The sequence below is a fragment of the Pagrus pagrus genome, assembly GCF_965226575.1.
Source record: "Pagrus pagrus genome assembly, chromosome: 11".
Classification (NCBI taxonomy): Eukaryota; Metazoa; Chordata; class Actinopteri; order Spariformes; family Sparidae; genus Pagrus; species Pagrus pagrus.
Window position 1 is genome coordinate 8,147,250 of NC_140195.1, and position 1,153,433 is coordinate 9,300,682.

Consider the following 1,153,433-nt stretch of genomic DNA (forward strand, 5'->3'; position numbering starts at 1 on the left):
GAAGACACCAAGTTTCACTAGGTCAGAGGTTATGTGACTTTATCATTAAAATGGTGTGGGTTTATTCAAAGTATTTTCCTGGGAAGTGGTACATCCTGTGATGAGTTATATATGTTAATGTAAGAATGTGCAGTGAAGATGTGTAATCATGTAAAATGGGAGATAATTGAGGTAATTAGCACTTGGTTGGTGGAGAGAGCCTCTGGCCCACATTTACACAATATCTTTTGGGTTTGGCAGGTTTTTGTACCTCAGTCTTCTTTGCAACCTTTTTTTTTGTTTCAGGAATAGTTTATTTTCCAGGTGCAACGTTAAGACACAGAACATACGATGTTGTTTGTCCATGTCTGTTAAAGAGGCAAAACTGACAAACTGATTAAAGATCCTCACCACACATGTATTCAAGACAATAAAATGGCACCTATTCCCTCTCCCTTCATTAAAAATACCCAATTTAAAATTTTTTACAAGTCTAACTGCTGGTCACAAGATGTCATCTACGTCACTCGTAGGTCCGTTCTCAGTGTATGTTCACTGGAGGCCTCAAGGTTAAACATACGTTACATCCACATCCAAACTGTTTGTGATGTCACAAATCACACTTGTTGGCCCGCCTCTTCGGCTGCGGTCCAACGACAGAGGACTCAAAGCGTTCCGTCGAAAGTGAACAAAAAAACTTGACTGACCAAAACAAAGGAGGCACAAACAACACAAGGTAACGGACACCATTCTGTATTTTATACTTGGAGACCTACCCAAACATTTCATTCGCCAGCTTTATTCAAATACTGTAATCTACAAACACACCATACCACCTTCCCATGGGTGCTGCCACTGTTGTGTGACATCAGACAACCGCTCCCTCGTGAAGTCGGGGTAGACGAGCGTGCCCCGAGATTACAAGTAGGAATTCTGACTGTCAGTAGCATTTAGTTGTACGTTGACTGGAAAGAAATTGGAAATTTTCGAGTTCAGAGTTTTCTGGATTTACACTTTACACAAGAAAATTTGCACAATAGTCACCTCTGATCGATGCACACCCCCCTCCTGAATACACAGACTGCATTAAAATGCTGTTATTAAGGCGGCATTTGAACTGAAGTGTTGAAAGGGGGACTTTTCTCAAAATGTTTTTCTCTGTCCAGTTCAGTGCTTGCTTTGGCAATTTATTTCATAAATCACTCAATGTTTCCCCATGAATTACTGGAATCCAGACCACTCTGTTTTTCCAATAACAACATTCTTTTGTCACAGACAGCAACATTTAAAAACAGCATGCTTACATTAACTTATTTATTTTCTGATGCATTTCTTTGTGCTCAATATGATCTGCTCATCATCAACGGACACTTTTCCCCCCAAAAATGCTGATTATTATCTTTATAATCACTGAGAGCCACATAAACACAGCACGTATTGAGTTAAAATTTGTTTCCTTTTCTCACTCAGAAGTATTCTGGCAGCTTAATAAAAAGTGGATGGAAAATTTTCCTGCTCACATGTAGCTCAGATCCCAACCTAGCAGACGGTACTCTCCTCTCTCACCAGCAACCAAGACACAATGATGCAACTGAGGACTCTAATTTTCACATATGTTATGCTCCCTTGGATCCTGTGTTCTGCAGCAAAAGATGAATACATGGAAGTGAGAAAACCTAAGGTAAAAATATCCTTTGGGATTTGTACACTGTATAAATGAGCGGGTGGAGGAAGTTTATAGTAGTCTTTAGCTGGGAGGAAAAGTATAGCTTTAATGAAGATTTCTATTTTTTTTTAAACAGCCAGGCGTTGTAAACCTTCCAGACTTTGAAGAACCAGCCACGGACGCAGCGAGAGATCCAAAAGCTGACGGTAAGGTTTGTTTTAACAGATAAATAGTTTTCAACAACTGTTTCAAAGCTGATTATGCAACACTTGCTGAGGCATTCTTCCACATTTTTCTGAATGTAGCTAAAGCCCATATTATGTAATAATGGGGCTGATCAAGTGTCCTCATCTTGACTGTGTGTAGTGTATTTCATGTGGCAGAGCCACACCGTTGAGACCAATTAGTCGATGTAACTTAAAGACAAATAAGAAGAAAAAAGTTTTTCTTCAAAGTCAAGTTTAATGAAACATTGTGATTTTTTTCAGAGCTGCCGACATGTCTGCTGTGTGTCTGCCTGAGTGGATCCGTCTACTGTGAGGAGGTGTCCCCTGAAATGTCAGCTGTCCCAGCGCTGCCAAAGGAGACAGCATACCTCTACGCACGTTTCAACAAAATCACGAGAATACGCAACAGCGACTTTGCGGACATGGGTACATAAAATCCATTGTAACCGTCAACTTATCCTCCTCTTCACTGAATGTCATCTTTTAATCCCTCTCTATCTCTTTTGTTTTGTTTTTATACCTAGCCCCATTAAGAAGAATTGACCTCAGTGGGAATCTCATCTCTGAGATAGAAGATGGAGCTTTTTCAAAACTTCCTGAACTCGAGGAGCTCATTCTTGCAGAAAACAAACTGGCTAGACTTCCCATACTGCCCACCAAACTAGTGTCATTTAATGCTAATTTCAACAAGCTAAAAACCCAGGGTGTAAAGGCAACTGCTTTTAAGGTAAGTCAGCAGGCGCGCCCATCAACCTCGACTTAAAATGTTGCAGACATTATGTACTTTGCATGCCAAAAATAGCGGTCTTTTGGTGTTGCAGAAACTTACGAGACTGGGATACCTTTACCTCGGAAACAATGAACTCACAGCAGTGCCCCAACTTCCAGAGTCTCTTCACGTTGTGCACCTGCATGTAAGTTCATCTGCAATTTACTGCGATCACAACAATTAGTCAGCGAAGCTCTGCAGGAGCAATTAAAATTCTGTCTGCTTAGCCAGCAGTATCTGCATGACAGGCCAATTTGGTGTCCTTGGATTTGATCTCCTTTGTCTGTTTTTGCAGAACAACAAGATCGCAACTATAACAGACGAGACATTCTGCAAAGGTAACACCAGTTACTACATCCGGACCAACTTGTACCAGGTGAGGCTGGACGGGAATCCCATCAAGCTTTCGAAGTACCCTAACGGCTTCATCTGTCTGGAGACTCTGCCTATCGGATGGTACAACTGAAGTAACCAAAGCATGCCTTTGTCAGAGGTAAACCTTGGAGCAGAAGTTATTTTGAAAACTGATAGAAAAACAAATAACATTTGCAAAATACAGTTCTTAAGTTAGATTTTATCTTCTCACATCTACCTACAGTTCAACACCTCTTTACAGATAATACATAATTACATTTCTTGTTTCTTATCAAATGCTTTCTGCCAATATTAACGCATCTGTGCAAAATCATCCATGAAATCTGTAAATAAAAAGACGCTTGGTATTTTTTTCCATTTTTTTACAATATTGCTGAGATTGTTTTGTCTTGGTGTAACATAACACACCAACTCAGACTCTTTGTTTAATCAATATCAGACTGTTGTTGAGATTATTTCATTGTTCACAGTGATATTATTACTGCTAATGCTTGTTCAACTGAAGATCATATTAACAATAAAAGCTGCATGTTGGAAGCGATTTCTCCATCAGCTCTTCACTCTTGACTCCTTAATAACATTTATAAATGTAATATGGTTGTTGTAACCAAATAACATGCTATGAAGTCCATTCCAAACAAGAATGAGTCCAAGAATGTGTCCTTGGACGACACTTGTGAAGTCCACATTATATCAGCCTGTCGTTCACTTGGCTGCAGGCTCGTTATGAGCTATCAGACCCTCTGTTATCTTCTGCTGGTACTCCCGTTCTGATTGTTTTCTCCGGTAGACGTCATCTGGAAGGACAAAAACAAAATTAGTAGACAAGACTGCATTGTGAATGGCTGATGCATGCCACCCACGTCTTATTAACCATGGAACAAAAAGGACAGGTGTAACCAATAACATTAATGACGGCTCTGTTCAATACAACAGTGTGAAAGTGAGCCAACGTGCACAATAGTTCTTTCTCCACAGCAGACAACTTGGCCTGTCTTTGCTGGAGAAGCACAGGTGTAATCAATAATATTAACGATGACTGCATTCCAGTTCGTGGAGACAGTTCCAGGATACTGGCTCAGTGGGACACACAGGCTGTGTTCGGACTGCCAACACAAGTCTTTTTCAAAAAAATTTTTGGTTTCTCCAAATTGTATCCAGATATATTTTAGGAAGTCTGGACAGCAACAAAACACACGAAATGCAATTTTTGCAAATCTGATCCAAACCACATTTTGGAGGTAGTTTGAAATGTGATTCAAATCACATTTCAACGACAACATCAAATCCAGAGTCTGTGGAGTCGCACTGAAATAAACTGTCTGCCCCACGACTTGACAGTGTGATTCTTGGTCATGCCTCCGTGTTGGAAATATAAATAAAATACCAAATTTTCTCCAGTGAAAAGATGTTTAGGTTATCCTGCAGACATTCGGCAAGTTTGGAAATAGTGTTCGTGACTACAAAAAATGTAAAACAAGGAAACAACTTACAAGCTGAGGAATAAAACTAGAGATGAGAGAGAACAGTTTTAGCCCTACATGACCTCAGAATACTCCGGGATCAAATATGCAGGGCAGTTTAATCCTTTTAGTTCTCCTAAAATGGTGCATTCGGGCACATCTGGAATGAAGGGATGTAGATTCAGTGGGAGTAGAAACATTTTTGGGTTGTTTTTTCTTCACAAATCTTTTGAATCATCAAGTGATACCTACTCTCTACAGGTGTAGCTACAAACATATCAGTGAATATAAGTACTAAGTTTGATCATTTATACTTTACTTGAGTTTTTTTCCTCTTTGTTCTACTGAGTGCTTCAGATACACTACATTTAAGCATAAAATATTTATCTAGATTAAGATTTATTTCTCAGCTGTAAATACAAGTTGCTTTGAAGACGCATACATACATTTTACATACACAGAATTTGATCAGCATATAAAATATGATGCAAAACTCCCACAAATGATTTGCTGGTTTTGAGACAATATCACCTGCCGTACGTAGTTTAGTAAAAGGTTGTTTTGTTATTCAATATAGCAAGTGTTTCCTCACTCGAATAGAGGGTCTAAGGACAGAGGATGTCGTTTACTGTGCACTGTTGTAAAGCCCTCTGAGGCTATGTGATTGGGATTTTGGGCTATATAAATACAATTGATTTGATTTGATTTATGCAGTATGGAAATCACAGATGGTGACACCAAAAGCATCATTACTTAAAGGATAAGTTCACCCACAAATGAATTCAGTATTTATCATCTCACCCTCATGACAATGTAAAGAAGTGTGAGGTTTCATAGTTCATAAAACATCTATGGAGCTAAGATTTTAGCTTTAAAACAGGTTTAAATAACCTCTTTTTGAATCATTTTGGGATCTTGGGGGCTTCCAAAGACTTGGATTACACCTGACGAGCTGTACGGTGCCATTTTAGGTTTATGTTGTATCTTTTTTTTAACCTTTTAAAACAAGTCCCCATCTACTTCGGTTATTAAGCAGAATGCTGCAACAGTGTTTTTGCTGTGAAACTCAAAAAATGTTTTGTGGACTACGAAAATTCACCCGACTTCCCAGCTGCATGTGCATGAGTAGATGACGACTGAAATTTTCATTTTCAGTCAAAATATATTGTGCCATTTATTTATGATATATTGTACTCCAGCAGTCTGACCCATCCAACTGTACTGAGGTCACATTTAAAAAAGCCTGTTCTTCCATCTTTCACTTTTTCCATATTTCCTAATGGCAGTGGAGCAGACAGAGGAGAGGAGGCTGCAGTGAAGGAAACTTTGAGGACATACTTGAAAGGTCAATGAGGGTGCTGTGTCCCTAATCTGTATACAGGCACATCATGTCCACATTAAATGAGTCAGCTTGCCGGACAGGAAATACGTCATACTGCCAATCAAGTCAGATTTTTACTTTATGCAACTCAGAGAAGTGTCTGCTTTTACTTTGAAAGTTTGGGGCTGTTGCTAGCAGCAAGTTTTTAACTGCTGTTAGCAAAACACTCAACAGATAACTTAGCCTACATGGCTAACGGGCTAGGCCCCTTCATGCTAACGTAAACTGACGACCAACATAGTTTACGGCTTTACCATTAAATAAAAAAAAGGATAGTTCGTCATTTGAAACTCACAAAACGTCTCTCTTCCTATCCTCACGTTGATCATAATCCACTCCATGACGCCCCCGATGCAAAAGAAGATAGGAAGGAACCTGTATGTCCCGAGACGACGTTTACCCGGGACAAAGTCGAGGAAATATCTGATGCTTTTACTCCTACGAAACATCACGGCGAACAGACACACAAAGGTCGTGTCCGGGGAAGTTGTTGAAGTAGGATGTTTCGAGGACCTTCTACATGTCCTTTACAAACGTTATGACAGCATGGATGTGAGGGGTGCGCTCGTTTCGTCACCTGGTGCCAAGCAAATGAGCGGAGATGTCTGGAATATACAGAAGAACCCTCGCAGCGTTACGTTAGAGGTTAAAACGAACGCACCCATTACGAGTCGTAACTTCCGGTTGTGTTATGAGTATATACGCGTGTTTGTCAGGCACATATCTGCTCTGAGGTGTGTTTACTAGGGTCAAAAAATCCTGCTGCTTTATAAATCCTTCTCCACAAACATGCAAAACAGAGGGTGTAGCATGTCTCTGAAGAATAGAGTGGCACTTCTCCTCGGTCATACTGGTGTAAATTATGTGCAGGTGTAGGCTAAACACCACCACCATGTTTCACTGTGGGTTTGAAGCACTGTGGTGACATCCTCTCTCATGGTCGTCTACTTAAACACTCCCTTCTGTAACTGCCATAAACCTTAGACTTGGATTAACAAGTAAATAGGACATTTCCCCCCCCGGTGATCCACTGTGAAATTCTGGCATTTCTGACCCCATCTTAAGTGCTTGACCATGTTTACCTCCTTGAGAAGTGGTTTGGAAACTGCTACTCTTCCTTTAAGACCACTGCAAGGCAGTCGTTTTGGACAGTCCTGTAATCATCTGTAATGAACTTGCCTTTCTATCTGTCAGGGAACTCAGCTTGACGTATTGATGTTCTGATGGTGTGGTCACTTTTGGTCAGCCGGATCGTGCTTTGGATGCAACTGATCTGGTTTCTGCAAAGTGTTTTCAAGTTAGACACACTGTGCCCTCAGCTGAGAAGAACAATTTAGCTTGTGTTATTAACATTTTATTAAATCTTTACAGCATCAGAAAAATATACATACTTAAATGTGGTTATTGGATAACTCCTGAACTTATATCCAGAAACGTGAATCGATTAATTTGGTACTGACAGAAGGGTCTGACAGTTGTAGCTTTTAAATAAATATTCCCACTATCAAAGATACAAATGCAGTATATAAACACTTAAATAATGTTAACTATATAAGACGCCATATGAAGTTCATTTTATAGACTATATGTAATGAGTTTTTTGTGTATTTGTCAACAGTTATAACTCCTCTTATGAAACATACATGTCTACATACAGAGTTTCTGAAGACTTGATAAAAGTGTAACAGAGCTGTAATCATGTGTAAGGAATAATGGTTAAACATATGAACATAGTGTTATAAAGCATTAAGTATTGATATTAAGTGGTAATTCACATGTACATATCATGTGCATAGTGTGTTATAATCTGTGGCAGAATGTACTCCTGCTCTGATATTATGAAGTACTTGTAGTTTACAACAGTATTTCCATTTTTTGCTCATCTCTAATGCAACATTGCTACATTTCTGAGAAATACTGTACTTTTTACTTCACTTTATTGAATTAACAGCTATGGTCACTAGTTGCCTCTTGGATTGACACATGATATTTAATTTTTTAAATTATGATGCTACAGTATATAACATGTTTCAAATGATGCTTGAATCTTATGCATCAGCAAGAATCCACTAATATAGATATAACACTGATTTGTTATTACATAAAGAGTAGTTTATATTCTGCTGCTGTGCTAATAGTTACTATTTTTAAATTTTCCATGCAGGACTTTCGCTTGTAATGGAGTATTTTTACACAGCAGAATTGTAACTTCAAAAAAACAAATAAAATAAAAAAATCTCAATATTGATTAATTGATTACATACTGATTATAGATGTTAGAATAAATTGGCACCCCTAAAAGCTGTGTTATTTTTGCTTTATAAAACATATTCGTAGAGATGTTGTATTGAAAAGGTTTTATTTTGGTAACCACAACCGGAAGCTCCAGACAAAGGTGAACTTCCGGTAGCAGGGGACACCGGGGAGGAGGAGGAGCCAAAACATCCCAGAAGAAGAAGGAGTCTCCGGAGGCGGTAGAAGCCGACTGATGTCTGCACCGTAACAAAGACAAAACACGAATATCTCCAGGCACCTGCTGGTTTGTGGTAAGTTATAAACATCTGTCTTTTCGTCCCAGCTTTTTTTTCTCGTCAGCGTTTATCTGTTAAACGCCACTTCTTTAGCCTGAAAGCAGAAGTGATGAAGTTTGCAGGCCACACAGTGAACGTACAGTGTTAATGTACCAGGCAGCTCTGCAGTATGACAGGATGACACAGGGAACAACTTCTTCTCTGTTCAAGAAGATGTCCTCTAGCCAGAAATGTTCAGCTTACACTTTACTGTTGTTTCACAGCTTTTACTTAAATAGTCAACTAGCTTGGTATTTGTGGTTTGTCTCCTGACCAAGCATCACTCTTTATGCCCCTGATAGCATGAGGACATGAGGAGGGGTGTATTTGGAAATCAGTGATGAGTTTAGGCGCTACAACCAACCAGAATAATAAAAGAAAACTAGTGCCAAACAACTCTGACAGTTTCTTACATTCAAATAACAATAAAAATACATTTTATGGTTCATACAGTTATTTGATTTGAGTTTCAAATTGATCAAATGACAGATCATTTGTTAATGAAAATAAGTTGCAGCACTAATACAAATAAGCAAGCAAGTCACATTAACAAAGCTGTCGCCAGCAAGTGTTCTGCTATTCAGCAGTGCCAGGGCATCATAATGGGTTTGAGGTTAAAGGTGCTATTTGTAGGAAAAGTTGATTTTTGAGTCTCATCCTCAGCTTGTCAAAAACTGACGCTTTAGGATGGCAGCCGACTTGACCTACATTCCCAAAGTGTCAATATTTGATGAGTTGGGAATGAGACTTGGGACTCGAAAATCAACTTTTCTTACAAATTGCACCTTTTAAAGGGTAACTCCACCAATTTTACACATTAAATGTTTGCAGGTCTTGGGGAGTACTACTGCATATGTGAAAAAAGTAGTGTAAAGCCTTTTGTGTGTCCAGTGATGTCACTCTGTGGCTATGTTGCATTGTGGGTAATTACCCTTTAACTTTTATTTTAAGTAGATCAACAAATTGAATTATTCTTTTACCTCCCGTGGTCAACGTCCTCCCAAGTTTTTCCATATTTTCTTTATTATCTAAAATGCATTACCGTATTTTCCCCTTTTATGGGATCTGAACATCAGTTGGTATTTGACTGCATTATACACTCCTTTCTGATCGCAGTCAGCTGTATCATCAGCTGAGGTGACATGATAGATATGTTGATGACGATGATGATGTGATACAGCCAAGTCCTGTCCTCAACAGAGATGCTGACCTCATCCTACCAGTAACCAAAGCTCGCCGTCCCCAGACTCAGCTGAGACAGGACAGCAGGACACAGATCAGACCGGTCATGGCTGCCAAACAGCAGAGACCTGCAGCTGTTACAGATGGCTTGGCGGAGTCCAAAAGGACGGACCTCAGGGCCAATGAGAAGAAGTGCTGTGAGTGCTTTGTGTTTCCTTCGTTTTGCCCTGAAGGTGAAATGTTGACTGATGCATTAACCTATAAAGAATAAATCATTGAGCTCCGTGCACTTTAGCTATGATATTATTTGCTATAATGCAGTAGCACTGTGCTCTAAATGGCTGTTGTAATCAGATTTTCTACTCTGCTGGCCATGTGTAAATAAAGGTGATATGGTTTCAGCAGGCACTGATTGTTAAATGCCGACTTTGACGCTCCTTCTGTCATCATTAGTATGTGTACAGTGTGATGGTGTATTTGTACAGGCAGGAATACACCACCAACATTTGAACGCTGTCATGAGAAAGGTCAACATTTAGCCAATAAAAATATCACCAAGCTCAGCTTAATTTGAACTTCACAGTCAGACAGAGGAAGGTTTAGATGGATTCCAAAAGATTCTATCAAAATATGTCTTGAATGCAAAACTGTTCCTCTCCGCTGACATCTGTTTGTACAATCTGGAGTCAAGTCCGGTCTCGCCAGCTCTTTGTTTTGACATATTTGTGTTCTCTGATCTTTGCATGGTCTTTCATGGACACTGAAAGGAGAGGGGAAAAATGCTGTTGTAATATTTTCCATGCATGTCCCAAATAAGGGTACAATGGATTAGTAAACTGGGTTACTAAGCAGCAGGACTTTGAGAAACATTCACCAGCAGGTGAGAGATGATGGCCGCATGACGTGAATGTTGAACTAAAAGTTAACCAGCAGGTAGACGGACCCTGCAGGGGTGACATTGGATTTTACAACCCTTCAGAGTAAAAGTGATGGGAATTGTTCAGCATGTTACAGTTTGTGAAGAGGATGTAGGTCATAAATTGTCCTTGTATGCTTCGTATCTAAAACATGTTTCTGTTTGTTTTGTGTGTATGCATGGTTTGTTGTGTGTGCAAACTGCAGCTTGGGCCTCCTACATGACCAATTCTCCAACTGTGATAGTAATGATTGGGCTGCCTGCCAGGGGGAAAACCTACATGTCCAAGAAGCTGACACGCTACCTCAACTGGATTGGAGTGCCAACAAAGGGTGAGTACAGAAGCGTAACATGTTTGAGTTTAGTCTACACCGACCACAACAGGAAATAAAACAAGGACTAAGGTTAAGACTGAGTTCAGGGAGTGCCTCTGTGAGCCCTGTGAAATATCAGAGTGATTGTAAAACGAAAGTATTTTTGCATAAGCAGTCAGCATAAGTGCTTCCTGTGTATGAAGACTGTAATGTGCTCAGAGATAATATTTAACAGGAAATCTGTGCTTAAGGCAATGATATGTTAATATAGTAATATTTATGTCAATGCCCCTGATTGAATGGCTCTGTTTGGAGTTTTACCTTTATGTTGTCATATAAATGGAAGGCAGAGGCAGCAGAACCAGTTTGGCAGGCTCAGCTGAGATGTAGGTCACTGCTCTGCAGAGCATATACCGTAATGCTTTTCACATCTTTTGCATGTTTTTCTCTTGACTCTCTCCCCTTGCAGTATTTAACCTTGGTGTTTATAGGAGAGAAGCAGTGAAGTCGTACAAGTCCTACGACTTCTTCAGACATGACAATAAAGAAGCAATGGAGATCAGAAAGTGAGTAAGAGAGTTTCCCACACTCGTCCCTTTCATACTCGCTAACCCTCCCGATTTTCCCGGGAGAATCCCGTTTTTCATTGTCCGCCCCTGGTTTCCTCACATGCTAAGAATTCTCTAGTAGTAGTCTGCGAGAGACGGAAAGAGAAATGGAGAAGAGATTAAATATTTTCAAATTTCATACCTCCTGGAGAGAAGAATTCCTGTTTGTTACATAACGTTTCAAAGGAAAGGGGCGGTGAAATCTGCCTCATTGATTTTACTGTCAATCACGGGGGTCGTACCTTGTCAATCCCCATCGAGAGGCTGGCAGGCATAGGGCAGTGCCGTGCACAGACTCTCTAAAGGACTGGGGCAGAAAAGTGCTGAATATTACTCGGTGCTGGAGTTTTATGCAAGTTTAAGCCAGAGGGTTAATTATTCTGTGTTGTTTCTGAGAATTAAAAGTAAAATTTAAATTATTTGCCATAAAAATGCTGTTGTATTTTACTTTTTATTTTGTTATTTTCCTTCTTTAAAAGTCACTAGAATGCAGGAAACATTCATCAAAGAGTCTCTGAATGTTTGAACCCCACTTTGGTTTTGAAATCCTCCCTATTTTTGAGGTCTGAAGGTTGGCGAGTATGGCCCCTTTGCATGTGTTGCTTTCTGTTGTGATTACTCAGCCCAGTAAAAACACCTGGTTGCTTTTCACTTGGCTAGCCATGCAAATGCCTCTTTTGACTGCACAGTGTTTGTTTAACAAATTGGCCTACAATGATAACAGAACAATATGTCTTAGAAAAGCATTTAATAACTAACTGCTTTGATTATCTGACTTGGTTTTCTGATTTTGTTTCCGTAGACAGTGTGCTCTGGTGGCACTGGAGGATGTCAAGGCCTATCTGGAAGAAGAGGGAGGCCAGATCGCTGTAAGCGCTCACAAAACTGTGTCTGTATTTGCTGTTAATACACGCAATTTGATTTGGTCTGAATATCCTTTGTTGTCTGCCAGGTTTTTGATGCCACCAACACCACCAGAGAGAGGAGGGAACTCATCCTTAACTTTGTTAAGAATAATGAGTACAAAGTGAGAGACACATCATTTTAGCTCTGATAATACATTTTCAAATTAATCGTGAATTTCTATTGATTAATTTGCTTTTTTTATTAGGTGTTTTTTGTAGAATCAATATGTGACGATCCAGATGTCATCGCGACAAATATCCTGGTAAATGATGCATTTATGCCTCATTACAAGCAGACTTTAGTCCTTGAGTTGTTAGACGTCATTGTGAATCATCTTATGTCTCTTTCACAAAGGATGTGAAGGTGTCCAGCCCAGATTACCCTGAGAGGAACAGAGAAAGTGTCATGGAGGATTTTCTGAAGAGAATAGAGTGCTATAAAGTGACATACCAACCTTTAGATCCGGATGAACACGACAAGTAAGAGTCCATTTTGTTAAGATGCTACTAACTTTGGGGTGCTGTTTATAAACAAAACAGAAGGTTATCATTTGCTAATCCTTTTTGACGCACTCAAAAAACAGTAGCAACAGAAAACAGTAAAAAGATATTTATCGATATTTGTAAATATATGCTCATTCTGAATTTGATACGAGCACCACGTTTGGGACACAGGTCCCAAGTTGGGACAGGGGCAACAAAAGACTGGGAAAATTGTGGTGTGATCGTTTAAAAGATATTACCTCACTGGATGGAGAAGACTTACAACACAAACAGAACTCGCAGTGTTGCAACTTTTTGGAAATCAGGGTTGTAGGTGCATTTTTTCCTTTTACTTTTTGCCTTTCATTTTGTGTAAAGGAGACTTATTATGCTTTTTCTTTTTCTTTCTTTCCTTCAGTGTGTAATAGGTTCTCGTGCATGTAAAAGAACTTGAAAGTTAAAAAGGTCAAAGTCCGCATCAACAGAAGCTCCTCCCTCCCACAGAAAACACTGCTCCTGAAACGCCTCGTTAGTAGTCCCACCTTTTAATACCGTGACTTTGTGACATCACACTTTGTCACCATGTCACACGTTTGCATAATTAAAGCCTAGTGGCTAGTTTGGCACATAAGAATAGATTGAGCACAGCCGACCAATCAGAGCAGACAGCGTATTCAGGAGTGGGGCCCTTAAAGAGACAGGAGCTAAAACAGACAGAGGGGTAGGACTGTTCCACAGCACTGGACAGTATGAGAAAACTGATGTGTTTTTTGAGCACTAAAGCAAGTAAACCTAATCTAGTAGTAACCCAAAATAAAATTATGAACCTGAAAATGAGCATAATATGTCTCCTTTAACACTTCTTAACCCTAACATAATCAAAGCAAAACTAACATGTCAGATGTTCCGGTGTTGCCCTTGTAATTTATGTGGCTGTTGTGTTGTGTGTCAGAAGATGTACTTGCCAAAGCTGTCCAGCAGGTGGAGACAAGAGATAATTTGTAATATAGATGTTTGTTATCTTTTAATGTGTTTTAGATTTGTGGAGCTGATTTGCAGAAATCCCAGAAGTATTTTGTCAGAAATTTATGTCATGTAGTTCCAGGAAAACAAACCAATTCAGAGGGGTTTTTTTAAGCTCCTGCCAACTGTCTTAACTGTAGGTGATTTGTTTGATTCCGGTTAGCTGATAATGTTTTTAGGAAACCACAATGAATGTGTAGTCAAATAAATAAAGTAATTACTTATCTAAGAATCGGCCTAGATACTCAGTTTTGGATATTTTTTTGTAGAGGAGGAAATGTTGTTCGTGTTCTGGATTTTTGTCTAGAGTTCTGATGTGTGTGTGTTGGAAGAAGTATCAGGATGTTTAGACTACACCAAAAGTACAAGATATCCCGCCTTTGCCCTCTTGTTTTTACAGATGGTTTCTCTTTCTGTTTTTCTCTTTTCGCCCTGACCCACAGGAACCTGTCCTTCATCCAAGTCATCAATGTTGGCCGCCGTTTCTTGGTCAACAGGGTGCAGGACTACATCCAAAGTAAAATCGTGTACTACCTCATGAACATCCACGTACACTCCCACTCCATCTACCTCTGCCGACACGGAGAGAGCGAACACAACGAGGAGGGACGCATCGGGGGAGACTCTGAACTGTCTGATAGAGGGAAAGAGGTGCTTTCACATTGCACTCTTACATTTCTGAGCTTTAGAAAGATGGCTGCAAAGGTCTTAAAGGAATAGTTCGACATACGTGTGGTTTAGCATAAAGAGAGGAAACAGGGTGAAAGAGCTAGTCTGACTCTTCTCATTTACATACTAAACAAAAGAGATAAATTGTGTTAATTAGCTAGCTGTTTCCCCCTGTTCACAGTCTTTGTGCTAAGCTAAACTAATTGTCTGCCTTCCGTAGCTTCATTCAACAGCATTAATACAGTTAAATGGTGTGAAAACCGTCCTGCTGCCACAAATTAACAGATAATAGGGCCATTTAGAGACAAATTACTTTAGTTTATCTGCTTTGCATCTTCTGTTGTCAGACCTAAAGTCTCTTTCATATGTTCTTTGTCAGTTTGCAGCTGCACTGAAGGGTTTCGTGGAAGAGCATCATCTGTCAGACCTAAAAGTTTGGACCAGTCAGCTGAGACGCACCATTCAGACGGCGGAGGAGCTGGGAGTTCCCTACGAGCAGTGGAAGATCCTCAATGAAATAGATGCTGTACGTCCTCTGATACATCACAGAAGACACAGACACAAACAGTTTAGGGTGTGTCGTAAGTGTTGAGTGGTTTATTACTTTGTTTTTCAGGGAGTGTGTGAAGAGATGACGTACAAGACGATTGAGGACACCTACCCAGAGGAGTTTGCCATGAGGGACCAGGACAAGTACCATTACCGCTACCCCGGAGGGGAGGTAAAAGCCCTCTCTTTTCTCCAAAGGGAGGTTTGACCTCTGATTGATTCAGTAAACAAAACAATTATCCTCAACAAAAACTGACTCGAACAAAACAAAACCAAGCTCATTTGATTTTATGAACATTTTGTCTCTCTCTCTCTGTAGTCCTACCAGGACCTGGTTCAGCGGCTGGAGCCAGTTATCATGGAGCTGGAGCGACAGGGCAACGTGCTGGTAATCTGTCATCAGGCCGTAATGCGCTGCTTGCTCGCCTATTTCCTGGACAAGAGTGCAGGTTAATTACACATACAGAAACAAAAAACATGCCTAGACAGTGGCTAGCTTTATAAAGACATATTTAGCAGCCGTGGCAGGGTTGGCTGGTAATGTTTTTACTTTGTGTGTTTGTGCATCTTCAGGGCACATGTGGCACTGGAGGCACCTTTAGTAGCAGGAACAACCACAGAAGCGGTTTTTAGTTCTTTGCCAGGTGTTTATATGTCTGTCTGTGGGCAGTGATAACATCGCAACCGTGAAACATGCAATCACAAAATGTTACGGGTGTGTAGTTGAGCTCAAAATTAAAGGCCGAGTTTGAAGATGGGTGTGGTCCAAGAGAAGGGGGCCAGAAAAAGGGGCATGCCCCACCCACTTAATGCCCCTGGCCCACATTCATGGTTCTGAAGACACTTATCGAAACGGGGACTTCCACAGAAGCAATTCTGAGTATTTTGCCAGGTGTTTCTATGTCTGTCTGTCTGTCTTAGACTTTGATACAGCTGACACCACAGTCTGGTACCAAAGCAGGATTCAGTTACCTAATGATCCCTCCTTTTTAGGTTCCTTGGATGCAGTCAGGAAACTTTAATGGTGTGTAGTTGAGATCAAAATGAAGACACAGTCCAGAGATGGGTGTGTGATGAGTGCTTGTGTAATAATTGTAGTTTTCACTACTGAGTAGTCATGGGTCGGAACGTGGACATGTTGAATGGTGTCACGGCTGGTGTGATCTCATTGCAAGATGATCTGTAGTTACAATCTACTGTTGAGTCATTGCTAGCCCTAACCTACACAGGAGGGAAATTCAATACCCTGAAGACCAATATATCAAATTAAAACCTTTAATGAGACAGAAAATCCTCTTCAGTCATGATATAAAGCTTTATAAACATAAAATGATCCACTCCAGTTAGCAGATGTAAAGTAAAAGACTTTGGAAAAGTGCAGTTTGAGTGGGTGAGAAACAATTTGCAAACAGCTCCTGTGCGAATATCAATATTTGTCTATCAATACATATATAATAGGGGTATATATTTTGTTTTTATACACAGGCGTCATCCGGCCTGTAAATCCATACATCCTTTATTCATGTAACTGGATTAGACGCAGGCTCAGGTGAGGAGCTTGTTAAGGGTCGTTGTGCGGCCCACCATGTGTTACTCCGCCCTAAGCTCCAGGTCACTGCAAAGACCTGCTCAAAATAGACCCTCTCAGAAATTAGACCTCTAACTGCAGTAGAGATTAACCTGTCTGTAGTTCCAATGAACTGGTTGAACATTATGTGACTGAGCAGAATCATGGCTCGATGTTTTGGCAAAATTTGATAGTGAGGAGACAATATTTTAGAAAAAGTTAATGCTGCCTCATTTATGTGTGTTTGATGCCACCACAAGGGGGCGCCAATGTCGGGAATTTTCTAAATCAACACAGTGGCTTTAATTGTCTGTGCTTCAATATTGAAAAAAATGTGACCTGCATTTGTCCCAACCAAAATGGATGACTATTAAGGACTACAAAGAGTATTGGTTAAGGAACAAAAAAGAGGAGGTATACCATTTAGTTAAGACTTTACTCTGATTTTTAGTTGCGTGGAAGATGATTCATTTTGAAACAGAACAATAGCCTAATTATGCACTGAATATCTAGAAATACTACATCATCTGGATCTGTAAAATAAAAGTAATTATATGTGTAAAAAACATTTTAGTTAACTGAAATAGAAATAAAAACTAGACAAAAACAACAACAACAAACTTATTGAACAGTATTGTTTACTTACAAATCCAACTAAAATAAAAATATGCCGGACATGTCTAACTAACTGAAACTAAACTGAATTGCAAACAAACATGAAAAACAAATTGAAAATAAAATCTAATGAAAAACTTCAAAAGTATAATATCTTTGTGATAGATACAGTACGATGAAGCCTTTTGTATGTAGCTTCATGAACTTCTTGAGTTTGAATTTCAAAGATAAAAAAAAAAATTAAACATACAGTGCCAACACTGCTGTTTACAGTTCACAGTGCTGTTTACCTGTGGGATGCCTCAAAAGAGCACCACAGTTAGGTTGCAGTAAATCCTGCAGATGGCAATGACAGAAATTTGGACTGGATCATAAACATAAACATAAACATTTTTGTTTTTCTTAGAGGTGAATTCTTGTTGAGACACAGTTGTGTTTTAGTCTCTGAAAAGTGAAGAAACAAGTGAATTCTTGCCTTTTTCGACCCTACTGTGCATCTGAAAATACAAGCAAATACGTAACATAAACATGTGGAATGGAGCATGGGGTTAAAATAAAAACAATCCTGACTGATAACTTGGTGGTTAGACTGGAAAATGCTGCTCGAAAACAAATCCATAATTGGACATGGGCAGAGGGAAGGTTACATCAGGCAGCAGAGGAAGTGGTCACAGTTAACCCACCAGTGTGGGTGCAGCTCTGACTGGTGTTTTATCCCAGTGCATCCCCCATAAGACATGTCTTAACACAACAATGATGTATTATACTTTTTTAAAGCACAGCATGTCCATAAATGCCAAACATGAGAGAAAAACACGACGGATTATAACCACAAAACACACAAAGTCCAATGATTTTTGTTTTTAATGTCACAGATGATCTGCCCTACCTGAAGTGTCCCCTGCATAATGTCCTAAAACTGACCCCTGTGGCTTATGGTAAGTCCCTTCACTGTTTGCAAGTCAAACAAACAAACTTTTTCCTTTGTTGGGTCCTGATGTATTTTTTTTCCTGTCTCCCTCTTTAAGGCTGTAAAGTGGACATGTTTGACTTGAAGGTGGAAGCTGTCAACACTCACAGGGACAGACCATTCGTAAGCTTCTGACCTTTTTATTATTTTGTGTCATGCACATGCTGTCAGATTTCTCTGTCCAGATTGTCCAGTGCAGCCTAAAGGCTCAGATTCTGGATGGACCGCTCTGACCTGGGCTATTTTTATACAGTCAAACAAAAATTATACACTGCTGTTTCAGCTTTCAGGAGCCAGATCTTCTCATCAAAGTCCTGGCACCAGATGCATAAAGCTCAATGTAGGTCCACAACAAAAACACTTCAGTTCAAAAATCAGACACGCAATACTGGGCCTTTTTCTTTCTGTCCTTATCAGACAGCTCCATATCTGCTCCCTCACTGGACAGTTTGCGTGTGCCATGTGCTGAAACCTAGACAGAGTGGGTGTCACCACATAACCACATTTTCTGAGGAACCTCTTGTTAAATGTGGCGAAAAATATCCCGTCTGCTGAGACCAACATGACAATGGCCTCTATATTTATGACTGTTTGTCTCACTACTTGTTTTCTTGCTTTGCCTTCTCACGTTCACTTACATGGGACGCAGTGATGTCAGACCTACAGAAGGAGAGGTTTATTAGTATAACATTAAAAAACCTCATGTTAATCAGTCCACCTTCACTCTTCTTCTTCGTCACCAACCAGAATAAAGTCAGACCAGATGCTGTGCTGCCGGCTTTCCTGCGTCGAAACAGCTTCACTCCGCTGTCCAGTGAAGACCAGATCAAACGACCTCGTCTTTACAGCATGGGCAACCCTCCACAGGCCCGCATGTCTCATCCCCCCACCTTACCCAGCATGCAGTTCTCCGAGGCGTCCGAGGGGGCAGAGCTGCAAAGCGAGGTCAGTGCTGTGACTATTGCTACATAAAACAGAGGTTCAGTGATCATAGCTATAAATCAGTTTATTATAATTTAGTAAACGAAATACTGTTGATTCATGTAAACAACGGTTACAGACAAATGGCTGTACAAGGTCAAGAATAAAACGGAATACATCAATAAATAATATTGAAAAATTATCTGATAGTGATTTTTAGAAATCCAGATGCAAAAGACTGACGATGGCATAGCTGTGCAGAAAACAAATGTTTGACTCAAAATCAAATCATGACCTGAAAGGTTGAATTGAATTGTAGATTTGGAGAATCGTGACCCCCGGCAGCAATGTAGTTTCATGTTTTCCATATTTGGTTTGTAGGTGTTTATAACAAACAAAAGTGCCCTTTACAGGCATCTTGAATGTAAAGTTTTTTCCAGTGTTTCTTTCCTGTGTTGTGTTGCCCACAAGGTGCCCTTTTATTAAACTCTCTGTACTCCAAAAACTGGAAAAAGGCACAAGTAGACTCTTTCAGTCTGCCTGGTGATCTCACCTTTTAATGTTAGCTCTGGTCTGGTCAGTGCCAGTCAAAACAAACGCCTCATTCCATTTTTGATTTGTTGTTTTCTTTAATGCCGTCTACTTTCACTCCCTTCCTCCTCGCTTCCTGCAGGACTCCGTGAACGGTTTCAGTGCAGCAGACACAGACGACTGTGTTCGGAGTTAAAGAGGTATTTTCAGCCTTTTCCTCGTATCTTTTACGTGGAACATCTGTTCTCTCCACCTCACACTTTTTTCTTTTTTTTTCATTTATCCCAGGCTTTTCTCCATGTGGATGTGTCACCAGTTAGGAAGACCAGCAGTAAAACCCCACCCAGCTTCAGTCATTACATTCCTAAACACTGTACCACACTATCTGTAACCTTATATGTGTCATCTCTTTGGTTTTTGTGTGCGTATTAGTGAAAGTGTGCACATACACACATGACGTCGATGCCTTTGCACAGTAGCCTTGAAATGTAGGCAGCGAGCCACGTCACACACTGTCAAGTCTGTAGTAAAGAGTCACTGAAAACCCATTAGCTCTTCTCACACTCCTCATACTGTAATCTCCAGTCATATGATGCTGTATTAGATATAGATTAGAACATGTTGATTGTTAATCGTATACCTCATTGGAAGCTCATGCCTTCGGTTTTAGTGTAAGATTGTGCCTCGATTAAAGAAAGCCTCAGTTTTTCCGCACATTCTCTCTTCAACATATCCATCCATCCTCGGGTGCTCTGGCAAGATGTAGTAATAATTTTATTTTGAAGGGTAATTTGAAGCCTTTTGAATCGTACCTTTGCTTGCACTTGGCAGACACGAGCTTTAAAAAGTAATGGAATGTTTTTTTCTAGCACGACAAAAAAAAAATGTGCAGCAACTACTGAGCTTTACCTCGGGTGACATGTATTTCCTTCTCCTTCTCTTTAATGATGCCTTCCTGTATGTGTTGCCTTAAACTAAATTAACACTGTTAATGTATGTAGCTGCCTACTGTGACAATGTTAAGCTGATCTTATTCGATCTCCACCAAAGTGACGCAAATATTTCAAACACTAAGTGTTGAAATGCTTTCTTGCATTTTAGTTTCTTCATAGGGACGTTTATGGAGGACTGAAGCTGCCAAAATCAAAAATAAATTAATCACTGACCCAATAGATTAATTGATATGCCATTAAATGCACCAAAAATAATGTGAATAAGTAAGACGTTAATTAATGTATAAAATGTATTTATCTTTGTATTGATTCTCCTGTTTACTTACTTTGCTATTTAATTTTCAATGTATTCATTCATTTTTAAATGTATTTTTGAATCATTTTATTAAATTATAATACATTTTCATTTTTATATATTTATTTATGACACACCTTTAGTGACAGTCCCCTCATTAGCATAATGAAGCTGAAATACATAAAGAAATGTAAAACGAAAAAAACCCTAAATAAATAAGTTCAGGGGAAATAAATAGGAGCAAAATGTAAAAGGGAAAATAAAATAATAAATAATAATAAATAAGTACATAAATATAAATACATTTCAAAATGAATTTTTAATAAATAGGAAGATTAAATTGTAAGGTAAATAAATAGAAGAAATAATACAGTGGTAAATAAATACAAAAGCTATAAATGTATGTCACATTTAATAAATTAATTATTTTTGGTGCTTTTTAATAGCATATTAGTTAATTTATGGAGTCATTTATTTATTTTTGATTTCAGCAGTTTCGCTCCTCCACAGTCATGTGTTTCTGATACATTAAAAGATCATTTGTGATAAATGCCCCCTTAATAGCAGCTTTGATTTTATTAGCAATAAATCAATCATTAGAAAAAGTGCCTTTATTTAAAGGACTGCAGGGCTGTGACGAAAATAATGAAGAGTATTTATCATATTTTAGTTTTTACATGGAGTGAAAATGTTTGAAGGATTGGCAAAATCTTTGAGTGTCTTTAAAAAAAAATCATACTGTTATTGCACACTCTGCCATACATGACTCATTTAATAAAGTTAATTTTGATGCAGTTTTTACATTGTTTTCTGTTTTCTTCCCCACAGTATTTAAGATGATGATGATTATTATTCTTATTATTATTATTAAAGACCTCAGAAAAGCGTTAAGTTTGGTGAAGAAGTGTGTGTGTGAGCTCACTGGGAGTCTCCTTCCTGTTTGCTAACTTCATGTCCCTAAAGAGCCGGAGGGAAGAACATCAAAGTTAGGAAGAACAGTGAAGTCTTCTGTGTATTTTAGACATCTTCCAAAGCCAAAGCTTGATGTGTGAAGTGGATGTTTGAGCTAAAATGTGTCTGACTGGTCTGACGTATGCAAGTTATCTGACACTGTGTGTATGACCTTGTAATATTTTGGGTTGTTTTCAAAGGGGCTGAGACGGAAAACATTTTGTGTGGTCGAATAAACGATGAAACTCGCGTCTGTTCTGCTCTGATGATAGAATGTTGTCAGGTTTTGATAATCTGATCCAACAATGACGTGCTGTGTTTGTTACAAATGTGATCACTGAGTCACTTCCTACTTCTATATACAGCATATACTTCTATAAATACACAGACACACAAAGCTCTGTGTTGGGAGATAATAATCTTTTTCTAATCACTGTCAGTTTAAATTTAAATATCATGCTTTAAATGATTCTTATTTACTTTTTATAAGCTGCAGAGTGAGTCATCGGGGAAATGGAGGAGAGCAGCAGATAATCAGTTGCATTTCAGAGAATTTAATCTGCCAGTTGCTTTGGCGCCTGAAATGATCCTTGAATGAGTCGATTCAGATAAAAAGCTCTGATGAATTTCTACGCTGATTACAGATATTAAACAAGAAATAGGCGACTGATTTTTAAAAGGGGGGGAATCAAACACTAATGAGTTAGTCATTCTTCGCTGTTCTCGAAAAAATACAGTTGTTGGATAAATAAATGGTTAATTTATGTGATTACATCCTCGAGTTGGGAGTGAGGATGTGTTGCACAATGACGCCTGTGGCTGACATTTTGTTCTGATGTTCCCAGACGGGGCTGCGATGACATTAATGTGAGGAGTCAAAACATCTCCACCATGTCTCCGAGCAGAGGCGGAGGGACATAATCTTCTTACCTGCTGACACACATGGAGAACCTAAATTACCAATGGACATGGAAATAACATTAAATTACTTTTGGACTGTACAGTTTTCACATAGTTGTAATTTATGTTCATACTGCACTCAATAAAGATGAAATTTGTACTTTTTACATAGGATGGTTGTAATAGTTAGCATATACGTTTTAGTTTAAAGGAAAAGGTCACCTAAAAATTAATGTGTGGGGTCGAGGTGAAGTCTGATCAAGTGAGTCTTGAGTTTTTTCCGGAAGATGGCGAGTGACTCTGCTGTCCTGACATTGGTCAGGAGTTCGTTCCAACACTGTGGCGCCAGAACAGAGAAGAGTCGCGACTTCACTGAGCCGGTTTTCTTTGCTCTTAGCGATGGCGGTACCAGCCGGCCGATGGCTGATGTAGTAGAACGAAAGCGCTCGCGCTGGGGCGTGTGGTCTGACCAGTGTTTGGAGGTAGATGGGTGCAGTTCTGTTGATGGTCTTGAAGGCCAGCACCATGGTCTTGAATCTGATGCGGGCCGCAACAGGAAGCCAGTGGAGGTCACGGAGGAGGGGGGTCACATGGGAGAATTTGGGTAGATTGAAAACAAGGCATGCTGCAGCGTTCTGGATACGTTGCAACGGTTTGGTCGCAGAGGCTGGGAGTCCAGCCAAGAGCGAGTTGCAGTAGTCCAGGCGGGAAATGACCAGCGATTGGACCAGGAGTTGCGTTGTGTCCTTTGTGAGGAAAGACCGGATCCTGTGGATGTTGTAGAGGGCAAATCTGCAGGATCGGGCCACCGCGGTGATGTTGGGGGTGCAGGATAGTCCATCGTCAAGGATTACGCCCAGGTTCCTTGCAGTCGATGAAGGCGATACCATGACGTCCTTGACAGTGACCGACAGGTCCATGTGAGGGCAGTCTTTCCCCGGGATGAAGAAGAGTTCAGTTTTACTGAGGTTGAGCTTGAGATGATGTGCAGTTGTCCAAGCGGAGATGTCTGCCCGAGATGCGCGTGGCAACATGGGTATTGGAGGATGGGGGAAAGGAGAGGAACAGTTGGGTGTCGTCAGCATAACAGTGGTAAGAATTAACATCTGAAGACTTCGTAGAGCACTGACATCTCTGGCCCCCAAACATGAAGCAATGTTTGCCTATGACCTCAAGACACCAAGAATGGAAAAATAAAATATACATTTAAGTACCAAAGAAAAAGCAGCTACTACTTCAAAATGGTTGCTTACGTGTAGTGAATCCATTGTTTACACAAGACTGTTACTAATACCACATATGCACGTTTAGCTGCTAATATGGAAGCTGGTGCAAAGTTGAAGGTTATTTTTATATTGTGGTTTTGTCTGAAGTAAAGGGTCTGGCTGCCACTTCCACACTGCTGCTGACGAGTACAATCGCTGTGGCGGCAGTGACTCAAAATCATGTTGGCAAAGTGACTCTACAGGAAATCCAAGCAGCCTGTTGTGTGGATTAAAATAACTAGGGCGAAAAGTGGCTGAAAGAGCCTCGAGAGCCTCGTGCAGTTCCAGTGGACTAAAGTTTAAAGTGCTCAAGCTGCACCAAATACGTCAAAAAGAGCCAAAAAGAAAACTTTTCTGTTTTGAATTTCTGTATTTATTGACGTTTGTATTAATTTCCTTTGTATTTACTGTCCCATTTAATTTACCAATTTATTTATTCATCATTTTTAAATGTATTTATTTATTTGTGTATTTATTTCTACTGCTTTTTATTTTCCCTTTGCATTTTCCCAAACTTATTTATGTGTTTTCATTTCACATTTCTCTATGAATTTTGGCGTCATTATGCTAATAAGGGGACTGTCCCTCATGAATACATAAAAAATTACTTGTATTTTAATTAAACACATTTTCTCATACCAGTATTTTGTGTCTTATTTGGATATATTTGAAAAGCAAGTATCTGTCATCTGTTATTGTTAAATACTTATTGGTGTATCAATGCCCGTCTCTGATTGCCGATTAAGACATTTTTAATCGGTTAAATTCTTACACATGAAAGAGTAAATCGACTTCCAGCCGCATCATCTGGGTGAGTTAGTAACATGTTTACATGGACTTGGATAAACATTTTCTAACATCATGTAAACATACTGATCATTCTGGGGACCTTTCCTCTGAGAACAGCTTGTTTATTCGGTTACGGAAAAAATAGATATGAGTTTGTATTATTACCTCATTAAAGGTGTTATTTGTAAGAAAAGTTAATTTTTGAGTTTCAGTCCCCCAGTCGATGGCAGCCGACCCGTCCTACAATCCAAAAGCAGAATGAGACTCAAAAATCAACTTTTTCTTACAAACAGCACCTTTAATATTGTAAATATTAAACTTCTAAGGTTGAATTTCTTCTGTGTACACTTCCAAAACTACATAGTGCCCCTTTAATTAATGTCTTAATTGCTTATATCATCTTTGGTGCTTTTAATTTGATTGCATATTCATTTTATGTACTGCGTCGTTCCATTGATTGGTTTTGGATTTTGTCAGTGTCAGTCCTCCATACATGATAGTGGATTATCTGTCCTGCTTGTGTTCAGGTCTGTGCTGCAGCTGGGCTGCACCACACCTCCTCTATAAATTGCTCCATCTGATCCGCCTGTTGCCACTTTGTAATCTGCCTGTGAGGATTTGTTTACGCACAGAGACGCACAGAGGACCAACATGAAGCACCTCGGGGGGAATATCCTGATTGTATCGTTTGCTTTACTCGCTTCAGGTAAATTCAAGAAAACAAAACCCACTTTTTGTCTTGTGTGTGTGTGTTTTGTTTTGATATTTTAACTGATGGTGGCTGATATTTTTCCAATAAAGCGGCTCAAGCGGCTCGAGCGCCCAAGACGTGTGGCGCACCAGTCGTGTTCCCGCACACCAAGCTGGCCAGTAAATACAGCAGCAGGCAGCAGTTCAACAGCGGGGAGAAGGTTTATTACGACTGTGACGACGACTTCACCCCAGTATCCAGAAGCATCCGAGTGGTGCAGTGTCTCAATGGAGGCTGGACCAAACTGAACCTAAAGTGCGAAAGTAAGTTCTTAACTCACATGTTGGTAAAGAGGAGGTTAAATGTTGTTTTTCTTGCAGATGACTGTTTTTTTTTTGTTTTGTTGCTTTTAGTAAGATACAAGCAATAACTGTGATTTAAAGCTGCATGAGGCCCCCCGGTGGTCATGTGAGGACACCTACATGTGATTTAAAATAATGCACCAACAAAACTTTTTATTAAAATAAAAATGTGAAAATATTTTAGAATTTTTTTTTTTTTTTTTAAAGAAGGAAAGACATGGATTTATTTATGGATCACTACATTAAAGGGGTAGGTTGGCGTTTTTCTCAAGCTTGGAACACTTTAATTGATTTTCAGTCATTAATAGTGCGAATAGACCGAAGTTTCAACATTACTGTGTCTTCATCCTGTCCTTTATTCCTATTAGAGCTGAGAGGCACCTAATTCTACTAATAACACTACTTTTTTTCTATTTTAGTTTATTTTTAGTTTGCACTCGTACTCATCTTACTTCTGTTGTTGTTCTATTAGGCACTGGTTTCTGCATTTTTACTCCTTAAGCATGTTATATTTAGTAGATTTTGTATATTTAACTAGTATTTAATATTCTATTGTCTTTATTCTCATAAAAAAAACTGCGGCCAGTGTGTGACCCCGACCGAGGAAACCCGCAGGCTGTAATTTCTTTAGAACAATCTCTGGAAGAACGAGTTCTTTCAGGATTAATAAAGTCTTATTGCATCTTATCTTAATACTGCGGCACACTCATGAGTCTTTTGTTACTGTTATTGTTCCTTCTGGTCATGAAGAGACTAAACTGTCTTAAAAAAAATCCCTCATACTGCCTTTATGTTCATAGTCCTCAACTAACTTTCTGGTGTTTTTGTTTGCTGGTGCTGATATTTTAGAGGAAATGGAGTAGTGTGTGTACGCGTATTCTGACAAAATCACAGTAAAACTACACAGGTGTGATAATTATAGGTTAACCAAAACTGCACAACAGCTATACCCCAATAGGGGGAGCTGTACCCTTTTTAATAATAATAATAATAATAATAATGTAACCATAAAATTATATAACATTAGATAAAAAGCCAGATTGAATAGGTCGATTTTTACTTCCAGCTCCTCTCGGGTCCTCCAGACGGCTGCTCCAGCACAATTTGTGTTTTAATGATTTCACAAACTGTGTCGTGTTAAAGTACCAGTCTGCTCCGTCACAGCCGGCTAATCCCTGACCCAATAACACCCAGTCTAATTCATCTTGCACGACTGCTGCAGGTACTTGAAAGTACCTCTGTACGACTCCTATCTGTCGGCTCCAGTATGAAACTAATGCATCAAATCATTTTGACGTGGAATGAGACAAATCTTCTGTGATTGTAACGGCCGCTCGGGGTCAGACACAAGTAGAGAAAAACAGGCTGACCAGATGTTTGCCATCACGGGGTCTTCAACCTGACTCTTCCAGCAGAAGAACATTGAATTACATTACAGAGCCTCACAGTTAAGCCCCAAACATTTTCCATTTTAGAAACTCCCCCCCACATCAGATCCTTCTGGCAAATCTCACTCAGGTCGGCGAACCGGCTTTGCTGCAGCTCACTGAATCTGAGCTGTTTGGCAACTTTGTAAAATAAAGAAGTCTCTGTTCTTTTTTCTTTTTCTTTTTTTCACCCTGCAAATCACATTTCACCCCTGATTAACTTTCTGATTGGCCTTTTACTCTCTACGTATCTAATTTCTAACAGAGAGATCATGTGGCAATGCCGGGGAGCTGGCTAACGGACAGTTCAACTACGAAGGGGACTCGCTCATCGGGGAGAAAGTTTATGCTGTATGCAATGACGGGTACGTGGAAGCCTGAAAGAAATCCTGTATTTAAGCCTCTGAATTTGTGTTTGACTACACAACATATCTCCATGTTGACAGGTACACAGTGAAAGGACTGAACTATATGGTCTGCAAGAGGGCTGGCTGGAGCGGTGACGTCCCGATTTGTGAAGGTGAGCAGCAGAGCATCAGAGCTTCCTTACTCATTATCTGAAACTCGCTCATGACGTTTGTGGTTGCTGCACCTTGAGAGTGGGCGGTGTAGAGTTAAGATTGTGTAACTGCCGTCTGAATGTGACGCACAATGACGTTATTGTTTTAATCCCTTGGATATGATCCTCCGTCATACTTTTAATGTTGTGAAAACAAAGATTTAGTCGTTCATAGGAAACGCTTTATATCAGAGTGCACATATTAACCATTAAAGGATAAGTTCACCCCAAATTTTTGTAATTTATCTGCTCATCCCCGTGCCGATGGAAAGTCGGGTGAAGTTTCATAGTCCACAAAACATAAATGGAGCTTTACAGCAAAAAAAACATTGTGGTATCTCCTGAACAACTGAAGAAGACGGAGAAACATAAAATAAACAAAACAAAAAAGACATAAAATGGCTCCATACAGCTTGTCCAGTGTAATCCAAGAAGCTGGAAGCCCAGAGATCCCAAACAGATTTGAAAAGATGTAATTTACACCATTTATTTCAAAAGCTGAAACCTTCACTGTAGCTGCTCAGCTTAAAGCATTAGCAAGACGTGGATTTTTCATGTGCTACCAGTAAACCCAGAGGAAAGAATGGGCTGTTTAACAGAATTTTAATCTCCTCCAGAGGGACGGCCCACCTGCTCCCCCCCTGCGGTGGCCAACTCTGTGAGCAGCCGTGGAGACGTTTCTGTCCACCAGGTGGGAGACGGCGTGACCGTCACCTGCAGTCAGGGTTTCCAGCTGGATGGAGCTCAGCAGATCACATGTGGTGCCGACGGCCAGTGGCAGCCTCAACCCCCTCGGTGCCTGCCTTCACCTGAAACAACTGCGTCCCTTGCTAGAACTGTGATACCTGCTAGAACTGTGATACCTGCTAGAACTCTGATACCGGCTAAACCCATGTTCCCTGCTAAACCTATTTTACCTGCTAGAGAGAGTGAGTTAGCAGGTGGATGTGGTGTGCCAGTTACCAGCAGCAACTCCCACGCCAGCCTGGCAGATAAATACATCCTGAAGACATCTTTCGAGTCCGGTGACCGAGTCCAGTACGTGTGTGAGGTGGGATACATTCAGGCAGGCGGCAGCAGGTATCGCACGTGTAGCAGAGGAGAGTGGACGCCGCTGCGGCTGAGATGTGAACGTAAGAACTTCTTATTTTAGCCTTTTTGTTTCAAGCTTTATAAACGTTTTTAACCTCAATCATTAAAATAGTTGAAAAAAAGTTTTTTGTCAATCAACTAATCATATCAGCTGTTGTTGTAAATGCTCGTTACTCTATTTTTAGAGTAACCAGTAACTAATATTGTCAAATGAATATTTCCATCTGAAATCTATTGTAGTAGACAGTGAAATAAACATTCAAGTCCCTCAAATTTGTACTAAACTGTACTGGATTTAAATATACTTACTTACATTCCACCACTGCAAGTCTCGTGGAAATTTTCATACTGTGGCGAAAGACACAGGAATCACTGGTTCCCTGGAAAACGAGGGGGAGGTCCTGCTGAGCAGTTTTATTATATTGTCTTTGATGCACCGCATGTAAAGAAATATATTTTACAAGGTCATAATGAGCTGTTAAACTCTTAAACCTTCCTCCTGTTTCATCCTCAAAAGGAAAGCCATGTGGCTCAGCAGGAGAGATCTTTAACGGCCGGTTTGAATACAGCGGAGTCGAGTTTGGAGACACTGCTAAGGCTGTCTGTGACGAGGGGTAAGGAAGTGCATACTTTGCTGTTTTTCCTGCATACTGTTTCTAAACTATGATTTTGAAAATGTGACTTGACAAACATCCTTTCATCAGGTATAATCTCGTGGGAAAGGCAACCAGAAACTGCATGACTAAAGGCTGGGACGGCCGCATTCCCGTCTGTGAAGGTGAAGTGAACTATCTTGGTATCATTCCTGAGGCCATCTTTAATTTCTTGTCCTCTTCAGCTGTGCCAACACTACTGTTATCTCTTCCAGCTGTGCAGTGTGGAGAGCCTCCACAAGTGATGAACGCAGATATGAGAGGCCCCTGGGAGCCGCCTTATTCATACAGGACTGTTGTCCGCTATCAGTGTCGTGTGGGAACCCTTAATGGATTAAGTGAGAGTTGGTGTACCGAGGATGGGACATGGAGTTCTCCTCCTACATGCGAAGGTCCTTGACGCTATTAGTGACACGGCACTAAAAAAATAAATAAACAACATTCCCTTTTGACTAGCTAGAATTAAAACCAATCCGTTTCCTTACAGAAATGACATGTCCACCTCCAAGAGTGCCTGGGGGCTTCTGGGCAGGAGCTCGGAATGAGCCATATCAGTTCAGGGACACCATATCGATCGAGTGTGACCGGCCATACAGAAGGGACGGCCCCAGAATGGTTTCCTGTGGGAGGGATGGCCAGTGGTACCCTGGCCTCCCCAGATGTGTGGCTTTAAGCCCACGCACATGTAAGTAATCAATAGTTGTACAACCCCTGTTCCAAAAAGGTGGTGCGCTGTGTGAAATATAAATTAAAAGCCCTTTGAGGATGCCCCATTCATAGACTATAGTCACATGGTGGCCATTTTCCTCTGATGTCACACTCGGGGTGGGAAGCTCAAATGTTGTACTGCCATGTTCCAGGTAGCAAGTTCTTTAAATGTTGGGAATCTGACAAATTGTTAGCGTTTTTACCTCTTGCTGATTGATTTAGCAACTGAAAATACAATGGATGGTGAAAGTGTGGAGGGACATCGGCCATATTTCGGGGAAAAATGACATATTTCACAATCCATTACCATTAAACCATTAACATAACAGTCTAATTAAATCCAGTGTGTTTCACTTCCTGGCTTCAATAGACGTGTCCAAGCTGTCGGCTGATATTTTAGAATTAAATTTACATCTTTTATCGTGTAACACTATCAAACCATAACGTTAGCTAGAAAATGGTTGAACGCAAACATTAGCGGTTGTCGCACAGAAGCTAATGGATATTGAACACGGCAGCATGACCCAGCATTTGAGCTTCCCACCCCGAGCGTGACGTCAAAGGAAAGTTGCTGGCGTGTGAATATGCTTTATACCCAATCATGATACTATCACCTGTTTCAAAATTGACCCGTTAACCCTTTGTTTTTTTTCTTTAAACTTTCCAATTTAATCAGACGTTTACAAAAAATATTTGTCAAAAGGATTAGTGAATTATAATTCTGTTATTTATAGTTGGAACACACAGCATCACAAAAACTTTAGAATCGGGGTTGTAAATTAACTTTCTCAATATACAGTTTTACAACATTTTAAAATAATTTACCACTTGTTATTTCAGCACATCGCATGAACAGGTGGCACTAACGGGCTCGCTGACATGTGAACCAACCATATTCAAGCCAACCTGGTTAAAAACCATTCACCAGCAGTCAGTGGAGGACGGATGGTCTCTAAAGCTAGCTACACAATGTCTTCCTGCTCAAAGAAATACTTCTTTTTTTTAAAGCCCCTTTAATACTGCACTAATAGTGATATATTTTCTTATTTGTTCAGAACATGTTTAAACTCATTATATAAAGACATTAAAATATGTTTGAAATGAAGCTGAAGTACAGTATGTTTATTTCGATAAGTGTTTTGGGCAGTAACAAGTACAAACTTGTCTCATTCACCTCCTGTACATAGTTTTTTTTTTTGTTGTTTTTGTCTTTTTATTTTACAGTTGATAATGTTATGTGTATCATCTCTATAGACTAAAACGGTGAGTGAGCATTTCATGAACAAACAAAGCTACAAGAAAGATAAGAACACCAATTCCATTCATTTAAAAAGACAAATACAAAATCCAGACATTTCTTTACATGAGCAATAACAATTCAAGTGCAAATATCATTATCAACTCTATGATACATCATAGCAAACTCTCGTTAAAAGGCAACAATTCCAAAAAAACAAAACAAAAACTTTAGCAGGTTGCAGGAAAGAAGCCGATTCTGGCCGGAGGGTGAATTTTAGGAGACTGAGCTCACATGGGCCGAATGAGAACGCTGGGATGCTTCCTGGCATCGAGTACACAGATACTGGAGACCAGACGTACACAATCTGTGACTGGACTCGGGGTCGGCCCAGCAACACTCAAGTTTGACAATTTGGTTGAAATCCCTTTTGTATCATTCTAAAGTTTGGGTACTTGAAAATACCATTTAGTACATGATATGAAGTGTACCATCTCGTTTTTATTTACACGAGCGGGGACAAAACAAAGTCCCTGGAAAAAATTCATTAGATATCCGAGAGCAGGCATAGACCCAATTGATGCTCTGTAGAGGGTTGAATATACACGTTAAGGGTTTGGGATTATAATTGTACACATCTGACTGCAGTGGTGATATTGACTTTAAAGGAATAATCCCTAAATTTGGAGAAATACTTCACTTTCCTGCAGAAAGTCACCACACGTTGTTCTTACATTTCAGTTTTTGTTCTGATTTAAACAAGCGTTTACCCAAAAATGAAAATTCAGTCATTATCTACTAATCCCAATACCGAAGTCGGGTGACGATTCGTAGTCCACAAAACACTTCTGGAGCTTTACAGCATTCTCCTGAACAACTGCAGTCGATGGAGACTTGTTTTAAGAAAACAGAAAATGGCTCCATACAGCTCTTCCAAGCATTTCCATCCAAGTCTCCAGAAGCCCGGTGATCCCAAATTGATTTGAAAAGACGTTATTGACACCCTTGACATGCTGTGAAGCTCGTGCAACTACTTCTTACGGGGGTTTGCGCTCACGCTTTTAGCTTAGCAGCTACAGCGAAGTTTCCAACTCTAGAAAGGGTAAATAACTTCTTTTTAAATCCCAAATTGATCGGGTTTCAGAGACTTGGAACTTGGACCTGAAGCTCCAGAAATGTTTTGTGGACTAGAAAACTCCACCAGACTCTACCATCAGCATGTGGGTTTATAGACAATGACGAAATGTCCATTTCTTGGTGAACTTATCCTTTCATCATTAAGCTTTTGAGGCGCGAGTAAGCAGATTTTGTTACCTTTGAACAGAGACTGGCTAGCTGTATCCCCCGTTTCCAGTCTTTGTGCTAAGCCAAGCTAATCTTACAGTCTCATGGCTGTAGCTTATTTATTTTAAAGACATGAGTGGGATCAGTCTTCTCATATAACTCCCTGCAAGAAAGCAAATACATTTCCGAAAATGACGAAGTATCCCCTTAAAAGGGAAATGTTTAATTATCACGTCACTTATTTTACCCTGTTTTGGTCACAAAGAATATTTTTTTCCACACCAAATACTCAGTTTTTACTCAGACGTAATATTAACTTTGAGTATCTCTCTGAATAAGAGAAACCTCTTCTGCCCATAGTGACTGATAAATATTTCATACGAGTCTCAACAAGACTGCAGCCTACAACACATTTCACAAGCTTCGTTGGGGGTCACAACCGGGTGTGACCAAAATTGTAGGTGTGTTTTCATTCATTGCACTTTGTACTACAAAAGTAGGATGATGTGTTCTCAATTTAGTGCACAAAAACAAAGTGAGCCACCCTTTTTTTCAGGGCGGTCTTTGGAAGAGCTGGGCCAGAACAGAATGTGGGCGTTTTTAAAATGGGCACTGGGCGTCTTTGGATTTGAGACGGGCGGGACATCGGGGGCAGAAAGGGCTTTAAATTTATTTTTTTTTAATATATGTTTGGGGAGGGCGGGGTGTCCTGCATAAGGAAAATTAGGATCAAAGAATTCAACCCTCGTCTAATTTATTTTCATTATTTACAAGATTGAAAATAAAAACACGATAAAACTGGTAGTCCACAGACAGGCAATGTGAGATTATCGACTTACTTGTGTGTAAGAACAAAGTATTTCAGACGTGGAGCTTCCTTTTTGTTTTAAACCTAGAGACTATTAGTGAGTACATCAGAAAGACAATATGAGATTGAAGAATTAAAGTGACCTTTTTAAAAGAAGCAGCAAACAATGTCCCTCAAAGACATTTCTCTCTATCTCTCTCTCTGAGACATGTTCCACTAGACATCACATTATCTCATTTCTGTGGCTCTCACAATTATTAGTTTGTTATTCATCTCCCAAATGTCCACTAAGTTCCTGGAATGATAAACCACCTTTTTTTTTTGTATTTGCTTAAAAAAAAAAAAAAAAAAGAGCAACAGAAATTATGTCAAGGATGGAAAACGTTGGTACAGTCTAGACAGACGGAACGAAACATAGATTAACTGTTTTAACAGCGAAACCCTTGGAAACTGCTCTAAGAGCTCAAATATGGTAAGGCTTTGAATGACGTGGTACGCAGCTGCGACTTGAATTTAACAACCGCTCCTCCTCGAGGACAGCACACAGACGCTGAAGATGGAACCAGGGGTTACACAACACTTACACAACACTTACAGTCATACAATGGTAGGAGTTGGTACACAGACAGCTCATTTAAGCAAATACAATAACAAGCTCTATCAAGCTCAAACCGCGCACACAAATCATTACTCCTATTGTCTGAAATGGGCTACTGTTTTTTTTTGTGGTTTCATTGCACGACACAATAGAAACCAAACCCACTCACACACTCTACATCCCCACTAAATGCTCGAGCTCGGGACTGCAGACCTGTGCTGAATGGAGACTGACAAAAAACCTAAAACACAAGTTTTTCAGTATTTCTCAGGTCTGCATAGTGTTTATTGTCAAAGCCTATGGAAAATAAGAAAAGTTAAACATACTAGTATGTTTTTTTTTTTTGTTTTTTTAAGTCCTGTGAGAGTTGCGGGTGTGATCTGTAAGGTGGAGGGGGATGTCGGGAGGGGGTCACGATCCAGTGCTTCAGCGGCTGCGTGACGTTTTACTTGTAAGGTCGCAGGAAAGCGGAGACTTTGCTGCTTATGAGACGTATGAAGGAGCGAGGAAGCATCTCGTTGGACTCCCGAGTGGTGTACTTAAAGTAGTTGTTTGGGTGAGCCAGCACATCGAAAAGAGTCTTAATCAGTTTTTTATCCTGTAGGGGAGAACACACAGGTGTAAGCTCTACACATCAACACACAGTTTCATCATTAACAATGGCTTGAAGCTCTTACACAATGCTGGAAAACAAATTACTCACAACATGAAGACAAACAATTCTTTTCATTATTAATGTACCGCCTGACTCATACTAATGTTTGTTAGTAACACTCTTTGTTTGGCCTAACGACACCTTTTAATGTGCAGCTTATTGTTAAATCGAATCACCTCTCCCAGGTGGAACCAACAGTAAATACAACCAGCAATAAACACAAGAAAAAGAAAAAGTGCAAACCTTGAGGATTTCTTGATGGTTTTCTGACGCGTACAGTCTTCCATCTCGCACGATGTCCTCTACGAGCTGTTCGTAGTCCTCTGGATTCAGAAAAATAACAAAAGAAACAATTACTTGACATCACTTCATGAAGTGCAGAAAACAGGCTTTTAGTATCCAAGAAAGCTTGTAAAATACTACGAATACAAACTAAGAAACTTTGACTTAGTTTATTATCGCCAACAGGGCAATAAACTACTACAACAGGGCGATTAGCAGCTCATTTTTCTGCCAGTAAAAGAAAAAAATAAGATGAAAACTAAACTTGATAAATAAAATATTCCCATGGTTAGTCATTTAAAAGTCAAAATTCTGAGATAAAAAAGTCGATTTTTTTAGATAAAGTCAAAATGAATATACAAAAGTCAAAATTCTGAGAAGTGAAAAAAAGTAAAAAGAAAATCTAATTTATGAGAAAAAAGTCATAATTATTATTGTAATAAAAAGTAATAATTTTACTTTTCAGCAACTTTTTTGCTGAAAAATGAGAAAGTAAAAATGATGTGAAAAAAAATGATGAGAGATAAAAAGGAAAAATTACAGAAAAAGCAAAAAGTTCTGAGAAAATTTTTTTTATTTATGAGAAAAAAGTAAAAATTATGAGAAAAAAGTAAAAATGAGAGAAAAAAATTAGAGAAAACGTCAAATTTATGAGAGAAAAAAGTAATAATTACGAGAATAAGTAAAACTCTAACCCATGGGATGAGATGAGAAAACATGTCAAATTTATGAGAAAAAAAATGTAATTTATGAGAGAAAAAAGTCAAAATTACAATAAAAAAAGTAAAAAAATTATGAGAGAAAAAAGAAAAAAAATTGGAGAGAAAAACAGTAAATTTTATGAGAAAAAAATGAATGTATGAGAGAAAAAAGTAAAAATTACGAAAAAAAGTAAAAAAAAATATGAGAGAAGTTACAAATTATGTGAGAAAAAAGAAAAAAATTCTGAGAGAAAAAAGGAAAAAATTATGAGAGAAAAAATTTAAAAATTATGAGAGAAAAAAGTTTCCGACCGTTAAAGCAAAAGATTCACTTTGACCTTAAAGGGCCAGTTCAAGAACATATTTCCTCACTGTACTCCAGTGGTATGTCTAGCAAAGTACAGAGCTTTGGTTTTATTTACCCTGGATTTGAGATATCCAACTCTGAGGTTTCTACATTCATTTCAATATGATAGTGGTTGATATAATTTTGACTGTAGTGCTCAATGCACTGAGAAGTTACATAAAAATATGTAAGTAGCAAAACATTTTTCCAAAAGCAGCCTCCCTGTCACTCTGCAGTCAGTAAACCACAGCACACACACTGAAAAACAATGTTTTGAGCTACACTGATAACTCAGCCAGATAAGTAACAAGTTACTGCAAGACAGAGATTTATTTGATTGCAATTACATAGTTTGTCCACTAGAGGGCACTACGAGTTTGTTACAACTGTAAAATGTCTAGCTGAGTATAGCCTGTATTTCTGACCCCAAACAAGCCTGAACTCTTCTGGTAGGTGTTTTATTAGTAATGACTACTGAGGAGTCGTGAGTTGGAATGTGAATCTGCTGATGGACGAAACAACTGGTGCGACACCATCCAAGATGATTTTCAGTTCTTTTCAACTTCATTTGTTAAATTGCTCCTTATTTTAATCTTAATTATTTGTATTTTACATGTATTTTGCACTTTATATCTGATGATTTTATGTCTTTAGACGCACTTTGTGACTGGCATTTGAAAAGTGCTACATGAATAAAGTTGTTGTTACCTCTGCCAAGGAGGTTATGTTTTCACCTGTGTCCATTTGTTGGTTGTTTGTTGGATTGTCAACAGGATTACACAAAAACTACTGAACGGACCGACACGAAACTTAGATGGAAGATGGGTCTTGGCCCAGAATAGACCCCCATTAGCTAATGGTTTGGATCCAAAAAAAAAGAAGACGGATCCAGGAATTTCTTCTCACTTTTTTTTATATTGAATTAATTTTGATGAAACCAATCATGTGTGTTTAGGTGTCTGGAATCTTCAAATGGATGCCGATCAAAATAAAAATGTGAATCTAGCTGATTTAAATATGTTTTCATAGAAGGTAGTCTTTTTTTCAGCTGGAACATGTTAATAATTAGGATATTGGATTAGGTTAGATTAAAAATAAAAGGGACTGTTGGACTGTTGGACTGTTGGACTACGTGCCATTCTAGTTCTTACATAATCAATACTATGAATATATGTTATGATATATATTCAATATATATAGATTTTTTTGTATTTAAATATTTGTGTTGTATCTCTAAAGCTGGACAATTAAAACCAACACCATCTGCATGGCTTGTTACCACTGGAGGTAAATGAAAAAAAAACCCCATATATATTTATATGAGTTGATAATAAACTAAGTCACAGAATTTTTCAGTTTGCAAACTATCATTTCCTGGACATGACAGTTCATAGTAACAGCTGGCAGGTGTGATAAATGAGCTACATACCATCATATGTAACATAGGGGATCTGAAAGCCCCGGGCGCTGTTGGCCTCATTGGACTTGAAGTTAATCCAGAGACGTCTGGAGCGAGCTGTGAAGGCGATGGGCCGCTCGTACGTCTGACATGTCTCGTAGGTGGTGATGGATGTGGCTGACCCTTGCAGAGGCACAGAAAGGACTTCGGTGACTAATCAGGTTTTCAGTACTGCTCCTTGTATGGTGCAATCACCTCACAGTATAAACACTAAATTCCACTGAACCAACAACCGGAAAAAGAAACACTCACAGTTCTTCCTCATGACCAGCACATCTCCACATTCGTCCTCTGAGGGCAGGAAAATCTCTGGCACCACGATTAGGATCTTGCGCTTGCTGGGTGGGTTGATGTTCCAAATACACTCCACATTGGCGGGGTAATTACCGGGATAGTTAGGTGACTCAATGTAACCCATGAATTCGCCCATCTCGCCACCGCATTGCCTGTCTAGACGCACACAAACAAAATTAATTAGTTTCCAGGTCATGGTTAAGACATTAAAAAACACAAAACAGTAATTTTCACACTCACTCTTGCACTGCGAGACACTCGTGGCACCATCGAAATCAGTGGTGGTGTTCCCAGGGCAGGAAATGCAGTAGTTCTGTCTAAACTCTGTCTGATACGTCCCCACTGGGCAGCGGATACACCGGTGAACTGTGGTGTTGTAGAAATGACCGGGAGAACACTGAACTGCAGGGGAGGAATGAAGACGCACATTAAGTGGGGAAGGTTTGCAGATTTTTCGAGTATATTTTCCTTCTTTGGCTGCATAACAAGAGCACAAACCCACCTTTGACTTCACAATCATGGAAGGAGCTGGCACCTTCCCGCTTGGTGCTCAGGCCTCCCCCACAGGGGAAGCACAGGGTCCGTCCCAGATCTGGTTGGTAGGCGCCCTGAGGGCACGGCTGACAAGGTTTGAACCCATCGCCGGAGAAGTACCCCGTTGGACACTGGCCTGGATTTTAATTGTAGACCATGGAGAGAGGTTTGATTAAGGACACTTCACAGGATCAGAGATACATGTTGAACATCGTCTCTGGGACTTCAAACTACCTGCACAGGAGGAGATGTTTCGCGCCCCGACAGGCCCGTGGCCGTCACTGCCGGGGCAGAGGTCACAGGCCAGCTGCCCCTCTTTCTCCTGGAAAGTGCCAGGCGGACACTGGATGCAGCGCTCCTGCTCACCGTGGTAGTAGGACCCCGGCAAGCATCTGACTGAGAGAATATCCACAACGGCTTCAGTCAGAGATGACACGCGTCACTTCAGCTAATCATACAATTGCTCCAAGCACAGGTCACACTCAGTGGCCACTTTATAAGGCACACTAGTACAACAAAATGTAGTCAGACCTGCATTTTTTATTGACTAATCCATTAGTTGTCAGCTTTGGTTATAACTCCAACTATTTTGATTATTAAATTGATCGGTTTGAGTAACATTCTCTGATTCCAGCTTCTTAAATATCAATGTTTTCTGGTTTCTTTACTCGTCTATGACCGTAAACTGAATATCTTTTTGATTTGTGGACATTGATATAAGTTGATATAAGTTTAATTTGTGAGTCTGCCATTATTCTTATAGTTCTCAAATCAAAATCATTTCGACATCGCAGTAAAATAGCTCCAGTCTGGCTCTCCGGTCTTACCACATCGCCCATTGTCCCTCTCCCAGCCCGGACCACAGTTCTCCTGAGTGGGAGCGACCTGGGGAAGTTTTTGAGCCACCTCGTACTCCAAACCAGCAACTCGGATCAGGAAGCGCTCCTGGTTGATTGACTTCTTCAGAGCCTTGATGTACGTCTTCACCTGCTTTTCCATGCGCTGTCTGAGGCAGCTGAGATTGCAACTCCCTGGTCATGAGGAAATTAAACAAACTGGGTTTCAGTCACGGTCACACAGCAGCGGTTGCACGTTAGGTTGCATCCTCGGACTGACAGTAATATCAATAATAATGAATATGATCACAAGGTCAGTACAGGCAGTGTCAAGATATCGTTGTATATGACTGACCTGTGGTGTCTCCAGGTTTGACCTCAGCTTCTAGCTCCAAAGTGATGCGTGTCACCTCTTTGTTCGCGGGGTTTCGGGCACGTCGCCCTTTAGCTTTCTTTGAGGAGTCACATTTGAGGTTGACGAATGTCACCAGGCAGTTGCTGCAGGGCTGCGCGCTTCCTGTGGACAACATGACATCACATTGTGTGAGGAAAAAATACTGTATAAGATAAATAGCAACCTATACTCTCATAATATGCTGTGTTTCTGTAGCTCTTTCATGTACTTGAATTGAATGTTAATTATGTATGCTAGATATAGTGCACACTAAATGCTATAAAATACTTACATACATACATCTTATTATAAGTAGACTAACTGGGAGGAGAGATGATGGGTGTTTTGCATTTGAATTTTGTTTTATTTCAAAATCCTTTATTAACTTGTGGATAAGCCTCAAGGTTTCCACTCCTTAGACGCCCTGATGAAGACATCATGAATGTCCTGAGGAAGACTCTCAGGAGAAAATAAATAAATATTGCAAAAGATATATCACTTAACCTCGATCACAGATTAATGATAATGTTGATTAATGCTTAAGAGTAAGTAACTTCTTTGAACTAATGATTGTTTTTATTATTGATTCATCTGCTGATTCATTTTGTCATTACTTGACTAATTGTTTTGTCTTTACAATGTCAGAACATCTGAAAAATGTTTTTTTGTTTTAATTAACAGTCTAAAACCCCAAAATATCAATCTAAATATTCATTCATTTGACCAGCTGGCACCAGAGAATATTTGGCATCTTTCTTTAAATATATTATCAAATAAGTAGCAGCAAAAATGTCTGTGAAATGACTTATCAATTAATCAACTTATTGGTTCAGTTCTAATATAAATTGTATATCCTGGATTTTTCATTTTTCAAGGATTTAACTGTGTGAAAATACATATTGACTAGAATCCAACATATTATTAGAAAGGATAACTTCAGAAAAAAACCTTTTTAATTTACACATTTATGACAGTCCAGAGAGCGAGCTAAGCAAACTGTACACGAAGTAACGTATTGTTTTGTAACTTATCGAGAGAGAGGGACTCTGACATACCATCCACCTAGATTCCAGTGGAGAAATTGCAGAAATTGAGGCTAATGTGGCTAACATTAGCAATGCTACAACTAAGACTCGCCTGGTCCTAGTGTCCGTCCTCTGTCCTCCGTCCTGCCGGTCAGCTTCGGGTGCAGGTGACATTTGGCGTTTTTGATCTTGAAAGACGCCGTCTGCTTCACTGGAGGGGCCAAAGTCTCTACAGACAAACACAGCACAGTGGGTAGGAGCACACTGCAACATCACACAACAAAACACAGGCTGTCTGTGAAGTTGTCATTGACAGACTGGAACTGTTGAAAAGTGTCTGATTAGAGGAATCTGGAGGGCAGCGAACCTATGCAGCTCTGGCTGCTGCTGGAGTTGAGCCTGGCAGAGGACTTCCCTCTGAGGATGGGGATCCCACAACTGACCGAGTAGCTGCTGTCAGACTCTGCCAAAGGTCACACACAGAGATAAAGTTTTAATGTTTTGAATTAAAAAAGACTTCTGTTTTTGTATCTCGACTGTGGGTCACATACCTGCCAGATAGTGAGCCTTGGAGGCACAGGTAAGAGAGCAGCTCTCTTTCTTGCCCGTCTTGCTGCAGGTCAGAGTGGCCTTTGGTGCTACAAGACCGGGAAGACATTTCACCAGCTCTGAGGGGGAAAATAACACATACTCAGAATCATACAGAGAGCTGAGGGGGTGAAGGCAGATAATCGAGCATGTGTGTGTTGGTGAAACGACCACAAGAGGGCAGTGCTGCTTCATACCAACACAATCTTTTCTGTTCCAGTGCAGCTTGTACCCTGCTGGACAGGTACACTCATAGCTCCCCAGACTGTTGATGCAGCCGTATTTACAGCCTCCACGGTTTATACTGCATTCATCAATATCTGTGAATAAATATGTTGACAAAGAGACAAATTAGTGGACGCGCAGATGAATCACTGAAAGAACTAACTGTCCTCAATCAGACTTAAAAAACATATGAGGGAAGAAAAGGATTTTTATTGATGAGAACTGTGTCAGAAACCATGAGAGAATTATTGTGGTAAATCTAATAAAAATAAAAACGCTGGAGTCAATTTTGTTGAAATGAAAGAGGATCTGGCGTATTAGTAAAAGTCACAGCTGCGACTGAGAGTTCCTGAGGGGTCAGCTCACTTTGTCCTGTCAGAGAGTCACAGTGGAGGAAGATTAATGTGTTGGCGTGTAAACAGAAGTGACTCCCCGTTTTGATGTCGCCACATTCAATTTCACGGGCAAAACTTCTTTTGCTCTTCAGCGTGGAAGACTCGTGGCAAGCAGTAAATTATAATCACTTTTCAAACGCACGCTGAGCTGAAACTGCTAAAAAGCATCCGGCATCCAGATGCGGGCTGGCTGCCATTGACGCCAGACAGAAAATTAGTTTAGTGAGTAGAGCTGCGGACAAGCAGCGGAGACACCGGGAGACAGTCGCGCAGATAATGGCAGTGATTGATGATCTGGCCTGCTGATATGAAATGCTCTTCCTTGTCTCATTCAATTATTCACCCTGAATAAAAACAGTCTGCGTGCCTCTGCACTCCCTGAAGAAGATGATGACTTCATCAACAGCCCTGTGCCGACGTCTAGCCAGAGCTGCTTGGAAATGTTGTGAGAGATGTGCTGCTTATCCTCTGCATCAAAGCACTCAATTTAAAGGACAAAGACCTCTAATGAATATCTGATGGCGGCGGAGCTCATCTGCCTCTTTTTGTTTTGACTTCTTTTTTCCTCCCATACTTGAAATGTAATCGAATAGATGAATCGTGACCTTTCTCCAGATCAGTCTTTCTCTTTTAGCGCGTTCTCGCAGAAGAGAAGCGGAGATGAGTCAAGAAAGAAAAAGACAGAACAAACAGGACACACTGACACTTAGACTCAACAATTGCTTTGTGTAATGCAGAGGAATTTAGGGATGTGTCAGGGCGATTATTGAAATGTTTTGTTAAATTTTAATCGCTTTTGTGTGCTTATTCATCGGCATCAGCGACTCCCAGTCCAAACAACATTGTAACACTTATTTAAAGAGGAATTTCCTGGACAGCTCAAAGTCCACCTTAGACTCGCTGTGGTTTTGTGGGATTAAACCTTCTTAGATCTATGTATACATGCATTTGGCTGGATCAGATGAGGTAAATTCAAAAACACAAAGTATTTAGTCACGACTGCTCTGAGTCTATTTTCTTACCAGATAAGCAAAAAATGAGCGGATTGTTTTGCTAGCTGAGGAGGGAGAATGGCTGCATATACTCTCACTTGGGAGGAATGTTGACAGGCCCCGGCACAATGCTTGACAGCAGGTCACTGACCTAATTGGGTTTGTTTAGGGTGAGTCTATTGTTAAACACTGAGCGCAGCTTTCTGGATTGTTTGGCAGCTATATTTCGCTTGATAAACCGCACAGGGAATAACATAACCTTGGTTATGGCCGGGAGTGAGCGAGTACAACAGGGAGCGCCGTAAATCTCTGGGGTTATCTAACAGTTCCGACAGCCCCGATGAAAAGCGAGGGGAAATCATTCATCACCGGCTCTCTCAACAATGGTATAGAGAGTCATTTACGCCTGACCATCTTCTCTCCTCTCAGCAGCTCAGTGTGGCCCGATCACAGTCCATCATGTGAGCAGAAGCCTTACAAATCCAATTCTGGTGCTTTTATTACCTGGACTGACAGCTAATGCAGCTGCCTGTGTGGGGAATGGATCCCATGAACCTCTCAGAACCATCTGAAATACAGTTTGTGTAACTCTAAACATACATACGAGAGGGATGAAATAAAACCAATGCCGTATAATATAATACCTCCACCGTCTCTCCGACTCAGTTTTAAGCATTTTATGAGCTTCAAAAAGGTGGAATTTATTGCTGGGCCTGTAATGGGTTGATCAGGATTTGGATTGGGTTTCATCTCATGTTGCATCCATAAAAACAAAAAATACACCAGTATAAGACAGGGTATGACAGCTACAGGGGACAAGAAATATATCTACGAACAAAGTAATAAAAACAGACAGTAAAAGAAAAAAGAGAGAGAGAAAAAAGAAACACTGAATAAACGGTTAGCAACCTTTCAGAAAAAGGCTTTACAACTGGAAAATAGTAATTCACCAATAAATAAGTCAATCACTTTTGTAATTGAAACTGCATAATACTCTACAGGCTACAGGAATTAAATGTGAGTTGGACGGGGGTCAGGGAAAACTGGAGGTCCGTGCGAGACCGATTTGACTCTGAGCGGCGCCCTCTAGTGGTTGTATTGCTGGATCGTTTGAAATGTACGCATCTATTTTTGTACGTGTTTTGTACATAAGTTGTTACTGTTGTTTTGTCCACCTCCAGTATGTTCTTGCATTAAAAGAAACAGCAGTGATGAAGTCAGGAACCACAAGAAGAAAGAAAGACAACATGCAACAGGTGGACATGTTGCAGGAATATAGTCTGCCTTACTTTTTAAGAGTGTACCTAACGCACTGTTGCGTTTCTGCAGACCCCGTGGTCACATTCACGTTATTAGTCTAAGCAACATTCCTCATTCTACATTCTGTTGCAACATTCCTGATCAGTAGACCTGTCAAACTACAGACACAAAAAACACAGAACAAATCACTGCGCAGCTATGTATTTCAAGTACATATGCTGTCTCTGTGTCTCTCCCAGAACTACTGTGAGGCCCTGGGGCGCTGGAGACAGCAGCAGATCCTAACTGGTGATACACACTCCATCAAAGGGACGCTGCAACACCCTGATGTGCTCTGGCGGGCCTCTTGGTGCCTGCCAGGCAGATCTGACGCGCCCCCACACACCTCCTCCTGACACCAAAGGCTGTTTCTGCTATCTGTTCCACACCAGCGTACAGTAGGTACCTGCTAATGCTTGATGAACATGGTCATACTTCACCTTGAAGGACCACAAGTGCTGTTTTTCATGTTTTAGTCCATTAACTACAGCACAAAAAGTCTGCCTTTTACATCACTGGCAAGTGGAGCGTATGTTCTCAGATTGATTTCCTGCCTTCCAGGCAGCAACCTGTTTCAGCTCATTTCAGTCCATTTGAAAATCAACTTGCAGGAACTTAAAAACAGCTTGAGATAGGTAATCCATAAAACTCATTTTACATTTAGTTATCGTAAGAATGCAGGTGCGTGCAGGGACTTTTTAACGTTTTTGTTTTTAAGGATGTTGTGAAATCCAGATTTGAGTCACCTGGTAAAAAAGATGACATATAACACAAAAATGCCACTGTAAAATACAAACAGTATCGTTGACACTCAAGTCTCAAATGTCGTAATAAGATTACTTTTATTTTTCAAAATAAGAGCCACTATATGTTGATACTTTGATAGATTATCTTTCAAGATATTCCAAGTCAACTGGTTCAGTTGATTTTAATGCAGTCTACAGCCAGAGAGACTGTTCTCAGGCACAGAGGGGGCTTTGAGCTGAATGCTAACACCATTCACAATGACAATCAGCTATCATGCTAATGTTTCACAGGTATTATCAACAGAATGTGAAGAGATAACAGTTTTGACATCATGAGGTCTATATATTGTATGCACATCCGACTCCTCAGCTCCTGTGCTAGCGGTGTTAACTACAAGCCCTCAGGAAGAGTGCCAGGCTTTGAAGCCAGTTTTATGTAGTGGCCAAACTGTGTAATTACAACACTTACAAACGACTTTTCCCCATAAGCTTATTTACACTTTCTTTTGCGAAATACGCTGTAAGCTGTAAAATGGTGGAAAAAGTGACTCGTTTCACAATCATAATTTGAGCATAACATTTGGAAAGTCTAGTAAAGCTCCATGATTAAATAATTTCATCCCTTTTCAACTTAAACCGGTACTTAGCCGGCTCAACTATCAGAAGTCTCTGGCTCACGCCCTATGGACCCCACAGCGTGAAGGATTTGGGTAATTTTATGCCCGAGAAGTTGAGTTTTTCGTCTTCATGTGCCACTGAGCACAGTTTTATGGGAATGAACAGAGCTCCGCCTCTGACGCTGTATCCAGATTTTCCTTGTTAGATCCATGGGTGCTCCGAACTCCCAGTCCAGACAGCTAGCTCCACTTCTATCTCAGCTGATTAGCTAGCAGCAGTTACAGTTAGCAGCAGCTAGCAGTTCCTCTGGTGATATGTTGCCCCCTAGTGTTGGTGGCCAATTCTTAGGTCTATATATTGCAGCTTTAACCATGTTTACCTTCTTAGTTTAGCATGTTAGCATTTGTTCATTAGAGCTAAACTCAAAGTTCAGAAGAGATTGACATCATAATAATTGTAAAACACAAACCAAAGTATTGGACGACCATGATGACTGTGCTACAATAAACATAAAGGGATCGCTGAAGTTTTTACAAGTCATTCTGAGGGGATCCTGATCATTAATGTTTCGAACAGTTGTTGCCACAGTTATCAGTCATGGTGGCGCTAGAGGAAAAATTAGGGCATCACCAAAGTCAGGATTCATCCTCTAGGGATGTGTAATTTCACCGCAAGTCATCAAATAGTTGTTGAGATATTTCAGTCTCAACTTTAGTGGTAGATCGACCATCTGACTGACATTAATAATCCTTGGAGCCACCACAATAACATGATTAAAAGAAAACATTAAAAGAAGGAAACCAAACCAGAAGACTAAAGCATACTTTGGAAATTGATCAGCAGTTGTCTGAAGTATATTTTGGCATTTATTATCTAAAACTATGCGGTATGGTCCTTTAATAAACACAGAGCTTTATGTAAGCTGTCAGTAGAAATTTAAATGAACATTAATAATATCTTTCAAGTGTAGTTATATTTTTCCAGCCAAACATGAGAGCAACGAATGGAGCGTAAGCAAAGAGGTGTCGGATGCGGAGGAAAGAGATGGACAGGAAATTCAAGAACAGACGTGCTGACTCACCTCCACAGTGTGCGAGGCCGTAGAGGACGTAGCCTTTATGACAGAGGCACTGGAAGCTGCCGGCAGAGTTGACACAAAAGTGGTCGCAGGCGCGGTCAAAAGAGCACTCGTCAATGTCTGTGTAGAGAGAAGGACAAGCTGTTAGAAAGTCTTCAAACTGTTCAGCCGATCACAAAAAGAAATCAACCGTTCAAACAGGAAACTTCCATCCGCCTGTCATGGCACATTTTCCTGTTTTCATCCTCGGTGCTGTATTGTATTCATTGTTTGTCATGAATTGCGGTGGGTCAAGACACATGTCACAACAACAACAAAAAAAGGGGGGGTCTTCTGAAAGGAAGACATTTGTGTTTCTTAGCTGGTATGTTGGACTGTTGACCTCCTGGTGTACGCAGTTTTTTTTATTTCGATGCACTGAAATGGAATTTTGAAATAACAAGCAGCCACAGCAGGAGGCGAAAGAAAGTCTGCTTTCGACCTGATAATAGGAGCTCAGATGCTGTTTTTTTCCTCTCCTTATAGAACCTGCCAATCACTTTCCTTTTCTCTTCTGAACTACACAATAAATGACCCGGTCGTTTTTTTTTTAAGAACACCATAATTGTCATCATGGCGTTGTATTCTCCTGTTCTGAAGTCGTGTACATGTGTTTAAAAACTCATAATGACTATTGCAGCATTTAGATAAATCTGTCAGATGCAGACAGGACGAAACCTGCTTTCAGTGTCTTTGCTCTATCTGACCCTGTCGGCCTTATCACACCTACAAATCCACATTGCAACGGCTCCTTCCTGCCTGTCAGTAGCCTTTGTCTTATCTCTCTGAGCTTTTCTGCTCTCTTACACGTGCATCCTGATAAGTGGTCTAAATGTCACAGGCTCGAACACAAGGATTGATACAAGAAGCTACAGGAGAGGGATGACATTTGGTTTTATTACGATCAAGGTTTCCTTTAATGTCAGCAATAATCTGTGTCAAGCCCAGGCAGCGCATGCTGGGCGAAAACGGGGATGTGCTGTAACACTGCTGGATTTTTTTAATTGGCTAATATAAGAAAGGTTCCCAGGATTTTCCCAGGAATATCATGCTTTCATCCACCGTATCTGAGCCTCTTCTGGGTTATGAGACAGCGCCAGCCACCTTCAAACAGATGACGCAGGTATTTCACAGCAATTACTGGAGTTCAGTTAAATAATGGGTTACCTTGAAGAAAACCAAGAAGAGAGATTGATAACTACCTGCACAAATCCTACATAGTTGTACAGCACATGCACAAAATATTCACATATTCACACTGAAGTTAATCCTTCATGCACAATACAGCTGAAAAAAAGGGATTGACGTTAATTTGGCAGGCACCTTGTGAGACCGTCAAGAAGGTGACAATGTGCTCAGATTGAAAGCTTATTGCAGCGATTGATCAGTTTACAAAAGAGCACGCGGGCTTTGGATGAGATCCACAGGCTGACGTTCAAAAGGTTTAAATTAAAGATCTACCTTTTTACGAAAAGAAAAATCGACCACACTTGAGGTTTGACTAAATAAAAGAATCCTTTAGAAGCTGATGGTTTGTGAGCACAAACAAAGATGGAAAACGTTTACAAGAACAAACTCATACAGTCCTCGCTGTCTGTCCCCCCTGTTGGCCCCAGGAGATTCATAACAGCAGTGGCAGATGAGAGCAGCATGGGCTTGTACACGCTGCATGAGGGATTGCAAAAGTGATTGTTTTTGGCATATTAAGCATAAACTTTGCTCAGCACACTTTGAAGCGAAGCTAAAACCCTCTGGGAATTAGGCATGGTGAGTTTACCCTCAAAAAATGTTGCAATAAGCGACGCCAGAAGTCGATCTGCAACTTATCATTATGTAGTTTTGTGTTGTGCCACGCTACAGAGTAGATGTGTGAAGACATCTGGGACTGCAGATACGACAACCCTTATTTACCAGGCAGATAAGGTGAAGTATGCAGTGGGTGGGCGAGAATGTATTACGATGCGATGTACGTGCAGGGGACCATGGAAAGATAAAGTAAGACCAGTGATATCGCTTACGCTGGAAATAACAAATCAAAGCTCCCATCAATTATTTCTACTCCTTTTTCCTCAATCTGCCCACTCACCGATCGGTCTGTCAATGTATCACTTTAACATCCACCCTTGCGCAACATAAAATTCAAGGGAGGCAAATGAGGTTGACAGAAACGAAGGAAAGGTCACTGTTGTTTATACAGAACAGATAGGAGCTCTATCGTAGATGTTCCCTCTGGAGAAAACATGACATCTGATGAACATCTCGCTGAGTGCCCTCATATGGATTAGGAGTGCGAAGGAGATGAGACGGAGACTGCGGAGGGTGTTGAGGGTGGAGGAATGCTGGCAGGGGATCAGCAGACATGCCCCATCTTGACTTATGGGCCATGGTCCACTGACAGCAGGGAAACACCATGACTGTTTAAACCAAGATAAACCCAGAGTTCAGTTTATACATCTCAACACCTCGGGGAGACAGCGAACGTCTCTTTAAGTGTTACCGAACACCACAACCCGACACCAAAGACTGTAGCGCTGTATTTACATGTTGTTTTACTAAAATAGCACCTCTGAGAGACAGTTAGTGTTTGGGGAAATTTAAACAGGCATATGAGGATCAGCTTATGAAAACACATGTGCAATGTCTTCTGTGGCTCTGAAGGAGTTCTCGTAGTGATGTCATGCTGATGTCATCAGGGTTATCTCAAGATGGGCTTGAAGATTTACCTTAAATCCTGTGCTTCAAACTGAAGGCATAGAGTTTAAAGGATGCTACCATTTACCAGGCATAAAACAAAAACACAAAAATCAAAAATAAGTTGATTTATATAATACCTTATTCGCCCCAAACAGCCAGATTACTTTACTGTACATTACACTCACTGAATTCAGCACTAACCGCGAATGTAGTAAAGTAAATTTCGCTGCTGCAGTCAGGCTGATAAACAGGAGTGAAGATAAATCAACTTTTTCATCCCAAGAATTAAAGCGTAATCTTTGAGCTCTCCTTCTGTCTGTAAACGGCTCCAGATCAGAGCAGAATCCAATACGACTCTGGGTCTTTACTCCTCCAGATGGTCTGGCTCTGCACCCGACTCTCCTCCAGAGCTTTTTTAACTGCCCCAACACTAGAGAAAAAGTCAGGATATCTCAGTCTCTGCTGCTTAATTTAGACCATTATCTGTCTCTTACGAATCCCCCGACTTTATGGGCACTTTACTAAAACCCTCAAGTGCCCCTTTAGTCACAAATTTGCATTTTAACAGCCAGAGTCGGAAGAAAAAGTCATTACGACAAAGTTTAGCCTTTATTGAGAGGCATTCTGCTTTCATTCTGCCTGCCTCTCATCCCACCGGTGAGAAAAATGAAAGGAATGAGCGCAGAGGATAAGGAGCAGACAGGTGACTCACAAGTGTGGAGTATGTGTGAGCCTGGCAACACCTCACTCAACAGGAGGTGAACTTTATCACAGCCCTTCTCTCCAGACAAAACACACAGCAGCAAACAAGGACAACGCTGTTCCAAAGTTGCCCCTGTGCACCCAAACAGAGTTGGTTGAGGCACGGTGCCACAGACAACAAGCTGTGATTTACATTCCTGCATGCACAGGCCATATTTTCTCAGTTATCTGTGTTATTTGGGCAAAATAAACTTTGCATTGTTTGGCTTCAAATAATAAGAAAAAGGCAAAATAGACTTGAAGCGACTAAAAAGTGGCTGCAAAGCAAATTGACACAGTGGTGTCATTCAGTACAGCTATTCTGAGCCCATTGCATGACACTGATGTGTACCAGGCTGGATATTGATTGACCACATCAATAAAGAAAAGAGAATTAAAAAATAGCATGTCATCTGTTTTTCCACTCGGAGAGAGGCTGAGCTCGCCTGCCTGTCTTCTTTCACCAGATGTTTCTGTAGTGGCTTGATTCATCCGAGAACCAGAGGTTTTACATTTGGAGCTCTAATTCCCCACACCTGTGTTCGGCCATGGCAAACTCTTTATTTGTTCTGCAGCTAGTCCTCCCAGCTCCTGCTGAGCGATGGCCACCACCAAATATAACAGACAAACAAGCCAGAGAGGCCTGGTTTGGCTTCTCTGCAGGCTGGAAGGAGCATAATTTTGTGCCACTAGGATGATATTTTTGGTTTAATATCCCTGCCTAACAAATGCAAAAATCACGGTCTATTAGAAGAAAAGTGCTGAGGACAAGTCTGGTATTTCTACACAGGAAAATTTGTTTAGAAAAGTGGTTAAAGGACACCTACCTTGGCAAGTTCTCTCATTGGTCAGCAGCTTGTACCCTTTCTTGCAGCTGCACTCAAAGCTGCCCACTGTGTTTCGACACACATGATCACAGCCGCCATTGTTAAGACGGCACTCGTCAATATCTGTGGACAGAGAATCATCAAGAAGAGTGGATACATCAAATAAACCATCATCGCAAAAGACAAGGAAAGGTGATTCATCTAGAGAGTGCTTTTTGGCCACTTGGGGGCAGTGGAAACAAGCTGTGAAGACAAAACTGAGAGTTTTCTTGTTAGCAAACAATAACTTATTTACACATTCAATCATGCAACATAATCATTTATTTGCAGTCGTGTTTATATTCACTCTCCTTTAGCTCTGTTTTTATACAGAAGCCCTGAAAGGCAAGTGGGCGAAAAAAATCCTTACAAAAATGTGTTTCCCACCTGCCAAAACACCTGTTTTCACAGATTAATAAAAGGAATTTTGAGAAACTTTAGGCTATCCTGGCAAAAACTTTTTTGTTCTGAAGTCATAAAGTAAGGAGAGAAAACAATTCAGATGGGATGTAGATAATGGATGACTCCCATCTGGAAGCAGCAGTGATGACAGCGGAAAGACTGAAATAAAACAGGTTTGGGGCGAGAAAACCAAAACAATGAAGACGCTGAAACACTTCGTAGAGCCGAGGTGAACGGCAGAGTTGGGTCATATTTCTCTGGAGGTTGATCACTATGTGTGATCCCTTTCAAACATACAAGTACTGTTCAGTTCAGTTCCTTGTTGTCCCAATGAGGAAAATCTGGCTTGCAGCAAAGCACCGATCAACAATGACATAACGAATATAAGAGTAGGAAAATGAAATCCATATTGATTAGAGCAGCTTTACAAAAGTAAATATCTCTTCAAATATATTTTATGACCTGCTGTATAATACATTTTGTCATTGTAATTTGTCCACATTGTCCGCTATTGCATGTCTGTCCGTCCTGAGGGAGGGACCCTTCCTACAGTACGTGGCTCTTCCTGAAGTTTCTTCCATTCTTCTCCCTATTTAAACGATTTTTTCAGGACGTTTTCCCTCACTCAAACTCTGTCTAAGAACCGAGGGTGTGGTACACTGTACAGATTGTAAAGCCCCCTGAGGCAATGTGATTTGTGATTTTGGGCTATACAAATAAAAGCGAGCTGGAGATAAAGGAACGAAGGCAGTTAAGCTAACAGTGCAGAACTATTCAAAATAGGACGGTTATGTGTTTGGCCATGACGGTCCTGTAGAAACTGGAAATGAGCTTTAGGGATTTCCTGACTGGCCCTCAGAAGGGCTAAAATCAGTTTGCGTGTGGCTGTAATGGGATGCAGCTCTCACACAGTACAGCCTCCTGGCAGTACAGCCTCTTAATCATCACTGTCCATCTCCTGCCGATTACTCTGCTCTTTAATTCCGCAGCCAATACCCAATCGATATATCATGTGCTCGTCCCTGCTTTTTGATGGTGCTCTGCCTTGGTAAGTTTGGCAGCGGCTCCGATTAGTTCTGAATCATCGTCACAAATGAGCCGTTTGTCTCTTGAGGGAGTCTTCATCATCTGGTTGAAATAAATGCATCAGAAACGGAATAAAATAATCCCCTCCTTGCTCCATCTTTGTCTCCGTTCTTCTGAAGTGCCTGGCCTGCAGCAAGCCCCTGTCTTCTTGTGCCAGAACTGCCTGGGTTTGTTTTCCTCTTGTTTCCGCTCAAAACCAAACTAATACAAGCCAATGTACTTTTATCAGACTTGTAAGTGTAACATTACGAGCTGTAGCAGGCTGACAGATTTCTATCCTCGCTTTTCTGGAAACACAGATTGTCCTCATTCTCTCCAAAGTCGTCTATTACGACCGTCAGCAGTGCCTTTGTTTTCTGCGTCTCCTAATTAAATAATCGTTTTACCCTAAAGTTTGGAATTGATGTTATAAGACATACAAAATAACTTGCTGCAGTATTCAGGTTTGCATGAATCGAGGATGCTTCTGCCAAAACTCAGAAAGGGGGATGATGGTAATGTAGTGGAAAAACTGTCAAAAACAAAAAAAAAAAACAACTGGTGGCACGACAAAATAGTGCTTAAAATATGCAGCTGAAAAGCAGAAAGTAGTGTAAGATTGGTGGCACCAGTGAGGATGGAGACATGTGGGTGTAAAACAATGGTAGTGTAGGCTACAAAGAGAAAAATCCAACTAGCAGGTAGGATATGGTTCTAACAGGGAGGGTGCGAACGGTGTAAATTGCTTGACAATAATTCCTGTGAGCTCCAGGTGGAGGGAGAAGCTCCGACGTGCCTGGCAGAACGACAGGCGAAGGATTAATATGGTGACAGCTGCGGTTTGAGTGGTGATGCTTTACCTTTGCAGGTCTTGCGGTCCGGCTGCAGAGTGAAGCCAACGGGACAGCTGCAGCGGACTCCTGTCACTGAATCATGACATGTGCTATCACAGCCACCATTGTTCACTGCACAGGTCTCTGCAGGGGAACAAGCGCACAGTGAGAACAATCCCCATGGAAAAATACACCGTAGATGCTGTCTTGACCTACTTATTTCTCCCCATCAAAACAGCATACATGCATACTGGTGTTGTAGTAAAAATGTAGAAGGCACACTATCATATTCAGCATTCGTTTTGAGTCAAGAAACATGAAGCCGAACGCCCTTTCAGGTCCTCAGAAGTACACAGTGATGGAGAGGAAACAAAAATAGAGAACAGTTATAAATGCAGCAGCTGGGTGAGATTAAAAGTGAGGGAATTGTGGAGACGCTTGTGAATAATGAAAGGAGACAGTCGTTAGGAAATGTTAAAATCAACACAGCCAAAAATAGGGTTTCACATGTTTTACCTACATGTGTGCGCAAAAGTTTGTACGTGTGTGCATGTTTGCTTCTCTTTGGTCAAGGTGAATTGTCCTTTGTACTGCAGGGCATGTGTCACCCCTCCATCACGAGGGCAGGGGTTTGACTTCCAGACAGATTCGAACAAAACCACCACTTTTTCCTGGTTGTGACAAAACCTTCCAGGCATTTTCGGGGATAAAAAAGCAATTTCAGCAACCTGGCCCCTGCGTTGGCCAGGCTGATTTGAAAAAAGGGAGGAAGTCAGTCAGGACAGGATAGCTGAGGTCTCTTCTCGAGACAGTGACAAATTTCACTGAGACTTTCATTTTAAGCAACAGGACAGGAGTAATGTGTTCTCACATAAGGGCCGTCTGCCTTAATAGTTCCTGGCAGTTTTATAGAAAACCTCACACACTTCAGAACAAAAACAAATAAAAAAAAACACTTTTGTGACCTGGAACAATCCCTTTAGCTTGCTTTAAGGCAACAGGTCATCCACACAGCTCATCACTTCTCTCTAATGGGCTGTAGGAAGCTGGCTAGGAGCTCTTCTAAAGGGGGAGCCAACACAGCTGGGCTGGTCGAAGACTTCACACTGGCAAGTCGATGGCAGCTCACACGTGGCACTAAAGAGGGAATGCAGCCGCACTGGTTTTTTTTTTATAGAGAACGAGGATCCCTTTGGGGAAACACCTAATCCTCTTCACTTAAATCTAAAACTGCACTGCCTGCAGCAGCTATAATGAAGCTCTCTGAAGCTCTTTCTCCAAATAAAAACTCAACTGTAGACTGGAATTATGTATCAAAGCAAAACAGGTGCTTACAGTGATGTAATTTTACGTTTTACAGCTGTTTCATTGACAACAGCTTAAAACAGTTCAGTGAATGTTGTTGCTGAAGGCAGAACATGATGCATTAATATTCTAGGACAAATTTCAGGTACAGTACATATTAAAACACAGGAGGGTGAATAAAACAGGGATTAAAAATAATAAGTCAGCACTGCAAACACAATTATAAAAGTGTGTTGTCTGAGGACACATGACAATTGTCAGTATTTCTAACCCGCTTTATGTCTTTTGTACCTGTTTTACTTTCTTTCCTAGTTGGTTTCAACTTGTGATCGCTGCTTCTCTTTGTTGACACAGTTTAAATGTGTTCGGTGTATGTTGACATGATTTATATAACTCATGCACTGCTCATGCAGTTTCATGAAGATTAACCTCAATTATAACTGTCACACATTTCCAACCTAAAATTATGCATTTAAGCAGTTTGTTTGTGTGTTTTATGTGACTTTTAAAAGAAGAAATATTCTTATATTACGATTGATTTATTGAATTTATAATCATTTTAACACATTTGCTGGATTCAGTTCACTTACTTGGTTTGGTCTGACCAGTAAACAAAGATTAAAAGAAGAAGACTTAATAATGAGTCTTCCTGTCTTTATGACTCTCTACTTTACATTTTGGTATTTACTTATTACCCCATAAATCCAAATTGAGTACACTGTGGCAGCTATCACCCTGTCCTAACTGCATGTGACACGAGTATCCTAACTGGCAGTGCTGTTCAGCGCAATGCGGCACGCCAATTTGAGCCCGATGCCCCGTTTCTATTTTCATTCCTGTCGTTCATGTGAGCAACAGTCCATGCAACTAGTTGGAGTGACGTGTTATCTATACAATAGACCACATTCACAAGGTGGCCATTTTCCTCTGACGCCAAGCTCTACTGTAAAATAACATATTTAATGACCCATTAGCTAATGTTAGCATTCAATCACTTCGAGCTAACAGTTTGTTTAATTACATCCCGAGTGCTTCACTTCTAGGTTTAAATAAATGTTTCTAAGATGTGTGTTGATATCTTAGAATGAATTTCCACCTTCCCTATTATGTCATCTAACACTATTAAACCGTACTAGTAGTAGCAGACTTATTTGAGCTTTTCTGACCTGAGCATGATTACAGAGGAAAATGGCCACCATGTGAATATGGTCTATACTGGGGGTCAGCAACCTGCGGCTCTGGAGCCGCATGCAGATCTTCTGCTCCTCTGCAGCAGCTCCCTGTGACTTTGACAAAAAAACTGACATGAAAATGAATTATGATGAATATTTTTAAACACACTGCTGTAGGCCCAGAGAAATTCTTACATTCGTCGATTGTGAAAATGCGTAGCCGACACACATATTAGTATCTCTTCTAGCAAGTTGTGATTTTGTCGGTGAACTGAACGACCCTGAACTGATATCGTTGTGCTTCATGCTCAGGGCTGAGGTTTGAATTCTCTAAGTGGCTTAGGAAAGAAAGAAAACAAGAGCATTTGCTCACATTGAAATGGACTTTTTAATTTTTATTGTTTTTAAAGCTAGGCTGCTGCTATATGTTTTATTTATACTTTTTTATTTCATTCATTTTCACAAACACAGGGAGGATTCAACTCGCCTGCACATACTTCTGTATTGCTACTATATTTCACAGTAGGCCTACACATGCCAGTGGATACTTTCTTCATCTCAGAAGTTTTCAGTTTTGTGTTTTTGTTGGTTATAAAAATAACATACTTTTGAACTTTTGCACCAAAACATGGTATTATTTTACTGGAAATGCTAAGCACATAATAAGGATAAATAGCCCACTGCAGAGTAGCCACATGGGAAAATATTAATGAATATAATTAGGGCCTATTCATAATCTTGATAGGCCAATTTAGACTTTTGTAGGCTGTGTTCTGCAGCTCCAGAGAGATTTTCTTTGTGAAGGCAGGGGGGCAAGAATGGCTACCATATACCACAAGTAAAATGTCTGGATGGAGATCGCCAGGTAGCTGAAAGTTTCAGGAAAGAAAAAACACCATCTCTACTTATTGTTGGCTCTATTGTATGTCATGTGCAGAGGAGAATCCTCCACCACTGTATACTTTATATGTTACTCACTTTAACATATTTCAGAGATGATATATTGCTCTTTCAGGTGTTTCCATTATCTTGTTTACGCTCCATGGTTGGCAGAACACAGCGACTCTGCCTTTGATCCTTCACAGGAGAATGATGGAGTATTGGGCAGAGAGGGGAGGGGGGGCTTCCAGTTAATACGCCGGTCCCAACCCAGGCTTGAGAGTGCAGCACTGTGGGTTCCCGTAATTGCAAAGTGTGAGCAGAGACAGTTGGCAGACGAGACGATAAGACAGTGTCAGGACATGCCTCCAAAACGCTTAGTCAGGCAGCCATCTCACCAAACTGTAATGATCATGTGTTAAGAGAGCAAAGAAATATTTCTGACATTATGGTTTTGTGAAGACAGGGCTGAGACACACGCTCTGGTATGTGTGTGGGTTTGTGTGTTTTGGATGCGCACCAGCCACTTCTACAGTGCACCGGGTTGGGACCGGCAATTACAGCGACAGTGGGCAGACTTTTGTAAATATTCTCCGACGTGATGTGTCGGGTGTTTGGTCAAATGCTGAGCCTCGACAGTATACGTTTCATACGGAGAGGTTCAGACTGTGTTCATAATCTTTTAACAGTAGCCACAGGATTTCTAGCTGCACCGCTCCTCCACTTAGATCACAACTGTTGACAAGCAACCTCATTGCCACTTGTCATCAGCCATTTATGACGACCACAAACGAAATATGTCAACGGGTGAGTGAGTGGACAGAATTTACAAGGAGAAGGCAGAGTTTCCCTGAGTGCTGATCACTGGGAATAGGTTTTAAAAAGGGAAAATACTGTGTTTTCTTGACCAAACAGCAAACATGCAGCTGGAGCAAAGTTACTCAGAAGGTTCAGTTGTTATCAGACAAAAACCAGACTAAAAGCTCTGAGGTGAATGCTCTCTCAATAACTTAAAGCACATGATGTGAAAACAAAAACATTTGGATCAGTTTGTTAATGTTCCCTCGAGGTGCAAACATCTGGCTAGTTTCAGTATGGTACAGTACTACGGGAAATCAGGGGGAAGAAACTGATAAAGGAGGATGCAAAATAATGTTTCTACTTCTGAGGGGAAAAAAACAGAAACTAGGACACAAAATCCTAAAATAGGTCAGACTTGTAGCATGTGGGAAACTCGGTGTGCATACAGTAGTAACAACTAGTATCTTAAAACGCTATTGTTCTGCCTCTTACCTTGAACATGCTACTCCTCTGAGAACAAGCCTCCTCCTCTACATGGTATAATTAAATCGTAAATCTCTTTGAAGTATCAATGTTTGATGCATCCTCGCAGATTTATGAGTTTATTTTTCCTGGCATCTTCACCATATCTATTAAAACACAACTCATTTTGAAAATTGAACTTAATAGCCTTGGTGATATCAAAACGCAAAAAGTTTCTCTACTTATTGGCCTCAAATGTGCTCCATCATTCATCTTACCGCAAATGTAGTGCAACAAATTACTTTTGCCCCCAAAATAGAAGAAGAAACTGGACTGAAATGACGCTAGCAATTGATTATTTTCACCATTTTAGGACACAAGATTACAAGTGCATGAAAAGGCAAGTTTAGAGGGATTCTGTTTTATCTCTTGTATGAAGCGGCGCTGAATCATGGACACATTATTGGCTCCCTCGGCAAAACTAATAGGCCGTGATGATGGAGTTTAGGAACACCGCGGCCGTGTGTTTGAAACAGTGCAAGCGTAATTTCACTTCTTTCAGTCGTATCAAAACACAAATAAAACCAAAGACTTTGGTCTCTTAAACTGATGGTGTTCTGGACTTCTGAAGACTATTGGCAGATCAATCAAACTGCAGTGGTGGAGAAAGTACTCAGATTCATTACTCATCAGTGTATAATAATAATCAAGTTGTTTTCATTTGTTGTCTCTCGAGGGTTTTATATCTACAGAGAGACGGGCTCCTCTTTTATTCTTCTTCCAAAACGGCCACCATAGGGTAGGGTGAGAAAAAGAGTATTTACTTGGCTGCAATCTGCAACCACACCACTAAACGCTACTTAACCTTACGCACTGCACCTTTAATAACTTTTCGTATGCTTATATTTATTATAGGTTTCAAGTCTTAATCTGAAAAGTTACTACAGTTGTCAGATAAATGAAGTGGAGTTAAACTTATACCATCTGCCTCTGATTGTAGAAGTTAAAGTAACCTGACGTAAAGCAGAAATACTTGAGCTCTTGAAAACTAGAGCTGCAATGATTAGTCGATTAATCGGTTAGTCCATCAGAAGAAAATTAGCGGCCAACTATTTTGATAATCGGTTAATCGTCTCAGTCATTTTTTAAGCATAAAAGCGTCTTAAATGTGAGCATTTGCTGCTTTTCTTTGTCACTTATGTTAGTAAAATGATTATTTATGGGTTTTTGACTGTTGGTTGGACAAAATAAGTAAATTGAAGACTTCGCTTTGATTTCTGGGAATTAGTAATATATATTTTTTACAATTATTTGACATTATATAGACCAAATGACTACAAGTAGGGAGATGACATAACAGTATTAAATACAGTAAAAAATCTCTACCTCTTTATATAATGTTCAGAGGCTCCCTGTTTGCAGCTGTGTTTTGAAAAGGTGTGGTTTGACACGGGCAGCGTTTGTTATTGAGAGGGCATTCACAGAAGGAAGAGGAAGGTGGAGTGAGGGGGTCAGAGGTCAAGGGTCAGAAGGATGATGCCCCTGTGGGGAGGGGATGGGCCTGATCAGTGTCTGCTAGGTTAGCTTCCTCTACTTCCCACACCCACAGACCCCCAGAGAGAGGAGTCAGAGGAGCACATATTTACCATTGGGGAACAGCTGTGGGGCCGGGGGCTGGACACTCCTCTCCCCTGCATGCACACGCACACCCACACACACGCAGACATTGTAAAAACACCACTTTAGTTCTCTGTACACGCAGCATCTGCATGTAAATCATGAGCATGTGACAAGAACTAATCACACCTTATTCTTAAATCTCCATGATACCTTGAGTGTATTATGGGCACAACTTCCAGGTGTCTTTCCCTTTTCAAGAGAACTTTTAGAAGTAAATGATGTGAGAACACAGTCTGTCACACCTTAAAACAGAATAATGTGATTATACCTCAGCTTTCAACTACCAAGAGATGGGAGGACAACCTGAATGAGGGGCCTTTCATCGCGGACCATTTTATTGATTCTGTTGCTACGATGGCGAATCGATGAGCAATCTGAAAAGCTCTGAGGCTCATCGGTACTCCCATAGCAGGTGGAAAACAGCAACGCCCGAAGCTTTTACCCCTCAATATTGAGCACACATGTATTTGCATACCCCGTCTTTAAAGTGGCAGAGGATTTTTACTTTTAAAGATGCAACAATTCCTCCAGTAAAGTACCTAGTAGCAGAATGCAACCTCAAGAGCAAGGGTTGCAAACTACCATAACATTTTCAAAGGAAGAAGCATAAATAGAAAGAAGTTAGTCTTTTCCTCTACATAATTTAGGACTTTTCTGCCATAAATTGATGCATCAACATTCACCAGAATATAAAACTACTGATTTCTACAGAGCTAGACAGTGGACTGTGAAAAAGTTTTCTAGCTTCAGGGCTTACTTCCTGGTTATGGGCAAGGAACCTAAAAAAGAAGGAGGGGTCATTACGTCACTGGATCTTGCTTTAGTGACAGACTGTGGTTTCAGCTGTTTTGGGCAATTGGGTGTCGGCTATTGGGCAAAACTGGACATAAGGCTGAGCGGCACCGTTGTTTCCAGGGCTATGATACATTCATGTTTGTTACAGCTATCTGAGGCCGCTTGTTCCAGTTGTCTTTCCATCCCTCAGCAGTAGAAGGTGTTATCACATTCACCTGTTTTTGGTGTGACAAGTTGTGTTCAAACATCATTTAGTTCCCCAAAAAAGCAACAACAAAAGAAAATGCATGTAGCAAAAGGCTAACCCACACACACATCAGTTTAGTGAAAGTAATAACAGGAGGTTGTGCCCATAACTCATGGAGCTAGGAACAACGTGGATGAGATTGGATCATCTCTCTTGAATTTAACAAATCATGACTGTCCATCGATGCCCTCAGGAGGGGATAATGACATGAGAGGATGAAATTATGTGGTTGCAAAAGAAAAGACAGCCTCTTACTGTAAACAACTGAGCAAACAGCAGTGACTCATTTTCCAAAATGCTAACAACAAACTGATGATGACAGGTCCTCTTCAACTAAAATGAAATGAGTGACATCTCAAGGCAAAAGTGTACCTCAAAACATGCAGTCATGCAAGTAAATATTCCACACAGTGCAGACAAAGTGCAGTTTTATTGTCTTGTGTATGAGATGAGGCTTTTGTTCGTTAGTATGAGCGCTGCGAGCCTTAACAGACAGAGCGAGCGGTGGTTAGTGCTGCAAGCTGGAAGACAGGGACAGCCAGACTCATGTCGGAGCTTTATGGTGTCTTTTATGGTCAGATCATTTCAGAATTAATGCTGTTAGGCTGTTAGGCCAAGTCTCTAAGCACTGTCAGTGGCCCGGCTGTATAATTTATGTGCTGCCACTAAAAACAGTTTGAGAAAACATGAATCTATTTTTGTTTTCAACTATAAATGACGTCAACATTGTGACTTTGAAATTATTTGCTTTAAATTCAACGAATGCTACGAGCCAAATTTATTAAACTACATGGCACACATATTGTATGCAGACCATGTACACTCACCCATGACACAGCTGGGATAATGGATTTGGCCTTAAAGCACATCGACAAAATGGAAAAAGGGTAAAAGGGTCTTTTTTAGAAGAGCAGGAAGGACTGCAGAGTTTACCCATGCATTACAAGAATATTATTTCAGGATAAAAATCACCTCCAATCTCTGAAAATAAAGCATGTAGTCTCTGAATCGGTCATTCTGTCATCCAGAGGAGATCTTCTGCGGTGCCAGATAAGTAAGCAGTTGCTCAACTCTGACAGTCACAGGTCACCAACACCACAAAGCATGCACAGTTTGCTGCCACAGCTCAACCAACATGTCCCAGTCCCAACATGCAGCATCCAGGAAATATGCTTCTCAGCAGTTAGAGGACAGACACATCTGAACACACCAGCATGAATGAATGCACAGACCACCCGAAATGAGAGCACAGAGTGTTTACGTTATGCGCATATGCATGAAGACTACATGTGTTTACATGCATGTGATGCATGCATGCAGGATATGTTTGTGTGGTTGTTTGTGTAGCTTTCTGTTTGTATTATATAATGCATCTCTTGCTCTCTTTCTGTGTGTGTGTGTGTGTGTGTGTGTGTGTGTGTGTGTGTGTCTGGCATAGTGCGGCCAACTCTTCAGATGATTGAACTCCTGAGCAAGTCTGCATCTGCCTGCTATTTGTTAATGTTTATGATTTGCTGTGCTAACAGTGTGAATGCTTCCACATGATGGCTGCTCCTTTCTGATATCTGAACTCACTTGATACAGAGATATTTAAGCACAAAAAACTGATCGTTTTAGGACTGTTCTAGTCAATAATTTTACTTTAAAGGGGAATTCTGGTATTTTTAAACCTGGGCCCAATTAAGTTTTAGAATCGGTCCAGTAGATCGCCTCAGCTGGCAGCCACGCACAGCTGCCATGGCCGCAACGTAATCCTTCTGGGAAACTCCACCAAAAGTTTTTGCTACTGACAGGCAGAGATTGTTATTCTTAGTGTCAAAATTAAGGTAACAGCTCCCACAGCGAGAGACCTTTTAGTTAAATAATAAGATCCTCTTTGTAAAAACACAAGAAACATAAGAAATACAAGCCTCATTCAAGAAGAGGTCTTGCTCCCAAATCTCATGAGATGTGAGTTGTTGCAGCAACAGCAAGACAACAGTGAAAAGAGCTAGAGCGAATAGTTTGGAGTTTTTTCTTAGAGGAACTACTAGAAATAATTTATGGCTGGCAATTTAAGTGATTTTAACAATTGAGATAAGGCAACAACTGCAACCGCTCACCTCGCACGACTTCAGAGCGAGAATTGTGTTTCTTCTGACAAAAAGGATCTCAATATTTAACAAAAAGGTCTCTCTCTGTGGGAATTGTTTGTCAGACACTACGAATAACAATCTCAGCCTGTTAGTGGCAGAAACAAGCACTTTTAGTGAACGTAAGTTTGTTAGTGCCCAAAAGGATTACGCTGCAGTCTATGCAGCCATGGCGCTGCCGCCAGCTGAGGAGATCCACTGGACAGCTTCTAAAACTTTTGGTAAGCATGAATCATTTACAGAACAAAACATGTAAATCTAGGGTCCAGGTTTGAAAATACCGGACTACCCCTTTAAAGTTAGAGTAGGCCACTGAACACTTTATAATAACCATCATTAATAAATAGTGCATTAAGAGGTAATAATACTTTAGTTAATAGTTCACTGTTAACAAACAAATGCCTCATAAACAATTGATTAACCAATCATAAAGGTTTATAAACATCAGTTACAACTTTAAAACGGCCACCCAAATAATGTTTATAGATGAACCACACAGTATTTATTAACCATTTATGTTAATGTTTAAGTATCATAAACATCAGAGGCAACTTCACTTAAAACAATTGTTTAATAAAATGTTTACAAAGCATTTCATTGTTTGTTAACAGTGAAATAATTATTAACTTTCATCAAAGGGTAACCACCAATTGTACACATTAAAGTGTAAACAGGTCTTGAGGAATACTTCTGTGTATGTGGAAAAAGTAGTTCAAAGTATTTCCTGGCTCCAGGTGAAACTGCAGTGGCAGTTGCATTGTGGGTAATGTAGGTGTCACGTTTTGAAAAGCATACGACTGGTCTAGCATTGCATTCCTATAACACTGTTGGACACGTTACAGTTTAAAAACAAGTGATCAAAATCTATACAGCAGAAACCAGAGATATCAACTTTTTTTATTCCATACATTCTTCTTCCTCTTTAAAACCTGGTGCCTACATTACCCACAATGCAGCTTAGCCACTGAGTGACATAAATTAATTTTGTCAGATTGCATGCAGCTTCCTCTGGAGCCACAAAAGGCTTTATACTACTTTCTTCACATAAGCTGTAGTTCTCCTCAAGACCTGTAAACACACTTTAATTACCCTTTAATGACAGCTACTTTAAAGTGTTACCCAAATATCTCTGCAAGTGTGTGTGTGTGTGCTTGTGCTTGTGTTTGAGAATGAGAGAGAGAAGAGTCCATGTGTGGCATCCATAAAAGCCCTGCAGACAGTAAAATGTATTTCCCGCCTATATTATGCGAGGCATCAACAGAGGTGAGATAGGAAGGATAAAGAACCGACACCTCCAAACAGAGCAGCATGTGGCGTATTATTACAGAATGCATGACCGAGCCCGGGTGAGGAGAGACACCACAAAATGAATGAAAATGTGGCAGAACGCATATGAACACACCCCACAAGATGGATTGAACAGTGAAGCTACAGCATACGGAAAGAGCCCAGCAGACTAACGACAAAGCCGCTGACGAGGCGAAGGCTGTTTTGTAACCAGGTGCCATGCACCTTTTGGATGAACTATGTAGAGATCCAATTAATCATAAATGTTTCCAAATCAATAGTCACACAGCAGGTGCATATTATCACTAAGCGTGGTTGCTATGGGTACCCTCTACATGCTAGACATCATTATTATACTATTTCCAAACGTGGCGCTGTGAAGTAATTATCACTACATGCGTGGCAGGCAGCGCTTAAAAATAAAACAACCACAGCATTCACTCATGTTTATCTTGCTTCCGTTATTTAATACTATTTTACCTTAATTCGGGATTAGAATATAGGTTTGTGCGTCCAAGAGAAACCATTTGTTTTAAGCCTTGAAAGAAAAATGACTTTCCTTTCTTCAAAGCAGAGGTAGCTGCTGCATCTTGTAACAAGTCATATTTATCAAAAAACAATATGTTTTTTTTCCCAGAGGGAGGAAGTATTTGTTGTATTTAACCCTCAGAACTCCAGGCAGTTTCTGGGTGTTTTATTTTTTGCTCACTGTGGTCTCATTTTCACAGCAATATATATGTCCTGCACCTCTATGGAAACAGCACAATCATGGCTTAGAAGTATAGGAGAATTAAAAAAATGTCTTGTGTGCAGTATATCACAGCTACTGTATAATGCCATGACTCTTAAAAAAGATAGACATTTGCAGGTGGCATTTCTTTGATAATTGTCCTACAATGATTCCTACTTTTACAGTTTCCGGTTATGATAAATAGTGTAATTTGGGCGATTGTATAAAGAGAATGTGCCTTTCAAACTTGTCCGCAGGTTTTGGGGTTCTGAGGGTTAAACCTGGCACAGCAACTTGACATATCAGTGCACACTCCTGCAGCTTTTAGCTTAAGTGTTACATAAAAAAACAGAAGTTTCATCACGCATTTCTTTTGAATATTTTCTTGTGGTGGAAACCGTACACAGTTACACTCCTGGTGCACAGTAGTGGTGCCTTACTGAAGGTCTTCCAGCGTTCTTGTCACTCACTCTCCCTTTAGTGGTTCATTTGGCAGATTGTTTGTTTTATTGAGGTTTTATTAACTAATAGAGCGTCTGGGAGATGGAGCGTCCCCGTGTCGACCGCAGAGCAGCCCTCCCTCCCGCCTCTGTAACCCCATACTCTGGGGGGGAAATCAAAGATTTTAACTGGCTGACTGCTTCCTAATCTGGCACACCAAATGTGCATTTGCCTTGCCTTGGGAACAAAACAAGCTAAGGCATATAATTTGGTTGCGGTCAACTCTGTGGCGTCCCCCTGGCCTAGCAGGGTACAGCAATAATGACAGGTTGGCTGACCAGACCTTGACATAGGTCTGGCTCTCATCAGGGCTGCGGTAATAAAGGGGATCCAGAAACACTGAGCTAATCAGCCGCTACTCAAACCGAGCTCTCAAACTTAACAGCCGCTGAAACCAAGCAACCACCTTCCCAGTTTGCTCTGCAGGAGTAGCTTTTAATTCTATTACTATGTTTGTCTTCCTGACAATGATAATACATCCTACTCAACTCACTAAAGCTCCTATTACTAACACCACAAAGTGCACATTAAATTGGTTCAAATGGGTTTGTTCTGTACACAGAAACCATTAATGACACTAAATTGGGGATAAAATATCTCAGATTTACACCTGAACACGTCTGTTGTTCATGTTCTATGGTGGTCGATTAAATCGCAATCCGCACACATTTATCGAGACCTGTGCCTCCACTCTACTACACCTGCAGGTCCCATCTGACAGGAAACTGCCCTTCAGAACGGTTCAATATGCATGAGTAGCTCAATGATTTTTACTCAACATAAGTCAACTGAGGCAAACACTGATAAATGCCAGTGGAAGGTTAGGTCAGGTGTGTGAGTTATTCCCCAATGGGAAGCAGCAGAGGAATTGACCCAAGGGCTAATAGAAGGTGTGCATTCTGACTGCAAGGCTGAGAGACAGGGGGAATAGGGAGAGCTGTTGCACAGTGTCCAGTGAGGAAGAGGAGGAGGAAGAGAGGTCAAAGCAGATGCAAAGACTAAGGAGGTTACTGGAGCAGCGGCAGCAGCAGAAGAAGCAGAAGGGGAAGCACAGTAGGTGGTCACCTTTTGTCCTTGTATGTCACAGATCAAGAGAGAGAGGGCTCAGGCTAACTGTAACAAGTATTGCATTTTATCACTATAAACCTCATTTCAAAAGTTAATTAAATTTGCTGTTGGAAATTGGATGCCGAGTTTATCATTTGTGCTTTTAAAATGTTCTCATTCAAAATCCATTATTTCCTGCCCTTGGTCGTTGTATCGGGGTGAGATGACTCACCTACACAAGTCTTTCCATCGCTGTGCAGGACGAACTTCATGTGGCACGAACACTTGGGGCCGTGGTCCGTCTCCTCGCAGATGTGCTGGCAACCCCCATTACCATAGTTACACGTCACTATCAAAGAGGACACAGTTAACATAAACTGCACAGGATGATATACATTGTTATTTCAAAGTATTTTGGCATGTTATGCCATGAAAGGTGACAGTAGAGAGGAGACAAGAAATGAGGATAGAGAGAGATGAGGGTATGACATGAATGGCCGCAGGATAACACGCACTCTTCCTCTGGGCCATATGCACTGTGATCTTTATATTGCAGGCTCAATTCAGACTGCATTCAGAGGACTTCAAGGACACACTCGGTAAGCACGGCTTCATATTGCAGAGTTCCTCCAAATAACTGGATTAACAAACTCACAACTCTCAAAATCTTAACACTGAGGAAAAGACGCCCACATTAATGTTCCAGCTTCTGAAATAAGAATATTTTCTGGCTCACCATTTTCTAAACTTTTATAGACCAAACAACTATTAACTGATCGAGAAAAAAATAATTGACAACTAGAATGGCAGTAAATGCATACCTCCAACAAGGCCCAGCATGTCTCCTTTAACTCACACATAACTGCTTAATCCTATTTTAAGCAGATCTCACTGTGTATAAGAATTAAACGTTTGCAAAACATTAACCTGCTTAGTGCAGTCTACTTTACTCTCACAGACTTGGATCTGCAACAAAATCCGTTATATTCATTTGGATATACTTTTAAAACTATGAAAGACACGTTAAAACCATTTTAACCACCATTCTGAATCTCTATTATCTCAGCTGCACGTTGGTGGTATTGTAGTTACTTGCAGCCCTACATTAGATCACTGCAAACCAGTGGGACCTCTACACATGGCCTAACATTTTTATTTGCCTTTTTAAAAGTTGTGAACAACTGAGCTCAAATCAAGGCCAAATATGTGTATCATAATGTGAAGAAGGGCATGCATTGATTTACATATGCACTGCTTCATTAATCAGTATCAGAGCCTTATTCATTACTTACTCTCCGGATGAAATATTTTCATCCTCACCACTAATGAATTGCATTGGAGTTACAGAGAAGCTGAAAGGTCACAATCTTCAAACTGGCCTTGAGCAAGAGGCTGAACTTCTTCACTCATTGTATGTCTCACTGGATAAGAGCATCAGCCTGAGAGCTACTAACACAGTCTCCATTCTAATGCATATAATTAACTTTAAGTGAACTCATTTTTTAACATTTAAGACATCTCTTACGTAATCAGTAAGCGACTCATGTCAGTTACACATGAATGATGAGAAGGTCTTGTATGGATACTGTATGTGTGTTCATGTGTGTGTCTTTGAGTGCAAATACATTTGTGTGCTCGCGAGCGAAGGGAGCATTAACCTTGGCACTTTAAACACACCTGTGATGACAGAGTGAAAAAGAGCACGAGCGAGCCGAGGCTTCCACCGCCATCCTGTCTGCACCCTACCATCCCAGCGCCTTTTGCCCTTTTCCTGGGCTGTCACAGAAAAACTATAGAATAACACTTCTCCAATCCTTATCCAAACACAGACAAATCCCCCATCAGCCCTGGCCCCAGCTCTGACAGGATGATCTCCGTTGCACAGCAACAGGAAGTGTGCGCTGTCCATCAGAGCAGTCCCCTTCGAGTAACCTCCACACTTGCCCTGGTTGTGTAAATGATCGCTCCTCATTTGATAAACATGTTTTTCTTTATGAGGACTACTCAGAAGATTAGTCACGGCTTGATAATGCAACGTTAATGCCAGTAGCCACTTCAAATCTGTTGGAAGGCATTTGTGGAATGAGTGCAATTATCCGTCATCGGCAGGTTTCCAACCCCGAACACCTTTCCACGAGGAGCCTCTAAATCCTCCTTATTGTGTGTTTTCATGTCTGTGTGCGAGTGTGTGTGTTTCACAGAGGGGAAACTGTGGCTGACATGACTTACATTTGCAGTCCTTCATGTTACGGGTGAGTTGGAATCCGGGTCGACACTCGCAGGAGATGCCACCCTTCTGCGTTTCCCTACAGATGTGTGCACAGCCGTGATTCTTGTCCATGCAGGTAGGTCCCTCCTTTGTGCCGTCTTGCGCTGTGAAGGAAACGGCGAGACCCGCAGTCAGTTTCTAAACATAGTTAGCCACAAGATATACAGTTAAAATAGTAAAAGAAAGCAGGGTTACATGGTTCAAAATGGAAATCCAAAATATTGATTGAGAAAACATATTTCATGAAGATACAAGCAATTACTGCTGCTACTACCACCATTGCATTTTTGGCCATTTAGTAGCGTCAATATGGGTTGGATTTTATTGGGTCAGTTGTTGTTATAGCAGCAGATGGAAGCTCCGCAATAAAACTGAAGTCATTATTTTGTGTTTTTATTTAGTTTATCTTTCAAGTTACTTGGTGTTTACTTTGCCTTTTGTACTCCACATGTATCCTACTCGGATTTCGCATCACACATGGATCAAATCAGTGTTTAAAACAGATTTCTAATGGAAAAATATTTAACATATTTCATATAAAATGAATGATTAACCGATCGACTATAAATTAATGAAAATGTTTACAATTTGCATCCGTAGTTCATAGGGAACCAGCGGTCAGAACAAGTTGGGGCCCAAACCCTGCAGAGCTTTGAAGGTAACCATTAATATATTAAAATCAAAACTGACAAGCAACCAGTGAGGAGAGGCAAGGTTTGGACTACTGTGGTCTGGTTTTTTAAACTTAAGTCCCAACAGTCACATTTTGAACAAGCTGGAGGAGAGAGATGACTCTCTGATTAAAACCAGAAGAAAGGGCATTGCAATAATCTAGAGAGTGTAATAAAAGCATGAATGGTATTTTCAAGGTCAGCTTGAGATAAAAAATGACTTAATTTTTGAGACAGTCCTTCGCTGAAGATAGCAGAGTTGAACAACTTTTTTAATTTCGTACTCCAAAGATAAGTTTGGCAGAAAGAAAACAGTTCCTACATGAAACTGCTCACAACAACCTCCGAGGATTATCTTGAGTAACTGGGTCATGACTTCTGGAAAGTGACATTGCTGTTTTTTAACGTATTTTTTGGCACTTTGAGGACCAGAAGCAGACTGCAATATAGTTTACCAGACGTCTCTCTGGCCGGTATCACCAAAACAATCAGGCAAGAGAAAAGAAAAAAATACTTTTTGTATTCTTGATTTTGAACTGTCCCTTTAAATCCAAACATCATCCAATAAACAAGGAGTCTGGTTTAAAATTTAATATCACAGAGCTGGTAAGAGGAGTGAAAATGTTCCAAATGCCTGACACGCATCCTGACCTTCAGCCACATATATGCCTACCGCTGGTGACTGACATGCCCAGTACCCCTTAACAAAGATCCAAGCACTTGTTGGAACATGCTCACTCTGCTTAGGCTATAAAAAAGGAGGCTGCCAACAGAAAGGATAAAACTCCCAGCAGGAGCTGATCCCGTAGACCTGTAATTTTAATTGAGGTAATCCCCCATAAAGAAAAGAAAGGAGGAACACTGAAAAAAAAAAAAAATCCTTCTTTAAATTCTGACTGCGGAGACTGAGATCAAAAGGGACTGCACAAAAATAAGGGTGTAAGTGCACAGTTTCATGAGTCATCAAAGTTGAAGCACTTCAGTGAGAACGTGAAGAACTTCTGAAAACGCAAAATGAAGGCAGTATCGGAAAAAAAAGGGGGCTTTCATAATTCAAAGCTTCACTAAACATGGATGCACACAAAGATGCATAATTTCTCTGTGATGTATAAATGCTTGATGAAGAGGTACAACAGACACTTCGCGACGCTTTTCCAAGACTCGAGACCTCGGTGTCATGAATTATTACACAAATGAACGCGTTGCTCCCTCCGCTTTGCACAAACTGCTGCCTCTGTGGGAAAAGACTGATATTTGACTTATTCGCTGTGAAACCCTGCCACCGCTACAGATGCAGTGACAAACCCCAGCTCTCTGGCTCATTAAAAACCAAACAGATCTCTCTCCTTTTCCTTCTCTTCTGGCGAACAGGGAGGCAGCGAGCAAGAAGACATCTCCATTAATGTCTCATTAAATCTGCCGTCGCACTGAAGGGTGTTTGGAGGTCTAACTTTCTTAATTAGTCAACTTTTTTTCGCTATAAATCTAAGCATTAGCATATGTGTGAAGAAGTGTCAGCACCTAGTATAGCTCGTATAACCTTGTGCACTCTTCCTCTGCTGTAATGTCCAAATGTAGCGCGTCAGTCTTGACAACCGCGTGCTGTCATACAGTTTCTCGCGTACGTCCCTGCCTCGAGGGCTACAAGGAAAAAACAATCTCAGCCTGACAGAAATGGACTATTTTTACATTATTCTATCCTTAATTACTTATTCATCTACTTTGACTCTCGCCACCAAAACCTCCTCTAACTATGCCCTCTCGTTTTCCACACGGTTTGCCAAGAACTCAACCTGCCCTTTTATGTATTTCCACTTGTGGCAGAAATCTATTTCGAGTCTTTCTTCACGTCAAGTAGCTGACGATGCAAGTGTGACAGACAATTCTGACCTCCTGGTTAAATACTTTCCATCACTTTAAGTCTGTCAACAAGTGTCACAAGGTCATACAATCCTCTCAGACTTTCCTGCCTGAGCTGTTGTCGTTCTTGCAGACAGGGTGAGCTATCAGACTCTAACTGCAGCGACAGCGCTCCCAAAGACTCTGAACAAACACGGGGCCGGCGCTCCAGCTCTGAAGGCAAAAAGAAAAAGGCACTGCAGGAGTGAAGTGACCATGAATGAGCATCAACAGAGCGGCTGCTGTAAAGTGCTGCAAATGTCACAGCGAGTCATGTGGATATTTAAGTAGGATGTGGAATTCAGTGGTCCCTTTCCTTGGCTTTGTGTCTATCGGAGGCCAGAGCCAGAAACAGACTTCTATGAACTTGACGGAGTATTGAATTTCCAACTAAGTAACCCCACCGGACTAAAGATTACTTACTAAGGTTGTATTATGCATCCCAAAACTCACTTCACTCCCCCTTTATTTTTATGCAGCCCCTCTATGCAAAGCTACAGACCCATCAATCAATAACATGTCGTGCTGGGGCCAGAACCTGGGCCTTCATCTCTCTGAGGACCAATAAAAGCCAAAGTGTTGACACAATGGTCCTTTTCTGCAGGCCGGGCCCAGCTATCATCCGCCATGTGCTGTTCCCCCTAACTGGCTGCCAAAGGCCTCCAGTTTTTATCATTACCAAATGATGGGAAGCAGAAAGAATAACATCCTCTTATACAGAGGTGGGAAGTAACAAAGTACAAATACTTTGTCACTGTACGTACGTACATACTTCAGATATCTGTACTACTATTTATCTTTCTGACAACTCTTTACTTTTACTCCCTCCATTGTAACAAATATCTGTACCTTCTACTCCTTACAAAACAGGCTTGTTACTTTAGTTTGAATGCATTTGAGGGGAATTATCAAGTATCTTTAGTTTAACAAGTTCAAATTTAGCAGTCTTTGCACAGAAATGGCCTGTAGAAATGTCCTTCAGGGGGATACTTTTTACTTTTATACTTTGAGTACATTTTAGAGCCCGCACTCTTACTTTTACTTGGGTAAAGAAGTTAAATAAGTACTTCTACCCAAGTAAAGAATGTATGTAGCTATGCCACCTCTGCTTTTATAAGGTGAATGGCACAGAAAGAGAGAAATAAACCTAAAAGAACGCTAGATCATACGTGCCTTGATCCACAAAAAAAAAATTCAACTCTATATGAAGAAACTTGTAAAGCTATGACAGACCACTTTATAGGCAGAGGACTGGGTAGGAGTCATCAAAACTACTGCACTCGTGGTAAAAAAAAAGAGAGAACACTGCAATTAACCAAGAAAACAAGTGGTAGTTTTCCTCTTTGCAAAATGAGCCACAACTTTGTCCTCCCAGCACAGGTCGTGACCTCTGTACACAACACTACGAGGTGATGCTGTTGCCAGAAGCCAATGAATCCCCTTTTTTGTCCTGGTCGGTGGTTCCCGACCTTTTTGCTGTTAAAGAATATTTTTATGTGACCTCCTCGCACATCACACATAACTAGATGTTGTAAGCAGTCCCACCAAAGATTGACTGCTGCTTCTCTGATTGTTTCATTGAATACCAAAAGAGTTCAAATTAGATAAGAGGATCGATACCACCAATAAGAAGCTACAGCCAGAAACTAGCTTGCTTAGGTTAAAGGTGCTCTGTGTTGTGCTGGAAACCGGTCATTCGTTTATGTTAGCTGACTCTGTTTCTATACTAACTGTAGCTACTGTTGCTCTCTGAGATGAAGCACGCGAGAACGAGCATAAAGTCACATTTTATTGGACTGTAGCGGAAAATCCGACCCGAGTCCTTCACAAAGAAATCCACAGTCCAGCAACTTAAACAAATCGTCCACAGTCTTGGATAGGCGAGAGAGACGGGGAAGGTCTCATTTTTCACGTCACATTACAGCCTTTAACATCCAGATTTTGTTTAATTCATACAAAACCTTGCAATGGACCACAACTGTCTGTTCTTCTAGGACATTTAAGTGTATGCCAAGAGTAGTGTGATGCATTCGAAGCCGGAATCAATGTTATTAAAATCATTATTATTAATCATTATGCCCCAAAAAACTTGGCTTCAAATCTCATGTTTTCTCTGTATCATTAAATATTCAAAACCTCCTGAGGTATTATTAATTTAATCTGCTTCATCAGCTGTTTGACCAACTGTCCTTAGACCCTGATTCAAATGTTGCTAAATCCTGATTAGGTGTGGTTGGATTTTAGCTTAATTCATTAATTACACGCGAGCACGTGATATCCCCATTTTCAGTTGATGAGATGAGGGCAGACACACTTGTAGACAAGACTTGTGACATGCTTGTGATCCACTTCTTGCTTATCTCGACAGCATGATCATTAGGCAAAAAGTGACCACAGCTAATCATCTTTCAGGAGAATCCATTTGTGTGTCCATCATGACTCAGTGGAACATATACTTAATATGTGAGATGAGCTTCAACGCCTGCAGCTTGGTGCATCAAGTGCAGGTCACATCATATCGCTGCTTTTCTGAAAACCAGCAGGAGAGGACAACAAACAAAAAAAAAAGCAAAGGTACATTAGGATTTACTGCTGATAGCAACTCCTGCGGGCATGTCAGTCTGAATGGATAGCCGTGTGGAGAGATTGATTGGAGCCCACACATCACTATCAAAGCCAGTGGCTTGTAATTTAAACCTGATAGCTTGTGAGTTACGAATGAGCAAGCTGTTTTTCAGAACTCTTGAAAAACCCTACCTGCTGAAAACATACTTTACAAGAAAAACATCTTCTTTATTCTGCTGGACTTCTCAACTAAAAACCCTGCTACCAAAACAACCAACAACAGTATATGTTCAACAGCAGGTTATGAGTTTAAACGTGACACGCGGGACTGCGCAAAAGAAGAGAAGTTCAGATGGTGGTCCAGCTAAGATGCCGACTCTTGTGATCGTTCGAACAAAAGATCCACGGAGGCCACAAGTTCTTCACCGAGATCTCTTAAACCTGAGAACCATGTAGTGGAGAGACTGAAACAATGGGGCTGAAGTAGTCGAAGGCATGCCAAGGGTTTATAGTCTGCTCTGAGTGCTTGGGGCAGTGAAAAGAGGGCTCATGGTCCGTGCTGAGCTGCTGTCATACGTCTCCGAGGGGAGAAGGTCCCCTCTTTGCTCGACGCTGGCTGGAGAACATTAAGCAGCTAGCCAGTGCTGGTTGGTTACAAACTGAAAAGAAGGGGCCTAAGCATGGAGCCACCACACTATTAAAGCAACATTCCTTCCTCTTAGATAATGGGCCCTTAAAAGTTTTAATAGGAGGATAAAAATGTCAGCGCATGAAAAGGAGAATGGGAAAAGGAGCTGAACCGGATTGGGTTGGGCTGAGCTGCGACACAGATGGTCAAACAGACCCAACGGGGAAGCCAGCCGGGTCAAGGAAGTAACTCTTCCCCGTCGACTCCGTTCATAGAGAGCAGGGAGAATCCGTCCAAGTGCTACTGTTTGGTGTGTTGTGCGAGCGCTGATTCTCTCCAGCTCCCCAAGGCCTTGTTGAGGCTGCTCATTTCACTCCCTGTTGCAGAGAGGAGCCACTGAAAGCATAAACAACCGGATGGAAAAGAGAGCGGAGAGCATTGAGGACGGATATATGTTGCTCCCAAAGTGCTTAATGTACAACTTTTATTAGTATACTGTGCTCCTGAGGTTGAAACAAAGCACATATAGTTTCCATATGCTCCAAGACAAGCCAAGCGTAGTTTTATCATCAGTCCAAACAGCTGTACGGTCGAGATATACTTCAAGTGAGTAGACAAGAATACATCTTGGCGTTGCGATAAGCCGATATTGATGTTAATGTGATATTAAAAAATGAAATATTGATATTGTGTCACTAATAGACATTTGATCATATCGCGTGACTGATCCAGCACTGATTTTAGGCCTTGTGGGTCTTTTGATTATCAGTTCATGTGGTTGTCTTTTCACTACTCATTCATTGCAATTGTTCTTTTTCTGCGCTTTCTTTTTTACAGTTATGATTATTAACTCTCTCCACCTCCCTACACTTGTATTTTGAGTGTATTTTATTTGCCAAAAAAGAGACAAAACACACAGTAAACAAAGTTAAAGATAAATCTGACTAATAGCAATTTACATTAAATCAAATTTTCAATAGATATCCTAGTTGCAAGTATAGAGCTAAAAAAATGACAGAAAATGTCGATCAGTGTCTCCCAAAGCTCTAAATGATTTCCCCATTTGTCTTGTTTCGTCCACAACTCAAAAACATCCAGTCAACTGTCATAGAGGAGTAAGAATTACATTAATGAAGCTGAAAAAATATCAAATCAAAAATTAGTTGGCAATCGATTTAAAAGCTGATAACTTATCAATTAATCGATTAAAGGTGCACGATGTAGTTTTGGAAAAGAAACTCAGAAAAGTAATATTTACAATATTGATAGGGTAATAATACAAACTCTGTATAACTCTGTGTAACTGGATTAATAAGCTGTTCACAGAGAAAAATAAGGTCCCCAGAACTCTGTTTGAAGCTGTTTGGCAAGGCCAGCCAAATATTAACAGTAAAACAGTATGAAAATGTGTTGTCAGTTGTATATTCAGTTTATTCAGTTATGAAAACAAAGATAATTTGGTTATTGTGTTTGTTTACATATGAAAATCAATCAATGAAGATTTGTCTCTTCTAATTAACACTTCCCAAAAAACAACATAGTGCATCTTCACTGTTGCAGCTCTACATTAAGATATGCTCATGAAAAGCCCTCAGATTCTCTTCAATTTCTACTGCCAAGCGTCAAGTGGCAGTAATATACAAATCTGTGTATTGTGGACACTGTGCGTGCGCGCAGGTATTTGCATTAATGTATGTGGAAGAGGCGTATTTGCATAATGTATGCATGTTGCGTGCGCATTTGTGTGCGTCTGCCCATCTGTGTCACACACAGTTGTGCAGCACCTGCTGGGGACGTGCCACTCTCGCCTTCACTCCTCCTCTCATTCTATCAAGGTCACCTCACTGTGCGATGTCCCAGAGGAGCCAGGCATCCTCCCGACAGTACAGACAACATGGCAGCAGCAGAGCACAGCAGAGCTTTCTTTAATAAAGAGATACAAAAGATATGAGATACAGTATGTTATTACAGAGCCGCATTCTTTCCAAAATCAAAGGGAGAGGCAGCTGAAGAAGGCATCTGTCTCCGCAGAGCTCAGTCTGGCCCTCTGGTAAAAGCCATGACAGCCAAGTGTTAGTGGAAAAACCCCACTGGCACTCAGGCAGTCCGCAGCAGCATGCTGGGCTGGGCAGCTTAGAGATGGCCTTCAACAAACCCACGAGCAAAAGGGATGCCCGTCTCAAATGAGGTACGGAGAATTCGGTGGCAAGGCAGCCAACATTTGCTGAAGCCTAAGCCACTGATGTATATTTGTTCAAGGGTGGAGGTGAGAGGGGGTGGGGGCACGGGGGTTTGGTAAAGTCTGGACAAAGAGAGAAGATGAGGGAAGATGTTGAAAAGGAGAGAAAACAGAAGAAGGCAGACAGAGAGGACAGAAGAAAGAGTGTCCCGCGTGTCTTCGTCTCTGCTGCTGGACTAACGGGACAGACATAATAGGTAGCAAAGGGAGCACGAGGCGTTCCCTTCGCTCCACTTCCTTAGAATAGGAAAAGAGCCTGGTTATACGGTTGGGCTGCAGAGCAATGGAGCAGTGACTTCTGCACTTGTAAAAACAGTTCTGTGGCCAATGCACAGACAGGCGGGCAAGCCTGCTGAGAAACAACAGGGGAACATGTAAGAAGCATGTCGGCTTCTGCGCAGTGGGACGCCCGAGACATGAACATACATAAAAACCAATAAAACGTACAAATAGTAATATATTTGACTTCTCTGTTTTAAACATTGCATCATTGGAATTGGTGGAAACTGGCCCTTTAGCAGCGCATGACTTCATGAAATTGAAATGCACAACAGTCTAAATGGATACTGCGCTGCAAGAAAGTAGGTTATTTCATCCATTTACGATAAGAAAAAACAACAATAAAACAGGGTTCAATAACCCTGCGCCTGATTTCATACAGAAAGAATGTCATGGCTGGAGAGCAAAACCAACTGAGAATATGATGCGTCCATTTTCTATGGATTTGATCACATTTATTTGAAAATTCCTCGCACTGCTGCAGTTCTGGCCAGCACATAAAACACATACCCTGAAGTCAACACGCCACGGTCTGCATCTAAATGTCATAACACAACATGTCTGAATATGCCTCCAGCAGGATTAAAATGAAAATGACTAAGTCGGGTGCTTGTGCGCACGTGTGTGTGCACGCGTGCGTTCGATTATGCCCATCACGTCCATTGTGTTCATGTTTGAGTCTGAGAGAGAGGAGGAGCGAGAGAGGCAGACGAGATATTGCCTGCGAGGGGTAACAACCCCTTTGGGAAGCTAATGAAAGCTGTAAACACAGGAAGAGGTTCTCATTGACAAAGTAAACATTTCCTGGAAAGACAAGGCCTACTGTAGAGAAAAGGAGCAATGCTGGTATTCACAGTCAGGTGACGAGGCTGATGCTGAAACTTTCAATGTTTGAAGTAATTATCGCTTTGGCCCACCTGAACACTTTGTTATTGATCAACACAATGCTTTTCTTTCAAATGTCTGACTCTTTATTGTTTAAAAATGTCCAGCGAAGTAATAAAAGATATCTTTCTCATGATAGACCTCCTTCGTGACTGGCCACTGCTTGCTGTTAATCTAAATTCATCTGTTTGTGTTTGTGCAGACTCGAGTGCAGAGGCCTATTTACAGATTTCTTCCAGCAGCGAAAGGTGACAGTACAGCTTCGAGGCTCATATAATCGAAGTTTTCTCTGCAATGAGCTTCAGACACTCTAATGTAATCATCAGATCGGTGTGAACTTTCAGACTGCTTGCGGCTGTAGCACATCTCTCTGCACAATGCCAGACACGCACACTCTGACATATTGATTGGCAGAGTGACAGGAAGTTTGATCCAGAGGACTCGACTTCTTGTTAAAAGTTGCAGCTCTCTTTTCACTTGAGCGAGTTGAACTTGTTCAGCCGTGCTGTCTCACAGCGAACTCTGCAGAGCTGATGATTCCACTTCATCATATGATCGTATTATGCAGGGGCGCCCAGACTTTTTTCCCTTGGAAGGCCAAAACTGAAACTTAATGGTGGGCCATGGTCCAAAAGCAAACACCAATTTTATTGTGTTATTAAGATGCAAAATGGTGCACGGATCCCAAGTTCCCTTAATTAACTGACTTCTGGGGCTTTTCCATACACATGTGCTAGCTTGGCTTGACTCAGTGAGACTCGGCATGTCAGCCCAGTGTGGCAGGGATGCAAATACTCCCTCTCCCCACAGTACTGTCGACAAATAGCCGCTAACAAAGCTCCACTAATTCGGTGACAAACATGTTTCATTTCCTAGAATTTTTTCATAATAGTCCGTTAGCTATTTAAAAGCTTTCATTATGAAGCACCAAAATAAAAAAATGTTGGATTTTCACCCGCAGCAGCTCCTGAAACAGTAAAATACTGTAGATATCTAAAAGTAGGGACAGGGACACTGGAGAGAAATTAAAATTCAAACCATAAAGATTCAGTAAGAAGTTACACAATTAATCAGAGCTAAACACATACACTTTTAAAAACGTCTTTCTCTTAGGTTTCCTACACGAAACATCGGGCAGGCCACACAACTTTGGCCCGTGGTACCCACTTCTGGCCCTGATATTATCTGTATTGCGGGCTGAAGACGATAAGACTGAATACAAGATTTATTATATGTGACTTGCATAACAGCCCATCAGTGCACACTTTAGGTAATCGCCTTACCGGATATTCAGAAATGTGCAGGACTAAAATTATGGATGTGTGGGTTGACTGAGCCTGAAATTCCAGCTTTGCAATGTGCTGGATCCTGTCTCACGCACATACAGTATAGTGCGTTCTCGCTATCCTCCTATATAAGAGAGACAATAAATCAAATGCAAAGCAGTGGAACCCTTCTTGACCTAAATGGCATTCCTATCAACCGCTAAGCACCTTGGCTGGCCTTTCAAAGGCTTAATTTCTTGACTGGGAGAAATGTTTGGGGAGAATAAATGAACTGTTACATTTTGTCCAGCTTGACGATGGAGCCTTCATTTGGCCGGAGTTATTCCTGTTCGGGTGGAAGGCAAGGGGGGACAGGGGCAGGTCTAATAAGAGACAGGCCAGCAGCAGCCTTGTCATTAGCTGAGAGGCTGGCAGACCCCTGCTGCCTAATTGGCCCAGGCTCACTGCTAACAAGGGCTTCCTACCAGCAGGGGAAACAGACTGTTAGCGCCGTGCACTGCAGTGACCAGCTCTCCACTGTCCCCAGAAAGACTCGCAGAAGTTGCCCAGGGAACACCTGACCCATTAACGCAAAAAAATGGAAAGCTGATGTCTTTTTAATGAGAACAATAAAGCTCATGAGCAAACTGCACCCCAGGCGTTGCTCTTTAAGAGGAGCCTCGGCAGAATGGATGGAGGGTTGCATTTAAACCGACTTGGCAGCGAGATTAGATCAGTTTTAATTTTTTTTTTTTTCCTGAGCAACTTGAGCATAATTTTTCAGCGAGCGAGGAAAGTGATATTTGCAACTATTCTGCAGGGTTATCGTCCAACAGCTCAGCGAGCCACTTCCTCACCGCTTCCATTTTCCTGCAGACACACACTGTTGTAATAAGAGCAGTAATAATAAGCAGATGAGCAGTTGTTCTGTCTTTCGAAAATAATGAAAAAATGACAGGGTGGCTATCTGATGAGTGAAGGAAGTTTGTAGATTTATGGCAGCTTTAATCTCTTGATCCAAATGGATCTCATCTGGAAGCAATAAAGACAAAATTAATATGAAAATGCAAGATTAACAGGAACTGAGGGCATTCGTCAAGAAAGACAGAGGAGAGAGGAAGTGAAAGAGAGACGGGGTGAGTTTTGGCAAGATTGGACCGGTGCTCACTGTCTTCTTCTGATATAGTCATAGCGCTTTGAAACACATGATCCAGCTTTTCACTCCACTCAAATAACACTGCGTTTATGAAATGTAAACATTGACAGTTCACTAGGCCAGACTGATCTCATAAACCAGACTTCCAAGATCCGCAGTTCACTGTCCAGGGGACTTAGGAACATCACAGTCTAATGACTCCCAGCATGAGCAGTTATCTTACAAAAGAGAGAGGCGTAACAACGAGGAGGGCAGAGATGAAGAGACACTCGGATCCCGATGTACATGCTGCCAAGGCTTTCTGAATGCTACAAACCCAAAGATCCAAAAGAGTCACATCGCAGTGCCGGCCTCAAACCGGCAGAGCTGAGAAAACTGTAGACAGCTGGATAATTACTCTATGAATAAATGTGTTTGGTGATAGTGATAACAGCTGCTCAGCTCTAATGTTGCCTTTCTGAGCTATGGATAAAAGTACCGAACCGAGAACAGAGGCACTGAAACAAACAAGCAGAGCGACAGCACAGAGAGCAAAATCAAGGACATTTATATTCTGGGGTCAAAAACCCAATGACCTCAATATCCAGAAGAAGAATGAGTCTGCATTTAAGGTCAAACAAATTAAGATTAATATTTGGTAAGAAATCAGTGGCCTTTGCTTTTACTGCAAAGCGGTAAACATCAAAAGAAAAAAAGGTTTTATCTATTGTCGTATGTAGCGTCAATGTCAGTCCCGTAATTTGACCACCACCTGGGAGCCAACACTTTGTCCTATCTGTGACTTGAACATTCCCTGTGTTAGTCTGAGACCACTGACTGTATATAAAGATGGACAACGTGTCTCTGCTTCCTCCCATTGTAAAGAAATGAAGCTAAAATATCCCGGATAGGAGTGCTGCCATCTTGCACTGGTGGAGCCTTCTGGATCCAGAGTCTATGCAATAGATACTGGGTAGTGGAGCCGCGGTATTGAGATCCCACCTGCTCAGTCGTCAATCATGACGTCACACCCACTTTTTATAGCATCAAATAACTTTTTTAGGTTGGCCCATGTCTCATCTGCTAGCGTACAGGGCGCGAGATTTAGGACCTATACTGCAGCCAGCCACCGGGAGGCGATCAAGATGTTTTGGCTTCACTTTTTGAGAGCTGTCATGCCATCTTTCTTTAAATACATACAATGTCTCAGACCATGTGTGTTACTCTGTAATCAAAAGTCTAAGAATAGAGTGACTTGTCTTTTTTAGAGCGTCTGGTAAAGCGTATCATTCGTTCATGAAGATCTAAGTTAGCGATTTATCAAGTGAATACTACTAATGCTTTTATTATTGCTTAGCCCACTTAGCTAACACTGCTAAAACCTTGAAAGTGTTGCAGGTGTGTCAGTTCTTACGATAATTCAGCTGAGCACCAGAAGTACCATCGTTTCCTCAGGAAACTCAATAATAACCACAAAGGGAGAAAGCTAACGCTAGCTAGTTTGTCCTCCTTTTATGTGTGACAAAGTTAGCGCCCAGGAGCTTTTAATGCTAACGTTGAAATAACATGAACGTCAAGTAATGTCTAGTGGGCTGCAGCGCTAACATTAGAGAGCTAGGCTTATACGTTCCAAGTGGCAGCTAGTTAGCCTAGCTTGCTTGTTTAATGCTATAAAAAAGACAGACATATTAAACAGTTACAAACTGTTAGCGAGATAGCTTAAGCTATATCAGCAGGTAAAAAAGAGGAAATAATAATAATCGTGTCTTGTGTCATCATTTAATTGACAATGTGTCTCCCAGCAAAGTCAGTTCTCTGCTGACAGTCACTTGTTGCCATGGGAAACACCCACCGAGGGGCCTCACACTAATGTTTCCATAAATACACCCAGATAAGGTTTTTATCCTCCTTTGAACAATGGAAACGTATGCTGTAGTTTAATCATTGTTTCAGTATTGTTTATGGGTATTTTATGTACTCGTTGACTATAAGATTAATCAGGAAAATAAACCCTAAGTGAAGCAAATTCTGTCTTAAAAATGTCCTTGGCACTGGGATCGGAAAGGCTGATAATACAAGTTAGAAACAGTCTAAATGAAACAAATCAAAACCAGCACATTCTGTAATTTAAGAGGTTTTGTGAAAAATGCTCCCTCCTACAGTCCTCCTACACCGATACATACAACAACCTTAACGACCTCTAGTATCGTATTATTACGACCAATTTAATAAACAAGAGTGGATCTGTTGCAAACTACAGACACCGAGCTGTCGTTTCATTGACTGCGACAAGGCAATATGCATTACAGAGACACTTTCTTGACAGCTTTAAACACAGCTATGACATTATAAATGTATGTGTGTGCACTGTGCTGCTGTTTTCTGATGAGTAAGCCTCAGAGCAGGTTGGCTTTGCACCTTCTCCTGTCACGTCTCCATCCCACAGGAATGCTCTATAAACAAGAGGTGTGTCTGCCCCGGGCTACACCTTTAATTGTTTTCTCTGCTCACAGACCCCCGCAGGCCACTCTCATACCACCAATACCTTAAAATGCTGCCAACCTCTAGATTGGTTCAATTTGAAAGGGTGGGAGCAAAACAAAAAGAGATTTATCCCCGTTCGTCTTTTTCCACCTCAGACTGGAGAGACCTTTGCTCACCTTTCATTAAGGGCCTGTTAGGGCCGATCCCATAAATCTGCACAGCTCGTCATAATATTCAAAACACCTCGGCCTGATAATTTGCATGTTATATAGAGATTCGTAATTGTAATGATAATTTATCATTATCCACAAATGTTTGAAATTGCCTTTGGCTCCAACATCGTATATCTTTTCTACCGTTAATTAACAGCTTCAAAGGGTAGCGTTACATACATGTTTACTTCAAGTTTTCCAGACAGAACATTGTTATGACGTCATGAGTTTTGTTTGTAGTAAGCACCTACATTACATCTGACAAATTGTAACAGATGTGTACAGATTCAGCAAAGTTATTACATTTGTTACGAAAGACTTTTTCTAAATGTCCTCGACTACTGCGGCTCTGTAGCATCTTCTCAACGGCAGTTATATAAATTCTTTAAAAAGGGGATGAACAGGATCAGACACAATATGTCTGACATTTCTTTTACCTGTGTTTTATGAATACATCCCAGTTGTTTCTGCTCTTTCCTCATAATTTTGCTGACTGCGTTTGTATCTCTGGAGATCCCGCGGGCATTTAAATAAACGGAGCTAGGGCATTTCTGCAGAAAAGCTGAGGCGTGCTTCAGGCATATCACATTGTAGGCACGCGATGATGTCGATACGTTATGTGCGGTGCAAAACATTGCGTGGCGGTAGGTAAGTTTCATTGCTAGTTTCCGACCTTTTCCTGCTATTTAAAGGAAGCGTTATCCAGATAGTAGGATGTGCCTACATTGGCATGTTCAAAATATGTGCACACTCTGCTTGAATGATCAGACAGGCACTTAGTCACTTAAATAATTTCCTTGTGAACAGCAATGTCACATTATTAACTCGACAGGATGGAGGAAACTCTCAAGAGGAAACAGAATTAAACTCCCCTGCTGACTGATCATAACACTGAGTCCATTCCAGGCTTCCCCGGTATTACCCGAAAAAAACTACTCTCCACCTTTTCGTTATATTTCATTAAAATCAATCTTTGTCCCCTTCTCTTTAGCGTAACTAGGTCTAAATCCCCATTAATAAAAGCTGCTCTCCTCCCCTTAAAATACTGTCACATTTCTGCAGAAGCCTGTTTTGTTATTATGATACACTCTGATGGTCTAATGGTCACATCAAAATGTCTAAAACTGATGAGACCTCGTACTTGAGTTGTATACTATCGCAAATATTTCCAACAATTTTAACACCCAGAGGAATGTTTAATTATATTCAAGGTAACGATGCATTTCATTTGGTCGCCCATCACTATAACTTCCCAGAAACTGCAGATGATATGTGACAGAGTGAGGAAGGAGGTCGGCGAATGTGACACAACCCGACGTGAATAAAACTAATAAATTGCCTCGTCTGTGAACATTTCTGCCTGAGTCACCTCAGACAGATAGATTTTCATCGGCAATGGTGCGTTTAAAATAATAAGCTTTCAACGCGTAATATCCAGCGTAAATCACAGAACAGCGCGTGTCCTATTTTTCATAAATCACCGATGTGTGTGTGTGCATGACTAACCTTTAGGCCGTTGGATACAGGTATGCTGGTTGTCGCTCAGGAGGAATCCTTCTCTGCAGCGGCACTCGTAGCTGCCCATCATGTTGACACAAATCTGTTGGCATCCGCCGTTGCCTTCGGAGCACTCATCCACATCTGCCCGGAGACAGACACACCAAACAAAATTAATAAGATCACTTCAAGACAGAACAAATGCTGCACAGATAATTGTTTGTCTGAAGGGTGTCTGAGATCAAATCATGACCTGTTTCATGGACAAGTAGCTGTAAATCATAATCAAACATAAACAGTAGGAACACACAAACATACTTTATCAATTACTGAGTATAATTACTTACAAAGTAACCAACAGCGCTTCTGAAAGAGTGGTAATGCTTTGGATTTTAAGGCAGTATTTTTATACACATCAGTTGTGGAGGAAGTATTCATATCCTATACTTATGTAGAAGTAGTGATTGAATATAACTAAGTAAATGTACTTATGTACTGGACTGAGTTTTGATGTACTTTTTACTTCCACTCAACTACAATTTAAGACTTTAACTCAAGTACTAGTCATGCAGGTGATGTTCACTTTTACCAAAGTCATATTTCAACACGATATCTTTACTTTTACTCAAATATGACTTTTGATGTTATGATATGTTAATTAATTATTAATACTGGTGCATTGATGTGTACGTTTTTTTGGAAAGTGCATCATATTTCATTAATTAATTATGTTTCGTATGTGAAATCTAAATCTGGAAAGTCGTGTAAATGTAGTGGAGTAAAATGTACTAGTGTAGTGGAATAGTAGATTGGAAGTATACAGTAGCATGGAATGGAAATACTCACAAGTATCTTGAATCTGTACTTACAATGAGTACTTTAGAAAATGCATGCTGCTCCATTCTACCACTGGATATGATAATGTAATTAATTTGATTTCAGCCAAAAGCTTTTTTTTAAATTGAACTGAAATCAGTCCACAAATAACAAAATTCGTCTTCCTTCCTTCTGGTACAAATGTAAAAAAAAGGAAATTTTAATATCTGAACTTGTTTAAGAAAATAATTTAGAAACTATTCTATCTACTACATCCATAATGGAGTTAGTAAAACAACCACAGAGGTTGTGTTTCCAGTGCAAATGTTATATAAAAGCAAAACAAAAGGCCCAAAAAAAGTGTTTGGATATTATGAAAAGCCAGAGGAGGTTTGTCTTAAGCTGTCTGAGGAGGCAGCGTCTGTCTTAATGGTTATCTGACATGGCAGCACACCAGAGTTGCACTGAAAACCTCCAACTGTGCAGCACTAAGCCATAAAAATGCGCATGCAGCACAATCTCCTGGCAAGTGGGAAACCTGATCCACCTGGGCCAGAGTACCTGCTGATGACGAGTGTCTGTCAGCCCCGTGACGGGAGGAATGCAGGGAGAGGGAGGAAGGAGGGTGAAGGGGGGAAAGTAGAGATGGAAAGAGGAGAGAGTGGGAGACATGAGGGGGGGCGGGAGGGTAACAAGCAACAATGTGAATCCACCTCAAGTGCATACAAAGGCCTGGCATTTACAAAGGTGTCGCCTGAGGCCCCGTCCCGCCATGAGGGAAAACTGACCACAGCTGAGAGTTGCTGACTTCATTTCCACTGATAATGAATTGTGCACTTCCAGCTGTTCTCTCCAAATGGCACAAAACTTTTTCCAACTCATTGTGCGCCTCGACAAAAGAAACAAATGAACAGCAGTGGAACATCTATAAATCTTCTGACATATTTGTTTAGTATCAACATGAAAGAGAGAGCACAATATAACTTTTTGGCTGCTTTTATTTGTGTGGCGTGCTGAGGCGCTTAGCGGCTCCGGTCTCCCCTGTGCGTGACTGCGCTGTAGCTCTGGAGGTGACACTCCATATTCCTTCTTCCCCCGGAGACCTGGGCTCTGTCCCTCCCTACCGACCACGCTGGAACCTTATCCATCCCTCTGCTCGATGCATCAATAATCCGCTGTATACACAAGGCTTTTTTTTAATAAACTGTCATGCGAAACTAATTTACTGTCTATTTGTCCAGTCTGAGAAGGCCTCTAGATTAAGTTTCCTTTCTGGGGAATTTTCAGGCCGGCAGAGTTAGAAATTAAACTTCACTCTGTCCTCTTCTTTTTCCACGGAGAAACGCAGAGACATCTGGATTCACCAAAGGCGTAAACACACACAAACTGTTCTCAGAAAAGTGGCACCTGGCTAGACAGAAACCCATAGAGCTGTGGGTGAGTGGCAGGTAGCACTCATGACCCTCGCCGGCTTGCCAAGTCTGCTGTCCTGTTCTCACATTCCTGCAGCAAAACTGTCTCTTTCCTCTAAAAACAATGTGTCGTGTCAGTTGAGGTCGACGAGGAAAGCATCGCGCTGCAGCCAAGTGAAGCCGTGCACTCAGAGAAAAAACAACGCTCGGGAAAGTTAACATTTAGACTTTAAGTAAAAGGAGGGCAGTATAGAAAAAATAGTTGGACCAGTTTTCATTCAACTGTGCGGCTGCCTTGGTGTTGACCTGACGGTCTCATCTCTCCATCATCAAAGTGGCAGCACCAGAGAGAAGCCCTTTGAGCTAACGAAAGCTGCCAACAGCCTACAGCTGCACCTTTGCAGATAAACTGTTAGCGGGCAGCAAAAACTCAAACTCTGCAACTCATATGGGAAAAGATCCCAACACACAAGCCTCTCTCTCTTTCTCTCTCTCTCTCTCTTGCACACACAACCCCAAAAATTCAAACATGTAAAGGCTACACAAATACAACAGTCCTCAACGTATGCACAAAATGCCCATGAGAAATGCAACCAGCCTCAGAGGGCCTGTGGGAATTCTCTTTCCATACCCTCAGCGCATCAATGAAGGTTTCATTTCCTGATTCCTTCATCCCTCCAAATGAGGCGTCGCCTGTCAGTAGATCTCTCCTGTTTAAATAGCTCCCATAATTGCCTGTGTTGTGTGTTGGGCAAGGCTGGCGTCCAAAGCAAATATTTCCAAGCGGAAAGGGGTTCTGGCATGGCCAGGAGAAGTGCTCATGTTATTTGGACTTAAAACATTTTTTAAAAATGCTCTTGAGAGGATGGAAAGAAAAAAACGTCTTAATCAAGTTAAAAGGGCCGCCTCGCTTCAGAACGAGACATGTCTCTTCTCTATCCCTGCTTCACTCGAAGAGACGAAGGGGAAAGGAAGGTTCAAACGGAGAGAGATTAAGAGATTGGTTGTGTTTGCGGAGGCCATGTCCGCTGGTTTCTCAGATAGCCTTGACTGTATATATAACATTTGGCCTTGCGCAGAGCTTTAGAGCCATGTAAACATGGTGGTTGCCTTACAGAAACTCCTGAACTCTTATTTTGGTGAAACGCTCAACTCTTTCACTCACCCCGCCTTTTTTTTTTTTTTTTTTTTTTTTTAAAAGGTTCAGCGACTTTGGGGGCATTTATTGCTGACCCAGAGTTTTTTGTAGAGGGGGACGGGGGTGAAAAACGACTGCTGTCTGTCATCAAAGCTGTCCATGCATCTATCCCACTGCTTGGCTACTGTCTGGATCAGACAGAAGTGTCTCTGTGGTCTAGACAGACCAGAGACAAGGAGGTGAGTGGACGGACACTGGCCTCTTTGGGCATTTCATTTACAGGAGTTAAAGAGGCACCCACTCTAATAAGGCAGCAAATCGGAGCCATGTGCAGCGACAGGCAGCAGAACAGCCGTTGCACTGCGTGGGCTGACCGTGCTGCTCTGGTAGATGAGCACGCACCACTGACGACGGAGTAGCACATACACAGCCAGCTCCAATTAAAACGAGATCCTTTCCTTTTTCAAACAGGATTACAGGATTTCCTCTTTTTCTTCTACAGTTCAGTGTCACGGCGCGTTTCTTCACCCACTTGAATGAGCAGTGACCAAGGCGCCAGGTTTGAACCCGGCCTGCGAGGACATCTGATTTTGCAGACGCCGAAACAAACAGTCAGCCCCAGTCTGACACACGTCAGCTGAGGTTGTATAAATTGATGTGTTGCAGGAAGTCCTTATCTTTCATCTGCAGAACAAACACTCTCTTAAATCATAGACGTGTGGGTGACTATTGCAAACTGGAAGTTGATGCATGAAGACGCTTACAGTATTTAGCTTTGAACAATTTATTGGTTCCAGCGCTTCCTCACTGCCCGACCCACTGGGTCAGCTAACTGATTCACATCTGCTGAGCAAACACGAATAAAATCTCTGTTTACTGTAGAGTTTGATTCTTAAATCAGCAGTGAGGGTTGATTTTTAAACTATCATATAAACAAAACTAATGCAGCTTTGATTGAACTCAGACTTTTTCAACTTCAGGCCTGTTTCCCAGGTAACTATTTTGGTAAATAAGCACAGATTTCGCGTCCGATCTCTCGCTGAGTTCTTTCGCAAATGAAAAACTATGAGCTAAGATCATGCTAAATGGTATTCCTCTGTTCCTCCAAAACAAGTCTGGAAGTATTTTAAAAACAAAACCCCAGGATAAGTGTTTGGGTGGACAGCCTCATGCCAAGGAGACGAGAGGCCCTGTGCTGACGTCTGACGGCTCCAAGTCTGCTACATGTTCACGTCCCTAAGCTCAATCTCAGGCTTGAGTTTCCCCCCAAAGCTGTGCCAGTGGGCTCAGCTGGAATTGTTCATTTCATGGTGGATGGGACTGAACAATCCTGAGAGAGGAGAGAGGGAGAGAGTGTGTTGATATAGTCTTCAGGAGGCAGCTAATGCACCAATCTCAAATCCATCCTTTAACTCATCACTCCGGCTCCTCTCCTCTGAACTGTGGAGAGACTCTCTTGTCCAAACTCGATCTATGCATGTCACAACAAAAGCAAAGTGATTGCGACCTGGGGAGACAGAGGGGTATTTGCATCAGCAGCAGGGAAGTGAGGAGGGTTAGTGCTAAGCTCCGGGAGTCTCTGTACTATGCCAAAGTCCTCTGGGTTTTGATGAGAGAGATAGTTAACCAGATCATCATTATCCTGACGCAATCCTACATAGTCAGGGAGGTGAAGGTGGTAGTTAAAAGCACCTCTTCAGGGCTAGAATCAAATGTTTTCGGTGAAAGTGAAGGGTGTGGATGTTATCATCACTGCCCTGGAAGAGCGGCCGATGCACTTAAAAGGAATGCATTTAAGAGCGCAGCAAAGGCTGTGGAGCAAATCAGCGTGACGCTCTTTGATGACTACTTTTTCCCATCAGGACCTGGTCAATAATACATCAGTCTGAAACCTCCTGTTTGATTAACCAACCTCGCAACATGATCCCAGAGGATTACAAGAGCAGGGGTACAGGTTCAGCCAGGCGACAACTCAGAGACCCTGTGGACGATGACAGATGAAGCTTCCTCTGCGAGACTTAGTGTTCAGAATCGCATTCTGGTATGATGTCAAATTGAGCATGTTGTCCGTTTCAACTGCATAGGTTTTCGATTTTGTGTATGTGAGAAATGTATACAACATTGGCAAGAATCTCTGAGTATGTGCTCTGAGCTTACTGAACATCTGCAGCCACCCCAAAGTATGTTGGGTCTCTTCAGACAAATGTGCTTTGAATGTACATTTCGGAGTTGAGTGGCTCTATAACCCACAGATACCAACAGGGCCCGTCTCCGGCGCGTTACTGCGACACAGACAATGCTTGTGTTACCAGCGGCTGCGCTTACTGCTCTGCTCCACACAGAATACTAACCAAGTCTATTTTGAGGGGAGTGGACCAAAGCCTAGCTAGCCAGTTGGCTGGACCCATCTTACATACAGTCACACAAACCACTGCAGCTATTGACTACAGGACATTTCTTTCTTCTGTGTCATATTTATTCTGTTTATTTATTTTATTAAAGTATTCAAATTCTCCTCCTCCTCATGGCTCTTTCCACTTCCAGTCACCTCGTCAGCTCTTCATTTATTTTTATGTTCTATCTTAATAGTTATTTTTCCTACAAACAATAGCCTTTTCCAGCTTTCTCTCCCCTTTCATCCTAATTTGACTTAAATAAAATGCTGGAAAAGGTTCCAGTATATTAAGTGGAGGAGGTAATGTTGATTTACATTTGTGATTAAACAATTTTCATTCAACATTAGCTGGTGAATAGATGGATTAAGGAGACGGATAATATTGTGATCAATACAGCTGTGTGATGCAGAGAAGACGTACTACTTGAGTATACTTCAGTGTCAACAGTCTGTTGTTTATTTAGTGTACATGTATGTAGAGGGCAGTACGTTGGTATGCCAACTCAAACACAGTCACTCTCAATGTGACTTGGGTGGAAAAAGACAATTTCACTTCACAACTACAACCACTAACAAATCACTAAACAGTCTTAACCGGTGTGACCTTTTCTTAGTTGCTACTGTTAAAGCTGTTCTTCAAAAGCCTGTTTCAAAGCTGTAATGACATTGCTTTTGTGTTTTAGATCGCGTGGCGTCTTTGGGGAAGGTTAAAGTAAAAGGGCATCCATTTCCCTATAGATTGCACAGGGAATTGAGGTCTGCTGAATCAATACAAACCAAATCAGGTTTGGTCAATAAAAATCAAAGGAACATGGCGTGTTAAGCTGTGTTCAGTTCCACGGCAAGAGGGAGCAACATGTACGACTAACAGAGCAGAGCATGATGAATATAAGCAAACAACGCAATGACAGAAGCTTGGTGGCGCTTTGTCGAACATCTGTAATATCTATTTCAAGCCTGCTTTTGTTTCTCCCAGTGAGTCATATTCAGGCTGCATGCGATTGTGGCGTTTAGACTTTATGAGAGCATAAGAAATATATTTATTTGTGTCTTTTAATTCCAGCTAGAAGTGAAATGCTGCGTTTTGTGGTTGCAAAGAAAGGAGGTATTTGTGCAGATGCTTATGATATTAAGCTAGCTGAGAGGGTTTAACAAACTAGCAGTGATAAGAGGGTATTCGGGTTTCTGTAGGACCTCAAACAAAACACATAGGTCATAAATGTGGGGACGGTGGTGCTACAGTGGGGAACTAATAGCCTTCCTGCATCTGGTTTTCATTCTAAAGAGGATGTGTGTTTTGGATTAAATTGACATTGATTCCTCTGTTTTTCCTAAGACTCTAAAAATCCTTTACAGCCTCTGCATGGAAGAGGTGCGGAGATTAAATACCATCCCTCCCTTACCTCTGCGCGATAATAGCCATGATGACAATTATTAAAGATGTAATCAAGTTCTTATTTGCTTCACTTCTTCTCCCCAGTGAGTTTTGAGAGGGTACAATAGCTCCCTGTGAGGTAAATTATACAGTGAGCGGCGTCTCACTCCGCACAGACAGGAGCAGTGTGCTGTGATATTGCATTGCTTCCACCTTGCTGAATCCCTGACATCTTTGTGGGGTGTAGGGCAGACCTCAGAAACCAGAGCGTCCCCAGCCAGGCGCACCAGGCTGCGTTCTGCTTCACGCTCCGCCGCCTTCTGCCACCGCCCAATGTCATTATGCTGCCAACACATCCAATTACAAGCAGCCGTGTGGCACGTGCAGCAGCGAGCAAACAAAGAAGACATCGACAGGGATGCGCGTGCGCTGGCCCACGTCTAGTCCCTGTGCTGACACTGTCACTCACACGCACATACACACACACGTTGGTGCCTACTGGCTAAAGAAGAGCAGAGAGCAGGAGGTTGTGGACACCACTGGGAGTTTGTGCTGCACTGTGACCACGAAAATCAGAGGAAATAAAACAAAATCACAGGAGCTTTGTGGAAAAACAACATGGGGTAAATCCAAAGAGAGGCACCTTGAAGATCTCAGACTCTAAACTCAGTGTGAACTTCTGAGGATCAGGTGAACGTCTCCTCCTCTGCAGCCTCGGGCACATCTGGTTTATAGGGGCTCTGAGGGGTCTGACCTCGTCTGGGAACCAGCTGCTTAGCTGCTCTCCACTGCAGGGCCAAAGGGACTAATCTTTTCTCAGGGGCCAAAAGGAGCTTAAACCTGGAAGAGGAAGCTGGGGCCTTAACATGAAACCTCGGCTATACCTCTTCCTCTCCTCTCTTGTGTTTGTGCTGAGGATTATTTCCTTAGCTGAGCAGAGTGGCGGCATTAGAATGGGTTAAATTCTCGAGAAAAAGAGGTCTTTAGAGTCCTTTGAGGTCTCGAGGCAAGAGTTGGATTTGTACTTGACAGCCATATATATGTAGTTACCATTCGCTGTGTCTTTATGCTTGTGTTTGCCATGCCGAGATTGCATATATTTACTCATTTAAAAATCTATTGGATGAATATCTTCGAGGGAACATAAGAGATTTCAAAAGTCCTTGCTTTCCTGAATACAGGCTATTTGGAGGAAAAAAATAAAACATGGCAGACGGAGTTAAAAACTTGAAAGCTTGTTTGATAGTGTGTGTTTCACTATGACAAATTTAATCAAAGGGATCGATGGATGCAACGCTGTTTGATGCAACGGCAGCAACCGCACAACCATGTATTGCAATTACACACCTGCACGCAAGGCAGGAGCTGATCCACGACACAGCAAATGATCCACGCACAGCTGAACGCTGTTGCTAAATGGCTTGGAAAATAGCCCTGCTTTACACTGTAGATACAAACGCATGAACGAGGAGGAGGCAGAGAGCGGAGGATAAAGAGACAAATGCAGTGAGACTCTGAGACATGAGGGTACGGTCGAGTCAGAACAGGTTTAATATCGATAAAAAGATGTGTTTTCAATTCCAGTGTGCTTTAATCCTACTTCAGCGAGTAGATGTGGGACTGATACGAGTGTGTTGCCTTGTATGCCCCTATGTAAATTCCATTTCACAAAAGAGTGATTGTTAAGTGCCGATAAGTTTTTCTGTCATCACTTCACGGGAATGTGAAATCCTCTGTAGCAAATCGTTGGTTACTTTTCAGAAAACTCACAGGAGCTAAAAGGGTGAGACGCGCCTTTTAATATCAAGTGAAATGCATCCCGCTGAGGTTGTAACAAAGAGGGAGATGATTTCAGAGGAGCAGCAGGGTCCTGACTTGGGGGTTTCAGAACAAAACAAAGGAGTGTAGGATGGGTGAAGGTGCTAGACAGAGAGAGAGAATGAGGGGGGGGTTTGGTGGATGATGTCTATGTTTAGCAGCTCCTTGCAGCATAAAGTGTTTTTTTTCCCCCCCTTCATTTCATAACCTTTTAAGCGTAATGCGTTCTCTGTGAGGTTAGTGTGAATGGCACACTGGTGAAATATTAAACCATGGGAAAGCACGGTCGGCTGACGGCTCACTCAGAGCTCCCAGCTCAGGGTCAAGATCTTCATAAATTCACCAATTTTTGTCAGTGAAGTCTGTGAAAACACATTTGGACTCTATCTGCTATGTGAAATCGGGAAATGGCTAATATCTGATGCAGCGGTCAATTCAGCCATGAAACATATATTACCATCCATGATGAGAGAAGAAGTTATGCATCCGCATGTGTCATGTCAGGATGAGTTTAATGTACACGTTCTCCTGACAAAAGCCCCTTATACAGCTATTATAACTACAGTTAAGTCAGCAGAATATACATCTTAAAACATCTGTTTAAAACACATACACAGACACACACCCGCTGTGTTAAGTGCACACACTCACCTAGACAATTGTGCCCGTCATGTGCCAAGCGGAAGCCATCATAGCAAGTGCACCTGTAATTTCCTGGGATGTTAATGCACTCGTGGACACAGCCGCCGTTGTATTCAGTCGCACACTCGTCCACATCTGCAGGGAGAGAATAAAAAAAAGCATGTGAGAGCTGTTTCACCAAAATTCGAAGCAATCATGATCCTTAAAAGAGAGAGTAGTTTGACATTTGGGGGATACACACTTAATCGCTTTCTTGCTGAGAATGATAAAATCAATACCACTCTCACATCTGCCCGAAGCTAAAGCTAGCAGCAGGGCCGCTTAGCTTAGCTTAGTATAAAGACTAGAAATAGGAGGAAACAGCTACTATGGCTCAGCCAGAAGGTGAGAAAATCTGTTTACCAGCGCTAATTAACACGTTATCTCTAACTGGTTTGATCCGAACAGAAACAAGACAGAGTGGCTTGACAGGCTTTTGTTTTATATTTCAATATATGAGGAATGGACAGTCATAACAGTGTTACGACAGCATGAAGTTACAATCTCATATTCAGAAATGTATTTCATGGCTGTCCTCAGTTTTTAACAGAGGTGAGGTACATGAAACACAGCTCTCTCTCCAGGCATCTTATAAGGAAGCCAAGAGTAATGAAAAGATTTACAATAAAATGAATTTATTCGAGAGTACTAGACCAGAATATCCACATCCAGATTTTTTTTCTGTCAAGTAGATTTTCAGAAATTCTCCGTGTGGAAAGTTAATGAACAGCTGTTCCATGGAATCAGGTTTCTACATTACAAACGGTAAATTTCTTACAGCAGGACTTCTTCATAACAGGGACGAGATCATTGCTTAATAATATCTCATTAGTGAGATAAAACTGATGTGGTGTTGCGTGACCAGTTGGTGAGAGCTCCGTTTGAAACATCAATCCCTTTTCTAGTTTTTACCCCTAGCCCTCGTTTTCGAGTGCCCCCTTTCCACTCAGAGCAGGACCTTTCTGTTAAGTTATTCTCCTCTGCTTTCATTATTAAACCTCTTGTCCAAAAGATTAATGCCACTAATCTAATCTTTTCTAAGGTGTTCAAGAGCAGAAGAATTTCCCTCAAGTACCTTTTGTATGATCTTTGTACAGATGCAACAAACAATACACAACATATTAATTAGTGAGCTTTATAAGGTGCTGGGAGGTAAAAAATTGTCAGGCTAGCTGTTACTAGCCTTTATGCTAAGATAACCAGCTGTAGTTGCATATTTAACATACGTACATAAGAGTGATATCAATCTTCCCACCTAACTCTCAGTGAGAAAGTACACGAGCATTTCTTCCGAAAAATGTCAAATCAATCCTTTAATGAGTGCACTAAAGCCATTAGGTGCAATACAGACAATTAAAATGATGAGTTTCGTTCCATCTCTACTTCCATAAGAGCACTTATGAGGTAAACAGAGATGAGACAACAGCTGTGGTAATTAGTTGGTTCACCTGTTACTGATGTAACGTGGGCATATGCCAGAGTTTGACTGTTTTGTTTCGAAGGCCTAAAACTGAGATTTTAATGCCATATTTAATATCCTAAACTTTGGCCAGTGTCATGCCAAGACATTGCTTTTTCCCTTTGGAATTTTATTGTTGGCAGAAGGTAAAAGCCTCTGAAACAGCTTCTGGTCCAGTACGGGTAACTAAAAGGCTTCTACCCAGAGAATGAAGTCATTTGCAGCTCAAAGTACATAAATGTCTATTTATACAAAACACATCATTGGACAATTAAAAGTAAAAGGAAATAAAGTTGTTGAGGGAAATGAAACTATTCCGTGCGTCAGATGGACGTCGTCAGGAAGGAATTTCCATTAAATCGGTACTGACATTATTGGCATTACAGGCCGACTGGTCCGATACTTAATAAAAGGTGAACATCGACCATCAGAGTAATCAATCGATCCAACGTTCATCAGTACTGAAACTGAAGAACTGTGACACACGAATGAGAGGGCAGAAGAGGAAAGATAAAGAGAAGACTGCAGATCGGTATGACAGCCTGAGTGGAGTTGTCTGTTATGGTTATGATGACGGTTGAGGGGCCCGTACTGAGGAGACCGGGACAAGGTGGACTGAGAACGCAGGGCACTTCAACTCAGCACTTACTGGCCCATTTAGGGCCGATGATCCTGGTCGTTCAGCTCCTCTTTGAGGCTGTCTCACTCAGGACTTAATTGGACTTGACAGCAGAGGGATGGGACTAAAACAAAGAAACACTCTACTGCTCCCTGCCTCTCCACTTCCCACACATCTCTGTCATTCCCCGCTCACAGCGCACAATCACCCATCGCTACTCTACTCCTCTCTAAACCTGAAACACCCACAACATGCAACACAAAAGTGATTTTCCTCCAGTAGCGTTCAATTGGTTTTTATTCTATGCTTGTCACGTCCTCGCAAGTCAACAAAGTTTTGTCCCTTTATATCTACAAGATGTGGAATTGTTATGACTATCTATTGTCTGCCTTTGTCAGGGATAGAAGGATAAAGTTCGAGATTATTTCTATTGTTGTCTCTTTATCCAGATGCATACAACTCTGAGTAGCTTCACCTTTTAAACTGAGCGTACACACACTATAAGAAGTATTCATACCCATTCTGTTCGTCAAATTTACAAAACCATACGTACGCCTGATTCTGTTTAATAAAATCCAATTATGATGGATTGTGGAACCAGGCACATGTACAAGAGCGTATTTTTGACTCCAACAATTGTATATAATAATAATAATAATAATAATAATAATAATGTAAACGCCCTTAACATCCGTTTCCATATCCAAACATTTAAATTCTCAAAGTTTCCAAAAATAACACCAGGATTTGGGGGAATTTTGCATAAAAACATGTACAACACATAAAGATTTTTTAATTTTGATGTGATGCCATGAAATTTATGACCATCCTTGGTTTTAGTATATCTATTAATAAAAGCATGATATAGCTCAAAGGATGTGCTTGAGCAATCTCAATCACAAAAATCGATTGAGTCGCACGAGCGAGGTTAATCGACAGCATCAGAACAGCTGTCATCACGTGCAACCACAAGGCACAACTGTCTATTCCTAGCTTAGCACTAATTTATTACGTTGACATGTAAACCATCTCAGTCATCATCGTTAAACATCAGAAGGTGAATCAATGATTAATCGGTAGAGCTCATAAACAGACTTTACAAAGTGCTTCGCAATTCGGGATGGAGTGAAAAGATCATAAACAAGAAGATGACGGCCGCTCTAGAAATAAAAAGAATGATCACATTCATGACTCATTCATAAGTTTGCATCTTTCACCTCATATTTCATATCCAAGTCATTATTTCACCCACAGCTATCTTTTGAAGTACAGTATGCTGAGGTGCACACACTCTCACTGAACATTCGTCTTTTATGAATACCCGTTTTTGTGTGTACACATTGTTTATGTCCCTAGAATCTTCACAGTCCACTAACCTAAATCATAACAGACAACAATCCACAGTTTTTTGTCAAAAAGACAAAGCAGAAAGTAAAAATTACATTCAGAATCTTTTCTTTTTAAAGCAGAAAAAGGTAACTAATGTAATCACAAATCCAATATGATGAACAATTAGAAATAATTTCATTCAAATTAAAATCCAAGTCATTAAAATTAATACAAATGAGTGAAACTAATTTTTTTAAAAATCAAATAACCTTCAAAACTGATTCATTTTCATATTTTGGGAGGTGAGGCTTCACAGATTACAGAAACCTTTAACAAATCTCCCTCTTTGTGTTACTATGGTTCTACTCCACTGCAACAATCCAATCCAACAAGAAATCATAGTCAAGGGAAACACAAAGAGGCGATTGTACACTAAAAGACAGTAAATCTGCTTCAGATAAGCTTTGGGATACATTTTACAGAGAAAAAGGCCATCACTTCCACTAAAAACACATTAGGAGCGTCCAATGAAGATATGGCATTGTGCTTGAACTCATACAGACTAATAAAATCTGTGCTTTTGCTACATGTTAAACTGAACCAAGCGTTGAGATAACAATACCTAAAAGTCAGTACTGAACCGCAGACTACAGTACAAAGACAGGCAGGATGAGGAGCTGTTTAAGCGGTAATGAGGATTAAGCCACCAAGCATGAAGACATGAAAATGCTTTTTCTTTGTCATCGTCTTTAAGCTTCCTGCTGACCTATTTTAACACCAACAGGTTTGTTTGCATTTCTTTCATTCTTTCTTATCGTATAAATACTGCTTTTGAACTTTTGAATTTTACCAGTGTATCAGGCTTGAGAAGCATTCAGAAAACGTTCAGTTCAAAAGAAACCCAAACTCGCACATATTCTACAATAGATTCAGTAGAGCAAACTTTTATGACCTACAGGCAGAAGGCCATGAAAAACACTCGGTCAAGTAAATGAAAGAATAATAACAGTAAGGAAAAAAATGACATTGTGAAATATGGTTTTGTAATAATACTAATAAAAATTGTGGGATATAATGATCCGGAGGCTTTGGGCACGTTGAAAAAGGCTAGAAAAACAGACTTGTGTCTGACAGTCTACGAGGTCTGCCTCTGGCTGTGGAAATATCCCTGACTGCTTGGCAGGGCCTCTGACTGCTGTTTCAGCCACTATCTTAATTCTCTCCTCTAACATGTGTAGGAAATTTACTGCTTCATTTCATCTTGTCACAAAGGAGCACTCTGCACCTGGCTTTCCCCCTTCCTCCGTCCACCGCTTGCTCCCTCGTCTCTCCTCCCTCTTCAGGAGAGTCTTGAAACTAATGAGTTATGTTGAGTGAGACAGAAGCTCTTATCAAGCCTGTCACTGGCCCAGGGGCTTTTCGTTCAGAGAGATAAGACAAATCAACATGAGAAATTTGGCTTTTACTTCAATGTACTGTAAAACGCCTCCTTGTGCACCCACAGAGGGGAGCAGATTGTGCCTCAAACCACAGGTGAAAAAGAGCTGTTAATCCAGTAAGACTTTTACCTTCACAATGTTTGCCGTCCCCTTTATAGCCCGACTTGCAGATACATTTGTATGACTTCAGGGTGTTCTGGCAGATGGCATCGATGCTACAGTTGTCAAGTGCCTCCGCACACTCGTCCACATCTAGGAAAAAGAGGAAAGAGGGAGGGACTGGTTAGTTAATGAAGCTGAAATGTTCTTCATGATTGTAAGACCACAAAACACAGATATGGGTAATCGATCAATTGACTTGATTGTACTTCATTTGTCCACTCAGTAAACCACTACATACCAAGACACAGCAACAACAGTGACAATTTCAAATGTATTCCAATACCCACTTAACTGGACATAAAATAGGGCTCATTAAAATTTTCAAAAAAGAGCCTGAATAACAAATGGACTTAGTTAAGATGCCTGCAGTCAAATTACTGATAAAGGGGGAAAAAATGTGATAATAATAATAATAGCTGTGTATTATTCCAATGTAAGTTGGCACATCGGCTTCGTTTGGCTAAAAACAAAATAAGACTAAAAGTCTACAGCCATGCTAGTGGCTCTGTGAGGCATAGTGGTGCTTTGAGCTAAATGCTAACAAGCGCATGCTAACATGCAAATGTTTAGAGGGCATAAGGTTCACTGTGTTTGTCATCTTAGCATGCTAACATATGCTAATGCTGCTCTGTATATAGTTTTCTAATAAATAACAAATGTAGCGAATTCTGATCAATTTCAGGCTTTAGTTAACAACTTCCGATTAGCGCCACCCACTTCCAGTGGGATACAAGGAATTTAGTTGGTTGAACATACAGATAATGGCATACTCCATCCCTACTTCGGATCAAAGTCATTAGGATTCATCCTGTGTGGACCATGAATGTCTGTACAAATTTTCATGGCAAGATATTTTAGTCTGGAAGAAAGTGGTGGACCAACAGACAGACTGACATGATGCTAGCATTGCTAAAATCAAAACCAGCAAAATCTTGTAAAACAGAAAAACAAAACAAGCGGCCTTCACTGGGCTGAACAACACGTTTCAGCTTTAAAATCAAATGTAGCCTACAGTATGACCGAAATCTGGATTGTGAAACCCAGACTAACCTACAAAATTCATGCTCGACTAGTTCTCATAGCCCCGAAGGACAGATATGGGCAGAGATAAAATAGCTCAGCATTAAAATAGCTGTTGTGCAACTGCTGGATTGAGAGAATTTGAAAAGATAAGGATGGAAATGGATTTAACCAGAAGCATGATCAGGTTTGCCTTATGGAGCCCCTAATCCCACCAAATCCCAGTTAACTAGCCCAGGTGTTTAGGATTACCCTCCTGCACACTGGGGAAGGGCAGCTTAACAAGGTTTACATAGCTTCCAATATCCACTCTTATCACAAACCCTCTGCAGGAGCCGGCTGATCCCAATGGGAAATAACCTGCAACCTAAACCCCTAAGCTTAGCATATTGGCTATATCTGCCTAGTCCTGGAGGACATGAATTCTGCTGCGAAAGGGAGGACAGTGACAGCGTGGAATGCACAAAACTCTGTGGAAAATCAGAACCGGCAAAAATTTGACCTAACATACCGAACACAAGGGTTGAGAAGACCTTTAGGCAAACATCATGGAAAGATAACAACATAAGTTTATTAAGGCTGGTGTTACTCCAGGTAAGTCCAGTATTCATACTAACCCTAGCCCTGCTATTAGCTGTTTGAGTTTTGCAGGGTTTGCATCGAGGCTCCAGTGATGTTTAATAAACGTTTGAAAAGTATTACTGAATCAAGTCTATACAGATGGTGTAGATGTAATATATAGGTATATTTGCGCTAAATGCTAATGTCAGCATGTTATCATGCCTACAATGACGATTGAGAGCCAAAATGAAACTGCACTTTTGTTCAAGAAGTAATCAAACTTGACCCGACAATGAAATCTGTGACCCGACAATGAAATCTAAATGTCCACCATGGTATTTTTTGACGTGATGGATCACGCCACTTTCCAGCATTGGACACTTGATGCCACTAGGCAGTGTCATGATAGACGATTGGCAGGTGCTTTCAGGCTACACCCTACTGCAACCACGCAAACACTGGCTGCACCTGACTGGACGAACACTGACACTTGTGGGCTGCTCCTGAATTTCAAAACAGACCAAGATGGCAGCTCATTTGGAAAATCTCTTATGTTACAAAAAAATTCACCAAAATGTGTTTCTGAAAACATCCGAGGCAAATATGAAAAGCTCTGCATTTGTGAATCAGCCTATATTTAAGATTGACAACAGATTTTACGCAGAGATTATGGCCAAAAAGGTGGAAAATGACTTTGGTGTATCTTATGGATATGGAAGAAACCTAATTACGATGACTTAAGTTCCCAACGGATGCCATTTTGTCTAAGAATATGGAGAGAAGGAGCAGAAAAAAGCTAGCTGTTAGTTGACATGAGGAGTGAGATTGGTTAGGGTTAGGTTAAGAATATCGATGTAAACTAATCAGAGGCAGAGGAGGGCAGGTCATGCCTCCACCGTCCTGGAAAAAAATATCGCTGCCAGCATTGTTTTATTGTTAAAATTCTCAGTTTTATGCAAATTGCGCCCCCAGGGACTGAAAAAAGCCTCCAAGCAGAATACATTGTAGGAGATCTGCAGCAACTTAAGATTGTGTACCTAGTACAAAATACAAAATGATGAACAATAAAAATGAACTAGCTAACTTTTAGTTCTATGAACTTTTCGCTTCAGTCCTCCTCTGGGGACCATCGATGCACAAAATTTAATCTCACAGCCAGAGAGACCAACATTATTTTCCACGTTTCCTAGAGACACGCTAGCTTTGCGACAGAGTATTAAATGTCTGAGTCTGGTTTATACGTTTAAAAATAGCAAACACATAGTCATGGCAGCAACACTGGGCTGTCCAAATAAGGTGATACCAGCTAAGGTTTCTTCCAATAGTACCATCATTCCTGTAATGATTTGTCAGGTTTTCGTTTCTGTGCAACATTCGGTAATGAATATAGCACCTGGGACAGTTATGGCCCCTCTCTCGCTAAGTTTCCACAAAGCCATTTAGTGATGCAGGAGCTCCCCGAGCCCTGTATTGATTTATATTATGTGAGAACAATATGAATTCTCCTGAGGAGCAGCCAGGGTCCTTTCTCCTTACAGACAGGATAAGAGCAGGAGAGGCCGAGTGAGGAAGTGTTTTTCAATAGATGAGGCATTAATCACAACAAAATATCTATCTTACTGTCAGGTACCTTGGTGCCAAGTCTCTGTAGCAATTAATATTCATTATGACAGAAACTCAAAGAACACCTCTTTTCTTCATGTTATTAATGTTGCCGTTCGGAGCATCGGTTCACTTTATCTTTCACGTCTGCGAAAGTTGTCGACTCTCACTCTTTCACTTGAACACACAGTCTCAGGCTCTCAAACACACTTTTGAAAACATGCCTGAAGTCGGAAACTGCAATTAGGATTCAAAGATTGACAGCGTAACACACCAGCTGAGGTTATATAAAGTGTGATATTCTCCAGAGGGAAGAAATTAAAACACATATATACAAAAAGTGCAAAAAAAAACCTGCCAATTATATATCTTTTTTCAGCACAACTATGTCTGATGCTGTTATTGCTCCAGGCCATTGTTGAGTAAAAATGAGCAGCACTAGATATTGCTGTAAGTATCTCTGGTATGTAACCGCTGTGTTTTGATACATAATAACTTCATCGCAATTTAATTTGATGACAGAGAGCAGCTTGCTATGCGTTTAGGGTCTTAAACAAACAAAACAGCCTCTATGCTTGGTAAAACCAGGTAAAGCGGTGAAATTATGTAACAGACTGTACAGAAGCTGCTCCCTCGTCGTCCTCACATCTTTAAAGCTTGGCAAATCTGCACTACAACTACATCCTTGTGCAGATATTACTCATAACAAGTACAGTTAGAGCAGCAGCTAATAACAAAAAATCATGTGAGAAGGTGGGCGATATACTGGTTTCGTCACCGTCACCGGAGTCAGGCTTGGCCACGCCGTGGATTTTACAAGTCATAAGTGATATGAGTGTTCTAGCCTATTTAAAATAATGTGCTTTACAATGGCAGCTAGGCGGCTGAACATGTACTCATAGAACTGGAGTTACATCCGATAACTACTACTTTTCCTCGCTAATGCCAACTTCGATAACGCAAACATGTGGACGGTAAAAACAAAGAAAAAAGAAAAAATTTCTCAGCCGCTGCAGTAACCAACACAAACGTCTTCATCTACTCCCACCATCCGATGAAGTGAAGACCCTGTCGTAAATGTCCCCACAACATCTGGAAACTCATACAGGCTTTATGTGCACTAACTATTATACTTCAGACTGCTTTCTCAGCGAGGGCCAGCAACATATAAAGCAGGACATGCTTCAAAACCCAAGTTTAAGGATGGATCGTTACAGTTCAAGCTTCGAAGCTGTACGTTTTAAGACCGCCGTAGGTTATTGTTTATTCTGCAGGTTAACCTGTTGAACTTAGCGTTAACGTGTCCCACAGCCAATGTGGCTGCCGTCTGTTGTAGCATGCTGGAACAACGTTGAGACAGAATCATGTCTGAGTGGATTATCGCTTTTATTTTAGTAATAACGTGATATAATACTGATATAATACTGTTTCACAAAAGCAAAAGTAAATTGTGATGATCGAACGCTAATGTCAAATGGCCCATCCCACATTCCTATTGCCTTTGGTGTGAGCTTCACAAAATGAAATGCATACAAATCATGAAATCCTGGCCCACAAACCAACAATAGTCCATCTTCATCAAAGCACTGTTTAAAAAACCCACCCATAAAAGTTGCTGGGAGTACTCCAACAGACACATGAACAACAAGAGCTCAATGTGCTGGTCTTGCTGGAAACACAACATGTCTTTGCCATGGAAATAAACATGTCAGAGTCAATACATCCCTCCCTTCAGTCCAGAGGACGATCCTCTGAACACTTGAGGACAAAAAAAAAAAAGGCATGCAGCGTGTTCAGAAACACTGCCTTGGTAATTGACTCATGCCCAAGATGAAAAGATTGTGTTTTTCATTGAGAGTTTCTTTCATTCTTTTGTGTTGAGGAATCACAGTTGTTAGGAACAAGTTAAGGCAGCTGAGGGTGAAGCCGCCGCTTTGAGACAAGGATGAATAAACAAAGTCAGAACAACAAAAGCAAAGAAGAAAGAGATGTTGGGCAACACTCAGATGTTTAAGCAGTTTCCTCTGGGGGAGTGTGTCATTTTGAATATTGCTGCTGTTGTAGATCTCCTCTGGTTTATGCACTTTGAGCATATTAAAGCCACAAATAGCTTGAGTCTGCGTTTGAACCCACTGACATTCTCAGAAGATTGAATTCAATGATTTTGTTGGATGAAAACAAGTCGTACCATAAGGAAGCATGTTCTCTCTCGACTTGCACTGGTTCGCTTCATGCTTTATTGCATGCTCAATAAACTCTAAAACTGTTTAAAAACTTCTAAATCCCTAAATGCATCACCTCATGCTCTTGATTCTGAAAACCAGACTTTTCATTTTTGGAGGGCGGAGGTAGGAGGGCTAGGTGGGCATATAAAAGGGATTTATTCTGATTGCATTGAGTTTGGGGGATGAAACATTCTCAAATCCTCAGAGGTGGTTATTAAGAAAGTTACTCTGAAAAGCTATTAGTCCATTTATTCCCAAGTAGTCCCTATATGTAAGTCAGAGCTGCCGGCTAAGGGCTGCTGGCCGTGGAGGTGAGACCTTGTCAGAGGTGCTTTTCCTCTCTGATTTATGGGACGGTTCTGGGATAAGCAGGGTATTTAGCCAGGCCGGCTGGAGGGGGTGTTAGCAGGAATAAGACTCAGAGGGGAGAGCGCGAGTGTGTGGGAGAACTGTAGAGCCGAAGGTGTGTAGTTCAAACATAGGGTAATGTTTACTTTGAGTGCTGAGACCCTCGCTGTTTGCTTTGCCCCAAACCTGCCCCCCTCCAACCCATCACCTTTCCTTCAGATACAGAAATAGACTTGAGTGGGGCTGGGACACCCATAGGTGTAGCTTTACTCACGCTGCCAGCAGAGGACTTCAAAATAAAAGTCCAAAAGTATGGACCAAGAAATGCATTCAGTCAACGAGAGCGGCTCAGTATTCAGCTGTGTTTTCCTGACAGAATGATTTGGTGCAAGGTCTCACATTAGAGACAAAACAAACTTTGTTGACAAAAGCATTTTCAGATGAAATCCTTCATTTTCATGAGCTCCTTGTGGCAGAGGAGGAAGGGTGCTGGGTTCAATTCCATAAAAAGGTGTTCTTGGGATCACAGTGTTTGTCATACTGTGTGTAATTACAAAGGAACATGTATTGTAATTATCCATCTTAGAACCGCACTTACACTATACTTAGGGTTGTGGTTGAGCAGGATGGGGTTAAGGTCAGGATAATTACTGCAGAGCAGCAGAGAGTCTGGATGGCTGTACTGTACAAAAACACAGTTAAACGTCTTCCTTCTATTCACTGTAATCGACCCACATAATGCAACTGACGATTATCTTAACGTTCGATAAATCTGCTTATTATTTTTATGAAAAATTGTTTAGTCGATAAAATGTCCGACAAATAGAGCGCATACCTCCGCCACGGCCCAACATTCCCCTTTAATTACACTCATAGATACCAGCCACCTAAATATGCCTGATTTTTTTCATCACGATCAATGAAAAAAAAAATGAAAGTGAGATAAAGTCCCTTCATCCAGATTGCACCAAAGGTTAACGAGGTCTATTCTGGACCAAGACCCATCGTCCATCCAAGTTTTATGGACATCCGTTCAGTAGTTTTTGTGTAATCCTGCCGGTAATCAAATCAACCAACAACTGGAGAAACGATTGAAAACATAACCTCCTAGAGGCCAAAGAGGCGTCTTCAAATAAGTTTCTTTTGTCCAACCAACAGGACCCGGTTACTCAAGATAATCCACAGACTTTGTTGTCAGCAATTACAATTTATATCTCTTAAACTCAACAAGTCACAATTAACAAAATCAGCAACACATTTATACCAATAATGAACATACTACCATAATCCCTAAAGTGTGCTTGAGTCGTTCTTTTAATACGTAACATGTGTACAACCACATTAACACAATAAAATTAGCAAACAGTGCTACATATGCTACATATGAATGTTATGCGGTGTGTCTCGTCTTGAATCTGGCGGTAGCCGAGGTTGTGGAGAGGACAGGAACTATGGCTGGTCGTTGCAACAATATCACAGCACACTGTGAAAATGTCGTGGGTTTTTCGAGTTGTGCAGGGCAGCAGACGGACCAACCTCCCAGCAGAAAAAAAAAACAAAAAATGGTTTTGATGAAATGCAGACGTCAACATTAACACAAAATTTAGCATCCCTCCCCCCCCTCTCGCCTAGATCCCCTTCAGCTAATGAAGGGACACTCTGTTGGCTGTCCAGCGAGCCTCTAAAAAGTTGTGAATAAAAATATCAACTGCTTCCATTCGGGATATTTACACTCATCCTTCACACACTCTAAATGTTTAGGAATCATGACCACTGACTGATCCTGTGCTTTCAGAAACTGTGATCACAGCTTCAAAAAACCCCGGTCCCTCCCTGCTTATGTCCACCAACCATGAAGCCTCAGAGTAACCTGGAGTGAAGGGAAAATGAAGAGGAACATGCAAGCTGAGTTTAGGGAGGGCGACATCATGTTAACAAGCTTAAAGAGAAACACTTTTCTATGTCTTTCATCAAGTTTACTGTCAAGTTTCAGCTTACTACTCAGCACTACTCGGCCTTTAACTCTTTTTTATAGTTTTATACTGTCCTGTATTCAGTTTCCAAAAGTTTGATGATGTAATCAAATGAAAGATGCTTTCAAGTTATGGGAAAAGTTGGATTTTGTGGTTTGAAGTGTGACCCATACCAGCTGCTAAAAGTTAGAATATCTTGACCTCTGCTGCAATTGCTGTTTTTTGATCATTCATCTTTAATGTTTCTTGTGAGCAGAACTACAGTAATGTTTGGCTGGAGTACCTCTTTGGTTTAAAATAAAAATGTAATTCACATTAAAATAAAATATTAGAAGACAATAATGTTGAATTTAAGGGCCCAGATACTGACAAAGAACTATAGCAGCAACAAAGGCTGACTGTTTCATCACCTCAGTCACCTCTAAGGAACAACACTAAATGGGTGAAATCCACAACAGCGACAGGCTTATCTAATCTATTTATTATGCACCCGTTTAATTTTCAGTAGAACAAACATTACAGGAGCAAACTGTGGAAACAGAGATGCTGTAATCTTCTACGTTGTTTTGTAAACACATTTTGCTCAGCTTCTTCAGTCCTGAATAAAAACGTGCCGCATTAATGTTTTATTCTACAAATGTCTGCCTCTGTCATTCGCAAACACCGATAAATAATGGACGCGTATTTTGGGTGTTGTCATTACAACAGTTTCGGCTAACTCAAACCAACACATACACGATCTTTGTATCTACTGTTTCAAGCTGTTGGTGCCTGCGTGAGCATTTTACAGTGTGTGCTTTCCAACAAAACTGACAGTGACAATGATGAGCCTTGAGACCGCAGAGTAAAGAGCAACTCGACTCACCTGGCGTCATTCATAAAACATTTCTCAGCCTCAAACTCTGTGAATAAATAATGGACATTCCCTGTGATTTTGATCAGAGACCGAGCATCTGGTGCTGTGCCTTTCGCTTTGCATGTGTGGCCTTAATAGACTATGACTCACAGACCTCCGGACCACCTCCAGAAGAAAAACACTTATTACAGTAATTAAGTGAATCATGGAGTAATACTACCAGCGCGCAGAGAGACGGGCTGACATGACACACTCTTAGTGTTGTGGGTCTAATGCATACTGTGCTCAATAATTGAGCATAACTTGTGACCGTTTCCCATTAGGGGCCGAAGTGACAAGAAATTCATTTGTACCTTTCAAGGGATTTTTCACCCTTCTTGGCATGTGTCCTCCACTGTTAATGACTTCTTGGCCTCATGCAGCATATTTTATATACGGGAAGGGTGGCACTTAGTCCAGCTGTATACCTTATATTTATACAACCAGAGCTAACTGACATGACACTCTCCCCTCTGCACACAGCAATTACATTCATTGGTGGTTACTTTAAGCAGATACAGTACCGACTATAAAGATGGCAACACAGCAATTACAGCACAAGTGTGATATTTTTAGTTGTTTCCTGTCAAACTGAGGTATAAAGTGAATGGTTCTCTGTGTAAGCTGTGAAGCAGGCATTAACTACTAAAGGCTCAGAAATGTGAAGTGCAGCCGGCTGGAACTGACTGGATATGGGCTTCATTTAAATGCTGCGAGACAGCACAATCACTTTATGTAAACATTTCACTCATGCAGGCATATCGAGTGTTTAATGGCCCCCTCATTACTGCTACTACTGTACTTCAATCAGACTGTGTGAGGGGACACCAGGGAAGAAAATATAAGGTTCTGAAGAAGTGCAAATGTAAGGGCAAAACTTTTTCTTTTTCTGGCAGTTCTTCTGAAATATTTGCCACTGAAACAGCATTCAGTTAACCAATCAGACATTAAAACTAATTAAATGTTTGCAGCTTTACTTTATCATTTATGATCATAAATGAAGAGCCTTTGGGTTTTGGACTGTTGGTTGAACAAAAGAAGCAATTTTAAGACATCACTTTGGGCTGTGGGAAACTCTGTTGAGCATTTTTCACAGTTTTCTTTTTGACAATTCATAGACTAAAACACAGATTAATCAATAATAAAAATAACTGTTAGTTGTAGCCCTAACAATGGAAGTTGTAATGACAATGTTGGATCTGTAATAATCTAGCCAACTAGACAGACAGATAGATAGAGCCTGTCTAATGTATTTTGTTTAAGTGTGACCAAAAACCACCAGTTCCCCACATTTGAAAAGCATGCGTTCGTCATTTTAACTTTGAAAAATTACAATTTAATAGTCGACTTTGATAGTTGAATTTTCTGTCAATTGACTTTTGACTTTTTGTTTTCATTTCAGTTCTAATTTGATGCCTCAATGATTATGATGATGATTATTATTATAATTGAAAGCAACAATAAATGTTGTGCTGTCATTACAACCTGGCAAATGACAGGGATTGCAGCACTTCCAGTGATTTCTTCCATATTAATGCCTCAGTTTGTCGGTCATTCTGCTCTCCCTGAATCCCTGAATTATAGAAAAAAATTCAAAGTGTACCCTGTAATTAAACCCTGCAGCACCACGTCATGTCTGGCACCTCTAAATAGTTTGTTATAATTATAAAACTGTAATTGTGTGGACATTATGTATTATTTAAACCAGGTGTAAAGGCTCATGCAAATGTTTCTTACTCCCCATTATCCACCAACAGACACCCACTCACCTGAGCCACTAGCTGATGCACAGCATGTCACTGTCTGTTCATCGCAAGGAAGCGCTTGTAATTATGTGGATTCTATTAAATTTGAAATTAAATTTTCACACTGAAGAAATAACTTCATAAATAGCTTTTCTGTTCATTTGGCCATACAATTTGGTTTTGTACACCTGGCCAATGGAAGTAACCAGTTTAAACTTGTGCATAACCCACATGTCAACTATATACAGCATACTGCTGTGATCGTTGCACAAAACAATGCTAAAAGGACAGAATGCCTGTAGAGCTGAAATGATTATTTGATTAATTGATTGGTTGATCAACAGGAAATGAGCTGCAATCATTTTGATGAGAAGGTAAAAAAAATGCCCAAATTCTCTGTCTCTAGCTAATCAAATTTGAATATTTTCTCGCTTTATTAGTCTTTTATGATGGTAAACTAAATATATTTGTGTTTTGGACTGTTGGCCAAGTAAAACAAGACATTTTTGGATGTTACAGAGGCCTCTGGGAACTTGTGATTGGCATTTCTTTGCCATTTGTTGATTTATAGACAGTTAATAGAGAAAATAATCACTAGATTCATGTTTATTGAAAATAATCCTTAGTTGCAGCCCTAAATGCCTGCATGGTGGATGGTGTAATGATTTAGAACAAAAGAGCACAACCACTACTTGATGTATAAGCTATTACAGTCTGCAGTAAATATATATATGGGGTTCACCGCGGGTGATTAAATACTGCAGAGGGTCATATGGTTTTTCCCATGCCTCTGTCCATTGAGGAAGTCTCAAATTCATCAGTGAAGTCATCCCTCTTTCTACCCAGAATGCATTGGCCATAACCCACCAAATAAATAACTTGGCTTTTTTCATCTGGATTCCTTGATGTATTGGGTTGGATTTTTCCATTACTAAGCAGAATAAGAGCATTTCCTTTCACTTCCAGCAGTCTCTAAAGCTGGCGCTCACCATCAGGAATGTAAACACACACAGTCTGTAAACAAGGCTCTCTCTGACCCCCAACCCCCTTCTGACAACGCTGACCACCGCAGACCAGCCTAATGACGTCCCTCGCTGACCCCCCTCCCAAAACTCTCAAAGAGAGACGCAGCCCCATTATTCAGCCGAGAGGTCACAGGAGGGAGCGGGGAAGAGGGTAAAGAGGAGGAAGGACGGTGTAGCGTCAGCCATGGAAGAAGAAAATACAGAGGGTGAGATGACAGTCCCACTGATATCTTCTTCAGAGTCACTGTATCCCCAATCAGTGAGCAATGGAACAGAATAACAAATGTGGGCTCTGTGGTGGGGGGTTAGAGGATTAATGATCTAAGAGCTGCTGCAGCTGGCTGAGGGACGGCACTGAGGTTCCTCGGCGAGCCATCAGCACTTGTGAAAGGGGGCTCTAGAGGTGAGTTTAAGACTGGGGGGTCAGAGTGCCGTCAACACTGACTCCATCCTCCCCCGAAACCAACAGGGATGTTGTCAGCACAGTGCTGCATCTGCACAGAGAACAAAGGCCACTGACAGGGTGAGAGGGGAAGAGAGATGGGAGCAGGAGAGAGTTTTCTAATTTTAACCACAATGCCACAGTTGAGAGAAGCATCACGGGCCTCATTTGGAACATATTGTTCAGATTAAAGCCTTGATAAATAAACAAGCTCCAAACAAGCTCTGCGCTCCTTTCTCCTGAGTGTGAGGGCTCGACACTGATGTTGCATACAGAGCAGTTGTCCTGGTGTTCTCAGGAAAAAGTTTAGGGTGATTTAAACAACATTTTTTTTCCACTTCCTCTGTCGCACATGAAACCTACAGCTTTGTCAGCCCTGCAACCATCCTAAATGAGGTGACAAATTGTGGTCACAAGGGCCTCGCTAGCTGCTGATAAAGTGATTTTCTGCTTGAGGAAGGCAGAATAGGTACCGTGGCAGAGGGATCTCAACAGCTGATGGGTCCCTCTGGGGAGCGACAGGGAATCTGCAGAGTGCACAGGTTAGTTTTGTTTGGCTGTGACCTAACATTTGTATTGCATACAAAATGTGTAAAACAGAGCAATGGTTCAAATTCGGTATAAACTTGCAGGTAATGAAGCAGCTGTTAAACAAATATAATTGGATGTAAAATGAAGGAGAAACAGAAATGATGATCATTCTCTACACTCACTGATACATCGCATTTTCCAGGAGTCTTTATAAGAATTTGGAAATTTGGGAAATACACAAATTGCTTTTTGAGAATTAGATGAGAAGATTAATACCACTCTCATATCTGTCAGTTAAATAGGACACTACGGCCAGCAACCGGTTAGCTTAGCTTGGGCATAGCATCAAGACTGGAAATGGGTAAACAGCTCTGTTGAAAGGTTACAAAATCTACCTACCAGCATCTCTAAAGTTCACCAGTTAACTCACTACATCATTACATGTTGGGGGTCAAACACATAACGGGGAGATTAAACAAATGACAGCCCATTCTCGCCTCCAATGCATCAAATACAGAAGCCTGGTCAGTGGCCCTAAGCTTTTAAGTTTGATGAACAATGTCAGTGCCTAAACCTAACAAAGTAGTTTCTTCTGCCTACACCAAACAAGTAGTTTTGGTGCCTAAAACTAACCAAGTAATGTTTTCTGCCTAAACCTAACCATGTAGTTTTTGTGCCCAAACCCTACCAAACCACAACAGTTTCATGTTAATAACACATTAGATTTGCATTTATTCATTCATTCATATTATGTCATGGTATGTGAAATCGCTGTCGACAAGCTTTATTTGAATGTCTAACCAAGTGTTGCGTATGTATTATTGCTAACTTGTGCATGGAGCCCTTTAAGTGCAAGACTGACGCTTGAGGGTGGAGTAGAGAGTCATAGTTTGAAACTTAAGGCCACGCCCAGCTGCTGGTAGGTGGATTTTGTAAAGATTTGACAAAGCTAGGCCAGCTGTTTCCCCTTTTCCACTATTTGTGCTAAGCTAAGTTTCAAATTTAACACACAGGCACTAGAGTGGCATTGATCTTCTCATCTGTCTCCCCACATGAAAGTGAATCAGCGAATTTCCCAAACTATTTCTTTAAATGAATGCAGGTAACCCCTTTAGGTGACGCTGATGAATTATTTTTCTCCTGAATAGAAATGGAGCAGTAAAACTTTATCCTGCACCTTGCAATGATAACCTATTTCTCAGAGTAAGGCACTCTAGCAAATATGAAGCTCATTACAGAAAAGGAAATTACCAGGGGAAATAGATTGATAAAATGATAATCACTTGGAAAGGGCACTTGCGAGCGAGGAAGTCAGATTTCTTAGGGCCAGAATCTTTGACACTCTGTTGCAGAGAGGAAAATGTCTTGGTTTTACATTCCAGCGGTCAGGATGAAAGTGAGCAACTGTCCAGAACGAAGGCCCACTGAATCGCCTTGGGTCACTGCTTGTGCCAGACAGCTTCGACTTAACATGTGCCTGTAAACAGGGTACTCAGTCTGTATGAGGCTGCTGCCCTAAAACTAAACTAAAAATGTTTGTATCAAGCTGCAGCTTGGACTCACTAGGGGCTCACTAGGTAGGATAAAATAGGCACAATAAACCTGAACTGTTCCCGGTTTTTAAAGGATTCGCTATATACAGTTTAATGGCGCCTCGTTTTGGGAAGTGAAAGCACTTCTGCCTGCTAAGTGCAATCATTAATATCCCGTCTCAAATCACTCATCGCAGTCATACACATTCAGTCGTCCTCACAACACACCCGCAGATCAAAGGCGTTTTCGTGATTCATACCGCTATGCTCTTGGACAGTATTGTTATCAAGCGTTTTCACCACTCAAGTAATGCCAAGATAATAATCTCTCTAGTCTCTCGGCTGCTCTGTAACAACATGTACAGTGGTATTGGAGCACCACTTGTCAGGCACATGCTTTCTGAGAGTGTCTGCTGAGTGGTAAAGTGAAGCTGGATTGATCCCCTCCACCCACTCATCAGCGGGTGACCGAGGGCTACCCCGAGGCTCAACCTGCCTCAGAGACTCTGATCATAATGAGAACACAACTTATCTGACGCTGCAACCATCTTGCAGAGAGAGAAAAAGACAGACTGAGACAAACTCGGCTCTTATCTTCACCACGGAGTGCTTTTTGTTTGGCGCAAAAAGGCATTTACAGGTTAGGAGCTCAACTGCTTTCACGGGGTTTTGGGTAAACCCTCCACTGTCTGTCACATTGGATGCCATGAAAGTGCCTAAAAACCAGGAAACAATAGAAAGCAGCGTGGCAGCTAGCGACATTGTTAGTGGTAACTTTTTTGTCTGTTTTACTTACAGCAACTGAATGATGATCAAGCACTTTTTGAATGGAGACGGATCGAAAACTGTTTACCACCAACGTCTCAAACTTCAATGCGCAAAAATTAATTCATCTCAGTTCATCTGAGTGTCTGTGTGTCTGCGTCTGTGTCATGTTTCCATCACTGCTGATCAGAGCTGGAGCCGATAAACACCCGTGAGCGCAGCAGAGACATTTGATCTTGGTATGGATGCTGACTGAGCCCTTTACCACTGAAGACAAAAGCCAGATGTTAGTGGGTGTTAGTGGGTTTTATGTCCAGTCTGAAGGGAGAAATAGCGAAAAAGTAATGTTGAAATTAAAGGGGTGACATGTCTCTAGAGCTGGGCATGTATGGATACTACATTGTCATTGTGATATGACACTACATATCATCTTGTTTTTTGGATTGGCCAAACTTAGTTGACCCACTTAGTCAATATATCAACATTACTGATGGTTATATATGAAAAAGTCTTGCTGTGTTAATATTTTGCGAAAGTACCAATAGTCATCCATACAATACTGTTGCAATAGCCATATGAAGGTATGTGGTCAAAAATATTGTGCTACTCCTGTCGAGCATTTATGAAGTGCTTCTGGACAGATTTCAAAATATTGAGACACGTATCATGTACAACACCTTCTCACTCCCAACTTACCAAATACAACTGCTTGGTTAAGTTTAGGAGATCATACTTTGGGTTGAAATAACTACTATCCGAGACGTAACTTCTGTAACGGAAGTGACGTAAGAGACATAAATCAAGTTACGTAATGTGAGTAATTTTGTTTACTGAAGTTAACTTTCTTATGTAACATAACTAAAAAACACATCACTCTTGATTCTTGATCACAAACGTGATATAACCCCTGGAAGGAAAGTCCAGGGTTGTATCACCCATCCAACCAAACCCCAACTCAGATTACTCACGCTCTTTACCCTACTGTGCTAGAGGGGCGCTTCAAGAAGCGATACAAGAGGGGTACCTACTGCGTCAAACCTAGGAGAGTAGTGTCACTGACCAGGCTGTCATATTTGCCATGTTGAGAGTGAGAACGAGCAGATCAAGTATCGTGATACAGCCTCAAAATGTTGCTGTATTATTTTCAGGCCATATCGCCCAGTTCTACCTGTCACTTTGGTCAATAAGTGATCAAAACGTCAGTGTCCTGCTTTGTAATGTCCTTAACTTCTCAAAGGCACACGGGCAGAAGAAGTCTTTTTTCCCAGCTGACCTGAATACATCTTCCACACGCCAGCTGTTAAAAATGACTTTGCCAAAAATTGTGCTCCAGTACCTTGGCAGACAAATAGGGACTTTTGCATCTACTTGTTTTAAGGCGCATCCAGTCTCTTAGGGGATAAGTGTAACAAACCAACACCACTGCAGGAGCTACTCAGGACTCAGAAGCAACGCAGAAAACACAATGACTGAGAAACGAGAATGAAGAACACCAAAGTGGTGTCAAATGTTGAAGTGAGATGACTGGCCGTGCTCATTCATAGAAATAGTGCCACAATTTCTGTCTGTCTGTCCGTCTGTCTGTCCTTTTGTTCCCTCACTCCTTCTTCGTGCTAAACAGAAAACATTCAGAGAAGTTCAAGGCCAAAGGGATCGGCAGAAATAAAAGCCCCATTTAAATGGTTCTTTTATGTGGCTTCACAAACAGTTTCAAAGAACCGTCTGAATTACCACAGACACAGCCCATACACTCTCTCACTGTCCCAATTACACAAGAGCATACGCTGACACTTCCATGCTTACACAGACCTGCAACATGTCCAGCCGTCTATCAAGTAACAAAAGTGGGCCGGACAGGACTGGAGAAAGTGGCGAAGGGGACAGAGGATAGCTGTGCACAACTTATTTGTTTGCAACAAATATAAATAGCACAGGGGCTGACAGCGAGCTTTCTGACACTGTGGGTGTGATGCAGTCGTTGCTTGTGGCTGACAGAGAAAAAGCACGGCTACTTCATTAAGTGCAAAGGAAAGGAAGCGAGGACAAAGCAAACAAAGCAAGAGTTGGGTGAAAAAAAGAAAAAAGGAAAGGGGTGAGTGAGTGTTGGGGGTGGGTGGTGGTGGTGGTGGTGGTGGTGGAGGGTGATTTCTTCTTCCTTTCCATCTCGCTCATAGCGGAGACTTGGGCAGCATCTCTAGGTAAGCCTCCCCGTCACTTGGGCCTCATATTGCCAAGGCTGCTCGGTTCCCACAGTGTGTCCGGGCCTGGATCTGGCCTTCCTCCCCGCTAAGGCAGCCCTGCGTCTTTAGACCCCCAGGCCCCGGAGCAGAGGTTACACCAACATAGCCAGCCACAGCAGCATGTCAGCCCCACACCAACCGTTGCCTTGGTGCTGCCGCATTAACGAAGAGCTCCTGACTCTGTTCGAGGGAAAAGTGATTTGCCATGACGTCTGTGTCTCTCCTCTTTCCTTTTCCTCCTTGCTGCTCGCTCACTAAGAAACCTCCTGTCTCACTGTCCGTCTGTCTCAGCACCCTTAATCTCTCCTGTCTCATTTTTCCCTTCTTTGTCATTCTCTCCACCACATCCTCAACTCTTCCCTCCCTCATTCCTCTGCTCTTTCGCTCTTTTTTTCTTCCTGGAGTAACGACTGATGCCTGAAACACAGTCCCATGATTAGCCTGACTGATGAAAGACAAAGACTTGTCTGCAACATCTGCGTTGAATAAATATTGAGCTGACAAATTGTGCATTTTTGGAGCTATTGTTCATCTCTCTGATTCTCCGGCTTTCAAAATTGTTCCCAGCGTGCATACTTGCCAGCGTCACAGAGTTGCCACCGACATCAAACACAATATTTATTTTCAGTTAGGCACAAAATATGCTCACAAATAACTTCAGAGCCAAACATGGATAATGTGTCACTGCAGAGCTGCTTGCCTCGCACTGACAAACACGAACCAGAGGAGAAGCCGATCAGGTGGTCGTGCACGGCATTTCACTCGGTCACCAACAAACAGGTGCATGCCATTACAGACCGACACTCATACAGCAGCATTCCACGCTACAAGGAAGTGTGTAATCGATGTTGTGGAAAATAAAGTGAGAAAAAAGTAGTTCTAATTGCAAAATGTAAATATTGAGTTTTCCCACAAGTGGGGGCAGACCACCCAGGATGCAAAATAGTCACCCACCCCCTTTCTCTTTTTGCCTTGTCGACCGCCCGAGAGATGTCTTTTTGTGTGTGCGAAACATCACCGACCACAATCAACACTCACACAGAAACCATGATGTGTCTTTGCATGCAAATACTTCTGGCAGCCCTGGCTTGGCATGTGTATTGTGGGAAAATTAAGTGATGAAAACCTGGAGGAGAGGGGAAAATTGAGCGTGTAACTCCCGAGTCTTTCATGTTCCTGTAAGGTGCCGGAGTTTTCGATTCAGGCTGCCCCTCTCTGGTCTGAATAATTTCTCACAAGACAAGAGAGCAAGAGGGCAGCCGGCTGGGTAGGACGGCACTGTAGCTGCAGTGTCTGACACACGAGAGACTCCCTCCATGTGTGTGTGTGTGTGTGTGTGTTACAGGCCGGTGTCAAATACTTGTCTGGACTGTGACAAATACCTCCTGGTAGTCTCATCACAATTACCTGCAGGATTAGCTATGAAACATAACTGTTCACACTGCTCATTCTGTTTGAAGATCAAACACAACCGAAAAACTCTCAGTGAAACTTAATTTAAGCCTTTTCTTGTCTTCAAGTCTGTATAAATAGAAGCAACTGAGCACACTGACACGACAAAAAAAAAGCAATTAAGCGGCTGCAAAATTAGTCAGGGAGAGTCATTGCTGCATCAAAGTGTCTAAAAACTGCACTTTTACCTCCACATTCTAAGAAAATCTGCTTTTTCCTTGTTTAAACACACATTAAATTCAAGTCTAATTTATTCAGACAAGTGTCATCATTACCAGCGTTTCCACAATTAATTAGGCACCAGCACTTTCCCCAGCCATCACCAATAAAACGCAGGAAAAAAAGAGAAAGAAGAAGAAGAAGAAGAAGAAGAAGAAGAAGAAGCTATTTTTGGCGTGAAAACTTACCTTGAGTGGTTTTACTTCCTGAAGCTGACTGTTGGACAAAGGCGACCAGGCAGAAACCTACAAATCCAAGGCTTGCGCGTATGAAAGCGTGCACATACATGTTAACTTTCACTGTAGTTCAACACGAGCACTTTCTAAGATCTACGATGCGCAGGAGCACATAGGCTACAAGGGTGTGTGTGTGTGTGTGTGTGTGTGTGGTATAAAGGTCTCTTGTTATTCCTCTCTGAGCACCCGCTGATAGGACACTGTGCGATCCCTTTTTTTTCTCCCCTCTTTGCGCCTGGCTTATTTGAGTTTCAAGTGAGCGGGGTTGAGGACGGTCCGACAACGCGGAGCGGTGGAAGGCTTTTCTGTTATCATGTTTCGAGCCAGACCGATGTCAATTTAAGAAAGGGGAGAGAGAGAGAGAGAGAGAGAGAGAGAGAGAGAGATGGAGCGCGGCGGGGTCTGAAGGGGGAGGAGAGAGGAAAGAAGCGTCCGCGCTACGCTCCGGACTCCTCTGCTGCTCCTTCTCTCTCTGACTGGCCCCCCTCACGGCTTCCTTTTTTTTTCTTTTTTTTTTTCTTTCCCTTAGTTCTGCAGGAATTTACACACACAGGTGCTGGTTGAGCTTGAAGGGTGGACCGGGGCTACCCACGTGCGTCCGTGCGTGCGTGCGGTCACCTGGCCGGTGCCACCTGCGCAAAAAAAAAAGAAGAAAGAAAATAGATGGAAAAGAAAGAGTGGCACGTCACGTTGGTAAAAAGCAATGGCTGAAAGATGGGGACGAGAGGGCGGATGGATTTATAAATGGCTCAGATGGGAAAAGTAATAGCCTGGAGATTGCATTTTGTTCCTGTGTGTAAGGCTGCGGTCCACCCAGTCCGACTAACAAACCAATACGCACCCATTTTCGTCGGGTCGGGGGTGCAGCTTTGATGCGGGGATGTCTGCTGTGTCACTGATGGATGATTAGCAATCTCATCAGAGCAACACATTTAGAAAAGTGACATCAAAAATCCAAATTTTACAGGAATTTCTGAAACGATTCTCAAGAAAATTGTTTAATTTAGTGGGAAATAATTAGATTCTCCTCCTGCCCACTGAAAAGAGTTCAAAGTTCAACTGACAATGTTCAGCACGAAATTGCAAAGCTTGTTGAAAATGGAAAATGATACCTTACACAGTATCTGTTTTATTCCCTGAGCTGATTTCTCTGCATATTATCTGTGTTCAAAGGGCAATTGGGGGCCCAGAGCAATTTTATATCCTTGTTATGGCCAAAGCTGGAGCTGCATGAACAACTGAAGTCTGCATGAACCTGTAACTTGTACAGAAACATGCTCATGAAGGAGTTTTTTGAAATAAAAGGCTCTGTTGATAATCAGTTATTATGCTGAATGAATAAACTGCACCAGCTGCTAAAAACACAGTTCAAGCTGAAATCAATTTCGCGGGTATGATAACTTACAATCAGTAATTGTTTACAGGAACACTGATGAAAGCATTACAATAATTATCTGGTGGAGGGCCCAAAAACAAGAAAAAACCTGAGTATTATATTTTGTGTCATCTGGTTCCAAAACCATAACCAACACCACATTATCTGCTTGTCAGAAATGGGTTTTCCCTGCGGGATTTTCAGCTCAACAGCCACATTTCGCTCATTGATTTTTGCTCACGGCCATGAATAACTTAAACCCTGCCTGGCGTCAGAAATCAGTAAAATGGACGTTTGCTCACGCATGTGTGAAGCATGTTGTAAAAGACAATCGTACCTTAAAGCTGCTGTATGTAAGAACTGGCAACCTCTCCAATTCATACGGCAAACAAAAGGGGGCAGCATTTCACCAAAGTAATCGCTAACTACTGCTAACTGTAGCTGTCGTTAGCTGGTTAGCTTAGTTAGCTGTGAAGGTAGCGATGTAGACTGGGAGCTTGGAGTGGCACTATGGGAAAGGACTGGCTTAGCATGCTAACTTCAGTAGATATCCCTGCAACACAACACAGAGATATCTTTATCACAACGTCAAAACTATTATTTCCTCACATTCTTGTTGATTATTTAAGTTCATTTTCTAATGTTTGAAATAAAATTCTTACATCATGCACCTTTAAAGGATAATTCCATTAGAAAATGGAAATTTAGACAGTATCTTCGCACCCTCCTGCCAATACGAAGTCGGGTGAAGTTTTGTACTCCATAAAACATTTCTGGAGCGTCACAGCAAAACAGTGTTGCAGTGTTCTCCTAAACAACTGAAGCAGATGGGGACTTGTTTTAATGCATAAAAAAGCAACTGAGAAAAGATCACAACATGGCTCCATACAGCGTCAGGCATAATCCAATTCTGTAGAAGCCCTGGAGATTCCAGATTGATTTGATTTGAAAAGAGGTTATTTAGTCCCCTTTACAAGCTGATAAGCTAAAAGCACCTTGTCTGAAGTGGGTGCACAAGCTCGACCATGTGTCAAAGGTGTAAATAACATCTTTTCAAATCAATGTGGGAGCTTGAGGCATCCATAGACTTTGTTTTAAGTTCCTATCGACTTCAGTTGTTTATGAGAATGCTGCAATGCTCGAGAAATGTGTTGTGGACTATGAAACTTCGGCATGGGGCTGAGTAGATAATGACTCAATTTTCATTTCTGGACGAATTTATCCTTTAAACCGAATAAGGACTTTAAGAGTTTTGAAGCTGAATGGGTTAAAGACAGTTTGCCTTTTAACCCCCACCATCAGCCATCCCTGCAAATCACTGATCATGAAACATTGTATGCACACCATTACCCCCAAGACCCGCTGAGGAATGAGGCTTGAGGTGTTACATGAATCAAAACAGACCTCTCTCACATTACCAGGAGCACAGCCTCCATTGAGCCACGGTGCCACATTTCACCGGCAATGGCATATGAAATATTTGTTTCTAGGAAGCATCCTGCAGAGGAAAAACATCTGTATCCCCACACCTGCTACCTCCTTCTGCATTAGCACCTGAATTAATCAGCTGTGTTGATGCATTTGTGTTTGCATTTCCGCGTATGGGCAGATTTGATACTATAATTATCACGCCTGCTCCCTGCATCTGATTTTTTTTGTTCTCAATCAAATGTAATTAGGGCCTCACAATGAGGCTGATTGGAGATAACAACACTACTTTCTTCAGACAATGTGGAGAATTTTGAAACGCACACAATCTGAAAATAGTTATGGCTCAGAGACAGGATTGTTTTTCATTATTTTGTATCTTATCAAAACCTAACTATCGTAGATTCAAAGGCAGCTATTTCATAAACAGTATAATTGAATACGGTTTCTCATGCTTATGCCAGGGAACACAGGTCTCAATGAATAAGAGATTCAGTAGAACAGAATAACCTTCTGAAAATCCCTCATTGCCTCCCCGAAGAAAAAAAAACATGTAAATCCACAGCACAAAGTCAAGCAGTTCAGTGTAATTAAAATAACATCCGTCAGGGATATGGAAATATCCCATGTCCCTGTGTCCAAATCTCTGGGTAATTGTGAGCACTTGTATAACCAAATGAGCTCAGAGTCACTCGGGGAGTTTGAGAAAGTCAGAACACGGTTACCGCAGAGTCACGCTGGAGGATCACTACACTTTTCATGGCAACACTTCATTAAAGACAGAGGGCTGTACGCGGGGCATCACACTGTGCACCAAACCAAGCTATTTTTACACCGACAGACACACAAGGGAAGACGAGGCCATGTTTAATTTATGATGCTCGTCATGAAAAGGACTTCAGCTCCACGCTGGGTGAAGAGGAGTGGGAGGGTGTGGAAGGTGTCAACGGAGCAGCGAGGATCATTCAGAAGATGATAAGTCCGATGAAGCTGTACCGCATGTCTTGTCAGAGTTGTTATGCTGCAGAGCAACTGACCACAACCTGACGTGATTTGTTTTGCGAAGAGGGTAGCGAAGTAACTTTCTCTTTTAGAGAGTTGAAGCATGGCACTTTTTGGATCTACATGAAAAATGTATGATTATCAGAGATACACCACATTTAACGACTGCCACAATGGTTCTATCTGCAGCAACAGTTATTCGGAAACTCCACAGTCCCCCATTTTTCAGAAGCCAAAAAATATGTGGCTGCCAGTTGTTTTAGACAGTGTTCTTACAACCTACTTTTAATTTTGACTCTGAATTATTGACGTCAAACGATGCTCCAACAGCTGTTGCTGTAAGATAAACACAAGATGGATGCATGTTGGGAGGCTTCTGCAAGAGCCACCACTGTACTATACTGCATGCTAATGAATCAAGGAGTTGGAGGCCCTGCGGAGAGCCTAATGTTCTCTTCCAGATGGTCATACACAGGGACACATCACCTCAGCTCCTCATTTACTTTCTTCCAGTCCGACATTTATGCTCCCCAATTGTCTGAAAGATTTATGTGTGAAATTGCCAAAGCTCAGAGCGCGCAACTTCTCCCTCTTTCTTCCCTTCTTTTTCCCTCTCTGCAGGGGCTTCATATGCGAGGTTACCAACACCACCGCAGGCCCAGCAGGATCTCTTGGTACTCACCATGCCAGCACCACAGGGGAGCAGAGCGGCTTGCTGAGTTCCACACTTTAGTACAGGCATCCCAGCGAACGCTGTGGGCTTGCCCCAGGAATGCTTCCTGACCACAGCCTCAGTCATTGGCACTAACAGGGAGCAAGAGAGGGGGAGAGGAAAAGGAAATACAGTTATCAAGTTGGAAGAAATGGAGGTGTCATACGCGACCACTGTAACTAACTGAAGTGCTCAATCGTTTCTGTCAAAGGCTACTTTTGCAGCACTGTGGACGAACACGACCGCAGTGGCACAAGAGGCATTTAAGTTGTATTTGTAACATCACACCACTGGAAATGTCAGATGAGCTGAAACCTTCCAGTGAGTGCTGTCACCACAGTACCCTAAGGCTTTGGGTCATGAGGGCTTGTTTTTCCTTGAGTCCTAGTCGTATTACCTGAGCCTTAATGCTGCTGCAACAGGGAGGTAGACAAGATACGGACAGGCTTGTTAGCTGCGTGAGTGAGCATGCGGGTGCTGGAGGGGATACAGGCCTGTGCACATACTGTACCTGGTGTGCGTGAGTGTGTGTGTGCACCTGTAATCAAGTGGACTCATCAAGATCAAATGAGACAGAGAGGGAGACATTGTCCTGGTAAGATCCTAACTTTAATCCTTACTGATGAGCCCGCATCATTCAAAGTATCAATCATCATCATACAACTAGATTGTATAACAGTACTTAGGGCCTATCTGAATGCACACACACCCACACAGAGGAGGGAGATAATACCCGTATATTTTATGTAAACTCTTTTGATGACACAGAACTGGGCCGGGCATGCTTAAACCCCAGCACACTCAGCAGTGGCTCTGTGCCACTTTGTCTCCACTAATCCTCTATGATCAACTCATATGTGGAGAAAGGGACGAGGCTTTCGGCGGCCTCTTTCAGACAGACGCTGTGTAAGTAGGTAAGTACAGAACAGGACCAGGACGGTGGGGAAGTCCCATGAGCTCACTGTCTAGCCTGATAGTGCAGCAGCTACGCCTACCTGCTCTAACGCCAGGGAGTGTCTCCAAGGAGCTTTGTGGAGGTTCAGCTCATGTGTGCCATAAAATACACAATATTACTTCAAAATTCTGGCCTTGTATAATTCTTCCAACCATTGAAAAAGCAAACCTCAGATCCAATTCAGTGATGAATGTTCGTTGTGACACACCGATGAGTTCAGCCTTCCATCGCCCACTCTTTCTTCTTTCATTCTTTACTAATACTCAGACCTGAATCACTTCCTCTTGAAGGGGCAAGGCAACGTGATAGTGTTTGAAAAGATAAAAGAAAAGAAAAATTTGCAGATCAGGACCAGCATAGCTCTCAAAGTGATGCTGGTTCAGGCCCGGTCTGACCTCATAACCTGTACAGAAAAAAAACAACAAATTCCTCAGACTAAACGAAAGTCTGTGAAGAAAATCTAAAACCCGAAAAAGCAACTGGACAAGTTTCTTGGATCAACAGCTGAAACGTATAAACTAAAATGTCACTCTGTAGAGTGCATACCTCCGTCAAGGCCCAACAATCCCCTTTAATTCAATCAAGCTTAATCACCACTGGTACCTTTCTGAATCCCCATTATCTCAGCTAGACATTGATGGTGGTTAGGGAGGTTTCTATCCCTATTTGTTACCATATATTGGCTGAAAAAAGACTCCCCTCTATTAAAAATATTTAAATCCGCTAGATCCGGATTTTAATTAGGATCTGGATCAATTGTACTGAAAACGACCTCGCAAAGTTAAAGAAAGTGAGAAAAATTCCTGCATCATTCCCTTTATCCGGATCCGCACCTACATTTATTGGGGTCTGTTTTGGGCCAACACTCATTCTCCATCCAAGATTCGTGCAAATCCCTTGTTTAGTTTTGATTAATCCTGTTGACCAACCAACCAATAAACACACAAATGGACACAGGTGAAAACATAACCTTCTTGGCAGAGGTATTTGTGAATAAATTTCATTATTACCAAGGCAAAATATTCCCACTGACTGAGCTTTAAAAAAGGCTTTAAATACGAGGTGAATAAAATAAAAATTGAGTTAAAGTCATCAACTTGAGTTCTTTTTTTCTTTTTGCTTAGCATTTCTGGTAGTGAAGGACCTGCTGATGCAAAAATGTTTCCCTTTGGCTGAATTAAAGTGGATGATAAAACAATTATTATATTACAGTTTATTATGCGTCTCATCTGTGAATGTTAAACCTTAAAGCAAAAAGTCCCTGAAGCAAATGCAGTGTAATCCTCATTAGTGTTCAGTGACAAATTATCTGCCGTTATGACCTCATATTAAATTAGCGTGATAAAAAAGACTTAACCAGAATCAGCTTTAAAAGATTAGAACTCATTGTTAAGAAACATAAAAAGTACACAAACAACATCTGTTTTAACACTAGTTGTGTCACGCATTACTTCCCACTGCTGCTTCCACTTTCCTTTATCTTTTGGTGCAGGGGTAGAAATGTTTAAAAACACCACTTATCTCTGTCAGTTTGCATTGTATTTATCAGCATGTGATCTGACATATATCGTGTGTATGTATGCACATTATGAGCTAACCCATCATATGATCCCCCAGCCACAGAGGGGACAGCGTTAATGGTTGTCAAGGTGCACACGCATGAATCTAGACTGCCCTCTAGTGGTCGAGCTATTTCTGGGTAAATATCTGTTTATCTCTTTACAGGTTAAACATCTGTATGTGAACGGATAGAGGAGAGAGTGAGTGCTCTGGAAATATTAGAGCCATGTTGATGGGACACTCAGAGACTAACTGACTATAAAATATTATGTTACAGCTCCTAATACACCACTCAAAATTACTAAGGGATATGGGATATTTTAGTGTTTCACTTGATTGTTTATTCTGTGACAAATCTGAATTTCTATTTTGTTTTTTGGTGAATATTTTTGGTCCCCAAAAATAATGCAACACATTTAATTTGGCTTTTATATGCATTCACACGCATATGCACCCATATTCCAATATCCCTAATTTTGAGTAGTGTATTATTATTATTATTTATCTTATTTCAATTTATGGGAATGTTATCATCATCATCATAATTTTAAAAAACAGTTTAGGAACGTCAATTACGTAACTTCGCTGTAAAAGAAACAGGAAGTAAATTGTTGCCATGGAGACAGTCAGTTAGCTGTGGGCTAGCTTTAAGCTAGCTCAATTTTGAAGCCTATCTTTGTTTAAATTTAGGCATGTTGGCACCACTAAAAACACGCCGAATTGGCTATTAGCAGGTCCGGTTTTAAAAGTACAAATGAATGTAAAGAAAACTATCACTGGGTTAGTTTGATACTCAAAATAAATAAAAAATGTGATTATTCTCAGGCGAGTTCATGAGTAAGAATTCGGCTAAGTTTTAGCCTATAAACTTTGATATAATAATAATAATGATATCGTCTTAAAGTCAGGCTGAATCTAAAATGCTCCTGTCATGGCTGTGTTAAATTTGACTTGGAGAAGAAGTGTGAATTTTGCGGCAAAATGGCGCCACTGTTAAGGGTCTGGGGTTTTAAAGTTGGCCCTACCTGAATAGCCTCCATGAGCTGTGTTTCACGTCCACTGGTGCTGCTTCAATTGTTGGCTGTGTGGATTCAATGGAGCATACTACAAAAACATACCTGCTGTTGTTTATAAAGCAAACAAAAAGCAAAAGTGTGATGAACTGTGTTCTCCCTTCAAACAGTGCCTCTCCCCCCCCTGAGGTTTGGAGGGGCTAGGTAAGACAAAACTTCAAATCAGAGATGAGTGGCTGTTAGGGTCAATCTAAGATACAGATACAGCTACACACTTGCATGCACCTGTCCCTTCTCCCCTGCCTTGGTATGTTTGCTTTGACTCTCCTGCGCCCCCTGCAGGCCGCACCTCCCAGCCTGAAGACCTCTGCTGCAGGATCATGATGAAATACATTAAAGGTGCACTATGTAGTTTTGGGGAAGAAATTTTAATCAGAAAAAAAGGTCTTCATTGACTGATTTTTTCATGTTTTCGTAAACTGAATATACAAACTGACGTTAAAGGACAACACAGCTTCATACTGTTTTACTTTGTTTATATTTGGCGGACCCTGCCACCTTACCAGCTTCAAACAGTGTTCTGGGGACTTTATTTTCCACTGAAAACAGCTTGTTTATTCAGTTATGGAAAAAATAAATATTTTTGAGTTTGTATCATTACCTCATTAATATTGTAAATATTGAAATTCTGAGTTTGAATTTCTTCTCCAAAACTACATAGTGCCTCTTTAATTTAAAAATTGGTTACTTTGGCTTTGATGCGACATGCACTCAAAAGTAACAAGTAACTAAAGTTGTAGTGAGTAAAAAGTACAATATTTGCCTCCAAACTGTAGTGGGGTGAAAGTATAAATCAGCAGAAAATGGAAATACTCAGTAGAACCCCGAAATTGTACTTAAGTATAGTACTTGAGTAAATGTACTTACAGTTTTACTCGACATAGTAAGCCAATTTTCTCATGAAGTTGTGGCCTCTTTGTTATTGTGTTGCATTCTGACCATTAGGTTAAGGGTCTAAGGCTGTAACTACCTGTTACTCTGACTTTTGATAGTATTTTCATAATTAATCTATTCATCGTTTCCTGTAAATATCAAGAATGCTCATCACAATTTCTCAGGAGTCCAAACTGCTTCTTTTGTCCAACCAACAGACCAAAACCAAAAGACTCTTTCATTTATTGTCATAAATGACAAATAAAGGAGCAGTTCCTTAAATTTAAGAAGCTGGAGCCAGCAAATATTTGACATCTTTGCTTGATAAATGCCTGAAACGATTAATCATTATTAAAAATAGCTGGCACCTACGGTTGCGGCTAGAAGACTCATAAAATCTGTTTCTTTGTCTTTGTCACTGCTTTACACTGTCGGTATGTTATTCCTCTGCAGCTGATCTGAAGATACCTGCGAGGGCAACAGTGAAAGTGAGTGACGGGAGCTGTCACTGAGGCCTCGTCAGTCAGCTCTGCTGGCAGCGGGACAACAGACAGAGCAGGTGCAAAGGAGAGATAGCTCACATACCAACATGCCACGGAGCAGCACAAAGCAGCCTGTGTCAGGTTTGGACGGCACGTAACTGCTTCATCTTCTTTTGGCTTCACGGTGAAAGAGGCTGTTCTCTATAACCTGCCAGCGTCGAATCCATCTTTGTTGCAAACTATGTGCATGTGCCTTATCTTTAAAATATTCAAAACAATATTCAAATCCCCCTTTCGCTTGGCTCTTTCCTTGTGGCAGTCATTCAGAGAGGACACACCTATGAGTAGATCTAACTGAACAATAAAAGATAAGAGTGATTGATTATATTATTATCAGAATGGACACACTAAGGTGCTCCACCAGCAAAATGCTGTTAGATGTGGCAGGCTTCCAACACTGTCCAGAAAGTCAAGTTCTAGTCTCAACAAACTTCATACCGCAGCAACACGGCGTTAATATCTATTTAGAGGAATATCTTTCCAAATTGAGCAACATTTTCACAACAGTGGGTGACCTTAACGGCAAATTACAGAAAAGAGCAAATCTATTTGTCTCTAAAAGCTCGCTGCAGTGATAAAATGTTTTTTCCAGACGCGCCGTCTGCTCGTAAATGTGCCGCAAATGTGTTGCATAAAGGTTGAACCGGGGAGGTGAGAAAACAGGTTGCACCAGTTCTCTAACGATCACATCAGATAAAGGTGCTGAAGCTGAGCCAGAGCAGTAGACTGCCGCTTCAATCTGTGATTTGTGATGACACGAGCTGCACAGACTGCCAGGGAAAAAAACAATGATGTATTCCAGATGTACAATTAAGAAGTTTGGCTTGCAGACAGCGCGGGGACAGTGTGTGATCCGGCACATTTCAAAAATTCTTGTGATAAGAGTTGTTCAATCGGCTGACAGATCCATAGTGACACCACACATAGCTGACATGTAACAAGCCTGTGGGTTTTGACATATGCGTCACTATGCAGCTATGCAAACCGCATGTTTTAGATTCTTATAACCTGGTGGCCACTGACTATGTGCTTTGAGTCACATATGATCTAGCAAGGCACGCTTTCTACTTCTTTATTCACTTACAGCAGGATCGAAAAGTCTGAGACCACCAAGTAAAATACCTCCAGTTTTCATTAGTTACAACTGCGTTACTTGTAGTGCGATACAGCTCAACAATGTCCATGAGCTTCAGAATATCGTAGTGTTTTCCCCCCTTTTGCCTTCATGACACCGTGCACTCCAGCTAGCATGGTCCGTGCAAAACCTGCTGACTCACGTTATGAGGTCAGGTGACTGTGAAGGAAAAACCGTGACGGTCTTTGGTGCCGAGGTGTGTTTGGGATCATGATCCTGCTGCAGTATGAATCCTTCTCCACAAAGATGCAAACCAAGAATGGAGTGGTACTTCTCCTCGGTCAGGATGGAGTCAGTTCTATGCATACAAATGTCTGACTCGAATTCATCAGTAACTGGACTTTTTTCCAGTCATCCACTGTGAAATTCTGCTATTTCTTTGTCCACCTCAAGGGGTTTGGTCTTGTTTCCCTTCCAGAGAAGTGGTTAAGAAACTGCAGACAGCAGTCTTTGGACAGGACTTTTGTGGATTTGAGTCTTGCAATGAAGCTGCTTCTGTATCTTTCAGGGAACTAAGCTTGAGGTATTGACTTCCTGATGGTGCGGTCATTTTTCACCTGCCTGATTGTGCTTCGGATAGTTGCACTGCCCACATAGAAACCTCAAGCCTATCCATGATTTAGCCCCTAAGAATAAGAATAACAATCCTCAAACTTTCTGATTACTTCCAGGTTTATGTGACAATAATTTTCAATGTGGTCTCAGACTTTTGGTTCCACTGAACATCCTCAAACTCTGATGCAAAACCCCTTTGATGCTTTGACAAACCTCACTGTAGGTTCAATGCAGTTTGTGAGAACAAACATTTTAAAAGCCTCCTGTGGTCGATAAAGCCAGACAAAAAATTCCGATGGATTTAAGGAAGTGAAAGTATTAACAGTGTCCTTTTAAAAAGGAGAACTAAAAGAGGAACCAGCCTCACAGTGGTGTCACTTGTGAAAGCAGACAGCGACGTACAAACCTGTAGATCAACATTGTAAAATGACAAAATAACTCATCGCCCCCTCTTAAAAGTAACAGCATTTAATTTACCAAAAACACAGCTACAGTGAGAGTCGGTGAATATCCAAAGAGTTCTTGAGTGCCTCTTTTTGGAGAAATAAAACACTTCATATGGCTGTACAATAGGAGTTACAAGCAGATGCAGGTGTGGCCATGACGGTAAATGTCCTCAAGTCATGTCAGGCACACTGGTTATAAAAGCTTCGTGTGGTAAATAAAATTGTGTGGCTGTGTGTTTAGGCTGCTTCCCAAAGGTTTTGTAATGTCTTCATCAATGTACGGCATGTTCCTTTAAATATATATATAGATCTGAAGCGAGTCTTTGGCGGTCAGGTGAGGTATAAGAATGCCGTCGATGCCTCAGTCCCTGAGCAGCCCCAGTCTCTTCAGGGCCTCGCGGCGCTCATCTCCCTTCTCTGCGCGAGGGCAGATCAGTACGCTGATTCCTTGTGATCGCGGCAGCTTCTGAGAGTCTCCGGAGTGCTGAAAGGCCGGCAGGGACCTCCGTAGGTCCGGCTCTTTGTTGGTGGCGTGACCCAACTGCGAGCTTTCTCCCTGTGCGCTTGAAAACTCTTTCCCACTCCCCAGAGAGGCAGGTCGTGGACGAGTGTTGCGCAGCTGACTGGGGCTCTGTGTGCCGCTGACGCCCTGGCCGGCCTCAGTTGAGTCTTGAGTATTCATATAGCTGCTTAACCCGAGGCCTGAGCGCTCCAGGGTGGCTGATTTGACATCTTTGAACCTCGGAGGGGTTGGCTGCTTGACCAGGACAGGAGGGGTACGAGGAGGCGTAGTCACCGGTTCATTATCTGATAACAGAGGTCCATCTGCATCGCTGAAAGCTGGAGGTGCTGGGACGATATCAGGAAGCTGGACTGCAGGGGGTGATGGTGACACAGCTGCAGGAGACTGAAGAGGGACGGAGGCAGGAGATGGGCTGTTGAGACGGGTGTGGGATGGTGTCATGGGTGGTGTGTGTGGAGCTGCTGGGCTGATGGGAGGAGAAGGAGCTGCCCATGACCTTCTAGTTTGGGGAGACAGTTTAGGGCTCAAGACAGGGCCTGGATCTAAATCATCGCTTTTAAGCAAGCCAAGCTTTCTGAGGGCCTCCATGCGGACCCTCTGGGGGTCCAACAACAGCCGGTCGCTGCTCGTGGGCACTGAATGTCCTGAGTTCCCATCAGCCACTGCTGCTTTGTGTGACTTCAGAACAATGTTGGCAGGAAGCTTCTTGGGCTTAGGAGCCACAGCAGGTGGACTTCTGGGCTCCGTGGCTTCAGGAGGAGGATACAACTGGGGACCAGAGCTGATGGCTAATGGACTCAGGTCTGGGGGCTTGTTCGGTGGCTCCTGGACCACAGGGGAGCTCACAGAAGTTGCTTTCATGGAGGCTCTCTGGCGTAGCAGCTCCAAGTCAAGAGTCGATCCTGGCTTGTTGGTGGATATTCCTGCAGACAGAGGAGGGTCTTTTGCTTTCTCTGGCTGTGGAGGATTTCCTGGCTCATCCATGAAGTCTGAGGGAGGAGGGATCAGACTCAGATCTATCTCAGAGGCCGGAGCAGACTGACTGGTGCTCGAGACGATCGTTATTTTACCGTCTTCATCTTTGGATACACACAACTCGTCTGCTTTAGTGGCTGATGGCTGGATTTCGCAACCAGCGCCTGAATCAGTGACTGGAAGTTTGAGTTGAGACATGAGGTTCGCTGACGTGTCGAGATCTTTTGCGTTGGACTGTGGTTCTGAGGTTTGATTTAGAGCGTGATGCTCAGCTTCGTCTGATTTCTGATCTAGTCCGGACTCATCAGACTTCAAACTGGAAATGTCTAAGAAACAAAAGCACAATTATTGCAGTTAGTATTGCAGTTATTTACGTTATTCTAGCGTAAAATGTGCAAGTATCCACAAACACACAGTCAAAGAACTTACCATTTACTCTCATCCGACCCATTTTTTCCGCCCGTAACACGGGATCTGGCTCATCGTTGGATAAGCCGCTGTCCTCTTGCACCTCCAGCGCTTCGATTGTTTCCTCCAGATACATGAGACACGCTCTCTCCTCTGCAGATAGGTGCTCCATACTGTCATCACTCTGCACACAAAATAGGAGACCGTGAAACGTATTACAGACATGAAACTCTTTCGCTGCCTCTGTCCTCCATTTAACCCCAAACATGGCCATGAGAGACAGGACAGGAACGACAGGTCAAAGTTATTAAGTGTTCAAACTGCTGCAAAGGAATGACTAATTACACCGATCCTGTCTTGTTCTGGGCTATCTTTCATTCTATATTGGCCTGTCAGAAGACTTTATCTCAGGTGACTGAAGGGGCCTGTGAACAGCTTGAGATCCCCTCTGTTCATCTTTTAAGAAACTCACAATAAAACCCCCTTGAAGGCCCCTCTCTGACCAACGTGAGCGTATCTCACCTCAAATTGATTCACTTCCTTCTATCATCTCTCATTTAAGCCTCTCGTATTGACTCTAAAAGTTTATTCAGATGTCATTAGTTTTGATACACAAAGCTAAATTCTTTATTTCCCCATTTGGACAATGGACAGGAGCATTGTGGAAAGTAATGTTCAGTGTTGGGGATAGTGCGTTGTAAGAATTTCTCTGGATTCCCCTGTTCCTTTTGTTGCCAGGCAGTACGCAGCCACCTTCTGATGTGTGAGTGTGGTTGTGTTGTGTCAGTGTGCAGGTGTAACCTCAGTAGTCACATAATGAAATTATTTAAGAGTGTACGTGCTGTTGACACGATATTGTCATATTTATTTTGTCAACACAATACGTCATTTTTAAATATGACAGTTATCGTCAGTACTGGCATATCACAACACCCCTTGTTGACACTGTAGGCTGTAAAGGCCGGTGTTTTCTCGTCTTCATGCAGGTCTTCATCAGCTCGCCATATTATTTATCAGCAGAGTTACAGATTACGGGTGGTAGATTGTGCTATTTAATGTTGGTAGAGTCAATAAATTTAAAAGGACATCCTCTGGACAATATAAGCAGCAACATACGCAAGGAATCTGAAAGGGGGTTTCCGTTTTAGGTAACGCAGAAGTTCACGGCAGCTTCACTGATTTTAATTCAAGATAAAATCATGGCTAAAATCAACCCAGTCGTGAACCCACCACGCATAACTACACTGGTAATGTTTGTTCAAATATCCCAGAGGAAACTAGAGTTATACAATGAACAGGTAGGAGTCAGTGGGACAGAGGCGAGGAGCACTCACATAGCCGGAGTTCATGCTGATTACACTGTCACAGCTCCCGGCACTGTCCATATTGCTCAAGGATTCCAAGGCAACGCCGCCTGGCCACGTGCCGCCCTTTGGCATCGCACAAGGAAGCGGCTGAGGGCAGGACCTGGGCTTCACCTGGGTCCTCTATTGATCGTGTAAATATCACCAAGAATCAGTCTGAGGAAGGATCTGACGGGAGAAGAAGAAACTAGATTCAGATGTGATGCACCGCCATCTCCTTTAAACAATTTATCAAATACAAAGACACGACGACAACCGCCAGACATGAGACGGAGCCTAAGCTGAGGCCTAAAAATAGTTTACAAAATTGGCGTTTTAAACATCAGAGCAACAACAATTAATGTCAACTCTTTCCATTAGCGTGACAAATGAATGGCATAAATTAGAGCTGATGGCGGAATGATCCTCATAATGTAATAGCTGTCCTGTTTAAAATGAAATGTGCCGTCAAAGTCACTGTGATATATTAAACACAACCAGATATGCTAATGGAGTCATTACATAAATTAATGGATGCATTTGTAAAAAATTTTATTTACACATCAGACATGGCCGGGATTAATATGAAGTCCATAGATTATTGGAGTATTTGTTGTGATCTTTCAATGTTAGTGATGAGAAAATGTATCTCAGAGTTAGTCAGAGCAAGGAGATGTCTTCCAAAGTTACCGTCTTTTTAATATGAAATTCCCTCTGTTTCCAGATAGAGACAATAACCATAAGAAATATATGTAATGTATTTTTGCACAGAACGAGTTAGTGAGTGCGGCTCCCATCGCCCATCACTTACACTGAATAAGTATGAAGGAGGGATGTTTTAATGGCCAGAGTGAACAGGAATCAAAACTTGTTTCAATCCTACGGGCACAATTGGTTTGACAGACTTGAAAAATTGTGAATCTGTCCTTTAATATAAAGACCAGAGATGATCAGATTTGTTACGTTAATGTTAAGTTTTATATTTTCTGAAGTGCAAAACATTGGACATATTGATCTCATCTTTCTCAGAGGTGCCACAGTCGATAACCAGGACGGATGATTGAGAATTTAATCTATACTTTTATTCCTTTATCTGTTTTAATTTCAGAAAAATGTCATAGTTTTTTGTGAGATATTCAAGAGGAAAAAAAAGTTATTAAAAAAGTTGTAGGTTATTAACTTTGGAATTTAATTTACATTAAAGTGACACTGATTTATCACAATACTATCTTTCTTCCTCTTACAGTTTAAACTCATGAGCCATAAAACACACACTTCCTCAATTCAATACAACTGGGGATTGTGCTGCCATGGCCTTCTTGTCGGTCTGTTAGACCGATGGTTAAAGGGTAACACCACCAATTTTGCACATTAAAGTGTGTTTACAGGTCTTGGGGAGTAATACTGCATATTTAAAAAAGGTGATAAAAGCCTTTTGTGGCTCCATAGGAAGCTGCATGTAATCTGATAAATTGCCTCCAGTGATGTCACTCAGTGGCTAAGTTGCATTGTGGGTAATGTAGGCGCCGCGTTTTGAAAAGCAGTCCACTGGTATGTTGCACTCTTGTAACACCGTTGGACTCGTTATGAACAGCAGAACCAGAGATATCGCCCTTTTTTTTTTTTTATTCCACACATCCTTCTTCCTTTTCAAACCCTGGTGCATACATTACCCACAATGCAACTCCAGCAAAAGTTACACTGTCCAATGATATTAGGAAATAAAAAAATCCAATATGGATATACTGGCTGATATACACACATTTCTTTGCAAAAATCCCTCAAATACTTGCTTACTAGTGTGTTATCAAGTGTGAGGATTGGCTGCTTTTCTTTGTCTTAAATTACAGTAAACTGAAGGTTTTTGACTGTTTGACAAAACAACATTTTAATATGTCACCTTGGGCTGTGGGGAATGTTTTGACATTTTCTATGCTGAAGTCTATTAATTGAGAGTGAGCGGCAGAGTAATCACTGTTGAACAAATAATTCTATTAGTAGCCGCCCTAATATAACAGAAATACAATGTCGACTAATTTACATCATTAATACAAGTTCACAGGTTTATTACAGAAACAGCTGTGGCAAGACGTGCTGCTGCTAATCGATTCCAGCAACCGATAGCAGGAACAGGATATTTTGCATTGCAGCACTGAGGTCATGCTGTACAAATAACTAGAAGTCATATAGAAACGCTTCGAGCAGTTCATGTTTATGTATTCCAGTCACTGTGATTCAGTAATGGAGAGAGAAATGCTCATCTTTGTCTGTGAATACGCTTGAGGTCCTTCACGTCATGTCCAATCAGTGTAAAGACAATTGATACACCGTGTTATGATGCAGCATTACACTGTTTACTTGTGTTTCCAGCCTGTAACCCTTTATCCATGCATACATATCTATTACTACTGACAGATCAGGCATGAGGAAAGCATGCCAGCAATAAAATACATGAATTATGTCTGGCTCCTCCTCTGCTGAAGGGATAAAGACTGTGATTTTCGAAAAATCCCCAATAATAGATGGCTGATTTAGAAACAAACAAGGCATTCGATTAATTCACAGGACCACAGAGAAAAGGCCACTTAAAGCAAAGTTTGCTCCTCCTTACTTTCCCTTTTAAGTGCTTAGAGTGCATTAGCAAGTGCCAGAAGCAAATGCCCTCAACAGTGAACAACGGCTGAGGCATGAAGGGATAATATTTGATCAACTCGGGTTAAGACTGTGGTGGATTTTGACTAAAAAAGTCACACAAATGCTACACATACAGTACCCAAAGCAAAAAGCTTTACAACCTGTTATTATATTCAACAGGTATCCACAGCTGCACCTTGAGGTTCAGGTGTGTCCATGGAAGCAGAGCAAAGCTCACTTTATTGTTCTCTTGTCTCAGAGAACGTTTGATTAAACATATAAGAGCTGAGCAATTAGAGTCGCCCTTAATGAATCAGTGTAAATGTTTGTCTGAGGATTAGTCTCCGACACCGTCTACAGTACTGCATGAAGCTGCTGGAGAAGTTTATACAAACAAAAAATAGGAAAATGGGAGCAGCTTCTGAGAGGTTTTTTAGAATGGGCTGGATGCATGACAGCAGCCTAAACAATGTTAACATTAACAGTACCAGTGCAAGATAATGATGACTAAACAAAACTTCAGTCGGTTTTATCCAGGGCTGCAGCGACCATATTATACTTGGGGGTTTAAGAGAAAAAACTAAACACAAGGTGGCATTTTAGAGACACATTGAAGTATTTTAGACTAAATTACATTATTCACATATGACATATAGGATTCTTTCTTAAAATAAATTATTTTTATACATGTGAGCGTTTGAAAAAAAGAAGATCCGGCACACTGCTCTTGCTCAGCATCATTGTACGGACGTTTCTTCCTCAAAACGCTCACGACGCACTGAATCTACACTTTTCCGACACACCTGCATTTGAGTTAGTTGGATGTGCAAATATCTTCTGTAATAAATATGCGACTCAGGATATAATGAATGAGTCGTAACAAGTCTCAGTTGAGTGTGTCGCCTGTTTGCTTTTTGTGATCCAGAAGTTCCCAAACTTTTTGTAAAGTCATTCAGCCCTTCATTACACTCAAAATCTATCATGCAAATTGAATTAAACAACCTTCAATATAACCTTTTCACATGAAAATGATTTCAAGCCTGCTCAATGATACCCACATGGCCTTACAAGCCGATGGCAGATATGTCATGAGCCAGTAGCCCAACACAAAACTGATGTGGTACGACAGACACTGGCCACTGCTATCGTGTTATCTTGTCTGCAGACAAATATGAGCCAATAAATCTGTGCTTAAATAACTCCATTTTATCAGGTCATTTCTATAATTACATCCCACAATAATAATAATAATAATAATAATAATCTGGGTGGTCACAAGTTAAGGGGTCGACAGCTTTTTTTCAGGGCCGATACCGATTATTAGAAATCAAGGAGATTTAAAACCGATATTTGGGACCGATATTCATTCGCAGTAAAAAGTACAATTTTGAGGTACTTTACTTGAGTATTTGCATTTTCTGCGACTTTATGCTTCCTCTCTGCCACATTTATTTAATCCATTTAGTTAGTAGTTACTTTGCAGATTCAGATTATTCAGTGTTTATAGGTTACTAATTGTGACGTCTTAACAAACAGATATTGTTGGGTGGGACATTGTGTGAGAGGATGCTGCATCAGAGCTAAAGTAAAAATGAAAAATCTTCGATGCCAATAATTGGAAAATGCTGAATATCAGCCCTGATAATCGGTCTACCTCTGCATAAGATCGCTGCAGAACATCTCCTCACTAAACTCTTGTAACTTGAATTTTTACACTCATATTTTCTTAGAACGAGCAAAAACATCTGCAAGTGCAGAACTTTCAAGCTGAAACGAAGGGGCGATCTGGTGACGTCTCAGTTATATCCCACGTTGAAATCCACTCATCTCGAGCAGTGGAAAGGAGTCGTGACATTTTGGGCACGGACCGGACAGCTGAGGAAAAACCTGATCACCAACACCCACATTCACTTCTGTTTCCTATAAACAAAGGCCGGTTGACAAAGCAGCCACTTGCTGTTCAATGGCTGCTAATTACTGTCCCTCCCATTACCTCCCATTTACTGTAGATGAGCAGAGTGCGAGAGAAATCTCCAATCCTGAGCAGCCAACACCTCCCAAACCTGAACCAGACAACAAACCTGTAGGGCGGCAGTGGGAACACTCACTACACCCACAGCTGAGTCAGATTTAATAGTGACAGGAATGTCGCTTTGCTTGCTTCCACGTCTTTAAGACAACTCTTTAAACTTCAGCCCGGCGCTTCTGATGTGATCCGAGCGTTGAATTACAGCTCGACAGTAAAAAGACGGAGGATGAGCTCAGAGGCTTTATTGTGTTTACTGGGAGTACAGCTGCACGGTTTATGAGCCTGACTTACAATCCAAGAAATCATCATATACAGCCTATGGTGACAAATTATAGTGTGAGAAGGTCCAAAAATGTGAAGTATGTGTTGAAGGGCAGGCTGAGAGCTGGTTTAATGATTAATGGTAAACACAAGTTCATGGTGAACATCAGGTTGTGCAACAGAAATAGTTCATTAATGTTTAGCTTGGCACTTTGTCCCACTAAAATGACTATTATTGACATTCATGTTCAAATATTTGCACTTTCCCTGACTCACCCTGCACTCAGCCAGCCAATAATGAATGATTAAACACTGATCAATGTGCGATCTAAAGACACGCAGAGCAGGAACAGTGATTAATCCTGATGGTCACACTGTGGGAATCATTTGCATGCTGTCATCACCTGTTCCTCCATTTTAACTCACGCACAGGATGACACTTGTCTCTGCGAAATGAGGTCATTACCACACCTACAAAACTCATCAACGGCAGGAAGATACAAAATAAAAGCACGGGAAAAGTAGAACTAGAGGTCAGAGAGAGATTACACTGTCAGACGAGCACTGATGTGGAGTTTTAAAACAACTTAACAACTATTTCCTCAGAAGTTTTTTTAACCCCTCACAACAACTCGCTTCGAGCAGAGACATTTGCTTGATAACTCACAGGAGGTGTCGCAGAAGTGAAAGTGTCTGTCAAAGCGTCCGGCTGAGCGCGTCTTCAGGTCTCAGTCCATCGCTGCGCTGCTGCGTCTGACTCCCCTCTGTTTTCTGGGAGTACAAGTCACTGACGGATCGCGAGGTGGGACGTAACGTGCCTGCCAGGTGAGCCAATTAGCTTCCGCACGGGTTGCGCGTGTGGCCAATCAGTGAACGTCTGGTGGAGACGTTTCCGAGGAGGAGCCAATGGAGTGACAGCAGGTGAGTGAGCGCAGCACAGGTGGAGTAAAATGTACTCTTAGATAACAGATAAATAAAATAAACAAATAAATAAATAAGACAATCATATTATAAAGGCTAAATATGAGTCATGAGTGTGAGACTTTAACATAGTTTCATGCTAACTTTTACAAAAAGTTTGCTTTTAGGATGCTTCTTTTAAAATATTTATTTTCTTTTATACTATTGTTTATTTATCAAGGACAATGCACAATACATGTGTTGTTCCAGATGTAGCTTAAAGTCATTTCCATCTGCAGTCCCTGAGCAGAGACCACCACAGCTGTACAGGTTACAGGACATAAGGAACAAACCCAAAACCTTTAACAGTTAACACCATCAATAAAAACAAAGCAATAAGATAAAATCAAAAGAAGCATTTGGAAACTAAAACAATGATACAACTACCCTGACACAAAATAATAATAATTATTATCATCATCATCATAACAAATTCCCATCAGCATTCTCAACAACTGAAGGGACAGATGACCTTTTATTACTAACATTTATATCTGCATTATTACCAAAAAGAAAGGTCCCTTCATCAGAAAGTCGTCCCACACCAACTCCATCCTGTTTATATTGTATGTATACTGAAAACCAACCAACTCCCAGAAAAACTTTTTTTGTTTTTAACGTCTTTAAATGCAATATATGTAATGCATGCACCCTGTAAAGCTCTTTGAGTTGCCTTGTGTCTGAGCTGTGCGATACAAATAAACTCGCCTTGACTTTCTAAAATCCCATATGGCTTGTTTTATTTATTTGTTCTGTGTTTACAGGCTGGATGCTGTGAGGAGTCGGTGTCAGTTTGTGCATGTTGGAGTTGGGAACAAAGGAGGTCTATCTGCAGATATCAGATGGCTGACCTGTTTTCCAGGAACAGAGGCGTACGTCTGTGACGTCTATTTCAAATCTATGAAAATGAGCTGAATTATAAATCTATATCCCCGTCTGACCCAGAAATCACCATCGTCTGATCTGTGGTTCTGCTGATGTTTTCATGTAAGCAAAATACGTCACATTAGGTACATTTCTTTTGCATACGAGCAGACACATCTTTCTATTAAAGATATGATGCAGCTTTAGTGTATTTGAAGGGAAGAGCAGAAGTTCATCTTTACCTCTATCAGTGTAATTTGTAACCTAAAGCAATGAGATGTTTTAGATTCGTGGGAAAGTCTTCACAGTTTAACAGCAGTATATCGACAACTTCCTGTTTTCCAAAATAAAAACTGTGTCACTGCGGTGAACCGGCCCTTTATGGCTGTCAGCACTATTACTGCATTACTATCAGGAGACTGAACAAAACAAGAGGAATCAGATGGATGAGAATCAGATAACACTATTATTTACTTGTTAACTTTGTGCTGCAGTGTGATTAGATCAGTTTGACACGAAGACATTAACCAAAGAAATAAATCTAAAGGTGATATTTGGCTCTCAAAATGTTAAACGAGTATATACTGCTGACATATTTCACAGCAGTTTGCATTTAAAATATAACCAGTAATTATCTTATCTCGATTAATTACTCTTCTAACAAAGATTTTTTTAAAAACAGGCACAACCAGGAGCCGGGCAATTTGAAAAATGTATTCTCATCTTATAAAATGAAACCAAGGACATAAAATCCACAGGACACAGAAGCTCCTCGTGTTTTTTAACATCAGGTTTTTAGATGTGTGAAGTTTTTAAAGTCACAAGGGTATTAAGAAATCATGTCATACTGGAAAGAAACACACTGTAGAAACATGTTTGTCCGGATAAAATTGCTTTTTGGTGCAGCCTGATGCTCCTGCAGTCTCATCTTGTTTAGACTCACACAAGAAGCTGTGATGGTGTTTTTCTCTCAGCTTGTGGCCTTTTATCTCCTGTTCTGTGTTACACCTGCACCGGCCCCCGAGCTGCTGCGGTCCATCCCTCAGCAGAGAAAGGTTTATGAAGTGGACACGGAGGGTGGAGACCACACATTTCATCCAGGCACCTCCATCGATCTTGTCTGCCATCTGACAAAGAGGGACACTCTAAAGGCATCAATTCACAGAGTTGTGTCAGCTGAACTGCGGTACAACCAAGGGCGCTATGCAAGCCACAAGCTTTATTCAGAGGGGGCACAATTTTCTGCAATTTTACACACACACACACACACACACACACACACACACACACACACACACATTTATATTTGAAGACCTTTGGGGGGATTACAACTTCATATCTGTTTCTGCAGCTCAGTAATCTCCCACTTTATATTAAGGGAAATACTATATATGTATTTAGAGGTTTTACTTATACTTATTCTACTACTACTGGGTAGTCCAAAACACTTCTCTGGAGCTTCACAGCAAAACAGCATCGCAGCATTTTCCTCAACAACTGAAGTAACTGGGGACTTGTTTTAAAACTTAAAATTACCAACCAAAAAAAACCAAACATGAAATGGCTCCATACGACTCGTCCAGTGTAATCCAAGTGTCTCTGGCAGCCCAGAGATCCCAAATTGATTTGAAAAGATTTTATGTACACCTTTTTTAAAGCAGACATCTTCACAGTAGCTGCTAAGCTAAAACTGTTGGTTTGATTTGGGATCTTCAAGCTTACAGAGACTTGGATTATGCCAGACAAACTCTATGGAGCCATTTAATGCCTTTTTCAGTTGTTTTTTGTTTTTTTTACGATTTATAACAAGTCCCCATCTACTTCAGTTGAATTTAGGAGAATGCTGCAATGCTGTTTTGCCGTGAATCTCCAGAAATGTGTTGTGGACTGCGAAACTTCACCGGACCTCGGTAGTACAGTAGAGTAGATGACTGGATTTTTTAATTTTGGGCATACATGCACATAAGACTATGCTCGCAATGAAAATTAATTTATAGAAAATAGATAATAAAGATACAAATGAAAGTAGCACACCAACATGGTAATAGCTGTATTTTTGTATTTTTCAACACAACACATAGAAAGCAGCACGAGTACATTGAGACTGCGCTGACATCACACAGTTAAACTGCAGCTGCTGACGTCTCCACAGTTTACATCCTTACTGGCAACTTTTGGAAGAAACCAAAATCATAGGGAAAGGGGTCGTGTGACATTACGAGGTATGACAACATGAATAACTCTGACTGATAATATAAGATTATCATAACTACATATTATAATGGTAATAAAATAAAGCATAAAATGTAATAACAATATCAAAAAGCCAAAGTTTGGGAAAAGAAGGCAAAAACTTCAGTGAATAGACAAAAAAAAAGAGTCAACACAGAGACAGTGTTTTCTAATCGCGCCATTTATTAGTTGTACAATTATGAAAAATAATCATAAAAAAGACTGGAAGCCCAAGATTATTTACAATCTTTTTTTTCTGAAGTGAGGTCCCTCTTCTGAGTCATTGTTTTCTCAGCCTTTTTTTTTTTTTTTTATTATTTTTAAATCACAGGGTATTTATTCACGATATGTTAACTTTATAAGACATAGTCCTTTTCTCTCTTTTGACAAACGTCAAAAAAATTACATACGTACATACATACATATACATATATATATTTATAGATATCTATAAAAGCAAAAATCATTCAAGTATCAAAATACAGACCGCTAGATTCATGTACAATATCATTCTCATCATTGTTGTCATCAGATTAGTCCCGAAATATCTCCCCTGATCCTTTTAGCAATGTGCAAAAGCAGAACGGGACCAGGCTGATGGCTGAAGGTGCCGACGCCAGCGAGCTGAAGACAGTGTACCGTAGAGTTATTATCGTACTGGCCTGACAACGTACCACACAGACAACAGTTAAATCAAAACCACCTGACTATGTACCCATATACACATCGGCTGACCAACAAGTACCATTAACAGTCAACATACTGGGAGTTAGCTAGGAGAAACATGCTGTGCCCTACCAGCCTGCGTGGCAGGTTTGGTGAATAAACTTGCCTAGATTAACTGAACAAAAGGAGGCAGGGAAGGAGAGAGACAACTGCAGTGAACCACACCTGATCCAGTTCCAGCATTCAGACACGTAACTGCCTGATAAAACAATTAAAACATACAAAAAAATCAAATAAAAGCCACCCCCTGTTATATTATTATTATCATTATTATTATTACAAAACAGTTCTTTGTAGTGTCAGTTCTCTGCCCTTTGAGTTTGGTTAGAGAGTTCCTCCCGTGCAAGATTACATCATTTATCACAGTTACACATGTACAGTATGTTGTGGATGGTCGTGAAGAGACGCCACAGGACGAATAATCCAGGAAGGAGTGTGTACCTACAGTGTGAGGTCTCTGTCTGACGTGATGTACCTTGGTATCATAACAAAACAAAGAGATGTTCCTTATCTCAGCCACTTCCCCTTTAACAACTACTTCTGCATTGAAACGGTGCAGGTACTTTTCCTGAAAGAGTAAACTCTTTGTGGGGGAGGTGTACCGTACAAATCATAACAAATGCATCCGAGCGGGACATCGCTTTCTGACGGACAGGAAGTTAAATGTTTCTGATGAAGTGGAGGTCAGATGAACCGACGGACCGCACAGCTTACGCCTCCAGGCGGGCACTATCCGTCTGGTGTTGTGATCTCGCTGCATGGGAACTGGGTCGCCTTTTTCCCCCCCTTAACAAAACATCCTAGACACCATGCAACAGGGCTCATTCCTGTCCTTTCCTAATGGCTGGGAGTGGCCACAGTGTTCAGCTAGAGGGGAAGGGGGACACACAGACAAACACACGCACACACAAAACAGTGAGGTTAAAATAAAGTAAAAAATAACAAGCGTGATGGTGATGGATTACTCCTTACAATGATTAACTCTTTTCACCGGCAAACGTGAAATATTAACCTGCCGTGATTGGCAAAACAAAAGGCAATGCTGACAGGATGAACATGAGAAGGCATTTGTTGTGAAAAAAAGAAGAAGAAGACAAAAAGAACAAGAGGAAGAAGACAGGACAGAGGACACTTATTCTGACACACTTGGGAGATTTGGTAAAAAGTGCTTAGTTATATAGTTAGTTCACTCTTGAGGAAACATCAGGTTTAAATCCTGCTGCTCTGATTGATAGACAGAAGAGGGCATGCCAGTCTTAAGAAGGCTTGGACTGTCTATTTTCACGTGGGTCCATATGAGCCTATTAGCCCTATCCTGTTCCCCTCCCCCCCCCACACTAGAAAATCCCCAGAAATGCTTACTTCATTAGCTCCAAAAGAACCTTATCACAGTGCTAGGATCTTAGCCTCCTTTGGCTTCGAACAGACTGCTGACAGTGAAAAAATATCCCCCCTAACACCACGACCTCTGAGTCTCACAGCCGAGCACAGAATTACAAGAACCAGTCTCTCAGTTTCCGCGGGAAACATGTCCATCCAGGTACAGCATGTGTGCAGAGAGGTCGCTCTCGGCGCTCGGTAAATCAGATTTTCTCAGCGCTCGGAGAAGTCAGGAGTCGAAAGAGCAGAGCGAAAAAGCCTCAGAGTGGCCGTCGCCTAATAGAGCGGGAAAAGCACCAAGAAAGAAAAGAGCTTATCACCAAGAGTCAATACTGGGATGTTGACGGGGTGGGGAAAGGGAAGCATTGCACACAGAGTTCGGGAAGCATACAAGGTAAACAGAGAGGAGAATAAGAGTGAAGGTGAGTCATACCAGCTGGCAGGGGGTTATAAAGTGAAAGGGCGGCACTAATAATGACTAAAAAGCGGAGAAGTGGAGGATTAGTTTGTCGCAGGTTGTGTTGCTTTCAGATGAGGACACAGGTGGTGGCCGAAGAAGGGGGTGACGGAGGGAAGCAGGGGTCCGGCCCAGAGAGGCAAGAGTCACAGTGAAAGGCACACAGAAGGAAGGGAAGGAAGAGGGAGTGAGACCAGGCCCAGAGGTCAGAGGTCAGGAGGAGGAGGAGGGGTCCAATCAGAATATGGTGGTCTCATACTTAGTGCTGATAGTGCGCTTGGATTCCTTGGGGTCCACGAGCCACGTGGCGCTGCTCTGGGACTGAGAATCCCCCTCCTGTTCCACGAGATCCCCCTGAAAACACAAACAGAGGGTGTAAAAAGGTTTCACAACAGCAGTGGATGTCAGGTGATTAACTCGCTTAAGATACAGGTTTTGTCAGTAACAGTCGGACTGAATCACCGACGCAGAGGAGCATCAAAATCCACTCATGTGACTGGTGTGACATGCAGATCAACCCAGGTCGGTTAATGTCTGAGTCTACAGTCTTATATAACACATCCGGGTCGAACATCGTCAATGTTCTTCAACGTGTCTTGTGTCGACAATCAGCTAAAATTTACCCATAAAGCTTTGGGAGTCCAAGTCTGTGTTGGCACAGATTGTGAATGTGAGTGAAAGGAGTAAGATCACGACCGCAGCAAAACCTAACCCTAACCCTTAAGTATATTTTACTTTAGTGTGCTTTTAAAGGTGCAACATGGAAAACATTCAAAAATTAACTCAAATGTCTTAAATTATAATTGTTGACAAATTCTATACACTAATAAATAAATAACAAAGTCCTCATAGGTGTGTTAAACTATATCATAGTGTGTAACACATTGTGTGGTATGGTAACACACCATAATATAGTTAAAAAACAAGAGGACCTAAAGTAAATTTGTTTTATTTTTGCAATAAAATGTACTAAACTAAAGTTCAACTCACCATATTATTAAGTACAAAAACTGGTGTCCCCTAAACATATTTTATAGCAATATAAATCTATTATTATGACTACATTATAGATGAGATATGGAAGTGGTTATAATCAAGTAATCTGGTTTTCTTTGTTAATAAACTTTTTGTTTTTTTTACTCAAGATTTTCAGATCATCTCTGTCTTTTGAAGTTTTAAAAGGCACATCCAACTTAAAAGGTAACTCAGTAATCAACAACCTCATCAAGTTCCATCTAAAAGCTTGTTGTGGAGCTTATCACATGGTCTTTGTCTGCAGACACGAGCCTGCTCAGTTTTCAATTAGTGGTAGAGGTTCAAAGTTTCCATTCCTGCTGAGCACTTTTAGGACTTCTCATCTTAAATGTTGAGCCTAAAGAATTAGAATTAGTATTGTACCATTAGCTAACTCCTGTTTTCAAGTAAAAGAATACATTTTCAAGCTCAACTTTTAAAACGAAAAGTCCAAAAAAAAAGCTGGCACTGAATGGACTTCTCTGTGAATGTAAACCTTGCTTGTGCTACTACCAAACTGTCACTAGAGGGCGCCTGAGTCAAAAGCAATATTCAAAGCATTCCTCCCTCAACATGTGGCTAATCTAGGAAAGTGAAGCTCATGTATATTTTTCTACAAACCGCAGCAAAACACACAATAACAGCGACACAAATCCACAACAGAAATAGAGGGTTAAAGACACAAATGGAGGATTTGGGGATTTTCAGGGCAAACAAATACGAAGAAGCAGCCAAAGTAGCAAAGTGTGAGAGGATGGAGATGGACACAGGATGAGAAGAGGATGTGAAGGCAGCACCTGGGCAGCAGGGCTGGCAGAGTGCAGCGGTAGGAAGGAGGGACGGTGGGTGGTGCAGGTGTAACAGCAACGACTGTCGAGAGGAGGAGAGTCCTGGGAGAGATACACGCCACCAGGAGGAGAGAAGAAGAAGAAGAAGAAGAAGAGGAAAATAAAGGAGAAGAGCACAGGAGAAACAGACAGGAGGAGGAGTTGAGAGAGCAGGTCACGAGTGCGGCAATGTGAGGCAAGGTGTTTCTGAGAAAAGTGCATTTTATTAAATAAAAAACGTATATATCAAAATAGAAAGAGGTGAGGGCGACACAGGCAGACGGAGGGAGTGACAGCAAACATCACATTCTTATGAGTTTGTTGAGTTCATTAAGCTGCAGTCGGAGAAGTGTGACTCGTCCCTGAGGTGTTGTTACCTCATTTATATTCAGCACAGTCTCACTTCTTAATGGTTTAATGCTAATGGCCAGACAAACATCAGCTCAGTGTATTCATAATGATGTGGGAAGCTGGAGACTGATACAAATGCTCTCAGACTTGCCTAATGTATTATGAGGGTTTGAGTTTCCCCTCAAAACAGAATTATTACATGAGGTGTCAGGATGACTCAGTTAAGTATAAAATGCTTCAATTTTGCATAAAGTTGGGTTTTCTGGCAGCACATCACAAACTTCAGAGGTGCATAGAGCAGGGTTTCTGAAAAAATGGTCCTGGTCAACGTGTCCTGGGAAATTGTCATGTACCGCAAAGATGGGAGACATTGCATTCAGATATTATATGTGTTTAATGAGCTTAAGAACCGTTCACACTGACTGCTTATGCCTTGCATCACTGACCAGGGATAAGGGATCTTTTTTGAGAACGGTGGCATGAAGAATGTAAACAAATCTCCAAAGGACCAAAATTCAACAACACTTAGTAGTAGTAGAAAGAACAGCTTTACTGTGAAACCACAGGTTTCGATACGTGGCCTTCATCAGGCACCATTGAAAGTATGCCGAATTTGCTGTCAGCAGTTCCTGTTTAAAATGTACACATGGATGTACAGACATCCATCACTGGATTACTTTGATTCTGAAGATAACCTTAAAACGTGATAATTCTAAGGCAAGTTCTGCAGTAATAAAGAGCACCTTTTTCATTGATTTCTAACATCAGAGATAATGATGTCTTCAGGAAGTGAACGCTTCCATAAAATATTCATATATATGTGTGTGTGCTGTACATGGGGCATTGGTATATCCAACTCACCGCTGACTTGCGTACACTGCCTCGTGGTTTGGGTACAGGTCGGCTGGACTTGGTCTCAATGACATCTGAACCGGGTCCCACTGGCAGGTTCTGGTGCTGTTTGGTCCTCTGGGCCTGCAGAGCCAGCTGATAGGCTACCTCGAACGCCTGGCCGAGCGTCAGTATAATCTCATAGGTCAGGTTCTGCACAGGAAAAGAGTTGGAGCAGGTTCAAGCACGCGGCTGGACAACACAATACTCAGTTTGCAGTGAGACAGCAAAAAAATAACAGAATAAAAGTTTTTCCTCCCTAAAACTTCTTCAAAACAAAATTGCATAACAAGGAGAAGTGGCACTAATCCTGGGAGTATTTTGCAGCAGCAGCAAGCTGCTCCTCTCAATACCTGCACTGGTTACATCCGCTGTAGCTTAGCATTAAAGCTCACTCTATTGTAATACCCCGACAGCTTCCCAAATGTGAACAAGCACCTCCGACTAAAGACAGGGGATTCAAGCGTCACACTACATGCCTGGGGGAGGTTGAAAAAGCAATCTCATGGCGGGAACACAGAGCTCTGAAATCATCAGCGTATCCTTTGATGAAGAATCTGCCCCGAGACAAACACATCGACTGTTTACTCGCTCGCCTGACAGACGCGATCGGCACTGCGTTCCCTCTTTGTGCCTGGTGGAGGCTGATAGCAGCAGTGTGGTCATTACAGGCAAAACATTGCGACTGCTGTAGCCTTTTTTATCAGACCACTCTAGCACTTTCAGCTGAGGGGTATTCCCTTGTTACAGCCCCACAGAGGACATCAGAGAGACGGAGCAACCCAGAGGAAACTGAGCCTTGCGAGGCTGACTCTCGTCTGAAATGACCCTGGCTGCATTATGAGGCAGATTAGCTGGGTAATCATCGAATCTCAAGGGGGACAGAGTGGGTAATGGAGGGCTAGTTATCATAGTCAGAGAAGCACTGCGTCTATGAGGAGGCAATCAGCTCCAACTGAAGCGTGACACCTTGAGGAGATAGGGCAGTCTGGAGATAACAGTGGCTGTCGCATCTCCTCAGGGATAGTAGGAGGCATTTAAATTTACAAGTGAGGAAAGTTTGCAACATGAGAAATTCTCCTTCAATATCAGTATCTCCCATTGAGCCAAAACATATCCAAAAACCTCTGAGAAGAGTGGAGAGCCAGCATGAAAGTTTTTTTCAGACATCTATTCAACGTTCTTCATCTTTTGGAAATGTTTCTGCTCAGTAGGCTTCGCCGATGTTATGTTAATAACCAGCTAATGCTCATTTAAAGTCAGAATAAGTCGACACAATTGACCCCGAGGTGAATAAACCTGTGTGACTCAGTAAGTGTATCCTCACCACGTCTACTGTGCTGAACACATGGCAGTAGTGGTGGCTGGTCTGCAGGTCCTTGGTGATGTAGGCAAATGTGCACAGGTCCTCCGGGTCCTGGGCTGCACACGAGATATTACGGATCTCGTGCTCTGCGATGATGTTCTGCACCGAGAAGAGAGACAACATTAGATGTTTTCAGTTTTATTTGAGGGTATAATCACAACGTAAACAGAATGTTAACCTACGTAGACAGAACTTGAATGGTGTGAGTGATGCAAAATGGAAAAAACTTATGACAGAGACAGCCAGTAAGGAGGAGACACTGAGGCACAAATCTTGTTTCACAGCCACAGTCAAAGGAATACCTAGCCTGCGCTTTTAAGGCAACCTTTCAGTCGTTTTTTATTAATGTCAAATAAATGTCAATACGAGCCGACTGGCTCTCCGTCAGGAAACACAAACATGACCAAATCTGACACAAACTTGCAGGCATGACATTTACAATCAAAGGAAGCAGCGTGATGTTTGACAGCAACACTTTCATGCACATGACCTCAAAATGTTACAAAAAAGGGAACTTGCACAGGTTTCGGTTTGATGTAAAGCGTGACTCTAAAGACGGGCAGGCAGGTTAAACGCAGCGTGTTCATGTGGTGGCTCACCTTATTGGCTGCATCGATGAACTTCACACCCTTGTAGGTGATCGAGAGGACGATGGTGGGGACTTTTCGCATTTGTTCTGTCGACCTCTGGAGGAAAATAGGACACAGGCAGAAGAGATGTTAAGCTGATTTACCTTTTATTTTTAATTCATGTGTATTTTGTCCTGTGTCTGCCCCCTTAGATTGGAGAAGAGACCAAATCTAGTTGCTCTCGTTATAAGTATAAACGGCTTATTTAGTGTTTTCAAAGGAAGATCCTTTGACTTCTTTCAAATAAATCTCACTTGCCTTGTCTTAATGAGCAATTTTGTCTTTATTTGAGTTATTTTTAATTAGATACAGGGGGCATGTCTGAAAAAACACCCCGTCAAGCTAGAAGACTTATTTTTGGCACCGTCAAGACAAAAACATCAAATCTTGAGCTCTGGTCAGTGAATTTCTTGTGAATTTCATGTGTCAGTCTTTCATTCAAAAGTTAAATTATGTCCTTTATGTAGTTTAGGAGATATTTTGGTCTGGACCAAAAACTGAAGACTCCCAACTCAAAGGTTGTGGGTTCACATCCCAGTTTGGTAGATTGCTGATCATATTTTAATTTGTTTTTTCTGAGCTAAAACTGAGATGCAATTAACCTTATCAATAATGATAATCAAATTGATCTAAAAAACAGCATTTTTTACTGCACTGGCAGATAATTCACTTGTTTTTAATCTGTATCCTCTCAAATCAAGCATTTATTTCTTCTGTAGTGATCATACCCGCATTTTGGCACAGGCATCCTGCGTGGACTCGGTACCCCGTAGATCCTTAATAAGCATGGATCCGAGATACTGCAAGGAAACAGGAGAGGTGTTGGTGTACATGATCAATGGAAAACGCATCACGTAGGAGAGGAGGAAGGTGTGAACGTACACTGGCTTCATAAGCGCAGGATTCAAAGATGAGTTTCTCAGGCTGATGATGCCAGTTCTGGACCGGGGCGTACGGTGCTGCCAGGCTAGGCGGCCGCAGGGTCAGACGGGGCTCTCGATGCCGATCTTGGTACAAATCCTGGAAAAAAAAACATATTCAAAGATTAGCGGCGCCCCACTATAATCCCTCCATAATATAATGCACCGCTGAAATGAGTGAAATAGATAAAACCGAACATACGTGTGATCTGTGTCGTTCACTGCGATATCTTTGGGTCACGTCATAGTCGGTATCTGGCACTTTTTTCCTCCCCGGCTCTCCTATGGGCAGCAGGGGGTCCATCGAGCGTCCTGTGTAGGATTCCATCTGGCTGAGGGGGGACGAGGTCTGGGATCCAGGCAGGTCTTGGCACTGGAGAGACAGGTTGGGACACGGTTAGTAGTCCCACGTTTAGAGCTTATCGTACGCATGTGACTGACATTTCAACCAACGGACTTGACCTTGGACATGATCCAACAAAAAGTGGAAAAAACTGGATATGCAGTATGTTGCGTGTTAAGGAATTAATGATTTTACCCCTGGGTCGGGCACTTTTAACGAAAACGAAACTTGAATAAACATTAAAAGACGAACAGTTGAATTGATTTTTTTTGTTTTTGGCAGTGTAGGAGCCTGTGGGTACTCACCCTGATCTGAGACAAACGAGGAGGCTTGACTGGAGGCTCCTCATAGGGCCTCTCTGCTAAGGAAGCAATGATGCGTTTCCTGTGACCAAGCAGGGAGATCTTTAGCACCTGGAGAAAGGAGGAAAGTATCTGGTGAACATGTGGTGCAGCACTTGAGGAAGCAGAAGTGATGGAACGTTGAAGGAAGACCAAGAAATATCAGACACTGCTACTTAACTTGTCATCACGACTTTCCCTCAAGACTTCCAGCCTAAAACCTCTAATGAGACCCTAAATGTGTGCTTTTAGATTAACTCTTACCACTTTTTCCCCTGTTGTTTTGTTTCATAAGTTTGCCATATGAACATCCTAACTGGTTTGTTTCCTGTCCCTGTAACCTTTAACTAATTAAAGTATTGGAAACAGCTTCCCCTGCTCTGTGTATTTACCTTCAGAGTTTGAGTGGCTTCCTCAAACTGAAACTGGAGTAAACTGTCAGACCTGTCCCTTATCCTGGATTTTATTCAACACACTGTGAAACTAATTTCACCCTCTGATACTCCTCGTAGCCCCCGTGCGTCACTGTGACTCACGTTGACAATCTCCAGTTCCCACAGGTTTTTGACACAGTCTAAAGAGCGGTAGCCGCTGGCCAGGAAGTTGTGTAGGTACTCGTGCAGGCCCAGATTCTCCAGCCAAGAGGACAGGGAGCTGCTGCCGTCACAGCCCAGCGCTTTCACCTGTAGGAGTAGACTTGATCACTCACTGATGCTTGTTCGAGGGGACAACATCTGGGCCTATTTGCTGCTTTTTAAATCGATTTTAACTGTCTGACTTGCTAACAGTACCCCATATGTGTATATTTGTACATGACTTGAAGAGTTACCAGACTAACAGTTAGATTTACACTTCTGAAGTGGTGAAAAAAGATGTCAGATCCTTTAGTTAAGTAAAAGTACCAATACAGCAATGTGGAAAAAGTCCTGAAATCAAAGTCCATCTTAAATAAAAGTACAGAAGTATATTAGCTTTATAAATATCAAAAGTAAAGGTACATATTCTGTAGAAAGACGGCTCCACTGATATGTTATAATATATGACATTATTAGATTATCAACACAATATATATGCAATGTGTAAGTAGCATATGATCATTGTAGCTGGTTGAGCTGGAGCCTGTTTGGACCATCTGTAGGTCTAAACAGGCTCCATCTGGAGTCCAGGCAGACATTTAAAGTGAATAAATAAACACTTTATATACGGTTAGATTTTATCCTGCTCCCTTGGTTGGGAACCGATGGATTAAACTGAGCAAAAGATAAATCTGAGGGGCCATAAAAAGATTAATGGGAGAGGAAAAACACGTATTTATTCATACACTGGACTTTTATCATATCTGATGTTTTTGTTGTGAAACGTTAGTAATCTTAGTTCTTTAGGCCTCAAGCACAGAAAGTTATATCAATGAAACTATCTGAAAAGTTTAGAGGGGAAACAACTTTTTGATGGACAACAACTAAAACGCGACGCATGACCACAACTAGACAATTACACTCGAAGGATAAGTTCACCCGTCAATATCTTCTCACCGACTATGAAACACCAGACTTTCCATGGGGCATTGGTGAACTTTCCTTTAAGTATAGTACTTGGGTAAATGTACTCAGTTACTTCCCACCACTGCACTACCATCTTTGTGACATGGGGATAGTACCACCTTGTAATCTATGATCAGATGCAATGCAAGACACTAAACCACGTCATACTGTGCTGTGATAACTGAAGTAAGTCATCAGTGATTTGTCACCTTGGGTAACGATCTCGCTGCATGCAGGATCTTCTTTCTGTGACTCGGGTCTGTGATCCCGATCTCTCTCAGGTCCTGGTCCTCCATTACATTGCTCCCCTACAGAACAAAATACACACAAAAAAGAGGTAAGTTAAGTGATATGAATCTTAATTTCTAAAAGGCATCAAGTGATCAATTTCCTGCCAAACATGTTGCAACATGATGTAAACAGTCATATATGTAAAGACAGACCGATTGGCTGCAAGGTTACATCTAGCTCAGATGAATCCTTCACAATAAGAGCCGACGCTGCAGGTTAAGTATTGATCACAAGTAATGCCGCCATTGCAGAAAAAGGGCCAGTTACTCTTGAGTGGGATCTCCAAACTCCTCCCTGGGACCCGACCTACTGCCTGTAGTAACAAAGCCACATCGATAGCCCCTTAAATGAGATGCAAGTGTGTGGGGGAGGGGACTGACAGCGAATGTGTGTGAATGATGGTGAAACCCGTCTTTGGTTACACACTGTACCACCTTTGGGACTGTGTGGCAGGTAATGGATAATGGAGAAAAGAGCGATAAATCAATGTCAGAAGTGCAGAGTGGTCAGGGATATGAGATGGGGGGTAGGATACAACAGCGTCGATAGTTGACTGATGGCTGCAGGGGAAAAAAAATCAAAACACCCTCACGTGTAAAAGGAAAGGCCCCTATTTTCTACACTGAGCATCATTCATTAGCAGAGTCCTGGTAGCTGATCTAATGAGCCGACAGTCCAAATAAATGAGTTATTACAAAGCAGACAGTAAGAGCTTCGACTGTAGAACAGTGAGCCATAAATGCTAGCGGTGTCACTTCTACAGACCGGGTCAGCAACTAAATCTCATGTGCTGAAGTATCATGACGCCCCACGCTGCTGCCTCAGGAACAAAATGCGACGGCTCAGTTCACATGTGGCTGACTCTTCAATATGAACCTCAAGTTAATCTTATGGTGCCTACCCTCTACACACAAACACACACACATACGTACAGCGGAGAGTCTGTCTGTAGGTCAAACCTGACAGCTTGTTTTTCATGCAGATGCTGTAGAGGCAAACAAGGGGTGGACAGGACGAGCAGAGGGGAGGAGCGAGCCCGTCAGTGCCAGTCAAACAAAACTGCAGCGTAATCTGAATAATGCTGCTCCCAGAATCACAATGTTGATCACAATTCGCCGAGTGAATCAACGATATGCTGGATAGATTCACGTGATGCTACGGTAGGGGTGCAAAGGCGTGTCGTGTGAGCAGTTTGGTTGAGAGTTTACAGCAACCTGTCTAGAGGAAGTCTGCGAAAGAAAGAAAGAGAATACAGAAAAACAGACAGAAAGGTCAGACAAAGAAAAGGAAAGACAGATAGATAGACAGAAAGTAAAGGAGGACAGAAAGAAGAAAGAAGGAAAGAAAGAAGAAGGAAATAAAGAAAGACAGAAGAAAGAAAGAATAGTTAAGAAGAGCATGAGTGCATGAACTCTGTAGGAGTTATGTGGGTTGTAACGACGGTGAAACACGGCCCTCGTTAGAGCTCACATCGAGCACAAGACAGGATGACGCCACTCTTTGGCTCTTTTAATACCTCGCACTAAACTGACAACTTAAAGCCCATTATCTCTGAGCAGCAACACGCCGATCGCTGCCTTTCCAGCTGAGGATTCAAACTATGTGGAGAGCTGGATGGATGATAGCACTTCCACAGTGCATGGCTCATTGCATTACCGTCCCACCGGAGATGAACTGATAAATGTCTGTGTGAGGGGAAATACAGCTCTAACCGACTGAATCTATAGTCTTTGGCTTGTTTTCCGCACTTCTTTACTGTCGAGCAGATGTGTTTCAATGCAGATGTTTTGTTTCTCATGTGTTTTCTGCGTCTTTCCTGAGGGCCCGCTTTATGCCTTGCTGCACCCAAAGTTTTCCGTTTATTAAACTTTACATAATGTTTTATGACTTCCATCACAGTAAACACAGAGAGGAACCAATTTATTTTGTTTTTACACTGAAAGTAATGTGGCTTGTCAAAATGTTTGTTGTGAGGAAGCCAATTATGTTATCAGAACAAAGTGTCTGCTGTGAATCTGACCTTCTGGGTCATAAGGTTTTCGTAGAGCGTGTCGGTTGTGCTGAAATTTCGAGTCGACAAACAATCATCGGCAGATTTAATAATCAAGTCTTTTGTCAAACGAGGTAGCTAACAGCGAGCATTTTCTCTGTTTTTATGTCTTTATGTATTACGCCGTGTCCTGTCTTGTAGTACAACTTTATACCACAAGGGGTGATAATCTGATAGCTCCTGTAGTTTCAGCTGGGAGATGTCTATTAAGTAAACAAAGGAAACTCACAAAATGTCAAGAAAGGAGATATTTTTACTCTTACTAAACAGGAAAATATGTATACTCATCATAAAACACACTTTATTCAGACTGGGAGGCGGCTGAAGCTGGTCGACTGAGCCCTGTTGACAGCAGTCACTCCCCCATCATCCGAGGCTGCTGTACAGCCACCTAGCTCCATGGCTAACCTGAGCTACTTGCGACCAGCAGCTAGTTGCTACAGCCAAAGTGCACACTGAACAGCAGTAACCATTTATCCTTCCCACTATAGTTTTGTAACTACCTTCGAATTCTGACCATTTCTTACAAATTATAACAGCTCAGCAGATTAATCGATAATAAAAACGATTGTGAGTTGCAGCCCTGATCCACATTTTCCTTCCCTGAACCAAACCCTACTGAATAGAAGAACCCTTGAACCTGTCTAAGGTGAGAGATGCTTGAAAGGGATCATCTCGTCTTTGAAACGTAGCTGAGATGATGAGGCTCCCGCAACATAAATAATACATTCACCTCTGCTACACCTTGATAAGCCATTTATCCTGCCACTTGAAGGGGCTTTGAAAACGCAAACAGTGTGACTTGAGAGACGTGATGGCGACTAATGTGGCTCCGCTTTTTCCCTCAGCGCAGGCTCAGCAGGTCTAAAAGTGCGACTACATTAGTTGAGAGAACGCTTACACCAGCACAACAAGGGTGAACAGAATACATCTAGCTCGGTGTAAGCTAGGTGGATTTGTGTCTGTGCTTGTGCGGCTCCATCCATCTCTGCCACCCGCTTGTCCTCTCATTAAAATGCTGCTCTCTTCTCGGCCCATCCGGAGAAACAGCCACGGCGGTCCCCTCTGGTTTAAAAGCACTCTGAATTCAGGCCAGGTGGCTCGAGGGCACGGATCACTCATCCCGACCACCTAAAGGACAGCTAACCGACAGCACTGAAAATCATCGTTTGTCCTCCTAAGCAGGCTGTCACAAGGCCACACGGGCCTAAGAGGAAGCTGTGGCAAGGCAATGGTTTTAAAATAAACCATCTACTCTATCTAAATCCTGCACAAATGTTTTTCAGACGGGTAAATGGACAATACATCACCACCATTACCCCCCAACAGAAAAATCAATTAATCCATTCCCAATCTTTGAGCTTCTAATGCATGAAGCCATTACTGAATCCAATCTGCCTGCAGGCTATGACTCTTTACAAAATAGCCACTTTGCATCTTTTTAATGCCAGAAAATAACGAGGAGGACAGAAAACGGAGGCAGTTACACAAAAGGGTGATGCAGTTGAATTGATGTTGTGCGTTCGGATGTTTCTTTCACAACTTTTAGATTAAAACTGAGCTCTTTCTTGACAAGTTATTGCTTCTGGTCCGCGAAGAGTCACCTCCACTGACTTGAAACTTTAAGTAATTTGTTCTTTTCTCTCTGGCTCCATGAATGCCAGCCTCAAACAAAGTGATGTCCCAGCAGAAGTGCATCCGTGCCTCGACTGCAAACCGACTCGGAGGGCTCCGTCGGCTGACCCTGTCATAGCTGAAGCCACCAGAAGCGAAACAGAAGTCGGTTTTCGACAAGCATTACCGGCGAAGACAGGAGCGCTGCATGGTGCGCAGAGCTTTTTTTTTTTTTTCATGGGGACATTTGCCCCACCAGTCGATAAAAAGCATCTAATTGGTTTCAGAAGAGGCTCGTCTCTGCTTCGGTGGTTGAACACAATACAATCACTGCTGTTATTGATCCACTTCGAGAGCGAGCCTGCAGGATAGACAGAGATCACAGCAGACTGACTGGCAGCATAAACACTGTTTAATTAGTGATCGCACTGCCACAGCTGACATGCCATTTTTCAAGAGTCAGATACAGTTTGCTGCTTAGTGGATGCAAAATGTTCCCATTTGACGACAAAAATAATATGACAAATTCAACTCGTTGACTGTAACAGCTCAACTACAGAGGAGAAAACTATGGCACTATTATACTCTTTTTTAGAATTTCAGTCTGTAGCAATACCTGTAATATCTTAGTGCAAGTGTGAGTTTGTGTGTTATTTAAAGCTAATACACCTGATCAGTTTAGTAATTACAAGAATGGATTTGTTCCATACTCATGTCAATCTGTATGGAGCCCAAAGAGTTCAGTATTAAATATATAACAAGACTACTTACGTCTTAAGTTAGTTAGCATAGCACTGTTAAAAAAACAACTGAAACCCTCACCTCCACATTTCACCGTCTGCTTTTGTTTTTTCTCTCACTGCAACACATTATTAGAGCAAGTTGTTGCGCCACGCTAATCTCTATTTGGTTTACGTCTGCTTCCTCATGAGATCACGTGAGAGGGATGACGTGAGCCCTCTGCTGCTGCACAGAGCTGTGTTCGCCGTTTATTCAAAATGCATTAATACTAATTTCACCAAATTCAACACTGCACTCCTGTGGGTCCTCAGCAACACACCTGCCAAGTGTGAAGTAGATCTGATGAACAGTGCTTGAGACGTGTGTATTACAGACGGACAGACCGACAAAAATTCCTCGCGTTATAGTTAGATGCTATGCTATCACTCTTATTACCATTATGACAGTTTTACTAGAGTTTCAGTGTTAAAACATAGATATAGAATAAGATGAAACAAAAACAAACTCCCATTAAATCTGACTATAAGAATGAGGAAATAAAACTTCATATTCATTTGTTGGATTTTCTTAAACTTTTTTAAGAATTGTTGCTTTAATTAGATATTTTACACAATTTATTAAAGCAAAAATGTTCCTCCATATCTCACTTTTTAACATTGAACATTTTGGGGCTCACTTAGTCTCTGCCTCAAGGCTGCTGCTACTAATACACTGTAATTAGATAAAATATCTGTCTGCCAACAATGAAACAGCCTGTTCCTGTTATATCCTCTCTAAGGCACAAGAGCACATATATTTAGAAAAGTTTAGCGAAGACAAGGTGACTCGTTTCCAGCTGAGACCAAATTATTCTTAAGAAAAGGTCAACATTTACTGAGGGAGGAACACAGTTTAAAAAGGTTACAGCTTTTTTTCTAAATCCTCCAGCGATTTCAGAGAGCCAGGTGGTCTTTAAGCCGTGTTTAAAGATAGAAAAACTTGCCAGCTCTCAACTTTGAGAAAAAAAAAAAAAAAAAGAGGACTCAGGGCTGAGAGAGGGGAGTGTGAAAGACTAAAAAAAGACAGTAGGAAGATTAAACCTAGAGAGTAACTTCAGAGGCTTCAGAACAGAATTAAACATGGGTGGTGATGGCACCGGGTGAGAGTGAGTAACTTAACTCGCAGGTTATGTAAAGTAGATTAAAGATTATTCATGAAAGTATCATTGTACGCGGAAATTATTCAGACGCAGCTGGATCCTACAGCTGAAAGTCGACGCTGTACAGGAGCACAAAACATTCACGTTCATTTTGGGGTTTAATCGGTGTAAAATTTCTAGATTTGTGATGCGATTCATAACAGTAAAACCTTGTTGCCAGTAGTTAGGAATTTATGACAAAACTGAGGCTTAGCAGAACAAAATCTGCTTCCTGGAGACCGAGAAGTCTGAATTCAAACACCTTGCAGTTTGCATGAAGTCAGGCAGCATTTGTCAACCTCCCTGCAGTATATACTGTACTCTCTGTTCTATTCATTTCACTGTGGGGTTTGGTTCAGCTGTTGTCATGAATTTTGAGGAAGTTTCTTTTGATTTCATCATTTCTTGCTCTGCTAGTCAGTGGAAATGAGGGACATAATAAATTGGTTTCACCCAGGCAAACATTTGATCTTTGATCTTTCTCAAGAAGGTAGAAAAACATCTGTTGGATCATGAAAATACCCCCTGAAGAGACAACCTGCAGCTGGATCATTTTGGGATATTTTTAAACGATCTCTGTCCATCCAGAGCGTTTTTAACACAGTTCCAGAAATAATGTGATCGAGTTGGTTTTCCTTGCCTGGATCTGGCTTGCATTCATTTGTGGTGTCTTGCAAAGCCCATGTTGGTCGGGCATAGTTAGATAAGTTGCATAAGACAATAATAAAAACTTCATTCATACCATCTAACGTGTAGAGACGCGTGTGAATGGTGATGAGTTTAATGTACCCAACAGCCTACAGGTACATTAGCTTTTATCTCTTTCAGTGAAATCAAATCAAGTGTGGTGTTTTGATGGGAGGAGACCAGCAAACACGTGGCTCCTCAGGCGTTAAAGAGAAGGTGTATGATAAGTCTGACGGCAGAGGAAAAGGGGGTTTTCATCTTGACACGTGAGACGGCTCTCTCATTTCCGACGTGCCCACTGGCTCGTTCGACCACCTGGGTCCCTCATTCTCTCCTCCATCAGTCCTCATTACTGACAAAAGCCACTGAGCCAACTCATAGTGGCGTCGCACACTGTGGGCTCTATAAACTTGTCAGCTTGGCAACAGCATCCCATTGCTCATCGAGACGCTCCCCCGTTCTGGCCGGGCATAAGCTGCTTCTCATGCAGCTGACTGTAAGTGAGAGGCCAGGACAGCGGCCCCCTGAGCTGCAGACAGACTGTCTGGGAGCCTGACGGTGCAGCATAAACCTGATTCACAACACCCAACCAGGCGTACGGTCAGAGTTGCTGTAAAGAAAAAAGGGTTTTGTCGATCTATCAAGTAGTGAATGTTGTGAATTTTATAAAGAAGGAGATGATATGTGTGATTTTGGATTAGGAGCAGAATCGACCCAAAAAAATCTTCTAGCTGCTGAAAAACAAGTCAGACTGATTAAGTGGTTTGGGTCATCACAGGATTTCAGCTAATTGAACTTCAGATGAAGCTAATGGGATCAACTCACTGCTAATGGAGGCTGGCATCAAGTGGATTAATGCACAAAGACACAAAGTTAAGTCGGAGTGAAAGACAGGAAAGTATCATAACACTCAGTCAACAGCATTAAGTTCAGTTACAGTCAATTTAGACATAGTTTAAAATAAGTGAGGAACTCACCATGTAATGCAGGTCGTCGAAGCCGTTCAGGAGTAGTTTGCTCTCGTACTGCGGCAGCCCCACGTGCTCCAGCCAGTCCCCCACAGGCTGGTCCAGCAGCCGGCCGGCAGCACCTGCTGACAGGGGAAAGCGCTTCAGGAGGGAGAAACCTTTCAGCCGGTAGCAGCGGCACTCTGAGGATGAGACGTGGCATTGCCACATCATTCTCGGCCAGCAGAGCCGAGCGCACCAGCAGCAGGAAGGCGGCGGAGACAGTGTTCTCTGCGGATGGGGCGTCAGCTCCCGCAGGGCAGCGGGGGCTGAACCACAGTCACCCAAGATGGAGTCAAGTACCCCTGATCTCAGGGGTGACGGGGCTGATACAAGGGGTAATGAGCTGGTGGACTACCAGCTAATATCAACAAGATTCCTCGCTATGATACTCAACCAAACCTGCATTTATATCAACAAGGTGCTGCCTAACTTTACTCTTACAAATGTAACAAAACAGTCAAAAAGTCAAAATGTCCCATGAGAGGAGGTAGCATGTTATGTCCAAAAGTAAAAGCTTGCAGCTGATGTAATTAGGCTTTTGCTTTGTTATGAAGATAAAGTCAGAGAGGTCAGAGAGGAGAGCAGCAGGTAATGATGGCGGAAGATTTTCTTCAACCATGAGGAAACTTCTTTGGAAACTTGTAGCCAAGAAGCAGGAGAGTTAAAAACCAAACAGACTCATCCCTGATTCACAAGTCACAGATCCAACCTACTCAGCATATAATCCAGCACGTACAATCCAGACAGGAATCTGCTTTGAGAACATGAAAAGAAGACAGACAGAAACCTGCGACGTGAGCTGAGATTGATTGCAGAAAGAAGCTGCACTGACGGCTGTCAGCAGCCTGAGCCAGGGGGAGGCTAACCTGTGCAAGGACAGATGACTGCCTCTGCTCCTGTGAACATCCTGGTATGTTTTAACTCACTTTTGAAGCTCAAAACACATATTTTCTACAGTGGGGAATCAGTTATTACACCTTTAACTCATAATCCGACGAGAGCATCTCACACACAGGTAGACGTCAACAGAGTAAATCATTTTTCCTGCTCATAGGAAAGAGTTGCATATCAGCTAGCCACATGAAGAAAGCTGGCCATTTACAGCAACATCATAACATGACATTAATGAGCAAAATGCACATTTTAAAGCTTCTTCATCCCCTTGTTAAAGCTCTCATCATCTATTCATCCTGTTTCCTGTTGATTCCCACGTCATACATCCCATTTGGTCACTCCAGACGTTTGAAATATAATCAAGGCAAAAGACAAATCCAGTCCAGGATCCAATCAGATACTTCAAAGAGCACTTAAGTATTAGCTGGCCCACAGCATGGACTCCTCTGCGGACAAGAGAGTGTTAAAAATGTCGCTCGTCAGTCTGTGAGATGCTTCCAGCAGCAGCAGCCACTGCTAAAATCCTGTAGTCCTGTCATCCACTCCAGGCTGAGGAGCGGACCACCTAATCCTACAGATGCCGAGGTGGCGTCCTTCTATTGTCCTGGCTGTTCACAGATCTGCTGCCTGCAATTCCTCTCTCCTCCCTTTACTCATTCTCTCTCTCTCCCCTCCCTCCCTCCCTCCCTCCCTCCCTCTCTCTCCTCTCTGAAACACTGCAGGTGGCTGCTCTTTGTCAGCGCGAGCTGCTGTTTCAGCGACATACATCCCACCCCTCATTTACTTGAAAGTTTCTGCAGCTTCTGAATTTCAGTCTTTTCATTTCTCGCAGCTTTTTTTCCACCCTCCTCCGCCGCGTGCCTTTCACTCTGATGAAGTCGATCAGCGGAGAGGAGAAAAGTACAAGAGACCGCAGGCGCAGAGCCAATCAGCTGGAGACATCACTGTTCTCCAGTCATCACTAAGAAGAGGCAAACACTGGACTGAATCAGAGACGAGGGGGGAGTGACGTGATGCAGCCTCTCATATCTCCAGCGAGTCCTTTGATGGCCTCTTGACAGCAGCCTAGTTGAGACGGAGCTGTGGGCAATGACGGCTGCGAGACTGAGGCTCACATTCACAGAGGAGTGGATTCAGACTTAGAGCATGTGATGGGGCGCTAACTACTTCACTGCAGTGGTCTCAGCTTTCCTCGAGTCTACCAAGCAAAATGAGCTCATCCCCTGACATGCGTGCTGGTTAATATTTAAACAGCTCACTCCAGTGCAGGGCATAACAAACACCGGGTGGGGGTAAAAGAAGAAGACGGACAAGTTTGTGCAAAGGCCCACTGTAGTGATTTTACTGCATTGCTCAAAGATATTAAAGTGTAAACTGGAGGTGAATGTTGAATAATGTGAAAGCTGAAGGGAAGGAGTCGATTGTTCGGGTCTGCTGCTACAGTCCCAGAGCATCATCCATCAACCCTGACGACAGGCGTTTGAAAAGAATAACAGGAGAGCAGGTACAGAATCCTGAACACAAAGACATTACGTTACAGAGCGGGAAGCTAGATCCAATAACGGGTCTCTAAGGTTGAATTCTCTATTTCTCTCTTGTCACAACGCTGTGTTTATGCTCTGGTTAGGTTGAGGCAAAAAAACCCAACTTTGTTAGGTTTAGGAAAGCATTGTGGTTTTTGCTAGGGTAAACTTTATTCTGGGGACCCAAGTACAAGTGTCAGGACAATACCAGCAATTAGTTCTACCAAAAACATGCTTCGTTCAGCAAATTTATTTGGCGAACCAAATAAAATCTTTTGCGTCTCTGGGAGTGACTGCTGTAGGGTGTCCTGCTCTTAAAAATAAAAACACACCTGATAGTTTCCAAGGAAGGTTCAGAGACCAACACTTCCAGCAGGCCTGGCCCCTTCAGAGCAAAATGAATCCACTGGGTCTCCTCTCTGTTCTCTACGCCGCAGGATGATTGTCTTATCTTTTCTCTGTAGCTTCTAATGTCGGCTCTATTAAAACAGACCGACTGTCTACCTGTTTGTACCCAGTATTCTGTTGTTAACTGAATCGCAATTTGTTTTCTGTCACTGACCATGTTGCCTAGGCACCTGTTTGATTTCCCTTGAGGGCGCCGATACGGATCAATTAACTTAAAGGAAGAGTACAAGCAGGTACGGCGTACAATACAAAGCATGAGGTATGGGTCTACCACAGGTCCCTGTAGCCATAAACCCCTCTGCACTCTATACCTAAAAAGGCGAGGCTTTGAAGAAACGCAGGCCAATAATTATGTTGTAAATCTGCCCACTGAAATCTCTGCCTACAGCCAAATGTGTAATTTAGTGTTTTTACATAAAAACCTGGAGATAAATAATGCAGCGGCGGAAACATTTATTACAGATGTGAGAAAAATCAGCACTAAGTGTAAAAGAAAAACGGCCGAGTTCACTCTTCTCCCGTCACACTTTTCATCCATAAATAATTTACATTTGATATAAGACTCAACTTCTAATCAAAATCTAACAGCATTTAAAAAAGGCGGTGATGATGGCACTCTACCTGGTGTAGCGTATTGCTGATCCCTGGAAAAATCGATGCCAGCGCCGATCAGCGTCATGATCTTCTCGATCTGCGGACGGGAACAGAAGAGAGAGATGAGAACACGGAGGGGCCATCGCGGTCGAGCCTCCACCAGAAATGACCCCCATGCCTTAAAAACAATAAACCACCGAATGTTACAGTCACCCTGCAAAAGCAAATGAGCATTAAGGGCACCTTCAGCGAGAGGACGGTCAGTTGTTTCACGGTGCTTTTATAAGAAGAGGCATAAATAAAACATTTTAAGGCCATCTTAAACAACTGCACCATGGCTGATTGCCTTCACATCTCATTTACGGCACCAGCATCGCAGTCGCTTCTATTGTCTTTTAACTGCAGGTAGCAGCGTCTCATCTCATTTACAGAGACGTCCTCATCTCACTCCTGATGTAAACGATCACAAAGAAAGAAAAAGCTTTGTCGAGGCAATCAGGCTAACAGAAAAAGGTAGAGAAAAGGTGTCAGATGATTCATGCTTTTCATGTGTTTATGAAGCAGGTTAAACTATCTGTGTCATGTTTGCTCCAATGATAATCACCTATTGTGTCAAAGCAACCGAGGCACTAAATACAGAGCACAGGAAGAGTTAAAGAAGCCCAGACTCCCATGTTCTCGTGCAGTAAAGTCATGCATCTCTACAGAAAGCGCGTGAACGTTACGAGGGTTGTCATTCACATGCGGACATACACAATCAGACGGCTATCTTCCCTTTCAAATGCATTCATAAGGCCGCTGAGCTGCAACACCTATCACATCACAGAAATGTGGCTCCCCCTTTCAACACATCCAGTATGCACAGACATTGGGGGAATGAAGGTAAAGGCTGACAGTGCCGAGATACTGTCACTCCAACTCTAGCTATCTGTATTGTGCCTTGCTGGAAATATTTTATCTGAAAGTGATTGTCTCACCACCGGGTACAGAGTCCTGGCTGATGCCCTAAAAGCCTCCAGACAGGTTATATGTCCCCATTAGTGTAATAATTTAAAGGCAATAAAGTGCCATCAGGAGACCATCAATTCTGCACGTGATTATTCAGTGTTTAGAGGAGAAACGTCAGTCAGAGGAGCAGCGGACTGAAATCTACCTTTGAAAAATGACGCTGCTTTCAGACTGGATAGTTAATAGCAGATTAAAGCTTCTAGACTTACTTAGAAAGAAGAAATGAATAATCACTGAGATTATATCATTCCAAAAAGGTCCACGAAACCTGAAAGGATCCCGTCTACCTCTACAAAGAATGCCCCAGGAGAGGACAGAGCCAAACACCCCCCCAAAAAAAGGACCAAGAGGTATTTATTCATATGAAGGAGGACGTCTTACGCTGTCAACGGAATTAGATCTTCGTGGTACTGTGGTGGAAGAAGTCGTCGGTGTCTGCTAAGAGAAAGTTCAGGGTTTTTGTTTTTGTGCACCTGTCTACACATTAACAGGATTTTGGATCCCTCACCCTGTTAAATGTAACTTCAACATTTCATAAAGTCCCAAAGTTATCTTTTAAAACATGTTTTCGAGCAAGGAAAGGAGGAGAGTAGAGGTGTGAGGCACAGAGCAGAGGAGGAGCACAGTTATCCATCTGTCCAGTGCTATCTCTCCATACTGTTGATCACAATACTGCATATTGACCAGATGGCAGACAACCTCCATCATTCAGCACCACCTGTTCGCTACATCATCGTCATTAAACATGAATGAATTGGCAGAATTTCTCCTACCTGAGCAAGGAGCCAGATGAGTCAGCAAAAATATGTGTCTACTGTTTGTATTGGAGTGTCTCTGCATGTGTCAGGTTTTTGTTTTTGGCGCTTTTAGAGAAGACGAAACAATGAAGATGCAGATAATTATTATTATTACGTTATTTTAGAGTTCTCCAGTAGCAAGACATTTTCTTGGTACCAAAACCAGGCAGATGTTGGATAAACAGCTGGACGACAGGGGAGGCCTGGCTCAACGGCTGAAGAATAACGGGTGATGCCGAGTTGGTGGTGTCTTAATGTGGGAGTGGGTTTAGGAGATTACCAGGTTTTGCCACTTGGGGACAGTGTAAACAAGCTATGAGCACAAGATCATCACCTTTTAAGTTGAACAGTTGCTTATTTTCACATCCAACAGTTACACAGCAACATTATCATTCGTTTGGAGTCGTGTTTCAGGCCACCTGATGGATGTCGGTTTAATATTCTCTCTCTTTTAGCTCCGTTTTGGTCTGTTTTGGTATCTTTCGCTGCAAAAAGCTCCACTATGCTCACTATGTCCGTTTGCCCTTTGGTCCAAGACTTGATTACAAAGCGGGAATTATACAGTAGTTGTCACTGAATTCAGCTTCCTGCTGTAGAAGAAAATGTCAAGTGAAAACAGTAAATTTACAGAGTTGACAGCTAAAAAATGATCTCAAACTCATTCCCACGACTGGTCCTGTTCCAGTGTCAAACCGTTTCCACTTGATCGTTCGATTCCGCTATTTCAAATCGATTATAGCCACTTTAAAAATGAATAGTGAGACATTTTTCTGAAGTTACTGCAAATAAATAGCTGACATGTTTCCAGCAAATTGCAAAGGAAAAACTCAAACCGCATCCTCAATGGCTTCTTAAAGTGTGCTCAGCCAGGCATCGCTTTTCTGTTTTGAATTCATTACAAAGTCTCAACACGATGCGTTTCTGTTGCTCTCGTAATAACCTGAATTATTAGGCCTCACCAGGACAAAGCCAATTACAAAGCCGCTGATGAACACTGGTATTAATCAGGGGTCCAGTATGTGTGCTCATACACCGACAGAGCTGCTGGAGCTCCTGTGATAATGAGGACCGGGACAGTGCTCTCATCGCATAAAGAGGCCTAAGTCCGTACTACAGGGAGGATAATGCTCCCGTCAGTGCAGAGCAGAAGGGAGCTGTGATCTCGCTGTGACATGCAATTCAACTGGCAAGTTATATCTTTAGCTCGCAGGAGACGAGACATGCGTACGTACTTTAACGCTGAAGCAGAGGTTCATCTGCAACAACCTCAGGGTACCTTTCTGAACGTGTCGAGCCACAGCGAATAAGAGGAGATAAACGCACTCACGCTGCAGGTAAGGTCACCGTACCAAACTTTTTAATTCATGGACGCAAGAACAAAAGCACCATGGCGGCATTCAGTCTTGGTGTATCGGCGTCACTTGTCCAGCATAATGGAAAAGGGAACAGGAGCTGGTCCGAGGAGATTTAGAAGCAGCTACCGTGAAAGGCAGGTGTGATATAGTGTTGGGACTGGGTAAATATATCCTTATCAGGGGATACAGCCCAGTGATTTCCTCAAGGTAAAACACATTCATAACAAGAGAAAGCCTCCGAATTTCATGGTCGCGGACTAAGAAGCTCGATGCCATGAGAATTAATAGAGGAGAGAGGGAGAGGAATGTGTTTTTGTGCAGGCAGGATCGAATCAATACGAGAGACCTGAAATGGAGAGGCGTCCATTGTGAGATGGACTCGCTATGAGCGAGGCGATACAATGAGGAGGGTCAGAAGTCAGCGGCGAGGTGGAGGGTCAACAGCTGAAGTGCTGGCAGCGGGGAGAGATGGTCAGAGCGAGATTAAAGACACATGAACCCATTTATCAAGCTTCTCACAGCAGGACCGCTGCTCCGGGACGACCAAGCAGAAGAACTTGACAGCTATTTCACTGCGATTCTGAAGACACGAAAGTAAGCCATGGGAATCTCGAACAAAAGCTAAGAATGGGTGGTGGGGGAGCTGAAGGACGCCTGGCAGGGCTTGTTCAGGGTGAAAACAAAAGGCTGCAGCAGAGAGAGTGTGCCCAGACCACCGGCCTCAAATTGGCGTGCTGGCACCAAAACAAAGGTTGGATGAAAACTATGAACAACTCAATGGCATCAAGGGGAACACAAGTGCAGCACCGTCTAGAGCAGGTGCCAACACCTCAATGCCACAGTGGGACAAAGCACTGTCAGCACTCCGATCAAAACATCCTCCTGAAATAGCCCAATGTCATGCCTGTGTTGTCCCTCCACACAACTTTAAAACTCTGCAAACTCATCCCCAAAGGATGTGGAAATATATATATATCCCTTCTAATAAGTTCAAACAGGTTGAAATCCTTTTGTAGAACTTGAACAGAAAAGAAAAATGACATCCCTTCCCTCCAGTGACCAGACTAGGAACAAACCAAGTAGCGGCTGCATGTCTCAGCCCCCCGTGGCTCTCCTGTGTTTTCCCCCTGGTGAGGATTAGAGAATAGATTTCCCCCGCTGGCTGCACCGGGCCGTGACACACACACCCACAGTTTGGTTTGATCTCAGCAGGTCTAAAAAACACCAGACTTTGCCGTGACAAACAGCGATGCCACTTTTCTCCTCAAAGAAAATTTAAAAAAAGCCAACGCCAACTCTGAAACGAGTTCATGAACAAGGCAATGGAGGAAGGCGAAAAAAAGAAAAAGAACAAAGACATGCTGCGTGAATGTAAAATGCCACAGAGGATTAACTTTTTAGAGAATGCAGTCAAAAGTAGAAGGACAATGTTGAGGGAGAGGCTTAAAGCTTTCCCCCGTTCCATTGTGCTGTATTTAGCCAATAATGCTATCAGCGCATACCAATCGAACAGGCTTTACAAGACATATAATATCCAAAGAAATGCCGGAGAGCGTCAATTATTTCCCCATTCAATTCGTTCATGGCAGGTAGACAAGATTAATGAGCCTCCGGTGGAGCTGCTGCCTGAAAGGGAATCAATACTCACAAAAGCTGGTTTCATAGTGGCTACTTGATCTGTGGAGTGCGACTCGAAAATGAAGTTAAGAGTGAAACGGGGGCTGAGGATGGCGGCCCTCTCCTTCCTGTCTACAGCCTTCTGTCTCCCTTTCTCTCCTCCCATCTGTGGAGCTCAGTTTGCTAGCCCACACAATGTGCCCCCTGGATTGTCATCTTCAGTCTGATCCCGAGGACCACGACCAACCCCGCATTAGCATGCGCTTTACACACCAGCACACACCCAGCACAAAACACACACACACACACACACACACACTCGGAGCTCCTTAAATGGAGGGATGCATAGGCCAAAACCTCATGCAAGTCAAATCTCCTTGTCTTGAAACCAGTGTATGCAAGGGTGTGTGTAAAAAGGAGGAGGAGGAGGAGGAGAGGGGGTGAAGGAGTAACAGATAGGGAGAGAAAAGGGATGAGGGTTTGAGAATATTCAGCAAGCCAGATTTTAAAGAAGAAAAAGATGTTTTTTTGAAAGGGCTGTGTGTGTGTGCGTAAGGGGGCGGGTTCGGTAATGTCCTGGGACCCCTCGTCCAAATGCTGTCACACAGCTCAGTAGAGTATTCCGGGGCAGCCAGTCGTGACCGGCAAGATGGCCGATGCTACAGAAAACACTGTGGAAGGAGCAACACAAGGAGAAGGCAGAGGGAGCGAAGGGAGACGGGCGTTTTTTTTCATTTTTCAGAGGGCACTCCCGACATCATTAAGGAGAGTGCAGGCTGGGTTACACCCAATCAAACTTTAACTACTCTCCGCCGCACACTCCCTCTTCATTTGCTATGCACTTTACATCGGGCGGTGTGAATATTTCCATTTCAAGCAAACGCAGGCTTATTCCCTGAAAGGAAGAGGAGAAGAAAGATTCAAGGCTCTTTTCCCCTTTTGCTTTGGGCACAGCACTCCCGGGCATCTATTCAGGCGAGAAGAAGTAGTCTTTCCGAGTTCATTAACATTAACTATGGCAGCGAAATTGGACAAAAGAAATCACCCTTCAAAAAAGTGACACAGGCTTCAAGAATCCAACCGAGGCTTATTATAAACATCTCAACTGATTCAGAAATACCTGAGAAATAGTCAACTAATGCTAAATCGTGTAATCATTGCAATTAGAAAAGCAAATCCGAGATGCCAAAAATGAGAATCTATCCGCTTGGCTGACGGGGAGCGTGACAAGGAGCATGTACATGCATGAGATCCGTCGATGTAGAGTTCATGGTTTGCAGGCTCCTCTGGGAGGGAGAATCGCAATTTATTCTGTCCTGACAACCGGAGCGAATTCACACATTTTCAAGGTCAAAAGCATTGTTAGTAATATCCCGAAACAACCCAATTTTGTGGCTGACAGACCGGAGAGTAAATAAAAATGACCTCCCACGAGATGAATGAATAATTAAGGATGAATTGTGATGCACTTTGCCAGTAGCCTACTTTAGGAGCTCAAAGAAGAACTTAAATCTGGCCGGTTTACTCGGTAACACACATTTGTATACAGTGAATGAGGCCATTGCCTGAAGAGTATCTCGCTTTCACTGATAAGGTCTCTTCTTCTGTTCAAGGCCAATAATGCAGCCTGTTCTCCCGCCACATGGGAGGCCACATGCTTGTGCAAGAGGACAGCGATACCTTCTGTTTTGCCCCTTTTTTTTTTCTTTTACAACAAGATCAGTTCTCGAGTCTACTCAGTTCATCTGTACAGAATCCCCAGGAGGAGACAACAGAAGAGCTACAGGATTATTACAGCCTGCTGAGGGCATCGGGGAAGAGCAGCGATCTCCAATAACCGAGTAATGTCATGCCTTCCTTGATCCTGTTACGCTCTCAGAGGCCACATCCTTCAGATACAGTCAGAGGAGGTGAGGTGTTCGTTAACTGGATAATTAGACTGTACAGCGCCCTGCCTGCGACCACGACATCTGAAAGGGGAATTTAAAAGATTTGAGAAGACAAAATGTTCCTTTTCGTTGACCTCATCACCCACTCCCTTCTTTCGGCAATGTTTCAGGAGCAGCGTCATAACTTTCCTCTATGTCTCTATACTATTATTAAGTTAAAACCATTGAGATTCTTACATTTAATTAAAGCAATAAATAAAGAATAATAATAATAATAATAATAATAATAATAATAATAATAATAATAAGACCACATGTTGAGATTTGTAATTATATGTGACCAGTAAATCATGCAGGTCAATATCAGCTTATTACAGATATATAAGCTGGTGGTAACAGAAATGTCCAACTAGGTTTGAGTTAATGAAGTGTCACCATTCCTTAGTTTGTCCAGCAGAGAGCACTGACATATTAATATTTTAACAGTAAAAGGACCAGCTTAGTCTGTAACTGGGTCACAAGTCTTTTAAAAAACAAAGCTAAGGGATCCTTATCATGATTTGTTTAATCAGAGCCCGACTGATATTTTTGTGTATTAGGGAGTAAAAAATTCTGATATTAATTTATCAGCCGACATTTATTGCACTGATCCCTCAAATGTGGTTATCAAACACTTGGGACAAATACTCTGTATGTACTGGTAGGTACTATATGAAAGCCCTGTAGTGTTCTACATCTGGTGATCCACTTTCCATTGTATGTCTCATCTAAATTGTTTTCTCTCGTGTGTTTATAATTTAAGAACAGGTGGAAAAAAAGGTGTTTTGACAGGATTATCTTTACAGTTCCATGAAGTTTGGCTTCCCTTGCCCCTCAGGGCTTCCGTAGTACTGAGATCCAGCAATGATATTGCTTACACTATAACAGAGGTCAGTTATTTACCGTGGAACTGCAGACAGAGCGGCAGTAACTTCTAGAGTCACACACTTCCTTCAATTTTCAGTGAGTGTCCCCTTGGCAGACTTTGACAAAACTATAAACTGAAGTTATGTTGTTGGTGTTTGCTCTCGTCTGGCAGAGCTGAAGCAGATCGAGGCGGGAACCTTTGTAGTTCTCACAGCTATAAAACACCACAAACAAGGTAGCGCCGACTGTACACAAGAAAGAATGAGTCACGCTGCCAATGTGTTTCGCTTCGCCTTCAGGCCAGAAAAGTGTTTTGAACTTTGACGAGCTCCTTGAGAGGCCCTGTGTGCTGGCTGCTCCCTCTCCACCTGAGCGTTGACAGGAGTATTTCCAGACAGGACAAACATCGGGCCAATTTGCTGTCATGCATAAATGCTCCTCAAAGACATTCTCCTCGACTACAGCCTCGTATGGCTGTTATCGTCCTCCGTCGGTGAGCACAGGACTGCGGCAGCAACAACACAACAGCTGGCACGGTTTATGGCTGCTCGTAAGTGAAATAAATAATAAAGTCGCACTTTTGCAGAAGAGATGAGTAAATGAGCTCGTTAGAGAAAAGATCCAGCAACAATGTCTGGTGAGGAGGTCATAGACATGTCGCTGCGATGAGAAATGCTGCAACAACAATGCATAATTTAGGTTTGTTGTGTCGACCCGATCACAGTTCAGACTGGGGAACAAATACAGTCACAAAAGCTAAAAACAAATCTCAGCACAGCGCAGTTGTACATCAATGCATCTGCCCTGCTCTGCCAGCCTCGTCATACCAGAGAGAGGTTAGCGAGGTGAACGCATAAGTGGAGGACTCCGACCACCTGCATGCAAGATATCGACCTCAAAGCTTCTATTAGCTCAGCTCACCGCCGCTTGTCTGATGGGGTCATGTAAAGGAACACTGGGCAGCAATATGATCTCCTCGCTCTGGAGAGGGGAGCATTAGCGGTGCTATCTGAGGCCATGATTTGCTCCGTCTGGCTTCATAAATGCAACGTGCGACTCGTCTCTCGTGGACTCGGCTGCACTAAGTTACAGCGGTGGAGGAAAGTTGTGATGTCTTAAACAGCAGAGGCGGAGCAAAAATATTAACAAGGTGGATCTTTATTTTCCCCTCAAAAACTACGTATAGACTTCGCTCCCAATCTGTGAGCTCAGTAACAGCTGTTTTATCGAATATGGGACTGGTTTGACATGTTGACTTAATGTACAGTCTATGGGTCAATTCAAGGTTCTGTGAGTGAAGTAAACTTATTTCATCTTGGCAACCCATAAAAATCTGTTTCAAATTTGGGGCGAGAGACAAGCAATCCACTTCATTTTCATTGACTTTTGTAAGCGCGAGTCAACTTTCCTTTAACCAGCTCAGTGCTACATCACATGTTTCATTGCTCTGATTGGTTGTAAGTCTATATTTAATTGCATCTGCAGGCATTCTGGTCTGCACCTGCTGATAACGTCTTTTGGAAATAGAAAATAATTTGCATTTTGCTTAGCTAGGTCAGTACAGACTCAAAAATACTCTCCAGTTATTTAGCTTTGTGATGACTTTCATTACTTATTATGTTGCTGTGTTTGGGCCGTGTCTCTGCATCAGCCTTTGGGCAGTGGGTTGTAGCCCCCCCCCCACATCCCAGAACAACTTTGAGTGACGTGTTTACAGGCCTCAAACGACAGATTGTCCTCAGTCTGTCTTTAACTGAGAAGCTTGGAGGATATCATTAATCGTAGTAGCAATAAGAGGATTGTAGTGGGAAAATGGTGAGAGAGCAGAAAGAGGAAACTATGTTAATTGGCTTGTATGACTGTATACCTCTGTTAACTCATTATCATATACTGTATGCTCCAATCTCAGTCTATAAATATTAATATAATGTTTGGAAAATGTGCTGACTAACTGTCTACACAAACTACAAAAAAGGGGATTTTTGAGAAAACTTTTTTCCTCAGAATAACCTTGTTCAGTGGTGTGTTTTCTGTGTTCTGTCTGTATGATGGGTTGTCTCCACAGAGACTCAGGTTGGTCTCTGAAGCCTTTGCCAGAGACGGAGACAACAGCTGAAGTGAGACAGATCTGCAGCCTGTATGTTCTCTCTGAATCTCAATTTTCAAATCTCTGTCTCTTGTCTTATTCCCTGAGCCTCTCAGCTGTTTCATCCCCATCGTCTTGTCTCCTCTAATCTCTTCGCTCTCGCTGTGGCTCGACTCAGCTCTTTATCTGCATCCCAGACAAAGCATTAACGTGCTGAATGGAGGGGTATATTTAGTCATGAATATCCAACATGATAACAAACACAACGGAGGATTGAGAAAATAAAGATAATCCCATTCCAAGTAAAACTTTATGTTTTTGGTGGAACGAAGGCAGCAAAATTAAAATGATGACAAAATGAACTTTACGAATCTAAATTCCTTCAATATTTACGTGTAAAAACACCTTTTTTTAACCCACCAGATCACTGTGTTTGCTGATTATTTATGTCTAAAACAAGGCAGTGCTCAACTTGCACAGCGCCTCCGTCAGGTGACCAGGTGGGCTTTAGGTTGACAGAGTTGTTTTCAGTCGATACTGAGGTTTCCATTTAATCGGTTTTGTAGATGTAGACAAATGCGTTGTGGTTTCAGCACAAGAACAACATGGCTTAGGCCTAACAAGAGGACACAAGAGGAATCCTAGACAATATGCTCATACAGCTGTATTTGTATACATGCTCTAAATCTACTGTTGAAACAAGACAGAGTGGAACATGTGCTGCAAGTCAAAATTCTTCTTCTCCTCTGTGTTAGTTGGCGGATCACTAACCGACTTTAAAGATGCATATCGCCACCTACTGTATCTGAGTGTGCAGATGCTGCACTTGTTAAGTGGGTTAAAGCATTTGGTTGCATGTTATCGGCTCTCTTTATCAGCTAGAATGTCACAAAACCGCTAAATAGCCGATAATATTGTACTACTACTTAGTTAATTTGTGCAGACCGATAAAAAGTATTTTCCTTGTCTTCCTGATATGAGCATCCGCTAAAAACATTGCAAAAGTCTGCCTGAAACACAATGAACACCATTTAACACCATGCATTCACATTCTGCATGTGAACAGACAGAACCCTGGATACTTGGGCCGTGCAGTCACAGCCTTTGGCCTACACTCATATAGTCATTGCAACGCTGAATAATTTTACCACATGTTGCATATTTTCTTCATATCTTGCAGGCCTAGCTTCAATATAGTTTAACATACAGTATGTTTTGTAACTTGTACTTTATTTTGTATGTTATGTTCCTATATGTGTAAAGTTCTTAAGTTTTTTATCCCATTATTCTTCCATATTCTGCTGAAACATCTTGCAGTTGATCTATTGAAGAAACTACTGCATTTTAATGTATTAAACACCTATAAAAACCTTTACATTAGTCATTTTTGACCTGTCGTCCACAGTATTACTTTGCACAGTGCATGCAACGGCTGAAGCGTCAAAAAGAAAACACATCTTCTTAAATAAGGTGAGAGCAAACACTAACCTCGTCCCATTCTGAGGTGAAAGATGGAGACTTCTCAAGCCTCTTCTTGCCAGTGCTACAGTTAGAAACAGACTCGCTACGGTTTCCCAGTCCTCCCTCCTCCTCACTAGGAGGCGACACGAGCAAGTCAGAGTCCGACTTGGAGAGGCTGCGTGCCAGCTTTAGGTCCCCGGGAGGCCTCATCCTAACACCAGACACTGCCCCGGCCCCCAAGTCCCTGGGCTCCTTGTTCACAGTTGCGTAAATTGCTTTTGGATCACAGTCTGTCAGGATGGCAGCCATGCTGGGACGGCTAGGTGGCGGCGCTGCTGCTGCAACTTCCTGCTTTACTTTGGTTTTGGGCTTTCTTGATTCTGGCTGGCCCTGGCCGGATGGCTGAACACCTGGAAGCCTGAAGGGCTCCTCGCGGCTGTCGAAGACCGGGGAGGATCCGTGCAGGAGGCCGGTGAACTGCTCCGGGACACCTGCTCCTTGATCCTGACTGAGCTGGGAGTTATCTAGAGAAAGAGAAAAAGAATGGGCAAAGTCAGCATAGAAAAAAGTAGTTTGTGAGCGCAGGAAAGTGGACTTCTAACTGAGGGGCAGATCCTGAGAGCAGGGCTAATAAGAAGCCGCCCACTCGAGCCCAGAAACAGATCTGTAATTGTTTCCTACCAGGGGTGACGGAGAGAAAAAGAGGGAGAGCAGAGAAGGAGCGAGGAGAAGGCGTTTGTTGGCTGGAGTAATAACAGAATTCCAAACGCAGCTTGCAGCAGTCTGACGTCTATCTGCTGCATGTAATTTGTAACAGGGAGTCGGAGCTCGTCATCCTCGTGAGCAGCTTCAGCTCACAGGCCCTTCTTTCCCAAAATGACACAACACACAAGAGTTTCCTCAAGATACCCAATAAACTTCCATACAAACACACAACAGAAAAATAAACAACAAGACTCACATACCGCCAAGAGGGGGGAAACTCACATCGGCTGCCTTCTCCAATGAAAACAACTCCTTAATGAGACGGACTGGCAAGAGCAATTAAAAACAATTAGATTTTCCTCCTCCCACTCCCTGAGGAATTACTGCCACCTAAGCCTCTTTTCTGCAATCAAATCAGCCACGGGATGACGACGCCTGGTCCTGCAGTTCCTCCGTTCGGTCGTGATGCGTGTTGTTGTCTGCCGTGTGACCAGCAGCACTCTGTGTTTTCTGGCTTCTAATTCTAGACCCTAATGGTGGCTCAGGAATGGAAATTTGAATCACCCTATCCTCCAGCAGCCAGACTCCTGATAATTAGCCGTGTGACACATGGTGAAGGAGTGTGTGTGTGTCGGATGTGTGTGTGTGGACCGTCTCTGCCAGGGTGACGGGGTCAGGGTGTTTGGTGACAGGGAATCTGGGGCAGTGACAGCGAAGGAAAAGTAGTGACCTGTTGCAGCACTTTGTTTGTCCTTCACAGAAGAGTTTCGGCCAACGTTGCTGCTGTGCCGGCTCTGGTATCTCTCAACCTGCTGTTCAAAGCCCGAAAACATCAAAAGAGCTGGCGGCGAAGGAGTCATATCTACAGAACATGAGGGGAGGAATGGCACGCTAACTCTCTGACTTCACCAAACTGCCCCATTACCATTTCAAGGGCAATTTCGATGTGCCAAGCAACGCCCTGAAACCTCCTTTCACACGTTTCTAAACACTTAAACATCTAGGAAAAGTGTGTGTGGGGGTGTTTGTGTGTGTAATCAGGGGTGAGTGAGTATACTTGAACGTATGTCAGGGCCACAGCCAAACACCCACCCTTCTCCCTGGCAGCTGGGGAGTGTGAACGCCCAATGAGCACATCCATGTGGTTCCAACAATCGCACATGGCGTTAACCCTTCGCCGAGACCAACCTCAACTCCCCGCTCAAACAGTTCTCCGGTGGAAAATGTGCACAGACACAATCTGTGTAAATGGATGAGGTCACCGCAGAGGTGCGGATGTGTGTTTCATTTGGCACCGACGGCTCCATATCTTAATAATGATGTCATGTTTACTGTGCAGACGCTGCAGTGCCGGCGCTGGCTGTCGCTCCAGCGTCCACACAGTTCAAGCACCAGCCTGTGGAAACTCTGCTCTGTTTTTATTGTAGATTCAAAGATGTTTTTAGCGCTACGTCATCCTCTGCACTATGTCAATAAAGGGCTAAAGGCCATATTATTGATATTTGGACATTTACAGTAAGCAAGTAAACAAATACCTCTATTGACAGGGCTGGTCAATAAAGAACAACAGTCCCTCCTGTTAGCTAGGACTGCAACGAATGTTTTCATTATCTATGTCAAACAACGTGAAAAAACATCTTCAGATTGCAGGTGTTTTACTTGAGTATTTCCATTTTCTACTACTTTGTACTTCTACTTCACTCCCTTTTTTTTGATAGCTTTAGTTACTAGTTACTTTGCAGATTTAAGGGCAGGACACCGAGTTAAAGTTAATTAATTAATTGGCAATCGGACACATCAAACACCGGTAATCAGTCTATCTCTAGACTAATCGATTATCATATTCACTGTATACACAACATTATGTGTAAGAGGAATCAAGTACAACTAAAACTGGTAACAACCACTCACAAACCAGTCAAATATGTTACTTTAAAGTTACAATTTGTAACATTTCTGCATAAAATGTCTTATTTTGTTGTGTTCTTAATTTATCAGTCACTTCAGACAATGTTCAAACCCTGAAATCCGTTATATCAGTCAAGGTAACGGTGTGTTTCATTTGGCCGCATGTCGCTAAAACTTCCTGGGAATCACCAGACAATACATCAGAGAGTGGAGAATCAGAGTGAGCGAACGTGACTAAATGTAACGTGAATGAAACTGTAAAACATTACTTCACCCGATGACATTCCTGCCTGACTCACGTCAGATTTTCATTAGTAATGGTGACTGTTTAACATCGAAGACTTCCAGGATCCCGTGGTGCTTCGTGACACCATCAAACTACCCCCCTTGGGGAAGGAATTACATACTGTGCATTCAAACTGATACATCTGATTAAAGCAGTGGTTCACTGCTTATGTAATATGACAGTTGTTGCCAAACAGGTGCTTTTAATCTTTCGCCTCTCTGCTCTCATCTGTGGCGCTGCAGCTCAGAACAGTACAAGCAACCGTACATTTTTTAAATAAACATACAAGCTTTGCAGGAACCACGGAGTGCTTTTTGGCAAAAGGGGGAAGTGAAACTATAAAAGCTGCACATCCAGTAAAAAGAAAAGAAAGATCTGCAAACTAATAAAAAAGCAAGTAAAAATAAGGATATACTTCACTCTCCGCCTTTATAACTGTGTACTATGAAAACCCAAGGTTTATTACCATCTGTGGAGAGTCATATGATGTTACTGCTTGTGTGAAATATCCCCAGAGAACCTTATAAAAGACACGGCACATAGGTGGAAATCTGCTGGGAAACACTATATTCCTGCTGAGAACAGCAATGTGTTTGTGACAGATGATAAACACTCGTAGGTATCGCTGACCGTGCATATGTCTCCTCCACCTGCTACAGAGTGCTGAGGTCTGGTCCCCGACTGTCCACACAGGACCTCGGACCTCAGAAACCACATCCACATGAGCAGAGCTAGACATTTAGGGCTCAGCCGGGGTTTATATAAAACACAGAAGTGGGAACTACAAATTGCTGATGTGCAAACAAAAACAGAAAAGAGAGAGAAAATTACAGCGTGGTGTTCAGATATAAATCCAACCTGTGGTTTTTCTGTGGCTTTAAAAAAGGGAAAGGAGAGTCACTGAGGACAATATGCAAGCGAAAAAAAGGAAATGAGGAAGTATTTGCCTCACTCCACAACATCAGCTGTTTTAATAAAAAAAAACTGTCAAGCCGACTTAATTATTTTTTAATCCCGAGGCAAAACATGTTCCAGAATTGTGAGTGCTGCTTTTGTCGAACATTTAACATCAATTTTAATGTTTAAACTCATTACGGTTGACCGTCTGAGGGGCATTTACACAAATCTGCAAGATGTATCGAGACGTCAGGATATATTTTCTTATTAAGATAACATGCCGGCTACTGCCTGTAGAACAATTTGTCCATAACGAGTAAAATTTAGAAATCACCGAAAAAGGACTAGAATAAATGCATGAGAATCAGCGCTGAAATTGCTCCTCTGAGTTTGAACTATCATCATCGGATATTTTCAGTAAGATGCTGGTGAGGCAGAACATCTATAAACTCTTTTGGGAGAAAATAACCTCAAACTCTTTTCCCACAACCACAGCAAAAAAACAAATTAAACAAGCGCCACAGATCTAAGAAAAAAAACAGCCAGTTCCTGTTATAAACAGAACCAAACCAGCTTGCCTACTATGTGTCGGCGCACAGTTCCTTTTGCAAACACGCTCCAAAAATAATTATTCAATAAAGATTTGTGTCAGCAAAAAGAAGCCAGAGGCCATGCTCCTTACCTCCGCTCCATTCTTGACTGGATGATGTGGCAAATCCTGCTTTAAGCGGGATGTGAATCTCCGATAGGAACGTCACGATCTGATCAAGAATTCTGTTTCATACTGGAAATGAAACGTGTCTTGCCCACTTGCCAGGGAATGTCAATCAGCCTGCTCCCAATCGAGCCAAATCCGCTCTGCTGCTCGAGAATGCCAGTCATGCATTCCCTGGCAGCGCTAATCCATGCCAGCCCATCTCACCCTGCAAACCCAAATGCATTTTCTACCATGTCATTGACATGCTTGGCCTGTCTTTTTACAAGTCTGATCCGTCCAGTCCATCTTTTCTTACCCTCGCAGCACTGCCAGCAGCAGTTGTTGTTCCTTATTAGGTTACTTAAATCCGAGCACGGCGGTCAAACTCACCTCCTGGTGCTCGTGGGCCCGGCCGTCCAGGAGGGTGCAGGCTGTCTTTCGTCTTGGTCGGGGCTCTGAGGTCGTTCGGGGCAGTGGGTTTACGCTGAAGAAGAGAAAAGAGTTTAGTCACACCTGCCATTTAAAACATATCTTATCTTATCTTGCTAATTTCAATGCCGAGAGACAACAAAAAACTATGAGAACATAATTGTATAATTTTAAATATAAAAGATTTTGTTTAAATAAGTAGTTGTGTACATGAAACACCAGATTATGTTGAAAATCAAGCATTTTTTAAGGATTGTATGCAAATTCAGCATATTTCAAGGCTTTGTACGAGCCCTGAATTAACAACCCGGGCTAATTATTCAGATATCTTAATATGAAGCCCATCAACCGCTTGCAAGGAAGCACAGGTGGCAGGTTTGGCTCTGCTGCTAACAAGACTGTGTGTTAGAGCACAGCGGACGCCATGCTGCTCGTTTATTATGATTAGGCAGCTGAAGAGGACAGCTAACCCAATCGGAGCTGGAAATAAAAAATGTCAGCGGATATTGTGGGCAGCAGGCGGGGTTGCAGGTGGGTGGCAGCAATAATAAAAGCTGCTAACTGGATGATAGATAGGGAAAGGCAATAAAATAAGATATGATGGGACAATAAAAGAAGAAGAAAGGTTTACAGGGCCAGTTTAAGACGACTTCTGCCTCCAGCTGACGCTATCTGTTACTGTGATGACAGCCTTCCTCAGATTATTCCCAATGAAATGTTTCTCATCTTTACATTCTGTTGCTATAACAGTGTAGGACGAGCAGAAGATGATATGTGGGCTACTTCAAGTAAATATTTTAAATATAGACTCAGGTATAATAAAAAGCTGCTTTTAGATCTATATTGTGGTATTCTCTTTTTTGTTGTACGGTTTGTTTTGAGTCGCAGGGTCTGGTGTGGAGGATTAATACCTTGTGCTCGAAACCTTTCAATACATTTAATCTCTATTATATAACGTGCTGTGGTCAAATGGTCATGCTGATACTGTTTTCTGACTGAATAGAAAAGGGAGGTTGCCATTTAACAAATTAGTGGAACACAGGACCCAAAAATTCCAGTGAGCAAATAAAAAAAAAATACATGAAAGGGCAGTAGATCTCACATTTCCAAGTCAGAGAGGACAAAATACTCACATTTAACTCGTCACCTTAATTGTGTCTCGAAATATCTATGAGAAACACTCGGATATGTTCACTTGTTATGACACAAAATGGCTCTAATGAGAATTTTGGTGTAAAGTGCTTTTTGAGTTAGGACAGTTTGTAGTCTATGTCCCTTTATTGTCATTTAATTTGTGGTCTTAATGTTAAATAATGATGGCCAGAAACGGTGTTCTCCGAAGCTTCACATTGTATATAATGAGGATGTAATTAGATCTAACTGTTACTGTACCTGTGATTGGTTGCTGTGTCTAGAACCGGGGGATGAGAAAGGTAATTGGTTCCCAAATAATTAGGTCCAACTCCCAGCTGTGCTCGAACTCTGGCCTTGTATATATTACTGAACTGAACCAGATTATTTAAACGCTCTGAAGGAGGCTCTTTTCCAAAAAGCGTTAATGTTCCTCTACTGTGATGTGAGCCAAACAAACAAGTGAAATGTGAGTATTATTTCCTCCCTGACTTGGAATTTTGGACTCCATCCATAGGTTTGCAACAACTTGCACATGCAGAGGTTAATCAAAGTATTTGGAAACTGGCAGGCGTAAAAAGAAAAAGTATAAAGATGCAAAAGATATGGGAGGAATGAGAAGAACGTTACATTTACCTGAGGTAGGACACTATTGGAAGACTGTGTAGTGGTGTTCTCATCTGAGAAGACAGAAAACAGTTGGGAGTTAGGACACATATGATGAAAGATTATCTTCAGAGTTCAATTATGCAACACATCTTCAGAGTTGAAGACAACGTTTTGCCAGTTCTGATTGTCAGGAGAGACATTACGCAGAGAGAACGTTAAAGTGATGTATAATAAAACCATGTATTATGCATGGCGACAAGTCAGACTGACTTTAGATTTATCTCCCTGCCATTTAAACAAGGCTGGGTATGCCGACATGATAAAGCAGTTTTAAAACAGATGGGAAAACGAAATCGTTTAACATTTCTGTCCAACCCAAGAGCACAAGTAAAGAACCCTTTTTTTTTTTTTTTTCCAACCACCATCATTTATCCACATAGAGGAGGCACGATGACATCAGCAATTAAACTCCCAACTCTTCCGCTCAGTGAGGTTCTCTTATGGTGCCAGTGAAGCTGACTAAGCTGGAAGGCTCGAGGGGATGGTTTTAAAACATCTACATCAACAGCTCGGGATCCAAATGGCCTCCTAATTTAATCCCATTTAATCCAATTACATGCAGTGCCATTCATCAGACACAACTACAGGAGGGGGGTCTGCTCATGTACAGCACACGCAGAGATGGCGAGGGTTGACCATGTGTGTGGAGGCTCTCTTGTCGGTGACAACAGGAATGTAGTCAGACCACTCAGTAGGGCTGGCACTGTTTTGCTACATTTATCTCTTTCATGATATGACACTATTTTGGATATCATTATAGTGTGATGTGGCATACGTGTTGTCTTTTCCTGGTTCTACTTGAGAGTGTTCTACTTGTTCTAATACTTGTCTTTACCCACTTCCTTGTTATGTCCACATGATATGATAAAAATACAAAATCATGATATATCTCATAGACTTCATGAAGAAAAAGTGGGAAAAAGAACTTGGAATGGACCCTAATCATCCACACCCAGATGTCTTCTACAAACTGACAAAGTTCGAGAGACTTCTGCTGGAAGAACCGTACGAAGTTCTTAATAACTGCAAAAATAAAGTCAAAACAAACTGGACCACACTCAAATCTTCTGGTTCTGTTTACCGCTACTAAGAGCATTTTGGGAGCCGATATTGAGTTCACTTGTGTCTCTCTCTACTTCAGAAGCACAGAAACCACAGAAACTGGGTTAGGGTTACAATAACAAGGTGCTGGCTTCTGAAAGATGCTCCCACGCTGAAACAATGGATAGACATTGTAAACAATAAAAAAAGAAAGAAAAGGGAGAGGTCTTAATGACCTACATACCTGGCTAACGAAGAGTCTGACAACTGAAACTGATCTAAATGAAAATGTGCCATTGTAGGAACAACTCCTGTATATATTTTCCAGTTTAATTATGTTACCTCATGTTAACTGTTATAAAAGAGAAAAATAAAGTAAATAAAAAAAAGATATATATTATGTGTATAGCCTAAAAATGTTGTGATCATTTTAAGGCCATAATACTCCATCCTACTGCTCAGACAGCTTCAGTGGAGTACAAAGAATCCCACTAGGAATGAGGGACGCATGTGTTAAAGTGAGGGTACGTAGTTTAGCCGGGAACGTCTCTTAAAAAAACACAAAAATAAAAAGATATATTTTGCATACTATTATTTATACTTCTAGCACACATTTACCTTTATGGGAATGGGACTCTTGGCTGGGCGGTGGGACTTTGGTCTGTGCAGTCAGCAACAACTCATACGTGTGATCCTCCTCCTCCACCCGTTCGCACCTCTCGTTGATACTGCTGTTCGTATACAGGGCCTGCAGAAGAAGAACCGAAGAGAGCAGGGGTGAGGAGAAAGTTAAGGGAAACGCACAGACCATTTATAAAGTGACTTGCTATTAAGCACTCACTGGAGCTGGTTAGATTTTAGGATATAAATATCCCCTTTAAAAGGAGTAAAGTAGAAAACTAGAGACCGTTTTGGTAAAAAGAAACTTCCTTTAACAATGCCTCCTCTATGGTCAGCCACAGTTGAGGCCAGACTCTGATTCTGTCTCCACTCCTTTTCCACTTCACTGCTCTTCTTTTCACGCCCCTACTGCCTGTATCTCACACAGCACTCGGATGAATATTTATTAAGAGGCCGTTTGATTTGAGCAGCGGCCGTGAAGAGAGCAGTCGTGACCGGGGTCGTGGCTAAAAAGCAACAGCTGCAGTGGCAGATAATAGTTTTCTGACGGTCTCTGTGATGCTATGAACACACCTCAGAAGAATTAGCTTTAAAACAATACATATCATTTCTGTGGCGTTAGATGCTTCTGCTCTCTTTATAATCTCACCTCTTCTTCGTGACCAGGCCCAGGATGCAGTGAGTGGACCAGGCGATCTTTCTGTAAATGATCAGGAATACAACATATAATGAACACACAGTTGCTGATCAATCTTTCATTAGTTTATAGCAAGTTCAGAAATGCATGTTTTACCCACTCTGCACCACAAGACCTGTAAAGCTGGAGGGGTCTGAGGCCCAGTCATGTGGATAGAAGACCACTATCACCCTCTAGTGGGAGTTCTGCACTTCATCTCCCATTAAAAACAACACCCTGTGACAGGCATTGTTTGCCTGCAAGTGTGTATGTTTGTGTGTGAGAGTAGTTTTCAGTTCAACTGCTGCTGACCTTGCCAGCTTCACTATCGGGCCGTCCAGAGTCCCTGTCAGAGGATTTGCCGCTGGTGAGGCTGTCCAGAGAGTGGCAGGAGGTGGCTTCGAACAGAGCCTCGTACGGGCTCTCCTCCTCGGGCCCCGGGGCCAGCCCTGAGATTAACTCGCTCACCTTCTCCAGATCACCTATGAAATGCAAAATGTACAATAGGTGCAGAAACACACAGACTAATTCCTTAGCTGTACGAATTACACACAGCCATCTAATGCAATTGTCCTGATCTGTGGTTCCTGTTTAAACTGCTGAACTTCTCTAACATCTGGTAAATCTTACCCTTTTTCCTTGGACTGGGACTCTCCTGGGGCGGGGGGACTGGTGGAGGGGGAAGGTCGATGTCAGGGGGTTTTCCAGTCATGTGACCTGCAAGAGACAAACAGGAGATTGTATCACAACTGGTTAATGTGAAATCAAGTTATTTCCCACCACAGTTCTCTGTTTTCACGTGTCTTCACCTAGGATGAGAGCAACTATCTCTCTGCTCTTCTGGGAGGGCATGTCCTTGACAGTGTCCAGCGCCGTCAGGCCCTTCTGGTCGAGGGTGTTCACATTGATACCTTCCGAATGACAGACAGTTAAAAGTTAGGTGTGGATTTTGTCCAGTGGCAGCAAGTGATCCAAACGTCTGAAGACTGACCTGCACTGAGAAGTTTCTGCACTACGTCCGCCTTTCCAAACAAGGCTGCTTCATGGAGGGCACTGCCTCGCTCCGTCTGAGTAGAAGAAGAAACCAGAAGTGTAAAGAGCCAGAGGCACAGAGAGTTGAGACAGACTGATTAATATTTAACTTCAAGTGCCTTTTTGTTTCCTTATTGCCAGTTGAATCAGTTAAACCTGCAGCATTCCAGTTCCAGCATCCACATTTTTACCAAGATAAACAGCGCATGGCGACTGCCGGATTTATGCCCATCACTCGGTCCACTTCTCTACTGACAATTATGTGGTTGAGGAATCAAAGCATTTTCCAGCTCACAGGGCCATGCTAATTGAAACCTGCAGGACGCAAGGCCTGAAGGACACTGGATAGACTCCACATCCTCTATTGGTGGAAAGGAGGACAGAGTGAAGGGAGAGGCCTCTCCAGACAGATGGATGGCACAGTTTGGTACAGAGTCACCGCCACAGGGTCCACCAGGGGGAGCAGGCCCAGCTCTGCTTTGATACCACAGCACTTCCTTTGCAAACGGAGAGCTTAAGAGTTTTACATTTAATCTCAAAGCTTTGGTAGGAAGTAGCGAGAGGAAATGCTGCAAGAACAGATTAAGTTACCCAACATGATTTGGGCCATGACAGTTTATTAAGGAACGCTTAAAAAAGCTGAAGCTTTTTAAGTTCACACAAATGTATGGACGAATTACACACCTCGTAGTTGATGTCCATGCCGGCGTCCAGCAGCACCTCCACAACAGACAGGTGTCCGTTGCGAGAGGCCAGATGCAGCGGCGTGTGTTTCTTGGTGTTGCAGCTGAGCAGGTTGGGGTGGGCGCTGAGCAGCAGCTTGACAACCTCCAGGCGGCCGTATAGCGCGGCCAGGTCGAGCGGGGTCTCGAACTTGTTGTTCCTCATGGTGGGGTCTGTCAGCTCCTCCAGCAGCAGCCGCACCACCCCGGAGTGGCCGTACTGGGCGGCACAGTGTAGTGGCGTCTCGTTGTCATTGTTCTGTTGGGGGTGGACGAACGGGTGAGAGGCAGCACGGGAAAACAACAACAAGGAGATCCGCAGGAAAATAAAAATCATCATTAATGAATGGTAAATTTGTAGCTAATCAACTTTATTTCATAGTTATGTCACTGTTAACAACCAATGAAATGCTGTATTAACCATAAATAAAGCAATTGTTTAAAATAAATACTGTGTATTTAATCTATACACATTATTTGGATGGCCATTATATTTATAAACCTTTACAACTGCTTAATAAATTATTTACAAAGCATTTCATTGTTTGTTGACTGTGAAATAACTATTAACTACATTTTAATTCACTATAAATTTAACCATTTATTGATGAAGTGTTACCAAAAAGTGAAAAGTAAGATGTAATAAAGAAGATGAGTAGCGAAGAGACGTGGGCTGAGTCACATTTGTTAATGAGTAAGAACGGGTGACTCAGTGAGGTTAAACCAATCAGTGCATAGAGCCCGCCACATTTAGCAGATTAAAAAAGGTCATGAAAAAGCACCAACCACGATGAAGCACGCAGTGAGCCCCGAGGGGGGAATATCTGGCAGATTGGGGAGGGGGCGTGCCTGACTGGCAAAAATACATGGACTAATGAGGACAGGTGTCGGAGATGGCACCGAGTGCCAGGGGCAGCGGGGTGCTAGCAGAGGGGCAGAGGCACAGAGACAGGTGGGGAATTAGCGAGAGACACGGGCCACGTCGGAACAAGAGGTCACTGACGTTGTATGGTAACGAAGAGTGAGAACTGGCTCGTCTGTTTTGTCCTGTCAGGATGGGCTGTCACGTCTATACACTATTGTTTCTGCTCGCACACTACAGGCAACGATGACAGGAGTTATAGACATTTAGATAATCAGGGGAACCGATAAGTTGTGCATTTCCATGTGCCATTTCATTGTGACTGAAAAAGAAAAACAGTATTTTCATACATAACGATGTCACGTGGCATTAATGATAACACTAGGGCTGCAACTAAAAAATGATGTTCACTGTCAGTCAATCTCCGACGAGCATTTATTACCTCCAAGAGTAAAGTTTTGCACTCAAGCTCTACCTTTCAGGTATCTGTGCAGAGGGGTCATCTCACAGGTCATGTGACTACAAAAGACAAGCATTTACATTAAATACTAGACCTTACAAACACTAAGTATAATTCATATTTTCAATATTATCTAACCACCTAAATAGATCATTAGAAGGTCATCATCAGGGTCTTTAAAGAGGGAAAATAGCTAAAAAAAAATGCAATATTAAAACTCTGATGATCAACCGATTGTTCCAGCACTAGGTAATTAAACTACAATATGTATACCAATCTAATGCTCAGTGGTCTGGGTAACTGCCTGACCAGAGTGTAAACTCTTATTACTTCTCACACTCAGTGTTACTAAGAGAAAATAGCGAGGAGAGGACTCTGTTAAGATCAAAATAAATATACGGTGTCATTCATGTTAAAGAAGTTCCCATCCTGATAACCATCTCATCCGTGTGACCAAACATTTGTCGCTGTGTGTGTTCAAAACTCTTCATTGTAGAACAACAGGCTAACAGACATGCGGACAAACAGCAATTATAACCAGTAATTACAATCTAAACTCAGTGAGTGATGTTTATTGGATCTAATGACTTGCATGCAGCAACAAGATCGATGTATAACAGACCTGAGGACCTCCAGCACTACTGAACAGCCAGCAGGGGGCCAACCCTGCAACACAGCGTGGGAATACTCTCTACCAGTTCAAACAACAAACACACAGGGACAGCATGAATAGTCATGATTAAGGCCGTGCTACTGGGCTGTATCTAGAAATGGGGGGGGGGGGGGACTGTAGTACAGAAAGAAGACGTTAAAAACACTGTGAGAGTGCCGCAGAGCAAAAAAAGAGACTGCTCTCAATCTCTCAAAGAGTGACAGAATTGCTGAAACATGTGCTTCTTGGCAATCTGCAAATAAAGCCTGTACAACCGGACAGTTCTTTGGCTCTATTAACATATTGTGCATAGATGGGTGTGGCAGACAAAATGCCAGCTATTGTGGAACCACATGCTCCGAGAGGCAGTCATTCCAGACGCACAGAGCCACCTACAAAGGGCTGACAGCTGGCATGAGAAGCCCCCACATGGACGTGCATGATGCCCGTTTTGGGCGACTCCCAGAGGAACGTGCCAGCTGTGTCACTGAAGACAGGATGTCGTGTGCAGGGGGGCAACAGGGCAGTTACAGACAGGTGTCCGTCGCCCCCTCCGGTGATACTTTCACAAAAACCTGGCGCCAGATGGGATCAGCAGGTATCTCCTTCATTGTTGGAGGGAGAGAGTGGGATCGAGAGAGTGAGTATTGTGCTATACAGGCAAAGCAGGTCACAGCTTGAGCCGGGAGAGAGGAGGTGGAGCTTAGAGGAACAAAACGACACCTGCCGATCAAAAGAGGGAGCTCAGAGGCTGGCTGAGGAAAAGCACACTCTTGTTTCAAGTGAACAAAACACATGAGAGAGAAAAAAAAAAGAGTCTTTCTCTGAGGTAAACCACAGCAGCCTCGCTTCTCACTGCCTGGGTGGTTTTTGGGGTTTGTGTCCTTATTTCTCCTTTTAACAATATCCTCCGTGACTCAAGACAAACTCACAAGTACTCGCAGAGAAGCGGCCGCACCGCTCACGAAAAGAGCACGCCGTCTTTCATCTGTGACGCACCGTCGAGCATTTGACACAGCTTTTTGCAAGGAATTACTCCGAGTATTAAGATGACTTCAGCGGTCAAACATACACGATGTGATCACATCAGCATGATTCACTTCCTCAAACGCGCAGGTCTGCTGCTTCAATGGTAATCCATGTAAACCTATCATACGTGGATTGACACTAAAGGGTCCAGACCGTAACAACAGGACATTTTTTTGTTAATGTGTGTTACGAAAACATAAAGTCTGAGTGCAACAGAAGACACCTTCTGGACTGACACTCTGGCCACAGTGCTTATGACCAAGTGTCTCCCTGTCAGTGTGGTGGTCGGCGCTGTATAGCTATGTGTCAGCCAGCATCTGATCGCATTAAACATGGCTGACCTGCCACTTGACTCACTGATAGGAAACAAGCAGCTATGAGACATCAAGCCTTGCGTTGCCTCCTGTGATGCAAGCTATGCATTATTCACACATGGGTCATCCGATGTAGTGCCACTTCGGAAACTCCCAAACAACCCCAAAACTATCTATGTTTTTTTCTCACAGGCCTCTGGGAAACATTGGGATCCTGATACGCTGATAGCTATTCATGGAGCTACTAGCTCCTTATCTTTGGAAAATATGTATGAAAAAGTGGCTGTTTTGTGTCGTTTGTGTTTATGTTGTCCCGTCTTCTTCTCCGTTCCAATCATATTACTGTTCTCAAGAGAAATAAACATATATTTTTAAAAAAACATTATCCGCTCACGCACTGGCAGTAAAAGTCAATCCCACTGGGGACAGACAAGGAAACCTTTAGATTATAGACCTGATTTTAACTCATGATCTCTCATTTCTTTGATTTATGTAGAGAACACAGAGAGTTTAGTGCAACGTTCTTGTGGGTACATGTGGTTTCAGCATGTTTTTGGTCAAAAATATGATATTCATAAATTGCCCTGTGCAGTATATTATATACATCAGCCAGTTAATACACACAGCTGCTAGATAAAACCACACAAATTGTGTTTTATTTTCAATTTATGTGAGATAAATGCATATTGAAAACCACCACTATGTACAACATACATTTTATTCCACTGATAAAATGAAAATATAATAGTATAATAATGCAAGTACACCTTTTCATAGAGCAACTGACATTTATATGATAAGAATATTCAGATATTGTAATTGGAAAGTGGGGAAAAAAATTAGAATACCGTAAATTCAATAAAACCACACAACCAAAACAATAAGAAAATACTGCAAAAGTTGAGCCCAAGCAATATAAATATAAATATGTATTGCCACGTTTTTAAACAAAGTCAACATACTGGCTCAATTAACATAAACAAGCTCTCCTCTCTGATTGGCTGAACCCGAAATGTTACCCATAGCAGAGTGAGCTATGGAGCGGGCCTTTGAAACCAAGTCAATCTGGAGTCATTCTTGGCTGAAATAATGCATTTATTATGTAATTAGCCTCGAGTAACATGTTATCTTCACTTGGTTCACTGTCGATAAGGTAAAATGATTGAGGTCATGTCCATTTATGGCACGATGAATCAATAATGCAATTATCATGACAGGCTTACCGATAACCAGGCAGCGTCTTGATTCATTTATTGAAAGCCATGGAAAGAAGCACGATTCTGGATATGGGAGCCACAACTTAGAAATCCATCGAGTCTATACAGCTGCTGCGGGCCCAGGAGCTGCATGATCTAAACAACTCTGTGATTAAAGCGATTAAAATAAAAGAGTAAACACGGCACAAGGGAACCTAAAAACGGGTAGCCTGGTTTGAAACTAATTTTGGCAGACCGATAGCCCTGCGGCAAAATAACATTTCAAAACATTGTTTGGTGTGACACATTTATTTTCACATGTAAGAAGGAATGCGGCAGGAAATCTCACTGTATTAAAGAACAGGATCGTTCTTATCTCCACTGTACTACCACAGGCCACGTGAGGAGTCAGACAATCATGTACTAACAAGACTGAGCTCTGAAGGATATTACACAAAATGGCACCAATGACTAGCAGCCACACTGGGGAAGAGATTAGAATTCATATGGCACAGCCAAGACTTCCTGGACAGTACGTGTTTTTATGAAAATCCCGTCGTTACTGTGCTGCGGTCGGCGTAAAACCTCATCCTGATTCAGACCTCAGTGCATGTCAAACAAGAAGAGATTAAGATCTCCAATGGTGTCTGCCGCTGATTGATAAACCCTACCCTAACCAAGAACATCTGGCGATTTACACTCGCATTGTGTTTTTTAATGCTGCAGAATATTCTGGGAGGGAGGAGGGAAAGGGAAAGGGAAAGGAGGTGCACAGTGACAGAGAGAACGGATGATGCTATGATTCTCACAACCCGCGGCCGGGAGACGGTAACACGGTTTGACTAGCGAGCTCGGTCACGTGACGAGCAGGCTGGCAGCAGCGCGAGGCAGCGGTTACGTCACCCTCGCTCCTGGTAGTGGTGGTAGTAGTAGTGGTGGGTGGGGGAGGTGGTGGCGGGGTGGGCTTAGCAGCTGTTGCAGCTAGTGTGCCAAAGGGCTGCCCGTGCCCATCGCTGCGTGCCTGTCTCCACTGTCACAAGCTGAGATCCTGCTAGTTTTTACACATTCATACATATCATGAAATCTCACAACCAAACACACACACAACCAAACACACACACGCAGAAGAAGCTGTCTTGACTATTTTCAATTTGAAAATTTGAGTGTGAGAAAAATTTATTATCCAGCTGTGAAACTGCACAATGTTGACATTTTAAAATCTTAAAGAAACACACCACTATTTAGCATTAATTAATAATGACAGAATTTTCATCTTTGGATGAACTTTTCCTTTAAGAAAACATGTTTGTTTGCCACAGACCCCAACACATATCAGATCATCATGATTTTAATAGTTCTGTTAGTAAAAATAAAACTTTAAAATAATCCCTACATATTTTATGTTATTAGATATATTGATTCTGCTTTTACACTGACCTCCAATAACAAGTGTCCACAGGAGTTGAAGCTGTTAACAAATACATTATTACTCATCTATATTTGCTTACAACTATATTTTAAACCATTTATTAAATGTTTGTATACATCCTATAATGCTAAATATGGCAGCTGGGGTGGGGGTGTTTAAGTAAAGGGTTGACTGTAGTCAATTAATGGAATAACCAACAAACACAAAATTAATCGAGAGCAACTCTAATAATAATGTAATCATTAAAAGCTAAATATTTGCTGCTTTTCTATTTTCTTATTATTTTAAATTGAATATCTTCGAGTTAAGGACTGTTGGCAGGACACCGTCTTCTGCTCTGGGAAACTGTGTTGGGATTTTCTACCATTCACTGAGGTTTTATAGAAAAAACTAATCGACTAATTGCGGGGGCGAGTATTTGTCTCCATTTGTCAACGGCCCTGTAAATCCTCATCCGAGACCCAGAAGCGTTTTTCCCGTCAAATGCACAGCAGCAATAATATAAAGGCTGACTCTAAAAGTGGATTTTTATTTGGACACTGTCACGCATTCCAGAGTAAACAGGCCTTGGAGTCCTGAAACGAGATGAATGTCTGACTGGCTTCCTGCCATAGATTGTAATTCTCTCTTCAGTGGAGTTTTCCTCCCTTTTTTTTCAGGAAAGATTGGGTTTTCCCCTTCATATTCCACCTGATTAAATCGGACGCATTTTCAACCAACATAAAAAAAAGCCTAAAAGATCTTAGATACCATCTCTGCTCTGAAAACTCTTGTCCTCCAGTAACAAATGGCCCCAACTGCCGTAGAAGACACACCCTGAAATTTGCAAATGTGAATGCATGACAATGGAGAAATCCGGATCCATGTGTTAAATAACAACACGTCCCCTCAAGGGCTCGTCAAATGTGCTTCAGCTATTTCTTGGCACGACAGAGACAAGAACGAGTCCTGGAGGACGAGCGCAGAGCAGAAGGTAAAAGGGAGGAGGGGTGTGACGCGCTGCTGAGGGAAGAGCTGGCCGCTGAAGTGACAGACAGTGGGGATAAATGAGCGCGCTGGCAGACTGCGAGGAAGATGTGGAAACTGTTCTCCACTGATAATGAGGTGACCAAGTCCAAAAAAAGTCCTTCTACGGAAGCCATCAGAAACTTTACTCTATGTCATCACTCTGAGATACTGCACAGCAAGCCTGCAGAGAGATGTATGATCCATTTCCAGTCTGAGTATGAGCATATATTTGCTCAAAGTCTAAATATTTTGCCTTTATTTTGACTAAATGCCACTTATATTATATCTCTTAAGGATTAATGTTATTCAATTCACATTTGTCTGGTGTTACGTACAGTTCATGATGTTTGAGTTCACGTTAATGCCAGAGCACCCGGACATCTGAGCCTGGGTCAGAGGAACTCATCTAAACATATATCCTATTAGACATGTGACCTATATAGGAAGATGAAGCCTGGGTGAAAGGTAGCGTGTTATGAGTCTGGGAAGACCAAGGGCTATATCCTATTATAGGGTAATACACAGCATGCATGGTAATTAATAAAAAAAGAGGTCAATGAAGGCATTCATTAAAATGGTCTTGACTGAAGACAGGGTTTCTATGCAATTCTTAGTAATAATAGTGCTAATTAGATGATGATGATAATGAATAGAAATCATATGCCATCCTTCCTCATACAACAAGTATAATTATAGTAATTATCATTCGGATTATTTTCTCTATCCAGTCTTTTAATGCCTTGTTTAACTTCAACACTTGAAGATATTCAATTTACAAGGACACAAAACAGAACAATACAAAAAACTCTGTGGAGCTGGAACGAGTGAATGATTGGACTTTAACGACTAAAATATTGAGTGTTGAAACGATTAGTCAATTCATTCAGTTAGTCAGTTACTCTTGGTTGGATAAAACAAGCAATTTGATGACATCATCTTGGACTTGTTGGCGTTTTCCACCATTTTCTAAAAATGTTTCAACCAAAAATATCCATCAATCTAGCAAATGGTACATATTGAAAATGATCGTTAGTCGCAGCCCTAAATTGATCATCACTTTTATAAAGAGCAAGAAAAGTCAAGGTCTGAGGTTGGTTGGGTCGGTTGGTTGGGTCATACAAAGAACATTCCCCCAGGAGGCCAAGTGACAACAGTGTCGTTTTTAATTGTTTTTTGTTAATGTTACATAAGTAAGTTAACTTGGTGTTGTGACTCAACATTACCTTAACACAAAGCAGGATGTTTTCCTTAAACTAACCAAGTAGTTTTGGTGCCTAAACCTAACCAAACTGACAATGTTGATAACAGTCCAAAAGTCATAATATGTCATTATATCTGAACTGTTTGCTAGCAAGCTTATACTAGTTTGAAAGTCAAACCAGAAGTTGCAAGTAGTTTTAGTGCCTAACTTGACTGCCAAGCCCTTCACGTGCAAAACTGATGCTGGAGTAGCAGCTAGAGTATCATAGTTTGAAGCTCAAGGCCACTGACCAGATGAGATGGGAGTGAGAACGTGTTGGTAGAAACATGGCAATGCAACATGACAGATGGTGTTTTTGTCACCTTAGAACGAGCCTTCTATATCTAAAGTGGTTGTGGGTCCTCTTCCACGATGATTCCTAGTTTCATGTTAGTTATACACTAATGAATGAATATTATACTCTTCTTTTGCCAATAGATCCCCATAAATTCTACACAACGGACATTTAATTAACTAGTCATTTCAGTTCCAATGTCTACAACTTGTTAAATTTCTAGTACAGTAGGCACTGAACCTGCTTAACCCCAATATTCAGATGGTGGGGTCAGTCCAGGTCACGTCCTGTGGTTCATTGTTGGCTCTCCCCTCCTGAGGCATCGAAAACATCAAAGTGGCCACCCCACTCAAGACACTCTCAGCGGGAGAGAGCACAGAAGTATAATGAATAAACATTAGCCTGGCTGGTTTCCTGGACCAGGATGACAGAGAACTGGACCCAGTCCAGACCGACTCCTTCAGTGTCTCTGACAGGACGACCACTAAAGTCGCAATCGTCCATGAGACCAGAACCCCTCTTCAAGCCTCGTCGTGCACCTTTATGTCTTGCTAGGTCACTCTGCACAAACACCACAAATACATCACCACTGGGTCACTCACAACCGCTGTATGACCAATCACCTATGACACGGTTGCTATGACAACGTGCCACCTCTCTCTCTCCTCAGCAACGCAAGCTTTCAAGCACAAACTGGGAGGTGGGGAGAAGAGGAAGAGGAGGAAAGAATACACCCACTCACAGACAAGCATGGCATGGAAATCTGTCTTTGATGCTGATGCAAAGAGACTGTTACACTGAAAACCTCCCAGCCTCCTCCTCCTCGGCCTCATGAGATGGCTCTCTGGTCCTGGAGTGTGATGAGAGGGGAGGCAGGCCAGCACACCCCCCGCCAACTCAGTCACATGATGCCATCAACCATGACCACAACCAGGGCCAAGAGCATCTACACTGCATCCACGTCTCTGATTTATTCATCACAAGGCTTCAATTATTCAGGCTCATAACCAGGTAGTGCCCCCAAACTATCCCGTTTACATTAAGGCATCATCTGTAAGCCCAGCAGACCACAAGATTCAATGTTAAATCCATCGATCAGACTAAATGGAAAAAGAGCGAGAAAACCGCTGCAGGAGAAATTTACACTCCGATATATAGCAGCATTAAAGAAAGCCAGCCTCCCCATCCAAACACTAAGAAGATTAGTCCAGGGGAAATGTGACAATGTTCAGAAATAGTGCTCAGCTTTATCTGCAGGCCTGGGTTGGTTTCCAGCTCTGCCTGCTCAAAATGCAATCATGAAGCAACCAACGCGGCATGTTCGCACCGCTCACTGCTCTGACTGTCAGCAGCGACACCGTCAGCTCTGCTGTGTCTGGTCAAAACAGCCATCCTCCTCATGTAGACACGCTGTGGTTGGGGCTTCCCTGGGAGGCTAAATGCAGTAAGGGTGGCGCTCAAACTGAAATATGTAAAAGGCTAATGGTGTACTGTGTGTACTCCAGAGAAGTCAAGTAAATGAGGGGTAAAGAGTCAAAGTTGTCCCTGGTCTGACCCCAGTTGCTGAGTGCCTGGTTCTAAGGTGTCATAGCTTCATTTTTTACTTAGTTATGTCTTCGATGGGCTCTTTAATTACTCTGAAGTTATACTGCTGCACTCAAATTAATTACTCAAAGAGCAATAACAAAAGACTTTTTTCCTAATTATTTAATCAGACCAGCTACAGTGATGCTAGCTACCAGATCTGTGAGGCTGTATAGAGTTGCTTTGAGCTGAATGCTAATGTCAGCATGCTAACATGCGTGTCACTACTCACCAGATCTGAGTGCACCACTTGCACAAGCACACACATAACTTCAGTAAAACCCAATATTTGTAAAGCTAGTTGATGATTATGATTAGACTTGCTAATCATTGTTTTTGACTGCAGCTCGTGGGTTCCTGTCGTAGCAAAGCATTTTCGTTAACCTGATGTAATTCAAAGGAGCTTTATTGATATGGAAATTATAGGAACAATATGGCATAAAAGTAGAAATTTAGAAAAGTAGAAAGTAGAAAAATATTTTTACAGTAAAGCTCCATACAATAGCTGTCCATACATTTCATCCAAAACCGCAAATATCAGCTTCAGGGTAGTGCTAGAGGAAGGAGGATCCATCTTCTGGGAATACACATTGCTAGCATGGTAAACACTTCGGTAATTATGAGACTAGGTGTCAGCAAATGTGCTGAAAAGTGTTGCAGGACTCACAAACTCTGAATAGATTGAGGAACAAATAAATCTTGTACTGACGTCACTATCAGTATTATAAATGTTTAAATGGGTGTAAAGGAACATTTTGTTACAACTTAACAAATCCAAAGAATCGGTTGCTTGTCTTCCATGTAATGTGTATTATAATAAAATTGATTTGTTGGCTTTGTAGCTTGGGTCTACAATTTGTCATGATTAGTTTAGTAAAAAATTGTTAATATAGTAATTGAAAATAACCATTAAATGCAGTGCTTGCAGTTCATCTATTTGGCATTCAATTGTAGCAATACATGACCCAACAGTGGGGTTCGGGTTGCAGAAGACTGCCATAAAGATCGTGGTAGTTTTAATTGATAGTGTGGTTTGTATCAGTCAATATTTTCTCATACTGTTGCCAACAACTGCACTGCTCTAGACCGCACATTATACAAGTTTTCACAACAACCCAGCACAAAAAATGAACATGCAGATTCAAAAATCACCCACAGTGACCCTCAGGAAAACAGTACTGTAAACATATACCAGAGATTATTGTTTGTGGTGGAGTGTATGTAGCAATGCAGCGTCACTTATGTTAAACATAGCATTTGAATTAAGCTGAAGATCACAAGCAAACATGAGCAGAAAGCCAGAGGACAGGAATCTACTGAAAGCCTCCTCTTAACTCTGCAGCAGAGCAAGCAGCAGCAGCAGCAGCAGCAGCAACAAACCAAACCCAAGCACAGCAAAGCCGATACAGCAGGAAAGCAAAGAGGCACTTCAAAAGAAATGTTGTTTCGGCAGCACTGTGTGTACACACCTTGGCATTAATATATGGGTCAAAGGGCCCACAGCGTTTGAACTCTTTATGGTCTACAGAGCTCTGGGAGGGAGGAAGAGAAGATAGGCCGATGGTTTTGGATCAGACAAGCAATGAACAAATGAATGATGATCACAAATGAGTCAAACTAAATAAAAAGGAGAAAAAAAATCAGAGTTGAGTTAATGAACAATCATGAACAGGCTCGGAGAAATGACACAAAATGAGAGCAGTAGAGTTTTTGCGGTATCTCACAGTAGCTTGTTTGATAAAATAGATTTCAGGTTCAGACTGCATAGAGCTCATAATGGGTCATTTCTCCTGATCCCAAACAGGACAGGCCAGAGATGGTGCCGGTCTGTAGGCCGTCTGTGCGGTAAGCAACCAAACAAAATATGAAACATATGAGTTAAAACAGTTAAAATGGTTAGGGCAGACAAGCACTTCTCACACTAGCATGGCGTCAAAGCACTTCACAGTAGAATCAGATTCATGATGCACGGATGTTAAAGAACTCTGCACACAGTCTTTTTTGACATTCATTCAAAATTTGTTCACATGGAGTATAGAGCATGCCATGCTGAAGTAGAATTTGCATCTCCACGTGGCATTTCACAGTTAAAAATGACTCCTTTAAGTGGAATACATGATCGACTTCCTATGGCTGCTGACTAAACCATTCAAACTAATTGCGAAACTACTGAAGGTCAGCAAATGTGTTCAAAAGTAGACAGTTCTGAGGTCATTAAAATGTCTCTATAAAAAGCCAGTGCTGACTTTCTACTTTGTCTTCTGCAGACACAGATGCAAATCTTCCAACAAACTATGATTAGACGGAGGAACAAATCTATTTAGTACCAACGTCATTTCACACTGATAATATCGGTGATGGTGAATGTGTTTAAAAACCGGAACCTTAAAGGGACAATTCACCCCACAATCAACAATACATATTTTCCTCTTATCTGCAGTGCTATTTAACCATCTAGAAAGTTTTGGTGTGAGTTGCTTAGTTTTGTTGATGTGTGTACTCTCTCACATACAATGGAACTAAATGGCACTTGGCCCAGTTACTAATGATAATTAGTAACGCTAACCCTACAGCTCAGTTGAAGAGAAAGCGATTAATGTTTACATCCCACGCTGTCATGTGCACGAGTCTTTCGTCCATGAGTAGATGTAGCCCCCTCGTGTAGTTGATACAGGGGATTGGTGTAGGTAAGTGCCACTACAGGTAAGAGGAAAAGCATGTTTTTTGGATTTTGGGATGAACTATCACTTTAAGAGTGAAAAAACACACATACACAAGCACAGACGAGTAAATGCAGCGCCTGACCTGCTCATTGAGTTTGGGGTGTGAAGGTCCTTGGTGAATGAGCAGTTTGACAATATGTTCGTCTCCCTTCCACGCAGCCAGGTGGAGAGGGTAGCAGCCCTTGTTGTCAGCGATGTTGGTCAAGGCCTCGTTTCGTAGCAGCGCCTCCACCACCTCGCTGTTGGTAAAAGGAAGGGACAGGGCAGGTCAGAAAAAATGCCACGGGTATTAACCACACTAATAAATACACAAGGCCTTAACAAACAGCCAATCAATAGCTTTATGTTCCCAGAGGGACAATTGCCTGTGAGGGCAGACCTTATTTAATGGTGAGCGTGCACACAGAGTTCATACACAGCTTTTTAAACAATAAAATAAAAGCACTTCAAAAAGGTAACTTAACCTTTACCATTACATCTAAAGCATTACTATAAATGCAATAGCATAAAGTTTACAGACTTCCTTTGTACCCACAACAATCAATCTTAATGTATTAATATACACACAGATATTCAGTCCATTTACATAGTTTAGAAAATACCTACACATCTAGATTAGAAATTATCTACATATTTACAGTAGAAACTACCTGCCCCGCTCTGTGTCTGGTGTGAGACATCAGGAGGCAACAAACAAATATCAGGGTTTCTACACAGTCAAATTTAAGCACTTTTAAAGCACTTTCAAGCTTTAGCAGCACTATAGGAGGTTATACAATACATTTTCAGTTTTGATCAGTTTTCTATCAGTAGCTGTAGCAGAAACGAACGGCAGCGTGAGGCCGGGCCAGTCTGTTGGTGGCTTTTACTTTCGTTTTTATGTCTTTATCAGACATTTTAACTAGTCAGTCAGGCAGCGATTTCTCATGAAAGTAATGCAGTTACAGTTTCCAGTCGTTCCAAGTTCTTGAAAAGACCACATTTTCCAGAACCCGTACAAACCCTGAAATATGATGATGGGATTGTTTCATTTCAAATATTAAAAGATTTCTGTTTACTTGAGTGATGGTGTAGTTGAAACACCAGATTATGTTGAAAATCAAGCATTTTTCTAGCAGTATATTCAAATACAAGTATAGACCTAACTTAATGGTTAAAATGTGACCAGAGGCTGTGTCTTCGCTGCAGCGGCCAGGGTTCGAATCCACCCTGTGGCCTTCTGCTGCATGTCATCCCCTCTCCCCCATTTCCTGTCTAAAGGCATTTAAAGGCCCAAAGAATTTATTTTAAAAATAAAAGTTAAACATTTTCCAACCTTCCAATACTTTGTAAAAACCCTGCAAACAAAGAAGCTGAAATGGGCTCCGACAGAGTCATTTATCACTGATCTACCTGTGTCCATTAAGGGCGGCGTGGTGTAGAGGGGAATATCCAGTGCTGTCCACACAATTCACATTGGGGCCTCTCCAGATGCTGTGAAGAAAAGAAAGCATTGTTAGGCAGAAAGAAACAAACACACACACACACACACACACACACACACACACACACACACACACACACACACACACACACACACACACACACACACACACACACACACACACACACACACACACACACACACACACACACACACACACACACACACACACCAAACAAACACTGCCTATCCCTGTGTAAAGTCTCTCACTGTGGGTGTGACTGATTCTGTTTTGATTGCTATCTAAGGGTCTCTAACAGCAGTAAGTTTACATCACAGCCCAGCCCTGCCTACAGGTGAGGTGGGGGCATACACCCTCAAATGCACTCTGGAATAAAGCTGCAAGGATTAGTCGACAGAAAGAAAATTAACTGCTCGTTATTTTGATAATTGATCGATCGCTTTAGTCATTTTTCAAGCAACAACGTCAAAACTTATGATAGTATGCTCATGCTTATGTAAGTAAATGAAGAGTCTTTGGGTTTTGGACTGTCGGTTGGACAAAAGAAGCAGTTTGAAGACATAATTTTGGGCTCTGGGAATGTCTGATGAGCATTTTTCACAATTTCTTTGACATTTTACAGAGTAAAGTATAATTAAGTTAATCGTTAGTTGCAGCCCTGCTCAGGACAGGAATGAAGGAGCTCAGGCCACCAGCAGCAGTATCAAACCAGAAAACAAGGAAGGAAAAGCAACACTATCAGGACTAAGCAGCAGCTAAGCTGAGCTAATTGCGTCTCGTTTACAGTAACTCCATGCAACGTCAGCCTGATTATTCTGGGTCGTGAAGGAGAATAGGCTTTTGTTATGCAGTGTGAGCAACAAACAAAGCAACGAGACCGGGCCAAAAAGCACCGAAGAGGGTAAAAAGGACGGCGGCCCTGCGCTCTCATTCACTTGAGCTGAACTCAGCTGTCAGCTCCGATTGGTTTGTTTCTTTTAATTTGCAAAGAGCGCTGTGGTGAAGAGGAGAGGCTGTGATGATAGAGGGGACGGCAATGAGAGATGGAGGGAGTAATTTAAAAAGCTAAAGGCTGTCTGGAGTGCCAGAGACTGCGGATGTGAGGCTCTCAGAAGGACCTTAACACATCCTAAATAAATCATGTGACAAGGAAATCCCAGCACTAGTGAACCAAATATCCGAGACCAGAGTCATTTGGCAAACAGAAAGGGAATGGGAGCAAAACCACTGGGCCTCACAGAGAATCAATCATGAATGGGAGAAAAATGAATAAAGAGAAATCTCACTGACTTTTTTACTATTTACTTAGCTTTTGATATATTATAGAAAACCATCTCAACGCCAAAGCAAACGACCAATGATTTGACAGTCGCACGGCTTCATAAATTATGACTGACTTGGATTTTGATGCAAGCGAGTAATTTCTTCTATGAATAAAGCCTTTGGAGGAAAACTCAGCAGCACAGGCGTTTGTAAATCTTACCAGTGGAGAAACACATTAAACATCAGCTCCAGGAGTTTGAACACAGACACAATATGAATCGATCCGCGATAGAATCGGTGTGTAAAGACAGCAGGACGCTCACCCTCCTCCACAAATCAAGCTTCGGTGCGACTGAGCTTCACACACATGGCCCGTTTTTGTTGCAGTAATGGCTGTTTTGCCCCCTTAAAATACATCTCCCATAATAGCTCTGAGAGCAGCCTGCAATTACACAGTCAGAGCCATCTCATTAAATAAGTGTCTTGGAGGGCTCCATCGCCTGCAGAACAATGGGCCCGACAGAGCACAGACACACAAAGATGCGCCAATCTACCACTCATAACCTAAGCCCTTTATTTCTCACAGTGCGCCTTCTGGGTCTGAACTCACCGAGTCAGGCACCCATGAAGACAAGGGACATCAAAAAGCAGGGCGTGCCAGGAGGAAATACTCAAGTGTGAAAAAGTGGTGGGAGGAAATGCTGGGGATTGATGAATTTCTGTTAGAGAGGGGGGGGGGGGAATGTGTGAGCTACGATTATGTGAGCACTTAAGGCATCACGCGTACACACTTCCTCTCTACTCCTCCGGAGCTAGTATCCGAATTTGTAGTCAGGAGTAGAAAAAGCCTGTCCTGTGTTGTGTTGTGCCTGGCCGTTCGACACATCAAAAGGGAATACTACTGGGACAGAAGCAGACCTCTAGTTGTTGTCCTAGATAAAGAGTTATGTAACGGCTTACAGCAAAAAACCCCCATAAACAAATTAACATAAACATGAACAGAGCAGCGACTACGACTGGAGAGTTTAACAGATTCAGGGATAAGGGAGTAACGCAAGGAGGCACGCCGTGCGTGTGGGAACATATTTTGACACGACGTGGTGACATTGCATTGATTGTCAACTCATGCAAGTGAACATTAGGACAACATGACTGTTAGCTAGGGTTGCAACAGTATGAGATAAAATATCATCGTAGAAGGGTATCACAGTAGACATTACGTTATTTTCATCAGTTACAATGATCTTTAAAGGAATGAAAACAGAAGTCAACAAAAGTGTATCTTACATTATGTGTATAGTGGAGCCAAGTCCGGGAAGCTAAAATAAATTCCTCTTAGAAAATACTGTTTTCAATGTGGTAATTTCAAATATCTGCGCAACATTAAACTCCATTACGTCAGATGTATCATGAGACACACTGCAAGATGTTTTATTCATATTCTAAGTCATCAATTCTCAAGAAAAGCTAGAATAAAGGGCAACATTTATGATGCTTCTGCACACTTTGATCCCCCTCAGCAGTCATGACTCTGATGTGTCATTGCCAGAAGTTCTAAAAATGCCACTCGGAAAACACAAACATTGTGACATCCGCCGCATGACCAAACAAAACCTAGCAGCGATGTAATCCATCACAAGACGCAGCATGATGTCACTCTCTGGTATCTATTTCCATCATACTGCAGTGATAATCAGCGTTAATTCAGCAGAATCACCTGCACGCAGAGAGAGTGAAGATGTCTGCTCATTACATTTTTCACTGTCAAGTTTTGTTACGAGCAGAGCTTCCTGTAGTAGCGGCGTTAAGTGCAGTCCAAGTGTTACGTCCTCATTTTGGCAGCACGGCACTCAAGGGCATGAGTCAGAGTGGTGCTCGACAATCCACTTCATCCTCTTACTACGGCTCACAACCAACCTAACTGAGGGGACGGGCTTTGGCCCCATAGCGGGGCAACGGGCAAAACAGAGTTGATTTGGTTTGGGAGGGGACACATTCATTCGAACTGACTGAGGAATTCCTGTTTGAAAGGCTGGGCTAATCCTTAATTTCCCTGAGGGAATATCAGCGGGATGAAGCTAGAGTTTGAAAAAGATTCTGGGGGGCTGTAATTCTGTGTTGTACAAAGCCCGGCCAGTACGACAGCAGGAAGGATAATAACATTCCCCCTCTTTTATGTATTTCTCTGCATTAGTCTGCTGATGTTAGTCACACATATACTGAAGGCATTTCCAAAATATGTGGGCTTAAACATAAATCTCCTCTGTGTTATATTCTCAAGTCAAAATGTCATGGAGCTCGGTAATTACATTCGCAGACAGAAGAGGCTGGAGTTTGGTTTTCGGCCTTGGAGTTCGGTTTTCAGCCAGCGGGAAGCACAGTATGCTACCAACAATTACCTGCTTCTGATGGTCGATACCAATAAGATAACCAATAGTTTCTTCAATTTTCAAAAAGATAACAATTTAAACAGGTGTTATTGATAACATTCAGCTGCTAAATGTGGCAATCAACAAAACGCTTCCATTGCATTCATGTTACAATGTCGCTGCTGTTCGAATCATCTGCACTGCACTCAAGTGCACTGGGTAACATTAGCAGCGTTAGCAACATGAGGGCACTCAGCCATTTTTCAGTTTTTTTCCACAACAGGCAACTACCAAGACTGTTAATCGCTGACAAAACACCATTATCACTCTTCCATAGCTCCACTAAGAATTGTTGTGTTAAAACTCTGAACCCTCATGGAACATGTACCGCAAATGACAATTGTGTTTACTTCCTTTTGAAAAAACATCCACAGCGACAACATGTTTGGCTCTCTAGTCCAGACTGCATGACTCGACCCAAGTGCAGCCGTCTGACATCTTCAGCCAACTCAAACCAACTTTAAAAAGTGCATGCAGCCACTTACTGTATTGGAGTGTGAACATGTTGTGCTTGTTAAGTTAATGAAAGCAACTTGGCTGCATATTATTGATTCTATTCATAGGCTGTATTTTCATTAGCAGCCGACAGCGATAATATACATTTCCCGCTATCAAACCAATAGAGTTATCTGATGCATTTGAATGTTTGATTAAATCACATTTGTGTTGATCATTTGATCCATATTCACTCATCTCTGTCAGACAACTTAGCAGGTAGGAAAAGGCAGGGATGACTCATACGAGAACGTTGAAATGGTTAGTTATTATGATCAGGATGAACCAGAATTACTAGTTGCGTTGCCCTGCAGAGCTGATAGTTTCAGTGCACGACCATCAAAAGTACACATTTGCAGTGGAACCAAAAGTCATGAAAGATGATCATGTTTATATACTGAGCTCTAGGGAATAGGCAAGGCTAAATTCATTCTTAGGTTTAAGCAAATAAGAACCCAGGTGAGTGAGAACCCGGTGTCAAATAAACAGATTTGTCCTCAAGCCAATTAGTAGTGTGACCACACTGCCAGGGATTAGTCAGGCCCAGGGCACTGAGCCCAGTAGTGACTGGCGCATGTCAGCAAACCTCAGGGAAATTGGGCTTAATTATGCATACTGCTGGCGGGTACTGAAACCAGATGCCCTGCAGCCAGGCGGCCAACTTGAGCATCTTCTCCTCAGTGGAGGGACAGCGAAGCACCTGCCAGAGTCCTCCAGGCCTGCTGGGGAATACTCTCACTGACTTAATGAGCTCAAATCTCTGGCAAGGTACCACGCTGGGACCAAAGAACTACAACTGTAATAAAGTAGTACACGCTCATCATTCCGGTTGTAACAGACCATATCGAAGGGCAGCACATACTGTATTATTTGATACAAATTAGGCAACAGACTTCAAATCTATGACACAGCTCTGACGAGGCTCCAACAAATCTATGACTAACATAAAATTACTTCACAAGGGGATTTCTTGATCGTGTGGTTGATGATTCTGAACATTTATGATTCGGCCTTGATTGACTTCTGATGAGCCAATATTTTACTGAGGTGACGCAATTGTTACATAAAGTAAGCCGGCAGCCTCAGATAGCTTTTTAGCAATGTTATATTTACAGCATTATGAGCTAAATGCAACCAACAGCAAGCTAACATGCTCAATGACAGTGCTAACATGCTTATGTTGAGCAGGTATCCACCTTATTCGCCAATTATGGGCGCTACTGGAAATGCAATTTCCATGGTAACAGGACGCTAATCCTCTTTCATAGAGTGATTGGTACACCATATATTCATTTAAAGACGTAGGTCAGCAACTTTATCAAATGAACACTACTACTTATTATGATGCTTTCTTACATACACTAGTTTCACAGAGCACCGGCCATTATCTTCAGCTAAAGGTGGGAAGCTCAAATGTTTTACTGTTTTTCCCTACACTTATTTCACAGCTTTGGGCTTCCCAGCCCGAGCGGCGACATCAGGGAAAAAAATGGCCATCATATTAATAAGGTCCATTCCTGAATGTATGAGGTAAGAAGTCCTCAAATTCATCAAATAATGAAACTACAAGCCTGAACTTTTTCAAAAAACTTCTTCTTCTTTTTTTTTTAAAAGGGCGTGTGACAAACACTTTAACAAGGCTTCTTAAGCACATTCATCTTATTTCAGTGCAACAGTAAATGGCTCCGGTTTAAAAAGGAACAGAAAATGGTGAAATGAAGATGGTGATATCACAGCTAATTTCCCTATTCAGTTGTAGAGCACAGCCTTAACGAAGCCTGATTGAGTCTTCGTGGCTCGTAATCACACCATAGTGAGCATTTCACAGAGCAAATGTGTTGCAGCAGGAGGTGTGAATAAACTGTGTCTGCCCACAGTCTATGATCAGAGCCGTCCAATGGGCTCTGGCTGAATCAAAATGATGGGCATGAAAAACACAGGTGGCAGGCTGAAAAGGTGGTATGAACATGGAAGGGAAGAAGAAAAGAGAGCCGATGGGGCGAGAACAGAAAGAAAACGCCTTCAATCACAGGCTGTCTTACATCAAGCCGGCGTCTCCCACACCCACTTCACAGCAGATGCCACTGCACAACAACTACAAAAATCTCACCGTTTCATACCGGCATCCCCTGAACATTTTTTTTTTGCTTGAAAGAGCAAGCTGATGTTCAGTTTGAGCTAAAAACTTGCCAAATGGATGGGCAATTTCAGTCATGCTGACATCCCACTTCTGGAAATAGCACACAGCTCCTCTCTGAGAGAACCTTTTGGCAAATATAAATGCTCGGTTTTGCTTTCAAATTCATCAGCAAAGTCCTTTAACTTTGACAGCCATAATAACAACGTCACACCTCATTCAAGATAAGCCGCATGTGTCCGGAAGTCGTAAACAGTTACAGTTTGTTGCTAATCTGCTTAGTCATGCTGAGGCCAATCCATACAGAGAACTGTGCTATGCGGTTTGCACAAATATCAAAGTGAAAGGGAAGTACACATCTTAAGATCAGGTCTAATTTGTTTCCTGTGTGAACATATTGAGGTCAGTGCTATTACTCTGGCTCCAAGTACAACATGTTTGAAGTCTGGAGGTGGAGTGGAGGTTGGCGTGGACCCAGCAGGTGGGCAAGAAGACTGCTGAGAGCTGCAGAGTGGGAGAGAAAGGAAGACGCAAGCCAGCAGGCCAGCCAGATGAAAATGTCTGGGTCGGGGGGCTGCTAACAGCCGACTAACACACGTGTAGGCCTGCCAAGGTCGAGAGGGTGGGCCTGGCGTGTCTGGTCACTGTGGGAACCTCTTCCAACAACTGGGAGATGCACCAAAACCTCAGCAGCCTTATCTTTCCCATTTGTCCATTTGTTATTATAGGGGTTTTCAGTGAGTGGGGTGAGAGAGAGTTCAAACAAACATGCACACAACACAAGAGTCATTAAGTGTTTCTGTGTGTCCTGCTAAGCAACCTTTTTTTCTTTAAATACAGGAAGCACAGAAAGAAGGAAACTATGACAGTTTCTTTCTTAGCAGCCACAGAAGTAAGAGTGCGTCTTTACTGTTAAGCACTTTGTAATACTGAGAAAAAGGGCTTTTAAAAAACATCCTTTCCTTGGCATTTCTTACAAGACGGCCTGTCACAAGAACTGCTTTTGTTGGACGATATATTTCCCCAGAAACGATTGCGATAAATGATATTATTGGCATTTTAAGCCACCATATTATTAGGGCTGGGAGATATGGCCCTGAAATAATATTGCGATATTTCTGGCTGTGTCGTCATACGCAACATATCTTTTCAAAATCCCTTCATAAATGCTTAGACTTTGCAACAATATCAAACATCGAGATATTTTTGACCAAATACCTCAGTATCAATATTGACACAGTATTGTAAAGATGGCTGCAATAGAAACTCCTACGAAACTTTCCCTCTACAAATAAACAAGAAACCCCTGACCCACTTGGATGAAAGTTATTTTTAGCCTCCCATCATTAAAGATAATTTTCTTACACACTGCATGAAAAGGACGCCGTATTTGTTAGTCTCCGCTTCCCCTCGCACACATATGTGGAATTCATCACTGCTACTAAGTGCTTTTCTGCCTGCTTTCTCGGTCTACACAAACACGGCCGTAAACATAACGCGCAGAGCATCCCGAACTCAGATGCTCCTGGAATGCTAACATGGTGGTGTTGGATTTCCCGGCTACCACTGCTCCCTCCTGGCTTGAACCAGCTACAGTTTCTTTCAGTTCAGAGGTCAACAATTGACGAAAATGTGACTGCCAGACCTGTTGTTTGCCCAGCCTGTAGCTACCTCGGGCTGATCTGAGGTTCTTGCCAGGACTGTGAAAGCGATAGAAACTGCCTTGTTAACGCTGTCTGCCTGCACTGACAGCAGGCAGTGAGACAGTCTGCCTGAACTTTGACAGCCACTATGAAATCCAGCTCAGGACTGAGGGTGACAGACTCCCGCTGTGAGCCTGTCATCTGCAGATACAGCATCCCGAGTCCTACAGTGCACCTTCACACTCACTGAATTCTGCATGTGCAAAGCTGCTAATAACAGAGAAGCTCCAGGGATATTTTGTTGTTTTTTTTTAAAAAAAGGACAGTATGTACTAGCTCGTATGCAGTGGATATCTCTCGGCTGCTTGGGATGAGCCAGAAATTGTGGATGTAATGGGATGGAATGATTTGGAGTTGCGCCCAAGCCTCTTAAAATGCTAACCAAGTCATCACGCTGATAGAAATGCTTTGCTCCCTAGTAACAAGAGAAAGGAATAGCACATTATAGAGAATATATGTTTCTGTTATGTAGAGGCTTTTGTGGATATCTTAAGCCGGTCTTTAACATCAAACACCGCAAAAGCTCCTCCTGTATTAACCTCCAGAAAACATTAGACTTAATGAGTGGGATGCTCTGAATAGGTGGTCCAGTTCTACCAAAATGACAGCTCAATTTTCTTTGTAAAACCAAAATAGTGAAGAAAGGTCCCAGAATGGTCTTTAGGGACTGATATGAATATAAATAGGCATCATTCTACGCTTTGTCAGTGGGACAAAAGACATGGCTGTGAAGCTGGGAGACGAGCCCTCATCTGGCTAAGCTCTCAGAGCGTCTGTCCAGAACTCCATGCATTCCTCTGTTAATTTCCCCTCAGTGGGCAGGCACTCTCTCTGCCAGGGACTTGTCTTTTACCTCCGGTCTGACCGCAGCAGCTGCCTGTGTTTGGACAACCCGGGCCAGGAAGTGCTAGTGAAGAGCTCTTCCTGTAGACCTCTGGGATCAAAATGGGTCATGATGAGGCCCTAGCAAAAAACTATGGTATGAAGAGAAGCACGGCAAATGCATGCCCTAAAATAGACACCCTGATGGCTAAAAAAAAAGTTCCACCAAACAGCATCAGGCTTACTTCCGCATCAACCTTCACTGCACGGTGGCACCATAAAGGTTACAGCACCGTGACCTTCCGACTCAAGGTAGCCCCGCCCAGCTCGTTTTGGTGTTAATGGAGCACCAGAGAACAAATGTTTGGGGCGGCGGTGGTGTTAAACACGCCGGGGTCAGTGTCTATCCCATGGCAACCGCTGGGATGCAGCCTCCTGGGAAAGCAGACATTCCGCAGAGCAGAGCTGTACACTGCCTGGTTACAAAAACAACGCAAGTCATGACATGCGCCCCATTCCATAGCAAGAACGCCAAAAATCTAGTGGAGACACACGCAGAGCACACCTTCATGAAGTAGTAACGAAGCCGATTATGTGCAAAGCTTGTGGTTTTGATCTATACGATAAAACGGTAGTTGTTATCGACTGTCTCTGTGCGTTATATCCTGCAGGGGACACAACAAGTCTAATTAAATGGTGGTTTAGGTTACAGATGTTTATTACACAAGTGGAAATTAATTAGTGTGAATAACTGTTGGTTGGTAGTTAACTGTTGGTTCAGGGCGGTCATGATATTGGATTTTCAGAAACACGATTGCTTTATCTATGGAAAACTTGAAAAAAATAAAACAATGCTCAGTCAAGTTCATCGTTTACTTTGTTTATCGTGTGTTTAATCTCTTTTTGGCAAATTAATTACACTCAAAATACAAGTATAGGGAAGTCGAGAGAGAGTCTGTAACCATGACTGTACAAAAAAAAAGGACAATGAAAAGGGAATGGAAGGAAAAGGAAATGTATTCAGAGCTAATGTACTATCAACATGATATTATCATGCGTTTTATTTACACAATATCAATATTTCATTTCTAAATATCAAGGATGGTTATCGTTAATATCAATATTAGGCTTAGGCTGATATCTGATATTATTGATTATTGAAATTTGCTGTCATATACAAGATTCTTCACAATACTGAATATCAAAACAGCTGTTAAGGCATCTTCAGGCTTTTATTTTGAAATGAAAATGCATGCAGAGCTGTCGTGGCAGCGGAGGCAACACGCATCGATTTTTGGGAGGTGACTTCAGCTTAACTGACCTGATGTTAATGCATGAACGCAGCACTTTTAACGTACAGACATGGAGGAATTAGTTTCAAAGAATGCCCGATTTGTCAATATTTCACGTTTAAACCAGGAATGAGCTACGATAATACCGTCTATCACGATATTTGGGCAGGACAATATCGTGATATAAGATTTTGGATACCGCCTAAACCTGGTCGTATATTGCGACGCCCCCATGTTGGTTGTAATGTCAACATGTAGACAGGAACATGCATCCCTCTCTACATGATGACATTACAACCAACACGGGCTAAAATTTGCTCGAGACGGATCCTCCAGATCAAATCTCCTCTGACAGGATTACAGACCCACACTTTCTAACAAAGGATGATGAACAGGGTACAAATTGATTCTGCTAGCAGTAAGGAAAGGAAACAAACACCCGCCCACAGCCTGTGACACTGTGGTAAATTTACCGTGACATCCTTAAAATGTATTGACATATTGATTATGCAAATTCAATCAAATGTCATAAACAACAGCAAGTGTCCCCCAGGCTGCCCTGTGGTCTCTAATCCTGCAGCTTGTTAGCTCAGGCAACAGGCTTGGTAAGTCCATGCACCACTTCTTCAGTCATTTCCTGCAAAGTCTAGCCAATAATTTCCCAGCGCTATCATTGCCAAACATTGATTGCTCAAGTCAGAACAAATGACACAATGGGTTCTTCAGTCCGCCCACAGATCTGTGAGGAAGAGGCTGAGCCAGCCTCGACTGCATGACATCTCTGAATTGGATTTCCGATTAGACGGGTTTAATGTAATTACCTTGAGTACATTGTGCAGTCTGCTCTGAGTAACACGGTGATGCATCACCTCAACTTCGTCGTAACACTTGTCCCTCGGAAGGAGGTGGCTGCCACGGGTGCTCCCTGGGGAGTGATATTATATTATGATTGACAGACTTTCACCTGAATGTACTCAGCATTAACGTGAGGGTGCAGAGAAGACGCCACTTGTAGCACTTTTATCTTAACGAGCCTGAGAGCTATATTTTACTTTTATCTACACAGATAAAAGCCTGTGTAGCCTTAAGAAGTTGGCTCCTTTCAACAACGAGGCTGTTCTTCTTCTCTCCCGTGGTAGATCTGTACTACGGATGCATTATGAGACTGCATCATGTGGTTTCAGAACAATATATTCCAGCCCAGGGAAATTCAACGATCCTGTTGTGGTAAGCCTATAATTCAGATAACATCTGCAGGACAAAATGAAACTCAGAACTTATCAGATCTATTATGCAGCATCTTATTATTAATAATACCCAGCAGCCCTTGTGTGTGCAAAGTTAAAGGGATGGGACGTAAGACGAAGGGACGGTCCAGCTGCCTCTTCATAACACAGGGAGGGATTTGATGCGATCAGAAGCTGTCCACATTGAGCAGGGCCTACCAAAGCCTTAAAAAACATCTTCTATTTTTTGGCAAACATGTCCTGTTCTGCCAAATCAGGCATTTAGGCATTTCAATCTGAGCATCTACTTACTATTACTTCAGTATGTACACAGGTGGCATGTGGGCAAGGATAGATGCAATATATTTACCATTGTGTACTCTAAACCAGGACTAAAAGCATTTCCAGCCTTGCATGGGAGGTGTTTTTGGATGTGAAAAACCAGATCAAATGTTCACCTCACCAAGGACTCACTCTCCTGTGACCGCTGATAGAGATGAAACCTGCCAACCTTCCACAGCTGCAGTAAGAAAAATGGGGTTTCAAATCTAGGGCTGGTATAAAAAAAAAAAAAAAGGAAGACCAAACATATAACAAAAATAAAATGGGAGTCTGGCTCTGACAAACTGGGTTTCTACTCCACCTCCAGGTCTAGACTGCATGTAAGCAATGAATAATGAATCTGTATTAGTTTTTAAACAGGCTGTGGGCTGTTTTGTTGCAGATTTATGGAGGCAAGTTGCACAATTACCTACCAAGCAGGCCGTTAATGCACATTACAGTGCAGCTGACAGGGACACAGGAGCTGGGAGCTAACAAAGAAGCATGCCACGGCTCCTGTGCTGCACTGGTGTTTGTTTGGCAACGCACAACAACATTACACTGTGTAACTACCCGAGATTATGTGAAATACTACTATGAGCTATTACAGGACGTGATGAGACAGTATTTGACAGGGACACCACTGCTGGCTGTCTCCCATTCAGTTGTATCCGCCTCTGCTTCCCTATTCCAGAGCCTACCTGAGCAGACTGGAGAGCGGATGAGAGGAGGCGCCGTGCCCGCCGCTGTTGCCGCTTCCACCGATCCCAGACAACCCGCTGCCCGTGCCAGCGGACTGTCGCTTCCCGGATAAAAGCTTCTCCACAGCGGCCAGGTTGCCCGTCCGCGCCGCTTCCAGAAGTTCCTGCTCCTTCCCCATCGCGGATCCCAGAAAAAAAAATCAGAGGAGGCGCGGGGAAGAGGAGAAAAGGGGGGGGGGGGGGGATATATTGCGGGAGTAAAATTCCTCTGCGATCCCCTCTTTTTTTTTTTCTCTCTCCCGGCCTCAAGTTATTCCTCAGTACCGCTGCTGGTGTGGCGAGGAAACAAAAGCTCCCTCCGCCGCTGGGCTCGTCCGTCCCGATCCACGGTGCCGCTGGCGCTCAAGGGGGAGGAAAAGTTTCGTTCAGCAGCACGGTACCACCATCGAGCAAACTTCCTCTGACCAGTCCCCCAAGCCTCGTCCGTCACTTCCTCGAAACTGCCCTTTCTTTCTGCGTCTCCAATCCTAAACCCTTCAGACACACACGCACACACACATACACACGAACCCTAGCACCCCCGCCCTAGCTGCTCCACAGTGGAGGTGGATGGGTATAATCAAAATGGCGCCCGGGCTAACTTAATGCCCATCCAGATCTTTAACGGTCTGCGCCACCGTCACGTTTAGAGTCCATGGCACATTTCCTAACCTAACCCTTTTAATTATTTACTGTTATTAGTCACTCGTGTACATGTTATAACATAATACCGAAGAATGTAGTTAAAGACATAGTTCCGAAAACTTGAATTTACTCTAAAATATAATCTGCTGTGTCACCGTGTTCAATAAATGTGGACTGGCGGAGACTGTAAACAATAACAAGGAAGCGTTATTGGAAGCAGTTTTCCCTCATGGGTGTGTGAGCAGGGTCATTTCACAACATCTTATCAGGTGACAGCAGTCTGTGGCTGTTATTTAAAGTTACAGTAAACAGTGGGGATGACCGTCAAAACTGTGATATAACTTGCTTTTGCAACATCAGCAGGAACCTGTGCATAGAGAGTTAAATATAAGCATTGCATTTTTTTTTTTTTAATTCCAAACGATTCCTGCGAAAATACACAATAAACGTCCTGTTTATTTCTAATGTTTCTGATAATCCTAAAGTACTGCGCTGTTCAGAGCTAGCGGTGTCAATAAAGTTGGTTCAAAACCGGATACGGAAATTGGAGCGCTATGCTATCAACAAGCCTGGAAAAGTAGCAGTTTGACGCTAGCGATCCTCTTTCGCCCAGTTGAGCTTAATTTTATTTATTGTGAATGAATTGGTCATCTTAGCGTTGTGTATTACCTGCCTTGCTAGCTAATGTACTTTACAAAACTAGTTAGCTAACGGTAGCTTACCTCCATCGTTAGCTTGGCTAGTTATTGCTGCTGTTTTGTTGACGCCTAGCTGCAGAAGATAGGTAGGTGCATGTTGTATTCGCATTTTCACAAGATGTGATACGTATAAACCCGTATACTCTACTTTTTTAAAGACTAAAATACTTTTCAGTGGATCATAGAGTGCATAGATTTTGTCGTGTAGCGAAAACGCTAACTTAAACCGGGTGTAGAACACAAAAGTTAGCTGTTTAGCCTTCGCCAAACTGTTAGGTAACTAACGTTAATATACTGCCTTGATGACATTACAGAATCTGAAGCTGTAACCCAGTGTTAGGGGGAGAGAGTGATAATGGCCGACCCTGCACGGATCAAACCCGAGGCTGCACTGGAGAGAGCATCTTCTGCCAACGAGGAGCATCCAAACGTTAAACCAGAGGAAACTGAAGATGTGCCAACCACAGCAAAACCTGCAGATGAAAACAAAGATTCATCCTCCCAAGATCAGCCCAAACAGGAGCTTAAATCAGTGAGTCCTTGAGCTTCATTTAATTTCTCAAGTGTTCCAGATTTAAGTTTGAAATAAAGTAATGTAAAGAAAAATCAACAACAGGTCATCAACATACTGTTTTCCACAATGGGCATTGTTTGATATCAAACACAGATGCATCTAGAGGAGCTGAAAGCAGCAGACTTTTATTGATTTCACTCCGTACATAACAATCAGTTATCAAACTTAGAATCTGTTGTGTGTGGGTACCGTATTTGATGAACAGACTATTTGTTTCAGTACTGAAAGCACTTTAGCGTCATTAGAGTTAATAATTCATTATAGTGTGGCGAAGTAACATCAAGATATATTGCCTTAAATTCACTGTATGTATACAAAATAAGTCAGATGCAAACAATGACGATGATGATGATAGTCAAGTTAAATCTTGATAAAACAAACAAAAAAAGGAGAATTTGATCAGATGAGTATTTATGTCAACATTGTCTTGGCTGTATAAACATGTATATGTAGTGTAACGATGGGCATGTCATTGTTTAATTGCTTCTAAACAAGTTTGTCCTCCTTTGTAAAAGGAAATGGCAGCTGGAGAAGACGAGGAAGAAGGAACCTCTGGCCAGTCCTCTGCCAAAAGACTGAAGGTGGAACCAGAGAAGAAGAAGGAGAAGCGCCAGAAGGTCGACGAGGATGAAATACAAAAGATGCAGTAAGATTGAGTTTTCTAAAAGATCATTTTAATAAAAAAATTAAAAAAATAAATGTACTCATCCTATTAAATCTCACCAACTCCTGTTCTTCTTGTGTCTTACAGGGTTTTGGTGTCATCGTTTTCTGAAGAGCAGCTGAACCGCTATGAGATGTACAGACGTTCTGCCTTCCCTAAGGCTGCTATTAAGAGAGTAAGCATTTATTTACACTGACAGTGTTTTTAAATCTCTGAAACTAATTTTTAGCTTCATGTCCTTATTTATTTGTATATTGTTTTTCTAGCTGATCCAGTCCATAACAGGATCATCAGTGTCTCAGAATGTGGTGATTGCCATGTCTGGTATTTCCAAGGTTTTTGCTGGAGAAATTGTTGAGGAAGGTGAGTGGCAGACTTACAAAACAGAATGTTACGTTTAGACCACATAAACTTTCACATATGAGTAAATCCTTTCTTATTTGCACCTGCAGTCTAAATAGTCTGTCTTTGTCCTTGCAGCACTGGACGTTTGTGAGAAGTGGGGAGATACACCCCCACTTCAGCCCAAGCATATGAGGGAAGCAGTGAGGAGGTTGAAGAGCAGAGATCAGATTCCCAACTCTAAGCACAAGAACATCCTCTTTCACTGAGGCATCTGTGCTTTGGATTGTATGGACAGATAAAATGTCGAAAACTTGACATGAAGCCCCTGCAGCTAACTAAACATTGATTATTCTCTACTAAGAGGAATCATTTGACTGTAGTATGAAAGAATGGTCAATAAATGACCTGCCATTCACCTCTAATTATCAATGTAATGGTTGATGAAATATACAGTTCAAATGGTGTGAAATTATATTCATGTAGTATGGTTGTAAATACAGTGTTTTATACTTTAAAATATGAAATGTTCAATTTTTGTGCTTCAGTTTTTTTTGTGGGGTGGCAAAATTGTGGCCCCTTCAAAATGGTTTGAATTTATTTTGTTTCTTTTTATGGCATTGTGTACTCATTTTGATAAACATTTCAAATTGTTTGGGTCCTTTTTCAAATGATAAACTCACACTGCTCACTCCATTTCAGTTTTATCGCTGGGTGACCTGACAAAAGGTTGTGCAATTGTCTGGATTGTTTTTTCCACAATAACAGGAAAATTGTTTGACAAAAATGGACTCGTTCATATTACCTCTGAATTGTCTAACAATACTGAAATAATTAGCATCAAGGATAAAGTCAAACTGTGGATCGCACCACTAAAATAACTGGAGTGAGACTTGAACATATAGGTTTCTGTATATTTTATGACAACAAAAACATGGATGCAATAGATATTGAATGTTACGCAAAAACATGCATTTTTCCATTAAAACTTAAAGGCACAAATGAAATGTGTTCAGCAGTTAATCATTTATTCTTTCACTTTTTAAAATATTTTCCACATACTAGCTTTGGTTCACAGAACCAGTTGTATATTAGTCTCAATGAAGTGATAAAGACATTACAAAAATTCAATGTAACTCTACACAACTGACAAAAATACTGTCCACAAGTTCTCTAACATTTGCGTCACTTATAGGAAGATTTCACAAGGACTCCTCTGCAATCCTTTGAAGTGATTTACATTAAAATGAGTGCAATTTCCAGTGAATTTATCACACAAGTGCAAGTAATTCACAAGGCATCAACATCACTTCAGTACGTGCATCTGCTTTACATTTTGCCAGCTCAGTTGTATGAAAAGAGAGAACAACACTCATCTTGAAGTGCTTCACTTTCCGGCTATCTTCTTTTTGCATGGTTGTGAGCAGATGGAACTCAGAGCACCAGTTTGTCAGCAGAGTAGGGATGCTACTTAACACAGAGGCCTGACTGAGGAGAGGGAAACTGGATGAACAGTACAGCTACATGTTGCATCCAGCATGGGAAGTTCAATCTCGTACCACTGTATGTTTGTCTACTAAGGCCATGCAAAAACATAAACACCAAAAGCTGAGAAGATCACAAATATGATACTGAGGTTTAAGGACAGTACCTCTCTTATTACATTGGTAGTGAGGATGTGTTGAGTACACATGCAGGTGAGAAGAAAATGTTAAAACCTGTTAGACAGGTTAAGTATTTTTCTCTGATATAAGTCACCTTAAAACATGAATAATCCACATCAAAAATATGTAGTGTTACTGTTCTGTCATGTTTTTGGTTATACCAAACTGCCTTTCTATTGCTCAAAATCTTACATTCCTATGTAAGAATGCAAATCTGTCATTCATAGCTTGCAAGGCAACCAAAGTTTAAAAAAAAAAAAGAGGGAAAGGAAAGATAATATCTTTTCAACCCGGAGTGCTCTGGCAAGTTACAGCCACCAGGGGTCTCACAAGCACGCCATGGGAAAATGATGAATTTGTAACAGCTGTGCAACCATTATGATAGATAACGTACCTGTGAAGGCTAAACCACTGATCTAACAATAGAACATTTGTACATAAAGTGTAGCTCACAGAGAGGTCTTTTCATGAAAATATTCATAAAATGAATGTTAAACTGTCAAACAGTGTCTTTGATGAACAAATCCATCATTGTTCGAATCCATGCATATAACAGATTTATGCATAGAAAAAGGAAAGTGACACAAATTTAAATGGCAGCTGGCCTGACGGACAGAATCTGCAGCAGATCAGGAACAAACAAATATCAGTGTCTGTAGTGAATTTGGTCATTAACACAACACACTGTGTGTGCATCCATTTATCAGTGCCACAGCGGGTTTTTTTTAAATGTCATTTTCTTTGATTGATATGGCTTCAGTACACTGTAAAGTAACTGTGTTCTAACAAAAACACATGCTTTGACAAATCTAAATAAATATACACACGTAAACAACATCCTGAATGAGCTTTAAGTTCATGACGTCTGACCACTATACTACTGTATACATGATAAATATGCACAGAGGTAACACTAACACTAGCAGTCTTGAGGTGTTTCCTGTCAAGCTACAAAACAAGTTTCAAAGAGATCAAGTATTGTTACTGTGGTAGCTGGTATGATCCAAATCCTCTTTAAACCAGAGAGTTAGAGTGAACCCAGATACAATACTGAAGCTACTGTGCAACCTGCTCTCCACGTGACCGAGGGAGAGATCGAAAGGCGTGTCGTCTTGAGTGGACATTCAACCACAGAGCACATTGTTTCACAGTACAAAAGAAGCATGATCAACATTTCACAACACGAAGAAAAATAACACTGGGGAATGATTCAACCCGCTTTCTGAAAACGGTGAGAACTTGATAACTTGAGTGTGTAACCATTCCACCGTGGTGATAAAGCAACCAAGGTGGAAATGGAGATTCAACTGTCTCTCCGTTAAAGCAGCACAAGTCTGCTTTCCTTAAAAAAAACAAAAAGTGCAATGTTTTCCCTACCTTTCACAACACATTTTTTCGACAGCTGATAATATTTTATAATACTTTTAAATTAAAAGAAACCCACACCTAACCAGGTCATCAACATTACTAAGTCTATGTAGCTTTATGACTCTGCTACGTGGATGTTAGCACTGTTCACAAAGCATGCTTGTGTTTCGTAGATGGAGTGCCTGATGGATTAGCAGCTGTCTGGCAGTGTTGGTGCATGTGAAGAGGAGGTTTTGGCATGTGATCCACTTAACATTTCCACAACAAAAATAATTAACTGGAGAGAATTAAAGCTTGATGATATTTACCCTTGCATGCTGTGTGACTAATACTGAAACCACACAATGAGTTTACTGTTCACATTGATTTGGATGAGAAACAACCAGAGTAGTTTGTGTTTAGTACAGCAGTGAAAGATATCTAGACTGCCAGATTAAAAGTAGTACCATTAATGTACCTATAAGTTAGCTCACTAGGTTCCCCTTTAGTAATTGTTATCGGGGCTCTTTTGTAACATCATGAACAGCGTGATATAGCAGGTGGGATCCAAAGCCACAACTTGGATTGATCTTCTTTTCAAACATGTTCAACATCCAGGCATTCTTTTAATGAGTCCTGCTGGTTCCTGACATTCAGCCTGATGCGTCCCATCACTGCTACTTCGCAGGAGGAGTAATACAGTAGGTTCAGGTGTGAAAGACAGAGGCTCAGAGAGTAAACGTTGGGTTGTACTTCCTGACTTCCAGAAGGAGGCGTTCTCTGTCACCGAGGGCCTCGTTGAGAGCGGCCTGGGCATCGGAGAGCTGCAGCTCCAGGGTTTGTCTCTGTAACGGCAGGATGATTGGATTGGTTAGCTCCAGCTACAGCAAGCGCAAACGCTTTGGCTAGGTGCTTCAAGCCAAGTGGGTGGATATCAGATTCTGATGGACAGCAGCAGGTGTAAATACAACACCATTACACTGTCCATCTTAGAGCTGACCAGTAACAGGACACCAGTATCACAGCTGTATTTAAGATAAACAGAGCAGATTACTGTAGATTTAAACATGAGGAGAACCTGTAAATCTAACTCAGCTGAGGTTTCAATGTCTTGGCCTGGCCATTAAAAAATTAAAGAAACAAAAAGCCCTGTGACTACTACAGTGCTATACACAGCCTCATGGTAGATACAGTATTGATATGCCTGAAAATGTTTAAAAAATAAATGTTGCCATTTATCTAACAAACACCCCAAAATACTGTCTAATAAAGCCACATGTTGGAGTCATGATCACAGTATTTCTACTCCTTTGGCTGCAGACACACAGAAGCATATACAGAACATCACACTGCTTGATCTCCCTTACCTCGCTCTGCTGTCGAACAGAGCAGGAACTGTTTGGGTTGTCTGAGCCAGCGGCAGGAACACCTGCTGAGGCTTTAGGGTCTGCACCTTCAGCTGCAATTAAAAAGGAAATGGTGAGGATCACTTTCTGTTCATCTTTCTGTGACAGCACATGTTCTGAGCTGGAGTGTTTGTGGTTCCGCGGTTCATCACCCTGCTGACTTCTGGGTGTATCCACAATACTGACAAGCATTACATTTATCATAGTGGGCGAAATTGAAATAAAAGACGTTATTTTCTTGCTCACCTCTGAGCCTCATCATGCCATCTTCACCGCGCTCGAGGAGCAGCTGATCTACAATGAACGAGGCTGGGACAGGTTGAGGGGCTGTGGGGTAGATTTTGGGGCTATCATCCTAAAAGAAAGGAAAGGTATCTTGTCAGTTAACCACATTCTTGAACTCATACTAACCATTACTGTTCATGTCTTCTCACTCTACCAGGTTACAGTCAGTCCAAAGGTTCAATTCAATTCACTTTATTTTAATCTGCTAGGAATTACCACTGCCTTACAGGGTGGTATACATACTCACTATATACTAAAAACTAAGAAAACAATGATTTAGACTGAATCCAATTCAGTGAATTTACAGGGCAGAAAACAATCAAGACTAAAATCATATGATAATTAATCATGTATACGATAATGTAGAATGCGTTTTCTACTAACATGTTATAACCAACAAAGTCAAAATTAGTTGACCCCACATCCAAACTGTATCAACAACTCACCTTCATGGTGACGGTGATGTTGCTCATGTGTAACTTCATTGGCTGACCGTCAACACTGAATTCATCTTCGAGAAAAGGACCGATGTTAGCCACAGTGGAGGCTAACAGCTCAGCCTTGCAGTCTTGCATTCTCATATCGAGGAAGCCCAAAGAATCAGCCAGAGCAGAGTGTCGGGCAGCAGATGGACCCATCTCTGCACGCATGCACACTTGTGGAGAGCTCCGCTTACCCTGCTTCTGGACTGGTTCGCCTGGAGCTGCAGAAACAACATGGTAGAAAGAATTAGATATATATGTAAACCATGTGGTCGCTTTAAACTGCAACAAGGTCCAGCATGCTTTCCATACAGGCAGTTGATCGAGTCCTGAATGGAAATTAGTTTTGTCGGGATACTGATATTTCTAACTTCGAAACAACACTTCTTATTAAAAGATAAATACAAGGAGGCTTGTACACAGAAGCATCTAAATGTATTTAGTTCTGGAGGATGGGCATTACAGCAGTGTCAGCAGTCAACTCACTACCAGAGAGAAGAGAGAAAGAAAACTGTGCCAATACTGGTATATCGTTATTGCAAAAAATGAGCACTGGAACCATTTAAAATATTCAGAATCAATATGTAATGATATTTTGAATATTTTTGACAACACTCATTGAGACCATGTGCTTTTGTATAGAAACTATATTTTGATTTAGAGGCATTTATATAACGTAAAAGGTGATGCAAGAACTGCTTATCTCACCATCAGTGGTACCAACACACAAAACATGAGGATTTGTTTGTCTGAACTGTTGAGATTAGATGTCAGTCCATTTTTAGATGATACTGTTTTTATTATTGAGATCTACAAGTATCATCAAAAATGTAAATCAACTAAACATTAAGATGCCAAAGAAGACCATAAAGAAGGAGAGAATAACAATTGAATTGCCATCTAATTATCCAACTACAAAAATTGTGCTTTGCTCGTTTCTAGTAAACAGAGAGACATTATTAGAGTTGCAGCGTTAATAAGCAGATGTCCGAAAATGTTTTGTCCAAGAGTCTGTTGATAGGGAACAAACATCATGGCAACAATAATCTAGGTTACCTTGTACGAGACCAGCCAGCACATCTGATACCCTCACAGTGCCCATCTGCACAGGGCTCAGATTCTGGACTTCTACAGCCACAACTTGGTCTTCTCCCTTTACTTCCATGGTACAGGCCGCTCCACTCAGGATGAGCAACAACACAGAGGACTGCAACAACATAAAGCACATAAACTCACATTTTAAACCACTGTAGATTTAAATCTTTAAATTTAAATTATTCTTTTAGATATTATTTTGTTCACGAAATTAAGGCAACCCCACTGACAAATTCCAATCTGTTACATTAGCACAATAACTTACCATATCCTGTGATACGTCCTCGGTACTTTGTGACAGAGAGCTGCTAAGGTCAGCTGATGAACCTCCCTCTGTTCCTGGTGCTGGGCTGCCTCGACTGCCAGCAGGAGTGTTGTTGGGACGCATGGACTCCATACCTGACTCTGGAAACATGATACATACTTATAGTAGAGGTCACCTATGTAATTCAGGGAAATTGCTTGCAAGTATTTTGAGCACCTGAGTCCATGAGGACAAAGAAATTGTCGCTGACATCACTATCTACAGAGAGGTTTTCGTCAGGCAGGCTGCCTTCCAAGATAGCACTATCAAAGGAATGCTGGGAAGGCGACTGCTTCATGGATTGGTGGCGCAGGCTGGCAGCCAGAGAGGGGGAGGACTCTTCTGAACGCTGGACCTGTTCCCTATAAAACACACACATACAGAAACACACACACAGAGTCGCTAAGGGAAAGCCAGTAAAAGCATGTGGTGCACAGTATGGGTTCCAGACACACAAACACCATTACAATGCCAGCAGCCCAGCAGGAGAGCACCAGCACTTACTTTGCCTGCGGGCTAAACAATTTGCTCATCCCTGAGCCCCGACTCAGCATGCTGAAGGCATCTTTAGTAATCGAAAACGCCCCTTTGGTCAGGTCCAGCGAGGCACTAATGGCATCTTTGGTCACATCCTTGGTGACATTTATGGCGCTCGACAGCTCTCCCTCCAGGCTGAAGGTGGACGGTTCGCGGGAGAGGGCGGGGGAGTGTCCAGGTGAGAGTGGAGGTGAGAGAACAGGGGTGTCCTCTTGTACTGTTACACCATCCAACGCCTCCTCCACAGCCTCACATGCCTCCTCCACCACGCCATCTTGCTCGTCCTGATCAAACGCAGTGTTGACGGAGGAGATGCCGTTTTCTAACCCACTGTCCTCCAAGACCACATCTACAGAGTGATGAAGGGGGGAGATGTCAGAGTCTGTTATGCTGGGGCTGTCTGTCTCTGGGGTGTGGGCGACCTCTTCCTCAGGCGCCGAGTACACTGGTGGCAACAGGAGACCCAGTTCTGTAGAATCTACCAGGAGGGCCAGACACACCGTAGTAGCTTTTGTCTTCTGCCCGTGAGCCTGCTTAACATCTCGTAGATCCCGGCCCAACTCTGCTCCCAACCGAGCCATGGCATCCTTCATTCTCAGAAGGGCGACATACTGGTAGTGGTTGAGCCACATCTTCACCGGAGTGATGGTGTGGGCCAAGAAGTGGAATGAGGCAAGTGAAGCCTCTTCCTGTTCTGAAGAAGGCTGGTGGGCTCCGTTGGGACTGGAGGGGGAAGACATGGTACCGTTTTTAAAGGCAGAGGGCTGACACATCCACACAGACATCGCGAAGGGCTCAACAAAAGGTTGAGTTTTGCCTTTGGGGAATCGCCGAGCCCCATCAAAACCTAGGGTCACACGGGAGAGACTGAGAGACCAAACATCCTGGGATCGTTGCTGCTTTCTGTCCAGAGGTTGTGGCTCCGTCTCTTGAGAGTGCTGGAGGAAATGGGACGGGATGGGGTGGAAGGCACTCTGATCTCTGGGGTAGTGGCAGGGAGGTGTGTGCTGGAAGAAAGAGCAGCTGGAGAACTTGTCATAGGTGCTATTGAGGTCAGCTCTGGAGCCGTGGGGGCAGTGGCGGGTGTTGCTGACAACCATCTGTGGTACAATAACAGAGAGAGACTGTGGACGCTCCGGATGGTCCAATATGGAGGAGTCCAAGGGGATTATCATCTAAAGAAAAGGAACAATAAACAAGTCACATAAACAAAAAATGCACACCCTGATGTTTATGTAAAATGCAACAGGCTCCAATAAAGGCAAAGAAGGGATACACAAACATTTTAAATCTAAGCTAAGAAGCCATTCATATTTAAAAACATTTCTGTATTTACCTTGAGCTGAGCTGCATCCAAGCGGATGTCTACATGTTCGTCAGCCTTGCTGCTGTCTTGCAAATGGTAGAAAGCTTTGACTTGGTCCAGGGTGTGCAGCAGACCCCTGGAGAACAGATTGATCCACAGCACGCTGGCTGGATCTACACAGAACTGGAGGCTGTTCAGCTGGGCATACAGATTTGAGGTGGGCACTGGAGGAAGGCAAAAAGGGATGAGATGCTGATACGGAATATTTACATGTCATAATTTCCAGCTATAGCGTTAAATACACAACCAATCTGAATATATATGAGCAATTAGGAAATACAGTCCAGTTTTTCAGTAATACAAAATCACTTAAAAAAATATTTTTTACGAGGTTGCTGGTAAGGTCAAGTTTCTGTCATGTAAAGGTAATAAGGCCCACAAACAGGTTTGGATGACTATGATTCATACAAAAGGGCGGTTGTGCCATAATGAAAAATAATTTTAGCTCACAATATGAAAGTAAAGAAGACATGCTCTAAACTTGAAATATAAACAGAAAGACAACAAAAAATGTTACCTGATAAACTGGGGTTATCAGGAAAGTAGTACTCAGTAAACTGCAGATGAATTGCTGGTACGTTGTCTGGCAAACGCAGAGCTTTCCGGTTGCAGGATAATAAAGACTGGGTCTTCTTGTTTTGACGGCCTCTTGTAGACACCTGAATTTTGAGGTTCAGACGTTAGAAGAGTGGTGGACATGTCACCAAATATGGGGTTATATTTCTCATTCATCAGCTTCATTCAGTACACAATAATAAACACAGAAAAGGAAAAAAAAAGGACAAGTGTGTGACACATAACTTAACTACACCACCTGCATCTGAGCGCCAGACACTTCCTGTCGTAAACTGAAGGTGGAGACCCAAACATGTACAGAAGTTCCCCTGGGAGTCTCCTGTTATTTCAAAAGGGGAACTACAAGTGTCTTCAACTTTAAATAAGTTCAAGAAAAGTATGACACATCCAAAGTGAGAATGGAGAAGCAGCGTGAGAGTGAAAGGCACTGAGGCAGCCAAGAGAAGTGACACATAAATGGGATTATCTAGGTATTTTACTGACACATGAGGAATAATTTTACTTAAAGCTTCATTTTTTCGTTGCTGTGGTGGTTATTAGTACAGCAGTCATAACATAAATATTTATCTTCTATTATTACAGTTATTACAGTTCCCCAGGAGTGAAATTTGAGGCCCCACACTTAATACTTTAATACAATAAATCAGCAATCTGATCAAACATATCAGATAGCTGTTTCCTAAAGAGACTTTAGCTCCCTCTGTAAGGCCTGTCAGGCAGTTGCCTCTAGGGCTGCTGATCCAACATCCGGTTTGGGCAAACTGCAAGTCATTAGCACACTGCAGCAACTTACACTCGTGTCAGCTAGCTAGCTAATGACTAAGCGTGTTTAAGAAAAGTCACCTCACTCAGGATCTATCTGGTCAACAATTAAAAATGCTGAAAGAAATTTTTTGTCAAATCTTTTTTTTTAAAATCACCTAATCATCCTCTCCATGCTTTACATACACACACAAACACTGCCCACTGTAACAACTGTAAGCAGTTATGTCATGAATGCAATCCACAGGAAGAAGCTGGTGGTAACGTCTGAGAATATCATATTATGTCAGTTGTGTAAGATAAAATTGTAAGGGAGTTCTTGATATTGTTGTGTGATCCACATTAGATCAACACTTATGTAGCTGGAGGTTGATTGGTTCCGTCTTAATTTTCTACTGCAATAAACTGCTCAGTATTAATACCATCTGTGACGAACTACAGTCATTATAAATAAGTCCAAATCCTGTGATGCTTCGTCATGCCTACTCCCTGATCGCTTCCACTGAGGTCAAGTCCCTTGGTCCATTTATTGGAGTAAAGCTTCTGCTAAAGCAGGTAAATTAAATCAGCTGATGATTAAAGCTTGCCTGGTGAATGTCCACGTCATCCATCCTGACCACCACACAGCTAGATCGCAGTCTCTTCAGTGATGACCCTGACGTAGCTTTGGCAGAGCTCCTGCTGGACGTCTGCTCTGCATCAGGGGGGCTCGACTTGGGACTAGACTGTCTGTCTAAAGAATCGACATGGCAGAAAAAACAATGTTGTTTAAAGCGGCAATGACGCACTTACCAAGAAGCAAGTCTGATTCTAAGTTAGATCATGATGCTGATGTTCAGAAATATTTTTACTGATTAATATTTGTGTCTTTCTGATCAGAAAACATCTTTTGTTGTGCAATAAAGGCAAATAAGTATTCATGTTTGATTTCATTATTCAGCTTTTAACGTTTTCCAGTTGTCTTGATGACATCTGTGTGTATCTGTGTTTAGTTGTCACAAGAGAAATTAAGTAAGTGACTTCTTACTAAAAAATTTAGTAGGAAGACACCACTCTACATGAATTCTGCACTCAGACCTTGAACTGTCTTTGCAGGGCTGTCCTTGGTTGGCTGAGGCACCTCAGAATGCGGCCCAGGGAACCCAGAAGCCTCTGCTCTTTTCTGGTACTCCTGCAGCAGTTTTCCAGCCCACTGGGCCTGAGCCTCCATGGCTCCACTGTGGCGTTCCCAATGTCGACATCCATCAGCTGTATTGGAGCAGCAGCAAAAAGACAGTTATGATTCAGCAAACATACCAACCAGTACACAGTGCAATATTGACTGTATACAGTGCTTGCAAATAGCAAACTACATTTAATCCACCTAGCTTGCTGGTAGTTCATTGAATCAAAGGTCTAAGGTCAGCCCCCAGACAGATTGGCTGTCACACCTCCTCTACATTAGTGCTCAACACCGGAGCCCCTTTGGGTGTGTGCTCAGCCCCCTCCTGTTCACACTGTACACCCATGATTGCACTCACAGACATCAGGAAAACTCTCTAGTCAAGTATGTGGGTGAGACCACCAACATAATCAAACAATGATGAGAAATCACATCAGGAGGAAACTAACAATCTTGCAGAGTGGTGCACAGAGAACAAGCTACTGCTTAATGTCAGCAAAACCAAGAAGCTGACTGTTGATTGTCTACATCAGTGGAGCTGAGCTGGAGAAGGTGGACAGTTTTAGATTCCTGGGAATCAACATCACAGAGAACCAGTCATTATCATCACACATCACCAACCTAGTTTAAAAAAAAAACACACAGCAAAGGCTCTACTTCCTGAGGAAATTTAAGAGGGCTATATTCCAAAGCCAAATCCTTGGTAACTTTTACAGAGGAGCAATGGAAAGCACCCTGACTCACAAACTGGCATGGTTCGTGCACGGCCCAGGACAGGAAGTCTCTATAGCAGGTGATTAAAACTGCCCATAACATTACTGGTACCCATCTACAGAGCATCAGTGAAATTGGTGAAGTGAGATGTCTGCACAGAGCCCAAAGGATATTAAAAGACAACATCCACACCAGCCAGTCTGTTCACCCTGCTGCCATCTGGCAAAAGATACAGAAGCATCTGCTGCCATACCACCAGACTGCAGAACAGCTCCATTTCTCAGGCTGTTAGACTCCTCAATTCACCCATCGTGCTCCATTGTAAAAAAAATAGGGTTTTTTTCTTTCTTTTTTTCCTTTTGTTTAGCATGGAGGGACTTAACTCAGATTTGTTTTGCAGCCCTGGTGTTGTAAAATAACAATAAAATGAACCTTTACTTTTAAGTTAAAGTTGGTTTATATTTGTTTAGCTTGATATCTGTGTTTGTCTGAATGTCTGTATCTGAATCTGTACATTTGCACTGTGTGCTACAAAGTACTAGAGTCAAATTCCCAGCCTGTGTCAACAAACTTGGCCACTTTTGAAAGCTGCTTTTCATGCATACATGCAGACACTATGCGTGTTTATACAGTATATATGAAATACTGTATATAAAGTTGTATGATGTTGATATATGCATCTTTCCTCTGTTAATATACCCTTCAGAAACAGTAATTCTCATCAAACAGAAGACCAAAATAGAAGTTGTTTTCTAACTTGTTTAATTGACCATAATCTGCTCCAGAGGCGACTCTGCTGTTCTACATTCTACACTTGAGGAATTCCAGAAAGAATAATAGCACAGGGCACTCTCTCCCGGGCCATTAGTCTGCTTGAATGGTAATCCTCCTAACAGCTAGTCCTGGATAAAAGCTGTGGCTACAGTGGGAGCAGGACAGAGCCTTTGGGTGAACTGCAGTGAAATTACAGTCAACAAATGGGACAAATAGATACACTCACCAGGCCTGTGGACAGGATAGTAGTCAAAACCCAGCTTCCTGAATGTCAGCTGCATGGCTCCCTGCAAGCCTGGTGGGGGAGGCTCATCTATGCAAAAACAAATGAAAACCACTTGACTTGAAAATCAGAAATTATACTGAAGTAAAACCGCCTAAATATACTTGAGTTACACAACATGTTGATCAATACTGGCACGTGGCAACTAACCTTCATCCATTGAAGAACTGTCATTGCATACGTGTAAGTCTAAGCGGGATATGAAGGTGTGGTAAGAAGACTCCTTGACGTCGTAGAGATCGAAGTATTGACTCATGTTGCTGGGGGTGCCAGTAGGAGCAGGTGGGGGCTCCGTCCAAAGGCTATGGAGGCCAGGTGATGGAGGAGCAGTCTGAAACACAGAAGAGGTAGAAAATGTTTTACCAAAATGGCAAAATGACATAAATATGAAAGGGGAACAAAAACTTAAAAATGATTGACTCTTTCTGTTGTAAAGAGAGAACACTAAATGTGAAACTGCAAACAAATCTGGAGTCTAATAGTCTGTGAATACACTGAACATGTTTTAGTTATAGTGACATAACTTTAGTAATGTTTTCACATATGAGATGAGCTGAGAGAACCAGTTGAAAGTGCTGATGTTGGGCTTACATATAGCATCTTGTTTATGTTTGCTTGTTAATGAATTCATATTTTCAGTGATTTGCTTAACATGTAAATAGAATGCATGTTAGTTTTAGGCCTCAGTTTTTGCTGTATTTGTGTTTATAAATAACGTAACAAACTTTACACTTGTAAAGATAATCAGTCTAAATAATATTTGACTGATTATCTCAATAGGCACTGTTATTTTTCTTTTTTGTTCATGGCAGGTACAGTTTTAAAGGTGCTAAACAAAGACAAAAATGAATGCAGACAAAGTTAAGCAAAAATTGACCAAAATAAACCTGGACTCGACAGGACTGAAAGGCATATAACAGTTTAACTATAACTTTTTCCAGTTGCAGGTATGAATAACAAAATTAATGATGGCTGAATTCCATTTAGCTGCTTTGGTCTCAGGGTCCTTGTATCGTGAATGCTGGCATTCAGTGACAGCCTCACTAGGACACTCGAACAGAACAGAGCCATTGTTGATGTAAGTAGTAACTGTGCTTTTCCTACAATGACAAGTCCAAATGTGGTCTGTGAAAAGGGCCTTTTGTATTATTATGTTTTATTTTCATTACCAAAAATCAAATCAATTAAAACTGATGCAGAAGCAATCATTCTGAAGAGACATAACTTCAGATGAATTAGGCTCATATGTTTTAAGGTTGACAATGCCTGAAATCTTCCTTTAAATATACAGAATAAAGTCTGTAATTCAAGCCTTTCAAAAAATAATATTAATCGTCTTCACGTTGATTTCTCTTTAAAACTTTAGTGAACAGGAAGGTGGCAGGACCTGTAGGGATTCAGCAGTCCTGCTCTTCCTCTGCTGTGCAGACTTCTCCATGGCCTCGCTGAGAGATTTGGCGTAATGGATGATGGCCTTGAGCTGAGAGTCAGTCAGAACCCACAACAGGTCGTCCAGAATGAAAAGCAGCTTGGATGCCAGCACATTACAGTCCTTTATCTAGAAAGAACAATGAAGAATTAAACTTGACTTTTGCATTTGCAATTTAGATGAGGTCATTTAGGTTTTTTTTTCCTAATTCAATGACAGAATAGTGAGTGAATTGTAGAAACAAAATCCTACTCTGCGTTTTAGAGCGATGCGAATGCGACCCTGGTTGGTGATTAGACGTAACGGGGTACTACCGAGGTCCTGGTCATCACGCTCAATGGCATCTGCCTCGATTCGTAGACTCTGCCAGTTAATTTCTTTGAATGTCAACACCTGATTGGAACAACAAAAACATCAAACCATTCAGCTGTGATCAAATGAGACAAAAAAACAAACACACTCTATACTTATGAGTGAAATGATTGGTGTCTATGTGGCAAGGCCAGAGAGAGAAAGGTCAACAGACACATTTCCTATTGAGTGGATTATTAGAACTCATTCTGAAAGGTTGTTAATCTCAATGTAGTCTATGCTGCTAATAAAAACCATTAAAAGTTAACATGATTACAGTGTTAGCTGCAGGCCTAATGAGCACACACTGTTCCTGTGGTAAAACATTGTATTCAGATGGGCACTGCATACAACTTCCAGAAAGAGCAGTGTTAAAGCTGGGCGAGGAGGGGGATAAAAGTGGACCGCACCTCTCCTCTCTTTGGGTCGGTGACACGGGTGTAGCGGAGATCACTGCGCTGCCATTTGGGGTCGAGGCTGTTGCCTTGTAGCTGCCAGAGCTCGAAGGACGCATGGAAGGCACGGGCCTGCACCTTGATGGTAATAGAGTTGATCCTAACAGACATGCCCTCCACCACTTTCTCTGCAAAGCCGTACTCGCTGTAAATACACAACGTCAACACGACTGAGGGCAATGTTTGACACATGCTTATACACAACACGGGATGAAGTAGTTTTTTAACGTCAGAAATGCCGGCTTAACACAAGATTTGTGCTGGCTTACCTCTGGCCTGCTGTAATAGCTATAGGAGAGGGGCCATTAGGTGGACGAGGCTCCTCACATGTCCTCATTTCTACTTCTACCTTATCCAAGAACTGCACAAAAGAGGAAACAGTAGTACTCAGCATACAGTTGAGCAAGGATAAATAGAGAAGTAAACTTTACTAACGGTAACAGGGCAGAAAACAGTGAAAAACTATGCGAAAGTCATGCTATTCTTAAGTCATGCTTTAGCTGGTGTTTTTTTTTGCATCAGTTAGGATATTTCCTGACTACAACATGAAGAGAGAAGCTTAGTGTTGCAGAAAAAAATTCCAAGTACTCTTGGAAGGAACAGAAAATCTTACCAGGCAAATGGGGCTTGTTTTCAACTTTGTCCATTGTATCTAAAAAGACAAGACAGCAAGGTCCGAAGAGTCAGTCACAAACACTTGCCACAGCATTCTACACTGTTTATTATTCACTGGGCACAAGGGCAAAATGAATCAAGCTCCTATAGCATCACACAAGTGCTACAACACTGACTGCCACGCTGTTATATTTGGAAACATCATTATTATCATTATGGGGCCTTAGATCATCTGATTCAGACACACAAATCCTCGTCTACTCAGTGTTTGATAACCACATTTGAGGGATCATTACAAAAATTGTGCGTATAATGGCCGATAACATGAAATCTGAAGTTCTTACTCCCTAATGCTGGTATTGGCAACAGCTTCAAAAATCAGGTATCAGGCGGGTTCTGTTTAATGCTCAATACTGTCCTATCGTACAAAGTTGGAAAAATGTTTGCTTCCTTCTTTAAAGCTACTTTTTAGACAAACTCAAGGAAAAATTGAGGTTCAGTTTGTTAAAATATTTAGAAATAATGAAGATAACAATACATTCAATAAGAATATTATTAGTGAATTTGAAACACACTGTCTCAAACATGAAGTGTTATCGGGATTATCTGGGAACACAAACCAACCAGCATGACAGCTCACTGCGCACCAGTCAGTGTATCTCAGGATCACTCTAGCCTCAGGCCTTCTCTGTCCCTCTGAATCATGGCTCGTGTCTCTATTATCAAAAGCCAGTGCTGGTCTGAAGGATCATACCGCTTATCTCTGTGGTACAGACTCCGTTCATTTTCTCTATGACTCTTTGCTCTTTGAAATTAATAAACAAAAAGCCGTTTCTTATTTTGATTTTGCATTTTTTCCTTTACCCGCTTTGTCTTCGTAGAAAAGGGAACCTGCCTCACCTGTCAGACCAGCTAGGTTTGACTAGTCAGTGACATACCCTGATGGCGGCTTTGTTGCAGTAGACCCGAGTGACAGCCAGCCAGGTAGGCAGGTCAAGCATGTTCTGCAAAACCTCTTCATCGAGCTCGAGGTTGGACAGCTGCCCCTCCCCCTTCAGCGTACTCAGATTGATCTTGTCCGGGGACAGATTCTTGGTGAACCTAAGCAAAGGGACAAGATAAAAAAGTTAAAAATTAAATGTTTTAGAGAACACTTGCAGCCTAGATCTGGACGACGTTCATGTAACTTTTATCAGGGAAACACCTGACATCATCAGCATACGTCACTGATGATCTAGGAGACAGAAATAGACACAATTCAATTATGCAGCTTGGCCAAGATTTTTGAAGTAGTGCAACTGAATGAGTCATCCTGGGGAACCGTAGCAGCCTCTTTGCTGGGTTCACACAGCTGTACTCCCCATCAAGGTGAACCTCTCAGAGGGTGCTAATGGAGCGAGCTCCAGCAGCCAGGCCACAACCCTACTCAGGGTGAGTAAAGCAGCAGTCGGAGCAAATCAATTAGTTAAGTATTTTAACTTCACATACACCACATGACTGAACACGGTCGTAAAAGAAATCCTGTGATATTTCAGACATCAAGACATGCTGTTGGAAAGCGACTGATCACAAGCAAACTAGCCTCACAGTGTGACTCAGTCAGGGAGTTCATCATGACATTAATTAAACTAATGAGATGACATGTGAATGTGGTAGAGTTTGACAAAACATTTAACACTGTTAGGCCAAACACCATGATGGAACTGATAAGCCTGATAAGCCAGTCGAAGCTTCAACACTGAGTACAAAACAGTGCAACCCTTGCTTTCCTTAAAACGAAATTTTCATATTAATCCCACACCCATGAGTCAAGCTTGACGTGTAGAGTTAATTCGCAGACCAATAACGCAAAACAGCTATGACAAGACTGTCCAACATTTGCATGTGCATGTGCATTCTGATACAGTTTTCTTTTGGATTGATTGAATATAACAAAGTAATCTGTCGGTATTCATGATTAAAAGTTAAGGCGACTGAATAGTGGTACTATTATTACATAAAACTAGCGAAACGGAATAATTACAAAGATTATCAACGTTTAAAGAGGAGCGAGATTCCTGAGCTTATCAAAGGCAAGAAAGAAGTCATTGTACAAACTGCCAAAAGCACAACTGTTTAGTTTTACAATTAAACAACACCAGGATCATTCTGAACAGATTAACACAAAAGAGTTGCCCTTGAAGAGCTCAAATTAAATCCAATAAATCCTCAGTAGTTCAAGAAGTCCACTGCATGCAAGTTTTATTTTTATTAGCATACAGAGAATATGAACTTATACATGAAGTTTCAATGATCAATTCAATCATTTAATTATCATGTCGATCTTAAAAATCCACACCGTTTTATGAATACTGCTAAGATGAGTCACACACTTATGAGGAAATATTTGAAAAAGCACAGAATGACAAAATAAACTCAGAATGATTTAAAGCAAATACAGCAAATATTTTCACATGGTCATACGTGTCCCTATTTTAGTGGCAACGGTAATTTCTTACAATTAATTTTAACTGAACAATAATGATTTGATCTTTTTCCACTGGAGAATGTAACAAACAAGCATGTTCCCTTATGTCCGGAGAATATGATTGGAAGGAAGGGGACATGTTATGTTGTGACACATTTTACCTTTACCGAAAAGATTCTGGTTATATTTCTACTAATTGTTTAGCACAATTTAAAGGATTTCTGACAGCAAAATGCAAAATAATGTAGATATTCTTGGACTATAAGGCCCATTTCCTTCCTAGGAACAAGCTATGCGCAACAACATTCATGCGCTTTTATCTTTTGTCTATCTGGCAAGTATGTGTCCACCGTGACCTATCTGGTGCAAATAATTGTGTTAATAATTCATTGACAGAGACAACACAGTGGCAGAAAATGAGAGTCAGTCTAAAAGAAAGCCTCTGATATAGTCTTATGTTCAACTTTAGCTTTTACAAGAGACCTTTGTAACACATGAACACCGCTCTCCCGCCCAGATGTATTTCTTAACAACTGTCAGCAGTGTCAAACTGACTGGCACGGGAAAAACAACACACTCTGACACAACAAAGTATTCTTAAAAAAGCAGACAAAATAGCAGTCTCTATTTCTTCAGGGCTGATCTGTGACGAAAGAAGACCTTGTGTAGAGAAAAGGCTGCGGCCGGCTCTAGAAAGGATGCTGAAGGTGACTGGGATGCAATATTTGTCTGTGTACAGCAGCGATCGAGATTGTAGGATCATTATACTGACTATTCTGACAACAAATCGCAGCTGATACACACACCTGAACAAGCTCAATCTAGTGTTAAAGAAAGGGAAAACAGCCTTTTATTGCTCAGACAAACTTGTGGGCAAGATCATGCCTGTTTTCAGGACATAAAGATGTAAAAGCTAAAATACTTTGTCCGTAACTCTCCATAGATAGATAGATAGATAGATAGATAGATACTAATGGCTTAAACGTATATTGTGTGGCCATAGACTACACACATTAAGCATACTTTTTTTTTTACATTTATTCTTTATGTTTTGGATAATGGTAGAGCTCTTACAACAGTAATGGGAGGTGTAAGGCCAATTGAATCGAATATCAGCTTTCCAAATTAAGTATGAAGACTGTCTGTTGGATATAACAGCATTAAAAAAACACATTTAACAATGTAATGCGGTTAACGTTATTAGTCTCGGTCAGGTTGAACTGGTTTGCTGACTACTGGCTTTATTCTCATGTGGCTGTACCAACATGTAGCGTTAAGCTAACAGATGGAAACCACTGTGGAAATCAATGTAGCTGCATTTAGATGACAAACACCAGCGAGCAAACTGTTTTTGTGTTGTAGGCAGTGACGTTAAAACCATCATTCAGCCGGGCTAACCGCTAACAAAAAGCCAAAGATGACACTTACCTTGACAAATGCTTCAGAATCTGCTTTTTAATAATTCCGGCCATCTCTGCTAGCGTTCGTCTCGTTCACTACCAGCGGGTATCCCGTTAAAATAAACATATACTAGCTGACAGGTATCGCTATATTGTACACAACCCTAGCTGTGTGCATCTTTTAGCCGCTGCTGGCACAGCACAGCCTAGCTGCTATGCTGCTACCTCGCTAAAACGCCTGTGAAGACAGCCGCTGACCCCCTTTCACACAACAACCGCTACTCGACTAAAACACAGCGGCTCCAGCAACGGCACGACGACGACGCCATCTTGTGGATGTTCGGGGAGGAACAAGGGGGCGGAAGTGCGAAGAATCCAACCAATCACGAGCGAGGAAAGTAAGAAATAAAAGATGACCCTTCAAGTCTGTGAACAATAGAGCATTATTTATTTCATGCTCTCAAACCCAGAAAACAGCTAATGGAAGGGTTAAAATCACATCCGTGCCTGTTTTAGATCATAATAGTATTTTTTATGGGTTCTCATTAAAAGACACAAAATTAGACTTGATGGTCAATGTTTTGACAATCTCAGCTAAATGTTTTATTCATAAGGCTAAATGTACAAAAAACAAAAACAAAAAAAACAGACATTGTCATGTTTTATTATAAGGAAATCCCACGTTATATTAAGTCCCTGAAATTAATGAAGTTCAAACATGCTCTCTGTATTATTAGAAAATGACATCACCAATGTATTACCTTGATCTATTTTTCTTTTCTTTTATAATGGTAATTTTGATCATTTTGTTTTACCTTGTGTTAATGTTTAATGTCTTATCTTATAAGTGCTGTTCACTCTAAACATTTCCAAGCTGCATAACTGTTGCCTGAAATTTGGATTTTGAAAAAAACTAGATAATGCAACAAATTAAAACAAGAAAAAAGCCTGTGTTCTGGTTACTGCAAAGAGATGGTTGTGTGTTTCTAACTTTATTTAATCAGGTAGTCTCAGGTAGTCTAAGTGTACTGTAAATTATTATATTCTTTGTTCAGTAATTTCTATTTTAAGGTCCAAGGACATTTTCACGTCATAACAGGAAAAGCACAGATGTTTCTAATAACTACGGCTCTGCCCTATTCAAGCCATGACAGTGTGATAACCAAAGCAAATTAAATTCAGCCATCATTTTTCTAAAATTACTTTTTGTAATTATTTACTTAATATTACATATATGATTAGAACATATTAATATTATAGCATTGATTGATTGATTTTATTTAAGCACTTAAGGATAAAGGAGACAATAACATGTAAAAAGCACAATATATGCTCATTTACTGCCTCTCATTATCCAGACACTCATCTTACTCCAGAGATGAGCCTGTACCCAAAATCCCCTCTTGATTCTGATAGTTTGATGCTTTGTGGATTTACTTGTGGAACCTTGCACATCATCTACTTCTTAGAAATTAATACATGAAACAAAAATAAATGGCATATTTTCCATTACATCTTCAACATTGTTTTCCATTGTTTAAGGTCTCCTGTTATTCACATAACAGTAGTGGATGGAAAGGCACATTCATTTACATTCATTTATTTTATGTATGTCAATATTCCAGTTGTACTGTTTCTGGGTCTCCAGGTGCAAAATATGTGCACTGTGCTTGAGGCAGCAGGGCCTACTAGCAAAGTTTTTGCCCCTGGGTCCCCAAACAGGTTCATCTGGTCATGTACAGTATATAGAAGGAAGTTACACACACACATTACACATAATTTCCCATATAGAGATACAGTACTTCTAAGGAAACACTATATTTTTTTCACAATATCTTATTAAAAAAAATGAAAATCTAATGCAAAAGATCGAACATGTGACTCAAGTCACTTGGTCCAACATTACAGGGGCATTAGGTAGTTTTGAAGAAGAAATTCAAACTCAGAATTTTAATAATTACAATATTAATGAGGTAATAATATAAACTCAGACATGTTTATTACAGTTATTACATTATTATACAGTTCTCAGAGGAAAATAAGGTCCCCAGAACACTGTTTGAAGCTAAAAAGGTGGCAGGGTCCGCCAAATATAAACAAAGTAAAACAGTATGAAACTGTTCTGTTATTTAAGGCCAGTTTGTTTATTCAGTTTATTCAGTCATGAAAACAAAAAGAGTTTGTGTATTTAAGCATTACATAAAACAGTCGATAAAGATCTTTCTCTTCTCATTAAAAATGTATTCCCTGGAACTACATAGAGCTAAAGCAAGTCCTGAGTCATTGTTTTCTCGGGCAAGTAAAGTCAAGTCACTCCGTCTTCATAAAGAGAAAATACAAGGTATTAATACCTGTCTAATAATGATTTTAGTTTATCTGACCTGCTCAAAAAGTATGACAATAAATTGAATTTGTATTAGAATTGCTGACATTCTGTGAAATACATTCAATTAAACATAAACAAATTACTTTATAAAAGCTTATTTATAGCCTCTTTTTAGCTCAATCCAAAAAGTATTCCCTCCTCGTCCCTTTTAAACAATGACATACTGACAGCTCCACTAAAAAAACACTGAAAATTGCACTTAAAAAACATAAAAATCGTTTATTCATAAAGTTGATTACATTTAATTACACTGTAATATAGATCTATAGCCACAATGACAATGTATTTGAAGCAGAGGTGAGTATCGTGCTTGCTCCAGCAGGCCTGTGGCTCATAGGCTGACTTCAGACTACAATCATGTGACATGCGCACTCGGCCCTGTTGTCGAGTTTGTTATGACAAGTCGAGGCCTCGGACTAAATTAGGAGCGAAGCCCCAGTTTCTGTCCAGGCGAATCCGCGATGGAGGGCATGGACCTGGACCTGGACCTGGACCAGGAGCTCATGCAGAAATTCAGCTGCATGGGTACAACAGACAAAGATATCCTGATATCGGAATTTCAGAGGCTCCTCGGGTTTCAGCTAAACCCCGCCGGATGCGCCTTCTTTCTGGACATGACCAACTGGTGAGCTCGGTGACTCGTCTGGCCTGCTGTGCGGGTGATATGTTAGATAATAGATAACCGAGCTAGGGAGCTCCTACCCAGCTTTTCTCGCTTTAAAGACATATTTCGTTGGGGAAAAGAGACAAGGAAAATCATAGGACGTGTTATCCGTCGTTATGACAGAGTGGTAGCGTTTACGTTAGGTATGTAAACGTGGGCACAATGACAGCTAACGACGTTGTAGTAACGTAACTAGCGTTAGCTGAGTCACCGTGTCTCCGACTTTTGATTGCCTGTCAGGGCTCACGGTGGAAGGTAGCTAAGTGGGTGTTCGTACCTGATAAAAATGCTCGTATTCGGAAAACAAATTCGTATCTGAACGAGTGTGGTGTTCGAGTAAAACACACGAAAGTCATTTTTAAGTGAATGTTTGTCATGGTTGGTCAGGGAGCTGACAGGTTAGCAGAGTAGACGCCACTTTATACCAAGCTAGGTAGTGCCACTTTTAGCTAGCTAGCTTGTCACTCATCTGAGGGGATAATTAAAAGTTTGTAACTACTTTTCCACAGGGGTATTGTGTTGTTTTCTTGCTGTGTGAGGGCGGACAGTTTTTTTTTTTTTTCATGATCGATAGTCAAGATGATCAAACGTCTGTCTCTCCTTGACCACAGCCACGGTGATGATCCCTAACTGCTTATTACGTAACGGAGTAAAGCTCACACAGTGGTTGTGCAAGCCTGGTAAATCTTTACCTCGCCCCGCCTGGGGAAAAAAGGCATTAATATGTATTATTCACCTACTGAGAATACTTAAGAAATTGCAGTATTGCTTCTAACTGTGATTTATTTCGAAAATGAAAACAGTAAGCAGTGCCAAGTCCTTGGGTAATAACGAAAATGAATGTGCTAGCTGGGAGGAGAAGGCCTTTCTGAAACTTTCCCCTTAAATGTATCTTTCACTTGCAGTTTTAAGCCTCTGCAGGTCTATGGAAGATAACAAGACGTGGGGCAGAGCAGGCTGTAGTAGCATCACGTGATGCCGTGTAATAGCTCCTCTGCAAAGGGGCTTTCTAAAAATAACAGCTGCTGGTTTATGGATGACCAGCATGTCAGGGGAAGCACCCATTCGCAGTCTCTCTGGATCTGCAGATATCTCAAGTTGTTGTGCCACAGTATATGCATTCAAACCAAAATCACTTTAACACAGTTATCACAGTAAGAATGCAATGATTTAGTTAAAAATAGCTTTGTGTCTTAAATAGATATAATTTCCCTAGGGATGCCAGACTCACTCCTGAAAAGGTCAGCCGTCCAAAGTTAAACAGGCAGTCTTCATTTTACCAAAGAAAAACAGTTATTCATATATTAATTTGTAGTAATAATGAATGTCTTCTAGTTACAACCAGGGATGAAATAAACTTAAGTACAATTTACTCAAGTACTGGTCTTGCATACAATTTTGAGGTACTTCACTTAAGTATTTCCTTTCTCTGCAACTTCATTCTTCCTCTCCACCACACTTATTTTATGAATTTAGTTTTAGTTACCTTGCAGATTCAGATTATTCAGTGTTTATACGCTATTAATTGTGAAGTCTGACCAATCAGAAATTGTTGTAGGCGGGACATTGTCTGACATTGCATCAGAGCCAAAGTAGCATATTTTTACATTTGTTTATTTTATCGGCAACCTAACAAAAAAAATCACTGATACCAATAATCAAGCAATTTGAAGATGTCACTGTAGGCTTCGGGAAATTGTGAATGACATTTTTTGCAGTTTTTGACATTTATAGCACAAATGATTAGTTGCAACCCTATTTATGTTATTTCATTCACATTAGAGCTGCACAATATGGAGAAAAAAAATCACATTTCACAAATACTGGGATTGCAGTGTGATTCATGACTGTCGGGATTATTGGGATATCAAATCACAGTTTTCATTTTTATGAAAAAAATTAATGAGATTTTAGGCCAGGACATCTCTACAGCACTATAGCTGTTTTGTCACACATTTGAACTTTTTCAAAAAGTTGCAGCTTCTTGCAATTTGGACATTGCACTTGGCCATATCCAGATGTTCGATAATATTTCGATTAAAATGGCTATTGAATCATGGGGTTTCTCTGACACAAATCATTCGCTAAACTCCAATTTTGATCTGTACTGAGCACCTTGATTTCTGCCCTCTTTTGTCTCAGGAATTTACAAGCAGCCATCGGAGCCTACTACGACTTTGAGAGTCCTAACATCAGTGCACCGTGCATGTCCTTTGTGAGGGATGTGACGATTGGTGAGGGTGAATCGGTTCCACCAGACACACCTTTCACGAAGACCTGGAGGATACAGAACACAGGCAAGTCGTCTGGGATAATTATAATTATAATCTGAGAGAACACAGAGCTGTCGGCAGACCGCGTAAATGAAAAATAATCACACGCATGTCATGTTGAGTTCAGCATGGTTGTCTGTGTGTTTTCCAGGTGCAGAATCGTGGCCTCCCGGGGTTTGTCTGAAGTATGTTGGAGGAGATCAGTTTGGTCATGTAAACATGGTGATGGTGCGGTCTCTAGACCCTCAGGAAATGGCTGATGTCAGTGTGCAGATGCAGAGCCCCGTGGCTCCTGGCATGTACCAGGGCCAGTGGAGAATGTGCACAGCTACCGGACTTTACTATGGAGGTGAGGACAGCAAACTTCACACTGCAAACAAACATGAATTGAATTGTTCTTTCCTATACATATGCTGAAGAGCCTGAAATGAATGGTCAGTGCTTCAATTTATTGTTGTATTCAGTGACAGTTCCAAACATTCACCCTTCTCAAATGTGAAGAATTGCTTCTTAACTATGTTTTGCATCATTATACACCAAACATCATGGATAAATCAAGCTATTTTAGAATTTGAAAAATAATCAGCAGTTCAATAATCACGTGTTGCAGCCCTAGAACTACAGCCCTGTCCACACTTACATGGGTATTTCTCAAAATGTAGCTTTTTGTACGAGTTTTGGCCATTCATACACACATTAATGGTGTTGTAGGGTGCAAAAAACTGACTTTTGGGAGAAATCTGTTGAGTTGTCAGTATTTTGTAATGTATGCTTTGAAAAATGGCGCTAAAACACTCGTCTGGTTTCCAAGGGTTCAACAATGCTAAGATCATGTTTGCAAATGCTTTCATATATTTATTAGAGATGTGTCCTTTCTAAATAAATAAAATCAGCTTGTCAGAGCATGACATCCAAAGTTTACATGGTATGCAAAAGCACCTGAATGCCTCAGATTTATGATGTAACGTTGACATTACCCAGGCAGAGCAGCCCCATCAACATTACAACTTATCATCCCTACTATGGGGCTGTAGAATTACTGTTGCTATCATTTTATGTGCTCTCATTGAATTATTGCCTCTGACCTGAATAGACTGTTCTTTTTAAATAGATTATCGTTTGTTTTGAATGGAGCTGCTGACATGCAAACATCCAGCCAAGTACCGTGGTTAGCAGCAGCAGCAGGCAGCAGTAGAAGATTAAGCACTATATCATTTTGTATGCGTTTCCTTCAGTAAAAACTATTAAGAGTCATTCTATTACCACGCACTAATTAAATTAAGAGTCATTCATTAAATTGATTTATGTCCTCCTGTAAGTTCAACGTGCATGATGGATATCAACAGGAAGTCCCCCGAGACTTGGCTACTTTGAAATGAAGCAGCGGAGGGATACTCAATTAAAAATTATACGTGCCCTTAATATTTCATTTAGGTGTTCGCAGTGATAATTCCTCATTTAACACCATCAGTCTCCGAGCGGCTTTAAGGGAGAAAAGAATTGCAGACCTGAAGCGTTTTCAAATCTTGGGATATCGTGTGCAGTGTCCAGCTTTATTTTATATGATCTGAATGTTGTTTCAGAGGCTAATTTTCCGGCTACTGGTAAACATAATCTTTTTGTTATTTTGGGTAGTTTTTGTCGTAGCTGTGTACATGTAGATCTGAGACAATGTTTGTTCATTATAACACTCTTATTTCTTTTCGCAGATGTAATTTGGGTGATCCTGAGTGTGGAGGTAGGAGGTCTCCTCGGCGTCACACAGCAGCTTTCCTCTTTCCAAGCTGAGTTCAACACACAGCCTCACCGCCACCTGGAAGGAGACTACAACCCCTTCGCCTCGCCAGAGAAGAGCAAGTGCCCAAACAGCAACAACAACAGCCTCCACGATGCCAGCGGTCATATGGTCGCAGAGGAACATTGGCAGGGAAACCCCAACGAGCTGCAGCAAGATCAGAATGGACTTTCACACAACTCTGTGGATATAGTAGCAAACAGTCTACAAAGCAATCTATCAGTAGTCTCTTATAACCAGGTAAGACATATCAAAGGGGAAGGAGATTCTCCTGACTAGTCTCAAATGTCCATCATCATCATCAAAATGACAGAACAACTCAAATATCTGAAAGCCTTTTTATAATGAAAAAACTATTAGATCTTATTCATAAATAAAGGATCAAGGTCAAGGATAAGGATAATTCTCAACTGCACAGTAGACACCGGGAGTTGAAGGTAACCTCAACTCTTAGATGAATATCTCTCTATTAAATCTATTCTAAAGTAGAAAAGTATCTATTGAGCTGAGATTCAATATTCATCAGCCTTTCACAGAAGACATTGCTCAAGGCTACAGATCAGCGTTTTGCTCCAATTTTATATTTTCAACAGATTTTAAGAGTCTTCGGCCACTATAGAAGTTCTGTGAGGCTGTTCTCAAGCACGGTGGTCATTTGAGCTGCATGTTAAAATGCTAATAATAGCTAATTAGCACTAAACACAAGGTACAACTATAGAGATATTGTACAGATTTTTCAATCGCAGACCATCCAGAGAGCCACACTGCAAGTTTGGCCAACTTAAAATGATACAATAATATAGCTGAAAATGTAGGGATGTTACTAAACGACATGGGCACAAATACATCAAAAAGCACCATGTTTCAGCTTTACAGCCACCATTTTGACTATATGAAGAGTGTATGTGAAAGTAGAATGAAGGTCTATATTTGCGGCGTTTTCCAGAGACACACTGAACTTGTGTACTTTGTGTATTCGTCTCATTTAGTCAATTTTCTACTTGTCTTACTGCCCCGCTGTCTGTTTATTTCGATCATTTGCTTCCTTACAGGGTATACAGGAACCCTATCCTTTCGGGCACTCTTAAATCATGGGACTTGTCACAGTGAAGCAGCACTAAATCGTACCTCTGGAGTCTGTCACACCAATAAGAGAAAGAAGAGGCTTTATCAGTAGCTGGCGGAGAGTGTGGAGATTCAAAAACACTTTATGCAAAGTCCGGCTACACTTTGAGAAACCAGAGGCCAACGCTCCCGACGTGCAGCTCAACCAACATCCCACAACCCACTGTATGCACGTGTGAATGCTAAGTTAAAAAAATGAGTGCTATGAGTCTTTTGAGTGATAACTTTTCAGATTTTTATTTTTCCTTTTTTTTTTTTTAGTTGTCAGAGTGCAAATGAAACAATGACAGGAGTGTGTATTTGTGAAACTGTGTGGATATGTGTGTGCATTTTGCAACTGAAAGAGAGACTTTGGAGGAAAAGCCATTTAATTTGCCAACTGATTCTCTAGTTTCTGCTCTGACTCTTGGGTTATTGATTCGGTTCCCTGTAACTAAATCTAACAATATGGGCGTCTCTGAAACATAGGACATCATTGTTTATTTAATTTTTTATCTTAATTTTTAATGTACACTTCTTAAGAGACAAGGGAAAAGTGACATCCCTCAGAAATCAGTTTTTCAACATGTCTTGTGCATTATTGGCGATCCTTTCTTTGCTGTCATCGTACCTGCAGTTTTAGGTGCAATGCAGTTATTCTCCACTGGAGGGAGTCAGCCATTACTCTTAACAAACAGAAGATAAGATCGATGCTGAGAAGCAGAGCTCTTATTCATAAGCTTCTATAATTTGGTCAGGTTTAATCTTGATACATGTACAAGACACTTTTTTAAGGCTAGACAATTTCTATATGCCCTCTGTAGTCAAAAATGTTTTTTTTTTAAAGCAACATATTATAAATGGAAAACACGAGAAACTTTAATGAAACTGAATCTTATTAAGCAGGAAAGCTCAAAGACTTCTGCGAGAGATAGAAGATTTTTTCCCACGTATGAAATAGAGTAAAGCCCGACTGATCCTCCATTTGTAGGGCCGATATTAGTGAGGGAAAAAATTCCAATATCACACACATTTTTTTGCAGCGATCCCTCAAATATGGTTATCAAACACTTTTCACAAAGTTATGTAACAGATGAAGGATATTTTACAGTATAACAATAAACTTTATCATCTAAAATGCACTGAAACAGCAAACTTCACTTGGACTTTAATAGTTATAAATGACCCAGATCATCTTTTTCTGCATTATAATCTAAAAAAAATAGTTTTCATATCCACATATATATATATTTATCAATGAAAGGCCAATATCAACCAATCTTTCAGGCCCAAGAATAGTCATTGCTGACACTTATAGACATATTTGAAATATTAGAAGAATATTAGCAGAATATCCATTATTGGTATCCATGCAGTATTTTCCCAGTCATTGTCTCAAGCTAAGATTTTTACATGATAACAGGATTAATTCACAGTATAGCATCAGAAATTGAAGTTAAGCCACATGAACGGCAAAACTTCACATTATGAAAACAGATGTTTTTGTCACCCTGCTCTCAGTTTCGAAGTTAAAGCTGTCCTGGACCTGCTTTAATCATATTAAGTTGAATGTATTTGAAGAATGTAGAAGAAAATAATTACATTTTAATTTACCCAAAGATTCAACATTGTACATTTGCATTGAATTAATTGTAATAATGGTTACGAACTTCCGTGTCTCTTTGTTAAATGTTCCACATTGATGAGCTTCTTAAACACATTTGAAAACTTAAATCCTGTCTAATAATTTCAGATTCAAACTCGACCACACCAGCAAAACTACTAAAAGAAAAAAAAAGCCAGAATCACGTTGTCCTGAGTAATTGTTACTGCATTTTTACTTGCACTAACTGGCTGATGTATGCACCGTGACAAGGCCTGTGTGTGCTCTCCTCCAACACAAGCACTGTTAAGACCTGAAGCATTTGTGATTTTATCTGTCATCCGCAGCCACGATGTTAGACCATCTCATCAGGTAAACACCCTTTTTCATTAAGGTACTAACTGTAAGCCCCAGGGTTACTGAGCTGTGACAACACGACAATACCAGCCAATAAATACTACAACTTGTCACCTGTATCTCTGGGCCCCTCGCTGTTTAACAGAACATTGTACAATGTTTAATCATAAATGTCTCTCTCTGCCGACGAAGGTATTTGCTGTCGACGTCAGTTCGTGGAGTGCAGAGTGTGTTTTTCCTTCTTTGTGTAATTTCACTCTGAAGTTTCCACAGGCCAGATTGCAGAGTGAATCAGTTGGCTATAGACTCATACAACAGCACATTTCTGAGAGTGAGGAAGTGCAAACAGATGAAAGCTTTTTTCCCGTGTGTTTGATGAATGTTTGTATGATTAAATTATCACTGGAATCTAACGTTTGGGCTCTTTGTCAAGTTTGTGCAGCAGCATCGATTAACAGCTTCGGTGACACAAAACCTTTATAGATCTCAAGACTGATTTCACAGCAGCTGTTATATTTTCACCATCTTGCACATAATCAGTTACCGTGAGATGTCTCTTTGCTTTGTAGGTTTGTCTTTGTTTCTTTATTGATCCAAAGAAGGGCAATTCATTTGCAGCTTACCCAGTCAATACACACAACTAAAAAGAAACACATGTCAATCAATGAAAACAACAAGCAGCGATATATAAACACATTTTGTTATAGTTGATATCAATAATCGAGTTTGAAAACAAGGTAGAAATAAAGTAAGGTAACTTAAAATTGACTGTTGCAACTGATGTTTAAAATACTTTGCAAATGGTTATTAAATACTGTAGTTCATCTATAAGCAGTACCTGAATGGCCATTAAAAAGTTGGAATTGATGTCTATAAACCTTTACAATTGTTTAATAAATGGTTTATGAAGCATTTCATTGTTTGTTAACAGTGCAATAACTATTAACTAAAGTTACAGTTAACTATACATTTGCGATTTAACTATACATTTAGGATCTGTCAGTGATGGTTGTTTAAAAATGTTACCAAATGAAGGAGTCACAGCAGCGTTCTCTTCTCCTCAGGGACAGATTATAACACCAGCCTGAGGGTATCACAAATATGGTTAGCTTGGCTGATCATCCCTTTTGCTTGCAGGACCACCTGTTTCTCCCAGAGGGGGCACACTTCTCTTTACTGTGCTCCAAATATCTTGGAGCAGACTTTCACTATACCATTTAGGTACGTGTTAAAACAACCAATAAACGACAAAATTCTCAAAATCTATAATCTTTAATGAATCTGCAGCTGCCCACCAGATAGCAAAGCCACACTGTGTGCTGTGGAGTTGAAAAATAAGCAACAAGGCTCACTATTGCAAAATGCTTTCTGGTGTCAAAATCATTTTTAAAAAATGATTGATGAGAGCGATGAGGAGAAGTTGTTATCTGAAGAAAACAGTGACTGTGGTTCAAACTTGAGACGGGTCGTTTCTTGCGGGCTCATCTGATAAAGTTCTTCTCTCATTTTGCACATGAATGAGTCATTAGCCTGGAGGTGTACTGGTCTTAGGAGCCCCTCTGTCTATTAGGCCCTCTTTTGTCAGTCAACGACTCTGTCCAGCTGCAGTCAGCCGAACCACCGCACTGCCTGAGGGGAGCAGCCCTCTCTTGACTGTTTGCTGCTCAGGTTGAATGTTTTACATCCCGGAGAAAATATTAATGTGGCACAGTAAAGGCAACATTATCTGCCGAGTGACTCTCTTGAAAAAGGCCCAGCTGACTTAAAAGCTTCAGTAAGTTGTAATTCTACAATCTCAAAGAAGGCTCTTAAAGGTGAAGTGTGTGGGTGGATACCGCCGGCAGCAGCTCTTTAGAATATTTTAACACTACCGTACAAACATCACTGTTTAGTTTAAGCAAACATTTACACTCTCCTGCTTTCTCTTTCTCTCTCTCACCCCTGTGTACCAGTTATTCAGCTTCCCAGATAATAGTTTTCAACCTTTCAAAACAATCTCCAACCATTATTCAGCTGTGGATGATTTATTGATATGTTATGGATATTATGGGTTATGCTCCAGATCCCCTCGTGTCCCTACATGGCCGGACTTCCTGGTGGCATATGAGTTGAAATCGAGCCTACAATACAGACACGTGACACACTGTGGAGGAGATCCCTCTGTCTTTCAGTTCATCCTGACACATTATGACTGAGGTTCGGCTCTTTATGTCGCTGTGACACCTCTCTCCCAAAGATGTGACTGATTAAAACAGATGTTTGGGACATATTTCTTCACCATTCACTTTCATCTTCCTCAAGCTTGACTACTGTATGCAAACAGTGTGCTAATCCTCTAACAGTGGAACAACTTGAGTGTTAGTCAAGAGTAAAACCTCTCATGATGATAAAGTGTGACTGAACTTGAATCTCCTCCTGCTGCGCCTGAACTGTAAACAAAATTACCTTGTTAAGATTAGATTTAATACTCTGTCTTAAGTAGTTTTGTAATTTATGTTCACAAAGTCTGAAGATCTTCCCAATTACTGCCATTCTTTGGAGAGAGCACAAAAAAAACACTCAAGGTCCCCCCACAGCTTCTCCAGGCTGTTAAGACTCACTAGGTTGTGTTGACTTAAGGAGCTCTCCATCTGAATACTGCCTCCAGTCATTATTAAGTATGCACTAAGAGCAACCTCCCTCGTTGGGACACACCCTTACCTTCAGAACTGATATGTCACGAAGGCACCGTGGCCCAAATCAGTCTTGCTGCTTAAGCCAGAAGTCAAACAGTGTTGCGGTCGGAGTGGACAGAAGGGAGACAGCATCAGCACATCCTCACCTGAGGGCCAGACCAGTTAAGAGTCTCCACAGCACCTTGACGTTAGTTCAAGGGGAGCAGTTCAGGAGGAGAGCCAGCGTTGGAAACACTGACAAGGTAAAACCGCAGTCCACAATACATCTCAAAGAAACTTCCTACTACAAGAACATTACTGCTACTATATTACTTTTATTATGTTGCCTGCTACTGACACCTGAACAAGTATTCAGGTACTTTACTGGAGTAAAAATAGCAATAGACTGGGCAACAGTCAGGTGCTCGTTGGGTGGTGTTGTAAAAATGTCTCTAAATTCACACTTGAGAGAAATTAATGATTTGTTATTATTTTGGCAGAAGTGAAAGTCACCCACATGAATAGTACTCGAGTAAAAGTCTTAAAGTATCTGATATTGAATGTACTTAAGTCTCAAAGGTAATTTTTTCTGCTAGTAAATGTATTGAAGTATCAAAAGTGCGGGTAAAAGTAAATTATTTTCACGTGTACGTACAGTACTTGAGTAAATGTACTTAGTTACATTCCATTACTCTTCTGGGGATCAAAATGTGGAAGTCCCGACACCCAGAACTTAAAGTGTATCACGACTGGGATCATTTTAAACTCAAGTTGAGATTGTTGAAAAGTGGAAGCAGTCAGGAGTCTTGGATGTGGTGTTTGTCTTTGAGTTTTATGGTAATTTTGTTTGTTTGTAAATATAAATATACTGTTCTGTATGAATTCTACTGTCACACTGTCATGGCTGACCGAAATCAAATACTTTGTAGCTTAAAATAAAAGCGAGTACGATGCTCGAGAATTTACCTTTGAAATACATTCTTTAAGTTATTGTCATTCATCATCTGCCATTATGTCTATTCCCTACTATTACTTTCCCATTATTATGAACACTGCTGTTATATATTTTTCCTCTATGCTTCTTCTACTATCGCCTCCAGTATCAACTGCTGCTGGTTCTCCAACAGATAATTATGATGATGATAATGAAGTAGCTTCTCTATAATGAAGTCTCGAACACTGAAAGCATCAAATATTAATACCAAAGTGTTTGATCTCAAATTGTGATACAGACAACTGACTGTGATTATTGGCCATAAAATGGACTTTTGCTCCGATTCTTTGTCTGTGTTCTCCCCCCAGTAATGTTCTGATAATGTGTATATTAATCAGTGAGGTACATATTTTCATTTTATGCTACTTTTTTTTTTACTTCCACTTAATTTTGGAGGTAAAAATTGTACTTTTTACATAGTTACTTTGTAGATTGCTTGCTGCAGCAAAGCCACAGTAACCTTTATATCACTTTATTGATAGACAGGACACAGGATGAGAGACAGAGGGGGAGTGACGTGCAGCGGGGAGCCCCAGGTCGGGACTCGAGCCCTGGGCCGCTGCAGTGAGGACAGGGCCTCTGTACATGGGACACCTGCTCTACCAACTGAGCTAAACAGCGCCCCAAGTAATGCATTTTTAAATTCATTTATCTTTTAAAAAAAAAAAAAAAAATGTTTTATTTACTTTTACTTGTACTTTTAATACTTGAGTACAAGTATTATCAGATACTTAGACAGTTTCACTCAAGTATAATTTATATGTGTGACTTTTACTTTTATAATAACATTTTTAGCACGATGGCTTTACTTTTACTCGAGAATGTCTTTGGAGTACTTTTTACAGCCCTGGTGTTAATAATTGGTTGCACGTTAATAAGAATGAATCCATGTTTTGCAAAAAGAAAGAAGAAAACAGTGTACAGGCCAAGAAATAGTGACATTACTTGTTTCTCATTTTCTTTTTCAAGGTGTGTTATCGAACAGCTTTTGTCCAAAGAACAGTGAAATGCAGGCAGCGATGAGTGACCACAGCTTTTCATATCGGCTAAATGCCTCTCCTATCAGTTTGGCTGCTATTTAACGAGGTGTAAAAACACAGCTCCAAATATAAGTCCGCAAAACAACAGACTTCCTTTCATGAGCTTGCTGATTTCATTGAGGCGGCACAGAACACACAGACACTTGTCCCAGAGAGAGAGAGAGAGAGAGAGAGAGAGAGGATAATCCAGAAGAGTGAGTTTTTACTGCCGCTTAGCATTTAAACTGCTCATCCCCGGGGGCGAGGAAATAAAAGCTGAGACAAGGAGCATGTGTCAAGATATGTAGGCTTTAGATGTTTGTCCTCAAATAGTCACAGTGGTGTTTTCTAGTAGCTGTTCCTCTCTTTTGACATTTTTTTCTTGTCACATTAAAGGATAAATTCACCCAAAAATGAAACTCGGGTGACGTTTCGTAGTCCACAAAACACTTCTGAAGCGTCACGGCAAAACAGTGTTGCAGCATTATCCTATACAAATGAGGTCGATGGAGACTAAAAGAAGTTAAAAATCAACCATCAAAATGTAAAGTGGCTCCTCACAGCTCTTGAGGTTTGGGATTATGCTGTATGAGCTGTATGTCGCCATTTTATGCCTTATTCAGTTGTTTTTATACGTTTTAAAATGAGTCCCCATGTACTTCAGTTGTTGAAGTGAATGCTGCAACGCTGTTTTGTTGTGAAGCTCCAGAAATGTTTTGCGGACGAGGAAACTTCCCCCCAGCTTTCCATCAGCATAACAGTTAGTAGATAATGACTGAATCTTCATTTGTGTGTGAACTTGTCCTTTAAACTCTCAGTCCTGTAGAGGATGAACCTCTGTGAAAAACAAATTGTTGGCTGTGGGCAATATAAATAACAGCTATTGTCTCTTTTCTCCTGCAAACATACTTACATTGTTGTATCAGTTATCAGTTATTTATAGCAGCGTTTTGTTACAGCAGCTTCTGAGAAGCGCCTCGTTTCTTATCACGCCACCTCGCTCCATGTGCTGTTGTTTCGGAAATGTTTTGGACGGAGGACCGGTTTGCACAATGCCTCGTGCATTTTAGTCTACTCTAAAAACAATAAGACTCAAACGGATGCATACTTATTTTTTACTTTAGTCACTTTAAATTGAAACAGGTGTAATTTTGTCACATGAATTACTGGCACAGGGGACCACTCCCAGCCCGGTGAGCTGTTCTCTTACTCATACCATGATGAATACGCTCCAGCTTCTTATCCTTTATCCACATATTGCACTGCATGTGTCCCACCCTTTTAGCTTTTTCTTTTGCAATTGACTTGTGATCCATCTCACTGACCTGTTGCACTTGACATTTTTAAAAGGCATTGTGTGTTACATTGTGATAGCAACCAAACACGTCATGCTTTTTTTTGGGATTGCAGTAAAACGGAAAAGCACCACTCTCAGTTGGAGTTTCGAACAAAGCTTTGATCTTCCTCCTTTTATCTGTATTCACTATCTGAAAGGTGGAGTAGATTGCTCTCAGATATTGTTGAATGACGTTGAAAATAATGGACGATAAGGGCCGAATTTCACACGGGCAACCCTGTTTGACCTGAATATGTCCAGACATAAAGATTAAAGGTGCACTATGTAGTTTTGGGGAAGAAATTCATTGACTTTTTTTTATGCCTAAACAAACTAAATAAACAAACTTTCTTCGCTTTCATGGCTGAATAAACAAACTGAACTTAAAGGACAATTTCACACTGTTTTACTTTGTTTATATTTGGCGGACCCTGCCACCTTTCTAGCTTCAAACACTGTTCTGGGGACCTTATTTTCCTCTGAGTACAGCTTGTTTATTCACTTATGGAAAGGATAAATATTTCTGAGTTTGTATCATTACCTCGTCAATATTGCAAATATTAAAATTCTGAGTTTGAATTTCTTCTCCAAAACTACATAGTGCCCCTTTAATGAGAGAATCTGGATCTGGATCGCTGGTGGAGTTTTCAGTTACATGAAAACACAGTGACTGACAAACAATCGCTTCAATAAGATTAACAGTCACAAAGGCTACAATGACAGATTCCTTAATTCAAAGTTTAGTCGCAGCAAAGTAAATACCACAGAACGAATGTCATGTTTACTTTTGGATTGATGCTGTTTAAATATTGGGCATGTGGGTATGGTTTCAGCGAAGCGTCAATGCAGCTCTGCCTCACAAGGAAAATTGTTGAAATAGGGTGTTAATCCGTTATGACACCGATGACAACACTGATAGCACTTTATGATGGGTATGTCTGGGGGACCACAAAAAACACCTGCTGAGGGTTAGGTCGCGTGGTATCACTTAGTTATTACCTCTTTGTTATCAAACTATTACTATGTTATTATCAAGCTGTAATTTAAGTGTTTTATGGAAACTTTCTCCTTCCAGCAAACCTGAGCATGGGGAGTCCAGACTCGCCTCTATACATCAGCCACCCCCATCACACCGACACCAGGACAGCCTGGCTGGATGAGGTGGAGGACGTGAAACCGCCCCGCAGCTTGTTAGGGCTGCCAGAGCTCGGCTGGCCGGGGGTCTACCTCCCCTGCTACGAAAGATTAGGTATAGAGGAGAACCCCTGGGTGCTGAGGATGATAGGAACCCCCACTCCTCCTGCCGCCCCTCCCTCCAGGACTCCAGAGCCGAGTCCAGCCAAGCCCAGCCAAGCCCAGGATCCCCCGTCTGAGGTGGAGGGTCAGGTGGAGGAGCGCTGTCTGGAGCAGGTCCAGACCATGGTGGTGGGAGAAGTGCTGAAGGACATCGACACGGCTTGCAAACTGCTCAACATTGCGTCGGGTAGGAGAGAATACCACTGGTTGATTCACAGAGAAATATGTGACGTGTTTGCAGAAGTTGTGGGTTAATAAATAAACCTTCACGAGCCAAAACGTGTTCCACAGAGATGCAGCTGATACCTGCTGAGCATCTGTGGCCATGCCCACCTTGTGTAAACTTTTCTGTTGACAGAAGATCATCTCCACTTCTCATGAACAGAGATAATATCTAGGGCGTTAAAATCATACACTGTAGGTGCGATTATTTGCTTTATCGCGGTCTGATTCTTACCTGACAACAGCTGACACATTTATAGCACCCCACGGTGCTGCGTCACAGTCAAACAAAAGAGATTATTAGAGGATAGTGCTCCATTATCCTTTAGGACTTGGAAGAGAATTTTCTTTTTGAGATAGCCTGACTTTTTAATCCTTTTTTGTCCCTTTGTATCCAACACTGTAAAACCAAAACAAGTTCAGAATACTCAAAACTTTTGTGGAAACTAATTATGTCAAAAATATTTTTGTCAAACAACCTAATTCTGTACTTTATTGTTAAAAAAATCACAAATTCTTTTAGCTCAGAAGTTAAAGTTTTGTCATATTTTAAGTTCACTGTACTTAAAATAATTGTTTAACATATTAAACTAAATAAATATGCTCTAACACCTCAGCACTGATGGCACTGGATGGAATTCAGCCGTGCAGGTGGATCAGCAGAGGCAGGTCGCCCACGGCCAGGCAAACACAAACAAGGAAACAGATAGACTAGGGACTCACAAGGAACTTAATAAAGAAGGAAGGGTCATTACGTCACCCAATCTCGTTTTGGTGCCAGCTGTATTGAAGTCCATGGTTAGATGCATGGAGAAACCTAACATATCAATACAATACAACTTCTGAGGAAGAAATGCCAGCAGAAAATAAAAGACCACGCTTCAGATGGTACGTTCCTTTCCTCAAATCTGTGTAGGAAAGGCTCCTGTTCGTGCTGCTGTTCAGTAAGTGCAGTTTCATCAGTGCAAATCAGTCGACCTGCCTCGTTTGATCACAATATTTTCAGCCCTGTCAATCATTCGGAGGGAAAACTCTGTGTTTGACCTACTCTCTGAAGTGTGTTCTTTCATTTTCTGGAGGCATTTCTTCATCAGAAGTCAGACGACGTAGATATGTTGGGTTCAATGCAGCTGTCACCACAGTCTGACCCCAAAGCGAGATTCGGTGACGTAATGACCCTTCTTTCTTCTTTAGGTTCCTTGGAAAACAACAGGAAAACACGGGGAGGCGGGAGGAGAAAGTTGCATCCTGACAAACTAGCATCTTCTTGTTAGAGTCAAACTCAATGCCCCTACTTTGTCCAGGCTTTGCATTAGAATTTGTCCCTATCACAATAACAGGCTGAGTCATGTGATCCTTTATATAAACTTTTGAATCTTTCGACAGCTGTTAAAGGTTTTGTTCTGTTTTATTGTGTCTTTATTTAATGAATCAAATCATCATTTAACCTTTAAATACTTGTCAAAATCACTTTCTTCAGACTTTCCGGTCCGCTCTAGCTGCAGTAGACAGTGTCACAATGTTGCTGACAAAGTCTATTCTCCACCTGATGAGTAAAATGCCTTTTATGTGCAAAGTCGGTGCGCCCCTAATATGATAATCTAGGCTGTGGTAAACTGAGTTAGAGAGATAGTGGGCGGTAGAGATTATGCAGTGTCAACAATCAGCATCAACAATATCAAATTCAGTGTTAAACAACAGCTTTGTGAAAGCACATGTTGATCAGTGACATAATTAACTGGTATTGTCTGTTTTTAGATTGGTAAAATGATAAATACTGAAGCCTCTGTGTGACCGACATGAGCAAACGCTACCATCAACGAGACGCCTCGAGCTCTACGTGTTGACATATTTTCAGCTTCAGAAAGTCAAAGCTGCGTAAAGGAAAATAAAACCTTTGTCTCTCTGTGTTTCCCCATTTAAAGACCCGCTAGACTGGAGCTGTGGGGACGTTCAGAAGTGGCTCCTCTGGACCGAGCACCTGTACAAACTGCCGCAGGTCAGCACCATGTTCCAAGAGCTGTCCGGCAGGAATCTGTGCTCCATGACAGAGGCAGACTTCAAAGACACCTCGCAGTTTGGAGACGTGCTGTATGCCCACCTGGACATCTGGAGATCTGGTAAGAACAACAGGAACCCTGGGAAAAGACTCTACATCACATCTCCTGGTGGCAAACGAGGAAAGGGAGATTTGTCAAGCAAATGCAGTGTGACCAGACACAAAGTTTAGACTGATTGGCCATTTATTTTCTGTTTCTTTAGCTGCAGCAATGAAGGAGCGCTGCCCACCAGAAGACAGCAAATCTGGTAAGTTTTTCCAGGAGTGTGGCTTCAATTGTTCCCCTGATCAAAACATACTGAGGTAAAACAAGGTGGAGCGAAATAAATATCTGTTTTTTTGGAAATCTCTCCTATGTCAGCAGCTGACAATGACTCCTGGTCAGATGTGATGTGTAAATATCCCAATCAGCCCATCCACCTGTGGCAGTTCCTCCGAGAGCTGCTCCTGAAGCCTCACAACTACAGCCGCTGCATCCGCTGGATCAACAAAGAGAAAGGTGAGGCCGAGACAGAGAGTCGACAATCGCTGCGAGCGAAGACGAGTGGATCACTATCACTTAACTAATTACAGTGACTATGATACCGTTTTTGTGGGAAAGACATGTTGACGTGTCACAATAGGAAGAGGTGTAACTATTAAAATGAATGAAGGCTGAGCTTCTGTTCCACGCTGCCTCGCTGTCAGACTGTCACGTCTCAACTAGCACAGAGCCATCGTTGATGTTCCCACAGCTGTGCTTTTCCTAGTGTGGAAAAAGGTCTGTTAATCCTTGCAGAGTATTTATGTTCAGGTTCAGGTTTAAGCACAACTCAACTGCAATAACATAAAAGACCAGTACCAGCCAGCTGAAGTATAATCTGGGTTTCTTTTCGTAGTTTCAGAAGCTATTTTGCAGTCTCGAGATTTCGGAAACAAGAATTATACTCCAATTACACCAATTTAAACTCTCACCTCTTATGTCTACTTGTTAAAGGGGCACTATGTAGTTTTGGAGTTTTAATATTTGCAATATTAATGAGGGAATAATAGAAACTCAGAAATATTAATCTTCTTTCTTCTGTCCAAAGGCATTTTCAAAATAGAAGACTCGGCTCACGTGGCCAGGCTGTGGGGCATCAGAAAGAACCGCCCGGCTATGAACTACGACAAACTGAGTCGCTCTATACGCCAGTACTACAAGAAAGGCATCATTCGAAAGCCCGAGGTATCACGCAGACTGGTCTACCAGTTTGTCAACCCCGTATGATGAAGAGGATCGGCTGACCCGAAGAGGAAGAGATGAGGAGGAACCAAAGATATGCTGGACATACTGTACAGTAGAAGAAGTGACGTGGACTCTGGAGCACGTCTGTTTATTGTTTTCTTGATGTTTAATTTCAATGTTAAGACTGCCTACCGACCTATGCACTCCTGCCTATCATAGTATCCCTCTACTTTATTACTCTTACAACTGGATTTTATTTTATTTGTCTATTTGTTGTCTTCAGCACTCTTGTTCTAAATTAATTTTGGTGTGATGTCCAGTTTCTTAAAAGGAAACATCTTGAAGGAACATCTTCTAACAATGGAAATATAAAAAAAGAAAAAGAAAAACACTTATTTATATTATTGCCGAGAGTTTGAGAAAAACATCGACACCACTTTAAATATTTGCGCGGTAAATACGTAGCTGGAGCTAACAGTTGACTAGCTTAGCTTTGCACGAAGACAGGAAACAGCTAGCAGGGCTCTTTCCGGTTTTTGTGCTGAGCTAATATGCTGCATATTTAGTGTCCTGATATTTAATAATCTTTATTTCCCTATTCCGTTAAATTCACTTTTTAACAGTGATACTTTTAAACAGTGATATGTGCTTATTCCCATTCAAGTGTCGAAAATATTTAGAAGTTGCACAGCAATGCCAAAGTAAGCGAATATTTTATTCAACCTGCCTTGATGGTTCGTCCTTTTTACATTTCTGTCTTTGCTTTATGTTCAGGCTCTGCAATAAAGCAAGAAATAACCACGAGTTGTCTCCTTTTAAGGCGTAATTTGTAGAATTCAAAGGTAGAGTAACCGGCAAATGCTGCTGTTTGCTAGCTATCCTTGGCTGCAGTGAGCTACAGTTAGCTTATTAGCTCATGGCCCAGTTAGCCGTGGAGCCAGCGGCCCCAGAGGTTGCCTGGGCTGGGAAGGATCTTAGGGGGAGTCACCACAAGCGGACACACTGAGGTCAGGTTGAAAACAGGGGGATACGCTGACTTGGCTCTTACCGAGACTGATTTCAGCGATGACGAGAAACGTCAGGAGGCGTGCAGCGGAGTCGGACATCAGCAGCGAGAGAAAACGGCGCGTAGAGCTGGAATATTTTCACATTTTACTGTGAATTTGGGATTTATTTCGACCAACCCGGACTGTGTTGGTGAGTTTTATTAGATTTATGTCGGGTTTGTAAGAAGTGTGTTTTACGGTGAGTCAAAGGCAGTTAAGAGAAAAATTGTATTCAGATGGTGCATGATTGTATTTTTCTGTTTAGTGAGGAAAACATAAGAAAGAGTATTTCATTTGTTGACAATTTGTGAGATTATTCATTTTAACGCAAAGAAGGCTGTCGGACTATCCCCTCCAGGAGCACTGGTCGGGGCTAGCCTTTTAGCATGCTAACTTCAGCAGACATTTCCACAACGCACACAACACTGTTGTTTCTTCACACTCTGTTGATAATGTTTGTTGTTGGTAATTGTTCCCCTTTTTTTTTTAGTTTTACACTTAATTTTCTGGCTATATTTGACAAATTGCTCCTTTAAAAGTAGAATAAATGACTCAGAATCACTTGTGCAGGCCATACAAAAAACACACGGACACTAACTTATTTTTCTTTTTCAACAAACTTGTTTCCCCTTTCAAACCAATATCGCAATATTGACACCATCACAACAAATTTGAGTCGGGTTTTTTTTCATCACTATCATTATTATCTGTGATCATAATCATCTTTATGCATATTTAAATGAACTTCTTGTTACATCAAGATGAACAGGCACTACACCAGTTAGGAGATAAAAGTACATCACTAACTATGAACATACATCTTCTATACCGCTAATATAGGGTTTCCACAACGTGAGCTGCTGTCCCCTGTGTGCATAAGGAAGAGATCATCAACATAAAAAAGCATTTACATGTACACCTTTTTACTGCCTCAACGTGGTTAGGTCTCATTTTCAACTCAACACAGTTGTACAGTTACAATAGAATATAATCTTTAAATTACATCATCATATACAAATCTGACAGCGTGGGATAACGTCACGCTTTGTATGATACACTGACAATTCCATTGCAATGAAATTCATACGATATGGTACCTATTACTTAATATGTTTTCCATTGCTGTTATTTTAATGAAACACATTTACATGTATAACACTACATTTTGTCTTAATAGTCAATCACTTGCATTTTTTTTTTTTTTTACATTTTCTTTTTCTGTTACATTTACACAACTCATACACACTGGATGATGAACATGTTTTCCCCCAAAATATTAACCTGGTAATGTGGATTATGTGTTTGAACTTGCGTGTAGTGTGTATATCGTGTGTTAGATGCGTGTGTGTTTGCGCGAGTGTGTGTATGTGTGCGTGGGTGCATATACGCGTCAAGAAATGTGGGACAGTATAATGAAAGGAGTCCTTTTTGCTATGCTGGACAGCTTACTCTAAGACACAACTTGTGAGCTGGTGATGTGTTTCTCCTCATGTGTGAGACCCAAACCTGTCAAATCCTGTTCCAGACACAGAGCTAAACACATCTGACTGCTGTTGGTCCTGTGAAATTTAAAAACTTCAGGACAACTACATTATAAAAAGCATCTCTCCCGTCTAATCAGAGATTTTTATTATTATTTTTTTAAATGCAACTCGTAGCGAGACAACATCTGATAAATGCACCTCCTGCTCTAAATTTAATTTCTATGGAGCAAGTTAAAGATTTAAAATGTAACGCACTGTGTAAGAGCCGTCTTACGTGCAGTGCAGCACTGGTTACAAATGTATTCCCTGTGTCGTAGTGAGTGTTTTGCAGACAAATGAAGTTTGGGTGGACTGGGAGGCAGCTACAAGTTGATCTTCACCGAAGCTGTTTCACATGTGATATGTGAAGTTATTGCATGGAGAGAAAACATATAGTTGATGGTATTGGGTCATTCTTTGGCTCAGCAGGGAAACGGGCCACATAACTAGTGCTTTTTGCTAGGTAGGGCTTTGAATGACGGTGGAGAGCCATGTTTAGACAACATGCCCTCTTTCAAGCCCAAACACTAGTACATTCATGTCCTGTTGGAGAGGCTTCGATCTTCACAGTAACGTATTGACATGCCTCCATTGGCCCCTCAAATCTGGAAGAAAAAGTGCCCGGCACAGGCATTTGTTCAAAACCCTCCTCTTATCCTGCAGATGACTTGATCCGACTTTGCTCTGAGGGAATGTATCACTCTTGTTTCTCGTTAGCAGTAGTGGATTAAAATGAGACCTGAATACTGAACCAAGAATGAAAGCTTCTGCAGAAACCGTGTCTCCTTTCCATGGATTGCATGGAGATGATACTGTCAAAGGACGTGCGATGCTAAGAAAAAGAAAAAAATTATGCTCAAAACAAAAGAAAAGAAAACAAACACAAGATCAGTTCATGAACAAGCTTCCTTTCATGAAGACACAAGCATGTGATGCTTGAAAAAGTGAACTCTGCATTTGTAGTTGAAGTGTTGCATCAAGTTTGTAGCCTGAAGGAGGCCGCAGGATTCAGGGAATGCAAGTTGTTGCATAGCACATGCTGCTATGCAAGTTCAGAAACAGTTAAAAACACATAGCACTGCACACACAGGAAAGAGGTTGGACCAAATCACAAAGAAAAAAAAAAAAAAGAAAAAAAAATAGAGGATACTGTCTGTGGTACTTTAAACACTACACAGCATTCCCGATGTAAGAATGACGACTGATCACACACAGCATTAGGAATGCTACACAAAAATGGCATCACACCGTATATACACAATGCAGGTTAAAGAAGCTCGTCTTTGTCGAATGGGTATAACTGATTATATTATCTTCCCATTATCACAAGAGAACAGACCGCAGTACACTGCAAGTTTAAATAAGCTGCATTATACGTTAAATACAGCTACACAGAGAAGCAATGTGTTCCTGCACTGTTGTGATGTTATAGTTGAGTGTGTATATACTGGAATAACTGCTGCTCCTGTTCTTAAATGTGTAAGTCCACCCACCCCAAATGCTGGATAAAATATAGTATACTGATATATTGTCTTTTAGGTTACTAAGTTTTTATTTAGGCAAGACTGCTTGGCGCATCTGTTGGGCAAGGGATGTGTTGCTCTTAAGTCTCTGGCTATGTGCGGTGCAATTGGACGGGACAGTTCAAGCTGCCTCCAATGGCGTGTCCTTGTTCAGTAACGTGACTAGATTGGCTCGACGTAATTGGCCGGGTACAGTCCCTCTCGGCCGTTGTCCATACGACCTCTACACCAGCCTTGCTCGTCTTCGTCCTCAGTCTTGGTCAGTTCGTCACCTGTGAAGGAGACACCACTCCTTAATCAACATGCAGTCCTGGTTTTTAAAATAGTGATTACCTGTAAATAACACTCGCTGCATTTGGCTTATTGATAGAATTGTTATTGTAATGTCTGTGTTTGTAGCCAGTATTCTGGAAACACTGCGACCATGAGTCAAAGAGAATTGTTTGACATTTTTGGAGATGGATACAACTTTCCTGGCTGCACAGTAAATATCAAAAATCTCACCAGCAGCCAATTAACTTAGCTTAAAGACCGGAAAAAGAGGGAACAGATATGCTGGCTCCGTTCAACGGGAAAATACATCCACATGGCAGCAACTCTATAGCTCACAAACAAGATATAGCAGATTAGCCTAATTAGCGAGGCAGATTTTGTTACCTTAAAAGGATTTGGGCTAGCTGCCCTACCCTTGTTTCCAGTCTTTGTGCTAAGCTAAACTGGCTGTAGCATCAGATTGAGCGACAAGAGAGTTAATCTTCTCATCCAACCCTTGGCTCAAAAGTAAGTCAGTGTATTTCCTCCACAGACTAAGTAATATGTAACAGGGTGTTGAGGAACACCTGTGAATCAAAACATAAAGGTAGGACGTTAAAAATCTGATTTTCAGGGGATGTTAAATTGCTCTTTAATGCAGAAATGACCGCCCTGATCAGTATTTCATGTGGAGGTTAATTTCCTGACATTATCAGTAAGCTGTATGATGTCAAGGCTGCGCGCATCATCAACGTTTCAGAAGCGGACCACCTGTTCTTCAGCAGCCGCATTAAAAATATAGTTTGCATTAGTTTTGCTCACTTTCTGCAGGTGTTGCAAGCATGATAAACACATCAGCAGCTCATTTAGATCAAGTAGCAGACGCTTCGTGGCTCCAACCTTTCGTTGCTGCTAACCTTCTCTGTCACTCGTTCTGTTTAAACGTCAGCACAACCGAGCTCACGGCAACAGATGGTGACTGCTGCTCAACATATTATGAGCTGCGATCTAAAGTCATAATTGTTCAGTTGTCTGACGACAGAAAACAGATGTTTGAAAAAGGTGCAACACCAAATCGCCGAGATGATGATTGGCACAGGACTAAAATTATCACATGACGTGTGTTTGGCAAGATACGGTAGGTAATTTGAATTTACATGGCAGATTTGCACGGGATTAAGATCACAGACAACCCTCCCTTAATTATTCTAAACTACCGGAGGTCCCCAGGTAATAACAGTCCTGTGAAAACAGAGATTATACCTACAAAGTAGCTTAGTTATGCGAAAACCCCAGAAGACGTGACCTCAGTGTCTTCAACAGAAGCAATGCAGGTTTAAAGTTTTTTGCATCTGTAATGAATTTCAAAGAATCGAATGTGATCAGGCGATGCCAGCCCAGTTTCACCTCACAATAAAGGTGACAGTAAGTTAAAGGCACCCTGTGGAGGAACTGATGACTACAAGTAGCGTGAGGACGCAGTGTTTTTATCAGTGGGTCCCTGTTTTGTTTGTTCACAAGAGGACGCACATGCTCGAGTACAAACACGCGTGTGATGTGATACAATTCAATCTGAAGAAAGACAGGTGGTGAGTAATACTGTCGGCAAACACACATTCTGGTTGTTTACAAGAAAACTCCACAAGGCTCCTTTAATTTTTTTCCCCAGGAATAACAAAGAAACTCATTTCTACGGAGGTATAAAAAGTCTTAAATGATCGATTTAGTCGATGCCAGATGTCGCTGAGGTTATTTAAAAACACCTAATCTCAAAACTGTGTGGTTAAAAATAGGATCTGGAGGAGTTGTGGGGGCTCGAGATGAAGATGCACAGCTGTGGCTTCTTCAATGCTTATTTCTCTGTGCAAAGCGTGTCTTTAAACATGTTAGTCATGTCCCGGTGTGAGGCTTTAAAGCACTTTTTACACACCATTTCCAAAACAGCTTGTGTTAATTGGTGGAAAGTGCCTGTAATTTGTTTTCTATGTGGCCATTACTGACTAATCACTGCCATCCTACATAGAGGAGGGGAGCTTTAGTGTAGAAATCAGGATTGGGTCGGTGGTCTTTAAACACCTGTGTGATGTGTGACGGCCCTTTATACACATTACATGACAGTAGACAAAAATCCCCCCGTCCTGTGTCATCTGGCTGCCTGTAATTACCTGCTTTGAAGGTGAGCTCATCCTGTTCCTGGCCATCGTAATCATAGAGAGCGCGGACACGGACCCCTTTCCCGGTGCTGGAGTCATCTTCGAATGAATTCCCGTTGCCGCCGTTTTCGTTACCAGAGAACGCAGTGGGCTGCTCGTCGTCGGACCACTCAGTCGAGTAAGCTTGGTTTTTCTCATAGCTGCTCACACTGCAGGGGGAGAGATTTGGCGTTAAATGACCCCAAATTGTCAGCGAATGGCATGAAAAGGTCAAAACCGATGATAAATTGATCCTGCCGAACTAACAAGCAAGTCTGTTAGCTGCCATAGGTCTAAACAGTGGAGGAGGACGTACTCACATCCTTCAATTAAGCAGAAATTAATAATAGCAAACTGTAAAAACACACTGTTAAAGTCCTTTTTGCTTTAACTTATCATTCTGATTTAAATTCTGATGTCACAGTGTGATGGCTGTAGAAAAATGACACTACCCGCCTATAGACTGGTTCCCTATGCACCATGCTTTCCCCTTACCACTGGGACTCGAGTCTACTAGATCAGTTAGTAACAAAACCTGCCGACTTATTGATACAACTGGGTGTTTTAGCTTTTCATAGCACTGAGATCAGGGTTTCTGGCTCAAGTTTGGGATTCTTGCAGTTGTTTTTTGCTTTGGAAAGCAGCCATGCTGTTAGCGGAAGCCATGTTGCCAATATATGTGTCTAAAACTATTAAAAACACATTATTAAGCCTCACTGTTGCACTGGAAGACCAGGGCATTGTAGTTTATTTTGAATTGATCCCACATACACAACCTGCTGCTGTAAATACTCGTAAGCTTCCACGGCTGAAAATAGTCCCCAAAGAATGGACTTTTTACTTCATTTTAAGGAGCATTACTGAAAACTACAGTGCCCATCTGTTTTAGGAGATTACTTCTCCTTTCTAAAAGTAAAAGCATACATTCATGGCACATTAATAAAGATGCGCTGTGTGTATACGGTTGGTACCAGTGGGAATGGGGTGCGAGCCACAGACAGGGAAGGGAAGTGTGAACTAACACATTGTTGGTTTTAGTCTTTTCGTGAGATTTGTTGACCAAAACACAAATAAATAGAAATATTAGTCAAGTTCTGGATGAAACAGAGTGATTGATGTGATTGTCAACAACAGATTTCTTGAGCTAACCTGCTACGATCACCAGGTGGAGCCACATGGTCGGTGCTCGGAGTGGGTGGGGCTCCGTCTGGTTTCTTCTTCTTTGGAGGAGCGCTGGCCTGGTCTGGGTTGTATTCCTGGACGATTGGAGTGAAAAGAAACACATTAAAAACAAATATGATGCAAGTATTGAAGAGAGATGAGAGGTTTGATGCTGTACCTCAAACGCAGGCCAGTTCATATGCATCCCAGGGCCGTGGTTGTTGCTGAACCACTTCAGGTCCTCTTGTGTGTTTGCACCCAGGATCGTGCGCTCCAGTTCTCTGTATATTGTGGCGTAGCTGAGGAGAGGAAAAATGGAACAAATAGTGACAATGAAAGTGCCAGAAGAGACCTGGGGGTGCTGCCAACTTGGCGACGGGACCCATAATGTAGTTCCAAATCTGGGCTGAGAGAGATCCAACATCGGGTCATGGCAAGACTGGAGTGTCTCCCTGAGTTTTCTGCTGAAGCCGAAGCCCTCAACAGCTGAAGTATTTGGCCTAAATTATCCTAATAATCCTTTGAAAGGATATTATTGTTTATGTTGCTTAAGTTTTCCAAAATCTCTGCAATGTGTCATAGATTATAAAGGGCGCAGACTGTGTTTAGCATATTAATGCAGTAAGATTTTATTCTACACCCAGTCTCAAGTAAGCTGGAACACTTGATTTGGGAAAGATGCTTTGTAAAGGGGATGCTAGTCTGCGATCCTGAAGGAATATTTAACACATTGAACAGCCTTTCACTAGAGGAAAGGTGACAGACACATGGGGATGTGGAAAAACAGATTGATGCATTCAAGGAGAGAAACTGAGGTAATCGCAATCACCGTGAATCCAGAAAATGAGCACACGCTGTAGTAACATTTTCTTTTTTGGGTTTGCATGATAATGACCTCGGCTCGTGAAGCTGAATAAACGAGACGGTTCCTAATGTTTTGATTTGAGCTTTTTCTTTTCAGTTGGAATTTATATGACTCATTCTAGTTGTACAAAATAGTATTCATTCACAGGCAGCGTCTAATAATACGCTGAATTTGTCCTGTCATAAGTGGAATCTGGCAATCAGCAGAGAAGCTCACTGTTATAAAAATATACAGGCATTATGTGTGGTTAGGTATATGAGAGTTATTTGAAGGTTGAGGAGGAAAGGGCATCGTCTCCTTTTATCGTTACGTGCAGGTTAAAAACAGCCCAGCAAATGAATGACAGGCATTCCCTCTGAACAAAATTCACTTTGGCAGAAACGTCATTGACTGAATCATCAATTAATTAGTGCCGTGAGTCTCAACGCTAATGAGAAATGCATGCCTGGTCGAGAAGTGTGTTGAGCCTAATCAATTTGAAGTGAACTGTACCGAATGTGACACAACAAAACAAACTAATGCGCGGCAAATCTGTTTGAAATGTGATTATTTCTCATTAAAAGTAAAGGTACAGTATGCAGTCGTGCTCAAGAGCGGGTTAGAAGAGACGGTGGTAAAACTGAGGAGTATTCAGTCGACCAAAATGGGATCAATACTTGCATAGAATCAGATTTCTGGCTCTGTTTCACCTCTCACACAGCACTTTACTAAATCACATATCAGTGAAAACACAGTCAGCGATCCTAAACCGTCAGCCCTGCGAAACGTAAATAAAACCGCCTCATTCGGCCCGGCTCACCTTTGGTTCTCAGTGAGGTTAAGATGGCGTTTGATGTCCAGCAAGGCCTCCTTAAGGAAGGTCAGCCTCTTGACTTCATGCTGCTGGCACTGGTCAAACACCTGCTCCATGCTCTCCATGTACTGCGGGGTGCACTTATTCAGCTCCTCCAGAGACTTCTCGTACTTTTCTTTAGCCTGAGACAGAAAACACACAAAACGTCCAAAAATGCCAGAAAGTACCAGCATGGTTTAATTATTATCTCTATTTTAATAGCTGGCTTATTCGTATTTGTTACGTGTAATTCTGTTATTTAACTGATCCCAATGTATTCCCCCAGACTACTTAAATTAGCTTTAATAGCTCTTTAAGCTTGCACCATAACTCATCTCTAAAGGGTTTTAGGATACTTTGTTTTTAACTTGCCTCAAACTAACCAGAGAAAAAAGACTCGTATCTCTTCTTCTCACCTTCTGCATATCCTGTTTGCATTTGTCCACTTTCTCGTGGAGTTTCTTCTGCTGGTCTGGCGTGACAGACGCCTCAGTCTTGCCGTTGGCCTCTCGGGCTGCAGCCAGCTTCTCCTCCTTGCAGGCCATGTGGTACGATTTCTTAGCTGCCTCCATCTGTATGTCCAAAACGCAGACATTGTCAGTATCTCATGATCTGATTTGATTAAAGAAACATATGCAGGATGCTCTATTTAAATGTAATCAGTACATTTATAATATCATATACCACTGGATATTTTTATGGAGACCTCGGGACAATTTCCAGTTGTGTTCTGGGTATTTGTGACAAGAAGCGGGGACATCTCCCGCCATGTTTGTATTATTGTATTCATACCAAGGTTAGAGGTTTTTGTGTGTAAACCTAACCAGACCATAAGCACAGCATTGTCACAACAGAAAATGGAAATTTTAATCTAAAGAAATGTAATGTTGCCACACAAAGAAATGTAAAAATGTGGGTTGGGTCTAAGTACTCTCACTGTCCACAGAGTTTCTCCCTAAGCTGGAAATCAAAGCTTGCTCCATCTGACAATTAATGAGTGACTAACTCTGTTGCCTCATAGAGTTTTTGTCTGAAATATCACACAAAAATAAAGTTTTGCATCAGGAAATGTGCCAGTTACACCACCACGGGGGCAGCCATAGACAGTGTCATGGAGAATTTCCAGGGTTGGCCTCGGGAAGAAATCATTGGGACTGTGCAGAGATTTGTTCAAATTCAGAAACTCAAACCTGCAGTAACAGATTTTTTTTGTCTTCTAGGGAGCAGTGGAAACAAAACTGACCAAACGCCACCTTGGTTATTCAAACATCCAGCATATTCAAATCGCAGAAGCTCCAATTTTGTTTAAATAAAGATAAAACGTGACAGAACAGCATTAAAATGAAATACTGTAGCGCTGCAGAGATGCCCTGGCCTACAAATCTTGTTCTTCAGATTCAAACATCAAACATGTCACTTTGGAAATGAAAACCTTGATACAAAAATGAAACACACTTCCAACAGAAGTCAAAGCATCAACAGATCTTCACACCTTCTCCTGACTGACATAACATTGGATACCCTTACGGCAAACTTGCACACATTTGTGAATTATTTTGATGTGGTTGGGGGTATTGTAGGGCTTTGTTTTGTGTTTTATAACGTGTGGATGATACTACTTTCTTCATTAAGAAGTCTCAGACAAATTAATTATTCTAAGTGCCAGCCGACTGCAGGCAAAAAATAGCAAATTTCTAAAAGCCTTGTAAAGATACATTAAACATGAAACATTAAATATGTTTGTGCCACCTTGTCACTGTGTTTGTCACCACCAACCGGCCAAATATCTGGATCCTTAGCTGTTAAACGCTCCATTATGTTTACCAGCTAGTCTATGTGTCTGTCTGCTGTCTAAAAAGCTTTTTTAGAGCAGTGAGAGTGAAACAAAGACAGGACAGTGTACGAGCTGATGGCAAAACAATGAGGTGAAAATCACTATAGACATCTTTAAAGGGGAGCTGTACATCTGGGTGATACTTTCACAATGTCCCATTGTTTTCAAATTGACATTTGACACATTGTTTTTATTGGAAAAAATACAGCCGATATCAAAATAGGTTAAAAAAAACGTATTTGAAGGCCTGGTATTTTTTTCCTCCCTGTCTTTCACTTTACTAAAACTCTTATTTATGTCTTAGATTCATGAAGTGAATATAACTCATTCTGTCACATGGAGGATAAAGACGATGGTAAAAATAAATTTCCCCTCACCTCCTTGAGCTTCTTGGCCCAGGGTTTCTGAGCCTTCTTGAAGCCTTCCTCGGCCTCCTTGGCCTCTTTGAAGCCTCCGATCATTTGCTTGTGATAGGCTTCCTTCTGCCAGTTCTTCACTTTCTCTACGTCCTCGTTCGTCAGGTTGTTCTTCACGTCTTGGTGCAGCTCACTCACCTTCTCTGCCTCGGTCATCACGGCCAACCAGGCTCTCTCCACGGAGCCGTACTGTGGGCCTGGGGAAGCAAATATTAACAGGAGGTAAACATCAAACTGTGTAAACTGAGCCGAGGCAAACTGAAAGACTGTGTAAAGAACATTCATTTGTTGAGCTTTATTAGCTGATTGACCCGATCCCAAATGCTGACCTTTCTCAATGAGCTGCCTCCATCTCTTGGACCATCCAGTTAGCTGATCACCATAAGCTTTTTCTATCTTGGCACGTTCCTGCAGGCAGCCCATAAGGTCATTGCAGAGCCGATGGCCATCGTCAAATCTCTTGACAGCACGTTTGTAGTTCCCCACCTGAGAACAGAGAGACAATAGACGTTTTTTATAGTTTACATAAAGAACATGATCACTATAATTTGTTATTTTCTGTAAAAATAAAGTGAAAGAATACATTTTTATAGGCCAACTTCATGTAAGTATCAGGATGCTTTAATGAGGTTCAGCTCTAAATGTTTGTGGGAGTCAAATGAAACAAAATTACAAACAATTTTCAGTTTACAACCTAATTATAGTTTATTATTATGGTTCTTTTTAGTTGAATGCTAATTCTAGTGAAAGGTTCGATTTTGCTGTAAGATAACGAGCTAATAGCATTATCACACTATCGAGCGGTTTCCTGTCCTCGGTGTGTGGATGTATAGGCAGGTGTGGGGAATGGATCTAAAAAAAAACATTATTATAATCAATAGAATAAACAATAAACGTTGAGCTAAACTACAAGAAAACACAAAAAGCACTCTCTTTAAACTGTTAAATTGCCTTTACTGCCTTTATCAGGGAGTTGATGAATCCTTGATGCCAAAGTGCGTCTTTTCGGCGTTTGTTTTTCAGGTCTAACACGATCTAATCCATCTAAGATACAGTATGTTCACTTAATTTCATCATAAAATATGCAAAATTATTAATGCACAGCTCCAATCCAAGCAGTAAACAGCTTCAGACACATTCATTTTTCTCATTAAAGCTACATTTTTTTGCTATTCCACTCTGTCAAACACAACAGTATTCATGATAATTTCCTTTTAGACCGGCGCCACCTTAAGTGAGACCGCCTTAAAAAAAGCCGTACCAGGCTGCATGTCTCTGCCTCTTTAGTGCCTGCAGGGGGCGTGAGCTCATGGTGCATGATGAAGGAAGAAGGGTAGTGATGGGGGGAGGTTGCTCGTGCCTGTGCATGTGTAGTTATGCAATGACATGGGCTTGTGTTTGTGTGTGTGTGTGTGTGTGTGTGTGACGGCTTTAATCCTCTTGAGTGGTGTAATGCAGGCAGACAGATTCTCAGGGATAGATGACGACGTAGAGACAGAAATACATAGAAACCACCGACTGTGTGTGTGTGTGTGTGTGTGTGTGTAAGCTGTAAATACATACAGTCATGCAGTAAACATCATCACACAGACACACGACTCATGGAGAGCCTATGTGCTGCATTCTCTGGCTGCAGAGCTGCGCCGTGATTGGTCCTGACAGGAGCATGCATGTGTGGTTAGTGTTGGAGATGAGAGAGCTGCAGGGAGGCAGTGAGACAGGTGTGTGACGCTGTGAGTTTTGGCCTGTGTGACAGCGTGCCAAGTCACACCAACAACAACACGCAGGTGGACTGGTTTACATGTGAAAACACACACAAGCTCTTGCGTTTGCGATGTAATTCGACAGTGTGGGGATTATTTCATCGTCTGATTTTGCTCATCAGTGTTTCTGCTGACAAAACGTGAACGTTTAAGTGTTTTTCTCTGCATTTATAGACCATGAGCCGAGCAGAGCTGGGTTGCTGGCGTACAGATGCTATAGGCAGGTGCATGTGGTGAAAGGCGGCCTCAGAGCGGCTGATGACTGGAGCTCTTTGTCCGCCTCTCTGCGGCTAAGAGGCATGATACAAAGAAGACTCTGTACTGTGGGAATTCATTAACGCCAATTTAGTGTGCGCACACACATTCACACACATACACACAGAGACTGCATCTCAGCACAAGTGAGGATGGGTAGAACTTGTGTACGATGTGTCCAGTGATGACACAGTTTAAAACAAATGCGATTTACAATAGTGACAGAGAAAATGCAACATTCTCTTTTATTTGTGATGAAACCATCTCATTCTATGTTGCCAAATGTACCATAATTATCGTCTTTGCATGCTAATTTTGCCCTCTGTACGATTTACAAGAGCAACAGTATCTCTTCTGACTCCTCGCATGGTCTAAACAGAGAATACCCACTTCTGCCCTCCAATAGGTGATTCGGAGTCCCTCAATTTGAACGCAACAGGCTGATCACAATCAGTCTGTCCTGTTGCTCAATCAAAATCAGCGTGCTGCTAAATAAGATCTGGATCTGAGGATAGTATGTGCTGTGTTTTGTGGTAAAGACTGTTTGATGAGCATTTATGAATATGTGCCATACGTGTAGCTGTATGGCTGATTTGTGTGTGAACTTTTTGAGCAGAACTGGCTGCAAACTGACAATAAAGTTGTGTTGTGTCATGTTGTATCGTATCATATCGTATCGTATCGTATCGTATTGTATGTACGATCAATAATGCCAAAAATGCCATAATGTACGACCATATTGTGACATGAGCAGGATAGCAAACATTTATCAAAATATATCTCATGCGACCTCTTTTTATCTAATCAAGCCCGGTGTAGCTAATGATGGGATACTTGATTTGCAAGCTCAGTTGTCCTTCTACTCCCACCGCTCAACACTCGTTTGAAGCCACTTGAAGTTGGAAATTTTCTCACAAAGTTTGTTTTGTGACACTGTTTTGAACAGTTGTCAGAACAGACAGATGTTTTGAATACACAAGTAAACCAACCGATTCATTTTGAAGGAGACCTTCTTTGCTTCTTTGCATGTTAAAGATGTTAAAAGTTAAAAAGGCCAAAGTTCACACCTACAGGAGCTCCTTTTTCCCACAGAAAACACTGCACTTGAAGTGCCTGAAATGCCTGTTTTTTTGAGCACTCAAGCATGTAAACACACTCTAGCAGTAACCCAAAATAATATTATTGTCAACCTGAAATGAGAATATGTCTCCTTCAAATGCGCGTTGTGTATAATTACACATTTATGCCAATTTGTTCTCATAGTTATGACTCACGCACGATAATTGTCCTTTCCGGCATCGCTGATCTCATTCATCCATGTAGATGAAGTGTCTAAATAGTTTAAGTTAAAGTACTCCTTCTCATTTACAATTGACATGTTTTTATGGCCTGTCTTCTTGTCTGCCTGGGAAAAATACAGGCTATTACAAATGCTTTAAATATGAACGAGCCCAAGTCGAAGCTCATACTTCTGACTTACTACAAGTATAATTGTTTTGATCTGACAGGCGATGGAAGGTGCTTGTGCATCTTCACAAGGAGAGATGAGAAAATCTGATTAACGCAAAGACGATAAAAACACTTCCTTTTTTAAAGCTGTGTTGTGTCATGCATGCGTGTATTACAGTATTACAGTATTACATGTGTGTATTTCATTAAATCTCAATCTGTATTTTTAGCACTGTGACCAGTAATACAGAAAGTGCAACTTCTCCATTTACATAAAATATTTTTAGCTGCTCTTCTTCTTAATGAGGTGGAAGACTCTCTAATCAGGTCACCTTTCAGAAGCTTTTGATTTAAAGGAATAGTTCCACATTTTGGGGAAAAACATGCTTATTCACTTCCTTGCTGGTAGCAGGATGAGAAGATTGATGCCACTCCTATATCTGTCAATCATATATGAAGCTACAGCCAGCAGCTGGTTAGCGTAGCCTAGCCTTAAAGGTAAAAACAAGGCTGACTTGAGACAGTTTTCTTATCTAACTCTTGGCAAGAAATCAAATAAATGTATTTCCTGAACTATTAATTGAAAACGTGCTTAATTGTATTTTCTCTTCATGTATTAATGCATGAAATGTAGATAACAGCAGGACCCTCTGCCACGAAGCTCAGTGGTTATCAAACAGCGTCGCGACAACTCCTCGCATTGATTTTCCTGTAAAAACTCAGTGACACTAATCTCATTTTCATGGTTTCAGTGGGGACTCTGCTGGGCTCCAGAAACCTGATCGATACGAGGCAAAGGGAGCCTAAGGGCTTGGGGGAGCATGCTGAATCAGAACAGACGGACGGTGTGTCTGTACCTCCCAGAAGCTGTCCATGGTGTCGTCAGCACCTGCACATTCATCGTAGGAGCCAGACATTTTCCTGGATGTGGCAAAGTACTCTAATGACTAAACCTGTCCTCTGCAGCAGAGCTGGGTTCCTCATGCACTGAAAGAAACAAAGAGAACGACAACACCGTGAGACAGTAACATCACATTGAACACATACAGACAAGAAGCAGTGCACTGGAGCGCATGAGCAGACATTAGAAGCTAGTCAACACTTAAGAGCAAGCAATGTAGCAGTTTTCCCCGGCAACTGGAGGAAACTCTTCCAACGTGAGCGTTTCTGTTCGAGACGTTTATAATAATGAGATAAAAATAGTCCAGTTCGCCATGCATACAGCGCCCGTGCCCTCAGGGATGAAAGGGGGCATCTTATATTGGCGTGTCCTAGAAAAGACACCAGAGAGAGAAGAGCACCGCTGCCATCACACAGCTCTGACCCTGAATCCTTTCACAGTGCGACTACTCATTATTTTGACACATTACATCAGAGAGATAGTCGCACAACACACACACATAGTACACATAACACAGCGTGAATAGCAGCCATGAATGTGACTTTTGTGTCAATGTGTAAATGCCATCATTATTATCACTACAGCCACCATATTACCATTATCATTATACATGTATCATCTCCGCCAAGGAGGCTATGTTTTCACCTGTGTCCGTTTGTTGGTATGTTTATTTGTTTGCTGGTTTGTCAGCAGGAATACACTACCAAGCAGATTTCCAAACTTGGATGGAAGATGCGTCTCAGCTCAGAATAGACCCCATTAATTTTTGGTGAAGATCTGGATAAATGGACGGATGCAGGAATTGTTCTGACATTCTTCGATATGTTGCAAGATAGGGTGTTTTTTGACAGATATGGACAGAAATCAGACATATTTAGGTGGCTAGTATCTATGAGTGAGTGCAATTTCATGCTGATCCTGACAAAAAAAAATGGATCTAATGGATTTAAATATGTTTTATTTGATATTGGATTAGGCGTGATTGAATTAAAGAAGACTGTTGGGGCCTCAGACGGCATTCGCTTTACTGAGTGCCTTTCTAGTTTGCTTTTGTTTCTGTTTTTCTGTCCAGTCTGTTTGTTTTTTTCATTTTGTAGTGTACATAACAAGTTTTAAATGTCATCCTTGTCCTTGTATATGGTATCACTGTCTATCTTTGTCATACCCGTGAAATCTTTAATTCATGTTTTGTTGTTTCGCACCAATCACAAAAAAAGAAGGAATAGAAATTAAAAAAGATTGGTAACACTTTCGTAACACGAAATTGTGAGAAATTAATTAGGAACGAGTGAGGAATGAACGAAGGGTTGTTCCTGGGTAACTGATTTGGAGACTATACAGTAGATAATGATGAGTTATTAGAAAGACTGGGAGATACTGTGTTAAGGAATCAGTTGGTAATGATTAGTCCATAAATATCTGTGAATCCACACATTGGCTTTCTTAATGAGTTGTTCCTGATTAATAATGAATGAATTACTAATTACTTAATCATTAGTTACTCTTTTTGATCACCTTCAATTAAAGTGAAACACAATAACTGAGTACGAAGATGATGTATCACTTAACTTGAGTAACTAATGATTAAGTAATTAGTAATTAATGAGTAGTTACTAGTTGGTGCCGCTCAGCGACTGGTTCATAGTTAATCAGGAACAACTCGTGATGAAAGTGTGTCGACTCAGATATTTACAAACTAATCATTACCTAATGATTCATTAATATAGTATCTCCCCGTCTCTAGTAACTCATCATTATCTACTATATAGTTCTCTAATCAGTTATTCAGTAATTACTCATAAACTATTCATTAGTTATCAAATTGTTCCCGATTCATTCCTTACTCCCTTTTTCCGAACTACTCATACTTTTGTGTACCTTTTTGTGAAGTGTAACAAAAAACGTATATTCCTTTAAATTTGTTTTCTGATTTAAGTTAAAACTAAAAAAAAACATTGTGTAATTGCAACTCTAAAATAGAAGGAAACAATTACACTGAGACGAGATCAACACACCTATTTTTAAACCTAAAGAGCGCTTTAACGATGTGGTTTAATCACCTATTACTTCGTGAGCTGTACAGAATACACTTCCTGCTGGATTTCCTCGGGAGTTTAGGGTGATTTTTATTTATTTGTTTGACGTCTGGTCGATATCTTACCACCACGGTTAAAACAGAGGAGACTGCGAGGCGCTTTATTGGTATTGAACTCTGTTTGAAGCCTAATCCATTTTGCTCACATGATTAATGGCTTCTCCTTGACAGTGAGCTCTTCATTGCACTGCAACAACCACCATGACAGTACAATATATCGCATGTGCCTAATAATAACAAGGCTCTGTTGCTAATGTTCCTGCTCTGACATGCTTTCTTGGTCTTAACAATGAAATGCAGCTGATTGTGGTTCTTATCCATTTCTGCACATGGTCCAACAGTGCAATACTCTATCATAGCTTTTAATTAAAACGACGAAGAGTTTTGAAAAATGTTATGAAGAGCACAGTGTAGTAATTGATTGATTCCTAGCATGCACAGTTTAAATTAAGTGTTAGTTAAGCGTGCCTGATAGAGGTCAGTGCAGATGAAGGATGACTCGTGGCCATTTTAGATTATAAGCTGAGTCTGCACTCTGCTGGAAGGAAGATTTTGTTTAAATATTAGCGGCGCCCTCCGTGTTTCATCCTTCAACTTCCTTCTGCAGTCAAGTGCAAACTAATTCCTGCAACATCCCTCATCCCTGGAATGACTCATGAAAAATGACTTGCTGCATTAAGCTCAATCTGAACTAGCCTGACCTCACTTTCCCTATACACAGTATAACACAGTATATAATCGTCCTTGTGAGAAAAATAAGATGCCTGAAACTACAAGGTCAGCTTATGATGGGAAAGTATTTTTAGTATCAGCTCCTGCCACACGCTCTGTTTTCACAGGGGTCTACTCAACACTTGCACCCTGTGTTATTGGTTCTGGTTTCAGCTGCAGAACAGGCAATCTATTCCTGCTCGGTCAGTGTTTCCACAGAACATTGGCTGATTTAGCCAAGCTGTATTTTATCAAAGGCCTTGGTGACTGCCACAAGCCTTCACAGCGGCCTGTGGGGCCCTTTACAGCCGAGGCATTCAGACTTGCTCTTTCAAGAAAGCACAACACAAAATACTAAGGATTTCGCAATTTTACTGTCAGTGTCTGAATCAGAGACAACTTGAGCCTTTCACGCGCACTGGGATCAGCAGCAAAGTGTTTTGCTGGTAATTCGTCTGTTCTTTCTGAGAGGAGGGCTCCAGGGCTTCGTGAGTAAAAGAATAAAAGCAATGTTTTCTGGGCACTCTACTCTTCTAAATATCTCCAGGGTTTGATACTATGGGAAACTGTTTCTACTTATAGATATATATGTAAAAAACTTTTTACTGAAGGAGGAATACCGGAGGTTTTGCTCATCCAAAAGTTGACTGATAGTGTCCAGCAACAGCGCAGCCAGAGTATACATGAATGCTTTCTATAATGTTATCAGTTTATCTACCATAATCACTTGTTTGACATGCTTGATTTAAGACCCAACAGCTCCAGCCATCTTGTGCCATCTGCAGCTCCTTCCACAGAGTGTATGACTCCACATCAGTTGGGACACACCCTCAGTAACCCCTTTCTTTCTGCCAATCCACACAGCAACAAGGAGGCATGTTAGCTACCCTCACAACCTGCCCAGCACATTCAATAACCTTTACCTGGAATCAATTAATGACACGAAGAGACATTCAATTACAACACTCGCTAATAATGTTTTTTTTGTATTGTTTTTGACTTAACCACTCTTTCCCCTGTCCAGAGGGCAAACAAAATCTATCGAAACTAGCACTTATGTAATATGTAAATGAAAATGACATCAGGATGTAGATATTACTCTGATGTACAGCCAGCAGCCGGTTAGCTTATCTTAGCACAAAGACTGGAAACGGGGGGAAACAGCTAGCCTGACCCTGGCAACCAATTAACATACGTTATATTTAGTTTGTTTAATCCGTACAAAAACTTAAGGGTATATTACCCCCATGCCAATGGAAAGTCATATTAATGAGGGTGAGTACATAGAGAACAAAACATTTCTGGAGCTTCACAGCAAAAAACTGTTGCCGCATTCTCCTAAACAACTGAAGTAGATGGGGACTATATATACATATATAATTTATTAAAAAAAATGTTATATACACCCGTTTTAAAGCCGAAATCTTTACTGTAGCTTCAAAGCTAAAAGCGTTAGCTCGCCTCCTGTCTGAAGTGGGAACACGAGCTCGAGAGAAAGCTGCAGGGCTGTTTTGCTGTGAAGCTCCAGAAGTGTTTTGTGGACTACGAAACATCACCCGCCTTCCATTCAGCATGGGCATGAGTACATTATTATAACATTTTCATTTTTTAGTGAATTTTTCCTTTAAGCAAATTGTCTCACACTTCTTTTTTGAGTACCTTTCTACATGCATTTCTGAATATGAAAATTTCCACAAAGAAAATATTATGCTATGGTATTTTGATGACAACACTGTTTACACTTGATGAGATTAGTCTGATTCGTCTCAGTAAATAAAGATACGATCATAAAAACAGCAGATGCTTCGAATATGACGGGCTCAAAATTCATACCCAAGAAATAGATATCAAAAAGTGTTTTTATTTAGTTAAAGAGAAAAAAAAACCTGAAAGCCATATGACATAAAAACTCAACCCTGTGATGCAAGAAGGCCCCATGCAGCTAAGCAGCCCTAAAGTAGCATGTCTTAATCTCAGCAGCAAACAAGCACCCCTGGTCCATCTTTCTGTCCATCAGCCGAATCCTCCAATTAGCTTCTGAATACGTGATTACCACACCTAGTGACATCAAAGCCAGTTAAGCTGCAGCACAATGCCAGAATCCCTGCTCATAACAAAACCAAATGTGTCCAGAAGCTTAGTTGAACCAAAACTCACACTTTGGATTAATACGATAATTCCACGATAGTGGTGCACATTGACCCTAAATTGACACGAGCATGGATAACTCTAAGTGCATGTTTACGAAGATAACAAGACGGCGGAAGAGCTGAAGAAGCTTTCAATTGCTCAAAATGTCGAAAATATAAAAAAGATAGTGGTACTGACGTCCATAGGAGGACGGTATGAGCATGAGCTTAGTTATTGAGGTCAATCCACCTTAGTGAACACACCTCCTATTCCCCAGTGTATTAAGTGGTGGCAAAGCCATAGTAAAGACGGCGTACTGTTTACACAACTCAGGTTTTAGCTAATCAAATGTGATAGAAATGGGAGAGAATGATGAATTAGGGCTGCATATAACGCAAAGAAACACATAAAATGTTGCCCTCATTTTATCAGTGAAAATATCAAAATAACAGCCGGTCTGTACACGACACATTTATCCATTTGGATGTATCTTTCAGTTTGAAACTGTTACCAACCCACTCACTGACCAGAACACTTGCTGCTGTCAAAGCAATCCCTTTTGTATTTTAAAGTCTTTTAGGAGCGTGTTGTGATAGCAGAGGCGGTACGGCTGTCTTAAGTTGACAAAACACTACAATTCAAACTTTTGCACATTTGACAGTAGCTAAACACTCCGCTGCATGTTCACTTACCACGGATGGCTCCATCTTTGAAAAAAGTACAAAAAAAAAAAAACAATTCCGAAATTTGATATCAAACACAACTCCTTAGAAACTCCCTGTGGATGTATGATGTATCCTTTACAGTTGGTACTTTAGATGGTCGAAATTGTGTTGCAGGTTTTATTTTTGCAGCTTTCACCTCTGTGGTCAAAGTGAACCCAGAGACGGCGATAAGTCTGACCAAACCAGCGTGTCTCAGAGGCTGAGGGATAATCCTGCAGTGTGCCACTTGAATAGCTTTAGAGGGGGAGGGTGCGAGCTCGGAAGAAGAGCAAAGAAGCGGATAGGACGAGTGAGACCAGAAGACAAAGAGTGGAGAGAGGAATGTGTTGTAGATATGACGCCATAATGATGATATGAATCACTGACGGGGTAGCTTAGTTTGTTCATGCATTAGAGTTCTGACAGAGTATTGACTCATTTTAGGTTTGAAGTTTCCTAAAATCAATTTAATCGCAAATGCCCTGCTGAGAGTGAGCTCACCGCAGCAACACACAACTAAATACTGCAGGTTGCCGACAAACATGACTGCTTTTAAGAGAGTTAAAGAGAACCCCTGATCCAGTTGAGATGAATGTACCTGACACAGTCAGAAGGTCCACTGTTGACAAGCCTTTTAAAGCACTGAATGGGAACCACAACAAACGTGTAAGCTTGTTACTATAAGAAGATTTCAAAGAGATGAACTAACTTTGCTCCAGCACACGACCAAGCGCACTGTGCTCTGCCTGTTTGGCAACAGCAAGGCAAAGACAAAGTTGCAGCACATAACATAACTGTGTGATGTGTTTTGCTCGTTATGTAAGTAAATCTACTGCGGCTGCATTTAAAGCTATAGGGTTGGTAAGTTATGCACGCAATTTTTGTTACATTCGTGGAAAATCTCTTAAAATCCAGACAGCAATCAATAAATCAAATGCTCTGACATATAAAAAAATTCAGCATCGGTGGCTGTTGCAGGCCTCTAATAAGCCCATACGACTGTCTCAGTCGTCTCATATGTAATGATTGGACAGGCCACCTGTCTGTCTGCATACATACCTGCCTGCCTGCACACACTCTGCCCTTTGCAGAGCCTGCTGTTCAGCAGCTAGCTAATTAGCGCTAAGCACACAGCTCCCGAGCCAAAGAGCGAGTGAGCACCGGCAGCAGTTAGCGTTCAGTTGCTAGCCAAGTAGCACAAAGCACACAGCACCTGAGCCAAAGAACGAGTGAGCAGCAGCAGCAGCGGCAGACTTTTGTCAGCCGCTAACCAAGTAGCACAAGAGACAAGCTAACCCAGTTAGCACAAAGCTAACACCTAGAGCAGTAAGGAGTAACTGCCGCACAAAGTAGCTTATTCAGACTGAGGTACGTTCGTGACGGCTATTTTGCTTGTGTTTACATGATCGTGGCATTTAGCAGAGCTGTTTATTTACGTATTTATTGGACTAATCAGACTAAAAAAGCTAAAAGAGCATGTTGAACATAGCAAACTACCTGCTAACACATCTCCCTGCTGGCATAAGAGGTTGGTGGATCTGGAGGGAGGGGGTAGGATCACAACCCCAGCTTCAAAACGAATGAAGCAGGTACACATTTTGAGACATAACTACTAAAAAGCTGGTGTTTTAATTTGGTTTATGGTGCATTTTGGTCGTCTGTGGTTTCTGATTAAAAGGCACAACGTGTCTTCTCGCTCTGACTGAGTTAAAGGACACGCAAGGACAGACACAGAGGGAAGTCTTTCATCGAGACATGAGCAAGGGGAGAGCGACGGAGAGGAACAGATGCGGGGAGGACAAGACGAGGCAGGATGAAGATTGAGATGGGAGGCAGGGTGGGACGTGACAGACGAGAGGCGGGGGAGAAGAGGAGGGACGAAGGCTGGGAGAAGGTGCAGCGAGCTCAGGACGTAGCTGGTCAGACAGTCGGGCTCTTCCCGAGTGGAATAGAGAGAGCCACGGGGCCAGAACAGCAGCTGAACACATCAGGACAGAGATGTGATTCATCTCACGGTGCAGGCTGTTGGATGTTGCCAGGAGACAGAGCTGCCTTGTGCATACTTCACACACGGCATAACAGCCGAGGCCGTCATTAAGCCGGCCATGTGACCGACGCTTTAGACTGGAGCAAGAAGGCCGGTTCGGCGACGTAATGTCAGCTGTCCGTCCCACGGGGACGTCCTCGAGAGTGGACGCGCACCGACACACACAAGGACTTGTGAAGTGTGAGTGAATGAAAAGAGAGAGCGATAGAGCCCTGAAGAGGAGGGACGCATTCAAAAGAGATGCAGCAATCAGGGCTGGATAAAAAAGAGGCAGAGCAGCGGAGGGAAGGAACATCAGTGAGGGTGGAGGGTGAGGGTGCTGATGTGTTGTATTTATCAGCTGAACGTGTAGCGGGGTGAGCCCTCCTCGCCGCTCGGTGGAGCATGAAGTAGGAGAGTCGAATCGGAACTGACATGTTGATCCAGACGGGGAGTCTGCAATAGAATTCAGGAAGCAACAGCCCTCATCCTCTCTCATCTACAGACATCGATGTACGCCAAAATTTCATGGCAATTCATCCAATAGTTGACGAATAGTTGTCGACCTGCTGGTGGCATTAGCGGACATCCTCTAAGGACGACTAATGTATATACGAAAGGTTCGCCAGTGGAAAGAAATTGATCTTGAGATATTTTACTGGAAAAAATGAAATGTTTGACCGGCTGTCATTGCTGGATGCAAAGTCAGAGGATCAGCAACGTCATCCTGACTCATCCTGCTGGATATATGAATGTCAGCAAGTCTGGATGCTCAACATCAAATTTAAAGGACAAAACGTACTATCATACATCCAGTGGTGGTAGAAGTACCCAGACCCTGTAATTAAGTAAAAGTACTGATACCACACGTGAAAAATACATTACAAGTAAATGTTCCTGCATTAAAAATCCTACTACCATGACTACTATTAAAATCCTACAAGTTCTGGCTCGACATATCATCTTCCCATAGGACTTACATATATTAAATATAATAATAAAATACATCATGATAAAAAAAAGTGTCTTCATAGCATCCAACATGTTTCATTCAGATCTGTAATATCTCCATGTGATAACAACTGGCAGATAATGTGCTGAGCAGCAACAGAGTCCATGGAGGCCTTTGCCTGCGCAGGTTAGCTGCGTGTGTCATGATTTGCAACCGACGATGCGCAGGATGACTCAGCTATCTGATCATGAAAGTCTCCAGAGGTGCTCCGGGTCGGCGCAGAAGAATCGAGTGTGTTTGTGTGTGTTTGTGTGCTTCCTGCTGCTCATTTTTCAATCAATACCCTGTTTTGCGTGGCTGTGTGAGTCAGCCAGGTGTGCTGTTGCTCAGCTCCCAGAACAACAGACTGCACAATAATTCATCAGCACTGGGATGTAAATAACAGAAAAGACAGACGCTTCATTAATATACATCGATTTCTGAGGGGGAAGTGTTCTCATTCTCCCCCCCGTCCCACAGAGAGGTCAGAGGTCGTGGTCGGCTGCAGGTCACATGGAGCTGGTAGGGATTGAGCTGGGTGGATGATGACAGCCAATAAAACTGCTCTGATTCAATCTCAAATATCTGCTTTGATAGTATCCAGTGTCGCCGGTGAGATGGAGTAATGGCCTTGCACTACAGTATAGAGTACACGACTAGGTCTGTATAACACTTTGGAAAACTACACTTAATGAGACTGTCGAGGTCGATTCTTAAGCAGTTTAACCTCGATAATTCAGAGATGAGAAAAAGGAAACATCTTGTAGACACCTGAGAATGTACCAGCTGCAAAGACAACGTACTAATACTATAACTGTTTTACATTAAATGGACGTTGACAGTCAGAGAGGATCATAACACCGACTTCATGAATGAAAGCTGGGTATCGCCACTGATTTCCCAATCCGACTTGGTTTCCAGCATGACTCGATTCCATGTAATATCGATCCGGTTGGGATTATTTTAGTTACAATACCCCTTTTGCTTGGATATGAAAGAGACTCTGCTCGCATTCGGAGCTCGTCGGGTGTTAATTTCAGACCATTGTTGGAAACATTCGGGATCCTGTCAGCAGCACACAACTCAACAAAACACAAAACAAAGGTTGAGTCATTTTTTTCCTACATTTTAATGCAGAATCTTACATTTGTCATCTCTTAACTCTTGTTCTCCGGAGACACAGACTGACAGAACAGGTAACTTCAAAACCTTCTCTTCTCCGTCTTTCCCTCCTCTGCACACCGTCTCTCTCTGTCGTACTGCTTCTATCCGACCTCATCGTAACCTTTATTTTCGTCAGGCAGATCTTCTCTTGGGGGTATTATTAAGTTCAACTCTGCAACACATCTAAAATGAAATGCAAGTATGAAATGTTATCACCATTCCTGTTCTAACTAGCAGCAAGGGGGCTGAAAAAACGAGAAAGGAATTTAATGAGGCCCTCAGTGAGATCAATCAGTGGGCTACAGACTGACTCACTGTCTCTCCAACTTTGCTTACAAATGACTACAAACTAGGCGCTTTGCAGACGTTACTTGAAACATGACTCTATAGCTGCACGGCCTTTTTTCCCGAGTCTATTTAGAGCATTTTTCCTTCAAAGGAGAAATATGACAACATTTCCAAAGCAGCTGTCGGATGCAAACACCAGCGAGAGCAAGTGGGCGGCACGGGATCGTCCAATCAGGTCTGAGGAGGGTTCATGTCGCGGTGAAAGACAGAACTGGGGTATTTATCACTGTGTGACAGTCGACTTGACAAGTATGCTTCTGCACAGAAGTGGAGACGGAGATGTCATGAGGTATCAGCAGTCCAGGGATCCAGATGAAAAAGTTATGTTACATATCTGACAGAGTTACTGTCTGCTGCAGCATCTGTAACTTAGCTGAACGTGAAACCATCAGTACAAACTACCAGTAATGACAATGAGAAAAAAAAAATCTAGTTCTCCAGTCTTTATGATTCAACCTTACGTATTTTAGTGATAGTATTCTTTGTTTTTTAGGTTTGCGGTCAAACCTCCTTCAGACAGGGAGGCCCTCTCCGGCGGTTCATTCACAGATGGACAAACGGACGACTGGAGTTCAAGTCCCACCTCTGGATATTTTTAAGCTGTTTTAGTGGCGATAAAACCGGGTGTTTCCTAAAGGAGCCATGTGGCCATCTCTATCTGTAATCCCGGTGACCGAAACAGGTATTTTAAGCCAAACCATGATGCTTTCATACCCCTGACAAAGGGGTTCTTGTGCCTAAATGTAAGCAGAGCATAAGCACAGCGTTGTGACGAAAGAGAAAAAGGAATCTGCAACATAAATAAACGGAAAGTTCTCACTTGTCTGTGGTTTTGCAGATACGTACTTGGCAAACATTTATTCCGGCATTTGGATTGTTAAATTCTTCAACTTTTGGAGAAGTGCGGGCTGCTGTTTCTTTCAGATGTTAGCATGCAAGCTTGCTTTATCGAGATGGTCAACACGTTGGCATTGTCATTGTCAGCGTATCAGCATGCAGAGATTAGCATTACGATTACTACGATTAAACTAAGTGACAATGTGATTCCCTAAGAATAAAGCTGGAAAAAGACAGTTGAAAATGATGGTCGACCTGTAAAAAATCTCCTGGAGTAATGTGTTTTTACAGTGGGAAGGCTGATAGATATATCCCAAAGATCTGTCTTCAAGAACAGAGAAACACTGATCGATCCCAGACAGCTGGAAACAAACATCCACAGAGAGAGACGGAGCGTCAGACAGGAAGAGACGACTGAATGAATCTGGATCCATCCAGAAATTTGGCTGTCAGGCGAAACATACATCTCGCAATAGGCAGCCCCCTATGAAGACACACACACACGTACACGTACACACACTTTGCGACTGAGTTGTGATTTAACACAGCGTCCCGAGCGCTGCTGCTGCAGTGGTTATGTAACTATCAAGCCTCTTGCCACAAGCCTCCCGGTGACAGTGTGGTGGAGACGGGGGGGGGAAACGGCCGGGGGAGGGCGGAGAGAGACGGACCAGAGAGGCAGAGAGGAGCAGAGGAGGGGGAGACAGACATATTGTGATGGGTGGTGATGAAGGAATGAGCCGCAGATATGCAGCAGCGGCTGTGAGATGGAGCAGAGAGGACGGTTCCACTACAGCTTCTCCTGATGTCTGAGCAGACAGAGGCAGAAGAGGAAGGGGAGAGTAAATGAGCAAGGCGGCAGTCAATCTGGGAATCAAAAGCACCAGCTTTCCGCTTTCTTACCGCTCATCAGCCTGATGCTGCGCTGAATACTGATGGGCTGCCTTCAAACGCAGCCTGTACATGTGCGTATGTGAATTCATGAGGTATGCGGAGAGTGGGAGGTGGAGTTACTGAAGAGGAGAGAGTGCTACAGATTATTTTAGCTGAAAGGGAGATGCATGTAAATACATTTAAAACAATATCAACTAAAGGTTGCATTTTAAAAAACTACAGTTTTTTAGCCCTCACTGCCCGTATCAACAAAGGAATGTAATTTCTTTTTTCTAAATCAGATGCAAGGCTCGTAGTAACATCACCCGGCTCAGTAAATAACTGTAAATGAAATTTCCTTCATACCGACTTTGAAAACCATTTAGAGGCTGATAAGATAAGCGAGGGGAGGCTACGTTCACAGCAGCATGACAATCAATCACAATCAGCTGCATTTCTCTGGAGATGAAAAAAAAAAGGTCACAGTTCACCATCACCATCTTGGTTGAGCGTGTTAGCATGCTAAAATCTGGCACTAAACATTAAGTACAGCAGAAACTGAGGGGTGTCATTAGTTTGGCAGGTAATTGTCATAACTGACCTGATAATGGCACAAGAGAAAAAAGTCAAATTCATCCATTCAATAGAGGAATAGTAGTTTTACTGAAAAACATTATCACAAACGTCTGTACAAAATCTATTGAAACGACTGAACTGCCATCCTTAAAGCCACAAAGTGGAGGGGAAGTCTCGTGTTTCTCAACGCTGATCAACAACATAGAGACGAGCTATTTTCATCAAAATGCTGCTAACAAGCCAATAGAGATTGGCAGGGATGACGCCCTGGCTCCCTCGACAAAACGCCTATGGGGTTTTTCAGTTTGGATTATTGTGGAAAAGAAGCTCACAAGGAGTTTGTGATACTTACACTTTTTGTTCAGCAAGATAGACTTTACGAAGGAACACCACTTTTATGATTTTTGAAGTATAAACGCAATTGCATGACTTCAACATCACCATTACTAAACTTGCTTCTTCACTATACTGTACACACTTTCTTATAAATTGATCATTGAAAGTTAGAGATAGAATAGTTTATGACAAAAATCTGCCTGTAAAGACGGACTACTAAATAGATGAGTGTCTCTTTTGTCCCTGACCTCCTCTGTAGTCTCATCTAGCCACTTGTTAGCTTTTTTAAGACATGCACACGCTTTTAAATTCACAAGTGGGGTATTTACTTTTGTTGTAAAAGAAAACCTGAAAATCTCTTAAGATTGTGTTGACCGCAGACCTTATTTCAGGAATCTAACAAAAACATCCACTGATTCTGAGACTAGGGAGCCAGAAGTGTAAAAATGTTAACTGTTTCTGGATTTTAGGCACTCTCTCTCTCTCTCTCTCTCTCTCTCTATATATATATATATATACATATAGTTAAACGGTGTGTCGGACACAAATCTCCTTGACCCGGTTAAAAATGAGCAAGATAACAGGAAACTGAGTGGAGAATATAAGCAGCGACACCAGTTTGCCCAGAGATACGTCAACTGAATGTCCAGACTATAATCATCTTACATCCCTATTTATACCCACCTCTAATACCCAGAGCCCGTTTAGGTGACTGAGTAACTGACTGATTCTGCTGCATTCCCAGTGACCGAGCCGGAGACTCGAATCAGACACCATTGAAACAAATCAGAGTCAACTCACAGCCAACAGCGGTTTGAAGATGCAACTCTGCACTTGAAAGCAAAAAACACAAGACTGGAGAGCAAACTCCCTGATCAGGTTTGATGACATAAAAGCACAGCGCGCTGAAGCTTAGTCGAGTAAAATCAGTGTAACTTTTCTTCGTATCCATATCATACTTTGTTTTGGCTCGTGCGTGTTGTGTTTATTCGAGGAAGTCTTGACAGCCGATATTGCCAGTTTGACTTGGAGAGCGAGTGATTGATTTGTCGAATCATGAGCCCAAACTACTGGTGTTTGATAAATAAATAAATGAATAAATAAGGAAGGAAAATAAATAAGTCTGGTGGAAATGTTTGCATGTAAGAACTGGCTAACGAGCCTGAAGGCAACAACAAGCCAATAAGCCTGGGCACGAGGAGGGAGCGGCGATCAACCGTCGCTATCCTACTTCCCAGCTTTTTGTAGGCCATGCAGCAAAGTGTGGCTGAGCGCAGATAACAACGTGAATTGAATTAAATGGTTGGTTTTATTTGATTACTCCCTCTTTAATGGCGCTCTATGTAACAATTTATAATAACTGTAATATATTAATCACTTTTTATCGGCCGCATGTGAGCAGATTGTAGCATGACGTGTTTAAGTTGTCGAATGCTGCTGCCCTCCCTTTGCATCCAGAGAGCAACAGCAGCTAACGTTAGCTTGGAAACGCAGTCCGCTGCGCATCCACAGCTCCAGATTGCAACGTAACTCCTACTGCCTTCTCCTCAATGCAGCTGCTTTTTGTACATTTTTGTAAATTGACCTTTGACCTCACATGTAAAATGCCGTCATCAGTTTATGATATTAGACGTGTGTCTGAAATGTTTTCATAATTAGGGTAGGAATTCTTGCGTTATGGCAAAAATCTAGTCAGCTGATTCTTGAGTCCAAGCGGACGTTTGTGCCGAGTTTGAAGAAGGTGTTTCTGAGATTTCACGGGACGGACAGACGGAAAACACAAAGTCTCCGGACACAGCTGTCAGAGGCATATAAAGATTTATATCAAGATACAACATGATATTGAAATTGTCTTCGTGGACGAAGGCCAGAAAGAATAATGCCTGGACAAGACTAAGTGGTATTTTCTTTGCAGCTGTATTCCTTGGAGCATACTTTGTTTACCGACAGTACAAACACACCATATTTTTCCGACCGAGCTTCCTCTCCCGGTCCAAGCTGCACAGCATCCTCCCAGAAGCCTTATTGAACTGGGCCATCAGTTCCCAGTTCAATAAGACTGGGAAGATCGCACATACATCCCGAGCCTTCTTGCACATACAAACAACAGTCTGTGCTCATCAAACAGCTGCTTAACCCGCCTGCTGCAGCGAGGTTTCCGTCGTAATGCCCCGCAAAACAAAGAGATCAAACAGAGAAATCAATAATCACCCCTGAGTTATCATTTCTTCCCGGTGAGACAGCAGCAGCTGCTCTTAGTGAGGAAATACAAGCACATCCTGAGGTAATCTCCTCTAAAATCAAAAAACAGGTGAATTATTAAGAGAGTCAAAATGTTCGGAGACTACAGATCAGTGAATGCGATCCACCGGGAGGCTGAAATGCAACCCTGCAGTGGCGTTGTAATCCTATATGTCGTGTTAATCATGCACACTCATGCACAGAGACACCAAATAGGGGAAAACTCAATGCAAAAGTCTCAAAGAAGAAACAGAAACGACCTCCAGTTAGCCCTCTGATAGACCGGAGCTCCCTCATGAAATATTAACAGCATTGACAAAGAGCTTTTAATTACCTAAAGTGGTGTGTTTAGCATTATAAATTATACAGAAGGTCCTTTAAAAGCTCGTAACGCTGCTTCTGGATTACCAGCGGACCTTCAGACTAAATGAAGATCGAGCGAACAGGAAGATTTTCGGAGAGCAGACAAAACAAACAAGCTACAACTCACCTTCTCCACCAATGGGAGGTCAGGTTTCCATAAACCTGAGAGAGAGCTGTTGGTCCCCTGCAGGAGATCACCTGTGCAAAGACAAAAAAAGACACGAGATGTTGGGGGTCAGTCCTTTGAGTATCGAGTAAGTTTAAGTGCTGCTAAATTGCTTTTAATGGGAATATGAATGGAAATGAGCCCAACACGTTTGAAGCAAAGTGTCAAAACACCAATTATCTTTACAGATGCAGAGATATTAAGAGATCAGGTGGATTTCATTGTGAACGATCATAATCAAGGGAGATTAGTTCACTCGTGGGAAGTACAAGATTTAATAACATCAGCCTACTCTGCTGTAGTCCATAATTAATGTTGGCAGAGTTACAAACCAGTCAATATTAAAGAAAGTAAGGTGATCATGTACCGTATGGAAACTACATGGAGCGAAGGAACACTGACTTCTACACCGACATACGATTTGCAAATGATAATGCATATATTCGGCTTTCGTTTTAAAAAGTGTGACCTTTTCGCTCTCGACACCACATTTTAATGACGTACAGCCCACGCAGAGCGCAGAACTCGACATATACCGCTCACCCACACTACAAAACCTTAAAGACGTCATACTGTGGCTGGTATAATTATAAGAGGCACTCCTACAGTGCAAACGCTGAATCTCATCAAAATTTCACTTCATATCTGTTTCTCGAAACATCACACACTTATCGTCTACGCTGTAGTGATTGTGTAGCACCAGGCACACATCTTACTTCTCTATTTCTAGTAGCAATTCTATTTATAAACATAAATATATACATATATCTATCTACTAGTGTAGAGGAGTTAGTGTGACGTGCCAGTTTCCCCCTCAGGGATCAATCAAGTATTTCTGATTGTGATTCTGACTTCTTGTATCTAGAGCTAATATTTTACCTGGATTTACTGTTTGCATTTATGTTATTTACACATTGTAACTTAAAGGATAAGTTCCCACAAAAATGACATTTCAGTCATTATCCACGCACCTCTACGGCGGTGGAAAGTCAGGTGAAGTTTCGTAGTCCACAAAACATTTCTGGGGCTTCACGACAACACAGTAAATTACAGCATTCTCCTGAACAACTGAAGTAGACAGGGACTTGTTTTAATACGTAAAAACAAAACAAATTGACTCCGTACATGCACTCCGTGCATAATCCCAGTCTCCGGAAGCTCCGAGATCCAATATATATATATATATAAAGCGCTGGTGCTTTTGACTGAGCAGCTACAGTGAAGACTTTGGCTTAAAAAAGGGTGTAAATTACGTCTTTTCAGAATAATTTGGGATCTCTGGGCTTCTGGAGACTGAGACTATAATGGAGGAGCTATATGGAGCCACTTAAAGTCCCCATCTTCTTCAGTTGTTTAGGAGAACGCTGCGACCCTGTTTTGCTGTGAAGCTCCAGAAATGTTTCGTGAAGTACAAAACTTCACCCGACCTTCCATCAGCGTGGAGCTGAGCAGATAACGACTGAATTGTCTAACATCCTGCTCGTCGGCCATCTTGTCCTCTCTTTAATACCTGCACATTAAGTGTACAGTGTTGATGAGGTTATAACGACTTCAGTTCAGCTTCGTTTGACTGAAAGCGTGATGTGACTGTTATTATGTTTTCTGCGTTTGTATTTGAATATGTTGTGTTTTTATTCATGTTGCGTGACAGAATCGTTCTCCCTGTAGCTGAGATTTGATCCTGCGCCTCATGAACAGCACAAGCAGTCTAGATAGTTGATCACTCGACTGAAATTTCAGGGAAAAACCACGATGAAGCAGCCCACCCGTCAAAAAGCGAAGCGACCTGAGATGTGGGATGTCTGTCTGCGGCCACCTCCGAGAGGTTCATGTTAAAACGCTGAGTCATGGTCACTTTATGCGCCTGGTGTTTTTCATCAGACTGTTTTATAGTTCTGAGGGATACAGAGTCCAGCAGCCTCGCAGTGAAAGCCGAGCATGGATTCGATAATTTAACAGACTAATCTTCCATTAGTTGATCAAGAGAAAATTAATCATTTGAATAACAATTTCAAACAAGGCTAAGGAAGTACATCTCAAAATTTTTCATAAAGTATAACCTGTTCAATGTCTTATTGTTATGTTTACAGATGTTGGTGTGTCTTGTACCTTTTGTAAACATAGTAAAGAAGCAATCTCGTATCTGTTTTTTGACTGTGCAATATCCCCAGAGATTCTGAGACAGGCTCGATGTCTAACTTCTGTCTTGTCTACTCTTTAAACCTTAAAGATATCGTTTGTTGCTATGATAATCCAGATGATGGCAACTCTTGTATGTGTGATCAGCTTCATCGTTCTACATGCAAAATTCTTTATTCACAAACTGAAATATTCAAAATGTCTTCCTCACTTTTCACCTTTTCTTCTGGAGCTGAAATCACTATAAAATCCTTCAGTTTAATAAACAACAAAAAGTGTAAGACAGTTATGAGTAACGATGAAACCCTTTGCTGTGAAACATTGTCTGATTGTGTTTATGTACCTCTGTGTGGTTTGTTGGTTGGTTTGTGATCAGGATTACACAAAAACTACTGAACGGATTTCCATGATACTTGAATGAAGGATGGGTCTCGGCCTAGAATGGACCTCATTAACTTTTGGTGCCGATCCGAATGAATCCCAGGTGGGGTTTTTTTGGACATTTTTTGGTAATTTTCCAGAATAATGCATGGATCTTGATGACGTATTTAGGTGACTGGTATCTATGAGTGAGTACAATTTGATGCGGATCCTAATAAAAATCTGGATCTAGAGGATTTGAATGTGTTTTATTACATACTGGATCAGTCTTGATTGAATTAAAGGGGACTGTTCGGCCTTCGCAGAGGTATGCGCTCTACAGGGTGCCATTCTAGTTTGTTTTTATGGTTGTTTTTTGTATTTATTTCTTTTATCTCTACTTTATGACCTTCATGTTATTCATTTTGCTTACATTTGATATCTACTGTCCTGCCTAAATTCTTTGCAAAACATGTGTTTTGCACCAAATGATGAATCGGTTAAATAATTGTGTAGCTGCAGTTCATAGCTTCCAATCAACAGTTTCAGTCCTAGCAACACACACCCCATGATGAGCTGCTTCCCCATCCAGTCAAGAAGACGACATTATCTCATCTGCCTCTCTGTCCCTGAACATGTCCATGAGGAACACACCCTCTAGTGTTCACAGCAATGACCTGAAGCTGCTGCTGCTGCTGCTGCATTCACAGGTACACGCTGTCACCAAAACAATGCAGAAACAAGACCCGTTCGTGATGGCGTTCAACCCTTCACGCCAGTATCGAACTCCGGTCCATGATTCATGCCCTCAATTAACACGCTGGGACTCCATTTTGGAGCGCCCAAAAAGATCATGACACACACTAAGTGAGCGCTCTGCCTCATGTTGAGCCACATGACGATGATTCAGAGGAGGCAGACACTGACATGTTGTGGTGACAGTGCATGAAAGGCGGCGGCTAACGTGGGCGTCAAGAAACACACAACATTATCCACTTTTATGTACCTAAAATCATCAGATATCACCTTTAGTGAATTCATTATTCCATGATTATATGTCATAAAATAAATAGCATCTTTTTCTGTTTATCTTTCTGATGTTTAGCATCGAATAACACACGTTAGGGCTGCACAATGCATCGCTTCAGCATCGATATTGCAATGTGCGCCTAAAAATGTTGTTGTCATGGTTTGTTTTATTTTGCAGATTATGTCCTCATGTGTATTATTGAGACTTTCCACTTCCTGTCTTTGTCTTTTTCTGTGTTTCATTTGTGAAATTGCAGTGTTCAGTTGTTTGTTTCCCCCCAGACTTTCCTTTGCCCGCCTTTTGTTGCATGCTTTTTGGATTTTTGGACTTTTCATTAAAGCTCGCTTTTTGTTCATTTGCTCGCCTGCCTCGCTGTGACTGCGTGTCACAACTTTTTTTTTTTTTTTGCTGCTCGATACAAAAGGAAAACTCGCACAGTTGTCATTTCCCATGACTAATCTGCAAGGGAAGTCTGTCTGATATTATAATTTAGTCTGATTTAAGGGTTCTTGTATGCCATGGGAGTTTGTTGCCTGTGAGTGTGGCTCTTCATGCACATCGAACCACCAATCACAATCAAATCTTGACTGATTTATCAACAAAGCAGGGCCTATTCTGGGTGACGAAATGCACTCCCCCTACAAAAAATACCCCAATTAATCTAGAATGATTCATTATTTCCGAAGCGATCTGGTGAGGATTCCTGTATTTTTTCCATATATTGCAGAAAACCAAAACATCACAATCTCAGTTTTCCAATATCGTGCAGCCCGTGCACACAGGTAGAAAAAATAAATGATGAGACTCTTTCTGCGGTGTGAAAGGCGCCTGATAAATCGGCCACCTTCGATTGAGTCTTCCCCTGCGTGTGTTCTCCTCTGCGCTGAGAGAAATGAGACGCTCCAGCTGCCCCTCCTGTCCCGACTGTCTGTTCTTACGTTGCCTCTTTTTTCACACCTTGTCAGACACCACTATCTCCTCCTTTAACAGAGCAACAGCTTTTAACCCTTTCAGAAACAAACACATTAAAGAGGGTATAAGCAAAAAAAAATGTCCCTCTTTCACACGTTGTCCTCTCGCCCTCGCGCATGACGTCTCAGGACGCCACGCGCAAACGCCAAAACCTGACAATGTGACACAACAACAGCGAAAGGTCAGCGACATGAGAGAACACCGCGCTACTCCGTGCAGGATACAAACCCAGAGATGCAACAGGAATCAGATCTAACTGAAAACATAACAACCAAGTACGTGTGGGAGAGGAATCTCATCTGAAACCGAATGATCGTGTTTTTAACTGGCTCGTAATGTGACGAGAACAAAGCAGCCCCCACTCGACTGAAGTCCTGCACCTCTTTTAGATATCTCACATTCAGTAGGAGAACGAGCAGCCAAATGACAATAGCTTGAACTGCAGCGCTTCCCACAAATCCCACGCTCCTGTTAATCCTTCGCCAGTTAAAGTGGACACGGCCAAAAAAAGAGTCAGATTAAAAACTACCTAAAACCATTTCGCAAAAAAAACTGTCTGCAAACTATTATTCTTATCTTCCCGGGTTAATCTCGCTACACACAACCACTGCGCTCCCTGCTTAAGGCAGATAGCATTCCTGTCACAACTACTCTTTTTCTATTAATGGTGAAAGATAACCGCAGATCGAGCCAGTGGCTGCATGAGTGCAAACGGTAATTAAATTCCTGAGCTGGCCAACCACGATCAGAAAACAAAAACGAGTCAAGCATGGAGGCACAAAATGAACGGCGCCGCAGACACACTGTGAGAACACGCTTGTGGCTTTGGAAATAAACAGCCTCAAAGGGAGAAGGAAGAGTAGTTTGTGACTTAATTATAGCTCTACGCCTCTCAAGGACGCAGACAAGTGCAGACTCACACACAAACAAACACTGCACAGGCAGACGGCTACCTGAGTTTTTAGTATTGGTACAAGAATAAACGTTGACACATTTGTCTACAAAACCCGTTCGACAAAAGAAGCTGAACCGCTTAAAATGCTGGAATTGGATTTTAAAGGGAACTATTTGAGCAAAGAATAAGCGAACAAGATCATACATCTACGTTCAACGCCAGCTTTCGGTGAAGGTCAGTCTCTGATAATTTGGTGGCCTTTCAGTCGGTATCAGACAGGAATAGAGGTTTGATACCCGGCTTTACTTTTCCTACTAGACCTAATTTAGGCCTGAACAGGCAGCTATAGATCAGTGACTCCCAACGACCTGTGGATGAATGTGATGACAAGTGTCACAAGAGGATTAGAGGATAGATAGATAGATAGATAGATAGATAGATAGATAGATGTCCTGATGAGGATGAGGTTATGTCTTTGTCCTTGTCCTTTAGGTGTGGATCCAGATAAAGAGAAGGATCCGGGGATTTTTTTAAATTTTTATCACTTTCATTAACATTGTGAGATACGGCGTTTTTAGACATTTTTGTACATTTCTGCATGGATCTTGATGGCGTATTTAGGTGGCTGCTATCTATGAGTGATTACAGTTTGAGGAGGATTCAAGATGACAACATAAATAACCGGATCTAGCGTATTTGAATATGTTTAATTTGATACTGGATTATTGAGTAATACAGTACAAGCAAAGGTGACGGTTGGGCTTTGGCGGAGGTATGTGCTCTACATAGTAGTTCTACATTTTGACACTAACATGGAAGGAAGGAAGGAAGGATGGATGGATGGAAGGATAGACAGATAGATAGATAGATAGATAGATACTTAGATAGATAGATACTTAGATAGATAGATAGATGGGAGCTGCTGTTGAGACACTTAACTTGAAGAGTGAGGGTGAACACTGCTAATAAATAGGAGGCACTCTTTAACTCCCCCCATCCACAATAAAATTGGATTACCCCCTCCTGACAGTATCATCATCTCCTCCTCTCTGCAGCCTCGTGCCGGCCTCTCTTGGGGGCACCTTGAGTGCTGACAGACGCGCTCTCCAGCAAACAGTGGATTCAGCACCGCGGACAGCTCCAAAACAAGCTGAGGCGGACACGAGCGAGCTGTCTGTCATCTGCTACGTCACCGTGAGGATGAGGAGGGGGGGGGAAGCTGCAAGGGAGCGCACAGCAGCCCCTTTAATAAGCACTGTCAGTGGGTAGCAGCGTGCACAAAGACATGAGAAGTAAATGGAGCTGTGTGTGATACCGTGGCCGGATGCGTTTCAGCTCGGGAGCACATTTGATGAATGATTAAAAAAAGAAAAGAGGACCACATGCAGCTAATCCCATGTAGAGAGCAGGATGCTCCTCCTCTGTGGTGCTGTCGGTTTGTCAGAGGGAAAAACAATGACGCTGGAGATGGCTCCTCGCTCTGCTCTGACAACCAATTACATAACGTCAGAGCGGAGTGCTCTCATTAACATTCGCGTCCATTTCACTGAGAGATCCTCAACAACAACAACAGCACAAAACACCATCCCCTCATCTGCAACCATAACCCGCCACCGGAGAGGTAAAGCGGGCTCGATTGCGACGCGTTTGACCGACGTGCTTCACATTTCTGCTCTTGTTTACGCATTTGGCGCATGGAAAGGAACATAAAATGGCAATCCACTCCACCACCACCTATCCCCCCCCACCTCCCCCCCAAAGCCTTGACCACCATCTCCATCTACTACACTTAACATGGCAGCACTCTTTCATATTATCGTGACATTTTCTCTCTCTCTCTCTGGGAGGCAGATGAACACTGTGCGTGGCTGATACAAATTTGGACACCGAGGTCAAATTGTGCACATCCTGGCGATTCGAAGGACAACAGAAACAGCTGCATGGTTAAAAAAAACAACAACAGGAACATTTGGTAGACTGTGCAAAACACAACAGAACGACTCAAGGAGAGAGTTTATCTGGAAGGCAAAGCCTGCAATAGTAATCCGAGATGATGCAAGATGGTCCTCTTCACCCTTGGCGTGTGCAAACAACGGTACAGCACATAAAATGACGCATGCATAATTCAAAAATTGCGATTTTTTGCAAACGAGTGTGCAGTACTTGGTCGGCGTGGCAGCACAGAGAGGATGAGACATGATCCAAACGATGGGAAATGATGCGAGATTCCTTTATCCCTGCGTCGCCCTTTGCTAAAGGGGGGGAAAAAAGGATGCTCAGCTTCTCTTCCTCCTGTGCAGCAATGTGCCATCGACGCACACAAACACACACACTGACTTACCAGAGATGCAGCCCGCTGCCGAGGTGCGCCACTACCTAACAGTCTATGTTGCAGTTTATTCAGTATTTCCCCTTGCAGTGACAGAAGGTGACCCTGCGTTCTCTCTGCAAGACTCTCTGCATCCACTAGATCACGATGCACGCAGCAAGGGGGAGCTCCACAGCACAGGCGCGCGTCGGGGGGATGGCCCAGCGATTTCCTTTCAATGGACGACAGGAATAGGCTGCAGGGAAACGAGTGAGCTAATGCAACTCGGACTTCCAATTCCCTTCCCCGACATTTGCCACATGAGCTTAGGGGGAGCTTTGCCAGATGTGTCCGGATAGATCTGCAGATGGAAGTGGGTCGGTTTTTTTTTTCTTTATTTTTTTTCTTTTTTTATTAAAGCTTTCATGAGCAAGTGTGGATTATATTTGAGTTTGTGGAAAACATTTTTTATAGTAGATAATTGATAAAATTCTCAAATTATAATATTGCAGTTAATGTTTATGATTTATAATGGGGAGAGCCCCAAATGTGACTTCCACTTTCCAGCCAATCAGGAGAGCGGGAGGTGACAGGGGGCGTCGCCTTTCGTGTCAACCACGCCCACATTGCACTACACTGCAAGGGAGGGAGATGGACTGTTGTTGTCCGATAGCTGCCAAACAGGCCGGCTGAACCCCCATAGCTGTGCATGATTCTGACATTTTGTGCCAAAATGCTCCCTCAGTGTGGGCACTGAAGAACAGCGAAGTGCACTGTAAACAGAGGAGTGACCGAGCAATGCATAGATGACCATATTGCACACGTGTTAGGAAACATGTGGTGAGGTTTAAAGGATACGTTCGCCCAAAAATGAGATTTCAGTCGTTACCTGCTCACCCCCATGCCGAAGTTTTGTAGTACACGACACAGTTATGGAGCTTCACAGCAAAAGCAGTATTCTCATAAACTGAAGTAGATGGGGACTTGTTTTAAAATGTAAAAAAAAAAAAAAAAACAACCAAAAAGAAAAACGTGGCTCCATGCAGCTGGTGCGGTGTTATCATCTCTTCAAATCAATTTGGGATCTCAGGGCTTCTGGAGACTTGGATTATGCCGAACAAGCTGTATTTTTTTAGTTGTTTTAAAACAAGTCCCCATCTACTTCAGTTGTTCAGGCGAACGCTGCAACGCTGTTTTGCTGTGAAGCTCCAGAAATGTTTTGTGGGCTACGAAACTTCACCTGACTTTCCATCGGTGTGGAGGTGAGTAGATAATGACAGATGTTTTCTTTTTTGGGGGGAACTCGTCCTTTAAAATTAGTGTAGCACTAAAATCTTGCGATCTCTGTGTTTTTGTCACTTTTTTGAACGGCTCATTTATGTTTGGACGACCCACGGTAGCGATAAATGGTGTTACGTTGCTTCATTAATGTGAGAATTTCACCAACAATAAAATCCAAATAATGGTGTTTTATGTACCTGTAGTTTCTTTTTTAATCCTTAATCTGATCCTCACATCGCAACTCTCTTTCAATCGAGTAAACAAAATCCAATTTTTGAGTATAAGTCAATCAAACCTATTTCATTGTTTACTCAAGAATATCCTGGTTGCTATCCCAAACAATGATCTATGTCATTAAATGCCTTCAATCTACGGGTTGGTGCAATGATATCATTTGTAATTTCATCTTTCTGTAGTTCTGACAGATGTGCTAATTATCTAGTGCCCTACAAAAAAAGGGGGATCAGGGGGAAGGAGCCTTAAAGCAGATAAACTGGACGCTGGTTTTGGTCTGACTCTGTACAGTGAAAGTGAAATCTTGAGGAGGATTGTTCTCTTCCCTTTCTTGCTTTCTCCTTTGATTAAACAACACCACGTCGATTCCTCCTTCTCTCTGCTGTGGTTCAATTGTGTACCGTTGAGGAACATTTAATCTCCCTGGAAGCGACAGATTTTCTGTGCTAATCAAATTCTCATGAAAAACTAAAAGCATTCTGAGGAAGGAGCCTGAGGCTGCAATCGTTTTAGGATCCACTGCGGTTTGATTGGGTCCACTGATTAACCTCAGCTGACAGATAATGTTTAACTTTACACATATATGTGGGGTTTAACTGAGTATCCAACATTAACATGGGAAATATAAATTCTACCTTCAACCAGTGCCATCTTCTTGTGAACTCAAATGTGTTTAGTGACATCTAATGGCCACTGACTGACAGTGCAAAAACTACAAGATACTAGATAAGAAACTTTTTTATCTTTTTCAAAAAGTTATGCAACATGTGACATATTATGTATATAAACATTTCAAGTGTTAAAGCATTGCCAGTTGTTTGGCTTCGTTAGTAACAACGTGCATGTTGAATACATAGATTTGCGCTGTTAGTTTTATATAGAATACAATATGGTGTGTTGTTCGTCAAGTTCAAGTACAGGTGAAATGGAAAATCAAGACAATGACTGGATTGGGAATAATGACTCTTACTTGGAATTTGCTAACGTTGACATAACAGCATTGAGTCACAATGCATAAAACCACATTAAAAATGGCTCTATAAAATTATGCGGTAACAATTACAGTGGCAAGAAGCTGTACAACAATGTGTAGTTAATGGCAACAAACAAAGTTTTTCCAGAAGTAAGGTCCCATGAGGGAAACCGGAAGGGCCGCGGCGTCGGCGCTGATATCATTAAATTTGACCATTTACAACAGGGGGAACGCATCCTGACAGCTTGGAGTATTACTGTCAGATACTGTTCCCCCTCTGTTCAATATTAAAGGAGGCTCAGACAAGCATTAAAGACTTTAATAACATTAAACAAAAAATAAATAGTGTATACTTACTTTTTAGAACAAATGTGCAATATTTAACACATCAACAAAAACATCAAAATAATTTTAAAAATGAAATGTTCAAAATCAAGGAAAAATAAACTGTCAATAGAAAATTTCTTATTGATACGTGAACTTTAAGTTCCTTTCCTTCAGCATGCACATACAAATTTGTCCTCTGTCTTTGGTCTTTCAACACATGCATGGTGGAACCACCGTCCACAGGCATCACAGGATATCTGTAGTGCAAAAACATTTAAACACTGCATGAAATATTTAAAGAAAACTTGGAAAGACAAATGAATATTGGCAAAACGTGCAAAATAAGATTTTTTTTTTTTGCTCCCCATGATGGGACAGTTTCGGAAATATCTTCTTAATGGAAAGTGAAATACTGACACTTGCATGAATAAATGAGTAAAATAGATACAAACACAGGACCACAGTCTATACATAAAATATAATACCCATGTCAGCTCTGCCTCTTCACTGTCATCTGCATTTTCCTCCCCACAGTTGAAGCAAAGGTTTGTCACATCGTCTGTCAGAAAAATGGAAAAGTATTTGAAAGAGGGCAACATTTGTGAGGACAAGATGATTTCTTTTGAGTCTGATCCCCGGCAATTGTATTTTTTTGTAATTTTCAGAGAAAATAACCTGAGTAGTCAAAGATGTTTTCATATAATACTCCAAGCTGTCAGGATGCATTCCCCCTGTTGTAAATGGTCAAATTTAATGGTATCAGCCTGAAAATCACAGGACTTATCTGTTGTGGGGAAAGAAGTCAGCAGTATGAATTTGAAAGATGTGTGAGCCTCCTTACATATTGAACAGAGGGGGAACAGTATCTGACAGTAATACTCCAAGCTGTCAGGATGCGTTCCCCCTGTTGTAAATGGTCAAATTTAATGATAACAGCCTGAAAATCACAGGACTTATCTGTTGTGGGGAAAGAAGTCAGCAGTATGAATTTGAAAGATGTGTGAGCCTCCTTTCATATTGAACACAGGGGGAACAGAACAGTATCTGACAGTAATACTCCAAGCTGTCAGGATGCGTTCCCCCTGTTGTAAATGGTCAAATTTAATGATATCAGCCTGAAAATCACAGGACTTATCTGTTGTGGGGAAAGAAGTCAGCAGTATGAATTTGAAAGATGTGTGAGCCTACTTTCATATTGAACAGAGGGGGAACAGTATCTGACAGTAATACTCCAAGCTGTCAGGATGCGTTCCCCCTGTTGTAAATGGTCAAATTTAACGGTATCAGCCTGAAAATTTCAGGACTTATCTGTTGTGGGGAAAGAAGTCAGCAGTATGAATTTGAAAAATGTGTGAGCCTCCTTTCATATTGAACACAGGGGGAACAGTATCTGACAGTAATACTCCAAGCTGTCAGGATGCGTTCCCCCTGTTGTAAATGGTCAAATTTAACGGTATCAGCCTGAAAATCACAGGACTTATCTGTTGTGGGGAAAGAAGTCAGCAGTATGAATTTGAAAGATGTGTGAGCCTCCTTTCATATTGAACAGAGGGGGAACAGTATCTGACAGTAATACTCCAAGCTGTCAGGATGCGTTCCCCCTGTTGTAAATGGTCAAATTTAATGATATCAGCCTGAAAATCACAGGACTTATCTGTTGTGGGGAAAGAAGTCAGCAGTATGAATTTGAAAGATGTGTGAGCCTACTTTCATATTGAACAGAGGGGGAGCAGTATCTGACAGTAATACTCCAAGCTGTCAGGATGCGTTCCCCCTGTTGTAAATGCTCAAATTTAATGGTATCAGCCTGAAAATCACAGGACTTATCTGTTGTGGGGAAAGAAGTCAGCAGTATGAATTTGAAAGATGTGTGAGCCTCCTTTCATATTGAACAGAGGGGGAACAGTATCTGACAGTAATACTCCAAGCTGTCAGGATGCGTTCCCCCTGTTGTAAATGGTCAAATTTAATGAAAACAGCCTGAAAATCACAGGACTTATCTGTTGTGGGGAAAGAAGTCAGCAGTATGAATTTGAAAGATGTGTGAGCCTCCTTTCATATTGAACAGAGGGGGAACAGAACAGTATCTGACAGTAATACTCCAAGCTGTCAGGATGCGTTCCCCCTGTTGTAAATGGTCAAATTTAATGATATCAGCCTGAAAATCACAGGACTTATCTGTTGTGGGGAAAGAAGTCAGCAGTATGAATTTGAAAGATGTGTGAGCCTACTTTCATATTGAACAGAGGGGGAACAGTATCTGACAGTAATACTCCAAGCTGTCAGGATGCGTTCCCCCTGTTGTAAATGCTCAAATTTAATGGTATCAGCCTGAAAATCACAGGACTTATCTGTTGTGGGGAAAGAAGTCAGCAGTATGAATTTGAAAAATGTGTGAGCCTCCTTTCATATTGAACAGAGGGGGAACAGTATCTGACAGTAATACTCCAAGCTGTCAGGATGCGTTCCCCCTGTTTTAAATGGTCAAATTTAATGATAACAGCCTGAAAATCACAGGACTTATCTGTTGTGGGGAAAGAAGTCAGCAGTATGAATTTGAAAGATGTGTGAGCCTCCTTTCATGTTGAACAGAGGGGGAACAGAACAGTATCTGACAGTAGGCTAATACTCCAAGCTGTCAGGATGCGTTCCCCCTGTTGTAAATGGTCAAATTTAATGATAACAGCCTGAAAATCACAGGACTTATCTGTTGTGGGGAAAGAAGTCAGCAGTATGAATTTGAAAGCAGTAGTATGGAAACAATGTGTATAAGTGGGGGTTTATTTTGACATAATTTGTGCGGTCACGCCGCTTTTATTGTGAAAGACCGGAAGTGTGAGTGTTGTTGATGCTGACGGAGGACAAACTGCCTGCTGACCACAACACAACGTCCCTGACAAGAGAGGCTTATCACATCGCACCGTGAGCACGAATGTACTTGAATTTATCTGAAAGGAAGAGCCCGTGTGTTGTAGCTCGGCAGTAGGTCGTCCTGATGCAAAAGACTCGTTTCAGCCGGTTTGCACGGTGAAGCAACTTGTCAGTCAAAGCGCCATCTAACGGCGCAGCTAACGGCGGTGTTAGCCGTGTTTGTAGCTAGCAACGTTGGCTAAAGGGCTTGTAGCGGCTAGCGTTATCAGCCCCTTCTCAACAGGAAAGTTCATTGACTGCGGTGGGTATTTACTTTGAGTGGTTTAGCTATGTGGCTTGCACGGTTATGGAGGACAGTCACGCGAGCAGATACGAGCGTGTATCAGCAAACCAACAACTGACCGCAGCAAGAAAAGTGTCCTCACCAGTAGCTACCCGCTAACAACGCATTAACTTTTGTACACGTTACTGTTGCACACCACACAACTTGTTTGAGTATCGTATCTGCCACCGTCCGACCTTTGCAAATCCATTCATTGTAACAGTGCATCAATTCTTGTCTTTATTCTCGCTGATTAGGGAGGGCGGGGATACCATGTGGAAGTCACATGAGCGACAAGGATGAGGCATAAACAACAAGCGGGCAGCTTGAGGAGAGAGCCGCTGCACAGTGCCTGCCGCAGGGAGGGGGTTTTCTGCTTGTAAAGGCCCTGCACAAGCAGCCCCCCCTGTGTCCCCGTTACCTGAACATATGCAATGAACAGCACGACCGAGCCCCCTGCCATCATAGATGGGGATGTGGCAGTCGGTTATGTGTTGGTACCATTTCTCCTCATCACCATCATTGGAGTAGCTGCAGCTGTGGTAAGTGGGTTAGCTGGGTTGGTTGGCACAGGATGACTTAGAAAATTAAAAGGCTGTGACAAGCCTCAATTGAGAGATATCACATGCAGATCATGTCACGCGCTCCATTTTATCTGTTTCAGGTCATGTATATTCGTAAGAAAAGGAGGTAAGCTTTTTAATTTGTGCGCTTTGTGATCAACTTGATTGCGGCACTCTTGTGTCTCTGTGATTGAATCTGTGTTTAATCTCATTTATATTGACTCTCAGAATTGACAGACTCCGTCATCAGCTGTTGCCAGTTTACACATACGATCCTTCAGAAGAACTCAATGAAGCTGAGCAAGAAATGTTGTGGAGAGAAGAGGACACAAGGGTATGATGTACCATTACTTTTGCCATGTTTACCTGCAAGTGGGACAACTTATGATGCTGCACAAAGATGATGTGTGTCCTTTCAAAATGTAGAGGATTGTAGTAAGCATGCCAGATCTTAATACAGTTAACCACATGTTCTGCTGCCTGGTTTTCCTGCAGTGTACTTCTTGTAATTGTGTTGTTGTTCTCGGTTGCGCCATTCACTCTAACGACACAGCAGTTCCTCAATTGGTTAGTCACTTCCTCCCACATGTAGAAGCAGAGCTACCGGATATATAGTAGAAAGTAATTGTAGTAGTATAGTATAAATGTTGCAGGACTTGTTTTACTTGCAAGCCTCCGATCCCTCAAAATAAAAGTCAGTGGCTGGTTTTGGTTCCTGTTGAATTGTCAGACATTTGAGAACCATTAACTACAACAAATGTTGTGATGTTGAGTTTTGAAGAAGTTTCATAAACCAAATCGTTTTAGTGTGTCCATGTGGCCGTTATGTTATCTAAGGTTTAACCAAAGATGTCTTACCTGCCCTTGAACCTACTCTGATGCCCCGGGTGGTGCAAAGACTCTGGCAGAAATAGAAAGAGATTATTGCCCTAACATCCCCTGAGGGTCCAACTCTTACTCTTGGCCCAAAAGTTGCGAAGACAGCGTTGGCAACATCAGTTCAGCTAGCATCCTGGCTAGTGTCCAAAGCAAAAAGCCAACCCAAAACCCAAAATAATCCCAATTCGACCTAGAAACCCTGATCTCAATGCAGTGAAAAGGCAGAGTTAAACACCCTGTTGTATTAATAAGTAGCCAGGTTTTGTGACTTGCTGAAGTAGTATAAAGAATGTCGACTTTGAACCATCTCAGGTCCCATTGCTAAGGGGAAGCACATATCAACGTGGGAACGCAACAACGGCGCTCCCCCTCAAGTAAATACCCGTCCCTTCACTCCTGTTTTACCTTGATTTCTGCCACTATCCCTCTTCGCTTTCTTTGCCTCCTCCGTCAGCGAGGTTCTTTCTCGTTTAGTGTACAGATAAAACAGCACCTCTACCTCTTTTGGTTGTGCAGTGATGGACAAGCTTCCTTTTGTGTTGTGATTTGACATTTGTTTTTCCAGCACAGTGGCAGACCAAATAGCATAATGAAAAGCAAAACTTAAAAGTATGCAATCTATACGCGGGTGGTTTTCCTTTTTCAGCAGCCACACTGTGCAAAAAGTATTTTCTTCAGAAAGACAAATTAAAGCAAAAAAGATGTCTATTGGCAGTTTTAATTAAATAAAAACAAAATATTGGTTGATTCTTGTCAAAAATCATGCACTGAGCCATGAGAAACACTAGGTGGTGATATTGACCAGGGGCAGAGCTCACTGAGTTTTACCCCACAGTCGTGAAAACCTTGTTTTCTGAAGAATCTACAAAAATCTGAGAGAAATCATGTTCCTAAAGGGTCAGTGCACTCAAATCACAAAACAAAAACTACTCCCACAGGATTATTTTCTTATGACTGGTAATTTTTGGTAAATTTGGTTCGATCAGCTGGGGTTTTGCGATATCTGTCCTTGAGATTTCTGCCACTAATCAAATGCATAGAAAGTGTCACAAAGTCATGCCGTTTAAAAATGACTGCGTTAAACTGAACTTGCACTTCCTGCATTTTATTTTACTTTGCAGATTGTTCAAGGCTGGGCCAGAAGTTATCAACAGCGACGCCCTCTTCTGACCAAAGACGTCAATGCATGATGATAGTAAACCACAGCAAAGAACATTTTCAGCCATCAGCCACAGAGATCAGTCATTTTTGAAGTCATGTTCAAGACACCCTTTGTTTGTTTTCTTTGTCTTCACCACTATTTGCCGTTTTCTTTGATCACATCAACAACAGTCAGCATTTTTTGTTTTTCCTGTTGTCTGTAAAGACGAAGTGACTGACTGTTCATTTGTGTGGTTCTGATACCAAACCTGTGTGCCTAACAGACACAGTACCTTAAACTTATTTATTTGACACTATTTATTCAGACTTTTTACTGTGGTGTTTGGTGACACAAATGAAAGTTAAGAAAGGTGGACTGTATCTAAAGATACAGACTCCTGCTGGTTTAATCTGTTTGTTTACACTCATAATGTTGTGGCTGACATGGTGGCAGCAGTTACGTTCACGTGGGTTGCAGAAGGCATTTGTATAATTGAGAATAATTTAGTTCTGCACTAGTTAAAACTCGTCATTCCTGCTGCAGGGTTTGTCTCTGTTTCCCGGACAGGTTGGTGTGCAGGTTGTTGTGTTTGCTGTGCTTTAAAAACAGACATGACTTATTTAATGAAATGCATTTTCAGCAGTCACATTTGGTGAGATGACACACTAGAGAAAGAGTTTTAAAGTCATTTTTTCATATTGATAATGATAGAAATAGCTGTCTGGTAAACTTTATTTAGTTTTTCTTTCTTTCTTTTTTTTTGTCAAAAGGATATACACACCCTCTTTGGTTCTAATTTCCTCTCAGGATTTAACTAGCTGCCCCACGATCTGGACCTTTTTGCGGTTTAGCCAAGTCCTATGACTCTTATCAATGGCATGAAAAGCCAGTTACGAAGTAAATAACACCAACCTCCGCTCATCTCCGAAATGAGTTGTGACTAGTGCCCAAAAAATGTCCTGTCTACAAGGCATGGCACCAGCACAGATTTACCTCAAGCTGAAGAGTTTGTTCAGATGAATGCCATAGGTCTGACTGTATCAAGCACTCAGGAAACCTCACGTTTTTTTTCTTGATGAATTGCAGCCCTTCCTGATCTTAATTTGCCTTGCCTTCATGAATGTAAACCGAATACAACTATTACACTGTTCTTATAGGGGAACGTGTATTGCAGTTTTTGTGACTATAAATGTCTTCGACAGATGAAGCCTGAACTTTATGTTTTCAGGTATAACATCTGGAGGTGCTTCACACACATTGAGCTTTCACATGGATGTTTGCTGTAGTCCTTTCTGGACCCGAAAACATCTTCATGCCAGAACACATTCCTCTAGGCTCTAGTCATCTTTACATCTCATTTTCTACTCATTTACTAGAGATTAAGTAAAAGAACATTAAAATACGGTAGTCTAAATTAAAACTGTACAAATATCCAATCGTATTGTATTGATTTGCACTGTCAAACTTGTAATGTGATGCTCTGATTTTAGATTGCACTTGAAAAGTGAAAGAATTACTGATGTAAATATGACTTTGGCAGCACTGTTGTAACAGTTTGTTGCTTTGAGAGAGAGTTGATGGGCTGATTTGAACATGTGAATAAAGTAATAAGACTTTGCCTTTTGTGCAGTTACTGTAATTTACAGTTAAATTAGCCTGATAGTCGTTATGTTGAGAAAATTATGATACACATCGTTGACCTACATGTGTACTTGAGCCTTTGGGTGGAAATAAAGAAGAAATGACAGAAAAATGACAAAGAAAATTCTCTTTATTGACCATTTCTGATACAAATTGTTGTAGGGCACCATAGAAATATAGACATTGTACATTTATATACGGTGTACATTAAAAAGAATGATCCCATCCTGTTGAGTTTACAGTATATAAATGAACGGATGCATGTTGTTGGTATGTAAAATGACTGATATTGTTGGAAAAAAAAAAAAGACATGAAATGAGTTGTTGTATGAGTATGGTGAGGGTGGCTGTGTGCGGTAGTGCCAAACACACGACGGCCAACAGAACAGTTAAGTGGAAAGAGCGCCCAGTCTATCACAAACACACAAACATTTGTCCATGAAAATCAGAACCAATATTTCAGTGCACCAGAAGAGTTTTTTTTAAACGGATAAAAACACACCTGCTAATCTACCACAGTCAGCGAACACAGTTGTCAAGCTGACAGGTCTCCCTGACTTGCTTCACACATTTAATACAACCTGTCTGCAAGCTCCGGTTATGAATGAGCCAAGACGTGCTGCGTATGCACACACAATCACAAACTTGAAAATCTTAGATACCTCATTACAGTCAGGTTAAAAAAAAAAAAAATACACAAACTTTGTAATAACGACATCTTTCCAACTCATGCCAGAGGTTACAATTTTAAAACAACAGAAAACCAGTTAAATGCAAATAAAATGGTAAAGTAAGCTGTTGAGTGAGGTATGAAATACCAGGCCTTGTATCGCCTGTTTGCAGTTTTCCGGGTTTCGTAACTGAGGTTGTAGCAGCTTAGGTGTGTGGAAAAACCCAGTTAAGTGGACTGTGACCGCGGGTTCCCTGACACTTAGAAATACACAAACACCTTTTTTTTTTTTTACCTGTAGCAGACGGCATACAACACACATCGTCAAAAAAAGACTAAGAAAGTATATTACTGCACTAAGTGATGACAGAAGGACCAAGCTAGGTGAAGCAGTGAGAGCTAGATGGAATGAGGAAACGAACGCACAGCCCTGTTGGATAGTAGTGCCACCAACTATCCTCTGTTACAATCAAACTCCTTGTTTGACCAATTGCGATTTGCCTTGCGAGTGATTGAGTGAGCGCTTGGAAACTGAGGACCATGAGAAGACAAAGACGCCAATGTAACAGCATTTGTAAAAGCTCCCTGAAGAAACGACACTGATGCTCTCAGCCTAGAACTCTGCCAACCCTATCCTTAAAACACACATTACATACCAAAAAAAAAAAAAAAAAAAAAAAGATTTGAGTTTTATTATATCATGAAAAGCAGCACACTCATGTTTTAAATGGTATGTAACCCGAAGGAACAAAAACAGTAAGTCTGATCAGACTATTCTGATTACTAACGATACACTTTACATCTCCCCTCTACACGCCGAGGACCGCGAAGGAAGTTTGAGAAGTAAGTCTAAACTGCACTACAGGAGGTGGGAGGGAGTGAAGGTGGTGAAGGCGTTTCTGCTCTACTGGTTAGAAAGGGGAGAGGAGGGGGGGGGGAGAAATCAGTTAAGAAAGGTTAGAAATGGAAAACGCACTTCTACCATCAGTTATCTATTCTCATCCTAAACTCTGAAGCTCAACTCCATCTAAAATACGATGCAAAGGATAGGTTAACCACTTCACACAAACAAAAAAAACCCAAAAAACAGCAAGTATAGGTAAAATTCACCTTTGTCCAGTACAAAACATGGAGAGGAATCTATATGCCCTACCATCTCAGATGCGGGTACAACAAATAAGTAACATTAAGCAGAGAAAATGTCCTACAAACCATCTTTAGGGGAAAAAAAATGGAAACGTCCAGGCTCCTTCGAGCACACCTTTTGTCCAGTATAAAAGACTTGTGATACCATGACATGTAGAGAAAAGGGCTGTTACCTTTCATGTAATTCTTAGATCTATGCTTGAGCAAGGTCCATCGTTCTATCCAGTGCTGTTGCATGATTATTTGTACTGTGTTTAAACCCTCCTTTTGGCAAAGAGGGCTTTGTCGTGAACAGTGGTCATGTGGTGGCACTGGTGTTGGAGATACAGCCCAGTTCTGGTTAACAGTAAGTCAGTATGTTGAGTGAGGTAGCATGCGTTGTGAAATTACTGGTCCTCTTCTTCCTCCTCCTCAGATGATTCCTGGGACGCCTTTTCTTCCTTCTCCTGTGACAGAAGGGGGGGGGGGGGGAAAGAGAGAAGTCCAGTCAGGCCTCGACTACGCCCACAAGGAAAATGCTTCTCAAGTGCCATTGACATTCAGCAACAATGGCTGCCTGTGATTCATGTCTCAACGTGACTGTTTTTACTTTTCACAGCCCCCCCGAGTACCAACTTCAAAAAACATAAATGTTATTATGAATGTCTTTGATAAACCACTGCGGCATGAAGAACACCCAGGGGAAGGGTGAGCAATCTGTAGTGAAAAGTGAATCATAGGAGCGGTGAGTCACAATGAGGCATCCTGCTTTAGCACACTCGCCTTTCCTCCTCACACTCAGTCACTCACTACAGCCTGGGATGTTCATTCATAAAAATGAGAGGGATAGTTAGGAGGGTAACTTTGGGTCATTCCTTTCTGTGACTAATTCAATCCAGACTTCTTTCAGAGTACGCCCTAACCACTCATGCACATGACAGAATGTTACTACAAGACCGCAATTTCTTCCTAGATTAAACATGCTTTTCTGACCGGCTGTACACAAGTGCGGTTGCTCATTTTTGCAGTCACCAAAAAGAAAGAAAAAAAAAAAAAAAAAGTGGTGCTGTCATTTGACACCGGTCGAGGAGAAAATTGTCATGCAGGCTCAGATTTGCCTTCACATGAGCTTCTCGGTGCCTGGAGACGTTTATGCGAGACTGCTCTAAATGAACACACGAGAACCAAAATAGCTGCGATGAGTAAAAATGACTCGTCTGAGAGGAAGGAGACAGTCAAGGGAATTAGGAAAATGCAATTTCGCCCTGCAGACAGTCATACCAATCATAATTCAATTGATGAGAGGAATGGTTTAAACAAATGTGAGCACTGTTTGTCCTGGGACTCTTACCTCCTTCTTAGGTCTTCCCCTGCGTTTTGCCCCTTCAGATGGGGCTGCTGCCTTCTGCGAAAAAAAAGGAAGTGAAAGCTTTACAAAAAAAACGAAGAGCCATGGGTGGGGCGTGGCAATGCATTTTGTTGTGGTCTTCATGCCTGTTGATCTGTGGATCTGTTCAGTTAAATCTGAAGCTGCAGCTGGATTTTCAAGTAATTGTGTCCTTTTCTCTTATTTAGGTGAGGTGTTTGGGAAAATGCCTTGATGTCAAGGAGAGGACATAGACTCTCTTAGCATCACAGGTTTCTTTTCCTGACTGCTGTTACATTAGGGCTGCAAGGAAGTATGGTACAAGGGATGATCCGGTTTAACCTTTGCTATAAGAATGGAAGCGCTGAAGCACCTTTTCATTGCATTTGAAGACCTTTAACCCGCTCTCAGCTTGGCTGCCAATTACATACTTCCAAGGCCATGTCACTCATCTGTGCATCCTCTTCAAACAGACGACATTTTGACTGCAGCCACAGACCTTTCGGTGGGTTATTGCAAAAACATGGAGGTGTAAACAATCTATATCTGCAGAGCCCTGCCTCTATCTGCCTGCAGATGGCGGCAGTAGCTCTGTAATGACACAAACGGAAAGGGGGCATTGGGTTCATTGGCTATTATCTGGAAGGCCGACAGGAACTGCACACAGGGCACTCCAGTTCGCTGGCCACCTGGTCTGAGGCTCAGAGACAGCTGGTGGAACTGAGCGGAGACACAAACCCTCTGCAGCTTGGCCCTCGCTGCTAAACCTATATCATACATGTATGCGCGCTTCCCTCTCCCTCTCCCTTTTCCCATACATAGCATAGCGGCGAATACAGAGCGCATGGGGGAGCTGGAGGGCTGGGGCGAGGGAGAAAATCAGTTGTTGCTATGGAGACGACAGGCAGAGAAGAACTAGGGCTGTGTGCTGGGTGGGGGCGGAGGGGTGCTCAGTGTCAGCTTGGAAACAGTCTTGCGGCCTCTGCACCTGCACCACACTGTGCATGACAAGCTGCAGGAAGCTGGAGGACAGGAAGTACAGGGTGAGCATCACTCAAAAAAAGAAAAAAGAAAAAACTAAGGCAGTAAACCAAGGTCTTTACAATGGGAAACCCTAGCCAGGCTATTTCTGACACCAGGAGGGGAAGCAGCTCAATTGCAGCCAACCGATATATCAAGAGCAACAGCAGGACGTCCTTTTAAGAGGATGAGGTTAGCTACCGTCGAAATGTTCATCAACCGTAGAGGAAATCGAGGGTTAGAAAAGGGGGAAATGCTCGCAAGACAAGACACGAGCGCGAACGCTGCGCGCATCTCGTCATTCCAGCTCAGGATGCACGTTGGCCATTGCTGAAACGTAAAAAAAAACACGACTTACTTTGCCCTTGCTAGCAGTCTTGTTTTTGCTGCCCTTCGGCCGTCCTCTGGGCCTCTTTGGAGTTGGGGACCCACTTGGCTCCTGGCAATCAAAACAGTGGAGGATAAAGTTAGCACACAACAGAAGAATAGCTACATTTTAGCATTTACAGCGTGAATATTTGAATGTGTGTGTGAATTATAGTCTCAGACGAGTACGTTATTCAAGGTCGGTGTGGCTGACAGGTGGTCAGAGCCACAGGTTGCAGCCTCACCGTTCGAGACAAACAAATACTGGATCACAAATGACTTAAAAACATGTCGTCTAGAGCCTGAAAGCACCAAACATTAAAGTGTAGGGGGGGAATACCTGAGCTAACAGTCAGGGGATTACCATCACCTCCAAAATGCAAGGTAAATTCAATATGAGCCGTCTTGTTCATGTGATAATTTGTGGTCGCGAGCTATGCCATGGCTGACACGTCTCCCGTTGCATTTCTAGAGTGTTTACAACCGCAGCTCATAGCAACCGAGCCATTCGATACTAAAACACAGCGCTCTGAGTGACTGCTTTATGAGCCATTCTGTGCTTCCACTCTGCTGTGTCATCCATTACATGACGAGCAGAGGTGGGCCGTGCAGAGGGGGGGTTAAAACCAGTTTAAAGGGGTAGGGTTACAGGTTGCTTACAAACCTGGTGAGACAACACAGGAAGTTTGTCGTAGGGTTACAACTTCTACACTGATAACGGGGTTGGAGGGGGGGTGAACAAATGGTCAATGCAGCAGCCATTATCTTGATTCAGAGGAGGAGGGGGGGGGAGCGGCTTATGACATGGACATGCATGAGCACCTCACCTGCACACAGCGATATCTACCTGAGCATCAGCTGGAACAGATGCTGGCTGGACTAAGAGGCGTGTTTCACAGCTCTCACACAGACATAGTCTTTGTGTTGTTGTTAATGGTGTGATGAGTAGTGTGTGAGTAGTAAAAACGGAACCAGAACCTACGTCAGTTTCTACCTGGGGCTGCTTACGGGGTCTCCCACGCCCCCTCTTCTCTGTAGCCTCCTTCTCCTTCGGTGAGACTGTCCCCTTGTCGCTCATGTTTGCTTAGCTTTTTTCAGACCTGGGGAATAAATCACACCAGTCAGGGCTTGATGCCGAGGCAAGGCGTCGAGTTCACACACAGACACACACACATATACACACATGCAGCACAGAAAAAAAAATTCAACTCAGTGACCGCAAACACACAAGCACAAGCGCACAAATGACCGGGTGCTAACCGCGCACCGGCAGCACCGCGTTTGACTCAATTAATCCGCATTTATTTCCAGGACTATTTCTGTCTCGTGCGCGCTTCCCCCCCCGTTACACAAACAAGGGGAGGTTGGCATCTAGACCGGCTCGTGTGATATAGCTGGAGCTCCGTAGGCGGTCGCAGGCCTGCACGAAACCTTTAGCCAGAAGACGAACTGCTGAACCCCCAACCATGTTTAGAGGCCCGTTACTGTGGCCTTGCGTGGAAAACTATCAGCTGTCCTTTCCCCAGCGTGTGTTTGCACGCCGGAGCCGCGGAGAGAGATCCCCGCCGACCGAACCACCGACCCTTCCGACTACACAATGGCCGGTGTTGTGTGTGTGTGTGTTTCGCCTCGGTGAAGGTTTGCAGGGCTAAACGTAGCCGTAGTCTGCGCCCCTTGGTTTTTAAAATACAGAAAGAAGAAGAAGAGGAAGAAGAGAAAATGCAAAGCGAGCGAGGTTTCGTTAGCGGCGGTTGGCGGTGTCAGCGAGAGCCCGGGCCAGAGCAACAAAAGACGGCTCACATTTTGAAGCGTGCAGCCTCCCCTCTCTCTCCGGCCGGAGCTCGAGCTCTGCTTATAAAAAAAAAAAAAAAAAAAGGCTACATTTATAAAAAACAAGCCTCTTCATCTTACCGAGTCGTGCTTCGCCGTGCACTCACCTCTATGTGTCGGCTATAACCTCTGCTCTAAATTTAAGACGAAATGTTTCCTTTAAGCCTGGCTGGTTATACCCGGTTAAAAGCCTTGCGCCGATCTATAGGCTACAGCTTTTATTCGTCAGACAACACACAGCCCGCCCCTTCCAAATCCCAGCTCATGCAGCGTTAGAGAGAAGAAGAAGAAGAAGAAAAAAAAAACCACACACACACTGTTATGAATTAGAAACGAAACAAAACAGATAATTTTTTTTTTTTTTTTTTTTTTTTTAAAGGAAAGAAACAAAATCAAACAATTTTAAATTATTTACCAGCAGGTTGTGAAGTTTGCTCCTCCGGCGTCCTATAAATAGCACGTGTGTCTCGTCTCCCTGCAGATAAGGGGGGAAAAGGCGCCAGCCAGGAGCAGTTTTGGGGCAATTTAAAGAGCCGCCCTCATGGGAGCTGAAACAGTGGAGGGCGGAGATATGATAAATGGGCCACCAACACTACCAGAGGAGCTCAACCCCCATCCTCCTCCCCCTCCTCCCCCTCACCCTCCTCCTCCTCCTCCACCTCCAGGATCCCTTCCTATTCCTCCAGGTTTGATCCCAAAAAGTGTTTTTTAAAAGTGGCAGAAAATGCTCCCTGCGGTGCAAGAAAAGTGTTTTGGTCACGTGTGCGATGCTGTAGGCATTTGCTCAAAAGGACATACCACATTCTCCACAGTGATGGTGAGTGAACTATGACCTCCCCCAATGTAAACACAAGCCGGTTTGGAGGCTCTGAGAGGCATCTCTTGTTACTCTCCTCCTAAAACCCTTATCTTCCACCGAGGTATTCGCAGCCTTTACTGGGGGGAAAAAGTAGCAACACCAGGATGTGAAAGTGCTCCGTGCGTCTGAAATGTTAATTAAAGTAGGGATTTGTAGTATGAAAAGTTACTAAAGTGCTGTTTTCATCTGCTTCGTGTACTGTTGGGTGGTTTAAAGGATAGGTTCACCCAAAAAATGAAAATTCAGTCATGATCGACTCACCCCACAAGCTGATGGGAAGTAGGGTAAAGTTTTGTAGTCCACAGAAAACATCCCTGGAGCTTCTGCAGCACTCTTCTAAACAACTGACGTAGATGAGGACTTGTTTTAAAACACATAAAATGGCTCCCTACAGCTCATCCGGCGAAGTCCCGGAAGCATTGAGATCCAAACTGGAATTGAAAATACGTCATGTACACCCTCGAAGCGCAGTCGAGTCTGTGCACCCACGTCAGATGGATACTTTTTTTAGCTTCGCAGCTACAGTGAAGATTTTGGCTTTTGAATAAAAGGATGTAAATCAGTTTGGGATCTTGGGGCGTCTGGAGACTTGGATTATGCTGAACAAGCTGAAACTGAGCCATTTCATTTTTTTTTGTGTCATTTATGTAAATTTAAAAACTTGTTCTTATCTACTTTGGTTGTTGGTTGGAGAATGCAGCAATGCTGTTTTGCTGTGAAGCTCCAGAAATGTTAAACTTTATCATCGGCATGAGGGTGAGTAGATAAAGACTAAACTTTCATTTTTGGGTGAACTTATCCTTTAAGCTCATCCTATTGTATAAACCTATGTACAAGCTTCATTTTTAAAGTTGCTACTAAATACAGCTGCCAGATTAAAATTTAGTGAAGTACAAAATAAAACCATTTGCATCTGAAATGTGGTGAAGTATGAAATGATGAAAACACATTAAGTAGCTCAAACATGCACTTTTTGAGTAATGTACTTACAATTTTGTTGCTTTTCACAACTCTTTTGTTATTTCACAGTGTATAGTGTGATTTCTACAGATATAAATATGAGAAATCTATCATCCTAAGCTTAAAAGGTACGTGAACGCCAGTGTGCAAATTAAACTGTGGGTAAAACAAGTATGGCTGTGGCATTAAAATGACTGCCACAAGTCTTATTAAAGCAGAAGTGCTTTATTGATATTTTACCCGGATTATTTTAAAATATACTCAAGTAAAACACTTTTAAGTATCTATCTATAAAGCCATTATTGGGCTGCAGCCACCTTTTCTTTGTAATTAAAGAAAAAGGCAGGACCAGATCTGTTTATTGCTCCTAAGAATATATATTTTTTAGCACAATACAGCACTTAGAAGTTCTTAGTACAGAACTAGGTAAGAGTTTTAATGTATTTATGCTGCTCCCTCGGCCTGGAGCTGTACGCAGTTAATTAATCAAATTCAATCTCCCTCCATGCGAGCTGAAGTTTTTGCTACAGAAACTGTCCTCTCTCTTCTGGCTGCTGGTGTTTTTGGAGCATTAGAGCAGTGTTTCATCTCCTTTAAAATGAACCCATCATCCCAAAATGACCCATTGTCAACTGTTGCATAGCGCTATGTCAGGAGATATAACCGAAGGCCAAAACCAAAATCTATTTCTTTCATTATTTCAGTATTTAGAGGCGGAAAGAGGAAGTCTTTTCTTGTAAAAAAAAAAAAAAAAAAAAAGATTGGAGAAATGTCAGAAAAAGGAATCCTTTGTGGCAAATCATTTTTCCTGCTTTCCTGTCCTTTGAATTATCTCACGACCTCATACACTTATCTCGTGACCCCTTGATAGGGTCCTGATCCCCAGTGTGGACTTCCCTGTTTAAGAATGTGTGATGAAGTTATTGTTCATGATTATTTAGTTTGTTTTAAAGCTCTCATGCTGTATTAAGATGCTCTGTAGGTTGTTTCTGGGATGAAATCTTTTACTTTTATTTTTTTTACATTTTGTCTTTTCTGTCATGTCTTATCTCACCATTACTGCCGCCTTATCTCGGTTAGGACATTTTTTAAAACTGATTTTTCATCTCAATGAGGCTTTCACCATAAATGTTAAATTGAAAAATAAAAATACAAAAACAGTTGAAACTTGAATGCCTCCTGAAATGCTGAGAAGAGCGAGCAGAGTTCAGGGAAAGGACTTAAATAAACAAAATAAACAGCACAAAAGCAAATCAAGAATGCTCCTCTGTTTTGACTGTACAGTTGTTTAATTTCTGCCTCTGGAGAGCAGGCAATAACAAAATATTTGCTCTGTGATTGATGTGATTCCTGCTGTAATAAAAGTTCATTCAAGTCCACGAAAAAGCCACTGAATTACCCCATTGTAGCGATATGTAAGGACATAATTCATCCCCGATAAAGGCTCTGGGCTAGTTAATTGGTGGGGAAAAAAAATACCTTTCCTCCATGCAGACAGAGATAATCCCTTGTTGGTGCTCCTCCTTGGTGTTGATTTGACCATTTTGCATTTGAAATAGACAAACATCTGATGTCTGTCGCAGGGTGTGGTGGAGAGACACTCTAACCGGCGCTCGGATCAAAAAAACCACCTACTACTACTTTCACACAAGGGGTTTCGGATGTAAATGAACTGCCCATCTGGAGCTGATGGGTCCACTGCTATGCAATTGAAACCAGATACTGAGAACGTAGAGTGGTCGAAACATAACATTTTTGCCATCATCTGTGCATGTTTCACCGCTCCATCTGTTTTGTCAGGATTTACCTAAAAAAAAAAAAGAAAAAGAAAAAAGAAAAACTTGACACTGATAAACCCCATTGAATTAAAACGTCATGTGCAGATAGCGGACTGATATCAATACAATGTACGTACATGATGAGAAGAGTGGGAGTTTGGTGAAAAGGCGATTGGATAGGGCATGAATGGAGAGAGCGCTTTTCTCAATGAGTCCAATGTTCTGCTCAGCATGTGCTTGCCTTGCATGCCACCCCCCCCACACCCCCACACCCCACTCTCCCTCCCCATTTCTCACTCTATTCACTTCCTTCCTCTCTATCTTCCACAACTACTTCAGCCCCATCCCCCACACCCCTCACACATCTCTGCCATATACCCGGCCCCTCAGTATGTGGATGGAGACAGGCAAATAGGTCCACTCTGTGAGTGTGTGTGTGTGTGTGTGTGTGTGTTGGTGTGAGGAATGTCGTCCCTCACAACCACTGGCACCACCTGGAGACCGATGAGGGGACTGGATAATGTGACTGATCGGGGATGATGCAAACCAAATGTCGGCATTTTTACATTTAGATGTGAAGCGAAACAGTTGGTTGCGAAAGCTGCAGAAACGAGGGCAGCAACTGGAAACTGATAACGGATCAGAACGGGGTTTTCATACGACGGGGGGTTCATACATCGAGAGGACGGTCTTAAAATTTGAGAGTGTAATTTTTGCAAATTCACGTTCAAATTTTAAAACGTACTCATCATTTTTTTATGTTTATTTCTCTTACTTAAAGCTGCGCTATGTGGTGTTGCGGAAGAAATTTAAACCAGAAGAGAAAGATCTTTTTTTAATGCTTAAACATCCTAATTAAACAAACTCTTCCTTTTCACGACTGACTCAAACAAACTGACCTTAAAGGATAATTTCATTCTTTTTTTCTCCTTTGTTTATATATGGCAGACCCTGCCACCTTTCTAGCTCCAAACAAAGTTCTGGGGAACTTATTTTCCTCTAAACCCAGCTTGTTTATTCAGTTATAGAAGAAATAAATATTTCTGAGTTTGTATTATTACCTCATTAGTATTGTAAATAGTCAAATTATGAGTTTGAATTTCTTCTGCCCTTTTAACTGTGATCGTCCCCAACACACAAAGGGCTGAGTATCATGCCTGTCCTGATATAGGTCATGTCAGCGATCTGAATACAAACTGCTTCTGACTATGTGTCTCTCAAGGAACGAATCACTTTACACGATGCAGCTGAAAGCCCCTGACAATTGTCGTCTTATCAAAAAGTGTAATGAGGTGAAAATTCTGGTGAAATAAAGTCATTTATTTGAACTTTTCGATGAAATTCAATTCTCAATCTACTCTGTGAACACATTTTTTTTTTTTTTCACACTCACTGCATTCACTTAATTCGCCTCTTGAGATTTATTCTGAGAATTTAATTGTATTGATGTTATGCAAAATAAGAATACAGCCCCTTTGTCACAGACTAATGAATAAATGTTTTCTGCACTGGAATGACGGGGTCAACCTGTGGCACAAAGAAGCCCACTAAACAAACCAGTGAGTCAGTTTGAATTTAAATGCTAATCAAATATAACAAGAGACAAACACTTCCACATCAGACGCCGTCTTCACAGCCGTCTCCTGGCTCATGAACTCTGCAGCAGCTCAGGGCAGACAGAATCCTATTAACCACCGGGGGGGTCTTGGCCCACTTTGGCATGCTCACCCATCCCCCCACCTATGTCCTCCTGCCCTTTTTTTCCCCTCCTCCTCCTCCTCCTCCTCCTATATGCTCATCCGTCTTCCCCCCTCCAGCACGCTCTCCAGCTCATTCTAGCAATCCATTTTTAGGCGCTGTGTAAACCGCAAGAGTGCTGCAGCCAAACCAACTAACAGATGTGGACAAAACATCCTATTCCTGCCTGCGCCTGGGTTTCCCCCTGCCTCTGCTGCTGTTGGCCCTGGATGAGCCTGAACATGACTAACACACACATACACACACGCCACTCACATCCTCCCTCTCGTCCTCTAAAGAGGAGATGAAGGGAGGGGAAAAAAAAAAAAAGGGGGAGAAAGGGAACAGGAGAGAGAGAGAAAATCCACCGGGAGGGGAGAGGAAAAGTGTGGGAGCAGTTGAAAGGCAAGGTGGGCGGAGATGGGAATATGTGTGTGGGTGTCTTTTATACTTCTGCGAGGGGGCGGATGGAGGTTAGTGGGCGGGGGATGGGGCCCGGCTGATTCAGTGCGCTCATGAGTAGTATCTGACTCACACAAACACAGGAAGTAGCGCGTGCTGCTTGTTTAGTGAACACAGCACTGTATTTATGCGATACTCCTATAAGCAGGGGATAATAGGAGCTCCTACACTACCTAATTTCACCTCCGTACGTCGGTCACTGAGTCAACGCTCCACTCTCCCTTTCTCAAATAGTTTCATTTCCACATCCTGAGATTTTTGGACCGGGATCCAGCGGGTGCATCAGTCATACTGTGACTCAAGCTTGTGAAATTTTTTAAGGGGTGAAAACAGTGCCATATTTGAAACTTCCTTTGGCAACAACTGCCTTCACATGCCAATAGGTCTCTGATTTTATGTTTTATTTTCATTTTTGTTGTTGTATTGGAATAGCTTGGACTGAATATATAAATGCTGAAGCTCAGATTCTTCTTTTTAATTCATTAAAATCATTTTTAATCACATCCAGTCTAATTAATTGTGTATGTTATTGTCAAGGATCATGCGCAAATGCAGCTTTTGCGTGACAAAACGCCCAAGATATACAACACATCCAGCGCTTTAAACATTATTACCCTAAAATCTATTCATACCTGAAGGCAAATTCTTCTCGCCTCCACAGGGAGGTCAGAGGTCAGGGTCAGCCTCAGTGCAGCACTGCTCAAGCTGATGTGATGAATTATGTATACTCATATTATTAGATGTATGCTTCCAAACCCTGCTACATATGTGTCACGGCAGGCTTTCATTATAATAAAGGTCTTTTTTGCTCAAGAAGCTTCATGTCCTCAGGTTGAACTGTTTAAGAACCTGTGGCTGCAGAGTAAGTATCTGTAATCATGGTTAATACAGAGCAGTCTGCTCTCGATACCAATAGGTGGCAGACAGAGATTAGTTTCTGCAGGCCAACACCATGTGACCATCTTTGAGTAATACCACCATCTTGTGGTGGTACTTGCACATGAACAGCTCTATCTTAAGTGAGAAGATATTTCCCTTTAAACTATTTCATACCTCTTATTTAAATGCCAGAAGGAGGTGAAAAAAAAACACGCTGCCCGTCTTCTCCTCGCTCCGTCACCATCCACCGTAAACACATCGTCTCTGGAGACATCCATGCATCTCTGGTGAAGTGTCGTTCTGTTGATGTTCATCCCCCTCCACATGTCTCCGCTCTGGTTGTCAAAGATGTCTCCTGGCAGCTGAGCACATTAGTGACTATGCCCAGCAGAGGGTAGTCTTCCCCCGAGGAAATCTGCCGATTCCTCACCTGAATCTGTGATGGAGCTGGTTTTCTGTCACTGAGAAATAAAGACAAAGCAGTCGACATGAATTTATAACTAAGTCATGTTGAGATCAGTGTGGCAGTGTGGTTCCAAGACAACACAGCCACTTAAAAACAATCTATTAACTTGAGTTTGCTGATTTCAAAAGGATGGCAATGTCAAGGAACACAGTTTCGAAGGTGTCCCCCATCTTCTCATTAATTCTTGTAAAAGTCCAGCATGATTTAAAGTCCGCCCTCCAGAAATGACAATCAGTAGCAGCTGAATTAAGTCACTACTTAATTCAACCGACCCTCATCAGGACTAAATCTAACTTAAGAAGAGATAGCGGAGGAGCTCTGTCCCTCTGACGGATGAGCGCGTGTTCAGGGCGGATGGGATGGGTAATGGATGAGAGTCACCTTGGTGATGGTGCATCTGGAGTTTTAGAATTCACGCTACCACTCTCCGTCTTACCTGATTGATCAAAAGGGAAGGGGCCCGCCTGCCCATTTCGGGGCCTGTCACATCCCCGCCTGGCAGCTGCAGTCCCCGGAGAACGCGGCTGGCCCGGGGTGCATCTGCGCTGGTTACTTTTAGAAAGCGATCTGAGCACAGTTTTATCACTGGATTTTATTTCCATCGGGAACGGAGAGCAGATTCTCTCAGCAGAGCGCTGATGTAATGACCACGACAACAAATAAGAGCCGGGCTTTACAGTTGGGGATAAAAGGTTTACAAAGTCCTCGACAAAAAAGGCGCCAGGCTCAGCTGCAAAGCTGAGTCACCTCAGGATTTGTCTTATTTATTGCATTTTGACTGGCATTCCCCTGTCAGGCAAATTGGAATTGGACTTCCCTGTGTGCTACACAATCTACGCACTATAATTATATTCAAAGAGCTACTCCAGCAATTTATGTGTTATATGTGAAATCGGTGACGTGCCCCTTTAACTACCTAATTAAAAAGTACTGATTTAGCATCTTACTACTCTAACACTGTTGGGCTCAAAGTTGTTTTTTGTTGTTCTTTTTTTTAAAAAAGGATGAACATTGGTGCAGAGGAGTAAACTACAGATATAATTTGGTCAGATTTAAATAATTTTCATTTGTTTCTGACACGAGTCATATAATTTCACTCACAGGTAAAAATCATATTCACTGTAGCTAATGGAGGAATTGTGAGCCCTCCTCTGACTGCTTCATAAATGATTTCAAACTTTTTAAGTAAAGTTAAATCAACTCTGCTAAGTCTTGATTCATGGTCCGAATTTTGGATTTTTGATGTCTTTACTCTGCTTGTTGTTGTTGTTATTTTCTGTGTCTGCTCAGTATTTTTTTGTTACCCACAATGCAATTTGACTGCCAGCTGTTTGGTCGGTGATGCAGTCGCACTGTGCTAGAAGTGGCTATAGTAGTCTTGAGCTGCCAGCCTCGATCGGAGACGGGGGCTACAGAAGTCTGGTACGCTCACTTCTTTCTAACTCCAAACCCAAACCACCACTTTTAAAATGTTGCAGTCTTCAGCCCCGACCAACACTGCCTCAGGTGGCAATTTGTAAAGCTCTGCGCAGCTCTCTCGGGAGCCCCAAAAGGCTGTCTGCAACTTTTTTCACATTTGCACTCGTCCTCCCCGAGACCTGTAAACAGACTTTGATGTGTAAAATCCTTGGAGGCCCCGTTTAAACCAATACGAGGCATGCGTCTGGTAAATAACACCTGATTTCCTTTGTCCTCTTTCTTCGTCTAGACTGGTTTGGAAAAGAGGTAGGGGGGCAGCTTTGAGATAAGCAGAATGTGCTCAGAGCCTGCAATCCAGCTGTTGCTGCTGGGGAGTCCCATAGTGGTGTCTGGAGTAATATCAGTTGACTGATCCCCTGTCTGACACCAGGATGTCCGTCTCTGGCCTTGACCACATCACAGTGTTCGGTATCCTGCGCGAGCGGGTGTCAGATAACCACCTATTGATGAATGATTTGAGTTGCTGAAGATGGACTGCGGCGCCGCCACCCACGGGGGTCTAGGTGAGACGGATGGGCCCATTTGTAATGCAGAGGGGGGCCCACAGCTGCATTAACTATTAAAGTGTGGTTATCTCAGGGTAATGGTACGCCAGCAGCACTGAAACCAACTACAGAGGGAGAAGGTGTAATCCTAATGTTGATGCATGGGCCATGAGTCCATTCTCCAATCTGACTGATTATCTGTACAGTGTGACATATGGTTTAACAGGGAAATAAATCAATACAATGAAATCTGGCATTTAACGATTGTATCGGCAAGACATTGCAATGTATAATAACAGTAATCACATGCCTAACGCTCATCTAAGGGGACACTACACCTTTAAATCTAATGAGTCTTTAAACATGAATGTCAAATGCTATTTGCTTGTGCTTTCGTTTTACAAAACGATTCAATTAAGACTCGTCACAGTTGGTTACTCCACCTGTAGAAGACATCTTTTTCTTAAACACACTACTCTACTCTGTGGAACCAGAAAATCCTAACCTCAGATAAAACAAAGCTTGCCACAGTGGTCTGGCCTGCCAACAAGCCTGAAATGATATATTTACCACCCGTCTGCCTCAAAGCACGGACACTAAATGAAAGAGGGGCCATGAAGTTGGGAGGGCAGCAAATGTCTAAAGGGCTTCACCTCTGGCTGGCTCTGCTGTTTGTTTTTACCTCCCAACAGGCACTGTGAGGGAGTTGGCTTGTTAAACTTTCTACAGATTGTCAATACCTTTATCTGTTCTCCTGCTTTTACCTGTACAAGTCTTGAGCATGGCGCAAAGAGGGAGGATTGATTCCACTGTACCTCTCCTCCTCTCATTTTGTCACCCCGAAGTCTGTCTTGTAAATGTGCCCTCAGAGTCGATTGGCCTGAGGGATGGAGGAGTGCAGGCAGTCGCTGGGTGCAGGAGTGAGCCATCCATCCTTCGTACCTGGGAGGTGGCGGGGGGGTTGCGGGGCGGCGTTCCACCTGCCTGCTGAATAAATCATCGGCTAGTCCATTCTGCAGCTGCAGTCCAATTAACCAAAGGGGACCCTGTGAATGCAGTTAGGGGGTATGATTAATTACACAGCACTGACAATACACGCCAAAGCTCACAATCTCCCAAAGGGCACACACCGAGCACGGCTTTACTTTGCAGATTTTTAGCTTCCTTTTGAAGTATTGTCTGAAAGTACAATGTTATTATTGGAAGTTTTTTTTCTTTTCTTTTATGATTTCGCTGGCAAACAGAAACTAATTAAGTCTGTATCCGATGCCTGAAAGCGGTGGGATCTCTCACACACCCACAAACAAGCATGTATATATAAATCATGTGCAACAATATCAAACATAGACTTGTTGCAAAGCTAGATATCAACCGACCAAATGTATAATTAAAAGCACCGAAGATTTTCACCTCTTAGACGCCGTGTCGGCCTCTGATAGTAATTTACAGTGCAATTATTAAACCCACGACGAAGCTCTTCGTCTAACTACCCCAGCTCATTTGAATAGTGCCTTTAATTGAACATAAAAAGGCAGGGTAGAAGGTGGAAGGGAAAGGTTAATGGCACTGACACAAAGGGCAGACAGCAGAGGAAGTCTAGCCTTAAGTGTCACGTCCTGCTTTCATCACAGCCCATACAAGGAGCCAATTAGAGCTCGGCCAGTAATTAAGCCAACTCCACTGGCCGGGGCTCTGGCCCTTCGCTTTCTGGGGGATTAAAGCCCTCTCCTAGACAACTGCTGGTAATGGCCTCCATCCTTCTATCAATGATATGCTCACACTGACGTTTGACTGCTGCCACATCCAATAGAAAGGTCACAGAGGATGTAACAAATGAGAATAGAGGAAAGGAGAGACAAGTAAGTAATTGGCGGAGGGTTCGGTCAATGGGAGAAAAGACTCCCCAGGCATTGTTTACTCTCTACCAATCCTCATTCGAGGTGTCGCAGCGCAGAAGCTAACAAACTATCCCGCTCTATTTTTAGAAAATAGTTTGCAAATCGTCCAACGACAGCAACAGGAAGAAGGCAAACGTGGACGTGACATTTTCAGCCAACGTCAGTTTAAAGGTTACATTCGGTTTCAAAGTTAGATCTCTGTTCTCTGTTTAAGGTATTTCTCAGAGAGATGTAGTGTTTCTATGTGTCTTCAACATAGTTTGGAAGAAGTTGGACTTGTGATGATTTCCATGAGAAGAACAGACAATCAAAGATGGACTATGTATCAGTCAACGAGAAAGATCTTCATTGTTTGATGGATTAGTCAGAATCTGACCTGGTGACAGCCATTATAAATCTAGTTACAACAACTATAGAGAAGTAGCCAATCTTCTGCTTCATAACCAACTCCTTGCAGTGCATTTAACAATGATAAAATGACAAACTCACAGAAAATGAACATCTGACTGCAGTTTTTCTTTCATCTTAAGTTGTTTTGGTTTTACCTATGGTAACTTTTATGCTTCCTGTTGTTGTTTTCAAGTTGTCTCAGCGGCTATTTTCCCCAAATTGCCTGAATTCATGTCTGCTTCCCTCTGTTATCCCTGTGCAATATGACCTTACAATCACAGAGCTCCTCAGGGGGTCTCTACCTGGCCTGACACAGAAGGCCTTGTATTGTTTGGCTGAATGGGGACAGACAACGAATGGAGCTGAGACCATGGGTGTGTTACTCAGTGCCAGGAGAGAGGTTTCTTAGGAGACTGGTCAGAGTTCAGATATAATCTGATTTGTTTTGGGATGTCCACATCAAGTACATGCTCTCAAAGACACGGACAAGGATCCATTACCTCGGCGTTGCCAAAAGAGCTGGTCTCCCGTGTGACGTCCTAAAACAAATACACCTGACCTTCATTCGTCCAGTCTTTGAGTATGCCAGCCCAGTTTGCGGAGGGTGACAGACGGCCTCTCTGAGGAGCTGGAGAGGGTACAAAAAGGATGCTGCAGGATCATCGGCATTCAGACTTCTTTCTGTCCATCACTGAGTGAAAGGTGTGTGGAGGCCCCCCTGTGCAACATCACCATTATACTCAATGACAGCGCATCCTTCCTGCATGAGGGGATTTCATCACGCCAACAAGTAGAAACAAGAGACGTGAACTTTTTCTTTAATTCTTGTGCTTAAATTGTTTTTAAATCACATATGATGTTGGTTGTTGTTATGTTTGACATTTTACAGGATTCCTTTGGATTTTCCTTTGTTTTCATTCTGTCGTACCCCGCCTCGTCAAACATAAATAAATGAAACTTAAATAAGTTTTAAATAACAACAACTTCCTGACACATTTGCAACGACAACTTTCAGAGATGATAAAATGTCAATGTTGTATTTGTCAGCATGTGTATGTGTGGCCAAAAAAAAAAAAACATCCAATAAAAAATGAATAGTTTGACATTTAAGGAAAGGAATAGTTTGACATTTATTTTGTTTTGTTTCACATCGTGGAAATTGCTCTTAATCTTTACTGAAACATAAAAACTGCAGACGGAGGGAAACAGCTAGCTAGAAACACCTATGAGAACCTGCAAAGCTCATTTATTCACACATTAGTTCTCTTTAAATAGAAAATAAGCAATACGTTTACATACAAGACAGACAGCAATACATTTTTTTAACTGATTGTAATGCAGAAAAACAATGCTTGGGGTTATTTAAAGTATTAAATTCCCAGTGAAGTTTGTTTCTGTCTGCTCACTGATTAAGTTTCATGTTAACCCTAAAATATCCTGCCACTGTTAGTGTTTAATAACCAAATTTTAGGGATCATTGCTAAAAAGGTGTGAATAATTTTTCACTCCCTAATATCGATATTGGGATCTGCCCCCAAAAATCGGTCAGGCTCTTGATTATACGGGCACCAGACTACTTCGAGCCAAGCTGTTTCCAGTCTTTATGACAAACTATTTCTATACATTTCCTTAGTTTAAGCTATACTTGGTTTAATACTTTATGAACAACAAGAATATTTTTTACTTAATAACTGCAACTGATAGATATGTGACATTTGACTTATGGGAATACAGCACATCACAGACGTAGGTAACTGAGGTTTAGACAAATATTAAAAAACTCAAAGTATGTTTGTTAATTCATTTTTAATCTGAGCAGAGCTGTTTAGATTTATCATCCAGTCAATAACCGACTCAATGAACCCTGCATTGTTTTTCCTTTCACAACACTGATTTAGTGTGAAGCTGCACACAGTGCAGAAAGAGGAGTGGGGATACTGGACAGTCCTGTCTGGTGCTTAGCTGGATGGGAATTGGTTACAGCGGTGAATGTACAATGTACAATATCTGCTGTGAACGCACAATGATGTGATGTTACACAGTTAATACTGCATTTCAGCACATCCTCTAATGAAGCTGGTATTGGAGCCGGATTTTTTTTTTTTTAACGCTTATTGCTGAACAGAAGCCGGAGAACATAGACATGTATCCCGGCCTCTATTTATACCAGACAAATGAACAGCTGGGCTAATTAGAGTTTGAAAACACGCGCTAGCCTGAAAGAAAACACACACATAATAAACCCATCAGTCTAAATATCGAACTATGAAAGCATATGCTCATCTGAGAGAGCCTTACAAAGCAATGCACTGTTTGATGTCTTATCAGAAAATAAAAGGAAAGATACATCGATATTGTACATTTGGAAAACAGTTTATAATCCATATTTAAGTGCACACTTGAGATGGACGCACTGTAGACACTAAAATATCACTACAAATAGAAACGCACACCACATGAAACACATAAGCAGATGCCCAGATGAATTTGTAGGCTCTCCATCGTTTCATACATTATTCATTCGTGTCATCTTGCAACTTTTAAGGATACACACATGGCAGCTTACCCCCAATAAGTTCAGGTGACAGCCGGTGAAAGCTCTCTGTAAATCCTTCACAGGACCAGCAAAAGCCAAAGATCAGAGAGTTGTTTTCTGTTGCTGTTGGCTATTAATAATCGAGATGAATGAATATTTTCGTGGAAAACATCTTGCGGGTTCACTCCGGCTATCTCAGGCGGTTTTGCAGGTTTATTTGGCGCATATACCAAACACATTTTAGCTGTTTTTAATCCTCACAGAAGCAGCTGTGTTAAGAACACAAAGTTATCCTCAACGCTGCAACTGTAAAAGGCCTTTTAGTTTTGATGGACTAGTGAGGAATATCATGAGCAAAAGCAATTAAGATAAGCTGGAATGCTCAGTGTACTTATTGCACATTCAGCCCAAGCCATAACTCTATTTAAAATGTGTCTTTGTGACCATGAGGGTAAATCTTTGCACGGGTTTGGGACGCTTCTGCATGTACATTTGCATTCTGACAGTAGCTAAATCTTTGTATATTTTGCTAATATAACCTCAAAGGCTCTTTTTTTCCTGTAGCTGGCCATTGATAATCCTGTTGAATAAACATCATTTGGTTGTGTAAATATTTTTTTCCTGGGTTCATCTTGGGCCGCCTTTCTCTCCCACGCGACACAGGTTCATCTGCCTTAAAGTGCATTGTAGTTGTGTTTTCCGGCCGCAGCTGCTTCTGAGGATTAAAACCAAACATGACTTATCCTGCACGCTGTGATTGTAAAGGCGGTTTTGGTGCCTTTTCCCAGATAGGTTGTCTCAATGTATAACAATGACTCTTGGCTGCAGCTGCAAACATGTCTCTGAATTGGATTACAGTCGCACAATGTATGGTAGGCAACATTCTCATCCTAGATAAACTGTGGCGCTGGATAAAGGGGAGGGAGGGGGGGAGGGAGAAAGCACATTTCTGAGGGCACAAGTGAGAATTCATCTCGAAATAAAATGGAAAAGTCTGCAAGTTGTTTTCAAGAGTGCTGTGTGTAGTGTAGAATCGAAAAGAATAGTTCAATAACTTTTTTTTTAAACTTATCTAAGCATAAAGAGAAAGAAGATGTAACATGAGAATCAGTGAGCTTCAGAGGTGCCGGTAGGTGGATTTTGTTAAGACAGCTCTGTTCTTCGGATAGCTGCTTCCCCCCGGATCCCCTGCTGAGTCTTGGCTGATGACGCACAGGCCCAGACCTGAATGTAAGAAGCTAATAATTTCCGCCGAGGTTTATCATTATTTATTTTCTTGAGGCCAAGTAGCTGTTTTAATATATTAAAATGCATTAAAACTGTTGGAATCAGCCTTCTTTGCATATGAAGGGGTGGATGTGTGAGAAAGGAGTAAAGCAAATTTTAAGCTTACAGCTCAGATCCCAAAATTACCTGAATGTATAATTTAAAGTGCAAAAGCTTCTCCATGTTAATGCCCATTATCCTTTGCACTTAAGCCTCAGAGCCATTTGCTCGGTTAAAGAGAGAAACCACGGTAGTTCGATCACTGCTGCTTAGATTTCATGTCTCGTCGTTTGTGCCAGGTCTACACGTTAAACTGAATCATCAGAATGAATTCTTCTGGCTAATCGTGTTGTTTCACCAACGTGAGATTCACGACACTTTCAACCTGCTGCATGGGAGAGGAGGTCATAAAGCTAATACGAAGGATAACCAAGAAAGGTGAGGTGCTCCGTGCACATATAGAAGTATAAGCCGTGGAAAAAAAGTATGTTAAACCTTACTTTGAGGTGAAGTCACCAAACTTTTCAAGCAGTTTTGATCTGATTTGACAAGTGATTCTAACTGCATTGCCAAGGCTCGCCTGAAAGGACTATGAAAAAAGGCACAGTAGAAAGATCAGATAGGTGGGGCCATTGTGTTTAATTATATATCTTTAAATGTTACAAATGTTGCAGAAAAAACGCCAGCAGCTGTCTACCCGGAAGTGACTTGTGGATTTGGTCAACTTTCTATAGACAGTTGAAGCATTGTGTGTAGATACCTTTTTTTTTATTTAAAGACTTCTGGTTGTTGATTTGCAATTTGTTAATTAAGCTTTCTTGCAATCAGTGTGCATATTCACTACATTAATTCCTGTGTGTTGTACTTCCTATATGGATTTTTCACTGGTGATTTCCTCTTTGCGTGAGGCACAGTGTTACTCATTTAAAAGTTAGTCTGAATCCAGTGTACTTGCTGCTGCACTAGGCTAGCGTTTTTTCGTTCTTCAGCCTTTTTTCGTGGTCCTCTGCTGCATATATTGCACCAACACAGACAAATAACAGCCTGTCAAGTGAAAAAAACAATGTCACAGGAATAAACATTTGCATAAAAAACATATATAATTAAGAAATAGATCATATTTTGAGCATCATCGTGGGTGTTCTTCATGCTGAAATGTATTAACATTTTTTAACATTTGTTGTTTTCACAAATTTGTTGCCGTTTCACACATTTTAAGTTATTTGACACATTTCTTTAAGATTGTTTTGTCACTGAAATATCCCAAAATTGTGAAAAAAAAATGCTCATGGCAATATCCCAGAGCCTAAGATGAATATAATTAATTTTGCCTATTTTTTTATCTTACCAACATTATAAAACTCATATTGCAGTTATACTTAACAGAAGAAAAACAGCATTTACTCACATTTAAGAAGTTAAACTCGCCAAATGTTTGCCATTTTTGTGTGGCCATTTGTTCAAACTGTAACATGTCTTGCTGCCAAACCTCTGCTAACACGCAGCACTGTAAAGGTAAATAGTGTACCTCTGTGTCATACTGTGCGTTTAAAGGCTTTACGACAACAAACACGGTCCATCTTAGTATTTACACCTTTTTTTTCCTCACTTGTTATATCTTCTCCACACAGTCAGTACTGTGTTTTGATTTTGCTGCATTACTGTCTCACACAATGCTGCCTTGTGACTGATCAGTAGGCTCGATCCCCTGTATAGTCCTTTGAGACGTACTGTACTCATGATGAATGGAAACAGAAAGAAACTTGACTTAACCTTCTTTATTGTAAACTGGGTGAGAGACGTGAATAACAAATTAAATGTAGTGTGCTCTGATAAATAAAACACATGTAAACACGTGTTGAATCAAGAGCACTAGAGCTAGTATTGATTATAACACTGGTAACTACACTATATAGGCAGAAGAAGGAGTCATTCTCGCACCAATTAAAGAAACTGTTGCAGGAATAAAGGCGTCTGGAGACTGTGTGAAAACAACAAGCTCATTGCATGTCTCCTTGTGCCAGATGGATAATAAAGCCCGGGTCACAGTCTGTGTCAAACTGTATGATAACAGTTTCAAATCATGGAATTATGTTTTTAGCCAAATGAGTTTGAGGTCAACATGCTTTCCTTTAGTCTGTGTATTTTGCGTAATTTCTTGCCGCATTTGGTTAGTTCTTAAATATCAACAACCACACTGAGGTCCCACTTTTGTGATACTGTCAGGATTTTGATGCAGTCTGTCTTTGGTCTGATCTCCACATCGGCCATCTGTCGAACAGCGTGATCTCGGACCAACGTTTGATGATGTGGCACCTGTAAAAAATCTTTTACCTGCCCGATTCCTTGATTTAACATTTGTTTAGTGTTGGTGACATGGTAACACTTCATGGTCAGGGTGCTAATTATCAGGACATCATGCATGAAAACGCATGAATTCATTTATTTAGTGCTGCAGGAGCCATCAGTAATGTACATGTATTCAAACTGTATCACACCTGACTTAATGCAGGAAAGATGCGTTGATTAATGCAACACCTAAGGTATTTTGTTCATTAATTAATGTATTATTCCTGCATTAAGTCAGGCGTGAGATAATATTAATACATTACTACTGTACATTACTGATAGTTCAAGAAGTGCTGACCTTTTCATTCATGAAGTCATAACCTTATCATAAAGTGTAAAAACAATTTTTGATCTCACCAGAAGGTGGCAGAGTCAGCTGTCCGAGGCAAATAACTGCAAGACACAAAGAAGAAGAGCAGTTGCAGTTGATAGTCTGAGCCGATGGTCTGCCATGGCAGCACGTGTGGCTGTGTAAACCAGAAAGCGACAAACTTCATGTTTTGAGCAGGCTGTTGTGGGTCAGTGGGTGAGTACAGGACTCTCACCCAGGTGCTCGGGGTTTGTATCCTGATTACAACATATCAAATTCTACTGTTCACTTTTTTTCACTCTCAGTTCACTTATTATTTACCATTTCTTTTCAGTTTTCTGTCAATGTTTAGGCAAAAATACTTGGTTAAGTTTAGGAAAACATGGTTTGGATTAAAATGTTGCCTTTCACGATGTTCAACACGTGTTCCCCGCCTCTCTCTGTTTCCTCTACAAGCCTGTGGACGATTTGCTGAGCTGCTGGACTGTGGATTTCTTTGTGACTCAGGTCAGATTTTCTGCCACACTCCAAAGGATGTGACTTCATGCACTTTCTTGAGTGTCACGTCTCAGTGCCTCTCTCCGCTCCCCTGACAGATGACAACAGGTAGCTAACATTAGTTTAGAAATGAAGTCCGCAAACAACCAGCTTCCACAGAGCCCTTTTAACAGAAGGAAAAAAGAAGGGTATTTTTGGTGGAACAGACACATTTTGTCCTGACAAACATGAAACTTGATATAAACCTGAACCATATATTTTCTTCAATCATACTAATAAGGTAGAATTCAATACTGGAGGTAAAGGAAATGTACACGGTATGATAATCTTCAATTTTCACACCACAACTTGAAAACGGCATCTTCTAAGCTATGACATTACACAAACATAATTGGTCGGTTGCAGTGATGGATGGCGGATGGATGATGATCCCGGAGCAACATTAATAATGATGTTCCAGGAACAACTCCAACACAGCGATATCAGATCGCTCCCACACTTGATAGCGATCACTTGTGTTGGTGTGACTATGCATTATTTGTGAAGGATGAAAGGCTTTTTGCAGCTCGAAGCTCGTCACTCTGCTGGATCCTGTCAGTAAGTACGCACAAAAGCGGGATAAACATAAAAGAAAATGGCGATTGCTAACGCTGACAGAATAAACATGGAAAAATAGTGCCGGGGCAGAATGAAGCATGCAAACTGTCGAACACATGCATCAACTCTAATGAAAGTCTATGAGGTCAGAGAGGTTACTGTACTGTTAAGCAATGCTTAATGCCGTGGAGGCCACCTGCACTTACATTTACATCTGTGGAGAGCTGCAGTGTTGCCAGGCGTGACAGTGGGCCAGACAGATCCATGGCCCGACGCCCAGAAATCCGCTGCTCGGTCCCGAGGCTCAAACTGCCTGTCCCAACCTGGCTCCTCGTGTAACCTCTACCACCACTTCCCAAAGGATGGACGGCCGCGTGTGTGATAGACAGACAGACAGACTCTGTAACACCAGCAGCCAACTGCAACATTCCTGCTTCCTCTCATTATTTCTTGTTGTTGTTTGGGTTATGCAACGGGTGGCACATTTCTGATCCATCTGTGATTACAGTAAGGTGCAATCACAGATGGATACTCCGATCTGCTGTTAACACAATGCAGCTTTGTTTACAAAGTGGTTTATTGGATTTAAGGTGCTTTTTCTGTCTTGAATGTGTCACTTTTGCCCTTCTGTGCAAGTAGGGCATGTGTGAACACATGTCCAAAGATAGTATAGAGAGGAGACTGTACATCTGTATAGTGATGTAGGATGTGTTGAGGAAGAAAAGATGCAAAACATTACGTATCTACTTCAGCAACATATTAACATGAACCGTAATGTTCCTGGTTGAACAAACTGCTGTTTTTTTTTTTTTAAGGATTGGATTGTAATCGCAACCCTGTCGCCAAAATAAATGTTGGCGAAGAAGGTGTCTGCAAAGCCAAAGATAACTTTACATATATTTAGGTTAAAGTTTACATTCTTCTTGTGTCACAATGCTGTGCTTATGCTCTGGTTAGGTCAAAAAAACACTTTTTTAGGGTAAGTAAAACATAAAATACCTGTTTTAAAACTACTACAAACACAGCTGGAGATGGCCCAAGTTCCTGCCAAAAAATATTCAGTATTTGTTGCCAAAAAAACATCTGGAGATGGCCTGAGGTCTCCTTAAAAACACGAAGAATTGATCGCCGCAAACACAGCAGGGGGTGGCCCGAGTTCCTGTCAAAAATATCTGTTTTTTGTTGCAACAAACACGGCTGGAGATGGCCCAAGAGTGGCTCCTTAAAAGATATTCGGTGGTGTCACGCTTACAGATGCTGGCAGCCTTGTCACCTGTAACTCCACCACCGTCCCCTACATCTCCCAACATTAAAGTCGGGTAATGCACTCGTAGCTTCTGACACGCATTGAACTATATGTCAGCGGTTTGCGGAGACGTTAACTGCTAACATTTTATCCTGGCATCTGGGCTGCATAATCTATCTGCAGCGCTGCGGTTTGACTCACAGTAACATGTATAATGAAAGCCCAGATTCCCAGCTGAACATTAAGAGATGTTGAGTGGCTCCTCTCCATGGATTGATCACAAACAACTCACGCTGTGAAAAAATGGTTTGTAAACATCTAAATCTTTGACCGCTGCTTTGAATATATGATTCACAGAAAAACCCCCACCGACCTCTCATCTGGAGTGCTGCGAAACACTTGGTCATACACGCTGAAAAACCTGAATGTTGCTGAAGATCTCATTTGCTGCGGTTTGCTAAGCAGCAGCCCTTCTCGATTCTTTCATTAGGAGCCCTGTTAGCCTGGTCCCCTCTGCCTGCGCTGCATCACCACCCTAACAGGAGATAGATGGCCGTATAAATATGAGCCGGGACGCCGAATACCTACAAATAACAGCATCTCATCTGCTCTGTAAGAGTTTCCAGCCACTGCGTGCGACGTTACATCCCGCCCGGTAATTACCTGTTTCATTTCACAGACGCACCAGCACAACAATTCATTGTGATTTATTTGTTATTTGGTTTTAAACATGGGTGTGACTCTGCATTCACTGAGACTGAATCACCCTCTGGATCCAGAGTCTATCACTGCAGTGCTCGAGGAGGGCTAATCAAATCCTGCTGCCCACCCCAATCTGGTCGGATCACCAGTTTGGGAGGAAGAACAGAATAATTCATGGTCCTGCAAGCTTGTGTGACTGACTGAGGTGAAAATAAGTAGACTTTTATTACAACCTAGATTATTTATTAATCCTGCAAAGGCACTCATCAATTGAATAATTAAGAATGTGGACCATTAAGGTTAGTTTTACATTTTATAAAACGTTTTTTCCGATATACACTATTATGCTTTCCAGATTCTGATTGTGTTATTTATCATTTTTCGAAGTGAGAATGCTCTCGGGGGGGAAAACAAATGCTTTTAGCCCATAATTGTGCAGTCAAGAGGTGAGAAAAATATATACCGTCTGAAACTCAGATATAACATCTTACATAATGAAGAATCTTGGCATTTGTTCTTTCGGCGGTCTCCAAATGAGTCGTGAATTTTCATCTCCGAGTTTAAATCAGTGCTTGCAATCTGGCCGCACGACACGAAAATGCAATAATAATATCATGGCATAGCACTGTCTTAGCATAGCTGTTGTTGTGAGCAACAGAGGCTGTTTCTCTGATTCAGGAAACTAACTGCTGACGAGCTTTTCATATTTGACAGTTTCTCATGAATTTTGCACTAACAAGCGGGGAAAAAAACATGAGGCTATCCAAAGTTGTTTATCACAGTGTTTTTCCACCGTGGCCACGAGGACGCTAGTACATACCACTGTAACTACATGTTCCAGACGATGAGCGAGGATGTTTCTGCCTTAATGGTTTGTTGGCGCTGGTTACACATGTCGACAAGCGAGCAGTTCTTTGTTTCGCCGTTTAAACGCCTCCTCGACATAGTTAAAGGATGTGCATGTATGATTTATTAAAACGTTGCAGGGAGAGGAGGTTAAAATCCAAAGCAGTGGCGATGTCTGGATTCTTACTGAGAAGTAAACTTGATTCACCTCCTACGTTAGGCGCTAACAATCAACAAATGTGGGGGAAAATGGTGACGGAACGGAGTGCAGTGTGTGCTGAGGGTGGTTTCAGAAGCTGCAGGTCGGGACCTCTGTGTTCATGCAGCACTGCACGCACCACACAGATTCTGATGCACCCCCATGTCCTTCAAAAAGCATGTGAAGATAAACACAACACACCCCAATAATGGCCGAAGTTACCTCTGGTATGATGGCAACGCTTGTGATCCGTGATTGAGGACGAACCAAGTTGAGTTTCAACGCAGTGTGTCTCATGCCGAGTTAAAGGGGCAATTTGTCCGTGGCCTGGACTAACATTATCGACAGAGTTGATTGCACATTGTTTTGCAGAGATGTCTACTGAAGTTAGCGTGCTAGACAGCTCACCCCGGCCCATCCTTTCTCCTAATGCTGCTCTGAAATGCAAAAGGCGATAGTCTGATAACCCCTGTAGTTTCAGCTGGGAGACGTAAAAGCAGTGTGTTTGCTACTTTGGCCTAATAAGTAAACAAAATAAACTCACAAAATGTCAAGACAGGAAATAATTTTACACCTATTTTCCTTGGTAAAAAACAAAACAAAAAACAACTGTACACCTTCTGAATTCAAGGTGCTGCTCTAAAACAACCACCGCACTGTATCGCCTGGTCTTCGAACTGCCATCTGTCGGCCTTGTTGGCTATTTTCACTCCCATTCTGGTGCCATGGCAGGTCGACTTAGCCTCAGTCCCCTCCGTCACCTGAGGTCTCGGTGCGGGCACAGCTAAAAGGGCCGTTTAAGCTCTCCCGCTAACTGGGCTACTTGCTTAGGGCAGCTAGATGCCACAACCAACGATCGCTACAGCAAAGGGTCGTATACTGAACAGCAGTAAGCAGTGGAGCTGCCGTTAAATTCTGGCTATTTCTCACAATGACACCTTAAATGAGGCAATCTAGCCTCTTGTAGATAAGCAAAAGATACAAAACAACATTTTGTGAGATCATGTTGTTTACTTATTAGACTGAGTAGTGAACTCACCACTCACAGCCGATCAACGGGGGCTATCAGACTCTGGGGCTAGCTGGTTAGCATGCCAGTAGACGTCTCTGCAACACAGCCCGTAGACTTCTATGTCTTACAAATTGCCCCTTTAACTGCAGACTTGATTTATTAGAGGGTGAAAAATCCACGAGGATGTTTTTTATTTTGGATTACAGCGTTCACAACTGGTACAAAACAGAAGGGTTAGGGTTAGTCACCGAACGTGTTGTTAAACGTGACCCAGAGAGTCCTAATCAACAGCAGGGTGGAAACTTCAAAACACCTCTTCGCCTTCACAGCGAAGTCTTGGCTACATTTGCACGATCGCAGGTGTTGAACGCTGATCAACACCTCGTCAAACTCTGCATCAGCCAGGAAATGAAACAACCAAACCATCAAGGCTGCCGTTTCTAAAATGCTGTTGAGGTTATAAATGAAGGCTCACAGCTTTCTCACTTTCCCTCATCACAAATTCCAAATATTATCACATTATTAGGCTGGGCTGTCAGGCAGAAATCAATCAGGTGTGCAGCTGTAAATGGTGTTAATGAATAGATTTGGAGTCCAGATGTTCTGCAGCTCTTTGGACAGTCAGTGGAGGGTGATGGTGATTTAGAGACAACCTGTAGCATGAAAGTTGCTGTTGATAATAGCTTATAATGCTTAGTTAATGATTTATTAACCATTAATAAAATGTGTGTTATCAGACTGTCACTGAGATGTTTTTATAAATCCACCAAAAAACGCTCCTGCACCGTTGCTCCATCTCTGACGGAGCCCCGGATTATTGCAGCGCGGCTCCAGATGGAAACAGCTGGATCGGCTCCGTTCATTCATTACTGGACGAGCGCTCCAGCGACTGATTAGACTGATGAATCAATAAGTGCAATCAGCGCGGTAATGATAAACATATAAAGAAAAGCGATTCCGGCGAACAAAGTCGAAATTACCCGCGGGATGATCCGAGGTAATCACTGAACGGTGAGCAGTGCTCCACGTAAACGTCGCGAGAGGCGCGCGCGCGTGTGTGTGTGCGTGACATGTAATTTCTCCTGCACAACTTTAGAGACTCCTGAGGTGTCAGCAGGCGGATAGACAGCAGGGAGGAGCGGCAGTGGACCTAAAGATGCGCTAGTCGGCGCCTTAAGAATGAAATTCAATACTTGTGTGTGTTTGCGGACCACAGTGCACTCAGAGGACCTGAACCCGGAGAGGAGCCCTCCCTCCCTGTTTTGTTTAACTTGGTGAATCCCCAAACCTTCCCTGACAGCATCCGTACCCACAAAGGCTCAGGGACAACAGCCAAAACCTTCGCGCAGAGATGATCTCAGAGCTCAAACACACCTTGTTGGTTGCGTAAAAATGCGCCCCCCTCCTCCTCCCCGATCCATCGAGCGTTCCAGTTTTACACCTCAGGCTGTGATCTCTGCAACATCTCACAACAACAAGGCGGCAGCCAGCTCTTCTCAAATGACTAAAGTCTTGAAATGACTTGTCAGCTGCCTTTTAGACTGGAATCCTGCATCTTCAAAAACAAAAAATCTAATTCTAATCAAAGCATCTCCAGCCTCGACCCCTGTTTTAACTTACTGATCTGATTTATTTAAAAGGTATTTATTTTTTATTCCTCAGTCCTGATCACTTCCTGTCCTCCCCTCCTTTTTTTTTTTTGGTGTTGTAGTTGAGGAATGCGCTTATACCAGCAGTGTCAGACAAAGCTCGCCTTTGGTGAGGATCTAATTTGTGGCGCTTAATAAAAAGAAAAAGAGAAAGAGAGAGAGAGAGAGACAGAGAGAGAGAGAGAGACAGAGAGAGAGAGAAGGAGGGAGATCGTTTCCAGTTTTACGCGCGGTGGGAGGGAAGCTTTCTGTGCGATTAGACCAGAAGAAGCAGGAGCGGAGGGAAGGAAGAAGAAGAAGAAGAGGAGGAGGAGGAAGAAGAAGAAAAGTAGGAAATCTCTGCAACCCCTGGAGTCTCATTCAGCACCACTCGCTGCTGGACAGCGTCTGAGCGGCGGAGTTGATCGAGAAACAGGAGATTAGGTTCCAGCCTCGCGTCTGGGAGTAACACCGCATCTGCACAGGGCGCTTTACACCCCCCACCTCTCAACTCACACCACTTACTGGCATTTTTGACTTTACACATCTGCCCGCTCCTTCAGTCTTTTTTTTTTTTTAAAAAAAGAGGAAGATTTTGATCCGTGTGGCGGGTTTGGCGTTCAAACAGGAGGAGGCGACTGGAGCCGGCGCTGCCAAAACAGAGACGCAGGAAGAAGAGAAAAAAAGATACACTCAAAAATCGCAGAAGTTCATTTTTACCCACTTCGGGCTCACTCGCATCCGGAGGATTTGGAGGTAAGACTGTTTCCTTTCTTTCACGGTGTCACACTAGGAGCAGCTGCGATGACAGGCGTGCATCAGCCCAGAGTTGCGCAGCTGTGTGGAGGCTTCTGTCTGTGAGAGTGCGCCGCACAAATATGCGCGTAAAGCTACTTGGAGGCATGTTTCGCAAAGCTTTAAAGCAATGCGCGAACAACTAGGGTCACCGTTTGTCTGATTGACAACCCTCTCCATGTCAGTACTGGTGGTCCTCTTTAAAACCCTTTAATTATTTATTTCTCCATTTGGAGGGCTGTGGTCCCTCTCTGATCAACACACTCAACAGATGAATCACCTTTACTGAAAGGCTTTTTTTTTTGGAGCAGCAACCAGTCTGACGTTTTTCTGGTGGAGCCGGCGGGGTGGGGGAGTCTTGGCAAACACAATGAAGCCCTTCATCAGCTGCGTCTATGGGAGCCCCCTTCTGCAAGACCCTCACTGCTTTCCGCTCCACTTGGCTCGCTGCTGTGCCTCCAATGCACACAAGCAAAGCCGAGCAGTCTATAGGTATAATCAGTGCACAGATGGAGACAGAGGCGATGTGGGTGCGATTTTTTTTTTTAAAGACGCACTGAAATCTGTGAGCTCGTATCGGGTGTGTGTGTGTGTGTATCGGTGGCAAACCGTCTTCGCCTTTTAATCATTTTCAAGTGAGACATGACGCCCTGGTGGGTCATATGGTTTGGTGACGCCTCACTTGGTTGTGCATCACTGTCAGAGGATGCTTGAATTGCTGCTCATATTTCTGCTGCTCGGAGGCAGTTTGATTTAATCTGTTGAAACATTCAAGGAATTATTTCTTGAGGGACGTTTGCATTGACGTGATCATCGTGTGTAGTTTTCTTGTGGATTTACACACACAGAAAGAAAGAATGGGTTTGTTGCAATGGATTTGCTCCATTCCCACTTTTAATTTCATTTTTTTAAATTATTGTTTTATGGATCTCCTCTGGAGTCCACTGGAAATGCATCCCTGGATTTCAATGAGCGTCGAAAGAATTCATTTAGGCGACGCTCTTTAAATTCAAAACTTAATTTGAAGCCAAGAAGCGAAACCTGAATTGTAGAAACAGAAATCATTTCTCCATTCAGATCCTCTCCGAACACTTCTTGAGCAGCTGCACTCACACAGATGTGTTTCATCGAGCCACGAACAAAGTCATTTGCAGCATTTCGTTTTGTTTTGGGAGGAATAACAAGACAAACTGATGCTTTGAAGCCCCTAAAATAAGCACTTTGAAAGACCAATCAGAATTATTTCCAGAGCCTGACAGATACTGGATTTTTGGGGGGCCGATGCCGATACTGATATTTTGGAGTAAAACACACTTCCCTCAAATGTGGTTGTGGAAAAGCTGGTTGTGGAAGAGATACGGCACAACATGTACACCATACCGATATCTGCGTTCGGCCAATATCTCCGATATATCAGCCGGGCTCTAATCCCTTTGCTGCTTTGACACTTTTGCTTTTCTCTGGCCAGAGAAGAGGTTGACAGGTTCAGTGAATCTTTTCTGCGCTAATTCTGCACCCTTTGAGTGATATCACACCGTCTGGAGTGCAGATCTCTATCTGCAGTCACAGTATGTGAGCATTCGTGATTATCCAGGAGAAAAGAGAGTTCTCTCAGCCTTCACAGTAGCTTATTATGCCTGTTATACCGCTGTAGACAAATCAATCCCAGTATGAAGTCAGGTGGATTGTAGATTCAGTTTTGAGCTCTCTCTTTTTTTTTAAATCCAAAATCATGACAAGTTGCAGCCAACTCACTCTGATCGAAAACTGAAAACAAACGCTTTTGGCTTGGTGGCCTTCGTCAGAGCTTTGTGCTTTATTATCCTGTTTAATTTCCCTCCTTTGTTGATGCTTAGCTTCATTTGCCCTGCAGGGACTATTTGGCTGTGCTGCTTTTCAACAGTATATCAAGGTGTTTTAAGTACATGCTCTCATTTCCTGAAAGACTACAAAAATTGCAGCGCTGGCCTTTTTTATTTTACCCTGAACTGAGCTCCCAATCTGAAGCTGTGCACCCCCCCAGCAAAATCCACCAATTAAACGGCTGTGCTTGGTTTTGGCTATGGAGGTGAGGGTTCGGGTCATAGTTCAGTTCGGGGTCTGCCAGTCGGAGGTGGGATCTATAGGCAGCTTGGGAGGAAACGTGCCCCATGAGGCCTAGTTCAGAGACAGAAGCAATTACTGCAAAAGTGTATTGTTGACAGCACCCAAAAATGCTTGCATCATAAAAATAACCTGAAAATGTCTCCCGTTTGAAGGGGGTACCTGAACGTTTAAGAGAGTACCTGCAGTATTCTGTCAGTTTATAATGGCACAAGACATTATTCAGTATTTTTCCTCATTAAGAAGTCTCTCCCAGAAACAAAAAAACATCTCATTAAGATGCAAAGCCTGGAGAAGCTCCAATAAACAGAGTAAGAGACTGACTGTCAGCACAAAGCCGGGTACTTTTAACCTTTACATCCAAATGAGCTTCCTTGTACTGTAATCTGTTCTAGAACTGATAATGTTCCCCTTATAACCAGAAAATCATCCAGGATATGTTTACTGTCATTTCCTCCATCTCTTGTAATTCATTTTCCATGCTGCTGTGAGTTAGTGTGACATTGTAAGAACAGGGGTGGGGGGGATAAATTATTCCCCTCTGTCGGCTTCCCTTCCTTTTCCTCTCAGACTGAGCTGAAAGCGAGAGCGTACGTCAGCGCTGAAACTCATCCAGCAGTCGTTTTCTCTCTGTGTTAGACGGGTTTTAGGTATCCATTCCCACGTTGTTCCTTATCACTGCCTCTTGATCATGGACTATCCACACTCTGGATCGCCTCCTCTGCTTTCCCCTCCTGGCTGTCCATCTGTTCATCAGGGGGGCCGTCTGTGTGGCCTTGCTGTGCTGACCACAGTCTGATGATCTCCAAAACAGATCCATTCCTCACAATCTCAACTCAATCCTATTTTCCAAACTGCTGATTCTTCTCCTCTGTGATCCTTTTAACAAGCTTTCATTTTTTAAAGCCTTTTTCATTTCTGCCATAAGTGCCCTTTGTTGCATGCTTTGGACTCACAGAGTTTATTTTGGATAAAGTTTTAAAGTCCAGATGCTGTTTTGTAAAAACTGCCACGGATGCAAGTGAACTCCAGAGTGAGTGCACGGGCGCTGCGGCACGCCCACAGGTTGAACATCTTTATTAGAGGCCTGTTGATGCTAATCAGCGATGACATCCGCTCTCACTCTGGTTAATTTACAAGATTTACAACACAAACAATGGAGCAAATAATCTTTCCATCCCGGCAAGAGAGTTCCACGTAACGGAGACACATTGACAAGGTGCTGAATTAATCTCAGTTCTTAGCAAAGGTTATTATGACACATGCTGTCCTCAGCAAAAGTGGCTCCAGCTCACTCTTTAAATAATGTGTCCCTCCTGACAGGCAGAACTCATTCAAATGAGTCGAGACGATAATGGATCCACATCACTGATATTTCTGTTATAACTCACACAACGTTTTGGTCTATCCTGCACAGTCATGTAAGTGAGATAAAGAACTGTGATAAATATTTAAGGAGCACAGTGAATAAGCAGCTTTATCACTCTGACATGTGGCTGGAACGTAAGCTAGTTCAGTTCATTGGCAAGACATTTTCTTCATTAAGCAGAATGATTCTTCTTAATCACCCAATATATTTTAATCACTCGGTAAGAGAGAGCTAGAGGAGAGTCAGAACCTGGATTTTTATTATTCTAAAAAACTATATAAAACTGCTTGGTTAGGGTTAGGCTAGAAACATAGTTGGTTGGGTTAAGGCATGAAATTACTTGGTTAGGTTTTTTGCACTGAGATTACTTTGTTAGGTTTAGGCACTAAGACTACTTGGTTAGGTTTTTTTGCACTAAGACTACTTGGTTAGGTTTAGGCACTAAGACTACTTGGTTAGGTTTAGGCACTAAGACTACTTGGTTAGGTTTAGGCACTACGACTACTTGGTTAGGTTTAGGTTTAGGCACTAAGACTACTTGGTTAGGTTTAGGTACTACGACTACTTGGTTAGGTTTAGGCACTAAGACTACTTGGTTAGGTTTAGGCACTAAGACTACTTGGTAAGGTTTACGCACTAAGACTACTTGGTTAGGTTTAGGCACTAAGACTACTTGGTTAGGTTTTTTTGCACTAAGACTACTTGGTTAGGTTTTTTTGCACTAAGACTACTTGGTTAGGTTTAGGCACTAAGACTACTTGGTTAGGTTTTTTTGCACTAAGACTACTTGGTTAGGTTTAGGCACTAAGACTACTTGGTTAGGTTTTTTTGCACTAAGACTACTTGGTTAGGTTTTTTTGCACTAAGACTACTTGGTTAGGTTTTTTTGCACTAAGACTACTTGGTTAGGTTTACGCACTAAGACTACTTGGTTAGGTTTAGGCAAGAAAAATAGTTGGTTAGGTTCGGGAAAACTCCGGGGTTTGGTTTATGCATTACTTGTATAACTTCAGTTAAAAATGTACCTACATTACATACATATATTTTAGTCACATTATGTGCATGATGTAACTTAACTACATTAGTAAGTCAAAATAGCTCGCAGTTGACTTTTGGTTTCACGCTGGACATGAGCAGCTGTCTCCTGAGCGAAAGTCCTGTACTTGTTTGACCCAAACATCCATTCCCATGTGGACTTTCTTGCTCTTTATACTACTTCACCTGACTTTCTCCTTCACTGCCCTAATAATTACTGCAGCCACTAGACATCACTGCCTAACAAGAAACGTAAATTTGTGTCACAGTAAGATGCTTTCACAGAGCTGCAGATTTGTTGATAATTGTTGGAGTGGAAAGTGTTTTTTCAAGATAATATTGTGTTTTGGCTGATTTTATCAACATAAAAAAAATCAGACTACTAATCCCAAATGACAGCAGAGGATATTTGTTTGTGTTTCAGTAAAAACAAAACAAACTGGGTCCTGTTAACAGGATTTGTTAAGGGACATGTTAATTGGCATTGATAGTAAGCCAATGTTTTTAGCAAAGCACATAAATTAATGAAGCAACAAGAACATCACACATATTTTACTGTTAACGCTGCAGCTTTGGGTGGACATTGCTGGCATCACAAAATAAAGGTGTTTATCTCCGTCCCTTGAGGCTAGAATACTCACATATATTGTAAAATAGTCTGTCACTCATTCTGTGATTGCAAAAATAAAATAAGTTGTCTGTCCATGCCCTCCACGACAACACATACCCATTTGCTGATGTGATCTATCAGACTGTGAACTTGTATGACATCTTTAATCAGTTTTCTGACAACACTATGGTTAAAGTTTGGTGAGGTTTAGCGCAAAAATAACTTTATGGTTTAGGGAAAGATCATGGTTTGGATTCAAATCAGTACTTGACTGAGGTTACAAGGGACCTCGGTCATCATTGTTACAATAAAAACCAATGGTTAGGGTTAGGGAAGGTTAAAGGAAACCAATGTTGACTGTTATTGGGAAATGAAATGTCAGAGTGGACAAAAGTCATAATTACTGCTGTCTTTGGAGGGTTTTTTTCACTTGTTTTGGGGCATCTGCTGAAACGACAGTGCTTTCCCTTTTCTTGGATAGTCTGTGGTTGTTTTGTGTTGTTTGGTTAAATTTCCAAATCAGGTTCTCTTTTCATGCTTGTGTTCATGCTCTGCCTGCTTATGTAACTGTAAGGCAACTCTGCTGCTATGGGTTGTCAAAGCTCCAAGTTATGTTGGATTAAGTTTCCTGCTGCAGAGTCTGCGGCTCCTGGTCATATATTAAATGTGCACTATAGGAATACTCTTGTTTCGTACATTCCTTGAATTTTTATGTTCTAAAGAAAATAAATACAAGGGTTTGTCTGTCACGAAGGGGCCCACTTCTGCATTTTTCCATTGATGCTCACAATGCGTCAATTGAGGCGTTTTTCCACTCTTTTTATCAATGTTAAGGTCCGCCCACAGCTCATAAATATGTATTAGCATATCTTCGGGCTAAAGAGATCCGATGAAGCGAAATCTTTGTGCAATCAAACTTTAAAGCTAGTTAAAAACAATACTGAATTTCTGTATGTATGACAAAGTATGTATAGAAACATATGGATTAACAAACCTTTTTAAACGCTTATTTTAAAAGGACAGCTCTGATTGTAATGTATTTGATAATGTGGCCTTGCAATGACGAAAATAATACTGGATAGAACTGAGATTGAATAGAAACCATTAAGTTGTTCTAGGCAAGGAAAAGCACCACTCTAACGAAGGTCTGGTGTTATAAATGGTAGCATAATTGCTCGAGGTTTACAGCAGACAAATCATGGAGAAAAACTATCCCCACTTTCCCCCAGAATGCATGACTTCAGGGCCAGTTCCTTTTAGCTGCAACAGACCACTCCAGATTAGTTCTTGTTCTGCACACCAGTGCCTGGCAGAAATCTCTTGCCAGCAGCAGTGGGAAGGCACAGCCGAGTTCCTAAATCCTGTAGTCAACAGCCACCCAGCTCTCCGTGCGCTCCTCTGGCCTTGATTATAATTTGTGTGCCACAGTGGCTGGCTCCTCAGAAAGGGCCACATGGAAATATTCAATTATATGTGCAGTTGGACTGGATGGGTGAGTTTATTGCAGGGATTTAGAAAATTCTAATTCAACATAAAGTCACACACCGTTTAAAATAAAACTAGTCTACATTTGGTGCGTGTTTACGATGTGACAGGTTGTAAAAGCAAGGCAAATCCTCTACAAACACTGTGAACCAAGGCGGTAATCTTGTTGTGCTCCTGTTCTTCCCTACAGTGAATACATATAGATCCACCATTCAGATTCAATTTTCTCATTAGCCTGCCAGTGCCTTAAAGAAAGATGGATGCAAAAAGCACTCATCCCATGACCTACGCTGATTCAAAGACCAATATAGGTATCACTGTTGGCAGACGGCGGACATGATTAATTGCAATCCCATGCTCTCCCCGTTTCGCCCAAGTCCACAATCGAATATGAACGAAGCATGAGAGGAAGCTCGGGACAAATATGAGGAAGCACAATGTCACTGTTTCTCAGCAAAACGCATTAACATATTGACTTTGCAGGAGTGCACGCGAGGTACCTCAGGTCAGCGTTGATTGGCTGGCACAAATTAGCTCGAGTACAATCAAACAAACAGTCAATTAAAAAAAGGAAACATGCAGGATGATGTTTTATTCAACATCTCCTGCGCTCTTTGTCAATATTGCATTCCTCAATAACATCCACCGATTTGTGTTTAACAACGTTAAATTGTAAAGGGAGACCGCCATTAGAGGCTTAACCTGTCTCACTTGGTTGTGTTTTGCTTTGTAATGGGCCTGTATGGCTACTACAGTACACCGCAGGTCCAGTTAATGGGGTGCTGATCTGTTCGAGCCCATTACTCAGAGACTCCTTGTCATTGCCCTTGCCCTTCCTCAGTAGCGCACTTCAGCTCACCGGTAATGAGATGTCTGTATTTACACCAAGTCCTGATTACTAATGCAGAGGCAGCAAAATGGGATACCTTGTCTACCACTCCCAGCTTTCATGTCTGACACCTGTAAGTGGGAAATTAAAAAGGGTTACTCATATTGCACACAAGCAGACACACGGCGACAGCCTGCCCAGGCGGCAGCCACTATCTAACGGAGACAGAAGAAAAACATTGTTGAAAGAGGCTCAGTGTGAGCAATATGGGACTTTGTACATATATTTATGCTGAGAAAAAAACATCATCCAAGAGGCAGGAGGTTTCTTTCATAACAGATTGTGATCGCAAATGAGTAATAAATGTCATTTCTAGGTGGCATGGTCGATCATTTATGTTTAATACAGTCTTTTTCTTACATAAAACATTCTTGAATGTATTTTAAATGAATGTTTTCCAAGACTATAAGGTGAGGATGTTAATGATTTATGTTTAAGCAGTTAATTGCTGAATTTAACTGATTAAAAATGTATTAACTGACAATCCTTCTACAAATTACAAGTAGTTGCTTATCAAACATATCAACACAGAATACAAACTGGTATGGACAAATGTATTTAATCAAATTAGAAGTAATTTATAGAATACAAAAAGATATATTTTACAAAATGATAGGATTTAGTTGGTCATTCATGCAACTTGGTGTCTACTTTACCTGTTAATTTTAGCCTACTCTGATATTGCATTGAACATACAGAAGATAAAACAGTTTCTCTAATGGAGAAAATTTCCAACATATTTCATATATTATTAATAATGAATTAATAATCGATTGTTGAGGCAGCCGACTATCAATTAAAGAAACTGCTTAAACTTTGCATCTCTAACGCAAGGTCTGTGTAAGATCCTGAACTGTTACCTTCACCGAGGAGGTTGTGTTTGTTGGTTGGTTTTCTTTGTCAGCAGGATTACACAATGAAACTACTGAACAGATTCAAAGGTTAATTTAATAGTAATTTTACAACAGTCCCTTTAGGCTATGTAAGAATTAAGTGGAGTGCAGAGGATGAACTGAGGAATTTTTTCTCACTTTCTCTAACATTGCTCAGGGAATAAAGCATGGCTCTCGATGAAAAAACTCGTATTTAGGTGGCTGGTATCTACGAGTGAGTACAAAAGGGGGACTGTTGGGCTTTGGTGCTGCTTTGGTGAATGTATGCGCTCTACTAAGTTATATACTGTACATGAATTGGTACAAGCTGTACTGGTACATCACAAGATTCAACTGTAACTATGAATGAATAGGCTGTTCGTTGTGGGCTGTAATCCAACATAAATGTCCAAGATAAATGTCCAGTGTTTGTAATGATGCTTTAAGCCCAAAGTTTCCTTCAGTGAATCCACTGTTGACTCGCAGCACTTCTGATAGATTCGCTGAGAGACGTGGACAGCGCCTTGAACGAGCTGTCGTGAATCATGTTTGTTTCGCGTTCCAAGATACTTCGGTCTCCCCATCTGACTTACACACTGAGTCCTGCCTGTCTTTGTTTACAGCGTGGCAGTAATGGGGGCTCTGTAGACTCTTCCTCAGTCAATACAAACATTATTCTGGACCCTGGCTGCTTCGTAACTTGGCGGCATGAAGCACACTCACGCATGCACAAACACACGCACACACACACATGCAAACACAGCGGCACAGCTAAGAATGCCTAAGGCTGTTCCTCTCTGGATGTCTTATCCATGTAGAGACATATTAGCACATGGCACAGAGTGCATTTGATATATTGGGACGTTCCACTAGATTTAGCTCTGCTTATACCACCAACATGCATACTGTAGGCTTTAAGGATAAGGATGTATAGTCGCTTTATTAAAAATGCCAGATGAAAGACAAATACTTGAATTAGTGTCACTTGAAAGCGCTCCAACCCTCAGCTGCTGCAGTCTTGTTATGTAGGAAATACATGTTATACAACCATGAATCCAAAGAAGTTGGGACGCTATATTAAGCATAAAAAAAGCAGATACTCCAGTTAAAACAGTACAGACAATATATTTCATATTTGACCTCATCAACTTCATTGATCTTTGTGAATATATGCTTATTTTTGAATACGGGTACATTATATTGTGTATCCACAAGCCTTTTTCATCATCTCATCTTTTCAGCACTGATTTGCTCTCTTGAGCTCTTCTGTTGTTGTCAGTCATGTGGCATTGGTGCAACCGAACTACACACCTGCTGAATGATTGGCTGTATGTGTTACATGCTTTCAAGTTGGTTTGCATTTAATGTATGCACATGAAACTATGGAGCAATTTATCGAACTGTTTTCTTATCATCATATCAATGACGTGTCTCATCTTTTATTGTGGGCCAAAAAAGATATTATGTAAGATATATAACAAGATTTTTTTTTGCCCACAATAAAGTATAAGATTTGTTCTCTGAGAGTGCTGAAGATTTATTCATTGTTGATTCCTGCCACTTCCCTGCACCCGTCATTCATATTTTTAAAGCTGCGGGCTGCTGTTATTTCGTTGTCTCTCCTCCTTTGTCAAACCAGCTCAGGTAATTTGAAATTGCTCAGGGTTTGGCTCTATGGTCATTATACAGGACTGCAAAATGAAAGCTGCAGCTTCCACGCAGAAAAAATGTAACCAAATATTAAAAATGAGCTGTCAGATTTGTTACCCTGCTCCAATTGCCTCTTTGTTATTTTCTTTCAACCACCGATTCCAGTAACACGCCTTTAATTCAATCTCCTCTTCCACGGCGTTTGCACTTGGGTCCTCCGCCAGCTGCCCTGTACCTGAACTGTGACAATTAGCCATTTGGATGAAAGGCTACTAATGATCCTCTCCACACTAATAAAGTACAAGAGTATAAAGGATTCCATTAGAGATTTTTTTTTAGACTAGGAGCTTAACAAGTCCAGTTATTTTACCAACTTAAATCTAAATCCAAAATAGCATCAGCTCTCAGAACGTGTAATTAAGGGTAGCATGTGAACAAAAGGCGCAGCCTTCCAGGTGTACAGTGTGGCCACTCTAACAGCCAGTCTTTCATCACAGTGTATTAGAGTGAAACAGCAACCACCCGTACAGACTCGATTCAGCCTCACTAATGAAATGCTCCATCTCTGTCATCAGACTGCCATTTTCACGATCTATTAAACCACATACATTCATCGCACCGTTATGCATTACGTGCCTTCTTGACTTCTGGTATCCTGCAGCATTGTTTCAATTACGAGGAGCAGGGGAGCCGTTGCTGAAGCTTCATCAGAAAGTCATGATTTTTCCATTTTCTGAATTTTTTTTCCAACGTTACTTCCTGCGTAGTCCTCCTCCTGAAAATCAGAAGTTTTTTATGTATGCGTTTTGCCTAGATTTCTTTGATGTTAATGTGTTTGTAGGGTTTAGCATCCACCAAGTCCAACACACTACACACTTCCTCTAAAGTTGCACTTCCACACAAATGACCACAGGGGTGAATTCTGGAATAATCTCTGGCAACAGAGTGGTAGGGCTGCATGTAATGGCACAGCTTAGATGTTTACTGGAATTTAGACCTCTGTATTTGCCCACAAGGTACAAAATAAATTTCAACTTTCCAGCTACTTGGATCATCTAGTGTGACAACTCGGGCAACCAACAAATAACATGGAGCAACATTCATAAAATAGGACATGTTATATGTATGTCAGGAATTAAATTACTTTGTATGTAGTTTGGCGTGTGTAGTGGTGGAAAATAGATTTACTCGAGTACTGTGCTTAAGTTTAATTGTTTTTACTTAAAGGGACAGTGCAAATTAATAAAACACAAGGTAATACGTGAGAAAAAATGCCAGAACTAGATTTTACATGAAAAAAAATTGGACAGACATTTCTCCTTGTAACATCTAAGATGGTTTTAACTGTTCGAGGCCCAAATTATATTCCAAGTCCAAAAAGTCCAAAAAGACAAGCACATTTTTTACTGCTTTTCTACCCTATTTATTAATTCATGACCCCTCAGATCAATCTTGAAACCGCAGGACTGGACTACATAGTTTGAAGTTAAAATCAGTCTTCACCTTGACCGACTATACCAGCGAAATACATACACATTAAGGTGGATAATCCATGAGGATAAAAACGTAGAGATAAAAACAAACCTGTGGCAGCTTTCTTTAATTGTGCAGGTGCTAAATTGAAACAATAAATTGGCAAAGTTTTCCATATCTCTGTCAATCAAACTAAACTTTAATTGTTCAACAGATAGGAAATAAGAGATTATAGTTATTGCAAGTGGAATAATCGTGAAATTGGTAGAAGTAGGAATATTGTTCATGACAGACTGGAGAAGGACTGGAAAGCGATCTGTAGGTGGTTGACCTATAAACAGTGACGATGCCTGATTGTAAAAACATGGGTTGAGATGAGTGACTTTTATGTACACAGCAGATGATTCTTAACGCTCTTTTCTGAAGATAAATAATGTGTTATAGGTTAATATATCAGCCAAAGGGGCTGTGTTTCTGCAGAAGGAGTACTTTAATGTACATTTGGATAATAAAACTTCTGTGCTTTTCCTTAAAGGGTAACTGTTTATAGGTCTTGAGGAGTACAACTGCATTTGTGAAAAAAAGTAGTATATAAAGCCTTTTGTGGATCCAAAGGAAGCTTCCTTGTAATCTGAGAAATTGCCAAGTTTTAAAAAGGAAGAACAATATATGAAATAAAAAAAGGTGATATCTCTGGATCGATTTTGATCATTCATTTTTAAACTGCCCATAATGAGTCCAACAGTATTATAGGAGTGCAATTCAGACCAGTGGACTGCTTTTCAACTCCCATGGACCTGTAAACACACTTTAATTTGTAAAAGTGGTGGATATACCCTTTAAGTTGGATTCTGAATGCAGAACTTGGACTTCTCTAAATACTTCTTCACTGTTGTAATATTATCCTGTTTCATCCTAGAATTAGACGGTAAGTCACCAGAATGTGTTGAGCTTCTTATTTCTGACAGCTTTTAATCTATAGATTAACATTTGGAAGCAGTAGAAGAATAAGCTCTGTTTCTCATCTGTGGTTGAAGATAGTGGTATGTATGTAAGAAATGAAATGGGAAAGCGTCTCATCAGAGTCATTTGTTCTGCCGATCGTGGGCCGACACAATGAGACCGGCATACTGTTTACATCACAGTTTTCAAGCGTTCAAAGATAATAAGGCCAACATACGGGTGCTGTGCGCCCAGCTAAACATATTAAAGAATGTCTTCATGGATGCCTGAATGAAGTCAAACACTTTCCATATCTCCCCCAATCATAGATCATTTAACATTTATGGCAAAGAGCTGCAGGCTTTCCTTTTTTAAGATGAGTCCAATATCCCACTGTGCACAGTACAGCACACTTTGACAGCCATCGAGGGCGGATTAAAGCGCTTCTGAAGGCAGATAGTGGCCTTATGTTTTATTAAACAGTCAGTATGAATTCAAATTTTACACATTTAAATTTTTTCCAATTGCAAAAGTAATATAACTTTAAAAATGAGACAAGAAATAATTATTCTTTGGTTGATCAGCAGAAAAATTAAGTATTTTCATAATCAATTCAAGGTTTTCAGTCACTTTTTGAGGAAAAATGTCCAAAAATGAGGATTTGCTGCCTTTCAGTGTTTCATGTAACAGTTTGATTATCTTTGGGACTGTTTGGGCAAAACAAGCAATTTGAAGATTTCACTTCGAGCTCTGTCAAATTGTGATGAACGCTTTTTCTCCCACTTTATTTGTTGGGAATTAATAAATAAACCGAGAAAATAATCAGCAGATTAATTGATAGGGCAAATAACCGACAGTCGCAGCCCTGATAAATCCGTCACGATTGCTTTAATCCTTTGGAAACAAATAACTAGGAGCAATATTAACATCATGTGCTCCACTTTCTTATGTAACAGCAGTTAGCACTACCAGTCTGCATGAGGCATACTCAAACAGAAAAACCAAGAACAACAGTTATTTAGCAAATGTTCAGTGAAAACATACTGTAATTATTATCCCCAAATATTTTCCTTTCAAAGGGTTGAACTTAATTATTAATGATTAAATTGGTTAACAAACCCCATCAAGCGAAGGCTCGGCGCGCGCGAGAGAGTTGTCTGTTCCCTGGAGCTTATTGAGTGGGATGCACAGGATCATTAGAGGCTAATGTCAGTCTGGTTGAGAGTAATGAAAACATACAACCTCAAAGGACGACATGGCAAAGCTTAGAGGTAACTCGTGTAGGATTTTCTTTGTATTTTTGTCTAATAACCACCTACACTCTATGGGCCCTGTTTATTGTTGTTTTTACTCCACAGAACAGAAGGATTTCCCTAATTTTGCAGCACACCCAGTCTGAGATTGGCTAAAACCAAATAAAAGCACAAAAGAAAAGGTAAATTTTGCATTTAGTTAATTTGGAACGATGCGTAATTACAGTCTGAATGTATGTGGCCTCCTTGTTTTATATTTATTCACATACACCAGTAGAGCTAAAATGATTAACGCAAAAATGAATCAGCAGACTTTGATAAAGGATTAAAGATTTCAGTCATGGGCGTGGGAAGCATTGAAAATGTGGGTGGGAAAACTTTTAACAGCTGCATTTTGTAACTGTATCCAGATCACTTATTTGAAGATATTAAAAAGGTAGAGGAACAGTAATTTGATGACTAATTCAGAGCCACCTTTAATAATCATTAACCACTTATTGCTTATTGAAATTGAGGATCTCTTTCTCTGTCTGATCAATTAATTCCCCTGCTCTTTTCCAGGTTTTCATGCTTTAATGCTCAAAAACACTGTATACCCCCTCTGTCTGAGACACTCTGTTTCACCTCCTGTCTCTTTAAGGCCCCCCCTTTCCCAAATACCCTCTCTCCTCTTATTGGTCAGCTCACACATGCCTGACCCAGCATGGCTAACAACAACAGAGCAGCTGTGATGGATCAATTCTTACGTGCCAAACCAGCCAGCAAGGAAGAGATTATGCAAATGTTTGACATGGTGACATGGTGACGTGGTGCGATGTCACCAAATATCATTTCTACTGCTAAAGCGACTCACCAGTGTGTGTGTGTGTGTGTGAGCAGATTCATCAAGTTAAGCTGTATGACATCATAATAGCTTTTAGGCGTAGAGATAGACCTTTAAGTAAATGCCGAGCTTTGATTTTTCGGTAAGTTAACAATTTCCTTTTCAGATTTAACTGATTTGGGCTTTTTCTCAGTAAGCAAGGGGAATGGATTTGATAATGAAGCACTGACACAGACACAAACCCCAGTGGATAGACTGAAGCATCTTCAACATCGTAAAAGTGGGGAGGTCAAAACTAATAAATCTCAGTGCCAGGTTAATGAGGAAGACTATCTCAATGCTCATTTATTCACAGCTCTCACTCTCTTCCTCTCTCTGGACCTCCTAATCAGCTGACATGGGCATTTACCCTTTCAGTGAAACCGACCAGACTTTGCCGCGATTAAATCAACCAATCACGCTGCTGCTGTCAAACTTTAAACCTCTCTGCTGTCGTCAGCTGTTTCAGTGCAAAATCGCCTGCTCCTCCTCCACCCCACACTTTATCCAGGGCCCAGGTTGAGCTCACCTCTCCACATCCAGATCTTCAGCAAACCATCTTCACCCCATAACCGGCGTCTAGGCTACATTTAGGTGTTTCAGCTCAACTTCCCTCTTGAAATATAATTAATCGACTCGTATTCTCATCTGATGTGCACATGGCAATAATAATAAACAAAGTTTCCCCTGATTAAAATAATGTTGAATAGTGTGTGGGACTTGTTTTCCCACTCTTTCATATCGTCTGCAAGGCTTGTGATTTGCATCATTGTCTGAGAAAAAAATGGCAGAAAATGTTCCAGCTTCTACAATACGAGAATTTTATCTGTTTAACATCATAATAAACTGTATGTCTCTGGGTTTTGGACGGTGCGCCGAACGAAAGAAGGCGTTTCAACTTGACTTTCAGCTCTAGGAAAGGCATTTTTCACAATTTTAACATTTTACAGATGAAGCAAGAAAATAACACATCCGTAGATGATGAAAATAATAATCACCGGCAGCCATACGTTTCACAGAACTGTTCAGTCACCCTTAACCAATCGGCTCAGACAACCCTCAGAGAATATCTACGAGAATCTGATTTACTATCTCTGCTGACAGTGCTGCCAACTCCTCATTGTCTGGAGATCATTCAGCAGTCCTGTGATATGGATTAAATGAAAATAATTCTCTGTAAAACCCTTTTGTGAATTATTTTTATACTCTTGCCTCTTTGCTTGTCGCATGGAACATGCCTAATCTACTTAAAACAAGTTGATAGACTGGTAATATAAATGAGAGTGCTTGGCCATCAGAGGATCTGTCTTCATTAGGAGCGGATCTGGAGAGAGTTTCTATTAGCTCACTATCAAGATGGGGCGACTGTGAGGAGGAAATTACGCATGTCACAAGACAAAGTGTGGTCGGCCCACAGCTAAGCCCAACGGAGGATGAAAAGCCTTAATCAACGACAAGGACTACCGGTGACAGGGCACCATGATCGCCCCATGCGTCGCGCTGTTGAAGATTATATCCAGCCTCTGACAGATTGACACTTCCTCTGTGAGTTCCTGGCTGAAGAGAGGAAAGGCTGTCACAGTTCCCCTTTCCTCTCCTCTTCTTTCCCGTGCTTTGTTCGTCACTATCAAAGGTCTCTCCCGGATTTGGGTCATTATTTCTTTTTGTCTCATCTGCAGGGGTAATAACACTTACTGTTCTTTGAAAGATAACAGCAGCAGAGCGAAGCCCTAGAGGGCCGCATGCAAAACTCGCCAACACTGTTCGGAAATGAATTGCAGTTATAATGAAACAAGAGAGTTCGAAATATCTGAGGATGTTTTCATGTAACACCCTAAGAGTCAATTTAAAGGTCATTATCCATCTGAGTGAAAAGTCTCACCATTATGTTTCTCTTATCCGTTTTCTGTTTCACCCTCCTGTCCTTGTCACAATACTGTTATGAACAGACTAGTCAACAGTGCCGGTAAAACTCTTATTCTTCTGCTCATTTCAGCGTTTTACAGTGAATGAGTCCAAAGCCATTATGACAGGGTACTCTATAAAAAGTGTTTTTTTTTCTATTATTCAGCCGCTGCAGCTACAAAGGGTTCTCCATAGACAAGAAACTGCTTTCTGAAAAGAGAAAAGCTTCGTTATGTTGGTCTGATCTTCCTAGTAGGAGTTCAGTGACAAAGATATGGCTCGAAGCCACATCAGGGCTTTCTGTCGTGCAGATAGAATGATGAAATCAGCGCCAACAACATACATGACGCTGGAGAAAACACACAAACAAAAGACATTGTCTGTGGGTGTTTGTCGACCATTTCCCCCCCGCCTCTTGATCCACGCTTGGCTTCGTCCAATCCCAACGTTACTGGCCTCGACGCCGCGGTCTTTTGTCATCCTTCTCCTTCATGGGGCAGTGGCTGATAATTAACGGGAGTTAATAGTCCCGATCCTCTGAGGAAACTGTGCTAATTAACAAACAAGGAGCTGATATTTTCATCTCGCTCTCGAATGAAAAGGTGCTAATTGGTCAAATCAGAGTTTAAAGCTCCGACTGTTGTCTGTAAACTGTACCAGGTTTACATTTCGCGAATGGTAAGTCATTTCATTACATTTCTCATTTAGTACGGTTCATTGACTTATATAACCTTTTAGCTTACGCTCTACAGATTTTAGGGATGTGAAGCATTTACAGGTACTCCAGGAAATGACATCACGGAAGGCATAAATACCAATGTTGGCACTGGCAGATCAGTTCGGTTTCAGAGTTTAAGCATTGCACTCTAACACTATCATGCTGCTGGACTCATGATGAAGACAAAAGATCGAATCAATGCAGCAGAACCAGAGATATCATCTTTTTTTTATTCCACACATTATTCTTCCTTGTTGAAAGCTGGCAATTATACAAATATATTCAAGAAACTATTATGATAATCGATAATGGTCAGTTCAGTGTTTCTTATAAGCATCAACACCAAACAGCTTCTCAAATGTTTTCAGCTGTTTTCTCCATTATAAACTACATATATCTTCAGGTTTCGTACTGTTGGTCGGAGTCTCACATTTGAATGTGCTGCCTTGGGCTCTGGGAAACAGTTATAGATTTTTTCTCATTACTTCTTTAAACACACTAAACAATTAATCACAGATGAATCGCTAATGAAAATAGCCACAAGTTCGCAGCCCTAAAATTATATGAAATATGAAGTTTTGTTCAAAATTCAATGAACGCGAATGTTATCAATGCCTGACGACACGGTGTCTTATCTTCAGTAAACACTGTCAGTCACGGAGGGGAGAGAGAGGAACAGGTAGCTGTTTTATCTCCCTGTGGCTGATCAGATGAAGGACCAAGAGAGAAAGATAAAACAGATTGAACTTAATGCAGTGGGCCAAGGAGAGGACATTATCAGCAGCATCATCATCACCAGAAACACAAATGACTCCAGTAATGAGGCCAAGGAGGACTGAGCACACAAAACTGGATATATAGCTCGGTGTATAGGCAGGAAGGATACATAGTTAGTAAAAATGATAGGAAATTGTAATTCGGAGGATAAATCTGCATCGCTCTGCAATTCAGATGCAGAAAGTGCCTCACTGGACAGACCTCTATCATGTGTCAATGATAGTGAAGTGAAGCTTGATATTGTCATCGGAGAAAATAAGAAGTGCTTTCTTCAGCTCCTCTTGCCAGTGGTCGGACCTGCCCTGTTTGGTCGTGATATTATTATCCCCGTCAATCATTTGGAGAAAAGAAGATGTTGTTGACCTACTCTCTGAAGTGTGTTTTTTCATTTTCTGGAGGCATTTCATCTTCAGAAGTCATACGATGTAGATATGTCGGGTTCTAGTGTGTGTCTCCATGCATCTCCCATTGACTTCAGCACAGCTGACGCCACAGTCTGGCACCAGAGCAAGATTCAGTGACGTATCGACCCGTCTTCTTCTTTTTTTGGGGGGTTTCTGTCTTTCTCCACAAGTTCCATTTTGTTGCTTTCATTTTCTCCATTATTTGCGTGCTCTTGCCCATTTAAAGGTTAACATCAATGTGATGTGAATGAGCCAAATTCAGCCAGAAGGCCAATTTTCATTTGCAGGTTGATGTTATGTATTAAATGAAACATGCAGACAAAATGCGGATAACACGATAACAAAGCTGAGCAGCAGCATAAATGGTACAACTATGCCGCTTCTCTAGCAGTTTTGCACCGTATCTCACTAAACGTTCTTATTTCTAAATATTAGTACATGTTATTCCTGGCATATCAAAAGCTATTTCTCATTGCAGCATTATCTGCTCCTTCGCTATTGTAGATTTGCTGCATATTTCAGCTTCTGCCAGGGGTTATGTAATGAGGCTTGTCGCCAGAGGTTGTGCTGACACAAGGGACCCTGCTCTGCTCTCTGAGCTAATGCCAAGAAAGAAAACCTAGGGTTATAAGGAGGAGGCAGAGAGTGTAAATGCCTGCTCTCTAAATCCCAGAAGCTTCGTGTGAGATTGAGTGATCAAAGTGAATGCAGCAAACTGTAGTTACAGGACTTTTATTTGGATAAAGATCCACAGTAACGCACCGCATGTCTAAGGGTTGATACGAAATGCTCGTCTATTCCGCATCTCTGATTGACCTTAGCAGGGAAGAGCCTGCAGAAGTGACAGAGGCTCAGTATCCCTGTAGGCGGTCAGGCTGTGGTTTTTTGGGAGACATGGCACAGTGACACTTGTCATCTTGATTGGTTGGCTGTGAGCGCTGACAGGGCAATGTGAGCCCGAGCTGGTCTGTCGCCTGTCTCCATCCCGGGCCCGTCTGCGGTGATTAAAAATGGCAGCGCAGTTAAACCCTCAACCGCAAGCGCTCTTCGGGGTATCATGTCATGTTCGGTTCTGGGCAGGCTCCTGATGGTGCATTTAGGAAAACTTCAAAACATTTTGCTGTGTTCTCTTGTTTTCCTGCTCTTTGCAACAGAATGCGCTACAAATTAAAGTTGAGAGATCTGACACCGAGAAAAGTGATTATGCAGAGTTTTGCTTTATTGTTTCACATTTGAATAACTTAAATCTGGCAATCCCCTGCCAAGTCCTGTATTATCTGTATTTGGGATATCTTGCTTCAAGGCTTGTTGGATAAGCAGCAGTTTTCCACTAGTAGTGGGATCAGAACCTCGAGGGAGCATCAGGATATATCTTCTGCTTTGAAGCTCTGAGGGCTGTACAGAGTTCATCCAACTGCCACTTTAATGGATTGAGTCTGGCTTTTCAGAGGTGCCACAGAGACAGACTTCTTTGCCTTGCTGGTTAAAAGTCGAGAGACAGAAGAAGCTGATCTATTCCCTGCGTCTCTCTCTCTCTCTTATTCTCCTGTTATCTGGCTGCTCCGCTTATATCCGGCCTGATACTTTCATTTATTCACTGTGCGAAACAAGTAAGCATGAAAGGAGCTTGAAAATGTAGCTCGACCGCAGCTCATATCAACAGCCGGTTAGCGTCAGTGAGCATGAAGTCAATACTGCGAAGATTAGCGCATCTAACCTTTCTGAATGTTATTTCAAATGTATGTCTTTTTTAAATGTACTACAAGCTCCTTTTTAATGGGATCTTTGCAGTTTTTCAACCAGCTTTGTATCACTGCAATATTGGCAGTATAAACCAATGAACAAAGGTTAACTTCCATCCATTTTACCTGCACCCAGAGCCCTTTTGCCGGCAAAAATCCTAGGGCTGTTGGCTCGAACATTGAATTGGCTGTTACGCAGATCCAAGGACACAAACACCATCGCTGCATCTCTTTATGTCCACTCCGAGTGAGGGGTATCTCACCAAACTCCGATCCTAGGCAGTGCTGATAAGCCTATATCTCACCTAAAATCTCTTCAGCAACATATTGTAGTGAAGTTTTTACGTGCAATAGAGAAAGATTGTGAACTTTAAGTGGCGCCATATAGCTCCAAAAACGTGCTGAATTACTCTGATCAAACTTTAAAGCTGTAGCAGTGCTGATCTACTGTGAACCCTGTTCATTGTCTATGTCTTGCCTAAAATGTTCTCAAAAACATGTTTTAGTATCCCGTTTAGCTGTAATACGATATTGTTTGTGACCATCTGGCTGCAATACTGTTCCCTGTTTCAATTTGGACTCTGAGCCAAAACCGAGCACCACCCAACTCCTTGTATTTCACCCATTGATGTTTATCGGGGCACAGTGCATACTGCTTTTTGCTTCTTTCTTTTGTATAGACAGCCCAGTTTTATGCAAGGGCCATCTCTCCAGCAGTGAAATACTTGTTGAAATTGTCTCAACTAATTACTGATTCCTGTATTTCTCCTCTTTTTGTATTGTTATACTTAATGCCTGTTCCTAGGTTGGATCATGACTCATCTGGATAGATCATAAAACATGGCATTGAGACTATTTTTGTGGCCAAGAGCTTAGGATGAATTGAGGGGTCACAGCCTCAGGAATGAAGCCGCTCTGTAGTCTGGTGGTTATTCAAACAAGGTCCACTTCTTACAGTTACTAGTCTTACATTACCTCATCGACATACATCCTGCAAACAGCTGTGTTCAAAGAGGAAAAAAACAGTATTGAAAATGTGTTGTCTCATGAGAGGAGGTGGGGCCACCAGAATCAATCAACACAAATGAAAGTTCCTTGTAGCAGCTTTAAGACAGCGCCTGTACAATACAATAATAGTTCGGGGGCTCAGCTCAGGCTCAGGCTATCCACCATTTACTTGTTCCGACTAAAAGTCATACAGTATACTGTATTTCACACCAGAGAGGAACACTTACATCATCAACGATAACATTTCTAAACTGCATTAATAGTGCACTGGGAATAAAGCATTTAATTGCACTCCAATTTCACTGTAATAGAAAGTGAAGGGTAAACTAACTGAAACAAGAGATGAGAAATCTTTGAACTAAATAAATCAGAACTTCAATGACGGCTACATAGATGAGTCACATGAAGCTGAATACCAAACACCAGCGTGTACGTGTCGGTTTTAAAAAATAAGTCTGGCAGTCAGTTAAAAGGCAACTCCAGCTTGTGTGTTTACAGGTTTTGAGGAGTACTACTGTGTATTTGGGAAGGTGGTATAAAGTGTTTTGTGGCTCAAGATGAAGCAGCATGTAATCTTGATAAATTGCCTCCAGTGATGTCACTCAGTTGCATTGTGGGGAATGTAGGCGCCAGGTTTTGAAAAAGAAGAAGAATGTGTGGAATTAAAAAACAAAGAGATATCTCTGATTGTGCTGTATCGAGTCCAACAGACCAGTGGACAGTTTTTCAAAACCAGGCACCTACATTACCCACAATGCAACTAAGCTACTGACTGATATCACTGGAGACGACTTATCTGTTTACATGCAGCTTCCTCTGTAGCCACAAGAGGGTTTATACGACTGTAAACACACTTAAATATGTAAACTTGTCAGAGTTACACTTTGAGACAAATTATCAAGGCAACATTATAACAAAAACTTGCAGAAAGGTCAAACAATTTTTATTCCAAATTGAGGTTTAGTGCTGTCACTTTTTTCCAATTATCCAGTTTGATTAATTTTCTAAAATCAACACAACAGCCTAATTTTAAACTGAAGAATTAAAGTTGTTAATTTGCTAATGTTAATTTGAGGAACAGCCTTACCCTTTTCCTGCATCTTTGCCTCTTAATATTGCTGCTAAGACTGTCTGGTGTCATGATTATCCATTCAGCACAGCCTTCTGTTTTTCTGCAGTTTGCGCGAGCGAACAGAGCAAGAATGTCCCTGACTGACAGGACGCTGCATTTAAAGAACACCCCCCGCTGGAGCACAACACATGGCCTGCTGTGCCTACATACACTGAAAACTTTGAATCTGAACACATCATTACAGATCAAGTTGTGAATTGAATCCACGTTCAAATGTTTGTTTGATTTAAAAAAAAAAAAGTGATACAAATTGACAGAAGACACAACATGGAAGAACTGCATCTGTAAACTGTAGCTTAAAAAACAGAATTCAAGCAGCATCTCTGTGTTTCTGTATGAACAAAAATTGCAGTCTGAGTCATGCAATTTTGCCGTTAATGGAATGATTGCCATCTGAACCTGTTGAATGGATAACATGTTGTATAAAGGACAGAATCTGGGTCAGTTAACAGTGGGGAAAAACACTAATTGCGATGATTTGAACCCACAAAGTTCACAATGACGGCAAATGTTAAAAATGCTGCTGTAACTGTGATGGTTTGGGAAAACATTTGCCAGAGATTATGAGGCTTTTTCACACCACCAGGTAGAATTAATGGCGGACAAACTCCTCGCTCGTAATGTTCCCATAATCTGGGATGATAATGTCACTGTCAAACACTGAAAAAGAAATTCAGGCTGCCGTGGACTCCACAAACACGAGCACGTGAAAGTTTTACATGAGGGTCTCGAGTGGAGAGTGCAAAGCAGAAACCCGCCTCCTTCACCAGCTGGAGGCTTCTTTGTTGAAGGAAGGTTTAACATCCTGCTACACACACAGTTCTGCAGAGGCATGGCGGCATTCAGAGACCTGATGATGCTTTGAAGGAAAATGTTGGTCTGCCTTCTCACCAGGTGCCTTAGATTCATATATTTCTGTACTTTACAGTAGTTTGTTATAATGATGATAAAAGCTCTGACATGCAGTGGTAAAAAGTAACAAAGTACGTTTACTCCAGTACTTTTACTAGGTATATCTCAGAGGAATTTGTACTTTGAGTATTTAAGTTGAATGCTATTTCTACCCTTATTTACTCACATTTCAGCAGAAAAAAATGCACTTTTTACTCTACTGCAATTATTTGACAGCTTTAGGTACTTTGTTACTTTTCAAATTAAAGGTCCCACATTGTAGAAAGTGAGACCGTGTCTGTTTTGCTGATAAAGCAGGTCTAGGTGTTGAATAAACACAGTGGAAGTACCAAAATGCACAAACCACAAGAAATGCTCAAAACCCATCGAAGCTGCCTTTAAACGAGCTGTCAGGGACTCCCGTAAGGTTGACTACATAGTCACCACCCCTGACCACGCCCCCAGCACGGCAGGTGATGCCTTCTCAGCCCTGTGAGAGCTGACCAATCACAGCAGACCAGGTTTTTTTGAGATGGAATGTAATATAATTACAAAAAATCAAAAAATTCAGGTCAGATTCTGTTAATTATAACAATATTTGGTGCTGTAATTCTAAAATTTACAGTATCAAGTGGCTGTGGTAGTAACTCCTGACGGTAATGTCTTTATTTTTTCTCTTTTCTTCTGTCTTGTGATGCGGGTTTTCTTGCTTTTTGGGGGGTTGTTTATTTTGGTTTAGTGGAGACAATTAATACTAATATAGCCAAGGTCATGCTACAAAATCATGTACAAGCAATCTTTTATGTACCTTAAAAACAAAACAATTTAAATGTTATTTAAAGTAGCTCTACCATAACCAACTATAACAAGAGCAATATTATATTCTTAAACTACATCACTTACACGGGTCATTTTTCTTCTGCATAAATACTTTGACACTTTAAATACATTTACCTTTCATTACTTTTCTACTTTTACTTCTAAAGTAGGATTTTGAATAAGTAGTATTTTTGCACTGTTACTGTTACTTTAACTCCAGTAAATGATATGAGTGCTTCCCCACCACTGCTGATATGCACCTCAATATGAAAGTGTGATGGCAATTTCACGCGTCGGTCTCGCGTCTGACTAAGCACCTGAGCCACTTCCATGTATAAAATCACAACCTTGCTATTATAACATTACTGTAACACATCCAACACGGCACAAGTCTGAAGTGAATGCAGACAGATTAATGGAAAGGCTGCGGCTGCACAGAGAGAAATTAAATGCATGTCTCATTCACCTGAAGATCACTGTTAAACATTACTCACTAAAGCGTCATCTCATATGATCAAAGAAAGTAAAATCGCTTTACTAAGCTATTAAACACAATGAATAAGCCGATTTCATGCAGTTAGTTGGATTCTTCTCACGTCAGATCAGTCTATAAAAATGATTTTTCGCCTCGCTGTGCGACCGGAGCAGAAGAGGTTACAGAAAACTCACATGCAACTTCAGTCATAATCGGACCGGCTGTCTCCCTCCTTGCATTTTTCAATTTAAATTCATGCCAACTGATTGGATGAATAAATTAATATCCAGCAGAATGGTTTACACAGAGCATGTAAGCAAATATGATGATGAGTCCCAGCTTCACATTTTTGCCAGTATATGCTTTTGGCTGTCGGACTTTATAAAAGTAATCTGCTAAATGATGAAACTGATGAGAAAATGTATTTGAGGATTAATTGTGCGAGGTAGGCGAGTTTTCATTAAGGCTTCAAAGGCAAAATAAGAATTAAAATCCATCAGTGATGCAATTCAGAGGACTGTTTTTCCTTCGTATCATCAGAATTTTCAACTCCCCGCTGTTCTCCCCTACTGTGCGAGCATGTGTGTACTTTCTGTAACCGTTCTGTCACGTCACAATAAAGCCACAAGGAACATTTAGGTACAAGACACCTCGGTCTGAAAAAAGATTAAAACGTGACCGATACCTGATTTTTGGGGCTGATGCTGATATCAACATTAGGAGGTACTTTTTGCAGTGATCCCTCAAATGCGTTTATCAAAGATACACAATGGAAGCAGGATATTTTACAATTTACAATAAACTTTATTGTCTAAGATGACATCAGTGCACTGATACAGGTAACTTCATCTAGAATTTCATAATTATAAATGATCCCAAACACTTTTTTCTGCATTATATTCTCTAAAAAAAGATTTTTCATATTGATGCACGTCGGCATATGCCGATACCGATATATTGGTGATAGGCCCATATCAGCTGATAATATCGGCCAACCGATATATCAGTCAGTGTCTAATAAAAATAATGTTCATGTTTAGTTGATGCAGACCACCAGGTTTTGCACATATTTTTTGCAATAAATGTTGCAGCGATATAGCAACCCAATCACAGAATGTTGATAATATACAAATCTGAAAATCATGGACATGTTGGAAAGTTACATTTCTTTATGTTGAAACTTTATCTTTTTCTTTAGGTTACATTTTCAATTGTATCTTGCAACAACTCTGTGCTCAAACTCTGCTTAAGTTAGGGTTAAGTGCAAAAACACCTGGTAAAGGTTAGAATAAGATAATGTTGTGGCTTAAAATACACCACAAACACGGCAGGAGTTGTCCCGACATCTCATCAAAAACACCCACTTCTGTCGCCACTAACATGGCTGCTAATTGTCCTGAGATCTCCCTTAAAGTATCTTGGTGGTGTCACATTGAAATGTTGCTGAAGCGCAACGGCCCCACGTCAAAAACAGCCGGTGGTGTCACACAACGCAGTTTGAAACGGCGGTCACCGGCTTGGCAGCCTTATCTCCTGTAAACTCCACCTCCAATATGGCGGTCAGGTCATAAACATGTAAGGGGAACTTGATTATGACACGTTTTATAGAAATGTAAGTATTATACGTAGAAATATGAATGTATCAGTGGTTTACAGAAAATTCTGCCCTGTTCTGAACTATGATGAAAACACAATGTCTCCAATTCTTTCAACATGTGCAAATTATTCCCTCATTTAAAAAAGGTAAGATAAACCCCAAATTGGACTCTTGAGTCAATGGTAAGGAAGAAAAGCATGTTTGGAAGTGTGTTTTTGTTTTATTAAGGGAAGAGGAAAGAAAAGCCTTTTAAATTAGTTCCAAAGCAAAAAACAGAACATGCTGCCTGGCCTCTTATGATAGAACTCAAAGTGCTAAATAAAGGCCTAACAGCTTTAATTAGTTGTCAGTGTGGGGTCTGAGGTTGTGAAACCTCCCGCGACTTACTCTCCTCCCTAACTTCCTGAACCTCCTCTCTCCCTATCGCATTTGTTTAGTGCCCCCCCTCCCTCATTTTAGCCTACTTTCTCTCATTGACACCCTCCATGTGTAAATTGAGAGAGGCATTTCAAGGTTGTCTCCATCTTTGATCGTCACACAGTGTACCCCATAGGAAATATCAAATATTAAAGCAACAGAGCTCTTCAGTAGTGCACACTTTGAGGCACGGCATGTCATGAGAACGCATAGCGTGACGTTCGAAATGCAAAGCAGCCGTGTTACTGTCTCCTCAGACGCCGTTCCCCACGGATCCTCTTTCCACCACTTTGAACAGTTCGCTATTTGAGCGCATGAAAATACCTGCAACTAGAAACACGAGAACAAAGAGTGTAATCCAGGCATGTCAAATCGTGTGCCACGAAGGACAGAGTTTTCAGATTATACCTGCTGATTTCACTGAGAGGATGAAGAGATGAGGAGAGAGGAGGAAGTAATTTGTCAAATCATTTGGGGTCGCAAATGTTCAGAAAATACTCAGTGAGCTGTTTAGCATAAATGTTCATAGCGAGCAGTTCCAGCTTAGAGGTGATTTAGAAAAGTTCTCAGAGTGACTGTGAGCAGACGTTGGCACTCTGAAAACACACAAATCACCGCACTATGACCTCAGTTTGTCATTTTATTTCCGTAGCTGGATATGTGATTCTCTGTTGAGATATCTCTAAACCTCTTCGCAGACCTGAGCAGCAAGAAACCTGATTAGACGATTGTGTTGGAAGGAGGGTTTGAAATGAGAAAGACAAAAAAAAAACATATCCGGAGGGTTAGGGTTTGTTTAAAGTATAAAGGAAACAAGCACGGGAATTTCTTCAAGCGTGTTTGCTTCCAGCAGCATGTTCCAGCCATTATGTTGATGCGTTCTGGCAAACAAGCCTTCATCAGAACACCAGAGTGTCCTCCCTCCTTTGATAGAGAATAAGCAATCATCCTCAGGTGTGTGGGAGAAGCAGTAAATTACAATAAACAATAATATGCGATAGATACTTCAAAGACCTCATTTGCACTTCACATCTTGTGTTTTGGGCCTACTGGACAGCTACTGCATTGACATACGGTTGATAAATTAAAAGAAAAACCTGAATAAATAAACAAATGTTGCTGGCATGGTTTGGGTCTATTAGTCACCTATCCTGACGGGAGTGGTCTCAATGACAATGCCCCCTTCGCTGTGGAACGAGGGCTCACTCAAACTCGTTGTTTGAGTATCAAAATGCGATGAATCATATGCTATTGCCTTCGCAGTCACCGCATCTCAACCCAATTGGGTAGATTTTGGACCAGCATGTCCGACAGCCCTCTCTGCACCATCACCAAAACACCAGATGAGGGAATATCTCTTGGAAGAATGGTGTTAGCACCCTTCAGCAGAGCTCCAGAGACTTGAGTAGAGTCAATCCTAAATTGAACTGAAGCTGTTCAGGTGGCACATGAAGGCCCAACACTTTACTAAGACACTTTGTGTTTCCTTTAATTTGTCACCCATCTGTATCTGTTTAAGATGGACACGTAATTCCAAGTGTGAGTACGTCAGCGACCGATCGGCAGGAAAAAGCCACTCACAGGATCTGTCCCCTGTGATAGTGACAGCTGGAGACACCCTGAAATGAAACAGAAATTAGCCTTCGTTCCTCTCTGACTCATTGAAGCGACAGGAAAAAACAGCTCCGGTGTTCTCAGCAGGTTTGATCACACACAGGAAGCACGGCAAGCATTTATGTGATCCCTGATCAGTTCAGAACAACTGAATGATCTGAAAAGGCGAGATAGTCGCGGACGACAATATTTTTGTCTTGCTTTTAGTCTATCAATGCAAATCATCCATGTGTTTCTGTTCTGTGATCATAGGTGCAAGCTAGTTTGACTGTCATTGCTGTTCCAATGGATGGAAACTGCTGCGGTGCATGAGTTATTCTTCCAAACATCAACCAAAATGGCTGAAGCAGGGCTGACTGTGATCTGCATGTAGCCCTGAAAGAGCCAGATGGATTGCATTACATTTGTGAGATGCACATGCTGTATACATTATGTGAGTAATTCCCTACGGCTCATCTCAGGGCCCGTGTCCACATAACATTTCTCTTTAGCAGAAAACCGCCGGCAGTGCGCTCGGTGGCACAGGGTTGAAGTGCTTGTGTTGTGAGAGAAAGAAACCCTGCAGGTTGGTTTTGACTGACATTAGCTAACGCTGTAGTAACAGAGGATCACTACAGTACACAGCTGATAACAAGCTCACAACACATAGGGTGATAAAAGCACAACATTCTCCGTTAACATCCGGTTGTACGGCACATCTGCTGCACCAAATGGACTTTCCTGTCTCTGTTATGAGTTTTTTTGTCTGATAAAGCTCACGATGGTCAGACGCAGCCAGGACAAGCTTCTCCTCCATTGTCTTGGTTACCCCGGTGACGGCTGACAAGCCTCACCTGGTCTAACGTACGACTGGTTGCCTGAAAAAGAGCAGCGGTGACGACCTCAGCTTCCTGCAGATAAGTTCACAGTTTTTCAATTAGAAGTGCTCAGAGCCGCTGCACAAAAAAAGGACACTGGGTTCAGTGCTTTTTTCTCTAGGCAGCCGCTCTCTACTCATTGGGAACCACTGAAAAAAAAGGGTTAGACACTTGCGCACAGAAAAAAACGTTACACGGACGCGCGCCCTGATCGAATTATTTAAATCATTTGTTGTGTAAAAGTTTGTTGGTTGTTGTTATGCTTCTTTTTAAACGCTCTAATTAGATCATCAGGAATGTTTTCTGCAGTCGTAACAATTTACTGTCAAAATAAGAAGTCTTGGTAAATATTTCTGTTTCTAATAAATGCACATGGATGATACTTGTTAGCAGGAGGTGGAAATGAGTCACAACCTTGACTGTCTGTATAATTACTCACTCGAATCATTATAGCGGCAATCCGACGTAAACATGTTCCTTGTTGTTTATCGTCTGATGACGCAGATGTCTCATTAGTGATTCCGACAACATGAGAAAAGCCTGTTCTATTCATTAATGCTGCTCCGTTGGCTCACAAGGTGCACATATCCTGTGATAATGGAATCAAATTAAGCTATGGAACAGAACTAATGGTGTAATAGCATTGAGAAATACAAACTTGCCCCTAATGAGATGATGAACCACCTCTTATAGCTCTTATAGCTCCATGTTACCCTCTTTTCTGTTGGTCCTGCAGCCATTTTCTCCCCTCTTTAAGAAGATCCACAGATCTCCTTCTTTCAATAACGCCATCATATTTACAAAAAACTGATTATTGTCTAGGATTTCACCACTGGCTCTAGAAAGCTGTGTGAACACATCCTCTGGTGCGTTGATGGTTAAAATGAAACCGGCACACTCGAGGGACTTCCAGAGCACATGATTTGACAACCCTGTTGGAAACTGTGATGTCACCCAAAGACAGTGCTTTCACAGGGGTGTGGATATTTCATTTTCTGGGTCACAGCTTCTAGCCTCACTGAAAGTTGGTGAAGCAAAAAAAAAAAAAAAAAGAAAAAAAGTCACATTCTGTGTTTTCACTTTGATGACAGCAGAGGAGCTTCTTGAAAGAGTAACTTGATCAAATGATGTATTTGTTGTTGTTGAGACAGTTGATGTGCATAGAAAGCAGCATTTCTCCGCGCTTCGAGCAAAAGACATCTGGAAGTCGTCTTGCGAAACAGCACAGCGGATACATTAGAACGTAAAGCAAACACCCATAGAACAGTTTTATCGTTTGCCAAGTTCTCCTCTCGTGTCTCTGTGACGGATGAAACAGATGTGACCTGACCCTCACACCGGCAACTCTCTTGGAGATGAGAAAAGCTAAAGGGGTTATGAAAGTTCATCTGAGAGGTCCACAGGGAAATGTCACTGTGAGAACATTACCTCTCCGCTCTTCTCACATCTAATGTCAAATGTCAGTATGCTAATAATTAGAAATCCATGTCAATAATGTTCTCAGTGTTCTAGCGGGATTTTGAGAGAGCATCTGTCCTCTGCAGAATCCCTCTGTGCATGTGGTTTCTTTCCAGTGCATGTACATGCTAGAGCAGATAGGATCCGATGAAACATTAAAGTTTCAGAGAGGTTTTGTGGTCTCTGTGGAGAGCGAGCAGATGCTGAATGTATGTTTCCATGGACTAAATTACATTTCCAAACCCCGCAGGCATTAACCAAGCGTGGAAATTGTGTAATTTTTTAACATGGGAGCGCGGGCAAGATGCACTTCCCAGATTGATACTGTACCAATATTTAGGATGTGAATTTGTGGCATTTTTAATAGAATCACCACCAGTGTTGATTAAATAACCAATGTTAATTTAGATGTATGCATGCATGTAAAGAAGCCGCTGCCAGAACTGCCAAGGTTGCTTCAGAGATAGTCACACATTTAAACACCCGTGCACACATTACCACACATGAATGAAGGATTTTACTGCTGAATGCTGAAGTCCATATGAGGACCGTGAAGGAGAGATAAAACGTATGCCACTTGTAAGAAAACTTTGATCCAAAGTGCTGTATCGTACCTTGAAGGCATCACAGTACAGTAAAGTATTACTCAGGCGACCCAGGGTGATGTGTACATGCGAGGGGTGTAAAGATGAACCCATGTGCAGCAGAAAACTGATACAAGAGGCAAAGATTCAGCTGCATCAAACAGAATAACAGATTTGACACAAATTATACATGAAATTGTGCAAAGAGTTTATACAGCGTTCAAAATCTGATCTTCCCCAGTAACTCTCTCTCACCAACACTCCCACACTGGAAGAAATGTCGGGAACATCTTGTTGATCACTGCATGAAATATTTCAATTGAATTATCACCCAAAACCCTATATTTATTATTTGTGAACTACAATAAACTATTAAACTTGACACTAGCTTCATTTGTGATGAGTGGGTAAGCAGTAGCTGCAAGTGGCTTGTGTGGTCGCCAGTTGCACAAGATTTTTCTTCTCCCTGCTCCTTTTCAACCATGGGATGCTTTTTATGTTCCCAGCTTATATTTTGTGTTTGAAGTGTACAGCGATTAGAGAAATAAATCATGAATGTATTTAATGACGATGGTGCTGACAACAAAGACTTTTAGACTTATTATTTTCAGTTTGTTTGTTTTTTTGTGATTATTATTTTCAGTTTTCAGTTTGGTTAGGCTTAAGCACCGTAACTACTCGGATAGGTTGCCCACACTTTGGTGTTAATTGTCTCGATGGAGCAGAGAAGGTGGACACAAATGCAGGAGGTGGCAGGCGGGAAGTTGAATGGATGAAGATTATTCAGAATACCGCCAACACAAGGAACAGACAAACACAATGGCTGACTCGACAAAGACCCAACTAAATACTGGACTTACATACAAACTAAACTAACGAGGGGATGAGGTTCAGGTGGAGTGAGGCGGAGGAACACAGGTGAGGGGAATGAGTGGAAAAACACTAGGAACAGGACCGGGCTAACAAAGGTGATGCAGTGCAGGTGTGGAGGGAAGGAACAAAACACAGGAGGGAAACGGAGCAAAAGACACCACAAAAACCCTGAAAACACAAAAAACACATAAAATGAAACTGAAATGACAGGATGATCTGGGACTGCCTGTGCTTGCTATTGTTTGTGTGGTAAAAGACATCATTTTCAGGGTTATCTCAGATTCAATATTTGAAATTTGGAGTTGGAATTGATTTATTTTACTTCAAGCCGAATGGTGGCTGGATCAAATCAACTTAAAATAGCAGCATATTGGTTTTAGGCAGCATATCATCATATCTAAACGACTGAATAGGTTATTGTCAGTTGCTTTCAAAACTATATCTTAAAACATGACTGCTGCAGCTTACCAGCGACTGGCATACCGGACATAAACCTACTTGTTTAGGTTTAGGAAAACATGGTGGTTTGGGTTAAAATTTGAGTTAAGTTAACTTCAGTTAACTTAACTCAATGTATTTACGTATTTACGTTATGTGCATAACTGTGGTTACTCACGTTTGGTGTCAGACTGGACACGAATGCAGTCTCCTGAGTGAAAGTCCTATGCTTTCTCCTTTACAGCCCTAATAACGACGTAACAAGAAATGCCAGTATGGGTCTTAATAAGCTGCTTTAACAACCTGTCAACCTGTAGGGTAATTTTTCTGATGAGGACAGGCTAGATTTGTGTTATTCCTATAGTTATTCCATGATACCTTGCATGAATTATGAGTGCGACCTACTGTTCTAACTTTGACTGACGCGGCAAACCACAACCTGTCACAACATAGTATCACATAGCCAGACCTATCTCCACTGCACTATGTCAGTGCATAAGAAAGGGGAGAAATTGCTCTGGCTTGTTTGCATGTCTTTAAACCAATCGCAGTCGTCTTGGGCGGGGTTTAACCCAGGATACAGCGATGGCGCCCTAGCACAATGGTGCCCCGCGGGGAGGTGGGTCCTGGCATTAAAATGGCTAAATCCCCGCAAAAGAAAAGGCAACAGCTACTTGATCATTCATGTTCGTGCCACCACTGGACAATTTGTAGGTTGTTGATGTGTTATGTAGCGATGAGGGTTTGGAAACAGTACACACAGATGGCAGAAGGAAGGGGGGGAACAGGCACCCGATGACATACTTCAAACCAACGGTCTGCATCCGGTAAGTCAGACTAGTCACAACATAGCTATGACGGCACATCATGTCCCTGAACTTTTGAACATTTTAGCTGACACCAAAGTTAACTTTGTTTGTTACACCTACCCGAGGCCACTTGTTCAGGTCTTCCTCCTGTCCCTCGGTACTCGAAGGCAGACCTAAGATCACATTATCCATTTTGAAGTGTGACAGGCTGTGTTCCCACATCATTAATTTCCCAAAAAAGCTTGAAGAAAAAGGAAGTCACCAGTAGCATAACATTTACTCTTGCGGAGGCTGCCTCAGTGAGATAAATTACTGGAAGTTGCGCCCATAATACATGCAAGATATCACGGGGAAAGGGAATAATGCGGATCATTACAAATGTATCTGCATTGTTTTTGTATTTGATCATGGACCGTGTGCAGAGATGCATATTAAATCGTCTGAAAGAGAGACACGCACGGCTAACATATGCACATACTGACACATACACAGCTTTCTGAAGCTGCGTCTCTATCAGGTGCGCTGGTTGACTGGGCAAGCATTTAGTGTTTGTGTTTGTTTGTGTCTGCCACAGGATGGTCGATCCATCTGCCGCAGTCACTGAGACTGATGGTGAGATTCCAGCGTCCAGTGGAAAGTGACAAAAGAGGAAAAAATAACTGCGGCCCATATGCTTAAGGACAAGAGAAACCATTAAAAGCTGAGAATTACTGAGCGATCTCACTTCAAAGAGATGAACAACGATGCTCGGAGCGTTTTCTCTTTTGTCATTGTGCCCGTCTTGTCTCAGACTTTCAGCACCATCAGTAGACCATTAATAAAGTGCCAGAGAACAATGCAGGGAGTGAGAACACACACATGTACTGTAGGGTGTTGTCTGTGAATTTTTAACACACCTGATTCCGACGACAAATTCTTTAACCTTGTGCACAAAAACTAAAGAGAGCTCAGATTATGCAGATTATGTAAGGAAATTAAAGTGATTACTGTAATGCAGAAACCTTTCTAGCCCTCACAGCAGTTACAACATCACAGACCTTTAATGGGGGCAACGTGGGTAGAACAGGTTTATTCTCCGCAGTAATTAGAGCTGTTCAGATATGTAGCCCAGTCTTTAAGGAGAACGTTTCTTAATTGCTACCTTTGTCGCAACATTGCTGCTGTGTGAAAGGATAATAACAGCCGGTCAAAGTAATTGTTGCTTTATGAATTCATTTGTTGAATTGCACTGGATCGTTCCCCCTAGAAACTGGTTATTGTTCTGCAGTCAAAGCTGTTGCATCGCTGCACAGATGCTGCTAAATTATGTTGCATGACAAAAAAAAAAATATGCTAATACGCTCCAGCGAGAAATCCACATAATTTGAGGAAGTGAGGGAATGATTTGCAAGAAGTCAAGAGATTTTGGATTTTCAGAAGTTACAGTTCAAACATGGAGGAGTGTTCTGGCTGAGCATGTTAATGAGTGCTATCAAATAGGGAGTAATGGCACAATGCAGTGGTGTTCGTTGGCAAGTATACACATTTAAGTTTTCTCGTGAAAGGCAAGTGGAGACCTGGATCCTGCCCTCTGAAATTGATATGCCGGTCAATGACAGTGATTACCATGCCCGCGGTTCCCCCTCCTACGCCTTTCCTGTCAGAGCCGCAGAGATAATGCGACAGCAGACATTATTTGGCCTTGCTGTGATCATGTTTTACGAAAAGGACAGGGGCAAAGATAAGCCAGTTGTTTAAATTGCCCTGCATTGTCAGAAAACTGTGATAAACCAACCACTTTGCTGTAGGCCATGTATATGACCACAGATACATCATCATATAAAGACTACGCGACAGCAGATGGAAAAAGTCTGTCTTGATTTAAGTGGAAAATGGATTGTTGCAGATTTAGAAATTGCACAGTGTGGGTAGAAGCTATAAATGCAGGAGCATGCACATACAAACGCACAGGCATTCATTAGGCTCCGTACAAATAATGAATATCTAGTGTGTGCAGGGCTCTTCACTCCACATCAGTCTTTTTCTAAAAGAACTCCTGTGAAATTATTCATGAAGTAAAAAGGAAATCCAAGTTTGTTTTTAAAGATGACGTGCAAAAAGAGCAGAAATTAACTTGACGGAAGCTCTTTTTACATGTCACCACACACCACGGCTGTGAAGTGGTAAGAAAAGGTGACACCATTGCTCTAAATTTAATTTGACCTATTCTATCTCGTTATTGCTCTCCCCACAAAAATAGTACAATGGATGTCAAAACAATAAACTGAATGCCACTTTAATGAGAGGGGAATCCACAAAACTCACACTCCAGACCAAATATAAACACAAAGCGATTATGACATCGGTTTTCTTCTGTCTTTTGAGTTAAAGCCGTCGATTGACATTTTGGGAAATGTGCTTTTTTGCTCACTTGTTGAGATAAAAAGAACAATACCACTTTATGCCTGTCGGTTAAATATGAAGCTGGAGCCAGGAGATGCTAGCTTAGCATGAAGACTGGAAGCAAGGGGAACAGCTAGCCCAAAGGTAGCAAAAATATGCCTTCCAGCACCACTAAAACTCACTAATCAGCATGTTATAGGAGCAGATTGGATGCTTTCCAGTCTCTGAGCTAAGCTAACTGGCTGCTGGTTGTAGCTTCATGTGAAACCATCAGTCATCTCTTCTAACTCTTGGCGAGCAAATGTCGAACCATTTATGATGTGTATTTGCAGCAATTTCACAGCACTAACATATGAAATTAAATTAAAATTAAGTTTGTAAGCCTCTGTGCACCAGTCAAGACGCTGTTGCTGAGCTATGCATTGAATAATGACCAGAACATTTTACATTATACTAAAACATAATGCCTCTGGCCATGGATATCTCCAGTTTGGATGCATAAAAATAACATTTACATGTAGATAAAAATCAAAGTTAATGTGGCATCCTGGGACCTTAGAGGGTTAATCTTACCCCTTGCATTTCTCTCAGGTTTTTCTGCATCTCAAACTTTTGCTTAATATAGACAAAAATGTATATACACATCAGTCAAAAGAAAATCTCACCCCTTGAAATGTAGATACAGAAGGACGAGCCTTTACACCCATTGCATGCCTAATCAGCATCCACTGAGAGAGTTCTGGCTCATTAAACAGGCTCTTTGTGCTGGCATTAATAATGCAGAGGCAATGTGAGAGCCGTGATGTGCTCAAAGACCTGCCATCTCGTTAATGCACCATTAATCACGTAGGTTAAGACAACAGCCTTGGGGGCAGTTGACCCCCCCTCTCTTTAGGGGGTGCGGTCAGAAGACTGGGCACCTGTTCTTCTCGTCCCTGACACTCAACGAATCCACCTGGAACGACTTGAACAGATAATGTATTCAGATAAAAGAGGCATTTATCTATGGCATTTTACAGCATTGGTGCGTATTTTCACGACACCCTCACCCCTTTGCGTGTGGCTCGTTATTTCCATTTAAAAACCTTGCAGAGTGAACTTGGCAGATTTTTAGGTAGAAAACAAACACTTGAGAAAAGTATAAGCAAACAACAGGGCGTTAATGAAAGTAGCTCTGAATTTAATCCTTCATTTATGCTTATAATCCTTATCATTGCACCTGCTTTTGTTTCGCTTAGAATTATAAAAAAACGGAGGCGCAGAACCTCAAAGTGAGCTTACATCTTTAAACATTCATCTATAATGTCAGTATGCCGTAGAGCATGTGGCCGAAAGATTAATTCTACAGAAGTAGTTCAACACTGAAGAAGGGTTTACTGGGGCTATTATGCGTTTTACTGCTTCTTCCAGGGATTTCAAAATAAAAGTTGAATGGATGAGAGGGGGTTAGAAGCATTCATAAGAGACAAAAAAGTGACCTTAATCATCTTTGAGTTTCTTTCCCTCACCCACATGGCCATCGCCACACTTTATCTGACTACATTTCCCTCAACAGTGGGTAGACTGCTGGTTTGAAGGTATTTCTGACTCACTCCTATTTCCTTTTCCTTCCACCAAATCAATGTTCCAGCCCTTCCTCCTCTCTGCAGATTGCTTCGACCAGGGTAAAGTCTATCAGGAACCACCGGACTGACATTTCCCTCTAGCTGAAGCACCTGCAGGGGACTCCATAACTGACTCAGCCCCCCCAGGGGACGGATAATCCCAGGCTAAAACCCCCAGATTCTGTGATTAATGATATGTCTACTGCTTGTGACCCTTGTTCTCTTGCTGTGATGCCTCATGTCGAGCCCAGGGAGCTTTGGAGAGCCGACAAGGGAGACCTGTACAATTATGCACTGGCACAGCAAAGCAGCCCCGTGGCAAACATAGACAGAGCTTGACAGGACCTTTATTAGCAACAAGACATGCAGTGCATATACAGTACAATGTACTAAGAAACAAAGCCACAGAGTGCAGCCACAGTCTTTTATACACTGCTTGAGCAGTTTGCTGCGTTCACAAAAAGTGTAAATTTATTCACAATGTGAGCACAAACCTTTTCCATATTACACACATGTAGTCTGTATATAACAACCCATAATTTAAAGGTTCCTTGAGGAGAGTTTCCCATCAAATGCAATGTAATCTAAGAAATGTGTGAATATATTTCCTTCATCATAAAATATTTGCAAAGGAAATGTAAATACTTCCAAACCTGCAATGTTTCCACCCGTGTTCACATCTTCTATAAGTCTGCATTTTATGATGCAAAATATACATTAAACTTGTATGTTATTCAGCCGTAATGTACATCAACCGCTTGTGCATGTATATAAGTGGCCTTGTGCACTTGTAGATTCGACCCCACAGCCAGAATAAATGTTGGCAATGTACGTTTCTGCACACCGCTGATATGTTTACGTTTTTTATGTTGCAACTTTACATTTCTGTCGGTGAGATATTTTATGTCTTCTTCTGAAAATACTGTGCCTATGCCCTGGTTAGGTTTAGGCACAAAAACCACTTCGCAAAGGAAAAGATCCTGTTTTGGCTTAAAATGTCTGTTTTGGTTGCCACAAACACAGCTGGAGTGTCCCGACTTCCCTTCGAAAATATCATGTTTTTGTAGCCACAGTCGCAAAGGTCTCCTTAAATGTATCCAGCGGTTTCACACTTACAAATATTGTGCAACGCCCACACCGTTCACTCCACCTCCCGATTTGAAAGTCATGTCATAAACATGTGATGTGAACGTGATGTGACATGTTATGTAGAAATGTCAATATAGTATGCAGCTTAAACATGTACGATGTGAACGCATCAGTGGTTTGCGAACAGCATTTTATCCTGTCGACTGGGCTGAGTAGAGCACAAGAAACTCAAACTCAACTCATAGCTGCTGAAGATTGAATTTAATTTGGAATGTATTTGTCAATAAAGGACTGGCAATCTGCCTACTACATGCTAGAAAACATCTGCCCGACACACAAAAGTCACTCTAATAGCTGTTCGCTAATGGCTAATGGCTACATTCAGCACCAAAAGGCTTTTTTTAGAAATTTTTAGGACAGATTAAGTTGTTTTTCAAGGTTTTTACTGTTGGACAAAGTAAGAGCAGTAAGTCAAAGGCAACAGCTCCAGAGGGGCTGCTCAGTGACCAACAGATAAAGCTGTGAGTGTACTGTGCAGCCTCCAGCTGTGACTGGGCAACTATGATACTATGCAGCAGAGTGCAGCTAAAAAAGAGCATTTGTGCTCAGCTAACACTCAAAAACACATTTTTCACACATGTACCATAACAGGCAAATCATGGGCCCATATGTATATTGTTTGATCCTCCATGAAGGCACAAAGTGGTTGGTGATAGTTTTATTTGAACCACATCAGGTGAAGATACAGTTGGTTACAGGATCAGTTCACCCAAAAAATTCATTTTCCAAATTAATTTTCTACTCAGCCTCATGCTGATGGAAAGTCAGGTGAAGTTTCGTAGTCCATAAAACATTTTTGGAGCTTCACAGAAAAACAGCCTTGGGGACAGTAGATGGGGACTTGTTTTTACATATGTGTAGACAACATCTTAACACCCAGAAGCCCTGAGATCCCAAACTGATTTGAAAAGATGTTATTTACTTGCTTTTTAAAGCCAAAATCTTCACTGTAGCTGCCAAGCAAAAAGTGTTAGTATGCACTGTGTCCTAGTGGGTACACAGGCCTGCCTGTGCGTCAAAGCTTTAAATAAGATCAAGGGTGTAAATAACGTCTTTTCAAATCAGTCTGGGATCTCTGGCTTCCTGAGACTTGATTATGCGGACAAGCTGTATGGAGCCAAGTCCTCATCTACTTCAGTTGTTTAGGCGAAGATGTTTTGCTGTGAAGCTCCAGAAATGTGCGTGCATGGAGGTGAGTAGATAATGACTGAATTTTTAGTTTTTGGGTGAACTTAACTCAGGCCTGCGCACCACTGTTCAGACCCTGGTTCACTTCCTGGAGACGCTTCTGACTAGGCTCAATGGCACAACTGGTCTTGCTCCAAGGGGGGAAGCCAGAGAGGGATCACACCCTGGCAGCTGGTTGAGCCAGTAGGACCCAGGGTGCTTTTCTTTCTGCTAACATATGCTTCCTCACGTGCTCCCTCCTCCCCATGACCTGGAAATCGTTCCCCCTTCGCCATCATGGAGGATCTTCCAACCCTTAAATGCACCTTGAGGAGATAATGAGCGAGGAGAGAGGAGGCTTCTCGAGGAGCTTAGAGCGAGAAAACACAGGTGTCTCTTCCTCACATCCTCGCTGGGAGGAGTTAAGATGCTCGGGAGAAAGGAGTCATATTAGCATAATGACAAGCACCCCCAGAGTGAGAGAAGCAGCTCTTTCTCCAAAATGAGAAACTTTGGAAAAGGATTTTCTTTTGTATTGCCCGATAATTACACCATTGTTTACCCGTAATTCTTTTCATTTGTCATAATGAGGCTTCAAATCAGACAAATCTGAGAAATTAATTTTGTCCTTGTTGAAAGGGATTTGCAAAATGTCTAATCTGGATCGTTTTTATCCGCAGAAACACTCAAACTGATGCTCCGTGAAGTACTCTGACTAAAAAGTTTCCACACAGTTTGGAAAAAAAGAGTTTAATGTTTGAGAGCAAAGTTGCGGATAGTGACTCAGAAATCCTTTCTGAATTTGAATACTCATCTCCTTCGAAGTTTCAAGCGTCATCATTCAACTCTCGCAGATAATCTCCTAAACAAGTTGACTTCATCGCAAAACCAGACTAATAAACTGCTGTGTGATGAGTCTATTCTAAACGCACCTTAGATTAAGCAGACAGCAACTGATGGGATTACAGAGCAGCTTTTGTTTTTTGTCATCCAGAATCAAAAGATCAGCGTACAGTATCACTAGCAGAGAAATGTTGCTCCGGTGCTAATCTTCGACACAGCATCACCCAGGAACCAGCTGTCCCATATTCTACAAAGATAGTAATACAAATCTTTTACATGATCCCTTTATGGATCAAAGTCTTTTTTCAAAGCCTTCCTCTCAGAAAATCCCAATTGCTCAATCAGACACCTATTTCCGCCGAGGAGCCTCAAGTTAATGACCCTGTTTCTCATTTGGGCTCCTCCCTATTTTCCTCTGGCGTTGAGGGTAAATGCTTAATCTTCAGGGGAAGCTGTCAGAACATGATGAATGCTAGCAGTAGACCGGCTCTCAAAACCTGCATTAATTTTTAAGCACAATTACTGGAACAAATTTTTTTTAATTCAGCCATGGAAGATAACTGCAGAGGCGCACGCAAGGCCTGGAAACTTGCACAGGAGGTCTGCCGAAACAATGTGTCAGCATCACGATCTGAGAGAGATTTTGCTGTAATGTTAAAGAGGAACACGAGACAGGGAGAGACAGTTTTCCACAAAAATGTTTAGCCTTGAGCTGCGAGCACAGATGGCAGTGTTGTGGGGCTGCTAACCCGTCCAACTCTTAGCTGTGGTTAGCAATCAATGTCCCATTCATCCTCTGCCTCATCTCCTTTGATCAAAGAATTAACAAGACAGATGAAAGGAACAATTATCAGGTCCCACGCCTCACTTAAAGGACTGCCTTACACAAAGTTAGCTTGGTTTATGCTAAGCTTCGCTACAAAGAGAGCTTTCCATCCTCCCACTATCTGCTGCGGAGAATCCAACGAAAGAGACTGAGGTGGGAGATAAAGAGAACTAAGGGGGCTGTGATGGAGCAGGGAGGGGTGAATAATTAATGGGTTGTATTCAATTGTAAAAACCCCAAGACGCACACATGGGCCTGTAAATATGGATACTGCAGAGAAACAGAGCGAATGAAAAACATCGCATTTCAGAATCCAAGTATGTCAAGCGACCCTGAATTGAAGGTGTCTTCTTTTATCCCTGTGAAAGTGACGTTTTTGAGACCTAGACCTTGAAGTTTAGACAGATGGATTTAACGGCAGCGAGACTATACAGGAAGAGTCCTGGAATCAAATATGTTTCCTGCTGAAAGCCACAAAGGAGGCACAAGGCTGTACCCAGAGAATCTACTGTTACTGTGTACTGATGTGGAAGACATCTCTGTTTTATTGCCGAGGAGAGCAATGAGTCATCTGAACCTCAACTCTTCTTTATTATAACAGGATTTTATTTTATTAATGAATCTGACAAGATGAAGTGCACACATTCAGAACATCCCGGAACATTTAAACTGTCTCTTCCTCATGTTATTTATATTCTTATATTTAATACTGCTTTGCTGTTTGCTATAGATTATTGTTGTCATTGGTGCATTTCTCCAAAATTACATATATCAGCATTCCCAAAACAGTATGGCCATTGCAGGGTAACATCGACACACACACACACACACCGGTGTGCAGTTTGGTTAGGTTAAGGCACTACAACTACTTGGTTAAGCTTAGGTTAAAGCTCCTACAAATGTACTCATGTTATCTAAGTAACGTACGTTATGCACATGACCGAACTTCACTACGTTAGTAGGTTGAAAGAACTCATCGCTGACTTCTGGTTTCACACTGGACAAAAAGCATTGAAATCCTATGTCCTCCTCCCTGTACGGACTTTTCACTCTTTGTACTGCTTCTACTCACTTCCTTCTTTGCAGCTGTAATAATTACTACAGCCACTAGAGGTCGCCGCCTCATAAAAAACTTATACGCTACTTTCATTTCAGTGATCATTCAGATCAGTCATTTGGTCCATAAAATGTCAGAAATAGTTCAAAAATACCCTAAACAGTGTTTTGGAGTTGGTTATTTTGTCCAAATTCCAAATACTCACATTTGAAAAAAGGAGCCACACAATTTTTGGCATTTTCTCTGTTAAAATGCTTTGGGCTAAACAATTATCATAACTGCTGCAGATGAATTTTCTGTCAGCGGATTAAGTTCTTTATTGTCATATCCATAATCACAGTGAAGCAGTCAATGACAATGAAATTCTTGTTCTCAGGATCCCTCTAACAATGCTCACACAATGTACACATAAAGAAAATCAAACAAGTAAGATGAGAAGTGAGCTATAAATACTAGGCACATTTGATTTTGCAATCAAGTATCTGCATAAAATTGCAAAATCATTCCAGAGTTGTTTTCTAAAGAAAAACATTTGATAAAATCAAATCCTGCTTGCACTCATGTTTCAGTTTCCTTCGGTTTTGTGATGTCTTTGTAAAAACATAATAAAAAGCGGTATCAGGATGTATTCTGGCATTAAGTCATCAAATTTTAAGTATATGGACGGTTTTAATTGACTTGGATTTGGACAATGAGCTCTGGTGGGATTGATTGACAGCTGGACAGGCCATTGTCACGGCTCATTTGGCCATTAACACCTTCTTTCACTGCAGCTCAACTGTCACTGATTCAAAGCTCCCTGAAAGGAGCTTCTATAAACTCTGGGGTCCTTGCACAGCCTCTGTAGCAGAACAGGCCAGAGACTTCTGATGGTAGCTGGATCACAGCACACAGGCCCTGTGGCTAAGCTCGAGGGCCCCTGTTACAAAGCCATGTGCTGGACCTGCTCTGGAAAATGTATGTATCGCGTTTGACACCAGTGCTTCCTTGTATTGAAAAGCTTTTGTAAGGTCAAAATGTTTTTATTTTTTTATTCTGCGTCCACAAAGTCGCATGAACTGCATTTGCACAGTCGTTAATCACAATAATGGCCGGGGGAAGGCTTCGCAATAGCAGGATCATAAAACAGCAAATTAACAGTAAAAGACAGCCCATCCTCTCCAACAGCAGGGACTGATGGCTACAAAAACATCAATTAGCACAAAAACTGCAAAGGTAGAGGAAATTGGCAAGGATACACAGATTATGTGTAGACAACATCTTAAACTTGCTTGTACTGCTTTTGTCTCTGCATAGTTGGTTGATACTGAAATACAGTTTCCAAGCTACTGTAACATCCGTTTGACTGTAACAATCATCATTCACTTTTTGCCTACAGCATTCTACTGTACCTCTCTAAAGGGTTGCACAACACTTTCTGCCAAGATTCGCAGAAAAAAAACGGCTTGGAAGAGGAAAAAAGGAAAGTGGCAGATTTTAATAAGAGTGCACTGGCAACCCAATTAGAGATGATGCAAAGCTTACAACCTAATACCCTTTGATTCACTGTTTGTATTCTTGTATCAAACCCTCAGTTCCACTCCTCTTGGCATACTCATAACATGCTCTTTCAGCCACACTCCAGCTGCCCAGCATGCACATTTGACAAGAAGAAGAGGGGGAAAAAAATCACTTTTTTTATAAAATCTTTAGTCTGGGGATTAAATCCATGTCATCAGACCAAAGGCTGACTGGGTACCCTTTGAAGCTGGATAGATCCCTCTAAGAAGGGATGAATGGCAAAATAGGGGAGAGATTTCAGAGTTGGCAGATAGCATTAAACAAGCTGGGCTCTGCTCTCTAGTTTTTTAGTAATGATAGCACAAGAAAAAGAAAGATGACAGTGCGAGGAAGTGAGTGTGCCTGAGAGGGTACTGGTGGTGATGTTGGCGGGTATCTTTTGATGTTGAGCTGCTGGGGCATTAGGCCACACACTCTTTGACTCTCACATCAATCTAGCATTGAGCAACATGGCGTTTCATGGAGTTACTGTACCACAATACAGCACAATCTGTGAGAGGAATTTTTTAGATGGTTTACATAACCATTATTATTTAAGCGCAACCATGTTTCCCTAAGACATCCTCAAACCTAAACAATGGATTGCCAAAGACTCCTTAAATGACATATATGACGTTCCTACAATGACACGGAAAGTACGACATATTACCATTGGAGAATACCCGCGACAGGGAAACCACAACAAACCTGTCACATGGTTAACATTGTAAAACGTTAGATGCTTGGTTAGTTTTAGGCATGAAAACAATACTTGGTTAGGTTTAGGAAAAGGTCATGATTTGGATTAAAATAAGTAAGCTATTTTATTAACGTGAAATATACTCCTTTGCTCACCTCAATTACCTTGGCCGCTCAACAACAAATCACAGTTTAACAGGGGGGCTATGTGCTGGGCTATTTCTTGGTTGGGATGAGCCAGCGGAAACTCCAGCAAGTTACTGGTGAAAACATAAGTAACTTAGTAACTCAGTAATCTTAATTGCGAAACACTGTGTTGGTCTTTAGCTTTTCTTTGTCTGTGATTGCTATACTCTTAGTCGGACGAAACAGTACATTTGAATATGTCGCACTTGGCTTTTATGAAACTGCAACAGACATTTTTCACTATTTTTCAGGACCAAAAGAGAAAATAATCACATTTAATTGACTATGAAAGTAACTGATTAAGGCTTACACGGGTTAGTTGCAAAACAAATTAAATACTTTATGAGTAAAAGTTTTGCTAATATAATTCATCTTTGATATGTGGTTGTGTATGACAGTCATTTCCAGGAAACACAATTATTTCTTGGCATTTGATCCTAAACTTCAGCTCTGATCTTTCTATTGTTCTTTTTCAGCCTCCATTTGCTCCAGTCCAGATGCCCAGTGCACCCATGTTTTTAATGATTGTCACTGAGCAGCTCAACAACTTAATCTCGGATGTTACTGCTCCCAAAAGAGGCGATTAGTTTTGCAGCAATGGTTACATCCCAAAAAAGAGCTTACAACAAACCAAGTGCAGTTTTCTAGAACATGCAGGATCAATCGGAAAAATCAATAAAATCACCATAGGCCCATGGATACAACAAGGCAGGATCCCAGGGATTTAAATTCCTTCAGCTGAGCTCTTACACAGCGGACGAATGAAACAAGCGTCAGTGCTTTGCTTTGTGCATTGGGAGAGAAACGTGTTATTAAGGCTCTGCTGCTGCGACCTCCTGACACTCATTCGAATCACTCAGGGTTCGCTCCATTTGGCCTTGCCAACATGCCACATGCTGTGTTGTGACAAGGGTGGGAAAACCCACTGCTGTAAGAATGGCAGGTATTACAACTGAATCCCTATAGACTCACAAACAAATTAATTCATGTGGTTAAAGCTGTGGGAACACTTCTCAGAGGAAACAAGTTTATCTGAAATACAGTATGAGGGACACACAACATGATCCAAACGACTGAAAAAAGTTGATTGTCAATGACCTTTGTCATTGTGCACTTGTGAAACAGTTGCTGTTTGAATTTAAATCAATTTAAACTTGTTTATCACCGAATTAGCAGAGATTTGTTAGCTGCTATCTTTAACAACACTGTGGTAATGATAGGTCCACACTCAAGACAAGTGTGCCATTAGTTAAAGACACACCTTCAAGCAGGTAATAGATATGCAAATCCCTGCGCTGCTGGGCTGACGTGCCGGGTCAAGCTGATCCAAGCCCAGCCAGCCATCCATGAACAATCCCCATTGTACCATGTCATCTGACTTCCTCCTTTGCTACCGTCAAAACTACTTTGACCACTAGAGGTCACTGCTGGACAATAAATGTAAATATGGGTTATGCACATATGACCTATACGGCCGTTTTTCTGGTGAGGACAGGCTGGGTAAACATCATTACTATCTGGAAGGCCAACATATTAAAACGTTGTAGCACAGTCTAAAAAACTCCAGGAAACCATGACAGCTCGTAAATGTTGGCAAAGATAATGATTTTTAATTTGTCAACCCTGTGAAATGTGTTTACCAGTCTCCAGTGTTTGCCATTGTTTCAGACCCTCACATATGGCTGGTGCCATTTTTTGAGCCAAATGTAAATGGTGTGGAAACTGACTAATTTGGCACAAAACTAGCATTGTGCTGGTCGGGTTTAGAGCTCACCCTATGATTGGTGGAGATGTATGATTATCTCCACCAACGAAGGTGCCAGTGGAAATGGGGTCCAGGTGTTCAACAGTGAAAGCGTGGCAGGGATGCAGGAAGGCACGGATGCAAAGCTGTGTCTCCCTGAACTGATTGAACTCCGTTTCTCATGCTTTTACCAGGTCTTGAATCTTTGGTCAAGAGGAAAAAGTAGAAATAACAAGTGAGTTCTAGCAGCGGAAATTGGAAACAGACTGCCTCTCGCCCTGATTCCCCTGTTGAACATTTGGACCTAATTTTAAACTGGGACTTTGGCTGGTGGAGACAATCATACATCATTGTCTACTGTTTAGAGTTTAGAGTTTTCGGTAAAGATGTGGGAGCTTCTAATCTCTCTTTATCTCCTCAAATATAATGTTGCCTTTGAGCCCTTCAGGAACAGTCAGCTCCCCTCTGCTTCCCACATCTGTTTGTAAAAGAACACAGAAGAGAAGTGAATGGTGGTGTTCTCATGATAAAAATTCCACTTTATCCATTCAAGCATGCCTCAACACTGAAACCCTCTTTGACAGGGTGGCAGCAACCGGAGGGATGCAGTATTCATAGCTTCTGTCTCCAGGAGCGCAGATAAACCCAGGCTATACTTAGAAGCTCAATGTGTTATTTGAAATATGTGATTCCTCACAAATACGTCTTTGCCCCCCTATTGTCACCACCGAGGGAGGTGCATTTGGAGCATTCACTTTCTGTGACAAAACTATCTCCGCTGCACACTCTGAAATGTGCTAAGCACTGTTAGCCAGCTATTACGTGACTATTAGGGTGCTGCTCTTGGGGAGAGATTTATTGGATTCAGAGAGTGCTTTACATGGCAGCTGCCACAGCCTTCCTTCATTTGATTGCTACGCAGCAGACACAAGAAGTGTTTCATTCTTGTGATCAAGGTGGGAAGAAATCTGCCTGTCAGCTTTGCCTTTAGCTTTGTTGTTTCTTAAGACCTATATCGATCTAATTTTCCACTTTGTGTAGGAACTCTTTTGGCTTAAATGCACTCAAACGACTCAAGTGCCACCTAAGAATGATTGTATACCTCTAAAAGGATTTCTCAAAAGTCTAAAAGTCAGGCCTTACCACTAAAAAACAAATTAAAATTTCAGTCCTTCCTCTCATTCTGACTTCACGAGTCATTCCTGTCTCTCCGATCCTTCATCTCCCCATGCATGACATCAGTTTATTGATCCGCGTGACACAACTGTCACAGCATCGTCTGGCTTGACTATCAATCCCTTCGATCAGCCGCATTCATTCTCACTTGGTTGGGAACCCTGGCAAATGAAACGCCACATGTGGAGCAACTGTGAGAAACCGTCCCACGTTCAGGAGCTACATCATTGTTGTGCTAATGCAGTTGAGACTGGTGAATCTATATCAGGGTTTCTTTCTGACTCATGGTTCACCGCAAAGCAATCAAGCAACAATAACCAGCTGCATTCAAATGAACACAACAGCACAATGAAGTAATAGATTTTATTGGTCAGATGCTATTTGAGCATAGTTTTAAAATCAAGCTTCGTACTGTCCACTCATTAGGGCTGCGTCATTTGGCACATTTAGGACGTTAGGGCGACACTTACGAACCACTGGCTCCTTAACAAAAAAGCTCAAAGGGTGCTTTTGTGTCGATGTTGTAAACTGAAGCGCGACATGAAAAATTAGTTCTAGCAAAGTGGGACACACAGAGCTCCATCCAGTGCCTCTTGTTCATTGCTTCACCGCCTCTCATGCACATGTTTCTTATCTTCCCCTCCCTCTCAAAAACAAAAGTCTCTCTTGTATTAGAAATAAAGGAAACCCCACGACAAAGTCATGTGTTCGCTCCACCCCAACGATTCTTCTTACAGTACCACTGATTGTGCATATGTTGGCAGATCCTTGAAGGGATTTTTCCCATGAATAATTCACATTGTACATACATGCGGTGGGGGAGACAACATGGTTCAAAAACTGCATATAGTGGGAAAATGCGTCATGTAGCTGTATAAAGAGGCATTTAACTGCTTCAACACTGAATTCTGGGATTCATTTCTATCATCCAGATCTATAGAGGCAAGATTTTTGTTCAAGCAGTGTATACTACTGTCCACACACATGCCAGACAATACTTTATTTTGTTTTCTGTCTGCAAGCAGCTTGTATTGATACATTTGTTCATTAAAAATAGAAAATCTGAATCACATTCTGAATTTTCAATAAGAAAGACACCGTACGAATAGAAATGTGCAGTATAAACACCGAAGACAAAAGGCTCGTGAATCTTTAATATCATTATTCTGCCTCCATGACCTCTTTAAAGAGTTGTTTTGCCCCTTCCTGCATTTTCACTGTTTGACGATCTCCGCAGAAGTCTTGAATCATCTTCCCTGTTAGCCCAGGGCAGTAACGCAGACTGTTTGTTAATGGAATCTGCATTTTGCATGAAAAAAAGTGTTAATGAGTGAATATGAATAGGCCCTAATATCTCCAGCTCTAGTGGAGCGAGCTAATGGACAGTGTCCTGGAGAAGGGAGAGGGGGTAATGGAGAAAAGGGGAATTGGCTTTGAGGTGGGTGTATGACGTCTGTTGTGGAGATGAGATGAATGCAGATAGCCTCGTATGTATACAGTTACAATGCATGTAATGAAGCTTCTTGCTCACTCCCCTCTGCCTCCCATTTCTTTCAAGTACTTTCTGAGTCCCCCGAACCTTTGTACCCTTGTTTTTGTCTTCACTACCTTGAATGTGACTCATCACACAGGGAACGTTTCACACAGAATTACTTGTGACACTGACTCAGAACACGATGCATCCACAGTGATTTGTGCAACACTTGCAACAAAGGTCTGCACTCTTTTAAGGAAAACGCTGTTGCATCTGAGATTATCCAAGGTTGTTTAGTACAACAGCTTTCAAACTCTGTAACGCTGTGTCCTGACTGCATGCGAGCAAGCGTCAGTGACAAAATCAGTTTGATTTCATTGTTTCCTATTAGAGCGTCTTAACTGGCCGCGAGTGATGCAGCGCTGTGCAGCACGATGCGGCATTTGGAGCCTGTTAGTATTTTCATTCCTTCTATTCACGTTGAAAGCGTGACATGGACAAAGAATGGTTGATTAATGACATTGAAATGAGGAGTTATATATACAAACGTATGCAGGGTCGAGGTGACCGATAGTGCCAGGTAACCAAAATGTAAACAGACATTGTCACAAAAAAAATAAAAATTGTGGTATCACATCATTACAGGCCTGTGTAGAGTCACATTAGTATTACCAGGCTCTGGTACACACAAGGTCAGTATGCTGCAATATGCTGCAGTACATACAAACAGCAGATCCTTGAATAATCACTGAATAGTTACTATCGAATTGCATTTTTGTTTGAAATGCTCTGTTGTAAGTTGAGATAAAACCAAAGCACACACATACACATAGCTTCTGATGTGATTTATAATCGTTTCCATGTCATTTTCTATTTAAATTTACAGTAAATCCCATAAATGTCGATTACACATATAGATATGATTACAAGACATTCCTAACATGCTGCACGCTGCATTACAGCCTCTCCTCCTACAACATACTGAGGAGTAAATAAACTGCATTCTTTTCAAATTACATAGCTGGTGAGTCACTGCTTTTACAGGATCTGTCACTACTCTCCTTGGCAATGAGGACAGGCTTTTTTCTCCCGCTGCCTTTATTGTCTTAAAAACAATAGTCACAGTCATCAGTTTGACGCCAATAATTATTAAGCCCCCGTTTCTTTTGAAGATCAGCAGAAGCTGACACAGAAACTGTCTATGTCAGAGAGAAATGATACAGAGGCAACTGAACACTACAATTCTCTCCTCTGATGGATTGCTGGACTTTTAAAACGAGACAATGTTGAAATGACAGCAGCGCAATGAGTCACCACTGCAACAATTTCCACTCTCTTCAGCCCTTAGTGTTTCCTCATATGCATACAGTATGATGCCTGACTGCTTACAATTAAAAGTCACATCATGGTGAAAATGCTATACGATAGAAATATACGCAACAAATCTTAAGCCACAAAAAACATTATTGTAATTTAGCAGACCGTCAGACAGACGTGCTCGGAAGTGTAACACTCTGTTCTGAGGACTTTATCTCGAGTCTCCACTGTAATCATATTGGTCTTCTGGGCCTAAGTATCCCCTCTGCTGAAGCATGACGGCCAAAAAAGCAGTTCCCTGTCGAATTAGGACATCACTGTCAGACGGTCCCAGCTACACTCTGACAGACCTATTAGCAGGACGCATGTCATTGTGAGGCTTTGCAGGGATGACAGGATGTAAAATCGAGGGGTGTGTCTTGCTGCATTTCTTTGCCGCTGTTCAGAGTTTAGAGAAAATGAATAAAACATGAACAAACTGACACCATCAAATAATAATAGTGTAGTAGTCGCACTTGTAGTCCCAGTATTCACAATCCCAATACACCCATTGCCCCTACTACTAAGACTAAGGGGGGTCTGATTCTTTTTTGGGATAGATGAGTAGGGCAAAGTGTGAAGGCTACATGGTTTTTCAGAGGCACACTTCACACCGAGGGTTACTCAGTAAGTACTCTCCATCGTTTCAATGTATTATGGTCCTTCAAGTATATAAGAATTATGAATAGATTGCTGATGTCTCTATGTCTACTAGGTTGCTGGCTAACAATACATTGTTATTGCTGATAAGTGCATGACAGTCCGGCATTTTTACATATTTCAGTGTTGCATTCCCGTCGTTGATTGGAAGTCCAGAAGTAGTGGCCAGGTAATGAAGCTGTATTCTTTTGTATTTGATGACTTGATTGATAGCGCGAAGCTGTGAACTTGCAGGCGTAATGCAAGAGAAGTCACCACAGCTGGAGACAGCATATTGGAAATGTCAGGTCGCATCTGTTTATGTAAACCTCACGACTGCTGATGATGTTTGAGGGTCAAAATTTGAGAATGGGATTGAGTTTTCTCGGTTGCTTTACACATTGTGACATCACTGTGGATGCAGATAACAGCTGCAGCGCCTGTCATTTTTGGGCTTTTCTAGCATTCATCAAATTTCTTGTTTAGTAGGAGACTCTGTAATGAGTTTTCAAGGCTTGGAGGGAAAGTATGGCTTCAACAACAAAGACTTTTTTAGATACATGCAGCTAAGAGACTACTTTACTTTAAGAGATGAGGTCAGAACCAGATGAAACTTCAAATAATATGATTGGCATGATTGTTGATGCATGCAAACAGAAAGGGCCTTGGGGTCATGACTGCTTCCTTCCAAAGTTTGGGAGGAAGCAGGAGGGATTCAAGACTCACGAGAGGGAGAAAACCTTTACAATTGCTTAATAAATAGTTTATAAAGCATTTCACTGTTTCCTAACTGTAAAATAACGATTAACTACAGTTTAAATAAATGTATAAATGTAAAATTTAAAATATAAATGTATAATTTATAATGGTTATTATAAAGAGATACTTGACACCAACTAAATAAATGCCTGAATAATTTTTTTTTTTCGATGTGTTTTTCTTGATTTTTTCCTTTTAATTTATAATTGATGATGATGCTGGTGTGCAATTATGTTTATATATTTGTGAAAAACTTAACAGGGAAGAAGAATAGGACACTCTGTATACTGTTGTTGCTGGGGTAAACACCAAGTATAATAATGACCTCGATGCTACATAAACAATAGCTAAAATGTTTTTCAGTTGCTTATTATTGGCCGAGTTGCTTCAGAAGCAGTCTGGCTTGGTGGGAGTTTGCTTGTCATTCTGCCTCGGCGGTGGCTGGCGAGGAGCCGGTGGCTGATTCAAAATTTAGAATTGCTGTCTGCAATCTTTGATCATTTGGCAGAAAAAAATACTTCTCAGAACTGTTTCAGAGGGAGTTTTTTATGTGTCCCCTAATTTTAGCATTTTATCTTTTCCCAGCTCTCCAATACTGCGTTAAATCCCCAAGAACCACTCTCTAGTGGGCATTAAACTTTGCCATGCTTGTTACAAATTTAAGTAAATTGCACTCAATTAAAATGTCAGAACAGGGCATGTGTCGTGCTGCTGAAAAGCAGACTTTAAGAAAAAAACTCCAAAGACATTCAACTAATCGCCCTGGAAACAATTAGTAAGATGGATAGATAAAGACTCTAATCATGAAGTACTCTTTCTCCACTATTGTCATTTGCTGGCAGCCATAAAATTTGATCCTTTACTTGATTTATCATTGACTTTTTTAATTGAGAATGAAATGACTGAAAATGGCTGCTTACCTATGTTACCTTCAAGTGCAACACATTTTGTAAATTAATTGATTTGAAATCATTTGTGAGATGCTTACTGGTCACTCAAACATGCAAATGCACACAAATGCTGACAAATACGTATCCTTGTCGCAACACACTCTAAAAAGTTTATTCCATAATCTTTTACCGTGGATCATCGCCATTTGAGGCGCTCCCTCATCACCCCCCTCCCCCCGGGCCTAACAACTTTTCTGTAGCGTGGCCAGATGTCCCTCTTTGTGTGGGACTGCACAGCATTTCTATCTGGCTCTCTGGCTCTTATCCATAGGCTGTAGAGAAAGCAGGGAAGGCTGTCGTCACAGGGATGCTTTGTGTCAAACAAACAGCACACTTGGGTAACCTGTCCTTGTTTTTGCTCTCTATGTGACTCCCAACAGGATTTAGGCTAAATATTATGGAAACTACCACAAAAGAACAAGCAGATACAATAAGGACTCGTAGCAGGAACTTAAATAACTAGTATCTGACACACTGTGCAGTACTTCTAATCATTTTTCCAGACTTGGAGACAAAAAAAAATGTCATGTGTCCATAAAAAAAGCAGAATGCTACTGAATCAACAAGAGGGGTACAATGTGTTCCAAGCTAAGGAGCAGAATATAAATCTTTATTAAGTTATTTAGACATAATATTAAAATTCCTCTCAGCCTTTGTAATGTGTCCCACATTGTCCCATGAAAACATACTTTCTGTCCCACATTTGGTTTGTTGGGATCTGGTCACCCTACTTTTCTGGCAGAAACCCTGCATAGCATTGTGTAATTCCCTTTATGGTGGAGTAAAACCTCCAGCTCTGTCAGTCAACAATGTGGGAGCAGCGGGGGAGACTGTCTGTGGTCGAGTGCAAAGGAAGCCGGAGTTCCTCCTCATGACAGTGAGGGGAGACGGTTACTCTGTGGATTCTGCAATTTCCCCCAGCTCCCTCTCTCTGCAGACAGCTGATGTTTATCTGCACTGCCCATATGGGCCTTGTGACTAAACATCTGGTAAAGCTGCCAGTGTGCATGCAGTGTATCACAGAGTGATGACAGTGAAGGAGCTCTGCTGCCAACGCTTTCCAAAAAGATCTCAAGAGGCAGAGCGGACTTCATCTTAGAGATGTCAAGGCTTATTCTTAAAAATGGACTCAATTACCAAAGTACTGTCCAACACTCAAGACGGCCCATTGTAATCATCCCGACTTTGGCTTAATTAGTTTGTGATACCGATGAGGAAGGCTAAGCTGATTTGAAATAAGATGCACATTCCTTGCCTGCAGCTTTCCTGCTTAATTTTCAGGCTTAGATTATGATCTCATTGGAAATTATCAAACAGCATTATTACCCCTGCCCACAGAGAGGAATGCAATTGTCAAATTAAAAAGCTATATTCAGGGCCACCCATGCTGCAAATCTTTTCAAAGTAGAGCATAGAGTGGTCCGGAGAATTATTATTTCCTTCCATGTGGTGCTTTTGCAAAAAAGTGTCTTGTTTGCAGTGGTTGAAAAGCCGCTGTTGCTCCATCATCATTACTGGGGCATCCCTTTGAAATTCCCTTTCTACCTGTGAGTTTGTTTTAACTCTCTTACAAAAGACGAAGCCTACGCAGTCACCCTTTCCTCTTCCCTCTCTTCAAGGCTTTCCCCTAGAATGAAATGTTTTGAAGCGACTGGTAGGCCTTCATCCATTATGGATGCTGTGTTTTAGGGGGATGATCTGTGCTGGATGATATAAATATCTCCTTTTGGTTCCCAGCAGGGTGGGAGAAGCAGCACAAGACAGGCCACTGTGTAGTGTAAGAGCAGGGCATCTTTATTATTTGATTTGATGTCCAAAGTAAAAGAAAGCATGGATGCACACGTGAGTAGCAGACAGCAAAGCTTTCTCCAATTCATGAGATATCTCTTGACACCTCCACTCCAATGAGATTGTTCTACAAATATGTACTCAACGTTAAAAGAGGCCATCATTGTGGGCCATTATGTTAAAATATTTGCAAAACACAAATGCTCCACAGTGATGGCGTTGACAGCTGCTGGGATATAGCGCAACTTTGTGATCCTGAACGGGATTTTGCCCTCGTGTCCTCTGTTACAGGCCGCACCACGGCGGGAGGCTGTATGTTAGCATACAAAAGCAGCATGAAGCAAAGCCTGACAGATATGTGTGTGATGGTCAATTGAGAGAGAGAGGGAGAAAAGAGAGGGAGGTGGAGCTGCAGGCGTCTCCAACTGTGTCCAGATCGACCGTTCTATTAGTATGGCACTGTGGAGGAAGCCAGCCTACTGTTGAGAGAATGGACACGCACGTAGAGAGTACCCGGTACCGATGTTGATCAGAGGGGTAGGTCAGCCAACGAGGGATGAGATGTGCAAAGAGCCGTTATGTTCATAACTCGAGGAATAACGTTTGCTTGATTATCAGAACCCTTTTGCTCTTAATTTAGTGCCATATTTCATAACCTTTCGGTGAAACACTGGAGAGGTTGTACATGAGCAGAGCAGTGTGTGGTTATGAAGTCCGTGGAACAGTGCCAAGCAGCAGCGAATCAGTTATGCTCAAGGCACATAGAAATAATTCATTGCATTGCTCTGAAAGCAGTTGAGGCATGGGTGCAACACAGAACAGATTTCCTGTGCTAGGAGCCGGGGTCCAGGTATTATTTCTGCTCGAATTTGACATTCCTGTAGCTAGTTTGGAAACTCTGACTGTCCGATGAATGCAAGTGTGCTGAGCAGTTTTGAATACGATGTCAATTAAAATATGGAGAGTACGACACAGCAGCTTGTCTCCCATCCACGGACTTCAGTAGAGCTCTGTGGGAGATTCAGCACTAAAAGACAAAACCTCAGCTGTGTTGGAGGCTAACACAGCCTGCATAAACACATTGAGAAATCTATTGTTGATCAGATCAATGGAATTCCATTTCATCGTTCGCATCCTTTTTTGTAGAAAAGAGTTGCTTGCTCTGTTGTTGCCTTAGCGTCTTAACACTTGTCTTCTCTGTTTGCAGGAGCCAGCTGAAGAACCCAGTGGGTCCTCTTGTGACTTCCTGCCTGCTTCAAGAACCAACAGGAAGGAGAGCTAAACGCACCCGAGTGATTCTGTAGAGGCAGGGAAGAAAGTCGAACTTCACACCTTTGTTCCTGCCTTATGAGAGCGCTCTCCGCGGACTCCCATCTCGGCTCGCCCTGTACTGTTTAGTTACCGCATGTAGCCACCACTCTCAGGTGCAGGAAGAGAGTGAAACACAAAGAGGAAAGAAGAAAGAGTGAGAGATAAAGAGAGCAGGGCTGCATAATTAGTATTACCCTGTTTGTGAGAGAGCTAGAAACCATGAGAAGAGGCTTCTGAAGACGACTGTGCTCTGAAAAATACTGCGGCTTACCTCCAGGACATTTGTATGTGTGTGTGGGTATATGTGTGCACACCTCTTTCATTTTCAAAGGACCTGAATTTGTATTTGGATGCGGATTTAGCCTTTCATTATGACTCTTCGAGGAGGCTTTGAGAGAGCCTGGATTGGCTGCCACAGAAGTGTCTGCTGCTGGGTGTTGCTGCTGACTTGTTATTTCTTGATCGCCTTGGCAGCCAAGCCCAAAATGCCAGGCCACACACACCTCAATTCAATACGCATTGATGGGGACATATCTCTGGGTGGGTTGTTCCCAGTGCACGCGAGGGGGAACGATGGCAAAGCCTGCGGAGAGCTGAAGAAAGAGAAGGGGATCCACAGGCTGGAGGCCATGTTATTTGCCCTGGATCGTATCAATAATGACAACGAGCTGCTGCCTAATATCACCCTCGGGGCCCGTATCTTGGACACCTGCTCCCGGGACACCCATGCTCTGGAACAGTCGCTGACATTTGTTCAGGCACTGATTGAGAAAGACTCAACTGATGTCAAGTGTCTCAGCGGTGGGCCGCCCATCATCACTAAGCCAGAGAGAGTGGTGGGAGTGATTGGTGCATCTGCCAGCTCCGTGTCAATCATGGTAGCCAACATATTGCGTCTCTTCAAGGTCAGTTTCTCTCACAGCTTCTTTTCTTTACATTTTCATCACCGATGGTTGCACAGCACGGATGCATTATATAATTCCCTACAGCATAATGCCTAGAACGCTTTGAGAGCTCAGACTTTCAGGTCACAATGTCATTATCAACCCCTTTGTCAGCAAAGTTCCCGTTAATGGAACAACATGAACACAAAAACATATAATCTGTTTCTTATGACATTTCCCAGTCTGTTTTTTTATGGCCTTGACCTTTTTATTTTCCTCAGAAGCTTTTAAATCATATTCAGACATTTTCTTTTCCGACTGTCCAGAAAACTATGCACTGATCATTACACCATAATTCTCCTCACTAATGACACTAATTTGCCAAGAGTCCTCAGTGTTGCCTTCTTCTCATTAATTCGAGGAAGCCATGCATGGCACCACAAGCTCATCGCACTGCTATTGAATATAGTCCACAAAATGAGCCTCCGTGTTGTGTTGGCTCACCAGATGCAAATATAATGCGCAAATGAGAGCAGATCATAAACAATATATGACAGGGCTTATGTAATACCTGCTTAGAGCTGTCAAAGCGAACTACGGGCCACGACCAAACTAATGAGCATAAGAACTATGTCAAAACTGGTTGTCTTTTCAAAATAACAGCCCAATACTCAAGCTAGACAAGCTGCGGCACAAAGACAAAGTTACTAATTGTAACCCCAGGTTCTAGGAACACAGGTGAGTATCTCTTATGGGCTGTTTTGGCTTATTATACCTAGTCTAATATATATGAATATAATAAACCCCATATGAGCTGAGCATAAAGTATACGAGTACACGGGTAGAGCTCCCATTTGTGTTCCAATTTTAGAAGTACAATATGGAGCCATTGCTCTATTCAAGCAGACTCTAGCCTATTAAATGTGAATATTTGCATCACTCCTACATCCTTGGAGACTTTTTAGAAACACAAGGCTGGCGTCAGTGTCCAGCCATCACAAGCCCTTGTCCTCTACATCCACAAGTGCAGACCTGTCACACAACTTTCACCATCAGGGGTATTATTATCATCCGCTGAGCGGAAAGGACATTGGTGACATATCTCACACAGGAACTGTCTCATTGCTCAGCACTGCAGAGGCAAGCAGTAGCCTGCCTTCAAAGATAGGTTGGCCAGTACACTGCCCCAGCACTTCTCGTCACATGCCAACATCCTGTCAGCCTGCACAAGACATTGTTTTATATATAAATCTGTAGGTGATGTTTCCACAGCAGGCTGTCAACAACAACCTGTCCACAATCAGACTTTCTACTAAAGCAGCAACACTGCAGTGATGTTAGCACAGAGCACAGGAAGGAAGAGATACATGCACACATCTCCAAAAAGTAAGAAATAAACTTGCAGCAGTCCACACCTCATGACAATGCTGAGCATTTACCCAGAACTGCCTGAAACCTTGAAATGACTGCTACATCTTATGCTAGTGCACATCTCTCCACCCCCAAATGTTCCACCAAACAACTCTGTGGCCAGACTCCTTGCGGAGGGCATGCGACTGCCCAGGGGAGGGCCCGTCCACTCACAGGCTTGCGAGACGTCTTCACACAGCTAATTGGCAGGCCTCTGTTTGGGCAAGATTTTGCCAGTGAGTTGTTATGTGTTCCAAACAGCATGCCAAATCCTGCAGTGGGAACAAATCATTTAGTTTTTCTTTTTTTTTCTTTTACTTCTCTAAAGGGCATTCAGCTGCCCCATCCAACACTCTTATGTGTGAGCACAGTGCAACTCTGACTCTGATAGGGTGAACGGCTTAGATAGATTGGAGGGGCGCGCAAATTATTCACCCCGTGGGTTGAGGTCAGAGGAAGCAGGGATGCATTTTTTGATGGCCTTAGAGGTATCTGCCCAGTGGGCCTGAACAGCCTGCTTGACAGGGCCTCGAGCATGATGGGCAAATCCCACTGAGGGACGGAGGAAACACTATATTTCAAGAGGTGGTTACTGAAAACTCCCTCTTTCCAAAAAACTCCATGGATCTAGCTGGTACATACACTTTGGTATTTGACACCGACATAAGTCTCTAGCAGAAGTAGCAGGAAACTCAAGAGCTTTTGCCTCAGTGTCTTTACTTACTTTACTTGGAACTTATCTTGGAGGATCACAAAAGCATTGGACGGCCGTGTACCACTGCTTGGTACAATCTTAGAATCTCCAGTCTTTCCTTGACATGATACAAGCACCGAGAGGCATCGTGAGCAGGCCATTAGCTGAGCATGTTCTGCATATCACAGTGCTGCTGCAGAAAGACCACGAGCTGCTTCTTTCTGAGCCTTTGCGTCAGCAGTGGGAGCAGATGGAAGGAGGGAAAACAGGCTTTTCGGTAGGAGAGTCTGTGCAAATGCATCCACCTACCAATGGCGAATTGGCTTACAGGGGACAAACACAGCGCTGTCACACTCAATTCAGCTTTAAAAAGTTTCAGAAAGTCTTGTGTCAGTGGCACATTTAAGGTTTGTTTTTGAGCACCAACATGGCAGCACGCTCAGATTTAAACATAGATGGTAAACAGGCAGGTTGGTCATAGGGAGAATGCACAATTGTTCCAACATTACATCAGGGGTTCTCTAGTGTGAATATGTAACATTGTGATAATGAACTGTCCCTTAAAAACTGTTGCTAGGTCAGACATACTTGACAGTAACAAACATGGCAACGCCGGTCCCTTTAAGTGTTTAAAAGATAGTTTAAGGGAGCCAGGCAATATAGTGTGGTATCTGTGCAACAACACATTCTGAGGGATGATTTAACGGTGACATGTTGCTCCTGTTTTTGGGGGCCGGCAGGAAGGAAGGCAGCTGAGGTTGAGGTGATTTGCGAGAAGACACGGAGTCGTTAATCAGTTCTGTTTGTGCGCTAAAGGTTAGCCTGAGGGTAAGGTACTCAACCAAGTTTAATTCTTATTCCAGATGTGTGGAGCTGCCTCAACGTAAACATGTCCGTATAGGGACAGTCTGGCCAGCTTAGGTAACTTATAGAAGATGAGACAGCCCAAAGGGGCCAGAGGCAGATCAACTCATCTTTCGCCTATTGGATAGATGGACCAACAATCCACCAAAGTGACCAATTAGAAGAAGTAGGTAGGTGCAGGCGAAAGGGATTCAAAAAGGCCCGCACAGGCAGAGTAGGGGAGGTGAATTTGGTTGATCTCCTAAGACTGAGGGTCCAAGAGGAGTTCTGATAGAGCAGAGGGCAAAGCATTTTTGGGCATCACTTTGCCGAGATTTGAGAATACCAGGGAGTGCACACTCTGGTTCGGACGCTGGCTTGAGATCTGTTTCAATAAAGATTGCTCTATCCACCCAGCCTGCCTCCGCAGAATTCCTTTATCAACATACTACACGCCGACACCTTTGGAGGACGACAGCCCATACACTTCAATAGCTTCAGGAAATTGACAACAAGCAAGGACTACAGTACGTGATGGAAGGATATATTCATGATGTTTGGTCAAAATGACGCGCATTGAGGCCAAGTCATTCCTGTCTGAAGGAAACCAAGTGATGCCACCGTTACTTTTCGTAGAGACCGACGATGACAAGATTATCAGTAAACATTGCTCCTGCGCTGCTGGGTATGTCCCCTTTACCCCTCCTGAGGGTTATAAAGTATAGTAAAGTTGGTGTTGAAGTTCAGCTGACGGTGACGTCTATCCCACAGCCTAATCCACTCTTTACTTTCGACTAAATTCGTCTTTGAACGCCTTCCACAGAGTCAAGGTGTCAAGTGTTGCTTTAAGAGGTCCCCCAGCAACATCTTTTAACTGATTGATAACTTGTTTTTCTTATGTGCACATAGCACTTACTATACAGAAAGTTTAACAGCAAACAGGAAAGTTGACTGAGGTTTATCCAGGTACCAAGCTTGCTTACCTGGTATTGGACCACAGGGTGAAAATGGGCAGCACTTAGGAAGCGTCAATTGTACAATAGGGAATGATCCGACCAACGTTTTCTATGGCTCGCTCTGAATCTGTTCATACAGCAAAAATCTGACAGATAAATGCTTAAACAGACACCTTCTACTGTCACTGAAATGGAAACACTGTATTTACCAACCACAGCAGGTCAGGGCAGCTTCCTCTGGCTTTTCTTTTATTTACTTTCTATTAAATTCTTTTCTTTGTTCAGTGTTTTTTTTCATAATGTCACACCAAATGCCAAGTAGATAGCATTAATTGCAAAGAAAAGGCAAAAAACGCTCACAACACTGGTGTCAAGCTTTCTTAAAACATCGTTCTCTTGACATTTATTCCTGCAGAAGTCCAAATTAACATGGAAGAGAACTGGGAAGCTTAAAAGCCTTTAATCAACTTATCTTCTGTTTTGCACTCGACAGGCGGAACAATTTTTCATGAATCACACTGATAGGGAAACAAGAAGCCATGGGAATGTGATTTGTATGGGGCCCAGATGCTGCCCCAGGTGAAAAGAAAACTAGGTTTAATAATTTTTAATAATATTAATACTACACCAGGTCATGAGATGGTGTTGCGTGTGCATTTCAGTTTACTGTAGTGAACCAGATTCATTCTCCTTGTTGAAGCTAATTTGTGCCCTTGTTTCTGTAATTTTCTCTTCAGCATTTAATCATCATGCTAACAAATTTAATGATGTAAACAAGTTGATAAAATGTCCCCACTGTGCTTAATTTTAGCTCATCATCTCTAGCATCCACTGTCCTCTGTTTTACACTGTTGCATTATCTTTGAATTTACTTGATTGCATTGTTTCATTTAGTATAAATGGCCTGATATTTTGTTAAAGTGATTCTTACAAGAATGAAGCTGTTTAAGGAAAAAAATCTAAGGTTACTGTCAGGAACACTCTTATTATTTTAAGGGTGACATCGCTGAAAGGCAACCCAGTCTCCCATGAGGGGATCAATAAAGTATTTCTGATTCTTTTTTCAGTTGCTAGTGCAACCATTCGGGAATTTACAGCAGAACTGAAAGAAGAAATAACTTGCATACCTAATATCTCACAGGTCCACCTACAGTTCTGGATACACTACCGGTCTGCAGTGCTTTCACTCAACCGTTTAATACCAGCTAAGCTCGCTTGTAAACTCGACCGAGGTGATACCAAATAAAGCAGCAGGTACCAGGAACCATCTATAACTTCTGACGATGGAAGACCAATAATAAACGAGTTGAGTCGAGGCAACACAAACATTGCAGTAGAACTGCAAACTAGATGGATGTTTTATTGAACTGGAAATGACTTTTTTCATTTTCACATGGCTCTGGTGGGAATGCATGAACTTCTGGTGAGTTTGGAAGAAAGTTACTGCTCCTTCTCTGGTAGTGGTCCGATGCCATTATGAATATAAACATATCTCAAGAGGCACAGAAAAAAGACTGATGGTATCTATGGCATCAATGTAATAATATCCTAGGGAGGTTTTTTTTTTAAGTACCTGTCACTATACACTTTAAATGTGGCCTATTTTTTTTCCAACAAATACTATTTGAGTTTCTGGCCGTAAAAGTCTGCAGGACCCATCAAAAACCACTCTTCTGCAATTAAATGCAAACCTCTGTTCTTGCCGTAAGGATATTGACTAAAAAGTAAAGCTAATGTTGAACACTCACATGGCACAGCATGGCAGGTTCCGGCTCTTTTCTCCATCATTAAAGTCACATAAAACCATAAGTAGGACTCCCCTGAGTGGTGGAGAAGGTTTCGCTGCTCACCACTTCCCTCTAATGACTTCAGAAGTCAGGCTCGACTTCGTCCTTCAACCTTTTAATCTAATTTCTTTCCTCTACCTGAACTGATGGGTTGAAATCAAACTCAAGATGCATACAGATTTTTTTGTACAATGATTGAAACATTAATAAGCTGTTATGAGGCGCTAGGGTTGTCACGATACTAAAATTTTCAACTCGATACCGATACTTAGGAAAATATTCGATACTCGATACCATTTTCGATACCACAAGGATAAAAAAAAAGACCCCAAAATTTTAAAGAAATACTTTTATTAACGAGAAAAATGCAAAAATAACCTCTGTTACAACATGTAACAATTAAGAGAACCACACGTTAAATATTCTGGGGACTTGGCATCATATTTTCGTTGTTGGTCAAACACAGATAGGTCACACACAGGTAGAGTTGGCTGTGTGTGTTGCTGTTTGGTTGCAGGTCGACTTTTCTCTGCTTCATTCTGGGACTTTAACAGAGAAAATAACACTTTTACTTTTGAAAATGAGTATCGTATCCGGATACAACATTTTAGTATCGATACTTTTTTGAATTTCGATACTTTTGACAACCCTATGAGGCGCGTCGTTCACATAATCGATTAGTCGTTCAAAAGAGAAATAAGTTGCAAACTATTCTGATAATTGATTCAGTCAGAAGCAGTTTGAAGATGTCACTTGACGCGATGCGCATTTTCAGAGACTAATCGATTCATTGGACAAATAATCGGCAGGTTAATTTGTCATGAAAATAATAGTTAATTGCAGCTCCTACCGAGGTGTTATGAGTTGATCAACACCTGCACGCGGCTTTTAGTGCTTTGTGCTGGTTCTTTGCAGCTCTATATTTGTTTCTTGTGCAAATGTCATGTTTAATTGATGATTTAACACATGCAAAGAGCACTCGCATGAAAGCATATGCTACATAATATACCCTCGATATAATTTTGGATCTGACGCTGCCATTCTCATAAGGCTTCTCTGAAGAAGAATTTGAAGAATTTGTTTCCTGACAATAATTGGCTTCGGCCTCTCAATGGGTTTTTCAGCTCCTTACTTTTGGGCTTCTCCTTATCCTCCTCACAGTCTTAGAGCGGCTGAGGGCGAAGTGTTTGCTCAGCACTTCAGAGCAGGCAGGATTCCGTCCCCATGGTGTGTCATGAATATTTTACTATATTGTTACGTAATTTACGCCCAGGGATCGGGGTTGAAAGCTCCCTCTCTGCATCCCCTCATGACTGGGTCCAGCGCTTGGTCTGTTCTCATCAGCTGAGTCTTTTTTTGCTGCTGTATAAGCAGGAGCACAGCGCACCAGAACTTGAGGTAATTAGTGGCTGGTTGCTTATGACACTCAAGACAGAGTGAATGTAATTAAAGTCCCAAGCTTTTGATTGTGTCTCTTATAGCTCACTTTAAACATCTATACCGACTGGCTTGAGGGATATTTCTGCAGCAGTCAGAAAGTGGACGCACTGCGTTTCAGGTATCGAAGCTGAGTTGCTGAGACAATCATAAGCTCTCAGACAAAGAGGAGGGCGACTTCCACACGGCAGCTCTCTAAATTAGGTACAAGCAGCCAGACCTAGTGTGCAGGACTAAGTCTTTACTCTGTGGAGGAGTGAGCTTGGAGCCGTGGAGACAGATGGAAGGAAGAGAACAGGGAAGGTAGCTATGTATACTCAGAGCAGAATGAAGAGGGTTAACTAGTTGCTTGTTGTGCTGTCTGTGAAGCAGAGACCTTGCATCCGCCTCTCTCTTCCCTCATTAGAGACATAGGCAGAGGCCCCTCAGGCACAGTGCCTTCCTCCCCCTCAGCATTTCAATGTGGTGAGACAGGGCTCTTATTGGATTACCCCAACAGCCTACAGTGAGGAAACGCTGAAAGCTTTAGAAGCTATCAGAAACATGCACACATGTGCTTTTCACTTTCACTTGTTAATGGTCACATAGCCAGGTACAAATCATTTTCTGTTGCTGTCAGCACCAAATGTTGTATGTAAACTGCTGCTGTGAAGCCACAGATATGCTTTTGAAAGGGTATAGGCTGACTGTAAAGCTAAGTTTTGCCAATGCCACATTTCCTCTGAAGGAACAACGAGATTCCACATGTGACATTCTCAGTTTTGTAATGGCCTCACTAGTTGCTAGTCAGTTGCCCAGTTACAAGAGATTTACTGCAATGATAAATTGATACATCTATCGAAAGAGAATATATTTTTAAATTAAAAAAAAGAAAATTGGTGATCCATGAATCAGTCGAGCAAAAATGTCAAACACCTGCTGGTTCCAGCTTCTTAAATGTCAGGATTTGCTGCTTTTCTTTGTCATTTATAAATGACAAGTCTTTGGGTTTCGGACTGTCGGTTGGAAAAAAGAAGGAATTTGAAGGGCTCTAGAAACTTCTGATGAGCATTTATCTCTTTGACATTTTGCAGCCTAAATGAATTATCAATTAATTGTGAAAATAATTTGCTGACTAATCAACAACGAAAATTATTGTTACTTGCAGCCCTTCTAATCACACATCGTCCAAACACGGACTGACATTAGTATTCATCTGAAGCGTTTTTTGACCTGAAAAATTAAAAAAAGTTCAACATTGACTCTCCTTTCAGTTTTGTTGTCGTCCAACTCCTGAGGGACAAATCTGTCCCCTTCGCTGCTTAATGCTCCACTATCCACCAGCTAGTTGCTAACTCTGCTGGATTTAGGCCTGAAACACTGTCCACGCAAGTATGCAAACGCAACTGCTCCAAGCTACGCAAAATTGATTTCACAAGTTGTTGCTTTATGGAATGTGTCACCTAAAAAAGTAGTAAAGGCGATGCAGGCACGAGCTGCAGTCTGAGCGTCGCAGCCTGCGGGTGCTCTCGTGTGAAACAAGAGAAAGCTAAAACCTTTGTGTTTGGTTCACTTACACTCAAAAATAACCACAGCTTACCAGTTTGACAAGGCTGTGGCCAAACATGTCCGTATGCATCAGCATATTTATGACACTTCATCATCTCTTCTCCTCCCTCCTTGTCTTTTTCTTTTTCTATTCCTTCGTGCAGTCGGTACAGCAGTACACATTCCTCCACAGACACATTGTTTGCTACTACGGTCGCGGAAACGCTATGATTAGCACTACATTGCACCTTTGAGGACTGACGTTTGTAACCTCCACCTGTGTGTAAGAGCGCGTGTTCAGTATGCTCACTGGGAATGCGCTTTTCAAAGGTTCAACCAGATGTCAGCAGACTCACAATAATAAAAACATACATGCATTTTGTAGTGATCAAAGTGATTTGTGTTCGTCAGAGTGCAATGCAGCTCGATGCTGCACCCTGACTTGATAGTGCTTTATCAAACCTGGACAGTGCTCCCAAGGTGTGCCCTGTCACCTTCACAGAGCCTCAGCACCCTGGAACTGGGTGGTAATTGTGGAGAGAGAGAGGTCTGGACAGGAGAATTGATTCTGACTGCGCTCACTCCCTTTCTGTGCTAAGTGTAATTTGGTGCACACTACGCTACATTAGTTCATCCACGCAGCCCAGTCCCTGAAACCCGCCCGCCCGTGCCCGACAAATCCCATGTAGTCGCTGAAACTTCCACACAAGGAAAGTCCAACAAACAGGGACGCGAATCAAATAAAATGCCTTAAAAACAAGCAGCAAGCAATTGTGTTCACAGACCAGTGGGCTTCCACGGTTTTATCTGTGCCCCTCAACTTGACTTTTACAACTGAGCAGGCCAAATCCATGAAGCTGTCTTTTTCGACCCCAGATTGCAGACGTCCCTCATCTACCATGCTCTGGCTACAGAGACGTAGCTCCTTTAGTTCAGGATTAGTTCCGATTCGACTCACTTTTCCCACCCAAGCCCAAGCGGTCAATTCTCAGGACGGTCATGTGAGAAGGCTGCCCAGAAGCTTGCCTTTTATTCTTGGCACTATAACTATCCCCCGTCTCCTGCCGTTTGTAAACCCCTCTCCAGGCAATCCAATCCGAACCACTGCTGGTAATCACCAAGCACGGTGACAAAAAGCTACTATGTGGCTGTCTCCTCCTGTGCTTTCTCTTTCTTGACATGTTGGGTTTCACTCAAATTAATTTCTGGCATTTAATTAGTGCGCAGTAGCATGCCTACTGAGGGAATGCTGGCAGGAGGGGGAAATGGCTTTTCTTTTTTAAATGTATGATTTCATTCTGCAGAGCGCTGCTGTGAAATTCTCAATGCCGAGAGGGACAAGGAAGAGGAAGAGCACAACATAAATGCCAACAGGGTTCGCTTGTGTCCTCTGTGTCGGAGCCGCAGTGCAATTGCAATTCTCCAATCTTAAACATTTAAAGATGTGCATCTGGTACCCTGCCCTGGCTTTTTCGGTAAAAGTTTTAAAAAAGAAGAAAAAAAATCACATTGTCAGGGCAGAATCCAACAAACAGAGCAGAGCCAACACAGCTTCCTTGAAACGAACGTGGGATTAAAGGCTTGGAGCTGTCTCACCTGCATAATCTCACCATCAACCCACCCATCCATCACTGTCCTGCTGTATGAGGCTGCGCTGCTTACCATTTACTCAGACTTAAACAGAGGTTTGAAGCCACAAGGAGGAGAGAAAAACCTCGAGTGGCTCAAAAAGATTTAAAATTAGATGTAATCAATGGTGCCATGACAGCTTCTGTATTGATTTTTGGCCAGTGATTTTTTTTATTTTTCCTCAACTTGAGAAGTCAGAGTGTCAGTGTCAGCTGGTGAAAGATGACTGATGAACGGAGAGCTCACTTATTTCATTAATTCAACAGAGCAGTTTCTAAGTCTTCTTCTTCACAAAAAAAAGAACAAGAAAAAGGTCAATATTATATATATATATATATATATATATATATATATAAAAAATAAAAGTCATACAGCTGCTGCAAAGCCGCCTGAGATCTTAAAGGGATTGTTCTGTCAGCCTGATGCCAGCCGATGTCCTCATCCTACCCTGCAGTGGGGACAGAAAGAGAAAGTTTTGGCCGCCTTCAGGCTAAGCAGCTTGGACGTCGTCCAGCCTTCCAGCACATGAGACAACATGGAGGCCCCCCCTGAGTCACTGCTGTGTCACACAAAGGGACTCGCTTTCTGGTCAGAGGCAGTTGGGATTTACCATGAAAACAGAACATTCAGGCTATAATTTTCAAAGAAATAGGGCAGGGACAAGTGGGTTCTGTATTTTAAACCCTATCATTTTGTTTTGTTTGAAGCACTCTGATATTGAAAAGAGTCATGATGAATGTAACTGATTTTATGCTCCAGTAAGGAAAAAAAATCTTCATTTTATTTCCTGTTCCCTACTAATTTCTGTTGTTTGCTATTTCTTCTCATTGCCCTTACACTCAATATAATTAGCCACACAGCTTATTACATTGAGTGTAACATGCTCAGCGACAGTGCTAACATGCCAGTATTTAGCTGTGTTTTAATTAATTAATGTTTAGCATCTTTAACATCTTAGATTACCATGCTAGCATGAGGACATTTGCTAATTATAACTAACGCAAAGTACAGCTGAGGCTGGTGGAAAGGTCATTAAATCTGCAACAAATTTATATAAACCAAATTAAAATTTTAACCAGATGATGGCACTAGAGCAGGGGTCACCAACCTTTTTGGGAGTGGACTACAAAGCATGTTTTATTAGCAAGGGCAGACTGTCCACTAGTTGATCATGGATGGTGTTGTTCTCCATCCATGATCAACTACTGGAGGATAAAAAAAAAAATCAAAGTATAAATGTTAAAATTGATTGTAAAATATACGTGGGTCCGCCAAAGAAAAGTGTATGTGTGGGAAACACATATACACATATACATTTAATAGTCTAGGTTCACGGTGCCCTGCTGGAGAGTCATACTACATGGTCACTGCTGGCGACCAGGCACGAGTGGGCACCGTGTTGGTGACCCCTTGACTTGAGGAACAGTTCAGAGATATATAGGCAAGTTAGGGAACTGTCTGGGAACTGTGGATATCAGTTCAGTTCAGTTCAGAACGCTCATGCTCTGGAGACCACGAATGCTTGCACAAAAATTCATTTTCATTTTCATTCAATCCAGTTGTTGAGATACTCATCAGAGACGAAGGCCACTGGGCCGGAACGTAAGCATGTTGTTCGACACAGGCAGAATTAAAACTGGTCTAACTGAGATGTCAACTCTGTCCTGAAGAAGGGTGTGTGTGCTACCTTTCTTCCCTTTGGGTATTCATCCCTTTTGCCACGCCGATAGCATAGATAAAGCTGAGTTAAAACCATCCTCAAGAGGCTGGTGGTAATAGGGTTAGGTTTAATAGTTACAGTGATACCATTATTGGATGTGAGGGTTGCTTCATTGCCTACAATCTATTAGCCATCCTGACAGTCACACTTGCGACTAGAAAAGACGTAAGCTATTACGTAGCACTGCATGTTGCCTTCAGTGATGTTTAATCCGACTGTCGCACGCCTGTGAAAAGCAAGAGCTAACAACCCCATAATTTTCCACAATTCCATCAGCGTTCAGCAGTTAGGTGTAGCGTCAGGAAGATCTAATGAGAACAGTACTGGTGTCATGATTTTCTACTGATACATTTCTAAATTAATTCCATTGATTTTCTTGGCTGAAATCATTGAAACTGATTAACCTAATCTCACCCGTCACTCTGAGAAATATATTTAAATCATGCTCCAGAGACATTATGCATTCATTTTTTTCTTTTTAAAGCCGCGGATCCGTGCGAGGAGCGGGGCATTGATTAGCAAAACAAAATTTGCTTTTCTTTTAATAGATTTTTAGAGACGTGCCAAAAAAATCAACAATTATGGCATTGCTTTTTCTATTTCAAAACATTGATTGTCGTAAAAATGAGCCGACACAAAAAAGGATGCAACGGTTTCAGTAACTGTGATAGCTGATATTTATTTATGCTAACAGGCAAAGATGAGATGAGACTTTGTAGCGGCAGCACACTATTCATCTATTTAGATTTTTAAAGCTGTTTAAACAGTCCCTTTGCTTCTTGATGTCTAAAGCTCCAGTGTACATTTCTGATGTTCTCACACCAGATGGTCTTACTAGTCTCATGATTTTGTTTCTATATGTTTTTTGTATTTTGATATTTTTAGAACTTGTGAGCACTTCCAAATTTTTTTTGGCTTTTACAGCTGTACAAAGGTGGAATCAGTTAATATCTAAAAAAACAGGCCGGTGAGACTGGATGAAAACATAGAGACACAATACAGAGGCCAGTCGTGCAGGTTTCTCCAAATATTTGTACACATTCACATTACCAGCTGGCAGAGGAGGATCAATTCTCATTTACAGGCTAATTATCGTCCCGAGAGCTCCCTCACTCTGTGAAAACACGATAAATCCTTACAGACTAGCTGTCCGTTTGTCACCACCCCGTCACCTTGTTTCTTTAACCTGTAATCATTAAGCTATCAAGATTTGAAGACCTTTCATTACAAACGCACACTTGAGTATCGACCCGGCGTCTCGTATCTGGTGTGACAACGCGCCTTATTTCCTGACGTTTACCTCGTCCTTCTGCGGCTGAATGTCGGCGTTCAGACTTGTACAGTGCAGCATTGGTACACATTGCTATTGATTTACTCAAAAAGGTGACATGCTGATATTGAACTTTCAATGAATATGTCAGCTTACATCTCAGCTTCTGGCCCAAGGTTTCAATTTGTGCATCCAAGGTTTTCCTTTTTCGAGATTTTTTTTATTACACAAAACATCTCTGGCCTCTGACTCCGTCTCTGAGAATCATTCCTTAAATTCTTGTTATGAAATAGTTGATCAATAATAATTCACTGTGGGCAGTTTAAATGCTTAAATAACAGTACCTTTCTTCCCATGACACCAGCAGCCACTTGACAATATCAATAATGAGAATAGCAATAAAAAAGACTAACAGTCATCTATCTGAAGCCTCTCAGCAAGAGATTCTTTTTGAATTTTTCTTCTCAGGAACCAGCATTTTTTTATTTCACGTTGAAGTCGTGTTTTGTATCCTGAGGTCCTTTCATATTTGTCACTGCTGCTCTGTCTCATGCAATACCATTTGTTACACAGTTAAACATGCATTTTCTGATGTAACACATCTTGTAGGACATCTTATCTAATCATAGTTGCTTTGCCTTTTCAGGCTTCCCCCGAGGTATTTAAGCACTTGATGTGTGAATGTGAAATTGAACAAGGGTCACGCTAATAATATTGTAATACTGCTAATAATGCTGTAATACTTGGGATGCTGTTTCACAGTAAATGGCCCTTGTATAAGATGAAAAATGTGAGATGGTCATCCAAAGAAAATAACATTAGTGGTTAAAGCAAGTGCCCCAAAAAGAGGTATGTTTATGTTGCAGCAGTAAAGCCTATTACAATTATATAACTTTAACAAAGTAGCCATTTTAGCTCAAACCGCAATGTGGTTTGGGCTAAAATGAACTGTGTACACTACTACTAAATCCAAACAATGGCCTCGTTTCTGTGCCAACACCTAACCACATCAGAAATAGTCAGTTGTTCAAAGGGGCATTGACAAAGTCCGTACTTGGTCTTTAAGTCAAAGGACTTGTGTTTTAGGTCTTATTTCAGTGTTACATTTCTGTTGTTTTGAATTCAAATGATCTTTGAGGATTAAGAATTTAATTTTTTTTTTGATGAATAGATGTTGGTAAACAAAAAAGTCATGTAACAAGTTATGTAACTGAGCGCTGAAAATAATGTGAACAACAACAATTACAGAACACATGATTAAATCACATTAGCCCTGGGGTCAGACAAAAGTTGAGGTCAGATTTTTTACAGTAGTTTTCATATTTGGATTTGTTTGTAATAGTCCTCCATAATGATTTTTAATGATGAAGTTTGGTGATCCGACATTCGGTGATCTGACGCTTCTAGTGAAAGACGACATCATTTATTTATAAAAAGGAAAAGACCATGTTCTGGCTTGAAATACCTGCTTTGGTTGCCACAAACATGACTGGAGATGTCCTGAGGTCTCATTAAAAACACCAGAGTTTGTCACCACAAAAACGGCTGGGAATTTAAGGTCTCCTTAAAAATATCCAGTGTTGTAACACTTACAAATGTTGAAACGCGGTCTTGAACTATGGTCACTGGCTTGGCAGCCTTCTCGTCTGTTGCTCCGCCACCATCCCCTCCACCTGCAATGAGAATGTGATATGATATTGTAAAAAATGTTGATATGATTTGTATGAAAGGTACAAATGTGGATCAGTGGTTTGCAGAGATCTCGACCCTGATGGGCTCCTCAATAAAACTCCATACATTTTCATTTAGCACAAATTGGGATTGTTGTGATCGCAGGAAATTAAATGTCAACAGAGCTGCAGTTTAATCACATTGACAATGTCACATTCCTTATTTTGTCATGCATGACAATCTAAATCAGAGAGAGGATTTACTTCTTATTATATTGCAACCTCCTGTCTTTTGTTTGACCCCGGATTTACTGTCTTATGTATCTCAATGACACAGCAAAGTCGACAGTACAGATGGTAAACCCGCAAAGATCCCATTGACCCCTGCTGGAGCATAACCATTACTTAAAACCTCAGCAGTATCGACAAGGCGGGTGAATACAGTGAGAGGATGGACTTGTTCCAAAGTCATCCAAAGGTGTTGTCCCATTAGATTTAAATCATAGTGGAGTTTGTGTGAGAGAAATCAATATCTGTGAATGAGCAGAACGAATTAAACTCTGGACATATTCTGTCATTGATATAAAACCAAATGCGGTTGATGCAAATTGTTGTTTCTATTGCGTCAAACAACCTGTTAAGTGCCCCGGGAAAAACATCAAATCACATCTTTGGATCTAAAACATTCTTGGTGCACATATTTATCATATGATACCTGAATTGTGTGATTCACAAGAGCAGTTTCTCGTTCTTGCACGAGATATGGCTTTTGGTGCAATGCAAACTTTTCCTTAAACACATATTCCCTGTAAATCAAAGTAATAGGCTCTTATGTTTTGACTGAAAACATCCCTCTCTCTAACCAATTAAGCAGCCAAGGGGGGGAAAAAAGCTTTGGATAATTATATTCAATTAAAGAAAGCAGGTAATTATGCCCAATGTGAGTGTGAAACTTTCTTTTACGCAGACAGAAATGAGTTTTAATGGTGCTTGGGGGTTTTCTGGATAAACCCGGAGGAAACCTCGGGTTTAATCGTTGTGTGTTTTCTTAATGTTTTGATCTGCTACAAAGGATAAAGGTCACGGCTGGATAAGGAGGATAACAGAGTTTACATCAATTATCAAATTTCCTTTGAAGCCATGAAGTGATTTAGAAAATATGCCACAATTTGAAGCATTCAAGAGAAGATGTTTTTCCATTACAAAACCAGTGCTTACAGTCACTGTTCTCCACTAAAATAAATTACCTGTGCAGACAGTGACACTCTTGTGTAAAAGCCATTAACATCGACTCAGTGAATACATGACCTGCCTGTGTACTGTTCTCACAGTTAATCAACTAGTCAGGGTTAATGGAGGCATCAGAACCTGACATAGACGCCGTCAGTGATTCTGCAGCTGCAGCAGAGTGCTTTTTCCTCCCTTTTAGCTCACCTTTGTTAAATGTTTTAAAAGCACAAAAGATTGCTTCGGTCAGCCAAATCGGTGGTAATGTGTTTATAGGAAAAAATGACGGGTAAATAGTTCCTTAAGTAGCCCTGAATGTGTTAGGTAGGGTTCACAACAGCGTTTGTAATTGGTAAACAACAAAATGTAGAACGCTAATTGTTTTTGCAAATTAATCACAAGTGCTTCATGCATGAGTAAACCTCAAGGGGAATTTAATGTTACACAACAAACATTATGGATGCATTGTGAAACGGAGGCACATTATTCAGAATTGAGTGTAAAAAATTTCATTATGTGCGTTGAACATGGAAAACGTGACACTGATTTTATTGTGAATTTATGAAATTTCAGACACAGAAATGCAGAATTACAAAGTTTTACATGGATTTAAATAATATATCAACACTGTGACACTAATGGAGAAAGTCATGAAATCATCAAGCTGTATGTGTTTAGTTTTGGTCTTGTGTGTGTTTATTTTATTGGGTTTTTTTTTGTTTTTTGGCTATGATTGTTCATCTCCATAATCCCGAATAGACTTATTTTATTAAATCACTATTTTTAAAGATTTTTTTTCACCATACCATCATGTGGAGTACATGCAATGTTTGTATGTTTCTCAATACATTTTGGGGGAAAAAAACCATGAAGGCACATTTTAAAATCTCCTTTAATGTGATAGCAATGTTAGGAGGGAAGCGGAATTTCACTGAATGTGCCAACAGCATTGAAAAATAATATCTTTCCATGGATAGTCATCTTACTCAGCAGGACCTCAACCCAATCACCAGAATAAATGATAATTAAGTATAATTCTGCAAAACTACTGAACATTTTTATATGTTTCAACTTTATATCTGCTGAGGCTGAATTTTCTATTTCTATTTATTGTAATTGCCAGTTTTGGTTGCTACAAAAATGGATGCAAATGTTTACAGGTTTCCTTAACAAAACATCTGCTTTCCTGCCACGAAAACAGCTGGAAATATCCCCAGGTGTCCTTAAAAATATCCACTCGTGTGACTCGAAATTGCAGTTGGCCATTTGGCAGCTGTAATAACGGCACCATCGTCCCCTCCACCTCCCGATGTGAAAGTCAGCTAATAAGTATATAATGTGAACGCCATATGCCATGTTTGCTACAAATATCTTAGACGTATCTGTGGTTTTCAGATTCATTAACTGCTAACATATATATATATATATATATATATATATATATATCCTGGCAACTGGGCTGAGGATCTTCAAACCTCACCTCATTGATCGGAAGCTATTAAAGGCAAGAAAATGCTAAAAACTTCCCACACTGAGCTCTGTGGATTACCCTGAATAACCTTTTTCAGACAAGCTGCTGTTGTGTTTTTCCAATTAATTTTCTAGGGCTGTGAGCACCACAAACAAATTATTATTATATGGCGTACTGAGTGTCAGTGTTGGCAAAGGGAGAGGTAATATATATGGCTCAATATGGGCCGACTGTGGCTACAAATTATATACAGCCTTGTTTTCGAGGCTAAGCTGGTGAATCAGATGTAAGTGCATGCGTCCATCATCTGCAGCTTTAACGGATATCAGAGTGGCATGAAGCCTTCAACCCCCATGCGTTTTTAAGTGCTGTGTCATGTCATCAAATACAACCTCAGTGTACTTGGCAGATTTCGGAAGTCAGCTAAAAGCACCACAACCAGGAGCTAACCATGAACTGCAACAGTTTTGTTAAAATAATTATTCAGTTGTAACTTTGAAAGCAGTGCGACACAGTCTGGAGAGTTTTTATGATTCTCAGCAAATTTACTTACCGTTGTAAATATTTTATGCTGCCGTCAGTCTTTGTAAAAGCCACATCAAATGTATTACACCTTCTTATTTTCCATTTGCAGGTCCTAAACTTCAAAGATCTGCCTCAGGTGAAAAGCCTGGTTTGCTTACACATGGAGAAGTTGGCTGTCTGTTGGCATCAATGTCAAAGCACACACAGGAATGACTAGATTGAAACACTCAGGCAATCAGGCTGCACTGCTTACAGACTTTAGCTAGGCGCAGCTTGATTTTGAGCAGTAGAGACTGCGGGCACACTCACTCAACCCACTCTGTTGTCTCATAACTGCTGCACACTGCATGCGCTATCAATGCTTTTCAACGCCCCATTTCTCTTTTCTGCAAGTTAAGCTGAAAAGGAGTAATGAAATATTTAAAATCCGACAATTGGGGTTTGCAGAGGAGTGCCTTTCTTTCTCTCAGAGCCCCTGAGAAGTCGAACATGTAGGTGCAGATTGACCTTGATGCGATCAAGATGAAGAAACACCTTGAGGAGAAGAAGAATAAAAAGGAAGATTTAGGTGGTGTCCATTTGTTTAGGTAATTTGTGTCGAGCCAATGAGAGTGGGCCTGTCTGCCTGTTTACAGCAGTGTTTCAACTGTAAAGACATTGCTGCCAAAAGATTATAATGAATTGGTCTCTGTGGGGTGGATTTGATTAAGCAATCTATGCAAATTAAATGTAATTTGCATTAGCTTTTGTGTCAGTTCAGCAGAGTTGGTTGTCTCCAATTAAAAAGCTTTTAAACATGGGAGATAAGGCCATTGCAGACACACGACACTTATGATACCGTGTCGACCCTCAAAGCGTCTGAACGTGGATTGAAACATTTAGTGATACATTTTTTTCTTTTCATGGTAATATGATACAAGTATGTTGCATAAATTATGTTCTTATTTGAGCTGATCCAGAGAGCTATTATGCTTTTCTTTCTTTTCCTTTTTCCTTTTCTTAAGAAAGTCAATTTCTGCACCAACAGAAGCTCCTCTCTCCCACAGAAAACCTTGCTCCTGAAATGCCTCGTCAGTAGCCTCGCCTTTAATTACGTAATTTCGTGGCATCACACTACATCAGAGTCACACATACTCATAATTTCTGCCTAGCGGCTAGTTTGGAACGTAAGAATTGATTTAGCACACCTGCTCTGTTGTTGCTAAGGCTGCTGGCTCAGGTGTGTGTGAGCTGACCAATCAGAGCTGACTGGGTTTTCAGCAGGAGGGGCCTTAAAGAGACAGGAGCTAAAACAGAGCAATTCAGATAGAGGGGGAGCACAGTGGGCAGCACTGGACAGTATGAGAAAACTGATGTGTGTTTTGGGCATTAAAGCATTAAACCTATTCTAGTAGTGAACGAAAATTAAATTATGAACCTGAAAATGAGCATAATATGTCCTATTTGCTCCAATGTAACAGTTCTTTTGAAGGTCTATCATAGAAAAAAAGAAATAACCCCATTTAATCTTTTTTTTTTATTTAGGAATGTGGTCTTAATAGCTTTGTAATAGATAATTAAGTGGACCTAATCAGTTGCCTTCAAGTACTTAATGGATATTCAGTGGGGACTCAAATCCAATAATATCAAAAGGACAGATAAAACTCACCTAGATTAATTTCAGTTACAGAATGACATCTGACGGTCTACATAAGTTTGGGTTGAAAGTAGAAAAAAACCTACCATTGGGATACAGTCCTTTCTTCTATATCAGTTAAAAAGCCTAAAACATAATTTCCAACAATCTCTTTCATTTGATTTTGGTCATTCAATACACATCCGATGGGGTACAGCCAAAGCACACAGATCAATAGTGCACTCGGGGGCTTTAAAAGCTGGCAGGATGAATGGGTGGCAGAGTGCTTTGAATTATTCAATGGAGCTGTGGATTTGTCAGTCTCTTTTTGCGCTGACCGGATTGTTTACACAGCTACATTCAAAAGTGCAGCAACCAAGATGTAAAATATCAGAGCAGACAAAAACAGTCCTTCACCCTGAACTTTTCTTCTCTCTGAGCTTAACACCCGCAGGACAAATAATGCAGGACAAACAACACAGCAATCACCGTAATCAAATATTTAGGAAACATGTTTTCTAACGGGACGCAAACTGTTAATTTTATTGTGTTAAAAGAGAAAAATTAAAGGTCTTATGCAAAACAAGCCTGAGGCTAAATTGCATTCAGGTCTATTACAGCAATCAGTTGACACGTTTTCACCCCCTAATTATAGCAAACACACCACCAAACAACAAAATGGTGCAGTGGATGCCGTTTTAAATAATGTTTTAGCTGGGTTTTACTTTAAAAGGCTCGGCAGCCACTGAATGACTCTACGTTTCACATACTGTAATGGATGTACTTATTGGTCAATTTTCCAGTCATACAGTCTGTGATATGCTTGACCTTTTATAAATATACAGGAACACATGTAAGTGTTACTTTAAAGTGGACAACTCAAGTGACTAAGCCGTCTATTAAAGTCAGAACAGAGTCCTTCCTATGTAACACCTCCATCAATAAGGCCCTCATTTACGAGTCTCACATAGTCAGACTCACCTCCAGTAGAAGTCGTGTTACTTCTGACAGCAAGAAAACTGGAAGGAACATGTGCAGTTCTTCTCAGCTGCTCGGACAGTCGTGGCAAACTTCATCTTTGGAAAAACACTTAATGTGAGGATCAATTATATTATAATCATTATTTTAGTCATAAATTATTAATTTATGTTATTATTATAGTAATTCTGACCCTCTGTGAGTGACCTGTAGTTGGTATTTCGTGGCACTCAGAACTGTAGAGCATCCGGCCCCCCTGCTGTTTTTTTTACTTAATGGTAGGATCTCTTCCCGTCATCACACGCGATTGTCCACACGCATATGCACCAATGCATCTCCCATTCCCATCCAAGCAGTTTCCAGAATAAGTGGACAGCACGGGAGGAAGAGAAAAGTTGAATCTGAGTGCGCTAAAAAGTAGAAAAGCCCTGGAGGAAAGTTTAGTTTATGAGGATCCCCATTAGCTACAGCATTGCTGCTGCCACTCTTCCTTGACACGCACGCACACACGGATAGACTGGGACCTCATGTTGCATTCAGGTGCGTGAACTCAGTTTTTTTTTAGTTTTTTTAACTCCAGAATTATTCAATAATGAAATATTAAGGATGAAAGTTGTGAGAGATGTGGCGTCAATTCATTGAGACGTTCAAATATTTTGTTAGCGACAGTTCCTCCTGACCCATTAACCTTAAATTAAAAATCAGATGCGGTCCTTTGAGTAAAAAGAATCTCATGTGTATACTTTCTATAAACAGCAGTAAACCATCCATGATTAAAGTTTATAAACCTGAGGAATGCATTCTCAGTATTTCTCCTCCCTGCTGATTGGTACTGACAACTAAACTTGCTTGATTTTAAAAAAAGTTTTCACAAAGCAACAAGAAGTCACAGAGGCCCTTTCATTTCCACTTGAGCTGTCGAACAAGGGCAATACTTGGAAACTCAAACAGCTAATGAATGGAGAAACTTTCTCCAGCTGGAGATTTTGGGCTGATTAGCTGCAAAAGGAGCCAATCAGATTTCTGAGCCCATTTGGGTCCCCTGGCAAATCTAGTCAGTGTCATGAACAGCTGTAAGTCATGTTCCACTTGGAAGAAAATTAAGTAGGACTTTGTAGTTGAAGAGGGAAACAAAATTGGCTATAAGTGTTTGAGCAGCAGGAGAGGACATCCTAAAGAAAATGAACAGGAAAACAATAAATTGGCCGGTTTTTGAGCATGAGTTGAGAACATTTGGCAGAAGTTTGCCTGAAAGAATTCAAACAAATAATTAAAAGTTCTAAAGAAAAAGAAAATGAAGGTAGTCATCAACTTTAATCTGGACTAAATGCTGGAGGTGATAACAGGATATTACTCATGGCTGTGTCTGTTCATGCTCTTCTGTGATATGGGCAACACAAATTGAAAGTCACTCTCATTATTATCACATTGCCAGTCAAACCTTAAACAGTAGACGATAATATCATGATTGAAATATTGGATTTATGTATATTTTATGTATTAAATTGAAGAATGGTGGGGTTACTCACTACTCCAAACAGGTCAGATGTTTCAGTCTCCTCAGTGGACCGAGCTTTAGAGCACGTTTCAGTCACATTCATGAATGTCATGATTTATTTCCTAGGCCGGGCACGTGACGAATACACTGCACAAAAAATTGGAAATGATCGCCTGTGAATATGTCGCATCAAAACTAGTCATACCAGCAGCGACACAAATTATGCTCCAGTATGCTAATTTGTGACAGGGGTATATTATCATATTAAAATGATAGTCACCACAGACCGAGCAGGACAGGGACTGACAGAAAAACGGCACCGCCTTTCAGAGCAGGGAGCAATCGACGTTACTCATCCCAAGTCACCCTTGTCACACTGTCTTAAGAATTTTGTGTCCTTTGTCATACAGTATAATAACGGGTGATGAGAAACACAAACAATCAACAGGTCACTGCCATGAGTTGTGACGTGACGTTTTGCCTTCAACCGCAGTGTGAGAGCTCCTCTAGTGATACTACCAGTAAAACCTTAAAGCTAGAATTATTTCAGCTGCCTCTGCCAGACACTTGGTTTCAGGAAAAAGATCATCTTCACAATGATTTCTTGAAAAAAAAATGGGCATGCCATTACTAAAGAAGTCAGTGTGAAGAGCATCATAATGGACACATTTTAGCAGTCATACTCTGAGTGCAGTAATTCAGTAGTGTACACACTGATGTTTTTGTTGTGTATATCCATCAAGCAGGGAGTGTTCTGAGGTCCTGTTGCATCCATATAATTACTGTGACATTAAGATGAATTTGTTTGATGAAAATGCTTTGAGAGATGATGGCAGGACAGAGGACAACACAGAGATTCACTCAGCTCTTCTCAACACCTGTTCCCATTTATTCCGAGAGACTGAGACTCTCCGAGTTGTCAGGCGGAGCTCGGGGAGAGCAGATCTAATTAGCTCTCGCTCCTTTCGCCCGAGAACTCCAACCTCCTTCTCCCGACTCCAAACCACAACTATTCCTCATTTCCCGACACTCCACAGCGGAACAGTAATTATCAACCTGCACTTTTATTAGCTATCTGTAATGGCTCTTGACCAATTATAAAGTGGTTGGATAATTAGTTGCCTTGGAGAACGGGGAGACGCTCAATTGTTTGTCGCTTGAGGCTACCTTTGAGGAATTATTTGTCACGAAGAGTAACAAAGTAGCACAAAAGAGTGGTAGCGAGAGTGAAGGAGCTTGAGGAGGCTCGAGTGGTGCAGGGGAGAAAGGGTGCCATAGTCACTGGAGCCACCTGCAAGTAGAGAAACTCCCCTGAAGCAGCCCGTGAAATAGCTTCCTCAGGTCGTGTAGCCCCAAATTGTTTCGAGCAATAGAGGGTGTATATAATGCCGTGTATTCTACCACCTCCTACTAGACCACTGAGCAATAATGGCAGGGGAAACATACAGTAAATGTGGGCAGAGTCTTCGGGCTTTGTTTCTGTTTGTGTTTATCAGGCATCCACAGATCCCTTCCAGTGTAGGCGTCTGGGGTAATGGATTAGAGTACTGGTGCCAGAGATATCATGGTTGAGAAAGAACTGCATATTTTAGAGTTTCTTTGTCTCCCTGTGAGGCCTGTGTATTTCACTGGTGAGTTAGACTGTTACTGATATGCCCCCTAGCACGGCGGTCCAGTGTGAGTATAATTCAGTGCAACAACACTGGCAACCCGAGGGTGTGGAAGAATGGTGGAGTAACAGGCAGGCCGGAGAGGATTTAACATTAGCCTTAGTTTGTGGCTGCAGGAAAACTGTCTTTTCGTTTTGTTTTGTTTTTTGCATACAAACTGCAGCCAGGTGTCAAAGGATTTAATTAAAAATTCTTCTGGCAAGTGGTATATAGACTACCTGCCAACACTGCAAGTGACGACCTTCGTTAAAATTATATAAAAGATATTCACCAAATGTTTTGTGGCTTCAGATAGTTTTTATCTGTTGTCATGGCAGCTTTCAGCGAGAACAACTGCTGACCTGTAAATACCCCTGAAACAAGTGACAAGCAAGTTTCAACACCTCATCTCTGAGTCATCTCTGTTTTCTCGCCTCACTCGCACATATTTCTCAGCTGTTCGCAGACAGATCCCGGACCCTATTTTAAGTGCAACATGTTATTTTCAGAATCATCCGTGGATTCTTCCAACAACAGAATATAGAAATGCATTACAACAATCTTCAGTAACTCCCTCCCCTCCCACCCCCCTCAGCTCCTGCTGCTTCCCTGCGTTCTGTCATGAGCGTTCATTGATAACTGCCATCATCCTTCATGCATCGATTTTAAAATGGGCCCTCATGAAAGGAACATATGCAAAGATGAAACAGTGATGAAACAATAATGAGATGCTTGCTGACATCTTATTCTTATTGATGCTTCCTGAAATCCTGAGATGCATAAATTGTTCCCTTGTCTCCAGCGGAAAGTTGTACAGCTTCATCTAATATGTGACGTTGTCAGCTTGCATTCTGGGGCTTTGAAGAAATTCTCATTGCTCATCAATATTTTCGACTTGTCAATAATACTGAGGACTCACAATTGCACACTTTTAGTGAGCTGAAGAACTGAATCTATTCCATGTAATCTTTTTCAAACATGAACATGTTTGGGAAAAGCTGTGGGGTAGTGTTTATCATCCCTCTTCACAACTGCTTAGATAAAAGAAAATAGCAGGGACCTCCTGATATGCAACACATCATCATTGCAAAACGACTGAAGAGGTCGAATTCGTACGCTCACAGTTTGGAAAACGTTGTTGTTTAGGTTAATATAACTACATTACTTCTGCAACTTCAGATACCAAAGTTCGTAACTTACATCACGTTATGTTCATGATGACAAAATAATTCAGAGTTGAGTTCTGGTTTCACACTGGGCACCACCAGCGGTCTCTTGCTTTATTTAACCTGACCATCTATCCTCCCCTTCTTCGCTCTTTACCCTTTTTCACCTTACTTCCTCCTTTGCGACTGTAATGGCTGCCTTGACCCAACCATAGCCCACATATATGGTAGCAAAAATAGCCTTGAGCCCTACTTGGAGGCATGAATGGAGGCCAAGTGAGAGAATATAAAAAATGCATCTGAAGCCTACGAGAATGTTCAATATGAGAGGCTGTTTGTCCTTAAAGCTTCATGGGCTAGGCTCTAACTTTTTCCTAATCAGCAGAGACCTTGCTTTTATCTCTCCAGCATCTGTCAGGCAGGAAAAGCAACAGGTCTGCTCCTTTCATTTACTGGCTGTGCATCTAAAATTCAGTTACAAAGATTTTGTTTTTTTTGGCCAATTGCAATGTTGCAATGGCAATGTGCATTTTTTTGCAAACCACAGATATGGTCAAACTTTACATTTCTTTGTGTTGCAACTTTAAGTTTGTTTAGGTTGAATTTTAAGCGTTTTGCCGCCACAATGCTGTGCTTATGGTCTGGTTAGGTTTAGGCACAAAAACCACTTGGTTAGGGTTCAGAAGTGGCCGTGTTTTGGCTTAAAATACCGGCTTTGGTCGCCACAGACATGGCTGGAAATTGTCCTGACGTCTCCTTACAAATAATCACCAGTTTCACACTTACAAAGGTTGAATTGCAGTCCCGAACGGTGGTCATAAACATGTAATGTGATCGTGATATGACACTTTCTAGGAACGTCAATATGGTAGATATGATTGTGAACCTATCACTGGTTTGCAGAAACGTTAACTGCCAGCATTTTATTCTGACCCTTCTAAACACAGCAATAACACATTGGAACCTAATACGATTGATTTGGTGAATTTGTTAGCAAACTGTAGCTTATTTAAACATCCCCAGGACACAGAGCAACATTAATATTTATGTGGATTTGTTTTTTTGGCCACATATGAATGTAAGTCCAATAATCACCTTCCTTTAGGCATTGGTTTGCTCACACCAAACCCCTGAGGTTAATTTCTTGCTCTTTAACTGTTAAATGCTCCAATATGTTTACCAGCTATTTGCTACCTGTGCTGGCCAGGGTGTTCGGTGTAAAACTGCTGCCTTCTGCCTCTGGAAAGAAAGCTGATTAGAGCTGTGAGAAAATCAGAACAGAAAATTTGTGTGCCACAATGACGATGAGCAGAAAGACGCCGAAGAGCCGCTGTGTAGAGCCGGGTGATAATTTTCCATGGGTAATATAAAACTATTGATTATGGCAGCTTTAAATTTGCTATGACAGTGTTTACAAACAGCTTTAGTCATACTGTATCAAGCTTTGTCTTGTGGATTGTGAATTAGCGCCAGACCTTGGATTCAAAGTGGGCAGGTGCTGCTCAAATCCAAAGCAGCGTTTAATCATCCTCCGTGTACTCTGCTTCTATGCTAATTTCACCACCGTCTACATTCTCATACACAAAGGAAGGTTTTAACTCTTGAGGTAAAAGAAAAGACAATGTGCCATAACCTTATTGAAATAAAGGTTTAAAAATATTGAATCCAGCAATACAGAAGTGGTTACACGTTGCATTGAAAAGAGAGTAACGCCCAAACAAATGGCCAGAATAAATGTTAGCTGAGTACGTTTCTGCAAAACCACAAATAAGTTCAAACTGAATGTTTCCTTGTGTTGGAACTTTATGTTTGTTTAGGCTGAATTTTCTATTTCTCTCTCATCACAAAGCTGTGCTTATTCTACGCTTAGGTTTAGGCACAAGAACTACTTGGTTAGGGTTAGAAAAACATCATACTTTGGCTCAACATGCCTGTGTTCGTCACAATCACAGATGGAGATGGTCCGACTTCCTGTAAAAAATTGCCAGATTCAATGCCACAAAAACAGATGAAAATATCCCCAGGTTTCCTCAAAAATAGCCACTGGTTCGACTCAAACTGTAGTCGGCCATTTGGCAGCCTTGTTTGCTTCATCGGGTCAAACCGACCTGACGAGGATCCAAATGGGATCAAAATGTATTACCTTTTTTCATTCACACGGTATACTGGATGTGCGAATTATCACCCTACTCTTCTTCTACATTTAAATTTAAATAAAGTATCTGAAAATTGTTTTTTCCCCTCTTAATCCTATGAGAGAACCATCCAGTACAACCAACTAACTGATCTGTCTCTATTACATGAAGAGAGATGAGTCCATTAGCATATTTCTGCTTTGACACAGTCCTGTATAAAGATGCACGTTCAAAGTAAGAGAGATCATTGTGGGTAAAGGGATTCAGACCTTGCTGACGTGATAAATTAACTGGAGGCCTTGCTAAGCCAAACATAATGAAAATGCAGCTATCCCCTAGACCCCATCGACCATGTATATGAGCTTGAATTAAGCTAATGGAAAGCTACCATTAATGCTGAACTAATTAACACGACAGGACAGCAGCTCACTGCTCGGTAGTTGACTGGGATCATTATTGAATGAAGTGAGGTAGGAAATCACTACCGGCATTAACTGACTTTAAACAGCTGCTGTGCCACCAGATGCTCAAAAAACCATGATGGCTGCCAGATGACTCGAGCAGTTGCCGATCAGCCCATTCAAATAAATCAATGAGGTGGTCTTTAAAACCTAACAGCATACACTCTAAGTATGCTGATGCTTCACGCTGCTCCGTTTCTGGTCTTGCTTCTTACTACGATGTTGCTTCATGCCACTGTAACTAATTAAGCTGCTGCCAGTGTCTGTCCTGACACCCGCTAAGAAGCCAAGAGGCCAAACTCGGATTACTTTAAGCCAATGGCCTTTCATTACATCAAGGCCTCACTCAGTCAGAAATTCCTGCTTTAGGCCTTGGAAACCACTCATTATCCCACTCCTTCCACCACCAACCATGAATGCGCTGTGTCTTAAAAACATCGGAGCTCTTCGAACTGTTTCCCTTGAACTCATTAAACAGGATTCAACAGCAATCCTCATGCTGTATGTCACCGATGTAAAATAAGGTGAAGTTTCATGATCCACAAAACATTTCCGGAGCTACACTGCAAAACAGCACTGCATTCTCCAGTTGGGGACTTGTTTTAAACGTAAAAAACAACCGAACCCAGAGTAACCGCCTCCCAACTGTATGCTTCCGCGCACCAGTCAAGTTTCTGCTCCTGAGCTATTAATAATGGAGATAATATCTTTAGCAAAATTTTATGATGTCACAGGGCATCTGTGACAATATAAAGATATTATCGCTGACCTTTTGGATATCAAATGTTATAACCTCAGCATTTTATCCTGTTAGACATTTGTGTAAAACTTTAAGAGTAATTATCATATGAATTCTTCAGTTATGGCAGAAAAATGTGTTTTGTGAGGTCATAGTGACCTCTGACTTTTAGCCACCAAATTCTAATAACAATCCTAAAAAATCTATAACATTTGTACCAAATTTGCAGAAATTCCCTCAATGTGTTCTTGACATATGGTTGTTACAAGATTGGGACGCCATGAGGTCAAAGTGACCTTGACCTCTGGCCACCAAAATCTACTTAGTTCATCTTCGAGTCCAAGTGAATATTCTGGCCACATTTGAACAGATTCCCACAATCTCGATCTTGAGGCTTCTACTCTTAAGATAAAGATAAGAGTACATGCATGCGAGCACACTGGCCCATTTAGTATTCTGTATCACACCTCAGTTGCAAACTTGTCCAGAACTTTTTTCTTGCTATAAAATGCTGCTGCCTGCTGTTTTGATCACTTGAAGGTGTACTGTCAGCTCTCTGAGGTCATATCCCAAGTGAGAAAAGATTTGTAAGCTTCCACAAAGACTTACAACATGCTTGTTTCCTCACGTTGGCTGAGTATGTGAAGTACAAGAATGAAGACTGTGATGTTGGCTCTTTTGTTTGAGGAAGGTTTCCAGGGTTTCCCTCGAAAAATCAGGAGACAGATTTTTGTTTTGGGTTCCTTTTTTTTTTTTTTAACATGCTCACAACAAAATCTTGCACAACCGGTCGGATTCATTGGGAATCATCTGGGACTGCAATGCCTTTTCTGTCAAATTCAACAGTTTCTGAGTGAAATGGAGCATTGCATCTGCTCAGGCAGAACACTGCAATCAAGCACTCCATCAGGCGATCAGTATTAGCTCTTGCAGTCACCAATCACATTCAAAAAAGTCAATGAGTCTTCATATTCTGGCAGAACAAACCCCCATTTTTCTGATCATTCAAGCCAATACAACACCACCATTACCTACGATTTTAAAGAAAGGTGTCAAATCGAATACTCCGACAGTTAATTGTTCACCGGGAATTTGTTTCATCTTCCCAACTAAATCTGAGAGAGCAAAGCTTTGATTTCTATTTGCACAGATATTTTATGCTGAAAACACTGTTATCTTAACATCTGTGCTGCTCATTATGGACGTGAAGTGGATACTTGTCATTTTTTTCTTTGTGTAAAGCCTTCAGATTATCCAGCCACCTTTAATCTGTCAGTCATTCCCACTTCACAGCCGGAGAATAGAGGTACTTGACTCTGCTTTGAATTGCTTCACTTTAGATGCTTAAAAAACTAAACACCCTGATAGCTTGAAGGTAAGAATCGTGGGCATAATTAGCCATTTGCTCCCAATTAGCATCGGCATGCTTGTCACTAACTATACAGCATCTAGTGGTTCCAACAGCAGGCAGACTGTGTGTAATTGTGAATGGGAAGCTTTGTTTTACACCCTTTCGAGACAAATGACATCATTCAGGCTCAGTATTAGATTATTAATGGAATGTAATGTCTTGGCATGGTCTTTAGCCGTGCTCCAATTATGGGTTTAATAAACTTGCAGTCTGTTTTGGAGCAGAAACTAAAATTGCTGTCGTCTCATGAATAATAGATTTTGTTTTAAATACCGTATGGTCCTCAACTCATCAGCGGCCATACACTTGAGGACACACTGCCTCCACTAGTGTGTTTACTGGGTTTAAGGACAACATGTAAGATGTATTCTGAGATTTTTCTTTTTTATTTGTGAAATTCAGAGGAAATTGCACAGAGATTCAGTGGAATGACTGCAGGAGGTGAATGGGGATTATATTGCAGAGAGGCTGAGTATGGATTGATAGAGTTTATACAATCAAAAGGAAGGGATACCCTGTTGATGAATCAGATGTGGCTTATCCGCAGATGGAATATAATAAATTCAAATCTCTCGCATGCTTACTAAACAGAATGTGTTTTTTAAATCCAGCAAGGAGTCATTTTGGTTCGTGTTTGTCTTCTATTCAAATGCTAATCTCAGTTCTAAGTTATTTTGTAGAGTCACTCCATCGTGACTTAAAGAAAAACACATGAATGCATGCCAGTAATAGCTATAGCGGAAAGTCTGCATAAGATGGAAATAAAAACCTCTGCAATGCAGACGTCATGGAAGGGTCAGTTTCAGAGATGGTTTCCCCAAGAGACTGTCTACAATCAGGGCAACAAATGCATGTACTGTAAGGTGCATGTAATGTAAAGCGTACATTTCCATTTAGCTTGACTGAGTCAAACTGAACGATGTAATAGTTTTATTAGGGTAAAACAAGATACAGTACAGGATGTGATGGATTAACCACCTCCAGCAGAGGTGAACTTAGACAAGAGGTGTAAAACCAAAACGTCTACAGCAATGCTAACAGCCCTGTAAGGCTGTACCTTAAGCTAAATGCTAATTTCAGAATGCCACTATGTGTCCAACCCTTTCTTGCTCCCTACTCCCAAATATGGCAGCTTGGTCAGAGGTCTTATGAAACTATGACACTCTACCTAGCATCAGTTTTGCACCTGAATGGCTCCGGGGTAGCAATAATATATGCAACATCTGGTTAGTCTTCCAAAATGCAGCTTGATGACAACAAATTCATATACTATGACTTATTATGGCTTTTGGACTGTTATGGTGCAGTCCATTTGAACTCTGAAGTCGGAATTTCCGAGTTCCTGGTCAGCAATTGCAACTGGAATCTACCTCGAAGTCAGATTTCCAGCTCGGAAAGTTGGACGCACCTCACCAACCCTGACCTCAAAATCCAAGTTGGCTTCTCCGTGCATCAACAGCTGTGAAAGCTACACAATATACTGTTTATTAGAACTTGTGTCTTAATTGTTTCTCATTAAATCAGTCTAACACACAGCACTGTCCAACTTCTATCTGTGAACATATCGCTTCAATGTTTTTTTGCACAAATTTCAAACTGGTATGTGGCTAGAACTGGCATTGCGACTTGCACTGGAACGCAATCAACTTGGTTATGGCATCATTCCCGGCTCCGAAATCCAACTTCCAAGGTAAAAGGAAAGCACCATTATTAATGGTGTGAAATGATAGTGGTTTGGTTGCCATATTCACAAAAACTACTTGGTTGGGTTTAGGAAAAGATCCTACCTTGACTACACACATGACACAAACCCCAGTCTCTGGGCGGCAAGTCCAGTGTATGACTCATCCAACCCTCCCAACCACCCCATAGACTCTTGACTTTTTCAACAAGTGTAGGGCCACAGACCAGGCTGTTGCATTTGACACTGAGTGAGTGAGAACAGGCTGACATGTCACATCGTCTGCTGGGAGAAAAGAAGTCTTTAAGAAGAGAATAACAGAAACTGCAGAACAGAAATACTAAAGATTGGTGGTTTGAGGAAATTTAAAACTAGTGTCACCATTACATAGTTGTTGTTTTTTTTACCCTAGACCACTCCAAACTCTTCAAAACATGAAAAGTGCAGTCTGTTCTTGTTCATTCAAGCATTGTCCGAGCTACAGTATGCGTGAATGAATTGACCGAAGGTACAAAGTAACGTGCATTAACACTGGAGCTGTTCATCCAGCTTAAAAAATTAATTGTACTCTTTAATGAATATGAATTGATGTGGTGCCATTCATCATGTTTGGATACTGCTTGTCATCCTCCTGATCACTGTTATTATCATCACTCTAAAATATACACCTGACCTTGGCTCTCGGCATCTGTTGGCATGACAGCACACACATCATCTCTGTTGGATTGGCACTGGCAGTGGACCTAATGTTCACTTCACTAGGGCTCATTAAGCCGAGACGCGGAGTGAATATTGTAAAAAGCGCCGAACACCAGCACCAGTTGATCCTTTGATGAAAAAACTTGTCAATGATGCTTTTGTTTACCTTTTCTTTTTTGTACGTCTGTGCGTTTTGGTTGACTTTATTTGTTTTTTTCTCCTTCTCCTGTGCGGTAGAGCGAAAACTTAGCTTCATCAAATCCACAAATGTCGTCCGACCTGCATGAGATGTTGTTGATTATTAGGAGCTATATAAGAAATTACCCTTAAAGTCCATCATTTAAGTTTGGTGACAGAATGCAAAATCCAATTATCTTTTGTATATTAAAAAAAGCTCGCCTCATTCCAGTCCATTTTTAAAACAGCAGTAAACAAATCTGTCACAATGTCCCAATGTTCAGTCAGTACTGCATGTTCCCCTCCTTCAGATCAGCTGCTTCTGTGAAACTGGGAAAACAAAATGTCATTCCTTGTCCCTCATTAATCTCTGCAGGTGTTGCTCATCAATGTCATTGTTGTAACTTTTATGGGCATTTGTCAAAAGCAAAAGAGAAATCATGTAACTTGTCTTTTTCAGTATGAGATCATGTTCTCAAATACCGACAGTGTTAAGTGGACTACTCATCCTATGTTTCATACATCACAAAACTTAAATCACAGTTGCCCGCTAGCCACAACAGGCTCTCGAGAGGGTCTTTCAGAGGGTGTTCCACTGTGGGGCATGGTGCAGAACTTGTTTCACCAAATTAGATACAATTTCATCACTATTTACACACCTGAGGCAAAGACGAGCTTTAAAATTCAGAATGAGTCAACAGACATTATGCTTACAAGTAGGCTAATGAAAAAAAAGCTTTATCAGATTCTGAAATGTGCAGAAAAGCAATTTGGATATTAATCTTTGGTACTAATATATATTGGCAGATTATTCAACGTTTAAAGTTCAAGGTGCTTTATTTGTCATAATACAACACAGGGTTGCATAACTAAATAAAAGCTTGTATCTCCTTCACGCTACATAAACATAATTATATATTATAATCACATATACATACACACGTATAGACCCTGGAAATAATTCTGTAATGCATTTTTAAAAGTCGGTCTGGCTGAATGTAAACAGAGACAACAAGATGGTGATGATTACATGGTCAACAGCTTCACATAAATAGTTTGGTATCTGGTAAACACTGTCCATCAAATTAGACTGCGTGTGAGCACCAAGCATCAATGACGTAAACACAGGGTCCATCTCTCCTCACCCAGCGCTCCAACAACAGTTAAAAAACAAAATTGTATCAAAATTTGAAGGAGCTAGTGTCCGCTGCATCTGCATGTACTGCCTTTTCTGTGACTAGGCTGCCATGTCTGTCAGAATTTCACTTGTTTTCAACAAAAACACACTTTTTTTTTTTTTAATTTCAGCATTTCATTTCATTCCAACAAATGTCCAGACTTTTCATCTGAGCTCAAAAAGAGATAGAAGTTACATGATGCATCCTTTGTTCTGGACTTATGCCCAGAAAAGTTGCTTGACAGTGCAGTTGTTTGGAGGACAAGATGATGGATCTCCCCATCTCATGCTTCTGAGTTGGAAAGCTCACCACTGTGTGTATTTACTGACGCCTACGTTGTTACTACAGCAACCCGTGCAGATAGGTCAATGATGTCTGGACACACAAATCCAATCTGATCACTTGCAAATAACAGTGCAGAGAAAAAATTCTGGGGCGCCTGCAGTCTGAACAAAGCTTCAGAACAATGACGCTGATGAGCAGACTTCCCACACCTGCAGAGACTACGAGACGAGGAATGGCATTTGTTTTTCCAGGATTTGAGGAGCAATTTCTCACAGCTGAACAGAGAGTGGTGAATACTATTACATTGTGACAACATTGTTTACTGCTGTTTGAATAACAGGATATAAAGAATGGAGGTGTGAAATCCTATTTCTTGTGGCACCTGCAACTTACCAAAGCCACCAAATCCTGACTGCAATAATTGTCAGTAGATGAATGAGAGCGGTCAATCTGCAAAGTTTGAAGAAGGTTCTGTTATCAAAACACGATAATTACTTGTTCCTACACAGATGATCGGCTCATATCCATAAATTAATGTTTTCCTTGGTGTTATTGATGAGTGTAAAGCAATGTTCAACAAACGCAAGCAGTGTTGAATTATGATTTTGAAATAAATGCACAGTCATGCATCTCAAGGAAGGGATTTATATTCTCTACCCTTCAGCAGAAATATCAGCAGAGCTATCGTTTGTTTTTCTCCCCTCCCCAGTGCACTATTTACCAGCTGGGAGGAAGTAAATCTCTTCATCTAAATCAATTAATCAAACAGTAAACCGGCAGTTTACTGAAGAAAGACGGAGCCCTCATAACTGTAGTGTGTAGTCAAGCATGAATGTGATGGAAAAACAAATTAGTCTAGGTTAAATATTATAACCTTAAATTGAAATTTAATGAATTTGATGGGAATTGTTTTTCCTCTGAGGTAAATCTTAGGTGGAAGGTCATAACTCTCCAGAAGCTTTGTCTCTATATTATGTTTTATTCTGATATGAATATATAACAACAACATTTTTCACTCAATGTGCTGTGAAGAAAAACAGATCCACTGTACAGTCACACACATCATTAGTCAAAATATCCTCTATCATACAAACACCAGCAACAACAGCTGCAAACACACAGTGCAATGCACACAGTGGTGTCGTGTTTGTACGCTGTAGCACTGTGTCATCAGCGCAGGGCAAACTTTGTAAATTTGAAACCTGCCAGCTCCGTGTAGTTTAAGTTAATATATTTGTTGGCTAAAACATAGAGACGGTGATTTGATCAAAGATTTCCAGACTGCTGGAAGAGTAACACAACCGCAATGTTCGTCTCCAGATTCACAGCGTATTTAAGAGGTACAGACTTAGTTAATCATTCTTGATTATGAAGTTGACAGAAATTGCTGAAAATGTGAACGGTTAAAAAAAACTTTGATGGACTGTCCTGCAGTAGTTGGGCAGAAACGAGTGAAAATAAAGTTGTGACATCTTCACTACAGTTTATTGGCCTGCTGCAGGGATGTTGAACAGAAACTAGTTGGAAATTAAAATGGCATTATCAGCAGAAGTTAAGCAGAAATAAGTTGTGGTTTTTTTTTAAAGAAATTACCAGCTATTTATTAACTGCTTATTGGAAAACAGCAGGTTGGTTTTATTTTCAATACATTTTAAGGTAATTATTGTGGTAACTGGGGGGTAATTTCAAAGAAATCTCAATACATGCATCATTTTGTAATTACCACCTACCGTGAAATTTTCATACCTGTAAAATTGTTACTGATAATTTTCATAAATAATTCCATGCACACATCCCACATCCACCAAGCCAGTTAGCCCTTAGCAAACAGCACCTACTGCTGCAGCGGAAAAACAGCCTGATACAGATTCAACAAGGTCCTGGGTATGTTCCACAGGGATCCTGGTCAGTGCTGACTCTAGCACTTTCCTCAGCACCAAGTTCACACACATCCTGCCTCACCTTATCGTAAAAAAGTGCTGTGTTGAAATCTGGGGACTGCTCGAGCCATGTTTATTGATCTGTCCTACGATGAAAACCAACTTTAATACCACTACAATACAATAAAATCATGCAGTAGGTGTGAAGTTTAATTTCAGCGGGGAAATGCATATTTACATACGGTGTTTGAGGAAAATACTCTGTACTCGGAGTGCTCAAAATGGTCCTCATCATCACAAACATCATGGCTTCCTGAGGGTTTTTGGGGGTGGCTGAGTCATCCATGATTATAGGATTGAGCACCTGCTAGCCTTGCGGTAACCGTGCTAATCATCTCCCTGAAGAGTAACATGTTGAGCACAAAATTGGAGGACAGTTAAGCTGCACAACATGTTGAGTGGACAACATTAGCTGTACTTCACTGTTTATTTTACTGCTATGTACTTTACAAGGTAGTTTGCGATAACAAGTGAGCAAACTCTAGAAACACAGGACAATATCTTGGCAAAAATAACCTTTGTGGGTTTCTTCAACAATTCTCAGTCTGCTTTCAGACTTACAGTGTGAGGAGGGACACATTAAAAATGAAACGGCACATCATTCTGCTGGACGCGTGCCTTTTACAAACTTTGACTATGGCCACGAAGAGATAGACCAATGTTTCAGCAGCACCAAGATCAAAAAGTGGCTGATAGGATGTCACTCTTGCTTTAGTGGCATATGTCGATTCTAAGATTTTTTTTTTTTTTGTATGCCACAGCTGTTCTACTGACCTATGGCTATCATACACTGTATGTCACCCATGTTTTACTGCCATGTATCACTTCTCACAAGCATAAAACCCCACAAGCAGATATCAGAACACTTAATAAATACTTGTTAAAGTGCCCTGAATGAAAGTCAACTTTCCCTAAAATAAAAACTGCTAACTGGAATGGTAATTTCATATTAAGTATGCCTTCCAATGTTTTGTGAATCTTTGACCAGAACTGACCTTCCAGTGATGCCAGTGATCGACATGTTGTTTTCATGTGCTATAAGCAAGCAGGAACACCAATAGTCAAACTATACCATGCAAAATATGATAGTAAAGGCATGTCTGTAGATGAGAACTGTGCTTTAATACAGAATAGGGACATTATATTACATGACAAAAACAAGACATTACATTATCTTTTAAAATTAAAATAAACAACCAGGAAAAACACCAGCAATATAATAGAAAATAGTAGTACAAAAATAACAATAAAGCTGAGGCAAGCATGAGAAAGTGAATGTGTGTGTTTGTGTCTATATGTGTTTATGTGAGTGCATGGGTAAGAGTGCTTGCATCTACAACAAGAAAATTGGAAAGGGAGAATCAGACGCCAAGAACATTACATTAATAGATTAGTAGAGATAAATAAATAAGAAAAAAAGAAATACAGAGTTGATAACAATCGTATGCTGTTGAAAAGCGGTACATGACAATGGAACATGAGTGACATGCCATTTGTTAGTACCACAAGCCAGTAGAATGGCAACGGCATACCAGAAACTGACAGTAACACTCGACAAACGCCCCGAATACGATAACAACATACCATCAACCACTTTGTGCCTCTCTGTTTTTGTGGATTCACAGTATGTTGTACCGAGCTTTCGCTGGAGTACCTAATGGGCTTTCTGATGGCAAAGGTCAATGACCTCTCTAAATAATGAGTCTTTTTGGTCCACTGGACTGTGGATAACTGGATGTTTTTTAGCTCATCACGCTATTAAAAAAAAACTCTAAATATGCGGAGCAACATCCAAAATGTGAAAACGTAACCAAACTTCCCAGAGGGTGGTTGTTTCCGAGATCCAGATTAACACCAATTCTTACATATTTAAAGACATCTTGTCCTTTTTTAACATTCAAACAAATCTCTGTGTCGGCTTGCTGCTAAATATTCATGTGAACTGGCTGTGTACACAGGGAACTGTGTCCAATAAATAGGAAAATATCCGGAGGGAGAGAGAGACTGAGGAAATCTTTGCTGCAGTGGATAATATTGTATATTGTATCATTTTCTCCATCCGCAGTACTTACCCTCTTACAACAGGGTCTGTCACTCTGATAGTCGCACCAGATAACATATCAAAAATGCTCTTCATTTTGTCTGCCCTCGGGATATTCCTATCTAAAAATGTGCTGTGAGAGACCTTATGATCTGCAGTGTGATGAAAAAATGCTGAAAAAAAAATTAGGAGATACATTTTAAGTCACAGTCACCAGGGTATTACAAAAGTTCAGATAACAGCAACTGCTACTCAGGCAATTCTTTGAATCAGCATGCCGCTGTTGCTGAAATTTAAATCTCTGTTGGGGGCTGAGATCTAAACCCTTCAGACGGTGGTGCAGTGGCCCTGCTACTCCCATCATTCAGAGGTTTTCAAACTCACATGATTCGGTCTGGGAAGTCCCATTAGCACGGTTATACTTGAGATATGTGGCTGAGGGCACACAAGGCTGCTTTGATCCAAGAGCCATTCTTTCTAGCCCTGGGTGCTGCTGTATGAAGTATAAGTCCCAGATAGAGTAACTGTAAGGTCTTGACTGCAGGAAGGTCTCTCTCTTTGCCCCAGGGCTAAACACTGCTCCAGGAAAGACAAACGAGGCCATCCATGATCGTCCCTCAGTACAACAAACTAATTCTTCCAGTGTCCATCAAACTTAAATGTGAATACTATTCTTCAAGACTCCACTTTGTTTAAAAAACGTTTACATCTTTATCTTGCCCTCATTTGAGGGAAATCTGTGGTTATTTCCTGTTTCTTAGGAAGTCCCGACGTCATCTCCGGACTTTTCGCTGTTCCAGTCGCTTCTGTAACTTCTAAATTGATTTCATTCGTCTACTTTCAAAATTCATGAGTCAATTTATTGTCATTTCTTCGTGTATTTGCAAGCACAAAAAAAAAAAGAAAAGAAAATCAATGTGTTTTAGGGGTGTACTTCACCATATGGTAGATAGTGGTGTTTTCGTTGCAGGATGGATTTTCATATTAAAAATTCAATATTTAAACCCAGTATATTGGGGGTAAATGTGTGTTTTATCATCAACAGGGACACAGTGGAAGGTAACTACACTTTCACCACAATCTAGTTCAAATAATACCCAGTTTGATAGGAACTACTTCCAGGTGAAAGGTGCCGCTGACAGGGAGTTGATAGTGATAATGGGTCAGGTGTGGAGCTCTTTCAGTTCTCAGAACAGGAATGACGCTGTATATGATGTGCGTGGGAGGACTGTGAGGTACCGTGGCAACACAATAAACCTTGTTAAGCATCTGAGATTTCACCACAGCACAGATTATGAGGAGATTATGCAGCGTCTGTGTAAAGAAGCGGATAAGAAAGGTGCTGCTAAGGCGAGACAGACCGGCACTGGGTATTATCAAGGTACAGCCAGAGAGAGAGGGAGAGAGAAAGTGTAGCTATCGGCAATGTTTATCACGGTCAATGACCCTGGGAAAGTAATTCACACGTGCCTCGTCTTCAGTTTGTATGTTGATGTTCAAACAGCAGGAGGTCCCCACGTTTTAAAAACCCCAGAATGCCGTTTTATTAGGCTTTTGTGCAAAGCAGCGGTATCGTATTGGTATTGGCGTTACCAGCCTGGGTTTTACTAAGTATTGGAAATCAAACAAATGGTATTGCACATCACTAATTGTAAGACAAATGGGCACACACTACAGCTCTTACTATTACAAGTTGAAATCTTTGCGATTTTAGAAAGACAAGTCTTTCTTTCAAACACTTTAAAAACAAATACACACTAGCCAGGTCAAGGTCTTTACATCAGGTGGCAGTGGCCATCATACTGCTTTTGTCCACAGGGGCCGCCATAATCAACAAAATGAATGTTCCTTATAGCAGCTTTAAAAAAAATTCAAAGCATGGCCGAGCAGGTACTCACGCCATCACAAGTTATTTTTCATATCCATAATATCCACCAATGGTCATTTTATTATATTTTCGCTACGTTTCCTACGTTGTTACAGACATGTCTGAGCAAGCTGTGGCCCCACGGCTCACCCATTGATTTTGTCAAGCAGTGATGTGAAACTTGCAATGGTCTAGGGCTTATGGGCAATACCACAACATCCTTATCTAGACATATGGAGTTAGCCATGAGACATACTGTTGAGGCTCTATTTGTTGGATTAATTTTTTGTTATTATTGTTGTTACAAAGTTCAATGGTTCAGGTTTTTTCCCCCATCCTTTCTACATGTTATATAACCTTGGCTAAGTTATAAGCCAAGCGATGGCCATCCTAGACACATATTTCTTTTAACTGAAATTCATTCTTCTTTATGAAAGCAGCCAGTCCCTCTTGCCTCGAGTCAACAAAGAGCAAGGCCTTGGCTGAAGAAATGTCTCTCTCTGTGCCGCTGGTCTCTGCAAAGGCAGGAATATTTATAAGGTGTGCTGAATTACCCGGCTGTAAGACATTCCTTCCCTTTATTTCATAGAAAGACTCATTCTAACATCTAAATCCTCAATTAAAATGACCTCTTCTCCTGTCCATGTCCTTCAGTATGTAACTCTTTAGGTCTCAGAATCACTCACAAGAATCTCTCTGCTTGTTTGTTAATGCCAGCGGTTTGCTCGTTAAATAAGTAGCCACTCATCAAATTGGAATCTTGTGTATTGTAATTACAGCTTGTGTCACTCGTGTTTGTTCTTTTAAATTAAATGTATGAGGCACTGCAGCTTAAGAGTGATAAAAAAAATTGCTAGAAACCCATGGTGAGGAAGACAGCATGATGCTGGTAAGTGCGTAGCATTTTTGTTTGAATGTTAGCTCCACTTTTTCTCCTCCTCCACTAATGGCTCCAAAACAACTATCTGAAAGTGCTGCAGTTTAATACGCTGAGCTAGAGAGGACCTTAATCATTTAAGAAAAAAGAAGAGTACTTTCTTGTTGGTAAGAATGATAATGAAGTGTAAAACCCTCTTGCAGTTTTTTTTTCTTTTTTTTCTGGGAGTGTCTAATGAGAGAGGTGCCCTACTTTAACAAAGAGTCTATCTTTTGCAGCGCACACAAAAATCCAGACAAGACAAATATAGATAACATAATTAAATCAAACAATGTGGAAAGAGAATGGGAGCTCAGTTAGATGAGGAGCTCAAAATCGTGAACTGGATACTGAACAGCAAAGCCCTGGAGACATTCGAAACATACAGTTAGGATGATTTCTGGGTAGATTGTTATTTTTGTGGTCGTTGCTCGCCGTGATGCTCTGAGGGATTCAAAATGTGGGTTTGACGTACATGGTTTTTAATTACCGCTCACTCAATTTAAAAACGGCACACTTCAGTCCAACGTTTCATCTTCAAAAATGTTTACGTTCACTCTTGTAATTAGATGAGTTCAAACAGAGTCAAATCTTTTCCTATATGTGAATCCCTAGTCAGATGATTTTGGACATTTTAGTTTATTCAGTATTCAGCGCACATTCAGAGAACGTGAATGTGAAGCAGAGTGGGTTTATGCATTCTAAAAAACAGAGAAGGGAAGTACGGTGAATCAAAAGTACCACATATAAGCTGTTTGATTCTAGATTAACTGTGTAGGTGAACAGTTAGCAATGCTTTTGAATGTTGCTATGGTAAAACCTTATTTAATCTATTTAGCATTTGTAGGGAGCATAGTAAGACTTTAAAACTGGTTTAAGACACACATTAGTGTAGTTGTTAGCAGATACAAAGACATTTGAAAGTGTTCTAAATGTATTGTTCAATAACTTGAACTTCTACTGTGGAGCAACTGGTGTATAAACAAGTAATGATGACTTTCCATAGCAACTGACCAAACTGCATTCACTGATGCTACTATGTATGAATAGTGCTGAATAACATGTCAACATGATGCAACATTATGTACCTTTTTTTCCCTTAAAATAGCAAATCATACGAAATGCCAACCTCTACATAATGTTGCTTTAAGTGAGAAAAAATTTTTTTAAGAGCACATCCTGTCTTTAAACCTGCCAGTGCATAATGTATATATGTGTTCAAGAAGTTACTTGTTTGAAGTCATTTGTAACACACTGTCAAAGAGCCGGCCGTATTGTCCTATCACAGATAAATCGGTGTCGGTATATATGTTGCTGATATGTGCCCATATTGAATCTCTTCTCCCAGGGAAATTACATTTCCTCCTTTGTTTAAGGCAATGAAGTTTACTGTTAAAGTATTAGTAGTAGTATAAAAGTATCAAAATAGTATCAAAATAAAAATAAATATTATACATAGCTATGGGATATAGTGTGTCATAAATCAATCCTTAAGTGTTTACCATTATAGATGCTTTCATACGCTTTTTCAGAGAAGTTATAAAAGTTGACAAATATATTAACAAGCACTACTGTTTTTATATCTGCTCACGACCACATCACACTGAGCTTTCAGTCAGTTTATAAAGTTTTATACACTTCTTATTCATGGTGAATATACAGAAAACCAAGTGTTGGTGGGAAGTGCAAATATAGGGACAATCTTGGACAGCATGTATGTGCTTAATCACACAAGCACTGCATAATTCATTAAAAGGTCATAGTTTTTGACAGCGATCTGTCACAATAACTGCAGCATGATTTTTCCTTAAGCATATCGTGTAGCCCTAATTTACCCAAAAATAGAATATGGAAAGTAAACACACACACACACACACACACACACACACACACACACACACACACACACACACAAAGCCAAATATGTGTACTACCTCAGCACTGTGCATATATGCATGTGATCTCTTTCCAGCTTCTAAGCCTGCATGCATAAAGACATTTTCAGAGTACAGTTACTTTAGTCACTTTCCTTGTGATAAAATGAGAATTAATATGTAATATGGCACTGAGCGAGAGACTGAATAACAGATTACAGTGAACACCTGTAAGCTCCATGACCTCGATCACTGCTTCTTTGTGGCAGGTGCCATCCTGGCTGTTATTAATAGAATAGCTGCTGACTGCACCCCAGCAGGTTGGCTATGTCAGAGGTATTCAACGGCTCTGATCGCTGCAAACTAATGGCTTTCATTTGGATCTGACAGCTTGGTATTTACAGGTCCCTCTTGAATTGATAGATTGCATAATTTCTAGTCATTTGTTTACCAAGCCTGTCTTGTGTGAGCTACTTCGCCTCCGTAGAACTGTAAAATAAAAGAACAGGAATTGGAAATGATTAATAGGACGAGTTACAAATTAAAGCTGATTCATGTAAAATATTACTCGTGTGGGCTTTGTTTTTGTGTGAGTTCAGACAGGTTTTATGAAATAAATGCCAGCGTTATTTCGGTACCACGGCTACTTAATTAAAAGTGCTGAAGTGGGTGTGAACATCAGATGTCTGACAGCGGCGGAAACGCTATATTTTGGCATGTGAGCCGCTTCTGATCGATCCACATGGATGTCAGGTGATGCTTACGTCACCACTCACTCAGGGATGTTGCTGCACTGTTGCACACCAACTCACAACGCAGTCTCCACACAGACGATAAGCTAATCAAATCCCCTGACCAAGTAGTCCAGAGGGAGCTTGTATGTGGTGGCAATCTGTGAGCATCTCAAGCCAGGGAACCTCAGCTGAGACATGATCAAAGGATCCAAACTGTGCTGCTGTAGGGAGGCAGAGGAGAGGCGCTAAACACAAACTCACCAGTCAACAGTGGTGAGAAGAGGGCTGACAAGCATTCGTATAATTTTTGGAACCAATCAGGACAATGTAAATAAGTTCAAATGAAATGTTGCTCTTGTTTTGTTTTTTGTTTTATTCCCTCTTTCGTTATTGGATGGATTTCAGGTGATACTGAGCGGGACCAAAGATTTTTTTGGCTCGTTTTCATCCACAAGAAAAAGATCTTTGGAAGCTAAAGTTTATCACGACTTCTACACTGCCTGCAGTACACAGAACTGATTCTCATAACCCAGACTAATGTGTTTTTTATGTGCGTCCTTCATGTCAAGGTAACCAACAGCATCCGGCTTTACGGTTGGAAAGAGAGGCATCACACTAGATAGAACAGAGTCGAGTAAAGGCTGGCAACAGTGCATGTCCACACATATAAGCCTGGCACACTGTGAGCCTTTTTCCCCTCGAGAGCTGCATTTTGTTTGTTTTCGTCTTTGATTTCATGTGGTCATGTAGTCTTCATATAATCCTTTGGTTGTATGCACAGACATTGCATATGCTCATAAATATGCCACATGCATTTGTGAAACAATTATCTTTGTATGACAACCAGCTTTTGCAGTACAGTATGCAAACAGATGCCCCGAGTCAAATTAAGTGAGTGTCAATTCCAAAGACAAAAAAAAAAACCTGTCCATTGATCTTTGTTTAATTAGCAGCTTACTAGTTTCAAAATCCTTTACACTAGATGTGATTAAAAAACGTTTTGTCTATATGAGAGAGTAAATGATTTTGCATAACGCTATTATTAGCATAAAGCTAACGGTAGAAAAAAAAAGGATGATATGAAGAAACTCCAGCTAAGTTATGACTATCTTGTGTAGTCGTTGCTTTAATAACCTGCAGGCGCAGAGAAGGGTTCAGTGTTTCTGCTGGTAAGGTTTTGGCACTGTAAGTAAAATGGATTAACAACAAAAAACAATCAATCATCTGATCTACTGATCAATGTGACTGCATATGTTACCTTTCTGCATATGTTACCCTATCCCACACACCAGGAGACACTCACTTCCCACAGCGAATCTACTCGACTCACACATACAGGTTACCCCCTATTCTGGCATGAGTGCATGGTAGCATAAAAAAAAAAGTGTGGTCAGAAATATGGACATAAACTAGATGGATAGATACTAAGGATGGTACGCTAAAAGATTTTGTCGTGGATCGTGATAAAAAACACTCCCAGTAAGAATCTTTTGATTGTGTGTTTTTCACTCAGAAAGATGTGTCTTATGTGTGATGCAAAACTTATATCTTTAACTTTTATATACAGTAACTGTTTCTTAAAGTGATTCCAGCATGTTTTAGCTTTTATTTTAAAGTTTTTAGAGTATTTTGATGATTGCTGGGAGAATATTGTTGAATCACAGTTATGTTGGCCCGGGTAATCGAGACATGAAATTGTCATATTGTCCTATGCCTAATCGATACATATCAATTCCGACTATTTGAAACAGTTTCAATTCTAATTCTCTGCCGTAGTGATACACCTGTACCAGCTGAGCTTTCTCACTCTCTCATGCACACACTGCTGCAGTGCCCACACTGGCCTCCCCCCTCTCTTCTGACTATGATCAGACATACATAAACCTGGATGCTGTTGTGTTTGACACACAGTACACAAGCCTTGTTATGTGTGTCTGTTCAGAAAAAAAGTCTGAATTCTATGCCCTTAATGTTTGTATCAATGTTTCTGGTGGTATTGAATATCAATAATTAGTTTACAAGATATTATAGCAAAGTTGGGAATTCCAGTCTCGTGACAGCAGCATAACAGCAGTATAATTCACATATGGGACAATAGATTATACCTAGACGTGTATTTCAATCAAATGGCCATTATGGTGCCAGATACACAATAGTGTGTTGCTGTACTGTGCCAAAAATGACACAGTGCTGATTGTTTTTTCAGTGATTATTCTTGGCAAACCAGGTACACTGAGTGCGTGTTGATATCCACTTACAGCTATTTGTGGGAATAAACATCAGACATTTGCAATTTACCAAAATGGTGACACACAACAAGATTTTTAAATGGAAGAATCAATCAATTCAAGCAGGGTATAATGAATGACAAAAAGGTAATTTTTCTTTTGTCTCACTCTGCAGTTTTATACAAGTGTCCTCCAAGCTGCAGTCATGCGATGAGAGACAGATGGATGTCTACAATAAGGGTGACAGATTGAGAGCACATAAATACCGCCTGATGCAATCAAAGGCAATATATGTTTGTCTTTTTTTTCCTTTGGCTTTGCTCCTTTCCCTTCACAGTTCAAAAGGCAGGAGTAAAAGTACACATGAAGCAAAAAATATACACCACATGTACCGAGATTTGACTAAGTTTACCCTTCTTATGCCTGTTTTGGCAGTTTCTTCCCCGTTCTCATGACAGATAACAGCCAGTATGAGTGACGTGAGGTGTTTTTCACCATTTTCTGGGGTTGTGGTGTCATTTCCAAGCTGTAGCACAGCGTAGAACGTAAGGTATTACTGCAACCCAGCACAATGCATGTCAGTGGATACAGCCTCTCGTTCGACTTATATTTATGTGTTGCTGTGTAAATAATTAAAGAGCTGTGTTTGTTCTGCAGTGTTCACCAACATGTAGAGAGCGCTAGCACAGCATGAGCCTACTTCAAGGATTTCATTGACTTTCAAGGAATGTAATCATTATTATGTCTTTTGGTCGGACCGATGCAATGTGTGGGAGAGAAGGTGAGGCAGGAGAGTGCCTGATGGGATCTGTAAAATTGGCAAAGCGGTAAACTGTATGGGACCTTGATGGATGGCTTGGAAGAGGGATGCAGGGTAATATTTTGGGAGGGGAAATCTCATTTTCTCCAAGCTAGCTTAGGGGAGCAGTGAACTCGATCAAACATAAATGTAATCAAACATGTCATCGCTCTTTGTAGCCGCGGAGGGATCTCTCTGACCACAGAATTACAGTACAGTACTCCCTCTCCCTCGCTCTCATCTCTCCCTCCCTCACCTTCCCCTTCATCACTCCATAAACAAAGACACAACAGCCAGAGTGGTTGAGGTCACTGTGAGGTTACTCAAAAAAAGGTACATGAGGGAACCACTTTATGGCTTCTGTTTGATTAAAAAAATCTTTTTATTTTATACCGACTGAAGCTCGCATTAAATACGAGGCCATGCAGATGTTCTCTGACTTCAGAGTGAGCCAATACAGTGAGTTAAATGGTGTAGCATGTCTGTTCTTTACATGTTTAATGTTACAGAGCTTGCACACAGTATATGGTTTTTCAGAGCCTGGGATAACAACATTGCCAAGGACAGGATCATCTACCAGCTGACGAGACCCAGACAGGCTGCTGCTGTCGATATCTACTGTACGTGCAATGCTTTGAGCACATCAGCAGTCAGCACCGAGCATTCATTACGCCCCTGGGGAAAACAGAACCATAGGAGTGTATTGATTAATGGGCCCTCCATTTGTAAGACACTACAAGCACTGAAGCTGTTTCCAGCCTTCTCTGTAGATGTGTTTGGCATATGATGACAGCTAGGCGGTGCGTGGCAACTGCTATCTTAGAACAATGGTTTTGTTTTGGTGTCCACATGGTTGGACGGTCACAGAAGTTAATATTTCAGCCAGTGTGACCCTCTGTTTCACAGTCAGAGCAGCTGACGAGTGACTGGCTTTGACTTTACATGTCTGAGAGCATGTGTGAAAACATGTCTTGGCACGGGAAGATGCATGATGGAAACCCACTGGCTGGACGAAGGATAAATGTAGGTCAATGGGTTTCAATCAGACAAACAGCACATGTGTAAAATGGTGCATGCTCTTGTACTTTTAATAAAACATATGAGAAATAAAATATTGTTGAGGATTATGTAAGAAAAACGTAAACTGAAAGCGCAAGCCTTCACATACCTGGTATAGACAGCTGCAGTTATTTACTGCAGTAAAGCAGAGAGAAGGAGAAGCCCTATTAGTATTTGAAATGCACCATAAATAGATAGATGATTTAGGTAGGTAAAAGGTACAGTGCGTAAAAGTTGAAACTATAGTTTGCTGCAGGGTCTAAATTTAACACCTGCCAAGCACCAAATGCGGGTAGTTTTTCTGTTTGGCATGTAAGTCTTGCAAGGCTCTCCGCCACAGTGGCAGGTAAATGTTTGTACCAAAATAGTAACATAATAAAGACATATGCTGAGACTTAACCATGATTTGTCGCTCACGGGGACACTTGCTTCTGGCTGCTATCTGATCTGTGTGCATTTAAGTGCATTTCATAGAAATCTACACAAATTGCCACAAGAGTTGCTTTTTCCCCCTATATTCCTTTGTTGAAATCTATAGTCAATACTTTCTAATTCTTTCACTTCAGCATTTTTAATATTAATATGCTAAAATCATAAAAAATATTCCATCCATTCTATTAAAAATCTAATCAAATTGTCATCTGCACACTCCACAGTATTCTTGTACAACAGGTCCCAAAGCACCTCTGTAATAAATTTCCAGTATGCATGAATTTGGCCCATAAAGTATGCTTGGCCGGTGGATTTTTTAATCTACCACTCAGTTTGGCCAGTGAGTGGAAATGTTAATTTTGGACACTGGTTTCTTGATTAACTGGTTTCTTGCTGTGAGGATGTAATCTGTGACCAGTCATTGCCTTCACAGTCTAACTGCTTGGCCAGCAGTCAGACATTAGGCTGTGGCGCAGTGTTGTGAATACTAGGTGTGTATTCATCAAGCTAGACTTTGGAAAAGACAGTTATATGTTTTCTTTTGTATTCAAACAAAGCCTTACAATGAAAGGATTTTCAAGAGAAGGATTTGCTCAAATTGCAATTTTGCAATGCAGCTGCATGATAAATAATGTTTACCAATGCTCGATTACCATATCAAGGGATATTACTAGCTGAAGTAATGTAATGGTGTGAATGAATAGGAGAGGAAAATGTTCATGGTTCACACAAAGGTCTCTTCGATTAAGGATCAGTGAGTTATAAAAAGGCAGCCAGGATTATAGGTCCTGATTCCTGTTGCAGATTTTCTGTTTACTGATGGAAATGTGTCAAAAGCAAAAGTTATCCGAGTACAATGATTGCCTTAGCTTTAATACAAAAACATTCCTGGTTAATAACCCTGCTTTTGAAGGTCTACTGCCAATTTCTCATATTTCACGGCCGTGATTATGAAGTGTGGGTCCCACACCAGGTAATCATCTGTATCCTTACCCAAAATCACTGAACAACACACTGCAGCTTTGTGGGTTTTACAGTATAATCCTCCTTACGTGCTCCGTCTTCAGATGCCCACGTCAACCTTCAAAACACAGGTTATTTTTGATGGAGAACACCATGAGAGCGCTATGTGTGCGTTATTATCTGAACTTATACTGATGACACATGCACCCCTTCCTTTATTGCATGCATGTCATCCATCAACTACAGCAAAATAATAAAAGGCATTACTTCAATATGGTGAAGAGCTGAGATCCTTAGACAACTGCAAGGACTCCCTATTGGACGACACAGTTCATTTGGTTTAGGTATCGATAAAGCAGGGCCATGACTTTGAGGTGATTGATTTTGGTTAAAGGAAAAGGTCAGGTTTAATGACTTGCAGGTGCTTCATGCCAGCACTGATCCATTCCAATATTAGGCGAGTAAATATCCAACAGAACACTGTTTAATCAAAGAGAGAAAGGATTTAATTAGAGGTTATTTCTCTTCCAGATATTCTACTGTAGGTACAGTGCCCTCAGAGTTTAGGATTTGAGAGTTGTAGATAGAGTACAAGAAACCTAATTTGGTTGTATTTGGACAATACTGATGTCCAAACTTTGTCAACACCAGGACAAGTATTGAGGATAACAACATTCTGTTCTGGAGCTCATTGGTCCCTGGCTTGTTCCTGCATGCATTCAAAAAGTAATTCTTTGGTGGAAAACAATCAGAGACTTGCTTGTTCTAAAAGAGAAAAACAGCCACGGAATAATGAAGAAAATAAAGCAGATAGACAATCTCATTTTGCTATCTGACACCCAGATATGAAATAAAAGACACCTATTACATATCAATCAGAGACTCATGCTCTAACTTGACTCTGACTTCCATTGTGCTGTTTTTAGTTCAAATAAGGACAGACTAGCAACTCCAGCAGGAGAGTTTATCTTGAGTCTGAATGTAGGACGAAATAATGAATTCACTAAAACAAGAACAACAAAAAGAAAACTGAGCTGTTTTTTTCAGAACATCCTTCCAAAGTTTCCTTTTGTACCAATTCAATTAAATTACTTTTAATATCAAAGTAATTAATCCAAGAAGTCTGTGGATATTTATCCGTTTTAAATAACACGGAAATTGTTATTAAACAGGGGAAATGGTGACACATAACTTACTGTACAAGCCTACACTCAGTTAGTTTCTATTTAATAAATGCAGAGCCTTAAGTTACTGAGTGAGGTGTATGCATGCTAATGATGGCTGGGTGATGTCAGTGAAAGCTCTTGAGTCATTACCCACCAGAGAAGGCACAGAAAAGTTGATGTGATAACCTTTCTACGGGGACCACTTTACTACTATTGTGCACACAGGGAGCAGAGGTACTTAAGGAGACTTTCATTTCACTTTCCTATTAACTGCAAGTCCCTTTGTCTCCGTCCTCCACCCTCAAGTATATTGATTCGTCACAAGAGTGCCCACAGAGCAACAGTCAACAAAATACGCTTCACGATGCGGATGGATGTGCACCATGTGCATTGTACTGCTGTGTGAGTATACATAGACTCAACTGTCAACAGATGAGATAGACTTGAAACAATCAACCAGCCTCCAGGCACAGTCACAACAGAGTGTCAAAATTAATTTGCAAAGTCTTTGAGCAATTGGTTCAGTGATGTGCTAACTACTGGTTGGGCTAGCTGGTAAAATGCTGTAGAGAGTCAGTCACAATAGCTCCCAGAGCTTCTTTACAAAGCTCGTAAATCATTTAATTCAATAAAAGTTTTTATCAAAGAGGGAAAAAAAACCTTTCAGCGCTAACAAGTTTGCTAAATGTTTGCTGTCTGTTAGTTAGCAAGCTCGTTAGCTTGGTTGGAACATGTTCTCACTGCCAACTCGTTAAATACAGCAGCTTGGTTGGTAGCCGTAAGCTTCAAACTACGAGACTCTACCTCTGGCGTCAGTTAGGGACGTGAAGGGCTCTGCGGTAAAGCTGGCAATAATACGTAATATGCATCGTCTGGTTAGACTTTCAGAATAAGGCATGCTGACAAACACTTTAGATATGACATATTAAGACTTTTCGACCGTTAACAACATTGCGAAATGGTCGCAGTTTGGTTAGGTTTAGGTACAAAAACTACCTTGTTCGGCATAGGCTTCAAAACTACTTGGTTTAGTTTAGGAAAAGATCATACTTTGGGTCAAAATAACTACGTTCAGTCTCATAACATGAGTTACTTAAGTGACATATGGCCAATTTGGTAACATGTGTGACGAAGTTAGATCATTTATCCACGTTTCTCACTCTTTATACTGCTGCACTAGAGGGGCGCTCTAAGAAGAGATGCGAGAGAGATACCTATGACGTCAAAAGTTGGAGTGTGCTGAACAGCTACTGAACAGGCTGTTGTATATGACCAGTGGGAGTGAGAACAGGCTGTTGGTTGTCAAAGGGACAATAAATACATAGAGATTATTTAAAAGACTTATTTGTACCATCAACTCCGGTCTCGTAACTGCTGGCAAACAATTCCTCCTCTATATGGTGCACTACGGCCAATAAACTGCAAAGTTCCTTCCTCCCTTATGGACTCTCCTTCCCCTCAAAAGACGTATCTGTTCGCTGTTGAAATGGATAGATTTTGCCCTCCCTGATTGTTTAATGTGTCAACTATATCAACGATCGTGCAATTCCATGGTTGTTGAGCAGGTTAAAACTGACTGGGATTGTGATTAACTCTTAGAAACAATGCAGTCTATACCTGCTTCAGCCCAAGAGGAGTTTCTTTCCCCTGTCTTAGTGGGTCGTCAGAGTCACACACAGATATCACAGACTTTCCATCATACCATTGCTCTATTTATAAGCCTCCCCATACACCAGTTCCACTCTCCAGGGAGGTCATTAATTTGCCTCTCTGTCAGTGGTATGCCCCACAAAAAGTCCATCAAAACTTGCAGGCTGCTTATCTATATGGCTACATTTGCTACACTCGAAATTATAGCCTCGTGAATTCTCATTAGAAAGAAGTCTTTTAATTACCGTGTCACGACAAATGCTGTTAGAAGCCCATAAGACAGATGACCCTCTTATTTTTTTGTTTCTCGTCTTTTAATTTCAGACAAAATCATCCCACAACGGTTTTTCACTGTGATGTAACATTTTCGATCCGACTGCGCCGGAAAATAGGACAAAGCCAACTTATCTTAGAGGCAAAGCCCAATGCCACGCATGAGCTCTGAAGGACAATCTACACTGCACAGTGTTGATACTTCTTAATTATTATCATTCATTATTTTTCCCTCAATTCAAGTGAACTGTGATAAGATGTGAGAAACAGAAGAAGGTGGAGGACCAGATGTTTTCCAGTGGAGATAAAGTGGTCCCCAGATAAATGTAATACAGTTGGTGACTCTGATAACCTCGGGTTGCTTCGTGTGTGGCTGTTCACTCCCTGCTCCTGCCTCAGCATTTATCAGTGTACTTCAATACTAGGTTGACCCTTTGACCTGCATGAGCTTATGTCGCGCTTTTCATTCCAGGCATAGTGCCACGGCAGCTGTGACAGGTGTTTAATGAACTGTCTTGTGAGGAGCAGGTTGCACTTGCCCATCAGCGCTCATCCCTCCTCCCTGTTTCTGCATCACTTTCTTATTTACAGCCATATCTCAGCTGCTTTTTGCTGAGCTAGGGCGTTTTCCCCGAATTGGAAAGCCCTGGAGGTGTGAATAGTTCATCTGTGGAAAGATACATCATTTGTCGGGATTTGCATGTTACAGAGGAGAGAGTGAGGAGCACAAAAAGTATTTCAGTAAGGCAGCAATGGTATCTGATACATTTGATTTTATATTTTATCTGATACCAGAGATAAATGAAATGCTTTGTTTATGTTGAAGGCTAAGTTGGATGAATGAAAGGTAATAATCTGAAAGAAATATATCTGAACCAAGTAGTTGCATCTATTAGTATATAACACCAGCCTCTGGTCAATGGTCTTTTGTCGGAAGTTGCGGGGTGTGCGTTAGATCTGCTCATTGTTGACTTGTTCAATGTTGATCTGTGTGTAAACATGAATAGAATGTGTAAAATAGAGAAAAGGGTTTTCATATGAACATTGTTGAATGATTGTATTGCACTGCATTGTTTTAGTCTAAAGAAGAGTTATAGTCAACACCACGTAAACCGAGACCAGGTCATGACCAAGAGTGTATCGACACAGAGACAAAACAAAGACATTGAGGGGTTGAGACGAAGTCAAGACCAAGAACGAGGCAGGGTGAGACCGGGTCAAGACCAGCGCAAGTTTTACACTCACATGATACACTAATGATAAAATGTGGAGCATGCTGAGCATAGGTTCTCCTCAAATTGATCTGATCAAGATCAAGATCAACCAAGGAAAAGTAATGAGGATTCCTGTTCATTCACCTCCTCAATTGCCTTATATAAAGTATATGTGTTTATGTATACATGTACTGTGATGTACACAATACATTTTTTGTGCAAGCATCTAGTTTTTGGGTTTACTTGTCTTCCAGTACAAACCATCATTAAGCACAGACTGTCTCAAACATTTATTCAACAGAGGGATATTCCTGCAGTCGGGGTCTTGACAGGTCTGGAATAAAACTCTAATCTTTTTTTCTGAGACTGAGACGAGACCAATTAAAAATGCAGCTGATTCTGAGACAAGACAGAGACCAAGACCAAATCAGTTTCACTGCAATTTACTGGGATGGACTGTAATTTACCTGTGGCCATTTTTTACCAAGCATACAAATTGATGTAATTTACATGTATTATTATTAGAGAACATTGTAGGTCCAGAGAACACTCAGGACTGAACCCTATAAAACAGACAAAGGTTTTGCAGGACTTCCAGGTGAATTGTGGCAAGTTAGCTGCTAATCTGCAGCACGCAGTAGAGACCACTTCATCAGACTGACTGTCCTCCCCTGACAAAGTAGCAAACACCACGCCCCTTGCTCTTTCTCCTGATAGCACACACCTGTCAATAACTCCCTCACCAGCTGCGTTTCCGATCCAGACAGTTATCTCCACCAGGTTTCCCCATCATCACCACACATCACTGAGGGGATCACGGGACCGCAACAGGTGTCTGCGGGCAGTTCCGGCAACACCAGCTCAAGGAGAAACTGCACTGCCATCTCCCAGCCCACATACAACCCTCCACATGGCACTTTTAAACGTTCGCTCCCTGTCAAATAAGTCTTTTATTATCAATGACCTTATTTTAGAAAACAAACTTGACTGTTTACTTTTAACTGAAACATGGCTCAGCACTGATGCACCAGCCGTTCTCACTGAGGCTTCCCCATCAAATTTTAGTTTTTTATTTTCTAACAGGAGTGGTAGAAGAGGTGGCGGGACTGCAACAATAATTTCTAACTCTATAATAACAAAGGACATCACTTTTAACAACTACACATCATTTGAACATCATGCCTTTGTTTTTAGCAGTCCTCCGATTTTATGTATGACTATTTACAGACCACCGAAGCACCATCCCTCTTTTTTTAGTGAGTTCTCCGAACTTTTATCGATTTTACACTCAACATACAATAGGGTCTTAATAGCTGGTGATTTTAACATACACACAGATGATAATTCAGATCCCACTGCGACTGAATTTTTAAATCTTTTAAACTACCTGGATTTTAAGCAACATGTCACACAGCCCACCCACAACAGAGGACATACCCTGGACCTGGTCATAACATATGGCCTGTCCACTGGTGTGTCCTCTGTTGTCGACCTGGCTGTGTCCGACCATCACTGTGTGTTTTTTGATATCTCCATTTTTATCCAACGGGAGGCCCCGGTGAGAACAGTGAGGAAGCGCTACCTTACCCCCGAAGTGGCTGCAAATTTTATTGAAATTTTACACAACAGCACTGCCGACATTTTACCTGCACCCTGCGATTTTATTGTTGATAATTTTAACAGTAAACTGAGGTCAGCCCTAGACACAGTGGCTCCCATTTCCACAAAAACAATATCAATCAAACCTACATCACCCTGGATAAACACTGAAATAAAACAACTGAAAAGAAATTGCAGGAGCGCAGAGAGAAAATGGAGGCAGACAAAGCTAACAGTTCATTTTGAAATATTCCGGGACATACTCAAAACCTACAATAAATCAGTAAAACAGGCAAGAACTTCCCACTTCTCACGACTCATCTCAGACAAAAAGAACAACCATAAATTTCTCTTTTCCACTATTTCTCGTTTAATTAATACTGATTTTAAGAAATCGTCCACAGTTCCAACAGACGATCTATGTGAAGACTTTGCAGACCACTTCAGAGGTAAAATCATTGACATTAGATCCACTCTTTTAGAACAGAAGAATGCTGCTTTTAACAGACCTGAACCATCGCTTTTATCTGTGGAGACAATGGAGCATTTTGTCCTGGTTGATGCAGAAACGCTCGGTAGAGTTTTCTCCCGAGCTAACCCAACAACCTGCCTTTTAGACCCAATTCCCACATCACTTTTAAAACAATTTTATGCGTTCTTTGAGTTTGAACTTTTAAATATTGTGAATTGCTCTCTCCAGACGGGTGTCTTCCCCACTGCCTTTAAAACAGCAGTGGTGAAGCCCCTTCTGAAGAAGAGCAATTTGGATCCTGACATTTTTGCCAACTACCGACCTGTGTCCAACCTACCCTTTTTAAGTAAAATTGTAGAAAAACTAGTTTTTATCCAATTAAATGATTTTTTAAAGACCAACAATATTTTAGAACAGTGTCAATCTGGTTTTAGGACGAACCACAGTACCGAGACAGCCCTCGTGAAGATTGTGAATGATCTCAGGTGTAACATGGACTCTCAGAAACTCTCTGTCCTGGTTCTACTGGATCTAAGTGCTGCTTTTGATACAGTAGATCACCACATCTTATTAAACAGACTTAGCCACCTAGTGGGCCTCTCTGGTACTGTTCTTAACTGGTTTTATTCCTACCTCACAGATCGTCACTTTCTTGTAAATATGGATACATGTTCCTCAGGAACGCATAAACTTGAATGTGGGGTGCCCCAAGGATCAATTTTAGGTCCAATACTTTTTAATTTATATATGCTACCCCTTGGGGACGTCATCAGGAGGCACGGCATCAATTTTCACAGCTACGCTGATGATACACAGCTTCACATTGCCGTCTCTCCTGATGACTCGGGACCTATTGATTCCCTTTTAAACTGTATTCTTGATATAAAGTCATGGATGGCAGAAAACTTCTTACAGCTCAACCAGGAAAAAACAGAGGTTTTAATTATTGGTCCTGAAGGCAAAAGAGAGAAACTTTTACCAAAATTAAATGCTTTTAAACATTCACAATGCGTAAAAAACTTGGGCGTTCTTTTCAACTCTGAGCTTAATTTTATTCCACACATTAGAAACTCTACAAAGATTGGTTTTTACCATCTCAAAAATATAGTCAGAGTCCGCCCGTTTCTCTCTCTGGCCAGCACAGAGGTGCTAATGCATGCTTTTATCTCCAGCCGATTAGATTACTGTAATGCCCTGCTCTCTGGTCTTCCAAAAAAGAGCCTTTCACACCTTCAACTGCTCCAGAACTCAGCTGCACGTGTGCTGACGAAGACCAGAAAGCGGGCCCACATTACACCCGTTTTAGAATCGCTGCATTGGCTCCCTGTGCGCTTCAGGATCGACTTTAAGGTTCTTTTATTAGTTTTCAAGTGTCTTAACGGCCTTGGCCCTTCTTATCTGTCTGACCTGCTTTTACCGTATCTGCCCTCCCGGACCCTGAGGTCCTCCGGTACTGGTCTTTTATCTGTTCCCAAGGTTAGAACCAAAACCTTTGGTGAAGCCTCATTTTATCATTACGGCCCTCGCTTGTGGAACAGCCTGCCGGAGGGCCTCAGGGCCGCGGAGTCTGTTGATGCTTTTAAACGTAGGCTCAAGACTCATCTTTTTAATCTAGCTTTTAACTGAGCTCCCTTTTATCATTGTTATTTTAGTTTAATTTAACTCATTTTACTCCATTTTATTTATTTTATTTATTTACTTTTAGTATTACTCATTTATTGTCTTTTATTTTCCTCTCAAAAGTTTTATTATTTATTTTTTATTTATGTATTTATTTATATTTTCATGTATCTATTTTAACACTGCATTTATGGGTTTAACATTCATTTATGTTGTTTTAGGACGCTCTTCCATCTCTTTTAATAGTTTATAGGTTCTTAGTTTCCAGCTCCATTGTTCTCCTCATGGGGGCCCTCCACTCCGGGAGCTCTGTCTGGCCTGCCTGCGGGGGTGCCATCCTGGGGATAGTCCGGGCCTGGATAGTCAGGGAGTCCTGCCCCAGGGCTTTATGGCCGTGGTAGGGGCCCCTGGCTGTCTGGGTCGGGATGGTCTCTGTGGCGGCGCCCCCCCTGTGGTCGTGGCCTTGGGGGGCTCTCGGTGGGGATGGCTCCAACAGGTTGGCGTTTCCTCACCTGGTCTATCGGTGCTCAGCCATACTACATTTTATTTTGTATATATGTGTGTGTGTGTGTGTGTGTGTGTGTGTGTGTGTGTGTACGTGTGCGTGAGTGTGTGCGCATGTGTGTGTGTGCGCATATGCGTGTGTATCTGTGTCACATGAATGGGGATGTTATGCGGGGTTTGTTTCATTTTTCTTTTCTTTTAATGTACAGCACTTTGGGCTGCATTTTAACATGTATGAAAGGTGCTATATAAATAAAGTTGATTTGATTTGATTTGAAGTAAACAAAGGTTTTCTTGCTTTTTTAATGCTTTTTAATTCAAAATAGTCTTGTTTCTGTTCTCAGATTTTGAATGAGAACTTGTTGATTTTGCAACAAAAGACAGCTTTTGATGCAACACTTGTCTGTTAATTGCAGCAATCTCACACCTGAACTTGGAATAAACTAGGGCTGGGCGATATGGCCAAAAAATTGAATCTCCGATTTTTTCACACCAAACTTTTTTTTTTTTATCCTTCTCAAGAACAAATTTCAAATTACAAAGAAATTATTAGAAGCACTGCATTTATTTTAATGCTATGATTCCAAACAAATTTGCCCTGCTGTTGTGAAGAGTGCAGCTTCAAACTCACTTGAAAAAATAAATGAAAGTGCATCCTTTTGAAAAGAATGTGTCCCTTTTTGATAAAATGCTTTTGTAAACATAAATTTAACATGTCAGATTGCTATTATAAAAACAGATCAGTTTCCATATTGGTATGGATAATGTGTTAACATAACTTTTATTAAATACTTTATTTTGCAAAAGGTACCTTTTGTTTCCAAATATTATTTCATATCCCTGAAGATATGTAAACTAAATGAAACATCTGCATGCTGTACAGTAAACATGACATGTTGGTAGATGTACAGGACATGAGGTGTATGCTTGTTGTCTTTATAACATTTTTGGTCAGGAAGACGAGCCTGTCTGCTTCCTCTGGCTCGAGGCATCATGACCCGTTGTGGCTTCATAGCACAAACCTGGGGTCGAACATCTTCAGCATGTGGATGAACCTCCGGCTTTTCCACTGTATATACGGGCACCATGTCTTTAACGATATGCAACGTGACTGCATCTTTAACAGCTGTCCACCGGGACCCTTTCTTCTCATACGGGACACAATGATGACATGATTCCACTAATGTTAGCTGCTTCATAGCGGGTGTTTGTTGGCTGCCGCGGTCTGTTCATCTCGTAGTGAACAACACGTGTCCCACTGTGATACGTGCGTCTGTTTGAGATGCTGAAATAAATGTCGGTCCGCTGTCTTTAGTCACAACAGCCTTTGAACAAACTTTGCATCGGAACGTGGTTTGTTCGCGGTCCGACGCTACACAACCAAGCCACTAACGAGACGGTGCCGTTTTAGGGACGAGCTCGCTGCATGTTTTTGTTTTCTTTCTCAGTGGAATGTCAATGCGGGGGGCGGGGCCACTATGAACTACGGGAGCCCATGAGGAGCAGCAGCGGAGCAAGTTAAATAAAAACTTGATTTTCATTTTTTAAAATCGTCCTAAACCAAAAACTCGAATTAATCGATTTTGCCAATTTATCGCCCAGCCCTAGAATAAACTTAACAGCTGACTGCTCAAGGACTTGTCACCTGCTGTTTTCTGTAACATCGTGCACTCACATCATCTTGAGGTCTGTCTTTAGTGCAGGTGTATATTCTGTACATGGCAAGGGTTCATTAGCTGATATGTGTCTCTTTTAGCACTATTCAAACATTTTAATACAGTGCTATTGCATGAAGACTACCAATGGCTAACATGCATCTAAACATCTTACTGCATCCTCAAAACAAATCCCTACAAAGGTATATACTGAAGAAATGTATGGTATTTCTACATTTTCAAAGGACACAGAGCTTCCTATTAAGATAATGTATGTCTGAGGCCTGTTGAGTGATGACTAATGAGATATTTAGGAATACCTAAAGGTTAAAATAATCAAATATCAGATTATTGTGTCTGTTGATGTAATGATGATAATAGCAGTAAAGAGCAGACCTGGATAATAGCAGGTCACCAAAACAGTCCTCATTCTTTACTCTCTGGCTTTTCTACAATGTTTTCTTTGTGTTTGTTTCTGAATCAACAATCTGAGGTCGAAGGTGTTGTGTTAAATTCAGATTGTACTGACCAGAAGAATTACTAATTGTAGAGTTGAAGACAATATCCTTCCATAACGCGCTGCTACACATGTTCTCTGCATCATAGGACGGAAATTGATTATGTTGACAAATGGGTATCTATGAAGCCGGTGATGTCGGCTAACCATACTGTAACATTAGACGATGCCTCTGTTCTGGAGCAACCACAAAGACTCATCGTAAAGCATCACAGAATTTACCAAACATCCAATCGTCAAATCCCCCTATTAATCTACAGAGATTAGAGACAATAAGAGAAACATAGATCTCAATGAAAAAGCTACAGAGCCGGAGAAAAGGATAGTGGTTTTCTTCTCGAGCTGAGCTGCAGAGAGCTGTGGTTGTAATAGGAAGCTCCCAGGTCAGAGACACTTCAGCATCAGGTAATTGACCAATTATAGCCAATGGCTGGACAGCTTTATATGGCAGAAAAGGCTCTGCTATTTGAGGTAGGTCTTAAAGAATCCAAAGAGCAATGTGGACCTGCTGGGAGAACCTCTCTTGGTGAACACACACACGACCACTGAATAACCTTTCATATTAAGGTCCTTATAATAGCTGTTAGTTAATATATAATGAGGCCTTTATGAATCCTTATAAGAGGCTTTTTAACATTATGTTTTATAAGACCATATAAGCGGTGATAATAGCATCATAAACATATTTATTGCTAGATTTTGAGACATTTATAATTGAAGGGCTTTTGCCTTGATTGGATAGTTGAAGAAAAGCCGCAAAACCAAAAACGTATCACATAAGAAGGTTTTATCACTGGTAAACACAATCTTTTCCTAAAGTCGACCAAATGTTTTAATTTCCTAATCCTAACCATATCCTAACAATATTATTTGACTTTTCATAACTTTAAGTTAACCATAATGTATGGCATTTGAAAATACCGCAGACATTGAGGATAAAAAACAAAACAACTTTATCACTGAACGTAATCCAGGGTTTTGCAGAATTGTTGTAATGAAGGTTGTAATGAATGTTAAAAGTCAGCTTGTAGCCAAGTAGCTGAACGCTTAGCCACTAATGGTGACGCATGAACTCTAGCTATGCTACATAAAGTGAAGCAGAGTAGTGCAGAAAAAATCATGCTCATTTAAATCTATGTGCACTGAAGCATCTTTATCTTCCATAATGTGATAATTAGGTACAGATAGCTAAAACTCATGTAGTTTATTACAACAGTCCTGCAATAAAAACCTTCATGAAGATTAGAATATAGGTATATACAGCAGGTTGAACATTTAATAAACTGAAACTGAATTCAAGAGGTGTTGATTCAGCTGTATTGGATTAAACTGCTTAGTGTTTCTATTATTTAGCCTACCAAAATCGATATGGTATGAAATTTTAGAAACAATTACACCAACCACAAATATAATTCATTTAAAAGAAGTAAGTAAGACCTTCCTCTGTCCGAACTGACATTCAACAAACAAGTGATATCACTACACTGATGAGGCAATTTCCTCAAAATATCACTGCATTCATCCTTCTTTTGGCATCTCTGCAGGAATTCTAATATATACCTCACATGGGACCTTTTTTTTTTTAGATGTACTGTAGGCAAGGGAAGGATGAAAAAGTGGAATAACATCATAAATATATAATAGCCACTGTATTGTTTAGTTCCTTGGGCTTCTTCCGGGAACATTTAGGTAAGAATTGCACTGTTGTTTTTAGAATTGATTTCAAGATATTATTGATCACTTACAAAGCCCTGAGTGGCCTCGCCCACAGTTATTTAAAAGATCTTTTATTAGCCTGTGGTTGTTCCAAAGTCCAGATTAAAGCGTAAAAGGTGATGAAGTCTTTGCAGCCAAGGTTCCTAGACTTTTGAATGAGCTGCCCGAGGAGATCAGGGCCGCAAACTCTGTCTCATCTTTTAAATTGCTTTTAAAACCCACTTTTTCAAAATTGCTGCGGGTGATTTAATTTGTTTTATAACATCTTAGTCCATTTAACTCTCTCTATTATGTGTTTCATTTTATGGCTCCAAGTCTTTTTTTATTCTCTTCTCATTGTAAAGCACTTTGTAAAGGTGCTATATAAACAAAGTTTATGTTTTTTAAAGACAGATTTATAGGTACCACTGTATTCAGATGCTTGATGCATAATCCTTAATGTTTTCTACACTACAATAGGTCGTAATTCCTACGGGGACACATTCAAAACAATAAAATTACCCATATTATATGGAAATATGTACAACCAATGCACCGAGCAGCCTCTCTTGAACAAACTCCCAAATTGCAAAAGGTTTCAGGTTACTACAGTACAAAACAAACAAAATTAATGAAATGCTTAAAGAGTACGCCTGGAGTAAGTGTTCCCACGTTTACTGAAATAAATTAGATCACAACTATGTTGTTTGTTCTTTTACAGATTTAGTTGCAGTTGCAGAATGAGGCACGTAGTCTACATGACTCTTTGATGAGATCAATATATACAATATATCTCACTGCCTCACAGATCTGTTACATTACAAGCCTCAGTGCTGCCTGATCCTGCAGGAGGAACTTTAAATGCTGGTCATCCACTGGTGGGAGTAATTAAGCAGTGCCCTATCCTGTGCTGGATTTCTAAGGTTTTCTGTTGGGGTTTGCATTTCCCTGCTGACACTGTTTTATTAAGAGGTGCTTGAGCCCCTGGCCTTGCTGTTGATAGAAGTGAGCTCCAATTTCAACAACAACACTTGTTTACCTTGTCCACTTGGGACAAAGTCGTCACATTACACCCTGGATTCAATTTTGCTTGGCTTTTTTATTTTGTCTGTGTGAACAAAACAACTGGGCACCAGTGGTCCCTCTGCCCTCTATTTGTCTTTAGTGCCCCCTCTTAAATGAGCCACTCTGTCCCCTCTAGATTCCTCTCTCCTCCACAGAAATGGCTAACCAACACATTTTACATGTTCGCCCAGTTATGACGGTGAAAAAAAAATGGCTGATCAAAGCATGCTGGGAGGCTTACTGAAGAGAATATGCTGTCAACATACGAGATTTGAACACATACTTTCTGATCATTTGCCAAGTATAGAAGACACAGGGGGTTATTATTTACATAGTCAGTGCATACATGGTCAGTTGAGAGACAGATAAAATGGATACATTTACTAAATCTCAACACAAATCTACTGTATCTGTACTTAAATGTCGGGGAAGCTGGAAGAGATGACGCAAATTCTAACAGACTGAATGTAAGTTTACTTAAGGTCCTACATCTACTGAAAATTTCATAGCTGTAATAGCACTTGACTCGAAAATGGTCTTCACCTCCCCAGGGTGTTTGTATTCTACGTAACCCACATAGCCTAGCCTAGCCTGGTACAGTTTCCTACAGTGTGCATGAAAAATGAGGAACAGGAGAATACAGGATCATTTGCTCACATCCCACTCAGACAGTCAGTTATTTTAAGCAATTCTCATGATGTTGAAAGGCAAAAAAAACTGTGACTACACCTTTGTTTATACTGTATTTGTATTATTCCATCACATGACAGATTTCTTGAGGATTAAAGTCTAATAGTGAAAAACAAATGTGTTTATATTAGTGTTTGCATATAGAAAATACATTCTGATTCAAATTGATTGATTTGAATGATCTGATATGGATTCATAAAATTCCAAGATTGATCTTTTAGATGTGTTTTACAGGCTCCGAAAATTAACACCTGTCAAGCGCTACATGAAGGTAGAATGTCTTTCTTTCCACTGTTGAAACTCATAGGCCTACAGTACACCGGTGAATACTTTTTTGTTCTTTCACTATAGCATTTTTAATTATCAGGTATATCTTCTTCTTTTATCGTCTCTATAGGCAGATTTTAACCACAAATCTCTGAAACCATTTAATTCAATTCTTAATGTTAAAATTAATATTTTTCATTTTCTCCGGGTTAGAGGGTTCCTTGAACAATTTACAGCATTAGTTCTCTCAGAATCTCCATCATATCCGAGCAAAACTGGTATTGGAACTGAAATATCCCTAACAGAATCGATACTGAGTTCAATCAGAATCAAATCACTTTGGGAAATCAGTCGCAATGCCCAGCTCTGTGTGACACCTTACACTGAACACAATGGAAGAACCTGGTTTAAAAGAAAATAAAAAATCCATTATGTGGTCGTAGCCCCTGTAATTTACTTCTTGGCATGAGGCCTTCTCAATCAAAAAACAAACAATGTAATTAGCGTGAGATCACGGGAGTTGCTGTTTTCATTGTTAATCATGATTGCTGATTCAAATCTACCTTCGGGACTCAGAAATGCAGAAATGTTCACGGACGTGGTCATGTTTTAGAGTTTTCACATGTTACATTTATCGCTGACTTCCTTCCTCACTCTTTGACTATCTCCCACAAGTTATATCAACGGGCAACCAAATGAAACGCGCCATTAACCTTGAGAAGAATTAGGGAATTTTTCTAGGTTTGAACATTGTTGGAAACATTTGGGATAATGCAAGTACACAATTCAACAAAATATGGAGCAACTGTCTAGTTATTTTAAGACAAACAAATATTACACTTTATCTTTAAAAATGTCTATTTTTGAGGTACAAAGACAGGGCAGGACACCTTACAAGGTGTGTCCATCAACAGCGGTGTGCATCAGTTCATCAGGCATGACATACAGTCATTTCTGTCTGCAAGAGTTATTGGTATTGGTGAGGTTAACCATTTACATAGTTTCTCTTTTAACAGTAGCATAAAGTGACCTTGTGGTGTGAAAATACAATAAATGAATCTTGTATTTTGTATGAAAATACAATATATACTGTATATAAAAGGGGTATTTTACTTAGCAAGTGCTACTAAGTGTTATTTGTGTTTCAAGTACCTCTCCTCATTTGAAAATACATACCTCAATGAGTCATTCTGAAGTTAGAGTTTCCACATAAACTTTCAAGGTTGAGTGGCTTGAAAGTTGATGGCAACTTACCTTATTATACACCGAATATTTTTTTTCTTTTAGAGGCTCCTTAGAAGCGCAATCATTATTAATGGACATCTCCTCTTTCATGCGAAAACAGAGAAGTTAACACAGCCTCTCCATCTCTCTCCCATCTGGCTTTTCCTCATCTCGTCCGACTTGATTCCTGAAGCAGAATAAGTAGTGGTGCGAGAGAGGATGAGGGACGCGATGGAGAAGATATTCGGGACATACCCTCTGTAAATGGAGCTGATGATGTAAATGGATAAATTTAGAAAGTGGGTCCCAGCAGTCCACCTGCAGGGAATCCTTATCTGAATTCCCAGTCGTTTTTAGATTGTGATGCCGTTACCTATTCTAGACAAGATGAATGTAGTCATTTCTACATACAAGTTTATACTGAATTATTCATGGAGGCCAACTTTCCATATTAACAGATGCTAGCCGTAGGAAAACATCATGTCTTGTATTTGGCTGTGCTGTCTGCCACAGTGTATTTTTACCTACCACTAGGGGCTCCAATGGTCAGAAAAGTTTAGACTCTACAAACAGAGGCTTTAAATATTGAAACCAGTAGGAGCGTCAGTTATTCTTTTTTTGAATATGTCAGTTAAGTGTTTACTAATGATGCTACTGCACTCACAGAGGCAATATTTCAGTCAAAAAATACCCAGTGTCTCACATATTCTACATTGACCTTAACAATACATACATAGCACTAATATTTATAAATTTGGCAATCCACCAAAGATAGTAGATTTTTTTCTCTTCAGACCATGAATGTCTGTACAAGCCATCAAGTAATTATAGAGGAATTTTAGTCTCAACCAAGAATAAACCCACTGTGAAGTATGGTTTTGAAGCCTTGCGTTTCACATCATGGCCATCACGATCTTGGTTTTCTGGATCCACAAGAGACCATTTTTGGACAAGAGGATGAATGTGAATGAGAATCTGAGGACATGTTGTGTACAGTGATTTGTCAGCCCTAAATCACACCCTGCTTTATCATCTCTTTTACTCTAAATGGGACCATAATTTACAAAATAAACATGCAGCTACAGTATATTGAAGGAGACTTGGAAATAGAGATTGAGACCAGAAACTCATTAAGAAAACGTTTGAAGGAGGTAATAAATCAAGTGCGAAGTAGGGTCATTTTCTCATAAGCTTACATTCAATCAGACTCGTTTTTGCAACCAGAGGTGTCGCCCCCTGCTGGCCATTATAAACAATGCAGTTTTAAGACACTTACTTTGCTTCACTTTTCAGACTCAGAAGCTACGTCCACTAGCCTATGGTCCGAACCAAAGACTCTGACTAACCGACCAACAAGCAGATATGTAGATGGACTGATGTACTGACGTCACCATCCCAAGAGCCACGCTGCCTGCATGGCCAAAAAAATGTCAACTTGTAATAAAACAATGATAGCACTGTTGATCAATAGTGATTACTACAGTTAGTGTAGTGCAACATACTAATAATACTAAAATGGCACTTAATAGAACGCAAACCTCCACCAAGGCCCAACAGTCCCCTTTAATCCAATCACAAACTTGATATTATGTATCACTCTAAATTTTAAACCACCCTTAACTGCTTGACCACAATTTAAGCTCACCAGATCTAGGATTTGCTTCAAATTGTCCTCACTCAGAGATACCAGCCACCTACATCCGCCTAATATTTTTTATCACCCCACCTCACAATGTTGAAGAAAGTGAGAAAAAAGTCTGGATCCGTCCCTATATCCAGATCTACCTCAAAAGTGAATGGAGTCTATTCTGGTTCGAGGCCAATCCATCCATCCAAATTTCGTGGAAATCCATTCAATAGTTTTTGTGTTGCACATAGGTGAAAACATAACCTCCTTGGTGGAGGTTATAATACTTTTAATAATAAGTTTTCTATAAAAATAATCACATCCTGTGCAGCTTTAGAAAAAAACGGTTTGGAATACAAATCTAACTCAAAACCAGAATTTACATATAGTCTGTTTATTTTGTTCCTGTAATACACTTCACTGTATGGATGCAAATATTGGAAGTTGGCTATTAAGTTTATGGGTAACTGCTGTTCAGAAAAATATCATTTTTCTTGCGGACCCGCTGCATTAGAAAACATATTTCCTGCTATCTTTCCATCACAAAAATATAATAATGTAGAATAAATTTCACACTTATTATGCAGCAGGAAATGGAACTGGTTAAATAAGCTCTATTAAAAAAAATAAAAAATAATACTGTTTGAAATAATGCTATAAATGAGCCCATTTTCATGTGTAGGAGACACGTCCAACATTGTATTTCCGTCAGGTTAGGGTGTGTGCTCAGGAAAATATGATTTGTTGCGAACTCATTATTTTTAATTAGCTTCATGCTCTCACTCTGTTATCACCATTTTTTGTACTGATAACACTGCTGTCTGTCAACAAACATTTGTGTCTGCTGATAATGTTTATGGCTACTGCCAACATAGTAGAGACCCACATACAAAAGCTTTAATGAACTGTCTCGAGTGGGTTTTCTTTAAGGTCATAAATCCGTGATACAGAAGAGTGAATCAGGCATACAATTATACAAAGGAGTTGTGAACTGGCCTAGAGGAAGAGGAAAAGTCACTGCTGCAGCGTCATTGGCTTAATCTCCGACTGCTCCTGGTGTGGCTCCATCAAACAAAACTGGCAGTGCTCATTGGTGTGAAGCACTGCAATAAATTTAATGTAAAAATTCTTCAAGAATTTATGGTTCATACGCAGGAACAACAGGCAACCCTGATATACTATAGATGGTTTGTGGGCCGCTGACCTCATGATGTTTAAGTCACTTTTAAGATTGGCCTCGATCGATGAATAAAGTATGAGACTGACATAGCGTGCAAGACTCGCTCTGAATCTTCCCCAGAAATATTAAATCCATTCATATCCCAAGGCGCTGCTGAGAATTTCCTTTTTTTCCTCCATTGATGTCTTTTTAACCAGTGCAGTAGGGAATGTCTTGGTTGCCTAGGGAGAGGAGACGGAGGAGGGCACCAGTTCAAAAGTGTTGAATACAAAAGAGATATCCATTGTGTTAATGGCAAATACTTCCAGACATTTCATTATTTTTCGTATTTATTAATAATCTGTTGTGAATCTTCCAGAGAGTCTGGCTTTTTATAGCTTAGTGATAGCTGATAAAACATCAGTCACTGAGACGGGGAGGATTTTTTCTTTTTAGTATGTCCATGTTGGGAAAATTTCAATCGCATTCTGATCCTTCGTTTTTTGTGTGCTTTTTAATGCAAATTCAGTATATTGAGAGGGAGGATCAGTCAAACCTGAGCATTAATAATGCTTTTTACTACTTCCCTCTCACATTTTCTGGTAAATAGGTGCATTATGGTTTATGCAGGGATCCATTCATCACAAATGTCATTTCGTTAAAATCTCACAACATTCTTAACCTTTAGTTGAGATCATTTGCATGTGTAACGCAAGTAATAATTCAATTTGTAATGAGATAATTAATCACAGTTGCCACTGCCCAAATTAATGAGTGCCACAGCCTAACAAATAGAATAACAACCCTGTTTAGGAGCAGCACAGAGTGGCTTTTCAGAATCGGGGATAAACAACAAGTTCCAGGGTCCATCAAATATTTAATTCAAATGCGACATTTTTTGTTGTGTTTCGCTTTGCTTTTGTCAAGGCAAAGTATGAAAAATGAGCTACCTATTTGTGACAAAAGGTTGGAAATGAAATGGAGCAGCCCACCCCTGCAAGGATGGGAAATAAATTCTTATCTAGTATTGCCTGTCTGTTCCCTAACTCAAGAGATACAAAGATTTATGCAAACCGCAACAATGCAGAAATAGCTGCTGGCTACTGTTTTGCACCATGTTTGGTGTGTGTATGCATATGTGTGTGTGTTTGTGTATGTGAGAGAGAGAGTGAGTGTACAATTGAAAAAAACAAACAATGACAAAAACAGTTGTGTAGACTAGTTTGTACATCATAACACATCCAGGGCTTTCACAACTGCAAAACTTGTAAATCAGGTCTTGGAACGCTGAGGTGGATGACCTGGGGATGTTTGGTGCCAGAATGCAAACGTAAGTGTTAGGTATGATGGAAAATAAAGGGGAAGTTGCACAACATCATTATCAATTAAGTTCCAACCCCCAAACGTGTAAACATGTTCTTCAGAAGACATACCCAAAGCTAACATATTTCATTTGTTCTGCAAACGAATAAGCATATTCAGATCCTTCTCTGTCTATCAACGATGTCGACGTTTTCTGCAACCATTTTTAATTTAAGTAAAGTAATTTAAATCTAACTCTAGGCCTCATTTTCTAATACTTAATATAGAGCTGCAGGGACAACAGAGGAGTTTACGTTATAAATTTGAGTTCCTCTTGCTTTTTCACACCGAGGCACAAACACTCAGATGGAGACCCAAGCTTTTGTTATCAAAAATTAAGCTGTGAATCTAATATCCTTGTTGGAAATTAATTGAAGCCTACAAATGAACCTCTGCACAGATTAGTCCTTTTCTAATGTAGAATACAGCTTGAGATTGGAGCCACAGAGAGGCAAGGCAGGAAATTAAAATTAGAGTATTTTTCTACTTTGCTTCTTACTTTAATGATGTCTCTGAAACATTTCCACTAAATCCCACTGAGTACAGTTTGACAGAAGATTCATCAAAGTCTTGATAAACAAGACCCTTATTTAACAGACAGCACGTATAAACATCTGCCATTACCAGCACCCTGTAAACATGACTGTCACACATACAGATCGAAACAGCACAAGTGCCAAGGCGAGGGAAGCAGGGAGACGTTGAGAGATAACACATTATTTTTAGTGGCTCTTGTCACATACTGTATGTGAAATACATAATAATGCTGCCATGATGCTCTATTGAATGTTTTTGTACCCCTCTGCTTGTCTGGATGGACTGACCTACTGTATTGAGAGGACATGTGGTCTGCACGTTATCATTATCTGGCCATTATTTTGTGAATCCTGCCTCCGTTTGATTTGTATGTGTGTCTTGGTTTTATGAACTGCGCTTGAGATTCACTTCACTTCAAAAGACATAAAAGAACAGTGTGAATTAGAGCATGGATACGCGACCCGAACCCATGGGGACCCACTGGGACCCATCAGGACCCGTCGGGGCATAACTTTTCAGCCCAGATTCTGACTTGAATTTAGAAATGATGTCCAGGTCCGGTTTACTGTGGTTTCTGTGATATCTGTGTGTAGAACAATGCCTTTCACAGTCATCTATACTGTACATGTCTGTAATCAGGCTATACAGCCAAGCTGTAACCATGGCAACAACTGTGTGACAGTAACACAAACTCAGTGCTTCAGCTCACATTAATTGCATCAGGCTCGGGTCACGTTTGGACATAAAAAACAAAACACCTGTCGAGTTCAGGTCGGGTTCAGTTACTACTTTCTTGGACTCGGTCTGGTTTGGACAGAAAAATGCAGCTGGAGCTGCATTCTGGCAGTACCTCAACTGATAAGCTCACTTTTAAAGTTGACTATGGAAAAACGTTTCTGCTATTTGTCATTTCAAATATGTGTCAAATATTTTTTATATTTTCATTTATAGTGCAGGATCCTCTCAGAGCATCTCTCAAATGATACTGGGGCCGCCAACACTCACATTCATGTAATACCTTCACTCAGAAGTGTTTATTTGTGTATTTTAAATGTGTCCAAAAATATTAATATTTGACTCCACAGTGAGCAGAAAATTGAGCCTTTGGACACTGAAGACACATTACTTTGAATCATCACTCTCAGGTGTAGTTTTTCTTGACTTGTTATGTTATTGTATCTATTTTTGAACTGAAACACTGGAGGTAATTATGGAGCAAAAGGTGGCAAATACACATACTTTCATGCACACAAAACTCACATTTTTCAAGAGCATCGCTGTCAAGCTGTCAAGTCTTCAGTGGACTTCCACTGAAGCTGGGAGCAGTGCCAAAGTGTTTTAACACAGCTCTTAATGTCTCAGTTACGCTGGCATCCATTGAGAACAATAAATGCATTTGTTGACAGTAATGTCTGACATTTTCTGTCTGTCTATTATGAACCCACAGGTTGAAGGCTGTACACTTCTAATGCTGTGCTGCTCGCCAGTTAAACCTGAATACTGCACGTCTTACTTCAGTGAGCTTTCTATGGAGCCCAGGAGGTGTCATGGAGAAAAATAAAACTATACTGTGATCTTGATTTAATAATGTGTGCTCTCGGATTACTAATTTGAGCTCTTTTTAATAATTCATGCTCTTGAATAAATAATCATGCTCTCAATTTAATAGTGTCTCTCACTACATCACAACAACAAAGCCACAAATCCACTCCTCATTGAAAAATATACACTAGCTGTATAGGTTAACTAGACCGGGCTTTTTCCCACATTCTAGCTGTGAGACAAAAGACACAATTTGTGTGGCTGTAATGGAAGCACCGCCCTCTCCAAAATCACTCAATACGTCCCCTTTTATGTTGAGTTGAGCCTCTTTCACTTTGTTCTACAATTTCACAGAGTCTGTAATACGTTAGATTAATAAATCTTACTTATTGTGTTGACATGTCGCGGCACTGAATAATCCGAGCGGCTTTGTTTGGACAGCGATATGAAATCCAGAGCACAAACCTTCCAGGCTCTGTACCGTTCTGTTGATTGGACTTATTATTTGGAGCTTGGCACACTGGCTGCCCTGAACCCAATTAAAGTGTGGTTCATACAGGAAGTGTACAGAGGAAAAACAGAATAGATTAACTGGTAGAAAGTGTATAAACACATAGTTAATAGAGTAGCTAAACATGAAAATTTAAATGACTATCTAGAAGTTATTTTACACGTTTTTAAACCGAGCATTTAGTCAGCGCTCTACGTGGCTGTGATAGAACCAGTGTAGCGAGATAGCAATCTGTCGCTGCGAGGTGTAGTCCAGCCATAATCAGCGATTACAGCTTGGATATTTCATGCCATGCACTAAAGATGGCTTGCTTTTGATTAATAATTGCATTACAGTAATCAAATTGTTGGCTGTAAATTGCATTCATTCCTCATCTGTTGTACTATGATCAATTGATTTGGTTTTATTTATGATTATTAAAAACAGAAAATGATAAGAAAAAAACACTTATTTCTAACATGAATCCAAGATGTTAAAAGACAACAGCCCAATCCTAGAATCCAAAAATACATCATGATAATTAAGCTTATAAAAAATAACCCTGACATAGAAAAAAACAAGGGCACCTGAAGCAACAATATAATTACAGATCTAATTATAAATCTGTTACACTTTTCCATACACAAGTTCCACATCATGGCACCAGATTCAAAAAGGACCGGCTGCATTAATCACTTGACGAACGTAACGGGAAAGGACACCAGCCTCGGCTCTGACATTGTTGAAATGACAAGCGTCAAAGAGCACATACGCACACAAATGGATGGTGCGTTGCGTGCTTTTAGTGAGTCATACGGTGTTGTTGGAAATAACACAGTTCAGTGAGAATAGGGTCCCAAAATTTGTTCAGCATTCTACCCAAAAATAAGTTGGTATTTTGCACCTCTGGATCCCTCATCTCAAGGTCAATGGGTTTTTTGAATGGGTTTTTTTCAATTAGATGCCTGGAATGAGGTCTGTTGTTGTGGTCCTCAAAAAGGCTGCTGCCAATAAGTGGCTAAATGAGACTACAGTACAGAGGTTGTTCAGGACATTAAATGACATAACAAATAACATCAAAAAGACTTATCTACTCATTAGACCACCTTTATGAGGCAGAATTTAATTGCAAACTATTCTCACTCAAACTTTCCAACTTGAAAATTGATCAATTTATGGTTAAGTGTGTATAGTATGGTGTAGTAGGAAGCTTAGAGGTGGTGGTGAAGATGAAGTCATGCAACAGTGATGGAGTTCATTTAAAGACTAATACAGCTATTACATTCTAGCGATTGCATTAATGCTTCAAAAACCATGAAAGGGCTGTCCATTTGTGAAGATTATCTTGCCGAACGAAACGTGTAAGTATCATAAACTTGTGTTCGCCGCAGAGCTTATTTTCTGAAATAATCCAAAATCCAATTATAAAATCCCATTGGCTTTTTGTCAGTGGTAAACCAACTTCAGGGTTAGCCCGTAGAAATTGTTTGATGATTATGAAGGACATATGCCAGGTCAAAGACAACACTGCTCAATAAAACAATTCTCAAAAGGCTATTCATCTATTGTAGAGGAAATATGAGGGATTCATGCAGAGTTGTAAGCAGGGAAAGTTGGCAAACAATTGGGTGATACCTTGCAGAGAAGTTTGATCGTTGGCCCAAGCCTCTGTGTGGAGCTTGCATTGTTCACTCTAGTCTCACCATATTGATCTCAGTAACAATGGGTTGAAAGATCCCATTGCGCTTTATGACTCAGCAGATTGCTTCTGCAGTTAGTCACAGTGTCAAACCAAGCTGTGGAGAGAGCAACCTTTTCTACTTGGCAGCGGTGAGGTGTCTTAATGACAAGAACACTGAAACTGTTGAGTAGCTGAATAAAAAGCACATAAAAATTCTCTTCACCACAATAGTTTGATCAATCGATATGCCAGGAGGAGCATTGTTTAACCAAATCTACACTGCAGGGATTCACTGACTGGAGCCTTCACCTTGGCTACCATCCAGAGTTATATTCAGCTGCTTCTTAATTGAATGGTGAAGACTACACGGTGTGCCTGAAGGTGCTGATGAGTGTCAGCAATATGGCTCTGTGGGACTCCCGTGAGAGCAAACGCAGGGTCTACATTTGCCTCTAACTGAACATGAAACATGAAATCAGCTGTGAAACTATAATTCTAATTATAAATTAGAAGCTACAGCACCATTTTCGGGGATTTTTTGTAGAGTTTCCCTAAAGGATACTGACAGACGAAGGTGTTAAGAAATGACCCTTAGCAAATCCCCACCCTGCTTAGTTACTGACGCACTCGAAATTGTATTCATTTTTGAAAGAATGGGCCCTTAATTTTACACAGAAGTAGAAAAATGTTGGACTGTTCATTTTGTCAGCTATTATTAGGACTGTTCTCAGATTTTATTAACTGTAGATTAGATTTAGAGGCCCTATTGTTACTCTAAACTCTGATATTGCATTTTGGATCCAATGCAATGGTTGTATTGGTACATGAATGGGGATTTTTCTGATGTGGCCTGCAATCTCATAAGATAGTATAGAAAGCTAATAATACTTTGGAAGTTACCTTAAGTTACAACAAGCTAGTTGGCAAAGTCTAAGTTCTTACTGCACATCATATGGTATCACTGTGTTGGTTTTGTTCCTGGAACACTATAATTAATGTTGCTCCTAGTACATCATTGAAACTGACTAATCATGTTTTTTTTTTTTAAAACGTCATAGCTTAGCGACTCGTGGAAAAAGCCCAAAAAATATGCACACATGGGAGAAGTCATCCTTTCAAATACATGTTTAACATGTAACACAGTTGATTGTTGAGTCTCATTGCCAACTCATCAGATACTGAGGCTTTGGGTTGGTGGCTGGCCCGACCTACTTTTGAAGAGTTGGGAGTGAGACTCAACAATCAGCTATCTTACAAATTGGACATTGTGAAGGGGTCTATTTTAACCCAAACCAGGTATTTTAGATCCCTAAACTTAGCCAAACAGCAACAGCAAACTGAAAAGAAATAGAAAATAATTAGTAAACAGTACAGTCCTATATTTAACCCACTCCACTACAAAAGCTTCTCCAGATACAGACTGCATCACTGTTTCATAAGTTAAGGAGGAAGGTCTATTATGATGTTCCAGGAAGAACACCAACACAAGTCACAAAGCTATGACATCGCAACAGTGTGCACACACTGGTGCACGTATAGAGAAATCTAGTACTCGACTGGCTCATCGTGCCAAGTCAAAGTTGCTAAGTTATGATTGGACAATCTCTGTTTTGGGGAGGGCTTTAGCAAAAATATTTACAGCTAAATCTGATGTGCTGAAGACATCAAATACCACAACCACCATTGGGCTTTATGTCTCAAATGACATAAAGTCCTGCTAACTGTCGTCAAGACACACGGGTCAGTTCATGCAAAACTTTTTCTTTCTGTTTTCACACGGCCGACTTATTTGCAGGAGGTATTTACTGAAACATTTCCTGAGGCCCGGTGGAAGCTTTTGATTTTTCTTCCCCAGCAAATAGTACAGATGTATAATATTTCTGTACAGTTCTAATGAGCATCATTACTCCTGCATTGATGCAGTGCCAAATGAGCTCATTGAATTTTTAAAAAGCCACAGTTATTTAAAGCAAGTGATTTGAACATTAAATCTGCATCAGAAATCTGCTTGAGACTCACATCACAGCTATTAAGCATATTTCCCAAGCCCATTAGCAATTAAATGGATAGTTCTGGGGTGAGAGATTGCAGATTAAAGTGCTTCTATAAACTTGAGGGGGGGAAACACAATGTATTGGTATACTCTGCGTGAAGTAATAGGGTCACATAGAGCTCAAATCAGAGGACAGGAAGCTCAGCTGCTTAAGTCCCAGCTCTGAGCAGATGGTAAGAGCACACAGCATCACTAAAAATGAAGCCATGAGAACGTTTTTTGAACAACCTACAGTAAGATCACCGCTGAATCTGGCTGCGAGTATAGTGAGCCAATCCTGAATTCAGTTTCACAGTGCAAGCTTTCATACATCGAAGCCCTCTGCCAAGATATTCTCTCCTTGCTTGCATATGGCACATTCTCTTTTCACAACACATCAAGCCTTTATTTTTCTTCCCAATCCCTCCTTCTTTTGATTCTCTTGGGGGAGATCAGAACAGGCCTTTGCTGTGGAATTTAATTTCTTGAGTCAATGCTAAGAAGTGGCTGTGTTCTATTAGAGGAAGCACAATGTTCAGGACTATCGCTGTAGTCCAGTGAGCAAGAAATCTCGCCAACACAAACACGATAAGCTCTGCCTGTCCCGGGGTTCTTGACAGAATGCTGAAATTGTGTGATTGTTACAGCAGTGAAAATCCCTCAGGTGAAAAATACAACACAGGGTAGCTTCACTGCAGCTCCCACTTATTTGGCAGATACGGCACCAAACACGTCAAGGCAGCACCAGAGTACATGACAGAAGGAAAATTAAAAACCCAAAAGAAAAGAGATATTTATAATTGGGTGCAAAACGTTTACTTGGATGTGACAGTTTAGCATAATTTTGATAATGAACATCAAAATCCACTTTTTCATTAGTAAGCTCAGTCTGTATTGTATTCTGGCATGTAACCAGAAATACTTCTATCTTTCTTCAAATTCAGCAACAGAACTGAATTAACAGCACACATTATAACCTCTGACAAAGGATTTTGAACAGTCATGCATGTTAGCCGGGAACGGTAATGATTGTGTTTTAAGCCTCAAAGACCTAGAACAATGTTTGGAGAGCCTGACTCTTGTGTAATTATTTTGTTTTTCCCACCCTGTTTTCGCAGTCAGCATCAAGTGCCATACATCAACCGATTCCAGTTTTTTGTCTGAGAATAGATGAATTTACCAGATTTAAAATGGTGTTTTGTTTTTTTTACTGTGAAGTCAGACAACCTCAAGATGTTTAGTTTTTTTTATTTGAAAAATATCTACACTTGGATGTCTTTTGTCTGTATCTGACCTTTCCTGTGCAAGTTACAGCCATTTATGATACTATCCACAGCATTTTTTAGTGAAAACAGTTATAATCCTATATTCCTGACCATGTAGATCCAAAAAGTTCAGATTATTAAATCATAACAGAGAACATTGAAGCAAAGTGACTTTTTTCAGAAAAATATATTATCCATTAACACAAACAACAAAACTTGCATTGTTTGTGTTCACTACAGAGCCCCTGAATGCCCAAACAAGAGAAAACTGAGAAATTCAACTTTACATGAGTTTTTCAAGCATATGGATAGGATTTGTGGTTTCAAAGCTGTTAAACATTTAAAAACAATAGCTATTTTTAGCTGCAGGCAGCTGTCTTGGTTTTTGAGGGTTAAAACTCCTCTTGGAGGAGAGTTCACATAATGCTGACAGGTGCTATAATGAGATACATTTTTATCCATGTCCATATCCACCTTGTATTTTATTCTGAAGAACATACTGTACTTACTCTGCATAATTAACAAATACAAGCACATGCGTCATTGAGGTGCTGATTTAAGTGCAAATGGGCAAAAGGTTAATTTTCACTGTGCTGCTGTGCGCTCGCATGTTGAAATAGTCTATAATGAGACATTGTTAACACCTTCCAAACACCTTTGTGCAACACTTCAATTTCAGTTTGCTAAATCCCGCCATATGACGTCAAAGCAGTGAGTTAAAAAAAAACACACACAAAAAAAAAAACAAGATCACACTTTCATTGCTTCCAAGAGGGAGAGAACACCGATGTATAGGCAGGAAAGTTCTGCCAACCATCAAGACAGCCATGAAGTGAGCGAACCTGGGGGTCAGGTGCACCTTCGTACGCTGCTCTCACCAGGTGTTAAATCAACAAGTCAGCTGACTGCTGCTAGTCCACAGGGTGCAGGCTCAACACATGCCAGAGACCCTGTCAAGGTCTGTGTCTCTGAGTGCATCCCAGAGGAACATGTGCATGAAGCATGTCAGCCTCCAACATCAATGTCATTCAGTGCTCACAGTTCATGAAGCAGTGCAATTTGCACAAGCAATTCTAGCTGAAAACAAGACGAGCAGCGCAGAATCGCTGTGCAGGCACGACACAAAGTGATGGCCTGGGACGAGTGGAAGGCGTCAGTCCAGAGGGCTGACTTGCAACGTGCACATGGTCCATTAGCGCACACAGATTTCCCTTTTTTTTGCCTTTTCTCTTTCAAAGGGAATCGAGTTAACGAGGCCGCCTTTGACTGGCATGTTTGCCGTATCGCAAGTCATTACCTATAAAAGCCAAGCCTCCGCTGAAGCACTACTTTAAAATATTAAAAAAACATGACACGAGAGGACATCTTTTACATTCATTTATTACTGGTTGTGCACTTGCTGCTCCTTGTTCGGGCTTTACGCAGTGGATCCCTGTGGCATAAAAGAAAGTCGGTGTTGAGTTACATGAGCTGTTCGGAGCTCTGAGGTCACGGGCATAGATTGAACAGCTGTGCTCCTCACACATGCTGCAGCAACAAGCAGGGAGCACAGTAGTAGCGCAATCAGTGCAGTGCTGCAGCTGACTACATCAAAGGCCTCCGCTGTGGGAAGTGAGGGAGAGAGGAAGGGACGATAGCACTTCCACAGCGATCTGTCTGCAGTTACTGGAGCAAATATTTGTATAGTAGGACTGTCGGTGGGTAAAGCTTGATGTAGCATTGCTTGATGTAAGTACTATGAGGGGTTGGGTAGGTAACTTTCCCTCCAAAACATACCATTCTTATTTTCAAATTAACAAAAAACAGATATGTAAAGTCACACATCTTTCAAGCTGTAAGGAAATACTGTTGTTCTAACACACTGCAGGTTTCAAGGTGTTTTTCAGTGTCATATTCAGCTTATGTCTCCAACAACACATTCTTCCTTTTTCCCATAGAGATACTTGAAGGTGACAATATTTGTATGAATCCCCAGAGCAACCTGAGGCGCCATGACAAACAATATTTGGAAAGGATTCATTCACGTGTCAGTCATCAGATGAAAAGGCACTGTCAAAGTCATTTTTCTGATCCCGTTTTGATCCCACTGAAAAAATATGTGCCATTCAAATTCAAATTTGATCTCAAGAATTCAGAAAACACACATAGCTTATTGGATTGGTGTGCTGTAAGTGTGAAAATGGAAAGTTTGAACTTGGTAAAACTCCCATTTGTCACCATAATGTTCTTGTGTATGTGTTTTTTTTAAAATGGTTCATTAAGAATTTCATTGTTTGTTAAAAGTGAAATAACTTTTAACTAAAGTACAATTAACTATACATTTCCCATTTATTAATGGTGGTTATCATAACGTGTTACTAAAGTCCCTATAGGCCCACTCTTGCCACTTGGCAGCCATCTTGGCCACGCCCACAGCAGTTATTTGGGGCTAAAGAGACCAGGCCCCTATTTAAATTCATGGGGAGAGAGCCAGAACTTGCTCACCGAGTCAAACATACTGCATGTACAAAATCGGCAGTCATATCTGATAAAAATGCTTAAAAAGACTTTGCCCTGCAACAAGGTTTAAAACGCCCTTCCCCACAGGTTATACTTCTACAACGCCAACTTCTTTTATGGCTCAGTGCAGAGTGGCCCTCAAAAGAGTGCCTGAACAAATGCAATTTAATGTCTAATGTTTTAGTAACCTCACCTTGCTTGGTGCTAATGTACCTGTGCATTAGAGTGTATTCCTTTTCCATGCTCATTAGAGGTCATCAATCTTAACTGTGCACTCCCCTCAACACAACAACACGACTGGCTTATATCTTTCTCGCTTCGGCTGTCATAAAGCAAACGATTGGCTTTTGGGGGGAAGGGGCAGAATAAGTTACATACAACCACCATCTCTCGCATTACGGATTTTTCCATTCAATGCCCTAAGTGGTCTGTCTTTCTCTTAAAATGTCTCTGGTGTGACCTCTTCTAAGCTTCAAGACAAGGAGTCTACTTTGATACTGGGCTGGTTCATGCACACTGAAAGATGTTCACTCACTGATTCATACACAGTCAAAATCTATTCTGGTTTTTAAAGCAGCTGCCAATCTGCCTTCTACTGCCTGAATTTATCAACCGTAGGGAATCTGGACAAAAAAAATTGCATCAGCATTAAAAGTGTGTCTATATTTGAAGTTAAACCATGAAACACATTATTGAATGTCATAAAATCTGGTCAGTTAACTTCCTAACTGTGTGGCACAGAAGCCATAGGAATTTCACAGGAGTTATTGCCAGCCATAAATCTGAAACAACTTGAGCAAGCAAAAGTTGAGATTACATAGCAAGTAAGAGTTTCCTGCTAGAGGCAGTTTCTAAACGACTTATGTTGTGAAACTAAGAATGGGAGTTAAACCTTTTATAACAGCGGCTCGTGGAGACAAGCAGAACTGAAAATAGCACTTGTGTCGTCTAAAACTGATTTTTCAAAAGACTATCAGAAGACTATTAAAGAACATCTAAAACAGTTTCTAAAAGTTTGACTTGTTTATCTTCCATCCTTTGAGATATCCCTCATAATTTATCCTTACTGGGTTCAACGGTTATATAAACTGAACACAATAAGGTTATATTATATTTCCAGCTCTCTAGCCTTTTTCCATTTTTGACAAGAACACTGGGTATTATTGCTGCTTTGGAGGCAAATAATCTTTTGCCTATATGTTTTTCAACACCAAACAAATTTCACATTATGTTAGTGACAAGTGTGAATTTATCAACGGATTAGTGTTGCCTGACTGCTGTGGAAATCACCTCTCAGAAAAGTATTGTAGCTAAGCCTGTGATCACCAGGACTATTTAAAGCAATGGTGTGCCAACTGTAGAGGGTGAATAACACAGAGAGAGAAGGCTTCAACAGATGTTAGGTGTCATATTATAATCATGCATCCTTACACGCAACTGCAGAGAAACTTTCCTGCTGTATAGATAATTAATGTGCATGAAGCATATTGTTCACAGTCTCTCTCTCTTTCTTCCTCTCTCATAGATCCCTCAGGTGAGCTACGCCTCCACGGCTCCTGAGCTGAGCGACAACACCCGCTACGACTTCTTCTCCCGCGTGGTGCCCCCAGACACCTACCAGGCCCAGGCCATGGTGGACATCGTCAAAGCCATGCGCTGGAACTACGTCTCCACCGTGGCTTCTGAGGGAAACTATGGAGAAAGTGGCGTTGATGCGTTTATTCAAAAGTCTCGAGAGGACGGTGAGTCTCTCTACAAACATTCATCCAAGCATCTCAGAGTTTATCTACACGGATTTGAAAGTGTTTCTCGCTACAGTACGTGAATCTCATTTTGTGAACCACTGACAGTGTTTCTCTGTTACTGGACGAGCCATTGAGACTCTCAAAACAACTTCCAAAAATCAAACTCCAAGTATATAAAGAAATCCATTGATTAAGAGATTTGTTTCATTTCACTTTGTGCTACACTTGATTTAACCTGAGAGTTATTTAGAAAGCAGCAGGATTAGATGTTATATGTTGGAATGTAAATCATGGCTTACATCTGATGAGCATAATATAAAAAGGAGCTTATGGATTTTCTTTTGTACAATACTGTAATGAGTAAAGCCGAAACAGACTGTGGAAATAAACAAGCCAGTAAACAGGAGCAGAAGCGACGCTTAGAACAGTGTTGTTAAAAGTACCCCAAAGTCATAGTTGAATAAAAGTACGGATGTTGTTTAAAAATATTACTTTGGTAAAAGTGAAAGTCACCCATATGAACAGAACCTGGGAAAAGGTTGTTGATATTTAATTTACTGAGAATTTTCTGGCAATAAATGTACTTCAGTATCAAAAAAGTAAAATCAAATTAAACGTATGTTTTCTGCAAAGTATCTAGTAACTAAAGTTATCAAATGAATGTAGTGGAGTAAAAAAGTTAAACATTTGCCCCCAAAATGTAGTGTGTGAAGTATAAAGTAGCAGAAAATGGAAAAAACTCAAGTTATGTACAAGTACCTCAAAACTGTACTCAAGTTGAGTTCTTGAGTAAATCATCACTAGCTGTAAATGCTGTATTGGTTCAAATTACGTGGAGGTCACACCATGAAATAAATGCTATGTAGCTGAATATATAGGTGAATAATAACTTGTAAAGGCTGAGGGCCTGGTCAGTCAAACATTTTGGAAAGTCAAATTATGATCAGAATTTAATTAAATTGATAGAAATCATTAAACTCAGAGGCTTCGTGTGTGAAAGAGTCAACATTGGTCAAATTTGCTGGCAATTTTTCCCCATTAACCACTGGCAAACTGTCAAACTAGGTATGATTATGTTCCTGTGGCTTTGCATCGAGCTCCAAACTCTCCTTACCAGGGAATACTTGTATCTGCGACACAAGTGCATACAGAAGATTCAATTAAAGGGAATTAAATTTAATTATCAGATATCGGGAAGCTGTGACAATGGGGACTTGAGGTTGCAGAGCTACATAAGGAGCTGGCTTTGTACAGTGTTGGGAATACAGTCATTTTGGCACAGGAAGCTGCCGGCACGAGCTCAGCCTGACCCCTGACCCCTTCTGAAGCAGAATGTAATCAGTACCGACATGTCCAGTACTCTCTGTGCCACTGCGTCGCTTTCTTTCCTGCCAGCTCTAAGCTGCTGCCCATCACCAGTCATCCTGGAGAGGCACCAGCGGCAGATTACCCCCGCTGAGCCCTCCAGCCTGTCCAGCTGAGCACCAAACTATGGACTGTTTGCCTCACAGTCTAAAGGGGACTTAAAACCCAACACAACAATTCCACTATGATTTGAGCTTTTTCTCTTTCTCTTTTTTGAAAACACTCTTTCAATTTGTCCTCCTTCTTTTGAAGATAATGGTATTTAATGCTAATTAAGGCTTATGAATTTAAATATTTTTGCATGAGCCTCGGTTCTTTAGAGTCACCAAATGCACATGAAAAGGACAGATATAAAGAGGAGAAAACCTCTGGGTGCTCAGTGGCAGTAATGGCCTCAACGCTCACGTAGAGGTCGGAACTATCCTTTAAATGGGCGGGTGGAAACTGATTCTCAAATAAATCCCAACAGACAGGGATGTAACTTTTCAAAAATGGTTAAAATCTTTTAGTTTGGGTCTGATTCCTTCTGCCTTTGCATGTCTTACATTTTCAATCTTTGCTTCATGGGAATAACGTAATTTTACACAGAGGTAGGCATCTATGAGAGGTGGATGGGGAGTGAGCAACAGTTGGCTGTGACGCACTAGAAGGATAAAAGTCATTGAAAACAACTATTCATTTTAAACTAAACAAACTAAACAAACAAACAAAGTGTTGATGAAGGTTCTCAGTGATGAGTCATGGATGAGTGGTGAAACGTCTTCGAGAAGCTGCCACGAGTCCAGTTGCAAGTCATAAGTTGTATTCGCTCTAAAAGTTATTCAAAAACATATCTATGCCTTCAGGGGTTGTAACTACACAATCCATTTTAATGATAAACAAATGCACCTTTTTTTGACATGAAGACTCACAATCAGTCACCTCACAAATCCTGAACTCGGATGTCTCTGGATCTGCTCTTTTCTTATTCTCAGATTGTCTCACTGAGCCGCGTTAAGAATCCCTGAAGGTGCCTCCAATGCACTCCTCTCCACTCTCATCGCAACCTTTCATTAAATCAAGCCCTAACTGAGTCACGAATGCTTAAAGCCTTGCAAACTTCCCCTTTGTTCACCTGTGCTGTCTTCAGCTACAAAGATCTTAAACTTTCTAAAGGATTTTATTGCATTTAACAATGTCAATTCAGAGTCAAGTGTCCCACCTGAGGTTACACATTAATTAGAAATTAGAAACTACAAGAAGAGGAGGCTTCTAGTCTCCAATGTCTCAACACAAAAGGTCAATCATCCGTCTAAGGACATTTGATGTGGCTTCTAAAAGCCATGTACTACTGCATCAGTGTGGGAAACCTGAGGAAGCACAACAGAGCAAAGACTGTGTTCTCTTTGTTTTGTTTTGTCAAACTTTTGTTTTTCGAGCACTTTCTTAAATTTCACTGTCACTTGATTTAACCACCTGCCAATGAAAGACAGCATGTCAGCCAAAAAACCTGTCAACCACGCATGCAAAGTGATTGTCTCGAGACAAACGCTGCACTCTTTTCACTGCCTCTCAATTGTAAACAAGAATCTAGACAAGTATCTGTCAAAGTCAGTCCGTTGGCAGCTCCTTCAAATAACACGACTATGAGCGATTTTTGCTAAACATTTACAAATGGCTGTTTACTGCGTGCTGTAGTCTTGCTTGATTCCCTTGTGCTCTCCTCCAATTCAGGCTTTGATTGATTATACAAGAGAGACACAGAGGACAAGCAGGCAGCTCTGTCAAAATCAAAGCCACAGGTATTTGGCTGCTAAATGGGTTCTGCAGTTATCTGCTCACATAATAAAACAGCCAGATCAGAAGTGGCCAAATGTTCTATCTCATTAACCAGCCAAAAGCCATACTGAGCAGCAGTCTCACCCACCTAATGTCAGATCCGCCCTGTTTTTTCACTGTGCAGCTCTGTGTGGATGCAAACAGACACATTTACTTCTTTGAGGAAAACACTTCTGGTTTCAACTCAGGATGTTACTGTTATCTATTTGCTGCATTCCATGTGTGTACGTGCAAGAAAATTGTTGGCGATATCAATTCCAGCTGAGCAGCCAGTTAGGTCGCACTTTATTTTAGAGTACACGAAAAAGCCGACCTTTGCATCAAATTAGACGAAACCAGAAATAATATGAGAGCAAGCAGGCGTAGTTATACCCTGTGTACTATATTATATCACTCCACCAATCTACCAAGCTGCACCATATTTTGTAGTTCTAGGTAAGAGTCAAAAGAAATCATCAGAGCAAAAATTCTTACCTTACACTAGCTACAAAACATGGGATGATGATCATGATGATATTTTACAGTCTGCTTCCCTCCCTGGGGGCCAAATAAAGAAATTATTTCTGGTTTTATGCAATTTCCTACAACAGCCATTCCCAAACTTAAGAATGTCGTGGCCCAATAAATAAATAAATAAAGACTAACACGTAATTTAACTCCCGTTATATCAGTTCTGATTTTAAAAAGTCAATATTTTATATCTTAAATATTGCGATCATTTTGACAGATGATGCAGTTGCAATATGATTTCACAGCTAGAGGGAATGATCATTTTCGCAGCAGGCCGTTCTTTAGGCAGTAGCTCATCACGGAACAGATGAAATATCAGTTCTTAAATCTGCTGCCATTGGAAACACCCACCAAGATGGTTGAAACTTGGAGTCTATTTCCATAAATATGATCAAAACAGCTTTGTCCTATTTGGAACACAATAAATGAAGTGACGCCTGCAAGCTAGTTCAGGCAGGCGACTCGAGCTGCACCACTATACGCATGACATGCCCCACTCTCCACACTCATCAACCAAGCGCACCCTGTAAATTTGGCGGTCTATTTAAACTGCAAAAATTCTCCCATCTCTCCCTTTGCCTGTCAATGCACCGCTGCCCTGCGTCAGTATTGCTGCATATTCTTTCAGCCCCACCACCACCCCAGCATCCACCTGTAGGCTCCGACTGGGGGGGTTCAAGATGTTTTGCTCATCACTCCCTAATATCTCTACGTAAACATATCCGCGGTCAGTGATGAGGTCGGAGCCCGGACGGCAAACTCTAACCATGTTTTTGCTGCTGTAATAAACATTTCAAACGATAGTTGTCTGACCGAGCTGCAGGACCGTTATAGAGAGAAGAATTTCAGTTAATTTTTTGCGATTAGTGCTTTATTCGTTCTCGAGGACATTGTAGCAGGGATGCTAATGCTAAAAGAAAACAAACTGCTGTGTTGACCCACGGACCATATGCTTGTGATGTCCTAACGTCAACACACAGCAGCTGTTGTGTCTGTGACTTCAGTTTCATTTCCTGCACAGTCAACAGCCAGCGTCACACTCATAAATGGACATTATATCTTTAATTTGGCCTTTTCTTCACAGCACCCCACAGTTTAATGGTTCTGTTTGAAGCTAGCTCGAGGATGATTTTAAAAGTCCATTTGCTTCCTGGCAAAAGGAAATAGAATGGAAAAAATGAGTTTTTGATAATTAGCCCAACACACAGCCCGATTGGTTTTAATATTATATTTTTGGTCAAATAAACATCTTCAAGAAGTATAATGTAGAGGTGGTTTTGTGGGGGACGGGGGGTTGTGTGACATGTTAGATGACATAAGGACCTGCTAGTGAATCTGATATCATCTGAACAGGGCTCACTGGGCTTTCATGTGGAAACAGAATTAAACTGGAAACTCACACAGTATTTGATCAGACCGGCTGGACTTGAGTGTCTGTACTGTGGAGCGGTAACAGTTTGACAATGGGCCAGTCGATATCTCAGAGGAGGTTGCAAATAACCTTTAGTGTTTCTGTGAGAGCAAGCATGAACTCCGGATGAAAGAGAATTACAATTTGGAAAATCAAGTGGGACTGGTATGGATCCACTTAGACATTGTCTTTTGTCCCTTAAGTCTAGGGAACCAGGTTAGGAAGAGTTGAAATATTTCTTTGAATGAGAGCGCTTTGAAAATGAAAAATGACAGTTTTGCTCCCACTAAAGGCAGCGTACTTGTAGTTATCAGAAAAAGCATGCGAGCATGAACGTCCAAACTCAAAAAGAAGAAAATGTGTTCTTGAGCTCAGATAATCCAGATAGCTTTTCTATAAACAGCCAGACGTCCTTAATCATGTATGAGGCTCTTACACAATTGTAACACCTTTCTCTGAATCTGTTCTTCAGCAGTGACAAATCAAAGGATAACAAAACAGTGACGCATTAGCTACAACATATGCCATTTAGGAGTCATCATCATCTTCATCATGCTGCCTTCAGCTCTCTTGAATTTCTCTGACCTCAACGTTTATCTAGGATGAGAAATAATCGTGTTTTCTATGATTGAAAAAAAATATTGTCAGCAGGAGTTTTAGGGTTTTGTGCCATTCTAAACACATGGCAGGCTAAGATGACAACTACATTTTCACTTTTTGTGTTGCCGTGTTCAAAAGGCCTCCGAAAGGGTGGGAATTTTGGCAAGCTTCTCCTCCTTTTCTCTTCTTTTGTAGGAACTTTGTCTCTGGATTTGTTTTGACTGCAAAGCAACAAATCAGTTAACCTCACACCGACTACTTAAGGAAAAGTAATGGGATCACCAAAGTCATTAAGATTCAGCCTCTGGGGAGAATGAATAGGTGAACCACATTTCAAGGCAATTCCTCCGACAAAAACTTCACTAAAACCAAAATTGTCAGTCTTATGGTAGTGCTAAAGAAAAGGCATGGATGCCCATGAATTCATTACAATCCATGCGTTCACACTATATTCTAGGCTATTTTAGGACACACGATATATATCTAGATACTTTAAAATATCCTCAAAAGCGCTTCATATACGCTAGGACTGGACAACAAATCAAATACCCCGATATCAATATTGCAACTACAACATCGTAGTGATGACTATTGGCACTTTTGATAAGTAATCATCACTAATAGAAATAGTGGATATAATTACTTGGTGAGTAAAGACACATATTAGAACAAGTAGAACTGTCTGTTGAGTTCAGGAAATAAAATCACTTCACTGTAACACAGCCTTTAAAAACAGGAAAAGACAACACTCGTGCAATATCAAGATAGCCAAAATCCAACACGATATATAGTCAATATCACAATATGGATATAATATCAATATACTGCTCAGCCCTGTCTCAAACTGCAAATAATATGGTCAGAGAAAGAAAGCTTTTGCTTATTCACTCGATTATTTTTCCCGGAAAGCGACACAGCAGATCCAGTAAAGGGATTCTCAGCAGTGGAGATGCAGAAGAGGGAAGACAGGCATAAATGTTTAATGCTAGACCGTGCAAGCTTCGCATAGAGAACCTGTTTGTATTGGTCTCCAAAGTGTGTCAGCCCCTATATTTGGGCATGCTGAATAGTGTCAACATCAGGGCAGTCTTAAAAAAGGCAACACGTCAGACATCATTTCATCTGCAGCTGCTGGACTGTCACTGAAACATTCCACGATCGAGACGCAGGGCGGCATTTTCCTTTGGGGTCATTCCCATTGTATGACAACATCTATCAAACCACCCCTCGGGATTAAAGCTGGAGTGCCATTATGGAAAATTATTACGACAAAAAGCGTTTCATTTTTCTTCCAGTATGAGGTCTAGCTGTTGTCACCCTTAAAATGCAAGGCTGTCCTTGATGCACAAGTCTTTGCTCCCTCAGTAGATTTCTCTCTGTTTATTCTTTTCTCTGAAAGCTGCTCTGCCTCCAGTGTCCTTATTAGAGAGTGTACGGTCCTCTGCTATAACGGAGGCTGACACTCCATGTCATTTTATCCTCACCCTGTGAAAAGAAGTGTGATTTTTTCTCCAGTGGATATTGCACACTTACCTCATGTATCCCTGTATGTAATCAAATTCAGTGGATTTTACAGAGTTAGGTGGTGACACCGCTTAAAATTAAATTATTGGAAGAATTTGTCTCAGGTAGACGTATGAAATGAAACCTGGAACATCTGTGAAACCATTTTTTAGCTTTGTTTCTTGTTGTGCTTTCGTTTTCCAAATCTGCACCGTAACAAATTGCCATCTAAGATTAGTTAGGTGGATCATTTCAGATCGCAATTAATACGATTTGGTTTTTTTTTCGTGAATGACAGTTGCAGCAGAGGAGGAGGAGGAGGAGGAGACGGAGGGTAAAGATAGCACACAGCATCCCAGGGATGACAGGGAGATTATGCAAATGTTAGAAATGAGGGTTGTGTACCTGCACCCTTTGTCATGAGGGAAATGTCAAGAGGAATTATTTGAATACTCATTAACCTGAAACATCTAGTGAAAAATGTCGTCGGAGGAAGAGTTTCTGCTAAAAGTTTAGTGTGGACAATGCAAACAGGATATTACTTATTATGTAAATACACCACCTACAAGCTCACTGTGTAATTAATTGTTTTCATGTGTACAGTCTTATTCTACCACGATGAAAGCAATTACAAGAACATCCCGGACAATTCAATAAGTAAGTTAATAGCGTTATGCAAATTTCTAGCTTCCTGTTTAATGTACTTTCTTGTTCCAATTATACTTCGTGTGAAAGAAAAGAGAAGGAAGAAAGATAGGAAACAAAGAAGAGTGGGAGGGAGGAGAGTAGGAGTTCACGTCCCCTCGACTCAACATGTCAGACACAGGAAATCCCTGTCAGAGCTCAGGCAGCTGCTCCTCCTGCTTCAGGCCTCATTGAGCCCTGATGGATGCTGTGTTGGGCTACTGAGGGTTAAAAGAGACGTTAGTTGAATTCACTCTGTGCAAGCACCTGTATCTTGGGTATTATCTCCAGCACTGTTCCCCTGCTGACATTATTCATACTACTGCACGGCCATCAAGTGGCAAAAGACGGGTAGGTAGAGCTGCGCGCAATGTGGGGATATTGCTGTATATATGCTTAGGCTGCAGAGCAGTGCACGTGTTCAAAGCTAGAACAAAAGAGGCTAGAAATGTAAAAATCCAGACAAGTGCGTCATAACAATAGCAAATATATAAACTAGGACGAAGCATTTTTTCAGGATACATATTTAACTTGTGTTTTGGCTTTAACAAAAATAGAAAACAAGTCATTTACAGAGCCCCGACAATAACACTTGATTGAATTTCCTCTATCTCCACTCCACTTACACCGTTATGCTGCCCTGCCCATTCAACACTTTTCTATCTTCTTTTGTTCATTACCTTGTTTGATTAGCAATTTGCGCCTCTTCGCAAAAGGTTTCATATCTTGAAAACTGTCACCGCTACATTTCCAAGTGTTGCTTTATGATCCTTTCAACCACCTGGAAAGCCGGTTGCTCAGGCAGTTTGAGAATCAATGAAGGATTTTAGCTGCAGGTGTGCGGAGACAGAACGATTGTCAAGACTCTGCCACGGATCCGCTATTTGCATAATGTGCTTTATCTCATTGTGTCACAGAGACGTGCCAACGCGGCGTGACAGAATTTTCCAAACTTACCAATCAAAACACTCAAATCTGGTGCTTTGGTTTATCTAGCCTCGACTTCCTCAGGTATTCTATCTAATCCGTGGTTTGTATTAAACATTGAGAGACATGTGATTAGGAGAAGGGTAGGTAATCTGCGAAATGGAAAGTTTAAGATCTGTGTTTGTAGTTGAAGAAAGAAGTTGCAATTTCCTGAGGAAACTCAAACTCTACCTTGTAATATTTAACCTTATCCACTTTGAGGCCAGGAGTTGCAGACCACTATTTTGGCACAATAACAATTTAACAACAGAGAGCACTCATCTGAGGATTGTTCATTACTGTATCTTGGAGAAGCTGTAGGCCCTGCACGGCTGGTCTGGCCTCTGCAGGAGGCCGTCCTGGGGCCTGCCAGAGGCTGTATTAAAGGTGAAGACACTTTATCACAAAATAGATGAACCTTCAGGTAGTTGGACGTGCCGCAGCTTAGGGGGCATCCATGAACCTTGGAGCAGACTGATGGTGCAGCACATGTTTCAAAAGACACACGTACGTCTGCTACATGTACTTGAAAAAAATATATTTCTTGGTTCAAAATGTGTTATGTGTAAAGAGTTGGTGTAACAAGTCAGAAACAAACTTAACTTCTTTTAGTTTAAGTTTGTGTTTTCAGTCTGAGCTCTCTTTCAGAAGCCCCTACAATGTATTTCTCCTCTCTTTAATCAGAGAATCGAAGGCTTTTTGAGTATCCTCATTTTCTTGGGGAAAAGAGGCCTAATTGCAAGTGTAAATGCCTTTTATTTGCAAATTTGAAAATGTTAACTTTGAAAGTTACAGCACTCTCACTAAGTAAGAAATATGAAGCTAAATGAAAAGTAAATAGCTCCTGAGTGAACCAAAACTATTAATTATTGTCATTATTATTGTATCGGCAGATCATTTTCTTGATTATTCAATAATTATTTTCTAATGTGTAAGAAAATAGTGAAAAATGCACAGCCCAATGTTCAAATTGCTTGTTGTATGCAACCAACAGTCCAAAACCACTAGACATTCACTTTACTGTTATTTTTAACAAAGAAAAGAGTGGAAGCGATATAGTCCAATACGATCCACAAATAAGTAAGAAGACATCTTGCCAGCAAGGTCATGTTAAGCCAGGTTGTACTGTGACTTAAGGAGTAAGCATATTTACAGAAAAACACCACTGACCATTTATACTGCCACAGCTCTTTGTCTGGGACCACACAGAACTTGCTGCTGGCAGTATCAGCAAGTCACAATGAAGAATGCCAGCGACACCAAGAAGCTATTTATCACATCTGAAGCACTGATAAAGAAACTACTGTGATATGCCAGGGAACTAAAAAAGAGATTTAAATCCAGAATGCCAGCCATTATTTCACTCATCTGCTGCCAGAAACACATGCTAGCTACGGAGGTGAAATATCGAGCCTGGCAGTCTAACATCAAATGTAGTTGAAGGAAAGTTTTCAGCAGCCCTTTTGACAATGTGAGAATGTGCACCTCGAGGCCCGCTTCAGCTAGCTCTTCACCCACGCCTGATCAGACAGCAGCATTAATGTTTGCTTTGCCTCACGAGTGGAAGCAGTACACTTTTTATCTTAAGAGTTTTTGCTATGTGGGTTCTCCTTGGTAAGAGGAAAGTCCCATAGTTGTCAGGTGAGTCATTTTAACGCAGTGCAGAAAAGCTCATTTCACAGTGCTTAGAGGCTCGTCTTTGATTTACAAATAATTTGCACTGAGAAGGAAAATGTCATTCACACATTCTGAAATCTAATTTATAGTCTGCCCAGAACCTGTTGTCATGCACCTTTTTTTTTAGATTCAGGATATGAACAGACAACACGCTCTTCAGCAAACTGCTCAGCGGTCTACAATGACAAGTAGTTACTTTTCTCTCCTCAAGAGTTCAAAAATGTATTATCAAATTTTCTTTATATAAAGTGTGTATCCTCGGGTCAAATTGCCACATTTGGACAAAAAAAGATTCCTATTAACAGAGTTCAGAACTTTACTGCTGCTGAAAAATGGGACACTGTTGGATTTCTAGAGCTCCTGCCGACTCAGACAAATCATTTGTGCTTACACAACTGAGCTGAAATAATAGTTTCTAATGTGATGTCATGGTTGTCAATAAAAGAGCGCTTCTGCCATTTTCAGCAACAATGCTTCAAAGTCTAGTTCTGAAGAAACATTTGTACTGAACAACTGTTTTTATGTTGGTGTGTATTTTACCCAGTCTGGCAGATTGATTCTTTTTATTGAAGTTCCTAATAGACGATAGTTGATGCTTTTATTTAGTGTTTTAACTTAGTTATAATCTCTCAAAATCTGGTGTCATTCCTACAAATGCTAATTTTCTTCTAAAATGTGATTTTCTGACCATGGTACTGCACATAATAAACACAAAAACAACATGATAACATGGAAAAATAAGGATAATATGTGTTTTATCAAAATAATAATGTGCTTTCACTAAAAACTACACAGCAGTGGATAGGCACTGCATATTTACAATACAGCATGTACCAACTTGAGGGAACAGTGTGGGATAAATGATATGTACAAAATAGCATGTTCTGTCACCACTGCCCTCTTGCCCTCCATGAGCTTCCCCTGCACTGTGGGGATAAATACAGAGTGGGTCCATTTCCCCTCCGGGACTTACAGTGTGCTGATATCACAGAGCAGAGTTGCTGACAGATGTAATAGCAGGACTAGTTGCCATTTGGCTTAAGAAAGTAACCATGCCAACAAATACTTTCATTTGATCCATCAACTTTGAGGCCAGAGTGTTACTGCACTTCCACCCTGTCTTGTGCTCATATATGCTTTCACAGATTGTTAGCGGAGTCATCAATACAAGCTTGAGTGGATCATTTTTTTCTATTAGAGACTGAAGATTGGACCCATGCAGTTCATAACACTGCATTTAAGAGCCGGTCCAGAGTATAATACCTGTTGGGGCTCTGTAATTGTTTCATTGCTCCCTTTCTTTACTTTTATTACAATAAAGGCAAGTCCTTGGTCTCAAATTACCTCAGCTCTTTTGTCAAAACCAGTAGCCATGCCACCAACATATTCCCTTTTTTTTTTTATTCTTTTCTTTTCTTTCTTTTTTTTTTATTAAGTGATGCAACACAAGACAAGTGAGAGACATGATCGAAAAGACAGTGTAAAATTGGAGACAGTAAGACAAAACTAGACAATTAATTGAACAGGCAAAGACTAATGGGTACATTGCATTGTATGTTGACGGTGTAGAAAGGTGGTTTGTGTGTGTGTGTGTGTGTGTGTAATTGTGTGTGTAATTGGGATGACTTAGAGAAAGAAGAAAAAATAAATAATTAAAATTAAAAAAGAGAATCTCCATTCTTCTTCCTACCTCTACCTCTACCGCTGTGTGACGCTGACCAACATATTCCACTTCTAAATATAGTTGGTTTAACATTTCTTGCACCTCAGCGTGCTGAATGAGCTACTGTAACAAAACAGTTCACATGGGAGGCAATTAAGTCACTAATGCTGTTAGACGGCAAGATAACATTAATTCAGCTGTAGCAGTTTATCCTCAAGCAGTTAGAACTAAACATTTGATGCTAACACATAGAAATATGCCCTTTAAATGCTTAATGTCATGGTAAATTATTGACAGAGCTATCCAGAAGCTTCTAGTTAAAAAAATAAGGCAGAAGAGTTGCAGCTGGCTTAGGGCTGAGCAATATATAGATATCATATCATTATTATGATTCAAAACAATATACAATCTTAGATTTTTTATGTCATTATATCGTGACATGTCATAAGTGCTGTCTTTTCCTGGTTTTAAAGGCTGCATTAGATTAAAGTGATGTAATTTTCAGAACTTACCAAACTATTCTGCACGTTCTAATACTTCCTTATGTCTTTACCCATTTTGTCATTATGTCCACATTACTGATGACTATTTTTCAAAAATCTAATTGTGTTAATATTTTGTGAAAGTACCAATGGTCATTGGTTTATGGCTTTGCAGCCTTCTCATCTGTGAGTCCACTACCCTCTCCTCCACCTCCCTACATGAAAATCAGGTAATAAACATGCTATGTGAACTTGATATGACACGTTTTGAAGAATGTCAAAACGGTAACCAGCCTATGACATGTACAAATTTGAAAATATCTGTGGTTTGCAGAAACTGCTAACATCTTACCCTGGCAACTAGGCTGTTTTGTCTCACCGAGTGTAAACACACCATGGTGTCACCCATTGGTTTACGGAGGTTTCAAAGTCTTGAGTTTGGCATTCTGGCAGTCGCCATCCTGTTTTGGACCATATTCGAGAGAGTGCGGAGCTGGGGACGATTCTGATTGGATCTGACTGATGAGACACCATGTTAGCTACTAGGTAGCCATGCTCTAAAACACACCTTGCTTTATTGTCTATTTTTCTCTAAATAGGGCCATAATTTAAAAAATGAACATCATGCTGTATTGTAGGAGACTTGAAACTAGCGACTGAGACAATAAACTCATTAGGAAACTGAGGTAAAAAGTTTTTTCTTCTTTTTTTTTTAAACCTGCTGGTCATTAGAACTCCTGCATGGGCTTCACTTTTCAGACCTGGAAGCTCAGTCCATAGTTTATACAGTCAATGTGCCTCACCGTTATGGGAATCAACACACCAAGACCAATGGAGCCCCTCGCATTTGTTTAATGCAGGAGGTTTCGCCCACTCAGTCCCCTTTGCCAGCTTCACTGGCAGTTGAAATACAAAACAACCTGCCTTTGTCTCAGGCATTACTCACAATTTAACATTTTTCTTGTCTTCAGGATTGTAAAACATTAACTCTAAAATAAAACAGTGCTAGTTAGGGCAATAAATAATCATTGATCATCCCAGTGATGAAAATGATTTGAGAACATACTGTATGTTTAGGCGTTTTTGAATAGAGATGGTGGCATACTTATTTTACAGAAAACATATTTGGTAGGAAGATGCACAACAGTAATCCCAGCCTTATTTAATCTGATCTAATTTCACACATCACCATGCAGATGTCTTTCTTATTAACATCACAGCATCGCCCCGTGAGTACATTTGAAACCCATTATAAGAGACTAAACAGCAAGCTAGAAAATTGCTTCCTATCATTTTGTTTCATCTTATGCTTCTTTGATACCAAAATACTCAGCACCAGCACTTACTGTCAATAAAATAGCAAAAACAGGTCACAGAGGAAGTATCAGAGAACCAACAGGGGAAAACGGCATGTAGAGACAGACTATTGTCACATCTCCCCGGGGGAATTAAGGGTTTATTTCACCGAACCGGAGTTGGTTATTGTTGGAACAGTGGATAGACTAATCATGATAGTTTTGGTGTGTCATATTTTGTTTTTTCTGTTGAGTTTGACTGAAGTATGTTTGACAATGATAAAATTACTGTCTCTGCAAATGGAGTCTGGTGGCTTTGACAAGTGGCTGTTTCTGGTTAATCCAGAAGGTTCTTATTCTCTAATAAAAAGCTCTATCTCTGCAGGGATCCTTTCAATAACATTGTTGGACTCTTAGAATAACAATCTGAGCCTGTCAGTGGTAAAAACAAGCACTTTAGTGGACGTACGTACTTTGATGGTTTGCAATTGCCCACAGGGGAAACATCGAAGCTGTTTTAATGGCTGACAGCTGTAACAGTTTTGCTCAATACTGAACCAATTTCCAAAATAGTTGTCACTATTAGTCACTTGGACACAACATACGGATAACAAGTAACTCTTTGACATCAGACAGTAATATAGATGTCCATATCGATTTTGTTATTCTCAAACCAAGATTGTAGGAAGACATTTAGTAGAACTTTAAGAATAGAAAAAAAACAAAAAACTTTTTGCAAGTGTTATCCCGGTTGCCCTGGAACTTTGTGGGGTCTGACTAATAGCAAAACAATCACTTCAGTAGACTCCTGTATGTACAGTAATGTAACCTAGTTTACTACTCCAGCGAGAGGGCGAAACCTGAGTAACGACCTAGCAACAGAGACGATTTCTAGTCAGTGCTGGGATTTCCCAAACTGAATAAATACCACACATATCAACACATAACTGCCTTGGTGCTCTATCTATAACTATTGTTATCTTTGCTCTGTCTTAATGTGATTGCTGGAAGTCCAATCTTCATCAAAGTTGGTGCATATCATGTTTGAATTACCACAAACATTGGCTGCATGTTTGATTTGAGATACCATGTATAGTCTTTTCCATGATTGGGTAACAAACCTTTGTGGGTGTGGTAAAATTACTTCAAACTTCCATAACTCGTCCAATTGCAACCAAATTTTGGTCAAGTCCACGATTATTTCAATTCAATTGGTTAATACAAATCACTACAACTAGCAAGTTGATAACCAATCGGATTGCTTGGTCAGAACTACTGTCATACACTGATCACTTACCACTATGTTATATGGAAATTGGGATGCACTGGTAAGGTATGCTCATCGTTTCACTTATGAAACCAGTTCCCTTTTGAATTAACAATAACAGTACTATGCAATACTTTATTACTCTTACCTCTACCTTACGTTGGAGCTAAGTATAAACACAAAAATACAGTTTCTTATAGTGATTTGATTTGAGGAAGTACTACTACTAGTAGTAGTGATATTGCTGCTGCTGCTGCTACATGTTTACAAAGCTCCTCTTTCTACTGACTTAAGATCCCCAACATATTTTGGTAAAACTCAAATATGTAACATTGCAGATGAACAGAATGAAATTAGGTTTTTTTTTTTTTTTTTGCTGTTTTGTTAAACTGACTCCAGTGGTCTTTTGGGTTGTGTGTAATACTAATTTGAGTAAACATCAAATTATTTTTTAGCAACACTGGTGATGTGGCTCCATATTCATGCCTTATATTAAAAATTCTTCTCATAGTTTTCTTCCTGTTTATTTCTGAGTGATGAAGCCGAATACCCCTTTCAATATAATATAGACAAATTCAACAGCACCACAATATGCAGCCTCAAAATGCACCCCAGAATAGATTGAAAGCACAAACTCAATAAAAACTGAACTTTTTCAATAAGGTCACTTATATTGCTATGTTTTTCATGACCTGGAAGACTGAGAACCTTCATCAACATCCTGCAATGTTATTACATTTCATTACATATTAGAGATTGTTCCATTTTTCTAGTCTCTCAGTATACAGTATGTCTAATCTGCTCGAGATATTTGTTTACATTGGCAGAGCAAAGGCAGACAGAGTTGGTGTGTTTCTCTGCTGAGAGGAGGAATGTGGCTCTCACCAGCCGTACATTAAACCATACTGTAGTTCAACCTCATTTTACCCAGCAGCACGTCATGGTGATCGCACTGCTCATCACATGATCCAGCCCAAAGCTGGTCTCTGATATCAGTCTGCAGAGTCAGCAAGTTGTCCGGGCTGTGTAGAAAATGAACCCAGACACATCCATGTGCTCGAAATTAATTTTAAATGAAGATACACCATATACACACATACTACACAATGCATACACAGCTCTTGTGGGAAGACATCTTTGATCAAATGTAGGTAAGTAGATGTGGAGAATGACATAGATGTTGGGCATTATGAAGACAAATTATAATGACACATAGGTGGAAGTGGGGTCATTCATCTTCTGCTCTCTAATATGAGGGCCTTTCATGCGGTCCAGATAAATCATAATTGCTACTAAATCTTGATGCAAGTGCTTTCTGCTTCTTACACACAACATGTTTGTTCATTTGTGTGTTACCACACTTTCACTGTCTTTAAATATATCCGAGCCATCCTCGTAACACTGCAGAAAAGAATGCAACCTGGTAGGTGGGGGTATCTTTGTGGCCCAGCAGTTTAAAATAATTATAACGGTATTATACTGTAATTGATCCCCGGGGGAGAAATTCATTTCTTTTTATCCCTCCAGCCCTGCACAGTGAGGTGAGAGCACAGCGTCAGTGACAGAACAGCGCCTCAGGGACAGTGGGGGAATTTAATGTTTTGCTCCAGGACACTTTAGCAGGGCGGTTTCTTCTGAACAGCTGAGGCTGAACCTGGGCCCCTTTCTGTTCAGGGTCGGTTTCCCCAAAGATTTCAGCCCAGTCTCCTTCCTCCCACTATTTCACTCCCACTCACTTGCAGCTGCATTTGTGATAAGCGAGGAAAAACAGAACCTGCAGATAATCTACCAATATTAAAACACAGCACACCTGCTGTAATTAATTTAGGGTTACATTTTTCTACCAGGTACGGTCAGGATTTTACCTTTACTGTTGTTTTTCTTGCCTAAAATCAATTCAGTCCATTCATTTCCTCTCCCTGTCAGGGGCCTGAGCGTGTCACAGCATGCATTAGATGAAAGGCAGAGAAACATTGGACACGTTGCCAGTTTATCGCAGGCCTCTGATCAGCTGATTTGTGTAAATAATTTGGTATACAGTAAATCAGAGAGGGATATTATTTACCTCTCTGTTTAGTGTATCACCTTGTCTTGGTTCCCGCCATTTTTCATTACTTTAATCTCATCTGAGAGTTTTTGTATGATGTGAACCAGTGTGATCAGACCACTGAGGCAGAGCACTGCCGTTCTCCACATAAGACGATTGGTCGGTAGCCAGACAGTATATACCGAACTATCAATAGATTGATGGAACAACACTGACGTTCAAAGCAGATGGGAATTCAGGTCTGTGCAGCTCAAACAGGCTCCCTAATTATTAGCCGATTGTGTCTGTTGGCCAATAAATCATTCGCTGCCATGCGAAAGAGGTAGCAGCTGATGTTTTTATTCAGTGTTTAAGAAGCTGACAATTCAAGCCTGCAACAAGGGAAAACTGTTGCCCATCAGCAGAGGTGGCAAAAGTACACACATTATTTGCTCAAGTGGAAGCGCAGATACTAAAACAAAAGACTAGTAGAAGCACTGATTCAACTTCTTTACTCAAAGTATAAAAGAAAATGCAGGCTCTGAAATGTGCTCAAAGTAAAAAAGAAAAAAATTGTCCCCCTGAAGGACATTCTGCCGGCCACTTCTGTGCAAAGCAATGCCATATTAATACACATTTATTAAACTTAAAGTTAGAAACAAATAACAAAGACCAGAAAGATACTTGACTGCTGAGTCTCAAATACCATCATTTTGGGCTGGTAAAGTGTTCTCATATAGATAATTAGGCAGTATTTGACAATCTGGGGATGTAACTCAACAATCCACTATCTTTTTCCAGGAAGTTACATCTTAAGTATAGTAACAAAGTATTTGTTATTTCCCACCTCTGCCTATCAGTAGAATGTAGAAGAAACATTAGTGTTAGTTCTCTGTATTTCTGTTTCCTGTAATGTCCCCCAGCTGCAAATTAAGCCTGCTTTTGTTGGTATTTCGACCACGGCCATCCCAATAAACAGACTATTTATATACGTGCACCTTCACCACAACGCCCACCTGGGTGTATTTTGTGTGCTTCTGCACCACTGTTCACCAAGCAAGGGAGCTGTGCTGCAATCAGGGACTGTGCCAGGGAATATTTAATGTTTATGGCAGCACTGTCTCTCCCACGGGTGTCAAATGAGGAGGAATATTAGTGTTCTGAGCTATTAGGAGAGCACAGACTGGGGCTGACAATGAAAGACACGCGAGAGGAGGCTCGCAGTCTCCTCAGCAACGGATATTTTTAGAGTTGGTTTTTAGACATGGCTCAGATCTTAAGAGTGGTATAGGATGAGTGTTGGGAGAGTACTGTAGCACTCTGCTCAATAAGTTTTCTGCAGTATCTGCAGAATAAAGGCTACTTCACTTTATCAGTAGATTAGACTATGCATTTAGTAATTTCAGTAATTTATTGGGTTTTGGCACATTGCAACAAGTCATCGGGAAAATGACCAAACTAGCTAAATGTGAAGATTAATTACTGTTTTGGTTTGTTTTTCACTTTGTGAAACCTAAAGCATAACCCTGTTGTTCAGTTTGGTTAACACAAGCCACTGATTGTTAATCTAATGATATCATTTCCAGGTAATTGATGAAATTTTGATGTATAACATAATAAATCACCAGATGACCCTGTTTGTCTCTGAAGACACAAACAAACAGGTAGATGGAGTTTTTTCTTTTCAAGGCTGCTAAACATTTGTAATTAATTGCTTCATAATTGTGTTTCTCTATGCTCTTGTGTTTACAAAGTAAAATGAGATGGGAGATGGTGGTCTGGTTCACTTTAAGTGAAGTCTAATAAGTAGCGGTGTGCAGACAAGCGCATGGGGAGTCTTTCTTTATCTATCTAATTACATCCTGTCCAATGGCAAAATGGAATCTAGCAAAGTGTTTTATTGAAAATCTGATTCCTCTAAAGAGACTAATTTCATTATCTTAAATTAATATAAAATATGCAATCAGCAAGACCAATTAAAAGCCACATGAAAATGTAATCATGGAGCAGCCTTACACAGCTGAATCAACATGTAAAATATATTTTAATATGGAAATGATATAATATACATTAGTTTGGTATTTTTGCATGTATGTAGCACCCTGCGAAGAGTATAGGATTAGATGCAGAACAGAAAAACAAAGGTTTATATTTGGTGCATGTGGGGATTGAGTCTATTATTTAGTAGTTGCTCCATGTCATGGAGACTGAATTGGTTTCCTCCAGTCAAGGGACTATATCTTTGACCATCCTGTACTTAGAAAGTAATGGATGGACAGATGCATGTGACTGAATGGATAGTATAAGCAATAAAAAAGATTGCCGTGTCTACCCTTTCAAAAGAAGAGAGTTCCAACACCGGTCCCATGGAGAGCCCTGTTCCGTGTGCCGTAACTCCAACGGGCCGGGATCTTATCCCTTCGGTCCTCCTGGTATTCTCTCTGGAGGTTAAACAAAGCTACAGCCTGCTGCCTGGGTGATGTGAGGGGAGAAGAAAAGGAAGGCTTGAGTGCTCTGCTTCCACATAGCAGATGTTGGGGGAACTGGGGACTGAAGTACTAGTGAGGCAAAGACATAGAATCTAATGATTGATAGAGTCTTTCAGAGCAGAGAGCTGCTGCTCGGCTGGTACTAAATTTCCCACGTGCCTGTCCGGGTAGTTTTAGTGCAATGACACAGTGATGTAGACAGATAAACCTCGGCTTCAGTCTCAGCAAACACCCAGCAACCAGGAGCACATACAGTAGATGTGTGTAGGTTCAAGACTAAAACTACAGCATGTGTACGCCAGAGGAAACATACACATAAAGACACACACATTCTTTTTGTCAATAATCTTTGCACATTTTCTTCTGTTTTTGAAATCTCAATTATTGTAGAACTGGGTATAAATACAGAAGCCTATCAATACTTACGCCTGCAGCACTAGTATTCACACCTATCAGTGAGAGTACAGCAAATGATAAGTGTAAATCTCCAGACTGCGTTGCAACAAACCCACAGCAGCCATTATCATTTGTGACGACGATGTGCAGCTCTGGCTATTTGTATCATTATAAAATCAAATGGTCAATGAATTTGTTTACTGTCATACTGAAACATACAAACAAAGTGCTTCACAATAAAGGATAAAATGAGAAGTAAAGAGAGATAAAACGATACCTCCCATGTGAATTAAAAAAGTGATGAAATTGCGCACACTATTATTCAAGATTAAGTCAATACATTTAAAGTGTGTAAAATTAAAGAAACTAAGTAATTAATTAATGTATTGGTGGTTTATAGATTGCTGTGAGGACTGCAAAATAGCCAACCTAAACATCTTTTTATAATTAGATTTGGTTATTTCACCTTACTCTTTCACCCTCAAGCTAAAATCCATGTACAACTTGTCTGTAGTGTGCAGATTAGGAAATGGCAGACGCAGATGTTTTTTGTCCGTATGCATCATTCATAAATCTTGCCGCCCCAGGTTAACTGCGGTGTAACCGTACACAGAAGTCTGGTATATACCTTAATTTTGGGGCCAAAGTTCAGTACAACAGGAGAAAAGAAACAAAAAAAATCCCAAATGCATAAGGCAAGGTTTCTTTACTGTTTCATTTTTACAGTTCGTTCCACCTTTTTTTCAACAGACAGCAGTGTAAGTTACTGTTTGAACCACCTCGTGTCCACCTGAGGTAATTGGTTAAGCCTGTACGGCTTTAAGCAGTAAAAACAGTGAACATTCACACATAGGTCATATTGTCATGCAGTGTTGATAAAAAAAATGTAAAAGTGATGTAGATGTCTTTTGCTTCCTTAATGTCATTGGCCCTGTCTGCTTTCAATGACGTTTGGGAACAAATTCATGTACCATTACATAGTTGTTCAGTATATCGGCCAAATCACTGTGACAGTCACTTCCGGGTAGAAAACTGGAAGTTGATATGTATTGTGAAGATATGTGATATTAGCAAACTTGTATATTTCTTTTTGTCATTTCCATTTTCATGTTTAAATATATATAGTAAAATACGCTAGTCTGACGTTTCTGATGTTTCTGCTGTGCTTATTTTATTTTTATGTAGACTTCAGAGGTGGAAAAAGTAAATTAGTAAGGTTTGATGTGGCTGTGCTGAAAAGAAAAGGCTCTTTCCTGAGTGCCAAAGGAAACATGCACTTATAGGAGACATGGGCCAGTACACACAAAGGAATTAACCTACTCCTCCAGTGTTATCCATTAAACAGCTGAGTGAATGTTTAAGCCAGATTTTTTCGCGTTCTAGCTGTGACATGCATGACCACAGGAAACCTACAGCCCCAGTGGAGGAGCAAAACCGCGGGTTTGAAGAAAAAGCAAACATCATTAAATTCATCCAGAGTGAACTATCAGGACAACAGTGCGTGCCACTGACTCTAGTCCCTCACTGACTTAACCGAAAGTGACTTTTTGTACCCATGAGCAGAGCAGCCCAACAACATTGTTAATTTAATGGCATCCCCCTTTCTTTACTCATATTTCCAGTTACCCAACCTATTAATTTCTGAGCTGGGGCCAGGCTTTGTTTTATGGTGTGAGTCTGGCTGCCATGAACAGAACTAGAGGGTATTATTCCTGCATTGATTGTTCATTGGGCTGGCTTTGTACTGTGTCACGAAAGGGAAATTCATTAGCATGCACATAACTCTCTGTGGCATTTTGGCAGGGCGACAAAAGGGTTATCCTGAAATGTTGCATTGGGAATTAAAAGCCTTAGCTTGTTGGTAACCAAGGGACGCCCCCTGCTGCATTTAGACATGTTCAATACTTGGAGGGACTGTCTTTAAACTGATCCATGGGGAATTGTGGTAGTCGTAGGTATTTCCTAACGAGGCAAACTAATCAATTTCACTGGAGAACACTCTAGGTTTACCAGCATGTTGACTGGTTTTGTGTCTCTTTCAAAGACAGTTCAATCTTCAGATTTCAAAGAGGAAATTTGGTAAACAGTAGTTTTTAAGTTAAATAAAATGAAACAACCAACGTAACAAGACAAATGGCTCTGACCATATAGAACCAGTTTTCAATTACAAAATTTATGTACTTCCAAATACTACCCGATTCCCCCGGTCTCACTGGCAGGACCATAAAGTGAATTGATGGGTCTCTATGTCTCAAAGTTGCCCCTTGTGGTCCAAGGAAAGATTTTTTTTTTTAATACCTTTCATCCCTCAAGCTGGGAAATATTGCACCTGTACACATTTAATAGCACATCTATCATAAAAAAAAAGTCAAGAGGTTTGAGAAAGATTTGTGTGGGTTAAAAGAAAGTAGAAAGAATCCAACAAATAATTCTGCTAAGACACACATTAAACTGCAGGATATAAATGCACGTGATGTTAATATGTCTGCTAATGAGATCTGGTCAGACATTTCACAGATAAACCTCTTTAATATGGAAACGTTTCTCTTTTGTCTTCCAATTAGGTGGTCTGTGCATTTCCCAGACAGTGAAAATACCCCGTGAGCCAAAATCTGGAGAGTTTGACAAGATCATCCGCAGGCTGAGTGAGAACCCTAATGCCCGAGTCGTCATTATCTTCGCCAATGAGGACGACATCAGGTGAGTGCAGTGGATTCCTAATTGCTGTCAGCTAATATCTCTTTAACCTGACTTATCTCAATAAGTCAAGTCATTTTTTATTTATACAGTCCAACATCACATGCCTCAGGGGGCTTTACAATCTCTACAGTTTTTTTTACAATCTCTACAGTTTTTTTTAAACCCTCTGTCCTTAGACCCCCATTTCAAGTCAGGGAAAATTAAAAAAAAAGCTTTTAGCAGGAAAAAATTAAAGGATGTGGATCGAGGAGGACGACTTAGCAGGCCGACGCATCTCCACACAACCATTTAAGCACTTTTACCCACAGATTGATATTTCTTTTGTAACATTCCTGCCATATTTTTCCTTGTGTGCAATTAGACTGAGTCGAAGTTAAAAGTTTTCAAAAACGTGCCATCTAAAATAATGTCTTTACCTGGGGCTGCCTTTGTAGCATGCATTAAAATGTCTCCTATACAGTATGTTTAAATGAATTACATTCCCTTTTCCTGTTAAATTACAGTACACTACTCACTCATCAGTTATGAATAGTAAAAGTGGTTATATTTAGGTGTATTTTCCCTTTTTTCATTTAGGCATATTCACACGCACATTGCACTGATACATTCACACACACACACACACACACACACACACACACACACACACACACACACACACACTTGATTCACACACGAATCAACTTAGGACTGGCGGGGAGTCAACTTAAACCCAGTGGGCCACTGGTCTTGCACGTCACTGACAAAAACCCTGCTGTAATTACCTGCTACCCAGAGGTGCAAATTAACTTATGTACATTTTTTTAAGGTACTTTGGTCTTCTACTCCAGAGTACAGAGGGTTATAATTAACTTTTAATTCCACTACATTTATTTGACAATAGTATCTACAATTTACACTGTAGGTCGAAGTTTACGTACAAAACCTTCTGAAAGTGAAACTCTTTCACTTGAGTATTTTTACACTGCGGTATTACTTCTGTTAAAATGATCCGAGTGCTACTCCCACCACTGATACTACCTCTGCTATATAGCTTTTTATTTTTCCTTGTGCTAGAGATGGATTTTCCACTCAATTGTTGGAGACTTCTTAAGACGGGTAGTCTGTATTAACAATGATTAATTACTTCGTAGGCTGCATCAACACACACATTACTGTTGTGGCCTTGTTGTTCCCCAACAACCAGTTAGCAGGCTGGTATATTCCTAGTGGAACTGGGCAGTGATTTGGGGCGGTCTATTCATGATGACCAGGGCAGAAGTCCCAGTGCTCATTGACTTAATCCGGTCCTGATAACGGGTAATAGTCTGGATATATAGTAATTACAGAAAGCCAGGGGGATTTCAGCGCTGCATGCCTGCTCTATCCTTGAACCCAGTAAGTATGAGCTGGCAGCAGCCTAATAAGAACTCAAAATTGTCTGCAATTTGACTTGAGCTGTGTTGACTATGTTGGAGTCCTATAATGTTATACTTTTCCAGTTATTGGGGGCAGGGCAATATATTGATATCATATTGTTATCATGATAGGAGACTATCTACCGTATCATCTTGAGGAGCACACTAGTCTCACATAGCTGGACCAATTTCCACACTTAGTTTTTTGCTATGCCAGCACTGTAGAAAGGACCACGCTGGACCACACTGGACACCCTGCCTCACTTGACTTTTAGCTCATCCCTCTTCTTCTCTGTGTGTTTAATCACAGAAGCTCTTAATGGCATAACGTATTGGCCTTGAGGTACCAAGCTAGCTCTTTCAATCCCTTGCCCTGGACCACACTGATTGGCAGCATATCTCCTTGGACCAGCTTATCACACTTTCTCCCCCTGGCTAGCAGCGACGTGATGTTTTGCTGCAGGGTGCATGTTCTTCATAAAAGTACAGCATAGTGCTATTACTATTACTAAACTGAATAGAAGCAACACATGTGTTTATCTTAGATTACACTTTCTGGAGGAAATCTTCCCACACGGGGTGTCTTATAGCGCGCTTCACACTTTGCCTCCGACTGTTCTAGCAAAGCCGTTAGCAGAGAGTGTGTCTGTATGCAAATATACCTATAGACATACGCTATCGGTCAAAAATATTCTCAGTGAATACACGGTTAAATCTTAACAGTTGGCATACATAGTCAAAAATATTGTGATATTTGATTTCGTCACCTAGTCTGAGCATCTATGAATTGCTTTTCAGGAGATACATTTTTTTTGTGTGTATTGTCATAAAGATAAATATATTGCTATATTATTTTTATACTAGTTGTAGAAATATATGGTGGTGATATAGAGAAAAAGAGAGTTCCAGTCCAGCCAGGTTGGTAGGTTTGTCCTTTAGCCAACTGTGCTTCATGACATTTAGTAATATGAGCACCAAATCCCCCCAAAACAGATCAGATAGACAATTTCAGTCAAACTTAATATTAGTTGGGATAGGAGTCTGGGCTATCACATTTTAAGGTAAAGTACATGCCCCTTTCATGAGCTTGACACAACACCTTCACTTCTCACTGTGTTATGTTCATATCAGACCGTCTAGTCTTGTCTCCATTATGTAATCTCCTGACGGTGAGAAAATCTATTTCTCTCATCTTTTCCTACGTGGAACACATAATTGCATCTTAAGACATGCTCATTTCTCTGAAGTCGTGAAGACCAGACTTGGGGGGGAAAAATCATTACCAATCAAACATGAATCCCTTGGGTCATAAAACTAATGTAACGAGACATAAAGTTACTTGGATGACTCACTGCTCACTCACTCTATATATATTTTTACAAAGAAACTGTAGTCATCCGTTGACAAGGTCATACCTTCCTTTATGCAACAATAACTGCTTACAACAATACACTGTGATGCTTAATTTTTTTTTTTTTTGCTCTATCATCTTAGGGGCGGTGTGAAGGTCGGTAATGCATCACATGCCAGGTGGCTGTGTTTAAATTTTATGTTGCTGTGCTCAAGCTTTCTTGATATAAGTCTGCTGCTGCAGCAGAACTTGTCGGCAGTTTTTTTTTTTTACAGCTCCCCAAACTTACTTCCACTGGCAACAAGCCTGGACAAATGTGGCAAGGGTGTCATTCTGCCACCGCCAAGAAGAACTCCACAGTACTGGGAATGGATAGTGTGTCTATGGTGGCTGTTCAGTTCTACTAAAGTGCCTCAGTGCCACTTTGTTCATACTATATAGAATATTCTTGTCATGGCATCAGCTGTATGGCAGCTACACTGTCTTTAGGGTACATTTAAATAGGAACCTATTTTCATTGGTAATACATCACTGTATGTGCATGAAATAAGTAAAAACACTGACAACTCAACATTATACGGTACAATTATAGCTTGCTCTCCGTCTTTTTTCCCCAAAGGCGGCTCCTTCAGGCAGCTAAGAAGGCCAATCAAACAGGCCATTTCATCTGGGTAGGTTCAGACAGCTGGGGCTCCAAAATCACCCCAATACTGAACCAGGAAGAAATGGCAGAAGGTGCCGTCACCATCCTACCAAAACGACAGTCCATCAAAGGTATTCATGACACACGTCCTAACCTTACCCTACAGAAATGTCATAATGGTTAATTTTCTTACATTTCTTCTACATTCAACATAAATTGCAGTATGATGGCCATTGATGTGTTTTACCCTGAAGGGTAAAAAAGTTGTTCATGGCAGAAAATGCACTCGTACGCTGTAGCATAATGATGCCATGTGAAAACAATATAAATGCAGTAGATTCCACTGGATGTTTCAGTAACATTAGGTAGCTACATACTCCCCCCATGGCTGTAGAAAATTCTTCAGAACTGGGTTTAATGAAAATGTTTTTAAAACCTCATGGATAAGATGTAATAATTCATGTATGAATGACTAAATTCAGCCAATACTACACAGACTAAATGACTTCATTCCAACAGTTTTACTAGGAATTTGGATTGTTGATGTCTCTGACTGTAGACCTTCTGCTCGGGTAAATTTCAGGCTGCGCTTTGAGAAAATACTCAGTTCCTCACCAAGGTTATCTGCTGCAACCAGGGCATAAAGGAGTACATTTTGCTTTTAAAGGTTTAACGGTGGGGTGAGCAATTCTTGACAAATATACTCAACAATCATCTATCTTTATCCAGGATTGCTCAGCCCACCTTTAACTGGACAAAGTCTTTAACCTGAAAAACACCTAGCATGATCAAAGGTAATAGGCGATAGGTTCAATTCTAACAGCACCTTATTTCTTTCAGGTTTTGATCGCTACTTCATCAGCCGAACATTAGAGAACAACAGACGGAATATCTGGTTTGCAGAGTTCTGGGAGAATAACTTCCAATGCAAGCTCAGTCGGCATGCTGTGAAGAAAGGATCTGGCATCAAAAAATGCACAAGTGAGTCTACAAGTCTACAACAAATGCACCCGGTCAATGGAAAGCACTCAGTCAATGACGAGATGTATTGATTGGGTCTCCTGTGAATACATTACGTGTGTATATGTGTACTCAGTATGCATAGGTAAATGTATTTGTCATCCTGGTAAAAAAACAATCATGGTGCTCTAATTTAAGTTAAATGTAATAGGTGCACACATAAGTGAATGCGAATCCCTAATTCCATCCGTGAGAAATTAATGTTCCCATTACCTGTCTGTTGGCAAAAATAGCAATCACAGAACAATGCCACAGCATGTGCTAAAACTATAATCAATAGTAAATCCAATCAGCCCATTAGAAACAAGCTTTCAGGTCATTTATATCAGTCAGCTCTCCAGGCCCATCTCCCATCCCAATGTGCAGTGCAACACTGCATCTCAAGTATTCCAGACTGATTTACAGCTGGCACATATTATGTTTCTTATTAAATCTCATATATTAGTTTGTATGTTGGAGTATCATACAACAGAAAAAGCAACACAGGAGAAGCAGTCGGAAAAACACTTGATTTGCTTGTAGGGTTAACTAATACTGCTAATGTCAGAGTGCAGTCTACATAAACTGTATGCTGCTCACAGAGACATAGGAAAGCTGGCATAGTAATACAAATAATTCAAAACAAATGTCTGTTGTAAGATATTTCCAGTAAAGAAAGTATCAGTGCAATTCTAAATGCCAAAGCTTTCATGTACTATTGTATGCTATCGACCCTGAAGAGAGGGTAGAAATTTGATGTTCATTTATATTCCAATACAAATGAGAAAACTCCCACACACTGTTTCTCTAACCTCTGGAATATTTATTAATGATGTTCAGTATGTTCGTCGTTGACCAGGTATATAGGAAGGCATACCAACAGTTACATACATCTGTGCTGTATACATAGAAGCCGCCTCAGTTATCCAATCACTGGACCACAGAAACTGGTGAATGAAACACACTGAGCGAACACACCCGGTGTGTACCAAGATTAGAAAATGATCTAAAATGGCAGATTCATGATAAACATTTGAAACATACATACTGTAAGTTTCTTGCCCACCTGTGACTACGTAGTGTTGTGGACTTTCAGCTAAAAAATATGGGTGGAAAAAAATTGAATAACATAGTCAGTTGTTTAACCATAATGCTGATTATCTAAACAGAGATAGACAACTTTTCAACTTACCCCTCACCTAGCGTTTCTCTGTGGTATTACTGGTGGCACCACTGTCGCTGTACATATTAAACATGTAACGGAGTGGAGAGATCGTCTCGAAATGATTGAGAGTAAGTAGGCGGATCTTATCTTATTGATTTAGTCCCTGTTTTGAACCATCTCGAGACCCAAACTTTGACACATCAGTGCTCTTCATCGAGTAAAGACGCATCCTTTCAATCTTGTTTTATCTCGGTCTCTGTCACTCTTCCTATTCGCCATCTTTGCCTTCTCCATCAGTGGGGATCTTCTTCTTCTGCAGTGTAGAGTTTCCACAGTTATTTCTGTTGTCCCACCTTTACCTGGTGACTGTGACCAGGGAAAACTTTGCCTCCCTCCTGTTACGGTTGCACTAAACAGACGCGCTTCCTTTGTGCCGTAATTTGACCTTTGTTTTTTCTGGGAATAAATTGAGACCAGTGGCAGACCGAATTGCATACTGAAAGCAAGGGAACCAATCTATAAGTGGATGGTGTCTTTTTTTTCTACAGCCATTACGGTACACTATGCAATCTTTATTTACTTCAAAATGTTAAGTTAAAGCAAAAAAAGTTGTCTATTGCAAGTTTAATATGTATATAAGTTCCATTTACTGTTGATTGATACAGGAAAAGTTCCCATTTTAGTTTGCAAGTTTGTGGTGACAATTCATCTGAATTGTTCATAAGAGAACCATTTACTGTAATTCTGGAAGAAAAAAAGTACACCTGTTGCACGCTTCACTGTTCTTGTGATTCTCATAAGGTAGACAGAATAGCAAAGCCATAAACAGCAAGATGCTGCTCAAGCCTCCCGGAGAGATTGTGGCACTCTCATACGAGGATGTCACAATCAGAACGATGTGCAGAACAGATGGTATAGTCGCATTTTGTTTCCTGAAATGTTGTCAATAGAATAATTAGATTTGGCTTTCTAATCTAGTTGATATAGGACACAGTGATCTCAAAATGTCACCAAATACCATAGGTGACATGCTAAATTGGTACAATAGATGAATAGGCAAAGCTAAACAATTAGGCAGAGATTTAATTGTCACTTCTCAAAACAAAAGTGTGTCCCTTGGCAAAAGAGAGAGATGCTTCCAATAATCCACACTTCAGGAGAACTAGTCATCTGAAATGATTTCTGCAGACCTATTTATCAGTTGTCATGGTGGCTGCTCTTGAGCTAAATTGCTGCAGGCCCTTTTCTTCCTCTGAGTAGCCTCTGGGGCACAGTAAATTTTTACAGGCAAGAGGTACAATCATTTCACTCACAGCCTTTTGAAATCACTATCCTCTCCATTGTTCCTTCTGTAAGCACAATCATTTCCTGTCCCCACTATTGTCCATTAGTCACTATAATACCGTACTGTGCAGACCATGCAAAAATACATCAAGTACAGTACAGTACAAACTAATTATAGAATAGTGTAACTTCAATCCTCTATCTGTTGTTCACTTGATTATAATTTATTAAAGTAGTCTACACAATGCCGGTTTGAGATTTCCTTTTTTAAATTAATATTCAGAAAGTGTAAATTCCTCTATGAAAAACCTGTGGAAGACTGTAATCATCCACCGGGGACTGCAAAATGATATTCTTAAAGTACTAACATGATTAGATGAGCATGTAATTATTCCATTTGCGTGATATCAAAGCTTTTAATCGCGCAATACAAATCACTGGGAACTGATTTATGTGCCGTAACAGCAGGGTAGTAACAGGTCATTTTCCAGGACCGAGACATGAAATTGTACCTGACGTCGACAGCAAGAAAAACAACAGAGTGCAGATGTATAATTCAAATCCCACAGGTCATTAGACTGCCCTGTGTTTCTTTTCCCAGAGAGCAGCAAAATATTGTCAAGACAACCTCAACGTGCCATAAGCTGCCTACTTGAATTGTGTTAAAATACACCCAGTTGTCAGTTTATTATGTTCACTCAGCTAAAACTAATGCTGTCTAATGCAACAGTCCTGCAATAAATCCCACGTTTTACAGATGCTGTTGAACTGTATGCATTCTGTTATTTAGTCGACCTTCATTTATACAAATAAGGTGAGAAAAAAAAAGAAACAACTGTCAGTATATTGCAATAAAATTCAACAACCCCACAAACTACATCTTCTAAAATTATCATACAGTTCAACACCACTGTCAACACTCACACAGTATGTGGTGAAATCTAAAGCTTGACAGGCCTGCCTTTTCTCTGAGTTCTGACTGGACAATGGCTGTTTGTGGGCGGGGTTTAACAAATAGTCAATTCCACCATACAAAAATCTGGGGAAGTAGCAGAAGCAGACAGGTCACCATTACTGCAGTGGCATCTCCCTACAATGTCAGCAAAGTTGAATGCAAGCTGTCCTAAGAAGAGAACAATTTTCTGCTTTTACCTTTACTTTCTATGTAATGTTACTTTTGAAAAAAATGTGAAATCTGGAAGAACCTACACAGTTCTCAGCAGCTCCAACAGTCGTGGCGAATTCCAACTTTGAGAGAACAACGGCATCCACAATAGATTAACTAGTGGACAATCTGACCTTGCTCTTCCCCTCCCGTCTATTATATCCCACTGTTACTACAGCCCTCCTGTAAACACACTTTTTGATTGTAGGCCTACTTATACCGTTGCACCTGGTTTTAGCAGTGTCGTTCAGTGCGCATAATTAACGACAAGCTTCCTCCACATGCGGCTAACCTGCTGTTATGACAACTGAATCACAGGTGAAAAAATCCATCCCTATAAAGTATCTTCATCAGTAACTGGAGGCCACTGTCGAACGTCATCAATCCAACTACCCACTCTGTTGTCACTGTCGGTAGGCATCAGCAGACACTGATTCGCAACTACTTGCCAACGCAGTAATGGCAACACTGCTTGATGTCGGAACACGCAAATTGTTCGCCTGATTGGTCTTTGTTGCCCAGCTTGACTGTATTCCACCCCTTGCGTTTCAAATATCAAAACTGTGCTATTAATCACAGAACACGTCTAGATTGTTGTCTTGTTGTTTTAAGACCTTTCTCTCCTAAAAGCAAACATGCTGTTGGTGTCAACAGGTTGTTTGGGATTGACGCATGTAAGGTTCATAGGAAGTACAAACAGAGGTTTACCTCGCTGTGTAGAATTCAACAATTCTCTGGTTTCCTACTTGATCTGCTCTGAGCATTCACAGTACACCACACTATTTCACGCTACTGAACCATAAAACATGATCCTGTTTTGCAGAACAGAATGAACAAGAATTGGCTGATACAACCGAGAACTTGTGAAAAAAGAGACAAATTGGTAATAGCAGAAAGAGGTTGCACGGTATCACGGCATCAGATTCTCCTTTATCATCACAGTTGGTCATTAATGAGTAGGGCTGACACATCAATCATAATTACTTTAGAGTGAGCAGATAAACTCTGGTCCTCCAATCTGTCTTGTTAAAAATGCTACTGCATAAAAGCATGACAGCAGATGTTTCAGTGCTTTACTGGTATACATCTAATTTGAACAACAGCGTCACTCAGTGCTTTGCATCCTTTAACAGGAAACAATTCCGAAGGTAGAATAGAGAGCAGAGCAATTTGCCAACAGTCCAAGCATTTCACGCAGAATTTCCTATAATTAAAGTTTTCTGTCTTAGTGGGCTGCTGGCGAAGATGACACTCTCTGCAGGTGCGATGCGTCTGATTGACGTCATTTAAGCACATGTTGAGTTTCACAGTTTGAATGAGGCAGTCTGGTTTGAGTCACTCTGCTGCTTTGCATCCCTGCAGACATGAGTCATCAAGGCTACCAAACACAAAGTACATGCCTGCTCAACTGGCTGACGTCCACTGCTCACTGAAAACATCAAGGACACCATGTGAAATGAAGCATTGTTTGACACCGCCTTGATTTCTTGAGGTGCGGCGCAAATGTCAAGGTCTAAAAGATACAAAAGCCAGACAACAACAAAGAGATGTTTTCTACACTGTGGAGAAATTAAGATTGAACTGCAGTGTTTTAGAATAATTACTGTGTGCAATGGCAAAGAGGAAGTCAACTGTTATCTTCATTGTCTCACATTCCCTATAGTTAATTCTTGTTTAAAGGCAGTTAGACCAAGAAAAACTCATTTGCTATCCATAGCTTGCAGCTGCAACAATGACTTTACTCCATCTGACCGACCGTGTCTTTTGAAGCTGTGATGACAAGCACTCTCAAGCACTGCTGTCTATTTTTGTTCCTTGGGCGATGATGCCCAATCCTCTTAATTAGAATAAGAAAATGGGAGGGGTTTCTCATGGATGTCATCCAATATTTGTCAAACCCCACGCTACGGCCATATTAGGAGATCATTTTAACTATTACTGTAGAAATTTCATGCCAAAAAAATACAAAGTTGGACCCAGAGTTTGCCCCAAACCAAAAAGGCTGACAGCCTACTATATTATTATACAGTATGTTCTCTGATAGATTTTGACAACAGTATGATATCACTTTAGTGTGGGGAAGGAGCAAAAACCTAATTAAATAATGTTGCACAATATGAGTGCAAAGAGATAATAAACGATGGATAAAACTGTGCTTGGTAAATGGACTGTACCGACCACTCAAAGCGCTGTACATGTCAGCATTCACCCACTTACACACACATCGGGAGCAGTATGGGGTTCAGTGCCTTGCCCGAGGACACTTCAACATGTAGACTGGGGCCAGGGGCCAGAGATGGAACCACCAACCCTGTGATTGGTGGGCGACTGCCCTACCTCCTGAGCCACAGCTGCCCATTAAGATGTGACTAAAAATTGGAAATGGTCAAAGACTTTGGATTGAATAATGTAATACACATGACAAGGGCTGCTACTAATGATTGTTCTCATATCAAGGTAGGACACATACGTCTCGCAGAAGAATAGAAAAGTTATGTTGGAAAGATCTAGTATGGGGAACGTTTGCTGATTGGGAAGAAATTGGTCGGCATTTCACCATTTCGTCAACTTCTTGCCAGCTTCTTCCCAATCAGCAAAGGTTCCCCATACTACTTTTTTTCAATCAACGGAATTTCCGCGAGACGTATGTGTGCTATTGGGGTAAATTATTATTTGGTCAATGGAAATACTTGTAATTGCCTACCGCAATTTTCCAGAGCCCATAGTGATAGCTGTAAATTGCTTATGTTGCCAAGCCAACAGGCCTAAATCCAAATATATTCACTCAAACCTTTATTTATACTCATCATTGAGATCACTGAGGGGCAACCCCCAATTACAATCACATTGGGTCAGTTTCTACAGTAATTGTATATAATTATCTCACCATAACTTAAGACAAGAAAAAGCATCAAATCATAACATTTGAAGAAGTTGGAGGTATCGAATGTTTACCATTTAAACATGAATACAACAAAACTCAATAATTAAAAGTCGTCGGCTTATAGTCTGAAAAACAAATCAATGAATCAAATAATCATTTCATATGTATCAATATGTCATCTGTTGCCTAAAGTCTATAAGAATAGCCATTATTACATGAATCGACTGTTAGTTTCTGCATTTTGCACAAAAAATGCATACCATATTTCTACAAAGAAAAAAATAATACATATGAATATATCAAATAATGAAAACGGTGTTGTGCATCATTCTGAAAAGTGGACTCCCACCCCACTCCCTCTAGCCTGCTCCACTCTGCTCTATCACTGAAGCACATTAGTTGAAGAGAAAGCCTGTAATTTTCAGCATCACAAAGACAGAAATCACATCGGGCACAAGTAATGAAATGACATTTTTGCGCCTCTATACTAGAATGAATGGGGAGGCGAAAAAAAAGAAACAATTTGCCTCCACTCAAAGGAATATTGCGGTTAAGATCGTACGGTGCGACCTAGAGCTTTCTGGATCACTGTGTTCTTTCAGAATCTGAAGTGTGAAACTCCTAGAGCACTGACAAAAGGCTTCATCTTCATTGACATCAATGCTTGTTTTTGCACTGCTGACTAAACCTCCAGCAGCGCATCTCGTCATCCAACTTTTTCTACATTTATCAGCCAATTAAGTCATGTTAGAGCGGGAAAAAACTCTGAAAAAACAAATCTGACATCTGTCAAAAATATAATAAACAAAAACAACATTCAGGTTGCGCAGAGCTTTTCTGTTTGTTTTTTCTTTCTTCTGTTTGAAATACTGGATACTTTTAACCTATGATAAGGGATCACAAGGACCAATTGCTTCATTTAACAGAGCAAAAGCCAAAAAGATCAGGAACCACTGACCTGCCTGACTGGTATGTCTTTGGATGGCAAGGGTAAACTAAAACATTAGACAAAACCCAAACATGTAAACTTATATAGGACGAGCTTTGGCTGTGAGGAAGTGAAAACTTATGACTCATCTTGTCATTAATTAGCTAAATGTCTGTATATTTATGATTAAAAGAGAGAGGAGGAAAGAAAGAGGGTGATTTGAAGAGAGAGACAGAGATAGGAAAAAAATTAGAGAGGCTGTGAGAGCCACAAAGACTGCATATCCATGCTTCACTTTGCCTGTAGGACACATTTATGGAATAACTGCCTGTATACTCAAGCTCCTTTAACATTCAGAGCCTTGTCACTGCTGTTAAATTGCCTCTTCTGAGCAAGCAAATACTTGGGGAGCATATAGATTATATCAACTAGACAAACAAAAACTATTCATCTGTGTAAATCCAGCACTTCTAAAAATGAAGTGTTTCTGTTGCGATAAGAAGTGGCTGCTATAGACGTCTTACAAGGTGTGCAAACAAAACATGATTCCAGTTTATCAACTGCTTCATGTTGTTTTTTTTTTGTTTTTTTAATCTTATCATGCTGCACTGTTTATCTTGTGTTGTGCCTGTCTTGCCACAGACTTGTGTGTGAGACAGTGGAAATGCCAAGCCTTTTTGTTGAGTAACACTGGAGTTAGTCCTAATTAAAAGCAATGGTGCAAAGAACTCAAATACTGCCCCCTTGATGACACTAAGCAGATCGTTTAGATTATATATAATTATTGCAAAATGTCAAAGCAAAAAAACAACTCCTCAGTAATTAGGAAACAGCTTGCAAAAGCACAGTGGGGCCAATTTTCACCGGAGCACACCCCTCAGCAAATCAACCTGATTAAAGTCGTCTTTTCCCACCTTTTCACGTTATGTCTTAAAATCATTCTTTGATGGCACGGGTGAAATGGAGCGCTGTAACACAAATTATCCGATTTCCAAACATTTATTCCCCCCTCAAGCTGAGCGGAGTTTAGAGTCAGGGGATTTAATTATTCTCAAAAAGCATCACCCTTCAAAGCACAAGGGAGCAGACTGACATAGACCATCCACTGAACCAATGCAAATGAACCTCTATTACAGGGCGTCAGTCATTTGGTTTGACTTAAATGAGCTCTGAAGACATTGTCACGAAGAATAAAAAAGTGTCAAATGTTATCTGTAACTTCAGCGATCACTTGTCTTCACTGTTTCTGATTAAAAAAATATTTCATTTTCCTAGGGGGGGATTCGTTTGCAATGCTCTGCAATTCAAATCTTTTTACAACTTTGCTAAGTGCCTCTCAAATGACTTTTCTGTCACATTCAGGGAAACAACACTGCAACCAGCTAATTTCAGATTGTAAGAATCTAGGTTGTAATCCTCTGACATTCACTGAGAGAGAAGGAAAAGCTGTGTTCCAACGGGATTTAATATAAAAGAAAGTTAAAGCAGTCCACATGTGGAGTGTCTATATTTACCCGTCCCTTCTCACAACAGCTGTACCAGCGCTGGAATCTGTGAGAGAACAGAAGTGAGAGATTGTGAGAGTGTTTATCTCGTTTTCTGTTCTGCTAATTCTCTCACAATTTTGATAATTTGAGCTTTAAGAATTAATTCATAGGCACTTCAACTCGCATGGAGGGCGCAGATAACTAATTTCTATTAAAATCTCATTGAAAGGTTTCCTTCGTGTAGGTCTATAATTAAGACATGACAAATACATCATTAATTAAAAAATGTGTACCTCATACCTAATGGTGCTGCAGCAAATGTATAAACACATTACACAAGCATACAGCTAACTGACTCTGATGTGTCTAAAAAGCCCATTTCGGACATGAAATATGTAACATTACTGAATATATCCATGTGTAGTGGCTCATACGTTATGGCTTCATTCAGACATCACAGCAATTCTTCCGCTGAGAGCCACAATACTAGCGCTAGTTACGGGTAAAAATGGTAAAAGAGAAAAAATTTGCTGGTGTCAGCTTTTTAAATGAAAGGATTTGCTGCTTATCTTTTTCATTTATGATAGTAAATGAAGAGTCTTCAGAATTTGACTGTTCGAAGATTCCTTCTCTTTTTCGCGACACATGCTTTATGTGTGATTGACAGTAGACGGGAAGGTGAGAGATTGGGCAGATTGTCCACTAGTTAATCGATCTCAGATTGCATTGTTGTCTCGGATAGATAAAAATGTATAAAATGCTTAGATAGGTTGCCACATATACTAGGACGGCTGTTAATATACTCGAACAGCCTGCCCAAGTAGAGTCTATGTGTGGGAAAAACTGGACAGCACTCAATTCAGACTTGTGATACGAAAAGGTCACTAGATCCATCCTAGTAAGACTACCCTCGTGACTTTAGCCTAAAAGTGACCAGGGTGCTCATTTGGACATGAGACAACTTTCCTTCAGATTAATGTGAAGTGCTGCATTGTCTGAATGGGATGTATTTCTACTCTAGCTACTTTAAAAGGTTAAATCTTCATCAGTCTTGGAGTGTCATTCGTATCAGGTTTTGCTGTGGGTGTTTTTTTTACTTAAAGCATTAACAATGCCCTTGTGTCACGCTCTCTGCTCGACCTATCTGGCAGGGCATTGGCTAATGAAATATTTAGCTGCTAATTGAAACCTTGTTTGGCGGTTAACACATTTTCAAAGTATTAGAACAACCCCAGCTATGATTAATATACACCTGTCATATCTAATTACATTAATGCTGAGGAATGATTAGGTCTGTCTTGCTGTGTCTTCCACTCCCCCGCTACCACTCTATCACACTCTGTCCTCTTGATTAATGGATGTGAGGTGGCACATGACGATGTGGGGATCAACACTGAGAGATGATATAAACAAGAGAGCGCTCCAAGGCTCCGAAGAATGTTTCCGATTCCTGTTTTTTGCATTCAGGAGCCTTTGCCTATGCGTATTTCTACTTATCTTAAGATCTTGACATGTTACCATACAGCACTGCTGTTAGCTTCATTGAAAAAGGAGGGTTAAGCCATACAAGGGTCTAACAGAACAGTCTTGAGTGGGTCCAATTACTGTTTGACGGACGATAATGAGAAAGGCTGCACTTTTGACCATTTTAGATTTTCTGAGAGGAGAATTTGTGATTGATGTCTTGAAGGCGAAGCATATAATTAGTGGTTAACATGCACGATTCAACACCAGTCTCTAAATAAATATGGTGGAAAAAAGATGGTTAACAATTGAGTAATCAGGTCTCTTGAAAGGCTATCATTTGCTTGATTTTACACATCCAGCAATCACCCTTTAGGTTCTTACATGTTTGATTGATTGTAGAGCAGCTTTTCTGTTTTGAATATTGTGTCATTCATGTACTTCAGTCTTGATTGGCTGCCATTATTGCAAAGACTCAACCGCTGAAACACAGCATGGAGCATATATAAGTAAAACTCTCAGTGATCATTGCCATATTAATGAATTGACCAGATCAGACCCATATGGGGGTTTATCTCCTGAGTTGTAATTTGTGCGATGTTAATTTTTTTCTTTCAGACCATGAGCGGATCGGGAAAGATTCATCCTACGAACAAGAGGGCAAGGTTCAGTTTGTGATTGACGCCGTTTACGCTATGGCTCATGCTCTACATAACATGCACAAAGATCTGTGTCCTGGAAAAGTCGGCCTCTGCTCCAAGATGGACTCCATCAACGGCACACTGCTGCTCAAGTATATCCGCAATGTCAACTTCACAGGTATGTACTTCACAGGCGTCCATTTTTTTCTACATATTAAAAATAACAAGAACATCCACAATGCAGGAAACACACTCATCAACAAGTATCCTTTTTATGGGTTCACCAACATGCTCATGCAGAGGCTGTGAGTATACAGTGGTGTCCAATTATCAGGCTACTGAATGTAAATTACTCCCAGCAACTATAAGCGGCAGAGATCCGTGGGAGGGTTGACAATCAGCAGCAGAACAGCGCATTTTATCATCGTTGATGATGCGCAGGATCCGTGCTTTGTGGAAAAACTCGCCTTAGCTTGTCAGCATTGAATTGCCCACGCAGAAGATCTCCTGCTAGAGTTGAAAATTGTACAAAAATTAGAGAGGTAAGAGAGTTAACACACAGCACCAGCAAAAAAAGGGCAACAACAGATCCCTTTGGCTGTTCTATGCACACTTGAATTCTATTTTTTAGTGTTACTGGTCAATCAAGTGTGCAACTATCTTTGGAGATGAAATAGGTATGAGTTCAATACACTAAGGTAGATATGATCGAGGTCACTTGGATTTGACTCTTGCATTATGTACAGTAAATCACTCTCTATAACAGCATCAGCTAAACACCTCAAATGTAATAGAATTGAATAAAAATGACATTTAGAACGTGTGAAGTTCAGGTTTTAATTTACAGTCTGAACACATGAATGATTCTACAGCAGTAACACTTCAACATAGCAAGTAAGATCCACTTTGAAAATTAATTATAGGCCTGCAAAAAACATACATGGGGAGGTTTTGATGGCCACCAGTAAACGAACTTAACATGCTGGCTGGCGAGGATAAAAAAACAATGTATGCAGAACAGGGTCTAACTTAGGTCAGCCTTAGTGGTTATAACAACTAGAGCTAATTATACGTCAGATGAGTAGAGGGTCACAGTGTTCATGCTCTCTAGCAGAATGCAAAGCGAGCGGTGTGACGCAGACTGAAACCTACTCCCCCCTCACAGATGATTATACACTAATGGATTTACTTCCATGACAATTACAGAGTGGGATCTTTGGGGCAGCCACGCCACAGCAAGTATATGACAGGAATAATCTACAATAGATTCAGAAAAATAAAATAACTTCTGGAAGTAGGAAAACACTTGCACCATCGCCTGCAGCTTGACCAAGTGCTCCAAAGAAAATAACTGAAAGTGTTTTCCAGTGGGAGGCAGGAGTTCATGCCTTGCACTAGAGGTTCCTAATGGTTAGTCAGGGCCTGACCCTAACTTTTTTAGTGTAAGATAGCATCAATCTAAACCAGGCTCTCCTGATGGAAATTGTTATTGTCAGGGGAATTAAGCAGCTAGTGACTCCAGAGACTGTCCTCACAATAATAAAATGACAGCCTTTGCCATTTGCTCAAAAATGCATCACGACTAATGTTTACGTTTACTGGACGACGACCTGTAGTGGCTGTAGGAATTATGAATCTTGTCTGTCAGAAACGAGGTCTGAACTAGCCCAACATAGTGAAATGTGACTTTATATAAATCAAACATGCGTTACTAACGTTACCAACGGCATTAAGTTTAGAGTTTATTTGAGGTATGTCATGTTATGTGGGATAAAGCAATGTTCATAATGCACAGTGCAAGGTGCCCATTTAAAGTACAAGTTATTACTGAAGAATGAGATTAATAGTTTATATATTTTTTTCGATGTTTAACCTTACAGATTAAATTGTGTTCATTTTGACAGTCAACTATACTTAGTTTAAAGCTGCCATATAATCCATCAATCATCTGTAACTGCTTACCCTGTGCAAGGTCCCGGGGGACTGGAGCCGATGCAAGCTGACAGGCCCCAGTACTGACATATAGAAACAAACAGCCATTCACACTGACATTCACACCTGTGGGCAATTTAGAGTCCCCAATTAACCTAACCTGCATGTCTGTGGACTGTGGGAGGAAGCCAGAGTACCAAGAGAGAACCGACACAGACACAGGGAGAACATGCATACTGAACCCAGGGTCTTCTTGCTGTGAGGCAACAGTGCTAATCGCTGCACCATCACGCTGTCCTTTCCATAAAATCATCAGGGAGGGAGTCATTACTGTTCTACCAACAGTTAATATTAGTTTAACTGCCTTTTAACAACCTCGATTAATCAGTGATTCACTTGACCACGATAAGGTTCCCTAACCTTCACCAAATAGCTTCAGTGCCTAAGCCTGATCAAACCTTTACTCTAGCAGTAAGAGATCAGAAAACAGATACATGAGTCATTTTGTAATGGCCTTATGTATATAAACAGTAATAACAAATAACACAGTCCTGCTAATAGGAGCATCAGATCATGAAAAGATCATATTAACTAGGGGTAGACAGATTATCGGCCCCGGCAGATTATCGGGCCGACATTAGCATTTTTCCGATTATCTGTATCAGTGATTTTTCTGTCAGATTGGCTATGAATTAAGCGAATTCAAAATGTGCTACTTTGTGCTGCTCTGATGCAGCATCCTCTCACTCAACAATGTCCCGCCTACAACACTATCTGATTGGTAACATGTCACAGTTAATTGCCTATGAACAATAAATAATCTGAATCTGCAAAGCAACTAGTAACTATTATTCATTAGTTATCAAATAAATACAGTGGAGAGGAAATATAGTAGCAGAACATGGTAATGTATGTTATGGTTAAGTTATGGTCAAGTAAAGTACCTGAAAAATTTACTTAAGAACAGTTCTTGAGTAAATTGTACTTTCATCTGATCACTGGCTGTTTGAATATTGACACAAAGAGTTTCATTTTTACTGCAAATGAATTTCAGTCCACAGTATTGGTTTTCAGTCTTCGTGATTTCTAATAATCTGTATTAATATCGGGCCAGAAAAAGCTTAATTTGCATAATTTCAAGTGCACATCTAAGTGGCTTTGGGAGTGAGGATGGGGAAAGTACTTTTCTTAACTCAGCTCCGTTGAGAGGGAAGGCACACGGTACAACAACAGGATTCAAATTTGTTGCCAGCTTAATTGAGGGGATGTTGGAGAATATGCTCATAACTGATAAAGTGATGATTTGGCATTTGCTTCCTCAGAGTTGGTTTGGTTCATATATTTATGTGAGTTTTAAGTAGAAACAAAGTAGCAGGGGGACAAAGAAACAGGAATATGAATTACACATGGATGGATGTTTTTGTAAATAATACAGTCAATGTAACCGTTATTGTTGGGATGATAAAGGTTAACTTGACACTTATGTTTGTAGCAGTTAGTTTTCATCCCTAATGGATATTGAAAGGAAACTCTGCAGTGCTCAGCATTGTTTTGAGGTATGCTCCATCTTCAAAGTCAAACCACTGTTTAGCTGTTCCTGAGTGTGCTTATTACTATGTAAGCAGGTCAGTCCTCATTTGTGTATAAGAAAAAAAAAAATGTTTGGAGTTGTATCCTGTAGTCATGTTTGTTTAGTTTTACAGGATACTTTAGATCAATTTCCCCAGCAATAAAGTGTTAATCTGAAATAGTGTATGGCAAGCTTTCGTGATAGAATGAATTCTGTATGCATTCCGTTATTCATTGTGTTCTACTATTACTGGAAGACTTGTCAGCACTGAAGCCATTGGGCTTACAACAGGGATAGCCAGAAAAATCAATGCTGCACATTACCAGAATACTGCCTTGCTTTTAAGAGTCTTTGGGTGCAGAGACATGGAGTATATAAAAGGTTTGTAGGAAAACTGCGGGAATGTCCATATGATCCCAGAGTATTCTGGGAATTGTCTACAGACATCCATGCTGACTAAAGGAAAGAGGAAACCCAAGCACTATGTAATGTACATGCATTTGATACTTATTGATGCATGGTATTGAGATTGTGATCCCAGTGATGCTTAACAAACATGCTGCAGGTTATATTCAGCCATATAGTTCGAACTCAGTGGTACTTAATGCTATTTTCCTGAGGACATTTTGTTTTACAAAGTAACCGTGCGAGACATAAACCTGATAGTAAAACTGTGTTAAAAGTGTTGTGATTAAAGGTTGGCTGTAACCGGGTCATTTAAAGCCGACTGTTTTAATGAGGTTTGAGTACTAATTTAATTTGTTTGTAAATTAAGGAAGAACTCAGTCACAGGATCATACATTAAATATAGTATACAGGAGAGCAGGGGTATTCAATTTGTTTCAGGCCAAGGACCCCTTAGAGAGACAGAGCAGAGACCCCCAACAACACATAGTATGTAAAATTCTGTTGAATATTAAACTGAGCCTACAAAACTGTGTCATGCCATGTATAAACAAGTCGGCAGCAGTTGTAGCATGACTAACATTAGGCATTAGCCTCACCCTCAGCTATCTCTGCTGTAGTTTAGGTTGCAGAATGAGGTAAGGTGCAGAATATGTCAGTCTCTTGCCTGAAAAAAATATTTAAAAAACAATCCATTGTGGCTCACAGGAATGTCCATAAACTTGGGATAATAATGCAAATGACTGGCCAATATGTTTCAATATTAGGTACTTACTTTTACATGGCTTTATCTAATAGAAAGCTGAGCTGACAGGAAATTGGATAAGAGAGAGGGGGGGAGAGCTTGCAGCAAAGGGTTGGATCAGTCAGATTTGAACCCCAGACCACTACGGTGAGGACACAGCCTCTGTGCACTGTGCACACTTGCTCTACCAGCAAAGCTACTGGGTGAATTTCCAGACATATTTTTTGAAAAAATAAAATCTTTCAAAATATTGTCGAGCATTAATTTGGCAGTCTACCTGCAGTAACCCTCCAACTGCAGACCCATGCGGTGGAGTAATTTACTGAGACATTACCAACATTAATTAAGCCACATTTTTTTAAAAAAAGGTTACGCTGTGGACGTGTGGTTGCAAAAAGGTCGTCTCTGTTCAAACCAATGCCAACTGCTAACTAATAAATAATATAAAGAGTGTATATATTGCTTACTGATGAATCTTGCCCGTCTGGGGATCTAGGGATATTAAGCACTACAGGAAATTTAGAGTGTATGATGCACTTTAAAAGACTAAGTCATTTCTTAGGTCAGTGTCATAAAAGTGGGTGAAACACTGAAGAGATAATCAACCCCAGCATTGGCCCTCAACTCTGCCCAATTGAACGACTAATAACCATGTAAGGCTCGATCTCCATTCAGAGTAGAAATAAATTACAGTCTCTGACAGAGCTGACTCTTTGTATTTTTTAAATAACTGCTTTGCATTTAAGAGGGAATGGTGATATTTCCTTTTTTTCAAACCAGGTATTGTTGGGTTCGTAGCAAATGCCCTCATCAAAAACAATAAGTTCACTGAAGCCACCTCTGCTCTTATAAAGTTCAACGGCAGAATCTGTATCGTATTTTGATCAGTTTTTATACAACATTTGTAAAACACATTGCATTTCTTGTGGCTCTGGCTAATGGCTTTTAATTGACTGAAATTGCCTTTTTTAAAACTGCAAATGTGACATCCTGAAAATTACTGTTTTGTTTGATTACATTATCAATTCTTAAGGGAGGCAAAGTAAAGCTTTAAATGTGCCTCCCTCGATAAACAAGCCTTAAAATCGTGAAAAAGACACCGGCGGCTTGGAATGTCAACTAGCAGACACCGCTGGGACGATTTAGAGAAAACATGAACCACAAGATGAAAATGTTAATTTCAGGGCTTTTGTCACAACTTTAATGAATAACTAATCATGTTTATTTGTATGTTAACTTTAAAATTCATGTTAGTAATAACACTGTGCCAATGCAACACTGTCCTGTAAAAATGTCCCCTTTTTTCTTTGCACAGTAAAGTTGTTTTCATTCCTACATGACAACTCAAAAACTACAACATGTGACCGTTAGAGAGTACCAGTGACAGGTGAAACGGTCCAGAACTTTGTTGTCACATGATTAAAGTTGTGAAAAAGTCACAGGTTAGGTTACTTGGTTAGGTTTATGCATAAAAACTACTTGTTGTACTTGTTTCTACTTTTGGGAAACAAATCTACGTTTGATTCAGGATAAGATCAAGATTTGTGTTAAAGATATGTTACATACATGATGATAGTTAAGTACATTATGTAAGTTAAATGAACTCACAGATGACTTTTGGTTTTGCGTGGGACACGAACAGCGGTATCCTAATGCAAAGTTCTGTACCTATTTAAAACTACTTGGCAAGTAGTTAGGCAACAAATCTACATTTTAGAAGTAGAAGTGGTAAGATTCTGGATAAGATTGTGGTTTAGGTAAATATATGTGACGTACATGACCTTGCTTAATTAAATTATGTAAGTTAAATACTAACTGATTACTTTTGGTTTCGCACGGGGCACCACTAGCAGTCTCTTGCGTGAAAGCTCTGTGGTTGTTTGCCCCAACCACCAACCCCATCCTCCACCTTGTGTGGACTGTCACTCTTATACTACGTCACCTAACTTCCTCCTTTGCTCCTCTCATTATAACTACAACCACTAGAGGTTGTTCCCCAACATTAAACATAATTATGGGTCTTACTAAGATGTTTACATGGGCAATCTATCCAGCTGTTTTTCTGGTGAGGGCCGGCTGGTTAACTCAGCTTTCAAATCATTAATTTAGAGTCTTGCATACACACAAACACACAACACAGTTATGAAATTAGTTTGCATATTTAGAGTTAAATAAACAGACAATTTGACCATGACCATTTCATTTTCAGTGCATGTGTGCACAGCTGCAGCTGATAGCAGTAGATTGTTTTTCCTAGAGTGCATGGCTTTCATTCCTCAGAGTTATCTTGGGCAGTGTTTACTCAAAAATATGACCTGGTTATTAAATAAGCACTTTGCTATTTTTTGCTGGCTGGGCATGAAACTTTCAATGCCTTTTTTGCAAGTTAAGAGGTGAAACTAATCGATTAAGGCAATCAAATTAGTAGAAACATACATCCCCCTCAATTCCCTGTATTGCTGAGATGAGCAAGAAAATGTTCATAATTGCACGACTGCCTGCTGTTGTCTTTGTTGACATTCCCTCTAGATAATTCAGCAGGATGATAGCAATGCAGTTAAATCCTTTGGGTTTTTGATTATACCTCCGATAAGAGGAAGAAAAAAAGTCTGGTCTCATAGCCTTACTCACAGGTTTCCAACTCTGACTCACAGGTTCAAACAACAATCAACAATCGATACTGTGACCTATTAAAGGGAACAAAAACACTCAAATAATAAATAATTCCTTTTATTCTTATGACAGAGGAGAAAGTAGTCAATACTTGCGAAACATGAACAACTTTCTCCTAAACACTGGAAAACCCAGCATGGTGTCTGGCCATGACGAATATCCTTTCTCTGTTGCAGAGAAATGCAGTCAGTGATGTAGCTGTATCTACTGTACACAACATCCAGTATTAACTGTAGGCAATCCTTAAAAAGATCCATCTGCAAGTTAACTATTATACATTTATTTTGCACTTTTCAACCCACACTTCAACATGTTACAGAATTGCTGAGTATGAGAGGAATGCACTAAAAGAGAGAAGGCAAGCTTGGTAGGAGAAAATAGACAGAGATGGGGATGCTAATAATGGTCCTTTCCTCGGAGACAGTCTGTGGTGGGCTCTCACCACTAAATCTGTGAATTCTCGTTCCCTCACACCACAATTTTATAACACGTTGTGAAGCTGGAGAGGGGTCTGTAGGTTGGCTCGGAAACGGGCTGTAGAGAGACCTCAAAGTGGTGATCAAAATCAGTGCTGTCATTCGTTAGCACTCTGAGTGGGGACCTTGTGGATATGGGGCAATAAGCAGGATGAAGGAGTGTGAAATGATATGGGAACATGAACAGACAGCAGCTCTGGCCCTTCTCAAAGGACCAGGACAACATGGCTGTCAACATCTATTTCGCTCCCATCATTAACACTATAACAGCAATGGCTTGAGTCCCCTTGCAGCCTCATGTAATCTCAGAGCATTATGAGCATAACAATATGAGTTTTCACTGTATTGTCTAGCACTAGAGTTCAGCTCTTAGTCAAAGCAACATTATGTAAGACTAAAAACTAGGGAGGCAAGTACCATGCGTACACAACCAAACTTCAAGCAAGTGCAACAACACAAGACATAGCGAGCTAGCTAATATTAGTCCAACGGCAAGAAGTCCACCTCAGCTAGTTTTGTAACTCAAAGTCAGGCTTCCGCCATCAACCCCCTCCTCTGTTTCTTTGTCTGTTATGATGTCCAAAGAGCCTGCTGAGCCTGGTTCTGTTGCTCATTTGTCCGGCTCCGGTTGTGGTGCCCATTCCGGTGCTGATTCCCGCCAGCATGCCCCAATCAGGGTATGAAAAAGTCCTTCACCAGGTTGTCCAAAACTCCTGTGCTAGTGGTGTAGACACCAACTATCCCGCGATGCGCCAAGCTCACAGTCCAGTGTGGGCTGCACAGCATGAACTAATGAGTTAGTGGCAGCTACAGTTAGCAGCAGTTAACGGTTACTTTAGCAACAAGTAAAGCTATCTGCTCATCAGGAAACTTGAGCCAGAGCAGCCGGAGGACATCAGGGAAAAACCAGAAAACATTTTATCCATAAAATATGGTCCAGTTTAACCAACATGCTGACTGCCTTAAAATCTGCTTTTAATAAACAACAACAACAATAACCTTTTTTTTCTCTCATCCTCAGGAATTGCTGGCACCCCAGTGATCTTCAATGTGAATGGAGATGCGCCTGGTCGCTACGAAATCTACCAATACCAAATCACAAACAACACCACAGAATACAAGATCATTGGTCACTGGACAGATCAACTCCACTTAGACGTAAGAATATTTTAAATATTATTTTAAATATGTGTGGAGGATTGTATGCTTGACTTTTCTCATAATCTGAGTGACAGATTTTTGTGCTGGTCATCGTGCTCGACATCCACGTCAGACTTTAAGAATCAGCCAAAATGACTCATCAGATTTCCCATATTTGGCTGTTTAGCATGTCATTACCAATTCAAATCATTTGGTCTTGACAAGAAAATGCAAATAGCCCATGGCAAAAGAGAAAAATAAAACAATCTGTATCTTCACCAAGTGGAAAGATGGAAATGTATTAAATACAAATATAAATTGAAAGATAAGTTAAATGGCAGAAGGCTTAAAAAGCCCAATGTTTGTGACAATTCTTTACAAGAAAATAAGCAATGAACTGCACCCTTCATTAATTAGGATGAGAGTCAACATGATCTCAAAAAGTATGTTTGTACCACTGATCTTTCAATCCATTTATGTGACAATTACATAAACTCTAACAATGGCACACATAGTATATGTATATATGATAATAACTATTAGGAAATATTATGCAGCCAGACAGCCAGAATAATAATAATAATAAATCATTTTCTTTCTGTTTGGCTTTTGAATTTATAATCATAGACAGTAACATCGGCTTCAGGTCATTACAGAGTGTGCTGTACAGTTTTTCCATTCCCACTCACAATTATGCTCATTTGAGTAGGTCTGCAAAGGAGTAAAAAGACAAGAGCATCTTTTTTGCATTAACCTCATTTTGACATTGACCATTATTGCATGATACAGTAACACAAACCAGTTTCCTCTTCGACACATACATATACATATGCAGAGAGCACAGCATCCATAGTGCCTCACATGTTAACATCAAAACTGCTTTGTTTTAAATGCCAAACGTTGTTAGAAACAATGTATTATGCATCATTTTTGTTCTCATGAATTATTTACACATGAGCCCCCCGCCATTCTTATTATATAATTTAGGTATGTTATTAGATTATTGCAGACATCAAGGTTCTAAGTTACCGCTGCACACAGATCAACTTATCGCCTGCACGGCAGAGGCCTCCGAGGAAAATCAAGAATTCCATATGGAAATACTTTTAAGACACAAACCCAATCATCTAAACCATCCAGATGTTTACTGGAATGATGAATGTAACTGAATATTCCCTGTCCCTTTCTGCGCTCTATTTTATTTAATAAGGCCTCTTAAGAGAACTGCCTTGTAATAAAAACAAATAACGTCAGTGCAACGGCACAGTTAGATGATTCTGCACTGCATTGTGTGGAGACGGCAGTACAACTCAGCTTGACTCTATTTACTTATCTTTCCTCCATTAAGTGCAGCATTCCTTGGAAGTAATTAAACAGCAAAGTTGTTTCCTGTTGAGTAATAATTCAATGACTTTACACAATGATGTCTTGATAAAAAAGACTTTGGCTTTCATGTGGTGAATATCCCATTTACAGTTGTTTTTTTTCATTCTAGCATACACTTCTGTGTGGTAACTAAAATACCAAGTGTTAATTGAATTGTGTGCTCATGCATGTTGCACTTTGTTTAATATGTAGTGAATTGTTTTATTTTTGTTTTCTTGCTGTTATGACTCGCATAGTATTTATTTAACTTGGGTTTAAGTACCAAGGATGCGTGTATATGAGCACAACAGTTTTAGGTAAGGAGTAATAACTTCTGCAAATTTCTCTCCTCTACCTCCAGACTAATGAGATGCAGTGGCCTGGTGGAACACAGGAGGTCCCCTCCTCTATATGCAGCCAGCCCTGCCGTCCTGGGCAGCGCAAGAAGACCGTCAAGGGAATCCCATGTTGTTGGCACTGCGAGAACTGTGATGGTTACCAGTACCAGGCAGACACTTACACCTGCAAGATGTGTCGCTTTGATTTGCGGCCTAATGAGAACCACACTGGCTGCGATCCCATTCCCATTGTCAAGCTGGAGTGGAGCTCCCCATGGGCAGTCATCCCTGTCCTTATTGCTGTCTTCGGCATCATGGCCACTCTGTTTGTCGTCGTCACCTTTGTACGCTACAATGATACACCCATTGTTAAGGCATCGGGCCGAGAACTGAGCTATGTGCTGCTGACAGGTATCTTTCTGTGCTATGCGACTACATTCCTCATGATCTCCACTCCTGATGTGTTTGTATGCTCCCTGCGAAGGATTTTCCTTGGCCTGGGTATGAGCATAAGCTACGCAGCACTGCTCACCAAGACGAATCGGATCTACAGGATTTTTGAGCAGGGCAAGATGTCAGTCAGTGCCCCTCGATTCATCTCTCCAGCCTCTCAGTTGGTCATCACATTCAGCCTGATATCTGTGCAGCTCCTCGGGGTGTGCATCTGGTTTGGTGTTGACCCATCACAAGCCATCATCGACTATGAGGACCAGCGTACAGCCAATCCTAAAATGGCCCGTGGCGTTCTGAAATGTGATATATCAGACCTGTCCCTCATCTGTCTGCTGGGTTATAGCATGCTGCTGATGGTCACCTGCACAGTTTACGCCATCAAGACCAGAGGGGTTCCGGAGACGTTCAACGAGGCCAAGCCCATCGGCTTCACCATGTACACCACCTGCATTGTGTGGCTTGCCTTCATTCCCATCTTCTTTGGGACCTCACAATCAGCAGAAAAGGTAAGGATTCCATTTCAAATGTGGAGGGTCAAGTTTTTCTTCAAACATATAATTATAGTATTTTACTATGGACTGACTGTTGATTCAGGTTCTTCTCCATTTGCAGCAGCACATATAACACCTTTTAATAACAAGATAATATTAAATAGGACCTTTTAAATTAGATTTATAGGAAGTGCAAGTATAATGCAATTAAGAGAAGCTCATCTGTCATATTTTGGGGAGTAAAAATTTTTGATAACCGATATATTGGCCGATTAAAGGTGTTAGAAATATATATAAGTTACGTGGGGCATTTTGAAACTCAGACATTAAGCATTTTTCCTACAGCAAGGCATGTCTACATGAATATAGCTTATATCTTTATATTTAGGTAAAAGGTAGGTGTATAAGCAACATAATAAGTAAAGTCACTGGCAAAACATTATTTGAAACGCACCTCTCTGATGCCATCTAAATGTTCAATAACATTTTCTCTACTCTATCATTCTGAACCATTACATAAATAAAAGCTGTTATTATAAAGCAGCAAAACCAGGAAATTTTGGGTTTTAACCAGCAGTAACTTAACACGACTTCCAAAACAGCTAAAAGCGAACATGATCAAACAGTACCATAAAGCTGATACCTGAAAGTACAAACAGGGACGCAGGGGAGAAACTAAACTTGTCTCGCAATCACAAGACATACTTGACAGGAGACAGGAGCTAGTAACAGGTTGGCCACAGACGCAAGACATCACCATAGCCAACTCAGAGGCTGGACAGGTGGCTCCAATTGAGAGAGGGTCCATCTCGGTGGTGGTATGGCTCAACTCGGCACGTTTAAACTGGTGGTGGAAAAGCAAATCAACATGACACAAGTACCAGTGGAAAAGCCCCCATAAGCTTTCCCCACCTGTACTGTATTTACAGAGAGGACCATGGCAGCTAATCAATTTATTTCAATTGTGCATGTTGAATTTCAGTTTTCCATGTGGAGTTCTTGTACATTTCCTGTGCTCCTCATTGTGAAGAAAATGACCATTCAAATTTCATTTGTAGACTAGCATCAGCCTCTTGTGTTTGTGGATGCTGCCACTATTCATCACGGGATGATGGGCTCTGTGCTCCGCCATGGGGATTACAAGGCTTTTCAAGACTAGAGAAAATAATTCATTCACCTCAAGTTTGCTTGGATATGTTTTCTTTAATTGTGTTTCTCTGTGTGTGATTGACTCAGCCTCGCTGGGTGGGAATACCGAGTAGTCAATCACTGCACATTCATGCACACAGGAATGGATAACGCGTGTTTGTGAAGTAGCATAAAAATTACTCTGGCTGTTAATGTTTCTTGTCAGTAGAAAGTGAATCACAAATCACCTCTTACAAGTGCTAATTTTGAGGCTGCTCGACACAGATGTAGTGGAAGCGGAGAGTGGAAATGTGAAGCTACCAATCACAACAGAAGCATTAGTATGGGAATGCGAAGGTGCTGCACAATAACAAGTTTAATAGCAGCCTTAACATTTCCAAAAGCATGAAAGAGTGTGTGTTAAAAGGCAAGGTAATGGGTAAGTGTGCATGGACATTTGATATTCGCAAAATGATATTAGAGGCAAATACTTAAACACTTATTAAAATATAAATAGTGTTTCATGGACAAAGGCTGCAGGGGGGAGTTATCCTTTTACAGAGGGACACATTCTTTGTTCTTCACAGTTCGAAAATAGTTATAGTAAACCACAATATCAAGAATATTATCCAGTTAATGTTTGGAGACTATGCTTCTTCTTGGAAAGGAACAGAAAAGTTTCCTTTGTTCTCTGTCTGCCATGTTCAATGCTGTAAAACAAACAGCAGAACAAGCTGAATATGAAACATTTGAAATAAGCTTGTGACAGTATCCAGCATTCATCAGGTCATCCTCTCACAGCTGTAAGGCCTTTAGCACAAACAGACAGCAAGCCTGTGCCGAATGCTATGTGGTTGCTTCGGTGTGAATCTTTACTGGCCTCACAATTCGATTCACCTGTCAGCGATTTGAATGCAGAATCGCATCTCAACGTAACTCAATGTATCGCAATCCTCAGTTTTCTATATTAATACACATGGCTACTTTTTCATCAGTTAATACAAGCAGTCAGATCATGGGTCTGATAAAGCAAATCTGGATACAGTGTGTGAGGTGGAGCCCTGTTCATTCCTAACTTCTTACAGCTAACTTCTGGTTTAGCCAGAAGAATAAAACAATTTAATTGTGCTGCCCTTTTAGACTTTCCAAATGTTGTCGGACCAAATAGATCAAACTCTGATTGTGGGTTGTCAACTCGAAAGGATGGTTTGGTCACTTCAACAAATTAGCTTCAAAGCTCGACGCTGTTCCTATAGGCTTGAGTCAGATACATCTGAAATGGTCAACAATAAAAACATAAAAACTGCATTTTAGCGCCAAATTCAATGCAAGGGAGCGATGTTGTGATCAACAATCAGATTTAGTAGGCTATAATTTTGTGAAGGCTGCAATTTCTAACTAAATGCTTGTAGATCAGATTTAATCAGAACAGCCACATAAAATGGAGACATTTCCACACCTCTAGTTGATGTCCAAAAGGTAACTTTAGTCACTTATTTCTGTACTTTGTTGATGGTGGACTGTAGAACATGTTGGCAGGACACTATAGGTAGAAAAAATCATCTGCCAGCCTGTTTAATCTAGCATATGGATACTCATTTTAAGGTTTTGGGAATTTTAGATTTTTGATGTAAACAGCTTGTCCCAAAGTGTGTTCAATAAGCAAGTTACCCCATGCATGACTACACAGTCAGTGAGGATACAGGCAGCCAAACACAAATAAGCTCTGTTCTTCACTTGCATCGCTGCCACTGAAGAGCAGGTAAATAAACTGAGATGGGAAACAATTCTCAGACTAACAGGTTTTTTCATCCAATCCAAATGGTGCACACACAAATTGAAGTCTCGCTGTGTTGATATCACAAAGAAAAAAAGGTGGAATAATTGACTGGCTTAAATAAAACATTGGATAGTCTGACTGAAAACTATAAACTATTTCAAGAAGGTCCCCTTTATTTTCCAGTTTTCAGAAAAAGGAATGTACTTTTACTCCTCAGATCAATTATATCCTGTTTATTCACAAGCCATCATCCTACATACACCGTTAAATATAAACCCATGATATTTGTTTTTCTGAAATAATCATTATTCTATAACAAACAGTATTCTGTGGTGTACGTGATCTGGTCCCTTTAAATTGTGTTGTCACATTCTTTAGAAAGAGTGTTGTGTAACCATTTTTGAACCAAACTAAATTAGAGTTATTAAACCTTTGTCACAGCAGGAATGTGACTCGTCCTAGCGGGAAGGCACAGGTGTTACTAATAACATTAACGGTGGCTTTGTTCTCGTCAAGTGTCCCAGTAATGCCATGACAGTTTGACAGTGAGCCAGCATGCACAATTCTAGGACCGTGGACCTCAAGCAGCTACTTTAAATAGAAAACAGACATCATTAATTTCAACATTTACTGCTGCTCTTTACATTCTGTTACATGTCTTACTAAAGGAAATGTAGGCATTCAAACATTTAACAAATAAATTCATGTAATTTTGTTGTTATTCAGACAACCCTAAGCCAAAAAAAAATGCGAGTAGATGGATTTGGAAGAGCTGTGGAAATGTGTTCCTGTTCACATGCTTTGCATATAGGTAGAGACAGCTCTGGCAGCTGTCTGGACAAGGGATGTGATGCCTGATGACAAAAAGGAGCAATCCTGCTTCCAAGAAACTTCATAATGGCTCAGCCCGCTGAGTTTTCTGTCCCCAGCCTTGTTCCCCTCGCTGTGCCGATGGAGCAGATTGGCAATCATATCGGCGTGTCAGGGAAAATTCATGTCACTAGGGCCGATGGAAGTGGACAAGGGTCTTGGCTCCCCCTCACAGAGTGACTCCTCTCTGTACTCCAGAGGGGTAGCAATATTGTTCCCAACTCACCCCAGGCCACGTGTAATCTTCTCAGGAGATTACAACACTCCCCCCTCTATCACCAAGGAATGCCCATGTTCTACTTGCAGTGTGATGGAATACAAAGCCCTCTCACTTCAATTTGACATCTTTTTTTTCTTAACTGACATGGCTTTAGGGGGTTTAATTTGTGCAGGGCTTTCCTATAGCTTTCATTACATCAACATGTATCATAGTGGCTATCTAACAGGTCATGCTATCAATTCTATTTCAAAATAATGTCCCAGCTGTCGTACTGTATGCGTACACCCCAGATGGCCTGAAGAATGCTACACTCACTTACTGCTGAATGTCATGATGTAATTTAAAATATTATAGATCATGCCAGATTATTATTAATGGGCATATAGCAACAGGTTAGATGGGAAAGATTTGAAGAAGAAATGAATGAGCAACTCGAAACGAGAAGATAAATGTTGTTCAAGCTAACACGCAAACAACATATGTCAACTCACCATGTTGGCAAACGTCATTTATAACTGTTGACATGCTAGCGGTTGAAGGCCCTGTGGGTTATTCTCATGCCAAAAAACTTGGTCATTTGTGATGCCTGTAAATGTAATGTCAGACAAACCCCCAGGCAACTCTGTTTGAAGGATGTCTGCCAGCTGTGTTTTCACTGTACACTCTTCTTGTGTTCATCAACTCCAGAGGACCTGAGCAAATTTCAGAGGCAATGTCGACCGTTCCCTCTGCCTTTGTTTTCAAATTAATAATTTTGAGCTGAAAACTTGAAGTAGGAAAATCAAACATATTACCATGATGATTTGTATTATGTTTGTCAATGGAAGGTGGAAGATGGTCATCATCTACTGATCACAGGGTTGGCGGTTCGATCCCCACCTCTGAACATGTCAAAGTGTCCTTGGGCAACCCACTGATGGGTTTGTTCCACAGTCACTGGGGATGCACAAGCCAGTGCATTCGTAAATGCTGGTCCCAAGCCAGAATAAATGGGGAGGGATGCATTAGGAATGGCATCTGGCATAAAAAGCTTACGCCAGATCAAATATGCAGATCATAAAACTCAGATGCTGGGTTGGGCGGGCCGGTTTGCCAGCAAGATGGAAATGGATGATTCATTATGGCGGCTGAAAGAAGAAGTATACTCTTAAACCGAGGGAATCATGTTTTAGTATTTTTTTGGAGGGTCGGTGTGCCTGATAATGTAAGGCATTTAATATGTGTGCGTCAATATCAGATAAGATCTACCTGTTATGTTTTTCTCAGTGCCGACTCACCACAGTCCCTACATCAACAAATCAGAGCTGGACTGTGTCTGAGCTCTGGCAAGATTATCATAAATGAAAAATCACTTGCAGGCACCTTTAATATGCTGTAGGATGTTCCTCTCCGATCCCCAGTTGTTGCCTGTAGCTATACAGTATATCTGCTACCCAGCTGTGAGTTGCAGCTGTCACTGGCTTTAAAAAGCACATAGTCCTTATGCTGTTGTTTAACACCTCGGGGCAAAAACATCTATATTCAGACCACATAGACACCCATCAGGGGTCACATCTATTAGTTGTACATTATAAGTAAACAAACAACAATGAAAGCAGAGCTCAGGAATGATGAATACAGCGGTTAAAGAGAACATTAGTAAAGAATACTGTATGCCACCACCGTGCCTTATCGTGTGAAGGTTATGTGATACTGTATGATGTGCAAAGTTATCCTACATAAGAAGCAGTATTTAATAGGGTAATGTATTTTTTGTTTTAAATGCAGGACTTTAAATGCATCTGTCTTTTGAAAGCAATCACATGCCCAAAAACTACTCCTGCAGCTTTAGTAAAAAATTAGCTCTCAGAGTAATGGATTTGAATCTGATATTCTTTGATGGTCTAAATTCACACAGCCTTTAAGTAGCACAGACTTCATTACTGTGCGCGCAGCTTAACCTCAGATTCTAATACTAGGACATCAGTCAGTGTAACCTCAATAAATGATTATGTTTTTATGTGTCTCCACTGTCTCTTCCATAATATAGATGTACATCCAGACCACAACCCTGACCATCTCTGTAAGCCTCAGCGCGTCAGTCTCTCTGGGAATGCTCTACATGCCTAAGGTCTACGTGGTTCTCGTCCACCCAGAGCAGAACGTACCCAAGCGCAAGCGCAGCCTGAAGGCTGTGGTCACCGCGGCCACAATGTCCAACAAGTTCAACCCGAAAGGCGGCCTGAGGCCCAACGGAGAGGCCAAGTCTGAACTTTGTGAGAGTCTTGAAACACAAGGTTGGTATCACGCCCGATGGAGCATTTAAGAGAATGAATGAAATGTGTTCTGGTGGACTCAAACCAGGAGTTGATTTTATTCTGCTGAGCTGTTTCTGTGTTGACAGTTATAGAATACACTTGTCTTCTCTACAAAAATGAGCTCCTTTTATTCGAACATTATTGATGGCAGTGTTGTTTTGCACTTCATTGGTTCTGGAAATTAGCAAGTCTTACGTGAGCATACAAGAAATTAGGCTGCCATTTCGGTGCCAACCAAAGTGATGTTGTACTATGTTTTTTTTCCTGAGCATGAGCCATTGTAGATGACAGAACTGTGTGAATAATTAGAGCTGATAAGAGTGAGTTCAACATAGCCTCTGGCTAGCATAGGAGTTGGGTTTTCCCAATTGCCCATTATTCATTGATCAGTGGAATGGAATCAATTATTAATCAATGGAAGGTGACACTAATGCTTATAGCCTGCAATTTATTAACTCATGAATGTCCAAAGTGGACTTTTATCATTTCCTTTACAGCACCTCAAGTACTGGTGGAGCTAAGCACAAATCCATTGAAATTTTTCAAAATCAGTCAAAGAATGAGGCTCCAGCACAAGGTTGTTTTTTTCTAACATTTTTTTCTTATTTTCCGATTAATGCTCAACTTATTTTTGTATCCTGTTTTTTTCTATTAAGGCATGATAAATATATGGAATCATTTTTTTTTATATATTGTCATGTACGTACGTAAAGCTACATGTCTTCACAGTTTCCATAACAAATTCTGTTTCCACCCTCGAAAAAAAAATCTTTAGGGGGTTTTCCTTAGCATACTAAATATAGTTAAAATACACAGTATATTACTCTTCTTACAACGTCGATTCTAGTTGGGACACTGTGCAAAATGTAAAATCAGAATCCAATCATTTATAAACGACATGCATTTATAAATGAGTGTTCCCGAGCCCATGTGGTAATATCCTTTATACACTGATGTGTTTCACAAAGTGGTGAACCTCACCACGACCTTGCCTGTTAATGACTAAACCGTCCGAGGATGCCTCTTTCATACCCAATCGTGATACTATCATACTATATCCTGTTGCCAATTAACTGATTTATCTGTGTCTTTTGTTGCTATTTACCCAACTTGTTTGAGAAATCAAAAGAAGTTGATGAAGTAAAACATTAAATATACTGCCTATGTACTGTAGTGTTTTAATTGAGTATATGTCAAAAGGGATTAGCAAATGATCACATTCTGTTACACAGCATCCCAACTTATTTTAGAGTCAGGGTTGGTGATTAAGTAATATCCAATATATTTTAAATAAGTTACAAGTTGCAAATGCAAAAAAAAAAAATGTTTGAAAGAGGCAGGAAGTAACTTTTCTTTGACGCCAGGATAATCCTGCATTTTGACTACATGGAGCAGAAAAATAATTCCATTCTCACTTACTCTCACCACACTGGATTTGTGAATCAGGAGGTGTGACAGGGTGCCCACACTAGTCTGATTTTCAAAGGGACAGAAGAGAACCAGTAGCTCAGTTTTGGAAAAGACCATATTTCAATCACCGAGATAAAGTGTATGAGTAGGAGGTCCCTGTGTGGGGGCAGGCTTAAATCCAATCAAGCAACCCAACATGTTCTGATTACTGAAAGTCCTGATTCCATACTCTGACAAGCTGAACAGTACAGAATGATGTGAATTAGGACTTAAAAGCCTGTGCCCACACTTGCATGTATGCCTTTTTTCCAACCTCAAAATGGAGTGGTTATATCTTATCCAGTTATAGAACGCATTCACAGGTGCATATTCTCACCCTCTGGTTTGAACTGTGATTCTAACAACTGCTCTTTGTGCTTATGTGTCAGACTGTGTTGAGGGAGGGGAGCCTTGTGAGGGACTTTAGACTCTCAGGTAACCCGATTAGAAATTGACTTTGACCTTTTATTATCTGTGACCACTTGTTCATTTCTGCTAATGTTCACAACAACCCCCCCGTGCCTGCCTATACTATGCACAAAGCATCCCCGGCTGCCTCCGGCTAAAACACAGCACCCTGAATGGCACAAGGCAGTAATCTAGCCCTCACGAATCCACCCCATGACCAACAGACATTAACTTGGATAGACAAAATTGGTGTGTGGTGCTGTAAAATGGCCAATCAGCATGGTAAAGCCTGTTAATGTGGGAAGATGACACCACTCTGCCTGAGTGCATGAGACAAGCGATAGCCATGTGTCCCCCATAATTTGTTTCCCTGTTGACAAAAGAAGGAATTTGCAGTAATGGGGCAACAACAACAATAAGAGTGAACAGGAAAAGACAGATGGGTCTGCCAGCTCCAATTCTTTCAGGACCATCTATTCTTTATCTTGGCCTTGCAGCTCATAAATATTCAAATAAGGTTCATTTATCAATGCTTCTCTTGGAAGAGATGCTTTGGATGAAATGGCGAGAATACCGCCCCCCCATTCACACACCCAACATGGCACTGACAAATATACAGAAACATTTACGACTGCATCTCTCCTCTACAGCACTTTTGCCCTGACTCTGGCTTTCAGCTGTCTTCTGATTGGATTCATCCCCTCTGACATATTCAATCAGCCAAGGCTGCTGTGGGCAGATTGGCAGATTGGTAGTGTGATTACCACCACCGAGCATGCTCGCTGAGGGCAGTTTTATTTGGAAAAAAAATGGCACACACTTACACAATGACACTTGCACAGAGACATATGTGTGCATAGAAGCATGACTGCACACATGCACAAAGGTACTGTATGGTATGAGAGTCATGTTTGACCAGCGGTACGGGCTTGTTATGGTCACTGTGGTCTGCCCTCTGGTCATCTGTCTTATGTGTTTTATTCACAGCTGATATAAAATTCCATTCGACATGAAAAGAACATTAAAGAATAATGAGCACTGTTGTCAAACACTGATGACATCACTTTTAGTGCCAAGTCGGATCACATATATTCTTAATAGCGTTTTACATCTAATACGCTTTACAATTCAAGATGTTAAGACACTGACTGACTGTTGCATGCTTTGCTTGGTGCACAGAGAAATCTCAGGTCTCTGCATGTGTTAACAGACTTTGCATTTGAATGGTTACTACTGCATTTTTATTACACTGTTGTGATCGGCTTGGTGGCTCTATATGGTGCATTTTTTTAATACGACGTAAAGATAAAATCAGCTGTGAGGAAAACATTATGACAGAGTTTATCCAGGTTTCATTAATGGCATTGTAAGAGCAGGTGCTCACACTGATATGACCATTGCCACGGCCTATGAGTCTGACTGCATCTGCATCACTGTCTTGACAAATATTTCATGATGGTATATTATTTAAAAAATGTCTGCAATGTTCCCATGTGTTATAACTAGCACTGTAAATAATAATTGGAAGCTTCATTCATAACATTAATATTCAAAAATTGTGTCCATGTCTATTGATTCTGTTCAAACCTGGTATTTCTGCACAGTTGCATATAAAGATTAGGCTCCAGTAATGTTACTAATATTACACTATGTGTAGAATAAGAATCCAGTTTCCATTTTCACCATTTTCACTGCGGTCAAAAATCAGTTTGCTCTTTCTTTTCCGCAGCAAGAGAGACATGGACCTGTATTAAAGGGTCCACCAATTAGACACATTAAAGTGTGTTTACAGGTCTTTGGGACCAAGACTGCATATATGAATAAAGAAGTATAAATCATTTTGTGGCTCCAGAGGAAGCTGCATGTAGGTTGCTTTGTGGGTAATGTAGGCGTTAGGTGTTAAAAAGCAGTCCACTGCTTGGCATTGCACTCTTATAACACTGCTGAACTCATTATGAACAAAGAAATTATCATAATTCAGCCATAGCGTCCACTGAGTGACATTAGTGGCTGCTATTTATCAGATTACGGTAGAGCACAAAGCACAACCATCACTGATTCACATGCAACAGTTTTGTTATGTAAAGCCTAATTTTAAAACTGATTATTTGAATAATCAATAAGTTGATCATCATATAATAAATCAGCAACTATTTTGATAATCGATAAATCATTTAATTAATCAAGCAAAGATCCCAAATATTCTCTGGTTCCAGCTTTCAGATTTCTCAGTTTTAATTCATTATGATTAAATATCTTTCAGTGCAGGGTTGATTGGCCAAAAACAATTAATCTGATTTAACTGAGATGTAATTTTGAGATCTGAGATATTAGGTATTGTTTTCACTTTTATATATATATATATTTCAGATAAAACAATCATCTGATTACTCAGTAATGAACATAACTGTTAGTTAGTCCTTATCTATTTTATGTATTTTTTAAATTTTGCATTTCTGTAACAGTTTATTTTGAACTACAGCCACCACTTACTATTTTCTTCAGCTTCACAAATAGCACATTTCAGTGTAAATGCAATACAATGACAGGGGAGGTATCCGTACCTGTAAACTCTGTTTTGCATTACAACACTCCACTTTTATGATCGGTTCCACCTGCACTCGTTTAATGAAGTCATCCATAAATATAGCTTCCCATCAATCTGGACTCCAACATGTGCTCTGAAAGATTACCGCTTCACTGCCTGTTTAAATCTCACCCGTTGCATTTTTAACCCTTTCCTTCTTTCTCCTACACCTTCACCCACAGTGTTGGCCTCCAAGCAGACATACATAAGCTACAGTAACCATGCCATCTAAGCCAGAGACGAACGTTGGAAGAGGAGAAAAGGGCCTGCGTGAGGAGAAATCACCTGATTCTGGGGAATACTGGGGAAATACTGAAGGACTTCCAAGCTGCTACAGCAGAGAGGACTCGGGTGGAAAGATGGGAATTTGTCACTCCGTAAACAAGAGAGGATGTCATATTTTTCTAGAGAATCAGGTAAAGGCTTGAATGCCAAATTTATGAGAAATTAGTAGATTTGCAGGAAGGAGATGGGAGATGTAAGGGAGATTGGACAGTTAATTTTCCTCTTCCCACCCTTTCTGAGACACAAGAGAGTTGAGCAGTGACATTTCCAGACGCAGGCTGAGTGAACCACCTGGAACCTACAGTATGTTTTCCTTCTGAAGTGTATAGCACACAATGTGAGCCAGCTCTGAGGCTGAATGGTTTGACTCATTTCAACAAAGACAGGGGGAAAAAGGGTTCTGTTTTTGCTCAAGTCTAATGCAGTTGACAAGATCAAACAGTATAAAAATCTAGTCATTATTTTTGGTTACTGTTATTATTGAGGTTGAAAGCTGCAGTACGCTTCAAACTGTACATGCCTTACTACAGAACATTCAGTATCCTACATATCTGAAACTCCAGAAAACAAAGCAGTGGGTCATCCCAGGTTTTTTTTTTTTTATTAATTTTTTTTATATAAATGTTTCATAATGATGCTGACGCCATCATCTTGGCAAAACCTAATGTACAGTCCCAGAGCATGCTTGTGGGAGCATCACGTGTACTGTGCTGTGTTGTCAACGTCTATGGAATGCAACATTTGTCATGGTTGTCATTCACAGTGAAGAAGACATTTTGGATCATTACCCGCTGGGTTACCCTCTGCTGAATTAAGAGTAATCTCAAACATTAAGGGAGCACAAACAAAAACAAATTGCCATGAGGAATACTTTATGGTTTACACCTTATTCCATCAATGTCAGTCAGGACTCGGAGACGTGTCGATGCATACTCTAAACATCTCAGATTTATTGGCCCTTATTTATCATGCGCTTGTTAAAGCCTTTCTGAATTCAAGCCGCTGTTTGATTGTAAGAAATAAAATTCCATCCAAGCCAACATTAAAAGATAGTTCTTTACATATTAATGACACACTTGCATTAGGTATTTCATATTTCACTGTTATTTCCATATTACCCTGTGTTTTCTATATTTGTGTATTTGTATGTTTCAAGATAAAGAATTGAAAAATATTATAATTTTATAAAGTGGAGTAACAGTATTCTGTCCCTAAATGCTTGATTTTTTTAAAGGGATATTTCAACAGATCAGTGTGCTGACATACCAGATTTATTCATTTTAAAGCTTGATGGTACAGTATGATAGATGTGCATACGACAGTATTACTACATAGGAGATCTCCTGTGGTTTGTGATAGATGAATCAGTAATCTGCGTTTCCTGCCTGGAATTTTTTCCACTTCTGGGTCATGAATTTTGAAGCTATGGTGGAAATGATTAATGAGAGTTTTAAAAGTAATTTAGGTACAAAATTAGGCTCATGTAGCTACTCCACTTGAAGTCCCATTTGGAGAGGGTGCATGCTCAGTTTTATCAAACAGCCAAAATGTTTAAAGATAATTAGGTCATTGACATGCATAACATTTACTAAGAGTGTTTAACTTTAAGCAGGCTCAATGTCATCCTTAACACTAACACTATAGCCTCGTTATACTCCATTTAAATGCTGTCCACAATTATTGGGCAGAGTATTTATCGGATCAGTAATTATCAGATTTTCACATGCAAATTGAGCCAAGGCAGATTTTGTTATGGTAAACCTCCATCAACCGACAGGGATGCTTTATAATTGAATTATATATATAATATTATTGAATTCAATAATAAAGTCTCTAGCTCTGTCCAGTTTTTTTTTACTTTTACATGCACGGATGTTGAGTAAACAAGTGAATGGAAATGAAAGTTTAGCATCTAGCGACTCTGAGAACAGAGTTTAAAAGGGCCAGCGGACTTTACACGTATGTTTGTAAAGTGGTCAGAAGCATGACAACAACAGGTAACCTATGTTCTTCTGTGTGTGAGAAATGTGTGAGTACGTAGTTGTTTGCAAACATGTTAACAAGCCTGTTATGTCTCAGGTTTGTATAAGTGTGGGTGATTTTAGATTGAGATTGATCTTGAAGGCATTCACAGTATACTTTCAGAGAAACTTTATCGTCTTGCATCTGTTTCCTAAATTGACCGGTGGGATCGCATTACGTGAACATACTGATGAGTGATGTGGCGGATTGGACGAATTACTTTACATGGCTCTTGACATGTTGTAACGTAAGTTAAAGCTAACAGTGTGGCAGATGAGCAGCTTGTGCCAAAAAAGAACTATCTTGATGCAGTATTGTGTTTTAATGGTGCAAATGGAGCAATTCATGGGCTGCTTTAAGTCTTGCTACAGTCTACAGGGCATATCAAATTTAGAAAAAAAAAATGCTATTTATGTTGTGTATCGTGATTGCAAGTGAATAGATCGCATCATTTTTTGGCCTGATCGTCTGAGTATACAGTCTGTTTGTCCTGAAGTCTGCCTGCCCCTTAGTGATCAAAAGATGCTCTATACATCTTTAAATTCCCTCCCTTTGTACAACACACATTAATGGATTTTAACAGTATATTGACAATCTCTCATTTTCTGATCAAAAAGGGGTATGTATAGGTGCTTGATAAATAAGGGCCAGTGCCTTCATTCTGTGCCTCATATCCATTAAACTGCTCCTGCCATTCTTTCCATGGATTCTTCATGGTGTTATTTGTGTTGCATTCATTCTGTTCCACATAATGAGAAGAGAGGACTCAGTGTACAATTTATAATTAAATGTATAAACTCCATTTCTGTCTGCAGTCTCTAAAGTATTTGTCATAAACAGTAACTCTGGAATTTGTCTCATTAGATGTTATCCTCAGCAATGCAAAAATATGTATGTTGCATGTCAAAACTCATAACAAATCATGTGAACAATTTGAGAGAAAGGTATAATGTCCAGAAGGAAAACTACTGCAGAGGATTATAAATAACTAATATTTTTTGGTTGAATCTATGATTCTCTCAGCGCTCAGCTTCAACAAAAGTCTTGGGTGTTGCCGCAAATGTTGTTTTTCTCATCGTTTGATAGTATCGTTTGTGGGATTGTTTGTGTTCGTGAATATGATGATTTACCGCTATTTTTGCCACAAACCCCCCTTTTTATTTTTCTAAAACACTTTGTCTGTGTTACAAAATAGAATAAGTAAGTGCTGACTGAAATTAAATGGCAAGTTAATGTACGTTATTAAAATTGATTGAACATGTCTGCTTTATGTACTGAATTATTTAAAAAAAAAAAAAGAAGAAAGTTAAAAAAGAATTACAGTGCCTGGATATTTATGAATTATCTAAAAAAAAAAGAAAAATGTGTAGAGCATGTTCATTTTTATACAAGATATTTCTAATAAAAGACTGTTTTGCTAATAAAGTGTTGCTGCTTCTTCTTGGTTTGCATGTTTCATTAGCAATTTCTTACACAACAATGTATATTTCACCTTCTCTTCCGGGGCAACAACCACAAATATCATCATCAGTAATCGTTATTACTGTATAACTGCATTCTCAAGTTACTATAATATGGGAGACCAGGAAAATGGCCTGCTACATGTGGGTTGGGAGATATGTTAAAATTTTGGAGGAGCTAGTTGCAAAAAAGAAGACAAAATCACCAGTTTGGGATTTTTGGGGGTTTTAAACCGGACGTAACTGGAAGCAATTTGCCTTCTCTGCAAACATATGGTACCAGCAAAGGACTCTAACACTACCAATCTGCACGAGCATTTGTGAATACACCATCCAGCTGAGTATGTTACGCTTATACCGAGAGATGCCTGGCTCTCACCAGACAAGTGCCTCATGTGGATTTGTGCCTGAAAAATACGGATACAAAATGCTGCACATTGCATTTGTCTTTGTTTGACATTGGAACAAGCTATTAACAGGTAGAACAGTTATTCCAATTATTGTTATACTTGTAAATCAGTTGATTAATCAATTGAAAGCACTATTTTCATTATCTAGTAATTGTTTAATTATTTTATGAGCCAGAAACTCCAAACCCTCCAGTGTTTGGATTTGTTGATTGAGATTGGAGGACTGACATTGTCCAGTATTTTCTGACATTCTGTAGACTAAATGATGAACCACTTGATTGAGAAAATAATTGGCAAAATAATAAACAATGATGCACTCGTTCAATAGAGAGAATTGGTGAAGTGTTAGTGACTAACCACCTTTTGTCATAATGGCTTTAATTGAATGGCAAATTCAGGTTATGTGAATGCACCGGGACACTGGTGGATAATCTATAAAGATAGGAAAGTCACATTCAGATCACATACAACATCTCATATTGGGATGGCCCAGAGCTAAGACATCCTTTGAAAGAATCAGGATTTTCCGTCTCGTCACCGTCCCTGCTGAATCATAAAGCCATGTGATTTGCCAGAGGAGAAGCTGTCAAGGGGCTGGAAAAAAATTGATTTCACCATCAGTCAAAAATACGAAATTAAAAAGTAACACGGGGAAGATGCCAAGGCCACTGTTGAGCTGTGACTTATTTTTCAACATGCCCCTGTGTAATTATATTGACAACTATGCAGAAGCTGTCAAACATGAACACATCCAATTTAACATGGAATTTACGATGCTGCAAGTGTAACGTGAGTTTCGCCAGTAATCAGGAGGGCCGCAACCTTAACCTCGATCTAATTATGGATCAATATGTTCAGGTACGCCTGCAGGATAGGCCTTGAACAAACTGAGAAAATATCACACTAGTCTATCTTTAAAAGCTGACAGGATTATGAGCCACTCCGAATGAAAAGTAAAGCTAGTGAAACTATCTTTACAGTAGATTTACTGCCACCTGGGTGATCATTGATAAGGTACTATCATTAGCCTTCTGTTTTCTAAGTGAATCCCCTGCCCTGCACTATTAGCAACACAGCAATAAATACAAAAATTGTACAGTCTCTCTCTCTCTGTGATATATACGAGAGTGCCCAAGGGAGAAATGTACATTTTTCAAATTCCAATAAAGTCTCTCCTCCCTGCTGCTAACTTCCCCAGATTGCTGCAAACGATATTTCCTGGGTGGTAATAGAGAAACAGGTCTCTCAAACTAAGGGCTGTTGCCATTTTGTTCTGTGAAAGCAAAAATCTTCATTTTCTCCCTCTTTGAGCGAGTATAACCTCCTCACTCATAAACATGATTAATGAATAGATCAACTTGGTAAGAAGTGTGAAGTATGCGTAGAAGTCTGCAGTACATTTGGTTTCCGTTTCTGAATTTACTCCACCTTAGACACACACGCGTAGTTAGAGCACACTTCTTTATAATATTAACAACCGTGCAGTTGTCCCGAGGCATCTTTTAAGAGGTAATCAATCAGTTATCATAGCTTTCAGCGAGCTTCAGTTATAAACTACACTCAACAAAAAGATAATGCACTTCTGTTTTTTCTCCCATCATTCACAAGGTGAGGTAAAGAACAACTTTATGTAGTAGATCCCACTGCAACTGGACAGGTTCATGCTTTAAATCAAGAAAAAGGTCACTCAATAAACCTTTCTCTCAGTAGATAATTTGGACATCCCATAGCAGGAAAAGCACAGATAATAACATTAATGATGGCTTCAATCCATTTAGGTATCTCAGAAAGCAGCAACAGTGAGGATACATGCGTAATTCCAGGGTCCTAGAACTTGAATACCTAATTTGAATGCAGCCCAAATTAATGTTACAAAGCCCAGCTGTGATTTTCCTGCTGTGAAATGTCCAAATGTCTGCAAGAAACCTTTTGGTGCAGTACCATGTTTGGACACCAGGACAAATCATCACCAAAGCCGAATTCGTCACGCCATTTCCAGCCCACTTAACAGTCGACACTCACTGCCATAGCATATTGTCATTTTTGTCAAGGCTGAGGATGAATACTTCTGCCGTGGAAAATTCTCACCGCAGGAAACTGATTCACTTGTCAAGCAGGTGCAGAGTCACTGTGACTGCAAGGAGGCCCCCAAGGGCTGATGATGCAAGACTACTTTAGAGGAAAGTCAGCCCATAATACCGAGGAACCGTTAACTCTTCTACCCCATGCTGTTCACATGTTGTCTGACAACCATCGGGACGTACAGTACATCTGTTTGGAACTGGTATGAGATCATTTGTCATTAGTCATAATAAATAAATTACCAGATGCCTGCCTTCATCGCCTGATGTGTTTTGAAGGCACAGTGGTGACAAAACAGTTAATTACATCAGAAAATAGTTAAAACCCTCTGCTTGTTGTCATACAGAAAAGAGCTGCTTATTGACTCCTCTGTGAAAACTCCATGTCTTATTCATAATTAAATTTAGTACATTTTAGAGATGCACCGATCCGATACTGGGATCGGATATCGGCTCCGATATTGACTAATTAGCTGGATCGGATATCTGATGAATGGGGCCGATCCAGCATACCGATCCAGTCGTTTCATTTTTATTAATATTGGGCGCGGGTGTGACATCAGAGAGAGGCGAGATTGTTGCGGGTGTGAGAAGTGTGTTGCTCAGCTCCAAAGAGTATTATGTTCGTGAGTTTTTGTCAGCAGAAAAGAGTGACTTTAGAAGCCCTGTACACTTCATTCATTCAACAGTAGTATCTGATCGGTATCGGGTATCGGCCGATACGCTCAGCCCAGGTATTGGTATAGGGATTGGATCGGAAAAAACTGGATCGGTGCATCTCTAGTACATTTCTGTCTCAAAGTGATCTGTTCGTCATTACAATGGTCTTCATTCTCATGCTTTAGTCTCGTAACATTAGCACAGTAACACGGGAACTTTTGGGGGAATTTAATATAGGAAATGTTTGGGGAGAGAACGAGAGGATGACGTACAACAAAGGTTCCTCGATGGCTTTGACCCCAATGCGTTGCAATTAGATGGTACACTTGGACCCCTCGGCCATCAGGATGCCCCATTTGGTTACAATTTGAGAAAAACTCTTATTAATGATAATTATTCGTACCTTGCACATGATGCAATTTTGTAATCCATCAGTATTTGTCTGCTAGCAAAGAAAATAGAGTCTTGTTGCCCCTCCTGGCTTCCTCTTATGTCCAGGATGAGACAAGAATCTTGGCTATTGAAACGTAGGCCTGATGTCAGGTGTATCAGCGAGTGTTGGTTGGACATCCGGATCTGTACACGGAACAGAGTAAAAAATGGAAACTCTTGAAGGTTTCGAGTGGAAGCCATACAGACTGCCAATGCTAAAAGCTTTATCGAAGGAAATGCATTACACTCAAATGATGGCCTTCCCATCCACATTCTCTAAGAGATCAACACTGCACTTCTGTTGGACTGAGAGGGTTTAGTTGGTTTAAGAAGAAGGTAGGAGATGCATTACAAGAGCAAGAGCCGCAAAACATGTCTTATAATGAAGGTAACACAGCCTAAAAAGTCCAAATTAGCCTAACAAGATTATTAATCGGCCTAAATGAGCATTCATTAATATTTTCCCATGATGCTGCAACTCTACAGTGGGCTACTTATGCTTATAAGGTACTTAAACTTTGCATTTCCATTTCAATGATGCCATGTTTTGGTGCATTTATGAAATAAAAGAACTAACCTACAATAAATAGAAATAGAGTAGCAATACATAACTGTATAGCAGGCCCCTGTGTTTGTGAAAATGTACAAAATAAAAAGTAGCCTCCTTTGATAATAAATAAAACATATGGCGGCAGCCTTGATTTAAAAACAGTAAAAGTAATAAAAAAGAACACAGGACAGTTAAAATTTTATTTTGATTAAAGTCCATCTCTGTGTGAGTTAATCCTTCTTCTTTTATCCTCAGCCACATACAGCAATCAATCCTGGGGCTTGAGCATAAAACGGAATGACATTAGCTCAGGATCATTCAATTAATCACAACTTGATGGACCAGATACCAATTCTGTGTGAGTAGGCAACGCATTTTTTAAACAGGGATGATGATTAAAAAAAAACAAAAAAAAACATTGTTCCTTTCCATGTAAAATGTCAAAGCCACAGGGAGCCAATGCAGAGAGGCAAAGGAGCCGCAGGCAAAAGAAAACTATATTTTAAAAGAGACAGCTCTTAGATAGATGTTGTGTTTGGTTGCTATGAAGAATGTTGTACTTATATAAAAGCCCTTAATATTGTTAGAATTAATTGCCAACCACTGCTGAACTGTTTCTAAACCTCTGTTAACCCTGGCTACCCACTGTCTATGCTACTCAGGCGGTAAGCAATGAGATTCTGAATTGGATTTTCTCGTTCAATTTTTCATGCATGGTTTATCAGCCCAGGATGCACCGTTCTCCATATCATTTCCTACAAATTACCGAGAAAACGCCACATCCTCTGAATATTTCCCCATTAAATGTAATATTACCACGCCGACATCCCCATTGTGCAAATTAACAAGTACTGCTCATGAGATCATTTGGGGAATACATGCTGAAAATAAAAAGGTTTTCCTCATTTGAAATATCACTTTAATATTTCCACTCTGCTGCTTTAACCAGCGAGTGGGTATTTTATTTTTGTCCCCAGGAGAATACCATTAAATGTGGCCGAGGTGGGTTTTTTTTCTGAATGTGGGGAAGACGCGACACGGGTGCTAAGGCGGTGGTGATTATAGATCGAATTTACCCGCTGCTGTATCGTGGTCCATCATAAAGTACAGTGTGCTGAATGAAATAGGTCAAAAACACTCCTCTCCCATCTCTTTGTGTTCAAACACTCCGTGCTTGTCCCTTTTTGACTCACCCGGTCTCGAGTTGTCCCAACAGCTGTATGCGGGGCTCCATTAATCTGAACACTGCGCACATGTGTCTCACTCAATGTGACTGATGTGGCTTCTGTCAACTAATGCTGGCACTAGACAGGGGTTTACTGTGAGTGATGGAGCTAGAAGGCTGCAAAGCTCTAATAACAAAAGGTATGAAACTAGGCCAGTTGGAACAACCCCGTTCCTATGTAAGACTGCAGTTTCACATCATATAAATAATGCATGCATAGCGTATGTGTTTTGCTGAGTGAAAATAATAGTTCCACGTCCCAAATTACACGTGTGAAGTCATGAACTAATATCTTTTCATGAAATCATCCAGAAATGTTAATAACACTGCATGTATCCTACCTTACACACCTCTTACAATAAGGGAAAAATAAAACACAAAAGACTGCGTGGGGGGGGGGGGGTAGTTTCCTTGGTACCACAATAAATCACAATGACAACCTGTACACTGTTTTGTGGCCCATTACAGCAAGCCTGTAGCAGGAATTTCATTTGGACCTCCCTTGACTGGTCGCAGAAATGTAGTAATCACTATAAAATAATCTTACTCTAGTTTCTTTCTCAAGAAATGCTCTGCCGTCTTTACTGCATGCTTCCTTTACTGCAAGGTGACAATTTTCTCAAGGAAAGTGTTGTTGAACTATAAGATACAACAACATTTCAAGCGCCTAACATCAACCTTCTTCACCAGCTGTAGAAGGTACAGTTAACCTCATTGTACAGAGCACAGGCTTCTGGTAGCACCAGGTATGTGCTGCAAATGTTGATCTTTAAAAACAATCCATTCATCCCTGCAGACACAACTAAACTACACACTACAGTTTGAATGGTAATCCACAAGTGCATTTAAAGTATCCACAACAGAGTGCTTTAATGCGTCATCCATCCAGGATTTGTAGAAATAAAACCAATCCTGTATGCGTAAGTGCATAATTGAGCAGAACTTAAACTGACCAGTGGTGAAATAATTTGAGGAGAAAACAAAATGGCATTTTACTGGATACTGGTATGGTGTAAATATGTATTATTAACTCAACATTTGCCTAGAGCGACTGATGAACATATACTGCATGTGTATTTAGCTTTTCCTGTGTGTTTAAGAGTCTTAGTCATGATGTTGAAATACCCATCTGTAAGGTATTTGGCAAGGAGAGGTGCCACCAGATTAAAGTTTCATCCCAATGTGATGGGGCAGAGTGACATTTAGGGCTGTTCCTGCCTTGGTTTAATACAGGGGAAAAAAAGTCGACTGAGACTTGAAGCACACGACACAACGTGTTTATGAACATATAACCAAAACCACAATCTAACAAAAGTGCTTTTATTGCCTTTACCTAGCCAAATGGGTCACCGCAGTGTAAAATAGGAAAACAAATTAGTACCATACAAATTTTATTTTCAGGAGACAGGTTGTTTTGACCATGAGTCAACATTCTGTCGACAAGCATAAACTAAATACTAATAATAATAAATCTAATGTATTGTAAAAAAAAATTTTTAAAAATGTATAAATGTAGCGTCTAGATCAGCCTTTAAAATGCAATATTCAAAGTGATTATAACAGGTAAAACATACCATGCTAAGCTACAGTAAACGATAATGGGTAATCATATCGTCCATATGCTTGAGCATTCTCTTTACAGATGACTGTGCCTAGTGTTTACTTTGATTAAATCATTAAGTTTTGACATTTGTTTTACTATGACGACGTTGTTGAAAACAGTGGCTGTAGCTATATGGGAATATTTTTGGTTAAGTGTAGAGGGTAAACCATCAACACCCTGCTAATATTCACCAAAATGAGCTGCTCAAGCAGTTCATCTTGAAGGAAAGGCATTAACAGTTTATGCATATCCTCAAATGATTTCTCTCCAGGAAGAAGTGCTTGTTCAATTTGTTTGAGCAAGAGTATCAGCCTGCTTGTTCATAAATGTTTAACGGGCCTGCGTATCCAAAGATGTCAAGTGATATTTTAGCATACATTATATGCGAACAAAAACTTTATTGTGATCGTTCCCAACAAGATGAGGAGTTTGTGGACATGCTCCATCAAACAATCAGATGAAAAAAAAAAAAGCCTCTAGACTGGAATCTGATAATTGAAATTCAAATGAGCACATATCTACTACAAACATTTAAATCACCCGGGAAGAAACTCATTATGCATAATAGAAGCCTTTTCCTGGACCTCAAATAATCTTAACAAACTGCATGACAGCATAATGGAACCCTATTGAGGAAAGATAAATATTCCATTAGCAAGACACTTGGTTCCCTGTTTAAAATTACAGATACAAACACTGCCTACAAGTTTATGCAGCCAACAAATAAAAGCTGGTCACCTGTCTGAAGGCTGAAAGTATATCAACAGTGAAAGGGATAATAATTAAGGAATCTGTGATCGTCATAAAACATATATGCAATTATAATTTGCTGTTGGAAAGTCTCAAAACGGAGCACTCTGAAATAATTCCCTCAATTTTCAAAATAAAAGCTAGCTACAATACAAAACAGACTTAAATTGTGCGTTTTATTGTACACCAGTGGTGAAATGTACATTTAATCAAGTACTCTGTTCATTGGCAAGTATCGGCTGATATTCGCCTTCTTTACTGCCATCTGCCTTTTGGCAAATAAGATGAACTTCAAGATCACATTAAAGGTTGTTTCATACATTTGCATGAGCTAATTTGTGCTCGTTCAAAGATATAGTCAAATAAAGGGCTGAGTGACTTTAAAACAATGTTTTCACAGTGAAGATTTTCTTTGTTTCACTGGCATGAAAGTATGGTGGCCTTCAAGGGGCAAACATGCTGCAACCAAAGAAAAGTTGTGCAAAGAGACAACACACAAGCAAATTTAAAAAACATCTCCGTTAATTTGAATACACATGCATAAAAATGTAGGAAACACACTGCAATTAAATACAACACAACCAAATACACACATGCAACTCAAATACCACAACACATTACAAGAAAGTGCTGCAAATAGAGAAAAAGACAACAGAAATGCTTCCAGAGGACACTGTTGATGAACATGGCTTGGACATGATCGTTGTTGCTACAGCTTGTGACTCATGAGGTTATTTAAGTCAGATGGATGCTTGGCTCACTTTCCATCTAAAGCAGTGGGATAATGTCAGTTCACAACAGAAACGATGCTCCACGGACCTGACTTAAATAACTTAATGAGTGACGAACTGTAGCTTGTGTTCTATTTGCATGTGGTTTTTTTTAAGTTGCAGCGGGTTTGCCCTTGTTGACCACCGTACTAAGGGGAAATAAAGAAAAACATAATAAACATAAAAAATGAAAATTGGTATGAGCATAGTTAGCATATCCTAAATGTTATTGATGAATTGTTAGATGATTTTTGATATTCTAAGCACTTTTTTACAGTTACACTTTTGTACTTATACTTAAGTTGGCTTCTAAATCCAGGACTTTTACTTATAGTAGTATTTTTTTGCTGTAGTACTGATACTTTTACTTATGTGACTTACTTATCCTGATATACCACCAATACTACCGCTGTTATACTTTATTGGACAGTGGTTGGTGTCTGTATATGCTACAACTTCACATCACAGTACACGGAACAGAATCATGTGTACATTAACCATCACTCTTTGTACAATAATGACAGCAAGCTCACACTGACAGGATGACTTAATAGACCTGATCACAGGATGAGACCCCTTGTTTATCTTCAAGTACGCCCAAGCGAGCATGTGTGTGTTTGTGTATATAGAAGCAGGATGTGCATTTGTGCGCATGCCTGAGGAATAACAAGTCAGGTCCTAACCACACTGTGGAGTCTGTCTTTGTGGATTTGCAGTAGTCTGTCGCTGGTGAGGAGATGCCGATCAAACGTGAACATGCCCTGACAGGAATTTAGTAATATTCCCCCCTGCTATTTTTAACCAGTCTTCACAGCGGTGTGTGCTGTCTTTTTCTGTCCTGTTTGCACATCCTCATCTAGCTGGATCAAACACACATACCGACAATATGTAGGGTTGAACCGGCCAATATCCTGCTCATTTAACACTCATATTATTTGTATGCATTACATGTCATACATACATGCCGTCTGTCTTTTTTTTCAAATTACAAATGTCACTGCATGTTTTGTGTGGACGTGTATGGCTGCTGCTACCCTGGTGACACTATTACAGCTCATGATTTAGGACTGTCAAGAGTCTTTGCCATTATTCTTGTCATACACACCGGATTCCCTGCTCATTCCTCTGCTTCACCTGCCCCACAGTAGGTATTTACGTGTTCAGTTAGCGGTGCTACTGAAGGGGTCGGGCCCATATGTCTCCCTGAACCCTCTGAATAATTTAGCCCAACAGCCATTCCTATAAAAACCCCATCTATATTAATGAGCAGCCTCCAACCATTTGGATCACTGCATGAACGTTGTGGTCCCTCCATCATGCTTGAGGTGTCGCAGAAGGCCCGCCTTTACCAGACAATATCAGGCAGTGTATATGACAGGTAGATACAGTGTGATAAACTGGTTTGTTGAATTTAAAAAAAAAGAAATCACACTTCATCCCATTTGTCAACAAGATTCTGCTTTCACCTGAAGTCACAGACACACAGATCCTCTCCTACACAACTCAACCCGTTGCGCGGCAGCCATTTTATATCCTTCATCAAAAACGTTTGGTTCGATCCAGTTTTTGACCAGCATGAATGAAAGTTCACACGTGGGAATGAGGTTTACTGCCACGGCTGAGTAGCAATTTCTGTGGTTACTCACAAGAAATGTAATAACGTGAGGTGCTCAAAAAGAAAGAAAGAAATTGAAGCGGCCAGGGCCTGAGTTGAAATAGGGTTTATTATTTTAACTTTTTTTATTTTCTTCCACAGAAAATGTTGGGAATTCATCTGCGTTGCTGTAATTTTTAGCAATAAAAAAGTTATATATACAGAAATATGTAATATATTTTGATTTAAAATCTTTTTTTTGTAATTGCTTTGAGAGTCTACAGCACATGTAAATCCCACTATTGCCTTCACTTTCTATTACTGGAAGCATTTCATTATTGCAGATGGACCCAATTTTATTTTATCATATTTTATTGTCATCATTTTCACATTTGCTTTGTCGTCCTTTTTTTTTATATATTCTGAATCATCTATTCTTTTAATCTAGTTTTTATGTCACTATATTACAGTCTACACTTGTTCTGTTATTTTTTGCCTTGCCAGTCATCTGGGAAGAACTGCACTAACCTGTGTGCAAGGTGCTATTCAAAACTAAAGTTTGATTGATAGATTGTTTTAATTTATTGTAAGATGTAGTGAAGCCACACATTTTACAGGACTGCAAATTCCATGGTAAGTCGGTGGTAGTTACCAATAATAACATATAATGACATAATAATAATGACATTCATACATACATTAAAAACATTATAATATCCGCTATTTTCCAATGAGCAGGTAGTAAATAGTTCGCAATTTCTTTAATACATTATGACATTTAATACAGGAAACTTGCGACTGTTTTCAGATCTATCTATCTATCTTTTCATTTCAAATTAGTTTCTGTTTAACTTATGAAGGTTGGTATATGTTTTACATTTTTAAAATGTACAATTTCACTAATTTCCATCACCTCAGCAGGTAAGTCCAACTTGAAAAACTTCCTAAATGTCAATTCTTTTATAGGTGGCCACCATAAATTGTTAATTACCAACAAATACAACTTCAAGATCAAAAATCAAGAGTAATTTCCCATTTTTAAACATTTCATTCCTTAATTGCCAATTGCAGCCGGCTTAACACAACTCATGTTGACCCTCTTATAATATTGAGAAAATACATAAGCAAATAAATTAATGACAGGAAAAATAGTCATTATTCACAATCATTTAAGTACCTGCATATAATATCTGTGTGCTTGTGAGAGTGTGATGGCGAATTGTTGATTTGGTGAGAATGTGTGGTTGAAACATGTATTTCAATTTACTGACCTGCAGACGTTTGGCAGAAACTAGTTGAAGGTTTTAACGAGGTATTTATTAACTGCTTGTTGAAAAATAGCAAAATACTATTATTAAATAATATAGGGGAAATTTTCAAAACATTTTGAGGTAATCACTGTGTAAATGTGGCAGCAATTTTAAAGAAATGTCAAATATGTTGTTTGGTAATTACCATCTACTTACCATGAAATTTCAGGACCGCCAATTTATGTGCATCATTGCTACGTGTGTGTAACTATTTTTCTTTGGATAAGCAAACACAACCTTTTTTACACTTAGTGACATCAAATCTGGATTGAAAACTCTTGAAACCAGTGTTCTCCTTTTTATTATTCCGGCCCCGTACAATATGCCTCAGTGATTTGTATTGCAAAAGTTATTAAATCAAGAATACACGGTCCCCATCTCTGTTGAACTACTTGGCATTTACTGGCGCCTATCCTCTGTTGGTTCACAAGTGAGCCAACTACTTCCTCAACATGTAGCTTCACAGTTCCCCAGCGTACTAAGGTGTTGATTAGGATGCAAAATAGATAACACATCGTGCCGGAATTTTACCCCAGTGAAACATCCATAACTGCGAGTCAAAAACAAAGCCAATCTACCCGCTGGACTGTGAGGTCATGGTCCAGTGGCAAGAAGTTAACTGTACTCAGGGATCAATTTACTTTTCATCAGCGCTCACTTTGAATCGTTTATGGGAGTTTGGGATATCTCCTCTGTTTTCTCTCCACAGAGCAGAAATGAGCTGGATTTCATTTGTGCAACTAATATGCATGTCCAACACCATCAATCCTGCAGAACGAGTGCTGAAATATACAAATATGAGGGCTGCTTTGTTCAAGCAGATTCAAATCCAAGTAATTACTTCAAGAGGGAGGAGGATATTTTTCTTGACATGAGACGCTGGTGTGGAATTAACCTTCCTCTCTCATGTGTCTGATAAAATAACCTCCCTGCCTTAATTTCTCACTTTTCCGGCTTCAATCCGGCTTGAGAAACAAGAACATGTACATTTACCATTGCATATACAGTAAGAGACATTTCTTATCATTCCTCATGTGCCCTGAAATGTTTGCTTCTTGAAACATGAAAACGGATTAACTCAAAAATGTAACCCCTGATCTATTACATCATTCATGGTATTGGCTGTGAAATACTGCTGAAGGTTCAACAAATTTCCACTCGTAATGCCTTTATGATGTCTCAGGCTCAAACAATGCTTTGGTATGAAGCCATTGTAGGGGGAAATCAGCTATTGATCACCACCAGTTGGTGAATTGCTTTGAAATGAAGATGAAAGAGCAGTACTGTGCAGAATTAGTCTAACTGCCCTACCCTTTCAATCTCTCGCTCCCTTTCTCTTGTTCCAATAAACATCCAATAATACTGTGCCATTCCTCAGCAGAGCATCTGCTGCCACGGCCGGCCATTTGTCTTTATGGTTGGTGATTCACTTACCAGGGGGAGCGGTGTATAGCCCAAACTTTCATCAGGAGAAGTGTGGTTTTTCATTTGAGAGTAAATGAAATGAATATAGTAAATGAATAAGCCAAAAATATGAAAATGGAACAAAAAGAAAAAATGAAAAACTCCTTATGGTTAACCACAGAAATTCCTCCACTGCACGCCACAATAATGGTTTTTGTGTATGGAGCAGTTATTCACTGTCAGGACGCAACAGCTTGCATGTAAGTTGCGTGGCTGCCATCCAGTGAAACAGTTTGCGTTCCTGTGTACCACCTGTCCTGTCTGTGTGATGGTGACATATCTATTAGAAGAATATGTGCTTGCCCTGGAGATTATTCCTCAATGCATTTTGGCATCTGCAGTCAGAGTAAAACTGCTGTAATCACCACGCTGTGTCAACACAGAAAACGCAGTCGCTGGCCTTTCTTCCGCTGACAAAAATTACCATGACAAGAATCTCCTCGGGTGGGATGGCAGCATTATTATTCTCCCTGAACTCACATTTTGCCGTCAAGCGGCGTTTGTAATTGTGGACTGTAGATCTTGTGCAGCTTTACAACAAAAGGAGCAAAAGAATGAGCTTCCGGACGGTGGATGGATAAAGGTGATATAATACAGGGTGTATCAGGTCTATGCAACAGCTTCAATTGCCAAATGCCCCTGTAAGCTTTACTTATTAGTGACCTTGCTCCAACAAAGATATTTTTATCCCCCAAATGGTTATGACGAGAAAACTGTTTAAGGAAGGCATGATACATTATAAATGAGGACAATTACTCACTCTAAAGACTGACTTTGAGGAGTAAAATATGCATATGTCAGTATGTACTGTATTTCACAGCTATAAAGTCCACCGTAAAGAGGCTGTTTCCTTTAATAGATTTTGCTACTGCAAATCACTCAGTCATGACCTTTTTTTCTGAGTGGTGCTTCATTTAATGTACATCTCTGTAAAGAAACATCATGATTCAATCTTCACTTTCAATAAATGGGAATCATTTCTGCACCTCCAGCATCTCCTGTTTCCTCCAGAATCGATGCCATGTCAGACTCAATTATACACTTACAAAGAGTAAAAGAGAAGAAATATGACGTTTTGCTCAGTCACTTTGTCAAGAGCAACTTTGCTCAGAGGGGCAATTTTACCTATCAACAGAATGTAAAGATGTCTATGTGCCATGTTGCAGAGAAGCTAGCCTGTATATGAAACATGTATTGAATGTTCTAGGTTCCTGTACAGAAAAGCTCCTTGACATGGTGCCAGTCAGCAATGGGAAGGCTGACACCATCACAGAGGCCATCTGTGAGGTCATTGCAAGTGCTACCAGCAGCTTGTACATTTGTTTTAGGGACAGAAGGTAAGGTGCTGCTGTGATGACAGGAAAGAAGTAAATATGATTAGTTTTAAGCAGAGCCAAGTACTGAGCTTAATGTAATCTGTATCTTTAAGGACACCAGAACAGCGTTGCCAAACAGCTGACAGACTCCTGGCCCCATCTCAAGTCTGCACACCGCCTTGCTCTGGCGTGCAAGGATGCTGCAGACAAAGGCCCTTCAGGAAAACATTTCGAGTGCACCTGCAAGACCAGCTTCCTCTGTCCAAGGTGTGAACAACCTGAACTTTACTACAAGAAATACATTTTCAGCATTTCTTTTTGGTAGCATCTTCCACTGCACTCTCTGAAGCTTAGAATGTATGTGTTCTTTGTTCATTCGGAGGTAAAAGGACACAAGATGGCTGTCCTAGGACACAGCCATTTCAACAAGGACCCTGTAGCAAAGGGCCAATACAATGTGCCAAGTACAAATGCGTGGTTGCCATCCACCTTCAGCCAGACGTCCTCCCCCACCTGACATCGCTTCTGAAGTCATTCCAAAATTTTTGGGCTATTAAGGAACAGGTACATTGACTTTGAATGAATAACTAAACACCACTTTGTCTGTGGACTATTCCTCTGTTCCTTCAATATTTTAGGTGCCTGTCACAATTGAGACGATTCAACAAATCTTGGAGGCAAGGGATGAGGAGCTACCAGCATCTATCCTCAGTGAGCTGGGAGTATGGTTGAAAAGTCTAAACATTTAAGCAGAGGAGGAGAGGAGGAAACACATTGAGTGGGATGGAGATATTGACCAAGCCCCGCTTTGGACCAGTTTTCACACAAAGGTACTGAAGTACTCAAACAAACAATACAAACTTGAAAAATGGGACCTGTAAAAATGAGCTGATTTTAAAGTTGTGATTTTTTGTACCGTTAAGCCACTTGTAAAAGGGCCGTATAAATACAAGCTCAAGAGAGGATGGAAGATAACTGCACTGGAAATGTAAAACTGCTGCTGTAGATGAGGACATTTTAAAAACAGTGAGCCAATTTCAATGTGCATATTTCGCAGGGTATGTCAAGGATAGTTGCAAAAGCAAATTAATGTTTGATAAAATTCTTGAACGTTAATTGTGGGTTGAAAAAACCTTGCCCTTAATGAAAAAGCTTGCTCTTTAAAGCTTCATTCAACTAGAAGAAGTCACAGTTTGAGGTAATGAAAGAGCTGGGCTCTGACTTTGATGAACTGAAGTTTCTCACAGCTCTCTGCCTTTGCATTGACAGTTCCAGTGACAACTGGACTGCGAAAGAGACTTCTCAGCCAGGAACATGGTAAACCATGCTATTATTCTTATGTTTCCATCTGTATCTTAACTATCATGTAGGTATGCACGCCACCAAGTAACATTATTTCACATTTCTAATTGAAAATGGCGGTACTTATGTGATTATTCTTAAGTAGATCAAGGCATACCTCAGAAACAGGCTACAGAGACAAAGCCTGACAGCCTGTATGCAGATCAAAACAAATGGACCCCCCATGGCTGAGACTGACTACCAGAAAGTCCTGGAGGTTTTCTTTGAACGACCAGAAGAATGGCGTGTAATGAATCAACATGCAGTCTGTGCTGCAAAAAAGCGAGGGCCCCATTTCATTAGTTTATGTTCTCTCCCTCATGAGCACTGGTCTGAGAAGAGACTGGATACAACATGGTAGCAATCCTGTGTTGCCTGCTTCATCTAACCATTTTTTTTCTGACTACAGTGCCCATGAAGTAGATGACACGATTAAAAGAGATTTTTTTGCAAAGCCTTAAAGTGATTAGTTTGGACCTCTATTTTACAAAGTGGACAATCAGGACTTAATTACGTTTACGATTAAGTGTTTTTGTGGAGTCCAAAAACTTTGATATTATTCAGTTCAATTTATTTTCCTGCTGTTGAAATTTGTCCAGTATTCCCAGGCTGTAAGAATCAGTAGTCAAACAGGACTTTTTTTGGAGAATGCAAAAATGTATTTATCTTCATTTCATTTAAATGCAGCATTCATGACAGAACAATGATGATGATGATCTATCATTTATGGTGCTCGGTGTAACTAGCTTAAGTCAGTAACACAGTATCCTGATAACTGATGCACTGGCAGGCTGCTGGCAGCACCTTAAAGGCTGTAGAAGCCTTAGCTAAGTGGACTAACAAATAGTAATGGTGTCCATAGCATTCATTCGATAAAGTCACTAACCCAGATCTTCATAAATGTATGATACACCGTACCAATCGATCTAAGAAAGCGGATTAGTGTCCTGTTACCATGGAAAACGCTGGTTCCGCTTAAGTGACACGACACACCATAAGTCATGCACCTAATTCGCGCAAGGTATCATGGGGACTACAGTACAAGTGAAGTGGATATGGCCCTACCTTAATTCTGACATCAGTCTGTCCCTAGCCTGCACCAGGTCCTCCTCATAAAAGACACTCAGTCGCCAGCCCATGCCTGTCAAAAGACAAATTCCACGATGGCCTGACAAGATTTTAGGGAAAACCGTGCTGACAAAGACACCTGCAGTACGTGATAAACCATCCATTTATAGTTTGTTTATTAGACATATCTGAAAATAGTAACCATCTCCTCAGGCTTTACCAGTGAGAGGGAGGAAGTGGCAATATTCTGATGCTCCTCAGCATGACGCAATCTGCCACTGAGTATGTGTGGCAACTCTGTATATTGAAAGTACGCACAGTGACAAAAGCAAACCTAGAGAAATAGATGTGATTATATCTTCCAATTTCATGCTGATAAACTGCAATCGGGTATTTTAAACAGTTATTATTATAGCGGGACAAATAATTTCTCATGGCAACATAACATTCTACACGCACAGGAAATGAGACATTATAAAAGCTTTTTTATTAAAAAATGTTGAGAGAAGAGCTCAATGAAATTCATTGAAATCAAATGAATATTGATACTTGACTATTTGTATTTGTACTATTGGATCTAAATGCCTAAATAGACCTACTTTGTGATGTAGGTTTACTTTTATGGCATTTTTGTACAAAATGTATGAATAAGTTTGCACTCACTATTGTTCGATTTGAAGGCCTGAATAAATAAATCTTTTTTATGAAGTTCAGTGTCTGTTTTATCTATTTATTTTAGTCTCTTTAGGAATAACCACAGGTTGTTCAGTAGATAATTGAAGCATATATCTGCATTTTCATTGTCAGTCATCCCATTTTTTGCCCCTGTGAATGAGGTTTCCTGTGGTAAACCTAATGTACCATATTATGTATCTCTTGCAATAAAAGCTAATGTCTAAATCTTTTTATTAAGTCAGCCAGCAGCTAGTTTGAAACCCTTCAGTCCTGGATAAAGCAAGGATGAAGAAAATGGTAAATCAAATCACACAACATTTAAATGTCTTACTTGAAAAGGAAACAGTGAGAATTAATGTAAGACAAGTTCTCTCCTGTACACCTGCACTTAGAAATCGTGTTTTTGATTATCACTGATTTACTTAAAAGAAAACAAAAGCAAAAAGTAAAGAGTGTGGATTCCAGTCTTTTTCCAGAAGGCCTTGTCTTGTCTCAGAAGAAAAACTCATATTTATTGTTGTTTACAGGGATGTATGAGGGATAAGGAAGCTTTGGAGTCCATTTTGTAGCTGCAGGTGGATTAGTATGTGTTTGCAAAGCCTTTCATTGCCCTGAACTCCAGGAAAGATGAGAAGATGAAATATCTCACCACATGTTGCAAAATTAAATACAACCCACAATGACACACAAGAGAACTCCCACCTGGGGCTTAAGACAGCACAGCAAGAAATGAAGACACGCATGCCACCGAAGGCTTAATAAACAGGAGCAAACAAACCAACTGTATAATCAGCAGAAAATAGACGTATACCTTGCTTAACATAGCTAATTTGGGTGATGCTAATCTTGCACACTAATCTGTAAAATATTAATTTCTCATCATCTGCTGCCTTAATTCATTTCTGCATACTTGATAACAAGAGTTCTTGGTTTATTTATCATCTTTTTTTGAGCCCGGGTTTGCCTCTAAATTTTAGAAACTAGACCTTAACTTCACCTTTCCAAAAAGGGATAAATACTTCAAACATATTCCACAGCTGTGCCACCAAAGTGTTATTACTTTGGATCCTCCTTTGATGCATGATGAGGTCACAGATTTGGTTTTCGTCTGCACCAAGTGAGTCACTCAGCACTTAACCATCATCTTACAGTCCTGTTGAAGTACTCTTTTAATCATCACACGGGCTGTATGCTATTTTCATGTATGTTGTTACATTTTTCGATCCTCACAGATGCAGTGCATTAGGCTTGTTTGGAGCTTGGGCTTCTTTTATAGTGAATAATGGCTTTGTGCACAGGGAAAGAATCCAAGTCCTGCCAATAAAGTGGTGGAGGTATATCATAGCCCTCATTAAGCAGAGCTATTATGAACCTGCTGGTGCACAGTGCCACTAGACAGGATGAAAAACTGTCTCTCTGGACCTGAATTCCTCTGGCCTGAGTGAACAATGCAGCTTTCCTCTCCTCCCTTAAAATCATTTCAGCAGCCCTAATAAAACGGTTGTATATTCATGGTGTGACATTTCGTTTTAACTATCAAACCATCAGCTCCAGGTTTCTCCTATTTAGAAAAGCAAATGTGAGGATTCCCTGCAATTGGCTTGATACTGAATATCCCATTTTAATGGAGGCACATTATTTTCCAAACACAAATAGAGAAAACATTTCAGAAAATGGATTGCTAGTCACTTTTTATAACCACTGACAGCATGTTATGTAGAATGAATTTGAAAATGTGACAAATATGTCAAATAGGATTGTATTGAATTTGGATGTTTTTGCAGAAGATTGAACATTTTGTGAACTTTGTAAATCAAAGTTTAAGGTGCCATATAGTACCACTTAACTGAGCTTACAAAAACAAAATTCTCTGCTCACCATTATGGAGAAACATTAGGTTTTTTTCTTCACACAAGGTTTTAAGCCAAGTACCCAGATGGACCCATGTATCTAAATATAGCTGCCTCAATGCGCCAATATGTCTAATTTTCAAACTAGAAGATACAATGATATACTGTTTATGATACACACAAGCCTGTTTTTATCACAACAACAGTTCACCCTTTAATAAAGAGAACAAGGCAGAAAGGGGTAATAAAGGGAGCAAACATCACTGTCAATAGTCTCACAGAGCTCATTATGATTCACAAGTAACAATCAACCTGATTTTATTGTATGACCATATTCCTGCCTGGCTAATGCTCTGACACAACACTGCATCGATATCTGGGCTTAACCTCATTCACTGGGACTCACATGAACATTAACATTATCATTAACCTTTTGTTTTTTTTTTGTTTTTTGCTTTAGGATTTTGTAACTATTTGTCATTCTCACACTACTCTGTTTATGGGACTGCAGTCAAAAACTTTATTTGTCAATCTGGACTATATAAAATCAATAGGCCCTGCCAAATCGTATACTCAATAAGCACCTAAAATAACGCTAACAAACAACAAACATTATTGTTACAGGTCAGAGTTGCCCAAAAGGATTACACTGCAGCCATTGCAGTCACGACACAGTTGCCAGCTGAGGCTATTTCTTGGACTGATTCCAAAACATTTGTAGTATGTAAGTATGAATTATTTACACACCAAAACATGTAGATATAAGGCCCAGGTGTAAAAATACTGGAATTTTCCGTTAATAATGCAGGTGTAATCAGACAAATTCTTATTATAAACTGCATACTGTATACTGACTGTGTTGTCATTAGCGTTGTACAATAAAGTAAGAAGCATTGTCACATTGGCATTGTTTTTTCAGAACAAACTTGAATCGCTGGCATGAAAAAAGGATTGAGTTTTTATTTGAAACTAGAAAAATTGTATTTCCTGCAAAAAATACAGTGTGAATGCTGACAGCTGAAGGGATTTTGAAAAAAACTGCTGCATATGCAGAAATGTGAAAAATAATTACCTGAAATGCATAAAACTATAATGCATAGCACTACACTGCTGAAAACCCTCATGTAGTAGTAGTAGTAGTAGAAGTAGTAGTACAAGTAGTAGTAGTAGTAGTAGTAGTAGTAGTACAAGTAGTACTATCAGTAGTACAAGAAGTAGAAGAAGTAGCAGAAGTAGAAGTAGAAATAGAAGTAGTAGTAGTAGTAGTCAAAGTAGTAGTACAAGGAGCAGTAGTATTAGTAGTAGTTGAAGTAGTAGTAGTTGTTGAGGTAGTAGTATTAGTAGTAGTAGTAATAGAAGAAGTAGTAGTAGTACGAGTAACAGTAGTAGTAGATGTTGTAACAGAAGTAGTAGTAGTAGAACAAGTAGCAGTAGTAGTATTAGTAGTTGTAGTAAAAGTAGTAGCAGTAGTATTACAAGTAGTAGTAGTAGTAGCAGTAGTTGAAATAGCAGTAGCAGTTTAGGTAGTAGTAGTAGTAATAGAAGTATAGTAGTAGTACAAGTAGTAGTAGCAGTAGTAGTAGTTGTAAGAGAAGTAGTAGTAGTTTAGGTAGTAGTAGAAGTAGTAGTTGTAATATAAGTAGTAGTAGTAGAACAAGTAGCAGTAGTAGTAGTAGTTGTTGTAGTAAAAGTAGAAACAGTAGTTGTTGAAGTAGTAGTTGTAGTAGTAGTGGTAATAGAACAAGTAGCAGTAGTAGTAGTAGTAGTTGTAGTAAAAGTAGTAGCAGTAGTATTACAAGTAGTAGTAGTTGTAGTAGTAGTAGTAGTTGTTGAGGTAGTAGTAGTAGCAGTAGTAGTAGTAGTACAAGTAGCAGTAGTAGTAGTGGTAGTAGTTGAAGTAGTAGTAGTAGTAGTACAAGTAGCAGTAGTAGTAGTAGTTGAAGTAGTAGTAGTAGTAGTACAAGTAGCAGTAGTAGTAGTAGTTGAAGTAGTAGTAGTAGTAGTAGTAGTAGTAGTACAAGTAGCAGTAGTATTTAGTCTCTAGTATAGTCTAGTATTTAGTATAGTTAGTGAGAATGCTGAAGGCATTTATAGAAAGTATCTGTATGGCAGTGTTAAATATTCAGTGTTTACACTCAAAGACCATTGGAGCTAAACAAGTTGTGAGCGTAGTTAATATCACAGAATTGTGTTCACAGGTTTATTCCACAACATTATAGCTAAACGTTTCCGGTGTAGTTGGGTATACAGTTCAAGTTGCTTATTAACATACTTAGAGGTCTTTCGTTAACATATTTAATGATACAATGTAAATGTGTTTCTCTTATGTATAAAAAGTGTATCTGTTCTCTCTATTTGTGTTACACAGTATAACAAAGCACTCTATGAGGAAGAGGAAAAACATTTTTAGCACAAGCGTGCGTGACCTGCATGGACTGTGCTCTGCTATTTGGTGCATGAAGATAACTGAAGCTGTATACTAAGAAAAACTAGTATGGACTTTGTTTGCCTTATTATAAAGAAATGTGTCGACTGTGTCAGCAGTGAGTCATTTAACCTTTTCTAAATGTTTGAAGCGCAATATTCACAAGACCAGTTAGTGAGAATGAATTATTTGACTCACATCTGCTCTCAACAATCCCATCCGAGCAAGTGGTTGCATATTTTTCAAACAGCTCTAAATAAATGCTGAACACAAAACTCTCCGGTAATCAATATTTCAGGACATCTGCAGTGCTCTCTAGATGTCACATTAATATAAATGCTATTGTTGCATAATTTTGTTTTGGAAAAGATGCAACACAAAAAGAAATAACCATGTCCATGAGTTCAGTCTTGCAACTCAATATTCAGAAAGAAGGTTTAACACACATCAAAACAGGCTGAGGGTCCTGGAAGGTCACAGTGGTCAAAACTGAAAGAAAACTTGCATCTTTGGGGCCCTCGTGCTGAGATCTTGTACGGGGCTTTTCTCCATTTTGACCTTATTACCGTGCCCTTTCAAAGCGTAACAGACAGACTATGGCTCACCTCTCAGGTGTATTTACTTTGTAAGGCCTCCAGGGTTTCACAGTCGAGCAGCAGCTAATCGCAGACTGTGAAACTGACTGACTGACTGACTGACTGAAGTCTCTCGACTCCTCAGCATTTATTCTTTACATTACTGCGTTCTGACAGGCAGCGCTGTCTTGTCCACCCCCAAGGAGAGAATATTTGCTTTCACACTGAAAATGGAGAAATGAAAACTTTTTCACGCGTTGATTCTTCTGTGTTAAATTTACCATTAACCCTGTGTTTTGCAGAATAAAGATTATAAAGGTGTTACACCAGAGCAAAGTCAAGTATTTATAAATCACACAAATAGAAACACAAGTCCACAGCCATGCTAGCAGCTCTGTGATGCTGCACATTGTGGTCCTTGGAGCTAAATGCTAACATCAGCATGCTAACAATGACTATCCTTGTTCAGTAGTTTAGAGTGTTAGCACGCTACTTTCCCCCCCTACCTGCTCACCTGCTCCTAGTTTCCCCCATTGGTCTGGCAGTATATGTAATTTCCTTTGCCTTGTCTGATTACCAGCCATGACAGCATCGCCTGGTTATGTTTTCACCTTGTGAGTCTGTGTGTGTGTCATCATGGCAAAATGTGTTCCTAAACACATCTATTGTAGCGAGAACTACCGCAGTGTTGCGATGCTATCATGCTGATGCTGATCTGCCCACAGATAAACATAAAAAACACGTCTATGTCGATTTAACAGCAGGACGCCTGTGATGTTAAAAGAACTCTAGGCACCGTTTTTATTCTCAGTCTTAACATCAAAAGCAGCTTTATGGTTTCTCAGGTATAAACATATTTTCAGTGGTGATATAATTACTTAGAATTATGTTGCAATTTCCTCCATCTGCTTAAAACCTGCCAAGCAGAATCCTGTGGCAGGTGGGATTTATTTATGGCTGAACCAGTGCTGCTTCTCTTCTCATCAAAAGTGACCCTCTTAATGAGTGAGAAATAAAAAGTGCATCAAAATACATACAATCAAGTCATATTCTGTCTGTATGAGATAGTTTCAAGGCTATGCAATGAGGCTGTATTCTACCACTATAATTGTCTTGCATTCACTTTAAGGAGTGAAAACTCTCAATGTTACTAACAGATAAGGGTGACAAGGAATATGATTGAAAAGCTAGCAAGCGATTATCCTAATACTTGGAATCACAGGTTTTATAGCGGAGGTATAGCTCAATGTAAGTCATAAAATGCCTGAAAAACATAAAGAAACACATAGACTGACAAATTAGTCCTACATACTGTACAGTCTATTCAATTATTTTGAGGTGGGACTTGAACGGGGCTCTCTTGTCCTGAGCTTCTTTGTTTACACCACACTTATTGCTGCACTGCCTTGGCTCATTTTTTGGCGTCAAGAACACATTCAGTGGCTAAAATACATGTAGAAGCTGTCTTATTGCCCATTTTATTAAATGATGGCGCATGTGTGTGATAGTGTGTCCTCTCTTGCAAAAAGGAAAACAGATTAACTACACATTGGAGGTCACTTTCTCCTGTAGTCACTGACATTTCCAGGTAGTATCAGCACACAAAGCTTAGTTTAATTCAAATAAAGTAGTTATTAATGACAAACTTTGTCTTCACATACCACAAATGTATCTAATCATGTCAGATTCAGTTGTGCTGTTTGTTGCCATTGGTTTTGGGAGAGAATCAACTAAGCCTACACCATGGTTTAATAAATAAAAATTAAATATATTCCAACCCTCAGTAAGATCAAAGGAGCAGGGGCTAACAGTCCAGAAAATGTGAGTCATACCTATGTAATGTCATTTGGATGCACTATATTATTTTGTGCCATCTGTGGGTAGAAAAATTAGCAGATCTTTCCATTCCACAATGCAGTTTCTCCAGGTACGGCTGCTGAACACAGGAACAAAATGTTGTGTTCAAACATTTCCTTGCTCTATGATTCGGAAGTGCAAGTTACCTGATTTTATTTGTATCTTCTTAGTATCATCCAAAGAAGAAACCATTGAAGCAAAGACCCCTCTTGACAACAAAATGTATGCATCAATGAAAGGCACTGGACCAGCAGCTGGATTTGCTTTCTTCTGACAAACACAGTCGGGGTTTGAAATAAGTTGAGTTAAAGTTCACTGCACATGTTTATGCGTAGGATCAGACATGTTAGGTGACATCAAAAGAGCTCAGTCAACTAATGAATCAATTTTGTCTGGAAACAACAGGATTAGCGTTGTGGATGATGACATCTCCAATCACAATTTCTCTGAAGGCTTTTAATTGCATTTTCAAACAGATGAGCAAACTCTTATAAAAATACAGAGTTGTGTCCTGGTACTCATGAGAATATGAGAATATATAACCTAAAATACAGGATTGTATTGTTCCTTGATGAATAAGGTTGAAAGATATGCATGTGTAATATAAGGGAAACAGCATTTACCACACTGCTATGTATAGTGAGCTGCTGCTGTTACAATGAATCAACCTTGAGTTGTTCACACTTCTCTTGTGGTTTTCTGCTTTCTTAACAGTCCATAATGGAATTCCTTCAAAAAAACGTGCATTTCCAATTGCATGGTTCCACACCTCAGAATCACTGCCAACATCTCCGAGTTGTTAAATTAATCAAACAGGCCTTGTGCTCTGCTTATTGACCAAAACTCCCACCAGTTGGACAATCAATTGACCATTCAGAGCTTCCTAGGAGGGATAAAGAATGGGGAGGTCACCTTTCTACAAGGGGTCTAACGATCCATCGATCTGGGTCGGTATAGAGATTCAATCGTCAGGGATCCAATATCATGGATGCAAAGTGTAAATATTGATTGAAAAATACACATTTGTTCTTTAAATTTGCGTCACCTTGTCCATCCAAGAGCACTTTTTACCTAAGAACAGTGAGAGTGACATGCAGGTAATGGCAAGCAGCCAAGGTAAAGACTATGAAGATATTAACTCCCCTCTCAGAAGCAAATCAGGAGTATGGAAATATTTTGGATGTTGGAGAAAAGACGACTCAACAAACAAGGCATGTCACTCAGCAGTCCACTAACTTGTTGCTCTCACTACGGAAATATTATCTGCTCTGTTTTAAAAGATATTACGCTGAAATAAACATGAGTAAGAAAAAATTTAAATAATAAATGTAATTTGTTATGCTGTGAGTAGAGGAATTGTCAGCTCGCCACTAGGCTAATTTATGCGATTTAATACGTCATAGGCTTAAATTAATAATGGAGACTAGCAAAAAACAACTGTTTTGTATTTTTGACAGTTATATTCAAATGAATTGTATACTTTTGTTGAATGTTCTTGTTGTTAAGCCATGTATTATGGGTTAGTGGAGTCAAATTAGAGTGAACTTCACTGCACTTATTTTTGCAATTATCGATGTGTTTTGTTTTGTTTTTTTCTTTTCTTAATGGCAAAAAGCAGAAAAGACAGGGGTGACCGCTTCGTCTGTACCTGATCATGTTGAATGGGCATATGATTTTGTTTTTTATCGATTGAAAGCCCCTTAATTGATTCAAATTGAATTTGTATCAAGGCACACTTTGTGATGTTAGTGATATAATATTGTATCATTGTCCAAATAATTAACTTAATATCATATTGTGATCAACTTGCAGTTTACACCCCTTCTTTCTACATAGCTATGTAGAAAACAAATTTGCTTCAGATGGATACCTGAATATGTTTTATTTTTTGGATCAATGTTTTGTGTTTTGAAAAGAAATGTTAAACTTTTGTATATTTCACTACTTTTATTATTTTTTATGGATTACTGACTTACATAAACCTAATTACAAAAACATAATCCCTTTAGGGATATGAAGCATTTTAAGATACACCAAGAAACAACATCCCAATAAGCAAATATACCAATCCAGGCACTGTCAGACCATTTCTATTGCAAATTTCAAATGGTTAAAAAATGCCTAAATCCCAAAACTTTATCTTGTCAAAATTAATTTTACTTTTGACATGGAACAACTAAATGTTTCTCAAGAGTGGTGGAAGATTGTGATGCTCACATAATTTGTATTAACAACATGTATTTGCACTTGTTCTGAGACCTTATTGCAGCTTTAAAGCATTTCCTTCATGCAGTTGTCATGGAGAGAAGGTGAGGAAAAAAATCACAGACTATCATCTTTATTGATGTCTCATTCGATATTTTTCGGTGCCGATCTACTAGAAGATTGAGCCAAAGCGGTTTCACTAATTGTTGAGGAAACCACAGGGGACTCATCAGGTGAGTAAAGTAAATTAAAGCTCGCCCTGAGACAATAATAGTTAAAGGAAGGACGCTACTGTCTTAGATTACTGATCAATAATCTGAGACAATAATCACCAATGTCCAATCAATTTAAATCAGTTACCAAGATGGAAAACACCTTTGCATCGTACTGTAACAAACACCATTTTGTCAGGATTATGTTGCCCATGCCAATACGAACAAAATACATTAAATTTGACAGCACACATGCATCTGGTTAGATCTGCATGTAACCTAAGCAACTGATTCTTCTGAAAACTAGGTCTGCATTTGAACCAATCACACCAAGAAGAGAGATAAACGGGCTGCAGAGGAAGCATCCACTTTATGTGTCAGGGAGGCCACAAAACACATTCCCCTGGTGCTCTCACTGACGGACAGCAGCATGTAATTTCTGTCGATTTTATTTTGAAGGATGTATTCAGCTGACTCACAGATGAGTGCATTTGTCTGATGGTCAGTAAAGAACAATCAAAATACATTTAACCTCCACTCCAAACATTCAGTGCACCATCTATTAAATGAAGTCACTTTTGAACTTCACGATGAGTCACTGAGTCGCAGTTACTATCATATTCAACGCTGTCACAATCCACTCACAAACTCATTCACAGGTCTTTTAAAGAAAACTCCTGCTTTCTGGGTGTGGTTGTTTTAAAGCCAAACACTACACGTACTGTGCTACCCTCTGACAATAGAGCAAGTATTTGTGATGAGGATTTTTTGTATCATCCATCCGAGAGATGAACTACATCTGTTTTGAAACAACGTCTCTCCAAGGTAAACTCTCCTTCCAAACAAATTATTAAAAAGGATCTCTGAAAAAGAAAATAAACCCAACACCTCTGATGCTGTCAGTTTATTGTCTTCATGCAATGCACACAGGATAATTGTTTGGAAGCGCAGCTGCAGTCTAGCGGTAAGCTAGCTGTGTTGTTCTTTGAAGTTTTTCTTATTTTTTTCTTCAGATGCATGTAGGCACAGCTGGCTGAATCGCAGATCCTGCAAGTATTACCAGGATGCTCATGTGCATGTAAACATACTAGATGTGTAATAAAGATTTATTGATTGTATATCTCATATGCACACTTTCTCCCTCAGAAGTCATTAACATCATGACGTCCTCCTTTCTTCCCGTCATAATAACTACAACCTCTAGAGGGCTTTGTCAATTTAATCGACTGATGCTCTGGCTCTTGAGAAGAGAGCCTCTAACCTCTCACACCAAATATGTAGAAGTAACATTAACAATAAAAGTTGCACTTTGTTAAGCCCTCAAAGGTGACTCTTTCAAAAACTCCGGTGTTTGTTGTCTTGAAAGTTTGATATTAGGTGTGAAAGACTTCCAGGAAAACTTTCCGTTATTAGACTCTCCTCTTGTCAAGATATTGAAGATCACAGTTCAACCACTCAACTTATCCAGTCTCATTTACTTCCACACTCCTCTGCCTGTCTGCACCGTTATAAAGGCATCTCGATCAGTGTGGGTCAAAAACAAAAAACCCCTGTGGGAACAGAGTAATCACAGCCAGGGAATGTTTGGTGCACGTTGTCAGTGTTATCTTTATGCAGTAACAGATAGATATATAAACCAGGCACATACTGTAAATCAACTGCTCTGCTCTGTGTGCAGGTAGCACCTGTGTGTTCCATTAAGGTCCAGTTTGAACCAATTATCCATTTTTATCTACTTATGTATATATTTATTCTTCTCCAGCTTGAAATGCTTCTTTCAAACAGGTCTTAGAGTTCAGAGATATCCAGACACAACACAAACTCGTGGGTACTTTTCTATAATTTGTGATCAGCAGAGCATGCCAAAGAAGGTGTCTAATGGGGCTAAGACCTGGGCACCCATCCACTTCATAAATTGCTTTACAACAAGAGGTAATCTGGAGGAGTCACCTCTGATGATTACTACTGTCTTGTGAAATGCAAACCACTTGAAGACGATGATGGCCACTATAAAATATCGCTCTTTATGTCCACAACTGCATTCAATTCAGTCAAATGTACAGTATTGGTAACTATAATCGGTTTGTCAAAAGCGCGTTCAAAAGCCACTTAGCATGTACACGAGAAATTAGACAGATCTCCAAATTGAATGACAAAATTAGACAAGCATGAGCGTTTTCTAATATGAAACCAGGATGACATTTCCATTTTAAAAAATACAATTTTTTTTGAGCCTGCATCAACCTAATTAGTGTTACAGTTGTGTAGAGATGGTTCCAGCAGAGCAGAGAGGCAGCAGTAGCGAAAGTAAAGTCAATGAGGTGAAGGTAATTCTAAGTTTAGTCACTAATAACAAATAAAATAAAACCTTTGCAGGTAAAAAGCCAATACTTCTGTAGACCTGTTCAACAATCTTAAACACGACGACATGTCAAAAGCGGTATTTTAATCTGCAGTCTTTCATCCACTGCTGCTATGTTTTACTCAAGCACGGCACGCTAGCTCAGCTATAGTGAATTGTTAAGAAACAAGCTACCGGCATGCTTAAACAAAAGCTGCCTGTGTGCACTCTAATTGTTGAGCTTAGTCTGCGACATACCAGAATTTTCTGTGCTGCTCTAATAACAATATATTTAAAACATACAATTCTGTTCCTGTTCTGAATTTATTGTTTTTTTAATGAAAAAGAACTGATAAGAGTATCGATAACGAACAAAACTGATAAGGTCCATCATTAAGAGTAGTAGTATTAATAAAATCCTAATGATAACCATCACTACAGCTGACCGTTGGTAGGAGACAGTCAACAAAACATGTGTGTCTGACATGTCATTCAAACATTCATCCACTTCACTTAAACCTCCACAGAGTTTGTGGCTCTATGATAAAAGGTACTTCTTTCTTTGCTCCTGATCGACAAGAGTCAAAAAATGCTGTGCTGTTCGAGGGCAGTCGTTTTGGGGCATTTGCATTTCAAAGCCAATGATAACCTCACTGCGTGAAGAGATTTAAATGTAGTGAAGACATGGGACTCTGATAAGCCATCCTGCGTTTGTTGTCCCAGACAGGGTACACTGTTGACTTTAAAGTAGCTAGATTTTTATACGTGTAAACATTTGTCTGCAGGGAGAGACATTTGTGATCCTGCACACTGCTTCAACACTTAACTGTACCCTTAAAAAGCTTTACCCACTCTTAACAATCAGCACTGTTGAACCGTTCATTTATAAATTCAACACGAACAAAAACAAAGTTCATACCGTTTGGTGCTCATGCATACCCATTATACCCACAGATCAAATGGTGCTCTCTGGCTACATTTATACAGCATATGTGATGCATAAGGTATACATTCGTATGATGACTTCCCTACAGTATTTCTGGGGTTGATGCAGGAGCAGCGTGGGTTCTGTGGGCTCAATCGAGCACAATTTCTACAAACTCGCAGGCTATGATGAAAAAACGGAAGTGAGGAGTTGTGAAAGCCCTCAGGGTGGTTGTGAATTAAGTGACATTTTTCTTCCTTTTCCCTTCCTTTTTTTCTTGCCTTTTGTAGTTGCATGATAAATGTGAGCAAATGTGTTATCTTGAACTACGATGTGTTATCATGCAAGGTAAAAAATGAAAGGAAAAAAGCTACAGGTGGAGGAAAAACACTGATTTTCAGATGAAAACTTTGATTCTGAATCACAAATGCCAAGAACCTATGTTTGTACGCTGTCACACTCCACGGAATTATAAACGCAGGACTTGTTGTTTTTTGCTCCATTTTTCACAAGTTGAGGTAAGTCTTATTTTTCTAAAATTTTAGAGCACAAAATTGTTAGATTCTGTGTAAAAGAGCAGTTTTCCTTAATCAAGATAATCCATCCACCTGGCAGGTGTAGCATGATTATTTCACAGGTGTGCCTTGGGTTTTTTTTTGTTGCACTGACTGTATGTGACTAAGAACAAATGTGTCGCATAGCATCTACAGCACATGCAATCAACTCTACCACTGCAGCACTCACTGACTAATGAATATTAATCAAGAAGTCTATCAACAACCGGAGACACACAGTGATAATGTTTGGTTAGGGGGCAGCAAAAAATCTACAGCTGGCAGTGAACATCTTACTTGTAATATGTCAAATGTTTTAAATGTGATTCTCACTAATAGACCAACATTATCCAGTTTACCCTGCAGAAATTAACTTCTAAATCAGACTGTATTTACCTGCTCTACCTGGTGAGCCCCATGTAGAAATAAAAAACCTGAAATGATCATCATGTCATTTTAAAGGATCTACCCATGCCTATAGATAGTATGTCATCTGACTGGTTCCACCTCTGTGAGTGAGATACAAAGCAAAGATTTCCCAATTTCATAGTTAAGCTACTTGTCATACATATTCCTTTAATGCACGTAATATGACACCATCAGTCAGCCAGCCACTGGGTGTGAAGATTACAATTACCTTTTCGCACAATTCACACCAGTGATTCATCAGGGTGGGATGACGAATGAGAGTGGAACTCAACAGTCAATGTAATTCTTGTGTATGATTTTGCCACACAACATTTGAAATGGGCAAAGTTCCTCAAATGAATTTCCGGATGACACTTTTTTGAAGATGAATGACTGTGGAGGCGCCATGAATCTCAGTCTGCCTCGCTGATCGTGCGTAAGGTCTGGTGCCTTTACTATATGTCACACAGACAACGAGTAATAATGCAAATATATAGTGCAAACTATGGATCATTAATTTAACCTAATACGTCCATAGATCATGTGCAGATTACTTCAATTACTATTAAGTATATAATGTCGTCCATTGCTGGTGAGACACCAGATTTTGTACAAAGTCATTTCTTATTCAAAAGCTGCCAGATGTTTGAAGTCGGGATATGATCAGTGGTTTGTGTGATAATGATATAACCTTCAACTTCCCGAATTTGAAACCTTGAAACCAGAAAAATAATGAGAATGGAATTTTTTACTCATAATCATTTTCTCCAGCAAGGTACAGGGTGACACATTAAATGTAATTACAGCTTCTTTCCTGGCAGGCTGGAAGTTTCCCATCGCAGCCCAACATAAAATACATTTTGTGAAGCTAATGGAGGCCCTGTTGTTTAATAAAATGAAAGCTTAAAAAGGTATTTTTTACGAGGAGGTTTCTTTCATCATCATTGAGGAGCAGAGGCCCATTATTATCACAGGATTATTTGTTGCCGTCATTCCCCAGCATTGCCTACTTAAGGCAGGAGCTGTAAAGAAGAGCTATGGTCCCTAACGGGGGAGATATACAGCAAGCAGGGCCTCACATGACAAATGAGGAGCTTGGCCCACGCTTATTTATGGCTACTTAAAGCTGTCAGTTGGAGATGATAAAGGGTGACCGCTTGATTACAAAGTGTTAGATCGGTCTAGTCCTTGTGACCCGCGACAGGAACAGATGAGCAGGGGAAAGGTGGTGATAGTGCCTGTGAAACTGTTTTTTTCATGACAGGTTTTCTGGTTTGGGGATTTTGCCAAGTGAGAAAAAAGATGAGTGAAGAGGATGTGGATGTCAGGGTTGTCGTGAGAGGTAAGCCTGTGTCAGCTTTATTTATTTTTTTCTTTCAATCTGACCTACATTTGTCATGATTGACATCAGGGGAGGTGCTGAACTGAGTGCCGTACTTCTAAAGTCAGTGTCAAGCTAAATGATTCGACGATTAAAATCAAATGAAAAAACACATCGCAAGATGAAAGGGAAGCCGGCAGAATACAATAAGGAGAGTGACGGCAGCTCTCGTGGGTGATAGGCGAAGAAATTGATTCGAAAAAATCAATTTGCAATCCCCCTCATTACTATATTGTGACCTTTACTTGGACATTTCAAATTTGGTCTCTGAAGCATTTGATTGGTGGGGATGGAGCAGTGCAGTTCACTCCAATTATTTTCCTTTTATTTTTTTATTTTTTTTATTAAAGTCAATCAATTCATTCATTCAACAGTGAATCAAATGAGTTAAATGCACAATTATTATGCTTTGTCGCATGTTATTACATACAGAAGATTCACTTTGACTGACCAGTTAAAAAAATTTTTTTTTTTAATGCAAAAATTAAGGCTATGCATATTGCTGCAACTACAGCTGCAACATGGCTCCTCTAATAGCAGGGCTGTTAGGAGTTCAACTTACGGCCTCAGAATTTCAGTTGGCTTATCTGCCATCTTCTGTATTAAGTGGGTCTTCTGCTGCAATGCAGTTAAGCGGTAGTTCAAAGACTGATAGGCACTCTCAGCCCTTTTTTTTTTTTTTTTTTTTTTCTTCTTTTTAAATTGCTGCTGCTGTGCCATCTTGTTAAGTGGATGGTTAAGTACCATGGTCTTACTGAAGCGTGTTCTGTTGGTTGATGGACCGGGATTTGCTGAGAGATAGGGAGCAGCCACAGACACCAGATATTACCCACAACAATTTCACCAGTTTGATCACAACTCAAACTGCCATACAAGCCCTTACCCACAGCCATTAAAAAAAAAAAAGATTCAACTCTACTGTTTCTTTTTTTTTCTTGTTGTTGTGGGAAAATCATCCCAATCTTTGAGCAGGGGAGCACAATATTTCCTGAGAGATGAAACAAGAATCCTACATTTTGCCTTTGCCTTTTCCTTTGTTATTGTATTTCATCCTATTACTTCATCAGCTATTTAAATGGTTGAACCTAATCATTTAAAGTTCATAGCCTCTATTCTTGATGAGATTGTGATGAATAGATAATGCTCCTTAATAGTTCTAATTAACTTGAAAACACCCTCTAGCACAAAAGGCTTGTCTTGCGGCGATATACCTGATGAGGGGAAAATTGGCTGTTGCATTTGTCTAGTTAAAAAACTTTCACGTGCTTGACCTTCTCTCGAGATGACTGACGAGATGAACACAACAAGACTGACGTGCATGTGAGTGAGTGCGGTTAAGCCACAAATACAGATTGCCCTTGGACAACATACTGTAGATATCAGTGACTATTCATCTGAGTGGATTATCGTAATATCCTGCTCCTCTGGCTGGTATCAGCCGGCTCATGTTCATGTGTACACTGCTTGTGCCACTGGAATCAGCTCACTTGGCAGTCAGCACTCAAATTTGCAGACTTCATGGTGTATTCACATGTAATCGTCCAACAGTAGTATTGCTGGTATTTTCCTCTTAAAACACATAAAACATCGACTGTGTATTTTCTTCCCTCGCAGCCTATGTAATGTACTGTATATAGAGCAACTCTTTATTACTCTGCACGAGCATTCAGATTGAATTAAATGACGGTAAAAATCTGGTTTGGTCTTTGTTAAAACTCCCATGACACAAGATGCGTACACAGAAAAGGGAATAAATATCAGTTTAGATTTGCATTATGCTAATTATGTTTGCCACTGCGGGTCAATGCTGGTGGTCATAAATGCAGTGCAGATGTTATATACAACACCAGTGACAGAAGGCAGATGGAGCTCTAAAGTTAACACGAGGGGGCAAGCACCTCTACACGGCTATAGCTGGTGACTGCTGGGAATAGGGGAGAGAAAGCTGATTGGAGTTCGGTACCACGTTTTGTGCCTGCTCTCGCAGTAAGACTGATATGAAAGTGACAGGGTCTTGGTCAGTTGTCTTGGGGTCTAATTACACTGTTATATGTGACACAGACATACTTTCAAATGACAAATGCTCCCCAATGGAAAGAATGAAAGATCTTCTAGAAGGTATAAGCATGAAGGAAAAAGCATTTTCCCATTTGCTGCTTGTTTACAAGAGTTTGGTTAGCTGTTGATTCGCGGTGACCTTAATGCCGGTCGTCACATGCCAAAAAACGCCACTATCACAGTGTGTGGCTACTTGTCATTGATTTATTACTGCTAAGCCAAATCATGTCAGAGTCGACAGACAAGATGAAATGCCCAACAGGAGTTAACTCCCAGTGTGCCAGTGTCACCAGTCTGTAGGAAATGTTGATCCACAGGTCCTGCAAATGGGGAACTACCACCAACCTGTTCACCCACGTTCGCCCCCGCCTTCCGGCAGATTTTGCCACGGCAGAGAAAGTGAGTTGCAGTTGGCGTGCTCTCCCTGAAATGGGAAAATTTTTATCAGGTCTTAGTTGTGTTGTTAAAGCTAATCGATCATGGCGTTGGACATGTTTTTTCCCTCCTGATGAAATGTTAGACAGCGTCAAAGAAGCGAGAGAGAGCCAGGGATTCAGATCAACTCGCACTCAAAAAAGCAAAGACATGGTTAGTGCATCACACTACATCAGTGTTAAGTTACCAGCTTGTGACTGTCTCACACATAAACTCTCTGTGCCCTGCTCCCTGCAAGTGAAATTGTATTTAAGGTAGATGTTGTGGGTTTTGGCTCTTTGTTTATCAGTTAATCAGATTGCTTTTTTATGATTCATTGAGTATAATTGTTCTTTTTGTACAATTTAGTACAGTTTTGGTCAACACACTCTCTCTCCACACTTAACTCATATTACAAGTATTTGACAAAAAAGTTAAAACATAATAAAGCTGAAGATGAATTTGATGGGAATTTATGGTTTTTTTTTCAAAATGTCTATATGTCCATCTATAATTTCTTTCATTCATTGATAACTGGTTTAGCATGTACAGGAGGAATAATTTGAGAAATGCTCAGATTAAATGAGCAGCCAGAAGCGCGCAAACTAGATAATTGTGTTTTTATTAACAAACCTTCATCTATCATCTAATTATGTTATGACAGCTGGATTCTAACAGAAGTTCGTGCTGATAAAATCAGCTAATAATAATCTAGAATGGTGAATACAGATTGTTATGTGCGTGGTAATGCTGCACGTCAGAGTTGGTTTGAAGATTTCTCCACTTGCTAGATGCAGTTGGGTCACAATCAAAGAATGACAGTCTCACATTTCTCCCGAGAGCCTTTTTCATTTATCTCACTGAGATAGCCTCGCCATAGCATCATATAGTGCCTTTCTCATATCCAGCAAAATGAAAAAGCCATTCAGCGGATGGAAATAGCCTGAAATTCAATAAAGAAAATTACTGAATTAAATCTGTATTGAATATAATGTAATTATATGTGATCTTCCTTATTACAACCCTGTTTTTTGCAGCGGTCCTATTGAGCTCATATTTAGTTTCCACTGGTAAAGTAAAATGCACTGAACCCTCTCGAGAAAGAAGATAGATTTTTTTTACCACAGCACGCTGATAAAAACACCTTCTGCCACAGAAATATGGAAGTGTCCTACTTTGCTTGATAACTGCACAATAAAAAGTGTCAGATAGAGAGGGTTCTCCTGTTGTATGAATGTTGTAAAAAAGTAACAGAGGGGGCTCATCTGCATGTTGCACTACAGGTTTAAATCTCACCATGACGGCAAATGGAGGAAATCTACTGCCATCTTGTGGGACTGAAAGGGGAAGAAGCCCCAACCTGGTTTTCAGTGAACAAAGGAGTCTAATCATCTACAGTGTGAGTCTAATGATTAACGCTATGGGGTACAATCTATCCCAGAAACCAAAGAGAACCTGCTGATATAGCTGTTTTGGTCTAATCTAACTCAGGCATATGAGTAACAGACAGAACCTTGCTCGGTATGGGAACAAACCTTATTTTTAAACAGCCAAAACACTTTTTGATCCTCATACTGCACAGTGCTCTCGATTGGTTTGTTCTGTCTGAATTAAGGCATATTCTGTTCGAGTCATGTTATATTTACAGTCCTCACGACACACATCGTGCAAGGCAGCAGGTGAACCAGATTTTATATCAAGTTATTTTTTGCTGCGTGTTCCACTTGTAGAATGTAATTTGTGCAGAGGCAGCTGCAAAGATTAATAAAATATTGTGACAATCCAGACAGGACTATGCAATGAGACTACAAGCTCAATATTGTATCTGTTGTTGAAAACCGTGCCATGTTTATGTCAATCCTCGGCTCTTTGATATCATCGCGGTATGGTGTTGATCCCAGCTGGATGAGGAGCAAGGCCACCTCTTAGGCACACCCTAAAAAAAAATGCTAATATGTTTGCAAAGGGAAATTGCATTGAATGCCATTCAGTCTAAGTACAAGCTCTCAGGTATGTTACAGCTTTGTTGCGATTGGTCAGCTCTTGGGTACATGATTCACATATGGCTGTACCGGAGGGGGGGGGGAAAGCATGCGAACAACAATCAGAGTCTGAGCGTTCAAAGCGCACAGATTATTTGTCAGTGAGGAGAATTAATCAAGCTTGGAGCCTTTGGAGCTGTGAGTAATGAGGATGGAGTTGGGCCACCAGGAAGATGTGATGAGGATTTAGAATGCACGGCAGGGAAGAGCCCTCTCTCAGAGAGACGGAGGCCTTTTTTTTCCTCTCTCCTCCTTTTTGCCAATTGACTTTTGAGTCATATCAGTTTCCTGATTGATTTATCTCATACAGAACATCTTTCAAGTTTAATGAGCCAACTTTAATGCGTTGAAAACAGTACATGACACGACTAAAATCAGGGGTAGAAAACACAATTCTATTTTGTTTTGCTAATTTGTGTCCTGTGTTTATATTCAGCCATTTATCTAAGGTTAAATAAAACATTTTGTATGAACCAATGTAAATGATCCGACAGTAATTAGCAGTTTATTCTTAGAAGCAGTGTGACCGTTTAAAGCAGCATTGCGGGCGGCAGAGGTAAACTGCAAAAGGCTGATTGACAAGTTGTCAATGAAGTAAGAGCATATGTTTAATGCTGTGTGTGGTCGGGACTAACAATAAGAGCATCTTGGACGGAATAAGTGTGCAGTAGGGGTGTAGCAGTACGTGTATTAGCCCCGAACTGTCATGGTACGGACGTCACAGTTTGGTGCATGCAGTCATACCAAGAATACGCCATGTAACACAATGGAAAGAGCATATGTCAATGGGCAAGAGTATAACTGTTCTGATCCACACTCTGATCCAGTAAGTGGAACAAAAGCAGAAGAAAAAGAAGACACAAGACGAGGAAGAAGACACTGTAACTGACTAAACACTATGCCGAATGTCCAAATCAGACACTAGAGCCAGAAGACCTTTGAAAATTTGAGAGTGAGTGCTGGGTCAGAGGAGGACGGTGTGTCAGTACTGTTCGTGTAGTTGTTTGTGACTGGAAACACATCGTAATGCAAACGCATGTTCGATGGACCCAGATGAGTCACTCGCCTGAGCGAGGCAACAAAAACAGGAGTTCAACAATTTATATCCATTATCTAAATTTGAAATAATCGGACAGAGACAGGATTGAAATAAACACTTTTCTATAACAGTACGTCATAAATACAGACTAGGATTACATTTTTGAGTGTCATGACTGATGCATTATTCCTCAAATATGAGTGTTTACCAAGCCAGTATCCCATTTCCAACTGCATAAGCCTTTCAAATCACAGCAACATTTGTTTAGCCTTTTCAGTTATGGACACCAGATCACCTCTGATTGTAAGTAATCTCATCAAAAATAGCTTTTCATTACTGCACAAAGATGCCTGGGCTGCTCTGGTCTGAAGCCCAGAATTGAAGGAACCAGAATATATTGTACGCGTTTGACCCGTCGCCTTTCCTAGAAACCGCCTAGAAATGGCAATATACCATTCATATGGCCATTCCTATGTTGGGGAGATGGCAGTACAATAAATGTGAATGTCACAATCACAGCACCTTCATTGCTTTCTGCCGCACATTCTGCCACACGTTCACCGTGATTTATAGGCACGAGTGGTCGATCAGCGCTCCATTTGAGAGGCAACTGATGTATCATAGCAATTATAGACCTTTGAGTAGACATGCTCTGTAGCAATGATGAAAAGGTTGACAGTATATAGAGTATAAAGCATAATGTAGTGTGAGGCAGCTGTGATACGATCTGATTATTGAAACAGTGGCTCCAGATTAGATACAAGCAACCACTTTCTTATTTAAAATAGTTAAAATCCCACTGATTCTGTTCATTATTATCCAGTTTTGAAGGCATGAGCTTTCTTAAAAATTAAATTGAACAGTGAGAAAGCAAATATCAATGCATCAGAGCCCGTCAGACCACTAAGAGGCCAAGAAATTGCAGTAAAGAATAAAAAAATCGCCTTAAACTTATTTTACCAAAAGCTTTACTCATTGGATTACACTGATGTGAATGCGAATGATTTTCTATCTTAAGAAGAGATATCTAAGCTCCTCTCAGAAATATCAGCTATCAGCTATTGGAGAAGGCCTTTACTCTTAAAGAGCTTCGTAATGCTCTACCTATTACGAAAATGAGAACATCCTCCGTCTGGCTGGAATTCCAGCAGAAATGCACATTGGTTTCTGGCTGCCGTTAGATTACTTACTAATAGATATTCTGCAAAAATCTATTAAGGAAGCCTTATTTTCACCCAATTCCAAAATGTGATTAAAAATAGCCTGTCAAATATTTCAGCTAGAGGCATGTAAGTCTTATTGAATATTAGCATAAAGGTAATGGCCAAAGTTCTGGCAGCTTGCCTGGATCTTTTTATATCACTCCTTATCCATAAAGTCCAAACTGTTAAATCCATGCATGCTACAGACGATATGAGAAATCTCCTTCACATTCGTTACGCCCTCAGTTCATCAGTGATTAAAAGTTTAGTTTGTCTCGACAGTAACAAGAGGAACTTATAAAAGGTTGTATAAAGGTCTTTCTCCTTTATGATTTATGTTATCCACTCCATATATCCATCGATGCTGACACCTTACTATGTCCATACCCTGGTATGTTGGGATGCTGTGTGAAACATCAATAAAAACCAAATGCAATCATTTGCAGATAAAACGTGTTACCGACAAACTGTTCCCCAGCCGATGTGGTAATTTCCTTTATATAATCATGTTTCACAAAGTGGCAGACTTGCCCATCCTTGCTTGAAACGGGCCGAGCCTTTGGAGGATGCCACTTTTATATCCCATCATGATGCTATTACCTGTTGTCAAACTTTTTTATTGGTAAAAGGTCCAAAAAATATATTTATATTTCAATTTTCAGTAGAGTTTATGATAAAAACGATAAGCAAGTTATCAAATTCTGTTTTATTCATCTCATACACATTTTATCATGACGGATTATCATGACCACACGGGCCCTGGACACAAACTCGCAACGGGCCCCTGCCTACACACACAAACAGTGCACTCGCAAAGGCAACACAAAATTACCGTCATTTTAGGTCTGTTTTGTTCGGCACCTGCCATGTACAGGACAACATACATATTATGGGAGAGACAGCAAGCTCACATAGCCAGCCCTTGCAGTATTATGGAGTAAAACACACCTTAATTAAAATATAACCACCTAAAACAAATCGTGAAAGTAACAAAGGCAACATGAATGAAGAAGCCACAGCTACGACCACACAAAACCACAGTGAAACTACTCACCTAAACCACCGGCTTTTTCCTGGCCTTCTTCGAGGAAAAGTCCCTGATAAGGTCGCCAAAGTCCAACTCTCGGACCAGTTCGGCCTCTGCCACAGCGCAGGCTCAGTAACAGTTTCACACCAGGAGTCTTCATCATCATCCCGCTGCTGTACGGCATTTCTCAGGTTCGTTCCCGGCAGCCACCATCTCATCCTCCGCTGGCGATGTGAGAGGACTTAGCTCAGGCTGACCTGGCTCGGCCGCCCGGCTGCTGCCCGCCATGGTACTGCTAGCATTGTCCGCTACGGTGTCCGTAGCAGGCAGCGCCGCTCCACCACCACCAAACGTCTCCGCTGAACTTGAGCTAGCAGTGTTAGCATCCTGCAGGTCGTCCCGGTGAGTTGTAGTACTGGCACCGCTGCCATGAGTACCATCATCTTGCCTCACTTTTCTGGTGAAAAATGTTGAGATGGAGAGAATTTGCTGCACCGAAGAGGCATCTTTGGCTTCTTTTTATTTCTTTTGTTTCCGTTTAGCTGATCCACTGAGCGCCCGCGTCTCCATTTTGAAAACGCACTGTCTGTTTGACCCCCAGCGTACGTACGTAGTACGTCATAGTGTCATCACACATTACTGATTTAATCTTATAATTTATAAAACATTCAAATGATTTAATTATCATACTACATTTTCAAAACCATGTTCAGTCCAATATTTTTTTTTAAATTGTACCAAAAAAAAAACAACAACTCTGAAGGCCAAGGACCCCTATTGGCTCTGGGGCCCTCGGCACACGCCCACTTTGCCCATGCGGTTATCGGTCTATGCTCGTACACAGCGCCCCAACGTTTCAGGGTTGTATTGTGAAGTTTGTCTTTGATCAAGATACGTTTTCTTTTTTGTTAAACTCTCATATTTTTTCTGTTTGGCAAGCCCAAAAATATCTGAAAGAGCCCGAGCAATCCATTGTGGAACAACAAGAAGACTTGTACTATGGTATTGGTACTTCAGATTTCGCTTATGGCACATTTGTTAGAAAGGTTTGACTTAACTGTTTGTATGGAAATTTGTTTTAAACCTTCAGTGTGTAATTTGCGGTGCTAGGGGTCTCTCGATCAAAACAACGAAAGCAAAAGACACAGTTTAAAGATGTGGTGAAGCACCACCGGAGATGTTTTCTTCACTGTAAAATAACCATCACTGTCATGAAAATCTATCTAAAAGTATTAAAGTTTGATTCATGTTACATTTAGTCACATTTGCTGACTTCCTTCCTCACATTCTGAAGTATAATCTGACGTTTTCCTGGCAGTTATAGCGACGGGCAACAATATGAAATGCTGCGTTGAGTAAAACTGCAGATTTCCCTGGGTTTGAACATCCTTGGAAACATTTGGGATAATGTGAGAACACCACTCAACAACATAATAAAAAATGGTCTAGTTGTTCCACATTTTCATGTGGAAATGTTCCATATTCCATCTTTGAGGGCACAGCCGGTATTGATTTCCTTTTTAAAACTCTACTGACCTGCTACACATTGACAAGATTATGGTTATGGATTATTGTTAAATTCTTATACTGTGGAAATTCTTCCAATAAACACCGGTACCAGTGCTCAAAAAGCTTATGAGATACGTTATTTCTGATTATTTAGAAGCCAGGATTTACTGCGAGTGCACCTTTTGAAGCCCAATTTATAATGTCTTCGCTCCTTGTTGTAGAATGAGTGACAAGGCTTCAGCTGATGTGCTGTTGAGGTTTCCCTTTAGAAGAGCAATCCACACTACAGAGAGGCAGGCAGGCTGTCTAGTTAGCACCTTGGCGGCAGTTCTCTGTGGTTCCCCATGACTGGAATGAAAGCTATGCAGCATGACATTTCATCAATATAAGGAGGGTAGGCTGAGGGGGTTTAATTCCTAATCCTGGTGGTTTATGGGGGCTCAGGCCTACTCAAGAGCCTATTGAGATGCATTAGAGGTACTGCACGTGGAAGGACAAGCATAACAGGACACTGGCACCATTTGGACCTTGGGGTGGCAGATTCTATGAATGTCCTGTTGAGACAGACACGATCCGAAGCCTGTATTTCCATTTATTATACAATCCGTAACTTTCCGTGGTGTGCCATTTCACGGAGGCAGATTGGGTTGAACTGTCACGTGTGTTTTGTTCAAAATCAGAATGGTGTTGGAGCACTGTATGCACTTCTGTCAGTGGTAAAACATGTTTATACCATCAAGTTAAAAAAGTTGGTGTAATACTAAACTGAGGGATCAGAATTGGGAACCAGGAAACTAAATAGCTGGACGAATGGCAAAGGTATGAGTTATCAGAATAAAAAGGGTTTCTCCTCTGTACAATAGCCATTTTAGGAAATCTCAGACTCTACATGTCAGGCTCTTCATTAGTCAGCTGTTAGGCTTGGCTATGCTTCGAGCTGACTGCTTGTACTGGCATGCTAACATGGTTTTGCTAGGTGTCATGTTAGCATGCTGATATGCTTCTCTGGACCATGGATGCGTTTATCACACTTAACAGCAATCCAATCAGTAGTTGTTCCTTTGAACCAAAGTGTTGGACCAACAGACTGAACGGCATTGCCTTTTTTTAGAGCCATGCTGCTAATGTGGCAAAAAAACAAACAGGTTTCCATGGAGAGAACATAACAGGAATTAAATATAGTCACCTCCCATATGGAAATGAGAGCGGCAACTGCAAAAACAAAGTGTGTTAAAGTCAGCTGTAGATGTTTATCATCTTCTATAGAGACATCTGTTTAATGTCACTATTGTATTGTCCATTTTAAGTGGTGCACATTTTTAAAATTTAAAGGCATAACATAGATACACTTTGAACTGTTATGTGATGACTGTAATGAACATTCTGATACTTTGACCTTGACACCACTCGTGCCTTGTTCCTCAGTTGATCTTCTCTTTCCAAAGTCACAACTGCCTCAAAGCAGAAGAGATTACACCACATGAATGCCACAACCTTGATTGTGTAACATATTGTAATATAAGAAGAACACAGCAGACGAGGGGGGTTAGTGTCTTGTTTACAGCTTATGATCTTCAATAGCGACGGTGGCGTTCAATTCAAAACCAAACTGTGAGTTTGTTTCAACATCGTGCCACGTTATAGGTCAATGGAGTGCGACTTCCAGACACATTCTCGTATTGGTTTTGTGGTCAGCAATACCTCTTTGTGCCAAGTTACCTGCTAATCACCACCCAAGGTCACAATTAAATTAGCATAATTCAGTCTGGGGTTACAGCTCAAACTCTAGTCTGTATTTTATTTTTTTTAAACCATTTGCCTGTATTTTCGGCAATCAAGAATCCACTTAACAGGAACTGAAAGCGCTGCTTTCCAAACTGCACTCTCATCCTTTCCCTCTGACATCTCTTCGTGTACCTTATCTGTAATGTGGCATCTGTAGGAATCAGATACCACACAAACAAAATTAACTCACCAATCATTTTCTTGTCAGCAACTGCTCTGTGAAAGATGAGTACGCTGTCATCAGTAATTACTGCAGCGAGGGATAAACTTCAACACTAACTTGTCATTGGTAGCCCTTCCCTCTCCCTCAGGCTATTCATCCCTCTTTACCTCATCCTGTGCCTCCACCACCCACCCACCCACACCGCTCCCCCTTAATAATAACCCACCCGCTTTGAGCATCCATCTGCCTAAATAGAAGAAGAAGCCTCTCCTTGACAGCCACTGTCAAGGCACGAGCTTGCAGGCAGCAGAATCAAGAGTGTTTTCCCAGAGGATTTAATATCCAGCAAAACCCAGCAGGCAGCAGGTTTATACAACATCTATAAACCAGTCTCAGAGACTCAGTGGGAGTGAGGGCAGAGCGGTAGACAGGTAAAGCACTCTTCCTCTCCGTTTGTTTTTTGTAGTGTGTGACCAAGGGTACATTCTGACCACGGATCAGCACCGACCTTTTTTATGATATCCAGGTGGATTACGGTTTATGAAATGATAAGAGGTAGAACAGCTCTGGAGTTTACAGGATGCTCTTGAGAGGAATCCAAGGTTTCTACATAAAGGGAGACGGGATCAAAGAGTTGTTTTCACTCTTTGTTTTGCTCTGTACTGTAGGATTGGTGATGTATGAAAGATCTTTTTCTGTCTTCAATCCTTTTATTGCCTTTTGTTTTCAATCTATGATAAAACAAATGCTGGTTTGGCATTCGATGCAGTTTTCCTTGTCACTTTGAATACGAACGGATTCATTGTGGTATCTAACGCTCTCACAATCTTTCACCATTTGTTGGGTTATTCATTGTATTTATCACTGGTGTACTTTACAGAGCATATGCTGATTTATTGAGAGCATCAGATTCTGAGCATTTTGCTTCTGAGAACGGAGATCTGAGAGCGGTCAGGCTTTGTGTAACCATTTGAAGTTATTACAGGGTCACAGCTAACTATAGCTTGGGAGTCGAGCATCATCAGTGTTAGTCCTGCACTCAGTATGACTTGGACTCTCAGTGACCACGGTCTTAATGTTTGTAAGCCCTCAGATCTATCCTGAATATAACAGTATGAATACACTTTCTGTCAGGAAAAAAACTTTACAAATATTTTTTGTGTTACATAACTGCTACCATCTCTTTATAAGAAATTCATAAAGGCATCCAATATTAACTTCAGAGAACATATAAACTGATTTTCGACACAGCTTTTCACTGAAGCTTTTGAACTGCGGGAGCTGGTTTAATCCACACTTCCCACATACAGTAAATGTACTACCCACTGTGCATAAGGCTCACAGGATTTAAGAAGCATCAAGGCACAATCAGCGTAATAGATTGACCTTTTGACTTGTTCCACATATTAGCCTCAAAGCATCGTGAGATTGAAACGATTAGATACAGTGAACCTGATAGTTTCATGATTAATACAACCTATGACACAAGCACAGAATAGGTCTGACTGTACTGTGAGGCAATGGCATTACTTAAATATTAATTAATGGGTCGTTTAGAAGGTATCTATCAAAGTCATACATAAAGTCTGAAGGTAACACACAAAACTCAATATGTGTCGTCTTTTAAAGAAGTTTAAAGTCATTCTACAACCCTGGTGTTGTAAAAACACCATTTAATTAACCTTTTGCTCACTCATCTACTTAGCATAAGATTAATTCTATTCTCTTGCAAGTACCTGGCAGAGCAGTACTTGTTAACATACAGTATTTATGTTCAGCAGCCTGAAGGTGCTGTGGAAAATATCTTAGCAAGTGGCGCTCTGAAAGAAGCTTTGCAGTAGGCTACTGTTAAACTATTAACAAAACCAATGAAGGTATACAACTGTCCGTCTTGGCAGGAAGTATAGTGAAACTCTTAAAATAAGCATTTTATTATATATGACTTTATAGACCATAAGACTGTCAGTTGTATTGACACTTCAGTACTTTTTCCAGACCATGATCGCATCAAAATACCAAATCTGTTAAAAAAAACTAATCTAGAATCAGGTTTTTTAACCCAGTGTGGCAACGGTATTAACATTATGTGTTGGTATGTGTTCTGCTATCGTACTGTTCATACTCATACATCATACTCTGCTATTTATTATGATCTGGAAAATGTGAGAAATATTCCTTTTGCAAAAATACTGTCCGACAAGAGGAACATAAATGCGTTAGGATGATACTTTGTAACGCAACTGAACATTGATGTCTTGTCTTACAGTGTCACTGGTACTAATGGTTATGTTCCCCTTTTATTTGCAGGTCACAGATTTCACAGTAAACTCGCCAAAATGTGGAAAAGAGCCAAGAACGGAGGTCCCACTCCCGGCAGACGAAGTACAGTACTGCAATCCTTCCCTTCTCTTTATTTATTTTTTCCCCCCCTGCTTATTTCTGTTTTATTGTACTGATTAAAGGAAGAATTAAGTGGTAATAAAGTGGTAAACACAGCAGATTGAAGGAAACTGTCAGCTGAAGTTTTTGAAATGACCAAGTTTAACATTAGACTGTGTATCATGGAGTGTGCTGTGTAGTTAATTTGTGATACATTTCTTCATCAGACTGATAAAACATTAATTAATTTTAAATAAGCAGGCTTTCCTCTTTTTTATACTTTCTTTTATTTTAACATTTCTGTATTTTCTTACAAGCTTGAATTGGTATGGGTCTGATACAAACTAACAGTTTGAAGCCAAAAAGTCATTTGTATATGAACTTATATACACCTACAATGAAATCAAAAACACACTACTTTATTATTCCACAGAAGACCACAGAAGTCATTCTGCAATTACTGAAATTATTACATACATGAAAAATCATTTAACATGTAAGAAAAGCAAAGATAACATTGACAACATCATTTCATAAACACTATGCTTGGCGGTGCTAATCTGTAATCAAAGTCTACGTTAGTCTTCCACGCGAGCAAACTAGTTTTATTACTGTCTCATATACAGAAAAACTGTTTGTAAGTTCATTCATCACCAAAAGTGGTGGAAAATGAGCTCCCACTAATCCTGCCCAAACGTAACATATTGCAGGAGTCGACAAACGATTTAGAGAGTTTGAAAAAAAAAAGCACTCCATGTTGTATACGCTGACAGATTGTACATCAAGACAGCCGCTCTAACACACTTTGAAACATGAAGTGTTCTGTTGTATCCGCAGAATGAGTGATGCTAAGGCTTCAACAATACTTCACAGAGAAACTGGAGGAATATTACTTTCCTTTAAACGGAAAAATGAAAGTCTGGTCCTTTTACATGTGTTGTTAACATGCGATGAATTCCTGCCTACTATCTTGTAATCTTTTTTTTTTAATGATGGTGCTCCAACAAAACACAATTTTAATGATGGTCGCTATTTAAGTAAGACTGACTGAAAATGAAAGGCTTTCAAAAAGCATTCATCATTTACTGTTAAAACACTGGTTATTGTATCTTAGGGCCAAGTCAAATGGCCTTTAAATAATATTATATTATTTTTAGGCTATACACACATTATTGTCAGGATGACTATTGGTGCTTTCACAAAACATTTTTGATAAATAACCATCAAGAATATGTGTATAAGGACGAAGTGGGTAAAGGAAAGTATTAGAACAAGACTGGTAAGTTTAGAAAATTGGATCACTTGACTGTAATGGAGCCTTTAAAACCTGAAAGGACACCACATAACGATACCAGACTGTAATACAAAATATAGTCTCGTATCACGATAACAATCTGGTATCAGTGTTTCCCAGCTTTGCTGTATCTGTGATCAAACTGAATCAGCTGAAACTTCAGCTCCCCTCGGCTTTACAGAGCTCTGTAGTGACTTTAACCCAAGGTTTGGTTCACTCTCATACTCCTTATACTGTGGCATCGTTTTGGGATGCAGCAAGCAGCTGGAAAAAGCTTTAAAAACTACCTGTTGAGCATCAAAATGACTAGCTGGTGAACATAGTTGCGCAATTAGCACCTGGTCGAGACCAAACATGGAGCTAAGGGACGGTGAATAGGTGACTTAAATCCATCAAGAGGACATAAACCTGAATCCAAATGAATGATAATGTTTCTCCATAACTGCAGAAAGTTTGATTCATTAAACTTAAAATGTTCACAGCTCGTTTACGCTGCCCCTAAGTGGCCAAAAATCCCTTACTGCAGCTTCAAAGAAACTTTTAATTGCAACTATTACAATAACATTTCAAGCTGCATCTATAGAAGGCAATGCAATGAGAAAACATTCACTACAACCACAAGATGTACAGCATCTCCCCTCGACTTTATCCTTGTTAAAATTCATGAAAACTGTGCGGGCTGGAGTTCGCCCAGCTGACAGGCACTTCAACAGCCAACCGACTAAAGGTCCTTTCTCTCAGGCTTCAGTGATAAACTGAGGAAGAGAAGAAAACAACCTTGGATTAAGGTTGCCTGCCTGTTGCCCTTTACTGTGACCCTCTCGGTGCTTCAGTTTATTCAGGCCTCTATGAGCTTTCCTTTTCCACATTATGCCTGGCCGGGTCTTCACTTCAGCCTCTGCACCCACTGTTTATTTAAGTCTTTCGCTCAATTTCACTTCACTCTTTCTTTCTCGCACATGAAAAGCAAAGGCAAATAAATGCCTGGCTTGGATAATCCTCAACATTTCTGCAATATGAGGAAATGCCTGATGACATAACATGCAAATAATAACAAACAGCTTCTGTTGGACACGTACTGTTTACACCACTTGATGACAGCCATTCAGCGTTCCCTCATGTACATCTAACTGATCTTGGGTATTTTCTTTTCCACACAGATTTCTCCATCGTCCATCAATACATTCAGCGTTTTAACGAGGTGTCCGGCAGCAAGTCAGGTGAAATACAGGAGCTGTTGTTTTTTTTCTGAATAGACAAACATAGAACGTTGTGTGAGTTCTCCATTCACAACTGTATTATCCATTGTTGAATAATACATCAGGCATTATCGAACACTGTGTCTGCTTGTGACTTGTCCTGTCTTTGTGTTGATAACCTGAAATGTGCATTTACTGCCTTGTGAAATCGGTCGCCCTCAGTTACACGTTTGACAGGCTGGCTGTTCTCCTATTTTGGTCCTTGTCATAATAATCATTAATCCCTGGATTAATGTTGTTCCCCATCGACTCCTGTGCGATCTCTATCTTTGAAAACACCCAAAGCCTGATAAGGAAGTGTTCAGCAACAAAACAGGTAGTCAGAGGACTGCAGCGTGGCTTTCATGCACTGCTGTTTAATGCCTGAGGAAATTAATGTGTAGCATTCATTTTACTTTGCACGCAATGTATTGGATTTGTGTACTAAAACTGAAACAATTAGCAGAATGATCGATTGTGGATTGACAGACTAATAATCTGCAACTATCTTGATAATCGATTAATTGTTTGGAGTCATTTTTTTTTAAAACTTGCCAAACAGCATCTCAAATGTGATCATGTGCTGCTTTTCTCTGTTTTAAATCACTGTAAGTGGAAAATCTTTGGATTTTGGATGGCAAATCATACAAAACAAGCAATTTGCCAACGTAACCTTCACTTACTTTTTGATATTTCATAGACCAAATAATTAATTGAGAAAATAATTGGCAGATTAATTGATAATGAAAAATAATCGACCAGCACAGCTCTTACTTGTGCATCTCTACATGACCCAATTTTCTAGTATTGGAATAAACACAATGAGCACACTGTGAAATACTAGAGCAACTTCTGCCTCATAACCTTCATTTCATTTTAGCTGCATTGAATTACTCATTTATGAGATAAAGGTGTAAAAACAAAGAACATATACTAAAAGTACAAGAGCAAAACGACACCTTACAATGACAGAGGCATGTTCTCTTATCTAAGGTTTTATTTTAAAACCATCACTGGGAGAAAAAAGGGTGTTGATGCTCTATCTTGATAATTTACAACATGTCAGAATAAAGCATAAATATCCTAATTGATGTTAATGAGCAATTAGCTGGAACAACTGGCGTAACGTAGAAACATTCAAAAACAATAAGAAAACTCATACATAAAGATAAACACTGTGCTTGCATGTACAGAATGTAATAATTGTTCAATCTTTTTTCAGTGTATTTGGGATCTGTGTGCCTCACTTTTCCATTAGGACGCCAATGTCTCTGTCAACACACACAAAAAGCACAACAGGGATACGTTTGACATTCCTGACATCTGCTGGTGGCAAAAAAGAAACCTGTCTACCAAAAGCATCACTCCCTTGAAGCCGTCCTTGTTTTAGATTAAAAAAAAAAAAAACAGATATTTTTATTTTTTCTTATTCTCTTTGCTGGTTTTGTTTAGCTGTCATCCGGAGGAGATCTAAGACGTCTGGGGTAATCATCACGCAGTTTGTAGCGAACTTGCCGGAGGGAAAAAGCACCCCAGATTTCCAGAGTAAACCAAACCCAGTAACTATCCAGGAAGGTAGGTTTCATCATAAGAGATCACTAAAACTGACATATTTATGCAATTGTATAGTCACCTAAAAGAGATGCATAACAATCAATGTCTGTAACTGATCAAAGAAAACAAAGACAACTTTTTTAACTTTTCTGAAAGTCATAGATGATGATCACAATAGATGATGATGAAATATTTCCATACATCCTTCAGGGAAACTAGCTGTTTTCAAGGCCACGGTGAATGGAGATCCAAAACCAGAGGTGTCATGGAAACGAACTAAGGGACTGCTTTCAGACAAGGACAAATTTCGGAGTAAATATGATGAATCCACTGGAGAGCATATATTAGAGGTGAGTTAATTTTTGCATAAACAGTAAAAATAAGTGTTTTCTGTTATGTGAACTCAATCTGTGTATCCGATTAACTTCCCACGCGCATGTTATTTGTATTTCTAGATTTACAAAGTGACTTCTGCGGAAACAGACACATACAAATGCCATGCTGTGAACGAATTTGGCAAAGCTGTCTGCACAGCAACCTTAACTGTGAATGACGGTAAGAGTTGTCCATGCAACACAGTTCTAAACATGATTGTGAATATTTATTTTGCTTGCCAGGCTCAAGGGTTAAGTCAGCGGCAGTCTGGCAGTGTAATTTACATCAACGCTTCTTTTTTAATTGCAAGTTCTTTGAATGATTTTACTTATTGAAAATTATTGAAAAACTACTTGAACTGTATTTGTTGCTTTCAGCTCTGACAAATCCTTTAGATTTCAGGAAATTGCTGAGGAAAAGGTAAGAAAACAGATATTATAGTCCTAAAATATTAAAGATATTTCTGCATATGCATGATTTTTTCATCAATTCTCGTCTAGCCATAAACCTTTTTTTCCAATATGTGTCTATACCTTCAGTAAAGTGGAGGAAAACCAGATGAATCTACCAAACGCGGAAACCGAAAAAAGATTCTGGGACGCGATGTGTAACGCCGACAGGAGAGACTACGAGCGCATCTGTAATGAGTTTGGTGTTAAAGACATGGATTATGTTCTCAAGAAACTGGAAGAGAAGAAGAGGGAGAGGGCACAAAATAAGTATAAGGTATGTCGAAATAGCAGTTCTCAAAGTAATGACAAAAAACAGTATGTATATTCACATCATTTTGAATCAGAACTATCCTTGGACAGCTTTCCAAACATGCACAATATGAAGTAAATTGAGTTTATCTTTTCAATAGTCACAATACATAAGCTTTATATTGTCTGTAACTCCTGTGTGTACTGTGTAGGATGGTGTGATCCCTAGCGGTCCCTATGATGCAGATGCAACACAGACACAGAACCTGAAGGGTGCCGACAGGACGAAGGATTTGAGTGTGACGGGCCTGAAGCAAAAGGACACGTGGCTGAATCAGATGGATGTTGAAGAGTTCAACCTCCTCAACAGAGGGCTGAATCAGGTGGATGAAGAGGGCCAGCTCGTCCTTGCAGAATATAAGCGTAGGTTCAGAGAAAGGTTCAAGATCAGTTAGGAGTGAAAGTTTTTCTTAGGAAAAAAGATCTCGATGTCCGTGTGTGTGTCCAGTCTTTGACAACGCTTGTTTATCAAACAGTTCCCTCAAGGTCCCTTTCATAATGGTGAGATAAAGATTTTGTGGACAGATTTCTTCCGTTTTGACCTATATTCAATTAAATTGCTTGTGAATGAAAGAGCATTTAGCATTCGGCTACTCCCTCGACCCGTTTTGATCCTATTCCAACTTGTTTGAAAAGTATTGTCGGCATCAAATGAAGAAAAGGCATGTAGTTACATAAATCAATGAATTTGATGAGGTAAAACATTAAATACATCGTCTTTGCGGTGTTTTCAATTGACTATACTGTATGTCAAAAAGGACTAGCAAATATTTGCATTGTGTTCTCATTTACATCGTCATCATCTAAACTTTTTGGAATCAGGATTGTAGCTTTGTGTCACAAACTGAACAGATGGCAAGGTTCACTGACTTCTGACTTCTGTGTGTTGCTTTTAGTTTCCAATCTGGACTTTGTTATCAAAATTCAGGAGGTTGCTGCTCAAGAAAGAGAGGATGCCCTCTTTGAGTGTGTCCTGACACATCCACTACCCACGGTCAAATGGATTGGCAAGGGCAGCGCCCTGGAGGATGGAGAGAAGTACAGCATAACTATGTCGGACCACAAACTGATCCACAGGCTGCTGATCAAGGACTGTGAGCAGCTGGACAAAGGCATCTATTCAGCTGTGGCCGGCATTACAACCTGCAGCGCCTGGCTGGTTGTGGAAGGTAACGCCTTACAGTTTAACTGACAGATAATGGACCTTTTTCAAAGCAGCCATTTTGATGTTAAACAGTAGGGTAAACACAGGTGATAGCAAACCTTAATCCTTATATTATGTCAATATGGCTGCTGTGAAAAAGGTCTATCGATTGGTCAATATGTGTTTAAGTAGAGATGCAAGGATCAATTGGCCAGAAGAGACCAGACTCGTCCGGTTTACAGCTTGATCGGCCATGACCAGTAACCAGCCGATCAGTGTCAGACATATCAAGTCTTTCACTGTGTTTTGCAGTCTCTCTTTCATATGCTTTTCTCTTCTCCTCTGCTGCCTGTTTGTGTTTCACAGCAGGAACAGAGCGGAGCTGAGACAGGGTTTTTATTTGAAATGACAACAATGTGCGTTGTTAAATTGCCTCGATCTGTTGCACCAGTTTTCTTTGCGAAAAGGAAAACAGACTTTTGAAAAAAATCGGAAATTGGCCAGGAAAATTGCAATCGGTGCATCTCCGTGCTGAAGTGATCCTAATTACTGTCATAATTAGGAGCTATGATTTTCACAGCTAAATGTGAGTTATGTGTCATGTATATTGTATTTCATCCTCTAAGCTGACAGCGACCCTGCATCTGCTGGTAAGAAGATAGCTCGTAAAACTACCTTGGCTGGTGGATCGAGGGTCGACCTTGAGAAAGTGGCCAGAGAACAACAAATAAAAAACCGAGAGGAGATTGAGAAGATTTTAGCATCAGTAAAAGCAAAACACGGAGAAGGACAACTGAGAGACGGAACGACAATAACCACCGGTGGAAGTGATGGTGACATAAGTGCAATCACTGAATCGGGTAAAAGTAACGGAGCAGGAAAGGACAAGACGAGACGGAGCAGAGAGAAATCAAAGACCAGACACTTAAGAGGAGACGGCACAGTAACAACTTTAGACGATTTGGCAGAAGAAGATCTGACAGTAGATGGCCCAAAGAAAAAGAAACACAACAGATCTGGCCAAGCAGATGATTTGGCGGAAGAAGACCTGATAGTAGATGGCCTAAAGAAGAAAAAGAAACCCAACAGATCTGGCCAAGCAGATTTTGACAAGGTAACAGGTAAAGTCGATCTAATGCATTTTCACCGTCAGCACTGCAGTGAGTAGTCAGTGGTGGTTAAAACTTGTGCTTGTGTTTTTGTTTGTTGTTATTTTTGAAAGAGGAGGATGGATTCAGTGTTTTTTAAGATTGGATGTCAATCTGAGAGGTTTAAACTGAACTATTTTATTCTGACTGATATATCTATTTAGATGAAGATAGAGATACAGATGAAGAAGGATATTCTGAAGAGAATGAGGCCTTCACTGGATCTGCCAGTGATTCAAGATGCATAAAAAATGCTCAAGGGACAAGATATAGAAAAATTGGTAAGACGGCATGTAGAAAATGTAGTCAGCTAACATCACACTTATTCTATCAACAGGATTTATTCTGTTAATTGTGTTTGTGTCTGTGCAGATTCCAACGGCAAAACTGTTGATGTAGAAAATGATTCAGTAAATGAAGTGGCTGATTGTGATGGAGAGAAAGACTCTGCTGGGTCAGTCAGACGCAAAGGGAAAAAAAAGAAGGTGCACTGGAAGCGACGTACATCTGGTGAGCAGCAACAGACTGACTGCATGGACAAAGCAATGATGTGACACTGGATGGGGTCTGTTCAAAACAAACATGTTTTCTTACATCTGGAAGCACTTTTTGTAGGCCAAGGCATCTCTGCAGCATGACAGTACTTCAATGTAACAATAATAATTATAATAACATTTTACCTTTATCAAAAAGAGTTGGAGTTTCAACAATATTTCGATTAACTGTGCGGCGACATATCTCTTGTCCCTGCTGCTCTGCTCTGATGAAGAATTTATTTTATCAAATAAAACTGCTATGCACTAGTGTTCTGAACTTACTGATGACCCACTGCATACAGCCAATTGTTTACGACCTGAAGTCTGCCGCTCTAACACAGATCCAAATGAACTAGCAAGTGAAGATGAAGCCAGTGACAGTGATGAGAATGAGAATGAGAATGAGGACTCTACTGACCAGGCCATGCGTTCAAGTCGCTCGAAGCAAAGTCAACAGCAACAGAAAGCAGTCAATGGTAAGAGACCACTGCATGGAGGTGTAGTTTGGGTTAATGGACAGAAATAATAACTGTTGGGATCCTTTTTCTAGTTTGATCTGCATGGTTTTGTGTCTCTTTTCGAGTATATACATGTAATGTGTTCGCTAAATGACTCAATTTCAATTAAATCAGTCCCATACTGTTTACATCTGCTCACTCTGAGACTGTAAAATGGTATTATTTTGGGACAAATCTCAATCCATCTGTGTTTAAAGTTTAATGTTTTCATATTAGGTGAAAGTACAGGTCCTAATGAACACGGTGAGTGTGAAGAGACCGAAGAGACCGAAGATGCAACTGGCTCTGCCGCACATTCAAGGCGTAAAAGACATGGCCCAGTGATAGAGGACGTGGTGATTGGTAAGCGACCTAAAAGTTGTCATTGATTGACTCACAGGAAGAGGGTCCAGCTGCGTCTGGTAGTCAAAGTTATCGTACCAGTACTACTTTGAGACTGGAGACTTTAACGACAAGGTTATGGAGGAAGAAAAACAAAAAGCAAAAGCACCAATTTGTCAATATTTCAGATTTAAACCCAATGCCAATTCAAACTCACTAAACACACATTGCAATTCCTGTGAGTATCCTCATTTATAATGAATGTTAACTCATGTTTGCTAGTTAAATGCTTCCAGTGTGTTGCTGCAGATGGAGTAGATGTTTGGTTTTGCATCAGCGCTCCACAGATAACAGTGAGCATTGTAAAATGTCCTTGGTAATTAGAACCACGGTGTTGTCACACGTTTAATAACCGATTGGAAGATATCATCAGTATGGCATCCCTAGTTATTTCCCAATTATCACAATCACAATGCCTGCGTGTTGTTTATCACGCTGCTGTTGTGACACAGCAGGGAGCCTCTCCAGGAGCAGAACTACCTCGCAAATCAATTTGATTTGTTGTCTTTATTTGCTTAATAACTGTGAGTGTACCCGACAGATCTGCATTTGGCTGGAGAGAGTCAATTTTATGTCAACAAAACAATGCATGTTAAATTAGAAATGTGTGTTTTGAAAATACTGTAGCACAAGAATGAGAGGACAGAGCAAAAACACCCCACGCAGAGACTGAAATCCGTCTAAAGAAGTAAATATGTAACTGAAAACAAGAATTATGAGCAGCTTAAAAATATAAATACATGTTTAAACATCATATTTGCTCAGATGCAAGTCAAACTACACATGGTGCCTCACTGTTCTCTGTTAGATCCTGGGGTTCAGTTCATCTGCGGTCTGTCTGATGTCAACGCGATCATCAATGAGACTGCTGAGTTAACATGTAAGCTCAGCAGCGAAGACTGTGAGGGAGCCTGGTTCAGAGACGGCAAAAAGGTCAGTCAAAAGGTCAAACTCATAATTTGCCCCCCTTGCTCTCAGACAAAATGTGAATAACAAATACACTCAAATTTGTTGTTTGATTTAATCCGTCTGCGCCTTTTTCCTTTCAGATATCCCCAGATGACAGTTTCACTATCACTAAAGATGGTGCAATTCATAAATTAGTCATAACCGGCTGCAAGGAAGAGCACTCTGGGAAATACAGATTTGAGGCAGACGGTCGTAAAACAGAGGCAATGATCAACGTCAGAGGTTTGGACGTTGATGATTTCATGATTACAATAATATTTTAAAAACTGGGAAAGGAAAAGACAAATAATATATTTACAGCCACATGTCAGAATCAGATGACAGCTAGATACCATATAAATGACCCTAACTGGCCCCCTTTTTTAGATCCTCCAAGAATTGGCCCTGAAGACCTCAGTGATTTCATTGAGCCTGTGACAGTTAAAGTGGGGCACAACGCCATCTTCAAAGTGCATTTTGTTGGCCACGAACCAATAAAGATTCAGTGGTACAAAGAGGGAGAAGAGCTACAAAATGGCACCAACACAAGGATAGAGAAATCTGGGAGTCACAGCCGCTTGCTCCTGACCAGGTGCCAGAGGAAGGACACTGGAGAAATCAAGATCAAGCTCAAGAATGAACACGGCTTCGTTGAGGCAATTTCACAGCTTATTGTGCTCGGTGAGTGAATGAAGGGGAAATTACCCTCATATTTTTTTCTTATTTTCTACATAAAACAACAATAAAAAAATAAATCCGATTCCCAGGAAATTCTTAACATCCAATTCATTGAAAATTTCGAAACGTAACTCTCAACATATGCCAAATTATGTGATTTGTGCTGCAAGCTGAGCAATAAGAAGTACTTTGCTCTTGTAAAAATCTTTATAACAGCAAACAGCAGTGTCCTTAAATGCTTCATAGCTTGTGCACATAACAGTAAAAATCAGGTGAAGACGATGCCATATTTCACTGAGCCCATCTGTGCCTGGACAGATTTAGGTACTTATTTTCCAAATGCAGCTCTCTAACTATCACATGATTGACTTGAAGCAGAATCCCACTTTGTGCTAACTTGTCAGATTAAAGATGAGTTTTGAAAATACACTTCAGAGCCTGACAGAAGTTAGTAAGTTCAAACTTCTGCCGCAGCTGCCGGCATCACAACTGTCGTACTTCTTACCGTGATCATCTCTCAGCGGGAACACTGTTTCCCATGTGTAAATGTATTATTCGCCGTGTAAAAGAAGTTAGAAGGGTTTTCAATATTTAGATAACACTTTTTTGATGTTTCAGATAAACCCACTTCACCACTGGGTCCTGCAGAGGTAACAGAGAACTCACCAATGTGTATTGAATTCAAATGGAGGCCACCAAAGGATGATGGTGGCTCGCTGGTGATTAACTACATAATGGAGCGACAGCAAGTGGGACGCAACAGCTGGAAGAAATTAGGGGAAATTCCAGGTGTGCCCAGCTACCGCGACACAAATGTGGAACACGGGCGGAAGTATTGTTACCGTATCCAGGCGGTAACTGCAGAGGGCACGAGCGAAGTGATGGAGACTGATGAAATGCAGGCCGGCACACTGGGTAAGCCAAACTGGTACTTGTGGGATATCTGTCAGGTCTGGCCCACCGACAGTATGATGTCCCAAAGACAGGGACGTGAACATTTCAGTCCTTCTACGTCTATTTGTGGTGTATTTGTCTTACGTGTTGTTCAGTCATTACCTATGCCGGCCTATCACAGGCCTGACACATGCAGAAAAACACATGCACACCTGTGGGTTATATAAAGTTGAAGTTTCCCACTGCATGGCTTTGGCCTGTCGGAGAAACCAGAGCACCAACCCAAACAAGGGGAGAGCTTGTAACTCCACACATAAAAGCCCAGCTGGCAGGGTAAAAACTGGGACAGTCTCATTGTGAGGGGACAGTGCAAACCACTCAACCATCAAGATGCAATACAGTTTCCCCTAATACAACGGCAGGAGTTTGTTACAGACAGAAAGTTTCACGTATTTAAGCTTTCTGATGGCACAACAGCCAACTTATGAAAAAGCCAGCCGAAAAGGCACAAGGTCACAACAAGCAGAGGCCTCGTGCGACACAGCAGCTGAAACACAAACGTGATGCAGGAAATAATGACTTGTGCTCACTGAGATCTGCTAGAAAGAAATCCATCCTGCAGTCTTCCTTCATGGTGTCAGTGTGTCGTACAAGTCTGAGAGAGACCTCTCCACGATGCAGTTATTCTCCACAAGCTAAGGCACAGAACCAGTCTTTCATCAGATCAACTTACAGAAGTTTTATTTTCTACCTTAAAAATCTACTGTTCAAGTCTTCTTTAGGTTAACAACTCAAAATTAGTCAAGGATATTGGGATATTTTAGTGTTTCACTTGATTCTGGGACATCTGATTATTATTTTGTGCTTTCAGAATATTTTTGGTCCCCAAAAATAATGTGACACATTTCATTTGACTTTTATTGTATATCCATGCACATGCATTTATGCACCCGTATCCCAATATCCCTAACTAATTTTGAGTCGTGCACTTTTTTCCCAATAACTAAAGCTTGCCATTTGTGGACCAAAGGGAATCATTATGAAAACTGAAAATAATTCACAAAAAATGATCCATTAACCCTCATGCAACTGACAAAAAAATTTAATTACTCAGACCACATTCAGTAATAAAAAAAAATTCCATGTCGAAAAACTGCTCTTAAAATACTATAAATATTATTTTCAACTTTCACTGTTACATTTTTCAGCTAACATCAGTCCTAATAATAAATATCAAATATTCATTCATTTTCAGGATTTTAACCCTTTAAATCACTTTGTTTACATGATGCCACTGTTTTTCTAAATAAAAAAGTTTTATTATGAGACACAGCCCCCTATAGGACTCAAGGAGAATAGGCCTATGGGCCAAAATACAGGTACATTGCCCTATCTAGTGAAAAATAGTTAAAAACGAACCAGCCTAATATGGTACACATGTGCTTTTCCTGCCTTGTCATGTCCAAATGTGTCGTGTGAAAAAGAGCTATTTCATTATGAGCAGATTCTCTGTCATTACTGACCCCTGCTGTTCTCCATCAGCCACTGGACCACTAAGCTTGCTACTGGACTACAGTTTACTCTCTCTTATTACAAGTCTGATTGCTTTTTTTCTTGTCAACATCACAAAACTGAAAACATTTTGTTTTATTTGGAGTGATTTCAAAGGAACAGGCTGCAAACTCTTATACTAGAGGAACAAAAATGTTGCATTTTTGTTTGATTGATGACTTAATTTGATTAAATATCAGATTTTGATTGATTTTTGTCAGTTAACTAATCAAAATAAAAAATAATTCCAGTAAAAGTAAATGATAAAAACAAGATTAAGAATAAAGTAGAAGTAGCAATTTTCAAAAAAGGACGTCATCAACACAAAACACTGCACAGGTCAAAGAGAAGTGTCAAACTATAAAAGTAAAGTTCAGTCAGTCTGTCTCCTATTTTGTTCCTGCATGCTTCAGCTTTCCCCGGCCCTCCAGCACCTCCAGAGGTGGTCAGCGCCTATGACGACTGCATCAACATTTCCTGGGATTCACCGAGTAACCGAGGAGGTTCACGCATCCTGGGCTACATTGTGGAGAAACGCAAGAAGGGGAGTAATCTCTGGACCGTCGTCAACGCCTTGGATGAACTCATAAAAGGTCTGCGTTTCTATTCGACTGTAGTTCAATCTGACGGCACTGAAGACCACGAAACTGATGTTTTGTTGTTTCTCTGAAAATCAATTCCAGAGAAGAAATATACAGTGAAAGATGTTGTGGCAGGTATGGAATATGAATTCAGAGTCACTGCCATAAACCTCTCGGGAGCTGGTGAATTTAGCAGCCCGTCGGAGTTTGTTTTTGCACGAGACCCAAAGAGTAAGTGTTATATTCATGTACATATGTTAAAATTCTGTAATATATTGTTAAATGCATATTACTTATATCTTTAATAACACCTATTACATCTAAATATATGATATTTGGTATCTCGTGACTTATAACTTTGTGTTCCCAAGAGCCTCCTGGTAAAGTTACGAGCCTGAAGGTGACAGAAACTTCTTACACCCACATTGTCCTGGCTTGGACCAAGCCTGAGGACAGACCGGGGGTACAGGATGAAGCAAAGGGATATTTTGTTGAGATTCGGCAGGCAGAGTGCATCGAATGGTCCCGCTGCAACACCACCCCCACCATCACGACTTCCTACAGTGTGAAAGGCCTCAAGTCCATGGACACGTACTGGATGAGAGTGATAGCGACCAATGATGGCGGAGAGAGTGCTCCAGAGGAGCTGTCCAACTACGTCACTGCGATGCCCTCACCTGGTGCGTCACCTCGAATAAAGTTAACTATCAAAGTTTCTTTACAATCCCATGTAGCTCTTATTATCTATCTTTTATTTAAGCGATAAGAATGGTGTTGAATGTTAACACAAAGCTAATTCCACTATCTAAGAAGTTATACATTATCTGAAGCACTTTTCATCATTCTGTTCATTATTCCAGTGAGGCCAAAGTTCACAAACCACAAGATGAAGAGTTTCAGGGTGGTGAGGGCAGGAAACTCTGTCAGGATCATCATAAACTTTGAGGTGAGATGTATACTTATTGTTGGTAACATGCTGATGTAAATCCTGAAAAATAAATAGGACAAAAGCCCAGAGGATGATGTATTCGGGCCTGAAAACTATCACTAATGTCCCTTTTTGACAGGCCTCCCCACGGCCAGTTATCATGTGGCTGAAGGACAACGCGCCGGTGACAAAGCGAGTCACAGTCAGTAACTCTGACGGCTCATCCCAGCTGCTGATCCCCTCCTCTGAGCGCTCCGATTCTGGCATCTACTCCATTGTGGTGAAAAATCTTGCAGGACAGGAGACATTCAGTATAGAAGTCCGGGTCACGGGTAAAGCTAGACTTAACAAGGTGTACTTTCTTTTGCGTGTTTTCATGGATCAGCCAGTAAAACTGATTGTGGTTACAGATGATCCAAAGCCTCCTGGGCCGGTAGAACTGGAGGAAAACGTGCCCGGCACAGTGACGGTGATCTGGGAGCCTTCTCCTGATGAGAAGCGCGATGACCGCCTCCACTACACAGTGTCCAAACTTGACTCTACCAAACGCACATGGACCACAGTGGCTGACAGACTCTTCAACAACAAGTTCACGGTCTGCAATATCATGCTCGGGAGGGAATATAATTTCAGGGTCTACGCCAAAAACGACATGGGCATATCTGCACCCTCAGAGTCACCAACCTGGGGGATGGAGAAGAAGAAAGGTGTGTTTATGCAACCTCAAAAGCCAAATAATCACTCCTTGAGGAAAAATACAACCTCACTGTTTTCTCCTCTCTTGTAGAGAAGTTTGTGGTGAGCGTATCGACCAGAGAGGACTGCGATTTGCGATGTGCTCCAACCTTCATTGTGCCTTTGAAGCTCCACACTGCACCCAAAGGCTATGAATGCTACATGAGCTGCGCAGTGAAGGGAAACCCCAAACCTCGTGTCACGTGGTATCGAAACCACATCAGCCTGAACACCAACACCAACTACTACATCTCCAACACCTGTGGGGTCTGCTCCATGTTGATTCTCAGCGTAGGCCCCAAAGACACGGGAGAGTACACCATCACTGCGGAGAACGGCCTCGGACGGGCCGAATGCTCCACCGTCCTCAGTGTCAGAGGTGAGAGAGAAACACACCTGCGCTTTAATTCAGAAGAAGCATACTTAATGATGCTAAATCATGTCATCTCTCTTCCATACAGAGTGAAGACACCGAGGGCGGCACAATATGAGTATTTATTTGAAGGGCTAGATAATACATGATGTTTTGAACTGAAGTGGTTGTAACACACCAGTGGCAATAAGAAAAAGATGAGATGTGGAGTTTACTGGATTGATACTGAAAGGAAAATAAAATAATTTCTCAAATAAAATAAATGCATTCCTGATTTTTTTATTTATTTTTACTGTGTTTTTCCATCCAGTGATTTAAATCAGATAATTAGGTCACTGAGTCCTGATTTATCCTCTCATACAGCTGGCAAATAAAAAAGTATAGAATATTTATGTGATGGGCTACAACAGAAATGTCGTAGCAAAATATACCTTTATCACAGCAGATATTTTGGCTTGTCATGGAAAAGCACATATTCAATTCAAGTGTCCTAGAGAAAAAAAACTGATCACTCGCTCATTTTGTTATTTCCTACAGCGGTGTTCTGCGGCCCTCTGCCCTGCATGTTTTAGATGTTTCCCTGCTCCAGCACACCTGATCAAAATGATCAGCTCGTCATCAAGCTCTGCTGAAGCCTGATAGCGACCCGCTCATTTGAATCAGGTGTGTCAGCAGGACCAGGATTGAAGAACAGCGTCCTGCTGTTGAGATGCATCAGTGAAAAGTCTAATGTAGAAAAATACTGTGAGCCACATTGTCTGTATTAATATTGTATTATTTACTACACTTTAAAGCAAAACATATTTTGAAAAAAAAAAATGTAATGAAGAAGAAATATAAAAGATGAAAATGTGTGTTAGCTCGTTGTTGTAACATGATCAACAGGAAGTGGTTTGATTTTTTAAAGCCTGCACACCAACACAGGTTTTTTCAGTTAGACATCTGATTAAAGTTGGGTGGAGCCGAGCTGGGAAGTGAATGATGTCAGCTCATGGGATGGATGGATTCAGTTGCGTTCAGAGTTCACCTTTGACTACATGAATCAGCAACTAAACACACTGAAAGCACTGTTTTAAAATGGAGAAGTTAATTATTCTAGTGTGTTTTATCACCTTGTTTAGTAGAACATTACATAGGCAGACTGCAAACTGCAGTAACATGCCTGTGTGTGGGTGAACTGTGGATGAAGGTGCTTTAAAAACTTTGTCACATTCTTCCACCTGCAGATTAGTTGAGCTTTCAGGGCAGGATGATGGTGTTCTGCCGGAGTCTTCATGGATCCAGGTAGCAGGAAAAGCACAGGTGTGACCAATAACCTTAAAGATGGCTCCATTCAGCGTCACAGTAATGCCAATGAGTGAACATGCACAATACCAGAGCCCTGGTAGTACATCACCTAAATGGAATGCAGCCATTATCGATGTTATAAATCCCACCTGTGCTTCTTCTGCTTTGACAAGTTAAAGTGTCTGCCATGAAAAGGGTGCACGGTCTGTAACTGGGAATGTGAGCCCTGTGACGGACTGGCAACCTGTCCAGGGTGTGTCCACCAATCAGGAGCAGTTACAAACTCCAGTCCCCTACAACCCTGGAAAGGACAATGTATGAACTGATCCAACAGGGATCCAAATAGTAAAGAGCTTAACATTATTATTTTTTATTAAATTTCATTAATTAAGCAATTGTCTACTGATGTTTACAAATCCTGCCCATTATTTACTAATAATGAAACAGCTTAGTTTAAAATTTAATTACGTATAAATTTACCATTTAATAATGATGGTTATTTACTTGTACTTAATTACACAGTGATACTGACACATTAAATTTAATTAATTAGCCCTTATAAGGATTAATAAGAGATGTACTCAGAGCAGCAAAGGTCAAGAAGATGTTAAAACATGACCTTTAAAAGCAGATCTGCCCTTCAGCATGTCAGTGTTTTAAAAGGGGTGATGTCCTATCGGTACAGAGGCAGAAACAGTCCGCTTCATTGATTAATAAGGTCACAGTAAATTAATCTTCGACAGCCACGTGGTCTCCTGTCAGCTCATGTGTGCGTAACCGCTGCGGGCCACACGCAGCTCTGCGCTCAGCTGCGGTGGAAAAGAGCGCACAGCAGCTCCGGACGTGTACATCTGCCATTAGATGACAGCAGCGCACATGGCTGTGGAGACGCAGCCACTCTCGGCGGTGGCAGCCCCGGCCCCCACCCCCACCACCACTACCACCACCGCCCACCACTACCACCACCGCCCACTCCTCCTCCTTCCTCTTCCTGAATGGACGAGCACGCTACCTACGGTCCACGCCTCCCTCCGTCTCCTCTCCTGCTTCTACCTCTTCATCAAACAAGTCGCTGCTGCAGCCTCTCGGTACTTTATTGAGCGCTGATTGAAACCGGCTCGACCCGTGCGTAAAGGAGCCCTTTCTGAAGCGAAACCGCCGCTCACGCACGTCGCACTTTCTCTTTTTTTTCCCCCTCCACCCTCGGGGCTCCTTGAATATCACCTCTCTGCCCGACCAGAACATTGTGTCCTTTCTGCGAGGAGAATGACTGCCAAGCATCGGAAAGGGAAGAGCAACCACAAGCATGAAGATAACTTTTTCAAGAATGAAGTCATGGAGTCGGAAGTTCGCGCTGGAGCGAATAACTACACGCTGCTCCTGGTTTTATTCCTCATGATCGTGATCGGCGCTGCCACCGGTGCGTGGTTCTGTTTCCAGCAGCACCAAACTTTAACCTACTTAACAGACAATCTCATGGGCATGCAGATGAAAATAGTGAAGCTGCAGGCCTCCCACGAAGAAATGCGACAGTCGAACAGCAAGGTAGGTGATTTAATGATGTAAATCACCTGTATTTGCGCAAGACGCCTCCTCTGATTGGCCGATCTCGTGACGATTGCGCCATACATCTCCTCACACCTTCACCACATGAGACAAAAAGGGCCTCGCCACATGCCCACAGCCTGTCACAAGTCAGGGAAAGTTAAGACCTGCAGCAGGCCTCTATCAGATTTCAAACCTCCTCACTGGAGTGACTACAAAACGCTGCTATTTCTAACATCCGCACAGCTGCCAGCCTTTGCAATGTGGTTTATTCTTGACCTGCTGCTGCTGCTGCTGCTGCTGCAGAGGATCGGATACAGCAAATCCGTTCAATATCTAGAGAACTCAGTGGAAAGTGTTGTGTGTTATACCAAGTGAAGAGCAGGCTCACAGAGCAGTGCTGAGGATGCTGCCAATATAATAATAAACAAGACAGTAGTGTGCCAGGTGCTAAATTTAGTGTGTGATTTTGATACTGAACACCATTTCAGAGGTTGTTTACAGGCCATCGGAAAGCTTGCAGAGGAGCAGGGAGGGTTATTTTCTAACACGACACAATGTGGAGTTTTGTAGTCCGCAGTACATTTGTGGAGCTTCGGTGTAAAACAGGGCTACAGCGAAAGAAAACATGAATTGGCTCCATAAGCCGCGAGATCCCAAATTAATTTGAAAAGGTATCATTTAGACACGTGTTCAACTTTTTGGGTGAACTTATCCTTTAAAACTGTATCAACGTAGGCATCCATAGAATCACAGCTTGTAAAGATTTCCCTTCAGCTGTATGTATCAGCGTGAACGACACGGTCCCTTATGTTGCTTCAAGCTCAGGTTCATGGCTGTCTTGAGCTACGTTCCACTCCACCTGTTTAGTTAGTAGTATTCCAACTATTTCTAAGTTGCTGCAGGCGACTCTAGGAGGAAGAGCGAGATTTTTTTGAAGGCAAAGCAAGTCCACTCCTTTCCCTTCCAGTGCAACTCCACCTTTGTTTCGGGCAAGTAAATGTGGCAAACAGCTCTGCTAGCTCAGTCTTGTTGGAGAAATATTTCCTGCACCAGCGGTTAATTGTTATTCGTGACTCACAAGTTTGTCACTGCAGTTGCAAAAGTTTTGACCAACCCGATGCTTCTTTATGCAAAATCAGTATTCAGTGTGTTCGCTGTGACTTCCTGCAAGGAAATAAGCATTTAGAGAACCATCCATGCATTATCAGACCTGCTGTGATTGGTTGTTTGCAGTCTCGTGTTCCTGTGACCAGTTCCAGGGACAGGGACAGTGAGAGGAGAATTTTCTTTTCTTGATTTACAAGAAATGAATGAAAAGTTGAGTCTGTGATAGTGATTCTGCAGCCCCATGCTTGTGACAACGGGCTACAGGCTGAGCAGGGTTTCAAAAGTACCCAGAAGTCATACTTTAGTAAAAGTGAAATTCACCCAAAGGAATAATACTTGTGTAAAAGTCTTTAAAGTGAATGTACTTATCAAAAGTATTTTTTTTTAAATACAAGTAAAAAGTACATTTTATATATATTTACACACATGTATATACTGTTTATTGGCCTGGCCAATTATGGGATCCAATAGTCAGCATGTCTGTGACTCAGAGACAGTCTTTTTGCAGATAACATCTACAATCTACATCATCTGCAAAGTAACTAAGTACAGCACGAGTAACTAAAGCTATCAGAAATTTATAGTGGAGTAAAAACTTCAATATTTGCCTCCAAAATGCAGTGGAGTGGAAATAAAGTAGCAGAAAATGAAAAAAAATTCAAGTAAACTACAAGTACCTCAAAAATTGGACTTGAGTAAATGTACTTAGTTACTTTTCATCACCCGGGCTGGTCACTGTAAAGGTTTGGATATTTGGAGGTGCAATACGTCAATATTGTCCAGCTGTTGAACTCATATAAATAGGCGACAGCTTTTTTTACCAGTAGAGTAACTGCTAACTGTAGCTGCTGTTACCTAGTTAGCTCAGTTAGCAGTGCAGCTAGCAGTCCAGACAAGTGCTTGGAAGTATTATGCAAAAGACTGCAACACAGTGCATTTCCTTCCTACTTCCTGTAGGAGAAATCTACTTTTTGAGTATAAATGAATAAAAGACCATACCATGTGAATATAAAAGCGTCTTCAAAGTTAGGTCACATAATATTTATGTGATAAAATGCCATGGTTTTGGAGTCCTCCACTCGTAAGAGGCTATCAAAGCCTGTCAAAGCCTCTAGTTCAATGTCACTCCTTGTAGCCAGCTTGACTCAACATCACTGCTCTGTGTCTCGTTGTAGCACCACATTTCCGAGAGCCTGGAGACCCGTCTGAATACCCTGGAGGAGTCTTACGCGCTGGCCCAGAAACAGGTGGGCATGGCGTTGGCTACAGCTGAACAGCTCAGGACGTCTGACCTCCCCGCTCAGGTGCTGTCGCTCCACACGGAGATGAAAACCCGCCTGGCAGAGATGCAGCAAGCCACCGTGTCTCTGGAGCAACTGAGCCAGCTGCAGACCATGCTCAAGGGGAAGAGTGAGGAGTTTGAGGGCGTCAGGATTCAGGTGGAGAGCCTGGCCACGCTGAGCTCCGAGCTGTCCCACAAGGTAGAGGAATTGGCAGGGAGCCTGGGAGATGCAGAATTCAAGCTGGAGGAGAGAGCTGGACACGTTGCCGAGCTGAGCGCCACCCTGGACGGACAGGCCGCCGAGGTGCTCACGCTGAAGGAGCAGCTGGACACCTACCAGGCTCGGCTTGAGGCCAGCACACTGGAGATGACCACTGTCAGGTAGGTGGTGGGTCTGTGGAGAAAATAGCTCAACTCCTCTGACCCATAACTTTATGTTGACTTTGTTAAAGCCCTGTTGGCCGCCATTGTCTGAGCATCCCTAGACCAGTGTCTGTTAGCCTCACATCCACGTTATAAGATTGCCCTCATCTGTATAAACATATCTATTGTATTGAAGATTTTTTTTAGAGCCGAGTGGTTTGCGCAATACTTCCTTTGTCTCTGACTAAGTCGCTGCTCTTTGAAGCTTATGCAAACATCATAGAAAAGAGGTTCACAGGCTATTGTCACACATGTCAGAGTGGAAGAAAGCACCGTAACGGAGCCAGGAGCGTTCTGCGAATATTTCAACATGGCTAATAACAGCAAACGACATCATTTGAAAGAGATATTGTCACTTTCAATGTGTCACTAAGAGTGTCTTCTGTCTTGCAGAGAGTTGCTCGAGAGCGAACAGTCGCAGCGGCTCCAGCAGGCCAGCCTGGAGGAGCAGCTCAATACGGTACGTCAGAGTCTGCAGGATCAGAGCTCAGCAGCCCGTAGTCTGACCTCTGGACTCGGGGCTCAGTTGGAGAACATGCAGAAGCAGGTTAGCCAGGTAACCGACGGACGAACCGATCAGACTTAGCCTGCTATTCGGACCTAATCGAGATTTGGTGTCACTTCATTCCTGATCCAAGTTGAACGTGCTTGAATTGCAGAGCTGCATGTGGCGTTTCACAGGTCTGTAACCAAACTAAATCCAGGTTTCCCTTCACATAAAATACGTCCCTAAAAAGATGTCAAAGACTTCTACACAGTTTAGATTATACTTGAGCTATAATGGCAACACTTGCCTGACAGGCCTGAGCACACACACTGTCAGCGCACATGGTCTCTTTACTATTTCTGTCCACTGTGTGCCCACGGGGAACTATAATGAGTTTTTCATCCCATTAATTTGATGGAACTAATTGCCTGGCATGGATTCTCTGATGGATTCGCATCTACACTTACATGCATACACTACAGCTCCTCGTGTTGTGTGTTGTTACCTGGATGTCCAGATGGCAGACCTGCAAATGATTTGCTGTCCAGCGTCTGCTCTGTGAACTAATCTAGTGTTTTATTCAGGGCTGCAACTATTTTCTCGATTAATCGCTTCATCTAAAACATTAAAATATTTAAAAATGCTTGTCGCAATTTCCCAGCGGCCCAATGTGACGTCTTTTAAGTTGTTTCTTTTGGCCAACCAACAAGAAAGACAGCGAATCCATTTATCCAAGTAGCTGGAACCAACATTTTTACTTGAAAAATGACTGAAACTTTTAATCGATCAACATAGTTGGCCCTTTTTTAATTGTTCTTTTGATGGACTAACCAATTAGTTGGGGCTCTAATTTTTACTTTCCTCATATTAGCTGGTAGGAGACTCTCAACCTCCTGCTGAGCCTGAAGATGAGACCGAGGAAGAGGCAGCTCCCGCAACGGAAGAAGAGGCAGCTCCCGCAATGGAAGACGAGGCAGCTGCAGCAACTGAAGTAAAAGAAGAAGAAGAGGCACCTCCTGCAGATTTAGAAAAAGAAGAATCTAACCCAGAAGGAGAGGCAGAGGCAGATGAAGGAGGAGAGGCGGCTGCACAGGGTGAAGCTCCTGCCGAGCAGGAGGCCTCTGTGACAGAGGACGCAGCCCCTGAAGAGGAGGTCGAGCCGGCTCAGGAGGATCAGACGGAGCAAGATGAGTCGGGCGCCTTATCAGAAAAGGAAGAAGAGGGCACGACAGAGACGGCAGAAGAAGAAGAAGAAGAAGAGATGCCTGAGGAGGAGGCATCTGAAGGAGAGACGGTTCAGGAAGAGCCAGAGCTCGAGGAGGAGAAACTCAGCGTAGAGGAGCAAGTGTCAGAAGGGGGCGAAGAACAGCAGGACGTTGCAGCTGAAGAGGAGGCCGATGAAGAAGAGGAGCCGTTAGATAATGATGCTTTACCAGAGGACGAATGTAAGCAAGAATATAACTACAACATTTTTTCATTCTTCCATAAATATATTGCCACATCCCTCCTAAAATGTTCTTGTTTTCCTATGTTTTACAGAGTGCATATCACCAGTAAGGGACTTTATTCCACACCGGACACATCCACCAAGGAGAAACAGGAACTTGCTCAGACTGAAGTCGCGGTCTACAATATGACAAATGCTGTAGGAAGGCATTATTGATTGCTGTTGTTTAGGTGCAGTATTCATTATGTGGTTTTAAAGGCAGACATAGTCAGAAGAAATGAGTCACTACGTTGGAGTTGGAGCTGAAACCTGTACCTCAAAATAGCAGATGGCTGTTAAGTTAGGAAACGAGTACTTCAGGGTTTACCTGCCAATAACGACCTCAAAAGCCTTAATCCATGAAAAGAATGACTGTCTTTCTACAGAGCGTTTTCCACTCTTATAACTCACTTTTTTTCTTTTAATCAAGATCTCTGTACTAAACTGGAAAACTAAAAAAGCCAATGACACAACACAATAGACTGTTTCTCAATGCACTTGAAGCCATAAGTGATGTCTGTCTGTCTGTCTGTTTGTTTCTTTTTGTCACTGCCTGAAACGAATCATGAGACAGTATTTCAGAAGGAAAAAACAGTTGCAGGAACTTAATGAACCCTAGTTGTTTACACAGGCAAAACTAAAGAGCGAGCAAAAAAAAAAACAACAAAAAAAACTTTCATAAGATGAACAAGAAGGATTCCTGAATACTTTTAAAGAATAGTACGGAAGCCCTGAGAGGCAAGTGAGGGACAAAATATTAAGTGTGATTGAAATTGTTTTTCTCTTTTGTGTTTATGACTAAAATAAGATTTTGCCAGTTTAATCTTTCTTCTTCCTTACATTTTCTTTTTCATTTGTGAAACAAATCGGAGAAAAGTTTTGCTACAAACAAGAAGCAGTGTTATAATACTTTTTTCATGGGTAGTGCAGGATATGAGGCACACACAACATTTGCTGTTTGAGGGGACAACCACACACATATGTTTCCGATTGGTTGTGGCCGCTACTTCGCCATCAGACGTTCACCTGTGTTGCATTTTGCTTCACCGGCGAATGCAAATGTTTTATTTGCCCATTGACAAAAAAAATAATCGCTGCCAAAACTTTTTTTTCCACCTGTTTTCAGATGGACAAGAAAGGAAGTTAGAAAGATTTGACAGATTTATTTATTTTACTGGTTTATTTGACAGGGAATGGTACATGATTACATCTAGATAAACTTATAGGCATGGCTGATTCACAGTCCCTGTGTTAAGTCAACAACACGATACAGAAAACAATTTAGATCAGACGTACACTTTGGCTACATTCAACACGTAACGTATGCAGTGAAATGTACCTTAAACTGGCTACACCTGCAGCTCACGTGCTACATAGGACAAGATGGTGATCTTTAGTTTTTGAGACCCAGCACAGCGCTGTGAAACTTTGAGTTTGTGTAGTATGGGTAAGTTACCATCTACAGACTCGGTAAGCAAATTAAGGGATAAAGTAACTGAGCATCTTTTATTTTTTGTTTACTTTAAGGTGAAAGGAATCAACTCTCAACCCACACTAACTAGAGTCATTCACTGTATACCAGAGGTGTAATTTAACAAAGTATACAATGAATGTCTGTGTTAAAAAAATAAATAAATAAATGGTAGACTGGCCCTTTTTATGCCTGAAGAGTGGATCTCTGTGGCACTTATTCACCACTCCCGCTCTGCTCTCATGCCTGGTGTGGCCAGTTTCATTGATTACACGCTCTGCTGCATACATGACGTGTTCAATGTAACCAGCGTTTTACAGATTAGATCAGGGTGTTGTTTTCTCACTTGCATCTCAAGGCTTCCCTAGATGAGGACTGTAGATGATAGATTTTGTTTTGTTTTTTACTTTTTAAAGCATATGTATGTGCTTCAGTACTTAAAACCTGGAGGTTTGCTTGACTCAGTTTGGCTAATGATTTTTTTTTTTTTTTACTGAATCCAGCTCCAGTCAGACAGAACACACCTGTAGTCTTGTAAGATACAGTGGTCTAAAAGTCTGAGTCTTCTACTAAGAACTGTTTCAAAAGTACATTATTTAGTTAGTTAAAGCATTATTGTCACTACTGATAATGTTTTGAGTGACTTTTGCAAGTTAAGCAGTTGTTTGTAACTTTCAGAAGAGCTAAGCGAAGCACCTCGCGGACAAATTGCTCTCCAGATGGATGGAAAACTATCGCAGTGTCGATCGGCAGCTCTGTTTGGAGGGATATTTTCATCCAAATCAATTCAACTTTAATTGACACCAACTAAAGATCAGTATGTTGTGCCAAGCTAACATGTTCAATCAAATGACGATTAGGAAAAACCAGCATTTTGACTAAATGGTGCCAAGATTTAGTTGACAATGAGAGGGTGATTTTTTAACTTGACAGTCATAAATAACATGATAGATGGATGCAACTACTTATAAAACCAGATTCAAACAGTAGCCGAACTGATGCATGAAAACCAAACAGAAGGACTTCTTCACATTGCAAAGCTATGTCAGAGTTTCTAGGTTTAGGTTGTGCAGGAGAGGAGTCTTCAAGCTGGACACCGACCACTGACATGGATCCAAACTATGCCAGGACTGAAATCTGGAGGAGGAGCAGGAGGTCTTCATGGCTCTTATATCCACAGTCACAAGATCTCAACCCTGTTGAACATGTCTGGGAACATTAGAAACAAATAACAAGCAAAACATAAGGCTACATCACAAGACTCTCTCTGAGGTGCTCTACAGACAACTGGAATAATGTGAATTATCAAGTAATGCTCCGATGCAGACTGCACGCTGTGATTAGAGCAAATACCTAATCTTTTGTTTGCAGATGTTTGTGTAGTCATGCTTCACAAATGTGGAAAGTCTCAAGCGATAAGTGGTTCTTGGTAGTATAGTAAGACTTTTGGACATCACTGTACATTGTCACTAAGCCTGATATTGACTTTTACAATATGCACCGTTTTTGCCAAGGCTTTGGTTACTGTCAGTATGACACTTGTCTTGTCATGTTTTTGAAATAAACCCTGCTTCTTTCACTTTTCTATACTCGATTCTGTGCTGTTGTGTTGTACGCAAGTCAGATCATATTCCACCCATATCATTTCCACCATACGTGGATATTGTATTAGGATTAAAATAAGCAACCCCACCATCCTGCTGGAGTCCACATACTGTATAACAGAGTTTTAAACTCAGTTTATCATCCTCAGGCCCATGTTATCTTGTTAAAGGACAAGTCTGGTGATGTTTTATGTGTGAAAAGATCACAACCAAACATAGAATGTGTCTTCATTAGGAATCAGTGGGTTTGGGGCACAAAGTCACAAAGCATGGAGATGTGAGCTAATGTTTTGTAAAGATTATTTTCGGTATTGGACAGTCGATAGTGAAGAGGCAGAGAGGAAAGAAGAGGCATTGAACGCAACACATGAGTGTCCGGAGATTATAGTCATGTGTGTCTCACTCTATGGTTTTTATTGATGATAACAAAAGTAGGGATGCACGATATGGATATTTTTCAACCGATACGATAACTGATAATTACCTGACTCTCATGGCCGATACCGATAAAATAACCGACAATAGAAACCAACATTTTCATTCTTTTTTTTTATGCACACCTGGTGCAATAAAGGGTAAGATGTAGTGAGCAAAGACTGTTTACTTAATATTCCATAGCTGTGATAAGAAGATAAGATAATTTTATGGTTAGACTTGAAGACTTTTTACCTCATGTTGTACTCAAAAAAACGTTCACACCAGTGATGACGTGTGTGGCTCCTGTCTACATCGCGTGGCTCTACACAGTTCGACATTATGACTGCAAATGTAAATGTGTGTTTTACCTTGAAGTGTGGCCTGATGTCTCTGTGGATTTTCACTATCCATTGCTTTTCTTTTACTTGCTGATCAATCAGAAAGCAGATAACTTATAACATTTAAAGTTAAATTCCCTACATTTATAGGACTTGCAACCTGTCAGACAGCACATTTGACCTTCCCACTCTGAGCGTGATGTCAGAGGAAAATGGCCGCTGTGTGAATATGGTTGTAGCAATGTGACACCTTTGAAAACTGAACCGAAACAACAATATACAGTCACAACGGAGAGAAATGTAAAGTTTTAACTTAACTGTGGTTTGGCAGGATCTTTCTTTGCCAACATTTATTCTGGTAAATCATCTGATCAAACAAAACTTCCTCTCACCAGACTTCAGAAACGTGTTTGCCGTGCACCCGTTGAACCAAAGTGTGTACTGACTTGCTTGCATCAGTCCTCGGTAGACAGAGAGTCCAAATTGATTATGTGTGCATATAGACAGGAAGTCTCTCTCCCTCTCCCTCCCTTTCTCCCTCTCCCTCTCCCTCTCTCTGCTGTGTAGCCTGGATCAGAGTCATTTCATCCAGCCTCTCCTACTCATCACTGCTGCAGTGTCTCAGCACCTCAGTCTCCTGACCTTCCACCGGGACCATGCAGGCTTTTGTTCCCAGGTAAGTCCTCGGAGAGACTGAGTCATGATGCGCTGTCCTTCTGACGAGCCACCATCTAGGTCGAAGCTCCCGGTGCTCACGTTTTTGTCCTCTTTACTGTAGAAAGGCTCTGCTGCTCTGCACAGGTGCTGCAGGCCTCTCAGAACTGGTGAGCTTGTAGTTTGTTGCTTTGGGGACTGGAAATTAATTACTCTCTTTGATCTTTGTTTAGCTTTCTTATGTACATTGGTAATTAATGGCTTCAGGATATTATTCTTGGCAACTGTTTTATTAACAGCCTTTTGCTGTGTATGGGTTGCAGGTTTTGTTGTCGTCCCAGTGTGGCTGGATACAGATCTAAACTAAATGGAGCATCAGCAGCAGAAGAAGGGCAGTGCTGACATGTTTTGTGGTTGATTGTTGTACTCTGTCATTTGTGGTATCAGCCTATGGATCGAGGAGTCCACATCCTACGCTTTGTACATTATACAGCAGTGTGTGCGGCTGACCAGCCTCTCACTCAGGATTCAGGGTGACTTCACAACCAGGAGATCGATACCAGTAAAAGCTTAGCAGAGGAGGGGCAGGCAGCTCTCTGGGTAAAACATGAGCCTCTCCACCGATGCTTGCTCAGCTCTTTCCGTCTGTCCGTGAAGCCACCGGCGGAAATGGTGCTCAGGTCTTGAAGTCACAATGAAAAATGCATTTTCAGAGCATCTGTCTTCCTGAATTTATTGCATTTTCTGTTAAAGTGAGATGCTGGGGTGGAGCATGGAGCAGGGAGAAATAGTGAAATCAGTGGGATGTTACACCTGCTGATAAAGCATGAGGTCACAATTAAAGGTACACAGCAGGAAGTGGCTTTGGGACATTTTTTTTTTTTGCATTTATAACCTGAAACATGTTGATTTTATATTTTGACTTTTATACAATTTCCAAACGATTAAAAAGTTAAATAATTTCATTACAATAATTCAAAGAAAATATATGTATATATATATATATATATATATATATATATTAAAGTAATGTAACTTGATTACGACCTGTTACTTTTGGACTACCTTAACACCACGCATTTAATGACTAGAGAAATAAAATATCAATACGATGACTTTTATTGAATCTGAATGATGAGTGTGTCTTTGGTAAGAATGCCTTTTAACTGAATGTATCTGTAATCTAATAAAAAAAACATTTCTGTAGCTTTACCGGAGTACAGTTTTCTTTTTTTGTATCCTAATTAGATAATCCCATTACATGTATTCCTTTACTTCCCAAGCCTGTAAGTAAGTTGCCCAAGTTAAACTTTATTTGTATAGCACCTTTCTAAACCCAGGTTACAAAGTGCTCGACATCAACAACAACAACAATAAATATAATAAAAATAATAAAATAATATAAAATGAGAATAAAAAATGAAGTAAAAAAATAAAATAAAGAGAAATCATAAATACAAAGCACAGAGCATATAAAATATATTTAAAAAAATTCAAAAGTACTTATACAGACCTCCCCTATAGAAAAAAAAACAATAATACATTTTAATATATTGTAATTTGGAAAAATGCAACAAAAAGGAGACGTCAACAAGAAATACGCACAGGAGAAGAAAGGCTAACCAATCAATAGACAATGATCCAATAAAAATATAGAAATATAAAAAATAGAAAATAATAAAAATCAATCATCTTATTGTGCTATTTTAAAATGATTAAAGTTCAAATAAAAAAATTATTAACTGATGAACTCATGTTAATAAAAAATTGCAAAGAGACAGAAAATAAGTTCTTTCTGTCTGTCTTAAAGTAAAAAACATATAATATTGAGTCTGGCTGTTCGACATATTTCATTCGTATCTAATTCTGATACCATTTTGGAGCATTAAATATTAATACAAATGATTATTAATATTATTTTTAATGTATTTTTCTGTTTGCCTTATTTGCCCTCTGTGTATTTCTGTGACAGCATCCTATTGTATCACCCTTCTTACTTTAAAGCTCTGTGTTTACTGTTGTTTCTTCCCTGTTGCAGGTCGTACCTGACCCCGGTCAGGGATGATGAAGCGGAGTCTCAGAGGAAAGCGAAGTCTCGTCATGCCAGACAGACCCGCAGGTCGACACAGGTAAAGAACAAAAGGCATACAGAAGTCTAGCTTTCGCCGGATTGTGTTTGACCGTTGAAGCTGTGTACATGTCCTGCAGGGTGTGACTCTGACAGATCTGAAAGAGGCTCGGCAGACCAACAGCCTGTCTCCTCAGGACAGGCAGACGGAGGAAGGAGGCACCCTGGATGAGAGGTCATGTGTGAGGAGAGGCTTGACAGATGACAGGAGAGTCAGAATCAGCCTGACAGGGTCCACGGAAACAAGCGAGATCAGTGCGAAATGGAGCAAACTGGATGAGGTTAGCAGGATAAATGTATACAGGAATCAGTTTAGCTTCCTTGCTTCAGAAATGGTTGGTTTGTAGCTCTGGAGGATGTTTGTGATTCATCAGTAAGTTCTGTTTTCTTCTCGTGCATGTACAGCAGGGGAACATCGAACCCAGGTTAGAAACCCTCGCTGAGTCTCCAATGCCAAACGCTTCATATGCATCTATTGCTGGATCCTGTGGCCCGCCTTACTGCAGCAACTCCTTCAGAGGTCAGGACAACATTCAGGGTTTTTGATTGTGTGTGTTGGATCCCACAGATCCCACAGATCCCACTGCTGAATCATCCAGATATTTGCAAACTTTTACAGATTTTGTTTTCCTCTCACCAAATTATAAACCAATATGTAGACAAGTATTAAAGTGGTACCTCTTACCTTGTCCACAACTGGGATTTGTACATTTAATGAAAGTGACAAAATACAGAAATGACCGTAAAGTATTGCAATCACATCAAATAAGTAAATATTTAATGTATTATATGTGAAATGAGCCCAGCATGAACAGGTTGTGATCCTCGTGTCTGCCAAAAAGTCTCCCTTTTGTTTTAAGTCTGGACCATGGTACTGTCAACAGGATTTGGTTCTCTGATCTGAGGGCTCTTGGAGCAGAATAAGGGGCGAGTACATAGCGGAACAATGAAAGAGTCACAAGGAAAAGCACAGTGGCAATTACAAATATAAATAATATAAAGACAGCAGAATGAATCAAACAAGGGGGACAAAAATAGGCTACTGTCTGTAAAACCTGATTAAAACAAAGATAAATGCACCAAAATCAGTGTTTAAAAGCAGGAGTGATTTAAAATGGGACACCAGTAAGATAAGTTTAATCAATAAGTGTTGTGTCATTGCTCATTTTCAACAGTGATTCATAGATGTGTGCAATAAAATGCCTTCCTGTGCAGGTGCAGTGGGTGAGCTATGGTGGAGAGATGAAAACCAGAACCCGGTTGAAGACCCAGCACAGCTGACCTTCAGAACAAAGCAGCAGCAGAAACGACACCGCTGTGATGACCAAGGTTCAGACTACAACTCTGCGGAGGTGTGTGGATAACTATTGTGCTCTTTTAATCACAGAAAGCCACAGAAATCAGATGAGTCGAGATACTCTGCTTAATGGCAAAAATGCTTCCTGTTGTTTTCTCTTAGTGCCACTAGATGGCGCCAAATGACTTTCATATTTTACGATATAGAGCGAGAGTGTTCACAGAGGAGAGATACCTTGAAAATATGTTTCTAAATGTAAGTGGTTATCATCAAAGTAAAAATGGTATCTTATTCATGAAAAAGGCTTTTAGATATTAATAGCGGTGCACGATATATATTAAAAAAGTCTATAGCGATTATTTTGACAGATATTGTGATTGTGACATGATTCAAGATTACAGGGAATGATCGTTTTTGCATCACAATTTTCATTTTTACTGTAAAAAATGATTAAAAACATGAAGACATGCAGCACTACATTTCTACATTTAAATGCTGTTTTGTTTACACATTTAAATAATCTTGTGATTCGAATTTTGCACTTCCCCACATTGCCATTCTGATCATATTTCAATCAATTGCGCGGCCCCTACTTCCCAGCCGAGAATTTCACAGACACAAATGTTATTGCTCGATGTTCATTAGCTCCATTGTTTCATATTCACATCCTGTTTTACCCCACCTCACGCAAAAGCTAAGTATGCTTCAAAGGCAGCTAAAGCTCTGATCTCTGATGCAATATTTTGAGATGTACCGCAATCGTAGACGTGAAGCACGCGTTCACAGAAAGAAGAACAAGAAGTGCTGTTTAATGTCTCAAAGAAAAAGACAGTCCAGGGAGAGCAACCCCCCCCCTGCGCCTCCCTCCGTCTAAGTCGCTTTGCTTCTTCACATCACATGTCTGAGGTGTCTCAGCATTCCATACCATATTGGGCAAAACTGAGGCGCTCTCTGCTAAGTCTTCAGATTCAGACTTTCCTTTCCCTTTCACCCTCTAAACTGCTTGCTCCCTCCACCTGTGTGCTGATAAAAAACCCTGAACCTCGCCGCTAAATCCTCCTTTAGGGTGCAACCTGGCAATTCACTTCAAATTCCAGCGAGGATATTTTATTTCACTGTGTTTCTCCAAAGAAGATAAAAATAGATATCACAGCGAACAGGACAGAGAAAGGGGGGACGGGGGGGATGATAAGACAGCAAAGGGCGACTTTTACTAGATTATATGGTATGAATTGAAAGTGGTATTTCCCTGTGAGCTGACTCCAGGTCAGCGGTTCAGCTGTCCCCTGCAGTGGAATCTGAAACAGAGATCTGTTGGTAACATGAGAGTCTCTTAGCGTTACCGAGAGGACTATATCTGTCTGTGATAATCATACCGAGCAGCGAGGGTTCATCAGAAGCATGAAAGGCTGCCCATCACCAGAGCCGACCGCTGCGTGACTCTGTGATGATCAGAGCAGATTTTCCACAGGAAGACAGGTGTAGAGCACATCAGCTCAGGGATTCTGCTACTTTTAAGACTGTTGGTGGCAATTGCGATAGATGGAATAAACAGACAGAGAAAGCAAGAATGCCTTCGCAAACAGTTTTCCAACGACAGCAGCATTTTGTTCTGGGATTTCTGTAATTAGATCCTGCTGGAAAGGCGTCCTGATCCTCCAAGTTTACTCAAAAAATCATGTAAACTCTGATAGCTGCTTCTGTGGCTTTTTTAGAAATGTTTGAGGATAATGTACCATATGGAAACACCTGAAACTAGAGTGAGGATCATGCTGGGGGCCCTCCACTTCAGCTCAAACGTTGATAAAACTCTCAAGTTCTCAGAGGTCAGATTAAATCCTGTTGTCGGTTTCAGTATTTGGAGCGTAATATCTCAAACTTACCATACAGAATAGTTTAGAAACTCACGCTGGGATCATCTTTAAGAAGAGCTTCAGCATCTCAGAGTAATGTTTTTGGAAGTGGATGGTTGTGCACAAGCGCTCAACTGAAAGTCTTTTTGGTAAATAAATAATATTTTCTGCTTTCTTTTTCTTTCTCTTATATTTTCTCTCCGTGTTGCTTTTTTTTCTCCCTCTGCTTTTTTGTGTAATTCTTTTCAGTTCTTTCTTTTCTGCAATCGTCTTGCCCCGAGCAAGGATGAGGGAGTTCAGGAGATGTGAGGCGCTGCAGACCTCTCTGTAAAAGGAAGATTAGGCGGTTCCAGCCGACTATGGGGGAAAAAGTGGAGGGAAGAGGGGTCGCTCAAAAGTAAAAAGTGCAGCATTTTGTGAGATTCACGTATTCACTTTCTCGCTGAGAGTTAAACGTGTCAGTCGGTATGATAGCGTTATAGTATAGTTCTTGTGAAGCGTTAAGTTTCAACATTTTTGTGGATTGTGATATGGAGGCAGTATCTGACTTCGGCGCCCTCGCTTCGTGGCTCTGCGGACTGAGGCTGGTCTCACGTGATCTCGTGGGGAAGCAGACATAAACAAAATGGAGATTGGCATTGAGCGACGACTCGCGGTGCGAATGCGTTGCAGGGAGAAATGAATAAAAGCAGAAGGTTAGATGAGTCGAGTTGAGTGGGGAGACACGGTCAACACGGGTTTCCTGTTCTTCAGTGAGGACTGGAGGTGAGAGTCAACAGTACTATGCCAGCTAACGTTAGCCTCAAAGGATTGATTGTTTACCGTCAGCTGCTCCAGGATGGCTCTCTCATAGTCCAGATTGGAAAGCACCGATGTCATCATCCAGATTTTAAATCCTAAATATCAAACATGTTTGGTATTATCGGGGCTGCTGAGTCTGTGAGCAGTTCAGGAGACTTAAGACTGGATCTGTAAGCTCCTCACATTAGCAGATCATCTGTGTCGAACAGCATGTTTCGAAACACTGGTTTCTACAATTGGTTATGTTTCGTCATAACTGAAACTTCCTGCCATCTATCAGATTGTGAGATGTATTGCATTTATCACACTTGGCAAAAGTTTGTCCGCCCCACTATTCAGATCTGCTCATCAGAGTTTCTTGGAAATCGTTTTTCTGTAATCTTGCTGAAAAACAATCCAACAAACTGGACCAAAATCCTAACCTTCTCGGTGGAGGTAATTAGCGGGTGGCCCACCGACTCGAAGAAAGGTGGAAGAAAAACGTAATATTTCCACTGATTCACCGAGGCAACAAGAGGGGCTGAAAACAAAATCACCACTGGCTTGTGAGCACTGCAGGACTAAAACCTAAAAAAGATCAGACAAATTTGACCGAGAGGAAACGTGTTAACACCGTGTAAAAAAACTTCTGCCAACAGCATCTCCTCTCTATCACACTGTGCCGTGTACAGAGCCACTTGACACCTCTCGGTTGTTGATGGCTCCTCAGGTAATAATGTGTGTTGACCTTCCAGGACACGAACTGCTGCAGCTCCCCCCCCCCCCCGCACCACCACCCCCCTCCGACTCTGGCTTTGTGCTCCACCTCCCCTTATCCTCGTCCACATCAGTGGACAATTTTAGCCCTCAGTGCCGAGTCCTGCCATAGCAGAGCCTCTGGCAGGCTGCCAGAGCCGAAGACAGCAGGGAGAAGCAAGCGGCGGTGGGGGTGGGGGTGGAGGGACTGCTGGGAGGGCGACCAAGCAGTGAAAGGAGAAGGAGGGAGAGAAAGCGAAGGGAGGGAGGGAGATGGAGAGTATAACTTTGGGAAACATTGGAAGAAGCGGCATTGGGAACAAACTTTTCTCTCTTGGCTGCTGCCTTTTGGACTTTTCCACATTTCACCAGGGACCTCAGTGTTTACAGAGGGATGATAATTTGTTGGTTTTATTAGTTCCAGAGCAGTTTCTCTCAGCTATTTGTTGTTCTTTGCATTTTTAGCTGATTATTTCTTCACTGCTTGAGCTTTGAAGAAGGCGTGACCACACATCTGAAATCCTTCCAAACTTAGCCGCAGCAGCAGCAGCTCTCCCCAGCTCATGGGAGTGTGAAGCTGGACTCAAACACACACACACACACACACATTATACACACACACACACACACACACACACCTGTTGTTGCTGAGGATTCCCCGGGATCGCAGTCATGGGCATCTGCGTCACTGTTGCTTGAGGGAATCTGTGCAGTCTGTGCAGCTGTTATCTGCCGGTGGCCTCGCTGAATGTTACAGTAGACGTTGACCTGCCAGTCCAGGGTAGAGGGGGGAGATGTCATCCTACTACCCACGCACCAAGGACCTGACTCGCACCAGGAAGTCACTGACAGAGTCACCACCTTCCTCTCCGTCCCCTACAGACAAAAACTACAGAGTAAGACCAGAAGCTTTTTTTATTTTAAACTTTATGATTGCACCAACTTAACAGGAGAATTGTGTCTATTCTCATATATCTCACATGTATCTGTGGAGCTGTTACTCACTGCTAACTCACTTGGTATTATATTAATCCAAACTTGAAGAAACTTAAGGAAAGCATCTTCTCTCTCAGTAGGTGTTTGTGATTGATCCATGAACAGGATTAACTTTCCAGGATTCAGTCTAAATCTTCAAAGGCAGCCTCACATCTGCAGCACAAAATCTGAGTAAAGTAGAGCTAGAACATTTTATAGGTTAGTCGTTAGGTCCAGAAATTTACATTTTTAAAGAAAAAAGAAAAAAATTGAGCCTCTCAAATGACAGGAATGGCTACTTTTCTTTGTCATATATGACAGAAAGCTTAATATATTTGGATTTTTGACATATCACTTTGAACTAACTGACTAAAAAAAGACTATTTCATGACTTTTTTTGACAGAACTATAACAGTTTAGATAGCCATCATTAATAAATGGTAAATGTATAGTTTATCAACCTTTATTCATAGTTATTTCATTGTTAACAGACAACAAAATGCTTTATTAAGCCATGTTTGTTGTAAAGTTGCAACTAATGTCTATAATACATTGTAAATAAGTGATAAATACTGTGTAGTTCATCCATAAAAATCATTGGATGGCCATTATAAAGTTGCAGCTGATGATCATAAAACTTAACTATTGCTGAATGAAGCTTTTCTTTGTTTTTTAACAGTGAAAAAACGATTAACTAAACTTTAATTAACTATAAATGTACTTTTTTTAACGATGGTGATGATATCATTGTTATTATGAAGTGTTACCGACAGAACAATTCATCGAGAAAATAACTGGCATATAGTTGATATTAAAAAAAAAGCTGTTAGCTGCAGGCCTTGTGAAGTAAGTATGTATTTGGACGAGTCTTCGTAAGCGTGTGCAGTTAAACAAGCAAATATTGCTTGACAGGATAACGAGTTATTTCCACATTTCTCCATCATTATCTGTATTTACAGTACAATCAGCCGCTCTTGATCCCCCTAAACGAGTTTACGGTTAAATAACTTGTGAACCAATCGTCTCAGCTCATTTGCTGGCCTGCGAGAGAGAGGGGCCGGTATTGGCTCTGAAGCTCTGAGAGTCTGACCACATTTTCTGGAAAAGACTTTTGGATTGAAACATTCCTTCTGTAATTTCCTGTTATTTTTTCTCTGTCTAAGTGGCTTATTCTCATGGGCGTTGTTTGACTGTTGTGTTTATGTCAGCGCACCGGGCCGAGCTGTGCTCTGAGTGACAGCCGTGTTCAAAGGGACGGAAAGAAATGACATTGACATTGATTCTGTCTTTTGGGCAGTGAATGCGACCAGTGGATGCTGTAATTTTCCTGCTTTTCTCTATGCGCTGCGTCCATGATGAAAGTTGGGCATTCATTTTTCCATGATGTCAGCCCGGTCTGAATTGAGTTTTCATGGGAGAGAGAATGCACTGCAGAGGGGGGTGGAATCGGATTGATGCAGTATTTTTAGCACTTGCCAGAATGTTTTGATGAGAACCACAGCGCTCCTTAGTACAATGCAATGTGTGTTACAGCTGTGAGCAACAGGAAGACGTGTAAACAGAAACACATTCACATTATTGGATGACACGCATCATTCTGCAGATGGTTTGTAGTGCTGGAATGTAACTGAGGACATTTACTGGATTGCTGCGTTTAAAGGATAAGTTCACCCAAAAATGAAAATTTGTCTTTGAAAAGGGTGTAAATAAGATCTTTTTAAATCAATTTGGGATCACGAGGCTTCCCCATTCCCATCTACTTCAGTTGTTTGGAAGAATGCTGCCTCCAGAAATGTTTTGTGGACCACCAAACTTTACCCTACTTTCACCCTCAGACTGATTATGTTCTTAATGTGTGAAGTTTTCCTTGAATTTGAAGTAGTTTTTCCATTTTATGCCACTTGTGAGTTCCACTCCACATCAGTTTTTGTGCTCCTTGGCAGCTAAAGCTATTACTAACTTTTCAAATTGACGTTTTACTTGAAAATACATTTGATAGACTTAGTAAATATAACACACTACCACACATTAAGTCAGTAGTTCCCATCTGTTTCTGTTTGAGACTTGAGAGTTGTTTGCAGTTCCACCAAAACAATATTCCCCCTCTAAAAGAATATTTCATAAAAGGCAAAGATTGTTTAAGAAAAGTCAAGAAAGGAATATACATCTGCGTGTTTTATCTTCTTTTGCAAACACTGTCAATCATCTCACAACCCTTTGGAGGAGGCCTGACCCCCTCTGGACTAACCTAACTGTATATAAAGTAATTAAAACAAGCTCCGCCTCGACCTGCTACGACACTAAAACACTACCTACGCTTTGCTGCATCACAATCTTAAAATGTACGATACCGTGTCGGTCGGAGGCCATTTTTCGACTGATCCAAATGCTCCTTTCACCACTGGATGTGAGTCATTCAGAGTCTATGCTCGTTATAAAAAAAAAAAGAGGAAGATGCTCTCAGTCATCAGAAAGGCTCGGATGTTCTGTAAAGAGTTAACAGAGAAGGAGGAGTGAGAAAAGGTGTCTGAATGTGGAAGAAAACGTCTTTTATGGTTGTGTGTGCCGTGTCAGTCCCAGTGGTGGGGGTGAAGAGAGAGAGAGAGGGAGACAGTGTGTGTGTGTTAGTGTGTGTGTGTAGCTCAAATTTTCCAACTGCAGACTCCGGTCACCTCTGAAGGACTGACGCTGTGACAGCATGTGGGAGAAAGCGAAAGAGGTCAGAGGAAAGGTGAAGAAGAGTCCTCGCCGGCTCTCGCAGGCTGCTGTTGGCATTATTATCTCTACACTGTAGCAGTGAGCTCATGCATACCCCTGCCCCCCCGGTGTGCATGATGTTGGTCCTGGCAAAGCACTGAGCTGAAGGCAGTTGTGTTTACAGAGCGCCTGTGGTTCAAGCATGCACCCGTTTGGAGGCAGTTTCCATCAGTGTGACACCCTGTTGTTTTTCTCCCCCCCCTCTCCCCGAGTTGATTGTGTCCTCCTGCAAGCCGCTCAGCCTCACATAATTTGCTGAGCTACATGTGCTACTTCTGATTCCCTCTGTATTTCCTAACAAGGGAATCAAATTAGTGCAGCTGCTATCAGTAGAAGAATTGCAAATATGATTCAGTTTCAGGCTAGAAAAAAGTTTCGTGACGCAGACACACACACACACACACACACCCCGCCAGGCTCACTGAAGGTTTTATGAAATGAAGGTTTTATAAAAAAAACTCATTTCACCAATTTGTTAATCCTTCAGTGTGAAATAGGTTTGCGTACAGGAACTTATAATCTTGAAAGAGTTTAGCGAAGGACTGTGTTACATTTAATTTCCCCGAAAGCAGGCTGCAGGATGATTTATTCATAAAACCAGGAGGGGGCCAATCATCCCTGCTGATTAATGAATATACTGTACACCGAACCTGATCGAGGAATCTCCTCCAAGAAATTGGGATTGAGTGAGAGCTCCTCTTGGCTCCATCCTTGGCCCTTTTTCATGATCTGAGGTCATGGAGGTCTGTTTTTTCCTGGATGGCTCTGCTTAAGCACATGACCACATAAGGACAGGCAGCGCTGGCTCAGTTATGTAAACACTTGCTGAGGAATAGCTCCTTTGACGCTGCATGAAATATCCCCCAACCAGCCAAATGTGAGCTCAGGAATAACAGTGCGCACTGTTCCTTTTGACATAAACTTTTCCTCCTATAAAGCCCGTGCTTCTGATGCTGCATCTGCTTCGTGTCTCGGATTGCTTGGACCACCACGCAAGGTGTTTATTGCAAAGCGTTCCCAAACAGAGGTGTAAAGAGCCCTCTTTCCCCGGCAAGACGTCGACTTCAAATCTTTTGAATTTATGAGTAAAGTTTACGGGACGGCAGTAGATATTCATGGGGAAGTCTGGCTTTATATTATGGCATCTTCTCTCTCTCTCTTTGTCTCTCTGACTCACAGTAAACACTTCCAGTTATCGTCCTCTCACGTGTTACTTTTATCAGCTGACAGCAGTGAGCTATCTATAAGTTTAGCTGTGTGTATTGCAGAAACAGGTCTGTATAGACACAATGTAGGGAGACAGTAGACACATAAGTTATGTAAAATTAAAGGGTAAGTTCACCGATTTTACAAATTAAGGTTTCTTCAAACGCCTTTGGTGGGACTTCTGCGATAAAAGTAGTATAAAGCTTTTTGTGGCTCAAGAGGAAGCTGTGTATAATCTGATAAATTGCCTCCAGTGATGTCACTCAGTGGCTAAGTTGCAGTGTGGGTAATGTAGGCACCAGGCTTTGAAAAGCAGTCCACTTGTCTAGTACTGCACTCCTTTAAAGGAGACATCAAAAATACATCAGTTTTCTCATGATGTCTAGTTCAGCAGCACTGTATTCCTCCTCCGTCTGAGAGGCTCTGTTTTAGCTCCTGTCTCTTTAAGACCACCCCTCTCAAATACCCAGTCTCCTCTGATTGGTCAGCTCGAACACGCCTGACCCAGCACCTCTCACAACAACAAAGCAGCTGTGCTAAATCAGTTCTTACCTGCCAAACTAGTGGTGAGCCATAAATTATGTAAATGTGTGACACGGTGATGTGGTGTGATGTCACAAAGTCACAGAATTAAAGGTGAGACTACTGATGAGGCGTTTCAGGAGCAGTGTTTTCTGCGGGAGAGAGGAGCTTCTGACCTTTAATACTGTTGGACTCATGGACGGTTTAAAAACACGATCAAAACCGACACAGCAGAATACGATATTCCTTTTCCAAAACCAGGCGCCTACATTACCCACAATGCAACTTGGTCACAGAATGATATTACTGGAGGTAGTTTATCAGACTACATGCAGCTTCTTCTGGAGCAACAAAAAGCTTTCTACTACTTCTGTACTGCTACTACTCCCCAAGACCTGTCAACACACCTCCATGTGTAAGATCTAAAATCGTTACCCTTTAATAACAGGCACATTTTTAAGGTAAATAGAGAGAGAAAAAAACATAAACAACCCCTCTGAATGTAGCACAATACTTGGTTTCCATGAAGAAATGGAAAACAAATTCAGTAAGTGAACACAAAAGGCAACGAGGCAGCCACGTGCACTCGACTAGTCATAGCTAAAAACCTGCCAGGACAGTCTGCTATCAGTCTGTCGTCTGAGGTCAGATGTCGTACCCTTCACGCAGGAGATACTTATAGCTTCTGATGTCATGATGTCATCTTTACGCTGCAGGCATTTGCGTGGCAGCGGCCTGTTCTAAAAGATTAACCGGGCTCACCAGGGAGGTTTGACCCGTGTGAACCCTGTCGGTGCAGCGTTGGGGTGAATTATATCTCACTTCTGCATGCACTTCTTCCCTCTGGGACTCTGAACACGCTGTGATAATTCACTTGGAAGTTTTTGTTCTCTGTTTTCTCAAACTGGAAGATATTTCACTGCCAGGCCTCTGTTTGCTCTTATCAAACAAATAAATCTGGATCTAACAGCAACAGAACAGTTTTTTCCACACTGTGTCGTTCCCATGCTGTGGTGGTGCTGCTGCTGAGTGATCAAACTAACATGATTTATTCTTTGTTTTTCAGCATGAAAGACTGTCGAGGTAAGGAGCCTCTTATATTACAGAAATGCATTGATAAAAAAAAAAAGAGCACCCTAAATAAAGTAGCATATGTTACCTTTAGATATGACTCGAGTGGGGAGAGTGCGACGGACAAACCGATGGGCCGCACCAGCTCTTACACGAGGAGAGAGACGAGGCTCGCCGCCCTGAATAGACAGGAGCAAGACTCCACCACCAAAGACTACAAGAAGGTAGTCACTCTAACTTTGGCTGAAACAAGCACGATCCCACTTGAAGCGGAGGTCCTGACTGTTGGATCCCCACGCACATGTATCTATTTTAGTAACATTCCAATAAGAAGGGCAGGGAGATGGAGATTTAACTGGACTTTATGAGAATAAACAGAATCAAAACCTCTTTTTATCAAAAAAAAAAAGGACTTGGCACATTATAAGAGCAGAATCTTAGGAATGAAGCTCTTCCTTAATCTTTATTTTTGCTCACTTTCAGATGTATGCTGAAGCTTTGCATGAGAATGAGAGGCTCAAGTCCAGGCTGCAGGACAGCAAGCAAGAACTGGTCAAGATTCGTTCCCAGCTGGAGAAAGTCACCCAGGTAGAGGAAACTAAAGAAGCTGTTACAATTGCCCAAGAAAGTCGTGGCTATATATATATATATATATATATGTAATTCTCAAGAAAATGTTCCCATCATTTGACAATAACATAACAACCTTTCTAACTTCCAGAGGCACGACAGAATATCAGAGAGATCTACAGCGCTTGATTTGGAGAAAAGGGTAAGTGTCCCAGCAACTTTTTGGCATTTTATTTGATCTGCACTATCAAGATGGATGAGCGTCTATATCTTCTTTTGGTCTTTTCCCCTCTAATTTTCCTGCCTAGTGCAAACTAGCTGGCTTTTAACTCTTCGGTATTTTTTTCACTCGTTTCTTCTTTATTTACAGGAAAAGCAAGCTCTTGAGAAAAGAGTGTCAAACATGGAGGACGAGATAAAGGTCAGTGCATGCAAAAAAAAGCCACCCTGGAATTACTGGCATATTTAGTGTCTGATATAACTCATGTGTCATTAATCTCAGTGATGTTTTTGTCCCCAGCATTTTAACAACACTAACAGTGCTGGAGGGTACACACCTCCAGCCAAGCCTCTCTCGCCCATGCTAAATCAAGCACGCCTAAAGTGTTTTTACAGAGCAAAAACACACACATATAACACACTCCAGGGTTGTGGTTAGACAGGTGGGCTCGGAGTCAAGGAGAGGGAAGGTTAATGCTTCAGGCTCATTACCCACAGTGTTCTGCTGGGCCACTTCCTGCCAGGCTGAGGAGGAGCCTGTGCTGCTGCTCTCCTGCTCCACTTATCCCACTGTTGGGGTGAACATTGTGACCTAGTTCCAGCTGAATACCAAACCCCGTCCAAGACCAAAAGACCTGCTTTTGTGAGACATTCCTGCGCTGCACTGTGTGTATTCTGCTCCACAAAGAGACACAGGGCAGAGCAGCAGAGTGATTTCAGGCCTGAGTAGACGCGATCTGCGCTGTATGTGTGCAGTTTGCGCAAGCGGCCGTAAAATTACACGCTGAGATTCTAATTTGATTTTTATAGATAATTACAGCGACATTAGGCTGGTTTATATGCGCGTTTTCAATTTGAAAACTGATCGGAAATAGGATCAGTCATTTATCGAGAAGTCTCGAAATGTACAGAGAAGGTTTTTACGCTCGGCTTGATGCCACGGAAACAGTCTTAGTGGATAAATCATGATGTCCATGTGATTGAAACTACCAATGTACTGAATCGATGAGAAATAATGGTCGACGTTAACATCAGATTTGTGTGTAGCTATGAATGAAAATGCTTAAAGGAAAAGTTCACCCAAAAATGAAAATTCCGACATCGCCTACAGTACTTCCCCCCATGCAGATGGAGAGTTGGAAGAAGTTGTGTAGTATTATATACAAAACATTTCTGGAGCCTCACAGCAAAACAGTGTTGCATCCTGCTTAATCCAAGTCTCGGGAAGCCCTGACAATATTTGTACCCTCAACATGACGTCGAGCTTGAGCAGCCACTTCAGACGGGGTGCGGTGCTAATGCTTTTAGCTTAGCAGCTACTGCGAAGATTTCAGCTTAAAAAAGGTTGTAAATAACGTCTTTTCAAATCAGTTTGGGATCTTGAGGCTTCCGGAGACTTGGATTACCCTGGATGGGTGCCATTTTTGTGGTTTTTAATGGTACCCGGTTGGAAAAATGGCGCCACCAGCCTTTTATCCCATCGAACAAACTCCTGATAAACAGCGGCGAATGGAAACGCGCGTTAATTCTCATTTTCTTTCGCTGATTCTCTCGGAAATCCGGCTTGATTAGGATGGAAACCCAGCAAGCGTTATAATCTTTAAGATAAATAAAATCATTGCTCCTTTCTGAGAAAATGTGGTTCGCAGACAGTGACGACGACATTATAGACAGGACACACTCAGCAGCGGATGTTTGACCCCCATGTTGTCATGGTTCCCTCAGCAGGACGCCCCACTGCGGTTCCGCTGTGGGTACCAGCCCTGAGGGCAGGCTGTCTCAGGGGAGGGGGGATGGTGAGTGGTCGCAATGATGCAGAGGAGTGATTGACACCTGCCTGTCACCTCACATGCCTCTGCTCTGTCAGAGGCTCGGGCATGTTTACACGTGTGGACACACATATATATATATATATCACACGCTAGGCTCTGAGTACATTATACTGTAAATGTTAGACAGGCGCACAATCTTTTCTTTTTTGTCTTTTCTTTAGATGTAAAGCACGCCAAAAAGCTGGCTTGTCACTCACTCACAGTCACTTTTAGTCACGTTTTAGCAAGTGAGAGATTCTCCACAAGGGGGAACTGTTCAGTTATTGTCCGACCTGTGCCAACCTGTGCCATCTGCTGGAAAGGAAACGCGGCAGCCTGCAACACACCAATGTCAGAGTTGTCTTTTCTGCGGGAAAACAGAGTAACAGCTGCTGTGATTTCTCACCACTGTTAGTGTGACAAATGCTGCTGCAGCAGCTGTTTAATAAGAACAGCTATAAATAAAAACTGCAGTTGTGACACAATGCAGGTGACAGCAGCGTCAACATTTCAAAAGCTCCTCCACTCCTCTCCTATGGATAGCGCACATTACCTCGGCTTCATCTCCAGCTTGGGGGCGCAGGTTGGACCGAGACAACCTCCTCACGTCTGAACCTGCTGACACTGCGACTCTGCCGTTAAGTGGTTCCAGTTTCAGGTGTTTCACATCAGTTGCACTGCCTGTCCTTCTTTCCCCCCTTTGAAATCGTGTCAGATAACTTTGTAGGGTCTTACATTTCTCGCAGAAAAGCTGAACAATCCTTAACAGCCTCTGAAACCTAATTAACAGCAACTTTGCAGAATTATCTGCAGCACTGGATAGTGTGGTCAGATCTAATTTAATATCAAAGAGCTCAGTATTATGAGGATGTAATAAAGGACAGTCATTATGCATTCCCTCCTCACGCTGTCCTTTTATTCCCTCTTGCCAAGGGCACGTCTCCAGAAACTGAACAGTTTTATTATAATACCAAGAGAACATTATATGCATGAACTGTTCAGTCTCAAACACTGGCTAGCTTTAAATTGCTTTAATAAATGCGTTATGGTGTTGTAAGAAGCAGCTGGATGCCCTCCTTAAACCTCATCCCTGGCCACACTGTCTACAGACTTGTGTTCGGAGAGCCTGAGACACTACAAGTGCCCTGTGTGTGAGAGTGTGTGTGTGTTTCCTGTGGTTTACCCTCAGGAATCGTGACAAACCACAGATGTTTCTCTTGAACCACATTGAGGTTAACCTCAAAAAGTCAGGCCAGGAAGGAGGGAAAAATAATTATTTCTCTTCCTTTGACTTATAATGGACTTTTACACTCTCATGGAGGTGTGAAATTTTTTGGAAAGAGTTTTGGATTCTGCAATTTTCATGAATTTTACCTCCCTCTCCTTTTGCAAAGCCGTGCATATAAAAACACTTCAGCGCCTCGCCACTCTCCACATACAGTGTGATGTGCACAAACCAAAGGAGAAGTGGCTTCGTGATTTAGTTTGCTTGTTGCAGCTTTTGCTATTTCTTCTCAAAACCTCCCTGTTGTGTAAATATCCGCTTATGTAAGTTTTCCTGATTTGTCCCTCAGATCTATTTGTTGTCCCCCGTCTGTGTAGGCGTGCGGGCGCATGTCTGTACGAGTGGATTTGTACTGGGTCTCTGTATGAGTCTTTCTCTTTGCACACGGCCTGCCTCCCTGCATGCTCTCTCTGTCTGCCCCTCTCTGTATCTCTCTCCTCCTCTGTGCAGGCTTTCCCGGCTCTGGCTCAGGTCCAGAGCTTGCGGAGGGTGAACGAGTGTCTCCTGGCTGAGAATAGAGCCATGCTGCGTGTCCTCGCCCGCCTCTCTGAGACGGCCTCCATGCCGGAGACGGAGGACCTCTGATTCCTCTGACATCATCTGTCCTCCTTTCTCCCCCTCCTCCTCCTCCTCCCCCCTTCTCAGCCACATAACTTCTACACTCCTCTGTCCTTCTGGTGCCTCTACAGCCCCCTCGTCCTCTGCTGTGTTCCTCTCAGGCAGGTCCTGCACCCTCCCGATGCTCACTCCCCCCCCCACACACTGCAATGCATCTTCCTCTGCACTCTTTCTCACCCAGTCTTCTTTATGGCCATCTGAGGGCAAACCCTGCTGACCCATCCCCCTCCCTGAACATTTCTCAGGCCTCCTTTGAAGTGTATTTTTAGCTGCATTCGAGTTGCATGGGGCTTCACATCACATGAACACTCCTTTCTCATTAGTTGAGTTGTTGTTTTTCTTCTCCGGCCATATCTATTGAACGTCTGAAGCATCATAAAGAATAAACACATTTGCAGCCCGTATTGATTTGCAGCAGTCAAATATATGTGGGTCCTGCGTAATGTGCTGTGTAATCAATGCAAATGTGTTTGCCAAGGAAACAGTCTTCCACAGGAAATGAAATGTGCGAGATCATTAGTCCTGTGCAAATGGGTGAGATGCAAGCACACATATGTGACGGATTATGTGTCTGTGCGTGGCTCACGAACCCTGTCGGAGACAAAAACAGATGATTATGTTACTTTAAAGGTTTAGCTTGACATTTCTGGAGCTTATTTGCTTCTTTGCTGAGAGTGAGAAGAAGATTGATTGATACCACCCTGATGTCTATAAGCTCAATATGAAGCTGTAGGTGGGAAACGCTTACTTTAGAGTAGCATAAAGGCATAGGCGTAAATCACAGGGGGGACACAAGCCCCCATCCTGTGAAAAACATGATTTTGTCCACCTAGTATATCACTGTAATTACAACTATGTTATGTCAATAATAATAATCGCATGCAATAAAAGCACTTGTGCCCTTAAAGCCCTCGGCAGTGACACATCGTGCATGTGCAGTACGTGTCTGGGACTCTGAGTCTGTCGGTGGTGGCCGACCTCCAGTCAGTAGTCAAACAATTTGACATTTATTTACTTCTCCAGCTGAATACAATTTAATAAAAATTAAAAAAAAAGGAAGAAAAAGAAAACATTTGTAATCGTTACCCGTCTTCATTTTCTCTGCACTGAATTACAGGTCACTCTTCATGTTCTTCTAACCCTAGTATTTGCAGCTGTTTGAAAGTTTATCTTAGCTGGCAGGGTTACAGAGTTACAGCGCTACATGTGTTTTCCCCCTCAGGAATCACTCTTGAGATCATTTCATGTAGTCGTCCCATCTTAACTTGATGAAAGATTTTGGCCCCTGAAGAAAGAGACTGGAAAAAGAGAGAAACAGCTTGGCTGGCGCTGTCCAAAGGATAAAACATCTGCCTACCGACAACTCTAAAGCTCACTAATTAACATGTTGTTTGTCATTTGTTCATTTCATTATAGGAAGAATATGCAAGAATCGGCCACCTGTCAAATTTATACTCCCAACAAATAGGGGGCAGCATATCACCAGAGTAACCACTATCTGCTGCTGTAGCTAACGTTAGCTTGGTTAGCTGTGAAGCCCACCTCCAGAGGCCTCAGCTATGCTATGGAACTGTCACCTCTTGAGGTACAAGTAGTATTATGAGACTGGACGGGCTGGGGCTAGCTGGCTAGCATGCTAACTTCTGTAGATATTTCTGCAACAAAATGCATACATGTCTTTGACATAACATCAAAAATCTTCACATACTTTTGATCATTTTAGTTTTGGTTGATTTTTAAATGTTTCAATGTTAATTGACCTCACCAAGAACTGGCCTTCTTCCAGCACACAAACCCTGTATTCTGTCAAATTATTGTTTTTACACAAATGAAACAAAAAAAAAAGATTTACTGTGGTGATTTGCAATCTTTCAAAGTGCTTGGTGGCAGATCTTTTTTAACCTTTACACAGAGCCAGGCTTGTTTCCAGTCTTGTTGCTAAGCTAACCAGCTGCCAACTGCAGCTTCACATTTAAAATCAAATATGCGAGTGGTGTGGATCTTCTCATCTAACTCTGGGCAACGATGTCAACAAGCACATTAAAATGTAGAGCTATTTCTTTTTAAACTGCACTGCCGACAGCAGAGGTGAAAAGAGAAGGGTGACAGAAAACAAAATATTAAAGGCAAACAGGTGATTTGCCACAGGTTCTGAATAAATTGATGCCATGTGCCTTTGCTCATTCACCAGTTTATCTTTAATATGCCGCAGCGAGAGCAGAGGGTTATTGTTTGTCTCTAATAGAGGGGAAATACTTTGGCAGAGAGGGTGGTTATTTTTAGTCATTGCTCCTCATGAGAGACATGACCTAGTTTTCGAGAATTGACCCTCTCTCAGTATCTCTCTCTTTGACTTTCACTACATGCTCTTTCACTTTTTTCATGCAATAACATATCGTCGCTCCTCACCTGCATGATCGAGTCCCGTGAAGCATGTCCTCATAACTAGGCCTCAAACTTCACCGAAGCACAACTTTTAGTCCACGTGTTGTTAGCGGTGAGCGAGGCTGTTCATCATCACAGCGGATAGTCCTGATGGTGAAGTGTGTCACTGTACCACCTGAAGCTTTAACATACATCTCACTGTGTGTATAAATGTGATGACGTTATAATCTTCTAATATACTGTCTTTTCCTTCTGCTGTCCCAGATCTTAACAGAGCTCAAGTCAGACAACCAGAGGCTAAAGGATGAGAACGGGGCTCTCATCCGAGTCATCAGCAAACTGTCCAAATGAAAAGATGTCTGACGCTCCTGTTCTGTGTCTGTGGACGCTCCAGCCTTGATACGGCAGAATAATTATCCACGATGTCCCACGAAGTTGTGGCTCCTCTCTGAGTTATGGAAATCAATTCATGTTGGGACTTTTTATTAGATTTTCTAAAATACATAACTTCACATCAACCAAATAGGGACCAGTTGTACTGTTTGAATAACCTTTTTAAGGCCCAGTTCAAACTAATCCAGGGGTTTGCATGAATGTCTGATATTATACCCGCACGTCACATTGAGACATCACGTTTGTCGCCACATCGAGCACCGCTGAAAAGTATTTTAATGTCATCTTAATTGCAAAAGAGAGACGCCAATTATTCATCATCATTTAATCATGCTATTTTCCCCCCATGCCAAACTGGCAGATACATTTGAATAATCTGAATTTTTAATCATAAAATGTGACCGTACCAAGTAAAAAACGAGACCCGGCCAAGATCCTGCGGTTCGAGAAGCATTAACTTGAATATAAATCCACCGAGGCATCTGAGCGTTCAACCACTGAAGCCAGCACAGCTGTAAGATGCAGACTCACTAGATGTTTTCTCCAGACGAAGAATGTATTAAAACTTCTCTCAGACGTTTTTTTTTATATAATACATCATTTCAAAATTTATACTCCAGATAATAAGATGCATGTTTTGGCTTATCAACTTACTCAGGTTTGTCACTCAGCTGTGCCTGCTCACCCCCCTCAGCTCTACTTTAATTTACATTTTATAACTCGACCTCCCTTCAGAAACCTCTCAGCTAAATCCTAGAAACAATATTGATGTTTTCTGACAGTTTTTATGCTCCAAGTATCAGGACCCTGGAATATATTCGCATATTTTTCATTACAACAGCAGATCTGTAAACCATTTCCAACATTTTTGTGACATTTCAGTCCCATTTATCATTTTGGATTATGTTTAGTATAATGTCCGCACTGTATCTGGGCTGTATGTTAGCACTGAAAGGCAGAGTACTCGCTATATGCACTTTGTACATAGTGGACGGTGCAGCTCTTCGATCACTTGGGCATCACTAGCAGCACATAACATAATTTAGTGTTTGCCAGATTCTGTTCATCAGTTCTTTGCGTGGCTTCAGTTTGTCATTTTTTGGTTTTGCTTGTCCTTCATAGAGGATTTTTCTTTTTTTTAATCCAATGGCTCAGCTTCAAACAGCAGGATAGCTACACAGAGGAGTGTGTGTGAGAGAAAGTGTCCTATGTTTTGTGTTGTAATAGAGATATATTTATTTATTTATGCATTTCTTAGTTTTAACCTTTATACTTTGTTTAGTGCCTTTTTTTCGCAGGAATGCACCGATTGTTTTGGTTGACCTTTTGGCCATCTCTCTCGTTAGGTGATGAAAAAAAACAAATACCGAAATCAAGACACACGCTGCGAAATCACTGCTGACATTTTAAGTCTCCATAATATTGTGCGATCTTAAATATCAAGCACGATCCGGAGTTCTGAGGAATAAACTGTGGCTGGCACTTTCCATGATACAGTGCATTTTGTGCATATGAAACTGCCACAATTAATTAAATGACTTATACCTTAAGTATACTGAGTTGCCACTTTATTAGACACACATGTAATGCAGTCCAACGCTACAGCCCTGCAATTAATCATAACTTCAAGAAGCTTTTCAGCTCATTTACATTAGATAGCCTATACTGGTGCTACTGTATTGTGTTGTTCAGTATTTGTTTGAACAATAAGAAAGTGTTCACTCTACTTAAGGGTGCAATATGTAAGAATTCATACCCCAATTCACCAGAGAACCTGCTAGCTGCCGTTAGCTAGTAAGCTCTGTTAGCCATTGTAGCGGTCATATTAGCTCACCTGGACCGGTAGCCTGAAGCACCGGGGAGCGTTGGTGCTCTTTACTCTCCGAATATCACCTCTTGAGGTACAAAGTGGCTAGAGGCTAGCTGGTTAGCATCATAACTGTGCTGTGTCAGCAACACAATACACTGACGTCTTTGACAGACTGTCAAAAGTGTTAATTCTTCAGATTCTGTTGATGATTGTAGTTTATTTTTGAATGTCTTCAACTAAAATTCTTTTATATTTCACCTATAAAGCGAGAAATAAAATAACACCATGAAAGAGGCTGCTGCCTTGTAGTCTTTTTTTAAATACATTTCTTTAAATGGAGTGCATATCATAGACCATAGTCGCATGGCGGCCATTTTTCCTCTCGCAGCTTGAAGCTGCTGCGCTCCAGGTTGTAAATGGTATAAATGTATCAGCAACTGAAAAGATGATGGGAAGTGAAAATCTGATGAGACATCACTTCCAGGCTTAAAGATGTATATTGTAACACTATCAAACAGTTATATTAGCCAGGTAGTGATAATGCTGAAGTGAGCTGTCGTCGACTGGACGCTAACAGATTATCAAATATATTGTTTTACTTTGAAAGATGGCCCGATTTCCCTCCAGATCTTCGTTCACCACGTTTATACGACTTGAAACCTGGAACGCAGCAGTACAGAACTAGAAAATGGCTGCCACGTGAATATAGTCTATGTAGTGCCGTCACCTTAACTGTAATCCATAGAGAGCCTATAAAGTCTTCCCTTGTTCAAAACAGTGTGTTATTTATGTATCTTAGCATATCAAATGTATGAAACCGGCCAGAGTCAGCTCACATTTGCATTAAAATACCTCCAGTTGTAGATTTGTCAGAAGTGATGGACGGTGTGTCTCGGACGACGATGATTTTGATATCTGTCTCCTCGTCACTTAACGTGTGAGTTGACCAAAGTCCCGGTGTTTGATGTAATCTTTGAGGAAATGTGATGCAGGGCAGCATGCTATAACACCAGTGTTTCTTTGTTCACGTTCAGTAAATAAAATATATGTCAGCTACAGTATTCCCACGTGTGCTGTAGATGTATCGAACTATGCAGTGTATTGTGTTGAAACGTGTTGATGATAGCTTAATACACACGCATGGGTTTACTCACTTTGCTTAATAAACTGTAAAGCAAATGAAAGTGTCTCTCTGCGTGGCATCAATAAATTATGCATCAGTGGCAGAGAGATTATTAGGAGCCGGCTGAGCCGAACACACTGCATATTAAAAACAAACAAGTCATGGTAATTAAAAGGCCTTTATTTCCTATTTGTTTTTTTTACAGAACTGGTAACACATATGATAAATTTGTAATAAGTTATTTGGTTCCCTTGATAACTTTATAAGGATCCCCAACGTTTGTCCACACAAGGGTCAAGAGGAGTTTGTGAGCAACGTTTGTGTCCAGTCAAGGGCTAAAGCATGCGATCCACAGTAGGCACAAGTACTGACATGAACACGCGCACCACGACACTAGACACGAAGAAACACAGCTAGAGGACACAACCTGACTGTCCTCCGATGCTTTAAAAGATGATGAAGAAGAGAAAGAGGTGGGAAAAAAAGGAAAAGAAAAGAGTCTTGAGGGTACAGTTGCATCAGGGACGACAGGTGGAGGACTAAGCGCTCAAGAGGGGAGTTTGGTACGGTCCTGCATGTTTGGCAGTATACAGTATGTCCATGTTGTAAACATGAAGGCCGGCATTCTTTACGCTCAGCAAGAGCAGATTCAGAGGAGGAGAGCTCAACGAGCCTGCTTTCTACTCAGCTCAGTGATATTGATGGTACATAGCTGGTTACACGTAAACAGGACAAAGACACAAACGAAAAGCAAATGTGAGTCTGGCGTTGGTTCAAATACAGTTCCTACATTCTACATTAAGAAGTGCACATCACGACGAAAAAACAAAGAAAACGACAGAAGAAGTGATTACACATATGCACAAGAATACAAAGGAGAAATACAGCGAGTAATAGAGGAGACAAGACAACATGTTTCAAAGTGGTGCCTTTACCCGCTGAGAGGCTTCTCAACACATTTTGACAAGGTGATAAATGATCTTGTTGAACTTTGGATGGTTTCCCTTTTTAAATCCCAGCGTTGTTTTAAAAAAACAAACAAAAAAAAAGAGAACAATTAGTTGTGTGAACGTTGCTCTGAAACTCAGACTCAGACGTGTTTCAGACGCAGTTGTGCATAAGGTATTGTACATCTACACAGCGATCAACAGAACGGAGTAACCCCATATTTATAATATAACTAAGATCGTTTGAGTATTACAGTCATACACACAGAGATGTACATTTAGGAATGAGTAATGTGTCCCATGCATGCAGACCTGTACTGTATATTGTATCTTTATATATTCTAGTGCTGTGTTTTTGCACCATGTCTGCTAAAGGGCCTACTTTTCGCCTTTATATCCCAAACACACACACACAAACACACACAGCTCCCAGTTTCTGTCCCCCATAGAACTCAGGTGGTCATGTGACTGTGGTGACCCAAGCAGTAGTAAATAAATCTCTTTAAATGTGCTATAAATGTTTACCTGTAATCACATTTGCCTCATCATCAGATGTGTTCTGTTTGCCTCTGCGTGAATTGTTATTTTGGCTTTCGTAGATTCAAACAGTGGCGACGAATGCAGGCAACTGTAATCAGGTAGTGGCAGTATATCTGAAACGCACTGAAACCTTGTGTTTCGACTTATTCTCAGTGCATCATTTGGTCACAGTCGTTAATGGGACAGTGAGTAAATATTATATTGCATTAGACAACGTGCGGCGTAACAACACAACGCACTGTTGTCAGTATAGATAATGGCAGTTTAATTCAGCGACGGAGGTAAACTTAAAGGAGTAGTTCAACATTTTGGGAAATAGCCAAGAGTTAGAGGAGAAAATCAATACCACTCTTACGGTACGTGTCCACAGGAGCCGTCATTTCCACGCCTCCAAAGCAGTCATGCAAGGCATCACGCTGCGTTCGCGCGCTCCTCAGATGGTCCCCCCCCCCCCCCCCCCGAGTTGGGAAGTCGTTTCTTCCAACTTCGGCGTGTTCATGTCGGAATGTGGGAGCAACATGGACGCCAAAAGAAGTTGCTTTGCATTTCATCGCTCAGAGCGTTTCAACGACATGTTGACAGCTGATTTCAGTATTTGAGTGACAAGGTAGCGCAAAGGAAACGATACGACTATGCAATACGTGACTTCGGTATACGTTTCTTACCATCAACCCAATGTATAGACGTCAACCGATAATTCCCACAGCATGTGAACGCAGAGTCACATTGGTTGCTTCTCATTAAAGAAATCTAGGCTAATCAATGAAAATCAGGGGGATGAAGCGCGACTCGCCACCTCTGGACATTCCTAAAAAACCTTAAAACTAACCGTAGTCTGTCTAAAACGGAGACAATTTCAGCAACTGCTCATTTCTCACCTCACTTTCGACGAACTATCTTATATGAGAAAGTTTCCAAACAAGCCGCCATATTGGTCCGATCTGAAATCCAGGAGCAGACAGCCAACGAGTGAAAGTGTTCAACCAATCACTTGCAGCCAACGAGTGTTTACGTGATTGTACGGAGGATGTAGTCTGTTGCTAACGTGACACGTCAGATGGTTTGTTTCACAGCTGCTGGGAAAAGGGCAGGCACTTTCAAAAAAATTACACGGAAGCTTATTGGACGAACCGTCTACGGGCTAACTTCAAACAATCAGATCGACAGTAGGAGAGCGCCATGACCAGCGGAGCCAGTTGGTAAATCAAACTCGTACCAATGTCCGTCTGGAGAAGAGCAAAAATAATTCAGCTGCGTTTTTTGCTCTTCTTTCAATTAAATGAACGCTTCAGTTTTGACATAACTGACGCGAGCAGCATCAACACTAATCTCTAGAGGAGCCGCCATTGTTGTTGTGAAAGAAACACCTCGACACATACCACTAGATACGAGTTCTATTGATCTTTTCACGTCTCGGCATGTAAGCGAATAAGCAGATTTCCCAAAAATGTTACGCTACCTCTTTAACTCCATATCATGTGCATGACATAATACGTATTTCTACATTTTCATATGCTATTCACCACGTGTTGGAGAAAATCATAACTCTATGCATAGTTCTATGGGAGGGATTCAGGGCTAAAACTTGGGTGCCACCGTTTTACGTTTCTTGTTTCCCTGTTCTTGCGTTTACATCATTGGATCTCTAACTTTATTGTTTCGTTGCTAAATGAACCAACAAGAACCACCAGCGCGAGCCGCAGCTCGCCAGCAGTGCGTTATTGATTGTACATGTAGTCACTGGTACATTCTGCTGCTAAACGGGAAGAAGAGAAACTTGATCGGTGATCCAGTTTAGGTTCATAGATTGCACTCAGCCCAAGAATAGAACACACTCTCTTCTATATATATATATATATAGATATATACTGTATATCATTTTAGCAGTATTATTGAGAACCTATTGTGATATTATATCTATCGTTTATACTATCAAAACAAGGCATATACATTACTAATCACGATACTGTAAAATCAGCTACCTCTATGAAACAAGGACATCAACAGCTCTGAAAGTAGAAAAAGACACACTCACTCTACTAAACTCACAGCTCACATATACAGTAAAATGGATTTTGCCCTCTTGACGAACAAAGACCTCTGAACGGAATGTAAAAGAGAAACACTAGTCGAGGAAAATGAACGACATGTCGGATTTTTTTTTCTTCATAAATAAACTCTAGCTACTCAGCTGAGCTCTAAAGAGTTAGTGCTTGAGTTTTATGGCTTTAGTTTTATCTTATTCATTTATCTTGTATACACGTACACGTATTGTATAATAAACACAGTAAAAGAGACACAGCCGTGAAAGGTTTTTAGGTCATTTAAATAGAAGTGGAAAGTAAAAACTTCCAAGGAAAGAAAGAGAGAAGAAGGGATTCCAAGTCATTTGTGTTCAGTGGAATGAGATTGTTCATCTTTTGGCCCCTGGAAATGCAGGATATGATCCAACAGACTTTCGTTCTGGGTTTGGTACTGGCACAAATAACGACTCCTACAATCCAACTACGGATTGCAGAATTATTCGGTCTTCGCCTAACGAGCTATTTCAGAATGACACCGTGCCAAATCTATTAGAAAATACTCATCTTATAGACTTGGAGACCCCCTCTACCCCGTCCCACACATTAAAAATTTTAAAACAGATCTTTTTCCAAAAAAAACAACAGCAATAAAAGAACAAACATTGGCCTTCAGATTAAGTGCTGAAACTAAACGTATGGCAGATAAAATGGCATCAAATGAAAAAAAACCAAACAAATAAAAAATAAAAATCGGATCACAAGGAATTAGATAGCAAGCATGCGGCTACATTTTCATCCTACATGAACTCACACACAGTACTGGACGACACACTTGCTTAAGAAGTTCAGGCGTGGAAAGGTTTCTTATTAGTAGTAGTACTCTAATATTTGTATGACATTCTCTCCAATGACCCTCATGGAAAATAAATACACATTTGTTTCATTTAGAAAATATACAGTGCATCTTTTTTTTCCCTTCGTTGTGTTATTAAAATGACAAATGACACCCATTTACGTACACGAGATATTTTTGCTTCGTCTCTAAAACATGCTCTTATGTACAGTATTTTTGTATAAACATGCAGTATCAACGTGTATGAACTATGTATATAGGCAAAACTACACACCGATGGGTTGCTTGATTGCTTCCATGTTGCCTTTTCTTTAGTGCTGCTTCGTCAACGGAAGAAAAACGTTTAATGCGAGATGAGAAACAGAAATCTGAATATGGTCTATGTCGGTCATAAAAAAATAATTTCCAACAGAGAAAGATACAAGAGCCAACATTCATTAAATTCCAAAAAATAAAAAATAAAAAATAAAAAAAGTTGCAGTACTGTCTACGTTTGAATTACATTGACTTTGCATTTTTTTCTTGCACACAGTCAACGGGTAGTTTCGCTGTTGGTGCCTCGCAGATAAAATAACTGGACCTGCAAGCAGGTATACTGGGGGCCCAAGCACCTGACACATATCAGGATTTCAATTTCACCGATTTACTCAGGACTGATGAGTTTTGGTCCAGGAAGTTTGATCCTCAAAATTCCTCTTCAACAGAATAACAATTTGCAAATACTGAACCGATTTCATTCTGCGAAGGAGCAAGGGAGCAGTGTTAGATTGAAACGTGTCTCTTTTCTTGTCAGAGGAGTCCGTTTATAAGAGGAGACCTGTCTGGCATGTCACATGTGCCACAGAAAAAAGTCAATCTCACAACATTTTATCAATAAAAAACAAAAAAAAACAAAACACAGATCAATAACAGCGTCAACTTACCACAGAACAGAATAATACCCAGTAGTGCAATTAAATTCAACAGTTTGGTAAGCTGTGTATAAAATACACATGGATCAGTGCCTTCTTCCAGACCGTAACCTTGCAATCAAATGAGGAAAACGTAAGATTCAAACAATCGAAACACATACACGGAAAAGCTGAGCTGAAACAAAGCGACAACAGGGAAAACTGCTGACACTCCCATGCCCTCTTTTTTTCCCCAGCAGTTATTCCCAACAAAAATAATTAAAGCTCTGGATTTTTGAGGGTGCTTGAACGTAAAAAAACATTTGGATTTAAAGTGCTTGAGGAATAAAAAGCGTTTGAAGTTAAATGAAATAAAAACGTAACAAATAGAAGGGTAAAAGAGACAGAATAAAACAACTGAGAAAGAAATGAAGAGAACAACACCGCTAACTGGAAGGCGTCCCTGGTAAGTTGAAAATTGCTTATTTTGTTACTTTGAAGGCTTGTCTCCTTTATGACTGTAAGACGGTTATAGGGATTCCTTTGAAGTAAAACCCTTGTGTCAAGTCCATGACTAATGGCAGTAGCACTGAACAAGTGAGATACAGAATCAGAGGCGTTGGGAGGGGAGGTGGGTAGACTGCAGGCAGTAATCGACACCTTGTAAATATCATGTCATTTTGGTTGGAATCAGTCCCTGTTGTACCCGCTCTGATATTTCCTCGCTCTTTTGTTGTTTTCGGACGACAGCCTTTTTTTTTGCACAGTCAAAAAAATACACAAAACCCCCTTTTTTTTTTCCTCCGAAAAATCCATCGCTCCCTGTTCCCTGACATACCATTTCATGGATCAAACTAAGTTGTGAGCCTTACGTCACCGGAAAAAAAAACCCAAAAACAAGCGGTCGAGCTTTTTTTGAATTCTTTTCTCGATCGAAAAGTGTGAGTGTTTGAATAATAACAACCCGTTTAGAAAAAAAGGCATGGAGTTTCCGTTTTTCCTCTCAGTTTTCCTGAGACGATGGGTGGAACGTTAACTAATCAAAAAAGGCAGTGTGTTTGTGGGTAACTGGATATGTGACTATCCCTACTGGCTACCCAACTCTAGGAATGTACTTCAAACCAACAGAATCATCTAGAATGATAACTGGCAGGTGTGGAACATGGTGCACAATACACCTAAGGAATGGACCTGCTTGTGTTATTTCTCTATTATATGGCAGTATAAAGCATTTTATTATTAATAAGCACTATTCTAAGCAAACTGTGTCACTAAAGGGAAAGGGGTGAGAAGTACAACATGAGTGAATGTATGTTTTATCCCCTCTATCACCGGGTTCCCATATAGCACTCTTACTGTTCTTCATAGTCTACTCTGTATTCTTATTAATGGAACCACAACCCCAATACAAAAATAGATCTAAAGGAAATCAACGGAGTATCTGTCCATCCTGTGTCTTCTCTTCTTTTTTCAATGACATGAATTCATATAACATGATGCTTTTTTTTTAAACTATATTTCCCATCATGTTGAATGGTATCTATGGATCTTTTGAGAGGTGGCGGAGGGAGAAAAGGAGGGTGGAGGGAGCAGATGTACAGTTAAGGGTGCTCTTTTTGGAATATACACTGATATGTGGGACCTCAGGGGGGCGGGGTTGATGGGAAATGCATGGGTAGGTGGGTGGAGGAGGTTGGGGGGGGACGATGTGTTCTGGAGGCAGTTTTACTTCTTGGCATTTATGGCTGCGACGGCGGCATCCACCTCCTCCTCTGGCTGCAGCGGATGCCACTGGGCGATGGGGCGACGGGGGTTGGCCAGCATGTCGGACCAGTGTTTCAGCCCGGCCCCTGTGGCCTTGCTTCCCACCAGGATCTTCCCAATGGCGTCGTTCTTGCCAATCTTGTCATAATCCAGCACTGTGATCACAGCTAGGATTTTCTGGGAGAATGAAGAGAAAGCGTTACGATAAAAAAAAAAAAGGTTCAGAATGGCACGATGATTTCATGTCGGTGAGTATTTCCCAAAATTAGAAATTCTGCTTTTCGCTGAAGGAGGTTTGTATTCCAGAAATATTGCAGTCGATGGTGCATGAGCAGTGTTTTGGCGGCAGTGTACCCACTGCTGTGGCTGCGGTTTGTGCCTTCAGGGGTGTCTGTGTGGGGTGGAGGGTAATTGGAGTTGCTGGATGCTTCTGTGTAAACCAGAAACACTCAGGGAACGCTTTATATTAAGGTCCTTGTAGTCAGCCTTAGTTAATGATAAGTGTTAGTGTGTTAGTAGTGTTAATAATAGCATAATAAACACACTTATTGTAAAATTATTAATAACGTTAATAAAATCCTTACAATTTCTTACAATTGTGTATAATAGCAATACATACACATTCATTGAGCTTAACCAATTAACCTATTATTAAATCTTAACTAGTTTGCTGTTTAATTAAGATGTAAACATACCTTATCATGCATTTATAAGCATTAACTTTGCACTTATTTGTGAGTAACTTTAGTTTTTGAGCCACTGTATCTAAAGTGAGAACAACGTCTTATTAGAGATGGACGAGTTGTGGTTAACAGGAGGTTATCTCTCTGACAGTAGTAGCAGTGTCTTCCAGGAGTCTCTGCTGGTTGTCTGGCAAGCTCACAGTGGTGGCAAGACTTCAAGACTTCATGCTAAGCTAAGCTCAGCTAACTGGCTGCTGGCGGCAGTCTCATATTTACCAGACAGACAAGAGATGGTGTTGATCTTCTCATCAAACTCTTTTGAAAGACGGTGAAAAAGAACATTTCCCACAATGTCAACTTATTCCTTTAAAAACTGATTTATAAACACAGCACAAGAAAAGAAGAATCATGACGTCAATAAAAACATCTATATTAAGATTGTTAACTTCAGCCACCATAAATCATCGCTCATACCAAACCAAATAAGGATGCAGAAGCAAAACTCCTCCGTGTATTCAACTTAGCAAGGGTACGTTTATTATTATTGCCCAAGGACTTTAACTAGAGTGATAGTCTCACTTTAATTTGATTCTAAGGTGACATTTACATGGGAGTTTTGTGATTTATCTCAAGAGTGGGCATATTGTTTTCACATTTATTTGACAAATTATCTAATTTTAGAGGATCAAGAAACATTCATAACAAATTGCTCACATATACTGACATGTTCCCATCCTCAGCTTTACCTTAAAAAAACAGCAGTGTACAGGTATTGTTTGTCTTTAACTCCATCCAACTGCTTTCCAGCTATCATTGTTATAAGTACTCCAAAGTCATACTTGAGTAAAAGTGAAGATATTGTGTCAAAATATGACTTTAGTAAAAGTAAAATATGCCCATTCGAATAATACTTCAGTAAAATTATCTGATATTAAATTAACTCAATTATCCATAGTACAAGTAAATTATATATGTATATGTGTGTGTGCTTTGTTCTATCTGTGACTATCTGAGCAGATATTCAGCATTTTTATGATTGTTAGTGTGTTTTTTTTATCCCATTGCCACTAAGATGAATTCATTTAAAAAGGAGTCAAAAGTACAATATTTGCCTCCAAAATGGAAAGTAGAAGAAAATGGAAATACTCAAGGAAAGTACCTCAAAATTGTAATTTAGTACAATACTTGAGTAAATGTACTTAAATGGATGTTTCTCTGCCTGATGATTGATGGGCACATGAGCTCGTTGATACTGAACCAGATACACATCTGCCTCTTCATGGTAATTAGTAATGAGTGCTTTTATTTGGATGCAAATGCTCCCTCAGCACTTTTATTTCTGTAGGATACGCTGGCACTCTTCCCACCCCTGACAGATCTTGAAGGACTTTGCCAAGTGAGTCCATGCCCTCACCTGCATTTGCTCAAGAGGAATCTCAAAGCTGAAGGACTCGTTGTAGTACGGATTCAAAGTGTTCTTCTTCACCGTCGTCTTCTTCTTCTTCAGCCTCTTTCCATTCTGGAGCAGGTTAATTTTCACGTAGGGATCTGAAAACGGAAAGGAGCGTCATGATACAAATGCACATGCATGTTTGGGTTGCAATGCTGTAGTGCACCAACAGATGGGGCCAATGCTGAACCCAGTGGGAGTTCAGGGCTGGTGCATGGTGAGTACTGCAGCGTCAGCACGTGAGCAGAGCAGGAGCGACCCAATGGCTGTGCTCTCACAAGCATGCTGCTTACACACTGCAGTCCCACTGATTCCACACTGAGCTGACCAAAGTGTCAATTTCTGTTAAATGATGAACATTAAAATGGTTTCAAGTGTTGATGATATGATAATAAAATGCAATATCTGATGCTCAGCTGCGTGTAAATACCTGACAGTCCACCCACGTCCATTTTCTTCAGGTTCTTGGCCTCTAGGATGCAGATGGTGAGTTTCCCAGCAGTGGGGACGTAACGCAGAGAGATGCAAATGTCACCCAGCTTCTCCGGCTGTGAGGGAAAAAAAGGTCCAGGAAGAGCGAGTTAAAAAAAGGGCTGACGCCGAACCGTTGTCTCTGATATACAGTACATTATGAATAAACAAGCTGTCCCTTTGGAATTACATTCTAAAAATATAGCATCAATAAAAAAAATCTCCTGGTGCCATTACTTTTGTCTCAGCAGCGGCAATTATCGGTTTTCTTAAGTACATCTAGTTTGTCTTTTCATAGTTCATAAAATATCTGAGATTGCAAGCAACTGTGGAGTATTTCTTCTTAAGATGGCTCTGGGGAAGTTTCATTGATTAAAAGCTGTTTTTCATATTCTGGAGCAGCTTAATGATGAAAACCGCACTTTACAGTCTGCATGGCTACAGAGGAAAACAGAGCATGTTTTTCTCTTGCTCTTTGAATCTTAATGGCAGACATACAAAGTTGCCACCATGTGCTCGTTGCTATTTTTTGATTTTTGACATTTACTGTGTAAGCTGGTCAGAAAAAAATGTGTCTCCTAAGAGTCTGATTCAATGTATCTGTGTTTATTTCAAACCTCTTTAACAGTTTGCATTATGATTACAGTTAAGTCAGTACACGTTTCTGCATTCCAACAAGACACTGCAGGACATCAAAGATATGTTGAAGGTAACGTAGCGTAACCGTCATATAATTTGACATGTTTCTGCTTTAAAGTAGTCACAGTTCTTTAATAACCCAAGTTAAACCTGCGACAACTGATTTGTTTGGCTATTCAAGGGCAGCAGAAACAAGAAGCGAACACAACATTGATATACCTTTGCAGTTGATTTGGTGAACTTGTTTGCGAACATTGACCATTTACACATCCAGCAGTTATAGAGCAACGTTCTCATTCATTTGGAGTCATGTTTTTGGCCACTTGGCAAATGTAAAGCCAATATTCTCTGTCTTTTAGCTCTGTTGTTGGTCTCTACCAACTCCTGCAGGAAATATCTGGCTTAGTCTTCGAAAGGATGCACCTTCCCCAGCATTGTGTTTTTTGTGTTTTGTAGTGCTGAACAAAAGTCATATATTCCAGCTGGCACCTCTTGGTGCTGAGCAGATAGCGTACACTGGGTTTCTAAAGCTTTTTCTCTAAAAACAGCTGCCTGCTGTGGCCAAGATGACAGCTGTGAGAGCGGATCCATGAGACAGCCCCTCTTCGTCAGAAAACACGACTGTATACATCGACTGTGAAAGCAGCTTATTACTACCCATATTGACGCTTCCTGTTAGGCAGCGATCTCTAGTGGCTGTGGTAATTATAATGGCAGTAAAGGAGGAAGTCGGGTGAAGCAGCATGTAGAGAGAGACAGTCCACACAGGGAGAAGGTCGGGGAAGGATGGATGTGTCAAACCAGCACAGGACTTTAACCCAGGAGACTGCTCTTCACATCCAGTGAGGTCAACAGTGGGTTATTTTAACTTGTAGGTAACTTACTTGAAGGTAAGTTCCTAACTGAAGTTTTCACATACATTGTTATGCAAATTTCAATTAAAATGCCAACTTGTGACAAAGATCCTTGTTTAAAAATGTTGTTTATGTTATGGTTTTAGTGAAAAAATTTATTGTTTTTGGATTCTCAAACTCTAATATACTGATATACACATTGGCCTAAAAAAAAACGAGTAAAACACACAACTGTACATCGTACTTCAGTGGAAGTAACACCCCAAGTTATGACTCTTACCTCTTCTTGATCTGCGCTGTCCAGGTCTTCCCACTTCTCAATTGGCTTCGCCAGGTCAAGGGTGTTCATGGGTATTTTAATCTCTCCGATGACATCATGTTTAGAGAAGCGATCGAAGTCGTACACTGACATTACCAGAGTCTTTCCTCCCATCTCTTGGAAAGGAATCTGTCAGACATAAAGCATATATCCCAAAATGTTAGTTTGTATGGTTTTTAGGAGGTTTTAGAGTTGTGAGTGTGAGTCAGATCAGAGCTATAAAGCGATGTGGGTTGTGACTTTAGGCTGGAGCTCAAGATTGCCTCACTTAATAGCATGCAGCCTCAGCAGAACTAGCCCGACTTTGACAAGGTAAAGCAGTCTGAATTGGTTTTCATAGAGCTTTGTCAGCAGCCAAGGGCCACCGGAGGTGGTCCTCTCCTTTAATTTGATTCTCTCCCACATTCTCCTTGTCAGACACCTTCAATGTGTCTGCTGCCTTTCATCGTCTGAAGTGATCATGGAAGTAGACAAGAGGAGCACTTCACCTTCAACAGACCCGTCTACCTATTAAACAGCTCCGGGTACATGTTGTTTAATAAGTAATAAGTAAAGGGTGACCGCAAGGTGGTCAGGCTTACCTTGAAAGTAAAGGTCTCATTGAAGACAGGATTGAGCGTTTTCTTGTGAACCTTTGTGTCAAACTTCTTCTTTTTGTCAGGGAGGACGAAGACCTTGACGTAGGGGTCGGACGTGCCGCCGCTGTCCATGGAGAGGAGATCAGCTGCTTGCAGGATTCCTACAGTCAGCTGGGGAGGTATGAAGTATGTGATTAACAGTCCAGCTTACGGCCACAAATCCTTCCCTATGTCCTTGAACCTGTTTTTTTTTCTTCACCAAAGCAAATGTCACATAAAGGAAACTGTTACTCAAACAACAAACTTTTTAAGTAGTCTGTTTGCTTGCCTTGTTCTCCTGGAAGTCATAATCGATGGAGTACTGCAGCTTCCCGAGCTTTTCTTTCTCCTTCACTTCTTCCTCTTTCTCGTCTCCAGTCAGACCGGGTTCGACATCATCTTCTTCATCGTCATCATCCTGTTGTTTCTGCAGAGACAGGAGGGGGAGGGGGCGGGCGGCAGAAGGAGGAGTAAGAGGACGTTCCTGAGGTGGCGGCTGTGCTGAACACAAAACCTCGGCCATCAGCAGTCGGGTCAGTCACAGCACCTACCTGCCACTTACCCCCTGCTCACCCCGGTGTTACTAGTGCAATCTGTTCATCGATGACCACAGGTTGCAACCTGACTTGATTTCACTATTTCTTGGGTGACACCATTTGCTGTTTTCTCTTTATTTCTTAAGCATTACATGTACGTTCATTAAGGGAATTTCTCTTCGACTACAACATGTGGTACAAATGCCATTTCAGCACTCAAAAAATAATAATTACGCCGAAAACTTTTTTAACAACGTGCACATTTTCCATCTTATTTTATTTCGTAAGCTAAATGTTAAGAGTCACATTTAACGCAGAGGTTTTCTGTCATGTTGAGTGTCTGCTTTAAATTCACACTTCATGATACCCATTATTAATACATGGTATATTTATAGTTAATTAAACTTCAATACTTGATTCTGATTGGCTGGAGGGTGTCAATTAATTAACATTTTACTTAAATTACAGCAGCCATATAACAGTGACATGTCTGGTTAGCTTGCAAGTCTTGTTTTTTAACTTGCTGTGTAATTATATTTACTGTTTGTCTACCGCACGTTTTGAATCTTGCAAGCATAGCGTTAGCTTTCTGGCTAACAGCTGAGCCGAACTCATTTATCTCCCGTTGCAAAGTCGCATCTAATCCGTCCTATTTCCTGGAGCAGTGACCAATGTTTCCATTACATAAGAACCTTATGGGACTGTAATGATTGTTTCAGCTATTAGTCAAACTCTCAGGTGTTGCCAGGGAAACTGAATAACTTCTTGTGAAAAACGTTATATTTTGATCGTAAAACACTTAAAATATATGTGAATGGTCTTCATCTTTTTGTCTTTGGCAAGTGACCATGTTATAAGCGGGATTATAACATTATCATGATAATGGACACCTCGTCGGAAATGATCCCTTACTTAAAGATTCATAAACATCAGTTGCAACTACCGTCCAAATAATGTTTAAAGATGCACTACATGGTATTTATTAACCACTTACTAAGTCTTTAAAACATCAGTTGCAAATGTACAATAAACAGTTGCTTAACAAATGGTTTATAAAGCATTTCATTGATTTTTAACAGTGAAATAACTTCTAAAGTTTAAATTTACCATTTATTAATGAGAGTTATTATATGTTACCAATCAGACTGAGTTGTTTCATTTACACACACTGACTCAATATGATCTAAAAACTTTAAAGCATTAAATGCGACCTTTCACATCGAACTCATGTAATAAAACAAGATGGAAAATGTACACGTTATCAAAATACTTAAACTCAGCGTTTTAGGCATAGTTATGTTTTTATGGAGTGAATAGAACTCTGTTATTGTGCAAAGAGTGGAGAGAGATAGAGGGAGAAAAAGAGGGAAACAACAGGTATAAAAACAGTAAATATACAAGGGGTGGACAGAAAAACAGGAACACCTTACGATACACTGCGATCTAATACAATCTAAGCCGTCCAGAAGGAAGTGAATATCTTCCTTTTTCACTAATGAAAATGATGATTGTCAAATTCTCATTACTGCTAATTGTTAATCAATAAGGCTCACTTGTGTAGCTGCTCGTAATTGGATAATTACAGGCGGTGTAGACAAAATAACGGGAACATGCCAGGAAACAGGATCTCAACTTTGAGGGGACAGCGCTGCGGCTACACAAGCATCTACACCAATCCCAAATGTGACTCATCCCAAGTGAGTCATTTTTAAGTTGTTTAGAAAAGTCTAAGAAATCGTGACGGCGTATCCCACACAGAGGAAAGCTGCATCAGCAAAGACGAGCCAAAGTCACAAGTACACAGACTGGAGGATATTTTCTCAAAAAACACCACCGTGTTTAGTCTTTTGGCACAAAAACCTAAAATCCCTTCAAACTAGAATCAAATGCGGAGCTACTGCACCGCTTGCAGTGCAATGCAAGGTGTCCTTGTTATTTTGTCCACCCTGTGTACAGTATTTCAAACACAGGCTGTCACAGGAAGCAGAGCGTCCTTACTGAGAGAAATGAAGGACGGAGCGATGAGTTATAGATTTTGATCAAACCACTGACGCTGTGATTCCTGACACTTTTCTTGAGGAGCTCTCAAACTTGCTAAAAAAAAAAAGTGCAGGCTGGATTTCCTGAGGACTGATAGTGTAAGCTGTTTGACAAACAGGTTTATTTCAAGCCAGACATTATTACTGTTTGCCGTTCATCTTCTCCTGACATCCCAAAGTCTCATTAATGTGTTTACACTGGTGTTGTTGATAGGATTTGGCTGCTGTTATTACTCTAGTCTGATTATTGTAGCTTACTCACTCGCTGATTTGTTTCACAATTTATTCTGAGCAGACTCTTGATTTTCCAGCTGATTGTCTAATGCAAATTATTGTGACTCTTGATCATATGCTGGGACAAAATTCAGCAGTGCGCTGACAGCTAACGGCTCCTGAGATTATCAGGGCTTGATAAAGAAGATAACTCGAGTCCTCTGTTATCGTCCGTCTTGCCTTTACATCACACTCGGTGACTCTTCAGTATTTCATCTCTTTAGAGGCGGTCATGACTAATCGTGTGAGAGCAATTTGCTCCCGATATGAATATTAGAGTAAACTTTCACTTCGGATGCTGTGTGAAGCTGGATAATATCTCAGTATGGCCTACTTTCCTATGGCTGTCTTCTTGAAAAAACACTGATGTCTTCGTAAGACTGGAGGGGTCCAGCTACTCACTGGTGAGCTGGAAGAGGAACAGGGCACACACACAGAGAGTACACACACCAGCACGCCCTCTACGCACCATACTGCACTGCACGCACTCGCGCACACATTTGCGTACATGCAGGCTCTCATGCATGCTGGAAAAAAAAACTCACGTTCTCTCTCACGCGCTCACATTCTCACACAATATCCTTATATATGTGGCATTCTCTGTCTTTACTGTGGTTAAATGCTTTTCATTCAAGCATGCCAGGCCACACAATGCAGGATCAAGTTTCTATCCGATGGCAAATGTAATTGAAAAAATGAAATTACCTTTTTAATTTCTGAGGACGGATAAAAGTGTTTGTTTTTTTTTAAAACCCCTTTGACAAATTTTTGTCAGGTCCAAAAATTTTCTGTACACGTGCCCTGAGTGAAATGTACGCATCCATGGAGGGATCATGCTATATTGAGAATTTCCAGTTGTTCTCAAACTTCAAGTGGGGGGTTCAAAGATAAAGACATGGTACGTCTGAATGTATGCCACTTTGGTCAACTCAATCAGGTGAAGTACAAGCTCAATACTGAGGTTTGACTCGAAGAAAATATCAGCCAGGTGATGTTGGCTTTAACTTTGGATCGACTGAGGCCTCAGCAGTTGACTGGCAAACATTCTGGCCCACCATTTCTCCTCAGTGAGACCCGAGTGCTTCAGGGAGAGAGGGCGTCAATGACTGGTCACCTAGTATGTCAGCAGCATGGGTCATCCAGAAAAGTTACTCTCAAGTCAAGTTGTGGCCATTCAATGGTACCTACTGCAAGGGCATATGCTGGTCTTTGTCAGGAGATACAAACAGCTTTATCTGTGGGTCGAGCTCTGAGCGTGTTTGCACAGGCGCTGCGCAGCGTCTGGATTTTTAATTTAAGCGTCTCCGCAGAGAATTTGTTTGTGAGATTTTTGGCTGCGCGATCGAGGCCTGTTATGGTGGAAACATGCTCAAAGCTCTTATCTGCGTAAAGATTTAGCCATTATTTTTTGACAAATACCCAGCTTACCCCTTTGCACATGCATGTTAGTGATATCTAGTGAGTTGCTGAGTGCACTCGTCATTCAAAGGCTCAACTACAGGATGAGTTTCAAGTCCATTTCAATCCATAAACAGTTAAACACATCTTTGTTCTACAGTTTCTTTTTTAGCCAAAAAAATTGCAATCTCTGGATATTCAAGACATAGCAGTTGGTGCGGCATATCAGTTCAGTGGATTTTGCGAAGCAGCTTATTCGCTCCCATAGATTCCTCAAGCACCCGCAGCACCTAAGCTTGCAAAAAACTAAGGAAGCCATAGCACTCATTGTCATCATCATTGCAATCCAACCCCCTTTCAAGCCCAGCCCGCCCCCAACCACCAGCTCCCCCCCTGCCCTGGTCTGCGCTTACTCAGAGCGGCCAGAGAGGGGCGCCGCGTGCTGTCAGACCTACCGTAGGCAGAGAAGTCCACCACAGTCAAGATACACGGAGCACACATAAGACACAAAGCAGGAAGGAGGAGAGCAGAGACAAAGGCAGAGATTGAACTCACAGCAGACACCAAAGAAGGGTAATCACAGCAAATGCAGTCAGCTACACTGTGGGGAGCGAGGAAAATGACAGATAGAGAAGCCTCCTCATTAGCACAATCATATCTTGTGCAGCAGGGCCGGTGGGTTTTTTTTTTTCTTTAAAAATAACTCCACTTCTTTTTTTAGATGTGTTCTTATTGTACTTCGTCAAATCGTCAATCAACGCGTGTGAAAAAAAAAATAGTAATTATGGGCCCCAAACACAACAGCATCGCGCAAACTACTCATTTTCATAATTGCTCTTTAATGACTGGCAAAACAATGGCTAGGCTGATAGGAGTCCTGTCATTTTCCACTCAAAATCCCAAAAGCACAAGTGAGAGAAAAAGAGCAACGATAACATTCATGACAAATACATTAAATAACAAAAAGAAAGAAAGGAAAGAAAAATACAACGTAATCATGGTGAGTCAAGAATGTAATTAACACCTGCGGAGAACACAAACTGTGACTGGGTTAGACACTCGTCCAAGAGTTAAACAGTGAGATGTAATCTGATACATTTTCAAACGGGGAGCATTGACTGAAATGTGCAACACGATGACTGTTTGGCTGTTTGTTACATAATTAGCTGAGTCAAAACTTATCGCCACATGCATGTTTTCTCTCTATTCCAGTACAAAGCCATACTGTAAGCTGTTACGTAATAGGCTCATGTCGGCTGCGTTTACAGTGTGGGTGTAAATCCCCTCGGCTACAATGCGACCTCCCGCGGTGGAACATACCTCTCCCCCTTTCATGTTCTTCATTCCCATGTCACCCTTCCCCTTCTTGCCCTTCTTGTTCTTCTTCTTCTTGCAGCAGCATTTCTTGATGATGCAGAAGCAGCATGTTAGAATGAGTAAAGCAGCGACCACGGCAATGGCAATGATGGCCCAGGACGGCACTGAGGAGAATAGATGGCACATCCACACACAGAAAAGAGAAGAAAATACTTTGACATTTGACCGACCAATCGTTAAGCCCACTCCATGTTATGTCCTGAGCCACAGATATTTAGTGAGAGGTGCTAGGTTATCGATTAGATCGGGTAAAAATTAGATTTCTCCGCCATTAGGAAGGGCAGCCAGTGATCAATACTGAATAAAGACATTATGAGGCTGCCAATGCCCGCAGCGAACGAGAAAATCTAATTCTGAAATCATTGCTCAGAGTCACATCGATAACAGTGGGTTGATCAGAGCAGGTTTTTGTGCCGTCACTCACGTGGGATCTTGTCGATTTCGTTCAGGAACTTGTTTTTGATCTCGTCGAAGGCATCGTTCTTGTCGACCGGTTCGGTGGAGTTCTCATTGGAGACTAACGCGACGGGGGCTGGAGTCACAGTCAAGGCACTGGCCCCCGTTGGCTTAGCAGCTACCATGGGCGTTGTCTGTTGCTTGAACAAGTTCCACTTCGGCATTTAGGCTGCACACACGGTCCCTGAAAAACAGCATGAGAGCAAACGTGAGTATCCAAACTGTCGGTGGTTTGTTTTTCACCTGCATGTGCGTGTCAAAATTCACGTCAGTAAACGGTTTAGACATTCAGCCAACTTTCATGCTTTTGGAAACACGTGAAAATTAAAGAACACACAAAGGATCTGAGCTTGTTCTGCAAATAATAATGAATAACAAGTTCTTTAGTTCATAATAATACATTCATACAAGTCAAAAGAGGGAATAATTTATATTAATGCCCAAATTAATGAATGAGGTTTGGTGCATTACCTTCATTAAGAGAGTTAATAGAGCTGTTTTAAGACTAAATTAAACACCAAGCAGAGCAACACATCTTCAGAAAAAATCCTCTAAATGACTAAAATGGATTAAAGATGACTATGGGTCGGCTGTTGTAAGTTTGGCGGTTTGATCCCCAAGCCCTGTCGACATGTAGCGGTGTCCTTGAGCAAAACCAATGTATGTAAAGATGGACAGCTCCCCAAAGATGAAGCCAAAACATCTAAATCCCCTGCAGTATCATAAACCCTGCCAGAAACAGAATAAACAGAATTATACAGTGAACGCAAAGTTGGTAACCATTCTCAGACTTTTCTCAGCTCAAGGAAAGTTGTACACGTATGGCTTCATTTCTGTACATTGGGAAAAAGTGGAGGTGTTTCATCAATCACTGAAACCCGAATTGCTCCTTATAAGTGTGCATGTACGTGAAAAAATGGAAGTCGATTGATCATATTGGATGGAAAAGCAACAATTAATTATATTTCCTGCTGCTGCTGATGGTATTGAGAGAGGATATCTTCAAAAGGTCCACGCCTGAGACTGATAGTTTCTTCTACATCAGGGTGTTGGTTAATTTATTCAGAACGTCTCAGTGAGATCGTGATCTGTTTTTATAAGACACACCTGAGAACAAATTAACAAGATCACAAGACGACGATTCATTCACGCGACGCATCACTCACACACAGACGCACTAATTAAAATACTCATCACCAAAATAAACCAGCAAAACATTTTTGTACGTGAGACCTCCAGAGGAGTGAGCGTTTCTAACTTCAGTTTGTTCTGCAGTCCGTTCCTCGAGTGAGGTATGAAAGAAAAATGATTCTCCATCCACGAGGTTCACTGATAGACGCCTGTTACAACTTCATCGACAATCATTTAAATTTCTGTCCACCACCATGTCAGACACACTGAGACAAGATGGCTGGAAGCAGCTTGCCTACAAAAGATGAAATTATCTTTTAAAGCTCCACACGTCCCCCTCACACCCTACATACTCTACTGCAACAGAGGTTTCTCTAATATGAAATTCAGAAAGACAAAACTTCAAACACCATATAAATGAATTCATGTGATGTTCCCTGCAAAACTCAAAATGTTCACAACTTAACAAAAAGGTCCCTTTTCCAGTTTTTATCAGTTTGACACAGAGGTTCAATTCTTAAAGCGGAAATGGACCCTCGCATTTATGTGCAAAGACAACTGGATCCTTTCTGTTTTCACAACTTGAGTCTATTCCTTCATTTAGTCTATAAAAGAAATGTAAAAGCAGACAGAAACGGTGCCAGGCTGCCAGACTGACTGATCTCCAGTCAGCCTTCCTTTTCTCTGGAGACTTCGTGTCCACTGGCAGACAAAAGTGAGTGAAAAGAAAAGTTTATAGAGAACCAATCTAAAGCCTGATAGTGCCATTATTCTACAGCCATTACACTGGCAAATTTTATTAACTTCATAAGATTCAAGCCAAAAACTTGTATGTAATACAGGAAGGAAGGGAAGAATATAATGCACTGAAAGTGTATTAAATCGTTTGATGCACTGGACACGTTGTCCACAGTAGGATGGAGAGTTTAACTTGCTTGTTCAGCTTTTACACAATACAGGAAGTGCATAACTGCGACAAAGCTTTGGAAACACATGACAAAGCTCCTTTTTATGACTCAGCCAAGGTCTGAACCCTTTTGGCTCTGCAGCATTCAATTCATTTCCGCTGGGGAAGTGTACAAGAATTCATGATAGATTGTGACAGTCCGCCATTTTACAGCGCTTCCAGCATATGTTACGGTGTTGTGAGGTCATTGGATAATGATCTGAGAGCGGTTCCTAGCGATATTTACGAGAAAATAACTGTAAATTCTCCGTTTATCGCACATTTGTTTTGTCCCGGCGCTGCCCTGTACTCAAGCCAACGGTGCCTGACGAGGAAAAGCGTTTAAACCCCAGAAAGAAGCGAAATGAACAACCACGAGCCGTCCTGTAGTGGTGTTTCCACGGGCCAAACAAATGTTCAATCAGAGCTCTTATCGGTTCCAGAAATCACAGTGTGACAAGTGCAGCTGAAAGCAGCCTGCCAACAGAGCGTCGAGTGATCGGCCGAGACCTCGCTTCAGAAAGCACGGAAAGATGACAAGCGTAACAAGAGGAGGACTTCTGCTGTTGATTTTATTAAAGTCATGGTGATACGGGCAAAAAAAAAAAGGAGGAATTTCCTATTTCTCAAGTGCCGTCTCTCCAAGTTTGCGCTGGAGATTCTGCCTCTATTTCTTGCTGCGTATAAATTATTCAAACGGAGGCTGACAGCCAGAAGGATAAGCTCATATTATTCACGGGCCAGGATCAGTTTATACATCTTAAAATATATGTCTCTGAAATAACTTGTGCGGGCTGATGTTACAAACAGCCAGCATCTTGTTGTAATATACTGAGACGGGAACCGAGTTATTAAGAAAATTGAGAAAATGACTCAGAATCACTTTAACCCATCACACATTTGAAAATGAGTGCGGTGCTCAATGAAACAGCAATCATCCGACGCCTCCGTCGCCGCTCTGCGTTACACACGACTGTCGATATTGTGACACTGTTAAAAGCATCCATTTTCATCCGAGGTTTATGTGCATTTTATCCTGTTTGTCCCCGACATTGGGCCAAGCCAGACCAATTAAATTAACATTCATGGTTATGTGCTCAAGCATTTTATCTCCTCCACTCTGCGAGCAAAAGTGAGGACGGACAGAGAGGACACAGACTTACGCTATTGTTTTATGACAGCCATTAGTCCTGCTTCACGGCCGCCTCTTAGAACTCATTTCAGACGTATCGGACACATGAACTGCTTTTTATTTGAGGGAGGAAGTGTTATAGCTTCTTTACTTTACTCTTAAAGATTTCCCCCCTGCAGACTGGGGAAGCCAAAATGCTTTTCCAGTGCATCAAACTTAACCTACTGAACAACAAGTAGGTCACGGTTCTGAAACCTTGAGACAAACAGACACACAAATGCTAGTTAACAAACAGAGCTGCTTTAATAATTCAGATATTGTGGGAACAACGATGCGAGTCGTCTCGCAGCTCTGTGAGGCTGCCCTTAAAAACTGCGGCGCTTTCAGCTAAATGCCAACATCAGCATGCTAATATGCTCAAAACGGCAAATGCTTACACGCTGATGTTTAGCCAACATGCTCATCGCCTGTCGTCGTGACCTTTGCCGTCTCGTGCAGACACAAAAAATTCCCCTTTAGCCTCTGCCGTTGTTCGGCTGTTGTTCTGCTTGATGCTTAAGTCCACTCGAGACATGAACATCCTTTACATGACCCTCCACTCGACCTCGACCTCCACTTGACTTTGCTGCGTCTCATACAGACGCTAAAGGTTAGTTTCACCGTGACAATATTTGACTCCGTGGGAATGAGGCTGGGTGAGGGGAACATCATTAGTTATGCTAGTATTTTTTATTTTTTATAAACCAAAGTATTGCAAAGTACTTGAAAAGAAAAAAATACTCAAAAAAGTACAAGTAAAGAACTACTCCTGGAGACCATTTGTCCGTGTTGTAAGGACAGCCACCTCTTCAGCGAGCCGCAGCGCTTTATATCTTTCTGTTTCTGATTCAGCGCTAAACGTTGAGTACCTTGTGTTTTTTTTAGTGTAGCTTCTATTGGGTTTCTGTGTTTCTACATGTATGTGTCCCGGTGTGATACCTTGTGTTTTTTAATGTAACTCTTAATGCAAATGCATGCAAAAAGGCAGAAATATCTATACAAAGCAGATGTAAATGTAGATAAAGTATTTTCTTTCTATTCCATGCTATTGAGAATGTTTTTGTTTATTATGGTGTTAGATGAAAAGATAAACAATCACTAAATATTCACAGTAAATCTTGAGGCACCAGACGCCATGGCAATCCATCCAACTAATACTGAGAAGTTTTACTTTGCGGTAAGTTATTTTTGGCCTGAAGGGAGCCTGGGATTCTGACGGGGAAGGTCTGTGGTTCAATCTCTGAACCAACAGATTAAATCTTGGAAGGGAAGAAATCGAGCACCTCTCCCCTCTCGCTTGTTACCACCGCTGAGTTGCCCTTCGGGTAGACTCTTAACTTCCATCTGCTCCAGTGGAGCAGATCGGACTGTGGTAGCACTGGGCGGCTTCCAGGTGTAAATATGTGAAGCTGTGTGAGTGTGGAGCAGGGCGACCCTGAAACAGGAGCATTAATGCTCAGAAAGCCTTCCCTGGACGACTACAAGCTAAAAATAGACCTCTTATTCAATATGAATGACATGAAATACTCGATTACTGAGACGAGTGGGAGTTTTTTAGCACCATCTCCCAACGTGCGTCTCATTCCGTTAGCATTTGAATCATCAGAATTAGTTAAAACAAAATGGCTCGGCTCCACGGCCCGGAGCAGAGCAGCTATGGGCATGATCCGGCCCTTATCACTAAACACACTGCTCCGAGTTGGATGGGGATCAAGCACTTTTTATCTTTGGTGCACAAACAAACAGGGTGTAGAAAACCCGATGTACTAACGCAGCCGTTTTACTGAAAAATGAACCGTGGGACACAAAGGTTCAACGTGTCTCTTAAACTCTTTCAGACGAGAGACATGAAGGTGAAGGCAGATGGCGACAGTATTTGAAAAAAATCATTATCGTAGATGCTGAGGAGACACCTGAGGGGAACGCTGTGTTGAACGCTTCTTTCATTTTCATTTTCAAATGAATTAAAACAGTTTTTTTTCACCACATTCGGTCGTTTCAAAAGGTTTTAAACGCCTCTTTTTGCTTTTGTGGAAGAAATAAACATGAACGCGGCATATTTTCCAAGTATTTCGGGGGCATTTTCGTAGGGCTGATCTACTGTTGCCATGGGAATCCATGTCCAAACCAATACTCGAATGCTTCGTTCTTGTTTTCTAAGGGGAAGCACTGAAAAGGGGGCTAAATACTGATAAAGAGCAAGAAATGGAGCTCCTCCGTGGTGTTTAATTAGTCTCTAAACCGGCAAAGATAATCCTCACGAGGGAGCGTCTCTGCTCCACGTGCACAAACAACACTGACGTATCCTCTCCTGTCCTCGTCATCCATTAGTAAATCATCACAGCAAATTAAAGGGAAAGTATGATAGCTCGTCCCTTCATTACAGACAGCGGAGAGAGGGATGCAACAAACGTCACCGGCTGGACTCGAATCAGCTCCGTATGTGGTTTGTACTCGCCCCAAAACTCGGTATGTTTAACGGGCTGCGTTCGTTTTATGCGATAAATAAGAGTCTTAGAGATAAATTAGATTAGCTGGAGCAAATCTGAAACATATTCATGCACATTGATGGATTATCACATCATATGTTGTCTTCATCATCATTAGAGGAAAAATATGAGTCACGTATAAACACTCAAATATGCCTACAGGCTAAGTGCTCTTACTTAATTACCTCCCACCTGTCAAACTCCTAATGATAATGACTACATCTCCTTGCTCTTGCATATAAACACATGACTATGGAAATGCCCTGTCCCCGTCTGATGTGATGCGTGTGATGACCCTGCTGACCACAGAGCGAGAAAACCTCCCCAGAGACGGGAAAGCCCCGGCCTGCAGATACACAATCTCCATGTGTGAGGGGTTGCGCTTATTGAGGGGCTTATTAGCACCCAGGTCAGATCCAAGAGAAAACAACCTAAGGAGAGCGAGTTAAAGTCATGCAGCTGTTTCATTACACAACAACAAGTACCCCGAACAGCAATTAATTACCAACCTACAGCCAGACGGCAAAGCCCTTTGTTTCCCAGCGGCCTCGACAACTTGCCTCTATACCAGTTCAAACAGCTGTCTGTTTGACTCGTAAGCGCGTACGTCATTTTCCTCCACGCTAATGTAACGCAGAACACGCTTCAAAAGCTGCAAACGTCTTAGGATGAAAATGGCTTCTGTAAATGGAAAAACCGGTCAGGGAGGTCATGTGACCGCGGCTCGAGGGCAACAGTCAGGGGCGCTGGGGCGGCAAATTAAGTATTGAATATTAGGCGCCGTGAAAGGTTGCTGTATTCAGGGACGGAACAACAGCGATGGCTGTTCGGTTGTCACAGGCAGCCAGCCGACAAGGGCCCAAGTCACAGAGTAATGTGAACAATGTGACCCCCACCGAGGCCCCTGCCATCTGTGACATTATAGGTTATGCGTGGGTGGGTGAAGTGCTTGGCCTCCAGTCGAACTAGCGGCGCATCCTGTGCAGCCTCATTTCCTCCCAAGTCTCACTCGTGTGATTGCTACAGTGAGCCGGGCTGGAGTATTATTTAAAAAAACATCCAAGAATTGAGTAACTATCGAGACTTTAAGCGCCGGGGAGACTGTTAATTTGCTCCTTTCAGATTTAGGCCACTGCAACGTTAATGCAGATTATCTCTTTCTGAGGAAATTGCATGCATGTACATGTGTGTGTCTGTTTGTGTGTGTGTCTGTGATCTGAATTTGCATTTCTACAATCTCGTGCCGAGCGACTCTTTCATCCGAGCTATTTTAGGTGCGAGCCGAGTCGCACGAGACACGGACGACGTCATTTAAAGGTGGGTGATCGCTCGCGTCTTGAATTTTATGATAAACACGCTTGGAGACGAGATAACGGCTGAGTCACAGATGACCCCCCCCGCCCCGATCCTGTTTCGGACCTCGCTGTAAAGTGTGCACGGGAACATTTAGAGAACGAGGGAGCGTGATACTTTATTAGATCCATCAGGCGGAGCATTACTGTAGTCAGAGAGCTGAGCTGAGCCGAGATGGTGGAGTTCTTTCAATTAGAGATAATGTGCAGCTTTGTTCCTGAACTCTTGCTACTCTATGGTAATTTACCCCTGCTGAAATGGACTTGGTGCTCCCACAGTCATAATGGTCTCATTTTGGCCAAGTTTTAATAGGATTACAGGGGGGTGCTGATGGCTGCGTTGCTTGTTATTTACCACTGAAGGATGAGATCCTGTGTGGAGCTTGGCCTGAGTTAAACCTGAGGAGTATACTGAGTCGTATAGGAAGAGAAAAATCATGACGATGATCAAACTGTGGGGGATAACCATTTCTGCTATCGTTCATTAAATGAAGTCATTACTGATTAAACTTTTACAAAATGCTCTGCAATCATTCCTCACCTCGGTGTAAATCAAGATATCGAGCTGCGAGCTGCCACTGACATCAGTCCGTTCACCTGCTGGCTGCATCTTTCTATCCCTTTTCCTTTGTCTTACTGGCTGATTCTACCGAGCACGCCTCTGTTGCCTCTCGTGTGCAGAGCAGTTTTGCTCCGTCCTCCATGTGGCTTCATATTCCCCCCGGAGCGTTTTCAGAAACAGAGCATCACGCCTGCCTGATTTAGTTGCCTCGCTCAGATTGTGTTGCTTTCTGTGCTTCTACTATTGATGCATAGGCTACATGGTTTAACGGTTTATGGTGTCGCTGTTTGTCTGTTTTTAGCATGTTTATCGTTGATATATCCAACTTTGTTATACTGTAGATCCCAAGTGTTTTATTTTGAAAATTGACAGGGTAATCTTAGCTTCCTATGTCTGACTTTGCAACTGTCTGCTTCCATCAAAAATAGACTCGGCGCGTATTCTCCACGGAGCGAGAGCAGACGTACGCTTCTGGGACATTTCTGAAACGCGCCGTAGCGAGCATGAGCGTTGTTTAGAACAGCTGTTAGCGGCTCATGCGGCCGTGGTGCGGCCTTAACATGACACAGCCTTGCCTGGTGCAATCTGGGGGCTGTAGGGCCCTGACACACCAGGCCACTAGTCGGTCATGTCGGGGCCGCCTGTGAACACCGGCGGCCGTAGTTGTCACAGTGTGTCCTGCAGCGTCCGCACTAGTTGGCCCTGTTCAAGTGCAGCTTTTTGGTCGATACACAGGAGATTCGAGGTAACACCACTAGTTCTCTGATGTCAGTTTAGCGTGTCTTGGCCCATAATGCCATTTTGAACCATGTTGCATAAAACATATCTTTCCTTCATCACTTGTGCACATCATGTCAGTGTATAGCACTGCTGCTGTACAGATACCAATATCTTGTGGCAGAGACGGATTTCCGTAAGGTTGCCTACTGTAGTTGCAAAACACTCCCCTCCTTTGTCATTTGTCAAGCTCTGGCAAATCCGAAATCCAAGCACATGGTGCAAAACACGAGCCAGAGCCAGAATCTGAAACTCCTGACCAGGAGCCTTCAAGTCTCCTGCCACAACACATCGACGGGGAAGCGCCAAGCATCTGTCAGGATGCGGCAGTGTGACTTAACATTAATTAGGCCATTAAATTCAACTAACAAGGCAGTGACTTCAGTGACCAGTAAAATCCTGCCAGATATCTCTCTTTTAAAGATGTACGTGCCCCCTTCTTTCTGCAAGGCTCACTTAACTGGTGCCAAACTTTCTGGTTTTCAAAAACAAACCACAAATTTTTCACCTTTCAGTGATTTCCGTGCCAAAAACCAGCGGAGTAAATTACATTCACACATTCGTTCAGCAACCGATCTGCATCACAGTCGGCAGAATTGCACATGCGACCGTCCAGGACAGGATATTCACAGAGGTGTCAGACCCCTGTGTTTCGCCTCGGGGCCGCACAAACGCTCTGAATGCAAACGTGCGCAATAGAGAAGACCTTGACCATCAATCAGAGGTGTCAACGAGGCAATTACACCTTCATGTCAACAAAATGCAAGAGCATCAGGAAATCCTGCCGCCGCCTCCGCCGATCTGAGAGCCGCATGCCGAGATAAGGATGTCAAAAAGCCTCGCGCATCATCTCGCCGAGGAGAATTAGAGAAAAGCCTCTCCCTCGTACGCCTCATTGTGTGCTGACCCAAAAGGGCGGTCCAGAGGGGCTCATTTACGGCTCTGCTTGTGTAGATAAAACAATGCTTATTCTCACCTGCAGCTGAATGTGACTCAGCTATTATCAGGAGGGATCCTTGAGAAAGAAGGTGGGAGGAGCCAGGGTTTGAATGCTGAGTGAGGAGCTGCAGGAATCGTTTACAGCCAGTTGCCATACATCCTCCCTCTCCCCCTCAGCGCAGCCCCTTTCCCCCGTCCCCTGATAGGTCGATTAATCATTCTGTCACCGAGATAGTGACCCAATCTGCATGTAAGGCTGTGTGGAGAAAATGTGAAAGAGGAGAGGGCTTCTGCAGCGCTGCAGATAGGCCACGTGTACTGACATTCTTGTTTCAAAAAGGAGAATATGTGGAGATCGAGGCTACGAGACAGCTGGGAAGTATGCCTGTTTGCTTTCTAGTGGAGAGGTGGATGAGAGGGTTGATACTTATCTCATGGACATGGCTACCCTTTGTTGTTTAGCTACAACCAGCTAGTTTAGCTTTGCAAAAACAATCTGTAAACAGGAACAAACAGCTAGCACGGGACTGTGCAAAGCTAAAAAAAAAAAATGTGGCTACAATGAGCAAGCAGCTAGCTTAGCTTCACAAATAGTCTGGAAAACAGCTAGCTTGGCTCCCTCCAAAGATAAAACATTTTAGCAACAACCAGCAACCGGCTAATTTAGCTTCGCAAAAAGGTCTTGTAACAGGAGAAAACAGCTAACTTGGCTCTTCCCAAAGCTAAAAAACTTAGCTACAACCAGCTAGATTAGCTTAGCAAAAAGTCTGGAAACAGGAGGAAACAGCTAGCTAGTCTCTGTCCAAAGCTATTTTTTTTCCCTTTTTTTTGTAGCTAGGCCTACAACCAGCAACTTGCCAGCTTGGCTCCCTCTAAAGATAAAACATTTCAACAACAACCAGCAACCGGCTAATTTAGCTTAGCAAAAAAGTCTGGTAACAGGAGCACACAGCTAGCTTGGCTCTGCCCAAAAATAAAGGACTTAGCTAAAACCAGCGAGCTTAGCTTAACACACAAGTCTCAAAGCAGTGGGGAACAGCTAGCTTGGCTCTGCCCAAAGCTAAAAGATTTTAAATCTTTGAATACAGATCAGTTGTTGACGGTTGTGCACAACACTATTTCTATATCTTCTTCATTTGCGTGGCAACCAGCAAGAGACTCAAGGAAGTTGCAGGTCCCAGCCAGGTAATAGTCCGGCACATGACTTCTGTAAAACTGTGATTTGTCGTTTTTACACTTTGATATTTGTACTGATTTAACAAAAGAGATAAAACATGTTAATTAGTGAGCAGTAGCGCTGCTGGTAGGTGAACTATGTCACTGTTAGACGGAGCCACTGTATCTGATTCCACCTGCTATCTAAGCAAACCAGCTGCCGGTAGTAAAGACATGAAAGTGGCTCCGTTTATCTGATCTCATTCTCTGCCAGAGGGCAAATGAACACATACCTCAAACGACGTGCAACTTTTAATCCAGAAAATCTCGACATAAATTCAGAGGTTTTGCTGTAACATCGTAGGCGTTACAGCAAAACATCTCCAGTATGATGAAACATACTGAAAATAAATTCACTCATTCTCTACAGTGGAGTGTTGCCCTGCTCTGTGTGACCATCACAAATCCTCTCCTCCTGTGGGTGAGGGGGCGAAAAAAAAAAAAAATCTCGCTAGAGGTCTCAAAAATTGCCATGTTTTTCTCCCTCTGCAGATTAAAGAGTGGTGAAAAATGCCCCGTCAGCGCGGCAGGATGCTGTGACTGGTGACAGCGCCTGACCGTTTAACACTGACGCTCCCTGCCATCGTCTGCCAGCAACACACCATCAAAAATGGGCCGGGGCCAGGACCGGGGAAGGCTCTGCTTTCACCTGGAGTGAGAAGCTGAGCAATCGCGACGATAGTCGTGTTAATGTGTCGGAGAGAAAATCACCGACTCATTCTCTGTGACCAACGTGGGTGTCGTTACTGTTTTGAATGTACTTTCTTCTACTTGGAGAAGAAATATCTCGACCTAGTGAAGCAGCAGGAAGTGGAAAAACAAGGGGCGATGTGGGTACAAGAGGGCACTCAACAATTTAGGAAGCTACACAGTTCGAATAAGCCTCTTTTTATTCTCCTCTTCTGTGAGCAGTTCCAGCATCCGGGCACCAGCTGCCTTCTCGGAGGGAGCCAACAGAGGGGGAAAAAAAGGGAAATAAGATTGGTGAACTTCAAAGCATCCTCTCATTTTTCTGGTTATGTATGAAGAGGCTCGGAGACTATTTCTCAGTGTGAGAGCCAATGGGAGCGGCAGCCCGAGGTACGGACTTAATGAGCCTGCCTGAATGTTTTAGAGCCTGACAAAAAAAAAGAGAAACCGTCAGAGCATGCTCAGTATCAAATAGTCTCCAGCACTCAGGATATTGACGGAGTACACATGTATGCCGGGGAGTGTATATATACACCCAGCTGTATATACATATAATATGATCCCTCGCATCCTCCATGCTGTGTTTGTTTACTCTACTTCCGAAACCTGAGTGATCACGTGACTGCTCCCGAAAATGAGCCATTGACTGTCTCTGATAATTACCCATAGCAGAGACTCTGGGGGGGAGAGACTAAACCTGGTTTGTATTTCAAAATGTAACTTCAGGACACGAAGAGGAATAAATAATTCTGTTTGTGCATGATGTGAAAATTCTGCAGAAGAAGAAGAAACCTCAGGGCTCGCACTTAACACTTTAAAAATAATTCCCTATCTATTCATAGATGGGGGATTATTATCATAGATATCATCTTGTTTGTGATAATGAATTGGCATTAATGAAAACTCTGTTGTGCTCGTGATGAATGAGCCTGATGCAGACCTGCACGAGTCAGCATTAGGCAGCAGGAGGTACAATCGAGCCCAAGATAGGTTTTTGTCCTTGGTACTGTCACCTCGGTGCTGCCTGGGCTGTATGTCCCACGGGAGACAGCAGAAAAAAAAAAAAAAATGAGCATCCTGCAGCACTTTATAAAAATCCCCACCCCTCTACTCTCTATACTCCTCAGCACAACTGTCAGCCCCTTTCTACGTCTGACTACTCACTCTGAAAGGATAAAGAGCACCGTGGCTTGTGTCTGTTTTGTTAAATTTGCGGATACAAGACAGCAGACCTGAGATATTTTAGTGAAGCGCGCAGCGTTTCTCTTTTTTTTTGGTCGTTTCTTCTCCTCTGTGTTCAGGGAGGCTGGGTAAGCAGAGCAAAAAGAAAAAGAACGTGCCTGATGTGCAACCATCGCAGATTGCACTGAAAATGGCATGAAGACAAACTCCCTGGTCCTGGGGCAGAACAAGCACCCCCGAGGATGTTCGGTATCCTCTTCACGAATTAGCTGTGAGTAAAGTTTTTGGGGGGGACCACATGCATCATCAGCGGACAGTAACATGCAAACAGCGCCTGCGTTAATGCAAAAAAAGAAACCAACAAAAAGGAAGTCGGATACAAGCAAATCACAGCAGCAACCCCCCTCTCTTTCAATGCCAACAACTCCAGATTTCCTCAAAAGGACGCGTTCAAGCAATGCTGAGAAGAGAGTTGAAATACACCCTTACCAGCACTACCGTAATTCCGTAATCCTGTTCTCCACAACAGGCTAACCCATTCACCAAAGAGGCACTTAGGGTTAATGTTACAATGCCTTAATAACGTCCCTCGACCGCTCTCCCATCAGCACCAGAAACTGCAGTCCTCCTCGCACTGTTTCCACTGCAGCACTACTTGTTCTCCCACACACACTGACACACACTGACACACACACACACGCTCACTCATTCTCTCGGTGACTACCCCCACCTCTGTTTCTCTCAATCCCCTCCTCCTCTTCCTCCTCCTCCTCCTCCATCCACTCTTCCTATCTCTGTCACTGAAAGGATCCCCCTCCCCTCCTCTTTCCCCCCTCTCTCTCTCCCTTCCCCTTCCCCTTCCCCTTTCGCTTTCTCTCCATCTTCCATCTCTCCCGTCCACTCCAGCTCTCGCTGCTCAGCCGTCTGATTTGCGATGCTGCTCGCAAGGTGCTGTATGCAGCAATATGTGCCCCGTCCCCCCACCCACCACCACCGTCCCCCCAAGTCCAGCGCATAAGGGCAATCCAAAAACATCCATAATGCTTTACTGTCCGACCCCGCCATCCACACCCTCGTTTTTTTAAAACAGCGCCGCCGCTCGGGGGTCTCCGTGGGGGCTCATGTTCCTGAGCTTACAAGGCTGCAAGTGCATGAAAAGAAAGAGTGGATGTAAATAAGTAAACGGGGGGAAAAAATGACTGTAGATGAGACCTCTAGATAATAGGACCAAGACGAGCAGAAGCCTTTCATTTGATGTTTGCTTACGGCAGCAGTTGTCTGGCTGCTGAGTCTCTCTCGCTCTTGCCATCTCGATCCATTTATCTGAATTATGTCTTTGGACTTGCACCACTCCCACTGTCATCAAGCAGCAAGATTTTAATCCTATGACAACGGCACAAAGACTAGCAGGGTACGGCGTATGAGATGTCCAAATATGTGCAAGTTCTTGGTACGCTGGCCAACAATTACCTTTATGAATCTGCTGAATATTAGCAACTAAAGCTTCGTGATGAGGGGCCTGAGTATATATAAAAAAAAAAAAAACAGGTTAAGAAGGTAACAACAATTTAGTGTATAAGTACTTGCGTCATCAGCAACATCACCCCTCAGCTCACAATGCCTTTTTTTTCCTTTACGGTAGTGCATAAATCAGCGTCTTTAATGACAAAATGTGACGCACTCTTTCGCTTAACACCAACGCCGAAGCAGACAGTTTGGAGCCCTTCGGGTATTACTGTGTGTCGCTGAGAATTATCATCGTCCCCCTAAGTGAATCACCCTCCTTATTGGCCAGCAAGGGGCACTTGAACAAGGAATCAATAAAGTCTCAATCAGTGAAAATGGAAGGCAGAAGAAGAGATGGCCTTTTTTGGTATTTAAAAAAAAATAAAAATACAACACGAGAGAAAGAAATGTAATTTGTTTCCTGTCCGTGGTGAAACCGTTTCTCTGTATTGGGTTCAGGCAGGAATGTGTGATTGCTGGTTTTTGATTAGAAGTGATCAGGTAATTATAGGGGAGGTGAAACTGCGCAAATCGTACCCACTTTAAGAAAAATGATACAGCTATAAGTGGCGGCTGCTCAGTAGAGGGTGCTATGGTGCCGCCCAGCCACTCAACACATACTGTAAAGAAGAATCATAAAGACCTCAGTAAGAAATGAAACATATATATATATTGTATGATATATATTTTTAAGACTATCACTGTTGCGTTTGGCCTCGATTATCCAAGAAAACAACATAGTCTCTTCCATTTTCAAGTTACCAAGCGAAGACATGCTACGTGTGCTACATTTTCAAAATAAAAGCACCAAAACCAGTCGGCTAGGTTTAGGTGAAGATCATAGTTTGGTTAGAATAGCTACATCCTACAAATGGTCACTGCTGTTTGTTGAACTCCCATGAATAAAAAACACCCAGCCATCTTTCCATTTGGATTTTCTGGCATTTTTAATTGTGTTTGTCCGTTGTTCCCATCATCATCGCCCCTCGCTGGTATTGCACCTGCATACATGTGCTTTTCGCACCTAGCTGAGCCAAACCGTCACCCAGGTGCTGACCTCTAGTGTATCGGCTGGTCTATTACATGCTTTGAGACTGGGCTGAAATATTATATATGGGTAGTGAGTGCTCTATGTTGTCTAAAGCTAGTGATAGGTGACACATTTCCGGCCCAGGGTGCAAAAATCTTTCTCCATTGACTCTCGTTGTTAAGTTGTACATGCGTACTTCGCTCCACTTCAATACAAGAGATACACACAACTGCCCAACGGGTGGCAGCAGAGAGACAGAGGAAGACAATAGACTCTTTCTTCTTCAGTTTACCAGGAAGTCTTCCCTAACTGCATGCAGTGATGCCAGTGCTTTATTTTGTTTTCTCTTCCTCCCTTTTCAAACATCAGGATCGGACCCATTTTGGATTGAGACAGGTATAACTCCAATATTTAACTTACACAAAATATATGTTAGATTCAGACATGACTTTTGTTGACAGTATGAAAAATTACAGAATATTGCTGGGATACAACAAACCTGGAAGTCGGCTACTCCACCTCCATATTGTTTCGTGCAGAGTAAAAGTAAAATGTCAGCCTACCACTATAATTTGGACTAAATAGAGCACAATAGTTTATATCCACTCCTCATCACCAATTTGCTATGACATTTAGGCCTTGCTATTTAATCTGCGAAAAGCTAGTCAAGCCTGTATTCCTTTCTGCTCTCTCCTTCAGATATCTTACAGCCCAGTGCCCTGAAACCCAGGCAGGGTCTGATTCAGTGTCTGAGTGGGAACAGGATATTGATCCAAATAAGATTCATAGCATGCTGGGTAAACCCACGGTGAGCAACACTGGCGCCCGTCCCATGTGACATGACACACTGGAGCATAACGATTTGTAGCAACCGAGGACAAGTATGAATGGTCTCATCATAGTTTTATACTGCTGACTGCTGCTGCTGCTGCTGCTAAAGCAGACGCCAAATACACTAATAATGTCGAAATCAGCAGCAGCGTTTCATTGAGTAAAAAGAAAAAGGCTCCATCAGACCTTACTTTGAACTAAACAGGCCAAGTCCCCGGAGAGACTCAGTGCAACTTTGAATACATATTTAATAAGGCAAGCGTGTTGTAGAGACTGACTGCATGGAGCTTACAGCCGTGTATTGAAGCTGTTCAGTCAGTGACTATGGGAAGTTATTAAAATGCACTGCCCTGCCCAGCCTTTTCTCTAAAATCACATGCGACACCATGTGTTTTTTTCCCATGTAATGATTTTAGGCTGCATGGCTCCGTTTTAACAGCTGTATTTCAGAGACAGGAGAGATATTTCACAGAAGAGGAGAAAACAGGAAAGCAGGATGATGCTTCCCTTCGTCGCTGTTGACACAAGAACAAAAAACCCCCACAACATTTGCTTAAAAAGATACAGAACACATGCACAAACATACACAGTATCTACCTAGTGTTTCATTTTTTATCGAGTGTGATCCCAAGACAACACGAGGCATTGAAGCACTGTTGTCTCTCCCCTCCATCTCCTAATCTTTTTTAGCGAATGCTGCTTTCATGCATGTGCGGTAAAAAAACGCCGTGGCTGGCAGTCAGGAATTAGATCTGGTGCTATATCTGTGCCGGGATGTTGTGCTGCAGATGTGAGGAGGTGCTACAATCCAGTACTTTGTGTTTCATATGTGTTGGCCCATTTTTAGATCTGGCAGAGTGAGAGGAAAGCCTTTCCTTTCCATAATGTATTTTCACACCGTTGTTCTGAACCTACGATTTGTCTTCTTGCAGCTGAAGCTTGAAGGGGTTAGTGTTGGTGAACATGTAGGACTAAAGAAGAGATATCTGGAGTGTACAAATCAATAACTAACAACTGATCATATTCGTCATTATAAAAACACCATGGGCATGCATGAAATAATGTCTTTTTTCAACTAGGAGGGCTGATACAAGCAGTGGCTTAATCGACAAAACACTATCAATCATTTCTGTAATTTTTTAAGTAAGAATGTTAAACATTTGTTGGTTCCAGCTCCCAAAATGTGTCTTTTTAGCGTAAACTGATTGTGTTTGAGTTTTGGACTGAAACAGTTGGATTATGTTGCCTAAGGGCTCTGGGAAATTTGCAGTTAATTGAAAAAAATAACTGGCAGATTAATTTGGTTATCACTTGTACTTGTCAGCAAATGTTTTGTTTATCATGTTGGTTTGTATCGTTATGCATAAAGCCATTTTACATTGTTTTCTAAACAAAGTAGATTGTCACTTCCAGTTTTTTACCACCACTATTTCATTAATTTTCCGCACGAATGGCTTCAGTTCAAAGTGCCTTCTGTCGTATCCGAGGCTGCCAAATCCAGCCTGTTCTGCTATAGTCCTTGGTCGTGGAATGATCAGCAGGCCGAGCTTAAACTTGGAGGTAGTCGCCGCCAGCTGCAGTTGCTTCACACATGCCTAAATATCGCTGCCTCGTCCACGCACTGTATTATGAAATGTAGTTTATTATACTTGCTGCTATTGTGATTTGGTTCTTTGTCGATGTTGTCTTGTCGTGTCCACGTCGCTGCCATCTCAATCTGAATCCCTATTTAAATAAAGGTTATATATATATTTGTGTATTTGCTGTGATATTATTTTAAGATATTTTACATATTTTGATATAAATGGTTGTTTTAATCAAATTCTGCACTCAGATTTAATCCATCACATGACTTTATGTCGGTTTTGCCTCCGCCAAGGACGTTATGTTTTCGCCTGTGTCCATTTGTTGGTTTGTCAGCAGGATTACACAAAACCTACTGAACGAATTTCCACTAAACTTGAATGGCGGATTGCTCTTGGCCAGGAATAGACCCCATTAGCTTTCGGTACAGATCCTTTTTCTCACTTTCTTTAACATTGTTTAACCACTATTTTCAACAGCGTTGTTACTTTCTGAGGTAATAACACATGGAGCTTGATGAAATCAGATGTCTTTAGGTGGCTGGTATCTAGGAGTGAGAATAATTTGATGCACACCAAGAACAGATCTGGATCCAGCAGATGTAAATAGGTTTTATTGGATATTGGATCAGGCTTGATTGAATTCAAGGGGACTGCCATTCTAGATTTTAATATTTTGCAATAACACAATATTTAACACTGATATGATCGGTAGTTTTGTCATCAGTGTATCCCATGACAACTTGTATGTGAAAAGGGTTGCTTGTGGTGATGAACCCAACGAGAATCATCACCTGTCTCTGCAGTCTTTCAGCTTGTTGTTTTGGTTTACGCTCAGCATCCAACAGACAATGTAATCAACTAGCTGGAGAACACTGCGGAGCATTTAGCAGCTTAATAGCCAGTTATTTCTCTCAGGAGATGGTGGAGATCAACAACAGAGTTATGGAAGATTGATTGCTGTCATTTGGTGGCCAGAAACACAACTGCAAATAAATGATGACGCTGCTCCATCTGACGCTGGATGTTAAAACAGGCAACTGTTTGTTTACAAGTTCAACAGATCTTCTTAAAAGGAGATCATTTGCTAGTGTTCTGCTTATAGCTGTGGGCAAGAAATGAGTCATTAAAGGTTGAAACATTTCTAACAAGTAAATCTTTGTATCTCAGTTCTTGTTTTTGTTATCCAATGATTCATCGTAATTGAATGGAAAGACTGTTTATTCACCTGTGAGTCTAAACCAGAGATAGGGATGAATTTATGAGCCTTTCTCTGGTCGCTGTGGAAAAATATATCTCTGTCTTAAAAAGACCATCAGTATGCACGTATTAGAAGCTATAGCCTCTCGTGGTGCTGCATATTCAAACAACTAATTGTGCACCACCAGTCCCCAGGGGTATGAAATCTCATTCAGTGAATGTTGAGCTGATCAATGTTGATAACGATGAGGCCGACACGGGGCAGCGAGGGCTGAATAATGGCAGATGGCTGTGGTAACAGAGCCGGTCTAAAAGCGGCGGCCGGTAACCGCCAGTCCAGGCGTGGCTATTGTCCGCTGAGGTTTATTAGCTTTCTGTAGCCCCTGAGGCACTGGAGCTTCCATCACTCATGGAAATGACTCTGATTAATCAGCTGAGTGCTGGAGTGTGCAGGGTATGATGGAGACTGGCGCACAAAGAGCCGATCCTACAGTAAATCATGCTTGTTCACAGTGGGCTGCACCTTCATCCTCACCACGCCTTTCCTGCTCGCTACACACTGCAGTGGGCTCCCTCCTCCCTGGCACATGCAAAGCTTTTTCTAAGAACAGATGGAAGAGTGGGGAAAACCCGACACACAACGATTCATGCTGACATCTAGTGGAGTCCAAAACATGTGATGACGCAAGGCTTGGGTGTGTTTACATACACTTTGGTACTGATTTAATTCTTCAGATTTAGTCCAGAGATCCTCCTCTGAAATCATTTGTGGTGAAGTCTAAACAACTCCATTCTTCAGGAAGAATTCACATCCACTAATGATAATCAACAGAATTTTACTTTCAGGTCAATTAGTGCTTCACCCCACAGCTCATCAGAGTGTTATATTGCTGGACAGTTTCGGAGAGCATCCAGCCATAGACGCTCCGCCATCTGGGCCGTGCCTTTAGTGGACAGTAAGGGAGCGGAGGCAAGCTGGATCTCAAATGACGAGGGATGGGTGATATTTCTGAGAGGGGAGCTGTAGAGGATGGAGGCATCTAACAATGTGCAGTGATCTGTCTCCGCTTAAAGAGGACGGTCACGGCAATGACACCGGACCGCTCTGATGGAGTGGAGTGGAGTGGAGTTCGTCCTCCCCGCCCCCCCCCCTCTCTCTACCTCACTATCTTTAAGTTCACAGTGTTGGCCCAGCGCCACGATTCATGCACAGAATATCTTTGCCGGCGGGATACTTACAGCCAAATCTCGGATCTCGAAGAGTGGCTGGAGGTAATCACAGTGAAAATGTTGTCAGACCCTGAAAGAGAGAGAGACAATGTGAACTCAGAGGCACAGAAACACGCGTTCTGTAGTTCTTGGAGTCCATGAACACCTGGTATGATAAGCATTCCTAAATATAAAACAGCCAAATGTGGATACAAAAACAAATTAAACTTTCAATTTGCACGCTACACGCTAAAATCATTTCTAGCCAACAGAAGATCATTGATAGCTGTCTCATGGCTCACATAAACAAGCTGATACATGCCTGAAGTCAACGGGTTTTGATCCACAAAGCAGCAGGACGAATTAATTATCACTGACAGCTATCCGTTGCACACTACCGCTCACCAGTTATTGAATTAAATCATTGCCATTATCCAAGTATCAGTGTAATGACTCTCTCTGGCTGTGAATCAATGTGTTATCCCTAAAAACAAAACGTCACACAAAGTTCGAACCTGAGTTAAAAGAACTTTGACTTCACAACATGTGATTTTGTGATATTGGATTGTGCCGTTACTCTCCACACTGGTGTTTCAAGATGAATTCCTCAGCCATGTATAAATATTTTGGCACATTGAGGCGTTTTATTGAGAAACACAACCGGCAGGTGTTGACAAATGACTAACACCGCACTAATGGCTGTGTTAGACAAATATGAGAATCTAATCCAAGCAACACATTTCGTGAACTTAACTGATTTAAATAACTTCAGGAGAACAAAATCACTTTTGGGAAATAAAAGACTTGCCTTTGGTCCTAGATTCAATATTTAATTGACTATGATCTGACTCAGAGCATTGATTATTCATTTACTAATTTGAGAAAGAACAAGTCAGACAACTCGAGCGGTTCTATAATCTATTTTAAAAAATACTTATGTCAAATGAATAGTTCAACATTTGGGGAAATATGCTTATTGCTCTCTTGCCAAGAGTTCGATAGAAGATGTATAAATTGTAATGTGTGCATATTAAATATTTATTTGTTTATTTGTGAGTAGGTCACAGCGAACAAATGAAAATCAGTATAAAAACACACAATGTATAAATGCCTATCTATCTATCTATCTATCTATCTATCTATCTATCTATCTATCTATCTATCTAATGCTTATCTAACATTATATTAAAAAAAACATATACATATATACGATACACAATACTAAAAGACCGGGAAATGGTAAAACAGTGATGGGGACTTGTTTTAAAATGTTAAAAAATAACTGAAACAACCCCTAAAATGGTTCAATACAGCTCGTCCGGCGTAATCCGAGTCGAAACCATCACTGTAGCTCCTAAACTAAAAGCATGCACGGTCCATCCGGAGTGGGTGCATGACCTCTACGACACATGGAGGGTGTAACTAAAGTCTTTTCAAATCAATATGGGGTCTTTCAGAGCTTTATGGGGCCATTTTCTGTCCCCATGTACCTCAATTGTTTTGGAGAATGCTGCAACCCTCCAGAAATGTTTGGCGGACCACAAAACTTCACTGGACTTTCCACTGGTGTAGGGGTAGGAAGATAATGACTGCATTTTCATTTTTGGGTGAACTTATCCTTTAAGGTGCAAAAATCAGATCTAAGTCTGCTGCCGAGAGAATTAAAGCATTTGTATGATCAGTCAAATCCAGTATGTGTTCTTTTAAAGACCTATGAGGACCGATTTACTTTTCCTATTTTTGCAAAACAATCAATTTCATGATTCACTGGACTTAATTGCTTTATTGTAATTGTATCATGAAAGACATCCACAGGGAGAGATAACCAACTTCAATTTGTGCACTTCAGTGGAGGAAAGCAGTTCACACAATTTAAATCTGCCATCACCAGGACACCTTTTCTTCTGTGAGTTGTATGTATTATATACTGTACGTGACTCACTTTTCTAAAAATACTCAAAGCAGTTCACTTTCATTCTCATTCCAAATGCTATTAAAGTAAATAACACCCTTGAGATCAATCCATCATTCGCTCCTGCTGATGCCATAAAATCTATGATGACAAAGAAAACAGATAAACTACAGAAAGAAATCGTTTTCTATACCTCGCGCTCCTGACCTTTTAATTATAACACACATGACTGAAATCTTTTCTCGGCAACAAGATGGCTGATGACAAATATTACTGACAGGAGAATAATTTCATGCTTCGTGGATGAGCGTAGACTCTTTGGGGTTCGTGCACTGTGAAATACCTGCAGTCCTCATAGAAATACTATGAAACTGTCAAAGTGAGTTGTTTGCAGCGAGCTGAGGGGCCGCAGTGACAGGGAGGAGAAAAGCAGTGCTTCAACACTGCTTCGCACTGCAGCACTCCAACAATACAAGTGGCATTTCCATTGATTCGAAAAGAAAGGTCACCGACAAGGACGGAATTCAAAATCCAAAAAACAAAAATACCCGTTCAAACCTGATTTGAATCTCAAACTTTAAATGTTCTCTCCTGTTACATGCTTACATAATTACATAATCTCACAGCAGGAGATATATGAGGACAAAAAAGGGAGAAAAAAAAATCTTGAAAGATCATAAACTGGACAGCTGATAGGGGTGGCGCGCCCTGATTCTCAGATACAATCACGTTAAAGGGAATTGGCTCTTGGTGAACATAATTGGATCTTTCCAACACCTATTTATGTCCCTGAAGGGACCAAATTATGCAGAGGAAAAAACAGGAGGGAATCTAATGAAGACTCGCCCTTTGGCTTTCATTTCAGGTCCACACCAGTAAACCAATGCTGGCAGTGGAGTCATATCAAAATGAACATTGATAAACCAGATCATTAAATGTCAGGATATAGGTGTCACCAGGCGTGAAGGAATTCCAGGACGTTTAGAGCAAATTCTTCTCGTCTATAGTAGGTCCAACGGGTCGAAATAGTCAAATCTTGCTCCAGCACACCTCTGAAAACACTGCACCACTACATCAGCACATTAACCTGAACCTTGAGGGGATTACTGATATTCCTGGCTTTGGATATACACTGAAAACATGTCTTGTTATGATTTGTGACTACTGCTCAAGTTCCTGTTCCTGAGCTATTCTGCTGCCCTAACTATTATTTCATCCTAATAGATGTTTGTATAAAATGTTACTGTGATTATCGTTTGAATTCTTGAGTTATGGTAATGTGTTTTGCGAGGTCACGGTGACCTTGACCTCTGACCTTTGGCCACCAAATCCTAATCAGTTCATCCTTGAGTCATAGTAGACAATTTGAAGAAACTGAAGAAATGCCCTCAATGCGTTCCTGAAAAATGGTGTCCACGAGCACGGGACGCCTTGAGGTCACACTGACCTTGACCTTTGACCTGTGGCCACCAAAATCTAATATGTTCATCCTCGAGTCCAAGTGAACACTTGTACCAAATTTTAATAATTTCCCTCGAGGCCTTCCTGACATATCGCATTGACAATAACGGGACGTGATCTCACTTGCTGTGATATATGGCAGCTCAAATGACGTCTCTGATGCATTTGAAAATGCATTTAACCTTTATGAAAACACTATTTCTGCCAAAATTAAAGCCATTTTATTATTTCACGTGCAATTTTGCAACATTTTCTGACCTAAATCGCCACCAATGATGATTCTTGCTCGAAACTTAACATCTTCGTAAACGAGGAAAATTCACCTCCAAAATATTATCCCGCCATTGTTTCCAACGTTTCTGTCACATCTGTCGTTATCTTTCTCATTTTGCCAACATCACTCAGTTCAAGCTGTTGATCCTCCTTTGAGCATTTGTAAGTGAAAATTATTCCTGCAGCAGTGTTTTAGCCATCTGTGCTGGCTGTTGTTTTAACTCACTCTGTCCACGACTGTCTCATTGATGAAACAAGTCCACGATGACAGACATGAAATAAAATCTTTCTTTTAATATTCTAAACTGCTAAAAAAAAATCACATCCTCTGGTTTACGTTGCCTCTTATTCCCGAATTGATCTCCGTTTGATGAAAGGAGCCAATGCAGTCCTCCAAACAACTGGAAAAGGTCACTCAGCACCAAACTACAGAGCCTCTTCCATTCTTTAACAAGATTACTGTGCAGCCTCTAAGACAGCACTTGAATCGCTGAGCCCCCAAGGATCCCATGTTTTTCTTTTTCTCTCTCTCTGTCTCTCGTTCTGTCTGTGTCTGTCTCCAAGACACGTGGCTCTCCATGACTGTTGCTCCCACTCAAACAGGGGAGGAGGGGGGGGGGGATTCATGTGGGGCAAAGGGAGCCTACAGGAGACTTTGGGGGGCTCTCAGCTGCCCTGAGCTCTCTGGAGCGTAGCGTATGAACACTGGGAGATGTGCATGTGTGAGCGGGAGCTTTCCAAGCAGGAGGGATCTGGCCCAAATTTAATCTCTCTATTGTGAGGATGGAGGGTTGGAAAAAAAAAAAGGGCCGTGCCTGCTGAAATCCCACTGGCAGTGCTGCAATGCAGGGGTTTAACATAGAGCTGGAAGGCAGGCGAACGCATTAAAGAACTGCCCCTCCGATGACACACAATATGCATATTTTTACACAAACACAAGTACACACAGATGGGCGAATGCATGCATGCACGCCCACTGAAGCCTATTTGATTTGAAGATGCCTCCATAAAGAGTGTTTGACAGGCAGGAGGGGGTGATTTCAGCATCATGAAATGTTGCGACGCCTACTCAGAGTTTCATGAGGCAGCTCGTCTTTGAGCGAGGTCACGTGTAGCATCTTAGCGGCCAGGTAGGTCAGGGATCTGCAGCACTGTGAAGGACAGTCAACCCGCCTTACATACCAAATGAAAAGAGTAAAATGATAGGTAAGTTGAGAAATATTATATTATAGAAGTATTATGAAAAATATATAGAGCCTAACTTACTTTAAAAACATCTTAAGTCATAAATAGAAGCAGAATTGATTAATCTGCATATTTATAATGTCTTAAATTCAGTTATCTACTGACTGAAATGGAAAGTCGGGTTGAGTTGCGTTGTCCACAAACCATTTCTGGTTCATCCATACAGATTATCCAGAATAATCCAAGTTTCTGGAAGCCCAGAGATCTCAAATTGATTCGGAAATATGTTATTTACACTGTTTGAAAGCCAAAATCTTCAATGTAGCTGCTAAGCTAAAACAACCACGCGTCAAGGGTGTAAATATTGTCATTACACATCAATTTGGGATCTCAGGACTTACAGAGACTTAGATTACACCGAGCTAGCTGTATGGAGCCATTCGTCTTATGAAGTCTACTTCAGTTGTTAAGGAGAATGCTGCAAAGCTGTGAAGCTCCAGAAATGTTTTGTGGACTACAAAACTTCACCTGACTGTCAATCAGCATGAGGGCGAGCAGATAATGACTGAATTTTCATTTTTGTTGGAACTTATCCTTTAAGTATTTCTCTATATGTTAAAAACTGACTGAAATGGAAAGTTGGGTTGAGTTTCGTTGTCCACAAACCATTTCTGGTTCATCCATACAGCTTATCCAGAATAATCCAAGTCTCTGGAAGCCCCAAAAGTCACATTTACTCAGTTCGTCTTCCTCATCAGGACTGTGTTGGTGTAATTTGATCAGATTTGATTGGCAGCGGCCAAACAACCCTTCAACTGTCATTACATGTTCATTCAAATGTTCTCCAATCCTCCAATACTGACGAAAATGCTGGAATCGGTCTGGCCGAGTACATGAGTCTATGCACCAATCTGATACCATATCATTTATTTTTTAATTTTTTAAGTGTACATCTCCAGAGGCAGCTGACATTGCCATTTTCAAACTGATCCCCTATCACTTCACTCAAAACCGAAGAAAGATAGAAACGTGAAATAACCAAATCTGCCGTCGGAGAATATTGTGTTCAAGTACAATCCCATTACTCACAGTGATAATCTGATTGTGAAAATTGTTCTTTTAGGGCCTCTAAAGGTTAATCAAATGATTTCTGTGTTGAACGTTTTCAGCACATTGCACCATTCGTCTGAATATAAACAAAGGTGGAGGCTGTCGTGAGCTTTACTGTTTCTACAGCCCATACAGTCTCTCAGGGTGTGAGAGGTGAAGAGCGTGATGGGTGGTTGCTTACATGACAGATTGCTGACTGTGGGAGTCTTTTACAGTCAGCAGAAACAAGCAATTGATGACACTTTGCCTTCTTCACGCTCTGATACAGCCAGTACAGAGACAAAAGAGAGAAACAGCGCTGTCCATCAAAAATTTACCAAACAAACCCAAAGTGGGCATTAAGTATGGATTTAGGCGGTATTCGAATGAGCAAGTAATCTACCATCCCTGTTAAGGTGCAAGATTTGTGAATTTTTCATAATTGACTCTCTTTAAAAGAATCACCGGGGCAAAGCCTCAGCTCTCCCCTGCCCCATGCTGTCATTATTTGGGCTTTTCCACTGGCAATTTTTGGCCACGCAGAGTTTTCCACTCCAGGTTTAAATGCACCGAGTTGAGCCGAGCCGCCAAGTGGACTGCGACTCATTGCCGAAGCGTGGCATGCAGTGCTTTTGCAGTTAAGTTTCTCTCTGGCGTCTCTGTTTCTACTTTCAGAAAGCTGCTTTATTTTTCATCGTGCTTGTGACAGGAGTCGTGTTGTTAATGCCGGTGAAAACCCTATATTTACTGGTCTTGCTGCTTCATGATAAAAGCTTTTATGTAACTAGTTAAAGGAGGACTTCTGCTGGGAAGAACTTGTAGGAAATAAGATGTGTTTATTCCTGAATTAGAGTTTTTATTAACGCCGATTCTTCTGCAGGCGCGTCATCAATTAAAGACACACTCTCAAGCGTGTAGCCCTGTTGTCATGGAAATGCTAATCCCTGTCGCTTTAGGCTGACATGCCGAGCCAAACCGAGTCAAGCCGTGCCAGCACGTGTATGGAAAAGCCCCACAAGTTGTCCCGCAAAGTAAGAATGCTTAGTGATTGAAAATGGCTTCGACAACAGTTCTGCCAACGGCAGTTGGTTTGGTTACATTCTGTAGTTGCAACTCATGCTGACACAAAAGGGCTTTTCACATTGCGTATTCTTAGCCCAGAACTATCCTTTACCCTCGGATAACTTAAATACAGCTATTTGCACTTAAGTCAACTAAACGCTGGGCTAAAAGGTGCCAGTGTGAACCAGTGCTGAAGGCAACAATGGACTTTGAGGGTAGTCAGGCCTCATTTTAGAAAGCAAACATCAGTGGCGTGTGCCAAAGGACTTTTAAGCCATGGGCTAGTAGAAGAGCAGTGTGAATGGTATAGCCCTGGGCTTATGTTAACCCTGGGTTAACAATGTCACTGTAAAAGGGGCTAAGTTATTTCAGGGTCTGCACTTAGCTCAGGGCTATCCTCAGCTTTGGGCTATCCACCAGCCTGGCAGGAGAGATGCTCCCTGGTGCACTGGGATATTGAAACTGAACTAAGCAGGACTGACTGTGTGCAAATCTGATGTTCTCACATCACTGATGTAAAACACAGGTATTGAAATGTGAGTCTAACAGGTGAAACAGAAGGCTCAAATAGGCCGGTATAGGAGTTAAGTTGTGAATTTATTTTAAATACGCAAAATAAAGTTAAAAAAGCAGGCTGTAAGAGCTTGATTTTAGCAGAAATACATGCTAGCTACCATCCTAGCTGTCTGGAGCCAACATGTTGTTAATGCAACCTGACAACCAATGTCAGTGTCTTCATGTGTATGTTTAGTTGATGAATTACTGGATTAAATTTACAGAACAATCAAAACAAAAACACAACTAAACAAATGTACATTTATCACTAGGTGAGGACAAATAGTTAATAGTTAATAGCAAATAACGAGTTACAGCAGCTTACACGAAATTATACAAAAATTAATGCTCTGTATTGTTATAGGAGAGTAAAGATTTAATAAATTGGTGCCCACACACAATAAATAATGGCCTGGTATGGTCAAATAGGCTAAATCTGTTTAAGTAGATGACATCATTTATCTATATTATTCATCTGGTACATTTATAAGACTTAATTCCAGCACCAGGTGCTGTTAAAACACCTTGACGCCGACCAAGGCCCAGTGGTTGCATCACTCTCTCTACAATGTGTGGGCAGTTTTACATGTTACAAGGCAACAGTTGCTGAGTCTTGTATCTGCGTTGTTATCTCCAGCAGATTTGTGGAAGAAAATCATGTCAGTATAATGTGAACTATGAAAAAGAGAGCCAAATATTTTAGCTGGACAGCTTCTGTGAATTCGGTTTCCTTGTGACTACACTAAATTATTTTCTGGTTTAAGTCTTGTGTATTGAATCAAATTAATTTCTAATCACTCACAAAGACTTTGTTCCAATACCCGTCTTCACAGTTTCATAATTGCTTTCGGCGAAAGCCTCAAAGGCCGACTGCTGTCTTCAACCTCGTGTGTCGAGTTTGCCGCATAGCTGTACACCTACACACACGCTGTGGGGGGAAGTATGACAAAAGACTGTGATCCAACACCCTTTAAGCAGACATTTGGCTCTCATAATTTGTGACTTTTGAGCAGAGATCTTATTCAATTTAGAACCACCGGTTGAAAAAACAGCTATGTTTAGGCTACAAATCCATTTCGGTTAACTTTAAAATGGCTACGTCAAATCAATTCCAATGTCCAATGTCCTGCCTGGCAGCATTTAAAAAGTAATTGCTCCATCAGCCGCGTGACACAGCACAAACATCAACAAGAAAGATTGAGCTTTTGCGCTATTTTTTTCCCCAGTGTTTACAGCTTTTAGGAAAACGATGATCTTACTTCACTTATTCGAAGCAAGTGCTATTTTTCACAGGGCTACTGTCCATAAATCCTGGTGGAGAGCGCCAACTTCCCTCCGGCTACCTGCTTCACTGGGAGACAAGACCTGTGTTTATGTGCAGAAATAAGGCTATTCATCATCCAGTCCCAGAGAAATGGTCAACGGCAGGGACGAAAACGGCACACGATTCCAGATTAATTGCTTCCCTCCTTGCCTGCTGGGTGAATGAAACATAACACTACAAACCAGACTAGACAGACGGAGAGATTAAATATTATAAAGGAAATAATGAAATGTATCAATTTGCTATCTGCTTTTGAGCATTAACACGGCATTAATCTAAAGGACGGGGCGACAGATCTGATTGCACGATGCATTGTTTGAGTTAACAGCTTATTACCTTAATGGAAAATAATTGGTTGGCCGAGGACAATCTGTGCAAAGACAAATGGAAAAAGGGGAGAAACAACCTCGAAAGCCTCCAGTCCTCAATGTCTCAGAATTACATGCTTCCTGAGAGCAGTGTGGCGCTGGAAAAACAAAAACTCCCTGGGGGGCCAACAAACTCTTATAAATGTCAAATAGGTTTTAGTGATTCTGCTGTTTCTTTTGGACAGCACCTCTCTCAACATTATAAACCATATTACCTCTCAAGGTCCATCTGTAGCTGAAGGAACGATCTATCCGTTCATGAGTGCCACATTTCTGTTCAAAACCAACGATTCATCTTCGCGTTAGGATTGCATTTTATGATTCGGAGGTGTGAAATGGCTTCGATTGAAAGAGTGCAGACTTGTTATGAAACTAGAGAAGTGATCAACTTTACGAAGGAAGGCTGAGATGCTCTTGTAATGCGGTCAAAGGTATTGTAGGACAAACGATAGACAAGCCGCAAGTGGAGAACAGAGTGGCTGCTCATGGGGATCATTCACCTTCACATCGTCAGTCTATTACAGGGCAGGCCCAAATCTTGGAAACCACGGCGCCATTAGTCAAACACAGATTGAGTGTGACAGCTAACCTCTCATGATGATCTCCTTGCGCCACATAAAACCTGACTCGTTGCTGCATTACTGTGTTGTACTCAAACTCAAATGAAATAACAGACAGACAGAAGACTTTAGAGGGTAATTCTGACATTTTTAAAAATACTAAACATTGTATATTTACATATTTTTGGGTGTCTAAGTAAATGCATACAAAATGTTTTGGAATTGATCCATCAGACTGCCTCAGACAGCAGCTGCTTTATGCTTTGGGGCAACTATCCTCATCACGGTAAATCCACTAGGTGCTTGCTTTTGCTGCTGACAGGCTTACATCCTTTTTTTCTTTTCATTAAAGACTACGATCCTTTTTTTAATTTTAGTGGTTAGATTGACTAACCATTCCAGACTAACCCTTTAAAACATATAAATGTTTAAAATCTGTCAATTATTAAAGAAAATTAAAAAAGTCTGTCCTCAGTGACTGAAATCTGCAGTCAATAAGGGACTGCTCTCTGCTATCAGCACAGGATGTCATGGTAGTAGCAGCTAATGTCTCTGCAAACCACAGATACGTCTGAGGTTACTTTTGCACCAGATGTGGCATATCACGTTCACATTATATGCTTATTAGCTGACTTTCACATCAGGACGAGGAAGGGAAGGAGGTGGTGTTACAACAAGCTACAAGGCTGCCAAACAGCTGATCACAGTCAGAGTCTGTGGGGACATTTCAGACCAAAACAGGTATTTTAGGCCAAACCATGATGTTCTCCTAACCCTTTTTTTCTTAGCTAACATTCATTCTGGCAATAGCGTTGCTGCTATACTATTCATACAGCTGAGCCACAATCTGCTTTCCACCACGATGACCTCTCATTTAAAGTCTTTCATGTAAAGTGTACAGCAATTTATCTACAGCTCCTTCATGAGTGAAAAATCGCTGCCATTTGAACAGTTCAATACATTCTTGCCCTCTTCCAATGATTTGTTCACTTGTGTAGAAAAAGAGGAGTCTTACTTAATTTTTTTAATTAATGACATTACCTTTCTGCACATCTCTCATGTATTCAAAACAATCGCTGTCTCCAGCTGAGCGATGGAAAGATCTGACCTGAGAACATTGCGATATTTAACTGAGATCATCTGTAAAGTAGACGGAGAGTCGTTTTCAATTAAGCGCTCATTACAAACTAAATTAGGCGCTGACCTTTGAGTCATACCAGCACAGGGAAAAGGAGAGAAAGGTATAGACATGTACTTTAACACATCCATCTCTGATTAAAACGAGAACCCTCAATGACACGTTTCAAGGATCTTTCATATTAGATTCTGCTGAATAATGCCTCCGAACAACAAGCAAAACATCTACATATCATTCTCATTTTTGAACGTGCGCACTCGTGTTTTGATTGCATTGTCGTCTAGTGGCTAGCAATCAAATCTGGAGCAGTGTTCTCAGCTGAAAGTCGTGCTTCTATTAAAAATGTCTGAAGTGATCAGCTTCACAGTGTATTCACGAATATTTATACATTAACACATTCATTTATGAATTAACTAACTTTTCTGAGCGTTCTCTGTAACCGCAAAAGAATGTTTGACTTTAGAGACGAACAGAAAGACAAGGAGACGTACATTAGGGATGTTCCTGCAGCCAGACAGTAGAGTATTATCACCTGCCCTCACGTAGCCTTGTAATCTGAGAGCGGCATCAACAATCAATGAAAAGAGGGAAAGAGAAGACAAGACCAATCGATGCCTGTTAGAAACACTGAGGTAATTCGACACTTATCAGTTTAGAGCAGCTAACTGCTATGAACTTTAAGGAAGCCTGAATTTGGCGACAAGTCCAAAGATAAAAACTTCATTTTCATAACAGCCAAAGATTTTAAAATGTCTATTTCCTGTTTGTGTACAACAAGGTGTAACATTTGGTGCAGCTTGAGCACAACAATTAAAGATCATTATTGAAAGGGTCGACTGAATCGATACCACCGCAAATCCATATACAGTATAGACAGCTGACCTCTTAACCAGTCTGAGCCTGCCATATATGAGGTGTCACTGAAGCACAGGTATTTGTTTACAGGTAAAAACAAAATCAATTATATAACTGCCAGGTATCACCAGGTGGAAGTGATCATAACTTTCTGCCAACTGGCACATGTAAAAGGAGAACATTTTGTTCTCAAGGCAACAGTGAAACAAGAGTTTAGAGCCATAGCAGTTTAGTGAGACTGTTTTTAGGTACAATGGTGCTTCGAGCTGCATGCTAATGTCGGCAAGCTAACATGCTCACAATGACAATGCTAAGCAGATGCAATGTGGACCATGTTCACCATTTCCTGATAGGAATGCATTCCTGTTGCCAGGATTAAAATGCTGTCAACATTTCTGCAAACCTTGATGCATTCACATTTGCACATGATTCAGGCTATGTATTGTAGCGTCATATCACGTTCGCATTACATGTTTATGACCTGGCTTTCATGTCCGGAGGCGGAGTTAAGAGCTGCCAAGCCAGTTAAGGACACCTCGGGACAGTTTGCAGCAGTGTTTAGGCTGACCAAACCAGGTATTTTTAAGCCAGAACATGATCTTTTCCGAATCCTGACCAAGTGTTTTTTGTGCCTAAACCTAACCAGATCATAAGCACAGTGTTGTGACAACATAAAATCTAAAGCTGAACCTAAACAAACAAAGTTGAAACATAAAGAAGGAGGAACATAGCAACATGTTGGAACATACATTGCCAACATTTTCTTTGGCAAGTGGGTTATTTTTGCAAGAATTTGTTTGGAAACGTTATTACAATTCATCTTGAAACCCTAACATCAATGTCCGTACCGAATTTCATGAAAATCAATCCTCAAGTTGTAAGGACATTTTAAAAAAAGCCAAAAATCTCAACCTCCTAGTGGCTCAAGAGGGAAATTAAAGGGATCAGTGGAGCTACTAAGCTTCATCCCTCTGAACGTCTGCTCATGGAAATCCATCCAATGATTGTTGACATATTTCAACAGGGACCAAATTGGTGGACAGATCGTCAGACAGACCAACATTTCCATCAACAAAGGCGACCACTAGCTTTAATCACAAACATGTTACACCCTCTGCACACTGTGGCGAAAAGTAACTGAAACAGTTGGACTTGGATACTGTGCTACAATGGAGCCATCAGACAGTGTTGGCAGTCGGTGTCAGCTGGCTAGAACACGGAGACTGTTTGGGGGCTCGAAAATGTTTTCACAACTTTACTTTTTGGCCAAAATGCACACTAGATTATCCAAAAGGGCCACATTTCATAACATGGGTCTGTTTTATGAGACAATCAAATTATCCCAGCACAATGTTGCACTGGTACAATGCTAAGCAATGGGGGGATTTATGGAAAGGTAGAGGGAGCAGCCGGACCAGGGCCCACTCTCACCAAGGGAACCTAAAGCCCACGCACCGCCGCTGGCAGAAAATATATTGGGAAAATCTGTTTCAATAATATTTAATGGGCTATGTATCTGCTGTTTTTCTTGTCCCCGTCTATTATGCTGGTATTGTGGTGTTCCTAGTGTTGTCTGTCTGGTGGCGTTTGCTTTGTCTTCTAATAATTTCAATCCATTGACTTTTTTTTTGTTTAAATGCTGGTATTTATGCTAATTAATTTAGTTATCATATTTTGTGTTGCAGAATATATTTGACAAAGATCCATGTCCCATTTTTAATCAGTGCTTTCAGTTAGGATTTTTCTGATTCTAGAAATAACAACCCAATTGCCAGAATAAATGTTGGCAATGCAAAACATGGATATGTTAAATCTTTATGATTATGTTTACGACTATGTGATGCAGTGAGACGCATCGAATCCACTTGCAATGCCACTCAGTCCCCTTCAAACAAGTTTAATCTTGTCCTTACCCATCCTATTTATTACTTCTAAACAATCCCATGTTTATACGTAGCTGTGGGTTTACTGCAATGCATTTAATCAGATTTCACCATAAAAGTAACCATAATTCCTACCTCTTACTGAATCCTAGCAGATGCAAGCTAATGCCCCAACAATTAAAACCCAGAAAGCCTTGAAGAAACGCATAACAAAAGCCAAATCTTTCCACTCAATTGACGATATGTGAAACCCGACACAGCCAACTGACACTATTCTATCAATTATTCAGGAGGAGAAAGGCTCGCAAAAAGTGCCGCACCCCCGGCTATGCAGCAGTAAATCACTGTATAGCACACCATCTGCTGCTTGTCAAAGCCAGCGGTTGCTGTGTGCACAGGAGTGCAGAACAACATTGATCCTTAAGTCTGGGCTGATTTCCGTTGTGAGTCATAGATCAAAAAAGTGCATGTTCAATAACGTGGGGTGAAAATGTAGACAACATGCATCATATTTTCATATACCTGTGTTACATTTTTACAGCCATAAGAGTTCACAGCGTGCACAGTGTGAGCAGATTTCTGTATCCATCTTGTCTGTTCCACCTGGGCTGATGGATGTTACTGTAAAAACCGGTATAAAAATATTCCTCATTAAATATTGAGCGCCCACAAGTCAGGACGTAAGGATGATTCTCCCTCTCGTCTTTGGGTCCTTCACCCTCGTTGGTGTTTCAAAGCGCAACCTCCTCCAGAGACCAAATGTCCCGTATTCAGACTTCAATAATGCAACGCCTTCGTTCTTCAGGCTAAGGGCTGGCTTGACATCTGACTAATCGCTGACAAAGCCTTGGGTTCAGTTTGCAGAGTTACTGTGCTATTTCTGGGCAGATAAACAACAGAATACCCTTACAAAAATGTGTATTTGATATACAGGAACATCAGTGGCAACGTTTTATGAACAGTAGGGCATTTAATACAAACTGAACCTCTTGACAGTTTTGATTAATCGCCTGTCTTCACATCACATTTAGAAAAATTAACATCACCTCCATTTGGTACCTGTCAAAGGACTAATGGCTCGGTCCAAATTGCAACTCAGCTATTCAGTAAATCATTGGGTGTTAGAAAAATATGCAATCGTCACAACAGTGTTCAAAAACCGCATTGTGTCCCAAACTGCAGATACGTGAGGGGAACAAAGTCACTGTGGGTTCTCATTATGTCGCTGATTATCAGTTATTCTGCATGTCAAACTCAATATTGTGTCTTGTCAGTCACACAGTCAAAGAATAACCGGTGTAATTATTTGCTGTTTACATTTCCGGATGTCTCTGTGTGAGACGCTTTGACTGTATTTTATCCGTTTCCTCTTTACAGTCTCTCTGCTTTGAAAGGTTAAATGAAGCAGAAAAATGTCTGAAAAAGCATCTTGTAAACACAGCTTTGGACAATGAAATGTGTTTTAAAGGGCTGACAGCTGAATACAACACTGTTCTTAACCAAATATTGAAACACTGCCCATTTTAAAGGAGGCCTGTTAAGCTTTTTAATTATTTTCCTTTGCGTCAGTGTTATTGTAGATGTAAAGATCTTGTAAGTTAAAAAAGGTCAAAGTCTGCACCGACAGAAGCTCGTCTCTCCCACAGAAAACACTGCTCCTGAAATGCCTCGTCAGTAGAATCGCCTTTGATAATTGAAAAGTGACTTCATGACATGCTATGTCACTCGTTTGCATAATTTATGCCTATATTCACAGTAGAACTGGAAGCTGACAACATGGCCTAGCTGACCGGAGACACAGTGGGCCGTGCTGGCTCAGGTGTGTGTGAGCTGACCAATCAGAGCAGACTGGGTTTTTCAGGAGGGGGGGGGGTCCTTAAAGAGACAGGAGCTCAAGACAGGAGGAATAGAGTCCTGCAGCACTGAACAGTATGAGAAAACTGACACGTTTTTTTGAGCACTAAAACATGTAAACCTATTCTAGTAATAACCCAACCCCAATCTCCTTTAACTGAATCAAAAATGTACTAATAAGCATCTTATAAACACTACTTTGTGCAATTAAATGTCTTTCAAAAGGTCGATAGCTGTATAGAACATTGTTTTTTTCCAAATATTGAAACAATGCCTATTTCAAAAAAGCACTGTGCCTCCAAATAGAAGCACCTGATTATTAGCTGCACCAGATTTAACACATTGCATCATTATGACCTGCACCCCTGGCACTGACAAGGTTTAATGTAATCCATTATTGCCATTAAATAAATATGACCATATCTGCAAATGATTTAGGCTTCACACAGTTGGATGATAATAATTCCAGCTAGTAAAACTGCCTGATTTTTTATAAAGCTCAATTAAAGGAAAACACAAATATGAAAAGTCATATTGAACTGCATTCTGATTTTGTCATTTTGTAGGAAATATGCAAACTCTCCACAATGCATATGCATCACAAATCAGCGGCTCGGTTTTGAATCGACTAAATGCTCCAACATTACGTCTAAAAAACCCACAAGGAGCTGCAGCTTAGCTGGCAGCACAAGCTGTTTAAAATCTGCACCGACACATAATGCACTCTAGGTTTTACTGCTATTGTAGCTTAACTTTCCAATTTGGATTCATTGCTCCATTTTGTAATATGAAAATGGTGAGGCTGCAAAAATGAAAAGAACGTTTGTAAAGAGATTCTTAAACTTTTCCGCCGCATGCTGAGAACTAGATAAGGAGAGAATGTCAATTTCAGTGTTTGCATGAATTACTCTGTAATGGCACGACGCAGTTTCACTTTGCTTTCAGACTGAGAGCACAATCAGCTGGTCCCTGTAAGTCAGTTCATTTCTCATAGAGACGAGGCTCCGGGGAAACCCGGCCAACATGGTGTGGGACAACAAGCTCGACAGCTGAGATCGAGCCAAGCCAAGAAGTTGTCCCCTTTTTCCAAAAACAACAGTCAATCAGATCTCCACTTGTTTTCCAACCGATTTGAGTTCATTTTATAAATAACAGCTCCGCCTGGAAAGTGCAAAACACAGAAGTTATTTGCAGCAGCTTCAAAGAGTCTCGTCTTACAACTGCAGAAGCAAATGATGTAGTTACATCCTTTCTAGAAATTCACGGTTAGCTTTGTTTTTTTTCCATTAATTGATTCTAGAAAGAATCAAGAATTCTCTGTTAATGCTAATTAGCATGTTAGCATTTGAATGTAACCCGCATTACAAATTATTCCAGCTGATTTATTTAGGGGTGGTGTCGTGTGCTACTTTAAGAAACTCTTGTATAGAAAAAAAACAAATATCAAAAGAATGATATTCAATTACCCTCATTCGAAAGCATAGCTTTCAGAAAGCATGTCAAAAAAATCAGTCCTGTCAAATCCAAAAACAATGTCCACTGATCACAGCGCTCAGTTGCATCACGCTCTCAAACTCATCTCAAGGGTAAAAACTTTTTCACCACGCAGACTGACGCATGCACAGTGATCAAAGGGCCTGACAAATCGACAGAGAAAATGAGGCTCAATGTCAAAAGGATCTCAATTCGGTGCACATTTTTGTAGCCAACATAATTTCAAGAAGCCTTGAAACAGCTGTCGTGTGGAGTCCCAACAATCCTATCAATATACATCCCAATCAAACATGTACAGCAGTCTAACAATATAATATATTGATCAATACTGGAAAGTAGTCAAGTTGATTGGCTTAAGTACTGTATATAAATACAATTTTGAGTAAGGTTCCATAATATGTCACTTTATACCTCTAGTCCATTAGATTTCAGAGGTATATATTTAGGTAATTACTCATTTCACACCTCTACATTTATTAGGCAACTTAAGTTTGTGTAGTTTTTGTGTAGTTTTATGGACCTTTTCGTCTCGGACACCATTGATGCCCGTTATATGGACTTTTGCTGCAGAAGGGTACCCCCGCGGGTCTCCAGCTGCACTCTGGGGAATAAGAAACTACACCGGACTTCTCATCAGCATGAGGGTGAGTCGATAATGACTGAACTTCGTTCTAGAGTGAACTATTCATTTAAGCAGAAACTATTTGGAAGATTCCTGGAAATGTGTTAAAGAAATTATCAGCTATTTGTCAACTGCTTGTTGGATTATTATCAATTATTATGTGGTAATTTGAAGGTCGCTTGGTTATAACCATCTAATTGCCATGAAATTCCCAGACCTGTAAAATGAATTGTTACCAACTGTTTAATTGGTACTTCAAAACTATCAAAATCAAAAGCATGATCATGTCTTCCACCATTTAACCTCCAGGAGCAGCAGTGACAAGAACATCACTGGCTTCCCACCCACGAGCACAACCAACTGTGTCTGCTGGAAGGCTGGATCAAGCCGGAGCTGTACTCACTTTGTCTCTGCAGTGGTAGGTGAGGGTTTTGCCCCTGAACCACCCGTGAAAGAACAGCTAACTAAATTATTGCCTCACTGTGTCAATGACATTTCAGTGGAAAAAGTCTGAGAGAGAGAGAGAAAAAAAAAACGACGAAATATCAAGCTCACTTTCGCAGCCCCTTTGACGCATTTGAATGAGGGGGCACAAACCAGCCATGTCCTAGATAGACGGCACCCTGCGCTGCATTGGAAGACTCCACAGCAGTCAGGTTTACATAACAGCAGACAGTACACAGGCATGCACATCACTTCCAGAGCTCCATATGAAACGATACAGGCTCAGATACTGCCTGACCATCATCTTTAAAAAACACTGAAGGTTTTCTTTAAAAAAAAAAAAAAGGGGGGGGGGGTGTCAAAATGACTCACAACAACACATTGGGAATCATTTTGCAGAATAGGCATCGTGGATGGGTGTAGTTTCATCCGCTGGGTTTTTAATTAGCCGGTGAGGGCAATGATGTTGTAATTAATATCTGAATTGCACTGTTCCCGCGCCACAGTCTCCCACAGGGAATCAGGTGAGATACAAAAGGGTTCGATACACCTAAAATAGGATACACAAACTTGAGCCGCGTGCGATTGAAAGCATTTGTGTTTGTGAGAATTGTTGAGTACTGTGCAGTCACAGATGATCAGGATTCAGCAGTGGCTTCTGGGTTTAGAATAAGCATATTTATTAGAAAAAGTGCTGGTTTCTTTGGCATGAGAAGCGCCATGTTCAGACTGAAAATATGAGAGACCACTGCTTGTGACTGGCTAACACAAAAGTAGAATTTGAGCCAGGGTCCGCCCCGAAGACGAGAAAAGAAAAAGAAAACTCCAGCAAGACCAGTTGCCACAGTGATTAAGGGTGAACCCTGTGTGGCCTGGCAGAACCAAATTTCATTAATCATTACGTCAGTCAAGTTGTTTTCGACAGTGGGGAAAGAATTTCTGTACTGGTAGGCAAAGCAATGCATGGAGCAAAATGTTGACTCACTGCAACAACATGGAGGGAGAAATTAGACCCTGCAACAGTCGTGATCACTTCGAATTAGTGCACAGTTCGCTCCAGGATAGAGCAGGATATGAGGCCACCACAGCGGCATTTTGGTATTTCCCCCCCACCCCCACCCCTCTTCTTTACCTATTTTTCTCCGCGAGCTGTCAGATTATTATTATACAACCACTCTCATGCAAGCTCCTGGCCATTAACACGGCCATGCAATTCAAAAAAAGCGTTCTTATTACAACCAGTGGACACACAGTCGGTAAGATGAAGTGCAATGTGGATGTTTGTATCGTGAGGCTGTGTATAATGATTCAGGAAAAAAATCTCCAGATGAGAGTGAAGATTGCAAAAGAATTCATTTACGAACCGCTCTCCAGATAACAATCCTGCGAGTGGGCCTGTGTAACTGGACAAAAGGATGGGAGCAATTATTTTGATCAATAAAGTACAATGAATGCCGTGTCTTTCTTGCAAGGCCCGACTATTACCAGCCTTATCATGGGAGGAAATAGATATTGCAACTCTCCATCATGCTCTTGGAGATGGCAACCAAATTGCTGCCATGTCAATAATCCCTCTGGGACAGATCGAATCTGCAAGACTTCTTCAACTTGGCTGGCACAGACAGCCGAGTCGCACGTTATACTTGACTCGTTTCAAGATCCAAGAGAAGTTAGATTTGTAGACAGTTGTTTCTGTTTGTTACTGACACTCCTTTCAATGCTGTCGGAGCCAAAACAGGTTTGCCTGAATACAAATGAACGCTGGGAATCTTTTATTCTGGGAGTGTCAGCAGCACAATGACCTGAGTAGAGAATGAGCGAAGAGGATGGCTCAACACTCAGTGGAGCACCTTCAGCTTTACAAAGCAACATAAGTGACCTGCCATTCACACAGCTTGAGTTGTTTCACAAAGAAGTGTGGGACCAGACTGGGGGTCAACCCTTACGGTGAATCCAGCAGACATGTTTTGATAGCGGCTGTTAAGGGCAAAAGTCCTGCACTGGAATTGTTATTTAAAGGTCCACTTATTAAGAAACATTGTCAAATACTGATGCTTTGGGATTGTGGGTCGGGTCGGTAGCGATCCCAAAGCGTGAGTATTTGACGAGTTGGGAGTGAGACTCAAAAATCAACTTTCTCACAAATCGGACCTTTAAGAAGACGTATGTAAATATAATCACGAAAAAGTACTAAAAGTAAAAATACTGAATGGTTATGTACGATGTAAAAGCAGGACTGTTGTAGTTGCTTTAAGTAGAGCTCATTTCAGTAATACTTGATAATAACCAACCTACTTTAACTGCATTTAATAGTTATGTCACTGTTGACAAACAATGGTTGGTCGGTTGGTTTGTTGGTTCTTTGGTTGGTTGGTTGGTTGGTTGGTTGGTCGGTCGGTTTGTTGGTCGGTTTGTTGGTTGGTTGGTCTGATTGTCAGCAGGATTACACAAAAACTACTTAAGAGATTTCCACGAAACTTGGATGGGGGATGGGTCTCCCTGCCCAGAATAGATCCCATTAACTTCTGCTGCAGATCCAGGAATTTTTCTCACTTTCTTCAACATTGCATGATAGGGTTTGTGCCTGGGTTAATTGACTAATTGTTTTATGTTTCATGTGCAAAAATCTTAAATATGTAAAATGCAAGTGTCAAATGAGTGTAGTAGAGTAAAATGTATAGTATTGCCCTTTGAATTGTAGTGGAGTTGAAGTAGAAATCGGCACGTACAATAGGCTACTTGAGTAAATGTACTCTACCACTGGTTGTATTGACTCATTGTTTGTCCATTCAGTATTCAGAACTATCTTGGTAAAAAAAAAAGCTGCATTTTCACATGCTTTGTTATACAGAGACCTTCCTCAAATCATATATTAAAGGTTCAAATACCAAAGCATGTTCTACGACCAGTGAAATGCAGATATAAATGCATCCATACCCAACACTACTGTTTGAACTCAAAGTGATTTTAGTTTTTTGTATGCTGTGTCCTTCGCCTTCAAACTGGCCTCAAAGAGAAAAGAAGCAGCCGTCATGCTGAGCACCTACTCACACAGCTAAAGTATTCTCCCTCCTCCTCTCTCGTCCTTCTCCTCATTTCTCTCCCTTCTCTGGCTGATATTACACTGCACCATGTTCCTCTAATGAAAAACATAAGTCCTCGTATACCTCTGATTTACAAACAAACACTAAAAGGCACAGATCGCAGAAGATTGTAGGGTGCACTGAAAAAACAACGCACATTTGAAATTCGTCACAACAGCAGCCTGCGGTTTTAACTAATTTCAGGACGTTTCACAGCATGACACACAATCAGAACTATTTCAAAGCCTGAGTTTATTTTAAAGCGGGATTATTTTCCTTTTTTTCAAGGTTTCTGTTGATGTTTGCGGCGCTCCGAGCGCTCCGAGTGTCAGATGGGCAGATTCTAACTTGGCAACTCTAAGAAATGGCAACTCGGCTCAATAACTGCAAAACCCCATGGGACTGGAGAGGGAAAGAAAACAGAAAACGTCTCCTCGTTTCTAAGATTTCAGGGGACAGGAAAAATAGACTTAATGAGTTGTGTTCTGTGTTGTTTCTCTCAGCAGGAAGAAAAACCTTTCAGATTCTGCTGCCAGATGCCATTTCCAATAGGGCAGAAAGAGGCACAACAGAGAGGAAAATGCATACGAAACCTTTGCACTACTTTCTAAACACACCGAGACCCTGAAGGCATGTTTCGTAATACAACTGTTGGCACGATAAGATAAAGACAACCAGCGTTGCTCAGACAATATTGAATCACTGCTCCTAAACTTGTTTGATATCATCGCTATAGGATGCACCTTACACCTTTCTTGGGCTTCCACCTCCAAGGTGCAATTGTATCCTCTACCTGCGCCTGATAATGTCAAGGTTGTAATTTAAGTGTGATTTTCTTGCTCTTGGGGGACTGGAATGAAATTGCCATCATTACCAGCTTCCTGTCTGTGTATAGAGAGGCTTGGAGCCGACACAGGGTGCATTTCCTCCGTGCGATCCCTCAGCCGCTCTGACAAGGACAGATCCCCACAGTAGCTGTTGGCAACAAAGAGTGCCGCCGCTTTGAGCTATAAATAAAAAAGGAAATAAAACACAATCAAAAAAGAAACATATGGATAACGCTTGAAACACTTTTTGGTGTTATTTCACAGGGATGCAGAGCTTTGCTGTAAAGCAGCCAGGACGTGAAGGCTGGGCATGTTGCAGCAAAATAGATGTCAAGAACTCAGAAGAGCTACAGTGATGATGAGGTTAGGTGACAGGGGTGCAAGCGGAGTAGGGCGGTATAGACGTGGTCACCGGCCAGGCAATAATGCCCTGGAGACATGAGGAGCTAAAAGGGATCCTGAGCCCTGACAGCACACACACTCGTACATGCTAAAGCCTGGATGGGTTTAATACATGCCTCCGTTAACATTTATTCACATCCCGGAGTGATCAGCACCGACCCCGGCTGCATCTTTGTCAAACACATGTCTCGGCATGTGCAGACCTGAATACACATCGCTTTGCAGGAGATGTCTGTAATGCAGGGAAGCTGTGTTTGAAAATAAACCGAGGAGAGGATAATAGAGATTGTCTCTGAAGACAAAGAGGCTAAAAACAGCAAGCCTCCTGTAAGACTGTGCTTCCTTTTTTATAAGCAGTCAGCACAATCTCACCACAGCACTGAACAACAATCTGTAAAGAAGGTGACTAAATATAACAGCATCCTGCAGAATAAAGCCACTCCTCCTCCTACTCCTCGTCCTCCTTCCTCATGGTCCAATTCAGACAGACAAGATGAGAGCTACACCAGATGTGTCATATAGGAAGCTGTTTTGCTACAAATTGGATGATTAACAGAGCCGTGCAGACGGCATCGAGGCCATTTGGCTGCGGTGCGCGGCTCACTGGAGAGTGATTGGCTTTGAGGGCCGAGGGAGCAGATGGGACGGGGACACGGAGCTGGACCACAGCGACTGACTGTGCCTCCTTGGATCAGAATATCGCTTCCATCCTCGTCCGCCTGTGCTCGAGAGCGATGCCACACACAAACACGGGGGCAAAAAAAAAAGAGGTAGATGTGTTTCACGCAGAATTGCAGAGGCTTGTTCTTCATGGCAAGTTATCTCCGCCTTAAGCTCCACCCTCTTAACATTAATTATGCAGCTCAATGCAGCACTCCGAATCCCTGCTGCAGCTCACCCACACTACAATACTCTGCCGCTTTCTCCCACTCTCTCTGTCACACACACAAACCACTGAGTGTTTCTCTCTCTTTTTTCTTTTTTTTCCCTTCATGACCACAATCTCAAGCATCCACGGTTAAAGACAGGCATTTTTCCTCCAAGCAGCACCTTGTGAATAGCGCGCTGTTGCAAAGGCATGACTGTAGCAATGCTTTTTCCAAGAGAATTTACAAGGTTAGATGTTCTCACAGTCTCACACGAGGCAGAAAATAACTACACATGTAAAAAACATCTTTTTTCCTGAAGGACGCACAAGATGCACAAGAAATCTTGGACATTTCTTTTCAAGCAATGAAAAGAATGTACAATTATCACAACATCTGATACATTTGATGTGAATGAATGCCTTCAATGCACTGCAAGTTGGATTTACTATTAGTTGCAGGCGGCGTGACTCACTACCAGCACATGCAGTCATTTTGCTTTATCACTTTCAGAGCCTGCTGCAAATCAGAAACAAACACCGCCTGATATGCAGAGGCAAACACACTTAGCAGCTCAAACACCTGTCTGGCCGAGTTGTAATTGACTCGACTGCTCCTGAGCGCGGCGAGAGACACGATCAGACCCTGTCACAGGAGTCCGCGCTAGGCAATGTGAATCAGCCACATCAGCAAAGCAGAGGGGGGGGAACCGGAGAACATACAAGGAGGGAAGCTCTCTCACGCTTCAGCCGTCCGACCCCCCTCCAGGGCAGGCAGTGGGACGGAAACGTAGCAACTGTTTATGGAAGCAGAAACGAGCGTCTCCTTCGTTTCCTAGAGCTTTCACCATGATTAAGATTCATCTCACATCTGCATTCATGTGTTTGGGTCCTCGCGTGTTTTGTGTGTGACAGAGAGAGAGTAGTATTGCCTGCCCGGCCAAAAGCTCTATAATTAATCCGAGAGAACTTAAGTGTGAGGCGACCGGGTGTGAGTCATTCATGCATCCTGCACAGAACAAATAGTGTTTTTGTCTTTAAAATGTGCCCCACGTGAGATGAAGCTCTTTGCAGTTATTCATGGGACCATTGTTTCTTCCTCACCACACTGGTCATCGTCAGCAACATGTCAAACCCCAGGCGTGCAAACAGCAGCTATTTAAGGGGACGTGATGTCTGTCACCCTATTGTTACCATTTCAATAAGTTCAATAATGTGTCTGTCTGTGTTTGCAAAGAGGCTAACAGCGAGGGCAGATGTTCCTAATGAGGAAAACACGGCCAGGGAAGGTGGAATGATTCAGCTGGTATCGGGTGAAGTGAATGTGTTACATGCTTACATAATCCAGGGGGAGCGTGAATTGACTACTCCCTCCCTCTACATGACAATGCGCTGGCAGGCGCAGGTCGCCTGTTTCGTCGTGTTTCGCTCCTTGAAAAGAAAAAAAAAATCTGTGCACTATCAGATGTCCAGAAAGCACAACAGCGGGTCAAAAGCTCTTTGTAAGGTTGCTGTTCATCAGCAGGCAGCCCTCTGTGCTGTGCTGTGCTGTGCTGCTCTGCTGCTGCTGCAGGGGTCTTTTCAGTGCCTGGAACCGGATGGTGAGCAGAGAACACAGCGGGGGCTGGGCACCGCAATGTACTGCAGTGCTCGTAGCTCTGCTATGCACACCCACTCTCTTCCATTCTTGCTCTGCCTCTGACAATCTCTCAATCTCTCGCTCTATCTCTCGCCCTCTCTCGCCCATGCTCGTATCGTTCGCCTCGCCTTCCTCTCGTTGCTATTGTCTCTTTAATGCCAAGGTTTCTGCACACTCTTAAAGCTGACTGCAGTCCACGTGTTCAGCACGGTCTCTCGTTTTCTTCTTTTATAAAATCCTGCTCTCCACTTGCAGGTAGAGCTGCAAAGATGAGTTAATAGTCAGAAATATTTTGATAATTGATTAACCATTTCAGTCATGTTTCGAGCACAAATTGACAAATGTCTTGTTTAGAATAATAGTAAATGAAGAGTCTTTGGTTTCTGGACTGCTGGTTGGACAAATGAAGCTATCACAGGAGGTCACTCTGGTCCAGCATCGCACGCAATCAATTAATCATAAAAAACAAACAGCAAAATAATCGATAATGAAAATAATCCTTTTTGCAGCCCTATTAGCATGCATACTTACACACATTTACACAAATACATACATAAACACATCCTGTAACCTTTTCCATGGAGATTATGATAAAGTGCCCTCTTCCTGGCTACAGAGAAAGCGCACGCACATTACTGTCCTTCTGACACCTTATGGTATTTATCACAGTGTCATTCTACGATGCCCAAGAGGTTCGGCTCACCTTCATCATCTGCCCAAACAACGCAGGAGTTGTTCTATTTCTGCTTGTTTGGTGACTTTTTACAGCACGTCTTCTCGCCCTGACACAGAGAGTTTGGGGACTGTTCCTAACTGTAGTATGTCACGGTGACAGCCGTTGTTGCTCCGCTGTGTTGCGTACCACCATCATTTACTAAACGCCCATGTCGCACAGCCTGGGATAGAGGGTGTCATACACGGAGGATGAGCAATGACAAGCCCGGCAGCTGCTCCCCTTCTCCAAAACCCCCTAAAACTCAAACAAAAAGACTTACTGTACATCATTTATAGACATACATAACCTTGGGAGGCAACTTGCTTATCCCACCAACAATCTTTAGGATTTTACTGAAGTGACTTCTTGCACATGTATACGCTAAGAAGCCTGATTCAAGCAGCACCTAAAATACTGAATTATACTCAAGTTTAGAAAATCACAGGGTACAGGTCTGTGTGTTTAAAGCAGCCATTCAGTCTAATTACAAGTGGTTAAATCTCCTCCATCGCTCGCACTCGCCTTCTGTTTAAAAGAGGGATACTGGCTAATTCTTGGTAGCGGTGAGGGGTCTCATTTCCGTTTGTCATTAAAGAGCTGAGGTTTCTGATTGAGTTTCTCAGTACGCCGGCTGCGTCCCGCAGAGACACTTTCTTGGTTGCTCTCGACTGTGACATGAAAGCAGGCTTCATGTGACAGCAGGTGTTTGAACAGCACAGGCTGCCGTCCTCACGTGCTTTTAGATTTTCTTCTCACTGGTGTAACATAATGACAACGTCTGCACAACCTTTTCAATCGTTTTTGAAGTAATTTCTGGGAAACATATTTACCTAACAGCCACTATCAGCTGACAAAATGTATTGCCTTTAACAATATTATCCTTTTGATTATGTGTTATCACCCTGATGGATCAGTGACGGCCTGGCACAATAAGTACTTTTGTTAGACAGTGTAAATTGATAGAAACCATCCCAATAAATTATATTATTGTCATTTCAAGACCATGCCACTGATATAATCATGATATAATACCATTTTTTGGGCTCCGGAGTTTTGGTAGTAATCAACAGTGATTAGTTGAAGCTTCAGCTGAGGGTGGAGGGAGTGCTGCACATGACACGTGAAGGACTGAGACAGATGTTTCTCTGTTTTCAACCGAGATGGATGGCATAGCTTTGCAACCTGTGTCTTTCGGTTTAAATAAGGGTATTCATTTATAAGGATTCTGCTGTCCTACAGTATTGTTGTTTCTATAGTTACTTGTTAATGAATATAAATACATTTTCCAAAGGGTTTGGTGTGTTTGCATGTTTGTTATCCTGAGTGGTTTGGCTAAACAAGGTATAATAACAGCTATTTTGCACCTTTATTATTAGACTGCGTTTAACAAAAAGGCTTAATACAAATATCCGGATTTCTAAATTGAAAAAAACGGATACCTACCCATCGAACCAAAAGCCAAATAGTAGAATAATTGGTCCCAGCCTGAGGAAGGACACCCTTTCAAAGAACAATTACCTTTTCATTAAGTCCTGCTCCAACCAAAAATGTGTTTTTCTTCTTGGTCCTACAGCTGAATGTTTAAGCTTCACTGTGATGTAGAGAGATGTGTGTGCAGAGTTTGACACCAGAAGGCTGTTTTCAAATTCATTGCTCAAAGCGTTAATTTCCTCTTATTTTCACATTGATAATCCGATTTAAAGGGGTGGGAGAGTGGACTTTAAAGTGAAGTAGGAGACATCCAGTGTCTAGCAGTGGAAAAATATTTACAAATCCATATATTCTGGAGCTTTTAATTATTTTAATGTTGTAATTATACTTCTTTTATTTGCAAAAAAGAGTATATTAAAATAATATTCAAGCATTGGAATTGGAATGTGAAAGAAATGTTGAAATATATTTTTAAAAAATTAAAAAAATGGCGATCCTGGTACGATACCTTGACTTTGATACCCGTACCTGAACGATACATTTTTCAATACTAATTTTATGAAATCTGTTTAACAAAAGATTACGCTACACAAACACGTGGTGAGCCCCGTCTCTGGGCATAACCTTGAGTTTTTCCTGCATGCCTCGAGACAGCCAATCACCAGCACTACTACATCTTGGCACAACAAGCAAGCCGCATGCTTATTGGCTCACTAAGGCTGATGAGATTAACTCCTTACTTACTGTAATTCGGTATCGAATGACAAGACATTTCGAAGTTTGATACCGAGCCCTTAACAAAACATAAATAACATAAAAACACACAACCATAACAATAAAAAAAATCGACTGTTGGGCTTTGTTGACAAAAGTTGTACATACACACATCGGGCAATATCAAGGTCAGCAAAAATGATTGAAGTCATGTATATATGTGTTGATGTAACTATTGTGACAGGCCTGGTTCCATGTGAATTCAAACCTGAATTATTGTGCTGCTGCATTCAATTTCATCCCACAGTTTGATGTGTCACTCCGAGCTTTTCAGTGAAAAAGAAGGCAGAACAAAAAAAACCCACAGTGCTGACGCTCCCACCTGGAGCATTCAGTGGAAACACAGGTAGGACAAAGCTTTTTTTTTCAAAGGAAACAGGTAGGAGATGAGTCTTCAGCACCTCTTCACAAACACATGGTTCTCCTTAAGACAGACTGTGCTCTAAAATGGAGAGCTACATGAATAATGAAAAGTGTTTTCCTCATGTCTTCAACTGAAAAGGCAAAAAAGACAGGATGAGCACAGTCGACTGCAACATCCGATAGGTGCTTGGAAATGTGTACAGACGGACAATTTATTGGGTCATACGTAGAAAATAGAAGAATCTGCTGTCATCCCACCCTCACTGCTAAACACTGGTCTGCTTCAAAGAATCTGAAGGAAGCTCCATAATGAAAAGCCTTCTGTCCGAGCTCTGTCCATGGTGCTGAAATGACTTACATTTCCTCCCCAGCCCTCTCCTTATCCCTGCATATTACTCACTGTTGAATAATTTAAACCTTATTTAAAACCAGTTACTGGGATCAGTGATTCTGGTCAGGTTCAAGGATGCCTTGTGCTCACATCTTTTATCTCAGGGTGAAAGGTATTAGCCTTTCTTCTAGGTAATGTGAAAACCCCAGGACACACTGTACTCTTTATCCTGTCTAACGACGCTCTTCAGCGTGCCCACACAAAATACACTAAGTCCATCCATATTTCCTCCCATTCTGCAGCAGGCCAGCGTTCACAGACATTATCAGCAGAGAAAACACACAGTGCCCACTGCTGGACAGTGTCGTATCTTCATTCACAAATGATGAAGGTCAGACTTCCAAAAAAAGACAGTGGGAGGTAATAAAGAAACTGTGAATATGCTTTGAGAAGCTGATAATTAACGCATAATGAAAAAAAAAAAACGTGTTAGTATGAATCAGCTGTGAACAAAGAACGCTTCACTCTCCTTTGATGTTTGAGCTCATTTTACCACATCTTCAGTGTATAAATACTCCACAGACATGATAACACTATTTTTTTTCCGCTTCCTTGATGCGATGTAGTCGGTAAGCCGTGATCACCCAATCAGAGAGTCTACTTTTGCTGCAGGCTGTGGCTGAAGGAAGTCCCACAACACCGGATAAACAACACAAAAACTCATCACCAAGCTCTAACCCTATCAGAGCCAATTCCAGCTGTTATCTAAGCAACCCCAGTGATACCCAGAATACACAATGAGAGCATGCACGACAAAACTAATATGGGCTGCAGCACTGAGCAGGCTGAGCTTATCAGCTAAAAAAGAAAAAAGCAAAACTTTACTCTTATCCCGACCTGGGATGATACATAAGTTCAAATGGAAAGAGGCATTTGACAAAAGCTGGTTTTGGTATAACTCTGGCCGGAGCCGAACGGATGCTGAGGCAGCTCTGCTCTGGGATGTAATGGGATACTGCAGCACTAGAGAACCGTGTGCACAGAAACTTGCCTAGAAGCATCAGGGAGTCCCGCACTAACCTTCCCCCTCCCTCCCTCCCTCTCTCGCTTCCTCTCTGCCTTTCCCTCTGCTCTTCTGCCAAGTCTTTAAACCATTAAAGTCAAAAATCTGTGCGCATATTTAAGCGTCACTGCATCTGAAAGGTTCAAACAAGGCAAATCATCCAGAATATGCACTGACGAAGAAGACAAAAACAACTTCAGAAGTGTAAAATAAAATAACAGCCCAGCATGCCGGGAGTAGCAGGAGAACACAGCTGCTTACCTTTCGTGCAGGATGCTCTCCTCTGGACAACAAGCTTCCTCTTCTCCTTCTCCACAGGCTCCGAGACACTTTGAGATAGAGAGAGAAATAATCAATCTTCTCTTACTTTCTCTTATTTCCAGTTTTCAGAATGAATAAGTCAGGGGAGTCTAACACACAGCCCCTCTAGACACACCTTTACCCTGTCCTCCTGTAAACTCTGCCACAGATACACACACACAGACACCCATTCAAATGCACCCCAAGACTGGAGTACACAAATTGATAAAGATCTGCTCAGGGGAGGGATAAAAACTACACACACTCACACACACTGCAGTTTTTTTTTCCCTTCCTCTTGCCCACTCGCTCTGCTGCTTTTTTTTTTTTTTTTTTCCGTGCTGTCTTTGCCTGCACTGTCTCCTGATTGGCTAAGCTGCTCTTCAATAACATAAGCTCTCTTCTTTAATTGGAAGGGGGCCAGTTATGTGGTGCACCAGAAGCCCTCCCGCCCAGCTCATCGCTCTCTCTCTCTCTTTATTTTTTTTTCCTTTTTTTCCCTAAGTGCCAGTGGAGAAGAATGCTGAGCTCTGCAATTTCATACGCATCGTGCAAAGAAAAAAAAGGGAATGGAGGACAGAGGAGGAGGGAGGGAGGGGGGGAGGATGTGGAAGAGAGAAAAGGGAGCGAGAGTGGGAATGGGGGAGAGCATCGGTCGGCGAATCAGTGGACCGCAGTGGGACAGGCAGGCAGAAGCTGCATGGGGAGGGGAACAAAGAAAATAGGGGGTGTTGGATGGGGCAGATTTGGATGCACAGTCCCAGAAGCTGCAGCGTGTTGAGGTGTGCGAGCGGGTCATATGAAGGGAGATCTCCCTGCACTCACTGCAGCGCGGCTAGGTGGCTCTGCTGCAGTGTGGAGTCTAATTGCCAGGCAAGAAGGGGGATGGGAAGGGAGGTGGAAGAGGAGGAGGAGGAGGAGGTGGAGGAGGAGAGTGGGGGTTGGTTGCAGTGATGCTGAAGTACAGTCTCCCAGCCAGCCAGGATATATGAGGGGGGGAAATGGGCAGGCAGTCGCAGTGTACAGCGGTTAATGCCTTCTCCTTTTGAATTATTGAAGGTGCCCCAGAGGAGAGTGGGGAGGGTCGCAGGCAGCAAACTACTGAGCCTGTTCAGACAGTCTCGCTGCCACCGAGGTTCATTTTAATTACTCACACCTGAAGTACACGTTGTCAAATTATTAAATGGAGCCCCCTTTAGTTCAAGCATTTAATCCAACTAATGCAATCGGACTGCTTTGAGTGGAGATTGTGTTTTATTAGCTCGCCGCTTCCCACTTCAGGTTTCATGGTGTGTTAAAAGGTTTTTCCTATCCTGGAGAAAATGGATGTGTGGGATTGACTTTGTGGTGTCAGGTTCCCCACCCCTCTTTCTTTCGACTCACATCTGGTACGGAAACAATGTGTCCCGGCTGCACTAAAGTACAATACCCGAGCAGATCAATAATGGCTCCTACAAAAAACCCTCGACCATCTGCAGAGGCTTCAATGAGCGCTCTAAAAGTTATATGATGGCCACACAGAAATGCAAATACACTGTTTGCTCAATCAACAATATAATTGCCTGGTGGATGAATGGGAGAATAAAGAGAAACCTGATACTTCAGGCTCAGTGTTTAAAACACCACATGTTGTTAAACCAGAAGGGACAGGTGGACAAATCCCAGTAACATCTGGATTTAATGATAAATGTAGATCAGTGTGTTTTGGAAGTAAATAGCTGAAAACTGGCGACTGCAGATACAAAGAATAGATGACCAGTAGAAATACTTCTACAGCTACATGTAGAAATTCATGAAGTTTAGGTGGACTTTCATGTGCAACAAAGAAAGTTTATTTAACAAAACATTTTTCATTGAAAAGGATTAAGATCAGGGACACATGCTGTGGGAATGATACAGAGAAGTGAACAAACTAAATATTACAACAAAAGTTTTGCATCGATCATCTGCGCATGTTTTCCTTCATCACTTTGGTCTCTGTTTTCTCGGGAAGGCTGTAGACAGTGATGGAGATGTTTGTGTGTTTGAACACCTGTTCCAGTATCACAGACACTTTGTCCCACGCCAGTCGATCCAGGCCACAACCGATACTGTCGGAAAGAGAGAGAAAAATATACAGATTAACTGGAACAGTAACGAGGAAAATCTTGGCATACTTATTGAGTAAATGAGTACATCTCTCTTGAGCGCGCTGGTTTGATGACACATCATTAAGTGACTGGAAATGATACAAGTTAGGGATGTTAATTATTAATCATTAACCGACTTATCACCGACATCCACAAAGGATTTGTAATTTAAAAAAAACAACAGACGAATCAATACAAACTGATATTATTACATTTTAGCCATTTATTATCCTCGATATGGGTTTAAATTTGTTGGGCCAGAGGTTAAATAACGGCAAACAGGAGCTCAACAATTAAAATTAGGTCATTACTTTGTGTTATTTAGTTTATTATTCAAGTAACTGATGTTTAATGCTGATTTTGCATCAACATAGATCATGTCAGTGGTTAAAACACCTTTCGGAGGGAAAAACATCCAACATATTTCCTATATTATTAATGATTAACCGTTAATTGATTGTTGTTAAGGTAGCCGACTATTAATAACAGAAACTGCTTAAAATCTGCATCCCTAATACATACCGGGGCATTGATATTCTTGTTATTTCATTCTGTTCACAGTGAGACCGCATGTCCTCCAGGCTCTGCCTCAGGCTGTCATAGGTTGGTTTTTGGCTGGCCTTTTTCTTTGTAATCTGCAATAAAATAACAGGAGGGCAACAATTATAATTTCTTGTTTTTTAAATTTCCATATTAGGGAATAGTTCTAATTAAATGTCACATCTTTACCAGATAGTAGACAAAACGTCCGTCTCTTTCCAGAACAGCACACTGTCCTGTCAGCTTTTCTGTTTGGAAAATAGAAAGAAAATGTCCCCATCAAGGTAAGAAACAATACAAAAATATTTTCTTTTAAATCCCCTCAAACCTCACTGACCCACTGGTGGTCACTACAAATTCATGCTGTGCAGTGCAACCCACAGATTCATTTTACATTTACAATTCTCAAAGACACCAAAAAGGACAGATTTGGGATGAATGTGTACAAAATGATGCGTAAGACATCATGTGATGAGATGGCGGAGTCATACACTACTCAAAATAAATTAGGGATATTGGGATATGAGTATGCATGTGTCGCATTATATTCGGGGACCAAAAATATTCACAAAATGCAAGTGAAACACTAAAATATCCCAATATCCTGCACTAATTTTGGGTTATCAATGCATCTAACCATTTGCATCAATTGATACAGAATACATACAGTATGTAATAATATCAGGCAGTATAGAATAAGATCATTTTTCCAACAATAAATCTACACTTTTGTAGACCAGAAGAAAAGCAGTTTCTCTGAGCTACACAAAATGATTGCCTGGGAAGCAGTGAGACATTTTCACTGTAGATTTTTTAATAGAAAGTCTGACTCACCCTGTTTTTTTAACTCGTCTAACCCTTTGAACTTCTGCTTGAACATCACTGCTATGCCTGCCCCCATGCGGCGGTCCTCACTGATGCAGTGGGCCAGAGCCTCGTCCTCGGGGCAGGAGAACAGGTTCCCAGTGACATAGTTCAGTCTCCAGCTGTCTTCTGCTGGCTGGCCGGGAGGGGGCAGCATTACACCAAGTGAGGAAACACAACGTCAGAGCAGCAGATAAACAACTGGCGTCCGGGAGGACAATGTACGACAGAAACACAATTTTTTAACGCATGTAAAAACCTAAACAAGTGTAGGCTTTACCTCAGTTTTGTCTCTGCAGACTGGTTTCTCAAGCTCTGACGACATTGACGACAATGAGCGCAGCACTTGTCCGGTGAGTTTGTTAAACGTGTACAGTCGTGAACACGCATCAAAACAACGCAGAGTTATCGGCATTCAGCTAATGCTAGAAGACGCGTTAGCTAGCATATCGTGTGACAGTAAGGTGTCTCGTAAAACTTACGAACAGTTGACAGGAGGTGGACGTTTTAATGGCAAATGAACGCACTTTCGGGGTGATTTTTGACAGCACGGTAGACCTGTCAGTCTGCAGCAAACTAGGAAGAAGCTGTCTATGCTCTCGCGAGAAAACCCGAGACTTTATAGATAAGCGGCACTTCCTGGATGATAGAAAATGGCCAAAGGTTTAAAGGTTTCTGGGTTTTATCTTTGATTTTACAAGGGAAATATGGGTTATATGTTGCGTATATTAACTATTAACTCCATAATCCATAAATGTACTGCTTATTTGAGCTTTACATTGTTTGTATATATTTACAAAAACCTGAAACCATCCTTGAAAATCACAAAATTGTCCTTACCTGTCTTTGGATCTGTCATTACATTATTTAAATGTTTTCTATGAATGTAGATAGCCTACTTTTTAAAATTGAATTAAACTTAACTAGCAACGTTCATAGTTTATTTCGTGCAATACATCTGATTTCTGTTAAACAAAACAGGCAGTGTGAAATTGGTGTATATTTATGATGTTTATTGTTTTCAAAAGACCCCCCCAAACCCTCACAGGTGTTTTTATTTATTTTTGTTTATATTATTGTTACATTCTTAGATTCTATTCAGATTTCACAGATCAAAACTGTGAATTCGCACTGTAAATCAGTGAGATCCACAAACTGAGCACACCAATAATATTCAAAAGTTTGTTGTTTTCCCAAAAGGTGCAACAAAATTATGAGGGAGAGAGGAAAAAATATCACCATTCTCCATCTGTACATGGCTCCACACAGCCCTGAGGAGAGGTCTTATCATCCTGAATAAGTGAAAACACCTCTTAATGGTGGAACATGTTTGTGTAAGGGCTTTCAGTATGCTTATTGAATAACTTATATGCCCATTTTATGACACAAAACAAAAAAAGGAAAGACAATAAGCAACTTATAGCTGCAGTGTCAACTGCAATAAAGTACAGACCTAAACAGACCTACTAGACCGTAAATTGCATTAAATAATGTAACGTAACTGCTGTTATAGTGCAGAACCTGAAACAAAAAGCCCGTTTGCAAGCAGAATATGGTAATACAATGCCAGAATGACAGTAGTGTTGTCTTCTTTTATATACATTAAACTGCTGTAGATACAAAATCACAGCATGATTTGTCACACATAAATGATGTGTGTACATGATAGATTGACAGTCCATGTTCCAGCCTTAGAAGTTATCACTGCGCCTTCGATCGTTCATCCAGTCCCCAGGATTTACGTCCATCTGCAGCATCTTCATCACCCACTTGTCCCTCCGCGCTCCGTCAATGAACTCATCCAGAGAAAGCTCCCCTAGATAACGAGGGACGGTTATTCTCCGGGCTTATTTCATACACTTCTCCATTCATTAATTTATCTTTTTAGTAATGAGATTGTACATTGTACAGCTGAGATACGCCTTCCCAACAATGAACACAGGCACACTCTCACATTTACACACTCCACAAAGCCCTTACAGCACTTTGACACGGACCTTGTGAATCATTAATGAACCATTTTTTACTAAGCTGTCAGAAAACTGTTACAAACACTCACCATCTCCATTTTCATCAACCAGCTCAAATATCCTGTCAACCACTTGGTCTGGGGTCAGCAGATTGCAGTCTTCATCCAGCTCTCCATGGCAGGCTTTCTTCAGTCGATAAATAGACTGAGAGTGACAGGAAAGAAGTCTGTTACAGTGACTCTGAGGTTGACTACATTTAATTATAGCCCTCTGATTTATCATGTTTTGAAAGCTTTACAGATCAATTGCTGCATATTATAGTGACTGTGTAATATTGAATATTACCTCCACAATTTCAAGAAGCTCCGTTTTATCAATGCATCCGCTTCCATCTTTATCATACATTTTGAATGTCCATTTAAGCTTATGCTCCAATTTACCCCTCAGGACTAAGTTCAAGGCTGCCACATACTCCAGAAAATCGATGGTGTTGTCCTGCGTACATGAAGAGAGAAAGAGTTTAAATTTTACAAACGGGCTCTTAGACGCAAAATGTTTATGTCCTGCAGTATTCTAGATCAAATCTGATGAGTCTTTTTACTATCAGTACTGATTTATCTGCTAATTACTTTTCTAATTAATTGTTTAAACTACAACCCATCAGAAAATAGTGAAAAAATGCCCATTGTAATTTCCCAGGAACCCAAGTCGACGTGTTTAAATTGCTTGTTTTTAAATTGCCTGTAAATCTTTCATCAACTACAATTATCAAAAATGCTTGCAATCAACAAATCCTCACTACTACTGTGCCCAGTGTTAGAAAATGACTATGCACAAGGCTTATACTTCCACACAACAGAGGTTTGTACTTACGCCGTTCTTGTCAAAGGCTCGAAACATGTTTTCAATGTAATCTGCAGCCTCTTTGTTTTCAGTAACGCCAAAAAAGCTCTTGAACTCGTGCATGAAAAGTGTTCCACTTGGGCATTCCACGACAAATTTTTTGTACCATTCCTGCAGCTCTGCCACATCAATTTCCTTGTCTGGGTCACAATCCTCGCTCAGGCGCTGACCCATTGTGGAAGTTTTTTTCTGTAACCCCCTGAAGACTGAAATTATCTCTTACATTACATGAAACTGTTTGACCGAGGTAACTATTTTTAAAGCTCTCCTCTACATGACAAAATCCACGAATGTTAGTCCTCTGTTACTGAAGTAAACTTTGTGCAAATCAGCAAAGACCAAATTGATCAAAATGACATCAAAGTCCATGCAAGCTGAATTGTTATTGGGCTCTCTATTGTGGCAAACGCTCTCTGAAAGTGAGGATGAGACACAGACTGTTATGGATCACATGATAAGGGATTTGATATGGGCACCTGTCAAAATCAATTAGATCATGTCAGGATTTCCTTGTGGTCCTGCTTCAACCTATCCTGAATGTACATCTAGTACATCTACTGTATTATTGGTTGTTATGAAACACACTCCCTAATGACAGGTTCAAGGTACGTCCATTGTATAACGGACCTTTTAATAATACTATAATTATCATTCTCTATTAGTAAATATTTGCATGGTATGACGTTAACTACTTATGTGTGTGCAAAGGTAAAGTCAGGATTAATGGATTTATACTAGTTACTGACATTTAAAGTCTGGGATGGTCTAATGCTTTTAGTTGCATTGTGGGAAATGTAGGATCGATCATTTCTGAAAGAGCTTCACCCATCCTAGCCAATGAAAAATCTGTATATCTCAGCCACCACTGCTTTGATTTTGACAGTTCTTTGTTCATCTGTCTCTATTCCTTCCCCCAAAGGAATAACAAATGGCTGATGTACTCCTTTAAGTAATCTTCCCCAGTATTCCCACAAGTTCCTGACCAGTCTTGTGATTCACACAGGCCAAGTGTTTAGTTATCCCTGAAAGCTCTGACCTTCAGGTTATTTACTGCAACCCATGATTACTGTTTACAGGCCTGCTTCAGACTCACTGAAGCCTATAATAAATGTGTTGTGGCTAAATTCACTAATGATGGACATTACATTTTAACCTCAAGAGGGCAATTATATTTGGGAAATGGGTCAAAACATCTAGCGAGCTATCTGGCAGTGGAGTCTGCCAGTAATTTGCAATAACTACAATCTAATAATAGCCATTGTTTACAGGTGAAAGGTTGGCCTGGTCCAATACCCTCCTGGTCCACAATATGTGCTGACAGCAGGGACAGTGATAATCTTGGCTTACAAGTGTCAAGGCCATCTAAGCTGTCACTGGATGTTGTCCTCCACCCGATTAAAATGACTAACACCTTCTGTTCTTACACAAGAGTTATTATGAATCTCACCCATATTTTCCTTTATCCAATTATCAGTTTCCTGTACCCAGACTGAACCTAGTTAAGATTCACCGTCTCTGTACCAATGGCTCACTTGCATTGACAGGACTGACAGTAATCTTTACTGCTGTGTCATGTTTGTAACACCTCCACTTCCTCTACTGTTGTGAGCCTGGAGGTACTTGAGCTAAATGCTCAAACAAGTATGCTAACAAGCTTACAATTGTCCCTTTGTTGTTAGCATTGCAAACATTACCCACTAAACATAAGTTCAGCTGGCTGATGGAGATTTCTTGAGTGTTGCAGGGTCATAAACCAAAGAAAATGACTAAATCAAATGACCTGGCGATGGTGCCAGATGAAAAGTCAGGAGATCAAAGTTATTACAACTGGGACACGTGAGTGAGTGTACGCAATTTCTCAGCAAACTCAGAAATTTCAACAACAAAACTAAAAAGCCACCATGAAGCACCCAAAAGTTTTACACCCTAAAGCTCGAAGGGAGAACACATCCAAATCTTTAGGACAAAGTTCAGGAATCTCAGCTTCAACAATTTGCGGTGGCCATGTCAGTAAACATCCTGACGTTGTGGCCTTCATCGGGCATCTCTGACTATACTCTGATGTTTATTAGCTCGATGATTCTAAGATGAAGGCCCAGATTTTTGTGCTTACTACCTTTGTATGTTTGGGTATTCAGTGCTGTAACTATATGACTTTGGTTGAGCACCACATTACTGGGAGGGCCCATCTTTTTAAAGATCTAATCATGGCACTAGAGGAAAAGTCAGGATCGTTGTATGTATCCTCTACAGACCATAAAGTCTTTAAAAAAGAGGACTATCAACAACCATGGTATAATGCTAATAATTAGGATATAGTGAACATTAGCTCATTAACTTTAAATAGCTAATAATGTAGCATGTTTGGGATGATAATTGAAGGCTATGGTGTGCAATTAGCATGTGAGCATTAAAGTCAAAGTACAGCTGAAGACAGGAATCTTAGTCTCAGAGCTGAACTTAGTGTTTGACAAGAGGAGTTTCTGAAGTGCGGGATGCTACTGATGGGTTAATAGTCCGACAGTCACACCTAAAGCGTGTCTAACAGGTAATTTCACCATCAGCTGGCCCTCATTGTTCAGCAATTATGAAGCATCACCAGATTTGCAAATCAAAAGAACAACTCCCTTAATGTTAACTGAGCAAGCCACACTTTAAATTTTAGCATTTATTGCTTTCCATGAATACTATGATACAAGCTCAAGCATTCAACTTCCAGCGATTCTCAGTTCTACGAAGGCAGTGGACATGTATTACAAGTCTACAAAAACTGATTTACAGGTACATACTGTAAAAATTCAAGCTATCAAAAAGGGACATTTGCACAACAAAAGGTATGACATACAGGAAGTGTAAAAGTACCTTGTGATCTGTTGACAGATTTTTGATGCAGAAATGGCTTCCCTTAAGCCAAACAAATATTAGATCTAACAAAAACTGGCAAAATTGTGTTTGTATTGGCTTCAAATGGTGACAAAGCAAAACCTTTTTTACAATTTTCACATCCTTAATCGGGTCAATGCAAACAAGTGCAATATAATGTTAATAAGGAATACAATATATGGTATGTGCTTCATAGAAAAAGCGAACAGACATCTGTGAAGTGTTGCTTCACATTCTTAATGGCATGTGTCCTCATTCAACTGGACAGACACACATTAATCAGAAAGATGGTGAAAACAACTACGCTAATGCCAAAACAATTCAAAACTGTGAAATTTATCATTTTTGGAATACATGCCAAACGACTAATGGAATTATTGAATACATCAGTTATCAAGGTTAAATCATAATGCTCAGATATAAAAATCAGGACAAAATATTAGAAAAACTTTTAGTCAACAGTGAAAAAAGCAAAGTCTCCATAATCTTCTTTAAATCATTTCCTTCCAGTTTAAAGACCAGGGGATGTGTGGCCATGAGTAGTTAAAACTGAAGAGGACAAAAAGATCCCTCTGTGACGAATCTCCAAGTCCACATCGCTCCTGGTCCTGAAGTCAGGGTCTTCAGTGCTACAGATATACCCTTGGTGTGGTATCATACAGTGTAAAAAATTGTCAGTTGGCAAGCCGGGATTCAAGTTAGTCATGTTCCCCAGGCTCTATTGCAGTCTCTGCACTCTTTGAACTGTCAGCGTCGCCCTCTGTTGACAAGTCAGGTGAATTACTAGAAGAAGGCGTCTGCTTGTCACTGGGTAGGCCCTCTCCATCACTGCTGCTGCTGCTGCTGCTGCTGCTCTCTCCATGATCCTGCTCAAAGCTTGTGCTCTTCGCTGATGGAGCAGGCTGCTCAGGTTGATCCACACAGCTGTCAGTCTCCGTACTGCTGATATCCCCCGTCTCAGAGGACTCTTCCTCCCTTTCGGAAGGTTCTGCCTCTGTTTTGCTGGGTTCTGAGGACCAGAGTAGACAACATTAGGGCTACAGCTAACTATTATTTTTATTAGTTATTAATCTGACAAAATATTTGTCAAATAATCGATTAGTTGTTTGTTAAAAAAATGTCTGAATATACTTATCACAAAATTCCATAAGTCAAAGGTAATGTCTTGCTTTGTCCGACCAACACACCAAAACCAAAAGATATTCAGTTAGCTATCATAAGCCTTATCTGCACAGGACTAGTACTACCGCTCTTATGTACTCTGATTTACTGACATTATCCCTCTGATATGATGTCAGGGCATCAGCGTAACATCAACATTTCAGAAGCCAGGCATCTGTTCTACAGCAGCCACATTTATAATATGGTTAAGAGTTGTTTTGCTCACTTTCCGCATAAATACACATCTGCTTCTCATTAAGTTCAAGAAATGGATGCTTCTCTGTCACTCACTTTAAATGTCATCACAGCAGATCTAATCAGACTTCTGTTCAACATATTATGAGCCGTGATAAAATTTCATACTTGTTTGGATGTCTGACAACAGAAAACAGATGCTGATTAAAATACGCATCTCAGAGGTCCTGAGATAATACTAGCCTGTGCAAATAGGGATATAGGAAGACTCAGAAACAGTCACTGTATGGCCTGCATAAACAGCTGAAGTGATTAAAATCACACGCATCTGTTTCATCAGATGTGTCAGACAGACAACTGTTAAACACAGCTGAATTGTAGCCTGTGAAGTGACATGGCCTCAATATTGCAGCAGATGAACCCGACATCATCTTATTTTACTGCTACACCAGTACCGTGCATTCATTTTAATACCCACGCCCGATGTTTTGATTCTCTTAGGGTGCACTCACACACTAGACAATCCGTACCATGCCCAAGCCCGTCTGACAAGTCCAGTTTGTTTAACTAGTGTGAGCGCTCCGTACCGTGCTCAAGCACAATACACTTTCTTGGCCCTGGCACGGTTGGAGGAGTTGTGCTTCGGCACGGTACGGTTGCTCATGCACGAGCACAAGCACGGGTGTGCAACGTGGACATGAAGTATAATCATGTGTATTACACCGCCTTGCACAATCAAGAAATCCAGGAATGTGAGAGGACCATCTATGACCAAAACAAGACAAAATATGCCACAAAAAAGTCAGTGAAGTTAGTCATGTTCTCTGTGTTGAGTGCAGAGCAGCAGGGGACTGGGGAGGAGGGATAATCGTGCTTTGGCATGGTACAGAGCAACTGGGCCAAGTTTGAGTGCGCCCTGATATTTACTTTGTGGTGACAGTAGCAGCCAAGATTGAGATTTGCACTCGAAAGATGCATTTTGGTATCTGAGCGGACTGTTTTGAAAAGGTTCACCTGAGCTACAGCATAGCCCTCTGTCTATGACGTCACCACACATAGGTACTAAAACACTTTAATCCTTAAGTATACATTCGTCAACCTGAGTGAGGATGAGTTAAACACTTACCATGATCCTCTGAAGTAGTAGGTGTGTCACAAGATGTTCCACTTTCGTCCTCTTGACTGCAAGAGTCTTTTGAAGACTCCAGTGTCTCTGACGAGCTCTCTGACCCTTTACAACAAGACGACTCCTTCTCTTCGCTTCCTGTTTCATCCTCTTCCTTTTCGTCAAACTTGAGCCTCTTGATCTCATGTTTGTCAGCATCAGAATCCTCCTCCTCCTCCTCCTCTTCGTCGTCCTTGCGATGTTTGTTCTTTATACCGCTGTTGGGGGTCATTTCTCCTTCTGATGATGAGGAATCACTGCTGTAATTACAGAAACACGGAATCAGTAAATCAAATGATATACTTGAAATTAAAGCACTTAGTGGTTCACATGTATTAATTTCAAAGATACAATCTCGAGAAGATCTGCTTATATAGGAAATGCGCTTGGCATATATTGTCTGTGTTTTAATGAAAAATATTAAGTATACTAAACACTTGCTCACAGTGACACTACACCTTTTCCAATTACCTGGTTTGGTGTTCCTCCACCTCCTCTGTGGTTGGCTCTGGCTCTTTACTGACAGGACATTCAGGGAGCCCATTGGTCGAAAGCGAATGACAGCTTGACAGCTTTGGTCTGCAGAGCGGTTTTGGTGTGCCTGGTCCATTAACATTTCGACTGCAAAAAAAGAAAATGACCATTTCTTATGGAAGTCATTACACGATGGCAAATCAGCAGAACTGCTGAGACCCAAACTGACAGGCAAGTCAAAACTGCCCTTACTATAGCCTTGTGGATTTTTTGAATATTTGGCTCTAAACTAATTTAATTTTCCAATTTACTGGTGTATGAGGCACTTTTAGATTTGTGGAAGTCAGTCATTAACAAGTATGTGGCTCCCACCTGTCTGAATACAGAGAAGAGTTACCAGGAAACATCACTCCATTCATTCTGTTTACACTGGATGCCCCATTTTTCCTTCGAAAGAAGTAGAAAGGCACAAAAACAACTGGCTGTTAATTGTAACTTTGTAAGTGTGACTGGATATGCAAATTCAAGGGAGCTGTCAATGTGCATCAGAAGCAGCTTAACAGAAATACAGCAGCCAGTAGAGCAAAGGGTGCAAGAGCTCAATAGCTGATGTACTTACTCTGATGTGGGGTACACACAGCTGACCACCATTACGTTCTGCAAAACATTGACAATAATAACATATATATTAGAATTCAATTTAAAGCCATGGTAAAATATGTTTAATCAATATTCATCAATATTTTTTATCTTTAGGGAAAAACTTTGTGGACTTTTGCACAAAGAAATGCAGTGTGGTTGTCACCTTCTCCAAACCCATGAGAAACTTGTCTGTTCCTGTATAGTTGCGCTTGGGGTCTGTAAGGAGTTCACATAGACGCTGGATGGTGAATGGGATTCTGGAAAAGAAATCAAAAGATATGTTAAGGATGAACCACACATTGCCATCTCACAGCCGGCATCAACACTTTCTAAACCTGGCAGCACTGGGGCTGAATGAGAAAAGGCTTGGATCAACCTGGAAAGGCATGTTAAATCCGAGCTGGTCACAAGTTCTGACATGATTGATGAATCAGCACTGTTTTTCAACATACTGCTTCTGACTGATACACCAAGAAGAAAAGTAGTTGTTTCCAATTTGTTTTGCTGCTTGAAGCTATGCCAACTAAAGTCATTTTTGACTCCAGGTGCAAAAGAGCTACTTTTCATTGTCAAATAATGAAGTTAATATGTGAAGCAGAAATTCAACAAGAATATTTTTAATTCAGGACAAAATGTGTTAATGCAAATAGACTTTTGTGAGAGTCACATGCAAATGAGTAGCCCACAATATTGGATACTGTACATGTTTTACATTAAATGTACATATTTCTCCTTTGTGGATACGTTTTCATTCAGTTGATAACACTAAAGAAAGACAACACTAACAATGTTGTGGACAGGAATTGTAAAATGTGCTGCTACATTAATTAGTGTTGTGAGTGAGTGTGAGGAAGGATTTGTTTACAATTTGTACAGTGGCTTATTATCAGCTTATAACTTTACTCACCCATTGTAGCCGTCAACTATTTTTAAGATCCTCTCCTTCATCTCTTCGAAAGGAACATAGTCGACATTGGGATTATGTGGTCCTCTCTGTTCCGGTGTTGAAGCGTGGAAATCATCCATGACTTTTTCCAACTTAAAGATGAAGTAGGTTTTGAACTGTGACCATGGGATCCTGGAAAATAGAGAGAAGAGTCCTTGAACACATTTGTATGACGACCCTGACAAGGATTTGTTGAAGCTTTAATGTTTTGTGTGGACTACTCACAGTGGCTGCCCTGTCTTGGCAACATGACACAGGAACTGTTCGAGGACAGGACAGGTATCTTTCTTGCCTTTCTTCTCGAAATCTGTAAATGCCCACATGAAAAACAGAAGAATTAGTTTACTGGTAACAGCAGTTATTGAAACAGCTCGCATAATATGACCCCAACTGAGCCAAACAATGCATGTACCTGCATTATCTTCAACCTAAAGTTGAAAGTTTTAAAAATAACCCAACCTAACCATATGAACATTAGAGATCAATTAGTGTGGAAAACAATTCCTAATGAGTCCTGTTTAGTTTCAGGCTACTTCTGGCACAACAACTGTACGTTAGCATGTATTAAATTATTATAAAGTCTCTATGAACAGCTTTGCCAAGTGAAAACATGCCCAATAAAGAAGAAAAACAAGTTGATCGCCACCTCATAAAATCGTCTAACACCAGGTTAGGTCAACTAATTGTAAAGTTCCTGTAAAAGTTAGTAAGTTAGCATGTTTACTGTGACGTTAACCAGCTAGCTGTTTACATAACCTCGAACTATCATTATGAGAATTAATGGTTAAAAAGTGTCAAATGTGACGAACTCATTTCTCGCTGACATAACGTACACTAGCAAGGCCAAATATAGGCTGCTCAAATTGTCCCTAAATGCCTCCCCCGAGCGATACTCGTTGTTGGTAAGCTAAGTGACGGTAACGCGCGTAACGTACTTAGCAAACATTACAGATTTTTGTGGAGGCAGCGAAACAAATGTCAAAACCCCTCACTAAAAAATCAAACATTCATTTAGATAACTGTAAATATTGCCTTGAAACGCTTCCAATAAGGCGTCGATGTCCATAGCTGTGTCAGGCACTAGCAGGAAATACTTGCTAGTTAGCAGTAGCAGGTAGCAGCCAAACAAAGCTGGCAGTGACGACTGCGCATGTCTGAAATGACGTAGGCACATTTGCGGAAGTCGCGTCCCAGTTTAGCCTGAGATCAACAAAGCACTTGAATTACCCCGTAGCGACGAAACAAGTAGCCAGAATTGAAATAGTGTTTGCTCATATAGCACAAACAATCATATTTCCAGTTAAGGTACGTGCAGACCTCAGTGACAGAAACTTCTGGGTCGCTCTGGTGCGCTGTTGATGCCGCAGGGTGTCATCGTTTTTTTTTCTGTTGTTGTGACGGCGCAAACCGGTGAGGCGACCAATGAGTCAGCAGCTGATCGCGGTTAAATTTACCTGACGAACCTATAAATACCGATCACAGCCCTGGTTGGAAACATCTGTCTGTTTTTTAAAAAACGAAGTCATTCAGTTTGTCAGAGGCAACGATGGCAGTTCCAGTAGCTGCATTACAACTGAGCACATCATCCAGCCCGGTTCTGCTGGAGCACAACATTCACATCAGCGACAGAGATTTGGGAAGGATTTCAAGTGACAATGAAATCGACACACTGCCTTTACATTCTCCGTGGACTTTCTGGCTTGATAGGTAAGAAACTATTTAGTTATTTTGCCCTCAATCGTTATATTATGAATCTCAAACCAGTGTGAAGTAGGTGCACTGTAGCTGATCTTTTAAACCAGAACAAAGAAGGGAGATGACGAATTTATCAGGCCTGCTGCAAATCAGCCCAGATGACATTATAGGTTTGTTTAACATCGATACAGGGATTGTTTATAAATCACAGTGAAAATAACATCACAACAAACACTGTCTGTTAATGGTGTTAGTGCAGCTTTTTTCTACCAACTTGTTTTCCCTGTGACCTACATACGCAAGTCCTCTACTTGGAAGAGTCTTAAAATAAACAAAAGGGCGTACTTGTGACCAGCTCGCTTAACATAATAACTCCACATGAGTTCATTTTGAGTTCATCTTTAACCTTTTACTGGATTTTTATGAGCACAGATGTTATTCCTAAGAAAACTTGTTGAGTCATTGGTCCTGTGTCTGCTGCCATTGTGTAGTGAAGCACTTCTTTTTTTTAAGCTGAATTAAAACTAATGTAGTTCAAACTATCTATCTGTCTATTTAATTTATCTATCTATCTATCTATCTATCTATTCTGACCTACTTATAAGAGTGATTTCAATTTAGTGTAAAGTCATCACAACAAACTTGAACATAAGCGTTACACAAGCCCCATCATCCACAGTGTGTACAAATCAGTGGGTGCTGCATTCAAACGGGGTCAGTGTTGTTTACTGTTTACTGGCTTATTTGTCATCTGACCCCCCCATCCCTCCTCCTCCTCCTCCTCCTCACCCCCCCTCCAACCTTCCTGCTCCGAGGACAGCTCTGTAAAAACGTGTCTGACTCACTACAAAGAGAAATGTATTCAGATTGTTTCACATCAGGAGACCTGAGATCTTTACGTGCTTGTCACTTTTGAAGAGGCAAATAAAATAGAGTCTAAATAAATCTCTGTTTTTGTTTTTTTCTAATTTCAGATCCCTACCAGGAACAACAGCCGCTGAATGCGAGTCAAACCTGAAGAAAATCTACACCGTGGAGACCGTACAGGTAAGATGCTTTACAGTCGTGACACAAGAGCTCATTGTTTGTTTTTCCAGAGTTTCCCCTTCTCCGAAATGCACCAAATGCCAGACATTTATTAAGAAACTGAATGCTCTTCACAGATGTCTTTTAACTTGAGAATTAACGCAGTGCAGGGTTGCAGGGGTTGGTAAGTCGTTGCATTGACTCAAGGTTAAAAAACATCGTCTGGAACATTTTCAGGGCTGTGTGGAGTTTTATCTCGTCATGTCTCCTTATGTCGTTTTGCACTATCACTCACTAATAAAGACTTTATTGGGCTATCAACCATGTGTAGCAAGGAAGGTTGTTGTCATAGAAACATAATAATATACTATATATAACAACTTTGTGTTTATGGCAGGATGTTAAAGAGCTCAAATACCCCTTGAATCCCGAAGCAGAACTGTGCAGGACAAGGATTCCTAAATTGAGTTTTTATTGTGTGTGTGTGGTTTAGAGCAATGAGGACAAGGCCTTTGGCAGTGATTTTCCACACTGCAACAAGTGTGAAACATTAACAAGGTCAACCGTCTGTGTTCCCTGTGCCAGTAAACAGTTCAATAAAATAATAGCTTCCTCCTCTCTTCCTCCTTCTCACCTCGGCTTTGGAGTAGAACTTTTGGAGAGTTTACAACAACATACCCGGCGTCTCGAGCTTGCCACTGAGATGTAGCTATCATCTGATGAGAGGAGAAAGAAAACCACTCTGGTAAGTTTGAGATTGATGCATGTATGTGTTTGTAGTATTTGAAGTTGTTTTTTAATTGGTTCGTGTGATGCTGACTGCTGGTTTGCATACAGGGAAGAAGAAAGCAACGCTAAAGGTGGGGTTTGGAAAATGAAGGTGCCCAAGGAATGCACTGTAAGTAATATAATAATAAATATGTGTTATTTGCTTATTAATTATTTACTGTTTAACACATTTGTCTTCATGTTTACAGTCTGTTGTGTGGAAGGAGTTGCTATTGGCTACCATTGGAGAACAGTTCAGTGATTATTGTGCCTCAGGTACATTTCTTTCTTGAGTTATGTCAAAATGCACTGGCTTTAGGTCTAGAGGATGAAATGTAATGTCTGAAATGCATTCATCTCATTGTCTGTTGTTGTTGTTGCAGATGATGAAGTCGTCGGGGTCAGCGTCAGTGTCAGAGACAGAGAGGACATCTTTCAGGTCTGGAATGGAAATGCTTCTTGCGCTAACGAGTCAAACATCTTAGGAAGGATCCACGAGCTCCTTCCACAGATCCCTTTTAAAGCGGTGTTTTACAAACGTGAGTATTTTCATGCAACATAATCATATGTAAAATTGATTTAAGGATGAACATGTCAGTGATCGTTCTTTCTGCTCATGTTTCAGCACACGAGGAACACCACGCTTTCGAAGGAGGCCGATCAAGACATTAGAACCGATTCTTTTTCTTTTGCTTATGAACTTGTTTTGGATAACATTTGGGCACATTTTCAAGCAGTTGAGTTCATAGTTGCTTAATGTGTCATGTAGCCCTTGTATTATGGCTGTCAATCGATGGAGTTTCACATCTTTTGAGCATTCATAACAATATCCAAAATACTTTTATTTTAGTCAGAAGTAAATACCATTTTAGTTTGATTTTATCTATGGTGGTGTTTGTATGTTTTTATACTGCAAAATTTTGCTAAACCAAAAACAGCAGATCATGTACAGTCACGTTTTTTTAGATGTCTTATGGCATATTTTGTGCAGTTTCCTGAGCACAGCCAAACTAGGTCTGTGAATGAAATCTCATGTTTGGATCTAATAGGAGGCCTAGCTCCACAAACCTTTATCCTAACAATACATTATTAGGCTTTTTCTAGTTCGCTCTTTTCTCTGTTTTGTATGTTCCAGCCAAAAATACTGTTGCCTATACTGGAGAACATAAATGTTTAGTATGCTGTTATGCTAAAGTATAAGCAGAAAATTGCACATTTCTTTTTTATTTACTTCTTTAGGATGTGGGTGGATTGCTCAAGAATATGTTCTTGTTACACTAAAAATGACCTCAGTACACAAAATATGACGCGTAGATGCTGAGAAATATATGCAATCATTTCTATTTTGTAGAATTTGCAGCAATGTTGCAATGCTGTGGTTGTCATTTTGGCATATGTCCTAAATCAAGCACTTTGTTTCTTATCGTGTGTGTAAGACACCAGACAGTCCCTCCAGGATTATATGGAGTTCTGATGACTGTAACCAAATCCACTTTGGTTTTGTGTCACCTTTTTCTGATGAGGTGTAAAGCTGTTTTTCTTCATGTTGTTATAGTCTTTTTTTCTGCTTTTAATAGTAACTTGACGAAGCAAAGTTTAAATTAAGTCTTTTGTGTATTCATATGGCCTGTGTTAAAACGATTACATTTGTGAAGCCTGCCCTTTGTAGATGATATTGGCCTCAGGAAAGATGATAACCAGTAAAAACTTGACACACAGAAATTTATGAGCTGAAGGGACATGGAAAATTTTAAAAAAAATAATCTCACTCTGCTTGAGATGCTGCTTTGAGCCTATTTTAGTGTAATTGGAGTGATGCAAACCACTGCAGCATGGTCCAATCTGTATGCAACAAGTTAATCAGAGATGGTTTACTGCTGCGGCACAAAAAACAATTTCAGTGTCTCTCAAATCACAACTGTCCAGTTTGTATTTTTTCCTGTGGTCTAACAATGTAAAAGGCTGTATTTGTATTACTGAAAATCGTTCGGGAAATGTCGAAATTTAGGAAGTTGATTCATTCGGGCACCTTTCCTGTGTTTTTGTGTGTGAAAGTTGATGAGTGAAACAGCGAGACTGACTATTCGAGGCCGTGTGGAGCAGAGCGATTGTTTTTTTTAGTACTACCTAGGACATTTCTGTGTAGCTACGGAGTATGTCTTGAAACCCACAGACAGATGTGCTGCTGTGATTTCTCAATCAAGTGAAATGTTGGAGGTAGTTTTTTCAGACCACCGACTTTGCCAAACTTGCTTCATTTTCCCTTTATCCTGTTGTTTGTTGATGTAACAATGTTAAAAGCACATACTGTAGGATAAGAGAGTAACAATACTGTACAATTGCACATACACACACGACCACTCACTTCAGATCTCAGACCTTGTAACTGATTGTTGATCTTGGATGGTGCCTTGTGTTTACCAGCAGTTTAGAATGTCATCTGCGTTCAGCATGTTGGACTTGTATATAGTCATGTTTGTCTGTTAGTTTTACACGTGTTCGAGAAATAAAGACGCCTAAACTTTCTCCTTTTGCTGTTTGGAAAACTTACTGTATGTCTCATGGATCGTGAGAATATCAATAATGAATTGAATAAAAAAAAATTAAAAAATGAGGGATTTTCAGGCTGTTCATTGGCAGAAAATCCTACTATGGCTGCTGTTAGATCTAAGATGTGTACATGTATTTGATCATTTTCATTTCCAATAGTAAGATTTTTTTTGATTTAGTATTGTAATGCTTGTTTATTAACTATAAACTTGATGGTGACTGAATTAAAACTTCATGGTGAAGTGACAGCATGTGGACACCTTCTATTTGCCTTGGTCTTCTTTAATGTCTGCCTCAGCAGTAGGAAAACCGAATACTGAAAACTATTTTGATACATCACCTGTCATTCTTGACCAATACACACATTACAGGCGAGGTGCACCATGTTGTGTAGTCCCCTACCAAAGTCAAGGAACAGAGTACTATATATTTTGCAGTTACCATCAAAAAACAGACACCCAGGCACTTAACACAAGAAAAAGTATCAAAACAAGGAAGGAGATACTAACACCTTTATTAAAGGCATTTTGATGTTGTTAATATAGGTGTTTTAAAAGGCCATTCATTAAAAAAAAGCCAATATGTTTAAACCATTAGGTCTTCATCAGGTCTTTAAAGGTCTGGATCCTTGATGAATGCCTCTGTTTTTTTTTAATCTAGCTTACTTCGAGAGTAGGAAGCCACCATTTCATGAGGGCCAAAAGGAAAATGTGTCCCTCTTGTGGTTGCATCAAAGCATGGACATAAAAAATGGTTCACAAGGGTGTAACTTCTGGAACGCCACATGGATTTAATCTCCATGAAGACAGACTTGTCCTTACAATGACTATAACTGTATAACAGTAATGAGATGGATGCTTGTTGATGTACATTTGAATTGTACAAGCTAAAGATGGAATGCCATTTTATGACCAACACTGACGCAGGGAGAACTTCTTCCTTCATATCAGCTTTTGGCACTGGACTGAGACACCTCCCAGCATGCATCGGTTAAGCTTACTGCCAAGTTTGGTTTGATGAGGAATGTCAGAATATTTTTAAAGAATCCATTGGCGTGTAATATTACGTCTTTTAGGATGATTATCATACTTGTTACTCTTCTCTAAATACTTAACTATTTAACTACTAAATATTTATTTGCCATTTTATTATGACGTATGAGCCCCTCATTTGGATGGGGTGTGCCTCAATTCATAAAGTTAATGACAGGGGTCATTTCTGTCACAAAAGTGCTTCACATCTTTTTATATGTCTTGCATTTGTGTGCAGATATGTGCAGAAGGCATGTATGTAAATATATGTATGTGTATGGATTCTCTGTATGTATATATGTATGTGCATCACCATACTAACTTTAAAGTGTATTTTCTTATTTAATTTTCTCTATTATTATCTCTATCATCTTAATGATAAGTAGTAGTAATATAAGTATTTGTATTCGGGGTTTTTTCACCAGAAAGTACATTAAAAAATTCTTGATTGTTAATTGAACTATGTAAATATCGTGCATATGTTTCCCTTTTTTTATTTTTCAGGACGAAAGGAGTGATTTGTATTTTCATCTATGTGATGATCTATGCAGAAAATGACACTTTAATTTTTAAAGTCATTCAATTTTACCTGCTTTTCTGTGGATATGTGGATTGGTCTATATCTAATGAGCGCTTAGTTTCAGTTTAGCAATTTCTTGGCTCCTTTAAATGCAATTTTCCATATTTTAGAAAGGAAATAATTATTGTTTTCCGCATATATCTCATAGCGGAGTCCTTCAGCATACGAGCTACTGGCTTGATCATCTCTACACTCGGATAAAATGACTTTTTAGGAGCGTTTCTTTGCCTATTCATCATAATTCAAGACGATCTGAGACGGTCTCTCGCGTGTGAGCGTGACGTCACCATTGTTTACTTTCACCTAAGCCACGCCCTCTGTTAGCAACTTGTGGCTAGCACGCTACCGACGGAGAGCACTGCCCCGAGATTCATTCTTCAGACACCACCCCGACTCAAAAGACTGTCTGCCCGTACATAATTCGGTGAGCAAACGTTTATTAATCTGCGCGCTGACTTTCTGTGAGTGAATGTTGAATGTAACGTCCGTTTTTTTTGTTGTGATGTTGACGGTTGGCAAAACGGGAGAGGAAGAGAGAAACGTTTCTTACAAGCTAGCGTCAGGACGGGCTGCTAGCTTTTGTTGCTGGGAACAGGAACGCCATCCGCAAGGTGGTCGAGAACTGTTTTCCCACTCCGGCTAACATGGCTTATTAAGAGCAGCGGATTAAACCACACTAGGCTCTCGACATGGTTTACATACCAACTTTTAAACGTCCCGTTTTGTCCGTGTCGACGCCGAGTTAAAGGCTTTAAGCCCTCCACGCAAAAACCTCGGACCGCAATGGTGTCAACGGATATCGATTCCATTCATACTGCGTTAAGCTAACAGAAGGATAAATCGCATCGCTTTAATCAACACAGCTAATTATCTTTACGTCTGACAGTGTTTATTCAGAATTATAAGTGCAACGTAGGTGTAGCTATGTTAACTCTGGAGAATGTGCTTCCTAATTTTGCCTCGAGAATCCCATTAAACACAGATTAACGTTATAACTTTACACAGTTTTGGGCGGAAATCGTACTTACATGGGCCGAGTCAACATAAGATTTATATGGATGATCGCCATAACGATGCCCTCAACCGGGCCCGGACTGTTGAGGCCATTAAAAATACTAAAATATCGTTAAACTACGAAAGGACTATGATCCAGGCAAGTTGTAGTTGTAAGTGATAGGAAACTTAAGTATCAGTGGGAATATGGTTGTTACACATCTCTGCCCCTTGATAATCGTAGATACAATTTCTGTAGTTGGTTTGCATTATTAGCAAATCTTACCTTGACAAGTTTATTCTGATAAAGTGTGGAGAAACTTGTGTATAATGTTCTGTATCATCCTTATCCAGGTGTTGAGCACACAGTTAAGGATCATTGATTTATATGTTTATTATTTAGATTCTTATCAAAGACATTTTAATTAAACTTCCCCATTTTCACCGTTGTGGTTTTGACGATAAGGAATAATAGCTCACGTGTGAAACCAGTTGTCAGAAGATGGGGAAGAGGGTGTATATTGTTTGCTCTTTCTTAAGGAAAGGCCGCTCTGCAGTGCTTCCTTTACATCCTTTTGAAGAGCAGTGGTTCCACAGCTGGAGAGTTGCCCCTGTGGTGAGAACACTTTAAATGCAGTAAAAAATTAATCATAAGCTTATTACACAACCCATCCCAAAAAACTGTTGCACTGCAGCTTGATAATTCAATTATCATAATCCTGCAGTATCCATCTGTTTTTTTTTTAGGCATAAGGCATAATGGATCCCGTGGCCAGGCTGGCTTTTACAACCAAAATCACCCCTGACATCTTAAAAAATGTCCACAGGAAACGCTGCCCTTTGTCTTGAGAACCAATCCTGATCCTGAAAGCAAAAGTAAACAGAGTGGAAAACTCACCAACAACTGCCTGTTCAGATTAGATAGGTTTTAGTTTTTGGGAATTACATTAGTTTTAATCATACAAATGATGTTAAACACTTTAGTAATCCTGTTTGGGGAAATTCAGTCCTTTCATTCTGTTGTTAGTTTTTTCATTACACAAATAGGCCTGAAAATATCCCCCTCGCATGCGGGGCTGCCACATACTCTGCACTCCAAGCAGTTCATCTCGGCAGTGCCCAGGAGGTGAGCTGGCATTCGTCCAGCTACCAGTCCACACTATGTAACTCGGTCTGCCCTGGACTTGAACTGACCACCCTGCGGTTTACAAGCCAAGCCCCGAGCCAAGATTGATTTCGGGCCCTACAGACTGAGCTACAGACTTGTCGATTGAGACATGGCTGCAGATAGGCCTGAGTAGTTAGTAGTCATCTTTTAGTCATTTTAAAATGCAGGAAATGCTTTGTCTTTAGTTTATTTGAACCTGTTGGTACAGTTTTGGTTGTGAGTTTATATGAGTGTGTATAGTCTCATCAGATCATCTGTGAGATATTGTCTGAATGTCGATGACAACTGGTTGATTAAGAGATTGACTTCAGTATGTCAATTTAATAGTTGGGTATCCCTGAAAATAATGACGTTATCCTCGAGGCTATGTGGTCTGTTTCATTTGAGACTTTCTGTGTAGGTTTCCATCTGTCCTCCGCAGCCCACATTATTTGTTTGCCTACTTTATTTACCTTTGTTTATGCTGCTTAGCGTTTGACTCAAACACTCCCAAGCTGTATACATAAAAGCCTACTTGTGCATTGTACTACCTGCCACAGCCGTTTATCGCACCACCTGGTTAATGGTAAATTGTTCCAAAAGGAAGATGTGTTTGCACATAAACACGGACCCGGGGCCCCTGTGTTTACAGTAGTCATGGCAGCGCTCGGTTATTCAACAAATAGACCTAGCATGTTCCTGTCTCACTTGTAGAAGAGAATGTTTGTCTTGGTGGGTAGAGCTATAACTTTCGAGCTCTTAACTTTTAGTGCTGCTTCTTTGACATAGTGAATGAGTACATAATTGGTCATTTCAGAGTTTATATTGTAAAGTTTTTCATGGAGAACGGACCTCATATCACCCTGTGACGTAAACGCCTAGTCAAACACATTCAGAGAAGTGGTATTCTGTTTGTCTGCTCCCTGTTTCTGCTGTATCCAGTTGTTTTCATTTCTACTCATTTCCTTTTTCAGGTCAGTAAAGTCCAGATGCATGAGTCTGGGTCAGAACCAACAAGCCTCACCATTCCAGCAAGTCAGACAGAGAACGGGAATACTACTGAGAATGAAAGTCGACTGAGGAGCAGCCAGACTCCCCCTCCAGAGGCACCCAGGGTCAGTCACTCCCAGCTGCGTCCGTACAAAACATCAGCAAAAGTCTTTAAAACCACTTTACAAATGTTGAAATATATGTAGTGCTGGGGTCTTTGCTATTGCCACAACGATATGACAATAATGACACTGTACATATGAAGAGCTGAAATGGATTTGTACTTCTACAGAAAATTAGGCTACAGCTATTTTGGAAGTTGGTTAGTCGTTGGAGTTGTCCTTCTATCTAAAATTTCCTACATTGCCAGGTAATTCTTAACAGTTTGCATAATCAGGATTTTGGACAGCTCAGTTGTGGCACAAAACAAGCAATTTTAAAGCGGCTACAAGGAGTTTTTAACTGGGTGTGAAATAGTCTCAATTTAATACTGTTGTCTCTACATGACCTACATAAGCAAACAAGACCACCAGGGAGAAGATCGGCTATTTCTATGACACTATTCTTAATGCCTGTCCATGTGTCGGGAAACGCTACCACTTTTGTCCCCAGGTGCTGCCGAAATCAACCCAAAGAAATCACTTTGCCTTTTCTAATATTTGATGGACATTTTTTTAGGGCAAATAGATGAATCTCTGATTCTTAGTTAAGAATCGTTGGCTGGAGAACGCGTTCAGAAACGTTTTGCTTTTGCTGTCGAGTGCAGTCGTGTTACTCCGACAATAGCTTAGATCCATTTGCTACCAAAATGTGTTGCTGCTTTTACTTCACTTCACCGTGAATCACAATTACTTCTGCTAAATTTGAATTCATGTACAGCTGGTCTGGTATCCAAACATCCGTATTCATCCTGTTTTTTGGTCTGTTTTCATACACAAGGCAGATAGAGGAAAACTAGCAGACACAGGACAGACAGCATACTGCTATATGAGAATGTGGGTCACTTTTGTTTTTTTGTTTTGTTTTTTTTATAGATCTGAATGTATCCCTGAACCTCTCACTTTGACTGCCTTTCTCCAAACTGCAGTGATTTATATTTGTGCTGAAGGGGAGCGCAGGGATAGGGGGGCTGTACTGAGGTTCAGAAGAGGAGGGAGAGCACAGCTCCTGGTGGGCGGAGGGATCAGTGTTATATTGTTGGTTTTGTTTAGCTCACATCATTTAGGTAAATGAGGCTCTGTTAGCATTGTTGCTGAGCAGCATTTTTTGTCGGTGCACAGAGAGGCTTTTCAATGGATACTCAGACCAGGTTTGTCCAACTCTTTCTATATTTGTTTTGTGGGGTTATAAAAGCATGTTATTTTTAGTGAGGTTTTATAGTTAAAATGATGTCACATTTCTGTTTTTGTGTAATTTAGTATTTTTTAGATCTTATCTTATTAGTTTTTCAGTTGAGTTTATTACACAGTATGTGTGTTTTTTGCGAAAGCCACCCTTTCCCGGACAACACCCACTAGGGCATTTATTAAATCTCATAATGGAAGTCATATTGTGTTTGTTTTTCAGCAAGTTTTCAGCGTTCCTATTTGCTGTCAGTCATCTCAGAGTTCACAAGACCAGTCTTGCGGGAACAGATCTGTGTTTACACTCCGTTGCTCGCTGGTATGACTTTCAACAATAACAACAACAGAAGATGTTTGGACTTGCTGGCTACCATGGCAACAGGGATTAGGCAAAGGCTGTTGTTGTGTTGATGGTGTCCACAGAAAAATAGAGGGGCCAACTGGCTCTGTTTGTGGGACGGACCTGTTTTCATTGCTCTGGTGGCCACCTCTGCAGCGTTGAATTTCATAAGAAAGGACAAACTAGGAGGCAGTCATCTGTTATTGTTAGCCCAAAGCCTGTGTGAAATTCACTGACAGTTTGTTTACCCGATTCAAAACAGACTCTGCCTCGGAGAGAAATGTTTGTTTGTGGTTCAGACCTTAATTAAAATACGAATCTCAAGTTCTGTTTTCATAAACAGGCTCTGTATGCTTTTTTATTCATTATTTATATCTCTGTGCAATTTTGATTACTCTGTTTATGTTTACTGTAAACATCCCCCAAGCTCTGAGGCTTGACAGTGAGGGGGATGGTGTGGTAATTGCTGCATGCCTAGCAGAGGATGTTGTTGTTGTTTTTGTGGGGCTGGTTGTTGTTGTTTTGATGGAATTCTAATTCCCTTAAGCCACCCGATGTTGTTGTTGTTGTTGTGGGTGTTGTCAGGTTCATTTTAAGCTGAAATAGCAGTAGAGCTAAGTTCAGCCTGCTTTATTGACCATTGAGAATAATAAATAAGTAGCACTGCGAGTAGCTCTAAATAAGTAGTTAAGAAGTAGAGCAGCAACGATAAGTCAATTTATTAATTTATTAACTGACAGAAAAAAAGCAACATTTTTTTTTGATAGTTTAATGATGGTTTCAGTCTTTTCTAAGCCACAGTGTCAAACATCTGGTGGTTCCAGCTTCTCAAATGTGAGGATTTGATGCCTTCCTTTGTTAGACACGGTGGTAAACTGGAGATCTTTTGGGGTTTTAGGCCCACAAGAAGACAACAAGACATCTGGAGACATCATCATGGGCTGTGGGAAATTATAGCACGATACATATTTCATTACTTTCTGACATTTTATAGACAAAGCGAAAAGGATGTCAATGTTGATTCTAATTATATTCTAAATGGAAAATCTACTGAAATGAGATGTAAATTTCAATCATCCAATTCAAAGGCAGTACCAGCGTTCATCCTTTATTGATTTCTTTAAGAAGAGTGTTTACTCAGTGGGGATAAACTGAAGTGAACTGAGCTGATAAGAGTTGCCAGCTTGTGAAGATGGTTTACTCAGGTCTGAGAAATTGAACTTTGTTTCAAACTGGATTTCAATCTTTTGTTGTTTATTGCTGAATCATTAAGGGGTGGGATTTGTGTTGACCTCTGGAATCTTTTTGGTGACTATTATTTGAACTTGCCTCCAAAAAGCCACTAGGATAAATTTAAACTTTTTTAAAATACCATTATCTTTTTAAAGACGTTTTTGAAAATGTTCATGTGAGTTATCAGGGCATAAAACCAGCGATCTGTTGATCTTTACAAATTCAGATGCAAGTGTGATGGCATGGCTGTCAGTGTTGATATATATTTATATTTTTTGATATAAATCAAAAAAATATAAATTTAAAGGCCGAATTGAATTGTAGCATAGTGACACCCCTAAAAGTTATTGTTGACCATGTACTGGAGTCTACAATACACTCATGACTTTTGCATGAACAAAAAATCCTGTGAAACGTTAAGAAAAATCAGACTCATTGACACTGATATAACCTGATTACTGCAAAATTATGGAGCTTCTTTTTTATCATTTATTATTATATTATTATTATTTTCATTTCATTTTTATGTTTGTAATCAAAATATTTGATGCTTTACGCTGAAGGTGTTTTGTTTTTTACTTGCGTATAAGTAAAAAAAGAAGCTCTTCAGCACACAGCAGTTGGGTGAGAGAACCGACTTTGTGGTGAGAGAGCGTTTGATTATTTTTTTCTGAGTGCCTGTGTTTAAATTTCACAAATAACAGTCTGTTCAGCTGTGGAAACATATTTAGACGTGTTTATTTCAGTCTCAGTTTTAGCTGTACTTTGGATTTAATTATTTTGGATACAAGGATGAACCACTACAAGTAACGTCGGTTGTTTGTAATCCTGCCACACTGCAGTCACAGTGGGAGCTTTCTGTTCTGTAGTCCTCATCTGTGTACATGTGGTCTTGTTTAAATTGCTGTTTCATTATTAAACATGACCAAGAAATACAGTTATTACCACAGACGGTTGTTGTGTCTCGTAATCCTTCAGCCTGATTCAAGAGATACGCTTTCTTGTTTACATGTAAACACACTGATTGTCCAAATAGATTGAATAAGGCAGCTAACATGCTCTCACATCAGTTACAGCTTACAAATGTTACACAGATTATCCTGTATTTTCCTATTTTTTGTGGAATGGACTTGTTTTTTTTAACTGACCGTTCTGTTTTTGTGTTTTTTCTTCTGACACTGCAGGTTCCAGTGTCGTTGTCCATGATGACCCCACCAGCAGAGGCCCCACAGCAGCTGCAGCAGCAGCAGACGCCACAGCAGCAGATCCTCACTCCCCAGCAGCTCCAAGCCCTGCTCCAGCAGCAGAAAGCACTCATGTTACACCAGGTAGTATATCTTTAGAAACTTTTGACGGACAAGTGTTTGTCAAAGTCCACAAATCGAACACGATGCCTTTACGTTCTCAAATTTCATCAATTTTTCCACAGCAGCAAATTCAAGAGGTCTTCAAGAATCAGCAAGAGCAGCTAAATATACAGCTGCTGCAACAGAAGAATGCTGGGATTGTTAGTCAAGAGGTAACTTTTTATTTTACTATTCAACAAGGATAATCAGATACTGAATTAGGATGAGTTGGATTCAGTTCAATAGTACTTAATAGATGATAATAATTATTTTTAATCAGTTCCTCGTACCCAGGGCTCCAGACAACATTAACCATCCTGATGTTAAACAACCAAAAATCTAAATGTTGTTTCTTTAGTTTAGTTACAATTAGTTGTTAGCTCAAAATATTAGCATTTAAAGTACTTTTAGCTGCAAACTGTACTTGATGTACATTTACTTACGATAAATGTATTCTGTCACTTTAAACTGCAGTTGACTGTTTGACGCTTCATGTTTCTCTGAACAGAAACTCTCAGTCCTGTAACAGTAACAGATCCGGCTTACATAGACGGCATTTTTGAGCTAATTTGTAATGATTAAATTAAAGGCTGTTGGCCTGCAAGTTTTCCATGCCAGATGCCTTGCGATTATCCATTCAAGGTGCATCACATGTTACAAAAAAACCACATGTTGCTTGGTCCCAGTACCCTCACTTGTGGTCTCTTGCTCAAATGTGTGTCATGTTCGAAAAAAGCCAAAACACATTACAGTTAACTCACACACGGGCAGTTTGCATGTAATTGTGTGACTGCATTGATAGCATCAATCTTGGCTATCCAAGTGTGTTTTGAAATCCTCCCATCAGCTTGCAGTCTTAACATCGACCTAATGAAGGCAACTGATGAAAATCTGTAACACAAGTAGGCACTTGGAGGCACACACAAAGCAGACGGTTTGGTAATTTGATGTGCCCTGAGCAGAAACGTTTGATGATAAGATGTTGAATGGTCACTTTTTGCTCACAGTGTTGGACAAACAGAAGATATCATGATTAAAAATATGCAGCATCAGACTTGATTTGGTTCAATCTTTTTTTCCCCTTCTTTAAATAGCTAATGACACTAGCTGATTCCCTTACCCTTGTCGCCGAAGTGATTGATGGCACCCGACAATATTGTTGCCCACTGAGGCAGTATATGGAATGGGGAAGGTGTTTCCTGATGGATGTTGTGTTATCTCTCCGTCACAGCTGACAGCCCAGCAGATTGCCATCCAGCAGCAGCTCCTTCAGGTGCAGCAGCAGCATCTCCTCAACCTGCAGAGACAAGGCCTGCTGTCTGTCCTTCCCACCAGCCCTATTACAGCCCCCGGTATGAAAGTTTCAAAGTCCTTACTGCATTGCTGTTTAAAGACTTTTATCATTTAGCTAAAATACTTTTAGGTACAGTAGTTGGTGGTTTGTTGACCCATGATCATAAAGTTGAATCAACACCTCTCTGAAAAGTAGCAACAAAACTGAACATTAAAACCTACATGGCAGTAGCATTTATTGCAGGACTATTGTATTAGCTGGGTGTGACCTCATGACTTTTATCTAATTATTGGGTGACTTGTGCAAATTAAATAGCAGCTCACTATAACACAATTTATTCATAGTGTATATGTGTGATTTCAGGCTGTGAGAACGGTAGCATCCTGTCCACTGGCGGAGACACGAGAGAGTCTTCCACTCAACAATCTGCCACCAACGGTCATCAAAATCTCCTGAAGAGGAAAGAAAGGTGCGTTAGCAATTATATTATATGCTTGAGCATTACCAACATGTTGACTCTGGGATGTGTCATCGCTGACTGACTCTCGTACTTGTTGCAGTGGGTCACTGGATGAAAGCACACAGAATAGCCATCCCCTGTATGGAAATGGCATGTGTAAATGGCCTGGCTGTGAGACTGTCTTCGGGGACTTTCAGGCATTTCTCAAGTGAGTGGTGGAACTTTGAATTCCCTCTAAAGCTGGCGTAATGTTCATTCACATCTATCATGATGTGTAGCGGCACGGATAAAGTAAGAAATCTGTGTATTTATTTTAGGAGCTTTAAATGGCCCATTTGTAATAAGAGCTTACTGGCAGCATTAATCGAAAAACATTATTTCCTGTTATTTTACCAATTTGTATTTCCTGTTTTTGTGTTCTTTCTTAATGTTTTTCAAATTGGATTTTCTTTTTCATTTTTTGCTCTCTACCGCGACTCCCTGCCAGCACAGCACGTGGTTTCCAGAAAGCCTGTCATGACTCTGAATTTGTTTTTTCTGCAGACATTTGAACAGTGAACATATACTGGATGACAAGAGTACAGCACAGTGTCGTGTTCAGATGCAGGTGGTTCAGCAGCTGGAACTGCAGGTATGCATTTAATTTGTTTACTCATAATTAAGCCTTCTATATGTCTTTTTTTTCCCCGACCAAACAACAAAAAGGAACAACACATGTTTGATTTTTGAGAGTGGTTCACTTCTCCAAACTTAACTATTGCTTAGAAGAGTGAGGTGTTCAGTTCTTTTAAAGAAAAACAGCTGGTGAGAAAGAAAAAGGAGAAGTTTTCTAAAAACTGACAGTGAATGTCTGTTAAGTGTCAGCAGTGGTGGTGTTTTCGCACCGGGCCTGAAAAACAGGAGCGATGTCTTTAGATAATTACACTTTCCATGATGCCAGAAAAGAAATAATTCCCACATGAATGTCATTTAACACAAGCTGCGAATTCACAAACTCTCAACTTCTATTTCCATCTTCCGATCTAACAGCTGAAAAAGGACAAAGAACGGCTGCAGGCTATGATGGCTCACCTCAAGTCGTCTGAACCCAAACCCGCAGTGCAGCCTGTAAGTACCTGCTATGACTCTTTCCTTCAATTAAAATAAATATTGTTTTGCTTGTAGCTACTCTGACGTTTTCCTGACTTTAACTGCTTTGTTTTTTTTTTCAGGTCAATCTGTTGTCTAATGTATCCTTCTCCCAGGCAACATTGCCCAAAGGTCCTCCTCCTGTGAGCATGTCTCAGAGTGCTACGGCACCATCCACACCCCTGACGCCGCTCTCTGAATCCCCATCAGTCCTCACTCCCAATAGCATGTTCACTGGAACCCCTGTACGGAGGCGATATAGCCGCTCTGTGAGCCAAGGTAACATTCTGAAACATGCACTAAGATGCACTTAATATTTCACATTAGTTGTATTTTCTATAATTGGAAATGTGTCGTATGCGTTTCATGTTTGTTCTGTATATATATGTATATTTATTGTTATTGTCTTTCCGCAGATATAGTTGATAATAAGGAGTTCTACTTGAGCACAGAAGTTAGACCTCCATTTACATATGCTTCTCTCATAAGACAGGTAATGCGTGCATCGCTCATTTTACACAGCCACAGAAATATTAAAATGCTGTTAGAAATAAGTATAAGCAGATTCACATTTTTTATCATTTCATTTCCAGTATCTCTTACATGCTCTTGGTCTCTTTCAGGCGATATTTGAATCACCTCGCAATCAGCTGACATTAAATGAAATCTATAACTGGTTCACAAGAAACTTTGCGTATTTCAGGCGCAATGCAGCGACTTGGAAGGTATGAAGTCTTACTTTGAAAAAGGTCTTTAAATATTAATATATGAAGCAGTTTGTTACATTGACGTTCAATGTCCTGTTTTTTGTATTCTCCCAGAATGCCGTCAGACATAATCTCAGTCTCCATAAATGCTTTGTACGTTTGGAAAACGTAAAGGGAGCTGTGTGGACCGTAGATGAGATTGAGTTCCACAGAAGAAGGCCCCAGAAGACTGCTGGAAATGGGTAGGTGTACTGTGAACATAAAGCCAGACCACTGTTTGTTTCCATATATAACTAGAAGTCAGAGGAAGCCTGACATTTTTCACCTTCCAGCTCCACCTAATCAGCACACACAGTATTTACTGTAAGCAACTTTCTAAGGCAAAGTCAGAGTGTGCTGCAAATCAAATCTGACATGTTCACACAGGCAAATGGATGCCTCTGCGAACAAAGTGGAGGGCCACATCCGTTGTAGGTTACTAACCTTGATCCCTTCTGAACCACCACAGTCAGCAGGTGGTCAGATATGCCACTTGGTTTGTCATGTCTTGCCACGATGACTCAAACTCTTTACTTCTGTGTATTTAATTAAACAAACAGAGCTGGAAGCACAGTGTTTATGTTGGCAGTTGCTCATAGTGCCAGCAGTTTGAGGGCAGTAGACTGTTCACCAAGTCACGCCCCTCATAGTCACGGTTGCAACATCTGTCAAATTCCCCATTCTAGTACAGCACGTACGCAGTTTATAATAATAACTTTGGCATTTTACCTCTTGAAATCTGATTTTTTTATTTTTTAAACAATAGGTGTCTTATTTCAGGCAGAGGAAGACAAAAGCAGGCTTGTTATTTCTAATCAGCAGGCAATTTTGACGGCTGTTGCGGGCAGAATTTACCAGCTGTAGCTACAAAACTATTTAAGCTAGTGTTAGCTTCACAAGACGGTTAAAACACATTATCATGCAGATGTTATTTGAGCTTTTGTAAAATGGGAACCCTGTAAAATAGTTTTTAAATATGCACTTATTGGCTACATGCATTGTTTTGTAATAACAGACTAAAAGTCAACTTCTCCATCAGTTGATGATCCATGTCAAAGATATGGAAATAAAGAAACGGCATTCTTGTGCACTGTAGAGCTGCCCATGTTGCAGCAGATAAACAAACTGTTCAATTCATCCCTTGCACTAGTGATTCCCAAAGTGCGGGCCATGGCCCCCAGGTGGGCCTTGAAGGTACAGCAGCTAGGCCATTTTACATATTTACAATAAATGAATAAAATGTTTTTAATTTCCAGTTGTGTAATTAAGTTTGAAATTACCATACTGTATTTTTTTTTAATCAAATAATTACATTTTGAAAAAAGAAGGAAGGAATCAGAGTGGATAAAACAAGGTGGTTAAAACACATTACACGTTCATCCTTCATCTGACCTACTTTTATCTGGAGCCGTGTTGAAGTCCGTTTCCCATTCACACGTGCCATCTGCCGACCTCAACCTCACAGCTGGGTGGGATACAGGAAACACAACAGCAGGGCAATGTTATTTGATTGGGGAACAGACTTCAACACAACATCGGAACATTTATAGCATCAATGACAGGGAACTGAAACTGCATGTGTTGAAAAATATGCACGTTAACAAAATGTTTATTGTTTTTTGATTATAAATTATCACTTAGGGAAATACTTTGTCTAAGTCTCGTGTGTCGATTTAAAGTTTGGTCGGGCCCCAGAATATTTTCCAAATTCAAATTGGGCCGCGTCATTCTTAAGTTTCAATGGCTGCCTTCCTCTTTCCTTCTCTTCTATTTAGAGAAGCTTAAAAAGACAAAAGCCTCCAAACGCTCAGAAGACTTCAGATAGTATCACTCTAATCTGAGTACTTACTATAACAATGTATGAAGAAATCCAAAGCTTCACAGGCCCGTTGTGCCTGTTTATGGTTACTACGAACAGTCAATTGCAAGTGCACCCAATACTGTCTTTATTACGATGCTCATCTCAGGTCCTTTAAGTCTTTATACGAAATGAATGCTAACTTTTCGTTGCATCTCTGTACCCACAGATCTCTGCTGAAGAACTCACAGAACCGTCAGAGCTTAGCTGGGTCTGCTCTTCAGGTAAGAGACGCATCACATTTCAAGCTCTATTTTTATAAAGTTTTATAAATAAAGACTACGTATTTAACAGGAAGCCGGTTGCGGTGTTAACTATACTATATATTGCAGTAGTCTAAAAAAAGGTGGCGATTACATCTGCTATGTGTTGATGCTGTGTTATAAATATAAAAGCTGTGAATGTTTCTTTTTCAGGGTGGTTTTGACAGCAACAGCGCTCTCTTCAACCCCGCCTCTATGGGCAGCATCCCACTGCACTCCCTGCCTCATATCCTCCAGGAGCAGATGAACGGAGCCCTCGCTAATGGATCTGGATACCAAAGTGACAGCAGTGCAACACAGTCTCCTCCACAAGCTTTGTAAGTGTCAGCACCAGAGCTCCCTGATCTCTTTAGTACCTTTGACTCAGCTGTGATTTAATGTAATTATGCGATCACAAGCCCTGATTACAATCTGTCTGCGTGTTCACCAGCATTAAAGAAGAGCAGGAGGATGAGGAGATATGTGAAAATTATCCCTACGAATCTCCGGAGAGCACAGACGAGCACGGCCACAGCCCAGAGATGAACCAAGATGAAGACAACTGCAGCCCGGAGAGGCCCAACCTTCATTTGGATCGCGTGCCTTCTCTCTGACTGTGAGGTCCGAGTTCTCTGCTGCACCGCGGCCTCACTCACAGCCTGCGTGACTTTGTACTCCGAAAGTTTCCAAAAAACAACTGCTTCATCTACATAACCAAACACTCTCTTCTTGGGAAATCTTTATTTTCGTATTTATCAGCATTTCTTTTTTTGTTTTGTTGTTAATCTAGCTCTTGGTTCTTGCTGTACAGTAGAGTGAGATCACAAAATTTGTGAAACTGTTCATGATTTTTTTTTTCCTGTTTTATATATCTGTACACAAAAAGGACCAGGATGAGCAGAGAAGCCAAAGGAAAGGGAACATTGATAGTTAGCACTTCACAATGAGAAGTTCCCCCCGCTCTGAATAGCTACTTTACGATATGTTGGGGCCACACTACCTGATTTTATTTTAGTAGTCATGATGTATAAAACATTTTTAGAGGAATTAAAAAAAAAAAAAAGAAAACATGTTGCTTTTAAAATGAAAATGTTCACTGCCAACATGATCAGATATATTTGTATTTAAGGTATAATCGATTCATAAAAAGAATACGTAGCTTCTTTATACTCGTCGGTCTTTTTCACCCATTCCACGAAACATTGTCAAATTCGCTCTGACTGAGCTTTTAAGAGTAGATAACATAGATTTACCGTTATTGTAAACCAATGCATCTCTATGAATAATAAATTCCTCATGATAAATGTCTGCTGCTGTGTGTGTCTTTGATGTAGCGTTATGATTGCCTTGGTGGTGAGCCTTCATCATCTCACATGATGAAATTACGGCAGCCACACTTCTCTCAGCCATCGGTAATGACTTCTTAATGGAAGTTAAGGGAAGAAAGCAGAATGCTCCGAGTGACAGCACTCCCATTGCGGTATGTCCGTTTTTTAAACCTCAGAAAATTGCCTGTGTGCTGTCAGCAGATGTGGTAAAACAAGTGGTCGACAAAGTATTGTGGTGTCACAAATTGCGGTAAAATAATTCTATGCAAGTCCACTTGCTATATCCAGGTGTTTGATAAATGGCCTGGCTCGACTTCTCTATCGACATACTGCCATAATTGAATGGATCTTCCATGCATTATGCCAGCACGGATTTGTATCTGTGCTTCCTGAGTGGCGAGTATCGACCGATGTGGAGTGTACTCACAAATGTGGGTGTGTGTGTGGTGTGTGTGTGTGATGATGGGAGGTGCTCAAGCTCAGAGGGGTTCACAGCTGCAGATGCTACGGATTACACTGTCGGATATTTAACCAGTACAGACAGGTAATCTTAAAACTCAATTATTTGGCAGAATTCAGAGAGGAATGTGTGTTTAGTTGAGTTGCAGCCTCAGCGTCAGGGCACTTTGGGGAAACGTTTCCTGCATGATTCTTTAACTTCACATGAAAACAGGATGTTGCAATAATGAGTCATTGCTGTAACCTTCAGTCAAGTCAAGTTATTTATATTATTATTTAGAGGTGGGACCGATTTGATCGATATCCGTATCGGATATCGTACCAATACTAATGCACTGCACTTATCGGATATCAGGCAGATGGCACCAGTAGTCTGACTGATCTCTTCACTTTTAAAATCATGAGAGAAATCTACTGACTGCTTGGTTTGAATGCATTGCTGTGCACGCCACTTCTTCAGACTTTTCAAAACATTAAAAGATTTTTCATAGGAATCTGCTCTCCTACAATTGTTTGTACATGGAGCCTACAGTTCAAATAATTTGTTTTTTGCTTATTTATTCAGAGGTAATATTATAAAAGTAATATTCAAAATGAGATCTGGTAGTAATGGTGTGGACTGATGCATCTCTACTTATCATAATACCTTTATTCCAGCTGTGATGTGTCTCACTCCATGTGTATTGTCTCCATTTTGCTCTGCGTAAGATGACAACTCCTTTAAAGCTTCCTGTGAATAATGAGGACTCGATCGAGCTTGAGCAAAGAGGGGACCATGTGTCTGATGGTAGGTCGCCTTTGTTTACTCCGTGTCTGATTTCTCTAAATACTGCTCGGGTGGAGTTATTGTTAGTTAGGACTAGAATAGATGTCAGGGAGAGTGATTGATAGGCGCTGCATGCCAAATGTTGGTGGAAGAGTATATTTTCCTCCGGCCCGATTCAGTCCAGGAAACTAGATCCAAATAAAAGCCTGCAAATCAATAATCTCTCCTCGCTCAAGTTTTTTTTTTTTTTTGAGTGAGCCTCCTCCATTATACACTTCCAAGTCTCACCTGCTTGACATACAGCATGTTAATGGTGCTATGAATAATTAAAACTGCCTCACATAGAGGAGCAGAGGAACTGGCTGCTCAACAAGCCCTGTATCATCCTTTCAAAAAAAAAGGAAAGCCAGTGACGGGCAGTCCATCCAGGCAGATGATGGGCAGCAAGTCGGTCGGCGGGGTCCGCAGACTGAGCACCATCTCAGAACATGAAGCAGACAAGCTGGACACCGATGCAGGCTCCCATGATGCCCGGGCAGGCAGTGAATGGGGTGGATCCAGCTTCTCCATGTGTTCTGACAGGTTTAAGAACAGCAGCAGTTGCTTTTCCTCTGATGATTCATACCAGCCCAACACTGGAGGTATTGTTTCAACTCCTCTTAAGACAACAACAGTTTATGTATTTAGATTGAGAAACTTCAACCACTAATCCTCTCCTCTCCTCCTCTACCTCGTCACTGCCACCAGACGACTGCGCAGCACTCCTCCTCGCCTGCCTGCACTGCCGTTTCCACGAGTTAATGGTCCTGTTGCCAGATACATACGAGAGGGCCGTGAGCCGCTGCTTCCCCTCGTACAGATACATCAAGGCTTCCAGCGAGAGGGACCAGCAGGGAAAGGACTGCTGCAATTTCAAGCTCGACCTGGACTGTAACTGCTGCGGCTCCTGTCAGGACACAGGAGAACTCATAGAGCTGGCCATGGAGATATCGGAGGTGTGCTATCGCTGAGAACCTTGACCTCTGACCTGCCAACACAATCACAAACAGTGTGAATCCTGAATGCTCGACAAACAGCATGACTGTCTCATCATATGCACATATGTAATAAGTTGCCTGCACTACTGAGGGGTTGTTGTTTTTTCCACATGATCTTAAATAAATGATATTAAAGGAAGTAACTCCTGGAGCGTTTGGAGCTGGTTGTTATAATGTGTCAGGCTCCTCGTTTGCTGTAACAGACACAGTTGCCCCACCGAGCACGTAGTAATGTGACGTACAGAATGTTTTTATCAATGGTACCGGCATGCTGCAGGTTTACTGAGTGAAGACGTTTAGGAGAACGTGGGATCATGCTTTGAAATAACAACTCCAGATGTTCCCAAGAATTAAATGTGATTGATTTTCTATTTTATCTATTTATTTTTTAGCTGAAAGGCAAATTTCAAAATGTTTCTTGAAATTTGACTTGAAATGACTCTTAAATATTCAATCTCCTCTTCTTAACATATTTGTTCAGGTTTGTAGGTCACGCTGTATGTTCACCATAACCGCTCCCTGCTTACGTCTGTCAATTAGTGCGCTCCATTGACCGGGGAGGTGAAATACCTTTCTATTTTTAGGCTCCAGTCGCTCATGTGTGAAACTTGCACATACAATGGAGGCACTTTTAAATGCTCGTTAAGTAGGCTAGGCCCACGGGACCTGGGTTAATGTACGGAGATTTACAAGCAGCCTTTTCACAGTTTCAGTCTTCAGATTAATTGAACTTCTTATTAATTATGACCGACCCCAGCAAATTACATCAGCTACTCAAGTCAGACGTGTGTGAGAAGCAGAAACACAACCCTCAGGGAGGAAACATGTAAGAATGGACAACCTTTATGAATGTAATATTAATTATTATGAACCAACTTAAAATTATTTAGTTTTTCTATGAAGTCAATCTGTACATGAGCTCCTAAGTGGATTTCCAATTATATGCGGATGACCAGCAAACATTTCCATCTTCTCTGACTGCACAGAGAGGGTTCAAGCGTTGCCCCACAGGGGGGCAGTGGACAGCTGGTGCATGTTGCCCACTAGAGGGGGCTACTGATAGAAGATGAGAGTGACCACATCATCCAGTGCATGCATATAGTGTGTATAATACATATAGTTTGCATAAGCAGTTTTAGATGGCATTAAGAAAAACACAAGCTCTACAAACATTCAAATAAAACTTTTAATATTTCTCACAAGATAGTTTTCCACATTGAGTACCAATGAGTTCGAGTTCACTAATCTGAAACCAGTGCGTACAGTAACTATTGCTACATTCATCTCATTTAAACTGTTAATAGGAACAGTAGCAACATGAGCAGAGAACGGTGTCTGTGTGAACCACAGGAATGAGAAGGAGCAGAAGAAGAAGAGAGGGCTCTTCGTTAGTGGTTTACCCATAATGTGCCATAACAATTAACAGCAGGAAGATTCATTATGAGAAATCGTTCAGAGTGATGGCTTTTAAATTAAGTGCCACCACCTTCATCTGTGTGAAACTGATGTTCATTGTAATGCACTAATGTCACATTTCAGGGTTTTTTCTGATGATTTATCTTAAAAAAAGCTGATCTGGGTTCAGTCAAAAAGCAACGTTGCAGGCCTGTTTGTTGCACTATAAAGGCTCAGTACGTGGGATTGGCGACACCGTAACAGCCATTCTGCAGAAATTCACCTATCACAAAAAAAATGTAAAGCTGAGGTCCACTTGCAAGCTTGTTCTAGGCTTTCAACGACAGACTACTACTTAGACTGTCACATCATGACAGCTGGACTATCGCCATCTGCTGATGAAGACTGTGAGATGCAGTTGGAAGCCTTTTATCGAGTAGATGCTGTCACCATGTAATTCACCTGTTTCTAGTTGACTCACGGCCTGATCCTGTTTCAGGTGTTGTAACGACAAAGGAGAAACACCACTAGCAGAGGTGCATAGACTTAGTTATTAAAAATGGCTATTTACATATATAAACTTATTGTATATATTTAATTTTGGCAATACATTTAGGCAGTCATCACATATTCGGCACCACTTTAGAAACACGGCCTTCGGTGTAGAATTTGACCTTTATAAACATCCCCAAAGTGTTCAGCCTTAAAAAAATAAATAAGAGATTATATAAATATATCAAGACCAAGAGTTTACAGACATGTTGCAGCTCTGTGAGGGTGTACTTAGCAAGCAGATGCCAAGCAGGTAGGCCTGGTGTTTACTATATTCACCATTAGCATGCTAAGGTAAGGTAATTGGTCATAAATCAAATTATCATTTAATTTTAAATTATGGCTTGATAGTGCTGTATGAAATGTAAGACATTTCACTAATTGTTGTTGGAGGTATTTTAAAGTAATTTTAAGTAGTTTCAATAGTTTCCCCCTATCAGCAGGCTAACTGCAGCTAGCTCCTGTAGGCTTTTCACAGAGTTAAATGTCTTTCCTGTTTGTCCAGTTAGCTAGTTACTCAAGAGCTAGCTGCCAACACTGGTTCTTCACTTTGATGCTGAGTAATAACCCCAGTTTAGCTAGTTAGCAGGGTAGCTAAGTAGCATTTGTAGCCACATTGTGCTAAATAACAGTAGAGGTAAGTTACAATGCCTGTGTGCCTTGGCTGTTTGCTGTAGCAGCTGGTCGGTATCTGTTTTAGCATTGCTGTTGCTCTAGCTAACAGAGGTTTAGGAGCTAGCTGGCTAAATGTTGTGGATGCTATTAAGCCTGTAGGAAGGATTGATTTCCCTAGGCATGGTGACAATTTTAAATAAAAGTAGAGGTAAGTTACAATGCACTGTTTGGTTGCTCCATTGCTGTAGCTAACGGAAGCTAGCAGGCTACATTGTGTGGATGTTGTTAAGCCTGTAAGACGGATTGATTGCCCATTGCTTCCCTTTGGAGAAATGCCAATTTAAAATAATACTCACTGCACAGAAGCAAAAATTAAATAAATAAAAGGATGAATATAATGATGGCTTTTAATAATTTATTAAATTGTTTCACTTTTTATAAGTTAACTTATATCTTTTTAGACTGTTTGCTTTCATGTTTATGTATTTCGTAATGCCTAACTTATTTATTTAATGCTAAACACTTTGGGGTGCCATAATAACAAACCATTCCTTATGGTTCTTGAGGCTTAGAGGCTTAAAAGTGTTATCTTGTACTGACAGAAGGCCCTTTCCTACTACTTTCTAATGTAGCTTGGCACTCTTCAGTTAATCCATGAAGCACCAGACACCAGTATAAACATCAACAAAATGTTGCATCGCTGTCTACAACTTCTCTTACATCACCAGGGCAACAGAAACGACTGTAAGGCACTTAAATCAATTCAAAACGTAATTACTTTGATGCTGTTTTAGACCAATTCAGAAGGAGGTCACACGATCCAAGACATGATGTTGCTCTGCAGGCACAATTTTAACCATTGCATAGTTTAACAAAATGGAGACTGTGCTGTAACAGGGCTCTCAATGTATGGCAGGTAGTTATTAACAAAGTCATTCTTATGCAATGTGCTACAACTGCTGAAAACAAACCGCTGGACTACACAACAACCATACACCGTAAAGAATCTACAATATTCTGTATGCATTTGAAAAGCCAAATACAATAGTTAGTCTATGCTTAGATAAAAAAAAAAAAAGGCGAACAAACCACGTTTCGATTTACAGAGGTCATTCCAGTGTTTTGACAATGTCATGCATTTCATACAAAATCCCAAAGCAGTCTCCTTATACTCCTTGGCAATACAAAAACAAAAAAAAAACATACTGAATGTGAAATGTCACCACAGCGGTGTAAAAAATAAAACAATAATTTAGGAAATGGATGGAGTAGTATAAAAACTGAGCACTTTGCATCAACACGTTTCTGAAGTGTTTCACTTTGTGTGCTGAAATAGTCGAAAGATCCGTCCTGCAGTCTGATTACTACAGCCGAGGATACAATAACAACTGAGCTGATTCATCTTTCTCGCATCGATCACAAAGATTTATAGGATACGTAACAATCAGTTCTCAAATCAGCTTCTTGTGTGTGTCAGGACTACAACAGGGGTTTTACATTTTTGATTATAAATAAGATTTGGCTAGTTTTGAGACTATTATAAAAAAATCTTGAATTTATATATATATATTTTTAAATTTCAGTATTTCACTGGTTTTGGCAGAGAGGAATGTACAATGGAAATCCATCTGATACACACTGCTGAGTATGCAGACCTTTCTCTCTTGTTACGGCTTCTCGCTCTTCATGAGACTGAATAAAAGACTAAAAATAGCCATTATAAGTGTTGATTTTGGTTCATTTTAATTTTCTTAAAGGAGACATTTTAGCTTCATATTCTTTAACGTGCTTTCATTAATTATCACCTCTGTTACTTCTCCAGGCTCTTTTTAAATACCTTCTTTATAAATTAATTTCTTGAGGGGAATGTGTACATAACATCCTGTTTACATAGATACATAAATAAGATCAAATCTACAAATGATTAATATTTGTCAAGGAAGAAATTTCAACCGGAAGACTGACAAAGACTCAGCTAACAGCCAAAAACATGTGCATAGCAATACAACATCGATGTGTACACATCTTAATAAGGCATCGACACATTCAAGTTCAATCTAAGACACGAGGAGTGTAAAGCACTATAGTAATAAATAGATTTTTCTTCTATTATTGCTAGTGATTTAAAAAGCAGTGTTCATCTTCACCACAAAATATCTACATTTCTGACCATTGATTTATAACTTCCCTAGATTCTTTGGAATCAATAGAAATAAACATAATCTAGCCTATATCCAAAGATAAATGCATATTTTTTTTTTAAATATAAAAACTTCTATTTTTTGTAACTCATTGTCATCAAAGTATTGATTAAAGCAGACAAACTTTATAGTCAGTCCTTGAAATCAAGGTTGAGGGCTTGAAAAGACAAAGATATCACAAAAAAAAAAAAAAAAAATGGAAAAGATTCAACACATGTAAACACAGGTGAGGGGGGAGAAAACAAAACAAAACAACAAAAACAAATAACACAAACAGGATACAGCCTCTCCAGCAGCTGGGAGTGTGTTAGCTACTGACAGGAACACTTTGCAGGGGGGTTGGAGATGCAGACGAGGTGTCTTCCAGTAGGGGGTGCTAACAGCCCTGCTCGTTCTCATCCATGCTTACACTGCTCTTGCGACTGCTGTCCTTTGAGGCGTCTGGGGAGACGGACGAGAGCAAAGGGTCCCCCCCTCTCACCGGTGATAAGGTGTCTTCCATGAGGATGTCGTTGAGTTTGGAGCCCGGCTTGCCGTGAACGCTGTAGTGGCCCTCGGGGAAGTTAGAGTGGCCTTCGTTAAGCTCCAGGGTGCCCGGCGGTTCTGGAGTGCAGGCGGGGTGGTGTTGGTGATGGGGGTGGAGCGTGTACAGGTCCTGGTGACAGTCCTCCAGAGCGGTCTCCTGTTTGATGGTCCGGGCCCCGAGTTCAGCAGAGCACAGTGAAGAAGCGATGGCCAGACCGTGAGCCCGCGCCTGCATTTCTAACTCCTGCAAGCCACAGACAGACACACAGGCAGCTTAGACAGTGAAGAGTTTCACTTTGTTTCATAATGTCAGTCTTCTTCTATTGTGTTAGGAAGACTAGTCTCAGATCACTGTACTGTTTCAGTTGCTCCATAGGGGGTCAAGAACAAAGGCACAGTAATCCAAAGTTTCCCCCCAGTAAATTACTTAGCTGTAGTAGTGAGGGCAGGTGACCTTTTTTTTTTAAAATCCCCACCTGACCATGACTGTCAGAGCCATTTGCAACTTGTTAAAACTCAGTGGGTTTCCTTTCTTTCCCTGATGGTACTGCTCCAAACATTTACCATGAAGCAAACACACAATGCAGACAATCAATCAATGTCAGCTGAGCTCAATCACACAGATCTTAACGCCTCACGTCTTGTGATCAGTTACAAGTTGGTCTCAACAGCGACCTCCCTCTTTACCTACGTGGACTTCACTGTGTGAATAAGTGGCTCGGCTTGTTTTACCAGAGCTTTATGTATGTTTATAAATAAATAATTTCTTCTTCTGAAATCAGTGGGGACGTTTATTCCAGACTAACTGCCAGAATAAATGTCAGAAATGTACGATTCTGCAAACCACGGATTTGTTGAAACTTCACATTTCTTTATGTGGCAACTCTATGTTTCTTTAGGTTCAGTTTTCAGTTGTATGTTGTGGCAATGCTGTGGCTGTGCATATGCTCTTATTACGTTTCGACAAAGAACCCCACTTGATTAGGGTTAGGAAAAGATAAGGTTTTGGCTTAAAATACCTTGTTTTGTTGCCACAAACATTGCTGGAAAATGTCCCGAGGTCTCCTTAAAAATATCCGGTTTTGTTGCCACAAACATTGCTGGAAAATGTCCAGATGTCTCATTAGTAATATTCCCTGATTTCATGATTACTCATGTTGAAACGCTGTGGTTTCTCGCTAAAAATAGCGCCACCAAACTTTAAAAACACTGTCTGGCAGCCATTTTGCCTAGCTGTAATGCTACAACCATCACCATACCTCCGTATACATGGATTATAATAAAGTTGGCTCTACAGCTCTCCGACTCTACCTTCAGATCACAAGTCGTTATGAAAGTGTTTTTTTTTACCTGTATCCTCAACATCAGATGTCGATTGGCATGCTCGAGCTTCTTCTGGCGATTCTCCAGCTCCTTGGCCCTCTGCTGCTCCCGCTGCAGCTTCCTGATGTAGTCCACCGAGGCCTTCAGGATGGTGCCTTTGTTCCAGCGCATGTCCCTGGAAAAAAAAATCACACAGAAGCCATTAATTGTACACTCTTCGATCCCATATTTTTGATGTCAGACAACCAGCGATTTCCACTCAGAAGAATCCCATTATAGGTTTTTCATTAGACTCTATGGGCTGTTATAATGGAGCACTTTGTGTCATTTAGCTCTGACAAAAGAGAATAATGAGGTGGAACAAAGAGCGACGCTGCTCTGGAGGTCGCAGAGGTGACCGGCGGACATCGGACATTTACGCGGAGGAAGTCACTGAGATCACAAGCAGTCATGAGGATGACCCCGAGCTCCCTGAAGAAATGAAGGTTGCCCTGGGTACAATCGATCTTTACTTGACTAACTGAGAAAAACCCCTGTGATCTGTCTTCACTTATTCTGGGAATTGTTTTGATTTTAGGTCAGAAGCCTTGAGGGCAGCCATTTAAAAACTAGCTTTGAGAATTTCTAATGCTATCAAGAACATGTACCGTATGTTTTTATTTATTTATTCATTATGTGTAATCGGTAGGAAGAGCAATGATGAGTCAGGTCTGTCTGTGAAGGTCAAAGATCAAGATAGAAGAGTTTTAAGTGGCGCTTTTAACCTCAACAGTACATGCAGAGTATCAGAGCTTATTTCCACCTTGTGATGGACTCCTTAAATGATAGTAAAACAGACAGATCTGTGTCAGGTGCATTGATATAAAGAATAGATTCACGTTGTTTAAGCCTGTCAGAAACAATATTTACATGCCATCTCAATGAAAAAATAAATAGAAATGCTTTGTTATGTTCAACTGAAGCGAATATGAGGATTAAAACACACATCTGGGTGACGTCGGATGTATTTGGTTAAAAAAAAGAGCCCCTCTGTGTCGTCCTCAGACAGTGTCTACTTGATAAGATGCGATAGAGAGATACTGTACGGACACAAAGGAGGGATTTAGTATTAAAAAAAGACTCTTATTAGCTTCAGTTGAACTTTAAAATAATTTTGTGTACAAAGACTTGTAACTCTTTCGAAACTTTTTTTACTGACTTAGAAAAAAAAAATCCCCAAACCCTTCTGTTTGTTGTCTCTGACCTAAAAAAAAAAAAAAAACTTTCCCACAGCTGTTGCTTTTCTTGGAACTGCTGGAATAATCTCTTCTACATCGGTCTCTTCTCAGTTATAATCACTTACGTTTCCTGCAGACAGACATGTCTGGACATGGTAGACAAAGTGACAAATGAGTCTTATTGTCAAGGAAATCTGTCTCGAATGAGAAATAAAACAAAGAAAAGGAGGTTGAATAACTCACGGGTCGTTGGATTTTGGAATTAAAGTTCCCAATTCCTTGATTCGATCGTTGATGTTAAACCGCCGTCTTCTCTCAACTATTGAACAAAACCAGAAGGGAAAAAAGTTATTAACTGACGAAACACCGTCTGACAATCACATTTACAGAATTGTATATATTGGTTAACTTGGGGCAATTAAAACTCACTCAGGTTATGGTTGTCCTTCTTCTGTCGCTCCTTTGCCATCGCCCTTACCTCAGCTACTGGGAAAAAGGGGTTTGTTTGATCAATAAAACAAAATGAAGCAGTGCAGCATCATGAAATGTGCAGCCGCTAACTCGATTAACCACACGTACCCACAGGGAACCCTTCAGGCCTTTGATAGTTGTCAAATTTGCCGCAGGATCCAGACTTATCCAGCATATGCATGATGGCCGGGGATTGTGAAACTATGCAATGAAAAATATGTCAGTTACCACAGTCAGCGTCCCAACACAGATGATGATTACAAGAAGTGGACTATGAATAAAATGCTTCATTATGGGCTGCACAAAGGCCTGGAGAGTAGAGCTCCATATGTATTGTTAGAGCCTCGATAGCTTAGAGGATATTACTGTTAACTCTCATTCATTACAGCGGATATTTCATTTCATTTGATAGATATGTTGTAATGACAGAAACCAGGCATTGGAGTGTTGGTGTGTCTCACCAGAGTATTCCCTTTTGATGTTGGGCAGGTTGGCAGGGCACGAGTTGCTGATGGGCATGCCTTGCTGGGACATACCCTGATTACCATACATGTCCATGAGGTTAGCAGGCACTGGGATCTGAGGACACACAGCAGAGACATTAGAGAAAGGATCACAACCCCCTCCTGTGTTACGTAGATCCTAATCATCCGCGGGTTTAAGAATCGATTTTAAGATTTCACTGCTTGTTTCTTTAAAGCCTCGAACGGTCTGACTCCTGCATGTATCTGTGAGCGCCTAATGAGCCTGATCGCTGCTTGAGATCCTCCGGCAGGGCCAAAATCTCGACTTTTCTTACATATACAACCTTTAAGTTCTGGGTTTGATTATATTTTTATATATCTGTATTATTGTAAAGCACTTTCTAACTCTGTCTTCGAAAGGTGCTATATAAATAAAGTGTACTATTATCATTAATCAGCATCGAAGGATGAGCATGATGGGAAGGGAGGTGACAAGCCCAAACAAGCCCATTACACAGTAGGGGTGTCACGATTCTCCAAATCCACTTTTGACCCTTTAGTGATTCACAAATTAACAACAAATGACGCTCAGTTTGTTACCAAGTACGGTTTCGCAAATCAGTGTCGAGTAAGCCATCTTCCCGAGCAAATCAATAAAGGATCTCTGGCAGTGGTACCAGTTCAGTCCAGTTTATGCAGCTGCAGGCTACAGGTAAGCTAGCTGTGCTATTGAGATTGTGAAATGCCTTTTACACTCTGAGATAAAAGTTAAACAGTTGTTATAAAATGCAAAAAAGCATAATGTCACTATTAAAGGAATAATTCAACATTTTGAGAAGATAGATACCACTCTGATGTGAGGCTAAAGACTGGAAACAGGAGGAAAGAGTCTCAGTCCAAAGGTTAAAAGAAATCAGCCTACCAGCACTCGTAAAGCTCACTAATTAACACACTATATCTCAGTTCTTTAATCCTCACACACGAGAAAAGTGTAGAAACGACAGTTTGGGGTTTTAAGGGCAGTTTATGTGAGGGACATTTTCCCTTGAGTCCCTGCTGCTTGCCTGGCAACCTCACAGTGATGAGAAGTCTCCAGGAAGTCAGATTTAGATTTATTTTTCTCTTTTAAGATTTTATTTATATTTGCCAATATATACAGGTTTTGTTTTTTCCTCCCTCATGTGGTGACCTTTAAAGCGTTCATTTTAACACACACATACCGTGTTAGCCATCTGCAGTCCTGGATCCATGAGGCCGAGGATATCATCACTGTAACTGGACTCCAGACTAATAATGTCATCGATGACATCATCCATCTGAAGCAAGACAATATAAAGGGCAAAGAACAAACACAAAAGTCTGAGTAGCACATCAGAAAAATGGAAAATGTGTGTGTGTGTGTGTGTCGCTGTGAGATAAGTTGGATTTACACCTCACCTCTTTCTCGCAGTTAGCGTTCAAGGTCAGTAAGGCCATAGGGCTGTTGGGGGCGCTGTTGCCCGGCCCTGGCGGCATGCCCCCGTGGTCAGAGGACTGGTTGGGGCAGGGCAAGCTCAACACCTGAGAGCCAAGCTTTCCCAGGTACCGCTTCACCTGCTGCTGCTGGGAGCGCTGGATGTGGTATTTAGTTGGATTTTCCAGGTGAGTCTGGACCTGTAGGTGGAAAAGGAAAGGGAGAAAGGAGAGAGGGCAGAGTAGCTCGTTTAGAAATAAGTCACAACTAGAATGGCACTTGGTAGAGTGCATACCTCCGCCAAGGCCCAACAGTCCCCTTTTGTAATCACTTATAGATACCAGCCACCTAAATACACCTGATTTGCTTCATCGGGATCCACACAAGATGCTAAAAGAAAATGTCTCAAATCCGTCCCTTTATCCAGACCCGCACCAAAATTTGATTGGGTCTATTCAGGGCCGTGACCCATCCCTCATCCAAGTTTCGTAGATATCCGCCAAGCAGTTTTTGTGTAATCACACTGACAAACTAACCAACCAACAAACACACAGACACAGCTGAAAACATAACTTCCTTGGCGGAGTTAATAAAATAAGTGTGCACTGTAGTCATAATTGCACATGAAATGTGGAATAATCCAGCTTGAAACGGCAACTATATTATTCTTGTAGTCACATTTTATGTTTTGTGGCCATGCAGTCTTTTATTAGATAAAAAGGAGTCTAAATATACCTCAAAGTCCTGCCCGTCCCTCATATTTCACAGTACTGACTATTATAGACACTAAAATTGTCACATATCTCATAAAGCTTTCGTCGCGTTAAGTTTTTTCTCTTGAGACGCTGTCAAAAGAGTCTTTCTTACATATTTTTCTTGAACTTCTCTGCTTCTCCTCATTTATAGCCAACGTATTTTAAGAGACAAAAATTAGACACCAAACTTTCCGGGTTATAGATACATTTGATTGCTGCGGATCATTAGTCCCCCCCACGAAGCGCTAATGAACCAGAAAAAGCTACTGCAGGCAAAAAAACAAACTTCAGAGAAAGTGTTTGTCAGGCTGCAACACATTTAAAATGGAGCTGCTGCATTCCAGCACACGTTCTGAGTCTATATCCAAACATCCCTGTCAACTGCTTAAAGTTTTCAATGAAAAAAATACAAAAATGTTTTTAAACATACCTCATAAGGATGGTATCCAAGCATCTCAAGCATCATTTACAGTAAAGTGATCCGTCCAATTTAAAAAACAAAAAGAAATGTGATTAAGTCCTCTCTGAACTAAGAAGTGCTGTAGCTGCTTCCCTCTTGGTTGCACCAGGAGACTAAAGTCTGCAAGTATGAGAACAGACACTTCCAGCTCATCTTTTAAAAGGCAAGAAAAGTAATTAGTTATGCATGTCAGGGATTCTCAGTGAAGCACAATGAGCTTTTTCAAATGTGTTGTTTTATGTAAAATCTGAATTTATTCCTTTATGGTGTATCAAGTGAGACACCATAAAGGAACTGTCAGGATGTGGTGCTAACAGTTAGTGCCTTTGTTTTGCAAGGCCACCCCTTTTACAGAAACTTGCCCGAGGCCATCACTTTGCAGCATCCACTTTTTTAACCCTGTGGATGCTTGTCCACCATTCGCAGTTTCAACACAGCACAAAGAACAAACTCTGTTACATCCTCGTTGGTCTTGGTCTCCTCACCTCCCTAAAAGTGATGGACATTTTTCAATCTGCGACAATAGGCGTACTGCGTCTGGAAATCGATGACTTACAGTCTCGGCCACTTCATTTTTCAAACTGATTCATTTGTTCTGCTAAAGCTCAGAGGATTTGGGTTCATTAACAGAGCTGAGGAGGTCAGAGGCTCTGGATGAACTCTAAGCTACCTCTTACATTTCTCTGAAAACTCTTGCAGTTTGCACACTGCACTCGACAGCTGAAAGATACTGTGACTGAACTAATACAGTACATATAAAAGACACAAAAACTCCCAACAGCAGTTGGCAGTACAGTGCCTTAATAATCGATTATCGATTAATCATTGATAATATATTAAATATGTTTCTTTTTCCATCAGCAAACTGTTTTAACCACTGACACGATCTGCTACATCAGCAGATAAAAGAACAGTTAAAGTAAACATAAAGTTACTTCAATTTTAAATTGAAATAACACAAAATAATGAGTTCATTTTAATTATGGCGCTCCTGTCTGTCGCTGTTCAACAACTGCTGTTCAACTTTGTGTCAAATGTCTTTTTGTATCTTTTAAATTACATATGACTTGTACTTTAATCAGTACTAACCCTTTAATCAAATACATTTTCTCATACCAGTATTTTGTGTCTTATTTGGATATATTTGAAAAGCAAGTCTCCGTCATCCGTTATTGTAAAATACTTTTTGATGTATTTGTGCCCGTCTCCGATTGTCGACTAAGACATTTTTAATCGGTTAAATTCTTAACAGTGATTTATCATTAACATCCCTATTCACAGTAGATGGAGTCTAAGGTAAAGAGAAGACTCAATATCAATAAAAACATATTTTAATAATATCTACAGATTTATAATGCTGTCCATTCACTTATAAGAAAATATCTGCACCACTCCACCAATCTTTCAAAGTTGCCTCCACTGATGACACTCAGCAGTTAAGTTGCACTATGGGTAATGTAGGCACCAGAGTAAAGCAGTCATCTGGTCTGCACTGCACTCCTGTAACACTGTTGGAGTCATTATGGACAGTTTAAAAACAAACAATCAAAATCGATACAGCAGAACCAGAAATATCACCATTTTTATTCCAAGCATTCTTCTTTTCAAACCTTCATTACCCACAATGCAACTCACTGGAAGCAATTTATCAGATTACTTGCAGCTTCCTCTGGAGTCACAAAAGGCTTAATACTACTTTTTTCACATATGCAGTAGTTCTCCCCAAGAGTTGTAAACACGCTTTAATCTGTAAAATTGGTGGAGTTACCCTTTAATGTCCTCAATTACAATTAAAGGTAAATTCTTGTAACCATGTAGCCATGAATAAATTTGTCAAGACCTGCAGGTCCTGTTATTTCTTTACTTGTGGATGGGAATAATAATGGACTCCTTTATGAATATAGGGACTTATTATGACAGTGTTACTTACAACTCTGCAGCTGTGCTTGTATTTTTGGCCTTGTTTTTCTTGTTTTGTGCCCCTAATACTCAACATTCATGTTTGTATCAGTGTTTGCTGTGTCTTTGTGTTTTTCTTGTGTTGTCTCGTTTCCAGGGAAATTGGGGGGAGGAGAAAAGGGGATAGGGGAAAATGAGGATAGTAATTGTGCCATTAGTCTGGTTTGTGTACCCATCTTTGTAAATACAAATATGCTGAGAAAAATTAAATGCAATCAGTGTATTCTTTGGAAATTGAACTGAACACGTGTCGCACCTGTTATCTCTCTGCTCGTCCTCCTCTATTGTTTCAAATATTAAGAAACAATCAGGTCACGCCAGCTTACACGACCGTCTTTCCGTGACTTTCCAATTTTTCCACTTCACTCTAAAGAACAGAAACTCTTTCAGAGTCTCTTCTCCACGCTCGGACGCAGTGCCACTATACTGCAGGGGATGCTCATGTGAGAGGCGCATTAACATATATCCCCAGCAGGTATGACTGAGATCACCTTGGGCTGTAAATCATCCTTACGGGGTCGTATAGCTGACGCCACTGAGGGGGCATTTTTACAGCACATGAATGACTCATTAAGAAGAAGCGGATCACGCTTTGGGCTAAAGTGCACAAGAATGAGATTCATTACTGTTGGTCACTAAAAGTCTTTACCCTGCTTTATTTATGGTGTTTAACGCTGGTTTGATACTGTTACTGATATTAACAGATCAATCAATCCCACTGTCTTCAGATCAACAATAACTCAGTCACCACCAACATGCAGACATTACTTTATTAACTCAAGTTTCAAACAACCATTATAAATGAAGTAATGTGGCGCTCAATATGGACCACAGTGAGACATTGGTGCTAAATATAGACTGTAAAGGGCTGCAGAGTAGTCAGAAACCTAATCCACATGGATCTACTGGAGCCGTAAATGTGCAATCCAATTATTTACACTTGCATGCAGAACTGATTGGTAAACAAACTGTGAAGAGTTGTTAACTATGGCGTTCATAAACTTAAGGTTGGTACAAAAGTTGGCACGTGGCTAATAAATCTCTTTATCTTTATCATGTCTATTATCACAATTTTAATCTTGCTCTCCCTCTCACATAGTGCATTGATTTTCTGATTCATCTGTAGGTCATTTCCTCGATCAATTCTTTATTAAAAGTTTCGTCTTCAAAGTTTTAGAAAAAATGCCTAATATCTGAAAACAAAACATGAAAATATGCACTTTTTTTCCTTTAATCAAAGTGGCTTCTTTTCATTTGTCAGCTGGCGCACATAAATAAAAAATAGTTTGCTCTTTCTGTCTCATCAGTTGCTTCCTGTCATCGTTACACACTTCAGGCGTTCCTCCTGGCCTCGAGGATCACTGAGCGTGTTGTCCTTCTCTGCGTGGAAACAATAATCACTTTATAGCAAGTTGGTCTGGAGAAAAAAGAAGTGACCAGAGCTGCTTTAGCAACTACAACCTTTGTCATTTAGCCTGCTTTGAGCCTCTGACACAACTCATGGCATTGTCTAGACGATCCAACAAGTTAAGTTTGGTTTGGTCTCAGCTTCTCTGCCTTGTTTCCTGGCCGTTTTATTTATTTTAGAGTGTGGAGGCTTTTTTTTAACTTATTACTGTGAGGTTCATCTCATGTCTTGCCTCAGGATAATGGTAATATTATAGAGTAATATTTCTACTCCTGAAAAATGTTCATTTTATTATTTTTGGCTGTGTTTCTGTGCCCGGGCCTAAACACACTGCATGCCAGTGATTCCCAACATTTTGTCAATTTGTGTTGACATATCACAGGTTACACACAGTGTGTATACAGGTTGTGTCCAGTACAACAACATCCTTCAAATACGTTTTAAAGAAAAGTCTAACAAGAGGAGCAGAAGTGCAGCAGAAATACATTTTGCTCTTACTTTCCTGTCTTGTTAATTATCTTACGTCTCATCTATTTGTACAGCAAGAAGTCGTCTTACATTACATTACACCCACTGACTCTGTGTCTCTTTTACTGTCTCGTGTAAATTCACATAACCGCAGAACTGATAGCTGTCGCTGTCTAAAAATAGAAACAAAGACACTGTACAAAGGACACAACTGTCTCTCACTTACTCTCTCACACACACACACAATGAAACAAAGAGGTCACTGTGGGCATTAAGTTCACAACAGAAGAGTTTAAGGTAAATAAAGTGAAATAAAAATACCATCATAACTACACATATTCTGTTACAGTAGATGCAACAGTCGACTCCTTCTCTCTTTGATTTCCTCGCAGCACAAATTATTTTCAGGGCTTGAAACGATTAGTCGATCAACGGATCATTAGTCTGCAGAGAGCAGCGGGGATGACGTTCTTCTGTGGGCTGACCCAGAAGTTAGTAAAGCCCTGGTTCCCCTCCACAGGAAGCCTATGAGTTTTTTTTGTTATTGAATTAAATTGGAAACTGGATTTTTCATACTTTTCAAACATTTTATAGACTGAGAGATTAATCGGTTAACTGAGGAAATAAGCAGATATGAAGTTGTTGGGTACAGCCCTAATTTGATGAATTGTTACAGGGTTTTTTATTTGCTGGTTCGTCCAATGTGGGAATTTGCTGCTTTTCTTTGTCTCATATGATAGTTAGGGTAAGAGGCTGTTGTGTTGATGGGTTTTTGTGCATTCTCCACGGTTTCATGACATTCATATACAATAGTGACTGTTCGGTTGTTGTTAAAACAATTAGCAGACCAATCAGTTATGAAAATATAAATAAACATTGGTCTCAGTCTCGCTGATTACTCAACCAACAGTTTGTTTCGTCTTAAACTACATTAAATTGAGACATCAGTGTTTCTTTGAGCTTGTTTTTGACTTCAGGGACTTCTTAAATTATCGCACATAATTAGATGATCTCACTGCTCTGAGTTCACTGGAGCCCCCCGAGGGCTGCAGAACTCAGGGTGGAACATCCAGGCCTTGTCAGTACATACTGTAGCTTTTGTAAGGATGAACCGATCTGAGGGTGAAAAACTATCTGTTTTTAAAAGACCCAGAGACAGGGAAAAAAGATTATTTTCATGGTGTGTATACACTCGACAGACTGGACTTCTACAGGGTCTTTGTCTCAATCTATACACGGTGGTTTGCACATTTAAGCATCGGTCTTGGATCTCTAAGAGTCCTAAATAAACTGTGATACATCTCAAAACACTGTTATCATTTAGTTTGTCAGCTTTTACAAAACAGCGGGGCAGAGAAATGGATTCTAGAGAGATCTGGGCGCCAGCAGGACTTGAACTTTACTTTACCCAGCTTCACTTCATGTCCTCTTTCCAAAATACACTGTTTGGAAATGCGACATCAACCGCTAGCTCTCAGCATCTGCAACCACGGCAAACAAGACAGCTTGTTGTTTATCAGCTCGTCTTAAGCCGTCAACAGCCCAGAGGGCATCAGCAACATAACCTCCAAAGAGTCAGATACACTCTGCAGAAACAAGCACAAAGCGTCCTGCTGTCCTCAGACGGGACACTGGTTGGTGTTTTTTTTTTTTTTTTGACTTGCCTGCTTTGGGCATTTAATGATGGTCCAACCAGGATACATTAACAAGAATGCCTCCCTTTTGCAACGCAGGCTGGAAGAATAATAGGCCACTTTGTCCCACAGTTAAGCTGCTAACGTGCTCTGTGGAACATGCAGACAACAACTGTGATGCTAATGTGAGCAGCTACTTCAAGAGCAACCTGCGGTCTTCTCCTCCTCTGACGCATTGTCATGCTGTTACGCAAAAGCTTGGCAAATTACAGCCAAAATACAAACCTTGTGTCCCGAAATGATAGATGTTGTGTAAGATTAGCTTAACAGCCTATAATAGGTTGTGACAGTGTGGTTTGCTGTTTTCCTCATAGCTGTAATAATTAGAAATCTAATATTAAATTACTTTGAATTGTATTAAGCAATATTGGCTTATGTAAACAGCAATTTCCATTTATTCAAGTACCGTACTTTTTTTGAGGTACTTGTACTTTACTTTACACTTCCAGTCCACTACATTTATTTGATAACTTAACTTACTTTGTAGACCACATGCTGCAACAGAGCCAAAGTAGTGGATTTTTCAAATTCATCTATTTTGTCGATAAACAACAACAACAACAACAACAACAACAACAACAACAACACAGATTCAGAACAATGCTGAATGTCCCGTCCGATAATCACTTGACCCGGAGTATGCAGTATACAGGATTTCCACAGTAAGACCACTGCTGCCACAGCTAGCTAAAAGGGGAAACTGAATTATAATCTAGATACCAAAACAATGTATTTAAAAAACACCAACAACTGCATAGAAGCAGCCCTTCAATCGTGATTAATTAACCAAAATGAACGACATTAGTGCTGCAAACCACTTGGAGCACTAGATACAAAACCAAGACCAACAGGGACAGACGTGGAACAAATACCAAAAAATCTGCAGCTGCCACCACCGCTGCAAAACAATTACAGAAGAAGCGCTGGTACATACTCAGTGTCCCGCCCACAACACTGCCTGATTAGTTTCACACCACAAATAAGAGCGTGTAAACACTGAATAATCTGAATCTGCAAAGTGACGAGTAACTAAAGCTATCAAATAAAAGTAGTGGAGTGAAAATATGAAGTGAATAGTGTCTCTGTCTCAGCCACTCCGCCCCCCCCATCACTTGTTTATGCTCTATGTAACTTCAGTGAGAGGGTAGGATCACAGCGTTACACACATGTTTAAGTTTTCAACATGTAACATTGTTGTGACGTAAAGAGTTTTGTTTGTAGTTAGTGTCTGAAATATTGTTACAGTGTTGGGGCGCCAAATCACACAAAATGCAGATTTCTACATAATGTTGCTTTAATTGTAGTGCCTCAAAATTGTACTTAAGTACAGTTCTTGCGTAAAATGTACCTCATGACTGTTTATTTCTAAATTTTGACAGCAAGATTTTTATTTTTACAGTTCCAAATTCTGGTTATCGGTCTCCTTAATTGCTAATATTCGGTATCGGCCATTAAAAAAACTATATCGGTCGATCCCCATCGGATGCTGTAAGACTTTATAACTTAAGTCTCATGCGTATAAGTGACTTTCACTTTTTAGTAATATTTTTACGTACTCAATACTCAAGTGTAACGTTTGGGTCCTTTTTTTTTACGACACTGATGATTAAACTCTGCACACTAAATATGTTTTCACTCAAACTTCCTAATATAAAGTATATTAAGTCGTCACTTTCAGATTAAAGATTACAAAATCTGTGTTTCCATCAATTGTCATGTTGCATTAACTCACAAATCAACCGAAATGAGACATCTGAGTGGCATCTTTGCATACTTTCTGATGTATATCGGTCACGAGCTGCAAGCATCGTATAATCCAAAAGAAACGTACATTTTTTACAGGGTTGAAGAGTACTTTGTTCTTTTCATGGCACCATAAATCCTCTGAAAAAAAATGTCCAGAAATCATTTTTTAACCCTTTTAGGAAGTTATCCTACATAAATATCAAAGCTAGTGTTTTTTTTTTCTCTTAAATATGCCGTGGAATGAAAGCAGTGGGGGCTAATTACGAGCATTCTTCACTGAATTAGCGTTCGGTGTGTGGTAAGGCTGTGCTCGCCTTTGTCTTGATCCCTAAACTGATCCCGTACTTATTCCCCAGAAGGTCAGAGGTCACTTGGTTAATTAAGGGTCCAATCAGTCTTTAGATAAACTCATCTGAGCTTAATGTTTGCACTTTTTGAGGTCCAGCAGCTCTGCCTGGTACCCCTTGAGCTTTGTGTGGACTCTGCTAATCTACCCACAGACAGGGGAGCAGGTTAACCCAGCTCAACAGCGCCAAGCTGGAACGGCCTTTTCATTTGAGGACTTCAGTCAATGAAGAATGTCTGTAAGCTCTCGCCAAAGCAGAGAAATTACTCTAACTTGATGTATTGTACACAGGGTGAGGGTTCGGGGTGGGGGCGTCCTAAACCTCTCAAAGAGCTGCAGCTTATGGAGAGTAAGTAATGTTTATGCTGCATGAGGAGGGCAATGTTTTCAATGGCTATACTGTATTTCAGTGCTTCACCGCTGGCCCATGCCACACACATCCAGGGTGATGAAGTGTGGCTAATCAAGTAACCATGAAATCTGTGAATGTGTTGTGGATGGATTAAATTAAACGGAGATTACTCAATAGCTCACAGTGTATCAGTACTTCATGCTATACCTAATGTGAGGTGAGACAATGAAAACTTCAATTCGAAGGGTCTAAACACAGTATGCACAGCCTATGTAACGGCTAGAGTTTCTTTCTGAATGCAATATTTCATAACCACGTGTGATATAACTTTACTTTTTTACTACTCCCCATTGAAGCATCATCAAGTGACTAGAGCCTATTTAAAGCTGCTTAAAAGTATTTTAAATAAGTAGATAGTATCGTCTTAGAAAGTAAAATGCACAGACACAATTATATATTCCTGCAAAGATTCCCTAAAGTGTCACATATTCTTTAAAAAAAATCAAAAAAAGGAAAAATCAATGGCAAAACCTTGTCACCTAGCTAAAAACAGAGAATCTAAAAACACATGGAGAGGTGAACACATAAAAACACCAGCGGATCTGCATGTGTCCTCCACAAACTTTTCCAAAAACCCTTCACAATGACGTAAAAAAACGAATTTTCCAAAAAAAGAACACGCACAAACTTAAGACTGGAGCGACGTCAGCGTTTTCTCAGAAACGGCGACGCAAAATCCTCAAAATCTTTCACAATCACACACTTTGTCCAGTTAATCACCAAAGATAAAGTAAAACGAACTAGAAAAACAGAATAAACACGGAGCAACAAAACAGCCACACATGTCCACCGCCGCACAACACAGCACAACAGCTTTTCTCTCAACACTTCACAAAGGTTTACCAGCTCCCTCACGATAGCACATGCAGAAGTAGAACATGAAAACTTACCCAAAGTCTCTCGTTAAATGCGCCCGCAAGCACGACGGTCTCTACTCGCACAGAAAATCTTAACAGTCTCCTGTCCCTCGGACTGCCAGGGAATCAAAGCTATGAAAAGATGTGAATCTAGCTGAGCAAATAGGATTAAAGATGGCTAAATCCAAATGGCTGGAAGCACAGCATGCATTAAAGAGGAATTCTCTCAGGAAAGATAATCCCCATATACGCATTTTAACACACTTCACTCACTCCCGTGTTTTTTTCAGTCATAGTAAAACCTCGATTGCCTGACTGTCCGCACACACACACGAGTCAATAACTTCTATAAATACAGGGCTGCCTGGACTGCAACAATGACACATGCAACTTCTAATTCCAGAGGTGGAAAAACTTTACACTGTAATAACTTTGACTAATCATTCACGCCGCCCTCTCCCTCCCTACAAACAAGAGCCACGTCTGCTTACCTTGAGCACCTCCATTGGCACCTGGGCAGTGGGCGGCAAACTGGCAGGGACACTGACATTGATGGCAGGGGTCTGGGCCGCGGTGGTTTGTGGGTACTGAGAGGCCTGTTGTCTCTGCTGCTCCCGCCGCTCCTGCTCCTGAAGCTGCTCCCGCATCAGCTGTTGGCGAAGCAGGATGCGTGATGTCATGGCCGAGGAGCTCAGCGGGGGTTTTGAGGAGCCGTGCTGGTCCGACGGGCTGCTGGCGGAGGAGGGTTTGGGGGTTCGGGGATAAAAAGATGTCAGATGAGCGAGCAGAGACGGCGGGGATGTGGAGATAGCAAAGGACGGAGAGTGATAACAGAGAGAGGGGAGACAGAGGTCAGACGAGGAAGAGGAGGTCAAGCAAAAGAGACACGGGAGGAGAGAGATTAGAGGGAGCGGAGAGCAGAAAAAGGGAGAAGATAAAGGGAAGGCAGATGAAATAAAAGGTCAGTGTGAGGATGACTGAAGGGGCAGAGATCAAAAGGAAAATCTACAACGGCTAGTCGATGATCTGATCTAATCGTCTCAGCCATTTTTTCAGCAAAACTGTGGCACTGTTACTGTTGACCTGCAATCTTATTGAGTTTGTTCTTAATAACTACACAGGGGGAAACACCATGCAATAAAGCAGAAAGTTAGAATATTTTCCAATAAAAGGGAACCAGCATGTGTCTGTCCACGCCATTAATTAGCATCGCTGTAATTCTCTTCTGTAAATGACACCTGTGTGAGACAAGCAGTCGATGAATCGGTTGTATGAAAATTAACCATTTTTACTTAATTAAACTGAAGTCATTTTTCAAGCAAATATGCCAAACGTAACATTTATCCGAACCAAAGCTGCAACGTTTAGTTAATTAATTAACTAGAGGTGCAACGTGTGAGTAGTTCCCACCTCTCCAACAAACAGGGGGCAGGATATCACCGGAGTAACCGCTAACTGCTGCTAAGAGTAGCTGCCATTAGCTAGTTAGCTCAGTTAGCTGTTCTGCTAGCAGTCTGGACTGGGCGCTCTAGGACCAGTCGAGCGTCAGTGTCGACACCACTAGCACTGGCGCTTTGGATCGGAACGGGCCAGGGGTGGCTGGTTAGCATGCTAACAAAAATTTGTACATATTGCCCCTTTAATCAATAGATTGAAATCTAATTTTCCTGTATTATGATAATTGGTTAATCAATGAAATGCCTTTGAGTTTTGGACTGTTGCTCAGACAAAACAGTTATTAAAAAACGTATTTGGGCTCAAGGAAAAATAAAGATAAAGAGGAAATAATTGCTGAATGAAAGTACTGTAATTTTAAGATGCATAGATGCATTTTTATTCCTTAAAAAGATAAATACTACAAATGAAACCACTTCAGTGTCAAGGCATCAATTAAAAAGCCAGTTTCAGCAGCCTGAGCGCTCTGATTCTGATGATTAAGGAGAGCAAAAAAGCTTCCAGCTGCACTCACAAAGCGTTTGACGACACAACAGAAAGAGGAACAGTTTTGATAAAAGGTTGCTTCAGTTTTCCCACTCCCTTAAATTTAGACGGCTGCTCCCCAGACAGAGTCCTGCAGTCCTAAAATAGAGAGACTCTGCTGAAGCAGAAGTTGTCGGTATGAAGCCTTCATCGAGTGAGTGATCCTTCTGACAAAACCCAGTAAAACGTCTGGCCAATCCAGCTGTGCAGTAATCGCACTAATTAGCCAGCGGAGTCAAACACAGCTTCGGTCTACAGCGTGTTCAGTGGGTGTTGAGCCCTCTACATACCATAATTCCCCCCCCACCCCTCCAGCACTGCATATAATCTCATTGTCTGATACCCCACCCACTGAACCCTGCACAAAATATGTACAATACAAGATACTTTTTCTAGCTTTTCTGATTTTTATCACAGTAAAACAACAAACAACTCAACTGAATAACTTCTCAAGACAACGCTGCTACAGATAAAGAATTATTGATCCCGGACAAATCAATGAATTCAAGTAGATTTAGTGACCGAACAAAGACTGTAGCTTGTTCTCTGAAAGTACAGAACAACTTTGGGTCTCTCAATCCGACAGCTGCTTTTTTTTTGTCCGGTTCCTTTGTACTTCACCCAATAGAATCAGGTTTAGCGTTTATGCATAATTCCCTTGTCTGTGTGACTTTGGGCGATTGTGCTTCCTTTCATCCTCTAAGTTTCAAACAAAAGTCACTGGATCTTATTATTTAACAGCTTTTTTTTTTGTTCATTTCCACTGCCAGAGCTGAATCCTTTGATTTTTTTTTCCTTTTCTTTAATCTGTTTCACTTTTTGACTGTTCAATACAATAGCAGTTTCATTTCCTCGTCCTTCTTGTTGCCAGTTTGAATACTCATAAAAAGTGAATTTCCTTTAAAGTATAACAATTAAAAATACAGATGACACTACCGTAACATATCGGATATGATCTTTACCATATTCCTTCTAAAACAGCGCACTTACATTTCATATAGTGCAACGATATCGAACATACTTTTCAAATTTAATGCCGGAAAAATCAACTGGTAACACATCCACACCCTGACACACACGCTCATGGACACACTATATACTCAATTACAGGAGTGTACTCAAGTACAATTTTACTTTCAGTATTTAAAATGTGGTATATGGACTTTTCTACTCGTCTACCGACTTCTCAACACTTGCTTTAGACCACTTCACCCAAAGTTACAAGAATTTCATCAGTCGACTTGAATCGCTCTACTTGGAAAGAATAAATCATTAGATTAACTGATCGGCCTGATTTTGTAGTGCAGTTTATCAAACAACCTAAGTAGGCCCTGCTTTATTTGATAAACTGATAAAGAATGATTGTAATTGGTGGCTAGCTGTGTACGCAGAGCGTGCCTGTCACTCTCAATCAAAAAACTGTACGTAGCCAAGAACTTTTAAACAGGACTGAACCAGTCCGGCTTCCCTTGTGGATAATTCATGGTAAATTAGAACCATGCGAGTTTTGCTTTTCTTCTTGAAGAAAAAAGTTGCATGTGTTTTAGTTAATTTGCCTCATGTGACAATGCACATCCTGCAATGTGTCTATATCTAATGAGCAATTTGGGATTCAGTTTCTTGCTTACATTTGCTTATTAGCACTATGTTGTTCACCATTTTACCATTTTAGTTCAGTTTTTTAGCATGCTAACATTTGCTAATAAACACCATGTAGTTTACCATGTTCATCATTTTAGTTAAGTTTGTAAACATGCTAACACTTGCTAATTAGCACTATGTTGTTTACCATGTTCATCATTTTAGTTAAGTTTGTCAACATGCTAACACTTGCTAATTAGCACTATGTTGTTTACCATGTTCATCATTTTAGTTAAGTTTGTCAACATGCTAACACTTGCTAATTAGCACTATGTTGTTTACCATGTTCATCATTTTAGTTAAGTTTGTCAACATGCTAACACTTGCTAATTAGCACTATGTTGTTTACCATGTTCATCATTTTAGTTAAGTTTGTCAACATGCTAAAACTAGTTAATTAGCACTATGTTGTTTACCATGTTCACCATTTTAGTTGAATTTTAATCTGTCTGAAAAGCGCTAAATGCTGTTAGCTTTTGATGGCAATTGATCATAAACCAACTTGCAAATACCTTGCAAGGGCCCAATGGATATCTGTGTCATATTTTATGGCAATCAATTCAGTAGTTGTCAAGAGATTTCAATAAAGAAGTCAAAGAAGTCAACCAGATGGTAGCGCTAGAGGAAAAGTCAAAAGATCACCAGAGTCAGTGGGCTTTGTCCTCCGGGCAGAAGGAAGGTCTCTACAGAATTTCTTGTTGTTGGGATATTTCATTCTGGACCAAAGTGGACCAACTTATCAGTCCAACATAACACCCACAGAACTTTCATTTGAGAGTTTGGAAACATTTCATAACAATATATTAGCAGGTATTTGTTGTAAAAACCTTTCTTATAGGAGTCCATTCAATGTGTATTTTACAGGAAAACCAAGATATGTACTGAGTGGGACATTTGCCAGCTATACTGTAAACTTGTCAGCGCTCTCTGGTGGACAACATACGTAATGGCAATAGTATTTCTAAATCATCCAATTACTTATCAACCGACATGATCACCAATATCAAGATATCTGTGATAAGCCAACATCGGCTGATCGGTGATGTACAGGTCAGACTGTACTTGACATCATTTATTAAATAAATGTCAGAAAGTTAACAACAACCACGTTATCAAATGTCTGCAGTTAGCAAACAGGAAATGAATCCCAGCATGTTTCCAAATATAGGAAATGGTTGATAGCTGAGATAAATTGAGATTTGTTGCTTCTCATGATTCGTCTTTAATGCATTTCTGATTATCAGATTGACTTGTGTGTGTTTATGTGTGTGTTTATGTGCGTGCATGAACGACCAGAAGCCTCTCTCTCTCTCTCTCTCGCTCTGTGTTTCTTCCTTTTCCACTGTTTGGTGGCTTTGTGCCAATCAGACCCCTGAAACACATAAAAAGCTCTTTTGTCCTTTTTAACTTTTTTCCCTCTTGTGTGTGTGCGTGTGTGTGTGCACCTCCTCTCATGTTTGTGTGTATCTCAAAGAGGAAAAAAAACAAAAAAAAAAACAACAAAAAAACAATGGCTGCATAGTGCTGGAGAGCCCCACCCACCCAACTCATGATTCCTCTGATTCTGCTCACTACTCCTACTTCCGCTCCTCCATCATAGTCTATTAGTCCAACAAGTCAGAGCCGAGTCTCTGATGGAGGACAGACAGACAGACAGACAGACAGACAGCAGTCAAACAGGGACATGAAGCAGCTTTGCATCCAGACATAGGAGAGGGTTGAGTCTGATGAGAGTCAGAACACAGAGCTGTGAAAGTGAAATAATGTGCAGAATATTACTGCTGCTAATTGAAGCTAATAGCTCTGCCTAATGGACGATAATAGTATAACAAGAACCTCATCTGAAAACAAATGGCTTTGCATTAAGACATAATCTTACTATTACAAATAAGCCTCCTCAAACTCACTTATGTGATCAAAAAAGGTGACACTAAAACTTTATAACAACCAAGTGCAACCATGCTTCTTTGACAAAAAAAATATTAACCAGAACCTGCCAAAGTGTTTCACACAAACCACAGTGCACAAGGAGAAATCTGCTGCAGCTCTGACTGTATATACTTCCCACACGCAGCTCTTTGAACACTGCCCTTCATGTGTACATATAATATTGCACACGCACCACTACATTCCCAAATCATGCCTTCACGCATGCCAACCACATCGCAGATGCTGAGGCGCCATACTCACAAACAGTCAAATGAGCAGGGTCTGTACACTTGCACTCCTACGGCCTCCATATTTGTTTGTTTTTTCCTGAAGGTGCACCACCCGCCCTTGGAAAGCAATGAAAGTCATGCTGGTGGTGCAGCGCTGAAAGTGTGTCAGAGGGGGGAGGCTCCGGGGCCCGGCCTGGAATCTCCAATCGCCACACAGAGTCCCAGGCAAGAGGACCTGCCCCGTCCAGTGCAACAGCAGAGCAGAGCAGAGGAGAGGGGCGAGCGCTGGAAACACACTGTCCATCAACACGCTGCCTTTAAAACCACACAGATACTGTTTCACTTACAGACATGTGTCGCCACTGTTCAGCTGACGGCCTGCAACCCACTTGTAGTTTAGGAAACCATGAATCTCAGCCTCTGTTTCCTTTGTGACAATGCATTTTTCAGATAATCTAATAGAGTGGTGTAGGATATGGTCTTAAAATCCTGTAATCGGGGTGGTTTTCGGTTAAATGCCTGAAATAAGGTCTGTGTATACCACATTTCGTTGACATACAATACATAATTAAGTGTCCCACAATTTAATTATAAAGTGCTCACGTGTGTTAAAAACTGCAGATGCTAACAAGTGGCTAAAAGAGACTACAGACGTTGTCACGGACATTAAACCTCACCATGTCGAAAACGGAGACTCATCTACTCACTAGTCCGTCTTTACAGGCCGACTTTGGTTACAAACTATTCCAGCGCTCACTTAACAACTTGTAGATTGATCCATTTACAAAAAACATGCATAGTAATTGTGTAGTTAGACACTTCACACATCACAGAGCGTATTTTCAGCAGCGATCCGAAATCCAATTCAAAAATCCTGCAGGCTTTTTGTCGAGGGAACCAGGGTGATGCTAACTTCAGAGTTAGCCTACAAAAGAAAGTTTGAATTGTGCCATGAAATACATATGATGTTTGTTTTTTCAATTTGAAAAGATCATTTTACAAGTCAAGAAAGTCACAGATACCATTTAGTCTGTGTAAAACCGCTCAGTGAATTACCTCGTCATTAAAAAAAGGGTGAAACTCACAACAAGTCTGGCCATACTGACAGCTGCAGTTATATGAAAGGACAGTCAGGCTCTACAAGGTTTCAGTTATGGGCTTTGGCAAGCGTTAAACGAGAAGACGTCACTGACAAGACTGTTGGCTGTGTAGTCTGTCTAATTACGTATTTTCACAGTCCTATACTTCAACAGTTTTCTAAAAAAATGTGGCTTCCTCGAGAGGAAAAATTATCCTTGAAATTGACTTCATACGTGTAATTCATGGCATCATTCAAACAGGATCAAATTTGTCTCTCATCATTCACTACTGAAAGACTTTATGTCTGAAAGAAATTCACAGAAGGCGGGAGGGGCCTGGCCTCTCTGTACGAGCAGGATTTGTGACATCGCAGCTAGTTTTGAAGCCGGTCGTGGTTCAACATTCAAATTACACAAGTGTGATGTGAAACTCGAAGCATCAAATACACTGAGAGAGGACATTTCAGTGACGTATGAGACATCTTGCATCAAGTAGGGCTTCAATTAATCGATTAGTCGACCGACAGGAAATTAATTCGCAATTATTTTGATAACTGATGAAGCACTTTGTAGTCTTTTAAGCAGAAATGCTGAACATTTGCTTGTCTCAGCTTCTAAAAATATTTGATATTTTATATCATTGTAATCTGAATGTCTGTTGGGGACCTCATAGAAATAAGGGAATGTTTATGTGGAAAAATTCAAAATCACTCACATGGTTTTTACTGGACAGTGATGTTTTGCACATTAAACTATAAGGATGACGTGTTCGTCTGCAGGTAGAGGAAAATCATTCAACCTTTGGGAAAATCAAGTCTTGATTTGAAACTGCCAGTAGCACATGTAGCTCCGATACACAAGCGCTCATGCTAACTTTAAACGTTATACATATATTTATGTGTGTACACTTAAGGGCACGATTAAATGTATTTCCCTCCGAAGATCATAAATCACTCTCCCTTCAGGTACTGCCCTTGCATCTCTTTGCTGAGCTCACTCTCTCTGACGTATAACTCTGGAAGTGCTTAGTGGAAGTGTGAATACACACTGACTTATGAACATCACACAGCTATAAAGGGAGAGCAGTGCAAGGATGGAGAGAGACGGCAGACTACTGAGATCTCTTCCCTTCTCTCTGCACCACAGAAACAGTCCTGCGACGAGCTGCTTGTGATGATCCGTCTTCATTTGTTTGTCTGACTGCAGGTGCCTCCCTCACAGAGCAGATCAAACTCCCCCCGTGGACTACACGACCTCTCTGCTGGAACACAGCTCAGTGATTATGACCTTACATGACAGTACATTGATCCGCTCGGACTCCCCCGCTGGTCACAACACCCCAGTGTGCTGCAGCTGGCACCACCCCCGGGAAACGAGCAAATCAGCGATGATGGGGAGCATCTGTATGCAAGTGTGAAGTCTGGACCATTAATTATGTAGGTTTTGCACCCAGAGGAAGCAATTTAACACCGTTTGAAACAGATTTTCTTAAAAAGAGGTGACAAAGTAGAAGCAGAGTGAAGAAAACAACTGTACAAAGAAATACCACTGAGTAAACAGCTGAACCGAGTATATTTACATTGGTGCGACTACTTGAATACACAGCTTCTGCACATTATATGATGAAGGTGGTGAAAAAGAGTCAACACCTGAGCATCAGCAAACATAAACAACATGTCAAAATATAAAACATGAGCATCCTGACAGGCTAAACCAACATTAAACCTTGTAGAGCCAAGACAAGCTTTTCCACTAATATCAATACTTTTAAGGTGTTATGTCAGAGTGAGAAATTCCTGTATTGTTAGATAAACAGATATTCAACACACCTTAATATAGATATGTTCATATCTGATATAGATATTGCATGTACTAAACACATTTCTAAATATTTCAATTCAAAATTTCCCTCCTTCCTCTGCAAAACCTGCATCTAAACTAGTCATTGCCTATTAAACTCAGGGTGCAGAACAATGCTGCTTGTCCATAAACCAAGTTAACATCGTTCCCTGACAAGAACCTCCAAAACAAGACTGCCGAATAATAAAAAATAACCATTACTTGGTGCAAATGTAAAACGGTGTAAACTAAAACTATTAAACTGCAAATGAACAGAGCTGCTGGAGGGATTCATAGCCAGAACCAAACAAAACAGGGTAAGCTGTTAAAGCATCCAAAGAGATAATCGGGCTCTTTTACATGGTATTTTCCATGAAGCCAGAAGTGGTTGGGATAACTCGAACTTGCTGGGTCTTATTTCTGTAATTAGGTCCTGTGCCCTTCATAATTCCCTTCACTTGTTTTCTCCTGCTCCTGCCCCCTATCCCCCCTCTGTGCTTCAACAAAGAGAAAACCAGACCATCCAAGGACAGTCAAGAGGAGGAGGACCTCATACACTTTCCAACAGCAGGCTGAGAGTGGGTCGGCAAGGTTTTCAAGTTCAAACGCAATAATTATTCTTTTTTTTCCCTGAAAGTGACTGAAACATATTCTCACATTGTAAAAGGAAACAATAGTGATGATTTACAGCTGAAAAACACAACTCGGTCGACATTTTTAAACATAACCATCAAAACCCCGCCCCTAATATCTTGACTTTTCAAAAGCTGAACAGTGAAGGAGTGTAAACAGAAAGTATAATCCTTTAATACTTTTTTTAAACAGTATAACTTTTGTCAATTACAGGCCACACTGGAAGATATGCTGATGTGTTTTTTAGGGTTGCTGCAGTCCCCACTGGTCACCAACAGAGGCAGACAAAGATCACATATTACTACAACTAATACTCATGAAGCAAAACAAATTAAAAATCAGACGTTTGTGAGGATTTCCCAGTTTACAAATGTAAAGCACACATGCAGCATGTGCTTCGAAAAGCAGCAGAAGAGGTGAAAGGTTAAGAGCGAAGGGATTTCGAGCTGCAGAGCAAGACGTCCTGACCGTCTTTCTACTCAAGCCACAACACCTGTCTGTGTCATTTAGCACTTGGGTCAGTCTTAGATCATCCTGGATGAAACTGTTCGGCATCTCTGGTATCTCTGTCTGGGATTCCCCCAGGAGTACAAGCTGTCCTCAAAAGCAATTTTCATAACCCCCAACCTCTGACTGAATCTTGTCATAAATTTAAAGCCAACATGCAACACACTACAAAGTTACAACCAAGTATGAAATATTGTATTACATTCAATATATTTAACCTCAAGTCCCCTCCTGAATTCTGAACGTCAGATGTTTGAACTCGGTCTTATTTTGTCCGTCCTTTGATCGTAGATTTCCTCACTTAAATTAAATTTGTTTAAAATTCAAACTGATTATTTTTTTAGGCAAAGCTCTGAGTTTTTATACAGTATGGAGTCAAATTTTAGAATAACACATCCTCACGTACCAGACCTTTGTCGCACTAAAACTACTTGGTTTTACTACTATTTAAAGCACAGATAATCAGAAGAATGATGAATACCTGACCTGATAATCAGCCAAGCCAATAATCAGTCTGTCCCCAGTATTGTAAAAAGTTATTATAGAAAGGCAAGTTTAAACTCAACAAAGTACGTCTCATTTTGGTGCTGATACAAAGCTCTAACACCCGTTCAATACCTCACATAATATAAAAATTTATATTCAAGTTTTGTCAAAATTCACCCCCCAAGCATTACAAAGCAGAACCAAAACTTTTAGTCCCTGGTTGACTGTTGCATAAATATTTGTAGGGGATTTGCATGCCAAGTATGCCTGCAAAAAAAAGATAACCCAACTCTCAGTTTCAGATATAACACATCCACTGCTAAATTTATACAGCTTATTTACACTGCATAGAAGACTTGTTTCACCGACTGTCTCACATCTATATTAGGCACAAAAAGTCTGGCACGTCGTCTCCAGCCGTCAGAGCGCTCTGTCAAACTGATCCTGAAACAGCAGAAAAGCAAATCTGCGAAAGCTAAAACGACATTTTGTCACACTTCAGATTTTAAATTTAGAAACAGTGGGGGGTCGGCCACGAAAAGACATCACACGAGTCGATAATCAATCGAACTAATTTTATCCATTTTGCGCAACAATGTCTCACAACACAGTCAGCGTGACTGTTATTGCGCTGGGTCACCCTCATGTGATGGGAAGAGGAAGTGGGATACCTTCAATCGAAACAACTCTTCAGACAACTTCACATATTCCAAAGGAAAAGACAAGGAATGAAATAATCTGTGCTTCTACTTCACTTGTTCTGAGACTGACTGCCACTACTGCTCTGCCAGCAACCACACAACACAGCTCAGATTCAGCCCATGCATGTGTAATAGTGTAATGACATTTCACTAATGAAGAAATTGAAGAAATTAGTTTAAAAAATGCAGAAATGGGTTAAAGGTCGGGGTTGTACACGATAACAGTTTTTCCTCCCTGAACTGGCGGTTTGCTAGGATTCAGAGAAAAGACGATAAACTAAAAATCTGAAACAAAATGTCAAGAGCCAGAGGGAGGAAAAGAAAAAATAAGAGTCTACCAAACGTCTGCAATAAGAGCTCTGTCTGAGCACAGTGGTGTACTGTCCTCTCTATGTCTCGCACTGACAATGAAGCCATGTATTACTACCGCTAAACAACGTAACAGAGAGACATGTGGACACAAAATACAGATAATTAGACACCATTCTGTTAATAGATGTATTGTCGTCATCATCGTCGTCATCACCGTCAAAGAGGCCAAGTGCTGAGTTTCACAGCTTTCCAGCGCAGCTGAAAACTGTTTCCTATTACATTACAATCGCTCAGAGAAGAGAGTCATGCTGTTTCACAACTAAAAATAAAACTAGTTATATTATATTAGTCAATTAGTCCCTAGACACAAAAATAATATGTTACTTATCTATATCAGGAGCATCATCTGTTGCTAAAGTCAAAACAAATCTATTAAAGCAACAAATTGTTACATTGAAAAATTGTAAAATTGAGTTTCTTTTCTGAGTTTTTTGGGAAAATAATGTTATTTGATTTATTAGCTGAGAAGACTGATACCACTTATAACAATGTCAACAGGTTAAATATGAAGTAATCTTGCATAGCCAGATCTCCACGGCACGATGACAGTGCTGGAGAAAGGTCCGGCTGCACTAATTCTCCTTCTGGTATGGGGGAGAAAACGCTCCGGCTTGTTTGCATGTTTTTAAACCAATCACAATCGTCTCGGGAGATACGTCGTGTCGGGGGGAAACTTGGCTTACATGTAGGGAGGTGAGCCCTGGCATTAAAGTGACTAAATCCCAGCAAAAGAAAAGGCGACAGCTGCTAGCTCGTTTATGTTTGTGCTGCTAGCGAACAGGTTTAGTTTTAGCATGTAGCTTGCCAGCTTGGAAGTTGTTCAAGTAGCGATAGAGGGTTTGAAAGCAGTTCATGCAGATAGCAGAAAGAAGTAGGGGAATGGGCACCCAATGTACCAACATCAACATCCAGTAACTCAGACTAAATATGAAGCTACAGCCAGCAGCTGGTTAGCTTAGCTTAGCATTAAGACTGGAAACGAGTGGAAACAACTTGCCTATCTCTGTCAAATTGTGAAAAACAATCCACCAGCTGACACTTCCAAGGCTCACTAATTAACCTGTTATATCTTGTTTGTTTAATCTGTGCAAATACTGAAGGGTAAAAAATGGAAACTTGTGGTTTGTATGGGAGTCGTGCTGTTATCACTGTGAAGTGCTGGAAGGCAGATTATGGTATCTATTCCAGTGTTTATGCTATATGCTAAGTTTATAATCTCTTGCGCTCACCTCATATTCAACACACAGACATGAGACTGGTATCAATCTTCTCATCTGACTCTCAGAAATAAAGAAAATAAGCATAATGAATTCCTAATCTCCCTGAACAGATAATTGCTAATTTGACTACACTGTTAACATCTGAATCTGACATCGTGTACAAACACTCTCATTGCATTATGTCCAGAAAAAGGGTGAAAGGTCAGATCAGACCTCACAGACCTGACTCAACTCGATGTTGATTGTCTGGAGAGGCCTCAACGTGCCAAAGCTGAAAATAGCTTTCTGATAAGTCACATCTGTGTGTGTTTGTGTCCTGAGACACCATAGGAACTGTTTATATATGTAACATTTATTCAAACGTTGCATCTAGGGATGCACCATATATATCAGCCCAATATTGGTTCATTTATATTATTGGCTATTTATCAGTATCTGGGAATTTCCAGTTGATAAATAGAGCCAATAATATGAAGCCAAATTGCTTTCATTGACATAAGTGCAACATTAGATTGGCGATCCACAAGTAAAGACAGAGAAGTAGAAGAAGAAGAAGAAGATCAAACTATCACAACAAACAGCTTCCAGCATAATGTAATTCCAAGGAGCACCTTTAAATTAGAGCCCAACCTAAATCAAATTAAATTGAATTAGTCTGATATCAATATATCAGCCGATGTACACAAGTTTGTGGAAATTTGGTTATCAAACACAAAAGATATGTGACAGAGACAGGATATTTTACACTTTAATTAGTATAAATTACCCCAAGCACTTTTTTTGTCTTGTAAAAAATAGTTTCATATTGCCGCATGTCGGACACCATGTACACCAATACAGATATATCTGTCGTAGGCCAATATCAGCCTATTATATCGACCAACTGATGATAACTGATCACATCTGTCAGAATAATCGCAAAAGGATTTTTTTTCTCCACCTCGTCGTGCAGCCCTAATTTTACCAGTTTGTATGTATGTGCAAGAAGAGAAGTATTCAATTTTGGCCTAGACGGCTCCTCATAATTATCCATATTATCTGACAAATCAAACCAGTCATTGTCATCCTACAGATAGCACTTTACATAGCAGCATTTATCCCACGCAGAGACATTTAAAAAGTGGAAGGAGAAAAAAAAGGCTTCAGCTTTTAGCAGCACACCAACACAAGTGAGCAGCATCTCGTCAGACTGACCTGTCTGCTCCTCTGCGAGCTAATATTTGAAGTTGATGTTGACAAGACAACACCCAAGTGTTGCATAACTTCATGCCAGCAGGATAACCATAAGGAATGAGAGGCAATCCCCTCTCCAGAGCTCAGCAGCCCATCAGTGAAGAAGCCTCACCAACACACATGCAGGGCGACGACAGTCAAGAAAGTCTGCAGCCTAATTATCACCTAAACACCAAAACCGCTGCAGCGTGGGAAATAACTGTCCTCAGCCGCACAACTGACCTGTTTTTCAGGGGTTGACTCTTCAATTCGTAATACGTTTTAGGCTCCTCTTGAAACTCCTCTCCAACCTCGAAGTCGGGAACTATTCCCGATTCGGACTGCATACTTGCAGATGTCAACTTTTGGGAACGTTAAACCCCCGAAGAAAAACCCGACGGGCGATATTTGTGCCGCCGTACTTCGCTCAGTACCAACCGCTGTCAACGCGAGCCGCCTCTGCCCAGGACCCGGAGCTCTGTAGTCCGTCACAGCCGCGAGCACGGCGCGGAAGACCGGCTGCGGGCGGCGAGGTGACTACAGCTCCCAGGGTGCACCGCGGCTGTCAGTGTCAGCGTGGCTTTCATTGGCTGAGCGTTATACACAAGCTTCTTTTGCTCTTGCAGTGAAACTCAAGAGTCATAAAGTTTCATTTCCTTAAATAGAGATTATTAAGCAATGTGAACAGCTGCTTTTTTACTTAATTTATTTAATTTTTAATTAATTTAAACATTTTTTTAAGTTATAAACGGCAGCTGGTGACGCTTTATTAACTTTAGAGACTATAAACCCCACAATACTACTGGCTGTACCACAATAATTAAACGACTAAAGATATATTTTAAATTATATCAGGATGAAAACTATTTGAATTAAGCTACACACAAATATAATTAATATTGCAATGTGCAATTGAACAAAAAAAATGCAATCTGAGTTACTGTGATTCAGTTTGGCAAAGCACGGTTATTGTTGCATTAGAGGACAAAAATCAATAAAAGGTCAATTATTCTAATTTTAATACTCATGGGATCAAACTGTACAGAGTGACCTTGAAACACTGCTGCATGCTCAAGTATGACTCAGCCACTTTTTATGTCATGATCAGTCATTAAAAAGGATTTTCATGAGAGTTTGTTTCAAGGATTTTCATTAATCATCTGTCCGGTCTGACACTGTCCACTTTACACCAAAAATCAAACACCAAATCTCACCTCAGCAGCACTCGTGTCATTGTTAATTGCATTTCTCGTATTGTCTCAGCAAATTGTAATAGCATGCACCCAAATTATAACAAACCTGAATGCTCTGTCGGCCCTCATGTCTGTTTTCGTCCGTTTCCTGTGCAGACAGATTGAGTTGACTCCTGTTCGTCTCTTCCTCTGCTGCCCTCTGCTCTGCTCACCAAGTTTGGTCCCCATCAGAGGAAGACCATCCACCACTTGGGGGCAGTACAAAGCCAGGGAAGCCAGTGTTGTGGGCCCACAGGGGGGGACTTTCTATTACAAAATGGAAATTCAAGTTCAATATTTGCATCTGCCTTATCCTGCTGAGCTGGTTTAAGTCTGCATTTTACCAATGCAAACATCATGCAAATGTGCTCCTGTTGGAAAGCACAGACTCAAAACACTAAAAATAAAGCTTCAAAAAGGGCAGGATGATAATTGAAGACAGACAGTAGTAGATCGGGCAACAGAATCAAAGCATTCAGAGCTCAGAGAGATATGAAAAGCAAACTGAGTTACAGTCAGAATAGGAGACATGATGCAGGACCTGCAGGGTTTCACATCCAGTCAAAGAGGACAGAGCCAGACGCACAATGGACTACACAACACATGTTATTCTGGGTGTTGTTGTGGGGTGAATAGCGGCACTGATTACCCAGGGACTCCAGCTGAGCGTGGCCCCCAGAGTTTGTAGACTACAATGGCCTTTGTAATTCCTCAAGTGGGTATAGTGTATAAATATTTGATACTGCAGTTCAAATAGTTATGTCTTTGAAGCACGATGTGGCTGAAACCTACAACAATTTCATCCTGACTTTTTAAGTTTACAAGCATCACCATAAACAAATCGTATATGTGGGTGTACTTTAAAGTTTAAAATGTTATTTTCACGTCATTATTTCTTTTACAACCAACCATACTGTGACAGTTGTAATGCAAAACTTGCTTGTTTCCATTCCAGCGTTGGCTGGAACTGTTTTCCTCTTGTGAGTCTGTTTGTGTCATCATGGCAAAACGTGATCCTGGAGACTGGGAACACAGAACAGAAACGATTTTTTTACCAGGTGTTTATGAGTCTGTCTGTGGACAGATTTTTGTCAGCGCAATAGCGTCACAACAATGCAAGATGCAGTCAGGAAACTTTACAGGTGTGCAATCTTACAAACTTTCCGCCCCCTGGCCCTGCAGGTGTCCTGGAGACACGTATTGTGACGGGACCTGAGCAGTTTTGACTGTTTTTCCAGGTGTTTATAGGTCTGTATGTTTGTTTGTCTGGCAGTCCCTCTGTCTGTAGTTGAGATAATAATGAAGGCTGAGTGCAAAGATGGGTGTGGTCTCAAGAGATATAAAGTAAAAGTTCTTGAAGTACCTTTTTAAACCCAGGTTACAAAGTTCTTTACCACAACAACAATACAGAATAAAAATTATTTACAAGATAATTGAAAAAATCCAAGCAAAGAGCATTAACAATGCAAGAACAGCAAAAATTCACCCACACTCAGCTGATCTGATGTGAGGGGGGAGTTTGTTCTCGCCTGGGTGCCAGGACTGCAAAAGAGAAGTCGTCTTTGGTTTCAAGTTCAGCACGTGGGATAACCAAGAGGTTCTGGTTGGATGACCTAAGAGGCTGGTCGGTGATGTAAGAGGTCAGTAGCTTAGCAGGGGGCTAAACCATGTCGTGCCTCATAAGTAATTAGAAGAATCTTAAAATCAATTGTGAATTCGACCGGCAACCACTGCAGCGAGGCTAAAGTAAGTGTAATGTCGGCTTATGACCAGTAGTCAGGGGTCAGAATGTGAACAAGTAGATGGGAATCGCAGCTGTCTCATCGCAAAACAGCAATATTGTAGATTGGCCAAAGAACCCAGTCATAAAAATAACACAAACACTGGATCAAATCCATCTATTGATTTTGTTTTGATTGGAGATGCAGTGGTTTCCTCCCATGAGTACTGAGGTAAAGTTAACCCAAAAGGTCTGTCAGTGCTATATTGACCTGTTTGACCTTCCTGTGCAAGCCATAGATTACAGCATGACCTACAGACGCAATTCTGAACAAAGTATTACTGATTTAACCGTGTTCCTGTGACAGCCAGAGCCTACAATCAGGGCAATGTCAAACTGTGGCAATTCAACAGGTTATATATGTGATAAATGTTCAATCCCCTCATCTGCATAGAGTCAATAATTTCCTGCATCCCCCCTGCTTACGCATTCTGCCATTACAACATGTGGGCTGAAGCACATACATGCAGTGGTGGTGTGGACTGACCGCAAAATGTCCAGCAACATACTGGCTGTGTGCCATGAGATAACACATGGAGGTAATTACAAAGGCTAATACATCACCGTTTACACAGTGTTGTGCAGAATTAGCAAGCAGTTACAGCCTGTGCAAACACTACTGGCTAATAACACAGAGCATGAACTGAAATGTTGGCCAACAATAGCAGAGAAAGGTGTGAACAGACGGCCCTCTTTACCTTTTCTGTTTACACTCACGGGAGGCATCTGTCAGCCAATCATCAGCTGCACGTTCAGCCGTTTTTCACAGAGCACTTCCTGTTTGCTGGAGTCAAAACAAGATCCTGAGATATGAAACAAAGGTGTCCGTGTGTTTCATCCGTGAGAGAGGTTTCATGTGACTGGTCTCCACTGATCATATGAAACGTTTACTTAATTTTTGTGATATTACTGCTGTTTATTTGTTGCTCTTTTGAACTTAAGCATGGATTTTATCCCAATTGTCCCTTGTTTGCTTTTAGAGACATTCCCATATTTACATTACTTACTAATCATGTACAGTAGCATATTTCTTTCCAGTTATTACTGTTATTATAAAACATTTATTTATCATTAAATGTATATATTAGCACACATTGTTCTAACCTTCATATTCTATTTGAATTTATCTTCTTTCCTTGTAGTTTCATATTTATGTTGTATTTTACACTAAATAATTGTAGAAGCCTATGGGCTATAATCTAAAGCGTTACCTGATTGTTATTATTTTTGCTTTACTGTCATGTTTTCTTTTGTATATCATATGTTTTCTGTTTTAATTTAATTTTAATGCATTTGGTGTCATGGTGACATTGTAAATGTTTTATTTTATAGTGTAGGTGAAACATTGATTATACGGTATATTTTTACTTGGACTCGAGGAAGGGAAGTAACAGCTAATGGACATCCAGAAACAACCAATTACCTTTTGTTATATGATACAATTAGGCCATAAATTAAATATGATGAGTATAATGGACATAATGTGCGCCTCAATTAATATTTAAAGATTTTTGGAGACGGAGATTATTTTTTTTATCTATGTATATAACATATGCAGCAGTCAAAGTATTTCTGAATGAGGCCACAGACAAAGTTATTTTTAGTTACTGATGTTGTTCAGTTTACCTTTTCGTTCCTCAGTTTCTATTGCTGTTATGGGTGCTGTGAGTTCATTTGCATAAGGCATCTGCCAAGCAACATTTGACTACGCTTAAATGGAGACAGGAACGTAATTGCACGCTCAGTTAATTATGCATAAAGAGCAAACATATATGCAGTAATCATGAAGAAGATATTGTATTCAAAACAAAGACTGGTGATGACTTGAGGAGCTCTTTGTGCGCGTTCATTTTCTTGTGTTTTTCCAACTCTCAGTCACATACAAGCTGAGAAAATCTCATAAAAGATGTTTGGAGTGATACACTGTAGATTCAAAATGAAATGCTGATTCACACAAATGAAACACAACCTACAGTGTCCGAAAATAGACTTATATTACTTTCAGGGGTTCAACGGCTTGTCACTGGGGAGGTTTGCACTGTATGGAGACCACTTGTACCTACCTTCATTTCAAGGTACAAAAACTGACCTTTTTCATTCATTTTCATTCATTATTATTCTTATTTATTTATACTCAAGACATTCACAATTAATTTTTTTTAAGCATAAAGTTGAATTGGTACATATCCAAAGAGTAGATGTTTGTGTTAATACTATGTAAAGTTTGCACATACTCTTGCTGACTTCAGGCTCGTATTGTGAAATGCACAATAAATGTTTACATTGTTTTTAATAGGCCAGTCGTCTCAAAAAGGCTCCCAGTTCCCTGAATGTATTAAAAGTATACAGCTTGCCACTGATGGTAGAGTTTAATGCCTAATGAGGGTAACAAGGGTAATGAGGGAATCCTCAATCCATTCTTTTGTCTATGAGAGCATCTTCTTATGAGGAGGAGACTCACTGGGCAGATGGTTTTGGGGGATCTTAATGAGATAATTATTCATGTCTGATGTCAGAAATCCAAGAGAAAGGGGGTGGGGAGGCCTCGCTCTGCTGAGGGGCAGCAGGATTTACTGTAGACTGGGAAGATATACAGCCGTAGCAATGCACTTAGTTAATTTATCAGTTGTTCTAATTGCTTGTTTCCTTTCTAGCTCAGTATTTATCTGTGTAACAGAACCCAGTGTTGTTTCTGGGACTGTTAACAAGGCGGCTGTGTCGGTGTGCCTATGGAAAACTACCACCCGGGTAAGAGCAAAGACAGTAATGAATATTTCAGCGGGCACCGTCACTCCTCAGCAGAAATGAATATCTCATGTGAAACACACACCAATAATCTGGTTCGACAGCATTGTGTCTTTTTGAACTGCACATGTCAGAGATGCTGACGGATGTGTGAAGTGATATAAACTTAATTTTTTGGCTTGGTAGCACAATAACAGCCACCAAAGTGGGTTTTGAATTTGCTCAGCATGTCTCTTCTGCACATTATAAGGCCAACAGGGACATTTAAAAGCAGACAGTTAACTGAAGATGTCTTCGTTACTGAACGACATGCAAACTTTCTGCTGTGTAAATAGGGCTGCATGTTGACTTTGACCCACATTTCAAAGTAGGCCAACTGGTTAAGCTGTAAAGTCCTTTGAATGTGGCGTTGGTCATTAAATATCCTCAGCGTCCAGGGTATACATCAATTAATTTCATGAATATCACTGTTCATCAGTAAATATGTATCTCCTGCAGCTGTTGTTGATGGTCAGACACATTGTGATAAAGCCCAAACTGTTTAAACTATCATTCAAACTATCAACATTTATCGTGTTTGGTCTGTTGTCACACCCTCCTCAGCAACTTATCACTTAGATCCTGTTTATTTCTACAGGTGAATGAATCCTTTGTGCAAACATAGTGCATCCAAGCAGGCTAACACACACACATAAAAAACACCCCCCTGCCAACTGGATTATCAGGAATCCACTTTAGTCTTATTTACTTACCACAAGACAGCAATGACACCATTAGATGGATGTTTAAATAGTGCAGGAATACTGTAAAACACGTGTATAGTATTTTTTGAGTGTATACTCAGTTATTTAACAAGGCAGATGGGAAGAGGGCACTTAATGCTACATAAACCAAAGACTAATTCAATAAAAAACAGCTCTATGTATACACTGAGAAACTTCAGAAATCCGGTAAATAGGTTTCAAGAACAACTTAACTGGTTGTTTTTGAAGGCAGGTCTTCAAGAAAAAAATGGTATTATTAAGTGATTAAGGGATAACTCTTTACATTAAAGGTCACATGTTACACAGGATATCTATTGATACACTTGTCTGATACTAAGACAATCAGGGGCGGGCTCAGGATGTTTGAGGTGCGGGGGTGAAAAAAATGAAAAGGGCACCACGTGTATGTGATGGGACACCAGCATGCAGAAAGTGGTGACATATTTACAGTGAAGAGAGGGCACTTCACCACGTGTTGTCCACTGAAAGGGCACCCCAGAGGCCACTTTATCATGCTTTATCTACCACGGGGCATCGAAGAGGGCACTTTTACTGTGTGTTTTTAACATTGGGGCACCAGAAGGGGCAGCAATCGCCCACCGGTCCACCAGTGAAGACAATAACTTGTGGGCTGTAATCCAAAGCATTACCTGATTGATTGCTATTATTATTTTGTTGTTTCTGTTTCACAATCACGCTTTCTTTATCTTATACTGTTTATCTTGTGTTTGGTTTTGATGTAATGTAATGCACTGGGTGTAAAGGTGATACTAAATGATTTTTGTGCAAGTGTAAACATTAATTGATTATTAAGTGCAGTGTGTATGTGTGTGCGTATATACATACATATATACACATATATATTAATATAGAGCTTTTCACAAGGCAACAAATAAAATAATAATAATAATAATAAAAAGTAATAATAATGAATACAAGCAAACAAATTATTTTATTTAGATTTTTGTGTAAACATTAATTGATTATACAGTGTAGTGTATGTGTGTAAAAAAAGAAACATTTTAAAGCTTCACACAAGGCAACAAATAATAATTATAATAATAATACTAATATTAACCAGTAATAATAATGAAAACAAACTAAAAAGCAAACAAATAAATACATAAATACATATAAATTAAGGCACACAATGAAAGACTAGCAGTCGTACAGTACTGTATATTTAACATGGACCCAAGGAAGAGTAGTAACAACTAATGGATCATAATAAACAATAAACTGTTGTTATATGATTCAATAGGGTCATAAATGAAATATGGAGTAAAAGTGTCATAATGTGGCCCTTAATTAATATTTGAAGACATTTTTGGAAATAACAGAAAAATCCACACAGTGTGATGAAGTCACTATTGATCAGAACAGGCAACACATGCCAAAAAAATGGTGCCATTAGGAATGTTTGTATATAATATTACATGAAATGAAGCATAATCTCATGCGGTTTAGCACACTCAGCCTTCAGGCCATCACACCTCATTATTATGGGGGATTCAGTGTGAATCAGGCCGGCCGGCAGCTGCTGGATGAGAGGGAGGGAGGCAGGGAGGGAGGGAGGGAGTCAGGGAGGGGATGTTCACATAATAGCCGGCGGGTGAAGGCGTGGTGAGTGTGGCTCAATACGAGGCGAGTGTGCGCGCTACAGTAGTACCGGAGGATGGACGCGTACAGCGGCTGCACGGCGGCTCCCCTCCCTGCCAAAAGCAGCCGGGGAGACAGCTGAACGGGGATGATCAATATGCAGGAGCGGCTTTTTCCTTATCGATATCTTAGCGGGATATAGAAAGGAGTGCAAAGGTAAGGCGATGTATGATGTGACTGAGCTGATTCAAAGCCGCCCTGGTGAAGCTGTGAGGAGACAAAAGTAGCCATGGACGCGTGAGAGAGGGAGAGAGAGAGCGCATCAATGGAAATTACAACAGCATGGGTTCGGCTCTCTGCAGTGTTTCTCCTGTTAAAACGAGGAGGAGTGAGGGGTTTTTTATTTGACACATCTGTCTAGTCATGGGGCTCAGGTGGGAAACCACCCATGTACAGTACAGTGTAGCCCCTTCAGCAGCAGCTCATTCATTGTTCTCCCTGCACAGTGGAAACTGGCCCTCAGAGGGGCTTGTCTCATTACAGGAGACTGTGGACAATACTGCTGATTGTAGATAGGAGATGGGGTTATTAGATGTGTGTGTGTGTGTGCAAGTTACAAAAGTAGTTTATGATCAGCTATTTCACACGATGAAGGAGGGTGTAGTGCGTTGATTCAGGTGGTGTGACAGAGGGAATATTAAAAAATGCTGGATGAATCATCATTTTACCATTTTGCAGCACTGTGGATCATGTCTGTGCATTGCATTTTCTTATGTTCTTTGTGCACGATTAGCTTTTTCAGTTTAGCGTACGCGATTTGTGACTGTGTTGACAAGCTTTTTTTTAATCGTGTTTAAGGTAATTTAGTTGTAGTTGTGTTGGGGGGTAGGCCGAGGTGTCATCCTTTTTTTTTCATGTCTTCTTTTAAATGTATTCCTCTGGCACGTTCTCAATCTCTATTTTTACTCCACTGGTAAAAACAAGGATGAGCCCTGCAGAAGGTTGACAGTGTCCCGCTGATGTTATCTGACGGTTGAAGGAAGAGACACACGTCTCGAGCGTGTAAACAGGAATTGTTGTTGTGACGGCTGCGTCTGTGTGACACACGTGTCCAGCGTGAAACTTTGTCGCTCTTCCTATTTGTCGGAGAGGAGGATGTCCTGTGTCATCCGTCACACCGGTCAACTTTGTGAGGGGATTTCGGACTCTTTTAAAGGGCGAAAGGTCACGAAAGTCAGCTAACTTCCTAACTTCTCTGTCAGACATTTGAATATTTCCCTGAACATCCTCACTTGTGTCACTTTGAGATGTTCTCCTGTGTGTTTGATGCTGCTGAGAAATGTCTCAGCACTCAGCTGGCGTCCTTCCATTTAGGAATCAAAGCCTCCTGAGACTCTCTGAGAAACGTGTTAAAGACAGAGAGGGAGAGATCTATTTTTGGACAGGCAAGTAATCTTGTATTCATACACTTACCACAGAGGGAATAAATCTGATATATATAATGAGATGAAAGCCGAGCAGCATCACTGGAGCGAAACAGGTTGGCAGGTGAGGATTTGGGGGGGATAAAACGAAGTCTGTCTCTAATGCAGCTGTCCTAAAAAAATCAAAAGTGATGGATTTGCGAATCCAGTTTCAACAAATCGACTGATCCTTGACACACGCTTTCTTTTCAGGTAAAGATAATAAAAAACGTGATTGCATTCACGTCAGTATCTCCCTGTCGGTGTGGTGGTGTTCACCGGGCTGCAGACACACTCTTGGTTCTCGGTCCAGATCATGTAATTTGGTCATGTTCCATTTTCTCCACCCATTCACGTTCGTGCCTCAGCGCCTCGTCCCTGAGCTCTGCAGAAAGTCACTGCAGTTTTCCTGGAATGAAACTCCGCAGTTTGTGATATCAGGAATGCCAGCGGGTACAGCTGTGAAACCCAGAGAATGAGGGCAACTGGTGGCAAAGCTCGCAGTAATTGCAAGAGCTCACTGCTGGCTGACGGTGTTCTTTGAGTCAGTCTCGCGTCCCGTCGTGCGCTTTGAAGGCATTTCGGTTCTGCAGCGAGCTGCTGCATTCAGACAGTTTGGGGCTGTTAGATACATCTGCAACCTGAGTATCTTCAGCTGTAAGAACTGATCAATAAAGGTGGAGAGATTTTCAAATTTCACAGCAGATCAATGCGTCTTTATGGACTGTTTAAACTGAAGTTGTTTTGCTCTTTCTCAGGATAGAGAAATACTGGCCAGGCTGCCGAATGCAGTATAGATCCAGTCATGATCCACAATTATTTGATGGGACCTTCATACTTTAGCATGATGATGAGGTCAAAATGACGCTCATTTACTTCTTTTGTTTACTTACACATGCACAATCAAAGTGCAAAGGGTGTGCTGTTAAGGAAAATGGTTGAGTGAACTCAGATGATGAACTTACTGAGCTCATTTTGACAACATGAGGTTTTTTGCACCACCCACAGACCAAAGTGTAACAGATGGATAATAAAACCCTCTGCTTGTAATTACTGCCACGGTCTCCTTTGATAACATTTAAGCTCTCGTATCCGCTGAGTTCGAATGCAATTAATGCTTTGGACGAATGCATCTGCCAAAATATAAATGCCTCTCCTGCAGGGCCGATGCTGGAACAAACTTTACAGTCGTAGCCCCACGACTAGTAAGGCTCTAGCAGTTGTATTGTTGGGTGCAAATGGACTCATCATTGAGACTAGGGGTTTCAATATTGTGGAAATATTCAGCTTCCTACACTATTTACAATGAGGATATCTTATCATTTTATTTAACTGTTTTGATTAAGGTCCAGTGTGTAGGATTTACTGGCATCTAGCACGGTGCCTGCTAAAAATGTAAAAAGAAAATGTCCCAAAAGACAATTTCTAGTGCCGTTATTTGGTTTGTCCATTCTGGGCTACTGTAGAAACATGGCGGTGCAACTTGGAGGACCAAGCCAAGCCCCCAGGAGGAGCGCAAAGGCTTTGAAGCCAGTTTTCGTAGTGGCCAAACCGTGTAATTACAACGTCACATGAGAATACATTATGAAAGAAGAGACTGTAAAATGTTGGGTAATATTTTTTGGGCATCACAGCCTCCATGAAACGTCTGGTTTTACGATCAGAATTTGATTTAAATCATTTTATCCCAAATCAAGTTAGCCAGGGGCTAAACCGGATGTTAGCCAGCTCAGCTCAGGAAGTCTCTACTGCGCTTGCGCTCTTTGGGCCCCACAATGTGATATGAAGACTTAATAATTTTATATAATTTTACAGAAGGTTGAACTTTTTTGGCTTGATGCAACTCTGAGCAGATTTCATAGGAGTGAACGGGGCTCAGCCTCCGACATTATAGAAGACACACTCTCTGTAGATATAACAGGCTCAACCTAAGGTAACAAAAACACAAGGATTCTTAGTTTTAGGAGATCATACACCAATGCAAACATAATTATGAATATTAGGAACCATTTCTGAATATAGACCCCTCTAAATCCTGCACAGTGGAGCTTTAAATACACTGGTCAAAGACTGAACTGCCTCAACCTCTATTGGACGGCCAAATCACGTAAAAGAAACAACATTCCCATCAGCCTCAGCTGCATTTTGAAAAATGACCATTAAATGAACCTTCACCTCGACCATGTAGCTGCTAAACAGGAGAACGTTAGCACCGCACTGTGAGCATGTTAGCATTGCAGCACTAGCATTTATCTTGACTTGCATGGCTCTAGACTCTCAGTTCTGTTTATTAGAGATCCTCCGAGAAAAGCTTTGTTGTAATCTTTGATGCGGGTCAAATATTTAGATATTTTCTCTGCAAATACTGCTACAGATTTGGATTTCACAGCCGATCAGCAGCGTTAAAGTCGCATTTTAGCCAGACAGCATACATCAGAATGCAAACACCTTCTCCTCCTTTGATTACGCAACTTCTCCTCATCTGAACACAGTCATTCAAGGTCAGTTCTTACAGCAGCGGCTGAAACTCTTGAGTTCAAACAACATGCAGCTCTGGAGAAAACACAGACTGATGGACACTAATTTGACCTAATATGAAAATATCAGTAACAGACCGATCGAGGCGGATTTGACCGCTGCTGTCACTGTCGCTGCCGATAAAATATTGTGGTAAATGCTGCAGTTGTAGGACAGCCATGAGAAAATATATCACAATGTCCTGCTGCCTCTGTAGACGTCCTTTTCGTGGTGGGAATAGAAACTTGCACTGCATGATGACATCATTCACATGAATCACTCCTCTTGTGATGCAGCCCGCCTCTTGTTGTATTACAGGCGCACCGTGACGTCTTATAAAAAACAAATTAATATTTCTTTCAGGTTCTAATTTGCCCTTAATATCCTGAGCCTCATTGTGTTCGTGAATTTTCCCGGATATCACAAACATCCAGACTGGCTCTCTTTGGGAGATGATGCTAGACTGATACCTTTAACTGCTGACAAGATGAGTCATGAGGAGATACCAGATAAGGTTTGAGATAATCCTCTGCTGTATCCTTCAGCCCACAGCCCAAGAAAACACGGTTTCTCGCTGGGTTTTGCCTTTGGTGTTTTATTTATTATTTTTGCACTGCAACACATGAAGGCCTACTAATTAGGCATTCTGAGAGTGGAATATCTTGAGGAGAGGTAAGACTTTCTTGCTGTAATGTAATGTATTTCACAATAAAAGGTAAAGTATTTGAATTTGCGGAGCGAAGTCATCATTATTGTGCAGGTGTCAGAGGTCAGTTACATCACCTGCAGCTGTGGAAGAGCTTCTGCTCATTGTACATTCTCATAAGCAGACAGAGGAACTGTAAAATCTGACATACTCCAAACACAGAACTGAGTGCGTTTCCCTTTACCACCAGTGTAATGGATGTAACATCCTGTTTGGGAGTCTGTTTGAATTCACAGGAATGAAGTTTGTCAATGTCTTTGTCTTTTATGGCGCAAATCCAGTCGCTGAGTTTGTAATTTTTCTCCTATTACTTTGCGCAGGCGAAATGAAATAGTGCGCGAACTATGAAAATGTCCACCTTTGTCCGATTTTAGAGGGTGTCTTCAAAAGAACATGTAAGCAAAAGGGAGCAGACACTGACTCGCGTGTGATACCAGCCTTCATCAATAATGCATGAAAATGGGAAACTGAGATAAGACGGGCTGCAGTCTGGACATGACATTTAACCAGTGTGACGTATTAAACACTGACAGCTAGTTTACTCAGGAGACAGAAAAAAAAAATCTCCTGTTACAGACGCTCATTGTACAACTTTGAAGCTTGAGAAGATGTCGAAAACTGAAATGTAACAGTGTTATTTTATCAGGTTTTGCGGCTTACAGCGTCTGATCATCGTGGCAGGGATTTCAATCTCTATATTTTTACTGGTCTTGTTGTTTTCTTTGTGAAGGAGGTCACATCTGCACCTTCTCCAACTCTCCACTGGGATATTTCACTGTAGCACAGTATAACAAGCTGTCTATATGCCAACCTCAGGCTCCAGACTCGAGCCAAACCTGCACCCTGCGGCGCAATACTCAACCAACGCCTGTCCAGTCTCTGGAGACACAAACACAAAGACTGGCAGTTCTTTCATTTCTTCTCTTTTCCCTTTTTTTACATGAAGGTTCAGGACTGTCTTAACCCCACAGGGTCCGAGGGCCAGCCTTTTATTGCGGTTGAATAGGTTGTGTTTGGTTGACTAAACAGTGCTGTCTGCCGCGCTGTGACAAATGCAAGAACATCATGAGATGACAAACGGAGATTTTAATTATTAGCATCAACACATAATTCATCTGCAGCTATTTTTCAAGCAAAAACAACACATATTTGCTGGTTCCAGATTCTAAAAATGGGATTGGCAGCTTCTCTTTGTGAGTGCAAATTAGATATATTTTGGTTTTTAGACTGTGGAGATGAGCATTTTTTACTACATTTGGACAGTTAATAGTCGTAAGGTGCAGCCCGAGTCTAGAAAGATGAGAAATGTATTAAATATTGTATCATGCCTACAAATCTACCCAAGTTCATCAGTCTGATTGGGAACCTGTTCATATTCTGGCATGAAATCAGCGAAGGCCACAAGCTAAGCTAATTAGATGAATAACTGGACTTACTCACTTTCGTCATCAGAGCCTACACCAAGCGTGATTGGCTGGAAGGAGGTCACTTGAGAGGCAGGATCCATATTTTGGATCATGTCAGGAGATGAAATGAGACATGTCTCATGTGACGACTACTAATAGACGTGTCACAAAATGGCCAAATCAATGTACATTATGGCAATTTTGGCATTATTGATCGTACAGTGCACAGAGGGCAAAGTTATCACACAAACGCAATAGGCCTAATTAGTGTACATCTGGCACTGCTGATTGGTAATTATTACATATCCACCAGTTTTAAATCACACCCTGTACCATAAAACCTCCCTGTCTGTGTTTGATAGAAAGTCTCCTCTGTGTGTTGTGACAGAGAGACTGCTGGGTTAGCCGGAGGTTGCTGGGTTGCTCTGTCAGATATAAATAGCAGGTCTTGTAGTGATTATAGCTCTCAGATGATTAACGGCGTAGATTCCTAAAAAATCATGGCTCCTCCTCCCACTCACTTCATCTATATTGCATGAGCGCGAGTCATCCCAGCTGACTCCCGACTCTCTCATCTGCTGAGCTAATAAGTGCTTATGAAAATTCCTCGTGGTGGATGCTTGCTAAAGAGGCCATTTTCTCCATATGAACTTCTTCACATAGAAAAAAAAAAAAAATCACCCCTGCACCATCTAGTGGCCAGATTCTTTACTGTACCTGCCAGCCTGGGGTTAGTGATAAACTGTATGACCCTACCATGATGCAGTCATAACTAAATCAAGCTCAAATCAATGTCACAATACTCGTGGTGATTGTCACGTGCAGTCACGCTCTAAATTAATTGCATCCATTGAATGTGCCCGTTTAATTTAGACCAAGACGGAGAGTTTATGGCCGTGGCGAGAGGAAAGACACATTATTCAGAGGTTGTAATTGACAAAGTGCTCGTTAAAAACAATACAGCCGATGCCATTTAAAGCAGGGGCGGTGCGTGCGGCTCATTCGGGAAGCAAGGGCAATTTTGCTTAATCATTTATAAGTGCAATGTGAGGAAGTGTGTAAAGTAAAGCCTCCTTGAGTTGTTTCAGCCACTTTATTGGGAACCTCTCCTGCCTCTTGGAGGAAGGAAGAGAAACCTGATATCCAGATTCAAACCCTTTCAGCCGCAGAAATGCACACTAAGCATCTGAAAGGTCAACCGTATTATCAGACATTACAGACATGCTTAACCACCTTTTATTGACCGCTTATTTTTTCTTGTCTGACCCCAATTGTTCATACGTAGAAGGAGTAAGCCCCAAAGTGCGGTCAGCAGTCTGACCCGGCCTGCCCTCGTTCGGTCAGCTGTTGATTTCTCATAAACCGGCTGCTGCACTGTTTAAGCCGTCACCGTGCACAGCCAAGGCTGCTCAGTCAGCAACCTGTATGGGGACCAGCTGCTGGTTAATCCTGGTCGTCTGGTGGTGCTAACAATTTCATGGTACCGTATCCAAGGGGAGACTTAAAGGATGAGTTCTGGTCAGGGATGCATCCACACCTGCACTCACCCCGGAGAGGTTTACCAGGTACAGCAGCTGCTCGCCTCACTCCAAGATATGTTAGAAGTTGTGATCAGCCTCATTCTGTCACATGAGGAGGAAGTCGAATCTGTCTGATGTTGGGTTTTTTTTGCTGTGTGTGAGCAGGTTTTGTTGTGAAACTGGTCAACCTCAATCTGTCAGTTTAGCGGCTATTTGATTTATCGAGCGTGCAGCGCTTTCTCTCAGTGGGTCGACCCGAGTCTGTGATGAGCAGCAGGCATTGTCGTCAAAGTGAACTCGCACGAGCTGTTTCCCTTCTTGCCGTGTGGGCGCGAGTACCAGAGAACTGGATTTAATGGATGCGGTGCTTCGTCGGAATTTGATTTGATGTTGTGGTTTGCTGTTAGAAACGTGCTAATGGAAATATAAGCTGTGATGGAAGAAGTATTCAGATCTTATACTCCAGTAAAAATATGAATAAACTACAAAGCAAAGTCCTGTGTATTTTATGTAACTTTTACTCAGGGCTGTGCAGAGACATTTAGATTTAGAGAGGCAGGTGCCTCAAGTTTTTTTTTTAAAAAGGGCATGTAGAACTAAAGCTGCAATGATTAATTGATTAGTCGATTGAAAAAAAAATGTTTGCAGCTACTTTGATCATCAATTAGTCGTTTACGTACTTTTTCACACAACAATATAAAATATTTCTTGGTTCCAGCTACTTTCCTTGTTGTATCAATCTTCTCTCTTTATGCGGCACCTCTGCACTGCTGAGTTAATTGATATGAGCAATTTCAAAGAAACAACACACATTATTTTAACAGAACCACTGCTGAAAAAAACACAATAAAATATACACACAATAAAATAATATACCCTTCTCTCCCCCGTCTGCACATGCCTGTTTTTATTATATCTTGTACTTAAAGGATCAAAAGAAAATGTAAAAGACCCCTGTGAATGTATTATATTATTTAAGTACCATTGCATTACAATTCATATCTGAACAGCATTTTAATGTTGTAGCTGGTGAAAACGACACTGATTTTAGTCATTTATTGTATATACCGATCATATATTGTGTGTGTACAATGTTAATCTGCACAAAGTAGCTAACTACGGCTGCCAAATGAATACAATGGAGCATTAAGTGAGGTGGGAAGTATAAACTAGTATAAAATGTACAGGCAAAGTAAAACTACCTCTGAGTGAATATACTTGTAACGCTGGAGAGGCTGAGAGACTGAAAAAAGTAAAAGTTAAAAGTGAAAGGTTTCAAAATGAGCTTCGAATTCTTCCTTCGGTTGCTATGGCAACAAATCCTTGAGACAATGGTTTTATTGTCATGAACAACGTCACAGTTTTTTTTTTCTCTGTTTCAAGGCCTTTCCAAGAACGTGCTGGACATATAAGCATTTACAAAAAAAAAAGCTTTCTCTCGACTCTCTTCATTTTCAAATGTATAGACATACAATGTTTCAGGACCATTCAGCCCGTCTGTGTGCGGCGCTGACAAAGTTATAAAAGCATTACCACTAGACGGGACCACCTGATGTCACTGTGCCTTGTGATGATGAATAGCTTGTAATCTGTGTCACAAGCCTTGAACTTCCTCTTCTCTTTTTTCCCCTGCAGATGACTGAGGGCAGACTGTGCCAGGTGCAGCTGCTGGATGACAGGAAGCTAGAGCTGCTGGTTCAGGTACGAACGCTCCTGACTTAAAGCAACAAAATGTGACAAAAAGAAAGATAGTTGATCGTTAATCTTATCTTGTCATGTACTGACGCTTTGGGTGGGCGGCTCGAGTCGGACGCCAACCTAAAGCGTCAGCGTTTGAGGATGTTTGGATGAGACTCAAACAACTCCTTGTTGGCCTGTTGTCTGCTTTCTAGTTGACCTCCCAGTCTTACTTCTCTCAGGAGGGAAGGAAGGAAGCAACAGAAAAAAATAATTCCTTTAAGAATCCATGAAACATTTATCAAGATTATTTCACAAGGGACAAAATGTAGAATAACAGAAGGAACTAAATGTTAATCTTCTTCCGCAGCCTAAGCTTCTGTCGTACGAACTCCTCGACTTGGTTTCCTCCCACTTCAACCTCAAAGAGAAGGAATTCTTTGGACTCGCATTTTGTGATGACAAGTATGTAAATTGTCAAATATTCTGAATATTTACAGATGTCCATACATGTCTGTGTTTTTTCGTGCATGCGGCACGAAAACGAAAAACAGCTTTCTGATGCTCTGATCTTTTTTTTGTTTTTGCAGTGGTCAGCGTAAGTGGTTGCAGATGGACCGCAGAGTTCTCGAACATGACTTTTCGAAGAAGTCCGGGCCCATTGCCCTCAGCTTCCTGGTCAGGTAGTAATTCATTTTTTTTCTCTTGCAAAGCACAACCTCTCCAGCAGGGAGCACTACATCATGGAGTGTAGCTGGGGAGTGCTGTGATATTTGTATTATCTTGAATTTATGTCTCCAACTCGGGACATTATCATAAACTCTCAACTGCTTAGAGTTATCTCAGTTTAACCTTTTAATTGTTGGCATCTGCTTTCATCCTTCACAGGTTTTATGTAGAAAATATAACACAGCTGAAGGACATCATAACAGTGGAGCTGTTCTTCCTGAATGCAAAATCCGCTGTCTACAACGTAAGTGTTCATCTCTTGCTTTCCTGTTGGGTTGAAATAATGATAAACGACTCTGCCGGTTGGTTTTTTTCTTCTCCCAGCAGCTCCCTGATGATTCACTGTCTGCGGACCCTTGTAGCACCTCAGCTGAGCAGACAGTGGCTGCAGGGCACTGTTTTCTCGCTCTGCTGGCTGGAATGTAAAGACGACAGTCTGAGAAAGGAGAAAAACACAAGGGTTCATTTTGGGAATAAGTAGGGGTTATTGTAGGGCAGCGCAGAGGAGATTCTATGTTTGGATCTGGAGACCTTCATCTCCATATGGACCACATTTTCTGCATCCTCTTTATGTTTTTTCCTGTTGTTGTGTCTCTCAGGAGATTATAGAAGTGGAAAGTGAGAACGTCTTCAAATTAGCTGCAAATGCTCTGCAGGTTAGTGCCTTTAATAGTCTCATATATTTACATGAATTGCTTCATCTTGGATCATTTTATAAAGCTAATTTGATTATGTGCATTCTCCTTCACTAGGAGGCGAAAGGAGACTACACAAGGTAAGTGCATACAATCAGCTGTGTAAAGTATTTAACAGCGGCAGGACAAGTTAATAGTGAGCTTTTAGCGAAGACATTCAATAGGTCACTTGTTTCTCCACAGTGCACACAACAAAAATCAATAGCAGTGTTATGTGAGGCTTACCACAGACTGCTGAGAAGCTCGCACCGGGCAGCTAATGAGTCACATAGTGCTGACAGAAGCCAAGGATGGCGGGACAGAGACACCTTTACATTACAGAGAGCAGCTATTATCTGTGTTTAACAGAACTGCCCTTTGATAGTATACATGTCCTGTTCAGAGGGAATACTGCAAGTCTGGTGCAGGTGGCCACCTGGCTTTACCCAGCTGATGAGTTGAGATGGGTTAGGAGTACAGACATCGATTCATATGAGTAAAGTCTTTGTAATGGTAGCTGTCAGGGCTGTAACTACCATTATAACTACCACGAAATGGCTCCGTACAGTTTGGCGTAATTCTCCAAAATCTCTGAAAGTCATGAATCTGATTTGAAAAGATGTGTTTTACACCCGGTTTGAGCCGAAATCTTCACTGTAGCTAGCAAGCTCAAAGCGTTGAGGGCGTTGTAGGGGATCTCTGAGCTTGTGGAGACTTGGATTATGTCGGACTAGAAAAGCTCAAGATGTGATGATTCACACTTATTCATATTCAGAGATTAAGCGTTTAGAGAAAGCAGAAAATAACTCAATTTCACGTCTCCCTATCGTCCGCTCAAATCCAAAACGGCTATCACTAAAGTTTGCGTTTTCCGTTTCAGCGATGAAAGCACTCGAGCCGACCTGAAGAAACTACCAACTCTTCCCACCAAAGTACTCAAGGAGCACCCGTCGCTTGCATACTGGTAAGATAGCTTACGGGAAAGTCTTATTTGAAGTCTCGCCCCCGGTAATCTCTTGTAAGTAATGCAGGCCTGTAGACTTGACCTTAAAGCCATTCACAGGCTTTTACATGCCGAAACACGACACACCTGGCCATATCTGCAGCTCCCGCAGCTGACGAAATGAAGTAAAAAGTTGTCGAATGAAAATATATTGTTGGTTGAATGAATTTCCTCGTGGTTTTTAGAAGGTGAAATATTTTTAACTTTTCACAAACAATCGTGCATTCATGACTGATACTGATTTACATGTTATCCTACGTTCGTTATTATATTTAGCAAACAAATTTTTTTTCTGCAAACATGGCAACCTCACCTGGTTTCCTGTCCCATCCTTGATAAACCTGTTTATGTGTATACGGCGTGTTTAAAAGGTAAAAAGCTGTCCTCGTTATTTGACATTGCAGTGAGGATCGAGTAATTGAATACTACAAACAGATGAAAGGAGTCTCCCGAGGACAGGCCATCGTGCAGTAAGTGCTGAAAAAAAATCTGCTGCAATTGGTTCTTAGTAATTGGACAACTAATGCTATAAAGCTTTAAGTTCATTAATCTTCCTCTCACCTCTATCGGCCCTCCCTTCTCACTCTCTCTCTCTCTCTCTCTCTGGCACTCCTTTTCTCATCATCTGATAGAAATCAATAGCTCCTCCTGCAGTCCAGTGAATCACCGATTCACTGGGCGAGAGATCAAATTCTCAGTTCTGTCTTTTCACATTCCTGAGGTAAAACACATGCACATGGTAAAAAAGCAGCTGGTGGCTTCAATGAAAATTGTTCTTGTTCTAGGTATTTGACGTTGGTGGAATCGCTGCCCACGTATGGCGTCCATTATTATGAAGTAAAGGTAGGTCGCTGTGATTAATCGGAAATTACAGGGGCTGCACCTGAATTTGAGTCAACCATCACGCTGTGCTCTTGCCACACAGGATAAACAAGGGATCCCGTGGTGGCTTGGACTCAGCTATAAGGGCATCGGCCAGTATGACCTGCAGGATAAATTGAAACCCAGAAAGGTAAACACTTCCTGCAGTTCCGTCTCGAAACAATGGCTCCTTCTCTTTTCTCTGCTTCACCGATCTGACTGTCGACATGATAGCACAGGGCTGCTGTTGCACATGGTGTGGTGAATCACTAGCTATAATTCATGCATCATCTATTTCACACCAACAAAAGCTGGGCTTCAGCCGCAGCAGACGAGGCCAGACTTGAAGAAGGAATAGAGAGCTCTGGCGGTTTGCCTTCACGAGGCCACTGAATAAAGTCCTTGAGAATCAGTCAGCCGCCAGGATACAATGTTAGCAGTGGACGTTTCTGCAAACAGCAGATAAGTCCAAGGCTGACATTCGTACAAACGTGGCATGTCACGTTCACATTATATGCTTATTAGCCACCTTTGACATCAGGAGGTGGAGGGGATGGTGGTGGCTTTATTAAAGACAGCTGGGGGACATTTCAAGGTGTTAAGCAGCATCAAAACTGGGTGTTTTTCATGGGAAGCCAAACCATCTCCATCTCTAATCATGGCAACCAAAACAGATTTGTTAAGCCAACCCATGATGTTTTCCGAAGCCTAACCAATGGGTTTTTGTGCCTAAACCTAACCAGAGCATAAGCTCAGCGTTGTGACAACAGAGAAATTGGAAATTCAGTTGCAACATTCAGTTTTAACTCATTTGTGGTTTTGCGGTACTTGGCTAACATTTATTCTGGTGATTGGGTCGTGAGAATCAGACATACTGCACAGTTTGAACCAGCTATTCTGGTTCCAGTGCTGTTATTTTAGCTTGTGAGTTTCTACAAGGAACACCCATGTGAGTGATCCGTCAGATATGTTGTCCACTCCATGACTCCAGTGTTGCGCCCTTGTGGCTGGGTGCAGTGCAGCGTTGTTGTGGAACAGGTGGAAACTTCAACACAGATCACATGAATTTACTGGCACTGTCTTCCCGTCCAAAGCCTGGAGATCGCTCGACGTGGTGCAATCCTTCTCTTGTCTGCCTTGTTCCAAAATTGTGCAAGCGGGCCAGCTGTGTGCAGGCAGCGGTGTGTTTCAGAGAGGAGACGAGGGCGTGAGCTGCTGATGTCATAGGGAAAGAGGCTGGATATGGGCGTTATCGTGCGTGTTCTGAGAATACCTGAGGAGACAAGTCAGGAGCTGACAGGAGAAGGAGTAAAGTATGTGTTTGTGTTGACAGCAAAGCCAGGGAGGATTTAATTACTAAGAAACGGGACTTGTGAACATCTTTAATACTGGTAAGACCGGATACTATACTTCTTTGTCTGGACAACTTTGGAAATAATACTGCAAGTACACTGAGATTTTGATGTTTTTATAACAGTTTCTACTTTGTATGGTGATTTATAAACACCAGTCAATCCTGAAAATGATATTTTTTTTGTATATCCTCTCCAACTTGTAACTGATGTTAACCACGTAGCCGCATCGCGTTACAAAATGCTCCCCAAACATCTGCATGCAATATGATTTTCTGTGTGCTGTGTGCTTGAGATTGTGTCTCACTCGGATCTCGTCCAGACACTCAGTGAGTCACCGACCCAAATAGGTTGTTCATATCTGGCTGGTGTCAGCGAGCACCTGGGTGATACGGGGGAGAGACGCGATGAGCCATCGGAAAGTGTTGTATGCAGCGATGAGTCTTTGTTTAACGTCCCTTTGTGGCGTTCCTCGCTCTCTCACACCTGCATTATTGCAGACTTGGCATGCCAGGCGGCCCAGACTATAATGACAGTTCATATTACAGTCTGGCTTTTTTAAATGACTGTGGTTGAAATGCCTGCGCTGCAAAGTTTTTTTTCCATATAGTTTATGTGATGTCAGTCATGGCTGTCGTACTTTAGATTCATGAAGCACAAACTGACACATTTTTAAGCCGTTGTTTGTGGCCGCTCGTCTTTTATTTCAGGTTGTTGGTTACAGAGCATAATGCCAATTTTCCTAATCAGATATCTCTCATTTTTACCCGCAGCTTTACCAGTGGAAACAACTGGAGAACCTGTACTTTCGGGAGAAGAAATTTGCAGTAGAAGTTAATGATCCACACAGGTGAGCAGCAGGAGGGGTTCTTCCGTGTAATTCTTAACCAACTATTTACACAACTGATTTAGCAATTATCTAAAGAGATCATTCATATCAATAGCTGCATTTACACCGACAATATTTCTTCGATCTGATTGAAATCAAGGCTAAAAAAAAGTATTCCGATAAACTTAACCCAAGTATTTAATCAGAATATAACTTTTTGAAGTTGTTCTACCCTGTGAAGCATCTAATATGCCAGAAATAAAAAAAATTTAAACCAACAGAAGACATTTCTTTCTCATATTGTATTGAGAATACTCAATTTATTCATTCATTGAGCTAACGTGAGCTAACGTGGTGACGTTAGTGTTAGCTGTCAAGTTCGAACTTACCAGTAATGCTGCTATCCTCAGGAAGAGTAAGAACGTTAGCCTCAAACCCTAGACAGAGACTACTCGTCGCTCCCATTAGATCATCCATAAGTCTGTCTGGGTCGGAACCACTTTTGCCATTTTGGCTTTTAGCCTTGTAACATTAGCGTGCAGCCTTCAAACTTCACCAGCGGTTGTTGATTTGGTCAGTGGTTCGGTGGATTCCGGCTTCGTTCATCATCTTTTTTTAAGCCTTTCAGCCATCAAGGCTTTCAGTGATGGTTAACTCCTTGAAGACCTCCAACAAATAAGTTGTATCGGCCACAGAGCAGTTTTGTTCTTTCCTGTGAAAGAATATATTTATTCCAACCTAGTGTTTACATGGTTAATACTTTTTTATTGATCGAGGTAGCAAAGGATAGGACCAGTCGGCTGTTTACATGAGGCATTTTTATTCTGATTGGGTATTCATTCAGATTTAAAGTGAAATGTAACAGTCCATTTAAAGGCAGATACTGTTGCTTTTGCTTGAATTGTGCTAAAAAAAAAAAAAAACTCTTTCTCAACCTTGGATTTCTATTCCGGTGTGCTTTCCTTTCAACAGGAGAGCAGTAACCAAGCGCACCTTTGGGCAAACGGGACTACTCATCCACACGTGGTATGCCAGCCACTCTTTAATCAAAACCATTTGGGTCATGGCTATCAGCCAGCACCAGTTCTACTTGGACAGAAAGCAAAGCAAAGTAAGTGTGATTCATCAGTCACTGCTACATTACTTTTATACCTGAAATCTATCCTCTAATCTTTGTTTTACATTCTTCATTTTTTAGGCTAAATTAGGAACAGCGAAAAGTCTGGAGGAAATTGCCATGGATCTCACAGAGCACGCAGGAGCAAAAATAAACAGGCTGGGAGACGCTTGCCTGAAGAATAACTTAATAACTGCCAGCAATGGGAGCCTGGTGTCTACAGGTTGGTTTGAGTTCATGAAGCAAGTGTCTCTACCTTTTTATTTGTTTTTTTTATGACTATAAACATAATTTCAGATCATATTTGTGCTAAAACACTGAGCTGTTTGTCACTTCAAAAGTAAAGGCAACATATTAAGGAGTGGTGACATGACACAAATGTAATTTTTAGATACTGTACGCTGCGTTGGCGAGAATAGTCAGACTGTCGCTTTCACAGGCTCGGCAGACTCCGAAATGAGCGAAGAACAGAAGAAAGAGAAACTGTCCGAGCTGAGAAAAAAAGAGCAGGAGATCCAAGATATTTTGGCCAAGAAGACAAAGGAACTGAAGAAGATTTGCCTGAGAGAGGCGGTGAGAAATCATTTCGTATTACACTTCTTCTTCTGCACTGGAACTATATTTTGGAGGGGCACTTATAAGTCTTCTCTAAACAGCTACATTTTGTTAGCTGCATTATTAAACAGTGCTGCTGGGCGGCGGGGGAGAGTGATGGTTTCTGCTTGTTTGTCGGTTCGTCTAAGTGTTCGAGGGCCTCGATGTTTTGTTGCTTTCAGGAGCTCACTGGCAAGCTGCCAAAGGAGTATCCCCTCTCTTCAGGCGAACGACCGCCACAAGTCAGACGGAGGGTTGGCACCGCTTTCAAGCTCGATGACCTTTTCCCCTACAATGAGGTCTGTATTCACCTGGTGCACTTTAATCAAATACAGCAGCTATTCATGCCTTACCTTTCAAGTATGTCGAGGTTAATATACTTTCTGGGTTTGAAGGGCTACACTAAAATTATTTTTTATTTTATTGTGAACAAATCCCCACAAAAACATCACAGCTAACAATGAATTGATCCCACTAACAAGTATTGCCTGATGTATCTTATTCCTGGCATGTTTCTTCATAGCGATTACCATGGGCACTGTAGTTTCTTATGTGTTGATCCCACGTACATTATTCTGGTGCGGCAAATACTTGCTATAGCGCCCCAAACCTGAAGAGGTATAGTCCGCTGCTTATTTGCAGGGCATGACAGTAGTGCATCTGCAGCTTCTTTAAAGGATGAGTTTAACCAAAAATTCAAATTTTGTAATTACCTTCTCAACCTCCTGCCGATGGAAAGTCAGGTGAAGTTTCGCAGTCTACAAAACATTTTTGGAGCTTCACATAAATAAAAAAGTGTTGCACCATTCTTCTAATCAGCTGACATAGATGGGGACTTATTTTAAAACATTAAAAAACAAAAAAACAAAAATGGCTCCATAAAATGGTTTTAGCTCAGTAGCTAAAGTGAAGATTTCAGCTAAAAAAGGGTGTAAATAACGTCTTTCCAAATTAATTTGGGATCTCTGGGATTCTCGAGACTTGGATAACACCGGACAAGCTTTTGGGAGCCATTTTATGTTTTCGTTCAGTTGTTTTTTTACGCTTTAAAACAAGTCCCAATCTACTTTAGTTGTTTCGGAGAATGCTGTTTTGCCTTGAAACTCACTGAAGGGTGAGCAGATAACGACTGAACCTTCGTTTTTGGGTGAACTTATCCTTTAAAAACAATATCATTGATGTCCAGTTAATATCCCAACGTGTGAAATGAATAAGGGAAACAGAAATAGTTATCATCAGATTAAACTCTGATTAGCAGAATTCCTGTTGTTTATTCTTATCTCTTGGGACGTGCTGCTTGTGCTTTGTGCAGGATCCCTTCCTGAGAAACCTGGAGAGCAGATTTGCCCTGCAGCAAAAGATTGTGGAGGCGGCTAAGAAGCTTGCCAACGAGGCAGAACTGTGCAAAACAGTCAAGAAGAAGAGGAGGAGAAACTGTCTGGATGCCATGCACAAACTCCAACAGATAGAGGACGAGATGAACCAGTACAGAATCAAGAAGGGAAAGAAGCCCACGCAGCGGGCCTCAGTGATCATCGCAGGTACGGTGCAGAGATATCTGTGTTACTGGATTATCATTGAGCTCCGTTCACAGTAAACATGGGAGTTATTTTCTTTCCCTCCAGATGAACTCATCCGTTCAGACTGCAGTTCTCTGTCTAGTCTACCACTGGACGATGGTGAGTCACACCGCACACGTTCTGAGTACATGGAAACCAGTTCACCTGCTTTAATAATCATCATTAGGAGAATTTCTGAAAGAGAAAGTGTCAGTATTGTTACTGGGGTTTGTGTTTTGTATACAGATGACTCAGACGGTGCCAGCCAGAGGCCGAGGTCAAGGTCTGTGCAAGGTTCCCCACAGCTCAGTCCGATGCGATCGCTGGGAGCAGAATATGATGTGGAAAGACAGGGATGTCCGAGGGAAAATCACCACAACAAGAACCACAGCAGGTGGGGAAACATATTTCCTGCCCCTGTTCTGTTTCTTGTGTCTTGTGTGACGTCTAACTTTTGATTTTATTGTGAAGCTGTTCTTGGAATGAAGCAATGATATCATGTTTTGGCAGAGTCCTAATGTTTGCCTTGTCATGTTTGCAGCCTCATTCCTTTCGTCACATCTCATCCCTTTTTTTTTTCTTTTTGATCCTCTCCTTTCACCACACCCTTTTAGATTAGCTTTTGAAGGTCAGGAGGCTTCCCACTACTACCAGAATCCAAGAGAAGTCTCCTCCACCCACTGTAGTCCTTATAAAACCCTTCCCAGACCTCCTAGGGATCCACGAAGCATGCCACCTACCCCGGTTATGACCCGAAATGCCTACAGCAGCAGCCAGCTCAGGTGTGCTCACTGCTCTGCTGCACTGTCAACCCCGAATCCTTCATTTCTTCCAAATCCCTGCTTCTCCCCAACTTCCTCACCTTTATCCAAACCCTCTCATAACAATCTCTATCTTTTATTTTCACTAATAAAATCCAGAAATATTATCCCGCAGCTCAGTTTGTTGTTTTTAGGAGTTTAAAAGTTGTGTCCCTCCTCCAGGTCCGAGGGGTCTCCTCATTGCTTCAGGCATCGCAGTGGCAGTCTGGAGTCGCAGCCCCAGCTCAGAAAAGACACAGACTCAGAGAAGCCCGTCTTTATCCTGTCACCAGCGCACCGCAGCAACAGCACAGAGGTGTTAGAGGATTGCTCGTCCTACACCAGCCAGTCCAGTCTGGACTACTGCGGAGCGGCCAACTCCCAATACAGTACGCTGGACTCCCGATCCTCAACCATGCACCGTCTCCACAGGAAGGTGGAAGTGTACGGAAATACCGGGAGCATGCCCAACCTGGTCCAGCACCATTCTGGTTGTAGTTATTCATGTGAGACCTCAGCACACTATCCACCCAGTGCCTACTACGTCTCCGGCTACCCCTGCCTGGACATGGAGCCTTACGCAAACGGTGCCTACGTGTATGAGAACGAAGTGGAAGGCCACTACAACGTCAACCCTTCCTACCAAATGAACGGCTACCACGGACACGACAGATTCAGGCACTACAGCAGCGACCAGGCAGATGGTCTTTCCCAGAATCCCTACGCAACAGTGAGGCCGCCACGGACCCGAGAGGGGCCCCGAAACGAGCTGCTGGCCAAGAACATGCATAAGGCCCTGGTGGCAGAGCATCTGAAGGGCTGGTACCACCGAAGCAGGGGCCACAGGGAGGGAGGAAGGGGGATGCTGACTGGATACGACTATGACAGCGGCTCCCAGCTCAGCCTGGGCTACCAGACCATGCCTGCGGCCTTCAGCCATTCCAGCAGAACCACCTCCTTTTCATCAGGTCGGTTTAAAAAAGTCGAGTCATATTTATTTGTATAAGAAGGAAATAAAGCTCCTTTAAATATATTGGATATATTTACATATGTATCTGCTGTAGGTTGTGTATTGATGCTATTCACCTCCGTATCGAACTCTCCTTCCCTCTGAACTCCTCCGTCGTGCCTCAGAGCTGCTAACCCACCCAAGACTAGTTTGTTTATGTGGGATTCAGTGGAGAGTTTTACGTGTTCACCGTGTTCAAAGCGTTTCCAGTCTGCCAAGAGAAGAAATCAGGGAGAAAATGTGCCCCATTTAATGCCTCTTATGCATTACTACTATTACAGTTACACAGTCACTGAGTCATTACAGTCGCAGGACAAGGCGTCTTTGTTTTCGGAAAGATAAACACTCGATTGTCTTGAAAAAAACTTTTAAAAAAAGTCATTTAACAGTCAAATCTGTAGGAGTTAGTGCTATCTATCAGTGCGATTGCAGATTGCAACCAGCTGAACACCCCTCGTCTCACCCTCCTCTCCTGCTGAAAACCTGGGAAATGCTGACGGTGCTTTTTAGAGCCAATATTTGGTTTGTCTGCTCAGGGCTACTGTAGAAACGTTGGAAGAGGATCTGCTACCTTTTAACACATTGATTCTTAGTGTCAGGGGATTGTACACTAATGAATATTATATATTGCGTTCCTGCCAATAGATCGCTACGGGACCTGTAACAATACTGATCCTGGGGTATTTCCAGAATCTTTAAAGAGTATTGTATCTTCTGCAGTTTCCCTGTTTATAATTGTGATACTATTTTTCATATCCCTCTCCCCATGTTGTATGACACAAGGAAAATACTAGAGCGCGTATCTCTGCCAAGGCCCAACACCCCCCTTTTATACTCACTCATAAATATAAATACCTACATAGAAAAAGAATAAGCCATTTTTGCAAAGTCGATGCATTATTCCCTGAGAAATTAACAAAAATGTAGAATAACGCCCCGTCTTGCAATGTTTAAGAGAGTAAGAAAAAATGCCTGGATCCGTCCCTTTATCACCAAAAGTTAATGGGGTCTATTCTTGGCCAAGACGCATCCTCCATCTAAGTTTTGTGGAAATCCGTTTAGTAGTTTTTGTGTAATCCTACCGACAAACCAACAAATGAACGAACAGGGGTGGAACTTAACCTCCTTGGACCAGGTAATAGATGCATTATAAATATACATTTAAATATATATAAAAAATATAAATTTTGGTTTACAATGCAGAAATTTTATCAAGGCTATAATAAGTTTGTAGGTCTACATCAACTCCTGATGACGGCATGTGAAGTGGCAGTATACTGTAATAACATGCGTCATGTTGGGGGATACTGTTTGTTTGGCAGTGGTGGCATTAAAACGGTGTTTTGAATAACAACAATTACTCCTGAGTTATCCTCCAACGCGAGCTGAGTGTTTTCGCTCTTGCCTTGTTTGCAGTGTCCTCAGTGGAAAGCACGGGCAACTGGCGCAACCAGCTGGCAGTCGGCCTGACGGAGTACGATTCACCTGACACGCCTCAGTACCCACACCCTGGAGCTCCTGTTTCTCCGTACAACCGCAGCCCCACACACAACAGGTGAGCGCTGCAGCTTACTTAATCTCCACTCTGAGCGGTGGATGCAAGCGGAAGTGAGTCATTCGCAGATGCATGTCTGTTGCAGTTTAAGTCCTTTGTTCTGTCGTGCTGCTCAGCCTCCAGATAAAACATCACTCTCTATTTCTCTGCTTGTGTAAGAAAGAGGTTTTATGTTGTATTGCGCTCATGTGACCTGAAACTTTTCTAAGCTTTGTAACCATGAGGTCCGTCTCTCTGTCTTCCTGCCTCTCCTCTCCTCTTCTCTGTCTTGACTTATGATTAATGCTCATTTGTGCAGATCTTCTCCGGAAAACAAAGTGTCTGACACAATGCCTAAAAAATCTGAGTCAGTTGAGGTGATTGGCTCTGAGGCCACTAGTACAGATGAACCATCAGACCACAAGTCTAGCACTTAAGGGTGAGACCAAACGCAGTGGGCTTCTCTGTGTCGTGTTGCCAGTCACATCCATTTTGACATCCCATCTTCATCCGTGCGTTCCTCCTGTATTGCCTATTTAATCAAATCACTCACATTTTCATATTTTAGTCAGTTTTTTTTGTCAGGCACAACATCATTTTTGTGTTTGTTCAAGAAAGCATCACTCTTTATATTGATGATCTTGCACCTGACTTACTTCAAGACAAGGACACACTAGAGACTTCTCTCATTATAATAGTGACAAGACGAGACTGTAGCTGTGCCAGCAGCTGTGTGAAGAAGTCTCTGAAGCATTAAAGATGCAAGATAGCATCAGCACGTAAGCGGTATGGGCTGATAAGGATCTTAAAATTAATTATCAGACTCAGCACGAAATGAGCATTTCTGCTGATGTGACAGGCTGATAAGATGACGCTTCAATTACACTCAATGCCAACCGTTGACCAATTAGGTTTTTTTATTTTGCCCAGTGAATGTGTACATTTTGAAAAGCATGAATGTATGTGTGCACGTGTCAGCAATCAGCCAAAATCGGTTGGAAAATCAGCATATTGGATATCATATTTAGTACATATACTATTTGCCAGTCATGGTAGCTTAACATGTTAGCATAAACCAAAGTTTTGGACAAATAAAACTGAGGTTATAAGAAGTACTGTAGGTAACCCAAAATGATGACCGATGACATTGCGCTGCTAGCGTGGCTAAAAAGTAGGAAGTTTCCATTTACTCAAGGGGAACTAAATCACATCGTATGCTATCATTAAGTGATGTGGACTTTTTGGTGTATTGCATTTCCATTTTCATTCTTCAGTTTTTTTTTCAGGCATGTCTTCCATGTTCTCAAGCAGTTGATCTCCAGTAGATTTGACTTATTCTTGTGTCGCTGCCTTCACAGATTTCACCTGGACAGAAGCTTCATGAGCATCCACTGAAGAGGACCAAACCAAACTTTGGCACAAATAAAGCCATGGCCAGCAGCACATGAAGGGGATGAGGTTGAAACACAGGCTGTACACAAACCCTTTTGTTTTCGCTGCCGTAACCTTGGTGTCTTGGGAGATGTTCGTCTGTTAGGTTTTTGGCAGAGTCTATGTGTACGCTGTCCTCGCGGTAAAGTAACCTCTGAACACAGTGATGACACACTTGAATGACTTTCCCATGTGCCTTGGATTGGATGAATTGTACAGGCAGATGAGAATGTGTCAAGAACACTTAAAGATGTTGCACAAGCACACTGGATTCAAACCCGACTGTGTTTTAAAGAAGACAAAAAGAGGCAACGTGTTTTTACCGAACTCTGTGTATTTTAACAGGAACTAGCTACTGCCTTATAAAAACAGTAGGTTATAGGATAAAAATGACTTTCACCACGTTCATCTCGATAAGTATGATAAAAAATAGTCTTAAATATTACATCCATCCAAAGCCTGAACATGTTCACAATGACATGAACTGAAGTGATCATTAGAGCAGACGTCAATGAATTTTCCATTCCTCCCTTTCTTTAATCTTTGAATCAGAATGTATCATGTCAATATTGTTTATAGAAAACATTTGTTTGGTGCCGTGATGTGTTTTAAGATGCATGGTAAGATCGATTGTTTTTTTTTATTTTTTATTTTATAAGACCTTCTTTTTATATTAACAGAAGACCACTGCCGTGAAAACCATATTCATGTCTCGTTGGTTGTTTTCTCACACGTGTACAGTCAGTGTGTAGTTATATGTTGTTAGATGTTGTCATAACATATTTTCCACTGGGAACAAGGATGTGAATAAATACGTGTGTGACACATAAACGGCTGTTGTTTTTTGAGAGGCTTGAGTTACACATTTTGGGAAATATGCTTACGAGCTTTTGATTTCTTGCTGAGCTGTTAAATGAGATGATCAACACCACTCTTATATCTGTCCAGGAAATATGAAATCCAAAGGGACACCCAGCCATATTTCAAGGTAAACAACACATTAGCTCACGTTAGACAACAGCTAACATTAGCATTCAACCACTTCCTCGCTCACGTTATTGTTGATAGTGTCAGCTGTTACACGATACGATAGGAAAGGTTTCAACGCACATCTCGGACATATTTATCTAAGCCAGTAAGTGGATGTAATCAAATGGTAATGTTAGCTAGGAAGTGGCTGAATGCTATTGTTAGCTAGCTATGTCAATGAACTTTAAAATATTTTAAATAGGACACCCGTCAGCAGATTTATGCATCCACAATGTTTACTCCTTGGCTTCAGCCTTGGTGAATAAGCATATTTCCCGAAATGTCACATGGTTCTGATGAGGTTTTTTATTTCCTATATAAATAAACTGTAAATTCTCTGGGCCCAGTTGTCTGTGTATCAGACGGTGCTTTGAGTAATGATCTAAAAAAAAGTCAGACAGAAGTAATGTCTTCCCTTCAACTGTTCATATCCATTTCTCTATTTACACTAGCTGTTCTAGTCTACTCATGTTTTTATTGTGCAACACTTTAGTGGCTATATCTTCTATAAAGCTCTGGGCGATGGGGAGGAGCTGTGTGTGCAGTACAGACTTAACCGCCCCTGAACGCCCCTGCCAGCCCTGTGAAAACGCTCCACCTGCTGCTGTCAGTCCAACTCTTTCCTTTGCCTGAAGCAACTGTCATCCAAAAAGATCCTGACGACCGGGCCAGCTGGGAGCAGGGGCTGAAAGAAGAATGTGAGCTTGTCTTTCCCCTGCTTGTACCTTAAATATCTTCCATGCAATTCACAGGGTTTAATTTTAGACTCCACATGAGGCAGGAGCAAACGGTTTGTGGCTGCAGTAGAGGTTGGAGGCAGATTGATCCGTCCTGAGTCATAGATTAGACAGAAGTTATCCTTCCTTTTGATATCAGCAAAAAAAAAAAGAAGAAGCTACACAACGCAAACATGTCAGACATTAGAGACCTTGAGGATCTCAACGAAGAGGACATTGATGAGGATGAAATCCTTGCAATGCTTTCACCCGAGGAGCTCAAGGAGCTCCAGAGTGAGATGGATATTATTATTGCCCCAGATGAGAGTGTACCGGTCGGACAGAGACAGAAGGACCAGACGGAGAAGCCTCCCACAGGGTCGTTCGATCACAGATCCCTGGTTGATTACCTCTACTGGGAGAAAGAGTCCAAACGTATGCTTGAGGAAGAAAGAGTGCCTGCTACTCTGCTGCCCAGCGAGGTAAGAGGTGAAACTCTCAAAAGTTCTTGTACAGATCGATTAGAAACAGTAAAACCTGTATAATAATAAAATAATCAAATGTTACAGGCAGAATGAAAAGTAAAAGTAATGTTTTGAATAGCACAGTGGAATAACCTTGGTCTGATTTGTTGTTGTCATCAGAAAACTTTGAGGGAGGAAGCTGAAAATAAAGAACAAGAAGAAAAAACAAAAGACGGAGAATACGAAGTGTATGAAGTGATAGAGGAAATTATTGAGGAAGAGGCTGTAGATGGTACGGATGGAGAGGAAATTATCGAGGAAATCATCGAGGAAATCATCGAAGAGGTTGATGAAACGGACAAACAGGTGGACGTGAAAGCTGAGAAAGAGACACCATCACATGTGAACACAGACAAAGATGAAAATACAGACAAACACGTTGAGCCTCCGGACAACAACACAGAAAAAGTCCCAGAAAACAACACTGAAAAAGTCCCAGAAAACAACACTGAAAAAGTCTCAGAAAACCAGACAGATGACAATCAGCCTTCTTCAGATACAAAGGAGAAGAGTGAGAGCTCAGCCCCAGAACAGAGCACATCACAAGTTGAAGAGAAAGAGGAAATTAAAAACACTGACTCTCTGCATCCTAAGGAGGCTCCAGAGGAGCCAGAGATAAAAGAAATCAACGATTGGCAGCCGCCGAAAGAAGAGAGAATAATTAACAAATTAAAAATTCCAAAGCTGGCACTCAACAATGTAAAAATGACATCAAGACCCTCAGGAAATGAGACAAACTTGGATTCGACGCTCGACAAAATCCGCAAAAACAACCCGTCTATCACCGATGTGAACCTCAACAACATAGAAAACATTCCCAAAGAGATGCTGTTGGACTACGTCAACGCCTTGAAGAAGAACAAGCATGTGAAAACCTTCAGTATAGCCAACACCGGCGTCGATGAGAACATTGCGTTCAATCTGGCCAACATGTTACGAGAGAATCGCAGCATCACGACTTTGAACATCGAGTCCAACTTTGTAACGGGGAAAGGCATCGTCGCCATCATCCGCTGCCTCCAGTTCAACGAGACTCTCACAGAGCTGCGTTTTCACAACCAGAGGCACATGTTGGGTCACCACGCGGAGATGGAGATCTCACGCCTGCTCAAGGCCAACAACACCCTCCTGAAGATGGGCTACCACTTTGAGCTGCCAGGGCCCAGGATGGTGGTGACCAATCTTTTAACGAGGAATCTTGACCGGCAGAGGCAGCTGAGGAAGGAGGAGACGAAGCACCAGCAACTGAAGGAGCAGAGGGAGCTGATGCAGATGTATGAGAACAGTCTAAACCTGCCTCCCGGTTTACTTGAGATGCTCGGGTACATACCGCCTCTAGAACTCCTGCAGGAGCATGGGCTCGTCCCACCCTCGACAAAACTGAGCACCGTACCCCAAACACACCAGGAGGAAGAGTGCCCAGAGCCTCAGAAGCAGTTCAAACACAAAAGCGCAACCAAACAATCCAGTGCCGAACCAGCAAACCCATTAAGGGACGTCCAGTTGAAGAGGACTCCAAAGAAGCGCGACCCTTTTCTGGATCTGGACCCGAGGGATAACAGAAGACCAGAGAGGGCAGGTTTCCAACTGAGGAAGGCTCCCAAAGTGAGGGACGCAGGCAGCGAAGAGACGACAGACGAAAGACCGAACCTGAGCGAGGTGATTAAGACTTTGAAGCCCATCCCTCGCAGACGAGTGCCACCAAAGGTTGATCTCACACCGCGGGATCATCTCCTAAAAGAGATCAAACAGAGCAATGTGGCCTATCTGAAATCGGTGAGTATCCAAGAATTTGTACGATAGGACCACTGAAGTTGGTAGTAGCAGTACTTTTAAACCTGGACCCTATCTTTAAATGTTTTGGTGTGGAAATGATTCATACTTACTTCATTGGCAGCCGCAACATGGTCACATCGTCATCCTTTTGGGCATCAACGACCGTCAATGTTACGACCATTAAAAGTTCTTGTTTTTGCTACGGACAGGCTGAAGTTATTAGTCGTAGTCTCAGACAAAGTTAAAGAAACGATTCCTATGGAGATTATTGAATAATAATTCCTTTCTGTAGCCAGGAAAACAAGCCTCGTTCAAGAAGAAATCTCACTCTGGAATCTAGCGAGGTGACGTTACCTCATATAGATTGACATATTCAGTTAAATAGTCGGCCATGACTTTGGAAATAAATTCTTGCTGGCAGTTCCTTTCATGAACAAGTTTTTGTTTACAAAATGGATCTGATTACCTAACAATAAGGTCTATCTCTGTACATATTGTTTATGTAATGTTGTCAGACACAGTGGAAAAAACAAGTACTTTAAGTGGACTGAGTTACCCCAAAGGATTACGTTGCAGACTTTGCATCTGCGTCACGGTCGCCAGCTGAGACGATCCGCTGGAGCTATTCCAAAACTTTTGTTTGAATCATTTACACACCAAATCATGTTGATATAAGGCCCGTGTTTCAAAAATACTGGAATTCCCCTTTAAGAAGTACCCATAGCATTCGATGAGTTGGATTTTGTAATCGATAAAACTAGGGTTCTCTTAAAACAGAAGAGAAGTCATCTAGTGAGAATGTATTAAAATATCTTGTGCTGCTTTACAGCTGAGAAGGTCTTCTAGTATAATCTACAACGACTTTACACCCTGCACCCTGTACACATCTTCTACAGAAATCCAAGTCATCTTTTCATTATCTCCTTTGTCGCTGCTTGCAGGTGCCGCTCCCTAAAGTCCTGGAATCAAGTGAAACGAGTCTCTTCTGAAGCCGCAACTTTCACCACCTGTTTGCTTTCATCATACTGTCTATTTATTTTACACATATTTGAGATTAGTCACTCTAAACTTTCAACAATGAACAAATGAACTTTGCAAAACAAGTGAGCTGTGCTTTCATTACACATCATATTAGCAAGTTGTTGTTCCACTCTTGTGTGTTTCTCTCACTTAATTGTGGCTGTTGTCTTTAGAAATAAAGGAATGTCTTTCTACATTAAAATGTCTCGCCTCTTTCATCATTCGCTATCTCCAAAACACAGAGCAGGCTTTAAAGTATTATGTCTGCAGAGGACTTTTGTATAGTGTCCAAATATATGCCATGTTCTTGGGGATTTGTGCTATAAAGTTGATTTTTAGAGCACTTTGTTTGCAGCTTGGAGCAAACCGGTTCCATAAATTTGCATTTTGCTATAAAAACTCTTCCACTTTGCTCGGGGTTTTCCTTCTCTGCCTCTTTGTTTGTTATCAAATTGATCCCAAGTGAATCATTATAGTACTCCCAGGTGACTTATGCCTTTTTATGATTTTTAGGGGAAAAGATTTGAAAAACAACAAATTCTACTATATTGTTTTTTATAAGGAGCGGTACGGATGGTGGTGGTAGATAATTAGTTTACTTAGTGTTATAACGTTTCTTTTGATTCATCAAGTGTCTACAATTCACGACAAGAACAACTCAACTGTGATAAATACATTTAGCTATATACTCACACTGAAACTCAATTGAAAAAAGACTGCAACATAAATCAGGTTATCTTTATTTATTTTTGTATCGAGGACAGCCATGTTTTCTCCAAGTTCTGTGATTTAATCACTTTTCAAGAATGAAAAGTCACATGAAAACATTATGATATAGCATCCATGTAACAAACGATCTCTCCGAACTGCCATTTGTGAAGGTAGCATGCACAAACTGCAATCAATGTGCATTTGTGAGAAACAACAGGAAACAACAGCTCTTACTATCAGGAGTAGCAGTAGAAAATGAACACTGACAATACAGGTAAGTCAATTTTAATTTTTTCTAATAAGGAAAAGGGATTTGATTCCAACAGACGACGTGGAAAATTGCACATCAATGAATTAAAGTTAATAATTTAATCAACTATTTTGTCTCATTGCCAAAAGTATGAACTTCATATCCTGCAGCCATTGCACATTTCTGCATGCTATATTATGATAAAAGACACATCAGAAATAACAACAAACATGTACATATCATGACATAATATTCAAACAATAAAGCTGCACTTGCCATTCATTTTTTTCAACATTGCATAGCTGTGATCAGAAGGGATACACTCAGGCCAGCCTGTATGGTCAGGAACTGTATGAGAATAGGAATAGTTTAACTCAAGTTTCATTAAATCAGGCCATAAAACTATATCTCCACAAGAAGCAAACTGGTCTCCGATCAGTATTCATACAGCTCCTGAAGTGACGAGATGGAGTTATTGCTGTCTAATAAGCAGGTAACAGTTCACTGGGTGTCGGTGGCTGTATCTCGGGAATGTGGTTTTACTCGGTGAGAACAAAATGAAATATGCTTGTTTTGAGGTAGCAAACTGAGATAATCTGATTTCTTCTTTAATAACAAATACAATCGGCATCTAACAACTGCATCAGATGTTACCTTTAGACGTTTTGTTTTACTTTGCTGATATAAATATTCAGCCGTCACGTGGAACAAAGTGCGTTATCGACATGGGAAATGATTTGTTTTTGGAATATCTTTTGACACGGGAATGGTCAGACCTTTGGTAACTTAAACTGCCCAATACCTTCAAACATCCAATCCATGCTGTGATTGTGCAAATCTTGTTAAAGTGTTATTTTCCATCTGTACACTTTAGATTGTGTTAACTAACACAAAAGTAAGAAAATAAAGCAAACCGAAATGGATACAAAGGAGGAATACAAAAGGAAACAAAAACAACAGTAACTTAACGTATAAAAACCTGACACATGGGGCGATGCGATGGAAATTTTAATCCATACTGTATGACACCAATTTTCCTTGGCACACTGCTGGATAAACTCCTTATTCCTTGTTCAGTTTGCTTTCAATGAAATCCTGAATCTTGTTCATTTTCTCCTCCTGCTGATCCAGGAGGTCCATGATGACGCCCATGGGGGTCTTCTTCAGCCCAACACCCTCAATCTTGTTCTCCAGTCTGTTCTTCATGTTGCGCAGTCTCAGAGAAGCATGGATCAACATTACTACAGGAAAAACAACAGCAAGCTATTAATATTTTTCTCATTTAATGAAAAAAAGACAAAATTTTAGTGTCTTAAACTTGATATAAACTTTTCATTTGGAGTACATCTCGGAAAACATAACGTGATACTGGTGCAACTCGGACTTTGAAGCAGGTGTAAGGAGTGGCATATCTTTTATTCCCATGTCAAGCAGATACTGAACGCATTACATCAGCCAGTAAATGTAGTTCTGTCCAAATCAACAACCCATAGCAACCCGTCAACACAGCCGGCAGCGGGCAAGCCTCCTGGGAAGCGATCAAACTGTCTCATCTATCCCCCCATGATGTTAGAGCTGCTACATTTGCTCTAACGATCCAACCCATCAATTATCTAAACCACTCTGCTGACGGTCTGACTCGAAATGTATTCGGAGAGCTGTAGCAGACACAAAACTATACCTCTCAACGACGTCATAGCTCGCCCTGACTTTATTTTACAACCCGTGTCATGACCGAATACGCGTCAGTGATTCTGTACACGCTGTTCAGTCCCTACAGTGAGTCAGAGTGCGAGAGTTTGGAAAAACTTGTTCACAGAAAACCCTCAGATATGCATCCCTGAGTGACTCACCAGCCCCCTTTAGAAGTTTTCAGAGTAAAGCCAACAAGTGTTTGCAATATACTCTAGGGAACACAAGTTAACTTCAAATGAGAGTGGAGCAAACAGTAAATCTATCAAGACACTAAATCTAATGTTTAAAATGTAAATATTTCTAAGTGAGAATAAATATAGTTAGCAGATCTCTTGCACTTTTGTGTCAAAATGACAGACACAGAAAACAATGTGTATTTGATGACTAAATCTAATAGACAAGGGCCGAGCCCTTAAATTGCCAGTGGGAGTGTGACTAGTTGGAAATGAAAGGAAGCTACTAAAAATGACTGACAGTTTAATTTCCCCGTGTTCTGTTATGTAATGTACACGGCTTTCATTTACCAGGTGAAGCGCCAACAGGTGAGGTCAGAACAACATTGGCAGAAACATTTCTATCTGAGCAAAGTTCACAAAAGCAACATTACTGAAACGGCTGGAAAGTTTTCACTAAATTATTACAAATTCATAATAAGAAAGTGAGATTACCGAGTAAATCAAAATTCAGGATTTTATATCCTAAAAGATTCATCTCAGTAGTACTATATGTAATTTTTTTCCCCCAGGTTGGCAAATGCATGACTTGCCAAGAGGAAGGGTTGGGCGGATCATGACATCACCAGCATGGGAAAAAAAGTCTGTATAGCTCAATTAAAATTTTCATATGGCCCTAATCCTTTTCAGGAACAGATAAACACCACTCCCTATATAATGACAAAGCCAACAAGTTATTCTATAGCGGGCATTAAATTCAGATTTGCGCCCTTATTTGACTCATCATCACTGTGAGTCAGCACTGAGTAGGGTGAAGTGTAGAGTCATGTGGAAGAAAGCCTGATTCATGGTAGGGTGAAAGAGCATGGACACGTTTTCAATTTACGCTTTAAAATGTTTCAGTCATCTCCATGGTAACCAGATGCTATTCTCTAACCACTTTAGACAACCCCGGTCTCATTGTGCTATAAAACATGATGGTGTCTAGACCATAACAAAATTCTCCAGGTGTTCGACATGAAATGTATAATTCTTGTCAAGCGTCCTACCACAAATCTGTCTTTTATGTCCACATATATAAAATGTGACACACTGCATTGTGGGATTGTTAACATAAATTAGTGCACATGGACACTACTATTTTCATTTGATTGTGGGGTTTATTTAGTTTACTGCATAAACTTCAAAGATAGAGCTGGGACTAGGCCTGGGCAATAATAAAAATAATATTGAGATATTTTTAGGCTGTATCCGCCGTACACAATATATATCTACATATTTTCAAAAGCACTTCATAAATGCTGAGGCGGGGCAAAAATCTAATATCACAATATTTTTGACCAAATATCTTTGTATTGATATGTGACAATAGGGATGACGACTCGTACTTCAACAAAATATTCACACAATGAGTTTTTTTGATAAATTATCATAAGCAGCTTGGACTTAACACTAATGCAATATCCCAATATAACAATATCCAAAATCTAAGAGGAGACATAGTCTCATATCAGGAAAATGACATAATATAGATATATTGCCAAGCTCTAGTAGGGACACTAAAATGAAATATGGTACGTACAGTTAAACATACTGTAGCATGACAATTACTAGTGTGTTTCTTATCCTTATATTCTGTTTATTCTCGTAAATTAAATTTTTACATTTTCTTTTTTATACTCTTGTATTATATGTTTGCATTCGGGTTTTGTATGTATCATATAAGCTACTGGATGTCTAAATTTCCCTCTGGATCAACAAAGTATCTATCTATCTATCTATCTATCTATCTATCTATCTATCCTGTGCCTATTTCATGTACTGTGCTAGCATCTTGGATATCCACCCAACAGCAAACATCTCAGAACTAACTGCTTGTTCTAAGTAGACTCAAGCTGTCATTCTCTTTCTACACTGTGGCCCAACAGGTGAATCGGGTCTCCAAACTAATGATGAGATTTATACACTTTGAAATAATATCATGAAAACTACATTGTATGTAAGCTCGAGTTAAATACACTGTGAAATACACCGACACTTACACAGCAAAGGGAAGGTGATACCAAAGATGAAGACCAAGACGCCACCAAACAGAGACAGCACGAAGTAACTGGTGACCATGACCCCGATGACAAACAGAGTGGGGTTCTTCTTCTTGAAGTTCTTGACGATGGCCTTGTTCTCTCCGGCCCACACTGAGCCCATGAAGATCAGAGCCACCACAGCTCCTCCCAGAAACATGCCAAAGGGGTTCAGGAACCTGAAAATTGGAAAATGAAATAAATGACAGACTGTTCATACAAGGCATTGTTTTTTTTTTTTTGTCTGTTTTGTTTTTAAAAAAACAGCACAACCTACTGGTGGTAACGACAACAATAACAACAGTGAGCATCCTGGCAAGTTGATGTAAACCATAAGAGGGCAGACGCTTGCAGTCAGGCCTGTACTCATCATTTCCACTACATCATCCTCTATTTACAGAAAACAAACTAGCTTGATGTACTCAAAATCAAGTCCAACCAGCAGCACTGTTACATGACCGCAGGAGCTACAAATTTAATTTAGCATCAGTGATTCTCATTAACACTTCAACTTAACTAACCCGTTAATTTTAAAGATAAAGAGACCGTTTCCGTTTACGTTGACAGCTGCTAGCATACATTTTAAGCTAGCAGCGTGCAAAAGTTACCGTCACCGTTTAGCTAGCAGCGTTATTCTTACTGAAAGTCGCTGTTAATACGAAGATATTTAACTAGAAAGAAGTGTGTAACTGTTATCAGGTGGGGGCCGAGCCAGGTAGCTAAATGACTAAAAGGCTGAGGCTACAACGGAGTTACAGCGCTTCAAAGGCTGGCACAGCCATGGACACCATTAATACAGAAATAGCCTGCGTAGTCGTGATGGGTGTGGGTCGAAGGTATGCAGGCTAATTAAACACAGAGCCCAGAGATGCTAGCCTGTCTGCGTTAGCATGCTGCTACAACTTACCCAACGATGAGGAAAACCACCAGAGCCAAGGCGAAATAATTCGTCTGGTAGTACATCAAATTACTGATGACTCTGTTGTTCCACTTTGCTAAATCTCCGAACTCCGGTTTGGTGAACCGGTCCGTTCCGGGGAAGAAGTCATCCCACGGTCTGAGGGGTGCCAGCTCCATCTTGGTTGCCATGTCTTCAACGTGTCGTGAAGCCAAACGCAAACACAAACATACCCACACACGCCACACGCGCTGCGTAATATTTTGACAGGTCAGCTGATCACCTTCTGAGCTTGGAGGAGGAGGAGGAGGGGATCGTAAACTCGCTCAAAATCTCGCGATGGTTCAAATCCTTCGAGGAAGTGTTCGAGGGTTCAGACTTGCGTCGTTGAATGCGCAGCGGGACCTCTGATAGTTAGTGAAGAGTTAACAGATCCAAAGTAATCTAAAAAATAAAACAATGAGCCCATGGGAGTTATTTGAATAACAATGGAGGCAATGAAAGAAACCACAACGGGCGTTTTTGACTTTGACAAATAAAAAATATTGATGTTACAACTAGTGGTGCCACAATAACTGGCATTAAAACAATAATTGTGATGTTGAAATATATATATATACATATATTATATTTATAATAGACATACTATAACATTGCTTAAATAATCCAGTGCACGCTTCGTTCTTTTGACTGAGATCTTTCTTTTTTCAAAATGTCAAAATATAAATATAAATCGCAATAATATAGTTATTGTGAATTATTTTGGCCACGATAATCATCCTAAGAAAATATGATATCCTGACAGCCCTTTTACAGACGGGTAAATTAAAGGCTTTTTTGGTAAAATAAACAAATAAATAAATAAATACATTGAAAGTATGACTTCCTTTCAGAGTAGAGAGGTCAGGGTAAAATAAAAATATTTTTATTATCATTATAACTAAATCACAACAAAGACATTTCAACATCTCGGATGGAGCAATAACATATATTTTTCCTCTATGCGCACTCGGCACTTCTTTGCGCAGCTTTGATCCTCGGGAACACATCAGTCACAATCGAGGACATGGGACCCTGAAAGTATGGCGGATGCCGAGGAGCCGTAAGTCTCAATGGACAGAAAATGCCATTTAATGGTAGTTAAACGCTCGCCTTTTGTCGTTAACCCGGCATGCTTGAACCCCGTTTTATTTTCTTCTTCCAGGGAGAAGAAAAGAAGGCGAATAGAGGACCTGACTGAGAAGTTAGTGACGAATGCTAAATAAAGGTCTCTGACTGGCAGCAGGTTTGCGTTGCACTGTGAGCAGCGACTGCTGGGCCAGGAGACACGAAAACAAAGATTTTAACAGGAGACACCCTAAATAACCCAGTTAGCTGTTTGTACAAGGCATCCATATACACAACGTACAGTGTGAAACCTAATGCAGAGACCCTGCATTGCACCAATCCTCCAATGACTAGCACACTGTAGCTGTGTTCCTGTTCATGCTAATCCTGAGAGGGTTCTCAAAATGTAATGTGCTCTTAGTGTCAATAAAGTTAATTCAAGCGAATCAGTAATGCACTCCAGTAAACACTTATGAGCATCGACATATATATGTCTATGCTTATGAGTGTGCTGTAATGTCCCACAATGCAATGCAGCCAGTAAAGCTGGAAAAAAAGGGGTGTGAAACAATATTGGTTGAAGCAGCTTCTCTGCATGTGTCGTGCAATTTCCTGTTACACTTAAACAGTTAGGTATATTGATTTATTTTATTCTTTCTTCCTGTTCTATGAAGACGAGTATACTGTGTAGTGCATACTTTAAACAATTAGTATATAGTATGTAATTGAGAGACAGCATATGATAAGAAGTTACTGAGCTGTCCACGATACATCAATAGAAATTATTTCTACTGTATCTAATTAGTGCATATCTATGAGTTTGGAGATGTTTTATCGAAGCGGGATTTCTTCTCATGCTGTATGTTGAGAATATTTTTAGAGACAATAAGAAGAAAATGAAAAAAATATTATTTTCTACTCATCTCGTTGCTCCTTAGATCCATCTCTTAAAGGGGCACTGTGTAGTTTTGGAAAAGAAATTCAAACTCATAATTTGAATATTTACAATATTAATGAGGTAATAATCAGAAATCTTTATTTTTTTCCATAACTGAATAAACAAGCTGTTCTCAGGGGAAAATAAGGTCCCCAGAACACTGGTGGAAGCTAGAAAAGTGGCAGCCAAACATAAACAAAGTAAAGCAGTGTGAAATTGTGTTTCCCTTCAAGGTCAGTTTGTTTACTCAGTTTATTCAGTCATGAAAACAAAAACAGTTTGCTTAGGCATAAATAAATCAGTCAATGAAGATCCTTATCCCAGGACGGGAACCACTGTCCTATTGAAATAAGGGATAAATTCCTTTAGAAGAAAGATAAGTAGGGAGAAGTGTACTAATTTAAGACCTACAGTAGTACAAGTTTAGTGTATCCTGGTGTGTTGTGTGTCCAGAATGGCTGTAGATGGTGGACACAGGGACGGTGGTTGCGACTGGGACGGCCGGTGGAATCATGTGAGGAAGTTTTTGGAGAGACCCGGCCCGTTCACCCATCCTGACTTTGAGCCAAGCACTGAGGTAGAAACACTTTCATTGAAACAGAGAGCATCTTTTCAAAGTGATACATCTATAGCCTTTCGCTGTCCAGTTATAGTTACAGATATTTTAAGTCCCAGTAGATTTTGTAATCTTTACATTGTGGCGTTTCTTTCATCTCAGTCTTTACAGTTCTTGTTGGAAACATGTAAGATTCTGGTCATTGGCGCAGGAGGACTTGGATGTGAACTCCTCAAAGATCTGGTAGGAAATAACTTTGATCTGTGTTTAATTAATGCCTTCAAACTGCGTCCTTCTAAGTTCTTACATAGTCTTGTTGTGTTTTAGGCCCTGTCTGGATTTCGCCTTATTCATGTGGTTGACATGGACACAATTGATGTGTCAAACCTGAACAGACAGTTTCTCTTCAGGTGTGTTTGACCTCTATTTTATGTGGAGATACTTACCTACATTTTATTGATATTTTCTTGAATAATTTAAATCAAAGATGAGGATGTAATAGTCTCATAGCCCTCAGTTGAAAATAAATAACATGTCATGGTACCTGTTGCCAAGTGAAATGAATTGTCCTCTAGGTGATTCTCGTACCGTAGCAATTTAAGTCTGACGTTCAGCGTCTCCAATGCTGTATAATTATGTTATATGCATTCATTTAGACCCAAAGATGTTGGACGACCGAAGGCTGAAGTGGCTGCCGACTTCGTCAACAGTCGTATCCCTGGATGTAAAGTTGTCCCGTATCCTTTACAGCAACAGTTTTTACAGTTGAAAAACCACTCAGGTTTAGTTTATGTTGTGTTTCGACCCTCAGGCCTTATTAAAGATCAAGGTTGTTGATCTAAAAGAAAGCCTGAGGGCCAAAACATCATCAGATAAAAAGTGTGTCTTTCTATTATATTAGTTTACATTGTATAGAATATGTTGACCAAGATTTTATTCCTTATTTTAAACATGCAGTCACTTTAAAAAGATCCAAGACTTCGATGAGTCTTTCTACAGACGTAAGTGCTTCCATTACGTGATCCATGCATCAGCAGAGCTTACCAATGAAGCACCTCAGAGGTTTTAAAATGCTCTTTCTCTTTGCAGAGTTCCACATCATCGTGTGCGGACTGGACTCCATCATTGCCAGACGCTGGATGAACGGGATGCTTGTATGTAAAGATACATTTGATTTGCTTTATTACATCGCAGTTTGTCTTCAAATTGTACCTTGTATAAATCTAATCTGTGGTATGATATGATGGCGTCGATTTCTCTAGATATCTCTGCTGAGTTATGAAGATGGAGTTCTGGATCCCAGCTCCATCATCCCCCTCATCGATGGAGGAACAGAGGGCTTCAAGGGGAACGCTCGTGTGATTCTGCCAGGCATGACCGCGTGCATCGACTGCACATTGGAGCTGTACCCACCACAGGTCAATTTTATTTAATCTTTTTATCACTTATTTTAAGAAATAATAAATATAAAAACTCTTTCAGCGGCTTTAATGGATGAATGATGTCACAGAATTGTTAATCAGCCAATTAAGCTTTTACAACAGCTTTGACATCTGCTGTTTAACTTAGAAAGCATATGTGTTTCACAGGAGGGGATGTTGGACATTTCCATCTGTAGCAGCAGCTGTTTATTTGGTGAAAGAAAAGACTCAGGTCATAAACATGCGCAGTGATAACTACCAAATGAGAGAAAAATGTGTCGCATATTGACAGACAGATGCAAAACCAGCACAGCAGTGACTATTTTGACCCAAATATCTTCCGAAACATGCAGAAATCAAAGTAAAAAAATAACAGAACAGAGAAATGGACTCTAGTGTCCCTATAAATTAATTTATGCTTGACTCTTACTATTCACAGATCAATTTCCCCATGTGCACCATTGCATCGATGCCGAGGCTACCAGAACATTGCATTGAATATGCCCGAATCTTGCAGTGGCCCAAAGAAAAGCCATTTGGAGGTAAGCTTAAATACTCACATCCTTTGTCCGTACTTTAACACATCTAGTCATATTAACCTTACATCTGTGTATATTTGAATAATGGGTCTTCTTCTCTACTAGATACCAGCCTAGATGGAGACAGTCCAGAGCACATCCAGTGGGTGTTTGAAAGAGCCAAGGAAAGAGCCGCAGAGTTCAACATTACAGGCGTCACGTACAGACTCACTCAAGGTGAACATGTGAATTAAAATATAATTAATTCAACGCTGATGTTGGTTCTTCTTTTGGTGGAACTGATACATTTCTCACCATGATAATACGCAGCTGTCCTGTTCACAGTATCTACAGTAGTGTGCTGGAATTTAACGCAAGGTTTTTTTTTTTGTGCCACAGGAGTTGTGAAGAGGATCATTCCTGCTGTGGCATCAACAAATGCTGTTATCGCTGGTAGGTAGCTCAAAAGGTTCTGAGGCAGTTTTGCTGGTATTCAGAGCTGTTATACTATTGGCTCACAAACCTTAGTAGAAACCAAACATTTTAGAATTATTGATTCACAATCATAATAAGCTTTTCAAGGAAAGAGATACTTTTATTCTGCACCTTTCTACAAGCTCTGTAGATGAACTGTTTTTAAATATTTTTTTCTTGTCTACACAAAAATGTAATATCTGACCTTTTAAATATAAAAAGAAATGGACCCTTGGTGAGTCTCTGTTACTGTTACTACACCAGTAACGCTAGCTGATAACAGGAGCAGATTTTCCACTTGGAAATGTGTTGTATTTTTTGAAACTATGAGTCTTTAATTTTGCGCAGAAGTAAATAAAACAGACTTCTTATTTCTAACCAATGACCGCTTATTTTGCTGGCAAAAGTTGTTGTTGCAAGCAGCTTTTATCACCTACATCTAGCAAGCTAGCTAATGCTAATTTTGGAGTTGGTTGAAAGAGCCAACTCTTCTGAAAACAATAATCATGTTAAAAAGTCTCTAAAACTAAAAACTGGACTACAACAGTATAGCTAAAACTAAGTACATTGAAAGAAACAGCATTGTTCTTGTATTACGGGTTAGTTTAATTAGCTCTAGTATTATAGTGCAGAATTTAAAACAATTTAATTAAATTAGTTCCAACATGACCACGTTCAGATGCCCTAAATGTATTTGAATATGTTCAGACAAAAGGCAAAAAACCCAAAACAAAATATCGTTCACGCTGACTTGTTAATTTATAATGATTTATTGTGCTTTGTATTCACATGAGTACACCTACTGTCATTTTGTCTGTTCTCCATAGCTACCTGTGCCACAGAGGTTTTTAAAATTGCTACAAGGTAAGAGTGGAAAAAAATCTTAATCCCTCATCCCAATTATCTGATTTTTTTTCCTAAAAATGAACATTACTAAACATCAGATTATATTTTGCAGTGCATATATTCCTTTGAATAATTACCTGGTCTTTAATGACGTGGACGGGCTGTACACCTACACTTTTGAAGCTGAACGAAAGGTTTGTTGTTCCCTGATTGTTCGTAGCTGTAACCACGATTAACCGCCATACAGAGAATAACCAGCTGTCTCTTTTGTCATCTTTGACCCGCAGGAAAATTGCTCAGCCTGCAGCCAGGTGCCCCAGGATCTCCAGTTCCCTCCCTCTGCCAAATTACAGGAGGTTTTGGAGTACCTCACGGAGAGCGCCTCCCTGTGAGTACTCTTGAAAAGATAATATGTAACGCTCATTTCCGAAAAACTAATGATTCGATTTTAATTGTTTATAAATGTTTTCCAGACAAATGAAATCCCCGGCCATCACCACAACTCTGGAGGGGAAGAATAAGACGCTGTACTTGCAGGTAATACACCGTATTTAATGTTTGAAAATGCTGAATTGTGTTTGGTCACCTGCATTTAATCAGAAAATACAATGAAACTATAATTACAATGTCATTCCAGTCTGTTAAATCCATCGAGGAACGAACCAGGCCAAACCTCTGCAAGACTTTGAAAGGTAATAACAAGCTGCACTCAAACAATTTCCAGTCCGTCCAAAGTGACCTTTATCTACTAACATTCACGATAACATACGTGTCGTATGTTTTCTTTGCCTCTGCTGCAGAGCTGGGTTTGTCTGATGGACAGGAGCTGGCTGTGGCCGACATCACTACGCCCCAGACGGTTCTCTTCAAGCTCAATTTCACCACCTGAACATTCATTACAACACACAGCACTGATGTCAGATTGACTGCATCTGAATGCAAAACTAGGTCTTGCATCACACGCTTTCTGTGATGTTGCAGTAGCACATTTGATATGATGTAAATAAGATGGGTAACGTCTCGCTTGTGGGATGGGATCGGTGGTCCTATGAAAATGCGGTCGTTTAACAACATCGTTTTTTCTATTAGTAATGTTGTTTACTTCATTGTTTATTTGTCCTGTGTTGAGTTGTATCGTAACTATTTCCGTGTCAATCAAAATGCGAATAATTATGTGCACTGTGCTCTAATAAAGTTTTTATTATCATTATGTTGTAGAGGAAGCCTCTTTCACCAGGCGTGTTGTGTCATCTTCACTTAAGAGCAGCAGGGCAGCCTCACTGTTTATCCTTGAAGGGTATTAAAAGCAACTGAATTAAACCCACAACCCATGAAAATATCCCATTAAAACAGGCGAGAATTGGTAGGAAGTCTGATTAAAATAAACATTTAAAGGGAAACTCCACCAATTTAACCAAATTAAAGTGTGCACAGGTCTTGAGGAGTTCTGCTGTACGGAAGCCGAGAATGATTTTTCTTCTTTTTGTGCACTGTTATCTCGTGATAACGACTTGTTATCTCGTTATCTCGATATAACAAAGATTGTTTTCTCGTGATAACGAATAAATTATATCGTTATCACGAGAAAACAATCTTTTGTTTTTCTGACTTGACTTCATGTGAATTTACCCAATCAGAAAAACATTTTTAGTCTTATAGAAGTTCAATATGAGCGCAGTGGACTGTTTTTACCTAATTTTGATGCATTGTGGGTAATGTAGTCCACTGTTTTAGCATTGCACTCCTATAACACTGTTGGACTCGTTATGGACAGTTTGAAAACAAATGAGCAAAACAGTAAAGCAGAACCAGAGATACTGCCTTTTTTTATTCCACGCATTCTCCCTGCTTTGCAAAACCTGATGCCTACATTACCCACAATGCAACCTAACCAGTGAGTGACATCACTGGAGGCAATCTTATCAGATTACATGCAGCTTCCTCTGGAGCCACAAAAGGCTTTATACTACTTTCCCCCCTCCCCACATATACAGCAGTACTCCCGTAGACACTTAAATGTGTAAAAATGGCGGAGCTACCCTTTAATATGAATCACAGGGCTTTTGGGAATTATTATTTTACTTCGCTGCCAGGCCTAATTGAATAATTTACATCTCAGTTTGACATTTTGCCCCCGAGTGATGTGCTTTGCTTAATTAGTGAATTGCAAATATGTATTTATGAGGCAAAACTAACAGCTGTGAAAACTCACCTCTGCACGGCAAAGCGACAGAGTTAACAGAATACATGTTTCCAAATATGAGTTTAAAAAAGACATAAAAAAAACCAACATAAAAAAAAACAGTCTCCTGAGGAAACAACAAACCACAGGACCGGGCCTTCACACGCAGTTTAAATCCTCTGATCACTTTAAGCTTCTTAGGGCGCTAATGAAAGTGGTCGCATATTGTCCGGGAAGACAGATGTTTCCGTCTTGATTAAGTTTTAATTTTCCCGACAGGAAAAGCTGACAGGCTTTGCTCATCGGAGTGATCCCAACTGTGTTCACAGGAACCTGCGCATCTCTCACATCTCCTGCAGCCTGAGAGGTACAGCGGCTCCAGGGAGAGGAGCTGAGGTGTGAAGCCGAGCGCAGGTTTTTATTGAGCTGTTAACTCCGTCAGCTGGGGCGTTACTAAGCAGCACGCGGGTGGTCTCGCGATTAATTTTTTATTTTTTTTTTCTCGCTCACTCTCTGAACTGAGGCAGAGGAAACTTGAGAAACTGGAGGATTACATTTCCTGCAAACTTTTCTATTTGTGCAGAAACGATCATGGCTTTGTGTGCACGATGAGCCGAATGGAGGCTTCAGCAGAGGCTCATCATGTTTATCAGTAACCTGAGCACAGGTAAGTGGTATATTTATTAATATGTATTCCAATCACTGTCAAAAGACTGTTTTTAAATTAACAGTGGCTGAAATGTTTTCATCTTTTGATAAAAACCTGTTATTTTGTATGTATAGATGTGTGTGTAACAGATTATAGTTATAGAGTTTTGGCACAAACAAAGTTTATTATGTTTATTGCTGCCTTTATCTCTCAATATACATGTGGAATATGTGCAAAATCTTATTAGAGTTTTTAAAAAAATGATTAATTTATCTTAAAAGTACTTTGGTGATCAATTAAACTTAATTTTTCAAGTAAAAAGTGCCCAACATGTGTTGTCTCCAGCTCCAAATGTCAGAATGTGCTGCCTTTTCTCTGCTTTTCATGATTTAAAGTTGAATATCCTGATTTGTTGAAACCTTTATTTAAACAGGAATAACAAATCAAAACATCTACAGCCAGATGTCCTTTCTTCAAAGTCATTTAAAGGGGCACTATGTAGTTTTGGAGATGAGGTAATGACACAAACTCAGACATATTTACTTTTTCCATAGCCGAGTAAACAAGCTGTTCTCAGGGGAAAATAAGGTCCCAAGAACTCTGTTAGAAGCTAGAAAGGTGGCAGGGTCCGCCACATATAAACAAAGTAAAACAATATGAAATTGTGTTGCCCTTTAAGGTCAGTTTGTTTATTCAGTCATGAAGACAGAGTTTGTTTATTTAGTTTGTTAGGTCACTGAAGATCTTTCTCTACCGATTAAAATTTCCACCCCCAAACTACATAGTGCACCTTTAAAAATCACTGAAATCAAATCAATTTTAAAGCTGCGACTTAATGATTAACTGATTAATTGGGAAAATAATCAGATTAGTCGATGAACATAATCGCTGCGGGCCTTGTCGTCTTTGCTGTAGTCTGAAATAAAAAGTCCACGTCCCAGTTTTCTTCTGTGACTCACGTACAACTTGTTTTTTTTGGGGAGGGTTAACTTGTTTACAGCTGAGGGGAAAACATGAGTCAGAAGTGAGTGTAAGGACCCACTCTGATCTGCCTCCAAAGATGCCTCTGATTGGGCTTTTATTGGCATTTCTTTGATTTGCCTTGGCTTAGCTTAGTGATGTGAGAGTCATAATTGAGCAAATAGATGCAGTGATTTTTTTTTTAACCACATATCAAGAGTCAGGATGACATTAAAAGCATTTAATAAGCCATGTTATTTGGCTTTATCGTCACGCACTACTGGTCTAATCCTAAGCGTGCTTGAAACCTCTTTTTCTGTGCAGGCAGGATGAAGCTGAACATATCAGCTCGACCAATACACTGGGGCTTCCTGCTTCTTTGTATCGTGGGCTTCTGCAGCCAGCTAGTGTCCACTGGCAACCAAAGCTCCCGAGGACAGACAGGTAGGTTTCAGACCCAAGCAGACCAGTCACACCCCCCCGAGGGACTCATTATGGCTCCAGGTCACCAGCCTTGGTCGCCTGGTGGAGAGTTCAGTTTGAGCGACGTGAAGCTGAAACTCACTGTGCTTCTCATTAGAAACAAATTAACATGTACGGTGTCACTTTTCTACTCAAAACCTTGTAGTAGTGAAACAGAAAATACACAGACAAGAATATTCATGTGAAGATGCTGTGAAAGGGATTTGATTGGCCGTGGGCTTCGACTGTTTCTACTCAATTCACTCAGAGTGATTATATTCAGCACAATGATACATGTTGCATTGGTGGAAGAATTGGGTTATTAAGAGTCTTTGCTTAAAAACTTACCAATAAAACCATGTATACAAAGCATGCAGTGTCACTAACAACTGAGGTAGATGGCTAATGGTTAAAAAAGTCAACTTAATAAACACGAAATGGCTCCACACAGCTCATTCAGCATAGTCCAAGTCTACGGAAGCCCTGCTAAGATGCCAACTTGATTTGAAAAGACGTTATTAACACCTTTTTTTTTCACCGTGGCTGCTCACCTACCAGTCTGATCCTTCGGGGGCTTCCGGATACCTGGATTAGTCCAGAACAAGTTGTACAGAGACCTTATTAACACGCTCGACATACGGTTGAGCTGAGTCACCCTCATCAGAGGTGCTTTAGCTTAGCAGCTACAGTGAAGATTCCCGCTTTTACAAATGGCTTTAATAACATCCGTCCAAATGAATCTGGGAGCTCTGGGCTTCCGTAGACTTGGATTACAGAGGACTAGCTGTATGGAGCGGTTGTTGTGTTTTCATTTACATTTTAACACAAGCCCTCATCTACTTCAGTTGTTTTGGAAAATGCTGTTTTGTGGAGCTACAAAACTTCATCTCAACTTTCCAAAAATGACTGGTTCTGTCCATTGTGACTGACAGAATATTATACAGTATATGAGATGCAAATGAATTAATGCGTAAACTACATTTTAACCTCCTCAACCGAGGGCTCAGGCTCCCTCCTAGGAGGGACTGTGAGATGATAAAAGCGTCAGGAAAGATAAAGAATAAAATTCTGCCTCTGAGATATTATATTTAGTTGCATTGTTAGGAGCCACAAGCTTTGTTTAATCTGGTTTAATCCAAAACATTGCATCACATTTCAGCCATTTTTATCACCATAAAACCTTAATATGAAAAGTTAAGTAAATGTAGTGACAAAAATCCAACTCAAATGTAGTAAAAGTACCTCGAAATTGACCTTCCAGTACATCACTTGCACAAATGTGGTTATTTTCTTCCAGTGCCACTACTCCAAAAGGAGACCTTAGGTTTGTCCTTGTTCTGATTAATGACATTTTTCTTTTAGTTCTGCTTTAATTGTCTTCTGATTTTAAACCCCATTCTGTTTACGAATTAACCTTCTGGTCCCGGAGGGCCCGCTGATCATGCAGCCAGCCCGACAGCTCAGTTCTGAATTAGCAACATTCATGCATCTCTTTTTCACCTTATGTTTTTTTACCTGAGCTTTGTTGCGCCCCACTCTACTGGAGGTTGAGTGTCAGCATGAATCATCAGTGGGCCACTGGGTGGTGCTGTAGCTTTAGAAACATTGAAATTGGGCTTTGCTGACTGGCTCATCTTGAATGACTGTAGCAGAAAGACTACACCATTAAGTTAAATGAACATCAAATACAGCCAAGAAATGACTGCAATACTGCCATCTTGAGAAGTTACTCAAGTTGCCTTTACTTATATGCAAAATATAAAAATTGCTTCTGTTTTTGCCTCTAAATTCTCTTCCTCAGGGTCAAAGCAGGAGAGGACAGGGACTTGTGAAGTGGTTGCTGCTCATCGTTGCTGCAATAAGAACAAGATTGAAGAACGCTCTCAAACAGTCAAGTGCTCCTGCTTCCCAGGACAGGTGGCGGGGACAACAAGGGCGCTGCCCTCTTGTGTTGAAGGTAACATTACCGAGGCCCTCTTTTACTTCTCTTAACCGGAAATTTCCAACATGCCATGAATATGTAATTCATCAAAGTAGAGTGAGGTTAGTCAGTTTCACCACAGTCCACGGATACTGAGACTGTCGAGGAGCACGTAGTGTTTTTTTCCCCTCGAACACATCTTTTTTGAAGTCCCGTCTATAAAGTGACCTTCCACTGTGGTGTGTTTTTTTCCAGCCGCTATTGTGCGCCAGAAGTGGTGGTGTAAAATGGAGCCGTGTCTTGAGGGGGAGGAGTGTCGAGTTCTCCCTGACCTCACTGGCTGGTCATGCATCTCCGGGAACAAAGTAAAGACCACAAAGGTGAGCAGAGTCCATGCATTAGTGTGAGTCACAGCGGCACCTGCGCCGTACAGAGAGAACACAACTAAAAAGGTTTTCAGTTAAAGACATGGTATTTATAGACGCTAAAACGCGCTCATACGGTAAATCTTCTCCTTTTCATTGCATTACTCCGATGCAAAACAGGGGCCGACAGCTTTTTTTTTGAGTAAGCTCTGCTTTGATGCTGAAGGATTCCACAATCAAGCGTAATCACTGCTCCCACTGGCCATATCAACCCTCTTGCTCTCCACAAGGCACAGTGGGCTCAGAAAACCTAATTCTATAATCTGTTGAATGATGGGGCCAAGAGGACAAACATGAAATAAGCTGTGAACTAATACTGAACACTAAAACCCATGTAATTAAATCTGACGGCCAAAAGAAACCCCACTACATTTCGAAATGCAATTTTTCATAAGTTGCCGGTTTCGCTGAACTGTTTAATGTGTACGATTCCTGGGGGGGAACATTTTACAGTGAAACAGGGGCAAGTTAGCGCTGGCAGCATGCAGCCAGTGATCAAAAGATACCCAGCAGTCATGTGGTCCATCAGATTAAACTATTGAACAACAGAATAAAATAGAAACGAACAGGGTTAGAAGAAGTGCTCAGATCTTTTAGTAATACGACAGTGTAGAAAATCTGTTACAAATAAAAGTCCAGCATTCAAAATTAAAGTAGCAGTATACATGAGCATCAAAATGTACTTTCATTATCGAGAATAAAAGCAGTATGCATCATTTCAGAACAATCTATGTTATGTAATCATTGTGACGCTAATATTAATTATTTTATATACTGCTGGATCGCTGCCAATGTACTTGAATGAAGTACTTGAGTCAGTACTTCATTCCTTTCCACCACTGGAAGAGAATACAATTTACCTTTTCACTGTGCCTGTCAGGCTGTCTGTTCTGACAGAGGCAGGTTAACCTCTTGAAATTCTTAATTATGTTTTAAACAATAGGTCTTGATTTTGCAGAGAATTAAAAAAAAAGAAAAAAAAAAGAAAGCAGTTGGCTGAAATGACAGCTGTGTTTGGCAGATTATACCAGCATCAAGCATAAGCTAACAATAACTGTCAAACTCCACAGGTTTGTTGAAAATGTTGTCTCCTGTCTTCTGAGCTGATTTGTTTTAAAGGAACTACGTTAAAGGGGCTTTAAATATGTACAGCACGTGGTAGCTATACATAATGCTGAATAAACTCAGGCTGAAGCTACTTTTTTAAAGCAAAAAGTCAGCATGCAGAACATGAAAATCAAGCACCATTGTTCCTCTACTGCAAGGAAACGCTAGGGTTTTTTTGTGAAGATGTTATTTGTCAAACAAAACCCATCGATGGTTTGGATGTTCACTATAGAAAACCATACTCAGATAAGCAGATTTGTGCTTTAATGTTTGTATTTTCAAACTGAATGCTTCACTTTTAAAGAGAAATGGACTTGAGGATGATGAATAACCAATGACTTTGGCAAACATAACACCATCTCACGCAAGTTTGGCTCGAACTGAGGACAAAGCTGCTGCTGGTGTTGTAGCATCTGTGTTCCAGCCCTGATCAGATTTTTTTCTGATGTGACTTAAAAGCCCACAAAGTACCGCGTATAGCTAATGAAGCGCCTCATGCTTTTTTAAAATGTCACTCTGTTATTTCTGTAGGCAGTTAGCTAGTTAGCCGGGAACGCTAACAGCCACGCGCTTTACTCCACACACTTTTGTCCTTGTGCTTTTAGTTTGTTAAAGGCTCTGAAGGACACCGCCCTCCAAACTCTTGAGATACGGACAATTGCTGAACAGAAAACACTAAAAATGTCATTATATCCCTCAGCTTTGTCTTAATTGCGATGGAAATTAACAAAACCATGTTGTTAATATTTGTAATTTTAACATGCTCTTGTTTCCAGGTGGCACGGTAGCAAGACAGAAGCTCCATCTGATCAGCACAAGCCCATCCCGGCCTGCAGCAGTTACCTTAACTAACACAGGACTCCGAGGACAGCGAACACCCCGTCAGACAGAGCAAAGAACAATATAGATTTAATTAGATATCTCCTGGCGGGGCTTTAAAACTGCAGGAACTCATTATTTTAATTTCTTTTGACTTCAACACAATTTTGGATGGGGTTAATCCCACGGAGTGGACAATCTATTAGCAATTGACTTGAGATAAAACGATGCAGCACCTTTCTCCCCCTCCCCCGGTCCGAACAGGCAGCTACTGCGAAAGTCTGTATCATTGTTTCAGTGCTTGATATGCTGAGCACATTGTGATGCACTCAATCAAAGTTTGGATGGGACTGCTGGCAGACTCTTAAAAAGAGATTTTGTGGATTTTCAGGAGGCAGAATGTGAATCCAGTCATTGGCTTGTGACTCCCGCTGCCGATCAAAGCGGAAGACCACAAATACTGAGAAATTTATGATTATGTTGCATTTGTAGACAATGCTGTCCTGTCGACTTACCCCGAGCTTCGTAAAGAGGTCAGATCCCTTTGGACTGCTCCTTACCACAAAGAGGCACGCTCACAAACACGCCTGCATACACAAACACGCACAAAGGCTGCTTTTTCGACTGGCTGGACGGAGCACCACCTGCAAGGCTGTGATGGCATGCACACAAGCATGAAGCTCTGATGCAAAACAAGGACTGTTTGAAATGCTAATCATGAGGAGAAAGGGGAGAGAGAAGGGGAGACGAGCTGCTTCACTGTAGAGGGTATTTACATCATGCCTTTGTTTGTCTCTCTAAACCAAGTGCTCCTGTGGAGGGAACTCCGATTCCAGTAATGATGGGAAACATTTCTTCTGCCTTGAAGCAAACAGTAGTCACTAACAGAGCAGAATGTTTACCGTTATTACCACTTCATCAGTTGTCCGCCTCATATGAATAATTTCCCTTCTGGCCCCACCCTGATTGCCTGTCTTTTATCTCTTCGGTTCAGTCAGACACTTTGCATTTATACCTTCGCAATGACGAGACATTTTATGATAACACGAGTACAGCGTCTGCGAATCATCACATCTGAGGCATCGGGCTTGTACGAGGGCCTCAAGCTGTGCTAGTTGAAAGCAGCTGGGTTTACATCAGTTTGCCCAACATTTACTTAGCGCAATCATCCACTGTGATTGTTTTGGTCTGGACAAGATGCTACACTGAGCTGTAATGGGGCCCGAGGCAATTTATAAATGGCTTTGATAACCATGAGCATCTAATTTTAAGATTCATATAATCCTAATTATTTTTATTGGTTATTAGAAAAGCTCGCCGCTAAATGAGTTTTATCTTCCACTTGTAGAGGGTAGATTAATCTGCTTTTTGTTGATGAAACTGCTTTTGTAGATTCACTTTAAGTTGTCACTTCTTATGTAACCCACCAGGAGCTTGTCATGCAGCTGGTAACAGTATTATTAACATGATCTGACCCTGCAGTCAGATGAAGTAGGAAGATGGCACTACAACACACTGTTTACAAAAGAACTCAGGTAGTACAACGCTGACCTGCGCTCTAAGCACAATTATTAAGTATTATTTTGGAACAATCAGACTAAATGAAACACTCAGCGTCCATCTCCATTTCACCTTTTAGCTGCTTGAACCATTTGTAAAGCAAAACATTCCCTGGTTCTGACATCTCAATTGTGATTTGCAGCTTTTCTTTGTCTCGTGTGATCGTTTACTGAATATTTTTAAGTTGCAATCAGAAGACGATACTTTAGGAAATTGTGAGGGGGATTTTTCGTCTTCCTCTGACAATCTTGAGACCAAATGATCAATCCAAAATACAAAATAGCAGGTTAACTCTCAAAGACCTAGAACAATTTTGGCGGCACCTGACTCTCCTGTATTTGTTCTGTTTTTGCGACCCTATTCCAGCAGTCAGTGTCAAGTGCCACACATCATTTGATTAAGGGGAACCTTATGTTTTAGTCTGGCTCATTTGAAAGTCCCAGTTTTAAATTTGCTTTGTCTAAAGATGGATGAATTTACCAAAATGTTTTAAAAATGCTGCCAATTTTAAATTTTTCACTGTGAACTGAGACAGGACCGCAGGCAGTTTAAAAAAAATAGATATTTTAGACTTCCATATGAATTTTTGCTCACATTTGGCCTCTAAGTTACAGCCATTTGTTATAATATTATTCAAGGAGTTTTTCAATGAAAAACTGACCATGTAGATGTCCCCTAAATAATTTAGAGTAAATGGAAAGGTTATTAAATCATAACAGTGACAGTGGACATCAACAGTAGCTTGGTTAAAACCATTGCCTCTTGGTCCAGAGGAAGACACTACGTGGGTTTCCTTGAAGAAACAATGCTGCCGGATGTGATGGCGTACGAAGCCCCTGGATGCCCAAACAAGACAGCTTCACTTCACAAGAGTTTTTAAAGCATTAGCAGTCCAAAAGTTATTAGCAGTTGTCTAGGTCTTTGAGGGTCAGTCCATAATGAAAATAATTAAACGCAGCCCTCAAGTTTTTAAGAATTTGCTTTTCATTTTGCTGAGTTTTGGTAACTGAAGCAGACGAACTCTTGTGATGTGATGTGTACAAACTCTGGGAATGAACCAAGAAATATTTGAGTTTGTTTGACCTCTTTATGCAAATAGATTTGAAATACTGTTGGAGGTGCTCAGTGGTGGATTTAACTTCTCAGGCTTGGATTAAAAAAAAATCAGTTTACACAAAGGGGTTAGATTTAACATATTAAGTTAAAGTTAGGAAGTCCAACAGTAGTCTTGCTCAAGCTCATTAAACTTAAATGTCCCAGGATTCCCCAACTGTTCTGAAAATCTGAGTAAACCTGGACAAGAAAGTTTAGGAGAGATCGGGAACTCATGGAGCTACATTTTCTCACCAACTCCACAGAAGCTGTAAGAAAAAATCCACTGGGATTTGAACTGAGAGAGTTTTTGTGTGACTTACATATTATTAACACCCTCACACTCTCTTCTCTGTTAAATTTTTTTTTATAAACACATTGAGATTCAAACTTTTTATTCCTGTCTACACAATGTTGTTTATCGTCTGTGTGCTGCCACCTTCGTGGGGATATTTTGTCAAATAAAGAGATTTTGTTTTTTCAAATCCTTAACAAGAATGAACTTTTTTGCAATAAAAGTTGAAATAAAGGTAAATCTTTTACACCCCAGTGGGGTTTATATCAACACTGACAAGACACCTCGTCAAATATGTGCCTCTATGTCTTAAAATACCAACAGCACTCACAATTTTTTTTTCCTGATTCATTTTTCAAAAGGAGCTGGTGTGACATTCATTAGGCGACTTTAAGATGTGTTTTAGATAAACTCTGTGATTCACACACACTCGCACTGCTGCTTACAAAAGTTCAAGACATCTGTGCAGCGCTTTATCTGTAAAATAAACTTCAAGCCAGTCGAAAGAGCTTCGTTTTCTGTTCTTCTGAACAAACTGCGTCGAATCCCTTTGAGCGCCTGTCATAATGCACGGCTTTAAAAATAAAAGTCATATCCCAAATTCAAAGGTGAAAGCTTATGTTAAATATTAATATATGTTAAAATGTGGCAAATAATCTCAATTTAGAGATATTATTTCAAAGGATCTGAGCAGTTCTTCAGTCTTGATTCTCACAATTCCAACCAGTCACAAATAACACGTTTCTGGCAGCTAATTTGATATCAGTTTGCAGTGATATGTGGCAGGGAACCTTCCCCCTCTTGTGCCTGTCTATTGGGGACACTAGTTCATGCTCACTAATAGAACATGAACTGTCCTGGGGCACATGAAAAACATAATGGAGGCGCTGTTCTGTTCCCCTTTAACAACTCTTTCCTCATCTCGAATTGACAGTTACAATAAAAAATGTAAACACCATTCTCCTTGTCTCGCTCTCTCACCGTGTATATGCGTGTGTATGAACTAAATTAGCTGTCTTTTACTGCAGGCAACTATATAGGCGACTCAGAGCAATATACTGAAAGTAGTTTGGTTACAGCTGAGAGGTTTCATCTCCTTGCCTTGTCATTATGCATACATACTATCTCGAATAGGGATGACTTTTTTTTTTTTGCTTAATTAAAACAGAGAGCCGGACAATTACATTTTAATGAACAAACATTAATTGGACAATATTAATGTTATCAGCTGCGTGTGATGGATACGTATGCATTCATGCCTCATGGCTGTTTTTTCCATTAATAAAACAGACAGTGTTATGCACCATTACAGGGAGGAGAGGGGATTGCCAACGCTGCACTCTGAATCATCCTATATCTGCAGAATGTATAAATTTCATAGTTATTTTTTAAAGTTCCTTTTATTTCTAAAAAATAAAAAGGTGAAAAGGGGATAAAGATCTCACATTGCCATTATTTTCATCGCCCAAGTGGTAAGAAGGTTTCATTTATCTGGTTTCTGTGTAAATCATCACAACAACTCTTGGTTTTACAGGGGCGGGGGGGTGCCAGACTATTTCCATTTTTTTCTGGAGTCTCTGCTGGTTGCCTGGCAACCCCATTGAAATGACAGGACCCCAGAAATAAATGGAAATAGTGTTAAGAACTTAACCCCTGTAAAACCCCAAATTGCTGTGAGTCACTGCACCCTGCCAAGAAAAAGACTCTCACACAACCCCCCGTAACTAAACTACAAATTGTTTTTACACTTACACTTTGTTACGTTCAGACAGGGACGAGCTAGCGGTTTCCACCTGTTATCAGTCTTTCAGCTAAGCTAAGCTAAGCATCATTTCACGTCGCTCGCCTGAACAATCTCCCTCAAAAGAAGTGTCACTAGAACCCGGTGGAGCTCACAGTACCTGGCCTTTTTAAAGTCTCTGGGTGGTGTCCATCTAGAAACCTGAAGGGCGTGACTGGGAGGAACGTGACTCATGAAGTGAAGCAGGGCTTTGCTCAGGCTGTGTTCAGCCCAGACTAGGGATAGAAAAAGCACTTTTTCTGTATGCGACCAACACATTCACTTAAGAAGAGGCAGAGGAGACTAACCTCACCACATATTCTTGGCAGAGGTTGCTGAGGTAGTCAAAAGCTACTCGTCAGTGAGGTACTGGCTGTGGATGACATTTGCCCTGAGATGCTGATGGTTCTGGAGATTGTTGGGCTTTCTTGGTTGACATGCCTTTTTTTTTATTGAACTGCAGATTTAGGAGGAGCACTGCAGAGTCCTTGGCTGTGGAAAAGTGGACCAGCTCTTTAACCTTGCAGGGTTATTGGGAACTGGTGAGAGTTTGACCATCCAGTCTAAAAAAAGCTTACAACTGTGTCCTTCTGGGAATCCTTTGGAAGGGTGCTGCGGGAGTACTGGGACCATCCATGTATAATGAAGTGAGAGCTTTATCTGTATTCTCTGCACAAATAAAAAAACAATTTCAGTGTGTGTCAGAATCTGCAAAGTTTTCTCCTTGTATCCGATCCTATTTGTGATATTCATGGACGGGATCTCAAGGCGCAGCCAAGGCAAGAAGCATCTGTGAATCTCAGAATTGAGTTCCTGCTTTTTGCAGATGACACTGTCCTGTTGACTTCAGCAGCCCTTCACGTGCACTGAGATGTTTTGCAGTGTTAAGTGGATAGGATGAGAATCAGCTCCTCGAAATCTGAGTCGATGGTTCACTGCTGGAACACGGTGGATTGCTCCCTCTGGACTGAGTTAAACTATACTGAGGTCTTGATCACAACTGTTGGTAAAATGGAACAGGTGGATTGATGCGGCATCAGTCATAAATGCGGGCGTTGTACTGGACAGTTGTGGTGAAAAGGAAGCAGAGCCTGGAGACAAAACGTTTGATTTGCCAGCTGATCCATGTTACAACCCTCACCTATGGTCATGAGCTTTGGGCAGTGACTGAAAGAACGAGATTGCCGTTACAAGTGCCCAAAATGAGTTTCCTCCAGAGGGTCGCTGCTGGGCTCAGCCTAAGGGTGAGAAGCTCTGACATCTGAAGGGAGCTCAGAGTAGAGCTGCTGTTCCTTCAGGGTGAAAGGAGCCAGCTAAGGTAGTATAGGCAACTGATTAAAGTTTTCAGGGCACATCCAATGGGAAGGAGACCCCGGGGTAGACCTAGAACCTGCTTAAAGGATTACATATCTCGTCTGGCCTGGGACTGCCTCAAGATCCCCCAGGAATGGCAAGGAAGTGCTGCTGGGGGGGAACAGGGACATGTGGAACATCCTGCTAAGCCTGCTACCAACATGGATAAGCAGAAGAAGATGGATGGATGGAAGCTGAACATCTGCTGACTCTACCTTCATGATCAACACAGCCATCATAGTGGTATCTATTCTCATCTCGTAAGTGTATTTCCGAAAATGTCAAACTATTTATTCGACAAGGACACATGAATAAAATGATCATGTCATATAATTTTTCAGATGGATGGACCCCTCTATATTGTAGGGCTTGGTCATTACACCACTAAAGTTTGACTAAGCACCAAGTGAATGCATGACTACAGCCCTATCCTCTGAACTTTTGACTGTCGTATGATGTGCTCTCACAGAACGCTGTTCAGCGCGGGCCATGTGTTCAACCTTCAGATTAGGGCCGCCTAATTTCCTAAACTATTTTTAAAGTGTCTTGTATGGGTAATTGTGATTTACTGTCAGTCTTCATTAAAGTCAGGCATAAGGGATGTGGCCACTGTGGTGAGGAAGAAAATAACCTACAGCAAGACACCAAAGTGAGGGAGAGGGATTGGACACGGGTCGGTCGCTGCTCATTTCACTCCCTTCGCCTCAACAGATGACGCTCACATTATGTCATTGTCTGCCATGAAACAAACAAACAAAAAAAATCTGAGTCAGACTGTTCCTTGGTGATAAACACAACTGTATCCCTATCTAAAAATGATTAGGATCTTACAAACTTGTTAACATCAGAGGTCCTGTCAGTCCTTTCTCGAGGCACAAACCTTTTTATTTTCAAGGCTGAGACATTAGAAAACCAAAAAAATCAGTCTGGTTAAAGTTGTTGCTATTTATTAGCAGCACAGCTTCAACTTATTTTCAGGGTTTTTAGAGACTCAATTTTCAAGCTGCAATTCCAATAAGAGCCTGGAGGCACTTCCATGCCATGGTGAATCTGTATTATACCAAACCTATTTTTGCATACCTGTAGTTATTGTGTACTATATGCTGTGTTGCTCACAATAGCTTGACAAAAGGCGGGGGGGCTCATCTTTAATTCAAGGCTGGCTTTCTCACACAGAGATAAATCCCTCTTCCCACTTATATGGAGAGGAAAAAGCCTCCACATATTCATCTCTCTATTCAGCAATTATTTAGCTACCTGTATCGTCTGCAATTTCAGAAAAGGTTTCCAATTTTATTTTTCTGTCAGGCATTTAGGCGATGCTCTTACCAAGAACAACACTGCGTTGATTAATCTGATCCTCTTCCACGTTCGAGCATTCCAGCCCTGAACATATGGCTGACAGACACTTGTCACGTTCATTTCCAAACAACGACGTCGTGTTCACAGCAGGTCACATCCTATTCAAATTACCACCCCAGGAAACTCAACGTTTTGTTGTGACTGTCTTCGCGATGCAGCTTGATTCTATTAGAAAACCATTTTTAGCCCTCTGATTAAATTTACTCTCACATTTGTCAGTGTGAATATCTGTAAAAGCGTCCATGCAAAAACACCAAATGTCAGCTGAGTGCCTCTGCATCGGTCTGACATAACTTGATATAAGATGGTGCAACAGACACTGTGCCAGTGTCATTGTAAATCTGTCTACGTTCGCTTTGTGTGATCAAGTTGTTATTCCTTTGTGAGGACCTAACGGCATGAAAGGCCTGGTGTTCTCTGCATGAATCATTTAGATGAAAGCCTGAGGAGGAGGGGGAAAGGAGCATGAGGCACCTGATGTCAACTTTAATTAGAATCCAGTTTAGTCCGCGTTACCTTGACTTTGAAATCCCAGAATCCTGCAGGGGCAGTGGAGACAGTTCTCGGCTACAGGATGTGATTAGACTGGGTAATCTCGACGATTGCTCGATGCCACAGAAAACAACTGTGAAGAGGAGATAACTTTTACCTTGTTGAACGCTGTGTGAACGCTGTATATGTGCGTACAGTAAAGTTTCTCATCCAGGGCAGATGCAGCGCTCCCGACAGCCATACCGGTAATTTTATACACTATTAATAAAAAAAGCATCTAGAGCATTGATGTTCACTCAAGCGGATAATTATTGGTGTGTGGGGATTTACTCTTGATCGGAGTTATTTCACACTCAACGCTATATCATCCTGTTGCTTAAAGTTGCACCTTGATATTCATGGAAACCAAGCAGTGACTTCCAAGTGCAGAGAATGGAGCATGACTAGACTGTCTGAGTGTTTTGAATGAAATGTGTCTTAAGAACAAACCCATGGGAGTCTCAATTCCCAGGACGTCCCTGGTGCATCATAAAAAGAAGTCAGGGCACATCATCATCACTCGTGTCTTATTTCTCACTGTTCTGCAGCCTGATGTGAGACATCAGAGCCTACAGCAGCAGCCCAGAGAGCCACTCAGAAGACTGACAGAAAATGTGATGCTGCTTGCTGCCATCTTGAAAATAATATGCCCATTTAGCAATCCCTTGTTGGGCAGGACACACGATTTTAAAGGCTAGTTTAAATTGCTGTAGCCTGAGGCAAATAGACCAGGACCTAAGGAGCATTTTATGTATTCATACAGGCATGTATGGCAGTCGCTGCTGCCTCGACAAATGGTGTAATTTCGGGACAATGGATGATGGACAGGATGGTGTAATTTAGCATCTGTGTTTTTGCAGCACGATCCAAAGCTCAGATGGAGCCAACAGAGAGCATGTGCAAGGGGCAGAAACACAGCAGGGAAACGCTGAACACAAGCCATTCAGATATCTAATGATTCACTATTGATCGTTAATAGAGCCACACCTGTATTTACAGTACGGCGTCCTCTTTCTCATTAACGCTGAACACGGTTGTCTCTCCTCATTAACGCTAATTGAGTCAAATTCACACTCCGCATCATAATGAATGGGGTGGCAACTGCGAGCATGACAAGTCACAACAGGTAGCACTGATGCGAGCTGACTTTAGTTGCCATTCGAAATAAGCCGAGCATGGTTGTCATTAAGAGTCACAGCCCACGTCTGTATTAGCTTCTAGTTGCACAGTGGGTTTCTCTCAGAAGTCTTTTGAAAATTGTTTTGAAAGCTCCATTTATGATCTCAGCAGAGGTGGGAAGTAATGAAAATACTTAGTTACTGTACTCAAGTAGATTTTTCAGGTATCTGGTCTTGAGTAATTATTTTTTTCTGACATCTTTTTACTGTTACTCCCTACGTTTTGACGCAAATATCTGTACTTTGCACTCCTAACATTTTCAAAACAGGCTCAATATTTCAGTTCTAACAAATTTGAGGGGATAATTATCGATTATTTTTATTTTACCTCATTGCACGCCGCCTTCCCAACATCACGGGACTGATTTCAGCCTATCAGTAAATGGCAGACGTAGCAAGATGAAATGATGTTAAAGACGTAACAAGATGGAAACAAACAGAAAAGGAGACTCGAATGGGGAGAAAAGGTGCATTAGTGTCTTGTATCTGCAGAGACCCTGCAGCCCTCTGTCTAGGTTTTCTTATTTTCTCTTTTCTTAGCTGTGCTCAGGACGCTTCACCAACCGGAAATGTCGGTATTTGATGTCCTGGGAATGAGACTCAACAATCAGCTATGTTTCTGGTGCTTTTTACGAACAGCTCGGACAAATCCGAATGATTCTACCTTGAAGTTGAATTATATTAATATGACGTGAGGTTCAGTTAGCTTTGCGCAGAAATGGCCAGTAGAAATGTCTTTCTAAGAGATACTTTTTATTTTTATACTTTGAGTTCATTTCAGAGCCTGTTTTACCAGTCTTGAAGTGTCCCTTCACAAACTTTAAGGAAAAGTCAAACCGTTATTTCTAAACTGAGGCGCTGGTGGTATCCTCAGAGGTATTTTCACGACCCCACAGATACTGTCTTCCCAGACGGATTAAATATTTGGCCACTGCCAATGCCTTTGCAGTGGACTTCACGCATGTTCTAGCGTGGAGCGGAGCGACACGGTTTCTGAAAACACTGGATTTAAACATTGGTTTCGCCACAGGAAGCCTTTTTTTATTTCTCTGGGCAGAAAGCAGACATCTGTGAGATCACATAAATGCATTTGATGATGCAATCTGCTTCTGGAAAATGGGTAAAAAAAAAATAACATTTTGACTTTCCCTCCTCAGGTTTGCACAGGGAGTGCTATTCGACAGGGTAAAGAGTAAGGAATGCAAGTGCTAAGCTGAAAAATAGGACAATAGTTTTAAAGAGACTTGGGAGCTGTCATTGTTGATTGTTACCAAAAATAATCACTGTTTTATTTTAATGATAATGGCAAGGTGCTCGAATTTCATCAGCAGCTACACGGTAGATTGGCTCAGATACTCGCAATCACAGAGAATTCAGTAAAAGAAACTTCGATTGTATAAATAAACTATCTAGGAGGGAACTGAAACACAAGCTCTCTATTCCTGTTCAAAACATTATTGAGGTTGACAGATCATGGTGCAAATTGGTCAGATGCTGAGACAAAATCCTTTTTAAGTTTAAAAACAGACGACACTTGAGGAAAACAAAAAAATATATATATATACATAGCGTGTATATTTTTACCTCGTTGCATTTGAATAAACAGACAAGCAGTGCTTTTAAACAAAGCTGGATGAAACTGGAAAGTAGAAAATGATGAAACAAGTGGACGGTCCAGGAAAAAACTTTCATTTTTCCACAAGATGGATGACACCCTGCACAGCGCCAGCACTCACCAATGGGGGCAGAGGCTGTGAAAGTAATGGCTGGTATCCCACTGTGATACTGCATCAAAGAGTTGTAAATACAGCAGCGTGTCGTGTTACCCATTCATCTATGTGTGTAGTCGTTCTTAGTTTTATATACAGTACCTGTGTGAACAGAAAGCAAGAGTAACTCCAGTTAATAATCTGGCTGTCAGGCTGAAAGATGGTCTGAAGGGGGTGATTAAGATGTTTTCTGTTGAGATAATTATGATCAGAGGAACTGTTTGACATTTTGGGAATGTGATTATTTGCTTTTTCCCCCCCGAAAGATAGATGAGAAGACGCTCATCTCTGTCTATTGATTATGAAGCAATAGACTTAGCTTAGCTTCGCATAAAGACTGGAAACATGGGGAGGCTAGCCTGGCTCCAGATGCACTCAGGACCTCTCACTTTTGAAAATCGCATATCTCGTTTGTTCAATCCCTGCAAAAACCAAAGTGTAATAGCATGCTCATGTCAGCCCAGTTGCCAGGATAAAATGTTGGTGGTGAACATTCAGCAAACCACTTATACTGTACAGGAGCTGGAGGGTAAGGAGGTGGCGTAATTACAAGCTACAAGGCTAAAAGTTCTGTGAGGACATTTCCGACCATCTCTAGGCGTTTTAGAGGCAACCAACACCGGGTGTCTTTAACTGGAAGGCGGATGATTTTACCCTGATAACATTTATTCTGGCTATTTGGGTTGCCAGGCCAGTGACCACAGTTTTTCCTTTTGCGTTTGTAGCAACAAAAAACAGATAGCTTTGAGGAGAAGTCGTGACATCTTCAATCGCATTTGGGGTGACCAAAACAGGTATTTCGAGCTAAATCCTCAACATAAGCACAGTGTTGTCAAAACATTAAATAGAAAATAAAGTCTAAAGAAACAAACAGTTGCAACATAAAGAAATGTTTGGTTAATGTTTTAACGTATTTGTGGCTTGTAGAAATGTACATTGGCAACATTTATTCTAGCGATGGGGTTATTCACCAGGAAATAACTGCTCCTAGCCAAAATGTGTGACGTCATGCCGGACTAGCATCTGTAGCTCAGTACAAATGTTGAAATGTTGTCTGGTGTTAGGCCAGAAAAATAGTCCACTCTCAGTCCAACAGAACCAGACTGTTGGGGTTTTGAAATAATGGGATGTTGGAACTATGGGAAGTCCAGGCTGGATTTTTAGTTGGCAAGAATCGCCACGCTCCAGTTTCACTTCGACTCTCAAAGTAAAGCTGTCTGGCACTTTTACACTTTGGTTTTTGTTAAGTCTTTATGCAAAGCTTAGCCCACTGTTTCCTGTCTCTATCATTATATTTACCTTAAAGATATGAGAGTGGTTTTAATCTTAATTTTAAGGGCCCTGACGCACCAGGCCAACGGTCAGCTTTAGGGATTGTTGGTGTGAGGCCTTGACCCTAGTTTTTGGGGTGTGCCCCACTCCATTGGCACTAGTCGGCCCTTGTTGGGGATTTTTTTGACCAACTGACCAATCGGAGTGTTGGAGAAATCACTCTGATCAGCAGTTCAGTTTAGCAAATCTGAGAAAGAGAGGGAGAGCCCTTTGAGCCTGTCGCTGTAGTGATGAGCCATGAATTCACCCAATCAGCGCATTAGCATATTTTTTGCCTCCACCTCTTCGCCAGAGCCATTTACAACTTTTTATCATATATTCTCGATTAATATTGTCCATATTAGTGAGAGTGATGGTGGTGTCAAAAAACGTGGCTTCATCATTTTTTTGTATCTGCAGTCCTCAGGTTTCTCTTTTTGTCCGTCAACTGTAGTCTTTGCTTTTTTTTGGGTGAGCCACAGGCGACACAAACGTGGGCCTTCAACGCCGCTAGTTGTTTGTTGTCGGTCTGGTTTTTCTGGGCCCTGAAGCGAGGGTTTGGCTACTTTAACGTCAAGTTGCATTCAGTTCACTTTGATTAGGCGCTGGTAACTGACACCTGTGAGGGCAGTGGCAAGGATGCACTCACATTAGTTACAGGAACAATGACTTTAATGAAATTTCATCACATATCAATAGATGGCTTCATATGTACAATATCATCATTTGAATGATTTGACACAAATAAGGCATTTCAAGTATCGAAAACAACCTACTGGTATCACTTTTTTGGTGAATCAATCAGTTTCAGGGTAGCTGACACGTTACCAAGTTCGACTGGTAAAGCCATTTAAGAGGTGATCAAAGGCATACAAGTACCATACAAACAAATGGTAAAATATACAGTATCAAGACACACAAGCTGTTTTTGTAAAACATGTCTCCCCACAATGCATCTGTTTTATCTTAGCGTCGCCTCCTTGAACTTTGGCTGTGTTGGGCTTTGTTGGGAACAAGAGGAAAGATAGAGACGGCATTCAGGGACTCGAATGATCGTTTTTCACCACCGACATAAATAAAGTTTCATGTGCACAAGAAAGGACAAACAATTTATGTACAGTATTTTTCCCCATACGATATCAAAAAAAGAAAAACCTGAGGGCTGTCAACTACTGTACTTGCTCCTCGCGCGTCCTTTGTTGTATCCATCTCCTGTTTCGTTCCTCATAGCGAACATCTGTCTCACTGATGTCTGAGCAGGGACGTCAGAGGCTCTCCTGATATTAATCCAAATGCACAGACATTGGCGTTCCATCTCAAAGTTGGAAAGAAACGATGGAAATATATTCATTATAAGGTTGTGATGAAGTCCCCCGCAGGCAGCTTGGAGCGCTAGTATTTTCAGCAGCCTTGAGCAGGATGTGCTTTATGTATTCTACATCTTTTTACACTTTAATCTGAGAAGTGTTCACATTTCTTAAAGCAACAATAGGTTCATTGTTTTTGTGATAATTGGTCCTGTGACAGTGCTGCAACAAGAAGGAGAGACAGGATGATGTGAATATCACAGAAATGAATACAAATTACGTGCGTCGCCCTCCGCGGAGCTTCGGCAATTAAATCAGTCGAGATAATTTAATTAGCATGCAAATGTCGCAGGATAAATGAAGAGGCTGACCTGCAGATTAACCTTTGCTCCCGAGGCGTTCCCTTGCATCCTTTTGGCAAAGTGTTAATATGTTGATGTTGTGTATGGCTGAGTGTTCTGACAAGGGGAAGAAGGAGGAAATTGAGGGGTTAGAACGTGGTGTTAACAAGTGCAATTTGCAGCGAAATTCAATCTCAATAAGCATGCTGTTTTGTTGGTGCCACAGCGAGCGTCGCAGCGCTGTGCATTTCCCTCCCACTGATCCGCTATAACTTCTTGTTTCCAGCGGTCAAGAGAGGTTATCTTACCCTTGTGGTTTTGATCTTGTTGCCGGCGTAGCACATCCAGCCTGAGTTGTCAGGGAGCGTCTTGCATTCCTCTCCCTCCAGGCAAGGCTCCATCTCACACCACCACTTCCCAATTACTATGGATGCTACAGGCAACAAAGAAAAAAAAGAGATGGTGATGCAGGTAACTTTCAACCTAACACAGTGCAGAACCAGATAGCAGAGCTGACAGTTAACGGATAGATGACCGTACGGCGGGGGCGTAGAATTATAATCGCGTGCCGTGTCAAAGGTGGCGGCAGGTAACTTGGCTGCACGTGTCACCTGTGCTTCAGAGAACTTGTTGCTTATTAAAGTATGGTTTCTTTAATAGCTACAGATATATCAGTGTTAATTTCGTTAATAAAAACTATGATAATAAATGGTCTTCAACTACCCATCTTAAAATAGATGTTTGGTAATAAAAACTACGACGAAATGCATGTTTTGTTTTTGTTGACGAACGATGAACGAATGACTTTTTTCCCCCACAATTGTGCGTTTAGACTGTCTGTCAGAATATAAACAATACATCCCTGTCATTGACTGACGTGTGCAGCATTCCCACAATACCAGGTGATGCCTCCCAAACTGACAGCGAGTTAGTGACAACATGATAGCTTTTGGTCGACAAAAAGGACAGAACTGATGCATGGACACTATTTATACTTTGGCATAAATGGAAAACACAGTGTAGTAAAGGGAGACTGAGGGGCGACCTGTTGCTACGGGACTCCCTAAAAAAACGTAATATGTCGTTTTATGCTGGAAGACTTTTAGGTCTTCTGTGTCTATTTAGAGTTTTGTTTTATGGCTTTTTTTACTATTGGACTTTGTGAATTTATTGTTTTCAGGTATTTAGAATAATATTTTCACAATAAAATTAATAAATCAGCCTTCATTTTTTGCTTCACACAGGATAGGAGCAGCAATCATCATCAAAAATAAAACAGATTTCTGTTTCAAGTTAAAATGATCTCTTTTTTATAATCTCTGTTACATCATTTGTAAAATTACAAGTGATCACACACCCAATGGGAGCTGATGAGGATGTGCACACAACACTCTGTGTTTAAGGAGCCCCACGTTGCTGCAGATTAACTGGGAAGAATACAAACAACCTGAGGAGACACTTGATGTCGTACCACCCTGCTATTAATGCCACAGTGATTCTAACTTACTGTAAATCCCAGTGTTAACTAAGCACATATATTTGCCAGCGTTATGTCAGTGTTACTGGGCAGTTAGCTGCGTCAACTTGTGGCAAATTTCCAAGCAAACCACGTTGGCTCAGCCCGTCTCAGCCAAAATAATGAATGAGGGAGTCTGGCCTCCAGGCTAACGTTGGCTGGGTTAATGTGTTTGCTAAAGTGAAGTCGCTAACTTTAAAGCTTGTTAGTGAAACATGCAGGGCTTTACAATTTAACATTATGACTTGTCGGGGACAAGTAAACGTTTCGGTCGGACAAATGAATTCCTCATACGGTCCTGAAGTGCGACATACGGAGAATATGTGTCTAACGTGCCTCACGTGTTGCTGCTGTGACGTAATACTATCTTGTCGTGTATGATTTCTGAGCAAACTTATTTTCTTACATTAACAGACAAATTGTTTCAGCCCTAGAGGGATTTTAATTATTGTATTTGTAAGCATATCTTACGCAACAGCCTGATCAAACTGTCTGACATATTGGTGAAGACATCTGCAAACATGAAGCTGCTGATTATGCGGCGACTCATTAGTCTAATTAAATGAGTTTATGGAGAGAAAACATTTTGATTACAAGGGGACAAAAATGTATGAGTTTCGTCAGCTACAACTATAAAGTATAAAAACGACTAGAATGTGATTAAAACTAATAAGCATTCATCTAAAGAACAAGACTAAATCTAAAATAGCTGCAGAAGTGAACACTGTTACACATGAATGCAGGGGGTTGGACTGAGGCATTTTATTGAGTGAGTAGATCGGTAGGTGTGACTGTGGCTTGACTTAAAAGCACGCCACATATCTGCCATCAGGGGAGAAAATTGCCTTAAATACAGGGTAAGTAGACAGTAAATGGTTGTAATGTGCGACAGAGGAAAAGAGTCTGTCAGAGCTGACATCGAGAGACCTCAAATACCCCCTGTCTGCCCAGAGATTGCAGTAATATTAGCAAAAGGATTTAAGATAAAAGCTGCAGGTGAGAGGTTTTCCCAAAGCCAGTATATGTTTTCGTTCAGTCCGACTTGTGCACCAAATCTGTTTCTTACAAAGCACTGTAGACGTTTGTCAAGCATGAATACATGAAATATCGACAAGGTGCATCGACAACAGCCATTTTCCTCCGCAGCTCTTTGCTTTATGTTAGCCTTAATTTCTCGACTCTCCCCCGAGGTGTGATACATTCAGCGTTTGCATTTGACGGTATGCCGTTGGAGTAAAGCTTACCCCTGCAGATACCTTCTGCCGTCTGTCAGCAACCGTATTTGAATGTGACATTATCCCAGGTAATGTTAATCTTATCTGGGACGAGGCATTACATGGGTGACTTAAGCTTTTATTTGAATAAATCTCTGTATCTTCACAAAACAGAGCAGTTTTGCCTGACAGGATTTTTTTTATTTTCACATCATACAGTACATGTTTAGTTGAGTTAAATCTAAGAATCTGAGAGTCTTTTCCTGCAGTGCAAGCGATTTCGAAGCATATATCTTATCACATGCAACCTCGGTAGTAAAACCTGATATTTAACTCTTTATCCGCTAAAATACTCACCGTCGACACATGAAGGTCTGTTTCTGGTGGTTCCAGCCACCTTCCCTGGCAGACAGGAACACTTGACTGTCTGTGACCGCTCCTCTATACGATTCTTATTACAGCATCTGTGAGCAGCAATTACTTCACATGTGCCCCCCTCTGATAAGGAAAGAAGAAGAGGAAAAAACAGAGAAGAAAAGACATTAAGTCCACATCTCAGGTGTGATCAGACAGAGCCACATTTTGCTCTCTGAAAACATCTTCACACGTCACTGTATGGACATTTTCTCCGGCTAAAGATAGACGGTCGTCAGTGGTTGGAAGTAACTGAGTACATTTAGTGAATACTTTTCCATTTATGCTACTTTATACATTTACTTTACTACATTTCAGTTCACTTCTCATGGCCGATAGCAATTAGACAACTGAATATTTCACGTTTTTTTTATTTTTAAAGTTCATAATCTGAAGTTTATGCACATTTGACGGCAAGAAAGGCTAAGGTGTAGCGAGCAAAGATGGACGTTTTCCCTCCTCTCTCGGCCCTTGTCGAACATGCATTGCACAGTTTGGCTTACATCATCATCATCATCAGCTACAATTTCTTTATCATGAGAGTGGATCACATAAATTCCCCGTTGTCAGACTTTACAGATGAAGATTTCACATATGATAACCATCGTTGCAGATTAAACCAGTGGTTCCCAGCCTTTCCGGCTTATAACCCCTTATCAAAAAACATTGTTTGCTGTCGGGGCCCCTTGAAACGTTTTCCCCCAAGGAGGCATTTTCCATCTGAACTTCTCAAATGGTTTCATTTGATTAGATAAACACACAGTATGTAATTTCCATCGCTCGAGGTCTCACAATCAAAACAATAACTAAAGACATACACTACTCAGAATTAGTCAGGGATATTGGGATATTTAATTGATTGTATATTCTGTGACATATCTGAATTTTATTTTGCGTTTTGTGAATATTTTTGGTCCATGCACACGCGTATGGGAACCCATATCCCAATATCCCTAACTAATTTCGAGAAGTGTGTAGTGTTGTTAAAACAACAACCACTGCCGGGTTTCAACTTTTATTTTCGTTACATTTATACACATTATGTCATATTAGACTCGTTAACGCACTTTCTGACATATGATCTGGCATTTGCCTGGAAGTTATAGCAGCTACATGTTTACTGACGAGGTAATGGATTATAGTTTTATTCACAATACGTCTACACACATTATGTCATTTCATACAAATGAAATGGGCACAAGTAACGTAAGCCAACGTAACATCACTCTCAGATGTATAAACTGCCGTGTTGCCTGTTTCCCTGGAAGTTATAGCAACTACGGGGTGTAAAGGGGATACGACCCCACTGACAATCGACCAAAGGAAACACACTGTTGCCTTGAATGAAATTACATTTGACCTATTATCCAATGAATCCCAAAAAAGTGAAGATTGGAGGAAAGTTCAAAACATTGAAACAAAGGTTTTTTCTCCCATTAAGAATCTCACAACCCCTCAGATTTATCTTGTGATTCAGAGAGAGCCACTGAACTGAACTACCAAATTGAACTAGCTTGTTGTCAACACACCACAACAATATAATGCTGCTTACACATTGATGTATTGGTACAATTTAATAACTGTCAGATGTATCAATATCTCTCGCAGTGGAAATTCTGTGGCCAAACTTTACTTTGTTACTGTAAGCACATTTAACTGATAACACTTCAGTAGGGTCTTGATAAAGGACTGTTATTTGAAGAGGAGTCTTTTCATTGTAATACTTCCCCCACCACTGACTGATTCATGTTTCAGTTTCTAATTTTGAATAATTGAAAACAAATCTCAAAGGTGCCTTAATGGCTTGTATCTCATGCCTAATCTAAAACGTCCATAAATTCTTTATACTCGCAGGTTTATTTCAAAATGGAAAATAACGATAAAACATCACACGAGTTTGCTGTAAACAAGAATAATTGTGCTCTACATGCTTTTGAGCAAGTGAGGACCCTGCAGCTCGTTGAATGTGAAATGATGATGAAGAGTTGAGTGCGAGAGCGGGCAGAAAAACAGACATCTTGTCGCAGGAGGGGAGACCTGCTTCAGGGTTATCATGAATATGAACAGTGTCTCCACCATGCAATTATCACCAAACGGCCGCCTGTGCCCTGAAGCACGAGAGGACTGGACCGAGCGGACGCGACCCACCTCAACCGCTGGCCTCTCCCACCCACTGCGCTCAGACTCTCCACATATGAGAGGTGTGCGGCAAAGGACCATCTGACAATTACACCCGTCAGCATGACACAAGATCAAGGAGGTTGTAGAGAGAAAGAGCGGAGAGAGGGGGCAAAAGTATCCAGTATTTTGCCAGCAAAGTGATTTGAAGTAATGTTTGACAATGAGCTGAGGGTATGTGGAATGTGGCTTGATTTGCATATATCACTTTACTACATTTGAATTTTTCAGTTTGTGAGGCAGACCCGATCCAGAGCAGCCTTTTACAACAGACATGGACCCAACAGAGTTCAGAAAACCGTCATTAAACAAGTCAATACATTAGTTTTTATATCAGCATTCCCTTATTAAACTTTAAAAGCAGTATATAAACAATACACACAATAGTTGTAAGCAGATTTTTATACGATAAAAACCACAATGCCTCTTTCATTCTGATTTCTGTTATTTGCACACAAAGTGCCCAACGCTCAGGAGTTTACAAGACAGCAAAAGTACAGTTCCAGCAAACATTTCAGTAAAAAAAATGTTATTTTGCAGCTCGGTGAAACAAACAAAATCTACTACAATTAAAAAGTACAATTTTCATAACTAATTAGCCAAAAGAAATCAGCATAAATAGAGGACATTTTAGTTAAAAAAAAAAGTGCATCTCTTGTGTACGGAGGCCCTGAGGGGCAAGTGAGACATTTTTTGTGGGGTTTGCTGAATCTGATTTAAATTATTTTCTCTCCTGTGTTTATGATTTGTGATCTGGTGGGAAAAAAAAGTTTTTGCCAGGATAATCTTTCTAAGTTCCTTAGTTTTTCTTCCATCTTTGAAAACATGTGAGTAAAAAGATTTTCCAGGAGGGAAAATTAATGCATGAAACCAAGTAATTTTTTTTTTCCATGTGTGGAAGTGAGTGGAAAACAATTAGTTTTTTTGGTGAAACCCCTGTGGGCTGTTCTTTGTTTGTAAAATGTCTTGTTTTATCAGTCCAAAGCTTAAGGACGTCAACTTTACTATCATATGTATAGAAGAAAAGCGATGACTTAACAACAATCGATCGATTGTCGAAATTGTTGCCAAATCATTTTTATGCCGATCGACTTATTCATTAAAAATGTATTATGTTTTATTATGTGTTCTTTCACAAAAGTAAAAGTAAAGCTCCAGCTTTAAATCTCAAATCACACCAGATCATTTGGTGTGGTCACAGCCATTTTCAGTTGATATTGCTGCACATTATATAGATTATTTTTCCAGCGCGCAACTTGAAACCGGCCGAACGAAGCCATTAAATGGTTGAAATTCTAAAAAGGACGGCGAGAGAAGGATAGAGAGAGTTGTGTGTCAATTTCTGGATATAATTGAGCCATCATGTGAGCGCCTGAGGGGATTAATCAACACGGCCCCACTTGACCTGCTGGATAGAAGTAGATCAGTGGCCTCATCTCACACTTGATTCTCTCATTTCTAACACGTTGCTTTATAGACGAAGAAAAAAGATCATCATCTTCTTTTATGAGCGTTTAAACCTCAGGAGAAGTCAGAATTAGATTGCGATCAGGTTGTTTGCACTTCATTTAGGATTCAGAGTTTTACTCCCGAGTGCTTATAAAGTAAATGTGCAAGTGCCTGATTTTAAATCTGCTGCGGTAACTGACAAGTATTAATTAAACACAGAACTAATGTCAAGTTGTTGATTGGGTAAGTGAGTTTTAATAAACTAAACTAACAGCCAGATTTCAGCACAGGGGCAGGGAAAAAATAATCGAGAAAGCTTGTCTTTTTCCTGCTTCTTGCCAAGTGGGTTGAGTTTTCTTGGGGTTATCATGACCCCTGGCCCTGTATTTCAGAAAACATCAACAGCCTTTGGTTTAAATGAAAAATATCCAGATCTTGTAGCCGGTCTGGGAGAATGTTGCCGGCTGTCTGATGCACTCAACAAAAGGGCATGTCTGCACAACGTTAATCGTGATGTACCAGTGGAAGCAGTGGGGCATCATTTGAAAACAACAGCCCACAGGGGTTTGTTCTTCTTAATGCATCTCCTTAATTGCATAAGACAGCCCCAGATTTCCTCTTTGATCTATTAAAAACACACTACTCAACAGAATTAACTTGCATTGCTCGTTGCTCGCAAACGGCGCAAAGAATCGGGATACTCTATATTTGGAAATCATCACCTCAGAAGAATACATTAAAATCAAATAAAAATGCAAATCGGTGTGGTATTTCCAGCTGGCAGGTGTAGTGGGTACCTTTAAACAAAAGCCATGCAACACTGATGAGCACTCTTCAAGTTCACCCATGGTTTCAGCCTGTGAGTACAACACGCTGCATGCTCCCAGACCCCATCTTTGCATTATAAATATTTCAGACAGAGACGGAGAATAACATGGCTGGAGATGAACGCTCTCATCAGGTAGAAGGCTGGAGCCATGCAAGGGTATAATTGTTTTCTGTATTTCCATTTCCCCCCATTATTAGCGACTAGGAACAAAGTCAGTCTCCCAAATGACAAACAGCTTCAGGCTGTGAGTGCATGTGTGTGTGGGTTGGTGTGTGTGCTTGTGTTGTCTCTGCAGCAACAGATTGATTGACAGGTAACAAGGGTCAGACTGAAATTGTCATTTGTGGGATCAGAGGTCACGCGGGAGCAGAGGGTCTCAACTGGAACTGCCCTGTTTTTGTTGCCATGCTCTGTGCTCCTGTCTCTTCATTACTCTGAGCTGGGAAACGAGGTGACCACCTACAACCTGCACACAACAGGGCACGGCTCATTTTTAGGTCTGGAGGAGCTGGAAGAATCATAACTTTGTGCGATATGAGGTGGAGGTTCTGTTGTGTTTTCTAGGATTAATTGTCCCTTGTTTCCTTGGTTTTGTGCAGTGTACCTCCTCTCTGCAAACTACGGACATATTGCAACTTTACTTTAGGTTACATTTTCAACGTTGTCCTTATGATCCAGTTAGGTTTCAGGAACAAAATCCATTTTAGGAAAATATCATGTTTCGGCTTAAAATACCTGCTTTTGTTGTCACAAACATGGCTGGAAATGTGCCAAGGTCAAACACACTGGAAACATCCTGACTTCTCATCAAAAAGATTCTGTTTTTGTTTCCACAAACACAGCCGGGGTCTCCTTGACAATGTGCAGTTGTGTCACGCTTACAAATGTTACAAAAGGCCCGGGTGATATCCAAACTGAGAGGTTAACACACTTTTCAATTTTCTTTCTTCTGCAGCACATACAACAATTTCAAAAAACCAAATAATACTAAAAAACGAACAATAAAATTCGAATTGCACACATGACAGTATAGCCTACAATATTAGTTGCAGCTTGTCTGTCGCTGGTTCCCTTCCCTCTTAACTCCCGAGTGCTAGCCAGGTGAGAAATAACACTGTTATATATTCAACAATATCTAGTTTTGTCCCAAGTCTACTGGTCACTGGCTCGGCAATTCAATCAAACCTAACCAATATCAAGCTCAACAGCCCTGCACCACTCCAAATTTTAAACCAGGCATAACATCTTAACCATAGCTCAGGATCCACACCTAAATAGATTTTTTTTCATCAAGATCCATGCATTATTTTCTGAGAAATGACCAAGGATGTCAGAAAACAGCCTATCTTGCAATGTTAAAGAAAGTGAGAATAGTTTCCTGAACACATCCCTTTATCCTTTAACCAAAAGTTAATGCGGTCTGTGCTGGGCTCAGACGCATACTTCATCCAAGTTTCATGGAAACAAAAGGTTGCGGAGGTAAAAACACGAACAGCTCAAGTGTGATTGTTAGACTAAACCAGTGGTGCTCGAAGTGGGTCCTTGAGACAGTTCCAGCAAAAAGGAGAAAAAATTATGTATAACTGTCAAACAAGAGTAACACAATGACAGAATGTACGAGTATTGGCCATTGGATTTATACACTTTTTGTAAGTTCTTATAAAATCTTATGAAAAAGGGTCTGTGGTCTGATATTTAGGTTTATGGGGTTTTAGATCAGGGGTTCATGACCTGAAAAAGTTTGAGAACCACTGGATTAATGTTACATTATATAAAATATTTAATTAACCTCCACCTCTAAAACAAAACACCATGAAAGGGGCCATTATGCATAATGAGTACTTTTACTTTTCATGCACGATTAACACATAAGGCTGATTTTTTGTGTTCTTTCTATTATTACTGGAGCAATGGTTCAATCGAATGCAAGTGAAGTACATTCACTCGAGTACTTTACTTAAGTACAAATCTGAGGTACATGTACCTTACCTGAGTGTTTCCATTCCATGATACTTAATGCTTCTTCTTCATTACATTTCAAATAGTGCTCTAAGATTTCTCTCGAATATTATACTCCCTGCAAAAGTCTCCTTCTTATCAAGTCATTTTACTTCACCTTCCCTTTATTTTACCTTTTTAGTCTTGTGATTTCCTGTTTTATTTTGTAAGGTTCATTGCCATGTGTCATGGTTCACTTTGCACTTCCTCCCTTTGTCTGTTTTCCCGCCCTTTCTGAGTACACCTGTGTCTCATTAGCTAATCACCCCCTGTGTATTAAAGCCAGTGTTTGGGTTAGTCCCTGTGTTGCCCGGTCCTGTCTCCTCATTGCATTTTCCTGCATTTGCTTCCTAATTCCTTGTGTTATTCTGGTTTCTACTTTATTCTTTTTTCTGCTCTTTGATTTCTCCCATTTGTTGTCTACCTTTTGTTGTTCGTGTTTTGGATTTTAGCTCCCTTTTATTTTCAGTCTGCCTGCCTCTGTGTCTGTCTGGGTCCCCTTTGTGTCAACTTAATTAATAAATTAGTTTCATGTATCAATTAAATCACATCTTTGATTATTCTAGTGCAACAACATCCCTTCAAGAACAGTCAGTTCAGTAGACAGGTTAATTTAAAATTTAAAGGTTTGAATTAACTGGTTGAAATACTAAAATCATACAGATTTATTCACTTGTTTTATGAAAATAAGATTTTTACGACCCAGTTATAGTCAGAACAGTCTTTTTATGAGTCTGAGTTTTGCACTGTTTGAGCTGCCCAACAGTGTATAACAAAGTCTATATACTCTTGGCTTGGCAGTGTCCTTCAGAATTGGCTTGACAATGCACATAGTCCTCACTTGTACTGTTATGCCATCCGCCTCCATTGAGTTTCATGAAATTCTGCGTGATACATCCAGCCTCCTGAAGCCTCCTCTTCATCCTCAGGCGACCCGCTCAGCAGATATCCTTCACAAAAAGAAGCTCCAATCTTGACCACTCACAACAGAAAAATGCTACTTAAACAGTAATATTGATCTTATAAAATAATTTCCAAGCAGTCCTTGGAGAAATGCTCAAAAGCTGTATTCAGAAACTGTTCCTCTTAACGAGCAACTTCTGTAAGGTTGTGATCTCACCGCCCTCAGCCATGCTCCAATCACGGTTGTGGATGCAAAAACTCTGGCAGAGCTGATGCAGAAACACGGTGGGCGGAGCCTGCTCAGGCCTGTGAGAGCTGACCAATCAGTGCAGACTGTGCTTTTTTTTTGGGAGTGGGCGCTTAAAGAGTTTGCTGAAAAATACTTACGTAATACTTTTTTACTTATTTCATTGCACTTCTCGTCTGTGTTGGCTTTAAAGATAAGGTTCTTTCATCTTTTGATTTATATGTTTTACTTTTAATTCAACATGTGCAAGTCCACGATAACTGGGCAAACTCCATCTGCTGGCTGTAATATGATAATGATAAAGCCCCAGACCCTTGTCTATGAAACAGACTGAGTGGTGAGATTGATTTCATGACCCCATCGCTGCTGTATATATTTTACTGGTTGAAAAACAACTATTTAACTCGTAAATGCAGAGTGCGAAGAAGCTCTCAGCCGTGGATAAAGTGGAAATATGACGAATAACACTTGCAGTGAGGTTGTTTTCTCAACTGCTGTTTTTTCAAGGTCACAAATGCATAAAGCTTTAGTGCAGTCATTATATACTGTGAACTGTACAGCAGGCCTGTTTCATGATGTTCACATCCCCTGAAGCTGTAGCAAGCCGTCAGACTCTTTTGTGTTACTGTTCAACTTTTTCAGCAGAAACAAGAAAAGTAATCATGGAGTTTCACTTTAAAGGACTGATAGCCTGCTGTCGCATAGCAACAGGGGTTGTATGCCCATTTTTGTTTTACAAACTTTTATTCTTGTTCTGTCTTTTACATGAAGTATAATATCTGATATCACTGAACTCATCTTGAACCCATTTTCTAGTCTATCTGGGACTTCTAGTCTGCTCTAATTAATTATATTCTTTCTTCTTTATGTCTGAATATCAAGATGTAACAGTGTATTGACAATTTCTGTAAAATAAATGTAACACCCAGAGTAAAATGGCTTTTTTTTTAAACCTAACTAACCCAGTGGCACTCTACCCAACTTCCCTCAGAGGGACCTGCTTTGTCCAAGTAAATCACGTGGAAATGTGTCGGCGCACTTAACTGTAATGCTATTATCTACACAAATGACAACACCTGGCACGAACAGCGTCTCAGCTGCTGCATGGAGAGCGAGGAGTGCCGCTGAGTCGACGGTCGACGGCCCAATGAGTCACGCTGGAAAGCCAACGACACTGCATCAAAATCCGATGAGTTATGGACAGCAAGGCTGGATGAAGGCGAATGCCGTCAAATCGTGCGTGACATGAACGTGTATGGTGTCAATTCTGAATTTCAGCGGATCCGCGGTTCTGCCTGCCTAATGAATGTGAGCACAGTTCATGTGGGACCAGTAAATGGTTCTTCAAACGTGATGAAACAGCCATTCCGCAGAGGAAAATGGCCAGTCTATCTCAATAGAAATGTCAGTATGCAATAAGTATGCAATGACTCGCTGTCTACTGTAATGAGCCCAGACTGTGTGGTTGTCTCTGGAGACGCCGATAGCAACTATACTGTCTGAATGGCAACACTCCGCTGCCCTCTGTTCCACACAGTGTGTACATGAAAAAATACTCTCTGTAACTCTGCATTGTGCAATTCTGAACATGGCCCAACATTTGTATAAAACCTAATAATCCAAGTGAAATATAAGTTTAACGAATGCAGCGTGTGAGTGGAAGGATAGCAGTGAGAGCAGTCACTGTCACACTCCATATACAAACCAACTGGAAAGCCTAGGGGACTCAATTTAGCAGGTAACCTGTCTCTCCTGGGGCTTTGGATTCCAGTGATTGGCAGCAAGTGACACTAGCGTACTGAACGCACGCGCTCAACCACACATTTAAGTGCTGTGTGACGATATATATTGATAACCGCGTGACAGCTAAATAACTAAATAGACTCAATAAGTCCCTGCAAACTCGGAGTCTGTATTACCTGTGGTTAATTATTTTGTAGTTTAAAAGTCATTTATAAGAGACAGCAGGCCCTGATCTCCAAACCGTGGCAGTCCGTGTTGTCGAGCAGCACGCCTGTCACCTTTTAATGGGAAATGCATTCAAGGTGACCCATAATAGGCTCCACTTTCTGTGTGCACGCTCTCTGCAGACATCGAAGCCAGCAGGCTACAGCAGTTCTGTCTGTGACAGGAAATGGGAGCGGCAGATTAGAGAATGTCAAATTAATGCAGATGGAAGACAGTGAGAGGCAGAAAAACATGTGACTGCATGGTGTCAAATTGAGTGACTATTTTGTTTCCCTGCCTTCTGTGAGAACATCTGAAGTCCCTGTAGTACTGTTGTTATTCTAGACATAAATGCTGGGGTGAAAGTGAGTGACATATTGCTCGATGAACTGCGAGACAAATGTTTCAGGGCTGAAGAAAATGCAGGACCTGTGTGTTGTTGTAAAAGATTAAAAAAAAACGCTCGGGAAAACTTGGGAATCCAAGTGTTTTGAGATTTAACAGCGTTCTAAAAAGGTGTCGACACATGAGGATGTTTTTTTCACAGACTCAATTTGATTGATGTGCGTCTTCTAAGTTTACACTTGCGAGTGCATGTGCTTGCTGGAGAGAAAAATCAAAACAATTTGCAAGCAAATAAATACGAATTGCTACCCTGAAAAAAAAGACACTGCCCATGACAAAAACAAAAACTGAGAAATTCATGAAATATGGCTGGCGGATCTGACAGGGTGTCGCACGAGGAGGCCGAAAAATTGGTCCTGTGCAGTGGGCCAAAGATGGGTGATACTTTATTGAAATGCAAAATGACTCCTCGCAGAGCAGAGCTGGTGTTGTTTTAAGATGCATGAAAACTGCATGGAACAGAGGAAGCAGCGAGTACTAGGGAATGGGTTTCCCATTTGCATGTGAGCCTCAAAGCCTGTCGTCTCTGTTGTCACACACAACACAGGCCCAGGACACTGCAAGACGGGCCCTGATCAAGGGCATTAAATGCTTTTCTGACTCTCAGCGAGCAGGACCCGCACATGAAAAACGCCGGTGGTTATTTGGTTTATATGGTGGAGATGTGTGGCTTGTCGAGCATGACAGCGACGTACTGTACAACAGCAATCACACGGCAGCTTTCATGTCCATTAAACACACATAAACAAAGCGAATGCACTCTATCGCCGTTATTCTTTTCTAGGACACGTTAACTCCTCGTTCCTTTTGAAAACGTGCAAACAGAAAGGGTACAATATAAAAATACGTCTTCTCTCTGTCAGTTAGATGTCATTCATTTTTAAATGTCAAGCTGTCCCTGTCCTTTATTCTCACCCCTTCTCCCCAACTGGCAAATGTCCAGAACTGGTGTTTCATACGGTTAGATCGCCTGCTCTGATGAAAGACTTATATTCAGGGAGAACAAAAGGAAGCAGAGATAGAGTCGAGTCAGAGAGCCTTTAGAGAACAGCTGCTCGCCTCTGATGTGACGGCTGGCCCTCTCAATGCCGACCAGATAATCTCTGCAGTGTGACTGCAATATGTAAACTGTGTAATAATGCATAATATAAAGGCTAAATGACCTTCCATGCCGTATAACATGTACTCTGGAGGGAACGGCGATGATGATGGCGCAACACCAGCGAGCTGAAATCGTTGTGATGGTTCTTTACTTATTCAGTCGGACACAACAGGGTAGATTGCGTCACATGATCATCATTTTCATCACGTCTCACCGCAATCAAGGAAGGTATAGAGCACGTGCCGCTGTATGGATAAATATTTTTCAGAACCTATGCAACATGATTGAATTAGATATCAGGTGTGTTTACTCTACAGACTGCCTCATTCAGTTAAAGGACACAGTTACAGATCCTAGAAATCACATATTGCTTTGTATTTTAATTTGATTCCATCTCGTGACAGATCATGAAATGTTTCAGTCAATCCTTTCATCATGTTGTTCATATTTGACTTTTTATTTTCCCCCCCTCCTTCATCGCCCATTCTCACACATGCCTACTCCAGTCTAACCAGGAAAGGTAATTGGATCTGTAGTGTAAATATGCCAGAAGACTTGTGGCACACCGAGGAGATATTAGAGCAGAAAAAAGCTGCAATAGCGTCTGATAAACCCAATATTAATTACTTTGCTTATTTCTCCTACTACCCTCCGCCTTGGAACCAATTAGTAAGTTGAGATGCTTCTTCTGCTTTAATGAGGTCTAAGTAATGATAATGAATTTCATATTCCTGCCAAGCATTTAAAATAGGCAAGTGGAACCACAAAGACAACCCCATACGAAATGATCTGTCAAGCATAATTCCCATGTCTTTCACTGAGAAAATCAAAAATGAGGAATGAGGTCCCTTTGTCACCACTACAAATACAGAAGGGGATTTAATAGAGGTAGTTTTTCTTCACACTGTCGCCGTTCAGGGATGGCGGGGCGTTAGTCACATGAAATCACTCAGAATCCCCACAGACCCAGTTTTAACTGGATTTAAATAAAGTATGTGTCTCACAACTGGGTCACCAAATCTTCAACATCACATCGAAATTCCACCACGAATGGCCAGCAGTGAAGTGACAAAAACCCTGTTCATCGTCTAAAGAGCAGGGAGAGCCTGAGGGCTGCCACACCTTGAAAATGCTTAACGATAAGCCAGAGAGGGACAGAAGCCCCCTGTGACCAACTCGTAACATCTCTGCACTCCCATGTAAGGTTGGTTAACATGAAAACGAAACAGCGGGGTGGTCTTTTACCCTGGCAGGGAGCATCTCCATCCTCAATCCCCGGTAAACATAAGAAAAGAAGGTCTGAACTCTCTGACGTGAGATTAGGAGACAGAGGGGACACAAAGCTATCATTATTTTTTACCAGCAGACTTTTTCATGGGGAATATGTTGTATTAAAAGAGGAACAGTGCTCACACATGAACCCACACAGGCTTGTGCAGCCACTGGCATCAGCAATTAGTGTGAAGTGTGCCGATGGTGGGATCCTCCTCCATTGTGAGGGCTTGTTTTTATTCTCTGGCATGGGAACAAAAGATAAAAGGTTGGATTGATATTTTTTCCATGTTATTTATCAAGAGAAATTGGAAGTGCTGTCACTGTGTCGGGTACAACAGGGTGTGACTCCAAATAGGGCAACCCATGGCTAAAAAATAATGAGTTCAGTTATGGTGCTGCACAGTGCTTTAGATTAGGTGTGTTCACTTTCCTATCATTGTACGATTTGGGGGCAGGGCCTGTTTCCCCAGTGAGTCCCAGAGTCAGAGGGTGATAGGTTGCAGACTTGTTAGCATTGTTAATTAGACCTGCAGGGTACAGACCCAGCACTCCTGGACCAGAACCTCTGTATGAAGTGACTCGCGAGGAATGTTAAAATGATCACAAAGAGACGCGAAACACGACAGAGATGAAAAACCAAATGCAAAATGAGACGTAAAATGACAGACACAAAAGAGGCAACCAAAATGACCACAAAGAGAGACATTTATCACAGAAAAAACACAACGAACACACAAAACTAATAACAGAGACACAAAATGACCACAAAGAAAGACAAACTCCTCAAAAAAGGATGCAAAACGACAACAACAAAGAAAACGCAAAATAGAAAAAAAGCAGCCCGTCCTCATCAGAAAAACAACCATATAGGTCGACTATGAAAGCAGCTTATTGAGACAGTCTTAGGCAGTGTCCTCTATCAGCTGTATTAATTATTATGGCCGCAGAGGGGGAAGTGGGGAGAAGTAGTATAAAGAGTGAAAAGTCAGTATAGGAAGGAGGTCGGGGACGGATGGTTGGGTCAAACAAGTACAGGACTTTCATTCAGGAAAAGTCAAATGTTATTTTAACTTACTTATACCTACTTTACCTAAGCAACTTACATTATGTTATGTATGTGGCATATTTGTAATTACAGGAGTAACATGGGGATTTTGACCCAAGCCACAATGTTTTCCTAAACCTTACCAAGTAGTTTTAGTGCTTAAACTTAACCAAACTGCGACCACACGACAAAGTTCTGGTAGGGCTTTCGCTGTTACGCTGCAGCGGTCAGGGTTGGGAGGGTTACTTTAAAAATGACAGTAACGTAATTCAGGTACAACTCAATAAGTAATGTAACTTGATTACTTTTTCGTTACTTTTGGATTACCCCAATACCAAACATATGCAAATAAAGACTAGTATCAACAAGAAGACTTTAATTTAATCCTAATAATGAGCGTGTTTTCTGTAAGAATACACGCTCATTATTAGGATAATGTATTTGGTTTCACTCAAGACCCGTGTGATGTTGTACGAGACTAGTGAAGGGTTACAGACTAGTATATCATTCTTTATGTTAAAATTGTAATCCTATTAGTAATCCCCATTTCTACTGAATGTATCTGTAATTTTAATTACATTTCCTTCTCTGTAACTATACTGGAATAAGTTATATAAGCTTTTCTGTATCCTGATTACTTAATCCCGTTACGTGTATTCCATTACTCCCCAAGCTTGGCAACGGTCATGTTGTTTTGGGAACAGTGGTATATGTAATCTTCGGAGACACAACAGGTCAAAACAACCATAAAGGGACACAAAATGGATTAATTAAAGTATTGGGTGCTCATTGTCTCATTATCTGTCTACGGGCTCTGGGCTAGTTAGGATTTCAAACAGCAGCAGTTCACTGACATTTAAATATTTAAAGTTAATTTACAACAATGAATAAATGACAAACTATTAATAATGTACAGTTTGTTAATGTCAAGAACCAAAGCTTCTCACCAGCAGAACATTTTTACAAATGTGCTTCCCTTCTTTATAACTGTGGCCGTGTCTGCCCCCGGTTTCTAAACCTGCTAATGCAGATGCATAATTCACAGTAATGAGAGTTTCGAAACTGATTACACCTAACATCCCCATCGCACATTAATTAATATGAAACATTAATGTGATCCATAAACTCTTTTAAGAAGCCACTGATTCATTTTTCCGCTACAGATAGTTTTAAATGTTCAGCAGGCTCAGAAATGTTGCACAGCATTGTCTGATATTAGCAAAAGCACTTATTTGGCTCTGCAGCTTACACACACACACACAACAAAAAAGAGCAGCGTCGGTAATAGCTGAGCTTTGTTTTGGACTATTTCTGGATTAAAGCAAACTGAACGTTTTTTTATCAGGACTCAGGGTTTCGGAGTCAACTATCCTTCAGCTATGTCAGCTGTCACAGCAACATATTTAGAAAACTGCTGCAAACTACACAACAAAACAAGGGGTCTTAAAATCTTGTTAATGACCCGGAGACGATGCTCAGCTTTTTATACACAACAGAGGCAAAGTGGTTTAAAATGTTCAACTAATAATGCAAAATGTGCTGCTCTCTTCTCAGTGGTTATTAAACAGCAAATGTCTCTTAACTACAAACCTCCTTTATGCGCTGTCTAGATGATTTTCTTTGGCGAAATAATTGGCCAGGGGCTGCAATTCATGGCGGCACTTCTCTAAAATAAATATACTTATTAATTTGGGTCTGAACAATATGTATCCCCCATGAGCGGTTTGGTGCAGGATGCTTAGTTTAGTGCACAAACTGTTTCCAAATCACTCTCTCCAAAATTATTCAAGGGTTATTAATATAACACACCCCACTGACAGTTTACATCATTCAAATTGCAGGAGATTTATTCAAAAGTCTGAATTTGAAACATTAAATTTGGCAGCGTGTCTGTTGTTCACTGTGATGTTGGTCCGTCCAGCTCATACAGCTTTGTTGGTCTTTTTTTAATCCCTAAATGAATTCTTCAGCTCCGTAGAGGTCGATATTACACCCGAACTAATTGATGGATTGTATTCAATTAAGCCCTTAAGTCCCCAATATTTCTCACATTATTTGTTTTAACATTTGTCTGGCGTCAGAATGATGAAATTATTGGAAATCCTCCTTTGTTGCCAGTCAGAACCCCAACGGATGGATGGAAACGGCAGCCTCGGCTGTTGAGTGCTAAATGGTGACTGTTAGCATCAAGCTAATCTGAGATGGCGACCATGGTAAACATTACACCTGCTGAACATCAGCTTTTGCTTTATTGTATTTTAAGAGTGGTTTTCGAGGTACGACAGCAGATAGCTGATAGCAGATACAGACGTGGTCGAAAGTTTCCATACCATTTAGCTTTATACGTTTGAACTTTCTCAAACTTCCTGACATTTAATCCCCCATGCTTCACGGTTGTGAATGAGTTCTTCAGATTGCAAGCCTCCCCCCTTTTCCTCCTCATTATCAGGGCTCAAGTCTCAATGTTCATGGCTCATTTATTTGACATTTTGAAACACCAGGTTTGCGAAACGAAACAGAGTTTGACTCGGTGAATCGAGGAGTCTCAGTCTGAAGAATGAAGCTTCTCCGTAGTCAGGTGGTGCAGCAGCTTCTACTTCTGTATCTTTCGCCAAACAGGATATTTCTCAGAAATGTGAGATGTTTGTCTGTTTGATTTTTTTTTATGGTGGTTATAGATCAGCAGCTTCTTCCTTGCATACTGATTTTCATACAGATGAACGAGGTACCTTCAGGCCTTGAAGTATGAATCAGATTCGTGGAGGTCAACAATTCTTTTTCTTTTCTGACGTCTTGGTTGATATATTTTTATATTTCCCATGCTGTAAAATAAACAGGGCACTGAGTTTCACAGAGGCCTTAAAGCTAAAGTTCTTGTTGGTAAGATAGCAGTAGTGACGCTTTGGGATTGTAGGTCGAGTCAGCCACCATCCAAAAGGGTAGGGTGAAGTTAGCATGCTAACTTAGCTAACTAGCTAATGGTAGCTACAGTTTGCAGCAGTTAGCGTTTTTTTGGTGATATCATGCCCCCAATTTTTTTGGTGTATGAATTCAAGAGGTGACCAATTCTTTCATATAGCACCTTTAAAGGTACAGTCAACTTATTGTATATGGTATACTGAATTATAAGTGACATAATATGTCTGTAAAACAACTGATGCATTAATTACTTAATAGTAGATGCCTGAACAGACTTACTAGAACTATAGTTTGTTAACGTGAAATCTGTGGATTGGTCACAAACACAAGGTTTTTCCATTTGGCAACTGATACTATGAATGAATGCGGACACGAGAATAAGAAACAAGTGTGTTTATGTGTTTTACAGCGACATGGCGGTGACAGGACTCAAATTTTGTTTTGATGACAGTTGTAGTCTAAAAATGAAGACGTGCCTGATGATGAGGATTATATTGTGCTAGCTCAGAGGTCATTGTCTTGACAGCAAAATAGCAGACTGCTCACAGGGGTGTGCACAGTCGTGTCGCACTGACCACAAGACAGTGACAATGATTTGTGATGACTGCGCTTGCTAATTTGTGTTTGGTATCTGCCAGTCATTAAGTGCTTACAATGACCTATGTGTAACATAGTTTAACCGATATAAACATGGAGACTTTAAAGAGATCAATACAGTCTAAAACTATATATTTCTGGCATCTTTAACTGAGTGGAAAAGACACAAAAACATGTTTTGGGGCCAAGTTTTCAATTAGCGTGTTCTGAAAAGGTTAAAAGCAATGATTTGTGTAAAATAAGTAATTGTTCGAACTTAGGAATGTTTGCAAAACTCTCATCCACGTAAGAGTTAAAATAACTAGAAAGAAGTGTAGTTTTTCATTTCCCCCCACTCCACCAAAAACAACCGTGACCTAAACACTGCCATATGTATTGAGCTGTGAACTTTGTCTGCTGTTAACACCCTTTTTATTAATGCTTGGGGATTCTGGCTAAGACAAGCAACAGCTGGTGTAGTCTTGAGAGAGCGAAAGCTGGCTAATTAATTAAGCTGTGGGCCACAGAAATTCATTTTGCATATAAGCGTTGTGACCACAAACCATAGCCCCTGCACAGAATTGGCTGAAAGACTTCAATTAAACATGCTGTTTAAACAAATATCCACAAGCTTAGAGGAGCTCTCTCTTATGAATAATTCATGGCCTGAAAGAGGAAATAAATGGGAAATATTGAAATATGCAAAACCTATTTGTAGCTGTGAGCATACAGTAATAATTAGGGCAGTGATTGTCCATAGATTCATTTACTTAAGAATATATTTTTCTTTCAGGGGTAACCAAGAAACTAGCACAGATAGTTTGCTTCTGGTAAAATATAAGATACCGCACTGGTTGAGCAAGCTTTGCCTCTCAGAGCTACACGAGCCAATAAAGCAAAAATAAAATCACTCTGAAGGCTTCGGAGGAAGTTTTCTGGTGTTTTACAGAGTGGACAGAGGTGCTTCGGCATCATAGCTGCATGTATAACAACATCAGAACAAAGTGGGTTTGCTGAGCTCCAGATGTGGAGAGGCCTCGGGGCTGAGGCTGCACGCCACTTCCCATTGGCACTGCAGCGGAGCAGCGATGACACTAGTGAGAGCATGGCTGAAAGGAGGGATAGAGGAGGGGAAGAGGAAGATGCATGTCAAAATAATGTGCCTCCAGGATGCATTATATAAGGCTATTAAATTGTCAGTGTCTAAAACAGTGCATGGAGGATACGACCTTTGTTTGTGACAGCCGAAAATCCATTTTTCATGTTTGTTTCATTGTGAGCTTTACCAGTGAGTGGTTTCCTTTGTCGGAGTGCATAGAAAAAAAAAGCCCTGATCCTCACTAAAGCTCCTGAAAGGAAGACAAGAGGGAATTTAATGGTATTTTCACTCTGGAAAGAAATGATACTATAGGTTCTCCATGTATTAGAAGACCACCTATATGCAAGATGCTTAACACTCACATTACATAAATGTAGATAAGTAAAGAAGGACTGACAGGGGCTGAGGATTGGACTTTACATCAGCTGCTTCAGAAGATTTTCATTGTAACAGAGGAAGACAATGAAATTGATATCACACAGAGTTAAGTATTTATGACTTAAGTCTGAATTAATTATAATATACAGTGGATCCGTACAAGTGAGTTACTTCTGCCTGTATCCTCAGTTTCACTGCTCCTGCATATCTTATCTCATTATGCAAGTTAAGTTACAGCTACACTTTTCACAGCAACCACAAGTTTAGAGACTATCCGCACAGCGTCGAGAATCGATGACCTTTTCGTTATGAACAGTTTGACCCCGCAAAGCTGACAGTTGGTGGGAGTGAGTTCATAAGGGAGCAAGGCCACCCCAGGCAGCCGCTATCTACTCTTTGTCGTACTCTCTGCTAACACCTCCACATGATGCACTGCATCACCAATGGCGCTATTCATTCCACTGGTAATAGACTGCTGCTTGAAAACATTCAATGCACCTTTGTTCTTTCTGCAGTGAGCACATATCATATATTATCATTCTTTAACAAATATAGTGCAAGAGCTCAGACGAGGGGAATTTGCCACAGCTGCAGTGCATGTTTTCAGGATTTCAGACATGATTAAAGGCCCAGTGTGTAGGATTTCATGGCATATGCTGGTATGTATTTATTTCAAAAGCAAGTAGAATTGCATTAAAGTAAAAATTGTGCAATATTTTACAGAAGTACAATGAGTTGTCGAGGCAGCTCGGCTTTTCTCAGTGTGGTAAAAGAGAAACTTCCAGAGGGAATTCAGAAGTTGTTCAGTTGTATTTTTCTGCTTCAGGAAAATAGGTGTTGGAATATTTCCTTTCTCGACACTTTGTGAGTTTAATTTGTTTACTTATTGAGCGTGTAAAAACCTAGCAAAGTGCGGGAGCCACCTGTGTTTGTATTTGTATAATCTTAGTATCGATATTTCGACCAAACAAGAAAAAATAGGCCGATGTTGATGTGTTTCTCTCGACCGTGCTGTTCTTATTTGCGTTTTCTTAGCTTAACTTCTTCAGTATAGCTAGCCGGCTATCTTTTTTTCCTTATTCTGAGGCTGAACACAGCTGAGTTGTGGACATGTGGTGTGGTGAAGAAGATCCTTTTAAACCTGTTGTGGGGAAGTATGTCAGTAGTGCCGGGAGACTCTGTGAGATCGGTGGGTCAGACCAACAGTAGGAAGCAACGGTGACTACAGTAGTATGCTAATGAGAAAAAACGTTGCTTTACGGGAACTCTGGTGGGACACACTGCCTCAAATTCAAACACATAGCACCTCCGCCCCACACCACAACGTTGTCACTCACAGTGTTTCACCGTAGACATTGCCAAATGCCAGTTCAGAAGACATCCCCCAACCCTTCACAAGGATTCTTAGTTTCAAACAGTTATACAATAATCAAAACAGAATAATGAATTTCCATATCTGCCAGTGGTTGCCCTTAAATCCTACACAGGTCCTTTAAGTTTAATAATCGAAGCAAGTTGGTTGAGCAAGTCGATGTTAAGAACAAATCCTCTGCAGTTTCCTCTGGACATGTTCAGGGGTCGAGAAGCGCATGACCCCAAAAGCAACATCTCTCCCCGGCACATTACGGATGCACGACAAACACAATCTGTTCTGTTTAGTGCACAGTTCACGCTCTTTGCACCAAATAAATACAGCACCTTATGAATCATACCGCAGAGAGCAAAACTGCCTGTACCAGGAAGGCAGAGAACAGCCCTGAGCATATCTGAGAGAGTGGCAGGCAGCAATCTGTAAGTAGAGCTGTAGGCTGAAAAGCAGGCCGCCTTGTCCGAATCACTGAGCACACACAAGCACCTACTCAAGGGTCATCCAGCTAATGGACTTCTGGACACGCATTCCTTGCAGTAAGACTGGCAATATCTCAGTGCAGGAGTGGAACAGCTGCATATTTGCTGTCAAAAGAAATTATTACTGAGAACACATTTGCGCAGCGAGCAACACAATGCTGCTGATAAATCTGTAATCATCCCGTCCATCCCTTTTCACGCTACAGGTGCTTTTATTTACAACCAATAATTTATTTGCTTGCGTTAAAAGCATACGGAGATCAGGTCACAGTTTCCACAAGCTGTTTCCAAAGTCACTCCACGTGATTGACTTTTTCTGAACAACATCCTCCCATAGACCTAAATTTCTATTGGCAAGGACACAACTGATCTCCCGCCCTCTGTAATCTCGATTTCCTCTGGTAATACCACTCACCGTGAACTTGTGGCATTTCGCTGCCTTTAATGATTGGCCCAGTGGTCTGCAACCAATGGCCTTCTTGCCACCAATTCATGACCCGTCAACCCCAATCCTCCCACCAATCCAACAGGCACACAACACACAGCACTGAACAAATGTCCCACTGTCAGAATCAATCCAGACAGGCTTCCCATCCTCCTCTCATAAAACTGGCATCTCATTTATCCAGGAGTGAGGACTAGCCATACTAAGGTAAATGGAATGACAGGGCATTTACACTTTTAGAGGCAGAGAGTCCTGGAGGAGGCGAAATTGTTCGCTTTGAACTTGTTTTCTCCAGAAAGGCACCTGAATGAATGCACATTTGAAATATTAATTCCATTTCCCTTTTGTTGACATGAGACCACTTTATAGAAGATGTCCTATTTGCGAGTGTATTTTCTCTCTTGCCTTCAACCCCTTTTTTTCTCCTCCGATACACATGTGCAGACGTGAGTAATGAAATGAAGGTGTCAGAACAGGAAGTCTTCTGACTCACAATATTGAGAGTATTGAAAAGACCCCTTGCTGATATGCTTGAGGTGCACCGACGCATAGAGGAAATAACAGACACCGAGGACCCGCACGCTCATGCAGCTACTTCTCCCTTTGAAGTTCTGACAGCATTCGGCTTCCTCTCCTCTGTCGAATCCTGAGATCATAATTATTTACCCTAACCGCGGCTCACATCTGCCTGACGAAAACAAAAGTTCGACCGCAGTGTTACGGTCATATTCTATTCATTGCAATTTCTCCGGGACCACAGACGCACCGCTGAAATTGAGAAGGAGCAGTGTAGCATGAATATCAACTGTAATAGCTCAAGAAGAAAAAGTGCAAAGGCGTTCGTCGTCTGTCTTTGAATCTCTCACGCTATCAAGGCCGAATCTTAATGAAAAACAGCCATTGTGCGATGCGCTTGCTAAATAATTGGTTGCTAGTCCAACCTAATATATCAGTGGATGCAATGATGATTAATCAGGACGGAAATATAAACCTAGAGAGAAATAAAGAGATGTTTGTTTCCTCCAAGCTTGTGACAATCTAATTAAACACATGAGCAACCAAACACAGGGTGCTACGGCGACAGCACGCAGATGTCACTCGAAAACATTTGCTTTGCTTTTTCAGAAATCCGCGATCCACTCACCGATCATGTGGATGGTGGTCCGCCCAGGCCGCGTCCCAGGATGCTGTTGGATGGTGTCGTAGAAAGTGGCCTGACACAGCTGAATGGCAGTCACACTGACCCAGAGGCACAGGCAGAGCAGCCAGGACATGACAGGACACATCTGCTGAGGACCAGCAGAGGTGGAGTCAAAAAAAATACATCATGTTCTCGACCTATGACCTCAACACACGCACCAACACACATACGCAGTCATGAGCAAGACAAATGAATAAAAGCAAACATTTCAAGATTTGTACAGGGTCTATAATTGGCTCCTCAGTGAAGTCTTTTAGTCATCGGCATTTATCATTAGCATGATTATATAAGTATGAGTTCTTCACTGTTTCGCCTTTCCTAGTTTGCCCTGTCTTGTCCCTGAGCCACAGTGCTGCAAATGTGGAGTGATCCCTGGGGAGTTTTTCCCATGCAGCAGAGATTTCCCCTGACAGGCTGAGTCCCTTCAACTCCTGAGCTGTGCTCCTGCCTCAAAACCAAAAATCAAACTTAAAGAAAGATACGATTTTTTGCGAGCAGCTGGCTGCCAAGGCTTTTCTGTATCTGTCAGAATAATGTGACAGTGACACAGCAGTAATAGGAATCAAAAGCCTTGTAATGTTTCACCACGCTGTTTAGATAAGAAAAAACTGAACAACAGCGAGGAATGCTCCTGGTCATAGGAGAAGAGTGGCTGTGAAGGAAATCTATGAAGGGGAAAATAGAAAATGTTTCAGCCCTGGCATCGTTTCACAACAGTTTTATTCACAGAAGCAAACTGCCAACAAGCATTAGATTATTAATTATCTTTTCCAAGGCATTCATTCATATCATAGTCCAATTATCACATTAATGAGGGACATTTTAATTTAATTCTTTATGGTATGATGACTTTGTCATGATACTGAAAAAAAAACTTTTTATCAAACCTCACGAAGGAAAATGTGTGTGCACTGCTGGGGTTATAAATGGTTAACGTTATAAATGAAGTGGATTCTGCTTTGGAAATTTCGAGCGAAGAACACTTTTCAGTCCTCTCACATCTGTGAAACACTTCAGATTAAATAAATAGCTCAACGGTGAGATAAACATGTCAATAATCGAAAATAAAATCATATCATGGAACAGAGAAAACAGCATTTTGTTTATCTGATACAGAGCACAACGATGTGTGCAGCTTTTAACCATTCACATTTAAATCCAAACTGAAATTCACAGTGAATGTGTGATTTTCTGGTTTCATGCAAAAAAGCTAAATCTCCTCACAATGACATGATTTATTTTTTGCCCACAGTAGAAAAGAGGAAAAATCTTACCTGAGCAACCCAACAAAGAGTATATAAATATCTCAACAGAGTGACATAAATCCATCCATAATGCTTCTCATGTTGATCCCATCCAATAACTCTGAATTTAGCTCGAGGAGGGAACTCCACTGACTCTGCCTCCCTGCTCCACACTTTGATGGCAACAGTCCGGTGATTCAGAAATGACCGTCAAGCCGGAGTCAGGAAATAGATTTACAGCTCTTTCAATTCCACCTTTGAAATATCACTGCTTCCCCTTGAGGAGCTGCTCCCACTAACACTGAATTCATTTGCCCCTTCGCATTTATAGGCACGTGCGGAGTGCTCCTTAATTAACTGTAGTGGAATCTCTTCTTTCACCGTCTGCATCCTTCCAGTGAGAGGCAGCCTCTGAGCAGCGGCTCTCGCTGAGTCCCCCCTCAGCGAGCTCTAAGAAACAAATGTTCCCGTACAGCCTGGCTCAGTGTAAAGACTGTATCACATGTCTTAAAGCTAGACTGCCTCTGGATTAGATGGCATGGTAGAGCTGCACCTGATTATATGCTTCTTCTGACAAATGCAAATCAGGGGAAAACTGGCACCACTCACGTTGCTGTGACCACATGATTAATAATTATTTACATTTAGAATGGATTCCTCTTCTCCGGAGGCAACATCTCCTTTTATTCTTTCTCCTTTTCTTGCTTGTCAATTTCTTACTCTGCCCTACATGAGGAGAGCTGAGATTATACCTTTTTAAGATTCCCAAGAAACTTGACAAGAAAGTCAGGATGTTATATTACCAGATACAAGCAAGTGAGAAAAGGGGGGAAAGAAGTAAACTCTCGGTCCTTCGCGTACCTTGGTGTTGTTAGAGGCGAGCGCATAAAAGAAGATTAGGTAAGAAGATGTTTTCACAAGCAGAGCAGAAAGGAAAATTGAAAGCGGATTGTGTTGAGAAGTAATAATGTCCATTCAGCTCAAGGTAATCTTCACCCACAGTGGGGGAGCTCTTCAGTCGATGATGGAGACGTAATGGTGATCGTACCAAAAGCAAGGGAGGTGAGCTCTGTTTCTGTTGTAAATCAGCATTGATCTGTGTGAGTGGGAAAACGCCACATCCTCTCCGTTCCCCGCCGCCGTCACTGTACATGGTGAGCTCTACTTTTGCATTGTGTCTGGATTTTTTTTTTTTTTTATCACTGGCATGCAGAACATGCCCAAGGCCTGCAGCTCTCGTTGCCATCTCTACAGCATAAAGACTTCACATCTTATTTTGATGCTTGCTCAGGAAGACAGGGTGCATTCCCAGTTCAGGAAGGAGTGAGAAATACCCAGAGTGAGAGGGAACAGGGAGACACTGCTTGAGAAGTAGGCTCGCTACAACACGGCATTAATGTCTGAGGCTTTGGCAGAGTCAACTCTGTGCAGAGGGGATTTGGGACGTATAGGAGGAAGTCAAATACCATAAATTGCTGAGTTGTTCTGTGCAGTAGGATAGTTTTTGAAGACGGGGCGCTGGTTAATTGTTCATAAAGGATTTCCCATGTTGACACTGTGCTTTGACAAACTAGAAGTTTGTTGTGAAATGTGTAGGATTCTTTGAGCACACAGTAGGCTGTGTATCCTAAACACAGAGCCTTGAAATCAATATCATTGATCTTTATTCCTGTGACACAGAAACAGTTATCCCATAAACATGTGTGTTATACTGTGATGGCCGTAGAAAATTACACCTTACGCATTCCCTATAAACCTCGCTTTCACAATGCTAACACCGTCATTCTTTCTACTAAATCAGTAGGTAACAAAACCTCCATACTTATTAATACAACCGGGGGTGTTACTCTGCCTTTTCACAGCACTGGGATCAGGATTTCTAGGTCAATCTGGGATTCCTACGGTTAGCCATGTTGCTAACTTTGTCTTTGCAGCCAACAAATGCTGTGTGTTTCAATTTTAACACCAGGGCCAGAATCACATGTTGATACTGATACCAGTAGTTTTTTATTAAAAACGGGCAGCTAACTAATGGATACTGGATAACTAATCTGCTTCCCAATACGTTTTCATTAGCCGACCACAGAATGATTTGTCAATCACTCAGCATTTCATTTTACTTTTTCTCAGTCATCTATTCAGATGCAGCTCCTGAATCAGCTCCTGACAGCTTTTTTTCATTCTCGCATTGTCATAGAAGTTGGCGGTAATGCATCTTCACACTGAAAAATGCAGACAATACAGAAACTAGCTAGCTACTACCATAGCATGTGGCTACATATGCCGCACAAAATCGTGCCAGAGGAGATGACAAGCAAGAGTGAGACACTGTACCTGCGGTGCAGACAGATATCGCAACAATATCGATATTGTGACTTCTTTTAACTAGGACATTCATGTAGCAAAAATCTGATATAAAGACAGCCATAATACCAACCATATTGACATTTCTACAAAAGGTGTTATATCACGTTCACATTACATGTGTATGAGCTGACTTTCATATCAGGAGGTGGAGGAGATGATGGAGTTTCAACATTTGTAAGTGTGACACCACTGGATATTTTTTAAGGATGCCTCAGGACAATTTCCAGCCATGTTTGTGCGGACAAAACTAGGTAGTTTAAGCCAAAGCAAGATGTTTTCCTAGCTGGAAACTAGTAGTTTTTGTGCCAAAACATAACCATACCACAAGCACAGTGTGTGAAATGTAAGGTTGCAAAAATCTGTGGTTTGCAGAAAAATGCATTGCCAACATTTATTCTGGCAATTGGATTGGCACAGGAACAGAGTGAGAGTGTTTGTGTATCAAGAGAGGGTTTTTTTTTTTCTGGCGTTGATCCTTTTGAAGCTTGTGCTGACACGCAAAACAACTCAGCATCGGTAGTAGTGAGAATTTTTTAAAATCAAGCCACCCATCCCTAATAGGCACCAACCTATAGCCTTTATGAATGGCAAGATTACACTTAAGTTAGGCCTGTAATGAAGGAAGACACAATTAAACAGAAAAAAAAAAAAAGCCACTGGAAACAAATGACTGTCAAAAACTTGAAAGAGGTTGGAACACAGTGAAGTGCTGTCAAGGTTCCTTTCTGCTTGTTCAGAAATAATGAGCCTTTTTTCTTGTCTTTTTGGAAAATGACAAACGTCGCCTGATGAAGCCACGTCATCCCAGAATTCACAGAGCTGAAATTCAGTCTTGCGTGATCTCCCAGCGCATGGAAAAGTTAAATTAATTTTACTTGTACTAAAAAGGTTAGGTCTGGCGTAATATTGTATAATCTTCATATTTATCTTGTTGCAAACAAATCTCATAAAAAGACCAACAATGTGTTAGTCCATATCTCTTTACAACTGGTCCAAAGTATATTTTTTTATTCTTGAAAAGGCTAATTAACATCTGGGCACGCTATTAGGCAATAGTGTATTTTTTGAGGACTATTTTCTATGGCGGATTGATACACATTTTAATGCCCTATAAGTTTTTACACCCAGCAGGATGGATGCATTCAGCGCAACTGTGTGGCTCATTCATGCATTTAAAATGTGTCCTTTACAATGGAGCTCTGTGGCATAGAGGAACAAGCTTAAATTAGGCTTTGGCTGCACAAACAATTGGTGTTAGTGGGATCAATTCACTGCTGGTTTTGGTCTTTTGTTGAGTCGGTGAGTGAAAAATATAGAATATAAACATCCTATGAAGGAGCAATTTGTAAAATATGGCCAGAATATTAGTTTAGCATGAAAAAAATGAACTAATATTATCAACGGAGTGTTGACGATATGACGAAGACATCTATGTACTGTGTTGCAGAGATGTCTACTGAAGTTATCGTGCTAACCAGCTAGCCGCGGCCTGTCATGTCTCATAATACCACATTGTATCCACTAGAGCCCCGGTAGTTCTAGCTGGCTGATATACGCTAGCTGTTAGCGTAAGAAATTAACAAAATAAACTCAAGGAAAGGCTGCCAAACCAGGATAAGCTGAGCCTCGTCACCAGTGGTCCCAGTCCAGGTAAACTCTTTGGTCACCACGGCTAACTGGGCTAACTGAGCCATTAGCGGTAACGGTGGCTAATGTAACTGCATCATTTCCTCTTTTTGTTGCGATGTCAATTGAAGATAAACCCGTTCTGTACAGATAAATGTTTTTTCAATCTCGACAGGAGCAACAGAGGTAAACAAGATGGACACTGCCTTTGTAACTACTAAAGCATGCTGAACTCTGTCAAGGTTGAGCGTTCCTTCCTGTGATACCCTCCTACTTAACTTTCCTGTCTGAAAACATATTAAAAAGTTAGAATTTTTTCACAGATCACAGAAGTTTCAGTGACTCATAACAACTCAGCTCGGCTAATAACTAAACTCAAAATGTGAACAATTGCCCCAGACTGCATATATATAATTTTTGCAGTGCAACAAATCAATCATAAAGGCTTTTTTCCTGACCTGCAGACCACCCGTTTCTGTCTGAAGAACGTTCATGCACTGCTGATTCAATGGACTCCTCCTTGAGAGGTTCTGACGGCTGCTCTCTGAAAAGTAACCCTGAAAAGAGGGCGATTTTTGTAAAAATGTTCACATGAGTTGTCTCCTAAATCTAAAAGGGTCGGTACAGATATGGCCAGGAAGCAGACAGCACATAAGCTCCCACGGGCTTTTTGAGCTGAATGGTACATACATACAGTGATGAGATTCTCAGGGACACATCCAAAGCATTGTGCTTCCTCTTACGTCTGCAGAGAGACAATACAAGTCATGTATTTTACAAATAATGGCAGCAATATGGGTCTACTCTTAACGCCTGTCTGATTCCATGTCAAATTCCCTTTCCAAATGGCATGCCCACAAGATAAGGTGTTGGTTGCTACTTTATGCAGAGGGTGGCAAAGCAGAGCAAAAATGCCAATAAATCGTTGTGTTTTGCTCGGGGTGGAGGAGCTGGAGACGTCTCTGGAAGAACTACGGTCCAGCTTTCTATTTAGCTTTCCCCTCAGCTGTGCCTCCTCTTGTCATAACAGGGATCACTAAATGTTTAGCCGCCCTAAAAAATATGTGACATTTGAAGATGATGTTACTGTTGATTACAACGACTCCATTCCCAGAGGGCTGGTTTCTAATAGACATAGGGAACATGTCATGCTGTAGATCATGTCATGCATCCCCACGCAATGCCTTTTGAACTGTAAAGAAGAAGAAGAAGGAGGTGGAGGAGTTCTTGTGGATAAAAGTCATATATTTCTACAGGCATTCCTGCTATGTTATCACGAAAACTCCTCACATGCACCCTCCGTTCACGCATGCCGTTTGGATGCAAAGCTGCGACGCTAAAAGACAAGTGGTGTGAATACAGCTTTGAAGATTCGACAATAGAGGAAGATATTATCTGGCTGTTGGTTTAACAACTCATATCTTTTCGCAGAGATCAATAAATCACTGCCAGTAAATTACTTACAGTGAAGTAGTGAGGGATGCCTTTCAAGTGATTCATTTGCATTTTCATTGAGTGTTTTTGTTTTCTGAAGCATTCTCGGCTCCTTTCTGGAAAGGTCAATGGGAAACGGTTGGTGTCTACTTTATCTGCATGAGCCAACTCTCAAGTTCAGCCAAGTAAGAAATAAGATTATCTTTATAGAAGGGAGTGTGAGAATCTGGCCTTTGAATCTTATTCGGGAGAGTATTAATGTCTTAGTGGCTAGAATCAGTCCAAACTGCTATTAAAATCTCGAGTTTTCAATCTAGCTGGGCCCCTTCATGTTTAATGGAAATTGAGTGTCTCACCTTTTTTACATCAGTCGATCTTAACATTTAATAGATTCTTTTAAGGATATTAATCTTTTCCATTATATCTTTGTTGTGGATAAGAGTGAGGCATATTCCTCTCAGGCGAAACAACTCATTAGCTTCCCAGACACAAACCTTTCCACGCCTGAGGTGTGATATGAGAAAGCTAAGGTGAAAAAGCAGAATAAGAAATCCACCAGTTTTGCAGACGTAATGCATGCCTAGCTCTGTTATTCTTTTCTTAAAGCGTATAATTAATCGCTGGAAATGCCTTTTCCCTCTGTTATTCCCTGAGTCCGATTGACATTTACTGAGAGCTACACTATTTGATCCCACCATTAAGTCAAATGTCATTGCATGCGCGTTATGAAGTTTTCAAATTAACAAAGAGAACTAGGGGTATTGCAGTGTCAGGTGAAGGAAAAATAGAGCTAGCACACAGACATTTCAACATAAGTAGCCATTCTTTTAGCCCAAACTGCTGATGACAGTCTCCAGAGAGAGCAGATGCTGTTGCCTTCTGGCTCGGCTTCACCGTTCCATTCCAGTAACCGCCTCTGTGCCTCCTGAGATTTGCTACTGTAAAACCTGCTCTCTCTCATGGCATCCAGGTGAAGAAAAAAAACATTAATACAATAGGTGGGTTTTTTTTTTTTTTTCCCCCAGCTTTAAAAAATGTCATCAGCCATCAGCTGTTATCTGGTTTAAGTTTGCAGGGCTGTGTTAATAATTGAGATTGAATGTACAATATATGCCAAGCTGATGTACGCGTCTTTCATTTGCTGCCTCGAATCAGATATGAAAACATTAAACAGGGAGATTACAGCTTCTTTGAGGGATTTTTTTTAAAAAGGAGGAAGACATTTTATCCCTAAAGTCATACAATCAATCATTTCCATTGCTTTAATGTGTCCTCCTCAGCTTGCATGACTGTCACGGTGCACTGAAGTCATGTTGGCTCCATCACATCACACGACAACCCCCCCCCAAAAAAACGTCTATGTTCGCGTAATTGAACGTGCCAGCCCTCCCCTGATGCCTGCATTGGCCTCCTGAGATGAAGCCACATTTGCCCTTCAGATGTTTACATTAGCACCTGAATGGCATGAACATAATGATTTGGTCATGTCCCTGTAACAGCCATATGTTACACATCATGGATGCACACACCGGATCAGACTGGTGGTGGAGGAGTTGTGTCTGAGGCTGAAATCTATTAACACATCTTCCAGTGAGAAAACTGTATTCACACAAGGACAGAAAATGTTTATGTGCTATCTTTTGTGATATCAGGTGGCTGTGACACCAATGTAAAGATGCACGATTCAGGAAGGAGTCAGTGTGAAATATGTCAAATCTCTCAGTCTCCTTGGCGGACTTAAAGGGATTCAGTAGAGATCCCAGTCTAACCCCCTTGACAAGGTCAGAGTGCCTCATGCAACCTTTTGTGGAAAGCACTCAGCACAACAAATGGACTCTAAACTGTTTGATACCTGCTGGTTGCACTCTAAAGGCAGCTCACTGGAGTTGATTATGGAGACCCACCCCGGCACTCTCCATCCCAGTATTTGTTCTGGGCCAGTGCTGACTGGATATGACTTGAACAGCTGGAGGTGCCTCAGTGAAAGAGGTCAGCTAAAAACCTTTCTATAAGTGATGATGCAATTTCTGTTATGTGACGGTTGGCTGGTCAAAAATTAATAAATGGTACAGTATGACACAACGCCGCTACAGAGGAGAAGGACATCCTGTCGTCGCTGACCGTGAGGACTATACGATGCTTCTTCGCTCAAGGGAATCCAAGAACAAACTGTACTTAAAGTCAAACTTAAATTTAAGTTTATGTATTAAAAAGTTTTCTAAGAAATCCATAAATATACCCTCAGTATTTGTCTTGACTTGTGCACTTGGGTACCCCACAGAAGAAGTCAAGTTTTGTGTATATTTCTGCAGTGTTCCCCTGGAGCAGGGAATATTTGACACTAATGGCAGTGTCAATACTCGGAACATGTGTTTATGGGCACTAAGTTGTTAAAATTACACAAAAAGTAAGTGTAAGTTAGCTAGGAGCCATGAACGTTTTTATTTAGAAATGGTTACGCTGCTCAGCCTTGCTTCTAATTCTGCTCCTTGGCCCACAAAGCATTTTCCCCATTGAGGCACCATTATAAACCAGATGTAAATCTGTTGACAGGACACCTGAAACTGCATACAAGGTCAATTATGACTCTTTTTATTATGAAATTTGGATTTATATTGTAATAATGCAGCTCAGTTAGACATCCCAAATGTCATAAGACTGAATGGTTCAAATTCTGATTTCGCAATAAAAATTCATCCAACTGCGATTTCACAATGGAAGCTTATGGGATGTCTTTTGGGCCAGTGTCCATCATGTCATGTTGTAATTAACCAGTTTAGCCACTATGTCAAACTGGCTTCAAAGCCCGTAGCTGTCCCTCATTGGACTGAATAGCCGCCATCTTTGGGTCTGGTTGGCTCACTAGCTTGAATTAATACATTCATGGTGGAAGCTAGTTAGCCTAGCTTCGTGACTTTCATTTTTTAACAGCATGATGGGTCATCCAAAAAATTGAATCATGTAAAAGAGACAGCTCTCTCAAAGTTACAGTTTGACGTTAAAAAAAAAAATCTCTCTCACTCTCTTTCTTTACAGTAAATATGAAGCTGTTTAGCTTTGCTTAGCTTAGCACAGAGACTGAAAAATGGTCTAAAACCACAACATTTTTAAACTTCTGCTTCTCCCTGATTCCAGTCGGGAGCCTGCAATGAGCCTGGTATTGGTCTTCTCACATCATTTCCAAACTATTCATTTAATATGACTTTCCTAAAGATGTGAAGAACCTCTCGACTTTGCAGTAGATGTCCAGTTTTGCATTTGAATAATAAAAATGACATGGTTAAAAAAACAGTCCACTGCACAGCAGGCGTACACAGCAGGATTAGAAGACGGTGAAAGTAAAAGAGTTACTGGAAATCTTTTTCCGAATATTTCCCAACCTGTTCAAGTGAATTTCATCTCACCATTACTGCGCTCACAATTTCTGCCCACCTCCACAGGCATAATAGGAAAATAGCTAATATGAAAAAATGAAATTGTATTCTTTCCTCTGTAAAGAGAGATGATTGCATATCAAGTTGGCTGGTTGAAGCACCTCCTGTGTATGACTCCTGTGTGGTGGGAGAGGAAGCATTTTTCTTCCAACCAATGGAAGAGTAAGTCAGGTTTATGACTATGGGGAGCAGAGGGTGGCCTTTATTTCCCTGAGAAGAGTCATTATTATTGCCCTGCAAATTTATGGCTTGCTTCAAGAGAGAACCTACCAGCAGAGTGCCTGTCATTTCTCTTACTATCTTATGCATTATTGATAAGTCTATGGCCCCATCATCCATTGTGTGCTATTGCCATAACTCAACAGCAGAAAACAACACATACAGTATACCATAGGTGCGTAGCGTGAGTCTCTCTTTTGTTCTCTCTACTGTATTTCACAAGGCCTTTCACTGGCTAAGCAGAAGTTACGACAATACCAGGCACAATATCAACAAGTCCGACCCTTTATTGAAGAAAATACTTCCGCTCGTCTTGTGATAAACCATATTGTTAAGCATTCATGACTGGGAACAGCTAACAGACACACTTTAGAGAGTGATTCCCTTGCAAGAAAAAAATAAAATAATTGGCTTATCAAATTAAAATCAGTGTCATGAACCCCTTTACACAGGGCTGTCTGAATAGATGTGGGCTGTAATGAGCATGCTAATCCACAGCAAGAAGACGCTCCGGATCAGGCGCAAAGGACAAGAGTGGCCCTTTGTCGTTTCCGTAATGCAGATGAACCGAGGCGCAAAAACAGAAAAAACGTTCATTAAAGCGTCTCTTTGAATTATAAAGAAATGAGACATTTAAATCTGATGCTTTGCAAGGAAACAGCTGCTGCAGCGGGCTGGGCAAAGGTAACACATCACATGACATTCGCCAGAACAACTGACTAATTGAGGCAGACTGCTTCAATTAATATGCCCTGATAAATGGTTGCTATTAGTGATATACTCAGGAGTCTCATGGGCAGATAATTAGACCATCATGTTGTTGAAAGATAATAAGGATCAGCCTCGTGCAACAAAGGATACCCTCCTTTGACTCTGTCCTTCACCTGTCCGTGAACGCAGCAGCCACTGCCGTTCAAAGAGAAGACAAGAAGTAAAAAAAAAAAAAAGGGAATCCAGGCTCAGACATCTTTCATTTTCTCTTAGGAAAAAGAGCTAGTAGACGTGTGGATGGATGTGCACAAACTGTGGCTGCATATAGGCTGCAAGTGCGACCACACATCACACATCACAACACTAAACAAGTTAATCAGCGATGTTTTATTTGGCACCTCCCACATGTGCTACCTCTTTCTCTCTGTCTCTTTCCTCCTAAGCTCCTCTCACTGAAGGACCCTTCAGACCAGCAGCAATCATCCTATTTAGACAGCTGAGAGGGCTGCCTTTTGAAACATGGTATTGTGTAATGCCGCCGGTGTTTGCAATCATGCTCTTCACTCTGTGCTGATGAGGTTAATTTCAGTCTTTTGTGTATGTTTTGCCTATTCGGTTGTTTACATAAGCAGTTTAATTCAACTGCAGAGCAAGCCTGTCTTTTAATTCTAAACTGTCAACCTCCAGCATGATTTCTAATTTGTCTAAAAACGACAAACTTATCACGTCGGCCTTGTTTGTAATTTAGGATTTACGCTCTTTTGTTGCCAAAGCACGCCGTATGAATCAACCTTTAAGTAATTTTTACATATCACACGCACTTTATTAGATATTTTATTTGCTTTCCTCTTCATTCGATTGTAAAAATGTGTCTGCGTGACATATTTGAAGCTGCGCGCGTGGTTATGCATCCTGAGCTGCAACAGTGAAGGAAGATAAAGACTTAACAAATTTGTTTATTAGGTTCCCACTTTCTGAAGCTTAGCCAATCCATCAACACTGAACGACCTTATGAATATATTACAATACATTAAAGCTGATTGGCTGCACAGGAGTCAGTTTGTGAGTTATGTTGTTTGTCACATTGTTGCATTAGCTCTTCTCCTCTACAAAGATAGGTACTGCTGCAGCTGTTCACTCAAATCTCTGAAAATCTATGTCAAATGATTCTTTGAGGTGTAATTTTCTACATGGAAGGAATAGAGAGGGAAATAATTATTAATTCTCAGTTTAGGCTTCAGTGGAGCCTACACACATATTGCAAAACCAACAAATACTTGATAACCAAATGCAATTTTAATCATTTTAAGGTTGATCATTGATTTGTCTTGCCTGGCAGGAAGAGGAAGACTGGATTGATTTAAGAGGGGCAACCAAACAAAAACTGCAGAATTGTTGAAGTGATGTGGACTGAGACTAGTTTGAGGACAGGGAGCTACTTTAGCAACCTATACATATTTATACATAATGTTCTCATTAATAAGTAAAGGAAACCAAAGTACAACAAAACCAAACAAGCTTGCTGGAAACGGAAAGCAGCCCATGTCCAACATTCGGTTGACCCATCTATCTAACATAATCTGTCGCCTGACTTCTTCCTTTGCTCCCGTCATAACAGCTACGACCACTAGAGGGTTTTGTTACTTGAATGCTGGAGAATTGGAGAATGGTCCAATAATATCCAGCTGCAGTACAAACGTAAAGGAAGTTAAAGGAGGTTGATCTTCCAAATGTGGTTCGTGCAGGGTTTGTAGGTCAAAAACTACATTTTCATGCTCATAAATATTGTAGCCAAGGGTTATAAATTGCAACTATACTTATAAAGATAAATATATACGGCAGACTTTTATTCCGCTCATAACTGCAGCACATACATACTTTTCACAATAAAAGCCCTAGACAGTATATGCATAACAGCCCATTGGGGTACTACAGAAAGGCCACTCAATAAAAATAGCTTGCAATATCAACCTTTGTTTATATTTTCAAGCTAGCCTAGCACACATCATAGTCCATAAAATTATTTTGTTTTCCCAAGCCATCTTTGTTTGCATAATTCATCGATTAAGAAGAAGAAGTACAACAAGACGTACTTTATTAACCCTCGTCGGGAAATCAATTTTCTTTTTTGATTAGACATCATTATTTGCAGTGAAAGTCATATATTGATGTGCTCGAAACACACAGACTAGGTTATCATTATTTCTTTGCCTCATAGTAAAAATTGCTACCTTTGATTACATCTTCAATTTATTTTTCATCTGGCATGTCTTTGGGCATGATTTTTGGACTCGGCTGCTTTATGTTCTTAACCACTAACAAATGGGTTTTGTATAGTCTGCAAACAGTCTCAGCTTGGAGGAACAGGATGATTTTATAAATGTAACCAAATTTTATATGCATGAAATAAAACCACTGTAAATAGCACAGTTTCAGCTGTGCAACAGCTGCTGCTGTAGATGTTGAATTTGGACAGCGGGGAGGTGTAGTTTTAACGTCTCTTGGAGCAGTGCGCTTGCTGAGAGGTTAGAGTGGACTGGGAAATACAGGAAGTAAACACCACATGCTATTTTGCTGGTAATGGCTGCTGCTGCTATAGACGGTGAAAAAAACATATAAATAATGCTATGTTTTGTTGAAATATTAACCACAATACCAAAACATGTATGTTCCTTTGTGTACAAAGTTCAAAAACATTACATGTAGGTCACCAGAGCTTCATATGTAGGAAACTGATGACAATTCTTGATCTGTTCACTCTGTTAACTGAAGTAGCTTCTCCTGTACTAGCTCTAGTACTGTGTAACGTTGGTGATTTTACAGGATAGTAGTATACGTGTAGATTTTTGTTTACCCCTTCCTAGAATGGGGATAATGCTGTATTTTACTGTATTTTTACTGTAGTTGTACAGAAATAGAGCCATAGAGATTTGAGCCATACCAGTTTATTTTTGTCAATTGCAAATCAGTGGGACAAAAGTTTTATTCTGTTTTATTTCATTTTTCTTTCCGTAAGAAATCAACCCTCAGGTTTGGGAGGACAAAAAAAGAAACACATAAAAAGCGTATAGAGAGTCGAAGTCACACCCCTTCCGGTTTGCCCCCGGGACCTTATTTCGGAACAAACTTTGTACGGTAGTGATTGGAGCGAGACAAATTATTTTTTGATCCCGCTTGATTTGTGCCATGAACTAGACATATGATGTGAATGTAAAAGATAATTTTCCAAGTAAGAAAGTTGTTGTAATTTAAGTAAAATATCATCTAGTTTTGTATTAAACCACTCAGTGAACTACATCGTCTCGCTCAACACACGTCACCAACACCAACATGGCCGACAAATTGGCACAGAAAAGATACTATAAAATATGACATTCACGAAAAAACTGGTCATATTGACAACTGTAGTCATGTGAAAGAGTAGTAAGCTCTGCAAGCTGCTAATATACAGGAGCAGCTCTACAATGTTTAAGTTACGGGTTTTGGTGACCGTTCAACGAGACGACACTGTGGCTGTGTAGTCTTTGTAATTACATATTTCTTAGTTAGTTTTATGAGCTGTGACTTTCTTGAGCTGAAAAGTTATATTTTAATATGTGTGATTCATGACACAATTCAGACTGGATCAAAACAATTATTTGTCTCTATCCATTCACTACAATACATAGTTTTTCTGAAATAGGGTCTAGAAGGGGCGCGACTAAGGCTCTCTATGGAAGTCGTCCATCAAATTAAATGTCTCTGTTTTAAATTCAACTCCACCTTATCCTTCAAAAGAAGAAGTGAAGAAAGAAATGGAAATAAGTGGCTATAACTGTAAGAATGCAATGATCATCTCCAAGTTCAACTCCAGCAAAAGGTACAACACTGAAGCCCATTCTCTCTCCGTATGAGCCAGCTCTCACATGTTAGACAGAAAGCTCAATATTCACCATCACAGCAATATTTTCTATTGGCAAATATGACACCCTTAACTAGAAATAACTCAAGGAATACAGCAACAATGACATGAGGATAAAGAACATGGGAAGACTTCTCAACCACTTAGTACTTTAATTAAGCAGAAAAAAGACAGATCAAGAACAGATCTGCGAGGTTCAGCCCCAGCCGGTGCTTCTCTGTATAAGAGCGTCTCCATGCTGGAAAAATTGAAAACTGTACCACCTACACACCTTCATACAAAATCTCAAGGCCTTGTTTTGAAAAGTCAGACCTGTGAAAATTTCCAATCTACATAGTTAATTTCTCATTTTATTATTACCATTGTTATTATTGGCTGACCTGCTGCCGGCTCGGCTCAAGCCCTTTGCCAGTCGATTAGCTTTGCTATGGTTGGGGTATGTAATGAAATATCGACTAGCATTTTATTAACAATCTTCTTTAGTCGTGTCTTACAACTCTGTGATGCTGTAACTGCGTCTTCTGACTTCATCAAGATCAACATAATCATTGCTGTTTTTTATGTGTTCTGCCGCTGCTCTGCTGTTTCCTGTCTCTCTGAGTGGCTTGTTTTCTCTCTTGAGGATTCTTGTTTTGTTGCCTTTGTTCTGTACATTTTTGTCACTTTTAATTGTTCCAAACATCTCAAGGTCTGCAGTGGAAAATTCGCCAGCTGCCTAACACCGGCACGATGAAGGAAATGTTAATTAGCATGTGCTGTACTAACATTAATAAATGAAACGAAACAAAAATGGGCAAGGGAGGAAACAGCGTGATGTTGTTGTAGAGATGGGGTCACTAAAATGTTAAGTCAGGGTTGGTTTAACTCGTAACAACCATTGTTCCCGTACCTCAACCAATTCAGTCTTACCCAAACCATGATCTTCCCGAAACACTAAACACATTTCTTTTATGTCTAAAATTTGCCGAACCTTTGCAGTTAGAGAAAGAACAGTTTTAGTTTTGCAGTTTTAAAAAGGCACTGATAAATATGTCCTTGCCCCTCTTGCAACAAATCCTTTGAAAGGACAACAATGGAGATTGCACCGTTTCTCAAGACTCTCGAGAATGCAGCATCATTATCCTCTCTATGGCCTTTAGCCCCCAAACCATTAGTTCTTAAGGACGATGTAAATATGTGAATTAGGCTCACAATAGACAACTGTATATGGTGTTTAAGTTTAGGTTATTTCCTTAAATAGCTGGGCACTGCAGTTTTTTTTAGGTTTTGAATATGGTTTAACCAATATGGCTTTTTCAGGGCAGAGACCGATTATTAGAAATCAAGGAGAATGAAAACCCATGAATTTAGTCACTTGTTACTTTGCAGATTCAGATTATTCAGTTTATAGGCTATTAATTGTGACGTGTTACCAACCAGATATTGTTGTAGGTGGGACATTGTGTGAGAGGATGTTGCATCAGAGCCCAAGTAGCACATTTTTAAATTTATTTTATTGGCAACCTGACGAAAAATCACAGATACTGATAGCTGGAAAATGCTGAATATCGGCCCTGATAATTGGCTAGTCTACCCCTAGTTTTGAATGACTTTCTGTCCACTTGTGTAGCTATTGTAAAGTCATTTAAAACAGTTTCTCAACAACGTGAAATAAGAAAAAGAAAGAGCCTATTGTGTTCATACGTACTGTGTTCAGCACACAAAGCCAGTTTGTATTGTCATTACCTTCTAAATGAATCAATAGGGTCTACTGTAAAGACATTTTAGTGACTTGTCCATATGGTTTATAGGTTTCAAAATGGCTCCAGGTCTCTTTAGGAAAAGAATGGAAATTTAATCACACACTTTTGGCGGGCTTAGCGAGGCAGCTGTGACAGTCAACAACCTCGTCATGTCAGCCTGAGACTCAGGAGAGACTGTCCTTGAAACACAAAGAGCGCCTGATGACATTGATTCAATTCAGCCAGTGTAGTTCTCATTCGCTGTACAAAGGCCAGTATACTAAAAAAACCTTTTCAGTACAGACAAGCGACGATAAAACAGCATAGTGTGCTCTGGGTTTTAAAATAAGTCGCCAATGCCATCCACATTCTCAGACAGAGCTTCCATCATCGCTGCTCCCTGCTCATCAACAATTTTGATTCAGGGTAATGATACACTTAATTATTTTGGATCCTAGCCAGAGATGTGCAGACGACACAATTTGGTAAGAGAATCCCAGTATTACAAGGAACCTGATGTGTAATTACACAGATGTTAGGCGTGGATCAGGTACTGTACATGGGCTTGCAGTTGATTTGCGCCATCATGTTTCATCCTGCTTTTCATTTTGAGGCAAGGACAAGCTGATACGCCTCAGTTGCTCTTATAATTATTTCTGCTCCTCTCCCTTTTCCATGCCCAGTCTCTCTGTCATGCTCTCAGTCTCAGCCCAGGCCGGCCAGGGTGTCGATCCCTGAGGACATGACGCTAGAACGCCTATCTCAGGCATCTGCAGATGGGGGATTGGGAACTATCTTTGATTCAATACAATTTTCCGAATCAAACTGAGGAATTAAATGAAATCTTACAATGTTATCTCTCAGGTCGAATTGGTCACTCAAGTGTGCTGCGCTGATGGACTGATAACATAACCCACTTAGTTTTTATCATCCACATGCCACAGAATGCACAATGTGTAGATGTGAGAGTGCCTGCGCGTCATTTACGTCATCCACCCAGTCCTCTTCAATCATAAGTGGTCCCATAGCAGTGTAATTCAGTGTGGTATTCAAAGGATAGATTATAATCCGCAGGACAATCCTTGTATTCTTCCTGTAATATGCACACAACAGCACCACCGTCCCCAGACAGGCAAGCTTCAGTGGTTGTCTGTGTTCGCCAGATAAAGAAGAACAATAGTTCTAATAGGCAGCAGAGAGTCTCGGCAACCAGTGTTTCAGACGCGCACATTTGTTCTCACAAAGGCTAAATGTATTTTGAGTGGCAGATTAAGGATATTGGTCAGGGGCTCTGCATTGTCAACTGCGAAAAGTGGGGTAAATGTGTGTTGGGATGATAATTCACACATTCTTCGGCTCCACGGCGGACAATGAAGACGCACTGTTCCCGGTTTTGGGAAATGTGTTTCACAGATTGTTAATTATGGGTAACATAATCTCATTAAGTCCTTTTGCTTTGCGACTCAATTTCTTTTACAAGCATTAGTCATGATTGAGTAGTTTAAGGGTTTAAGTTCTTCTATTGTCTGAGTTCAAAAAATGTCCGTCTTCATAAGGGCTCTGGTTTGTCCCATTTGTATTCCACGAGGAAGACTGGTGTCCAGCAGAAGCAACAGCACAGTTTGGCTGGTTGAGCGTCTGTAATACCAAACTGTCTTGGCCCGGACACAAACAGACAAAAATTATATTCATATGGCATTCATTCAAATATATTTGAGATGGAGTCTGGTTGGTTTTAGCATCTTTTTCACTACAAACCTCTTATTCATTCTCAGTATAATACACCAGTGTTGATAGAAGCATTCAGATCCTCTACTTAAAGCTATAATCAATATTTCATAATAAAAAGAAATCAATGACGACGTGAAAACACTAACACAAAGTTATTAATCTACAAAGAATATAATCGCCTAAATGTGCAGCTTCCCTCTGCTTGTGTCAGCTGAGTGTCAGCTCATTGTTTGGCTGTTAGCTACAACTCTTCTGTTTTGTTTTTAGCTGCTGCAGGCAGCTATATTAAGAGAACAAGCTCTAAAAACCCCATTGTTCACTACCTGCTCAGCAGCAAATGGCATACAAACACAGTTAACAGACTAGCTGGGAAACATAATGGAGCATTGAGCACCTAAGGAGTTAAATATTTTTCTGAGGGGTTGGTTGAGACCAAACACAGAGCAAAAAGAGATTTATTATTGGACTTCCAACACAAAAAACGACCCCAAATAACTTATCAGGCCCAGAAACTGGGATATAATGTTGGCACTTGGCAGTTCATGTTTCTGCAAACCACAGAAACATCAGTGGTTGACATTTGTAGCAAACGTGGCATATCACGTTCTGACTATACACTCATTAGCTGACTCTCACATCAGGAAGTGGAGGAGACAGAGGTGGTATTGTTACAAGCCAACCAGGCCTGCAAATGGTCACCTTAACCAAATGTTTTCTGCGTAAACCTAACTAGAGCATAAGCGCTGTGTTGTGACGAGACAGAAATAAAAAACTAAACCTTGTTCAGTTTTAATTCACCTGTGGTTTTGCACAAACGTACTTAGCTAACATTTATTCTGGCGATGGGGTTGAAATAAAGATGTTGCTCTGTATCTGCTGGATGTGTAAACAAACAACTGTTTGCTTACAACTTTGCCTTATCAACTTTAAGGGTCATGATGGTGTCAAAAAAACAACTTGTTTCAGCTTCACAGAAGTGGCAAGAAAGATTATTGCTGGTTTAGTTCAAAGTAACAATATTACATGATATAAGCCAAGTAATTATGCAGAATTGCCCCTTTCAGAATGTTGTCTTATCTTATTTTTGTATTATTACTAATAGGTGCACCTGAGTATATTATAATAACAGAATGTTAGGTAGTTTAATTTGGGACTGAAACAATGAATTAATTAATCATAAATTTTACATGAGATTCAGTGTCTCAGATGGAAGGATTTGCTTCTCTCTGTTTCATAATCATTATAAACTGAATATGTTTAGTTTTCGCACTGTTGGTTGGACAAAACAAGACATGATGAATCCAAACTGATTCAATTTGACACCTTGGACTGATGGAAACTGGGATGGCAATCTTGCTCTGTTTTCTGACATGAAAAATAATCATGAAATTTCATTCAACCATTCATTAGTTTCACTGTGGATGGTGGACAAGTTTATCAAATGATTTTATTTAGGTGGATTAATACCTTGCAAAGTAACTATAGCCGCTAAATAAATCTAGAAAAGTTCCATGTAAATTTCCTCTAACATCTAGTGGACTAGAAGTGTAAAGTAGAAGTACGTAAACAGTACCTGAGTACGAGGGCGTCGCTTTGTCATGAAAAGGTGTTGGGGACATGAGCTCAGATGAAGAAAACACTTTTTGAATGGTCCGCAACACAGGCAATGTAATGAGGGGGATCATAGGAGGTCAGAGTAGACAATTACGGCAGGAGACAAATTGCATAATGGAGCGTCAAAATTGATTTAATCTCATTTGTTTGTTAACATTACTTGGTGCAAGCTAGTATCTGTTTTAGCTAATTTTTAACTCATTACTCTTTTAAAAACTGATGGGGACAAAACTTGTCATTTCAAAAAGTGGTGAGGGCATGTCCCCGGTGTTGACTAAATGCACTTAGTTAGTTTCCGCAGCTTCAAACGTAGCTTACTGCACATTTATCTGTGTACAAATGTCCCCTCAAGAGGAACAACAACAAGTATAATCAGTTATCTCCACGTTTTGTACAACACATATCTTTCATCTGTTTCAAGCTGCCTCCCCAGGGACTGGGGACAGTGAAACAAAATCTTCATCTGTTTTTTCCTTCTAAATATTCAGAAGTTGGCTGCTTGTGCTAGAGAAAAACACATTTGTAAAAATATCTGAGAAAATACGGACGATTTTACTCTACTACATATCAAGGTGACTTTCATGGATGTTAAGGTAGCTGCGAAGATTATTGATTTTGAGACTAGGGTGCTCTGTGCCTTGTTTTCACCAAATGATCTCAGTAAATCTTGTGTTTCATCAGGGACGACAGTCAGTTAAAGACACACTGCAGGACATGGTGTGTCTAGTCTCGGGGAGGTGTGATTGAGTCCTTGAGAGCTCCTTGGATAGACTGACATGGCAATTGCTCCTCCGTCTGCAAGAACATGTCAGGATGCCCTGAGTATCTATGTTAGCAGCCGGGGCTATCGATGTTTATTTTAGACCAGCGATGTGTCATTAATAGCTCCGTCCACAGGGCTGATGAATAAACTCTTAAGTCTCTGGTATTCGCATGACGTTGCCCTCCCTCAGAGTGTAAACATTGTGAAGACAGATTAGTTCTGCCGCTGTGGTTAAAGGAGATTAGCAGAGATTATTAACAAACATGCTGGATTAAATAGACAGTATCACTCCTTTCTTTGCACACATCCCGACCACGCGGTTCTAACAGAACTTGGGGTGCAGCTGCTCAAACCAGCAGCGTGGCTAAAACATCGTGTCTCAGCACGGCAGCAGTCGTCACAGGGATTGGACGCAGTGCTGCGTGGATTCAATCTTCCTGGTCCCAATTAAAATCAGATTTACTGACATCAGTCACAGTTCATCACAGTGATTATGTTCAAGCTGTTCACTGAGAAGACGATAGAGTTTATGGGAACTGCCACTAATTGGAGGTCTTCACTCTATCACTTTACGTCCACATATTAACCTTTCTTTTCTGGTGCAGTATGTGATACATTCGCCTCAATTCTGGATAATGACATTGAAACCATTTTTTTTTTTGAAAGGCAGCTTTAAATAATGTATGAACTCTTCCCTCTTTACACTAAAATCACTGGGTCAACATTGACCCAATTTTGGTTTACCCACTAAAATATGCATTTACTCACATGATATTATGCGTGTCTGGTCAATAACATCCTTCGCATTTTTAAATAGCATGGATACACTGGTGAATATTAACTGCGTACGTCCCAGTTTGTGAAACCTAATACATGTACTCCACAACCTTTATCTGACAGCTATAGTTTACTACTTACCCTAAAAATTGAGATTTTACATTCAAAACACAAGAAGAACTTTAAGACAATGGTGCATTGTCACAGTTTGAGGCAATTTACACGTGTTATTTGCTTTCTTTATTGGCCGAATGTGAGTGGATTGTAATGTAACATGAAAAATTTGACTCCGTCTCTCTCAATCAAGCCTGTGGTCAATTTGTTTAAGTTGTTTGATTTATTTGTGAAGGACTTTAATTAGATTTTCCACGACTTCATGCTTCATTCTCGAGTGCCTCTTCTCAGTGCCTCTCTCCGCTCCGCTAACAGGTAGCGACAGTAGCTAACGTTAGTTTACGAATGGAGTGAGCTAACATTAACTAACGACCAGTTTCCTCCACAGTACTGACTTTCCACAGAGCACCTGTAAATGTTTCACTGATCTCATTAAGTTGGTTAGCTATTATTTAAAATAATTACGTGTGCCTCTTGATTGATTATTTGAGTCTATTTCCTTGTAAGAACTGCCAAACATTTCTTGGTTTAAACATCTCAAACGTGGTAATTTTTTTTCTTTTATAAAATTGCTGTAAACTGAAGAGTTTTGAGGTTTGGACTGTTTGTCGGACAAAAAAAGACATTTGAAGAAGTCTCAACTCTAAAACTGTGAACAGCGTTTGCTGCTATTGTCCTACATTTTACAAAAAACATTGAAAAAAAAAAGGTCCACACACTGTAGCTCCCTTTAGTCCAATTTATTAGCATATTCATAAGTGACGTTTTTGAACTAATGCTCTTCTTCAGGCTTACATTTAACAAACCACACCATGAAATTAATCATTTGCAAATTAATCCATAATCCATCCTTGCATATTAAAGCGTGATAATAACATTCTAATATACTATATATTAATGCATATATATATATATATATATATATATATATATCATCATCAGACATACTGAGGTTCCTTCAGCAATGAGTACTTCTATCTCCAATATTTTACATACATTTTGCTGATAATGGTTACATGCTTTTACTTGAGTAACACTTTTATTGCATTTCTACTTATAATGAAGTATTTTCACAGTGTGGTAGTAATACTTTTACTTATCTGCTGACTTCCGGCATATGCACATCATTTTGTTCAACCAGAAGTAAATCTGTGACAGGTTTAAGAAAAAGGCTAGAATGTCTAACATCAACTTAAAATAACCAGTTAAGGTGAATAAACCAACAGTAATATAAAATAAATCACTACAGCTTGGTCAAAACAACCCTTTGTTAAACATCAACCCAGTGTTGCAGTATTGACTCAAACCAGAATCCACAGACAACACCGCCCACACATAAGCCACAGACTTACACTGTTTATCTGATTTTCAGATAATGTTATCTAAGGATATAAATAAACGTATTGATTTGCTCACTTAAGCAATTTTCATCCATCTGAAAAAAAGGAAGTCAATATGCACCTTGCAGCGACACGATAAGAATGGATCATTTAAGCATGCATCTGAAATAATGGCATTGTTCTGTCCCTGAATGGCTCCGCCATGTATCTTGTGTTGCAGGTGCCCGAGGTCTGGCACTCAGGGGCTGTAATCACGCGGCGTGTTAGAATAGAGAGTTTGACCTGTGGGTGGATGATGTGACCTGACATAATCATCACAAATTTTATCTACTGCCATGTATTTTCTCTCTGTGGTGCAGTAGATGAGTCAGAATCTTTGATCTTGTGTTATTAGGGTTCCTCACATTTGCAGACATTTCAGACCTTCACCTACACATGCAAATTATATCTTGTTATAAAATACACACAAGGTTCACCGCACTTATCTGAAAGCTGAGTGCTCAAACATTCCATAACTTTGTGCTGAATTTTTATGACTGTGCTAAAGCGATGCCCCGGTGAAACATCTCCAGCAGATCCCCAAGACACTGGAAATGTATTTTACTGTAGACTAGAACTTGAATGAAGAGTGAATAAAGAATTTTTCTCTAAAAGTGGGAAGTAAATTTATGGGCAGCTTGAGGGCATTTCAGGGAAGGTATTTTTAAGAGAGATTTTGTTTAATCTTTACAACAGTTTTCTCATTTTTTAATTGCTGTGCCCTTGGCGATCAATTCATAATATCTGGCGCCCCCTGGGAGGGTCAGGACCCAGACTTTGGAAAGCAATGATCAAAAAAAACAAACATCCATTGAAGAGTTCTGTTATTTAATTGCAGTTTAATAGGAGGTATTTGTTGCACGTTGAGTTCTCACATGATAGTGTCCAGTGCCATCTAGTGGTACGAAGATAATAAACAGTCTCTGGCCCTCTCTCTCTCTCTCTCTCTCTCTCTATCTCTGTGTGTGTGTGTGTGTGTGTGTGTGTGTGTGTGTTGTGGGTTTTGACTTGTCATTTCATATCAGTCCCTCAGGAAAATTACTTTTGATTCACCCACTGCAGAAACAAAGAGGGCCCATATTAGTTTATGGAGCCATTACGATAATTGCAGTGGAGCAAACAGAGGTATTTATGGCTGATTAATGAACAAAGGCCATTAGAGCTACAATTGTCACCCAATGCACTATAATAATATATAAAATAACCATTAAAAATACCAAATGTTGTTGTGCAGATATGTAGCAAAGAGTCCAACAACCTCATCCAAAGTGGAATACAACTTTTATCCATAGTAATGTAAATACTGTGCGCCCTGATATAAAGCTTATGCAGTGTTGTCTTTCTACATCCACTAAAAATAAAATCACAGTCATCCGTCTGTTTTGTCAGCCTGGCTCATTTTGAGCTGGACGGCCTCTTCGCAAGTCCTCATCTCCGCGGCCACACTCTGCCTCCGCTCCTCGTCCAGTCTCTTGTAGTTGAAGTAATGCATGATGAAGAAAAATATGCCAGGCACCAGCATAAACACTCCGCATGCATAGTACATGTATTTGTAGTCTCCAAAAATGTCAACCAGAGCTCCTGCAGGAGAAGATGCACACTTTGTTAGTCATCGTTTCATAATTTTCTACATTTCGTTCATGCATTTGTCATCTGACGTAGGGTTGTCTCGATATCAGATTTTCACTACAGGATTATCGTTAGCCAAACAAATGCACGGTAACGATATTATTGCAATATCTATAGAAATTTGACAAAAAAAATGCAAGCAATGAAATCTGTCTTTAACTTTGTTTGCTGTATGTTTTGTCTCTTTTTTGGCAAATAAATTACCCTAAAAATACAACCATAGGGAGGTGGAGAGAGTCTGTAAGCTTAACTGTAAAAAAAGAACAATTACTATCAACTACTCTAAATACTAATGAAAAGCTGACCAGGTCAACTAACAAAGAAAAGATGCACAAGGCCGAACGTATCAAAATATTGTTAATATCGCGACAACCCTAATCTGAAATAAAACTCGATTCACAAACCTGAAATTGGAGGTCCAAGGAGCACTGGTCCACACTCGATGATGGTGACCAGTCCAACTGCACTGGAGAAGCGATGAGCTCCAACAAGGTCCATCAAAACTTCAAACAGCAGTGCAGACACCATCCCAAACCCCAAACCAAAGAAGACCGCATAAACAATCAGGCCTGAATATCCAGATGCCAGTGGGCATAAAAGGTGACACAAACCATTGTATGAAACTGCAAAACTGAAAAAGTACTGGATCCGGGGCCTTATCCACTTGGAGTTGCCTAAGAAGCCAGTTGTTGGTCTGATAAACATGTCCGATAGAGCAAAAACAGAGAGCAAGAAAGCTGCTGAATATTCATCAATCCCCTGATGTCTGGCGTACGGAGCCAGAAAAACCACAGGCGCAAAAAAGCCAAAAAACATGACCACATTACCAATGAGATAAATGAGGAAGCCCCGGTGTCTGAAAAGCGAGACGTCAATGAATCTGTGCACACAGCCCTGACTCTTGCCCTCACTCTGGTTTTCTTCAGTCAGGAGGTTATCTGACTGTGCACTGGTGTCCACAGTGGCAGCTTCCTCAGCGGCTGCACCGTTACACTCTGCTGGTTCAGTCTTCGGTTTCTGTCGGGCAGTTTTGTTGACTGGTCGCATCAAAGAACCAGCTACACAGCAGTTCAAAACAATGGATCCCAGAATGAGGAAGCTTCCTCTCCAGCCAAAGGAATCAAACAGGAATTGATTGAGAGGAGCCAGAGTGAACAGAACGACCGGACTTCCTGTCATGGCGAGCCCGTTCGCCAAAGGCCTTTTGACCTGGAAGTAGGTACCTATGATCGTCAGGGCCGGCTGGAGGTTGAAGGCCAGGCCAAAACCTGTTGAAATAATAAAGTAGTTCATTATTATTGCATGAATACTGGATTTTACTTGGATCACATGAATATAGACTCAAACCTGTGATGCTGAGGTCTCAGTAAGATTTAAAAGACAGCTGAAGAAGCATTGAGGCCATTACCAGTGGTGAAAGAAGTATTTAGATCGTTTCTGTAAGTAAAAGTACCAATAACACATTGTTGGGTAGTTAATTCTACAGCAATGCATCATATTTTATACAAAACAATACATATTCTATAACAATACAAGACATTTGTAGCAGTGCTGTCCTGTGAGAACCACGTGCAGCATCTTTAAAAAGTCAAGTTTTAATGAGGTCAGAAAAACAGCCTGTTTTCAGCTTTGTGACAAGGTGTTTTCCAGCTAATCTAGTGGGGGTTTGAAATAGTTTATTAAGCTTAAGAAGTCGGAGAAGTTTCTCAACTCATAGTGGAACATTTAATCCTTCACAACAACAAACGTTCACATTCAAAATAACAACGTTTGAAGGTTTCCGCTGGAAAGGAAGATATGAAAAATTGTTATGTGAAAAGTAACTAAAGCTGTCAGACAAATGCGGCCTCTGAGATGTGGTGGAGTAGATGTATGAAGTTGTAAGAAATGTAAATACTCAAGTACTCGAGTGACCCTCCAAAACTGTACTTGAGTAAATATACTCGCTATTACATCATCTGCAAAATGAAATAACAAAAGAAAATGTCGTTCTGGTGAAGAAAACATGGAGTCTTCATCAGCATCTTTATGAGAATTGTTTTTTAGCATTCATTATCTGAGGAGGAATTCTAATTTTAGTTTTCATTACAAAATACTGTACATCATAAAACTTTCCCATGAAATCACCAGGACGACTTGGGTAGTGGGCAGGATAATGCCATTTATAATGAATATGGTTATATCAATTCTATCATTAACTAAAGTACTGATAGAGATTCATTAGCGAGAGATAGAGCTAAGATAAATAGCAATTATATTATGAATTACTATCAATTTTGGAGTTTTTTTGAGTAAATTCAAACTATTTCTATTATAATCAGAGCTGATATGAATAGCCGATTGCTCAAAAACATAGCAGTAAATATTTTAATGATCAATTATGAAGTGTTTTTAAGAAAAAATTACAAACGTTTTGTCACCAGCATCTATCCATCATTTATGGGGATTTCCTCCCTTGCTTGTCTATGTAACAGTACACTAAAATGTTTTGGTTGACACAAGAAATTGCAACTTTTTGCACTACTTTTGATATTTTATGCACCAAATGATTTATTGATGAGTCTAGAAAATAATCTGCAGATAAATCAATAATAAAAAAAATAAGTATTATCTTTTTTAAACATTATTTTCTCATTTTTATATCCATAGTGGTAGTGCAGATAAAATCAGGCACTTCACTCATGTGCAGGTCTATTCAGTGCCACTCTAGGTAGATCATCTCCACAATAGATTAAAGTTTAAAGTCTGAGAGGTTTGTTTGCTCGCTGCCAGAAAACCTGATCATGTGGTCTGGCAAACATCCATCCCTGTAGCCATTCATTGATTTAGAATCACACTTTCAAAAGAACAAGGTGTATTAGTAGCATTTTAACATGCCCTGGACGTTTCATAATGATTCGAAACAATATTTATACATTCCACAGAAGGGATGGCATGGCCCGGGTTAACCCGACACAGGTGCACAAACAGCTCAAGTGGACTGGCACTGACAATCAGAGAACTCCTCCTGAGTCTCAACCAGCATCCTCCTGTTTCAGCCAGTCACAACCGGGCAACGTAAAGCAAACATTAGAAAAGAGCAGCAGCAACCATACAAGTAAGAAACCTCGAAATCTATATGAACAAATATTTACCTCCAATTACTCCAACGCATAGATACAGATGCACAATAGTTTTGCCAAAAGAAGCCAGCACCATGCCGGCGCTGACCATGACCCCACCGACCAAAACGACGGGTCTGCTGCCATAGCGGTTGACAAGTATGCTGCTCACAGGTCCTGCACAGAGGAGAGAGAAATCTTTTTTTGGTAGTTACCTTCTTCTTTCACAGAAAGTTTGCAGCACCCAGGCTAAGTCTCCCACTGACCTGCTGCATACATAGAAGCAAGCATGACCGAGGACACCCAGGCAATCTGACTGTAGGAGACTGAAAAATATTCCTGAATCTCCTTAAAGTAGATGGTGAGGGACTTGGGAAAGGCATAAGAGAATCCAATGGAGATGAAAGCCCCGAGGACGACAGCCCAGCCCCAGCCTCCGTCTGGTGGGGTGTACCCGAGTTTGGTTGCTGCTGCAGGGGGCATGTTCCTTTTCAACAGCTGGGAACAGGTCGGAGAAGTGAACAGAGTCTAAAAGAACATTTTCAAAGTGACAGTAATGATCACACAATGCTTACACTAATGCACAGGTTCTACTTGTCACAAGAGCTTACCTCTGCTCAATCCTCGAAAGTGTTACTCAGTCTGAACCTTGTTGTTGTACTAGGCTGTGGCTGTCTCCCGCAGAAAGACCCTGCTCTAAGGCCTTTGATCTCATCACGCGTGCTTGCACGAGAAATACAAGTGGCCACACACACACACACACACACACACACACACACACACACACACACACACACAAACACGCAAAAGCAATTACACTGCTAGAGCCTGTGATTTTAGGGCATACAGCGTATCTATGAACAGAAAAGCTAAAGTCAACGAGGATAAGGAGGACAAGGATAATGTAAAAGTAAAAATACAACCTTCTGTTTTTAATCCGTTTAAAAGTTCTGTGTGGTTCTGAGGTGGGCAATGGGGATACAATCTTATATCATGAAGAGACATACATGTTCAACTGAGAAAGTGTTAATATATCATTTAAAAAAAAAACAGATTGGGGTGTCTGTTTTTAGTTAAGCTAATGAGTTTAACACCTGACATTAGAAGGTATTTGATTGCATTGCCATAGAAATCTTGTTAATCCCATATTGGGTAATGCTTCAGATTAATGTCCTTGTAATAAGTGTTAGTTGATAGTTTATGAGGTCTTTCTAAGTCCTTATAATATGCTTATTATTATTCATTATATATTATATTCAAGTCTATCTCAGTGTTAGTAATGGAGAAAGAAATAGTTCATCTTATAAGAAGCTATAATAAATGTGTTAATAGTTTAAAGAATGCTTAAGAATGTAAGTGTTTATAATAGCATTACAAACAGTTTTATTCAGTTTAACCTATTATTAGTAGTAGTTTTTAATCCTCTACTAAGCTCTTGTTGTTGCTTCATTAAGAAAACTAAATACTTCATTATGCATTTTAAGTTAATGGTGCACTCATTAACAGTTAACTATTATTTTGCAGCAAATGGATCTACAGCAGTTAGATAGAACAGTTGTCTCACAATGTCGTTACATATCCTTCTCATAGTTGTTTTATAACTATATTTGAGGGATTGTTGCAAAAAATTTGTGTATATCGGCCAATATATCAACAAATCAAATCATTGTGATGTTATTTGATCTCAGACATTCAACAATTGAACCAAGAAAGCCTGATGTTGGTGTTTGATATAACTTCAAAATTCCCACTGTTTCTCTGAACTGCTGCCTGAATCAAATCATGCATTAGCTATTCAATGGGACCTCCTTTTGATAACAAATATAACTTATAAAGTATTGTTTTCACTTCCATTCACTGAGCTTCCCCTGAGCCCTCCTGAGGAGGCCCAACCCTCCCACTTTGAAAACCTGTGGCCTAACTTGAGGCGTTCACACACGTACAGCTGGAAACCGGCAAAAGACCCCCTCGTGATTTTTAGACAAATTTCTCCTCAGTTTGTTAGCGTTCAAAAACAGCTGTATCCCTTGAGTCTTTACCACAGATGTGGCATCAAAGCATCGTGGGACATGTGGTCGTTAGAGGCAAACAAATTAAGCTGTCTTTTATCATCATTTAAAATAATTAGGCACTCAAATTTAATTTGCCATTACAGAAGAGACACATTCAGTTGAACTATGTTATGAGCAGGAAACCCAAGTATCATGTTCTAGCTGTTCAGAAAGCCTAATGAAAAGTGCTTTCATTTCTCTTTGGTAAATGAATACATGATCAAATATTACTGGCCAACACTGATGGACAGTACATTTACTCAACTGCAATACTTAAGTACAATTTTGAAGTACTTGTACTGCCTAATTCCATCTTGTGCTACTTTACTGCACCAAAGGGAAATACTTTTACTTATTACTTTGCAGATTCAGATTAAAGCGGTCATATTATGCTCATTTTCAGGTTCATCCTTTCATTTGGGCGTCCTAATGGAATAGGTTTATGGACTTCAACTTTCAAAAAACACATTATTTTTCTTATATGGTGCATTGCTGCAGCACTCTTTTCACACTGTGTCTTGAACGCTCCGTTTTGGCTACAGAGTGAGACATCTCACCTCTCAATCTGTGGTGAGAGTTGCACATGTGCATTACTTAACAGGCAGGATGTAGCCAATCAGAGGCACAGTGGGGCTGGTTATGCCGAGCAAGGTAGGGTGATCTAAAATAACGCTGCTACAGCAGTAGCAAAGTATATCTGCTGACTGACTGGAGTGTATTTATTTTATAACAACGCCTGTTACATAGTGATGCACTTAAGTTATGGAAGTAAGGCTCGACTCCAAACCAAGTTTCAGGCAGTGCACCCAAAAACCCAAAAAGCATAATATGACTTCTTTAACAATCAAGGACTTCACTGATGCCTTCATGGGTGGGGAGAGGGCTTCCAGCATTGTATACAGAAATTAAAGGATAAGTTCACCAAAAAACGATAATTATCTACTCACCCTCATGCTGATTGAAAATCGGGGGAAATTTTGTAGTCCACAAAACATGTGTGGCGCTTCACAGCAAAAGAGTGTTGCAGTATTCTCCTAAACAACTGAAGAACATGGGGACTGGTTTTAAAATGTAAATAAAACATAAAATAACTTGATACAGCTTGTTCAATGCATTCCAAGTCTCTGGAAGCCACAGCATCCCAAATTGATTTGAAAAGACGTAAATGACCCTTTAACAAGCCAGAATCTTCACTGTAGCTGCTAAGCTAAAAGCGTTAGCACACACCCCATGTGGAAAGGATGCACAAGCTCAACCACGTGTCGAGGGTATAAATAACATCTCTTGAGTTTGCATCGGCATGAGTCTGACACATAAAATGGCTTGTTACAGCTGGTCCAGTGTAATCCAAGTCTCTGGAAGCCCCAGCGTCACAAATTGATTTGAAGTTATGGAAGTAAAGGCTTGACTCTAAACCAGGCGTGTCAGGCAGTGCAGGAGCTTTGTTTTCTTTGGGAGAGAGTAACTCTCTTTGGCGTGGACCTTTTACATGCACAAAAATGCTACATAACACAATAAAGGAAAGGCAAAAACCCAAAAAGCATATTATGACTTCTATTATGTAACTTATGTGTGTCACTATGTAACAGGCGCTATATAAATATATATTTTTATATATTTAGTATAAAATAAATGCACTCCAGGCAGTCAGCAGACTGGTTGCTACTGTATGCAGATGTAGCAGCGTTATTTTAGATCACACTACCTTGCTGGGTATGACCCTCTGATTTGTTACATCTGCCATTAAGTAATGTGCACGCTCACCAAAGATTGAACAGAGGCAGATGTCTCACTCTGTAGCTAAAATGGAGCGTTCAAGACGCAGTGTGAAAAGAGTGCTGCAGCAATGCACCATATGACAAAAATAATGTGTTTTTGGAAAATTCAAGTATATAAACCTATTCCACTAGTACCCCCAAATAAAAGTATGAACCTCACATTAGCATAATATGCCCGCTTTACATTCACAAACATCTTATGTGCAATTCATGGCACAATTCAAATGGGATCAAATTATGATTTGTCTCTCTCCATTTCCCACCATACAAAGTTTTTCCAAAATAAGGTCCCATGCGGTCCACCGGAAAGGGCGTGACTAAGGCTCTCTATTCCTCCAACATTCGGCTCGAGAAAACGCAGCAGAGTGAGACCTCTTCCGGTGGACAGAGAGGAGTCTACACTGCTCACCACGCCTCCATGACTTGTGCGTCTCCGTCAGCTGTTATTAAACGGTACAGATTCACAGTTTGTATGAATTTAACTCTCTCTTACTAAATGGGAAAATGTGAGGGAGCGAGATAATGTTGCTTTAACGTCAGAGCTTCTTTGTGTCCATTGTTTGTCTGTTGGACACCATCAGCGACCTCTGTTTACGTTATTCAACCGCTTGTGTAACACGTGAGTTGCTGGCTTCCCTTCACGTTAGCTTAGCTGCTGTTTGATACACTGAAGTCAGATACTTAGCTCGTGCATTAATAGCTAGATAGTTGGTCTCCTGTTTAGCTCATCGCAAAGGTTCGTGGTCGTGGTGCGTTCAGGGTATTCAGATGTTTTCCAGCGTGAGAACGTGTTTGGCGTCGGGTTTGACCAGGCTGCCCAGCTGTGTGAGTTCAAGGGCGGCAATACGAGCGACACCTGCCCTCTGTAGACATCAGCATCGCACCTTCAGCTCTGGATCTGCAGATGTCAAGGTAAACTTCACTGTGTGTCACAGTCAAACTATACAGAAACAGGGTTTGAGTTTGTTAATGGCTGATTTAGTTACTGACATAACTGTTGGTGAGTTAGGTAACCTACTGGCAATGTCACTGCACCTTTCACAAAAAACACAAACATTAAAGGGGCACTGTGTATCTTTCAATCTCAGGATTTTCATATTTACGATATCAATGAGGTAATAAAACAGACAATACAATTTCCAGATTTTCTATAACTGAATAGACAAGATGTTCTCAGAGGAAAATAAGCTCCCCAGAACACTGTTCGAAGCTAGAGAGGTGGCAGGGTCCGCCACATATAAACTAAGCGAAACGGTGTGAAATTGTAATTTAAAGGTCAGTTTGTTTATTCAGTTTATGCAGAGAGATTAAGATTTTTCTCTTCTGATTAAAATTTCTTCCCCAAAAACTACATAGTGCACCTTTTTAAGTCCAGTTCTTGGGTAGAGTAACGCACTTATTACATCCAGCACTAGTTAAATGATTCACGTGTCTATCAACTTTTCATGTGTGTGTGTCATTTTAAAAGTTTTGAATCTGGACCAGCGCAGTGTGTAGAGCGGAGCAGTAGTTGGCTCAGAAGCAAGAGTTTTTACTGTGAACTGCCATATCATTTACAGTAGCCAACTGTGAAGGCTGGGAGATAAGATTTTATTGTGGATCGCAATAAAAAAACACTCAGGATAAGATGATGGTGGTGAATTTCCAGTAATGGATTATCGTAAATTGGGATAATCGAGAATATCATCACATCAAGGGCTGAAAAGGGTTGTAATTTTCATTTTTAATTTTTAATTTTCCATTTTGTAATTCCTACAAATTCTCCTCTGAGTAGTGTAATACAAAACAGATGACTCTTACTTTAATAATACATCTAGTTTCAGCTCTTATTCCATTTTTATATATTTATATGAACTCCATTAGTGTACAGTTTTCACAGTATTGCTTATTTTTCCCCCTTAGATAAAACAGTAGTTGTCCAGGAAAGGTAGTAATGCCACCCCCTTTAAGACAAACCTGGCTCGTATCCCATATTCAAGCATAATTTTACAGGGTAACATTACAGAAACATCTGCAAACAGTCCAGTAAATATTGATACGGCATAGACCGATAATAAGACCAGCTGTCGTTTAATATCTCAAGGTGTCATTGACCCATAAAAGCATAAAGTGCCAACTGGAAATCTTCTTTTCTCCACTATTGATCATTTTCCGCTTGTGCACTTGAATCAGTGAAACAGAAAATTGAATACAGCAGTGATTTCATCATCTAATACCCGCTCTCTCTCTCTCTCTCTCTCAGGTGCTGTATGATGGACTTTGTCCTGTGTGTGTGACGGAGATTCGGTTCCTCCAGTTTCTGCAGAAGAAACGACCTGAAAAAGTAGATTTTGTCGATATCTCCCTGCCGGCCTACGATGGAGCGAAATACAAAGACGTCAGCTACGAGATGGCCATGGAGGAAATGCATGTGATTGATGAGACAGGAAAGGTAAAATTGCATTTCACAAACTTTCACAGAGCTGTAATATTCTGTACGTCGAATTGCTGTATTGGAAGTTTTTTGCCAGTTGGCTAACCTGCTGTGTACCGGCAGGTTCACCGTGGGGTCCCGGCGTTTGCAGTCATGTACAGCGCTGTAGGCCTTGGCTGGGTGGGTCGCTTCATGATGTGGTCGCCTGTGAGACCGTTCATGGACAAGTCCTACGCCATCTTTGCCCGGAATCGTTTAAAGTGGACCGGGCGTGGGGAGGAGTGCACCACAGGACGCTGTGAAAAGAAATCACATTGACGCTGACCATTGAAAAAATGAAGTATGTTTAGTCCTTTTAATTGATTGCGCAGAAGAACTGGAGAAATACAACATGATCCAAGATGTTGAAGGGAAATATCGGCTGCCTGATGAAATGTGAATGTTGTGACGCCATTGTTTGATGCAGAATTCCTTTATCACCTTTAAATGTGATTAAAACATACTTCAGTTAGATCAGTTAGAGCAGTGGTTCTCAACCTTTTTTGAACCAGCACTCCTGTTTATATCATTAAGAAACATGCCATTGAGTGCCAAATAACAGATGTGATTTACTTGGACAGTTGGAATGTTATTGGGTTTATCATTAGTTTTCCCAGCGAGGTCCAAAGCCGTGTGAACAATGTCTAAAATTGTGTTTTTTCCTTTGCTTCTAATGTGGCATGTCACTGAACATTTTTCATCAGCCACCTCTGAAGTCTTGATAGAAGGATTTTGAACCTGAGTCACTGGCACCTGACAGCAGAAAACTTGAAATACATCACATCGTCCTGTCGCCTCAGAGGTGCAAAAAGCGTTTCTGGAGAAAGACCGTCAATTATCGAGTCTCATTCTTCTGTGAGTTGTTGCAAGTTTCAACTTCTGTGGTTGAGAATCTTTGGTGCAAACTCACCAGAACACCTCAACGCCCCCCTTTCAAAAATATCGCCTCCAGTTTTAGTTAAAGTAATGAAGAACAACAAAAAATGAGATTGTTCCAGTGAAAGAGATGACGATATTGCAATATTAAAGCAAAAATAGGATTGTCCAATCTAAAGGGAATTGCTCTATAATGTTAAATGTCATATAAGCATCCCAAAAAAAGACCAAACACTGGTCATTTGAAAGAAAAACATTAAAAAGCAGCTCACTCCGACTAATAACACCATTTGTCACATCACTGATAAAACTGACAGATGAGCAGACAAAATAAACTTTGGATATTGAAAAAAGTACTTAGCCTAACCATGACAAAAATGAAGTTGCAGAGAAAGAGGCTCGAGGACAAAGCGAAGACAGAGAGTAATGGTGTACTGTATATAAGCAACACTTGTCATACTATGACAAATAAACAGTACAGAGAAAATCACTGAGGCAAAAGGCAATTTCCTGCTGCACCCAGCGTGTCAGACCGATGTTCATTCAAAAGCAGATAGAGAACCGGACTGTCAGGAAGCTGCCACTAGATGTCATAGTAAGTCTAGAATAATATCAGCTGTGAGAGTGACATAAGGATTCTGTTATATGTCAGATTATTGACCAGATCGCGGTTGACTTGTTCGTTTCAGTTTGCCTTATCATCATTTGGGAAGCAGATATAATAAAAAAAGAAGAGTATATGATTCTTTTTGGTTAAATCAATATGTAATGTGTCTGACAATAAAGAAAACTCAGAAAAAAAACAAAGCTGACTGAAGCGGCATATTTTTAACTTGAATTACTCTTTGTAGGTAATGTGAGAGTGCGAGGCGGACAGATATGGCACAGACTGTCAGGATCCTGTTCTGTGTGTGTTTCATCAACACACTGCCAGGCAGAACAGCATGTGCTCGTCAGAGGTTAGGTGCTGATGTTTACAAAGCATTGTCTGTGTGATATAAGGCGCGCAAGACACATTTCAGTGTGAAGTAAATACTGTCTTATCCTTTCCTTGTCTTGTCTCAGTAATCTAAATGATTTAAATGCATTTTAGATGAGGGTTAAGATGACAGCCAGCAACTTGCAGGGTAATTATTTCTCGACAAGGTAGAAATGAATTACATAGCGGGTGGGTACAAGGGAAGACAACTTTGTGTTTAAGTGTGATGTAGAAATAAACCATACCAAGTAAATTATTATTATTTCTGGGTGCTTATTTTTGTTATGTTTTACTGGGTAACAAAGCAGGAACAATGGGGTGACAGTGAAATAGCTGATACAATATGGTTTGATAGGATATGTTTTTAAAATCATTCATTAATTCATTCATATTTGCTTTATTTAGCTCATTTCAGTGTATAATGTCCCCCAACACTATTGAACAAAACATGTTGAAGTTTATTGTCCGGATTCTTGTTTTTGTTTTTAGTTTATGTGCCTTTTAATGGCATTAATGAACATACGGGCTCGCTCTGCTGGTACCCTGTTTGTACCATGTGATTACTCTCTCTCTCTGTACATGTATGATTGTATTTTATTTACACGTACATAAACTGTAACATAATTTAAGGAAAACAACAAAAAAACACAAGAGATACTACTGACGTAATAAACTGAAGAAAACAACCAATCAATGGACGATGATCTAATAAAAACACAGAAATACCATAAAGAATATATCAGGTGATTTGAGTGTTTTACAGTGTAACTTACAGACCTTAAAGCCAAATCATACATTTTCTTTGTATCCCTGATGTGCAAAGTCTTAACACTGTAACGTGTGGGCTGTAATCTAAAGCTATATCACAGTTCATTGTTTCTATGAATCACTACAGGCTTGTAATTGTTATGTGTCACATGCTGCCGCCTGTGCAGAGCTTGTGACCAGATTTACAGTTCTGTCTGTTTTGGAGGGAGGTGTGTGTGTTTGTGTTTGTGTGTGTCTCTGTGTGTGTGTGTGTTGTGCTGTGACGTACGAAGCAGCTAACATCGGCTCCCTGAGACCCTTAAGTTGTCACCCCCTCCCTAATTTTAGATTTGTGCTTCCAGTGCTGCAGTGACACACATGACCTTAAGCTTGTGTGGTCTTACACAGCATTGGTCCTGCTGGTCCACCCCCCGGCCCAGCTCGACCAATAGGATTAAAGCACTGCAGGGAGAAGAGTTGCTTTAAGTATCAAAACACAGAAGAAATAGTGTTCCTGACAGTTTGTCAAAAGTTGTGTACTGGATTTCAAAGAGCAGGAAATAACTTAAAGAAGAAGACAGAAGAAGTGGGTGCTGAGTTTCAGGTAAATCCTCAGTGAATGATTTCATTAGACATTTCCTGTCAAGGTTACAGTGGCCATAAGCTACTTTGGTTCATGACCTTCCGGCACTTAAGTGGAAAACAACCATAGGTAGTAGATGTTTGACTACTGCATACCCAAGCTGTTTGCTTCTCTCTTATATTAACACACAGAAAGTGTTTATGAATGCACTTTGTTTTACACAGTAATACAGTACGCTCCTGTTTACTCAGGATATGAGAGCAACTAAGGGCAACGCTTTCTGTGTTCTCCAATTTCTATGTCACATTGCAGGCATACATGCATTAGCAGAATGTAGAGAGTTATTTACAGGTCGTGTACACTGACGTATATGCTCTGAGGTTTCATGTTACATTCATGATGGGGCAGTACCAGGAAAATGTGGAAGTGCGAGGCTATTGTGGAACATGATGTTTGTACACAATCAGCTCACGTTGAACTGTCACCTGTTTATAGAAGTGAAGGTACCTCAGCTCTGAACAGACATGCAGCAAGTCTTGTTTAAGTTTTTCCTTCTTCTGCAAGGTAATTCATTTGTTTTTATGCAGTAGTACAGCTTACAATAACCATCATTAGTAAATGTCATATTTTTAGTTAATTACACTTTAGTTAATAGTTATTTCAGTATTTCAGTATTATTTCAGTTATTTCTGTTAACAAGCAATTAAATGCTTTATAAACCATTTATTAAACAATTGGAAAGGTTTATAAGAATCCATTACTTTACAATAGCCATTATCGAAAATTGTGTTTAGCAAACTGAGAGAATAACCTTTTCTATAACGTCTTTGGGGATTGTGACACCTGTATATTTGCATTAGTTTAGACTGCTAACACACTAAACTAAGATGGTGAACATGGTAAACATTACACCTGCTAAATGTCGACATTCGAACATTTCGTCACACTGTGTGTAGTCTTGTTCTCACGTGCTTGTTTTGTGTGTTTTCCCAGATTCCTATTGGAAATGCTGCCACAGCCCGAATCTATGAAAGCTCAAGAGTGACATTTGGACTTTGATTGATCGCTGCTCACAACTCCAGGTCAAACATGGGTCGCTACCTCAGCGCCAACTTGTGTTCAAGTTCTGTGAACAAGACTTTGAGGTCGTACTGCAAGATTAGGTACCTGATGAGCCTTCTCAGAAAGTACCCTCGCCTGGCCAAGGCACCACTCTGCGTGGACCTGCACAGAAATCCACTGCTGTCACTTCCTCATTCTTCCAGATTTACAAGAAAACCTAAGAGTTTAAACCACATTGATACAAGATCTACCTCTTACCACTTCCACAGAGATTTTAGCAAAGAAGTAAAACATCCCCAGTTTGTGCGTTTTTACTCATCCTCCAATAGGAATACATTCAAAGCTGAAGCTCCAATTGGGATCTTTGAGGAGGCTCAGAGCGACGTAAACCTCAGTTCACTGGGAGGTCGTCTTGGTCAATCATTTAATCGATGGTCCAGACACATTAACATTTATTTCAAGAGACAGGACGTTGCACCTCTGGCTGAAAATGCCTGTCTTGTTGTCACAACTCCAGACTATCTTGGCAGGTCACAGAGGCGTAGTCAAAGTCAACGGGCAGCCAGAGAGCGAAAAATAACTGAGGGCAAAGACATGACGGAGACATTGACGTCTAAAGACAAACAGGACAGCTCAGAAACAAGTGCTACAGCACAGGGGGCTTCTAAGCTCCAACTATTTCACATCAGCTCTTTGGCGACAACATTTGGTGAGAGCTACAGCTACGTCGCTAATCACATTAACTCAGTCTTCTCTCGCGGTTTTTCCAAAGCTCAAATGCAGGAGAATTTAGAAACCATGCCTTCCGCCAGAGGAACAAACAGAAGGCATACAAGGAGAAAATTGCAAAACACTTCCATCTTAACATCTAAAGAAGCTGAAATGCCTCAAGTAAAACCAGCAGCAGTGGAAGCTGACAATATCTCCAGCAGCTGGGACGAGGGATACCTTCACTTTGCAAGACATATCAATAAATACTTTGGTGCAAAGGTTACTGATGACGTTGACCAAAATCAGCACAGGAGAGAAAACAATACCAGTTGCAAAAAACACTTTTCAACACAGTCTACCTCACAAACTCAAGGTGCCATGTCACAACTGAAACACAAACAACCTCTCACCCCCGGAACTGGAGGTCTCTTCCACAGCAGCTCTAATACCACTAACTTTGGGGAGAACCATTTCCAAATGGCCGGACACATTAATCAGTATTTCAAGGGTCAAAGTGGATCAGACGAGGACACTGATCGAAAGCTCTTCACAGAGGTAGATGCTCAATCTGCTACCTCTGAGAAGACTGTATCCTTTATGGACTGCCTTCGCCGGCCCACAAGTGCCATCCCTGACCTGCTGGGTTCTTATCTAAATCTGGGCCCCTTGACCCCGACTGGGAAGTCCAAACCTGCTATGACATCACCAGCAATGTTGAATAAAAAGGTGAGTTTATGTTTAATGATGTCAAATTAAGCAAGAAGATAAGAAAATGAAAATATAAAAAGGAATAAGTCTTGAAACCTGCACAGAGAGCTGACAATGTATCGTATCAGGCTACCTACAGGTAGCAAGATCACTGCTGTCACAGGAAGCTAAAACACATCAAATTAAATCAAACTGTTGTGCAAATCTTTACAAGTAATTTCTGGTCCTGTGTTCTCAGCTTGTCTTGAGTCAGAGGCAGGCAGAGGAAATAACAAAAGGGTTGATTGGCAGTCTGGGACAGGCTTCATCTCCCGAAGCCCTGACTGCCTGCGTGGAGGCTCTCAATGAACACCTTATCCGCTACCCGTCATGTAAAGCTTTAATGTGGCAGGTCTGTTGGGAGTGAAACGATCACATTCACAAATGTTCAACAAGCTGATTTGATCTCAGTGAAATTATAAATGATGTTTCTCTCTGCAGGAGAGAACCGGGGTGACGCTGCTGAGAAAGCGGCGGATCTACAGTGATAACCAGGTGCTTCAGAGCGCCTTGAGAGAAACTTTGGCTCTTATCGGCTACATGGATCCGGTCAAAGGTCGTGGCATTAGAGTGCTATCGATTGACGGTGGAGGCACAAGGTAACTAAGAATTACAGCTGCAACTAATGATTGTTTCTATTATCAATTAAGCTAGATCAGCTATCAAAGATATATAGTTTTTAAAGTAACAAATTCTCACTTTTGAAATGGTGGGAAGAGGGATAGTTTGACTATTTTTGCTTGAAGGGATACCGGAAAATGTCTTTTCTCTTTTACATGCATGAGCAGGGGGAGGAGAGACATGAGAGACATCGTCTAACTCTATTCAGCTTACTGTTTTGCACCCTTTGCTGCTAACGTTAGCAGATACTGTGGGCGCTTCAGTGGTGCTACTTAAGTTGCCACTCTTGCCGTCACAGTTTGAGTTAAGCTTGTACCTAATTATAGATGACGTATGTGTGAGCGCCGAAATTCATTTTGCCTTCGTCTTTTCCAGAGGTGTGGTGCCTTTGCAGGTGTTAAAGCTGCTGGAAGCTGAGACAGGCAAGAAGATCTACCAGCTGTTTGACTACATCTGTGGAGTGAGCACAGGTGACAAACGGCAGAACTGAGAGTTACTAAAAATAACAATATAATGTATTCTCAGCGACATCTCTGTGCCTTTTCCGGTCTGAATCTATAATTTCATGTGTGTCGCTGCCTGTTTGTATGAAAGGTGCCGTTCTTGCCTTCATGCTGGGTCTGGCCCATTTTTCTCTGGAGGAGTGTGCTGACATGTATCGTCGTTTTGGCTCTGAAGTGTTTCGGCAGAACCCGCTGGTTGGCACCGTGAAGATGGGCTGGAGTCACTCGTACTATGACACTGAGATCTGGGAGACAATACTACAGTATGCACAGAATAGATTCTGATACAAATGCTCCAGTGAAGGCAGTGAATACTGAGTATGTTAATAAAAGCACAATACAATCTGTTCTGATGAAATTATTCTTGTTTTATCCTTTTTAGGGAAAAGCTGGGAAATAGATTACTTATCAAAACAGCAAGAGATGAGTTGAGTCCAAAGGTAAGAATACAACAATCACCATGGCAGTTGATTTTGTGACATCACCATCAGACTCACAGCTCTGATAAAATACTGTTGTGCTGATGAGGCTACAGCTGCTAAAGAGCTCCCTCCCGTGGTCAGAATACAGCTGGCACCATTTTTTGTTTCAAGCATCAACATGAGAGTTATGTTGTTGTTGTTGGTATCTGCTCAGGTATCAGCTGTCAGCGCGGTAGTAAACTGGGGCACCAGTCCAAAGGCCTTTGTCTTCCGCAACTACAACCACAAACCAGGCTCTCTCAGCCGCTATGCAGGAGGATCAGGCTGCCAGATGTGGCAGGCAGTGCGTGCATCATCAGCTGCCCCAGGATACTTCCAGGAGTTCCCCTTACAAAGTGACATTCATCAGGTAGGCATACATAAAACAGCTGACGTAAATACAGGTGATGCAAGAGCCAAAGAAGCTTTAAAGGAAAAACACTGAAAAACACAACTGAACAAATGAAACTCAGCTGTACACAGAAAAGGGGTGGAAAAACAGACAAAGACAGGAAGTGGGAAGTAAAACATGATAGGTGATAAACTTCCAACATAAAACAGTAGTAGTATCTAGTATCTAAATACAAACATGTTTAAAAGGCTTTGTGAGCAGCTTGGAGTGGGTGGCAATCAAACAAAGTACTTGTTGTGTATACTTACATTTTGTATATGCATTTCTGTGTGTCTTTGTAGGATGGAGGAATTATCATGAACAATCCTTGTGCCTTGGCTGTCCACGAGAGCCGTCTATTGTGGCCCAATCAGCCCTTCCAGTGCGTCCTGTCCCTTGGCACCGGCCGCTATGACAACGCTAAGAGGGCACCTGGCACCTCCACCAGCCTGAGGGCCAAAATCAGCAGCCTGATCTGCAGCGCTACCGACACCGAAGGGGTCCACACCCTTTTGGACGACCTGCTGGCTCCAGACGTCTACTTCCGCTTCAACCCCATGTTGAGTGCTGTGGTGTCTCTGGACGAGAGCCGGCCCCGGGCCCTGGAACAGCTGCAGAGAGACACCCAGAACTACCTGGAGAGAAACAGGCCAAAACTGGCCAGGCTGTGTTTGGTGCTCGGGGCAGAGCGCTCAGCTGTCAGCAGAACTAAGGACTGGATGAGTGAGAGGGCCTGGGAGATGAAGCAGAGATGGGTGTGAGTCGGTATAATATGTGGAAATCATGTGGAAGCACTCATACTGGCTATTGGATGTTTCTGCTGTTTTGTCCACTTCCTGTGATACATAACCTCAATGTTGAATTAATATAATGTTGTCAACATGACTTATTCACATATATCATTTTGTTTGATGATTTCTTGACGTAGCCCTACTGAACAAATATGCACATTCATAAATTAGGCACTTTTATGCACTTTATATGAAAAGCTTTGTGAAACATGCACATGTGGCTTCGTTCTCTATGATTGTAATTGAAGCTATGTATTGTACTTACATGTGAGATTACATCTGATGCTGTACTGTATATTATTGTACTATTTGGAGTATTTATTTTTGAATAAATTATTATTTATGAAAACCTTCATTCTTCTGTCATTTTTCTCCTTTACTGAAAACCACCATCACTATTCATCAAACCCAATACTGAATCACACTACTCTCGACAAATGAGGTAAGACTTTATCAATGGGTGAGGAGCCATCCAATCACTTGTGAATGTGACGGGTTAAATCCCCCCCATGTGTCTGGAAGCTGTGCCCTCCCTGTCCACAATAGACTGACTTTGTTCCAGACAGAAACGCTTTGTGTCAGAGAGTGTGCGTTCGTGCCAGCCACAGTGGAGATACAAGGTCAGTATGCCACCCCCAATCTAACACACTGAAAATCAAGAGCACACATGAACAAATACAAAAAAAATATTTGATCTCTTAAACAGACTGTTGCTAATTGTTGCTCTGTGGGAGCTGGATGACACCTGATCAACCAACTAGTGCACGACGTGTCAGTTCTGTTTAACTCTATTCTCCCTTCACAGCGGAGATGACGTTATGTTTATGTGTGGATTTCACAATGGATTTATTATAATAGGCTCTAAGGCCCTGTTTGCCAGGCGTGTGACCCAGGCTCCGGTTAGCCATCCTGATCAGCCACATGAGCCTCTGTTATCTGGCCTGTCACCTTGCTTTGAGATGATGGAGTGACAAACAACATGAAAACCAGATGCTGCTGAAAAAGGGGAATCTCGCTGTGAAGATCATGTTGTGAATCTACCCTGACAGAAGATGAGAGGAGAGTAGGAGTCTGCTTTCAGTGCGACGAGGGGGAAAAGGGACAGAGAAAACACTTGAACTACACTCAAAGGTAAGACTTTCTAAACAATCACCAATGATACTTTAATTTGCTTATTTTATGCAGTGTTTGTTTTTGATTATAAAGGACACAGTGTTAGAACACAGTAAGATTAGCATCGAGTATCCCCGTGTGAAGGAGTGCTGTAGTCCTTGTAGCGGTCGTTCAAGATGACCATCGAAGGAAGTCAAGGTTTTAATGATGTCATAGCCTGAGTTGAGAAGTGGGATGGGTCTACAACTGCATCAGCAGATTTTTTTGAGAGCTCAGACAAGATTGTTCAGCTCTCACACCTGCTGTTGAGATGAATGACGAGAAATTGTATCAGTTTTTTGGATGTGTCTTTATATTTTAGTCATGCTAACAGCTCGGTTGTACGGATGTAAATGTACTGCGGGTCTGAAGTTGTACCACTTTGGTCCAGGCTTAAATATCTTAACAACTATTTAATTGATTTTTATGAAAGTTTGTACAAATTCATAGTCCCCAGATGATTATTCCTACTGACTCTGGTGACCGACTGACTTTTCCTGCCACCATGAGGTTGACGTTTGCAACTTGTAATCAAATATCAGCAACTTTGGGTTGAATTGTCACAAAATTTGGTACAGAAATATATTTTCCCCTCAGGATCAGCTGTAATAACTCCGGTGATAACTTAGCATTCCCTATAGCACCACCACCATAACACATAAAAATGACTAATACTTAAGTTTATGATGACAAACACACCTGCAAAGCTATTGATATTCAAAAAAATGCTTGAGGAAGCAAAACCATAATGGTGAAACACCAAAACTTTATCCCTGCTTAAAAAAAAATCAACATGTTAGTATTACTATTGTGAGCATGTTGTACAAGAAGTTTATATTAGCGTGCACATCCAAGAAAGTTAAACACAAGGTGCTGGACTCAATCAAAAGTCAAAAATTCACGTTCGCACACGAGATAATGCTCCCATGAATATTTATTCCCTCCACATGGGAAGTTTCAAGCTCAAGCCCTTCTTCAGACAGTGAACGTCACATGTGGAGGTGATAAATGTTTGTTGGGAGCATCATAGTGTGCAGACTCTGTTTTTGTATAATGGTGAACATGTTAGCTTAATAGTTCCCAAGTTTATGAGACAATAATGTCCTGAGTGTACAGGGGTGAGTTTCACTCCGGGCCTCTTCTTGTGCTCTCACTGATGCAGTGACGTCAAAGTGCAAACGATAGGTGCTCTGGGTCTGAACAGGCAGCTTGTGCAGTCAAACCCTCCCTCCCACATGCCATCTGCTATTACCCGAGCCCTGGCCACACGTGCCAAAGGAGACCCGCGGGCATAGAGACCTTCTTGTCGTCACTGAGCTGGCTCTGTCCGCTTCTCGGCCTCTTCACTGTGCAATCTGGTGCATGGCACTGATCACTGCTCACTGCCAGGCCTGCTTCAGTCCAATGTATAGGCAGAAAAAGCCCATTCTTAGAGCCAAGAAGCTCAACATACCCTTCTCTGCTTTTGTTATCTGTGTGAGGCAAGTTGTGTTTCAGCTGTGAACATGGAGGATGGGATCAGGGCCAGAGGATGCAGAGCCGTGAGAGTCTTCATGGTTTACGTCACTGATAAATATGAATGAAACGATGTTAGGATGAGTGATGTTATTTCTACAGACTTTTAAGTCAACCTTATTATTAGACTTGCAGATTTGAATCTTAATTGCAAGTTTAACTTCTTCACCTCATTTACTCCAGCCACCCACCCGCCACCGAGCTATTGTTTGGTCCAGTCAGTGCTGGATTGTATATGCAACCCTGTGTGGATTCCTGAAAGCCTACACAGGTCAGGACTCTGTCGACAGCCGTCAGATGGCTTTTGTTTAACACAAATGAAGCTTCTCCTGCATATTTGGCACTGTTTCTAGAAAAAGGATTTTCTCAGCTGAATGGTAATGACCTTTTCCTCCTCTGAGGAAATGCATGTGAACGGCTGAGTGAGTGTAATTGGCAAAATGGAAAATTGGGGGGAAATTGAAAATGCAGGATGCGTGTGGAGGGAGTTTAAGGCGTATTATTTCTTATCACAGAAAGTTAACAATGAAAGGAATTTGTCAAAGTGATACTGAGAATAATTTTGAATGTCTGATATCTCCATCTTTTGCGCTGGAGTCATGTGACTTGAGATTTCTCACATGTAAAATTCATGGAGGGAAACAAACATCGCTTTCATGCTCTGTTCCCCCATTTTCTCTCCCGCCCCCATTTTGATGTCATCAAAACCAACAAGAATGCAAATTGTACAGAATATGAGTTGGTTTGTGCTTCCAGTCGCTCAACCAGACTGATTTTGTTCAGGTCAAAGCAAACATTATTCAGCTACGGTAGAGAAAAATCAGGCTGCAGAATAATAATGCTGTAATAAATCCAAACATTTATTTAGTTTCTTGTTCATCATGCGGACAAACTTTGCGTCTGCATTTGCTGATGGATTGAATTATGAGAGCCCGGTCAGAACAGTGAGGCTGAGTGGGTGTTGAGTAGGTGGTGTGGATGGTGCTCATTCATTATTCATGACATGGGTGGGCAGAGTGTAAGTGGCAGCGACAGACAGAAACTCTATTACTGAAGTGTATCAACTCCTCAAGGGTTCTTGACCTGATATTTGAAGGACTGAGACATTAATTGGTATACTGCAGAAACAGGAATAATTTTGTGGAGAAAAGTCATTGGAATTATCGGGGGAATTGGGGAAACCACAGAAATGGGGAGGAGAGAGCCCTGATTTGACTTTACATGAGAGAGGTAGGTACTGACAAGATTTTGTTTCCATCGTATTAACATGACTTATAGTTTAATACATATTTATAGCAATAACATTAGGGAGAGAGGCATCGAATGAAACAGAGTCTTTCTGATACGGCAGTGTGATCTAAGTAGTGGAGATGTCAGTGTCAACAGTCTTTATACGTGTACGTTAATTAAGTATTTTAATTTTGATGCTTCTTCACACTTTTGCTCAACACAAATGAAAAGACTGATCCAGTTTTTCCCAAGAATTTTGTTATGTGAACCCTTTTCTTGTAGCCCCTGTGTCAAATGTTGGAGTGTTAGAAGTCTGTGAGTTGTGAGAAGACTCACTGAGGGGAGTAACTTCACATCTAAGATGATTTCATTCAAATATCCAATGTTGTACAGAGTTACTTTTGAAAATAACTTTTTACATTACAAGATTACTGCCATTAAAAACATTTTTAGTGGCAGTAATGACATTTTTTCAAATAATATATATATTTTTTTAAAATAGAAAATGATTAAAAGAAAAAAACAAGCAGCAAACTTTTACATTTGAGAAGCTGGAACCATGTTTTGCATGAAAATGATTTGAACAATTATCAAAATAGTTGCCAGTTAATTAACTATTGATTTCAGATGTAAGACAATATATCTTATAAGCTCCTCATATGTTTTGTATGCAAAAGTCTTCATTTGTTCAGTAACTACTAACTAAAACTGTCAGATTGTTGTTGTGAATTGAAAAGTATATTTTCCTCTTAAATGTAAAAAAATATCAAGTAGAAGTAGAAGGTTTCAAAGGAAGGAATAGGTTTTGAAGGAAGGATTTTACAGTGTGGTATTACTATTTTTAAGGATCTGAGTACTTTTTTCACCTCTGTGAGATGTTCAGTAAAATCTGTAGAAATAAGTTTCATATATACTCCTTTGTTCTCAACTTTAACTGCATTAAATTAAAGTATTGTGCAGCAGATTTTCTCTATTGTTCGTTATCTAATTTGAGAACAGGAGATCTGGTGAAGTGTTACTGGTTTCCATGCACTGTAAAGATGGGGACACTGGTCGAACCAGCGCTGCTGCTACTTGTATGGCAGAGTGTTTGGGCTTTGGACGTCCCTCTGGAGGGTGAGTCAGTAATCTAATGCATGTTTGTGATATTGTCTCATCGCATTTGCACTAAGCTGATTTATTTCTCTGCCTGCAGTCCGGCAGCCCCCAACCATCATAAAGCAGTCAATGAAGGAGCACATTGTTGACCCCAAAGACACCATGGTCATAGAATGTGAAGCCAAAGGAACCCCTCATCCCATGTAAGAGCTGATGTCGCCCACTGAACAGCTTTGTTAAAACTTGGTTATTCTCTGCAAAATACCTCACTGTTTCTTTCTGTCTTCCTTCACTTTATGCTCATTCATGAAGTTTCTCATGGAGGCGGAATGGGAAGTATTTCAACGTGGCACGTGACGCTCAAGCATCAATGCGCAGGCGATCGGGGACGCTGGACATCTACGCCTGGAACAATCCAGAACAGTATGAGGCAGAGTATCAGTGCATCGCCTCCAATGAGTATGGATCGGCATACTCCAACAAGATCAGACTACGACTGTACAGTAAGACCAGTGTTGGGACTGTTAGAGAATCAGTTACTTGTTTTTATCCACTGACAGAAGCTCTACAGAGACTCCTCCATCAGTATAACACTCAGCAGCAGCAGTTTAACATATGTTCTATACAATATGTTGTGTAGTAAATGTCTCACAAAGATCCACATTGCATAGATGTCAACTAATGTTGTTGGTTATGATTTTGTTTCCTTTGGTTTTCAATTAAAATTCAACTATATTATTCTTTAGACCTGCTGAATAGTTCATGTTGTCTTAAAATGCATGTGGAATCATACAAAAAATAACTAAAAAGATTATGACATTTTTCTTCAATCGCATGACAAGACCAAAACCAGCAGTGTGTTAGTCTGACTCTCAACACTTTTTTTTTTTTTATTGACAATAACAAACATATTAGTAAGACTTGTACTTAATATGTAGATAATATGTATATCTTATTAGTTATTTGGTTTAATTAATGTATAACATGTATATTAACATGTATATTGTACTTCTGTGTTGTGAAGGAGCCCCTGTGTGGCCGAGGGAGATTCTGGAGCCTGTGGTGATCAGCGCCGGCTTGCCTCTGGTCCTGTCCTGTGACGCCCCACCTGGCCCGCCAAGACCTGAAACCTACTGGATGTCCAGCTGTAAGTGTCCCACATTTGAGTCATGTAACAGTTAGGATCAATAAACATCAAAAAATGAGGCATTTTAATGATCTGCTAACCAAAAAACCTTTCAAGTATTATAGCTGTTTTAAATGTATCTTCTGTGAACTGACCGTGTTTCATTTCAGGCTCATACGCGAGACCTTTCAACTGGCCCATCCAGACAGCTTTCCCCACCATGCAGCCTGTGCGGCAGGACCGCAGGGTATCAATGGGGGTGAATGGAGATCTGTACTTCTCTAACGTCCTCGTCAACGACTCTGCTGCTGATTTCTGCTGTAACGCCCGCTTCCCCTACAAGAATGTCATCCAGCAGAAGATGCCCGTGGTTGTTAAAGTGCTTACAAGTGAGTGTGATTTTAGCCATTATCAGATCTTCTTGGCCACGTGTTCACTTCTAAATACTGAGATGCATTTCAGGTGTTTACACAACCTGCAATATGGACAAGTTTACACAGTATATTGTCAAAATATACTTTTACTTTTACACTTACTCTATCTGTTCTGTTCATCAATACTAATTTCTAACCAAACATATACACTAATAATTATTTCTAATGTCTTGTTTGTTTTTCTGTGATTACTATACCAACAAACTGGAGCATTTGTTTTATTTCAGACCTTAAAAAGACTCACCACTTTCTCCAGCTAAACTTACTTATTGTGGTGAGTGTGTGTTCTGTCTCATGCAGCTCTTTTCTCTTATTTTCTGAGTGAACTTGCGCTGAACTTGTCTCTGACTCTGTTGGTGTGCTTGGGTTTGTTTCCTCTGCAGCTCGTACGGTGGCCGAGGCTGCCCCCACCTGGCTGTCTCCCACAGGTTCGTCTAGCACCATAGTGGTCCTGCAAGGGGAGGAACTGCTCCTGGAGTGTATCGCTGCAGGAATGTGAGTGTGTTTTAAGTGCTACTTGTTTAAAAAACCACAGAAGGTGTCTGTTGTTTTTTTTTCTGTTTAAGTTTGACTTTAATTTCATGAAAGTCGTCTCGTGTAAAGCCTTGTTTATCATCATCAAGGCCAACTCCTCGTATCACGTGGACCAAGGACGGTGACGACCTGGTGGTGATCTCACCCATGAGAGTGAAGAACTTCAACAAGATGATTCAAATCCCAAGGGCCTCTTTCGATGATGCGGGTGATTACGCCTGCACCGCCGCCAATAAGATCGGATACATTGAGCACACGATATCTGTCAGGGTCAAAGGTGAGACACACTCTCAGACACTTGGCTTTTTATTTTTACTGCACAAAAACGTTGAAGCAACTAACATGCTTGAATCTGACAGCGGCTCCGTTCTGGTTGGAGAAGCCCTCTGATTTGGTTTTGGCCCCTGAGGAAAATGGACGCTTAGTATGTCGCTCTGATGGTGTTCCTCGTCCCACAATCAGCTGGTTCCTCAATGGGGAACCGATTGAAAGTAAGTTTTTAGAGATCATAACCACCAGCTGTGAAAGTAAATCGACATCATATCAACCGCTTCTGTATTTGTCGTTTTTTTTCCACACAGCTGCTACACCGGAGCCGAACAGACAGGTGTCAGGAGACACGCTGACTTTACGGGGTGTGACCATTTCAAACAACGGCGTCTACCAGTGCAATGCTTCCAATCAATATGGATACTTATTTGCCAATGCTTTTGTCATTGTGCTGCGTAAGTTCACACTCTCTCATCCATAAAACCTGTTTTGTTGTTTTCACAGTCATGACCCAGACATGTTTTGTGGTTTTGAATTATTCACATTTTAGTCAATAAACTCCAAATATTTTCAGTGTCATGGCACCTGTAAAATTTAAGTGGCAGTTAGCTGAAAACTGTTTAAAAACCACTGGTATTGTTGTTTCATTGCTGAGACCTGATACGGTGATATACAAGACAAGAGCGTCAAGTGTAGGATTGCATATGTGCCACACAGTGTTGCTATAGCTCAGGCTGATATGTCTCAGGAAGGCTACTCCTATGTAATTGTATACATGGCAAAAGAAGTCAGCATATACAGCATCAAATGTCATAAAGTAATAGCCGATCCATGCTTTTTTTCGCTACAACAATAAATACTCTTGACCAAATAAGCAACAAACTAAACAAATTCATCATAAAACAACTTTAGGTACAATCTATCATGAATTTAACTCTCAAAAACTCAGCTTATCTGCCTTATCAGGACTGTGTGGGTGTAGTTGACAGTGACCAAACAAAACATTCAACTGTCAGCAGATTTAAGGTCAAATGAGCAAAACAGAACATGACATCACCTCCAAACCATTCTGAAAGACCTCAGACAGAACGCAACACAACACAAAAAATATAGAAATCTCTTGTGTAAAATAACCCAAACTATTACTTATATCACATACTGTATAAATGAATGTGTTCATGTAGGACCGCAGTACTCATATTAAGTCGCTGATCTAGAAAATACTGTGTTCAGGGCCTTTAAAGACAAAAAATTAACGCTGTAACACTTTTAAAAGGGTTTTAATTTGCTGTTTTGAGTCTGAGTACATCAAGATTTTGGCGACTAAGTACCAACATTGGCAGTGAGGAAACCTTCATTCACGAGCTTCTCCACTGGCAGTAGCCTCAGAACACCATAATGTAATGATGCCTAAAGATAATCTGTATTTTCAGCAATGAGCATTTGTTTGTTTTGCTCCACGACCTTGAAGAAGCAGTCAGAAACTGTGAGAAATCAGTTACAACGCTAGACAGCAGGTTAAGGGAGAGTGCACCAAGAATATTGATTCAATAGTCCATAATGAAATTAATTATTAACTATCAATGATTCCCTAGATGCAACTCCTCGTATTCTCAGCCCCAGGAATGAACTCATCAAGGTGACAGAGGGCAGCCATACCTTCTTAAACTGCCGCTACTTTGGTTCTCCAGTGCCAGACCTGCGGTGGTGAGAACATGCAGTTTGACTTTCTACTGTAAAGAGTGTGTTCAGGCATCAGCTCACAGTGTGTGTGCATGTGTGTGTGTGTGTGTGTGTGTGTGTGTGTGTGTGTGTGTGTGTGTGTGTGTGTGTGTGTGTGTGTGGCTGACACAGGTCCAAATATGGACAAGGGACTCTTGAAGGAAATCGTTTTAAGACCCTGAGTAATGGGACTCTGGAGATAAAACGCATACGGATAGAAGACCAGGGAACCTACCTGTGTGTAATCAGCAACGTCGCAGGAAGAGATGAGAGCCAAGTCCGTGTAGAGGTCAAAGGTGAGAGTCTCACTGAGACCTGTCACAAGTAGACAGCTCTAAGTCCATCAGTTAACGCCTCACATTTCCGTGCTCCTTGACATGTGTCTTGAGTGACCACTTGTGATCAGATCTCTACATGCAAACGTCACTGGGCCACAAACAACGGACACAAAGTATGTTACACAAAGAAATAAATATCTTTATGTGTAACATTTGCTGAATTAACAAGAAGGACAAAATAGGTAAAAATGTGTTTTTTTGGGAAGAAAGTTTTTTCTAACTCCACAACTCAGTTCAATTGTTAGTTGAAACAGATGATGGGTTCATCACTCTGCCTGTTGTTGTGGCCCAACCCCTGAGTGATCAGATCTCAAATGACTCCTTGATGCATCTTGGGGGTGTTCACACATTGTACCTAGAGCTGTCCACTTGTCATCAGATCACTTAGGACACATGTTGATACCTTTCATACTAAAAATCTTTGACTTTTACACAAATACTTTCTGATTGTGTGTACCATCATGCTGTATAATTCATTCCTCACAGAGCCCACTGTAATTGTCACAAGACCACAGAGTATGAAAGTAATTCGTGGAACCGATGTACGCTTCGAGTGTGGTGTAAAAGCAGATATCACTACTCCAGTCACAACCACCTGGATGAAAGGCAAAAAGCAGGTCACTCTTGGCTGGAGGTGTGTCCTTCTATAGAAATACACACTATAAACACAAACATTTTTGTACTTGATTTAAAAGTTTTAGCATCTTTATCTGACCAGTTTTACTCAATCCTCAGACTCTCTATGGATGAATTCAACCTGGTCATCACTAACGTAAACAGAGGCGATGAGGGCAATTATACGTGTGTCGTTAAGAGCGAACTGGAACAGATGTCTGCCTCAGCACGCCTAATGGTGATGGGTATGACACGTTTAAATAAATCACATTTCACCAACCATACAGCGTGTTAGGCTTTTTAATCGTACATGTTTTTTTTGTGTGTAGACCGCCCAGATCCTCCCACGAACTTGGAGTTGTCAGATCCATTTGAACGAAGCGTAAGACTCACTTGGGTGCCTGGAGACAGCAATCACAACCCTATTACAGGTAAGAGCCGGTCAAACTGAATAAACTCCAAAACATTTGTAACTATTCTTTCAGAGGACTTCTTCTCTGTCTCTCACAGAGAACTTAGTGCAATATGATGATGATGACTGGTTGCCTGGCAAGTGGAAAAACCTGTCGACGTACCCGGGGAACCTCAACTCTGTCATTCTGCATCTTCATCCGTTCACCTACTACGAGTTCAGGGTCATCGCTATCAATGAAATTGGAATGAGCCGCCCAAGTCGTCCATCTATGCGCTTTCAGAGCAGCGGTGCACGTAGGTTTGATACATACTTGTTGACAGAGACAGATACGTAAGCCGATATGTGTCGCAAATTTTTAAGCAACAGACATAAGTTAAGTTGTTTTCCTGCCGAGACTGAGACAAGAAAGTCGAAGCCACTCTTATGTCTGTACACTAAATATGAAGGTATCAGAGAAGATGTTGTATCAATCTTTCATCCAACAAAATGCTGAACTTTTCCTTTAAAGTTAATGATCTGCTTTGGTTTTCCTTCACAGCGCCAGATGTCATCCCAAGGAACGTAAAAGGTGTGGGTACATGGAGGAATAACATGGAGATCAGCTGGGAGGTAACTGGGATTAAACCAATCAAAAATCGTACAACTTTAATATTAATATTGGCTGTTGAATATTTTAATTTCTGCCACAATGGTCACTGTGAAGCGTGCTTTCAGCCTCTGACCTGGAGAGAGTGGAACGGGCCTCACTTGAAGTATCTAGTGTGGTGGAGGAGGAGAGATTCCAGAGAGGAGTGGAAGAACGCGACCACTAAATGGCTGAAATACTACATCTACGATGCAGATACCTTCACTCCTTATGAGATAAAAGTCCAGGCTGTCAACGACTTTGGACTAGGTCCAGAGTCTCCAATTGTCACTGGTTACTCTGGAGAAGACCGTAAGTATCAGCATCATAATACACAGATGACTAACAAAGGAAGAAGAAACTAACATGAAGTGTCCGTTTTAACTTGAATCTTAAGTCATCATCAATGATTTCGGATGAGTAAACCCACCCAGTGTGTACTGAACATGTTCTCTTCTTGTTTTTAGTGTGTTTTCTAAAATCTTTACCAATTTGTCCTTCTCATTACCTCTCTTTGTCTTCACTGACCACTAAGACAATCTCTGATTTCCCCAGGTCCCTTAACTGCACCCCTGAACCTGAGAATATCCGATATCGAGGCCACTGAGGTGACTGCGCACTGGGACCCAGTGTCACGCAACTCTATCATGGGAGAACTGAAAGAATACAAGGTGTGTCTGTTGTTAATTCAATGTTGGATAATGGATTTTGCTTGTAGCTCCTATACTCATACTATACTCAATAATAATCCTCCTAATAAAAGCTCCTTCTTCCTCCAAACACATGTACACTCTCATACAGGCAGTTATTTGGCCAACTGAATATAAAAACCAGTACAAAAATATGAATGCATGCATATTAATACCCAAAACTAAAATAAGAGCAGAAACTCAAACTTTTCTTGAAAAATTGTTAAAAAAAACAATAATCGAGTGCTGGCAGCAGAATCAAAATGCTGAGTATGTTGCTTCTCATCTGTCAGATCTACTACTGGAGGGACAGCAGCCAGCTGAGGTGGCTGAGGGTCAACAGAGGGATGAAGTCCAAAACATTTCCAGATGATCCAGAGCCCTCTGGGGTCCTCACTGGGCTCATCCCCTATAGCAACTATAAGATGTATATAGTTGTGACAAACAATCGATATGAAGGGCCGCCCAGTAACAATATACACTTCTCAACACCCGAAGGAGGTAAGACAAGTATCTAATTTACCATCCAAGGAACAGGATAATGTATGTGTCCTAGTAGGCAAATCAAAAGTTACAACAGAACTTTGGTATTTTTAAACTGGACACGATTTTCCGTAATGTTTTTCGAACACCAAACTTAACAGTCTGCGCCCATCAGTGACAAAAACAAGCTCTATGTGCAGTGGGTGTCTAAAAAACACCAGTCACCCTTTAATGTTTAATTCCAAATCTTAAGTGTGTTGTTTCCTGTTGCACTTTTGTCTGCAGTACCATCTGCTCCCAAATCCTTCAGGATCCAACAGCGGCATCTGGACAGTATTTACGTCGACTGGGACCTACCAGCAGAGCCCAACGGTATCATTACCGGATATTCCCTCAAGTACCAGACAGGTAAGCTACCCCAACATCTGAAACACTCTCAAACACCTCTTGAGATGTTTCTTTCCTCACAGGCTACACTTTCAAAGCATAATGTGCAGTCCTCCAAGGAGAAACAGCAAAGCCCTAATAATGGAAAAGGAAACGGTTCTTTTCACTAAAGCAGGTAAAGGCGTCCACAGGACACTCAAGTCCGCATCCCGGTAGCACATAATAGCGCACTTGAATATGCACTCAAAAACCAAAATACCACTGAAGTGTTTTCTCGAGAGGGTGATGAACACTTGTGTAGGCACTCTCCCAGCAGTAAGGTACTTAACAGCTCAGTTGTGTGCACTCTACCAGCATCAGGAGTCCTCCTAACGCACTGAAATTTCCACTCTCTCCACAGTGAACGCCACCAGGGGAGAGGAGCTGCGAGTCGAGGAGTTCCCTCCGAATGTAACAAGTTTCTCAATCCGGCGATTAGACCGCTACACTCGATACAGGTTCTCCGTGGCGGCACGAACTCAGATAGGGATAGGGGAATGGCACACGGAGGAGTCACCCCACTACACCACTGAAAGTAATTTACTGCCTTTTTCGTGCATCAACACATTTGGTGGTCTGCAAAATTAACACTCTGAATTGGTTAGGAGATGTTGACTATGATGTTGATGGTGTGTGTGTGTGTGTGTGTGTGTGTGTGTGTGTGTGTGTGTGTGTGTGTGTGTGTGTGTGTGTGTGTGTGTGTGTGTGTGTGTTTCAGTTTACGCCCAGGACCAGGTGGACATCTCCACGCAGGGATGGTTCATCGGGATCATGTGTGCCGTGGCTCTCATCGTGCTCATCCTACTCATAGTCTGCTTCATCAAGAGGAGCCGAGGGGGGAAATACCCAGGTACAGTGGTGATTCCTTCATATTCAAGATGTCCAATAACACACAACTGTATTTCTTCTAACAGTGTAGCTTGATTCAATTTCAGTACGGGATAAAAAAGACATTTCATTGGAGCCGGTGGATGACAAAGATCAGGAGGGATCGTTTGACTACAGGTAAGCGTTACAGCAGACAGCTGGCAGAAAATAAATAAGAAATACTGATCTTCCAAACTGTTTTACAATATTGTATTTTAGTTTTCTAAGGTGTTTTACGTCATGTACTAGTATTTTTATGATGGCACGGTAATAATACTCAACACTAGATCATTATGTTTCCCATAACACTGTACAACACTATCGTTATTGTGAACTATAACAACAGTAGCTTTTTATTTACATTGATTTGCTCTGTAGCTGTGCATTAGTATTCTGTTTGGTGAATTAAAGCTGCTCTGTGGTGCACATTACCACCACCAACTGTCAGCAAGTGACAGAGCAGGAAACCGTACACATGAATGTTTATCACATCACATGCATGTAAACAAAACAAACAAAATGGAGGCCACTCATAAAAACATTGCTCCCTAGCGCTACTAGTGGTCAAAAACTCCACAGGGTGCCTTTAATTTTGATCAAATTATAGCTGGTGCTGCACAGTTACAAATCAAATCTGTTTACAGTGTTGTGGCCTTATTTATGATAACTCCTTGACTGTATTTACATTATTTTCTTTTTTTTTTCTATTTATCCTACCTTTTCTATCTAAACCTTTATTCCCCCAAAACCTCAACCCTGTTCTTTTCCAACTGAACCACTCAAGGTCTCTTGAAAGGTATGAAAAGACTAAATATATTGACAGTTAAACTGTGCAGTCATTGTTTATTAATTTTTTAATACAGTATGTAACCGACAGAAGTTTAGAGCTGTAAATAGTTCATTTACAGAATACTGGAACCGTTATCTGCATTTTATTAGAGGACAACCAATGAAATATGATAAAATCATAGATCCTAGATGTTCATTTTAAACAAATTCTCTTCATATTTTAGGATAGCACGTGTCTCCACTCTGCCCTACCCCCGCCGGTATGTACATGAACATTTTAAGTGTATTGAAACAGGTTGAGCTTTTTTCCCACCATCCTGTCTTTCTTCTAGTGCTGACATAATGTGTCTCAAATATGAACTTTTTCTTGTTTCTATTATTTTGTAGGGATGAGGAAAGAGGGCTTCAAAGAGGCCAGTCTTCCATGGAGGCAATGATGAAGCGATCAGACAGTGATGACAGTCTGGTGGATTACGGTGAAGGAGGAGAGATACCGTTCAACGAGGACGGCTCGTTCATCGGCCAGTACACCGGGACCAGGAGAGATGTCAGGGAGTTAGACTTTGGTGGAAGTCTGGAGCTCCACTCTCCAATAAATACCATCTACTCTCTTGCATAAAACTCAAAATTAAATTCCTGACTTCAGCTCAACTGTCTGCCAAGAGACTCTACTGTGCTTGTACCCTCCACCCTGAATTAAGAATTAGTGGTGCTTGTCTGCAGGAGGAACAGCTGCACCCCGAGCTGCTGTGACCCTCTGTGTTCTCGCAGTTATAGAAGAAAATGGTGGAATAGTTGGGACAATACTCGAAGTGAGAAGCTCACTCATGTGATAGAAGGCAAGCTTTACCTTTCATGTTCGGTAATGCATTACCTGTAAATAAAAATGCTGTGTGTGTTTGTGTGCATTGAGTACACGTACATGTTCAATTATCCTGTCAGTGGAGATCAGAAAAGATAGAAGTGGATCAGTTTATCATGTTGATAAAAGCAGTTGCAAGGACCAATTTAACTACAGTTATTACGTCTTTTTCTTTCAGCTAATTCCAGTAACGACATTTGTGTTATTTTTACATCTTGGCTGTTTGAAATAAGGGCTGCATATACTTTCACCATCAGGGAGTCGTTATGTAATCCCTGAACTTTTGCCAACAATTGATCTATACACTTATGTTAAGGGCACAATGTGAGAGTATAAAAGTGCTGGTGATAAGCGAAGGATAGTAAATGATCTATATAGACGAATGCGAATTCGAATTGTCCTCTGATGGGAGGCGAGATAAAAATAAAAAAAAACCTTTGGTGAATCAAAAAGCAGCCATAAACCAGCTGATAAATCAGAAAGTTTAACTTAACTGTGTCCCCATTTCACCCAGTCTGGAGTTGGATAGAGTCATTAATCTTTATGTAACAGCTTAAGTGTATTTGACCCCTAACGTCATCTGTGTGTTACCAGTTATTATGTCCTAAATGTAAATAAAGTGGAAATATTTATTTCTAGTATGCCTGATATGTCTCAGTATGTTGAATTCAGCTTCAGTTTCCTGATTTTAAAGAGGTGCTTTATTCTTTGAATGTAATTCTTGGAATTACTTTTAAGCCATCAAGAGGACAGTTTAAACAAATGTGTCTGAATTATCAGAATATGGTCCTGTACTTAATTGACTTTGACTTTAAAAATTTGAAGAAAAAACATTTAGGAAACATATTTTCCTGTCGAGTTAGTTGAGAACTAACTTGGCATAGTATACAGACTGTCAACTTTAGCATCTTAGTAACCATACACATGTACTGTATGTGGTAAAAAATGTATCTTCTAAGTATCATCAAATAAGCGGTTTTATATGTCAAACTGTTCCTTTAACTCAGAATTGCCCAAAGTGAGGCCTGAGGGCCAAAGTTGACCCATCAAAAGGTTTGATTTGGCCCACCAGATGTTTCTTGTAAAAAAAAGGAAAAAGAAAAAGTATAAGTACAATAAGTATAATATCAATAACCGTTTGTGTTATATATACATTCTTAGGCAAATATTTTCTCTTTAAATATGTAGGATCCTTATTTATTGATTAGTTTTTGTAATCTGAGCATTGTGGGCAAAGTGACACTTTGGGCAGGAAGTCGGTCAATTAAGGGACTTTGGATCCTTGTAGGGAAGCCCTGAGAGGCAAATGGGGGGGAAAAAAATTAAAGAACTTTGAAAGATTATCCTGGCAGAAAATTTTTTCTTTTACATGTTTCTTAAGTCTTAAACACAGAAAAGAGAATTAAGATCAGACTTAGAAAATGTGTCCCCAGAATTGTTTTCTCACTTGACTTCAGGGCTTCTGTACAACTTAACACAGTGCTTGCTTTTGGCCTGTGGTCCATCATTAAATTCTAGTTTTGGCCCTCCAAGGGCAAAAAAAAAAAATTGGCATCCCTGCTTTAACTGTTGAAGCAGAACCTAGTATCCCTTTGAACTCTGGCCAAATTGCTGCTCTATATGATAACTCATATCACTGAAGGATCCTACAGAGTATTGGAAAAGGACATCTTATCAAAAACCTTTCAAGCTTATCAGGCCTCTGATATGATACTGTTCTATATTGTATTGCTTGACTTAACAGTGTATTTATTAGTTTTTACGAGGGTGCCCCTCTGATTACAGATTGTAAAATCGTAAAGGTTAACATACAACAAGTCAAGACATGCCTGGAGCAAACAATGGTATTTCAGGAAAGAAGATCAACTGAGAAATATATCGATACTCATGAGCTTTGTACTCCATCTCTCAGCTTATTAAGGTGCTATTTGTAAGAAAAGATGATTTCTGAGTCCCATTACCAACTCGTCAAAAACTGATGCTTCAGGATTGTAGGACAGCCCACCATCCCAAAGCGTCAGTTACTGACGAGTTTAGAAACCCAGAGCGTTTTTATGTGAAGAGTTGGGAATGAGACTCAAAAATCATTTCAGCAGCGAGCCCTTGTCAGGGAGTTAAAACTCCCCTGACGAAGGCTTGATGCCGAAACGCATCAGATTTTGTTTTTAAGGTTTAACATGACCATGCCATGACAAGAAAGGCATTTAAATAGTTTAAACGAGAATGTCTTGGAGCTTACTTGTGTTCTTTATGTCTACATGTATCCCTATTTGAAAAGCATCTCTAATAAACCCAATCTGAGTCCGGGAGGCATTCCAACCCTGACATCTTTCCAAACCTATTGATTAATTAAGAAAATAATCAGCAGATTAACTGATAAGAGAAATACTTTTAGTTGTAGCCCTACTGTATTTGGATGCCGAAAATTCTAAAATTGGTCAACAAGATGAGTTCAACTCAATTTCAACACCAATCAAAGGCAAAAGATTGAAGAGTTTTCTTCAATCCTGCTTCTTACAAAAAGAAATACTGCAGGACCTGCAACCATGAAATTTAATATACAAAACAGAATCATCAAAACTTTCAAAAGGCGACTTTACAAGAGTTGTGTTTGTTGTGTGTACCATGGAAACCAACTACAAAATACAGTGCATCGATTCACACATTTATCAAGATCATCCTATCTGCACAACTTGTTCAGCTACGGTGGCATGTTAACATAACCTCATGCTCTGATCCAGGTTTATCTGGTCATAAAAATAGTTGGCGTCACCTGTCGCCTTCTGACAACTCACAGCAGATGAATGACCGATTTACACAAACAATTATCTTCTTCTGACGTATCCATTACACCCCACTGGCCTTTGTCCCTGTGCTATCACGTCTATAAAAAGGACTCTCAGGTGTACCACAGGAGCATCTGACCAAACAGCTGGGAACAGGTAAGTCATCAGCGCGCAGAGGTTTTACTAGCCTACATTTTACAGTTATACTCTTTTTATTACCGGTAGTACAGCCTGTAAAATTATTTGCAGTTTCCAAAAACTACAATGCAAGAATGCAAAATATAAATAAAGATTCGTGACCCAACAATTTTTATTGTTGCAGGTGGCTCAGCTGATAAAACATGGCTCGACTTACAATCTTCGCTGGTAAGTTACATTCTTTGAGTCATTTCATATAATTCATTTATTGGCACTAAAAAAAATGAAAATGACAATGTGAACATTTTCTTTCAGGACTGGCCCTTTTGCTATGTCTGCAGACAGGTGAGCATTCATTTAACTTCTTTATACGTCATTTACTTCTTAACCACCATGACCTAAAATAGAAACTTAATTCACATCATTTCTCATCCTTTCTCCAAAAGTGTCTTCTACCAAACTGGTGTGCTACTTCACTAACTGGTCCCAGTATAGACCGGGTACTGGCAGATTTCTGCCTTCCAACGTGGACCCAAACCTCTGCACACACTTGATCTACGCCTTTGCAATAGTCAACCCTTCCAACGAGCTTACAACCTATGAGTGGAATGACGATGTCCTCTATAAATCCTTCAATGAACTCAAGCATAGGTGAGTGGTTCCTGCCTGCAGTATCAATCTATGTGCAGTAGTATTCAGTAATTTTATAACAAATGATTACATCAGCAGGGAAGATGAAGTTTGCTGTTTTAGTGTAAGTGGTTAAGTGGTATCATTCAGTTTTCCATATCAAGAGATTAAACTGTTAGTGCACATTTGCCTTTCTTAATGGTGACTCACAGGCCAAAAGCAAACACTGACTGTATTGACAAAATAGAAAAAATGCACAAAATGTCACTATGCCCACTCTGCTCAGATTATAAAAAATAAAAAGAGCATTTTTACCTCACAGCACACACATGGTATTTATCTTTTAATTAAATTATTTACTTTTTTCCACTAGACACATCTGATGGGCAAACTCTTGTCCACAGACCTCACTTTGAGCAGGCCTGCTTTAAAGTATCTGACCTTCACTTTTCACTGCACATATTAAAAATATGAGTATAGGACAAACAAATCTTTTGAATCTTGAATCTACAGCAGGTCACAAGAGAACATACAAGCCTACATACATAGGCCATAAGCAAATATACATATACTGTATATAACTCAAAAGGAAGGGTTTTGAGGGAGGATTTTGAGAAACATTTTGAATGCAGGACTTTAACTTGTAATTAAGTATTCTTAGTCTACATTGCTGTACTTTTACATCATTATAGTGAATAATTTAAGTTATCTCTATACTTATTAAATGTAAATCTATATGTTTTTTGCAGAAACCCCCAGCTGAAGACTCTCTTGGCTGTTGGCGGCTGGAACTTTGGAACGACACAGTAAGTCCACACGGCTTCAACAGCAAGGACTCATGAAGCTTCAGTATTACATTATCTCATGTAATAATTACAGCATCATCAACAGTGTAGCTTAGTTGTTTTACATGTTTACAGATTTACCACCATGGTGACTAACCCTGCCAACCGCCAGAGATTCATCCAGTCTACCATCAGATTCCTTAGACTGCATGGCTTCGATGGGCTGGACCTGGACTGGGAGTATCCTGGAGCCAGAGGAAGCCCGCCAGAGGACAAGCAGAGGTACACGATGCTCGTCCAGGTCAGTTTGGAAATCTACTCCTTCTCTAGTCAGCAGCATTGACAGAATCCAACACAGCATTTTGATTTAAGATATATCAGCAGCAATGTCCTTCAATATTCTCACACACTACACACGATTATCCTCAATGATTTCCCCCTCATATCCAGGAATTACTCGCTGCCTATAAAAAAGAAGCCACTGACAACAGAAGACCACGACTGCTGATCACAGCTGCAGTGGCTGCTGGGAAGGGATACATTGACAGTGGATATGAGATTGCTGAAGTCGCAAAGTGAGTTCCTGTGACAGGAAGCCGTTTAGCTTTAAAGTTGCATAAAATGTGTCTTTCTTTATTGTTTTTTTATTCTTGTGTGTGTCACCTGTGTCTAACAGATACTTGGACTTTATAAACGTCATGACCTACGATTTCCACGGAGCATGGGACCCGTTCACTGGTCACAACAGCCCTCTGTACCGCAGCTCTTTCGATCAGGGCGAAAACATCTACTTCAATGCGGTGAGTAAAACTCTCAACAAAATAGAGTTATCACCCTCAAAGTCCAAGACGTGGAATACCTAACTTGTATTTGTTTTTAAAATCAGGACTTTGCTATTAAATACTGGAGAGACAAAGGAACTCCACTTGAGAAACTCATAATGGGTTTCTCGACATATGGACGCACATTTCGCCTGTCATCAGGAGCTACCGATGTTGGAGCACCAGCTAGTGGACCGGCCACTGCTGGACCCTACACCCGTGAAGCTGGGTTTTGGTCCTACTACGAGGTCAGTAAATGTTCAACACGAGAACAATAATACATCACACAATTTGAAATTAATGCAAGCAGAGAGATGTTTCAGACTGAGACATCACAAATTATGTTGAGGATGTTTACGTATGATTTTCTTCCATTCTGCAGATTTGCAATTTCCTCCAAAGAGCCACTCTCCGCTGGAATGATGAGCAAATGGTGCCCTATGCCACTAATGGAAATGAGTGGGTTGGGTTTGATAACTGGCAGAGCTATGAAATCAAGGTAATAAATAACATAATACCCTTCATATCTATGTTTATGGTGGTAATATAAACAAGATTGAAGTAGAGTATCACTATCACTATCTTTGCTTTCTAAGCTAGCTCTAGCAATGGGTGTAGCCCGCTTTATACCCTAGATTGAGTAGAAGGTGACACTCTTTCTAGGTATCACCTCATTTCATGACAAGATTTTTGCATGTGTGCCATTTAATTACTGCAACAGTATTCATCATTCGACTAGTTTTTGGTAACTGTCCAGTTGACTGTTAATGGTCCAATCTCAGTGATATGATATGATGTGAACATAACACGACCTATGAAATCACAGCTGTCATGAGAGTCTTGGAAATCCAAACCAGACGCATTAAACAAACAGACCTTAAAGACAATGAATTGTGATTCACGTATTATGTAGTTTAGTTGAAGTTGTTTGCACTGTGACACTAGAATTATGGTAATAATACAGTTAAAGATATACATAAAAGGAAGAAGGCATTGTCTGGCACTGTGAGACAAACATAAAGTAGAAAAACTTAACAGGATTAAAAATAAAAAATCTCCTTTAGTTCAAAATGTTTTTGTTTAATTAAATCAATACTGTGTCTGAATTATTTGTCTTTTATATTCTGGCAGCTGGGTTATAACTAAATTATAACTAAAATGTTCTACTCTTTGGATGTACGACGTCTCCCAAATTGGCTTTGACCAAACTAGCCTCTTTTATATTTGGTGAATCTTTCATGTGATCAGACACTTTTGAACTTAAATAAAAACAAAGCTTTTTATTCTAATTCATTTCAGCATAAATACTTGATAAAGGTGCTGGAATTTGTTCATAACAATGTGTTACATTTGTACTTATATATATATTAAAACAAAAGTATAACTGATATTCCACAGACACAATATCTGAAGGAAAACAAATTTGGAGGAGCCTTCATCTGGTCTCTGGATCTGGATGATTTTGCTGGACAGTTCTGCGGACAGGGAAGCTATCCCCTCATTAGACGTCTACGCAGTCTTCTAGAATCAGGTAAACAAAAATCACTGTAGATCCCAACACTGCACAGCAACAAGTACAACTTTATTTGCATAAACTCTACATTTTTCACCTCCCCCTGTAACAGAACATCCATCAGTGAACAGCACTAACACTCCTGACACCACTACCCGGCCCAGCCCGTCCAACTCCACCACTGCTGCTACTAAACCTACAACTACCCGGCCCAGCCCGTCCAACAACACCACTGCTGCAACTAAACCTACAACTGCCACTGCCAAGCCTGCCACCACAACTGTTGGCTCTGTAGATGCTTTCTGTGTTGGAAAGCCTGACGGCCTCTACACAAATGACAAGAATCCCAACACCTTTATTCAGTGTGTCAACGGATACACATACATCCAGAGATGTCCAGTTAATCTTATCTACAATGAGCATTGCCAGTGCTGCGTCTATCCTAGATAAATATCTCTTCATGGAACAAAATTTGGTTTGATTTTTTAAAATGTTTTGCTTAATGTAAATAATTTCATTTGTATACATCAACTTTGTACACATTTGTATACATTCATATTAATAAAAATGATAAATTAATTATTTCTTGCATGTTGCTTATTTTTACATGTTGCATATGAATGGCATATTAGGGATTGCTTTGGATGCTCTCAAGGTCCTGTGTTGTTGACAAGATTTTGTTACCATATTAGTTACCTTTTACTATGCCATATAATGAGACAAACTATAGGCCTGTCTGGTTTGAAGTCTGTAAGAGGATGAGTCTTCTTCTCACTGGTCAGTAACCCTAGACATGCATTGAAGCTATGGCAAGTCTGTCTGAAGTCAAAAGAAACAGAAGATGATCGCATTATCCCCAGTTATCTGACCTCAAGGCCACTAAAATTCTCCAGGAACATTAAAAAATGAAATGGCAAACATACTTTAACACCACAAGACAAAGTCTGGGGTGGTTTTTCGACAGTTTAGAAAGTAGAGATAGACTTTTTTTAAAAGAAACTGTAGAACTGATCATGCCAATCAGTGCAAGACAGGATCGATTTTAATGTCAGACAGACCAAAGAGTAAAAAAAGAATGGACAGAATAAGTTTTAGGTAATGCTCACAAGTTGGTTTGTTTCTGTGCAGCCAATGGAGACCCAGTGTCTTCTGCATGTGTCCTGAGAAACTTCTTAAAACAACAGAATATGATAAAAAAAGTTTCATTTTTCACAATTTCTGTTATTTGTTTAATGATGAAGCAACAGGTTAGTGTGCTAACCTTTTGGTTTGTTCCTGGTTAATGATTGTCACGGTTTGTTTATTTTTTCATCAGTAATATAAAGACAAAGACAAACCCTGAACCATTCACTGGATTTTTTTGATATGACAAGAGCTCATCCAGGTACAACCACCATGAACAAGCTATTTCTAATTGCAGGTAAGGCACGAAGAAAAGCTTTAAAATGGTTTCTTAAAATCAGTTTTTGCCTGATAGTTACTAACTAAACCTGTAACTTTGAAGGTCTCTGTCTTTGTCTTGGCAGTTTGGGTAAGTCATTACTCTACTATTGATCACAGAATAATTGTTAAATGTTGAGTGATTAATTATTCATCAAAGATTAATGAAATAATTGTTATTCCAATGATTAGTCTCATCCTCCAGACTGGTGTGTTATTTCACCAACTGGTCCCAGTACCGCCCTGGCAGGGGGAAGTTTATGCCTCTAAACATTGAGCCAAACCTGTGTACCCACCTGATCTATGCCTTTTCTGGTATCAACGGGGCAAATGAGCTGGTCACCATAGAGTGGAATGATGAGCAACTCTATAAATCCTTTAATGGACTCAAACAGAGGTCTGTCCAGAACCTTCAAGCATTATCTCTGAAAAATCATCATAGCTAGATACTTAATTTGGATATTCCCACAGGAATGTAAATCTAAAAACACTCTTGGCAGTCGGAGGCTGGAACTTTGGGACTCAAAAGTAAGATATTTATCAGAAAAAATATCAATAAAGATCAATGTACTGTATGTACAATCTTCTTTAAACACCTCACTTTCCCTGAATGCTATCCAGATTCACTACAATGGTGTCAACACAAGCCAACAGAAACACATTTGTCCAGTCTTCTATCAAACTACTGAGAAAACATGGTTTCGATGGACTTGACCTGGACTGGGAATACCCCGCTGCAAGAGGAAGTCCTCTGGAGGACAAGCAGAAATTCACATTGTTATGCAAGGTCAGATTCAGAATTACTGTCCTGGTGCTCAACTTACGTTTAACAGAAGCATGAAGTGACTTTCCATTGATCCTACAGGAACTCCTAGAGGCTTATGCAGCTGAGGGAACAGCAACTGGCCGTCCCAGATTAATGATCTCTGCTGCCGTGTCTGCTGGGAAAGGAACCATTGATGCTGGTTATGAAATCGCAGAGATTTCAAAGTACACTGAATTATTAATTCACACATGATCCCAATGATATGCTCTTATGATGTTTTGGTGAATTTGATCTAACTTGCATTTCATCAGGTACGTGGACTTTATTAATGTCATGACGTATGACTTTCATGGCACCTGGGAGAGTGTGACAGGACATCATAGCCCCTTATACAATGGATCCCAAGACGTTGGGGATCATGTTTACTTGAATACTGTGAGTACCGGGATTCATTTTTTTAAGATGGATTATCTAATTTCAACTCTGTTTTTTGGTTTCGTTCTCAGTAAATGCGTTTCCATCCATATGTTTTTAAATGTACAGTAGGTACTACTTCGTTGTGGCCGAGTTCACGCGTGATTCACGCGCACTAAAAAGCACTACGCGGCCGTCAACACACCCGCAACCACACCCCGCCCACACACACACACACACACACACACGATACATGCGTAGCCTAATTGCACCTGGGTGGGTGGGTGGGGGGCACGGGGCGCTGTGTGTGACTTATGCGCTGATAAAGAGGTGGGTGATCGATTTGCCTGGCATCGCTTGATTCAGTTTCAGCAGCACCGCGGTGGACAGCTCCCTCTAAGAGAATAAGCTTCTTTGGCTTGATCTTAAGGTTTTCCTAAGAAGGTAGTTAAGAACGCGTCTGGGAAACACCCGCATCTTAGCGCTCCTTCTTAGCCGAACCCTTCTTAAGAGCCTTCTTAAGTCCTGAAGAACGATCGAATCTGGGAAACGCCGCCAATGCTGTTATGTTCCTTAAATGGCTTGATTTAGTGATCAAAGTTTCATTTTCTTAACAATAAAGATGCCGTGTTCATCCATCTAGTTCTCTTATAACTGCACGCCATTATAAAATAACTTCAAATCAAATCCTTAATCGATAAAAGTGCGTGCTTCCCCCGCCCCCCCTCTCAGAAAATAGTTCCGACGTCCATGAAGCCGGTGAATCAGATCAATAGAAGGTTTTTTTTTTTCTGGTTATCATCTATTGATATTCGGTACGCTACAGTTGTGGTGTCAGAATTGAATGTATTTTATGTACACAAGCAGGAAAGCTGGTGCCGCGGCCCGGCGGAGAATTAATGCTCATTTGCTCATTTATTTGCTCAAACTTGGAGCCATATGTGATCATAATGATGATGATGATGAGAAAAGAAAAAACACATTAACTAAAGGTAGGCCTACTGCCTATAGTGAGACTCGAACTCATCCTAGCGGATTATTCTGCTTACTGAGGGAGCTGCGCTACCAGGGGAGCTATACATCAGTCGCAATGGTCTCATGTGTCTTATTTATCACCGACCCGCTGCCCCAGCTGACACACATCAGCGTCTGGACATACGTGCTGCTCTCGTGTCTTCAACCTAAAAACTGATCTTTATACATTTTTTCGTTGAGTAAAAATCCTCTCTGAATTATGGAACTGATAAGACTCATATGGACGTTGAAACTTCTGTAGGCTGTGCGTAATTGTTTCTGCCTCCGCTTATTAGCCGTGGCTGCAGCGAGCGAGCGAGCGAGCGAAATTACAACCTCAGATGTCTTTAGGGTATCTGATATTATTATAGACTATTCTTATATTTAAGCAACATCCAGTCAGGCCGTGATATAGGCTCACGGGGGCGGACTGGGACAATAATTCAGGTCGGCAATTTTACCAGTAAACAAATGTTCCTTAAAAAACAACTAATGTCCATATTTTAGCTCTACTGTAAAACAAAGAAAGCACAAGTGATTATCCAAGGTCACCCAGATAATTGAGGTGTCCCACCGCTGTGAAACAATCAGTCTGAATCAATCTGATACGGTTTAGCAGTCCCCCTCTCCATTCACTCTACCTGTAGCCTGAAACAGCGCCACTCTCCATTGCAGCTACATTGTGGTCAAATGTGGAATCGTCCCAAAATCGTTTGAGCTGCAATTCAGTACTATGCTTCCACCTAGTGGCTACAGTTGTCACTGACATTTCACGCGTTGCGTGAATCTCGCTCCCCGCGAGTGAAATGGCCACTTTGAAGTAGTACCTACTGTATTTTCAATTCGCACATACAAAAAAAATTGACTGGAAACACTGGGAAAGTAAAGACGATGAAATATTAATTAATATTATTAATATTGATTATCAATTAATCCTGACAATGACATAAAGCATGGGAATTAATCATCCACTGAACTTTCTGCTCCACTGGAGCAATGTAAAGTGAAATACTGACAAACATTCAGGAGGTTATTATATTAAGATGAGACCTTCTCTGTATCTCTCAGTTGCCTACACAAGCCTATACAGTTGTTTAATGCTGCTGTACTGTGGATTTCTGTCTGAAGGACTCAGGTCCTGAAGGTCAGATTTCCTGCGACAGTCCAAAGGATGTGACTTTCTCAAATGCCTCTCTCTGCTCCAATAACAGAGAGCAACAGTAGCAAATGTTAGTATAGAAATGGAGTGACATAACTGATGGCCGCTCTTTTAATTTCAATCTCATTGCGCAATCTTCTTCTGCAATCGCTTAATGGACCACATCTGGAAAACCATCACCACCGACTATCACATAAAAGCAAAACTAATAAAAACAAATTATTTGGGACTTTCTTTTGCTGATTTAAAATTTGCACTACGTTGAAATTTGACCTCTGCATAACTCTTTCTATTCACATTTCAGGACTTTGCCATGAGGTATTGGCGGGACAACGGAGCACCTGTAGAAAAACTTAACATGGGCTTTGCCACATACGGGAGAGCATTTCGACTGTCCACCCAATCCAGTCAGGTTGGAGCTCCAGCCAGTGGTGCTGCTTCTGCTGGAACTTTTACCAGGGAGGCCGGCTTCTGGTCCTATTATGAGGTGAAACTGGCAACAATTCTTTGGGTTTAACTGTCAGTCTAATTTTCTTATAAGTAACTATGTTGCTGATAATACAAAAAGTGGTTTTATTCACAGAGAGCATTAATACATTGGTTTGAATTTTAAAATGTAACTCTTTCTTCAGATTTGTGGTTTTCTTCAAGGGGCCACTGTCCACTTGATTGCGGACCAGAAAGTTCCGTATGCCATTAAACAAAATGAGTGGGTTGGATATGACAACAAAGAAAGTTTTGCAACTAAGGTAGTCAAAGTCAATTAAAGTGTTGCTCAATTATTTTGCAAGTTAGGCCTACCTGATGTCTAGGTCATATGATTGCAATGTTAAAGTGCATACGTACATCCTTGTTGAGGTTTTTCTATTGTTATTTGTTCAGGTCAGTTACCTAAAAGACAACAGATTTGGAGGAGCTTTTGTCTGGGCTCTGGATCTGGATGACTTTAACGGACAGTCCTGTGGACAGGGAAACTATCCCCTCATCAGCCACCTACGCTCTCTTTTAGCTCCAGGTAAGAAAGAATTACACACTGATGTGAAGTGAAGAACACTGATCATCTTGTTGGGTGGAAACCTTGGGTTCTAGCATTCATGTGGATGCCATTTGACAGTACCACCCACCTGAACACCCTTGCAGACCTATTACACCCCCTCACGTTAGCGCAACACAGTGGCACCCCAAGCAGGACAACTGCTGCAAAAACTGCTCAGAACTAGCCTGAAAAAGACAAAGAACTTGAGGATCTGACCTGGCCTCCAAATTCCAGTCCATTCGAGCAATCATTGGACATGCTGGATCTTTGAAAACCTAACCGTAGACTGGACTTGGTTCTGACCTGTCCAGACATGGACGCAGGACCTCTGCTGTGTTCTGAGGTGTCTGGTACCAGGACGGTGGGTCCTTTGAGTTTTGTGGATTGCAAAGTGGGGCCTCAATTGATTGGACTTGTTCGGGTACATCCCAGACTTTCAATCCAATCTGGATCTGGGGAATTTGGAGGTCAGGTCATTGCCTTGAATTCTAACCCCTTATGACCAAAGCAAACCAAAGGCTGGTTCAGAGCTGGATCAACCTGTGAACCTTCCAAGAACAGGTTTGCTTTTCCACGGGCACAAGAGCCATCATATAGTTACATCATTACATCAGATGTTGCTTTCAGACTAGCAAAATGTTGGTGCCACTCTGGAACCTTTTTTCATGGTAGACAGACAGTCTTTTGGCTGTTGAAAAGTGGGTCATTGCCATTTTGTAAGTGCTGAGTGCTGTTGAGTGCTGTTGCCATGAGGGGATGTACTTGTCTGCTGCAGTTTTTGGTGCGTGTCAAGTGGCACACATATATTCCAGACCCCAGAGTTTCCAGTATGACATTGCATTGTAACAAGATGATCAATGTGATCACTTCACCAGTTAGTCCTTCTACTGTTAAAACTTTTGGGAGTTAAAATATTTCCTTTATAATCCAGAGATAAATCTCTTAACTTCTGTTAATGTTGACTGTGTAGACTGCTAATAATTTACCATTTATTTCACAGATCTTCCTCCCCTTCCCACACCAGAAACCAGGACAAATCCAGGGACCCCGTCTACCAACGTTGATCCACCTCAAACCACACCTCGTCCTAGACCTACAATCACTCCATCAAAACCCACAGACAGTCCTAACAACTTCTGTGCAACAAAGCCTGGTGGGGTTTATCCCATACCTGATGCCCCAGGTTCCTTTTACAATTGCGCCAATGGCATGACCTGGATCCAACACTGCCCAGCTACTTTGGTCTTTCGAGATAGCTGCAAGTGCTGTGGCCGGCCCTAAAGGCTTGCATATCATTTTACCTTCCACAAGCTCTTACTAGGCAAAAATCACCATTCTTTTATTTACAATTTCATTAGTCTTTTTCTGTTAATTTCATTTAACAATGGGAATGGGGTACTTAAATGCAACTGATTACCTTCAAATCTGAATTACGACCTTTTTCCACTCAGGATAGCTAATTAAACCTTAAGTATTGCATTAAACAAACAATAGTGAGCCTTGCAAGACCATTAGCTTCTGGGTGTCTTTCTTTTACAATTTATTATTGTATTATCATAATGGTCATGGTGTACACTAATGTATACTTATGATAATAAAAACATCCAAGGTTGATACCTCCGTCAAAGATGTTATGTTGTCAACCGTGTCCATTTGTTTGTTTGTCGGTTCTTTCATTCCTCTCTAAAACCCTGGAACGCGCCGTCTACAACCAACTGTCCTCCTATCTTTCAAAAAATGACCTCCTTGATCCTAATTAGTCAGGCTTCAGGACTGTTCACACCACTGAGACGGCCTTCCTCACAGTGACTGAGTCACTCCATGCCGCCAGAGACTCGTCCCACTCATCAGTCCTCATTCTCCTCGACTTATCCTCTGCGTTTTCCCCCATCCTCCAATACCCACGTTGCAACACGCATCTCGGAATGTCTGGCAGACATCTCCGCTTGGACAACTGTGCATTACTTCAAGCTCAACCTTAGTAAAACTGAACTCCTCTTGATCCCAGGGAAAGACTGCTCTCACATGGACCTGTCAGTTACTGTCGAGGACGTCATGGTATCGCCTTAATCGACTATCCTGCAACCCCAATATCACCGCGGTGGCCCGATCCTGCAGATTTGCCCTCTACAACAACCACAGGATCCGGTCTTTCCTCTCAAAGGACGCAACGCAAGACTCAAGACTCACTTGTTCAGACTTCACCTCGACCCTGCATAGCATGACTCCCTCCAAAATCAGATACTCTTCAAAACAAAAGTATTAGACACAGAAATTGTCTAGCTTAGTAGTGTTCAGTATAGGAAATAGCCACTTCAGCTCTTATGAAATTCAATAGGCTTACTTTATACTCCAAAGATTTTAAATGAAATTCAGGTGTTCCTTTAACCTTCTCTTATAACAACGTCATGAATTATTTCCTCTACTTTCACCTCACAACAATAAACACAAATGAATTAAATCAAATATCTTTTGGTTACCAGTAAAATAACACACGCTAACCAGTGGGCCCTCACACAAGCCGGTGTCGTGCCAATGTAGGTATCCCCGACAGAAACTGTTTCCCCTGGCCGCGGGAGCGCGCATTCATTCAGCGAAGGCGGAAACAGTGCTGCGCTTGCTTTCATCCAAGTAAATTAAAACTAACAACAATTGCACTGTTTAAGTCAATGTTCTGGTGTTGTAATTATCTAAGAGGTTTTGCAACATGGCTCACCCATCAAAATAAATGCTTTTATTCTCTTGTACGTCCTAGCGTCGTACTCCGTACTGAACGGAAAAACCAAGGCAATAATTTCCTCATGTGATTGACATATAACACGCTGTAATTCAAGTCTTGGTATGGAATTTGTCGAACTAAATAAACGTCGATATCCAAAATCAAGATTACTGTGATTGTTTTCTGGCTTCAATTACATCTATTAAATCTACTTCACTCGAAATGTACTATAATGGACAGATGAAGCCTGACCTTTGAATGATTTATTTTATGTGTACTTAAGATACTACTCTATAACCTCTGTGATTATGAACAAGTTTCCTCTCTTCTAGCCAAAGATATGGGGGGAGACATATTATTTCAGACAGTCAACCTGTCTGCCAGAATTTGTATCCCCCCCTCAAAATGGACAGATGAAGCCTGACCATCAATTAATTTATTTTATGTGTACTTCAGATACTACTCTATAACCTCTGTGATTATGAACAAGTTTCTTCTCTTCTAGCCAAAGAAGAGAAGAAACTTGTTCATAATCACAGAGGTTATAGAGTAGTATCTGAAGTACAAAATAAGTATAAAATAAAAAGGTTAGAGAGATAAAGGAAAACAAACCCAACAAACAAACCAAAAAAAAGCATAAAACACATTCTTAATGATCACACATCACTATCTCCCAAAACTCAATTCCAGCTACTTTATAGTGTCAAGTAAACACAAACTAGATTGTAAACTGTACAGTATAAATTTCTTTAGACAGTTAAATCCTATTCCAACTTTTAATACTTGTTGTAACATCTCAATGTATTAAGTTCCTTTAACTCTTTTCACGTTGAATCACAGTGTGTATGCACAAGAACGCAAATGATACAAGCATGCATTGTGTTTTACATGCTGAAGACAGTTAAGAGTAATTGATTATGAGTCTACTTCCCTCAGATTTAGAATATTTGTGATATTTGACTTTATGTCCAAGGCTTTGCATTTCATTCCATTTCTCATGCTAGAATAAAAAAAATGTAACCTACCCCTTCATTTGCTTATGGTTTTTCTTTTAAGTTTGATTTGTAATGTTGTTTTTGCAAGTCAAAACTCCCCACAAGCACTAAAATACTGCATCCAAGCAGCCCCTTCCAATCTACTCTCTAGGATTGCCACACAGAGATAACATATCTTCAACAAAAACCTGCATATCTGTTGGTTTAACTTAGTTACAGCCAACTCAGCCCTGTTAATCTGTTTTCTCAGCTTCTTTTTTATGAGCAATAGGGTTGTAAATTACAGCATCTCTGGTTCAACTCTGCATTTCATTTCTCTCTGCTCTAAATTCCACAATAAAAAAGCTTTCATGGTGAAATTATAATGTGAAATTTGACCACTGTGCTGTTTGCCAGCCATTTTGAACTACAAAGTTAGCTCAAAAGTTAGCCCTTGAGTAATCTTAATGAGTTTTGCATATAGAAACTGATGACTGCAGGGTTCTCAGTCCCTGTCCTAAGAGGAAGAAATTTAAAATGGTGGTATCATGCTGTTTCAGTGAATTCAACTGGAATTCAGGGTCTGGCATTTGTTAAAATTAATTATCCTGACCGTATATCAACTGCCACACCTCGTCAGCTGTCTACCCAATTCAAAGCTTCACAGACAGACATTCATCGCCCATCCATCAGAGTAGAGAGATGCTCACAAGTTGGTTTGTTCATGTGCAGCCAATGGAGACCCCGTGTCTTCCACACGTGTCCTGAGAGATTTCTTAAAACAACAGAATATGATAAAATGTTCTCTGTTATTTGGTTAACGATGAAGCAACAGGTTAGTGTGCTAACCTTTTGGTTAGACCATATTTGTTCCTGGTTAATGATTGTCATGGTTTGTTTATTTCTTCATCAGTAAGACAAAGACAAAGACAACCCCTGACCCATTCACTGGAATTTTTTGGCATGACAAGAGCTCATCCACGTACAACCACCATGAACAAGTTAATTCTAATTGCAGGTAAGGCACGAAGAAAAGCTTTAAAATGGTTTCTTAAAATCAGTTTTAACCTGATATTTATTAACTAAACCTGTAATTTTGAAGGTCTCTGTCTTTGTCTTGGCAGTTTGGGTGAGTCATTACTCTACAATTGAGCAAAGAATCATTGTTAAATGTTGAGTCATTGATTATTCATCAAAGATTAATGAAATAATTGTCATTCCAATGATTAGTCTCATCCTCCAGACTGGTGTGTTATTTCACCAACTGGTCCCAGTACCGACCTGGCAGGGGGAAGTTTATGCCTCTAAACATTGAGCCAAACCTGTGTACCCACCTGATCTATGCCTTTTCTGGTATCAATGGGGCAAATGAGCTGGTCACCATAGAGTGGAATGATGAGCAACTCTATAAATCCTTTAATGGACTCAAACAGAGGTCTGTCCAGAACTTTCAAGCATTATCTCTGAAAAATCATCATAGCTAGATACTTAATTTGGATATTCCCACAGGAATGTAAATCTAAAAACCCTCTTGGCAGTCGGAGGCTGGAACTTTGGGACTCAAAAGTAAGATATTTATCACAACAAATATCAATAAAGATCAATGTACTGTATGGACAATCTTCTTTAGAACACCTTTCTTTCCCTGAATGCTATCCAGATTCACTACAATGGTGTCAACACAAGCCAACAGAAACACATTTGTCCAGTCTTCTATCAAACTACTGAGAAAACATGGTTTTGATGGACTTGACCTGGACTGGGAATACCCCGCTGCAAGAGGAAGTCCTCTGGAGGACAAGCAGAAATTCACATTGCTATGCAAGGTCAGATTCAGAATTACTGTCCTGGTGCTCAACTTACGTTTAACAGAAGCATGAAGTGACTTTCCATTGATCCTACAGGAACTCCTAGAGGCTTATGCAGCTGAGGGAACAGCAACTGGCCGTCCCAGATTAATGATCTCTGCTGCCGTGTCTGCTGGGAAAGGAACCATTGATGCTGGTTATGAAATCGCAGAGATTTCAAAGTACACTGAATTATTAATCCACACATGATCCCAATGATATGCTCTTATGATGATTTGGTGAATTTGATCTAACTTGCATTTTATCAGGTACGTGGACTTTATTAATGTCATGACGTATGACTTTCATGGCACCTGGGAGAGTATGACAGGACATCAGAGCCCCTTATACAAGGGATCCCAAGATGTTGGGGATCATGTTTACTTGAATACTGTGAGTACCGGAATTCAGTTTTTTAGCTGGATTATCTAATTTCAACTGTCTTTTGGTTGCTTTCTCAGTACATGCATTTCCATCCACATGTTTTTAAATGTATTTTCAATCGGCACATACAAAAAAATGATTGGAAACACTGGGAAAGTAAAGACGATGAAATATTGCACATTTTTGCCAATCACTCCTGACAATGACATAAAGCATGGGATTAATCGTCCACTGAACTTTCTGCTCCACTGGAGCAATGTAAAGTGAAATACTGACAATCATTGAGGAGGTTATTATATTAAGATGAGACCTTCCCCGTATCTCTGTTGCCTATACAGGCCGATACAGTTGTTTAATGCTGCTGTGGATTTCTGTCTGAAGGACTCAGGTCCTGAAGGTCAGATTTGCTGCGACAAAAGGATGTGACTTTCTCAAATGCCTCTCTCTGCTCCAATAACAGAGAGCAACAGTAGCAAAGGTTAATATAGAAACGGAGCCCATTGACATAAACTATCGACCAACTTCCAGCACATCCTGTTTTCTTTCATTTTATGTTTTTCATTTTATATCTTTTAATCACATCTTCTCATTGCGCCATCTTCTTCTGCAATGGCTTAATGGACCACATCTGGAGAACCATCACCACCGACTGTCACATAAAAGTTGCAGACGGAAAAACAAATTATTTCGATGTTTTTTTTGCCAATTTAAAATTTGCACTACATTTGACCTCTGCATAACTCTTTCTATTCACATTTCAGGACTTTGCCATGAGGTATTGGAGGGACAAGGGAGCACCTGTAGAAAAACTAAACATGGGCTTTGCCACATACGGGAGAGCATTTCGACTTCCCACCCAATCCAGTCAGGTTGGAGCTCCAGCCAGTGGTGCTGCTTCTGCTGGAACTTTTACCAGGGAGGCCGGCTTCTGGTCCTATTATGAGGTGAAACTGACAACAATTCTTTGAGTTTAACTGTCAGTCTAATTTTCTTACAAGTAACTATGTTGCTGATAAATATAAAAAGTGGTTTTATTATGAAGTCATCATAGAGAGCATTAATACATTGGTTTGAATTTTAAAATGTAACTCTTTCTTCAGATTTGTGGTTTTCTTCAAGGGGCCACTGTCCACTTGATTGCGGACCAGAAAGTTCCGTATGCCATCAAACAAAATGAGTGGGTTGGATATGACAACAAAGAAAGTTTTGCAACTAAGGTAGTCAAAGTCAATTAAAGTGTTGCTCAATTATTTTGCAAGTTAGGCCTACCTGATGTCTAGGTCATGTGATTGCAATGTTAAAGTGCATAAGTACATCGTTGTTGAGGTTTTTCTATTTTGTTCAGGTCAGTTACCTAAAAGTCAACAGATTTGGAGGAGCTTTTGTCTGGGCTCTGGATCTGGATGACTTTAATGGACAGTCCTGTGGACAGGGAAACTATCCCCTCATCAGCCACCTACGCTCTCTTTTAGCTCCAAGTAAGAAAGAATTACACACTGATGTGAAGTGAAGAACGCTGATCATCTTGTTGGATGGAAACCTTGGGTTCTAGCATTCATGTGGATGCCACTTGACATTACCAACCACCTGAACACCCTTGCAGACCTATTACACCCTCCGCCTCCGAATTCCCCAAATGCCAATCCATTCGAGCAATCATTGGACATGCATGATCTGTGAAAACCTAACCGTACCAGGGCGTTGGCGGATGGTGCTTTGAGTTCTGTGGATTGCAAAGTGGGGCCTCAGTTGATTGGACTACTTCGGGTACCTCCCAGAGACTTTACATCCGATCTGGGGAATTTGGAGGTCAGGTCATTGCCTTGAATTCTAACCCCTTATGACCAAAGCAAACCAAATGCTGGTTCAGAGCTGGATCAACCTGTGAACCTTCCAAGAACAGGTTTGCTTTTCCACGGGCACGAGAGCCATCATATAGTCACATCACTACATCAGATGTTGCTTTCAGATCAGCAAAATGTTGGTGCCGCTCTGAAACCTTTTTTCATGGTAGACAGACAGTCTTTTGGCTGTTGAAAAGTGGGTCATTGCCATTTTATGAGTGCTGTTGCCATGAGGGGATGTACTTAGTTTTTGGTGCGTGTCAAGTGGCACACATATATTCCAGACCCCAGAGTTTCTAGTATGACATTGCATTGTAACAAGATGACCAATGTGATCACTTCAACAGTTAGTCCTTCTACTGTTAAAACTTTTGGGAGTTAAAATATTTCCTTTATAATCCACAGAGATATATCTCTTGACTTCTGTTAACGTTGACTGTGTAGACTGCTAATAATTTACCATTTATTTCACAGATCTTCCTCCCCTTCCCACACCAGACACCCCGACAAATCCAGGGACCCCGTCTACCAACGTAGATCCACCTCAAACCACACCTCGTCCTAGACCTACAATCACTCCATCAAAACCCACAGACAGTCCCAACAACTTCTGTGCAACAAAGCCTGGTGGGGTTTATGCCAAACCTGATGCCCCAGGTTCCTTTTACAATTGTGCCAATGGTATCACCTGGATCCAACACTGCCCAGCTACTTTGGTCTTTCGAGATAGCTGCAAGTGCTGTGGCTGGCCCTAAAGGCTTGCATATCATTTTACATTCAACAAGCTCTTACTGGGCAAAAATCACCATTCAATTTCATTAGTCCTTTTCTGTTATTTTCATTTAACAATGGGAATGGGGTACTTAAATGCAACTGATTACCTTCAAATCTGAATTACGACTTTTTTCCACAAAGGATAGCTAATTAGACCTTATGTATTGCATTAAACACACAATGGTGATCCTTGCAAGAGCATTAGCTTCCGGGTGTCTATACTACTGTATTCATAATGGTCACAGTGTATACTAATGTATACTTACTATAATAAAAACATCCAAGGTAGATACCTCGGTCAAAGATGTTATGTTGTCAGCTGTGTCCATTTGTTTGTTTGTCGGTCTGTCACACTAACCTCCAGCTGATTTTTAAAACTTTTACCAAAGATACAAAAATAAGCTTTTGGCTATACTGTAAATATGCTAATGTTAGAATCTGAAGATTTTGTAAATGCAAATCATTTATTGTACTTTCACAGCAGTGAACTTAACCATTTGTCAACTACTTTCAACTGCCTTACAAAGCTTATTGTCAAACTTCATTCCTGTCAGTAGCAAGACTCTCCTTGTATGTAATTGTTATGCCCTGCCTCCATTTAGTTAGCATTACTGGAATGCTGCCAAGTATCTGAATTATGAGATTAGAAACTTGTCATCTTCACAAAACAGGTATAGCAGTGTGTATGTCACGCACTTGCTCTGACGTTCTTGTTGACCTTAAATTTAACAACAAGGTGGGCCTGTGTGACTTGCAGGGAGATGCATATCCAAGGTGCAGCAGTGGGCGATTAAGGACATTCTGCTCACTGGGCTTGAATTTGCAGATATCTTTGCTGGTGTATAAGGTAGCACTTTTCTTTTTGCATTAAGATGCCATTTATGTATGTCGCCACACCAGCTTGTGATTGTATAAACAGAAGCTAGCAAGGAATGTGAGATTACAGAACACATTATTCTTAATGATCACACGTCACTATCCCCCAAAACTCAATTCTAGCTACTTTATAGTGTCAAGTAAACACAAACTAGATTTTAATTGAATTTGCTGTACAGTATAAATTTGGTTAGACAGTTAAAAAAAAAGTTTTAATACTGTTGTAACGTCTCCTCAATGCATTAAGCTACCCCTTATTTTGCCTATTGTTTTTCTTTTAAGTTTGATTTGTAATGTTGTTTTTGCAAGTCAAAACTTCCCACAAGCACTAAAATACTGCATCCAAGCAGCCCCTTCCAATCTACTCTCTAGGATTGCCACACCGAGATAACATATCTTCAACAAAAACCTGCATATCTGTTTGTTTAACTTAGTTACAGCCAACTCAGGCCTGTTAATCTGTTTTCTCAGCTTCTTTTTTATGAGCAATAGGGTTGTAAATTAACACAAAGGTAATGCAGTGTTGATTATTTCGTACTGAACAATTCTGGTTGTGCTGTTTTAACTCAAGTGCTTTAATGGGTTTTAGCATTTAAGGGCCAAGATAGAAAAAAGTGATATTACAAAGTATGTTAATATTGCCTATAACCTAGTGAGGGTGTAACTGGTATGATTCAATGCTGCTTACATAAATATAGACTTGGCTAATGGCTATAACTGTATTGTAAGGTGTTTTGATGTTATTGTTTCTATTGATAGGCAGGGTTTAAGAAACTTTCAATATAATGCAGTCCATTACAACAACACCACAATGTGTCAAGACATAGCACAGAGGTGGAGGATCGTCTACAGTTTGGTACGGTTCAATTATGCATTTCATTTCTCTCTGCTCTAAATTCCACAATAAAAAAGCTTTCGCGGTGAAATTATAATGTGAAATGTGACCACTGTGCTGTTTGCCAGCCATTTTGAACTACAAAGTTAGCTCAAAAGTTAGCCTTTGAGTAATCTTAAATTTTGTATATTAAAACTGATGACTACAGGGTTCTCAGTCCCTGTCCTAACAGGAAGAAATTTAAACATGGTGGTAGCAGCCAAAGGACAGTCATATTACAATAAACAATAATAATAGTAAAAAATAAACATAATAAAAAGGTAAATAGAAATAGATTCGTATATACATACTATGTACAAATATAAACAGTGTAATTATAAATGGTGTGGGCAGTGTATTATTAATAAATAATAAATATGGGTACGAAAATTGCCCAGTGGGTGCAAACCAAAATGAGAAATGGTTTCAATTAATTCAACTGGAATTCAGAGTCTGGCATTAGGTAACATTAATTATCCTAACCGTATATTAACTGCCACACCCCGTCAGCTGTCTACACACTTCAAAGCTTCACAGCCAGACATTCATCGCTCATCCATCAGAGTAGAGACAGTATATGCTTCTTTCACTGATATCATTGTAAGTATTCCTTTTAATTTGATTTTACTTAACCACATATCCACTTAGTTGATCCTATATATATTGCTATACATGCTCTATTCCCCACTAACTTGCTAGTTTAACTACATTTCAGGGAGGAGAGTTGAAGCTACAGATTTTTTTTTAAAATCTGTATTTATTCAGGGTTGGTTCACCTTTTTACAGGGGCATCCTGATCACAGTCACACAGTTGCTTTTTTTCAATTCAATCAATTTTAAAGTTTTGATTATGACTTTTTAAGTTTCTTCAATGATTCCAGAGGCTGTTTGATCACTGAGAAAATATTTTTTAAGCCGGTTCAACTATGTGATGGCAGAGGTCCATTTTCCTGCCAGTATTCTCAGTTTAGTTTCAAATTACAGGGTGCAAAATGTATTATTTTCTCGTCTGTTTTTTGGCTGGTGAGTAAAGCAAATCTACCAGCCGCTTGCATATTTTACCCGCATTTGGATAGTTGCTGGTGCTAATGTTGAGCCCTGTATGCTTAGTATTAACCATGTGCTATGCAACATTTTTTTCACAACACATGATCTGTTGTGGTATGTGTATGGCCACAATCTGACTTGATTTTTTTTATTGTTTTGGTTTTTTTTGCTGCAATAAGACATCTATTTCTATTTCTGCTTATCCACACAGTAAAGAAAATGTACAGGCTCACTCTAACTGCAGGTAAGGCATGACAGTCAATTAAATGTTTCCATCAGGGGGCAGTTTACCCAAATTACATCAACACATAACACATATTTTCTTATTTACCTCCACTGGTTAGCCCTGCCAGAGATAATGTTTGTTTTGTTTCACAGTTTGTTTGTTTTACAGTCTAAAACTGTAGTTAGAAAATTTGCTCTTTATTAGTCATTATAAAGGCTTTACTCTGCATGGCCATATTCTAAAACTACTCAGCCATATTTCCTTCAATAACTTCCTACTATTACTATGACTAAGCTAAGCTGTTGTACAAGATTTACAATCTTAATATGCTTTGCTTAGTATGGGCCTTATTAGGTGGTATTCACACAAGAATAGTAATTTTCCCTTAGTAACACGCAATATAAATGTTGGCTATTCTAATCTAACAAAACACAAAACTAGAAGCGTTAATAATTGTAATTGCATGAACTGACTTTTTAAGTATGTTTTTTAACCCCACACTGACCAAATCGGTCTCTTTTGAAGGTCTCTGCTTGCTCATTGCCAGCTTGGGTAAGTTTATGACATGCATTTCTCATAATCAATAATACTTCTAGAGGTTATATAATGTCCCTAAGCCAATAATTGTTCGTAAACAAGGATCCTGATATAATTGATGTCTTCAAAAAAAGAAATTAAAATGCCATGGTTTTCCTACATGCTTCAGCCTCCTCCACCAGGCTGGTGTGTTATTATAACAGCTTTGCTGAGTACAGAACTGAGGATGGGAAGACCCAGGTCTCAGATATCGATCCAAACATGTGTACCCATCTGATCTATGCCTTTTCTGCCATCAACGACCAACATGAGCTGGTTCCCAGAACTGAAACTGATATACAAAACTATGAATCTTTTAATGGACTCAAAACCAGGTCAGTGTTTTGACCTTTAAGTATGATGGAAATTATGTTGAATTTTGTGTTTGTTGAATGCTTTTTTCTAAACTTTATGCCCCTGCAGAAATCCACTGCTGAAAATCTTGTTAGTAGTTGGTGGCTGGAGCTCAGGAAAGTAAGTTACTACAAGAACATTTATGCCCTAATTGTGCCATTGCACGTGCAAAAATGTGAGATGCTGGTAACTGATAACAAAATAAACATAATTTCATGAGCAGGTGCAAACAAAATGTGACACAATTTGTTGGAAACTATATAATAATGGCAATTTATTTATACCTGATACATTCATTACATTATGTGAAACAAACCAAGGTTGCTGGAAAATAATCACACAAGTGTGTGAATGTCTAAGTGGTCAGTATTATTGGTAGCATTAAAAAATATTTTGTGATCCAGATTCACTACAGTGGTGTCAACACAAGCCAACAGAAACACATTTGTCCAGTCTTCTATCGAGCTACTGAGAAAACATGGTTTTGATGGACTTGATCTGGACTGGGAATACCCTGCTGCAGAGGACAAGCAGAGATTCACAGTGTTATGCAAGGTCAGATTCAGAATTACTGTTTTGGTGCTCAACTTATATTTGACAGAACCATTAAGTGACTTTCCCATGATCCTACAGGAGCTGCTAGAGGCTTATGCAGCTGAGGGAACAGCAACTGGCCGGCCCAGATTAATGATCTCTACTGCTGTGTCTGCTGGGATAAGAACCATTGATGCTGCTTATGAAATCGCAGAGATGGCAAAGTACACTGATATATTGTTCCCAATATTTTCCCCATAATATCTCTTATCATGTTTTGGTGAATTTGATCTAACATGCATTTCATAAGGTACGTGGACTTCATTAATGTCATGACGTATGACTTTCATGGCACCTGGGAGAGTGTGACAGGACATCATAGCCCCTTATACAAGGGATCCCAAGACATTTGGGACCATGTTTACTTCAATACTGTGAGTACAGGGATTAATTTCTTATCTGCATAATCCAATTCCAGTTAGTGCATTTCAATTCATCTGTTTTTAAGCGTAATTTCAGTTGCACATACAAAAACATGAGTGGAATCACTGGTAATTTAAAAATGAACATTGAAATATTTCCAATACTTACTTATGGTGTACATGAAGCATGTGACTTTATCAGTCCACTGAAGTTTCCGCTCCACTTGAAAGGTAAACAGTAGCAGTAGAGGAATACATAAAGATCTGTGATTACCTATGAGCGGGCTGCAACATTCCTCAAATAATACACAAATCAAACAAAAATGTCCTATTTCCATCTGGCCTTTTCTTTGTTTGAGGTTTGACTGCCACTCTTTTAATTATGTCATCTCATTGTACCTTCTTCTTCCACAATGGTAGAGAATTAGTGCCACCAACTGTTATAATAATAATATTAATATTATTGTTACTCTTATATCTTCTAATATTTTTCCTTAAAGTTGTGAATGGAAAGATGCATTAATGTGCATTGTCTTTTGTTGATTTCTGAAAGTTAAGTTAACATTTGTGCTACATTTGAAATTTGACGGCTGCGTATCTCTATTCACATTTCAGGACTTTGCCATGAGGTATTGGCAGGACAAGGGAGCACCTGTAGAAAAACTAAACATGGGCATTGCTACATACGGGAGAGCATTTCGACTGTCTACTCAGTCCAGTCAGGTTGGCGCACCAGCCAGTGGTCCTCCTTCTGCTGGTACTTTCACCAAGCAGGCTGGAGTTCTGTCCTATTATGAGGTGAAACTGGCAACGATTCTTTGAGTTTAACTGTCAATGTTTTGTCAGTGTCACTGATAAAATCTAAAAAGGATTTTTATGAAGTCACCACAGAGCTTAAATCCATTGGTTTAATTGGAAATTTCACCCTTTTGTCAGATTTGCACTTTTCTTCAAGGGGCCACTGTCCACTTGATTGCGGACCAGAAAGTTCCGTATGCCTTCAAACAAAATGAGTGGGTTGGATATGACAACAAAGAAAGTTTAACAACTAAGGTAGTCAAAGTCAATAAAAGTGTTAATCAATTAATACCAGATGTCTATGTCCTGTTAGATATGATGTTAAAGCGCATACAGTACATTGTTGTTTAAATTTTTTCTATTGTTATTTGTTTAGGTCGGTTACCTAAAAGACAACAGAATTGGAGGAGCTTTTGTCTGGTCTCTGGATCTGGATGACTTCAATGGACAGTTCTGTGGACAGGGAAACTATCCCCTCATCAACCACCTACGCTCACTTTTAGTTCCAGGTAAGAAAATATTACACAACGTTCAGGCCAATCCAAAAAGGACTAGGATTTGAAGTCAATAACATTGACCATCGCCTTACACTACAATGTTCTGCTTGGAAACCTTGGGTTCTGGCATTCATGTGGACCATACAAGCCCACCTAATAAATACTAAGTAAAACCTCTCATGGCAACATCACTACTTAATACCAGTGGCATCCGACGGAGGAAAAATGCAGAAACTGCTCAGGACTGGCCTAAGAATGGTGGCAAAGAACTTGAGGCACTGACCTGGCCTTCCAATCCATTTGAGTGGACTTGGTTCTGACCTGTCAAGGTTTGAACACAAGACCTCTGGGGTCATTCTGTGGTACCAGGGTGTTGGCAGCGCATCCATTGAGATCAATGGAGTGCTAAGTGGGGCCTCAATTGATTGGACTTTTTCGGATAAGACGTTCAATCCAATTTGGATTTGGGGAATTTGGAGGCCAGGTCAATGCCTTGACATCTTTGTGATGTTCCTCAGGCCATTCATGAGCAGTTTTCCTGCCATTCCTGCTCAAGGGGGGCATTGCCATTTTGGTGCTTGTCAGGTAACAGGCACCAAGGTGACCAATGTGTTTCCCTTAATCAGTTAGTCCTTTTACTTTTGTGTCTTATAGGTGTATATTGCGAGATAAAATGTCTGTTATGTTCCACAGAGCATTAATCTCTTGACTTCTGCAGACTTGTCTTGACTGTGCAGACTGCTAACAGTTTACAATCTCTTTTACAGATCTTCCTCCCCTTCCCACACCAGAAACCACCGCAAATCCAGGGACCCTGTCTACCACAAAAGATCCACCTCAAACTACATTTGGTCCGACACCTACAACCACTGCTTCATCCGACATCCCAGACAACTTCTGTGCAACAAAGACTGCTGGGCTTTATGCCAAACCTGATGCTCCAAGTTCCTTTTACAGTTGTGCTTACGGCATTACCTGGATCCAAAACTGTCAAACTAATTTGGTCTTTCGAGATAGCTGCAAGTGCTGTGACTGGCCCTAAAAGCTTGCACATCATTTTATATTCCGCAAGCTCCTATATCTGTCAGCAACGAGCAAAGATCACCATTCTTTTTATCTACAATTTTAGAGTGTTTTTTGTGTTAAGTTCATTTAACAATGGGAATGTATTACTTGTAGGAATTTATTTTTTCTAAATGCAACTCTTTACCTTCAAATTGGAACTTTTTTCCCACCTAAAGACAGCTAATTAAACCATATCAATCACATTAAACACACAGTGATCCTTAGAAGAGTGTAAGCTTTTGGTTGTCTTTCCATTACAGTATAACACAAATTATACAAAAAATGTACTATTATCATAATGGGCTGTAGTGTATATTATAATAAAAAGCATCTAAGGTTGATATCGCCGCTGTTGTCACTCGTGTCCATTTGTTTCTATGTTGTTTGTTGATCGGTTTGTCAGCGGGATAACACATAAACTACTAAATAGACTTCCACAAAACTTGGATGTAGGATGGGTCTCTGCCCAGAATAGACCCCATGAACTTTTGGTGCGGATAAAGGGACGGACTCAGGTATTTTTTAGGTTTGATAGGTGAGACTATTTCACAAATAAATAAAGCTTGGGCGCTGGCTAGATCCACCGGTGGAGATGGGAACTGCCAAACTTTTAGACGTCTTAGAAAATACTTGTAGTGGTGAAAAGGGCTAAATCTACCTACTCTTTGAAAAATCTGTCTGACTGTGAGAATACCTCAGCACAATTCCAGAAAGTGGTCAAATCTCTGAGAGGCATTACTATACCCTCTCCATCAACTCATGTCTCCATCTCTATTTCTGAATTAAAGGGGGTCTAACTTACAAAGGAACTTTCTTTTTCATTTAGGACTTCAATCTTGAAGTTTACCATGCCTCGTGTGATTCAAAGTGTGTGAGGGGCTTTTTGGGCGTAGACCAATTAGACCACTACCTCTGTAGCATTCAGTCACTAAAGAGAAACCAAATCGAGCACGTCACGGACTACAAAATTCTGGGCATTTGGCTGGATGACAAGCATTCATTTAAAACACATGTTAGAGCTCACAAGAAAAGTAAGTGGACTACTAGAAGCTTGTGGATGGCTATGAAAAGCACCTAATAGAGGTTAAAATGGCCAAGGGACATTTGACCAAATATTAGAATTACTATGTGTATATTTTGTAGATTTGGTCATATTTTCAGAAGACCTATGATAAATTCATTACAGAAGCAAACTTCATGAATGTTTTTTTTTTCCCATACAGCTTGTGGCTGTAAAACTGTTAATGTTGGAATTTGAGTATTTTGTAAACGTGCATCATTTATTTTACTTTTTTAAAAACAGTAGTTAAAAAAACATATGTCATCTGTTATCAAATACCTGACCTTAAGCTTAATGTCACACTTCCTTGTAGGAAGTTAACCTGAGCTGGTATGCCCTCAAAAGAATGTTGCTTCCCTTTAGTTACAGCTGTACTTTGATGCTGCCAATTATCTGAATTATGACATACAATAAGTATATAAGTGCTCTGACGTTCTTGTTGTCCTTAAATTTAACAACAAGGTGCAGGTGTGGCGACATACGTACATGAATGGCATCTTAATTGCAAAAAGAAAAGCGCTAAATTATACACCCAGACAAAATATATGATAAATCATCTGTGTACAGAATGTCCTGAATAACTCTCTGCTGCACCTTTGTTATGTGTTCACCTGCGAGCAACACACATGATGAACATTCAACCCTTTTAACAGAGGCTGGCATGGAAAGTGAGAGAGAAAAAAAGGAAAACAAAAAAAATCAAAAATAGGCATAACACATATTATTCTTAATGATCACACATCACCGTCCCCCAAAATTAAATGGCAAATTGAGTTCAGCATACATTATAAATTTGGTTAGATGGTTAAATCCTATTCCAACTTTTTGATACTTGTCGCAACACCTCCTCAATGTTTTCACTTCCTGTAAACTCTTTTTACATAGACTTATAGTAGGTTTATAAAATAACAGCCTATGCCTATTGAAGGCAGATGGGAGCAGCTGATTATTCTCATCAAGAATATGTGTGATACTTGACTTCTGGGCCGTTTATGTCAATCAGAAAAACAAACTTACCTCCTTGAGAGAGTCAGGCTGGTTTTTCATGGCACTTCATTTCATTTTTCATGCAAGAATATAAAAGATGTAGGTAACCCCTTTTATGCTTATTGTTTTTCTTTAAGTTTGATTATGTTGTTTTGATAATGCTGTTTTTGCAAGTCAGAACTTCCCACAAACACTAAACACACCCCACCTGAGCAGCCCCTTCAAATTTACATGTACTTTTAAAAGGATTGCCACACAGTGATAACATATCTTCAACACAACACACATTTGTTTGTTTAACTTAGTTACAGCTAACCTAGCCATCTGTTTTCTCAGCTTCTTTTTAAGAGGGATATGGTTGTTAATTAATACACAATTATATGCCAAAGGTAGATAATTGTGTTGGTTATCTCACATTAAAGAAATCCGATTGTGCTGTTTTATCTCAGATCTTTTACTGGTTTTAAGCGCCCAGGTGGAAAAAAAGTGATGGTGAAACCATATGCAAATATTACCTAACCTAGTCAGGGTGCAGCAACAGGGTGCAGCAACAAGTATTTTACAAAGACCACTGAGCCATGACTGAACTTGCAAGCCACAAGTAGTTTTGAATCATGCTGCAAATCAACTCAACATAGTTGTTTACTTGTCAGGTTTCCAGATTTGTCTGTCAACCGAGGCTTCCAAAATACACAAGATTTCAAGTTAACTTAACCTGCAGATTAACAGATAGGTCACATAGCTCAACCCTGAAACCTATAGAATGTCTATTCAAACAGAGGGAAAAGTAAGAACTAACGCTGTTTTAATAACAAAATACACAGTGCTGTTTTTCCATAGAAAGAAAAAACAACAAGGTGGTAGGTGTGTACCAAAGTGGGTGTGTGTGCATTTTTGTTGTGCTTTAAAACCCTGTATTAGCAAATGCCTTTTTGATTACACTTTTCATTGCATATCAGTCAATCATTGCTTCCTTTGTCCCTGAAGCTAACCTTTTGTGGGGTGTGTCTCTTCTTTGTTATTCAACCACTGTGTAATTAGATGTGCCGTACATGATGATACTGCTGTTGCTCATTCTACCGACTTGCTCTGTTCATGTATTGTTACTTTGTCTTTAACAATTATTGTAATTTGACAAACTTTACATCATATCGTGACGTTATTAACATATTTGTTGACATCAGAAAGTCTATTAGCAGTTATTTCTGGATATGGCAAGTATTAACATCTTTCTGGTCACTCTGTACAGATATTGAATTTTGTTTGCCAACCATTATGGTCTTGAACGACATAGTTAAGTCAAAACGTAGCTCTAGAGAAATCTGACTTGCATATTAAAACTGATGACTGCAGGGTTCTCGGTCACCCTCTAGAGTGAAAGAACAGTACTAACAGGAAGAAGTTTAAACATGGTGGTACCATGTTGTTTCAGTGAATGTTTGAATTCATAATCACAAGGGCCTGGCATAAGGTGTCATTTTGTCACTGTTTCCGTCCCTGTCTAATTGCTTTGGAAATTGCAGCATTGCATTAATTATCCGCACCCTATACTAACTACTAGTTGCCTGTCAACTATCAACACCCTTCCAATTTAAAACCACACAGCCAGACATTCCTCAATCGTCCATCAGAGTAGAGAGACGGTATATGCATCTTACACCACCAACATTGTAAGTATTCCTTTTTAATTTGATTTTACTGCTTAGTTATTCCTGTGTACATTGCTATAGCTGCTCCATTTCTAACTAACTCACTGGCCTAACTTAACAGATCTGAAGGTTAATCCAGCAGGAACGTATCTCTTTTCTCTTTTCATTTTGTTGAACCTAATGTTATTGCGTGTTGTGCCAATTATGTGAATGTTGTCATTTCCTTGTCGAGGTAGAGTTGCTAATTCTCCGAAGGATTTTAGACTCAGTGTGATGAATCAGATCTCTTTAATACATGCAGCATAGAGAGAAGACCTGAAGTGTTCTCTCCAGTCTTCCAAATGTTTCCGACTTAAATACAACAGAATAGGCGTTGCATACTTTTACGACAGTCATTAATCACTTCTTCCCAAAACAATGACCCCCTGATGTTTGTTTTGATCATGCCTTTGCCAGGGAAGTGACCATTTGATGTTTTATTGGAATGTAAATGTCATCCTATCTACCTTCCTGTAAACACCTCAGGTGAAGAGAATTGCCCCTCATATGACTTTCTGACCTGTTCTTATACTGACAAACCCACACCTCAGCTGAAGGGGAAACTCCCCTCCTATCACATCCTGATATCTCTTCTACCATATATTGATTACTGAATTCAAAACTATTTAATTTCCCACAGTTGTTGTTTGTTTGTTTTTCTGAATTTGTTTTTAAGGTCTAACATGACCATGAAATGACAAGAAGGGGCTGTCTTGGAGTCTTTTTATGTCCACATGTATTCCTGTCCAAAGTGCAACTGTAACAAGCAACAATTTGAGTGCAGGAAACGCTCCCGCTCTTACATTATTATTATTATTCTACATTTTTTGAAATGTACATGTTGTGTTCATGTTCAGGCTTAAACCATGAGACAGGAAATTCCTTAATCAAACTTGACTGATTAGAAACACAGTAACCAACCTGTTCTGTCAGATCACATCTGATCTAATCAGATCTTCTGTGGGATTTAAAACACACAATAAAAAAAAAGGTGGTCAAGTGCACTGATGGCGGATTGCTATCTTGATCAGAAGAAAGCTACAGCACCGTAAACCAACACACCCTGGCACACCTGGCTCTTAAAGGACATGACAGACGATACTGGGGTACTGGAATATATTGGTTTGATTTATATTCCGCCATAAAACACATCCATGACTAATTCAGAGTCTAAATACGACCTCTTTGCGCCATGCTAACAAACAACAAAATGGACTTGGACATGCCCTAAAAGCACTGTGCTTTGCACATCAGACCATGTGCTATAGACCATCTAAATAGGGTCCTAAGAACACTTTTGGCTTGTGGCTTCTGCTAATGTTGAGGCCTGTATGCGAATGATCAACCATCATGCTATGCAACAGTTTTATTATGTGTTGTGGTATTTATCATGTTTATATATTTTTAAAAAACTTTTTGCTGCATATTAAACACATTTTTCTATTTCTGCTTATCCACAGTAACAAAATGTTCGAGCTCACTCTTACTACAGGTAAGACAAGCCAGTCAAGTAAATGTTTCCTTAAGGGGTCAGTTCGCCCAAATTACATGAACACATTATATTCTCACTTACCTTCACTGGTATCGAGCCACGCAGATGATTTTTGTTTCGTTTACCCAGGTGTTTGTCTCTAAGATTACAGTGAGGACACAGTGAACATGACTGGAATTTGATTTGATTTTGCAGAGATCTCAAAGAACAATAACTCATTAACCTTGAAAAATAAAACCAAACCTGTCCGTAATGCTCGCAACCAGTAGAAGTGAGTGAGAAAACCTGTGGCATTTTTTTGTTTTGTATTTTGGATGATTTGATACGCTATGTTTATTTATTTATTTTTTATCCCTCACACTGACCAAACTGTCTTTTTTGAAGGACTCTGTTTGATCATCGCCTGTCTGGGTAAGTTAATGACAAGCATTAATCATAATCAAAAATCCTTCTAGAGGTTATATAATGTCCCCAAGTCGTGGTATAATTGATGTCTTCAAAAACCAAATGCCTTGATTTTCCTCCATGTCACAGCCTCCTCCAAGAGGCTGGTGTGTTACTATGACAGCTCAGCTGAAAATAGAGCTGAGGACGGGGAGTTCCAGGTTTCAGATATCGATCCAAACCAGTGTACACATCTGATCTATGCCTTTTCTGACATTAATGACCAGCACAAGCTGGTTCCCAAGAGTGAAGCTGACATACAACGCTATGAGTCCTTTAATGGACTCAAAACCAGGTCAGTGTTTTTAGACTCTAGGTATGATGGAAATTATTTTGAATTTTGTGTTTTGTCAAATGCTCTTTTCTAAAATATATCTACCCACAGAAATCCGCTGCTGAAAACACTGTTGGCAGTGGGTGGCATAACCTTTGACACAAGAAAGTAAGTTACTTACAACAACATTTAAGCCTTATCAGTGTGCCAGTGCACATGCAAGGCAAAAAAGGCGCTAACAAAATTAGTAACATACATTTGTATACAGAAATTATGTAATAATGGAAATACAGACTCATTCAGGGAGGGTTGATTTGGCTCTGATCTGGAGATTTTATCACCCATCTAAGAAAAAACATCCAATCAGGGCTAAAGTATGTAACTACTTTGTAACTATGGGTACAAAGTCAATCTATCACGCCCTACCCATCTTAAATCAACACTGTGACTGGCCTTCCACAAACCAGGATGGAGAGAAATCTGTCTGAACAGGAGGGAGGGCATATGCATCTGCCAGAGCAAATGAAACATGAGAAACATGAAATTTGTCTAGTTCCCACGCAATTTTTTTTTTTTTTTTGCTCATACTTTACCTGAACCTAAAAAAAGGTTGGTACTGTGACTGCCCATTGTAGTTATGTGGAATATTTTCACTATGATTCATTATTATGAGTAAAACATGGTAACCAGACCATTTACCTGTGGCTGGATATTTGTGCTTTGCGCTGCTCTATGCATTTGTGTTATTCTACTTGAGAGCACTGTTTTGTTCAAATCTTTAACAGATTCAGTACAATGGCGTCAACACAACAAGACAGAACAAAGTTCATCCAGTCTGTTATCACACTTCTGAGAGAAAATGGGTTTGATGGGATAAACCTTGACTGGAGGTACCCCGGAGGAGCTCGGAGCCAACCAGAGGACAAGCAGAGATTCACACTGCTGACAAAGGTCAGATCCTGAATTTCTCTTCAGTGAGAAACATGATGAGAAATATGCCAAAAATACACAGTTTTATACTGAACTCAGACTGAACCATGCTTCTGTGTTGTATAGGAGCTCAAAGACGCCTTTGAGGCTGAGGCAACTAACCGTGAGAGATTAATTGTCACTGCTAGTGTCTCTGCTGACAGAGCCATCATCAATGCCAGTTATGAAGTCGCACAGATTGCAACGTAAAAATAAATTAATGTAATTCTTGACTTTATATCCATGATTATCTGGTGTCATGTTTTGGTGAGCTTGATCTCCTCTGCATTTTATCAGGCACCTGGATTTCATAAACGTGCTGACATTTGACTTTCATGGCCCCTGGGAAAATGTCACAGGACACCACAGCCCGTTATATCGAGGATCCCAAGACACTGGAGACAATATCTACTCAAACACTGTAAGTACAGGGATTCATACTTCAACTGCCTGGATACCTTTCTATTTAGAGACTTTCTATCATTGTAATAGTTATTTCTTTTCAACATTTTAGGACTCTGCCATGCAGTACTGGGAGGACCAGGGAGCACCATCACAAAAGCTAAACTTGGGGTTAGCAACATATGGGCGCGCTTTTACCCTCTCCTCTGCATCCAGTAATGTTGGAGCATCAGCCAGTGGTGCTGGTGAGGACGGCTGCTACACCGGTGTAGAAGGATTCTGGGCCTCTTATGAGGTAAAACTGCATGATTTAATATATTTATATCAAAAGCCTTAATATGATCTAACCACTTGTACTGTTTTTCTTATACCAAATTTCTGTTAATTTAAGAAGTGTTCATTAGATCTAATTATGTTATTTGATCCTTCATTTCAGACTTGTCTTTACCTTGAAGACGTTACAATACAGGTGATTCCTGATCAGAAAGTTCCATATGCCACCACAGAAAACCAATGGGTTGGATTTGACAACAAAGACAGCCTTGACGCTAAGGTAATCATTTGATTATTTTTAACTATTGCTCAGTATTTCCTTGACAAATGACTGGTTTACCACAAATCCGGATATTTTTCCAAAATGACTTCAGCTGTTGAAGTGGTTTCCTTTTCATCTTCTCAGGTCAGTTACCTAAAAACTAACAACTTTGGAGGAGCTTTGGTCTGGTCTCTGGACCTGGATGACTTTAGTGGAAAGTTCTGTAAACAGGGCAATTTCTCCTTCATCAGCCACCTGCATACTCTCCTGATTCCAGGTAACCAAAATGCAAAAAGTGTCTACGCTGTCAGTGGGTGGTGGGTTTCAGTAAGTCATGACAGCGTCAAAGAGTGATGAACAAATATCTGACCCTTTTTGTTTCTTTTAGGTTTTCCTGACCTTACCACTCCAACGACAACCAAGCCCACAACCACAAAAACTCCCTCAACCACAAAAATGCCCACTACAACCACAGCTTCTCCTACCACAACCACTACAATGCCCCCTACCACAACCACAACTGCTACTACCACAAAAACAACAGCCTCCCCTACTACAACTGCTACAACCACAACCACAAGTCCCCCTACCACAACAAAAGCTCCCCTTACTACAACCACAACTCCCCCTACCACAGCTACAACAGCCCCCCTTACCACAACCACAACTGCTCCTCCTACCACAACCACAACTGCTACTACCACAACAGCCCCCCCTACTACAACCACAACAGCTCCTGCTACCACAACCACAACTGCTACTACATCAACCATAACAACCCCCCCTTCCACAACCACAACAACCCCCCCTACCACAACCACTACAATTCCCCCTACCACAACAACTACAATGCCCCCTACCACAACCACTGCTCCCCCTACTACAACCACAACTACCCCTCCTACCACAACCACTACTTCCCCTACTACAACTACAACTACTACTACATCAACCACAACAACCCCCCCTTCCACAACCACTACAATCACCCCTACCACAACAACTACAATGCCCCCTACCACAACCACTACAATGTCGCATACCACAACCACTGCTCCCCCTACTACAACCACAACTACCCCTCCTACAGCTACAACAGCTACCCCTAGTACAACCACTACAATGCCCCCTACCACAACCACAAATGCCCCTTCTACCACAACCACAACTGCTACTACCACAACCACAACTGCTACTACTACAACCACAACATCTCCCCCTACTACAACCAAAGCTCCCCCTACCACAGCTACAACAGCTCCCCCTACTTCAACCACTACAATCCCCCCGACCACAACAACTACCCCTCCTACCACAACCACTACTTCCCCTACTACAACCACAACGGCTCCTCCTACCACAACTTCCCCTTCTACAACCACAACTCCCCCTATCACAACAAAAACTGCTACTACCACAACCACAACAGCCCCCCCTACAACAACCACAACTGCCCCTACCGCAACCACAACTCCCCCTACTACAACCACTACAATCCCCCCTACCACAACCACTACAGTGACCCCAACCACAACCACTACAGTGACCCCAACCACAACCACTACAATGCCCCCTACTACAACCACAACAATGCCCCCTACCACAACCACTACAATGCCCCCTACCACAACCACAACTGCTACTACCACAACCACAACAGCCCCCCCTACTACAACCACAACTCCCCCTACTACAACCACTACAATCCCCCCTACCACAACCAATACAATGCCCCCTACCACAACCACAACAGCCCCCCCTACTACAACCACAACTCCCCCTACTACAACCACTACAATGCCCCCTACCACAACCACAACTGCTACTACCACAACCACAACAGCCCCCCCTACTACAACCACAACTCCCCCTACTACAACCACTACAATCCCCCCTACCACAACCAATACAGTGACCCCTACCACCACAACTGCTACTACAACAACCACAACAGCCTCCCCTACTACAACCACTACAATCCCCCCCACCACAACCACTACAATGCCCCCTACCATAACCACAACTGCTACTACCACAACAGACCCCCCTACTACAACTAAAACTGCCCCTACTGCAACCACAACTCCCCCTACTACAACCACTACAATCCCCCCTACCACAACCACTACAATGACCCCAACCACAACAGCTCCCCCTACCACAACCACAACTGCTACTACAACTACCTCAACAGCCCCCCCTGCTACAACCACAACTGCCCCGACCACAACCACAACTCCCCCTACTATTACCACTACAATCCCCCCGACCACAACAACGGCTCCTCCTACCACAACCACAACTCCCCCTACCACAACAACAACTGCTACTACCACAACCAAAACAGCCCCCCCTACAACAACCACAACTGCCCCTACCGCAACCACAACTCCCCCTACTACAACCACTACAATCCCCCCGACCACAACAACTACAATGACCCCAACCACAACCGCTACTACAACTACCACAACAGCCCCCCCTACTACAACCACTACAATCCCCCCGACCACAACAACTACCCCTCCTACCACAACCACTACTTCCCCTACTACAACCACAACTGCCCCTACCACAACAACGGCTCCTCCTACCACAACCACTACTTCCCCTTCTACAACCACAACTCCCCCTACCACAACAACAACTGCTACTACCACAACCACAACTGCCCCTACCGCAACCACAACTCCCCCTACTACAACCACTACAATCCCCCCTACCACAACCACTACAGTGACCCCAACCACAACCACTACAATGCCCCCTACTACAACCACAACAATGCCCCCTACCACAACCACTACAATGCCCCCTACCACAACCACAACTGCTACTACCACAACCACAACAGCCCCCCCTACTACAACCACAACCACTACAATCCCCCCTATCACAACCAATACAGTGACCCCTACCACAACCACAACTGCTACTACAACAACCACAACAGCCTCCTCTACTACAACCACAACTGCCCCTACAACAACCACTAGAATCCCCCCTACCACAACCACTACAGTGACCCCAACCACAACCACTACAATGCCCCCTACTACAACCACAACAATGCCCCCTACCACCACCACTACAATGCCCCCTACCACAACCACAACTGCTACTACCACAACCACAACAGCCCCCCCTACTACAACCACAACCACTACAATCCCCCCTATCACAACCAATACAGTGACCCCTACCACAACCACAACTGCTACTACAACAACCACAACAGCCTCCTCTACTACAACCACAACTGCCCCTACAACAACCACTACAATCCCCCCCACCACAACAACTACAATGCCCCCTACCATAACCACAACTGCTACTACCACAACAGCCCCACCTACTACAACTACAACTGCCCCTATTGCAACCACAACTCCCCCTACTACAACCACTACAATCCCCCCTACCACAACCACTACAATGACCCCAACCACAACCACAACAGCTCCCCCTACCACAACCACAACTGCTACTACAACTACCACAACAGCCCCCCCTACTACAACCACAACTGCCCCGACCACAACCACAACTCCCCCTACTATAACCACTACAATCCCCCCGACCACAACAACTACCCCTCCTACCACAACCACAACTGCCCCTACCACAACAACGGCTCCTCCTACCACAACCACTACTTCCCCTTCTACAACCACAACTCCCCCTACCACAACAACAACAGTTCCACCGACTACAACCACAGCTGTCACTACCACAACAACTCCTACAACAACAACCACTACAGTTGCTACGACTAGTTCTGCAGGAAATACTGGGATCCCCTGTGATGGCAAGAGTCATCAGCGTTTCCCTGTCCCTAACGACCCAACTTCTTTTTACAACTGTGCGGGTCAGAACATCTTCATTCAACATTGCCAAACAGGTTTGGTCTACAAAGTTAGCTGCGACTGCTGTGACTGGCCATGAAGAATTTCACATGAAATAATTTCACTGTCTATAAGTGGTAATATTTATTCTTATCAACAAATGGGTGGCATTGTAAAAAAAAAAAAAACAAGAAAAAAACCTGTTGTTCTCTGTTAAGTTATAGTTTGCTTTTTTGAGGCTTCAGTAATCTAGATGTAATCTAATAAATATAATTTGCTGAAAAATCAGCACTAGCATTTTCAGATGGATTTCCATAAATTCTTTGTCCCAACAGAAAAAAAAGAAAATGATTACATTAAATCTCTTTTATTTTATCAAATCTCTCAGCTAACAAACAAAAAGGCTGTGCATTCAGGCCATGACACATAATCTTTCAGTATTTAATTACATTCACTTTGATCAATTGCAACTGTGTATACATGTTAAATGTGGCAACATCTTCTCACCCATGTCTGTCAATATACAATATTTATTTAATTTAATAATATATAACATGTACAGCATGTACTGTGTACTTACAATTGTTATCCTGTTGGTGTCTGTTAATTTGACGTCTAGCCAAATCATTTGGATGTGCATGTTCTGTTTTTGTTTTTTTCTGCCATCAGTCAATCTGACCAGCCCTACTTAATTATATGGTCGTTTTAGTTATATGCCATTGCTGGCATTGCTAACTCTATTGTATGGGTTTCTTGTTGGTTTACATTTAGGTGAGTGACTGAGTGATTGGATTTGTCTTACATAATGACGCAAATGTTGCGTATTGCACATATTTACATACCGAATGTCTAAATGTAAATACATACTAATTTATATTACAAAATGACTAAATTAATAATAATAAATTAATAACATACCACAAGTATCAGCACATTTTGTTTTGTCCTGTTCTACAGTTGTTCTGTTTGTATGTCTTCGCCTATCAGCTGCTCCAAGAGGAAACCTGGTGGATTTAGATTATAAACCCTTTTTTAAACATTTGTGTCTACTGACTACATTGTCCTTAGTGGTACTATTTGTATATTCATTATCTATAATGGAAGAAAGTAATACATAAATAGATTTGTAATTGATCTGTGTAAATTTGTAGAATATTTTATTGGTGAAATTTGATTTTATGATCAATGAGAAGACATTATTGCATAGTTGCAAGCAGTCGTTGGTACTGATGTATATTAGAAGTTTGTAAATTGTGCTACAGCGTTAATCTGTTGTTTAGCTAGTTTGAGGAGATTGAAAAATGGTGGTAGATGCAGAATGTTGTTTGATGTGCTGATATTTCCTTTTAGACAGGCTTTCAGTTGTCAAGATTGCAAGAAGCTGTTCTCGCCGACATCATAACCGTTTGAATGTTTTGTGAGGTATCAGTGAGCCGTCAACAAATAAATATTCCAAATATGTATCAACAATCTATCATTTATAGCCAACTGGTTATAAATACTCTACTGGTAGTATGAACTACCTGTTATAAATGGCACTCTGCAAGTGGGAGATAGCAGCTATCAGTTGAACACAAGCAGCATGCCATTTATAAGTAGCACATTCTTTTTAAGTTGTATAATCTATTTCCACACGGCCACAGTGTATTACCAATAGTCAGCATTGACATACATCATCAACACAACAAGGGCTTACCAAAAGTCACTTTTAATCTTGCTGTCTGTCTGCATGAATGAATGCAAACTAGTAACCTTTTGTGTTGTCTGTCAATACCAATATATGCTGTGATTTTGTAAGCATATTGTGTAATGTCCTGATTGATATATATCACATGACAACAAGCACATCATTAAGTTATCTGCTGTATTTTTAAGTGATGCCCATCTCAAGTTATGTGCAAATTCAAATCAGTATTGATTTTAATGAGTCAATCAAAATAGAGATTGTACATTTTAAAAAATCACAATTCAGTATTTCCACAGTAAGTCTTTTTATATAAAAATATTTTGTAGTGATTTCATTAAATTATGTTAACCATCAAACTTCAAATTTTTTAAGTACCACAGTCTTATCATTTCATTCATTTATACATTCACAATTTAAAATTCAAAAATTACCCCAGCAGCCTACCACAAAATCTTAATCACATATGCAGAGGATTTCCACATAGTTATCTCAGGCTCATTTCATCCCAACTAGGTCAATACTGTATGTCATCAAGGAAGATTGACATGAGTTTTCTGTTTGGAAAATTTCACCTTTTGGCTCTAAAATGCAGTATCGCATAATTTTGTTTGAAAATTAGTGACTATACAGTAAGTCATGGTCCAGTCCCTGAAATTTTTCAGATTAACAATAACAAGCTTTTGAATTCCTTAGAGTTCGTGGACAGAGCTGTGAGGCTCGGGAAGCTTCTGAATGTCACAATTTTGAATCAGACTGGAGTAAAATACTACAAGCTCTTCATAGTTCTTTTTGGAAATCCTTTCGTTGATGCCATGGAATCTAAGAAAAAGAAACAAACATGTTTCCTTAATGGTATCTAAAAAAGAAGAAAATGCATTACCTTCTTTCCATTATTTGTCATTATTCTTGCATAATGGGTTGTTGTTACCAATGCTGAGAATTAAATAAGGTACAAGGTTGGTTCTATAAAACTCTTCTTATTATAATGATTCAAGAGGAACTTAAAGTCAGTACAGGTCACGTAGGTAACGCTATTGCATCAAAAGTTTGATGTAACCATGGGACCAAATTAGAAACTTATCCCAAAAAGTTGCCTTTCAGTCTTCCAGAAATCATTTTAGACAGGCAGTTTACTATAATGACCACAGCAAGCTTTGTTAAGACTTTATTCAGTGCTAGACATATTAGATTCTTACCTCTGAGCATCACCTGGTTTAAACCAGATGGGTGCAAAGCGATAAATATCATTGGTCAGGTCTTTGAAGTGTCGACTGTCTGTGTTCCCAATACATATACCTGCACATTAAAACATTATATCAAAACACTTGTGGGAAACTTGGACATTAATCAAAAAAATATATATAATATTGAATATATCTGGATTCTACCTGGAGCAACTGTAACTGTTGGAAACATGTCCAACACAGTTTTCTTGATAATCTGGAAGCCAAAGGATTTTTCATCAGTAGAGCTGACAGGAAGAGGGTCAAACCCATCAACAAGTTCCATTTTCACTCGCTGGTCCCCTACTGTCAACTGGATGAGGTCTAGGACCTGGACGAAACAGCACACATCTTTATCAACTCAGAATATTGATAGGCAGAGCAGTGAACAGCAGGAATTCTCAAAAGAAAAGGTGAAATTTCTGACCGTACCTCTTGTAATGACTGTGCCGAATGGATTCGTAGATTTACATAAGCTTCAGCGAGGGAAGGGATGACATTCACCTACAAGGTGGGAAAGAATTTAGGAGATTTCTAAGTTTTTTAAGAAAAACTTGAAATTTAATTTCCTCTGAATTTCTTTTGATTTTATAAAAATAACTATACCTTAACTCCTGCATTAAACATGGTGACTGCTGTGGTTGTCCTTACAAAAGCATTTGTGTCTGATTTTCTTTCAAGAACCCTGAAAAAAACAAAAACATTAACTTATTATTTCTAATAGACACGATTAGAAGAAAACATGAAATTAATTTTAGGATGTAAATACCTGCCAAGGAGTGGGGCGAACAGCCACAAATTCGACATTATCAACTTCATTGGGAGCTTAAACTGAAGTCAAAAATTGAGAAACTGAGAACAATAGGGTTGTGTTGATATCTGTGTTATGTAACAGAAAAATACTTGGCCCCTCTTACCTTATGGGCCAGATGCTCAAAGGTTCCACGTTCAGGCCCATGACCAAACAATCTTGGCATGGGGTTTTCCTCTAGTCTGAGGAAGTGCACGACAAAATGTAAGTCTTAGAGTTAAACTTTTTGTTTGAGGAGTGGTAAAAATGTAGAATCTAATTAAATATGTGGTACAACATCAGAATTCATCTTAGGTCAATTAAATGAGCTAGAATTCTCAATTTGAAGAAAATGTTCCTCTCACCTTTTGACTGCTGCAGCCAAGATCCCAATGCTGGTCTCCCTGGGAGGCATTGAGGAGTGACCAGGGAGCATAGCCACACTAAGCTTTACAGTGGCCTGACCCTTTTCACTTATCCCAATTCTACAAAACATTTACACACACATCAATTACTTATATATTTTCTTTACACAATTTAACGGAGACATGCAATTGAAAGGCTATACTAGTGACTTAACTTTTACTACGAAAAAGCTACAAACTAAAGATCACATTTACAACAGAGCATGGCAGGTTCTCACAGGGCAGCAGGTCCTTCGAGACCACTAATGACTCCATCAAGTATAGCTAGGCCCTCATCCATGACAAATGAAAGCTGTACACCGCGCTGCTTCAGGACACGTACTATGCTCATTGCCCCCTTGTAGCCACTGACCTTCAAAACAAATATCAAAAGACACAGACATTCAAATAAGATTTTTTTTAAACTATTATTTCAAAAAAATATCAAAAAAGTGCAAGTTTTATAAAAAGGTAAAGTACTTCTTCATCATGACCAAGGCCGATGTAAAATCCTCTGCGTGGAGCATATCCTTTTATCAGCAAGTACTCCAGTGCCTGAAGTATTCCCTGGACGAAATAAAACATATCAGTTTTGCTTGGCTGGTAAAAGAAAATGGAATAAATATATAACTCAATTCTTTATAATAGCCATCATCACACAAAATATCACTTGATTTCTCACCATTACAGGGCTCTTGTCATCTATGGTCCCTCTACCATAGATGAAGTCATCTATCTCCTGGGCAGAAAATGGTGGGGCCTCCCAGCCATCTGACTCTGAGGCAGGTACGACATCAATGTGGGCCAGCAGCATGTATGGCACGAGGTCAGGCTGTGATCCTGGCACCCAAAACAAGTGACTGTATTTGGCCACCAATTCATGATGAACCAAGCTTGAAGAGAAAACTGTAGGGAAGGCTGACACAGGAAAAAGAGTAAAAGATTAAGTACTTGCAAAACATGCGAGTCTGCACACCTACTTTTCTCAATACTGACTATTAGTTGTATTAGTCAGTCTCCTATGAGTCTGAGTAAACTCTACTAAATTGCTGGAGTATCCCTTTAATTCCTTATCGAAACCATGTCACAAATATGGGACTAACATGTCTGACTTAAATAAACAAAACTGAAACAATTGGTTGATTGACTATTTAATCAGTCAACGAAAATCAGTTGAAAAGCAGGTATTTTGATCACTGATACATCATTTTAGTTTGAAGTTTCAAGAAAAATGCCAATGATTTGTTTGTTCCAGTTTCTTGAATGTGAGGATTAATTTATGTTCTTACTTAATCTTACTTATATTACCTGGTTTGGAAACCTGAGAGAAATGAGAAACCTGAAATTAAAACTTAGTTGATGAAAGGCTGTGAGCGATCATTTGACCTTAGGAGCTAGCATTATATGCTAAGTAGAGCCTGACTGACTCTGGATTTTGGGGGCTGATGCCACAACTGATATTGGGGGGCGAAAAATTGGATATTGATATATAAAAACGATATTCTTACATACACAGAATATGTACTGTACATAAACACACATTTTTGCAATAATTCCTCAAATGTGGTGAAAAGATACATACATAATGGATGTAATTTTACTGTGAATCAATAAACTTTATTTTCCAAAATGACATCAGAGCAGTGAAACAGTAAACTTCACAGGGGTTAATGACCTCAAGCATCTTTTTCTGCATAAAACCAAAAAAAATCCAAGTATCATAATATTAAAGTAACTGTAACTCGATTACTTTCCGCTACTTGTGGATTATCTCAACTCCAAACATATGCAAACTAAGAATTTAGCTTTTAATTCATTTTAATAACGACTGCATTCGGTTTGATTCGGTTTGTGTGAGACTCGTGAAGTGTTTGTCATTTCTATCTGAAAAATTGTGATCCTGTTTGTCACCCCCTTTTGTTTTTTACTGAATGTACGTGTAATCTAATAACATCTTTTTTCCTGTAACTTTACCAGAATACAGTTATTGTGTATATTATTTTTTCTCTTTCTAATTATGTTTTTTTTTCTATCATAATTGCGTAATCCTGTTTCATGTATAGCGTTACTCCCAAAGCCTGAACACCGACACCAATATACACTATCTGCCATGGGCCAGTATCGGCTGTTTACATCAGCCGACCAATATATCGGTCTGGTTCTCACGTGAGGTCTGTTGACACCTGTAGAGTGGCACCATTGTGACTGTAATCTGTTAGAAAACCTTAAATAACATGACGTGAATGTTGCTCAACAGCGTGTTACAAACACATTCTCAGCCATAAAGAGCGACTGAAAGAGGGGAGTGACACCGACCGTTGAGAACCATTTTAGCTAGCTAACGTTAGCTCCAGTTTGTAGCTCGTAGCTCTCTCTCGGACGTGTATTGACGCCAATTAAACACCATTGGGGTGAACTGTCAAACGTTTAGCTAGAGCTGCTCGGCTAAGACATCATGTGACATGTGTCTGAAGCCGTTACAGACGACACACCAGTGCCTAGCATGAAAAGACAAATGGGGTGTCTTCTCAGCAGCTTTTACCTTTCCTGAGGAGCCTGTCAAACTCGAGCAGGGCGGTCGTGTTTATCTCCGTCTCCGAGAATGACACTGTGGGGATCCGGATAGCTTCTGCATGAATGAACAGAAACAAGTCTGGTCAGTGGCGGCTGCTTCTCCACGTTTCTACCCCCTTCCTTTTCCACACAGGTGGGGGAGACACGGTTATTCAGTTACACTTCACAAGCTAACAAGCTGAAAAAATTACCTTTAAAGTTAGCAAGCAGCTCCTCTCTCCGGTGGTGGTCTATGTCAAGCGAGATGTTACTCGTCTTTTCCCAGCGTGCGAGCTGAAGTCCGATGTTTACGTCCAGTGAGAGAGTCCTGAGAGATGCTATAGTAAATAACAGCAGCAGTGTAAGGATGAAGCTGCAAATAATAATCTTTAAAAACTTGAGTATTTTGAACTTTGGCCCTGAGTCTGTCATTGTAGTGTTGTGATAGCGGAACTGGCTTCACTGTGTGTGTGCAGGGTTGATTCAAGCTGAGGGTTGTTGAAAGGGAGACACCTGCCGGCCTGACAGCAACAATACACCTGTGACTGGAGAGAAAGTAATCAGCCTGCTATGTTAGAAAGTACCAATGTAACTTGTACTCCCTCATGTGGCCTAGTAAAAGTGATTTAATTATATGAAGGGTCCCTACTGATTTGTATATCTGCATGCATTCACTTAGCTAGTATTATCAGTTGCACGAAATATATGAAGCGAAACATCCTTTATTTTGAAACATGGTTCAAATATTTAAAAAAAAAACAGTAGTACAATGACAGAAATTCATTGAAAAAGGCACCATCAATTATCACACCTAATTATTATTTTTAAATGAGAGAAAAGTCTTGAGCCACTACACAAAAACAATTGACAAAACTTTCATCCATAACAAATAAACATGTAAAACTGGATGTTGAAGTTTGTTCCCATACAGACACACACAATCACAGACACCCAATTATTAACTTTTAAAGCAATATGTGCTTCCTGAAGACATCCCAGGAAAAAGGTCATCATGGCCACAAGAACCACAACAACAACAAAATAAAGTCAATGCAGAGGATTTTTTTAAAAAGTCCAGATTTACTCCTCTCCAGAGGGCGCTGGTGTGTCCTGTGTCTCAGCCTGAAGCAGGAGCCCCTCCTCACTGTCTGGCTCTTGGTTCAGACCGTCTAGTAAGGCCATAAACGGACTAAGCGAGTTTTCCTCAACACAAGCATAAATGATATACAAAAGAACCACAACAATGAGGAAGATGAAAATCTGTATGTGGATGGGCACGAGGCGGCGCTCCAGTTCTCGTCTCTCCAGGGTCGTGGGACTGGCTGGAGAGTCTGGGTACGCATACTCGATAGGTCTCCCTGCTGCACCCTTGATGGGTCTCCGACGTGTTGCACTGAAAAAAAACACAAAAGAAAACAGGGTATGTGTGCCGATAATCCAGTTACAAATCTGTCATTATGCTAGTTGTCCGTGTATCACCCCTCATCTTTAATTCTCTCTACATTTGATCTAATTCTGTGACACCCAATCTCACTTAGCAATACACCATATTCACACAGCGGCCATTTTGGAAAGCTCAAATGTCGTTCTGCTGTGTTCAAGCTTTCCTATAAAAATAGGGAATTGGAAATATTGTTAACAGACAGTTGATAGTGAAAATCCAGAGGGAAATCGGGCTGTATTTCAAAGTAAAACAACATATTTGATAACCCATTACCTTCCTTTACCCAGCATTCAGCCACTTCCTAGATAACATTTTGTTTAGTAGTGTTGCAAGATATGATAAGAAAGGTGTAAATTAACATTAACACACATCTTGGACACATTTATTTCAGCCTGGATGTTAAACACACTAGTTGTAATCAAACAGTAATGTTATCTAGGAGGTGGCTGAATGCTGAACGTTAGCCAACAGGTTATCAAATGTGATTTTACCTTGAATATGGCCCGATGCCCTTCCAGATTTTAACTGTCCATCATCTTTTCATTTGCAGATCAATCGGAAAGTGATGAAACAATAACGATTTGTCAGATTCCCTACATTTTTAAGACTTGCAACCTAGAAAACATAACATTATCCCAGCGTTCGAGCTTCCCACCTTGAGCGTGACATCAGAGGAAAATGGCTGACGCATGAACATATTATTTGGAAGGCCGTGAGGGGATTTTAATTGCACTATTATAGTGTTGGTGTGGCACTTACTAGATCCCTGTTGGTGTGACCTGAGTGTCTTGAATCAAGTCATTGAGAAGATCTTTCACAGGCTCCAGAGGAGGCTAGAAAAGAAAGCCAAAATTACTGACAGTTCACCAGAATAAACACAAATACGTCACAGCCAGCAGTGTCCCACAGAGTTGGAAGTCCAGCAAGTCAGGTGGAAAAAAATGAAGGATATGGGTGATTGTTGATGCAATGAGCAAAGATTGACATACTGACAAAGTACGGCAAGTATTAAGGTTATCGTTTTGTAATTTGGGTTATATAAAACTTGCTTAAGGAAGCAGTTACACCAAACGAAGTGTGTTCTTGTAGATCGTGCACACACACACCCATCAAGTGACATGGAATAAAAACAGATGAGTAAAAGCCGGCGAGAAGATGGTTATGCCTTCATTTCCCGTTTATAAGGGGAGACCTCGGGAGTGTAGTACAGGGACCGGTTGCGCTTGTCCACAATTTGCGTGTCCAGCTAAGGAAAAGAAACGTAGCAGATTATAAAACACTGGATTTCTGTGGTCTGAATTTCCTCCCACCTCTACTGAACCTCTCCAACAACCACAAAAAAGTTTAAGCTTAAAGTGTGACTGAACAAAGTGAGCACTACTGACCCTGTTGGATTGCGACCAACGTTCCTGCACATTGCTCCCATTCAACTCTCTCTCAGTGTCTGTGCTAGAAAAGGGTGACCTCTGACTCTCCATCTGTTGTTTAAAGTGACAGTGTACATTACTGAGTGAGCACCCTGGGCAGTGATTACTCGCAAACAAAAATTAAATACAAAAATGTGGAATGTGGGTTTAAAAATGTGGAGTTAACTTTCCTCTTCAACCATCTGAGTGATGCTGAAGGCCTGAGAGGAAAATGACGAGCAACCATTAGGCATAGCTGATTGTGATCCATGTGAAACCTGTAAGGATGAATATTATTATGTTAACAACAAGAAAAACATGCATCATTCATCACAAAACATACACACCAGTGAAATACCCATCACTGTAAGACAAAAAAACACCCAATTTGTGGCTTGAAAAGTACGCACAGTAAAGTCAGTCTAAACAAGGAATGCAGAGAATTCGAAAATCCACAAGAGAAATAAGACCAGCCTACCCCTGATCCTAATCCTGAGCGTTGATCTACAGAGGATGCTTTACTAATTCCTACTGGAATCTGCGAGCAGCGAGACCGACTCCGCTCTGATGATTTTAACACATTCCTTGAATTCCACTTGGGACAAGGTTCCCTGTTTCTCGAAGCACGAGCACGCTACGAAAGATCGACCCAATCAAACAAAGAAAACAAAATAACACATCAGTGTCTCCTGAGGATCAGGTTGAAAGAATTTTATGCAAAAAAATATGAATATGTGTAACATTTACCAGCCTTGATGAAGGAACAAAGCACTGCGGGTAAACAAAATCACCATTCTGGAAAACAAACAAACACCAACACTCAAAATGCAAGCGCTTATTTCAAGGTGCACTTCCACAGTTGCAACCTGTGACCACTAAGTGGCACTGTCGGGACAATTTATGGCCAAAATGCATGAAGATGATCTATAAACAGGCAGTATATAGTTAGTGTAAGGTCCCCAATTTCATAAAATGCATTAGTGGGAAGCTCCACATCATTTACCTAAAAGGTATCAAAAACTTCTACAGTTTCCTCACCTGGCTACTCTCCTGGTCTGGCTGTTTAACAGTTTCTTCTTTTGCTTCTTCAGAACCTGTACAAGTCACAGAAAATATACAAATAATATGATTATCTGACACCAACAATAAACAAACACATACTAGATTAATAGGTCATCAGCATTCCTGGTCATACCTTCTTCCTCCTCCTCCTCCTCTTCTTCTTCTTCACTGTCCGAGTATAATACATCTTTCTCTGGTCCATTCAGACGGTCGTGTCCATTAGGCTGAAGCAGCCTCCTCAGCTTATTCTCATACAAGGCCCTGGTGGAGGCTTGTAAAGACAGACAATACTTACTTAATACAGACTTTAAAACAGAGTAAAGGGAAACATTACGTCTCAACACGTAAAAAATCATTAATGGTGACCAGAATCCTGTTTGTACATTTTCAAAACAGTATGAAGTGCTGTCTTACCAACTATGGGTCCAGCTTTAAACCCATGTTTGAGCAGCGCGGTTTTGAGGTCATCATCAGTCAAACCACATGGGTCAAGAACCTCTGCATCCTCCTCCTCCACCTGACGAAACAAAATTTGCTGAATTTAGACAAAGACTGCAGCTTGAATGCCAGTAGTTTCTAGGTCCAAATCTGTTTAATATTCATTTAATTTGTGTATTTCACGGGTCTTCTGATTTGTATGTTATCTATTCTGAACAACCACAGAAGAATGTGTTAAAAAAAAGTGTCGGGTAGAGCCCAACAATATTTCAAAGTGCCTGCATTATCAGATACCTATGACAGGCTTAGAGTTTGACTGTAAAGCACTCTACTTGTCAGAGCTCCTCATAACAAAACCCCTCTGAAAACCACTCCACTACGAGCAGGGCTGCTGCTAACCATTATCGCCATTATTGATTCATCTTCCAATTAATTTCTCATTTAATCGCGTAGTAAAAAGTGCATCGGGTGACATCTCGAAACAGGCTGTTACGCCTGACCAACAGTCTTAAACTAAGAGATAATCTGATTTATTACCTCTGCAAAAGAGATTATGTTTTCACCCTTGTCCGCTTGTTTGCTGGTTGGTTGGTTGGTCAACAAGATTACACAAAAACAACAAAACCAATTTACACGAAACTTGAATGAAGGATGGGTCTCCCCGCCCAGAGTAGACCCCATTGAATGATCAGGATAAAGGGATGGATCCCAGATTTTTTCTTACTTTCTTTAACATTGCAAGATCGACATTTTCATCAGGGATTTACGCAAAAATCTGGCATATTTAGGGGCTGGATCCAGCAGATTTTAATATGCTTTATTTGCATTAGGCTTGATTGAATTAAAGGCGACTGTTGGGCCTTGGTGGAGGTAGTTTGATAATCTGTTAGTCTAGTTTGTTTACTGGTTGGTTTGTCAACAGGATGACACAAAATCTACTGAACGGATTTCCACGAAACTTGGATTGGAGGATGGGTCTCGGCCCAGACTATTGACTTCTGGTGCAGAGGGTGTGATATTAGATTAGGCTTGACTGAATTAAAAGGAACTGTTGGGCCTTGATGGAGGTATGCGCTCTACTGAATGCCATTCTAGTTGCTTATATAAAAACAACTAACCAATACAGTGACTGGTGTTGCAGCTCTTTCTCTTGGGTGCACATCTTGAACAGATGACTTTGTATCGGATGCTTTGCCCACACAGACTAAACACAGTCTGTCCAAACAGCCCTTCTACCCCCATGACACAGCACAGAAACAACTTCCAGGCTTCTTACTGCTCCTCCTGGCTGCAGATAAATGAGTGTGACAGGTGTTGCAAGCACATGCACACGACTGTAATGGCAGCCGCCAAGCGTCTCGTGTAAACCTATACCAACTATACAGCTGGTGACTCAGTGGTCAGGGACCTCAAATGCTTCTGTAAGCTATGAGGACTGTTTTGGTGGCCAGTGACCCATATATCTCCCCCCTTCCTCTGCTTCCACAGCTGTTAACCTTGCAGCATGGGTTTACTCCAGTCCATGCCAAGGTTTTTTTATGCAAAAACAACCTCTCATTAGCAGATATAATGGTTGATTGCATTGAAGGAAGCATATGTCACAAAACTGGGTTTTAAAGTTAGACTGGTTACACTCAGGAGGAGTTATATCATCATGGTTAGGCTAAGCTGGAAGTTATGATCAACTCACTGCCACATCTTGATCCTCCTCCTCCTCGTCGCTGGAGAAATCCGCTGCGTTTTTCTGGTCGATGTGTTTTAAGTGCAACTCCACGTAAACTTCCTTTCTGCTCTTGGCAGGTGGCAGCGCGACATTGTGGGCGACTAAGTCTGACTTGAGTCGAGACTTAGAGAGGTGAGCAGGGTCCTCCTTAAACAGCGGCATGCCACCAGGACGACGCGGAAAAATTAAAAACAGTTGCTTTTCTTTACGTTTGTGTAAAAGAAAAAGAAAAAAACCTCGGCCCGATGTGCTCGACTAAAAGCTGCTGCTGGGAGAAAACCCCTCTGCCTGTGGTCTGTGAGTCAACAACGACTGAACTGGGAACAGCTGCACCTGATGACTTGATTGACAGCCAAGTAGGAAGCTTTACATACCGGTACTGAGACAACGTACAGACAGCTAGCATAAATGTGTGTAGCTAGCTTTGCCGTTGATTAGTTACATTTGAATTACTGCTAAGACCGTTTTATTGAATCATAATAAACTTCAAAATAATTTTTTAAAATGATAAAATATGGCTTTGGTCAGCTATTTTACTGTTTTTTGGGCTGCAGCTAATATTAACCGGTTATTAGCTAGCTATCCTTAGCCTACTGCTTTTTGCCAGGTTAGCTACTCAACTGCTATGGAGGCTCGGAGCTGCCCATATTAAAAAGCATTAATTTAATCAAATTTAACTAATTAATGATATGCCTTTTTTAAATAGACATATTGACTTGTCATAGGGTGATTTCAAAAGTAGTCACTGCTAGCGCCAGAGAACGCACGTGAATAGCTGTTTGTGTGTAACATTAGCCAGCTGCTAGCTACAGCAGTAGCTTGCATTTCTAAAAGTTAAAGGCGATTTTAGACCTTTTCATCTCAGCACCCCTTAAAAAATAAAAATTATTATTATTAATTATTAGAATTTTCTTTATAATTTTCCCCATCCCCCCTGAAGGGAACAAAATATTTAATTTATGTTATTTATCTTTCATATATGACCCTTGCAAAATGTCAGTTTTTCCATCGATGGACATTGAATGTTTTGGCCAGGTTCAGGTCAGAGTGAGGTTTTTATGCTACCTGACTGCACTGCTGACAGCAACCCAGTATTCAATCAGAATAATGTGAGAAATGTATATGGATTGTCCCCTTCTTCCTGCCTCTTATCATATTATAAATACTCTTGTTAAGTGTGCCTTTTGACTGACAGCTCAAAGAAGGAGAGAGGAGGAGAGAAAGACAGAGAGCAAGAACGAGGCGGACAAATAGTCAAGACTACGTAGTCAAATTGAAACACTTTGTACAAATATAATAATTTTCTATAATTTGTAAATTAAACGTCTGCATCCGAACATGATAGCATTTGGGTCCGTACCTGGACAGCAGCCCGTCTATCAGTGATCTTGGGGGGGATAGAGACGGATGGCATGTTAACAACTGGGATGCATTTTGGTCATTTTGCTAACAAGGGGGATGGCGTCCCACCTCAAATAGGGGACATGTAAGAATGTCCTGTCTGAAAACAGTCTAGTGGGAACCACAAATATCAAAGTTAGTTCATACAGTTGAATTTTAAGTACAAATGTCTAACCAATGTTTACCTTTGACCTCCAGGTTTGACTTTGGCTTTGGTTGTCGTCGGTGTTGGGCTGTCACTGGTGTATGCTGCTGCTGCATTTTTACCGAAGTGATGCATTCACCTTGTGTGTGTAGAAGTGGTGAGTAGTTTCTTTGCTAACACCTGTTAATAGATAAAAAAAACAAGTTCGTTCAGGTTCGTTCGTTTGTTCAGGTGATTATCTGTAAAGCCGGGGGTACTGAATGTTTTAAAAACCCTCACCAACCAAACCACTACAGCAGGCATCTGATCCAACAAACATGTTGATCACCGTAAAAACTTGCTGTAAAAAATATGCCAGTACTCTAGTACAGTAGAGAGCTTATCAGTATGAAATGAGTGGAATCACCTGGTAGGATTCAATTATCATGAAAACCAGGATCATGGGTACCTATAGGGGTCTTTATCAAAAACATGATTATTCGACCCAGCTGAACAACCAACCCTCCACTCCTCTAACATCTGGTACTGATGTAACTAGAGCATTCATTCTTCTTCGTGAAAAAGGGTCTCTGTTTTAAGAGAAAACAGTTAATTCTCCAAATAATAACAAAGCAAAGCAAAATAAAACAACAACATTGACTCCATTCACAAGAGAGGGATTTCTTAGTGTGTATTTGTTACAAATCTTCCAAAACAGCTAAACATACTCTTTTAAATGAGTTGACAACCTCAGTATCTTGCTGCTATGTGCTTGGAAATATGAAAGGACGAGACAGCAGGTGTTTACTTCCCTTGCAGTCATATTGAGTCTGAGTTGAAAAGACTTGATCACCTGCTGTGCTGTTTACTCTTGTGAACTCTAACTGTACCGTTTTTAGATTGGATCAACACATGGTGACGCGAGAAAAACATTTTGTTTTCAGTGGGGATTTCCAAAGCAATGTGTGGGTTGGAGTTATCTGATTGGGAACCATCAGTTGCGAACACGTGTACTGTTTTATTATTAGATTCAAAAAGATTGGCCTCCTTCGATTTTGAATCTCTATTTTTGATATGTTTTTCCACATTTTTATATCAATCAGACTGTTTGTTGGCCAGCAGACACTACTCAATGATTCAACGCATGTACAGGTCAAGAAACTGCTGCTTGGTCTTAAAATACAAATATACTGGATATAAAAGAATGTAAAAGTCTCAAATCAAGAATAAATACTTGAATACTTTAAGTCTGGTATGACTACTTCCAAGTTCCAAGTTTGGAGATATTCAGCAGAGAGTTATTGCGGTCAGAAGGCTGAATGCTCTTGAAATCCTTTTTAAAAATCTACTCGACATGAAGGGGTTGAGAACCATGAGAGGCCAAATTTGAAGGACTCTTTACAAGTGCTGTGATGCCTCAGCTGGCTAAGGTGCACACCATGTACCCATGATGATACAGTTTAAAATGTATAATCTTGTTGCACAGTATCCTCTTCTGGCCTCCATCCAAAATGAGCAGCATTAACATTACAATCAAAATCCAAATGACCATTAAACACTCAGCTCCAGCATTTAATCAGGACAAAAACATAAAAGTGGTAAAGAATTGGAAGTGCCCATTTCATTTTTCATGAAATAAATGTTATAATTGGGACTGACATTATGTGGTTTAGCACTGCTGCAGGTCAGCACACCATTTTTGCTCTCAGTTAATGAAAACCATGATGAATACTAAACAGCTAATATTTCTTCTTTCTGGTCACTGTAAATTAAACAAAATGAACGAAGATGAATCAAAATATTTCCCGATTTTAACTTGAATCCAAAAGATAGGCCAGTACATACAGTACTCATTGGTTTATATATTTATATAGCCGATATATAACTATAGTTAAAAAGTGTTCTGGTTGAAACAGCCAGAGGCGAAGACAGTTTGTTCCTATGAATTTTGATATTTCCCTTAAGATCTGAGTATGATTTTCTTTTCCCGTACATATCACAGCTGTGACATAATATGCTTTTTCATGTCCTAGAGGGCTAGAAGGTGACAAAAAAACAGGCTGTCACACTTTCACTCATTGAATAATGTTACCTCATTGTTTTATTAATTGGAACACATGAAAACACTGCATTTTACAACAAATCAATCAAAATAGTCAGTAAATTTTTTGCAGCATATGCTCAGAATTTTTACAGTTTTATCTTTTTGAAGCTCTGTTGGACAATGATAATGTCTTACTGGATACATTTGAACTAAGGCTCAATCCCATTTCCATTATTTTTAGACATTCGCAACTTCATGCTGTCAATCATCAAATAAATATGAGCACTGCTTCTTAACCTGGCAACGAGTGGTGCTTTATTGGCTAACATTAGCAATCCATGTTCCCACCCTGCCAGTCTGCACTGATATTAGAGGAATGGTACTAAGTGCAGCAACTTCGCTGTCGGACGCTAGTGAAATTTCATACTCAAGAAGTCTTTATTGTTATAATGCAAAACAACAAAACAGCAAACATGTGCCATTAAAAGGAGGGAATTCAACAATGAAAGTATGGCAAAATGCAAGACTATCATGCACAAATTAGCTAGTTAGCTAGACGTCAGCTAACTAGCAGCAATTGTTTTATGCCTGTTATAAAGAAATGACCATAATACACTGAAATGACATAGAGTTGTCATACATCTTTAAAGTGTGCCCCTGGGCCATGTAGCCCTTACACTTCACCTTACCCCTCTATCCCAATAAAATAAAGGACACCCTACCCCTTTGAACATGCAAAAAACATGGTGGTTGGGGCAAGGGTCATACTAGGATCATTTCCTGAGAAAATGGTTAGAAAGAATTTGAATGTATAAAATAATTTGTGATGTAGGATGTAGCACAGTAATTAAATTAAACACATTTTTAAATGCAGGGAGTTGTGATTTAATTTCCCCAGTAGTAAAAAAGTAGAGCTGTAAGGTGTTCATGAAAGTTGTAGAACTGCTCACAGCAGCAGGAAGAGAACTGTTTCATGTCCTTGACCTTCTGCTTAGTCACAACTTTTATGAAAATCATGCATTTCCCAAAACAAATACAGGAAAACAACTAATGTTCGCTCCAACTCGAAATATCTGTATTTGCCCTACAACTCAAAAAGTTTAATGCAAGGAAAGAAAGATGACGAAGATGCTGTGGGAAAACATTCTGGTGATTTCATTACATAAGATTTTAAATGCTTCAAATAGCTGAACAAAATGCTACACAAGCTAAACTTACATTACAAATTGCAATGATTATTATTATATCCATGTTTTGAATCGATTTTTGTTGCCAAAAGTCATCACAGTTCCTATAAGTTGACTGTCCACTGTGTATCCAATGGCTTTAAACCCTACATGACATGTTAGAAAGAACTCACATAGGAATAGAAAGCCATAAGACACACTTGTGGTTTGATTTAGAAGATAATGATACTAAATCAGTCTCAGATGCAGTTTGAGAAATCACGCAGTTAGAGCCGAAAGCTTGTCATGTGGGAGGAAAACACAGGGGCAGTTTACAGACAACAGTCGGGATTTAAAAACTCACATCCACATGAATAATTAACCAAAGAAACTGGAAGTGTTCATCTGAGGCCCGGGGGGAGTAAAATTAAACTGTCTTGTGAGTCTTTAGACCGAGGGAATTATATTTTTCACAGCACAAACTCAAATAAATCGACCCCTACCCGGTGCTTGAATCTTAGAAACAATATTCTGCTAGCTGTTCAATTCCTCAGGGGGTTTGCAGAATAATCTTTGATTAAAAATGCAGTTTTAAATCAGCGTCTGTGGGGAAAAGGTGCAGTGTTAATCAAAAGGATTTTGTTTTTGAATTCAAAACAGATTACGTAAAGTCTTTCTATATTCTGTAGCAACCCCCTGCTTGACTTCCTCATGCACAAAGGAGATCATTACCTCAGCATTTTAATGCAACCACTGGGCTCCGAAAGCTGAGCAGTTTTTATTAATGACCAAAACATTTTTGCAGATATGAACATTTCCATGCAGTAGCTCTTGTGCCTCTTTTATCAAAGCCATCAAACTGATGAGTCAACTATCATTAATGCACAGAAACGCTACCAGTAGGCTTGATTGATTAGAAGTTCATTCACACTCTTTTTGAATGTTTTGTCTTTTTTAACCTCTGAATTTATTCAGAATCTTTCCATGAACCAAAACACAAGACTGTTTGCAACAATTTTCAGCACGAAACTGTTGGAAGTCCTTTGGACTGTTTTCAACCCCTAAGTGAGTGGAGAATCAGCACTCCAGCTATGCAGGCCAAATCTGCTCACCCAGATGTCTGCTCAGAAAACAGTAGCCTTTATAAAAACATGAAAAAGTCTTGTGGACTGAGAGGAAACGGGCTACTATAGAAGACAGAGGAGGCATTTGTTGACATTGTATCAAGTGCAACGCTGAGGTATTTGAGGCTCAGAGGGGCCAGGTATTTGTCAGTCAGTGTTTCTTGTGCTTTTGCTGTCTCCAACTCAAACAACAAAAGCCCCATTGAGACAGCCTCTCCTTTTTTTTCCCTCTGAACAAGCACACAAAGCTTCCTGTACTAGGCTGCAACTGTCCAGTACTGAGAGAACCATGTCTAGTCGTCCTTTAATGCACCTGTTTCAATTTTTTCTGGCAATGCGGTAAAGTGGAGTAAAACCACTCTGTCAGATAGTTTCACGTCCTTTCTCATACCTTTGCTGCATTTAACATGGCTTCTTCTATTCTCTCATCGTTCCAAGATGTCATAACTTTCATCAGAAGACATCCTAACTTTATTCTAACTCAGTGCAGCCAAGCTAGATTAATCCTCATTGGCATTACATATGCTGGATATTCACATGACCTCTGACAGAGAACATTACCCACCGATTGAGGGAAAGTGTTTACTCAATCAGCCTTTCCCAGGTTCAAAGAAATGACCACTGCCACTGAGCTCCAGGGAGCCTGTGCTCATGCATGTCTCAGCATAAATTACTAAAGCCCCTGTGTCAGACTCTGTCCAGACAAGAAGGTGAATCTCAGCCACAGGGAGGATTAGTTTTAATCCCTAAACATCGTACATGGCCGCTCTCTGCTGGGAGCCAATTCAGGGGATCGTCAGCAGCCAGATGTTTTTAATTGTTTTAGATATACATTCCTAGAAGAGTATGAGAAATTGTAGCCACACAGCTTGAACAACACAGCAAATTATTAATATCTGACAATTTAGACACTTGTTTTGAAGACAAAGATGAAGAAAAAAGGGGTGGCGCCTGATTTCTATTTATTGCAAACACACCTAAGCACCTTCCACTGGCGGACAAGACAACCAAAACACATTGAAACACTGCACACAACACATGAAAGCATCAGAGAAGCAGCTTCCCATCCTCACTGTCATCCTTGACGAAAGCAATATCTTCACCGGCACACTTTATACTTCTGAAAGTAACAGTGACGTGCATTTCGTGCCGGATGCATTCTTATGCCATAAATCTGACTCTTACCTCCTTCTCCCTCTCCTGCGTCCCTCGCTGGAACGAGTATGGCATCCCCTCAGCCTAACACTGTATGGAGAGACAATGGGTAGTGGGGGGGAGGAGTTACTATGTGAGCAGGAGCGAGAGTGGGGAGACAGAGGGAGTAAAAGCAGAATGAAAACTGGGAGAGAGAGAGAGAGGGAGAGCGTGAGAGGGAGAAAGAGGGCTCAGAGGGGAGATCACTCGCTCACAATACTCTCAAACCACGAATCTGACAAAAACGTTAGATGAATGACAATTCTTGTAACCCCCCCTCTCTGCCTCCCCATCTCCCCTCCTCAGCTGCGATGTCATAGAGAAAACAGCATCCAGAAATCCCTCTCTTCACGTGGGAAATGTAAGGAAAAACAAGAGACTGTGAGAGAATGGGTCCTGGTTTTAAACAAGTCCCTTTCTTTGGCTTTCTTTGAATGAGTTCTTAAGATTCCAAGTTGGCAGAGTGCCCGTGGGTCCTGGATGGAAAAGGATAAAAGAGGGGCTGAGGTAGGGGGGCTGGCTATTGTGTTTGTTCCCTTCCTTTCAGCCCTGGCACTCTAGTTGATCTTTGCAGCCAGTTGCTGAATATTCCAGTCACTTATTCCTCGGTTGTAAATGGAGGCTCTCACATTTTTATTAATTTTCATCTGGGTTGCTGCTCATGTCATCACCTCGGAGATGGTTTAAACTTTGTTGTTGTCATCCTGCACATACAGTTCAAGGCTTGAGGTAGAGGTTCAAGGAGCAAAAATAATTACCAAATGAGCAGTGGCTCAGTCAGTCAGCACTGATCTGAAGATCCTGGTGTCTTTAGAGTCTTTTAGTCTTTGTTTGGGCCTCTTTGTCCTCCCAACAGTCCATCACTAGTAGAGAGAGACTGCTGTTTTGCCTGGTGAATCTGGGATGAAGACAGCAGGTGCTGTTGCCCCTCTCTGAGTCACACTCAGCTTTCTCCCCCTCCATCCGTTTCCTCTACTAATACACCCTCCTCCCCCTTGTCTAGATGTGAGGAGGGGGGCTCAGATAGGGAGAATGAGCTACTGTATAATGAAGCACACCCGGAGAAAATAAACTGTTTTCTAAAGGTTTTAATGAGTGATGTCATGTCGTCCTGATCAGAATGGCTGATGAGCTGTTTGACACAGAGCGAAGGCGATCATGTAAAGGGTGTAAAGGATTAACGCAACTGCATCTCTTGTCAGTCACCACTGTGCCTCTCACCGCTGCTTGTGCTGCATCAGTGCCGCAAGAGAAGCCCTGTTTTCACTCACAGTCTACCCCCCCCACCTCTTCCTCCTCAACCTCCTCCTCCTCCTCCTCCGCCTCCTCCTTCCCCTCAAACCCTTCCCTTCCCTCTCTCTCTCTGTCTTCCTCTTGCTTTCCCTCAAATAAACACACAGGCTCGGTTCATTACTATTCACCAGGTTTCACTAAGACACGCATCATTGCTCTGCTCCCTACAACTGTGTCGGGAGAGGCGGGGGGACAGGAGGGCAGGGAGAAGGAGAGGAAGGGGAAAGCAAGAGACATCTTGTGATAGAAAAGAATAAATCACTATTGTGTTTTCTGTGTCCGGATGTGTGTACAAACATATATTACCAGACAGCTGCATGCATGAGTTGTTCTCTCTTCTGCCTGTGACAGTGAAATCTCCCGGGTAACAAAGCTGATTCAGTCCTCAATACAGAAATCTGTTTCCTTATGTTGGGTTTTGATTCATCACTTGCCTTTCATTAAAATCCACTGAGGTCGTACACTCAAATTATTATCTGTGCTGATATACTGACGGAGCATTTCATCCATGAAAATGGGCACAATGCTTGATTTCTATTCCTGTGTTGGCTCAGTCTAAGCCTTAGATGGTCTGGAAGTTTCTGTCACATCCATTTTAGAAAAACCGTACTTCACTATGAAACTAATCCTTTGTTCATTTTACTCTTTAGTCAGCTGTTCTCAATAGAGGACAATGATTCCTAGAATTACAGCAAAATCATAAGGTAGGAAATCTACGCTGCAGGGATAACCACCAAAAATCGCACAGATTTCATTGTTTGGTTAACGTAGGCTCTGACAGTCGATGATATCAGTTGAAAAGGCTGTTATTTTCCATGGGCTGCTATTCATAGTTGTAAAATTACATGGGAACATTAAAAGACCTTCAAACATAATACATTTCCAACAACTTTCAAAAAGAGCATTTAGACTTTTTATAAGCTTGCAACCCTTTTTTTGTAGTTTCCTGTCATTAAGTGTTTAGGGCAGGGAAGCCTTTTTACCTTGGAGGGCCAAAAATGGCAGTTATTGGTCGGACACGGGCCAAAAGGAAAAAATGTTTTTATTGTATTGTATTTTTAAGATGCAAAATGGCACTAAGATCCCAGATTCCCTATACTGACTGCCAATCTGCCCTCCATGCTCAGATGCTGAAAAATAATTAGTAATTAGGAATCTTACATATTTAAAGAGCATTTTTCCTCCCACAACAAAACACATTTTTTTTCACTAGAAAGGCCAAACTGAACCTAATGATGGGCTAACTCTGGCCTGCTGTCCCCGCTTTGGACAGCCCTGGTTTTCAGGTACAGCAGACTATTCTGTAGTGGACTGTGTTGTCATCAGCTTTCTTCCTTCAAGGGTTTCAAACAACAAATCAGTCATCTCGAGGACTTGCAAATGCAGTGGATGCATTACCACTTTACATTCAGCAGAGAAAGTAATTTGGCAACTGTTTTTAAAATCAAAGCAACAAAACAAAAAATCCCCCCTAAAAAAGCATCTTTGAGTATCTAGAAAAGCGCTATATACAGTAAGTCTAATGTATTATTATTATTATTAGTAGTAGTAGTAGTAGTAGTAGTTCCCAATCAACATTTGAGACATTTTTTAAAGATACGATTACAAAATGCACTTGTTCCAGCTTCTGGTGGGCTTGAAACCTTCTGAGCTGGACTTGAGTGGCACCTAATGAGATATATATTCCAGGATTTGTTGTAACAGTTTAAAAAACGAGACCACCCTAGACCTTAAAATCCCACCGAGAGGATTTAATGTCGGCTTTACATCATCAACAGAACGTTTCAAACCTAAATCTAAGGATGAGTACGACATGATGTTAAATGCTCAGCTTTGTGTACGTACTGTATGTATGTACCGTAGATTAATATCAGTCACAAATATTGTGTATATTTTGTGGACGTCTCAGGTGATGTCAGATGCTAATGGTGCAAAACAAAGTGTAGACACACCAGCAAAACATGGCTTGGCCACTAATAAATAATTCATGATGGGACCAATAATAACCATCATTAACAGCTTGCAGCATTGGGGTTTAATTAGCCAATATAACAGGGATCAACAGAGGCAGCATCGCTCCATTCATCCGCAGTTCAGAGTGGGAATTGGCTGACAGAGGCCATTATATTCAGAGGGCTCCAGATGTGATCGGCTGCTGCGCTTTTAGGAATCCTGGGTGAGAATTGCTGATTGAAGCCTTTGGGTAAATGTCAACGCTCCACTGAGCTTAAACTTCTATTCACATGATATTAAAGCCTGGACTGTTGGAGAATAAGGCTTCACATTCGTTGCAATACAGCGCAAAACTCAAATGACATTCTGAATGTGCACACATCTGAAGATTCATGATAACTCTGAAGACGTATTAAATGATCTCTCCTGCAAGGTCAGGCCTTTTTCTCCTGCTGTTCTTACTAGTGAATACATTTTGTAAGAAAATAATGCTTTTTTATTTAACATATGTGTGACCAATGTATTTTCATACTCAATGTAGCGACTAGAACATGATTGAATGTATTTATAGGCAGACAAAGCAATTGGCTAGACCACAGTTTCAAATAAGTCCATCATAGAACAATAGTCAGACGCTGTATGAACTTTGAAACACTTGTTATTTTGCTGTATCATTCCTCCTGTTCATACTGGCTGGTGCAAGATCCCTTTCTAATACACTTTTAATATAAATGATGGGCATGTTTGCAAACCTTGGGACCTCAAAAATAGGAAGGATTTTGAAAGGATTTTTGGCTATGGCACCTCCCCCAGAGAAATTTCAGTTTCAGAGACTTTCTTCCTACATTATGGTGACTGTTAACAAAAACGATACTGCAACAACATTGAGTTAGGGTTTGAGTTATGCTATATACTGTGTACTTATGCCCCTCTGGCATGAACTTAAACGTAAATCTCTGGCATGAACGTTCAACATCGACAACATTCATCAGTTTTCATGCATTCATTCATTTCTTTCCCCCGCCCCTTGGAGAGTCTGTACACACCACCGCCCAGTGCTTGTCAGCCTCTTGACGGTGATTGACGTCAGTGCGACAGAAAAATCAATCACTGGGGTAACAAAATGAATGCCTCTTTCCTTTAAAACTTTCTGTAAGAAACAGGAATTTATCGTTCCAGGACATCTGAACTTTGCTTGAGTATTTCTTTCTCTTCTCCATTTCTCTGTCCGTCTCTCACTCACTGAGGAGGACGAGGCACAAAAGTGCAGTAGTACAGTACATGCTGTACAGTGCCAGAAACAGGTTCTGATAGCTAAAGGGGCTAAAGGGTGTGAAAATGTGTCATGAATAAATACAGGAGAATTGTGACCCTGGGAGGAAACCGGGAGGGGGCAATGAAAGAGATAGTAGGCCTCAACAGTCTGAGTTATGGTGCTAATCTTTCAAAGTTACAATCTTTTAGTACTTCAGTACTTTTTTGTACTAAAAATGCTGTAAATTTACCTATTTTGTCTTTTAGTCCTGCAGCAGATTAGGGGGTCTCTCAGATTTGGGTCACATTACTTTGAAATGCATAAAGTTACTGAATACAAACGGCATGGTATTTTTTGCAATTAGTAATGTAATCTATTGGATTAAAAATGTAATCTAATCTGGATACTTTATACGTAACTTTGTACTGGATGTAGCAACAAAGATTTGAGTTCCACACATTTTTTTTTTCTTTTTCTTCTTGAACACATGTTCAATGCAAATAAAATGCCTTTTGCATATTCAGTATTTACAGTTGGTCAAATCTAATTCTTCTTAAAAAAGCGGAACTGGAAAAAACTGCATGTATACTGTGTGTATTCTACATCATCAACATGCTTTGCAACATGCAACATGTTTCTTCTGTTTCTTCTATGTAAGTTCTTGTCACACAATGTGCGGCACTCGTCTATGAAGTTAAAAAAAAAGCATTGGTTTTCATTAAAAAGATTTTTCATAATGAATTAATAATTTTTAAAACTGACATATTTTTAAGACATAACCAAAAATGTAATCAAGTAATCCTTGACAATGTAACTATAATCTTATTACACGTTTTTTCAAGTCTGGGCTGAATATATGACTTATTATTTTTAATTTGATTGCGTAATCCGGATTACACATTATCTGACCCAACTCTGTGTTCAGGGTGAATGATTACCCCAAGAACAAAAAAAGCCAGAATACGCAAAATACTGCCTCATACAACATTTCAGTTTTAACCTTTTATGTAAAAAAATTCAATCATTTTCAGTCTCTGTTTTACCATTTTTGGATTGGTTTCTTGTAACTTTTAATAGAGTTTGCCCAGTGAACGCTCTCTAATCTGCTTTCCAGAAATGGTTTTGCATGAAAGTGACACTTCATTTTCTCAAACTTCTCTGAATAATTATGCTCAGATAACTTTTTGATCTCCTCATGCTCTAACTCTCACTTGTGCTTTATGTCTTGGCTCCTTCACCGGCAGCCAGTTTCAAAGGATAGAGCCTTGTAGAATGGCACTGTTTTGCCCTGCAGACATGTCCGTTTGCATACCACATAGCCTTGGCTCTATTTTGGGCCTGAGGAGATGTGTAGGGGGGTGCACTGCAGGGCATTTCCATCCAGGGCTGCGGGGAGTGACAGGAGAAACGTGGATAGGCGACAGATACATTTTCTTAGCTCTCCTAGACGAGCCTGTGTACTTCAGCTAATCCCCTCACTAGTGTTAATGCATACTGAATCAAGTAAGCCTGCCTGACTTGACAAGTAATAATACACAAACATATTGTGACTTCCTCCTTCTCGTAGGCATTGAAATGTTCATTTTGCTCCCTCGCGTATGATTAAATATACACATCCACAGGCTTATGAAGAAATACATCGAGCTCTGGAGGTATTAGCATGTAATCCATGTCATTTACTGTTCTTTATCCTGTATGGCAGCATGTGCATTTCTCTGCAGGCTTACTGGACCTTTAAGAAACACGGTATATAGATTAAACAAATAGTAGCGGTGGGAGAAGAGCAGAGAGAAAAATCAGATTATGATTCCTGTCACATTGTCCTGGCACAGTCACAGGCCTCTGATTGAGAGTTGGCTAAATGTCAGCCAATGGAGATGAGACAGAGAGGAGCAGGGCGATGCTGTTTTTGTTCACTTTAAATGCTGTTACTGATGTCTTGGCTCTTTATGTTGCTGCCATGTGTCTGACTAAACAAGAGATGCTGTATTCAGAGTGTGTTTGAGAAAAAGAAAAGAGGGACAGCAAGTATGTTTTTGCAAAATATTTAATCATCATTCAATATTTCAACAGAGGGAAAGCAGATTGATTTTGCCTTGAAGTGTGGATGAATGTAGCACTTGAGCACCATCTAGTGTTGAAACTCAGAAATACAGATAACCTCAATTAATCCGCATAACTAAATATCCTCCTCCTCTTCAAAATGTGTTTTGCTACCGTGTATGTTTGAGCTTTACTGTGCAGAATTATGCACATAATCTTTTAAAAGTTTGAAATCGTTTTCTTATTTTTTGTAAGAATGGCACAAAGAAAACGGTTTAATTCAGACACCAGATGTATTATTTACATTTGGAGTAAATTAAATGATTATAACTTCCAATCCATTGATGACCACAGCTTTTTTTATTTAATTTTATTTCAAGATACAATAGGAAATCTGCATTAAAATGTCCAAAACTACTCAAACTATATATACATCTTGCTTCTCCTGACTGTCAGAGCAGAATCTCATGTGACTCCAGGTGTTTATGCCTCCAGAAGGTCCGACTCTGCAAATCTCCTTTTTCAAGAGAGTCCTGTCCAAGACAGGCAGCAGCAAAGTTACACAATTGAAGACATTAAACAAAATTAAAGTGAAGACAAATAACAAATTGCTGAGACATATAATCAGCGTTCACAACATCTACAGCCAGATGTCCTTTTCTTCTTTTCTTTTCATCTTGTAACTGATTCCAAGCAGAGGCAGTTTTTATTATAGACTTCAGGGACAGTGAGTAGAAATAAGTCCTGGGAGGGAAGACAATAACTTCCTGTACATTTTTGAAGGATGTAGTTCTGTAGGTATTGGAAGCATACCAAGAATAGCCTTGTAAATCAGAACATGTGGCATGATGGATGAGAAAACTGTTGCAACCATTTTTTACCCCAAACACCCAGAGTGTGCCCTCTGCTGTCTACTCAGTGGTTAGATTGAAGAGGTTGAGACGGTGATTTGTCATTCCATGATATGTTCGTCAGATATTCTTTGTAGGGATGGGTCATTGTTTTCAAATATTCAAATAGTCGTTGAATTAGAAATATCAAATAGTTCATACTTCAAAAATATTTTCCATTGTTTTTTGCCTTGTATTTACCGGCACCTGGAAATAACGTTACTACAGGCCTTGGTAGAATTACATTAGGTTTCTGATGACGGAGGGAAGTTTCTCTGTGCTCAGTGAAATCTGAGCAACTATAATTTTGGGACATTCTCAGCCTCAAGTGCACGTACACTGAGAAAGGAGGCAAAAAAGAGGAGACAATGTTGTTTTCAGCACTTAAACTTCTGAAATGATTTTCATAGTCATAGTTCTTCATTTTTCAATGAAACAGATCTTCATCTTCAAACAAAGGCTGATTTTTAATTCCTAAACAAAGTGAAAAGGCTCAACAATAAATTAATTTAGGTGGATTACATTACTACTTATGAAATGCGCAGCAGCTGTTACAGATTTTAAAGGCACTTTACTGTTCTTTAATTAGCAAACACAAACAGTATCTCTTCCTAATCTAGCCTGTGTAGAAAAGTTAATTCTGAAACTGATGTCCTACTTCAGTAACTTGACGTTGCTTGACTACCTGAGATCACGTTAGTTGACAATTAGCTGGACAAGCCATCTTGTGTTGCTATATCTCCAGAAGAGGAAGTCGGTGTTAATGAATGTCTTTTGTATAAACACATATATTTCTAAGGGTTTAGTACCTGACCAGCATCTCCACCGTGTGCAGGGCATGTTGGCAAATCAGTTACACAGCTTAGCTTTGCAGGCTGTGTGATCCTGGCATAAAACACTGTGTAGAAAGACACAATCACAGGGAAAGATAAGCATGTTTTAAATCAGAGAGCCAGCACATAGATATGCATCATACTTAGGTATTTAGAGACAAACAAACTTCAGAACTGGCTAATTGTGTAACTCTAACAACATTAAAAACCAATCAAATAACACAGAGGGGATAAGATAACACATTCAAAACACATAAAGGTTTGTGTCATTATCATGCAAATAAAATACGGAAAATCTTTGTGCCGTTTAGGGGCCAGGTTTTTTCATTATATGTTGGTTTAAAAATGACTAAATTCTCAGTTTTAATAATAAGCCTGTATTGTGATTTCTTTAGTTTCCAGGCCTTGCCGGAAGACCATATTTGGCCACAGCCGGCAAAGCTTTACTTCCTCCATGTAATCATTAAAGGGATTAGGTTTTGAGTCCTTTCTTTTATTCATACCAATGATGGTCAAGTAATAAAGTTATGCACATTACCCACTATTATTCATTTTAGAACAATCACTTTAAATCCAAAGAACGGTTGAGTGCAAGAGTCCCAAATATCTAAATCGGGCAGAAGTCTTGAGATGCAAAGCATCTGCCAGCTTCTTGGACGTTTGACATCCATTCTGAAACGGGGTCAAGCTAAACATTGTTGTGTCATTTTGCACATATTGTCTGTTCTCAGTAGCATCTCTGAACTTTAAACCCACCCACACACACATGCTGGCTCGGAAAGAAATTCAAGAAAATTCAGAAGAATTCTAGAAAAAGAAGATAACATTTGACAACAATTATATTAAATTCATATTCTTGGACTCACACTGATTGTAGTCATAGACAGAGAGAGGAGACAGACAGACTGATTGATCCAAGAGAGAAAGTGTGTGGTTACATCAGTCTGCCACACACCAGGAAATGTCATGAATAAAGACACCTGAATGAGAAAAGTAGAGTTGAGCTAAATGCTAATATCAGTGTGACAAACATGATGATGAACATGTACGATATCAACCTTGACATACTACCATAGTACTTGAATTTTCATGAGATGATGGCGCTGCATTAGGATTCCTCCTCTGGGGAACATGAATGTCAGTACTAAACAATATTACTAAAAATAAAGAGTTAGAAACGTAGAAATTGGCTTACTGGACACCAGATATATTCTTGGTGAGGTAACACAGAGTTATAATAAGACAGCATGACAAGAAAGATGGAGGTGGCATGTTTTGTAAATTGAAGAGATTTCATTGAACTAGATTTTATCTGTATTTTAATGACATTCTGTGGCAGAATATGTCATTTTTAGCGTCCAAGTTTTCGCAATGAGTGCTGCAAGGTTGTCCAGGTATGAAAGAAAAGACAACCTGTCCATGAGAAGCCTATGCGTCATTGCTTCCTGAATGATACATTTTCCATTGATAGAGCCGGAAGTGCCATTACATATAAATGCACACTTAACTGGTAGCATTTCAACACACACTCCTTTTCATTGCTAATCATTGACACAATTCAAATGGCGATATTTTTGTTGGAAGAATCTCCACTTCACCCATTAACTCGAGAGGACATCATCTTCGGTGAAGCAATCCAACAGGGAGGGAGCTGAGTGCTTTAAAAGAGATCAAGAAACTGGTTATACTACAACAGGCATCGACAGAAGCTGCAGTCACACATTGACATAGTGGTAAAAAGTCCTGCTTTCACTGAGTTTCTTTACTGTTGCCAAGATGTTTGTGGATGAGCGGATCGTTACTCTGTTCAAAAGGAATGCTCATCACACACTGACCTACTGGAGTGTTTTCTTCAGCTTTGGACTCTGCATTGCATTTCTTGGACCTACAATTTTGGACTTGCAGTGTCAAACAAACTCAACACTTAGTCAAATCACCTGGGTGTTCTTTTCCCAGCAGTTCTGCTTGTTGATTGGCAGCTCTGTCGGTGGTGTTTTCAAGAGGACGTAAGTATCATGAACTCACATCTGGAGTGTGAATCCCCCAGACTCTTCTAAAATAGACTGAGAAGGAGTGACCTTCATGTTGACTGTATCCGTGTCTTTTCTTTCTTAAAGGTTGTTCAGTGCTCTAGCTGCTTTGTTTGTGTCTGCTCTCCTCATCTCTGTAATATTTGCCATCATACCTCTGTGCAATAATGTTCTCCTGCTCGCCATCGCCATGGCTGTGTCTGGATTGGCGATGGGCATTATTGACACCATCGCTAACATCCAACTGGTAACCATCTATCAGAAGGACTCTGCTGTTTTCTTACAGGTGAAAAAGCATGAAGTGTTTGTACCTGATCTGACATTATAGCGTTAAAAAAATGTATAGGGCATCACATTTGGTTTTTCTTTTTTTTTTTTTCTTCTTTCTTATTTTCTACAGTGGAAAAAATAATGTATGCCATGTCTGTGGCCTTTTGTCTTTTCTGCAGGCTCTTCATTTCTTCATCGGGTTTGGAGCCCTGGTGAGCCCACTGATTGCAGATCCTTTCCTCTCAGAGACGGGCTGTGGGAATCACACAGGGAATGGCACTGAGATCATGCATCACTTCAGGAACATGCTGAGAAACAGTCCCATTGCTGAGCACAACATAACTCAGAGCCACCTGCCCCATGAGGGATTGGAAGAGGATTCCATTGTGCACTATGCCTTCTGGATCATGGCGCTTATCAATGTAAGACACTGAAGATGTAACTTCTCAATTTGTTTCAGTTAATTGTTGTGAAAAGGGAAAAAGCTGAATATTAATTGTGCCCCCTCAGCTGCCTGTGCCCCTTGCAGTCCTGTTCCTGATGTATCGGGAGCAGCTCATCCCGTGTTGCCCCAGCAGCACTCCTCGTCTCTTGGACAAAGATGAACTAGCAATGGAGACCCAGCAGGGGGCAGAGGGCCCGGACGTGGAGCAGAAGGAACACGAAGCTGGAGGTAAAGACAAGGAGGGAGTGATTTTTATACAGGACCCCTATTTTTAAATGAATAATGCATTCTTTCTCTGTGAAAAAGATGAAAAAAATCACAATAAATGCCTTTTTGTGTGCTACAATCTGTCATTTGTGACGCTCTGTTTCAGGTCATGGGGATATCTTTAGCTGCTGTCAGAATGATAACCTGCGCGGGCTGCCAGTATCCTTCTTTATGATTCATATTCTTGGCGGGATGGTGCTCTTTATGACCGATGGTATTGTGGTGAGTGAGGGGTGCAGATAAATAATATGATGTGCATTTCACAAACTGTGTTCCACATAAAATTTTATGAACGCGTAGGCCTACAAAATCTGTTTCACATAAAACGCAGACAGCAGAGCACATGAAAGAATCTGCCTTTTTTCCTTTTCAGGGTGCATATGCCGGATTTGTGTACACCTACGGTGTGGCACCACCGATGTCGCTGCCTCATAAGACAGCAGGTTACCTTGCCAGTATCTTTTGGGGAGCGATCACTGCTGGGCGTCTGCTGTCTATTCCTCTCTCGTACCGTTTCCAGCCTGTGAGACTGCTCATGTTCAACATAGTAAGTCCGATAAAATATTTAGACATGATAAATGACACATACACAAGGTCAAACACTGGTATTAATACTGTCTTTTCTTTGTTTTTGCAGGCCGGTGCTATTGTTACTGTGTTGATGCTGCTTATTTTCTACACCAGCAGTACCTTCCTCTTTGTCGGGACCTGCTTATGCGGGCTTTTCCTCAGCAGCATATTCCCCTGTATGCTTGCCTATACTGAAGACATCCTTGATTACCAGGGTATAATGAAGAGTTTATAGCTCAATAATAATAAAAAACAGTAATGGATTCAGAGCAAGGAGAGGGAATAAACTATACATTTCTTCCCGCAGGATGTGCAACATCAGTCCTGGTGACGAGTGCGGGGATGGGAGAGATGGTAATGCAGGTTGTGGTTGGCTCAGTAAGTCTGATGAGTATCTTCGTTATTATAGAAAAAGAAAGTGTGCAGAAGTAGAGATTTAAGATTATAATTGCAAAAAACAAGCCCAGAGGAGGTTTAGATTCTTGTTTAAGTAGTTTAATGTTGCTATCTCATCCCCCAGATTATACAGACTGAAGGCAGCTACAGTTTCCTGCTGTGTGGAATGATAATCGCCTGCATCGGTTTTATCCTCTTTATTGGCCTCCTGCTGTTCCATCGAATGCACAGAAATTACCTCACAGGTACATTATCAACCAGCACCCTCATACACACTGCAGCATAGAGTTTGTTTTCACTCATTTCATATTCATTACCCCCTGTTCCAACTCCCTCTGCAACCCAACAGGAACAACGAAAAAGTCAGCCATGGTGGAGGAGACGGCTCCAGAGCAAAACGGATCCCCCAAAACAGAGCAGAAAGAGGCAACTGAGATCAGCTGAGAGGGACAGCAGTTGTCTTTTGTCCTTTACTGGCTACTGTAGGAGACGAAGTATTACAACTATCTATCATTAAAGGCTTCAAATGTTTTACTAAAGCCTTAAGAAATGAACATTGTGCGGATTTATTTTTATTGTGCTGGAAATTACATGGTATTTTTGAGGTCATAGTTCAAACTCTTCTGTTTTGTAAATCACGGAAAGTGTTCATCAAATTGTGGATCAGTTTTCTGTTTAATATTGTATCAGGGTTTGAAATTTGCAATACAAGGATCATGATCATGATTAGAACAGAATACTTGAGGGATAAGTTCATCCAAAAATAAAAAATCTGTCATTATCTACTCACCCTCATACCGATTTAAAGTTGGGTGAAGTTTTGTAGTTCACAAAACATTTCTGGAGCCTCACAGCAAACAGAGTCCTTCAACATGGTGGTGAGTGGATGGCGACAGAATTTTTATTTTTGAGTGAACTTATCCTTTAACAATTCATTCATTCATTTGTCTGTTTTCTGTTTTTCATTTTAATTTTTGTCTTTTATTTTGTGTTTTTGCATACCTTTGGCGTCTGTACATGGAAATATACATACTGTATAATATGTCCATTAAAACAATGGCACTGGTATGATGAACAGTGTTGTTTTGACTGATACTAACACAATTCTGACACCACATTTTATAATCAGCAAAGAAAAAAATGTGGATGCATACAACACACCTGCAACACTTCAGATGTTTATTTTCTTTGCTTTCAAATTAACCACTCAAGAGGAGAGCCTCAGGTTTTACATTGTTAAACATCCAATGTGGAAGGAAAGACTTTGTACTCAGAGAAGTTGACCCCCGAGAACTAAAAACAAATGTAAAACAGAATCATCCAGCCTTTGAACAGTCAACCAGTCAATCTGTAACTTCAGCTTTAGGCCCAGTTGCAACAAGAACAGGAGCTGTCAAAGACCAGACCAGCAGCACAGTTCTCAAAGTAGGTCTTGCCGCTGCTGCAGTTGTAGAATTGGTTCTTGTCCTTTGGGTTGGGATACATGCCGTTGGCCTTTCCGGCGCAGAACCCGCTGTCCATGCCGCCGGTGCCAGAGCCCCCACCAGAGGAGCTGCCGCCACTGGAGCTTCCTCCAGAGCTGCTCTGGGTCGTCACTCCTGCGATTGGAGGAAGTTTAGTGGCAGGTGCCCTGCAGGCTGAAAAACAAATGTCAATAAATTATTTTCCTGAGAACACTACGTGGATTTACCACTGATCATTGATGATAAAGGTATTAAAAGTCTTACACGCTTGTTCCAGATTAAGGCCCTTTTTGAGGACATTAATCAGTGGGTATTTGCCCTGGTTACAGAAAGTGCCCATGTAGTCATCCATGTCAAGGGTCCACACCATGGCACCTCCAAAGTTACTCTTTTTCAGCCAGTCAACCTACAAACAGCCAGAAAGGCACATCATAGAAAGAATTTTGAGGTAAAAAATAGCAACTAAATCAGAAGTTGACACTGTCCAATAGTTGGGAAAATTAAGTCTGAAGAAAAAAAGTGAAGACTTAGGAGAAGACCACCACGGTTCTCAGACCACCATGAGTTCTCATAAAGGATGCTCCAGTCTCCCCTATGCTACAGTAGACCAGAAATGAAGCATCGAAGCACCTTTCCTTTGCATTTAGAGATCTTGACCAGATGCTTCTGGGTTATTTCACTTAAAACTTTCCTGAGCTAAAAAAAGACTATTCGACTGCTGCCAGTGTTTGCTGATAACCGCAGCATGACCCTACACAGAAATACAGGGATCAAATGGATAAAGAACCACTCCTGTCACATTCTCCCGTAGCACAGAGTTAAAACTTACACATTTTTTAATACTTACATAAGTTATATACATCTTGGCAGGTTATGGAGTTATGGAAACATTTTTAGCTCAGAGGTAATAAACAGCAGCCGACAGATTGGCCTGTCAAAATGTAAAACAAGTGTTCTGTGCGGCTCCGTTACCTTGATCTGGAAGCTCTTGATGTTGTCATAGCCCACCCACTGGTTTCCCTTGTAGGCATATGGCACATCCTGGGCCTGGTTCCAAACCTCAGTTGCTCCATCTTTCAAAAAGCCGCAGATCTGTAGTTACACAAAGCAATGCATTAATGACAGCCCCAGAACTCATTCACTCTTTCATCTGGAGCCTGTAATATCGAGATAAACCAATCTGCTCTGTTATCAAGCATACAGAAGAATATTAACTAACACTGCACTGCCATTAACAATCGAGCTTATTCTTTATCACAATAATCAGAAAGTGCACCTCAAAATAAGCGAGTTCTCCAGCCTCTTGGGTGTACTTTCCTGGCGTTCCAGCGCCAGCAATAGGTGCGCCAACGCCGTGGTTAGTAGCGCTCCTAAGAGTGAACGTGTTGCCATATGTGGGGAAACCAACAATCAGCTTCTCAGCCGGGGCCCCCTGGCTCTTCCAGTAGTTCATGGCATAGTCCTGGAACAAAGGAAGTAGAAATATGCATGGCTCCGGAGCTAGATAGATTTTGTGGGTGCTTTAACCCTCAAAGACTAACATTATTATATTTCATGTACTGCAGATGTGTCTAAAAGAAATTCAAATAGAGTAAATAGAAAGGAATTAAAGAGGGAGGGGTGGTGGTAATGCAGGTGCTGGCACCCCCTAGTGCCCCTATGTTCGAAGAAACGCTGCGAAAGTGCCCTCTTGGATGCCCCTGTGGTAGATAAATCATGATTAAGTGCCCCTCCAGTGTACAAAACATGGTGAAATGCCCTCTACAATGCCTTTCCAGAGCCTTTTCTGTGCACTGGTGCCCCACTACATACAGCTGATGCCCTTTTTTTACCCCTGCCCCTCAAACATCCTGAGTCCACCACTGGCTACAACAGTTGCCCATTGGCCCAGAGGAAGAAAAATAGCTGCTTCTGCCAACAGCAGGTGTCTAGGTCTCTTAGTGTTAATGTAGTTGCAAATGAAAACTTGTGTACTCTATAGTCAAGCTTTATTACGGTCAATTAATGAGTACGCACCACATTGAAATAGATGAAGCCACCCTGGTCCTCTGGGCCCTTGAACAGGGGACTGCACTCGCCAGTCATGGGGTCCCAAGAGCCATGGAAGTCATAACTCATGACGTTGATCATATCCAGGGACCTGAGTGTGGAAAACAAGACGAGAAGAGATTACCACACCAACATCAACAGGCTTACACTGACAATTTAGCATAAAGGGGTGAGATTCAGAGTTGTCCTGCTCCGCTGTGACCCATTTATGTTGCTGTAGATAAGGCTGGACAGGCTACAAATACAGCTTCAGATGCTTACTGGCCAAGCTTGGGAATCTGATAAGCAGAATCAATGGTGTCCTTTCCAGCCGACACAGCAGCAGACATCAGAAGACGAGCCTTGTTGCTCTGCTTGGCCTCATTTTCAAAGGCAGCTCTCATCTCCTGTTGAATGTCAACAGATATAAAATATTTAGTATCAACTGAAATCCAGGATTCATAATCCATGATTTGTAACATGGTCAGGTTGTGAGTTGTTTTGCTTTTATTTATCTTTTATTCAGGAAGGCACAGTGGAAATCCACCCAACAGGGATTTATCACGGCCCCGAAAAGTCAAGGCAAGCTTCAGTAGCTATATATGCTATTGGGCAAGAAATTATTTAAACCGTAACACAGAAAACAAACCTCCAGGAAAACAGAGTAGTACTGCTTATCTTGAGAAGAGCCTCCTCTGTTGGCTGGATACTCCCAGTCAATGTCGAGCCCATCAAACTCGTACTTCCTCAGGAATGAAATGACTGAGTTGATGAAGGTCTGACGGTTGGCGGAGCTCAACACCATTTGTGAAAACCTAATGTAGGAACAGAAATAAATGTAAGTGAACCCTGATTTGAGCTTTACAGACAGAAAAAAGGCATTAAGATTACATGTTTGTTCTGTATATGCTACTTAAAAATAAATCATTGCAGCTACGATGTTTTGTGTTTCTTTTTTTCCCACAGTTCAATTTGACATATTTGATATTTCTGAAAATGTTGAGAGCTGGGGATGGAATTTAAAATAATAATAAGGTTGTGCACACAACCAGCAGCTGTAATAATGCATCAATTGTACAATCCAGCAGGTTTGAGAGGTTAAAAATTTATGTCAAGTCTGCAGACGTCTGCAGATAATCTCACCCTGTAGAGCCAAAGTTCCACCCTCCAACAGACAGGAGAGTCTTCAGGTTGCCATTCCTGCCAAGAAATTGGACATTTTGCACATAAAAATGCGCCTACTTTATTGTTCTTTATAGGGGTTGTTTCCTTTTATACAAGAGAAACAAACATATTTTCAGTGACTCACTGGTTCTTCAGGGCATTGAACTGGCTGTAAAGCTCCACATCATTCCACTCATAGGTGGCCAGTTGGTTGTTCTTTATGGTGGCGAAGGCATACAGAAGATGGGTACACAGGCACGGGTCGATGTCATCGGGCATGAAAATGGTTGGAGGTGGTCTGTACTGCGCCCAGTTGGTGAAGTAGCATGACAGGATGAAGGATGAGCCTTTGATTGAAAGGAAAGCTGTTATTCGCAGACCAAACACAGGATGCAATGCTATTATCTTTCCCTTTTTTAATTGAGAATTCTTTACATATCATAACAGATGTTTTTATTGAAGCAAAAAAGCCGTTATTCATAATCAAATACACATAAGATAAACAAACCCCCTAGGGTAGCCCCTACCACCCCTACCAACAACCCTGGTACGGTATAAATTACTCCCTCGTATATGTTATGCGTGAAGTCCCGAGTATATTGGTAAAGTATATAATACAACGTTAGGTAGACAATGTGATCAGGGGGGCAGGTTTTAAGTAGTAGGGCCGGGAAAGAGCCCAAGCTTCCTCCTCACACTAAACAAGATCTTTTCAGGTTCGATGCAATGCAATGTCTAAACACAAAAAGGGAAATTCAGATTCAGATTGCTTACCAAGCTGCGCGTGAAGCAGCAGGGCCAGAGCTGTAACATTAAAAAGTTGCATGATTATCTTTAAGCACAGAAATTTACTGACAAAAGTGTTTAAAACTCCCCTCTAATAATTGATGAAATATACTGTTTACCAAATCCTGGAAATAGCTGTTACCAGGACACCATCTGCTGCAAAAAGAAGAGAAAAATGGTTATGACTCACCCGTCACAAACAGTACTTTGCCCATGACTACCTTGTACAAGGAAGGTCATCTAACAGGTGCACTTACTTTTATAGACAGCCACTCTGCACACAAAAAACACGATATCTGCCAGAAAGGTGTTTATTTGCAAAAGATTGTTTAAGGGGAGATTATCAAATGTGCTCACTCAAGGAGTAATATGTGATTACTTATCACACTGCCAGACATTTTCTCCACGGGCGCACTTTCTCCTTGTGTGAAGGACTCATTTATCCAAACTAAGCATAATGCAGAGCAAATACAAGACAGAAAATATACTCAAGGCAGAACATTGAAAGATATGCCACAACTGTTTATATTTTACCAATTATGCCCTACGTGTATGATTGTTATAAATATTTTAAGCTTTAAATCCTACTTATTAAAGTGGCATATCAGGAAAGACAGATGTTTGTTTGTGATTTAACTTTAAGTGCATCCCCTTAAATATGCCTTTCGTTTCATGCAGTAAATTTGCTGTCTCTGTTAGGCAGTGACAGAAAACATTAAGAAGTCAGCTCACACTAACATCAGGCAAAATTGCCTTTGAGAAACTGTCTAGACTGCAGATATGTGATGATAAATATGTTTGACATCTCTAATCATGCTGAAGAAGTGGGTCGTGATATGTCATCATGAGGGGGGACTTGCAATAAAATCAAATGCATTCAGACGGTAAACAGAAAACTTATCTTATCGTTTAGCTTCCATTATAATGCAGCCTTCTTTATCTTTAACATTTTATGTAATATTTAAAGAAAGATATGCCGGTGTCGGCGGAAATCAACCTGGCAGAGCCGATGCCTGGAAGCAAAAGTAACGCCGTTTACTATTGCAAAACAAACCTGCTGCTCCATGACGTGTGAACATTTTTTAAAAAAGACACGTCGAACAAATGTCAGGAGGACTGAAAGTGTGAAGTTTCATTTAAATCTTTCAACAGTCCAATTTAAGTTTTCACCCAGGTCATTTCATCATCTCAGGAAAGTTCATTCAGTACTTAAAAGCTCTTTCCCTGAGGAGCAAATCAAAAACTAATCTTTCACACGCCATACATGTACTTACATTAAATATCTGCTCAGTTAAGATCTAAAAGTGGCCCCAATATTCACAAACTTGAAATGAGTTTCATGATAAGTGGTAGAAGCTGTTCTGCCTTGTTTCTATGCCACAGTTATCACATAAAACTATCTCATGCATAGGGTTTAATAGGCCAAATGAGACTGGTTATAAAGGAAGTTTTCAAACTAGGATTTATTTCCTGCGGGTGTCGTAACTTTTGTTCTGCTTCCTCGATCACCGCCAGTGCATGTGTCACATACAAAGTTCTGTTTTTTGCCTCTGCGGTTTGACCCTTAAAGAACATATTAGTGTCATTCCAGTTCCCTGTTTCCATTTCCTACACTCACAAAATATATTCATCCGTTTTATCACTATAAATTAGTAGTTAGGTTGCAAAAAACATGGTGCATGAAGTTCACTGTGATCCAAAGACATGTCGACCTACCTCAATGTGAACTGTGCTATAATCTAACACAACTGCTCACTGACACCATCAGCTCAGATTACACAACCACATTATGTCTCTACTATTTGACACTAAAATGAGTTTCCTTACTACAATTGTTACATTTACTGTACATGTACAATATATATGATAGGGGTGTAAATCACCGGTTTCATCAAAATATGATACTATATTGTTTATTTTGACAACGATACAATATTTGCTGATGTCACAAAGTCTGCCATGACACAATTTTGATATGTTTCACTCCAGGGGCCTGTGATCAATATGAGATGATATCATCTGATGATTTAACACAATAATAAGTTACAGAAAAAGCTGCCACACCTTTATTTTCTGCTTAAAACATGGCTTAATGAAAAGAACCAAGAACAAAAACATCAAATTTGGCTCAATAACAACTGCCAAGGAGTAATGTTTTTACTTTGCATCAATGATACTGAATCATTAATCCTTAAAATCGGTACATCAGTCTGAATCAATGTATCATCACACCCCTAATATATAACTGTAAGCATTTGAGTTGTTCTAAAAGAGCAAGTTTGATAGCGGTTAAGAAGAAAAACATGACATAATAACTGAGCTGCACCTCAGAAAACAGTGAAGTCAAACGCTGTGAGTGCCCATGAAAGCAATCTAACCGCATGATCTTTTTATAATGACACATAACATAAGTTACATCATTATTAAGCCATTAAAAATGTACATTGGCGCAAAATGGCAAAGGATCAGCGTGGATGAACAAAAGCCTGAGGACATAATCAGGCCAATGCAATGTATGTGAGGCAAAAGAGAACATGAAATTATTATTATCTCCAAATTGTGCTACACATACTGCAGTTGATGAGCTGGGAAGAAAACAACGATAGATAGATAGATAGATAGATGTGAAGCTTTCACAAGACAGATTTCTGTTCAGCAACAGGAAGACTGATGATGTAATGCACAATTGTAAAAAAAAAAAAATGCAAACACTGCAAGTCCCTTGTTTGCTTTTCTTCATGCAGTCTGCATTAACCAAGCCTACTAAAGCACACAAAACAAAGAGGAGAGATCCCAAGGTGACAAACACATTGTGTCCTCTGACAGTTTGGTCTTTAGTGCCACCTGCTGTTTATGTACATACACTGGTCTTACAGTTGCCTCTCCAGTGTCCTCTACAAACAGACAAATTCACATGAGAAGTATTTTATGTGTCCGTGGGATCTCAATACAATACTTCCCATACATAAACAAACCCACGCTCATAAACATTGAAAAAACACCCTGATTTCGCATAAACCTGAGATTGCACAATGTGTAACCACGTGGGAGGAATAAGAGGAACCCTCTGAATGTTGACGCTTCTGCTTCAAGTTGCTCTCTCCATTCCCACCATGATGACCTCAGGGATATTGCTCAGCTTCTTTTATGGTAATAACAGCTTTTTAAAAAAAAACACTGTAGCTGTGTAACTTTGAAAGAACAATTAACTTATATCACATTAATTCTCTTTTGTAATTTGCAGCTCCAGTTCTCTGTCTCTTCTGGCTTACAAAGCATGCAGTGGACTCAGCTCTGCTGTCGGCCCCAGGGTCGGTAACAGCAGCATGCGGAGGATCCGTGACAGTCTCGTGTCAGTACGACCAGCAGTTCAGAGAATCCACAAAGTACTGGTGCAGAGGAAAGATATATGAATTCTGTGTCATAGTGGTGAAGACACCCAAGAACCGACAGAATAACAGAAGCTCCATTAGAGATGATAAGGAGACAGGAATCTTCACTGTTACTATGACTTCTCTCAGGAAAAGTGATCAGGATAGTTATTGGTGTGTTATTGCCAGAGATGGAAAGAACGTCTACACCAGGGTCAAGCTCCGTGTCTCCCCTGCAGGTAAACTTCAGCTATGATATGTGTCTAATACATTGCTGCTGCAGCTTCTTGACATTCTTGCTTTGACTGGCACTGACTGCAGAAAGACAAATTTGAAATGACTCTAACTTGTTCTAATTGACCCCATATGATGCCAAAAATTAGAAGCATGTAAATGTAATTCTTGGTCAGTAAATGTCATTTGTTGTTTTTTAATGCAAAGTGTTTTGTTCCACAGTGACAACCACCACAGCCGCCACCACACCAACCAGCTCATCACCAACACAAGATGAAATACGGTGAGGATATACTGTTGTTTCCAGTTCATCATTGACATTAACAACTGAAATCTAGCTGAACAGAGCTCCAGACTAACTTTTTACATTGGTAGCACTGGTGGGCTCTGTGTTGTATAAAGTAATCAAAGTAGAAAATATTGTGCTAAATTATTACTTTGGTAAAAGTGGAAGTCACCCATACAAATAGTAGTTGAGTAAAAGTGTACTTAAGTATTAAAACTACAAGCTAAAGTACATTATAGGCTACATGTATGTATATACTGTATACGAGGTGTCAACTGATCATTGGCCTGTCTGATAATCTGATTCAGTATTAGCATTTTTTGGGGGTGGTATTATTATCAAAATCAGTGTTTTTTAATCCGATTGCGGACATAAGAAATTAATTAAATCGGCTACTTTGGCTCTGATTCAGCAGGTAATCTGCAAAGTAACTAGTAACTAAAGTTATCAAATAAATGTAGTGGAGTAAAAAGTACAAAATTTGCCTCTGAAACGTGGAGTGAAAGTAAAAGAGTAGCAGAAAATGGAAATACCGCCTCAAAATTGTACTTAAGTGCAGCACTTAAGTAAATGTGCTTAGTTACATTCTGTCTCTGACTACACATGTGCAAGATTTATGTAAAATACCAGCATACACTGACAAAACAATCTACAGAAAACCACATGTAAGAAATATTGTTGAATAAATGCACAATGCCACTTCCTCAAAAGTAAACCATTCTAATCCCAACTCATTTTTTCTTTGTTTTAACCAGCTGGTGGGCCGCTCTACGGTGGATCCTCTTTATTTCAATGCTATGCTGTTTGGTAACAACGCACATCGTTGCGTGGAGGATGAAGACTGCAAAGAAATCAAAGCCGCACCAACAATTTCAACATCAAAACTAAAACGTTTATGACTGAGACAGGCAAAAACCATAACTTAGAGTCCTGGCTGAATTATATGCACGCTCATGCTGTGGCTACAAAATCATTCCTCCACTGGACACTCTATTAGTGTGTGAATTAAACTGAAAAATAAACCAGATGAAAAAGCAGCTTTCAGGCTTTTTCTTAGTATTTTAATGATTAAAAGCTCATTAATTTCAGTGCCAGGGCCTAAGATAACTTTTGAATATCCAATCACTTTAAAATTAGCACCTCTGGTGAGCTGAGGCTCGAGGCGTTCATTTGATTTATTTGCAGATTTTGTGTGGACAGTCTTGGAGGATGGTATTCATTTTTGCTTTTAACCACCTGATTCTTGGGGGCTTTACAAGATCGCTCAATGTTCTGAATGCCAAAACGAATAAAAATCCTTTTGTGCATGAATGAAATAAAAACTGGACAAATAATGAAGCTGAATAATGGTGATGTGCTGCTCTGTTTTTTTGTCAATCTAAAGTAAGGTCACAGAGGTGGGATAGCTACGGGCGGGATGGAGTGTTTCTCTCAATTTGCGTGAGCTGGTGACAATCAAAATCCACTAAAATCCCCCAGAAAATATTCTGAATCATATTCTGTAAAAGAGGCAGTGGTGATTTGTGATCATTGTCATGCAAATGTCATTACCTTGCTGATTGTAGCTGCAAGTAGTTGGACAATTGTGTTTGCTGCTCCTGTATTAGCCACTCCTGCACAATTTAATGCAATAAACCTGCATAAAATCATATTTACCGCTGTATTGGACTGCATTGTGGGTTGTTTTTGATACTCTGCCACCCTCTTTTATGCACATGGGAGTGGACAAAACATTAGAGACACCTCTGAGCATTGAAGACATTTTGACTTGTCATGCTAGGAAAGACACAGATGTTACTGTGTCTTCAAAAGAGAAGTGACTGGTGTGAACAACAACAACCCAGCATGTCAGAGGGCTTTTGCATTGCATTGAACACAGAGCACGTTTGATACCCAGATCACTCAATCACTTAATTTCTCTCATGTCTTCCTGTCAAGTCTGAATCAATACATCTTCGTGTTGAGATACAGAAGGGCCCTCTGTCAGTGTGTTTACTGTGGAGGAGGTGAAGCTCACTTTCAGGTGAGGATGCAAGGTGCGATGGACCGTTTAGGAGGTGATGTCACCACTTCTGCAGCAGGAACCTCTTTCGCAAGAACTCACGTCAAGACAGACACCATTACTAGGGAAAGTCATCCTTCAAAGTAAAAGCACAAGTGGGTAACACGTATGAATACATTGTAGCTTATAATAATCAGCATCCCGAAGTCATACTCGAGTAAAAGTAAAGGTATTATGTTAAAATACCCTATATATATACTGATGTGCATGTATATACCGTATACTATGGGTTGACTAATTAAAGGCCTGGCCAACTATCTGATCCAGTATTCAGCATTTTTCTGATGGAGGGCTATGTATTGACCTTTGTATGAATTCTCTTGTTTACTTTTTATTAGCCATTTTATGTTTTAATTTATTCATTTTAAATGTGTTTCTTTGTGTCTTTTTGTTGTTTATGTATTATTTTTACAAAATGCAAAGGGAAAAGAAGACAGAAATTACATATACATTTATTTATTGAACTATTTATTTATTTGGTTGATTGATTTTTTTATTGATTTATTTTGGTAGTTTCAATCCTCCGTACAGATGCAGCATGCACTCTTCAAAATAACTACTAACTCAACTTAATATAAATGTAGCAGAGTAAAGAGTAGCTACAATAGATGCCTCCAAAATGTGAGTGAAAAATGTAAATACTCAGTACCTCAAAATTATACTTAAGTACAGTACTTGAGAAAATGTACTTATTTACATTTCATCACTGACAAAAATAAACACATAGGGAGAAATACCTCAAACTAACAACTGTAGATTTAATGTTTACACCTTCTCTCCTCTGACATGTAGCATCAGATTTTGTAAGACTTGCTAAATGTTTTACTCTGAAGGTGACTTCCGGTCTGATTACGTGTAGCTTGACGGTTCCAGTGGCAGTCGGGAGGATCGGGGAGCTTGTAGCAAGTTAGTGCTCGCTGGTGCCAACGCCCGGCGAAACAGACAGCTAGTAAACTAGCGGAGCTACGAAGGGAGATTGGTGCGTATTTCAAACATTTCCTGACGTATCTGTGTGCGGATTGATTACAAATACACGCCTGGATGTTGGTCCCCTGCCTCGAGATGTTTAACTGAAACTGGGGTAACATTTACAGCAGCTAAGCCAGCGTTAGCTTTCAACGCTTACGCTAGCCGGCCGGTTGCTAAGCTAGCTAGCGTTGTCCGATGTTTGCTAGCGATGCGTTAGCTCATCTTGCTAACCGATACACAAATAAATGTTACATTTCATCACCGTTTGTTTAAGTAGATAGTGCCACTGTGTGCGGGTGGACCATTACCTTGTTTACAAATGCTAAAGTTCGCTAGGTGTTGAAGTGAATAGGCAAGTGAGTAACGCTAGCTAACGGTAGCCTGTTAGACAGTTGTGGTGATGGGGCGTGTTACACTTAACCAGATAATGCTAGGAAACACAGCCTTTTCCTCATATCCTGGCTTCATCAAAGCTGTCATTAGCAGTTGATAAGGGGGGCAGACTTGGCTCACTTAAGATTATTTACAGGCCTGAAATATGAAATGTCCTAATGAGTTATTACTTGTCTCTGCAGCCAACGTTGTTGCCAGCAGCATCAGAAAGCACAAAGATGCAGACTATCAAATGTGTGGTGGTGGGTGATGGAGCAGTGGGTAAAACCTGCCTGTTGATTTCCTACACCACCAACAAATTCCCCTCTGAATATGTACCAACAGTAAGTAAGTTTGGTGTGTTTGCATGACTCATTTGGTTAAGAAATCCAAAAAGTTCTCTTGAACATACCATTCATTCTTTTATCACAGGTTTTTGACAACTATGCAGTTACTGTTATGATCGGGGGTGAACCGTACACCCTTGGCTTATTTGATACCGCAGGTAAGATCCTGTTTTACTCTTCCGCTTTGATTGCAATACTGTTTGAATAAAGTACAGTTTGTGGCATGTCACATGGTAAGTTAATTTGCAGTGTGGTCTCTCTACAGGTCAGGAAGACTATGACCGGTTAAGACCTCTAAGCTACCCACAGACAGATGTCTTTCTAGTCTGTTTCTCAGTTGTTTCACCTTCCTCATTTGAGAATGTTAAAGAAAAGGTGAGTTCAAAGACTTCATCAGCAAATCTAACAACACACTCTGCCTCCAGCTATCTGAAATTGAACTGCTTGCATGGCATATTCCTCGTAATAGTACCCTATATTATATTATTAAAGGTGCACTATGTAGTTTTGGGGAATACATTTTAATCAGAAGAGAAAGATCTTGATTTTTCTTATTCCTAAGCAAACAAACTCTCTTCGTTTTCATGACTAAATAAACAAACTGACCTCAAAGGACACCACAATCATACTGTTTTTATTTTGTTTATATATGGCGGACCCTGCCACCTTTCTATCTTCAAACAGTGTTCTGTGTACCCTATGTTCTTCAAAGAACAGCTTGTTTGGTCAGTTATGGAAACGATAAATATGTCTGAGTTTGTATTATCACCTCATTAATATTGAAAACATTAAAATTCAGAAAATGAATTCTTCTCCAAAACTACGCAGTGCCGCTTTAAATCATTGGACGATTGTAAAGTAGTATAACCAGGAGTTAATGTGTAAACATTCACTGATACCAAAGGATGAATGAATTGAGTAACAGTTTCATTTTTGAAATAGCAACACACATTGTGGATTTCTATAGATACAGAATCTGACTCAAGTGAATATTTCACAGATCCTATGATTACTGATATGGGTCGAATTGAAAGTACTTTAAAAAGTAGATAAACATAAAAACTCCTATACTGTAGTCTTATGATTCTGTTTAAGATTTGCAAAACAAAATGTTAATGCCAGAGGCATTTTTGAACTCTCCGAAAAACTGTGGTTTGTTTGTTTGTTAATGGCCCTCTAATCATAGGCAGTTATGGTCATTGTGGATGGAAATTTTTGAAAATATATGTATTTTGTTGTAGATGCCCAGGGGGTAACTATTGAGAGACACTTAGATGAATTCATATGATTTATGTAAAATAAATAAATGAGAGTTTGCTGATGCTACCATGCTCCCCTTTAATTCACTAAAATTTAACTTTGACATTTTTTGGCTTCTTTTGGAAAAAGTTTCGCACAATTATATTCCATCATCCAAACTGACTTGCTAGGTTGCACCTGCATATTCTCATACTTCTACTTTCGCTTAATCTTTAAGCATGTGTATCTGCCTTTTGGTGATGAAGCTAATGTCGTTTTCTTTTTCTCTAGTGGGTTCCTGAAATAACCCACCACTGTCCCAAGACCCCGTTCCTGTTGGTAGGCACTCAGATCGACCTGCGTGACGACCCCTCCACTGTGGAGAAGCTAGCCAAGAACAAACAGAAGCCAATCACCCCGGAGACAGCCGAAAAGCTTGCTCGCGACCTTAAGGCAGTCAAATATGTTGAGTGCTCAGCCCTAACACAGGTAAGATCTCCCATTAAATGACACTTGCAGCTGGTGTGGCAGGCATGCTTTTAGATATTACGCCCCTAACAAGTGTGGAAATACTTGGCCTTTGCCTTTTGCTAACAGCATTTTGCTAAAAACTCCATCTAACTCTGTGTTGTGTGCCTGTCTTTCTCCCTTTCTCTTCCTCTTTCTGTAGCGGGGACTGAAGAACGTATTTGATGAGGCTATCTTAGCCGCTTTAGAACCCCCTGAAACTCAAAGAAAGAGAAAATGCTGTTTGTTCTGATGTCCTCTTGCATCTGGCTTTGCCTCTCGATCGTCTGCTGCTTACTCGTTGTAAAGAGATGTCTGTCACTAAAATAACCACAATGCTCTTTTAAACTTCAAAACTTTGTGCCCATTAACTTTATTTCCTTCTGTTCATGTGTGCTTTCTTTTTCAACTTGGCCTAATCACAATTATCCATGCTGCCTGATAAGACAAGAGTGCCAATCTTTAATTCTTTCTGCTTGTGTGCAAGTCTGTGTAACTGTACATGACTGAGTTTGTTTTTAAAAATGACATTCTGTTATTATCTCAGTATTGAGCTCTTCAGCATCAGTTGTACCCTACAAAGCATTTATGCTAAATTCTGTCTTAGACAGTGATAACATTTTTTCTACTGCAGCATCAAAATTTTCCATGGGCTTTTGTCTTTACTCAGACAAGTTGATCACGAGGAGAGTCTTGTATAATGTTATTTGAATAAAGGAAAATTTTGATCGCCCTGCTCCATTTCTGCTCAGCCTTCTTTTCGCAATTAGTTCCCTGAAGATGTTAATTTGTATTTGGAACGCAGCCCCTGTTTTGAATATTAATATTTTATTTCCACAGAAAGGATTAAAGAATGTGTTTGATGAGGCAATACTGGCTGCCCTGGAGCCTCCTGAACCTAAGAAAAGACGTAAATGTGTTCTGCTCTAGAGTCGCGTCGCAGCCTTCCTCCACACCACTTTCCAAATCTAGGTTAACAGTACTGAAGAGGTTTGCTGCACAAGCACATTCCAGCACGAGTCGAGGTATCATGAAATATTTGCCTTCTGACTGACTTAACCTGAATACATATTCACTGTGTTGAACATGATTTAAGACTGAGTAACATTTGATGCTGTTTGTGATGATTTGATGCCACTGAAATGGTCTTACAAGATGTGAACATTGACTATGTTAAATATATCAACAAACATGACATTATTAGATAGCGTTTCAGTTTTGGTCACATTGTGATCATTTTACATAAGTGTTTTTACAAAAGAACGGACAATGAAGTAGCGTTTTCATTAATAGAGCAACTGTTTTATTGACTGCCCTGTAAAACAAGCTGATGACGGATTGATGAGATGCCTAAATTATGTTTGTTTGTTTTTTCTCTTGAAGCAATTCCCTCAAATTGGATCATTTCTACTATATGTTAAACTTCGGTGTACAAGACAACATTTGGTTGACACTGTCTTAGAACTCAATGTTTTAGTTTTCCAAACTTTTTTCTTTTTGAAGAATGATACATTAAGGGTTAATAGAAGTCAGTGTATTTTACATAATTTAATATTCAGTGTCAACATGGCCTGTGGGGCAGATTTATGAAATTTGACATTTCTAGGCGATGCTCCACCACAGTTCTAGTTTGCCAAAAAAAGATTTATTGACGCCTGTCGGTGTGGAGATTCACAGAATCTGACAAAGGAGTGATAAACGAATGGAGCTTAAGTTTTAAATGCAATGCTAACTCTCCATTAGAAGTGATGAATCACTAATAACACCAGGGTCAATTTAAGTAACCACATTCAAGGAGTTACAGTAGAGCACAATTTCAGTTTACATTTTGTAATCAAAGTAAGTTAACAAGAAGGTCGTCCTGAATGCTTATGACAAGTTGTGATGGCTGAACTCTGTAGGAGCACGTCAGCCTGTAACCCCAGGCTAAGCAGCTGTTTTGTAAACTGAACATACTTGTTACTCACTACTCTGCGACACCGTTAAGTCAGATAGGAGCACATTGTGACCCGTTCTTATAAAATGCTATAAATTGTTTCTGATCCTGTGAATATTTTTGAGTGACTGAACTAGCACTATTTGTCTTTTACTACATCCATGCCTTCACGGTGGGCTTGAATTTGTAAATATAGCGAGAATCACTCATAACTTATTGACTGAATACAGTGTGTGTGTTACTGATAACGAGATTTGTAGAAAAGCCGAAATGACCCTGACATGAAATTAACCAGGAAAATGTTAAGAGAACGCGTTTCTTGGATTTTTAATGAAATTGACATCAAAGTTGTACTGTATCTTGCATAACAATAAACCAGTATTATGAATAAACCTACCTTTAAAAACTACATGTTGTCTGATTTGATGGAATTACAGAATACAACAGATTATACAACAAAAAAAAAGGACAGTTGCAATTATTACACTTCTTCATCATCACAACTTTTACATTACAGCCAGCAGTGCAAAGAATATTTCCATTCATGCTGTTTTATCAGTTACAGTAGTGCCATAGTACAACAATAGCATGTATTGACACAATCCTTCCCATGTAGCGTTAGCTCTGGCCTTGTCGCAGATGTTCAGAATAATGACATCACATGTTGTCTTAATAGTTTCCATGATTATTTGGCGAATGACAACACTTGAATGATTTAATTCAGGCATGATATGGCTGTGTTTTTAAAGTGACAAACCTCACTGTGTTCTCAGGGGCCATAATGGCTCTTTGGTACTGAAACAATTAACCTCACTGCAAAGAGTGTGAAAAGTGGATAATTGCCTGTGATCCACACTTTCATTTACAGGCAGTGAAATGCATTACTAATGATATTTAAATATAAATAAAATAAATGTACCGCTTTTTAACCACCATTAATAAATAGTAAATTTATAGTCAGTAAAACTTAAGTTAATAGTTATTTCACTGTCGACATAATAAACTACTTTATAAACCATATATTAAGCAATACCTAATTGTAAAGTTGCAACTAATGTTTATAATCAGGCTTGGGGAGTAACAGACTACATGTAATGGGATTACTCGCTGGTCATGAGTGAAATATTTTTATCAAGATTAAATAAAAGTAATCTTACTGATATTTCTTCTGGCTTGTCTTTATTTGCATACGTTCGGTACTGAGGTAATCCAAAAGTAACGGAGAGTAATCCAGTTACATTACTTGGATTAGGTAGTACACATTAACAGGTAATTAGTAACTGTACCAGAATACATTTTTATAGTAACCCTCCCAAACCTTCTCATAATACTCAGTATATGGTTAATAAATACTGTGTAGTTCATCTATAAACACCTGGATGGCCATTATGAGGCGCACGTAATGTTAATAAAGCTTCACAATCGTTTAATAAATGGTTTATAAAACATTTCATTGTTAAACAGTCATAACTATTAACTAAATTTTAATTAACTATGAATTTACCATTAATTAATGATGGTTATTATTATGTCTTGCCAAAATAAATAATGTATGCGCTCTACTGAGTGCTATGTACTACTCTAACTCATGACCTTTATAGGACCACAGTATGCTACGCTGCTATTGCTATATCTTCTTCAGGTGCGACATTGGGATAGTTTTTGAAAATTAAATGTCATAAAGAAACTGATGCATATACAATATTTATAGTTTTTCCTTACACAAAGAAACATTTATGAAACATGTAAAATGACTGCAGGTTACATAAGGCAAATAAGACCTGGTGCAATTTTGCAATTAAAAGGCAGGAAGCAGGTGTTGGATGAATCCCAAAGAGCTACGTGTCGACTGCTGGACATATCTCAACGCAGCTGTCGGTAACACGAATTCCATACCATCCCGCCCAGAACTGTGTGTCTTTGCCTCCGTGAGTAAAACGGATGTATCTCACTCCCGGGCCGTAGTTCTGGAATACATGGGTCATCTGAAAAATACATATCAGTGAGTCTAGAGCGATCCTCAGGTTTCGTACCTCCTCTGAACTCACACTGCCTCGTACTGTGCACATACCTGACTCCATTTCTGATCGTTCCACTGCTCAAAGTAGATCGTCTCAGGAGCAAATGTCTGGATAGTTTTCTTTCTTTGGTTCAGCAACTCAACACGGATCTCATATTCACTGCCACAATCCCATCGTGGGGCGTACCTAATAAAAAAGAAGCACGTAGATCAGATGTCAGCATTTTGGTTCAACAATGGGCCAGTTTTTTTCATCTTCCTTCATTGGCTGTGTTTTTAATGACAGTGGCAGCAACACAGTCCTGCTTCAATATGTCTTGTTTACTTCTTTTATTTAGTTCAACAGTTACATCAGCTTATGTTGATCTCCATTTGACAAGTAATACCTTGATTACTTAAAGTATTTTTTTATGTATTCTCACCAATCAGATATTTTGATGTCTGGCTGGAAGTGATCCATAAACGATGGGTTGTAACCTTCTGTTGCCAGATTAATCAGCTGCATTTTCCTGCACATTCTGCGGAAAACAGACAGGGTTTTAGCTAATAAATAACAGAAATGCAGCATATCATAAAGCTTTCATATGTTTTTTGAGCCACAGCTGGCGAATACTTACCCGTAAGAAGTCACAAAATTTTTCTGGACTGTCTCATTTGGATGTGGCACCATAACTTCCTCTATTTTCCAGTTATCGCCACCATTCTCCAGTATGTGCCAGTTCTTCATTTTATCTGTAAAACAAACAGGAGGGTTGTGAGAGAAATCATTTGGTCGTTCAGCTGGAAAATAATGGTCGTAACGCCTCCAAATGTTCAGTAAAAATAGTCCGACTCCTTACGTTCTGCTCTTGGGTTCTTGAGCAGATTTCTTCTCTTCTTGCACAAGAAGTAAAACAACCTCCAGTCCTCAGGTGTCTTGGAAGCATCGCGGAGGCGATATCTTTCTCTTCTGCATCTCTCTCTCCACAACGATTCACTGTCAGCCACTTCTTTCCACTGATGGCACACTAACCGACAAACACAGACCACCTGATCAGGAGGGAGGTTCAGGAAGATCTCCTCCAGGATCTCCAGAGGAACAGGGAAGAACTGAAAAGAACAGACGGGACAGGGATAAGCTCACCCTCTGGTTAATCAATACTTCTCAAGCGCTGACTTTTGACCAGGGATAGACTGATTATCAGGGAAGATATTCAGCTTTTTCAGATTATCAGTATCATTGATTTATTTTTGTCAGATTGCCAATGAAATCAGATGAAATTGAAAAATGTGCTGCTCTGGCTCTGATGCAGCATCTTCTCTCACAACAATACGACTGCAGTGACCAGCAACTGCAGTTATCAAATAAGTGTAGTGGAGTGTTATTATAAAATTGTACTTAAGTGCAGTACTTAGTTACATTCAGTCACTGCTTACAATAAATTTTGACAGCAAGATTTCCATTTTTACTGTCGTCAGTCTCCTTGATTTTGAATAATCAATATCGGTCGACCCCTACTTTTGACTAATGCCCCCTCTGATTAAAAAAACCACAATATCTAAAGTAAGCTGCATCAGCAGAGTCAATGTTGATACTCAGTTGTGACTCTTTTATTTTTCTGATTAATTCCTGTTTACTCATTTTCCATTCTCAAAAGGGGGTTTCCTCAGGCTGAACATGGCCCCCTTCTCAAAATAAAACGGAAACCAAAAGAGATTAGGCCCACGTGTCAACTAGTGCTGTTATAAATACAGCCAGATGCATCTAAAATAAGCAGGCTGTGAGATTTCAATTCAGTTGTCACTTGGAGTATAAACATTCAGTCTGTGGTTATGATCTGAAGTCAACAGACAGTTACAAGTGTTCACGTGAGACTTGGAGCATGTAACACCTGGTTGTGACCTCTGTTAGCTGCAGTCACGTCATGTGAAGCTGTCAACAGCTGCTCTGAGTTGGGATTCGTGTGAGGTACTCACAGATTCCTGTGAAAGCGAGGCAGGCTGTCCTGCAGACGGGACCTCTCTGTGTCTTTTAGCGGAATCCGAGCTCTGAGTTACACCCATAGCTTTAGCTTTCCTCTTCATGCCTGGGACAGACCCAGACTAGTGACGTGTTTACGAGCACTGCACCCACAATGTACTCAAATCTCTATAATCTCCTTCACGACCTCTTGGCGAAGATAACACGTCTGTGATCACTTGTATAGCTGCAGAATCACATATATGACCAGTTATTTACACATTTACATAACACACAACACGGAAGTGCGGCTCGAGGAAGAAACCTGACATGTCAACAGAAGTAAAAGTAGCTAGAATACGTTACAGACAACCGTCAAGTCGACACATTACCAGCGATCCCACTATACCGACAGTCAGTTTCGGTTTTCCGTATTTATAAACAATTTACGGGTGACACATCTTCTCGACAGACGTTACTCATAAGCATTTCACCAAGAGTGCGTTCGTTTTTACCTCCCAGGACAGTCGCTGGACGGGAGAGCCGTGGGCGGAGCTAGTCGCTAAAATGTTAACGCAGCAAACGTACCTAAATCTATTGAACGTACACAGACATCTGGTTGTTAAACCCGACAGCGGCGATACACGTACTCCACAAACACAACGAGCAACAGAGAAAAACGTCAGTTTTGCGTCTCTTTCCGCCAACAGGGGCGAGTTTCGGTGTACGCCGGGTAGAATTAGGAGCGAACCCTCTTAGATCAGTCCTTAAAAACAAAACTTCCGGTATGTGTCATCCCTATAAGCATGCTAAGAATGGCCTTATGCATGCACAAAATAATAATAATGTAAGCATGCAAAGAATTATTTTTAATACACGTACTCACCACTGAAATGAGCTATGACAAATGTAATTACTGTATATTCAGGTGAATAAGTGCAATGATTTTAAGCAGATGTGTTTCTTAGGTGTTCGTGTACATTGTGGAACATTTCTGGACTTGTGTATCCCCATATGTGCTCAATTAATACTCATGTGACCAATCCATACCAGAGTTATGAAAAAGTGATAACCAACAAACAGATGGGATCATTTTTTTAATAATTGACAATGTGGCTCAGAAATAAAATAGCGTCAAATCATGTGACTGTAAGGCAAATAATGATGCTGCTTTTACTTACTGTTTTATTTGATTGTATTTGTTTTCTGTATTAGCTTTTATCTAGTTGCCTTTGTTCTATATTCTGTTTCCAGTTACATGTCTTTTATTTAATTAACAGAGCGAAGCCAAACAAAGTTTCATTGTAGTAGGGTAAAATGACAATAAAGAGCAATCTAAATCTGAATCAGGAGTTGACTGTAAGATAATGTGCTGTTCAACAAAGGAATGTGGACACAATCAGATACAGTAGACATCACTGATTAAAATGTGCATATTATGATATTTGAACTTTTAAACAGTTTGAAATAAAAGTGATACTGTAATTCATTTAATCCACAAAATACAGTTCATTACAAATGTTCTGCATTGCAACTTATATAGTACTGAGCTGTGCAAAGAAAAATGTCCATTAAAGCTGATAAGCCAAAGAGTAGTGCTACACTTTCTTCGATGTTGACATACTCCACAGGTCAGTAATACTGATTAAGTCAGTTACTGTACTTCATTGTTCCACTGATGCCTTATTGTGGAAGATTGTCTAAAAACTACTCTGAACACAATTAAATAAACACGCAAAACATTGATGGGTTGAAGATTAGCCTAAACACATTGTATAAAATATATTGGAGAACATACCTTCACTTAGAAGTCAAGGGGAAGTGTCACACAGAAGAGAAAATCATTAACATTTTTAAAGTGACTTCAGAGAAACACCAGAGTGAATAAATGATAAAATTAATATATATATATATTCTTAATAGGGTGAATGAAACATTTCATAAAGAACGCACATACTGATAGTTGTGCATACATTCCTACATTAGTACATTAGTATTTAGTACTCATGGATCGGACGGACCACACTGTAGCTTCAATTTGATCTTGACAACACACTTGTAAAGTCTCATGACTATATCTTGCACAGTTTTGATGCTATTGCACTGACACAAATCTGTCCAAAGATAGAAATACAATAGCTGTCTCCAGGACCACATTTTGTCATGATGACACACACACACACACACACACACACACACACACACACACACACACACACACACACACACATAAACACAATAACAAAGTGAAAACATTACCAGCAAACAGTCTTGCGGCTGGTAAGATAGGTGCAATTTCAGGTAGAGGCAGGAAGATGAATCCTCAAGAGCTGTGTGTCCTTTGCTGGACATATCTCCACGCAGCTTTCAGTAACACGAATCCCGTACCATCCTTTCCAGAACTGTGTGTCTTTGCCTCCGTGGGTAAAACGGATGTATCTTACTCCTGGTCCGTAGTTCTGGAATACATGGGTCATCTGAAAAATACACATCAGTATGGCTACAGTTGTCATTGGGCTTTTTACCCGCTCTAAACATCGTCATCATAAATAAATGACTTGCGCTCTGTTCATACCTGATTCCATTTCTCCTCAGACCACTGCTCAAAGTAAACATTCTCAGGAGCAAATATCTGAACGGGCTTCCTACTTTGATTCAGCAACTCTACACTGATCTGATATTTACTGCCACAATCTGCTCTTGGGGAATACCTGCAACACACATGTAAAGCACAGTCATTTTTTCATCTGTGGTTACATAGCTTGTTAACACACAATATGTACCTTGCTATATATAGATTCGAAGCTGAAGAATCCACTTTTTAAGATATTTTGACTGTATATTTTCTGATATTTTCTGTTATCATGAGGAGCTAGATGAGTTGATATGGAATGACTCAAATACAAGCAAAGTTTGTATTGCTTGTATTGTATTGTTTTGTTTTAGAGCATTTCTTACAATTTAGCACAAAAGGGTGAAAAATGTGCAATCAAGTAATCAGACAGGTTGTAAACAATGGTTTTTGGTTTGAAATGATGATGCTACAATCCCATATCTCAACATTTATCTCTTATACTTGATAGAAATGATTGCCATAACCACAGAAACATGAAGTTGTGAACTTGAATAACCTTTTAATCAACAAGTCTTGTGTATTTTTCTTACCAGTCAGATATCCTGATGTCTGGCTGGAAGTGATCCATAAAAGATGGGTTATAACCTTCCTTCTCCAAATCAATAAACTGCGACTTCGTGCACATGCTGAACAACAGAAAATGTTTTAGCTACCACGTAATAAGAATATAGCACAGAAAATGAATGCCATTTGTTTTTTGCATCTCTCCTACTCCCAGTGAATACCCACCTGAAAGAGGTCACAAAGTTTTTCTGGACCGTCTCATCTGGATGTGGCACTCTGAGTCCGTGTACAGCCCATTCATCACCACCATTCTTCACAATCTGCCAGCCATGCAGTTCTTCTATAAAAACAAAGAGGAGGGTTGTGAGAGAAATCATGTGAGTGCTAAATTGTACTTAGAAAATAATACAATTTTCAATGCCACCAAATGTTGAGTAAAGTTACTCCTGTTGCTTCTTACGTTCTCCTCTTGGATTCTTGAGAAGATTTCTTCTCTTCTTACACAAGAAATAAAACAACCTCCAGTCTCGGGGCGTTTTGGAAGCATCACGGAGGAGATATCCTTCCCTCCGACACCTTTCTCTCCACAGAGATTCACTATCAGCCACTTCTTTCCATTGATGGCACACTAACCGACACACACACACCACCTGATCAGGGGGAATATGAAGGAGGATCTCCTCCAGGATCTCCAGAAGAACAGGGAAGAACTGATAAGAAATAAAAGGAAACAAATAAGTTCAAACTACATAATCAGTTAGATTTGGAGCCATGCCCCCTACTGCTTCACTTCTTTAGTTAGTTTCGCCTTTAATAAACAGACACAAACACTGAACACAAAAAAGTGTTACGACTGGGTCGTTGGGCAAATTTTAGGATCACATATTATTCCATAATATACTGTGTGGTCTAACACATCATGCAGAGCGGTTGCATTCAAAGGAAATTTAGGAGCAGCTGTGGCTAAGGGGGTATAGCAGCCATCCACCAATCGGATGGTCTGTGTTCCAATTCCCTGCAGTCTACACGTCAAAGTATCCTCGGGCAAGACACTGAACCAAGATGCAAGACATTATGCTCCTGGTGGCTTTTCCATCTGTGTGTGAGTGTGTATGAATGGTCATCGCTCCTGATGAGCAGGTGGCGCCTTGCATGGTAGCCTCTGCCACCAGGGTGTGTGAATGCTGACTTGTGTATAGTACTTTGAGTGGTCACCAGAAAAGCACCATATAAATACAGTCCATAAAGGAAACTCAAACATTTAACTTTTATACTCAGGCCATCAAGTTGGTGAACTCCATCCTCTGTATATGTCTGCCTGTCTCCCTTTTTGCTCTGCAAATTTGTACTTGAGCATGCTCACAATTCAATTGTATAGTTTGTATAGATTGCAATTGTAACTAGAGGCCGACCGATACATCTGTTGGCTGATATTATCGGCCAATATTGGCCGATCCAAGATATATACTGATATAGGCTGATGTTGCCCAAATTGCGGTGATATGAAAACTATTTTTTATTGAGATTATATTGCAGAGGAAGATGCTTGGGGTCATTTATAATTATTAAATTCCCAATAACTTTACTATTTCAGTGCACTGGTGTCATTTTAGACAACAAAGTTTATTGTTAAAGTGTTTATTAACCACATCTGAGGGATCATTACAATACCTCAATACCAGAAGTTTTCACTTCCTAAAAATTACTACTTTGGCTCTGATGCAACATCCTCAATGTCCCACCCACAACAATATGTGATCGGTAAGACCTCACAATTAACAGCCTATAAACACTGAATAATCTGAATCTGCAAAGTAACTAAATTCAGCAAATAAATGTAGTGGAGAGGAAGTATGACGTAGCAGAAAATGAAAATACTAAAGTAAAATACCTCAAAATTGTACAAGATTTGTACAATCCATGCAGATTTTATATTTCCATATAGAAAATTATAAAGTCAACCAAAACATAACTGACTAATGATCACTTATTGATATACTTCATATATTTCAGATTTCTATCTGTGACTCATTATTTTTTAGTATTTATAATTTCCATTTTTTTTTGCACACATCATTGCACACAGCCTTATGAGGATACCATCCTGCAATTCACTACACACAGCTCAAAATTAGTGAGGCACATATTTTAGTGTTGTTGATTGTTTATTCTGTGACATACCTGAATTTTTATTTTGTGTTTTGTGAAGATTTTTGGTCCCCATAATATAATGCGACACATTTATTGCATTTGACTTTTATGCATATCCATGCAAATGAATACATGTACCCATATCCCAACACCCCTGACTAATTTTGAGTAGTGCATCTGTTGCTGTTTGCTTGATGTAATCCAGTTACACATAATCCTGGAGCCTGCTGACTACAGTCATGTGCAGGGTGCAACTCATACGTACCGTTGAAAGTAATCCTGACGGTACCGTTACTGTAGCCGAGGTCGGTTTCTGACGCTGGGATACATTCAAACAGTCCTCCATGTCTTGATGTCTGGGACATACAGCCAGACCAGAGACGTCTTCGCAACCAGATATAAATCCTTGCCACAATAGTTTTTTGGGTTTTTGTGTACCTTTTGGTATTTACTGTGTTGTAGTTTAACTTAATTTAACGCCACACAGCCATGGATATAAGCTAACGTTAGCTAAAACGTATGTACGCCAGCGTTAACGTAACAAATACAACACGGAAGTGCACTTCGAGTTAACGTTAACGCTAGAGATACTCGATAGCGACATGGAAAGTAGCAAACAGCTAAAGATATTGATGTTGTAATTCAGTCGAAGTCCAGAAAAAGATGCTGTATTCCTTCAGTTAGTAGTAGAAGATATAGTTATCGTAGAAATACGACGTTACTTTTGCTTTCAGTCACTTCAGCTGCTGTCAGTTCACCAAGGATGCGCTTGTTATTCACTCCTTGGCGACCAGGAGTTAGTAAGAAGGGTGTGCGGGGTTAATGTGACCTCCTTTGGATCTGGAGTTAACCATTAAAGTAAAGCAGCGGTTGACCAGGTTATATTTAACAAGCGCCCATCTAAAAACTTTAAAACGTATTTATTTATTTTTATTTTATTTTGATAGTCATCGTGATGGTAAAGGCTGTCAGGTTGAAATATGTCATGCTCTGTTAAAATAATTGTATATAGCTACATTCAAGGGAGTGTTATTATTTTTGCTGTACCAGGGCAGGAGAGGCATGCAGGTTACCTTTGTTATTTGTTTGCCTGCTTGCTTTTTGGAAAAAAAAAAAAAAAAAGCAAGAAGGAACTTTGAATGGACATTGATCTTCTTTTGCCTGCAAGCCCATGGTGCAGCAGTGGCTCTTTGATTTTTAATTTTCAAGTTTGATTTAAAGTGTGAAGTAATGCATTTAAGATATTAAGCACGGATGTATTGGCATAAAGTACCAAAAGCATATAGTATACATATTTCCCATTTCAGAATCATTTATATATTACCAAATAATAATTTATGAGGCAAATGTGCACATCACTTATGCTGCACCTGGTAAAAGTGGGGCTGATTTTAATTACTTAATATGTTGCTGGTATCTTAACCTCAGCTATAATATTACATAATTTATTTGTTGATTTAGGCCTATCTTTTGTATTTGTAATCTGAATCTGCGATGTAACTCGTAACTAAAGCTATAAAATAAATGTAGTTCAGTAAAAAGTACAGTATTTCTCTCTGAAATTTAATGGAATACAAGTAAAAAGCGGTATAAAACGGAAAATATAAGTACAAGTACTCCAACATTGTACTTAAGTACAGGAATTAAGGTTTACTGCTATTTATATATACCATTCACACACAAGGCTATTTGATGTGCTTCACAGGGGCAGAGAAATATGATATAGTCTATGTGTATTTACCTGGGTCAATAATGAATAAAATAAATGGAACACCATTGTTCTGAATAGTATAATTAATCTGGGGAATTGTGTCTGTCAAGTCAACTTCCTAAAGTGTCAAGGTGGTGTAACCAACATTCAAGGAGCCATTTTGTTAATTTGTGCAAGAAGACCATGTGACAGGAAATTATATCACAGAGAAGGACCCCTGACTAGCCTAACTGCTGCATGAAGTTAGTGACTCTCTTTGAAATCTTGATAATTTGACATTTTTAGGGTATGGTCAGGTGTGCTTAGGGTTACATGTCAAATGGTATGACCCCAGGAAAACATTTATCATTCAGAAAAATTGTAAATCATTCAGAAAAACAGGAGCGATTCACCTGCCCTCAGACAACTTTTGCCCTGAGACCAGGAGAGATTCACCTGCCCTCAGACAACTTCTGCCCTGAGACCAGGAGGGATTCACCTGCCCTCAGACAAAATTATGGGAAACAATGGTCTCTGCCCTGGAACCAGATGAGACTAAAGAGCCATGAGGAAAATCCTACAAAACAACTTCTGCCCTGAGACCAGGAGAGATTCACCTGCCCTCAGACAACTTCTGCCCTGAGACCAGGAGAGATTCACCTGCCTCAGACACAATTGTGGGAAACAATGGTCTCTGCCCTGGGACCAGATGAGACTAAAAGGCCATGAGGAAAATCCTACAAAACAACTTCTGCCCTGAGACCAGAAGAGACAGTTGACCTCCTTTTTTCCAACTACGTTGCCTTAAAATAGAAAAATACGACTTCTGCCCTGAGACCAGGAGAGATTCACCTGCCCTCAGACAAAATGGTGGGAAACAATGGTCTCTGCCCTGGGACCAGATGATACTAAACAGCCATGAGGAAAATCCTACAAAACAACTTCTGCCCTGAGACCAGGAGGGATTCACCTGCCCTAAGACAACTTCTGCCCTGAGACCAGGAGAAATTCACCTGCCCTCAGACAACTTCTGCCCTGAGACCAGGAGGGATTCACCTGCCCTCAGACAACTTTTGCCCTGAGACCAGGAGAGATTCACCTGCCCTCAGACAACTTCTGCCCTGAGACCAGGAGGGATTCACCTGCCCTCAGACAAAATTATGGGAAACAATGGTCTCTGCCCTGGAACCAGATGAGACTAAAAAGCCATGAGGAAAATCCTACAAAACAACTTCTGCCCTGAGACCAGGAGAGATTCACCTGCCCTCAGACAACTTCTGCCCTGAGACCAGGAGAGATTCACCTGCCTCAGACACAATTGTGGGAAACAATGGTCTCTGCCCTGGGACCAGATGAGACTAAAAGGCCATGAGGAAAATCCTACAAAACAACTTCTGCCCTGAGACCAGAAGAGACAGTTGACCTCCTTTTTTCCAACTACGTTGCCTTAAAATAGAAAAATACGACTTCTGCCCTGAGACCAGGAGAGATTCACCTGCCCTCAGACAAAATGGTGGGAAACAATGGTCTCTGCCCTGGGACCAGATGATACTAAACAGCCATGAGGAAAATCCTACAAAACAACTTCTGCCCTGAGACCAGGAGGGATTCACCTGCCCTAAGACAACTTCTGCCCTGAGACCAGGAGAAATTCACCTGCCCTCAGACAACTTCTGCCCTGAGACCAGGAGGGATTCACCTGCCCTCAGACAACTTTTGCCCTGAGACCAGGAGAGATTCACCTGCCCTCAGACAACTTCTGCCCTGAGACCAGGAGGGATTCACCTGCCCTCAGACAAAATTGTGGGAAACAATGGTCTCTGCCCTGGGACCAGATGATACTAAAAAGCCATGAGGAAAATCCTACAAAGCAACTTCTGCCCTGAGCCCAGAAGAGACAGTTGACTCCCTTTTTTCCAACTACGTTGCCTTAAAACAGAAAAATACGACTTCTGCCCTGAGACCAGGAGGGGTTCACCTGCCCTCAGACAACGTCTGCCCTGAGACCAGGAGAAATTCACCTGCCCTCAGACAACTTCTGCCCTGAGACCAGGAGAGATTCACCTGCCCTCAGACAAAATTGTGGGAAACAATGGTCTCTGCCCTGGGACCAGATGATACTAAACAGCCATGAGGAAAATCCTACAAAACAACTTCTGCCCTGAGACCAGGAGAGATTCACCTGCCCTCAGACAACTTCTGCCCTGAGACCAGGAGAGATTCACCTGCCCTCAGACAAAATTGTGGGAAACAATGGTCTCTGCCCTGGGACCAGATGATACTAAACAGCCATGAGGAAAATCCTACAAAACAACTTCTGCCCTGAGACCAGGAGAGATTCACCTGCCCTCAGACAAAATTGTGGGAAACAATGGTCTCTGCCCTGGGACCAGATGAGACTAAAAAGCCATGGGGAAAATCCTACAAAACAACTTCTGCCCTGAGACCTGGAGAGATTCACCTGCCCTCAGACAACTTCTGCCCTGAGACCAGGAGGGATTCACCTGCCCTCAGACAACTTCTGCCCTGAGACCAGGAGAGATTCACCTGCCCTCAGACAACTTCTGCCCTGAGACCAGGAGAGATTCACCTGCCCTCAGACAAAATTGTGGGAAACAATGGTCTCTGCCCTGGGACCAGATGAGACTGAAAAGCCATGAGGAAAATCCTACAAAACAACTTCTGCCCTGAGAACAGGAGAGATTCACCTGCCCTCAGACAACTTCTGCCCTGAGACCAGGAGAGATTCACCTGCCCTCAGACAAAATTGTGGGAAACAATGGTCTCTGCCCTGGGACCAGATGAGACTAAAAAGCCATGAGGAAAATCCTACAAAACAACTTCTGCCCTGAGACCAGGAGAGATTCACCTGCCCTCAGACAACTTCTGCCCTGAGACCAGGAGAGATTCACCTGCCCTCAGACAACATTGTGGGAAACAATGGTCTCTGCCCTGGGACCAGATGAGACTAAAAAGCCATGAGGAAAATCCTACAAAACAACTTCTGCCCTGAGACCAGGAGAGATTCACCTGCCTTCAGACAACTTCTGCCCTGAGGCCAGGAGAGATTCACCTGCCCTCAGACAAAATTGTGGGAAACAATGGTCTCTGCCCTGGGACCAGATGAGACTGAAAAGCCATGAGGAAAATCCTACAAAACAACTTCTGCCCTGAGACCAGGAGAGTTTCACCTGCCCTGAGACAACTTCTGCCCTGAGACCAGGAGAGATTCACCTGCCCTCAGACAAAATTGTGGGAAACAATGGTCTCTGCCCTGGGACCAGATGAGACTAAAAAGCCATGGGGAAAATCCTACAAAACAACTTCTGCCCTGAGACCTGGAGAGATTCACCTGCCCTCAGACAACTTCTGCCCTGAGACCAGGAGGGATTCACCTGCCCTCAGACAACTTCTGCCCTGAGACCAGGAGAGATTCACCTGCCCTCAGACAAAATTGTGGGAAACAATGGTCTCTGCCCTGGGACCAGATGATACTAAACAGCCATGAGGAAAATCCTACAAAACAACTTCTGCCCTGAGACCAGGAGAGATTCACCTGCCCTCAGACAACTTCTGCCCTGAGACCAGGAGAAATTCACCTGCCCTCAGACAACTTCTGCCCTGAGACCAGGAGAGATTCACCTGCCCTCAGACAACTTCTGCCCTGAAACCAGGAGGGATTCGCCTGCCCTCAGACAACTTTTGCCCTGAGACCAGGAGAGATTCACCTGCCCTCAGACAACTTCTGCCCTGAGACCAGGAGGGATTAACCTGCCCTCAGACAACTTCTGCCCTGAGACCAGGAGAGATTCACCTGCCCTCAGACAACTTCTGCCCTGAGACCAGGAGAGATTCACCTGCCCTCAGACAAAATTGTGGGAAACAATGGTCTCTGCCCTGGGACCAGATGAGACTGAAAAGCCATGAGGAAAATCCTACAAAACAACTTCTGCCCTGAGACCAGGAGAGATTCACCTGCCCTCAGACAACTTCTGCCCTGAGACCAGGAGAAATTCACCTGCCCTCAGACAACTTCTGCCCTGAGACCAGGAGAGATTCACCTGCCCTCAGACAACTTCTGCCCTGAGACCAGGAGAGATTCACCTGCCCTCAGACAACTTCTGCCCTGAGACCAGGAGAGATTCACCTGCCCTCAGACAAAATTGTGGGAAACAATGGTCTCTGCCCTGGGACCAGATGAGACTGAAAAGCCATGAGGAAAATCCTACAAAACAACTTCTGCCCTGAGACCAGGAGAGATTCACCTGCCCTCAGACAACTTCTGCCCTGAGACCAGGAGAGATTCACCTGCCCTCAGACAAAATTGTGGGAAACAATGGTCTCTGCCCTGGGACCAGATGAGACTAAAAAGCCATGAGGAAAATCCTACAAAACAACTTCTGCCCTGAGACCAGGAGAGATTCACCTGCCCTCAGACAACTTCTGCCCTGAGACCAGGAGAGATTCACCTGCCCTCAGACAACATTGTGGGAAACAATGGTCTCTGCCCTGGGACCAGATGAGACTAAAAAGCCATGAGGAAAATCCTACAAAACAACTTCTGCCCTGAGACCAGGAGAGATTCACCTGCCTTCAGACAACTTCTGCCCTGAGGCCAGGAGAGATTCACCTGCCCTCAGACAAAATTGTGGGAAACAATGGTCTCTGCCCTGGGACCAGATGAGACTGAAAAGCCATGAGGAAAATCCTACAAAACAACTTCTGCCCTGAGACCAGGAGAGTTTCACTTGCCCTGAGACAACTTCTGCCCTGAGACCAGGAGAGATTCACCTGCCCTCAGACAACTTCTGCCCTGAGACCAGGAGAGATTCACCTGCCCTCAGACAAAATTGTGGGAAACAATGGTCTCTGCCCTGGGACCAGATGAGACTAAAAAGCCATGGGGAAAATCCTACAAAACAACTTCTGCCCTGAGACCTGGAGAGATTCACCTGCCCTCAGACAACTTCTGCCCTGAGACCAGGAGGGATTCACCTGCCCTCAGACAACTTCTGCCCTGAGACCAGGAGAGATTCACCTGCCCTCAGACAACTTCTGCCCTGAGACCAGGAGAGATTCACCTGCCCTCAGACAAAATTGTGGGAAACAATGGTCTCTGCCCTGGGACCAGATGATACTAAACAGCCATGAGGAAAATCCTACAAAACAACTTCTGCCCTGAGACCAGGAGAGATTCACCTGCCCTCAGACAACTTCTGCCCTGAGACCAGGAGAAATTCACCTGCCCTCAGACAACTTCTGCCCTGAGACCAGGAGAGATTCACCTGCCCTCAGACAACTTCTGCCCTGAAACCAGGAGGGATTCGCCTGCCCTCAGACAACTTTTGCCCTGAGACCAGGAGAGATTCACCTGCCCTCAGACAACTTCTGCCCTGATACCAGGAGGGATTAACCTGACCTCAGACAACTTCTGCCCTGAGACCAGGAGAGATTCACCTGCCCTCAGACAACTTCTGCCCTGAGACCAGGAGAGATTCACCTGCCCTCAGACAAAATTGTGGGAAACAATGGTCTCTGCCCTGGGACCAGATGAGACTGAAAAGCCATGAGGAAAATCCTACAAAACAACTTCTGCCCTGAGACCAGGAGAGATTCACCTGCCCTCAGACAACTTCTGCCCTGAGACCAGGAGAAATTCACCTGCCCTCAGACAACTTCTGCCCTGAGACCAGGAGAGATTCACCTGCCCTCAGACAACTTCTGCCCTGAGACCAGGAGGGATTCACCTGCCCTCAGACAACTTCTGCCCTGAGACCAGGAGAGATTCACCTGCCCTCAGACAACTTCTGCCCTGAGACCAGGAGAGATTCACCTGCCCTCAGACAAAATTGTGGGAAACAATGGTCTCTGCCCTGGGACCAGATGAGACTGAAAAGCCATGAGGAAAATCCTACAAAACAACTTCTGCCCTGAGACCAGGAGAGATTCACCTGCCCTCAGACAACTTCTGCCCTGAGACCAGGAGAGATTCACCTGCCCTCAGACAAAATTGTGGGAAACAATGGTCTCTGCCCTGGGACCAGATGAGACAAAAAAGCCATGAGGAAAATCCTACAAAACAACTTCTGCCCTGAGACCAGGAGAGATTCACCTGCCCTCAGACAACTTCTGCCCTGAGACCAGGAGGGATTCACCTGCCCTGAGACCAGGAGAGATTCACCTGCCCTTAGACAACTTCTGCCCTGAGACCAGGAGAGATTCACCTGCCCTCAGACAAAATTGTGGGAAACAATGGTCTCTGCCCTGGGACCAGATGAGACTGAAAAGCCATGAGGAAAATCCTACAAAACAACTTCTGCCCTGAGACCAGGAGAGATTCACCTGCCCTCAGACAACTTCTGCCCTGAGACCAGGAGAGATTCACCTGCCCTCAGACAAAATTGTGGGAAACAATGGTCTCTGCCCTGGGACCAGATGAGACTAAAAAGCCATGAGGAAAATCCTACAAAACAACTTCTGCCCTGAGACCAGGAGAGATTCACCTGCCCTCAGACAACTTCTGCCCTGAGGCCAGGAGAGATTCACCTGCCCTCAGACAAAATTGTGGGAAACAATGGTCTCTGCCCTGGGACCAGACAAGACTGAAAAGCCATGAGGAAAATCCTACAAAACAACTTCTGCCCTGAGACCAGGAGAGATTCACCTGCCCTCAGACAACTTCTGCCCTGAGACCAGGAGAGATTCACCTGCCCTCAGACAACTTCTGCCCTGAGACCAGGAGAGATTCACCTGCCCTCAGACAACATTGTGGGAAACAATGGTCTCTGCCCTGGGACCAGATGAGACTAAAAAGCCATGAGGAAAATCCTACAAAACAACTTCTGCCCTGAGACCAGGAGAGATTCACCTGCCCTCAGACAACTTCTGCCCTGAGGCCAGGAGAGATTCACCTGCCCTCAGACAAAATTGTGGGAAACAATGGTCTCTGCCCTGGGACCAGATGAGACTGAAAAGCCATGAGGAAAATCCTACAAAACAACTTCTGCCCTGAGACCAGGAGAGTTTCACCTGCCCTCAGACAACTTCTGCCCTGAGACCAGGAGAGATTCACCTGCCCTCAGACAACTTCTGCCCTGAGACCAGGAGAGATTCACCTGCCCTCAGACAAAATTGTGGGAAACAATGGTCTCTGCCCTGGGACCAGATGAGACTAAAAAGCCATGGGGAAAATCCTACAAAACAACTTCTGCCCTGAGACCTGGAGAGATTCACCTGCCCTCAGACAACTTCTGCCCTGAGACCAGGAGGGATTCACCTGCCCTCAGACAACTTCTGCCCTGAGACCAGGAGAGATTCACCTGCCCTCAGACAACTTCTGCCCTGAGACCAGGAGAGATTCACCTGCCCTCAGACAAAATTGTGGGAAACAATGGTCTCTGCCCTGGGACCAGATGAGACTGAAAAGCCATGAGGAAAATCCTACAAAACAACTTCTGCCCTGAGACCAGGAGAGATTCACCTGCCCTCAGACAACTTCTGCCCTGAGACCAGGAGAGATTCACCTGCCCTCAGACAACTTCTGCCCTGAGACCAGGAGAGATTCACCTGCCCTCAGACAACATTGTGGGAAACAATGGTCTCTGCCCTGGGACCAGATGAGACTAAAAAGCCATGAGGATAATCCTACAAAACAACTTCTGCCCTGAGACCAGGAGAGATTCACCTGCCCTCAGACAATTTCTGCCCTGAGGCCAGGAGAGATTCACCTGCCCTCAGACAAAATTGTGGGAAACAATGGTCTCTGCCCTGGGACCAGATGAGACTGAAAAGCCATGAGGAAAATCCTACAAAACAACTTCTGCCCTGAGACCAGGAGAGATTCACCTGCCCTCAGACAACTTCTGCCCTGAGGCCAGAAGAGATTCACCTGCCCTCAGACAAAATTGTGGGAAACAATGGTCTCTGCCCTGGGACCAGATGAGACTGAAAAGCCATGAGGAAAATCCTACAAAACAACTTCTGCCCTGAGACCAGGAGAGTTTCACCTGCCCTCAGACAACTTCTGCCCTGAGACCAGGAGAGATTCACCTGCCCTCAGACAACTTCTGCCCTGAGACCAGGAGAGATTCACCTGCCCTCAGACAAAATTGTGGGAAACAATGGTCTCTGCCCTGGGACCAGATGAGACTAAAAAGCCATGGGGAAAATCCTACAAAACAACTTCTGCCCTGAGACCTGGAGAGATTCACCTGCCCTCAGACAACTTCTGCCCTGAGACCAGGAGGGATTCACCTGCCCTCAGACAACTTCTGCCCTGAGACCAGGAGAGATTCACCTGCCCTCAGACAACTTCTGCCCTGAGACCAGGAGAGATTCACCTGCCCTCAGACAAAATTGTGGGAAACAATGGTCTCTGCCCTGGGACCAGATGAGACTGAAAAGCCATGAGGAAAATCCTACAAAACAACTTCTGCCCTGAGACCAGGAGAGATTCACCTGCCCTCAGACAACTTCTGCCCTGAGACCAGGAGAGATTCACCTGCCCTCAGACAAAATTGTGGGAAACAATGGTCTCTGCCCTGGGACCAGATGAGACTAAAAAGCCATGAGGAAAATCCTACAAAACAACTTCTGCCCTGAGACCAGGAGAGATTCACCTGCCCTCAGACAACTTCTGCCCTGAGACCAGGAGGGATTCACCTGCCCTGAGACCAGGAGAGATTCACCTGCCCTCAGACAACTTCTGCCCTGAGACCAGGAGAGATTCACCTGCCCTCAGACAAAATTGTGGGAAACAATGGTCTCTGCCCTGGGACCAGATGAGACTAAAAAGCCATGGGGAAAATCCTACAAAACAACTTCTGCCCTGAGACCTGGAGAGATTCACCTGCCCTCAGACAACTTCTGCCCTGAGACCAGGAGGGATTCACCTGCCCTCAGACAACTTCTGCCCTGAGACCAGGAGAGATTCACCTGCCCTCAGACAACTTCTGCCCTGAGACCAGGAGAGATTCACCTGCCCTCAGACAAAATTGTGGGAAACAATGGTCTCTGCCCTGGGACCAGATGAGACTGAAAAGCCATGAGGAAAATCCTACAAAACAACTTCTGCCCTGAGACCAGGAGAGATTCACCTGCCCTCAGACAACTTCTGCCCTGAGACCAGGAGAGATTCACCTGCCCTCAGACAAAATTGTGGGAAACAATGGTCTCTGCCCTGGGACCAGATGAGACTAAAAAGCCATGAGGAAAATCCTACAAAACAACTTCTGCCCTGAGACCAGGAGAGATTCACCTGCCCTCAGACAACTTCTGCCCTGAGACCAGGAGGGATTCACCTGCCCTGAGACCAGGAGAGATTCACCTGCCCTCAGACAACTTCTGCCCTGAGACCAGGAGAGATTCACCTGCCCTCAGACAAAATTGTGGGAAACAATGGTCTCTGCCCTGGGACCAGATGAGACTAAAAAGCCATGAGGAAAATCCTACAAAACAACTTCTGCCCTGAGACCAGGAGAGTTTCACCTGCCCTCAGACAACTTCTGCCCTGAGACCAGGAGAGATTCACCTGCCCTCAGACAAAATTGTGGGAAACAATGGTCTCTGCCCTGGGACCAGATGAGACTAAAAAGCCATGGGGAAAATCCTACAAAACAACTTCTGCCCTGAGACCTGGAGAGATTCACCTGCCCTCAGACAACTTCTGCCCTGAGACCAGGAGGGATTCACCTGCCCTCAGACAACTTCTGCCCTGAGACCAGGAGAGATTCACCTGCCCTCAGACAACTTCTGCCCTGAGACCAGGAGAGATTCACCTGCCCTCAGACAAAATTGTGGGAAACAATGGTCTCTGCCCTGGGACAAGATGAGACTAAAAAGCCATGAGGAAAATCCTACAAAACAACTTCTGCCCTGAGACCAGGAGAGATTCACCTGCCCTCAGACAACTTCTGCCCTGAGACCAGGAGGGATTCACCTGCCCTGAGACCAGGAGAGATTCACCTGCCCTCAGACAACTTCTGCCCTGAGACCAGGAGAGATTCACCTGCCCTCAGACAAAATTGTGGGAAACAATGGTCTCTGCCCTGGGACCAGATGAGACTGAAAAGCCATGAGGAAAATCCTACAAAACAACTTCTGCCCTGAGACCAGGAGAGATTCACCTGCCCTCAGACAACTTCTGCCCTGAGACCAGGAGAGATTCACCTGCCCTCAGACAAAATTGTGGGAAACAATGGTCTCTGCCCTGGGACCAGATGAGACTAAAAAGCCATGAGGAAAATCCTACAAAACAACTTCTGCCCTGAGACAAGGAGAGATTCACCTGCCCTCAGACAACTTCTGCCCTGAGGCCAGGAGAGATTCACCTGCCCTCAGACAAAATTGTGGGAAACAATGGTCTCTGCCCTGGGACCAGATGAGACTAAAAAGCCATGGGGAAAATCCTACAAAACAACTTCTGCCCTGAGACCTGGAGAGATTCACCTGCCCTCAGACAACTTCTGCCCTGAGACCAGGAGGGATTCACCTGCCCTCAGACAACTTCTGCCCTGAGACCAGGAGAGATTCACCTGCCCTCAGACAACTTCTGCCCTGAGACCAGGAGAGATTCACCTGCCCTCAGACAAAATTGTGGGAAACAATGGTCTCTGCCCTGGGACCAGATGAGACTGAAAAGCCATGAGGAAAATCCTACAAAACAACTTCTGCCCTGAGACCAGGAGAGATTCACCTGCCCTCAGACAACTTCTGCCCTGAGACCAGGAGAGATTCACCTGCCCTCAGACAAAATTGTGGGAAACAATGGTCTCTGCCCTGGGACCAGATGAGACTAAAAAGCCATGAGGAAAATCCTACAAAACAACTTCTGCCCTGAGACCAGGAGAGATTCACCTGCCCTCAGACAACTTCTGCCCTGAGACCAGGAGGGATTCACCTGCCCTGAGACCAGGAGAGATTCACCTGCCCTCAGACAACTTCTGCCCTGAGACCAGGAGAGATTCACCTGCCCTCAGACAAAATTGTGGGAAACAATGGTCTCTGCCCTGGGACCAGATGAGACTAAAAAGCCATGAGGAAAATCCTACAAAACAACTTCTGCCCTGAGACCAGGAGAGTTTCACCTGCCCTCAGACAACTTCTGCCCTGAGACCAGGAGAGATTCACCTGCCCTCAGACAAAATTGTGGGAAACAATGGTCTCTGCCCTGGGACCAGATGAGACTAAAAAGCCATGAGGAAAATCCTACAAAACAACTTCTGCCCTGAGACAAGGAGAGATTCACCTGCCCTCAGACAACTTCTGCCCTGAGGCCAGGAGAGATTCACCTGCCCTCAGACAAAATTGTGGGAAACAATGGTCTCTGCCCTGGGACCAGATGAGACTGAAAAGCCATGAGGAAAATCCTACAAAACAACTTCTGCCCTGAGACCAGGAGAGTTTCACCTGCCCTCAGACAACTTCTGCCCTGAGACCAGTAGAGATTCACCTGCCCTCAGACAACTTCTGCCCTGAGACCAGGAGAGATTCACCTGCCCTCAGACAAAATTGTGGGAAACAATGGTCTCTGCCCTGGGACCAGATGAGACTAAAAAGCCAAGGGGAAAATCCTACAAAACAACTTCTGCCCTGAGACCTGGAGAGATTCACCTGCCCTCAGACAACTTCTGCCCTGAGACCAGGAGGGATTCACCTGCCCTCAGACAACTTCTGCCCTGAGACCAGGAGAGATTCACCTGCCCTCAGACAAAATTGTGGGAAACAATGGTCTCTGCCCTGGGACCAGATGATACTAAACAGCCATGAGGAAAATCCTACAAAACAACTTCTGCCCTGAGACCAGGAGAGATTCACCTGCCCTCAGACAACTTCTGCCCTGAGACCAGGAGAAATTCACCTGCCCTCAGACAACTTCTGCCCTGAGACCAGGAGGGATTCACCTGCCCTCAGACAACTTCTGCCCTGAGACCAGGAGAGATTCACCTGCCCTAAGACAACTTCTGCCCTGAGACCAGGAGAGATTCACCTGCCCTCAGACAACTTCTGCCCTGAGACCAGGAGGGATTCACCTGCCCTCAGACAACTTCTGCCCTGAGGCCAGGAGAGATTCACCTGCCCTCAGACAAAATTGTGGGAAACAATGGTCTCTGCCCTGGGACCAGACGAGACTGAAAAGCCATGAGGAAAATCCTACAAAACAACTTCTGCCCTGAGACCAGGAGAGATTCACCTGCCCTCAGACAACTTCTGCCCTGAGACCAGGAGAGATTCACCTGCCCTCAGACAACATTGTGGGAAACAATGGTCTCTTCCCTGGGACCAGATGAGACTAAAAAGCCATGAGGAAAATCCTACAAAACAACTTCTGCCCTGAGACCAGGAGAGATTCACCTGCCCTCAGACAACTTCTGCCCTGAGGCCAGGAGAGATTCACCTGCCCTCAGACAAAATTGTGGGAAACAATGGTCTCTGCCCTGGGACCAGATGAGACTGAAAAGCCATGAGGAAAATCCTACAAAACAACTTCTGCCCTGAGACCAGGAGAGTTTCACCTGCCCTCAGACAACTTCTGCCCTGAGACCAGGAGAGATTCACCTGCCCTCAGACAACTTCTGCCCTGAGACCAGGAGGGATTCACCTGCCCTCAGACAACTTCTGCCCTGAGACCAGGAGAGATTCACCTGCCCTCAGACAAAATTGTGGGAAACAATGGTCTCTGCCCTGGGACCAGATGAGACTGAAAAGCCATGAGGAAAATCCTACAAAACAACTTCTGCCCTGAGACCAGGAGAGATTCACCTGCCGTCAGACAACTTCTGCCCTGAGACCAGGAGAGATTCACCTGCCCTCAGACAACTTCTGCCCTGAGACCAGGAGAGATTCACCTGCCCTCAGACAACATTGTGGGAAACAATGGTCTCTGCCCTGGGACCAGATGAGACTAAAAAGCCATGAGGAAAATCCTACAAAACAACTTCTGCCCTGAGACCAGGAGAGATTCACCTGCCCTCAGACAACTTCTGCCCTGAGGCCAGGAGAGATTCACCTGCCCTCAGACAAAATTGTGGGAAACAATGGTCTCTGCCCTGGGACCAGATGAGACTGAAAAGCCATGAGGAAAATCCTACAAAACAACTTCTGCCCTGAGACCAGGAGAGTTTCAACTGCCCTGAGACAACTTCTGCCCTGAGACCAGGAGAGATTCACCTGCCCTCAGACAACTTCTGCCCTGAGACCAGGAGAGATTCACCTGCCCTCAGACAAAATTGTGGGAAACAATGGTCTCTGCCCTGGGACCAGATGAGACTAAAAAGCCATGGGGAAAATCCTACAAAACAACTTCTGCCCTGAGACCTGGAGAGATTCACCTGCCCTCAGACAACTTCTGCCCTGAGACCAGGAGGGATTCACCTGCCCTCAGACAACTTCTGCCCTGAGACCAGGAGAGATTCACCTGCCCTCAGACAACTTCTGCCCTGAGACCAGGAGAGATTCACCTGCCCTCAGACAAAATTGTGGGAAACAATGGTCTCTGCCCTGGGACCAGATGATACTAAACAGCCATGAGGAAAATCCTACAAAACAACTTCTGCCCTGAGACCAGGAGAGATTCACCTGCCCTCAGACAACTTCTGCCCTGAGGCCAGGAGAGATTCACCTGCCCTCAGACAAAATTGTGGGAAACAATGGTCTCTGCCCTGGGACCAGATGAGACTGAAAAGCCATGAGGAAAATCCTACAAAACAACTTCTGCCCTGAGACCAGGAGAGATTCACCTGCCCTCAGACAACTTCTGCCCTGAGACCAGGAGAGATTCACCTGCCCTCAGACAAAATTGTGGGAAACAATGGTCTCTGCCCTGGGACAAGATGAGACTAAAAAGCCATGAGGAAAATCCTACAAAACAACTTCTGCCCTGAGACCAGGAGAGATTCACCTGCCCTCAGACAACTTCTGCCCTGAGACCAGGAGGGATTCACCTGCCCTGAGACCAGGAGAGATTCACCTGCCCTCAGACAACTTCTGCCCTGAGACCAGGAGAGATTCACCTGCCCTCAGACAAAATTGTGGGAAACAATGGTCTCTGCCCTGGGACCAGATGAGACTGAAAAGCCATGAGGAAAATCCTACAAAACAACTTCTGCCCTGAGACCAGGAGAGATTCACCTGCCCTCAGACAACTTCTGCCCTGAGACCAGGAGAGATTCACCTGCCCTCAGACAAAATTGTGGGAAACAATGGTCTCTGCCCTGGGACCAGATGAGACTAAAAAGCCATGAGGAAAATCCTACAAAACAACTTCTGCCCTGAGACAAGGAGAGATTCACCTGCCCTCAGACAACTTCTGCCCTGAGGCCAGGAGAGATTCACCTGCCCTCAGACAAAATTGTGGGAAACAATGGTCTCTGCCCTGGGACCAGATGAGACTGAAAAGCCATGAGGAAAATCCTACAAAACAACTTCTGCCCTGAGACCAGGAGAGTTTCACCTGCCCTCAGACAACTTCTGCCCTGAGACCAGTAGAGATTCACCTGCCCTCAGACAACTTCTGCCCTGAGACCAGGAGAGATTCACCTGCCCTCAGACAAAATTGTGGGAAACAATGGTCTCTGCCCTGGGACCAGATGAGACTAAAAAGCCAAGGGGAAAATCCTACAAAACAACTTCTGCCCTGAGACCTGGAGAGATTCACCTGCCCTCAGACAACTTCTGCCCTGAGACCAGGAGGGATTCACCTGCCCTCAGACAACTTCTGCCCTGAGACCAGGAGAGATTCACCTGCCCTCAGACAAAATTGTGGGAAACAATGGTCTCTTCCCTGGGACCAGATGATACTAAACAGCCATGAGGAAAATGCTACAAAACAACTTCTGCCCTGAGACCAGGAGAGATTCACCTGCCCTCAGACAACTTCTGCCCTGAGACCAGGAGAAATTCACCTGCCCTCAGACAACTTCTGCCCTGAGACCAGGAGGGATTCACCTGCCCTCAGACAACTTCTGCCCTGAGACCAGGAGAGATTCACCTGCCCTAAGACAACTTCTGCCCTGAGACCAGGAGAGATTCACCTGCCCTCAGACAACTTCTGCCCTGAGACCAGGAGGGATTCACCTGCCCTCAGACAACTTCTGCCCTGAGGCCAGGAGAGATTCACCTGCCCTCAGACAAAATTGTGGGAAACAATGGTCTCTGCCCTGGGACCAGACGAGACTGAAAAGCCATGAGGAAAATCCTACAAAACAACTTCTGCCCTGAGACCAGGAGAGATTCACCTGCCCTCAGACAACTTCTGCCCTGAGACCAGGAGAGATTCACCTGCCCTCAGACAACATTGTGGGAAACAATGGTCTCTTCCCTGGGACCAGATGAGACTAAAAAGCCATGAGGAAAATCCTACAAAACAACTTCTGCCCTGAGACCAGGAGAGATTCACCTGCCCTCAGACAACTTCTGCCCTGAGGCCAGGAGAGATTCACCTGCCCTCAGACAAAATTGTGGGAAACAATGGTCTCTGCCCTGGGACCAGATGAGACTGAAAAGCCATGAGGAAAATCCTACAAAACAACTTCTGCCCTGAGACCAGGAGAGTTTCACCTGCCCTCAGACAACTTCTGCCCTGAGACCAGGAGGGATTCACCTGCCCTCAGACAACTTCTGCCCTGAGACCAGGAGAGATTCACCTGCCCTCAGACAAAATTGTGGGAAACAATGGTCTCTGCCCTGGGACCAGATGAGACTGAAAAGCCATGAGGAAAATCCTACAAAACAACTTCTGCCCTGAGACCAGGAGAGATTCACCTGCCGTCAGACAACTTCTGCCCTGAGACCAGGAGAGATTCACCTGCCCTCAGACAACTTCTGCCCTGAGACCAGGAGAGATTCACCTGCCCTCAGACAACATTGTGGGAAACAATGGTCTCTGCCCTGGGACCAGATGAGACTAAAAAGCCATGAGGAAAATCCTACAAAACAACTTCTGCCCTGAGACCAGGAGAGATTCACCTGCCCTCAGACAACTTCTGCCCTGAGGCCAGGAGAGATTCACCTGCCCTCAGACAAAATTGTGGGAAACAATGGTCTCTGCCCTGGGACCAGATGAGACTGAAAAGCCATGAGGAAAATCCTACAAAACAACTTCTGCCCTGAGACCAGGAGAGTTTCAACTGCCCTGAGACAACTTCTGCCCTGAGACCAGGAGAGATTCACCTGCCCTCAGACAACTTCTGCCCTGAGACCAGGAGAGATTCACCTGCCCTCAGACAAAATTGTGGGAAACAATGGTCTCTGCCCTGGGACCAGATGAGACTAAAAAGCCATGGGGAAAATCCTACAAAACAACTTCTGCCCTGAGACCTGGAGAGATTCACCTGCCCTCAGACAACTTCTGCCCTGAGACCAGGAGGGATTCACCTGCCCTCAGACAACTTCTGCCCTGAGACCAGGAGAGATTCACCTGCCCTCAGACAACTTCTGCCCTGAGACCAGGAGAGATTCACCTGCCCTCAGACAAAATTGTGGGAAACAATGGTCTCTGCCCTGGGACCAGATGATACTAAACAGCCATGAGGAAAATCCTACAAAACAACTTCTGCCCTGAGACCAGGAGAGATTCACCTGCCCTCAGACAACTTCTGCCCTGAGACCAGGAGAAATTCACCTGCCCTCAGACAACTTCTGCCCTGAGACCAGGAGAGATTCACCTGCCCTCAGACAACTTCTGCCCTGAGACCAGGAGGGATTCACCTGCCCTCAGACAACTTCTGCCCTGAGACCAGGAGAGATTCACCTGCCCTCAGACAAAATTGTGGGAAACAATGGTCTCTGCCCTGGGACCAGATGAGACTGAAAAGCCATGAGGAAAATCCTACAAAACAACTTCTGCCCTGAGACCAGGAGAGATTCACCTGCCCTCAGACAACTTCTGCCCTGAGACCAGGAGGGATTCACCTGCCCTCAGACAACTTCTGCCCTGAGACCAGGAGAGATTCACCTGCCCTCAGACAACTTCTGCCCTGAGACCAGGAGAGATTCACCTGCCCTCAGACAAAATTGTGGGAAACAATGGTCTCTGCCCTGGGACCAGATGAGACTAAAAAGCCATGAGGAAAATCCTACAAAACAACTTCTGCCCTGAGACCAGGAGAGATTCACCTGCCCTCAGACAACTTCTGCCCTGAGGCCAGGAGAGATTCACCTGCCCTCAGACAAAATTGTGGGAAACAATGGTCTCTGCCCTGGGACCAGACAAGACTGAAAAGCCATGAGGAAAATCCTACAAAACAACTTCTGCCCTGAGACCAGGAGAGATTCACCTGCCCTCAGACAACTTCTGCCCTGAGACCAGGAGAGATTCACCTGCCCTCAGACAACTTCTGCCCTGAGACCAGGAGAGATTCACCTGCCCTCAGACAACATTGTGGGAAACAATGGTCTCTGCCCTGGGACCAGATGAGACTAAAAAGCCATGAGGAAAATCCTACAAAACAACTTCTGCCCTGAGACCAGGAGAGATTCACCTGCCCTCAGACAACTTCTGCCCTGAGGCCAGGAGAGATTCACCTGCCCTCAGACAAAATTGTGGGAAACAATGGTCTCTGCCCTGGGACCAGATGAGACTGAAAAGCCATGAGGAAAATCCTACAAAACAACTTCTGCCCTGAGACCAGGAGAGTTTCACCTGCCCTCAGACAACTTCTGCCCTGAGACCAGGAGAGATTCACCTGCCCTCAGACAACTTCTGCCCTGAGACCAGGAGAGATTCACCTGCCCTCAGACAAAATTGTGGGAAACAATGGTCTCTGCCCTGGGACCAGATGAGACTAAAAAGCCATGGGGAAAATCCTACAAAACAACTTCTGCCCTGAGACCTGGAGAGATTCACCTGCCCTCAGACAACTTCTGCCCTGAGACCAGGAGGGATTCACCTGCCCTCAGACAACTTCTGCCCTGAGACCAGGAGAGATTCACCTGCCCTCAGACAACTTCTGCCCTGAGACCAGGAGAGATTCACCTGCCCTCAGACAAAATTGTGGGAAACAATGGTCTCTGCCCTGGGACCAGATGAGACTGAAAAGCCATGAGGAAAATCCTACAAAACAACTTCTGCCCTGAGACCAGGAGAGATTCACCTGCCCTCAGACAACTTCTGCCCTGAGACCAGGAGAGATTCACCTGCCCTCAGACAACATTGTGGGAAACAATGGTCTCTGCCCTGGGACCAGATGAGACTAAAAAGCCATGAGGATAATCCTACAAAACAACTTCTGCCCTGAGACCAGGAGAGATTCACCTGCCCTCAGACAACTTCTGCCCTGAGGCCAGGAGAGATTCACCTGCCCTCAGACAAAATTGTGGGAAACAATGGTCTCTGCCCTGGGACCAGATGAGACTGAAAAGCCATGAGGAAAATCCTACAAAACAACTTCTGCCCTGAGACCAGGAGAGATTCACCTGCCCTCAGACAACTTCTGCCCTGAGGCCAGAAGAGATTCACCTGCCCTCATACAAAATTGTGGGAAACAATGGTCTCTGCCCTGGGACCAGATGAGACTGAAAAGCCATGAGGAAAATCCTACAAAACAACTTCTGCCCTGAGACCAGGAGAGTTTCACCTGCCCTCAGACAACTTCTGCCCTGAGACCAGGAGAGATTCACCTGCCCTCAGACAACTTCTGCCCTGAGACCAGGAGAGATTCACCTGCCCTCAGACAAAATTGTGGGAAACAATGGTCTCTGCCCTGGGACCAGATGAGACTAAAAAGCCATGGGGAAAATCCTACAAAACAACTTCTGCCCTGAGACCTGGAGAGATTCACCTGCCCTCAGACAACTTCTGCCCTGAGACCAGGAGGGATTCACCTGCCCTCAGACAACTTCTGCCCTGAGACCAGGAGAGATTCACCTGCCCTCAGACAACTTCTGCCCTGAGACCAGGAGAGATTCACCTGCCCTCAGACAAAATTGTGGGAAACAATGGTCTCTGCCCTGGGACCAGATGAGACTGAAAAGCCATGAGGAAAATCCTACAAAACAACTTCTGCCCTGAGACCAGGAGAGATTCACCTGCCCTCAGACAACTTCTGCCCTGAGACCAGGAGAGATTCACCTGCCCTCAGACAAAATTGTGGGAAACAATGGTCTCTGCCCTGGGACCAGATGAGACTAAAAAGCCATGAGGAAAATCCTACAAAACAACTTCTGCCCTGAGACCAGGAGAGATTCACCTGCCCTCAGACAACTTCTGCCCTGAGACCAGGAGGGATTCACCTGCCCTGAGACCAGGAGAGATTCACCTGCCCTCAGACAACTTCTGCCCTGAGACCAGGAGAGATTCACCTGCCCTCAGACAAAATTGTGGGAAACAATGGTCTCTGCCCTGGGACCAGATGAGACTAAAAAGCCATGAGGAAAATCCTACAAAACAACTTCTGCCCTGAGACCAGGAGAGTTTCACCTGCCCTCAGACAACTTCTGCCCTGAGACCAGGAGAGATTCACCTGCCCTCAGACAAAATTGTGGGAAACAATGGTCTCTGCCCTGGGACCAGATGAGACTAAAAAGCCATGGGGAAAATCCTACAAAACAACTTCTGCCCTGAGACCTGGAGAGATTCACCTGCCCTCAGACAACTTCTGCCCTGAGACCAGGAGGGATTCACCTGCCCTCAGACAACTTCTGCCCTGAGACCAGGAGAGAGTCACCTGCCCTCAGACAACTTCTGCCCTGAGACCAGGAGAGATTCACCTGCCCTCAGACAAAATTGTGGGAAACAATGGTCTCTGCCCTGGGACCAGATGAGACTAAAAAGCCATGAGGAAAATCCTACAAAACAACTTCTGCCCTGAGACCAGGAGAGATTCACCTGCCCTCAGACAACTTCTGCCCTGAGACCAGGAGGGATTCACCTGCCCTGAGACCAGGAGAGATTCACCTGCCCTCAGACAACTTCTGCCCTGAGACCAGGAGAGATTCACCTGCCCTCAGACAAAATTGTGGGAAACAATGGTCTCTGCCCTGGGACCAGATGAGACTGAAAAGCCATGAGGAAAATCCTACAAAACAACTTCTGCCCTGAGACCAGGAGAGATTCACCTGCCCTCAGACAACTTCTGCCCTGAGACCAGGAGAGATTCACCTGCCCTCAGACAAAATTGTGGGAAACAATGGTCTCTGCCCTGGGACCAGATGAGACTAAAAAGCCATGAGGAAAATCCTACAAAACAACTTCTGCCCTGAGACAAGGAGAGATTCACCTGCCCTCAGACAACTTCTGCCCTGAGGCCAGGAGAGATTCACCTGCCCTCAGACAAAATTGTGGGAAACAATGGTCTCTGCCCTGGGACCAGATGAGACTGAAAAGCCATGAGGAAAATCCTACAAAACAACTTCTGCCCTGAGACCAGGAGAGTTTCACCTGCCCTCAGACAACTTCTGCCCTGAGACCAGTAGAGATTCACCTGCCCTCAGACAACTTCTGCCCTGAGACCAGGAGAGATTCACCTGCCCTCAGACAAAATTGTGGGAAACAATGGTCTCTGCCCTGGGACCAGATGAGACTAAAAAGCCAAGGGGAAAATCCTACAAAACAACTTCTGCCCTGAGACCTGGAGAGATTCACCTGCCCTCAGACAACTTCTGCCCTGAGACCAGGAGGGATTCACCTGCCCTCAGACAACTTCTGCCCTGAGACCAGGAGAGATTCACCTGCCCTCAGACAAAATTGTGGGAAACAATGGTCTCTGCCCTGGGACCAGATGATACTAAACAGCCATGAGGAAAATCCTACAAAACAACTTCTGCCCTGAGACCAGGAGAGATTCACCTGCCCTCAGACAACTTCTGCCCTGAGACCAGGAGAAATTCACCTGCCCTCAGACAACTTCTGCCCTGAGACCAGGAGAGATTCACCTGCCCTCAGACAACTTCTGCCCTGAGACCAGGAGAGATTCACCTGCCCTAAGACAACTTCTGCCCTGAGACCAGGAGAGATTCACCTGCCCTCAGACAACTTCTGCCCTGAGACCAGGAGGGATTCACCTGCCCTCAGACAACTTCTGCCCTGAGGCCAGGAGAGATTCACCTGCCCTCAGACAAAATTGTGGGAAACAATGGTCTCTGCCCTGGGACCAGACGAGACTGAAAAGCCATGAGGAAAATCCTACAAAACAACTTCTGCCCTGAGACCAGGAGAGATTCACCTGCCCTCAGACAACTTCTGCCCTGAGACCAGGAGAGATTCACCTGCCCTCAGACAACATTGTGGGAAACAATGGTCTCTTCCCTGGGACCAGATGAGACTAAAAAGCCATGAGGAAAATCCTACAAAACAACTTCTGCCCTGAGACCAGGAGAGATTCACCTGCCCTCAGACAACTTCTGCCCTGAGGCCAGGAGAGATTCACCTGCCCTCAGACAAAATTGTGGGAAACAATGGTCTCTGCCCTGGGACCAGATGAGACTGAAAAGCCATGAGGAAAATCCTACAAAACAACTTCTGCCCTGAGACCAGGAGAGTTTCACCTGCCCTCAGACAACTTCTGCCCTGAGACCAGGAGAGATTCACCTGCCCTCAGACAACTTCTGCCCTGAGACCAGGAGGGATTCACCTGCCCTCAGACAACTTCTGCCCTGAGACCAGGAGAGATTCACCTGCCCTCAGACAAAATTGTGGGAAACAATGGTCTCTGCCCTGGGACCAGATGAGACTGAAAAGCCATGAGGAAAATCCTACAAAACAACTTCTGCCCTGAGACCAGGAGAGATTCACCTGCCGTCAGACAACTTCTGCCCTGAGACCAGGAGAGATTCACCTGCCCTCAGACAACTTCTGCCCTGAGACCAGGAGAGATTCACCTGCCCTCAGACAACATTGTGGGAAACAATGGTCTCTGCCCTGGGACCAGATGAGACTAAAAAGCCATGAGGAAAATCCTACAAAACAACTTCTGCCCTGAGACCAGGAGAGATTCACCTGCCCTCAGACAACTTCTGCCCTGAGGCCAGGAGAGATTCACCTGCCCTCAGACAAAATTGTGGGAAACAATGGTCTCTGCCCTGGGACCAGATGAGACTGAAAAGCCATGAGGAAAATCCTACAAAACAACTTCTGCCCTGAGACCAGGAGAGTTTCAACTGCCCTGAGACAACTTCTGCCCTGAGACCAGGAGAGATTCACCTGCCCTCAGACAACTTCTGCCCTGAGACCAGGAGAGATTCACCTGCCCTCAGACAAAATTGTGGGAAACAATGGTCTCTGCCCTGGGACCAGATGAGACTAAAAAGCCATGGGGAAAATCCTACAAAACAACTTCTGCCCTGAGACCTGGAGAGATTCACCTGCCCTCAGACAACTTCTGCCCTGAGACCAGGAGGGATTCACCTGCCCTCAGACAACTTCTGCCCTGAGACCAGGAGAGATTCACCTGCCCTCAGACAACTTCTGCCCTGAGACCAGGAGAGATTCACCTGCCCTCAGACAAAATTGTGGGAAACAATGGTCTCTGCCCTGGGACCAGATGATACTAAACAGCCATGAGGAAAATCCTACAAAACAACTTCTGCCCTGAGACCAGGAGAGATTCACCTGCCCTCAGACAACTTCTGCCCTGAGACCAGGAGAAATTCACCTGCCCTCAGACAACTTCTGCCCTGAGACCAGGAGAGATTCACCTGCCCTCAGACAACTTCTGCCCTGAGACCAGGAGAGATTCACCTGCCCTCAGACAAAATTGTGGGAAACAATGGTCTCTGCCCTGGGACCAGATGAGACTGAAAAGCCATGAGGAAAATCCTACAAAACAACTTCTGCCCTGAGACCAGGAGAGATTCACCTGCCCTCAGACAACTTCTGCCCTGAGACCAGGAGGGATTCACCTGCCCTCAGACAACTTCTGCCCTGAGACCAGGAGAGATTCACCTGCCCTCAGACAACTTCTGCCCTGAGACCAGGAGAGATTCACCTGCCCTCAGACAAAATTGTGGGAAACAATGGTCTCTGCCCTGGGACCAGATGAGACTAAAAAGCCATGAGGAAAATCCTACAAAACAACTTCTGCCCTGAGACCAGGAGAGATTCACCTGCCCTCAGACAACTTCTGCCCTGAGGCCAGGAGAGATTCACCTGCCCTCAGACAAAATTGTGGGAAACAATGGTCTCTGCCCTGGGACCAGACAAGACTGAAAAGCCATGAGGAAAATCCTACAAAACAACTTCTGCCCTGAGACCAGGAGAGATTCACCTGCCCTCAGACAACTTCTGCCCTGAGACCAGGAGAGATTCACCTGCCCTCAGACAACTTCTGCCCTGAGACCAGGAGAGATTCACCTGCCCTCAGACAACATTGTGGGAAACAATGGTCTCTGCCCTGGGACCAGATGAGACTAAAAAGCCATGAGGAAAATCCTACAAAACAACTTCTGCCCTGAGACCAGGAGAGATTCACCTGCCCTCAGACAACTTCTGCCCTGAGGCCAGGAGAGATTCACCTGCCCTCAGACAAAATTGTGGGAAACAATGGTCTCTGCCCTGGGACCAGATGAGACTGAAAAGCCATGAGGAAAATCCTACAAAACAACTTCTGCCCTGAGACCAGGAGAGTTTCACCTGCCCTCAGACAACTTCTGCCCTGAGACCAGGAGAGATTCACCTGCCCTCAGACAACTTCTGCCCTGAGACCAGGAGAGATTCACCTGCCCTCAGACAAAATTGTGGGAAACAATGGTCTCTGCCCTGGGACCAGATGAGACTAAAAAGCCATGGGGAAAATCCTACAAAACAACTTCTGCCCTGAGACCAGGAGAGATTCACCTGCCCTCAGACAACTTCTGCCCTGAGACCAGGAGAGATTCACCTGCCCTCAGACAAAATTGTGGGAAACAATGGTCTCTGCCCTGGGACCAGATGAGACTAAAAAGCCATGAGGAAAATCCTACAAAACAACTTCTGCCCTGAGACAAGGAGAGATTCACCTGCCCTCAGACAACTTCTGCCCTGAGGCCAGGAGAGATTCACCTGCCCTCAGACAAAATTGTGGGAAACAATGGTCTCTGCCCTGGGACCAGATGAGACTGAAAAGCCATGAGGAAAATCCTACAAAACAACTTCTGCCCTGAGACCAGGAGAGTTTCACCTGCCCTCAGACAACTTCTGCCCTGAGACCAGTAGAGATTCACCTGCCCTCAGACAACTTCTGCCCTGAGACCAGGAGAGATTCACCTGCCCTCAGACAAAATTGTGGGAAACAATGGTCTCTGCCCTGGGACCAGATGAGACTAAAAAGCCATGGGGAAAATCCTACAAAACAACTTCTGCCCTGAGACCAGGAGAGATTCACCTGCCCTAAGACAACTTCTGCCCTGAGACCAGGAGAGATTCACCTGCCCTCAGACAACTTCTGCCCTGAGACCAGGAGGGATTCACCTGCCCTCAGACAACTTCTGCCCTGAGGCCAGGAGAGATTCACCTGCCCTCAGACAAAATTGTGGGAAACAATGGTCTCTGCCCTGGGACCAGACGAGACTGAAAAGCCATGAGGAAAATCCTACAAAACAACTTCTGCCCTGAGACCAGGAGAGATTCACCTGCCCTCAGACAACTTCTGCCCTGAGACCAGGAGAGATTCACCTGCCCTCAGACAACATTGTGGGAAACAATGGTCTCTTCCCTGGGACCAGATGAGACTAAAAAGCCATGAGGAAAATCCTACAAAACAACTTCTGCCCTGAGACCAGGAGAGATTCACCTGCCCTCAGACAACTTCTGCCCTGAGGCCAGGAGAGATTCACCTGCCCTCAGACAAAATTGTGGGAAACAATGGTCTCTGCCCTGGGACCAGATGAGACTGAAAAGCCATGAGGAAAATCCTACAAAACAACTTCTGCCCTGAGACCAGGAGAGTTTCACCTGCCCTCAGACAACTTCTGCCCTGAGACCAGGAGAGATTCACCTGCCCTCAGACAACTTCTGCCCTGAGACCAGGAGGGATTCACCTGCCCTCAGACAACTTCTGCCCTGAGACCAGGAGAGATTCACCTGCCCTCAGACAAAATTGTGGGAAACAATGGTCTCTGCCCTGGGACCAGATGAGACTGAAAAGCCATGAGGAAAATCCTACAAAACAACTTCTGCCCTGAGACCAGGAGAGATTCACCTGCCGTCAGACAACTTCTGCCCTGAGACCAGGAGAGATTCACCTGCCCTCAGACAACTTCTGCCCTGAGACCAGGAGAGATTCACCTGCCCTCAGACAACATTGTGGGAAACAATGGTCTCTGCCCTGGGACCAGATGAGACTAAAAAGCCATGAGGAAAATCCTACAAAACAACTTCTGCCCTGAGACCAGGAGAGATTCACCTGCCCTCAGACAACTTCTGCCCTGAGGCCAGGAGAGATTCACCTGCCCTCAGACAAAATTGTGGGAAACAATGGTCTCTGCCCTGGGACCAGATGAGACTGAAAAGCCATGAGGAAAATCCTACAAAACAACTTCTGCCCTGAGACCAGGAGAGTTTCAACTGCCCTGAGACAACTTCTGCCCTGAGACCAGGAGAGATTCACCTGCCCTCAGACAACTTCTGCCCTGAGACCAGGAGAGATTCACCTGCCCTCAGACAAAATTGTGGGAAACAATGGTCTCTGCCCTGGGACCAGATGAGACTAAAAAGCCATGGGGAAAATCCTACAAAACAACTTCTGCCCTGAGACCTGGAGAGATTCACCTGCCCTCAGACAACTTCTGCCCTGAGACCAGGAGGGATTCACCTGCCCTCAGACAACTTCTGCCCTGAGACCAGGAGAGATTCACCTGCCCTCAGACAACTTCTGCCCTGAGACCAGGAGAGATTCACCTGCCCTCAGACAAAATTGTGGGAAACAATGGTCTCTGCCCTGGGACCAGATGATACTAAACAGCCATGAGGAAAATCCTACAAAACAACTTCTGCCCTGAGACCAGGAGAGATTCACCTGCCCTCAGACAACTTCTGCCCTGAGACCAGGAGAAATTCACCTGCCCTCAGACAACTTCTGCCCTGAGACCAGGAGAGATTCACCTGCCCTCAGACAACTTCTGCCCTGAGACCAGGAGAGATTCACCTGCCCTCAGACAAAATTGTGGGAAACAATGGTCTCTGCCCTGGGACCAGATGAGACTGAAAAGCCATGAGGAAAATCCTACAAAACAACTTCTGCCCTGAGACCAGGAGAGATTCACCTGCCCTCAGACAACTTCTGCCCTGAGACCAGGAGGGATTCACCTGCCCTCAGACAACTTCTGCCCTGAGACCAGGAGAGATTCACCTGCCCTCAGACAACTTCTGCCCTGAGACCAGGAGAGATTCACCTGCCCTCAGACAAAATTGTGGGAAACAATGGTCTCTGCCCTGGGACCAGATGAGACTAAAAAGCCATGAGGAAAATCCTACAAAACAACTTCTGCCCTGAGACCAGGAGAGATTCACCTGCCCTCAGACAACTTCTGCCCTGAGGCCAGGAGAGATTCACCTGCCCTCAGACGAAATTGTGGGAAACAATGGTCTCTGCCCTGGGACCAGACAAGACTGAAAAGCCATGAGGAAAATCCTACAAAACAACTTCTGCCCTGAGACCAGGAGAGATTCACCTGCCCTCAGACAACTTCTGCCCTGAGACCAGGAGAGATTCACCTGCCCTCAGACAACTTCTGCCCTGAGACCAGGAGAGATTCACCTGCCCTCAGACAACATTGTGGGAAACAATGGTCTCTGCCCTGGGACCAGATGAGACTAAAAAGCCATGAGGAAAATCCTACAAAACAACTTCTGCCCTGAGACCAGGAGAGATTCACCTGCCCTCAGACAACTTCTGCCCTGAGGCCAGGAGAGATTCACCTGCCCTCAGACAAAATTGTGGGAAACAATGGTCTCTGCCCTGGGACCAGATGAGACTGAAAAGCCATGAGGAAAATCCTACAAAACAACTTCTGCCCTGAGACCAGGAGAGTTTCACCTGCCCTCAGACAACTTCTGCCCTGAGACCAGGAGAGATTCACCTGCCCTCAGACAACTTCTGCCCTGAGACCAGGAGAGATTCACCTGCCCTCAGACAAAATTGTGGGAAACAATGGTCTCTGCCCTGGGACCAGATGAGACTAAAAAGCCATGGGGAAAATCCTACAAAACAACTTCTGCCCTGAGACCAGGAGAGATTCACCTGCCCTCAGACAACTTCTGCCCTGAGACCAGGAGAGATTCACCTGCCCTCAGACAAAATTGTGGGAAACAATGGTCTCTGCCCTGGGACCAGATGAGACTAAAAAGCCATGAGGAAAATCCTACAAAACAACTTCTGCCCTGAGACAAGGAGAGATTCACCTGCCCTCAGACAACTTCTGCCCTGAGGCCAGGAGAGATTCACCTGCCCTCAGACAAAATTGTGGGAAACAATGGTCTCTGCCCTGGGACCAGATGAGACTGAAAAGCCATGAGGAAAATCCTACAAAACAACTTCTGCCCTGAGACCAGGAGAGTTTCACCTGCCCTCAGACAACTTCTGCCCTGAGACCAGTAGAGATTCACCTGCCCTCAGACAACTTCTGCCCTGAGACCAGGAGAGATTCACCTGCCCTCAGACAAAATTGTGGGAAACAATGGTCTCTGCCCTGGGACCAGATGAGACTAAAAAGCCATGGGGAAAATCCTACAAAACAACTTCTGCCCTGAGACCAGGAGAGATTCACCTGCCCTAAGACAACTTCTGCCCTGAGACCAGGAGAGATTCACCTGCCCTCAGACAACTTCTGCCCTGAGACCAGGAGGGATTCACCTGCCCTCAGACAACTTCTGCCCTGAGGCCAGGAGAGATTCACCTGCCCTCAGACAAAATTGTGGGAAACAATGGTCTCTGCCCTGGGACCAGACGAGACTGAAAAGCCATGAGGAAAATCCTACAAAACAACTTCTGCCCTGAGACCAGGAGAGATTCACCTGCCCTCAGACAACTTCTGCCCTGAGACCAGGAGAGATTCACCTGCCCTCAGACAACATTGTGGGAAACAATGGTCTCTTCCCTGGGACCAGATGAGACTAAAAAGCCATGAGGAAAATCCTACAAAACAACTTCTGCCCTGAGACCAGGAGAGATTCACCTGCCCTCAGACAACTTCTGCCCTGAGGCCAGGAGAGATTCACCTGCCCTCAGACAAAATTGTGGGAAACAATGGTCTCTGCCCTGGGACCAGATGAGACTGAAAAGCCATGAGGAAAATCCTACAAAACAACTTCTGCCCTGAGACCAGGAGAGTTTCACCTGCCCTCAGACAACTTCTGCCCTGAGACCAGGAGAGATTCACCTGCCCTCAGACAACTTCTGCCCTGAGACCAGGAGGGATTCACCTGCCCTCAGACAACTTCTGCCCTGAGACCAGGAGAGATTCACCTGCCCTCAGACAAAATTGTGGGAAACAATGGTCTCTGCCCTGGGACCAGATGAGACTGAAAAGCCATGAGGAAAATCCTACAAAACAACTTCTGCCCTGAGACCAGGAGAGATTCACCTGCCGTCAGACAACTTCTGCCCTGAGACCAGGAGAGATTCACCTGCCCTCAGACAACTTCTGCCCTGAGACCAGGAGAGATTCACCTGCCCTCAGACAACATTGTGGGAAACAATGGTCTCTGCCCTGGGACCAGATGAGACTAAAAAGCCATGAGGAAAATCCTACAAAACAACTTCTGCCCTGAGACCAGGAGAGATTCACCTGCCCTCAGACAACTTCTGCCCTGAGGCCAGGAGAGATTCACCTGCCCTCAGACAAAATTGTGGGAAACAATGGTCTCTGCCCTGGGACCAGATGAGACTGAAAAGCCATGAGGAAAATCCTACAAAACAACTTCTGCCCTGAGACCAGGAGAGTTTCAACTGCCCTGAGACAACTTCTGCCCTGAGACCAGGAGAGATTCACCTGCCCTCAGACAACTTCTGCCCTGAGACCAGGAGAGATTCACCTGCCCTCAGACAAAATTGTGGGAAACAATGGTCTCTGCCCTGGGACCAGATGAGACTAAAAAGCCATGGGGAAAATCCTACAAAACAACTTCTGCCCTGAGACCTGGAGAGATTCACCTGCCCTCAGACAACTTCTGCCCTGAGACCAGGAGGGATTCACCTGCCCTCAGACAACTTCTGCCCTGAGACCAGGAGAGATTCACCTGCCCTCAGACAACTTCTGCCCTGAGACCAGGAGAGATTCACCTGCCCTCAGACAAAATTGTGGGAAACAATGGTCTCTGCCCTGGGACCAGATGATACTAAACAGCCATGAGGAAAATCCTACAAAACAACTTCTGCCCTGAGACCAGGAGAGATTCACCTGCCCTCAGACAACTTCTGCCCTGAGACCAGGAGAAATTCACCTGCCCTCAGACAACTTCTGCCCTGAGACCAGGAGAGATTCACCTGCCCTCAGACAACTTCTGCCCTGAGACCAGGAGGGATTCACCTGCCCTCAGACAACTTCTGCCCTGAGACCAGGAGAGATTCACCTGCCCTCAGACAAAATTGTGGGAAACAATGGTCTCTGCCCTGGGACCAGATGAGACTGAAAAGCCATGAGGAAAATCCTACAAAACAACTTCTGCCCTGAGACCAGGAGAGATTCACCTGCCCTCAGACAACTTCTGCCCTGAGACCAGGAGGGATTCACCTGCCCTCAGACAACTTCTGCCCTGAGACCAGGAGAGATTCACCTGCCCTCAGACAACTTCTGCCCTGAGACCAGGAGAGATTCACCTGCCCTCAGACAAAATTGTGGGAAACAATGGTCTCTGCCCTGGGACCAGATGAGACTAAAAAGCCATGAGGAAAATCCTACAAAACAACTTCTGCCCTGAGACCAGGAGAGATTCACCTGCCCTCAGACAACTTCTGCCCTGAGGCCAGGAGAGATTCACCTGCCCTCAGACAAAATTGTGGGAAACAATGGTCTCTGCCCTGGGACCAGACAAGACTGAAAAGCCATGAGGAAAATCCTACAAAACAACTTCTGCCCTGAGACCAGGAGAGATTCACCTGCCCTCAGACAACTTCTGCCCTGAGACCAGGAGAGATTCACCTGCCCTCAGACAACTTCTGCCCTGAGACCAGGAGAGATTCACCTGCCCTCAGACAACATTGTGGGAAACAATGGTCTCTGCCCTGGGACCAGATGAGACTAAAAAGCCATGAGGAAAATCCTACAAAACAACTTCTGCCCTGAGACCAGGAGAGATTCACCTGCCCTCAGACAACTTCTGCCCTGAGGCCAGGAGAGATTCACCTGCCCTCAGACAAAATTGTGGGAAACAATGGTCTCTGCCCTGGGACCAGATGAGACTGAAAAGCCATGAGGAAAATCCTACAAAACAACTTCTGCCCTGAGACCAGGAGAGTTTCACCTGCCCTCAGACAACTTCTGCCCTGAGACCAGGAGAGATTCACCTGCCCTCAGACAACTTCTGCCCTGAGACCAGGAGAGATTCACCTGCCCTCAGACAAAATTGTGGGAAACAATGGTCTCTGCCCTGGGACCAGATGAGACTAAAAAGCCATGGGGAAAATCCTACAAAACAACTTCTGCCCTGAGACCTGGAGAGATTCACCTGCCCTCAGACAACTTCTGCCCTGAGACCAGGAGGGATTCACCTGCCCTCAGACAACTTCTGCCCTGAGACCAGGAGAGATTCACCTGCCCTCAGACAACTTCTGCCCTGAGACCAGGAGAGATTCACCTGCCCTCAGACAAAATTGTGGGAAACAATGGTCTCTGCCCTGGGACCAGATGAGACTGAAAAGCCATGAGGAAAATCCTACAAAACAACTTCTGCCCTGAGACCAGGAGAGATTCACCTGCCCTCAGACAACTTCTGCCCTGAGACCAGGAGAGATTCACCTGCCCTCAGACAACATTGTGGGAAACAATGGTCTCTGCCCTGGGACCAGATGAGACTAAAAAGCCATGAGGATAATCCTACAAAACAACTTCTGCCCTGAGACCAGGAGAGATTCACCTGCCCTCAGACAACTTCTGCCCTGAGGCCAGGAGAGATTCACCTGCCCTCAGACAAAATTGTGGGAAACAATGGTCTCTGCCCTGGGACCAGATGAGACTGAAAAGCCATGAGGAAAATCCTACAAAACAACTTCTGCCCTGAGACCAGGAGAGATTCACCTGCCCTCAGACAACTTCTGCCCTGAGGCCAGAAGAGATTCACCTGCCCTCATACAAAATTGTGGGAAACAATGGTCTCTGCCCTGGGACCAGATGAGACTGAAAAGCCATGAGGAAAATCCTACAAAACAACTTCTGCCCTGAGACCAGGAGAGTTTCACCTGCCCTCAGACAACTTCTGCCCTGAGACCAGGAGAGATTCACCTGCCCTCAGACAACTTCTGCCCTGAGACCAGGAGAGATTCACCTGCCCTCAGACAAAATTGTGGGAAACAATGGTCTCTGCCCTGGGACCAGATGAGACTAAAAAGCCATGGGGAAAATCCTACAAAACAACTTCTGCCCTGAGACCTGGAGAGATTCACCTGCCCTCAGACAACTTCTGCCCTGAGACCAGGAGGGATTCACCTGCCCTCAGACAACTTCTGCCCTGAGACCAGGAGAGATTCACCTGCCCTCAGACAACTTCTGCCCTGAGACCAGGAGAGATTCACCTGCCCTCAGACAAAATTGTGGGAAACAATGGTCTCTGCCCTGGGACCAGATGAGACTGAAAAGCCATGAGGAAAATCCTACAAAACAACTTCTGCCCTGAGACCAGGAGAGATTCACCTGCCCTCAGACAAAATTGTGGGAAACAATGGTCTCTGCCCTGGGACCAGATGAGACTAAAAAGCCATGAGGAAAATCCTACAAAACAACTTCTGCCCTGAGACCAGGAGAGATTCACCTGCCCTCAGACAACTTCTGCCCTGAGACCAGGAGGGATTCACCTGCCCTGAGACCAGGAGAGATTCACCTGCCCTCAGACAACTTCTGCCCTGAGACCAGGAGAGATTCACCTGCCCTCAGACAAAATTGTGGGAAACAATGGTCTCTGCCCTGGGACCAGATGAGACTAAAAAGCCATGAGGAAAATCCTACAAAACAACTTCTGCCCTGAGACCAGGAGAGTTTCACCTGCCCTCAGACAACTTCTGCCCTGAGACCAGGAGAGATTCACCTGCCCTCAGACAAAATTGTGGGAAACAATGGTCTCTGCCCTGGGACCAGATGAGACTAAAAAGCCATGGGGAAAATCCTACAAAACAACTTCTGCCCTGAGACCTGGAGAGATTCACCTGCCCTCAGACAACTTCTGCCCTGAGACCAGGAGGGATTCACCTGCCCTCAGACAACTTCTGCCCTGAGACCAGGAGAGATTCACCTGCCCTCAGACAACTTCTGCCCTGAGACCAGGAGAGATTCACCTGCCCTCAGACAAAATTGTGGGAAACAATGGTCTCTGCCCTGGGACCAGATGAGACTAAAAAGCCATGAGGAAAATCCTACAAAACAACTTCTGCCCTGAGACCAGGAGAGATTCACCTGCCCTCAGACAACTTCTGCCCTGAGACCAGGAGGGATTCACCTGCCCTGAGACCAGGAGAGATTCACCTGCCCTCAGACAACTTCTGCCCTGAGACCAGGAGAGATTCACCTGCCCTCAGACAAAATTGTGGGAAACAATGGTCTCTGCCCTGGGACCAGATGAGACTGAAAAGCCATGAGGAAAATCCTACAAAACAACTTCTGCCCTGAGACCAGGAGAGATTCACCTGCCCTCAGACAACTTCTGCCCTGAGACCAGGAGAGATTCACCTGCCCTCAGACAAAATTGTGGGAAACAATGGTCTCTGCCCTGGGACCAGATGAGACTAAAAAGCCATGAGGAAAATCCTACAAAACAACTTCTGCCCTGAGACAAGGAGAGATTCACCTGCCCTCAGACAACTTCTGCCCTGAGGCCAGGAGAGATTCACCTGCCCTCAGACAAAATTGTGGGAAACAATGGTCTCTGCCCTGGGACCAGATGAGACTGAAAAGCCATGAGGAAAATCCTACAAAACAACTTCTGCCCTGAGACCAGGAGAGTTTCACCTGCCCTCAGACAACTTCTGCCCTGAGACCAGTAGAGATTCACCTGCCCTCAGACAACTTCTGCCCTGAGACCAGGAGAGATTCACCTGCCCTCAGACAAAATTGTGGGAAACAATGGTCTCTGCCCTGGGACCAGATGAGACTAAAAAGCCAAGGGGAAAATCCTACAAAACAACTTCTGCCCTGAGACCTGGAGAGATTCACCTGCCCTCAGACAACTTCTGCCCTGAGACCAGGAGGGATTCACCTGCCCTCAGACAACTTCTGCCCTGAGACCAGGAGAGATTCACCTGCCCTCAGACAAAATTGTGGGAAACAATGGTCTCTGCCCTGGGACCAGATGATACTAAACAGCCATGAGGAAAATCCTACAAAACAACTTCTGCCCTGAGACCAGGAGAGATTCACCTGCCCTCAGACAACTTCTGCCCTGAGACCAGGAGAAATTCACCTGCCCTCAGACAACTTCTGCCCTGAGACCAGGAGAGATTCACCTGCCCTCAGACAACTTCTGCCCTGAGACCAGGAGAGATTCACCTGCCCTAAGACAACTTCTGCCCTGAGACCAGGAGAGATTCACCTGCCCTCAGACAACTTCTGCCCTGAGACCAGGAGGGATTCACCTGCCCTCAGACAACTTCTGCCCTGAGGCCAGGAGAGATTCACCTGCCCTCAGACAAAATTGTGGGAAACAATGGTCTCTGCCCTGGGACCAGACGAGACTGAAAAGCCATGAGGAAAATCCTACAAAACAACTTCTGCCCTGAGACCAGGAGAGATTCACCTGCCCTCAGACAACTTCTGCCCTGAGACCAGGAGAGATTCACCTGCCCTCAGACAACATTGTGGGAAACAATGGTCTCTGCCCTGGGACCAGATGAGACTAAAAAGCCATGAGGAAAATCCTACAAAACAACTTCTGCCCTGAGACCAGGAGAGATTCACCTGCCCTCAGACAACTTCTGCCCTGAGGCCAGGAGAGATTCACCTGCCCTCAGACAAAATTGTGGGAAACAATGGTCTCTGCCCTGGGACCAGATGAGACTGAAAAGCCATGAGGAAAATCCTACAAAACAACTTCTGCCCTGAGACCAGGAGAGTTTCACCTGCCCTCAGACAACTTCTGCCCTGAGACCAGGAGAGATTCACCTGCCCTCAGACAACTTCTGCCCTGAGACCAGGAGAGATTCACCTGCCCTCAGACAAAATTGTGGGAAACAATGGTCTCTGCCCTGGGACCAGATGAGACTAAAAAGCCATGGGGAAAATCCTACAAAACAACTTCTGCCCTGAGACCAGGAGAGATTCACCTGCCCTCAGACAACTTCTGCCCTGAGACCAGGAGGGATTCACCTGCCCTCAGACAACTTCTGCCCTGAGACCAGGAGAGATTCACCTGCCCTCAGACAACTTCTGCCCTGAGACCAGGAGAGATTCACCTGCCCTCAGACAAAATTGTGGGAAACAATGGTCTCTGCCCTGGGACCAGATGAGACTGAAAAGCCATGAGGAAAATCCTACAAAACAACTTCTGCCCTGAGACCAGGAGAGATTCACCTGCCCTCAGACAACTTCTGCCCTGAGACCAGGAGAGATTCACCTGCCCTCAGACAACTTCTGCCCTGAGACCAGGAGAGATTCACCTGCCCTCAGACAACATTGTGGGAAACAATGGTCTCTGCCCTGGGACCAGATGAGACTAAAAAGCCATGAGGATAATCCTACAAAACAACTTCTGCCCTGAGACCAGGAGAGATTCACCTGCGCTCAGACAACTTCTGCCCTGAGGCCAGGAGAGATTCACCTGCCCTCAGACAAAATTGTGGGAAACAATGGTCTCTGCCCTGGGACCAGATGAGACTGAAAAGCCATGAGGAAAATCCTACAAAACAACTTCTGCCCTGAGACCAGGAGAGATTCACCTGCCCTCAGACAACTTCTGCCCTGAGGCCAGAAGAGATTCACCTGCCCTCAGACAAAATTGTGGGAAACAATGGTCTCTGCCCTGGGACCAGATGAGACTGAAAAGCCATGAGGAAAATCCTACAAAACAACTTCTGCCCTGAGACCAGGAGAGTTTCACCTGCCCTCAGACAACTTCTGCCCTGAGACCAGGAGAGATTCACCTGCCCTCAGACAACTTCTGCCCTGAGACCAGGAGAGATTCACCTGCCCTCAGACAAAATTGTGGGAAACAATGGTCTCTGCCCTGGGACCAGATGAGACTAAAAAGCCATGGGGAAAATCCTACAAAACAACTTCTGCCCTGAGACCTGGAGAGATTCACCTGCCCTCAGACAACTTCTGCCCTGAGACCAGGAGGGATTCACCTGCCCTCAGACAACTTCTGCCCTGAGACCAGGAGAGATTCACCTGCCCTCAGACAACTTCTGCCCTGAGACCAGGAGAGATTCACCTGCCCTCAGACAAAATTGTGGGAAACAATGGTCTCTGCCCTGGGACCAGATGAGACTGAAAAGCCATGAGGAAAATCCTACAAAACAACTTCTGCCCTGAGACCAGGAGAGATTCACCTGCCCTCAGACAACTTCTGCCCTGAGACCAGGAGAGATTCACCTGCCCTCAGACAACTTCTGCCCTGAGACCAGGAGAGATTCACCTGCCCTCAGACAAAATTGTGGGAAACAATGGTCTCTGCCCTGGGACCAGATGAGACTAAAAAGCCATGAGGAAAATCCTACAAAACAACTTCTGCCCTGAGACCAGGAGAGATTCACCTGCCCTCAGACAACTTCTGCCCTGAGACCAGGAGGGATTCACCTGCCCTGAGACCAGGAGAGATTCACCTGCCCTCAGACAACTTCTGCCCTGAGACCAGGAGAGATTCACCTGCCCTCAGACAAAATTGTGGGAAACAATGGTCTCTGCCCTGGGACCAGATGAGACTGAAAAGCCATGAGGAAAATCCTACAAAACAACTTCTGCCCTGAGACCAGGAGAGATTCACCTGCCCTCAGACAACTTCTGCCCTGAGACCAGGAGAGATTCACCTGCCCTCAGACAAAATTGTGGGAAACAATGGTCTCTGCCCTGGGACCAGATGAGACTAAAAAGCCATGAGGAAAATCCTACAAAACAACTTCTGCCCTGAGACAAGGAGAGATTCACCTGCCCTCAGACAACTTCTGCCCTGAGGCCAGGAGAGATTCACCTGCCCTCAGACAAAATTGTGGGAAACAATGGTCTCTGCCCTGGGACCAGATGAGACTGAAAAGCCATGAGGAAAATCCTACAAAACAACTTCTGCCCTGAGACCAGGAGAGTTTCACCTGCCCTCAGACAACTTCTGCCCTGAGACCAGTAGAGATTCACCTGCCCTCAGACAACTTCTGCCCTGAGACCAGGAGAGATTCACCTGCCCTCAGACAAAATTGTGGGAAACAATGGTCTCTGCCCTGGGACCAGATGAGACTGAAAAGCCATGAGGAAAATCCTACAAAACAACTTCTGCCCTGAGACCAGGAGAGATTCACCTGCCCTCAGACAACTTCTGCCCTGAGGCCAGAAGAGATTCACCTGCCCTCAGACAAAATTGTGGGAAACAATGGTCTCTGCCCTGGGACCAGATGAGACTGAAAAGCCATGAGGAAAATCCTACAAAACAACTTCTGCCCTGAGACCAGGAGAGTTTCACCTGCCCTCAGACAACTTCTGCCCTGAGACCAGGAGAGATTCACCTGCCCTCAGACAACTTCTGCCCTGAGACCAGGAGAGATTCACCTGCCCTCAGACAAAATTGTGGGAAACAATGGTCTCTGCCCTGGGACCAGATGAGACTAAAAAGCCATGGGGAAAATCCTACAAAACAACTTCTGCCCTGAGACCTGGAGAGATTCACCTGCCCTCAGACAACTTCTGCCCTGAGACCAGGAGGGATTCACCTGCCCTCAGACAACTTCTGCCCTGAGACCAGGAGAGATTCACCTGCCCTCAGACAACTTCTGCCCTGAGACCAGGAGAGATTCACCTGCCCTCAGACAAAATTGTGGGAAACAATGGTCTCTGCCCTGGGACCAGATGAGACTGAAAAGCCATGAGGAAAATCCTACAAAACAACTTCTGCCCTGAGACCAGGAGAGATTCACCTGCCCTCAGACAACTTCTGCCCTGAGACCAGGAGAGATTCACCTGCCCTCAGACAACTTCTGCCCTGAGACCAGGAGAGATTCACCTGCCCTCAGACAAAATTGTGGGAAACAATGGTCTCTGCCCTGGGACCAGATGAGACTAAAAAGCCATGAGGAAAATCCTACAAAACAACTTCTGCCCTGAGACCAGGAGAGATTCACCTGCCCTCAGACAACTTCTGCCCTGAGACCAGGAGGGATTCACCTGCCCTGAGACCAGGAGAGATTCACCTGCCCTCAGACAACTTCTGCCCTGAGACCAGGAGAGATTCACCTGCCCTCAGACAAAATTGTGGGAAACAATGGTCTCTGCCCTGGGACCAGATGAGACTGAAAAGCCATGAGGAAAATCCTACAAAACAACTTCTGCCCTGAGACCAGGAGAGATTCACCTGCCCTCAGACAACTTCTGCCCTGAGACCAGGAGAGATTCACCTGCCCTCAGACAAAATTGTGGGAAACAATGGTCTCTGCCCTGGGACCAGATGAGACTAAAAAGCCATGAGGAAAATCCTACAAAACAACTTCTGCCCTGAGACAAGGAGAGATTCACCTGCCCTCAGACAACTTCTGCCCTGAGGCCAGGAGAGATTCACCTGCCCTCAGACAAAATTGTGGGAAACAATGGTCTCTGCCCTGGGACCAGATGAGACTGAAAAGCCATGAGGAAAATCCTACAAAACAACTTCTGCCCTGAGACCAGGAGAGTTTCACCTGCCCTCAGACAACTTCTGCCCTGAGACCAGTAGAGATTCACCTGCCCTCAGACAACTTCTGCCCTGAGACCAGGAGAGATTCACCTGCCCTCAGACAAAATTGTGGGAAACAATGGTCTCTGCCCTGGGACCAGATGAGACTAAAAAGCCATGAGGAAAATCCTACAAAACAACTTCTGCCCTGAGACCAGGAGAGATTCACCTGCCCTCAGACAACTTCTGCCCTGAGGCCAGGAGAGATTCACCTGCCCTCAGACAAAATTGTGGGAAACAATGGTCTCTGCCCTGGGACCAGACAAGACTGAAAAGCCATGAGGAAAATCCTACAAAACAACTTCTGCCCTGAGACCAGGAGAGATTCACCTGCCCTCAGACAACTTCTGCCCTGAGACCAGGAGAGATTCACCTGCCCTCAGACAACTTCTGCCCTGAGACCAGGAGAGATTCACCTGCCCTCAGACAACATTGTGGGAAACAATGGTCTCTGCCCTGGGACCAGATGAGACTAAAAAGCCATGAGGAAAATCCTACAAAACAACTTCTGCCCTGAGACCAGGAGAGATTCACCTGCCCTCAGACAACTTCTGCCCTGAGGCCAGGAGAGATTCACCTGCCCTCAGACAAAATTGTGGGAAACAATGGTCTCTGCCCTGGGACCAGATGAGACTGAAAAGCCATGAGGAAAATCCTACAAAACAACTTCTGCCCTGAGACCAGGAGAGTTTCACCTGCCCTCAGACAACTTCTGCCCTGAGACCAGGAGAGATTCACCTGCCCTCAGACAACTTCTGCCCTGAGACCAGGAGAGATTCACCTGCCCTCAGACAAAATTGTGGGAAACAATGGTCTCTGCCCTGGGACCAGATGAGACTAAAAAGCCATGGGGAAAATCCTACAAAACAACTTCTGCCCTGAGACCAGGAGAGATTCACCTGCCCTCAGACAACTTCTGCCCTGAGACCAGGAGGGATTCACCTGCCCTCAGACAACTTCTGCCCTGAGACCAGGAGAGATTCACCTGCCCTCAGACAACTTCTGCCCTGAGACCAGGAGAGATTCACCTGCCCTCAGACAAAATTGTGGGAAACAATGGTCTCTGCCCTGGGACCAGATGAGACTGAAAAGCCATGAGGAAAATCCTACAAAACAACTTCTGCCCTGAGACCAGGAGAGATTCACCTGCCCTCAGACAACTTCTGCCCTGAGACCAGGAGAGATTCACCTGCCCTCAGACAACTTCTGCCCTGAGACCAGGAGAGATTCACCTGCCCTCAGACAACATTGTGGGAAACAATGGTCTCTGCCCTGGGACCAGATGAGACTAAAAAGCCATGAGGATAATCCTACAAAACAACTTCTGCCCTGAGACCAGGAGAGATTCACCTGCGCTCAGACAACTTCTGCCCTGAGGCCAGGAGAGATTCACCTGCCCTCAGACAAAATTGTGGGAAACAATGGTCTCTGCCCTGGGACCAGATGAGACTGAAAAGCCATGAGGAAAATCCTACAAAACAACTTCTGCCCTGAGACCAGGAGAGATTCACCTGCCCTCAGACAACTTCTGCCCTGAGGCCAGAAGAGATTCACCTGCCCTCAGACAAAATTGTGGGAAACAATGGTCTCTGCCCTGGGACCAGATGAGACTGAAAAGCCATGAGGAAAATCCTACAAAACAACTTCTGCCCTGAGACCAGGAGAGTTTCACCTGCCCTCAGACAACTTCTGCCCTGAGACCAGGAGAGATTCACCTGCCCTCAGACAACTTCTGCCCTGAGACCAGGAGAGATTCACCTGCCCTCAGACAAAATTGTGGGAAACAATGGTCTCTGCCCTGGGACCAGATGAGACTAAAAAGCCATGGGGAAAATCCTACAAAACAACTTCTGCCCTGAGACCTGGAGAGATTCACCTGCCCTCAGACAACTTCTGCCCTGAGACCAGGAGGGATTCACCTGCCCTCAGACAACTTCTGCCCTGAGACCAGGAGAGATTCACCTGCCCTCAGACAACTTCTGCCCTGAGACCAGGAGAGATTCACCTGCCCTCAGACAAAATTGTGGGAAACAATGGTCTCTGCCCTGGGACCAGATGAGACTGAAAAGCCATGAGGAAAATCCTACAAAACAACTTCTGCCCTGAGACCAGGAGAGATTCACCTGCCCTCAGACAACTTCTGCCCTGAGACCAGGAGAGATTCACCTGCCCTCAGACAACTTCTGCCCTGAGACCAGGAGAGATTCACCTGCCCTCAGACAAAATTGTGGGAAACAATGGTCTCTGCCCTGGGACCAGATGAGACTAAAAAGCCATGAGGAAAATCCTACAAAACAACTTCTGCCCTGAGACCAGGAGAGATTCACCTGCCCTCAGACAACTTCTGCCCTGAGACCAGGAGGGATTCACCTGCCCTGAGACCAGGAGAGATTCACCTGCCCTCAGACAACTTCTGCCCTGAGACCAGGAGAGATTCACCTGCCCTCAGACAAAATTGTGGGAAACAATGGTCTCTGCCCTGGGACCAGATGAGACTGAAAAGCCATGAGGAAAATCCTACAAAACAACTTCTGCCCTGAGACCAGGAGAGATTCACCTGCCCTCAGACAACTTCTGCCCTGAGACCAGGAGAGATTCACCTGCCCTCAGACAACTTCTGCCCTGAGACCAGGAGAGATTCACCTGCCCTCAGACAAAATTGTGGGAAACAATGGTCTCTGCCCTGGGACCAGATGAGACTAAAAAGCCATGAGGAAAATCCTACAAAACAACTTCTGCCCTGAGACCAGGAGAGATTCACCTGCCCTCAGACAACTTCTGCCCTGAGACCAGGAGGGATTCACCTGCCCTGAGACCAGGAGAGATTCACCTGCCCTCAGACAACTTCTGCCCTGAGACCAGGAGAGATTCACCTGCCCTCAGACAAAATTGTGGGAAACAATGGTCTCTGCCCTGGGACCAGATGAGACTGAAAAGCCATGAGGAAAATCCTACAAAACAACTTCTGCCCTGAGACCAGGAGAGATTCACCTGCCCTCAGACAACTTCTGCCCTGAGACCAGGAGAGATTCACCTGCCCTCAGACAAAATTGTGGGAAACAATGGTCTCTGCCCTGGGACCAGATGAGACTAAAAAGCCATGAGGAAAATCCTACAAAACAACTTCTGCCCTGAGACAAGGAGAGATTCACCTGCCCTCAGACAACTTCTGCCCTGAGGCCAGGAGAGATTCACCTGCCCTCAGACAAAATTGTGGGAAACAATGGTCTCTGCCCTGGGACCAGATGAGACTGAAAAGCCATGAGGAAAATCCTACAAAACAACTTCTGCCCTGAGACCAGGAGAGTTTCACCTGCCCTCAGACAACTTCTGCCCTGAGACCAGTAGAGATTCACCTGCGCTCAGACAACTTCTGCCCTGAGGCCAGGAGAGATTCACCTGCCCTCAGACAAAATTGTGGGAAACAATGGTCTCTGCCCTGGGACCAGATGAGACTGAAAAGCCATGAGGAAAATCCTACAAAACAACTTCTGCCCTGAGACCAGGAGAGATTCACCTGCCCTCAGACAACTTCTGCCCTGAGGCCAGAAGAGATTCACCTGCCCTCAGACAAAATTGTGGGAAACAATGGTCTCTGCCCTGGGACCAGATGAGACTGAAAAGCCATGAGGAAAATCCTACAAAACAACTTCTGCCCTGAGACCAGGAGAGTTTCACCTGCCCTCAGACAACTTCTGCCCTGAGACCAGGAGAGATTCACCTGCCCTCAGACAACTTCTGCCCTGAGACCAGGAGAGATTCACCTGCCCTCAGACAAAATTGTGGGAAACAATGGTCTCTGCCCTGGGACCAGATGAGACTAAAAAGCCATGGGGAAAATCCTACAAAACAACTTCTGCCCTGAGACCTGGAGAGATTCACCTGCCCTCAGACAACTTCTGCCCTGAGACCAGGAGGGATTCACCTGCCCTCAGACAACTTCTGCCCTGAGACCAGGAGAGATTCACCTGCCCTCAGACAAAATTGTGGGAAACAATGGTCTCTGCCCTGGGACCAGATGAGACTGAAAAGCCATGAGGAAAATCCTACAAAACAACTTCTGCCCTGAGACCAGGAGAGATTCACCTGCCCTCAGACAACTTCTGCCCTGAGACCAGGAGAGATTCACCTGCCCTCAGACAACTTCTGCCCTGAGACCAGGAGAGATTCACCTGCCCTCAGACAAAATTGTGGGAAACAATGGTCTCTGCCCTGGGACCAGATGAGACTAAAAAGCCATGAGGAAAATCCTACAAAACAACTTCTGCCCTGAGACCAGGAGAGATTCACCTGCCCTCAGACAACTTCTGCCCTGAGACCAGGAGGGATTCACCTGCCCTGAGACCAGGAGAGATTCACCTGCCCTCAGACAACTTCTGCCCTGAGACCAGGAGAGATTCACCTGCCCTCAGACAAAATTGTGGGAAACAATGGTCTCTGCCCTGGGACCAGATGAGACTGAAAAGCCATGAGGAAAATCCTACAAAACAACTTCTGCCCTGAGACCAGGAGAGATTCACCTGCCCTCAGACAACTTCTGCCCTGAGACCAGGAGAGATTCACCTGCCCTCAGACAAAATTGTGGGAAACAATGGTCTCTGCCCTGGGACCAGATGAGACTAAAAAGCCATGAGGAAAATCCTACAAAACAACTTCTGCCCTGAGACAAGGAGAGATTCACCTGCCCTCAGACAACTTCTGCCCTGAGGCCAGGAGAGATTCACCTGCCCTCAGACAAAATTGTGGGAAACAATGGTCTCTGCCCTGGGACCAGATGAGACTGAAGAGCCATGAGGAAAATCCTACAAAACAACTTCTGCCCTGAGACCAGGAGAGTTTCACCTGCCCTCAGACAACTTCTGCCCTGAGACCAGTAGAGATTCACCTGCCCTCAGACAACTTCTGCCCTGAGACCAGGAGAGATTCACCTGCCCTCAGACAAAATTGTGGGAAACAATGGTCTCTGCCCTGGGACCAGATGAGACTAAAAAGCCAAGGGGAAAATCCTACAAAACAACTTCTGCCCTGAGACCTGGAGAGATTCACCTGCCCTCAGACAACTTCTGCCCTGAGACCAGGAGGGATTCACCTGCCCTCAGACAACTTCTGCCCTGAGACCAGGAGAGATTCACCTGCCCTCAGACAAAATTGTGGGAAACAATGGTCTCTGCCCTGGGACCAGATGAGACTAAAAAGCCATGAGGAAAATCCTACAAAACAACTTCTGCCCTGAGAAGAGGAGAGTTTCACCTGCCCTCAGACAACTTCTGCCCTGAGACCAGGAGAGATTCACCTGCCCTCAGACAAAATTGTGGGAAACAATGGTCTCTGCCCTGGGACCAGATGAGACTAAAAAGCCATGGGGAAAATCCTACAAAACAACTTCTGCCCTGAGACCTGGAGAGATTCACCTGCCCTCAGACAACTTCTGCCCTGAGACCAGGAGGGATTCACCTGCCCTCAGACAACTTCTGCCCTGAGACCAGGAGAGATTCACCTGCCCTCAGACAACTTCTGCCCTGAGACCAGGAGAGATTCACCTGCCCTCAGACAAAATTGTGGGAAACAATGGTCTCTGCCCTGGGACCAGATGAGACTAAAAAGCCATGAGGAAAATCCTACAAAACAACTTCTGCCCTGAGACCAGGAGAGATTCACCTGCCCTCAGACAACTTCTGCCCTGAGACCAGGAGGGATTCACCTGCCCTGAGACCAGGAGAGATTCACCTGCCCTCAGACAACTTCTGCCCTGAGACCAGGAGAGATTCACCTGCCCTCAGACAAAATTGTGGGAAACAATGGTCTCTGCCCTGGGACCAGATGAGACTGAAAAGCCATGAGGAAAATCCTACAAAACAACTTCTGCCCTGAGACCAGGAGAGATTCACCTGCCCTCAGACAACTTCTGCCCTGAGACCAGGAGAGATTCACCTGCCCTCAGACAAAATTGTGGGAAACAATGGTCTCTGCCCTGGGACCAGATGAGACTAAAAAGCCATGAGGAAAATCCTACAAAACAACTTCTGCCCTGAGACAAGGAGAGATTCACCTGCCCTCAGACAACTTCTGCCCTGAGGCCAGGAGAGATTCACCTGCCCTCAGACAAAATTGTGGGAAACAATGGTCTCTGCCCTGGGACCAGATGAGACTGAAAAGCCATGAGGAAAATCCTACAAAACAACTTCTGCCCTGAGACCAGGAGAGTTTCACCTGCCCTCAGACAACTTCTGCCCTGAGACCAGTAGAGATTCACCTGCCCTCAGACAACTTCTGCCCTGAGACCAGGAGAGATTCACCTGCCCTCAGACAAAATTGTGGGAAACAATGGTCTCTGCCCTGGGACCAGATGAGACTAAAAAGCCAAGGGGAAAATCCTACAAAACAACTTCTGCCCTGAGACCTGGAGAGATTCACCTGCCCTCAGACAACTTCTGCCCTGAGACCAGGAGGGATTCACCTGCCCTCAGACAACTTCTGCCCTGAGACCAGGAGAGATTCACCTGCCCTCAGACAAAATTGTGGGAAACAATGGTCTCTGCCCTGGGACCAGATGATACTAAACAGCCATGAGGAAAATCCTACAAAACAACTTCTGCCCTGAGACCAGGAGAGATTCACCTGCCCTCAGACAACTTCTGCCCTGAGACCAGGAGAAATTCACCTGCCCTCAGACAACTTCTGCCCTGAGACCAGGAGGGATTCACCTGCCCTCAGACAACTTCTGCCCTGAGACCAGGAGAGATTCACCTGCCCTAAGACAACTTCTGCCCTGAGACCAGGAGAGATTCACCTGCCCTCAGACAACTTCTGCCCTGAGACCAGGAGGGATTCACCTGCCCTCAGACAACTTCTGCCCTGAGGCCAGGAGAGATTCACCTGCCCTCAGACAAAATTGTGGGAAACAATGGTCTCTGCCCTGGGACCAGACGAGACTGAAAAGCCATGAGGAAAATCCTACAAAACAACTTCTGCCCTGAGACCAGGAGAGATTCACCTGCCCTCAGACAACTTCTGCCCTGAGACCAGGAGAGATTCACCTGCCCTCAGACAACATTGTGGGAAACAATGGTCTCTTCCCTGGGACCAGATGAGACTAAAAAGCCATGAGGAAAATCCTACAAAACAACTTCTGCCCTGAGACCAGGAGAGATTCACCTGCCCTCAGACAACTTCTGCCCTGAGACCAGGAGGGATTCACCTGCCCTGAGACCAGGAGAGATTCACCTGCCCTCAGACAACTTCTGCCCTGAGACCAGGAGAGATTCACCTGCCCTCAGACAAAATTGTGGGAAACAATGGTCTCTGCCCTGGGACCAGATGAGACTGAAAAGCCATGAGGAAAATCCTACAAAACAACTTCTGCCCTGAGACCAGGAGAGTTTCACCTGCCCTCAGACAACTTCTGCCCTGAGACCAGGAGAGATTCACCTGCCCTCAGACAAAATTGTGGGAAACAATGGTCTCTGCCCTGGGACCAGATGAGACTAAAAAGCCATGGGGAAAATCCTACAAAACAACTTCTGCCCTGAGACCTGGAGAGATTCACCTGCCCTCAGACAACTTCTGCCCTGAGACCAGGAGGGATTCACCTGCCCTCAGACAACTTCTGCCCTGAGACCAGGAGAGATTCACCTGCCCTCAGACAACTTCTGCCCTGAGACCAGGAGAGATTCACCTGCCCTCAGACAAAATTGTGGGAAACAATGGTCTCTGCCCTGGGACCAGATGATACTAAACAGCCATGAGGAAAATCCTACAAAACAACTTCTGCCCTGAGACCAGGAGAGATTCACCTGCCCTCAGACAACTTCTGCCCTGAGACCAGGTGAAATTCACCTGCCCTCAGACAACTTCTGCCCTGAGACCAGGAGAGATTCACCTGCCCTCAGACAACTTCTGCCCTGAGACCAGGAGAGATTCACCTGCCCTCAGACAAAATTGTGGGAAACAATGGTCTCTGCCCTGGGACCAGATGAGACTGAAAAGCCATGAGGAAAATCCTACAAAACAACTTCTGCCCTGAGACCAGGAGAGATTCACCTGCGCTCAGACAACTTCTGCCCTGAGGCCAGAAGAGATTCACCTGCCCTCAGACAAAATTGTGGGAAACAATGGTCTCTGCCCTGGGACCAGATGAGACTGAAAAGCCATGAGGAAAATCCTACAAAACAACTTCTGCCCTGAGACCAGGAGAGTTTCACCTGCCCTCAGACAACTTCTGCCCTGAGACCAGGAGAGATTCACCTGCCCTCAGACAACTTCTGCCCTGAGACCAGGAGAGATTCACCTGCCCTCAGACAAAATTGTGGGAAACAATGGTCTCTGCCCTGGGACCAGATGAGACTAAAAAGCCATGGGGAAAATCCTACAAAACAACTTCTGCCCTGAGACCTGGAGAGATTCACCTGCCCTCAGACAACTTCTGCCCTGAGACCAGGAGGGATTCACCTGCCCTCAGACAACTTCTGCCCTGAGACCAGGAGAGATTCACCTGCCCTCAGACAACTTCTGCCCTGAGACCAGGAGAGATTCACCTGCCCTCAGACAAAATTGTGGGAAACAATGGTCTCTGCCCTGGGACCAGATGAGACTAAAAAGCCATGAGGAAAATCCTACAAAACAACTTCTGCCCTGAGACCAGGAGAGATTCACCTGCCCTCAGACAACTTCTGCCCTGAGACCAGGAGGGATTCACCTGCCCTGAGACCAGGAGAGATTCACCTGCCCTCAGACAACTTCTGCCCTGAGACCAGGAGAGATTCACCTGCCCTCAGACAAAATTGTGGGAAACAATGGTCTCTGCCCTGGGACCAGATGAGACTGAAAAGCCATGAGGAAAATCCTACAAAACAACTTCTGCCCTGAGACCAGGAGAGATTCACCTGCCCTCAGACAACTTCTGCCCTGAGACCAGGAGAGATTCACCTGCCCTCAGACAAAATTGTGGGAAACAATGGTCTCTGCCCTGGGACCAGATGAGACTAAAAAGCCATGAGGAAAATCCTACAAAACAACTTCTGCCCTGAGACAAGGAGAGATTCACCTGCCCTCAGACAACTTCTGCCCTGAGGCCAGGAGAGATTCACCTGCCCTCAGACAAAATTGTGGGAAACAATGGTCTCTGCCCTGGGACCAGATGAGACTGAAAAGCCATGAGGAAAATCCTACAAAACAACTTCTGCCCTGAGACCAGGAGAGTTTCACCTGCCCTCAGACAACTTCTGCCCTGAGACCAGTAGAGATTCACCTGCCCTCAGACAACTTCTGCCCTGAGACCAGGAGAGATTCACCTGCCCTCAGACAAAATTGTGGGAAACAATGGTCTCTGCCCTGGGACCAGATGAGACTAAAAAGCCAAGGGGAAAATCCTACAAAACAACTTCTGCCCTGAGACCTGGAGAGATTCACCTGCCCTCAGACAACTTCTGCCCTGAGACCAGGAGGGATTCACCTGCCCTCAGACAACTTCTGCCCTGAGACCAGGAGAGATTCACCTGCCCTCAGACAAAATTGTGGGAAACAATGGTCTCTGCCCTGGGACCAGATGATACTAAACAGCCATGAGGAAAATCCTACAAAACAACTTCTGCCCTGAGACCAGGAGAGATTCACCTGCCCTCAGACAACTTCTGCCCTGAGACCAGGAGAAATTCACCTGCCCTCAGACAACTTCTGCCCTGAGACCAGGAGGGATTCACCTGCCCTCAGACAACTTCTGCCCTGAGACCAGGAGAGATTCACCTGCCCTAAGACAACTTCTGCCCTGAGACCAGGAGAGATTCACCTGCCCTCAGACAACTTCTGCCCTGAGACCAGGAGGGATTCACCTGCCCTCAGACAACTTCTGCCCTGAGGCCAGGAGAGATTCACCTGCCCTCAGACAAAATTGTGGGAAACAATGGTCTCTGCCCTGGGACCAGACGAGACTGAAAAGCCATGAGGAAAATCCTACAAAACAACTTCTGCCCTGAGACCAGGAGAGATTCACCTGCCCTCAGACAACTTCTGCCCTGAGACCAGGAGAGATTCACCTGCCCTCAGACAACATTGTGGGAAACAATGGTCTCTTCCCTGGGACGAGATGAGACTAAAAAGCCATGAGGAAAATCCTACAAAACAACTTCTGCCCTGAGACCAGGAGAGATTCACCTGCCCTCAGACAACTTCTGCCCTGAGACCAGGAGGGATTCACCTGCCCTGAGACCAGGAGAGATTCACCTGCCCTCAGACAACTTCTGCCCTGAGACCAGGAGAGATTCACCTGCCCTCAGACAAAATTGTGGGAAACAATGGTCTCTGCCCTGGGACCAGATGAGACTGAAAAGCCATGAGGAAAATCCTACAAAACAACTTCTGCCCTGAGACCAGGAGAGTTTCACCTGCCCTCAGACAACTTCTGCCCTGAGACCAGGAGAGATTCACCTGCCCTCAGACAAAATTGTGGGAAACAATGGTCTCTGCCCTGGGACCAGATGAGACTAAAAAGCCATGGGGAAAATCCTACAAAACAACTTCTGCCCTGAGACCTGGAGAGATTCACCTGCCCTCAGACAACTTCTGCCCTGAGACCAGGAGGGATTCACCTGCCCTCAGACAACTTCTGCCCTGAGACCAGGAGAGATTCACCTGCCCTCAGACAACTTCTGCCCTGAGGCCAGGAGAGATTCACCTGCCCTCAGACAAAATTGTGGGAAACAATGGTCTCTGCCCTGGGACCAGATGAGACTGAAAAGCCATGAGGAAAATCCTACAAAACAACTTCTGCCCTGAGACCAGGAGAGTTTCACCTGCCCTCAGACAACTTCTGCCCTGAGACCAGGAGAGATTCACCTGCCCTCAGACAACTACTGCCCTGAGACCAGGAGAGATTCACCTGCCCTCAGACAAAATTGTGGGAAACAATGGTCTCTGCCCTGGGACCAGATGAGACTAAAAAGCCATGGGGAAAATCCTACAAAACAACTTCTGCCCTGAGACCAGGAGAGATTCACCTGCCCTCAGACAACTTCTGCCCTGAGACCAGGAGAAATTCACCTGCCCTCAGACAACTTCTGCCCTGAGACCAGGAGAGATTCACCTGCCCTCAGACAACTTCTGCCCTGAGACCAGGAGAGATTCACCTGCCCTCAGACAAAATTGTGGGAAACAATGGTCTCTGCCCTGGGACCAGATGAGACTGAAAAGCCATGAGGAAAATCCTACAAAACAACTTCTGCCCTGAGACCAGGAGAGATTCACCTGCCCTCAGACAACTTCTGCCCTGAGACCAGGAGAGATTCACCTGCCCTCAGACAACTTCTGCCCTGAGACCAGGAGAGATTCACCTGCCCTCAGACAAAATTGTGGGAAACAATGGTCTCTGCCCTGGGACCAGATGAGACTAAAAAGCCATGGGGAAAATCCTACAAAACAACTTCTGCCCTGAGACCAGGAGAGATTCACCTGCCCTCAGACAACTTCTGCCCTGAGACCAGGAGGGATTCACCTGCCCTCAGACAACTTCTGCCCTGAGACCAGGAGAGATTCACCTGCCCTCAGACAACTTCTGCCCTGAGACCAGGAGAGATTCACCTGCCCTCAGACAAAATTGTGGGAAACAATGGTCTCTGCCCTGGGACCAGATGAGACTGAAAAGCCATGAGGAAAATCCTACAAAACAACTTCTGCCCTGAGACCAGGAGAGATTCACCTGCCCTCAGACAACTTCTGCCCTGAGACCAGGAGAGATTCACCTGCCCTCAGACAACTTCTGCCCTGAGACCAGGAGAGATTCACCTGCCCTCAGACAACATTGTGGGAAACAATGGTCTCTGCCCTGGGACCAGATGAGACTAAAAAGCCATGAGGATAATCCTACAAAACAACTTCTGCCCTGAGACCAGGAGAGATTCACCTGCGCTCAGACAACTTCTGCCCTGAGGCCAGGAGAGATTCACCTGCCCTCAGACAAAATTGTGGGAAACAATGGTCTCTGCCCTGGGACCAGATGAGACTGAAAAGCCATGAGGAAAATCCTACAAAACAACTTCTGCCCTGAGACCAGGAGAGATTCACCTGCCCTCAGACAACTTCTGCCCTGAGGCCAGAAGAGATTCACCTGCCCTCAGACAAAATTGTGGGAAACAATGGTCTCTGCCCTGGGACCAGATGAGACTGAAAAGCCATGAGGAAAATCCTACAAAACAACTTCTGCCCTGAGACCAGGAGAGTTTCACCTGCCCTCAGACAACTTCTGCCCTGAGACCAGGAGAGATTCACCTGCCCTCAGACAACTTCTGCCCTGAGACCAGGAGAGATTCACCTGCCCTCAGACAAAATTGTGGGAAACAATGGTCTCTGCCCTGGGACCAGATGAGACTAAAAAGCCATGGGGAAAATCCTACAAAACAACTTCTGCCCTGAGACCTGGAGAGATTCACCTGCCCTCAGACAACTTCTGCCCTGAGACCAGGAGGGATTCACCTGCCCTCAGACAACTTCTGCCCTGAGACCAGGAGAGATTCACCTGCCCTCAGACAACTTCTGCCCTGAGACCAGGAGAGATTCACCTGCCCTCAGACAAAATTGTGGGAAACAATGGTCTCTGCCCTGGGACCAGATGAGACTGAAAAGCCATGAGGAAAATCCTACAAAACAACTTCTGCCCTGAGACCAGGAGAGATTCACCTGCCCTCAGACAACTTCTGCCCTGAGACCAGGAGAGATTCACCTGCCCTCAGACAAAATTGTGGGAAACAATGGTCTCTGCCCTGGGACCAGATGAGACTAAAAAGCCATGAGGAAAATCCTACAAAACAACTTCTGCCCTGAGACCAGGAGAGATTCACCTGCCCTCAGACAACTTCTGCCCTGAGACCAGGAGGGATTCACCTGCCCTGAGACCAGGAGAGATTCACCTGCCCTCAGACAACTTCTGCCCTGAGACCAGGAGAGATTCACCTGCCCTCAGACAAAATTGTGGGAAACAATGGTCTCTGCCCTGGGACCAGATGAGACTGAAAAGCCATGAGGAAAATCCTACAAAACAACTTCTGCCCTGAGACCAGGAGAGATTCACCTGCCCTCAGACAACTTCTGCCCTGAGACCAGGAGAGATTCACCTGCCCTCAGACAACTTCTGCCCTGAGACCAGGAGAGATTCACCTGCCCTCAGACAAAATTGTGGGAAACAATGGTCTCTGCCCTGGGACCAGATGAGACTAAAAAGCCATGAGGAAAATCCTACAAAACAACTTCTGCCCTGAGACCAGGAGAGATTCACCTGCCCTCAGACAACTTCTGCCCTGAGACCAGGAGGGATTCACCTGCCCTGAGACCAGGAGAGATTCACCTGCCCTCAGACAACTTCTGCCCTGAGACCAGGAGAGATTCACCTGCCCTCAGACAAAATTGTGGGAAACAATGGTCTCTGCCCTGGGACCAGATGAGACTGAAAAGCCATGAGGAAAATCCTACAAAACAACTTCTGCCCTGAGACCAGGAGAGATTCACCTGCCCTCAGACAACTTCTGCCCTGAGACCAGGAGAGATTCACCTGCCCTCAGACAAAATTGTGGGAAACAATGGTCTCTGCCCTGGGACCAGATGAGACTAAAAAGCCATGAGGAAAATCCTACAAAACAACTTCTGCCCTGAGACAAGGAGAGATTCACCTGCCCTCAGACAACTTCTGCCCTGAGGCCAGGAGAGATTCACCTGCCCTCAGACAAAATTGTGGGAAACAATGGTCTCTGCCCTGGGACCAGATGAGACTGAAAAGCCATGAGGAAAATCCTACAAAACAACTTCTGCCCTGAGACCAGGAGAGTTTCACCTGCCCTCAGACAACTTCTGCCCTGAGACCAGTAGAGATTCACCTGCGCTCAGACAACTTCTGCCCTGAGGCCAGGAGAGATTCACCTGCCCTCAGACAAAATTGTGGGAAACAATGGTCTCTGCCCTGGGACCAGATGAGACTGAAAAGCCATGAGGAAAATCCTACAAAACAACTTCTGCCCTGAGACCAGGAGAGATTCACCTGCCCTCAGACAACTTCTGCCCTGAGGCCAGAAGAGATTCACCTGCCCTCAGACAAAATTGTGGGAAACAATGGTCTCTGCCCTGGGACCAGATGAGACTGAAAAGCCATGAGGAAAATCCTACAAAACAACTTCTGCCCTGAGACCAGGAGAGTTTCACCTGCCCTCAGACAACTTCTGCCCTGAGACCAGGAGAGATTCACCTGCCCTCAGACAACTTCTGCCCTGAGACCAGGAGAGATTCACCTGCCCTCAGACAAAATTGTGGGAAACAATGGTCTCTGCCCTGGGACCAGATGAGACTGAAAAGCCATGAGGAAAATCCTACAAAACAACTTCTGCCCTGAGACCAGGAGAGATTCACCTGCCCTCAGACAACTTCTGCCCTGAGACCAGGAGGGATTCACCTGCCCTCAGACAACTTCTGCCCTGAGACCAGGAGAGATTCACCTGCCCTCAGACAAAATTGTGGGAAACAATGGTCTCTGCCCTGGGACCAGATGAGACTAAAAAGCCATGAGGAAAATCCTACAAAACAACTTCTGCCCTGAGAAGAGGAGAGTTTCACCTGCCCTCAGACAACTTCTGCCCTGAGACCAGGAGAGATTCACCTGCCCTCAGACAAAATTGTGGGAAACAATGGTCTCTGCCCTGGGACCAGATGAGACTAAAAAGCCATGGGGAAAATCCTACAAAACAACTTCTGCCCTGAGACCTGGAGAGATTCACCTGCCCTCAGACAACTTCTGCCCTGAGACCAGGAGGGATTCACCTGCCCTCAGACAACTTCTGCCCTGAGACCAGGAGAGATTCACCTGCCCTCAGACAACTTCTGCCCTGAGACCAGGAGAGATTCACCTGCCCTCAGACAAAATTGTGGGAAACAATGGTCTCTGCCCTGGGACCAGATGAGACTAAAAAGCCATGAGGAAAATCCTACAAAACAACTTCTGCCCTGAGACCAGGAGAGATTCACCTGCCCTCAGACAACTTCTGCCCTGAGACCAGGAGGGATTCACCTGCCCTGAGACCAGGAGAGATTCACCTGCCCTCAGACAACTTCTGCCCTGAGACCAGGAGAGATTCACCTGCCCTCAGACAAAATTGTGGGAAACAATGGTCTCTGCCCTGGGACCAGATGAGACTGAAAAGCCATGAGGAAAATCCTACAAAACAACTTCTGCCCTGAGACCAGGAGAGATTCACCTGCCCTCAGACAACTTCTGCCCTGAGACCAGGAGAGATTCACCTGCCCTCAGACAAAATTGTGGGAAACAATGGTCTCTGCCCTGGGACCAGATGAGACTAAAAAGCCATGAGGAAAATCCTACAAAACAACTTCTGCCCTGAGACAAGGAGAGATTCACCTGCCCTCAGACAACTTCTGCCCTGAGGCCAGGAGAGATTCACCTGCCCTCAGACAAAATTGTGGGAAACAATGGTCTCTGCCCTGGGACCAGATGAGACTGAAAAGCCATGAGGAAAATCCTACAAAACAACTTCTGCCCTGAGACCAGGAGAGTTTCACCTGCCCTCAGACAACTTCTGCCCTGAGACCAGTAGAGATTCACCTGCCCTCAGACAACTTCTGCCCTGAGACCAGGAGAGATTCACCTGCCCTCAGACAAAATTGTGGGAAACAATGGTCTCTGCCCTGGGACCAGATGAGACTAAAAAGCCAAGGGGAAAATCCTACAAAACAACTTCTGCCCTGAGACCTGGAGAGATTCACCTGCCCTCAGACAACTTCTGCCCTGAGACCAGGAGGGATTCACCTGCCCTCAGACAACTTCTGCCCTGAGACCAGGAGAGATTCACCTGCCCTCAGACAAAATTGTGGGAAACAATGGTCTCTGCCCTGGGACCAGATGATACTAAACAGCCATGAGGAAAATCCTACAAAACAACTTCTGCCCTGAGACCAGGAGAGATTCACCTGCCCTCAGACAACTTCTGCCCTGAGACCAGGAGAAATTCACCTGCCCTCAGACAACTTCTGCCCTGAGACCAGGAGGGATTCACCTGCCCTCAGACAACTTCTGCCCTGAGACCAGGAGAGATTCACCTGCCCTAAGACAACTTCTGCCCTGAGACCAGGAGAGATTCACCTGCCCTCAGACAACTTCTGCCCTGAGACCAGGAGGGATTCACCTGCCCTCAGACAACTTCTGCCCTGAGGCCAGGAGAGATTCACCTGCCCTCAGACAAAATTGTGGGAAACAATGGTCTCTGCCCTGGGACCAGACGAGACTGAAAAGCCATGAGGAAAATCCTACAAAACAACTTCTGCCCTGAGACCAGGAGAGATTCACCTGCCCTCAGACAACTTCTGCCCTGAGACCAGGAGAGATTCACCTGCCCTCAGACAACATTGTGGGAAACAATGGTCTCTTCCCTGGGACCAGATGAGACTAAAAAGCCATGAGGAAAATCCTACAAAACAACTTCTGCCCTGAGACCAGGAGAGATTCACCTGCCCTCAGACAACTTCTGCCCTGAGACCAGGAGGGATTCACCTGCCCTGAGACCAGGAGAGATTCACCTGCCCTCAGACAACTTCTGCCCTGAGACCAGGAGAGATTCACCTGCCCTCAGACAAAATTGTGGGAAACAATGGTCTCTGCCCTGGGACCAGATGAGACTGAAAAGCCATGAGGAAAATCCTACAAAACAACTTCTGCCCTGAGACCTGGAGAGATTCACCTGCCCTCAGACAACTTCTGCCCTGAGACCAGGAGGGATTCACCTGCCCTCAGACAACTTCTGCCCTGAGACCAGGAGAGATTCACCTGCCCTCAGACAACTTCTGCCCTGAGACCAGGAGAGATTCACCTGCCCTCAGACAAAATTGTGGGAAACAATGGTCTCTGCCCTGGGACCAGATGATACTAAACAGCCATGAGGAAAATCCTACAAAACAACTTCTGCCCTGAGACCAGGAGAGATTCACCTGCCCTCAGACAACTTCTGCCCTGAGACCAGGTGAAATTCACCTGCCCTCAGACAACTTCTGCCCTGAGACCAGGAGAGATTCACCTGCCCTCAGACAACTTCTGCCCTGAGACCAGGAGAGATTCACCTGCCCTCAGACAAAATTGTGGGAAACAATGGTCTCTGCCCTGGGACCAGATGAGACTGAAAAGCCATGAGGAAAATCCTACAAAACAACTTCTGCCCTGAGACCAGGAGAGATTCACCTGCCCTCAGACAACTTCTGCCCTGAGGCCAGAAGAGATTCACCTGCCCTCAGACAAAATTGTGGGAAACAATGGTCTCTGCCCTGGGACCAGATGAGACTGAAAAGCCATGAGGAAAATCCTACAAAACAACTTCTGCCCTGAGACCAGGAGAGTTTCACCTGCCCTCAGACAACTTCTGCCCTGAGACCAGGAGAGATTCACCTGCCCTCAGACAACTTCTGCCCTGAGACCAGGAGAGATTCACCTGCCCTCAGACAAAATTGTGGGAAACAATGGTCTCTGCCCTGGGACCAGATGAGACTAAAAAGCCATGGGGAAAATCCTACAAAACAACTTCTGCCCTGAGACCTGGAGAGATTCACCTGCCCTCAGACAACTTCTGCCCTGAGACCAGGAGGGATTCACCTGCCCTCAGACAACTTCTGCCCTGAGACCAGGAGAGATTCACCTGCCCTCAGACAACTTCTGCCCTGAGACCAGGAGAGATTCACCTGCCCTCAGACAAAATTGTGGGAAACAATGGTCTCTGCCCTGGGACCAGATGAGACTAAAAAGCCATGAGGAAAATCCTACAAAACAACTTCTGCCCTGAGACCAGGAGAGATTCACCTGCCCTCAGACAACTTCTGCCCTGAGACCAGGAGGGATTCACCTGCCCTGAGACCAGGAGAGATTCACCTGCCCTCAGACAACTTCTGCCCTGAGACCAGGAGAGATTCACCTGCCCTCAGACAAAATTGTGGGAAACAATGGTCTCTGCCCTGGGACCAGATGAGACTGAAAAGCCATGAGGAAAATCCTACAAAACAACTTCTGCCCTGAGACCAGGAGAGATTCACCTGCCCTCAGACAACTTCTGCCCTGAGACCAGGAGAGATTCACCTGCCCTCAGACAAAATTGTGGGAAACAATGGTCTCTGCCCTGGGACCAGATGAGACTAAAAAGCCATGAGGAAAATCCTACAAAACAACTTCTGCCCTGAGACAAGGAGAGATTCACCTGCCCTCAGACAACTTCTGCCCTGAGGCCAGGAGAGATTCACCTGCCCTCAGACAAAATTGTGGGAAACAATGGTCTCTGCCCTGGGACCAGATGAGACTGAAAAGCCATGAGGAAAATCCTACAAAACAACTTCTGCCCTGAGACCAGGAGAGTTTCACCTGCCCTCAGACAACTTCTGCCCTGAGACCAGTAGAGATTCACCTGCCCTCAGACAACTTCTGCCCTGAGACCAGGAGAGATTCACCTGCCCTCAGACAAAATTGTGGGAAACAATGGTCTCTGCCCTGGGACCAGATGAGACTAAAAAGCCAAGGGGAAAATCCTACAAAACAACTTCTGCCCTGAGACCTGGAGAGATTCACCTGCCCTCAGACAACTTCTGCCCTGAGACCAGGAGGGATTCACCTGCCCTCAGACAACTTCTGCCCTGAGACCAGGAGAGATTCACCTGCCCTCAGACAAAATTGTGGGAAACAATGGTCTCTGCCCTGGGACCAGATGATACTAAACAGCCATGAGGAAAATCCTACAAAACAACTTCTGCCCTGAGACCAGGAGAGATTCACCTGCCCTCAGACAACTTCTGCCCTGAGACCAGGAGAAATTCACCTGCCCTCAGACAACTTCTGCCCTGAGACCAGGAGGGATTCACCTGCCCTCAGACAACTTCTGCCCTGAGACCAGGAGAGATTCACCTGCCCTAAGACAACTTCTGCCCTGAGACCAGGAGAGATTCACCTGCCCTCAGACAACTTCTGCCCTGAGACCAGGAGGGATTCACCTGCCCTCAGACAACTTCTGCCCTGAGGCCAGGAGAGATTCACCTGCCCTCAGACAAAATTGTGGGAAACAATGGTCTCTGCCCTGGGACCAGACGAGACTGAAAAGCCATGAGGAAAATCCTACAAAACAACTTCTGCCCTGAGACCAGGAGAGATTCACCTGCCCTCAGACAACTTCTGCCCTGAGACCAGGAGAGATTCACCTGCCCTCAGACAACATTGTGGGAAACAATGGTCTCTTCCCTGGGACGAGATGAGACTAAAAAGCCATGAGGAAAATCCTACAAAACAACTTCTGCCCTGAGACCAGGAGAGATTCACCTGCCCTCAGACAACTTCTGCCCTGAGACCAGGAGGGATTCACCTGCCCTGAGACCAGGAGAGATTCACCTGCCCTCAGACAACTTCTGCCCTGAGACCAGGAGAGATTCACCTGCCCTCAGACAAAATTGTGGGAAACAATGGTCTCTGCCCTGGGACCAGATGAGACTGAAAAGCCATGAGGAAAATCCTACAAAACAACTTCTGCCCTGAGACCAGGAGAGTTTCACCTGCCCTCAGACAACTTCTGCCCTGAGACCAGGAGAGATTCACCTGCCCTCAGACAAAATTGTGGGAAACAATGGTCTCTGCCCTGGGACCAGATGAGACTAAAAAGCCATGGGGAAAATCCTACAAAACAACTTCTGCCCTGAGACCTGGAGAGATTCACCTGCCCTCAGACAACTTCTGCCCTGAGACCAGGAGGGATTCACCTGCCCTCAGACAACTTCTGCCCTGAGACCAGGAGAGATTCACCTGCCCTCAGACAACTTCTGCCCTGAGGCCAGGAGAGATTCACCTGCCCTCAGACAAAATTGTGGGAAACAATGGTCTCTGCCCTGGGACCAGATGAGACTGAAAAGCCATGAGGAAAATCCTACAAAACAACTTCTGCCCTGAGACCAGGAGAGTTTCACCTGCCCTCAGACAACTTCTGCCCTGAGACCAGGAGAGATTCACCTGCCCTCAGACAACTACTGCCCTGAGACCAGGAGAGATTCACCTGCCCTCAGACAAAATTGTGGGAAACAATGGTCTCTGCCCTGGGACCAGATGAGACTAAAAAGCCATGGGGAAAATCCTACAAAACAACTTCTGCCCTGAGACCAGGAGAGATTCACCTGCCCTCAGACAACTTCTGCCCTGAGACCAGGAGAAATTCACCTGCCCTCAGACAACTTCTGCCCTGAGACCAGGAGAGATTCACCTGCCCTCAGACAACTTCTGCCCTGAGACCAGGAGAGATTCACCTGCCCTCAGACAAAATTGTGGGAAACAATGGTCTCTGCCCTGGGACCAGATGAGACTGAAAAGCCATGAGGAAAATCCTACAAAACAACTTCTGCCCTGAGACCAGGAGAGATTCACCTGCCCTCAGACAACTTCTGCCCTGAGACCAGGAGGGATTCACCTGCCCTCAGACAACTTCTGCCCTGAGACCAGGAGAGATTCACCTGCCCTCAGACAACTTCTGCCCTGAGACCAGGAGAGATTCACCTGCCCTCAGACAAAATTGTGGGAAACAATGGTCTCTGCCCTGGGACCAGATGAGACTAAAAAGCCATGAGGAAAATCCTACAAAACAACTTCTGCCCTGAGACCAGGAGAGATTCACCTGCCCTCAGACAACTTCTGCCCTGAGGCCAGGAGAGATTCACCTGCCCTCAGACAAAATTGTGGGAAACAATGGTCTCTGCCCTGGGACCAGACAAGACTGAAAAGCCATGAGGAAAATCCTACAAAACAACTTCTGCCCTGAGACCAGGAGAGATTCACCTGCCCTCAGACAACTTCTGCCCTGAGACCAGGAGAGATTCACCTGCCCTCAGACAACTTCTGCCCTAAGACCAGGAGAGATTCACCTGCCCTCAGACAACATTGTGGGAAACAATGGTCTCTGCCCTGGGACCAGATGAGACTAAAAAGCCATGAGGAAAATCCTACAAAACAACTTCTGCCCTGAGACCAGGAGAGATTCACCTGCCCTCAGACAACTTCTGCCCTGAGGCCAGGAGAGATTCACCTGCCCTCAGACAAAATTGTGGGAAACAATGGTCTCTGCCCTGGGACCAGATGAGACTGAAAAGCCATGAGGAAAATCCTACAAAACAACTTCTGCCCTGAGACCAGGAGAGTTTCACCTGCCCTCAGACAACTTCTGCCCTGAGACCAGGAGAGATTCACCTGCCCTCAGACAACTTCTGCCCTGACACCAGGAGAGATTCACCTGCCCTCAGACAAAATTGTGGGAAACAATGGTCTCTGCCCTGGGACCAGATGAGACTAAAAAGCCATGGGGAAAATCCTACAAAACAACTTCTGCCCTGAGACCAGGAGAGATTCACCTGCCCTCAGACAACTTCTGCCCTGAGACCAGGAGAGATTCACCTGCCCTCAGACAACTTCTGCCCTGAGACCAGGAGAGATTCACCTGCCCTCAGACAACATTGTGGGAAACAATGGTCTCTGCCCTGGGACCAGATGAGACTAAAAAGCCATGAGGATAATCCTACAAAACAACTTCTGCCCTGAGACCAGGAGAGATTCACCTGCGCTCAGACAACTTCTGCCCTGAGGCCAGGAGAGATTCACCTGCCCTCAGACAAAATTGTGGGAAACAATGGTCTCTGCCCTGGGACCAGATGAGACTGAAAAGCCATGAGGAAAATCCTACAAAACAACTTCTGCCCTGAGACCAGGAGAGATTCACCTGCCCTCAGACAACTTCTGCCCTGAGGCCAGAAGAGATTCACCTGCCCTCAGACAAAATTGTGGGAAACAATGGTCTCTGCCCTGGGACCAGATGAGACTGAAAAGCCATGAGGAAAATCCTACAAAACAACTTCTGCCCTGAGACCAGGAGAGTTTCACCTGCCCTCAGACAACTTCTGCCCTGAGACCAGGAGAGATTCACCTGCCCTCAGACAACTTCTGCCCTGAGACCAGGAGAGATTCACCTGCCCTCAGACAAAATTGTGGGAAACAATGGTCTCTGCCCTGGGACCAGATGAGACTAAAAAGCCATGGGGAAAATCCTACAAAACAACTTCTGCCCTGAGACCTGGAGAGATTCACCTGCCCTCAGACAACTTCTGCCCTGAGACCAGGAGGGATTCACCTGCCCTCAGACAACTTCTGCCCTGAGACCAGGAGAGATTCACCTGCCCTCAGACAACTTCTGCCCTGAGACCAGGAGAGATTCACCTGCCCTCAGACAAAATTGTGGGAAACAATGGTCTCTGCCCTGGGACCAGATGAGACTGAAAAGCCATGAGGAAAATCCTACAAAACAACTTCTGCCCTGAGACCAGGAGAGATTCACCTGCCCTCAGACAACTTCTGCCCTGAGACCAGGAGAGATTCACCTGCCCTCAGACAACTTCTGCCCTGAGACCAGGAGAGATTCACCTGCCCTCAGACAAAATTGTGGGAAACAATGGTCTCTGCCCTGGGACCAGATGAGACTAAAAAGCCATGAGGAAAATCCTACAAAACAACTTCTGCCCTGAGACCAGGAGAGATTCACCTGCCCTCAGACAACTTCTGCCCTGAGACCAGGAGGGATTCACCTGCCCTGAGACCAGGAGAGATTCACCTGCCCTCAGACAACTTCTGCCCTGAGACCAGGAGAGATTCACCTGCCCTCAGACAAAATTGTGGGAAACAATGGTCTCTGCCCTGGGACCAGATGAGACTGAAAAGCCATGAGGAAAATCCTACAAAACAACTTCTGCCCTGAGACCAGGAGAGATTCACCTGCCCTCAGACAACTTCTGCCCTGAGACCAGGAGAGATTCACCTGCCCTCAGACAAAATTGTGGGAAACAATGGTCTCTGCCCTGGGACCAGATGAGACTAAAAAGCCATGAGGAAAATCCTACAAAACAACTTCTGCCCTGAGACAAGGAGAGATTCACCTGCCCTCAGACAACTTCTGCCCTGAGGCCAGGAGAGATTCACCTGCCCTCAGACAAAATTGTGGGAAACAATGGTCTCTGCCCTGGGACCAGATGAGACTGAAAAGCCATGAGGAAAATCCTACAAAACAACTTCTGCCCTGAGACCAGGAGAGTTTCACCTGCCCTCAGACAACTTCTGCCCTGAGACCAGTAGAGATTCACCTGCCCTCAGACAACTTCTGCCCTGAGACCAGGAGAGATTCACCTGCCCTCAGACAAAATTGTGGGAAACAATGGTCTCTGCCCTGGGACCAGATGAGACTAAAAAGCCAAGGGGAAAATCCTACAAAACAACTTCTGCCCTGAGACCTGGAGAGATTCACCTGCCCTCAGACAACTTCTGCCCTGAGACCAGGAGGGATTCACCTGCCCTCAGACAACTTCTGCCCTGAGACCAGGAGAGATTCACCTGCCCTCAGACAAAATTGTGGGAAACAATGGTCTCTGCCCTGGGACCAGATGAGACTAAAAAGCCATGAGGAAAATCCTACAAAACAACTTCTGCCCTGAGAAGAGGAGAGTTTCACCTGCCCTCAGACAACTTCTGCCCTGAGACCAGGAGAGATTCACCTGCCCTCAGACAAAATTGTGGGAAACAATGGTCTCTGCCCTGGGACCAGATGAGACTAAAAAGCCATGGGGAAAATCCTACAAAACAACTTCTGCCCTGAGACCTGGAGAGATTCACCTGCCCTCAGACAACTTCTGCCCTGAGACCAGGAGGGATTCACCTGCCCTCAGACAACTTCTGCCCTGAGACCAGGAGAGATTCACCTGCCCTCAGACAACTTCTGCCCTGAGACCAGGAGAGATTCACCTGCCCTCAGACAAAATTGTGGGAAACAATGGTCTCTGCCCTGGGACCAGATGAGACTAAAAAGCCATGAGGAAAATCCTACAAAACAACTTCTGCCCTGAGACCAGGAGAGATTCACCTGCCCTCAGACAACTTCTGCCCTGAGACCAGGAGGGATTCACCTGCCCTGAGACCAGGAGAGATTCACCTGCCCTCAGACAACTTCTGCCCTGAGACCAGGAGAGATTCACCTGCCCTCAGACAAAATTGTGGGAAACAATGGTCTCTGCCCTGGGACCAGATGAGACTGAAAAGCCATGAGGAAAATCCTACAAAACAACTTCTGCCCTGAGACCAGGAGAGATTCACCTGCCCTCAGACAACTTCTGCCCTGAGACCAGGAGAGATTCACCTGCCCTCAGACAAAATTGTGGGAAACAATGGTCTCTGCCCTGGGACCAGATGAGACTAAAAAGCCATGAGGAAAATCCTACAAAACAACTTCTGCCCTGAGACAAGGAGAGATTCACCTGCCCTCAGACAACTTCTGCCCTGAGGCCAGGAGAGATTCACCTGCCCTCAGACAAAATTGTGGGAAACAATGGTCTCTGCCCTGGGACCAGATGAGACTGAAAAGCCATGAGGAAAATCCTACAAAACAACTTCTGCCCTGAGACCAGGAGAGTTTCACCTGCCCTCAGACAACTTCTGCCCTGAGACCAGTAGAGATTCACCTGCCCTCAGACAACTTCTGCCCTGAGACCAGGAGAGATTCACCTGCCCTCAGACAAAATTGTGGGAAACAATGGTCTCTGCCCTGGGACCAGATGAGACTAAAAAGCCAAGGGGAAAATCCTACAAAACAACTTCTGCCCTGAGACCTGGAGAGATTCACCTGCCCTCAGACAACTTCTGCCCTGAGACCAGGAGGGATTCACCTGCCCTCAGACAACTTCTGCCCTGAGGCCAGAAGAGATTCACCTGCCCTCAGACAAAATTGTGGGAAACAATGGTCTCTGCCCTGGGACCAGATGAGACTGAAAAGCCATGAGGAAAATCCTACAAAACAACTTCTGCCCTGAGACCAGGAGAGTTTCACCTGCCCTCAGACAACTTCTGCCCTGAGACCAGGAGAGATTCACCTGCCCTCAGACAACTTCTGCCCTGAGACCAGGAGAGATTCACCTGCCCTCAGACAAAATTGTGGGAAACAATGGTCTCTGCCCTGGGACCAGATGAGACTAAAAAGCCATGGGGAAAATCCTACAAAACAACTTCTGCCCTGAGACCTGGAGAGATTCACCTGCCCTCAGACAACTTCTGCCCTGAGACCAGGAGGGATTCACCTGCCCTCAGACAACTTCTGCCCTGAGACCAGGAGAGATTCACCTGCCCTCAGACAAAATTGTGGGAAACAATGGTCTCTGCCCTGGGACCAGATGAGACTAAAAAGCCATGGGGAAAATCCTACAAAACAACTTCTGCCCTGAGACCAGGAGAGATTCACCTGCCCTCAGACAACTTCTGCCCTGAGACCAGGAGAGATTCACCTGCCCTCAGACAACTTCTGCCCTGAGACCAGGAGAGATTCACCTGCCCTCAGACAACATTGTGGGAAACAATGGTCTCTGCCCTGGGACCAGATGAGACTAAAAAGCCATGAGGATAATCCTACAAAACAACTTCTGCCCTGAGACCAGGAGAGATTCACCTGCGCTCAGACAACTTCTGCCCTGAGGCCAGGAGAGATTCACCTGCCCTCAGACAAAATTGTGGGAAACAATGGTCTCTGCCCTGGGACCAGATGAGACTGAAAAGCCATGAGGAAAATCCTACAAAACAACTTCTGCCCTGAGACCAGGAGAGATTCACCTGCCCTCAGACAACTTCTGCCCTGAGGCCAGAAGAGATTCACCTGCCCTCAGACAAAATTGTGGGAAACAATGGTCTCTGCCCTGGGACCAGATGAGACTGAAAAGCCATGAGGAAAATCCTACAAAACAACTTCTGCCCTGAGACCAGGAGAGTTTCACCTGCCCTCAGACAACTTCTGCCCTGAGACCAGGAGAGATTCACCTGCCCTCAGACAACTTCTGCCCTGAGACCAGGAGAGATTCACCTGCCCTCAGACAAAATTGTGGGAAACAATGGTCTCTGCCCTGGGACCAGATGAGACTAAAAAGCCATGGGGAAAATCCTACAAAACAACTTCTGCCCTGAGACCTGGAGAGATTCACCTGCCCTCAGACAACTTCTGCCCTGAGACCAGGAGGGATTCACCTGCCCTCAGACAACTTCTGCCCTGAGACCAGGAGAGATTCACCTGCCCTCAGACAACTTCTGCCCTGAGACCAGGAGAGATTCACCTGCCCTCAGACAAAATTGTGGGAAACAATGGTCTCTGCCCTGGGACCAGATGAGACTGAAAAGCCATGAGGAAAATCCTACAAAACAACTTCTGCCCTGAGACCAGGAGAGATTCACCTGCCCTCAGACAACTTCTGCCCTGAGACCAGGAGAGATTCACCTGCCCTCAGACAACTTCTGCCCTGAGACCAGGAGAGATTCACCTGCCCTCAGACAAAATTGTGGGAAACAATGGTCTCTGCCCTGGGACCAGATGAGACTAAAAAGCCATGAGGAAAATCCTACAAAACAACTTCTGCCCTGAGACCAGGAGAGATTCACCTGCCCTCAGACAACTTCTGCCCTGAGACCAGGAGGGATTCACCTGCCCTGAGACCAGGAGAGATTCACCTGCCCTCAGACAACTTCTGCCCTGAGACCAGGAGAGATTCACCTGCCCTCAGACAAAATTGTGGGAAACAATGGTCTCTGCCCTGGGACCAGATGAGACTGAAAAGCCATGAGGAAAATCCTACAAAACAACTTCTGCCCTGAGACCAGGAGAGATTCACCTGCCCTCAGACAACTTCTGCCCTGAGACCAGGAGAGATTCACCTGCCCTCAGACAAAATTGTGGGAAACAATGGTCTCTGCCCTGGGACCAGATGAGACTAAAAAGCCATGAGGAAAATCCTACAAAACAACTTCTGCCCTGAGACAAGGAGAGATTCACCTGCCCTCAGACAACTTCTGCCCTGAGGCCAGGAGAGATTCACCTGCCCTCAGACAAAATTGTGGGAAACAATGGTCTCTGCCCTGGGACCAGATGAGACTGAAAAGCCATGAGGAAAATCCTACAAAACAACTTCTGCCCTGAGACCAGGAGAGTTTCACCTGCCCTCAGACAACTTCTGCCCTGAGACCAGTAGAGATTCACCTGCCCTCAGACAACTTCTGCCCTGAGACCAGGAGAGATTCACCTGCCCTCAGACAAAATTGTGGGAAACAATGGTCTCTGCCCTGGGACCAGATGAGACTAAAAAGCCAAGGGGAAAATCCTACAAAACAACTTCTGCCCTGAGACCTGGAGAGATTCACCTGCCCTCAGACAACTTCTGCCCTGAGACCAGGAGGGATTCACCTGCCCTCAGACAACTTCTGCCCTGAGACCAGGAGAGATTCACCTGCCCTCAGACAAAATTGTGGGAAACAATGGTCTCTGCCCTGGGACCAGATGAGACTAAAAAGCCATGAGGAAAATCCTACAAAACAACTTCTGCCCTGAGAAGAGGAGAGTTTCACCTGCCCTCAGACAACTTCTGCCCTGAGACCAGGAGAGATTCACCTGCCCTCAGACAAAATTGTGGGAAACAATGGTCTCTGCCCTGGGACCAGATGAGACTAAAAAGCCATGGGGAAAATCCTACAAAACAACTTCTGCCCTGAGACCTGGAGAGATTCACCTGCCCTCAGACAACTTCTGCCCTGAGATCAGGAGGGATTCACCTGCCCTCAGACAACTTCTGCCCTGAGACCAGGAGAGATTCACCTGCCCTCAGACAACTTCTGCCCTGAGACCAGGAGAGATTCACCTGCCCTCAGACAAAATTGTGGGAAACAATGGTCTCTGCCCTGGGACCAGATGAGACTAAAAAGCCATGAGGAAAATCCTACAAAACAACTTCTGCCCTGAGACCAGGAGAGATTCACCTGCCCTCAGACAACTTCTGCCCTGAGACCAGGAGGGATTCACCTGCCCTGAGACCAGGAGAGATTCACCTGCCCTCAGACAACTTCTGCCCTGAGACCAGGAGAGATTCACCTGCCCTCAGACAAAATTGTGGGAAACAATGGTCTCTGCCCTGGGACCAGATGAGACTGAAAAGCCATGAGGAAAATCCTACAAAACAACTTCTGCCCTGAGACCAGGAGAGATTCACCTGCCCTCAGACAACTTCTGCCCTGAGACCAGGAGAGATTCACCTGCCCTCAGACAAAATTGTGGGAAACAATGGTCTCTGCCCTGGGACCAGATGAGACTAAAAAGCCATGAGGAAAATCCTACAAAACAACTTCTGCCCTGAGACAAGGAGAGATTCACCTGCCCTCAGACAACTTCTGCCCTGAGGCCAGGAGAGATTCACCTGCCCTCAGACAAAATTGTGGGAAACAATGGTCTCTGCCCTGGGACCAGATGAGACTGAAAAGCCATGAGGAAAATCCTACAAAACAACTTCTGCCCTGAGACCAGGAGAGTTTCACCTGCCCTCAGACAACTTCTGCCCTGAGACCAGTAGAGATTCACCTGCCCTCAGACAACTTCTGCCCTGAGACCAGGAGAGATTCACCTGCCCTCAGACAAAATTGTGGGAAACAATGGTCTCTGCCCTGGGACCAGATGAGACTAAAAAGCCAAGGGGAAAATCCTACAAAACAACTTCTGCCCTGAGACCTGGAGAGATTCACCTGCCCTCAGACAACTTCTGCCCTGAGACCAGGAGGGATTCACCTGCCCTCAGACAACTTCTGCCCTGAGGCCAGAAGAGATTCACCTGCCCTCAGACAAAATTGTGGGAAACAATGGTCTCTGCCCTGGGACCAGATGAGACTGAAAAGCCATGAGGAAAATCCTACAAAACAACTTCTGCCCTGAGACCAGGAGAGTTTCACCTGCCCTCAGACAACTTCTGCCCTGAGACCAGGAGAGATTCACCTGCCCTCAGACAACTTCTGCCCTGAGACCAGGAGAGATTCACCTGCCCTCAGACAAAATTGTGGGAAACAATGGTCTCTGCCCTGGGACCAGATGAGACTAAAAAGCCATGGGGAAAATCCTACAAAACAACTTCTGCCCTGAGACCTGGAGAGATTCACCTGCCCTCAGACAACTTCTGCCCTGAGACCAGGAGGGATTCACCTGCCCTCAGACAACTTCTGCCCTGAGACCAGGAGAGATTCACCTGCCCTCAGACAACTTCTGCCCTGAGACCAGGAGAGATTCACCTGCCCTCAGACAAAATTGTGGGAAACAATGGTCTCTGCCCTGGGACCAGATGAGACTGAAAAGCCATGAGGAAAATCCTACAAAACAACTTCTGCCCTGAGACCAGGAGAGATTCACCTGCCCTCAGACAACTTCTGCCCTGAGACCAGGAGAGATTCACCTGCCCTCAGACAACTTCTGCCCTGAGACCAGGAGAGATTCACCTGCCCTCAGACAAAATTGTGGGAAACAATGGTCTCTGCCCTGGGACCAGATGAGACTAAAAAGCCATGAGGAAAATCCTACAAAACAACTTCTGCCCTGAGACCAGGAGAGATTCACCTGCCCTCAGACAACTTCTGCCCTGAGACCAGGAGGGATTCACCTGCCCTGAGACCAGGAGAGATTCACCTGCCCTCAGACAACTTCTGCCCTGAGACCAGGAGAGATTCACCTGCCCTCAGACAAAATTGTGGGAAACAATGGTCTCTGCCCTGGGACCAGATGAGACTGAAAAGCCATGAGGAAAATCCTACAAAACAACTTCTGCCCTGAGACCAGGAGAGATTCACCTGCCCTCAGACAACTTCTGCCCTGAGACCAGGAGAGATTCACCTGCCCTCAGACAAAATTGTGGGAAACAATGGTCTCTGCCCTGGGACCAGATGAGACTAAAAAGCCATGAGGAAAATCCTACAAAACAACTTCTGCCCTGAGACAAGGAGAGATTCACCTGCCCTCAGACAACTTCTGCCCTGAGGCCAGGAGAGATTCACCTGCCCTCAGACAAAATTGTGGGAAACAATGGTCTCTGCCCTGGGACCAGATGAGACTGAAAAGCCATGAGGAAAATCCTACAAAACAACTTCTGCCCTGAGACCAGGAGAGTTTCACCTGCCCTCAGACAACTTCTGCCCTGAGACCAGTAGAGATTCACCTGCCCTCAGACAACTTCTGCCCTGAGACCAGGAGAGATTCACCTGCCCTCAGACAAAATTGTGGGAAACAATGGTCTCTGCCCTGGGACCAGATGAGACTAAAAAGCCAAGGGGAAAATCCTACAAAACAACTTCTGCCCTGAGACCTGGAGAGATTCACCTGCCCTCAGACAACTTCTGCCCTGAGACCAGGAGGGATTCACCTGCCCTCAGACAACTTCTGCCCTGAGACCAGGAGAGATTCACCTGCCCTCAGACAAAATTGTGGGAAACAATGGTCTCTGCCCTGGGACCAGATGAGACTAAAAAGCCATGAGGAAAATCCTACAAAACAACTTCTGCCCTGAGAAGAGGAGAGTTTCACCTGCCCTCAGACAACTTCTGCCCTGAGACCAGGAGAGATTCACCTGCCCTCAGACAAAATTGTGGGAAACAATGGTCTCTGCCCTGGGACCAGATGAGACTAAAAAGCCATGGGGAAAATCCTACAAAACAACTTCTGCCCTGAGACCTGGAGAGATTCACCTGCCCTCAGACAACTTCTGCCCTGAGACCAGGAGGGATTCACCTGCCCTCAGACAACTTCTGCCCTGAGACCAGGAGAGATTCACCTGCCCTCAGACAACTTCTGCCCTGAGACCAGGAGAGATTCACCTGCCCTCAGACAAAATTGTGGGAAACAATGGTCTCTGCCCTGGGACCAGATGAGACTAAAAAGCCATGAGGAAAATCCTACAAAACAACTTCTGCCCTGAGACCAGGAGAGATTCACCTGCCCTCAGACAACTTCTGCCCTGAGACCAGGAGGGATTCACCTGCCCTGAGACCAGGAGAGATTCACCTGCCCTCAGACAACTTCTGCCCTGAGACCAGGAGAGATTCACCTGCCCTCAGACAAAATTGTGGGAAACAATGGTCTCTGCCCTGGGACCAGATGAGACTGAAAAGCCATGAGGAAAATCCTACAAAACAACTTCTGCCCTGAGACCAGGAGAGATTCACCTGCCCTCAGACAACTTCTGCCCTGAGACCAGGAGAGATTCACCTGCCCTCAGACAAAATTGTGGGAAACAATGGTCTCTGCCCTGGGACCAGATGAGACTAAAAAGCCATGAGGAAAATCCTACAAAACAACTTCTGCCCTGAGACAAGGAGAGATTCACCTGCCCTCAGACAACTTCTGCCCTGAGGCCAGGAGAGATTCACCTGCCCTCAGACAAAATTGTGGGAAACAATGGTCTCTGCCCTGGGACCAGATGAGACTGAAAAGCCATGAGGAAAATCCTACAAAACAACTTCTGCCCTGAGACCAGGAGAGTTTCACCTGCCCTCAGACAACTTCTGCCCTGAGACCAGTAGAGATTCACCTGCCCTCAGACAACTTCTGCCCTGAGACCAGGAGAGATTCACCTGCCCTCAGACAAAATTGTGGGAAACAATGGTCTCTGCCCTGGGACCAGATGAGACTAAAAAGCCAAGGGGAAAATCCTACAAAACAACTTCTGCCCTGAGACCTGGAGAGATTCACCTGCCCTCAGACAACTTCTGCCCTGAGACCAGGAGGGATTCACCTGCCCTCAGACAACTTCTGCCCTGAGACCAGGAGAGATTCACCTGCCCTCAGACAAAATTGTGGGAAACAATGGTCTCTGCCCTGGGACCAGATGATACTAAACAGCCATGAGGAAAATCCTACAAAACAACTTCTGCCCTGAGACCAGGAGAGATTCACCTGCCCTCAGACAACTTCTGCCCTGAGACCAGGAGAAATTCACCTGCCCTCAGACAACTTCTGCCCTGAGACCAGGAGGGATTCACCTGCCCTCAGACAACTTCTGCCCTGAGACCAGGAGAGATTCACCTGCCCTAAGACAACTTCTGCCCTGAGACCAGGAGAGATTCACCTGCCCTCAGACAACTTCTGCCCTGAGACCAGGAGAGATTCACCTGCCCTCAGACAAAATTGTGGGAAACAATGGTCTCTGCCCTGGGACCAGATGAGACTAAAAAGCCATGGGGAAAATCCTACAAAACAACTTCTGCCCTGAGACCTGGAGAGATTCACCTGCCCTCAGACAACTTCTGCCCTGAGACCAGGAGGGATTCACCTGCCCTCAGACAACTTCTGCCCTGAGACCAGGAGAGATTCACCTGCCCTCAGACAACTTCTGCCCTGAGACCAGGAGAGATTCACCTGCCCTCAGACAAAATTGTGGGAAACAATGGTCTCTGCCCTGGGACCAGATGAGACTAAAAAGCCATGAGGAAAATCCTACAAAACAACTTCTGCCCTGAGACCAGGAGAGATTCACCTGCCCTCAGACAACTTCTGCCCTGAGACCAGGAGGGATTCACCTGCCCTGAGACCAGGAGAGATTCACCTGCCCTCAGACAACTTCTGCCCTGAGACCAGGAGAGATTCACCTGCCCTCAGACAAAATTGTGGGAAACAATGGTCTCTGCCCTGGGACCAGATGAGACTGAAAAGCCATGAGGAAAATCCTACAAAACAACTTCTGCCCTGAGACCAGGAGAGATTCACCTGCCCTCAGACAACTTCTGCCCTGAGACCAGGAGAGATTCACCTGCCCTCAGACAAAATTGTGGGAAACAATGGTCTCTGCCCTGGGACCAGATGAGACTGAAAAGCCATGAGGAAAATCCTACAAAACAACTTCTGCCCTGAGACCAGGAGAGTTTCACCTGCCCTCAGACAACTTCTGCCCTGAGACCAGGAGAGATTCACCTGCCCTCAGACAAAATTGTGGGAAACAATGGTCTCTGCCCTGGGACCAGATGAGACTAAAAAGCCATGGGGAAAATCCTACAAAACAACTTCTGCCCTGAGACCTGGAGAGATTCACCTGCCCTCAGACAACTTCTGCCCTGAGACCAGGAGGGATTCACCTGCCCTCAGACAACTTCTGCCCTGAGACCAGGAGAGATTCACCTGCCCTCAGACAACTTCTGCCCTGAGGCCAGGAGAGATTCACCTGCCCTCAGACAAAATTGTGGGAAACAATGGTCTCTGCCCTGGGACCAGATGAGACTGAAAAGCCATGAGGAAAATCCTACAAAACAACTTCTGCCCTGAGACCAGGAGAGTTTCACCTGCCCTCAGACAACTTCTGCCCTGAGACCAGGAGAGATTCACCTGCCCTCAGACAACTACTGCCCTGAGACCAGGAGAGATTCACCTGCCCTCAGACAAAATTGTGGGAAACAATGGTCTCTGCCCTGGGACCAGATGAGACTAAAAAGCCATGGGGAAAATCCTACAAAACAACTTCTGCCCTGAGACCAGGAGAGATTCACCTGCCCTCAGACAACTTCTGCCCTGAGACCAGGAGAAATTCACCTGCCCTCAGACAACTTCTGCCCTGAGACCAGGAGAGATTCACCTGCCCTCAGACAACTTCTGCCCTGAGACCAGGAGAGATTCACCTGCCCTCAGACAAAATTGTGGGAAACAATGGTCTCTGCCCTGGGACCAGATGAGACTGAAAAGCCATGAGGAAAATCCTACAAAACAACTTCTGCCCTGAGACCAGGAGAGATTCACCTGCCCTCAGACAACTTCTGCCCTGAGACCAGGAGGGATTCACCTGCCCTCAGACAACTTCTGCCCTGAGACCAGGAGAGATTCACCTGCCCTCAGACAACTTCTGCCCTGAGACCAGGAGAGATTCACCTGCCCTCAGACAAAATTGTGGGAAACAATGGTCTCTGCCCTGGGACCAGATGAGACTAAAAAGCCATGAGGAAAATCCTACAAAACAACTTCTGCCCTGAGACCAGGAGAGATTCACCTGCCCTCAGACAACTTCTGCCCTGAGGCCAGGAGAGATTCACCTGCCCTCAGACAAAATTGTGGGAAACAATGGTCTCTGCCCTGGGACCAGACAAGACTGAAAAGCCATGAGGAAAATCCTACAAAACAACTTCTGCCCTGAGACCAGGAGAGATTCACCTGCCCTCAGACAACTTCTGCCCTGAGACCAGGAGAGATTCACCTGCCCTCAGACAACTTCTGCCCTAAGACCAGGAGAGATTCACCTGCCCTCAGACAACATTGTGGGAAACAATGGTCTCTGCCCTGGGACCAGATGAGACTAAAAAGCCATGAGGAAAATCCTACAAAACAACTTCTGCCCTGAGACCAGGAGAGATTCACCTGCCCTCAGACAACTTCTGCCCTGAGGCCAGGAGAGATTCACCTGCCCTCAGACAAAATTGTGGGAAACAATGGTCTCTGCCCTGGGACCAGATGAGACTGAAAAGCCATGAGGAAAATCCTACAAAACAACTTCTGCCCTGAGACCAGGAGAGTTTCACCTGCCCTCAGACAACTTCTGCCCTGAGACCAGGAGAGATTCACCTGCCCTCAGACAACTTCTGCCCTGACACCAGGAGAGATTCACCTGCCCTCAGACAAAATTGTGGGAAACAATGGTCTCTGCCCTGGGACCAGATGAGACTAAAAAGCCATGGGGAAAATCCTACAAAACAACTTCTGCCCTGAGACCAGGAGAGATTCACCTGCCCTCAGACAACTTCTGCCCTGAGACCAGGAGAGATTCACCTGCCCTCAGACAACTTCTGCCCTGAGACCAGGAGAGATTCACCTGCCCTCAGACAACATTGTGGGAAACAATGGTCTCTGCCCTGGGACCAGATGAGACTAAAAAGCCATGAGGATAATCCTACAAAACAACTTCTGCCCTGAGACCAGGAGAGATTCACCTGCGCTCAGACAACTTCTGCCCTGAGGCCAGGAGAGATTCACCTGCCCTCAGACAAAATTGTGGGAAACAATGGTCTCTGCCCTGGGACCAGATGAGACTGAAAAGCCATGAGGAAAATCCTACAAAACAACTTCTGCCCTGAGACCAGGAGAGATTCACCTGCCCTCAGACAACTTCTGCCCTGAGGCCAGAAGAGATTCACCTGCCCTCAGACAAAATTGTGGGAAACAATGGTCTCTGCCCTGGGACCAGATGAGACTGAAAAGCCATGAGGAAAATCCTACAAAACAACTTCTGCCCTGAGACCAGGAGAGTTTCACCTGCCCTCAGACAACTTCTGCCCTGAGACCAGGAGAGATTCACCTGCCCTCAGACAACTTCTGCCCTGAGACCAGGAGAGATTCACCTGCCCTCAGACAAAATTGTGGGAAACAATGGTCTCTGCCCTGGGACCAGATGAGACTAAAAAGCCATGGGGAAAATCCTACAAAACAACTTCTGCCCTGAGACCTGGAGAGATTCACCTGCCCTCAGACAACTTCTGCCCTGAGACCAGGAGGGATTCACCTGCCCTCAGACAACTTCTGCCCTGAGACCAGGAGAGATTCACCTGCCCTCAGACAACTTCTGCCCTGAGACCAGGAGAGATTCACCTGCCCTCAGACAAAATTGTGGGAAACAATGGTCTCTGCCCTGGGACCAGATGAGACTGAAAAGCCATGAGGAAAATCCTACAAAACAACTTCTGCCCTGAGACCAGGAGAGATTCACCTGCCCTCAGACAACTTCTGCCCTGAGACCAGGAGAGATTCACCTGCCCTCAGACAACTTCTGCCCTGAGACCAGGAGAGATTCACCTGCCCTCAGACAAAATTGTGGGAAACAATGGTCTCTGCCCTGGGACCAGATGAGACTAAAAAGCCATGAGGAAAATCCTACAAAACAACTTCTGCCCTGAGACCAGGAGAGATTCACCTGCCCTCAGACAACTTCTGCCCTGAGACCAGGAGGGATTCACCTGCCCTGAGACCAGGAGAGATTCACCTGCCCTCAGACAACTTCTGCCCTGAGACCAGGAGAGATTCACCTGCCCTCAGACAAAATTGTGGGAAACAATGGTCTCTGCCCTGGGACCAGATGAGACTGAAAAGCCATGAGGAAAATCCTACAAAACAACTTCTGCCCTGAGACCAGGAGAGATTCACCTGCCCTCAGACAACTTCTGCCCTGAGACCAGGAGAGATTCACCTGCCCTCAGACAAAATTGTGGGAAACAATGGTCTCTGCCCTGGGACCAGATGAGACTAAAAAGCCATGAGGAAAATCCTACAAAACAACTTCTGCCCTGAGACAAGGAGAGATTCACCTGCCCTCAGACAACTTCTGCCCTGAGGCCAGGAGAGATTCACCTGCCCTCAGACAAAATTGTGGGAAACAATGGTCTCTGCCCTGGGACCAGATGAGACTGAAAAGCCATGAGGAAAATCCTACAAAACAACTTCTGCCCTGAGACCAGGAGAGTTTCACCTGCCCTCAGACAACTTCTGCCCTGAGACCAGTAGAGATTCACCTGCCCTCAGACAACTTCTGCCCTGAGACCAGGAGAGATTCACCTGCCCTCAGACAAAATTGTGGGAAACAATGGTCTCTGCCCTGGGACCAGATGAGACTAAAAAGCCAAGGGGAAAATCCTACAAAACAACTTCTGCCCTGAGACCTGGAGAGATTCACCTGCCCTCAGACAACTTCTGCCCTGAGACCAGGAGGGATTCACCTGCCCTCAGACAACTTCTGCCCTGAGACCAGGAGAGATTCACCTGCCCTCAGACAAAATTGTGGGAAACAATGGTCTCTGCCCTGGGACCAGATGAGACTAAAAAGCCATGAGGAAAATCCTACAAAACAACTTCTGCCCTGAGAAGAGGAGAGTTTCACCTGCCCTCAGACAACTTCTGCCCTGAGACCAGGAGAGATTCACCTGCCCTCAGACAAAATTGTGGGAAACAATGGTCTCTGCCCTGGGACCAGATGAGACTAAAAAGCCATGGGGAAAATCCTACAAAACAACTTCTGCCCTGAGACCTGGAGAGATTCACCTGCCCTCAGACAACTTCTGCCCTGAGACCAGGAGGGATTCACCTGCCCTCAGACAACTTCTGCCCTGAGACCAGGAGAGATTCACCTGCCCTCAGACAACTTCTGCCCTGAGACCAGGAGAGATTCACCTGCCCTCAGACAAAATTGTGGGAAACAATGGTCTCTGCCCTGGGACCAGATGAGACTAAAAAGCCATGAGGAAAATCCTACAAAACAACTTCTGCCCTGAGACCAGGAGAGATTCACCTGCCCTCAGACAACTTCTGCCCTGAGACCAGGAGGGATTCACCTGCCCTGAGACCAGGAGAGATTCACCTGCCCTCAGACAACTTCTGCCCTGAGACCAGGAGAGATTCACCTGCCCTCAGACAAAATTGTGGGAAACAATGGTCTCTGCCCTGGGACCAGATGAGACTGAAAAGCCATGAGGAAAATCCTACAAAACAACTTCTGCCCTGAGACCAGGAGAGATTCACCTGCCCTCAGACAACTTCTGCCCTGAGACCAGGAGAGATTCACCTGCCCTCAGACAAAATTGTGGGAAACAATGGTCTCTGCCCTGGGACCAGATGAGACTAAAAAGCCATGAGGAAAATCCTACAAAACAACTTCTGCCCTGAGACAAGGAGAGATTCACCTGCCCTCAGACAACTTCTGCCCTGAGGCCAGGAGAGATTCACCTGCCCTCAGACAAAATTGTGGGAAACAATGGTCTCTGCCCTGGGACCAGATGAGACTGAAAAGCCATGAGGAAAATCCTACAAAACAACTTCTGCCCTGAGACCAGGAGAGTTTCACCTGCCCTCAGACAACTTCTGCCCTGAGACCAGTAGAGATTCACCTGCCCTCAGACAACTTCTGCCCTGAGACCAGGAGAGATTCACCTGCCCTCAGACAAAATTGTGGGAAACAATGGTCTCTGCCCTGGGACCAGATGAGACTAAAAAGCCAAGGGGAAAATCCTACAAAACAACTTCTGCCCTGAGACCTGGAGAGATTCACCTGCCCTCAGACAACTTCTGCCCTGAGACCAGGAGGGATTCACCTGCCCTCAGACAACTTCTGCCCTGAGGCCAGAAGAGATTCACCTGCCCTCAGACAAAATTGTGGGAAACAATGGTCTCTGCCCTGGGACCAGATGAGACTGAAAAGCCATGAGGAAAATCCTACAAAACAACTTCTGCCCTGAGACCAGGAGAGTTTCACCTGCCCTCAGACAACTTCTGCCCTGAGACCAGGAGAGATTCACCTGCCCTCAGACAACTTCTGCCCTGAGACCAGGAGAGATTCACCTGCCCTCAGACAAAATTGTGGGAAACAATGGTCTCTGCCCTGGGACCAGATGAGACTAAAAAGCCATGGGGAAAATCCTACAAAACAACTTCTGCCCTGAGACCTGGAGAGATTCACCTGCCCTCAGACAACTTCTGCCCTGAGACCAGGAGGGATTCACCTGCCCTCAGACAACTTCTGCCCTGAGACCAGGAGAGATTCACCTGCCCTCAGACAACTTCTGCCCTGAGACCAGGAGAGATTCACCTGCCCTCAGACAAAATTGTGGGAAACAATGGTCTCTGCCCTGGGACCAGATGAGACTGAAAAGCCATGAGGAAAATCCTACAAAACAACTTCTGCCCTGAGACCAGGAGAGATTCACCTGCCCTCAGACAACTTCTGCCCTGAGACCAGGAGAGATTCACCTGCCCTCAGACAACTTCTGCCCTGAGACCAGGAGAGATTCACCTGCCCTCAGACAAAATTGTGGGAAACAATGGTCTCTGCCCTGGGACCAGATGAGACTAAAAAGCCATGAGGAAAATCCTACAAAACAACTTCTGCCCTGAGACCAGGAGAGATTCACCTGCCCTCAGACAACTTCTGCCCTGAGACCAGGAGGGATTCACCTGCCCTGAGACCAGGAGAGATTCACCTGCCCTCAGACAACTTCTGCCCTGAGACCAGGAGAGATTCACCTGCCCTCAGACAAAATTGTGGGAAACAATGGTCTCTGCCCTGGGACCAGATGAGACTGAAAAGCCATGAGGAAAATCCTACAAAACAACTTCTGCCCTGAGACCAGGAGAGATTCACCTGCCCTCAGACAACTTCTGCCCTGAGACCAGGAGAGATTCACCTGCCCTCAGACAAAATTGTGGGAAACAATGGTCTCTGCCCTGGGACCAGATGAGACTAAAAAGCCATGAGGAAAATCCTACAAAACAACTTCTGCCCTGAGACAAGGAGAGATTCACCTGCCCTCAGACAACTTCTGCCCTGAGGCCAGGAGAGATTCACCTGCCCTCAGACAAAATTGTGGGAAACAATGGTCTCTGCCCTGGGACCAGATGAGACTGAAAAGCCATGAGGAAAATCCTACAAAACAACTTCTGCCCTGAGACCAGGAGAGTTTCACCTGCCCTCAGACAACTTCTGCCCTGAGACCAGTAGAGATTCACCTGCCCTCAGACAACTTCTGCCCTGAGACCAGGAGAGATTCACCTGCCCTCAGACAAAATTGTGGGAAACAATGGTCTCTGCCCTGGGACCAGATGAGACTAAAAAGCCAAGGGGAAAATCCTACAAAACAACTTCTGCCCTGAGACCTGGAGAGATTCACCTGCCCTCAGACAACTTCTGCCCTGAGACCAGGAGGGATTCACCTGCCCTCAGACAACTTCTGCCCTGAGACCAGGAGAGATTCACCTGCCCTCAGACAAAATTGTGGGAAACAATGGTCTCTGCCCTGGGACCAGATGAGACTAAAAAGCCATGAGGAAAATCCTACAAAACAACTTCTGCCCTGAGAAGAGGAGAGTTTCACCTGCCCTCAGACAACTTCTGCCCTGAGACCAGGAGAGATTCACCTGCCCTCAGACAAAATTGTGGGAAACAATGGTCTCTGCCCTGGGACCAGATGAGACTAAAAAGCCATGGGGAAAATCCTACAAAACAACTTCTGCCCTGAGACCTGGAGAGATTCACCTGCCCTCAGACAACTTCTGCCCTGAGACCAGGAGGGATTCACCTGCCCTCAGACAACTTCTGCCCTGAGACCAGGAGAGATTCACCTGCCCTCAGACAACTTCTGCCCTGAGACCAGGAGAGATTCACCTGCCCTCAGACAAAATTGTGGGAAACAATGGTCTCTGCCCTGGGACCAGATGAGACTAAAAAGCCATGAGGAAAATCCTACAAAACAACTTCTGCCCTGAGACCAGGAGAGATTCACCTGCCCTCAGACAACTTCTGCCCTGAGACCAGGAGGGATTCACCTGCCCTGAGACCAGGAGAGATTCACCTGCCCTCAGACAACTTCTGCCCTGAGACCAGGAGAGATTCACCTGCCCTCAGACAAAATTGTGGGAAACAATGGTCTCTGCCCTGGGACCAGATGAGACTGAAAAGCCATGAGGAAAATCCTACAAAACAACTTCTGCCCTGAGACCAGGAGAGATTCACCTGCCCTCAGACAACTTCTGCCCTGAGACCAGGAGAGATTCACCTGCCCTCAGACAAAATTGTGGGAAACAATGGTCTCTGCCCTGGGACCAGATGAGACTAAAAAGCCATGAGGAAAATCCTACAAAACAACTTCTGCCCTGAGACAAGGAGAGATTCACCTGCCCTCAGACAACTTCTGCCCTGAGGCCAGGAGAGATTCACCTGCCCTCAGACAAAATTGTGGGAAACAATGGTCTCTGCCCTGGGACCAGATGAGACTGAAAAGCCATGAGGAAAATCCTACAAAACAACTTCTGCCCTGAGACCAGGAGAGTTTCACCTGCCCTCAGACAACTTCTGCCCTGAGACCAGTAGAGATTCACCTGCCCTCAGACAACTTCTGCCCTGAGACCAGGAGAGATTCACCTGCCCTCAGACAAAATTGTGGGAAACAATGGTCTCTGCCCTGGGACCAGATGAGACTAAAAAGCCAAGGGGAAAATCCTACAAAACAACTTCTGCCCTGAGACCTGGAGAGATTCACCTGCCCTCAGACAACTTCTGCCCTGAGACCAGGAGGGATTCACCTGCCCTCAGACAACTTCTGCCCTGAGACCAGGAGAGATTCACCTGCCCTCAGACAAAATTGTGGGAAACAATGGTCTCTGCCCTGGGACCAGATGATACTAAACAGCCATGAGGAAAATCCTACAAAACAACTTCTGCCCTGAGACCAGGAGAGATTCACCTGCCCTCAGACAACTTCTGCCCTGAGACCAGGAGAAATTCACCTGCCCTCAGACAACTTCTGCCCTGAGACCAGGAGGGATTCACCTGCCCTCAGACAACTTCTGCCCTGAGACCAGGAGAGATTCACCTGCCCTAAGACAACTTCTGCCCTGAGACCAGGAGAGATTCACCTGCCCTCAGACAACTTCTGCCCTGAGACCAGGAGGGATTCACCTGCCCTCAGACAACTTCTGCCCTGAGGCCAGGAGAGATTCACCTGCCCTCAGACAAAATTGTGGGAAACAATGGTCTCTGCCCTGGGACCAGACGAGACTGAAAAGCCATGAGGAAAATCCTACAAAACAACTTCTGCCCTGAGACCAGGAGAGATTCACCTGCCCTCAGACAACTTCTGCCCTGAGACCAGGAGAGATTCACCTGCCCTCAGACAACATTGTGGGAAACAATGGTCTCTTCCCTGGGACCAGATGAGACTAAAAAGCCATGAGGAAAATCCTACAAAACAACTTCTGCCCTGAGACCAGGAGAGATTCACCTGCCCTCAGACAACTTCTGCCCTGAGACCAGGAGGGATTCACCTGCCCTGAGACCAGGAGAGATTCACCTGCCCTCAGACAACTTCTGCCCTGAGACCAGGAGAGATTCACCTGCCCTCAGACAAAATTGTGGGAAACAATGGTCTCTGCCCTGGGACCAGATGAGACTGAAAAGCCATGAGGAAAATCCTACAAAACAACTTCTGCCCTGAGACCAGGAGAGTTTCACCTGCCCTCAGACAACTTCTGCCCTGAGACCAGGAGAGATTCACCTGCCCTCAGACAAAATTGTGGGAAACAATGGTCTCTGCCCTGGGACCAGATGAGACTAAAAAGCCATGGGGAAAATCCTACAAAACAACTTCTGCCCTGAGACCTGGAGAGATTCACCTGCCCTCAGACAACTTCTGCCCTGAGACCAGGAGGGATTCACCTGCCCTCAGACAACTTCTGCCCTGAGACCAGGAGAGATTCACCTGCCCTCAGACAACTTCTGCCCTGAGACCAGGAGAGATTCACCTGCCCTCAGACAAAATTGTGGGAAACAATGGTCTCTGCCCTGGGACCAGATGATACTAAACAGCCATGAGGAAAATCCTACAAAACAACTTCTGCCCTGAGACCAGGAGAGATTCACCTGCCCTCAGACAACTTCTGCCCTGAGACCAGGTGAAATTCACCTGCCCTCAGACAACTTCTGCCCTGAGACCAGGAGAGATTCACCTGCCCTCAGACAACTTCTGCCCTGAGACCAGGAGAGATTCACCTGCCCTCAGACAAAATTGTGGGAAACAATGGTCTCTGCCCTGGGACCAGATGAGACTGAAAAGCCATGAGGAAAATCCTACAAAACAACTTCTGCCCTGAGACCAGGAGAGATTCACCTGCCCTCAGACAACTTCTGCCCTGAGGCCAGAAGAGATTCACCTGCCCTCAGACAAAATTGTGGGAAACAATGGTCTCTGCCCTGGGACCAGATGAGACTGAAAAGCCATGAGGAAAATCCTACAAAACAACTTCTGCCCTGAGACCAGGAGAGTTTCACCTGCCCTCAGACAACTTCTGCCCTGAGACCAGGAGAGATTCACCTGCCCTCAGACAACTTCTGCCCTGAGACCAGGAGAGATTCACCTGCCCTCAGACAAAATTGTGGGAAACAATGGTCTCTGCCCTGGGACCAGATGAGACTAAAAAGCCATGGGGAAAATCCTACAAAACAACTTCTGCCCTGAGACCTGGAGAGATTCACCTGCCCTCAGACAACTTCTGCCCTGAGACCAGGAGGGATTCACCTGCCCTCAGACAACTTCTGCCCTGAGACCAGGAGAGATTCACCTGCCCTCAGACAACTTCTGCCCTGAGACCAGGAGAGATTCACCTGCCCTCAGACAAAATTGTGGGAAACAATGGTCTCTGCCCTGGGACCAGATGAGACTAAAAAGCCATGAGGAAAATCCTACAAAACAACTTCTGCCCTGAGACCAGGAGAGATTCACCTGCCCTCAGACAACTTCTGCCCTGAGACCAGGAGGGATTCACCTGCCCTGAGACCAGGAGAGATTCACCTGCCCTCAGACAACTTCTGCCCTGAGACCAGGAGAGATTCACCTGCCCTCAGACAAAATTGTGGGAAACAATGGTCTCTGCCCTGGGACCAGATGAGACTGAAAAGCCATGAGGAAAATCCTACAAAACAACTTCTGCCCTGAGACCAGGAGAGATTCACCTGCCCTCAGACAACTTCTGCCCTGAGACCAGGAGAGATTCACCTGCCCTCAGACAAAATTGTGGGAAACAATGGTCTCTGCCCTGGGACCAGATGAGACTAAAAAGCCATGAGGAAAATCCTACAAAACAACTTCTGCCCTGAGACAAGGAGAGATTCACCTGCCCTCAGACAACTTCTGCCCTGAGGCCAGGAGAGATTCACCTGCCCTCAGACAAAATTGTGGGAAACAATGGTCTCTGCCCTGGGACCAGATGAGACTGAAAAGCCATGAGGAAAATCCTACAAAACAACTTCTGCCCTGAGACCAGGAGAGTTTCACCTGCCCTCAGACAACTTCTGCCCTGAGACCAGTAGAGATTCACCTGCCCTCAGACAACTTCTGCCCTGAGACCAGGAGAGATTCACCTGCCCTCAGACAAAATTGTGGGAAACAATGGTCTCTGCCCTGGGACCAGATGAGACTAAAAAGCCAAGGGGAAAATCCTACAAAACAACTTCTGCCCTGAGACCTGGAGAGATTCACCTGCCCTCAGACAACTTCTGCCCTGAGACCAGGAGGGATTCACCTGCCCTCAGACAACTTCTGCCCTGAGACCAGGAGAGATTCACCTGCCCTCAGACAAAATTGTGGGAAACAATGGTCTCTGCCCTGGGACCAGATGATACTAAACAGCCATGAGGAAAATCCTACAAAACAACTTCTGCCCTGAGACCAGGAGAGATTCACCTGCCCTCAGACAACTTCTGCCCTGAGACCAGGAGAAATTCACCTGCCCTCAGACAACTTCTGCCCTGAGACCAGGAGGGATTCACCTGCCCTCAGACAACTTCTGCCCTGAGACCAGGAGAGATTCACCTGCCCTAAGACAACTTCTGCCCTGAGACCAGGAGAGATTCACCTGCCCTCAGACAACTTCTGCCCTGAGACCAGGAGGGATTCACCTGCCCTCAGACAACTTCTGCCCTGAGGCCAGGAGAGATTCACCTGCCCTCAGACAAAATTGTGGGAAACAATGGTCTCTGCCCTGGGACCAGACGAGACTGAAAAGCCATGAGGAAAATCCTACAAAACAACTTCTGCCCTGAGACCAGGAGAGATTCACCTGCCCTCAGACAACTTCTGCCCTGAGACCAGGAGAGATTCACCTGCCCTCAGACAACATTGTGGGAAACAATGGTCTCTTCCCTGGGACGAGATGAGACTAAAAAGCCATGAGGAAAATCCTACAAAACAACTTCTGCCCTGAGACCAGGAGAGATTCACCTGCCCTCAGACAACTTCTGCCCTGAGACCAGGAGGGATTCACCTGCCCTGAGACCAGGAGAGATTCACCTGCCCTCAGACAACTTCTGCCCTGAGACCAGGAGAGATTCACCTGCCCTCAGACAAAATTGTGGGAAACAATGGTCTCTGCCCTGGGACCAGATGAGACTGAAAAGCCATGAGGAAAATCCTACAAAACAACTTCTGCCCTGAGACCAGGAGAGTTTCACCTGCCCTCAGACAACTTCTGCCCTGAGACCAGGAGAGATTCACCTGCCCTCAGACAAAATTGTGGGAAACAATGGTCTCTGCCCTGGGACCAGATGAGACTAAAAAGCCATGGGGAAAATCCTACAAAACAACTTCTGCCCTGAGACCTGGAGAGATTCACCTGCCCTCAGACAACTTCTGCCCTGAGACCAGGAGGGATTCACCTGCCCTCAGACAACTTCTGCCCTGAGACCAGGAGAGATTCACCTGCCCTCAGACAACTTCTGCCCTGAGGCCAGGAGAGATTCACCTGCCCTCAGACAAAATTGTGGGAAACAATGGTCTCTGCCCTGGGACCAGATGAGACTGAAAAGCCATGAGGAAAATCCTACAAAACAACTTCTGCCCTGAGACCAGGAGAGTTTCACCTGCCCTCAGACAACTTCTGCCCTGAGACCAGGAGAGATTCACCTGCCCTCAGACAACTACTGCCCTGAGACCAGGAGAGATTCACCTGCCCTCAGACAAAATTGTTGGAAACAATGGTCTCTGCCCTGGGACCAGATGAGACTAAAAAGCCATGGGGAAAATCCTACAAAACAACTTCTGCCCTGAGACCAGGAGAGATTCACCTGCCCTCAGACAACTTCTGCCCTGAGACCAGGAGAAATTCACCTGCCCTCAGACAACTTCTGCCCTGAGACCAGGAGAGATTCACCTGCCCTCAGACAACTTCTGCCCTGAGACCAGGAGAGATTCACCTGCCCTCAGACAAAATTGTGGGAAACAATGGTCTCTGCCCTGGGACCAGATGAGACTGAAAAGCCATGAGGAAAATCCTACAAAACAACTTCTGCCCTGAGACCAGGAGAGATTCACCTGCCCTCAGACAACTTCTGCCCTGAGACCAGGAGGGATTCACCTGCCCTCAGACAACTTCTGCCCTGAGACCAGGAGAGATTCACCTGCCCTCAGACAACTTCTGCCCTGAGACCAGGAGAGATTCACCTGCCCTCAGACAAAATTGTGGGAAACAATGGTCTCTGCCCTGGGACCAGATGAGACTAAAAAGCCATGAGGAAAATCCTACAAAACAACTTCTGCCCTGAGACCAGGAGAGATTCACCTGCCCTCAGACAACTTCTGCCCTGAGGCCAGGAGAGATTCACCTGCCCTCAGACAAAATTGTGGGAAACAATGGTCTCTGCCCTGGGACCAGACAAGACTGAAAAGCCATGAGGAAAATCCTACAAAACAACTTCTGCCCTGAGACCAGGAGAGATTCACCTGCCCTCAGACAACTTCTGCCCTGAGACCAGGAGAGATTCACCTGCCCTCAGACAACTTCTGCCCTAAGACCAGGAGAGATTCACCTGCCCTCAGACAACATTGTGGGAAACAATGGTCTCTGCCCTGGGACCAGATGAGACTAAAAAGCCATGAGGAAAATCCTACAAAACAACTTCTGCCCTGAGACCAGGAGAGATTCACCTGCCCTCAGACAACTTCTGCCCTGAGGCCAGGAGAGATTCACCTGCCCTCAGACAAAATTGTGGGAAACAATGGTCTCTGCCCTGGGACCAGATGAGACTGAAAAGCCATGAGGAAAATCCTACAAAACAACTTCTGCCCTGAGACCAGGAGAGTTTCACCTGCCCTCAGACAACTTCTGCCCTGAGACCAGGAGAGATTCACCTGCCCTCAGACAACTTCTGCCCTGACACCAGGAGAGATTCACCTGCCCTCAGACAAAATTGTGGGAAACAATGGTCTCTGCCCTGGGACCAGATGAGACTAAAAAGCCATGGGGAAAATCCTACAAAACAACTTCTGCCCTGAGACCAGGAGAGATTCACCTGCCCTCAGACAACTTCTGCCCTGAGACCAGGAGGGATTCACCTGCCCTCAGACAACTTCTGCCCTGAGACCAGGAGAGATTCACCTGCCCTCAGACAACTTCTGCCCTGAGACCAGGAGAGATTCACCTGCCCTCAGACAAAATTGTGGGAAACAATGGTCTCTGCCCTGGGACCAGATGAGACTGAAAAGCCATGAGGAAAATCCTACAAAACAACTTCTGCCCTGAGACCAGGAGAGATTCACCTGCCCTCAGACAACTTCTGCCCTGAGACCAGGAGAGATTCACCTGCCCTCAGACAACTTCTGCCCTGAGACCAGGAGAGATTCACCTGCCCTCAGACAACATTGTGGGAAACAATGGTCTCTGCCCTGGGACCAGATGAGACTAAAAAGCGATGAGGATAATCCTACAAAACAACTTCTGCCCTGAGACCAGGAGAGATTCACCTGCGCTCAGACAACTTCTGCCCTGAGGCCAGGAGAGATTCACCTGCCCTCAGACAAAATTGTGGGAAACAATGGTCTCTGCCCTGGGACCAGATGAGACTGAAAAGCCATGAGGAAAATCCTACAAAACAACTTCTGCCCTGAGACCAGGAGAGATTCACCTGCCCTCAGACAACTTCTGCCCTGAGGCCAGAAGAGATTCACCTGCCCTCAGACAAAATTGTGGGAAACAATGGTCTCTGCCCTGGGACCAGATGAGACTGAAAAGCCATGAGGAAAATCCTACAAAACAACTTCTGCCCTGAGACCAGGAGAGTTTCACCTGCCCTCAGACAACTTCTGCCCTGAGACCAGGAGAGATTCACCTGCCCTCAGACAACTTCTGCCCTGAGACCAGGAGAGATTCACCTGCCCTCAGACAAAATTGTGGGAAACAATGGTCTCTGCCCTGGGACCAGATGAGACTAAAAAGCCATGGGGAAAATCCCACAAAACAACTTCTGCCCTGAGACCTGGAGAGATTCACCTGCCCTCAGACAACTTCTGCCCTGAGACCAGGAGGGATTCACCTGCCCTCAGACAACTTCTGCCCTGAGACCAGGAGAGATTCACCTGCCCTCAGACAACTTCTGCCCTGAGACCAGGAGAGATTCACCTGCCCTCAGACAAAATTGTGGGAAACAATGGTCTCTGCCCTGGGACCAGATGAGACTGAAAAGCCATGAGGAAAATCCTACAAAACAACTTCTGCCCTGAGACCAGGAGAGATTCACCTGCCCTCAGACAACTTCTGCCCTGAGACCAGGAGAGATTCACCTGCCCTCAGACAACTTCTGCCCTGAGACCAGGAGAGATTCACCTGCCCTCAGACAAAATTGTGGGAAACAATGGTCTCTGCCCTGGGACCAGATGAGACTAAAAAGCCATGAGGAAAATCCTACAAAACAACTTCTGCCCTGAGACCAGGAGAGATTCACCTGCCCTCAGACAACTTCTGCCCTGAGACCAGGAGGGATTCACCTGCCCTGAGACCAGGAGAGATTCACCTGCCCTCAGACAACTTCTGCCCTGAGACCAGGAGAGATTCACCTGCCCTCAGACAAAATTGTGGGAAACAATGGTCTCTGCCCTGGGACCAGATGAGACTGAAAAGCCATGAGGAAAATCCTACAAAACAACTTCTGCCCTGAGACCAGGAGAGATTCACCTGCCCTCAGACAACTTCTGCCCTGAGACCAGGAGAGATTCACCTGCCCTCAGACAAAATTGTGGGAAACAATGGTCTCTGCCCTGGGACCAGATGAGACTAAAAAGCCATGAGGAAAATCCTACAAAACAACTTCTGCCCTGAGACAAGGAGAGATTCACCTGCCCTCAGACAACTTCTGCCCTGAGGCCAGGAGAGATTCACCTGCCCTCAGACAAAATTGTGGGAAACAATGGTCTCTGCCCTGGGACCAGATGAGACTGAAAAGCCATGAGGAAAATCCTACAAAACAACTTCTGCCCTGAGACCAGGAGAGTTTCACCTGCCCTCAGACAACTTCTGCCCTGAGACCAGTAGAGATTCACCTGCCCTCAGACAACTTCTGCCCTGAGACCAGGAGAGATTCACCTGCCCTCAGACAAAATTGTGGGAAACAATGGTCTCTGCCCTGGGACCAGATGAGACTAAAAAGCCAAGGGGAAAATCCTACAAAACAACTTCTGCCCTGAGACCTGGAGAGATTCACCTGCCCTCAGACAACTTCTGCCCTGAGACCAGGAGGGATTCACCTGCCCTCAGACAACTTCTGCCCTGAGACCAGGAGAGATTCACCTGCCCTCAGACAAAATTGTGGGAAACAATGGTCTCTGCCCTGGGACCAGATGAGACTAAAAAGCCATGAGGAAAATCCTACAAAACAACTTCTGCCCTGAGAAGAGGAGAGTTTCACCTGCCCTCAGACAACTTCTGCCCTGAGACCAGGAGAGATTCACCTGCCCTCAGACAAAATTGTGGGAAACAATGGTCTCTGCCCTGGGACCAGATGAGACTAAAAAGCCATGGGGAAAATCCTACAAAACAACTTCTGCCCTGAGACCTGGAGAGATTCACCTGCCCTCAGACAACTTCTGCCCTGAGACCAGGAGGGATTCACCTGCCCTCAGACAACTTCTGCCCTGAGACCAGGAGAGATTCACCTGCCCTCAGACAACTTCTGCCCTGAGACCAGGAGAGATTCACCTGCCCTCAGACAAAATTGTGGGAAACAATGGTCTCTGCCCTGGGACCAGATGAGACTAAAAAGCCATGAGGAAAATCCTACAAAACAACTTCTGCCCTGAGACCAGGAGAGATTCACCTGCCCTCAGACAACTTCTGCCCTGAGACCAGGAGGGATTCACCTGCCCTGAGACCAGGAGAGATTCACCTGCCCTCAGACAACTTCTGCCCTGAGACCAGGAGAGATTCACCTGCCCTCAGACAAAATTGTGGGAAACAATGGTCTCTGCCCTGGGACCAGATGAGACTGAAAAGCCATGAGGAAAATCCTACAAAACAACTTCTGCCCTGAGACCAGGAGAGATTCACCTGCCCTCAGACAACTTCTGCCCTGAGACCAGGAGAGATTCACCTGCCCTCAGACAAAATGTGGGAAACAATGGTCTCTGCCCTGGGACCAGATGAGACTAAAAAGCCATGAGGAAAATCCTACAAAACAACTTCTGCCCTGAGACAAGGAGAGATTCACCTGCCCTCAGACAACTTCTGCCCTGAGGCCAGGAGAGATTCACCTGCCCTCAGACAAAATTGTGGGAAACAATGGTCTCTGCCCTGGGACCAGATGAGACTGAAAAGCCATGAGGAAAATCCTACAAAACAACTTCTGCCCTGAGACCAGGAGAGTTTCACCTGCCCTCAGACAACTTCTGCCCTGAGACCAGTAGAGATTCACCTGCCCTCAGACAACTTCTGCCCTGAGACCAGGAGAGATTCACCTGCCCTCAGACAAAATTGTGGGAAACAATGGTCTCTGCCCTGGGACCAGATGAGACTAAAAAGCCAAGGGGAAAATCCTACAAAACAACTTCTGCCCTGAGACCTGGAGAGATTCACCTGCCCTCAGACAACTTCTGCCCTGAGACCAGGAGGGATTCACCTGCCCTCAGACAACTTCTGCCCTGAGACCAGGAGAGATTCACCTGCCCTCAGACAAAATTGTGGGAAACAATGGTCTCTGCCCTGGGACCAGATGATACTAAACAGCCATGAGGAAAATCCTACAAAACAACTTCTGCCCTGAGACCAGGAGAGATTCACCTGCCCTCAGACAACTTCTGCCCTGAGACCAGGAGAAATTCACCTGCCCTCAGACAACTTCTGCCCTGAGACCAGGAGGGATTCACCTGCCCTCAGACAACTTCTGCCCTGAGACCAGGAGAGATTCACCTGCCCTAAGACAACTTCTGCCCTGAGACCAGGAGAGATTCACCTGCCCTCAGACAACTTCTGCCCTGAGACCAGGAGGGATTCACCTGCCCTCAGACAACTTCTGCCCTGAGGCCAGGAGAGATTCACCTGCCCTCAGACAAAATTGTGGGAAACAATGGTCTCTGCCCTGGGACCAGACGAGACTGAAAAGCCATGAGGAAAATCCTACAAAACAACTTCTGCCCTGAGACCAGGAGAGATTCACCTGCCCTCAGACAACTTCTGCCCTGAGACCAGGAGAGATTCACCTGCCCTAAGACAACTTCTGCCCTGAGACCAGGAGAGATTCACCTGCCCTCAGACAACTTCTGCCCTGAGACCAGGAGGGATTCACCTGCCCTCAGACAACTTCTGCCCTGAGGCCAGGAGAGATTCACCTGCCCTCAGACAAAATTGTGGGAAACAATGGTCTCTGCCCTGGGACCAGACGAGACTGAAAAGCCATGAGGAAAATCCTACAAAACAACTTCTGCCCTGAGACCAGGAGAGATTCACCTGCCCTCAGACAACTTCTGCCCTGAGACCAGGAGAGATTCACCTGCCCTCAGACAACATTGTGGGAAACAATGGTCTCTTCCCTGGGACCAGATGAGACTAAAAAGCCATGAGGAAAATCCTACAAAACAACTTCTGCCCTGAGACCAGGAGAGATTCACCTGCCCTCAGACAACTTCTGCCCTGACACCAGGAGGGATTCACCTGCCCTGAGACCAGGAGAGATTCACCTGCCCTCAGACAACTTCTGCCCTGAGACCAGGAGAGATTCACCTGCCCTCAGACAAAATTGTGGGAAACAATGGTCTCTGCCCTGGGACCAGATGAGACTGAAAAGCCATGAGGAAAATCCTACAAAACAACTTCTGCCCTGAGACCAGGAGAGTTTCACCTGCCCTCAGACAACTTCTGCCCTGAGACCAGGAGAGATTCACCTGCCCTCAGACAAAATTGTGGGAAACAATGGTCTCTGCCCTGGGACCAGATGAGACTAAAAAGCCATGGGCAAAATCCTACAAAACAACTTCTGCCCTGAGACCTGGAGAGATTCACCTGCCCTCAGACAACTTCTGCCCTGAGACCAGGAGGGATTCACCTGCCCTCAGACAACTTCTGCCCTGAGACCAGGAGAGATTCACCTGCCCTCAGACAACTTCTGCCCTGAGACCAGGAGAGATTCACCTGCCCTCAGACAAAATTGTGGGAAACAATGGTCTCTGCCCTGGGACCAGATGATACTAAACAGCCATGAGGAAAATCCTACAAAACAACTTCTGCCCTGAGACCAGGAGAGATTCACCTGCCCTCAGACAACTTCTGCCCTGAGACCAGGAGAAATTCACCTGCCCTCAGACAACTTCTGCCCTGAGACCAGGAGAGATTCACCTGCCCTCAGACAACTTCTGCCCTGAGACCAGGAGAGATTCACCTGCCCTCAGACAAAATTGTGGGAAACAATGGTCTCTGCCCTGGGACCAGATGAGACTGAAAAGCCATGAGGAAAATCCTACAAAACAACTTCTGCCCTGAGACCAGGAGAGATTCACCTGCCCTCAGACAACTTCTGCCCTGAGGCCAGAAGAGATTCACCTGCCCTCAGACAAAATTGTGGGAAACAATGGTCTCTGCCCTGGGACCAGATGAGACTGAAAAGCCATGAGGAAAATCCTACAAAACAACTTCTGCCCTGAGACCAGGAGAGTTTCACCTGCCCTCAGACAACTTCTGCCCTGAGACCAGGAGAGATTCACCTGCCCTCAGACAACTTCTGCCCTGAGACCAGGAGAGATTCACCTGCCCTCAGACAAAATTGTGGGAAACAATGGTCTCTGCCCTGGGACCAGATGAGACTAAAAAGCCATGGGGAAAATCCTACAAAACAACTTCTGCCCTGAGACCTGGAGAGATTCACCTGCCCTCAGACAACTTCTGCCCTGAGACCAGGAGGGATTCACCTGCCCTCAGACAACTTCTGCCCTGAGACCAGGAGAGATTCACCTGCCCTCAGACAACTTCTGCCCTGAGACCAGGAGAGATTCACCTGCCCTCAGACAAAATTGTGGGAAACAATGGTCTCTGCCCTGGGACCAGATGAGACTGAAAAGCCATGAGGAAAATCCTACAAAACAACTTCTGCCCTGAGACCAGGAGAGATTCACCTGCCCTCAGACAACTTCTGCCCTGAGACCAGGAGAGATTCACCTGCCCTCAGACAACTTCTGCCCTGAAACCAGGAGAGATTCACCTGCCCTCAGACAAAATTGTGGGAAACAATGGTCTCTGCCCTGGGACCAGATGAGACTAAAAAGCCATGAGGAAAATCCTACAAAACAACTTCTGCCCTGAGACCAGGAGAGATTCACCTGCCCTCAGACAACTTCTGCCCTGAGACCAGGAGGGATTCACCTGCCCTGAGACCAGGAGAGATTCACCTGCCCTCAGACAACTTCTGCCCTGAGACCAGGAGAGATTCACCTGCCCTCAGACAAAATTGTGGGAAACAATGGTCTCTGCCCTGGGACCAGATGAGACTGAAAAGCCATGAGGAAAATCCTACAAAACAACTTCTGCCCTGAGACCAGGAGAGATTCACCTGCCCTCAGACAACTTCTGCCCTGAGACCAGGAGAGATTCACCTGCCCTCAGACAAAATTGTGGGAAACAATGGTCTCTGCCCTGGGACCAGATGAGACTAAAAAGCCATGAGGAAAATCCTACAAAACAACTTCTGCCCTGAGACAAGGAGAGATTCACCTGCCCTCAGACAACTTCTGCCCTGAGGCCAGGAGAGATTCACCTGCCCTCAGACAAAATTGTGGGAAACAATGGTCTCTGCCCTGGGACCAGATGAGACTGAAAAGCCATGAGGAAAATCCTACAAAACAACTTCTGCCCTGAGACCAGGAGAGTTTCACCTGCCCTCAGACAACTTCTGCCCTGAGACCAGTAGAGATTCACCTGCCCTCAGACAACTTCTGCCCTGAGACCAGGAGAGATTCACCTGCCCTCAGACAAAATTGTGGGAAACAATGGTCTCTGCCCTGGGACCAGATGAGACTAAAAAGCCAAGGGGAAAATCCTACAAAACAACTTCTGCCCTGAGACCTGGAGAGATTCACCTGCCCTCAGACAACTTCTGCCCTGAGACCAGGAGGGATTCACCTGCCCTCAGACAACTTCTGCCCTGAGACCAGGAGAGATTCACCTGCCCTCAGACAAAATTGTGGGAAACAATGGTCTCTGCCCTGGGACCAGATGAGACTAAAAAGCCATGAGGAAAATCCTACAAAACAACTTCTGCCCTGAGAAGAGGAGAGTTTCACCTGCCCTCAGACAACTTCTGCCCTGAGACCAGGAGAGATTCACCTGCCCTCAGACAAAATTGTGGGAAACAATGGTCTCTGCCCTGGGACCAGATGAGACTAAAAAGCCATGGGGAAAATCCTACAAAACAACTTCTGCCCTGAGACCTGGAGAGATTCACCTGCCCTCAGACAACTTCTGCCCTGAGACCAGGAGGGATTCACCTGCCCTCAGACAACTTCTGCCCTGAGACCAGGAGAGATTCACCTGCCCTCAGACAACTTCTGCCCTGAGACCAGGAGAGATTCACCTGCCCTCAGACAAAATTGTGGGAAACAATGGTCTCTGCCCTGGGACCAGATGAGACTAAAAAGCCATGAGGAAAATCCTACAAAACAACTTCTGCCCTGAGACCAGGAGAGATTCACCTGCCCTCAGACAACTTCTGCCCTGAGACCAGGAGGGATTCACCTGCCCTGAGACCAGGAGAGATTCACCTGCCCTCAGACAACTTCTGCCCTGAGACCAGGAGAGATTCACCTGCCCTCAGACAAAATTGTGGGAAACAATGGTCTCTGCCCTGGGACCAGATGAGACTGAAAAGCCATGAGGAAAATCCTACAAAACAACTTCTGCCCTGAGACCAGGAGAGATTCACCTGCCCTCAGACAACTTCTGCCCTGAGACCAGGAGAGATTCACCTGCCCTCAGACAAAATTGTGGGAAACAATGGTCTCTGCCCTGGGACCAGATGAGACTAAAAAGCCATGAGGAAAATCCTACAAAACAACTTCTGCCCTGAGACAAGGAGGGATTCACCTGCCCTCAGACAACTTCTGCCCTGAGACCAGGAGAGATTCACCTGCCCTCAGACAAAATTGTGGGAAACAATGGTCTCTGCCCTGGGACCAGATGAGACTAAAAAGCCATGGGAAAAATCCTACAAAACAACTTCTGCCCTGAGACCTGGAGAGATTCACCTGCCCTCAGACAACTTCTGCCCTGAGACCAGGAGGGATTCACCTGCCCTCAGACAACTTCTGCCCTGAGACCAGGAGAGATTCACCTGCCCTCAGACAAAATTGTGGGAAACAATGGTCTCTGCCCTGGGACCAGATGAGACTGAAAAGCCATGAGGAAAATCCTACAAAACAACTTCTGCCCTGAGACCAGGAGAGATTCACCTGCCGTCAGACAACTTCTGCCCTGAGACCAGGAGAGATTCACCTGCCCTCAGACAACTTCTGCCCTGAGACCAGGAGAGATTCACCTGCCCTCAGACAACATTGTGGTAAACAATGGTCTCTGCCCTGGGACCAGATGAGACTAAAAAGCCATGAGGAAAATCCTACAAAACAACTTCTGCCCTGAGACCAGGAGAGATTCACCTGCCCTCAGACAACTTCTGCCCTGAGGCCAGGAGAGATTCACCTGCCCTCAGACAAAATTGTGGGAAACAATGGTCTCTGCTCTGGGACCAGATGAGACTGAAAAGCCATGAGGAAAATCCTACAAAACAACTTCTGCCCTGAGAACAGGAGAGATTCACCTGCCCTCAGACAACTTCTGCCCTGAGGCCAGAAGACATTCACCTGCCCTCAGACAAAATTGTGGGAAACAATGGTCTCTGCCCTGGGACCAGATGAGACTGAAAAGCCATGAGGAAAATCCTACAAAACAACTTCTGCCCTGAGACCAGGAGAGTTTCACCTGCCCTCAGACAACTTCTGCCCTGAGACCAGGAGAGATCCACCTGCCCTCAGACAACTTCTGCCCTGAGACCAGGAGAGATTCACCTGCCCTCAGACAAAATTGTGGGAAACAATGGTCTCTGCCCTGGGACCAGATGAGACTAAAAAGCCATGGGAAAAATCCTACAAAACAACTTCTGCCCTGAGACCTGGAGAGATTCACCTGCCCTCAGACAACTTCTGCCCTGAGACCAGGAGGGATTCACCTGCCCTCAGACAACTTCTGCCCTGAGACCAGGAGAGATTCACCTGCCCTCAGACAAAATTGTGGGAAACAATGGTCTCTGCCCTGGGACCAGATGAGACTGAAAAGCCATGAGGAAAATCCTACAAAACAACTTCTGCCCTGAGACCAGGAGAGATTCACCTGCCGTCAGACAACTTCTGCCCTGAGACCAGGAGAGATTCACCTGCCCTCAGACAACTTCTGCCCTGAGACCAGGAGAGATTCACCTGCCCTCAGACAACATTGTGGTAAACAATGGTCTCTGCCCTGGGACCAGATGAGACTAAAAAGCCATGAGGAAAATCCTACAAAACAACTTCTGCCCTGAGACCAGGAGAGATTCACCTGCCCTCAGACAACTTCTGCCCTGAGGCCAGGAGAGATTCACCTGCCCTCAGACAAAATTGTGGGAAACAATGGTCTCTGCCCTGGGACCAGATGAGACTGAAAAGCCATGAGGAAAATCCTACAAAACAACTTCTGCCCTGAGACCAGGAGAGTTTCAACTGCCCTGAGACAACTTCTGCCCTGAGACCAGGAGAGATTCACCTGCCCTCAGACAACTTCTGCCCTGAGACCAGGAGGGATTCACCTGCCCTCAGACAACTTCTGCCCTGAGACCAGGAGGGATTCACCTGCCCTCAGACAACTTCTGCCCTGAGACCAGGAGAGATTCACCTGCCCTCAGACAACTTCTGCCCTGAGACCAGGAGAGATTCACCTGCCCTCAGACAAAATTGTGGGAAACAATGGTCTCTGCCCTGGGACCAGATGAGACTAAAAAGCCATGAGGAAAATCCTACAAAACAACTTCTGCCCTGAGACCAGGAGAGATTCACCTGCCCTCAGACAACTTCTGCCCTGAGACCAGGAGGGATTCACCTGCCCTGAGACCAGGAGAGATTCACCTGCCCTCAGACAACTTCTGCCCTGAGACCAGGAGAGATTCACCTGCCCTCAGACAAAATTGTGGGAAACAATGGTCTCTGCCCTGGGACCAGATGAGACTGAAAAGCCATGAGGAAAATCCTACAAAACAACTTCTGCCCTGAGACCAGGAGAGATTCACCTGCCCTCAGACAACTTCTGCCCTGAGACCAGGAGAGATTCACCTGCCCTCAGACAAAATTGTGGGAAACAATGGTCTCTGCCCTGGGACCAGATGAGACTAAAAAGCCATGAGGAAAATCCTACAAAACAACTTCTGCCCTGAGACAAGGAGAGATTCACCTGCCCTCAGACAACTTCTGCCCTGAGGCCAGGAGAGATTCACCTGCCCTCAGACAAAATTGTGGGAAACAATGGTCTCTGCCCTGGGACCAGATGAGACTGAAAAGCCATGAGGAAAATCCTACAAAACAACTTCTGCCCTGAGACCAGGAGAGTTTCACCTGCCCTCAGACAACTTCTGCCCTGAGACCAGTAGAGATTCACCTGCCCTCAGACAACTTCTGCCCTGAGACCAGGAGAGATTCACCTGCCCTCAGACAAAATTGTGGGAAACAATGGTCTCTGCCCTGGGACCAGATGAGACTAAAAAGCCAAGGGGAAAATCCTACAAAACAACTTCTGCCCTGAGACCTGGAGAGATTCACCTGCCCTCAGACAACTTCTGCCCTGAGACCAGGAGGGATTCACCTGCCCTCAGACAACTTCTGCCCTGAGACCAGGAGAGATTCACCTGCCCTCAGACAAAATTGTGGGAAACAATGGTCTCTGCCCTGGGACCAGATGATACTAAACAGCCATGAGGAAAATCCTACAAAACAACTTCTGCCCTGAGACCAGGAGAGATTCACCTGCCCTCAGACAACTTCTGCCCTGAGACCAGGAGAAATTCACCTGCCCTCAGACAACTTCTGCCCTGAGACCAGGAGGGATTCACCTGCCCTCAGACAACTTCTGCCCTGAGACCAGGAGAGATTCACCTGCCCTAAGACAACTTCTGCCCTGAGACCAGGAGAGATTCACCTGCCCTCAGACAACTTCTGCCCTGAGACCAGGAGGGATTCACCTGCCCTCAGACAACTTCTGCCCTGAGGCCAGGAGAGATTCACCTGCCCTCAGACAAAATTGTGGGAAACAATGGTCTCTGCCCTGGGACCAGACGAGACTGAAAAGCCATGAGGAAAATCCTACAAAACAACTTCTGCCCTGAGACCAGGAGAGATTCACCTGCCCTCAGACAACTTCTGCCCTGAGACCAGGAGAGATTCACCTGCCCTCAGACAACATTGTGGGAAACAATGGTCTCTTCCCTGGGACGAGATGAGACTAAAAAGCCATGAGGAAAATCCTACAAAACAACTTCTGCCCTGAGACCAGGAGAGATTCACCTGCCCTCAGACAACTTCTGCCCTGAGACCAGGAGGGATTCACCTGCCCTGAGACCAGGAGAGATTCACCTGCCCTCAGACAACTTCTGCCCTGAGACCAGGAGAGATTCACCTGCCCTCAGACAAAATTGTGGGAAACAATGGTCTCTGCCCTGGGACCAGATGAGACTGAAAAGCCATGAGGAAAATCCTACAAAACAACTTCTGCCCTGAGACCAGGAGAGTTTCACCTGCCCTCAGACAACTTCTGCCCTGAGACCAGGAGAGATTCACCTGCCCTCAGACAAAATTGTGGGAAACAATGGTCTCTGCCCTGGGACCAGATGAGACTAAAAAGCCATGGGGAAAATCCTACAAAACAACTTCTGCCCTGAGACCTGGAGAGATTCACCTGCCCTCAGACAACTTCTGCCCTGAGACCAGGAGGGATTCACCTGCCCTCAGACAACTTCTGCCCTGAGACCAGGAGAGATTCACCTGCCCTCAGACAACTTCTGCCCTGAGGCCAGGAGAGATTCACCTGCCCTCAGACAAAATTGTGGGAAACAATGGTCTCTGCCCTGGGACCAGATGAGACTGAAAAGCCATGAGGAAAATCCTACAAAACAACTTCTGCCCTGAGACCAGGAGAGTTTCACCTGCCCTCAGACAACTTCTGCCCTGAGACCAGGAGAGATTCACCTGCCCTCAGACAACTTCTGCCCTGAGACCAGGAGAGATTCACCTGCCCTCAGACAAAATTGTGGGAAACAATGGTCTCTGCCCTGGGACCAGATGAGACTAAAAAGCCATGGGGAAAATCCTACAAAACAACTTCTGCCCTGAGACCAGGAGAGATTCACCTGCCCTCAGACAACTTCTGCCCTGAGACCAGGAGGGATTCACCTGCCCTCAGACAACTTCTGCCCTGAGACCAGGAGAGATTCACCTGCCCTCAGACAACTTCTGCCCTGAGACCAGGAGAGATTCACCTGCCCTAAGACAACTTCTGCCCTGAGACCAGGAGAGATTCACCTGCCCTCAGACAACTTCTGCCCTGAGACCAGGAGGGATTCACCTGCCCTCAGACAACTTCTGCCCTGAGGCCAGGAGAGATTCACCTGCCCTCAGACAAAATTGTGGGAAACAATGGTCTCTGCCCTGGGACCAGACGAGACTGAAAAGCCATGAGGAAAATCCTACAAAACAACTTCTGCCCTGAGACCAGGAGAGATTCACCTGCCCTCAGACAACTTCTGCCCTGAGACCAGGAGAGATTCACCTGCCCTCAGACAACATTGTGGGAAACAATGGTCTCTTCCCTGGGACGAGATGAGACTAAAAAGCCATGAGGAAAATCCTACAAAACAACTTCTGCCCTGAGACCAGGAGAGATTCACCTGCCCTCAGACAACTTCTGCCCTGAGACCAGGAGGGATTCACCTGCCCTGAGACCAGGAGAGATTCACCTGCCCTCAGACAACTTCTGCCCTGAGACCAGGAGAGATTCACCTGCCCTCAGACAAAATTGTGGGAAACAATGGTCTCTGCCCTGGGACCAGATGAGACTGAAAAGCCATGAGGAAAATCCTACAAAACAACTTCTGCCCTGAGACCAGGAGAGTTTCACCTGCCCTCAGACAACTTCTGCCCTGAGACCAGGAGAGATTCACCTGCCCTCAGACAAAATTGTGGGAAACAATGGTCTCTGCCCTGGGACCAGATGAGACTAAAAAGCCATGGGGAAAATCCTACAAAACAACTTCTGCCCTGAGACCTGGAGAGATTCACCTGCCCTCAGACAACTTCTGCCCTGAGACCAGGAGGGATTCACCTGCCCTCAGACAACTTCTGCCCTGAGACCAGGAGAGATTCACCTGCCCTCAGACAACTTCTGCCCTGAGGCCAGGAGAGATTCACCTGCCCTCAGACAAAATTGTGGGAAACAATGGTCTCTGCCCTGGGACCAGATGAGACTGAAAAGCCATGAGGAAAATCCTACAAAACAACTTCTGCCCTGAGACCAGGAGAGTTTCACCTGCCCTCAGACAACTTCTGCCCTGAGACCAGGAGAGATTCACCTGCCCTCAGACAACTTCTGCCCTGAGACCAGGAGAGATTCACCTGCCCTCAGACAAAATTGTGGGAAACAATGGTCTCTGCCCTGGGACCAGATGAGACTAAAAAGCCATGGGGAAAATCCTACAAAACAACTTCTGCCCTGAGACCAGGAGAGATTCACCTGCCCTCAGACAACTTCTGCCCTGAGACCAGGAGGGATTCACCTGCCCTCAGACAACTTCTGCCCTGAGACCAGGAGAGATTCACCTGCCCTCAGACAACTTCTGCCCTGAGGCCAGGAGAGATTCACCTGCCCTCAGACAAAATTGTGGGAAACAATGGTCTCTGCCCTGGGACCAGATGAGACTGAAAAGCCATGAGGAAAATCCTACAAAACAACTTCTGCCCTGAGACCAGGAGAGTTTCACCTGCCCTCAGACAACTTCTGCCCTGAGACCAGGAGAGATTCACCTGCCCTCAGACAACTTCTGCCCTGAGACCAGGAGAGATTCACCTGCCCTCAGACAAAATTGTGGGAAACAATGGTCTCTGCCCTGGGACCAGATGAGACTAAAAAGCCATGGGGAAAATCCTACAAAACAACTTCTGCCCTGAGACCAGGAGAGATTCACCTGCCCTCAGACAACTTCTGCCCTGAGACCAGGAGGGATTCACCTGCCCTCAGACAACTTCTGCCCTGAGACCAGGAGAGATTCACCTGCCCTCAGACAAAATTGTGGGAAACAATGGTCTCTGCCCTGGGACCAGATGAGACTGAAAAGCCATGAGGAAAATCCTACAAAACAACTTCTGCCCTGAGACCAGGAGAGATTCACCTGCCCTCAGACAACTTCTGCCCTGAGACCAGGAGAGATTCACCTGCCCTCAGACAACATTGTGGGAAACAATGGTCTCTGCCCTGGGACCAGATGAGACTAAAAAGCCATGAGGAAAATCCTACAAAACAACTTCTGCCCTGAGACCAGGAGAGATTCACCTGCCCTCAGACAACGTCTGCCCTGAGGCCAGGAGAGATTCACCTGCCCTCAGACAAAATTGTGGGAAACAATGGTCTCTGCCCTGGGACCAGATGAGACTGAAAAGCCATGAGGAAAATCCTACAAAACAACTTCTGCCCTGAGACCAGGAGAGTTTCAACTGCCCTGAGACAACTTCTGCCCTGAGACCAGGAGAGATTCACCTGCCCTCAGACAACTTCTGCCCTGAGACCAGGAGAGATTCACCTGCCCTCAGACAAAATTGTGGGAAACAATGGTCTCTGCCCTGGGACCAGATGAGACTAAAAAGCCATGGGGAAAATCCTACAAAACAACTTCTGCCCTGAGACCAGGAGAGATTCACCTGCCCTCAGACAACTTCTGCCCTGAGACCAGGAGGGATTCACCTGCCCTCAGACAACTTCTGCCCTGAGACCAGGAGAGATTCACCTGCCCTCAGACAACTTCTGCCCTGAGGCCAGGAGAGATTCACCTGCCCTCAGACAAAATTGTGGGAAACAATGGTCTCTGCCCTGGGACCAGATGAGACTGAAAAGCCATGAGGAAAATCCTACAAAACAACTTCTGCCCTGACACCAGGAGAGTTTCACCTGCCCTCAGACAACTTCTGCCCTGAGACCAGGAGAGATTCACCTGCCCTCAGACAACTTCTGCCCTGAGACCAGGAGAGATTCACCTGCCCTCAGACAAAATTGTGGGAAACAATGGTCTCTGCCCTGGGACCAGATGAGACTAAAAAGCCATGGGGAAAATCCTACAAAACAACTTCTGCCCTGAGACCAGGAGAGATTCACCTGCCCTCAGACAACTTCTGCCCTGAGACCAGGAGGGATTCACCTGCCCTCAGACAACTTCTGCCCTGAGACCAGGAGAGATTCACCTGCCCTCAGACAACTTCTGCCCTGAGGCCAGGAGAGATTCACCTGCCCTCAGACAAAATTGTGGGAAACAATGGTCTCTGCCCTGGGACCAGATGAGACTGAAAAGCCATGAGGAAAATCCTACAAAACAACTTCTGCCCTGAGACCAGGAGAGTTTCACCTGCCCTCAGACAACTTCTGCCCTGAGACCAGGAGAGATTCACCTGCCCTCAGACAACTTCTGCCCTGAGACCAGGAGAGATTCACCTGCCCTCAGACAAAATTGTGGGAAACAATGGTCTCTGCCCTGGGACCAGATGAGACTAAAAAGCCATGGGGAAAATCCTACAAAACAACTTCTGCCCTGAGACCAGGAGAGATTCACCTGCCCTCAGACAACTTCTGCCCTGAGACCAGGAGGGATTCACCTGCCCTCAGACAACTTCTGCCCTGAGACCAGGAGAGATTCACCTGCCCTCAGACAAAATTGTGGGAAACAATGGTCTCTGCCCTGGGACCAGATGAGACTGAAAAGCCATGAGGAAAATCCTACAAAACAACTTCTGCCCTGAGACCAGGAGAGATTCACCTGCCCTCAGACAACTTCTGCCCTGAGACCAGGAGAGATTCACCTGCCCTCAGACAACATTGTGGGAAACAATGGTCTCTGCCCTGGGACCAGATGAGACTAAAAAGCCATGGGGAAAATCCTACAAAACAACTTCTGCCCTGAGACCAGGAGAGATTCACCTGCCCTCAGACAACTTCTGCCCTGAGGCCAGGAGAGATTCACCTGCCCTCAGACAAAATTGTGGGAAACAATGGTCTCTGCTCTGGGACCAGATGAGACTGAAAAGCCATGAGGAAAATCCTACAAAACAACTTCTGCCCTGAGAACAGGAGAGATTCACCTGCCCTCAGACAACTTCTGCCCTGAGGCCAGAAGACATTCACCTGCCCTCAGACAAAATTGTGGGAAACAATGGTCTCTGCCCTGGGACCAGATGAGACTGAAAAGCCATGAGGAAAATCCTACAAAACAACTTCTGCCCTGAGACCAGGAGAGTTTCACCTGCCCTCAGACAACTTCTGCCCTGAGACCAGGAGAGATCCACCTGCCCTCAGACAACTTCTGCCCTGAGACCAGGAGAGATTCACCTGCCCTCAGACAAAATTGTGGGAAACAATGGTCTCTGCCCTGGGACCAGATGAGACTAAAAAGCCATGGGAAAAATCCTACAAAACAACTTCTGCCCTGAGACCTGGAGAGATTCACCTGCCCTCAGACAACTTCTGCCCTGAGACCAGGAGGGATTCACCTGCCCTCAGACAACTTCTGCCCTGAGACCAGGAGAGATTCACCTGCCCTCAGACAAAATTGTGGGAAACAATGGTCTCTGCCCTGGGACCAGATGAGACTGAAAAGCCATGAGGAAAATCCTACAAAACAACTTCTGCCCTGAGACCAGGAGAGATTCACCTGCCGTCAGACAACTTCTGCCCTGAGACCAGGAGAGATTCACCTGCCCTCAGACAACTTCTGCCCTGAGACCAGGAGAGATTCACCTGCCCTCAGACAACATTGTGGTAAACAATGGTCTCTGCCCTGGGACCAGATGAGACTAAAAAGCCATGAGGAAAATCCTACAAAACAACTTCTGCCCTGAGACCAGGAGAGATTCACCTGCCCTCAGACAACTTCTGCCCTGAGGCCAGGAGAGATTCACCTGCCCTCAGACAAAATTGTGGGAAACAATGGTCTCTGCCCTGGGACCAGATGAGACTGAAAAGCCATGAGGAAAATCCTACAAAACAACTTCTGCCCTGAGACCAGGAGAGTTTCAACTGCCCTGAGACAACTTCTGCCCTGAGACCAGGAGAGATTCACCTGCCCTCAGACAACTTCTGCCCTGAGACCAGGAGAGATTCACCTGCCCTCAGACAAAATTGTGGGAAACAATGGTCTCTGCCCTGGGACCAGATGAGACTAAAAAGCCATGGGGAAAATCCTACAAAACAACTTCTGCCCTGAGACCAGGAGAGATTCACCTGCCCTCAGACAACTTCTGCCCTGAGACCAGGAGGGATTCACCTGCCCTCAGACAACTTCTGCCCTGAGACCAGGAGAGATTCACCTGCCCTCAGACAACTTCTGCCCTGAGGCCAGGAGAGATTCACCTGCCCTCAGACAAAATTGTGGGAAACAATGGTCTCTGCCCTGGGACCAGATGAGACTGAAAAGCCATGAGGAAAATCCTACAAAACAACTTCTGCCCTGAGACCAGGAGAGTTTCACCTGCCCTCAGACAACTTCTGCCCTGAGACCAGGAGAGATTCACCTGCCCTCAGACAACTTCTGCCCTGAGACCAGGAGAGATTCACCTGCCCTCAGACAAAATTGTGGGAAACAATGGTCTCTGCCCTGGGACCAGATGAGACTAAAAAGCCATGGGGAAAATCCTACAAAACAACTTCTGCCCTGAGACCAGGAGAGATTCACCTGCCCTCAGACAACTTCTGCCCTGAGACCAGGAGGGATTCACCTGCCCTCAGACAACTTCTGCCCTGAGACCAGGAGAGATTCACCTGCCCTCAGACAAAATTGTGGGAAACAATAGTCTCTGCCCTGGGACCAGATGAGACTGAAAAGCCATGAGGAAAATCCTACAAAACAACTTCTGCCCTGAGACCAGGAGGGATTCACCTGCCCTCAGACAACTTCTGCCCTGAGACCAGGAGAGATTCACCTGCCCTCAGACAAAATTGTGGGAAACAATGGTCTCTGCCCTGGGACCAGATGAGACTGAAAAGCCATGAGGAAAATCCTACAAAACAACTTCTGCCCTGAGACCAGGAGAGTTTCACCTGCCCTCAGACAACTTCTGCCCTGAGACCAGGAGAGATTCACCTGCCCTCAGACAACTTCTGCCCTGAGACCAGGAGAGATTCACCTGCCCTCAGACAAAATTGTGGGAAACAATGGTCTCTGCCCTGGGACCAGATGAGACTAAAAAGCCATGGGAAAAATCCTACAAAACAACTTCTGCCCTGAGACCTGGAGAGATTCACCTGCCCTCAGACAACTTCTGCCCTGAGACCAGGAGGGATTCACCTGCCCTCAGACAACTTCTGCCCTGAGGCCAGGAGAGATTCACCTGCCCTCAGACAAAATTGTGGGAAACAATGTTCTCTGCCCTGGGACCAGATGAGACTGAAAAGCCATGAGGAAAATCCTACAAAACAACTTCTGCCCTGAGACCAGGAGAGATTCACCTGCCGTCAGACAACTTCTGCCCTGAGACCAGGAGAGATTCACCTGCCCTCAGACAACATTGTGGGAAACAATGGTCTCTGCCCTGGGACCAGATGAGACTAAAAAGCCATGAGGAAAATCCTACAAAACAACTTCTGCCCTGAGACCAGGAGAGATTCACCTGCCCTCAGACAACTTCTGCCCTGAGGCCAGGAGAGATTCACCTGCCCTCAGACAAAATTGTGGGAAACAATGGTCTCTGCCCTGGGACCAGATGAGACTGAAAAGCCATGAGGAAAATCCTACAAAACAACTTCTGCCCTGAGACCAGGAGAGTTTCAACTGCCCTGAGACAACTTCTGCCCTGAGACCAGGAGAGATTCACCTGCCCTCAGACAACTTCTGCCCTGAGACCAGGAGAGATTCACCTGCCCTCAGACAAAATTGTGGGAAACAATGGTCTCTGCCCTGGGACCAGATGAGACTAAAAAGCCATGGGAAAAATCCTACAAAACAACTTCTGCCCTGAGACCTGGAGAGATTCACCTGCCCTCAGACAACTTCTGCCCTGAGACCAGGAGGGATTCACCTGCCCTCAGACAACTTCTGCCCTGAGGCCAGGAGAGATTCACCTGCCCTCAGACAAAATTGTGGGAAACAATGGTCTCTGCCCTGGGACCAGATGAGACTGAAAAGCCATGAGGAAAATCCTACAAAACAACTTCTGCCCTGAGACCAGGAGAGATTCACCTGCCGTCAGACAACTTCTGCCCTGAGACCAGGAGAGATTCACCTGCCCTCAGACAACTTCTGCCCTGAGACCAGGAGAGATTCACCTGCCCTCAGACAACATTGTGGGAAACAATGGTCTCTGCCCTGGGACCAGATGAGACTAAAAAGCCATGAGGAAAATCCTACAAAACAACTTCTGCCCTGAGACCAGGAGAGATTCACCTGCCCTCAGACAACTTCTGCCCTGAGGCCAGGAGAGATTCACCTGCCCTCAGACAAAATTGTGGGAAACAATGGTCTCTGCCCTGGGACCAGATGAGACTGAAAAGCCATGAGGAAAATCCTACAAAACAACTTCTGCCCTGAGACCAGGAGAGATTCACCTGCCCTCAGACAACTTCTGCCCTGAGACCAGGAGAGATTCACCTGCCCTCAGACAACATTGTGGGAAACAATGGTCTCTGCCCTGGGACCAGATGAGACTAAAAAGCCATGGGGAAAATCCTACAAAACAACTTCTGCCCTGAGACCAGGAGAGATTCACCTGCCCTCAGACAACTTCTGCCCTGAGGCCAGGAGAGATTCACCTGCCCTCAGACAAAATTGTGGGAAACAATGGTCTCTGCTCTGGGACCAGATGAGACTGAAAAGCCATGAGGAAAATCCTACAAAACAACTTCTGCCCTGAGAACAGGAGAGATTCACCTGCCCTCAGACAACTTCTGCCCTGAGGCCAGAAGACATTCACCTGCCCTCAGACAAAATTGTGGGAAACAATGGTCTCTGCCCTGGGACCAGATGAGACTGAAAAGCCATGAGGAAAATCCTACAAAACAACTTCTGCCCTGAGACCAGGAGAGTTTCACCTGCCCTCAGACAACTTCTGCCCTGAGACCAGGAGAGATCCACCTGCCCTCAGACAACTTCTGCCCTGAGACCAGGAGAGATTCACCTGCCCTCAGACAAAATTGTGGGAAACAATGGTCTCTGCCCTGGGACCAGATGAGACTAAAAAGCCATGGGAAAAATCCTACAAAACAACTTCTGCCCTGAGACCTGGAGAGATTCACCTGCCCTCAGACAACTTCTGCCCTGAGACCAGGAGGGATTCACCTGCCCTCAGACAACTTCTGCCCTGAGACCAGGAGAGATTCACCTGCCCTCAGACAAAATTGTGGGAAACAATGGTCTCTGCCCTGGGACCAGATGAGACTGAAAAGCCATGAGGAAAATCCTACAAAACAACTTCTGCCCTGAGACCAGGAGAGATTCACCTGCCGTCAGACAACTTCTGCCCTGAGACCAGGAGAGATTCACCTGCCCTCAGACAACTTCTGCCCTGAGACCAGGAGAGATTCACCTGCCCTCAGACAACATTGTGGTAAACAATGGTCTCTGCCCTGGGACCAGATGAGACTAAAAAGCCATGAGGAAAATCCTACAAAACAACTTCTGCCCTGAGACCAGGAGAGATTCACCTGCCCTCAGACAACTTCTGCCCTGAGGCCAGGAGAGATTCACCTGCCCTCAGACAAAATTGTGGGAAACAATGGTCTCTGCCCTGGGACCAGATGAGACTGAAAAGCCATGAGGAAAATCCTACAAAACAACTTCTGCCCTGAGACCAGGAGAGTTTCAACTGCCCTGAGACAACTTCTGCCCTGAGACCAGGAGAGATTCACCTGCCCTCAGACAACTTCTGCCCTGAGACCAGGAGAGATTCACCTGCCCTCAGACAAAATTGTGGGAAACAATGGTCTCTGCCCTGGGACCAGATGAGACTAAAAAGCCATGGGGAAAATCCTACAAAACAACTTCTGCCCTGAGACCAGGAGAGATTCACCTGCCCTCAGACAACTTCTGCCCTGAGACCAGGAGGGATTCACCTGCCCTCAGACAACTTCTGCCCTGAGACCAGGAGAGATTCACCTGCCCTCAGACAACTTCTGCCCTGAGGCCAGGAGAGATTCACCTGCCCTCAGACAAAATTGTGGGAAACAATGGTCTCTGCCCTGGGACCAGATGAGACTGAAAAGCCATGAGGAAAATCCTACAAAACAACTTCTGCCCTGAGACCAGGAGAGTTTCACCTGCCCTCAGACAACTTCTGCCCTGAGACCAGGAGAGATTCACCTGCCCTCAGACAACTTCTGCCCTGAGACCAGGAGAGATTCACCTGCCCTCAGACAAAATTGTGGGAAACAATGGTCTCTGCCCTGGGACCAGATGAGACTAAAAAGCCATGGGGAAAATCCTACAAAACAACTTCTGCCCTGAGACCAGGAGAGATTCACCTGCCCTCAGACAACTTCTGCCCTGAGACCAGGAGGGATTCACCTGCCCTCAGACAACTTCTGCCCTGAGACCAGGAGAGATTCACCTGCCCTCAGACAAAATTGTGGGAAACAATGGTCTCTGCCCTGGGACCAGATGAGACTGAAAAGCCATGAGGAAAATCCTACAAAACAACTTCTGCCCTGAGACCAGGAGGGATTCACCTGCCCTCAGACAACTTCTGCCCTGAGACCAGGAGAGATTCACCTGCCCTCAGACAAAATTGTGGGAAACAATGGTCTCTGCCCTGGGACCAGATGAGACTGAAAAGCCATGAGGAAAATCCTACAAAACAACTTCTGCCCTGAGACCAGGAGAGTTTCACCTGCCCTCAGACAACTTCTGCCCTGAGACCAGGAGAGATTCACCTGCCCTCAGACAACTTCTGCCCTGAGACCAGGAGAGATTCACCTGCCCTCAGACAAAATTGTGGGAAACAATGGTCTCTGCCCTGGGACCAGATGAGACTAAAAAGCCATGGGAAAAATCCTACAAAACAACTTCTGCCCTGAGACCTGGAGAGATTCACCTGCCCTCAGACAACTTCTGCCCTGAGACCAGGAGGGATTCACCTGCCCTCAGACAACTTCTGCCCTGAGGCCAGGAGAGATTCACCTGCCCTCAGACAAAATTGTGGGAAACAATGGTCTCTGCCCTGGGACCAGATGAGACTGAAAAGCCATGAGGAAAATCCTACAAAACAACTTCTGCCCTGAGACCAGGAGAGATTCACCTGCCGTCAGACAACTTCTGCCCTGAGACCAGGAGAGATTCACCTGCCCTCAGACAACTTCTGCCCTGAGACCAGGAGAGATTCACCTGCCCTCAGACAACATTGTGGGAAACAATGGTCTCTGCCCTGGGACCAGATGAGACTAAAAAGCCATGAGGAAAATCCTACAAAACAACTTCTGCCCTGAGACCAGGAGAGATTCACCTGCCCTCAGACAACTTCTGCCCTGAGGCCAGGAGAGATTCACCTGCCCTCAGACAAAATTGTGGGAAACAATGGTCTCTGCCCTGGGACCAGATGAGACTGAAAAGCCATGAGGAAAATCCTACAAAACAACTTCTGCCCTGAGACCAGGAGAGTTTCAACTGCCCTGAGACAACTTCTGCCCTGAGACCAGGAGAGATTCACCTGCCCTCAGACAACTTCTGCCCTGAGACCAGGAGAGATTCACCTGCCCTCAGACAAAATTGTGGGAAACAATGGTCTCTGCCCTGGGACCAGATGAGACTAAAAAGCCATGGGAAAAATCCTACAAAACAACTTCTGCCCTGAGACCTGGAGAGATTCACCTGCCCTCAGACAACTTCTGCCCTGAGACCAGGAGGGATTCACCTGCCCTCAGACAACTTCTGCCCTGAGGCCAGGAGAGATTCACCTGCCCTCAGACAAAATTGTGGGAAACAATGGTCTCTGCCCTGGGACCAGATGAGACTGAAAAGCCATGAGGAAAATCCTACAAAACAACTTCTGCCCTGAGACCAGGAGAGATTCACCTGCCGTCAGACAACTTCTGCCCTGAGACCAGGAGAGATTCACCTGCCCTCAGACAACTTCTGCCCTGAGACCAGGAGAGATTCACCTGCCCTCAGACAACATTGTGGGAAACAATGGTCTCTGCCCTGGGACCAGATGAGACTAAAAAGCCATGAGGAAAATCCTACAAAACAACTTCTGCCCTGAGACCAGGAGAGATTCACCTGCCCTCAGACAACTTCTGCCCTGAGGCCAGGAGAGATTCACCTGCCCTCAGACAAAATTGTGGGAAACAATGGTCTCTGCCCTGGGACCAGATGAGACTGAAAAGCCATGAGGAAAATCCTACAAAACAACTTCTGCCCTGAGACCAGGAGAGTTTCAACTGCCCTGAGACAACTTCTGCCCTGAGACCAGGAGAGATTCACCTGCCCTCAGACAACTTCTGCCCTGAGACCAGGAGAGATTCACCTGCCCTCAGACAAAATTGTGGGAAACAATGGTCTCTGCCCTGGGACCAGATGAGACTAAAAAGCCATGGGGAAAATCCTACAAAACAACTTCTGCCCTGAGACCTGGAGAGATTCACCTGCCCTCATACAACTTCTGCCCTGAGACCAGGAGGGATTCACCTGCCCTCAGACAACTTCTGCCCTGAGACCAGGAGAGATTCACCTGCCCTCAGACAAAATTGTGGGAAACAATGGTCTCTGCCCTGGGACCAGATGATACTAAACAGCCATGAGGAAAATCCTACAAAACAACTTCTGCCCTGAGACCAGGAGAGATTCACCTGCCCTCAGACAACTTCTGTACTGAGACCAGGAGAAATTCACCTGCCCTCAGACAACTTCTGCCCTGAGACCAGGAGAGATTCACCTGCCCTCAGACAAAATTGTGGGAAACAATGGTCTCTGCCCTGGGACCAGATGAGACTAAAAAGCCATGGGGAAAATCCTGCAAAACAACTTCTGCCCTGAGACCAGGAGAGATTCACCTGCCCTCAGACAACTTCTGCCCTGAGACCAGGAGAGATTCACCTGCCCTCAGACAACTTCTGCCCTGAGACCAGGAGAGATTCACCTGCCCTCAGACAAAATTGTGGGAAACAATGGTCTCTGCCCTGGGACCAGATGAGACTGAAAAGCCATGAGGAAAATCCTACAAAACAACTTCTGCCCTGAGACCAGGAGAGATTCACCTGCCCTCAGACAACTTCTGCCCTGAGACCAGGAGAGATTCACCTGCCCTCAGACAACATTGTGGGAAACAATGGTCTCTGCCCTGGGACCAGATGAGACTAAAAAGCCATGAGGAAAATCCTACAAAACAATTTCTGCCCTGAGACCAGGAGAGATTCACCTGCCCTCAGACAACTTCTGCCCTGAGGCCAGGAGAGATTCACCTGCCCTCAGACAAAATTGTGGGAAACAATGGTCTCTGCTCTGGGACCAGATGAGACTGAAAAGCCATGAGGAAAATCCTACAAAACAACTTCTGCCCTGAGACCAGGAGAGATTCACCTGCCCTCAGACAACTTCTGCCCTGAGGCCAGAAGACATTCACCTGCCCTCAGACAAAATTGTGGGAAACAATGGTCTCTGCCCTGGGACCAGATGAGACTGAAAAGCCATGAGGAAAATCCTACAAAACAACTTCTGCCCTGAGACCAGGAGAGATTCACCTGCCGTCAGACAACTTCTGCCCTGAGACCAGGAGAGATTCACCTGCCCTCAGACAACTTCTGCCCTGAGACCAGGAGAGATTCACCTGCCCTCAGACAACATTGTGGGAAACAATGGTCTCTGCCCTGGGACCAGATGAGACTAAAAAGCCATGAGGAAAATCCTACAAAACAACTTCTGCCCTGAGACCAGGAGAGATTCACCTGCCCTCAGACAACTTCTGCCCTGAGGCCAGGAGAGATTCACCTGCCCTCAGACAAAATTGTGGGAAACAATGGTCTCTGCCCTGGGACCAGATGAGACTGAAAAGCCATGAGGAAAATCCTACAAAACAACTTCTGCCCTGAGACCAGGAGAGTTTCAACTGCCCTGAGACAACTTCTGCCCTGAGACCAGGAGAGATTCACCTGCCCTCAGACAACTTCTGCCCTGAGACCAGGAGAGATTCACCTGCCCTCAGACAAAATTGTGGGAAACAATGGTCTCTGCCCTGGGACCAGATGAGACTAAAAAGCCATGGGGAAAATCCTACAAAACAACTTCTGCCCTGAGACCTGGAGAGATTCACCTGCACTCAGACAACTTCTGCCCTGAGACCAGGAGGGATTCACCTGCCCTCAGACAACTTCTGCCCTGAGACCAGGAGAGATTCACCTGCCCTCAGACAACTTCTGCCCTGAGACCAGGAGAGATTCACCTGCCCTCAGACAAAATTGTGGGAAACAATGGTCTCTGCCCTGGGACCAGATGATACTAAACAGCCATGTGGAAAATCCTACAAAACAACTTCTGCCCTGAGACCAGGAGAGATTCACCTGCCCTCAGACAACTTCTGCCCTGAGACCAGGAGAAATTCACCTGCCCTCAGACAACTTCTGCCCTGAGACCAGGAGAGATTCACCTGCCCTCAGACAACTTCTGCCCTGAGGCCAGGAGAGATTCACCTGCCCTCAGACAAAATTGTGGGAAACAATGGTCTCTGCCCTGGGACCAGATGAGACTGAAAAGCCATGAGGAAAATCCTACAAAACAACTTCTGCCCTGAGACCAGGAGAGTTTCACCTGCCCTCAGACAACTTCTGCCCTGAGACCAGGAGAGATTCACCTGCCCTCAGACAACTTCTGCCCTGAGACCAGGAGAGATTCACCTGCCCTCAGACAAAATTGTGGGAAACAATGGTCTCTGCCCTGGGACCAGATGAGACTAAAAAGCCATGGGGAAAATCCTTCAAAACAACTTCTGCCCTGAGACCAGGAGAGATTCACCTGCCCTCAGACAACTTCTGCCCTGAGACCAGGAGGGATTCACCTGCCCTCAGACAACTTCTGCCCTGAGACCAGGAGAGATTCACCTGCCCTCAGACAACTTCTGCCCTGAGGCCAGGAGAGATTCACCTGCCCTCAGACAAAATTGTGGGAAACAATGGTCTCTGCCCTGGGACCAGATGAGACTGAAAAGCCATGAGGAAAATCCTACAAAACAACTTCTGCCCTGAGACCAGGAGAGTTTCACCTGCCCTCAGACAACTTCTGCCCTGAGACCAGGAGAGATTCACCTGCCCTCAGACAACTTCTGCCCTGAGACCAGGAGAGATTCACCTGCCCTCAGACAAAATTGTGGGAAACAATGGTCTCTGCCCTGGGACCAGATGAGACTAAAAAGCCATGGGGAAAATCCTACAAAACAACTTCTGCCCTGAGACCAGGAGAGATTCACCTGCCCTCAGACAACTTCTGCCCTGAGACCAGGAGGGATTCACCTGCCCTCAGACAACTTCTGCCCTGAGACCAGGAGAGATTCACCTGCCCTCAGACAAAATTGTGGGAAACAATGGTCTCTGCCCTGGGACCAGATGAGACTGAAAAGCCATGAGGAAAATCCTACAAAACAACTTCTGCCCTGAGACCAGGAGAGATTCACCTGCCCTCAGACAACTTCTGCCCTGAGACCAGGAGAGATTCACCTGCCCTCAGACAACATTGTGGGAAACAATGGTCTCTGCCCTGGGACCAGATGAGACTAAAAAGCCATGAGGAAAATCCTACAAAACAACTTCTGCCCTGAGACCAGGAGAGATTCACCTGCCCTCAGACAACTTCTGCCCTGAGGCCAGGAGAGATTCACCTGCCCTCAGACAAAATTGTGGGAAACAATGGTCTCTGCTCTGGGACCAGATGAGACTGAAAAGCCATGAGGAAAATCCTACAAAACAACTTCTGCCCTGAGAACAGGAGAGATTCACCTGCCCTCAGACAACTTCTGCCCTGAGGCCAGAAGACATTCACCTGCCCTCAGACAAAATTGTGGGAAACAATGGTCTCTGCCCTGGGACCAGATGAGACTGAAAAGCCATGAGGAAAATCCTACAAAACAACTTCTGCCCTGAGACCAGGAGAGTTTCACCTGCCCTCAGACAACTTCTGCCCTGAGACCAGGAGAGATCCACCTGCCCTCAGACAACTTCTGCCCTGAGACCAGGAGAGATTCACCTGCCCTCAGACAAAATTGTGGGAAACAATGGTCTCTGCCCTGGGACCAGATGAGACTAAAAAGCCATGGGAAAAATCCTACAAAACAACTTCTGCCCTGAGACCTGGAGAGATTCACCTGCCCTCAGACAACTTCTGCCCTGAGACCAGGAGGGATTCACCTGCCCTCAGACAACTTCTGCCCTGAGACCAGGAGAGATTCACCTGCCCTCAGACAAAATTGTGGGAAACAATGGTCTCTGCCCTGGGACCAGATGAGACTGAAAAGCCATGAGGAAAATCCTACAAAACAACTTCTGCCCTGAGACCAGGAGAGATTCACCTGCCGTCAGACAACTTCTGCCCTGAGACCAGGAGAGATTCACCTGCCCTCAGACAACTTCTGCCCTGAGACCAGGAGAGATTCACCTGCCCTCAGACAACATTGTGGGAAACAATGGTCTCTGCCCTGGGACCAGATGAGACTAAAAAGCCATGAGGAAAATCCTACAAAACAACTTCTGCCCTGAGACCAGGAGAGATTCACCTGCCCTCAGACAACTTCTGCCCTGAGGCCAGGAGAGATTCACCTGCCCTCAGACAAAATTGTGGGAAACAATGGTCTCTGCCCTGGGACCAGATGAGACTGAAAAGCCATGAGGAAAATCCTACAAAACAACTTCTGCCCTGAGACCAGGAGAGTTTCAACTGCCCTGAGACAACTTCTGCCCTGAGACCAGGAGAGATTCACCTGCCCTCAGACAACTTCTGCCCTGAGACCAGGAGAGATTCACCTGCCCTCAGACAAAATTGTGGGAAACAATGGTCTCTGCCCTGGGACCAGATGAGACTAAAAAGCCATGGGGAAAATCCTACAAAACAACTTCTGCCCTGAGACCAGGAGAGATTCACCTGCCCTCAGACAACTTCTGCCCTGAGACCAGGAGGGATTCACCTGCCCTCAGACAACTTCTGCCCTGAGACCAGGAGAGATTCACCTGCCCTCAGACAACTTCTGCCCTGAGGCCAGGAGAGATTCACCTGCCCTCAGACAAAATTGTGGGAAACAATGGTCTCTGCCCTGGGACCAGATGAGACTGAAAAGCCATGAGGAAAATCCTACAAAACAACTTCTGCCCTGAGACCAGGAGAGTTTCACCTGCCCTCAGACAACTTCTGCCCTGAGACCAGGAGAGATTCACCTGCCCTCAGACAACTTCTGCCCTGAGACCAGGAGAGATTCACCTGCCCTCAGACAAAATTGTGGGAAACAATGGTCTCTGCCCTGGGACCAGATGAGACTAAAAAGCCATGGGGAAAATCCTACAAAACAACTTCTGCCCTGAGACCAGGAGAGATTCACCTGCCCTCAGACAACTTCTGCCCTGAGACCAGGAGGGATTCACCTGCCCTCAGACAACTTCTGCCCTGAGACCAGGAGAGATTCACCTGCCCTCAGACAAAATTGTGGGAAACAATGGTCTCTGCCCTGGGACCAGATGAGACTGAAAAGCCATGAGGAAAATCCTACAAAACAACTTCTGCCCTGAGACCAGGAGGGATTCACCTGCCCTCAGACAACTTCTGCCCTGAGACCAGGAGAGATTCACCTGCCCTCAGACAAAATTGTGGGAAACAATGGTCTCTGCCCTGGGACCAGATGAGACTGAAAAGCCATATGGAAAATCCTACAAAACAACTTCTGCCCTGAGACCAGGAGAGTTTCACCTGCCCTCAGACAACTTCTGCCCTGAGACCAGGAGAGATTCACCTGCCCTCAGACAACTTCTGCCCTGAGACCAGGAGAGATTCACCTGCCCTCAGACAAAATTGTGGGAAACAATGGTCTCTGCCCTGGGACCAGATGAGACTAAAAAGCCATGGGAAAAATCCTACAAAACAACTTCTGCCCTGAGACCTGGAGAGATTCACCTGCCCTCAGACAACTTCTGCCCTGAGACCAGGAGGGATTCACCTGCCCTCAGACAACTTCTGCCCTGAGGCCAGGAGAGATTCACCTGCCCTCAGACAAAATTGTGGGAAACAATGGTCTCTGCCCTGGGACCAGATGAGACTGAAAAGCCATGAGGAAAATCCTACAAAACAACTTCTGCCCTGAGACCAGGAGAGATTCACCTGCCGTCAGACAACTTCTGCCCTGAGACCAGGAGAGATTCACCTGCCCTCAGACAACTTCTGCCCTGAGACCAGGAGAGATTCACCTGCCCTCAGACAACATTGTGGGAAACAATGGTCTCTGCCCTGGGACCAGATGAGACTAAAAAGCCATGAGGAAAATCCTACAAAACAACTTCTGCCCTGAGACCAGGAGAGATTCACCTGCCCTCAGACAACTTCTGCCCTGAGGCCAGGAGAGATTCACCTGCCCTCAGACAAAATTGTGGGAAACAATGGTCTCTGCCCTGGGACCAGATGAGACTGAAAAGCCATGAGGAAAATCCTACAAAACAACTTCTGCCCTGAGACCAGGAGAGTTTCAACTGCCCTGAGACAACTTCTGCCCTGAGACCAGGAGAGATTCACCTGCCCTCAGACAACTTCTGCCCTGAGACCAGGAGAGATTCACCTGCCCTCAGACAAAATTGTGGGAAACAATGGTCTCTGCCCTGGGACCAGATGAGACTAAAAAGCCATGGGAAAAATCCTACAAAACAACTTCTGCCCTGAGACCTGGAGAGATTCACCTGCCCTCAGACAACTTCTGCCCTGAGACCAGGAGGGATTCACCTGCCCTCAGACAAAATTGTGGGAAACAATGGTCTCTGCCCTGGGACCAGATGAGACTGAAAAGCCATGAGGAAAATCCTACAAAACAACTTCTGCCCTGAGACCAGGAGAGATTCACCTGCCGTCAGACAACTTCTGCCCTGAGACCAGGAGAGATTCACCTGCCCTCAGACAACTTCTGCCCTGAGACCAGGAGAGATTCACCTGCCCTCAGACAACATTGTGGGAAACAATGGTCTCTGCCCTGGGACCAGATGAGACTAAAAAGCCATGAGGAAAATCCTACAAAACAACTTCTGCCCTGAGACCAGGAGAGATTCACCTGCCCTCAGACAACTTCTGCCCTGAGGCCAGGAGAGATTCACCTGCCCTCAGACAAAATTGTGGGAAACAATGGTCTCTGCCCTGGGACCAGATGAGACTGAAAAGCCATGAGGAAAATCCTACAAAACAACTTCTGCCCTGAGACCAGGAGAGTTTCAACTGCCCTGAGACAACTTCTGCCCTGAGACCAGGAGAGATTCACCTGCCCTCAGACAACTTCTGCCCTGAGACCAGGAGAGATTCACCTGCCCTCAGACAAAATTGTGGGAAACAATGGTCTCTGCCCTGGGACCAGATGAGACTAAAAAGCCATGGGGAAAATCCTACAAAACAACTTCTGCCCTGAGACCTGGAGAGATTCACCTGCCCTCATACAACTTCTGCCCTGAGACCAGGAGGGATTCACCTGCCCTCAGACAACTTCTGCCCTGAGACCAGGAGAGATTCACCTGCCCTCAGACAACTTCTGCCCTGAGACCAGGAGAGATTCACCTGCCCTCAGACAAAATTGTGGGAAACAATGGTCTCTGCCCTGGGACCAGATGATACTAAACAGCCATGAGGAAAATCCTACAAAACAACTTCTGCCCTGAGACCAGGAGAGATTCACCTGCCCTCAGACAACTTCTGCCCTGAGACCAGGAGAAATTCACCTGCCCTCAGACAACTTCTGCCCTGAGACCAGGAGAGATTCACCTGCCCTCAGACAAAATTGTGGGAAACAATGGTCTCTGCCCTGGGACCAGATGAGACTAAAAAGCCATGGGGAAAATCCTACAAAACAACTTCTGCCCTGAGACCAGGAGAGATTCACCTGCCCTCAGACAACTTCTGCCCTGAGACCAGGAGAGATTCACCTGCCCTCAGACAACTTCTGCCCTGAGACCAGGAGAGATTCACCTGCCCTCAGACAAAATTGTGGGAAACAATGGTCTCTGCCCTGGGACCAGATGAGACTGAAAAGCCATGAGGAAAATCCTACAAAACAACTTCTGCCCTGAGACCAGGAGAGATTCACCTGCCCTCAGACAACTTCTGCCCTGAGACCAGGAGAGATTCACCTGCCCTCAGACAACATTGTGGGAAACAATGGTCTCTGCCCTGGGACCAGATGAGACTAAAAAGCCATGAGGAAAATCCTACAAAACAACTTCTGCCCTGAGACCAGGAGAGATTCACCTGCCCTCAGACAACTTCTGCCCTGAGGCCAGGAGAGATTCACCTGCCCTCAGACAAAATTGTGGGAAACAATGGTCTCTGCTCTGGGACCAGATGAGACTGAAAAGCCATGAGGAAAATCCTACAAAACAACTTCTGCCCTGAGACCAGGAGAGATTCACCTGCCCTCAGACAACTTCTGCCCTGAGGCCAGAAGACATTCACCTGCCCTCAGACAAAATTGTGGGAAACAATGGTCTCTGCCCTGGGACCAGATAAGACTGAAAAGCCATGAGGAAAATCCTACAAAACAACTTCTGCCCTGAGACCAGGAGAGTTTCACCTGCCCTCAGACAACTTCTGCCCTGAGACCAGGAGAGATTCACCTGCCCTCAGACAACTTCTGCCCTGAGACCAGGAGAGATTCACCTGCCCTCAGACAAAATTGTGGGAAACAATGGTCTCTGCCCTGGGACCAGATGAGACTAAAAAGCCATGGGAAAAATCCTACAAAACAACTTCTGCCCTGAGACCTGGAGAGATTCACCTGCCCTCAGACAACTTCTGCCCTGAGACCAGGAGAGATTCACCTGCCCTCAGACAAAATTGTGGGAAACAATGGTCTCTGCCCTGGGACCAGATGAGACTAAAAAGCCATGGGAAAAATCCTACAAAACAACTTCTGCCCTGAGACCTGGAGAGATTCACCTGCCCTCAGACAACTTCTGCCCTGAGACCAGGAGGGATTCACCTGCCCTCAGACAAAATTGTGGGAAACAATGGTCTCTGCCCTGGGACCAGATGAGACTGAAAAGCCATGAGGAAAATCCTACAAAACAACTTCTGCCCTGAGACCAGGAGAGATTCACCTGCCGTCAGACAACTTCTGCCCTGAGACCAGGAGAGATTCACCTGCCCTCAGACAACTTCTGCCCTGAGACCAGGAGAGATTCACCTGCCCTCAGACAACATTGTGGGAAACAATGGTCTCTGCCCTGGGACCAGATGAGACTAAAAAGCCATGAGGAAAATCCTACAAAACAACTTCTGCCCTGAGACCAGGAGAGATTCACCTGCCCTCAGACAACTTCTGCCCTGAGGCCAGGAGAGATTCACCTGCCCTCAGACAAAATTGTGGGAAACAATGGTCTCTGCCCTGGGACCAGATGAGACTGAAAAGCCATGAGGAAAATCCTACAAAACAACTTCTGCCCTGAGACCAGGAGAGTTTCAACTGCCCTGAGACAACTTCTGCCCTGAGACCAGGAGAGATTCACCTGCCCTCAGACAACTTCTGCCCTGAGACCAGGAGAGATTCACCTGCCCTCAGACAAAATTGTGGGAAACAATGGTCTCTGCCCTGGGACCAGATGAGACTAAAAAGCCATGGGGAAAATCCTACAAAACAACTTCTGCCCTGAGACCTGGAGAGATTCACCTGCCCTCATACAACTTCTGCCCTGAGACCAGGAGGGATTCACCTGCCCTCAGACAACTTCTGCCCTGAGACCAGGAGAGATTCACCTGCCCTCAGACAACTTCTGCCCTGAGACCAGGAGAGATTCACCTGCCCTCAGACAAAATTGTGGGAAACAATGGTCTCTGCCCTGGGACCAGATGATACTAAACAGCCATGAGGAAAATCCTACAAAACAACTTCTGCCCTGAGACCAGGAGAGATTCACCTGCCCTCAGACAACTTCTGCCCTGAGACCAGGAGAAATTCACCTGCCCTCAGACAACTTCTGCCCTGAGACCAGGAGAGATTCACCTGCCCTCAGACAAAATTGTGGGAAACAATGGTCTCTGCCCTGGGACCAGATGAGACTAAAAAGCCATGGGGAAAATCCTACAAAACAACTTCTGCCCTGAGACCAGGAGAGATTCACCTGCCCTCAGACAACTTCTGCCCTGAGACCAGGAGAGATTCACCTGCCCTCAGACAACTTCTGCCCTGAGACCAGGAGAGATTCACCTGCCCTCAGACAAAATTGTGGGAAACAATGGTCTCTGCCCTGGGACCAGATGAGACTGAAAAGCCATGAGGAAAATCCTACAAAACAACTTCTGCCCTGAGACCAGGAGAGATTCACCTGCCCTCAGACAACTTCTGCCCTGAGACCAGGAGAGATTCACCTGCCCTCAGACAACATTGTGGGAAACAATGGTCTCTGCCCTGGGACCAGATGAGACTAAAAAGCCATGAGGAAAATCCTACAAAACAACTTCTGCCCTGAGACCAGGAGAGATTCACCTGCCCTCAGACAACTTCTGCCCTGAGGCCAGGAGAGATTCACCTGCCCTCAGACAAAATTGTGGGAAACAATGGTCTCTGCTCTGGGACCAGATGAGACTGAAAAGCCATGAGGAAAATCCTACAAAACAACTTCTGCCCTGAGACCAGGAGAGATTCACCTGCCCTCAGACAACTTCTGCCCTGAGGCCAGAAGACATTCACCTGCCCTCAGACAAAATTGTGGGAAACAATGGTCTCTGCCCTGGGACCAGATAAGACTGAAAAGCCATGAGGAAAATCCTACAAAACAACTTCTGCCCTGAGACCAGGAGAGTTTCACCTGCCCTCAGACAACTTCTGCCCTGAGACCAGGAGAGATTCACCTGCCCTCAGACAACTTCTGCCCTGAGACCAGGAGAGATTCACCTGCCCTCAGACAAAATTGTGGGAAACAATGGTCTCTGCCCTGGGACCAGATGAGACTAAAAAGCCATGGGAAAAATCCTACAAAACAACTTCTGCCCTGAGACCTGGAGAGATTCACCTGCCCTCAGACAACTTCTGCCCTGAGACCAGGAGGGATTCACCTGCCCTCAGACAACTTCTGCCCTGAGACCAGGAGAGATTCACCTGCCCTCAGACAAAATTGTGGGAAACAATGGTCTCTGCCCTGGGACCAGATGAGACTGAAAAGCCATGAGGAAAATCCTACAAAACAACTTCTGCCCTGAGACCAGGAGAGATTCACCTGCCGTCAGACAACTTCTGCCCTGAGACCAGGAGAGATTCACCTGCCCTCAGACAACTTCTGCCCTGAGACCAGGAGAGATTCACCTGCCCTCAGACAACATTGTGGGAAACAATGGTCTCTGCCCTGGGACCAGATGAGACTAAAAAGCCATGAGGAAAATCCTACAAAACAACTTCTGCCCTGAGACCAGGAGAGATTCACCTGCCCTCAGACAACTTCTGCCCTGAGGCCAGGAGAGATTCACCTGCCCTCAGACAAAATTGTGGGAAACAATGGTCTCTGCCCTGGGACCAGATGAGACTAAAAAGCCATGGGGAAAATCCTACAAAACAACTTCTGCCCTGAGACCTGGAGAGATTCACCTGCCCTCAGACAACTTCTGCCCTGAGACCAGGAGGGATTCACCTGCCCTCAGACAACTTCTGCCCTGAGACCAGGAGAGATTCACCTGCCCTCAGACAACTTCTGCCCTGAGACCAGGAGAGATTCACCTGCCCTCAGACAAAATTGTGGGAAACAATGGTCTCTGCCCTGGGACCAGATGATACTAAACAGCCATGAGGAAAATCCTACAAAACAACTTCTGCCCTGAGACCAGGAGAGATTCACCTGCCCTCAGACAACTTCTGCCCTGAGACCAGGAGAAATTCACCTGCCCTCAGACAACTTCTGCCCTGAGACCAGGAGAGATTCACCTGCCCTCAGACAACTTCTGCCCTGAGGCCAGGAGAGATTCACCTGCCCTCAGACAAAATTGTGGGAAACAATGGTCTCTGCCCTGGGACCAGATGAGACTGAAAAGCCATGAGGAAAATCCTACAAAACAACTTCTGCCCTGAGACCAGGAGAGTTTCACCTGCCCTCAGACAACTTCTGCCCTGAGACCAGGAGAGATTCACCTGCCCTCAGACAACTTCTGCCCTGAGACCAGGAGAGATTCACCTGCCCTCAGACAAAATTGTGGGAAACAATGGTCTCTGCCCTGGGACCAGATGAGACTAAAAAGCCATAGGGAAAATCCTACAAAACAACTTCTGCCCTGAGACCAGGAGAGATTCACCTGCCCTCAGACAACTTCTGCCCTGAGACCAGGAGGGATTCACCTGCCCTCAGACAACTTCTGCCCTGAGACCAGGAGAGATTCACCTGCCCTCAGACAACTTCTGCCCTGAGACCAGGAGAGATTCACCTGCCCTCAGACAAAATTGTGGGAAACAATGGTCTCTGCCCTGGGACCAGATGAGACTGAAAAGCCATGAGGAAAATCCTACAAAACAACTTCTGCCCTGAGACCAGGAGAGATTCACCTGCCCTCAGACAACTTCTGCCCTGAGACCAGGAGAGATTCACCTGCCCTCAGACAACTTCTGCCCTGAGACCAGGAGAGATTCACCTGCCCTCAGACAACATTGTGGGAAACAATGGTCTCTGCCCTGGGACCAGATGAGACTAAAAAGCCATGAGGAAAATCCTACAAAACAACTTCTGCCCTGAGACCAGGAGAGATTCACCTGCCTTCAGACAACTTCTGCCCTGAGGCCAGGAGAGATTCACCTGCCCTCAGACAAAATTGTGGGAAACAATGGTCTCTGCCCTGGGACCAGATGAGACTGAAAAGCCATGAGGAAAATCCTACAAAACAACTTCTGCCCTGAGACCAGGAGAGTTTCACCTGCCCTGAGACAACTTCTGCCCTGAGACCAGGAGAGATTCACCTGCCCTCAGACAACTTCTGCCCTGAGACCAGCAGAGATTCACCTGCCCTCAGACAAAATTGTGGGAAACAATGGTCTCTGCCCTGGGACCAGATGAGACTAAAAAGCCATGGGGAAAATCCTACAAAACAACTTCTGCCCTGAGACCTGGAGAGATTCACCTGCCCTCAGACAACTTCTGCCCTGAGACCAGGAGGGATTCACCTGCCCTCAGACAACTTCTGCCCTGAGACCAGGAGAGATTCACCTGCCCTCAGACAACTTCTGCCCTGAGACCAGGAGAGATTCACCTGCCCTCAGACAAAATTGTGGGAAACAATGGTCTCTGCCCTGGGACCAGATGATACTAAACAGCTATGAGGAAAATCCTACAAAACAACTTCTGCCCTGAGACCAGGAGAGATTCACCTGCCCTCAGACAACTTCTGCCCTGAGACCAGGAGAAATTCACCTGCCCTCAGACAACTTCTGCCCTGAGACCAGGAGAGATTCACCTGCCCTCAGACAACTTCTGCCCTGAAACCAGGAGGGATTCGCCTGCCCTCATACAACTTTTGCCCTGAGACCAGGAGAGATTCACCTGCCCTCAGACAACTTCTGCCCTGAGACCAGGAGGGATTAACCTGCCCTCAGACAACTTCTGCCCTGAGACCAGGAGAGATTCACCTGCCCTCAGACAACTTCTGCCCTGAGACCAGGAGAGATTCACCTGCCCTCAGACAAAATTGTGGGAAACAATGGTCTCTGCCCTGGGACCAGATGAGACTGAAAAGCCATGAGGAAAATCCTACAAAACAACTTCTGCCCTGAGACCAGGAGAGATTCACCTGCCCTCAGACAACTTCTGCCCTGAGACCAGGAGAAATTCACCTGCCCTCAGACAACTTCTGCCCTGAGACCAGGAGAGATTCACCTGCCCTCAGACAACTTCTGCCCTGAGACCAGGAGGGATTCACCTGCCCTCAGACAACTTCTGCCCTGAGACCAGGAGAGATTCACCTGCCCTCAGGCAACTTCTGCCCTGAGACCAGGAGAGATTCACCTGCCCTCAGACAAAATTGTGGGAAACAATGGTCTCTGCCCTGGGACCAGATGAGACTGAAAAGCCATGAGGAAAATCCTACAAAACAACTTCTGCCCTGAGACCAGGAGAGATTCACCTGCCCTCAGACAACTTCTGCCCTGAGACCAGGAGAGATTCACCTGCCCTCAGACAAAATTGTGGGAAACAATGGTCTCTGCCCTGGGACCAGATGAGACTGAAAAGCCATGAGGAAAATCCTACAAAACAACTTCTGCCCTGAGACCAGGAGAGATTCACCTGCCCTCAGACAACTTCTGCCCTGAGACCAGGAGAGATTCACCTGCCCTCAGACAACTTCTGCCCTGAGACCAGGAGAGATTCACCTGCCCTCAGACAACATTGTGGGAAACAATGGTCTCTGCCCTGGGACCAGATGAGACTAAAAAGCCATGAGGAAAATCCTACAAAACAACTTCTGCCCTGAGACCAGGAGAGATTCACCTGCCTTCAGACAACTTCTGCCCTGAGGCCAGGAGAGATTCACCTGCCCTCAGACAAAATTGTGGGAAACAATGGTCTCTGCCCTGGGACCAGATGAGACTGAAAAGCCATGAGGAAAATCCTACAAAACAACTTCTGCCCTGAGACCAGGAGAGTTTCACCTGCCCTGAGACAACTTCTGCCCTGAGACCAGGAGAGATTCACCTGCCCTCAGACAACTTCTGCCCTGAGACCAGCAGAGATTCACCTGCCCTCAGACAAAATTGTGGGAAACAATGGTCTCTGCCCTGGGACCAGATGAGACTAAAAAGCCATGGGGAAAATCCTACAAAACAACTTCTGCCCTGAGACCTGGAGAGATTCACCTGCCCTCAGACAACTTCTGCCCTGAGACCAGGAGGGATTCACCTGCCCTCAGACAACTTCTGCCCTGAGACCAGGAGAGATTCACCTGCCCTCAGACAAAATTGTGGGAAACAATGGTCTCTGCCCTGGGACCAGATGATACTAAACAGCCATGAGGAAAATCCTACAAAACAACTTCTGCCCTGAGACCAGGAGAGATTCACCTGCCCTCAGACAACTTCTGCCCTGAGACCAGGAGAGATTCACCTGCCCTCAGACAACTTCTGCCCTGAAACCAGGAGGGATTCGCCTGCCCTCATACAACTTTTGCCCTGAGACCAGGAGAGATTCACCTGCCCTCAGACAACTTCTGCCCTGAGACCAGGAGGGATTAACCTGCCCTCAGACAACTTCTGCCCTGAGACCAGGAGAGATTCACCTGCCCTCAGACAACTTCTGCCCTGAGACCAGGAGAGATTCACCTGCCCTCAGACAAAATTGTGGGAAACAATGGTCTCTGCCCTGGGACCAGATGAGACTGAAAAGCCATGAGGAAAATCCTACAAAACAACTTCTGCCCTGAGACCAGGAGAGATTCACCTGCCCTCAGACAACTTCTGCCCTGAGACCAGGAGAAATTCACCTGCCCTCAGACAACTTCTGCCCTGAGACCAGGAGAGATTCACCTGCCCTCAGACAACTTCTGCCCTGAGACCAGGAGGGATTCACCTGCCCTCAGACAACTTCTGCCCTGAGACCAGGAGAGATTCACCTGCCCTCAGGCAACTTCTGCCCTGAGACCAGGAGAGATTCACCTGCCCTCAGACAAAATTGTGGGAAACAATGGTCTCTGCCCTGGGACCAGATGAGACTGAAAAGCCATGAGGAAAATCCTACAAAACAACTTCTGCCCTGAGACCAGGAGAGATTCACCTGCCCTCAGACAACTTCTGCCCTGAGACCAGGAGAGATTCACCTGCCCTCAGACAAAATTGTGGGAAACAATGGTCTCTGCCCTGGGACCAGATGAGACAAAAAAGCCATGAGGAAAATCCTACAAAACAACTTCTGCCCTGAGACCAGGAGAGATTCACCTGCCCTCAGACAACTTCTGCCCTGAGACCAGGAGGGATTCACCTGCCCTGAGACCAGGAGAGATTCACCTGCCCTCAGACAACTTCTGCCCTGAGACCAGGAGAGATTCACCTGCCCTCAGACAAAATTGTGGGAAACAATGGTCTCTGCCCTGGGACCAGATGAGACTGAAAAGCCATGAGGAAAATCCTACAAAACAACTTCTGCCCTGAGACCAGGAGAGATTCACCTGCCCTCAGACAACTTCTGCCCTGAGACCAGGAGAGATTCACCTGCCCTCAGACAAAATTGTGGGAAACAATGGTCTCTGCCCTGGGACCAGATGAGACTAAAAAGCCATGAGGAAAATCCTACAAAACAACTTCTGCCCTGAGACCAGGAGAGATTCACCTGCCCTCAGACAACTTCTGCCCTGAGGCCAGGAGAGATTCACCTGCCCTCAGACAACTTCTGCCCTGAGACCAGGAGAGATTCACCTGCCCTCAGACAAAATTGTGGGAAACAATGGTCTCTGCCCTGGGACCAGATGAGACTGAAAAGCCATGAGGAAAATCCTACAAAACAACTTCTGCCCTGAGACCAGGAGAGTTTCACCTGCCCTCAGATAACTTCTGCCCTGAGACCAGGAGAGATTCACCTGCCCTCAGACAACTTCTGCCCTGAGACCAGGAGAGATTCACCTGCCCTCAGACAAAATTGTGGGAAACAATGGTCTCTGCCCTGGGACCAGATGAGACTAAAAAGCCATGGGGAAAATCCTACAAAACAACTTCTGCCCTGAGACCAGGAGAGATTCACCTGCCCTCAGACAACTTCTGCCCTGAGACCAGGAGGGATTCACCTGCCCTCAGACAACTTCTGCCCTGAGACCAGGAGAGATTCACCTGCCCTCAGACAACTTCTGCCCTGAGACCAGGAGAGATTCACCTGCCCTCAGACAAAATTGTGGGAAACAATGGTCTCTGCCCTGGGACCAGATGAGACTGAAAAGCCATGAGGAAAATCCTACAAAACAACTTCTGCCCTGAGACCAGGAGAGATTCACCTGCCCTCAGACAACTTCTGCCCTGAGACCAGGAGAAATTCACCTGCCCTCAGACAACTTCTGCCCTGAGACCAGGAGAGATTCACCTGCCCTCAGACAACTTCTGCCCTGAGACCAGGAGGGATTCACCTGCCCTCAGACAACTTCTGCCCTGAGACCAGGAGAGATTCACCTGCCCTCAGACAACTTCTGCCCTGAGACCAGGAGAGATTCACCTGCCCTCAGACAAAATTGTGGGAAACAATGGTCTCTGCCCTGGGACCAGATGAGACTGAAAAGCCATGAGGAAAATCCTACAAAACAACTTCTGCCCTGAGACCAGGAGAGATTCACCTGCCCTCAGACAACTTCTGCCCTGAGACCAGGAGAGATTCACCTGCCCTCAGACAAAATTGTGGGAAACAATGGTCTCTGCCCTGGGACCAGATGAGACAAAAAAGCCATGAGGAAAATCCTACAAAACAACTTCTGCCCTGAGACCAGGAGAGATTCACCTGCCCTCAGACAACTTCTGCCCTGAGACCAGGAGGGATTCACCTGCCCTGAGACCAGGAGAGATTCACCTGCCCTCAGACAACTTCTGCCCTGAGACCAGGAGAGATTCACCTGCCCTCAGACAAAATTGTGGGAAACAATGGTCTCTGCCCTGGGACCAGATGAGACTGAAAAGCCATGAGGAAAATCCTACAAAACAACTTCTGCCCTGAGACCAGGAGAGATTCACCTGCCCTCAGACAACTTCTGCCCTGAGACCAGGAGAGATTCACCTGCCCTCAGACAAAATTGTGGGAAACAATGGTCTCTGCCCTGGGACCAGATGAGACTAAAAAGCCATGAGGAAAATCCTACAAAACAACTTCTGCCCTGAGACCAGGAGAGATTCACCTGCCCTCA

At 42.0% G+C, this 1,153,433-nt stretch overlaps 48 protein-coding genes across 104 annotated transcripts in view; 29 read left to right on the plus strand and 19 right to left on the minus strand.

The window, feature by feature from the left end:
* Positions 1 to 3,557, plus strand: part of ognb (osteoglycin, paralog b) — a 5,929-nt gene extending 2,372 nt beyond the window's left edge. For 4 of the 6 annotated variants that reach the window (XM_084366555.1, XM_084366554.1, XM_084366553.1 and 1 more), the window contains 6 exons: positions 1,549 to 1,660; positions 1,782 to 1,851; positions 2,134 to 2,298; positions 2,397 to 2,599; positions 2,694 to 2,786; positions 2,937 to 3,557. In XM_084366555.1, coding sequence (XP_084222681.1) covers positions 1,562 to 1,660; positions 1,782 to 1,851; positions 2,134 to 2,298; positions 2,397 to 2,599; positions 2,694 to 2,786; positions 2,937 to 3,107 — 801 coding nt within the window. In that variant the 5' untranslated portion in view covers positions 1,549 to 1,561 and the 3' untranslated portion in view covers positions 3,108 to 3,557. Of the gene's footprint in view, positions 22 to 549; positions 1,661 to 1,781; positions 1,852 to 2,133; positions 2,299 to 2,396; positions 2,600 to 2,693; positions 2,787 to 2,936 lie in introns of those variants that run through there. The other 2 variants (XM_084366556.1, XM_084366551.1) reach the window with 2 other exon arrangements.
* uqcc5 (ubiquinol-cytochrome c reductase complex assembly factor 5) lies at positions 3,196 to 6,431 on the minus strand. The gene is made up of 2 exons (XM_084366559.1): positions 6,156 to 6,431; positions 3,196 to 3,813 (listed from the first exon to the last, which is right to left on the minus strand). Exons 1-2 carry the CDS (start codon positions 6,307 to 6,309, stop codon positions 3,722 to 3,724), a joined length of 246 nt encoding a protein of 81 aa, XP_084222685.1. The 5' UTR covers positions 6,310 to 6,431; the 3' UTR covers positions 3,196 to 3,721.
* Positions 6,432 to 6,440: 9 nt separating this feature from the next.
* LOC311265163 (6-phosphofructo-2-kinase/fructose-2,6-bisphosphatase 2-like) lies at positions 6,441 to 21,732 on the plus strand. 2 transcript variants are annotated; one of them, XM_084366530.1, is made up of 19 exons: positions 6,441 to 6,505; positions 8,244 to 8,406; positions 9,631 to 9,809; positions 10,735 to 10,860; positions 11,312 to 11,408; positions 12,253 to 12,319; positions 12,403 to 12,477; positions 12,562 to 12,618; positions 12,711 to 12,835; positions 14,305 to 14,512; positions 14,910 to 15,056; positions 15,147 to 15,251; positions 15,399 to 15,528; positions 18,137 to 18,199; positions 18,290 to 18,354; positions 18,515 to 18,571; positions 18,979 to 19,176; positions 19,826 to 19,883; positions 19,972 to 21,732. In XM_084366530.1, exons 3-18 carry the CDS (start codon positions 9,719 to 9,721, stop codon positions 19,877 to 19,879), a joined length of 1,665 nt encoding a protein of 554 aa, XP_084222656.1. In that variant the 5' UTR covers positions 6,441 to 6,505; positions 8,244 to 8,406; positions 9,631 to 9,718; the 3' UTR covers positions 19,880 to 19,883; positions 19,972 to 21,732. The 2 variants fall into 2 exon arrangements, with proteins under 2 accessions (XP_084222656.1, XP_084222657.1); XM_084366531.1 differs by lacking the exon at positions 18,515 to 18,571.
* Positions 21,733 to 25,429: 3,697 nt separating this feature from the next.
* LOC311264643 (complement component receptor 1-like protein) lies at positions 25,430 to 31,433 on the plus strand. Its single transcript, XM_084365667.1, has 10 exons — positions 25,430 to 25,542; positions 25,638 to 25,850; positions 27,582 to 27,681; positions 27,763 to 27,836; positions 28,493 to 29,008; positions 29,485 to 29,581; positions 29,672 to 29,745; positions 29,836 to 30,012; positions 30,108 to 30,305; positions 31,169 to 31,433. Exons 1-10 carry the CDS (start codon positions 25,488 to 25,490, stop codon positions 31,192 to 31,194), a joined length of 1,530 nt encoding a protein of 509 aa, XP_084221793.1. The 5' UTR covers positions 25,430 to 25,487; the 3' UTR covers positions 31,195 to 31,433.
* Positions 31,434 to 31,435: 2 nt separating this feature from the next.
* Positions 31,436 to 118,285, minus strand: scube3 (signal peptide, CUB domain, EGF-like 3). Of its 2 annotated transcripts, XM_084365665.1 has the most exons (23): positions 117,835 to 118,285; positions 99,039 to 99,161; positions 94,034 to 94,159; positions 84,438 to 84,572; positions 68,630 to 68,773; positions 66,633 to 66,749; positions 59,628 to 59,672; positions 53,390 to 53,506; positions 51,024 to 51,146; positions 46,726 to 46,842; positions 41,567 to 41,689; positions 41,333 to 41,449; positions 41,149 to 41,244; positions 40,894 to 41,010; positions 39,718 to 39,879; positions 39,354 to 39,557; positions 38,761 to 38,922; positions 38,495 to 38,662; positions 38,233 to 38,394; positions 37,951 to 38,148; positions 37,669 to 37,821; positions 35,154 to 35,233; positions 31,436 to 34,853 (listed from the first exon to the last, which is right to left on the minus strand). In XM_084365665.1, exons 1-23 carry the CDS (start codon positions 117,932 to 117,934, stop codon positions 34,701 to 34,703), a joined length of 3,042 nt encoding a protein of 1,013 aa, XP_084221791.1. In that variant the 5' UTR covers positions 117,935 to 118,285; the 3' UTR covers positions 31,436 to 34,700. The 2 variants fall into 2 exon arrangements, with proteins under 2 accessions (XP_084221791.1, XP_084221792.1); XM_084365666.1 differs by lacking the exon at positions 59,628 to 59,672 and having other exon boundaries at positions 117,835 to 118,283.
* An 11,259-nt stretch (positions 118,286 to 129,544) lies between these two features.
* LOC311265766 (specifically androgen-regulated gene protein) lies at positions 129,545 to 138,569 on the minus strand. Of its 2 annotated transcripts, XM_084367746.1 has the most exons (4): positions 138,379 to 138,569; positions 132,779 to 132,976; positions 131,466 to 131,628; positions 129,545 to 131,362 (listed from the first exon to the last, which is right to left on the minus strand). In XM_084367746.1, the coding sequence occupies exons 2-4, from the start codon at positions 132,881 to 132,883 to the stop codon at positions 129,900 to 129,902; spliced, it is 1,731 nt and encodes a 576-aa protein (XP_084223872.1). In that variant the 5' UTR covers positions 132,884 to 132,976; positions 138,379 to 138,569; the 3' UTR covers positions 129,545 to 129,899. The 2 variants fall into 2 exon arrangements, with proteins under 2 accessions (XP_084223872.1, XP_084223873.1); XM_084367747.1 differs by lacking the exon at positions 132,779 to 132,976 and having other exon boundaries at positions 138,379 to 138,568.
* A 3,360-nt stretch (positions 138,570 to 141,929) lies between these two features.
* On the minus strand, positions 141,930 to 212,891 carry LOC311265302 (ankyrin repeat and SAM domain-containing protein 1A). 9 transcript variants are annotated; one of them, XM_084366804.1, is made up of 28 exons: positions 212,102 to 212,891; positions 199,660 to 199,740; positions 198,350 to 198,506; positions 197,014 to 197,076; positions 185,438 to 185,734; positions 184,713 to 184,788; positions 184,531 to 184,632; positions 184,352 to 184,438; positions 184,034 to 184,203; positions 183,695 to 183,745; positions 183,043 to 183,172; positions 181,351 to 181,394; positions 179,545 to 179,638; positions 174,689 to 175,185; positions 163,570 to 163,639; positions 160,091 to 160,206; positions 152,763 to 152,861; positions 151,549 to 151,695; positions 150,977 to 151,084; positions 150,531 to 150,701; positions 150,291 to 150,428; positions 150,137 to 150,208; positions 149,379 to 149,465; positions 148,741 to 148,878; positions 147,384 to 147,566; positions 146,142 to 146,234; positions 144,590 to 144,684; positions 141,930 to 144,149 (listed from the first exon to the last, which is right to left on the minus strand). In XM_084366804.1, exons 1-28 carry the CDS (start codon positions 212,278 to 212,280, stop codon positions 144,134 to 144,136), a joined length of 3,561 nt encoding a protein of 1,186 aa, XP_084222930.1. In that variant the 5' UTR covers positions 212,281 to 212,891; the 3' UTR covers positions 141,930 to 144,133. The 9 variants fall into 9 exon arrangements, with proteins under 9 accessions (XP_084222930.1, XP_084222931.1, XP_084222928.1 ...); XM_084366805.1 differs by having other exon boundaries at positions 141,930 to 143,360; positions 212,102 to 212,890; XM_084366802.1 differs by having other exon boundaries at positions 141,930 to 144,684.
* Positions 212,892 to 213,323: 432 nt separating this feature from the next.
* Positions 213,324 to 215,727, plus strand: taf11 (TAF11 RNA polymerase II, TATA box binding protein (TBP)-associated factor). The gene is made up of 6 exons (XM_084366815.1): positions 213,324 to 213,569; positions 213,798 to 214,015; positions 214,573 to 214,703; positions 214,809 to 214,896; positions 214,988 to 215,084; positions 215,202 to 215,727. The coding sequence occupies exons 2-6, from the start codon at positions 213,839 to 213,841 to the stop codon at positions 215,330 to 215,332; spliced, it is 624 nt and encodes a 207-aa protein (XP_084222941.1). The 5' UTR covers positions 213,324 to 213,569; positions 213,798 to 213,838; the 3' UTR covers positions 215,333 to 215,727.
* Positions 215,728 to 215,965: 238 nt separating this feature from the next.
* On the minus strand, positions 215,966 to 234,874 carry bltp3a (bridge-like lipid transfer protein family member 3A). Its single transcript, XM_084366801.1, has 21 exons — positions 234,566 to 234,874; positions 231,609 to 231,771; positions 230,669 to 230,707; positions 230,325 to 230,416; positions 230,011 to 230,200; positions 229,502 to 229,642; positions 229,208 to 229,378; positions 227,971 to 228,151; positions 227,764 to 227,850; positions 225,965 to 226,135; positions 225,475 to 225,620; positions 224,067 to 224,208; positions 223,520 to 223,713; positions 222,151 to 223,358; positions 221,824 to 222,008; positions 221,608 to 221,747; positions 221,304 to 221,454; positions 220,212 to 220,468; positions 219,727 to 219,835; positions 219,442 to 219,533; positions 215,966 to 218,919 (listed from the first exon to the last, which is right to left on the minus strand). Exons 1-21 carry the CDS (start codon positions 234,607 to 234,609, stop codon positions 218,803 to 218,805), a joined length of 4,020 nt encoding a protein of 1,339 aa, XP_084222927.1. The 5' UTR covers positions 234,610 to 234,874; the 3' UTR covers positions 215,966 to 218,802.
* A 2,416-nt stretch (positions 234,875 to 237,290) lies between these two features.
* LOC311265377 (protein ILRUN-like) lies at positions 237,291 to 244,838 on the plus strand. Its single transcript, XM_084366980.1, has 5 exons — positions 237,291 to 237,548; positions 239,730 to 239,884; positions 240,012 to 240,209; positions 241,570 to 241,895; positions 242,708 to 244,838. Exons 1-5 carry the CDS (start codon positions 237,385 to 237,387, stop codon positions 242,741 to 242,743), a joined length of 879 nt encoding a protein of 292 aa, XP_084223106.1. The 5' UTR covers positions 237,291 to 237,384; the 3' UTR covers positions 242,744 to 244,838.
* Positions 244,839 to 247,553: 2,715 nt separating this feature from the next.
* LOC311264811 (SAM pointed domain-containing Ets transcription factor-like) lies at positions 247,554 to 256,310 on the plus strand. The gene is made up of 7 exons (XM_084365924.1): positions 247,554 to 247,636; positions 248,850 to 248,994; positions 251,798 to 252,205; positions 254,166 to 254,360; positions 254,503 to 254,547; positions 254,661 to 254,798; positions 255,370 to 256,310. Exons 2-7 carry the CDS (start codon positions 248,862 to 248,864, stop codon positions 255,546 to 255,548), a joined length of 1,098 nt encoding a protein of 365 aa, XP_084222050.1. The 5' UTR covers positions 247,554 to 247,636; positions 248,850 to 248,861; the 3' UTR covers positions 255,549 to 256,310.
* A 484-nt stretch (positions 256,311 to 256,794) lies between these two features.
* On the minus strand, positions 256,795 to 295,078 carry pacsin1a (protein kinase C and casein kinase substrate in neurons 1a). 3 transcript variants are annotated; one of them, XM_084366228.1, is made up of 11 exons: positions 294,817 to 295,078; positions 287,041 to 287,111; positions 271,475 to 271,604; positions 267,480 to 267,636; positions 267,112 to 267,347; positions 265,317 to 265,472; positions 264,868 to 265,043; positions 263,382 to 263,502; positions 263,192 to 263,298; positions 262,016 to 262,212; positions 256,795 to 259,870 (listed from the first exon to the last, which is right to left on the minus strand). In XM_084366228.1, the coding sequence occupies exons 3-11, from the start codon at positions 271,532 to 271,534 to the stop codon at positions 259,761 to 259,763; spliced, it is 1,320 nt and encodes a 439-aa protein (XP_084222354.1). In that variant the 5' UTR covers positions 271,535 to 271,604; positions 287,041 to 287,111; positions 294,817 to 295,078; the 3' UTR covers positions 256,795 to 259,760. The 3 variants fall into 3 exon arrangements, with proteins under 3 accessions (XP_084222354.1, XP_084222355.1, XP_084222356.1); XM_084366229.1 differs by lacking the exon at positions 294,817 to 295,078 and adding an exon at positions 294,639 to 294,658; XM_084366230.1 differs by lacking the exons at positions 287,041 to 287,111; positions 294,817 to 295,078 and adding an exon at positions 277,147 to 277,376.
* A 2,698-nt stretch (positions 295,079 to 297,776) lies between these two features.
* On the minus strand, positions 297,777 to 577,906 carry hmga1a (high mobility group AT-hook 1a; the record flags this gene model as incomplete). 11 transcript variants are annotated; one of them, XM_084366793.1, is made up of 8 exons in its annotated part: positions 305,128 to 307,277; positions 308,162 to 308,215; positions 309,555 to 309,635; positions 310,545 to 310,662; positions 318,242 to 318,528; positions 321,262 to 321,543; positions 408,230 to 408,309; positions 577,750 to 577,832. In XM_084366793.1, the coding sequence occupies 4 exons, from the start codon at positions 310,638 to 310,640 to the stop codon at positions 307,218 to 307,220; spliced, it is 291 nt and encodes a 96-aa protein (XP_084222919.1). In that variant the 3' UTR covers positions 305,128 to 307,217. The 11 variants fall into 11 exon arrangements, 7 of the variants coding, with proteins under 7 accessions (XP_084222919.1, XP_084222918.1, XP_084222922.1 ...); XR_014623564.1 differs by lacking the exons at positions 305,128 to 307,277; positions 308,162 to 308,215; positions 309,555 to 309,635; positions 310,545 to 310,662 and adding exons at positions 297,777 to 297,855; positions 298,084 to 298,157 and having other exon boundaries at positions 577,750 to 577,906; XR_014623567.1 differs by lacking the exons at positions 305,128 to 307,277; positions 308,162 to 308,215; positions 309,555 to 309,635; positions 310,545 to 310,662 and adding exons at positions 311,812 to 311,940; positions 329,294 to 329,329 and having other exon boundaries at positions 577,750 to 577,906.
* On the plus strand, positions 300,448 to 304,992 carry smim29 (small integral membrane protein 29). Of its 4 annotated transcripts, none has more exons than XM_084366798.1 (6): positions 300,448 to 300,520; positions 301,049 to 301,333; positions 301,456 to 301,481; positions 301,583 to 301,688; positions 302,546 to 302,607; positions 303,355 to 304,992. In XM_084366798.1, exons 2-6 carry the CDS (start codon positions 301,226 to 301,228, stop codon positions 303,401 to 303,403), a joined length of 351 nt encoding a protein of 116 aa, XP_084222924.1. In that variant the 5' UTR covers positions 300,448 to 300,520; positions 301,049 to 301,225; the 3' UTR covers positions 303,404 to 304,992. The 4 variants fall into 4 exon arrangements, with proteins under 4 accessions (XP_084222924.1, XP_084222925.1, XP_084222923.1 ...); XM_084366799.1 differs by having other exon boundaries at positions 300,450 to 300,532; XM_084366797.1 differs by having other exon boundaries at positions 300,457 to 300,770.
* Positions 336,219 to 537,913, plus strand: LOC311265297 (metabotropic glutamate receptor 4-like). Its single transcript, XM_084366789.1, has 11 exons — positions 336,219 to 336,730; positions 392,376 to 393,384; positions 473,385 to 473,601; positions 496,321 to 496,456; positions 499,824 to 499,978; positions 500,688 to 500,828; positions 511,842 to 512,042; positions 520,687 to 520,823; positions 522,532 to 523,467; positions 529,480 to 529,726; positions 534,374 to 537,913. The coding sequence occupies exons 2-11, from the start codon at positions 392,851 to 392,853 to the stop codon at positions 534,421 to 534,423; spliced, it is 2,754 nt and encodes a 917-aa protein (XP_084222915.1). The 5' UTR covers positions 336,219 to 336,730; positions 392,376 to 392,850; the 3' UTR covers positions 534,424 to 537,913.
* A 131-nt stretch (positions 577,907 to 578,037) lies between the features above and the next one.
* On the plus strand, positions 578,038 to 599,437 carry LOC311264734 (immunoglobulin-like and fibronectin type III domain-containing protein 1). The gene is made up of 27 exons (XM_084365825.1): positions 578,038 to 578,124; positions 583,487 to 583,561; positions 586,013 to 586,072; positions 587,543 to 587,665; positions 587,855 to 587,994; positions 588,100 to 588,199; positions 588,397 to 588,439; positions 588,559 to 588,745; positions 588,933 to 589,143; positions 589,677 to 589,949; positions 590,551 to 591,045; positions 591,237 to 591,353; positions 591,445 to 591,582; positions 591,950 to 592,084; positions 592,343 to 592,468; positions 593,316 to 593,440; positions 593,557 to 593,698; positions 593,843 to 594,136; positions 594,752 to 595,048; positions 596,992 to 597,171; positions 597,262 to 597,390; positions 597,531 to 597,839; positions 598,020 to 598,105; positions 598,227 to 598,419; positions 598,498 to 598,794; positions 598,875 to 599,201; positions 599,284 to 599,437. The coding sequence occupies exons 2-27, from the start codon at positions 583,516 to 583,518 to the stop codon at positions 599,286 to 599,288; spliced, it is 4,578 nt and encodes a 1,525-aa protein (XP_084221951.1). The 5' UTR covers positions 578,038 to 578,124; positions 583,487 to 583,515; the 3' UTR covers positions 599,289 to 599,437.
* Positions 599,438 to 601,477: 2,040 nt separating this feature from the next.
* LOC311264594 (uncharacterized protein) lies at positions 601,478 to 607,318 on the plus strand. Of its 2 annotated transcripts, none has more exons than XM_084365604.1 (5): positions 601,478 to 602,027; positions 604,313 to 604,800; positions 605,236 to 605,398; positions 606,201 to 606,774; positions 606,869 to 607,318. In XM_084365604.1, coding segments are annotated over exons 1-5 (1,506 nt in total). In that variant the 5' UTR covers positions 601,478 to 601,748; the 3' UTR covers positions 606,871 to 607,318. The 2 variants fall into 2 exon arrangements, with proteins under 2 accessions (XP_084221730.1, XP_084221731.1); XM_084365605.1 differs by having other exon boundaries at positions 601,479 to 602,027; positions 605,236 to 605,302.
* A 3,938-nt stretch (positions 607,319 to 611,256) lies between these two features.
* LOC311264736 (protein phosphatase 1 regulatory subunit 12B-like) lies at positions 611,257 to 614,791 on the plus strand (the record flags this gene model as incomplete). Its single annotated transcript, XM_084365827.1, has 5 exons — positions 611,257 to 611,321; positions 613,338 to 613,428; positions 613,508 to 613,708; positions 613,833 to 613,947; positions 614,643 to 614,791. Exons 1-5 carry the CDS (start codon positions 611,302 to 611,304, stop codon positions 614,789 to 614,791), a joined length of 576 nt encoding a protein of 191 aa, XP_084221953.1. The 5' UTR covers positions 611,257 to 611,301.
* A 3,618-nt stretch (positions 614,792 to 618,409) lies between these two features.
* LOC311265857 (protein phosphatase 1 regulatory subunit 12B-like) lies at positions 618,410 to 640,122 on the plus strand. Of its 5 annotated transcripts, none has more exons than XM_084367922.1 (8): positions 618,410 to 619,009; positions 624,640 to 624,656; positions 624,739 to 624,868; positions 625,128 to 625,232; positions 625,366 to 625,416; positions 625,585 to 625,635; positions 627,159 to 627,229; positions 631,797 to 640,122. In XM_084367922.1, the coding sequence occupies exons 1-7, from the start codon at positions 618,908 to 618,910 to the stop codon at positions 627,198 to 627,200; spliced, it is 498 nt and encodes a 165-aa protein (XP_084224048.1). In that variant the 5' UTR covers positions 618,410 to 618,907; the 3' UTR covers positions 627,201 to 627,229; positions 631,797 to 640,122. The 5 variants fall into 5 exon arrangements, with proteins under 5 accessions (XP_084224048.1, XP_084224049.1, XP_084224047.1 ...); XM_084367923.1 differs by having other exon boundaries at positions 627,162 to 627,229; XM_084367921.1 differs by lacking the exon at positions 627,159 to 627,229 and adding an exon at positions 629,175 to 629,248.
* Positions 635,018 to 702,962, minus strand: LOC311265856 (synaptotagmin-2-like). 4 transcript variants are annotated; one of them, XM_084367916.1, is made up of 11 exons: positions 702,943 to 702,962; positions 702,635 to 702,702; positions 672,832 to 672,892; positions 652,957 to 653,172; positions 652,476 to 652,636; positions 647,199 to 647,336; positions 646,874 to 647,041; positions 646,254 to 646,421; positions 644,440 to 644,557; positions 643,974 to 644,107; positions 635,018 to 642,053 (listed from the first exon to the last, which is right to left on the minus strand). In XM_084367916.1, exons 4-11 carry the CDS (start codon positions 653,150 to 653,152, stop codon positions 641,838 to 641,840), a joined length of 1,299 nt encoding a protein of 432 aa, XP_084224042.1. In that variant the 5' UTR covers positions 653,153 to 653,172; positions 672,832 to 672,892; positions 702,635 to 702,702; positions 702,943 to 702,962; the 3' UTR covers positions 635,018 to 641,837. The 4 variants fall into 4 exon arrangements, with proteins under 4 accessions (XP_084224042.1, XP_084224044.1, XP_084224041.1 ...); XM_084367918.1 differs by lacking the exon at positions 702,943 to 702,962 and adding an exon at positions 702,810 to 702,936 and having other exon boundaries at positions 647,199 to 647,327; XM_084367915.1 differs by lacking the exon at positions 702,943 to 702,962 and adding an exon at positions 702,810 to 702,936.
* A 1,527-nt stretch (positions 702,963 to 704,489) lies between these two features.
* Positions 704,490 to 706,799, minus strand: oard1 (O-acyl-ADP-ribose deacylase 1). Its single transcript, XM_084366439.1, has 5 exons — positions 706,487 to 706,799; positions 706,177 to 706,342; positions 705,532 to 705,590; positions 705,325 to 705,437; positions 704,490 to 704,763 (listed from the first exon to the last, which is right to left on the minus strand). The coding sequence occupies exons 1-5, from the start codon at positions 706,619 to 706,621 to the stop codon at positions 704,616 to 704,618; spliced, it is 621 nt and encodes a 206-aa protein (XP_084222565.1). The 5' UTR covers positions 706,622 to 706,799; the 3' UTR covers positions 704,490 to 704,615.
* Positions 706,800 to 707,897: 1,098 nt separating this feature from the next.
* Positions 707,898 to 709,253, minus strand: guca1b (guanylate cyclase activator 1B; the record flags this gene model as incomplete). Its single annotated transcript, XM_084366443.1, has 4 exons — positions 707,898 to 708,022; positions 708,266 to 708,380; positions 708,522 to 708,671; positions 709,050 to 709,253. The coding sequence occupies 4 exons, from the start codon at positions 709,251 to 709,253 to the stop codon at positions 707,898 to 707,900; spliced, it is 594 nt and encodes a 197-aa protein (XP_084222569.1).
* Positions 709,254 to 711,649: 2,396 nt separating this feature from the next.
* LOC311264964 (serine/threonine-protein phosphatase 4 regulatory subunit 2-like) lies at positions 711,650 to 717,685 on the minus strand. 3 transcript variants are annotated; one of them, XM_084366222.1, is made up of 9 exons: positions 717,578 to 717,685; positions 716,771 to 716,852; positions 716,507 to 716,677; positions 715,763 to 715,856; positions 715,577 to 715,614; positions 715,330 to 715,404; positions 714,955 to 715,104; positions 714,445 to 714,743; positions 711,651 to 712,971 (listed from the first exon to the last, which is right to left on the minus strand). In XM_084366222.1, the coding sequence occupies exons 1-9, from the start codon at positions 717,609 to 717,611 to the stop codon at positions 712,661 to 712,663; spliced, it is 1,254 nt and encodes a 417-aa protein (XP_084222348.1). In that variant the 5' UTR covers positions 717,612 to 717,685; the 3' UTR covers positions 711,651 to 712,660. The 3 variants fall into 3 exon arrangements, with proteins under 3 accessions (XP_084222349.1, XP_084222348.1, XP_084222350.1); XM_084366224.1 differs by lacking the exon at positions 717,578 to 717,685 and adding an exon at positions 717,192 to 717,297; XM_084366223.1 differs by lacking the exon at positions 715,330 to 715,404 and having other exon boundaries at positions 711,650 to 712,971.
* Positions 717,686 to 717,723: 38 nt separating this feature from the next.
* LOC311264965 (eukaryotic translation initiation factor 4E type 3-like) lies at positions 717,724 to 722,648 on the plus strand. The gene is made up of 7 exons (XM_084366225.1): positions 717,724 to 718,252; positions 719,215 to 719,287; positions 719,917 to 720,011; positions 720,104 to 720,164; positions 720,244 to 720,310; positions 720,418 to 720,573; positions 720,660 to 722,648. Exons 1-7 carry the CDS (start codon positions 718,092 to 718,094, stop codon positions 720,704 to 720,706), a joined length of 660 nt encoding a protein of 219 aa, XP_084222351.1. The 5' UTR covers positions 717,724 to 718,091; the 3' UTR covers positions 720,707 to 722,648.
* Positions 722,649 to 727,026: 4,378 nt separating this feature from the next.
* LOC311265273 (forkhead box protein P1-like) lies at positions 727,027 to 738,623 on the plus strand. Of its 2 annotated transcripts, none has more exons than XM_084366753.1 (16): positions 727,027 to 727,067; positions 727,310 to 727,450; positions 731,426 to 731,569; positions 731,674 to 731,760; positions 732,819 to 732,939; positions 733,245 to 733,350; positions 733,442 to 733,549; positions 733,885 to 733,972; positions 734,371 to 734,448; positions 734,553 to 734,748; positions 734,886 to 734,962; positions 735,093 to 735,194; positions 735,291 to 735,418; positions 737,243 to 737,297; positions 737,490 to 737,653; positions 737,767 to 738,623. In XM_084366753.1, exons 1-16 carry the CDS (start codon positions 727,056 to 727,058, stop codon positions 737,927 to 737,929), a joined length of 1,770 nt encoding a protein of 589 aa, XP_084222879.1. In that variant the 5' UTR covers positions 727,027 to 727,055; the 3' UTR covers positions 737,930 to 738,623. The 2 variants fall into 2 exon arrangements, with proteins under 2 accessions (XP_084222879.1, XP_084222878.1); XM_084366752.1 differs by having other exon boundaries at positions 727,028 to 727,067; positions 731,671 to 731,760.
* Positions 738,624 to 740,234: 1,611 nt separating this feature from the next.
* Positions 740,235 to 740,929, plus strand: mdfic2 (MyoD family inhibitor domain containing 2). The gene is made up of 2 exons (XM_084367039.1): positions 740,235 to 740,509; positions 740,616 to 740,929. Exons 1-2 carry the CDS (start codon positions 740,302 to 740,304, stop codon positions 740,876 to 740,878), a joined length of 471 nt encoding a protein of 156 aa, XP_084223165.1. The 5' UTR covers positions 740,235 to 740,301; the 3' UTR covers positions 740,879 to 740,929.
* A 1,144-nt stretch (positions 740,930 to 742,073) lies between these two features.
* On the minus strand, positions 742,074 to 775,507 carry LOC311265740 (microphthalmia-associated transcription factor-like). Its single transcript, XM_084367712.1, is given in 10 exon segments — positions 742,074 to 746,437; positions 747,544 to 747,691; positions 748,977 to 749,052; positions 749,163 to 749,216; positions 749,313 to 749,405; positions 749,666 to 749,783; positions 750,889 to 751,041; positions 751,043 to 751,321; positions 761,718 to 761,958; positions 775,299 to 775,507. Coding segments are annotated over 10 exon segments (1,659 nt in total). The 5' UTR covers positions 775,403 to 775,507; the 3' UTR covers positions 742,074 to 746,044.
* A 7,714-nt stretch (positions 775,508 to 783,221) lies between these two features.
* Positions 783,222 to 804,964, plus strand: LOC311265743 (FERM domain-containing protein 4B-like). 2 transcript variants are annotated; one of them, XM_084367715.1, is made up of 23 exons: positions 783,222 to 783,391; positions 792,423 to 792,488; positions 792,835 to 792,929; positions 793,055 to 793,147; positions 793,353 to 793,437; positions 793,793 to 793,849; positions 793,946 to 793,968; positions 794,748 to 794,831; positions 795,275 to 795,340; positions 795,656 to 795,713; positions 795,796 to 795,882; positions 797,857 to 797,933; positions 798,885 to 799,023; positions 799,111 to 799,252; positions 799,469 to 799,602; positions 799,806 to 799,922; positions 800,936 to 801,164; positions 801,249 to 801,302; positions 801,429 to 801,576; positions 801,797 to 801,964; positions 802,166 to 802,950; positions 804,408 to 804,546; positions 804,845 to 804,964. In XM_084367715.1, the coding sequence occupies exons 2-23, from the start codon at positions 792,423 to 792,425 to the stop codon at positions 804,960 to 804,962; spliced, it is 2,964 nt and encodes a 987-aa protein (XP_084223841.1). In that variant the 5' UTR covers positions 783,222 to 783,391; the 3' UTR covers positions 804,963 to 804,964. The 2 variants fall into 2 exon arrangements, with proteins under 2 accessions (XP_084223841.1, XP_084223842.1); XM_084367716.1 differs by lacking the exon at positions 801,797 to 801,964.
* A 2,808-nt stretch (positions 804,965 to 807,772) lies between these two features.
* Positions 807,773 to 811,215, plus strand: lmod3 (leiomodin 3 (fetal)). Its single transcript, XM_084367744.1, has 3 exons — positions 807,773 to 808,183; positions 808,346 to 810,001; positions 810,943 to 811,215. The coding sequence occupies exons 1-3, from the start codon at positions 807,896 to 807,898 to the stop codon at positions 810,988 to 810,990; spliced, it is 1,992 nt and encodes a 663-aa protein (XP_084223870.1). The 5' UTR covers positions 807,773 to 807,895; the 3' UTR covers positions 810,991 to 811,215.
* Positions 811,216 to 811,745: 530 nt separating this feature from the next.
* Positions 811,746 to 817,113, minus strand: LOC311265270 (PRA1 family protein 3-like). The gene is made up of 3 exons (XM_084366748.1): positions 816,839 to 817,113; positions 815,893 to 816,110; positions 811,746 to 813,223 (listed from the first exon to the last, which is right to left on the minus strand). Exons 1-3 carry the CDS (start codon positions 817,018 to 817,020, stop codon positions 813,045 to 813,047), a joined length of 579 nt encoding a protein of 192 aa, XP_084222874.1. The 5' UTR covers positions 817,021 to 817,113; the 3' UTR covers positions 811,746 to 813,044.
* A 750-nt stretch (positions 817,114 to 817,863) lies between these two features.
* LOC311265383 (NEDD8-activating enzyme E1 catalytic subunit-like) lies at positions 817,864 to 823,895 on the plus strand. 2 transcript variants are annotated; one of them, XM_084366989.1, is made up of 18 exons: positions 817,864 to 817,931; positions 818,034 to 818,072; positions 819,327 to 819,450; positions 819,592 to 819,672; positions 819,757 to 819,839; positions 820,086 to 820,166; positions 820,387 to 820,430; positions 820,519 to 820,583; positions 820,692 to 820,847; positions 821,290 to 821,392; positions 821,495 to 821,605; positions 821,768 to 821,821; positions 822,670 to 822,706; positions 822,801 to 822,882; positions 822,976 to 823,076; positions 823,162 to 823,225; positions 823,326 to 823,380; positions 823,489 to 823,895. In XM_084366989.1, exons 1-18 carry the CDS (start codon positions 817,912 to 817,914, stop codon positions 823,575 to 823,577), a joined length of 1,389 nt encoding a protein of 462 aa, XP_084223115.1. In that variant the 5' UTR covers positions 817,864 to 817,911; the 3' UTR covers positions 823,578 to 823,895. The 2 variants fall into 2 exon arrangements, with proteins under 2 accessions (XP_084223115.1, XP_084223116.1); XM_084366990.1 differs by lacking the exon at positions 817,864 to 817,931 and having other exon boundaries at positions 818,034 to 818,096.
* Positions 823,896 to 825,055: 1,160 nt separating this feature from the next.
* On the plus strand, positions 825,056 to 832,235 carry LOC311264607 (chemokine-like protein TAFA-4). Its single transcript, XM_084365618.1, has 6 exons — positions 825,056 to 825,266; positions 825,454 to 825,537; positions 826,804 to 826,923; positions 828,743 to 828,898; positions 829,118 to 829,242; positions 831,171 to 832,235. Exons 2-6 carry the CDS (start codon positions 825,513 to 825,515, stop codon positions 831,180 to 831,182), a joined length of 438 nt encoding a protein of 145 aa, XP_084221744.1. The 5' UTR covers positions 825,056 to 825,266; positions 825,454 to 825,512; the 3' UTR covers positions 831,183 to 832,235.
* An 11,863-nt stretch (positions 832,236 to 844,098) lies between these two features.
* Positions 844,099 to 872,254, minus strand: LOC311264606 (chemokine-like protein TAFA-1). Of its 3 annotated transcripts, none has more exons than XM_084365617.1 (6): positions 872,186 to 872,254; positions 870,024 to 870,168; positions 848,180 to 848,320; positions 845,401 to 845,525; positions 845,123 to 845,209; positions 844,099 to 844,973 (listed from the first exon to the last, which is right to left on the minus strand). In XM_084365617.1, exons 2-5 carry the CDS (start codon positions 870,163 to 870,165, stop codon positions 845,177 to 845,179), a joined length of 441 nt encoding a protein of 146 aa, XP_084221743.1. In that variant the 5' UTR covers positions 870,166 to 870,168; positions 872,186 to 872,254; the 3' UTR covers positions 844,099 to 844,973; positions 845,123 to 845,176. The 3 variants fall into 3 exon arrangements, with proteins under 3 accessions (XP_084221743.1, XP_084221741.1, XP_084221742.1); XM_084365615.1 differs by lacking the exon at positions 872,186 to 872,254 and adding an exon at positions 871,355 to 871,414 and having other exon boundaries at positions 870,024 to 870,165; XM_084365616.1 differs by lacking the exon at positions 872,186 to 872,254 and adding an exon at positions 871,355 to 871,411.
* A 21,672-nt stretch (positions 872,255 to 893,926) lies between these two features.
* Positions 893,927 to 898,539, minus strand: slc16a7 (solute carrier family 16 member 7). 2 transcript variants are annotated; one of them, XM_084367312.1, is made up of 5 exons: positions 898,457 to 898,539; positions 898,112 to 898,373; positions 897,879 to 898,022; positions 895,149 to 896,012; positions 893,927 to 894,696 (listed from the first exon to the last, which is right to left on the minus strand). In XM_084367312.1, the coding sequence occupies exons 2-5, from the start codon at positions 898,326 to 898,328 to the stop codon at positions 894,485 to 894,487; spliced, it is 1,437 nt and encodes a 478-aa protein (XP_084223438.1). In that variant the 5' UTR covers positions 898,329 to 898,373; positions 898,457 to 898,539; the 3' UTR covers positions 893,927 to 894,484. The 2 variants fall into 2 exon arrangements, with proteins under 2 accessions (XP_084223438.1, XP_084223437.1); XM_084367311.1 differs by having other exon boundaries at positions 898,112 to 898,343; positions 898,457 to 898,527.
* A 3,535-nt stretch (positions 898,540 to 902,074) lies between these two features.
* Positions 902,075 to 906,249, plus strand: LOC311264928 (uncharacterized protein). Its single transcript, XM_084366147.1, has 3 exons — positions 902,075 to 902,586; positions 903,917 to 904,105; positions 904,211 to 906,249. The coding sequence occupies exons 1-3, from the start codon at positions 902,443 to 902,445 to the stop codon at positions 904,403 to 904,405; spliced, it is 528 nt and encodes a 175-aa protein (XP_084222273.1). The 5' UTR covers positions 902,075 to 902,442; the 3' UTR covers positions 904,406 to 906,249.
* Positions 906,250 to 907,227: 978 nt separating this feature from the next.
* LOC311264933 (calcium-independent phospholipase A2-gamma-like) lies at positions 907,228 to 912,945 on the plus strand. The gene is made up of 9 exons (XM_084366157.1): positions 907,228 to 907,332; positions 908,305 to 909,810; positions 910,031 to 910,183; positions 910,273 to 910,430; positions 910,828 to 910,922; positions 911,047 to 911,218; positions 911,338 to 911,395; positions 911,592 to 911,786; positions 912,110 to 912,945. The coding sequence occupies exons 2-9, from the start codon at positions 908,401 to 908,403 to the stop codon at positions 912,566 to 912,568; spliced, it is 2,700 nt and encodes an 899-aa protein (XP_084222283.1). The 5' UTR covers positions 907,228 to 907,332; positions 908,305 to 908,400; the 3' UTR covers positions 912,569 to 912,945.
* Positions 912,946 to 913,313: 368 nt separating this feature from the next.
* Positions 913,314 to 928,434, plus strand: nfascb (neurofascin homolog (chicken) b). 4 transcript variants are annotated; one of them, XM_084366967.1, is made up of 26 exons: positions 913,314 to 913,729; positions 917,490 to 917,611; positions 917,691 to 917,796; positions 917,906 to 918,096; positions 918,618 to 918,740; positions 918,890 to 919,108; positions 919,537 to 919,648; positions 919,777 to 919,964; positions 920,047 to 920,178; positions 920,269 to 920,412; positions 921,553 to 921,664; positions 921,812 to 921,975; positions 922,504 to 922,651; positions 922,753 to 922,877; positions 922,962 to 923,063; positions 923,143 to 923,340; positions 923,586 to 923,656; positions 923,762 to 923,984; positions 924,228 to 924,343; positions 924,655 to 924,862; positions 925,130 to 925,252; positions 925,632 to 925,805; positions 925,989 to 926,120; positions 926,206 to 926,275; positions 927,151 to 927,186; positions 927,314 to 928,434. In XM_084366967.1, exons 2-26 carry the CDS (start codon positions 917,536 to 917,538, stop codon positions 927,543 to 927,545), a joined length of 3,525 nt encoding a protein of 1,174 aa, XP_084223093.1. In that variant the 5' UTR covers positions 913,314 to 913,729; positions 917,490 to 917,535; the 3' UTR covers positions 927,546 to 928,434. The 4 variants fall into 4 exon arrangements, with proteins under 4 accessions (XP_084223093.1, XP_084223092.1, XP_084223095.1 ...); XM_084366966.1 differs by having other exon boundaries at positions 917,495 to 917,611; XM_084366969.1 differs by lacking the exon at positions 913,314 to 913,729 and adding an exon at positions 916,342 to 916,495.
* A 2,481-nt stretch (positions 928,435 to 930,915) lies between these two features.
* On the plus strand, positions 930,916 to 934,911 carry LOC311264737 (acidic mammalian chitinase-like; the record flags this gene model as incomplete). The annotated part of the gene is made up of 11 exons (XM_084365828.1): positions 930,916 to 930,940; positions 931,028 to 931,057; positions 931,159 to 931,363; positions 932,092 to 932,148; positions 932,263 to 932,428; positions 932,578 to 932,702; positions 932,804 to 932,927; positions 933,014 to 933,196; positions 933,331 to 933,447; positions 934,347 to 934,479; positions 934,574 to 934,911. The coding sequence occupies 11 exons, from the start codon at positions 930,916 to 930,918 to the stop codon at positions 934,909 to 934,911; spliced, it is 1,503 nt and encodes a 500-aa protein (XP_084221954.1).
* Positions 934,912 to 935,836: 925 nt separating this feature from the next.
* On the plus strand, positions 935,837 to 941,616 carry LOC311265365 (acidic mammalian chitinase-like). Its single transcript, XM_084366947.1, has 11 exons — positions 935,837 to 935,881; positions 935,966 to 935,992; positions 936,094 to 936,298; positions 936,373 to 936,429; positions 936,523 to 936,688; positions 936,767 to 936,891; positions 936,979 to 937,102; positions 939,559 to 939,741; positions 939,887 to 940,003; positions 940,137 to 940,269; positions 941,291 to 941,616. The coding sequence occupies exons 1-11, from the start codon at positions 935,857 to 935,859 to the stop codon at positions 941,569 to 941,571; spliced, it is 1,443 nt and encodes a 480-aa protein (XP_084223073.1). The 5' UTR covers positions 935,837 to 935,856; the 3' UTR covers positions 941,572 to 941,616.
* A 3,303-nt stretch (positions 941,617 to 944,919) lies between these two features.
* Positions 944,920 to 956,078, plus strand: LOC311264738 (putative chitinase 10; the record flags this gene model as incomplete). Its single annotated transcript, XM_084365829.1, has 20 exons — positions 944,920 to 945,001; positions 945,086 to 945,112; positions 945,214 to 945,418; positions 945,493 to 945,549; positions 945,644 to 945,809; positions 945,888 to 946,012; positions 946,100 to 946,223; positions 946,976 to 947,158; positions 947,315 to 947,431; positions 947,560 to 947,692; positions 948,533 to 948,799; positions 952,562 to 952,766; positions 952,855 to 952,905; positions 953,190 to 953,340; positions 953,419 to 953,543; positions 953,630 to 953,753; positions 954,357 to 954,539; positions 954,678 to 954,794; positions 954,916 to 955,048; positions 955,804 to 956,078. The coding sequence occupies exons 1-20, from the start codon at positions 944,947 to 944,949 to the stop codon at positions 956,076 to 956,078; spliced, it is 2,823 nt and encodes a 940-aa protein (XP_084221955.1). The 5' UTR covers positions 944,920 to 944,946.
* Positions 956,079 to 961,303: 5,225 nt separating this feature from the next.
* LOC311264739 (chitotriosidase-1-like) lies at positions 961,304 to 964,055 on the plus strand (the record flags this gene model as incomplete). Its single annotated transcript, XM_084365830.1, has 8 exons — positions 961,304 to 961,328; positions 961,863 to 962,067; positions 962,158 to 962,214; positions 962,832 to 962,997; positions 963,103 to 963,221; positions 963,313 to 963,436; positions 963,530 to 963,712; positions 963,854 to 964,055. 8 exons carry the CDS (start codon positions 961,304 to 961,306, stop codon positions 963,980 to 963,982), a joined length of 1,008 nt encoding a protein of 335 aa, XP_084221956.1. The 3' UTR covers positions 963,983 to 964,055.
* A 5,592-nt stretch (positions 964,056 to 969,647) lies between these two features.
* On the minus strand, positions 969,648 to 975,075 carry pm20d1.2 (peptidase M20 domain containing 1, tandem duplicate 2). Its single transcript, XM_084367937.1, has 13 exons — positions 974,667 to 975,075; positions 974,444 to 974,530; positions 972,584 to 972,819; positions 972,382 to 972,468; positions 972,141 to 972,274; positions 971,863 to 971,982; positions 971,625 to 971,700; positions 971,477 to 971,538; positions 971,314 to 971,392; positions 971,140 to 971,211; positions 970,873 to 971,038; positions 970,681 to 970,780; positions 969,648 to 970,303 (listed from the first exon to the last, which is right to left on the minus strand). The coding sequence occupies exons 1-13, from the start codon at positions 974,884 to 974,886 to the stop codon at positions 970,174 to 970,176; spliced, it is 1,569 nt and encodes a 522-aa protein (XP_084224063.1). The 5' UTR covers positions 974,887 to 975,075; the 3' UTR covers positions 969,648 to 970,173.
* mfsd4ab (major facilitator superfamily domain containing 4Ab) lies at positions 974,490 to 1,000,900 on the plus strand (the record flags this gene model as incomplete). 5 transcript variants are annotated; one of them, XM_084367941.1, is made up of 12 exons in its annotated part: positions 974,490 to 974,557; positions 982,127 to 982,230; positions 997,804 to 997,853; positions 998,140 to 998,163; positions 998,327 to 998,569; positions 998,658 to 998,820; positions 998,966 to 999,081; positions 999,233 to 999,406; positions 999,497 to 999,644; positions 999,737 to 999,807; positions 999,950 to 1,000,070; positions 1,000,175 to 1,000,900. In XM_084367941.1, the coding sequence occupies 12 exons, from the start codon at positions 974,535 to 974,537 to the stop codon at positions 1,000,267 to 1,000,269; spliced, it is 1,332 nt and encodes a 443-aa protein (XP_084224067.1). In that variant the 3' UTR covers positions 1,000,270 to 1,000,900. The 5 variants fall into 5 exon arrangements, with proteins under 5 accessions (XP_084224067.1, XP_084224065.1, XP_084224066.1 ...); XM_084367939.1 differs by lacking the exon at positions 974,490 to 974,557 and adding an exon at positions 980,773 to 980,903; XM_084367940.1 differs by lacking the exon at positions 974,490 to 974,557 and adding an exon at positions 980,773 to 980,903 and having other exon boundaries at positions 997,807 to 997,853.
* Positions 975,159 to 980,689, minus strand: lemd1 (LEM domain containing 1; the record flags this gene model as incomplete). Of its 2 annotated transcripts, XM_084367943.1 has the most annotated exons (11): positions 975,159 to 975,847; positions 976,658 to 976,731; positions 977,064 to 977,144; positions 977,284 to 977,376; positions 977,496 to 977,582; positions 977,783 to 977,938; positions 978,052 to 978,099; positions 978,343 to 978,398; positions 978,500 to 978,637; positions 978,781 to 978,883; positions 980,495 to 980,689. In XM_084367943.1, 11 exons carry the CDS (start codon positions 980,687 to 980,689, stop codon positions 975,535 to 975,537), a joined length of 1,344 nt encoding a protein of 447 aa, XP_084224069.1. In that variant the 3' UTR covers positions 975,159 to 975,534. The 2 variants fall into 2 exon arrangements, with proteins under 2 accessions (XP_084224069.1, XP_084224070.1); XM_084367944.1 differs by lacking the exons at positions 977,064 to 977,144; positions 977,284 to 977,376; positions 977,496 to 977,582.
* Positions 1,000,901 to 1,001,187: 287 nt separating the features above from the next.
* LOC311265106 (acidic mammalian chitinase-like) lies at positions 1,001,188 to 1,005,481 on the minus strand (the record flags this gene model as incomplete). The annotated part of the gene is made up of 11 exons (XM_084366441.1): positions 1,001,188 to 1,001,462; positions 1,001,553 to 1,001,694; positions 1,002,261 to 1,002,380; positions 1,002,565 to 1,002,750; positions 1,003,305 to 1,003,428; positions 1,003,599 to 1,003,723; positions 1,003,966 to 1,004,131; positions 1,004,460 to 1,004,516; positions 1,004,626 to 1,004,827; positions 1,005,255 to 1,005,284; positions 1,005,457 to 1,005,481. 11 exons carry the CDS (start codon positions 1,005,479 to 1,005,481, stop codon positions 1,001,188 to 1,001,190), a joined length of 1,452 nt encoding a protein of 483 aa, XP_084222567.1.
* A 2,866-nt stretch (positions 1,005,482 to 1,008,347) lies between these two features.
* On the plus strand, positions 1,008,348 to 1,010,787 carry LOC311265409 (CMRF35-like molecule 1). Its single transcript, XM_084367021.1, has 4 exons — positions 1,008,348 to 1,008,416; positions 1,008,511 to 1,008,876; positions 1,009,094 to 1,009,154; positions 1,009,913 to 1,010,787. Exons 1-4 carry the CDS (start codon positions 1,008,380 to 1,008,382, stop codon positions 1,010,043 to 1,010,045), a joined length of 597 nt encoding a protein of 198 aa, XP_084223147.1. The 5' UTR covers positions 1,008,348 to 1,008,379; the 3' UTR covers positions 1,010,046 to 1,010,787.
* Positions 1,010,788 to 1,012,084: 1,297 nt separating this feature from the next.
* Positions 1,012,085 to 1,016,998, plus strand: LOC311265205 (cell division control protein 42 homolog). 2 transcript variants are annotated; one of them, XM_084366606.1, is made up of 6 exons: positions 1,012,085 to 1,012,198; positions 1,012,764 to 1,012,904; positions 1,012,993 to 1,013,065; positions 1,013,173 to 1,013,282; positions 1,014,438 to 1,014,635; positions 1,015,494 to 1,016,998. In XM_084366606.1, the coding sequence occupies exons 2-6, from the start codon at positions 1,012,800 to 1,012,802 to the stop codon at positions 1,015,581 to 1,015,583; spliced, it is 576 nt and encodes a 191-aa protein (XP_084222732.1). In that variant the 5' UTR covers positions 1,012,085 to 1,012,198; positions 1,012,764 to 1,012,799; the 3' UTR covers positions 1,015,584 to 1,016,998. The 2 variants fall into 2 exon arrangements, with proteins under 2 accessions (XP_084222732.1, XP_084222731.1); XM_084366605.1 differs by lacking the exon at positions 1,015,494 to 1,016,998 and adding an exon at positions 1,014,817 to 1,015,389.
* Positions 1,016,999 to 1,018,427: 1,429 nt separating this feature from the next.
* Positions 1,018,428 to 1,026,591, minus strand: LOC311264740 (uncharacterized protein; the record flags this gene model as incomplete). The annotated part of the gene is made up of 12 exons (XM_084365831.1): positions 1,026,104 to 1,026,591; positions 1,024,148 to 1,024,397; positions 1,023,913 to 1,024,027; positions 1,023,714 to 1,023,809; positions 1,023,124 to 1,023,259; positions 1,022,858 to 1,023,025; positions 1,020,566 to 1,020,691; positions 1,019,449 to 1,019,698; positions 1,019,227 to 1,019,341; positions 1,019,032 to 1,019,127; positions 1,018,661 to 1,018,796; positions 1,018,428 to 1,018,574 (listed from the first exon to the last, which is right to left on the minus strand). Exons 1-12 carry the CDS (start codon positions 1,026,182 to 1,026,184, stop codon positions 1,018,428 to 1,018,430), a joined length of 1,716 nt encoding a protein of 571 aa, XP_084221957.1. The 5' UTR covers positions 1,026,185 to 1,026,591.
* Positions 1,026,592 to 1,153,433: the final 126,842 nt, after the last annotated feature.

What these genes read in the sequence shown, in the direction of transcription:
- LOC311265297 (XM_084366789.1), top strand. Translation starts at nt 392,851, where the DNA reads ATGACTCTTCGAGGAGGCTTTGAGAGAGCCTGGATTGGCTGCCACAGA. An exon ending in AAAACGACAGTCCATCAAAG is followed by an intron (nt 499,979 to 500,687) that starts GTATTCATGACA and finishes TATTTCTTTCAG; the next exon opens with GTTTTGATCGCTACTTCATC. An exon ending in TGAGAGTCTTGAAACACAAG is followed by an intron (nt 529,727 to 534,373) that starts GTTGGTATCACG and finishes CTTCACCCACAG; the next exon opens with TGTTGGCCTCCAAGCAGACA.
- uqcc5 (XM_084366559.1), bottom strand. Translation starts at nt 6,309, where the DNA reads ATGTTTCGTAGGAGTAAAAGCATCAGATATTTCCTCGACTTTGTCCCG. An exon ending in GATAGGAAGAGAGACGTTTT is followed by an intron (nt 3,814 to 6,155) that starts GTGAGTTTCAAA and finishes TTGTCCTTCCAG; the next exon opens with ATGACGTCTACCGGAGAAAA.
- LOC311265270 (XM_084366748.1), bottom strand. Translation starts at nt 817,020, where the DNA reads ATGGCAACCAAGATGGAGCTGGCACCCCTCAGACCGTGGGATGACTTC. An exon ending in GTGGTTTTCCTCATCGTTGG is followed by an intron (nt 816,111 to 816,838) that starts GTAAGTTGTAGC and finishes TCCAATTTTCAG; the next exon opens with GTTCCTGAACCCCTTTGGCA. An exon ending in TATCACCTTCCCTTTGCTGT is followed by an intron (nt 813,224 to 815,892) that starts GTAAGTGTCGGT and finishes TTTTTCCTGTAG; the next exon opens with TAATGTTGATCCATGCTTCT.
- LOC311264928 (XM_084366147.1), top strand. Translation starts at nt 902,443, where the DNA reads ATGTTTTCCAGCGTGAGAACGTGTTTGGCGTCGGGTTTGACCAGGCTG. An exon ending in CTGGATCTGCAGATGTCAAG is followed by an intron (nt 902,587 to 903,916) that starts GTAAACTTCACT and finishes TCTCTCTCTCAG; the next exon opens with GTGCTGTATGATGGACTTTG. An exon ending in TGATTGATGAGACAGGAAAG is followed by an intron (nt 904,106 to 904,210) that starts GTAAAATTGCAT and finishes GTGTACCGGCAG; the next exon opens with GTTCACCGTGGGGTCCCGGC.
- LOC311265273 (XM_084366752.1), top strand. An exon ending in GCAATGCAGCGACTTGGAAG is followed by an intron (nt 735,195 to 735,290) that starts GTATGAAGTCTT and finishes GTATTCTCCCAG; the next exon opens with AATGCCGTCAGACATAATCT. An exon ending in TAGCTGGGTCTGCTCTTCAG is followed by an intron (nt 737,298 to 737,489) that starts GTAAGAGACGCA and finishes TTTCTTTTTCAG; the next exon opens with GGTGGTTTTGACAGCAACAG.
- LOC311264643 (XM_084365667.1), top strand. Translation starts at nt 25,488, where the DNA reads ATGAAGCACCTCGGGGGGAATATCCTGATTGTATCGTTTGCTTTACTC. An exon ending in ACTGAACCTAAAGTGCGAAA is followed by an intron (nt 25,851 to 27,581) that starts GTAAGTTCTTAA and finishes AATTTCTAACAG; the next exon opens with AGAGATCATGTGGCAATGCC. An exon ending in AAGGCTGTCTGTGACGAGGG is followed by an intron (nt 29,582 to 29,671) that starts GTAAGGAAGTGC and finishes TCCTTTCATCAG; the next exon opens with GTATAATCTCGTGGGAAAGG.
- LOC311265163 (XM_084366530.1), top strand. Translation starts at nt 9,719, where the DNA reads ATGGCTGCCAAACAGCAGAGACCTGCAGCTGTTACAGATGGCTTGGCG. An exon ending in TTAAGAATAATGAGTACAAA is followed by an intron (nt 12,478 to 12,561) that starts GTGAGAGACACA and finishes TTTTTTTATTAG; the next exon opens with GTGTTTTTTGTAGAATCAAT. An exon ending in GATCCGGATGAACACGACAA is followed by an intron (nt 12,836 to 14,304) that starts GTAAGAGTCCAT and finishes CCTGACCCACAG; the next exon opens with GAACCTGTCCTTCATCCAAG.
- slc16a7 (XM_084367312.1), bottom strand. Translation starts at nt 898,328, where the DNA reads ATGCCCCCTGCAGCAGCAACCAAACTCGGGTACACCCCACCAGACGGA. An exon ending in TGCTTCTATGTATGCAGCAG is followed by an intron (nt 898,023 to 898,111) that starts GTCAGTGGGAGA and finishes TCCTCTGTGCAG; the next exon opens with GACCTGTGAGCAGCATACTT. An exon ending in CCTTGGACCTCCAATTTCAG is followed by an intron (nt 894,697 to 895,148) that starts GTTTGTGAATCG and finishes CTTCTCCTGCAG; the next exon opens with GAGCTCTGGTTGACATTTTT.
- LOC311265377 (XM_084366980.1), top strand. Translation starts at nt 237,385, where the DNA reads ATGGAGGGCATGGACCTGGACCTGGACCTGGACCAGGAGCTCATGCAG. An exon ending in TTTCTGGACATGACCAACTG is followed by an intron (nt 237,549 to 239,729) that starts GTGAGCTCGGTG and finishes CTTTTGTCTCAG; the next exon opens with GAATTTACAAGCAGCCATCG. An exon ending in CAGTAGTCTCTTATAACCAG is followed by an intron (nt 241,896 to 242,707) that starts GTAAGACATATC and finishes GCTTCCTTACAG; the next exon opens with GGTATACAGGAACCCTATCC.
- LOC311264607 (XM_084365618.1), top strand. Translation starts at nt 825,513, where the DNA reads ATGTTTATCAGTAACCTGAGCACAG. An exon ending in TATCAGTAACCTGAGCACAG is followed by an intron (nt 825,538 to 826,803) that starts GTAAGTGGTATA and finishes TTTTCTGTGCAG; the next exon opens with GCAGGATGAAGCTGAACATA. An exon ending in GCTGCCCTCTTGTGTTGAAG is followed by an intron (nt 828,899 to 829,117) that starts GTAACATTACCG and finishes GTTTTTTTCCAG; the next exon opens with CCGCTATTGTGCGCCAGAAG.
- smim29 (XM_084366798.1), top strand. Translation starts at nt 301,226, where the DNA reads ATGAACAGCACGACCGAGCCCCCTGCCATCATAGATGGGGATGTGGCA. An exon ending in TTGGAGTAGCTGCAGCTGTG is followed by an intron (nt 301,334 to 301,455) that starts GTAAGTGGGTTA and finishes TATCTGTTTCAG; the next exon opens with GTCATGTATATTCGTAAGAA. An exon ending in GGAGAGAAGAGGACACAAGG is followed by an intron (nt 301,689 to 302,545) that starts GTATGATGTACC and finishes GAACCATCTCAG; the next exon opens with GTCCCATTGCTAAGGGGAAG.
- mdfic2 (XM_084367039.1), top strand. Translation starts at nt 740,302, where the DNA reads ATGATGGGCAGCAAGTCGGTCGGCGGGGTCCGCAGACTGAGCACCATC. An exon ending in ATACCAGCCCAACACTGGAG is followed by an intron (nt 740,510 to 740,615) that starts GTATTGTTTCAA and finishes CACTGCCACCAG; the next exon opens with ACGACTGCGCAGCACTCCTC.
- LOC311264964 (XM_084366222.1), bottom strand. Translation starts at nt 717,611, where the DNA reads ATGGACATCGACGCCTTATTGGAAGCGTTTCAAG. An exon ending in TCTTCTCTGTATTCAGACAG is followed by an intron (nt 715,105 to 715,329) that starts GTGGGAGCCACA and finishes CTTTTTTTGCAG; the next exon opens with TCGAAATGTTAATGGACCAG. An exon ending in TACTACTTCAGAGGATCATG is followed by an intron (nt 712,972 to 714,444) that starts GTAAGTGTTTAA and finishes TCTGGTCCTCAG; the next exon opens with AACCCAGCAAAACAGAGGCA.
- LOC311265205 (XM_084366606.1), top strand. Translation starts at nt 1,012,800, where the DNA reads ATGCAGACTATCAAATGTGTGGTGGTGGGTGATGGAGCAGTGGGTAAA. An exon ending in TGGCTTATTTGATACCGCAG is followed by an intron (nt 1,013,066 to 1,013,172) that starts GTAAGATCCTGT and finishes GTCTCTCTACAG; the next exon opens with GTCAGGAAGACTATGACCGG. An exon ending in AGTGCTCAGCCCTAACACAG is followed by an intron (nt 1,014,636 to 1,015,493) that starts GTAAGATCTCCC and finishes TTATTTCCACAG; the next exon opens with AAAGGATTAAAGAATGTGTT.
- pacsin1a (XM_084366228.1), bottom strand. Translation starts at nt 271,534, where the DNA reads ATGTCTGGCTCCTACGATGAATGTGCAGGTGCTGACGACACCATGGAC. An exon ending in CCATGGACAGCTTCTGGGAG is followed by an intron (nt 267,637 to 271,474) that starts GTACAGACACAC and finishes CTCTGTTCTCAG; the next exon opens with GTGGGGAACTACAAACGTGC. An exon ending in TGAGCTCACCTTCAAAGCAG is followed by an intron (nt 259,871 to 262,015) that starts GTAATTACAGGC and finishes TCTCCTTCACAG; the next exon opens with GTGACGAACTGACCAAGACT.
- LOC311264734 (XM_084365825.1), top strand. Translation starts at nt 583,516, where the DNA reads ATGTGGAAAAGAGCCAAGAACGGAGGTCCCACTCCCGGCAGACGAA. An exon ending in TCCCACTCCCGGCAGACGAA is followed by an intron (nt 583,562 to 586,012) that starts GTACAGTACTGC and finishes TTTTCCACACAG; the next exon opens with ATTTCTCCATCGTCCATCAA. An exon ending in GGGCACAAAATAAGTATAAG is followed by an intron (nt 588,746 to 588,932) that starts GTATGTCGAAAT and finishes TGTACTGTGTAG; the next exon opens with GATGGTGTGATCCCTAGCGG.
- bltp3a (XM_084366801.1), bottom strand. Translation starts at nt 234,609, where the DNA reads ATGGCCGGAATTATTAAAAAGCAGATTCTGAAGCATTTGTCAAG. An exon ending in GCAACAAAGCCGCCATCAGG is followed by an intron (nt 230,708 to 231,608) that starts GTATGTCACTGA and finishes TTGTCTTTTTAG; the next exon opens with ATACAATGGACAAAGTTGAA. An exon ending in CCCTGCAAAGACAGTTCAAG is followed by an intron (nt 225,621 to 225,964) that starts GTCTGAGTGCAG and finishes TCGATTCTTTAG; the next exon opens with ACAGACAGTCTAGTCCCAAG.
- LOC311264606 (XM_084365617.1), bottom strand. Translation starts at nt 870,165, where the DNA reads ATGTGTCCTGTCATGTCCTGGCTGCTCTGCCTGTGCCTCTGGGTCAGT. An exon ending in CAGACCTTCATGTGTCGACG is followed by an intron (nt 845,526 to 848,179) that starts GTGAGTATTTTA and finishes TGTTGCCTGTAG; the next exon opens with CATCCATAGTAATTGGGAAG. An exon ending in ACAAGATCAAAACCACAAGG is followed by an intron (nt 845,210 to 845,400) that starts GTAAGATAACCT and finishes TCCCCTTGTCAG; the next exon opens with AACACTCAGCCATACACAAC.
- scube3 (XM_084365665.1), bottom strand. Translation starts at nt 117,934, where the DNA reads ATGTATGTGCACGCTTTCATACGCGCAAGCCTTGGATTTGTAGGTTTC. An exon ending in GGACGGCAAACATTGTGAAG is followed by an intron (nt 94,160 to 99,038) that starts GTAAAAGTCTTA and finishes CTCTCCCTGCAG; the next exon opens with ATGTGGACGAGTGTGCGACT. An exon ending in AAACATCTCCTCCTGTGCAG is followed by an intron (nt 38,663 to 38,760) that starts GTAGTTTGAAGT and finishes ATTAAAATCCAG; the next exon opens with GCCAGTGTCCAACGGGGTAC.
- LOC311265409 (XM_084367021.1), top strand. Translation starts at nt 1,008,380, where the DNA reads ATGATGACCTCAGGGATATTGCTCAGCTTCTTTTATG. An exon ending in ATTGCTCAGCTTCTTTTATG is followed by an intron (nt 1,008,417 to 1,008,510) that starts GTAATAACAGCT and finishes TGTAATTTGCAG; the next exon opens with CTCCAGTTCTCTGTCTCTTC. An exon ending in GCTCCGTGTCTCCCCTGCAG is followed by an intron (nt 1,008,877 to 1,009,093) that starts GTAAACTTCAGC and finishes TTTGTTCCACAG; the next exon opens with TGACAACCACCACAGCCGCC.
- LOC311264811 (XM_084365924.1), top strand. Translation starts at nt 248,862, where the DNA reads ATGAGAGACAGAGGGGGAGTGACGTGCAGCGGGGAGCCCCAGGTCGGG. An exon ending in TGAGCTAAACAGCGCCCCAA is followed by an intron (nt 248,995 to 251,797) that starts GTAATGCATTTT and finishes TTCTCCTTCCAG; the next exon opens with CAAACCTGAGCATGGGGAGT. An exon ending in CCTGGACATCTGGAGATCTG is followed by an intron (nt 254,361 to 254,502) that starts GTAAGAACAACA and finishes CTGTTTCTTTAG; the next exon opens with CTGCAGCAATGAAGGAGCGC.
- oard1 (XM_084366439.1), bottom strand. Translation starts at nt 706,621, where the DNA reads ATGCCGATAACTCTGCGTTGTTTTGATGCGTGTTCACGACTGTACACG. An exon ending in TCTGCAGAGACAAAACTGAG is followed by an intron (nt 706,343 to 706,486) that starts GTAAAGCCTACA and finishes CCTCCCGGCCAG; the next exon opens with CCAGCAGAAGACAGCTGGAG. An exon ending in GACGTTTTGTCTACTATCTG is followed by an intron (nt 705,438 to 705,531) that starts GTAAAGATGTGA and finishes ATTTTATTGCAG; the next exon opens with ATTACAAAGAAAAAGGCCAG.
- lmod3 (XM_084367744.1), top strand. Translation starts at nt 807,896, where the DNA reads ATGTCAGACATTAGAGACCTTGAGGATCTCAACGAAGAGGACATTGAT. An exon ending in CTACTCTGCTGCCCAGCGAG is followed by an intron (nt 808,184 to 808,345) that starts GTAAGAGGTGAA and finishes TGTTGTCATCAG; the next exon opens with AAAACTTTGAGGGAGGAAGC. An exon ending in ATGTGGCCTATCTGAAATCG is followed by an intron (nt 810,002 to 810,942) that starts GTGAGTATCCAA and finishes CGCTGCTTGCAG; the next exon opens with GTGCCGCTCCCTAAAGTCCT.
- LOC311264594 (XM_084365604.1), top strand. Translation starts at nt 601,749, where the DNA reads ATGACTGCCAAGCATCGGAAAGGGAAGAGCAACCACAAGCATGAAGAT. An exon ending in CTGGAGATGACCACTGTCAG is followed by an intron (nt 604,801 to 605,235) that starts GTAGGTGGTGGG and finishes TCTGTCTTGCAG; the next exon opens with AGAGTTGCTCGAGAGCGAAC. An exon ending in TGCAGAAGCAGGTTAGCCAG is followed by an intron (nt 605,399 to 606,200) that starts GTAACCGACGGA and finishes TCCTCATATTAG; the next exon opens with CTGGTAGGAGACTCTCAACC.
- LOC311265766 (XM_084367746.1), bottom strand. Translation starts at nt 132,883, where the DNA reads ATGCCAAAGGGCGGCACGTGGCCAGGCGGCGTTGCCTTGGAATCCTTG. An exon ending in TCAGCATGAACTCCGGCTAT is followed by an intron (nt 131,629 to 132,778) that starts GTGAGTGCTCCT and finishes TTTTGTGTGCAG; the next exon opens with AGTGATGACAGTATGGAGCA. An exon ending in GGGTCGGATGAGAGTAAATG is followed by an intron (nt 131,363 to 131,465) that starts GTAAGTTCTTTG and finishes TTTGTTTCTTAG; the next exon opens with ACATTTCCAGTTTGAAGTCT.
- pm20d1.2 (XM_084367937.1), bottom strand. Translation starts at nt 974,886, where the DNA reads ATGACAGACTCAGGGCCAAAGTTCAAAATACTCAAGTTTTTAAAGATT. An exon ending in CTCGAAGGACCTGCTGCCCT is followed by an intron (nt 971,983 to 972,140) that starts GTGAGAACCTGC and finishes AATGTTTTGTAG; the next exon opens with AATTGGGATAAGTGAAAAGG. An exon ending in TTGGCTGCAGCAGTCAAAAG is followed by an intron (nt 971,701 to 971,862) that starts GTGAGAGGAACA and finishes GCACTTCCTCAG; the next exon opens with ACTAGAGGAAAACCCCATGC.
- taf11 (XM_084366815.1), top strand. Translation starts at nt 213,839, where the DNA reads ATGGCCGACCCTGCACGGATCAAACCCGAGGCTGCACTGGAGAGAGCA. An exon ending in CTAAGGCTGCTATTAAGAGA is followed by an intron (nt 214,897 to 214,987) that starts GTAAGCATTTAT and finishes TTGTTTTTCTAG; the next exon opens with CTGATCCAGTCCATAACAGG. An exon ending in TGGAGAAATTGTTGAGGAAG is followed by an intron (nt 215,085 to 215,201) that starts GTGAGTGGCAGA and finishes TTGTCCTTGCAG; the next exon opens with CACTGGACGTTTGTGAGAAG.
- LOC311265302 (XM_084366802.1), bottom strand. Translation starts at nt 212,280, where the DNA reads ATGGGGAAGGAGCAGGAACTTCTGGAAGCGGCGCGGACGGGCAACCTG. An exon ending in ACCCATATATTAATGCCAAG is followed by an intron (nt 185,735 to 197,013) that starts GTGTGTACACAC and finishes CACCCCCAACAG; the next exon opens with AACAATGACAACGAGACGCC. An exon ending in TCAGCAATACGCTACACCAG is followed by an intron (nt 160,207 to 163,569) that starts GTAGAGTGCCAT and finishes TTCCCCTGTCAG; the next exon opens with CAGGTGCTGCCGGCCGGCTG.
- LOC311265365 (XM_084366947.1), top strand. Translation starts at nt 935,857, where the DNA reads ATGAACAAGCTATTTCTAATTGCAG. An exon ending in GAAATCGCAGAGATTTCAAA is followed by an intron (nt 936,892 to 936,978) that starts GTACACTGAATT and finishes GCATTTCATCAG; the next exon opens with GTACGTGGACTTTATTAATG. An exon ending in ACGCTCTCTTTTAGCTCCAG is followed by an intron (nt 940,270 to 941,290) that starts GTAAGAAAGAAT and finishes TTTATTTCACAG; the next exon opens with ATCTTCCTCCCCTTCCCACA.
- LOC311265856 (XM_084367916.1), bottom strand. Translation starts at nt 653,152, where the DNA reads ATGCCGAAGTGGAACTTGTTCAAGCAACAGACAACGCCCATGGTAGCT. An exon ending in CGAAATCGACAAGATCCCAC is followed by an intron (nt 652,637 to 652,956) that starts GTGAGTGACGGC and finishes TATTCTCCTCAG; the next exon opens with TGCCGTCCTGGGCCATCATT. An exon ending in AGAACATGAAAGGGGGAGAG is followed by an intron (nt 647,337 to 652,475) that starts GTATGTTCCACC and finishes CTGTCTCTGCAG; the next exon opens with AAACAACAGGATGATGACGA.
- LOC311264933 (XM_084366157.1), top strand. Translation starts at nt 908,401, where the DNA reads ATGGGTCGCTACCTCAGCGCCAACTTGTGTTCAAGTTCTGTGAACAAG. An exon ending in CAGCAATGTTGAATAAAAAG is followed by an intron (nt 909,811 to 910,030) that starts GTGAGTTTATGT and finishes CTGTGTTCTCAG; the next exon opens with CTTGTCTTGAGTCAGAGGCA. An exon ending in ATCTGGGAGACAATACTACA is followed by an intron (nt 911,219 to 911,337) that starts GTATGCACAGAA and finishes TATCCTTTTTAG; the next exon opens with GGAAAAGCTGGGAAATAGAT.
- nfascb (XM_084366967.1), top strand. Translation starts at nt 917,536, where the DNA reads ATGGGGACACTGGTCGAACCAGCGCTGCTGCTACTTGTATGGCAGAGT. An exon ending in CCAGTGCCAGACCTGCGGTG is followed by an intron (nt 921,665 to 921,811) that starts GTGAGAACATGC and finishes TGGCTGACACAG; the next exon opens with GTCCAAATATGGACAAGGGA. An exon ending in ACCCCACTACACCACTGAAA is followed by an intron (nt 925,806 to 925,988) that starts GTAATTTACTGC and finishes TGTGTGTTTCAG; the next exon opens with TTTACGCCCAGGACCAGGTG.
- LOC311265383 (XM_084366989.1), top strand. Translation starts at nt 817,912, where the DNA reads ATGGCGGATGCCGAGGAGCC. An exon ending in ACTTTGAGCCAAGCACTGAG is followed by an intron (nt 819,451 to 819,591) that starts GTAGAAACACTT and finishes CTTTCATCTCAG; the next exon opens with TCTTTACAGTTCTTGTTGGA. An exon ending in TGGAGCTGTACCCACCACAG is followed by an intron (nt 820,848 to 821,289) that starts GTCAATTTTATT and finishes TACTATTCACAG; the next exon opens with ATCAATTTCCCCATGTGCAC.
- LOC311264965 (XM_084366225.1), top strand. Translation starts at nt 718,092, where the DNA reads ATGGCAGTTCCAGTAGCTGCATTACAACTGAGCACATCATCCAGCCCG. An exon ending in TGGACTTTCTGGCTTGATAG is followed by an intron (nt 718,253 to 719,214) that starts GTAAGAAACTAT and finishes TTCTAATTTCAG; the next exon opens with ATCCCTACCAGGAACAACAG. An exon ending in ACACCGTGGAGACCGTACAG is followed by an intron (nt 719,288 to 719,916) that starts GTAAGATGCTTT and finishes GCTTTGGAGTAG; the next exon opens with AACTTTTGGAGAGTTTACAA.
- LOC311265743 (XM_084367715.1), top strand. Translation starts at nt 792,423, where the DNA reads ATGACTGAGGGCAGACTGTGCCAGGTGCAGCTGCTGGATGACAGGAAG. An exon ending in TCCATTATTATGAAGTAAAG is followed by an intron (nt 795,714 to 795,795) that starts GTAGGTCGCTGT and finishes CTTGCCACACAG; the next exon opens with GATAAACAAGGGATCCCGTG. An exon ending in CACAACAAGAACCACAGCAG is followed by an intron (nt 801,577 to 801,796) that starts GTGGGGAAACAT and finishes ACACCCTTTTAG; the next exon opens with ATTAGCTTTTGAAGGTCAGG.
- LOC311265857 (XM_084367919.1), top strand. Translation starts at nt 618,908, where the DNA reads ATGTCATCCTACTACCCACGCACCAAGGACCTGACTCGCACCAGGAAG. An exon ending in CCACCAAAGACTACAAGAAG is followed by an intron (nt 624,869 to 625,127) that starts GTAGTCACTCTA and finishes GCTCACTTTCAG; the next exon opens with ATGTATGCTGAAGCTTTGCA. An exon ending in CGCTTGATTTGGAGAAAAGG is followed by an intron (nt 625,417 to 625,584) that starts GTAAGTGTCCCA and finishes CTTTATTTACAG; the next exon opens with GAAAAGCAAGCTCTTGAGAA.